Genomic DNA, 1,123,872 nt, shown 5'->3' on the forward strand with positions numbered 1-1,123,872 from the left:
GAGTTTGAACTGAAAGTGAACATGAACTGAGCGAAGACAGACAGACAGAGCTGTTGACTCTGTTGATACTCCCAACACTCAGTTCCTAAAGGAAACCACACACACAAACACACACAGGTTTGAAGTGTGCGTGTGGGTGTCTGGTCTTTTTCCACAGTTCACTGTAACTTGATATGTTTGTGTTTGGAAGTAGCTCCCTATATGACAGACACACACACATACGTACACTTATAGTGTATAGACACAGTCTCATACCTCCACTTTCTCACACAGACACACTCTCCCACAGTTACATTTCTTTATCTGTTCATCCATCTTTCTTTCCCAGCATTCCTCTCATTGGCTTGCTGTTGATGGACACTGATAATCCTCATCTCCCTCGTATCGCTTACAAAACCAACGTGCTGAAGGCCTTTTTTACCACCTTCTCTGCTTCCAAGTTACCGAAACTTAGTATTTAGTGACTATAGTGCTTGATATTAAACGCAGATTAGTCATTTTAAATCAGACTACACCAGAGTCAAAGGTATTTTAACGTTAACATGTTTTTATATCAGCTGCACAAAGATTCATATTTTTATTCTCATGATAAATAAAACCTCAGGTCCCTTTACTGTTTACGGCCTGTTATGTCCTGGGAACAAAAGAAAATGAGACTAATTCTAAGAGAAACAGAGTGAATACATGCTACATTGGAAAAACTGAAACGTTGACTTTAATTTACGTCAACAAAATTCACATAAATGTATTAAGTTAGTTGAAAGCAATTATATTAAGTATTAGAGAAATATATTAAGTTGAAACAAATCTTTTCCATATTACTTTCAGTAAACATGAAAAAAATAATATTCTTTAATTAATAATAATTAAAGAATATTTACTTTGGTCTAATTAAAGGAATACTTTAAGGGAATTATTCTGGCAATTAAGGAAAATGTATAAACTAAACTCTATACCTTCTACTCCCCCCCCTCAAATTACAGTTATTTCCTTCAGACATTGGAAACACCTGGTAGACTGTTTTCTTAATTCTTTGATGCTTTTTTTTTTTTGCTAACGGGTTTTAGAACATCGGCTAGAAACTTTCCGTAGCCTACAATATTTTTATTTTCGTAGAATTGGAAACTCCATTTCAACTTTTTTTGTGCTGTAACCAAATATGGTCAGAATCACAAATGAGAGAATTACACGGTCAGTTTGTAACCTGTTTTGCTTTGAGTAACTTTCTGTTTCTTGTACTGTTTGGACTTCATGACTTCAGTCTGTTTTTCATCCTGGAAGAAGAAACCTAGCAGGACCTGGGTGTCTCTCCACCTTCCTCCCTCTCTTTCCCATGCTCTTGTATGGAAAGAGCTCAGCAGTGTTTCCACAACAAACACAACAGCAGCTTTCTCCGCTCTGCTTTCTCAACACTTTTCATCACCTCTGTCAACATGCTCGCACCTCCAGCACCATTTGGAGAACGGACTCGACCACTTTGGTTTATACTTGAGTCAGTTGGGGATTTATGTGGGGGGGGGTTCTACATGTACATTAGGTTCAGTTAAATGAACTGAGAAAGAATAAAGGCCTCACTGTTGTCATGAGGAATTGTATCAACAGTATTGAAGTGGAAGGAGTTCATGTTTGTAGTCAACATCAAACTGATGGGGCTTAATTATCTCAAATGATATATTGTTTGTTATTCAAATGGGTGTGATCAGAAAATGTCACTTATTAAACAACAGTGAACTTTGGTTTCATTTTTGGATGAAGTTAAGATGCTTTAAAAAGGTCACATCACTGTTTTACGGACCTTGCGTGGTTTGTCCTGCTCCAGTGGTGCAGGCGTGTACTCGAGGTTGTGTCAGTACATTGTGACATCACTGGTGGGTGTGGCTTACAGTTGTGAGTGATGCTGGTTATGCGTTATAATAAGTCATGTAGTTGTTAAGTCAAGTAAAGCTGAAACACTAATACAGATACTGCTTCTTATACCAGGATGAGCTAAATGTGTACATGTTCGCCGTGTGCGTGCATGCGTGGAAATTAAAAGTTGTTACAATTGCTAAACTTTCTATTTCTAAATAAAACTCAAAATATTATTTAAAATGTATGGAAAATACATCAATCTACATCGGATCTAAATCTTGTATGCCAATATTGATTGAATAACCAATGTTTTGCTTTAAATGCGTGTTAAATTATTCATAAATATCCATTTAAAAACATTTTAATCAAGCAGAAATCAATCAAGTAAAACAAGCCAGAAATAGAAGACACTGCAGCGATGTGGTCTTAATCACAGAGCAACTTTAATAGAAATGTTGAGCGCAAAATATTGCATCATCACAACATGGCAAAGGAAAGCCCATCCTCTGTTTCCACAAATCCTAAATGTGATTTCAATCTGGCTTAAAGCTTCATCTAGCATAAGAAATAAACTCTTTATAAGTGCTCCATACAAGACAAACTAAACCATATACACAAGTTTGACTTTCATATTCTTTTTTTAAATATATCTAAATATATTACAGCTCTTACTTTTTTATGTATAAAAAAGAAATTATACAAAATAAAACAAAAAAAATTCAAATTCAATTTAGTCATTTTGCTTCATGATGGAATAATAAACGCACCCGCACACACACACGCGCATACACACATACACACATCCTCTTCAACAAAACTGGAAGACAGAAAGAAAGATTGTGATTAACATTCTTAAAAACACCTTAAAGTACATTACATTTAAATTAGTTATGTAACATTTGAGTAAAAATCTAAGTAGATTAAGTAACATAACTCGGGTAACATGAATTGGGAAGGATAATCCCATAAATGTGACTAACTATAGCTTCGATCCCAATAATAGTATTTTTATGTAGTTTATTTAGTTAAAATCTTGATCGTCCAAAATGTAAACCTCCCATCCGTCCATATTTAATATGCCATTTTGTCAGAATTTCCTGAATCTTCCTCAAAGTTTTCAGTATTTTGCTACTTCAACGCTTGCTTGAGGAGATTCCTGAGGTTAGAGAGATGTTTATTTATTAGTTTATTAAACTGATAAAAACGTCAGGGCCTCTCGGCATATTTCAGATTCTCAAAGTGCTGAAACGCAAACACTTCCCACAATCCAAGCTGCTCAAATGTGGGGCTTCACCTTGACCTACAGCCAGGAGCTAAATAAGGGAGGGGCCGGAACAAATACAGAGAGAGAGAGAGACTGGAAGGAGTAAATGTGGAGAGAAAAGGAGAAGAGAGGGAGGAGGGTGGAAAGGACAGGGGGGAAGGTATGAGATGTAAACAAAGGGGGAGAGAGGACAAGGAGAAATCTGAGAAAACTTGAGAAAAAAAGGAAATAATAATAAAAAAAAGATATGAAGAAGTTAGGAAAGAAGAGAAACAAGTGAAGAGAGAGTAACAGGGCTTACGAAATGTAAAGGGAGGCAGCACTCAGTGAAGTTGAGTGGAGAGAGAGGAGAAACATGAAGAGTGCGGTCTCTGCTGCCATCTGGTGGTGAGAGTCATACTGGCACTAAGGGCAATTCAACCTTTACGAGCTGCCATATTATAATTAAGTAAAAGTGCTTAAAAGTATCCTTCTGTAAATAATTTCATAAATATCCAAGAGTGTCTTTTAACACGACTCATTTTACTTTGCAAGGAATGTCTATAACATGCAATATATACCGTAAATAAGTGTGTAATATAAATGTATACTTCCACCGTTAATATTTCAGCTGGCCGTTTTTCGCAGAACTGTTACTGGCACTGGATGAGTATTTTGTAAATTGTGTAATTTCTATCTTTAATATTTTTTATGCATGCTTCTTAATTAATATCAGGCTATCTTTGGCTATTTTCTATTGGTATATTTCTTATTTTTATTCCTAATCTTTTGCTATGCTTCATATTCTATTGTATTTTGCTGCGGTTGCGAAAGAAATTCCCAATTTGGGATACATAAAGTATTTGTGATTCTGATTCGCTGTAACAAATGTTAATGTTCCTTCTGTGGAAGGAATAAAGGTTACCTGATTCTAAAGATCATCATTTATTAGGACTAATATTGATCATTTCTTGTAAGCAACCATTACACATTTGTTATAAAGATTTAGTTTGTTTCTTAAGTGTATTCAAAAAAGCTTTGTTGTGGGAGGAGTTGTGCATTTTTACATGTTTTTCAATGATCTAGTCAGATGTGTATTTGAGTCTATGCATTTGATTTGCTGTACCCGTTTGTTCATATTATTTTTGGTGTCCTTACCTTCCATCGGTTGCCGCAGCCGTTACACAACACAAAGGTGGTCATCGGCTCATCAGCACTGCGGATCTGCACCTGAAACACACAAAACTTCACATTATAGGGCGGCACAATTACAGACGAAATGATAATAATAATAATAATAATAATAATATTTTTAATGCACTTTCATATTTAAAAAAAGAGCACTACTTTAATTTGAATTCCTACTTAACACAAAACATATTCACAATGCACTCCTAAAAAGAAACATGGATAATAAAATTGTACCAAAACTTTTGAGTACATTTCCCCTTGTGTTCTTGTGTTGTATTACTCAGCCCCTGCATTCAGGACAGTCACAGGCCGCTGCTGCAGGTTGAGTTAAAGCTGTGTTTAAATTTGGTATGAAGTTTTCCAGGGAACGCATTTTGAACTTTAATATCCCAGTCGCTTATGATCATTTGCTATGGAAAGCCAACACTCACTGTGTCTGTAGTCATGTGTGTTCATACCTGTGTGTATGAGCAGCTCTTTCCGTGGCACTTGCTGCAGATGAACATGTCCGTCTCCGTCCCTCCGACTTTGGACAGCTGATGCTCTCTGATGGACTCCTTAGTCAGAGCCTCTCTCATCTGCTTCAGCTCTGCACTCGCCATCTCCTGCACACACATGGCAGTACTGCAGGTGTTGTAATCGACAGAGTTCTCAACGTAGAGTCTACCCTTTACCCTAAAAAACTAAATAAAACAGGCCCTTGCAGAGGTGAAGAGGAGGCAGAGTGTGTGCATGACTGACCTCAGCGGTCATGGAGGCGATGCGCTGAGCCGAGATGTTTCCACACAGCACGTTGCGCCGCAGGTCGGGGTTCTTCTGGTCCTTGAGGTTAGAGATTCTGCTTCTTAGACGAGTTTTATATTTTAAATCTGTCGCCTTAAACTCCTGGAAGATAGGTGGGCACGATGAGCAGTCAAGGATAATCCACCACACATTGAAAACAAAAGTGAAACACACTGAGAGCACACTCAAATTCATATCTTCATTCAGTCCTGAAATGACTTTTAGTTTGTTTTTGCAAAGATTAAATTCTTGATGAAACAAAAGGATATCTTCTTCGATTTGTGCTGCAAGATTCTCACAATCGGCGCCAATGTTCTTGTAGTCATCTGCAACACAAACACACAGGCATATATTTGAAATATTGAAATGTCAACCCTGAGTTTTTTTATACTCTTACATTGTAAAGGGTCTCCTCACCGTCGGTCTGCAGCGCTGCCACCAGCAGCTCTCGACACTTGTTCCTCACACTGTCTGTGGTGACGGGGGGAGGGGGGAAGGAGCTGACCTGAGCGGGGAGGACGGGGGTGATGGGGGAAGTGGGTGTAGTGGTTGGGGTGGGTGTGGTTGGGGTGGTTGGGGTGGTTGGAGAGTCCCCTGACTTCTTACTGCTGAGTCAGAGGAGGACAAATTATTAAATCAAGTTTGGAGTTAGAAAATACAATATGAACGTTCCCCTTTAAATCCTCCGATATGAAATACAAAACTGTACTTTCACTTCTGTCTTTAACAGTAACATCTACTCATTTAAGAGTAGAAAAGTGATGTCATCAGTGTGCAGGAGACCTTTTTTCAGGGCTGCCAGAGTCCTTGGAGGTGGAGGATGACCTCACAGGAGAGTCTTCATTCTTCTTCTCCTCCGACTTCCCCTCTGAACCGTCTGCAGGACAACACACAATACAAAGAGGTATAGATAGATGTCAATGACCACACACACACTCTCTCTCTCTCTCTCTCTCTCTCTCTCACCCAGCAGTTTCTTCCAGGACTTGATGAGAACTTTGGCCAGAGTCTGAACTTCTTCCTCTGAACTGTGTTTCCTCACCGCGTTCACAGACATCCCCACTCTGGTGGACTACAGAGGTTAAAATTGTGGAAATAAAAGTTGTATCAATGTTTTCCATATACACTGGCCAAAAAAAAGGTCACACTAATACTCGTTGGACTGCCTTTAGCTTTGATTATGACACACATTCGCTGTGGCATCGTTTCCACAAGCTTCTGCAACGTCACAACATTTATTTCTGTCTTGCATTCATTTTTCGCCAGGATCTTGTATTGATGACGGGAGATTCAGACCACTGTGCAAAGTCTTCTCCAGCACATCCCAAAGATTCTCAATCGGGTTCAGGTCTGGACTCTGTGGGGGCCAATCCATGTATGAAAATGATGTCTCATGCTCCCTGAACCACTCTTTCACAATCTGAGCCCGATGGATCCTGGCATTGTCCTCTTTGACCATGCCCGTGCCATCAGGGAAGAAAAGATCCATTGATGGAATAACCTGGTCCTTCAGTATATTCAGGCAGTCAGCTGACCTCTTTCTTTGGGCACATAACATTGCTGAAGCTAGACCAGACCAACTGCAGCAACCCCAGATCACTTGATGCAACTTGATGTTGATGGTGACATGGCAGAGGGGTGGAGTTATTTACCTGCAGCGTCTCCAGAGACATCTTGATGTCCTTCAGTTCCTTCAGCAGGTCGAGAGCTCCGTCCTGTAGACAAAATAAACATTCAAATCACATTATTACCCTGTATGAGGTCAACTCCACACATTTACACAGAGTGTGTCTGACAATGAATTTGTAAATATGTGTCTGTTTGACAAACAAAAAGTTTTTAAAAGTGACAGATCTGTTTCAGTGGACATCATTAATTTATCTAGGTAAGTCAAGGTGGCCTTTTCTACAGCATGAGAAGATTCATGGCTTCTTCCCAAGACTCACACCCACAGCTGTCAGCCACACGCCCTGAGACAATCGTTCAGTGCAAAATAAAGGTTACAGAAAGAATGATGGGACCAGGTCAGGAGATTTAATTTAAGGGACTTTCATTTCATGAGGACGTGTCCATACCTGACACCGGGAATTTCATATTTCGGGAAGTTAATTAAAGCGGAGGGAAAATGAAGACAGTATCTTGATTTCTTTTTTTAAATCCCTTATTATAATGCTTCACATTTTAGAGTGTCGAGGAGGAGGAATCCATAGTTGTGCTTTCTTTGCCAAATGAGAGGGTCCTGCAGGGAAAAAAGCTGGACGTGTTCCCACATTACCTCATAGGCGACACAGAAACTAAAAGACATGCACGAATAAAAGGGACCAACATAATTATTTCAGACAAAGACAGAGAGCAGAAAGCAGATCCGGCTTTAAAGAGGTCAGATTGACGAGAGGGGGGGAGAGAGAGAGAAGTGCGGAGGAAAAGACATTCAAGCAGAAGAGGCTGTTGCATTATTCATGCATCTACTTCCAAATCCCACTGTGATGTTTAAGACAAAACAACTCTGTGCAAACTGTTTCTGTGAGACTTTTTCTAGAAAAGTAAAATACATTTCCATGAAACTGCTTGACAAAAGAGTAAACAATTATTACATTAAATGTGTAATCTTTGAGAATTTTCTGTACACCCTGTTCCCACTGCTGCAGATCAAATGTAGCCTCCTAATCGCTGTTTGTACATCAACAACCTCTATAGAGCTGGTGGAAAAAAAAATGTACCTGTTGCAATGTCTCAAACAGACAAGGGGCTGAAGTACAGGGCCAAAATAAAAATGTACAGGGCCAAAATAAAAATGTTGCCAATTTGTTGTTGAACGTTTTCCAGCATGAAGGAAAACACACGCAATGGCAATGCTCCATGTATTCTCCACTACAGGGCACCCTAAAGAGCCATTTATCAGGTTTTATCTACCAGAAGGGCACGTTAGAGGCGCGTTTTAGACATTTCCTCTCCTGCCTCCCCAACACCTGTTGAAGTATTCCCAGCTCTGTGTAGCTTTAAGCCTCCTTTGCTCTGTTGTTTTAGGTTGTATGGCTGTGCGTCCACAGCTAGCTATTCAATAAGAAACATGCTCTACAAAGCTGGCAGCACCCTCCCAGTCCGGCACCAAATGGAAAGTTAGCAGCTAGCTGTGGAAGACATTGGAACATGTATCCAAACCAGAGCCAAAATAATACTGGAAGAGACAGCTAGATGTTTGGAAACATATTCTCAACCCCAACCTGTTAAATACTGACGGTTTGGTCTGTATTACTTCAGGTTTTGGACATATTGGACCGTGCACAAACAATGAAGATGTACTTTAAAGTACAGAGAGAGACATTTTGTGTCCACTGTTATAAAAAAAAGCATTTGCTCATTCATATTGTGTATGTTTTAATGAGGTAAAAGGATTAGATGTTCTTTAACAAATACATTTTAACTGTACGCAGAGGGGATCTTTTTAAATCATCAAAAAAGGCTCTATTTATTTAACTCAAATACTGCATGCTCTTTTCAAATGATGTATCACTTTATATCACTTCTCCATTATAAAATAAAACAAACTCAACAGAGCCCAAAGGCACATGTGTAGTTATCCTCTGCTCCACTGACTGGATTTTCCCAATATCAAATGTAAGAACTACATTTTTCAAGTAAAACAAAAGTTATATTATAAAGAGTTTTATTTTGTTCTTCCTTAAAAACTGGCACTGTTTTAGTTCAGCATTCTAATACTGCTACCATAAGAATTAAAGCACCTTTGGAGGTATATAGTTAATAAACTCCACCATGAGTTAATCAGATAATTGACACAACGTGTGTGGGGGGTTTAATTGGCGGCTTTTTGACCAATAGCTGCAGTGATTTACCACCAAACTTTTTGCCCAAATCACCAAAACCAGAGGCAGCAGCATTGTTATGAGTGAGATTATCGGCAATAATAAAACTCCTCCACAGGTCAATGAGCAAGGTTTAACAATGTTATTCCAGAATTTTCCCTCTCAGCAGTTAAATGTGCGGTTCATCACCTGATCGCGTGTTTTGTGCTGATGCAGCAGCTGTTTTGCACTCACCGTGTTCTTCTTGTGCACCATTTTATCCAGCTTTTTAGCGATGCGCTCAACTTCTTGGTTTTTAGCCATTTTGAGCGGATTTCTCTCCGTCAGTTCTCCTCCTCTGCTGCCGTGATAAACCCCATCGATGGACGAGAAACTCTGCCAGTTTCTCTCTCTTTGCTTCTCTTTACGCAGTCGGTCTGTCTCCTCTCCCAGCTGCTGCCTCTCTCTCGTGTGTTGTTGTGTGTCACTGTGGGACGCTGGGAGTTGTAGTTTCATGTTTCCCCCCAAATTCAGCCTGGATCAACTTAGCCAAAACTTTTAAAGGAGACTCCACAGTCATGCAGCCAGAGGGGACTTCCTGGATGGGGACTTCCTGGATGGGCATCCGATATACTCAGGTAGGCTCTTCATGTATCATTCATTATCAAAACTGATGATGGTACTCTATTAGTCTATGTTATTGTTGGACAAAATTCGGAGGGGAATGGTCCATTATGATCCCTATGGGTTAATCACAAACATGATTCCTCTTTTAAAAATGGAGATCTAACTAATTCATCATAATCCATTCTGTAATCAAATGTATATCACACTGATGGGGTTTGGCTGCTGTTCATTTAACCGATGCTTCAGCTGCTTGTTAGGATGAAAGTCAGCAGCTGCCTGTAAAACCTTGAATGGATATTCAATCATGCGAGTGCAATGCATGCACTCACAGTTTCCTTCCACTAGATGTCAGTGTTGCTACGTTATATTGTGTGTGTGTGTGTGTGTGTGTGTGTGTGTGTGTGTGTGTGTGTGTGTGTGTGTGTGTGTGTGTGTGTGTGTGTGTGTGTGTGTGTGTGTGTGTGTGTGTGTGTGTGTGTGTGTGTGTGTGTGTGTGTGTGTGTGTGTGTGTGTGTGTGTGTGTGTGTGTGTGTGTGTGTGTGTGTGTGTGTGTGTGTGTGTGTGTGTGTGTGTGTGTGTGTGTGTGTGTGTGTGTGTGTGTGTGTTCTTGTTAGAGACACTGTTTTATCTAAGGCAGGGGTGTCCAAACGTTGTTCACCGAGGGCCAAATACAGAAAAATAAATGAAGGTCTGGGCGCCTTACTACAGGAGAAGTATATTGCCTCCTAAGTTAGCAAAAACAAATGAAGGGAAGTTATGCTTGATACTTGAATATGCTTTTGGAAAAAAACCAGACTACATCACAGCTCTCCGTAGGGCTCGCTCAGAGTGCTTATAATAAGGAGGATAATTCATTATAATAATGAAGAGTATATTTCAAGCTTGTATATAAATGAGTTATTGGGCTTTTTTTCATCAACTTAGATTTGTTAGAAAATGTTTTCAACTTTAATTGGCTGAATTAATTGGAAAAATGGGCTCATTAACTCATGAAAACGGTGTTATATTTGCTTACACATAGTCTTGTGCTTGACTTGTATTTAAATATAAGACAAGCCCAAGTTTCATTTGTTGGCCATATGACATTATCCTTTTGAATTAGCTGAAGGCCAATTTAAAATAGCCCACAGGCCGCATTTGGCCCCCGGGCCATAGTTTGGACACCCCATCTTACTTTGCTCTGTTTCTTATCATAGTCTTTATCCATCCTTTACCTCATTTCATCCGATTGTCCAGTGTGTCATCTACTCCGTCTTGCTTCTTTTTTAAAACTCCTATCTTTCTACAATGTGTTTTTGTCGAGCCTAACCTTAAGAACCTCGATTTCCACTGAAGTGTATTCTGAATTTAATCATTGGAATTCCTGGGAAGGAAACTGATACATGCTGTGCGCAAAAGGAAGGGAGAAGGCAGTCCGTGAGATGATGCGTAATTTAGCGAATAAAGTAATGATGTCACTTTAAATGTGTTGAAAGATGTTTTATTCTGCAGTATTTTGTATGTTTCAAATTAACATGTTTTCAAATGTTCGACTTTTTTCAAATTTTATGATTTTTTTTTTTAAATGTCTTTGATCTAAGGGATTTTACTGCAGTTTAGTCGGTTAGTAAAAAAAATTTCCGATTTGAGAACGTTTGTAAAAATAAAGCCATCATGGGACGCAATGCAGGCCCAATGACCCAAGGTGTGAATGTATCACTGAACTTGGCTCCACGTTTTTTTTAACAATATATTTGAATACTTTTGGCCCTTTGACATCTTTAGTATTATAAAATAAATCTGATCTTATCCTAATTATTCATCAAACACGAGGAAGCAACTTAAAATAAACCAAACGTGAAATGTAATACACCTGATCAAGCGGATGAGACTTGTAATGCATATTTGTATTTAAAATAAGTAAATAATCAATTTAAGTCAAATCAAATAAACACAGCTTAGTTGTATTGTCCACATATTCTCTAACAGTGTGTGTTTTGGGAGTTTGAGTATGACATATTTTCTGATTTGATCAGGCTTATCATGTCAATATTGAAAGGTTATTAAAGGGTTGACTCGCTGTCAACGAAACCTCTTGAACAGTGGAACCTGGGGTAGGATTGGATGAGTAATAACAAATTATAAAGTATTTCTGCTATTCAAAATAACTTTTGGGTCTTGAGGCTCAAGGCTTAACAAAACACACCCAAAATCTGACTAAACTGTGGACTGGCACCATGCTTTGTGGGTAACATAGCCACCACATTTTGACAAAGAGAATGTGTGGAATATAAAAAATATTTCTATGTTTCTTTTGAGGCGGTAACCTCCGAGTTTAAAAACTGAAGCCAATGTGAAAGTGCCTTTTTTTAGACGTGTTTCCTTCTAATGGCCACTAGGGGGCGACTCCACTGATCACAAAAAGAACAATTGTATAGAAGTCTATGAGGAAAATGACCCTATGTCCTAGGTAATTTACAGCCCCAATAAACTGATTCCAAATGAGTTTATGGTCTCAATCACTAGTCTTGATTTATAATATAAAATAAAATGTCCCTTACTTGTCATATAATCTAGAACAGATCACATTCTTAAACAAACATCCCAACAGTGCCTTACAGCTGCAACTCCACAGAGCCTACTGTAGCGATCCTTCTCTAAATCTAAATCAGACTCTCCTCTCCGCATTCCAGACGAGTAAATAATTCTTGGAGAAACTTTTTTTTGTGGTCTCATGAATTCTTGCTGCTTTATGTCTGCAGCCAAGAACCTCCTCCAGCTGAGGAGCCGCAGAGCAGAGCTGGCAGCGACTTCAACAGCTGCTGGGTGAGATAGCTGCCAGTGAGTTTGTGTGTGTGTGTGTGTGTGTGTGTGTGTGTGTTTACTTCAGAGGACCTGGACAACTCTGAGGTATGCAGCAAGGCAGAGAAAGATGCAAAGAAGCAAATAAACTCATCCAAGAGCTGATTGGAACAAAAGCAGCTCCTTCTTCTTCTACCTCTTTTCTTCTTCTACCTTAATTCTTCTGCTCATCTGTTCTTCAATTATGCTTTCTCTCATCCTCTGATATTTCACCATCTATTAACCTCATTGCTGTCCTTCAACTTCTCATTCTAACACTTCTCTTTTCCTCTTTCCTTGTTCCTCTACTTTCTTGTATCCTCTCCTTTTTTCCTCCTGCCCTCCTCTTGAGTATTTCCTCTGATCTGTTCTGTTTTTTATTGTTCTGTTTCATCTTCTTCACCCTAACCCTATCCCTCTGCCTCCTTTTGCTTTGTGTCCCTTCAATGTCACCTCTTTCATTGATTTTTCTCTCCTCATATTTTCCTTTGTAGGTCCTTCCTCTTTCATCCTGTTCTCAATGTCTTGTAGTCCATCTTCCCTTTGTCTTCCTTACCCCTCAAACTCTTTTTGCCTCCCTTCTCTGTTCTTCCCTCACTAGTGCTTTTGTTGTTTTTCATCTCTCCCTTTCCTCTCATCATCTCTTATATCCCCCCTTCTTTATAATGTATGTTTCTTATCATAGTCTTTATCCATCCTTTACCTCATTTCATCCAATTGTCCAGTGTGTCATCTACTCCGTCTTGCTTCTTTTTTAAAACTCCTATCTTTCTAAAATGTGTTTTTGTCGAGCCTAACCTTAAGAGCCTCGATTTCCACTGAAGTGTATTCTGAATTGAATCATTGGAATTCCTGGGAAGGAAACTGATACATGCTGTGCGCAAAAGAAGGCAGTCAGTGAGATGATGCGTAATTTAGCGAATAAAGTAATGATTTCACTTTAAATGTGTTGAAAGATGTTTTATTCTGCAGTATTTTTTATGTTTCAAATTAACATGTTTTCAAATGTTCGACTTTTTTCAAATTTTATGATTTTTTTTTTTTAAATTCAGACTCCTTTTCCCAAATTTTGACTTTTGGGTATTTCCGACTATTTCTTCATATTTCTAACTTCTTTTTCAAAATGTTCACTTTTTAGATAAAATTAGAACTTCTTTTCAAAATTCTTTGTGGATCAGATGTTACACTTCTGTCAGCTGTTGTGTTCTGTAGGCTGATATTTTAAGTGTGAAGCTCTACGCCTTCTGCCTGAATCTGCTTTATTAGATCTTAATAGATGTTACATGTGGCTCTAATCGGCTTCTTTTAAAAATGTTAACTTTATGTCTCCTGATTTTTTTTTCAGTTTTGATTGTCTTTTCAAACTTCGGATTTATTTTCCAAATTTCGACTTTTTGGAATTTCCGACTATTTCTTAAAAAGGACCCCTTTTTTTCCCAAAAGATCTGACTTTTTCAAATTCTGGATTTTATTCTAAAGGTCTACTTTTTAAATGTTTTGGAGTGAGCATATCAAGGCTGGCAGTGGAGATACAATAGACATGGATAGCTGAACAAGGTACTTTCTGTTGCTCAAAACGTGGTTAAACGGTTGTAAATAGTCAACAATAATATTTGCACCTGGATGAGGTGTCAGTTATTTGTGTATTGGATCAATGAAACTTGCTCAGCAGCTGAAGACAGGAAGTGTCCTCTTCTAGTGAGCTATGGACTCATTCAAAGTCACCTCTGAAGCCAGGAAGTGGTTCTCCACTTTAAAATGGATCTTTAGAGTCTAAGTTATTGACCATCGGAGGCAGGAAGTGCCCACTCTCCTTCATCTGTAGCTGTATATTTTGACCCCAATGCACCAGGAAGTGTCCTTTCTTCATGCAATAGCTCTATGGAGTCATTGCTCGTAATGACCTCAGACAGGAAGTGGTCACTTGGTTGGATGGATGAAGCTATTCCTATTTCCTTCAGAAAGAAGGCCAAGTATTGTGTTGAGTTGTTACTTCTTCCTCTCTGCTGGTAAATGAGTCTGCTGAAGCTAAGTCGTAAGAGAGACATTTTTTAAATAATTTTGGATGTGAGTAATATGTCTATTTTAACTTGGTAATTTCACATACCTATGACTGAGCGGATATCCAGAGATTTGCTAATGAGTTAAATATCTTTGGTACAAAAGTACAGTTACCGTAAGAAAGTTGAATAGTTTAATCATGACGAAATGAGGACTGCATTACAGACAAGTATACATCTTCAGTAATTGCTCTAAAACTGAATTGTGTTAAAGTTGTTGACAGCTGAATAGAGTCTTCGCTGCCAGCAGGAAGTCCTGATTAAGGAAGTGAATGATGTGGATTAGTGACTCTGAAGTCAACATTTTATCGGAAATATTCATTACTTAGAAGCGCCTTTGCCAAATCAAACACATAGTCCTTATTGTTTGAAGTCTTCTATGTTGAGAAAGTTGACACTTCCAATTTTTGAGAGTGGCATATTCTATGCAATGTTAAACAGACTTTTGAGAATCATAAATGTAACTGTAAGAATTCATTTCTGTTTTTCCTTTTCCTTGCGTTCTACTATCTTTAATCAGTTGTAAAAAGTAAAAGACAACTTACCTGTGATAAAGCATTGGTCAAACACATCCTTTTATCCTTAAGTGTATCTCATCATGTCAACATTTTATTTTACAGTGTGTGTCGTATAAGTGTGTGTGCCTTTCTATGAGTTTGTTTGATTCCCAGTCGAGTGCCAGCATTCCAGTCAGGCGTCCACACCAGGAGACAGGAAGTCAGAAACAAGTTGATGAGGATGAAGTCATTATCCCCGGACAGAGTACGAGGCCGTCTGTCCTGTGTGGTACAGGTTTGGCAAACGTCCAATCATTCTCCGCCCATCAGAGACGCCGACATGTGGTGAGTCAAGAATCACAAATAAGAATCACCGGTGAGGAACTAAGAATTAATGTCAGTCCAGTCCTTAAAGAATTTATCCACCATGAAGAGTCAGTATAGTAAGTAAAACCTATGAATAATTGCTACTAGATATTATTAATTATTCTGTGTACCTTTTTTCTTATGAGAGATAAGTATATACCTGCACATGCTTAATCTGTCAAAGGGATACGATTTTACTGGAAGCGTTTCTGACTTTCTTTTGCAGTCTGACAAGTAATGACCAATCAGGTTTGAGAGGGCTTTGGTTGCATGCAGGTAACGTCCATGTGGACAGCGAAATACAGAGAATGCATTGGCTAAATTGCTATCAAACTGTAAACAAAGACCGGTGCAACGAAAAGGAAGTCTTGGCCAAGATATCCGTTAGCTACACTGCTACCAACACTATGGCTTTTTCCCCCCAAGAGGCTAAATCGTGATCGGAGTGTTAGTCATTGGGTTCCTCTATTGGTTGGAACACAGGGGCAGAGCCATGAGATAAATATGATTTGTCATGAGTGAACTCCTTTTAAAAAAACGTTTTCCTTTTAATCTTTACTATTTTGTGAGACATTTGGAAATATTTTCCCTCTTTTTGGCTTTTACGATTATTTAAACCAAACCATCTGAGAATATTTGAGGAGAAATGGCTCTTTGGTGGAACTGCACTTTAAATAACTAACTAACCAACCCGACCAGAGACTTGTTGAAGGAGGTTTCAAGCCCAAATGACGGGGGACTACTGGTTTAATCTTCAACAAACCTTTTACATTTGTAAAATCTCCAAAAACATGTCCAGAGAAATCAATGCTGCCTGTTGTCCTGCAGTCTTACAATCAGAACTCATTGATGTTTTAGTTGGCTTCCTACTTTGTGCCATTATAAACCTTCTTAATATGACACAGTCTAACTAATTTATTCATTCAAATAGACACGGCATGTTGCTTTCTGTCAAATACTCACCACCTCTTAACTTCTACATCAAATATTTCAGATATTTTTTTCCCTTTTTATTTAGTTTTTCTCTCTCCCCCTCATGCTCCCTCACTCTGCTTCCAATTTCCTTCATTGTGAAATGATTTGTCCTTATGAATAAAGACAGAGCTTTGTACAGTGTTTGCGTGAGTGTGTGATTTCCTCTTGGCCAGGTCACAGCAGGACTGAAGTCTGCTGGACTGCTGCTGGACCGTGTGTGTGTGTGTCTCGCCTAATGTATGTGCGTGTTTTGAGTGTTTTATGATGTGTGTGTGTGTGTGTGTGTGTGTGTGGGAGTAGGGCGGCCAATGCCTTCCCACACGCTTCCCTGTCGCACCCCCTACCCCTCATATACGTAGTACACACATAAGCACACACACAGTGCTCGTAATGACGCACAGCATGCAGTCTTTAGTCTTATTTCTTGCATTTATTCTTCATTTTCTGATTGTATTTTCTCCCTTTTTTATGCGTAACCTCTTTCAGCTTACTTTTCTGAGTTTTTTAATTTGAGGTAATATAAGGTCATGGGAACAAACACTTACTGTTGGTGAAAGAGGCATCCCTGTTGGTGTCATTCACCGCTCTGTATGAGCGTCACTGTACTTCCTGCTTTGGCATTGAAAATCAGCATTGGACATAAATCCAGTCCTTCAACATGGTAGTATAACAAGGTTTTTCCGAGGAGACTGAGTTAAATAAGAGCGGAAAGACTCTGTGTCATTAGTATTGTCTTTCTAAAAAGGGAAAATGATGATGTATTTAAAAATAGGCAAAGCAACAATAATGAGGACACATTTTGGAGAGAAAAATCTGAATAATGTAATATGCCAAATGTAAGAAAGTGTGTCTTATGACATGTCTTTATTTATCGACCCTATTTAGTTAAGTCGTCACTTGTTGTGCATGTCATCCTGTATTGTTTTACCGTGTGTGTGTGTTGCTGTTGCTCCTCAGGGAATAAAGACAGAAGAATAGCAGCAGCTCTTCAGTGGTGTGAAACTGAGAAAGTGTTTGCTCCCTGCGTCTTCTTCCTGTCCCTGTGTCCCCCTCATCCACCCCCCACTTCCTCTCAATAGGACTCATGGGAGTTTAAATTTCTGCCAGCCGGTCAGTCTGTCTCTTTGTTTTTTTTTTCAAAACCAAGGTATCAACATACTTGGAAGTTACTCCTGCTTGCTTTCATGCCAAGAGTCAGACTGGACTATTGATAGCGCTGACAGTGTTTGAGTCATTGTGAGGCTGCCAGGAAAATATCAGAAACTCATTGCTTATTGAGTTAAAACACAACTAGTGTTAGTGTGTGCATGTTTGATTGATACAGAGCCAAGCTAGCAGATTCAGTTCAGTTTTTATGCTAAGCTAAGTTCCTGCAGTTTCATAATCAGCAGACATAAAAGGAGGACTGATTTTTGCATTTCACTTGCAAGAAAGGAAATTGTCAAACCATTTTATTCTGGTGTTTTGAAAAGTGGTCCAAGTTTATGAATTACTATAGTTCATCTCTTCTTGGATTTTATTTTGGTGGCTGGTATCTCAACATCGTACTTACCAAAGGAAAATGCATTTTTTAAATAGATATCTTCAAAGAACAGGTGTTTGTATAAGACATAATAAACAATCCTATCTTTTCATTACATCAGGGTTATACCCCTAAACAATCTATGGTTATCAAAGTTACATAATTAGAAGGTTTTGAATATATAACAAATAACTGTATGCCTTAAATAGATGTAACTGTGATGTCTAAGTACACTGTAGTTTCATCGGAGGTGGGTCTTAACAGTCCAAGTGAGCATGTGTGCATGCACAAACTGAGGGCCTAATGCTATTACTTTAACCTTTGCTTTTTGACCAGACAAAATGTCCATATACTGTAGAGGTAAAACTGAAAGTTAGTCCACCTTAATGTCAGTAATCATGCCTAACTGCATTATCGTACAAATAGTAATATAAGATCTTAGCTCATACCTTGGTGACGGTAACTTACAGAACTGAAGATCTGAGTTCCAAAAGTACAACCTAATTTGACAAAAACGCTCTCGGCACACAGAAAGTATCCAAGAGTATTTTGTGAATTGCTGTTTCCTAGTTCAATTGTGATCTTTCGATCTCAGTGTTGGTTCTATTGAACGTATTGTTCTGTACATGCTGTTGTGTACACTTTATTGTATGGTCAAATTAAACAGACAATGCAACAGGTTGACATACAGCGGGTCAGAAGAGGTTTTTTAAGGTAAATGAGTGTCTGTCACTTTGCATCAACACAGTCATAAAGTAATCGGCTTTGTCTTTCTTTCAGCATGCCTGCCCTCATTATTCTGGGAGAGTGTGTGTCTGTGTGTGTGTCTGTGTCCGTGTTTTGCATGCAAAGTTGGATATAGGTCAGACCAGGGTGTATGCATGGCTTTGTGTCTGTGTGTGTGATTTTTGAGTGTTGAAAAGGCGCTCTAATCTTTATCCATGTAACAAGTGAAAACAATACACACACACACACACACACACACAGCATCTCCACCCTCCTGCTGCTCTCTGCATCTCCCCACTGTGGCAGCAGCACAATTCCCAGAAACTGCCCTCCATCCAGAACACACACACACACACACACACACACACACACACACACTCTATAGATTCCTATCTGTTGTGTACATAAGTGAGCACTGCACGTTTTACACGTGTGTCGACGTGTTTACATTGTGTATGAACTAAGTGCAGCAGGACAATGGTGGGACGCAGTGGATACGACATGGTTGTGTGTGTGTGTGGACATTGTTGAAGACTACACACACCAACACACAGGCACACACCGAGGGGATGTATGTTTGTTTTTTCTGTAGACCTGTGTGTCCTTTGTTTGTCTCTGTTTGTTTTTCCTGCACACAGAATGCACCATCAGCTGTTTTTTGATTGCTTGTTTGTGGAAGCTGATGAGCGCTGGACCACCTAAAATCACAAATCTCTGAATATGGACACAAAGATATTCCTGTCACCTCTAATTTCGAAAGGTGAGAAAAAAGTCTCCTGATTTTGAGGAAACGCTATTAAAAATCTGAATTTGGTTGAACTGCAGTGGCTTCTCCTGTTGCTAATAGATGGACCGAACCGAGGCTACTGGAGGTTCCTTCTGTGGCATGGCTCGATAAGCTTAAAGGCAGCATGCAATCAGAGGCTGTTCAACCATAACCAGCTTATTATTATTATTAGGAGAATATCACGATAATCTGATTGCTATCTTGCTCTAAAATGGTTGAACGTGCTCCCTGTTTAAATAAGAAATGCTGAATGTCTTCCCATCTCTTAACTCACTTCAAACTAATACAGCAGCACTGACCATGTTTTGGCTTATATGAAGTAAATGCACCTGCCTGTTTGTTGCTGATTTGAGCTTTGTATCTTCAGTGTATTGCACTTATTTTAAGTCACTTTGGATAAAAGTGTCAGCTATATGCAATGGATTGTAATAACAGTAATTATGACTTAAAATAAGAAGAAAATCAATTGTTTTTGTTTGTTTTCTTGCAGAAGAGACAGAGTACCTTTAAAGTTCTGAGTAATGCTTGAGTCCTCTTGCTCAAGCTGTATACATCCCTATAACCTCCACCAGTAAGGTAGGATAGTTTCTATTAGGGGTCCGCACAAGTTCATTTGGTTCTGAGTAACTGAGAATCAAGCCAAAATTCAGTAAAACCAGGTCCGGTTGGGTTTTACATTGCATACTATATATAAGCTGTTGACGCCAAATACATATAGCTTTTTCTCTCGCTCTCTTACACATACATGCACACACAGATTCAGTTATCCCCTCCCTCCGTCTTTAACATTTTCTGAATAGCTGCATCGACCACAGAATACTTTCCCAACTTCTGTGGCCGACTAAACTGGAGGCTCTGAGTTCGTTCACTACCACTCTGTCACTTCCACACTGTACACACATCTTCCCCTTACAGTCCTGAGTTAACTCCTCTCTTCTCAATTGTGTTCTCCTTTTTTTGCTTTAACTCATTCTCATCACCTCTTTTGAGTGTCTTTCAGGAATCGGTCTGATTGTACTTAAAACTACTGTATGTTTCCAATAAGTATGTCTCGTAGAATTTTCCTGATCTTCATCAAAGGAACAAAAGACTTTAAGGGCTGATTAATACTTTACAAGTGCTTGTTGTGGTTACTGTTTTATGTTTTGATGATAGAATGGAAAACAATATATTCCAGTAGGCTCACGTGAGTAACATTTTACATTGTGACGTCTGCTCAGGGACGGCTAGTCTCAGACCGTTCGTAGACTAAGCAGAACGCACCCCAGGCAATGCGCTGGTCAAGTTTGCTTCCAAAACGTGTTTTCATTCAGAACAGTGCAAAGGGAAAGAAAACATCAAAATACACATTTTGATGTTTATTTTACCAACTTTGTCTGGTTGTGTCTTCACATTTCCCATAAATCCACCAAAGGTTGAATGCATCATTTGGATTTTAAATAATCTTAGACAAGCCAGAAATCAGACCCCTGCTTAAATAGCACTAACACACACCAAACATTCCAGTCTGTATTTTACAGAGGGATTTAAAACGTGGCAAGATTTTGTTTAATGATTGTTGAAAGCATTTTTTGAATCATGGGAAGATATCTAGCATTTCCTCTGTAAAAAAACATTTGACTCGTATGAAAACAAAATGAAACGCAATGTTATTATCCAATCCAATATTCAGATTGCACTTTATGTAAGTAAACATAGGACAACAAGTTATTGGAATTTTGAAACATAACATGTTTTATCATGACATGCATTAATTAAATGCTGTACGCTGTGCCTCATGCATATACAGTACAGTAAGCCAGAGCAGTGGCAGGTCAAATGGGGAATCTCTCCTGCATACAAATCTGTGTTGTGGATTTGTATGCAACATTCATGCAGCACATTTCCCTTTATCCACTGCCTACACTACTGGCTTTTCAATTGATTTCGGTTTTGATTATTTTGGTGCAAATGCATCACTTAATTGAGTATACCCATGGGTTTCTACAGTCATAAAGTGTCTTACAAACTGCCACCATGAAAATGAGCATTCTTGAAACTCCAATGGAATCCTCAATCCATGAAAGCGAAATCTTTGACTATTTTCATGAAATATATATTATTATTAATATAGTTGAGACATATTGCTTTTGGAAGTTATGCAGGTGGCGCATTCATGGATTCAGGGAAACATTGCCATCAAAAGTCCAAAAGAAGCCTGTTAAATTACATTTGTATTTACGAATAACCGTGGGATGGGAGAAAAACCAACTTGTGTTACATGATGGAGCGTCCTGTTACCATCAACAGAAAGCCTGATCAGACTGTAACTGACGAAACATTGAAAGTAAAAATGCTCACTGTGATGGATTATGTGTCTGCTTGAAATTCCCAGTCCCTACAAATTGATTTTATAGAAATGAACTGAAACCACAGGCTGCCTGGAAGGGAGGAAATCAAAATAGAACCTTTCTTTAAGTTCCGGAAAATGTTAGGCAGTAATTCAAAGTACACATCATTTGTATTAAATCAGGTAAAACATGCAAAGACACCATTATTATCCTTTAAGGTCATTGAAAGCAACCTACCACACTGTGGAAACTATGAGTTACACTACATGACTGACTTAATCCACCACAAAAACCTGAAAAAGTATTTGCCAATAAAAATATGATTCGCTGCATTCTTCCTATCCCTCTGCTGTTTTCCAGCAGTGATGGGATGCTCTACTGAATTACAGAGATTTAAAACCACACTGCTGAGGACTCAGCAGCAGCTCTGCCTCTCACTCCACTTTAACATCTAAATCATATCAAAAGTGTCAACCACACTCAAAACAACTCAGTGGCAACTGAGATGAGACGAGATCCACAGGATAAATGCTCAAACTTGTTAATTAAGAAACATCAACTCACTAGACACATCTTTTTGCGCCCTCCAAGACTAATTTACTTACTAATTGTGTCCTTCTGTTACTGTTTACAATCTGTCTTAACAGTCAGACCTTGTTGAATGCTAACACGTGCTTACCGGTGCAAAAAATAGTAAAATGGTATGTTTTAAAGTTTGAAGTAGCCTACAAGAGAAAAGTTGTACTGCCCAAATAGCATTATATTCAGCATACTCCATGCTATCATGGTAACAGAAGATCAAATGCTAAAGCCAAACCTACCCTTTCCGGTATAGGAAAAGTAAGGTTTGTGTGGCGTAAAAGTTTGTCATCAGAAGGTGGTAGGTAGCAAAGCAATATACTATATGTGTGAAAGGTGTTCTCAGAGCAGACAGTTTAAACAGAACTACAACGTGTCTGTTGGGGAGTGAATAACTAAGGCTAGAAGCTAGCATGTGTAAGCTAGCACCATGTAAGCGTTAGCATTATGGCTTAGCTTAGGCTACGTGTTTAGCGATGTGTACGATTGATGTTAAAATGGTGGTGGGATCATGAAGGTATGTTCCCAATTTGTAAAGTCATATTACTAGCAATCTCACCACAACTTAAGGTATTTAAGAAAAATACTTTATTGATAGCTAGCTCAAAGAAAAAAAGAAATACATTAGATATAAACATTTTGTTTTTCATTTGAGATCTTTCAACGTTTTACTTTTCATTTAGTTATTTTTCTTTTGGTTTATATACTTTCCTTCAATCTAATTTCTTTTTTGTAGCACAGCTGTTGAGTCAACAGACTTTACATATGGTGATAGAAAGTGTATTCTAACATCAAAATTGATATGTTTTAAACCCCTGAAATATCTTTCTTCTCTCAGACTTAATGGCAGCTACTGGAAATATGTAGACAAAGACAGACAGACACCATAAAAAATGAGTAAAGACTGAAGTCCAAGTTAAAATATATTCAGTCAGATTCTTTCAGCTGACACCAGAAATCCATTTAGCAGCGCTGCCAGCAATAGCACCTATAATTATAATTGCCCTCAGCCCGTTGGTCGGCTCTGCCATATTTTAATCACAGATCGTCCGCCCTGATTTAAATAAGGATGTTTTTTTGCGTCAGAAATGACTAGAATGAACATCATCATTATCCCGTTTCACCTCTAAATCACTTTCTCTCCCCTGAACCGCACTCAAAACAGCTGCAGCCTCTGGAAAGTGGTAAAACATTACTTAGGTTTTAAATTAGTGGCTTTAGTGAGAGAATGAGTTTGTGTTGTTTTATGAAATTACTGGGCCAGCAGTTTTGGGTGGGACGAACGGATCAAGGAGCACAGAGTTAGTAAATGAAACAAATGTAGTGTCAAATGTACTTAAGTGTTTTGGATTAACAGGAAATTACACAAGACATACTGTAAGCAGGCGATCTTCATGAAGTGTGATTTGTTATAGCTACCACCAGTTTTAAATTAAGACGAAAGATGCAAAGATTTAATATTTTATTCTGTGAGATCTTTATTGTACCCCACTGTGTATCATCTGTTTAAATTTCAACCAGCTGTGAGTAGCTCTTCCATTACTGTTATACTTTGCAATGTGGGACAACAACTCAAAAATCAAACAAACTCAGACTGCATCTTAAACTGGACTCTGCAAAGCTGGTAAGAATTAGCATATATAATAAACTGGGGCATGGCTCAAGTTTTGGAGAAAAATAAATGGTGAGAAGGACTATCCTCATTATCCTACTTCTAAATCACTTTCTCTTTCAAAACAACTAAAGCCCAGAACACTGGTCTAGAAAATGGATAGTATTTAGGTTTAAATGAGTGGTTTGTGATTTCTCCTTGCATAGAAAAACAATCATGCATCCATAAAATTGTATTTGGGGGAATACAGAGACACTGTTTATGCTCACCTGTTTGGAATAATGATCATGTAAAAGCAAAAATGATAAATGCATACTAAAACTATACTGAAAATAAACTCATTATCTCACTTAAATTACAGTCTCAGACACTCATCTGAAGCAATGGCTTTTAAAACAGACAATGGTAGAAGCTGTGAATGTTGTTTAACCAGAGAAAGAAAAACATCTACGGATCTTTAGCAACTGAGAAAACTGTTGAGGACCAACTAATGCTATAACAGCTACTGAAATAGACATCTATATGTTGTATACTTAATGTGTTTGGTCACAATTGAGGAAACTGAGTCTGTTGGCACTATGTAGATTTATACGTTTACAAACCTTTTAAAACATGTGACGGTAAGATATTCACATTGTGTTGAAGTATTGTAAACTTATGCGACATAGAGTTCACTTTCACGTCCATTATTTCACAAATATGTTTTAATTTCTTCATTTGAAAGAACATTGTCAGGTTTTTGAGTTGTTATTTCTATCATTCTTATTCTGTTTGCTGGTTTTTGTTTTCTATTCCTGCTTTCTTCCAAAACTTGCCTTTCCTATTTGCCTGTCCTCCTCTGACTAGATTCCCTTCACCTGTTCATCCTCTCCACTCACCTGTTCCCCATTCCCCTCATTAGCTCCTTATTATATTAACCAGTCCACTTCCAAGCATTTGCTGCCAGATTGTCCTTGTGCCGTGTGCTTTAGCTTTCCAGCCTTCTTCAACTTATCCATACCAAGTTCTATCCCGGATTCTGGTTTAGCCTATCCTCTTAACTTAAGAGGATAGTCACCAAAGTACTTAAGAGTCTTAAGTTTGCCTGTCTGGATTTATTGTAACCTTGTCCACCTGCATCCATGCTATCGAGTTCTCTTATTTTTCAGATGTGCGACAGCTTATCCATCATTTATCATCGTTTCCCTGCCTAGTTTATTGTTCAAAGAGTAAAATGGCATGAAAAGTTATGGAATTCAGTCACAATTATCCACATTGGCTACAGGAAATGGCCCTAAACAGTGGATTGTAGGAAAAATATGCAGAAAGTACAAAAGATATTGGACAAAATGACATCATCTTACATTGTTTTAAGAGTTTTATGTGCTTAGGGTTGGGGACCGATCCTTACCGCAAATAAATTATGGTTTTGTTAAAGTTTAGTAGGTCTGTGACATCAGGCAGTCTTTGATCTCCAACATGTCAAGTGACTAATGTCAAACCTCAGTAAGCTGCATTTGAACATAAATGAAACAAATCAGAATAAAACAACAAAAACAAACCATAGGTGAGATTACAGCTTAAGTCCTTTCCTCTGTTCTTTAAAACTGCTGCAGCCGTGAGCTCCATTTAACAAAACACACAGTGGCTGAATGCACAGTGTTTAGTGAGATTTTAAATGAGTATCTATTTGGGATAGAAGTGGTGTTCTTTTAGTGCTGGGCAGACAAAAGGCGTCCCAAGGAGCAGGGTATTTCTTTTTTATCGTCATAGATACTTGGCTCGGCTTTAATTAATGATAATGGTAAACCACAAAACGACTAGAACAAACATTATAATTATGTCACTTCCCAGCTAAATCATTTTCTGTTCTCCCAGCTACACTCAAAACAACTGCAGCTCAGAGCACTGGTTTGCTAAGTGGATAGCGGTGAAGTAGATGGTACTTAAGTTTTAAATTAGTGGCTTTGCTCTAGGACTGAGGTTGTGTTTGTGTTTAGGCACTCTGCAGGACTCTAGCTTCAGATTCTATAAACCTGCTTTGAGTGCGAAGTTCTTGTGTTTTAGTGCCTTATATTAAATGTTCATAGTCCAACACTTTGCTGCAATGAAAAATCCTTTAAGAGAGTGCTAAGTATGACTGTCCCACGGTGGCATGCCTCTGCCAACCACTTAAGAAGCAGTTTATATCGATGTCTGTCCAAAATGGACTCACTGCGTCATTTTATCCTGATAGACATTTTGTGAAATGTAATTCTCCGGCCACAAACATGTAAATGAGGTCACGGCCTAGTTGACCTTTAATCACCTAAATCTGATCAGTTCACCCTTGATTTCAAGCCCATGTTTGTTCAAAAGAAATTCCCTAAAAGCATTTCTGGATATCCCGTTCATGCGTAGAGGATCTGCAAAAAACCATAATGCCTCATGTGCACGACTATCGCCAGGCAGAGAAAGATTCTACATACCTGAACATGTATTTGTTGACATATTGGATCTCAAGATATTTACCACCCCTAAATCAGAGGCCCTATGTCAGTTTTTGGATTGGACATTGGGTTGCCCCCTTTAGGTTGAGAAATAGTCCTCATTTCAGTTTCTCTGGGTGTTAAGTCCTGATCTGAACCTATATTATCTGTCTTTTTATTTCTATATATCTTGGAGATGTTCAAATGGTGCTCAGAGTATCTCCTCCCCTTCCTAACACACTATCTCACAGCCTCCTATAATAACTCAGCCTTGAACGCCATACCCACTAATCTAAATTTAAACACTGTGTTGCCCTCCACTCGACTGGCTGTGTTTTTCTCACTGCGGTTAACTGGAGGCTGATTTTGGTTTAGCAGCAGCCAACCTTTCCTCTAAGGAAACGCAGTTGGAATTCTTTATTCCAGCAGAGGACAGATGTTGGAGAAAGGGTAGCTCTACAGATTTAAGAATGTTTCAATTAAGCTTGCCAGTTATATCAAATGTAGTTTGTCGGGTTGGCACACGTAATGCATCCTTTAATTTGATATACAAAAAAGGTGCGCTCTCTTTGGAGCATCAATGTGGTCTGCTCATTTCATTGCAGTCTGCAAGTAACATATTTTGTGTGGAGCAAATGGAAATCCCAAGGTGTGTCAAAAATGTGTGTCGAATTTAATCTATAAATGTAACAGTAATCCATGATTTTGCACATTTTGATATACAGTACCTTGTCTAAAAGAACATGTTTGGCCTGGTTGCAGAGCTAGAGGAAGGACTGGGAGTTAATGGTTTTATGCTTATACAGATCATATTAAAGACTGTATTGCAAAATTAGCTTCTCCCCCCAGGGTCTTCCCCATTTTTTTTAACAATCCTTTGCACCCTTAACATTAATAACCAACACCAACTCAATCCCTTACATTATTTTGACTATCATCAGTGATCCATCTGTTACTATATCCATATTTATATCTTGTGTAAAATTAGTGCTCTTCTCAATGCATATTTTGTCTTGTATACGTTAAGAACTGATGTATTTACTACAACCAATTATTCTATTCACTTTAGTTCCTCAGTTATAACAAAATAAAGAGTCTCCTAGCTGTTTGTGCGGCTATAGATCTTCTCAAATTAACTGTTTACAGTCAGTTTACCGGTGTAAGAATTGTGTGAAAATGGAAAAGTCACAATGATATTAATCCTCTGGGGATAATGAACATTGAATTTGAAGACAATCTGCATTTGCCTTTGACATCTCATTATAGACAAGAGGAGGAACAAACAGACCGACCAGATGACAGGTCACTGTGCTGCCAATATGTGATCCTAGAAACTACACTTTTAACAACACGCTATTCTCTATTATGGGGAATTTCTGTAAAAGTTTTGTTGTCTCACAAAAACACAAACTTAATTACCATGATTCTCACCAGATCCTTTAAACATGTTGCAATAAATGATTAGTCCATGATAAATCTGTTAATGTGCTGCCAAAAAGGAGAAGAAAGAATACTGTTCTCCGGCTAATTATTTTGTCAACTAAACTTGACGTCAGAGCAGACTCTCACAAATATATTTTTTGATGACAGGAAAAAAAACACAGACGTAATTAAATGCATGTTTTCTCTGCCTTTTCGCTTTTATGCATGTGTGGGACTGACAGATTGGTTTAGTGAAAACGTATTCAACTATGAGACACTCAGTCGAGCCAAAGCTTTAAACCCGGATCAGATCTTGCTCTTATCTTTCCTAAACTCTACATGTTTTTCTCTGGTTGTGTTGCTTCTCTTGTATTGGTTTGGTTTGGTATCAAGATCAAATTCCATGCAACGCACGGGCCCCATCCCATTTCTTATCAACCGTGGGCCACCATCACCCGATCCCAATTTTTATCGACCCCCCTTCTTCCCTCTGAACCAGGGCCAGTGTTTGAGTGTGTCTAAGGCTGATAGCATTGACTTCAGGAATCACTTCCATCTCATTCAGCAGTTCCCACAGGCTCACCACAAAAGAAAAAAACACACTTTACACACACCACAAAAGAAAAAAATAGCCCTCACTTGCACACCACATAAAATTCAACTTTATCTCCCGCCCAACTCCTCTAACTGTGCCAAACAATCCAAAGTCCTACTTGTTTCCCCCCCCTCCCTCCTTTAGCTTTGTTCACATGTGCATTGTAGTCTTGTTCAGCCTCTTCTTGTTCAGAAATACTTGTTTGATCGGCATAAGATATTCGTTTGCTGCCGGAAATGAACACGAGTCAGAAAAATGTGGGGAGTTTTGTTCGCATGGTTTAAAAAATAATGAAAATGGGAGAAATAAGATAAGTGGAAAAGTACAGTCTAAACACACAAAGGGTCTGTTTGTCAGATAAAGGGTGAATATGTGAAATACTGCACGGACTCATTGCTTGTTTTTCCTTTCACACGTAAAAACAGTGTGTAAGCAATGCTGGAATGAGGGGTTAAAAGGGTAAAATTAAATGATGTTTCAGATCTTTAAAGAGTTTTTAACATTTTACTGCTGAATTATTTTAATGTTTATTCGACGCAGATGACTAAGCTTGAGTAATTCCAAAACTATTATGACGAAGAGGCAAGATTAAATAAGTAACAAAAGTTTGACAGTTTGAGTCAACATAACAGTATTATGCTTTTTAAAAATGATAACAATTTTTCTTTTTTGAAAGATGCTCACGAATGATGTCTGATAATGAGGACTTAAGATGTAAGGAAATTAATTACATTTTCCCACTGGCTTAACAACACGTCTCAGGACTTACTAATGATTTAAGATTACTCTTGAAGCCTTTAATGAGAACCATTAACTTTATATCATTATTCTTCATCAAGCTCAGATTTTACAAAGTGCTAAAGTGCTTTGCTCAAATTCAAAGCAGCAGTTAATGAAGTAACAACTCCCACACTGCTCAACCAAACGACTGAGATTCAAACTGGCAGCCTTTCTGTTGTCTACATATGCTTTAAAGCTGCAGCTGTTGTAAGAACAACACAACAATCTACACAACACAAAACTCAGAACTGATGTGGTAAATAGAAAATAGTGTAGAGTTATGAATAAACAACTAACATGCCAAGACATGCAGTGATCAGAGAAACTCATTCTGTGGCATGATGTTGCCAGTTTTAATCCTAGTGAGCAAAGAAATATGGAAATCATAATCAGTAAATGTTGTAACTAGAACAGGCAACACATAAACAAAATGTAGAGGGAGAAAAAGTATGTGTTTTCCTTCTGAGAAACACTGACTTGATCTTGGGCATGGGTTCATCTAGACATATGTCTTCAGGAAGCTTTACCTGTTGCTGATCTAGGAAAACAGACGTGCACTGTCGCTTCCATTCATTGTAATCCATTTTGAATGTATAGAGAATGCGTGTGTTTGTTGAAAGTTGAGTGGTTATAGTTTGAAAAAGGGACTCTGCTGGGTCATACCAGTCTGAAGGAATGCGAGTGAGGGAAGCCAAAAACATGTGGCTCACAACAATGCAGCGTGGGGTTTCAAGTCTGTGTGAAAATAGTTTAGAAAGGTTGAGTTTGCATACTGAGCTGTCTGTGAGACTAAAAGCATCTTATTGAGATTTATTTTCTCTTGGATTCATTTGCATTTGATAATGACGTAATGGAAAGTTATCAGATTACTTTTTAACAGGTAACTCATTATAAGGGATTACAATTTCAACCCTGCCTGTAATGCAAATTAAATGTGGTTATCATAGAGTCTTCATACAGCAGCAGCAAGTCTTTCACACTTTGAATTAAAACACTTGGAATGTTTCTGCTCACTGCTCCTTTCCATCATGGTTTAAACTGCTATGTACAGGTGTTGTATGAATTGTGTGCCATGAGTGGACCAGATTAATGAATATGTTATTCCTTTTTAAAGTCATGCTTGATATTTGAGTGGTTCGTTTCACGTGAATTAGGTCTAATTAGCTCAATCAATTAAATGTTTGGAGATTTCAAAAGAAGAAACCAGCGCTGGTGATCCAGTTCTTTCATTATATTTTCTTTTTAAACACTTTTGTAATTATTTTCTCCCAATGAGACATATTTAAGCTGTCAAAAATATAATATCTCTGACTAAAAATATAACCAGGAGGCTAACAAGACCTATTTCTCTTTCTGGTTTGATATTTTATGAATGGGTAATATCAAGTATTTTAAGATATGTATATTAGAGATGGCTCAGTTTCTTCTGGAGTAGGTTCTCTTTCTCCATGAACTGCAATCATAACTGACTTACAGACACATATTTTGTCTCTGGTTAAAATTAAAATATTGGTTAAAATACTTTGAACCAAATGTGGTGATGTGCGGTTGCAATACTTGTCAGCACCGTTAAGCCGGGGTGTGACGAGATGATTTGAAAGAAAAACACAAATCCCAGAGGAGCCCCCAATTTACAACAAACCAGGAGACATGAAAAAGACCACATGTCGTTTATAATTTAAACTTTCGCTTTGATTCAGAAAGAGACTACTGTAATTTGTGAATATTTGGTGTTCAATCATTTTTACGTTCTGCATAAAAATGATTGAACAGTGTCTGCCCTCGTCTCATCTTTCTGACATTGGACTGGCGGATGCTGCCGATGCCAAGTTTTGTCATTTTATTTCATGCAAATCTGGAATCCTCTATAATGGAAGGCTTTAAAGTCGCCTTACCATGTCACCACGAGGAAAAGGTGCAAACCTTTTAGCATGTCATTGGCAAACAACACTGCGCTTGCACTAGTTATTTTGAGCCATAAGTGATCAAAGCACACTAAATCCACCGGCCACCTCCAGCCTCTCTCTATCCTTGGATGTCCCTAAGTTAAGATAAATTCTACCAAGAGTCAAAATTGACATTTTAATATTTCTCCTAAGAAAATACATATTTTTATACAATAGGAATATCTGTTTTTGCGGGTTAGGACATGCGCCCTAACTGGCAAAACTTGCACATCCCGCTTTGGGATGACTTTTGAGCTCTTTGTCGGATGCCCTGTGTGTTCCAGTCTGTCACCTTGAAATGCATTGCTCGACATACAGCTAAGAGGTTGATATGAGAAATAATAAACAGTACGATCCCTGCTCACTTCTGTACAAAAACATTAAGGATGGCATACTGGAGGTCAAAAGATTACTGAAAGGTTACGACTTGATGTTCTGTCAGGGTTTGGGGAAATAGGACCCAAGTGCAGCAACAAGGGAGGCAGGTATGGGTACAAACAAAAGGCGAGCTTTATTCCAAAGCTGTTTTACAAAAATCCAAAGTTAGGTAAAGTCCAGGGCATGAAAAACACTTGACTTGAACACATGAAGACGATAATCCAGGACATGAAAAACACTTGACTTGAACACATGAAGACGATAGGGAAATCCAAGACATGAAAAACGCTTGACTTGATACATGAAAGACGACAACGAACTGACAGAGAACACAAGGGAAAGCAGGACTAAATACAAAGACACTAATCACGACAAAAGCCACAGCTGGGGAGGGGAGGCAGAAACATGAGGGCAACAGGTGACAACAATCAGGGGCGGGGCAGACGCTGACAATGGCGGGAAAACACACAAAGACAGAAAGTAACAGGGCCTGCAATGAGAAACAAGGTAAGTACAAAATAAAACAGGAAATGGAAAACGAGACACAACATGAAACACAGGGGCTTGACTAGACATGACATGACGTGAATACATGAACACCTCACTTGGTATGACATAAATAGTAGATTAAACATGAAATGACAGACATAATAAATAAACATAACTAACAGATTTGACGAGACATAACATGTTGGTTCTACTGTATGACATTTAAGAGAATAACCCAATATTTACATTTTATTTTTTGTTCTTTGGACTCGAGTTGATAGGTTGGTTGGTCACAAAATAAATGTATAGCTAAAGTTTGCTTGCTGTTAGGACATGCAACACTTTTACACTACATTTAATTTTCAACAAATGAAGACGTCCATCAATCAGAACCTGTAGTTAAGACAGATTTTTTTAAAGTATAGATTTAAAAATCCTTGACAGCACTGTTGTGTAAATGTGTGTTTCTATGCGTTAGTCAGTATATACATAACATATGGATGATAAAAACTGTCATATCTGCTTCCACATATTCTTAGAAAGGATTGCCCGTCCAACCACAAACATTTTTTCACACAGTAAGATTTTCCTTGACAGTATAGTGACCTTAATCTTCAACCTGTACTGTATCTGTCGTTGGGCAGAGTTCGACTAAACTGGCGCTCATGGTAGATGCGGTTTTAAAGATTTTGTGAGCTAACATTTCCTGTCTCCAAACTCTAAATCACATGTACTTAAATGCATCATGGTGCACCAGTAGGCACTAAATGACTGACACAGAAGTATGTGAGTCCATAATATGTATTCAATAACCATTCACTTTAGTATCTGTTGAAAGTGTAAGCTCTGTTTACTATATATAACCCCATGATGTAACCCTATAATTTTGCCACTTTTATATTTTCCTGTTGCCACCACATTTTTTGGCACCACATACACTTGTAATCAGGAGGAATGGTATGCTGTGATTGTTGGCAGTAAGATGTGCAAACACGCTTAACGAATCTTTTCCCACAGAGAGAAATGGGAGAAGAAGCTATACAATACATGAGCTGGAAACTTGAATCAAACGTGCAACAGCTCCCCTACTGCATAGCTTTATTGGTTGGATCTTTTGGTTGGATTTCTTGTTTTGCAATATAAATGTATAAGAAGCAACATTTTAAAACTGCTATTTAAAAAAAGGAGTAAATGTAATGTAAAATGGTTTGGATGTTTCATGGAAGTGAGAAAAAATGTGATTTCAAAAAGTAACAGAGAGAGTCTTTATGCTTTCTTAAGACTTTAGAGAGTGATTTTATGAAGCATGGGAGAGCAAATTTCAGATAAACCATTTTCACTCTCAATACACTTCAACACTCACCATTTAAACCCAGGACTTAGTATCTATAAGGCCACAACCCTTACCACTGAGTCACTGATGTACCTGTTATTAAAGACAACTGATACAATCCTGATCATGACATCACATGGCCTTCAGGTCACTTTCCCACAATGCATCTCTGCTTTATCTCTCGACCCTTGATGCTACCTTCCTGAAATGTCTGCGTGAGCACTTCTTTTTCTGAGAAATGGTGTGGGGGGTTTCCTGGTTTTCCTGGGACTTTATGATGAACCAAAAGCAAATGAAGAAGAAGAAGGAGAAGAAGAAGAAGAAGAAAAATACGTCCTTCAAGGAGACAGTGTTGGGAGAATACTAGCGTGAGAGTCAATAAAAGAAAGGCGGAAAATGACAGGGACGAGCAGGAGAAGAGAACACAACAGAACATCAGGGATGAGAGACAAAAACAAGTGTTTGACTAGAGAACAGAGGCGTTGTGTTCAGTGGGAAAGGTCGTATATTGTGCTGTGGTGCTGCAGTGCATTAATTACAGGATAAGAAATGATAAGCTCCGCAGCGGGGCTACGAATAGACAGACAGAGAGACAGACAGAAGGCTGACAGTGCAACCGGATGCTGAGTGTCTCTGCGCTGCTTACAGTTTGCAGGAAATCAGATGCGTTGACTATTTCTCCTCTTCTTACACCTTCGACCAAATCGGTTAAAGTAAGGAGGGGGAAAACCAACTGCACTGCCCCTTTCTCTGACCATGGGTTCTCTAATATATATTAAAATACGTCAGACATTGTTTCAAAAGTTTCCTCTGGTTAGGATCTTGCGACCGTAAAGTGCCATCTCAAAATTGATGTAAGTGAATAGACGATTGTGTTATTTAATGCAGTCCTGTAGTAGCATCGAACACTCAATCATCAGCTGACTAGCAACGTCCAATTACACTGCCCGTCCCAAAAAGGTCACAAGCCTGTGGGGGGCAGTGCTATGATCTGGGGTTGCTGCAGTTAGTCTGGTTTAGGTTCAGCAACGTTATGTGCCCAAAGAATGAGGTCAGCTGACTACCTGAATATACTGAAGGACCAGGTTATTCCATCAATGGATTCTTTCTTCCCTGATGGCACGGGCATGTACCAAGAGGACAATGCCAGGATCCATCGGGCTCAAATTGTGAAAGAGTGGTTCAGGGAGCATGAGACATCATTTTCACACATGGATTGGCCCCCACAGAGTCCAGACCTGAACCCGATTGAGAATCTTTGGGATGTGCTGGAGAAGACTTTGCGCAGTGGTCCGAATCTCCCGTCATCAATACAAGATCTTGGCGAAAAATGAATGCAAGACAGAAATAAATGTTGTGACGTTGCAGAAGCTTGTGGAAACGATGCCACTGCGAATGTGTGCCGTAATCAAAGCTAAAGGCGGTCCAACGAGTATTAGAATGTGTGACCTTTTTTTTGGCCAGGCAGGGTATAATCAGGCAGGTGTACAGCTGGTCACATGACACTTCTCCCACTCATTCTGCAAATACATTCATGCATGAGATTTTTGCTGCACAGCTTCTTCCACCACCTAGAGTTCCTCTTTATATTTGTGGCATTGTAGAAATAATTGATGAAAAAAAGAATAAATGTAATTGGTATACCTAATCTTATCGTACTATTCTTTCTGGTGTGCCTCGTCAAGACACCAACATCCATCATCTTGTCATAAACAAATATGTGTCTTTATTCTCAATCAGTGACCTCTAATGCTCTGACTACTATCCACACTGTATGTCACTGGTAGTGTTTAAAACTACGCAACAGCTGGAATGCCAAGTCGAAATTTAACATTGCATAAATAACCCCAATAACCAAGAGAGTGAAATCTGTTCACAATCTAAATAGTTTTTGTTTGGCCTTGGAAAGTTTGACACTTAAACCAGCTTTGAAGTTGTCATAATGTCGCTGTGTCTCCAGGAGGGGAAACAATAATAAGCTTGTTTATCAGCATTTACAGCAATTTGGAAAAACAGTCTCATTTTCACAGTTTGGCTCATATTTATGAAATTATCCAATCACAAAACCCTGAAACTGATTCAGCATGTAAGGTCTGTTTTAACGTCTGGTTGAAGGGGAATTCAGGAGGGAAAATGATTCTTCTCAATCACGCCCATGTATTTTTGGATCATAAAACATCACACATAAATGACCATGCAGACATCTAACACACGCAAAACTGAGGAAAACAGACTCATTTTCTCATTCAATAGCAACTTTTGAATTGTACAGTGGCTTTTCAATGACTTTCATGGGATCGTGAAACTCCGCTTGGAGCCCGCTCAGCATGCCAAAGACTGGAGCAGAAAAAAAACACAATTAGCAAAAATTATATAAGGCAGATTCAGCAGGGTGTACCAGTGGAAATAAAATAACCAAAGCTCTGATTTCTTTTTAAAGTAGTTCAAAGAAGCTTTGTGCAAGTTGTAGGTTGTCCTCTGTCTTCAACAAAGCCCCCAAAAAACTATTTTTAGGAGGTTGTATTTGACATTTGCATATTATTTCTTCAGGTCATAAGTAATACAGATAATGTGCCTTTACTTTTATGTGTTTGCATGTGTCCGTTGTGTAATGTGTGTACTTTGTGCATTATGCAAGTGTGTGTGTGTGTGTGTGTGTGTGTGTGTGTGTGTGTGTGTGTGTGTGTGTGTGTGTGTGTGTGTGTGTGTGTGTGTGTGTGTGTGTGTGTGTGTGTGTGTGTGTGTGTGTCAGTTGGTGATAGAGGTGGGGGATTCCCGTAGCGACCTGTTAGCAGTGTGTATGTGTATGTGTGTGTCTCTAATCCATCATCACACACACTTCCCTCCTTCAGCGCGTTCCAAAATAGAACGGTGTGTGAACATGACCTCTCCCACACATAAACACACACACGCGCACACACACACACACACACACACACGCACACACACACACACACACACACACACACACACACACACACACACAGGCACAGCCACACACAAACACAAACAAAACACGCACCCGCATTCTGCACAAGAAGCCAAGACACAATGGCATCGTAATAGGCGTGTTAACTAGTGTGTGTGTGTGTGTGTGTGTGTGTGTGTGTGTGTATTATCAGAAGTTGCAAGGAAAAATGTCCCTCGCACTATACTCTCCCGGCTTCTTTCTCTCTCTGTCTCTCTTTTCTTTTCTCGCCACAAAGTCTGGAGTCGCTGCCAAATTTCCTTTGTGGCAAAGGTGTGGTGCCACGACACTGTCTTTCTCTCTGTCTCTCACACGCACACTCTTACGAACACACACTCTTATGAACACACACACACACACACACACACACACACACACACACACACACACACACACACACACACACACACACACACACACACACACACACACACACACACACACACACACACGTACAGAAGCCTCCTTGTTTTGTTATCGAAACATCTATGCTGTGAACAGGACATTAAGGGAAAGTATACATTGTTTCTTAGAATGCATTATATTATTTTGTATAAAAGCAAAAGTTCATAAACTGATTTAAAAAATAAATGTTGCTGTTTGAGGGATGGCAATGTTGGCAAAATATCTCTGTAATTATTGGATTGATTGCATTTTATACAGAGATTCATGGTCCCCAGAGGATGACAGCTGCTGGTCTGACTTTTCATGAAGCAGAGGTCTAAACTTTTTATGATTTTGGATGTTGTTAGCATGCTTTATGTGAACAGCTGTTGAAGGACTATTTTAGGAAACATGCTTATTTTTTTTTCTGTTCATTATGGAGCCTGAGCTGGAAGTTGATAGCTAGCTTAGCATAAAGACTGAACAAAACTGGGCCAGCTGTTTTGCACTGGTTCCAAAGCTCAGCAATGCACAAACCTGGAAGATGCATCTCTTCTTTTTCAAACCAAAAAACTGATATTATAAATATAACACAGGTGCTGTTAGTTCAGTTGTTTAGCACAGGGTTTTTTTCTTTTGTAGTATCTGGAAAAGCACAATTCTACAATTGAATTTGTTGTCAAGAAACACAGTCGCTCTAATATGCAAGTCCCTCTGAACACACAAATGAAAGTCAGGTTTCTCATGTCACTGAAGGAAAGGAACAAATATGCATTTACAAAGAAGTTGAACTTTTCCTTTAAATGTGCACAATTATTTGACCTACAATGATCAGATCTGTGTGACTGTGTTTCTAAGAGGTTAACTAATATTTGACGCCAAATTGTTGTACTTAATGTCTTTATTTGCTGCTTTGATGCCCTATTTGATCCAATTTTAAAACACATTATAAGATTGAATTGCAATTCTGTTGATCAGGACCCATGCAGAATAAAGCACGATCTGTGAACTGCATGCACCCATCTACACACATTTCAAAGTTGTTTTTATGATTCATACTAAAATTCTATAATACATGCTAACAGATAGATTGACACACAGACAGACTGACACACACACACACACACACACACAACACACACACACACACACACACACACACACACACACACACACTTAGAGAGTCTGGGACAGCAGTGGTAAGTGGGAGTAGTTCCTGGTTGGTGGAGCAGGAGGCTCTGAGACGCCGCAGCCGTCTCCCCTGGAGCTGGGCGTGGGGAGGAAAGTGTGTGTGTGTGTGTGTGTGTGTGTGTGTGTGTGTGTGTGTGTGTGTGTGTGTGTGTGTGTGTGTGTGTGTGTGTGTGTGTGTGTGTGTGTGTGTGTGTGTGTGTGTGGATGCAGGGGGTCATTATATTGTGGTACAGGGAGGGGGTAGGGGGCCTTGTTCTTGGCAGACGGACAGACGCTTCTCATAAAGTATTCATCTTAAGAGGCTGTTCAGTTGAGGACTGAGTTTCAAAATAATATCTGACTTCAAACCAAAGTTTTTTCCTTCAATTTCACTGAGCAGACAGAAGCTGCATCAGTGCACTGATTGCTACACCACGATATAAAACAAACATGAATAAAGTGTTGCAAGAACACAGTATATTTAATTCAATCAGCTGAAAAACGTTGCATCATGCTGGTATCTGTTTTGTCAACTACTGGGATTAATTTCACCCTGATTCCTGAGGCTGTCTACTCTGATTCTCTCTACTACTCTACTCAGATTCTCTAAATCAATACATGAATGCAAATCAATGTTTTGTCTCTTTTCCCCCTCTGTACCATAACAAGTTAACTTTGAAAGGTTACTTCCCTGTGATGGTTTTTTCTCAAGATAAAACAACGGAGGAAGTGACTATTTTTTTTCCAAAAATGTGACTGATAATGTTAATACATGTCTTCCTAAAGACTCTGATTGTAATGGCACACAATTTTACGCAGAACAAAAGTACACAGGTTAGATTAACTATCTGATAAATCCAAAATATTCAGAATGACCTTTTTCATGCTTTTTTTTATTCCAACCAAGAATCCAAAAGGCATTTTGTTCAAAGCTCATAAATCAAAGCAATCAAACCAATGACAGTTTGGTTTAAATTAATAAAATGTGTCCGTTTCTGGTCTGGTCTTTGTCTCTGTAGGAAAAAGCACACCATGTGACGCAGAATAGAAGTAGAGTAAATAATCGGATAAATAAAAAAATAGCACTTTTTGCTCGTTTTGTTCCAACAAAGAATCCAAAATTCAAAAGCATTCAGTCCGCACAAATGAGAGCAATAACTTAAAGTAGGAAAACTTGGTTTACATTTTCAAAATACACATTCGAATAGTTGTTTACGGTATTTTAATAGTTGATTAATAAATACAAGTTTACTTAAAACATGCAAGTACATGCCTATATTTCATGCTTTAAGTCACAGTGAAGTTCAGAGAATTCAAACCTTTACTCATGGAGTAAAAGATGCCCGCCCCCCATCAGCACCATCACCCACTCCCATCCAGCCTCTCTCTCTCCCTCTCTCTTGAGTTGTTGTTAAGCTCAGCCACTAATCGCTCTGGTTGGGACTGTGGTCGACTGTGTTACCGCTGCCCTGCCCGCAAATATACTGTATATATACACACACACACACACACACACACACACACACACACACACACACACACACACACACACACACACACACACACACACACACACACACACACACACTCAGAACGTAAAACATATATAGAATATGTGGGTGTGTATTCATGTTTTGTCACTCACTTGGGTGCAAACTCAATTACCGATGTGTTCATTTGATGTGTGCAATTGTTTCATGTTTGTGGGTTGAATGCATATATGTATGCATATGTGTGTGAATGTGTGTGTGCTAAAGTTTACATGCGTGTGTGTCCTCAATGTGTGTATTCGTGTGTGTATGAGAAGCTCCAGTCTTAGTTGGGCAGAAACAATGGAACCTCTCTGATTACATCTCCCTGTAAAGGCGGACAGGGTTTGTGTGTGTGTTAGTGTGTGTGTGTGTGTGTGTGTGTGTGTGTGTGTGTGTGTGTGTGTGTGAGTGTGAAGCTTCAGGGGGGAGGAAAGGGTGGCGGTCACATAGGAGGAAAGAGGGGGAGGCATGGCTTGGACCTGCCCCCCTTCCTCCTTTGCTCTGTCTCCCGCACACACTCATCCCTTCCTCTCCGCCCGGCATCTCATTGGTTAAATCCCCGGCTATATATTTATGTGATTGGTCAGGGCGGGGTATATATACTCAGCATGGGTCGGTTAAATCTGGCCACAAGTTTCAAAACTTTCAAACAGGGCAGACAGTCAGAGACAGTGAGTGGGACGGCCCATGTGACCGAGGGGAATCAGGCTTTGGACAAACCGCTGAATCCACACACTCCAAACAAGAGCTGTTGTCTTCTGAGAAAAAAAGAGTGAAGAGAAGAAAGAGGCAGAGTCATTGTGGACCTTTTCTCGGGGAATATCCTGCACCACAACTTTGTTTGTTTTCTCTTTCTTCCTCGTCCTCTCCCTCCTCTCAGATCTCGATGCTTTGCTTTGGGATTTGTGCTCCAAATCCATCAAATTCCTCTCTTGATCTTTCTCTTTGTCATCTGAAACATTTTAAGCTGCATTTTTTCTCCAGAACTTTGCAACCAAACAAACTGAGACAGACGTTTGCAGAATCTCACAGGGACTAAAAGTTGAATCCAAGCCCGGTTCTGGAATGAATTTAACCGAGACCAGCTTGTCCAGAGAGACTCTTCTGCATGCCAGCCGGATGACTCTCGGAGGCCCCTGGGCGTCCGGGACCCCGAGCCCTGCTTCTGATTCTGAGATGGGTTTTGAGCAGAGCCTCTCCGGGGACTGCAGTTCTCCCGATGGCCTTGGATCCGGGACCCTGAGGAGAACAGAGCCGAGGATTTCTCTGACACCCAGCTCAGGGGCACAGAGTCCGGACCTGAACCCAGCAGGTGTGTCGGCGGGGCTGGCCGATGGGAAGGCTGCTGGGGGAGAGCAGAGGATCCGCAGGCCCATGAACGCCTTCATGGTCTGGGCCAAAGATGAGAGGAAGCGACTGGCCGTGCAGAACCCTGACCTGCACAACGCCGTGCTCAGCAAGATGCTCGGTAAGACAGAAAACAAAAACCCTCACACTCTGTTTGTAGATCATCTAAACTCTCCAGTGTAAACCTGCAAGTGAAATCCAGACTGGGTTAGCATCTTAGAGATAAGATAACCTTGAACCAAACTAATGACTGCACTATTTGAGCAGTGCTTTCACCTGTATGTACAGCTCTGTGGGACAGACCTCACCTATCTGAGTCAAAATAAAGCCTGTAATTCCAATAATACAAAAATAAAGAGCATAATGTCAGAACTACTTTTTAAATCAATTGTACACACACATATTTCTAATATAATAATTATGAGTTTAGTTGATGTTCTTATTCAAAATAACTTGTTATATTTCATTTCTTAATCTCTACATCTGTTCTCTGCTGTCCAGGAAAAATATTCTCCTCTACTGAGAAAAGCGATTTATTATTTAGTAATAGTTTGTTATTGTTTTACTTTTGCCTGATCTGTAGGGTTTGAGAATGTGATAGTGGAATATGTATTCATCTTTATTTTATTTCTACTAAACAGCTAGTATCATTTCAAATGAATATAAGAGGAGGCAATTGTAGGCCGTGGTGAGGGAATACAGTCCATCACCGTGTATGTGTTAGACTTAAGAAGGTGTACTCATTTTAAATGCTTTATTGTTTTCATGCTTTGTTGTTTGATTAAGAATTGAGAGACATGGACTGGATAAGGTTAAATGTCTATCTAAATCGGTGTTATTCCATTGAATTTGCGCCATAATCTTATGTTATTCAGAAAAGCAGATCAAAGTAAGACGATAATAGAGAGCAACATGTTTTTAATAACCTTGCCTCAAATTCACTTGACTTCTCTCTGCAAACAAAGTCTTTTTATGAATGTATAAATGCATTAGATAAATGGCTATGAGTCAGAGCAATTCATGTGTCTGTGCATCTTTTAGATCAGACCTAAATGTGTGTGAAACCTCTTTAAGGCTGTAAGGCTGCAAAGGCTGCTGTCACTGTGAGTGATCGTTGTGCGATTGAATCAGCACATGCTTCAGGAAACCCAAATGTGTACACTGCAGTTCTTATACTGCCAGTGTTAAATTTAGCACATAATATAAATGAGGATGCAAACAACACCAACCATGTTTTACTGGTTTTGTAAATCATTTCCTCCTTTCAACACAAACATATTGGCACTTTAATGCTTCCAGCTCCACAAAATATGAATATTTGCTGGGGTTTTGACTTCTTCTTCTTCTTCTTTTGGACAGTCCTTTGGACATATCAAACCATTTGAATATGTCAGAAAGTGTTGTAGAACATAGTTGTGGCTATTTCATGATAGTGTGTTGGCCAAAAATGTTGGATTTAAGATAAATATAATATTAACTTGCAGCAAGCGATCTACTGTCTTGTGTTGATGGTGACTTTGATTCACATATTGAATGTTAGTGAGATAAAGAGCTTTCTTTTTCTTGAGTTACTTCCTTCTTTGCTCAAGGCAATGTTTTTCTTACTCTTCAGGTCAGTCCTGGAAGGCCCTGAGTGCTACAGACAAGCGGCCATTTGTGGAGGAAGCAGAACGTCTCCGTGTCCAGCACCTCCAGGACCATCCGAACTACAAGTACAGGCCTCGCCGCAAAAAGACCACCAAGAAACTGAAGCGTGTTGAGCCGGGCCTTCTGCTTCACAGTTTAGCCCAGGGCGGGGCGACAGGCCTCGGATTGGGACATTTGGGTGATGACTCTGGAGGTTCTCCTTATGGACATCTAGGCGCCCACCCTGCCCATCACCATCACTCCCACCACCTCCTGCACTCTCTTGGGCACTTCAGGGACCTCCAGGCCCCAGGACATCTAGAGCTGGAGACCTACGGCCTGCCCACCCCAGAGATGTCCCCTCTGGATGTTCTGGAAGATGGGGCTGGGGAATCTGTGTTTTTCCCCCAACATATGCAGGAGGAGGCCGGGATGGTAGGTTGGAGTGGCTACCACCACCACCTTAACCCTCATAACCAGCACTACAGCCATAATTACAACAACCACAGTCACCACAACTCCATAAATGCAGCGACACACAGTCAGAGTTCAGGAATGAGTGTTGGTGCCAGCACATGTTTGAACTCCAGTTTGAGTCCAGGTAGAAACTCCAGGGTTGATTCTCGAATGAGTTCTGTTGAGTCAAATTTGACCTCAAGCATGAGCTCTAGGTTGAATCACATCGCCTTGAGGAGTCCAGTGAAATGCCCCCCGGCTCTATCCGACTCCTCCTCCCCTGTTTCTTACCCCCAGCCCTCCATCAGCCTCCCTGAGCCGATAAAATCCCACCAAACACAACATCAACCCACTGCTTCTGTCAGCTACTACAGCCAGGTGTATGGGAACAGCGCTCCAAATGCTGCCTATTACATGCCCTCTCACCTGGGGCAGCTTTCACCTCCTCCTGAAACCCCTCCTTCTTCTTGCTCGTCCTCTTCCTTGCAAACATCCACCTTTCCTCCCCCTTTGCACTTAGACCCTTCAAATCCTGATTCCTCCTGCCATTTGGGGTCTTCTTCTGCTGAGTTTTGGTCCGAGGTGGACAGGCATGAGTTTGACCAGTATGTAAATGTAGGAAGGAACCGAGAGGATGCCTACGGGTGTAGTGGGGGCTCTGGTAGTGGGTCAAAAGTCCTGAGTGGACGCAGTAGCAGTAGTGTAGCGAGTAGCATGAATAGCAGCAGGGATGTCAGTAGCATTTTGAGTGGTGCTGGTGTCTGTGATGACGGGAGCAGCCCTCTTATATCTGCTCTCTCTGATGCCAGTAGTGCTGTGTATTACAGTGCCTGTATCACTGGATAAATACATCATGAGCCAGTTTTCATAGTACCTCCTTTCAACCAGCATAGTTGGGTTTGGTTTATTCTAACCATTGTAACAGGAAGTAAGCTATGTTGGGATTAGTTTTGGCTCATATTCGTAGTCATTGTCATGCCTTGCTTTTTATAAAAAGAAAAATCAGTGTCTTTATCATTCCATCTCTTACAGCATCAGCCAAAAAACACAGTTTTAAAAAAACTGGAAAAGCAAATAACTGGAAGAGAGAAGCACTTTTGTGAAATTAAATAAGTTTAGTTTAAGATTCATTTACACTTTCCTAACATGATGTTGCACAGTTGGCAGGCTAGCTAACCAGCTGTCATTGATAACTACAGGCTTGTGCGACTAGTTAACACCGGGGAAGTTTAGTATTGTAACTAAGTACAGGCTGATAAACAGAAGGCAGCTGAAGAGCACCTTAAATAGCATTGTGTTTTCACTTACTCATCAGAAGTTCCAGGTCTGTGTTAGCATGCATAATGCTAAAAAACTGGAGCTTTTATCCAAAGCTGATTACATTTAAAACAAGTCTGAAGGATTCAGGGCTTTGTATCAACAAGTGCTTGTCTTAGTCGAAGTGCCTACTTTCTACTTCCTGTTTCATGGCTTTTGTTTCTCTTAACCCTTTCTGGTGACACACTACATACTATATGAAGATTATGCAAGCAAAGTGATTTATTTAATTGCACTGTGAGAACTCTAGTCATCAGAAAAATCTGAATTTCAAGATCATCTCATATCATTTATATTTCATCTCAGGACCAGACAGATATTCATCTCCACTGAACTTTATAAAGTTCAGGTTGATCAACCCGATTTTTAAATAGGAACATGACAGTTAAGAAACAATTTGGGAGATGGACAGAGAGAAAAAGACTGGAAAAAGACTTGGTCCAGCCTCCACATATCTCCCAGCGTTTTCGGGAAAGCCTTGGCCACAGACCCAGAGCAGACCACTGATGTCTCCCACAAACTTTCAGTGTGTTTTACAAGCCAGGTCGGGTATTTTCTGACCGTGATATATGCCATTCCCTCTCTGTCTCCTTCCATGACAGGGCCTCATGTTAAACTCCATGCCAAAATCTCCAAGTCTTAAATTGCTTTGCTCCATGGCAAGCACAAATACGTTGATGATTCAAAGATTATGGTTTTTAACCAGTTAGCCTCTCTGGTATAACATGCATATCAACTGTTTGGATAAAATGCCTTTTGTTAAATGTTAAAGAGTGTAATTTAATCTATAAATACTAAGATTGTGTTTTACAAATGAAGTGCCATTGGAACAAATCTGGTGAGATTGAAAGCAGCTTTACTCTATAACTCATCAGGTCTAAAGTCTTAATATTCTTAAATCAATGCATCTTCATTTCTTTTAACATGTAAGGTCTTTTGATTTATTGGTAACGTTGTTTATATGTAGCCTTTTTACTGTATATAGATGCTGTGCCTTTTGGCAGCATGTGAAGGAGAAATTGAGACTATGAAATGTTCTCTTTGCACTGGGTTTAATGTCTTAGCTGTATAGAAGGAACACTACTTATTAAAGCTCAAAATGTCCATAATTTTAAATGTTGTACAGAAAGGACTGTGTTTGTTTTGTTGTATTACACTAGATTATGTTTTATTATTTAGTTTTTAAGTAATATGTTTTATTGATGCCACTCCTGTGGGTGTCACATACGGAGCTAGCGCCAGGAGGTGATTAGCCTAGCTTAGCCTAAAGACAGTAATCAGGTTTAAACAGCTAGCTAATTTTCTTTCAAATGAAAAGGTCTGCCAACTTTAGCTTCTTTATTATAAACTAACTAACATAACTCTCCGCTGAACGAACAAAAAATGTCAATTGTACCTTCCTGTTTGTGCTTTAATTACATTGTGTTAATTCGAAATGTGCACTTATCCAGGCTAACAGCTTTTCCCTGCTTGCTGTCTTGGATGTGTCGTATACTTACTTTCAAAGAAAATATTTTATTGTGAAGATCTTTATTGATCTTTAATTGGTTTCATGTTTCACTTTGCTCTACCAGTGACTTTAGCAAGCCCTCTCAGACCAATGTTGAACGGCTGGATATTAACATGAAGTTTTGGTTTGGTTTTGTGCTGAAACTCAAAAAAATAAAAGTTGTAGCCACTGTAGAGGTCTCTCTGTATGTGTTTATGTAGCATCCATCTTTTAATATTTGTGTGTACAGTGGGAGTTAAAAACAGAAGGCTCTCTTCAAGGATTTACCCCTGCATCTGTTCCGCATTAGTCCTACAGACAATTCTCTTTTTTTTTTTTACACATGAAACAGTAGAACAAAATCATCTATCTTGAAGAGTCAAACCAGTTAGAGTTACCACACTGTTCCTTGTGGCCACCATTGGTTGAAAACAGAGAATAAGTAGATTTTACTGAAATTTCCTCTCCAGGACGGAGCCACAGAGAGGCAGCAGTTCAAACTGAGTATTAAAAAAATACTTCTACATCTGCATTAGACATTCTTCTCTGTTGACACCAAACAGAGTCTTGTTTCCATTTTAATTTACTGTGACACACAAAGAACATCAGAGAGACAGGCGTTTTTTGAGTCGTGCAATAACTCTGGGGCTTTTGGTAATAATTATCTGGAGAAAAAAAAAAAAAACACCCAAGATGTTGTGATTAAAACAAAGAACGACAAATTAAAACCAGGATTTTCCCAGAAGTGTCACTGTGATGCTTCTAAATCTGTCTGACAGGGATCATTTTTATATTTTTTTAGTAGAAAATGGTTTTGTTTGTGTTTGTGTTTGAGAAATGTGGGTTTGTTGGAAATGGATCTCTTCTGTTTTATAAAAATAATGTTGCAAAATAAACACTTTAAAGGTTTTCCCTTTGGGTGCAATTCTCTCGAGCAACGAGTTTGGCGGAATGGAAGCCAAACTTTGTTATAACTTTTAACCAAAGAGTTTAGTCTGGCACATTCACAACGGAAAGCTTGACAACACAACAGAATATATACAATTTTGTCTGGTGAAACACAAATAAATGTAGTTTAATAAGTTTGAGTAGTAGTTTGGATTTGGATATTGTGCCTTCATTATGAAAGGCATTTTTTTATTTAAAGGTTTTCTTAAGATTGGAAAAATAGGTGATGAAAAGGTGATAATATTGTTCCCAGTTTAATTAATTAAATAACTTGGGTAGTAATGACTAATGACGAATACTTTGAAGACGCTCTTTACAGGAAGGCTCCTTCCTGCTAGTTTTCTAAAAGTGGTCCGCCTTTTAAATCTTGTTTTAGGGCAGCTGATCAAACCCACAGATCTTACTATTGCAACTTTAGAGAAGATCCCAGTTCTTAGAAACACCTCATCAGACTGACCTTTGGGGATATGTGTGTAATGAGGTAGACCAGGCCTCCAGAATATTTCCATTCAATGTGGTTTACATATCGATAAAGCACAGTAAACTCATACCATGTACACTGGCATAATTCTGGGCTGAAGTTGGTCCGCGAGACATGTAGACAATAATGAGCCCAGGTCCGCAACCCCAAAAACGTACGAGTATGCAAACTAGAAGGCGTTTACAGGACAGTTCTGGCTCATATTTTGTCATTTGGTGCCAACAATGCCCTAATAATAGTGCCCTAATAATCCAGCAAAATGCCATCTTGTTTCACATCATTCATTCACTGATATTGGGCAATATCGGATAGCTTTGGGTGGTTAAAATCTTGTACTTGTAAAGGTTTGTTCTTTTCATTTTATAGCTGTTCGATTATTGATGCCAAGAAACTAAGTACTGTTTGTTTATGACCTCCATATTCGTAATCATACCTACAATCGAGGAGCATCTTCCAGAACAAACGCAGTATTTGATCTGTACACAGATGTGGAGCTGTGAAAGCTTTACATTTGCTCTTCATGTCTTCTGCCCTTTGGAGGAAAATGAAAAAGATGAGACAACGTAGGGGTGGGAAAAGGAGGAGAAGATGAAAAAACTTGGGTCTGACAGAAAGACAATCACCTCAGTGTTTGTGTGGTGCTGTAGTCCTCTGTGATCTGCTCTGATTCTGTCCTCTCCGGGTTCAGATCCGACGCTAAACGAGTTTGGCTCGATGGGACAGTCCCCACCCCCCATAACAAACCGCTGACGGACTGAAAAGAAAACATTTGGAACAAGGAAAAACTGTTCCCTTATTCTCTCTTCTCTGACAGGCTGATTCCTTTTTTTTTTGTGTCAGTTGGCCTTTTTTTATTCTCAGCCCCCAAGCCACTGTAATTTTCTCTTTTTCTGCTTCTTCTCTTCTCTTTCCCACGAGTTTGATTCCTGACTCCCGACTGTCTAATCCTCTGAACCTCTCCATCTCTTTCTGCCACCGTTATATTTGTTATTCTGTTTTCCTTTGATGGTCGTTTCATCTCACCTTTCCCTTTTCTTCCCATTCTTCCTCCTCTTCCTCTCTCTGAGTTTGAATCCTCTTTGTTTGATTTTTCTTTTCGTTTTCTGGATTATAATCTTTGACTCCTTCTTCTCCTTTTTCAATCTTTTTTGTAAACTTCCTCACACTTTAAAATACACATTTCACTTCATATCCTTCCCCTTTCAAAGCCTTTTTCTCTAGCCAATTTAAATCATACATAATTCTGTCATCAAATGTTATTTTTTTACACCTTTTGTATCCTTCTTTTATTTCCCTTCCCTTATTTCCCATTCTATTATAAGTTTCTGATCATATCTTTCTCATCTGTTTACCCTTTTTCCTTCCTGGCTGTTCATCCCTCTTTTTACTCAACTTTTCTCTTGTTTTCCACAACCTAAATGTGCACCTTTCGAATTGTCTTATTTTTTCCATAAGATTCAATTATCTTTTTGTCATAGAAAATATTATTGTAGGTGCCTTAACTGGGCTGTAAAATACAAACTGGGGATAGCGTGTGTTGTGTAGAATGTGTGTGTTTTCCTACACCGGGTCATTCACTGTACTCGGGGTGTGTGTTAGTGTGAGGGTCTTTAACAGTGTGTGTGTGTTGCTGAGGTAACTGACAGGAATTTGAGCAACGAGGAGGAAACTCCTGTGGAAGTTTGGGATGTTCGGAAAGGGTGTGTGGGCCTCCGTGTGTGTGTGTGTGCGTGTCTGCGTGCGTGTGTGTGTGTGTGTGTGTGTGTGTGTGTGTGTGTGTGTGTGTGTGTGTGTGTGTGTGTGTTGTGTGTGTGTGTGTGTGTGTGGGTAGGAGAGAGAGAGAGAGAGAGAGAGAGAGGAGGAAGAAGTGTATATTTTTGTGGGAACACCTCACCCCGCTGCTTGTTACTCTGACTGGAAAAGATAACAGAGGACTGGATTCCCCTTTTCCCTGCTGGAAATGAACACACGTGAGCTTCCAGGGTGTGTACATGATGTGTGTGTGTGTGTGTGTGTTTAAAACTTTAAATAATAAGTTGTATTTATTTGCAAACTGACAATACATTTTCACATCACATCAAGCGTTATATTTGACGCTGTTTGGTTGCCTTTGTTGCCTCTACTGGGACATGTCTCCATGCTTTAATGTTCAAAAAGCTCTTTATTCTTCTCATACTGCCTGTGCTGCAGCAACCTCTTTTCACCCTCTGTCTGAAACCAGAGCCCAGTCAGCTCTGATTGGTTAGCTGGTCAGCTCTGTTGTGATTTGCCAACAACTTATTTTGCCCTCAGTGTAAGTTCATTGAAGGACCAGGAGATGGACATTAAAGATGCATATGGAGATAGACACTGATGGAACAAACCCTCCAGAGAGAAATACGTGAAGAGGCTGAGAGAAAGGAATTTGAAAATCCATGTGTTTGAAAGAAAGAAAGAGAGAGAGAGTGATTACGAGAGAGAGACTACGGGAGAGAGTCCGAATAGAGAGGGAGGGATTTTCCCGACTCTTTCTGTCTCTGCGGTGCTTTATTTGCCACATGTGGTTAGGATGTCAGATCAGTCACCACAACTACACACTGTCTTACTGACTCGTGTGTGTGTGTGTGTGTGTGTGTGTGTGTGTGTGTGTGTGTGTGTGTGTGTGTGTGTGTGTGTGTGTGTGTGTGTGTGTGTGTGTGTGTGTGTGTGTGTGTGTGTGTGTGTGTGTTTGTGTGTGTGTCTGCGGTTTTCCATGTGTGTGTGATCTTTACAGACTCTGATGTTGGATGACAGCTGGTTGGTTCACGCTGTAAATGTGTTTGTGAGTTTGTGCAACTTCCAACCTCTTTGTGTGGGAGTTTGTGCATCTGATTTTTGTGTGTGTGCGAGTGTGTTTTTTGTGTATGTAAGCTCTCCTGTGTGCGTCTGTGCATGCTGATGTGTGGGTGTGTGAGTGTGTGTGTGTGCGTGTGTGTGTGTGTCCAACACTTTCATTTATTACACATATGCATTTGAATTTCCACTTTGACGTTGACCGCTGTGCAGTACAGTATATAAAATAATGACCTGTGTGTGTGTGTGTGTGTGTGTGTGTGTGTGTGTGTGTGTGTGTGTGTGTGTGTGTGTGTGTGTGTGTGTGTGTGTGTGTGTGTGTGTGTGTGTATATGTGTGTGTGTGTGTGTGTCTGCCGCATAATAAATAGGAATTGATGACAGATACAGTCGAGGCTCTCGGTCTTGCCTCAGTGTTTTTAGGCAGTTGTTCGACTTTTGTCTGTAAATGACTTTTTAAATTTTCTTCTCTGTCTCTTAAAATCTATTTACATAAAAACACGTCTGTTTTTCATTTAGCTTTGACAGAATGATTAAAGTATTTTAATTAAGGTTCTTGTATGATGATTATACTTTGGCCAGATGAATCATATGGTAATCTTTATATTAATATAAAACAGGAGATCATTTGATTGCGGGAACATGAGTCTTCCAGGCACATTTTCATACACATGTTGTTCACATCTGGGTCACTTTTCACTAACGTAATCAAACACAGGAAAGTAGACTTTTTAACTAGTTGTATTGTTATATATTACAAGGGACCAGATACCACGCTGGGTAAAATACCAGTAGTTCTGCGTCAGAAACATGAAGGAAATATCAAACTACTGCAGAACAGATGCTTAACTAAAATGCAGGGAAGGTGTTTAACCTTTTTTTTCACATCAGTGCACATCACTGAGTTTGCATGATATTGTGTATCTTCCTATCAATTCCTAAGCGTCTTTGCAGATGTATTTTCTGAATGAGAGTCAGCAGGAAACGTTACAGAGTCATTCAGGTATAGTTTAAGACAGTTTTGCTACCGACAGTTTGTTACAAACAACAACGGTTGTTTTGTCAAACTCAGAATTAATCAAATTTAACTGGAAAGCTGCATTTAGGTACTTTTGTAAGCAGCCACCCCAGAGCGCACTCTGGCACAAACTCAACCGGAGAGTTTCGGAATGTACGGTTCGTATATTCAGAGCAGCTCACTTTCAGAGCGGACGTGTCACGTGGGCGGGACGTTGCCAGGAGTTCAATGTAAAGCCAGCCCACATTTCCGATATGATGTCATATCGGCTGCAAATCTGGATCCGCTCGTTTGTACCCCCGTTTTGAGAGATGCGGGTAAGGAGGAAAAGAGATCGGGTTGTATTTTCTGACACTTTGTGAGTCTCCTTACACACCGGGGACACATATTTATGCATAAAAGACATCAGAAAGTGCATTTTGCATAATAGGGGACCTTTAAAGGCCATTTGGTTACAGACTATCCTGTCTCATCATAATCTTGTCTTGCTTCATTTGTTAATCTTGTAGAAATAGACAGCTCTGTCTATTGGAACAACAACGCTCTCAGTTAAGTGTATGATTTGAGATACGAAGGCAAACTTTGCCTGCTTGTTTGTGAAATCAATGACCCATTGTTGCAGAAATGTGTGTGATTTTTGTTTAATTTGTACGTTAGCAATAGCATAAGTAACTAAGGTGAGGTATGGCTTAGCAAATGGTCAGCTAATCCAACCTCAACCTCTTGGTAACCAGCCCTAGTGACTCTGGTTTTGTACATACCTGTCGATGCATGCTTCATTGTCTGCACTCTGAGTTCTGTACGACTCTGTGTGGACTACATGATGTCATGGGGGGGGGTCTCTTCCCCTCCCTACCGCAGGATGCCAGGCTCTCCTCCATACTCCCACTGCTTCCTGTTTCCTGACTCTGTAGGAAGTAGCTCTGCGTTCACTTCCTGTCAGAGGGGCTGTTGGGGACAAGAATGGAGAGGAGGTTGAACAGCTTGTAATAATGTTGGCAACACTGTATGAGGTCAGGGAGAAACTCTTTGACCTTATACAAACTATATAAGGCACTAAGGTTTGGCAAAAAACACTTGTGTAATACTTGTACTTCAGAACATGATGGTAAATCATCCAGAGTCCGGTCAAGGACAATAACTCAAATATCATCCCAGCCTCGGTGGATTCAACTTTCCGATCCGGGAGGAAAATTGATTGTGTTTTTGTCGACTGTAACCTGGTGACAGTTAGTCTATTTGAACAAATCAAAGGAAAGACAGAATGACCCTGACTTTACTTTTAATAGACACGAAAGGCAACTCCCCATATCTCCTCTTCTTCTTTTATTGGCTTTTCTTTTCTCTCTGTGAGTTTCCTGTCTCTCCTTGTCCTCTTCCTCTTGTCTCTTCCTCTAAAGCTACTGTATGTGGAAAAAGTTTGATGGATGAAAAGCTTAATTCAACATTGAGATTTGATGAATAACAGAAAAGGTAATGCAGTCGTGTCTTCCATACAAGTCTGCGTATCATTTGCTAAACTCCTGGTGTGTGTAGAAATGATGACAGAAACAAAAGAAGGACTGAGATGTGTCGCCTTATGTCCCCTGACCTGAGGCCCCCAAAAATCTAAAGGAAGAAGTTAAGGTTGATAGGTCCACAAAACGTCGAAATTTAAACTCATTTCCAGTATTTCCGGTATACAGACATGTTTGTTTAAGCATGGGATTATTCATGATTACACAGGTCCCATAACTTTTGATAAGTTTCTCATCAAGGACAGTTTTTTTGGGTTGCATTGGGATGTTAATGTGAAAAATGACACAGTGTGTGAGGATGAAGAAAAAAACGCTCTACTTTCACACCTGACCAATCACTGTGTGAAGTGTGTGATCATTAGATTGACAGATTTAAATACTTGTCAGATGAAGTTCCTCATTCATTTATTTGTCTTTTTTTTCCTCACTTTCTTCACTCATTGTTTCTCTGTTCTCCAGCCTTACTCTACTCTTCTTCCTCCCCCCCCATCTCCCTCCCCTCCCCCCACAGTGGGAGCCAAGGTGTGGGTGTTAAACCTCTGCGGTCTGCTGGTTTTGTGGCCTTGGCTTTGATGGGCTTGTGGGTTGCGGGTTCGGATCCCAGGCAGGACTGACCACTAACCTTCACTGCTGGAACCCAGTTATCACCGTGGAAACAGTCAAAGCAGCCAATCAGAGGATCAGAATCTGAGTCAGCAGAGAGACAGAAAAAAAGTTTTTATATTCCTGTAGTAAGTCATTTGTCTAAAAATGTGTCAGTGTTCACTTTTGTTGTGTTTTGCTCTTTGTTTTGCAATTTTCAAGACAGAATGAATGTTAAAAAAAACAAACAAACATTTAAAGAGGAGAAAATGCATGCAACAGTTTATCTGACATGAAAACATAATATCAAAAGTCAGGAAAGATAAAAAGAGCAGAGGGATTTTTAATATTGGAATGAAACAAATAATTGATATTTAAGTCAATTATTTTTCTTATTCCCAAACTAGTGTTTTCTGTCTTGCCTGTTTCAGATTGTATCTTTCCCTGTGTTCCTCTCTCGCTCTCAGTTGTCCCGTTGCTGCCTATCAAAACATCTCACAACATTTAAAATGAGAAACAGTTCTGTTCAAAAAAATACATGGGAAAAGTGGCGCAAACAAGAGAAAAATGAAACCCAAATGAGAGACAACAGTCTGTGTGAGTAAAGTTGAGGACATTTTTAGGGACATCAGGCTCTTTGTGGTCTCAAACATCTATTTTTAAACCCATTACAAAAGTACCCATGCTATTTGGGGAAGAGTGGCTCCAAAACTTTCTGTTATAATTCTGTCTATTTATCTTTCTGGCAACCCTGGTTTCCCTAAACCTACATGCATGTCTAAACACTGGGTTTATGAGAGCAGCGCTGATGTGGAAATCTCCTAAAATTAAACGGAATTTCAGCCCACTTTTATATATTTGTCTGTTGTTGGTTTTGTCCGCGGCGTTGTCACTATAACAGGCACTGACGCCGCGTGGGAGTGTGTGTGTGTGTGTGTGTGTGTGTGTGTGTGTGTGTGTGTGTGTGTGTGTGTGTGTGTGTGTGTGTGTGTAGCGTGGTGACCCAGCATGACGCCGTAGTAAGCATTAGCAGCAGACAGAGAGAAAAGCAGTGTGGGAAAAATAAAGTTATGGAGATTATATTCTTGAGAATGGAAATTGTTCATGACAGAACAACTTAAAAAGGGCAACAAGGGAGAGCAAACTAAGAACAAGACAAAGGAGAGAAAAAGTGAGGGTAAAAAAAGAAAATACACGCAAAAGGATTAAAACAAGAACTGTTCTGATTGCAGTTTGTGTTTCAAGGTACTTTTTCTAACACCGGAGTCTCGTTAAGCCAATCGGCTTTGAGAAGGCATCTGAGAAGTCATTTTGTATTGAATCAGTTTGGTGCGTTCAATAGGTTTACAAACACAGTATAGGTATGTAAAATAGTGTGTCGTGAGTCCCAACCATTTCTAAATATATATATATTTTTAAAAGGAGTAACTCATCTGAATTCCCTTATTATTTCATCATATACTCCATATCATAATTTTAAATGTTCTACATTTTGTCTGTCTGTCTATTCATTGCACCTATTGTAATCATAATATATGCATACATGTCACTCATGATGTGAAGATGCTTTGGTTAAGTTTACACTTAGAAAGTTTGGAAACAGAAAGAAAGTATTTGTTGAATTTAGAAAAGACACACCTCTGTCAATCCAAGGTGAAGAAAGTGAGGAAGATGAGGTCGTGCTCGTCGAACAAATACCCGACTGGTGATAAAAAACTGTTGTATTTTTAAGAAAACTTAAAAAGGGTCAACTCTTACTTTAACAGAGAGAAGCATTAACTGAAAATATCACAAATTGTGCGACGCCTTATCCTTCACACTCATTTTTCTTCCTATGCAGCATGGAGAGGATTATTTCTACATTTGATTGTGCAACCCTGTGTCGTACAATGAAAATAAATAACCCTAATTACAGTATTTACTGTAATAGAGACAGTGTGGCAGAGTAACACAGAGACGAGGCAAAAGAAAAAACAGTGACACAGAGACAAGGCGTCCATCTTTTTTGGTCTTTCTTGTTATTGTTTTTCTTTTTCGGTCATTTTTCCCCTTCTCAGGTTTCCCCCTCACTACGTTTCCCAACATATCATTGGCCTCAGTGTGTGTGTGTGTGTGTCTGGAGCCATGGGATGAAGTGTGTGGTTACCCACTGGTGACAGGGGCACCTCGCTCGCTCTCTCTCTGTCTGTCCATGGCTCTCTCTCTCTCTCTCTGTCTTTTTCTGCTGCATAATCCTTTCTCTCTGTGTGATCTGTAATATTTAAATATAATCTGTGATCTGAATCCTGCAAAAAATGCTGTGTCCAGAGTATAGAGTGGGAAATATTCCACTGAACATGACCTTGCTGACCTTTTGTGTACTATTTTACTTTTTTTGATCATCTATCCATCCCTCAATCTTCTCCCGCTTTTCCGTCAGGGTCGCGGAGGTAACAGCTCCAGCAGAGAGCCCCAAACCTCTCTTTCCCTGGCCACATCAACCATCTCTGACTGGGGGATTCCAAGGCGCTCCCAGGCCAGCGAAGAGATATAATCCCTCCACCTGGTCCTAGGTCTACCCCTCGGTCTTTTCCCAGCTGGACGTGCCTGGAACACCTCTCTAGGGAGGCGTCCAGGTGGCATCCTCACTAGGTGCTCGGACCACCTCAACTGGCTCCTTTCAACGCGAAGGAGCAGCGGTTCTACTCCGAGTCCCTCCCGGATGACTGAACTTCTCACCTTATCCCCAAGGGAGATGCCAGCCACCCTGTGGAGAAATCCCATTTCGGCCGCTTGTATCCGCAATCTCGTTCTTTCGGTCATGACCCATCCTTCATGACCATAGGTGAGAGTAGGAACGAAGATGGCCCGGTAGACAGAGAGCTTTGCCTTCTGGCTCAGCTCTCTTTTCGTCACAACGGTGCGGCAAAGCGACTGCAGTACCGCTCCCGCTGCTCCGATTCTCTGGCCCATCTCACGCTCCATTGTTCCCTCACTCGAGAACAAGACCCCGAGATAATTGAACTCCTTCACTTGGGGTAAGGCTTCATTCCCTACCTGGAGTGGACAGTCCATCGGTTTCCTGCTGAGAACCATGGCCTCAGATTTGGAGGTGCTGATCCTCATCCCAGCCGCTTCACACTCGGCCGCGAACCGATCCAGTGAGTGCTGCAGGTCACAGACCGATGAAGCCATTAGGACCACGTCATATGAAAAAAGCAGTGGTGCAATCCTTAGCCCACCGAACTGCAGACCCCCTCCCCCACGACTAAGCCTCGAAATCCTGTCCATGAATATCACAAACAGGATTGGTGACAAAGTGCAGCCCTGGCGGAGGCCAACCCTCACTGGAAATCGGTCCGACGTGCTACCGAGGACCCAGACACAGCTCTCACTTTGGGAGTACAGAGATTGGATGGCCCTGAGTAGAGACCCCCTAACCCCATACTCCCGCAGCACCTCCCACAGTATCTCCCTGGGAACCCGGTCATACGCCTTCTCCAAATCCACAAAGCACATGTAGACCGGATGAGCGTACTCCCAGGCCCCCTCCAGGATCCTTGGGAGAGTGAAAAGCTGGTCCGTCGTTCCACGACCAGGACGAAAACCGCATTGTTCCTCTTCAATCTGAGGTTCGACAATCGGCCGGACCCTCCTTTCCAGCACCTTAGAGTAAACTTTCCCGGGGAGGCTAAGTCTGTAATTGGCACACACCCTATGATCCCCCTTTTTAAAAAGGGAACTACCACCCCGGTCTGCCATCCTTCGGTTTTTGATCATATTATTTTAATACCTCCTCTGTCCTCAACATAATTGAGGGGAAAATGAGGCCAATATTCTAATTTTAGGAGCATTTTATTATATTTGAATTGTCAAACCAACAATCAAAACTCCAGCATTAAAACAATAACCAACTATAAATATAATGTCTACTTTCAAAATAAGTTTAACAAGAGTTCATTAAAGAGTACTTGTCCTTTAAATAGCTCTCAGTGCCCTTTAATATAGACAGTCTTTATAATGAATCAGAGAAAAATTTAATTATTTTTAAAAATAGTTTATTTTTTCTTCTGTCTTTTTTTACTCTCTATCCCAAAACTCATATTTCTTTCTTTTTTTTGACAGGAGATTATACAATTCCTTTTTTCCCCTGGGCTCCATGAGGTTACACACTTCCCCAGGTTTCCCCAGCTGTTGCAGGGATTCAAACCAGCAACCCTCCAAGTACAAGCCTCCCTTCCTGACCGTCCAAACCCTCAAACCCCGTCTGAACCTCCTAACTGTCATGTCTGAGGCCACAAGAACCGCAAGTCCGAACTGCTGGAACCTAGTCGACTCCCAGGAGACCTCGAATGCTCAGCGGCTGCGAGCAGCTTCCAGGTTTCTGGACAGAGAACATTTCTTCACAGGTTTGATTTCTGCTGCAGCAGCAAAAAGCCATACAGTAAGGATCAGATCTGCAGGACGAGTACAAGACAGAAAATAGCACCAAGGAGATTTTGTAGATACTACAAGTTTTGCATATTCTTTATGTGTTTGCAAACTATTACAATGTCAACAATCTGTTCCCCTATTGCTCTCTAATCCGTACACATGACATATCTTTAATGTTTTGTGGAGGATAAGGTTTGATAGAAAAGACTAAATCTTAATTCAATAAATCAATCTCTGTTATGTAGTTTACGTGGTACAGTTTCATTATCAGTTGACAAATGAAACGATGGAAAATAGGCCAAATATTTTAATTCTAAACCCTAAAGTTTAGGAAGTTTCTAATGGAACAATAATACTCTAATTATTTTTCTTTTCTACGTTGAAAATGCTCTTAATGACTCACAAGTACTTAAAATATTCCTTTAAAAACAACAGTTGAAGTATTAAAATGCTCTTCCTGTCAAAAACACATATTTCATCTTTATGTACAGTCTGAACAGATGATGTCATTTCCTGTTATCCTCTGAATTCACACATCCCAATAACGGTACAAACACACACACACACACACACACACACACACACACACACACACACACACACACACATACACACACACAAAGTAACAGGAAGAAGTAGTAAGCAGCAGCAGTAAAATCAGATGTGGGATCAACAGCCGGATGAGAAGACGAGTCATGGATAAGGTCAAGGTGTCCCTCATACACACACACTCACATGCACACACACACACAAACACACACACACACACACACACACACACACACACACACACACACACACACACACACACACACACACACACACACACACACACACACACACACACACACACACACACACACACTTAGAGAAGGAAGGAAGGAGGAAGGACATGGATGAGAAAGGAATATAGGCCAAAATGATGAATGCTTTTTTTTATAACCTATTTATAACCTTGTTGTCTTGCTGTTTACAAAAGAGTGCTGACTCAGATGGTAGCACAGTTCAAGCTATATATAATATAGCCTTCTATTTAAAATGTAAATAAGATAACTTGTTTCCATCTGTTTTTATGATACTTGTCAGTTGTACATTTTATCCTCATTGTGATATATTTTGTTCCCTTTGTTTTCTTTGCATTTATTCTGAATTTCTGAATTGTGTTTTGTATAAATGGTGGTAAAGTCCAGTGTACAAGTCAATGTTTTTGTACTTGTGTTATAGACATTTACACCATTGTATTGGCTAAACTAAAAACAAATGCAGTACATCACAGTAAACCATGGCGAAAGCGAATGAGAGAGGTAGTTTGGGGTGTGACTTGAGCTGTATGAAAAAATGGTTCTTGGTTCAGCAAACCTGAAACCCAGAAACCTGGAAGCCTGTTGTTGGAGCTCTGATGTTGTGTTTACTGGGATGAGCCGTGGTTCTGAATGTGTGCTGGCTGCTTCTTTTGGCTTCGGACGAGCACCAATAAAAACTTGGATCTTTCATGAAGCTGTTATGTCTAACGCAGCAATTCAGCGGAGAACAAACAGCAGCTGCACACAAATATTCATCAAGTGTTTAATAGAAGACTCACTCGGGCAGTTATATAATAAAAACGTGGCAATTGTCTTGAAACCGATAATATTTTTGCAGTAATTGTTGTCAGCATAATTGCCGCGTGTTTAACCCAGCAGGGACTCAACACTGTCTGTTGGCCAGCACTGTTTTGGGCAATAAATCAGAAGTACTTTATTTATCCCAAACTGGGAAATGTTTGTAGGCTGGCTGACTATCGTAATGCTGGATTGATTAAAAACAATACTTTTTTTAGAGAAAAAAGGGTGGATCAACCCGGATTTAATGTTTCTTTCTTTATTTTGAAAAGTATAATACATTTTTATAGTCATGAAGTCATGACGCATTGGTGGGGATGTCAAATCTTTATGGGTACATTTTTTAAAATAATGTCTTAACTCAGATGTATGATTTGAGTCTGAATCAAGACAAAGTCAAGTGACTCTAGTCCACACTTCACTATTACATTTAACACACATCTTGTTGCAGACCTCATTTGCTGGGCGCACAGTCTATAAAGAAGAAGGAAGGTTTAAGTAATTATTGATCAAATACAGTAAACCTTAATTCCTGAGACTCAAGTCATAAGTCAAGATATCATAAATCATCAACTATGGTTTTCAACATGTGCATTTGTGTCTGACTATAATCCAGGGTACTGTATGTGGCTTGAGACCACAGCTCAGTGATTAAAACATCCAGCAGCTGTTTGTTTCATGTATTATACAAAATAAAATAAGAATAAGTCATCCTAATCTATACATTTTAATCAGCTACACAGGATCAGTCAACAGTGGCAGTGTGAAGTTGCTTGGTACTTTCTTTAGTTATAAGATGAATTTTATTGCTCAGATATTTAACTTTAGCACATTTCACTCTTCCAGACCAGATGACTTAAACACTGTTTGGTTTGGGAGTGTTTAAAGTTATTTTAAGAAGTAGTTTGCTCAGGTTTGGTCCCATCTGAAACCCTGGGTTAGAAGCCATGAGAGCTTCAAGAAAGATCCAGGTTCTTATTGCTACTTTGCGAAAGCCAAGAGATCCACCAGACCACAGAGCGAACCTGGAGTCTTCATTATGAAGCTGTACCATATGTGAGACTATGGATAGACTCATATAGATATACAGCTATACAACACAGCATATCAGACTTTCTCAGAGATTTTATTTTATCTGTTGTCCATGTTTTTTTCACAGTTAACCAACATCTACTAATGTAAAGACAGTATTTAACTAATAGACCACTTAAACTGCTGTAGTCAATACTGGAAAATACCTAAATATATTGTCGAATACTGCAGATGAGATCATTCCCCGTCCATCCACCAGATGGCCTCACACTCTCCCTCCTGTCACAGTCACCTGCTCACCTGTTTCCACTTTCCCTCATCAGCTATCCAGTGTATAACTAGCCCATTTACACTTATTCACTGTTTGGGTTTTTAACCTGATCTCTTCAGTCTTGATCTACCTTTACGGTCTACCTGACATTCTGCCTGATCTTAGGACTGGCTTCGGGGGTAAGTTTGATGTTTTGCAGCTCTGCTTTCGACCTATATCTGTCCTTCTGATCGACAAGCTTTTATCTTGATCAGTCGGTCTGTGAGTCTTGCTTTTGGTTCAAGCCTGCTCTTTTTCTGAAAGGCTTACAAAGAGTCCTCAGACTTCATGAATCTTCTAGCAATGTAAAGAGGAATCAGGTGCTTTCAAAACAAAGGAAAGCAGACTTTAGAGAGAGAAAAGGACTATCACACTGTTTGATATACAGCATCTAAAGAAAGCAAGCAGAACAAGGTTATACTGTCTTCATCATGGTCAAAAATGTCTTTGGTTAATCTGAAATGGTCCTTAAACAATGAATGCATTTCAAAATGTCTTCAAGAATTTTGTAAACTCTCCCTCTCACACACACACACACACACACACACACACACACACACACACACACACACACACACACACACACACACACACATAAGCTCATACAGGCATTATCTTCCAGTGTGACAACCCAATAATGACAGTCAGCAGTTTTTGAAGTCTCATCCAAACCAAACAGAGCATGATGACTGTGTTTGAGTCGTCTGCAGCTGGATGGATAGAGTGAACGCTGACAACATTGAGGCTGGAGTGGGTTTATAAATCACACCTCAAGTGACCGTTTCAAAAACAGAAGGTTTGAAGAAAACCAACAAAAAAAACCAAGGGAAAATAGTGAAGTTAAGGTGGAAACACTCTAACTTTCTGCCTGTCTAAACTGAACTGTGAACACAATGCTGGGATTGTTCTGTCAAAATGTCAGAGGTCAGATATTGTTGACATGGTGGATGGGACGGGGGTGTAAGAGGGTGAGCACAATAGAGAGAAGAGAAGGAAATGGAGAAAATGGTGGAGAAACATTTCGGACCTCCTGTTCTCAGCTCCAAACATCCTGTTAGAGAGGGAAACCCCCAGTGCTTTGTAACAGGTGTTTCACTTCGCTTCACACACAAAGAGAAATAATGTTACTAACTGAACAGATGTTAATTTAAAGCACTCCTTTTTTTCGAAAACTAGGTAAGAAGGTCAAGGGACAATGCTTCAAGGCAATGTATTGGCAGCTTATGCAGCAGAGGCCCCCCATTGTTTTTACAAACACCAACACCAGCTGATTAATGCCCCAGAAAAGCAGCAATGTCGACAAGTGATCACTTTTCTTTATTTTGACTTTTATCGGCAGCGGTGGATGAAATACTGAAGTAAAGTAAATGTCCTGCATTCGGAATCTTACAAAAAAAGTACAAGCATTGGCATTCAAATATATTTGAAGTAAATGACTTGTAAAGCTTAGTGATGAATTTCAGAATCATTTTAATATATAATTATTGTTAAATGATTGTCTCTTAATGCATTTGATTATTAATGCATTAAGAGGTTATCACAGCTGGTAAAGTTGGAGCCAATTTTAAATTTAGAATTAGCTTTTAATCTGCATCTGTAAAGTAACTACTGTAGTAACTGTAACGAGTGGAGTAAAAAGTAGCATAAAATGAAAGTACCTCAAAATTGTACTGAAGAAATGAAGGTATGATGCATCTTGTGTGCTACAGCCTTGGGTAATGGATGCCACTTCAGACTGTGTCACAGTGTAAACAAAGTTGTGTTGGCAGTGGTGTTGAAGAATACGCACTGCGCCTCTCCGTACCATCCAACAGATGTTGACTTGCAGGGACAGTGTGTTTTGAAGCTGTTCAATATGCAAGAGCCTGCAATCCAATTAGCCACCCCACCTTGATCTGCTATATGCACATTTGCTAACTTCCAGCTGCCTTTATCTTTCAACCTTACTCGCAAGAGACGGTACAGATGGTATGCTAACTATGAGCATGCACAAAGGCACTTATGCTTTGTTTGTTGATCCAAAACACTGAGGTTCATACTTAGAAAACAACCAATGAAGCAAGAAGTCAGTAAGTTAATTGGAGATCATTTTCTAAATCCTGAAATGAAAACTAATTACTAATGTGTCTCCCTAATTCAAGTTGCCTGCTTTTAGTCAGGTATGTGTCGAGTTATTACTAGTGTAAAGAGTGCTTGACCAAAGTGCACGACAATTTAGCGAGGCCATCTGCTTTACGCCCAGTATGTGATGACAGCGAGTTTGCCTCGCAGCCTTGCCCCAGGAAAACTACAGTGAGTATAAATAACCACCAGATTGACCTTGAAGAAAAGTATTTTCAATGGGTAGCTTCAAACCATCTTAAAAGCGATAGAAATCAAACTGTGTACACAAAGTTAGTTGTAAATAGGATTGGAGCATACGGTTCCAGTATACATTTTCATTTTGGCAGATAAAATGTTTTACAGAGATGCTGCACTCTCCCTCTGAGCGGAAAATCTCATAACCTAAAACACTCCCTGAAATGTATTGATCAAAAAAGCAGGAAACACAAACACATCTTTTTTGTTTCATATAATATATAACATACTTTGTACAAGGCTATGGGCATCCATTACTCAAATCAAAGACAGCTGCAGTCTCTAAACAAACAAAACAAATGGTTGGACCGAACCCAGGCAACTGCAGTGAATACTGGACTTGATATTTGTGTAATTATTCACAGTGGCAAGAGTCAGCACCATCATACGTCTCCTAAACTGAGGTTAATCTTGTGCAATAGCTCAGCATGCATGTCAACTAGGGACAGTGAACACACCACGACTGTCACAAACAATAATAAGGATGAATCCAGAGGGTGTATCTGTGCCTGTGAACATAAAAATGATTAGTTATTTAGATTTTTGTCAGCAGGATCTCATCTTTGGTTGAATGTAATGACAGGCTATAAGCAGCAGGTGGCAGCAGAAGAGCATCTGTAAGAGAGAGAGCCACTGACACAGAAGTAAAAAAGATAGACAAGACACATGTTATACTCTCTCCAAACATAAGTCTTCTTTTACCCATTTTTTTTTTTCATTGTTTATTTCTTGATGTTCTTGTGACAAGGCCCACCATTATCCTGTCAGAGGACTGAGACTCAGTTGTGTTGGTGTCATCTGAGTTCAAATGACATCCATGTACCTCAGATAGGTTTGCAGATAGCCTCGTGTGACTGAGTGTCACAGCTGTTTAAGAGACTCTTAAACCTTGACAATGGTTTGGTAGTGTGTGCTTTTCCTTATAAAGACAAAAAAGGACATTTGCAAGTGTCAAAAATAGTGTACACTTCATGAGGCCAACGATAGGGCAGAGAGGTATTCCACAAAGCAAAATCTGGCAGTGAGGTAACATTGTTTGTTTATATTTATGTCTAGCGAGGCTGGATGACTGCCAGTTAGGTAATAACCTCTGCTGCCTGCCAGATGTGTTCACTATTTTGAAAGACATTCAAAATAGTGAACACACTTTTTTGACATAGAAATCAACTAACCAGCAACAGAGGACTTACATGGCAATGACCTTGTAAAACAGACATGTGCTTATAGTTTGCATTTATATATATATATGAAATTTTTCAGTTTGAGATGTTTTGAATAGAAGTATGATTGTATTTGAAGTGGCTCTGATCGATCTGAAACGTGGCTTGCTGCTCTACCTGTTCAGCTTCTGTGTCAGACATTACCTCACCCATCTACTGTGATGTCACCTCTCTCTTTCTCTCTACCTTCCTGGCGCCTTGCTCGACCTGAAATCTTCCTCCTTCTGTTTCCCTGCTTCTCTGTCCTTCGTCTTCCCCTCTTTATGTCTGTCTCTCGTCCCCTGATGGTTACAGTGCAGCAGCAGAAACAGCACACGTTTTAAAATGTGCGCTAGAAAGCCTGCATTCAGAATAATCACCAGTGTATAGTATGCTTGTGTAATATTTCACATTAAATACACATGCATACAGGGTATAAATATGCACATGTACTCACAGAAAGTCATTCGACAAGCAGTTTCATTCAGAATGAATGTGACGCAAACAGCAAGGGCATCACTTTCTTTGATCTTTGGGAAAGAAATCCAGAACAGTATTTCCAAATACTGTGACGTGTTAGTGGGATACCATTCCAGTGTGAGGAACCCTGCATCATGCTAAATTTGAACTCTTTAGCCCTCAATATGCTGCACTGGAGAGTGTGGTTAACGGAAACAGCCTGATACAGTAGCTATGATTCTGATTAGCAAGTGTTGGTCCTCTTTAAACATAGTATGCCTAATAAGGGATTCGTTCATTTTAAAGAAACTCCCTCTGTGTGAACTTAGAGATTTTAGCCTTTGCAGACCATTTACAAGCACAAGAAACTATATAACACACTACAGGGAAGGGAAGACCACGAAAATGAGGGCCGCTCTAAGTCATGTTAGGTAGTGTAGCTGTGAAAACCAACTTGAAATGACTCAAAAGCTGCATCAACAGAGAGAGATGAGTATCTAAAGGGAGTTCAGTGTAGTAACAGCAATGACCCTCATTGCAACAAGAATAAAACATCAATTGACACAAGTACCTCACATTACTACTGTAAATGCAAAGAAAAGAAGGCACACTCTTTGCCAATTGTTTTCACCAGGTCAAGCTCCTCCAAAGTTCAAATTCTTCGGTATTTAAGACTCTCGTCCTTTATTGATTGCGTTCTCAGTGGTATGCTCTCCCTGAATTGCCCATTTCATTTTACTTTCCTCCAGGTTTATTGGTTTTAAAGCATGAGGCTCCAAGGGGGGACATGTTTAGCTTATTGCTTTGGCAGATGAAGCAGCGCTGGCTTATTGTTGGGAGTCTGGGGGTACGAGCTGTTTCATCAGCAGAGGAACACAGACATCTGTATTGTTGTATAAACACCAGTAATACCAGTATGAGCTACAGCAGGCGGCACTGGCCGGAGGGGAAACTCAAACATTCCCCGTCTATGAAAACTAAACTGACTCCCTTAGGATTAGAGATGACAATCAAAAAGAACTTCCTGTCCAGGCAAGTGAGTGCAGAATGTGCATCGCAGTTTCCAAAAAGCTGAAGGTGACACTTTGAAATGTTTTGTTTTGTGGGACTCAGAATCCAATCTAATTGTTTTACTTGTACAGCACATTTACTGCATGCTTCACTCATTAACCTGGTTTCAAGCAGCAGCTGTTTTACACAGAAAACAAAATAAACAACGAAAATTGTATTTTTCGGCAAAAGACCACAACGGCAAACAAACGGGGAGCACCTAATTTGTGAAGAAAGAGAAACATCTATTTCTCTCAGGAGTTGCAACACATTTTATTGCACCTTTTCAAATTAAATGATATTGTTAGCATACCATCGACTGTGAGATGTTATTGAGGTGATAACAGTTTGTATAAGGACACTTTTTACGGAGTTAGATGTGGTTACATTGGTACTGTGTTCAGTCAGTACAGAGGGCGCTAAAGGGGGTCATCTTACCCCCTTTAACATTGCTTAACAAAAAGCCCTTTTTCACTAAGGCTTGACAAAGAGGGAATTACAAGAAATGCAGAAAGCTGCTGTTCTGGTTTCACGTCTCTCTGCATTGACGCGCTCCTGGTGTGGAGAGAGAAGGATTGCTACGTCACGTCGGTGTGTGTTGGTAGTTAGTGTGCTACAACTTGTCTTGGCATCAAAACACATGACAAACATGAATGGATCTCCTCCAAAACTTCGACAATACCTTTCAAAAAGAGGTGGCAATTGAGTTTCAAGGATAAATAAAACAAGCCATGACTCTTAAATCACATGGATGACACATTTTGTGATTCAACCCTGCACATACACAGATATAACTAGGTCCCGGGGATCTACAGTATCTTTTTGCATGAATGGTGTAAAGTCAGCATTAGTGGAAAAGCTGCAGACAACCCATACAGTTCCAATGGGAGATTTGAGCCATCATTTTAACTGTTGTGTTTCACGATGAATCATTACACAGAAATAGCTAGGCCATCTGAAAGGGATAAACATTTGGGACAGTATAATTATCAAACAAAACATAGTCACACATGAAGAAATGATGCCTAATTTAATATCATATCATTCCACCAGCTGTAGTGTCTCAAACCCAACAGTAGTTTTGAGTTGATTATGATTCTGTGATTATAATGATCATCCACTCACCGTGTGATTACACTACACTTTAATGCCTCATAACACCTTCTCATTTTCCTCTTTTTCTTTTTGGAGTCAAAATCGAATTGTTTTTTCCCCTCCGTGTCCCCTATTCGTCTCGTTTCCTTCCCACTGGGCCCTGATTTTACCTCCCTCACAATTTTTTTCTCACCTTCATTTTCTCTCACTGCATCTCTCTCCTGTCTCCAGCCTCTCCATCAGTGATTACACTTAACCCCAAAGTAATTAAGCTAAGAACACAGACGGGCATTCAGGTCATAAATAAACAACTGTAAGTGATATTAAAGTATCGGGGAGAGCGTTGGCAGGGGGAAACACATCGTCAGGAGTTTTTTAAATGAACTCCGGCTGAGCAGCACTTCTGACTTCCCACAAATTGTCTCTGTGGCACATACCAACGTTAGGAAGCCTTCTTCATATTTTGTTTTGGATTATCAAGCCTTAGAAGATATAAAGTCATTTGCATGGTAATACCTACTGGTTTTATGCTTAATACCTTCACAATGACTTACAGATGTCAACTTCCAGAAGGGAATCTTTCAAAATTACCGTTTGTTGGATCAACAGCAGTATTATTCACTTTTCTTACAGACACTTAAAGGGGCCATATAATGCTCATTTTCAGGTTCATATTTGTCTATCGTGTCTCTACTTTGACTTCTCTCCATGCTTTATTGTTCAAATAGCTCTTTATTTTTCTCATACTGCCTGTGCTGCAGCACCTCTGTTCATCCACTGTCTGAAACCAGAGCCCAGTCTGCTCTGATTGGTTAGCTGGCAGGCTCTGTTGTGATTGGCGAACCGCTTAGAGATGTCCTACCTCTGAGCCTATCATGTACAATGTGCTGGAGCGCTCGCCGATAGAATCCTAAGTGTTACAGAGTGATGTCACTATGTTACAGAAGTAAACAAAGGACTCGTGAGGCGTTTTAGGGAGGAGAGAAACTCCCTCTGGAGGAAACTCTTGTAAGACTCTTACTGTAACCTTACCTTCATAAGCCTGACATCGAGCGATCACCTGCGGTATAATGGAAGTTGTCACAGACGCCTCTAAAGACTGGAGTTACTAAACTTAAAACAAGTGCTAAGGACATGGTTCATAATATGCTGATGAGAAATTCTCCAAAATTGAAGAAATATCCAGCACCAAAAATAGTAAAATGTATGTGACATTAAAAATGTACTTCCACACATCCAGCTCTCCATCATCTCCCTCTTCCCTCTCATCCTTCTTGTAGCGGGTTCATTTAAACCATAATGAGACTGTTGCCATTTTTGGAGACCGAGATTGGGAAAGTCATTCATCCTCGTTGCAGAAGCTGAATAATTGAAAGGATCAAGGATTTATTTTTTGGAGGAGGTTTCAGTACAGCTAATCAGGTTTAGAGAGGAATATTTTAGCCATTTAAAACTGACACATCTTTTCCAAGTCACGTCCTGTTGTTAGCTCAAGTTTTTGGGGAGAATTGTGCAAACACCGTCTCAGTTTTTGACAATTTGCAATGTTTTACCAACTGCGAACCAGTTTGCTCTTCCACTGAACAGAGCCCCTGTAGGAGCCGTGTATTGACATTATTAACATATATCAACAACAGCAATGGCGAATAGCGTCAATGCTGTGCTCATGTTTTTGTTATTGTTAGCCAGATTGGTTCCAGCCCAAGAGTTTGTTGGTTCCAAATGTGAATCAGTTTTCGGGGGCCAAACACTAGCGACGCTGAAGTGGAAAAATGCAATACTGGTTTGCAATTGTGCACCGACTCCGAACCGGCTCTGAAACCAATCAAATAAAACAAGGAGAAACTGATAGTTCAAGAGAAGTAACTCTAGCAGAAAGGATTTCAGGTCTATTGTCTGTGTGCCTGTCAATTATTGGTAACAAGTTCATCTCTAACACATTCGGGTGTTGAGTTAGGTTTCTTGATATGAGTCGCTCAAATTCCCCCCAAAAATCCTTACAGTGGGATTCATCAGAGGCAGGTTTTCTGCAGACTGACTGATGTTGAATGATGTAGAACGTCATCACCTTTCAGACTGTAGCTTCAATAGCAGCATCCATGCTAAACAAAGGCTCAATCAGCCTGCGAAACAAGCAGCCCCAAGCAACAGAAAATAATAAAGTGTTATAGACTAGAAGAAGGTAGATCAATCTGAAACCAAGCAGCTTCTCCTTCTCAACGGTGAGCAGTTCATCATCCTGTCTCAGTATTCAGACATTAATCAGGCCCAGCAGCTCCAGACGCTCTCACACTCCCCTGCTTCTTTTTCCTTCTCAAACCAAGCAGGCATTAATATATATACCTGGCTAAGAACGCTTAGAAGGATATTAAAGCATATTGAACAACTTGTTTAATGATCATTTCCTGAGACGAAGCAAAAGGGGAAACTTAAATAAAATCATCGACATTTAGGTCCAATTTTCCAAATGTGCGAAAAATGAGTCTCAGTTAAAATGAGATGGTTTTAGTTTTTGTCCTTACTTCACCTTTCAGACACATTAGGGTCTATGTACATCTATGCATGTGTGTAAATGTATAGGTATTGATTATCAGTTGTTCAAAAGGGAACAAATGAATCAAAATCATTTTAAACTAAAAAAAACTATTTAAACAAAAAACATGCTTGACAAAATTGTGATTGCAAAATGTTATCAGTCAGTATTAGATTAATGCTAAGTTAGCCCATTTGCTATTTAGCCAACAGGCAATGTTTTGGAGTAAAGAACAAGACCTCCATGGCGTCCCCGTTCCTGCCCTTCATTGTGTTTCCATCTGACAGTGCCTCAATTAATCAATCCGGCTCTTTTCTTACATCTCATATCATCTTAAGGAGTACATGATGTGCTGTTGATAAAGCAGCATGACTTAAATTATTTATAGTGCAGCACAACAAGGCAACAGAGTTTAATATGGGATCAGTGTTGTGAGTCAGCGGTGGCTCTCAATCACAGAGTCCCCCGGTGGAAACATCAATCAGCCCGCAAACAGTGAGCGGTGGTTTTACTCAGAGTTTAGACTTTTTAGACAGACAGACAGACAGTCGGGATTTCTCGAGCCCTGTGACAAAAGTTGCAGAAAATAAATATACTAGAAATTGAGATGCCCCTTCATAGATATAAAAAAGCTTAACAGGTCTTAAAAAAAAAAACTATGATTTTCCTGCTAAATAGGTTTTTAGTTTTTCCTATATGATTCTCCAAAGGGGGCCGTGTCTGAGTTATCACATGCATGTATCATCATGTATGTTTAATTTCCCATTAAAATATTTCCTTACAACCATCCATTTTAAGAAGTACATGATACGAGTGTTAAACAATTATTAGCATATGCTCATTTCTACCTCATGTTGGGGTATCTCCATAGTGTGTCAAGAAGTAAAAAGGGTGCAATTCATAAACTTAACATGTGTATGTGTGTGTGCACTGTAAATGTATAGTTAGACATTATCAGTTGTTGTAATGGTAAGGAAAAATCCAAATGATTGGAAACTAATACAAACGCAAACAACACAACATACCTACAAGATCCATACCTAATTTAATTTCATGCTTATGCTCTGTTCTAACTCATGTTGGGGGATTTGTTACAAAGCTAAAACTATTTGTAACAAACTATGTGATCTCTCATTTCCATCTCTTACAAATAACACAAATAACCAGGTATTTCTGTGAAATGTGTTCAATAGCAGAGTGGTGTTCAATGGCAATATAGTTGAGTACAGAGTTTTCTACAGGAGATTATTTGTCTCTATAAATATATATCTTTTTGTGCAACAAAACTTAATTTCCCTCCAGCATATTTTTATTCTGATTCAAGGACTTCGTGTTTATAGGACCTGGATGATGTCATCAGTGATGTCATGGGTCATACCAAGTATCAGGGGTGGAGCTGTTGGGGTTAAAGAGATTATGGATATGATTTGTATAACTTGTTGAGGTTATCGACTTTGCATGTGGCGAGATCCAAACTTTGAAGTATGTTCCATATACTGGTGATTTTAAATCTGCACAAATAACTCACTGTCACAGAGCATTTTTAAGAGGGAAAGCTGAACAACCCTTAGTGATTTATGGTCCTGCCTCAGCAAACTTTTCCCTAATTTAAAAATCTTTTAGCGTTTGGTGATTTACTACTTGAGTGTACCTACAGTTTAGCAGTGAAACATTATACACCAGTAGGTTTGATGAAAGTTCATATTTCTTTTACAAATATGACTCAAAAACTGGATTACCCTGGGAGAGGAGTTTGTAGCCACCTGTTCAATGTAAGTCTAATGTTTACTCCCATTTTACCTCTGTTTGGTTTCCACTGTGAAAAATAGTCTTCCAGAGGTTTCCCTTTCTCCACTAGCTTGTTGCTTACTTTAAATCAGTGTTGTTTGGTATTTGGCTGGTGGTGTAATGAAAATCAGTGTGTTTTTTAGCGCTTGTGTGCTGGAAAAATATCTGCTTACTGCTGCTGCTGTCAAAGGCTCATTTACAATGTGATTCAATGTGAGTGCTCTAATCAACCCTCAAAGCTAAACGAGAATAAAAAGCTTAGAAATGAAGGATACTGCCGAATTGGGTGATAAGTATTTGTCGTATCCATTGCTCAAGTGATTTTGAAAGATGTTTAAATCCATGAATCAAATCAGCTCCGTTGTTATTGCTTTAACCCTTAGATGCACGAGTGACTGGACCCTACACTCTTCCATAAGTGGGTCAAAAATGACCCATATTAGAATCAATGTGTTTTTATGCCATTTTTGTCAATTTGGTTAAGAATAATCACTTGTATAATATTTAGTATTATATTTAGGACCACAGAAGAATGATTTCATGATTGAAATATCTTTATTTTTCACTTTTTAACATTTTGAAAAAGAAATTTACCCAGAACAGCAATAGAAAATGTGAACATCCATTGTGTGTGTGTGTGTGTGTGTGTGTGTGTGTGTGTGTGTGTGTGTGTGTGTGTGTGTGTGTGTGTGTGTGTGTGTGTGTGTGTGTGTGTGTGTGTGTGTGTGTGTGTGTGTGTGTGTGTGTGTGTGTGTGTGTGTGTGTGTGTGTGTGTGTGTGTGTGTGTTTGTGTGTGTGTGTGTGTCTGTCTGTCTGTGCGTGTTTGTGTGTATGTATGTGTGTAACTGTCCAGTCATTGACAGTTCCTCTCTCTTTTCCCTGTTTTGCCTTCTTGTCTCATCACTGTATGCAGTTCAGACAAACTACCTGTTTCTGGCTGTGATCATTACACACAGGTACATTGCATTTCCCACACCTATTGTTGACTTTGCGATCTTTGCTACTTGGGCAGATCTGACACCTCTTTCTCTTTGGTTGGCCCTGTCTGCTTCTTTCCTGTGGCTGGGTTGTGGCTTTTGTCACCCCATACCTTTCCATTGCTTCAATAATCGGGGTTTGCAGTTGGGGACAGCCTTCCAGTCGACTCCTCATGTGTGGTGTGACAAGCTCCTTTGACAGCTCTTTGAGGAAGAGCCGTCGTGCATTGGTGAAGCCGCTCTTGAATTCTGGGTGCTGGTCCTCTTATCATCGAAGCGCAAGGTACGGCGAATGTCTTCAAATCTTCCAACAGCCATAGTGGCCTTGTACATGGAATTATGTAGAGGACTCCCAAACAGCTCACGGACTGATACATCCCAGTTTTTCTCACTTCCTGCAAGCAGGGTCAATCCAATGAAGGCCATGAATTCATCTTTGGTGACATTTTTCCATTATTTTCCTCTAGCTGTTGCTACTCTCCGTCCCTCCAAGTTTGTGCACTTCATCACCTCTTGTATTATATCATCAGTGATAAAGAGCTCCCATGCATCTTTTGGTGACACAGTGGTGCTAAGCTCTTGTGCAGGCCCTGACCGACTTCTGAGGATATTGTGGCTCTGTGTTCTGCCCTGGGTGGGAGGTAACTCGCTCCAGTAAGAGCCCTTCCGACTCATTCGGTTGGACATGATTTGGACACTTTTTTCTTCAGAAGACACAGAAGAGGAATCTTCTGAGTCAGATTGATCCTGTTCAGTTGGATTTCCAGGTGGACGACTGCCACTGCCACCTGGACAATAGTCTGGGACCTCATCATCAGAAATTTCAGACTCGGAGTCCAACCCCGTTACTGCCTCTCCATCATCCAGCATCTGTAGGACCATTTCAGCTGTGTATCTAGCAGCCATGACACCTTGGATGAGGAAACATAAGAGTAATGTTTTCAATAGATCAATATGTAGCTATATAAATGAATACACACACACACACACACACACACACACACACACACGCACACACAATACATATAGTAATGTTAGCTATCTTAGTTAGCTAGCTAGTGTTAGCTAGTTATAAAGTAGGCTAATTTGTTGATACATAATAATAACAACAGTCATGAAACACACACACACAATATTATATGAAGATAATACTTACACGTATCAGCTCTTGCTGTGTAAAATAATCTTCCTGAGGTGTGAAACTTCTGATATAGTCTGTGTGGTCCACAGTTAATGTATTCCTGACAGCCACAGTTGATGAGAATCAAAGGTTCCCATTGGATTCCATAGAAAATGCATGCGGGTCATTTTTGACCCACTTATGGAAGCTTGGGGTAGTAATACAAAAACTACAATTTCTTAAAATGTATAAAAGGTAAGTTAAAAATTTAAATGGCATTATATCAAAAACATGTTTTTTGAGGAATACCTGGAATATTAAATGATAACAATTTTTCATTACGAAGATATTTCAAGAAAACAACCTCACCGGGTCATTTTTGACCCACTTATGCATCTAAGGGTTAAGCGTTAAGAGTCACTCTCGGATTTTCCCTACTTTGTTGACACTAGATACTATTTTTACTCTATGATCCCCAGGAACCCTTTTCCCACTGCTTTTTATGAACTCAAAAATCAATGCGTTCCTGCCTCCTCTATCTCATAATGTTGTATACACCTACACACTTAAAGGCACTGAGAGATATTTGGCACGGCAGTGGTGTAATATCAAACCCTCAATGAGCGCTGTTCTGGGAGGTATGAAAGTGTTAGTGGAGGAATATAAAGCAAAGTGTTGCTGGACAAACAGAGTCTCTTAACACGTTATGAGCAGTGAGAGTAGCTCTTGTCTTTAAGAGTTAGCTCATGTTATCTTATCCCTGCTGAAAGAAACTCTTCTCATTTAACTTGAATGTTTACCCAAATAGTTGTGTGGCTTGTGCAGGATTAGGGGTTGATTAAAGCAAATCAAACTTTTGGTTGAAAAGTCGAGCAAGTACTGTTCATGATGCTTGCTTCTGTCATTGTCTGCCATGGCACAACAGAAATGAATGACCAGCGTGTGCATTTTAAGCAGCCGTCAACATATCAGGACATTATTAAGTGTTTTAAAGTATGTACTGTATATTGAACACATCTACTGGGAATGGCTGACTACAGCACCCTGACTGGTGATGCTGCATTGAAGCTGAAGTTGAGACGTTGTACTTTTGTTTTTGCCAGAGGATTCTGCATTTATTTATTGCTCTCTGCACTGTAAATGCATGCAGGCTCAACCCTTGTTGAAGAAGCGGCTTGGGCAAATCAGATACGTGCTATGTCGCATACAGTGGATTCTTTTCTAACATGAAAAGAAACTGTGTGTTTACCTGCAGATGGTCGTAATGGAGGATTAGATCATTGTCGTTGTGGTATACCTTTGTAGAGTTCATGTAGTGTTTTGGTGTCTGAAAAGCATTCAAAACGTATAGCTTTGTGTAGAGCTGGCCTCTGCATCGTATTTCATCATCTTACTTTGACCTTAAGCAACATGTGCACAGGAATAGTACCTTTGGATTTTTACATTTCTTTGATTTGACTGGCTATAATGTCCACATGTCCAAAATTGTTAAAAAGCCCTGTGTGGCAACTGTCAGCAACCATTTAGTCATGGTACCTGATTGTTTACTGTCGAGTATGTTTTTTAACAAGACATTCATGTTTTAAAATCGGTGATGACTAGCTTATCCCCCCCCCCCCCCACACACACACATATTTTTGATAGTCTCCACTTAATATTATTACTTTTCATGCACAGTCTATTTGCACTAATGACTGCACGCCTCAAAATGTGGAAAACAATGCGTAACTCCCAGAGTGTGTAAACACAGCCGCTGCTCTGTGTGTGTGGACGGCTGCAGCTCTGCTCTTTAGTCCTCTCAGCCCTGCAGCGAGTCTCAGGAAGAACAAAATCCTAATGAAGGGTTGAGTAATTACTCCTCTTAATATAAACGTTATAATGGGATTAAAAGGATCCCACATCCCCCCCTGCCCTACCACCCATCCCTCCCCCTCTGGTCTCCCCCTCTGCTCTCTCTCTCTCTCTCTCTCTCTCTCTCTCTCTCTCTCTCTCTCTCTCTCTCTCTCTCACTAACTCGCTCTCCTCTGTGTTCATTCTTTATTTCCGGCTGCCTTTGTGAATCAGTGGTGAGACAGTGAGCTCTCTAGGGCCAGTGTGTGTGTGTGTGTGTGTGTGTGTGTGTGTGTGTGTGTGTGTGTGTGTGTGTGTGTGTGTGTGTGTGTGTGTGTACCAGACAGTATGCAGAGTTTGTACAGTAGGTGATTTAACTTGAATGTCTTTCTCTCTTTTTTCTTCTCTGTGTTAACTGTGTGTGTGTGTGTGTGTGTGTGTGTGTGTGTGTGTGTGTGTGTGTGTGTGTGTGTGTGTGTGTGTGTGTGTGTGTGTGTGTGTGTGTGTGTGTGTGTGTGTGTGTGTGTGTGTGTGTGTGTGTGTGTGTGTGTGTGTGTGTGTGTGTGTGTGTGTGTGTGTACACACTGGGAGCAGCATGTGACTAAACAACATAAAGTGAACATGGCAGCTGCCATGCTGCACAAACTCTTACTCTTTAGATGAACCACACAGTTTTTCAAAGACTCTTTACACACACACACACACACACACACACACACACACACACACACACACACACACACACACACACACACACACACACACACACACACACACACACACACACACACACACACACACACACACACATTACTGGCATATTGCTTTTCATGTCAACAACCCAAAGAAGCAACATCATTAGTTAGTGTTCAGTTGTTTCTATTGCTTGATATGATGGTATGTTTTGGTTTCTTCCTGTTTGATAGACATACATTTTTTGTCTGGGATATTGTTGCATGATGCCATTTTCTTACATTTTGTTGAGGGTGTTATATGTAACTATGTCACTGTGTGTTTTTTAAGTAAAAAAAGTCAAACACATCTTTGTGTTTTGATGCTTTTCTTCATCTTATGTGACAATAAGCTGATTATTGTTGTGTTTGGGACTGTAGGACACACAGAATTACCAATTCAAAGACATTATGAATGGCTTTCATTATTCTCTGACATCCTGTAGAGCCAATAATGATTTGCTACAAAGAAAAAAATCAACTATCTGATAATATAGATAATCATAATTAGTTGCAGCTCAAATTGAACTGTAACCTTCAAATTTCCGGACCAGATAAAATGCCCTTACTTTTAAAAATTAAACACCCTTAAAGTAATAAAGAATGATGACCTGTCCTCATAAAGATAGAATCAGCACAAACACACCCCAGCATTCAGATGCGTGTGTGTAGTATGAACTTGTGAGGACATAACCCGGCATGTCTAACCCTAACATTAATACTCCGCTGCTGGCCTTTCTGCTCTCCTCTTCTCTGCGCATGAGGAGCGGTGAAACACTGCAGTTGTCACTTCACAAAAAAAAGGGAGAAACTGGAGAGCCGTCTCCTCTGCAGACATCCTTCCTGTTGTGGTGCTGAATCTCCCTTACAGCCATCGCTTTAATGAAACGTAACATTCTTGTGAAACAGCAGCGACCCAAACTCCTGCTTTCTTTCATCTCATTGGATGTGTACAAAGTAAGAAAACAGGAAATGATCATCATCTTCTAAATTCAACTCATTTTTATATTCAAAACATGTTTTTCTAGTTCTCAAACCCCAAAGTGATCCGGATTCAAACAAGTTTCGTAACGTGGCTTTAAATAAGTTGTGTTGCATTTTGGTTTTACATGGGAGTCAATCAGTGCTCACCTGCTTTGAATCCAAGGAGGTTCTACCTTAGTTTAACACATGGTCTGCAGCTAAACTGTATAATGCCATATAAAGCTTCCTAAATATGTCAGTTTGACAATGTCTGTCTTTTGGTTTATCAGGATGAAGCAAGCCAGGTTTATGTATATAGCACCTTTCAACACAAGGTAATTCAAAGTGCTTAAAATAAGAAATAAAATAATACAAGCTAATATATCAAATACATGAATCAAGGTTGCAGTGCTGTGTAAGACGATTCAATTAAAAGCAGCGGCAAAAAGAAATGTTTTCAGCCTGGATTTAAAAGTAGTAAGAGTAGCAGCTGACCTGCAGGTTTCTGGGAGTTTGTTCCAGATATTTGGAGCATAATAACTGAATGCTGCTTCTCCTTGTTTAGTTCTGACTCTGGGGACAGGAAGCAGACTCTTCCCAGAAGACCTGAGAGTTCTGGCTGGCTCATAATTAAGCAGGAGATCAGAAATGCATTTTGGCCCTTAACCATTCCATGCTTTGTAAACCAGCAGCAGTATTTTGAAATCAATACTCTGATCAAGGCTAAAAAATGGATTGAAGTGGAAGTTGCTTGTCCTTGATCCAAGAAGATGAACCATTGATATTTATAACCATAAAAATAAGGTTATTAGTATTTTGTCTATCCTGTGTAGCACTTGCGTATATTCTGATCCCTAGCAGCTGCTAGAGAGGTACTAAATAACTCTATAGTTCCTACTTAGCATTTAGTCATTTGATATGAATTTTAAGGAATAACAATCATGAAATCATAAATAAGAGCACTATCAAAATGACATTTAACGAACACTTTAAGACATCAATTACCACAGGGGAACTCATCATTAAAAGCTCCTTTTGCGTCAACATAAAGTCCTAAACAAAAGGCTTATTGAATGCTTCGATATTTTCCTAAATTAATTATTCACTGTTTGTTTATTTAACAGTGAGAGCAGGCAGTGAACATGGACTCCTGTAGAGTGAACAGATTCCTGAAATACGTCCGTGTTCCCAGGACTGTTTCTGAGAAAACAATCGCAGACTCACACACAGACAACAAGCGAGCAAATCCTGTCTGTCTGTCTGTCTTGTCCCCGGTGTATTCCCACACTGTTGTTGCTTTGTGTTGTTTCTCTCCACCTACGGCTCTCTGCTGGTAAACTCATATTTATAAGTGTGTTGAACATTAGATATTTTTGCCTCCAGGAAACTGAAGTCAAGTACAGTGTTTATTTTTTTTCAACCCCTTTCAAATGATTTGTTGTCCAGCTCAAGTCTAAGCAGTGGGAGCAGGTTAGCCCTGAGTGTGCATTTATTATTCACAGCTTTACACATATCCCTGGCTGTTATCCGAAAGGTATGAGGGCAAGAACAAGTTTTTGGTTTGCCTTATTTTTGATAGAGTAATATGTTCCATGAGTGACTTTGTAGCTACACTTGGCACGTCTTTATATCACGCAGATATAACACACTGTTTTTATTTAATTCATTAATTCTATTTCTATATTAGTTTGTATTTATTCATTTATGTTTAGTTATTTATTTTTATTTTTCCTCTTTTTTTTTTACTGTCTAGGTTTGATTTAGGGATTTGGTTGTCTCCTCACTATTATTTTGAAAACACACAAAGATTTGAAGACATCTGTTATTAAATGATCTGATGTATCACGGTCTCTCCCTGGATCAGCTGCTGTATCTTACCTTTAGTCATTTTGGTTTTATTATCTTCCAGTCAACAGTCAGGAAATGAAAGCCTCAGATGTCAGTGCTGAACATCGTTCCCAGTATGAAACAAGCCCCTCGCTGTGTACTCTTTAAGTGACCTTGTATAACTTCTCTAATGAACCAAAGTATAGTTGGCAAATTGCTGATACATTTCACTTTATTTACTTTGAGACCGATCCAAAAAAAGGAATATACATTTTTAAATTGTGTTTGGGTTTTGCAGAGGAAGCTTTCCGCCTGTGATTGTTAGACCCAGGCTAATCATTTAAAAGCTATAAGACGAGCAGACTGAGCAGCCAGAAGCCTGCAGCCTGCTCACACTGGATGTTCTCTGATGAGGAGGCAGAAAAGTCCGGCGGATGGATTTATGAGGGTGAAGGGGCAGTAATGAGCGGAGCGCGCTGATGGGGCCGAGCTAATGGACAGTTCTCCACTCAGCAGTTTATATTCTGTTCACATACGGCTGCAAAACTGGTGGCTGTTGGTAAAACAATAACTGTTCAATAAACAATTTGAGAACCCTACAGATATTGAAGGATTGTATAATGTTCTATGAGGTACAGCTTAGGTTTCACAATCTATTATTCATTTTACCTCAGAAAACAGTGAAGCAGTGCCTTCATTTTCACTGGTGTTGCCTCTTGTATTCCAGTATACCATCCATTCATTTGCTATGCTAGTTGAAACATGTGGGTCAGTGAGCTGCACCTAACTTCCAAAAAATATCATACATCACTTCATGTTTAATGTTTTTTCACATTGAATAAAACAAAAATTAACCCTGCCTATTGCAGAATAATTTGGGATGTTCAAGCCTTACGGAAAAATGATGGCTACTTCCTGTATTTAAAAACAGAAGTTAAGCTGATTGTGACCATCACTTCTCATGTTTTATTCAGTGAAACCATGGAGCCTAAATGAATAACTTTAGTGTCTAAATTAATCAGGAAAATCGCCAGAAATCTGGACATGCCCTCAGACGTATTGCTCTGCATGGAGACTGGATCTGATTTGATTTGATCGGACTGAAATGGCCATGCATCCTTCAGGCATTTACACATACTAAACTGATTATTGGATTACAAGCATTCATGGTTAGAATCTAAAAATGAAGTGATTTTGTGAGAAAGCTGACATTTAGGGATAGGGCCCTTAGATCAGTGCTCACTCAGCAGACTCCATGCAACAAATCATTTTAAAGAAGTGAGTTTTATAACCTTGCTCTCTTTTAATGACTCTGATCTTAACAAACTTAAACCATGCATGAAGTTGTTGGTTTGAATCCGACATGTCGCCTTCATTACGCCACATCGTTCCTGTCTCTCTCCAGTTAAAGTTACCAAGAAATTCAGGAAGTGAGAATCCTTACCTTAGTGACAGTGGTGTACTGGTGCAGATGTTTTGGGAGTCGCTCTGCAGCTCAGAGTCTGTGTATTCACTAAAGTGTATCACAGCAGCGGCAGCACTGATCTGAGACCTTTAATGAGCTCCCCGCGCTCTCAAACTCATAATGACCCTCATTTGTCAGGAATGTGCAGCCTGGGAGCGAAACAGAGACAGAATGTGAGCTCAGGTGAAGCTGAAGGGAGAGAACTGCAACTCCCCAGGAGGAGACGGGGGATTCACTCTCACCCGCCTGATGAGGGCGCTTTATATAAAGGCACCATCTCTTTAGTAAAAAATGATATATTGAACTCACAAAGGTCTGAATGGAGAGTGAAGAGGCATTGTGAAAATCTCTGTCTCTACATTTTCCTAATTCAAGAGTGTTTATATTTAAAATAATCACATTTGTAGAATAAATATACACATTATGTGACACCTGTTTCTGCGGCAGCATATTTACTGTACTATCGTCAATGCAAAGACCCTTTTTCAGTGATTTGTAACTAACTGGAAAGTATTTTGTTAAAGTACATTTGATATGGTTAATGCTAGCTTAGTTAACTACACTTCCATGCAGAAAAAGCTTCAAATTCAATGTGTCTTTTGCTTTTTGTTCTTTCATAAATTGTAAATCCGATAAAGAACAACTTCAGGTAGAATACCATCGAAGGATCACATTGTCGTATTAGGTCATTTATGTTGCATTGTCTTGCAAGTTTCCTATGCTCTCACAATACATAGTGAAATAGTGAATACCAAAATAACAATTGGGCCCTGATTTTCCACTGCACTGAGGTTGTAGTTCATGTACAGTAGGAGCTGTTAGATATGTCGATCCTCTTAAAGTCCAGAGATACAGATATATCTACATGTTTAAAGTGGCTTCAAGAATGTAACCCCTAACCTTGGCAGGGGTGATTGAGAACTTTCTGAAGAACTACACACGGTTATGGTTTTATTTCAGGGTTGTTTAGTGGAAAACTTTGCATAAAACTTTAAATTCTACAACTGTGGTCAGAGTGTGACAGCGTTTTGTCTTCAATGCAGAATCTATGCTCTGTTTTTCTAAAGTGCGTCAGAGCCGTGACGATCTGGGCTCTCTAATTAGCTCCCCTTAGTCTCCAACTCATAATGGGCATCGGTTATCAAAGAAAATATTCTGACAAATCTGTGTGTTTTATATTCTTGTCGTGAAACAAAAGCCAAAATATCTCCAGCTTGTAATTAAACAGCACTGAGGCATTAAGCCCCGTCATGGGGAGTACATTTAGTCTCTGTTGTTCTGACCTGTTAAATGTATGAAAAATGTAGGAGCAATGTTTAATGTCCATTTCCTCAGTTTTTTGAGGGGTGTTAGATACATATTTGAGATACATGAGTACTGTTTGGTATGATTGACAAATAGTTTGACTTAATTACCTTACAAGAAATAATGTCAAAACTGCAAAATCCAAAGATAACGTTTTATAATGCTGCAAAATATATGTGTTTGGAAAACTGTCTATCCAAAGTAAAACATTTCCACCATTCTGCTCATTTTACATATGAGTATTTAGTGCCTCTACTGTGACATGTCTCCATGCTTTAATGTTCAGAAAGCTCTTTATTTTTCTCATACTGCCTGTGTTGCAGCACCTGTTTTCCTCCTCTATCTGAAACCAGAGTCCAGTCCGCTCTGATTGGTTAGCTGGCCGGCTCTGTTGTGATTGATCAACCGCTTAAGGATGTCCCGCCCCTTAGCCTATCAAATACAATGTGTTGGAGTGCTAGCCAATAGAAGTGTAGGTGTTACATAGTGATGTCAATTATGTAACAGTCTTTCAGAAAATAATGTTTATGTATGTATGAAAACCCATTATAAATCCACTGCATTACATAACCAAATTGAAGAATTTGTACACACTTCATAAATCATATTTTTATTTTAGTCCTGATGGCCATAAATAACAACTTAACTCATAAGTTAAAACGATAGCCTATCCCAATCAAATGTGAGATGCTTTGAATTTCAAATTCAGTCCATGAAAAAAAATAAAGATCAGAAAGGATTTTAGGGGTTACAACTTCATGTGTGTACTTATGGCCTATCGGGGCTCTTCATGCAGCTTCAAACTTTTGCCAAATCGTGTTAATTGCCAAACTATAGTTCCCAAACAACACTGTGGCTGTGACTGCTGCTGAGGTGTTTTGTGAGAGCAGCGATAGCTCAGATTAACAAACTGGGCTCTATATCTTGTTCCACAGACATTTTGGATTGACCCTCCCCCCCCCAGATAAACCCTGTTTTGGCCCGTTGTGGGAACACAGCAGCTGATTGGTTCCTTGCGGGCAGTGAAGCGCAGAGCCGTAATTCACCAAAGAGTTTCATTGCCTATTCTGCTCACAGTTTATGGGATCTTTTCAATTAGTACGGTCAGTGCTGTAAACAGACCAGTTGCTCGGTGTCTTGTCAGGTTTATGCATCACTGCCTCGTTACAATCAGACAAAATGCACTTTAAAGGCCCAGACACTAAAACACAGGCAGTCTGGGAACAGCTGAGACGAGGAGAGAATACTGAGAAATAAACATCTCTCCGATAACCGTTGATAATAATGAACTCTTAAAGGATTAGTCTGATTCTCATTTTCTGACGAGCGACAACGGAGAGATCCAACTAACAGGTGTTGTGTTCTTCCTCTGTGCCATAGAGCTACATTGGGTAACATGTTGCTTCATTACCATAAACACACACTATAGTTTATTTTGACTCACTCCAACACACACTGTCCTGCTGCCACAAATATACACCAGAGCCCCTAATGTGGAGTAATTCACTGCTGATTGTTTGATTAGAAACTACAAAGACCAGCTGTTTCAGCAAATGAAAACGTCTTGCTGATTCTTTAAGAGAAACTATACATATGACTACAAACTGTAACAAAGCTCCGTATGTGACCCCTTTTCATTTATAGTTTCCCTGTTTCTGAGGGGTTGAGTCAATACAACATCCTTTGTAGGAAACATCAGCACTATCCATATTATAAAAACAAAAACCCAAATATTGCTATTATTATACAGAAGAGCCATTGAGCTCGGATAGGGAGAATAAAAAGCTGAACAAAATGTTGATTTTGGTCTCATAATGAACACATTTTATGAACGTCACATCTCTCACAAATGCATTTTGTAACTGATTTGATGGGGTGAACCAAAACACATTTCAGATACTGGAATTTAATGATTTACCTTGTCAGTTCTGTTTTCTTAGATCAATCTGTTTTTGTTCATGCCTTAAACCGAAGAAATCTGTAGAAAAATCCAGGTTTCATGTTTGTTTTCTCCTTCTTAAATGCTTAAATTGCAGGTACATATTTCAGACTTATTGACTGTGATTCATGTTCACTTTCACCTCGTCTACCGACAGCATTAATGAAATATTTACTGTAATAAATCTCTCTCTGTCTTTGTGTTCTTTTGAGCGTCAACACGAGGGTTTTTCCCCTGAAGAAATAAAATGAACCTTTTAATATAATGCACAAAGATAAGAATCCATAATGGAAACACTGTGTCGTTACCCTTTAACCTTTTGGTTCCAGGTAGAAAAGCGTATGCTAAATTGTACGACTGTCTGAATATGAGCTACTTTGATGAAACTGCAGATTGCTCGTTCATGCAATTTCTCATTTTTTAACCGTAGGGCATATTATTTTAAGTATGCGCACAGCACATTTTAACATTAATTGTCTGGAGGGAGATTCATCATTCAGGAGGAGCCCAGAAACCCGTGTACAGGATGCAAGACGTTCACAGGTTCCTACTATATTCATTGTAAAAAATGACAAGTGAAGGTGTCAAGTCAGAAACTGATATAAAACCCTCTTCAAATTAGTTTATAACAACAGTCCCGTCATGTGCTGCTGCAGAAACAATGTAACTGGCAGAGGTTTTTAATGACAGGAACAAAAACCCTGCAGGTGATCAAATGTTTGTGGGAATATATGTGTGCATGCCGCATGTCCTGCAAACATCGCGGTGGTGCCATGGTGTTAAAAGCCCTGTTAGTAATGACACCTCGCAATTAATTGGCTGATGATGAGGCTAGTTATGATGTAATCTCTCTCACTCTCTCTCCCCTGCACACAGCCAGCCCCCTCCCCTCCCTTCTCCCTCTCTCTCCCGTATCCCCACCTCTTTCTCTGTCTTTCTCTCCTATCCTAACCAACATGGCCGCTAAGTCGGATGGAGCAGCGGTGTCTGTGGAAGATGATAATACGCCCAGGAGCCTTTCCGAGCCGGGGATCCCCGCTTCCCGGCCCCGCTGCAGCGCCACGGGCGGGAAGCCGTACACGGTGCTGGACTGCTGCTGGGTGCTCTGCGCTCTGCTTGTCTTTTTCTCTGACGGCGCGACCGACCTGTGGCTGGCCGCCGACTACTACCTGAGAGGTGACTACTGGTGGTTCGGCTTGACGCTCGTCTTCGTCGTGGTGCCTTCTGCTGTGGTCCAGGTGTTGAGTTTTAGGTGGTTCGTGTATGACTACTCGGATCTGAGCTGCGGTGATGGAGCTGCGAGCGGCAGCGGGAGCGGCGCGGTGGCGGCAAGCGGCGCGGCCACGGCGAGCGACACTTTAAGCACCAAGGACAGCGAACAGCGCGGCGGGAGCGCGGCAGCGGGGAACGCGGCTAATGCTACCCCGGTTTATACAGCCTCTGCCCCGCCTGCGACGGCTGGAAGAGTCGGGGGCCCCCGGAGGTGCTGCACCGTCTGCATGTGGGTCTTTCAAACCGTGCTCCACGTCCTGCAGCTGGGGCAAGTCTGGAGGTAGGAAAACTGGGGTGCTGTGGGGAACGTACGTGTGTGTGTGTGTGTGTGTGTGTGTGTGTGTGTGTGTGTGTGTGTGTGTGTGTGTGTGTGTGTGTGTGTGTGTGTGTGTGTGTGTGTGTGTGTGTGTGTGTGTGTGTGTGTGTGTGTGTGTGTGTGTGTGTGTGTGTGTGTGTGTGTGTGTGTGTGTGTGTGTGTGTGTGTTTAATATGTGCACATGTGAGCATTGTCTTCCAAGCAGGCTAGTGTTCTGGATGTGTGTGTACGTGCTCGCTACATGTGTACTCACGTCGATGCCCTTTTATGTGCATGTGTGTGCTTATCCCCCCAAATATTACCTGTCCTTCTCATACACTGGTGACAGAAATGTGCAGTAAGCGATCAGACAAGAGTGAGAGTATTTTTGCCACAATGCTGAATTTGTTATATTCACACATCACTGATAGTAAAAATATGGATTCCTCTCCGATGAGGCGTTTTATCCATCTGCCCTTCTCATCCTGGCTGTGACAGATTCTGGTCTGAGCTCTGACACACAGTTTCTTCCCGTGGTTCCTCTGTCTCTGTCCGGACCTGCTGACAGGAATATTATCACAGCTCTGTGCTCCTCTTCTCTTCCTCTGGCTGCTTGTCATGTTCTTGAAACTGACTCTTTTCTTCCTCCACACGCAGATTGATCAAATGTAAAATGAGAGCATCCATGGGCAAAATCTTTAAAGCAGCATTCCTCCCACTACACATCCAAACTGATTTCCTATCCTGTGCTTTTGATATGTGGTTTTTATTTCATTTAAAAAGCCGTGTTACTTGATGTGAGAGAACATGTTGCTTTGAAACATTGTGAAACATGTATAATATCATGATACTTCAGGTTCCTACATTACCAGGTTGTCAGTTTAACCTGCATGTAATACACCGCAGTCTACTGTACCTTCATATTAATCCAATTAAAATAAAATGTCCCTAATAAGCATACAATGACAGAAATAGCAACTACAAGTTGTCTAAAAGTGTTCCCTACCATAATGGCCAGAATAAAGTATTATGAGCAGGGGATTGTGAGTCAAATCCACTTAAATTAAAGTCTGAGCAGTTTAGGAAATCATTCACGACTGAGACCAAATGTTCATATTCAGTTAACTGTTCGGTCCTTTGGTGTATGAAATAATGTTTGTTAGGGAAACAGAAAATACTTGATTTGCTTAGAGAAAAAAAGAAAACTCTCACAATTGTATAATAGATGTAAAGAACGTTTCATTGATTATTGTACTTCACTACATTGATTTGAGTTATAGTTACTTTTCACTTTAACAGGTACGTATGATCGGTACAGGTTATTTTATTTGTACCCATAGGTAGATTTGGTTTGCAGTTGAAAGACAAGGGATCCATTATGACGCGGGTTTTACAACGACACACATGCCCATGCGCCATCCCTTTGAAACCCCACAAATACAAACATGAAACAACCAGCAAGTTAAATAAAAAGGCGGTGCCTCCAAAGCAGCAGTGTGACACCGCTCCAACTTGCTACAACACAAGCTTCCGATGTATGACATCTTAAAGATTAAACCAGTAGCTCCAAATGATTTTGGCTATTGACACCTCACAAAAAAGCATTTTTCTGCAGTAATTTAACTTAATAAGATTGACTGAAAACAGCCATGAGACAAAGAAAAAATCTGATAAAAAAGACAGGACAGAACAGACTCGAGTATCGCTGTACGACTTTACAAGAGTCCCGAACAACACGCTCTGCAGTAAATGGAGAAAAAAAAAACACAGTAGTCACCAGCTAGTTTTAAATCAATGTACAGCATCAGTAATGATTGTTTTTTTCATTGAATATGATATTTTCCAGCAGCTTTTCAGCAGGATATTTTCTGCTTGTTTGTGTGTTATCAGTGTGGAAATCTGTTGGAGGAAGTCTACGGTTTCTTTGTTTATAAAGCGTGTAGGAAAGAAACTCCCTCTGGAGCTAATACGGTGATTTTAGCCTTTTCAGACCATTTACATGCACAAAAACCTATATAACACACTACAGGAAAATGCCAAAAAGCTGAACAAAGGCCCCTTTATTCATTTCTGTTCAATGATCCATTTATCCTGAGTTGGTGTATTTAAGGCAATCAGGTTTCTAATGATTACTGTCTTTGTTACCACACAATGACGGGACAAAAACGCTGTTTCTAAAACGTAGAACAAAAGCTGTCCTTACCTTTTGAAGTGGACTTGTTGTTTCAAGCTCCTTAAACAAAGGGGTTGAAAGTTAAACTCTTTGGAGCAAAACAAGAATAAATGCCCTGCTTAAAGACATTTGAACAACAAAGGCAGGATAAAACTCCTCTTGTTATGTTTGTAGTGATTTCAACCCCTCAGAGAATTGAAATCACTTCTCAGGCAGAGTAAATGAGCATCCTTGAGCCCTTTTGCTCAGGGCTGCAGCTGTCTCCTGACCTCTCTGTGAAGGCAGAAGTAGCCAACAAACCAAAATATTTTAACGGGATGTTACATCGACTAATTCAAAAATAGAGCATTAGGGAATTTGCACGAGTATAATTACATGCAGACTCGTTAATGATCTGCATTAATGAACAACAATAAGATGCCGAGAGCTGGAGAATGAGAATGAGTTTGTCTTAATGCTGCAGCCGGGAGACTTGGACAGAGCTCAGTGTGACTGGGATTTGAGACTGACTCTGGTTTTACATTTAATGAGCTGAGATGTATTTAGCACCTGTGGAAATGCTTTAGAGTTTCACCTGCAGCTGAACATCCCCATTGCAGATTATTGTGCCCTCCTATGTGATTCAAGTCCTTTTTTATAAACGATTGAAACACCGCATACAAAGCATAAGTTCCAAATTCACTTCTGAACCCAACGATTTCTTCAACAATTCAAATCCCACAGTTTGAATCATATAGGTAAAATGCATTTGAATATTTATACTGTAGCTATATGTTAGCACTTGTCACTCACCTGTAAGAAAACACTATTATTTTACATCCTGAACGCTTAGCAAATACAGAAAAAGGACACACACTTACAAATAGTTGCATTGGATTAGAGTGTATTTGTTTATTTAAAACACACAAGAGATCTAAGTATTTTTGATATCCTGTTTAGATTTTCTGCTTTTAAAACCCTTTCTTTGATTCTGCATGGCACAGTCTGCACACAATCCCATCATGTTTTCCAGAGACTTTTCTCTCTGCAATAGTAAATGTGTATTCCCCGACAAACTACCTTTCAGCAATGTCAATAACAATTCCTCTTTTTCAGCATCTAATATGTTTGCATTGTTAAACTGTTGTAGTTGCACAAATAGTCTTGGGAGAGGACTGGGACGGATGCTTGGTTGTGCAAAGTGTCCGACTACAATCGTCACCAAGCAAGTGTTGAAGTCTAAACCTAAAAGGACATTAGAAAATCTGAAAATACTCACATGAATAGAAGGCACTCACAAAAGTCCCATTTTGTCAAACGTATGTGGACCCCTGAAGATTACACCCTTTTTTATTTTCGGCTTTCCACATGATTTAGTAAACTGACTGCAAGGATTTGCTGCTATTCAGCCACAAGAGCAATAGTGAGGTTCAGTGCTGATGTTCTGAGATAAGGTCGGCTCTCCGTCAGACTTCCAGTTCATCCCAAAGGTGTACGGTGGAGTGTCTGTGATCTCTGCCAGCATGGGCTCTGTAGTGCACAGCGGCTTAGTAACGCTGAAACACGAGACTACCCAAAACTGTTGTCCTGAAGTTGAAAGCACACTGTTGACTGTAATGTCATTGGATGCTGCACATTTCACTAAATTGGAATTAAGGGGCATAGTTCAAACCATTGAAAGCAGCTGCAGACAAAAAGTGACACGTCTTCCAGCTTTTCCAATATTGTTTCCTCAAATTTGTGATAATTAGAAAAAAATAACACTTTGGGCTTTGGGAAACTTTAATGGGCATTTTTTAATTGTACTATTAAAAAGATCAAACTATTCATTTTGATTTCATTTGAATATTAAAAGTACATTTTAGTGCATCTCCTGCTGGATAAGCATGTTTTCAATGTTGTGTGTTAATAGTGAACACTGACCTTGTGGACTTTAAATTCTTGGCGAAACATTTCTAGGATGTTGGCACATCTTCGGATTAAGATTGTAATTGAAAAGCTAAAACACAGAAAATGAAAATAGTTTCTATTAGAGGTATCAGCAAATACACTAAGCCCTTGTTTGTATAGTATTTAAATCAGTGGGTAAAATAATAATCCCTGTTTTTGCTGACTGTTTCCTTCTTTGTCTTGCATCTCTGTCAGTCATTAAGGGATAATCCTTATAAATACTTACAAAGAAACAGACGAGCTCGTAGGGATTACACTTTGTTTTACTTCCCCTCCCTGAATATTACAACAATTCTAGGTTTATCTCAAGGAGAAAACACAGACCAGCATTCAGAGCCACAGGACCAGGATAGATCCCACAATGCATTGCAGTGTGAAGATAGGTTAGAATCAAGGTCGACTCACCTTTCCTCAACTGGAGACTCGCTCTACGCTGTTGATATCGCTGTTCGCATCTACATTTAAAATCCACTGCTGAAAAGCAGCAAGGTCACATCTCTTTATCTGGGGGTTGTCGAAAGGCATTCTGGGAATTGTTGCAAACCTCTCATTGAAGCTGATAAAGCACTTTGTTAGAAAACGGCTTCAGACAAGGAGTGATGTTAGGCCTTTGTTGAGTTGCATACACTGTACAATTATGAACTGATGTTCTGCTTTAAACGTTTACACACGATTATGAAAAGTGCTTTCAGTCTATTTGGTTCAGATCTACAATAAATCCTGCCTTTTTCAAGGTCACAGTGTTTACTTTTTGTGGAAATGGTTTTAAAGCACAATAACGCGTGCAGAATATAACATTTCCTTCTGGTGGCAAAGAACATTTTGAATCAATCGGACTCCTTTGTTTATTTCCATACCATAGTGACATCACAACGTAACACTTGAGGTTCTATTGCCTGGCGGTCCAACATATTGTAAATAATAGGCTAAGGGGTGGGACAGCTCTAAGCGGTGGACCAATCCTAACAGAGCCGCCCAGCTAACCAATCAGAGCAGACTGGGCTCTGGTTTCAGACAGAGGGTGAAAAGAGGTGCTGCAGCACAGACAGTCTGAGACACATAAAGAACTGTATGAACATTAAAGTATGGAGACATGTCACAGAGGAGCACAAAATACAAATATGAACCTGAAAATGAACAAAATATGATCAAATGATCATTTTGAGTATGTAGTTCACATTATTTGTATCTGCTAAACCAAAATAAAGTAATTCCCTTTTAAAGGTTTTATAAGGTGTATACAGTTAGAGGAATTACATCCATCAGAAAGACAGATGCCTGGTGTAAAGACAGATGGACAGACAGGAGGACAGACTGACATTCAGCTTCATTCTCAGTGGCCTGGAGTGTAATGGTCGGCCAGCTTTGCAGTTTTTAGGACAATCGAATTGGCCCCTGCCTGTGCCAGACCAGATCAATCAATCCCAGAAGTAATTGAATCGGTTCCAAATGGTCACTCTGCTCAGGTGGTCTGACTGTTCGCCGTGTCTGTCCGGCCACGGCTAATAATTTGCGCGATTGGCTAACTGGCAGCCTCAAAGTAGCTCAATACGCTGCATCATTCAAATGTGTGTGTGTGTGTGTGTGTGTGTGTGTGTGTGTGTGTGTGGGTGTTCATTGAGGGGTTGCTTCTCTGTTCATTCACAAATGAAGTGACTCAGTGATTATTGCTCTTACTTCTCATTTTAATTTGGGGGCCTGTCACTTGGAGAACTAGCAATTGGCAGGCCTGTTGGCAGAATGACAATACAAGTACAAATCTGTAAGCAGCTCCTCCTGACAGATCTTTTACCTTTTTATAATATGTATATAATGACGTATTTATGGCCTTTTAAAAAAAAAACAACCAAAGCATTCATTCCAGGCTTACATCACATAGCAGCAGATGAAATATTGTGGTGGCCCAAATTGAGGGGAAAACCGGACAGCTCACTTATATTTAAAAAAAAAACAACAACAGTCTCTTAGGAACAAATTATGGAGTACTGACAGTTTAGAAAAACTGACAGTTTAGAAAACAGGACAATTCTTCAGTTTCTGGTCTTTTACCAGCTAATAAACTGAATATGCAATGAGAAAATATTAGCAGATATTTTGTTTCAGCTAATTTTCCTTGAAAAAATGTGACACAAATTCATTTTGTTGTTGTGTTGCGATAAGTTCCTGTATTAAAGTTACTATAGTGCAGGAAATGCTTGGTGGTTTTGCTCTTTTGAGCAAAAGTAAATCGGAGCTTGTAGTGAGCTGAGCTGACTAGGACATTTTTTTTTAATGCATATTAAATATTGTTAATAATTACAAAAACAATGGAAGGTCTTTCTTGGCTTCTGGGTGTCCTGGGTGTCCTCCCTGAATGCCGCACTGATTGAGCTCCTTTAGCCAATGATGAGTTTTTATTATGTTTCTGATGGCTTAATTCAGGCAGAAAATTAGAAATGTTTTGTGGATGTTTGAAGCAGTGGAGCTTGTTCAGAAGCAACTACAGAGTAAATGCTCTGACTCTAACGGAAAATAAGTATGTCATAAGGTATTTCTCATCAAGTTGTTTGAGGTTTGAATTGATTTCAGATGGATCACCTCAGACACTCAAGTGGATTGCTGTTATTTTGTGAAGTGCAGTTTTACCGCATCAGGCTGTTCCCACTCACTGTTTGTACCAGGGAAAAGTATTGCCGTGTATTTTGTGCGATCGTCAAAGAGAGTGACACAGTCTGTGTTTGCGGGAGGTCACACTGGATGGATGGGTCAAACACACACCGGACTTGAGACCAGTGTTAGTGCTCTGTGTGAAACCAAAAGTAAATCCTGACTTGTTGTGTCGTTCTTCTGTTACATAACTTACCTAACTATCGTATACAGTCGATTCTCTTAAGGTACATGACAGTTATTTTAACAGAAACAACAAACTATTTCTATACATAACAAATGTGTTTTGTTTGCCCGAAGAGGGTTTGTGCAACAGGAAGTACGGTGGCCGACTGGTGCCAACGCCTTACACGTTCCCAAAACATTTCCATTAGGAGAAATGCGCTGCAACTTCAAAAAGTTTGGGGATTATAAAGTTGGCAAATGTTGTTTCCTAAAATGTTGTCCCAAACGTCAACAATTTTCCGTTGTGTTTGTAGCTTCTTGCAGTATTGTTTGGTTTGCTTGCATTTAGTAAACTTTTCTTTAAGTTAGAGAATGTTTCTAAATGCTGCACGTGTTGTCAGGTTGGAGAAGATGTTTCTTCATTTGCATGTTTTTTGGTACATGTGTTTTTATATCTGCATTGTTTCTGAAGCAGCAGGGGAGCTTCCCCTGGGCGCACTTATTGGTCAAGTAGCTAGACATATTTTTGAGAAACGCAAACAAATAACTTTGCATAATACACAATATGTGCTGTTGAGGATACGTTGCCTTGACTCAAAAGCAAAGGTCTGAAAGCCATTTTTTTCTTGAAATACTCAATTAAATAAATCTTATTTATACAACTGAATTTCTGCATTCATTGTTTGCATTAAGGTGTGACTTATGTGGATTATATTAAAGATGTTTTAGAGATTTCGCCAAACTGCAACTTTCCAGCTTCTGCACCAACAAAGAAAAATGACTTGCATCTGCTTCCCAAAAAAAACGTCAAGCCATAATCACCTTTGAAAGACTGTTAATAGCTCGCAACAGCAGCACTTAAGTTATTGGCTGTGATGCGTTAAAGTACAAGCTGTTTTCTGTTGATGTCTGAGTCCTAACGGTTCTCCCTCGTGGTGGCCAGCAGCAGGTGAACGAACAGAATTTCAAAATGTGTCTCTTTAACTATTTAAAATCCTGAAAAACTGTAATTGGACATAGGTTTATGTAAAATTCAATAGAGTTATTGATTATGAATAAAAATATGCCTTGAGGGAAGTTTTGATGATGTGTCTGCCTGCCTGTGTGTCTCTCTGTGTGCCTGTCTTCCTCTCTGACGGACGCTCTGTCTCTCTGTATGCTCTCCTGTCTGTCGGTCCGTCAGACTGAGCTGAATAATTCACTGAAGCCCTTGAGGGAGCTGTCAATCACACTTCCGGAGCATGTGTGTGTGTGTGTGTGAATGGATGAGGCATTTCACCTTCTCTCTCTCTGTTTACAGTCTATGTCTTTCTGTTTTCGTTTTCAGCTGTTATCCCAAATTCCTCCCAGGTGGGGGTGGGTGGAGTCTAAAAGTTTGAAAAGTTTGACACATGCTTCTCATCTTCCCTTCAACATCATCTCAAGGTGTTTGTTTGTGTGTGTGTGTGTGTGTGTGTGTGTGTGTGTGTGTGTGTGTGTGTGTGTGTGCTGAATGAAGGACATCTTGCACATTTCTCAGTTGGCATGTGTGCTGCATTGATGCATGTTATTAGCATGTGTCCTGCAGGTGTGCGCACACACACACACACACACACACACACTTACACACACACACACCTTGAAGTATGTGACTATTTACAGACACAAAATGTGAACAACACACACTAATGGGCAATCTCTTCCAAAACTAAACCGGCAGGCATTAAATTGACAGTTCCCGCACCAGCGCTAAATTAAATATACTGTATTCCAAGCAGCAGCCTACACACTCATTAATTCATTGTGAAACTATGACTATGTTAATTCTCATTTCATAATATATCATCAGTTCTTTGTGTTGTGTTTGTGACATGCAGTCCCCTGAAACCGCACCGGTGCAAACAGCCTATTACTGAGGAAACTAAAGACAGCTGATAACTCATTAAGGCTGAGCAGAGGCAGGGTGAGTTTAAAATGAAGAATTGTTTGACAGAAAACTCATTGAGGGGGAACAATGTGTTTTTCCAAAATGCTCTAATGTTTTGGCTTAAATTATGTAAATATAGAGCTATCAAAAGCAGCATCGTGTACAAAGTTAAATAAAGAGCCCGTCTGATAGCTGATTGTGCGCTTCTGTGCTTTTAAAGAAATGAGGAAAAAGTATTTATTTATTTTAACATGGACAAAAGTGACCAGCTACTTGTCATATTGTGCCCCAGAAATTATGCTAAGGGCAACCCTTTGGGTTGAATCTTGAACCAGACAGTTTCCACTTAATCATCGTTTATAACACAGGACATCAGATTTGAGGTAAGGTTTAGACAACAGAACTACGTTATCGCATTTAGAAAAAGGTTTGGGTTAAAATTAGCTTCTAATGACGTTACATGACAACGTCAGCAAAAATAACTCAGCCTCTTGCTTCACTTGGGACACAAATGCCAGACCCACTGTGATATTCCTTTCTCTGTTGTACCCATAACCCTGCTTTGTTACTACCTTTAGAGAAATGCTTGTCTTTTAATGCTTCTTCTGTTCCATTAACAGTTTAATTTTCGTGCTTTATAGCGCTGGGTATTGATGCCGTGGCAGTAAGACAAAGATTCACAACACTCTCCAGTATATAAAGATGGATAGATACTATGACGCACATCGCATATGCATTCAACCCAAAATAGATCCCCCTAATTCTCACTGGTTTATCCACAAGTCTCAGTGTATAAACACCCTCAGCAGAGTTTCCAGCGTCCTGAACAGTGAACCCCCTCGCTGCTCGCTCCGAGCCTCAGCGCTGCAGTAATGACCCAGTTTCTCCTCAGGGAACAAGGAAGTTCATTTTTTTTTTACAGCTCTAAGCTCCAATTTAACTGCCTAGTCAGAATATCTCCATTTTACCACTCAAAGTGTATCATCATGGATTGGTGGATTGGGAAAAGGAGACTGTATTTTATCATTTTGCTGGAGATTGGAGCCAGACGGAGGGGTAGTAGCTGCTGTAGCTTGGCCCTATATCCTTGTGTTAACCAGGAAAGGGTAAATTCCTCAGTCTTTTCTGGGTTTTAGGACTTATTACTGCATTATTCTAAACCGATAAAATCACTGCATAAGGAATATCTTAGTAATCATCAAGAATCCCCCAGTCTTTCCAGCTAAATGGCACATACATGTCATCAGTGACTTACTGATGCATAAAGATCAGCCGTAGCCTCAGAAAATTTGACTTTTACTCCATGTCTGTTTTTGGTTTTGGTATTTACCCATTTTATCTTAACCTCCATATTCCCCCTGACGGTTTTAGCATATCAATCCAAATATCAACATAAAACTGGGGATAGATTAAGATGGATGGACAGATATATTAGATATGTATTAGATAGACATAGATGTATAGATAGATGGTGTAATCTAGGACAGAACATGGACTGGGGCCTGCAGAGGGTTTGTTAGTTTATCTCCGTGTGCGCTTCACTGATGTATGTTATTAGCGTGTACCCTGCAGGTGCACACACAAACACACACACTTGCAGACACACACATCTTTAGCCTTCTCTTTTGGTCTCTCTCTTGCTTTCATTCATACAAAAACATTCTGACACGTTCTCCTCGAGTGTGTGAACTTTATGTTCCAAGCCCAGAGGAACAGTTGTATCGCTGTGGATTCTAGTTTTCTCTTTCCGAGCTCTCTGAACTCTCACACTCTCTGATCTGTCTCCCTGGATCTTCTTCTGAACGTGTGTGTGTGTGCATTTGTGTGTGTGTTTCAGTGGAAAAAACTCCAAATATGAAGACATGTTTGTGTTAGGGACCCTTGTAGGCCCTTACACTTAAATACAGTGTCCCAGTCCCTTTGGATTTCAGGATTTTGTATCAATTAGATATTTTGACAGATGGCTTTTGCCAGTCTTACTTCCAAAATAGAGAGCGAAAACATCCAAAAGAAACTGCATGGGTGAAGAACCCTGCAGTTGTTGATACCTGACCTGAAACACTACATCAAACATCTTTTTGGAACAAATGAAACGGAAAGAAAAACAGTATAAATTCATATCCAATGCAAACGGTTGCATTTTACAGCTGCTACTGTAATTAATCGTCCAAATTAATGAGCTACCATCGCCACATTACAATGAGCCAAAACCAGCTTTAGGAAATGCCTAGAAAATTAGAGATTCCTACAAACTGTGGAACGCTGAACCATCTATTAGACATGTGTACACTCGTGTTCACCAAATAAAACATGAGGGATCTGATGTAACGCTAGCAGTGAGTGCTTTTGTGCAAGAAATTCTGACTCAATTGTTTGGCCCTGAGTTTTGAGGCATATTCTCAACAGTCTAGACAAACATTACACTGATTGTATGATATTTAATTTTGTATAACACTCGGACTATCTTGGACAAATATAGTCCATACATGACCATTCATATTTAGCCAATTAAGGGGTATGGCTCTGTGAATGGCAATTTTTATCAGTCAAACATCTGAGCAGCTTTCGGCTGGACTGAAATTAAATAGAGAAGTTCATGGTCCCTAGAGGATCTATATTACTGACTTTGGTGATCCCCTGAAATGTCATCTGCTGTAGCACCACCAGCGTCCCCTCTACTGTATATTAACCACAGACTGTGTATAAAAAGGGGAAATGGTCAACTATTTGTGTCTTTACTACCATTTTGAAGCTTTAAATATCCCTTTGGATCTAAACCTAGCCAACAAATGTGATCATAATTTAAGAAAAAGAACATCATGCTTTATTGAAGAAGACTTTAAACTAGCATGTGAGACCATGAGCTCATGCTTCAGTTGTTAGCTATAACTCAAATGAGAAGATGGAACCTTTTTTCATAGACTTCTATCCAATATGACCGTTTTGCAACCAGTTCGATTCCCCTTTATGCGCATGAAAACAGTGCAAGTTGAAGGCAAATACTGGATGGATGTTCAGTGGAAATGGATGCTACAGTAGCTGTTGCTCAGAGCCGTTATCTTGGTGCTTCATATGCAATCTGAATTATAATCCGATAAAAAATGTATCTAAATCGACACACAGCAAACCGTAAAACTGCCGTGATCTCTTCCACGTTTGTTGAAATGCTCCTGGAAAATGTTTTCTGTCTCTGGCACAGAAGGATTACGTCTCAATTCTTCCATCTGTATATAAAGAAAGCAGTCTGCGGCTCGGTTGTTTTTTTTTCTCACCAGGGAAACAGCTTTCAGGCAGCACAACATCAATCCTATTTCATCAGAAACAAATAAGTGTGTGCCGTATAAGAACTAAACCAGGATATTCTATTAACACGGACAGGATTTTCTTTTTTCCCCCATGAGTTATGCTGTTTTATTTCCTATGTGTATTGCTATATGTTTTATGACATTTGAACCCTATTGATTGCCTGCCGTTATAGCATACTTGTCTGCCTGATCACTGCACAAACACGTGGGTGTCTATTTAAACCTTTGACATGCTGCATATTATCATGAGCCTGATGAGGGGCTGAAACGCATTTCTCCTGTCAGTGTCAATAAAAGATAATTCATTATATGCTCATGGGTTAAGTGTGCGGTTTCACAAACACTTGATTATTTGTATCTTGTTCAGACCTGTTTATATCAATGGATAAATGAAACATAGGAAACATATTGCTGTAAATCAACGATTGAATAATAAGAAAAGCAGCACAGTGTATGTAAACTGAAGGGTTTTAAGTACAGCTATTTCAGCCTGCAGTCATTTGAACTATACTTTGTGGTGTTTGTTAGTGATTCAAACTCCAGTCTGATCAGTCCTCTCCTGTTTGTAATGAAAAATGAGGCTCTGAAAGTAAAGGCCTTATAAATCAATCATTAACCTTCCCGCAGTTCAAAGCCTTAGCTCTGTTCCCCTCCTCTCTACTCGCCAGGCCTTGTCCAGTTCTCTGTACGCCTCGAGCACAACTGTTAAGGAAAGCATATCAACATTTTCTTCAGCAGAGAAAATACTAAAACAGGGTTATAGAAGAATATGGTTTGCTTTTTACACACCATTACTTTTTTTCAAAATACTGTCTTGATTGAAACTTCCTCTCTTCCAATATTCCAGTCCAGTTAAAGGACTATTACGCTAATTTAAAGGTTTTGTATTTTGTGTTTAAGTGCTTTAATGTTCAGAAAGCTCTTTATTTTTCTCATAATGCCTGTGCTGCAGCACCTCTTTTCACCCTCTGTGTTAAACCAGAGCCCAGTCTGCTCTGATTGGTTAGCTGGCCGGCTCAGTCATGATCCTTCCTGCCCCTTAGCCTATCATGTTCAATGTGTTGGAGCGCTGGCCAATAGAAGCGGGAGTATAGAGGGATTTTAGCCTTTGCAGACCATTTACATGCATAGAAACCTATATAACACACTACAGGAAAGTCTTTAATTAGAAAGGTTATGAAAATGCCTCTGAATCTATTGAACACCTTATTCTGTTCTCCAGGAATACATTTATAAATCAGAGTCTCTGACGGGAATCTGATTCGGTGTTTAAAGTCTGTCGGCTCGGTCGAACAAGGGCAAACGTTTTCTTTTCAAGGCGCTGTCAGAGTTATTGAAGTTATTCTGGCCTATGATTTGACTTCTTAAGTCGTACAAGTTTTAGGGACATTCTAAAGATGTTTTTCTTATGGATTATAATTCAGATTTGAAATGGCTGGACCAAAATTGTATTGTATATCACTCTAGTTGACATAAGTAGCTGTACGTCTTTTATATTTTTGAATCAAATTACTTGTTTGAATATGAAGTTAGATACACTGATTTACATTTCTGTCTTTTATGTTTTATATTGTTCGGCAAGACTTGGAAATGTTGATGGTGTTGGTTAATTATTTTTAGATTTGGTGAAAAAACTTGAAAAAACCAAACAGTGGGGGTTTATCATTTTTCTATTAAATACTTGTTTAAATTGAATTGGCTAAAAGTCAGTTGACATAAGTCCGACCTAAATTATGTGTTTCTCCTCATTCACATTATGGAAGTGTTTCAGATTGACAACATGTCTCGTGTGTTGAGGATTGTGCAGCGGCGGTGTAGGTTGAGCTCTCGGCCTGCTAGTTTATTTTGTTTTGGCTCTTAAAAAAACAAGTGCCGCCTCCCTCCTCTGTCAATCAAACCCGCTGTAGATTGCAAATCCTGACATGTGGACAATAACATCAAATCTGACATTTTCATTCTGTCTTGTTCTCTCCTCTCTCTCTCTCTACATGCCCATCTGTCTCCCTCTTTCACCTCTCCTCTCCCACTCTACTTTTCTCTCTTTGTTCCCTCGTGTTTTGTGGTTTGCCGGGTGAAAGAGGGAAAGGAGACATGTCTGCGATTGACAGACAAAATACTTCTGTGGAGGCGTCCTCTTGAGGGAACGCTGGTGTTTGTGTTTGATTTCAGACGTCCTTTCAGTTAAAAGAGAAAGAATGAGTGTGTGAATGTGTCACTGATGAAGCCGCTTTGTAGATGAGGGGAAATTAAAAGAGAAATTGCTCATAATCAATAGTGGAAATGACTTGGAGCTTGGAAGAATGAAAAAGAAAGGCAGGGGGAAACAGTTTGATGTGTTTTAAATAAAATCCAACCAAAATGTTTCATTAGAGCGAGACAGAGGAGGTAAAGAGAGAAACAGAACAGGGGATTGAGGGGAAAAAGTCAAGAGTAATGAGACCGCAAGAAAAGAGGAAAATATCCTTTAACTGGGAGCTTAACCTCTTTTTGAACTGCCCGATGCATATTCATCTTTGTCTCTTTCTCTCTTTTGGATTTAAGGGATGGATATGAGGCTAAAGAGAGGAGACATGAATATCAGGTGGGGAATAATAGAGGAGAGAGGGAAACAGAGAGAGATGAGTTAATGGGGACTTCAGAGTCCATGATGAGGAGTCTTAAATATCTAGCTGTTAAATGTCAGTCTCATCCGGCCTTCCTTCTACATTAAGGTCTCAACTTTTAGTCACATGTTGTTCTCACATTTCTGTATAAAAACCTCATTCAGTGTAACATTTTCTTTCCTTATAAAGCTGGATAAGATCTTATCCTTACTGAGGAACAATAATATAGGCCCATTAAGACTCTATTACCATCTGCTCCTTGTTATCTAGAGTCATAATTTCAGATTTTTTGGCAAATAAAAGGAGCTGAGGAGTCACCATGGTCCAGTTGTTTAGGTGTCAACAATAACCCTAAATGGAACAACCAGGTAAGAAAACACCTGGATTATTTTCATAGTCAAAAGATATTATTGTGAAATAGATACTTCTGTTCACTTTTGGTTGTAAGTAGGGACAAATGAATTGTGTTTTTCATTCTATGTCTGTCTCATGCTTTAAGTTATTGCAGACACCCAGTGTTGTGGGTGATTACTGATTTCATAATAAATATTATATATATAATTATGTTCTCATTATATCATTTAAACCAGAGAAGCATTACAAATCCTGTAAACATTGTGTGTTAAACTCAACAGAAGAGGCAATTTGTAGATTACTATTCCAATTTACACACTATAATTAACACACATTTGATGCAAATATTTAATAAAATGCATGTTCTCTTCTTTTCTCGCCTCTTTTACTTTTCTGCTCGGTTGTTGTTTTCCTTTTCTTTGGTCATTCCTCTCTTCCCCCTCCCTCTCTCTTCAGGGACAAAACAATGAGAAATATGTTTGAGCTTCCTTGCTCTTCTCACCTTAACTCCCTCCTGTTACATCAATATTTCATATCTGCGCTTCCTTTTTTTGTTGGCTTGATTTGTTTTGGTCTTGTTGTTGTTGTCGTGTCTCCTCTTTTTTTTTTAACTTCTGTCTGCAGGGATGTTCGCACAGAAATAAGAAAACATGTTTGAGTAGAGGGCTTGACCTGTGTGTGTGTGTGTGTGTGTGTGTGTGTGTGTGTGTGTGTGTGTGTGTGTGTGTGTGTGTGTGTGTGTGTGTGTGTGTGTGTGTGTGTGTGTGTGTGTGTGTGTGTGTGTGTGTGTGTGTGTGTGTGTGTGTGTGTGTGTGTGTGTGTGTGTGTGTGTGTGTGTGTGTGTGTGTGTGTGTGTGTGTGTGTGTGTGTGTGTGTGTGTGTGTGTGTGTGTGTGTTTATATGTTACATGCTGTGGTCAGTTCATTATTGAAACACACACGCAGAAGAAAAGCCAATTACATTAAAACACACCTGAATGCATTCATACCTATCTGTCCATGCAGCGATAGGGATTTCAGATTCCCACACACAAATCTTTGTGACACACACTTTTCTACAAACACACATCCCAAGAGTGAAATCCTCCACACACACACACACACACACACACACACACACACACACACACACACACTCAGGGTAATGTAAACTTGCTGACCTGTAACGTAGAGTCTCATATATACCGACTACAAACACACCGTGGTAATTCCCAAATGCAATTACAACACAAACGGGGACAGGTGCTTGATGAATTAAAGGCTCACGTCTTCAATCAAACTGCAAACCAACAAACAGAACAGTTAACAAAACCTTATATAACATATCACCGTGCGACAGCTAGAAAAATAAACTAAATCCAGTGAATACACAAGAGAAAACATAAAATAAGACCAATCTAAAAGGGGAAAAACAACAGAGTAAAAAAGAAGAATGAATCAGACAAGAGGATGGAGAAAAACAGTGACAGCTAAAAACACAAAAACTGCAAACAAAAAAAGGAAGCTGGAAAACAAAAGAGCTTAAATCCCTCTATTCTGAGTTTAGAGTGAAAATGAGACACGCAAAGATCTTCTGTTAAAGGAGCCTTTTATGTGTTGGGGGGGTTTCCCTTTCCTGTAGTGTGTTACACTTAATAGGTTTCCATGCATGTAAATGGTCTGCAAAGGCTAAAATCCCAAAGTTTCTCTACCACACACTACCCCCCCCCCCCCCCCCCCCCCAATACCCTGCCTGAAATGCCTCCATTGGACTCATTTGTTTAAATTCAGCAACCCAGTGACATCACTATGTAACTGTGGCAGCCGGGTGTGGATAGAGCGCCGGCTGCTGGGGTGAGGGGAGTGGCTCGGTCGGAGACCAGACAGCTGATCAGAATCAGGTAATCAGTCATTTAAGATAAAGCATGTTGGTAACCTGGCTCTGGTCTGTTTTTGCAGTAGGCTGGGTCCTGGGAGGTTATCACAGCCGACACACACCGTCCTGGCCTTGCCCGTCCTGGAAGTGCCGGGGAGCAGTCTTTTGTGTGCAATTTTCTTATGGAATAAACGCTATTATTTTTGCCCAACCCCGAACCCTTCAGTCTCTTATGTTCAACCTGAGCGATCCTGCTCACAGTAACATTCACCCTTGTATTGGCTAGCGCTCCAACACATTGTACGTGATACGTTAAGGGGCTGGGCATCGGTAAGCAGTTGACGAAGCACAACAGAGCCGACCAGCTGACCAATCAGAGCAGAGGGTAAAATGAGGAGCTGCAGCACAGGCGGTATGAGAAAAATAAAGAGCTTTTTGAACATTAAAGCATGGAGACATGTCCCAGTAGAGGCACTAAAGTCAAATATGAACCTAAAAATTAGCATGATGTGATATGATGTGCCAATATACCTGCTGCTCTCCTGGAACGACAACATACAGTACATACAGCTAGGGAAATAGAGCATGTTTTATTCAATCAGTTTGTGATGACATGACACCAATGGTGACAAACATACATACATTATACAACAACTACATTTGTGTTTTCAAAGAAATCCCAATATCTACTGTTTAGGGCGGTGGTGGCGAAGTCCATAGGGGCTTGGCCTGGGAACTGGAAGGTCACCAGTTCAAGTCCCCGAAAGACCAAGTGCCACCGTGGTGTCCCTGAGCAAGACACTGGTTACCTACACTGCTCCCCGGGCGCCGTACATAATGGCAGCCCACTGCTCCTAACACTAGGATGGGTCAAATGCAGAGACCGCATTTCGTTGTCCTAGTACTTGTACTCTGTGCAATGACAATAAAGTTGAATCTTCTTCATCTTCTTCTTCTTCTTATGCTGCAATGTGGAAAAAAAGGATACTGATTAGTCCGCCGAATGGAGAAAAAAATGTGTATTACTTTGTTTGCAGTAAACTTTACCAACAGAGAGCAGATTTGCATTTTCTTTAAAAAACAAGTTCTGATGAAACACTTTCTGACTTCCTTTGTCATAAAACATCATTACTTGTTCTGCCTCATAATCAAAGAGGCACCAAATGTCTGCGACCGCGTACCACCTGTCGCTTTTCATGAGTTGAAAGTGTCACATTCTTTGAACGAAAGCCTCCAAATTGGGAGCATTAAGCAACGTCTCTTTTATTTTCTCGCTGCAGTAGATGTTGGTATAACTGAAGCCTGTTGGGAGGGCACGCTATAAGAGGAACAAATGTCTCTCTCTTTTCATTTTTCTCTCTGTTCTCTTTTCATATTTCACTCTTTGCAATAAAACTGGGGCTGACTATACAGCCGGCAGGGAGTCTGGCCTCCTGTGGGCTGAGCAATTAAGATAGGAAGCGAGGGATGACGGTGAGGATGAGGAGGTGATGGAGACAGATGAAGAGAAGAGGTGGGGAGACGGAGAGAAGTGTAAGTGGAGTTAATTAAAATACGGGGGAAAAAATGTAGATGAAAAACAAGAGGACAGAAGGGTGAGGAATGCAAGTCAATAAAGGAATGATTGGAGCAGAAACAATAAAATGGCCCAATTTCCCATAATCCCTTGCAGTGAGTGCCATAGGAGTGATACGAGCCAGTAAGACTTTGGTTTCTCCGCTGCGGGTCACGATGTTCTTCTTCTTCCTCTGTGCACTCAGAGCAGAGATAACAGGGCGTCCTGAGCTTGCAGCCTGGAACCGAGGGCGACAACATCCCAGAGGTCAAGGTCACAGGTTCAAATCCTCAGAGCGGAGAAGGGAGGAACAATGAGTAACACTGCGCTCAGTCACAGGAGAAAGACAATTAAAGTGATGCTGATATTTGGGTTGTACAGACTCTGTACATTAACAAGAGGAGAAAAGGTGTTGTATTACAGCAAAAACTAAACAATCAAATCTGTAATTTGTTGTTTTAAAGTTGCTAGAAATGTCTGAAAAAACAAGCGTAGAGAACTGGATTTGTTTCTTTTACAAATGACATTTTAAAAGTATGATTTAAAGACCTGTCGAGGAGGAATTACTCAAAAATAAAAGCCAGCCTGTAGGAGCTGCACTCTGCAGTTTGTCACATTGGCAGCTCAAACAGTTGATTTGTTGCTTGAATGTTTTAAATTGTTAGGGATTATATTTCTTATAAAGTGATGCCTGGGTGACCCATTAGCTAGACTGTCAATCCCGTACTCGCTTTACCCACATCTCCGTCTCCTCTGTCTTTTTCACCATCACTGTCCAATAATGGAATAAAACAGCCATAAATAAAAGCTTTAAAACTGTCAAATTAAAATGTGATGCCAACTTTATCAGAAGCTGTCCAAATTGGTATAAAGACACAACCTTACATTTCAGTTTAACAACATTTAAGTACTTAAAAGCAAGGAGGGAAAACACTAAATTACATAAATAAGAAAAGAGCATTCTCATCACAGCGTCAATTTACTAAGGAGGTTGCTCAGTTGTCATGGATGTATATGTTCAAGTCTTCAGTTTTCTTTTTAAACTGAACTTATCATCCATGTTGGCTTTAAGTTTCAAGAATTACCTTTGAAACTGCACATGTAGCGCATGTTAGCGTGATAAAGGCTAACGCAGTGGATCAAGATTTGTCTGCCAGTAGATTGTGGATTAAATGGTATAAAGCACCTCCTGGTACAATCTGTTGTGGTGTTGAGCAGCCCATTGTGTTAATGATTGTAGTTTAGCTGTTGTTTGTTCATTTTTCATCCATCCAATAATGTTATTATAGCCATATTACGTGTCATTTAGCACTTGTTCCATAGCGACCGTGGACATGCCTACGGGAGCATGTTGTTTTTCTACTGTCTAATCATCATCACAGCCTCATGGGGCGCTCGTGTGGACGTTGTCTTTTTATCTTGATTCAAACACACAGAGAGACAGCGGTGGTTGCCGTTAGCAACATCACAATATTCCCACATGAGCTCGGTCCACCGCGGGCTGTTTGCTGATTAGGCTCTTTTACATCTCTGTATATTCACAGCTTTTTCCTTCAGTTTTTTTTTTTTAACAGCGCTTACTGAAGTCTCTGCTTCCTGCATGACCTGAGGGAGTTTTATAGTCTAACTGAATTCATATCAGTTTTTGTTTGCACCTTCTGGGATATTACATATTTTACCTGATCCACTTAATATGAAGCCATTATGTGAAATGTAATTTATGTCAACTCCAAAGATCATGATTAATCAGAGTTTAAATTCAGGTCTAATAGTTTGAAACTGTCATTAATCTACACTCAAAGAGACTCAAGATTGGAAGCATGTTTGGATGTAATTCGGATTAGTTTTCAAACAGGTTCATCATTTTATCAACCATAAATATTCCATGTTTTTATTCAACCCTTATCTGTGCAGGCCACATGTTGTTGGCCAATGTGAGTCTCTAAATCACTTTTATACATTGACTTTTATGGATATGTAATCCTCTACATTCCTTGATCCAAAATTATAAACCCTATTGAAATTCATCAGTGAGACCGTGTGTCACCTAAACTCTCCAACTCAAAGTTTTGGCCCCACAAAAGCCAATTAAAAACAACATTGCACAAAACAGAATCATTATTTTTCTGATTGAAATGTTCTGAGTATTCTGAGACAATCAGCACTCAAACTCCTCTCTTAAACTGAAATGAAAGCAAAGCTCTTCAATGAAAGAACTTTCCTCACAACGCTTTACAAAAACCCTAACCCTACAAACATTTTACAACTAACCGAAAACCAATAAATACACATTCAAATCTAGAGTACAAACAATAATCTAAACTAGGCAGCATTAAATCAAAAGAATATATCCGTGTAAAACTGGAAATATCCATAGAAACCAGCAATAAACTAATGATATGACACACTGTTCAATCAGTTGTACAGTAAGACCAACACTTTAAATCTCCAGACTAAAATATTCCCAAAAAATAACTTTGTACTTTCTGCTCCAAGGTTACAGAGCTGAATCCAGTTATCCGCACCGCCACATATTTGCAGACTGGCTCACTTTATGGGTGAATAACCGTGAAGTCTGTCCAAATCCTCAAACCACATGTCTGCAAAGAGAGTCCACTCCAAATCTAAACTTTGTTCAAACAGTATATTTCAGCAATATGTAACATTCAGCAGATAAGTGAGAGTATCATAATAATTTATACTACAAAATCAACCAATCAGACACAATATAACAGAAATCCAAAAAAAAAGGGTTCCTGTTTTAGTAGTTTTCAATACTCATCCTTGGACTATTTTGTAAATACAATTTAAAGATGTCACATTCTGCTCATTTTTAGGTTCATATAAGTATTGTGTGCCTCTACTGGGACATCTCCATGCTTTAATGTTCAAAAAGCTCTTTATTTTTCTCATACTGCCTGTGCTGCAGCACCAATTTTCACCCTCTGTCTGAAACCAGAGCCCAGTCTGCTCTGATTGGTTAGCTGGCTGGCTCTGTTTGTGATTAGTCAACTGCTAAGAGATATCCCAACTCTTAGCCTATCAGGTACAATATGTTGGAGGGAACTTAGGGACTTTAGCCTTTGAAAACCATTTACATTCACCAACACCTATTTAACACACAACAGGAAATGGAAAACCCCAAAAAGCATAATATTCAATATGATGATGTGATGTATATGACTTTCCTCTTTTGGTAGAGTCCCTGAGAGGAGTGCAGGGAAACCCCTTAGATTCTGACCTAAGGCATTATTAAAGCTAGTATTGTCATGTTCGCTCTGAAGCCCGTCTTCCCCTGCAGAAACACAACCTGACATTTACATCTCCCTCATCAAAACCAAGCCGTCTGCTCTGCTGATGAGAGAGAGGACAAGATGATGAAGAGCGAAATAACAGTGAGAAAGCCAGAGAGACTGAGAAAATATAGAGAAGGAAAGACAGACGGAGGGTGGAAAAAGAGAGATTGAGTAAGAGTCACATCCAGAATACAAAGCAGGAGATCAAACAGGAAGATGAATAAAAAGACACAGAAGGAGCGAGGCGGGAAACGAGTGTACGTAATTCACAGAATGACATAAAAAGGAGGAAGTGAAGGGATAGACGAGGGAAAAATGAAGTGGGTGAAAGAAAATGGAGTAGAAAGATGGATTGTTAAAAAGACGAGGGTCTGCGGAAGAGTGTGTGTTTGAAGAGAGGAATGAAAAAAACTGGCGGAAGGTAGAATATAAAAAAGACAGAGAGGTGAATAAAAGATAAGGTCGATAGTAGAAGTGTGTGTGTGTGTGTGTGTGTGTGTGTGTGTGTGTGTGTGTGTGTGTGTGTGTGTGTGTGTGTGTGTGTGTGTGTGTGTGTGTGTGTGTGTGTGTGTGTGTGTGTGTGTGTGTGTGTGTGTGTGTGTGTGTGTGTGTGTGTGTGTGTGTGTGTGTGTTCGTGTGTGTTCGTTCACGGGTCAAACTGTGACATTTTCCAGAGGATGCGACTCCTGGCTACAGATACTCCACTGTCAGCAGTATCACACTCCGTCACACACACACAGTATGATTCTCCCTACAGAAATAACAGCGGTGGTACATCTGCTCTGCTGGATGGCAGCGCACTGTTAAGTATTTCCATTACCTTTGCCCCATTTTTGCCGAATATTTATTTACAACTACATCAAAAAAATCCTATTAAATCTCAAATCAGGGCAGCATTTTCCACCAGGAAATGAAGGTGTAAAATGTAAATGTAGCTTTGTGCATGATTGCTTACACCCTTATTCATAAGATAATATGTCAATTTTGTCTGTAGTTTAAAAACTAATTGAATGCATCTTAAAAATAATAGATTGATCCTTTTTTAGCCACAAGGGGGAAAGTGAATCACAATAAGTAGCTTGCACATAAAAACCTGAATAGTGGATATGGATCTGCCAGCATGGTCTACTAATATTCAGAATCAGAAATCCCAATAACTATCCCAGGGGGTTTTCGTGACAGCTGTTCCATTTTTGTATGAATAAAAGAAAATTGTAATTGTTATGTAGACATCCAGAAAACGTATTAGCGTCCATCCCGTTAGCATGATTGAAATTGAACCACGTAACGCCGTCATTTACTTATTCCCAACGGTATTCATTTCTGATAAGTTGCACATTTGGAGTCGTGTTTGTAAATATCCGACAAATACAAATCCAGAATTCACTCTCCTGTGGGCTCTGGTTTGTTCTCCTCCAACCCTTGAGGGAAATATCTGTCTGTTCAGCTACTAAATGCTCCACTATGTTCAGCGCTCAGGGAGCGTACAGGGGATTTATCCGAGGGTTTCATACGGAAAAACAGCTGCCTGCTGTTGGAAATGAGGTTGATGAGAGCACTGATGCTGAACCAAACTGTAAATGTGCCGTAAAGCCAAAGCACCGAGCTAAAAGAAAAAGGCAAAAAAAGCTCCGCAGAGATGGTGATGATGGGTTGTTTGCTCGAAGACACAATGACACTGATGTAGAGATTTGATCGATTGCTGAAATAAAACATATTGATTGTTGGACTCTTAAAAAAACACCAACAATACTCCTAGTTGCGACATTATAAACACATTTATGCTGATTTGAATGTAGCTTTAATGAAGAGACATAGCTACACACAAATACACACACACACACACACACACACACACACACACACACACACACACAACCCCAAATCAGCCTGTCAGTAATCACAAAGAAATGCAACCCACTTTACTGTGTCAGAAATGTCTGCAGAAAACTCTGAACAAACAAGACGCCTTGGATTTACAAATATACACACACACACACATTAGGGAGTTGAGTCATAGGAGGGGAGGAGTGACTGTCAGAAAGATGGATGGATGAAACAATGGAAAATCAATGTGTGTGTGTGTCTGTGTGTCTGTGTGTGTGTGTGTGAGTGTTACGGGAATGCAAAGGGCGTGATTCGCTCTTAACAAGTTTTTTATTTTTAATTACCTTCGCTTGACCACAGTTTGTTTGCTGGGAACGCAGCCAGAAAAACCTTCTCTCACACACACACACACACACACACACACACACACACACACACACACACACACACACACACACACACACACACACACACACACACACACACACACACACACACAAACACACACACTCATACAGGAGTTATTTTTTTATGTTTTGATGTTGTTAGAGACTGTATTTCCTCTGATTAAAGTTGATAAAAGCCATTTCCCTCTGATTTCTTACCATAAAGTACTTTCCACTTGATAAATTATCCGTGAAATTTCTGGTTTATTTATCAGCTCCGCTTCTTCTTTCTCTCTGTTTGCATCATCCTGTCCCTCGCTCCTTTTCCTCAGGCGGGTTCTGTGGGATGTTGTCAGCCAGCTGAAAGTTAAAACCTCTCAGAAACATCTGCGAGCTGGAAGCACATATCTAACTGTGTCCTAAAAAGCTAAGCAATAACTTGAAATTTGCCAGATTGATTTGATGAGGGACGCTCAGGAAAGTCATCCATATCAAAACGGTTTCGCCATCATCAACTATACGAAGCTAATGTGAGATTTTGACGCAAATTCCTCTTAGTATAGTGCCTCCAAAGTAGTATGGAGGCAATAAACCGTTAAAACAGATACGTATCTCTGCGTACACAATTGAAATTAACCTATATTTTGAGCATCAAAGATTCAAAATACTTGAGCTGTATGAACGAGTACATTTATCCTTAGACAGAAGTCGTTAAGGCCACGGATTGTTTTATTTTACAGCTTACAAGATGAAAAGATGACACTAGAAGTGAGCAATGTGGATAGATGGAAGAAGGCATTGTCATCTTCATGGCGAGTTAGAGTTTTTTGTCATATTTTGAAAAAACAATGATTGTTTAAGTCATACAGGGTTTCAATTTGATGGCTTTTAAGGACCATGTTGGATTGTAACTTCTTTAAACTGGAACATGTATTGTATTTTAGCAAGGCAGGAAAATATGTTAACTGTTTAGCTCTGTTTTCAAATATATAAGTGGGGGTTGAATACCTTACGCTTTACTTTGTACTAACACCGGACTGAATTACAAAGACAATTTGACTGTAAAGGAGTACTAAATCTTTCCTTTCCAGTTTTTCGTAAGTCAAATCTTTGAGATCAGAGGTGGAGGTGGGAGGCTGTTGATTTGGGTATTTCATTTAAATGTTCATACTGGATCTGTTACAGTGAAGTCAAGTTTGGTGAAGGATTATTCTTGATGAAATCAGACCCTGTGGTTTTCCTCATGTTAATTTGTCTTTTGTTTATTGTAAATATTTGCATTCAGATCTTTGAACTGGTCTCTTTTTTCCAAATTTGTGAAATGGCTTAAAGTAAATTCCAGCATCTCATACCTTCTCTCCCTCTTCCTTTGAGTCATCCACTCCCTCTTTCTGTGATTACTTGTTGTGTGTATTCACATGGGAACACACACACACACACACAAACACACACACATTACCAAAAACACATGATGTCACAGTGCATGCACATACAAACACATTACACCCTGGCCTATTTATTATGTGTAAGTTTTACAGTAATAGATACACACACACACACACACACACACACACACACACACACACACACACACACACACACACACACACACATACACACACAGAGTCTCATCCTAGTCTATTCATAGTGTGTATTGCTCATTAGCGTCATTCAGAGTTGGTATACAGATATGAATGGACTGGCAGCTGCTGCAGCGATAAGAGCTATTTTCTGCTCATTCACTCGTGTGTGTGTGTGTGTGTGTGTGTGTGTGTGTGTGTGTGTGTGTGTGTGTGTGTGTGTGTGCGCATTTTTTGTGCTTGTAAGCGATCAAGGGAGGCAGAATGAGTATGGGGGTATTTTTTGCACACAAGTGGGTGGATGGAGAGAAAAAGGAGATGGAAGAAGGTGAGATGAATGTGTGAAGGTGCAAAGGAAAATCTAGGGTACATTCTGGAGAACAATGCAGGGAGTGTTTATGCATATGGTTTGTTATCACATTCCTCCGCACCCCATCTGTCTTTTCTCCCATCTCTTCCTCACCTGTTTCTCCGCACAATCCCCTTCATTTCGACTCTCAAATTAGAATCCCCCCTCCTCCACGCTCTGCTCCTTCCCTCAGACATATGCCCCATTTCCTATGTCTCCTCCCTTATTCCCTCCCTCTCTTTCATCCCGCCTTCTTCCATCCTTTTATCTTTCCTTCTAAAATATTCTGATTCTGTGTTTTTTCGGGGAGGCAGTGTGTACCTCCAGCTGTGATCTGGCCAGATTTCCGCTGCAGCACAGACGCCCTCGTGGGAGTGGAGAAGTAACAGCGTGGAAACTTTAATCACAAAGTGAAAGGCTGATGTTCTTGTCTGAACTCTTCTTCTCTGTCTCTGAACCAGTGATGATCGGATGTCATGTAGTCATCACAAAGAAAATAGCTGAGTTCTGAGAACATTACATCATTTCTTGGAGATAAATAAGAAATATTGCAGTGAGAAACAAATACCTTTCAATCCACTTCAACAAGTTTTGGAGGAAGTGTTCAGAACGTTCACTAAAGAAGGTTAATGACTTAATTTGACAGTGCAGGAAATATTCATGCATTCAGTTAATAGAAGTCAAAGTAGTGGCCCATTTTATGACTATTAGCTTAGAATTATTTATGCATGAATAGTTTTACTCATTTATTTTCCAGCATTAATCAAGTCCATCTCAGTTTTAGGTTTTGTCTGCTCCGTCTCTTTGCACAATTTACAATTCATTCACTATGTCATCTACATTTTGCAGTTATTGCATTTTTACTCAAGTTCCAGCATAAATTGGCGAAACAATTGGTACAGGTTCATGTATATACATTTAGCTGTCATGTTCTGAAAATCCTGCTCTGCAGCACAGCTTGAGTCATGGCCTTTCTGTCTTTGTGTTTCCTTTCAGCATCTCTATTCAGTCTGAATATCTGTGTCTGTTGGTAGAAATAGTTGTGTGTGGGTTGCAAAACCTTTGTCCAATATCCTCAAATGTTTTCCGGACTTTAAAAAAAGCCCCAGGCACAAAGCTATAGTCTAAATCTGGAACTGAAGTTTAAATGTTCAACAATTCACTATTTTAATAAATAGGACAACTTGGCCAATCATTGATTAAATGTTAAAGCTAGATTAATGACAGTACATCTGCATGAAGCCATATTTTAACAGAAGCTGTAGTAGGTGAGAGGCAGAACAAATACCTGATAGGTTGATTGATCTGTTAAGAATATGCAGAAACACTCAGTTTGCTGAAGGAACACACAGCTGACAGATAATTTCCCGCAGCCACGCAGGCATGCACAAACATCCAGACAGAAGCAGAACAACAGAGAGGAGATGAGCAGAGATAATCAGCAGGCTGTTAATGGTTTAATGGCATCTTCTATCACTGCACTGTGTTTAGTGCTGGAGCTGACACAGCGGATTATAGTGGTGTGTGTGTGTGTGTGTGAGTGAATGTGTGGAAGATTTCACTCTTGGGATGTGTGTTTGTAGAAAAGTGTGTGTCATAAAGATTTAAAACATTTAAAGAGGAAAGGTGTTTTGCTGTTAGTGTCTCTAATGCTTGATTTTCTTTTTTAAATAATCGCTTTGCGTCTGATATCATTGCTTTCTTTGTATAACAACCGAATCACACTGAAGCCACCACAACGCCTCCACTAATCCTGGCTGAACATTTCACGCGTTTGTTTCCAAAACCAAATCGCCAGAGTTTGAAAAAAAGCAACACCTGCTGAAAAGCAAAATCTATGAAAAACAGCTATTTGTAAAACCACATTCAGTCCGTTTGTATACCTGCTTTATATATAGATCTGAATAACACACTTACACTTACTTAATGAAAACAAGCTATCACAAAGTCCCTAGATATTAAGTACAGGACATGTCATGTAGAACATTTCACCACACAATCCTGTTTAATAAACCTCCTTTATATACAAAACTGAAGAATCACTGCCACGTTGCAAATCACACACTCAGTTACAGTACTAAATCCAAGAGACTAGATGTCAAAATGAACACACTAGATGTAGTGTAACATTGCCAGATCTCACATCAATCATTTAAACTAACTGGAATTATAAGTACAAAAGTAAGCAATAAGCTACAAAAACAGCATATAAATAGAGAAGGATTAATAAGTATACTTTTCAATCTTGAACATCTTCATGACAGAGTAAAGCAATGTTAATCCGTTCAGGTTTTCTACCTTTTAAACGGCACTGCCGGTTCACCTCATGTTTGGGTGCTGAGGATTTATTAGAGGTGAATGTAAATGAGCAGCACATCTCAATGTTGGATTAAATGTGGGTCAGTATCCATGGTGACTGTTTGGGGAGGGGGGCGGGGATTCATATTTTGCGGTGCATGCTGAGCTGTGTGTTTCTGTGATTTTGCTGTGTGTGTACGAGCATCTCTGCCTCCCGGCATGTCGGTATACTGTGTGTGTGTGTGTGTGTGTGTGTGTGTGTGTGTGTGTGTGTGTGTGTGTGTGTGTGTATACATGTATTCAGTTGTGTGTGTTTCCAAGCATCTCAAAGGTTTCACCAGTGGAATTTCTCCTCTAAAGACATAATAGAGGTCTATTTGGTGAACAAAATGAAAATGTGCCACAAAGAGTGTTTGAGGCAGGAAATATGACTTCTGCTTGAGTACTACAGACTTCCTGAGTGTGTACTTAGATATTTAACACATCTGCTTTCAAGCGGCCTCCCTCCGGTGCCGCTGAGCTCTCGGCTTCAGAGATGATAAATTCCTCCTCTTCACTCTTTTATAACCTCATTCATTTAAGATAAATCTCTTTTTAATACATTCACTACATTTGAAGACTCTGCTTCAGGCTGGTTGTGTGATTGCGCCTGACACCTATAATCGTTGCTGGGGTGCATTCATGGGCTGTAGGAAAGTAGACTCTTCTTATAGGGATTTAGAAGAGGCCACCAAGTATACATTATTACTTTTAAGAAACTAACCACGGCACATGAAGGCACCTCACACATAAACCCCCCCTGGCTCCCTTTTTTTTGATATTCATCCATGTTTGGTTTTTTCAGCTCTTCGTTGTTGGTCATCGCCATGTTGGTTTTTGCAACCAAAAGTAAAAGCAAGAGGGTGGAGCTAATACAACAGGACATTAAAAAACGACATTGTTATACATCCAAAATCTACTTAATGAAGTGAAAACACACTGGAAATGTTCAAGTATGAGACAGAAAGAGGGTACCCTAACTGCACCAAAGGCATACTGACTAATGCTCTTTTTGTATATACTCTAAAGCAGTTGAGGATTGCAGAATATTTAAATTGTGTGCTCGTTATCCGAAAAGTGTGATTTCAGGTGAAATAACATTCCTCTTATTTTTGCTCATCCGTAGTATGTAAATATAAAGAGGCCTATCAAATGTGCATTAACCACACTGCTAAAAATAGTACCTGACAAATGCACTTCCTCCTGTTCAGTAGAATTTGAAATGCATCGAATTGAGCAATTTTTGGAAATGAAACTACTGTGAATATTTACAACTTTACATCTTTAGTGATGAGTGTCATCTGTAAAAGCAAATGTGATTTTCTGTGTGCTGACATCCACAGAAACAAGACTTTAAGGAATATTTAAGGATGTGTTGACAATTATTAAGCATTTTCTGTAGAATTTGAGTAGCCTTACCCTTTAAAAGATTATAATTCAAAGTAAAGAAGGCTCAAAGGTTTAGGCTAAAATCTAAGAAGCGAAACAAACTTGAGAAAAAGAAAGATGAGGCAGATTCTGAGCATCCAAGTCTCCAGACAACAAAGAAAGAAAACTGTGTTTGATTCGAATTAAGGTGATATTGTATCTGGATCAGATAGTCAATGCGCTGTTTTGAGAAAGAGGAACATTTTCAGTATGTTCCTCTCACTTTCAGGATGTTTTCGATTGATATTCTCCAGGAAATCTTCTCTTCTTTCCTTTCCAGCATTTTCAGAGTGTTGCACGAGTGGCCTGAGGGGGAGCCACAGCCGACGGTTTAATTGCCGTTATGTCGAGCCATTTATCTGAGACTTCAGAGCCTCCTAAGCCTCGTTCTGACTTCCTTCTGGCTTTCCTTAAGCTGCTCTGATTGGCCTGAGGGGGGCGCTGTGTTTGTTTACTCATTACTGATTGGCCGAGGGGGGGCCTGCATCACTGGCAGGGGGTTGAAATGTTTATTCTGACACACACACACACACACACACACACACACACACACACACACACAAAAATATGCATCGCAACCTACAACATACACAATCTGTAACACACACACACAGACGCCCTCTTTCTTCTTCTCCCTGAATCTCTACCCCTCACTCCGTCTTTCTAATGCACAACTTAAAATAACACTTTTCTCTCACTCTCTCTCTTTCTCACACACACACACACACACACACACACACACACACACACACACACACACACACACACACACACACACACACACACACACAAACTGACACACACTTCAGTTGAGTGGCTATGTGGGACAGCAGCTTGGGGATAGACAACTGATTCACTTTGAGTGGCACATGGATATTTATAGCTGCGTGTGCGTGTGTGTGTGTGTGTGTGTGTGTGTGTGTGTGTGTGTGTGTGTGTGTGAGAAAGAGAGAAACGACAGCCAGGTGATCAGCAGTGAGCGCGTTCAAACGTCTGTTTGTTTCCGTGGTGCCTCATATCCCTGCGTAACCATGGTAGCGCCGTGTTGGGAAAAGCTATATTGGAAAGCAAGTCCTAGACACCGCACACACACACACACACACTATCTCTCTTTCTCTCTCTCACACACACAAGCTCACACACTGCGAGAACAACCCACCATTTTTATATCTTCTACTGTGTGTCTGCAGAAGGTGACGCAGCAGGAGAAGCGGTTCAAACTGCCTCGACCTGCAGTCACATCATTTCAATCTGCAATTTATAAACTTAAAACGGAAACCTTCCCACTAAATGTTGCTCCAATAAAAGATGATGTGTATTAGAGTGAATTAGAAAACAGTGAATGTGATGTAGCTGATTTGGTTAATCAAGACCTATGATGGAGACGCCCTTTCACCCCTGTGGTTAATTGACAAGGCAAATGATCAGATGACGAATATTCTCTCCTAAAAGTCGTTGTTTCATTATTTCAGAGAAAGAAGTGCAACGAATTTTGGCACGTATTACATTTGTGTTGCAGCGACTTTTACTCAACTGAAATGAGGTCAACAACACAGTCACCTCATAACAGAAATCAATCCACAATCAGCCCATTGACAACATTAACAATATGTATGAGATGTTCTTAATTGATTAGTAGTTTTGACTGTTTGTTTTCTGACTGTTTTATTTTTATTTCAGAAGTACATCGCCGGAAAACAAACTGGTTAAAGTGGTGCTTGTGTGAAAGTCTTTGTGAAGAAATGGTTTTAGATATATGATGATTAAATCAACTAACTGGTTAATCAAAATACAATTATATTTCTCCAAAGAAAAAAACCCTTTTGCAATAGTCAAACAAAAAAAGAGGAAAATAAAATAATATGAAAATCTTAAATCGTCTTTAGTTCTATTGTGTTACGTTATATCATTTAATTGTTACAAACTGTACCTTGAGTTGCCCAAATCTGTGTCCCGCACACTAGGTGACAATATTATTTAACCTTTTTCCACAAAAACAAACTGTAACAGTCACCATCATGTCGTATAATTGTATTAATACAGTAAAGCCCATTGAGAGAGGCAAAGACATTCCAATAAATGTTCATTATTTATTTGAAAATAAGGGGGGAAAGGTGAGGAAGAAGGAGAAAGGGGGGGAGGAAGATGAGGTACATCGATGTAGAGAGGGAGGTAGATGGAGGTGGTGAGGTATGTCAAGGACGGTGGGGGTGGAGGGAGAGTGGACAGGTGAAAGGGGGAGGAAGAGGGAGCTACTATCAACTCAGCTTAATGGATCAGCCAGCAGCAGCCCTCTCCACATTTCTGTCGCTGTGTGTCCAGCTCAGAAACTCCTCCTTCGTCCTGTTGTTCTCAGTCCACTCCACCGTCTCCTGCCCGGTTGCGGTTTTTGGGCCGGCTGGCTCCTCTCTCACTTGCTTTTTCAGCCTCTCCTGCATTTTGTTTTTAATTTTCTGCACCGCTGCATCTCTGTCCATCTCTTTCTGTGAGACAGGAAACCTCTGTTCTTCTGCTTCATCATGAGGCAGAGATCCTCCAGTTCTTTCTTCTCACTAGTGGCTGCTTTTGTCTTTGTTTCCCACCTCTGTCGTTCATCGGCCTGGTCGTCCTCCATCTGGTTTACTCTCCTCTCGAAGCTTTGGTCTTTCTCAGTCAGCTGCTTCCTGAAGTTCATCTCAAGTTCCCTCTTTTCGTCCTCCAGCAGATGAACTTTTCCTCTGCCAACTCTCCTTTGTCCTGTCCTCCATCAGTTTGAATTGTATGTCCCAGCTTTGTTCTTGGTCAGCCAGGTCTTTTGCCAACTTCTCCTCTCGTTCCTTCTTCTTGTCCTCCAAAATGTTCACTTTTGAAGCCCAGCTATGTTGTTCCTTGGCCAGAAACTTTGCAATATTCTCCCCAAGTTCTTTCTTGTTGTGGTCAAGAAGCTTGCATTTCCTCTCCAAGCTCTGTTCTCTCATGGCCAGGTCCCTTTGGAACTCATTCCCCAGCTCTTTGTTCTTGTCCTCCACCAGTTTGAGTTTGGTTTCCCAGCTTCGTTCCCTGAATGCCAGGTCCTTCTCAAACCGTTCCGCCAGTTGCTTTATCAGCCATCAGCTTGAGTTTTGTCTTCCAGCTCTGTTCTTTCTCAGCTAGGTCAAAGTTCCTTGCAAGGTTGTTCTTCTCAGCCTCCATCAGCTTGAATTTTATCTCCCAGCTATAGTCTCTTTCAGCGATGTCCTGTGTGAACTTCTCCTCCAGAGCCATTGTTCGAGATCTCAAGGATTTCTCATTCCAGAGGAGTTCAGCATATTTGTTCACCAGCAGGTTATTGCTCTCTGTGAGCTTCTGGGAGATGTCGTCATTCCTCCCCTTGCTGAAGTGATCAAGGACTCCAGGAAGATGCCAGTTTCCTAGGTTGTTTATTCTGGAAATGGCGCTGTCTGTAGCAGCTTGTAGTTGTGGTTTGTTTGGAGTTGAATTGTTCAGTATGAGTGAAAGACTGAAGTTGTAGTGAATGAAATGACTTTAATTGTGTGAATTTATCATCTAATAATATATTGTTTACAATCCTGCAGCCCGAGCTATGGACTAAAAAATATAAATAAAACAATATTGGAAACAAACTGTGTCACATCGTAAATATGTCAACACATTTATGCAGTAATGAGTCGTAAGACATAGAAATTAGTGAGCATTTTACCATTATCTGTTTCGTATACCAAAAATACTTCATCACTGCACCATTCTTTGACAACAGACCTTTTCTAGATGTTGCATTCAGGTAAACAGAAAGAACATAGCATGTGCTTAGTGTATATTCATTTTTCCATTGGATTTTGTGGTCCAGAAATACATTTACTCTTTCTATGTTACGTTGTCACGGTTTTTCAGAATGTATAACCATTAAACTATTTAGCGTATAGTTTTGTTCAGAAAATGAACATTTTCAGAAGGAAGCAATGGACATGGAGTCTAGAGAAAATATGAAATATATTATATGTTCATTATTCGTTAAAATCAACACGTTTTATTTTATTTAAAAATGTTGAGACAAGTTTGACGTCCAATTTGGTGATGATTTGTTTAAATATAGCTTGTCTCATTTACCTTGTTTCTATTGTAGTAATCTGACTAAAAATGGAGCAATAAGCCAAAACCGTCAGTATTTATTACTTGCTGCTTAAAATTATATCCTGCGCTTTTGCAGCAAAAAATACAATCGCCAATATCTGCAGTACTGACTGACTGAGCAATTCAATTGGACAATGTATCTCTCGAACTGTAACAGAAATGTAGTACCAACAACCTGAAAAGCCTTTTAATCGTTCTATCTGCCAGAACTTTCTTCAAAATCCTGATGAGAAATCATGACCTTGGTGTTTTTTTTATGGAATAAAAAGCAGCTTTCAGTCTTTTACTTCTTAAGACTGACAAGACCAGCCTTCACTGTTCGGTAAAATTCATATCAAAGATCATTAAAACATTGTATGCCATCAGAAAAATCTCATTACCACGCATCACAGGTCGCTCAGTCTGTAAAGGAGTTTTAAGGTCAATAAAGCTCTTTATAGAAGATAAGTGATTATCAGAGTGTGTGTGTTTTTGTTTGTTTGTTTGTTTGGGGGAAGATGGCCACAGAGAAATTGGGATAAAGTCAAGAAAAATAAGGATTATATATCCATAAACAACAGTGGAAGAATGAATGCTTTTGTTGGGAGTATCATTGTTTGAATATTTTCTTAAGACTTACTTTAATATGTGAAGTCATTGTTTGTTCATGCTTTTTTTTATTCCCTACCTCTACATTTAATGTTGTATCTTCTTAATTATTTTAGGTTCTTGTGAGATTAGTGTAATTAAATTCCCTTCCTTCCTGCTCTTTTCATGTAAGACAGTTTGTACAAGCAGCTTTTAGATGAGTGTGATTAAAAAGCTAAAGGATTGTTTTTAATAAACCTCATTGAGCTGCAGAGGAACTGCTGAGGATGAGAGGAAAGGGAGCACTTATTTAATCTGCCGAAAACTGGGAATGACTGTTTAAATGTTTTGGGCTGACCCGTAACTGCAGGAGGCCAAGCAAGAACTCAAATTCTCACTGTGATGAAATGTTCTGAAGGTAAGGACCTTCAAAATATTTGGAGACGAGGCGAGGAGAGGAAAGGAAAGCAATGAAAGAGGGAAATAAAAGTCGGAAGGAGAAGAGGAAATAGAGGAGAGGAGAGAAGAATAGGATAGGAGGATAGGAAGTGAATATAGAAAAGGAAGGGAACAGGGGACAGGGAGAAAGGAAGCAAGGTAAAGATAGGAAGGAAGTACACTAAGGGTAGAAAGGATAAAGGGTTTAGAAGGAAAGGAAGGAAGGATGGAAGTGGATGAAGATAAGATAAAAAGTATAGGAAATGAAGGAATGGAAAGAATGTCGGGGGGAATGTTTGTTTCTGTTATTTTGGGTTATTTATCTGTAAGGGCGGTGGTGGCAAAGTGGTTAGGGGCTTGGCCTGCGAACTGGAAGGTCACCGGTCAAGTCCCCAAAAGACTGGTGTCCCTGAGAAAGGCACATATGGCAGCCAACTGCTCCTTACACTACGACGGGTCAAATGCAGAACACAATTTTCCCCACGGGGATTAATAAAAGTACATCTTTCTTTAACCAATCAGTGGCAAGTGTGAGCACCATGTCTATCTCAGAAATCTCAGTGTCTGCTTCATCAATTTTAACCAGTTTTTTCTTTCCTCGCTGTTGCCCCAAAGTAATGGAAGTGCCATAGTGCCCCTTTAATTCGACATTTGCTTAATTGCTTGAATGTCTTTGAATTTATAATTCTTATTGGTATGCAACATCCTGGAGAGCTGCGTTTACCTAAACCACAATGATTGCCATATTTTATATGAAAGACAACACCCCCATTTTTCATCCCTTCTACAGAGCTGTCACTGCTGTTTTCCAATTGGGGAAAACAGCCATCATTAAGCACGACAGCAGACCTATTTAAATAGCCATAGAAAACAGAGCAAGGGATATAAATGATGATGATTGAGAGGAAGATAGAGAGTGAAAGACGTTCTGACAAACAAAAATAAGCAAAGAAGGAACGACAGAAAAAATTTGAATTTGACTCGGCATCAATCTCCCTTTCTCTGTCCCATTATCGTCCATTTCTCTCTCAGAAATAAATATCCTTCCCTCTCCATCCATCCTCCTTTCTCTTCCTCTGATCGTTCCATAAACAGTGATTGATCAGTGCAGGCAGCAGCCCACCGATCACCTCCTCCTCCATTCCCCTTTTCTCTCTCCCTCCATTACCTTTTCTTCTCTCCCTTCATTACCTCAACTTCACCCAATAAATCTCCTCGCATCCCCCTCTCCCCCTTACCTCTCCTCTCCTTTCTATTCTTCTTCCCCTCTCTTTATCACCTCTTTTTTTACATGGCTCTTTGCTCCTCGCCACCTTTTCTCTCCTCTTCCGTTCCTCCACTCCTCCTAGGCCTAGGTATTTCTTCTACCTTTTGTATAATTTTCATTTATTTTTATTATGTTTCCTCCTCCTTTCTTACGTCGTTTGTCCTTTTACCTTCTACTTCCTTTTCCTTGATATTTCTACCTTTTGATCATTTTGTTATTGTCTGTGTTTACCTTTTGTTCCTTCTATTTTCCTTTCCCTTTCCCCTCGTTTTTTCTCACCTTTTAGTTTTGCATTTACTTTTTATCCTTCTTCCTTCTAATTTCCTTCATTCTTCTCCTTTACTCTTTTATTCATTTTTTCTTTATTTTCTTTGCATTTTTACTGTTTATTCCAATTCGTACAACTCTTGTCTTTCCTGTCTTTATTTTTTCTGTTTCTCCTTATCTTTTCTCTGTTATAATGTCTCGCTTTACGTCACCTTCCCTCTTCTGCTCTCCTTTTCATTTCTTCTTCTACTCCTTTCCAAACTCTTATTTCTCCCCTCGTCATAAACCTCTTTCCATTACGTTTCACTATAATATATCTATACCTCCCTCTCCTTGCTCTTTTACTGTTTCCTCCCCCTCCTCGTTTTCTCCTTGAAGTCGTCACACAGCACAACGAAAGGTGTGAATTTTGTTCATCTCCTGAATGACGTGTGAGAGAAAGAGAGGGAGGGAGAGAAAGGGAGATAAAAGATCAAACTTGAGCCCTTGAGTTAAGTGATAACATCGCCCGCTTCACACACACACAATTCCCAATTAAACACTTCAGCGCTCAACGGGATCTTATCTGATCAGCAGCTCGGCAGCTTTGGCAGCAACGATCGATGCTCATTCACCTTCGTCGTTCACACACACACACAAATGCACACACTCATCATGTCCTAGCCTCCTGTCTCTGTATCAGTCTTTCACTTTTTCACCTTCTCAGTCTCCTTGTTCATTTTTCTATCTTTTAACCCCCCTTTTTTCTGTCCATTCTGTCTTATAACCTTCTCCTCTCTCTGTTTCTTTTCCAGTTTTTCTCCCCCTCTCCTCCCCTCACACTCTCCCATAATCTCACGTCCTCTCTCTCTGTGCCGGGTTTCTCAGTGTGGCAGGCTAAGTAGGTCGGTGTTGACAGCTGAGCTCCACACAGACAGAGAGGAGACATTATTTCTGCTCTGTGTGGGCTTCCATACAAACACTCACTCACTGGCTCAACCTCACAGCGCTCAGTACAGATCTATCGGCTAAATCCCCGAAAACCAGAGGACACTATGAACTGGATATCAGGTCCTGTGTGGCTCTTTGTCAGTTTAATGTCTGCAGGTTTGTACATCCATGGAAAATGTAGCTGGGACCTAACAAGACCTGTCATGGCCTGTCAGGAGTTTAATGTGTTCTCCAATGTTGCATACAGTGTGTTATCCGCCTCTACATTTCCAAATTCAGACTTCAAACTCAAAGGGAAATCCCGTCTCCATCCACGATAACTTTTGCCTTTGTTCACCAGGATTTGTTTAATTGATTAGTAATTGATTTGTAAAAATGCTTTTTTTTTGTTGATTTACTTATTTCAACAAACAGTTTTTGGCACATTTCTGGGAAACAAGTTTTAATGTGTGCTTTTAGTACATGATCTTTTCTTAGTCTTAATGATTTCAATCAATTATTCAATAAGTCAATAACGTGGAATAAGTTTTATAGCTAATCCTGTGTCTTAATTCAGATGCTTGGTTTATATTACACTCAGAGCTGTGAGCTAGTGTGGTAGTCGTTGTGGGTTTCATTCAACATATCGATGTGTCTCCTGATGGACAGTGTGTGAATGTGTTTGCCTGTATAAAAAATGAGTTTCCTTGTAGTTGGCACCTTGCATTGCAACCCCTGCCTTTGTATGAATCGGTGAATGCTGACTTGCATATGTAAATGTGCTTTGAGGAGTCATAAAGACTGCTCATGTGCTGCATAAATACAGTCCATTACCGTTACTGCCATGTCGTTCACTGGGATTGGAAATTGGCGAGTGTCGCTATTATCTAGCTAGCTAATTTCTAATGTTATCATGTGCTGTAATCATTACAGACTGCTCAAGTACCCAATACATTTTCTTTAATGAAAAGTGAAAGAAAGCATCTAAAAGTTATTTGTGTAGTGCTGCGTTTACCCGTACACAGTTTGCAGCACCACGGCGGATCGCACCACAGCATAAAGGTGTCTTTAGTCGAAGCTAGCCCTACATAAAAGTCACAGTTGTTGCGTAGGAACATTGCAAAATGAAACATTAAGGCATTCAAATGAAGTTGTGTATGACCCCTTAAGATCCTGATCGAAAAATTATGAAGTATATATTTTTTTGTGTTAAAACCCCAAATGCACTTTGGTGGAACCAAATAGCCAATATATTATTTATTCAACTTGTTAAATATTATGACAGTGCTCCAAGTTCTGTATGCATGCGTGTGTGTGTGTTTATATTAGTAAATGCAAATGTGTGTTAATGTGCATTTAAGGGATTATAGTTGGCTGTGTGTGTCTGCCTGATTGTAAACATTGAGCTTTTTCCATGTGTGTATGTAGTGTACACAGATTTATGCTTGTGTGTGTGTGTGTGTGTGTGTGTGTGTGTGTGTGTGTGTGTGTGTGTGTGTGTGTGTGTGTGTGTGTGTGTGTGTGTGTGTGTGTGTGTGTGTGTGTGTGTGTGTGCTGCACAGTGGAGCAGAGCCCGGGGCTGTCCTGTGTGTATTCAATGTGTTTAATTTTAAGCTTTTTGACAGCTGCATTATTCACAGACTAGCAGGAGGTTGACTGTTCTAACCTCCATCCACCCACTGCAGGGGGCTTTTCATCTCCGCCGGGGGGAACCGCTCGTGCTCTGCCATGTTGCTGACACATTAACGTTTGCCTCTGTGGCTTCATTTCACCACTGCAATTTTAAAATATTTACCCACTTTAAAGCTGCTTTTTAAAAACACTTTGCAGGTAGAAACAAACCAACCATTAAGTGAGACTAAATGCACGCCCTCGGCCCACTAATTAGGACTTTGTGGATTTGCCTAATTTGTCTGAATGAAATTATTTTTGCTATACTTGATATGCTCTGTACACAGGAGACACATAGGGGAGACAGTGGAACTTAAATGAATATAAATTGTTTTTATTGCTTATGTTTGCTTTTGTTTACACGTGCAATATGTCTCTGGAGGTCATTGGCTCTGTTGATCCATGATAACATCTCAGCATATATTGCTACTACATGTATAGGGATTTTACTACAAGAATGTATAGCCACCACTTATGATGAACAGTAAAAACTGACATCACAGTGCAGGTTAGTTCACATACTGTGCAATATGTGCTGCAGCTAAGCACCTCTTTAGCGTGCAGTGCAATTGTCCCCAGTTAATGTTTGGCTGGTACGTTAACGTGACTTTAGCAGGACAGCTAATATGGGTTGCTGATCATAGTCTGTTGCTCTTTTGTTGATAGCTGTCTGTTTTGCTCTGATACAACACTGATGTTATTGCTTTATACAAAGGTCTTACTACAGATATACTGAACAATCTATGCAAAATAGGGGGCACCATCATAGCACCAAAAAGTTTCTCTAAAAGTGGTTTTGACCAAGTATAGCTCAAACGATTTTGACCAAAGCATATGCATGGAATTGTTGAATAAAATAACGATATCGGCAGTAAAGAAACTGAATTCTATAACTTCAGCTGCAGCTTTAGTGCATCAGAGTGATCGTAGCACCACACAATAAGAACCCAGAGCGAGCTGCCGGTCTGAAGGAAGGAAAGTCCACATTCAGCACTGCAGCATCTATTTATTTTTTGTTATTGCACAACATCTTCCAATGTGCCTCAGCCAATCAGGAGTAAGAGCCAACACTGTGTGTTTCATAAGAGACATTTGATGATGGTGTGTGTATGTATATGTGCACACACACACACACACATAGAGGGAAAATAAATGCCACTGATTGCCTGCGTGATAATGGGTAGGTTGAGAGTCTCTTCAGACAAGTGATGAAGGTTAAAAATCTCTCTCTCTCTCTCTCTCTCTCTCTCTCTCTCTCTCTCTCTCTCTCTCTCTCTCTCTCTCTCTCTCTCTCTCTCCCCCTTCCTTCCGTTAACTGCTAAAAGATTTGCAGGATATATAGAAATTTGCTGTGGAGTGTGTGAGTCAAGCTGATAGATCAGCGGCTCGTTAAAAGCCTGCTGCCGGTACCAATTTATCGCCATAGAGACTGACGAGGGGGCGGGTCTGTGATCAACTGCAGGCGCACGTCTCTTTCTCTCTCCTTCTATTTCCTCCCCCTGTTCTCCTTTCCCCCCCCGTCGTTGGAGGATTTACAGTAATAGTCTGACTTTCGACGGTGTCACTGATGTTAAAATGGAGAGTTATAACATCAGAAACCATACGAAGATGTCATTAGTCTGGTAAAGAGTAGATAAAAGATGAATCATTAGGAAATAATTGAGTGATTCCACATTATAACAGCCTACTGGTGTCAACTATTCACCTCCATTATCATGTTAGTTATTATAAGTCTCATTCGTTCCCCGGGGTAAGCAAATCATTCATTTCTCCTGACTCTAATATCTGTTTCCTGCCTCTCGCTGTTTCTGCTGATCAATTCCAGTCACTGAGCGGTGATGACTAAGAAAATGATGGCCTGGGAATTGAGGCTTCAGCAGTAAAATGAAGTAATATAGCCCTGATGCAATCATTAATATGCAGGTCGTAGAGAGTGTGTTAAAAGCAACAACAAATATGGTTAATACTGTAACAGTCATGTAGTAGCAACCTATGAATTTGCAAGGGAGCCACGCCTAAAGCATTCCAACCATTTCACCTACTTTGCTCTAAATTGGACCATTATTTACAAATAAAACATGATGTTGTATTTACAAAGACTTAAAGCCAACAATTGAGACCATAAACCTCTTAGGAAGATGATTACTGATGTATTAAATCAAGTAAAAGTCGAATAATTTTTCTCATAGACTTCTATACAATCTGAGTATCACTGCACTCACCCCCTGCTGGCCATTTGGAAGAATGCAAGTTGTAGGCACTTCTGCTTTGGTTTTACCTTTCAGACCTGCAGATTTGCTGCGTGGTCCATAGTTTCTACAGCAGATGTTCCCTTAATCGATTCTAATAGTGCGTACCCTAAGCCAAAGTATTTTTCTTTTGTGAACTTTGAGTAATAGCTTTGTTTAAATTTACTTTAACGTGTGAGTTTTCCTCTTTACAGTTACCTCCTTGTCATATTACAGAAAGCCACCAAAGGTCCTTACAAGGTAAAAGCTGGGTACTTTTAGACATTCGAACAAGCGCTGTAGAAAACAGTGAAGTATAACCACTGCTACAGATAAAACTTCTACTACCACTGCCACTCACAATGTTTCATTCACCAGCCTCTGCATTGTTTGCTCAAATCTTCAAACCTCCACTTCAAAAAGCCAATTGTCTTGTTTCCCCTCGTCCTTGTCTTCTCAGCAGAACTTAGATCAAAGTTTTCTATCCCTTTCGACAAGACAAACAACAATTCAAACCTCAAACTGTTTCAAACGCTCTCCATAAACTGCATCATCTCAACCATCTGATGTGTGGAGCAAAAAGACAGACTTTGCATCTTTAATTGTTACATCACGTGAAAGTACTCTGACCCTTAACTTAACAGTCAAAATATATCCCTCAAAATACTCGTCTCAAATTTTAGACAGTACACCAAATACTCAGTTCAGCACTGCTTATCTGGAATAACACTGTAAATAAGTTCATTTTTGGGCACCGTATTGCCACTGCTTTCTAATTAGCCTCTACTGATGTTAAAGCTTCTGGTGATTTCATTTAAATTACAAATCTCAGCCTCCGTCTCCTCTTAGCTGCAGATCGCTGTTTCAACTGCTGACCTGTGAAATTCACTTTAGTAGATTTAAATGAAGTGTGTATAACAGTTCAATTTCTTCTGTGTGTGAGCCGCTCTCCTTGGGTTCATTCTTGGCTCACCATCACACTTGGCAGCAGTTTTTCAAAGACTCTTTACACACACACACACACACACACACACACACACACACACACAAGCTCTTTCCTCACAGTTCAGGGTCTCTGCGGTCCGACTGTGGCCTTGTAGATAGTAGAGTTTTGGTCGAGAGCAGAGAAGAGGAAGAGCAAAAGATGAGAGGAAAGGAGAGGAGAAACAGTAGGAGGAAGGAGGATAAAGTAGGAAAACATGAGGAGGAGAAAAGAGGAGTAACAGAGGTAGGGAGAAGAATAGAAAAGAGGTATTTATATAGATTTTGTAGATTAGGAGCTGGAGGAAGAAAAACGCCTTAGGGAAGAAAAAAATAAATTGGACGAAGAGAGAGAGAGAGAGAGAGAGAGAGAGAGAGAGAGAGACAATAGCTGCATGAAATTGGATTGAGAAACAAAATGAGAAATAACAAGAAAAGGAAAGGAGGCAGAAAACGAAGAAACTAATTGAGAAAGAACATTTATAACACTGAAAGTTAAGGATGAAGAACAATCTGAGAGTCAGAAAAAGAAAAAGGAAATGTGTCAACAAATACAGATGGAAAGGCAAAGGAGCAGATTGTTTAAGAAAAAATAAAGAAGATCAATCATGCTCTTGACATTAGCAGCATCACGTTTTAAAGATGACAAAAGAGAATCAAAAAAGAGATATTTCAAAACAATGGTGACCAGATTCTGCACTAATTGTTAGCTGAAACGTCAGCAGGCTAATCACAATCAGATCACTCTCTTTTTTCCGGTGGACATTTGGTTTTGGGGACAGATGCTTCATTTTACAATAAAAGATCAATTTCAAAAATGAATAAAATTTCTATCTATAACTTAACTGTGGTAATGTCATAGTTGGTATTGTTTCTAAACCTCTTAATGGTTTTTACACCTTCATACAGTATATCACTGATTCTCTGTGGAGCCCTCAGGTCTTCTTCAGCTGGCTTATGAAAAAATCCAAAAGTCCCCCAAACTAAAATGGGTGAAGCAGCTTTTATTCACAACTTGTGTAGGAAAAGTGCTTTTCAAATAAAGACCAAAAATCAGTTTTGAATATTTCAAAGAGAACATGAGTGTCTGCACCAAACCTCATGGCGATCTATCGAAAAAGGTATTGAGCTATTTCAGTCTGGACCCACTGACCCACTAACACAGCGACACTAACTCTAACAAAACAGCAGAACATGAAAAGACAAACAGAAATAGGGGATGAATAAAGAGATCAGAGATGAAAGAGTGAAGGAAAAGAAGAGAGGCAGACAAATGGAGAGATACAAAAGTGAAGACGGAGAGACATAAGGATTGAATGGATGAAGGCCTGCAGTGCCTGGACAGCAAATAATTTGCAGAGCTACAGATTTCCAGGCTGCCTCTGTGTGTGTGTGTGTGTGTGTGTGTGTGTGTGTGTGTGTGTGTGTGTGTGTGTGTGTGTGTGTGTGTGTGTGTGTGTGTGTGTGTGTGTGTGTGTGTGTGTGTGTGTGTGTGTGTGTGTGTGTGTGTGTAGGTGTGTGTAGGTGTGTAGGTGTGCAGGAATGTTGTCTGCATACACATGTGTATCTGTTCTTGTCTGTATTTTGCAGGCTCGAACAGCATCATATATGCTGACGTGTGTGTGTGTGTGTGTGTGTGGGCAGGGGGTTATTTTTACTTCTCTATTTAAAATCTGCTTGGGGATGCAGAAGTGCAGGAAGTGAGTGCCGTCTCGGTTTTCCTCCAGTGAGCTCCATTTCTCCTCCACAACTCGTCTGCTGCACAACTACTGTCTGCCATCCTTTCTCTCCCATGATGCATCACTCCTTCCTATACATTCATCCCTTCAGCCAGCCTTTTTTGCATCTATCTTTCCCTCTAAGACATGTCCCTGTTAAATCATGCAATGTCTATGTGGGGTCTTTGGTTATAAGCAATATTTACCACCAGGTTGTTCAACTGAAATATTTCCTACCAGGAAAATAAGTTTTAATACGTTTATTTTAATTACAAAACAACAAAAACAACTTCAATTTTTTTATAAAAATATTAATTGTAAGAATAAATCAATTAGTCGTAATCATAATATAAAAAGAGGTAATTAAAAAATAGTTTTATTTAAAACTTATTCACTTACTTGCTGTGTTTTGCTGCAAAATATGTATGAATGATTTATTGCAAAATCCACAACCCACAAACTCCACAAAACAAAAAGTGTTCGCTTGTTTTTTTCACTGACCTGGCTTGTCATAACACAAACCTAAAGTCCCAAAAGTGATCTTCTGTTTTCGCTTTTCAATCCCCTCTTATTTCTGACTGACAGCAGTGTCTCCTCAATACAGACCTCATGTTGCACCAGCAGGAGGAAAATAAAAACCCCCATAAAAAAACTGTTTCATCCCAGATCTTCTTGCCCTCCTCTCCTCACATCCACACTACTCTCCAAAACATTATTCTCCAGCATGCGCCTGCTGACCCGCTGCAGACCGGCAACCAATAGCGTCACTGACACAGAGAAACAAGAAAACAAAAGCACATCAGAGCTGAACAGTGACAGGTGAGGGTAGAGGTGTCTCCCTGGAGAAACACACAACATTCAGGAGTGTTTTTTATCTCCCAGGAGAAGTGTGCTGAGGATTCACATTTCCTCCAGGAGCATGTCATTTATACTGTTTTACTGTTATACCCTTGCACCTGTTTGTGTTTAAATGAAGTTTGCTGCTCTTTATGCAACTAAAGCAGAGCATTTCTTAAAGAAAAAAGCCTTGCATTCTGTGTTATGGAAGTGCACACGTAACGTTACTGGGAAATCTGAGGAAAACGTAAATCTCCTAAATGAGAAAAAAGTTGAACTTCCAAGAAAATGATTTTGTGTTGGAAATGTTGTATTCTTTTAAAGGGTCATATCAACTAAAGTACAGTTTCAGTTTAGTTTGCCTTGCTTATCTCCGATATTTCTACCAATTCCTTTGAATATACAAAGTTATCTGGAGATTATTGGTTATATAAGGTGTTAAATAAAAGCAAAAAGATCCTCCAGCTGAGGTTCCTCATTGTGTCTTGTGGTTAGGGACCAGCTAAAAAAAAACTAAAGATAACAGAACGCTTCCAGTCAGGGCCCCGAGGCTCTGGAACAGTCTGCCTGAGGAAACAGGTTGTTGTCAGGGATCTCCGTTAAGTCCCGGCTTGAAATATACTTTTATCTGAAAGCCTTGTCTGATTTTACCTGGGTTTTAGTTCCCTTCCACTGTCCTTTTTCCTCTAAAATGGTTTAATTTCCCTATTCGCTACTTGAATACACACACTACAGTATATTGATAGCTTTATACAGTGATCGTCACACGAACACACACACATTTCTCTTTTTATTTAAACATGATTTAGGATTTTTCTGTTTTTATTTTACAGCCAAAGTCATTTTTGTTGGTGGTTTTTGTGGACGACGATGAACTGATTGGTCTAATTGATGCACAGCTCCAGGAACTTAAAATAAAAACAATGATCAATGTGTATGATCGACTTTTGCCTTGGATATAACGTTGTGGCAAAAGGACATGCTGATAAAAGCGGGGTTGCTGGAATAATCAAAGAAAGAAAGAGCAACAAGCATCATTATAAAACGTAACTTCCTCTCGCCCTCAGGTACATCCACGCCCTCTATCTGGGCGCACAGAGCCGCTGGCACAGGAACGGGCCGCTCCGCCACTTCCACTGGCGGCTGATGTTCGAGAGCGCTGACATCACCATGCTGCGTCTCCTGGAGGCCTTCCTGAAGTCGGCCCCGCAGCTCGTCCTGCAGTTGAGCATCATGATCCACGGGAACATCGTGCACCCTCTGCAAGGTGAGCGACACACACTTCCTGTGTGACACATCAGTTGCTTTTTGCACACATAAAATTATAAAATAAGATGTAAAATTATAAATAAAGGATCCAAGGTTTGTAACTAGACGGAATTATTATTCTTTACTATTTCTGAAGAGAAAATCAATGTCAAGATGTTTTTTTTAACTTGAAGGGGCCCTATTATGCTCATTTCAGGTTAATATTTGAGCCTTTAATGTTCAAAAAACTCTTTATTTTTCAAGTGTTCGAGTCAAGTGTGCTCTGATTGGTTAGCTGGCCGACTCTGTTGTGATTGGTCAACTGCTAAGAGATGTCCCGCCCCTGAGCCTACCATGTGTTGGAGCGCTAGCCAATAGAAGTGCGAGTGTGACAAAGTGATGTCACTATGTTACAGAGGCAAACAAAGGAGTCTAATAGAGGCGTGAGGGAAATACAGTTTGTCATCCCGATAACATAGTCCAGTTTTATGTTATCCGTTACTCGACCAGCCTGATGGTTTACCTACCATCTGTTAATAGACATGATGTTTCTAAATATAGGCACGTCCATAAAACATTACAGACTGCCCTACACACATTACATCTTCTCCGTACTGATTGGCTCATTGATTAATTCATCATCCAGAAATTAATAAACTATCTGTCCTGCCAATTAATCATGTGTAATCTGTTCAATACAAATCCTTAACATTCGCTGGTTCCAGTTTCTGCGAGATGTTGGGCTTTCCATGCAAAAAAAGCTTTTCTACCCATAATCCCCCTTGCTTTTTGGGTTATTCTATTCTGTAGCTGCTGTAATATGTTCACTTAAGCTGCACTACAGGAAACATGTCATGTCATTTGTCTGACTTGTACACTTAGGTTGGGTTTATCAATGTTAGAATCAGCAGGAGGGGATTATTTTTCTGTGTGCTTGCAACGTGTTCGAGAATTGTGGTTCTATGAAAGTAGAAATGGTTCCTGAAGGACGTTGGTAGAAAAATATCTTATCTAAATGTCCTGCATCATAATCCTTAAAACACAATTTAAAAAGATGTGACCAATAACACGATAATTAAGTGCAATCTACTGTTAAATGAACCCAATTTTAACCGACCACTTAACTTTGGATCAATGCCTTTTTATATACTAATATGTTTCTCAAAGAGCATAAGGTGCAGTTGAAGGTTTCTTACAACAGAAAATACACTTCATCCATTTGAAAGAACATTGAAAAAAAAAGAATTATGGAAAGAAAAAACTTTTTTATGAATAAAAGGAAAGTACATAGCTGCAGAAACACCTTTTTCCCTTGAACAGACACCATTTGGACCCAAAAACTGTAAATCTGAGTCATCTTCAGAGTTTCAACATGTGAGCGATATTCAACAGGGTCATGAAAATTACATTAAAATGAAAGTCGGTGCAGCTCTTACTCTGCTCAAATTTTAATGCCTTCTCGTGTGATTCATGGTCAATTTGAGACAAAACTGCATGATTAACGACCATGAATGTTTAATGCATTAAACTGCGCTCTGGGCGGCTCAGCAGTTACATGTGCTGATCATCGTTTGACTTCAGTAGAGACTGCTTTCGGTCATTCTGAACGAACACGTAAAGCATGTAAACTGACCATGAGTTATTTTCCTTTTTTTCCAAGGACTCACTTGCATCCTCTAAGTTAAAAATTGTAGTTGTGTACTTCTTTTTTCTTGTTACTGATTGGTCAACAAGTACAACAATATCACTGTGTTGAGTTGACAGCCCATCAATCAAGTGTTGGAGACACTCTTGCACAATTATGATATCAAGTATTTATTTTTGGTGATCCATGTCAATGGTTGAATCAAATGAATTTGATTTTGCCAATTATCCCCCTTTCTTTCTTTCATTTTCCCCCTTCATCACGCAAATGTATTTCCATTTGTGTCTCTCCCTTCCGTGCCTCATTATTGTTTTCTCTATCTCTCTCTTCTGCAGGTCTCTCAGCCTCGGCCTCCCTGGTCTCTCTGGCCTGGATGATCGCCTCCTACCAGAAGGTTCTCCGAGACTCCCGCGACGACAAGCTGCCAATGTCTTACAAGGCCGTGATCACCCAGATGCTGTGGCATTTCTTCACCATCGGGGCGAGGACTGTGGCCTTTGCCCTCTTCGCCTCCGTCTTCCAGCTCTACTTTGGCATATTCATCGTCAGCCACTGGTGCGACATAAGTGACCTCAAGCAAAGAGTCTGGTTCCACAATGACAAGTTTAGAATTTACACTCAAACATTTTTAGATTTATATTACGTTTTTTAACAGATATCAGAGTGTTCAGTATGCAGTACAAGTGTCTGATTTTCTGAATTGACATGAATATTAACAAATATCTTGTATCTTAACTGCAGGTTCCCCAGCAGAATGTATTCATTAATTATTCAAGCAGTCGGTTTCTAAATTAGAGGCCTTTAGAGCAATGTATTAATAAAATGCTGAAATAAATACAGTATGGAGGAAAACAGCTTCTTAAGCCAATAGTAAACAGTGTTAATATTCTGATTTTAACTGAAGCTCATTATTGCTTATTATCTCTATAAAATCACAACAGTAGCTTAACTCTATCTTATTCTACCCTTTGCCGGTTTCCTCCAAAGAGAAACACTTAGTTATTTAAATTTAAATGTCATCCCCATTCTGTGTGTTTATTTATAGATGTTTTAAAAATGGGAAGAAAATATTTATGCTTCACATTGAAAAACAATTTTATATTTGGTTTACTTTGTTTATTTTATGTAAAAAACATAGCAATAACACAAAGAAATGCCCAAATAATATTGTTTGGATGAAGAATTTTCTCTATTTCTGACACAGAGATGAGGAATGGCGTGGCTTTGTGAAACTAATGTACCCACAAAGTTATTAGCTGAATACAGTTTTTGTCTTTCAGGTGTGTCATGACCTTCTGGATCATCCAAGGTGAGACCGACTTTTGCATGTCCAAGTGGGAGGAGATCATCTACAACATGGTGGTGGGCATCATCTACATCTTCTGCTGGTTTAATGTCAAAGAGGGCCCGAGCCGTTTCCGTATGACCGTCTACTATACGGTGACGCTGGCAGAAAATGTGGCACTGACCGCTGCCTGGTACACCTACCGCGGCCAGCACACCTCTGACTCCTACGCCCTGGTGGTGGTGTGCCTGGTGGCCTGCAGCTTCGCCCTAGGAACCTTCTTCATGTTGGTGTACTACTGCTGGCTGCACCCTGATGGGCCAGTTCTGGGATCACAGTGGGGAGGGTGTGTGGACGAGGGTGTGGTGGGTGCTGGAAGTGTAGCGGGAGTGATTGATTCTTGCATCACCCCATCCCAAGGATCACAAACCGACATGGTTATTACCAGCCCTCCGAGGACCCTCCCCAGGACTAAAGACACGGGGGAGCCAGTTCCAGGGGAGCGAGACAAGGACCGAGACAGGGACAGTTGCCTTCCTGTCTTCCAGGTACGTCCCTCCCCTTCATCCTCTCCTGCACTCCTTCACAGGACCTCCTCATCATCCCGCGCACAGGAAGGCCCTGTGATCCGGATTGACCTACCGAGGAAGCGATACCCAGCCTGGGATGCACACTTTATTGATCGACGCCTCCGCAAGACCATTCTGATTCTGGAGACCACGTCAGCCGTCAGCCCCAGGATACAGTACAGGTGTAGCATGATGGGCAGCAAAGAGGTGTTAGAATATGAGACAACTGTCTAAGCCAACAGGGGCTTTAAACTTAGAAGTGAAGTCTGGGACCAAGGCTCAGCCGAGAGATCAGTTCTCATCCCAGGACAACCTATGCCAGGAGCAGCATGTTAAAGAAGACACACAGTGTCAGGCAACTCTTCTTTAAAAAAAGAGGTTGTCAAAACTTGATTGTAAAATGTGAGGCGCAATCTGGGACCAAAGCTCTCCCCTTTAGGGCGCAGTCCAGGAGTACGTAGCATGAATGAGTCTTGGGAAGTAAATGGAGTAACACTGAACTGGGATAATCTTTGGTGAGAAATGTAATCTCTCATCCTGGGACCAAGGAGTGTTAGATTTAGTTTCATCCTGCATGGTCAAAACAAGGAGTGAAAGGACTTGAGAGCAAGGAAGTTGTGGAGTTTGATATATCTGAGAAACAGTTTGCTGCATGAACATGAGCCTTGGGCCACAGACACTCTACAGAGACTTACCAGGGAACTTTGGAGGGTTTGCACGGGACATGCAATCATTTGGTTCGATGCCAACTCAGACAATGACCTAAATTTGGGGGCTAACTACCCAATACATATTGCTTTTGATGTCACGTTTCAACCACGTTCAGCCCAGTTTTAGCCAAGGCGTCTAGATTTATTTGTACCTCCAAATCACTAATTCAATATCACTTCAGTCTATTGAGTTTGTATTGATTATTGTTTTGTATTTAGCAAGGAGAGAGGGATAACATTTTACATTTTTGTACCATCCTGTTTAAAACGATTGCATGTCTCTCGCAAACTTTGGTAACGGACCTTCAAGCATTCTGTCGGTGGTGTCTAAAGAGAAATGTACTCTCATACATGTACCTTCAGTCTCATGACACAAAGCGAACCTGTTAAATATTGGCTCACAAGTCCAGATGGTTTCTAAAAAAGCCTGAAATTCAAATGACAATGGTCACCCATCCATATGTGAAAAAACAGCCATTGCAAAAGTCCTACTGGTTACATCCCAGCTGCTCTGTCCCCACAACCTGAGACGGGACTTGTTTGGGAAACAAAATCTGGACTGGATGTAAAGTGGATGGCTTCTGCAATGGCTCCCATCATATGGCATGCTGTAACTCACCACAAACAGGCCTGTGATGTATAGTAGAATAAATACAGATGTCAGATATAAGCTATTATAATAAGCTGTAGTTAGGTGATGAATGACTTTTGGATGAAGAAGCTTCATTTACTCGTAAGAGTCTAAATGTCGTCCATTTTTCTTGGAACATATTCAATGTAGAGGTATGAAGGGTACCATGAACAACCTCATTGTGCTATGAAAATATTTTCCAGTGTTATGTTTTTGGACAGAGCAAAAGCTGATGAAATAAGCTTCATCATGTCAACAAACCTTGAGGACTCAAAACGGTTTGTTAAAATGTGGATGCATCCTAAAAACTGTAGGATTCATTTAGTAAGCCGTTAACACAGGTAACAAAATATGTGCAAAGAAAATTGGTAACAACAGCTCAAAGATGCAAAGAACCAGGATTGCTTTTATGATGAGCAACTTAGCTAAAGCTGCTGTATCTTGTTACAGATAGAAAGTTCACAATGGTTTGCACTTTTTGAGTGGTGGCATTGTTTACAAAATGAAACCATGTACAGGCCTTTGACTCAAAGTCGATATTGGCAGGTTTGGAGTGAGTGACATTATCTGTCAACCGACTGAAAAATGAAATGAGAAACCGTCTTTGCTCCTTTTAAACTGTGATTGAAATGGTTAGGGTTAGGGGGTTGTGATTCCCTGAAGAGAGGAGCCACAACTTGAACAAATTCAGTGGAGCTTTTCGGCAACTATCTTCAGAGGTTGAAGATTAAAAGCAGAGGCTCCCAGCGTGAATGTTTTACTAATTTGAAGCTGCTACATAGAGGTGCTGAGAAAGTCAAGCATGGTCAGCACCAGTACTAAAGGAAAACACAAAACACTAGCATCAATGCTAACGTGTGTCCTCTCTCATATTACACATCAGATTTCTCTTCTAAAATACATTATTTTCTTTAAAAGCCTTTAGCGTTAGTCTGTGCATTTAAGGTGACTTGTGATTTGTTATGGTGTGGGAGTTCTTTAAGTCCATCCCAGAAACATTTAAACCAATGTTGTGATTGTTTTAGATAAAGGCAGCAGAAGGTGTTAGCAATTTTTAGCAATGCACTCAAAAGCATTTCTCCCAAGAACATTACATTCCCCATGTGATCCTGGTTTTATCTCAAAGAAGCATGTTCATCGAAACACGTGTGAAGATGCATTGGACGGTGTAGAATTTCAGTTCATGAAATTGTTTGTTTGTTAAAATTTAAGTAGCTGAATTACCAAGATGTTTACATCTCATCCCATCAAGCATTTAGAAGATGCCAATGTTCAGGGGGTCACCAATTCAGGGTTGACTGACACGAGCACAAATCCCAAAATATTATGGCACAGTAAAACGTCATAACAAGCTGCTACAGTATGAACATGTTTTACATATTTTTAGATTGTTGTTTTTACAAAGTACAATGACTAAAAATGGCATTACAACTTTCATTTTGGAACTTTTACCCTTTGAAAACTTGGTGCAGGCTTATCATCAACATTTTAAGTGTAAAAATTGAGAAAATCTACTCAACTACACAAAGAGAAAACTCTTCAGCGCTTATAAATCTTCAACCTAATGGTTAATAACAAGAACACACCAACTGTTGATTTGGGGCGAAGTAGTTTACTTTATTGGGGTCATAAAGTCTTCAAAACTCAAACAGTTCAGTATCCAGTGCGGGTGGATTATCCCTTTTATGCTGACGATGCATATGTATATTTTGATGTGTCAAAGACTCCCAAGCAAAGCATTTTCAAACTTGTGTACTTTAGGTCAATGAGAAGAGCAAATCACTAAGCGGCGTTTCCAGTACATGGTATGACTCTACTTGTATCCACTCACTTATTTTTGGTTCACCATTTTGTATTAACTACGGTAATACTAAAAGTTGACGTAACATCATTAAAGACCACTGATTGGTCTGAAAGGAACATCACTAGTGTGTTACGTCATAGCAATCCTCCTTCTTTTCACTCAATCTAAATTCAACGAGTTTCCTGTTTGAACTGCAGTGTTAAGCGGTGTCACTACGGACAACAGATGATCCAGCAAACAAAACGCCTGGTTCCAAAAGTGAGTCAAGTTGAGTCAAATGAAGCCATACCATGCTTTGGAAACAGGGTTTAAGAGCAGTTTATATACTTGCTTTTTATCAAGCAGCTGTGATGCAAGCAGGATTGTGGTCAGACATGATAATTGTTCCTATACTTATCTACCTAGGGAATTAAAATGTGAATCTTCTAGGGGTGACTTATCCCCGGCTGACAGAATATCTTCCTTTTTTTAAATTATTCAACATCATTACGCTAAAAGATAAATGAAGCTATTCATCAGTTTTCTTTTAGATTGTCTTCAAAACCTGCTGCCCTGCCTGCAATGTTCATGTTTCCAATTGCAGATAGCTTTTGTGGAAGTGTGAACAACTGATGCTTTAAATAATCACTGGGTATACAGTGTGGCCATCATGCACACATATGCAGTGTTAAAAGCAAGTGTATAAGCGCTCTGTCCCTCAACACGTTTGTGGATGTTATTCCCGATAAAGGCAAGGACGAAAAAGGTCTATCTAAGCTCTCCTCACACAGATGTGGGTCTCCTTTTGCAGGGAAACTGTTGTCTCATTTTGACTCTGCTTTGTGGTAACGGGAATATCAGAAATAAGGATTACAATTTAAAAATGAATATTGGTAATAACTTGGTAATTATAGTTGTATTATCCTGGCAGTGTTGTGTCCTACCTGAACTTGTGGATGTTGGTAAAGTGGTGACAGTCACTGCAATGTAAATGGTGCTGAAAACAACGCCTCTATGTCAACACTGATTATATCATGTCAAACATGATAATGTACAGATAATGCATATGTGAACTACCCAGTCTTGGGCCAAGGGCGAAGCTTCTCTTTCTCTGATTGGGTAATAAATCAGTCCTTTGTCGTTGAGGTAAAATAAAAGTTAAAAGTGGTGCACTGGTTATACTGTATATCAACTTGAACAAAAACATGTTAAAAAGTAAGTGAGTTCAAAACTCAAATCATCTTTTATTAAATGATGCAAGTATTTATGTTTATTTATTTTTGTATTTGTTTTATATATATTTATCTATTGTTTACTCACTCGGTGGCCATGTCTTTGGTATGACTCTTATATTAAGATGTAAAAACTGAAAATAGATTTTTTTTTTAACTCATTCTATATACCTGTATATACCAGAGTGGCGCTATACTAGGATGTGTGTGTATGAGTACGTGTGCTTTGGTTTGTATGTATGTATTGTAAGTACAGTATGTATGTAAGGATGTGCTCTAAGTTCTTTTGATAATGCCGCTTAAACATCCTCTGAGTGAACGAGCAGAAAAATAAACCAGTGGTGAAAATATCTATGACGCTGTTATAAAAAAAAAGTTTAAAAAATCAGCAAGCTGTGCTGATAACTGTAGATGGGAACAATACTGTAGTAAACATGGCTGAACAGCCGTCGAAAAACACCGCTGTGTTTGCGTTTTTTGTCACGGCCGGAGACACTCACAAATGTCTCATGAATTGTACGTTTAAGTTTTCTACATTTACCGGTTCTGCTTTTAATAATGTACCATTTGAATTCAATGAAAAGAGTATTTTGTGAGGTAGGGTTGTACAAAAGACAACCTTAACCAATTCATGACCAAGACCAGAGTGTACCAAGACACAGTCAAGACCAAGACCCAGGCAGGGCGACAGACCAGTCCCATGTCCAGCAGTCTGTAGTACTACAACGTGAGGGTTTGCAACATCTACTTACAAACCAAGTACATACTTTTTCCCCCTGATCCTAACTAGTGCTAGGAATAAGACAAAGAAGAACATCATTTCTGGCCCAGCATGGTTTCTCTGTATGTTTAGACTGTACCGAGGAGTTTCAGGTGTGAAACCGGAGTGAGACGGAGCTGAAACTGAAGCTGGAGCTCCACCAACCTCCTCCTCTGAATGTCCCGCCCCCTTTCTCTTGTTTCTTCTCAGCACTCCTCTGTCTTTCCTCATGAGACGACAACACAAGATCTCTCCCTCAAACCAAAATCCTTTGATCTCTCTCTTGCATCAGCATTCCTCCATCCTGAGGGTTTGTTGTTTATTTGGTCGGCGTCTCTGGAGATCCAGCGACCGAACAACAATCCATCCTTCTCCTCTGTTTCTTCTTCTCTACGTTGTTTTTCTTGCCGTTTTCTGTCATTTCACTTTTTTCAGTCTGTTTGTTCTTCACTTTTTTTCATTGACTTCACGGCTGACAGAAAGGGATCAGAGCTGAGTGTTCCTCACATTTCCTCACACTTCTTTTCCTCCCACGACTTCCTTAAACTATTCTGCCATCAGCCCTTTATTTCTTTGCTCCTCCTTACTTCTTGTATCGCATCTTTCTATTTCTCTATGTCTCCATCCACAACCATTACTTCATGGTATTCCTGTCCTTCTCTTGATATTTGATTCATGTCATTGTTATCCTTATTGATTTATTTTTCTCATCCCTGATTCCTTTTTCAGTCATTTCTTGATGCCTTTTTATAATTTCCATAAATGTTTAATTTTTGGGGGGTTTTATTGCATTCCTCTAGTTCTTCTGCTATTGCTGTTGCATCCCACCTTACCTATTTTCTCCCTTGCTCCTTTTTTTTTCCATCTTTCACTTTTTTCGAGTCTGCATCTCTTTTCTACCGGACCTCCTCTTCTTCCTTTCCTTCCTTCCTCACCTGTGTTCTTCTTCCTCCCCCTTATTTGATCTTTATCTTCCCTTCCAGACCCTTTTACTTCCAACTTTTCTTTCTCTTTTTCTTTTACTTCTCCATCTTTCCATCACTTTCTCTTCCACTGCTTCCACCTGCCTTCTCATCCATGTTTATTTTTTTCTCTGGTGTTACACCTCATGTGTGCGTTTCAAACTGATAATGCTGATGTACCACACACACACACACACACACACACACACACACACATACACACACACACACACACACGGATGTACATGCATAAATTCCCTCATATTCCAATCCACAAACTTGCAAAGACACACACACACACACACACACACACACACACACACACACACACACACACACACACACACACACACACACACAGATATAGAGTTCACACAGCACCAATACATTTCAAGGTTTGATCTACTTTGAAGTTCACCCAAGCCTGATGTGTGTTTGCAAAGGTGTGTGTGTGTGTGTCAGAGAGCGAGAACATCAAGAGCAGGTGAGTTCTGTACATGTATACTGATGCATATGTGCATTTATTTGGTATTGGTGTGGCATGTTTGTGTAGCCAAACCAATATACTCCTATAGAAATGTACTTCCTGGTTTATTTGACTAACAATAGATGCTAACAATGGCGAGCTAAATGTTAAAACGCTACACAGCTGAGACATGCAAGAAATAGGACCCGATCACGCTGAGATGTGTTACTAGAATCACTTCAAGACATTCATGAAAGTGAAAACATTCTCAAGTTTTCAATGCATAGTTGCACAGCTTATCAATGTCACACTTGTTCTAGGCAGTCAATCAAATCAAGCAAGAGGCGGGCTCAACTCAAATAGTTTAAAGAGTTTGACATTAGTGGAATTTAACAACGATAAACTTTATATTTCAAGGTCACACCATACCATGTCTGATTGAATCCCTTTCTTTCGTGGAAATCACGTTAGATTACCCGGTTGGGACTGAGCCCAGGAGTTCAAAAGCTTGTTAGCTTATTTGCTAATGGAACAATAATTTTACGATACCTTCCTTTATCATAACCGTCTGTTTTGGAAGAAAATTACTATCATAGAGGAGGTCAAGTAAAGGTTGCCAATACAACGCTGCTAATAACTGATATTTCTCCAGTTTGTGCTCTCCAGCTCGCTGTTCCAAAGGTCACTAAAGCCAGTGAATCCGCTGAAAGCATTTCTTGCATTGCAGACCATTTAAATGAATTGTTGCATGACACGCCCTTAACACTAGCTAGACCTCCTACTTTCTATAATCCAGGAGTGACTGATAACACAGCAGGTGTTGAAATAAAGTGCTTACATTAGCAAGTAAGGCTAACTATGATCCTCTCTGTACCAGCTTGACTTGAAGGAGAAAAGGAAACAGTCTTAGGGCATAACTTGGGATAAACTCCAGTGAGCAGTTTGCCCCAGACTTTGACAGTTTGTTTCCGAGCAACACTGGCTCTTAGATGTCAGTTAACTGAATGACTTCTAAAGCTCTATAGTCTTTGACAGCATTTCCACAAATATACAAAAAGATATTGGAATTATTATCAATATGCACAATACCAAAAAGTATAACTCTCTGAAAGTGTAGCTTAAATGGTGAGATTGTTTTTAACGATTTATATTTTTTTATGTCTTAAAAAACATGTTTTAATGTAGTTTTATCTGTTACTTTAGAGTTGGTGAAGATCCAAGAGAAGCGCAGAACTTTCTTGATAGAGAGAGGGAAGAGAGAAAAAAAAAAGTGGATAAAAATGCCCCATCTTTGTCTCCCGTTGCCTAGGTAACTGGACGATCGTTAAGCCGTTAAGTCCTCCAACCGCGGTTACCCTGACAATAGATGTGTGTGTGTGTGTGTGTGTGTGTGTGTGTGTGTGTGTGTGTGTGTGTGTGTGTGTGTGTGTGTGTGTGTGTGTGTGTGTGAAAGGTCACATGTTTGATGTCTATATCTCGTCTGCCTCCATCAGTGTCCCGCTGCGAAGTAATATGTCTTTCCCCCTTCCTCCTCCTCCTCCTCCTCCTCCTCCTCCTCTTCTTCCTCCAATCAGTTTTTTGACACAGTGCTGCCTTCCTGTGGCGAGACCTGCCGACTGCAACTGAAGAGAAATTCTAAAAATGACTCTTACTTCCAAAGAGTAAATCCTCCTAAATGACAACATCACTGATTGTGTTATGACTAAAATTGAAACGTTTCTACTGACGCACGACATTTTTTGCTCAGAGAGCTGTAGATCAAATATTTGTTTGCCAACTATTCAAGTATTGCTCGCTTTACACATATACCAAATATGTTGTGTAGCTTCTGGGTTTACTTTTTGTGGCCCTTTGTGTTTCTTCTTATTGACATACACTGATTATTGACAAGCTCCACAACCTCTCTTTTAGTCCACCAGAAAATTAAAGTTGTTTGTATTTTTAAACTAAATTTTTTCCAGGATTGTGGGTGAACACATTTTTAAAAATGATGAACACATTAAGGGTAAATCACCTGATTAATGTAGCGAACATGAGTGAAATGCGGAGAGAGAATGGGCCTTATCAGTCGCTGGTGGAGTTTCCTCTCGGACAGGAAATGCGCTTCCTCTGTTTCCTGTTCTCTTCTCTTTTGTGTGTGTGTGTGTGTGTGTGTGTGTGTGTGTGTGTGTGTGTGTGTGTGTGTGTGTGTGTGTGTGTGTGTGTGTGTGTGTGTGTGTGTGTGTGTGTGTGTGTGTGTGTGTGTGTGTGTGTGTGTGTGTGTTGCCCCAGGAGAGGTCTCAAAAGAACAATCAGTGTAGAAACAGAAAGAACAAGAATGAAGCAGACGAGACAGAGGCTTAAATAACATGAACGGAGAGAGACGGAGACACAGAAGAAACAATGGAAAAACCAACTGAGAGACAGACCCAAAGACATCAAAAGCTCAATTGAAACAAAAGAAATACATTCAGGAAGAGAGTGACCAGTTACAGGACTCATCTTACCCAGAGGGAGACCAAACCGTGATGGACTATGAACCCAAGAAATCCAAGAAGGTAAAGTTTCTTCTTTTCTGTCTCCACATTTTCCACTTTTCAGTCGTTTGGAAGTGGGTGACTTGTCCATTAACCTTCTCCCGAAAAAGTCCTATTTCATCATCTAACTGCATATTGGGACTGTAGTATTTTGAAGCAGTAGATGTTTAGATGGTGTCTCTTTAACTGAGGATAAACCAATCAAGCTACAGTGAATGCACACAGTGGATTCTTTAAGAGTGTCTCTGTAAATGTCCTTATCCTTCCAGAAATCCTTATTAAGAAAGATCAAATGAAATGGGCTTAAGGTATTTTAACAGCAGCAGCTTCTAACACAACAATAATTGCGTAGCCAAATCTATTCATTTCAATGCATCCTGTTCTGAGTTGTTGATTTAAATCTATGTGTATCTTCTGCGCTGCGTTTGGTAAACTATGGGAATCAAATGAGTAGTGTTGACCAATAGCAAACTCTTCTTGGCTGTGGTAACTTTTGAAGGAACTAGAGCTAATGCAAACATAAGTATTTGTTAGTGTTTTAGCCTCAAAATGATTTCCAAACCCATGTTTTCTTTCCTGACCGGACGTTCTGCATGATGACGTACACATACATGTTGTTGTACAGTATTACGATGATAAACATAAATGCGGGCAGCTTGCTTCAAGTTTTGAGAAGCAGACATATAACATCTAAAAGAGAAACCTTTATGAAATAGGGAGAACAATTTCAAGTTCTAAAAAGAAGAAGAGAAAGAAAACACCGCAGCATTACCTAGCTCCACAGCAACCTCTTTGACCTGGGCAGGCTGTTACAATAATTCATCACAGAATCCAATTAAATACCTCTTTCTATCTCAAAAAACTAACAGGAACAAGAGGAAGAACAAAACTAATTAAAATCATTCTTTGTCCTACAATTAATTTCAGCTGAGTCCAGAGATTTTCATCAGGAAGCGGCCTCGTTTTTATACGTAGCAATCTGCCCTTGTTCTTCAAAAAGAAAGACATGCCACGTTTTAAATTCTAAAACAAGCACATCTCCTCTCTCTATTCAGTGTGTGTGTGTGTGTGTGTGTGTGTGTGTGTGTGTGTGTGTGTGTGTGTGTGTGTGTGTGTGTGTGTGTGTGTGTGTGTGTGTGTGTGTGTGTGTGTGTGTGTGTGTGTGTGTGTGTGTGTGTGTGTGTGTGTGTGTGTGTGTAATGATGTCCGTTCGTCTCATTCCTTCCAGCCACAGATAATTAATGTGTGATTGCGTGTGTCAGTCAGCGGGTGTCTAACAGTGTGAGCTGTGTTGACAGTGCGTCTCAGCAGGGAGCTGTCAGAGATCACTTCTAACCTGTCAATCACTCTACAAACAGCCGAGGGGACGTGCTACATTAACATCACACACAAACACACAAACACTGAGTCATGTGTGCCATCCAAATCCAACATCTTGAATGATGTTCTAGTTTAAATTCAAACCCACATCACCATATCTGTGACTAGACAGTAAAAGCCAGAATACTGTGCAAACAGCATACTAAATAATTTAGTACTTTTTGGAGACTTACAATTAGTGAAGCTTAACATTTAAAGGCTCAATTTCAGTTACATATTTTCATTTTGGGTTTCTGGTAGAACACACACTACACCGACAATTCTAAGGACATTTTGAAAGGAGTTGTTGTACCTTTCCACACACGCATTTTACCTCTTCATTGATTTTGGTTTCTGTCTCAAGGATCTGTCGCCAGACGATTTACATGTCTTAAGTAAGGGCCTTGTTACTGAAATGTCACTTCAATTAACTTCTTTCTTCGATATTGAATCTCTTGGGTGATTGATTCCTTGCACCACAAAGGACACAAAGCAAGTGTGAGTGGTTTCCTTCTACTTACCTTGAAATATCTTACCCAGAGAATCTAACTTTAGGGGAATCTTTAAAAAATGTCTTCTTATCCTGTCTTCTTTTCCGTCCCCATGTCTTTCTCTTCTTCTCTCCCTCCTCAGAGTTTTGTCTCGCCTATTAAGCGGCTGGTCTGGTCAAAATCTGGTCGCAGACAGGCGGACCGAGGCAGCACATACCGGCGCCCGCTGCACACCGTCCCTCTTTACCCCCCCGACTACCTCATCCACCCTGAGAGGCTGATCTTTGACTATGTAGAGAAGGAGGTCAAGGTAGAACCTGAGACACGCAACAATAAATCAGAAGATACTTAAGTCAACATTGACCTTGTGATAAGTGCTTCACCTTTGTCCTCTCTCTTCAGCTCCTCGGTCACCTGACCTGGGTGTCAGTTTCACTGAACCCCTCAAGCCGAGACGAGCTGCTGCAACTCCTGGACACAGCTAGGGTCAGTCAATCAATGACTTCATCTGTAAATAATCCCTGCTGTGGATGAGGGATCAATAATTAAACACTTCTGAGTGATGGAAAGCATCTATAGCTTAAAACAGCCAGGGTTAGTACTGAATCAATTATCAATAACCAACCACTGATCTATAACTTAAATCAATGGTTATTAACAAGTATGAATCAATATGCTCTTACTTATCCCTTTTATTTAACCTTAATCAGTGAGGTTGATCATGACAAGCCAATATAACATCACTGTTCAATCACTGTTTTACTGTTGCACCTATTTATACTGTAGACCTTCCTTATTAACTTTTGATGTAATTCATCAATAATCTATGGCCTATGTACCATCTGACATTAATCATTAACCAATGTATATAGTCACTGGTGCAGCCGGTGATAAATACACAATCTATTCCAGAATTAATAAGAAATCATTTAACAGATAGCAGCTAAAGTAAGGAATGAGTCATTTGTTATAAGCTTGACTCTCCAGGTTTAATGATCAATAAGCAGTGATTGACAACAGCCAAGGTTATATTTTAGCACTCATCAATACTCAAGTGAGACCATGTCAAAGAATGAAGTCTGACACGCTTTTTTGTAATTTAGGTTTTTATCAAAGTCTGACTCTTTAATCAACAACCTAAGATCATGTGCCTCTGTGTGTTGGTCAGTAGCAGTTGAAGGTGCTGCCGTTGAAGACCAGCGTGGATCAGGACTGTATTCTGAGTCTGTCGGCGCGCTGTCTGCTGCTGACATGGAGAGACAACGAGAAGCTGCTGGTGAGGATTCCCACACACGAGATCGCTGCTGCCTCCTACCTGAGGGACGACGCGCTGCACCTGGTGGTCCTCAAGACAGGTGGGGACACACCTGAGGATCAAACACTATCACTTACTACAGTATTTAACCAATGGGTACTCAGGATGTTCTAAACAATGCTTCTACTTCTGAACTGACGTAAGAGAATAGCCAACATTTAAATCTTGTAACAGTTTGACACAAAAGATTGGTGTTTAACTTTGATTACAGACAGAGGTTTATTCTTGCTTGATTACAACATGCAACATGAAGGTAATTTGGCCAACCGAAAGGCATTGCCTTTAATTAACTGTCCCACTGAGTTTCCAAAATACAACACTTGAATTGCCTCCCTCCAAATGCTGAAAAGAACAGGACAGATCTGTCATCATTACTCTAAACTCTGATTTGACTAAGTAGCATCTTGGCTAGCTAGTAGTGCCCCTTGCCTCTTGTAGAGTAAGTGAGTTTTCTGTAAATAGTAAGCTAGTCAACTCCTGCTCACTTTTGCTAACACACAAAGTTCAATCCATTCCTTAATCTTTGCTCTTTGTCTTTTCGATTTTAAAGGATAAAGAAAAATAAGACACATATTGCTTTTGAGATGCTGGTAAACGGTTGATAAATGGATTTTGCCAGGTTTTTGTAGTTTTTTTTCACTGGCAAAGTTTGGTAGGATGGAATAGCTTTTCTATGACACAGATACTGTTGACATTTTGAACCCTCGTCCCACAGGTCTGAACGTAGACACAGTGGTTGCAGGGGACGACAGTCTGGACAGGAAAAAGCCAACAGGCGTAGATAGCCGACGTCAAACCATGAGCTGCAATGCCGAACCTCGACCTGCAGGGGGCACAATGGAGCGACGGCACACAATCTGTGGAGTCGACTGGAGGCCTTCTTTATCCAGGAGTAACCACGACAAAAATCAAAATGTGGACAGGGGGGGAGGAGGAGGGGGAGGGGGAGGAGGAGGTGGAGGAAGTGGAGGAGGAGAAAGAGGAGGAGGAGGCAGTTTAGAGAGGAAGAGAGTTGGAGGTAGCTGGGAGAGGAGGCAGCAGACACGTAAAACAGGAGGGAGTTTAGAGAACCGCAGAGCAAGACCCATGAGCGGGAGCTGGGGTGTGGGAGTAGGAGGTGGAGGTAGCTGGGAGAAAAGGCATGGGGGAGGAGGTGGTGGAGGAGGTGGGAGCTGGGAGAGGAGGGGAGGTGGTGGCGGGGGGAGCTGGGAGCGACGGCAGGCCTGCACAGGAAGTTGGGAAAGAGGGAAGAGCTATGGCAGTTGGGAGAGGAGGAACCATAACCCTCTGGAGCCGACTCCCTGCCCAGACGCCTACTGCAACCTGGTCATCCTGGCTGTGGAGAACAGGGTGGGGCCCTGCTTCTGAAAGTTTATAACACACTAACTCCATAATTTACTTTATTACAACCTTTTATTCAAGTTCCTGCAAAAAACTGTGTTCCATGATCCTTAATTTACCTATCAAACGATGTTGGCACTGCATATTACTTTTCATTTTCAGGACGATAGGAGAGGCTGATTAAACCTTATTTTTTGTACAAAGGCATTTCAGTACCTTAGGAAAAGTACATTTTGGGAAGCCTAGCTTAGCATAAAAACTGAAAACAAAGGAAAGAAAGACCACTGGACTTTATCTTTTGACTTTAAGTAAAGATTATATGAATATTGCTATTGGTTTTAGTTTTTTAAAAGCAGAAGTGTTGACCTGTTCGTTGGTGGTGCTATGCATAGTAAGGGATTACCTCTTTGCAACTGATTCTAACTGAACAATAATCCATCCAATAGGAGTAAAATGTTGTACCAAGCAAAAACCACCCTTTTTAGAACTGCTGAGTTGATAACTTGTTAATATCACTGTGGACATATGCTAGACAACAATAACAACAGTGACAAATCAAACACACCAGTGCAACGTGTTGTTTCACTGGGTTCACTAATCACTTGGCTCCTTGAAAAGTAGGGCAAGACTTTTAGACACACAAACACACTTGTACTAAGACATGTGTGTTGTTGCATAACCTGTTGGCTTTGTCATTGTGTAAAATGTCATTACTTATGTGCCCTTGAACAAATGACCAATGCATGCAGGATCTGCAGTGAAGCTCCTCACACAGTAACAAATGTGTAGTTAACTCAGCAGACAAAAGGCAAGGGGAAAATCAGGGTTTAGAGAATGAACCTTTTCAGAAGACTTTATTGTGGTTACTATTGCAGTGCAATGACAAGTCTCTGTGTGTGTTTGTGCAGGAAGCTGCAGAGGAGTACTGTTCTCTGATCTGTCAGATGTTCCAGATCATTTACGGTCATCAGACCATCGAGTGTGTTGACAGAGCCGGCTTTCATCACACAGTGCCAGACCGTTACTGGCTACAGAGGAGTGAGTGACAAGTACAACAAAGAAAGAAATTTCAATTTAGGGGATTTTTAGCTCCTATCTTTTAGGAGTTATTTACATTTTATGCAAAGTCTTTGCTAGACATTTCCTTTTTTTGTTCAAATAATCTTATTCTTTAGGTCCAATTGCTTTTGGTCATGTTAGCTTAAAGACTAAGATGTATAGATTCAAGAAGATTCAAGATTCAAGAAGCTTTATTTATCCCGAGGGAAATTGAGGAACGTCAATGTCCCAAAAAGGAAACAATAACTTCACATGATCTGAAAGGGTTGTATTTGTAACTCTACTACTGGTTGCTGCTTGGTTAGCTTAAGAAGCTACCTTGATCAGATGGTGTAAAGTTTAAACATAATGCTTTGTCTGTCTTTCTCTCTGTGCAGGTGACAGCTGTCTGACTGACGTGTCCTACAGTTATGATCCAGAGTTTAGCTGCTGCAGCTCATAGTGAGTAACATTCGTCTGAAGATGAAATTGTGTAATAGTGTGTTATCAATTCATGAAATGTCCTAAATATTTGGAAATTTCCGTCTGAAAATACAGTCTTAAAAACTTTAACTAGATTTGATAATCTTTTCGGTAGCTGTTCCAGTCATTAGTTTGGTAATAATGCCTGAACAGAGACTGCATTTTAATTACAGCACTTCATTGGGAATAAGGATGAATGTGACTTCACAAAAAAAAAGCCCAGTGGACTGTTTGATGACTGTATGAATAATCCAATTGAAATCCTTTATTCATGGTGCAGGTTTGTTCAGAGACAATGAATATTCAAAATCAAATATGGTAGAAAGATTAATTGACACAATACAGATAATGTCGACTCATTAAGTGACTGACATTTGATCACCATCAATCCATTACTGTGTGAATGTTAGGTGATACTGGTGGTTCTTTCATGATGTTATGTTTAATACCACCTCCCTTCTGTCTCTCTCTCTCTCAGTGATGGTTCCCAGGAAGCCTTTGAGCTGTACTACAGCGAGACATACAGTGAGAGCTCGTCTCTCTCTCTGCAGGACTCCCATCGCAGTCTCGCTTCAGCCAGTGACGGAGGAGACACTAACCCCGCCCTGCTGCTGATGCAGGAGTACATGATCACTGTGAGTGTGTGTGTGTGTGTGTCTGAGTATGTGTGTGCATAGCTTCAGTGGCCAATGTTCCCTTTTGTCTCTCCCAACAAAGGAAAAAAAGCTTACACAAGGCAAGGTAGATTTCACTCCAAGGATTAATTAATGATGAAAAAAAATATATATTTTAAGGTTAAACAGTATTGCTTCAAATGCAGCTTGCAGCTTTGTTATACTTGTCAATTTTAATAATTGATTTTTTAGCCTTTTAGCTAAACTTCAGTTTAATTAATAGGCCATTTCCTGTAGCTAAAGTAGGCAGGGACAGATGGTAGGCTACATTTTGTTTATTGACTGTTTGCACAAAAACCAAATCGAAAAGATATTGACTTTATTTGTGTGTGTGTGTGTGTGTGCGTGCGTGTGCGTGTGTGTGTGTGTGTGTGTGTGTGTGTGTGTGTGTGTGTGTGTGTGTGTGTGTGTGTGTGTGTGTGTGTGTGTGTGTGTGTGTGTGTGTGTGTGTGTGTGTGTGTGTGTGTGTGTGCGTGTATGTGTGTGTTAGCTACGTAATAAGCTGAGTCCTGTGGAGTTGCAGCAATTTGCGGTATTGCTGAGAGAATACAGGCTGGGATCAAACATCGACCACTTCTGCTCCGAGCTGCTGCAGCTTTATGGAGACAACCGCAAATTTTTGCTGATGGGTGAGACACACACACACACACACACACACACACACACACACACACACACACACACACACACACATAGAGCTCATCAAATCACTGCAACTCAGCAGCAAACCACAACCTGCTTATTAGACTGTTTCTGTGGTTGAATTACAGAGATAAGAATGTAGGTGAACTATATATATTATTGACATCTGTATGTGAGTTTAAGTGTGGATGAGATTACTGTATGTGTGTTTCACCACAACAAATTCAGCTCTGACCCACTTCCTCTGAGAAAACCACAACTTCCTGTTTGTGAATGAGCGAGAGAGAGCGGTTGATGTGTGGTGTTCATCCCCACACCCTGTCAATGCTCAGTGTGCTGCTGTGTAATTATGATTTTAAACGGTTAGGATGAAAAAAACAAACAGCCGAGTCTTTTAGCAGGGTTTGAAGCACACAGACTTCATTTTATACTAATTTCATAAGTTAATGTGTCAAAAACTATGACTCATTAGGCTTTTTGGGGGGTTTTGTGCATGTAAATGGTCTGCAAAAGCTAAAATCCCAAAGTTCCCTCCAGAGGGAGTTTCCCTGTACAATGAAAATAATTCTCTAATTCTTAATCCCTGTTTTTCCAGGCATGCGTCCATTCATCCCAGACAAGGATGTTGGGGTGTTTGAGAGTTTCCTGGAGAGCATCGGGATCAGGGAGGGAGGCATTTTAACCGACAGCTTCGGACGCATCAAGCGAAGCATGAGCAACACGTCGGCTACGGCCATGAGAGGGTATGTAGGTCGGGACTGGTTGTGATTTGCGATTGAATGATTTGAATCCCAGTCATGTTGGGTCTGTGAGGATGTTTCCACATACAAACTGCTGTCTCACATTCCATCATGACTTATCTACATGTTGCACTTTGTTGATTTCTGATCAAAAGATAGCACCGACCTAAGGTTTGAGGACAGTACAGTGCGTTTGTATTTGAAAACCAAAAGAACCCTCTCACACCTGGACATTTCATTAGGTAGTAGTTAGAGATGTGAGATACAATTGAGATCATTGTTTTTTTTGTTCCCTCAGCAGGTATGATAATGGCTCTCTGGCTTCAGGATCTCACGAATTCAATCGACGCATTACAGACATCACACACGACATCCAGGCGCTCGGCTTCCAGGACACACATGGAGACATCGAGGAGGAAGATTACTACCTCTGATGGAGGGAGACTTTGATACTTTGTTGAATTCAGACAGTTTTCAAACTCTCTGCAAGATCAGGGCAGCTCATTTTCTCTATTGGTAGACAATAAACTTTAAATATAAATTGTGTGACAGTTGCACACATCTTAATGTTGATATTTTAAATGCAATTCCTGCTCAATGCACAGAAAATACAGTACAACAAAGAAAACCAAGCTGTATTTATTCAATTAAACTCAATTAATATAAAAACGGTTCCTTTTCAATGTATCATACAGTAGGGCAAGATATATGATTAAACACATCAGCCATGATTTAATTACATTTTTACAAATCTGCCTCAACACCTTACTTTCTGTAGGGGTTGTAATACCTAAAACTGTCCACATGGAGGCAATTAAAGACAAAATATCTATTATCCTCTTTGCTACTGAGTAAAAAGTCTCATTATGAGGCAGACATTGGAGTTTAAAAAGGATTTAAATAAATATTTGGATCCAGATAGATGGATAGTACATAGATAACTAGATGAAAGTGATAGAAATGATGTGAAAAATCTAAAATCTCTCCCTCCCTCTATTGTGTCCCCCGTTTTCTCTCTCCCAATGCTGCATTGACCCATTATCGTGGCATCACCACTTCCCATGGTGCACTGCTTCTGTGTTGCCCCCCGGTCCTCTCCTCTGCCAGCTTAACTGAACATCACAGAGGGGGAGTCAGTTAACCCGTGGGCTTCACCCGAGTCATCTTAGTCAGCTCGCCCTCATTATGTAACAGACTAGACGCTGTGTGCATTTGTTTTTAAATGGACTTATCATGAACAGAGTACAATTCACCAGCAGCTGACGAATCACTATAAACATGCCAGAGGTTTTCCAAAGATGGTTTTAACCTTGTGACCAGGCATATGAATCGCAGGCATAGCAAATAAAAAGCATTTTTAAAAACAGTTATGTACATGGAGAGTCCTGGTTGAGACAAGAGGCTGTAAGATAAAGAGAGAAATCCCAGACATTCAAAATAGTAAATTGATAGTTTTTGACAATTATTTTTGTCAGACTGTAGCTATTTCTTGTTCTGATTCAAGGTCAAAGGTTGTGTGTGTGCGGGGGGGGTTGAGTTATTCTTAGTTGTTGAAATATAATATGAATGTTTTACATGAAATGCTTTATAGTTTGTAATTGAAATGTTTGTGTTTATGTTTAAAATGAATTAAGATTTTTGAATTAGATCAACTTTATTGTGGAGGTTTTTATATGAACATAGCGAGGGTGAGGTTTCTGGTCTGGTTAATTGGTGACTATAAATTGCTCGTAGATGTAAAGTAAGTGTGAATTGTTATGTGTCATTCCTTTTGTTGCCTGGCGACCTGTTCAATTCTGAGTTTGGGGAAGTGGAAATAAAGTACAATTCCTCTTAACTGAGCTATCTCCTTAACTAAACTATCCACATTTAGGCTATTCTAAGACATTTTCTTTTGATTAGTAATGCAATTTTGCCATTAGCCAAGCCTCCCCTGAAATAATTTGGAGCTCGAAAACAAAGCCTCTCTTGCTCTTTGAAAACCTATGTTCTACATGATAGGCTGCAGATAATGGATGGATGCATGGTTCCAACATAACATCATGCACATTCAAAACGATTTGAAGTGGATGATGTCACTTTGGGATTTCCTGTTATGGTTAAATGTGTGGGTGTGCAGGTGAAAGGGTTCAGGAGGTGAGGGTAAAGTAACATAACTCAGTTTACTGAGATTACAGTGATGTGTGTACCGGGTATATTTAGCAGGCTAACAGTCAGACTTCACAGTGTGGTCGTCTTGCTGAGCTGGCCAGGTGCCACTCAGCCCAGTGCTGGTGTCACTGTGGGATCAGTGCAGAGAAAATCCACTGAGGTTTCAACAAAGCTGCTGTCAGTTAGAGCTGCAGTGATGGCTCAGTTAATGCATCAGCAGCCCTGATACTGCAGGACTTAAAGAGGCACTGCGGAAAACAGTCAAATAATATTAACACTACTTCAAAGAATAAAAACATAATTTTTAAGCCTCATATCCAGTACTTAGTTAGTTATCTTATTGTTCATCTAACAGTGATAAGAGACAAAATACTAATTAACAGATATGATTAATAACCAGGTTAATTTCTCCAGCAGTTTGTATTTACACAGTTGTAGTTCAAACAATAACGGGCAGTTGTAGTAAATTAAGATACCACACTTAAATACTAACACAATTAGACAACAAAAAAGATTTTAAAAAACAGACATTAGTCCTCAACCAAACACCATAGCAGGCTACCAAACAAGTGTAGTCGCAGTTTGTCCAATTAAAAATGTTACTTCAAGTAGAAAATGTGTTTGTATTACTTATTAGCAAAGAACATTTAGATTGACAGTTCCTTCAAATAAATTTAAATTAATGTTTTATTAAATCAAATGAAAAGTTTTCTGTGATTTTACGTTTTACTGATCAGTGTGTTTACATTTTTGTACATTTTTTGTTACAGCGTGTCAAGTCTATAGCTTCATACGTCATCACGTTTCCCTCCTTGACCAATGAGATCCAAGGAGGGCGTTACGCGGTCTCGCCGGGTAAAAGAGATTTGACAGTTGCAGGTCTGAAGCTCAGCCTCCACTTGACTCTTCTTCAGTGGGACGGAGACCATGGCGGCGGCTGCTGCCTGTCCCCAGCACAGTGCTATGATAACGGGCAAAAAGACGCACGGTAACAGGGAAAACAGTCGGAGGAACCGGGAGAACTCTCGTCGGAGACAAGCAGCTCTTTTATTTCTTAGTAACATCTCCCTGGACGGACGGCCAGTGCATAGTAATTCAGTCGAGCATGGAGGAAGCCACAAAGAGACCGACTTTGAGGGAGCGGACTCTGCGGCCGGGTTGTGCCCGGAGCTGGGTGGTCGTTATGGTACATTCTCCGGGTTGGCAACGGCGGTGAGCTGCGGGAACGTCAATCCCTCCATGGCACCAAGGACAGGACTCCTGAACATACCGCCTATCCTCGTCCTGCCGTCGGACACGGGGTTCAACGATGTGGGGAGCGCGGAGGTGCTGCTGCAGTGCCGCAGAGGCTCGTTCCCTTCGCCGGGGAACCTGCTCTCCGCGTCCCCGTCCAACGTCAGCCTCCTACCGTCGCCTCTGGGACCTCGGAAGTCTTCCACACTTCTGTCGGTACAAAGCTGTAACTCTGTGTCCTCAGAGCCGCGACAGAGGTGAGTGACACACGGCTTTGTTTGATCTGGTGGGCTGGAGTGCCTTGTCAGACTGATCGTTCAACTTACTTTGTTTACTAACAGCAGCTTGAATGTATGTCACTCAGCCGAATGAGTACTTTTGACTTTTGATACTTGAAGTATATGTTGATGCTATTTATGCTTTGTACTGTTACTTGAGTACAATTTGGGACTTTTACTTGAACAGAGTATGCATTCACTTTTACTTAAGTTCAAGATCTGAGTACTTTTTCCACCTCTGGTTTACATCTTGAAACAGCAGTATGATGAGCTTGAGTTACCTAATAGTTTGTGGTAGTAGATTGTTTTCATCTGTTCACACATCAGCTGTGACTTAGCAGTGGTGTGAGAAGTACTCAGATTCTTTACTTTAGTAAATGTGGAAACACTCCTGAAAAGTCCTGAATTGAAAATGGTACTTGAATTGAAGTACAGGCACATGCAGCATATAAGGGAAATATGCTAGTAAAGTATAATAATGTCAAAATAGTACTCAAGTACAAAACTTCTGTTAGAATACCTCGTTACATTCCTCCCCTGTCTAAAGTTAGACTGTGTCTGGGAGGTAAGGTCTAATTTAAGTTTGGTCCAGAGAATATAACACTTTTATTCACATGCTGAGGGACGCTTTGACTTTGGATTTAATGCTTTAAATCAAGGTGCTATTGAAGTAAGGCTCATTATTAGACCAAGGTCAGATTTAAGCGGCGTTAAATAGTATCCGTATAGTCGTGATGCAACATTTCTACAAAATAAAGGACATCTTATCTTTTCTTATCCTCTACATCCGCTCTTACTGTTGCACGTCTGCCTGGAGCTAAAAGTGAACATCTACTGCAGGCATGCCTTACAGCCCACACAAGCTCAGATTTTGATGGGCTAAGGGCAAGACCGTAGGAATTACATGACTAATGCCATTTGAATTTTGGAGGTAGGTGGAGTGGATTATTCAAGGGTCAGGTTCACCTTTATAGCTACAAGAAAATATTCATGGCAGCTTTTGTAAAGGGGCATATTGTTGCCATGTGCTCATTTCCCTTGATGCTGTCCTTGCAGAATGAATCAGTAATTATGTGGATAGACACACAGAACGGTTAAACCACTGGGTATAGCCTCGAGAAATAAAGACTTAATTGTGTTTTTAAGCCTTGAATGTAAAACACAGTTATTACCGAGTGCTGTTTCATATTCCTATGGTCGTGTTTACTTCTTCGGATCAGACGTCTGTTTTATAATCATATGTTTGGTATTTGATTGTGTATTTAGTTTAGAAGAAGTCAACCAACAATTATTCGATTTCTTATAGAACATATTGTTCTTTATGAATCTTTTAGTCTTTAAGATGTCTGATTATATCACACTGAGAAAAAGTCATCACATTTAAAGAACTAATGGAGATGGCAGAATGATCAAATGTGTCAGATTGTGTTTAGTGTTTGTTGTTGTTGTTGTTGTTGTTGTTTTTATCAACAACTTTGCAAATGCGAAGAGTATGTATGCATTCATAACTTAGGTCTATTGTGTCAATATAAACCTAGAATAAGAATCTTATAATCTGTGTAATGTTCTGAAAAGGTGTTATTTCTTATACTGATCCAGAGAATATGCATTTTGGCTTTTTGTTTTGTTCATTTTAAACAATCCCTATATTATGATCTCCCTATATCTGACATCCCTCCACTTCCCCTTTTTGAAACCACAGCCAGTTTGTGTTTATTCACAAACAGTTCAAATATAATATAGACATATCAGAGATGTGTGGAATTGGACAACCTGATCAAGGGGTGCTAAACAAAGCAGATATTTAACATGTCTTAACTTGGTCTAGATTTGTATAGATGTATTATTTGGAACATTACAACATAGACTAAAAAAAAGACGATCAAAACTTACTACCAAATCTACCAAATGGTCCAAAAACGTGTATTTCATCAGACTCAACATCGCTTGAATATGCAAGAGAAGTAGTTGCCTGTTCTGATCTCTTAAAAATGTATCATCTTTATGAAACCAGTTGTATTTTCAGTGTTCACTTTGAGCCTGGTTGTATATGCTTTCTAAAAGGAAATGTCATTTTTAAAGTGGTAGCCTGCCAGAGTAGCTGGTGACTTGTAGAGGGGAAGTGAACCTGGAGACGGTTAAAAACCACTAACAGACTAAATGATGTCAAGCTGTTTTTTCTGTGCCTCAGTAACCCAGAATGATCTTTTTCTTTGGGTGTTTACTACAAGTTACTTTGAATTGTATCTGACATCCACACAGAGATAACTGGCTCAGAACAGAAAGAAGCAACAGAAAAACACACTAATTAATTTCATAATTAGTATGTGTGTTGTAATGTGGTTTCATAAGAATGTGATTAACAGAGCGTGTGTGTATCCAGCGTACCCATCTGGCAGCGGTTCAGACTTGCAGTGGTGGTTTGAATGCTGATGGATGGATAAGCCTCGTCACCATGTTGGCAGCGTATCAAACCCACAGAATGTCAGACCCGCTGAGATAAACACTGCTTAACCTATTTACACCTAACAACAGGCCGGGTAATTACCAGCAGATAAAAGCTCAGCAGTCAGACGGCGGCACCTGTCCTCTGCAGCTCCTGCTGGGAGACTTCATTTTGTCTGGTTAATGTGATGCTGCAGGATTTCATGCCAAGACGGTTATTGTCAGTGTTGCTGATGAGTGTAGTTTGCACACTAAGTATACCATATATACGGCGCCCGGGGAGCAGTGTAGGGAACGGTGGCTTGCTCAGGGACACCACGGTTCAGGGACTTGAACTGGTGACCTTCCAGTTCCCAGGCCAAGTCCCTATGGACCACCGCAAAGTCCATAGAGGAATATTTGTTCAGTGCATAACATGTCAGAACATGCTAAAAAGAAAAAAGACCATCATTGTTTCAGTTTTAAAATTACTCCAAAATCCTAAAGATTTTCAATTTATTCAAGATATTCAATATACACTGATTTAAATTAAGAGCAGGATATTCATTTTAGAAACAAGAACCAGAGAATGATCAGCATATTGACTGAAAAAAAACAATATTAGTCAAAAACTATTCAAATCTAGTTGCCCTAATTTACCAATATGAAATTAAACTCAGAGAAGCTCAAATTGTTATATTAAGGACCCTTTTGTTGTAACAGGAGTGAATTTAATAATTGATTATCAGTTGCCGATTAACTTTTCTGCGACTTATCACTTAATTATCTGAATATTTAAACTCTAAAACATGTAATATATCAGCAGATGATAATTATATATGTCATTTTTTTACAAAACATCTACGGCATCTTTGCATGCTGGTATTATTTCCATATCTCTAAACTGCAATTTCTTGTCTCCAATCGACTGTACACCAGTGTAACTTTGGTGAGCTAATAGAGGCCGATAGCAGTAGGCAGTACTTATTTGTTAATGTTGAAATTCTTTTTTCCAATCTGCTTTTGTTCTTTATGAAAGTCATTACACTATGACCTTTAACCTAAATATCTATAGCCAGCTGCCTTGAAATGTGAAAGGGATTTAATTTGAGCTAAAGGTCCTTCTGTGGCTGTTTCCTGTGGTTACTGCTGGCTGTGACAGCAGCGTCTGCATTTAACAGCAGCCTTCTCCTCACCTACTCACTTCCTGGTGTGATGAGTTTGGCCGTCGACAGATACCATCATCAGTCACGCTCTGTTTAGCCTCTCTGTCTGAATCAAGGCTCAGTGTCTGAAGTCCTGCCAACCAGCTAATCAGCCAGCCAACTGCTTCATTAGCCTACGAATAAACACACACACACACACACACACACACACACACACACACACACACAGTTGAGCTGTTTAACTGATGCTCTTGTGAGTGAGAACACTTGGCTGGTAAAGTACTCACTTTGGTTGCTGAAGGCATTCAACTTCGAGCCTCTTTTGCCTCGAGTAAACCTACATATTTTTGTTTTGTGCACTTGAGGTCAACAATAACAAATTAGCATCAGTTCCAAGGCTGTTTAGTTTACAAGAAGCCTGGAGATGTTTTGTAATGGTTTCATGTGTGAGAGAAGTGCTAGAAAGAGACAGAGAGGATAATTCACAGTTCAGGAGACATGCAGGATGTTCTTATTCGCTGTTGCACTCGGTCTGTTTTTAGATGTTAGGGACAATGTGACGTTTCAACTAAACTGAACAGAGAACATCCAGGAGTTTCATGAAAATGACAAGAGCCACAAACACTTTAAAGGACACACACACACACACACACACACACACACACACACACACACACACACACACACACACACACACACACACACACACACACACACACACACACTTTTTTAATGCATGTTGGGTCAGGAGAGAATATCTCACTGTCAACACAAGACAATGACATACACGATTGACTTTCTTCATCTAAAAAACCCTGCATTGGTCACTTTTCATGTTTGAAAAATCGAATTTTGAAACCGTAATTATGGTACTTTCATGAACTCTACCACCTTGTCTTGCGCAGAATAAATTGTAAACGTCATAAAAAGTAATACACTTTATTAAATTGAAAAGAGAAGTACCACAAGCTAACTTAAACTGATTATGAGACGAGCTGTGCCAAAGTCTGTGGGTTTTCTTTTACCACATTGGCTAGCTTGTCTGTCAAATTAAATGTGCAAAAGTGTGCAGCTTTAAAATGAGCTGTATGGAAACATGATGTTAATATTGAAAGGGCACTGGGGAAGCGCAGACATAGAATCGGACACAGTGAAATTAGTCCTCTGCATTTAACCCATCCTAGTACTAGGAGCAGTGGGCAGCTATTGTATAGCGCCCGGGGAGCAATGGGGAGGGGGGATTGGAGGTGTCCGGTGCAAGCAGGGCCTAGGAGGTGAACTGGGACCTCTCCAAGTAGCAGTCCACTTTCCATATTTCAAGTCTGTTCGGGGACTTGAAGCGGCGACCCTACGATTCCCAGTCCAAGCCCCTACTGACTGAGCCACTGCTGGACAAATCCACCGAGGCTGTTTGAATAAGTAAAACAGTTTCATAAAAACAAGGCATCAGTTTTTTTTTCATAATCCTGCTGACAAACCAACAAACTCAACCAAAAACAGAACCCCCGTAACGATGAGCTACTGACTGAAGGGACAGACGGCTGTTTAAGGTTAATCTGTGACCATGCACTGTGTAGTCTGAGAGTGACGCAGCAGCTCTGTTTCTGTGCCAGGGGAAAACACACCTGTCTGCCAAGTGAGGACACTCGGTCACGTACTCTGGCTGGCCCTTCCTCTGCCACGTCCATGTGTTCCTCATGGACTCAGTGACGTAGACTGTGGAGGACTCAGCTGATGTCATGAGGGGTTGTTCCCTGTTTAAATTAGGATTTAGCATTTCCCCTGATGACATCAGTGCCCAGAAGACTTGTTCAGTGGATTAGTTTCAGCTTCTCTGTCTGCGTCAAGCTTTCTTTCAGCCTCTCAAAGGGTTCCTTTATTGCCAACGGAAAAACGTAAGAGCAGTTAATGTCCGAGAAAACTAAAAGGGAAGACGAAGAAGCTCAGCATGACTAAGCTTCTCAGTAAATAAGGACCTCATGAGAATCTGAATCTCACAGTTTTACTGAGGCTGAGATGATGTTATAATAAGCAGAACTTCTCCAGGATGTTAACCTCTTTAGTCACATCATTAATATCTTTTATTGACACCCAGCTCCTACACACTCCACCGTCTTACTTGCAGTTAAATGGCCAATAAAGACCACGCTTCAATTGTTGCTGAGCTGCATTAACTCAACTAATACCCCCAAACATAAAAAGTGTATCTAATGCTCTCTCACCTGAAGGGAGACTTGCACATCTGCGATAAAGCAATTAATGAATAAATAATAGGTACATTTAAATGTTAGAATGACAAGCAGTGTAGGGTTAGTTCTACTAATCCATAAACAACCCCTTTAAAACGAAGACAGTCTGTGTAGGATATCATCACAAGCTTCACAAAAGCAGGACAAACTGCAGGAAAGTTGAATTTGAGAAAATATTCATCACATTGTATTACATTTTTGCACATTTACAGTCACATACATGCCAGGTCAGTAGGTATTTTTTTAAAAGGGATGCATTAAAATATCAATATCACCGATTATTACTCTATTGCTGCAGGCACTAAATGATCAACACTGGAAAGCTTTAAGTATGTCTGTTCACACTTGGCATTAAGATATGTCAGAGTGCCCACTTCTAATCTTATCTTACTTCCCTTTTTTCAGTTTTCATAAAACAAAACAACACTGGTGTGTGAACTGTGGGCAATGTTTATTTTTATTCCCCTTATCTTTAGCTCTTTCTTTATCTCTCCACCTCACACATGGGCTCAACTGTTATGACACAATGAAGGTTGATGCTGATAATCTAGGTCACTTAATATGCTGAAGTTTTCTCTAAATATCTATCATCATAATTGAACAATTACCTTGACACGGATTCCACAGATTCTCTTTTCCATTACCACATTCAGGCTAAATCAACCTTGAAATGTCCAGCATCAAGTGCTGTGACTACACAACTGCTACAGTATTTGTGTAGCAGTGTTTTGTCTACTAAAGAAGCTATAGTAGCGCAGTTGTGCAGATACATTTTGTCCTGCTTTTTTTCGCCAAACTCCTTCCCCTGTTTCACACTCACTCACTGTCAAGATTGACTTCATGTGAGTTGGAAACATTGCACTGAAGTCGTTGCCTGAAGCGGAACCCTTATCAGACTCAACATGAAACACAGATTAGACACACCCTGGACTAACACACACACACACACACACACACACACACACACACGTAAACACACACACGTAAACACATGCACAAACCCAAAGAAGTCAAATCTGACAGACTCCATCTGTATAGCTTGGTGTGTATGTGTGTATTCTAGTGTGTCTGCATTCATATGCATGCCTTTCCAATGACAACAGAGCTGAACCCCACTCCCCTCCACACCCTAAACACACACATGATCCATCCCTTTCTTTTGTTCTCTTCAAACAACTTCACAAATGTGGATGAATCATGAAGAGGCATTTCAAGCTCATCTCTCTATTTCCTTAAACAGACACACACTGGACAAATCATTTAGTGAAGTGTTTGGAAAGTTGTGTTATTTCTTGGTATATTACAGGCAGTCACACAAGGAAGGTGTAAAGCATGACTTTATGATTCTGTTGTCAAACTCTATTTGCATAAATAATCATGTGATGTCACTGAGGCTCATAAAGGCTTCCAGCTAACCGAGGCCAACCGTATTAATCCACTGAGACCGTGCCTCTCTATGTTACAAAACAGACCATGTGATTATGATTATCAACCCCAAAACCATGAGCATGTTTATCACAGTTTGTCCCCTTCAGAGAAAGTCTCAAAGTGTGAAAACATGTCCTCACAAAAACATTATTAGAGTTCATTGTGGATTACTGTAGCAAACAGTCTCAAAATTCAAATTGTGTGGAAGCGTTACCCGGTGAATGTATTTAGAATGTGTCAAAATCAGTGTGAACGGGCAGCAGTCTTCCTGTCGCTGTGTTAATGTGCATGCCTGATCTAGTTGGACAACACACACACACACACGGTCTGTGCAGTTCACATCCAGTGTGCAGAGTTGTCTTCTCTGTGGATGTTTTACTGTTCCCAACAGGCTGATAAAAGGACACTTCTGCTCTACTCACATCACTTTAACGAGGCTATTTCAAATAAATAAAGTCATCTGAACAAGCGTGCCCCGCCTCACATTGAGACAGCGTGTGTACTGTACATACACTGATAATACCATTAACCAGGTTGATCTGGTCCGTCACATAAACACCTTACTCAAGTTCTATCACATTAGGATTATGATAGCTGTGTGATCAGAGCTGGATTATACATGTTAATCCATCAAAGATAAACTCTGCAGTTGCAGTTTAGTGTGTTATACACAGGCCAGAGATACAGCCAATCAATAGAAAATGAATCACCAAAATTCTGATGGAGAAATTAAGTCATTATCAATAAAAATGCCTCTCAAATGTGGCAATTCTCTGGAAACAACTGCTTCTGACTGTCTAATCCATCATGGAAAATCCCTACATTCACATGCGTGTTGCTTCAATAGATAAACTCTGTTATGCAGATGGTGTACAAAGATTGATTCTTGAACTGATCCCAGGCAGCAGATGGATTTATAAGTAGTTTTTGAAAAGGGCTTTAAATCACATGCTATACAATATATACCATCTGTTTGTTTTCACACCACTAAAAAAAACACACACAAGGAAGAACCATGACATCTTTAAATCACCACCAAAAGAAACCTTCCAAGCAACTTGTGAATTTAAACTGAACCAAACATTCTAGGTGTGAAAGCAACCAATGACAAATGACTCGTAGGAAAGGAAGGAGGGTTTTTTTGTTGTGCTAAACCATGCAGAAGAAGGAGCAGAAGAGTCTGTTAATCTGATGATTTAAGGTATAAAACTGTGTGCATGTCTCAGTGTGAAGTCCATGTAATCTATGGAGTGGACAGACTGTTCTTACCCACTGCTGTGCGTGTGTGTGTGTGTTTGTGCAAATGTGCGTATGTGTGTGTTGGATGGAGACTTAGACAGAGCATGTAATCTATGGTCAGTGGTTGGTTAATGACAAAGTGTGTGCATGTGTGCGTGGTAAGGATTTAGTATTGGAGGTATTTAAGCTAAGCTGTGTGTGCGTGTGTGCGTGTGTGTGTGTGTGTGTAAGCCTCTGGGATATCTCACAGACAGTGAAAAGACTCCCTGGATTTTCGTCCTTTTTTTTCAGTTATCTTTCTAATATGGTGAATCTGCCAAACTGAATCCCACTCCACCTGCCAGCTAAGGGGCGGAGACTATAAATAGCCTGCTCACCCTTTAGTTCATCCTTTTGCACTCCCTGCCAGCACACCAATTTAACCCTGTGTCCTGAGTTTCCTCCACATATCCTGAAGTGGGCGTCTTCAAGTTAACCACACAAAATAATCAAGACCAAAAGGGAAAATAAATACTGGTTCTTGCATTAAACCCTGCCTTCTCCTTGCCTCATTGCATCCTTGCCCTTTGGGTCTTCTGACCGAGACCCTGTCTGCTCGCCACACTCACTCTCCCCGAACCAAATCACCCCTACAGTTCCTTCAATGGTCCTTCGAGCCGGATACTGAGTGAGTGATACCATGGCAGGCAACGGTAAGGAGTCAAGAGAGTTGACGTTGCCAGAGAAGGCCCCCCAAGCTGGAACCAGAAGTGAGGGGACGGTATCCAGACCTACACGAGAGAGACGTCCACCTGACCGCTATGGCTTCCTGGATCCTGATGGGAAACTCTCCAGCCAGCCCAAAAGCCTCCCTCGTCACAGCCAAGCAGCCGTACTGCCGCCTCCACCCCCAGGTGCTGTTGATGTCCAGGCGGATGACCATGAAAACCCTGATCAGACGCTGAGAGAGAACACAGCCGCTGAGGAACGAGGAGTGGAGGAGGAAGAGACGACAGTCGAGGAGGAAGAAGAAGAGGACTATGAAGTTACCCACGACTATGTCCAGCTTGAATCAGCAGCTCTTCAGCCCGCTCCACTGCCCGCTCCCCTGCCCGCTCCACTGCCCGCTCCACAGCCAGCTACACAGCCAGCATCTGCTCCGATCCACCTGAGAGATGTGAGACCTGGCAGATCCAGGGGCAAGAGCGACAAGCGTGAGCCACCACCAAGGTCGAAGACGGCCTTCTCTTCTAGCTCCACTTATGCTAGTGGAAGCTCCCGAAGCTCACGCAGGAGCCAACAGGTGGAGCTCACCCCACAACAGGCGGCCATGGTCGATGAGAGGAGGAAACTTGGAGAACTGCAGGAGATACAGCGTCAGATTGAGGAGGAACAAGCTATAGATGAACGGGCACAAGAACTGGATAGGCGAGCACAAGAAGCTTTGAAGGAGAGAGAGAGGATGACCCGGTCTCTTACTCTACAGCGACGACTACGGAAAGTCCGAAGAGAACTGGAAGAGGCTCGATTAATCACATCCTTCACTGGGGATGTAGGAATGACCACAGAACATCCACCCGCTCCGCCAGCTATGTCCAGTGTGAATGACCCACCTCAAGTGCTTGCTCCTTTTTCCCTGAGCTCCAGAGTCCTGGATTCAGCTGAACCTGTTGATCTGTTCTCCGAGCAGCAGGCTCCCCCTGAGGTTCCTCAGACATCGGTCTCCTATCAAGTTCCAGTGAGTGAACAATCTCTTTCGTACCACCACTTACCTCCAGCTGTGAGTCTACCTGTAGATGCTGTGAGTCAAGCAGCAACTTCTGATCCTACTGCTGAGAGTCACACATTACTTCAGACTTCCAGTCCCGAGCATGCGGCTCCATCACCTCCTTTGTTTCACCACATAGCGCTGACCGCACCTCGTCCGGCCAGGGTCAGAGGCCTTCAGATCCGGTTCGTGAGAAACCTGCACCTCTTTCCTTGCCTAACCCCATTGAGAGGGTATCAGAGGGCGCTAGTATAATGGAGCTTTTAGTAGCGACTGCCTTTGGCATCCCGAAGCCAAGATTGCCTTATTTTGAGAGCGGAAAGGAAAGTGACTTTGTTCTGCTTACCATGGCGTTGGAGAATCTCTTAGATATCCACGCTCACCTTTCTGAACAGTACAAGTTTCAGGTCCTTATGGATCACTTGAGGCTGCCAAGTGCATACAAACGGGCAAAGTCCTATATGCACGCCTCAACTCCCTACACTTCCGCTCTTGCTGCCCTTAAGGCAAAGTATGGCCAGCCACGGCAGTTGGTCCAAAGTGAAATAGCTAGCATCCTCAATTCACCACCTGTCAGACTTGGTGACAGCAACGCTTTCCAGGACTTCGCTCTTTCTGTACATTCATTGATTGGCATGCTGAGGTCAGTGGAAGGTGCAGACGGAAGGGAGTTACGGTGTGGCTCTCACGTAGACAGGCTTCTTGCCAAGCTCCCCATTCAAAACCGAGACAGTTTCATTGAGCACTGTTTGCTTCGTGGCATCTTGAAAGAGGGTTCAGAACAATCATACACCTTGGAAGATTTTTCAGCATGGCTCAAGGTTAAAGCCCGGGCCAAGAGTATTGCCCAACAAGTCTCGGGACCTGCGTCAGTGGAGAGACGAGAGCCAGTCCAGAAGAACCTGGGGAGAAGGGCGACGCCGACCACGATGTACCTGAGCAACACCGCCACTGTGGAGAGCCAGCCTGATGTTCAACCAAGCCATGGAAGGGGGATGACAATCCATGGGAAACCCAAGTTCCAACCTTTTTGTCCATACTGTAACAACAAGGAACACTTCCTGGGAACTTGCCCGAAAGTTAAAGAATTTAGCCCGTCACAACTGAGAACCTGGATAGAGAGGAATGATCGTTGCTACAGATGTGCCCGCTGTCATAAGCCAGATAATTGCACCCTCAAAAAGCCTTGCAATGTCTGCAAAGAGTTGCATCTCACCATCCTGCATAACATCATACCTCAACCGTCAACATCTAAAGGCCCCCATGGCTCAGAGAAATCAGCAACGGGAAACACCCTCAATCTGCTCGTCCGTGCACCTTGTTCTGCAGACACTCTGTACATGGATCAGCCAAACAGATCTCCCCGTGTGATGTTGAAGGTAGTCCCAATTTTCTTGATCAATGGCCGGCAGAGGCTGAAGACATATGCCATACTTGACGATGGTTCAGAAAGAACGATCATCCTAACCTCTGCAGTGTCCCAGCTGCAACTAAAAGGACCAGAAGAGGTCCTGAATCTCAGAACTGTGCGTCATGAGGTGATTCCCATAAGTGGTGAGACAATCTCCTGTTCAATCTCCCCAGTGAGCCAGAAGAAAATCAAATTCCTTATAGCCAATGCCTTTACTGCTCCTGTCCTCAACTTGGCTGAGCATTCCTGCCCCGCCTCTGACCTGCAGAGGGAGTATTCCCACTTACGAGGCCTACCCTTACCGGACTTTGTCCAAGCCCGGCCGCTGATCCTGATAGGCTCAGATCATTCCCACTTGTTGGTGCCCAAAGAGCCTGTCCACATGGGACCTTATGGGGGACCCATCGCCGTCCATACTGCCTTGGGTTGGGCTGTTCAGGGCCCAGCCAATGCCTTACCTCGACTTCAGACTTCAGATGTACAAGCCTTGTTCACACTCTGCAACACTGTATCCTGCCCAGCTACTGCTGAGGTGATGGAGAATGTGGAGAGACTGTGGAGACTCGATTCCTTTCCACACCGTAAGGAGAAGGAAGTAACCCGCTCTAAGCAGGATCATTATTGCCTGGAGCTGCTCGAGACGAAAACTGCAGTGAAAGAAGCAGGTGGAGTGTCTCGATATGCTACCCCATTGCTCAGAGCACCGAACAGTCCACGGCTAACCTCTTCAACCCATAACTTGTTGCCATGGCTGCGAGGAACTGAACGCAGGTTGAAGAAGGACCCTGAGCTCATTGAGATCTGCAACCAGGAGATCCTGAAACTGGTCGAGATGGAGTATGTGAAGGAGGTGGATCCCAAAGATGATCAGCCAGGTTCAGAATCTTGGTATGTTCCACATCACATCATCAGACAAGCGAGTGGAAAACACCGGCTGGTGTTCAACTGCTCTTTCCAGCTTCATGGCCTGAATCTGAATCGCAGCCTTCTTCCTGGTCCAACTCTGGGTCCCTCTCTTCTTGGCGTGCTCCTCCGTTTCCGTGAGCACAGCGTGGCCATCAGTGGTGACATAAAATCTATGTTCCACCAAGTTCATCTACTCCCTGCTGACAGGCCACTGCTAAGATTCCTCTGGCGAGCTATGGCTCAAGATACCTACCCAAAGACCTATGAGTGGCAGGTGTTACCTTTCGGTACAACTTGTAGTCCTTGTTGCGCCATTTATGCCCTGCAGCGTCAAGCCAAAGAGCACCCAGAGAGTGATGAGGGAGTGATGAACTCAGTGTTGAGGGCATTCTATGTCGACAACTGCCTGCAAAGCTTCCCTTCTTCGGCCACAGCCAAAGCACTTCTGGACAAACTTCGCTCCACACTGTCTCGCGGGGGATTCGAAATTCGCCAATGGGCGAGTAATGACTCCCGCGTTGTCGAACATCTCCCTCCAGAGGCAAGATCTGCTAGCACGGACTTGTGGCTCTCTCAAGCTGGCATTGACCCCCAGGAATCCACCTTAGGTTTGCGCTGGAGCTGCCTTCCTGATAGCCTGGGATACAAACACCGTGTGACACCCATCAAGATTCCCACACTCCGCCTAATCTATCGCACTCTGGCCAGTCAATACGACCCCTTAGGGTATATCTTACCTTATACCACCAGGGCCAAAGTGCTGGTTCAGGACTTGTGGAAGACCAAACGAGGCTGGGATGACCCCATCATTCCATCTGAACTGGTTGACCGATGGCTGAAGTGGGAACAGGAACTGGCTGACCTCTCAAGCATCAGACTGCCTCGCTGCTATGTGCCCTCTTGTGCTGACCAGTCAGGTGTACACAGAGAGCTGCATGTTTTCTGTGATGCCTCAGAAAGGGCCTATGGCACTGTGGTCTACTTACGTGTCCATGACAGCCAAGATCATGTTCATGTGGCATTCGTCATGGCCCGCTCCAGGGTGTCACCAAAGAGACAGTTGTCAATGCCTCGACTTGAACTGAGCGCGGCCTTGGTAGGGGCGCAGTTGGCCACTACCTTGAAGTCTGAACTTACCTTGTCATTGGCCCGAACCATCCTTTGGAGTGACTCCACCACAGTGCCGACCTGGTTGAAGTCAGAGTCGTGCCACTACAAGGTCTTTGTTGGCACTCGAATCGCAGAGATCCAAGAACTCACAGACTCAGATGACTGGAGGTATGTGGACAGTCCAAACAACCCAGCTGATGACCTGACCCGAGGCAAGACACTGCGTGACCTGGCGCAACCTAGCTGCTGGACGGACGGACCTGCCTTCCTTCAGCACCCTGAGACTTGCTGGCCTGTTGCTCCAGGTGTTTCCCACACCTCATCCCTCACAGACAGCACAGAACTGAGGAAGGCTGCTACGTGCCTGAATGTTTCTGCTGCCCCCAGTGTATTGCCGAATGCCTCTAAGCATCAAAGCTGGAGTGACCTCATCACCGCTACTGACCAAACATTGACTCAATCCGACAAAGTGACCGAAGGTGCAGCAGCGGAAACCTTCATTCTACAACAAGCCCAGGAGTCATGCTTCCCTGAAGAACTCAGCGCTCTCCGTAAAGGAAAGCCTCTCTCTAGGCAAAGTAGTCTACTTCAACTCTCTCCTGAGCTTGATCCAGATGTTGGGCTGATGCGGGTAGGAGGAAGACTACGCAGGTCCCAGGACCTAGACCCAGACATCATCCACCCAATCATTCTGGACCCAAAGCATCCCACTACGCAGCTCATCATTAAGCACTATGACGAGTCCCTGCTGCATCCGGGGCCAGAGAGGGTCTTTGGAGAGTTGAGACGCAAGTATTGGATCCTGGGAGGAAGACCAGCCATCCGTAAACATCAGCACAGTTGCAGAGAGTGTCAGAGGTGGAAATCCTCTCCTGAAGTGCCCAAGATGGCTGATCTGCCCCCGGCAAGGCTGCGTCTCTTCAAACCACCATTCTGGTCCACTGGTGTAGACTGTTTTGGACCCTTTATCATTCACCATGGCCGTAGAACAGAGAAGCGATGGGGAATTATCTTTAAATGCTTAACCACTCGTTGCTTACATCTGGATTTGCTTGGAAGCATGGATGTCGATGCCTTTCTCCTAGCACTCCGTCGTTTCATCTCCCGTCGTGGCAAGCCCTTTGAGATCTGGGCGGACAGGGGAACAAACTTCCGTGCTGGGGACAGGGAGGTGAATCAATGTTTCCAGGCCATGGAACCCAAGCTTCAGGAACACTTGGCCAATCAGCAGATTTCCTTCAACTTCAATCCGCCATGTTCTCCACACTTTGGAGGAGTCTGGGAGCGCGAAATCAGATCAGTCAAGAACGCCCTACGAGTGATCCTCGGGAATCAGACCACTTCTGAAGCTGTCCTTCACACTGTCCTGGTTGAGGTAGAAGGCATTATGAATTCAAAGCCTTTAGGCTATCTTTCATCTTCTGCCAGTGATCCTGATCCGGTCACTCCCAACTTGCTGCTGATGGGGCGGCGGGACGCCTCCCTGCCACAAGCCATCTTTGCCAACAGCAAGCTCCTTGGGCGAAGGAAGTGGCGTCATAGCCAGATGTTGGCGGACCATTTCTGGACACGGTTCATTCGTGACTACTTGCCTAACCTACAACCCAGAGGAAAGTGGCTGAGGGAAGTCCAGAATCTGGAAGTAGGGAAGACTGTTCTGATCCTTGACCCCAACTGCCGCGGGCCTCTTGGCCAACAGGTCGAGTAACAGCTGTCATGGCCGGTAGAGACGGACGTGTTCGGTCCGTTGACGTCCAGGTCGGCCGTCAAACCTACACCAGACCAGTGTGTCGTCTGATGGTGCTTCCAGAGTTGGAAGAAGAGTGAGTCTTTCTTTCAGGAGGAATTGATCCCAATTCCGGGGCGGCTATGAAAAGACTCCCTGGATTTTCGTCCTTTTTTTTCAGTTATCTTTCTAATATGGTGAATCTGCCAAACTGAATCCCACTCCACCTGCCAGCTAAGGGGCGGAGACTATAAATAGCCTGCTCACCCTTTAGTTCATCCTTTTGCACTCCCTGCCAGCACACCAATTTAACCCTGTGTCCTGAGTTTCCTCCACATATCCTGAAGTGGGCGTCTTCAAGTTAACCACACAAAATAATCAAGACCAAAAGGGAAAATAAATACTGGTTCTTGCATTAAACCCTGCCTTCTCCTTGCCTCATTGCATCCTTGCCCTTTGGGTCTTCTGACCGAGACCCTGTCTGCTCGCCACACTCACTCTCCCCGAACCAAATCACCCCTACAGTTCCTTCAGACAGAAAGAGAGGTAAAGAGACAGTGACAGAGCACTATTTGTACAGATTAGGAGTCACTACTCCCTAAAACTCTCTCTGTGCGAATCTGTATAAAGCTGAGCAGACACTTCAAGTTTTAATCAATCTGGTATGTTAATTAACACGCTGTACATATTGTAATCCATCTCTCTGTATAGCTAGAGCACGGGAAGTTCATGCTCACAAGGTGCAGATCAGTTGACCGGGCATCAAGTGTTGACAATAAGAGAGAAAGGCTGCTTTGTGCAATTCTTCTATCATCTGAATGTAACCTATTCTGACAGCTGCAGCTGAATAAAAGCGTTTGGGACATCACAAAAATCCATGTGATTGTCCAAGAGACTGATGGTTGATCGTAAAAGCGGTCGATCTGGAAGAATCTTGGCCTAAAATAAGTTGAGGATCACCAATTCAAGGCGAAATCAGGTCCCAATCCCGTCTGCCCGCAGCAGCATGTCAGAATCAGAATCCCTTTATTACAGAGGGAATATTTATGGCGTCACAACAGCAAAGGTGGTGCAGATAGAGGGCCAAAAGGGGTAGGAATATATAGTTTAAAACGTAAGGAAATGTCAAAGGAGCCGGTTACATTAAGAGATTATAGATACAGTTTAAAGTAATAAAGCTTTATGTGTATGTTGTATAATGTGTATAGTGAGATTGTAAATATGCAATCATTCTTAACTGTTTTTTATAAACCAGTACACATTTTAATAAAGCTACATTTTCACTATAGCAAAAAGATTCTCCAAATTTAGGAAGTTAAAGTAGATTGTTCACTTCTGGTCGTTATGTCATCATCCTAATGAGGTCTGTATTACCAGCACTAATCCAACAAATTAGATCGGTCACCTCCAGATTAATATAAGGCTCTTAATTTGTGCTATGCATGTGTGCAGAAGCAGCTGTAGAAATCAGTAAACCTAGATGAATAAATGGATTAAAAACTCTTGTAGTCAGATCCTGGTTTCAGCTGAAGGGATGAGCTGGTCTGAATAAGGGTCAAACCAACTATAGTTACACTTAAAAAAATGGGGTATAACTTAAACACAGTGGACAGAATCAATATTTTTAGTTTGGCTTATAAGGGGTTTAAATTGTTCAGTGGGGGAAACAACGCCTAAAGTGTGCAACTGTCAAAACCTATTTCATGATGCAGTGTGTCTAAAGCAAACACGGTAGAGGAGCCTCATTAATATTCATTTCTACAGACAAGAAGCTGTGTGTGTGTGTGTGTGTGTGTGTGTGTGTGTGTGTGTGTGTGTGTGTGTGTGTGTGTGTGTGTGTGTGTGTGTGTGTGTGTGTGTGTGTGTGTGTGTGTGTGTGTGTGTGTGTGTGTGTGTGTGTGTGTGTGTGTGTGTGTGTGTGTGTGTGTGTGTGTGTGTGTGTGTGTGTACACGCACACGCACACGCACACGCACACGCACGCGCGCGTGTTCTGAGCTCTGCCTCTGATCAGTGGAGGCTCTGTGTGAGGAGGAAGCAGCTGTCAGTGTGCTCTTCAATACATAACAGGAACAAGTATCACTGATCCTCCAGGACACAGAAGGACAAAGACGTTAGGAAGTTATTCAGTACAGCATTAGGTATGACATCACGCTGCTGGCTCTGGAGATCCTTAACACAGTATCACTCTTTATTTAGATCTTGTTTTAAAACGATTGTGCCATTTCCTGGTTCCTGTCTATAGTCACGTTAGGGGTCAGTTACTGTAAGATAATCAGTTTCCTACTTGAACAATATTCCAGTTGAATTACGCCAGCGGTTGGTTCAAGTTTTGGAGACGTATTAAGTAGGCCTTCATAAAAATGGTGAAGCTGCCTGTCGCAACTTTTGTGATATTGGAATACAATTAGATAAACAATTAAGGAAAGGAGTAATGAAGACTTGGAAAGTGCTAAGAGCTAAAAGTGGCACTGTGTCAGGGTTGTAGTAAAGGACCCAAATGCAGCGAAACAGGGGGAATCAGGTATGGGGGTTTAACAAAAGGCAAGCTTTATCTCACACAAGCTGTAACAACAAAACTCAAAAAACGGTGCGAGCAGGCACGATCATCAAAAGTAAAAGTAGCAAACAAAAACTCAATCAAACCAGAAAGACAGGAGGGCAGCCGAGAGGAATCCAGACAGGCACACAGGACTGGGAAACAAACACAACTGGACCACGAGACCCAGGGACAAACATGGGAATGATGACGACCGAACAAGACTCAAAAGGGGAACCAAGACTAAATACACAAGGCTAATCAGAAAACAACACACAGCTGGAGAGGGGAGGAGAAACACAGGGGCAACAGGTGAACACAATGACACAATCAGGGGAAGGAGGGAAACTCAGACAGGAAGTTAAACTTAACATGACACAAGAGGGGAAAACATTTCAAAATAAAACAGGAAACAGAAACAAAACACGGATCATGACACACTGAGAACCATAACCGTCGTTCAGACTTCCAGGATAATCTGACATTTTCTTTGTAGTGATGTGACAGACTGTGGTTTACTCCGGGCTGAAGCTCACAGCAGAGAGAAAGGGAAATACATAATATAGTTAGATGATAGGTGATAGATGCTCTCACATCATTCATTTATATTTAAATCTGCATTTTAGTCTTCTTTAATTGTCCAAGAATGAAAACCAGATAGATTTTTTGGTTTGATTTGTTAGTAGGACTAATGAAATACATACAATCGACAGCTCAAATCAAGAAGTAGATGATTTGTGTTTTTATAAATACTTGTCATAGCAACTTGTTAACACCCACATTGCACATTAAAAATAGAGAAACCTGAAGTGAAAGTAGCAAAAATAAGCGTTTTATCAAAGACACTTTTTTTATGTATAGATATTTGTCTGTATGAATAGTTTGTGTGCGTTCAGTGTGGTTATTTTTCATCTGTGCAACCAACAGAGTTACAGATTCACAGAGACAGACTAGAAAAAGAGGGCGGGAGAAATGATGTGATTTATGTGACAGAATAAAATATAGCCAGAGACAGAAAATGCAGCATGAGAAGAGAAAAGGGGAACAGGACAGATCAGGCCACAAAAGTACAGAATAAAGACATCCAGCAAATGTGTTTCTATGTCAAACTATTTTAATCGTACAGTTTTCTGTCAGACTGATTTATTTTGAGATTAAACAACACCAGATATTATTAGTCGTTGCTCATGACTCAAACGGAATAAAATGACTCTGCGTCCCAAAAAAATCCATCACAACAGTCCCCAGAAAACCAGGCCTGCAGCTGGTTCTTGGTGCTGGTTTTCTGTGCAATAGCTGTTGAAGTTAAAGAGTCATAGCAGTCTGAATTACAAATCATACTGTCATCATGAAACATACTGTAGTACGTTGGTCTTTAAAGGTCACCTTTTCTGCAAAAATCCTCTTTTATACATAAATATGTGTCCCCTCTGTATTCGGAAAGTTTCAGGAAAAAAGATTCCCTCTCTTTCTGTCCTGATCCATTTATATAAAAAGCCTGTCTGAAATGAGCTGATCACATGTTGGCTACTTTGTGATGTCACAACGTTTTTTTTGGGGTTGTGTAACCATTAGCCAATAACCAATCAAGGTAAGTCCTGCCCACCTCATCACCCGAATCTCCTCCCTAGAGCACCATTGTGTCTTTTAAACCAATCATCTCACAAAGGGGCGTGGCCAGCAGCAGCTCATTAGCCTTTAAAGCTACAGTCACAGAATCAGCACTTTTGAAACAGGGCTGGAACAGAGGAGTTTATGGCACGCTACAATGATCTGAAAACTAAAGGACCTTTACTAATTAAATAAAGAACTAGTAGTCAGTGGTGCAGTAAGTATTCAGATCTATGAATTAAGTCAAAAAAAGTAATTGCCATCAAAACGTACCATGTGCTCATTCTGCAAGACAGCCCATTTCTGACTATTGCATTATGGATGCATTTATGCTTGATGCTGATAAATAAAGTCTAAATATAACAACTGTATATAGTTCCAGCAAGCTTAATATTTAATAATACATTGTGATCATTTCTGATTATATTTTAACCTAGACTGCCAAATGAATTGTACTGCAATTTAACTCTGTGAGTATTTTTGTTTTTTTTGTTGGAAAGCAACCTCAATATATACAGGAAGCCAGAGCTCTTACCTGCTCAAGCCTTGTGTGTCCTTTGTTGTAATTTCATGGAAAGGGTCCTCAGCCCTAATGCAGTGTGGAAAGCTTTGCTATTTTTGTTCGGGCTCGTTGTATTTAAGTCTAATGGCACAGGTAGAAAAATGTTTACAGAATGATATATTCACTAAATCTTCCCCAAGTCCCCAAGTAGGGTATCTGTACACCCATCATCATCATCATCATCATCCTACTCGAGAGGGAGAGAGCAGACTGGATTTTTCCGTTCCCACAGAATGGAAACTTTCCACAACATCCCAGAGAGATGTAGCAGGCTGGTTCTCATGGAAAAGGGTCAGATAATGAGGCTGCAGATCCACAGCTCAGATACTGGGACAAATTCAAGGAAGACTGGGAAAACACTGACGTCAAGTCTGGCACTCTTATCTAGAATTTGCTGATGTTTATGATTACAGCGTTTTACTAACAGAAACCTACAACCTAAGAAAAGTCGAAGATAACAGGCAGTGTAGCATTTGCTGTAATAAACCTAATCGCATAAATGCAAGCCACTGCTGAAGAACGTCATGATCCTGAGTGGGTGTGGGGGTTGGTTTTTGGTTGTTAAGTCCTAATTGTGATTTGTTGTTGACATGAGATGAGTTGGAAAATGTCATTAGTGCAGCACTGAAGGACACTGCTCATTATTCAGTCCTGTCGCCTTTTGAGTGGGGCTGTGTTCGGTACAAGCCAGGGATCAACCTGTAGGTCTGAAAAGTAAAGCTGAAGCACAAGTGCCTCAAACTTGCATTCACAACAGGGGGTGACTTACAGGTTTGGAAAATTAGGTATCATTTTTTAGAAGTCTATGAGAAAAATGACCAGACTATGAGTATTACCATACTCTTAATATGTTCTGAATTGTAAATGTAAAGTCTAATTCAATTAACCATGCTGTTCAATTGGTAAATGATGGCTCCATTCAGAGTAAAATAGCCCTAAAGCAGCGTATGTTTTTGGTGCGGCTACCTTTTGATTGACAGGATGGTCTGCTTGGTTGCATCTTAAATCTTTTTTACAGTATGTTTGCCTTTGTGTGCAATTACAACATTTGAGTCGCCTTAAAAGGTTCAGCTTTGGTTGAAAAAAAAAAGAGGGCAAAGGCCAAAACGATGATGGCCGAGATGACAAACTCAAGGCTTCAAAGCCGTAGTCCACCCACTAACAGTCGTCATGTTGACTACCTATTTACAATCTGTGGTACAAGCACTTCGAGTCAGCTTTGAATGTCTCGTCTGATTGTCTGTTTACTCAAAGCAAGTCCAATAGGTCCTGATTCATGTAATAAATGATTCCAATGTGTGGCTGTTTCATTCGGCAGAGGTTTTGTGTGGCTGCTTGTGTTCAAACAAAATTCAACGTTTGCAAAAGTTGACCTCATTTGATAATCAATAACAGATGTTTGGTTTAGAAATATGCTGATACATCTCAAAGCACAAAATACTAAACCAAGTTCCAAACAACAACAGGTTCTGTTTACTGCCTGCTTATGTCGGGGTAGTTGCACGAAATGAGAGGAAATGCATTATGGATGTCAAATAAAGGGTCAGGGTGTCGCAACATTAAGCTCAAAGGCACTCCAACTTCAGAGTCAGCGCGATGGCCGTAACGAGCAACACGTGACCCCCCCACACACACACACACACACACTCTGTCAGCCTCTGCTTCCATATGTGTCTTCACCACCTACTGTCATCATCATGATCACCTTCATCCGCTCGGGGTATTTTGGGCTAATGAGCTCTTTCCATTCCCACACAATAGAAACATTCCACGACATTCGGGAATGACGGTTTCTGTGGAAATGGAACGCTGAGAAGATTCCATTAAGCGACCATGGTTTCAGTCACTTCAAAAGATAAAATCTTACGGCTATAAATATATTTATTTTGTCTACTTTATTTGTTTTGAGTGTCTAATAATAAGTGAGACTGTTATGGGTACTTTTCATGTGTATTTTTATCCAGAGTAAGATGACTCATCCAGCATCGTTAATGGAACAGTGATGCTGTGGACATCATTTCTGTGGTGCTTGTAGTGTTCATTTCCAGATCTGAAGGATGTATGGCTTAATTTCACGCTGTGCGCAGTTTCCATCAGCACATTTCCTTCTAATTTAATCTTACATATTTCCCATAGTGCTGACAGGGACCCACAGAGGATGAGGATTGTTGTTACTCTGTGTGTTTAGGAAACAACAGCATGATGGTTTGCTAAGGGCTCTTCCGAATGTCTTTTTTTCCCACATTAGTTTATAATAAAGGTTATGAATTACGATTTGAAGACTTATTACCCTTAAATAAAAGGAATTAGATGTTTTTGTTACTTTGATTATATGTCATTTATTGTTGTTGCTGTTATATTGTTCCTAGACAGCCCTGAAGGCGTTCCCTGGTGGGTGCTGCAAGTAGCAGAGAAAACTACTTTGGACTTTTTGCAATTCTTAATGCCAACAAATATGCATTGAAGTTTAATTCAATCTATTTTTGATGGAATTTAATTCCACAAAGGTATTATATGGGCCCCGGCCGTGGCGCAACTGGCTGGTGCACCTGCACCGTATGCCGGCGACCCGGGTTCGATTCCCGACCCGTGTTCCTTTCCGGATCCCACCCCGACTCTCCCTCCCACTTTCCTGTCACTCTCCACTGTCCTATCCGATTAAAGGCAAAAAAAAAAAACCCAAAAATATATATTTTTAAAAGTATTATATGAGTATTAGTGTGATTGAGCCTGACTTTAAGCTGCACAAATAATAAGGTACAGTAGGTAAAATATACTGTGTATGTGACTTGCCACATTGTTAAAATGGTAATAAAACCTTAATTTTACATGATAGCAATGCCAGAGCAAAATGGTGAAGCGTTCAGTGTACTGACGACTGACTGACAGACAAAAGTGTGTATGGATTTAAAGTCCATGTGGTTTTGGAATCGCCAGGTCAGCCATAAAAACAAAAGCAGAAACAGATGCTGTGTCTGTCTCCGTCTGTATGCATGTGGGAGAGCTCACGTGTGTGTGTGTGTGTGCGTGTGTGTGTGTGTGTGTGTGTGTGTGTGTGTGTGTGTGTGTGTGTGTGTGTGTGTTCACAGTACAGTTGTATAACAGTCCTGTTTCTTAGCAGAAGGTCCTCGGGTTCTGGTTCCCTCTGGGGTTTGGGTTCCAATTAACTTTTGGTGTGTGTGTGTGTGTTCTGGTTAAAACTTAGTGTTGTGTTATTGTTTATCACACATGCCTCAGTAATGTATTATTTATAGTATGAATATAGTTATGTGACACTGTTTAGTATGTTATAATGAATCAACTTCATATTCTATGCCCTGTGATTAATTCTACATTATTTATGTTTTTTGATTCTCAAATGAAAAATGAATATTATGACCTCATTTGCAAAATAGCTCCATGTTTTGGATTAAGGTTGTTTGTCTTTATCTGACTTTAGCACTACAGGCTTCTGATATTGAGGGTACAGAAAGAAAACACAAACAATATAAGATACAAATACATTTGGTTTGCAGCAAAACTATTTACTTGGTCACAGAAATGGTTTCCTGAATGCCTTTACAGAATATGAGGAGAGTCTTTCTGTGTGTGGTGTATACATGTGTGCAAAATGACCGTGTGTGTGGAGAATGTGCTTTGGGATTATGCATATGTGCTATTAGTAAAGAAATGGGAGCATGTCTAATGCACGAAGAACATAACCTGACGTGTGTGTGTGTGTGTGTGTGTGTGTGTGTGTGTGTGTGTGTGTGTGTGTGTGTGTGTGTGTGTGTGTGTGTGTGTGTGTGTGTGTGTGTGTGTGTGTGTGTGTGTGTGTGTCTATGCAGATGTGGTAATGTTATGTAACTATCTGCTGTGATGTCAGTGAGTTTAGCTCCTTGGCCTGCTTTCACGTCACGGTCAGTTTTAATCCACAAGGTCGACAGGGTGTCACAACCTGATTTCAGCAGACAATTGCAGGGAAATACACACACACACACACACACACACACACACACACACACACACACACACACTGATTGAGGAGTCGATTGAGTCGTTGTAGGCTGTTTTCCTGGTTTAGAGACCATGTTTCATGTGATTTCAGGCTTAAATTTGGGTGTGTGCGCTTAACGAATCGAATGTCTTCTCTAGCATCCTTATTGATGAGTGACTGAACTGAGAGTGATACACGTCATTAACCTCTGTGTGTCTGTCTCTCTGCAGGACTCGTAACCACTCTGGTGGCTCTCCCAGACCTCGACACACCAAGAAGATCCACTTCATCAAAAACATGAAACAGTACGACACGAGAGGCAGCAGGTGGGACACACACTTCCTTCTGAAAACACTGTCTCTAACATTACAGGTTTACACACAAGCAAAATCAGTTTAATATTTAAGATTAAAACCAGTTATTTGAACGTTATCGAAAGTCTTATCCTCTGATACATCTGGTAATGAAGTGGTGGGTTTAATCACTGATTTATATAAGTGTTATGTATAAATGAAGTTATCGTAAAAGTAGCACACTTGACATTTGAGCAGCGTGTTGATTCGTGCTGTTTGCAGCATGTAGAGTTACACCAACACACATCAAGGTCAGGCCAGTGGGCTTAGGATTTTATACACTGCCTATTAAGTAAAATAAATAAACAAAAGCAGCCATTCTAATTGCAATGAACTTGATCAATTATGAGATATACATTGTTTTTTTATCGTATTTCTTTACTTTGATCACTGCCTTGTCAGGTTGCAATATCTCATCACCACTTCTTGGGTGATAGTGTGGGAATTCTGGTTCCTGTTATCATTTCTAATCATTTTAAATTATCTGAATTTAGAGCTACATGTTCGCTGTTGTGTTGAGATAAATCAAATCAAAAGAATCACCCAAAAATGTATGAATGAATCACTTACCTGAAGTATTACATTTCCTATTTGTAGTTATTTAAGGTAATTGTTTGTTGGATTTATTTTAAGGTAAAGGTGTTCATAAATCCTGTTTTTCCACTGCACCTCAGTGTCTTTAACCATGAACCTTTACATACTCTGCTGACAGGCAGTGTGCGGCCTTTACTCCACAGGTGGACAGGAAGGCTGTGGGTTTCTCTTTGGAGAGTGTCAACGTCTAATCCTTCCTCTATTGTTCTCTATATTTGTCCTTCCTCGAAGGGTGTGTAAATCAGACCTCTGGGTCAAAGGAACGTCATGCATACTCATCAGATAATTATAGACTGAGGGCGGATTGTTTTAGAATAGATGCAGCTGAAAGCGAAAGAGCTGGTGTTTGTCACCGTGTCATCAGGGAGAAGAGACGGCAGCATTCAGAGGAAATTAAATGTTAGAGCTCTGCTGCCTCTCACCCCGGTCTGAGTGCTATTTTGGGTCGCGGGGGATATTCAATGGAAGTGTGACAGTTGCAGGTTTTCAGCTTCATAGTCAACTTAGGAAAATTGGTAGCATTCATTGTAAAGTACGTACGTACAGCCAACATGGGAAAGTTTTAGTACTGCAGACAGACAGCGCTTGAATTTCTATATATAAATCTACATGCCTTGATGATGTAATTCGTTATAAGGACCTTCTTTATCAACTGTTTTCAAACTCACTAGTAAGCACAGCCACTGATTAGCTGGAATTTCCCCATTTGTCTGGCTAATTGAGATCTTACGGGTCACGTTTACCAGACAAAAATGCTAACTGAAAACGATCATTTCAAATGTTGTGACTGGGACGAGGCAACAAGCCTGTTAATAAGGGGAAAGAACTGAACAAAAACAGCCTACGGTTTTAAAAAAAACACTGCTCTACTATACATCCTGTGTGCTGAACCTTCCCTATATAGAACTAAGTTAATAACAGAAAGTCGCTGTTGGTTATTGCTGAATGTTGAGCTGATTTAGAAAAGACGTTGTCCCTTAATGTCTCAGGATGTTTGACCCTACTTTTGTTGGTTCGGTTGCAACCCTTGGGCTGTGTTCCCAGTGGGATGTGACTGGTGTTTTTCCTTAAGGTGCCCCCGCTGTTATGAAATGCGTGGTGATAAATGGCTGTGAGCAGCGGACAGAATCCCATGCAGAGTCACGCCTCCAGCAGGCCTGTTATGATGATTTCCAATGACCTCCCTGGCGACTTCCTGCCCTTCACTTTCCCATGCATCATAGGGAAAATGGTGTGTGTGTGTGTGTGTGTGTGTGTGTGTGTGTGTGTGTGTGTGTGTGTGTGTGTGTGTGTGTGTGTGTGTGTGTGTGTGTGTGTGTGTGTGTGTGTGTGTGTGTGTGTGTGTGTGTGTGTGTGTGTGTGTGTGTGTGTGAATCCAAACTCATTATCTGTCTCATGGGATGGGTAGAGGAGGAGGAGCAGGGACAAAAGAGGACAATCTGTTTTTCACAAATATGTGTTCACATGTAGAAATATCTCATATTGATGTCCACATTTCCAGCAGACAACCTTATATTCAGCTCTGGTGAGACAAAACTTTGAACCACAGCACTTCATTTAGTTTCTTCATTTACTTTTGAATGATATATCAGTTTATCAAACTCTTCTTCCCCCTGGGATGATGAATAACAGCCATCAGATCTTTATGTTGAGATGAAAGCACGTTGAATCCTCCACTCAGTTTGATCCTTATTAAAAATGTATGGTGAGCAGAATCACATAAGGCCTGTAACGGTGCTTGAAAGAACTTGTATCTAGTGTATTTTATTATTTATAACTCTATAATAGTGGGACTTTGTTGTGACCGACTAAATGCAAAAGAAATATGGGAAAGGAATGATTCCCTCGAACACCTTCCCTCTCAAATGTTGTTGAATTATATCCCCGAGCCTTAAAACCCCGAAAAGACTGAGCATTTTACCCCTTCCTGTTCCCTCGTGTCGAAGTCGATGGTCTTCTGAATGTGTTTGTGGTTGGAAGCTGGAAATAAGGTCAGTGGTTAACAGAAGCTTTCCATTTTGTTGTACACAACAATAAATACCCCACTTGTGAATGTCCATAACTGCGATGTGTCATAGAAACAGCGGTTTTAAACAAGTGTCAAAACAACACCACTAAACGTCTTAACGCCGACACATATCCGCCTTTCGCTAAGCGGTGGTGACGCACAGCGACCACAGTATATTTTGTTTATAGCATTACAGTAGCTTTATTTTTTCCAATTGCATTTACCCTTAACACGTTTAGCTCAGCAGGTAATTTTTTAAGTATAAATGTATGTTGGACACACAGCTTATTTTCTGCCTTTTTACGAAAGCCACCGGGGAAATCCCATTGGCTTTTGTCGAGGGACCTTTACAGTTGAGTTGCTGCTCTCTCTGCCAGTCTTCTGATTGACTTGAGTCTGATTTGGCTGCTTTTTCTTCTGTTGCCGTTCACTCTGACAGTCTCCAGATTGACTTGATGTCATATCTTTGGTTAACCTCAGGTCTCTCGCAGTGTGTGGCCTGTTTGTAATGTTTAATGCCGCCAGGGTAACCCAAGGTCAACAGTGAGGTCTGATAGTGGCTCCGTATACTGTATATATATATAGGGAAGACAAGTGTGTATAAATGATTCATCATCACAAACATGATACACTCAAGGGTAAGTGTGTTTATGTTTTCACACACTGCGTATCATCTCCCGTCTCTTTGGTGCCGGAGCCAACGATAATGACTGTAAACATTTTCCTCTGAGACACAAAGCAGGCGGGCAATGTGCAGTCTCTGCTTGACAGGGGTTTATGCTCCAGAGGATATACAGTACACACACACACACACACACACACACACACACACACACACACACACACACACACACACACACACACACACACACACACACACACAGTCCCATTGAAACCCCATTAAACCATGTTGTTCTTAAGCAGTGCCTGGATAAAGGTGCAGATGGAACACTTGGGTCAATTAGGAACGTGTCAAGTGTGTGTTTTGACATTTGCTATTGAAAGTTCTGTGTTGTCGGAGCTCAGTACTTCCACTCTTTTTTTCCCACTTTGTGAATAACACTCACATTATTACCCTGTGAAGTACCGCCAGATGTCTCGCATGTTTCCAGAACACTTTTATTGAGTGTGAACCTGGGAAAAAACAAATTAATTCACATTTCACAATTAAAATCTGGTCAGTGGATTAAAAACAGCAGTAGAGATTGAGATTAAAATAAAACGTAAAAGAAAAAATATTAGCAATATATATATATATAGTTTTTAAATATATTGATTGCACTTATTTAAGGTTATATTGCTTCATATATATATGACCTTAAATAAGTGTCAAAATTAGTATTCCCATTAAAATGTAAACAACACTTTTTTTTAAAGATAATTATTCATCCTTTTTTTAATTAAAATTGGAAAATGATACTAAAATGTGCTCTTTGATGTAATGCTAAACATTTGATATTGTAAATAGGTTTCAAGGTTTCAAGGTTTTATTTGTCATATGCACAGCAGATACAGCGTATATGTTGGCAATGAAAATCTTATGTCGCGTGCTCCTCCAACAACTCAACATACATGGTGCAAAAGATAAATAAAATAGTGAAAAAGAGAGAAGAATATTTACAATATTAACAATACAGATTTGAGGATGTGAAATATATACATATGTGGAATACATTGAAAGTATTTAAATACTTTACACTGTTGAATGAGGAGGTATGGACAGATGCATATATTATGTATAACAGATGTGTATGGCAGATATGTATAATATATAGATATGTGTACTATAAACAGATATGTATGGCAGATGTGTATAATATATATGTATGTGTGTACTATAAACAGATGTGAGTAGACATTCACACAGCTCAGGAGTTCAGTAGTCTTATAGCCTGTGGTATAAAACTGTCTCTGAGTCTGGTGGTCTTGGTCCGGATGCTGCGGTACCGTCTGCCAGACGGCAGCAGACAGAACAGATTGTTGCTGGGGTGATGGGGGTCCTTTAATATCCTACCGGCCTTCTTCCTACACCGCTGGGTGTAGAGGTCCTCCATGGATGGCAGCTCCGTCCTGGTGATGTGCTGAGCAGTTTTCACCACCCTCTGTAGAGTCTTACGGTTGAGGGCGGTGCAACTGCCATACCAGGCGGTGATGCAGCCAGTCAGGATACTCTCGATGGTGCACCTGTAGAAGTTGCAGAGTATCCTGGAGTCCATGTTGAACTTCCGCAGCCTGCGGAGGAAGAAGAGCCGCTGTCGAGCCGTCTTGGATATGACCCTGGTGTGATGTGTCCATGTCAGGTCCTCACTGATGTTAACCCCGAGGAACCTGAAGCTGCTGACTCTCTCCACAGGAGTCCCGTCGATGGTGATGGGTGTGTGTGCTTCTCTCTGCCTCTTCCTGTAGTCCACAATCAGCTCCTTTGTTTTGCTGACGTTGAGATGGAGGTTGTTGTCCTGGCACCAAGATGTCAGGGCTCTGACCTCCTCTCTGTACGCCGTCTCGTCGCCGTCTGTGATCAGGCCGATGACGGTCGTGTCGTCAGCAAACTTGATGATGGTGTTGGAGCTGTGTGTGGCCACGCAGTCGTGCGTGAACAGGGAGTAGAGGAGAGGGCTGAGCACACAACCCTGAGGGGCTCCGGTGTTGAGGGTCAAGGTGGAGGATGTGATGTTCCCCATCCGCACTGCCTGGGATCTGCCCGTCAGGAAGCTCATGATCCAGTCACAGAGGGCGCTGTTGAGCCCAAGGTCCCTGAGCTTAATGATGAGCTTGGAGGGCACAATGGTGTTGAATGCTGAACTGTAGTCAATGAACAGCATTCTGACATAAGTGTTCCTCTGGTCCAGGTGGGAGAGGGCAGTGTGGAGGGTGAGGGAGATGGCATCATCCGTGGACCTGTTTGCTCTGTAGGCAAACTGCAGGGGGTCCAGTGAGTCAGGGAGGGAGGAGGTGATAAAAGTTTTGACTAACCGCTCAAAGCACTTCATGATGATGGAGGTGAGTGCAACTGGGCGGTAGTCATTGAGGCAGATGGGTTTTGTCTTTTTGGGGACAGGGACAATGATGGACTCTTTAAAGCATGTGGGGACTACAGACTGGAGCAGTGACCTATTGAAAATGTCTGTGAACACATCTGCCAGCTGAACTGCACACACCTTGAGAGCACGGCCAGGGATGCCATCAGGTCCTGGAGCCCTGTGTGCGTTGATCCTTTTCAGAGATCTACACACATCTGCACTGGTTAAAACCAGTGAGCAGGGATCCTGGGCCTTCTGTGCCTCCACAGCCGGGGGCTTCTCAAAGCGTGCATAAAATGTGTTCAGTTCATCTGGGAGAGATGCAGACACTTCCTCAGCACCACTCGTTGTCCTTTTGTAGTCTGTTATTGTATTGATCCTTTTATGTCACTATTCCATCAATGGGATGTGTGAAGGAATACATTGATGTTGGTTGGTGAGTCGTAATGTTGCTCAGCCCTACTTTGGTGTTTGCTTTCTCTGTGTTTAATTGGCTAAACAAGTGTGATAAAAAAAAAAGTGTTACTGCTCAGTTTGACTATGATCCCTTTTTTCTTTCTCAGCAAACAACCGGACAGATGTTAGAACAACACAACCACTAATGTTTGCTCGTCTTTCAGGATCGTGCTTATCTGTGCGAAGAGATCTCTGTGTGCTGCCTTCTCTGTTCTGCCCTACGGAGAGAGCTTCTACCTCAGGTAATACACACACACACACACACACACACACACACACACACACACACACACACACACACACACACACACACTTTTAGATCGGTGATAGGGGAGTGAAAGATGTGATTTCTTCACAGGCGGACGAAGGAAAGGGAGAGAGAACAGAGTTGCTTTTTGAGAGGGCAATAAGATTTCCCCATATGCGTTAGAGCCTCCTCACTTGTCCTGAGGGCTTTCAAGCTGTTGAGACACACACACACACACACACACACACACACACACACACACACACACTGATATAATCACACATAAACTTCCCCATAGATTAGCACTTAAGTCTCCATGGAATCATTCCTAGATAAATATGGAGCAGATCTTACACTAATCATGTTTTCCTATTCTCTCTGACTCACACACATACTCAGATACTGTATGAACACACAGCTGAAGATACAGATGTTACTCGAGTTATGTTCACTTCTGCTTATCTATTTCTCTTTCATGCAAACACACACAGTTTCAGATGTTATCCACAGCAACCCTTATGCATGCTTGTATCACGTCACACCACACATGCACGTCATAGTAAGTATCGACTCACAGGAACAAACATTATGAAACAGATAATTATGAACACACGTCAACTTCCCCCTTTATATCTTTTGTATGCACACACGCACACACACACACACACACACACACACACACACACACACACACACACACACACACACACTATCTAGTTATTGAGCCAGTGTGAGAAACACTGGTCTTTTAGGAAGAGGAAGTGACCTCAGGCATCTGTATATCCACTGTTATCTTGTGTCTGATACTGTGGTTTGAAACTGTGAGAGATCTGCTGTACATGTGGCTGTGGGTGGAAGTGACCTTTGACCTTTCCCTCACAGGACACCACATTTCCCACTCCAAAAACCATACCATCATTTTTGTGTGTAACTATCTCAGATGCATGTGGGCTGCTAGTGTTTTTTCTAAATAAATACCAGACAGTAAGACATATTATATACTGTACTATATCAGAAATGTTAATTCCTGCTCAATAACTTGCTTCCAGGAATGACTGCAGTCGCTGTACCTGTGGTGTTATTGTACTCTTATGTGTGTTACTATTAGATAACTAATATTTTATAGACTAGCAAAAGATCTGTGTGGAAGTGTTAAGCCGAATAAAGATCCACATACAACACACAGTTGAACTCAGGCATGTGAAACAGAATTACAGTAACCACTGTCTCTCTCCCTGCAGTGACCCGACATTAAACCACCCCAGGAGGAGACACTCCTCCGGGAACATCTCCACCACTCTGGAGATGCTGCCGGGGCTGGAGGGCTTCCAGCTGGACACCTACGGCAGGGTAGATCACCACACACATGTAGATGTTGTAATGATCAAGGAGAGTTTCACGTGTTTTACATGTCTTCTCTTTCTCCATCCTTCTGTCTCAGTCGGTGTCCTACGCCCAGTTCCTGTACCCCACCAACGCCCTGGTGAGGCAGAAGCCGGCGTCCTCCTGCGACCTGATGCTGCAGATCCCCGTCTCCAGGAGCACCCACAGCATGCCGGGCAGGAGCTGCCCCCCCAGCCGGCTGAACAGCACCGTGGGACTGGACTTAGGTAACAACCAAACTGACAATAACACACACACACACACACACACACACACACACACACACACACACTCTAGCACTGGATTTATATCATTCAAATGTAGGCGTTGAAAGGGTCCCTGCATTGAGACTAAGAGCACATTGATGCTAGGGCTGCACAATATATTTTTTGGGGGGTGGGGTTATTTTAAAGAGAGTATAAGAACAAAAACATATCTTTTTTTATCCATGCCTTTTGTGTTTTCTGCCATTTCCCCTTTTGTTTGTAATTCAACATGCAGTTTTTCATGCAGCAGAAAGCAAGAACTGAGCAGACTTTAATATCTGTTGTAATATCATTTTGGCGATGTTTGACATTGTTCTGGCATAAGGTATTCATCGTGCAGCCCTTATTGATTCAGGAATTGGAGGCAGAAGGGCGTGTTTGTTACTGCTTTGAGAAAGAATGAAAATACAGATGAAGAGGAAGGATGTGAAGAGAGGAAGAGAAAACAAACACAGGTTGAAGTGATGGGATCAGAGAGCGATGGGATGAAGAAAGAGTATTTACAGCTGTGCTGGAATGTCTATTTCTTTATATTTTAAACAAGTGTGTGTGTACATGCTGCGTCTCATGCTTGTGCTATCTATAAACACACTCACACACACATGCAGTGTGTGCACACAGCCTTTTATTAGCCTCCAAACCTCTCAGACGGCACAACCGTTCATTAACACAACACAGCTGTGTGTGGCTTTCTGAATGACATAGTGTGTGTGTGTGTGTGTGTGTGTGTGTGTGTGTGTGTGTGTGTGTGTGTGTGTGTGTGTGTGTGTGTGTGTGTGTGTGTGTGTGTGTGTGTGTGTGTGTGTGTGTGTGTGTGTGTGTGTGTGTGTGTGTTGATAGCGGTTTTATATTTTTAGTCTTGTGACGTTTCTTCGGTCGCTCAGCTCTCGAAGCAGCACGTTCTGTTTTGTTCACACATGGTTTTGAGTTATGAAACTGTTACATTTTCATTTGCACCACAAGGTCAGGACTAACAGGTGTGTGATCACAAACAACAATGTGTAGTTTAATTGTATTTCCTATATGAATTAAATGCCATATCGTAATTCAACATTTGATTAAAAGGTATATATAGATGGAGCCAGGCTAGCATTTCCCCCTGCTGTCAGTCGTTATGCTAAGCTTATCAGATAAATGAGATAAATGCACCATCCTCCCGAAATTGCTCCCTGGCGCCAGCTATCTGGCAGCCTCTGTGCTCTGCCACCTCTCCTATCTGCATCTGGTTGTGTGTGTGCATGTATATCCTGCCTCTGTGTGTGTAATGTGTGTAACTCAACAGAGTCGACAGAGACATTTCCCTGTGAGGGATTAATAACGTTTCTTCTTCTTCTTCTTCTTCTTCTTCTTCTTCTTCTTCTTCTTCTTCTTCTTCTTCTTCTTCTTCTTCTTCTTCTTCTTCTTCTTCTTCTTCTTCTTCTTCTTCTTCTTCTTCTTCTTCTTCTTCTTCTTCTTCTTCTTCTTCTTCTTCTTCTTCTTCTTCTTCTTCTTCTTTGTGTATTGTGTATTATGATAGTTTGAGAAAAATAAGCAGGCCAGCAGATCTTTTCTTATTTCACACTTATTTCTTCTTCTTTGTCAAACCTGGTGCCTACATCACTCCTCTCCCACTCACAAATGGTGTGATTTCAGATTTTTATGTTTTAATTCCACTGCCTTCATCTGTGTGTGTGTCCAGGTCTGGAAGATATAACAGACTATGACCCAAACCTCCTCAGTGACCCCCAGTGGCCGTGTGGGAAACACAAGCGCGTGCTGATCTTCGCCTCCTACATGGTAAGAAGACACTGACGGATCTTTCATACGCTTCAACTAAATGCTACTGTCGTGTCCAACAAATGATAATGTAGATTCAGAGCAAAATTACACTGTCATTCAAGGGTTCAATGAGCAAACTGAGGAAGTGGAGGAGAGGACAGACAGACAGACGAGAGAAAGCAGGATGGGGGATTATAGACCTCTGAGGACAGAATAATCCAGCTGAGAAAAGACACACACTTACACACTCGTGCACACACACAGCTTTTTACATCAGCGTAATTATGCTATAGGCAGGAGCTTAGTTTTATCCCTCCAGTGGGATGAATTATAAACCGACACACACACACACACACACACACACAGGCCATATCGTAAACTGTTAAATCCATCACTGAAGATTATGGCTGAGGTGGGCTGCCATTGATCTTGGTGTGTGTGTGTGTGTGTGTGTGTGTGTGTGTGTGTGTGTGTGTGTGTGTGTGTGTGTGTGTGTGTCATCTTTTGCTTTCCAGACGACGGTAATAGAGTACGTCAAGCCGTCTGATCTGAAGAAAGACATGAACGAGACATTTAAGGAGAAGTATCCTCACATTAAGCTCACCCTCAGCAAGATACGCAGGTAAAGCATCTGAAATGAACCGACCTAATACCTTTTAAAGGACTCGAGAGTTTTAGTACTAACAATAGATATTGTACGCATTCTGAGGCCGTCTGACCTTTTGCTAATAGTCCTAGAATTGTATTATATTAACATTTCTGTTTGTCCCTCAGTCTGAAGAGAGAGATGAGAGTGGTCGGGGAGGACTGTGGCTTGCAGCCCGTCACCATCGCCATGTCGTTCGTCTACTTTGAGAAGCTGGTGCTGCAGGGTCGACTCAACAAACAGAACAGGTAGCTCAACATCTGATCCTCGCACACAAGAACCACGTGTAGTAATGCAGCTGCTTCATAAATTTTACTTTCAGAATCTAAATCTTTGTACAGACATGATGGATCAGGAAAAGCTCACACTCATGTGTCCTATCACTGTTGTTGTTTCACAGGAAGTTGGTGTCAGCTGCCTGCATCCTACTGGCTGCTAAGATCAGCAGTGACCTCAAGAAACAGGAGGTCAAACACCTCATTGATGTGAGTGACACTCACACACACACACACACACTCAGCGTAGGATCATGTGGGTTACCTCTATGAGTCAGCTCATGTTGCTCTTGCTCAGGTAAAGCTGATTCACCTCTCACCTTATGACTCACTCCACACACGAGCAGATGATTATGTAAACAGTTGTTTTATGTATTTATTAGTCATGCAAATTACCATTCAATTGACATTTGTATATGTATGACACCATGCATTAAAATTACTTTTCTAATTTGTGCAAAAATATGTTTAGCTACTGTGCAGCCAAATTAAAATACACTTATATTCGGTATAGTTCTTTATAATATCACTTACTGTAGTTTAAACTATACAAAAGCTTAAACAGTTCTCTGCTGCTTTTAAAAGCACAGTTAAATGAGCTACACAGCCACTTTTTATTCATCGGCTTATTTCATCAAACGGATCATCTTTGTTCGGAATATAAGCTCATTTTTGTGCATATAGCACAGGTAAATAACAACTAAGATAACGTGAAGAAAAACCCTTAATTTTAAAGGTAAATTCAAAAGAAAAGAGGAAATTAAAACAGAAAATATTAATTGCCAAAGTCACATAAAAAAAAAGGCCTTAATTTCATATGTTTACTTATGTATTGTGTAGTGTTACTCGTTAGGTTTCTATCTTTGTAACCTTTCTTATGGATTTTCTCCTCTAATTTTGCAGTTTTGCTAACTTTGCACATTTTAATCAAGTTACACTGTCCCTACCAACGAATAAATGTGTGTGTGTGTGTGTGTGTGTCTCCTGCTCCGGTGTGTGTGTGTGTCCCTGTAGAAGCTGGAGGAGCGTTTCAGGATCAGCAGGCGGGAGCTCATATCGTTCGAGTTCACCATCCTGGTCGCCCTGGAGATGGCGCTCTACCTCCCCGAGAGCAAAGTCATGCCGCATTACAGGAAGCTGGTGCAGCAGGCGTAGCACAGACACACTGACTGTGGTGGACGGGTCTTCATCAGGCCTGGCTCAGAGGAACTAAGACAATTGGGTTCAACCCCGCCCCCCTGCTCACAATGCCGACACCAAAGCTCCTCTACACTGTAATGGGAGGACGACAGCACGGTAACACAGAGAGTAACGACGCTTTCTCTCCTCCCTAAAAGACTAGAGTGACGACACTTTGTGCTCCACGGTTCAGAAGACGGGGTCATTGAAGGTCAAATTCATCACAAATTCACGGCTCCGTTATGATTTTTATTTGATTTGTTTTACCTAAGGTTTGTCCTTCTAGCTTCAGAGTTTTAGTAATGGAGACGTTGCTCTCTAAGGGTTGCTGGTTCAAACTTGTCTGACACATTTAGTTAGTTTTAGTTAAATCTGATTTATTGTACAGCATTTGCAAAGCTGTGTTTGGCAGCTTTGAGTCATCCTTTGTTAAATCTCTGAAGTTATATGCAGCTTTTAAATGATTCAGAATTTTTAGTCAGTGAGGAAATTTGCTCTAAGACTTAAGACTTAAGGACATTTTCAACCTCACACCCGATCAATTTGCTGCCAAAGATTTTCCAGAATTAAATATCTCAAATGTTTCGTAACACAATTTCCTCAAAACTTCTTGCATTTTGCCCTCTAATTTAGATGTGTGAAGTTTGGATTTGACTTCCTCTGAAGCGCTGTGGCCCGAAGCTAGTGAGACTGTGTTAATGAAGAATGTCTTGATATGATTTCCTTTTTCCAGTTAAATGTGCTGTCAGTCATTTAACACACATGATTAAGCACTTGACAATCGTTTCACTGCATAAGAAAATATATATATATATATACTGCTGAGTTATTTCAGCAACGGTAGCGAAAATATTGCCGACATCCTCGTATTTTTTACAATCGGTAAAAGCAGATCAATTCAGGCCAGGTGACACCAGTTTCCGATCCTTCCTTTCATATCTCGTCTTCTTGCTGGAGTAGGATGTCGTGTGGACTGTCATCAATGACTCTCTCTCTGAACATGCTCCTGATTTAGCACCATGACTCTACCCTCTCTATCGGTCCCTCATTCACTGCCCTGATCATACTACAGAGGAAATTAAATCATCAATCAAGTCACAATAATCCTGAGCAAACACGTCGATATTGATATTACGACAGTATGGTAGGTGCTTCAAAAACCTGTTACATAAGGAACATCTTGATAAATAATCATCACTGTTGTGAAAACAATGACTAAATGGGTAAAATAAGTAGCTAGAACAGTCTAGAGGAAGACATCACTATACTGTAATGCAGCCTTTAAAATCAGGAACACACACTCAGAAATTAAAGATGATTTTTAGTCTCTGATCAGTATAATATTGATATGTTGCCGAGCTCTTATACTTTATTTTAGGAAAGATTCACGTCAACCGCTTTACTTTAAGACACATTGAGAAGTGCCTTGCCTCAGGGCACCGGTCTGTATGAGGCATCCTGGAAAACAGTAAATCTGTTCTTGTTTTCTACTTTGAGATCGCATAAACACTGTGTCCTATTGCAAGAGTGCATGTTAATGATGGTATGCATTTCAAGTCTGTGCTAAAGTCTTCTTCAGATGCAACCTCACGTCCTAAATAGGTGGAAATATTATCACTTATGTATTGTCTATTTTCTTGAACGCATCTCGGCTGATGTCACGCAGCAGCAGATCTAATACATGATATTAGCCTTAATTGACTGATTGACACTGAAACAGAAACTGCTTCTTCAGGTGGACGGAGAGGGAATACTCTGGTTCATCAGAGGGAACTCACTATAGACTGTCTGCACTGTGAAGCAACACCAACCAAAAAGACCATTCTTTACATAAAAATACTTTTCACTCGAACATTATTCAATCTTTTTTTTACTGTATCATAAAGGGACACACATTCAACCTAACAGAGACCTCTAACAGGATGAGTGTGCCTGTGATTTCTCCGTATTGCAGAGATAAAGATCCACAGAGTGTATATTTTCTTCTAAAACAATTTTTGAGGAGAGGCGACAGTACAAACACTCTGTAGGGCTTCTGTTGTTTTTGCACTTTGCCTCGTTGCTTCACAATCCTGAGTCTTTATTTTATGACTTATAAGTAACTGGCTAATAATAATATTTTTCTACAATAAATGTGTGAAGTATGTTGTTTATTTAAAGACTGACCGAGTCACTGAAGCTAAGATGAATTAAAAATATCCTTCTCTCACATCTTCCACTCGTGTGTTAAAGCGTGTGTTGTGTTTTGGAGTCTGGGTTCATCTGCACAGCAGTGTTGGAGCAGGAGAGCTTAATGGGGTTAAGTATAAAATGCACAAGTTTTGTAGCGTATTTGCTAAATCAATTTTAAAGACAGGTTTTACTTTCAGTTTTCTCTCCTGCTTTGAAGTGAAGAAGAACCCATGCTTTCCGATTTAAATTGAGAGCAGAGTCGCAGATATAAACTGTTTTGTCTTTGAAAGGAAAAGCACATTTTGGCAATAAGCACAGAGCTTCCTTTTAATAAATGTGATGCAATACGAAAGGCATTTTAAAAGAAGCACTATGGATAAATATAAAGCTCTGCTTGAGAGTAGAATTGGCACAGAATCTCCCAGAGTCGTCTTCTCTACATTAGAGATTTGTAATTTTGAGTCTATGCAGCTTTTGTACTGTCAGCTGACCTTCATCCTCCTCCTCATCCTCCTTTGTGTTTACCTGTAACGTGCCACGTCAATCATTCAAGCTCTTTATTTAAACCTCACATGTTGTGTTTGTTATCGAGTCATTGTTTTTATCTTTTACTTTGAGCACTGTGAGTTTGTAAAAGGGAGATATTAATGTTTGTCTTCCATTTCTAATTATTGGTTGTTCGTTTTTTTTACATTTTTTTATTGTTTTTTTAACGGACAATAAAAGGGAATATTATTTATGCTGTTTTGGGTTTAGCTGTTGATGTCTTGTGTTGTGAAATAAATGAAAACAACAAAGATTACAGAAGACGATAGTTAATATATTTGTGTTTGCTGTGTCTTGTACCGGCTATATTGTCCCAGCTGTTTATAGTGTTACACAACATGACAACACTGACCTGGAGGAGACGAGTGGAGGAAAATATTTATTCTAACATTTTGTAAAAGATGAAGACCATATACTGTTTAAACTGCCAATTCATGTCCAGTTTATTTTCAATAAATATGTAAAGAACTGCGTCTGTTCTAATTCATTCTTTTACCCCAGTCCTTTTCCCTCACTTGTGTGTCTGCGTCTTTATAGACACACACAGCGTCCCCACACACATGTAGGCCTTTAAAACTAGGGAACAAATCACACATTTCCTTATGTTTAATACAGTTTCCCAAACCACATGAAATGACATCTTTACAACATACTAAACTCTTTTTAAATGAACATTTTTGTGGCATAAAATCAGAATCCTACAGTATCAAATATGAACGCCTATGCTCAACAATCGTATTTTTTTCATGAAATACTATATGATGCAATGTTTTGACAATTTTTATGACAAAACCAGGATGTGGCAGTACTATTGAACATTTAAGGACTTTTGTGGAGGATTTTGTTGCCAAAGGAAAAGCCAAATAATATAAAAGAGAAATATTGACAAAAGAAAATCTGAATAAAAAACTGAAATCCGTAATATAATATATATATTTTACATATTATACTCTGACACCTTGTAATGGTATTCTATACTATCACATTTTACACACAACCCATAACATTAATACACTGCCTGGCAAAAAAAAAGGTCACACACTCTAATATTCGTTGGACCGCCTTTAGCTTTGATTACGGCACACAGTCGCTGTGGCATCGTTTCCACGAGCTTCTGCAACGTCACAACATTTACTTATGTCTTGCATACATTTTACGCCAAGATCTTGTATTGATGACGGGAGATTCGGACCACTGTGCAAAGTCTTCTCCAGCACATCCCAAAGATTCTCCATCAGGTTCAGGTCTGGACTCTGTGGGGGCCGATCAATGTGTGAAAATGAGGTCTCATGCTCCCTGAACCACTCTTTCACAATCTGAGCCCGATGGATCCTGGCATTGTCATCTTGGAACATGCCCGTGCCATCAGGGAAGAAAGAATCCATTGATGGAATAACCTGGTCCTTCAGTATATTCAGGTAGTCAGCTGACTTCATTCTTTGGGCACACTGCTGAAACTAGAGCAGACCAACTGCAGCAACCCCAGATCATAGCACTGCCCCCACAGGCTTGTGACTTTTTTTTGGGTCGGGCAGTGTATAATGTTGCGACAGACTAGCTTCTAATTTATTTTTTCTCTCTAGATAAAAGCTCGATAAAATATGTATTGAAAGAAGTTTACATTTGAATTCATATCAGGTTCAACTTCACTGAAATATGTACATATCTGTGTTGGTTTTAATTCATTCAGCTTTTTGTTGTGAGCTGATTTATGGTTTACTTCTTCGAGCGACTGTAAAAGTGTTTGATCAATAAAATGTATTATTATAATTTAGACTATGTGACTTGCAAATTAAAAACCAAATAGCTTTTGTTTACTAATACAAACCCTACAAATGAACTGAGTTGAAGCTTAAACGTATGTATAGCAACAGTGGAGTTCAGAGGAAAAGACGTCCAAACGCGCTTCTACCCAAAGGACGAAGTAGAGGACCTTATCTGTGGAGCGACGGCCGCTGCACTGATGGAAAAATCCTCCTCAAAGTAGGTGAGTTTGCCTTCAGTCTGCAAGATAACAAAGAAAAGTTTAGACCTTTGTGAGTTTACTCTTATATTTTTTCACATGAGAATTATTTCAGCACGGAAATCGCTTCTTTTGAAATATTTGTCTCTTTTTTTTAAATATGGAAGTTCTTTCTCTCTGTTCATACATCTGAACTTCCTTCTTAATAATCTCACAATGCAGTGGTTCCTGTTTCTTAAGAAGGCATCAGGTTATACTGACAAACAATCACTGATGTAAAATTAAGTTTGACTACTCTAGGTATTTTAGAATTTAAAGATACTGTTTGCTGAACTCACAGCTTCAGTCATATCTCAGTGTTTGCTTACTGTCTTCTGTGAACTGGCTGCTGTGGGAAGGGGAGAGAACAGACATTTCTGCAGGAGGAGATCTGCTCCCTCTGACCTCCTCTCTGACCTCCTCACACACTCTGTTAGCCTGCAGGAGGTGACAACAGGTTTCTATTAATACCAGACATACAAAACAAATGCTGAGATGTCCCAGATGTACTCAAACTCACCTCTGTGACATTAACATACTCAGCTTCCTCAGCAGTTTCTAAAAGACATCACTTCAGAAGATTAGGTCCAAATGATTCTCTTTGTTATGTGTGTGTTTACTGTAGACTCACCTCTGGGTTTCCTGGCCCTCCTCTTGCAGAATATCAGCACAGACGCTGATATTACGATGATCACGACGACCAGAAACAGACGCACAAACAGAACCACACCTGAGAGCAGAAGAACAAGTTTGTGTTTGATACTTCCTGGTCCAAAGATACAAACATAAACTAGAAGTACCTGGACCATCTGAAGCTGTCGGTACTGTTTGAGGCTGCATGGTGCGTTCAGGGGAGGCTGATGAAGGTACGGAGCTCAGACTCTGAGTTGAGGTCAGGGAGGAGGCTGATCGGACTGATGTTGGAAAAGGTCGGAGAGTCACTTCTGGTTTTGAAGATGTTGGAGCTGTGAACAAAAAGAAACACAGTGAAACAGAAATCAGATACTGATTGGACAAAGAGCTGTATTAACATGTCATTAAAAATAAAAGGTATCTGCAAATACATCAGAGCATTTCTACTCATACAGCTAAATGCAGAATCTAATTTATGTGTTTAGTACAGCAATATTTAAATGAGCTGTACAGTTTGTAATGGTTATCAGATATATAGCAGATTAACTATTGTTCATTTTAAATGAGCAATTTAAAATGTGAAGCTCTTAATATAACTGCAAAACATATTGGGTTTGAAACAGCAGCAGCTGTGACTGAACAGTTCACTTAAAACGCCCAGAAGAAACTCACCTTCTTTAACTGTGATCCTAAAGTCCTTGTATGTGTTGGAGGTATGTAGAGATCTGTCCAGACCACATTGGTACCATCCAGCATCAGACTTAGTCAGCTTTGTGATGCTCACATACAGAATTGTAGAATATGCTGGATAAAATCCTTCCTCATATCTGATGCTGTATCTGCCTCTCTGAGCTGTGTCATCGGTCGTTTCAACCAGAATGTTTCCTTCTTCACATCTTCCCTTACAGAAGAGCCTCCTATATCCAGAGAAAGAAAAGGAGCATCTGACTGTGATGTCTCCTCCTTCAGTTCCTGTACGGTCGAGGTTTTCTGCGTTGATGAGACCACCGTTTCCATCCTGCAGCGCTGTTGGGATGATGAGCGATCAATAGTTAATATCTTTTGCATTTTGAATATTTTTGATTTAATGTTTTATATATATAATATTTACATAGTTTTGTAAAATCCCGGCATAATAGCAAATAAGATACTGATAATGAAATATTATATTCAGGTTAAAAGATAATTATATTTAACATTTGATTTATATATTTTATCTATATTTTTATATCATGATACTTTGCTGTTGTTAGAAATGCATTTCTAAATATCAACAGCTCTCAGTTGGTGAACGAAGCAGCTAACAGAAGTTTACTGCTGCAGGTTTTCCTCTGAAGCTGCTTTTAATCGAATAATCTAAGTGTGTTAGCAAAGTGCAAGTTACTGAAAGGAAGCTAATGAGGAACATAAATTGCAAGTTATATGTTTGTAAAAACTTGTAGATTCAACTCAATTAAAGTTAGGCTGAAGCAACGGAAAGAATGCTGTACTGTTTAACAGAACAAACTAAATAAAAGCAACGATATAACCGCAGAACCAGTGAAGAATAAGAATAGTTGATACTTGATAATACTTGTGATTAACTACATTTTAAAGGAGACTCATACCAACATGAAAAACCACAGAAACCATCAACATGTTGGACTGATATGAGGTGATGCAAACAACAACACAATCTTTATATGACTGACTGTAAAGAAACAAGACAATAAAAAACAATCGAGAGACTGATAGAAATACTCACTGAGGAAGAGGAAGCAGATCAAAGTGTGGCAGGCGTTCATGTTTGAGGATGTGATGGTTTAACGCTGCCTCTCTTCTGTCTACACAAACCAGGAAGAGCTTTACTTCTTCACTGATGAGGGAGTCCCCTCCTCCAAACACATCCCACACACTGAACTCTACTTTTCATGTCATTACTTTCAAGCTTATGTATGATTTTACATTAAAACTACTCTTTGTTGTAAACTCATGTAAACCTCACTTTAAAGTAGTTTACCAGCTTCAAATATTTCTGGTTTGAAATAAAAACATATGACACTTGCTTTCAAAAGCATCTTTGAACACTTCCCAATTCTTCTGAATTTGTTTATTTTGTATTTTTTTATACGTCATTCCTGTAACATAAACAGTTTCAAAGTTATGCATCTTTTTCTCTACATAAGTCATGCTAGAGATAAGGTAAAGTATGAACAATGAATAAATGTCTGCTGCATGTCATCCCCTCTCTCAATATATCTGTCCTGTACATGTTACAAAGCCACACTCTTAAAAAAATAACGTTTAAATATAAACACATTTGTGTGTGAATCACTACAGACCAGTTTTTTTTATTTATCAGGCCATCGTGTTTATCATGGTTAGAGCTATCACCTGAACACATCAGATATAGTTTTGAAACACACACCACAGAGGGCCCTGTGGGGCGAGGAAGCTGTAATGTTGGAAAACTCCTCCTCAGAGCAGGTGAGATTACTTGAGTCTTGTTCAGTCTGCAAGAGAGGAAAAAAACTGTCTTTATCACTGTTTTAGTTTACGCTCCGTTGGTGGAAGGTGCGTCATGTGAACTGGCACTTGTGGCTTTAGAAATAATCCAACACTGGCCTGTTCCTGTTTCTCAAGGCAGCAGTTCACTTAGAAACATACACTGAAAATATGTCTCACAAAAAAAGAAGACGCTTTTAATCTATTCTGCAAGGAAATGTCCGTACTGTACATTAAAGATGTCACCAGTTATTTTAGCATTTGAAGTCTAAAGATACTGTTTGCTGAACTCACAGCTTCAGTCATATCTCAGTGTTTGCTTACTTTCTTCTGTGAACTGGCTGCTGTGGGAAGGGGAGAGAACAGACATTTCTACAGGAGAAGATCCGCTCCCTCTGTCCTCCTCTCTGACCTCCTCACACACTCTGTTAGCCTGCAGGAGGTGACAACAGGTTTCTATTAATACCAGACATACAAAACAAATGCTGAGATGTCCCAGATGTACTCAAACTCACCTCTGTGACATTAACATACTCAGCTTCCTCAGCAGTTTCTAAAAGACATCACATTCAGAAGATTAGGTCCAAATGATTCTCTTTGTTATGTGTGTGTTTACTGTAGACTCACCTCTGGGTTTCCTGGCCCTCCTCTTGCAGAATATCAGCACAGACGCTGATATTACGATGATCACGACGACCAGAAACAGACGCACAAACAGAACCACACCTGAGAGCAGAAGAACAAGTTTGTGTTTGATACTTCCTGGTCCATAAACACAAACAACAAACTGAAAGTACCGTGACCAGCAGCTGGAGCTGTCGTTCCCTGGTGAGGCGGCGTGGTGCGTTCAGGGGAGGCTGATGAAGGTGTGGAGCTCAGACTCTGAGTCGTGGTCAGGGTGGAAGTTGATGGTGCTGATGTTGAAAACGGTCGGGGAGTCACTTCTGGTTTTGAAGAGGTTGGAGCTTTAGAAAGGAAACACAAAATATACATTGAAAAAAGAGCTGAGATGGTGCAACAGTATTTAAATCAGATTGAATGTTTTCAAAGGTTATTGGATATTTAGCAGATTAAATATTGTTTTTGTAAAATGATTTTTTTTTTTTTAAATGTGCAGCTCTAAATACTCACCTTCTTTAACTGTGATCCTAAAGTCCTTGTGTGAGTCGGAGGCAGGTAGAGATCTGTCCAGACCACATCGGTACCCTCCTTCATCAGACTTGGTCAGCTTTGTGATGCTCACATACAGAATTGTAGAATATGCTGGATAAAATCCTTCCTCATATCTGATGCTGTATCTGCCTCTCTGAACTGTGTCATCGGTCGTTTCAACCAGAATGTTTCCTTCTTCACATTTTCCCTTACAGAAGAGCCTCCTATATCCAGAGAAAGAAAGGAGCATCCAACTGTGAGGTCTCCTCCTTCAGTTCCTGTACGGTCGAGGTTTTCTGCGTTGATGAGACCACTGTTTCCATCCCGCAGCGCTGTTGGGATGATGAGCGATCAATAGTTAATATCTTTTGCATTTTGAATATTTTTGATATAATGTTTTATATATATAATATTTACATAGTTTTGTAAAATCCCGGCATAATAGCAAATAAGATACTGATAATGAAATATTATATTCAGGTTAAAAGATAATTATATTTAACATTTGATTTATATATTTTATCTATATTTTTACATCATGATACTTTGCTGTTGTTAGAAATGCATTTCTAAATATCAACAGCTCTCAGTTGGTGAACGAAGCAGCTAACAGAAGTTTACTGCTGCAGGTTTTCCTCTGAAGCTGCTTTTAATCGAATAATCTAAGTGTGTTAGCAAAGTGCAAGTTACTGAAAGGAAGCTAATGAGGAACATAAACTGCAAGTTATATGTTTGTAAAAACTTGTAGATTTAACTCAATTAAAGTTAGGCTGAAGCAACGGAAAGAATGCTGTACTGTTTAACAGAACAAACTAAATAAAAGCAACGATATAACCGCAGAACCAGTGAAGAATAAGAATAGTTGATACTTGATAATACTTGTGATTAACTACATTTTAAAGGAGACTCATACCAACATGAAAAACCACAGAAACCATCAACATGTTGGACTGATATGAGGTGATGCAAACAACAACACAATCTTTACATGACTGACTGTAAAGAAACAAGACAATAAAAAACAATCGAGAGACTGATAGAAATACTCACTGAGGAAGAGGAAGCAGATCAAAGTGTGGCAGGCGTTCATGTTTGAGGATGTGATGGTTTAACGCTGCCTCTCTTCTGTCTACACAAACCAGGAAGAGCTTTACTTCTTCACTGATGAGGGAGTCCCCTCCTCCAAACACATCCCACACACTGAACTCTATACTTTTCCTGTCATCACTTTCAAGCTTATGTATGATTTTACATTAAAACTACTCTTTGTTGTAAACTCATGTAAACCTCACTTTAAAGTAGTTTACCAGCTTCAAATATTTCTGGTTTGAAATAAAAACATATGACACTTGCTTTCAAAAGCATCTTTGAACACTTCCCAATTCTTCTGAATTTGTTTATTTTGCTGCATGTCATCCCCTCTCTCAATATATCTATCCTGTACATGTTACAAAGCCACACTCGTAACGGTCAAAGGCAGGTAGAGATCTGTCCAGACCACATTGGTACCATCCAGCATCAGACTTAGTCATTTGTGATGCTCACATACAGAATTGTATTAGATGCTGGATAAAATCCTTCCTCATATCTGATGCTGTATCTGCCTCTCTGAGCTGTGTCATTGGTCGTTTCAACCAGAATGTTTCCTTCTTCACATTTTCCCTTACAGAAGAGCCTCGTTCTTCCAGAGAAAGAAAAGGAGCATCTTACTGTGATGTCTCCTCCTTCAGTTCCTGTACGGTCGAGTGGTTCTGCGTTGATGAGACCACTGTTTCCATCACCAATCACCAATTAGCAACTAGCGCCAGCTATCAATGAAATAGTTTACAGTTCATTTCAACAAAATAAATAAACACAACAGTTGTGAAATTAACTTTGATTATCTGAATTGATGAGAACATGATTGAGTTACATCTGATGTGAGGTGACAGGTGAAGCGTGGCTAACGTCGGAGCTCGCTTCCACCCCGAGGAATCGAGTAGAGGACGTTATCCGCGTCACCACAGGGGAGCGCTGTGGAGCGAGGCAGCGGCACTGTTGGAAAAATCCACCTCAGAGAAGTTGAGATTACTCAAGTCATCTTTAGTCTGCAAGAAAACCAAGAAAAACTTTATCACTTGAGCTTGTTTTAGAGTTCACCCACATGTTTAGTGAGCATCTTTCAGGATGTGTAATGATTCATAGAGTCAGTTCTTTCCTACAAATCTATTTTGTTTCATGAAACTGAATATCTTTATTCCTTTACATCCCCTCACACCTACACGTGCAGTCCGAGGACTTCCTGTTCGAATCAACGGAAGCTCGTGGCTCGATCACAAACCGGCCTGGTTCCTGTTTCTGTTTCATGTTACTCTTCTGTCTTGATGAAAAAAGCAGACATACATCTTTCCATGTTTGTTTTGTGTTTTTGTAAAACCTGCTTTTCCTTTTAAATATGAAGCATTAACTGGGGTAAAGATTGTTTAAAAACACATCTTTAAGCAAATGTCCCCAATCTTCTCTTTCTTTCCAGTGCAAAAGTACTTCCTCTTTAAACAATGACCATTTGTCTAAGGCCATGTCACAAAGCTTGAATACAAACAAAATGTCAATCCACTTTTTTCATCTGCTGTATTTGTGTGTGAGGTACAGAAATCTAAACCATCACCTATCAATTATAACCTCTAAAATGTGTTTGTGTGTGTAGCATAAAACCTAAAACCCTCCCACACTGTTTACTTACTTTTTTCTGAGGAGTGACTGCAGTGACTAAGCTGTAGCTACTGCTCTGTGGTTTCGACTCGGTTTGGTTTGATATATTTGGCATATGAGTAGATGGTAGATATTTCTACAGGCGGAGATTTGCTCCCTCTGTCCTCCTCTCTGACATCCTCAAAAATGTGGTTAGCCTGCAGGAAGTGAGAACAGATTGGTTTTATAATGAGCTGGTTTCACAAAAATGTAATATAGCTGAATCGTCCCAGGTGAATTCCATCTTACCTCTGGTTCAATACCATACTCAGGTTCCACAGCTGGTTCTGTAGACAATGCAGGTAAGGGAATTAAGTCAGCTGAACTTTTTTTTACTTCTCAGACATGTGAATACAACCCCTATTGTCAACTGGTAACATGACTCATGATGTGTTCAGGAGCAACAAAGACAGATAGATGTAACTATTTAAAAAAGAAAGACTGTGGAGCTGAAGTGCCATGAATAGAGAGGTAAACATCGACACAGTCTGGGGATAAACTCGGTCTAATAAACACAACAGTTTGAGAAAAATGAAGTTAAAGAGCCAAGGGGGCCAAATGCGGCCCGCGGGGCATTTTATATCGGCCCTCAGCAAATTCCAAAGTGTAATGGAATATGGCCCCAACCTGAAACTTGTGTTTTCTTATATTGTTCTTCTTAAATATATATGTCAAAACACATTTCACAGTAGTATTGTGTGTGTTAATAAGCCCATATTTCAAATGAATTATGCAAAAGTTGAAAACATTTTTTCGAACAAATCTAAGTAGCTCGTAACAAGCCTAAAAAATACCCTTCCTAGTTCCTCTTATTATAACCAATCTGAAGATTCTGTTTTAGGGGTTAAGCTGCTCACAAAATAAATGAAACTCTATGGACAGCTATGTTGTAGGCCATTGGTTTTCTTAAAGGATTTTCAAGTATCAAGAATAATTTACCTACATTTGATTGATTTAGCTCACTTATGAAGCAATATACCTCACCTCTAGTAAGTCGCCAGCCCTTCGTACGTTTTTTCTGATTGTGGCCCTCTGTGAAAAAAGTATGGACACCCCTGATTTAGAGCAACAGAAATAAACTACGAGACATTTTCGGAACAAACAGCAGGAGCAGTGATCAGTATGCGGTCTATTTAACATTCTTTGCTCATTTTCTAAAGTTATATTTAGATGCAAATTGAGGAAATGAAACAAATATGAGACAATGCAGTGCAAACTTTACCGACTGTAAAGAAAGAAAGAAAATAAAGGAGAATAACAGTAAAACAAAAGAAAGACTGATAGAAATACTCACTGAGGAGGAGGAAGCAGCTCAAAGTGTGACGGCGTTCATGTTTGAGGCTGTGATGGATGCCTCTCTTCTGTCTTCAGGAACTGCTTTACTTCTCTAAATGATGCGAGTCCTCCTCCAAACTCTCTGAACTCTACTTTTCATGCCATTATGTTCAAGTTTATGTATGGTTTCACATTAAAACTGGACAGGGTTGTAACTTAATGCAGTAACATTTTCATATTTCTCTACAATTATTTGTAGGACTGTCGGAATAAAAAATGTCCGCCATTACTGAGTCCAACGTTTCTATTTCATTTGATTTAAACTACAGGTTTTCTAAGCTTCAACAAAATATACATTTATACATTTATTTGTAAATACTATTTCAAAATCAGAATCAGAGATACTTTATTCATCCCAAACTGGAACATGTTTTCCGTTACAGCAGCAAAATATAATATGAAGCATACCAAATGATTAGAAATACAAATTTACCAGGAATTTGAAATCTGACAGCTCTCCAAATGTTCGGAGCTATCAACTAAACACATTAAATATAGTTAAAAAAAACACAGAATAAATACAACATTTAACTGCAGTAACAAAAATATACACATTTCTTCAGATGCAGGAAAACCCATAAAAATATCTGATACTTTTAACATTTTTAATAATAAATAGATTCACTTTGTTCACCGCAGGTTGGCAGTATATTTTCAAACATAATCTAAAAACTAAACTCTAAAAAACGTTGGTTCTTTTTAAGGTGCCATAGAATGGAAAACTGTGTTTACCTTGGCATAGTTGAATAAGGAGAGTTCGGTACATTGAACTGAAATACCGTGAACCTCAAACACCATTGTTTCCTCCTTCACGTGCAAATCATGAATTTGCAAATCACAGCGGTAAAACGGGCGAACTACAACAATCCATGTGTGTTACGTCACACACGGTAGTCCAGCCCCAACATTTGCATACACCAGCTGCTGGAAACACTAATGCTAACACTTACCACTCCGTACCGTTGCTCTCCAATCTCCGACCAACTGGCTGTTCTTCAAATCCTCGGTTTCCTCCTCCGATAAAGGCTCAAACATGTAAGGTTGGATGCCAATAGCCTCGATGGTTCATCTCTCACAGTTTTGCGAACTTCATTTACTTCTGTGTGCTCTGAGGCAGCCATGGACTGCTCCTTGTAAACCAGCCAATCAGAGCAGAGCTCGTCATCATTATTTAAATGAGCCCCCAAATAAGGCCATTCAGCTTGTTTCATTCTAGGACCAAATCATAGGGCTGTAAATGAGCCTGTAAAACCACATCTGGACATTTTTTGGATCAACCAAATGTATATACCTTCTTTGTAGACATCAGAGAACCATTTAAAATACCTGATAGATGCTTTCTATGGCACCTTTAAATTATTAAACCAGATTACATTTTAAATTAATAATTTAAATGATTTGTTTTCATCTGTCCGTCATCCCCAAAATTCACATGAACGGGTTTGAAGCTACATAGAAACAGTGGAGTACAGCGGGGGTGAAGCGTCTGCTGCCCGATGAACAGCGTAGAGGACGTTATCTGTGTGACCACTGAGGGCGCTGTGGAGCGAGGCGGCATTGTTGGAAAAATCCACCTCCGAGTACTCGAGATTACCCTCGTCATCTTCAGTCTGCAAGAACACAGAGAAAAATGTATTCGCCACATGAGCATCATTTCAGGATGTGTACTGCTTCATGTATTTGGGTTTATCTCCACATGTATTTTTGCTTTATCGAACTGTATTTTTGTACCGCACTTTGTCCTCCCCCCTCACTCCTTCACATTCAGTCCGAAGACTTCCTGTTATGATCAACAGAAGATTGTGTCTTGAGATAAGACCACAAATTGGCCCAGTTGCTCTTTCTGTTTTTGGTTTACTGTTTATCTCTTGATGAATATAATATCCACAGATGTCAGTAGATTAAGTTTAAAACCAAAAGCGTCTCCTTTTAAATTTGTCCTCTGCTGTACAATAAAATACATTGTGTGTGTGTGTGTGTGTGTGTGTGTGTGTGTGTGTGTGTGTGTGTGTGTGTGTGTGTGTGTGTGTGTGTGTGTGTGTGTGTGTGTGTGTGTGTGTGTGTGTAGCTTCAAACCTCAAACCCTCTCACACTTTTGACTTACTTTGGCTGCAGTGACTAAGCTGTACTCGTCTGTGGATTCCTCTCCATTTGGTTTGTAATTGGCGTAGGAGTAAACGGTTGACAGTTCTACAGGAGGAGATCTGCTCCTTCGACCCTCCTCTCTGATCTCCTCATACTGTTGATTGGCCTGCAGGAAGTGAGAACATGTTTGCATTAATATTAGCTGGTTTCAAAAACGTGAATGCATCTGAAAGGTTCCAGATGTACTCAAACTCACCTCTGTATCAGTCCCATTATCAATTCCCAAGGGGGGTTCTGAAAAAATGCAGTTTATGAGCTTAAAACACAACTTTATAAGAAAAAATGTAAGATTTTGGGCAGACCTGAACTCCTTTTGGGGTTAAAAAGCAACCAGACGCAAAACATGTGAGCTGTGAATCTACCTCTGTGTGTGTTTATCACCCACTCACTGATCACCATAGCTTTTGCAGAAGACTCTTCTTTGGATTTGTTCTAAATTATTCAAATTGACTGTTTATGTTTTTCCCAAAATGTAGGGTTAACCAAAGTTTCTGAATTCCCTTTTTTTCCCATCATGTCACTTCAATTCCACAGTCTAATATCTGTTCTGTAAACACCCAATGGCCCCTGGTTACATGACTGGTGATGTGTTCAGGAGCATCAAAGACATGTCTTTTGTATAAAAAAAGTGAATGTGGAACTGAAGTGCCGTGAATAGAGAGGATCCAGACACAGGGATAAACTCAGCCTGGTAAAAAAGACACATTTTGAGAAAACAGTAAAGTATTTATTTAAGTAAACAGTCAAGTGGAAACATTTAGAATAAATAAAGAAAACTAAAAAGCTTTACGGACAAACAATCGGAATCAGTGAGAGGTTTTAAGTAAACAGTTTGTCAAAAAAGGCTTCTTAAATTAGGATTTAAATACATACTGATCACAGAAGCGAAGTGCTAGAATGTTTATTAAAGTTTGACTTGAAATAAACTATGACCTTTTCTAATCTAAATGTTAACAGTGAGTTAAGTTACGAGGGAAATAATCGAACACCATTAGTGACTTTTAGAGCAGTGTTTTCAAATTGAGTTGCAAAAGGTCAATTTGTTACATCCAGTTGCCGTTTCCTGCAGCCTCACCTTTCCTGGCCCTCTTCCTGCAGAATATCAGCAACGTAACCGATAGTATGATGAACATGACGAGCAGAATCCCACCGACGTACAGCACCACACCTGAGAGCAGAAGGACATCTTTGTTTTACTCTGATACTTCCTGGTCCATAAACACAAACAACAAACTGAAAGTACCGTGACCAGCAGCTGGAGCTGTCGTTCCCTGGTGAGGCGGCGTGGTGCGTTCAGGGGAGGCTGATGAAGGTGTGGAGCTCAGACTCTGAGTCGTGGTCAGGGTGGAAGTTGATGGTGCTGATGTTGAAAACGGTCGGGGAGTCACTTCTGGTTTTGAAGAGGTTGGAGCTTTAGAAAGGAAACACAAAATATACATTGAAAAAAGAGCTGAGATGGTGCAACAGTATTTAAATCAGATTGAATGTTTTCAAAGGTTATTGGATATTTAGCAGATTAAATATTGTTTTTGTAAAATGATTTTTTTTTTTAAATGTGCAGCTCTAAATACTCACCTTCTTTAACTGTGATCCTAAAGTCCTTGTGTGAGTCAGAGGCAGGTAGAGATCTGTCCAGACCACATCGGTACCCTCCTTCATCAGACTTGGTCAGCTTTGTGATGCTCACATACAGAATTGTAGAATATGCTGGATAAAATCCTTCCTCATATCTGATGCTGTATCTGCCTCTCTGAGCTGTGTCATCGGTCGTTTCAACCAGAATGTTTCCTTCTTCACATCTTCCCTTACAGAAGAGCCTCCTATATCCAGAGAAAGAAAAGGAGCATCCAACTGTGATGTCTCCTCCTTCAGTTCCTGTACGGTTGAGGTTTTCTGCGTTGATGAGACCACTGTTTCCATCCCGCAGCGCTGTTGGGATGATGAGCGATCAATAGTTTCTGTATTCCTGAACAGTCTCTATATTTTTGTACAAACTGTAAAGTCCCCTGAGAGAGATCTAAAATGTGTGACATTGAGCTATTAAACATAAACTTTGATTGACTGACTGACTGACTGACTGACTGACTGACTGACTGACTGACTGACTGACTGACTGATTGATTGTTTGTTTGATTGATTGATTGATTGATTGACTGACTGATTCCTGTAATACACTGATTCGACAGTTACATAAATCAGTCATAGAGCCACAGAGTCACACTGGGAGCCGCCCAGCTCAACCAGTCTAACATTAACAGAAATATGAATATATAAGATAAACTTCATTATCCTGAGGGAAAAAGCTTTGATCGATAGTGTAAAGAGTGCAAATAGAAAGAGATATAGAAGATAGAAAATCTGACAGGTCATTATTAATAAACCACAACAGAGTAAACTGGACTTGGTGCTTGAATCAATGGGTTAATTTATCTGTAACCAATAAAATAAAAATAAAAACTGCTAATATTTATGGGAAGAAAATAAATGAAACAGAAAGAATTGTTACTGTCAGATATAGTGTCATTTATAGAGAGCTGATTCCAGCGGTGGAAAGCTACTAAAAAACTCAAGTTGCGTTCCTAAGTGCAATATTAAGGTACCGGTAAATGATTTTAATTTTCTTAACTTTTTACTCTATTTGATCATTTAAGTTACTTTTCAGACTCAAATTACAAATACAAATACTTGATTACTATTTTAAATAAATTAGGATAAAGCTTAATCAATCCCTTGGTGACATTTTTTAATGAGCTCCACTTTATCAGCATAACAAGAAGACAACTTTAAAAATAAAAAGGTACATTTTGACGATAATGCTTTTGTGCTTTGTGAAGATCTGAATAGGGTTCTAAAGTATGTACTGTATGTTACCAAGTATTTCCTTTTTTCAATCTCTAGTACAAGCACTTGTTTCTCCACTGAGTGACTCGAGCTCCTTTCATCATGTTGTTTTACCACAGAAACCAATGACATGTTCAACTGATACCAGATGTGAGGAAGCAGAGGAGCTGTAAAGTTTAACTGACTGACTGTTAATTAAAATAGGTAAGAAAGGAAGGTTAAGACAAGAGAGAGAAATAACTTGGTAACAAGAGACACAATAACAGAAGCAGTAATTGATCATACTCACTGAGGAAGAAGAAGCAGATCAAAGAACGGCGGACGTCCATGTATGAGGCTCTGATGATTTAAAGCTGCTGTCTTCCGTATTCACTGACAAAGCAGGAACTGTTCACTTCTCTAAATGATGAAGTCCGTCCTCCCAAAACACAACCCACCCTGAACTCTCCTCCCTTCTTCTTTAAGTTTCCTTTACTCGCATGTTCATCGAAGATTTAGATTAGAACTGTGTTTTTTTGTAACATCAAGTGGCATACATTTCTTTACAGTGCAATCAAACCTCTAAAGTAATTGTTGTTGTTTTTTCACAAAACAAGGGAAAGTGAGTCAGCTTAAATATTTTCCCTCAATATAAACAGATAATAATGTAACATTAAGCATCACAGCATAGAATAGCTCAAATGTATTTCAGTCTAGAGAAGATATTCAGTGAGAAATGGTACAGAATAATCTCTGAAGCAACATTCTTTCATTTCTGTCTTTTGAAGTAAATTTACTTTCCATCTCATCACTGGTTTCAGTTCAGTAAAAAGTCAATGAAGATATCATGCAGAAATATGATCGACAGACATGCTTTTGTGTGCATTCACTGGAAACCTCAAACTGATTGTAGACATAATAATATTTGGTTTTATCTGAGTGAGGGTAAAGTAGATTTGGTCCTTATTACTCGAGGCTTGGACATGTAGAAAATGTAAGACATACCAGAAACACAGTAATGGCCTTCTTTAAAATGTAAGTGCAGGATGTGAAAGCAGAAGCTGTCAACATGTCAAATGCTAATACTGTACATAAGAGGAAGCTATGTTATTACGTTATGGTTAACATCTGACAGTACAAACAGAGAAGTGGAGTGTGCTGGTGTGGTTCGAGAGGTTTCTGTAGACACTATTTTCTCTGTGAAAATGACCACTACTTCTGACCAAAGCTGCTGTTTTAGTGAAGGTACTCTGAAGATTCTGAGCAGGAAATTATACATTTAGTTTGTGAAAATCTAAAGTATTATCAGTTTCTTAGTCTATAAATATCTACACTCCAGCAGACAGAGCGCTATGATAGCATCCATTAGCACAGGGCCGGTTCTAGCCCATTGGCTGCCCTAGGCGATATTGAGATTTTGCGCCCCCCCCCCCCCCCCCCCCCCCACATGCACGTATATTTTATATAATATAATATTACATTTTCATTCGAAATATGGGTTGGAGCATGTTCATTTAATTCAATGAGGGTTTTATATCCCATGCTTTAAAAAAAAAAAAAAATCGTTAATCAATGTTGTTAGAACAAAGATGTGTGCTTAAGGGCGCCACTAGGGGGCGTTCCCCCACCAATTTGGCGCCCTAGGCGGTCGCCTTGATGGCCTGTAGGAAGAACCAGCCCTGCATTAGCACACACCTGATAAGTGTCTGATAATGAATGTCCTTTAAGCTCCTTTTTGATCTCAAACAACCCAGACAAAAATGATTATTTATTTGCGGCGAATGCTCCACTTTGTCCACCAGTTAGGTTGTAACTGTGAACCAGAACAGTACAGTTGCAGCAAAAAAAAAGAGCTGAAATGATAGTGTGATAGTGAGTGATAGTTTTGGCTTTACAGGGAGCAAATGAGTAGGAATAAGGATTTGTGCAGCTTTTATTCTACAGTAAATATGTGCTATAATCCACACATGTTTTAATAAACATGTCAAAAACACTGTGTAATTGTGAAAGGGGTTTCTGGTAATGATTAATCTGAAGTGAGTTAACAGGATTTTGCAGTCGCACTTTGACTGTTTTTTGCTTCCTTTATTTTTCACAGTTCAAAAGCAGCAAGCAAACAGTGAGAGCAAACAGAGAAGAAGAGAAAATAGAAATCCCCTCAGTCTTGGTGCTCTCAGTGTTAAGCCTCAAGCATTTCTCTCTGTCTTGAATGGGTTATTATTCAAAAACTGTTACTCACCATCAAACTGAATGTCCTCCCAAAACCATCACAGGTACACATACAACCAAAACCCAGAGGAGACCTAGAGGAGAGAGAGACAGAAAAGAGACTGGATAAAAATCTAAATAATGGAATCTTTTCATTCTACAGCTTGCATTCTTTATTAACTGTACTTGATGGCACATTGTTTGTTTCCAGCAGAGTGTTCGGAGATGGGAACAACAACACATGCAACATCCGTCCAAAAAAAAGGTCACAAGCCTGTGGGGGCAGTGCTATGATCTGGGGGTGCTGCAGTTGGTCTGGTCTAGGTTCAGCAGTGTGCCCAAAGAATGAGGTCAGCTGACTACCTGAATATACTGAAGGACCAGGTTATTCCATCCATGGATTCTTTCTTCCCTGATGGCACGGGCATGTTCCAAGATGACGATGCCAGGATCCATCGGGCTCAGATTGTGAAAGAGTGGTTCAGGGAGCGTGAGACATCATTTTCACACATGGATTGGCCCCCACAGAGTCCAGACCTGAACCCGATGGAGAATCTTTGGGATGTGCTGGAGAAGACTTTGCACAGTGGTCCGAATCTCCCGTCATCAAGACAAGATCTTAAAAAAATGAATGCAAGACAGAAATAAATGTTGTGACGTTGCAGAAGCTTGTGGAAACGATGCCACAGCGACTGCGTGCCGTAATCAAAGCTAAAGGCGGCCCAACGAATATTAGAAAGTGTGACCTTTTTTTTTGCCAGGCAGTGTATGATGCTACAGTGTAAAAACACGATTTCTATGGCAAAAACTCCACTTAAACGTGCATAACTTATTTTGGCCGCTTGATGCAGCAGAAACAGGCTGTAAACAACACTGACAGTGTCATCACCCTGAAGGAGAAGTTGTTAGCAAACTGTTGGTATAATACACACCAAGCCCTGACAGAGAAAGAAACAGTAACATTTATCTGGAGTCTTGTCCAGTCCAACTTTAACAGTTTTGCACAAACGATATTGTTGTATAATATACAAACAATAAAGCTATAATGTCTTTGTAAAAACAAGTAGAAGAAAGTGAACCTTTGCATGCACAAAAACCTAAATACAGTGTTACAAAAGTGAAAGGTTTCGTAACGCAGTGATGTAATGCATTACTAATTACATTTGGGTCATATTATACCCGTTATAATTCTCAGTATCGCAGTTACAACACATTTCAACTGGAAATTAAGTGATGTTTCGTTTTTTAACATTGAGAGACATTCAGACACCAGAAAAAAAAACGATTGTGCGGGTAGATTAGAAACTCACCCAGTACGCCTATTTACGATTGGTTAAGATGGTTGCAGAAACAGAGTCCACTTTTGTGAGATCGAGAGCTGCAGACTCCGAGAAAAGAAGAAATACAGAAGACAGGAGCGCAGTCAAGCCAAAAGAACACTGCAACACTGCTTAAATAACACACTACAGGAAAGGGAAATCCCACACAACACAATAGGGCCCCTTGAATGAAAAGTACTTTCCAAAAGGAAGCGAATGTGTTCATATTTAGTGTATAGTCAACATCATGCAACGTTAACCCTAACCCTTCCCTATACATTCATCCCTATATTAACTTTATCAATATTTGGATTTGTTTTACGTAACATTTTGTGTGTCTCTGTTAAGCTAAACATTTCCCATTAAACATCAGTTTTTTCCACTTTTGCTTTCTGATACAGGAGGAGATCATTTACTCTTTTTATTATAGGCAAAAACTAAATACAAGAAGGTCAATTGGGCTATATTCCTAAAGATAAACCCTACATTACGTTTTCAGGAGTCATATAATCACTGTTTGATTTCTGTTTTTATTTACTTATCTTTTTCAATATATCTGATATCTGTGCTTAGGATAGTGGAGTAATTATGACCCCACCCTCTAAATTTCCTTTCACTTTCATTTTGAGGTCTTTATAAAGACATTGGTTGCATTATTTCAGTTCACTTCTTGCTCTCTCATTTACACAGAGCTCCTTCACATCAAGCAGACTCCTCCAGGTAAGTCATCTACTGTGTAAAGTGTATTATGCTAACTAAATGTATCCATGTTTGTGGTAGGATTTGTTTCCCACAATTTAAACCAATTTGTGATTTATATTTTTGCTGTTTGCGTTTAATTCAGAACTGAATAATACATTGTTTCCCCTAATCTAATATCTAATATATTTGTATTTCCATTTTTACCTCTAATCTGCTGCCAACATTTCCTCTTTCCTTTTCAGAGAGAAACATTTACCGTCAGGATGCCAGGTAGGCAAACATCGTCTTTAAGTGCATTCTTCCATCGAAGAAATATAATATATTTAGGATTAACAGTTTGTTGATGTCTAACTTTGGTCAAACAAAGAACTTTGCATCTCATTGTAGACGTGACATTAATTCAGTCTATTAATCTGGAGATTTAGAAATGAAAGCACTTATTTTCATGTGACTGCAGAGTTCAGAAGATTAACTTGTTAATTACAATGAAATTCAGGATTTACAAGTTAATGTTTTATTACAAATGTTGTAACACTAAGAGCATAAAGAGCATCTGAACTTATATTTGAATATGAGTTTCGTCTATAGAAAATAAAGATGTAATGCATGTCTCTTTGCTCTTGCAGTGGTGAAAGGTGGTGCCGAAATCACTTCTGGTGCATCTGGAATATTGAAGATGATAGACACCTTTGACCGGCCTGGCGAGGCTTTTGCTAAAGGTGCCTATGCAGGTACAGACGTATATGCAGTTGGACTTGAGGATAAACCTGGTAAACGTATCCCCAAGGCCGGAGTTTCCGTATCTGCAGGAGTGGGTCATGCACGAGCTGAGTGGAGCGTTTTTGAGGCTGAGGCCAAAGGGCCCAATGCCAGTGCTGGAGCGGGAGCATCTGCAGGTAATCTCAGTGCCAAAGCCTTCGCCAGAGCAGAAGTGGCCAGTGCTACAGCCTTCGCTGGTCCGGTGAAAGCTACAGTCGGTCTGTCAGCAGACACTGGTGTGAGTGTTGGTGCTAATGGTGTAGAGGCAAAGATTCTGGGAACAGGCTTTTCCTTTGGCAGTAAAATGGGCTTTTCTTTGTTCGGCAGTGGGTTTGAGATTGAATTATGGTAGACCGTAATGACGATGATCGACTCTCTTATCCAATTATTTGACGTGTTCATAATTAAGACTTGTTTGTGGAAATGTATGTTTTCACTTCAGATTTAAGATATTTGAATAAAAGATGTGTACTGTTTAAGTCCAACAAAGAGTGATACAGTGAGAGAAAATGTACTGAAATACAGTGCAAAATGATTGCTCCTTTTCCTGCCAACAACATCATGTTATGTCACTGCCTTCCAATCAACTTCATCAGTTTGTTGACAATAAACTCCTCTGACACTCAAGCAATGTTTCTTTACTTCTTTTTTTCGGTTGCGTTACTAAACACAAAGAAAGTTAATGAAACGGATGCAGTTTTGCACAATAAATACTATATTTTATATATAAAGTTATAATATTTTTGTTAAACATATTTGCAAAACATTGAGTCAAATGATAAATGTCGTATGTAATCATGTTCAATTAGTATGGATAATTAGCAGGATATCTGTTCATTATCAGATGCAGACTTTGTTTCAATTGATTCACAGCCTGTTATGCTAGCTGTTAAAAAATAATTCATGCACAGCTTTGTGTTAATGTAAGCATTTATTTTAGTATAGTTTTTTTACTTATCATATAGTAGTCATACTATAGTAATTGCCAGTTTAAGAACCTGAATAGTTTTAAATGTGTTATGATCAGATAATTAACCTGAAATCCAGACATACCAACTACACGTTATGCAGTCATCGCTTTTGTCTGAAGATGTAAGAACCACTATTTACTGGTTGAAAAGGCACATGGGCGACGATAGGCGTCAGAAAGGGTCTTCACGGTATCTGCACTATTGAAGAAGAAATTGAATGACTTTTATAAACCTCTTAAAAGGAAGAAACATTAACTGTAACCGTGTCAAATCCAAATCAATCAATTAGACTGCAGAGAACAACATTACTGAGATTCCCTGAATTTTGATAACTGAAATATTTGGGTTTCTCTTCCCCAAAGAAATAGGTTCAAATCAAATAAGTATTAGATGTTTTGGAAATTGCATAATCGAATAAATTAAATGCTACTACAATTTCAGACTTTGTTATACTTGAATATGAAACTAATTATTGTATTATTAGTTTCATATTCTACCTATGACTTAATTTTTTAAAAGTCATAATTAAATATGTGTTTGATCAGTATGATTTAAGAAGACGTGGTAGGTGAATACAACATGTACCGGTAATGTTTGAGGAATTATGGACAGAAGCTTTGCATTAGATTAAACCCATCTGAGGTTTTTTATTATCTGGATTAGTTTACAAAATAACCAAAGTAAGTTCATACAGTACTGCATTGAGCTGAATGATGTACAGACATTTATTACACAAAGAAATGATAAAAGTTTGTTTTTCATTCAGTTTATATTTCCTATAGAAAGCTTTCTACAACAGAATTGCACGAGGCAGAAACACACAGGGACACTCGGACGTAAAAATGTTCTCCTGATCTCAGGGCTGCATGCGAATGGCTCCGTCCAATCGGATCACCTCCCCGTTGATCATCGGGTTCTCCGCCAGGGACGTCACCAGGTGGGCGAATTCAGCGGGGTCTCCCAGGCGGGAGGGGAAGGGCACTTGGCGTGCAAGGAAGGAGCGCACCTTTTCTGGAAGACCGGCCAGGAGGGGCGTGGAAAACAGGCCTGGAAGAAGATAAAAAAAAAGAGAGAAAAGTTTTTATACTCAAAGAAAATATCAGCTTAAAAATCTGTGATCTTTGTCTATTTTCCACTCTAACAGATTGTACATGATAGGCTAAGGGGAGGGACATCTCTAAGCAGTTGACCAATCCCAACAGAGCATTTTTCCTGACATTTTAGGAAATATCCAAATTTAATTCACTAAATAAAGTTACCAGCACTCTAGCTGCGAGGCTACGGGTAGCTTAGTTTAGCATAAAGATTACAAACAGGGGAAGCAGCAAGCCTGGCTCCATTTAGAAGGTATAACACATTGCATAGCAGCTTCTCTAAAAGGCAAGAATCAACACTTTGTGTCTAGTCTGTTAAATCCGTCCAGAAATTTAGGTATACAATGGAAGAAAAAATACTAAATGTGGAGGGACCATCTTTGGACTTTGTAATCTATATAACTGAATCGGCACCAATACATGACTTCTAACCAACCCTTGATTGTTCACTAACCGGGTGCTATGGTGATGACTCTGATGCCCATGGGTGCCAGATCTCGTGCGATGGGGAGGGTCATTCCAACGATGCCGCCTTTAGAAGCTGAGTATGCTGCTTGGCCGACCTGGAGAGAAGATGGAGAGGAAAATAAAGTTGAGAATCGGAGCGAGCACTTTGTCATTTCGGTATGTATGTATGTGTGTGTGTGTGTGTGTGTGTCATAGTACCTGTCCGTCAAAGGCTGCCACGCTGGCTGTGTTGATGATGCAGCCCCGGTGTCCATCGGCATCCGGCTCGTTCTTCCCCATCTCCCCCACCGCCAGACGGATCACATTAAAGGTTCCTGCAATGTTCACCTGCAAGCAACACAAACAAAAGTCCAGTGAAGGAGGAAGAAGTGACAGTCACACTTTGAGATGCCCCACTACCAGTAGAAGTCCTGCATTCAAAACCACAAGACCACCACACGCAACACAGACTATAATAAATATCAGGTGTTATACCACTGCAATATACACTTCATTTCTTGAAATATATTTACAATTTGCCAATGTTTCCAGCTCCTTTAATATTTGATTAGGTTTAATGTCTATGTTGTATTTAATTCTGTAAATGTTTAAGGTTGTGCCAATTTTAAGTTCTTTATATACACTGTTGGGCAGTTTGATCAACCTTATTATCGTTAAGGTGCAGTCATGCAACTCTTGAAATGTTTCTCAGAAAAACAGCGCTGTTTTCAGCTTTGCGATTAAGTTCCAGGTTTGAATGCATTTTCTTAATTTATATACCCAAATAATAATTAGGAGATTTCACTCAACCGACAAAGAAACATCTCTCCTTCAATTTAGCAACACTTTTCAAATGACCAAATCTGTGAAATACAGGTTTCTCACTGGAGAGGAAGGGTAGAGTAGAGTATTATTTACAATATTTCTCCACTAAATGTATGTAGTAGAGGTATGAGGTTACATAAACCTTGAATGTCCTTGAGTAAATTAATTACTTAATTACATTCCACAACTGAAAAAATCATTGAAATAGAACTTTTTGTTTCCACTAATGTTGAATGCATCCCTTCCTTGCGTACTTCTTACATTGATCACGCGCTGGAAGTCTGTCAGGCTGTGTGCGAGCTTCTTGTTGAAGTTGTACGTTTTCACGGCGACAGCGATGCCGGCACAGTTAACCGCCAGGTCCAGCTTCCCGAACTTCTCTGTGGCCAGAGACACCGCCGACTGAACCTCTTCCTCCGACGTCACCTGAGAAATAAATAAAGCTTGAAATAAATATGAACGAGGATATATATATATATATATATATACAGTCCAATGTCTTAATACAGCAAATGGAGAAACATATTTGTAGGTTTAATTTTTATGCAAGCCACTGTGAACTTAAGAAAGGTCTGGCCTTAATATTTGGGAGCTTGAATCTTGTAGATTCAACACACTACTGACCGTGTTGATGATGTGTGAGCGCCATCTGCTGAGCATACATATTTTTACAAATGTCAGTAACGATGCAACGTCTTTTAAACTGCAAAGCCCTTCCACCTTTTAATTCTGATATATTGCAGATTTATATTAATTAAGATTACTTTCTCAAACTGTTTTTGAATATATTTATATTTATTTAAAACAGTTATTCCTATTTTTGTTATAATAGTTCTATATTTGCTCCTTTTTTTACAACTTAATTCCTCTGCTTTACATGCATGCACCATTAGACACCAAAGCAAACTTGTTGTATGTGTGAACCTACTTGGCAATAAACCTAATTATGCGAGGAAATTAAAACGCATTTTATAATAAAACATAAAACTAATGAAATCCAACTCTGTTTTAAAATATCCATTCATACTGTTCATACAAACATACCAGAGGAAGAATCTACCATTTGAAGCCTCCAGACAGGTTTCAAAGTGTGTAAAAATTACTCAGACTTGTTATTATTAATGCATTTTAACTTTGTTTGAATGATTGGTCCTGGTAGGTTTTGGACTCACATCAGCAGGAGCGAAGGCACAGCGGGGCCCCAGACTGGCTGCCAGGGCCGGTCCGTCAGAGGAGGGCAGGTCCAGGATCACAGCTGACGCTCCATTCTGGATCAGACGCTCCACGGTGGCCCGTCCCAAACCAGACGCACCGCCCGTCACCAGACCCACCATACCCTACACAACATGAATGTGGCGGGACCAGAGGGAGGAGGAAGGTTCAAGATATAGAAAAAAAATACAAGGAATAAAAAAAATTAAATTAGGAAAAAAAGCCAGGAAGAAATATGGGTCACTGAGGAAGACGGGTGAAGGAATGCAATCATTAAATTCACACAGTTGTAAGCAAATAATATATTAAGTATATTAAAGGAAATGCCACATTTATTGTAAATTGTTCCAAAGTATTTAAATCTAATACAGAATTGTTAGTACGATTCAGTTTTTAAATCATATGCAAAAAAAAGCACTGACTAGTCACAGTCAGGATTTATTCATATTTTGGAGAAAATGCAATGGATTTGAGTTATTTAAACATTTCTAAAACATTGTTAGAATTCCCCTTTATGCATATCTCGGATGATTATCAAATATTTTTAGACCTCACCTGTGTACATGTATTTGATATTCAGTTTAAAGAAATGAGGAAAAACTCCAACATTGTATTCATTTAATCCCTTTTTATTCATAATTCATATTATTCATTCATTTTAAAGCTTGACAATGTACTCAATATTTTAAGTAAGTCACCAAAGAAATAATCATAAAAAATAGAGATGAATAGAAGTTCCTTTCAGATCTCGAAAGGGTTGCTTATTTTTTAAGTCATCAATGTGTTTTAATTCATGTAATGTAATAGGTATTTCATACATTTTAAACCACAACAAAACACTTAATTAAAGTACAAATACCTCGTTGTTTTTACCTTTGTAAAGTACTTAAAATACCTGAATTTATTTGATGGATGATGTGGAAACAGTGATGTGAAAGAATTAAAGAAGAAGCTGCTCATTGATTCCAAACGTGTTAGCTTCACAATTAAACTTCTGAACTACGACAAAAACAAACTAAGGAATACAAATACTCACATCATGTACAACTCAAGAGCAATAACAGTTTTAAAAATCATATTCTGACAGAATAAACAATGTCAGTGCTGCAGGGTGAAGATGTATGTTTTTATTTCTCACCTTGACACATCGAATGTTCGCCATGTTGGTTTGTGATTCTTCTTCTTCTTCGTCTTTTTCTGCTGCTTCTTCTTCGTGAGTTGTTTTGGCAGTTGGCCCACAACGCCCCCAACTGGTTACTTAGATGAGTTCGGCTCAGAACTGAATTAATAATAATAATAATAATAATAATAATAATAATAATAATAATAATAAATGAACTAAAATAATAAAATCCAACTAAATATGAAGACAAAAATATAACTAAAAATGAACAAAATAGGTTAAATTAAATATATGTGTTTATGTCAATTCAACGGAAATGTTTAAGTAAAAGTTCAATAGAAACTAAATTGAAAACATGAAACAACGTTAAATAGAATAAGGATTCAATTAAAATAACCATACAAATATAATATTGAATAAATTAAAGTATAACAATGTTAATTAAATAAAATTCAAATTGACTAAAATGGCAAACATGTAATAAATAAAATACATATAAAAGTATGAAAGAAATATGATAGAAGTAATTGAATAAAATTAAAGAAATTCAAAATAACTGACAAATAAATAAATAGCAAAAAACATTGTATAATGAAATAACACTAACCATATCCAAGAACACAAAATAGATATTCTACAATTAATCATTAAACATGGTAAGCCTTCCTGTATCGTCTGTTCCTATTGCAAATGATGTGCTGCACTTTAATCCTGTACAACCTTCATAGTATTTGGAATTAGAGTTTCATATGCAAAGCATTTTGTCAAATAAAAAAGAGAAACGCTAACAAAAAAGAAAAATATGTTGTTGGTTGAATTTTAGAGCTGAGATTGTTTTAAAGGGGTGTGACCAACTTGGACCTTATTTAACCAATCAGTGAGTCTTTGAGGGAACAACCCACAGGTGATATCCAATCACAGCAGCTCTACTACAGGAGGTTATATGCCCGGTGTTTAAACATTAGACAAAGTAATAGTCATGCATTAAAAACAGCGTACTTGGTTTAAAGTACACATGCATTAAAATGTCCTAAAAATAAAACAGCTCATTGAGAATGGAAACTTATTTCATTATACATTTTACAGAATTACAATCCTTGATGCATTAATCCCTCCTTATATCTATACACTGTTGGATAGCTTGTGATTTGCCCCCAAATGATTAATAGTCTTAACTGAAATATTTAGTATTAAATCATCTTGTAGGTGTTGATTATAATTCATAGTATTCATCTGAAATAGCAAGGCAACTATTAAAACAGTTCAAATTGAAGGGGTTATGTAAAGTAGTAGAACATGTCAACACTTCCTTGCAGAAATGAATCCTTTTGACTCGCTCAGGATAAAAACTCCCCCAAAAATAAACCCAAAAGGACAAAACACACAAAAACATTCATTTATCTCGTTTATTTCAAAATGGATGCAAAAATACAACATTTAACATAAATAAATATTGGATATTTTAGCCTTAAAGGTTAATCCTGATTTCAGGGACCAATTCATCTACTTCCAAACTGAATCAAAGAGCGAATGAAATTTAGCATTGGGCAGCTTTGATTCATTCGTTGACAGAAATGTGCCTTTCTTATATAAATTAATGCTTTCAGTCATTTTAAAACAAAAAGTATAATTCTCTGATTGCAGCTTTACCAATATCAGGCTCTGCCCCTTCTTATATAATATTTGGGGGTTTAAGATTGATTACAAACACCAACCTAATCCATGTAATAATCTGCAGAATAATCTGGAATGTCGCAGCTCTAATACAGTTTAATATCACAGAGGAGAGTTTTGAGAAGCTGAAACAATTGTTGCTTAAACAAAATGATTCCTGTTATTTAGATATCACAATAACTGCAGAAGAATTTGTCAAGTAAATTAGAAAAAATGACAAAAAACTAATCCTGCAAAACACATTTTTTCTCAGAATCTATCCATCTATTAGCTTAGCTAACAAATGCAAAAAGGGAAAGGACGTAAAGGTCTTCACGCACTGCAGGAGCGGGTTATTCTGCCGCGTTGTGGAAGGCAGTAAGTTGTACAGTTGTATCTCCGAAATAGGGGTTGAAATATCCCACACCCCACAACAACACAACGTACTACCTCAGCACAGCGCAGCTACAGACACACACCAGCCGAATGAAACCAGCAGAATTAAATCAACGTAATCTTGGAGCGGCGCTCGTCAACCGATGGCAACAGAGGCTTCAGTCACCGTGGCAACTGAATGCAAGATTCTGATAGGCTGACGGCGGCCCCCATCATGGAGATGATGGTTTAGGTTGCCGTGAGAAAGACAGTAGGCTGTATAGTTATCTCCCAGATCTGGTGTGATCCTAAAACTATACAAACTACTACCTCATCCCACAGCTCCCCCTTCTTCTCTGGAGACAAAAATCATTTAAATACATTTACATTTACTCCTTTTATTTACAATAGCAAATAAATATGTCCCCCATTTAAAGTAGTCATTGATTCCGATGGTTATTTTCCAAAATTAACATAGAAATTAATTTAAAAAGCATTAAAAAAGGGTAGCAGTGGATGGTGGAAGCAGCAAAACATATTTTGGAGTGGTTAAAAAAAATCTGTATTCATTTTAATCTAAATTTCATTCGATTATTTTCACTGATATACCTTGTAACTTCCGACATGGAATTATATCCTATATATATGCTATTGTTAAAAGCCACCAGACACCATTGACAAAAATAGACACCCCTTTGAACACCAAAGTCACACAACACAAGCAAACTCACTGATGAACACAATGACTGATTAGCAAATCCTGTGTTTCAAAAGGGTACAAATGACTTGTATTGTTAGTGTTCGAGTCTGGAGAGTCTGGAGGCTCCAAGAAAGAAATAATGGCTTTAATTGCCTGTGAGAAAGGGCAGTCTGAAACAAAGTAAAGCAGTACAAATATTCTAAATATAGTATACACTTTCAAAAGGGAGTCTGTTTTTTCTAATGCCTCCACAGCAGTACATAGATCTGCTTTTACTGTGGTCTGCTTCTCCAAAGTGGGGGCGTGCGGACCACCATCTACTGTAGGTAACACATCAACTATGGATTAGTAATCTTAAAACCTCACTTATGAATTTAAAAATCTGAACCACTTATAATACGTTTTCAATATAACATATTTATACATTGTATTGAAATATGGATTTAAACTATACATTATTCGTTAACCTCTTTTACAGATTAAAAGCTTTTGATATTAATCCCTTTCATTCATTTATTCAAACATTCCTATTCATCTAAATTTAAACTGGCTCTCTATTATTCCAAATGCTTTTTACATGATCTGTGTAGTTTCTGTTAAAACATATCTGACAAGGAGGACAGTAGTGATAGAATAAATATGTCAGAGAACAGAAAAGGTGACCAATCCTGCAGAGAAATATTCAGCCTACTTATCAAGATGCTTCCTCTCCTTGAGGGGGGTCTTCAGGGGCAGACCTGGGGGACAAAAACAACATAAAACATGCTATAAAAAGGTGCAGGACATGACGAGCTGGCCTCACCACCAACGCACATCCAGCAGCAATCAATGAGCCACCGCTAACACGGTCTGCTGGTAGCTAGTACCCTCAATCAGGTGAGGCTAACAGGCTAACCTGGACACCTTCACAGCCTTACAAGCTCTTTAGCTGCTAAGCAAATAAACATGTATTAACATTAACAATACATCCATTAAATGAGTAAGAATAAAAAACCTGTTCGAGGGTGGTTAATTTAGCTTTTAAATGCAGCAGCAGCCTTGGAAGTCAGCTAGCCAGCTAAGCTAGCCCAACAGTGTTAACTAGCTGACAGCTAGCAGGAATTGGCGGTTCTCGACCTCCCGGTCCTCCCGCCCCGCTGTCACATCCTCCGGCCCCGCTTCCTCCTTCTTCTTCTTCTGCTGCTGCTGCTGCTGCCGGGGTTCCTGTGGCTGGTTCGTCTGGATCAGAACCGTTTAGCGATGTGAGGCTCGCAGCTGACGTTACCCGTACAAGGTACCGACATTTCTGAGCAGAGTATCGCAGCGAAATGTTTCGATGCCTCGCTACACCACGCCAAAAAGCACGTGACCAACCCCTGAAAACGAGGCCTAGTGACGTCCACGCTTAGTGTCAGAGAGGATTTTTGTTTTATTCAATTTAAGAATATAATAATAAATAACCATTTAAAATTGATGGATTTGATACATCTTGATATAGAACTGGATTGGGTTGGAATTATTATCATCATATAGTGTTATACTTATATATCGAAGAACTACACAAAATACAGCCAATTTTAATATCATACTGTTGTAAATCTCTAGGCCCTAGATAAAGGAAGTACAAGACCTAAAGACTTTAAAAAATTAAGTGTGTTGGAAATGAAATACTGTTGTAATGTACAAGTACCTCAAAATTGTACTTAAGTACTTGAGTAGGTGTAACTTTCCACCATTGATATTTTATATTATTGGATAAGATGAAGATGATGAAGATTCAACTTATTGTCATTGCACAGAGTACAAGTACTAGACAACGAAATGCGGTCTCTGCATTTGACCCATCCTAGTGTTAGGAGCAGTGGGCTGCCATTATGTACGGCGCCCGGGAGCAGTGTAGGTAACCAGTGTATTTTACTTGCTTACTATTTCTACTGAATTATTGTGTTTTTGATACTTTTCGTTGTTCATGCAATTCAAGTTATTGTTGCATTTCTTTTATAACCATTGCAGTCATACTGATGTCCAATATGTTTTCAAAAACAAAGCTGAAAGTACATTTAAACATATTTCATTAAAAAAACCACAGAACACAAGATATACTTTTTTTACTAAAAGAATAAATTTTATTTCAGCACTGTAAGTCATTTCCCAACCAGTACAAACATGACTGCCATCTTTGTCTCTTTCTGAACCTTTCCTCCCCTCCCTCTGTGAGATCAGACCACCAACAGCCAGACAAAAAAAAAAAAAAAAAAGCTTTCTTTTTTCTCGTCTTTCCACAAACAGTCCGGTGCTTCCATAATGCTAACAATGATGACAAATTATACCGACCATAATTATAACAGCAATAATGATGATAATATTTCTATAACAATAATATTATGGATAAATTTAACCCTTTTCGTTGCACAAGTAGTTTTTGGTGGATACTGTAGCACATGCATTGGTACATTTGCGGCTAAGGGCCCAATTGTGACAAAAACAAAGAAAAAAGAGCCAATAATGGTCAACGTTGACCTCTTTTTGGGACTCCATTGGAGGAGAGGGATTATACTGGAGCTTGGGGGGCTGTTGAGGGAGGGTGTGGCAGTGTAGAGAGAGACAGACATATTAGGGACCTTTATTCAAACTGGACAAAATGCTGTGAGAATCCTGCAAATAGATCAGAACAGGTACAACACAGCCGATGACCCCTTTCCACATTCTGTATGACAGACAATAACACTGTTTGACTTCTACAATACAACATAGCACACTTATATTCTTCTGGGACTTTTGGTTCTCTTTAACATTGTCGAGCTCCTCAGAGGCGCTCCCATTTGTGTCGGCTGTGAGGCAAGATGCCTTTATTATCCGCTGGACAACTCTTATCATTTCAGTGAGAAAGAAGGTGAATTTTCCTCATGACACTTCGACTGAGAACAAGAAGATCGGGGAATTTTTTTTTTTATAGGGAAGCTTTGGCAATTGATAGCAATTTGATCTAATTTCCTCAAAAAAACAAAAAATCATAGTTGAATAAATAAAATGTTTAATAATAGTCACAATTTCCATAAACCGAGTCATGCAAAAAGTCACAAACAAAACAACTTTAGAAGGACTTTCAAATTATACGCCTTTCTTGGAATTTTTGGTTTAGAAATGTTGCTCCATTTATGTAAATTATCAAAATGGAAGTATAATGTCACAGATTTAGATTTCAGATTTGTTCATAGATTAACCTCTAATCTATTAATTACCTCCATCAAGAAGGAAATGTTTTCAGATTGGTTTCTTTGTCCGCAGGTTAACAAAAAGGAATAATGATCTGAATCTTGGTGTAAGGTGTAGTATGTCTAAGAATACGTTTATAAATGCCATGTATTTAGAGGCTAACTAATCTCAGATTTGTGTTTTGAGGAAAATCCAGCCACATTCAGCATATCCATGCCCACGTGTGAAGAGACTCAGTACAGCAAAAAGTTGCCCTTTCAATCCGAGTCTGGGCAGTTAAAGGCAAGTTTGAGAGAGCACTACAATTACATGTGAGAAAAATGCAAAAGAGGGCGCCAAAACCCCAGCGTGACTGAAAGCATATCTGCCAGATGTCGTTCCTTCCCGTGTATTAGTGTTGATCTGAGCGTGTGCAAACAGCCTGAATTCAGTCAATGAAGAAGTTACAAAAAGGCACGAGTGAGGAACAGGAGGGGTGATTTTACCCACAATGCCTAAAACCTGCCCACTCTCTCACTCACTGTCGAACAAACACTTCCTTCCTTTCCCTGTCTGTCTGCGTCTCCACGAAAACCCAGTGTTTTAGAAACACCGTTGCCTCACAGACTTGTCAGATAAATCACACGTGCTGTAATGTCATTTTATATATAATCATACTCATCGGAAAACGTGTTACTCGGGGGCAAACCGTCGATGTCGGGGAGGGGGGGCTATGGGGTAGAGGGGATGCTAGGTGTACTTTGGTTCTCAGGTGTTTACAAGAGATGTTTCGCTGCTTTGTGCAAGTTCAGCTTAGATTGATAATGAGTCGACCACGAAATTGTTATCAGGGATATTATGAGAATCATAACATAGTGCAGACGACAATTTTCATTTTGAAAACGGGCAATATTTACTTACGTACATAATAAACGGTGGTCTAAAGATGCCATATAAAATACAGGTAAGGAAAATCGCAATCATTACAGTTCAAATCTCTAGGTTGGCTAAGCGTATTTCAGTACTAACTGAAGCAATGGTAGAAGGATTAGATTAGAAGATGTAATAACATTAAAAATAGTAAGAAAAAACACATTTGCACAATTGAATAAAACCGTTTTGATTTTTTTTTTCAGATTTTTTTTTCCAGACTCTGGCTAGATACATACAGAAACTGATTATCAACGTTAATATAACCTTTACTGTTAGTTGGGTTGATTAAGGGGCGGGGCAGCCCAAAGAGAAAAAAAACAGCCAATAGAAACGGTCCTAAAGGGGCTAAAAGGAGAGGCAGAGAGGGAGGCGATAAGAGTGAAAGAGAGAACTTAAATTGGACTGGAGGGGTAACCTGTGTAAAGTGTGTGTGTGTGTCACTGCAGATTTAAATCAGTGGCCATGTTGGGTGGGTGGGTGTGTGTGTGTATGCATGTAGACTATGAGGAAGATAAGGGGGCATTAAAGAGAAGAAGTGAATGAACTTTTAAGGGAGAGTAGGAGGGGGGGGCGAGAAAAAGTGTAATAGCAGGGGGGGGGCGGGGTTAGGATAACAAGCATAAAAATCACTGATCAAATATCTATCGAACTAAAACAGACAAGGACGAGAGAGGGACACTACATCATGTATTGTGTTGACTTTTTTTAAAAATCTGTACTAGCTACTGTGTAACTCAGGGTTTAACATCTATGTATGTGTGTGGTCATGTGTGTGCAAGTGTGTATATATGGTTGTGTTTTTCATGGCATTTGTTTTTAAATCCGTCCATGCAAACTTGAAAATGTGGCATTTCTTTTTTAAAGACTCAGTAGAATGTGTTACCAAAAAATGACCTCTGATGAACTGACGAGCACTCCACTGGGAACTGAAACTGCACAAAATCACTTCAGCACAAAAGCAGAGAGAATGCAGCTGGTAACAAATGCAACTGAATACCTGTATGTGTGTGTTTTGTTTGAATGTGTGTGTGTGTGTGTGTGTGTGTGTGTGTGTGTGGTGTTTCTGGTATCTGGCGAGCGAATCGAGAGAGGGCATCGTATACCAGATCACGCTCTGGTTCGCCGCAGAAAAGCCATCTCCTAACAATGTACTGTTGCGATACACATATTTGTACTAATGTCAAAAGTTGAAAAGCAGTTAAGTATATGACTCCTAGTTATTCTAGACTTAGTATTTTTCGGCCAGTGGAGCTATATTCTCTAGCCTAGTCGTGGTGTCTGTGTTATTATAGTCCTGTGTTCAGCCCGACGCTGTTACCTACTCTTAACCTATGAACACCTACAGCACTCAAACACTTAATCCCTACCATTAAACGGCTAACAGGTCCGAAACCTCTGATTTCATTTGGTGTTGGTGTAAGAGACGGCGGCGCGGCCCAGCCTTTTGATAGCGAGCGTAGGCCTACGACTCGCGGCTGGGTCAAGTCATGGTTGAGTTCATAAACTGAGGGGATGTCTGACGCGACTACATTAACACTTACAGATATAGTCAGGGTTTGTTCCTTCAAAGCGGCGTTTCGTAAGAGCTTCTTTTCCATGTCAAATTTTGTGGCACACAATAGAGCACAAGTCATCAACATAGTAAGAAAATAAGGTGCTTCTTTGTTGACTTGCCTTTTCTTTTTAACATAGTGAGCTCATTTCAACCTCTCTCAGTAAGTTTATAGAGATTCACAATGTTCATGGCCAGCATCTCTCAGGCAGTATCTGTCGGTGTACTGCTTTTTACATTTTGCAGTTGTGCTACCGGCTATTGGTAAATTGTATTTCTGTAGTCAGATGAAACCTACTATGGGGGACACATCTCATTCTCTACAAACATAAGTGCTCTAATAAAACAATTCATTATCTTAGAAGTCTCAGATTGTTGAGCGGCACTCTGGGATCCGCCACGAGGCCTCCCTCTCTCCCGTCATGTGATCCGACCCATGAAGCCTCGCTGTGTTTTCAGGCCGAGGAGCTTCAGGGCAGGGACGTGCTTCCTGCTGGTCTAAAGTGACACACCTGAGCGCTGCGGCTCATGGTGTTGGGCTATCGTAAAGACAACCGTAACTCAATCACCACCAGAGTGGGTGGGGGGGGGGGCTCTTTGAGGCTTTGTCACTCACCACACCCCTTTTATATCACTGGCTGCCTCAGTAGGCTGGCCTTTCTTATAATACACTTTGGAAATAACTTTTTTTAGAAATCTGAAAAGATTCCTAGGGACCCTAGACGTGGAACATCAGGAGTCCTTTTTCAGCTTAATTGCAAAGTTTTATGTCTGAACGCGCGAGGCCAGTCTGAGGGGAACTCTGCCTGGCAGGAGTTACCCGAACCCTCGTCGTTCATATCCATCTTTTGTCTGGCAGCATTACTCTTTTCTTTTTTGGCCTTGAACTCCAGAAGGTGCCTCAGAGTTTCATCATTTCTTTATCACCTGGTAGAAGACTGTCCAGTGTGGTTTCACTTTTTTTTTTAAACAAAGTGCTTCTTTGTCTAAAACCACTCTTTTCACATTCTGACGTCTCTCAAATAGATCTCTACCTTTAAATGTAGTTCTACAAGTCATAATGATTTACTTGGGGGCGCGGGACACCCCTCTCAGACGATCGATTCACCGGTATAGGGGCTTGTTCAAATTCATCATTTAAATACAACATTAAGTGCTTCTGTTGGGGTAATACAATCAAAGCTTTGGGAGAAAGGGACAAGGGGGATGGGAGGATAATATTATAATGCACTTCTCTTTTTTTTTGGAGGAGCGGGGTTATATCTTGCATACTTTAGGGCTTAAGGTGCATAAATGCGGGGGGGTCTCAAAGCACAGCTAAGCACTGGGCTATGCTACATTGGTCGAAGTAAGATAGCACGCTAATACCATGGTGTTGCAGAAGTGCTCCTGTGATAGATAACCAATCAATCAATAAAAGGGCTTCTTTGCTAGTAAGTATACCAACGTTGTAAGTACGGGGGGGGGGGCGCTGCACAGAAGAATGGTACTATCACTTTGTTATAATCTTACTCGCATACCTAGAATTCATGTAAGACAAATCTCACACGACACGGCTATGGCAACAAACCGACCATCAAACACGCTAACACCGACCATGGTGCCCAGGCATAGACGCTGTAACCATGGAAACCACATTCAATCTGTCACCGTAAACCGCATGCTTAACATCTGTGTGCAGAGAACAGTGGGACCATTAAAAACACAAAAAGAGACATTTTAACTGTACAGATACCCATACTTTAAGGGAGGGGGGGGCTTTTTTTTAAGTGCTGGGTTGTAATGGGGGTTGGGGGGGGGCTTAAGCTTATTTTACTCTCGAGTGCAGGAGGGAGGCATTTAGGATTTTTGAGGGGCGGGGCGCTTACAGACTCATGGAGAAACCTCTCTTTGTAAAACAATGTAAAACCACATGAGAAAACTCAACAGGAAGTAACAGCTAACTGCTGCTGCGCCTCACATGGGGCAGGGGGGGAGGAGGCGCCTCGCTGCACCTCCTGCTCCATGTGACGCTGCACAGCTAGCAGGGCGGGGCTACAAAAACAGGGGAAGGCAGTCAAACACAGAACTCTCTCAGAGCAGTGCATCCTGGGAGAGGACGCCGTCACTCCTCCTTCTGTAGCGCTCCGTCTGACGGGCAGTCGTCAAGGCAACAGGGGGCCTCCACTTCCACCCCATCTGATTGGTTGTCTCTGGCTAAGGCACACGGGATTGGCTGGGCCGGGGGGGCCAGCTCCAGGGTCGGGCCGATGGCGGAAGCTGCAGCGCTGCCGTTCAGCTGCTGATTCGCAACCTCTGGCGAGCCGGCCGCCTCCTCTGAGGGCTTTGGGGGACTGCTGGATGGGGGGGGTGGCGACGTCTGCAGGAGGACAGAATGTTGAGAGGAGCAGGAGGACAGACGAGGAGGGAAATTATAGTTGAGATTGATCTTCATGTGGGGAAATATTCATGAGATTAAAAGGGATGGATTATAGTGTTTGAAGTGGGGTTGTACGAGGTCAAGAAATAAATGGTCAATCAATAAATACAGTAGCTCTGCTGTTTGAGAAACTAACAGCAGAGTGAAGATGCTAAGCATTCATTTAGACTGGGGCAGCAGCAAAACATATTTGAGCCACCTTAAAAACAAACCTATATTTTCACCACTTTACCTTGTTGTTTCAAAGCCACCAGACTCCTAAACTAAATCATACTATAGCTTGGTCGGTTTCTCCAAATTGGAGACAAGCCTACCATCCTCTACTGTAGCTAACACACTGACAGTGAATACTTTACTCATACAACAGCACACCAAAAAATGTCCCCTTTCAGTTGAAAGAGCTTTGGGTAAAAGTTTACTCGTTCTTACCTGTGATCTGTTGGTAGGCGGCTTTTTCACCCCTCTTAGCTTAGCTGGAATCTCTTTACCCCTCCTGTCACATAGAAACAGAATGAGGAGTATAAGTCCTAATATCACCAGCGTTTCAGAAAGAAATGGCAGCAAAGTAAAATACATTTCAAGTAAATCCACGAGGTCAGTTCACTTTCATTTCAACTCCGATGAACATTGATAGGCAATTTCAGTTCGAGTCATTTTTTAAAAATCCTTTAACTCTGTAGCTCTGATGGTCTGACAGAAAATTGAGTAATTTACAGCCCATATTAATGTAATCACTAACTCAACAGTGTTTTATGTATAACATTTGAATCCAGAGTCATAATGATGGCCTTCAATGTTCAAAAGTATTAGCCGGGGTTTTCCAGAGGTATTGCTCTACTGAGATTCAGAACTCAGTAAATCCAGCTCTACAATAACTTCTCAGTTAGCTGTATCTTTCAAAGGATCCTCAAGTTACTCACCCTCTCCCTGCTCCCACTGACACCACCTGCATGTTGAAGCCCCCTCTCCCACGGACCGGTTTGTTCCCGGCCCACTGGCCGACGACCATGCCAGCGATCTCCAGTTTCCCTCCCTGGGGGGGGATGGACTGAAGGCCTGAAGAAAAAAGAAAAGTGACTACTGATACTTTTCTTATTGTAGGGTCTCAAATAAGAAAGAATAGCGATGTTTCACGTGTATACATCACCTTCTATCGTAAACTCTGTAGTAGTATACAAGAAATCAGGAAAGTATTTAAGGTTTTATATTACCACGTCGTTTTATAATATGTGCAGCAGCTTTCATTTTTATTTGTGACCATCTGAACTAAATGTTACTTAAAGCTTCATCACACCAAAAAATTAAACGCCCTCTATTCCAACAGTAGGCTTTTTCCCAACTGGCGATGTCTACATTAATCCACACAGCCGTATAAGATGGGTGATAACATCGATATTTGGGGTGGGGGGAATATTCAATACAGCATAGTATCGTGATACGTTGCGTGGCGATATTGTATCGATACACCGACGCCAAGTATCGATATTTTATTATAGAAACTATTCATATTCTTTTTTCAGAAATTCTTATTCTTTTTTACAGAGACACAGTTGAACACAGAAGACACGTTCAGAAATGATTTACATTAAATCTGGATATACTAAAAACCTACATACAGTATCTGCTACAGAGTAAGTTAAAGTGGATAAGAGGCAGCTTTGTGTACAGATGCTGGGACTACTGATACTGAGCTGACATAAATAACAACAACATGTTATTTATTCTGTTTTACTGCTGGTTTCTTTATGTTACTGGTTATTAGGGGTGGGGGAAATCATCGATACAGAAATTCGCCATATCGCAATATATCGTATCGCAATACTTGGCAAATTGTAGGACCCCATACTATCGTATCGTGGCAGTATCGTGGGGACCCTGGTGATTCCCACCCCTAATCGATATAAATAAACCTGATTTGCTTCCTGTGTAAATGCATCAAAGTTGTGACTCAACCTTGACTTCATCTCCATCCGCAAATGGTTTGAAGTGTTTCCAGCGGTCATCAGCTCCTCCTCTTCCTTTGCTCATTGCATTGACGTAGAGTCTACCTCAACAGCACGCTTTTTTATTTTCTTACTTTCCCCTACTTCAAAGCTGCTAACAACGTTCAAAACGAAGATAATAAAACTATCAAGAGGTCAAAGTATGTTTATAAAGGAGGTATCCAGTTACCTGGGAAGGCTCTTGGTCTGTGCTGGGCAGGGTGGTGTGGATGGTGTGGGTGATGATGATGAGGCATGCCCATGGGGCGAGGTGGGTAGAGGGGAGGCATGGGGTAGAAAGGGGGCACCATGGCAGCGGGGAGGAAGGGAGGAGGTGGAAGAGGAGGGGGAGGAGGAGGAGGGCGGGACAGGTTGATGCCTTCGAGGATTGCCTGACGCATCTTCTCCACCTTGGACACCAGCTCCTCCTGCAGAGACAAACGTGAGTGAACCTTACAGTGATGAAGATAGTGCTGTTAATGCATCAAAGCTGAAGTGGAAATGTCTCTCTAGACTTTAGAGTTTCCCAAGCAGCCGCTAGCAGAGTGTCATTTCATTCTGCATATTAACATGTTCGCTGTGAGGAACATTTAGCAAGTGAAGGACGTTCACAGTGACCGACAGCGCTGAGCGCTTCAGCAGTCACATTATTCCAGTTAAACAGTCATCAAGTGCTTCAATACTTTAGGATTATTCACTTTTTAGATTTGAATCAGTACATTCAGTGTTTGGACTGAGTTACTCCTGAAAAATAAGGTTGCCTGATGTTACAATATGTAAGATATTCATGTTGTGGCATTCAAATGCTTTATGAACTCAATTTCATCCATTTAATGTTCTTAATGTATACAGCTCTGGAAGAAATGAAGGGACCACATCAGCGTTATGAGTTTCTCCGGTTTGACTATTCATAGGTTTGAGTTAAATTATTTATTTATTGTATTCTATAAACTAATGACAACATGTCTGTGTTGGAATTCAACAGACCCCGGAATGGCTGCCGTACATGTAGAGATTGAGATTTAAGAATGGTCTCTGAAATGTTAATTCATACTGCACTTCATCAGTTTATCCTCATAACCCTTGTGTGAACACTTAAATGTCCTAGGGGTTTCCTTCTCATTATTCCTTCGACGACTTCATTTCCCAACAGTGATTAATAAAGACTTATCTTCTCTGTTTTCATTTGTATTTTAATTAAACAGAAACGCATCCATCATGTCCTCTGTTTATTGCCACCACAACATTACATAAATCTGTACCTGTCCCTCGCACATGTCCAGCAGGGCGGCCCGGTCCCGAGCAGCTCGGGCCAGTTTGCTCTGAAACAGTTTGCCGTCAAAGAAGCCCCACGGGCAGCAGTGTTCCCATGGCAACGGCTGGCCACACACATCGTTGATGAACAGCGCCGTGTCGACGCCGGCCATGAAGAGGGAAGCCAGCTGCACGCCGCGAGAATCCACCTTCTCCACCTAAAGGCAAACACAGACATTTAAAATGAGAATATTCTGTAACTGCAGACGAGCGGCAGGAGATTTCAACAGTGATACAGTGTGAAAGTTCTGAGACTCATGAGGTCCGGCCTTCATGGGATGTTGTATGAAGCCTGTATATTTAAAATCCCTTAAGCAAAGAGGACTCAAAAAGGAAGTTTAAGGATGAATTCACCTCTTGCAACTATGATTTTATCAACAAAAGATCAAATACATAGCTCTCCTTTTTTCTAAATTCTTGACATTTCACCACTAGCAGATGGATTTATCAGTAGTTTGTAATGAAAAATTATAAAATATATGAATTCCAAACAGGAACCCTTATCAATGATTTTGAGGAGTGGGGTCTCACCTTGAGCTCCTGTAGCTGGTCTGGTTCGTAGAGCTGGCTGGAAACAGCCTGAGCCAGAAAGGCATCTAGCTCATGTCTCTGGAGGATCCTTCCACCAGGCCACTGCATCATATACCTGAGAGAGAAGCAAGATGAGGCCCTCTTTAGAGCGGGAGCAGAGATACAGTGTACAGATGTCTACAGTTCATGCAAAGCTTTCCTCTATAACAATAAAAATGGTGTCCCATGACGTTTCAATATCACAGTCAACAATGAGACCAGATAATCCTTACATTTCAGGAGATTGTACAAGCTAAACATTGGAATCGTTGCTTAAAAAGTGACTGAAGCTAGTGGTTGATTATCAAAACAGCGTCATACCTGAGCACGCAGCACATGAGCAGCAGATGCTGTGGGACCTGTGCTGGGTTGAGGAGGGCTGGGCAGTCGGAGCGTAGGCAGGCCAGGAAGGCCCTGGTTCTCCTGGAGCGGTCCTCACTGGCTCGACCCAACCACAGCCTCCGCAGGTTGGGGCAGGTCCATTCCCGGAAACACAGGGCGGGGACCAGCTCCGGAGTCAGGGCCGACTTGGCTTTACCGCTGCTCCACTCTTTGACAATCACTGGAGGAACTGTCACGCAGAGGGGAGAGAAGCGTGTCAAAGTGTACCGCGTTTGGATTAAAAGAGACAAGGAGCAGGACACATAAGCTTGTCTGCTGGCTCTGGCGCAGGATAGGCTTTTAAGAGCACAACAAATAGGGTTTGTGGCTTTTTGTAAAACAAGATCCAAAGTTGGCATTATCTCCCCCCCCTGAGGGAGGGCTAGGGTTACGAGCAGGAGAAAGCAAACACCAGAAAACATGTTTGTCTCATGACTTTGTGTCGATGTGATAATTTTCAAATGCTACTTGTGATTAAACTTATGCATTTGAGTTTTTCATCTATGTGATCTCTTACAAAAATAACTCTCTCTGTATCTCAGCTCATAAAAAAACACTTATTTGAATTTGATCTTTCTGGCAGTACCTGCATGGCCCACTAGACGGTGCTCTTAGGCCCACTGATCGAGAATGCAATTTGTCAAATATTGTAAAGTTACTGGCCCTGCAAGGATTTTAGTTTGCATGCTACAAGTAAAGCCAATAACAAGCTGTATTTAACATGATTAAAACAATATGTTTCTCATTACGTGATGATTACAGCACAAGACTTGACGGTTATTACATTTTAGACGTCAATGCTTTCTTGATCTGTATTTTATAAAATCAATGGATGAGATTAATCATTTCCATGTCAGGAGGGCAAGTGGGATGATGTAATGGTTAGAGGAAAGAACAAGCTATATAGTAACAGTTAGATGTAATTTGGCGCGATTCCCAGAATAAAAGTGAGTATACAACAAGTACAGACCACATTCTCCACTCAGTCTGGCGGCCTACCTTCCAGGGGGGCCCTCTTGCGGATGGCGAGCCTCTCCAGGCGGCGGTGTGTTTCAGCCAGACTGAAAAGCACACCGTAGGCATACTGTCTGGCAGCGCGGAACAGCAGAGAGGCAGGAGGTAGCTCAGAGTTACACTCATCCTCTATACACACTGGCATCTTCATCTCTCCCTGAAGGGGGTGGGGGGGGTGGGGGTAAAGAGAAGTGAAGACGGCGAGATTATGTGCATGATCATTTATATTGCGTCTGGTGACACCGAGAAGCTGTTTGACATCCTCACTGATCCATTTCTCAATTGGATTCTCTAAGTTGTCCTTTTTATAATGTTGACTTTTTTTCTTGACCCCCCCCCCCCCCTTAACTGGGTTTTTAGGAGTTTTTCTTAAGATACTGCCAGGGTCTGAGGCCAGAGTGTAAGCCCCCCCATGAGGTAAATTAGAAATGTGTAGAATGGGGCAATAGAAAATACATGTTATTTAATGAAGTTGATACCCCCAACAACCCTCCTTTTTGTGTGAGGTAAACTGTTTACCTTGGTCAATATGTGGTAAATCTGGGGGTACATCAGTCCTCTTCTGTGCCTGTGCTCGGCTACACGAAGAACCTCAGCACTGACCTGAAAAAAAACCAGGAAACATCACAAATGTTTTCCACACAACCTACAAACTGTTTCATCGAGTCGTTTTTTGATTTCCCTAATTGACACAAACCTGAGGCAGAGGGGGTGTGGTGATGTCCATGTGACTGCGCGTCGCCATAGACAACAGTGACGGAATGTGTGACCCGCTCCCGTTGCCTTGGGAACCTTCTCCAGGGGCCGAGCCCCCCCTTCCAGTGGGATCCTCCCAGCGAGAGGACTTGTCCGTCAAATGGCTGAGGGAAAGGGTTCATGGGAGTGTTCAGTAATACTTGTCTGGCATTCAGCGTGTGTGTTTATACAATATCACTGTTTCTGCAGAGTAAGCGTTTCTTCAAACACATGTTGAGGCGAACAAAGTTTTAGCTTTGTTTATATTGCTAATATTGCATCAGATGGATATTAGCAGCAGCCTATCCGAAACTTTAGTATAGTCTCGGTAAAACAAAAGCACTTCTCAAGTCACCAAAAAACAAAATATTCCAAATAATCAAAGCCTTTATCACCACATTAACGTTGTTTGTCTCAATTCAAATGTAAAACATAAACAGATATTAATGTATGTTGTCAATGTATTGTTTTCTAAACCCACATTTCAAATGAACCTATTTTTTTCTTGTCATTTCTAAATGCTAAGCTAGCTCGTCATCTGCTGTGGGACAGCAGGAGACAACACATTTGACAGAAGGATTTTTCATTTCAAATAATAAAAACGATTGTTTGGTTTAAAAGAGAAACTGGAGATAGAACAGCTGTTTATGTTAAAAAGGAGTCCATTCAAATCAAGCATTTTCCAAAATGTCAAGACCAGGTGTCCTAATTCTGACTTTTAAACCATATTAAGATTATTTAAAGTGGCAATCACATGTGTATTCCTCCTCCTCCTCCTCCTCCTCCTCCTCCTCCTCCGTATCTGTAATCCCTCGATCTCTAATCTGTACCTGGGCTTCTTTACAACGTAAGCTTGTTTACAAAACATCAGACAGTCAACAAGTGAGTGTATTATTGAGCTGTAATGGATGCACTGCATTCTGGGAAGGGCTCATTCCTCTTTTAACTTATAGTGTAAACCAACTTCCCCGTGTTGTGTCTTACTTTGCGTTGCTGTCGTTGGGTTCGTCTCCGTCTGATGACGATGAAGGAGACGGAGAGGGACCAGACTGAGGGGCAGTGTGATGATTGGGTAGTCGATTTCCCCCCTGAGTGGAATCATATGGAGCCGACCAATCAGTGAAGCCCATCTTGCCCGTCAATGAATCATTGAGGTCTTGGGACGGTGGCGGCGCGTTCTGGAACAGAGGGTTGGAGCCCGGTCCATATGGAGTATTTTGATAGGGCGGCTTCAACCCTGGAACCTGGGGAGGAGGAAACTAGGAGCAGAAGGAAGGGAAGCGGATTAAAAAATAAGTAAAGCAAGGGGGGGGGGGGAAGAGAAAGGGAGGCGAGGGGGAGATGTCCTTAAGGAGATGTGAACTAATACAGGGGCCGGACTGAATATTGTTTTTATTTGATAGATTTTCATATAAAGCCGTCAGTCGTCATATTTTATGGCTTAATCCAAAGGAAGGTTTTTATAAATCCTCTAAAAGAATCCTCAACTGGAATAAAGTAATACCCTTTATTGCAGTTTTGGCACGGCACGGCCCGCCCCTTTATGAGACCAGCAGCAGGTCTGAGTTTATTAACTCTCATGAACGCAGACTGAATGACGGATCTTTCACCCAATGTTCCAAAGAGAAATGAAACTCTTTCTTCACAGGCCACATGTCTCCTGACATTCGGAGACTCAAATAGCACTTTTTAGCAAAACCAGTTAGGAAAAATGTGGTTTGTGCGAGACAACTTTGATTTGTCCGAGACAACTTTGATTTGTCCATCTCAAAAGGATCTGGAAACAAAATGTGGTAACGGTGTTCAAAATGTTTTTCTAAATTGTTCAATTTTAAGCAAACAACAATTAATGTTTGTGATCACCCTAGCAAACTCCTTTTAGTACAGCTGTGTTAATATTGAATTTACCGTGTTGTATATAAATACATCAGACCACTTAGAGACAGGAAGTGTATACCATTTCAAATCGTTGGAGCCGTTTGTAATCTCCTGCCTTACCCCGATATACATTGTTATATTACTAATTATATTACTGTAGCCTAATCTTTATCTGTAATGTGCAGAAATACTGGGACTAAACAGAATAAAAAGAAATGCAAAATATGGGAAAAGAGCCAAATGGAAGCGTGGAAACTTAAAACTAAATCAAACCCTACTGTCCCATTTATTCCTGATCAACCGTAAGCATCTAATCAGAGCTGGTTTGAGGAATTTTGGAGGGGTAGGACTGCACCCTCCTCCACCCTCAGCCAGTGTTTCTGACCTTGATGAGCACATGCCACAATGGGATTTCAAAGAGCAAAAAACGTAATTCACTCTGCTACACCTAGATTAATGTAGGTGGCAGAGATCAAATTACACCCAACAGGGAGGAAGCAAGACTTCCTGAGCTAAGGAATCTACCTGATTCTTTCCAGGCTGCATCGGTCCCATGTGGCCAGGTGGTCCCCCAAATCCAAACCCAGGTACTGAGCAGAAAAAAAAGGATGTAGATGAATATCTTCTCCTCTTAAATACATATTTAATATACCAAAAATGATGATGCAATAGTGTGGACGATTGCTGTTGTCTAAACTTGTACTACTCACAGATGAAAGCCGAGGGCCCCATGTTGGGCGAGCGAGGTTTGGAGGCAGCTGAGAAATAATCCACAGCTTTCTTGAATCGCTCTACCTTGTCCTCCATGCGAGACTGGAAACAAAAGGAACACAGCGTTATTTTGACTGCATAACATGGTGAGAAGAAGATGATAAAATGCGAAGGCCAGATGGATGCACACATCTGTGGCTGATTTACTTCCTATTAGACGCTAGCAAAGAACTGAAAAGAGCTGGGAATGTTGCTCAATGGTGTTCATTTGACAACATGTGTTTTCCTAACTGACCGACAAAGGTCTGAAGTTACTCAGCTTTGAAAAAAAAGGGAGGCACAGGTGTCTTTAATAACTTAGGGTTGTCTTTTAAAAACATACTTGAGCAGTAATCGTACGTAAACAATATCCCTAAATGAACAGTGTTTTAATCTGTCTCAGCTCAAACCTATTGATTTGACTATTGACAGCTTATTTTATACGAGTCTTATGTATACTTTTTTAAAAGCCAAATGATCTCACCGTAGTTTTTAATAAACATGCCTTAAATAGGAGTAAATTATGTACAAGCTGGGGACTTTTTTCAGAGGAGGAATAATCCACATTTGGTGCTCGAGTGAGTATTTGGGGCAGCAGGACCAAGTGGGAGTGACTCAAAATATCATAATGAAGGAACATGTCACCCAGCGCAACAGTGGAGCTTATTGATTTGTTTCTATTAGTCTTTGAACAGCTATGGAGTGCGACGGCACAGAAGAAGAAGATAAAGAAGAGTTTGGATACACAGATAATAATTGGTACCTTTAGAGTATCACCAGACTTTTCCGTAAGGCTAAGATATTTCTCTACAACAGTTTTCTGCAACAAATAATAGAATGAAAGGATGTACTGCTCTGACTGAGAGAATCAGTTGTTTACTGGACTGGAGTAAACGTCGCACAGCGCCGCGAATACTTTTGAGTGCAAGCGTAATTCACTTAACAAAAACTAAAAAAGGGAACATTCTCAAGGGGAGCTTCAAGTCTTTTGCTTCTCAAACAGTTATCCACATCAGTCAAAACTGTCTTCTGGAAGACAGGAGATTGATTTAGTTTATCTTGGCTGAAGCACAAAAATGCTTGTTTGATCAAACCAACGATCCAAAAACCCTACTACATATTCAGCTTAATCTCATCTGACCAAAAAAAACGAAATAAAGTCAATACCAAAATGTAAAATACTGGGCCGACATTTTTTGAAAAGATTATATTAAGATTCAGTCTTATATTTCCTGTTGATCGAGCAATACATGAATCAAGGTAAACTTGAACCAGTACAACATTATTAGCTTAGCCAACTCTGATAGAAAAAAAGGGGTCAACCACAAGGGGTCCTTAAGAAATGAAATGTAAATATAAACTTCCATTTAGATAATCGTGTTAAACATTTATATAAAGAGTGGTGGAAATGTATGGTTTAACACTGATGTGTGAGGAAGTGCAGACGCTGACTCAGGCTCTTGTGTCCACAGTCGTGACCTATTTCACCACTTGCTACAGTCTGGGATGTCAATCAGAGATGGAATACATAGATCTATTTCAATCAATCCAAATGGAAGTCAAAAAGGTTTAACAGAAACACATCCATGTCAGAGGGGGAGGGGACCCACCTGTGACTGTTTGAAGACATCTCTGGCGATGGCGTCGAGGTTTCCCAGGTCTTTGATGGAGGAGACGTACTCGGAGACGGCCTTGATCACCACCTCACAGGGCGGCAGCACCAACTGGTGGGCTCGCACCTGAGAGAGCAACAGAACAGAGGTGTTAAAACACATTCATGATATAAAAAAATATACTATTATTACAATATGGAGATTTGAAATAAGAGCTCTGGTGCTTGTGTTTATATCTGAAAGGTAAATCGGGGCTCAGTTCGCTATTTGACCAATTAGATGATTACGTGATTATTAGAGATCATTTATTTTTTAATGAGGCTGTGGTTTGCAGAGGACTTAATGTGGTACCTTGAGAGAAGCGAGAGGGTGTTCTGGTCCCAGCAGACTCCAGTGGAAGGCAGCCAGGTCCTCATCAGGCAGAATATGATTTCCTGCGAGACAGAAATTCATAAATGTTTGCTGCTTCAATGGAAAAGTGAAACAGACATACAGGTGTGCCAAAGACACAAAGTGTGTACACTGAGGTATGTGGCAGCGTGGCCATACTTACCCAGCAGAGCAGCGAAGCAGGGCAGGTGCTGTGTCTTGAGCCCGAGCTGCCTGGCGGCCTCAGACAGCAGGTACTGGTGTGTGGTCAGGTTCTTGCCGTTCCAGCTCAGTTTGAGCCCGTGCGACGAGAAGTAGGCGGGTACGTTGCAGAGCGCAAACTCAGAATCCTGAGCGATCAGGCCGGCAAATCCAAAGTCTCTGTAAAGAGACAGCACTTCCTGGTGGTGGTCCTCCAAGGTCTGTACAACCTGTGGACGGACGAAACACAAAACTCTGAATTTCAAATCTTTTTTCATTTTCATTGTTTATAATTTATGGGGTTTTTAGTGTTCTAGGTTTTTGTCTAGTTTCAGCTCTTCAGATGATTCTCTTTTTTATATATTTTATTTGGGTTTAAAGTTTTTATTTTATTATAGTATAATGTGTGTGGATGTTGCTAAAGATATAATCAAAACGCAGTGGAGATCTGCATAGTTATGTAATGTTTAAATATGAGAATAAACTTGAGCCCTATTTCACTAACAGATCCAGATGTTAACAGTTGGTTTACATTAGACTCGGGCTGGATAGCTTGGTAAATAGCATTTGAGATTCAGAAAGTACCATATGTATATCATGTTTTGTTTTTTTATTCTACTAGACTGCACGTGAAAAACATTGGGATTAATCGTAGGCAATTGCAGCATAGTGCCATCTCTGGAAAATTGTGGTGGCCATTTTTATTAACGAAAAATATCCATTAATCTATAAAATAATTAAAAGATTTAATGTAAATTATCATAATGTGCAGCCCTACACAATATATCAGTTTTTAAGAGAATGAAAGGCAGAACATTATGCTTATCTCATTAGTTGAATTCAACAAAGTTTGCATATTTTTTTACCTTCTGTATTTGTTTCTGTAAAATGATGGATCTGTGAAACTGATCAGCAACCAAAGTCGTCACTGCACATACTGAAGTTACTATGATAGTGGTCTGTGCTGCCACTTCGTATACTCTAAAAATACTAAAGCTTCAGAGCATTTGCAGAAAAACGTCTATGGAAAATCTGTGCTGCACCAATCGGTTCTAAATCCCTGGTAGTGATTCAGACATTTGAACCTAGGGCAACGTAATTGTTCAGAGCACACTCGTGCACAGCCTTTTGGTGGGTGAGCTGCACGATTACGCCAGAGAGCGAGCAGGAGAGCTTCAGACTTGTAATGTTAATCTTGTTTAACTATGTCAGCGTTAATCAGAATGAAAACCAAATAATTATACTGCGTTATATTAAAAATCGGTTTGATGAGCTGGTAATCAAATCTGTCTTCAAATGAATGCAAAATGTGGCAGTGATGGCTAAATATGATGAACTGTTTGACAAATATTTCAAATTGCTTAATATTTCTTATGTCACTCATTAATAATCACACTGAAATTAAATACCAAAGTTAACAACCAGAATAAAATACCACAATAATTACAAAATGACAGACCAGAAGTGCATGCAGCACAAGTAAAGCTGAGACAGTGACAGAGGAACAGTAATGACTTTAGTAAAAGGTGCCATTCAAGCAGAGAAAATGTATTTTAAGCTGCAGAAATAGGACTGTATCTCAGAATACAGGTCGGAAAAACAGAAAGTACACATGGGAACAGTGAGTAATGATGTTACACACACAAAGCAGCAGAATGTGTTGTACTGTAATGTGGGTGGGATCTGTTCTCTACCATGTCACTATGACTATTTTATAAATACTATCATGCAAGCAGATAGGAAAGTATATCAAATGATAAAATAGTAATGCTGACACGAGGGATCCATGAGCATTAATCAGTGGTTTTGATGCATTCAGGGCAGGCCTTGAACATAACCATACGAGTCTTTTAAAAAAAAAAGATGAATACAGTTAACCCAGCTACTATAGCTTTAACAATAGCCAATATTCTTGAAAATAGGTCAAACTCTCAAAACCTTTTTTAAGTAATTATTCTCAATCATCCATTAACTGAAATGTAAAAAATAAATCATTTTAATTGAGCCACTGTCAGACAACAGGGGCCTATTAATAGTCTATCCACTCAGCAGTTGTTCAACAATGTATAAAGGGTTCAATGAGTTCATGTTATGTAATATATAGGCTGGTCTAGGTCATGTTGCACAATACATGTTGCTCTGATGCACAGACTGGTTTTGACTGTAGATGCTGCTCCACATTAGCACCGGAAACATTTCTCCTCCCAGTAGAGCAACACCAATAAAGGAGAGCAGATAAAGGAATGCATCACTGATATAGATATATACTCTCTGCTGGTCTAAAACTGCCAATGCAAAACAGCCCGTTTGACAAGATTGTGTTTGTTGTGCTTCAGTTGTCAGGGCTGGTAGTTGCACTTGCTCCCTAACTAGAAGGCGTTAACACCGGTGCTGGATGATGTAAACTGCTAAATGGGCGTGCAGCGAGAAAGGGCAAGTGTTAAATTAACAGCGTAGCACATGACCACAATAAAACAATTCAACACAGCTTTGATCACACATGGCTCACCCGCACTCGGAAGCGGAACATGGCGAGGCGGACGCAGTGGCTGAGGCAGGCCGGGGGCAGGAACCATGCTCGGGGAGGCGGGGTGGCCTTGCTGCCGACGTGGTTGACTATCAGCTGCGCGGTCTGTCGCTGGCCCTGAGCTCGCCGCGCCCACTCGGGCCAGCGCTCCTTCCCCAGTGTGCCGTTGAAAACCACGACCAGCTCCAGGCCCCCCTGGTACAGGCAGGCCTGTGACAGGGCGGCCAGGTAGCCCAGCATGGCGTTCCATTCGCCCCCGCACACCCAGTCCGTCTGGTAGCCGCCGTAGAGGCGCTGCAGGCCGGAGTCAGCGTCGATTAGGATCCTGGCAGGCGGGGGCGGGGGAGGCATGGGCCCGGGGTGATGTGGGTGGTGGTGTGGGTGATGGTGGTGAGGGGGCTGGCGGGCCGCGGTACGGGCAAGCTTCAGGAGGTCCACCGGGACTGCGGCCCCGGGACACCGCTTCTCTAAATACTCTTGAAAACCCTGCACTCCCATGACGGTGTTGTTCAGCCTATGTGTCTGGCCGGGAGCGGGCTCTGAATACGTTCTGTACGCCGTGTTTGTAATGTGATGTGGGGCGAGACCGGAGCTAGCTGTGCACTTTAGGCAAGCTAACTGGTCTCCGATTCAGTGAAAAACTGTAGTTTAGTTAACCCTGCAAAACAACTTATCAGTCACCCAGACTAGTGAAATGAGTCACCATGCACTGATGTACACGTGTGTCCTCTGTAGTTACTGATTCCGAGATATCGAACTGCGAATTTATCAGTTTTGGTCGAGGGTGCTCAGTTTAGTGTCCATCCCTGTGGATTTTTGGTGAGATGCCAGCAAGGCCAGTGTAGCTACCTACCACCAGAAAAAGTTCAACACATTTCCTGCTCCCATAATTTGGCTTTAACATAACCAGCTTCAAACATGTAGTTGGCAGCAAGTAACGGAAATGCAGCAAGGTGGTTGATGGTGTTGAAAAATTGCAAATAAAACAATTACCCTGCTAGTTTGTGCACATAAAATAGATGCAATACTGCGCATTAGTTAGCAACCCACAGGCTGGATGGCCAGTTCGCGGACATGATGTTAAACCGAGCAGCTTGCTAAATCGTTTTTTTTTTTCACCTGACAGCTGAAATATTTGACATTTAATCTGCGCAACCTCAGGCAAATATCACCGCGCCTGTATCGGTAGCTTGTTGGTTTGCAGGTGTCAGAATATGAATTAAAACAAACTAACAAGCGGTGTGCCTGGCTAGCTGCACTAACAGTTGCTAAGTGATCGTTAGCCGTTAGCTGCTGGCAGGGTCCCCGGCGTGATTTGACGCGTCAACTCCCGAAGACAAGTCCGGGGCCGACACGACGCGGAATGAGATGGATGTTTAACGAAATAAAAGAAAAGTAACTAAAATAAAATAAAAATAAAAGCCCGATGGTGCCTCCCTCGCTGTCTTCCACACTCACGGCTTCATGTTGCAGAGGGGAACATTACTTCCAAGCGACATCAGCCATCTTGCGACTTCCTCGCGGCCCAGTGGAGTGGGAGGGAAGGCGGAGGGAAGTGGAGGAAGGAGGCGCGGCCGGTGGTGGGGTGCTGGGAAATGTAGTCTTATCAGTGTATCACGTCCTACTGGGATAGATTTGGTGGGAAACAGATTAAAACTACAACTACCAGGATGAGCATACCGACAGTTTGGACGAGGATAAAAAAGCTGGAGAGGAGAATTTCTCCAAGTGGCCCACAAGTGATTCAACTACAGACGCCGTTATTTGTATTTTAACCACCAGTCCCTGATAATATCAACTCTTTCATGTCAAAACGTAGATATTTACAATACCAGTAATGCTAGCTAACGTCTGCCACTGGAGACCAACGTTGATGCAAATTAAGTATTTAACAGATGCTTCAGTACTGAAAATAGAAGCAGTAAAAACTGGTGAATTAAAAAAGTAAACACGGATCAGCCGACAGTGAACGTTAGTATTTTCGAAACGAGTGAGCCGTGTAACAGGTAGAATGGCGCTGTCGGGTTCATGGTGGATGTAGTGTGTGTATGTCGCCCCCTTGTGGTTAATATTGATAGTGTTGGAGGATTTTTAAAAAACGTTTTACTTAATTTAACAGGACATTTACAAAACACGACAGGGAATACAAAGGAAAAGGATAGTAATCAATCGACAATTGTGGAAAGTATGCAACAACACAGTCTATCATAAACAATAGTGGTACCTTTTATTCTGAAAATGAATAGAGAAAATTATACAGGTCTACGTTAAAAAAATAAACAATAAGAAATAGAAACAAAGAATTTATATTTAACATTCTGATCAATAAGGAGAATTCTGAAAATATATTGGGACACATATACATAAATAGAAACAACCAGATAATTAAATGTTTTGATCGTTTATTGTTATAAAGTATTTCAGCGACTTAAAATGCCTGGTTGGCAAAATGATATTTACTTCAAACAATCACAAAATAAACAGTATCAGAAATGTTTGCCTCCAAGCTATTCATGAAATAAAAACATGATATATTTCAAAGTAAATTACGGAATAATTACACAACTATATGGAAAACCCATTGTGAAACTGAACAAAACATATGTTTAGGATTTTGAATATGAATGAGTTTATTTTAATCCAAACAGCATGTATGTTATTAGTGTTTACATCGTACATTCTAAACTGCAGTGCACTGTAAATTAAAATCCAGCTGGAAGAATATTTAAACCCAGGAGAAAAAAACTACTTAGATCCCACTAAGAAAACTGATATTGAATTAACCTTTCTTTTAAGGGTCAAATGATTCAGCTTCTGAGTAAGAACATATGCAAAGATCCACCCTCAAATGTATATTTTGTGTAGAAAATTCTTGGAGGAAATATGCCATGGGGAACAAGCTATCTATCTAGGCCACCATTGAGGCTAGATTTTAAAGTTACCATGGTAACACGAAGCTTGCTTGAAGGACTCCACTGTGCTCAGATCTTTGTCTCGGCATCCTCTGGTTAAGAAAATGAATAAGAGTCTCTTTCTTCGTGGATTAGTGAAATTGGGTAGACCAAGATAGGAAAGTGGTTTACACACTGCCACCAGGATATTGGATGTCTTCTCCTGCCACTATCTGAGGAAATATAAGTAGAAAAAGACATAATGTATAATCTCATGGTATAGATTTTGAGAGATATGAGAAGTATGTTTATCCTGCTATGGCAACCTAAATATGCAAAACAAAGCCTGTGTAGCATTGTTAGATCATCCTCCGTCAGAGGGGAACGATACATTAGATTTGAACATCCATTGTTTCCTATGCTTTGAATGCAAAATTCCAAAAAAGGTAAATGTTAACTTGCACCTATGCAACAAATTGCACCTTTCTGCTCACACTTAGGACAGTAGCACACTACCTTATTCATTACTGCAAAAATGCATGTTTTTAAAGATTGCTCCTTTATTTTTGCACTGTTCTGTGGTTCCAGTTGTTGTTTATTTGTGCTCTGCTATCTTTTTTTTACAATAAAAAAAGGACTGAACCGAGAACTGATACAGAAATGATTCTATATTAACGTTCACCAATATCACATTACCATAACATGAAATGAAACACGGTAATAAACAGTTTTTAATTTCATTTTACTGTACAATATTTAATTTTACATTATGTTCTTGTATATATCATGTTCCATTTACTTGTATATAGACTTCTTCTTGCTCTATTTTTATTTAATGTGTATTCACTTGCACATCTTGCGGCATTCTCTTGCACTTTTATATTTATATTCTGTTATTTATTTCACTATTTCTATTGGTTTTATTTGTTTTATGTTCTATATATATTAATGTTGCATTGTTGTAGGAGCCTCGGACTTGAGTTTTTCATTGTCATTTCTACTCTGTAGCTACTCTGCATATGACAATAAAGTCTTTGAATCAAAGTCATGCTTATATTACATTATTACCACCTGATTTGGCACAACAGTTGTTTTGGTTCACGATGCCAAGAAAGCAAATTGCAATTGAAACAGAGAGAGAGAGAGAGAGAGAGAGAGAGAGAGAGAGAGAGAGAGAGAGAGAGAGACCCACACACACAAACACACACACACACACACACACACACACACACACACACACACACACACACGTTGGCAACATTGTTTCTTTTAACTTTCATGCCAATAAAGCCCCTTTGTATTGAATTGAGAGAAAGAGAGAGAGAGAGAGAGAGAGAGAGAGAGAGAGAGAGAGAGAGAGAGAGAGGGATTACCGGGGAGCGCGCAGCACGCCCCCGCTGCCCCAGTCTAGTCCATCCATCCCCGTGGAGAGAGAACCATGACAGCCCGGTCAGTGCAGTCCCTCTCCGGAGCCCTGAAGCTCGTATTCAGCCACCGGTTAACCAGGGTAGGACCAGTCTCTAACAAAAGAATCAACTGTTGAAGTGCAATGTTTTTCACACATTTGAATTGGTTTAATACTAGTTGTTTTGGTACAGCAGCTATGAGTGAAGCTAAGCTGATTAACAGTTGGTTAGCCCAGTTAGCTAACGAGGCTAACCAACTGTTAATGTCGCTGTCCTTCAGCACCACTCTGGTGATCCCTTCAGAGAAAATGTACTTCAATTTATGTAACATTCCTCCTTTTCTCCAAAGCGAGATAAGGCTGTAAAGGCATACTCTATCTGCTCTTTGCAGTCATAAATTATTCAGGCAGTAATACAACAGGTAGCTGACTGTGTGTGGAGCAATGGGGGAGACAGTAATCAGAGCTTTTAGTTAATTAAAAGTAGCCAAAGCACAGTGTAGAAATACTCTGCTACACATAAAAGTCATGCATTCAAAAGCTTAAAGTACACAAGTGTGATCATCAAAGTACCAAAAGTAAAAGTACTCATTATGCAATATAATGTACGCTATATCACTGGACTATAATTTATTAATGTGTTCATTTCTAATGCTGGAGGCCTAGCTGTTAAAGGTTATTTTAACCACTGCAGGCTAACTCGAGTCATTATAATAATGATCAGATCTTTGGTTTATTTTCTATTTTGTATTAGTATTCTGTATGTGCGACGCAACCAAATGTAGTGGAGAAGAATTACAAAGTAGCATAAAATAACACTCAAAAATACAACAGCTAAAACGGTCCTCAGTACAGTGTTATAGGTTAGACTTGTTTTTTATCACGTGGTTTAAAATAATAAATATTTTCTGCATAAAGCTATATTTGTTCTGTGTTCACAGGTTAATGGAGCAGCAACATGCACTCAGAGACACAAGTCCTTTTACGCTGTGAGTTGTTCAGGATATAAGAAAACATTTAAAAGAAAGAGGTCTGTCACGCACACCTTGTGTACCTCACGACCTTCCTCACTGGATACCCCACTGTTGTTGAGCCCAAAAACAAAATACATTTCCCTCTTAACTGTGATGCTATTTAATCTAGATTGTTTCATGTGAATTGCCGAGCACACCTGGCTACTCATGGACCAGATGTGTACTTGATGGGGGTAGTTTAGTAGAAAGAAAATAGACCCTTTATGAAACTCCTCACAACTATTCCATATTATTTACTTCTGTTAAGTTAGTACATCTAGTTCCATTATATTTTAAAGAGAGCAGCCAATTCTATTTCCAATATCTCCAACACTCGACAACTCACTCCCAAACAATCTAAATTGATAAAAGCACTGCGTGTCAGAGGAAAAATGCATGTGCACAGGAGTACCAACACTGTTTTGTCTCCTCAATGTGCTTGTGATGTCACCAGGAAGCTGCTGATCAGCGTGCTTCAACCCCTCCCCTCCTCTTTGTCCTACTAACCTCCCTGTTTTCTCTGCTCCGTTCTCCATCCACCCACACCAGGCCATAGTGAGTATGGCGGCTTACTTCACCCAGACACGCGTGTTGTGTTATTAGAACTTTTTAGTATAGCAAAAAGGTTTCAAGTTGGAACCAATGTCTTTTTAAAGTAGCTTACTGCATTTTTGTAGGGGATGTATCTACTGGGTTGTATTGGGGGGAGTTTGACTTCCTGTTTGTGTGTAACAGCCTCCACCAGCACGGTATGGAGGCCGGCACACCGTGACTCTGATTCCCGGAGATGGTATCGGACCAGAGCTCAGCAAACACGTGTGTGAACTGTTCCGGTGAGAGGGATCTCTTTTTCAGGGAAGACTTGACGCAGATGGTGGCGATGTCCGTAGTGACTTAACGAGAGGAATTGAAAAGTCATGGAGATCTTAAGAAATCTGCTGGTTATTCTTTACTTTTGGATTCTATATGATATTTATTTCTACTCTACCAATTCAGGTTCTGCTGTGTGCCGGTGGACTTTGAGGTTGTCAATGTGGACTCAACGAAGGACTCAGAAGATGACATCAATAATGCCATCATGGCTATCAGACGCAACGGAGTGGCACTGAAAGGTACCTATTTTGAATGTGCATGTTCATGAAACATGTTGATACAAAAAAATCAACGAGTGTAACTCCAAACACAATTCTAGACATTCTGCTGTATCAAGTGGTGTTATGTCTCTTTTTTTAGTTGTCATAATTCAGGTGTAACTTTGTTTGTTCATTCAGGAAACATTGAGACCAACCACAACCTGCCACCATCCTACAAGTCCAGAAACAACCTGCTGCGGTAAGTTCTCAATATTTCCCAGCTTTTCATCAGATTTGCAGCTGCAAACTCATCTCTCTCCGTCAATATAGCATGTATTGCTTCATTAACTACATCATCAACACCCTCATAAAATGTGGCAAATTCCAATTTAAAAGGACCAGTGTTAAATCTTTGGCTCTTAGTGTTTGTTCTCATATTCCTTCTATCTGCCTCTTCATTCATTATCCACCTTCCTGTCTCTGCAGCACCACTCTGGATCTGTATGCCAATGTGATGCACTGCCAGTCTCTACCAGGAGTGAGGACGCGCCACACCAACATCGACATCATGATCATCAGGGAGAACACAGAGGGAGAGTACAGCAGCCTGGAGCACGAGGTGTGTGTGTTCATAATCGCTCTGCTGCTGCAAAACACAACATCCTAACTAAATCGGTTCTACTCGTTCTCTCTGTGCCTTTGCAGAATGTACCGGGGGTTGTTGAGTGTCTGAAGATCATCACCAGGACCAAATCTCTACGCATCGCTGACTACGCCTTTCAAACTGCTCGCGCTAGTGGCCGCAGACGAGTCACTGCTGTGCACAAAGCTAACATCATGTCAGTTGAGTCTCAAATACATGTTTTCATTCACCTTTTTCTATAAAAATGTGTTAATGTGTGTGTGTGTGTGTGTGTGTGTGTGTGTGTGTGTGTGTGTGTGTGTGTGTGTGTGTGTGTGTGTGTGTGTGTGTGTGTGCGTGTGGAGCAGGAAGTTGGCTGACGGCCTCTTTCTGGAGTGCTGCAAGGAGGTCGCCAGTGGTTACCCCGAAATCACCTTCGACAGCATGATTGTGGACAACACCACCATGCAGGTAGTTACGCCGTGTCTGCACACTGCCACTCAAATACGCGGAGTCTCCTCTGGTATTTATGACTGGTTGGTGAATGACCCGCTTCAGAGAAAATTTCCTGACGTTATGTTTTATATGTGTGTGTGTCAGCTGGTCTCCAGACCTCAGCAGTTCGATGTGATGGTGATGCCCAACCTGTACGGGAACGTCGTGAGCAACGTGTGCGCCGGGCTGGTCGGGGGACCGGGCCTGGTGCCAGGAGCAAACTATGGGACGGACTACGCCGTGTTCGAGACGGTGAGGGGATTCACATCCTAGTTTTTCACGAGATTCAAGAGCAATCGTTGACACTGCAATTAGAAACTCCTCAGCTCTGATTGGTTGGATATGCACTAAAATGCATTGTTGGCCATGCCATCAGGAGCAATACAAGGTTCAGTATGTTGCCCAAGGACACAGCTACATGTTGACTGCAGGGACTGGGGATCGAACCATGACCTCTCTACTGCCTTGAGCTTAGCGTTGGTGACGTGGAGCCATGCGACTGAGGTGTAGTTAACTCATACGTCACCACTGCCCCTCTCTATTCAACATGCTCCTCTCTGTGCAGGGCACCAGGAACACGGGGAAGAGCATTGCTAACAGCAACACGGCGAACCCCACGGCCATGCTGCTGGCCTCCTGCCTGCTGCTGGACCACCTGAAGCTGCACGCCTATGCCAGCATGCTGCGCAGGGCCATCCTCTCCACCGTCAGCGAGACCCGGGTACGATCTCAGCACACGCTCCATCATCTCACTGATGACAGGTTAGCAAAGAACACTGACTGACTGCTCACGTTTTTTTTTTTCCTGCAGCTGCACACGGCTGACCTGGGGGGCCACGGCTCCACCTCTGAGGTGGTGCGCTCCGTCATGAACGCTGTTCAGAGCACCGGGCCCCTGACGCTCAGCATCTAGAACAAACACGCAGTGAAAGTAAGCCTCTCCTCAGAAGGTCCTCTATGCAATTTCATAATATTATAGTTATTTATATTATTTATTTAGTTATACTGAAATGAAACTGTAACAAGAATCTATGCAATAGTTTTATGTAGAATGGTTCCTGATCTGCACTTCGTTTGCATTGATACTTTACCTGAAAATACCGTAATGCTGTATGAAACACAACACAACTCCTTTTACAATCTTTTCCATATCTATTAGTTTTTATTTATTATGAAACACAGCTGTCTACTGAAACTCAGCTGTCCTACTACTGAATGTGCTGGGCTGCACTAAATGCAAAATAAATATGAAGCGTGTTCGTCTGTTGTTCATTATTTTGTTTTTAGAATGATCTGTGCTGGATCCATCATGGATGCAGCAGTGCTGGTGTAGACCACAGGGAGGCCTCCTGGTCTCCGGTTACCTCCACCTTCAGTTTGTTATGACTGAGATTCAGGAGTAGTACTATTTGTGTTTATTAGCAGCTATAATAATAACTTCACATGTGTTGTACATTCCACATAAAGTTGCCGCCCAAAGAGCTTTAGGGTTGAGAAACAAAATATCTAAATTATACTGAACTTATTTTGATGTATTTTTCTTGGGTATTTCTGTGTTGTGCTGCTTAACACACTACATTATCCACATACTTTTTTACATTAATAAAAAAGTATAATAATTTAAGAGCTGAGGAAGTAAGATTACACTTCCTTTTCAAGCCAGATATAAAAAAGATAAATCCCACATAAATAAAAAATGCTCTACGGCAGTGGTGTCCACACACAGGGGGGTATATCGCCTCATAAGTTGAGTTATAAGTTATCAAAATCAATCAAATGTAAGTCAATCATGCTTGATATTTGAATGCTTTAAGAAAAGAAACAGAACATCACAGCTCTCCACAGGGTTTGATTTATTTTGTTTCAAGAACTGTAAAACAGAAGCCTCAGATTGCTTTTAATAAAGGGAAATATGAAGGGTATATTTCAGGCTCCTAATGCAAATAAGTTATTGGACTTTTTCTCATTAACTAACATTATTAGAATTTTATCAACTTTAATTGACTTAATTTATTTAAGAAGTGGGCTTCCTAACACATGAATAATGATGTGTAGTATAATTGTACATATATATATATATTTAAGAAGTACAATATAAGAAAAGCAGAAGTTTCAGGTGGGGGCCAGTTTAGCATTTATATGTTTAGCATTTGCTGAGAGCCAATTCAAATTGACAACGGGCCACAGTTAGCCGTAGTTTGGACACCCCTGCTCTAAGGGAAGGCATGCCCAAGTTTTTTGTAGTAAGCACTTTATATTTATGTTCCTTATTTAACAAAAAGGTAAAAGTAAGACGACTTTTGAATCCTTGTCATTATACTTTTACTGCCATCTCACAGAAAATATATCTGTGCTGGAGTTTGTATCGCCTTCAACTGATTCATCTGTTGGGACATGTCCTCCACTTAGATGTCTCTTGCAATAATATGGATCAAAAGATGAAAATATATCAACTGGTGTCCGTCAACGTCCAGTCCATATATTTAATCCCAAACGGTGAACAGATCTCGAATGTTATGACTTTGTTGTCATTATATTACAATTATATTCTCATATGTTTTGAACATGAGCAGAAATCTTGTCAAAAACAGTTAGCTATTTGAGTCAAAGCATAATTACATTTAAAGAAAGACTCTAGGGGGAGGCATGTTTAATTTCATGTTGTAAACAGATGTATTTGATTTCATTTTTAATTCATTTAATTCCTGTCCCTCAAAGGAGTCTTCATTTGTCCTCACTCCAAATGTTGAACCCAATAGGAAATCGGTTTCATAATAGTGTCAAAACATGACCAGCTTGTGTGTGAGTGTGTGTGAGTGTGTGTGTGTGTGTGTGTTTAGTGTCGTACAACGGGCCCCTCGATAATTAGAGGCTTCTCCCGAAGAGGGAGCAACAGAGGGGAGGCTAACAGACTCCAGCAGAAAGAGGGGAGGAATGCAAGAGACAGTGAGAGAGAGAGACGGAGGAGGAGGAGGCGTAGGAGGAGGAGGAGGAAAAGAAACGGGTGGGAAAGAAACTCTCCTCTCGCTTCTGGCCTCTCATTTCTCTCCACAAACACCCCATCTGTCACAACATCCCTCTCCTCCCTCTGTGGCAGTATCACACGTACCCATATCAGTTTAATGTGTGTGTGTGTGTGTGTGTGTGTGTGTGTGTGTGTGTGTGTGTGTGTGTGTGTGTGTGTGTGTGTGTGTGTGTGTGTGTGTGTGTGTGTGTGTGTGTGTGTGTGTGTGTGTGTGTGTGTGTGTGTGTGTGTGTGTGTTTGTGTGTGTGAGAGAGCTCTTTGATCAGACAACATGAAATCTGATTTGATCTGCTGTCCTGCTCTGAACGTGGATCAAAGTAGGGCTAATGTGGTTAGTATGTCAAATAAATAAAAAAAATCTGAATTGCATTAATCCACCGCTGCAGCCGGGGCATCACATCCTTTGATCAACACACCCTCCCTTCACACACTCTGAAACAAAGACCCAAAGAGAGGGAGGGTGGGTTGAAAAAAGAGGAGGGGGGAGATGGGGAGACAGGAGTCAGCAGCGTGAGTTGGCAGAGGTCACCTCAGAGTAAAAAGCAGGAGGGAGACGCAGCATGGACGCGGGTTGTGTGTGCAACGGCAGATCAGGTTGTCCTGGATCCTGCAGATGCTTCGTGGGACGTTGAGGACGAGAGAGGTGAGCTGCGTTTCTACTTCCTCCTCTCTCTGCGGAAACTAAATGTGTACTTTTAACGAGGTGTCCTGGATCTGATGGAGATTATATAGTTGTACAACAGCGTAAGAGACGCCTGTGTCTGAAGACTGAGAGAATATTACAGCTTTTATGATCTCGGTTTCCAAAAGTTCATATTTATTTGTCGCATCTGATGTTTGAACTTTCAATGCTTGCTACCTTGGTGCATGTACTTCCTCCTCTCTCTGCATTCACTTTGAATGAGGTGCGGTGGATCCATTACCTCAATACTCAACACTTGGAATAGAATGAAAGAGGCACAAATTAGATTATATTTTTATATTCAATCTTAGACACAAATCAAACATTTATTTTACAACGTAGCTTTGGACAAACTACAATCTGTACAAGTTACTGTTGATGCGGGGTCGTGGATCTGTTGACTCCGGACATTAAAATAGAAAAACACAAACATTAAATTCTTGTACAATATAAGAAACTTATGTCAAGAGAGGATCTTACAGCTTATAGCAAAAGTGAATACTTATTTGACACTGTTTGCTTTACTTCCTGGTCTCTTCTGATATTAAATGTGTACGTTACTTTTAAAAAGGTGTCGTATTTGTTATTTAAACACTGAGGACATCAGAATAGAAATACCGGTTATTAAAATGAAAGATTATTATGGTGTACGACTTACATCATGCCAGCCAACAATATGTAACTGATGTGCGTATGGCTTTTATACTCTTTTTCACCGATAGTAAACATTCATTTGACCATGTTGCATTGGATATTTGGACCATCACTGCATACCGTCTTCTCTCTCTGAAGAAATAAAAACCTGTTACTTTTTATGAGGTGTCGTGGATGTGTTGAACACTCAGCACAATAAATAGAAACACAATAGAAAACACAGACACACTAGTGAGTCCCAAACAACTTTAACATATATTGTAGTGCAGAATAAGAGCCAGACATATTTATTGTATTCTTCTCTCTTCTTTCTGTGTCTCTGTGTGCATCACTTACACCAAAACAAATTCCTCGTATGTGTAAAACCGATTCTGATTCTGATCATTAGCAAAGAGCATGTGTCTCAGAAAATCTTACAGCTTTTGTACTCTCTTTAAAAAGCCTTATTCTGCTCTCTTTCAGGTTCATATGTGTATGTTGTGTCTTAGTGGGACATGTCTCCATGCTTTAATGTTCACAAAGCTCTTTATTTTTCTCAGACTGCCTGTGCTGCAGCACCTCTTCTCACCCTCTGTCTGAAACCAGAGCCCAGTCTGCTCTGATTGCTTAGCTGGCTGGCTCTGTTGGGATCTTAGAGATGTCCCAACACTTAGCCTATCACTACAATGTATTGGAGTGATAGCCAATAGATGCACAAGGGTTACATAGTGATGTCATTGTGTTATTTTAGTAAACAAAGGAAGCCAATGGAGGCATTTCAGGCATTGGACATTTGGACCATCAATGCTTTAACTATCGTAAAACAGAAACAAAGGTCATCTTGTATAAACTAATGATTATACAAACAGTAAACCTCGAGGATCTAGAGATTATATCCTCATTAAAGATTTCCTCTACAGAGGTCGAGGAAGTTACAGGAGGGTGTTCATCATTTCTGACAGGAACGATGAAAGAAAGAAAACGAAATCCACTGAGAGGAATGAGAAGGATTAATTTGAGGTTTTTGTTTTGTGAAAAGAAAATACGTATTGCCCAGCACGGGGTCCGCTCCTGTAATTGGATTAAAATCTGAAAAAGATGTCAACAAAGTTAGACCCAGGTGAAGTGAGGCCATCAGAAGTAGTATTTAACACCAGCAAAACGATTTCTACGCTAAATGTAGAGCCCTAAAATAACATGTATCTTACAGACTAATGTAACTGTGCTCAAAGGAAATGCAAAGAAGGAAAGACAGATGATTTCATTGTGCCGTGATTCGTCAAATGTTGGTTTGTAATTTTTTACTGCAGCGACTTCATTTAATTTCCTGCATTGTGTTTCCAGCAGCAGAATGACCGTTAAAGGCTATTTTTCTAGATAAGACTGATGCATCAAAGGACGGCAGAGTGCACTGGGAGGCTGTTTTGAGATAATACAGATGGATGATTCTGTCAGCGGCGTGCTTTTGTTCCTGCAGTAATGGAAGAACAACTCAGATCGGAAAAAGTCCTGCATCCGAAGAGTGTTATCAGCAAAAAAAAAGTGCCTAAAGTTTAAAAAGTTGTAGTTCTGCTGTGAAATGTCCCTGATATTCATCAATGTGGAAGCATTTTATTGCAGTAGCTTGACATCTTTATGTTATTTTAACAAGATAAATGAGAGAAGGAAAAACCATTTGTGTCACAGATTCGTATTATTATTTTGGGGCTCTTCAATCTTTGCTTTTGTTTACAAAAATATGAGTTATATGACATCTTAGCAAATAACAACAAGGTGTTTTTGGAGGGGATTTATGAATGAAAACAACTTCCATTTTTGGAACTGCAAAGTAACTAAATAATACAATAAAAATATGCTTCTTTATGCAGTAAATGGATATAATGCACTAAGTATACTGACAAATAAATAATAATAATAAATAAATAATACAAAATAAATAATAATAATAATACAAAATAAATAATAATAAATAAATAAATAATAATACAAAATAAATAATAATACAAAATAAATAATACAAAATAAATAATAATAATAATAAATAAATAAATAATAAATAAAGAAATAATAATAATAATAAATAAATAAATAATAATAAATAAAGAAATAATAATAATAATAAATAAATAATAATACAAAATAAATAATAATAACCATTTGTATGGCACTTTAAAAAAAAGATCATATATGAGGTAATATATGAATAAAAGAGGTCAAGTTTATAATAATTTACACTAAAATAACAACTAAACAGAAATACAATTAAGGACATATATTTCTGTAGAGATTCTTTTCTAATTGTTTTATATTAGAAATCCTTTATTTGTCACTTTACACTAATAGCAGATAGAAAGATGACTTAGTATGCACACGTTATTAATAACACAATAAGTAAAAAACAGAAAAGTACACCGTGGTAATAAATAGCAGGAGGTTAAATCGTACTTTCATGTATATTGCACAAAGTTTAGTATGTTCAGTCTTAATGCACATCAGAATATCATTTGGAGGGAATTTATGAATGAAAATGTGTTTGTATGAAAACATATTAAATGGAAAAGTCAAATGTTGAAAGGTAAAGCCGTGTTCTTCTTGTTTTGTATCAATGATAGCTTCTTATTTTGGAACTGCCACTTAGTGTGTAATGGTGATTGCTTCAGATTGGTGAATCTACTGTGACTCTATTAGAGCGTGCTCATTCCCCTCAGTCCCACATGAGGGGCCCTCTCTGCATGCCTCTGTATTTGTGTGTGTTGAAGTGTAAAAGTGTGTGAAAGCGCTGCTGTAAACACGCTCAAACATCTCGTTGTTTTGCAATTAACGTAAAGGTTGACCCCGCGCACACACTCCGGATAACTGCAGCTGTGTGTGTTTGTTTACGATAGCAGAGGTCAGATTCAATACACATTGCAAGAACTCTGCCCCCAAACAAGCAGACTAATAATACACAGACCCCCGACGGTCATTAGACATAAACCGTGAACAGAATAACGGTCATGTTTCATAACAAGGGAAGTCACAATATGTCCTGTGAGGGTTTCTGGCAATATGCTCGAGGACTACAGAGAAAACATGGGAACTGTTAATTGGAATTCACTAATTGGGAAAACTATCACGCTATAAATTCACAGGCTATGGTCAAAGGACCTCTACTCAAGTAGTGTACTTAGCTGCCATTTTCAAACAGTATTTCAATGTAATGCCACTTAACACTTCTACTCCACTACAATTCAGAAGAACAAATAGTACTTTTTATTCAAGTACATGTATCTGATAGCTATAGTTAGTTATTGAAGATAAAGAATTTACATTTAAACAACATATACGCTTGAACTATTCAATATAAAGAGCCCATATTGTGCTTTTTGGAGTTTTCCCTTTCCTGTAGTGGGTTATATAGGTTTCTGTGCATGTCAACGGGTTGCAAAGGCTAAAATCCCAAAGACACTCTGTCCCCCCTGTCTGAAACACCTCCATTGGACAACTTCGTTTACCTCTGGATCAAAGTGACATCACTATGTAACACTCGCACTTCAATTGGCTAGCAATCCAACACATTGCACGATATAGGATAAGGGGCGGGACATCTTTAAGCTGCTGACCAATCCCTACAGGGCCAGCCAGCTAACCAATCAGAGCAGACTGGGCTCTGGTTTCAGACAGAGGGTGAAAAGAGGTGCTGCAGCACAGGCAGGATGAGAAAAATAAAGAGCTTTTTGAACATTAAAGCACGGAGACAGATATGAACCTGGAAATGAGCATAAAAGGGCCCCTTTAAAGAGAGTATTCTGTCTCATACTGTTTTACAATAAAGGATTTAAAATTTGTTCTTCAATTTGTTTTATATATGATTTTCTTCACAGACAGATTTGACTAATGTCCTTTCTTCTCTTCTTCCTCCTCTCTTCCTTTCCTATTTCTACCTCACCTCCTCCCCTCTTCCTCGCTTCCTTTTTTCCTCACTTCCTCTGCTCTTCTTCCTTTTCCTTTCCTTTCCTCTTCCTTTCATCTTCTTCCTCTCGCCTCTTCCTCTGTTTCCTCTCCTCCCAGCCATCATGTCAGTCTCCCCGGTAACAGACCCGTCCCCCAGCTGGTCGGTGGTCTCCATGACTCCTGTGTACAGTAACGTCACCGAGGTGCAGCGTGACGCTCTGCTGGCGGTTGCTGAGGTTGTGGTGCTGGCGTTGATCCTGGTGATGGCTTTGCTCGGTAACGGGCTCGTGTTGCTGGTGTTGCTTAGGCGACGACGCCAGAAGAACCCGCTGCACCGCTTCATGATCAACCTCTGTTTAGCCGACCTGGTGGTGGCGCTGTTCCAGGTACACAATCACACTTTAGTGAAGTTTCTTTGTCTATTTGTGATCATTTTGAGCTTTTGTGTCTCACGTGGTCCTATTTTTTTGGTCTTTTTACTTCCCTTCCTGGTCTTTTTAAGTCTCTTCTTGGTTGCTTTGAGTCTTTTACTGGCCATTTGAGGCTCTACGTAGTGTCTCTTTGTGGCCAATTTTAATCTTGCTCATCATCATTTTGTCATCGTGAGGGTCTTTGTGGTAGTCCCCTGTCACTTTGATCCCATTGGCCTAAGTCCATGTACAGTAATCCATCCATGGTGCACACACACAAATACACACAAATACTAGCAGCATCTCACCCTGCCTCCCCCTGCTCTCCCCCTATGAGGTGTTGCCCCAGCTGGTGTGGGATGCAAAAGGCCGTTTCCCCGGGCCGGACTTCCTGTGCCGGCTGGTGAAGTACCTGCAGGTCCTCGGGATGTTCGCCTCCTCCTACATGATCGTGGCCATGACGGTGGACCGGCACTACGCCATCTGCTGCCCCCTGCTGGCGCACCGCAGCGGGGCCACGCAGCGCTGGAACAGCTGCATCCTGATGGCCTGGGGGCTTTCACTGGTGCTCAGCCTGCCACAGGTAGGGAGGAGGGGGGAGGGAGGGAGACACATGTAGAATTCATAGTAGAGAGAAAGAGAAACTCCCTCTGGAGGGAACACAGGGATTTCAGCCTTTGCAGACCATTTACATGCACAGAAACCGACATGACACCCTACAGGAAAGGGAAACCTTTTTAAAAGCAGAATAGGTAAGATGTCCCCACCTCTCTGCTCCTCCAGGTTTTCATCTTCTCCCGCTTTGAAGTGGCTCCAGGAGTCTACGACTGCTGGGGGACCTTTGCTGAGTCGTGGGGCCTCAAAACCTACGTCACCTGGATGACTCTGGCGGTCTTCATCCTCCCCGTCCTCGTCATCACCATCTGCCAGGTAAAGAGGGACGGATCAGAGTTTGATTTACAGGGAGACACAAAACACGAGGGACCATCTTTTGTGAACTGTGTAATATTTCACAACATCTCCCTTCAGGTACGAATCTTCAAGGAGATCCACAACAACCTGTACCTGAAGTCAGACCGCCGCCTCTCTCCCGCCTCCCTCTCCCCCTCCAGACGGGACAGCCAGAGAGGAGAAGCAGGGGGAGGCAGAAGGAGGTCAGATATCCCCCTGTATGTTTCCCCCCTCATGTTCAAAAACCCCGGGAGTGACAGCAGCTTTCCCCCGGCCCCCGTATACCAGCCGCATAACGCTGCCCTGAGGTCCGACAGCATCCCCTCACACAGTGATACCAACACCTACACTGCTGACTACACCCGTGAGTTACTCGGAACACAAAATGTTTTTTTATTTATTTCTGTTTATCCTAATTCTGAAGGGTTATCATTATTATTAATATCATTATTATTATTATTATTATTATTATTATTATTATTATTATTATTATTATTATTATCATTATTATTATCATTATTATTATTATTATTGTTGTTGTTATTATTATTATATTTGAATAAGGTTATAAATCACCATCAGACACTAAAAATATTAAAATAATAAATAAAAAAATAAAATAAAAATGTGACTTTTAAATATCACTTTGATTTAGCTTTATTTATCTTATTTTATGAACCAGTTTTACAGTTTAGCTGTGACAGTTTTTTTATGTCAATATTTTTGACTGCCTGTTTTTGTTTCAGTGGCTGCTAATAGCCCTGGCTTCCTGTCGGTGGAGCTGCAGCCTGATGTGCTGCCGGGCCATGTAGCGCCCCCTACTGACTGTGGCCCCAAAGCCCCCCCGCCTAAAGCAACCCAACTCAAAGCACCCCCTCCCAAGCCCCCCCTGGCCCGCGGTGGGGAGGTATCAGCGGCCATGTCAAAGACCGTCAGGATGACGCTGGTCATCGTGCTCGTCTACTCGCTCTGCTGGGCCCCCTTCTTCAGCGTCCAGCTGTGGGCCGCCTGGGATCCCAACCCTCCTAAGAATGGTACACACACACACACACGCAGGAGTATTCTTTACTACGCTACATTTATATTAACCGTGTGTGTGTGTGTGTGTGTGTGTGTGTGTGTGTGTGTGTGTGTGTGTGTGTGTGTGTGTGTGTGTGTGTGTGTGTGTGTCTCTGTAGATGCAGTGTTCACCCTGCTGATGCTGCTGGCCAGTCTGAACTCGTGCACAAACCCCTGGATCTACTCCGCCTTCTCCAGCAGCGTCTCTCCGAGCTCCGCCTGCTGCTGCTCTGTCGCTCCGCCTCGCAGCGTCGCGGCTCCTTACCCAACGACTCCACCACCACCACACACAACTCCAACTATTGAACACACACACTCACACAACACACACAGCAGGGTAAAGTGCGAAACCTGCAGCGTCTTTATCTTGGCATCTCTGCAGTATGCTACAAAAACTAGAGCTTCCATTTTCTGTTTAAAGAATAATTAGTGAAACGCATTTTGTTTCTTTTACAGATTAATATCAAGTCATTTGTACATTATAACTTCTTAATAAATGAAGTTTAGAGGTTCTGACAAGCAAATCGTGTTTGATAAGTTGCATGAAATTAACAAGGAAAGATGAACTCACTGCTGCTGCCTCAGTCCCGCACAAACCCACATATAAAACCACACATTGTCTCATTAAAACTTTGGGAAAGATCATTTACCTAAACATGATGTGTGAAAAAGTTTGCTTTAAACTGTGTAAAGTTAGCCATTTACAGAACTCCTTGATCTTTGATATGCATAGCAAATAAGGCTAGTAATATATTTCCCATTAAAACCATCCCTGTAAGCAACAGAGAGTTTAGATACAAACAGTAATACATTTCTATAAAGTGTAATTCTAGTAAACGCTCCTGTTTTGGTGATTTAACATTCACTGATTTGATTAAAAACAACATTTCCCTCTCAGAATAAAACCACTTCCACGAGATTTGTTTTAAAAACTGTTTATTCGTCCCTTCAAAAGTCCTAAAAACATTTCATACATACACAGAAAAACATCTGCCACAAACAAAACATTTCCTCCAAACTTATCAACGAGTTGTTCTTCTATTTATTTATTTGTAAAGACGAAAATGTGCTTTTGCAGTACCGTTAAAAAAAAACTTGCACTGGAAAAAACTAACATTCACATGTTTCAATAAAATGTTTTAGTTGTTTTAAGTGTCCCCGTTTCTTTCTAATACTCGTAAAAAACGCTAGATAACTGAAGGTTTTAGTCAATTCATTTTAAAGGGAATATAACTTGCATAATGAATAACAATCTCTCGAGGGTCGATCCTCTCTAGCTGAAGGACATCGGTTCAGAGGTCTGCAGAAAACTTAGAAAACACATTTGCTTCAATTTCCCATCTGTAGACATCTGGATACTTGGTGTAGAGTGAGAGGAAACTCCCATTGGTACCGACAGACATTTATTAAAGTAAAAAAATATTTACTTTCAACATACTTCACTTGTTAAGTAAGCACAGTGCTTGAGTAAATGCAATGAGTTACGTTGCACCTCTGATAATAAGAGTAAACCTTTTTCATCACATTTATTAACAATCCTACTGAAGTGTAAAATAAAGTAGCGCTCTGTTACAGAAACATTCAAAAATATAAGGTTTGGATTATAAAAGATGAAATGGATAATATGTTGTTCAACAAATGTGATTAAAATGACAAATTAACAACAGCGGGGTTTCCTTCAAAACACATCACATTTTAACCCAATTTTAGCAAAAGACAAGATAACCGTAGTAGCAGTTTATTCAAACCAACAGTAGGTGGCGTTAATTCCGAATCGGGAAAAATGCAATACGTTTAGAAAACTTGATGTTAAAACAATATATTTATAAATCTCTTCAACTTGATTTCATCGCACTTTTAGGCATTTTGCTTTTTTCTCTGTACACTTTTATCATCAAGCGTAATTTTAAAAAAATATATTTCAGGACTTTTTCAGAATTTTCCACGTTTATAAAACGTGCGTCTGGCTCTCAATACTTTCTGGTTTCCCTAATTTGAATTAAAGTGTCATGCCCTATAGACGGCTCACACATTCATTTACCTACATTAGTTTTTAGACTCTCTCGTAACAGCTGAACAGAGAGGTTCATAGCAGATGTTACTCAAACTGGAGTAAAATAGCACGTTTGTTAGGATCTATTTTCTGCTGTGGATGAATACATTGGGGAGTAATGCGTATGTGGAGTAAACATTATAGGATATACAATGTAACAGGTTTTAGGATTACAGGCAAAAAGTGTTGGATGGTCTATTGTGCCATTAGTTGACTAATTAAAATATCACCTTTATAGATAATTAAATACAGGTTAAACACTACTTCAAGAAGTGATCAGTCTTCAGAAAAAGGTTAAAAGTTTCCCTTAAATGTATTTATTTTGTTCATCGTGTAACATGAATCATTTATATCTATGATTGAATTGTTTAAAACCTCCATTTATTTTCCAATTACAGAAAATAAGGAACGTTTGTTCAGGCTGAAGAGGTCCCACGTCTTCTGTTGTCCTTCATCCCGACACAAAACTAAGATTAATGCATAATTCATTCTGACGTTTCTGTGATCGACTTCAGACAGAAACACCAAAAACAGATATGACGCGTTCAGCTCGGAGACAAACTGAAACAAGTTTGATACTGCAGCAGCTCGATGAAAAACAAAGTGAAATTATGAAACCTGGTTACAGATTCAACTGGCTGTTGACACACACACACACATCTCTCTCACACACACACTAACACAGGCACACAAACACACATCCTTTCATCAAAATCCATCAAAAAGTCTACTTGTCAGATTGTCATTAGACTACGTTGTATTGAACAGAAAGCTAAAAGGTATTATTTTGAAAATCACAAAGGTTTGATGATACATCTACAAAGTGTTGTTCACAATTTAAAAACAACCCTATCCGGTACTGCAACTTCTATATTTCACAAAGATAAAAAAATAGGATTGTGTGTATTGTCCATCATTTTCTTTTCCTATTTTGGCACTACAACCGGGCAGGTACACACCCCCAGTAAACCAGTAGATCTGGTACACACACAACCCATTACCCCCCCCCCCCCCACACACACACAAAAAACAAAACCCAATGTGAGGTGTCATGTAATACTGCGAGTGCCGGTCACTCAGCAGGAGAATCTGCGGGGAGCGACTGTGAGAGCGCTTTCGTTCGAGTGTGTGTTCATCACCATGACAATGCATGATGAGCTGCTCCGGTTGCAGGGTGTGTGACACAAAACTACACGCACACACAAAGTGCACACACTTATGTACAAGCACACGGCTATCAGTGTGACCCTTCAGACCGGTAGAAATGTAATTACATGTAACCTCCTTACTTTCCTATTTCTCTGTTGTTTAAACACTTTTTGTGCATCCTAAAAGTTAAATATGTCCCTGTGGCGGTGATTTCCGGATCTATTTCATAAATCTCCACTAAAAACCCTGGAGATGTCACGCTGAACTTGTGAACAGCTCTATAGTAGTATGAATGTGTCCTTTAATGGATGCCCAGCCCTTCAGGAGTGAAGCATGTCGTGGTGTGTGAGGCTCTAAACCGTTATGGCACCCTGAGATTAGTATCCTAAAATGTTACCTTACAGTCTGTTGTGCGTCTATCGGGTGTCGGTGTAACGCTTACAGTAGCTGGTGTGTGTGAGTGTGTGTGCTCCTGGAGGACTTGAGGTCACCAAAGGCACCAAAAACCAGAAGGCTCGACGCGGGGACAGCTCCTTGGCGAGCGGCACAGCGGCAGCCTCTGTTTGTAAAGGTAAACGGAGGTGTCTATGGCTTCAGGGGTTGACCTCTCTATAAAGACGGCGTGGGTTTGGGTTTCTGTGAAGTGTGTGCTTCCTTCTTGAGTCTGTTTAAAAAATTCAAACACAAATCTACACCGTGTCCTCGTCCATCCTGGACACGTTTTCCAGCGCGACGGCCTCCGGTGTTTTTTTCTCCGCCTCCTCGTCTGATTTTGACGGAGAAGGAGGCGCCAACATGGCGGTGAGCTCCTCCTTAGGCTCCTCCCTCTCTCTCCTCTCCTCCTCTTTCTTCTCTCGTGCCAGCATGCGGTAGTTGATGGTCATTCCTACGAAGAGCATCACACTGGCGACGATGAGGATGATGCCGGAGGAGATGTAGGTGTAGTCGTAGTGGTTGTAGTAGTTATAGAAACTTCCTGAAGGTGGACGACAGAGAAAAATGACTCAGATTTAATATTCATCTTCTACTGTTTTCACCATCAATAACAACCAAGCTGACACACAGATTAAAGTAGGAATCCATCTGTGTGACTTTTTTTAATCGAGGAGTCTTTACTCTAAATTTGAAACCTGTTCGTTTCACTCTTGGCGCCGTGCTAGGTGGCAGCCTGTTGCAGCAGCTCGCTGTGCTCTATTGAATATTTGTCTTTCTTTAACTTCCTTTATTCTCTTATTTAGCTTTTATTTATTGAAGTATTTATTTATGCTTGACGATGAACAAATATAGTTATATTTTTAGAATTATTTGTTATCTATTTTTTATTTCGTTTTGTTTTATGCTGCTGCAATGCAAAAATGTCCCTCTTATTTTAACTCTTCCTCGCTTTACAGGATAGTTAAACACAAACTGCAGCTAACACCTCAAATAACTTACAGATTCTTTTTCCCAATGAAATGTCAAAAACAAAACAACTTTTCCCTCAACATTAAAAATAAAACCAAAATAAATTCAGCTCATCATAAATCATGAAAAACTGAAAAGGTCTAATTTGAAAAGTCAAAAACACAGACTGTTTGGCTTTTTTTTGCTATAAATCAATTATAAAAATAGTTATAATTACATTTTATTTTGCCTGATGGGTAAATCATTTAGTTGTCAGCTCTTATTGCTAATCTTCAACAGGTCTTTAGTATGGGCGTTGAAGTGAAAGAGGTATATCTTGAAGTGAAAGATACATATATATATATATATATATATATGTATGCAACAAAGCAACATGTTACCATTGTGACTTTATCTTTTTGAGTTTATACATCTTATCAAGAGTCTGAATAAAGTACTGTACTGAAGTTCCTCCCTTCTCCCATGGTGCATTCTGGGTGTTTTACCTGTGAGCGGCGGTCCGAGCAGCACCGGCCCACACTCCACGATGGTGACCAGCCCAACGGCGGAGGAGAACCTCTGCGCTCCCACCAGATCCATCAGTGTCTCGAACAGCACGGAGCTCAGCCAGCCGAAAGCGAACCCGAAGAAGATGGCGTACACCACGAAGCCGGTGTAGTCCACGGACAGCGGCGCCAGCACGTGGCACACGCCGTTGTAGAGCACGGCGGCGGCGAAGAAGTACTGAATCCTGGGCCGGACCCACTTGGTGTTGGCCAGCATGCCCATGGAGGGCCGGGCGAACATGTCCACGAAGGCCAGCACGGACAGCAGGAAGGCCGCCTTCTCCTTGCTGATGTCCTTACTCTTGGCGTAGTTAGAGAGGAAGACGAGCGGCGCGAAGAGGCCGAAGAACATCACCACGTTTCCCATGAGGTAGAGCAGGAAGCCGCGGTGCTTGAACAGCGTCAGGTCGATGAAGGAGTTGATGGTCTGCAGGACGCTCTTCTTCTGCAGCGGCGCCACTGGTTCCACCGCTTTGACCTCGCTGGCCTCCGCGTCGGCCATCGCTTTTTGGGGCGAGGGAGCGAGGGGCCGCATGAGGGAGCCGGCCACGCAGCAGTTGAGCAGCAGTCCTCCGAGGATGAGGAAGCTGCCTCTCCAGCCGAACTGGTCGTACAGCCAGGAGTTGAGCGGGGCGAGCGTGGAGAGGAACACCGGGCTGCCCGCCATGGCGATGCCGTTGGCGATGGGACGGCGCTTGTAGAAGTATTTACCGATCATAGTGAGGGCCGGGTTCAAGTTAAAAGCTAAACCCAGACCTGGAGGGAGAGAGAGGGATGGGGGGGGACAAGAAGGAGTGTTACATGAGAGAATGATGAACAAATTGTGATTTTTTTACAACAAAGAGTATATTTTCTGAGCTAAGCCAATCACAATGATAAGAACTATCCATGATCTGAACTTCACAGCCAGTGAAACAGTGATTTTATTCCGTCTCTGACCTCCTATGACTCCTATGCAGAAGTACAGCTGCTCCACGGTGTTGCAGAATGAGGCGGCAATGAGGCCGCTGCTGGCCAGACAGCCTCCCACTAAGATGATTGGTCGGCTGCCAAATTTGTTCACCAGGATGCTGCTGATTGGACCTGGAGGAACAGAAGAGAGAAGTGATGTCATATAAAGAAAAGAAACATTACAGTGAATGAGACAAAAGCAGTGCTGTGGTGTTGCATCTCAAGTATGTAGTAAAATGCTGCAATTTTTGTCTATCTTTTAGATTTGAGGTCATATGATGTGGAGATGTAGGGAGTGACAAAGAAATATAAATGCAAGTTGAATTCTTCTACACTACAGTTCAGCTTCTCACCACCAGGCGGGGCTATGGTGGCAAACATTGGAGAAGATAGACAATAGCTGATTGTGTAACAGCACCCGGTGCATGGATGTTACATGAAGGAGGAAGGGAGGGAGAGGGGAGGAAAGGGAAAAGAGTGAGTGAGGGAGGAAGGGAGTCATGCCGTGCAAGGTATGGTATGGTACACGTCAGTGAGAGTTTATGAAGGAGATAAAATGCAAAGAGGGCAGGGGGGGAAGAGGAGAAAAGAAGACGGTGATTTTTAACTTCTTTATTTTAGTACGATTTCCAGAACACACTGGAGAAAAGGATGGACCGTCTTTACTGGCAGTTCTTCCACCAAAAACCAGTTTTGATAATGAAAATGTGATGATGGTTTATTGTGGAACTGTTAAAGGGTCCATCAGTCCTGCACCGTTTGGCCTTGAGAGCCCTGCACACAGCTTAGCCATCGGGCCAGAATAACCCCCGGGGCCCCTCAGAAGACTCCCATCTTCCCACAGATAGCAGAGAGTGACGTTTACACAAAGATATTAAACACATTATGGAGAGACTCACATTCACAACAGATCCCTCCCACGCATGGGGAGCCTCTTTAGCCAGAAACTCGTCTGAATCGCCCCCGATTTCATAGAAAGACGGACGTTTGTGTAGTACTTCATGCTCCCTGTCCTCCATACATCCTATTTTCACTGAAATGAGTTTCTGTTCATTGCTGGGTCCAGTTGGTTCACCTTATGAGATCCACATTGCTGTTCCACAACCAAGTCAACAGAAGCCCCATCATAAAGTCACTGTTTACACCAAATGGGGACTAAAACTGTGCTCATGTTGTTCTTTTATTTACAAAGCCATAATAAAATACTAGCAGGACTTGATCATTTCTCCAAATCCCACCCTAGTGTCTGAAATAAGAACCCCGACTTATGCGGCTCTCGGCTCTTGGTGGCAGCCAGGAAGAATATTGGTGCTTATTTGAACCAAGCTGTCGTCGGTACAGTCCAAACACTTAGAAGTGTTTCGCAGTTGGGCTTCAGCTTTAAACCGACCCTGGAGCTGCCTTGGTGGAAAAAGGCTAGCAGTGCTGTGGAGTTGTTAGCTTCCACTAGCGCTGCATATGAGACCCTCCCTGTAACACCCTAAAGAATCCTCAGACTCGGAAAGGAAGAGGACAGCAGAGAACTGAAGAGAACAGCAAGGGAAGAAGAGGAGAAAAAAAGAGAAAGGGTGAAGGCGGTCCACGTGCCTCTGCCTGCGTGCCAGCCTCTCTATGAATGGGCCTCACATGGATTCAGACGGGCTCTCTGGATGTGAATACAAAGCGCAGACTGCTGAATCCAGACAGTGTGTGTGACTGTACGACAGGACAGTCAGGGACGGAGGCGTTCATTCCTCAAGCCAAAGAATATTTGGAAAAGGGCCACAACTTTACAAATGTCTCAAAACATTGGACAAGAGCAAGCTAGCACACGGCTAATAAGAATCAAAAAGACCACAAAGCAACAGGAGCAATCCCTCTGCACTCTGAGATGTATGATGTGGCCTGCATCGCTATCATCCAGGCAGAGCTCCTCTCTGACCCCGTACAGAGTCCTCTCTGACCCCTGTACAGAGTAGCAAAGCTGTGGACAGCTTCTCAAAATGAGAGCTAGCAACAAACACAGGACACAAAATCTTCTCCTGATGACCTGGAAAATGTCTGACTTTCACACAGACGGGTAAGAAGTGAAAGTGTCTCAGGAAGTCAAAGTCAGCAGGGAAACGGCTGGGCCTGCGTATCTGTAAAAACCATGTGCAGTAAAAACACAGCCAAATGTTCTGTTTTCCCAAGGATATGGTCTCTGACCTAGCAGAAATGATTCTGCATATCTGGGCTGCACACCAAGCTGTAGAATAAACATTATGCTGTACTTTGGGTCAAATGGAGAAGTTTGGAAATGCTGGAATGAGACTTTATTGATCTGTTGAACACCGTCTCTGAGTTTGGCCTTCCTAGGGCAGATGGACTTTGTCTCAGAAATATTGTATTCATATAACCTACAATACTTCCTGTGTCACCCCCCTGCCAAGGACACCCGTCATGAGGAATCAAATTAGTAATAAAACATTAAAACAATTGCGGCAAAAACCTTGGAGAGTAACTACTACAGCTCCCACCTGATACAAGGTTTAAATCATGGGAGACTAGAGTTATAGGAGGTGATTCCACCCACCTTGACCCCTTCTATCAATACCATTGAGGATCCTTCCCCCCCAAAAGCCCAACCAGCTCTCTGTTCTCTAATCCACCCTCTTGGGGTTCACTGACACGATAAAAAGGAGCCTTCTCCGTCTCCCCAGTCGGATAAGGATGTGTGTGTACGAAAGTCTTTCCAGGAAAATCCAGGGCCCAGTGTGCTGATAGCTTCCCTTATTTCCGTCTTGATAAGAACTAGAATCTAGAAAATAGTGTTGGTGCATCTTTAGGGGCAGGAATCACTCAACTGAAATATAGCATACGTTTCTCGCCACCAAACTCTGGTCAGATCACGCTTTTAGTAAACCAAAAATAGCTGGATTATACGTGTACAGGTTTTTGTATGAACAACCTTTTTTTCAAATGATTTTAAAAAGCCAAACCTTGATTGTATGTGCTTTTCTAAAACCTGGTCAGTGCAGCTGTTCTTTTGAAGTGAGGTTTTCTTTGAAGCTAAAGAGCAGCTGGAAGTGGAATTGCCACTGTGTTAAATAATTCCCTTCAATGCTAACGATATGTTATCAAAACTTAAGCTCACTGACTCATGTTACTGTCCTTTCCAACAAGCTTTAGATCTGACGCCGCTTTCTTCCTCTCCTGTTTCTTTCCCGACGTTTTCTGTGTCTTCAAATAAACAAATCCAAAAGTTGTGTTAAATATGAATGAAGTTACATTCTTACATCACTTCCGTGTTCCTCTGAGCTGAGCGCTGTTCTCTCATGCACAGAGGGCCCTTCACTCAGGCCATGGTGAATTCGCCCTTGAATCTTGGCAGCTGACCAAGCCGGGCACACTCACGCACTAAATACCTCTCCGGTTTCTGTGTTGTGTCTGTCTTGTCACTGCGGGTCTGGCACGAGGCCCGTCTCGGTGGGTCGCCGTGTTCCAGGGCTGGTGGGTTTCCATGATGCGGTCTGGGATGAAAGAGGCGGGCACAGAGGCTCCACCAGAACACACCGGACTGTGATTGTGTGTGGAGCTTCGCCGTGAACAAAAGCGAACCTCTACAAGGACAGGAATGAATCTGCATCCCATCGACACTCACACACACAGATCAGTAGTGACAGTCTTTGTTGCTTACTGGCAAAACACAAAGAGGGCAGTGAGTGGAGTTCTCAGGAACATTATATAAACGACTCCCCCCTCCCTCCATCATTTGCGCTCTCTGTGGACGAAAAGAACACGTAGAGGAGGAAGGAGAGGAGTTGCCCTCAGCTTAACTCTGACACAGCATCCACAAATTTAAAATAAAAGGACGTCGGGCGTGAAACCAGCCGTGACGAGCTCTACCGCGGTCTAAATTTAGGCTCTGCATCCTGCCGTGCTTCACTAATGACAATCTACACAACAATACACTTGTCTTTGTTTGATTCAGCCATTCATTAGAGAGCAACTGCACAGATTTAGGAGGGACACAGAGCATCAGCTGGTGATGAGTCAGTGCGATCCAAAACAGAAGACAGAAAGGAGAAACAACTGATTGGATTTGCCGTGAAATATAAATGCATACAGCATTATTACACCACTTCAGCATTATCATTTCCTCCGGTTTTATTATTCATAGACATGTCTTTGAGTTAAACCATTTTATTTTATTGTATTCTATAAACTACTGACTTTGTCTCTGTGTTGGAATTCAACAGACACTGGATTGGCTGCCATACATGCAGAGATTTAAGAAACATTTGGAGTCCGGAGCTGTAGCTGACTGAACCTTTAGAAATAAAAGCTTTACAGTTCGGGAATAATGATTCATCACTTTCTTGCAGCGTTGGATAGAAGATCGACACCACTAGGGGATCTGTAAACCGTCCGTAAATTAGATTTTAACAGTCATATTTTGAAATAGCCCAATATTTCTGAGCAAATACCCTGATATGGATATTGCAACGATATTGTAAGGTTGACGTTTGGTTAATAAAAATATAGAAATGAATTATAATTAGTAATGTAAACACTATGAAGGGGATAGGGCAAATAGTAGAACGAAAAAAAAAAGGTCTATATGTTCAGAAAATGATATTAAAACCAGGAAAAGACGACACTTATACCATATAACAATATTCTATCATCTTGTTTTACATTTTTAGATTTAGATGTTTCCCCTCTTTTATTCAGTACAGCTAAAGATCAAGAAAGGAGAAAGGAATAATAAATCCTAAACTCAAATCCAATAAAAACAGCCCTGACATAAATCATTACTTTACAGTTAGGTTTAAAATGTGTCCATCTAAATATATGTTTATTATTTAGGTCATAGATTGTGGTTGTGTTGTACAAGACTGCTTTGTATTGAGACATGTTGCTAATGTGCTGTCCTCCCTATTTGCATACATCAGGGGCAGAATATTAATGCAGTCCAACACTTATAAACACCTCTCTGACGGTGCCTCAAACATTAAGGCTTTACGGTAGCATGTTGCTTTAGATCTTATTATGTCCCTGATAAAATGGAGACTTGTGGATGTGTCTTTTGGACTCAGGGAAGCAGACTTTGACAATAATGATTTCATGCCTTTATTCTTTCCTTCGCTCAATCAGATTAAATCTAAGCTCTGCTTCTTCAATCATATCAATATCCTGTAAGCCCTGAAGACTTATTGCATTAAAACAAGCTCCCACACACACACACACACACACACACACACACACACACACACACACACACACACACACACACACACACACACACACACACACACACACACACACACACACACACACACACACACACACACACACACACACACACACACACACACACACACACACACACACACACACACACACACACACACACACACACACACACACACACACACACACACACACACACACACACTTTCCTCCCACACATGAACAGAGAAATCCCTCAGATCAGGAGGTAATCTGATTACAGCACTCCGGCTCAATGAGGCGGGGACCACAGCAACATCAAGTGACTAGAGTCCCTCTTTTCCAACACCAACTCCAGAAATTAAAGGAATTTAAAAAGGAACACGTTAATTCAGCCTTACCACCTAAAGCCATGAGGTTTAGGAATGGATACGGGCCAGTTGGTGAGTGTTTCTAAACTGCTTAACTGAGTGACGTTTATATTCCCACTGCTGCTGGATTTAATGTTTTAGATACACTTCCTCATTCCAGGCTCAGAGCAGTTCAATGAGAGACAGAGGACAGACAATAGGTCCATTTTTGTGGTTTCTGTCACTTCTTTTTTTTTTTTTTAGCACTGTCACAGTCACAAGGAATTGACACGGGTCCAAAATCTGAACCAGGTTCCTCATGGAAAAGATGAGAGAAAGTTCAGTGAATTTATAAAGAGTGTAACTTTATTACTAATCGAGATTAACTGTATCACCTTTTCATTATTTTGTAAAGTTAGTTTGATGCATTTATATTTGTTACTGCTTCTTTGAATTGTGTTTTATTCCTTGTCTCTTTGAAAAAAAAGATGTGAACTCTGTAGAGATGAAGTTTACTGACAAAACTTCCAAACGAATCCTCATTCCTATGCAGCTACATTCAGTGTTATTTCCTTTCAAATTAAATGAATGATTTACCACAAATGGTAATTATAGAAGTGCTGACTCAAATTACAGTATTGCGTAATGATGACATTTTACCTTCGAAAAACACTCCAGTTGAAGCGGCGTTAGAGCCATTATGATACTAAATAACAATACAAATAGTAGAAAGTGATTGGTACTGACAGTAGGGTTAGGCAGTTTGTTCATCAGATGTAAAAAAAAAAGGTCTTTCAGAAAGAGTAGCACTCATGTGGACTGAGCTCAGTTTGTGCTGGATCATCTTATTCTCTTCAGCCAGACAAAATATTGATTTCATTTGGTTCAGTATTTGAGTAAATGCACTTTGTTACGTACCACCACTGAAACAAAACAAAACACCAGCAGCACTGACTCATTATTTATCCTGTCGCTGAAAATGATGCAACTCCTTTGCTTTGTTTCATGCCTTTGGGCTAATAGCCCAGATGCTCTAAATATCTTCCTCTTCCTTGTTGCACTGAATCTGCTTCGCACTGTTGGTCAGCAGTCACTGACGTCCTGCAGCACAGTGACGACATGTGTGTGTGTGTGTGTGTGTGTGTTTTTCTGTGGAAGAAGGTGTGAGGACGTGCGCTGCCTCATGTATGCAAGCAGTGAGTCATGTGGTGATGCTAATTTCTGTCCTACATCTTAGCGTTGTGACTTTTTTAACTGTTGAGCCGGCTGAGTTTTGAACCAGGGGGAAGGAGAAAAAATAAAAGGTTGTGAAAAAAGAATTCAACACCTGGCTCCTGTTATGTAATTCTGTCCTCCTCCGTTTCCCCCTCAGCAGTTTCCTCTCATAAATGCGTGAATCGAACGCAGAGCGGCACGCAGATGAAGTGGAAGGAGCCGATACCATTTTTAGATGTGGATAAACAGAGGGAGAAAGGGAGAGGATGGTGTCTCATAGTAGGGTGCGCTGGTTATTAAATACACTGGTGGAGGAGGAGAGAGAGAGTGTGTTTGCATAGGAAGGAATTTGCTTTGTGTCTTGCGCCAGAAAGAGAGAAGCCTGACCTGAACCTGGGAGTATTCAGTCTTTCTCCATCCTAAATCCTGAATTAACATCTAAATAAAAGCCTGTTGAAGCAGGGCACAGAAAGAGGCATAAAGTGTATGAAAAAATGACTGTTTTCAAAATATTTTAAAGAACCAAAACAGGTACGAAGGTGCTCAGCTCGCAGGGACAACACTTTGATCCTGAAGAAAATATCTCAACAAACATCAGATGAATAAACGGGACATTTTGTGCAGAAATTCCTAATTTAAGGGGCATTAATATGCTCATTTTCAGCCTCTACTGTAACATGTTTACATGCTTTAATGTTCAAAAAGTGCTCAGTCATACTGCCTGTGCTGCACATACGTGGCGACTGCACTAAACTAAGAAGGTTATCTGTGATTTGTTTGTATGCATTCTGCTTAAGCATTCATTTAAACAGGTAATATAAATACATAGTTCATTAAACCGCCATCTTGTTTGTATTCAGCAGCTTTAGTCCGACAAATGTGTAGTTGGTTTGAAATCACTCCAAAGTATCCATTTGTAACGTGGTGTTTGACTCTCCCTTCAGCGTAAGGTACCCACTCCGAGGCTGATTGAGAGGATGATAGAGAGGGTGATGGAAAGAGGTGTGTGTTTGATTTGCTTCAGTGAAGGGGTGAACGATAAGAAGGAAGAGCCTGGTTGCGGCCATAAATTCTGATGAAACAAATACAACCGTAAATATTTACACACAAACACATTCTCACCAAAGTGCCATGTGACTGTACGGCTATTTCCTTGTTGATCTTCAGAGCTTTTGTTAAGCGTTTCTACTAATGTCAGTTATTTTGAGAGACACTGCTGGTTATTTTGAATTGGTAATTTCAAGGTCAAGCGAGAAAAACAAACCAACAAGCCTCACGTGGAGAGATGGTGCTTCAGTGTGTGGGCTGTTTTATATTTCCCACATTGAAATGTAGAGGGGAAGAGCAGACTCTGTGCCAGTCAGGGCTTTCAACACATCCAATGGGCGCGATAACAGACCGATATGAATCACTGAGCAGCTCAGAGATCGTGGCTGCTGATATTAAGAGTAGAGGAGTCTTTCCAGGGAGGGAGAACGCTTCTGACATGGATGCTCATGTTGGGAGTGAAAGGAAAACTCAGTGTGTGCGGACTGTCCCAAGTTCATATGAGAAAACTGTTCATATCCGTGTTTTTCACTCGTTATGGCAATAAATACACACAGACACACAGACACACACGCCACTCACCTCCAGCGTACATGACAGCCAGCATGATGGAGGAGATCCATGACACCTGGCTGGGCGTGGCGTCGAAGATGACCTCGATCTCTTTGAAGAACACCGTGATGGATTTGGGGAAGGCGTAGGAGAAGCCGATGGAGATGAAGGCGCCCGCCACCACCGCCCAGCCCCAGCCGCCTTCAGGAGGGTCGTAGCCCACGGGCCCACCCGTCGCTGGAGGCATGTCTGCTGCCGAGGAAGAAGAGCGGAGGACAGGAGAGGAGGCAAACTGAGGTCAGGACTCAAAACCTGTGGGAACCGAGGAGAGAGCTGTGTAAGGACAGATATAAATCACGTATTTCATTCTGATCTTTAGTTTACATTCTTATCTAAGAGAGGGAGGAGAAAATGAGGAGGAACGAAACAAAATATTTATGTTTTGTAATCATTTCTCAACTAGCATCGCCAAGTGCTGTCATGGTGAGAAAGAGCATCTGTGCCGGACCGCATTCCAACACACAAGCATCAGAGAAAGAGTTGGTATCTAGACTATTTTTGGTGTTAAATGTTCCATTTCCCCTGTTGTAGCTTGGAGCAGCGTAACACCAAACATCTTGTGAACATTTCCAAATGAACCGGTTCATGCACATGCCTTTGTCATCACACCAAACTGCTGCCTATTCTCTTTAGTCGCTGCAGGAATGTTTCTTACAAAGCGGCTTAGCAACTGCTTGGGAAGTCCCAGAGTCAAGAGTTTGTGTAGACAGAGGTTGAATTGGGAAAGGAAATAAGACACTGAGCAGTTAGTAAGCTAATTATTTCAAAGGTCAGCACACAAACATGGTGTTTTATACTTAAAGTATCTCTGGTAGAGAACGATTCCTTCACTTTTAACAAACAAGAGGGTGTGGTTGTAGATTAGTGAGGAGCTTGGTCGTTTATACATGCAGCCATACTCCCGATAATGTTAAATCAACGCCGCATCACTTAGTCTAGCTTTGAGGTCGTGTCTGATGTTATGAGGGCGGTAGCTGCTGTGCGTAAAAGCTGTGAGCGTAGATCATGGATGCATAATAAGAACTGGATACAGCGTTGGAGGCGGGACCCCTTTCATTCCTATGAGAGCTGCTCGAAGACGAAATGGCCTGAGATTCTCGAGAGCAAAACGTCACAAATTACCCATCATGCCTAGCTGTCAAGAGCATAAAGCATGCGCAGTTGGGTTTCCCCTTAAGCCCCGCCGCCGATCTCCCGCTTTGGCTCAGTAAAATGAACGGAGAGAGAAAATAAATCTGGATTCAGCTTTTAACGCAACTTTAAGGACCTAATGTTTTTAATGAGGGCTATAAAAGGGTTCATGCTGGCTGGTTTATTTGGTTTTTAAAAAATGATCCACCAATTTACAGCCGTCTCTTTCCCAATGTAAGTCAATGGGCAAAGGTCTTTCTGTGCCGGGTGACGTCACGGACCGATATGGAAGCTGCAGTACCTGCGGTTTGGCCTCTACGATATTTTCTCAAAGTCCAGAGCACTCTGGGGCTTGGCGTAGATATGCAGTGTGTATATAGTTTATTTGAAGGTGAGTAAATGCCAAACGTCTCAAAACCCAGGCCCAGTCTCCGGGTCTGACTTACCGCCCGATGATTTAAGGTGATTAAGCTGATTTACTCGCGAGCCAAAATAAGCCACTGGTAATCCACTGAGTGTCTTGTAGAATGTGGACATTCACTAACCGGTCAACAACACATAATTTACTTCGCAGATCAGGGGAGAGGCTGGTCAGCTGATGGCTTTAATGTTTAGTGGGTTTGTTTTACTTTTGTGGTTTGATGGGTCGGATCAGATTCACCAAAATCAATAACGTTTTGCTGCTGCTGCCCCCTCCCCCACAGCAGTGCAGTACTTGGCCGAACTCCATACTGGGAGCATGCCAATCGCCAACGACTTTATACACAAAAATCCAAACTGTCCCTCCCATCGTAGCTCTAGATCCCTTCTGAAGATAAAAAAGGTGCCAGCAACCGGTTCAGGTAACAGAACACCTGGTAGGCTAGAGTTGACCAACATTTAAGTGGAAAGACAAACCAGTTCTTTCATTGTAATCATGGGAGCATCTGAATGACGATGGCACCAAACGGTTGGTTTGTCCGATGCTGACTTTGATTATGAGTTTTAGCGACATGAAACTAAATGAAAATCCCCGGGTAGTAGAGTAAGAATGTACAAGGATATTTATTGTAAAGAGTTTTTCCTCCTCCATTCTCAAATGTTTGTTTCTTTTATCCAGTAGTGACAACACACACACAGGCAAACATTCTGTTTATAACTCAGTGACCTGATGTTTTCGAGAAATGTTTCCTGGCTGGAGTTCTACAACAGCTGTTTTTTCTATGACCTGAAACAACACTTATGATGTGGCCAAAAAAACAGAAACAGAAAGAAGCAACTAAGTTTACAAAATTCCCTTGTAAGTGTTGACTGAGCCTCAATGTCCTCTTTTCCCATTTAGTCCGCACAGAGCCAAGCTATTTATGGCCGACTCTTCACATCCACTCTGCTAACGTTTGGGCCATTTACCTTAAATGAACACTGGGATGCAAGCTATGAACCAAACTGGGACTGATGATGGGATTGGAAGTGGAAAAAAATGTTAGATACTACCATTGATGAAACCCTAAGGGAATGCCCTAAAACATTAAGAAAGGAGGAACTAACCTCACGTAACGCCTGTCCTAATGAACAGCCAGACGTCTTGCTCTGGAGTCAAGTTGTAAGCGACCATGCTCAGCCAATCATTACACTGTCAGCACGTTACAGGGCGTGGTTCACTCAGATCTGTGCCTGCAAACAGCTGATGCTCATCACATGAGCTTAAAATGAGTTTCCTTTTATCCTTTTTTCCGTTTAGTATCATACATCGCATCTCCTCACCACAAACCGCAAAGATTGCAAACGGTTATAAGTGCAAAGACTTTACACGAATGCATGAAGAGACATCCCTTTTGACTTGTAAGAAATGTTCGTTTATTCGAAGCCCAGGAGTCGGTTTAAAAGAAAGAAAGCAAACCTCCCTTAAAAGTTATAAAAGGAGTGTTTAATAATGGATGCAGTGATAGGTTTTACAAAGGTTCCACAGCTGTGGCCCTGTAGCTCAATACACACTTGAACTTGAACAGGCCCAAAACATGAATAGAATTCACGAGGTGTTCACTGTCCGAGGGTCCGAGCGAAAAGAGATCGATTCCTTTGCTGCATTGCTCTTTGTCCAGTGGTCGCCTCTTCCTATTGGTCGCTTCAAGTCGTATCAGTACTTCCGGTCAGTTCGGTGTATACGTGGCATAGGGTCATCTCCCTCCTTTTGGTATTACAGCGTCAATAAGGAGAATTAATCATTGTGTGTTTTATGTATAACACCACAAGTGATTCCCCTATTCACTCTTTATTTACATTCTGCTCGCTTAGGAAAACAACGCTCAAACCCGCAGCTTTCTTCCGTCCGGCCTCAAGCGTCATCAATGTTGTATACATCCGGTTGCGAATTGACCATTTCAAAATAAGATTGCATTTCAAAATAAGTCAGTGTTGTGGTTACTCGGAATATTGATTATTATTTCCTACAGACTCCTCTGGTTCTCCTCCTCTGATATTAAGAGTATTTGTCTACAGTAAGAGAAACCGGCCCCTCAGTGGGACCAACGTGTGTTTCTGTTAATGCAGAGCTCTCAGTTATTTCCTTCCTCCACGATAGTTAGAGGTCATGCCAGCACACCATTTTAGACCACCAGAATCCCACTGAGAACGATGACCCACCTCACGGCCTTTGGGCAGCTTCAGTTTTGTTTTGTTTGAGTTCCATGACTCCGGCAGCTTCTATGACCGTAGGCAACAGGATCTCACTGAATGCCCGTTAACCTCTCCTAGATCCATCTTCTACAAATAATCTAAAGTTATCCTACGAGATGGATCCCTTCTCAGTTGCTGTACTTGAGGTTTCTTCCTTTTCTCTCCGTTAATTGTTGGGATTTCTTTAGGCGGGAGAGTTTACAATCTCCAAAATTATAATAAATTGTGCTTTCTGGGGATGTCCCTTTCCTGTCTTGAGTTATAAAGGTTTTTGTGGCTGTAAATGGTGGCCGACAGTGGACTAATTTGTTTACTTCCATAACATATTGACATCACTATGTAACACTACTAGCGCTACATCACATTGAGCTTGATAGGCTAAGGGGCGGGACATCACTAAGCGGTTGAACAACAGAGCCGGCCAGTTAACCAATCAGAGCAGACTGGGCTCTGGTTTCAGAGAGGGTGAAAAGAGGTGCTGCAGCACAGGCAGTATGAGAAAAATAAAGAACTTTTTGAACATTAAAGCATGGAGACATGTCCCAGTAGAGGCACTAAATACTCCAATGAACCTGAAAAGGAACATAGTCTGGCCCCTAAACAGGGAAGTTAGGTTATCTTAAGTCAGCTTCAGGATTTTCTGCACATCTCATCTCAATTAAGTCACTAGAGGCAAGTCTAAACCACACTTATGAAATATCAGGTTTTTGTGGTTGCCTTAAGGTTTATGTAACATTTCCCAAGAGTGTACTTTTAAGTAAAGAAAGTAAATTTACAAACTTAACAAAATGAAAAACATGACTGCCTTTTTATATATTAAAATCCCCTTAAACATTCTTTAAAAGAAATGTGAAGATTTGTGATATGAACCAAAGAGCAAGCATCGTACACTGCTACACAGAGCATGCCCAATTTAAGTCTTAAAGTGATTTTCAAGTGTACTACTGCCATTGGCTGGGGCAGAGTGTATTTAAGGCGAAGCACACACCCATTACAAAAGCTGTTTGTTAGCCTGTAAATATTTTCTCAGGAGTCGGTTGATGAACCCAGCCTTAAAAAAAGGAGAGGGACTTGCTGAAAACGTATCAGGTGTTTCCATAGGATGTAAAGATAGGGTGTCGTATTCTGACACATTAGCCGTACATGAGCTAATGGATCAGGACTGTGTAGCTGCCCCATAATGGTCATTGAATGCAGCCAGAAGTGTGCTTGAGCAGAGTGAACCAGCACACACACAAACATATAAATCAATTCAAATCCTGGGCGGTGTCTCTTTAGAGTTGCCACACACTGTTAATGTTTGAATGCCACTTTAAGACTGCTGAGCTCAGGAGGAAGACTATAAGATAGACGTACAGCGCTGTTGATCTGATATCTGCACGCTTCATTGCTGCACACTTTAAAAACAGTTTAGATTGTCCTGATAACCATTTTCAAATAAGTCTTCCTTCTTTGCATGAATTATTAGCTCTAAACATTGCACAACATTTATATTTAAAAGAAGCTGATGTATTGTACCAGCCATGACAGGGTGTGCCCAGTATTTCAGGTTAAAAGACTTCTAACTTTAGTCTTCAAATGACAGACGTGCGGACCAACCAACAAACACATGATGACAGAAACCAAAGTCAGCGCATCCGGTTATGCAGATCATTTTAGGCAGTTTCGTTTCCTCTATACTTGTCACACTCTGCTGGTTACATTCAACACACATTTGCATCAACCACCCAACAGCTGTTTTAGTAAATATTTCTGTCCATAGTTTGTAAGCTGTCACTCAACTCTGACCCAGTGAACAAGACAAGATATTTACCACCATTCAAATGTTGGAGTGGTATTCAAACCCAACTTATCGGCATACCGCTCAGTCCCTGAGTTATTAGCCATTAATTTACAGCAACCTTAGAAGAGATTTCATTCTGTGTAGTGACAGGTCATCCCGGTAAGTACTACTGGCAGAGACTGGCTGCCCTATCATGTTGCTCACAGAGCGGTCCTTCCTCCAATTCCTTCAGTGACACAGAGCCATGCATACCGTCCCATGGGTGTGATAATATTTATCATTCATCTCTCCGACAGCCACTGGAGCTCTCCAAGGATTCTCAAAGGGGGGTCCGGCATTCGTCTAGCTAGAGTAGCATTTTATTAGCACTGTATTTGCCCCGTCTTTGGTACCTGTTTGCTATGATTTGATAGAGGTTACAGTCAAGAAACGTCCCAAACACAGCGACATAAGAACATAAAGGAACACCATTATTAACTTAGAAGAGAGTATTAAAGAAAAGAGAGTCCAGCGCCAGGACAACACTACAGACTATACATTGTTTTTCAGCGAAATCCAACTTATTCTGCATCTACAGACTGAAACACATCCCAAAGGTTTACTGACGCACACATCAGTGCTGACGGAACCAGGAGTAAGCTTAGCATGGGGTCCTGACCCGTGCTGCAGCACAGCCTTCCTGCGCTGAGGAGGAATGTGATGACGGCAGGAGTATCGGTGCCGTCAGACCTCCTTTAGTTCTCACGTGAAACCCTTAGGACTGCATTGACTTCAAAAGAAAACACACCTTTTGAAGTGGTACCGTATGGCTGGCTGAGTCCATCAACAGAAAACTAATAAACTGATATTTTGAAATGTTAATGAATCAGTCATTTTTTAAAGCACAAACATCGGGCTTTCCCAGGCGACAGCTTCTAAATTGTGAGTATGTGCTGTAGATTTTAAATAAAATATCTGTAGAAAATAAGATGCAGATAGATCACTCATACAACACAACTCGATCCAGAGAAATGGGAAATGTGACGATGGAAGAACTTCAAAAGATATTTCCAGCATGCAAATAATACTGTTTAAATAACTTGAAATATTGCACGGTCTCTCTCTCTCTCTGCATCGCCCCCTGAGCCTAAAGAAGCAACGTCATCGCTACTCTCAGTCCTCTGATCACGCACATTCATGCAACCTCTTTTTAGGTCACAAAGAAATAGGGCATACACACAAACGGGTTTATTTACCGTCCTTGTTACATATGTTGCATGCGTTGGTGAACAAGAAAATGAGTGGCGAGAGATCAAGAACAGTCACTCTCTCTTGACTCTTGTCAATCAAAAACAAAACAATCAATCAGTCAATCAAAACGATATGACCATTTTCCCCGTCTACACTTCAAAGCAGTCAAATGGTCCTTATATTATTAGGATCATTCCGCATTAAATCCCACTTATGAGATCAACTTAATACCCATAATACCATGACGATTGGCACCCTCACAGCTCCAGTCTCCCTCTATATTCCCCCCCTGGCTCTCTTCTCGTGTTTAGGTTGTGTTAAAGCCTAGACGCATTCCAGATATCTAGCAGGCTATATATCTGGGGACTGTCAGGGAGCTACAGGGTGGAGGGGAACCTTGGGGCGGAGTGGTTTGTGTGTGCCATGTGTTGCACAACACAGACTGAAGTTGCTGTTGCATCTGGAGGATAATGGACAAATAGCAGTACATTTCACTACTTTACTAGTTTTAGGACATGCTCACTGTAGTGTTTGAACCCCTGGTAATGTGGTGTGAAAACCAGCCATCAGGTTGTGTGAACAGTACAGAGACCTGATCACTCAGAAAGTCAAGTAGTGTTAACTTAGCTTCGGCAAAAGCAAGAAACTTTCTTGAAGTTTGTCTTACGTCGCAACCAGCACCCACATCAAATGTTCAAATGGGAAAAAAAGCGGAGGAGGAATATAATAGAACCTGTTTTAAGCCTGGATTTAAAAGGAAGAAGGCATCTGGGATTCATGGATTTATGTTTCTCTCTCTCTTGAGATCCTAGTGCTGGAGTTACTTAGGTGTGTGTGAGTGTGTGTGTGTGTGTGTGTTTGTGTGGGCGTGCACCAGAAAAGCAGGACAACTCCTCAAGGAGTTATAAATGGGGCCATTCATTCTGCAGTTACACATTCTCCCTGTACTGGAGTGTGTTGAGGGGCTGAAGTTACTCTAAGATCACTTAAACAACAAATAGCGGTTTCAGCAGACGCTAAGTTAGAAATAATATAAAATGTGCTAACGCCTGTTTTTCGGATAAGTGACTGACCCAAACATTACAGGGTTCAACTTCAGCACAAATCACAATGATGAGTGGGTTTCCCAAATGTTCTACGTAGAGCACAAAAGACAGGATAGCAAGGGTACTTTTCAATCTTTTCCTGTATGAGTAAAGGAAATGTAAAGGAGTCATCGTGACTGTGCAGAATATTTCTACACACTACACACACACACACTCATGAATAAATAAATAAAAGACACAAGGCTCACTCGTGACATAAAGCCTGTTTTGCACACTGAGCCTCAGACAAGACAACTGATACACATCCTGAGCCTTTCCCAAGCATCTGTTCTGTGGCACTAATGACCACTGTAATATCAAAGGCTTTAAACCCAGTGGCGTCTCATAAATCTCTCGAAACACCTCTGTAATCCTGAGTGCTCTCCAAATAAATCATACATCCTCCCTCAGCGTGCTCTAACATGTGTGCATGGTACACACACACACACACACACACACACACACACAGGTTTGATGTTTCCATGCGTGTGTTTCCATGTGACGATGTGGACAACAGGTGCATCCAAAAGTCTGAGCATGCATAAAGGCATAAGGGTTCAATTTGTGAGTGCAAACATCTACAATGGAGATGCGTCGGTGCAGAAAAGTTAGTTCGGTTCAGGTACTTCCAAAACAATATCACAATTATTATATCTAGATCATTTAAACTGGCCTCTGCCTTAACAGACAGCCGGGGTTTTAACTGTTTTATCATCCAGTCTCTTAGTCAACGCTTTAGTTTGAAGGCTCTTTCCTGTTCCCCATACGCAATTCAAAAATGCAATTCAGCAATGATTAGTCCATTTCATCGTTTAATAGTCACAGACTTTTTTGACAATCCAATAATCATTAGTTATTTTTCATGTTTCAACAACTTTGAATATGAATGTGTTCTTGCTGTTCTCTATTTTATATAACATGAAACTGAATATTTCTTTGTGTTTTGGACTGACAATACAATTACCGACATATGGATAGTGAAAGTATTCGTTGTTTGAAGCCCATTAAACGTGGGAATGTTCAACGGCTACAACTGAATAATGCGGTACTTAACTTTAGGCATAAGCTTGATCCACATCTGGTTCTAATTGTGGCTTTCCCTCCTGACCAACCGCATGGTCTTACTCTTTCTCACACATTTGGTCAGAAAGAACAGCAACCAGAACTGACATGTCTGGAGTCTCGACTCATTGAGCCTCAGGATGAAACAACATTCCTCATTCATTAGCCTGATAACAAAATAAATGTGAGCATTTATTTAAATCATCTACAAACCACGTCTCTTTCATTCACTAAGGTTCCTCTGATGTTGAAATACTGCCAATGTGATTTACCCTTCTATGGATACCTGCCAAAAATCACCCATATCAGAAGGAAGCTAGCAAAGCAACAAGTCAGAATTAGTGAATAAGCATTTCAGATTTGTCCTGGCAGGAAATAGCAATAATGATAACGCATAGCCATAAAGATTGCACAATGAACGCACATGTCCTGTCTACTGTCAACCTTGGGTTCCAGAAAAAGTCCTTCGTAGGAGAGAGCAAGGAATACAAACACAACTGGATAGGTCTGTTTTGGAACCACAGATTTCTGGGAACAGAAACATTAAAACACACTATAATATAATTCACTTAGATCTGACGAAAGGTCTAAAAGATGACTCAATGCAAGAGGGAAATGTTAAACTGCAAGTCTTCCAGAGAACTCAAAGTTCAGCATAACCACCCATAGAGCTGGAACATGCACAGAAAAGCAGAGCATGAATCCAGCTCAAATGGAAAATGATACAGCAATCACTCAGGTTTCTGGGAATATCCCCTGCTTTCACAGTTAAACAAGCAAGGAAGCAAGCAGTGGAGGAGGAGAAGTGCTAAAAGTAAAGGTTCTTACAATGCAAATCTCAGAATGATTGATAAAATAGGATTGGATGATAAATATTGTTGTAGTAATGAGTGTGTCACCTCAGCAGTGCTGCAGGTAAAAGGTGGAGCCTACTCAAACTACTTCATATGACGCAGAGTATCTAATAATATCTATAATGATACATCAGTGCGCCAAGTGAAGAACCAGCTTTTTAATTTGGATATCATTCTATTTAGTCCTATTGTATTAAGTGCGGTGTGATCTACAGAATTGGAGTTTCTTTTTGAGAAGCACTTAATGTAACTTGAGTATTAACGTGCTCTGCATTACGTATTTGTTATCATATTTCATTTCAAAATACAAAGATTTAAGCACTTGACATACAAGTGAAATGTGTACTCAAAACTACTTGAGTTAATGCTTCTTAGATTGCATTTAGTTTTAATAAGAGTCTGAACCATAGCTGAACAAGCTTTAAAACAACTGTAATGCAGTGAAAAGTACAATACCTGCCTCTAAATTGAGTATAAAAAACATAAAATACTCAAGTGCTGTACCAATACCACAATATTGCACTTGAATGCAGTACAGTATTTTCCTCTACAGTAACAGACAGTAGAGACAATGGGGGTGCATGGTAGGCATGTGACCTCGACATTGAGCTGCCCTCCTCGAAAGAGCCAGCATGTGAAGCTCATTCAGCTCAGAGCAGAATACAGATAACACATTATATGGCAGCGGTAAAATGGGCTGCAAGTGGAAATTAAAGCTCAGGCGCACCCCTTCTCTTGTGTGTGTGTGTGTGTGTGTGTGTGTGTGTGTGTGTGTGTGTGTGTGTGTGTGTGTGTGTGTGTGTGTGTGTGTGTGTGTGTGTGTGTGTGTGTGTGTGTGTGTGTGTGTGTGTGTGTGTGTGTGTGTGTGTGTGTGTGTGTGTGTCAATAGGCTGTCGGTTCTGGCACTGAGCCGACTCCGCTGAGTTACCCGCAGCTCCGGGCTGTCAAACAGCACACGGCCAGCCTCCCTGACTTCAATGAACGTAAAAGAAACCACGGCACGCATGGATGAAACTACGTCGGTTAAAACAACTTCCCTGTGAAGCACGTTCTTTAAAGCATGTGTCGTAATGAGGAAACAGGAACGAAAAGCAGAAGGATGAACTGTTGAAGCTAATGGAGAAGCGGAGCTAGCTAATTTACAACTAGTCGTTCCGCACAAGTTCAACAGAACCCCCACCCCCCAAAAAAGAGCCGTTTTATTCAGCGGCTGGCTCTTTGTCTCGACGGTTGGTCCGTTTACTTACCGGGGCTGTGTTCGGGGGTTCGGACGGGTCCGGTGGTGCTCAGTTCGCTGTGAGTGAGTAAGTGAGTCCCGGGATGTCCTTGGTCTTAACAACGGCTTCACGTTGGTCCTCCAGCAGCAGCAGCAGCGGCTCGGGGTATCACCACAGACTGGACAACTTCTGGGATGGTGATGATGACACTGTAGGCAGCGCGCATGCGTACGAGCGTGAGTGGCATTGGAGGCATCTGAAAAAAGTCAGCACGTGCGTATATATGAGGGAGAGGCGGTCAAACTGCTAGTGGAAGTACTCAGATATTTGAGATAAAGCAGAGGCTTCTGATACTACAGTAGTGCAGAACTGGTTCAATAAGATAAGATAAGGTGTAGTTTTTGTCACAGCAGCATGTTAATAGACATAACACATGGGTTCAAAGTATAATAAAATAAAAATAAAATAGGATAAAATATGCAGAGAAAATACACACACACACACACACAGTAGAAAGTTATACATCTTTAAAGTAAGGAATTCACAATATGACAATTAGAGAACAAATTACAAATAGCAGCATGTTTACAGGCATTACATATGAGTTAACTCAAATTAAAATATATTACAAAATACATTTCAAAATATATTTAAATGAACATACAACAGATGTTTCAGAGTACTAGAGAAAATGGAAAATACTTGAGTAAAAAACACATGCATCAATTGTACTTGAACTGAAAGTGCAGTACTTGAGTAAATGCAATGCAACAAAGGTCCCTAAGCTGGAATCAAACCTGTGACATTGTGATCATAAACTACTAACCCTAACCACTCATCTACCAATGTAGTACTTTATATGTGGAAGCACAGTCAAAGAGTGCTTCCCAAAAATTTGACCCAGATTTGTTGTTTATTCTTGTTAACATAGCTTCCTCATCACCCTTCTTTGATTTTTGTTCTAAGTTACTAATTAAACCCTGCATTAAATACCATTGTTGTTAAATCAATAAAGAAAGACAGACAGACACAATGCATGCTGCCCTGATATCAAATCATTCCAAAGTCTATTACTCCCTAAGACCATTTTATTTAAAATCTAACTGGATCAATAAGGAGAGTAATTGAAGGGTCTCAGAAAGTGATGCACACATGACAAGTAGCTGTCTTTAAATAAAATGCAGTTTACTTAAATGATTGATGCATCTCTCTTGCATAGACATTTTGTTTGGGAAACCTTTTAAGCTTCAGAAGGGAGTATGGGTGTCTGTGCAGCGCTATTTGATTTAATCGCATTCCACACGTGCATGCAAGTTCAACATATTTTCAGAAATATTTGTTGAAATCCTCCCTCTTTATCTGTACACAAATTAAGAAGATGGCTTATGACTGAGGATGTTGCAGGACAAGAACGATTTGAAAGCATTACTTCAGTCCAGCTGTAGGACGATAAGTAAGCGGCTTATCATCAGGAGCACTAAAGATAGGTGAAGTGTATAAACTGTGCAGGTATATTTCACAACGTAAAGCCCAAGTAGTGTATGTATAAGCAGTTTCTGAATAAATATGAATAGTTGTTCTAATGTCGTTGCCCTTGCTGTTCACTCCCACTGCACATATCAACAAAACCTCTGTCAAGCAAAAGCACAGTTCATCAAATTAACATTCCTCATCCATAGAAATCACATGCTCTTAACCTCGTCACAGTAAATGCAATTGGTCACCCGATACTGTCAGGAAAAAAAACATGAACTCTTTGCTCCAAGCTTGAAGTCCCCACCTCTTGGACGAGCTTTCGTTTGATTAATGCAACCATCACCAATCTACTGTCGAATGTTTCCAGCTGACAGCATGTGAAGATGCTTTTGGCACAGCAATGGGACAGTGCCTAATTGGAATATTTATACTGTTTCTGCTAATGAGGAGGAGGAATGAAAAAAGAAAGAGGACAGTGTGAGAGGTTGGATGAAGGAAATTAGAGAGAGAGAGTGAGAAGTTCAAACTCTCCTTAATTGCAATATTATCTCTAAATATGGCAGCGGGATATGAGGAAAATATGCGATGATATACTAAATCAATAGCTCTGAAATTGTTCTCAGTTCAGTTTATTTTGCTGTGTTCAGTAGGCCTGAAATCGAACAAATTGCTCTTTGAATTAAAAAACAGTCAATTGTTGGAGCTATTTTATTGGAAATAAATGAGCATATTCGACATGAAGTTTCTTTTTGATGTGTCTTGAATCCAAACAGCCTTTTTAGGAGAGAGCCATCTCTACCCTTACGTACAGTACTGATCAAAACAATGGTGCAAAAAAAAACTCACTGAACAAACATCTCTGCAATATTGAAGTCTTTTGAAGCCTGAAATCATTTTCATTAACTGATTTATTACATTGATTACATCTGTACTGTATTTACTGTGAAACGGTTGAATTGACACCAAAGCTTCATATTTTCTGTGCAATTTTCTTTTAGGGCAAAAATCATGTGAAGAAATGTAGTGGAGCAAAAGTAGAATTGTTCCCTCTGAATTGCAGTGGAGACACAAAAAGAATCAAGTCAGGTCAGATACAGGACACCACATGTGTAAATGTACTTTGAGGGGCTCCTGTTGGACTCTCTCCCACCAGGCGCTCGGTTTCTCCCCAATATTTGTCTGGCCTCGTATCCTGCAACAAGCAGGACATCCAGCCCTGTCTGCCTGATGGGTGCCTCTCTCTGTTCATAGGGCTCACTAAAACAACAAACAGTTCAAGGGAGCTGCAGACACACACTCCGGTTCTGTTGCTCCATCCCAGAGGGGGGAGAGAAAAACAAAAGACATGAGGGGGAGGGTTTAGGGGGAAAAACAGTAAGAGTGAGGGGGATGGGAGCAGCTAAAACTGAGAATGAGAAACAGATTTCTGGGAGGGTTCAGCAGGAGATTTTGGGGGTGTAATGTATGCATGCTGTGAGCGATAACAGTGCTTGGGTGTGCGTTCCTGCTCCAGTCCTATAGGCACCCTGAGAACAACACCCGCATTGTTAGTGTTTTAATCACAGCCAGAAAAACTTTGACCATAAAACCTGCTGATATGCAGAGTCCATTGTGTAAGAAACATACAGATAAGATCCCCCTCTCACTGCTCATGCATGTCTTTTCTGACTTTTGCCTTTTGCTGATGTTTGTGTTTTCAGTTCTTTTGCATTATCCCAGTGCATATGTAGTCCACACCCTTTACAGGTGCACATACATCTTGAATATAAGACTTTTAAAATGCTATATTGCAGATATTTTAATATAAAGGCACTTTTTCCATAACTGTATGAAGTTAAAGCTTTACACAGTATGCATTTCCTTAAAAGTATACATGCAGGGGGCATACTATTCCTTTAAAATTGGACAAAGCGCAGTCATTTGGGGGTTTTTCACCTGAAAACGAATTGTAACGTTTGTTTTGGTGAGTACAATTTGGATCCAAAAAGTTGTGTCGTCCACAGTGACAAAGATCAGGGAGGTCTTAGAGATGAAAACTGGTTAAACTCCCATTTTCGATCTGTGTGTTTCTGCTGAACCCTTTGACTCCCCTAACCTTTGCGCTGCAGATAGTCTCTGTCCTCTTACCTTTGTCCTCTGTTCCCCTCGTACCATCTGTATGAAAACAACTCCATTTAAACGGATAGACCAGAGTACTTGAATTGGGGTGCATTAGTATTTTAGTGATAGTCAATGTTTTACCTACAGTAGATTGGAATCGGCACTCCCTGAGTTTGTAGACGCAGCCAGAAGTACCAGCGCGCTATATTTAGAAATGTTCACCGCTTTATCTCACTGTCAGACAGCCCTTTCCAATGGGGAACTGAAGCTATTATATAGGCTCACACACACACACACACACACACACACACACACACACACACACACACACACACACACACACACACACACACACACACACACACACACACACACACACACACACACACACACACACACACACACACACACACACACACACACACACACACGATTTCACAGCATCACCTTGCAGAACATTGGAGTTGCTGGTATTTTGCTGCCTCAAGCACATTTGTGTTATTGTGTGGCTTTAGTGAATCTGAACTCTAAAATAAGTGAGTTTATACACTCAAGTCACACAATTAAACAAACAAACCGATCGAGGCAGCGGTAGGCCACCAACTCCTGTGATCTGCAAGATACATTTTATCAATGGAGTCTTTTGCTTGAAGAGAGGACAGCTAGCAGATCAATCCACTGCTTCAGGGCTGTCTTGTCCGGAAAGGTAAAGTGGCTGATATTTATATATTTTGTGGCCAATATCCATTTTGCTGCAGCCACCTTCCAGAGCAGTACTTTACTTTATCTTGTGCCCATTCACCTGTCTGTCTTTTTCCACAAACTAAGGGCCATGCCTACCACTATACACTTACAAAAGGTACCTCATACACCCCACTTCAAATCAGTATTCTCCGTCTTGAAGGGCTTTCCTTTTTACTTGATAGTAACTGGAATAGCAATGTTAAAACAGTGTTAATTGAATGAGGAACTACCGGCTCACCGACCCTGAGTATATAGTTTGAATGGTGGTTAAAGTTTAACAACAAATCATATAATTGCAATGTTTCATGTTCAACCATTTGTGTAATTATTCCCTTCCTAAAAGAGTTTGGATTTTGTTGTCTTGCACCTAATGAGTAATGTATTCTGCTCACAGACATGGAAGAGGACATGTTGTATGACATCTTAAAAAAGTAACAAATTAGGAAATGTGTCTCTTTTTTATGGACTAAAATCAGTGGAAGATCTCACATGAGGTAAAGTATCAATAGCACACTGAACATTTTCCACTACCAGTCAAAGTTTGTTAGATTTAAAGCACCCATTGTGAAGTAAAATGTGAACTCTGAAAGGTTCACTATTCATGAGCCATGAAAAACAACCTTACTTATTTTTGAGGGATTTGAGACAATGTCTTTTCCATCCAAGAGGGATTCTAAATAGTTGATTTAGCTTAAGTGGTAGGAGTGTTTTTCCCAGCTCATAAACAAACACTTCATCCTTCAGTTTATAATAAACAGTTCATAGGAAAGACATTTTTTTAAAGAACACCAGAGCTTGCCAAGCCCAAAAAGTGGAAATGACCTTCAGCAGAACAACATGTGTTCACTCAGGATCAATTAGCCATTTAATAATTGAGCTCCTCATCCAAATCTATCTAATCATGTGCAACCAACACACACATAAAAGCCATGTGTCAAACAGTGGACATCAGAGACTCTCTATCTCCACTTTCTTAACAGTCAGCATTTTTTCCCCACTCTTCCTTTTTCCTGTACCTCTCTTTCAAATTTTACAACAAGTTGTGGCAAGTCTGGTTGAATAAACGTCTGATTCCTAATGAAATTAATTCAAATAAATCAATATATTGACAGACGTATTAAAAGGCGATGAACTGTCAAACTTTCAGTGTGGGTATTTTGAGGGAAAGTGTGAAAAGCAGCAGGCTGCACTTTTTTTTTTTTTACTCTTTTCATGAGTGGGCGGATACAAAAAGGCAGAGAAGAAAACAGGAATGCAGTGTAAGTGTGTTGTTTTGTTTAGTTCACTGCTTTGTTTGTTACAGTGATGACAGTGTGGTTTCATGCCTGAATGTACAGAGTCCAGAAAGAGCTCAGGGAGTTTTTAAACCCAATCTCTTTGACCGATACGTTCTCTTTTCCCTTTCTCTATGTCAAACATGTTTATTTTAGGTGTGGTGAAATTTAAGTCAGTACATTTAGTCAAGTTCTGTATTTAACTACAAATAAAGGCTAATTGCACTTGAGTATTACGTTAATGCAACTTAATACTTCATACTCCACTACAATGCAGACGTAAATATTTACACTTTCACTCCCACTGTACATACCTGCTTTACTGTCCAGAAAAAAAAACATATCTCCAGATATGTTCACTTTGAATATTTATGATAATATAAAAGGGTGAAATGGTACTTTATGCGATACAAAATGTCTCCTTCATCTTAACCTGAATACAGTATTTGAAATCCCTCTTGGATCAGCTGTCTATCTTATTTACACTGTGTATGTTGAGCTGTTGGAGGAGCCTGGGATATAAGATTTTCATTGCCAACATATACGCTGTATCTGCTGTGCATGTGACAAATAAAACCTTTGAACCTTGAGTAAAGCCTCGTCAAAAAGTTGTATATAGTGCTGTTTTTCCTGAGAAACTCGTGAAAAAAGGCAAGACGTTTTAGAGGTACACGTTTCTCAAAGGAAAGCATGCACAGCTTCAAAAATGTGGCTCTAGATTGAATTTCCTTAACCATCTACAGCACTGAAATGCAACATACCCAATAAAGCAGGAGTAATATTATCCCAAACACAGCATAGTGACGGTAAACATTGTACAGCACAATAAACACTTTTATAGCACCTTGATTTGTAAAATATATTTTGCTGATTATACTTACAGACTAGCTTAAGTATGGTTTTGAATGCAGGAGCTTTTCATGTTGAGGAGGATTTTCACATCAGTCCTTTAAACTCATGACTTTTTTCTGATAATGAAGATAAGTAGCAGAAATTGTGTCAGCTGTGTATAGGATAGAAAAAGGCGGGTGAACATAAAAAAACTTAACCAACAACAGATGAGAACATGGTTTGCTGAGGACATGTTGTACACAAATTGATAACAAAGTACATGTAATGAGCTCCGACTGCTGTGAATTAACACAGGGTACCAACCATCTTTCTATTTCATTTAACCCTCAATTTCACTAAGCGTGTGTCCTGCACCCTAAAAAAAGAGAGAGCCCCAAACTCCACATTAAAGCCATGTGCAAATTCCTTAAATCACAAGAGAGGTGGAGCTGTAATGCCCCCCCCCACTTCCTAACTAGGTCGTCAGTGTGAAAAACGACTGCACCGTGTGGGAACATGTGTGTGCGTGTGAGTCTGTCGCAAGTCTTTCCTGTCTATATCCGGATACAACAAGATTGCTCTTTAATGTCAAGGTCACCTGTACATGCACGTTCAAATGTACGCTCTGCACGTACACATACCAGCACACACATGAATTTCCATATTTGAACACAGATGTGCTAATGTTATCTCAGGCAGGCGTATTCAGACTGCACCATGTAACAGTGCCCTTTAAAGCTTCTGTTCTCATATACAAGTACTTGACCTAATGAATAAAAACACAAATAGAAAAATGGGAAATCTGTCAAATAAATGTATTTAATGTATTTCTTTTTTTATGTCCCTGTATTAGAGCTTTTCATTTTTACTATTTTATTTATTTATTTAAAGAGTGATTTGTTTATTTGTTATAACATATAAATTAAAAAAATGATGACTTAACTTATTATAAAATATGTCATTTGTGAAATAAATAGATGTTGTTGTTCTAAAATTCTGCATTTTCGTTTATTTCCATGTTTCCATAAAATCAGGGCTTCTATTATTATTCCATTTATTTATTTTCCCAAACTATTTTCGTTTTTTATTTATTCATCTTATTTTTGAGAGTGGCAGCTGTAGTCTTCCATAGAGTACAGAGAAGGGTCAGTTAAGTAAAGACAGTGTTTTACTTCAAACCACAATTACTTTTACATAATGCATTTGTTTTGTTAGGCAACAATAATAATGGATAATCCTTTTAAAATAGTGCAATCAATTAAAGATAATTGAGGCTGGTCATTATTTGGCAGTTAAAGAAATGTGATTAAATGTGTGCTGATAAAAATCCTTTTTGATAAGTATCCTTTGAGATTGGTTATTTCAGAATGTGACATATTTGGGAGGGACATTTTGTAGCAGTGCTCTCTGGTGGACAAACTAAAGAATAATATGGTCTAAATTGCTGCAGTTACATAGTTGTATCTTAACTGCAAAAAGTCTTACTGTTCCTTTCAGATTCACCTCTGTGGAGTTTAGTCTATTGTAAGGACTGCTGTGCATTCCCCTACACATACATGTGTGAAATTCCTTCTGCGAGAAAACATCTGAGACTTGTTAACCACTCGTCCCACAAATACGTCTGACCTTCTTTATGGTGTTTCTATCTCCTGCAGCCCTGCAACACTTGTTTACCCTCTGCTTATGAATGTCCTGCAGTGAAAGAAAAACAACATGAAAAAACAGTTACATGAAAGGCAACCTAAAGTATATATGCACATACCCAAACACAACTTCACTACTGTCTAATCTGATGTATGCATACATGTACAACATACTTCCTCTAGTGCAACTGATGAACATGTTCCTACTGTTACAAGAGCTTCAAGTAATGATTCATTTAATTGTTGATTAATCTGCCAATGTTAAATAAAAAGAGGGTATTTTTCTCGTTTCTAAACGTCCTAAGAAAAGACTTTCAATGTTTTGTTTTGAAAGATATAACAACATCAGACCAAGTTTAATTGAATAAATCTAATCTGATGCAGAGTTGATTCCGGACACAGCTATTGACTGAGCAAGCATGCACAATATCCTAGACAACAAACTGAAAGGGATTTATTTTTAGACAGAGGCATCTCTCTTTCATTGTCTCTCTGAAATGTTGTTATATGCTCGCTGCTTGTGTAAACATTGCCTGCAGTGTTTCATGATAGTGGTAATAAAGTAATAGTAGTAAAAAGTGCAGCTGCAGGACACACATCCGTATAGGTATGTAGGTTACCAGGTGTGTGGAGTAAAAGCCATTCATAGTGTAATCTGAAAATACATTGTGCAATGGGAAGCTGTATATTTGTAGGTGTAGCAAACATAGATAGATGGACAGACAGACAGACAGACAGACAGACAGACAGACAGACAGACAGACAGACAGACAGACAGACAGACAGACAGACAGACAGACAGACAGACAGACAGACAGACAGACAGACAGACAGACAGACAGATGCACACAAAATATAAATTAGCTTACGTCTGCCATCTAGTGGCATAATGGTAGCATTACATCATCAGCGTCATATAACTTTATCTTGTTGCCACAGCGCCTCCTGCTGGAGTGACATGAATATGCAAATTCAGCTCAGATCAGAAATCCTTTATTTGTACTACTTATTGTTAAAATGTACATTATTACAACAGTGGTTAGTGCAGGTTATGTGAGGAAAAATAAACAATGGTTAAGTATGCACACGAAATAGCAGATAAGATAGTAAAACGTATATTGTTAATAAGAAAGTGACCATATTGCATTAAGAGCAAGCTGCTACTGTATGAATATTGTAAATTAAGGTGTGTCTTTTGCTGTTATACTAAATTATGACCATTTAATATAAACGAAGTGAAGTGTTTGAATATATTTCAAATAATTAATGCAAATGTGCAGAATTATATTTTATGAATGTTACATTTGTCTAGAAAATATGAACAAATGTCAGGTACAGGTGCTCTAACGTGCACCCACCTGCAGTCCAATTATATATTCACTGCTATTAATCACAGCTCCTCCTGTCAGCTGGATACTAACTGTCTGAGGTGCGTGAGTTCTGATAAATTACCTGTCGCAGTCCAGGTGAGTATTAACAATGATGTCAATAAATTGTGCAAAAATGAAGTAATTGTGTGAAGAGGAAACATGTGTTAACAAGAGCGGTCATAATTCAGCTCTTTCCTGTCGAGACAAGATGGTGAGTCAGAGTTCACCTGTACCTGTCTCACAGTCTGGAAAACAACCTGTCTTCGTGTTCATGCAATGATCCGCCTGTAAAGGAAACTAGAAAGGAAATTAAAGACAGTTATTCTTACACTCTCTCTGGTCTAGTTAATACATATTTTGAACCTCAGCTTGAACAGTTTGGTTCTCTTGGTGATAAGCTGGAGTTGGATATATTTGCAATAGAGGCAGAGACATATTGACTCCTTGTCAATATTTGTTAAAAAACAACAACCAATATCTTCTTGTGAGACCCTGACGTCAATGCCGGGATAACCCAGATGAACTCACTGAGACCTTCATCAGAAACATCTTAAAGTCAGTTTTTGTTCAACAGTTTATTTCTACTTCCTGTACAGGATAATCTGATATGGACGTGTAAAATCTGGATTCCCCTTTTCGACATACCTCAACTTTAGATTTAGCAACATGGACAGGGTATTGCAATAGTCATTGATTGTGTTTCGTTTTTCTTTTCGTTGAATTTTAACCAAGATTGCTCCATATTGAATAATTGGGGACGGCTGTCATCACAACAAACACAAGCACATTTGGAAAGATTTGAAACTTTAAAAAATGATCTGCAAAGGAAGATATCAGTCTGAATCTTTATGTTCTGTTTTACTCTATCAGCAGATTATCTGAGCATTGCAACAGGTGTCTGCTTGAACAGATGACTGTGAACATGACAGAGGGCTCATCCTTTCTCCTTCCTACAGACGCACTGAGTCACGACGCAGCGAGGGATCTGTGCTGATGATTTCATACCTGTGAGCGTGTCCCTGCATGCACTGGTATTTGTGTAGCTCATTGTCTCACATGTAACTGGGTCATATTATGGGATAATTGAGGTCATGGGCTTGATGTATTGTGTGTAATTGTGTACACTGTAATCTTTGGTGGGAAGATTATTTACTCTAATACTGTAGGGTACAATTGTTTAGGTAGGCGTACTTGCCATTTATGTTATTTTATACTTCTACTCCACACTTTGGAAGGAAATGCTGTACTTTTAATTCACTACATTTAATTTGACAGTCAGTAAGAAACATTTTTGACCAAATGAGCTCCACTTCTACCAGATGCAACTTTAAAGTGATGTAAACATTATTGCATTTAGAATTCCTATCCAATATGAATAAACAAATAAATAAATAAAATATTCTGTAAATCATTCTAAATATGCTTTAGGACGGAGTACTATTATTTTGCCAAAGGGAAGTTAAGCATGGGAATTTTTGAATCTCTATTCCAATATGATTTAAAGAGACATTTTTCCAGGTCTTACACCGTGTGATGGTGAAAATATGCCATTTTAATTGTAACCATGTCCAGCACATTCTTCTATAACATCTACGGATCATTTTAATTCAATTAAATAGGAATTCAGGAGGATGACAATCCTCTGCATGCACAGTGCATGCTCTGATCATATGTGCAGCCCACACTGCTGCCAACACTCCTGCCCTGTCTGAGGCACGGGACTGCGTGCTTTCCATGTAAGTTACTATTGTAGAACTGCAGTGAATATATTCTGTTTATTTTAAGGACATTTCAGGATTTTCATAAAGCAAAAGATATGTAATAATGTGTTGACACTTTCTGCTAGTTTTTGCTAGCTAACATTAGCTGTAACCATGTGGGGTGTAGCTGGATGTAGCCTGCTAACAAAGGTTTTACTGAATGTATTCCCAAGTTGTTTGGATCTTAAAGCCTTTCTTTCATGAATTCCCTCACAACTTTAAGTTTGCACATAGGATCACAGTTTAGCCATCAGACCACATGGCGAGTTGCTATTTGACAAATGAATGTGTTGTATTGGCAAATGAATGCATTATGTCTGAAGCCTGTCCAGATAATCGCTATATTTCCAATTTATTCAGGTCCTTTCCCATTCATTTGCATAAGTGATCAATAATGCACTGTAGAAAGTTTTCTACATAAATGTTTTTCTGCATTTTGCAATCCTGTAAAAGACTATTTAAAAACTCTTAATATCTGAGTACTTCTTCTACCATTGTCTGTAAAAATAGAATGGATGCAACAGATGATTACTTTTATTATTGATTAATCAGGAGCATTTTTTTTGTGAGAAAATTGTGAAATTGTCAGCCACATTTTCCCAAAGCCAAAGATAAGACCTTCACATTTCTTATTCTGTCATACCAGCCTTCCAACATTTCCCAGTTTTGAGTTTACTCTCTATTAGAGAGAGAGAGAGAGAGAGAGAGAGAGAGAGAGAGAGAGAGAGAGAGAGAGAGAGAGAGAGAGAGAGAGAGAGAGAGAGAGAAGCATCAATAGGCCTATTTCTTAGCATACCATAGTAATTGGCTGTAAACTCTGTGGTGTGTTCAATTTGCAAAACTTTTGGTCAAGACTGAGGAAACATGAGGCAACATTGGTGTCCTTCGCTGCTAGTTCTTTGATGTTGCTTGGTGCATCGAGCCTCCATGATATTAACCTTCAGGTCGCCTTGTTTTGTTCTCACCTCCTCCCTATTACCATCTCTAATAGCGCTCTTGTTTGCATTCACGGTGGCCTTGATGTCTTTGGTCACCCATGGTTTGTTATTTGAATGTCAATGCAGGGACAGTGCAGTCTACACAAACTGTATGTAGTCGGTGGTGAACTCGATAATCCACTTCATTTCCGTTTCACGGGCCTCTCTCAGAGTGCGTGCCGGTCTGTCGCGCCACAACTTATTTGGAAGTGACCGACGGGACAATTGTTGTTCTGATCACTATGTAAGACGTCCAGCTGGTCTCTGGAGTAGCCTAAACAAAGTAGTCATGGATGCCACAAAATCACAGTTTCATTAATACAAAGGCTTCTCTAAAAGTTATATAAAGTACCTCACACAATTAAAGGATCATCACAACAGTTGCTGAGTAATGGACTACTGTTTCAAATGTATAGATCTCTAAACTATACATTTTCATCCCCCTGTTACAGTCCTAATGTATGAGAAAGAAAACTGACCTATTTACACCTCCCAGTTATAAATTGCCATAGGTTAAATTACAGAATAAAAGGCGTTATTGTCAAATGCACAATAGCTACAACATACTGTAATTTTGGGAATGAAAAGGATCTTTCCAAGATCCTCAAACAACGCAACATACAAGATACTAATCATACAAAGAAAGAGGACCTGAAACAGTTGCAAGAATAAGAAATACTGCTGCTGTCGTTCTGACACCTGAATTTCCCTTTAATAAAGCTTATCTTAAGTAACAAAAGGTTTGACGCTTTTACACTTATCAACTCAAAGTAACCGATACTCTTGGGGCTGTAGAGAAACCAGGTGAGGAGGATAAGTAGCAAGGGTTAAGAACAAGGGAGGATGTGACGTGTGACAGGAGAGGTAATGATAAGGCAAAGCCAGATGCAAACAAACTCAGAGTGTGTGGAATTTATGACCCTGACTTTTACTTTTACCTTGAAAGTCTCAGGAATCCTGAGTTCTGTTGTTAGGAATCTCTCAGGTGAGATGGAGCGAGCCCTTCTCCACAGCCGTCATGTGTTTGGGATTAGACCGACCCACTGTTAACGTGACGCTGATGGAGCAGGAAGTCTCACGGCCGAACAGAGCTGAAGAGTCCGTGTAAGCGCCTGAAACACAAATGGAAAAGAAGGGGATTTGTTTAAAGGTATGAAAGGCAACTGTGTACAGAACTATTAGCTTAAAGCAAATAACCTGCACATATTTGATAATTGATTTGTTAGTTTCAGGCAAAAATGTCTCTCTTTGATCATTTATGGCTTCCCATATGTGCGACTTTGCTGAATCTGTTTTATTAAATTACATAACATTCATTATTTGGGTTTTTTCGACTGTTAGGTTAATGAAGACGTCACTTTGCGGGTTGTAGTTTGGCTTTTTTCAATGTTTTACAGACCAAAATCAATTATTTTAATCGATTAATCAAAATATAAAATAATGTTTGTTGCTGTTTTGTTCCTCTTATGCTGTGTTTGACTATAACTGCATTTTGGTGCACAAACCTGGGTTGTACAATAACCACAAATTACTCTCATATAGGCCTAGCTGTATTTCATTTTGATTTAAGTTTTGACGCTGGTTTGATGGTATGTTTTTTACCAAACTTGTATATATTAAACAACCACCAGGTGTAATTGTCTGCCTGTCAGTGTGTCAACAATAAAAAAGCTTCTCTTAGGGTTCCTCCAATGTTCACAATTCAGCTTTTTAACTGGAGCCAAATTATCCAATGAGGTCTCTTCTCTTCCAAAACATATGGACATAATATTGAAAACTAGTTCAAACCCTTAATTATGCAATTTCCCTGTAAACATCTGTGTTTCTCAAAAGATAAATGACTGCAGTGACGTCTGCTCAGCTTGTTTTTCTGACAACCTAGGACCCACATGTCATATGACCTAAATCCTCCACCCTGAAAGTAAAAGAAAAACCAAAATCTAAAAGGTGTATTGTAAAGATATGGCTTTAAACTGCATGAAGCCTCCGACAGACGATCACAATACAAACAAATGTGCTCCGTGAGTTAACACCTAGTTAAAAGGACAAATTGGTTTGTAAATGTATGAAAATATTTGGGATGATGAACACAACTCAACAAAATATCCAGCATAAGTAGTTGTTTTTAGACATGTAAATGCAGACATATTGTACACTCAAGAAGCATCTGATTTTCTTTCTCTACCCCCCCTTCCTTCCTTTCTTTTATTGCAGTCATCCACCATTGTGCATGAGTCACATCCTCTGAAGTCCTGACCTTGTGAGAAAGTAGGCAGTCAGTCTGTAGTTTACTCAACTTCCAGGAATCAAGAGTGGGATCCCCCTCCCCCTCTTTGTACTCCCCTCCTCCTCCTCCTCCTCTCTGCTGCCTGTCTGCCATGTTGGCTGCTCTGTTCACATGCCTCCAGCTGCTCTGAGCTCACGCTGCTGATTGGACGAGCTCCTACCTGCCAGGTGGAGGTGAAAGCTGCTCCTGTCATTGGCCAGCAGGACTTAAATGGGAGCGGTGGGAACTCCTCCTATTTCCCTGTCTACTCAAAAGAAAAGGTGGCAGCTGCTGCGGAGGGAAAAAGAGAAGGAAATGCACAAGTAGCGGATGTCTGCAACACACTTCAGGGAGGAGAAACAGCTGAGAGAGTCACAGGTAGGCATTATTCAATTTATACATCGTCCTTTTTTTAACGTGGATACATTTCATGTCTCTTGTTTTGTCTTACCATGTGTTTCTTTGAAGTTTGAGATTATACATCTATGATATCAACTCATTGTGTTCTTTTAACCTCAGGGCTTATTTTTTGTGGCACTGTGGTCCTTTTGTTGCCTTTGACACATGACTTTTAAAACTTTGCATGATCACTTTTACATGCTGCTTTGTTTGTAATCTCAACCTTGTGACAGAGGAGACCTAACCCGCTCTCTGGACAGAGTCACTATCATCCTTCATTTGTTATCTCGGAGACAATTTGTGATGCGACTGTGACCGTGTGGAAGAGAGATGACGGAAGTGCATAGGCATTTAGTTAGAGCTCAAGTGATTTGAGAAAGTAGTTAGTCGACAGAATATCAATAAATACAAACTGTATTAGTAACGGTTTTAATGTTTTAGGGCTTTTATCAAACTAAACTCTCAAACAATTGCTGTTGCCATGCTTTCAAATATGTTTCCTCCTTTTCTGTCATTCCCCTTTTAAAATATTTAGTTTTTTTCCTCTTATTTTTCAAATTGGAATCAGGGCATTTACATTTGATGTCTTTTAATTAAAGAAGTGATTAACATAAAACATATTTAGACTTTTAGAGGCAAAGATTGGGAGTAAAAGGGGCCAAATTCTTGTGCCAGCAGACCCTAATTGGGGAAATCCCACAGTGTGTCATAATTTAACTAATCACATATGACACGCTGTGGGAGTGGCCCACATTTCCAACAGAAGTGAAAAACATTTAATGGGTTTGGCTTCTTGCACAATCTGCTGATCTGTAGTCTCTTTTAAATTGTAGAACATGTTGGTCATACTGAAAGCTACTCAGCAGATTAATTGATGCTGAAAATTATCTTTAATCAATTTATACGCAAAGCTCCTTCCCTACAGGTGAGTGACAGGCCCGAAATGGGACAGTATAAGAGACCAATACATTAAAGAAAATTAGTGTATTAAATGACTTTAAAAGTAAATAAAATATGAATACTGAGTTAAAGAAGTGACATTTATGCTGATGATTAAAATCACAAAAAAAAGAATAGCATTTTTCTAATTGGATGATATTACAAAATAAAACAATCCTGCCTGAATATCTAGGTTTCATGTTTAAAAGCAGTTATTTCATGCAGAAATGTCACATTCTCCATCATAAATGTTTCTTGTGCAGTTATTTTAACAACCCCGGTCATGGAGGAGTACTCCAACACAAAGGAAACAGTGTTGTAGAAACTAACGAGCCAGGAAAACGCACAATAGTCCACCTGCTGGGTGACATGGAGACCCGGAGGCTGTGCCGTCACCGAGCCGCTCATCGGCCTCATTGTTTAATTCATCCGGAGCGTGTATAACTCACAGATGACAGTTATTTATTACAAGCTGAATGGGCCGCCGCGTGTGTCTGCATGCCCTCGGCCTCGAGCCGCTGAAGTTGTAGAAGCAGGTAGGGAGGGGGGGGGGGTGTGTGTGTGTGTGTGTGTGTACAGGAGGGTACATTTTGTGTACTGCAGGGAAGGTGTCAGTTGTCTTGCTGGTAGTCGCCCTGCAGGCTCAGTTAGAGCACAGGGAACAGATGGTCGATGTCTGCGTGACGCGCTCTATTGACTTTCTGACTCAGACACTGGGTGCAGGCTGGAGCAACAGTCATATGTGGCAAAAAATATTGATTTCTGAGGATTTGTGCTGAGTTAGCGGCCTAACTAGCACATCTGATCTAAAGCATGTTTAACTACAGACAAGAGTGAAGAAAAAAAGTGGTAAGGCTCTTTTCTTGTTTGTTTTTATCTGTGTAAGAACTTCTATAATGCATTGTTCGGTGTCCTGAAAGCAGCCTCCAATTAAACTGTATTATTTATTTGTATGATCAAGCTTTAAATGTACAGGAAAGGTGTTTCTTTCAGCTTAAACTGAGTCTCCACTCTTAACTCTGCAGGGGAGGAAGTGAAATCATCTAGTTCATGTGTTTTATCACTTGTTTTTTCGTGTCCTCTCAGAATTACGACGCGTGTTCCTGGCAAACTGCAGAGACAGATTGATCGCTCCGACCAGACGTACAACAAAGATGGCCTCCGCCGCTCAGTTCAGCCGCAGACAGTGGGCGTCCCAGTCACTGAGGGTCACCGCCAAGGAGCTGTCCATCATCTCCGCCCGGGGGAAAAAGAACGCCATCGCAGAACGCTTCTCAAAGTAAGTCTAACTTTAGCTCTCTCCGGCTTTGACCATGAGGGTCATTAATAATTCACCAGCAGCCACTTTGGAAATGAGGTCACAGAGTTTCCTCACATCACTTTATCCCCAATCAGCTGTTTTTAGTTTCCTCTGTTCTGTTAGAAAGAAACACAATCAGCTCTGCCAAATCTGGTTCACAGACTTGCTGTTAAACAGATGATTGTATAAGAGCACCATCATCCAAGGCTTTTCCTCCTTTAATGGCATATCAAGTAAATTATTTGTGAACTGAAAAGGTTAGGAAGAGGTTTCCTCTCTACACTTTCTCCCTCTGACCACCAGGAGTTAGTACTGCTCTGTTTTTAGGGCTTTTAACCTACATTTTACAGCAGGGGGTCTTGACTGTATTCAGGCAGGGGTAAAACATTTAGCTGAAAGGCAGAGCAGTGACCCTCTATGATGCACTCGTACAATTTGAGTTGCATGTTAAACTGGCACTACAATAACAAAGGGCAGCCTTAGTGTCATGTGTAAACACACGTGTTTATAGTACATGCTAAACTAAGCTATAAAATGAAAATGGGCAGCGTTGGATTACGAGTTGGCTGTTTTTGTATAAGTGCTGCTCAGTGATTAAGCATGGTTGCACAAAGATTTTATCTAGAATAAGAACACTTTTTTTATTCTGTGTGGAAATTAGGTTTTTTAACTGTTGCACCATTTGAGAATAAAATGTCTATAAAACCACAAGATGTTGAAGTAAGACTGCAATAAAAGCGCTTGTAGCCACTGGGCCGCGGCATCATAGGAACAGGAAGTTATTAACAGACTGTCATCGAAGTGTTGTAACTTTCAAAACTTTTTTTGTCCAATGATTTCACTTTTCCTGATTTGTCTTTTGTTACTGTAAAGGGTATTTTTAGACACATTTGAACGAGAAATAAGTTTCCAAATCTTATCAAAGAACTATATGGTGGCCCACATCCAAAACCTATAAGGACAACTTGTTAAAGACTGATGGATACAGTATTTTCTCAATGTGTGTAAAGAAATGGTCCAGTTGTTTACATGTGGAATACCATTTAGAAACGGCAAGAAATCGGGACATTTGTCACTGATCCACATCTGTAAAATGCCTAATTTTGTACGGTACTCCCAAAAGATACTGTTATATTGAACATGTTTTGTAGTCCCAGCTCATCCAATGCAATGCAGATGGAGTCACCCAATAAATAACTCGATCAGGAAGAGAAATGAACCTTTTTTAGACGTTTTGTCCGTCTAATATTTGTAACGTTTTTCACTTCAGGTCTCACTTTTCAAATGAAACAATTACAGATAAAATATGATTATGACTACGATAGTTTTGAAGCAGAAGTGAAACCTTCATATTGAATCCGCTTGTCACTTCCTTTTCCTGCTCTGTGTCACTCAAAGGGGGTCAAATATTTTCCGTTTGTAATGCAGGATATGCTGTAATGTTTGCGGAGCGATGATACTTCATGTTAGTTTTCTGGGTGTGTTGGTTCAGCAGATGGTGGTGATGATTCGACAATAAATGTTCTCTACATCTACCTCTTCCGCTTCCTGTTTCTCAGGTACCAGATGGCAGCAGAGGAGGGGAATGCAGAGAAGAAGAAAGCGGTATGAAACGGTTTTATTTAATATGAAGTATTTCTGAATTCACATGAAAGTATTCAATTGATTTACTCTTGTAAAATGATCAATATTACAATAATCTGATACCTAAAAGTCCTTCGTTCAATAGAGTACAGCATCAGCAAAATGTACTCAGGGTATAAAGTAAATGCAGTGTATATAAAGACTCACTATACAGAAAGGATACAACGTAACAAAATATATGATGTGTGAGGATATATGAAAGTTTCCAGAATTTTAAGACAAAAATGCAAGAAGTTTTTAAACGGTTTGAGGTCCTTCTCCTGAAGTCATGCAGGTTTGTAGGGGAAATGAGGCTTATTGACAACAAAGGGAAAATGATCTCATAGAAAATGTGCTTGGACATTGTCTAAAAAGCCTCTGTAATTTCATTTTGAAAAGTGTGTTCAGGATAAAATTGACCTTTTTTTTTATTAATCCCTGTGGGGGAAATTCATAGATGATCTGTTAGTGTAAAGGAATACCTGCATACATTTGACCTAAAAGCATATTCATTATCTTAACAAAACACTTCAATATGTCACTTTTGGAAAGGTAAATTGTACACTAATGATTGAAGCAACGTGTCTGGTATATGTGGATATAATTTCAGCTGCTTTATCAACAGTTGTGTCGTTCTCTTCACACCCAACATCTGTATTCACACTGGTATCTTTTTTACCTGGTGTGAAGTTTTCCTCATGATTGTAGGGGTGTGCACATTCAGGGCTCGGACACACTCCTCGCACGCTCTCCTGTTGCTGTTTTAGAAACGGAAATCACAACTTTTATTATTATTATTATGGCATGTTTTTGCAATTGCATCACATTCCAACCTCAGAACGTCAATCGGCTGCAAAACACTTGTATGAACAGGCTTTAGTTTAATAGCAAAGCGCCATACTTTACAAGCTCATGTTCTTTTTGTTAACTTGAAGCAATTGGTTACTTTCAGGCAGTTGTAGCGGCGTTAAAAGTACAACATTCTCAATCTAATGGAGTATAAACGGTAAATGATTAAGTACAGTACCTCAAAATTGTACTTGAGTAAATGTACTTGGTGTCTTTTCACCACTGGTCCTTCAGACGGTTTGATCTTTGCCTTATAAGGCTGTGCTCTGGGCTCAGGTCAGCTGCAGGTAAACGCGATGACGACAGTGTGTGTAATTTTACCTACCGTCAGAGGGGGGAGACAAAACGTCTTTTCTGCAGGGTTGATGCCTCTCATCATGCAGAAATGTTACCTTTTTGTTAAAATGGGTTTTTGGTTTGTTGCTCCTGTAAACAATTGCTTTTCCTGGCGTTCAGAAAATAAGGAAAATTATAATCAGCAGTAAAATATGAGAGGAAAATAAGCCAGGAAAGGTGTTGCTATCAAATCCATTTCTATAACAGACACCGGAGTCTTATCAGGAGATTAGTATTTATCCAGGTTTGACTTTTTATCAGTGTTTTTTGTTCCGGCGGACACGCCCCATTTTTACCCTTTCTCTCATTTCCTGAACTTATTTTCCCTCCTTCCCTCACCCACTGTCTCTGGTTCTGATTTTCTCTCCTCCCTCCTGCCCGCCCCTCGTCCCCTTCACTCCCTCTCTGTTTCCTTCCCCCCTGTTGCAGGAGGGGGTGGGGGGGGGGCCGGTTACTTCTTGCTGCTATGATCACTTCTCAAGGCGCTCACATCTGGGACAGCTTGTAGCTGGGCAGCCCACACACACACACACCTACCTACACACACACACTGATTTTAAACAGACAACCCCAACCGGACAGCCGTGTCTTCAGCGTCTCGCTCAGGTTTTTACTTCCTTTGTTTTTTCCTGAAGTTTTCCAGCTTTTTGTTCCAGCAGCTTCAGGTTTATAGACTCGCATGCTGAGCAGCTCTTTGTCTTTTGTTCCTTTCTTTGAAAAGGTGAAAGTGTTTGCCTGCATGATTTGCTGACAAAGTTTTACGTGTGTGTCTTAAGCTTCATTTAGAAGTGGGAGGATCAGGTTGCATCAGTTCGACTCTGATAGAATCCATTGAACAAACTTAAACTACTTTTTGAGGGCAGCTTGCATCCCTCAGTGTGTTTTTCCTCTCTGACAAAGCTTTCACAGAAATAGTGAGTCATCCAATTTAACATGTTGGTATGTGACTGTTTGTGTTGCTGGAAGTTTATCTTTCCACTGCTCTGTTGAAATCATTTATCCAAACTTCTTGCATGCTCATGTACTGCACATCTGCAATAGACTACTGCTGTTAAGCAATCGTAACTATTTTAATAAACCACATAAAAGTTAATTGAACATATCTGTGGTTTAGGATTGTGGGTCGGACAAAGTGATCATTTGAAGACCTCGCCCTGAGGGTCAGGGATATTGTGATCAACATTGTTCATCTTTGTTTGATCTTTTCATTGACTCGCACAATAAAACGCGACATGTTTGCCTTTTTTTTGTGTCGCTGCCCATTTTCAATTGACAGAAACTAATTTGCAACTATTTTGAAAGTCAATTGTGTCATTTCTCCTAAACCTTTTTATGCTTCTAGCTAATTAAATGTGAATTTATGTTTCATAGAGCTATTGGCTAGTAAGCAAGTACATTGAGACTTTTCCTAGTATATTGGAATGTTTTTTGACAAATGATCCTTTGAACTTTTTCCTGTATATCTAAAGCCTGATTTTAGAAGGATTCCTCTGTTTGTCTCTTATCAGGAACCCACACACACTGTTTATTTTAATTACCACATGCCTCGAACATCTGCCCCAAATGTTCATTAAAGCACCAAACGAAGATTAATCCGCCGCTGAAAATAGTCCTGAACTAATGCACTATTTCCTCCTGTTTGAGTAGTTTGTTTTTACTCAAAAGATGTATGTCTTTAGTAGTGCTCAGTGGGACTGGAGCAGAGAGCCACAGACTCGAGACAGAAATGATAAACTAATACCATGTTGTTTTTCTCTTTTCTTGAGATTTGGGGACAATGCCACCTTTCATCTTTGGAGCCAGGGTTAAAAGGCATTTAGGGTAATGGATTGAATTGTCTGAGTGTAAATAACAGCTGAGTGTTTCTTTCATCTGCAGGTCACAGAACCTCTTCCCTCCACACTGCGCAGCGGGAATCTGAGTCTTTTAAAGAAACGCTGGGAATCACAACAGCAGTCATCCAGCCTAAGAGCCCAACCTCAGGCCTGCAACCCTCAGACCCCCAAACCTGCACCCACAACGCACACCTGGAACCACGCCGACACCCTGAGCACCGCCGCACCCTCACAGGACCAGAACAGCGACCAGGAGACGCAGCTTCACTGTGAGTCCAGCTCCAACCAGCTGCAGTCGGCTCTTCCCGGGGATCTGATCATGGAGGAGAAGCCCAGCAGAGAGTCTGAGGAGCAGGAGGGAGTGGCGGCAGCTGAGGTACCCGAATGTGAGAAGCCCAGCGTCCCCCTCAACAGCCTCAAGATGATGTTTGAGAAGGGAGAGCACCTGAGCGACAAGGTGAGGATTCAGATTTAATTGTCACACAGTGAATTTAAGGAATAAATACTTCACCCATCCTAGTATTGGGGATAGTGGGCATCTATACAGCGCCTAGGGAGTATTGTGGTTGGGGTTTGGACTTGAAATTTCAAAACAAAAGTAAAAAATACGTAACTGAAGAGCGTGAAACTTTTATTAGTTTCATCTCGAATCATAATGGTGTATAAAAGAGTCTGGCGGTCTTGGCACAAAGGGATCAGACCCCTCCAGTGCTATCATGCTGATAGTCACATGGTGCAGCCTCACAACACTATCATCTACACACACACACACACACATTCAGCTGACTTTTTACGTCTTCTCAGCAAGCATCAGTGGCCGGCGCTTCATGCACCGCGAGGCAGCTAATTGCTATTTCTGGAGCATAGAAGTCGTGGTATTTAACGTCCAGTCATGCATTGGCCTGAGGCGTGTAAAAATGTGAAGTGCTGGAGGTGTGACGCGCTAACAACGGCCACGCTGTGTTTCCGCAACACAGAGCATCCATTTACAACAGGAAGAGAACATTACAGGCCCTTATGAGGCGTTAAGAGGCATACTGCTCAGTGTGTTTAACTGAGGACCTTATGTTATGTCCTCTGAACTCTACTGTACATCAGTGAACAGAAAATATGACGACACGGTTAAATAAGGCTGCTATGGTCAAGCTTTCATGTAAAGTGGGTCACGTGATCGCTAGTGAAGAAGCCACACAAAATGATCACTCAACTTTGCGGTTCCTCGTAGCTCTTGACTGTTTTTGAAACAATCGGTTCATTTATTTGGTTTTTACAAACAGCTTAAAACTGATATCCTTCAAGGGTTTTTCTCCACTGAAGGGGTGAGGACAAAAGAGACAGGAGAACCACACTCTTTCTCTCTTTCACTTTACTTTCCCGCCGGATGCTTTTTTGATACAAGCAGCAGAGCAGACATCTCCTCCTGTAACTCGGAGCCAACTTCCCGGGCTAACAAACACTCCTAAAGAATTTCTGCTCGTCCATTCCTCCAAAATATTTAGTTTTATTTTCCAGTATTATCTGTCAGGCAAACAAACCCGAACCTCACCCATCAGCAATCATAAACATTATTAAGGATGTTTCTTTGCAAAAAGACCAAGACCTGCAATGTTATGGTTCATTGCTCTGAGCCCCAAAATAAATACACCTCATGTACAGCAAAGCTACAGCCACACCCGGTTAGCTTAGCTTAGTTTAGCTTAGCACAAAGGCTGTAAAAGTCTTTACCTAGAAGGGTCCGATACGCTTTCAGGCAAAACTAACATAGGCTAATCTACATGAAACTCGTTAACATATAGCCTAGCATTAAGTTTGTTTACCCTGTACTAAAGCCCAAGTGTAAAAATGATAAGTCATAGTTTTACTGGGAGCTAGGCTAGCTGTTTCCTCTGTTTACAAGACAGAGCGTGGTGTTTACTGTACAGCCATAAGAGAGATGTCTTGTCAATCATCACATCTAAAAATGGTTCTCAAACTTAAGTACATTTTGAATTTGTCACTATTTTCAGCTATGAAATCAATACATATTTTGGATGTTCAATTGATTACTTCAGCAATAACACATCAACTCACCAGACCATAAAGTTAAGATAACTTTTAAAGGTTTCCAGGGACCCAGTACCAACAAAGGAGTGGCTATTGATGAAAAACAGTGTGGTCAGAATTTGAAAAAAGGGGGAAAAAGTCTTTGTTTTTTCACTTCTTTCACTACAACACTGACCTTCTTCAGTATGTTAGAATTTTAAAAAGTGAGATCAAGGGGCGCTCTGGGGAGCTGGAGAGTCTTTAAATGCATATTTGCCTTTCCAAAGGAGGGATTGTTTTAGGGGAATCCTCAAACCGTAATACTAGATCTTCAGTTCCTTCACAATAGCGTCCACTGTATGGCTGGGGCTCGGCCTTCTTCCTCTCTTTGTTGAACTCTTATTCTCGGGGCAGATGATGTAATGTAGCGGCTCATGACTGCAGACAGCTGATCTTCAGACCGTCTCCCCCTCAGGCCATCAAAGCTCTCCTCCCCCAACGTCCCACCTCATTAATCATTAATAGTGTCCACTTTTCCGCTCTTTTTGGTCCTACTTCCATTCCCCCTTTTTTTTTTCATCCCTCCGTCCTACACCGTGATTATTTTTTTGGGGGGGCTGCTTATTGTCTGCACAAATCTCTATTTGTGGAAAATTTCATCCAACATTCATGTTCCCCGGAGGATGAATCCTATTTATTTTTGGTGACTTTCTCGGTAGTGCCACCATTTGGTCCACATCTGTTCTGAGTAAAATGTCTCAACGACCGGCTTACAATACCCTGAGGATTAATTGTAATAACTGATCCATCATAGGAACAACATTTTTAGAAATGTTTCCAATACATTGGCTTATGAGGGATGTTTTTATGACTAATTTCCCTGATGTCCGTCCGAAGTTTAAACTTAGGCTAGTAAAAACTCTCAGAATTAGCAATAGGACAAAACTGTCTGGTATGTTTTTACCCAATCAGGATCCTGAAGTGGATTTTACAAATTGTATATGGCTTTGGCAGCTTGCTTTTCTTGAAGGTTAACATCTACATGCCTTCACTGACTGTAGTTTCACATTGCTCTTGTTGTGTGGTTGATTTAGTCTAACCTACAACCTTTTTTTTCACCATTTTCTAGCAAATCAAAAATACTGCCCAAACGTGCGGGTTAAACAAGATTTTTATGTTGAGGTCTTAATTCCCATCAGCTTTACTTTGAGTTCAATGCTAATTAGCAAATGCTAACAAGTTAAATTATAAGGATGAACAGGGAACACAAAGCCTTCAAAACCTTTGTATGTTAGCATGGTGTTTACCATTTGATGCTGGAAAGGGACACACAGAGGGGGCCGTATTGTGTAAAGCCCCTCCGTGAAGATCATTTGTGATATTGGGATACAGAAACAAACTCTATTTCTAAGGCTAGCATTTAGCTGCAGCCTCAGAGAGCTGCTAGCATGGCTGTACACTCTTTTCATTATCTCCCCCCAACCAGTATCTTCATAGACCCCCCCTCCCCTCTAACTCCCCTCCTCGGGGCGAGCAAAGCATGAAGTCATGAGGCGCTCTGAAATTAATTGACCCCTCAGCCTGCTTTCCTAGTATACCCACCCCTTCCTCCTACACGCGGCCTCCCAAATTCCCCTCCCTCTTTCCTCCCACTGTCACCCCTCCTGCACCAGCTGCTCCTCCAAAAATGACTCCACCCAGACCCCCCGTCGCTTTATTGTGAAGCTGGGGGCCGTGACACCGTTAAAAAAACAAGTGCACGCGCACCCACCCTCTATGGCACACTTTGCCTCCCCTCCTGTCACTGTCCCCACCTTTTTTTAATTTATCCGGACACACCCCTCTCCCAGCCCCCCCCCCCCCCGGAACACCTGCTCCCTGTCGCCTCTCCTGGTCCCACCCAGTCTCTGTCCCCTCCTCCCCTAAAACCATCTCAGTCTCCCCCGCTGTAAGCCTTTCTGTGCCTCCTCTCTGCTGCCGGCTCCAGTCATACGATCCGTCCAAACCGGCCTCGCCTCCCGCCTCTCTGCCGACTCTTTCATCCCCCTTTTCTCTCCGGTCTCCTTCACCAGAGGTAGCTATGGTGTTTCCATTCACTTTAAATACCAGGTTTATTTTTTTCTTTGTTTAGCTTCTGCACAGGCGCCTGGCTTCATTACAGACACACTGTGTACTTTGAGTTTTCCCCTCTGTTTTTGTTGACTTGGATTAGTATGTTAGTATGTTTTCTCTGCAGCTGAAAGAGGCCTTTTAGCGGCGCGGCTGCTGGAGTGCCTGCACTGAGAGCAGCCTTTAAAAGCCTCTTTATGAGCTAACTTAATCAATGGCTGCTTTGGAACTGTGTCTGCTAACTTTAATCAATACTATTATTGTTTTAAAGGGTTTAATTTGTTATTTTGGTACTTCTGTCTTTGTTTTGCTTATTGTAAGAACATCCTATTGTCTTTGAATTTTGTGTGGTGGGTTCAGGAACCGGGTGGGGTTATTACTGCAAGTCAGTCTGTAAGGGAGCTTTAATGGTATCAGGATTAGCAGGAGATTCTTTGTCTAGCCCGCTGATCCAGCCTCCTGGGACTCGCATGGTCCGGCTGCTTGTTTACATCCCCCTCCCCTCGCACATATGTTTACACCCCCTCCTCAAGTACACACACATGCATGCAAACCAGCACCCCTAATCTTAAAAACTGCACCTCCGGTCCGAGCAAGATAATCCCCCCTCGGGGAATGATCCAGTCCTATGATGACGATGTTTCTTTTGTCAGGATGTGACTCTGTTCTCTGGAGCCAGGAACTCTGAGTGTGTTCATACTTATATTTATTATTAATGATTGCGTGCTTGTATGTCTCTCATCCCTCAGTCTCAGATTACTTCATTTGTTATAGTCTGGTTTATTATATTATCCTGATAAAGTTAAGTTCCGGGGTTAAAGCTGTGCTAATCGATGTATTCATATTATAGGGCTCTTTTGCAATGGTCTGCAAAGCCTTTGGTTATTTCAGTAACAGTGACCTCACTATGTAACACTCATGCTTCTATTGGTTAGCGCCTCAACACAGTGTATGTGATGGGTCATGTCACAATAGAGGCACAAAATACAAATAGGAACCTAAGAATAAAAGGGCCCCTTCATTAGTGGATGAATTGACTACATGTTTGTGGTCAATTCATCAACTCTAACTTTTTTTCTGCAAGTTTAGTTCCCTCTGGTCTCAAAACCTTGTTTTTGGCTTCAGCTGGCTGTTGTTTCTCACTAGAGGTGTTTTTCATATTTGTCATTCATGGGGCAACTTTTTTTTTTCCATGGTTCTTTTTTCCATTACATAACTGATGCGCATTAACTTGTCTGAACCTTACGTGCTGTTTCCAGTATTCACTTCTACATTTGCTTTCTCTTCTCTGGTGAAAGATTTCACAACTCTGACCTGCTGCAGCCTGCAGACTCTGAGCCTGTCAGGACGCAGAGGGAAGCGCGGGTGTGTAGACAAAACATAAAATAACAGAGCACTAAACAGTGTGGAAAATAAAGTTATGCACTTAAACTTACCAGATCAACTACACAAAAAATATGTGCATTAATTACTTCAAGTTAACATTTCATTGATATTGTTAGTGTTATTTGGAGACTGTTAACACTTGTGGTCTTCCTTTTTAATTACTATAATACGCAGTAACAATTAGGAAAACTCTAAGTTAATGCAGTTGTAAAATATGTACATTTAAGTGCTTTAAAATGACTCTAAGAGCTCTCTATGCTACTAGTCTATAGCTAATGTATACCCTTCTAAGTATTAGTGTGTGAGTTTGCAGAATAGAACTATTGATATATTTAGCACACCTTAATTATAACAGTTTTATTAAAGTACGATTTTAAAAGTATACCGTTTACTCCTGAACGAGTACATTGTGTCTTCTGGCACCGAGTCTGGTGTAATCACAACAGGGTTAAAACTGTTCACCTTTTGTACATTTTGGTGGTGACTCTATTGAGCAGGTGTTGTTGCTCACAGCCTGAAGGCTAAATGAGTAGAAGCGTCATTTGACTTATTGTGTAATCTCTACTGTACGATGTGCGCCCTCATGTTGGCTCGGCTGTCGGAGGAGGAGTTACACGTCTAAGATGTTGAGACTTGAATTTAACGTCAACAAAATGCATTCCTTTTTTTGTAATAGAATACAGCTCCTATTGTTTTTGGAAGGGATCTCACAAGCTTGCAGCCTTTATTTTAATCCAGCATCTTGTAGAGATTTCAGGTGTATGTAGGGTCTGAACAACGACAGATAAATGATCAGTTTGTTTCTTGCTGTTGTTGACAGACGGCGTCTGTCTGAGGCTCCGTCTCTTTGAGCTCATAAGGGGATTAAAGTGGTTTGATCGTGTGTGTACACACACACACACACACACACACTTCTCTCTTCCTCTTTGATCTTCTTGATGAGCAGGGTTTCTTTCAGCTGGTCTGCACTACCGGCAGAGACATGTGAGCTGGCACTTTGTGTGTGTGTGTGTGTATCTGTGTGTGTGTGAAGGTCATGCAGGATGCATTGGAGCTGTTTTTTTGTCCCATTGACTTATTTTTACATATTTTTTGTCTGACTCTGTTTGTATGTTTGCTTCTCGTTTGTTTCGTTCTGCAGGGGTCCAGAGACCAACCGAGAAGAGGAAGCCTCGGTAACACTGCCAACATGGACCAGCTACTAGGAGGTACGCATTCTGACCAAATAATTTTGGGAAACATGCAAAAAATATCCCTTTCCAGCTTCAAACCGGAAACATGCTGCAACAATCAAATCAACCTGAGGATCAATAAAGGACTCTTTATAAGGCCGCTTTTGCGCCCGTTATTTCAATAACTTTTACATTAGGCCTGTTTAATTAAATATAATTAATTTGGAGCTGTTGGTGTCCATCCGACGAATGTAAGTTTAATATGTTTTTGGGTCTCTGCTTTCTCCTTCAATGATGTGTATCTCTTTAGCTGCCAAATGCCCCATTATGTTCACCAGGTCAGTTTGCTGCTGAGCAGGTTGTGCACAGTGAGTTTTAGAGCATTTTCACTGAAAATGGCGTCCTGGTTTGCCCAAAAACAACGCATTGAGTCATGAGGGAATTATAGCTGTAAAACCAAATGTAATGAGCTGAAACATGCTAAAACAACTAATGGAGTTCAAAATGGCTACCTATAAACAAGATGAAACCGGAACAGTGAGATTGTGGGCCAGAAAATCAAAAAGAGAAATTGAAAGGAAATTCTCTTTAGAACAGCAGTACTGTGGTAATGCTCTAATTATCTTCTGTTAACATAAATATTTAGCTTTTAGCTGCTTATGGATGTAGTTTCCGTCAAAGTCATAAACATCCCTGATTGGTCTCACATTCTCGAGCCTTCATCTGCACATCCAGCATTGTTCGGCCTCTCAGTCACTTCACAAAAACACGCTGTCGTCCCGCCTTCCTCGGGATGGATTACATCCTTCCCAGAAGTGAGCGCTGCAGAAACTCCGCTCAGCTCCAGAGAGCACAGGAAGTCAGGCAGACCCCCCCCCCTCCCCCTGTTCCCCTGCACACCACTCCTGACCTCATGTTCCTGTGCACAGCCTGCATGACTAACCATCTGAGCCGGGATGGGTGGAAATATAGATCCTGAACAGGAACGTATTGTCTTCAGTAAGAGAATACTTTAGTTTCGGATCAAGCCTGACATTTTTACAGCCTCATGCTAGCTCCATTTTCAACATGAATGTGTGTAATACACGTTTAAGACAAGGAAACAAGCATTTAATGTAGCATCACAATCAATGAAGACCCTTTAACTCGCATTTGATCTGGGATTTAACGCTCTATTTAATTTTAGTTTTGCCTAGTGCACAAAGAGGGCTTTAGTCTTAGCATATAAAAACGTGGGACCCTGTATCTCCTGACTGTGCCTCAGAATCCATCAAGTGTTTCTAACCAGTTTTAGAAGATCCGCTTCAAACGAGGTAAAATGTGATTATATAACACATCAGATTTAGTTTTGCTCTGTGATTGTTTGTTGATGAAGTTTGAATCATCGGCATTAGTTTTACCTTGTCAGTATTGTGTTCTTTCTATCAGATGGAAGTCTTGCAGAGTCCACTCCTCTCCGAGACCGGATGGCTCTTTATCAAGCGGCCATCTCCAAACAGGAAGTCACGCCCACCTCAGTCAGTGTGAGTACTGATGTCAATCAAAACCAAAACAAAATGCATTTAGTTATCTTTCCTGGAGAAATGTTTCATATTAATACTCTGTTCTCCCAGTTAGGTAAAAGGATCAGCATATAATACTTAAAGTACAAAAATAAAAGTTTACATTCCGCCAAAAAAAATAGCGATAAAGATGTTTACTGTTTAAATGCTTACTGATTTGTTAAAGGGACAGTCCACTGATTTTTATAGCCTTATTTTGATATAATTGCCTTTTTTAAATGTATTTATTAACTATTATATTAAAAAAAGTTTATATTAATTCGGAGCTTTGTTCAGTTTTATATTTTAATTAATGTATTATTCATTTTCCCTCAGGGTGATCAGCTGGACAGTTTCTGTGGAAAGCAGAAGGAGAACGTTCCTCCGTGCTCTCTGGACATGGTGAGGAGACTTACTTAATAATATGATTATAAATCATTTGTATTGATGTTTCAATGCACGGTTTATCTGTACTTCCTGTCACATTGAAACATGTGTTTGCTCTCTTTAAATGAATTTCTCTTTCTTGTTGCAGAGTTTTGAGGGTGACGCAAACGGCAGGAAAGGTTTTACCTCCGAGGGCAACGGTAATTCACTTTCCTTTCCTAATGTCTTCATATGACCTCAGATCATAGGAATTTTCTCCTAATGAGAACTTGGCAATCTGTCCGTCATTAGAGCAGATGTTTCTGCGGGTTATTGGATTTCAAGCGTCTGAAGTAGATTAATACAAAGAATCCAGTTTTTAAAAGTTTTTCAGAAATCTGAGTTATTTATAATTCATTTAACAACTATAGTGTTTTTCAAATGAGGTCATGAGTACTTTGGAGTCCTGCAGGGGGTATGAGACACAAAAACAAGTATTATTTAAAATATAATGGTCAGGCACAATTGCAGAAATTATTCTACTATATTAAGTTTAATTAAAAAATGTAAGTTGGATAAAGCTCATTCAGTATAACTTTTCACAGAGGAAAACTATCCACTGCCAGGGAAGCAGTTTCAATATTATGACGAAAATGTTGTTCAAGTGTAGCTGAACAAAAACAAAGGAGGAAATGATAAAGAAAGCAAAAACAAGTCCAATGTAGGGTCTTTTTCAATAGGATTTCCTCAAAAGCTGCAATCCTCCCAATAAATTGATGTTTTTAGCAGAGAAATTAGCAAAAATCTGCATAAAGCCAAAACCTCAGTCATGTGTTTAAAAAAAAAAGTTAGCTGTTCATTTATTAGAAATGTAGCATCACATGTTTGCAGCACTGCATCATACCTCTTTAATATAGGATTTTCTTTCCAATGGCCTAAAAACAGTCAAAGGTGGCGCTGCATATCTAATTATAAGTGTACTACGCATGTAATTGTGTGTGTAATCTATACTTGTATGAAACATGAAATCAGCTCCATCTAGTGGTTACAAGACGTCATTTACTTCCCAACAGGCTCCACCAACGGCACTCCTGTATCCAGTCAGAAAGACTCCTCTCAGCCCAAGACCCCCAAAGTGAGTCCTCCCAGGAAACCACCTTTTGTGACAGAAAAAATACTATCACTGTTAAATGGTTTCAATTCTTTAAAGCTAATAATGTACCTGCAGGATTTCTACTGTTCTGAATGTGCATCCTCATGATTGAGAAGACTTTTTGTAAGTCAGATAAATGTGATGTAACGTTATGAATGAATGAACTTACTGTTTGTGTGTGTGTAGAACTTCCGGCTGCCTGTGAGGGAGACGTGTGTGACGTGCCTGAAGACGGTGTATCCTCTGGAGAGACTCGTGGCCAATCAGCACGTTTACCACAGCTCCTGCTTCCGCTGCTCACACTGCAGCACCAAACTCAGGTTAGGACCACACACACGGTGACTGTTTCTGAAAGAGACGGAGCTAGTATTATTCAACTGATGGACAGTACAGACCCTTTTTAAATGACTTTGGCTTATTTGTAAGTAAAATGAATTTGCTGTCCTCAAAGCAATACAAAAAATACACAAACGAATCTATTGCTTGATGATGGTCATAGCAGCTTTTTGTATCTTATCGTGTCTCCTTTTCAATCTTCCCCCTCCTGGTTAGTTTGTTGAACTACGCCTCGCTGCACAACAACGTCTACTGCAAGCCGCACTTCTCCCAGCTCTTCAAGGCCAAAGGCAACTACGACGAGGGCTTCGGCCACCGCCCCCACAAGGAGCTGTGGGAGAGCAAAGTGGACAGTGCGGAGACCTCGCCTCAGCCCAAACCCAAGACCCCAAGCCCGGTGTCGGACGAGGAGCACCCCAGCGTGGAGGACTCCCCGTTGGCTAAAGTCAACGTGCTGACCGCCACTATGGAGGCTCTCGGGCAGGGAGCGGCAGAGAAGTCCGACAGACCCACCGAAACCCGTCGGCTGAAGATCTCCTGGCCTCCTCGTACGGAGCAGGAGGAGTCGAGCGGCCGCAGTGGAGCCGCCACAGAGGAGGGCTCCCCAGGGAAGTCCGTCAAAGCAAAGTGGCCCCCAGAGGAGGATTCCCTTCCTGAGCAGCCTAAAGAGGCCCCTTGTCTGCGCCGCACCTCCTCTCTGAAGGAGCGCAGCATGCCCTTCACTCTGGCAGGACAAACTCCAGAGGTGAGGGAGCAGAGTCCTCCTCCTGCAGACAACGGAGATCGGAGTCCTGAACCTGCAAGCATGGAGCTGCATTCCCCAACTGAGGAGGCGCTCACCAGCTCAGGGGAAGAAGAGGAGGAGCAGGAGGCTGAACAAATGCAAGAGCAGAATTTCACCAGAGAAGAGGAAGACACCCCGGAAGAAGAACCTGAGGAAGAGGAGAAGATGGAGGAGGAGGATGTGATGGGGGAGGAGATGCCGCCTCAGAAACAGGAGGAGATGATCTCGTCTCCTGAAGGCGAGGTGGAGGCCAGTCGCTCCTCTCAGGATGTCGGGTTCTGGGACAGCGAGGAGGTGGAGGATAAGGAGGAGGTCCAGCAACAGCGGCAGGAGGAGGAAGAGGAGGGGCTGACGGTGGAGGATATGATCAAAAGAAACCGATACTACGAGGAGGAAGAGGAGGCGGAGGATGTATAAAATGATCAGGATGACAACAGTTGACACTCTGAGGACTTTCCTGCTTCTTCTTTTTTAGACGTTTTCTTCTCTTCCTAAAAGAGCGTCGCTGTGTGAACTCTACTGAACTTTGTGCCTCTTTTTGAAACCTTTAAAGCCATTCCTACCATAACTTTTTTACAAGACCATGTCGCTCTGACATCATTTGCTTTTTAATGTAAAATATTTCAACTCAAGCCCCATGTAATGAATGTTTTTATGTCCAAAGGTTATGTGTAATCTTCTGTTTTCATTAAGTACCTCTGGACTGAAACTGCTGTTTCATGAAACAATGGTATTATCCCGTTATACTATGATGTAGGATTGTTACAGCTAATGTAGCTTCTTAACGGACTCACTTTTAATAATAAATCCAAAAGATGCCACTGTGTGTTTTAGAAAAGCCCAGCACTTTGATCTGTTACCATTTTTCCAAAACAAGTCGTTTGGTTTGGCAATTCCTGTGAAGAAAACATCTTTGCCACTTTCTTTTCTATTCTTTATGTACATGTTAAATTCAAAAAACACCTTGTTACTTTTTTGTTTTACAATTCAAGAGTTATAACTGGATCTGAATAATGTTCTGTTTTTTTGTTTTGTTTTTTAAACCAGGGGACCAAATAACCTAGATTACTACTGTTTAAATAAATTGTTATATACAAAATGTTTCGTCTTGAGTTGTTGTTCCTGTTTTAACTGGGGGGGGGGGAAGGGAGGACTTTCAAATACAATGTAAAAGCTGATTTGACATTTAGAAGTTTGAAACTAATAATGCCCACTTGACCTGAACACAGCGTTAGATGTTAAAGGGGCTCTTCATTATGTAACACTTGTGCTTCTATTGGCTAGTGCTCCAACACATTGTGCTGGCGGGACGTCTGTAAGCGGTTGACCAATCACGACTGAGCCGGCCAGCTAAACCAATCAGAGGAATGGTTGTAAAAGGTGTTGCATAAACCAAAAAGTTGACCTGCTGTTGGAGCTGGAGTATGTCAGAGGATCCAATCCTTAAGATTAATCATCTGAGGACTGAGTGTACCTCATTTCCACTGGCGTAAAGTATACCCCCGCAGCCCCCGCGAGGCGGGGGGGCCCCGGCCCCCCTCATATGAGAACGGGCCCCCTACCTCTATACCCCAAAGCGGCCGCCGACAGCATGTTAGATTTCTACTAGAGCGGCCGCGGCCGGCCGCAATTTTGAAAGACACTACAATGTAGTGTCTTTTTACTGGGGCCCCCCACTTGGCGGTGGGGGGCCCCAGTCTAAGTACCTGCAGGGGGGCCCCAAGTGCTTGTGTTACGCCAGTGCTCATTTCTTAAATCATTCTGACTTTTAACTCAATGAAGTAGGAACACACTGAACTTACCACGTATTTCTTGCAGGACATCTTGATCCCACTTGGATGACTTGAATAAATTCAATGTTATAATTGGCTGAACTGAAGACTCAATCAGTGCTGAGGCGTTCAATCACAGATGTAGTGAAGTGCCTATCTTGAGACAGTGAAGAAATTAACTGAACTTGACACATTGCCATGTTTAACAGATACTTGATTTAAAAAAAAGTAGATAAAACTCATTGCATTACGTAAACCTTTATTGATGATCAAACATGAAAAGGAACAAGGTCTGTATAGTGCAAGTCAACGAGGCGAGACATGATCACACAAGTAAAGAGACGCTACAACCAGATTTAAAGAATTTGGTTGAACCGTGAAACTTTGTAAACTGAGTAAACAATAAGTGACTTTAATACCCTGAAGTGTCTCATTAATGTCTTTGCACTGTCTAGCATAATTAGCATTTAAGTCTCTATTCAACCTTGCAGAAGGAGAACAACGTTTTTCTTCACATCATCGATGGCTCCAAAACAAGATACATGACAACATCTGAACATAAAACAGTCTCCAGCAGTTATGTGATTTAATAGTTAACCCTGTTTAGTGATTTTACATCGTTTTTTCCTAGCATCACTGGCTGCAGAAAGCTGAAACAAGACAGAAACCTGCCGTTTGCATCTTTACAGGAATGTAGTTTAGGGCTGCTGATGTTATGATGGACAAACACAGATGTGGGAAAGGTTTTATAGATTAGGATTATACAATATAATGTTTATAATTCTGGTAATGTGTGTGGAAACCAGCTCACTGACATAATACAACATACTACAGTATTTCTCATTCACGTGCACAGATTGCTGAGGTCTGTATCACAAATCCAGTTCAACCCAGTCTAGCAGAATAGCCGTTTTTTGCTTATCTATTTATGAGTGAATTATTCAACAAGATTGAGTCTGTTTTCAGGTATTTGAGAGGACTAACGTGTTAAATACAAGGTTGAAATGTACCCCTTTTGCTAGTAGTTGGTTGGTTTGGGGCTAGCTTTACGTTTGAAATCAAAATAAATCTGTGGCTGTGACAAAAACTGCAATTCATTTATTAAACCGAGTGTGGCGTCAAAGTAAGAACTGTTTTATTTGTCTAGTACGTGGATTATGTGTACATGAGATAGTCCTGGGTGTAGACTAGGTTAGAAAACTTTTCTGAGTTTAAAATGCAAGTTTACTGGACATAACCGACCGTAAACACACCCCGAACACGGGAGCTCACATATAGGCCATGGTGTGGTAAACCGATTTAATTTAAGTATTTAATCATTTAAAATAAAACCTGAAAGTAACTCATTCACAGTTAATGTTTGTTTACATCTGCAATGACGAATTGTCGCTAAACTGTAGGTTGAACGAAGCCGATAGGAGTCGTGTGACGCAGAAAAAAGTATTGCTCGAGGCTTTGGTGTTGGTCGAGTTGCATTCTGGGAAATGTAGTCTGAAGGTTTTACGGGGAGAAGAGTGCTATAATAACATTTAAATTAAGTATCTCCAGGTAAACTGCACACATTTTAATCATGTAATCTGTGAATATGCACCAAAGTGAGTTGAAATATTTAAGTTGTGTTTCAACAAAAGTGCAAAACCCAAAGATTTTTACATTTATTTTTGTCAAAATACTTATTGATTCATTTCTCAGATCTATAATTATGAGTAAGGCCTTTCTAAATAGGGTCGGTATTTTCCACATGACATTTTATAGACTAAACAATCAAGAAAATGTTTAAACTGAACATTAAATAATGAAAATGATTGTGGCAGCCCTATGCTTGAGCATGGGTTACCATAGTGATCTAACACAGCTTAAAGTGATTCAGCATAAAAACAGAGTCTCTGATGTGATCTGTCTTTGTGTTTACAAACCTCTGGTGCTGTTGATGATGTGCAGACACACAAACACAAACATGCAGTAACCACAAATCATCTTCATCCACAACAAGAAAATCATCCAGCCGTTAATTCTTCATCATATAATGTCATTACACACGGGAAATCATCTTCTGACTACTAAAGCAAGAAATTCATTTGGGAGGATCTTTTCTTGTAAACTTAACAGTAATATATTAGTATAACTTTATGGTTAGAAAAAGGGAAGAGGAAAAGTGAGACAGGAAATAATCCTTTGCATGCACTGAGGACAAATGTTAAAATACAAAATATCACATTACAGTATGATGCAATCCGACAGCCAGAGCTGATTATATTTAATGATTCTAAAGCTAAATTAACCGTAGGGATATATTTTATGGCTGATGATTGCAGGGTTGCATCAGACTGCAATGTATGTAAGAGTTGTTCCAGTTTTGTCTACTCACTGTGTGACTTAAACGTGTCCTCAGCCTCCCCGAAGTGCAAAAACAAAACACATTCCCTGAACTTTTTTGCGTAAAAGATTTAAATGTGTATTCTGCAGATGCCCTTGAGGAAAACATACCTGACATGTTGTTTTTTTTTAAATGTAGTCCTTGTTCAATTAGAAACCGGTAACAGCATCTTAATGTGAAACCTGCAATGATCCTCCTACAGTCAGCTCATATAAAATGTGCGTTGATGCATTTGTGAAATATTGCAACAGATCCTAGGTTTCACTTCCAGCAAAGCATCGGGAGGCAGCAGGTCCCTGAACGCTCACAGGAGGGCAGCCTCACCCAGAGAGAGAGAGGTGGAGAAAGAGAAAGAGAAAGGGGGAGAGAGGGGATAGTCTATTCCCTGAAACTGAGCTCTGACTCGGCACAACTGTTGGCCTGGCTCTGCTTTGCTTTGGGTCGTGACAAAGGAAATAAACAGAGCTCATGAGAGGGATTTAACAGCTCAGTGTTCGGACACACTGCATGCAGAGGGAGGTTAGACGTGAGGGAGATAGCAGTACAGATTGCATAGAATAAATCGTTAAATATATATATTTTCTTTCAGGTGCAGCATGCTGTAACCTACACAGCTTATGTTTGAGTTCTCTGCTACTGTACAACCAGGTGTATGGTCCGGCTGTGTTTCTTTGATGAGGCAATGAACAGGTGTTATAAATAAAAGCAGAGACAGTGCCGGTGTGTTTTCAGTGTTCGCAGCATGCTAAGCTACCGTGTGTGAGCTCTGCAGTGCAGCCAGCTGTTTGCAAAGCATCACAGCGTCCAGTGTGGCTCAGCTCATCCGCTGAGGGGGTGCAGGTCCACCTTGACCTTCTCCCCGCTGCTCAGCATCCCCACGGTGGGGAACAAACCCCCGGGAGGAACCCTCATCTCCCTGCGGCCCATCAGCTTCCCGTTCCTGGTGAAGAACACCTGCAGCACCACAGGGGGGCGACAGCGAGTTAAAAACACACTGATCCAAAAACACATACATCTATTATTTTTTTGTTTAAAATGATTTTGAATGCTCTGTTATTCATTTATTATTATTATTATTATTATTATTATTATTATTATTATTATTATTATTATTATTATTATTATTATGAGTAGATGTACTTTATTGATCCCAAATAGTTTATTTTTGTTACAGTAGCATGTAAAAACAACAGTAAATGTACACGTATATCAATAGAAAGATAGAAAGACATATATCCACAGAGCACACAATATAAAAATATACAGAATAAGTTAGAACATGTTTAAGCAGTCTAACCTACTACTACCTATTATTTAGATCATTGTTTTAAAATACATTTCTTATGATTTGTAATGTGATAATTCTACTCTCTATTTGACTTTTTTAAAATTTCATTAAAACTAATATGTTTGTTTTGTTTTGTACATTTTAGATTTCTTTTTGTGGGTGGGTTATAAACAAATACACGCTCAACTCTCTATTTTTGTACTCTGCTTCGAAACGGCTTGAAAATCTGCTATTTGTTGAAGAAAAAGGAAAATAAAATAATAAAAGTCGAAAATATGTTTATATATAGTTTATTCTTATTGGTGAATCATGTAATCATTATTTTATCTGTACTGACTTATCTATATTATGATTATGATTATTATTATTAATGTTTTGGATGTGATTTACTTTATTAGTACTGTGAGTGTTTTTTGTACAATATGTTTTTATTGTTCTGTATTTTGCATTTTTCTAATAAACGAAATGCAAAGCTGCTATATTGTTAATGAAAAATAAAATGTAATCCAATAATCCGCTGATGGAGCTCTGGAATAATTACTCATTAAATGCCTTTTGATGATGACTGATGATAGACTTCCCTTGAGAGCACCAATGTGCCGGTGTAAGCGGAATTATGTGCAATGAGGAAATATTGTGAAACAAATAAGTGGCAGTGTAATGTCTGTATTCTTTAGGAGGAAGAAAGTCAATGTTTACAGAACATGTCTCTACTAAAAGAGAGTGATCAAACATTATCCAGCTGTTCAAAAGAACATCAACAAGCTTTTCAGCGCGCGGAGCGCTGTGGAGTCACTTATCAAACATTTACTGTACCACCCACTCGCGAAAGAGAAAAGGCTTAACTGCTATTGACTCACAGATGAAGGGTGAACTGCAACATGCTTCATTAGTTTGATCACCCCCCCCCCCCCCCCCACCGTGCAGCAATGCATTGAGAGTAATCTGTCACACTGAATAAGTATGGACGAAGCCTGTTTTATTTCATTCTCACCCTGTTATAGTTTTATTACAGCATGCACTCACTCACCCGCTCCCCTCTGGCTTTGACTTGCACAACTGTGTGGGTGAGTCGAGACAAAGTGGAAACCGCAGAATTTAAAACAATAACAAACAAACAACAGCTGGAGCGTGAAGCAGTCAGCGATTAGAGAGTAGAGAGGTTTCCTGGAAGGTTGTAACAGCTAGGGGTAGATTGGAATATTAACAAACAGCGAACAGGAGTGTTGCTCCAGAAATTAAAAGTTATCTCTGTGATGCAAAAACACTGAGCTTGTGTTGTGAAAAACACTTTAAACATCAACAATAATATACAATATGTTGAATAGAGTCTTGATCTATTTAGACCGTAGACTATTTATATGAGGGATATGACTCTGTTGCAAACTGAGGACACCATGTTCCAGTTAACAAGCAAAACATTAATGACATTAAAACACTTTAATGAATAACATTAAGTGTTGGTTAGCGATGACTTAGAGAAATGCAGATTTTGTTGTATTCAAAGAGTCTATGCATTGTTTGGTGGGAAAATAATGGTGTATTTTAAGAGTTTGAGCAGAAATGATATGACAGTAAAAAAGCCTAATGTGGTTTTCATATTTAACGATTGGTTTTCTTTGTGGGAATTTTATTGATGGACAAAATGTCATATTTTTGAGGTATCTTTAGTCTTGATTAAGAGAGACTCTTTCACAGCTAAAGGTGTGAATACTGAACTTTTCAAGACAACAAAACAAAAATGTAAAGTTAGTGTTATCAATTTAAAGCTCTTCAATTTAAATTTAATGAATATGTTACATATTTATATTTTATTTCAACTAGCAGGTATATAGTACATTATTTTGTAGTATTTTTCCAATTTTTATTCTACTTTTTTGCTATTATTTTTTATTTCATTTTGCATGGTTGTGTTATGCACCCCACACAGAAATCCTTGTACGAGAAAACCTGCTCGGCAATAAACAGCTTCCTGTTTTAGATTTACAGCTTGTTATGCTGCCCCCTAGTGGCCACATGAACCTACGTGACTGCGGGTTTATACTACTTCCTGTTTGAAATCATAAAACGCTGAGGAATCTATAACATTCAAAGTTTATGTATGTTCAACAATGGTTAGCACAGCTGTGTGGTGTTTTTTTTCCCTCACCGTGACCTTCCTGCCCTCCTGTCCCTGCTCTACCTCTTCCCCGTCTTCCTCTTCCTCCTCTTCGTCATCGAGGTACAGAACGTTCTGGACTCCTGCCCGAGCCGGACGGACCTCCAGCCGATCCCAGTCGTCCACGTCACCTGAGGACAGCACAGAGCTCAGTGGGGAAAATGGCTACAGATCACAGCAGAGTTTAGAATAAAAAAAAAAAATAGGAAAGGAAACTTCAAAAAGAAAAGTAAGACAGCTAAATAATAACAAAACGACATTCTGTTAGGGCTGCACAACTGGGAAAAAGACCCAATGGTGATTATTCAAAGTGATAACGCAATTGGGATATGCTTGGCGTTGTTGAGGGAATTATCTTTTTGAAACATTTTTAAGCATTAGCATTAGAAAACATATTCAAATGTGATTTAAAAAAAAAAAGGATCTGTCCCAAACTAGGGTTTTTATTAAGGCCCTAAAATACCATTTGCAGGCCGGGACTTCTCTCTGGCTTGTTATTACTTAATTTACATGGTTTTGTCTTACCAAATATTGGAGCTACTGCGATTTCTTGCACTAGTCCATATTGGGATTTTGATCCAATTTCAATTAATTGTGCAGTCATTAAGTCTGCATGTGTCCCATAGCAGACTGTACCTGTTTAACTGCACCTTAACCGTCAAAATGTATTATAATCAAACTCTGTAGACTCATCGACGTTAAAAAGTTTGACTTATTTGAAGCTAATGTACTTACAGGATTCTTGCTGTTCTATTTTTGCATCATCGTGGTTGATTTTAAAAGTCGCTTTGAATAAAAAGCATCAGCTAAATGAGATGTTTTGTCTTCATAAAGTAAGATGACATTAGTTGCTCTCTGAATTGTTATTACCGGACTGGTGGTTCGAGCAGGAAAGCCTAGATGAGCCTTACATGGAAAGCGGTGGGTGGATGAATATTTCCCGGTTAAGTGCTTGTTCTGTTTTCTGTGCGGGGGATCTTGGTTTGCATCCAGTTTCTTTCCCTAATGCAATACCATTAAGACTCCTTTAAGACCGAATGTTGTCTTACTCGAAACCACAGTAAGCAATTTAAAGAGCGAAACCTCCCACGGCCGATTGTAATGAGTGACAGTTTAATCGCAGCACCTAAACCCTCTGCCCTCACCTTCTCCGTCCAGGATGTAGTCTCGTGGGAACATGATGCCACAGCCCATAATGTCACCTTTAAAGCAGCGAGGACCGAAAGCGTCTCCGACCCCGCTGCCGTGGAAGATCTTGCCGTCATCTGTCAGGGGAGAAAGAAACGTTACATTTTAGTGACAGTCCACAGCTGTTTCATTTTATATTGAGCATTCTTGTGGTTCATGTCCTTAATACTGTAGATAAGTACAAAGACTTGCCTTTTATTGTTACTTTAGTTAACTTTCTTCCACCTTTAACGTTTTTAAGATTTGAATGCCTGTTCATTTTGCTGCTGCAACAAAATAATTACCCAAGGAAGTACCTATCCATCTTTTTAGTAATCCCTTGCAAAGATTCAAAGGCTTTGTTGTCGGGCATTACAGTGTCGATGTTGGCAATGAAAATCCTACTTTTTGTCCCAGTTATTGCAGGAACAAGTAACATTATATACAATGCAATGAATTGTTATTTGACTACACTACTTTACCACATCTGTAGTTTTATTAAATCAAGATGTCTAAGAATTTAAAAGAACTGCAGAACAAAATAGTCAATTTCAAGAAAATAATCAAGAAACTCTTTTGAAAATCATTTGCAATTTCTCAAGTTACAACATTTCCCGGTTCAAGCCTCACAGAGCATTTGCTGCCTTGTTGACAAATTAGTTAATCTGTTATAATGTTGCACAACAAACATTTGATAAAATACAACAATAGTGACCAGTAACCAAATCATATTAAGACTACTATTAGGAAGTAAAATGGAAAAACGAAATATATGATTATTTATTGGATAAAATGAATGCAGCCTGAGCATCTAACTGATAGAAAATGGATGAAAGGATGATGTATTTGCATCTTGTCTTAAATATTTCAGACTCAATCCGACAGTTTTATTGAATCATATTATTATAAAATGTATGTTTTTTGCTGAATTCCTCACCTGCCTAGCTGCTGCTGTAGTATTGATGCTACAGGTCTGATGGAGCTGTTTGAAAGATAAACCCCCCCACTGAACTTTAGTTTGCAGGCGTTTGAAATAACAAATATCTCCTGACAAACTCTAATTAGACCGCTGACATTTGAAAACCAACATTACCGCCTACTGCTGACAACAAAATGTATTTAAGTCTTTTGGAAATAAAATGTAAGACTTATCTTTTAAGGCCTTCTTATTGGGAAACGGCAGAAGTCTTGAAAACTCTGAAAAAGCCTTGAAATCAGACGCCCTGTGTAAGGTCATCTCTGTCCATGTGTCCCGATGCTGAACCTAACTTTACGTGGGCTTTGCTGCGTCTTGTAATGCGTTTACCACAGCGTGCGAGATGTGTACATACAGTGCTAACATACAGGACATCCTGATATTCCTGTCGGATCATAATGTGCAAAGAAGGTGAAAGCAGCGGTCGTAAAAACAAAAAGAAACTTAAAAACAACCAAAGGAAATCATCAAATCAACACATATTACAGTTGCGACAGACAACAATGGAAAAAAACGGGCAAAAGAAAAACATTGTGGAGGTAGCCTGCAGACGAGCTCTCCCCAAGCGAAGCGCCGCGGCTGCTGCTGGTAAATATTTATGGAGTTGTCATGGGACCCGTCCCCGGCTCAGGATACTGTTTAAACAATCTCTATCTGAGCACCGGCAGGGAGACGGAGACACTGTATCATTACGGCTCCCATGCGGGCCCTTGTCACAACACCACACTCTAGGCAAACCGTGGAGCCACGCCGGCACAGGCGCAGCGCTGCTAAAAATAGCCGGACAGGGCGTCTTTGGAGAGTGACAAGGGGCCGGAGCTGGACCTGAGTCGGGGGGTAGGAGTCCAGGTTTGGGCCTAAGGATGGACTTGGTTCACTGGGACAGGAAAGGAAGGAGAAGCCTGGCGGAGCGTCAAGTAGTTCAAAGGGATGTTCGCTGGAGGTTTAAAAATCTGACGCACTTTTATATTCCAGGATTCAACTCAACTACCTGAACAATTATAGGATTGTTGTAACTATCATAGTTTCTTTTTTGTGTGCGTCTTTCATTACTTGGGAATTATGAAGGCTGAAACAAATAGGAGCTGGATTGATTTGTTGGTCCAAAGTTGACAAACAATATAAAAGTGAAATTTGGTTTTCTGCATTTACAAATAACCCTTCTTTTTGGGGTTTACCCTTTCCTGTAGTGTGTTGTATAGGTCTATGTGCATGTAAATGGTCTACAAAGGATAAAACTCCCTTCAGACAGAGTTTCTCCTCCACACACCCATTATCAGTGCCCAGGAATTGAACTGCCAACTTGTAGTGCCAGTCAACACTCTTACATGGTCCAATTCTTAAAACAGCGACCATATGTTTCCCAAAATAAATCTTAAGAATTTGGCTACTGCCGCTGTCTTCATCTTCAAGCAGAAAATAACATGATCTGTTGCTTTTCTCCAGTTTGCTTTGGTTCTTGTTAGTGGTTGGAAATTGAATTACAGGAAGCCAGGTCAAATAAGCGCTTGGCTGTGTTCAAACTTTGTGTTGGAAACCTGAGTGTTTAAAATTAGCGCAGAGGTGTTGACCAAGGTTTGGCTCAGAGGCTGTTGATGGAGCAGAACACCTGTGATGGTGTTAATGCGAAAGTCAGGCTCATAAGCTGAGGAAGTTGTTGGTAAAGCTAACACTGTAAGCTAGTCCGGCCGCCAACAGGTGCTGGATGTGAGACTGATCCCAGCAGCAACCAGGAGGTGAAAACTGGAGCCGAGTTCAGAGTCTGGAGAGGGCCGAGACCAGCTGAGAAAAGTAAAACCAGACTTCTTCTTGTGAGTCTGGAAAAGACCGATCTTTCTTGCCATGGGACAACAATGACAAATTAAAAACAAATTCTTTCATGATTTCACCCACATGTTCCTAAGAATTTAATATAAATTCCCTTTGCAGCTGCCACTGGAGTTTATCAAAAAGCGTTGAGCTGTTGATAGATTTTGTACAATTTACGTCCGATTATTGGACCAGCATGTCCTAAGCGTGTATATACATTATTAAAGGTTGAAAAAACTCTGGTTAGACCTTCATCGCTGGGAAAAGAGTGCAGTGTTAGGAGGCAGTACAAGCTATGGTAAAGTTTCAGTCTTTTGTTTTAGATCCAGGCTTTATGGTGGTTTTACGATAGCTGACCATGTTTCCTGCTGCTTTTCATCGTCTTTTGGTAACAATCTGAAATCTGTTTCCTGGATTCTGTTGACATTTAAAGAAAAGTAAATTGATCATCAATAAAAAAAATGTTTTAGTTTTAGCTCCCAGTTGGTCTGTAAAAACGGCGGTTGACCACGAAACTGATTGTATAGAGACGACGTACACATGTTCAGTGAGGGATATATTTCTCCCACGAAACGTAATCAGAAAAGAATTAGCAAGACTTTAATTTCCCAATCCGTGGAGCAACATGTGCTTCTTCTGCAGTAGTGGTGCTGCTGCTCCTGGAGGCGAGGCGAAACGGTCCAAGGTCTCCAGTTCCTAGTTCTTTAACGTGCTGCAAATTACTTAGAGTTATCGTACATAGGTCTCAAGTGTAATCCATCGCCTATAGATTTTTCCTTCATTGTAAAAAACCCAAAAACTCAGTCAACAACAGAAATACTTCGTAAATGGGGCCTATGGCAGGAATAACCTAATACGTTCTGGAGTGGATCCAATTCAGTGGGCGCCGACACACATATTTCTTTCCACTTTCGTTAACTGTGCAAGACAATGGGACGTGGCCATGATATACTGTAGTTACCTTAGATGTGCGGTGACCCCCGCAGTATGGGCATATGATCTGGGTACATTTCAGATTTTCATGCCTAATGTACCTTGTCTTTTTGTATCTTAATGTTAAAAGAGACTTTATCATCCAAATCCATTTCTATCCCATTGGGTAAGAAGGTAATATAACCCCCCCAACAAAACATGTTGGTGTTGAATAATTGTTTTTGCAGAACCTGAGCTGGAATCAGATTAGACCCGTCACAGAAGTTAGACTGAGCCCCTTTATGTGAGGCTGGCCTGCTCCTGAGTGATGGAGGGTTGTTGTGGTGGTGGTGGAGCACAGCCTTTAACTGCGGGTGTTGAGTCCAAGCACGTGTAACTCACTGATGCAGGGTTTGGAGGGGGTGACAGGGTTAATGAGGCTTGCTGAGGAGCACTCACTGGTTGGATGGCTGGTTGCTCCTGATAGGGTCCACAGGGGCCCGCAGAGCCCCATGCCCCATTAACTTGCGGAGACAAGCGGAGCCAACGCACAGGATGAAGGTCCACGCCGGGCCGGAGCCCAACAAAAACACACGCGGTAACACCAGCTCAGGCCAAAGAACTCTCAAACTATACAAAGGAGCAGCGATATGGTTGGCAGGCTTTTGTGTATATAACTGGAATATATCTGGAGCAAAATCACAACCTTTAAAGTCAATAACACACATCACATGTGATCCAGGTCAACACTGGTCGCGTGCCCATTACAACGCACCATAAATCAGGAGCGACAGAAATAGAGCTAAGTAGCCATACTGTACATGCAGAGTATAATAAGAAAAGAAGGAATGTTACATTGAATCATTATAAAATGTGTATTCGCCTCCAGGCTGCATAATATAGCTTACATACATCTTTCTACAGCCACTGTTTTTCTTTAAAGCTGGTGGTAAAAACATTACAAACACACACGGAGCCCTAAGGACCAGCGTGTGGTTTGATAAAAATAAAACAATGAGTTCAAACTAAGTCCAGCACAGAATATCCTGGCATGTTCCCCACTAGGTACTGAGGTGAAATGCAAAACCCGCTGATAATAGTTAATAAACACAGGTGACCGTGTCTCAGAAACACCTCTTCACTGCATTCTTGGCTCGCAAAGAGCATGACAACCAGGGCAAGAAAGTAATTCCCTCTTTAAGCAATTTCTGCTGCGGTTATATGACCCAGTGCATACAATTCTGTGTATACATTAAGTTTTTGTCAATGTGCCAAAGAGCGTCTGCGTGCAATTCTTGAGGTCCCTGAGCTGCTCGGTGAAAATCAGCACGGAGGAGCGAGGGGAGACGTGAAGAAGAGGCCCTGGCTGTTGACTTTAAGTAGCTGGATCACGGCCTGCACCTTAACCCAAGCATGGGAAGGCAAACCTCATACGCACTGCGCGGGAAGCCACATACATCATTTAAGTCTCTAACAAATAAGATTAATGGGAGCTGTGCTGGGGCGTGCAGATTACTGCGGCCTCCGACGCACAGCAGCCAAACCAGGCTGACCGCAGCGCTGGACCTCTGGGACCGAGCGGCCCCGTCAGTCACTCAGCGATGAGATATCGTCCGCAGACCACGGTACGACGCGCAGCATCAACTGTTATTATTATTAATACACCCTAAGTATAAATGGAATCTGCAAAGGGATACGGGGATTTCATCTTGTGACTTCTTTGAGCCATTCCTCAAACTGTAAACCTCGCACATTCCTGAGAGCAGTTTACACATTACTGTATAATGCTACCTCTTTAAAAGTGCTCAGCTCAACCACTGCTAATGTTGATGTACTGCACATATTAAGTCACTTGTCAGATTCTTCAACTCATTAGTCCTGTAGTAATTTGGGGGATTTGTCTTTCTTGGAAAACTTTATTTACTTGTGTTAAAGTATTCAAACTGCACTACTCTTCCACTTCTAAATTCTGATGTACTACTGACTGTCGTGTTCTTATTGTACTTACTTCATTATATATAAATATCTTAAGCACCTTTCTTTTTTAAAAACTGTGTAGCCCTTCCACTTTAAAATTCTGATAATGCACATATTTAAGTAATTTCTGCATAGCTTATCCTCTTTTAAATCTGATATACTGTACCTATTTTCCTTTATTCTTCTCCTATTCTTATTCCAGGATCTCTCAGATTATTTAGATTTCTTGTAAACTTTTTTTTAAGGTTTTGAATTATTATTTTTTTTGCAAAAAGTTTGATATTTGCTCATTTTTTTTACAACTTAATTCCACTTACTGAGTTTACGTACGCATAATTAAACAGTAAAGCAAATTCCTTGTACGTATGAACCTACTTGATTCCGATTGTGATTTAGGACTTTTAAATAAATACATTTAAGTATAATTGGAATTTGCAAAAAAAATGTGCTTTGGAAGCTGATTTGAAAGTATGGGGAAATGTTTAAACCTTTCTCTAAAAATAAGAATCGTAAATAATAATTTCCTGCTGGAAAACCGTAAAACAGAAAGTGACATAATTGGCGTGTGAATCGCCTGGAATCCCCTGTGTGAGAGAACAACAATGGGATGCTTCAGACCAAAACAATGCTGATAAAACCAGCTCTGGTCTCACAAGGAATAAGAAGATCGTGAATGTGACAGTGGATAGGAGATAAAAAGCCGGTTACCTACTGTAGCTTGTACGATGTAATAACAAACACCTACCTGGTTGCTGCTAATCTCATATCACGGCAGCAGCATGATGGCTAATCTCTCAGCGGTGATAGTGGGGGGTGCTGAGGACAGAAATGGGATCTGTGGGGGTCTTATGCAGATGCCTGTACAGATAACGTCCGCAGGCCTGTCGTCAAAAACAACCAGGACTGAACATGGAAGCACAGGAAGATACGCTTTTCTGTCTTGTTTGTTTTTGGTTCATTGCTACTGATATTTACATGACTAAACTTCCACAGAGAGAGATGGAGATAAGATCCTTCTGGTCTTTCTGATGCTGTCACCGTGTGTTTTATCAGCTTGCTGTGCTTTTAAATCTGCCTGCCTTGATCTCTGTTTTTGCTCGGCACCTTTAACATCCAGCGGAGACGGTGCCCTGTGATGTTTGCATCTAAAAAGCAGCAGATGGATGCTTTTCAGAGGAATCCGATTTATTTATTTCATCCGAACAACACTACAGGGGGAATTCCACACAACTTTCTTTCTTAGAAAAAGAAGAAAGACAGGGAAAGGGTTTGATATCTCACCAGCATGATACGCCACCGACCCTCGGCTCCATCCCGGGTGTCTGTTCCTGGGATAGTCCTGCACAGAAAGACACACAGGTCACAAACACACACTTCCACAGTCACAGTTACACATTTTTCTCCTAATGTGCCATGAGAATGAACAGATTTTATTCAAATCAAAATTACAACCAGAGAGGAAAAACTAATCAAACCCAACCACATAATAGGGCTGCTGGGTTATGGCAAATATCATAATCGCTATTATTTTTGGTCCGATTTGAGCACCCAATTATTTGACGTAACTACTTGTTCGCTTTGGAAACATCGTGCATTTGAAAGAACATTTTGTACAAGTAAAATGCATCAATATGCTGCACTTTGAGAGCAAAAGGCTTGATCTATAAAGAACATCTTGTGTAAGATTAGTCATAAACACATTGGTTGTATTGGTGAGGTTGTGGAAAAAAACATTCAATGTTAAAGTTACGGCATTTATAAATCACTTTTTTCAAAGCAGTCAACATCAGAGCTGTATTACGACGGGTTAGCAGGGTACGTCCAGTTTATTACAGTATGTTACGATGGGTGGCTCTCTTCTAACGGGATGCAGACCTTACAGAACCTGGGGTAGTTCATATTCGGAGCTTCAGATTCAAATTGGCAAACAAAAAAGCCTTAAACTCACTACACCCATTTAGTGGTTGATGGTTTTTCTAAATGATTTCTTTGTTTCCTATGCGATTATGTTGTTTTTGTTCCCTGAGGGACGGAGGGGGGTGATGATTTTTGAAGTTGTGTCATTTGTTTTCGAAACGAGAAGAAGTGTAATGCGCTGTGATCGCCCATCTTCACCTTGTCTGTGGTGCTTCATTGCTTCAACACATGTTGATAGCCTGTCGATAACTTCCTTACATAAACATTACTTTCTGTTCTGGTGATGTCAGGACACTGTCAATCAACTCTAGATTACAGAGTAGGTAGCCGCTGCTTCTAAAGAAACCCTATTGTGCTTCATGTAGGTTTTTGTGCATGTAAAGGGTCTGCAAAGGCTACAATTCCAAAGATTCTCTGCCACATACTCCCCCTGCTCATACGGACTCCTTTGTTTACTTCCTGAACATAGTGACATCACCATGTAACACTGGCGCTTCTATTAGCTAGCGCTCCAACACATTGCACGTGATAGGCTAATTGGCAGGACATCTCGAAGCGGTTGACCAATCACAACAGAGCCGGCCAGCTAACCAATCAGAGCAGACTGGGATCTGGTTTCACACAGAGGGTGAAAAGAGGAGCTGCAGCACAGGCAGGATGAGAAAAATAAAGAGCTGTTTGAACATTAAAGCAAGGAGACATGTAGAGACACACAATACAAATATCATGTTCAATGTGTTAATACCAGTGCGGTTTTAAATCATGTAACTAGTGCTCACATGCCGACAGGTGTGAGGATTCCTATGCCGCTCTGTTTTGGATACCGGTCAGTGTCTTAGGATGTGTTGTCTCTCTCTCCATCTGTCTGCATGTACAGTACGTATGCCTTCCTCCAGGTTTCACCATGCCAACAGAAATAACTACTGGGCAAACTTTTGGATAACATCAGAGCATGACTCAAGGGGTAATTACCAGAGATTTGTATCTGTCTTCTTGGCTGCACCTACATTACTTTAGAAACACATTACTGAACAAGAGAGGAAGGAGGAGGAGGAGGAGGAGGAGGAGGAGGAGGAGGAGGAGGAGGAGGAGGAGGGCAATGACATTACACTCTTTCATCTCTAAGTGGGCCTCTTCTTATAAATCCTTTTCTTGTTTGCTTTTTTTCCATGAATTCTCCAGGCTGCTTTTCTTTTAACACACAAAAAAAGGCCACCATTCATTTTTATGTCGGAAGAATCCAAAGTATGACCAGGATGACGTCCAAAAGACACATAAGTCAGCCTGGGAATTGAGCTTTTATCCAAATAAAAGAGCATCCACTGATGACTGATGCAGTCTACATTTCTCATAAAATAAAAAGGGCCGATGAAATTATTACGCTTTGCACCTGTGTGCAGAAATGAGTAATCAGGGCCGTGCAGACAGACAGCGTGGTCAGGCCAGGCAGACATGAGTACAGCATTTGAGGACAGGACATCAGGAAAACATCAGCGATCCTGTCTGACAACCCCATTGGGGCTGGAGGAACAGGAAATGGAGATGGATGGAGGGAAAAGAAAGAGAGAGGGACAGAGTGAGACATCAGCATAGGAAGACAGAGAGACATGAAGGAATGCTGCGACTCCTCCAAGCCTGAAACCCTCTTGATCCGCCAAGTCTGCTCCTCTTCCCCCTCGTCTAAACCACAAGCCTGAGGATTCCTCCGGCTGACTGGCATGTGGGCTGAATCTCCACGAGGAGCGCAGGAACGTCTGGCTGTTTTCGCTCCCTGATTGATGATCCACAGACTCTGATCTGATCAGCGATTTGGAGGAACGCTCTGAAATACAACAACATTGGGAACGGCTAAACAAATAAGGGCTGGATTTATAGTGCTTTTATGTAAACCGCAGACTTGTGTCTGATGAATGGATCAACTGTTAAATGTGTGTGTTCATAGCAGCTTTCTTGGGTAATTGTTCATCATCTTTAAATTTAAAACCTACACTCGGTTGCGCTCCATACATCAAATAAATACAGCGTCTTGGGGGGGGGGGGGGTGACTCAAGAAGAACTCCCTTGTCTATACACTTAAAAAGAAGCCTTATAATTTTAAAGCAAAATAGTTTCACTTAGTTATGTCACTGTCAGCAACTTTGGTCCTGAAATATCTTGACAACTGTATTGAAATAATACACCTTACTGACATTCATGGTCCCCAGGAGATGAAGCCGACTGCCTTTTGTTGATCCCACAACTTTAAGTCTGGCGTATTTGTGTTTCAGAGTAAAATGTCTAGACAACTGTTGAAAAGATTGTCATATAGAGTCATTATCATGTCAAAACAGTCCAATACTTTTGGTTTATGAGCTTAAACTTGGGGGAACTTTATACCAAAGCAACCCCCAATGGTACCAGAGAACACTTTTTGTTTCACATCAAAGAAATCCTCCTGATGGAATATCAAATGGGAAAACATATTCTTTGAGGTTATGCAGTGAAAAATAAAGAAATAGAAAGATAAAGAAATACATTTGATCCTATCTTTGAAATCCACTGCTTGAAAAATAGCTTAATGGTTTGAGTTATAAAACCAGGGCTGCAACTAACGATTATTTTTGATAATCGATTAATCTGTCGATTATTTCTACGATTAATCTGACAAAAAACTCGCCCAAAAAATGTTTTCCATTATTTTATTCTGAAAACTGTATTTCTGTATTGACAAAATCAACACACAAAACAACCCAAAGGTAGGCGACGTTCAGATTTGCTAAAAACTATTATGTGTCCTAGTTCACTCCTTAAATACAGCACACAGTGTCTCAACCCAACCTACTTTCTGCAAATTTGCAAACACTTTGAAATAGCTGAGTCAATAAATGGGCATGGTTTAAATAAGTTAAAATAAGCCAAGTTAGTCGTAGTTTGTTTAGTATCTGGCCGTGTAATAAGCCGCAAAACAATGACCGGCTCGCTGCACATTTTCCCTTACTTGTCATGCAATATTGAGCAAACAACCAGTGAAGTGCTCCCACGCTGCTGATGATTTTAGTCGGACCCAGAGCCGTAGATAGATAGGCTCTGGTCGGACCGTGCTTTTCCCCGCCTCCGCCATTTTTCGAATGTTTTCTTTTTTCGAGTGTCGTAGCCGGCTCCGCAAACAGAGTGTAACAACATAGACCCAACGAATCGATAACTGAATTTGTTGCCAATTATTTTAGTAATCAATTTTGATCGTTTTTATCGATTCGTTGTTGCAGCCCTAATTTCAACGTCAATATTGCGTGTGCAATGCAGGGCAACAGGTGAAGCAGCAGTAACTACAGGGCTTCCTTAACTGTCAATAAACAACACATTTTTGAACGGACACACCATCAAAAATATTCCCACATCTTCTCTCATCTAAAACCAATTTATGTGCAATCTTTTTCCTTTTTTTAAACAAAGAAGTAAGCATTCATTGTGGTTCATTGGGTCAAAATGAATTCATAGCGGATGACTTTATACCCGAGAAACAATTTGACTTATCTAGGACTATTCTCAAAGACAATATATCTTTTATCAGCCATAAACTCTGTGAAGCACAGAGCTTATTGTTTTGCTGATAAAAGAAACATTCCAACATATTGTGGTGTGGATATTACAACAGTTAATACTGCGATTTTTGTTTTTCAATCAATGGTGGCGCCACTAAATTACACCTACACTCCTCCTCAATCAACATCTGATGGAATGCCTTCTAGAGACGAAGCACCATGTCAACCAGCTGCTGCTATAAACTTTCCAAACATGTTCACTACCCCCCGTTGGCCTGCAGAAGCCAACATTGAAATGCAAGCTGCTTCTAAGAACAACAAACGCCGGCGTTGTGTCCACAGCTTGTGGGAGAAAAGCCCTGCAGTATCAGATCCACAGCTGCTACACCGGTGTCATCAGAGCAGCCTGCATTTCCACACGGTGGCAGAGTAAACAAGTCTGAATGAGCGGAAAGGTGCGGGCCGAGCGGGGCAGCGTGTGGAAGCAGATACCCATCATCCACAGCAGCTATCACTCTGGCATATCACAGAACCGTCTAAAAATATGTATTTCCGCAGAATGAGTGTGTGTGTGTGAGTGTGTTTCTGGTACTGTTTTCGAGGCATGGAAAGTGGTGTGTTTGTGTTTGTACGTGCCAACACAACCTCACCTATAGGGGTTGGGTAGAGAGTGTGTAAGGAGCTAATGCAGGTCTGTTTGTATAACCTCGTGTCATCATGCTGAAACCTCCAGCTCCTCACACGATGACAGCAGGCGTCTGACATTAGTGAACAACAGCCTGGGCATGTGTTTGGGCAAGTTGATCACTTTATATGGATTCTAGTGCATATTTGAATGTTTTTATGATATAAATTCACAAAAAAAACATATGAAGAGTTTCCAGAGGATGTACTACAGACTACTTGAGTTATTATTTTTCTTTAAATAGATTACTGTTTGATTGTTTGTTGGAGTTGAAGTGTCCGGTGATTTATATCCAATTTGTTATTCATCTCTAAATTCATAGTCGTTGAAATGTTCTGCGTGTGGCCAGTTAAGATATTCCATAACCCACTGATCTGATTTTGAGGCAGTCACTTGAATTTTAATTCAGTAGCACACAGTGTAATGGACATCATGTGCAGAAGATAATTGAAAATTCATAACCTACGTTTTTATTTTTGAAGGAATAATCATCCTTTTTGGCCAAATACAGCCCTATTGTAAATAAAGGTACTGATTATTTTTATGATTAACCTGATTGAATGTTTGGTATAAAATGTCAGAAAGTAATGAAAAGCTAATGTAATAATTTATTTTTATATGGAACATTTTTTTCCCCACCTTTCAAAATTATCACTTTTTCCTAAAAATTCTGCATTTTTTTCAAATTTCTGACTTTTTTTTTACTTTTAAAAATGTCCCACTTTTTTCTCACTATTCCAACTCCTAATTCATGTGGCCCTACTCATCTTCTTTTAAAACAATCACACTTTTTCTCATTGGCAGTATCTGATCCTTTGAATTATCCTAAACTGACCCTGTTACAATGAACAGGTTCACAGGAGCAGCTCTGGATAAAGGTCAGTTTGACTGCTGCATCACAGGAGGAGGAAGATAGCCATTTCCAGGACCGGATCCAGAGGCACACCAGGACAGAGGAACGCTGCCATTACAGTCTGCTGAGCAGCTTTACATCTTGTTTGTGTGTTAAGGTGTGTGTCGCTTTTTTATGTACCAGCACAGAGAGTAAATCAGTACAGTCATCACCCAGGGTCAGGGGTGATCTGAGAAAATCATCAGTTTGATTCAGACGCTGATGGCTATTCATTGCTCATGACTTTAGGACCTCTCCATGAGTAATCCCATGTTCAACTTTTCCCCTACCTGCCTCTTCACTTCCCTCTCATCCCTCAGGGCTGTGATCTTTTTCCTTTTTTTTTGTAGGATTGTGTTTGTTTTTCAGGACATGAGGGTTTTCCTGCTTTTTTTCCTGTGTTTTTCATTTTCGGAATAGTTTCCTTGATGTTTACACCCCCAGACTTTCTACCTTCAACCCCGCACACTCCGATCTACTCTCTGCCTTCCTTTAACCCCATAACTAAGCCTATACCTGTATTTGTCCTGCAGCCTGGCAACAGCTTTGTGGACCGGATGAAAAATAAAACGTGCTTCAAAGCATATGCATGCTTTACGCTTAGTGAGACCCTTATCTTCAAAGTAATGGGGGAGAAGCCAGAGGGTTTGCATTTTTACACTTTTTGGGTGATTTCTCTTTCCTGTAGTGTGTTATATAGGTTTGTGTGCATGTAAATGGTCTGCAAAGGCTAAAATCCCAAAGTTCCCTGCATGAAACGCCTCCATTGGACACCTTTGTTTACTTCTATAAGATAGTCTAATCACTATGTAACTCTCATGCTTCTATTGGCTAGCGAACCAACACATTGTACGTGATAGGCTAAGGGATGGGACATCTCTAAGTATTGACCAATCACAACAGAGGCTAACCAATGGTTTCACACAGAGGGTGAAAAGAGGTGCTGGAGCACAGGCAGCATGAGAAAAATAAAGAGCTTTTTGAACATTAAAGCATGGAGACATGTCCCAGTAGAGACACAGAATACAAATATAAACCTGAACATGAGCAGAATAAGGCCCCTTTAAAGGCCACAAAAGACCACCAAAACAATGAACACTTACACAACTATGAAACGGCTTTAATTTGTTTCATCCCAGTACTAAAATCATGGCAGGACAAGCTCACTTCTCTCACTGAACAAGAGAGCAGTTAAGAAAGAAAACAAGATTATTTATTATACATTTTGAGACTAGAGCTGAAAAATGGAGGAAATGTCTATTGTGATTATATTATTTGAAGTTGCAATTGTATTATCATTCGCCAAAACTTAATTCATTATTCACATTATTGAAACATATGATAAAATGATGGTCTGATGATTTGTTAGAGGACCTGCACCAAGCAAGGATTCAGATATTTCCACATATCTTGCCTGAACCAATCACTGCAATTTTTGATATTGCATTAGTCCATGTTCGGATTAGGATTAAATCAATTGAGCAGCCCAAGTTGAGGCCTTTTAAATGTTCAATGAAGGTAACAATAGAAAAAGAAAACTCAAGCTAAACCTTGTTTAATTTTTTGCAAATCAAGCACTGTATTTATTGGTTTTGGTGGCAATCCATTTAGTGAAAGTTGAGATATTTTAGTCGATAATTCAAATCTTTTACTGCTGTTGGTTCTAATCTGTGCATTACCAAAGAAATCATCTCATCTGGGAACAATGAATTCACCTAAGTTCATGTCAATCTATTCATTAATTGTTGTGATAATCTATTGGTGGAACAACACTGTCATCACAGGAGCAGCGCAGCAAATTAAAACCTGTTACTTTTATTGGAAAACGCCGATTGTAGCAAGTTGGCAAAGGGTGACATTAGGATTTATCAAGTGAAGGTAAGTGAGTTACAAGGTTGAGTCAGCGGCCACAACAAACAGAACGAGAGAGACACACAGGCAGAAACTGGCAGTCTGCGGGGCATTAATGACAGGATTTAATGTTTATATTCAGGTTTATCGGCTTACCACTTGAAAAAGACAAGCATGCAAACCTGCATCTGCTGTTGCGTAAACAGTCATTACACAAGCCCTTCAATTTGCTGCTTTATCACCTCTCCTGGACTCAAGCATAATGTCTTAATAATGAAACACAGATGCAGAGGGAAAAGAAATTGAGTAAACAGTCAAGTAAAGATCTCTTTTTGAGGAAAGTAATTCAGTCATTTTGGAGGAAATGTGATAAAAATGCCTTAAATTTGAAAAAAATCACTTTCTGAAGCAAGAATTCTAACAGAAATCAACGTGTTGTTTTAAAGCTTAAGCAATACTATAAAACACATCTTTGTAGCATCCATGTTTATTCCACATTAAGCCCATTAAAAACACAGATGTCGAGGAATGACTGTCCAAATGGGGCCATGTAAGAGGCAAGTGAACGCACCATTAGCCCTGGCGGATGTCTGCGCGCTCTCTCAGTGCCATTCTAGTATTATCTGGGATTTGTGCATTGGCTTTGTGACTCAGCACATGAGTGACTCTGTTCATTGCTCTGAATCCAAAGCATGACACAGAGCGCGGAGAGTTCCTGCGAATTTCAATAATAAACTTACTGTCAAAGCAACTGGACCCATGAACAGATGACAAACAGATGGATAGCTAGACCCCCCCTCTTCTCTTCAATGCAGGACAAACACTGAGTGTGTTGAAATCACATGAAGAAGAACTTAACTCCAAAGGGGATCAGGGCTTATCTTGGAAAGCAAGGTTGACTAGCATTTACTACTGTTGTAATTTCAGTTAGTCAGCTTTTGTTTTCGTCGCCTCGTGTTCCTTTGATTCTTATATTGTGTGTTTATGCTGCATGTGTGCAAAACGGCTTTAATGTTTGACCTGAATTTAATTTATTTTCCTCTGTGTTAATTTGTGATGCACTTTGAGCTGCACCTGGTGTGTGAAACGTGCTGTACAAATACATTTTATTACAACGGTTCTCCCATATGTTTAATGTTGTAATAACTAATCGGTGTTGTGCGGGTTTAATGAAAAGCATTTTATGTTAACATTATAGTAAAATACACTCTCGTCTTCAAGCAACTCCAGCTCTGAATTGTCATTCCTCCGCTGACTAGGGAAATGCCCACCCAGAAGTTTCCACAAATATGTTCAGAAACAGTTTTATCCTCATTTTGAAACAGGAAAAAATACAAATCATTAAGATGCACACCATAAATGTGGCTTTTAATGTAAAGTATGGGTTACGCACCCTTCTCCAGCTGGTTTGGTAAACAACATATCTATAAAGAGGGTTATACTAGCAGCATTTCTGATATAGTTGTGCTTTATGTCCGGCACACTCGCTTAACCCTAGTGAGATTGTCCACAAAAAGTATGTTCAGATTTAGATTTTGACCGAAAATTAAAAATGGCATGGCTTGGTTGGAAACCTGTAAGTACAGCGGGTAAGTAAGTCTCTCCAGCTGAGCCTTCTTTCTCTGCAACTATAGCTTCCTTTATATCTTAATGTCATCCAGCGCCCTGTGCATCCCTCTGTTCCTGCTTTATATAAATTGCCTCTGAGGCCTCGAGAGATGTTGAACAAGTTTTATCTTTTATTTTTGTTATTAAAAAGGAACAGAGCTTTGACCCTGGGAGAGACAGTGCTGGCAGCTCTCCACAGGCCTTGGCTTCGGCAGTCTCTAATATTTCACATTCATAACACTTACGAGGGGAAGCAGGGGAGTAAAAAACTCACAAATCATGAACCCATACTGTCGAGGAAATAGTTCCTGAGTCAGTAGAATAATATTAGGTAAAAAGTGTAAGGCCAAAAAGGCTTCGAGGGAACCTTTCCACCAGAGAGACATTAAGTACAAGTTTAATGCTGCCCTTTATAAGCTTAGTAAGGGGGATTCAAAACAGCCTTGCACAATCCTCAACAATTACTGCTAATACTTAACACCCTAGAAGCATGGTATGGAAATATATTGAGATATTGACTCTTCTTTTATTCAGGTTCCTCTTAATATGAATCACTCGGTTCCCAAGCCCAGTTCTTCAGGTTTGTCTGTTAAATTCTTCAAAGCCGCTGATAATAGTCACTTGCAGAGCAGCAGAGCTGATGTTCAAATGGGAACCTCATGTGCATTCTTTGGAAAAAGAAATAAGGGCACAAATGAGAGGTGGTAAAATTTCTGTAATTGTATTTTCCTCTAAGAGGTGTTTCATCTACTTGAGAGCGAGCCATAATATCCAAAGAGAATGGCTGGGCTGCTGGACTATGGGAAAGAAAATAAAGCTGTCGACAGAACCGCTATGTTTACTTATTCACCTTGTGCTTGTACGGCGCTTCCTTATTGCCATATTATGTGTAGGTACTTCCGGTTAAGGCGTAATTGCTATCACTTTGCATAGCCAGCTTTATCAACCTTTAGTAACTGTTAGTAAGCTTTTGAATGAACTTATTAAGTTAAAACAGTTTCTCAGGCAAGAAACTCACTATTTCAATTACTAATATGTGATTATTCTATCCCAAAAACTGTATATCTGAGAATTTACAGTGATGTTTGGAGCTGTGAGGAGCTGCTGGCTCTATGATAGATAACTTCTGCTAGCCAGCTTGTGAGATAGATAGCTAGCTAAAAAGCTAACGTTCGCTAGCTGAATAGCACACTGACTAGTTAGCTGGAAATGAATTTGAATAAAATTAATTGTGTACAATGATGCTCGTGCTAAAGCGGAATAACTAACAACTATGGGTTTGACCCAGAAGTGGGGCCCTTTTCCCTGTATATACAGTGTCTGTGTCAGAGCCATAATTCAGACCGAAAAAATAAGCCAGAGCCCGAACCATGGCAGCAGTCTTAGGCCTGACTCAAAATCCAAATAGACTTTTGTGATACTATCTCCAATATGCACCTTCTTTTATCAACACACAGCCCATAAACTTTGACATAACACAGACATTTACTTTGAAAAACGACGAGACACTGGAGAATTGCTGCAAACACGACTGTAGTGCTGCTTCTCATCCATGAGGACAAGCTTATAGCTTTCCCAAGATAGGGCTTGATGGGAAATTTTGCAAAAGCTAGTGGTCCTCCTTATCCCATTTGGGTTTATGTCAACGTTTTTTTCCATATGCATGTTGTTAGCTCAATGACTTATTGAACTATGGAGACCAAAGGAGGGGGAAACGAGGAGTCAGTGAATGTGCTGCTTATCCCTGCAGTCCACATCCCTTGAGTTCTTTTTCCCAGACTCTCTCATGTATTATGTGGAAGAATGGAAGAAGAGGCCAGAGGTTTGAGAAAAACATTCTTCTTTGTTGAGTGTGTGCGTGTGTGTGTGTGTATGTGTGTGTGTGTGTGTGTGTGTGTGTGTGTGTGTGCGTGTGTGTGTGTGTGTGTGTGTGTGTGTGTGTGTGTGTGTGTGTGTGTGTGTGTGTGTGTGTGTGTGTGTGTGTGTGTGTGTGTGTGTGTGTGTGTGTGTGTGTGTGACAAAAAGTTGTTATTTTCTTAGAAAGCTCACCTTTCTCGCCAGGCCCAGGGCAATGTAACACTTCTCTCCAGCATCAACAATCTCCACTTCGTAGTAGTGGCAGCGGGTGGTGAGTGGCTGGCGGGCCTGAGCCAAGCCCACGTCCATGATGCTCTTTCCCTTGCCAACGTACTCCAAGAGCTGGGGGGAATAAACAAAGAAAAATGGGGGTTAATATCTCAGGAAATAAACTGAATAGAAAATAAGACTCATTTAACACCAACGTGTTAAGATGTTTCCAAATGTAAGGTGCTCTTAACCTTAGACATGCTGTTGTGCCTGTTGGATGAAACCTTGCCAAGTTGAAAATACTGCTTCTGACTAATATTAAACCAACAGGCATCCACTTCTGGTAGACCTCCCACTTCACACATCTATTGACCAGATGTTTAGGAGGTGAGTATATTGGCAGGATTAGAACTGCTCTTTCAAGCGAGCCTTGGTCCACCACTGTGGTCCAGACTGAATATCTCAAGAACTATGGTATGCATTGCTATTAAAGTTTGTAAAAATATTCATGGTACGATTATGATGAATCCCACTGACATTGGTGATCCCCACTTTTAAATCGAGCACCAAAACAAAGTCGTCATTGGATAGACTACCATGCAATTTGGGACCGATTTCCATGGTGCCAAGAGGATGCACCCTACTGACAGAATGGATCCTCTGAGAATTAAAGTTGCCATGGTGTCAGTAAACATTCTGACCAATAATATTTGTGAACATCTTGGCTAAGTAGCGCAATTAAAAGTATGCTAAATTAGCCATTAGCTATTCCTGTTTGCCGTGTACCTGTGGAGGTACACTCACCTATCGCTGGAGTTGTTTGATACTGAAAGAAAGTTTAAACAAACCTTAATATTATTAAGCATGTTCTGGAGTTTAAGGACTATGTTTTTGCATAATTGATGGACAGTTTTTACCGTATCTATGAGAGGCCAATCAAAACAGTTTGTCACAGTTCTTGCCCTCAGTGAACCCAGTTACCTTTGTTATTTAATTTGCTTTGTTTACTTTATTTGATTAGTCAGGCAACCAGGCCCAAAGTGCCGCCAGTGATGTAAGTCTCTGGAAGTGGGAAAGTTGAGATGCAGACAACAGATTGAAGACACAGCAGATCAAGCTTGGGCAGGATCCCCGGCCCACTGTTGTTCCAGTGACGAGGGACTTAACCACGCAACCAGCTTTTGCAACTGGGTCCTAAGTGAGTGGGCACCATGACAGATTGACACTTCAAAACCCAGTCAAACCCCAACTGAACCACCCACGTTACTCTCCTGCAAGTATCAACAGCCACTAGAGATTGCATGTACAGAACCTGATGATAATGCAATTACTTTCAGGTCTATTTTGGTGTTTAGCATCTAAACAGGTGAAGCTGGGTGGGTACAGGTGAGTAGGTGGGCAGCTAAGCAACCACAAAGCCTTTAGGCTGAGCCGTGTTTCCATGCCATGTGAATGCATGTGTTTCATTGTGTGTGCAATGCAGGATACTCCCCCCAATATAAAAGGCTAGCATGGCAGACATGGTGGGGGTGGACGACATTACTCCTGTATTAAGCGTTTAAGTGTGTGTAGAGAGAATGTTTTTCACCAGAAAGCCACTTGAAGGACACACCTGGCATTCAACATCAATGTTATACAAGTCAAGTGTCTCAATTAAGTTATTAACATTTCTCTTTTAGGTTATTCTCCCTGTTGCTTAGTGATGAATCAAAGTGAAAATAACTTGGAAATGAAGCCAAGGCCGCTCTGAAGCTTCATATCATATGAGCTTTTATATGAGTTAATCTAGTTGAGAAAAGTAATGTTTAGTTCAAGAGTAGCTGTAGGATAACTGCCAACACCAATGCACTGTTAAGTAACACTGTGTTCATAAGGAACTATCCAGAAGAGTATTTATTTTTGATATGTAATGAACATTTTTTAACTCAAAACCATGCAAAGAATCCACAGCCTATTTTTCACCTAAGCTTAGTTCCAGGTTTTGAATAAATATTGATAATATAAGAAGTATTTTAAGAATTCCTCAAAATAACTTAAGTGTCCAGCCAGTGATTTTCGTACCTCTTTTCTTGTAAAAACAAGGTGAGGACTAAGTTAAAAAAACACTCCTGGTCGTAAAAAACTCCCTTTGAGAGAAGTACATCAAACAGCCGCTAAACTGAAGCTTTTATTGGGAGAACTCATGCCAAATTCCTCGAAAATAATGTGTTCAGACAATAACGTGATTGCACAAGGACCAGTTAGCCAGAGTCATTCAGGATGATTAAACTAAAGCCTGTGTCTACAGTTACATAATTCCATCAGCTATAGGTGTCAGTCTGGTTGCTGCAGAAATACTGCTGTTGGAATTGTCACAAATGGACCATGACAACAGAAATGAAAGACGTATTGGTGGTAGACATCTGAGTCTGCCTCCGTAGTTTAATCTTGATGTATAAAGAAAGTTAGTTCTACCTTCCCCCTAGAGTCCTATTGCGAAGTAAAAAAAAACTTCACACTTCTGGAAACAAAAGCGTGTTTCTTTATAGTGTCTTTATGGTACTCGGCTGATTAATTGTTCACATGGGTGACAGTCACATTGCCTCCAGCTTTTGTATTACAAATTCCCCTTTTATGTGTACTTTGGGGTCTCCTTAACCTGCTGTACTTTAATGCCTGGACAACAACATTTATTTTGGGAGCTGAGGGAAAGAGTTTGGCAATAAGCATTCAATCACACCTCTTTTTTTGCCTCTTGCTGCTGAGTAATGGAAGCACGAGGGGGAGGGCAGGGGAAGAAAAGAGACGTCGTAGCCTTGAGCAAAGCATGCCTCACTGAGATAACTGACAATCTCCCCTTTTCTCTTTCACTCCTATAATTCAATAAGAGTGTTGAGAATGGTTATGGTGGTGTGCAAGGCCGTGTTTTGTTGAGCTGCTGCCTGGGAAACAGATGCAACGCCCAGAGAGTGGTCCTGCCAATTACCTGTCACAACTAATGGGGAGACTTAAAGAAGGGTGAAACTGAAATTAGCAGACCTCTTCTGTATTATGTGGTTTACACTTGTCAACCCAACTGTGATATGATTGTACATCACGCAACAGCTGATGAGTTAATATTACTCAGCCACTTAATCTTGTCTTCATTGGATTTATATTTGAACGGTTTCGTTACATCTATGTTTTCCCTTGGATTTTATTCTTTTTCACTAATTGTTTTCTCGTGTCTTCTCCTCTGTACTGTCTTTTTCTTCTTAAATACTTCAAATATATGTTTTTAAAAAAATCTAATCTGAGATGCTTTTCTCACTCCCCTGTGATGAAAGGAATGATCTGGTATATTTACAATCAAATCCAAACCCTATCTTCAACCTCTCGAAACTCAGTGAAAGCTCTTTGGGAGGAGGATTTGGGGCAGGAGATCTCAAGCGGATCTTTGGGGCAATATTCTTAAGTGTGTGCACACTTCAACCGTCTGCGCAAGACATGGTTTTATTCAGCGTGAAGTTGTTCATTTGGACTAAAGTCAGGCTGTTCAAAGTGTTTGACAATATAGATCCTTCTTGTGAAAAGTGTCATCAAACACCTGCAAACCATTTGCATATGTATTGGTCATGTACGTCCCTGCACAACTACTGGACTTCAATTTTCAGTACTTTGTGAGGTAACTGGGATGCTTATAGAGCCAAACGCCATTACCGCAGTATCTGGCATCCCCAAGCTGCCTTTGCCTAGGCTCAAAGCAGACCTTATAGCCTTTGCAGAATTATGAAACCCAGAATGAAGCCCTCTTTATTAGTCACATACATGCACACAGCAGAGCACACACAGTGAAATTAGTCCTCTGCATTTAACCCATCCTAGTACTAGGAGCAGTTGCAGCTATTGTGCAGCGCCCGGGGAGCAATGGGGAGAGGGGATTGGAGGTGTCCGGTGCCTTGCTCAAGGGAACCACAGCAGGGCCTAGGAGGTGAACTGGGACCACTCCAAGTAGCAGTCCACTTTCCATATTTCAAGTCTGATAGGGGACTTGAACCGGCGACCCTACGATTCCCAGTCTAAGCCACTGCTGGACAAAAATGACTAGCAAGACGTCTTATTCTAATAAAATGGAAATCACCAACACCACCTTCCCACACTATGTGGATAAGAGACATTTTTAATAATTTACAGCTTGAAAAAATCTGTTACATATTGAGAGGCTCCTCCGGGAAGTTCCAAAATGTCTGGGGGCCTTTCTTTCCCTATGCAAAGAGGATGAGCTTCCCAGATATTCCGGAATAAGACCCAAATATATATTTATAGATATATATTTCTGATTATATATACTTTTTGAACATTTTTATGAATTTGTATTCTTACCTGAAGAGAATGAGTGTTTGTGTTTGTTGGTCTTGTTGTTGTAGTGTATCATGTATGATCTGCACAACCGCTCTGTCATCCCTGTTTACTTTGTGTGCGAAAATCAATAAACAAAGTTTATACAAAAAAAAACCGTAATCTGATTATATGACATTACGTATCTGGGTCAAATGTGCCACTTTAATATGGAAAATATATCAAAGGGCCTTGTACTTGTTCAGAGGCTCTAAATCATTTCTGGATGTCCTCCAGTAGCTAAATCTGACTTGTCCATCAATCACTTTTCTGTGCATAAGGTGACAGAGATGAATATCCTGATGGATTTAAAAACACGCCATAATGCCACAGCTGGGTACAACCACTCTGTCAGTGCGGTTTCTTTTTCTTGGCTAGCAGTAAACAGGTTATGCTTGTAATGAACGCATCAAATAGTGCGTAACGGTGTCAAAATACCCAAACCATGCCGTGACACTGTTTACATTACTGTTTAAAGAACATTAACTTGTTCTTATGAGTGTTGTATTAACACAGCTAGAATAAATAGACAGGTTCTTAGCTATCGCCTTAAAACCATTTCATTTTTTAAATGTACATTCAAAACTAATCACTCACCATTTACCCAGTTTTAACATCTTCGTTGTTCAAGTGTGTGATGTGTGGTATCAGAATTACTTCTGCTGTGGGAATGACTGTGTTTAACTTGGGTAGGAAGCTCAATGACTCACTTAGCAGCAAAAGAATACGCTAAAATCAAAGCAAAACCTGTAATTACCACGAGGATTTACTGTAAGAAGACCAGATGGAATTCACCTGAATGCATACAACATGCCTTACGGCCGCATAGCTACCTTCAGCAACATCAGTGTGTGCATGACAGCAAGTGACTACCTTATGTCCTGACTGTTGTGTGGTATGACACCCGGGTAATAACATTTTGAAAACCATGCAACCGCGACAAGTTATTTCACGAAAAAACGGGCTAAAACAATAGACATGCGTAGTCACTAGGCAGGTTCAATCAATCAATCAATCGTCCCCTCTGAGAATTCCAAAAGCTGTGAGAACCAAGGAGCCACGTTGTTGACCTTCACTGACACCTCATCACTCACTGGCCGTGTGGAGCTTTTCATCACCTTTTAATACACTCCATTTATTATCCCCATTACCACCGCTGGGAAGATGTTGCCCAAATTAACTTGCGGCTCCAATGCCAGCATGGATTGCCTCTTGCGCAAAGTCGTAAAAAGTTTGTTTGACAAGAAGTTTGCAGCCTTCGGAAAACATTTTTACTCTTATGGGTTAAAGCTCCCCGAGATGAGATGGCATGAAAAAATTGACAGATATATAACATTTCCCAGGTATTATACTTTATACTGTGTGTGCACTGTTCAAGGCTATGAGGAAAGTGTTTCATTTTAAACTTCTAGGACTAAAGTCAATGCTATTATACTAGAAACGTTCACTTCAGCCAAAGTTACAATCCATCAACAACATGAAGGCACAGGTCAGATCTGCACTTACAATCTGTGATTATTTACAACCGGGTTTACTAATCAGCTTACAGTGTGTGTCAGTATGTTACTGCCATCTAGGAACAAGTGAAGTGCACAAATTAAGATGAGGTCAGTATGGATCAGTTGTGGGATTCACCAAGTTCAAAAAAGTAAGTTAAGTTTTGCTAAAATAGAAGGAAAAAGTGTTTTCTTTTACAAAAACAAGGGTTATAATTGCATTCAATGTAACCTGCCAAAGCACATTTTGAATCCCTGAGTTCTAACTAACATGTTGAATGCGTTCCCTTTATTTTGCCTGTGTTTTTTTAAATCAGCATTGTTTACATTCAGGTTAACTTGCTAGCACCCTCTCTTTATTGGTTGCATTGAAAAGCATCTTGTGTTGTCACAGTGCGACACCTTTGGTAGGACTGAGTATACACCCTGATTGTGTACAAAACATCTGTCTAGCGCTACAGGGTGTTGAAGTAGTAGTAGTAGTAGTAGGGTGGACCAGAAATCTGGCTCGACTCCAGTCAACTTGTGTGCGTCATGTCCAATCTACTCCAACCAGCCAGCAAGACTCCACTCGGTCACTCCATGGACTGTCCTTGGATTAAGTTATTCATAGTTTCCTCTTTTCTCACGCTGCTCACTTCAAGAAACAAAGTCAACTACCGGTGCCAGGCTAGGCCTGGGAGGTAGAAACCATAACAACTTGATGGGAATGTGGTGAACTTTTATCCCGGAGCAGTGTCATGGTGTCATGTTAGGATTCTTGACTATTGTTTCCAGAGTAAGGAAGGAAGGAATGAAGTAAGGAAGGAAGCAGGCAACCTAAGAGGGGTGTTGGTACAACAGTTTTCTCTGCAAATTGGAAAAGGTAACACAAGGAACGGAGGGGTGCTGATTATCTGACAATGACTGGCGCAGTTCAAAGTCATGTAAAGAAATTGCTCTGCAGAGGAAACTGCAATGTGGAGGCAAGTTTAAAAGAATGTTGTGCACCTGTACAGCATGAGAAACGTGGCAGAGGGGAGAGTGAACGTGAGATATGGGCCGTGCGAGAGCGCTTGTGAAAACTGATAACCACAGTTTCGGGTGCTGTCCACTTACGGCCCGCTCATCCGCAGCTGAGGGGATTAAGGTGGTGGGCACAGCGACTGCCGTGACAACAGGAGGCAGAGGATTGGACGCACCAAGCCGCACGTACGCAGTGGAAAGCCGGCCAAATGTCTCCTCTCAAGAAAAAAGCAGAGCGGGACCATGGTGGCATGTGGATTTTTATCAAACATGTTGTGTTTGCCTAAGACACCTCCAGCTGACAGTCATGACAAAGGTATAGAAAGTATTAAATCCCTTAATGTATGTGCAGTGAGGTAATCTCATACAAATCAAGAAGTAGGATCACTTTTCACAAGGAACATTTAATTTATCAACGTTACACAATAGCCTTGAAAACTAAAGCCAACAGATTAATCAAATCTCAGTGTTTGTGGTTCGAGTTGTCAGAGGAGCTCAGGATCCAAACTGCCGTTTAAAGTATGTTAAAGTCATGTGATCACATTTTTTATAAAGATGTGACAGGTCATCACTCATTCCAACCCTTAAACACACCCGTTGCATAAACCTTGTAATGTTAAAAGTCTATTAAATCACACCTTATTTCATTAGAACTGCACGCCCCATTACGAAAATACAGACAGTATGCTGTCACATCAGCGTCACTGAAACGGAGAGAGAGACCTCTATCCTAGCAACTGTTTCACATCTCCAGGTGTAATAATATTAGTTATTATAAAAGCCATGACTTTCACTTTCATTTTGTCATTGTGAAGGGCGATTAAGGAAAAACTATTGTTGTTAGGAAAAGGTAAAGTTTATATGCATGAAACCATTAAGAAGCTGGAGAATTATATTTCCCTTCAGATTAATCTAAAATGTCCCCTATGATGCAAAATGCACTTTTTGATGTCTTTTATACATAAATATGTGTCCCCAGTGTGTAAGGGGACTCACAAAGTGTCAGAAAATACAACCCTCTCTCTTCTCCTCCTTACCCACATCTCTAAAAACGTGGGTACATACGAGCTGATCCAGATTTGCTGCCGATACGACGTCATACCGGAAATGTGGGCTTGCTTTACATTGAACTCCTGGCAACGTCCCGCCCACGTGAAACGTCCCAACCTATCATCTGCAATATACAGTCGCGAGCTGAATCCCCTCTGCAGCACCTCTGTGTATTCAGCAGGATGTCTGCAGGAGGGACTTAGAGTTGTTGTATATATAATACATATAATGTCACTGTTCTAGTGGCAAACACTTAGAAGCGTTTCAGAAATAATGCTTGGAACATAATGGGGTCTAATCATGGCAGCACGTAGTTGAGTTTCTCCGTTAGAACCTTTTCATGCATGACGCTCTAAAGGGGCGTGGCCAGCTTCAAGTCAGCTCCAATTTGAAGCGACAGTCACAGAATCAGCACTTCAGGAACAGGGCTGAAATAGAGGGGGATGAGGCATGCTACAGTGGGTCATCTGTTTGCTATTTTGAGCAAAACACTTCACATATGTATGCATTGTATAGATATTGCCCTACAATAAATTGTTCAAATAAAGCATAATAGGAGACCTTAAAAAAAAAGTAGAAATTTCATGTATAATATAGCTAAAACCAGTGGTTCTCCTGTATTGTAAAGCACCTGTACACACTTGATGAATGTACCCACAGGGTTGTAGATTGAAGTTTCATTAATAATTTTGACAGGAAAATTCTACAAACATTCCAATGCTGTGTAGCTCATTTTTGCACGTCTTTTCATTGGGTTTAAACCAGTTATTACAGAATTATGCTACACCAATACTGTCAGTAATATACCATAAATTAGATTCCAGTTGTGGATGTGTGAATGGTTAACCCTAAGAATTCCAAAAACCCAACCGTGTTAAATTTGTTTTTAAAAATGACACATTTCACAACATGTTTTGATTAAACTTTAAATATTTGTCCACCAATTCACTGCCTGCCGTTTTGAAGGTATTAGAAAAATCATGACAAACATTGAGAGCCTTTTCGAAAACAAAGGGAAGTTTTAAATGTAAAAAAAGACATTCAATAGAGCCCTAGGCACGCTGAATGTCATCATTGCAGAGATAAACCTCCAGTCGGTGGTTTTCCTATTTAGTAGAGTAAATCAATTGAGGCTATTATTTTTTACATTTTGCTTAATGACAAACCTGCTTTTATCACAAATCAAGTAGCCAGTAAAACGCTTTTATGGGCAAAACAGAGCCAACAATGGCACAGTCATCAAATAAAAATTCACTCCATTTACTTCAGTTTTCCACCCAAGTTTTACCATGAGGGAGGAGTATTCATCAGCCTGAACAAATGGCCTTCAGACGAGTGATTAAAATGTTGAAAAGGAACAGAGTATAACATAATAAGGGACGATCAAAATAAAATGATGAAGGAGGCCACAGTGATAACAGTTACCTCCCTGACAAATGTTTCCTTTAATACCAACTTTATCAGAGTGTTTTCAAGGTAAACCGAGATAACTGAAACAAATGCAGCAAAAAATACAAAGAGGGTGTTATAAAACAGATAAATACTTGAGTATAATAGAGGCAAAAGAATGGAATATTTGGCGAAGTAGGTGTGATGATAGAGGGCAGAAATGTAGGATCAGATATCCACCTATCTAAACAGGAGAGCCTACCCCCCCAACGCCCAACCAGCTGTAATGTAAGCAGTTCACAAATTCAAAGGCTGCAGACAAGTCGCTACCTTTGCTATTGTGCACTGTGCATTCTGCGGCTTTGCACTTCTGAGAACGGCCTCTTCAAAAGCATACCAGTCAGGAAAGTCATTTATCTGGCAGCCATCTTTTCTGCCCCTCCCCTTTAACAATCGGTGAGGACAGCTATCAAGCGGAACAGTCGTTATCCGGCATACATAGAAACGTGTGTAAACGACTGCCCTGTTTTGACCAAATGTTAGCGAGGTGATGTTAGGTGAACGAACCGCGAGCAGCCAGAGCGAGGTGGAATTTATCCATGGCAACCGGACGATAGATCCGTAAATCGTCGGAAACCACCAAGACTGGAAATATCTGTTACATACCCGCACATGAGGAAGGAGGGAAAATATTTCCATGCCCCGCCAAATATTATAGCTCTCAGTTATGGGCTTGAAGGGTAACATTTTTACTGAAATCCATAGGAGCTCTGTTTGGATCAGGAGAGGAGAAGAGAGGTGAGGCAAGGACAGAGAAGAGGTGAGACAAGGAGAGCAGGAGAGGAATAGAGGATAGTGGTGAGGAGAGAGATGATAAGAGGAATTAAGGTGATAGGAGATGCGTGAAGTTGATAGGAGAGGAAAGAAGGAGTGAAGTAAGAGTCAAGGAGAGATGAGAGGAGTCCAAGAAAGTGGAGATAAGTCAAGAAAAAGAGGAATCAAGGTCATAGAAGATATGTCAAGGTGATATGAGAGGAAAGGAGTGGAGTTGAGGATAGAAGTCAGGGATGTAGGAGAGTAATCAAGGTATGAGGAAAGGATTCGTGAAGAGAGAAGACAAGGAGAGGAGGGGAGTCCAAAAAAAGTGGAGATGAGTCAAGGAGAGAGGAGAGGAGTTAAGGATAGTGTTGAGGAGAGGAATCAAGGACATAGCAGAGGAATTAAGGCAAGAAGAGTCCAAGAGAGTGGAGATTAGTCTAGGAGAAAAGGAAATAAGTCATGGAGAGCAGGAGAGGAATCAAGGAAACACGTGAGGAGAAGAATGATCGTAAATAAGTCAAGGTGATAGGAGAGGTAAGGAGGAGAGTAGGTAAGGAGATGAGTCAGGGATGTAGGAGAGTTGTCCAGGTAAGAGGAGATAAGTCAAAAAAAGAGTAGTAGTCAAGGAGAGCGGGAGGAGTGAAGGTAAGAAGAGAGGAGTCAAGGAGAGAGGAGATGAGTCAATGAGAGGAGTCAAGAAAGAAGTAATTGAGTCAATTGAGGAGAAGACAAAGAAAAGATGAGAGTAATCAAAGTTAGGGGAGAGGAGTCAAGGTGAGAGGAGGGGATAAAAAAAAGGTAATGGAGAGGAGTTGAGGATACAGGTAGAAGACACAGGGTAGAGTAGAACAGAAAAGGGAACAAGAACAGAGCAGAGGGGAAACAAGGAGAAGAGAGGTTCAAAGATCCAAAGTGGCTGTTGGAAAAGTCTGGTTGAAACCGCACATTGAGATGAATTAAGAGTCAAAACCAACAAAGATTAAGTGAGACCACCTTGTATCTGACATAATGTTCTCCCCATAATCTTACCTCATAATAATCCTCCTACTCAAATGTTTCTAGCCTTCAAAACAAACCTCTTCTTTCCCCTGCTGCTCTAGTTTCATTTTCCTCTGCCACACTTTCCTTTTCTTTCTCTTGTTGCTCTCTAAAGTAGACTCTCTCTGTCATTGCAGGAAGCAGCTACTGTTGCTGCTGTCTCACACCCTTCCTCAGTGCACTTAATACTTGTCAAACCTTGACAGCATTATTAGTTTCAGTATTATCCCTTACTTCAATGTCATTTTCTTCCACTAGGGATCTTTGACACAAAACAATGCCAAAAGATGGAGTCAGACAGGATTCCATCATGTTCAGGGTTCAGGATTTTCTTTCCTGGGAATAAAATGACCCACCTAGTTCCTCTTCAAAACAACCATAAAAACTGGTCAAACCACTGACACAGGTCCACAAAGAAGTCATGTTTTCTCCGACACTTTTCACAAACAAACCAACATTTGCTCAGATTGTTTTCTCTGATAACCCAATCATCCAATGACTGGTTTAAACAACACATTTATAGAAAGAAAAAGTGTCTTAAAACTGGAGACAAATGTCATTATATGACAACCACTGGCAGAAAAGCACAAAAACGGAACATCCCAAGACCCCAAGAAGAGTCAAACGCTTTGAAGTTAGTTCAAAAGTTAAATAGCTCTTATTTAAAATCATAGATCCTAAATATACAACTTTTTTGTATCCGTGGAAAACGGGATTGAAGGAAAAAGCTGGTGCGCTAGCTGTATGGAACTAATGAAAGCGGAAGTTTGCCGTAATTCTATACTCGGACGCCATACTGGCTTTATGTTCCACTGAGAAACTTTCATAGGAATAAACTGGGCCATACTTACAACACTTTATCCATCACATGCCATTACCATTCCAGCCAAATGAAACAGACTGCTAGCATGAATAAAATGACACATTTCTCTAGGTTTGAAAGTCATTGGAAACATTTGGGATGTTAAGTACACAACTAATATGTAATAGACCTAGTGTTTCAAGACATGTTGTGCCTTAAAAAGGTTGAATTTTGTACTTTAACACACGTACAATGATGAGAACATCAAGGTCCTAAAAGGCTCATGGTAGATTAAGAGTAACCTAAAAAAGAAAGGAGGGGAAGAATAGATGAAAGAAATCACTGCTGGACGGCTGAGCGGACCATGCAGCCGACACCCCAGCTGTGAAAACCTCCAACCACATGAGTAAAAGATTCCTAAGAGTCCCGTTACTCCACTTATTGAATTTTTACAACCTGGTGGGCTGCCAGGCACTTGGCTGCACCGACACGTTTCGTGCCATTGCCACTCCTCGGTCCAGAGAAACACAAGAGACAGACAGAAAGACAAGAGAGCGAGACAGCTGGCTGAATCATCCCCGTCACACACAGCACTCTGCTTTATGACCTCCATCTGCCTTTAGAAAAGATAATGGCCATGTGCACATGTTGCTGTGTGGCAGATGATTGTGTACCGGCGTGGAGAGACATGTTTATCACTGAAACCCACACACAGGACCCACACACAGCCTGGCCTTCATCGCTGCTCTGTCAATGAGAAACCTGCCTCTAGTCTTGTGGTTTTGAAGTCAGAAGAGTTGGGGGGGTGGGGGGGGGTGATGAGAGCTCACACCTTCACACAGAACAAAGGTTCTACAGTTTCACTACCGTTAAGTGGTGGGAAAACAGCATTTGTGATATCACTGATGACACGGTTGTTGCCAACAATGAATTCCATTGGAAGCACTCCCGCCGGCGACTTGAATCATAGTTTAGTCTGAGAACACAGCCCTGAACCGGGACTACAACACTCTAGCCCCACCAACAAGGCCAGATATCGGTCAACTACGGATAATGAATTTTAAAAAAAACCTTTTGGAAGATAAAATGTGGGGCCCACAGCAAAGACAAACATCCTTAAGAAATATTGTATTACAACCTCTGTCATCTTACGGAACAAAGGCCTGTAGTACATACGCGCCTCGTGGTTGGTGGCGTGGCCCATTGTCTTTGTGCTTCCTTTTGTTTTTTATGAGTTTTGTTCTGTATAAATTCATATTTTCCTCCGTTTTTAAGGTTAAATAAGTAACAAACCTTTGTCTATCCAATGCATTTTTATTGTTTCTTGGCGTATAGAAACACAAACAAACTAGTGAACATAAATCATTGTTCCGTCACTTAGTTGTCCCGGGCTAAATATTGCCTGGATGAATTCCAATGTAAGGAATCTGATCAACATAGGCAGGTTGAGGACTATAGTTTTAACACAGTGGTAAAACGGTTTGCTCTTCAACATATATTATATACGGCTTTAAGATAGTTCAATTATTTAAAGAAATATATATATTTTACCGTCAACTGTCTCTAAAAAAACACCTGCTTCTGTTTCGGGTGTTGTAAGTGTATTTGTTGTCCAAAAAAGCTGCAGTATATAGTATAGTTCAATGTCCCATTTATTCCGAGATGTATCAAGCATGTGTACAGCCGTTTTAGACTCCCCAAAACTCACTATGTATCGAACAACATCAGTCAGTCAGTACTAATCGCTGTGTAGCCTTCATGTTGCCTTTGTAAAAAGCTATTACCTAATGATGCATGACTTTCAATAATCCACAGTTTCTTTTTTTTTTAGACCTTCCTTATATAAAATATAAACACTGGCACTGTTGGCATTTCTGAACAATACCTGATTCAGAGTTTGCCTAGGGCAATAAAAACCCTCCAGGACTGAATGCCTCCGGTGTAGGAATCATACAGATTTATAGTTCAGTGTTTAGCTCAGTCAGTGGCGTGCATCACTTTAATTATATACGCTAAAGTCTTTACATTCTTTTATCCACCTTGTGAGAGGCAACGACAGCAAACAGATAGTTTGGAAACGGCTTTGATAGATCACAAGACGTGTCCACGGTTACTGAAAATAAGATCACTGAGCCTTTTTGTTGCTTAAGCATTAAGTACAGTTGTCAACAAAGAGGGATTTGCTGAAGAGCAGGCAGTTGAAGGATCTTGTAAAAGGCACAAAACAAACACGGTGAACTGGCAACAACCACGCAGAAGTACAAGAGAAGGAAAAGCCACACGTTGGTCCCATTCAAAAGACATATGTTAGAAAGACATGGTTCACATATGCAATGTGCTTTTTCACGTACATTATGTGCCGTGTTCAGGAACACAAATTACCAGTTACCAGCTACAAGCTAACTAGCATGAACTGCTACATCATTTTGTTTAACACTTCTTAAAATAATGTTTAAATAATAGAACTTTTGATGAACTGAGAAAATTATAAAGATTATATACACTGCCCAGCCAAAAAAAAGGTCACCACCTAGATTTAACTAAGCAAATAGAGCCTCCCATTGGATAATTACTGCATGTTTCAGCTGGCAACAAGTTATTTAACCCTACCTGATGCAGTGAGTAGCTTCTTATTTGTTAAACAGTCATGTCGAAAGACATATCCTGTGGTCGTGGGAATGATGTAAATCTGTTTCAGAAGGGTCAAATTATTGGCATGCATCAAGCAGAGAAAACATCTAAGGAGATTGCTGACTAACTAACTAACTACTCAAATAGGGTTAAGAACTGTCCAACGCATGATTAAAAACTGGAAGGACAGGGGGGAACATCATCTTCCAGGAAGGAATGTGGTCGGAAAAAAATCTTGAATGATCGTGATCGGCGATCACTTAAAGGTTTGGTGAAATCAAATCGTAGAAAAACTACAGTAGAAGTCACGGCTATGTTTAATAGTGAAAGTAAGAGCACTTCCACTCGCACAATGTGAAGGGAACTCAAGGGAGTGGGGCTAAGGAAGGCTAATCGAAAAAAAAACAGCGTCAATTTGCTAGGGAGCATAAAGATTGGACTCTGGAGCAATAGAAGAAGGTCATGTGGTCTGATGATTCCAGATTCACTCTGTTCCAGAGTGATGGGCGCATCAAGGTAAGAATAGAGGCGGCTGAAGTGATGCACCCATCATGCCTAGTGCCTACTGCAAGCCTGTGGGGGGCAGTGCTATGATCTGGGGTTGCTGCAGTTGGTCCGGTCTAGGTTCAGCAACGTTATGTGCCCAAAGAATGAGGTCAGCTGACTACCTGAATATACTGAAGGACCAGGTTATTCCATCAATGGATTTTTCTTCCCTGATGGCACGGGCAAGTTCCAAGAGGACAGTGCCAGGATCCATTGGGCTCAAATTCTGAAAGAGTGGTTCAGGGAGCATGAGACATCATTTCACACATGGATTGGCCCCCACAGATTCCAGACCTGAACCCGATTGAGAATCTTTGGGATGTGCTGGAGAAGACTTAGCGCAGTGGTCCGAATCTCCCGTCATCAAGACAAGATTAAAAAAATAATAATGCAAGACAGAAATAAATGTTGTGACGTTGCAGAAGCTTGTGGAAACGATGCCACAGCGAATGTGTGCCGTAATCAAAGCTAAAGCCGGTCCAACGAATATTAGAGTGTGTGACCTTTTTTTTGTGTATGTTGTGTTGGTTTAACGTGGTAAAGTCCCAACAGTGAGTAAGATCCGTCTGTTTCTCTGTTTTGTATAATAAATGGTTTTGAAATCTTTTGGCAAATGGTAGAGACACACAGAGACACACAGTCCCACAATGAAGAAATTGTCTTCAGTGAATTTGCGATTTCACGTTTAATATTGTTAAAGTTTGATAAACAGATTCAATAAGGATAATATTAATATTTAACTGCAGTCCTACTTGGAAATGTATCTAGCCTTTGGCCAGTTCACATTAGGAATTAAAATACATGGCATTGTGTCATACTCTGAATACTTTGTTATACTTGCAACCTCTGAGCTAAGCTGGACGACAGGTAGCAGACAACATGTATCGCTCCAACAGGGACAAAAAGTAACCTTTTCTACTTCTTACCGTGCCGCTAACCCTGACATCGAAAAGCCGCCCCCAGTCATCTTCATGGCTGTCCACCATCATCATACTATCGTCTACCTCCAAGAACCACTCCGCCTGCAGGTCAACCTTCACCTCCTCCCCCATGGAGTGCATCCCTACGGCGGGGAACAACCCCTCTGCAGACACGGGAACCTCCACTGAACCCACCTGCAGAGGGGAGGGATGCATGGTGACAATGGGTGAAGAAAAAGAAAGACACGACACTAACACAAACAGACAGTTCCTGTTTGAAACGGAACATCACAGAATGTCCTTGTGTTTTAAAACACCTACCTCTTTGCCGTTTTTGGTGAAAAAGACTGTTGTAAAACCTGCGTCAATGTTTTCTGAGTGAATTCCACAGCCGATGCGGTCACCACGAGCACACTTTGGCCCAAACTGCTGACCGACGGGGTTTCCATTGTATAACCTAGGAAGAATAAAAAGATATGAATCTTCACAATATGAAAAAGCTAGCTAGCTACTGCAAATAAATAACCAATCAATCATTATAAATAGACAGCAATAGCTCTCAGTGATGAGCTTTCTGATTGTGTTATCTCCTGCAAGTTTATGATAGTAATGTTTCATTTATCAAGCAACAATGGAAAAACTCACTGGTTCCAGCTCCTCAATTATGAGGATTTGCTGCTTTCTTTGTCTTTGAACTATTGGTCAGACAAAGCAAAACATTTGAAAAGGTCACCTTGAGCTCTAAATCTACAGACAAAGTAAGTCTTTTATGAGAGTAGTTGTTAGTTGAAGCCCCATGAACAATAATTAGGTGTGCAAGGTTAAGAGCCGGACAAAATTAGATATGTGACCAACAAACTAAATGCCAGTTTCTTTATAATGCAAAGAAAAAGTAAGAGCTATGGAGAATCATATAGGGGATGAATGCTGGAGTTATGTGTGGATGAAGAACCATCAAAAGCCACAATCCTTTTTCTCCAACCATGAGAAAACCGAAGCTGAACTGTAGTTAATAGACGGCTGTGGGCTGATGGTTCAACTTACTTGCCGTTGTCAGCGTGGTACGCTACAGAGTATGGCAGCCAGCCAGGCTGGTGGTCCAGTCTATAGAATTTAGGCACCAGGCCCACAGCAATGGTGCCCCTCACCCCTGTGTCCACTATTGTCACCTAAACACACAAACAAACACACACACACCACTGTCACTCCAATACTTTTCGTGTGATACGCTTTTACTGTCGATTCCTTCATTAAATCCTGAATAAAAACTACAACTCTGCTTTTTGTCTTCATTCAGCACTTCTATTCATTATTTAAACTCTATATGCACCATTGTAGATACACAATTAGTATTATTATTTGTTTCATAACATTTTTAGTGTTAGATTTAATTGGTTTTACGTGAAATTGTTTTCTGACTTCAGTGATCCAAACAATTCAAATGAGTGTTGTTAAATTCAAAAGTAAGATTGAAAAGTTGACGACTAAAGTCTTAACAGTGCTCTTCAATATATATTCGATATATGGCTTTAAAAGGATTAAATTATTTTTTAAATGTGTGTATTTTACCGTCAACTGTCTTTAAAAAAACATCCTGCTTCCGTTACTGGTGCTGTGTCCAAAATATCTGCAGTATATAGTTCAATGTTCCTTTTGTAACGTTTTATTTATTCCAAGACAATCATGGTGTGTTTACTGTGATGTTTCTGGTCACAATAATGGTAGCATGAACATTTTATGCCGGCACATCGTTAGTCCGATTTCAGAACCGCCTCCCCCCCTCAGCTAGTTAAACCCAATCAGAACTAAATGACACACAATACCAAAGCAGAATTAGGTGAAAGGTAATGCCGACGAATACAGGAGAATGGCCCCATGGGAAGAGGCCTGCACTTCCTTCCTTTTTTCCCGCTGACCTCTCCAAGTCATTTCTCCCCCCTCTGAATGTTCTGCCGCTGTATCATTCCTTGCATGTTTTACTCCCCTTCCCCACATATCTGCCTCTCTCATTCTCTACCTCCCTCTTCAGCTCAGACCCCCAAATCGCTTCTCCTGCATGACGGCACATGTGAAACCAAACGTCTTGGGTTTCTCTGGCTACAAATTCCAGGGCCAATTCTTTTTCAGTCTGGCACTTTTTAAAGACAATACTAATACTAAATTCTTGGCCATGGCAGGTCATTACTTCCACACGTAAACTGTTAAAATACCATTTGTGTCTGTAAAGGCCATGAGTAAAAGTTACAGGGCAGGAGTTTGCTCGCTGATGAGCCGTTATGTCGAAATACATTTTCCAATAAATCTATTGAAACAAGTGGAATGCTTCAGATGTTCGGCTCAACTTGGAGAAAACAGCGTATGATAACTGGAGAAAGTGCAGCAGAACTGACAGAGGTAAGATGGATTCCTTGTGAAAGCACAACGAGGTGAAACACGAGGATTGCAGTGACGCATACCTCCACATAGGCCTGCCCTTTATCAGAATAAACGCTCCCAAATCTTCGAGATATCTGGGAAGCTGACAGCGTGTGCGTCACTCGCTGGAGTCGAATGTAGCATCAGGGTAATGACCACGCTTAGATCCACTTGTATAAATGTCAGAGAGATCTATCAGGTTGCAAATGGGATTCTCGTTTTGAAATATTCTTGTCAGATATGAGACTCTCGGGTCAGAGTGATTGACATTGCATTTAATAGAAATGTCACGTCTGGCACAAAGCTGGGAAACATCAAGGCCACGAGATAAATAATGTCAAAGCACATTGTTAGCCTGCCTGACTCGAGAAGATCTGAACGGTTTCAACCAATGCCAGAAGTGGTGCTTCTTGTCTCAAAAAGTAAAAAATCTACAAAAAGAAGAGTGGAAAAAGTAAAGAATCTCTGCTGATGCTGCAGGCTGCTGTCGGCTCTATTTACAGCTCAGCAAAATGACGTACGTTCGCAGGATAATGTATAGCCCTAAAGTTTTTCCTGAAGCCTCAAAACCCAGACGAGGAATTGCGTCCGCCTCACCTGCCGCCTCACAACAACACGTCACAAGGCCTGCGATGACGTGCATCGTCAACGAACTTGCTCTGCTCGTAAATAACTCACTGCAGCCCTTCAGCAGGTTATTTATGACCAAACTTTTGCAACTTTCTTGTGCTAAATCACCCAAAGAACTTTACATATTCTCCTGTAGGGCTGCACAATGTATGAAAAGTTAATCGAGATCCTAATAAGGGTTGGTGCAATATTCAAATCACAGAAGGTGCTATTTTTCTCTAGTAAAAATACCTGTTAATATTAATCTGAATGGAGTATTTTGATGCTGCAGAGAAGACAAGTCTTACTCCTCTTTATTTTAAACCGTGCTTTAATCGTTTTCTTATTGAACTTGAACAACATGGCACCTTATTGGACAACATGAGAAACAAAACAGCTGCAAAGACATTCAAACATTTAAAAGAAAGACATTGAATTTGATTTCTGAAAAGGACATTAATGAATTGTGTTCTCCCTGGTGTGAACAACGTCTATGTCATTGTTTCGTAGGGCAATTGTTGTTAAACCTCTTAATCCTGTTGTGAATAAAGAAGAAAAAAAATCATTGTTTGGTTCAGATACTCTTAAAAAAACCTAAAATAATAAATACATCTTTCAGTGTTAATTAACAAATTACTTAACTCCTTTAATATTCATATTGTAGTTGCAGTATCAATCAAACTAATTGCATTTGATGCTTTTTCCAAATTCTACAACCATACTCCCCTGTATGAAAGAGAACTATTAGAACAGCCTGATTGGCTTTATACATGTCCGATAGTTTCCCCTGCTGCCAGTCTGCCTGTGTGTCTGCTGGAAAACACTGTGTTAGAATAATCTCTCTCAAAGATTACCTAACCCACACCCTATCCCTCATTCCCATGCAGCTCGGACATTCTTGAGGTAGCGGTTTTGCACTGGTGAACTTGGACTGTAGGGGGGCACTCAGAATTTAATATGAAGTTGAGAAAATTGTCAGCGATGGGATTCCAGGGGATAAAATTGCTGGCTTGATGGTAAAGCAATCTTGAGCACACACAGGGACGATGGTATGTGGTAATGATATCATATCATATATCAAATCCCCCCACCCAAACATCTCAAAATGAACGATTGTGCAAAGGACAAACATTCAACTTATGTTCTAATGTTTACCATAAAGCTAGAAAAAAAGCAGATACATCATTAAAGACAGCAGTTGGTCTAATGATGCCCAAATGAATCTTGGGAGAGGTCTAGCAACTCGATCAGAACTCAGTTTCAATAACAATGCCAGATATTGACTCACAGCACCACTATAAATGAGCCTTACCTCAAAGTAGCAATTTCCCTTTGATAAAGGATGGCCAGCCACATAGCAACCCACCTCCTCAGAGTTCCCTTGGTAACTAAAGAGAAGAAATTACAGGTTAACAATAGGTGACTTCTCATAGTTCCAACTGCAGGGTGCATATCAGAAACACATCTCTGAGTACAACCTCGTCTTTTCATTGAAATACAGTCGAAACATCATCGGAGTAATCAGATGACGTGCACCAGATATCAGACGACAAAATGAACCCATAACTTTTTACAGGACAATTAAATGAATTAGAGCTGCTCCTCAGCCAGATGATTAAAGGAAACCAGATCAAATGACATGCGCATGATTTTTATTTGCTGTTCCCGTTTTATTAGTCTCACAAAGCCAGACCTATCTCATGCTCTTCCTTAGTATTATGAAAGTAAGTCTGCTTCATCAGAGGAGACAGACTACTGTTTAATAAGATATGATGTCCTCCGCTATTAAATAATAACTGAAGGGATGTTTTGTTAAGAAAGGGAAAACTGAGATGTGCAAGGACAATTCATTGTTAAGCAGCTAAATTAAATGCTTACAGGAATCGCTTTTATAACCACAGAACTATATGGTAGCTTTGGACAAACTTGATTCAAACTGAATGTAGGAGCCAAAGATGGTAATAAGCCTGTGGTGCTTATTATGGGTTTGTTTGGATCACATAATATGTGCTATACCTAACTCTTGTGTGACGGAATTTAGATATAGAGCAGATATCAATTTTTCTGTATACAGTTTTACTTTAATTTAGCAGCAATGAATTGTTAGTTTTTGATTTTAAAAACAGTATAACAGGAAACAGGACATCAGACTTGATTTGAATCAAATTTGCTTCAAATTGAGCAGCCTACTTTTTCGGACTATTTATGGATGGTATTTGCTACAATAAAAAAACAAACATTATCAGCAGGGATAGCATAAATGTTTGAGAAAATATTGTGTCTTGTTTGTTATGCTGACCTAGAGACAGGCCACCATTTGAAGTGGTTCTGCGGTTACCAGTAGACCTGTTTGGGTTTATTAGTGCAAAATTGCAAAACAAATGCTAACATATTCCCTGTTTTCTCTATTCAACTAGTCTTGATTCAGTGAAATAAACCATACTGATTTCTTAAATACAAACATTTGAGATGGGTACAAATCTAATGTGTAGGTTAGTTTATTCAAAGGCTAAATAGCTCTTGATGTAAGGTCTGATCCATCCTAGCAGCACAAATACTGCCCTTTTTTTATTAGGAAAAAAAGGAAATCTGTTCATCTTGGCATCCCTACAGACAGTTAAAGGTTAGAAACATGCTGAACATTCAGGATTATCTTTACAGCACTAGCTTCTGAGTCCTTTTTATTCTTAAATGAATAAAAAAAACATGAACTACAAGTACAAATCTACAAACAGATTAAACAAAGCCTCATTATCACTTTAGTTTGAGAACAGGCTGACCTGAGGGTGTCTCCATCCTTCTGTATCCTCATGTAGCGTTCCTGTGCAGGGCGCCCATCCCCGATACCTCTGATTCGACGCCTCAGATTCAAGAGGCATCTGTGGTGGAGTACGTTGATGTCATCCATCTGAATCACGAAAAAAATAGTGGGTCAAATAATGCAAATTAACACATTCAGCAGGGTGTGTAGTCGCAGTCCCAATATAATACTATTTAAGAAATGTCCTTTACGCATGTGCTCCTTGTATCAAGATGTGGTGAGAAAGAAGGCAAAGGGACTTAATATCAACAGTTGGAATTGTACTAATTTTTAATTGATACAAATCTCTGGAAATTGGGGTATTGATCTTGTGCTTTTTGTCAGTAGGTAAGAATGCAGATGAGTTTATAAAGGACAGTTTGACACTGATGTTTTTTGTAGTAAAGACTCCATGTCACTTTGTGGTTTAAGGGTGTTCAGCAATACTGTAGTATTACACAGCAAACCCTGAAAGTGATTTCATAAGACACCACTCATACTGTAGGTACTAGAGTCAACTCCAAATACGGTGGGTCTGAAACAATACAGCTTGAGATTTGGATTCACAGACTAAAATACTGCAGAAACTGCAAAAGCTGTTAAAATGAATTTAATCCGTTTTTTTGTTATTAAACTCTTGCAGTTGGAAAGGTTGTAAGTGCCATTATGTAAACAAAACGTTAAACAGTAACTACAAAATTAGAACAGGTGTTTTAAGTTTCTAATCATGTGCCAATGAAAACATAATCTAGCACGAAAAAATAGGTGAGCACAGACAAAACTGCCATAATCAATACGTCTCTTATTATGAAACTATCGCTTTTTTTGCAACTTTGAGTCGAAATAACTACTAAACATACAACAACATCTTAGTTTTCGTTTGGGATGCATTGAGGGCAAAGCAAAACACGTCAAAAACGTCCACACCATTACTCATTTTCTCTTAAAACATCATTCGGATATGTTGCAACATTAAAACACAAGACGTTAAACTGACAGCAGCGAGATGAAGGTGGGCGTGCCAATGTTTACATCTAAGCTGCCAAGCTAGAAACCTTGCTAACGATAAAGCTAGCTTAGCATACATCGTTAGGCATGCATTTACAAGGACAACTTTGTATAGCCTTGTGTTTACTATATCGTTTTTAAAAAGATAAAGATCCTTTCCTCAGTTGGTTGTAAGGGCTCAAGTTACTCGTAAAGCTAAATAAGCGTTAGCAACATTAGCAGCTAATGTTATGTAGCTTCCTAACTCTGAATCTTAGGGTGGTTGCTTAGCAAAGAGAACGACTGTTCCTAAAAGTGTAGCGCAGATGATAATTTATTATAGGTATCATAATCGTTTAGTCACTCAGTTACCTGTTAACTTGGCGACAAATCCGACAGAAACTCACTTTTCTGTCCATCAGCTATAGCTCCTCATAAAAACTTTGGAAACTGGAGTTCGGCGCTTGCCTGTGACGTCACGATGGTTAATGGAACAGCCAATCACAGTGAGGATTGAGAAATGGTGACAAGCTTTCAGCCAGTCCTGTCACTCTATTTCTCTGCGTTCATGTGTGTCCTGTTTTGACTTTAAGGTCCTATTTGACAAACTTTGCTACCTTAAAAGATGTGAAAATAATAGGTAGTCGCAACATGCCAATTTAAAAAAACAAAGAGTTTCCCCGCGTTCTGTTCACAGTGTGTTTCATGCAGTGGTGGTCAAAAGCAATACTGCAGTGTAAAAATACTCTTCTACAGGTAGGAATCCTTAAAGTTCAAGGTAAAAGTACAAAAGTGTTTGTTTCAAAATATCAAGATTAGATCTGTGGTGAAAGCTTTAATCTTTTATATCTGTTTTCCTTTTCCATATTGTGTTTTATGGTATCAGATGAAAGTCTTGCAGAGTTTGCTCAGGGACAAAACGGCCCTTTACCAAGCTGCCATTTCCAAACAAGAAATCACAAGGGGTGAGATTTATTGTCAAAATCTTATATCATGATATATTTAACTTTATATCATGTGCTTTGGAGGGATTGCACCCTTACCTTCTGTCTAATGGGAGAAAACTAATTTACACTCTATGGGATTTCATACCTCTAAACCATTGCCTGCCCTTTTCTCACAAAACGGACTCACAGGTTTGCCATCCCATTTACTCACTAGTTTCATAATCCTATTAAACTGAACTGAACTGAACTGGAATATTACCAGAAAGTCAGGGAGATACAACGCTTCAGGGCAGGGCAGCGTCTTGCCAGAGAGTTTTGAGTAGATACTTGTAGTCTGATTGAAGTGGGTGCAGACATACTTTCAGGCAGCTGGCTGGGAAAGAACTGAGCGAGCCTTGGAGGCAGAGAGGAGGACAGAACTGTGTGGCTGAAGGAGCGAAAATGAATACACCCAAGGGCAGAGTGGAAAAGAGAGCCCCCGTTGGTCTGGCGTGTGTCTTGGAACATTCTCCGGATATGTGGAAATGGGCTAGCTTGCACGCTGATGGCAACACAAGACGGCAGGTGATTTCTGCCCTCCTTGCCAAGATTAATCAGAACAACAGGCTGCTGATGGCACAGCAGATGATTGGCCTCATGTAGCCCTGCATTCCAGTGGGAAGTACAGACCAGTGGTTATGTCTGCTTGTGCCCTGCCATGTCTGTACTGTACTACTGCAAATCACAAGGTGCCAGGCAAACTGCTCACAGCACATTGTGTAATATTTTAAAGGCAAAAACAAGTCACCTATTTTAGACTTTAGACCCAAATTCTGCTCATGTTTGAAGTTAATGACTCATTTGGTGTCGTGTTCATGATGTTCATCTCTCTACTGGCGCCTTTCGCAGCAATGCAGTTCTCAGATAACATAAGAGACAATGAGACTAGATAAGAGAGTAATCCTCAACACGCCCAATGATGTTCATGTCAGATCCTTGAACTGCTTTAATATTTTCCTATTACTACCAAGGCTACACTCATTCTTGCAGTGCCATAATGTGCTGTGTCATTAGTAGAGTGTCAGTACTCAAGTGCAAATGTAGAACAACTACTAAAATGCATTGCTTAGATAGAGTTTCTTATTTTATAGAGGTTATATAGAGGACTGTCAAACCAAACCACTTAAAATATTGCATATATAATAACTGCAAAGTAGCTTTTGGTTAAATAATAGTTAATAGTAGTTAGCGAATCCTAACTGAGTGGAGGAATGGAGGTATTTTTAGCAGTTTTACTCCGGTTGGTCAATGTGCATTCCTGCAAAAGTGAGCCCTCCTCCTCCTCTTCCTCCGTCTCCTAATCATCCAGATGATTTCTCTTCCAATTCAAACAATTGCTGCGAAACATATTTCGCTGTTCTCAAACTTGAATATGTAATAGCATCCATGAAGTCAGTTAATATTTGATAGTAGAATTTTATTTTAAACTGTCTAAGCGCTGTAGAGGCAATGCTTTACATACCTGACTCAGCAGGGATTTGATAATGCTGAGGCACAGTTTTGGTTAGTGTATGAAACATAAAGTCTTATCTTTCACTTCAGTTTTGGAATATTCTAACATTTCGAAGCACGTTTAGGAGATCAGACTGTGGTGGCATTTGTATTCATCACATTTTGGACAAAGAATCAAACCATTCAGCTGTAGTATTTTATGTCTTGCAAAAAAGTTCATTCAGTCATACAGAGAGCATACTGTCTGCAGAGTGAAAGACGAGTAACAGAGTTTACGTTGCATATTTAAACACTGAGAAAAAAAAGGGGGTCAAGCTTGGCGATACTGAAAGAGCATTCTGGAAGTTATGGAGGCATTATCAGGATGTTCTCAGTTCAACAGAAGTTAAAGGTCATACTGTTGGTGCGAGTAGATTGTGACCAACAACAACCCAACCTATCTTTTTAAAAAGGACTTTTCCCAAGCTTAGCAAAGACATGAAAGCCAGAAATAAACATTAGCAGAATCACACAACGATATTATTAAAGTAAGTTTTCTGTCACAAGGCTTTATTTCTTTACAGATTTATTGTGCATATGGCTTGTTAGTTCAACAGTCTCTGAACTTTGATATGTGTTTCTGTGATTTGAGTTTCTCAGGTGGAGCAATTCATGTTCATCTAGGAAATATCCCCCACATAATGACATCAGGAGAAACCACGCAGCTGTGCATGTAGCAAATGGCATTGCAGTGGCGAGGCTGATGGAGGCACGTGTACATTTGTATTTGTTACCATGGCAAATATGATTCCAGAAAGGTCTCTGACACTGGGAAGAAAGTGCAAAAAGCTGAACATGACTACTACTGATTCATCATCTGTAACGTTCAGCATGAGTGGAAGAAGACGGGCTGGATGTATGTGTTAGTATATAACAGAAAGGGTGGAGAGATTTTGATAATTTCTGAAAGGAACATAATCCACCCCCCACTTGCTCTCTCTCTCTCCTTTCCTGCCACCTCCCTCTCTCTGTCTCTCCCCTTTTCTCTCTCTCTCTCTCTCTCTCTCTCTCTCTGAGTCCCAGCCCCTGAAGGTGTCATAACTGTGCTCTCTCTCTCTCTCTCTCTCTCTCTCTCTCTCTTTCTCTCTCTCTCCCTCTCTTTCTCTCTCACTCACTCTCTATCACCGCCTTTCAGATCTTTAAAAGCTGGTGCTTTGCTGTGTCTCTCTCGATCTCCATTTGTCTCCTCTGGCACTGCAGGGGACTCAACCGGCAAAGCACCAAGGAGAGCTACTGTATAGAAACGGGGAGGAAGACTAAGGAAAGGGGAGAGAAAAGGGAGAGAGAGTAAGGGAGAAATATACATCCAGAAATAGCATCAGCCACATTTAACTGACAGAGAGTGACAGAGTGGAGAACCTGAGACCTGGACACAAAATGCCTATCCTTTCTTACTTAACAACCGTTGTTTTGTTGCTGATTGCTCACTGCGGATCATGGACCGGGGCAAACCGCTTGGGCCCCTTCAAGGTCTGTCCCTCCTGCAGGGATCCACTGGGGGCAGTTCGGCCCCCCAGAGACCATAATGTTGCCGGCAGCACGTCAGTGTTGGCCCAGGGAGAGCCCTGTGGTGTGTACACCCTGAGCTGTGCCAAGGGGCTCCGCTGTGTTCCCCCACCAAGGGAGCACAGCCCCCTCCAGGCTCTGTTGCAGGGAAGGGGCATTTGCGCCAAGCACAGCAGGACTAGTCCCACTGAGAGGCCCCACCCCACAGGTAAGATACTGTATACACACGTGCATGAAATCACGTATGCAAACATACATGCATGCACCTACAGATGCACTCAGACATGCATGGACACTGCAGGCGGGCTCGACAAGTGCACATCCACCACAGAATAATGTTTTTACAGTGTGTCTCCTGTATTGCTGTGAATTGCATGTGATGCTGTGTCACTTACCAACAAAAAGAAAGGCCAATTAGTGTCTGACATTTAAGCCTGGATGCATTTTGTGCACCACAGATGTATTTGCAGACCTCAAGTATCTAATACTGCTCAGCAGTGCCTCTGGAGCCACAGTGAAAAAAAATGTTGTTTGTCATTCCTATTGTAGAAGATCAGAAATGTTGGCAAATCACATAAAACAAGGATCTCAAATGTAGTCTTAGATTTCTGCAACAGTGTATAAGTGAAGATTAATATCCCTGCATTGATACAATTTGTTAAACATTTAATCAAATTGAATGAGAGGGTGCATGACAATGATCTGCCCTACAAGTCAGCCTCTCTGTCGAGAATTAAGAACAAATGTGAAACTGTCAGTGTCACCTACATCCTAATCAAGCTGCTTTTTATTGCAGTGATCTCCATCTACTGTTCAAACTGAGAAACTGCGATGAACTATCTGAAAAGGCAGCATACTGGTGGAAATTAGGTCTCTCATTGAATAGCCACACTAGATAGATCCTTCTGAGTGACTGCTCAGTGGTGCAAAAAGATACAAAGATATAAACCAATAAAGGCAGCTTATATTGTAAAATTTGACATCGGATGTGGTTTAATGTTTTCGGCTACGTTGGTGTAATGTCACATTCTCATGCCGGTGTGTCGTTTCCTCTCAGGTCCCCATCCCTCACACAGTGGTGACATTGAAAAAGTAAGTTCCTGCTTTGATTTACAGTCTTTCACAAGTGAAGCTCATGGAGCCTCACCTAATGGTCAAAAATCTGAGATGTGAAAAACATTTTTACAAACCATTATTGTGTTAAACACTTCAAATGTGATTGAGGGGGTTTTGTATTGAGCTGCATTGTGTTATAAATAGTTATTACCATGGATTCTCTGCTGTTTAGGGTGTTGCAGTGGCATGTACACACACTGCCCTGAAGCCATGCATTATGGTGCATGATGTGTGTGCTGCTATGCGGCAGAACTAATTGAGCATGATGTGAATCAGGAAAGTTTCAAGTCGGCCGCTGCCGCCTCAGATTTTACACTTTGCAAGTCGGTTGATCTCCAGCATTTTAACTAATGTACAGTATGTATAATATGAATGAAAATAATCACATAATTGATAAAGATGACACAGATTAATTTCCGAAAGTGACAGTAAGACGCACTTCAAACCATCCGTTGACCTGAAAACCCAAAGCATTGTGTAACAATATGGTTATATAATGTTACACAATATGTGACATCTCATATACATATTGTATGCTTCTGGCTGTAATGCTGCATCACTGTGGCAAATCCTTTGTGATTCACATCGACATGTGTTACAATGTGTGATCAAAGAGGATTTCTGACAACACAATCAGCTGAGGGGAGACAGCAGCTTGCCACTGCCACTCTTGAGATAAGCATGTCTTTCTTCTGGTTACGTTTGAATCACACTCTGCGTTGCTGTTTTCAGGCACCCTGCCGCAAGCTGCTGAATCTTGTCCTGAGGGGTCTGGAGCTGACAATCTTCCAGTCTGACCGTGACATCTATATACCCAACTGTGACACCCGTGGCTTCTACAGGAAAAAGCAGGTAGAGTGTCACACTCACCTGTAACTTTCCTGGCTCTTATGTGATGTGAAAATGTGCATTTGATGCTGTGTAACTGGTGTATTTCTGAGAGCTGCACCCCACTGCAGCTTTCTTTTCGGTGCATCCAGAGATTTGTCTGTGACCACAGGAGCTGAGAATATGTGACACTTCATCCTCTGAGCCTCTCAGTACTGCGCTATGATGACATATCATTTTCTCTCTCTTCTCTCTCACCACCTTTTCTCCCACTCCCCTCCTTCCCTTTTCAAAATCTCCCTCTGTCTTTTAACCCCACACAGTGCCGCTCCTCCAAGGGCATGCAGCGTGGCCACTGCTGGTGCGTGGATGAACTCGGCACGCCTGTGCCCTCACGTGCCAGCGAAGATGGCACTTTACCATGCGATGGGGAGTGAGGCATGAGTCTGTCCAATTGCTCTGAGCCTGGAGGAAGAGGAGAAGGTGGAGGAGGAGGAGGAGGTGGTGGAGGAGCAGGAGCACAGGGAGAGGGGGTGGCTTTAGCTTGTGCTAGACACTGCCTGGACAGGAGGTAGCAGGGATAAACCACTTCCTATGGAAAATACATACCAGTTAACGTTCATGTCCTCTCTAAAGTAAGACACACACACTCACAGTCCAGCAGCAGCAACAATAACATCTGCCTGAATGTTCAACAGTTGCAGCAGCGTCCTCTGCGTCGTCTGGTGACATGCTGCATGCTCACATTAATGCTCTGTGAACTGCCTCAGTGATCCAAGCGGTATTACTCCGAATGATCTCTATATTCCCTGGCTCTTGTCCTGGCTTTCTGGTAGATTTTTATTTTACTTTTTACTTTAGGATAGCTGACACTGCCTGTGTTTGTTCTGATCTCAGTGGGCTGAAATACTGTTACGCAGGTGATGTGACACAAATGTTTGAAAAATGTGTCTCCCTCACCGTCCTCTCTCCCTCTCTCCAAAGATACACTGATATCAACATACCTAATTGACAGAATATTTCTTTTCTATTAATTTATTTTTGAGTATGTGTTTCCATCAAGTACTGCTTGAATCTTACAGTATATATATGTCAAGTCAGAAAAAATAGTCTTACAAATATGATCCTGGATGCTTTTGTTCATTTTATTTGTCAAAATGGTGTTCTGACTGCTTATTAGTTGATTGTTTGTACATATGTTGGATTTTTGTGGTTGACTGTGTGTTCTGAAGTGGCATACAAAAAGCTTACGGCTGTTACCCTTTTCAAAAAGTTGTAAGGCATATTTTTATACACGTCAATATAATATTTTATATATGAATTGTTGGTTTATTTAATGAACTACAGTACAATGCCATGTATTTTTATATTGTCAGCAGTTTCTTATTTAAAGACAGAGATTATTTTATTTCATGTTAGGGGAAGTGTTGTGCTTGAAAGGCACCTTTACGGCAAAACTCATCATATTCATCAGAGCTCTATTCAACTGCTGCACATCTTATGGTTATATCTCATGTTTTTAATTTCCTTTTATTTATGCTTTGTTTATTTCAGAGTTGAGAATATCCACGTTACTATTATGTTTTATTTCTGGCACATCATACCACCAATTTTGAGTTCAGTAGAGGAAAAAAAAGATCAAATTTGTTATTGTTATGTCTCTCCCAAGTCCTTGCAAAAGTCATGAAATTGTGTGCTATTAAAGTGTGATTAGAATTTATCTATTTCTGAACAATCTTGTTGTGCCAATGTGTGTGCCGTGATGAAAGGTCCATGCACAAAGGACCTGTAAGATTTGCAAATATGAAAATAAAACATAATGATAATAAAAATGGAGAAGAATTAAACATATATTAATATAACAATGGTTGTCGACTCTGTTCTTTTTATTGGATAAAGGTATTTTTGATTAATTTGAGCAAGTCTGCTGTTTATAATGATGATAAGTTAAAGAAAATGATAACTATTACATGCAATTGTTGGTTTTAAGTTACACATAAACAAAAACCTCAATATCCCAAATATGCCACTAAAGAAACAGAAAGTACAATTATGTCAGGTTCTTTTACTTAAACCTTAGGCTACAATGCATCTACAAGCACTCCATTACAGTTTACAGTTAACAATGACTATTAACTCTAGAAATTAACTTTTTGCATGCAAAACAAGATGATTTTTTAAAACAAGATCAGCAAACTGAGAAGTTTCTTAAGTCTCTGAAATGTAGCCTAACTTTTAAGAATAAAAATCGATAGGGTATTTTAAACTGTAAAAGCAGTCCCCCTTTTTATGAGTACTTCAGAATCAGAATCAGAATACCTTTAATAGTCCCACAGGGGACATTTGCATTGTTACAGCAGAAAGGGCCAACCACAGCTTAATGTTACACCCAAGATACTAAAAATATATATACAAAAATCACACAATTGCAAAATACATAAAAATACACAAAAATAAAAGTATAGCAAGTATGTACTTCTACTTTTGATACATTTAGAAAACAATACCTTAGTATTTCACACTGTTGTAGTTACTTTTATACAAGGATTGAAATACTTCCACCAATGCAGAAATAAGATATTTAACCCAATAAATAACTATTCTAAATATAATCTTACAAAAGATGTTATCCTAAAAAGCACTCATAAAAATGAGATGATCTGAGCTCTGTGTACAACAATGTGTTGAGGTAGAAGATGCTAACGCTAGCAACATGCTAACAATGACGGTGCAGCCTGGCTCATGTTAAGCAGGTGTAGAGCAAGCATGTTTACCTCCTTATTCCATTTTGTTAACATGCTTATATTTGCTAGTTTGCGATTAACAAAAAGCTCATGGGAGGCTGATGGGAATCTAAGTCGTTTTGTAGTTTTAAAAAAAAGGTTTTTTACACTTCACTTGATCCCCGGCTAACCGCTCTATGGTTTACGCTGCATGATATTTCCCTGAGTAAATGTCATTTGTCACATTTGACTGCTAGAATTATACTCAGTCCACTGTTTAACCCTGGCAACTTTAAGCCACGGTTTTAGCAGATCTTTAAATAGCTAACCCCGCAAACTTGATGCCAACCTTGCACCAGAGCAGGGCTAGCATGCCCAGCGCTAGTTCGAGTTAGCCCAACCACAGCTTAATGTTACACCCAAGATACAAAAAATATATATACAAAAATCACACAATTGCAAAATACATAAAAATACACAAAAATAAAAGTATAGCAAGTATGTACTTCTACTTTTGATACATTTAGAAAATAATACCTTAGTATTTCACACTGTTGTAGTTACTTTTATACAAGGATTGAAATACTTCCACCAATGCAGAAATAAGATATTTAACCCAATAAATAACTATTCTAAATATAATCTTACAAAAGATGTTATCCTAAAAAGCACTCATAAAAATGAGATGATCTGAGCTCTGTGTACAACAATGTGTTGAGGTAGAAGATGCTAACGCTAGCAACATGCTAACAATGACGGTGCAGCCTGGCTCATGTTAAGCAGGTGTAGAGCAAACATGTTTACCTCCTTATTCCATTTTGTTAACATGCTTATGTTTGCTAGTTTGCGATTAACAAAAAGCTCATGGGAGGCTGATGGGAATCTCAGTCGTTTTGTAGTTTTTAAAAAAAAGGTTTTTTACACTTCACTTGATCCCCGGCTAACCGCTCTATGGTTTACGCTGCATGATATTTCCCTGAGTAAATGTCATTTGTCACATTTGACTGCTAGAATTATACTCAGTCCACTGTTTAACCCTGGCAACTTTAAGCCACGGTTTTAGCAGATCTTTAAATAGCTAACCCCGCAAACTTGATGCCAACCTTGCACCAGAGCAGGGCTAGCATACCCAGCGCTAGTTCGAGTTAGCCCACTTTGGAATGTGCCAGAATTGTGTCAGAGTGACATTTTTAGGATTGGACAAATCAACATCTTGACCCATTGATTTGTCATCAAATGTAGTACAATTCATCCTGAGGGGGATAACAAAGTCACCAAATTGCAATCAAAGAGTTATCCAGATATTTCAATCAAAACCACACATTTAGTCTAATGATATAGCACTATGGAGGAAAAGTATTGTGATCACTGTTGAATTTGTAGAAATGTATCCCACAGTTTCTGAAAATTGTTCAGTTTTCACAGAATTTGTGGGCCGACTGGCTGTCATTGCCATCCATAGAGCCATAGAGCACTATTGCTAATTAAGACAAACACCAAATAAATAATCTTGATGAAACTAACACAACAAAAGAGTAATGAACTGTCCAGGCCTAGGAGAAGCAGACCTTGTTTGGAATACCAGTAACCCAAATACTTCCTTTCCATTATTCCAAGCGGGTAAATACAGAGCAGAATCTAGAACGAATTGTAAATATTTATAAGCAATAGCACAATCAAATGTTTTGTCAGTATGGCGACAATAGTGATAAATATGATGAAGGCAGACAACACTAAATCAGTTGTCTTAACAAATAGGAAGACTTTGTCACCTGAAGCCCTTGGAAAGCTTACTGTGTATTTCAGTTTGAGGGTTTATGCTCGCATCCCCTATGCAGTGAAACTGAAATTACACATTAGAGCACATTAGAGTCATGCTGGTTTTCTGCCATTACTACGCACATAAATGATGATTTTCTCTTGCTCTGCATCACAGGGACCAGATACATGCCTGTTTCCAAGGTAACAGCATAGAATATCCCATTTGTCCATGCGTGATATGAAATGAAGGCCTTGCAGAAAATGAAAGAGGAAGCATGATCCTTTGTAGAATCACACCACCACACGTCCTACTTCTCTATGTAGGGTGCTCTGCTATTCTTGGAGATTCTTTTCTGTGTATTGAGCATGATATGCAAGCACAATACATCCACCATTCTGTATATCTTCCTTAAAAATGACAAGTACGATGTGAGTAAAGCCACAGGAAAATGTCTAATCTAAAAGTAAACATTGGGAAAAGGTGTTTGCAAGCAGATAGATTGGAGTGCTTTCATTCTTTAGGTCTAAGATTAAAAATGATGTCTAGAAGGTAAAGCCGATAAAAAGAAAAACTGATAATCAATCCAAAAATATTTCTATAACACACTTATTTGTTCTCAAGAACCGAATAAATTGCTTGTCGACATGAAATACATTTTGGGTTGTTCCCTATATTTTACTTTACTATTATTTTTTTCATGTATTGGAGACAGCACCCTTGAAGAGCATCATTAAGATGTAAATGTGTCAGATTTAGCCAAAGGGAAAAATAGAGCTCTTGTATGAAGATGTATGTTGGAAACCGTGCTGCGTTCAAAGCATATTGGAAAGATGAACCTTCTACTCCCAATGAACGCTGACCGGCCTTACATTTGGAAAACAAGATAACTTAGTACTGCCATACTGTACATTCAAATAGAAAACTAGATTATAGAAAAAGAAAAACAGTAAGTTACCATTCCCTGGAAACTATCGCCTCCAGTGGTTTTACTCTTCACCTTGCTGCAGTGATGTTAGAGTGCAATCTGCAGAATTGTGACATAACTGTTGCATGAGGTTACAGGTGCAACAAAGCACACTTCTGACCACACCCGACTATGACACAGACATGAAACACTGCTTTACCTGTGGTTGAATTAACCTCTTAGTTGCTCATTACAAAACCAGCCTATTGTGAAATGTAAAGTCAAAGAAAATAAGTTGAGAAAATTGCAAATCATAAGCTAACCGGTATACAAGTGTATGGTGACTTGTATTAACCAGTTTTGGACAGTCACTAAAGTAAGTTCATTTGCTATATTCTTATAGGACGGAACAATTGTAATTATCTGAGAATTTGGACCACCTAAAAATGTCAAATGATCATTTGTATTTCCTTTTTCTCCCATTATTTTTCATTTTATTACTGATTGTTTGTACTTTTACTATACTGTATGCATTGCACTTGTGGTTTAAACAAATATTTTATAATGTATATATTGTGTCCCATTGTCAATTTATCATCAATGTTTAACTTAATAACATTTAACAACAACAACACCGACAACAACAACAACAACAACAATAATAATAATAATAATAATAATAATAATAATAATAATAATAATAATAATAATAATAATAATAATAATAATAATAATAATGATGATGATATCGGTCTCTCATGGCTTTATGGAAGTGGAATACCACATTGCAAGAATTCAATTCCCCATTCAAAACAAAACAGCTTCATATTAAACTGTGTGCAGCTCTGTTCTGGTTCTGTCATATCTACAGGTACCTCAAATCATGATGTTATCCTTCGTTTTTAGGATCTTACTGCCCTCTAGAGGTTAAAATATATATTTTGGGCATCAATGATGAAAGTTGAATCATGATGCATCTGCTTACATGTTAGCAGTAAGTTAGTAGGATACTGAACACACATAACACTCATGTAGGGTTCAACCAACAAAGCAGTGTGTCTTTATCTATCACTATCCTTTTTTATTGAAAACCCTGAATTGTCCTGGGCAGGTGGAAGACATACAGTGGGGCAAAAAAGTATTTAGTCAGCCACCAATTGTGCAAGTTCTCCCATTTAAAAAGATGAGAGAGGCCTGTAATTTTTATCATAGGTATACCTCAACTATGAGAGACAGAATGAGAAAAACAATCCAGAAAATCACATTGTAGGATTTTTAATGAATGAATTGTAAATTCCTCGGTAAAATAAGTATTTGGTCACCTACAAACAAGCAAGATTTCTGGCTCTCACAGACCTGTAACTTCTTCTTTAAGAGGCTCCTCTGTCCTCCACTCGTTACCTGTATTAATGGCACCTTTTTGAACCCGTTATCAGTATAAAAGACACCTGTCCACAACCTCAAACAGTCATACTCCAAACTCCACTATGGCCAAGACCAAAGAGCTGTCAAAGGAGACCAGAGACAAAATTGTAGACCTGCACCAGGCTGGGAAAACTGAATCTGCAATAGGTAAGCAGCTTGGTGTGAAGAAATCAACTGTGGGAGCAATTATTAGAAAATGGAAGACATACAAGACCACTGCTAATCTCCCTCGATCTGGGGCTCCACGCAAGATCTCACCTCGTGGGGTCAAAATGATCACAAGAACGGTGAGCAAAAATCCCAGAACCACACGGGGGGACCTAGTGAATGACCTGCAGAGAGCTGGGACCAAAGTAACAGAGGCTACCATCAGTAACACACTATGCCGCCAGGGACTTAAATCCTGCAGTTCCAGACGTGTCCCCCTGCTTAAGCCAGTACATGTCCAGGCCCATCTGAAGTTTGCTAGAGGGCATTTGGATGATCCAGAAGAGGATTGGGAGATGTCATATGGTCAGATGAAACCAAAATAGAACTTTTCGGTAAAAACTCAACTCGTCGTGTTTGGAGGAGAAAGAATGCAGAGTTGCATCCAAAGAACACCATACCTACTGTGAAGCATGGGGGTGGAAACATCATTCTTTGGGGCTGTGTTTCTGCAAAGGGACCAGGACGACTGATCCGTGTAAAGGAAAGAATGAATGGGGCCATGTATCGTGAGATTTTGAGTGAAAACCTCCTTCCATCAGCAAGGGCACTGAAGATGAAGCGCGGCTGGGTCTTTCAGCATGACAATGATCCCAAACACACCACCAGGGCAACGAAGGAGTGGCTTCGTAAGAAGCATTTCAAGGTCCTGGAGTGGCCTAGCCAGTCTCCAGATCTCAACCCCATAGGAAATCTTTGGAGGGAGTTGAAAGTCCGTGTTGCCCAGCGACAGCCCCAAAACATCACTGCTTTAGAGGAGATCTGCATGGAGGAATGGGCCAAAATACCAGCAACAGTGTGTGAAAACCTTGTGAAGACTTACAGAAAACGTTTGACCTCTGTCATTGCCAACAAAGGGTATATAACAAAGTATTGAGATGAACTTTTGTTATTGACCAAATACTTATTTTCCACAATAATTTGAAAATAAATTCTTTAAAAATCAGACAATGTGATTTTCTGGATTTTCTTTTCTTATTTTGTCTCTCATAGTTGAGGTATACCTATGATGAAAATCACAGGCCTCTCTCATCTTTTTAAATGGGAGAACTTGCACAATTGGTGGCTGACTAAATACTTTTTTGCCCCACTGTATGAATGAAGCATCTGAAGAAAAAACTTACTGTTTAATAATACTTGAATAACATATAATATATGTGACCTTTATTTATCTATTAATACTTTATTAATACAAACTATAAATCAATCAACACATTATGGTGTATTACTAATACACTATCCTGCAGTATATGAAGTAGCTATATTAACAAGCTGGAGTGTACAATGTACTGCAAGTGTACAAATCACTCCAAAACTAGTCTAATTGTAATCAAATGATATAGGCTGATTTACTGAATCTAAAATTAGCCACTCTGGATAATGAACTACAGTTTTCCAATATTACATATGTAGCCTACTTCGACTTGTAATGGAGTATGTTTTTTGTAGTTTCACTCATTTTATTTGATTAAAGCTCAGACAGAATTTAGGTGCGAAGTACTGAGGGCACAGAATTAGAGAAGTGATAAATCTGACTGACCTCTCTTACTTGAAAGCACCACGCAACTTCGCCAGACCCGCCCTACTTCGGGTCACATGACCCACTTATATTGATTCTAGTGGTCGTTGCCACCTGTCAATCACAAACTCACCACGTGGTTGATAATAACATGGGTGGGCTCGAGAGGGCGGTGGTGGACTGTCAGCAGCAGCAATGATTTGGGAAATAATATAGTCAAGCATTAATGAAGTTAAGTAATGATTCATCACGCCAGGTTTTGAAAAATAGGGTCAGTGTAAAAGAACCGGAGCTTGACAAGTGACCTTTGGTTGTTTTTTGGCCGGGGACGAGTGACAGAGAGCCGGAGAGGAGACGTTTGCTAGAGCTGTTAGCTCTTTTAGCTTCCAGGAAGACGGACGACGAGAGCCAGTCTGCGGTCATGGCTGCCCTCGGTAACTCCGGAGCTATTTCCAGTCCCATGGTGGTCTTGGCTCCGAAGACTAAAACGAAAAAGAAACATTTCGTTCAGCAGAAGGTGAAGGTGTTTCGAGCCAGCGACCCCGTCCTGAGCGTCTTCATGTGGGGCGTCAATCACTCGGTGAGTCGGTGGAAGCTAATGCTAACCTATCTCTGCCATGTAAACGTAGCTTAGCTTAGTTAGCTAACTTAACCAACATCTGTCAGATTTCTTAGACCCTAGAGGATAATCTGTGGTAAAAATACTGATGCTTTGACTAATTATTGACAGGTGGTTCATTAAGATCTAGTGACCGACCTATAAACAGCTTACCAGAGGTGGGAAAAGTACTCAGATCTTGTACTTAAGTAAAAGTTGAAGTAACATACTGTGTGGAATTCTAAGTACTCACTATGCAAATCTTTCAGAATAATGTATTTAATGTTTTAATTCTAATTGTTGACGCAGTGGAGTGTTTATAAAAGCTGGTAAAGGAGCAGTTTACTCCAGGTCTGGTTTTAAAAAGTCTGATTTAAGTGTCGATTATATTTCACATTATCAATCCAAATCTGCAAAGTAACTAAAATTATAAAATAAATCTAGGGGATTAAAAGGGCACGTTTTACCTCTGAATTGTTGTTGAGTATAAGTACAAAGAAGCCATGCTGAAAGATTTGGATCTGTTATTGAATTGGAGAAGGAAAAAGAATGTAGTATAACAAGTCAGCGCAGTAATGGATATCCAGGTACTACAACAAGTGTAACGTTACCCTCTCAGGTATGTGAATGCTGATGGGTTTTGTAGCCTAACATTTAGTGTCATGAAGCCCAGTCAATGCAGCATTATAAATCAAGTGCAAAAATAAACAATTGCTAATATTGTTGTTACCTTCTTTTTTTTCAGATCAATGATCTCAACCAGGTGCCTATTCCTGTTATGTTGTTGCCCGATGACTTTAAAGCAAACACTAAGATCAAAGTCAACAACCACCTCTTTAACAAGTAAGAAATGAGCAACTAATGAGGTAGAATTGGTTTAAATGTGAAGACTTACCCCGGAAATAAAATGTACCTTACAATGTCTATACCTGCAGAAGATCCTGATCTCTGTGCTGTTGACTTTAACGTATATTTTTGTTGATGTTTGTTCCGCCAGCTCCTTCTCACTTTCTTACGTCTTCTCCTTTTGCAGAGAAAATCTTCCAGGACATTTCAAATTCAAGGAATACTGTCCTCAGGTCTTCCGAAATCTAAGGGAGCGGTTTGGTATCGAGGATCTGGATTATCAGGTATGTGAAGCATTTTTCGGCATGCATCTGATTTCACTTGTTTGTCCTACAGTTGTAAATTCAAAAGGGATGTATCTAGCAACTGTTCTTTATTTAATATCCTTTATTATGTTTCTACCACCTTGTCTCAATGTTTTAGGTTTTATTTAAAGTGCTTTGTTTGTCAAAAATGTTCTACAGTATACAAACAAAACTTAAAGGCTGATTTCTGTGTGCTTGTGTAGGTTTCGTTGACCCGCAGCCCCCCGATGAGGAGTGTAGACGATCAGGGAGAGGGTCTGCTCCTCAATTCCTACGACCGGACGCTGGTCATCAAGCAGATCTCCAGCGAGGATGTCGCAGACATGCACAACATCCTGTCTGAGTACCACCAGGTAAGGTCTTGTTCGTTAAAAGCAAACTTGTCTCTGAGTTCTACGTTTTTCTTCTTTTAAACTAATCTGATTGAAAGACCAAAACCCAACATTGTGCTAAAGCGCCTCTCAATACTTCCTGACTGGTGGGGTCTTTGTTATTGGACGAGGACAGCAGGGAATACTTCTGAAGCACAGAGAGATTGAATTTGGAGATAAAGTCAATGCTGAAGATGTAATCCGAGATGCCAGAAGAATAGCACAATAACTTGTGCCTTTTAGAGAGCAAATAAGCTCTGTATTACCAATGCAGGATAAGAACCAAATATATAAGTTTAAAACTAAAATAACTCCAAGCTATAATAATAAAAATGTGAATCCTGAATTCTGTGTGGAAAAGAGATAATGTCACGGTGACTTACTGAGAACTTACTGTAAAACATGTAAGTGTGACAAATTCATAATTTAATGTAAGTCCACAGCAATGTTTAACATTCATTTGATTATCCAAACAATCTGGTTTTGGTACAACACGCAAAAGGTGGTAAAGATCACGTAATAACAGCGTTACGGTGAACTGTACACCGGATTCTGCAAGAAGCAACTGTCAGCTACTCACTTCTTTAAATGCCCGTCAATATCTGAGACAAGTCCCTCTACAGCTTCAGGCTTTTACAGGAAACCCTCAAATAGCACTCTGCTAGCTTTTTCGAGTCGGGCGGAGTAATGTCTCCAAATGCTGAATAGTCTCTTAAATTGTTTATGTTTATGTACTGGAGATTGTGTTGTTATTGATAATTGAAAAGAAACGTCTGTCAAAGAGCTGGGTGATTTCAGTTGCTTCTGTATCTTGAATCTGAATCCTTTCTTTGCTCTGCCCCTCACTCATTCATTAAAGGTTATTCCTGTCAGTTTCCAGACTTGATAACATCACCCGCAGATCGAGATCACTTACATCATGTCTGCTTTACTGAACTGTGTGCTAGGCTTCACACACTGTGTCCTACTTACAGAATATTCTCTTTAACCTTTGTTTGGACCTTTTTTGAGGCACGAAAAAAGAGCTCCTAAAATTAGCGCTTCCTGGGGGAATTTTTTATTTTTCTGCCTCATGGTGAGAGACGTCGACCCAAATGTGCTGCAGTGAGTAGGCAGACTGCTACACATTCAAACTGAGAAGGGAAAACATCTGTCCTGCTGAATTATCCTTGATCAAGACCCTAAATTTAAACCTCCCTTAGGGGAAACTGAATGACTACGCAGGCAAAACAAAACCCTCCTCATGAAGGTTAGAGCGCAGCACAGGGAACAGTTATATGGTTGTTGATTTACCAAAGATATGCAAATGTTCATATCAACACATCTTTGTTCATGTAAATAGTAGAGTACATTTGTAGCAGAGATACGAGGAAGGTGACACACTTTCACCTCTATTTTGTTTGTTTCTGTAAGCTCTGGTATCAGGGCCGAGTCGTGAGGGGACTTCAGAACTCGGTCTCGGAGTAAACTTTTCGCTGCTTTGAGTTTTATAGGAATGCGAGGCCTGTGGTTACGCAGCCTACATAGAACTGGGAGGAAGATGAGGAAAAATGGCAGCTCTGTTTCCAGAGTGTTTTTTTTTTATGCACTTCAATGAACTCATTGTTATCAGAGGCGTTTCCCTCTTTCATCATGACAGTTTGTTTATTGTGTCAGTTTTCCAGCCAACATTTAGTTTTTAGGGAACTTGTTTTGCATGCTAAATAAGTGTACATTAAAATGATGAATTATTTGTTTGTGATAGTTCAAATACAGATCGATAAGTTGATCGAATGAGAAGTTACCTGGCAGATAAATGGATATACTCCATCACTGCAGCCCTGTTGCTGGCTGTCGCATGTGAGATTGTAGACTGCCATGTGGCTCCTGATTTATGTAGTCTGAAACGGCTTCCTCCATCAGCTGAATTTCACTACCAAGCATATTCAGCTATCCCTCAACAAGTAGGAGTTGCTGGTTTCAAAAACACGATACCTGATCCCATCCTGAGTTACTGTATCTGGGGGTTGAACCCGGTCCCTGAGGTGCTGGGTGATTTAAAGCAAACACTAAGGGGTTAGAAATTAAAAGAAAATATCAATGACCAAAACAAACCAGTGTTTATTCTTTAACGTGTGTTTCATGAGACACTTAATGGGGTCAGTCTGAAGAAAGTCTATTTTAACTGACTGAGCGCGGCTCAAAGTCTAACCTGGATACACTCAGTAATTGCTTTGCTTTTAAAGTGACCTTTTAAATATGGAAAAATGTTACACCATTTGCACTTTTTTTTTAAAGACTCTTGTTGCAGCTGCAAATCTGGCATGTTTTTTTTTTACAATATTTGTATTTCAATTTATAATTAAACCACATTAATGCAGTCTTGTACATTCATGTTACACTAAACAACACAGGTAAAGGAAATCATAAAAAGGCTAAATGTTTAAATACAATTACACTTCATCTGTACAACAAATGGTAATGTAGTACAAAGTGAAGTATCTTAACTGTTAAAGAGTGAAAATATAACACGTTTATAAAAAATATAAAGTCTACACGCTCTGAAACGGCAGCGGTACCGCAGACAGTTGTCTAATTGATGGCCAGTTATATCAAAATGTTTAACCTGATCAATAAATAATTTACATAGCCTTTAATACTGGATGTGAATCTCTCTTCTACTATTCTTGTGTTTTTAAATTTGAGGCATGTTCCACTTTCTGCACCAGCCCTGCTAATCCCCATTGTTTCCTCTCTGCAGCACATAGTGAAGTGCCACGGCAGCACGCTGCTGCCTCAGTTCCTCGGGATGTACCGGGTGAGCGTGGACAGCGAGGAGACGTACCTGATCGTCATGCGGAACATGTTCAGCCACAGACTGCTGGTGCACAGGAAGTACGACCTGAAGGTGAGCAGGAACTACTCATCACTACTCAAAGAAATGAGGAAGTTACACATGACAGTGAATAAATACATTATTCTCTAAAAGGCTCTGAGATTCACAGGTAGTTAGCAGGGTTTCCGTTAGAAAAAAAATCTGCCGGTCAAAGTGACCGGCCGAGGTTTCACCTTCCGGACATTTTGATAACACCACGGTCAAATATTCCATCGTTCCTAATTAGGCTAGTGTAGAAACATTTGAAGTAGACTAGTAGCTTACAAAATGACAATTTGACACACAAAAATAATTTAACACATTTATTGGCCTTACTTTCAAATAATTACGTGAACACTTATTGCGCAAACGACCCCGTGCGTTATTTGCACGAGGTGCGCGAGTTAATTTTAAGAGACGTATCTGATGAACCAATCATCCTTCCATATATATCAAACAAATAAAAAATAAATACAAATATTTCTATTTAGTTTAATAAACTAATCCCCCTTACCCACATACAATTAAGACTTTTAACAGCCCAACAATAGGCTACACGTAAGTTATATCAACGGTCTTGACGTGCACCTGATATGGTGCGGTTTAAGTAACATTTTAAATTAATAGGCATGAGGCCATCAAATTATTCATAGGCCTACACTGCCTCGTAGCCTATAATTACACTACTTTTTACGGTTTTTGGCAGTGTTGAGATTGGCAGCTGCCGACATGAAATCGAAAGTTTGTAATGTCTCTCCACAACTTGCGATGCGCATAAGGCTACTGTGTTACTACATTAGACTTAGCCTAAATGGTAGTATTATTCTGAAAATCAAATTGAGTTAGATAGAGGGATTATTAGTCAATTTCAAACGGACACTTTGACCGGTGAGATTTCATTTTCTCGGACATTTATTTTTTTTCCCGGCCAATGTCCGGTAATTACCGGACAACGGAATGTCTGGTAGTTAGTCAACTCAGGCCTTTTGCCTTCAGCACAGAAGTGGCTTCATACTACTCCTTGTTTTTTCAGGGCTCTCTGGTGGCTCGTGAAGCAAGTGACAAAGAAAGGGTAAAAGAGAAATCTGGCTTATTCTCCATTTTTATGTCCTAATGTGGCCAGCTGTCTCCTCCTTACGTCCCTTTATGTCCGGCTAAAGGTGTGTTTTAATCCTAAAGGGAAAAGAGCTTCCCACCTTCAAGGACATGGACTTCAGGAACAACATGCAGAAGGTGTATGTGACCGACGAGCAGAAGGAGAAGTTCATGGAGAAACTCAATAGAGATGTGGAGGTGGGTGATTAATCTCTGCTGTTGCACGGCTCAACCACACAGAGGCACCCTCAGCACAGCAGGGACACACCGCTGCTGGGATGCCATTTTAGCAGCAAGAGGCCAGCACATGGAATTAATTTACTACTGGAAGAGCTTCTTTAAGAACACACAACAGAAACGTAGATGACTCAATCAATAAAAGATTGTTGCGCATGTCGCTTTTGAAGCAAAATGAATCAGTTTCAGCTTCTCCAATGTTTATATTTCAGGATAAGAACAAGAAATCTAAAGTGTCAGTCGCAGGGCAATGGGAACTTGTCTTTGCATGTCTGGATTGGCTTTAGTAGCAGAGAAGGGCCATTCCTTGTAGACTGGACAAAATTGCATCATTAGAGACCGTTGGTCTCGCAAAAAGAGCCTTTGAAGGCATCCCCCTGGACTCAGGAAGCTTGTTGGGGCCTTTGTACCGATATAATCACTAACTGAGTGTTCTCTGTTCTTAACAAACCCCCCTTTTCCAGTTCCTGGTGCGGCTGAAGATCATGGACTACAGCCTGCTGCTTGGGATCCACGATGTGGGTCGAGCTGAGCGTGATGAAGAGGAGGGCGAGGAGGTTTCCAACGAGGAAGAACCAGACGCAGAGAACGGCCTGGCTGCGGGGGCCCCGGTGGGGTCCTATGGCACCTCTCCAGAGGGAATCGCTGGGTACATGTCCTGCTGCAAACCTCTGGGGCCCGGGGAGTTCGACCCCTACGTGGACGTGTATGCCATCGGGAACTGCCCAGGTGAGCACTCGGCTCAGGCCCCAGAATGAGATTGTAATGTTTGGGAATATTTACTTTTTCTCTGCTGGGATGCACTGACCAGACTTTTCCTCTTTCCTAAATCAATATTTGTGTTCTTCTCAGAGTATCTTCTGAGTACCAAGTGCTTTATTTTTCCCATATTTTAAATCCGTACAGCACATCCTAGCTTCATTTTCATTCTGATGAGGGTGACATGCTCTAGGGTTAAACATACGAGTCACAGAATGTGTTTGAAACTATTTGATAATCATTGTTTGGAGAACTTTCTGTGTCTAGCTCCTTAATTGTGATAATTTGCTGCTTTTCTCTGTTTGTATGTCTCTTTAAATGGAAAATGTTGGATGTTTCGGCCCGTTAACAGCAGTAGATGTCACAGTCAGCTCTGGAAAACTAGATTGTTCTCCAAAACATTCAAATACTGTAGGGACATGAAGTTTAAATGATGGATGAAGAAAACACTCAGCAAATAAATCCAGTCCAAACACAGAATCTGTTCTTCTGAGGTTCTCTGTACATCTCCATGTTGTCATTTTAGCTCCACTTTCATCATCCTGATCATCTGGAAAATACTAACGATATAGCTTTATAGGCTTTGATATTCATCTCTTAGCAGGGAGCTTTAATCTGGATGAGTGTTTTATGCCACAGTCGATACAGCCTTGATATAAAAACCCTGATTGTTCTCTGCCTTTTATCCCAGGAGCCCCTCAGAGGGAGGTGTACTTCATGGGCCTGATCGACGTCCTCACTCAGTACGACACCAAGAAGAAAGCCGCTCATGCAGCAAAAACTGTCAAGCACGGGGTGAGTGGCACGGGGGGAGTAGGAAGAGAGGTTCAAGGTTCAAAGGTTTAACAGTCAAATGCACAGTAGCTACAGCATAGTTATGTTAAGAAGAAACGGAGTATGAATAAAATAAAAGTGATTCAGGGGAAGTGAAATGTATATGACACATAAAATACAATATTAAATGTTGTAGGGAAAGTTGGAAGTGTCGTGGTAGATGTAGGAGTCTATATACATGTTGAAATGTAGAATTAAATACTGCAGCGTGGAATAAATACACTCTGGAGGAGGAAGAGAGCTGCTGTCGGGTTATTCACAGATGATGTTGACGACTTTTCTCTTTCTCTCTCTGTCTCCGTCCTCCCTCTCTTTGCTGCAGGCCGGTGCTGAAATCTCCACAGTCCACCCCGAGCAGTACGCCAAAAGATTTCGCGACTTCATCTCCAACATCTTTGCGTAACACTCGGCTCCGACTGGCTGCCATTCTATTTTACCCTCTGACAAAAAGAAATAGTATGCACACACGGATCGTTGCTTAAAGGATCCGAGGCGGGGACTACTTCCGTTTGTAGCAACATAATGTACTACTTCTGACGCATATATTTATTTTTAAGATTTAAGATGCAGTTCTTATAGATATTAAGCACTCTTCAACGGATAGGTCTGGAGCATTAGGGTACACGGAAAGAAACTGCTGTTGATCAGTGTTAGACCACGTCAGTGCGAGATCAAATATTTAGTTTTCTTTTTTGTCACTTTGCTCTTGGAACCCAGGCATCTCGTAAACTTAAAGGACGGGTTTGACATGTTAAGATCATAGCCTATTTACTAATTTTGCCAAAAGTTGGATGAACAGATTGAAATCACTCTCATGATTAAGGTTCCTTGTGGAGTTGTTCACCTCTAATAGCAGTCAAAGAGTCATTTCTGTAAGATTTGGTCACAATTTTGACAAATCTGCACCCAGTACACAGTGCCAATGCTAACCCACTACTCTACTTAAAAAGACTGCTAGAAAGGGAAAATGGATTTTAACAATACTGGATTTAATATACATAAAAAACTTGGCAAATATTTAGTGATGAGAAAAACTCCACAAGGGACCTTTTTTAATGTGAAGCTGTTCAAGGACAAGGAGATACTTAGCTTAGCTTAGCATAAAGACTGGAAAAGGAGGGAAAGGCTAGCCTGGCTCTGTAGAAAGGTAACAAAGTCCTCCTGCCAGTGCGTGAAGAAGACAATTTATGTGCACACTGTCATTTTGTTCAAACAAATGAGAGAGAACGCATTTATAAGTGACGTTTTCCAGGAGCTGTTAGTCAGGTTTTGTTTTCTTAAAACCGAGCCAAGCTAGCTGTTTCCTGTCTTTATGCTAAGCTAAGCGAACCTGCTGTTTGCTTTAGCCTTTTATTGGTTTTTGTATCCTCATAACCAACTCTCGGTTAAAAAAAAGAAAAGCAAACAGTTCATTATAAGTGAAACTGTTCCTTTGGTCCTAGAATAATAATTTAATGGAGATCGGTGTTAAAACAATAATGGTAGTCTATATTCTACAGGTTGAAGCGTAATATTATTTATCTATTGATGCGGGCCATTTGAATGTTTAGAGTGCCAAATGTGTGGGATCAAAGCTTTGTCCTAATAGGATGTGCACCTTGCATACAATGAAATTAACTCTGTGGTGACAGAGCGGAAACTCAATTAAAATGGATCATGTATGATTGTCCTCAAGATACTACATTTAAAAGAAAAAATGTACAGAACAGCATTGTAATGGAAATGTGTGGTATTTATCAGAGAGCACATTAATGAATTTGACTTGTAAACATGTTGGACAGCAGCTCTTAGCTACAGGAGCCTGTGGGGGGGAGGGGACTGGATTTTAGGATCAGCCTTTTTTAATAAAATACTTTCATGTGTCGACATCAAAACACTTCCTGTAAATGAGCCCCTTATTCTGTACGGACTCCTTTTTGAACGTGGTGTTATGGCGAATGTGAATCTTTGTGATGGATTTAGACGGACATAGCAATAGGAACTACTGTCTGTAACATGTAGAGATAACTAGAGTACTGTGTAAACACTGATGACCCTAACACTACATTTCAGTAGCTTCTGCAGTTAGCCTGAGCATGGTGGTATGATGGATTATTTCTGAATCACTGGCCAGGCCGTGCAGCAGCTCTCTCGTCGGACGCCTCATCTCCTCGATGATTGCACATGTTGTATTTTTGAAAATTCAGCTTTTTGGACCAAAATATATTTTACAAGGAATTTCTGAAATGTTTTGACTCATTTCCTCTCATTTCTCACTCTTCCCCTTTAAGCCCAGATGGCAAATGTTTGAGGTTTTATCTGAAATTTCTCTACAACAAGAGGTTGTGCTTAGAATGAGTGAACCGCAGTGTTGGGAAAGAGCTCGTTTAAAGTCGTATCACTGAATTTTATTATTATCAGTTAAAGCTATTGTAATGAAATAAGTCACTAATCAAAACGTTCATTACCAACCTAGCTCCGATCCTTTTTCAGCTTCTATTGAAAAGTGAAGTGTGACAGTAGTGAGTGTTGAGTGCACTGTCTGCTTTAATTGTCTGTATTTGATGTGATTGATTATGTATCAGGATTTTTCAGCTTTAAATCTTCAGTCTAAAACGTTTTTCTGAAAAAAAGAAAGGTAACCAAATTAAAATAATGATTATTACATTTTTAACAATCTAACTATAATATGTTTCCTATTGAGTTTTTAAAAAGTCCCTTCCCAACACTGTTGAATTACAATCACTACTTCTTATCGCATCAACAGGTCAAACATTTTCATTTGTCAAATATTAAATACATTTTTACTGCTAAATACCTGCACAACTAATAACAGACGATGTAATACATATATAGATCTGGTTCTCAAGCAAATGTAGCATAAATACATAGTAAAAATACAAGTCCTGCATTCAAAATCTAACTTTACTAAAAGTAGAAACACTGGCATCAAAATATACTTCCATTATGTAAGTGTGTGTATTATGCTAACTTTAATAACTTAGCACACTGCAACTAGATACATTCATTTGTAATGTATGCAGTATATATGAAAGTTAGCTCTAAGTTCATTTGAGTTTGATATTAGCAAATCATCTTAATCTGTACCGAAACCAAAGCTGTCTGATATAAGATGTGTATATAAAAAAGTACATTATTGTTTTTTCCAAATGTAAAAGCATAAAGAAGCGTAAAGAGGAAATTACTCAGGTAAAGTACAAGTCACTTTAAATGTACCACCACAGCTGAACGTTCCTGTTAGCCTGTGTTAATACTTTGAGTTTTAGTGCTAATGGGTAAGTGGTATGCTATCATGCTGAACTAAGAGCTGTTAGGGAATATTTTGTGTAAGCTTGTAACCTTTCGCTCAGGCCTGTGACCTCTTCACACACGTGACCATTGGTCTCCTCACAGCTGCTTGTGTACTGCTTGTTTTCAAGTTAGCCAGTTGTGTCCCTCCGGCCGTAACTTTCGAATAAATCCAACAGTGTTTTGCCATCAAGTTCCTGCTCTCTCTGTTTCGTCTCCATTGCTTCAGAAGTTTCCACCACAAGAGCAACATCTGGGGTCAGAGGCCAGCAGGCTCTCCGCTGCATGCATTACTGTACATGTTGTCCCTGCAGGCTAAGGTATGATCTATGTAGTTTACCAAGTGGTGTTTTGCAGGTCAGAATATCATGGTAACTATACACATGTTTAATTCAAGTTGGTTTAATGGAGTCTTGGCTTACATGCTGGGGGTCAAGGACTTCCTTTACTCTTACTCTTCCCAGAAAATGGGGTTTTGCTGACCGGTTCCTTCCTGTTTCATCAGAAGGGAGCGAAAGAACGCATTTAGACAATAGGATCCAGGCAGGATGAGCAGCGAGACAGAAGGAGGTCAGCGAGCTGCAAACTGCTGACGGTCCGGAGCAGGCAGCAGATCATGCTTTCGCTCCGTACTGCTGATCTCTGTCGTGACCTTGGCGAGGACACATCGGGGCTCCCTCCTGACAGCTGCTGCTCTTTGCTTTATGCAACATTTCATCAGAGGAAATTGGATTTATTGTTAATTGTGGAAAAACTATCTCTATTGAACAAATCTTCTACGTATTCACTGGGAAAGCACAAACTGCAGCTCACTTTTATAGTGTTGAAAAAGTGTGTGTGTGTGTGTGTGTGTGTGTGTGTGTGTGGGGGTTAAAGAGCCCCTTCCTTAGAGATGTGCCCGAGGACTACAACCTCCATACTCTGCCCGTCACTCACCATGTCCACAGCTCAAGAGGGGGCTTCCTGGCATTGTTCTCTGCTCAGTGGTGACTGTTTTTACCATTGCCGCACCATTCCTACCGGCCATATACACAAACAGGATCAAGCAAGGTAGTGCACTGAGAAACATCTGCATAAGGTTAATGCAAACGAAAACCTGTTGATAAAAATAATGAAGATCTATTGGAACCAACTTCTAAAAAGCAAGATAGGCAGGTTAGCCTTACCTATATGTGTAGTTATGTAAGTAAATAAGCTGTTTCCTTCTTAGTTCTCTTTTGGAACCAATTTACTGAGAATAGATCATAGGGTGTGAGTTTGCATCATAGTAAAAACCCTTCTGTGACTCACCAATGTGCCTTTCGAAATACACTGCTGAATGAACTTGTTCAACACATTTAAAGAGGCCCTTTTATACTAATGTTCAGGTTCATATTTGTATTTTCTGTCTCTACTGGGACATGTCTCCATGCTTTAATGTTCAAAAAGCTCTTTATTTTTCTCATACTGCCTGTGTTGCAGCACCTCTTTTCACCCTCTGTCTGAAACCAGAGCCCAGTCTGCTCTGATTGGTTAGCTGGCCGGCTCTGTTGTGATTGATCAACCGCTTAGAGATGTCCCGACCCTTAGCCTATCACGTACAATGTGTTGGAGCGCTAGCCAGTAGAAGGGCAAGTGTGTCACTATGTCGCGGAAGTAAACAAAGGAGTCCAATCGAGGCGTTTCAGGCACGTGGGTGGGGGGGAGTGTGTGGGAGAGTGAACACAGGGATTTAAGACTTTGCACACCATTTACATGCATAAAAACCTATATAACACTGCAGGAAAGGGAGCATAATAGGGCCTCTTGAAAAAAACGGGATGTATGACAGCCTAATTACTGAGAGCAACAAATTTAGAGCGTAGCTGCATCAAATCTTTGAGGAATGCCAGGAGGAACAACAGGTGTTTAACATGTGCATATGTTTATTCATAATTATTTTCCTTCTACTTCTGCTCAACTCCGCAGGTCTGAAGACTACATGAAGAAATAGATCCACTGTAGGAACACCAAGGGACTTATAGAAGCAGACCTGAGTTATGGGTACATGTGGATAACCACCAGCCTAACGTTCCTCAGTCTTCTTCACAGTAGTAAGATGCTGTATTTGTCCATGAATCCAAGGATGGCAGTGTCATTTGATACCAATTTGATCTTGTGGGATTCAAACTGTCATTTACATCAAAGTATGTGAACAGTTTATTATCCTGAAGCTGTGAAATGAATGGAAGGAAGTAAAAGGTTTAATATTTCTTACACCCTGACAGGATTGCTTTTTAACTTTGCTGTACCTGTACAAAGACAATAGAGGAATTCAATCCAGTAGTGACGAGAAGCAGCAGGAGATGGGAACAGCTATACTTGAGTGTCGAACAAACATGTTGATATTACATAAAACCTGTGTGGTTTTATATAATCCGTTCCTGGATTTTTACACCACTCCCCTCTACTGACTGAGGATGTCCTGTCAAGTGTGTGTGTGTGTGTGTGTGTGTGTGTGTGTGTGTGTGTGTGTGTGTGTGTGTGTGAGAATGAGAAATGGGAGGGTAGAAGCTCCTGGCTGCTTGATTGCTCAGATAGCCATCAACATCGGAGCTGGAAGGAGTCAACTGTCAGGCTTCAATCAGAAACACAGTGAGGCCTCAGGAGAGACCCCCACCCTAACCCTCTTCATCTCCACACGCTCCTCATCACAATAAGGTACAGTAGAGTCCAGCTGTTTTTTTTTCTAGATTTAACAACTTGTTTTCGCGTTACATTTCTCTTAAAAAGGTTAGATCCTACCCGTTTGTGTATAAAGTCTAACTTTATACAAGGTTAATACTCTATCCATATTGAGTTTGGAAAATCGAGGGTTACCATCTCAACTGTTTGTTGCATTATGGGTAATGTAGGAAGAAGAGTGGCATGTACAATAATTAAAAATGTCTTGAGTCCAGCAGAATTGCTTTATCTGTGCAGTAGGCTACTCTTTAAAGGGCCAGTGTGCAGTATTTCGGGGATCGATTGGCAGAAATGGAATAAAATATACAGAAATATATTTCTGTGTTTTCATATCTACATTCGGGAAGTGTCCTCGTCATGGAGTCCATGTTGCACCACTGAGGTTCTACAGTGGTTTAGAAAGGACAAATCAAACGCTCTTTGGGCGCTGTATTCACCCTTTAATACTACTTGAATTTGTTCTCCGACAGGCTTGTAAACAGCAGCCGCCTCCTGAAATATGTTGCTTTTGAAATATGGCTGTTGGAGATGGCCTCTAAACTAGGTAAAGTTGGTGAAAGACACAAGTTTTTTTCCCTCTGCAGTGTCTCAAAGGGACGGGTTAGCGTTTATTCAGTTTGGCTGCAATCTGCAACCACACCACCAGGGGTCGCCAAACTCTACACACTGCTCCTTTAAATTATGAAAGATACAATAAGTCAGCAGGTATAACTTTACTTATAAACTAAACCAAATACTCACAGCGCCTCAAAGTGAGACATTTATAACTTAAATTTCGTGTTTGCGTATTCTTGTATGTTAAGGCTTTAATCTCCAACTCTCCAACTTCTTTTGGTAATATTTCAACACAGCACGTCGCCAGCCCTCCCTCTGAGCTTCTGTTGTGTAACATAATCAGATTAACCTCAGAGTAAACCTGAACTATTTCCAGATATGAAACAGTTTTTCTTCTGCTTTTCACTCCAGACCATGAGCGCTCACGAGCACAACGACACGCTGATGGACAATAATTACACGTTATGGTTCATCCACTGCACCATCGACCTGGATGCTGCAGGAGACTACCGGCGCATCGCCCTCTTCCTCCTCTACCTTTTCATCTTCATGGTGGGCCTTCTGGAGAATGGGCTGGTCATCTGGGTCAACTGGCGCCGACGCCACTCGGCCAACGGGGTCCTGTTCTGTATAATCAATGTGAGCCTGTCAGACCTCATGGTGATCATGATCCTGCCGTTCTTGATGATGGAGGTGACCATGGACCAGGTCTGGCTGTGGGGGCGCTTCCTCTGCAAGGTCACCAACCTCGTGTACACGGTCAACTTCTACAGCAGCTCCTTCTTCCTGGCCTTCATGACCGCGGAGCGCTACCTGTCCTTGACCAGACCCTCGTTTCCCGCCTTCTTCCCCGTGGTGGGCCGCCGCCGCTGGGTGCTCTGCGGAGGCCTGTGGGTGCTCTCCTTGTTACTGGCACTGTTGGAGAACATCCACATGGATCTTCTGGAGTGGGACGAGCCAGGATGCTACATGATGCCCGAGCAAAACTTTATTGAGTGGTTTGCCGCCGTGAGTTTCCTCTCCCTGATCTTCCAGTTCCTGGGCCCCGCCGCCGTCATCATCACCTGCAACGTGCTGATCGCTCGTGCGGTTCGGACAGCGCCGGATGTTCAGGGCAGGCGGGACGTGTGGCTGGTGCACGTTTACTCCCTGGTGTTTGTCATGTGCTGGCTGCCCTACCACCTTGTCTCATTCCTGACGATCATAGACGAAATCGGCCCCTTCGTCTTCAACTGCAACACGATGGAGGTGCTGTTCTTCTCGTACAGCGTGACGAAGAGCCTGTCTCTTTTTCACTGCGTGGCAAACCCCATCCTCTACAACTTTCTCAGCAAGAGCTTCCGAGACAACCTGATCAACACTGTGGTGAACCACTTACCACGAGAGGGAACCGGGAACCAGCTGGGAGCCGGGACCAACGCTCCCAACGGGGGCGGCGGGGGTGACCCGGGGAAGCAACGTAAGTTAAGTAACGCCAGCACCAGCCAGTCCGATGTTGGATCGTAAAAAAAAAAAGATGAGATGAGAAAACTTCACGAGATGTTTTCTGGGAAAGATTTGAACTGAATGGAGATTGTGCAGATCATCTCACTCTGGTCAGAGACTCACTCTCATAATCCATTTCCTCTTTACCATGTATCTGATCAAAGAGAGAGGCAGGAAATGTTGGACGTGTTTGTTTTTTAAAGTTGTTTAAAGCTGCTCAGCTCCAGCAGGAACTCATGGCGGTCTCTAAGGTCTCCTGGCACAGAATAACCATGCCACAGCAGGAATGTGTGTAAACAAAGCTGATCATGCCAGATAATCCTCATAAAAATCTGTTTAACTGTTTCATTTCATTATACCTCTAACAGATAAATCATTACTTCATTCTTATTTATCTGTTCCAGGATGCAGCTGTAGTCTAAATTTGCTGTTACATATAATAAAACTTCATAAAACACTGTTTGTATGCATTTCAGCTGCAAAACCTGAGCTTGCACTTTATCATTAAGAGCAAAAAGACCAAGCGTTCGGGACATGAATGTTTGGAAGCTTGTGTTTATTTTGCTGAGACATTTTGCTGTTCTTGCACTCAGTTATCTCCCTTCTCACAGTCGTTATTACATTTACTTCCATTGCTGTCCATCTGGAATGTGTCACTTTCAACAGCTTAAATGATAAGAAGGCAGAAAAAGGAAAAGGGGGTGTCTGTCCACACATGGCACAATAGCAGGAAGAGACCGCGGCTTTTAAAAAAGGGCAAAGGTCACGTGCCCCTGGAAGCGGGAGGTTCGCAAAACTGCGTACATTTGTGCAAGTTCATCACTGGAATTCTGATGACGGATGTTTTTTTGTGGTCAGGACACTTTAAAAGGTCGGTAAAAATCAGGGGGTGATAACAGTCTTCCAAAAGGCATTTATTTAACTCTTTTTAGAAACAATATTTTCAAAAAAAGGCCAACATTCAAACATAGCTTTAAAAACAGATATGTAGAAAAGGCAAATAACAGTTACACTGCCGTCATAAATATGAGGTAAGACACATTATCACACAGAAATGTGATGGGCATTTAAATATCTCTACGACACACTCACACGCTCTAAACAAGTGAACACAGCTTGAACTAGAAGCATTCGTAAAGAAACATTCAACATAAAAACAACAGCTTTTAAGGATTCCATGACGAATACAAAACACTCTTATGTGGAGGGTCATGCCGTACCTGTGAAGTGAAAAATGTAACTTGGAAAAAGTGAGAAAATAGTGACTGCAACTCTAGGAAAATAATTTATATGCTACAATGAGGTGCTACTTTAATAACAGTGTAATTATCAACCACTGACATAAAAACCTATAAAGTTACAGACTCAATCGGAGTAGATAAATATGATACACTGCCACCAAGTGGTTGCTTCTTATCTTAGTTCATCGAGAAACCTCAGACTCAATGAACAGCATCTGACAGGTTATATAGGTTCACTACGCTCTAAAAGTATAAACATGTTAAAGAGGTGACATTATCGGTGGATAAACAGAAAATAAATCTGTCTTTTAAGTGATTAAAGCAATCAAAAATGTCAATATTCTCCTGCAGCTTCTGAATCGTGAGGATCTGCTGCTTTGATAAGTAAGGGAAATAAAACTGTTTCAGGATGTCACCTCAGAATCAAATTGTACTTTAAAATAAATGTTTTGGCATTTTACAGATTGTTCATCGATAAAAAAAGATAAATTAATTCAATAGTTTGAGCCCTATTCTATTAAAAGCAGTTTGTGGTCCACGACAACCAGACACACAGGAAGTGTCAGCGGCAGGAAGAGGAGCTCCTCAGGCGTCCACCGTGGGCAGCGGCTCTTTAGAGTGATCGTTGTACATGAAGGTCTGCTCGATGTTGAAGTCCAGCGGCAGGTGGTCCTTGTGCAGCTCCATGTGCGACGACACCATCTTCAGCGTGGAGAAGAAGAGGCCGCAGACGGTGCAGCGGTACATGAGGGCGCCGGCGTGCGTCTTCAGGTGGCAGATCATGGTGGAGCGGCCTCTGAAGAAGCGCAGGCACACTTTGCACTGGTAGGGTTTCTCCCCCGTGTGGATGCGGAGATGGTAGGTGAATTCCCCCGAGTGGGCGAAGCGTTTGCCACAGTAGCGACACCGGTACCATTTCCCACGGACGACCGCTGCCCCGACCCCCATGTCCTGCCCCGTGCTCCCGTTGGTCAAGACCCCTGAGGGCAGGCTGTGCAAAAACTTATCTGGCAAGCTGAAGCTCATCCCCAAACCCAGGTTGCTCATTTTCAGAACCTCGCGTTGAGTGGAGGAAGAGGGAAGGCACTCCAGAGACTGGTCAGCTTTACGTTTCCCAAACCAGCCCGGGCCCCCCACTCCTCCACCTCCACCTCCACCAGGGGACTCGGTGCCGTGCAGGCTGAGGTGGTACTGAAAGGCCGAGGTGGAGCGGAAAGTCTGTGGGCACAGGAAGCAGTGCAGCTCCTCCACTCCCGCCGTACCTCCATCCCCGACCCCATCCGTCATGACTCTGAACGCCCTAAGCGCCGAACGCTCCCGCTCCTTCGCCGCCGCCTCCTCTGCGTGCGCCGCCATGTGTCGGTCCAGCATGCAGCGCTCCACGAAGCAGCGGGCGCAGTGCGGGCAGGTGAAGACGGGCAGCGAGAGGTGGGTGAGGCCGTGCCACAGCAGGGAGCACAGGGAGAGCTGCGGGAGGCGACACACGCCACAGCTCAGGCTCTGCGGACACACGTGGCTCAGCAGGTGATCTCTGACCGTCTGTGGAGGAGGCCAGACACACGGAATAATAAATATGAGATCTCATGTGGCTGCAGGTAAGAAAATAATGCAAGATTCTTTCTTTTTCACCATGTCACTGTCAGATGTCTCTTTGGGAAATCAGTTTTCTGGTATTAATTCATTTCCATGTAGATTTTCTACTTTATTTTTCTTTATTGATTTCGAATTGGTGAGTTTTTTTAATTAGTCTATTGTATATGTGGCATATGTTGGATGCAGGTATTTATTAGTTCATTTTCTGTCCATCAAATAAAGGAATCATCATCTCACATTGAAACCTTTTCTGTAAACTGGCCTACAGTGTACACCAACAAACACAGGTTCATGGTCCTCCCACCTGGAAGTCCTTGCTGAGGGTTTTCTTGCACACAGCACACTGCAACTCGGAGCCCGGCCCGTCCCCTCCGTTGGTCAACGCCCCCTGGGGGATGGTGTAGCTGGAGGCCGTCTGCCGGTGGTGACGCAGCAGTTTGCTCTGGCTGCAGAACTGCAGGTGACACATTTCACAGGTGAAGAGCTGCACCCCCACGTGGGAGAGGGAGTGAGAGAACCCGGCCTCGCGGTCCGGGAACGAGGCCCCGCAGACCCTGCAGAGCCCCAGCTCCGTCAGGTGGGTCTCTGCGTGTCTCCTGATGACCGCCGGGTCCACTGGGAGCGCCGCCGCGCAGGCTTTACAAGAGAACACGTTCACCTGAGGAGCGAAGAGAAACACCTCTGTTGTGTTGTACGCAATACAATACTGTACAATGTTCACCTTTATGTGTCAGAAATGTCTCAACACTTAATCTGTCACCTAGTTCCTTAAATTGATGTTCCTTTTTTTTATACCATGGATGTGTACTTGTAAGTCTTTATTTGTATTCTATTATTACAGCTTTTCTTCTTTATTGAATAAGTTAGTTCAATATTTTAATTTAATTTAATTAATAACGTGTGCCTACTTTTTTTATATAATATGTAAGGCTACTCTTTTTAAATAATCTGCATTTCCCCGTTGCGGGACAGATAAAGAAATTCTGATTCTGTTCTCACATTCGCATGATATATTTAAGTGTTTTGTTACCTGGCTGCTTGAGTTCCCTTCTTCTCCGTTCTCCACATACACCAGGTCGTCTTCATCCTCCTCCTCCTCTTCCTCACCCTCCTCCAGGAAGTTCTCGTCGTCGCTCAGCTCGATGATCTCCCCCGCCAGCTGTCTCCACTGCTCCTCCTCTGTCCCCTCCATATTCCCCTTTAGAGCCTCCCTCTGCTCTCCCTCCTCCACCTCCCCAAACAACATCAACCTGCCGTCCCTCTGCAGCTCCACCCCGCTGCCCTCCCCCGGCCCAACCTGCAGGCTGCTCAGAGGGTCTCCTGAGGACGACGACGGGGCCTCCACTCCGAGCTGAGCCGAGGAGTCTGGGAAGGAGCAGGAATCAGACGATGCAGTGTGGTTTCTCTGAGGCAGAGAGCGTCCTGCGCTCTCAGAAACCCTTCGTCCATCTATGTCCTCACAGCTGACTTCTGCCTCCTCTTCCTCCCCCTGCTCCACCTTCAGCTGGAGCACCTGAGGTAGCATGACTTCACTGGACTGGCTGCTGGTTAAAATAATGTGTCCTCCAGGTTGATCCGCTGCCATCTGCCCATAGCCGATATGAGACTCCATGTCTTCTGCCTTCAGGTGCAGAGACGCAGTCCCAGTGTGAGCTTCACGGCTGGCCCTGGCTTGGAAAAGCGGCGAGGGAGCAGCAGCGGGGGTCGGGGCTGCAGATGGACCTGCTGATGAAGACAGAGAGGAGCAGGAGGCGGCGGAGGAGCAGACAGAGGATGCAGAGACACCTGTGGACGCAGTAGCGCAGCAGCAGCAGCAGCAGCAGCAGCAGCAGCAGAAGCCATGCCTGAGTCCAGCTCTCCGGGACTCCCTGCTTTTACAGACACAGAAGCCTGCAGGTCCGGGAAGGTGGCGTGACAGGCCCTCATCAGTTCTTTAACACCCAGCCTCTCGGCCAGCTCATAGAGCACCCCGACATCGATGAGGTCGGTTAGGATCTCCCCAGTGTAGACGAATGTCAGCACTCTCTCAAAGTTAGCAGGGGAGATAAACTCCAGGGAGAAGGCAGCAGTGGACGAGGCTGGAGCCCGGGTGAAGAGGTTACGGAAGTACGTCCCGGCGCAAGCCAGCACGGCACGGTGCGCTGCGAATGTGCGGTTGCCAACTTGCAGGAACACATCGCAGTACTGGCGGGAATGGCGGCAGCGGTTGAGCTCGGCGAGGAGGCCTGCAGCGTGGCCTGGACCCTGCAGCCGGATCCTCATCCCTGCTGCTGCACCTGGAGCGCTACAGACCAACTGCATGAGCAGAGGAGAACCAAACAGAAACATGTTTATTACTGCAACAGTAAGGTGAACTTTTCATTTCTAACTTTTCCCTTCATAATTTTATCATTTTAAGCTGCATATTACGGAATATCTTTCATACTAATGATTTTATGAGTTCATAAACACCAAATACTTAATCAAGCTCCTTAAAGTTTCTTATCATACTATGTTTAGTCTTTGGGCACATTCAGTTGTTTCCTCTAAAATAGAAATAAATATAAAGAAAAAGGGTTTCCCCTGTAAAACTGAATATACACTGATATGAAAAACCTACTTTTTAGCAAAACAGTTTGAACAATTGAAAAAAGGCAAAGAAAATGTATATCTAAATTACACTCAGTAGTATCAATGATAACAGAATGAATGTAATTACTATTATACAGTCAATAGTGACTAGACACGAATGGATATGTTTCACTTTGGTTGCTGTCTTCAATTATAAATCATCTTGAAATAAAACAAAAAAGGTAATTCGAATTTCTCCCTTAAAATATTTAATAAGTAATAGAAGAACAGTAGGTCTCATGTGTCCAACGACCTTGTATAGAAGAATAATAAAGGGTCCAACAGTTTGCAACGCGTCCATGGTAACGTCCCACCACTGGCTATTTGTAACTTTGGCTCCTGTCTTGATTTAATCATCGACTAAATGCTCAAATTGATTATGTTGATAAATGCTGATTAATTTACAGTTAAATAATGAGAAAAATACAGACCTTAAAAAGACAAAGAGCTGGGACTTTTGCGACGCATTCGCATGAATTAAGGACCTTTTTAAAAAAAAACCTTATTAAATAGTTAACAAATAATAACTATCAAGACAGACAGGGATGGTGACAGTGATTAAGAAATACATTCAGCTGTGGATAATCGTTTCTCCGTCTCCGATAACCGAAAAAAAACCCGCATGTTATGCAGAGGAACCATGGAGGTATTAGTTTATTTTTACATGTTTTATACTCAAAATGTCATATTATCAGCCGTTAATTCCAACAAGAAGCTAACGCAGCTTAGCCATGTTTTTATTGACTGTTCACTAAACCAGACAGATTTTACACACTTATTCGAAACGAAAATCTACCTCTTTTTTAATGAAGTAACCTCGTTAGTATTGTTGTTATGACTTACCCATTTAAAATATGTTTGTAGGCGAAGAATACTCTTCTCCTTTTATTATGTTTTACAGTCTGGAGCTCATTAAGTCCCTTCTGGTCGACCGTCGCATTTTGGTGACGTATGTCAACAAAAGGGAACTGCAGGCGCCCCCTTCAGCCTGAATGAGGAACTGCACCAAGTACATTTTACTCACTGTGATGGGGGACACTTTACATAAACGTGTACTTTACTTAGGAATTTCCATTTATGATATCTTGAAATGATCCGACATTTAAAAGCACATACAGTGCAAAAAAAAAGAGGAAATTATTGCTCACAGTGGCCCATTTAAAAATAACGTATATTTATTATTTTATGGAATTATAATTATGCGTTATTGCGTACTGTATATCCCCTATTGTTGCTGTATTTTCCTGCATATACTGCAGGTAACTGAGTTCAACCAAGGGCTCAACACAAATTATTTATGTTCTATAATAATGCATATATTTTTATTCACTAAAAGCTGATTATATTTTGTATTGTGAGTCTCAAACTCAATATTCAAAATAATGACAATTATCAAATAAATATAATTAAGTTAAACTTACAGCTTATACCTCTAAGTGTTAGTGGAGCAGAACCATAAAATAGTAGAACATGGAAATACTAAAGTAAAGCAGAAGTAACTCAAAGATTTATTTAGTATAGCACTTGAGTAAATCCATTGTTATTGTCTTCCGATTTCAAAAATCATGCCGTACTGTGTTTCTAATCCAACCAGTGGATTACCAACATTTTTTAAACTACAGAAGAAAACTTAAGAGAATGTAAATTATGATTCTGATTATCAAAAACCAACAAAATCACTATTTTCTTCACAATACTGTATTAGGGTATAAGTTTGTCAATACTAGATACTGATCATTAAAACTGTCATAGTTCATCAAAGGAAGAGGTTGTTTTATTTTCTTTATATACAGTTTGGTTTGTTTAGTCCTCTGGTTCCCAATTAAAGGTTCAGGCCCCTAAAAATGGTCACAAAATGTGAGATCATTAATGGGGAAAGGGAAGAAAGTAGTTATACATTCAACCACTGCTAGGAAGGCTACAAACACACTATAATGATGAGTGTGTTGTTATGCAGCAGAGGGGCACACAAAGACAAAATAATACACCAAAACTATCCTGATAATGCTAATTAAAAAAAGTTTATTTTATCCCAGTAACCATTTCTCTAGCTCATGAGAGACTCACACGACCCTCAGGAAGTGATGACACCTGCAACTCTTCATACTTCACTGTAAACTCATGGTATCGACCTATACAACAGTACCATGAACGAGAACAATGTCTCTATGTCGCTTGGCCATCCCAAAGGAAATACCCACATGTTCACATTATGAAAAAGCATTTTGTTTACTGGATTATGCTTTTATGACGCGTAGGATAGTAAGAAATCATAACATAGACAATGATAAAACAAACTTGACATATTTTCAAAACTACCAGTAGAAATCATTTACAAAATTGAGTCTTTGATTTTTCAGTTGTGTCTTGGTTACAGAGAGAACATTAAGTATGTAGTATAGATACATTTACAGTATAATAAAACGCCATATCTTTGACCTGTGAGAGTAACACTGACATATTTCTTATTCCAAACCATTCATTTTTCTAGTCTAAGCAGAAGTATTTCAGCTGATTCGTCACTGAAAAACTGTTTATATTGGCCAAACCGGCTTTTAAACTGCTGCAACAGGCACACATATCTAACAACATGACAAACTGTATTTGTAAAGCCAAAGAAAATAAGAGCTGTTTTGGTCCACTCACAACTAATTGGGATAAAAGCAGCACCCTCGACGCATTGACCGCACAGTCATCCGACACTTCTCAAACTTGTTGCTTTTCATCGTTGGATTATTGCACTTCTTCTGGAGGAAGTGAAACAAGCAGTTCTCCTGCTCTACAGTTACAGCTACAAAGTTTCTACTTGAGTCATTGTGAAATGAGGTCAACGACAACACAGTATCTCAGCAACATATGTCATCAACAAATTGAATGAATATTGCTTTTAAAGTTGTTTGATATGTTGTTCAGTCTTCAAAAACTACTTTTTGAATGCTTAGTACTACGGTGAAGTCCTGTCAAGTATCCATGTTTTTTTTTTCGAAAGGTTTTCTAAAACATTGAGCGTCCTGCAGTCGTGTCCAGCTCCTCCTCCGCGCTACGACACCCGTTTCCTGGAGCTGGTCCGGCCCAGGCTGGCGGTGCTGGAGCGGCGGGAGAGGACGGGTGTGGCAGTGGTGGGCGACGTATCGCTGGGGCAGCCGTGCTGGAGCAAAATATCGATGCAACCTTTGCTCCCGTTCTTATTGGCCATCTTCATCGCCGTCTGGCCCTGGTTATCTTTTGCCTTGACATCTATTCCGTACTGTGGGGAGCAAGAGATAATATTAACTCATTTACAAGTTCATTTATAGTTGAGATAAGATAAGATGGACCTTTATTGATCCCCGTATGGAAATGTTTCCCTTTAACATAATTTGTGTATCCACTCTAGATTAGTTAAGGTTAGTCCTTGTCCTTTCATGAATGTCATCCCATTAGTGTTTCTGTTATTCTTCTGACAGACAAACAAACCGATAAGATAGGCTCTTTACGGTAACACAAAGCAGGACGAAGATCACATTGAGATGTCCTGATGAACTGGTTTGAGGGGAGAAACCTCCTTTAGGCACAATCCGCCTTCTGTGCTGTGTGAACTTGCCTTTCTAACTTCAAGTAACGAGAACATTTGAGGAACTCGTGAATTTGTTTCGATTGGGTGATACCACAGGGTTAATTTACTGTGAACATCATGGGAGACAGACGTGCACAGAAGAACAGAACCTCTGTGTTGTTCCTTTTTTGTTTCCGTCATCGGTCTAAGGCTTATCTACACATCTGAGTTTAGTCCCTGCGGTTTCAAATGTGTATTTAGTGTCTCTACAGTGACATGTCTCCATGCTTTAATGTTCAAAAAGCTCTTAACTGTTCTCATCCTGCCTGTGCTGCAGCACCTCTTTCCACCCTCTGTCTGAAACCAGAGCCCAGTCTGCTCTGATTGGTTAGCTGGCCGGCTCTGTTGTGATTTGTCAATCACTTAGAGATGTCCCGCCCCTTAGTTTATCACAGACAATGTGTTGGAGAGCTAGCCAATAGAAGCACTAGTGTTACATAGTGATGTCACTATGTAACAGAAGTAAACAAAGGAGTCCAACCGAGGCGTTTCAGACGGGGGAGGGGGATTTTAGCCTTTGCAGACCCTTTACATGCACAAAAACCTATATTACACACTACAGGAAAGGGAAAACCCCCAAAAAGCACAATAGGGCCTCTTTAATTCTTGCTCGAGCGGCTCACAGTCATTCCCTGTATTTCCCCCTTTCTTACTCTTAAACTTCACTATCCTTCAAGGCAAAAATCCCAGAAAATATTTTTTTAAATGTGAACAGGAAGTTGGAACCCACCCAGATGAGCAGCTGGGTCATGACCACGTCTCCCAGCTGGCAGGCAGCGTGCAGGGCGGAGTGAGGTGCTGAGTCGGTCAGCTGAGCGTTGATCTGTTCCTTGGTGCTATGGGCGAGGAGAATCAGCAGCCGGGGCAGATCTCTCTCTGTCACCGCAGAGAGGAGCCACATCGGCATGCCGTCGCCAGGATGCTGGGGCCCCAGAGCCGGCTGCAGAGGAGGTACAAACAACCGTTGTTCGTACTTTGCACGAATCCACGACTCTCTTTCCTCCCTGGGAAAACAGACACACACAGGAGATCCAGTCAGGAGTGAATAACCACAGTGAACATGGTTCAGCACAGAGCTGTCTCACAAAGCAAAATACAGATTCACATGTCATTTGGATTAAAAGCGACGTATCTTAAGTAGATAATTGAAAAGATCACCAGATCAGCTACTATAGATAATAACGAAATGGCTTGTAAGCAAATAACATTCTATTAAGCATTGAAAAAGGGCAAAAAACTAAATGTGAATAAGTGCTGATATAAAACTAAATATCTATATAAATCATTTATGTTATTTTTAAATCATGAATTTAAATATTTATTTTTGTAATGAATACTCTTCACTTCTGAGCACACTAATTCCATTGATGTAGGCCAAGAAATGCATCTATATTCCAATAATATAATATAAATACATCTGAAAAAGGAGGCAATTTGGCAAATTGAGTACTTCTGGTACTTTAAGTATATATATTGTTTTGATTTGAAGCCTGCTGCTGTCTGAAAAAGCATTAATTCATCTAAAATTCTGTGTTTGTTTTTAAAATAAGCCTTGGTGTTTCTCACCGTGTTGCAGTGGGCGTGGGTTTGATCCGGCCCTGGGTGCAGCTCTCCCAGATGTGGTTGGCCATGTGGTTCCCGATGGCAGCCAGGACCTGCGTGAGCTCTCCGGGCCAGTCGTCCAGGTCCAGGGAGCGGACGCGGGACAGGTGAGTGCCGAGGTTACGATGGATCCCTGAGCACTCGATGCAGATCAGAGCGCCCAGGTTCAGACTGGCCCAGGTGGGATCTGCAGGACGGAAGAATAATAAGATAATGATCATTCACTGACACAGATGATTGACTTGCAGTGGTGGGCAGGACTTAAAATTGCAAGCTACAGCTACTTATTAGATCTGTGTTTCTATTCTACTTTTCTTTCATCTATTTCCAGCTACTTTATTCATCTACTGCACCACAAATCAGAAGCAAACAGTATAGTTTTTACTGCAATACCTTTAAATGTAAAGCTTTTTAGTTACTATTTATAATATGTACTTTCCAAATTAAGATGAATAATTCAAAAACAACAAACAAATAATATAAATGACACTTTATTGATCCTCAGGGGAAATAACCGGGAGAATATAAAATAATTACATCTATAAAATATGAATAAATGAATTTAAATAGGCTCCACTTTTGCCAACTGTAACATTAAAGGGATGAATACATTAATAATTATAACCGTGTTATAAAATATATATTATTCTGAAATGGGCCAGTCTGCATAATGAGTTCTTTTTGGTACATTTAGTATATTTTCTCTGTCTGTTGCAATTGTACTTTTGCTCTGACTCATCACAGTTTCTCTGCATACACTACTACTTTCACAAAGTGCTTCTGCCACCACAATGGAGTAAATGTAAACATGGTTAAATCACAACTGCGGGCTCTGGATGGGGAATACAAAAGCACATTTATCCTTCAGAGTAAATCTACAGCTGTAAATAAAACATTGACGTTTAAAACTCACTCGGTGATTCGCAGTCGACACACAGACCGTTTCCCTTGGCGTTGCGGATGGCCTGCAGCGCTACAGCTTCACTCTGGCTGCTCCTCCGAGCCTGCACAAACACAAACAAACAGATATTTAAATAATGTATTTCTTCACACAATCACTTCGATTACCAAAACAAAGTGTTTAAATCTATCTTGAGCTCTAATAGGGCTGTGTAATCAGAATCAATATCAGGTTAATGCCAAGAACTTGTACGCATATAAGGAATTCTTTTTGGCCTATAAGGTGCTTACAATAGACAATGAGAGGAGTTAAGTCAGAAGAAAAGGAGCAAAAATATATCTATTATAAAATGCAAACAAAAACAGAGAAATATTTCCACAATATATAAATATACAAACAACTACAGTACAGTAAAACATTTAACAAAGTACTTTCAAAATGACTTTGAATCCTGCAATCTGGGATCTGCAATTATCACAGTCCTTCATGGGCTTAGTTTTTCTGAAATCCTAAAATTGTCCCCCCAAGTAATTTGATACTAATTGGAGGTGCGTTTGGATATAAAATGATTCCCATCAGCTCTACAAAGCGAGCCACAGAACCTAGAACAGGCAGGAAGAAAGAAAGGAGCATGTAAATTGTGTAGACTGGCAGGAAATGCAATAGAAGATGCCGTTCTCCCTCCATCCACTAGATGCCTTCAGATTTACCTATTAGTCCAAGTCACCTGACTCACAAATACTCACCTGCTCCTCATTCTCTAATTATCCTGCAGTTGGACTCAACAGGGGAAAAGTTAAGATGTACTTAATCTGCTAATCACAGCCATTTCATTTGAGTCCATTTATTTTGCTTCAAATGGCAAAGGATTTAAATGCTATAATCTCCAAAAATGATCTTATCTGGGGCATCACTGTGTACGTTTTTATTAGATATCATTAACAGCGCTGGCAGAAACCAAACAGCTGTCATCTCACATTTCTCTAAGTTTCATTTGGTGTTAAAAACAAAACCAAATGCATGCTCATGTAGGAGCCCGTCACTCATTGAAGAAATTCTTCTTGGCGCTTAACGTGTACCTTGTTTCTGCCGCTCTCACAGGACTGCAGGCTGGCCAGGATCTGGCTCTCGATCGCAGACACCCACGAGTCTCGGTCCTCCAGACTCTGAGCCTCGAAGTGCCACGTCTGCCCCGTGAACGACACGATGATAAAGTCTGCGTTCTCTTCATCTGCGAGTTAATGGGAGGCAGAACACACATAAGTAAGATTTGCATGCGTGAAAGGATGAGTAATTTACAATGAATCCACAGTCAGCGAAGGGAGAACTTAAAATGCAAAACAAAAGCAGTTTGATGGAAGGTGAGAAAAGATAAACGTTGGGGTTATTACGAAGTCAAATGAACAAGCTGGGGATGTCAGACACACTGAAAGGGAAATGTTATTAATGTAAATCACAACACAAGCTCCGTCACGTGTTACCTGTCTTATTAATGTTTCTCAAGCTACCAAAGCTCTTTAATTTCCACATTTTGCGCTTGGCTGCAGAGCGAGAGATAAGCACAGGGAAAGGAAAAGAAGAAGAAGAGCAGAGAAAAGCAAGTACAAGTGTTAAGAAAATCAGAGAAAGACAAACACTAATCTGCTGTAAACCTTCACAACAGAGAAGGAGGACAGAGGCTTTAGAGAAAGGAAAACACTTTAGAATTATGTATATTCTGAATAAACCAACATGTTTTTCACTGGGCTTGTGATAAAAAGCCTTAAAACATACTTTAATGCTTCATTGATGCATTAATTTGTAAAACAAACCTCCCAAATCACTATAGATTGTGCACATTTGTATATTTATACATGAAAAAGACTAAAAGCAGGCACATCTTAAGCAGAAGCAGCTGTGTTATGGTTAAAGAACAGTTCCTTCTGTGTGGATTTACCTTCCGCCTGCCCGACGGCTGCGTCTCCTTTCTGATTCATGCTCTTCTTCCTCCGGTTCTTCTTCCTGTCGCTCATGGGCGATGACTGTCCCGGGTTATTACCAGCGAAAGGACCGGCTGCTCCTTCAAGGGCGTCTGACATTTCGTGCAAAATGAATTCATCATATATGTGTAACAGCATTAAATGCAGACATAGTAGAGCCAAAGTATTTATTGACATGAGTGATATTGTTATCTGTGAAACGTACCAACACTTTGTGCTTTGGTGGATAGAGAGGAGGGGCAGCGCTGAAGCCCTCGGTCTCCGCTTTGAGACGACAGACCCCCAGAGCGATCCTCCACCACAGACAGAGTGGACGGACACAGCTGAGGAACTGAGGGACAGAGACAAAGGGAATCATGCAGGAACAAACACTCATATGATTTACTTTGTTGTATATAGAAATACTTTACAAGAAATTGGTGCATTAACATTTTCACTTGAATACAATGAATATTTATGAAACAGTCTGAATTTAATGCTTCTGGTGCCTATATATGACCTATGTAAGCAAGGTTGGTCAGTGAGTTGTACATAAACCAGGTTAAGGGAAATAATAGATTTTTATATCAATGAATAACATTTTTATTGTATATTTTCTGTACTCAAAAATTAAAAATAGTGCTTAACAAAAGTTTAGTCTTTCTTAAACTCTATTAAATACTAATCTTTGTGCTAGCCAGATCAAAATCGTTACGACTGTCTATCATAATCTTATTCTGAAAAGTAAATAGTAGTAAAAGATGTTAAATAAATGTAGTAGGATAAAAGAATAGTGCTACACACATATTTTTCAATGAAGGCCTTTTTGGTTTTGGTTCATTCATCAGGGGACTTCTTTAATAAAAAAACTGCCAGAATTATCTTGAAAATGAAAACCCCAGACCCTCAGCTCTCAGTGACAAAGCTCTGTATACGCAGGTCCACAAACTAAATACCTGTACTGGTGGTATCGGCCTGCTGTCGGCTCCTTGCTCAGCCCGTTGACTCCTGGTGCAGAGGCGGGCGGGACTGGGGACGGCCCCGCAGGAGCCACGGCTCTCGGAGGACGTTTCCCGGGAACTTTAACCGTCACCCGCAGGAGGTCGATTTCCTTTCCGTGGACGTTCTGCGTGTAGTCCTGAAAAAGAAGAATATATATAACAAATATGAGACACTCCAGAAATAGCAATGAATGAGAATGCATTTTAAAAGAAGAAGTACGTCTTTCTCTTATCAATTACAAGTTTAATTCAGAAGTGAGGAGCCTGAGGAAGCAGAACTATGCTGTTACAAAAAACCCTGCATTGTTACTGAAAAAACTAAATGGACTCGAGAAATGCACGTTGAGGTAGTTTTTTTTTAATGCATTACTTCTAGTTTTGCAGCTGGTGAGGTGGAGCTCATTTTAATTAATTAATTGTGTATTGCCTTTTTCTGAATCTGCAAAATAACTTAGGTGGAGTGAAAGTGCGTGCCTTAATTGTAGCGGGGTAGAAATATAAAGTAGAATAAATAATAAAATGGAAATATTCAAGTGAAGCACAAGTACCTCAATATTAATGGGCATACAGAAAAAGAAATCAATAGTAAGTAAAAGTTTCAAAGCAGTTCCAGCAGTCTCTTTGAAGTAGAAACTGCAGTTGAATCTAAAAAGCTGCAGATTTAATCCCCCCCTCAGAGAAAATCCTTCACAGTGCATTTCACTGCGGCATCGATCCGCCTCTTACACTGGAGTTGGAGTGGTAGGACAGCGTGCCATTGTTGGACAGCGTGACGTATTTCTTCTTCCACTCCTTATTCAGAGAGCTGCCGCTTCTCTTCCACAGGATGCTCTGTCGAAAACAACAAGCGAGGTCACACTCCACACCGACAACAAACCAGATCTGGATCTGCCTATATTTAGAGTCGACATGAAAGGGACAATCTCCTCAAAGAGTAAATCTGTTCGACAACAATAGCTGACAGCACTTGCACGGTATAAATAGTACACCCTTGAGAAAGGTTGTTTGGATGCTTGTAGAAGATGTACAGAGCGCTTTCTTCTCCATGCAAAATAACCAAAAACATGCACCATTTTTAGTTAAATGTATGATTTTTGTCTCTGCGTAACCACTCCTGGTGTTTAGACGTATACAGAGAGCAGGTTACAGTCCAGCCTTTCTCTCCTAATGATGACATGCAGATATGGTCGATGATTTATCCACAAGCTGTCAATATCCTCATCAGTTGCCATTAGTAACAATAATAGCTTGCAATGCAGTGCTGTAAAAACAGTCTCGTTATTTATACAACCAAGGACAAAAGCCTGAGGAGGCTGCAGGAATAAACGACTTTGGTTTGTGCTCTGCGAAAATCATTTGAATATTTATTTTGGGCCCTCAAATAAAAAAAAAGGGAACACTTTTAATTTATTGAGGCCCTAGATTATACATAAATCCTCGGCACAAATTAGTATCCTGTGTGCACAAAAGCATCAACACATTTGGGTTTTTTCCCATTGTTTTCCCATGGATGTGTCCTTCTTTTAGTGTGCTTACCTCTATATTTAATATGCGAGTCTACTCCTCTTCTCTTCTTTTTTTTTTGGCCTATTATCTGAGTGGTAACCTTTGCTCTTCTAATATAAATTTCCCCGATGTGGGACTTATAAAGTATGTCTGATTCTGATCTTAAATTATTAAATTAAACTGAGGAAAATAATAACAGTATATATTTGCGCAGACATAAGGCCTGGATAGATATTTTTGTTGCATCGCTCCATAAAAAAGATAAAATAAATAGCTATAACCCACTTTTTAACTTTTTACTTATGTATATATTTTTATTTATTAACAGTTGGTTTTTTGTACCTGTTTGATGGGGACGCCTCTCGTGCTGCTCTGATCTCCTTTACCATCACCGGACTTCTTATCTGAGTCCCGGTTCTGGAATAAAAATGTAAAGAAAAGGCAGGGAGGAGTTTAAAAACAGCAGAATATTACAGCAGAGAGGGTGAGATGGAATGAGATGAGATGATGGTGAGCGACGACGGGGGAATAAGAGGTGTGAGACACTCTGCATTTGGGCGACAACTGACCTTGAAGAGGGAGGGCCGGCGGGGGATGCTCTTCAGTGAGCGTGAGTTGACACTTCCTCCTCCCCCCTCTCCCTGAACCACCCGCAGATCTCTGTGACCGATCACGGGGGTGGAGGGGAGGGAGTGGGTGTAGCCACTACTTGAGCCATTACTGGCCTGAGAGGAGGAGCAGGGGTGTGGAGGACGGCGGAGGTCAGGAGGTCATGAGGCGAGATGGAGGGAGTGAGAATGGGATGAAAGATGAAACACAGGTGAAGTAAATGTACAAAAAAAAAATGGGAGCTGAACCACAGTATGATTTATGTTTTCAGCTGCAGATCAATGAGAGCGAGGTGAGTGTGATATCGATGCAGCTGAGATGGATGTACAGGAAGTGATGGACGGTCTTTGAGATCTCGGAGAAAATTAGATCACAGTGTGAGTGATGGTTTTCACTTTTAGATTTAATGCTTACACTGGTCAGAGAGAGAGCCACACATTATCACTTTGAGTCTGGACATCAAACCTCAGTCATGATTCTAAAAAGAATACACATCTTCCTACGTAACACCCTTATTGAAGAGGTGATTTGTCTAAAATTAGCAGAAAGATATGACTCTTTGGCAGTGTTGTAAAGTCCAAAGTAGTTTACTTAAGTGCATTTTAGAGGTGCATGTACTTTACTTACGTATTTCCACGTTATGCCACTTTATACTTCTGCTCCACAACAAATAGTGTACTTTTTACTCGCTACATTTATCAGGAAATAGCTACTTTTGTAGGTGCATATTAATAATACAAAAAGGAAATCATCTAATACTTTATAACGTACTTCTTATGGATGGAAATACCTGGCAGTTTAAAAAGTGATAAACTGTATGATGTGATCTCTTCCTTTACCAGCTGCAAAATTCAAATGATAGACACATGAACACATCACTGATTATAGACCAGTGATATAAATGATACTGTTCAGAGAACGGCCACTTTGGAGACTGAGTACTTTCAGATTTAAGTATATTTTGATGTAAATACTTTTGCACTTAACTTAAGTAACATTCTGAATGCAGGACGTTTATTTCATCACTGCGGTATTAGAGCAGAGTACTTCTTCCACAACTGCTCTTTTGGCATCGGGACAATATTAAAATTGCTCCTGAAGATTTACTTCAAAGGTGCTCAGCCAAAAGAAGAAAGCACTTTAACTTTGTAAGAAAACACCAGCATGGCAACAGCAGATCATTTTCATCTGTGTCCTATTTATATCAGGTATTATGTAATATCTGTCTAGACCGCAAAAAAACCACAGTGTTTACCCAAACAAAAGAGCACCAGCGAGTGTCACACCTGGATGTGTTGGTATTCAGCACTTTTATATCAATGCATTTTATTAAATATTTATTCTGTACTTCTGTCTGGGGATTAGAAATATTTCCGATCTGTGCAAAACAACGCTCATACATATTGATGATGAGCTTCATAGTTGAGTAAAAAAACCTATAAGGATATTTTAGATCACTTCCTTTATTTCCTCATTTTTTTGGTAAACATCTTGAACTTATTACAGTTCATATCGAGAAGTATTCTGATGTTTACTTGAGAAAAAAGCAATAGAACTATGTGCAAAAACAAGTGAATGTCCTGCATTCAAAGTAAAAGTATAAATATATCAACACCAAGATAATTGAAAGTGTTTTTAGCGGATAAATTACAATTATCGATGCATTTAAGTGTTCAACACTCCAATGTTGACGCTGGTAAAGGTGGAACTAATTAGAACTTCCTTATATAATTATGATCAAATGTGATTGCTAATTAATTCATATATATTTTGTATAAACAATCTGAATGTGGAACGTAAGCAGAGCTTTAAGAAATATGTCGGGGATAAAAAAACAATAATTGCCTCCAAAATATCATTGATAGAAGTAAATAAAGTGAATACTCAAATAAAGTATTAGCACCTTTTAAAATGAAGTATGGTACACTATATGTACATCTGTTAGCATTTAATACTAATTAGCGTTGGTATAACTTTAATTAGTTTTGTGTTTGTGTTGGCTTATTATGTTTTGTATTTTTTTATATCCAGCAGTGTCTTAAAATCCCACATGTGAAAGGATCCAAATGTTTGTCATGATGATAAATAAATGACGCACAACCTGCAGCTGTTAGGACGAATGCATGAATGTACCTGGCTGGGGAACGACGCAGACCCCGGTGTGGATCCTCCAGAGTGGCTGGGAGAGTTGGGCAGAGACTTGCAGGCCTGCAGCGCCGCCTGCTTCTTCTGAGCTACTATCTTCTGTGCAGCTGGAAGACAAACAGCAGACGTTAACACAGTGTGTCATTAACTGTTTTTTCCTCGTGCTGAATCCCACCCTCTGACTCTGCGTTTTGCATGAGAGATTTCAGCCAGCTCACCCTCGGAAAACACTCGATCAACGTTGAACCCGTAGGTGGCGCAGGTCTCGTAAAACAGCGAGTGACGCACATCGATACAGAGCTGTCTGGCTCTCTGGTTCTCAATCACACGGGGGTTGGTGCTACTGATTTTATCTGGAGGAAAACAAGATCCAAGAACGTAAAAGTGTTAATCACTATAAATAATGATGACATAATTAGGGTGCAAGCTCCCATCACAGACAGCCCACACTACTGCCGACTGTACAATTTGACAACTGGAGTATATATATATATATATATAGAAAGTAAGTATTCTGTAGTAAGTAACATTTAGCGATACTTAGTCATAGTTTTGGGAAACCAACTAATTGTTTTGTCCTTTTTTTCACCAAGTTTCTGCTGATTCTTTATGTTGCTGACCTTGTGTGCCGACCACTATCACAGGGACGTCTGTGCGGTGAGTGCTCAGCTGGCTGTACAGCTGGTAGAGCTCCTGGAAGCTGCTCTCATTCTCCAGACTGAAGACCAGGATCACTGCGTCCACCCAGCTGCTGAACTGAGGGAGGAAGAACAGGGGGAAGAGGATGATAAAGCCTGCAGGTATCACACTGAATCTATTTATATCTGCCTCTGTCACACACCTGTGCATCAGGAGGTCCAGCTTCTTCTCGGATCAGCAATAAATGACTCTGTCCGTCCACCAGTACTTCCTTCTTGTACCTGCCACCTGACAAGAGCATGACGGACATGTTATTCAGCAGTGTGACAAACAGAGGATGACAGGGACATGCAAACCTATCATTAAATATGACCTCATTTATGACTAGTACTGAGCTCTATTGAAAACTATTTAAAGGACCAGTAGATGAAGAAGTGCTCAGGTGCTTTACATTAGTTAGTAAAATAAATGGTGTCATAATTAATAAGAGACAAATGTTCTAATAGCATATCCACTGGTAAATGAACTAGTCTGTTTAGCTGTAGCCTACTTGTATATTTTCATATGTCTTGTGTGTAAAAAAGCCTCCTACAACTTCATTGGTAAGTTAATTGGATAGGAGGACAAATGTATTTCCCCCATCATTCAATGTTTTGAAGTATAAAGTACCATGAGGAAAAGTAACTCAAATTTCCACTACAATTCTTAACTTCCAAATGAATGAGTCACTTGCCACCACTGTGAAGGACACACATCATAGAAGACGTGTATAATATTTCTTACCCTCAGTCTTCTCCAGGGCAACATAACTGCCTGTGATGTATTTGTTCACCAGCGCTGACTTGCCGCTTTTCAGACTTCCCAGAATGCCCTGAGAGAAGAGGAGAGGAAATACAACACCATGAAGTTCATTCACGGTCAGCGTGCCGCTCGATCACAGTGTGCTGCGTATAATATTACAGCCAGACCTCCAACCAATACGTTTCAGGTTAGGACCGGCAGAAGATCTATATGTTTAGCTTTACATTGCTTTAATGCTTTATTTATCCTTATGTGGACATGTAGTCGGTGGGGGAGGAAGTATTAAATGAGCAATATCACTTTATAGTTATACTTTTTAACAAGTAAATAGACTACATTTAAAATATAGTGAAATAAAATCTAATGTCACTGTGCACTCATTGCAACATTTGTGTATAAAGTATGTACAATTGTCTTTAAATTGACACAATTAAACTCATTTGATGTGTCTGCAGAAGTGATTTACTTTATGTTAAATAATCATAAATATTATCAAAGTATAGTCCGTCTAAATGTACAATTTGAGCATCAAGGACCGAGTACAACTGATAGTCACATAGCATTTGAGAACTCCTTCATATCTCAGTGTGTACTTGTCTGATAACATGGCACAACTCTTAATACATGTAATAATTGATTCTGTTTTGATGCAGATACAGTAAATATTTTCCTCACCAGTCTGAGCTCGGGGATGGATCTGCTCAGGCTCCACTCCTGGCTGTTGGCAATATTTACTACAGAGAGAGAGAGACGCAGAGACACAGATTCATCATTTTGATCATGTATAGTAAAAATGGGCCGCCATCATAACGGCCTGTAGGAGCGCGATAAATCACACAGCTGCTGCGTGACCGGTCGCCATAAACACACGTGCAGCCTCACAGGTCGCCTTAATGAATTTAACCTTTCAGTCGTGACGGGGATCCTACCAGTTGCAGCCACTTGTCGTTATCCACTTTGCTCCCTGTGTGCTTAATGCATGGAGATTAATCCTGTACTGGATATTCAGCTGCCATTCAAAGAGCTTGTGTGTGGATTTGTAAAGCATCTCCCCTCTCAACTAAAATGACTCAGAGGTGAAACTAATGATTACTTCATCCATTGATTAACCTTTGACTTAAAATGTCATAAATGCCCATCACCAATTCCTCCAGCGATCAAGGTGACGTCCACAAATGTATGACGGATAGATTCAATTGACAATTATATAATACAAACATCTCATATTAGATAAGCTGGAACAACAGGATGTTTGCCAATGTTGAGAGAAAAAAATTGACTAAAATATTTGCATATTGGCATTTCAAATAGTTTCAAAAATAGGGTAGGCAGTTTTATGGCAAAGGAAAAAAAAACAAACACCAGAAATTGAAAATAAACACTTTGCACCAAACTCTTAGCAACATGTTTTACCTTTTTATGCTTTTTATGCAGGAATGTGTTGCCAATGCTGGAATAATGGATTTTGTGTGAGGTGGATGTAGTCAGAGGCTGCAGCTAAGAAATATAACGGATGAAGACATATTTAGGCAACCAAAATGCCACCTTTCATCAACTGAAAACATCTTGGAAAGTGTTACATTTGTAAGATGAAAACATGGAAAGCAGACTGAAAAAACTGAAACGCTGACTTTAATTAAATGTCAAAAGAATTCATTACAACTGCATTAGGTTAGTTGGAAGCAATACTATTTAAGTAACCTATTTAAACTTAATATTATTGCTTTCAATTGACCTCATACATTTATGTGTAATTTGTTGAAATAAAACACTCGATTAAAGTCAACGTTTCATCTTTTTCAGTGCACACAGACCGGACAACACAAAGGTAGCGAGCTGTCAATCACAACAATAGCCCAGCTGAGAGCATGACCTTAGAAAGCCCCCTAATGTCCCTCAAAGCAACCATGCCCAGAATCATATGTAACTTGAAACTGTTCTATAATTTAGACGAGTGAGTAATATCCACCCCCATATATTTGTCAAGAAGCTATACAGACAAAAACGCTGTAGGGTTTAACATGTTTTTTTTCTGCTGTGAAAATGGGTACTTAAACATGGGGGTTTTATGGCTTCTTTTGGAGCTAAGTGATCACTCCATGAACTGCAGCTTTTGGCACATGCATACGTACTGCTGGACCCTGCAGGTTGCAGCTTAGCACTCACACATGCACATCCTATAGTTCAGTAGTCCAAGGGGTTTGGGTTGCACACAGCTGTGCCAACGCGCCCTTTGGTCAAAGAGAGGTGGCATGCCCCCAATGTGATGTGACGCTCACACCCTGACACCCAGATGCAGCGCGAGGGGGACGAGATTAAATGGAGACAGCCTGAGGAGGCACTAAAACTGATTCATAGACAGAAAAAAACATACACTCTGCTGCCGGTTTATACGGTAGATTTAGTTTAATTGAAATAGTCTGATACCATACAGTTAATCCCCCTTTCAAGGTTAAAATATTCAGTTTCTGTTGAATCTATTTTAGAGATGTCGACTCAACTGTGTGATCAATTAGGAGGACGTAGGTTGTGTCGTGTTTAGCAGCATTGAATTGTACATGCTATATGTAGCATTCTCATATTGATATAAATAAGGTAGAAGAACCTATGAAAATAACACCATTAGACAGCAACACAACCTAGGAAGAGTTTCAACACTAACTGAACACACTGAGGGCAATTCTTAAAGAGTCTACAGCCACGCTAGAAAGTTTTTGATTGTGCTTTGAGCTAAATGCTTAAATCAGCAGGCCAACGTGCTCCAAAAAGACAAACCTAACACAACAAATAAAATAAAATATGGGGCACCATCTGAGAACCATGAATGCCTGTACAAAATACAATAACAACCCGCCAATTACATATTGAAAAGTTTCACTGGATACAAAAAATAATGTGGACCTGCTGATGGTGCTAGAGAAAATAGGGCATGGGTAGGTAGTAGTATTCATCCTCTGAGGATCATGTTAACATAAAAAAGAAAAGAAGACAAAAGTATAAAACAGAGAAAGACAACAGAGGACACCAGAAGGTTCTGGCAGACTGTACTGCGTTCCATGCTGGGTGTGACTGTGTGAAATGTCCTTCAAAGACAGATGATGATTAAACTCGAGCCTGCCTCTAAATCTACGAAGCGTCCAGGCCATCACCGCACAGATGCAGCCGGTGATGATGTGCTTCAGATGACGACTAAAAGGGGTTTACAGACAAGCCACGACTGCAGGCATCTCACTGGGAGAAAAGGGCAAGCCCTACAACACACACACACACACACACACACACACACACACACACACACACACACACACACACACACACACACACACACACACACACACACACACACACACACACACACACACACAGAGGTTGACTATCTTTCTCTGAGTCAAAGCTCTCTTTATGGCCTGCTGTTGTAACTCAGAGTGGTGGACAGCGTTATCCCCCTCCTGCTTCGACACACAGATTTATATGGAAAGCTAATTATCCACACTCGCTGCTGCAAACCAATCGTGTGTGATGCACTCTGCAACCCCTCCCATGATACATGTCGTCCGTAGCCTTGATCCAAAACCAGACTCATTTTCTAATTTACATTTTTTCGGGGGTAAATTGTTTTACAATCATCTCAGTGTGTGTCAAAGCACGGCCACACACACTTAAACGTCTCCTCCTCCACCCTTCTGTTTTATCAGCCTCTGTAGCAGCAGTAGAGGCAGCAGTCCTGCCGGTTGCCATGGCAACACTTCCTCCTGCCTTCAGTGAGTGTGTATGTATGTGTGTGAATGTGAATTTGTATGTGAGTGTGTGTGTGTGTCTGTGTGTGTGTGTGTGTGTGTGTGTGTATGTGTCTGAATGTGAATATGTATGTGTGTGTGTGTGTGTGTGTGTGTGTGTGTGTGTGTGTGTGTGTGTGTGTGTGTGTGTGTGTGTGTGTGTGTGTGTGTGTGTATATGTGTCTGTGTCTGTGTCTGTGTCTGTGTGTGTGTGTGTGTGTGTGTGTGTGTGTGTGTGTGTGTGTGTGTGTGTGTGTGTGTGTGTGTGTGTGTGTGTGTGTGTGTGTGTGTGTGTGTGTGTGCAGGCGGCAGGGCTAGTCTCACTACTTGCATGTGTAACAGTGTGAATGCACAATGAGTGAATGAATACATGAAACACACACACACACACACACACACACACACACACACACACACACACACACACACACACACACACACACACACACACACACACACACACACAGTGGCTGACACTTGGTCTTTCTCTGAGCAAACGTGTTTGTGAAAGGGATGCGTTGTTGTACGCTGCAGGGTAAAAAAAAAAAAGATGGCAACTAAACGATCCTGATCCTTCATATGCATGCATTTGACATGATGGTGGAATATAAATGTGATACCAGACAAAGACATGACTGAGAGGACGGGAGAGCATGTGGTGGGTGGAATATCAAAAACAGGATGAGAAATGTTCAGGCTGTGGATGAACACTTCCCCTTTTGACGTGGGCGAACAAATATGTCTTTCCCTCTCTACGAAAATAAAGCCGGGGCTAAAAATCAACTGGAGCGTTGCAATATATCCCTGATTACGCCACCAGCTCCTCTCCCCTTTGGCTTCATTATGAGATTTAAACCCATGCTGGGAACGCTGCTTAAGTGTGTGTGTGTGTGTGTGTGTGTGTGTGTGTGTGTGTGTGTGTGTGTGTGTGTGTGTGTGTGTGTGTGTGTGTGTGTGTGTGTGTGTGTGTGTGTGTGTGTGTGTGTGTGTGTGCAGAGATTACCCCTCTAGCGGTGTGAAATCTGCCCGCGCTCTGAGGGGAATTAGATTAAAACTGTCCAAGATGTATCTATTGTCAGTCCCTCACATCAAACAACGTCATCTGTCGTGTTTTGGCTTCGTGATAATGTTTCTCTTAAGCCTGTAAATGTATTCTGTGTGGGGGTTCTTTATCCGAACATTAACACCCCACCCCGACTCATTTTGAATGGATGCCTGTGCACAGATGAAGAGGCTACATGTTTGATGATTGTTTGGCAAAGAAACCGAAGACATGTCTGATAAAGATTTGTTGTGGATGAAGTCAATGTGAAGATCTAGAGGTGGAGAGATGGTGTTGTGTTTGCGACCGCCTACCTTCCTCCTCACTGGAGTCTCTCTGTATGTAGACAGGCGGCGCTGTGGAGGATGACCCCACCGCCCCCGAGCTGCTCTTTGTGAAAATCCCGCTGATGAACTTGAGCATCTTTCTGTCTTTAGCCGAGCCTCGCTGACCCTGCTGGGCCTGCTGGTTCTCCCTGGCTAACCCCAGATCTTCTGACAGGCTGTTCAGGTCGCTGTTGTCCAGTGTACGGCTTTTACCTTTGCGTCCTGGCTTGGTAGTCTGGTTCGGGGGCCCGGGTAAGGATGCAGATCCCGTCTTTAGCCTGTCCTTTCTGGGGATGTCTCTCATCACCGCAACCATGTTACCTCCGATCTCCAGAGGCATTCCCGCTTGAGCTTCGTCCATCCTCCATGCGTCTGGCCTGCTCGCCTCGGCCCACGAGGCCCTGCAAGGGCCCGGAGAGCGCGTGGGCATTCGGCAGTCCTTTCGGTCCAGGCTCTGCGCCGAGGTAGGGCTTCGCTCTCTTCCGTCCTTGGTGTCGCGACCCCGGGTGGCGACGCTGCTGTGGGACTTCAGCAGACTCACAGGACGCTGCCCCACCGGGCGGATGGGGAGGCTGGTCCTGGTCGGGGTGCGAGTCGGCTCCACCATCTCTGTAGGAGGCGTTGGGGTCAGTGAAGGTGACCTGCATTGCTTTGCCTCAGGGGTGGAAGGCGTCTTCTGGACTCGTGTTAGGTCAGTCTCGGCAGACTTTGTCTTCTGAAGCGTCGCTCTCTCCGCAGGTAAGGGGATGGAGAGGTTGCACGGGGGCTTTTCACTCCCTTTGCTCGGGACGTCCAGAGTTGGGGGAGGTTTATCCTTCAGGGGGCTGAGGGGCTTCCTATCTGCATCTTTCAGTTCATCCAATAACTTTCCATCTTTCACATCATCGACAGCTTTTTGTGGTTGTCCAGCTCCATTTTCAGCCTGTACTTCACCTTTAGCCTCCCCTCTGGCCCCGGCCTCTTCCCCTGCCCTTCCTCCAGGCCCGGCCTCCACCACCTCCTTCCCCTGGGTGCTGTTTTTGGCCTCCCCTCCATTCTCCTCAACAGCCTCTACCTTGACCAGGGTGAGGGAGATGAGGTAGGTGGTGCGTTGCTGCAGGGCGCCGCCTCCGCTCATGTGTTCAGGCTTCAGTGGACACACAGTAAATGAATGAAACCAGACAGAGCGACATGAACGACTGACAGTTTGCCAGCGTGTTGGGATGTGAGAGAATCTGACTGCAAGACAAAAAACTTACATGGAGGGAGATTAAGTTTCTCCTTTGAAGATACGACAGCAGAGCAGCTTTTGGTTTCATCCATCCCCCAAGTCCCAAAATTCTTTGTTTCGGATTTGAATTTCAGTCACGGATTTCTTCTCTGACTTTAAATTTCATTTCAGGAAAATCCACCATTCCTGACAACCTTCAGCACACTGTCAAGCTGCTCTATTGTTCCTAGAAAACACCCAATTAAAATCTATCCACTGCATATGTATGCAGCTACTCAAGCAAATGAATCTTCATTATGGTGACTCATTCCCTATTATAATAATTTTCATGACCTTATTTTCATGTGCAGAACCCCCCATCTTGTATGTTGCTCAGGCAATCCTCTTCTGGATTCAGTTCAGAATAACAACTTCCCCGCATCATACGCCACCAAAAAATATGATCAACAGCAGCTGCAAAAAAGGTAAAGTCTTTAAAAATGAATCAGTGTCACCCTAAAGCAGCATGGTACTCCAGAGCAATCCAGTCCAGATCTCTCACTGCGAGCCACACATGTGTGATGACAGCAGCATCCATTCAGCGGCAGGGAAGGACATTGACGAGGGCTGAAGGGGATCAGGAGGAGAAGCCAGCAGAAGCCCGGGTGGATATCTGGAGATGCAGGACCGAGTCAGGGCGCGTCCGGCCATCACCGGGCGCGTACCGGGGAGCCTGTGTCCTGTGCGCGGCATCAGGCGTGGAGCATGACAACACGGAGGAGCGGATAGAGACACCGACGCACAGGTTCAGCGAGTCAAATCACACACACCCGCACACATGCACAGCTCACACTCTGCGTTTCTCTCCCCTGATCTCAGATGTCCCTCCCTCTATATGCCCCTCCTTGTTCCAATAAGCAATCCATACAATGCAGAAGGACCCTGCTTCTCCCTCATTTATTTTCTCTCTGCTGCTTCTCTGAGAGTGTGCAGGCTCTTTATTGCTCATCCCTCCCATCCCCATGCCCACACCCATCATCCCCTCCCCTCCATCTTTCTCCCTGCCTGCGTGCCGGAGAGGAGGGGGAAGGCAGCGGGTGACGGCTGGTGGTAAAGCGGCAGTGCACAGACCTGCTAAATGAGGGGGGACCGCAGGAGGAAATATGGAGAGAAAAGCAGGCAGGGTTGGTCAGGAAGGACAAAAAAAGAAAGAAAGATGGATGAATGGTTTTGGAGGGAAAAAGACACAACAGGGTGTGTTTGCAAAGTGTCTGCTCCCTCTCTCATTTATACAGCTGCCAGAACAGTTTCATCAGGATTATCCATCTGTCTTCAGCTGTCTGCTTTTGTGTGTGTGTGTGTGTGTGTGTGTGTGTGTGTGTGTGTGTGTGTGTGTGTGTGTGTGTGTGTGTGTGTGTGTGTGTGTGTGTGTGTGTGTGTGTGTGTGTGTGTGTGTGTGTGTGTGTGTGTGTGTGGCTCTGTATGGCTCCTCCTCAGTAGGAGGCTTGGCTTGTTTGTTGCTAAGGTGTTACAATCTTCCTGGCTCTGGTGGCACAATCATCATCTCCTCCATGTACTTCCTCCTCCTCCTCCTCCTCCTCCTCTTCCTCCTCCTCTTCCTTTCTGTAACGCAATCGCTCCCAGCATCTCTGTATCAAAATGGTGTTTCTCTATGTGAGTGTTTCATTGAGTGTGTGTGTGTGTGTGTGTGTGTGTGTGTGTGTGTGTGTGTGTGTGTGTGTGTGTGTGTGTGTGTGTGTGTGTGTGTGTGTGTGTGTGTGTGTGTGTGTGTGTGTGTGTGTGTGGTACATGTGAGTGAAAGAGATTTCCTGTGAGTGTATTGATCTGTAGTCTATTGCCTACTACGGCATGTGTTCATTAGCAGAAGTGGGTAAGCTCTGGGCTCGCAGCATGAAGCAGAGCATATTGGACATCAATACTTGGACCACAGAATGCAAAACAATATTAAACACATATATTACCATTTCTGTGTGATTAAAAGATATCCATTTAATCCTAGGATATTTGTTGTTATGAAGTAGGAACAAATCTGTGTGTCCTTTTGATTTAGATGCAGTGACTCATTTACAAACTCTTTGTGCCTAGCTAGGATTGTTCATAATACAGTATATAACAAAAAATATAAAGCAAGTAGTGATTATTTTTCCATCAACCAATAATCTTCCAATATTATTTTCTCAATTCATAATTTTGTCGATTTCATATCAGAAAATATTCAGAAAAACTATTTACAAGAGACCAAGTTGATGTCATTAAATGTCACATTTTGTCTGACCATCATGAAAAACCCAAATATATTAAGTTTCTCTAAAACAAAACAAGAAAAAACAACAAACGCTCTCATTTTTAGAAGCTGGAACCATAAAACACAAGAGCTTTTCTCTCAAAAATGTACTTAAACAATGAACATTTTTTCAAAATGTTTCAAATAAATACATTCATATTCAATTCATTCTCAAGAAAGAGTTCAGAATTTATGAAGTAGGAAACACTGTTGCAATTATACTGCGTGCAACAACAGAAACACTGCAGCAAACATGATTACACTCATCCATCACTCATCACTGCCGGGTGTAATTTCATGTTAATCACAATCTGATTATAAAAAAAAATCCTTGATGTGAAAATCAGAGGATGCATTTCCCCACAGTGCGCCAGCCTCAGCCTCCCACCATCATCCCATAATACACGATCTGACTGTCCACCTGCTTGGCCCGCCCCCCCCCCCCTCCCCTCACAGTCAGTGAGAGGGCAATAACTACTCCCTCTGAATACAAAAGACCCCTGATAACACACTGCCTTTGGATCAAGGGGAAAACACACGACCTGAGAGAGGACCGCACCCTCCGCCACAGAAAAAGAGTCACGATTTACCACCTCATAAAGGTATAAATCCTAACAGGGGGGGGCATGACGTAATACATGTTTAAAAATCCAATTTAAACAGAAGCGTGAGGACTGGGTGAGTTAAAGTGCACGTCGGGCTGCTGCAGCTTGCAGTGCTGCACAGTGAATCTAATTATTGTGAAATAGACACCCACATATGTAACGCAGAAAATCAGGTTGTCTTCAGGCAGACACTTTTTAGAAACCCTCTCTCTGAATAGACTCACATGCATGCATATAGACAAAGCACACACACACACACACACACACACACACACACACACACACACACACACACACACACACACACACACACACACACACACACACACACACACACACACACACACACACACACACAGACAGACACCTATGAGCGTGTGCTGTCAGATGGACACTGGCCAAGGGCAGTGGTCATGCTGGGTGGTTTTTCATTTCTCCTTTACTGGGAGCTGTCCTTTCTATCTTTCCCCCCTCGCTCTGCTGCCATGCTGCAGTGAACACCACCAGTCAGATTCACATTTAAATGTCTTCATTTAACTCCATCTCAACCCTTTTCTCCCTCTCCATCTCCATCCCCTTCCTTCACTTTGGCACACAGTCAGTCGACCACATCCCCCACGCTTATTAAGTCCAAAAAACAGAAAAAGAGAGGTGGATCTCTTCTTAGCCCCAGTGAACCCTACATCTACAGATCCAGGTCCCCGTGGAGGATACTCTGACTTTGATCCCCTCTCCAGCAGCCTAATTATACAAAAAAATATTCAGCTGAATGTTTTAACACAGAGAGGATGTGCTTTCAGGGCGTGTAAAGGTCTGCCATATACTGAAAAGACCTCAAAGCTATACCAAAATCCACCCGGGGGTTGATTGACCCTCATTTCACACACAAACAGATAATGAATGGACGGATTAAATCAAAACGTAAGCTGGATATTATATTCCACCCCATCTGATCACAGTGTAAAGGGCTTTTAGTCAGTTACAATTCCAAGGCATGTGTGCTTTCCTTTATTTTACAATGTAGACATCTTTAAACTTCAACTCTTCTACCAAACCTCTTTACTTTTTCCTCCACATGTATCCTGTATCCTGTGCAGACAATCATGGGTTGGTGAATATGTGTTGCAATATACAATATAGTTATTGACGATAATTGGGATACAATTATGTTACTATGATAATGCTATGGTAATTATACATTACATAATGAAAGCTATTGCTATGGACTCTCTCCAAGATCATATTTTGAATGTTATTCATTTGCCAAAAAAGATTTAAAAGGCATACTGTATTAATCATTTTAAATGTTCATTAGACATCGCTATAATGACTTTATAATGAATGTGACAATCTGATACTGACAGCACTATTGATGCATTATGATAGATTAAAGGGCCCACAAAACTGCACTGCTGTTTCCAGTTGTGTGTATGGTTTGTTATGCTGTGATTCATCAGGTGGATGAAGTACGAGAACTTGAGTAAAGGAAGTTTCAGTATTCAAAATATTCCACCACAAGTGAAACATATTACATTTATAATTCTGCTTAAGTAATAGGAAAACCGTATCAACAGTATCTTTAAACACAACAACGATTACTATTTGAAGTAAGTAAGTAAAAGTGAAACAGAAATGGAAATACCCAAGTTAAGTACAAGTACATCAACACTGTTCAGTACTTGAGTAAAGAAGCATAGTTTAAAACAATCTGTAATGGTCCATTTTGCATATTAAGTACTTTTCTGTTTATATCTTAAGTACATTTTGCTGGAATAACTTTTGTCATTGTAGAATTGGAAATTCAGGACTTTTTTATTTTTACCAACATACTCTTACATTGTGGTGTGGTTGCAGCTTTCTCTTATTCAAGGGATCCTACTGTGCGTCATTTACAGCAGAAATGTTGCATGTGAGCAGAGAATACTCGGCAGTGACACGCTGTGTCACTTTAACAAGAAAAGGTGGGAAGTAGAGATATTGAGGAAATGATGTCAAACTGATCAGCTTCTCGTGTAAAAGCTTCTCTGTTTGTCTGAAAGGAAGTGGCTTTGAGGGCAGTTGCAGAATGGCAGACAGGAAGTAGGCCGCACAGCAGGTTTCATCCTGCTGCCATGGCGATGGCTGCTGAGGAACATTGCCATTGGTCGCCCCGTGTCCAGAGGCTGACAGATAATAAATAAACGGCCGGAAGACAGGAGGTGAATTTTTGTCCCCAGAGTGAAATGAGAATGAAAATGAGCGTCAACTACCCGGAATGAGACCCACCGAGTGACACAGGAAGCAGAGAGGAGATATCTATCACCTATCATGTTACCCAACCTCCCAATACTAATGTGGATGATGAGAGAAACTAACTGTGAATGAAAAGATCTTTCCTTCTTTATGAAAACAAGAAATGAATTAAAGTGAACACCCTGAGACTTAGATCATGCACCTGTCGATACGAACTTCAGCATACAGGTAATGTGTTGCTTTCTACACCAAAAACAATAAAGAGGAGCTTACCTTGAATGCTGTGGAGGAAAACTTTAAGTCCTGAGCGCAGCTGTGGATTTTCCACTCTTTCAAACTGCTTAGAGAGTCTGTTGATTGCACTCTGGAGAGACTCATGCCTCTTGATCTCTGCTCTTATTGCAGTGGAGTTGACTGACTTGCTGCTGTTCATCCTGACACATCAATCTCTTCTTTAAACTGAAGCTTAAAGAGCCTCGCTTCAGCCCATTTGAAATCCCGGCTGCTCTTGTTCTCACAAGATGAACGCAAACTTTTAAGGAAGCAGAAAAAGAAGCTCCTGCGCCTCAGGGTGTCTCTCTCTTTCTCACTCTGCAGACCACAAAGTCAGAGCACGACAAAGTGTTTCTCAGTTTCCTCTGCAGGTTCAAACTGAACTGAATTCACTTCCTTATTTCAAACCATATTTTCACTATACACGGCAGCTCTGAATGCTGTCGCCACACAAGTTAAAAGGTGCCGGTGGCTTCCGTTTCTCTCACACAACACCCTCCACTGGCATTAATAAAGAAACAATAATGTAAAAACACTTTGATAATGACTCTGTGATTACAGTTAATGTTTTTGAATCTTGGTTAGATGACACATTTAGCTGTGAAATATCCACAGCTGTCAGAGGTTGTATACTCACTTGATTTAAGTGTGTGCTTGCCTCTTTTTTTATTGTCTTTATCTACTTATGTTTGCCTTTCAGTACTCTCTCTCCCCACTGTATGAAATATAAAGGATTTCTGATTCTGATTCTGATCATATGTGTACAGTTATCAGAATAGTGAGCATTTCTATGGAAGCCCATGTTAAAGGATGTTTTGGCCTAACGTTACACCACACATTGGGAATCAGGATGTGCTGTCACACTTCTGCAGAACCTTTTGATTATGTGACACAAGATGATTAAGCTGGTGAGAATATTTGAAAGACATGATACGTTTGCCTTTTCAAAACCACAAAGAAATCATTCATGTGAAACAATCTGAGGTGAAACTGTGTCTTGATTTTCCCACCCTGAAGAGGATGAAACCACCGCTCTAAACTATGATACTGTATATCACAACCGTTTTTTGTGTGATAGACTAGAGACACTAACATACAGACACAACATAAATCAAATAAGGATAGGGAGTCCAACATAACAAATGTATACATGTTGCTTGTTTGCAATCATTTAATCTATTCATAGACATTTAAGCAAGTGTATTCATAATCGACAATGTATTTGACAAAAACTGAGTTGGCAATGAGTCGGATGCAAATGTTTATGTTCTGGTTTGTAATTTAATATGAGCAGCTTGATACTGCACATCAACAGGATATTAGAGATTAACTTTCTGAACTCTGCCATTTGTGGAATTGGTTGGAAATCAAATTTATGAGGGAATAAATGACTTTTAATATAAAACAGAGCTCAACATTTCCCTGTTTTTTTTTTTGGTCATGCTGTAGCACAGATGTCTCCCTGATGTGTTGCCAGGCCTCATTGTGTAATCATTGTGTAACAAGTGGCCTGTCGTCGCCTTCTAATACTCACCGTGGTCACACACCCTCTTCAGTCCAGTTAAAACACACTGATTCTAAACACAGTATGGTGATATGTAGGCTGATGGAAAAACCGAAAATAAATATTCAATCTATTTAAATTATAGACAATTTAGACTATAGCCTAGTTTTCACAGCTTTGGAGTTCGCAAATGCACTTGTTTTTTGTACTTTGTTTTGTTTGTGGTTGCTTGTTTATGACTGTAGTCTGTATATGAGGTATATCTTGTAGTGATGTTTGGGAAGATGATGAAGAAGTCTCCGGAGACACCAGCTTGTATATAATAAGGTTTATTACAACAGCATAGTATCATACACCAACACGGGCGATGCAGGGTTCCCAGAGCCAATTGTGGAAGTCCCCCGAACAGTCTTTGTGCATACACTTTATAGGAGAAGTGTGTGTGTGTGTGTGTGTGTGTGTGTGTGTGTGTGTGTGTGTGTGTGTGTGTGTGTGTGTGTGTGTGTGTGTGTGTGTGTGTGTGTGTGTGTGTGTGTGTGTGTGTGTGTGTGTGTGTGTGTGTGTGTGTGTGTGTGTGTGTGTCGAATGCGATGTTCTATGAAGATGTGGACCCAAATAAGGTGATCTATACATTAGTCTTTGTTTTACTCATCCCTGGAGGTCTTCTGACGTAGTCCAGAGGTTTGTTCTACAACCTCCTGTCGTACCACATCACTCTCTTCACTCTCTATGACCTCAGGGAGTAAACAACTGTATATGAACTGATTTACTATACCACCTCGGCCATGACTTTGTATGCCCCACTCGGTGACCTAGGGCATTTTTAACGTATTTCAGATGTTGTTTTTCACTCTTCTTCCACCCAACCTTCCTCTGACCTCAGGGAGTATCTGCCCTGATATATCTCCAGATTTAACAACACCACATATTTCTAACATATTAACGTCCTATCCACTTTTCCTGACTCCCTAAATGTTTTAGATATACATTTAACAGAAAGAACCCTTTAAAATAAGCTGGAACATTAATTAACAGGTTTGTGGAATTGCAATCCAAAGTGCTTCAGAACAAGCTGAACATATTTGATGGATAGAATATATCTTTTATATACAAATGATGTTCCTTTTTATTACAGAATTTTCCAGAATTGTTGTTTTACCCTAAAACGATTACGTATGGTTTTAACCCCCTACGTCAGATGCGGTGTTTACGTCATCAGCGACGCCCTCTCCGCTGACCAAAAACATTTGAGTCCAGACGTTAAGCGCTCCGGAGAGACCTTTTCTTTTATTATATTCATCTTTATTTATTAATTAACCCATAGAGGTTTTTCGAATATGGTCTGTGGCGGCTTCACCTGTTCCAAAAATGCGCTTTGTTCCCTGAATGTGGTGTACATGGTGAGTGTACAAAATGGATCATCATGCTAACTTTTAGCCAGCTACCGTTAGCTGAGCCTCACTAGCTTATGCATAAACGATAACTAGCTAGCGTTAGCTACGACACAGAAATATGACTGATTTTGCTCTTTGTTTCATATTTTATGCTTTTATTTTGCAGCCGATTAAAGGTGGGAACTATTTTCTGTTCGGCCTATATTTTAAGAAGTGAGTAATTATTAGTGTATGGTAGCTTTCTAGATAGAGAAGTAGTCATTTTAGCTAACCATAGCTAGCCTGTTAGCTATCGCCATTATATGTCTACGAAGCTACCGTTAGCTGGGAGGCCGGCTGACCCCCCAATGTGAAATTGATGTTCTTGAATGGTTTATCTCCCACATCCCCTCTTTTCCTTGGCCTCCCTAGCCTGTCCCAGCTCGATTTTATCAGTTCAGTGTTTGTTTGTGTGTCAGTCATGTGAGTTGTGATAGTCAACATGTTGACTTCATCACAGCTAACATGAACTCACCCTGAACTGATGGCTAAACTGAGAGACTGTACTTAATAGCAATAGATATAGAGGCTGTGGTTAACGGTGTTGATTTTGTATTATGTTATCTTGTAACTTTGGTCGTCCATATATTTAAATAAGGTAGAATTGGACGTATAGCCTTAAACATACCAAAGTCAACTTAAAAATAAGTTGACTTCTCATAGACATTTCATGGCCAAAAAGATACCAAGATAATCATCACAACAGGTCATTATAACATTCTAGAACTACTTAGCCTTAATATTTTTTTAAGAAACAAGTATTTTTTGATCACAAATGGAACCCACATCTATTCGTACACATAATTTGTATGAAAAACCAAAACATCTTCAGCAGGTCATTATAAATCACAAGGGCCTCTGTACATAATGGATACAGATCATGGCATTATTGTGCCAACATTTTCTTTATTCACCTTTTAATTCCTATAGTTGTATCAGTCTCAATCAAAGTCTATGTTTTTCACCTCTCTACCATGACAGCGGGCTAGACAGTTTTTCAAGGCGCTGATGTGAGGATATAGAAATGATTTCCATAACCAAAACTATGTTGTTTTACAGGGCTGTTGCATTGCGGCTTATTGACAGCTGTTCACATTGTTTTATTAGCTCACTCTTTCTGTCACTGTTGCTTTGAATTACTGAATTGTTCACACTCTTGTTGATAACTACTTTTATTAGCACTTTATCTGCCATTTGTAAGTATTGTTGGTCAATGTGTGTCAGTGGGCAACACAGCATTAATGTTTAACAGACCCATCTTGTCTTTTTTATCTGTTGTGCCTATTTATGTGAATAGATTAGCCCATAAAGATAAGAAGCTACATTTTCAGAGGGACATTTTTTTGCTAGAGGGTGCCAATGAAACAAACATATAGACAATTTGATTTGACAATAAAAGGGGTTTAAATCCTATTTCCTGACTAAATACAATATAATTAATAGATCCAACTTCTTAAATGTGAGGGTTTTCATCAGAATAGTTATACATTAATAAGCCCTAATTGTGTTGTATTAGTTAAAGGTATCTTTATCATCATAAGTTGCATTTCTAATAATTTTAGAGATCATAAAACCACTTGCTTTCAAGTTGAATCAAAAAATTCTTGATAGTGTTAAAACGTCTTAATTGTGTCTCACGTTTCCCTGCTGTCTTAATCGTTCTTAAGTCAGGTATGCACCTTGGGGGTAAAGGTAGCATTGCATTGTTTGCTTTCTGTTGTGACACAGTGTCAGCCTCACTGCTGAAGGAATCTCTACAGATACCACCCACCCTGTCACAAAACTTTGGAGCATGTGCACATGCCCGAAATCATGTTGGCAGATGAGTCACTCCCTGTCACGAGTGTGATGCTGTAGCTGCGGTGTAGAATCAGAGCAGTGAGGGAAAATAAAGGCAACAAGGGCAAACATCCCCTTAAAGAGAAAGTTGAACATTATGCGGTTAGACATACCAAACAATCAAAATACAAAAATCAAAAATGAATCGTAAAGTTTTATTTTTTTGTATTTTACAGAATATAAGCAAACAAATCATTTTTTATAGTCATCAAGAAATAAATACAAATATAACAATGATTTCATTGTTTGTACATCATTGAGAAATCCCCAGATGCCAGCAGTCTCATGAGCCTGAGAATTATTAGCATTTAAACTTCAGTCAGCTTTTTTCCTTTTTCTGTTTCTGTGCTTCACCTGAATTATTAAGCACTATTTACACATTTTTCACACTTGTATTTGAATCCTCGTACAGCTCTTAAAGACCTAAAAACAGAAGTGACTTGTATTTGAAAGGTTACTGGTGTTTGTGGTAATCTTAACGTGAGCTACATGAGGAGCTCAGTCTCATCACATCCCGCTGCCTCAGCTGACACTGGTTAACTTCCTTCCCTTTGCTCCTTTGCTCCAGCTGGTGGGGCTGCTGCTGATCGGGGTAGCAGCATGGGGGAAGGGGTTCGGCTTGGTGTCGAGCATCCACATCATAGGAGGGGTCATCGCAGTGGGCGTGTTCCTGCTGCTCATCGCTATTGTTGGACTCATCGGAGCGATACACCACCACCAAGTCCTGCTTTTCTTTGTATCCTTTCTGGAGTCAGATTCAGTTAAATGTCACTGATTTGGAAATGTGTTTGCACAGTTGTTTCCTTAACTTTGCTCCCCAGTACATGGTGATTCTTTTCATCGTTTTCCTGTTCCAATTTGGAGTTTCCTGTTCCTGCTTGGCGATGAACCGTGGGCAGCAGGTGAGATTAACTCTTTAAGTCTTAAATAAATTGTTTTGAGACTTTTTATACAACGAAGTGGATTCAATTGTTTCCATCTTATTTGCAGGAGGCCCTTCTGAGCTCCACCTGGGGACTGTTGGAAAACAAGACTAAGACGGACCTGGAGAGCCAGCTGAACTGCTGCGGTCTGCTCAACCACACCTCCACTCGCACTCAGTTTGATCTGGAATGGCAGAGCTGCCCCGCTGTGAGTCTTACATATCAACACTTTCACTTTATATAAGGGGTTCTATTTTACTGCATCATAGATAACTTCTGCAGTCTCACTGTATGAATCCTGTTACACAATATACCCCCAGGGGAAGTTAAAAGTAGTCAACTTTCTGAAGTTCTCAGAATAGATTTTGGAGAATACTGCCTCGGCTGAAAAAACTAGCGGAGGACTAAAGGCCTCATTTATTTTTCTGTGTCGTTGCCTCCAGTTATGCAGAAACACTCGCTGTTTCACCTGCGGGGATAAAATGCTGAATCATGCAACCGAGGTTCTGAAGATCCTCGGGGGTGTCGGGCTCTTCTTCAGCTTCACAGAGGTGAGTGTCCGTGTTACAAAGCTACACCTGCTAATATAATAAGGATTATCCATCGGGCTCAGAGTAGTGTTTTTCCCAGAGAGCAAATCATCAAGGGATCTCAAGGTTGGCCTCACTGAACTCAATTGTTCCATCGTCTCAATCAGGGGACATTTGCTTCCCAGGGTAAAATAAATCTAACTTTGACACCTGCATTTTGAACTGTAACCCATGCTGTATTACTGCTGCTGCTGCTGCTGCTGCAGCACTGTACATACAGGGTTGTGCAGCAGGCAGGAGAGCACAGTCTGAACATCTTGACTTTGACTTAACAGCTTCATCTGCAGCTGTGAAGAAAACGAGTTTCAAACTGAATAAAAAGCCACGCAGCTTTCAAATGATGATTTGGCATTTGAATGTCAGCGTTATGAATGAAGCTTCAAAGATTCACTACAGCCCTGGTAGCTTATCAGCCACTTGTACTCCCTCTGAATGGATGTTATATCCTCTATTCAGAGGGAACATAAACTGTTTGCATACAGTTGTGAGTCAGTGAAGTAAACTGTGTGAATGATTGGCCCTTTTATTGAAAAAGAGTGAAGCGACTGAATTAAGTCACCTACAATGCTGAGAGCAAATGCCAGAGGGATTCTAATCATAATAACACCCTTATAGCCTTTTTAAAACCTGCCCTTAAAAAGTATATATGATTAAATATACACAAACGAATACAAGCGCCCATAACTACCTACATATATCATAATGCAAATACGTAAACATGGTGTGCTGACTTAAATGAACAGAAGCAACAGCACTTACTCCTTTCATTTAAAGAGTTTAAATGCAAATATTTCAGAATAAAAGCCTCTGCACAAAAACACTTATTTTAAATCTGAAACGGGAAGTTTGTTTTTAAAATAAATGTTTACTTCCTATTATGTATGTGACCTTTTCTATAGAAATAAACATTGAGATGGTGGTTTACCACAGATCATTTTTGCCATCCTCTGCACACGGCACATAACTGCAAAAAGAACCTCTAGATGTTCTAGATTGCGCTTCTCACACGGGCTGCACGGCTGCTATAACCTGTTCACATTGGAGCCGATTTTATTTGACGCTCCTCAAGTGGGCTGTGAGGCCCCGGCGTAAGAGAGAGATCGAGGTATGCACCATGAGCTTGCTGTTTTTCACTGAAATTGTAGATTTTAATATTGCTATATTTCGTTAACGGAAATGAGCAACACTGCACTTGATTTTTATATATGTTTGCACTATCATTTGTGTCATTCTCTTTGTTATAATTTTATACACACAACATCTACTGCACATCTTGTGAGAGGAATCTATCCTCGGCTGCTGTCCTCTGGGTGGAATATTGTGATTTACATTTCATATCAGAAAGGATAAGTTCGTAGAGTATTGATGCGTTGGCTGTTTTACAGCTACAGTAGTTTCAACAACTAGCTCTACATCACCAACCTTATTTTGAGATGACGTGCTTTTTGTTCTCCTTTTGCTACGTGACCGTGCGTTAATTTATTTCCCCTTTCTGTCTTGAACAGATCCTGGGAGTGTGGCTCGCCGTGCGCTACAGGAACCAGAAGGATCCACGAGCAAACCCAAGTGCTTTCCTATAGTCTGTCCCCCTCTACACAGCGCTGCAGATGCGTTTTCATACACACTGGTACACATAGAATCATGCACATCTAGAGGCAGAATCGCCGGCTTACAAAATGCAAAACCACCACAACACAGAACGGACAAGCGCACGCAGCACCTGACGTACACTGACAAACAAAAACACGCACACACACCTCCACCTGAGACTGAGAAACTTCAACGACGAGCTAGAACACCTGGATACTTCTGTATGAAAGGATAACTTGTTATGCCATGAAGTGTGACTTGTTGGCATCATGACCCAGCCTTGATTTGAGTACCAGATTTCCAACTATGTAACAAGGGAATAGACATCTCTGCATGTTTCCTACGCCTGCACAGACAAACAGCCTCTGGGTTGATTTTTAACCCCACCCACACCAACTTAATGACAAACAAAATAACCTGTATGCACCTTGAATTCGTCCCTCTTGTCTCTGGTGTAGTGCCACCACATAGATATCTTCCTCTAGTCGGTGCTGTGGGTGATGTGTAGAGCTGTAAACATGTCCAGTGTGTGTTCTCAAACAGGGAAAAGAAGGAAAATACTGGACATGTGATGTAAAGTAGATTTTGAATTGTATGTAAATGTTCTTTTTTGCCACATAATGCCAGGATTTAACAGGATTAGGAAGACTAGATGTTAGGTAATGTAGTTGCTAGTCCTTCGGCTTCAAAGAATATTTATGAACTGTATCTGAGCCAACAAACTGTCACGAGTCGGAGATGTTGAGATGCCAACGGACTGCAGCTTCGATGTTGTACATAAACTTTTAGAAATCATTCTCGATGGATTTGACATGTAGATGCCTCTATAGTTGGGAGGCTTGCCTGCATAGTTGAGGTCTTAAAAAAACACCATAATCCACCTTTCCTGTATTTACGATGTTCCTTTGTGTCACTCCGTGATGTTGCTTAGCATAGATTCAGGTACGTACCTTTACCTCCTGTGTAACTGGAAGAAAACATAACCAATGTAAAAAAAACAAACAAAAAAAAATCGTTGCTTTGAAAAACTGGGTTAATTCGGACAAACCTGCTCATCGTGAACCCAGGCTTCTCTTTAATAGTGTTGATTGTGGACGTGTGCTATTATGGTTGCAATTATTTTCCTTTTTTTATATATATATGAATATTTAGAATGATTCTGTAATGGAATGGTTCCGTTTTCAGCTCTTTTTCGTTCATCAGTGTTAAATGCTTTGTAAAAAAATACAAACGTGTTAAATATTTTCAGGATGTAATTTAAGTTTAAGGATGCACATTAGGCTGAAGTTATATTGTAGGTTTGATGATATAATTTCAATGCCTTGCTCGATGTTTTAACATTTGCTGTTGATAAATCACTGCTTATTAATTCTCTCTTTTAAGGCGTGTTTTCTCTTTTTGAATTTTAATGTAAGGACTAACACAAACTGTATTTACTTGTCTTACTTGAACCTGTCATTTTATCTATGGATTTCCTGCTGCTGATTTGGAGTCGCATCGCTGGTGTGTGCAAACACTTTGATGGATCTTAAGCATTAATATGCCATATATTCAACCTCACTTTGAATTTGTGTGCCCTTGTTATTCAATTGTATCTTGACTTTTTGAGACTTAATTTTCCAAATAATAAAACCTCAAATTGGAAAGTGTTTCACCGAGTTGTTGTTTGAGATGATATCTTTGTGTCTTTTTAGAAATGCAGTGACATAGTCATGTTGTTTAGCATCTATTCAAAGCTTTACTGTTTTATACTCCTCCTCCGATGTATTTGAGAGGGAAACGGTGTAATATTTTACTCCAATTCATTATTTGACAGCTTTAATTACTCAAGAGTCCGATAAGTAGTATGTATCGGTAAGATTTAAAAACATGTTAAAGACATCACTAACAGAACAGCATCTGTACGGTCTTTTAACATGTTTTGAATAACTTATTGTTCATCATGTTTTCTTGATGTTCTTCGTGTCTTTGTTGTGTTCTTTAATAATTATATATTTCATAAAACAAAATATATTTTTTTAATGAATGTTTTACTTTTCTAGACATGCTGAAAATACGTATGAATTTATGTACATAACATGTATGTAAATGTATGTATGTAAGCATCTTTAAGCCCTTGTAAACGTGCATACACATATATACATGTCTGTGTGTGTACAGTATGTATATAAAGCTGACAATGGCCTCCAAATAAAAATACACTTAATTTATTGTAATTTATTTGAATAGAAAAATAATTAGGGTTTGAAACTTAGTCATTATCCTGAAAAAAAGTCTATGAAACCCAAATAATCCTAATGGAATAAACAAATATATCCAGGAAGAAAAGAGGAAACCTGAGCCTCAGGTCTCGGCACTTCTTCTGAGAGGTTATTTTGTGGAGTTTCGTTGTGTTGATGCGTGTGTTGACCACATGATGGCAGCACAGGGTCTCTGCAGCTGCCTCCTCTTCCTGTGAGGTGTTCCTGCTCTGACATGGTAAATAACTCCAGACAAGCAGAGAATCCAAACACAGTGGGGTCTTTCTCTGGTGATTATTACTGCACCGCTCAGATTGATCGCACCCGAGCTGAAGGTGGATAGCATCAGCATGGCAGCTGTAAAATGTCTTTACTCAAGCTGTAGTTTTTTGAGTGCCTGTTTTATTCCTTCAGAAGGCCAATAATCCCTTCAGTTGGGATGAGTCCAGAAATGTGGGGGTGGGTTGAGGGGGGGGGGAGGCAGAGCAGAAGGAGAGCTCAAGTGCGCTCTGATAGTGGAAAAGAGACAAAACACAAAGAGATATCCAGGTACCTTTCAACCAAGGTTGCCCTAAATGAGGATAAACTGCCTCTCTGCCCTCGTCTTAATGGCCCATGGCAGACTGTCGCCATCCCGCGGCCCTCCTTTTATGAAAAGGCATGACCTGATCTCTGCCGTTGGTAGCACCCTGCCAAGAAGCACCTGCAGATTCACTCTCCTGAGACGAAGGAACATTTATGTAAGGGAAATGTGACTCCACAAAAGAAATGCGACACCTTTGGGCAATAAAACGTACGTGCAATCGGCACCTAGATAAGATTATTAATATTACTGGCTTCCATCTCAGTTTGACAATTGTAATACTCTAACAAGGCTCTGTAAGTAGCTCAGTGTAAAATATAATAGTAGCGTGTACCATAAACTTTATTCTACATGTTACTCTCAATTTATCCCATAAATAATGCCGCTGCTGCCACGTTTCGACCTGAAAGTGTACATTTTCAATATATTTTTAAATCTTATGTGCTAACTTGATCTAATAGTGCTTTGTATTGTTTGTCTCTATCTTTACTTTTTCTGTAACAATTGAAATTTCCCCTCTGATTCTGATTCTGATAAGGGCGTTGGGTTTTGAGTTTTGCTCGGTGGCTTTGGACCAGCATTTGTTTAGGAAATCTGCACCACACATCGTATCCCCGTATCCTGTCAGCGTGCCGTCCTGAGGGCCCGGTGCCAGTCCCCACCCTGTGATGCATGTCCATATGCCGGGTGTATTAGCTCGGAGAAGCTGTGGAGAATTGCACCAACAGGGACGGCCATCTGTCCTCCTACAGATATAGCATGGACTCTGCAGTCGCATGATACGAAGGCAGGATCTGAAAACATTTGGTGCACTATACCACAGCGACATGGTGAATGGGTTTTATAAGGGCCTTATTCTATAGGCAGAACTAATTGTGTATAGCTGTTCAGCAAGGGGCATGATAAGGCCACCTTCAGAACAGTAGGAGCCAATTTATTGTTTCTTATTATAGTCTTGTTCACTGTCGGGGGGTCGGGGGGTGGGGATAACAGGAAATACTGTGAAAGTACTTAATACCACACTTGAAATGGAAGCTGTTGCTTAGGACGTAGTTAAATTACAAGCCATTCATTGACTGAGCTGAAAATATACTGAGTAATGGGAAGCTTTGTAGATATAAGTGATGGATGGATGGATGGATGGATGGATGGGTGGGTGGGTGGGAGGATGGATGGATGGATGGATGGATGGATGGATGGATGGATGGATGGATGGATGGATGGATGGATGGTGGATGGATGGATGGATGGATGGATAGATAGATGGATGGATGGATGGATGGCAACACCAGAAAGGTATAAAGTATCAATATAATACAGAATATAAACAAATATATATATTTAAACATAGGATATTATAGGCCTACTACATATGTGTCATACTTAAGTACAAATACCAGAAGATGTTATCCCAAATTGGGAAATTCTCAAGGCTATCAGGTATGTGTCAAACACTAGAAAAGTATATATCAATACCTACTATTCATTAGCCTATCATTAGAATACAGAGTATAAAGAAACTAGTTAGAATACTCTGCTCATTTTCAGGTTATTTGTATTTAGTGCCTCTACTGTGACTTTAATGTTCAAACAGCTCTTTATTTTTCTCAGACTGCCTGTGCTGCAGCTCCTCTTTTCACCCTCTGTCTGAAACCAGAGTCCTAGTCTGCTCTGATTGGTTAGCTGGCCGGCTCTGTTGTGATTGATCAATCGCTTAGAGATGTCCCACCCCTTAGCCTATCACGTACAATGTGTTTGAAAGCTAGCAAATGTAAGCGCTAGTGTGAGATTATGTTACAGACTAAACAAAGGAGTCCAATCAAGACGTTGCAGTTTGGGGAAAAGCATGATAGATACAACTGTAACACACATAGGCGTATTATATATATTAGACATCCTTTTTGTCATTTAAATTGGCCATTAATTGGAAGATTGGCTATGATAAAATGTCCTTATGCCAGATACTAAATCCTCAATTGCGTGAGTGTGTTTGTGAATGAGCATTAGATTAGAGGATGAGCAGTTTGGCACCTGATGAATGTGTGCAAATGTTGGCATGTAGTCTAAAAGTGCTTTGAGTGGTCGTAGGAATACAAAGTGCTTTATAAATCCATGTTCAGTTTTACAATTTACCTGAAGCTGCTTGTGTGATGTACATTATTTATACTGATGCATCTGTGCATTAATAGAGATGAACTTAAGAGCTTGATTTATGTTCAGTATTGGTCCAGTCTTCTCATAGTTCAAACCCCTTAAAAGGGTCACAAGATACATCTGAGACGATTGATGGGACGAGGGAAAATAACTGAATCTGGTGTCAAATCATACCTTATTTCTCGCCTTACATTTTAATGAAATAGATTATACTTTGACCTCTTCGAGCCTCACTTACGTGGTTTTCCTGATCTAGATTCTTCCCACAGCTCGGCGAGGACAAACAGGAAGGCAAATCATTATCATCAGTGAGAGGAGACAAACAGGTCAATAAGGTCTATCAATAATGAAACACAGCATGTTGTTAGTCATCAGATGGAAAGTGGTGCAGGTGATGTAGAGGGGTTAATCAGAGCGTGCATGTCTTAAAGTGTCATTAAAAGGATGAAATAACATTCAGTATTAAAATTGCAGTTCAACTGATCAACACCGTCGCAAATAACAAGGTATTACCGTTTGTTTTTTAGACGTGACGGTCTTTGTTAATTATTTACAGAGGTTAAAGAAGTACTTAGATTGTGTACTTAAGTTAAGATTTAAGTACCAGAGTGTAGGAATACTCTGGTACAAGTAAAAGTGGAAAAGTAATAGCATCAAAAGATACTTGAAGGACCAAAAGTAAAAGTACTCATTCTGCAGATTGGTCCATTTTGGAATAATATCTCTGATATGTTTTATAATTGTTGATCATTAGCTGGTAAAGGTGCAGCTAGTTTTAATGCCTTTGCATACGGCAGGGTAGCTTGTAGATTTACTCCAGGTGTAACTAAAGTCTGATTTAAGGGTTCATTATATTTCCCATCATTAATCCAAATCTGTAAAGTAACAATAGGTATTAAATAAATGGAGTGGAGTAAAAGTACTTTTGGTTTAGAATATACATCGTAGCATAAAATTGAAATATTCAAGTAAAGTAGAAGTCCCTAAAGTCCCTAGTACTTGAGCAAATGTACTTAGTTACTCCCACTTCTGCTTATTTAATGTCCCTTTGCCTGGGTTGCCAGGGCACATCACACAAACAGTCAACCAGAAATACATTTATAACACGTTAGTAGAAATGACGGAAGAGAGAAACAGATGAGGTGACACATTCAGGTTCACAGTACAGTAAACACAAGTGTGACTACCTGTTGTGCAGACAGGAAATATTCATCTTATAAATCCAGGATAAAGCTGCATGTTTAGTGCTTTGGATACAGACTCCATTGCATACAGACCTTAAAATTAACACATCATTACCATGCTGCCCCCCACACAGAACCATCATAAAATAACCCTCCCACACCATGAACCATGATGCATTACAAACACATAGCAGAACAGTTTGCTCCAATGTGGACCAATGCTTACGTAGGTCAGGAATGTTATCGAAGAAAGATACACAAGTGTGGTTGCAAATGTAGTGTTTTTTTAAAATGTGATTTGGCACCATTTGATAGAAAGAGCGTGAACTCAAGGTGAAATACTTTCTCAGTTTAAATCTTGAGGAAATTCAAACTGCACCAAGGCCTTAGAAAAAGAATAGAGTAGAAAAAGTACTGAAAAGAGTAAAAGAGAAAGCTGCTCGATTATTATTGTTATTATTACTATTATTATTATTATTATTATTATTATTATTATTATTATTATTATTATTATTACTATTACTATTATTATTACTATTATTATTATTGTTATTATTATTATTATTATTATTATTACTATTACTATTATTATTACTATTATTATTATTATTGTTATTATTACTATTATTATTATTATTATTATTATTATTACTATTATTATTATTATTATTATTATTATTATTATTATTACTATTACTATTATTATTACTATTATTATTATTATTGTTATTATTACTATTATTATTATTATTATTATTATTATTATTATTATTATTATTATTATTACTATTACTATTATTATTACTATTATTATTATTATTATTATTATTATTATTATTACTATTATTATTATTACTATTATTATTACTATTATTATTATTACTATTATTATTACTATTATTATTACTATTATTATTATTAGTATTATTATTATTACTATTATTATTATTATTACTATTATTACCATTATTATTATTACTATTATTATTATTATTATTACTATTATTACTATTATTATTATTATTACTATTATTATTATTATTATTATTATTACTATTTTTTATTACTATTGTTATTTTTTAAAATTATTATTACTATTATTTTTTTTTTATTATTATTATTACTATTATTATTATTACTATTATTTTTTTTTTAAATTACTATTATTACTATTATTATTATTACTATTATTATTATTACTATTACTATTATTACTATTATTATTATTACTATTATTATTACTATTATTATTATTACTATTATTATTATTATTATTACTATTATTATTATTACTATTATTATTATTATTATTACTATTATTATTATTACTATTATTATTATTACTATTATTATTACTATTATTATTATTATTATTATTACTACTATTATTGTTATTATTGTTATTATTTACATGTATCATACTACTACTTTGTTTGTTTTGTTGTTTGTCCTTACATCTTGTAAAGCGGCCGTGGGTCACATTAAAGGCGCTTTACAAATTAAATCTATCATTTTTATTAGTATCTCATAAATAAAACCTCATCAATTTTACCTTAATGGAAATTATTTTGTGTTACATAAATGATATAAAAAGTCCTATCGGGTAAACTTCATTATCTGTTGCCGTCATGTGAAAACCACATTTCGACAGAAAATCAACTCGTCACGATCTCAGAAAAACAGCTCTGTTTTCATCTTTGTGACAATGCATTTTTCATCTGATCCAAGAGGGTTTCTAAATAGTTCATGAAGCTTAAGATGAAGTAGCAGAATTTTAAATGATTGCAATCTGATAAAAGGGACTAAAATTGTCAGTCAAATGTAGTGGAGTAAACATTTACAATCATTACCCCTGAGGTGCAGTGGAGCAGAAGTATAAAGCAGCATGAAATGGAAATTCCTCTGAGTATATGGTACAGTGTTTATAAGCAAAAGGCGTGATGGCCGAGGTACAGCGCTGCATCTCCAATTAAGTGTGATGCTGAAAATAAATCTATATCTGTAACAGGCAGTGTGTGAAAAATCAATCAAGATCAATGTGACGGGGTGGGGGGGGGGGAGTGTTGCTATGGAGGAGAATACAGATTGTGTGTGTGTGTGTGTGTGTTGTGTGTGTGTGTGTGTTTGTGTGTGTGAGTGAGAGGGAGAAAGAGAGAGAGGCTTCTTCCTCTCTTCTGCAGATTAAAGTGTTTCTGGACTTGTGCCTCTGATGTTTCCATAATTACGTTGTCTCGCCGTCCTGATAAACTGCTCGGAGACTGGTTTGCCGCTCGGCTGTGTGCAGCTTCAAAAACCTGACACAGTGACATGCACATGCTGAACCCTCAGTACGAGTATTGTGTATGGTGTGTATAGATTTTGGTTGTACTGCTGTCGGTATTACTGGAACTGTATCAGCTTAGTGGCCTGAGTGATGTTAGACACCTCTGCAGTGCTGGTGCTGACAGAGACAGAAGAATGTTCAATTGTTTTAAGTAGTAATGCCACAGAGTAAAGGTAAAGATATACTGACATCTGATGTACTTATACTACGACAAGTAAAAGGACTCATATTGTATTCATCACTTTAATATTACAGCTGGTAAAGTTGGAGCTCATTTAATATTGTTGGGTAGTCTAATCTATAATAACAAATACCAAAGTGATTCGTAGATTTAAATAGTGCAGTAGCAATCTGAATATACAAAAAAAAACTACTTAAGAAAGCTGTCATTTTTATAATGTTAACATTTCTCTTTCTCTGAAATGTATGAAGTGGTTTGAAGTTGCAGAAAAAGGGAATAATCAAGCAAAGCACAAGTGCCAAATTGATACGTAGCGTGTTTTGTGTGACTTGTGGCACAAAAAAAAAGCACATTTCTGTCAAACACAAGATTTAAAAGGGCCCTATTATGCTCATTTCTAGGTTCATATTAGTATTGTGTGTCTCCACTGTGACCTGTCTCCATGCTTTAATTGTCTCATTCTGCCTGTTCTGCATCAACTCTTTTCACCCTCTGTCTGAAACCTGAGTCCAGTCTGCTCTGATTGACAGCTCTGTTGTGATATCTCAACCGCCTAGAGATGTCCCCGCCGCTTAACCTATCAAGTGCAATGTGTCTATAAGCGAGAGTGTTATGTAGTGATGTCACTATGTTACTGAAGTAAATAAAGGAGTCCAATGGAGGCATTTCAGGCAGAGGGGTGGAGTGTTTGGGAGAGAAACTACCCTGGAGGGAACTTTGGGATTTTAGCTTTTGCAGACCATTTACATGCACTAACACCCATACAACGCTCTACAGGAAAGGGGAACCCCCAAAAAGCATAATAGGGCCTCTTTAAAGTGTGGCGTTTGCACATAAAGTCAACAACACACACACACACAGCTGAAGAGTTAAGCTTTATACTGATCAGATATTCTCGGTTTCTAGGACACACACACACACACACACACACACACACACACACACACACACACACACACACACACACACACACACACACACACACACACACACACACACACTCAGTTCGTACTTCGCGGGCTCGGGTGCATGTGGCTGCAGCGTGCACGTCACAGTGGGGATCAGCACCTCGGACAGCGGCTGGTCAACAATAAAGCAGCCGGAGCTCCTGCACCGGGAGCAGAGGCACACATCACCTACCGGGGGTGGATGGATGAGCAGTTATAAAAAAATACCGCCTTGTTTACAGGATGACAGGTTTTTTCTTCTTCTTCTTGTTCTCCCTATTCCGGAAGTAGCTGCTGCGTTGGTTCAATCTCCAAGCCGACCATTTCGAGGAGGAAAATCAGCGCCAGCAGTATCATCACCTCCATCTATGTGATCCAATAATCAATGCCATTACTGCTGTGTAATTGCTCTCGGATGCAAAGACGTCTCCAGTCTTTTTCTAATTAGAAAAATCGCAGGGTGCCTTTTTTTTAATTCATTCTGCCTATCTCTTTTTCTTTGGCCGTATTTTTTTTTTTCTGGGGCTCGCAATGAAATGCTGATGGACATCGAGGAAGCGAGGATGGGAAACATGGGGCATTTTTTTGGTACTACCGTTTTTCCAGCGAGGCTCCTTCTGAAAAAATGACAAGGATTGTGTTTTTATTATCGACGAGGATTGTCGGGGTGAATGGCTCCGTGGATCAACCAGAGGCTTTACAAAAAGGAGATGATTTAGAGAGAAAGAAAGGGGGGGGGTTGAAAAAAATGGACCATGATCTGACGCTTGGGATGCTACAGTGAGGGGACAATAAAAGAAAAATATCTAGTCATCATCTACTTCCATTTCATCTTCAATTTCCTTTGTTTTTTGGATTATGATTCTTGACGGGAGTCCCAGATGTGACTGTGTGGATGGCAGGTCGTTGTATTTTACATCCCATCTTCTATTTCCTGCCTCTGTGTTGCTCTCTCTTCCTCTCGTCCACCCTCTCGCAGTCTTCTGCTTTGGGTAGCAAAACATGTAGGCTATTTTCTGCTGCAAGAAAAAGAGGTGTCTCTGAAGAGAAAGCACCGTGGAAACCAGAACCTGTACAAGTTGTAGTGTTTTTGTTTTTTTGTATCATTGTCCTGGGGTGCGGAGGAAGATGCACATATAGACAGCTGAGTTGTTTGAGTAATGAATATTGAAAGAGTGTGTCGGCCAACTGAAAGGGAAAATCTTTCATCCGCATTGGCTTAGACACACATGCCATCAGTGGGGCGAGAGCCTTTTTTATTTCTCTGGATTCCCAATTAAATGTGGTATAAACAACAAATACAAGAACAATGAACATATTGGGTGTATGAAAAATAATCACAATAACAATAGAGGCAGAGGAAGACCTTTTTATTCCAGTCTGGCTGTTTCTTTATGTAGCCAAACATGTTCAAGTATCGGATCCGCATGTTTTTTAATGAACTGAAAGTCCTGGTGTTTATGCGATCCGATTCGAGACCGTCCGGCTCAGACACAGAGAGACGGCCCGCCTCCACCATGCGAGGTCTGGGGATGGGCGGCTGCGGTTGGCCGCCTTTCGACTGCCATTCCCGGGATGATGAGGAGGAGTACTACGGCAGCGACCCGCGGCCCCGGAGCCTGGCGTTTGAGGACAAGGAGCCCAAGCTGCAAGTGGGCCTGGACACCGTGTCTCTGACCAGCACCAGCAGCAGCATGCGGAGCCCCCAGTGCCGGATCTGCTTCCAGGGCCTAGAGCAGGTACTTTATATTGATATATATACTGTCTATGGTGGAGACATGCAGTTGCAGCCTCCTGGTGTTTGTTTTAAATGTGCTTTTGTAAGGGGGGTGTTTCACCTTACGCTGATTTTTCTTTTTAAGAAGTTGTTTTTTTAAGCAGAAATTCAGTGTAAGCTTCCATTTTGATTTTCTTTTTAATCACAAAGGGTCTACTACAACAATCCTGTCCTACATCTCTCTCTCTCTCTCTCTCTCTCTCTCTCTCTCTCTCTCTCTCTCTCTCTCTCTCTCTCTCTCTACCTCTACCCCCCCCCCCCCCCCCAATCAGTTTAGTTTGATTTATTGGCATGAATGTAGTAAGGGCACTATTGCCAAAGCGTCAAGTAATAATGAGATATAAGGATTATAAAGTACAATAAATGCACAAAATCAAGAATATATCAGAAAAACAAATCCTAGTTCTCCTTTCAATCAATGCAATTTGCTTTATTGTCATGTGCCAGCATTGCCAAAGTGTCAAATAATAATGAGATTACAAAAGAAAAGTACATTGCACAGTGCGTAAAATCAAGAAAATAGCAGAAAAACAATCATGTATTTCTTGCTCAATCAATTCAATTTGCTTTATTGGCATCAATGTAACATGCCAGTATTATTATAGGATATTGCAAATGAAAATAACATGGTACAATGCATAAAATCAAGAAAATATCAGAAGAACAATCATCTCGTTCTCGCTCAATCAATGCAATTTGCTTTATTGGCATCAATGTAACATGCCAGTATTGCCAAAGTGTCATATTGAGATTACGAATAAAAATAACATGGTACGTTGCACAAAATCAAGAAAATAGCAGAACACAAGCTTGTTCTCTTTCTCACCCACCCGCATTAACTTCAAACACCTCATTTGAACAGAACAAAAACAATCTAGGATGAGGCCAAGATTGTATTCATGGAAAACAGTCCAATCAGTTTCATTTGAAAGGCCCAAAATCACGACGTTGGATTGTGCACAGCCTCAGACACGCTCTGTCTGTAGACTAAACCCTGGATTTAGAGGCAAATGTTGCTCTCTTTTCTCCGATGATTGCTCAGTGATGTGGTTATCTAAATAACAATGTTTTCATTGCTAATCAGCGGTGGAGTAGAGAGGCAGCAGTTTCCCACACATCTGAAATCCGGCCAGCATAGCAACAAAGAAAGTTAGCCAATTATGTCTGCAGAATGACAAACAGAGTGAGAGGGACTGAATATGCATGAGTCACAATCATTTTGTAAATGTAAATCAACTGTCCCCCATCTGCATGTGTCACAGAACAGGATGATCAACTATTGATCCTGTGACGATGGCTGTTCCCGGCCAGACAATGGTGTTGACTGTGACGACGAATGACACGTCTGTCATCCCTTTTTTTGTTGTTATTTTTGGGTGGTATTTTATCCATTGTTTCTCTCAGTCCTGTCTCTCCAGAGCATGATTTTTTGTCCCCCCACCGGAGCTCAAAACAAAACAATAAGTAGTGCATCTCTTTGGTCCGTGGCCAAATGTGGATCTCACCAGATGTGCAGAAACCTGTGCAGCCTGGATCAGCAGGCACTCCTGAAGCCTGAGATAATTAGAAACACTGTAAATCCTGTAGGAGCACAGATGGATATTACCATTTAGTCACTTCTGGAAGATAGGCGTAGGGTATACTTGTTATTACAGCCCATGTGCTAAATTATGACATCTGCCTTATAGTTTCTTATTGTAGTAAACTGGAGAGCCACAGGACAGAGGATAAATCAGCTTTGTCTAGGAAGCCTTTCAGATGTTAACATAAGATATACTTTATGTTTCCCAATTTGGGATTATTTTCGTCACAGCAGCATGTAGATAAGACACTGCACATGAATTAAAAGCAAATAAAATAAAAATAATGATGTTTTAAAAAACAATAAAGGTATACATATCAGCAACAGAACATAAACAATGAATGCATACATCAATAATGAAGGATATGTATCTATACAGTACAGTATATATATTGAATCAATATTCAAATGTACAGAATTGAAGGCAGTGATCATTATGCTTTTCCAGCCTATCAAACTCACAACATATAAACATTGAACACAATATACCATTTGAGTTGGCAGAATAATTACAGTTTTAAATCAAATTCAAATCCTCAAAGGATCACCTGAAAACAATAAGTACAAACGAGTGATTTGAGAAGGAAGAAACAGAGTGGGATCCAAACAAAGAGCAGCTCAGGAACACCATGTTGCAGACATGGGATCATCCCCAGGTTACTGTCTTTCCTGTAGATCCTGCTTTAATACGAGGTGTATGTTTGGGCTCTCCAGCAAGGTGACTCATCGAGCAACATGGCTCTGAGCTGCCTCTGTTAGCTACAGACAAAGAGCAGGCAAACAAAGCACAGAGGGAAAACCCTGAGACTACACTACTCTCATATAGGTGTGTTGTTTCTTTTTCGCCTGCACAGCACTCAGAGTGCCTAATACCTCTCAGGGTGCAGTGTGGGGGGAGCTCACTTTTGCCATTTTATTGTTATTTCATTATTCAGGCAGGTCACAACAGGGGCCGGGATCATGTCGCTGTCAGCGGGCCAATTATCCGCAGACATAATCACCTTGCTCTGTGTGCTGCATCGAGTATGAGTCCTTATTAACTGTCTGTCAGAGGCGTCAGAGTGTGTTGTTGTACTGTGGGGTCGGGATTCTCAGAAGCAGAGAGCGAGAGGACATTTTTTTTTATTGTCTAAAGGTTACAGCTGAGGAGAAAGAGTATTCTGTTAGTCATAGAAGTGACACACCAAATTAACACCTTCATGGTCTGTGAGGTGGCCTTGAGGGACAAACCCACGTCAAATCACCCGAGCAGGAAGGGTGTGTGTGTGTGTGTGTGTGTGTGTGTGGTAAGCATTTTTTATGTTAGTTGGAACAGTGCCTACTTTTCGTAAAACCTGTAATTATGGTTTTCTCATTGTCTGAATCTAAATCTGTAAAGTGTTCATTCCAAAGTGTAGAAATATGTGCATTCATAATGTAACTTAAGTAGTGCATTTTAATTACCAAAAGTATTCATAGTAACTACATAAAGTGGACCATTATAGAGTAATGCTTTATATATAGGTGGGTAGTTTGATCTATAATCATATTTCATCATTCATTAGTTGATTTGTGTTTTGTAGAAATTACCAGAATATAATAAATATGATTTTTTCCAATGAAGTGTGGTGGATAAAAAATGTGAAACTGCATTAATTAGATGTTCTGAAGTGCAATTGCAAACTGTAAAATGGTACTTAGGTACAATAGTTGTGCAAATGTTCCTCCTATACTTCTACATTTCAACTATGCAATCAACAGGACGACAACAAATCAGAGCAGAATGTCTTCCAGTTTTTCCTGAAATGACCTTTATTAACATCACTACTACTGTGGAGAAATCATAAAGGATAGTCTCTATGTTTTCTGAGGCCCAAATGTCAGAATCACTCCTCTCTCTGACTCGTGTTACCCTGACATCTGTCCCTAACAAATGCCCACACTGTTTGGTGTTCTCATAGGGTTTGTAGGACAATGGCACAATATAGAAAATATCCTGACCTATCAATAAAAGTATAGCTAAACATAGAGGGTCATGATTCTTTACAGTCAATTTCACTGTTTGTTCAAACACATTATAACTCAACGTGTTTATTTGAGCATCGTTAAATCCAGCCAGTCCAGATGTGACCTTTAGTGTCTCATTCTGTTTCCTGTTTACGGTTTACTGCCCTTTAGGTATAGAGATTGACTCTCAAATCGAAAAACATGCAAAAAGAAAAGTACCGTGACATAAAAATGATGTATACTTCTGTCTGTTTGTTTTAGTTTTTTAGTTTAGTTCATTGCTGTGGGGTTTGATCAATTTCATTTCATTTAGTTGGTAAATTACATAGCTTTTTCATTTGCCCTGCTAAGTCTAAGTTGTTGTTTCTTTGGAAATAATATTAATAATTTCATTCCTTATCAGAGTTTCTGTCTGTGATAAACATGAAACTGTTATTCTGGCAAAATTTCTACTTTAACTTTTTCGTTTTCTTTGCATTGAACTCATTTTTGGCACATTTCTTCCTGCATGAAGCTCTAAACAAGGTCTGATTCCCTGCGGGTTGTTGTGAAGTCAAATCGATTATATGTTGAATCATTATGAGACTCTAAAACTTCAAAAACACCGTTCACACCCCCAGTTTGGTTTCCCGAATCTAAATGTCGATCTGCGAGAAGGGAAGATCGATATTTGTGAACATCAAACAGAAATCGCTCAGAGTTTCTGTCCTGATTTTGTGCGGAGAAATCCCTTCAAAATATGGTGTCTTTTATTCATCATTTATGGAGCAGCTCCAGAACATTAGACATAAATTTAGACTAAATTATCAAAGTTTCTGTTGAAGCAGCTTCTCTTTTGGAGGAGATGGTTTTAAAATCACTGCTTTTAAAGGTTTTTAGTTTTTATTTTGTTCTAATTGATGGCGACATTAACATCCTGGTAAAATGTTTACTCACAACACACACACACACACACACACACACACACACACACACACACACACACACACACACACACACACACACACACACACACACACACACACACACACACACACACACACACACACACAGACTCACTTTCCAAACACATTTTGACATTTAAGAAATGTTTGCTTTCATATGGTTTTTATTTAGTTTCTCATATACTTCTGACCTTCTCTGTGTTATCTTTATAATGTCAGCAGGCAAGTTATTTTAAAGTTTATGAGTGGCATGTGGCTCATCTGCCAAACCCAATCTTTTTTTACGCGGTGGGAAACTCAAAGTCTTTTATTATAAGTCGGAAGGTCAAACGCGCCAGATGGGGGACTGACGGAGTGCAGACAACCAGAAAAAAATATTGAAAGTGTTATTATTTGTGCCAGCGCAGTCCTCTGGTGCATACAGTCTGTATTCATTAAACTGCTAATACTCTGAAAAGTAAGTCAGCGTTTATAAATGGAAGATTTGATTAAGCACTGACTAATGAGCAAATAGACATCTGATTTTATTCTGCTTTTCAATTTCATTTGAACTATTTTGTGCTTACTAAAAACAAAGGGAAACCTAATTATAAATCAGCTAAATTAAGTTGGGAGACACTTTTAACTAACATTTGAGTTATAAACATCTCACTCTGTTTATAATTATTTAAGAATTATATTTTCTATTTTCAAGACAAAAAATAAACAGACATTCAGGTTCATATGTGCCTCTACTGTGAAATATCGACAGGTTTCAATTCTCTGTCTTGATTGTCAAGCGCTCACAGATGTCCCGCCCCTTAGCCTATGACCTACAATGTGTTGGAGTGCTAGTCAGTAGAAGTGCGAGTGTTACGTGGTGATGTCACAATGTTACGCAAACAAAGGAGTCCGATAGAGGCGTTACAGGCAGGGCGGGGGAGTGTGAGCGAGAGAAACCCCCTCCGGAGGAAACTTGGTGATTTTAGACTTTGCAGACCATTTACATTCACTAAAACCTATGCAACACACGACAGGAAAGGGAAAACCCCCCAAAAAGCATAATAGGGCCTCTTTGAGAAGAAGGTAAAGTTACACTTAGAGTTTATTTGGTATAATTACAAGAAGTTGTCCGTTGCATTTTGTAAACCAGAAATGTATATTTGTCTAATTTCCTCCAAGGGTGATATTGTTATCATGCCATACATTGTTCATGTACTCAAAGTGCCTATAAGAGCGGCATTAACTCTGAGCATACGAGCGTATAAGCAAATGCATTTTCACAGATATTTGGTCCACGTTGTTTACTTTAGCCTACTTTGCAAACAGTTACCAGAGCTTCAGATTTTACTGGAGTGAACTCTTCCACCTTCCCGACATCGGATACGTGTTTGATGTCTGAGAGATGTACGTTTTTTTCTGGGAGTTCACTCAGAGTTTGTGTGTAACGTCATCAGCAGCCTTTCTCTCCTCCACCTGTCTGCCTTTAATGCAGATTTACCAGCGATACACACTCTCAATAGTCTTCCCCAATACTGGTGTTTCAAAAGCTTTCATTCAGTTATTGTGGCGTTTCTTTTGCTTGTTGGGTCGGGGGGGAGGAGGTTTCTGGAGTGAAATGAGGACTTTGCTGACGTCTGAGGCTGTCAAATTTAAATTCTTCTGACAAAATGGATGTTTGACGCTGAGTGGGGGTGACAGACTGAACGTGGTCATCCTTAATGTGGCGAAGGTGCCAACAGGCCTCACATGCTGCTGCGGTGCTGAAGAGACACTCGCCTGTTTCATAGAGACTGAACCATCATTAGCAGAGAGGGAAGGGGTGGTCAGAAGAGTAGGAGGGTGTCGTTATTTTTTATTTTGCAGAAAGGAATGTAGTATGACTGTTTTGGGTCTCAGTTTTATTTTTGCCTTACCTGGTAGAACCATTTCGTGTAAGGTTTATTCCGTTAAAAGAGATCTAAATGGTGTTTTGATGTGTGCCACTGGTCATAAAACTCATGTGGATCTTTTTTTGTAAATATTCAAAGAAAGATCCAGAAATGCATGTACATACATAAAAGAATCACACATTGCCAATTGTGCTAACTAGTGGAGACAGCTGAAGCTTGGGACTGTCTGCTCATAGTTTGCATGATTATTTCTGTCGTTCTTTTATGTTAAAAGGATGATTTAAACACACAAACTCATCAGTTCTTCCAGTCAACATGAAGATACTCCCCCATGTTTGCCAGCTCTCTATGAAGCCATTTAGCTTATTCTAGCATGGGGACTAGTTTGTTTAATCTGTTCAGAAAGTGGGAAAACAACATATTGCTGTTCTAGGGGAGGTTGTGTTTCTTTGCTGGATAGAAAGTGTTATTTAATGAGCGTTAAAGTTGCTGGTAGGCACATTTTGTAACTGTTCAACACAGCATGGCTAGCTGTTTCCAGCCTTTCTGCTAAGATAAGCTAAAAGGCTTCTGGACATGGAGACATGGAGACATACAGTACTATCCTTCTCTTTCTGACTCACTGGCAGAAAGCCCATTTTTAAAAAGCCCACTATTAAGCCTGTATAGTTTTTCATGTATACCACCCTCGTTTGACTGAGAACAATTGGGTTCAAATTAAAGTCTATATCCAATTTCAAGTGTCAATCATTCTCTATTCAAGGGCAGAGTCCAGAGGATATATTTATCATTAATGGTGATTTTAAAAAGCACGGGTCAGGCCTCCTCTCAAGAAAAATAATTTGTATTCATCCCCTTTAGTCAAACTGAATTTCTTGAAAGCAGCATTTCTGTTTGTATTCCAACTGCAGGTCCTGGTGTAATTTAAGGTCCATATATTATTAGCCTTAAATAACATCAGAATACATCTTGTGAAATAAAGATAATTGATGGTGTGTTTCTGGTGTGTCCGCAGGGGGAGCTGCTGAGCCCCTGCCGCTGTGACGGCTCGGTGCGCTGCACCCATCAGCCCTGCCTCATCCGCTGGATCAGCGAGCGCGGGTCCTGGAGCTGCGAGCTGTGCTACTTCAAGTACCAGGTCCTCGCCATCAGCACCAAGAACCCTCTGCAGGTAACAGGAAGCACATCTGCAGCTACAACACACACAAAACCAATCAGTGGAGATACTGCTTTTAACCCAAATAAGCTAGAATTTCAGGGGAAAAGAGGCTTCATACTTCCCTAATTAATTACTAAAGAAAAGCAGTGTTTAAAAAAGTACATTATTAAGATTTTTACTGTCTGAGTTTTGTATTGAATTGATTTATTAAAAGTGTTTCTAACATAAGATTTTAAACTAAAATATGAATTCATTTTTATTCATTATTTTCTTTATATTTTTTTTAATTATTATTTTTTGTTTTTATTTCCAATTGTATTTATTGTTTTACTTTTCAGTGATTCAGAGGAAAATATTGCACTTTTAATTCCATTACATTCATCTGACAACTTTGAAGATCCAGATTAATAATATAAAACATAATGAAATATTAAATTAGGATGTTTTATTATGGATAAGATCAAACTTAATTGATCCTCTGGGGAACATTCCCAATCCACCCAGCAGTGTATAAAGCAATTAAAATGAGCTCCGCTCTTACCAGCTGCAACAATAAAGAGATGAACACATTAGTGCAAATGCAATTGTAATCCAATTATATTTTATATATATATATACAGTATATATATATATATATTATTCTGAAATAGATTGTGCTGCATAATGAGTACTTTTTGCTACTTGAAGTGTATTTTGATATAAGCATAATACTACTTTTAGTAACATTTTACTCATATATCAAAATATCTGGGCTGAGAAGTAACTAAGGCGCTAATAGTGAGCTCGTTCAGGTGATTCTGACTCATGCTGCACATTGGATTTAACTCACTAACAGTCACAATAACCTGTCTGAGGAAAAGGTTTCCTCATCAGTTTTCTTTACAAAACACAACTCTCTTTAAAAGCCATGATTCAGCTGATTGGATAACAAGACAGAGACAGTACGTGAATATGTACAGCTATTTGGGAAATGAACACAAATTGTCATTCTGTGAGAGGTGTTATTTTAAATTCATTTATTCATGACTCATTCGGGGAGATCTTTATCGTATGGGATTTAAAGCAGAGACCACGTTTCCTTACAACACATACAACATACCAACGCTGCGGCATCAGACCCAACACTCTGTGCTAGAACAAATCTCGGGCCGGCGCTGCGGTGTGAGGACGGTTTGCCATATTGTGCTGACACATTTTCCCTCTGCGTCACCGGCCTTCTGCACTCCTTTTCAGAGGCAGCCAATGCTCTGAAACTTATTGAGAAGATGCCATGTGTGTGTGTGTGTGTGTGTGTGTGTGTGTGTGTGTGTGTGTGTGTGTGTGTGTGTGTGTGTGTGTGTGTGTGTGTGTGTGTGTGTGTGTGTGTGTGTGTGTTTGTGTTTGTGTAGAGGATAAGAACTACTTCAATCTTCCTCAATCTGCAGGTATTATATAAACTCAGAGACATTTTATTAAAATAAGAGAACATCTGATTCACATGTGTGAAAAAGCTTTATTTATATCTAATCGACATATAGCTTCACTCTTCACCTGTGTGTGTGTGTGTGTGTGTGTGTGTGTGTGTGTGTGTGTGTGTGTGTGTGTGTGTGTGTGTGTGTGTGTTTGACTCATCTGTGATACAGCTATTAATTATGTGGGAGCAATTTAAATCACAGCAACATTTACTATGTGGTGCTAAAAACTAAATATGAAAACAAATCAAACAATCTACAGTAGCTGAACTTCTCTTCCACGATTTCGAGACAAACAATTAACAACTTTTCAACCTTTGCTCATCGGAGCAGCAGAGTAATGCAGGGTTTAGTCGAGCCATTTAATAGAGAAATAACTCTCTTAAGTTGCACAGCGTGACATAAATAATCATTCAAATAATTGCCTAATGATTTAACAATTAAAACTATTGGATAAAAGTATCAATGTTTGAAATAATTGGTAGAAATGAATAGAGGAAAGTAAGAAAATATATGACCCGGTAAAATCCACTTAAAATCACAACATTTGGAACTAGTGAAGTTGACTCATCTGACTTACGTACAGAGGAAGTTATATAAGAGACTAAATGGTGTGAATGAGCAGAATTATGAGGTTTTTAGTTGAGAGCTTGTTAAGTTTTGGACTTTTCCCACTTCAACCTCTCTCATGTTTTTAAGTGTAAAAATGAGAGATGGAGAAATAGCTCTCTGATTGAGTTATTGATATTATCACTTTCAGAAAAACCACCAATACCTTATAGACTGCCTTTATTTCTTACATTGATCTGCTCTATTTTGTTGTACAAACAGTCAAATTAAGGCTGTCACAATATCAGATATTCACCACACGATCATCCTGGTGAAAGGAATTTAAGATGAAGACGATTTTGTAATATCTAAAAATGTCTAGATAATCTTTAACTTTGTTTTTCGTGCTTTTTGTCTCTTTTGGGGAAAATAAAATACACTCAAAATACTAGTGTAGGGAGACAAAGCAAGAACAGAGAGAAATGGAAAATATTTCTTCATCAATTTCCTATATTTGAAATATCACAATGAATCGCAACACCCCCCTAAATTAAACAAAATCTATATATTATATAAATTATATTTCGAGGGATTAGCATTTCTACAGGCATGTATGCAATCTTGCATTTGGGGTTCCCGAAAGCCTCATACTTTGTTAAATCGATATGAATTATACATCAGATGTATGGCTAAGTTTGAAGAGAAAAAGGAGATCATGCCTGAGGGGTTAGAACAATTAAAAAGATGCAAAAAAAAAACCTGCAATGAATGCATGGAAACCAAAAACAAACCTTGATTTCCACTTGTACGGTTACAGTGTTGTATCGATACTTTAGTAAAGAATCTGAACACCTTTTTCCAAATATATTAACAAAGTTTTTCTCCTCTTCCAGTGGCAGGCCATCTCCCTGACAGTGATAGAGAAGGTGCAGATAGCGGCCATTATCCTGGGCTCCCTGTTCCTCATCGCCAGCATCTCCTGGCTCATCTGGTCCTCCCTCAGCCCCTCGGCCAAGTGGCAACGTCAGGACCTGCTCTTCCAAATCTGCTACGGCATGTACGGCTTCATGGATATCGTCTGCATAGGTAAAAGGAAATGAAAAAAAATAAATAAAACAATGCACTTTTATAAATAGCAGCAGTGTTTATTGAGAAATTGTATAAGAAAAACACATTTGAAAATAAAAGGGCGTAGTAGAAGGTTACAGAGTACGACGTGATGCATTATGCAACGAGGAACTCTGCAACAACACAAAAATATATTAATAAACATAGGTTGAATTATGCAAGGACAAACTAAAAAACATGTATTCAGTTCACATTCTGTTAGCTGTTAAGGTCATACTAAATAACACACAGAGGCAAAACTAAGAGGAGCAGATGGTGCAAAGGTAGGAGGATGACAACTACACGAACAAAGCACATTTTGAAGATGTCGCAGAGAGAAAGAGACTTATTGCAGCAACCTGGTCGACTGTTTTTGTGTGATTTGGAGCAGAACAGATGGCATCAGATATCTGTGATCAGTGCCAGTTCTCATCACACAGGCAAAATGGAAAGTTCCCACCTATGATACTGAGCTTTTTTAAGGCTGATGTATGAGACAAGGATAACCTGATATTATTTTCCTAAAAGAAGTAGATTTGGATTTATTAAAGAGGTCATATTCTGGTCATTTCAAGGTTCATATTTGTATTCTCTACCTCTAATGTGACATGTCTCCATACTTTAATGTTCAGAAAGCTCTTTATTTTTCTCATACTGCCTGTGCTGCAGCACCTCTTTTCACCCTCTGTCTGAAACCAGAGCCCAGTCTGCTCTGATTGGTTAGCTGGGCGGCTCGGTTGTGATCAGTCAACCACTTAGAGATGTCCTGCCCTTTAGCCTTTCATGTACAATGTGTTGGAGGGCCAGCTAATAGAAGCACGAGTGTTACAAAGTGATGTCACTATGTTGCGGAAGTAAACAAACAGTCCAATTGAGGCATTTCAGGCAGGGGGGAAGTGTGTAAGGGGGAACACAGGGATTTTAGCCTTTGCATACACCAATACGGTGTTGTGTCCAGTCAGTTTTGAGTCTTATCACATCCAGCATCAGAAATCCCTTTAGATATACCTGGAAAAAGGATTTTATAAAACTACATTGGATAGACACACGCAGTCCATGACAAAAAACATTCCTGCAGTTACAGCTGATAGTTGATGTTAAGCTGTGGGGATTCATTGATGCACTCTCCTTCACCCTTCTCCTTCTTCTCCTTGCCCAGGCCTCATTATCCACGAGGGATCGTCAGTGTATCGAATCTTCAAACGATGGCAGGCTGTCAATCAGCAGTGGAAAGTACTGAACTATGAGAAATCAAAGGACCTGGGCGACCCGCTGAGCTCGAGCAGCAAGACGGGGGCTCGTGGATCTCGCGGTAACCCTCACGGTCTGGCCAGCAGCAGCGCGGGGCGACAGAGCAGGAGGTTAAGAACTATTCTGAACCACCACTGTGGATACACCATCTTGCACATCCTCAGCCAACTGCGGCCAAACGACCCGCGGATCAGCGCCGCCGCCAACAGGGAGGTGGTGATGAGGGTCACCACCGTATGAGAAGAACCGGGGCATGCGTGATGGGATAAACCTGATGTAAATGAGACTCGTGGACCTATTATTAAAGAACTACAGACTCATGTGAGTGACGCCTCATCGACAGACACTTGAGGATGTCTCCTGGTGTTTTGTAGGAGGCCAGATTCTCCTTTTCAATAATTAAAGGACTGATGGATGCATTAAAAAGACATGGAAATGAAATGTGTGCAGGAAAAAAAAGTGTAACAGGCTTTATAACCTAATCCAATATGACGAGACGTTTTTTCCAGTTCAATATCAGGATGCACAAAGACATGTTTCTTTGATTTTAACCTCTTGGTTTGATTTGTATCTTCTCTTTTTCTGTTTGTTTTTTACTCACTTTGATTTTGTACGGATGTATGATTTGAGAGGAAATCATGTAACTCCATACATGCCAAGCATTTTCAGACGACTATGTGTAATGATCTTTAAATTTATACAAGATAACCGATGCTGGTAAAAAAAAAAAAAAGACCGAAAACTGAAACAAACAACACGAGGGAGAAACACAGAGGAGACAACAGAACAATAAGTCATAACAAGTAAAAAAAAGAAAAAGATAAAAAAGAAGTAAAAAAAGAAATCAGTAAGATTTCACTGACACTTAACCTTTCTGCAATAAAGATACGTATGTACATTTCACAGGGGATTTTGCATGGGTATATAATTTTATTCTTCATCACATTACATAAGCACATGACAAAATTGCTCTATTTCGAATGGTGCTTGCCAAAAATAAACACTTTAGAAACATCTGATTTCATTGCACCAACTTTTTGTCAACATGACAAATGGCAGTGTGTTACAGCTATTTCAGCTAACATACAGATTGTTGCTGCTGTGTGCTGATTCAGATTTGATAATAAGTAAACTATTGGATTAAAAATGGGGATCAGGCGATCTCTTACTACTCATTCTCACTCTGTCTCTTCTTTTCCTGAAGCCTAGAGCATGCATGGCCGCCAGGGTGTCGTTGTGTTGTGTAAAGTGATGTGATGTTGTTTCAGGGTCATCCTGAAAAGGACTTGTTTAAAGGCAACCTCTCATGCTGATTTTCAGGTTTCGTAATCTTATTTTGTGCGCCTAGTGGGACATGTTTACATTTTCTCATACATCCTGTGCTGCAGCACCTCTTTTCACCCTCTGTCTGAAACCAGAGCCCAGTCTGCTGTGATTGGTGACCTGGCCAGCTCTGTTGTGATTGGTCAACAACATAGAGAAGTCCCGTCCATTAGCCTATCACGTACAATGTGTTGGAGTGCTAGTCAATAGAAGACAGAGTGATACATGTTGGTGTCACTATGTCAGAGAAGTAAGAACAGGAGTCCAATGGGGGTGTTTCAGGCAAGGAGGCGGGATCTGGGAGAGAAACTCTCTCTGGAGTGAACTTACATTTACCTTGCACAAAAACCTATATAACACACTACTAGAAAGTGAAATCGCCCAAAAAGCACAATAGGGCCTCTTTAATCTGACTTAAATCACTGGCAAGCAGATCCCAATAGATTCAATTTAATCAGAGTAAAGTTGCACCAAGTAGGCAATTAATTGAGTCCACTTGAGTCATTTTTATGCAGAAAAATCTAATTATTCTCTGGGTGTAGCTTCTCTCATATCTATTGTTTGTTTTATTGAATAGTAAAAAGACTATTGGGGGGTGTTAAATAGCACAAGATAGTTATTTGGGGAAACTAGTGGGTATTTTCACCTATTTGTTTTACATCTATAGATAAAATGATACTCTAGTTATTTGGGAAAGTAGTTTGCGTTTTAATCAGAATTGAAAATCATTATTTGTTGCAGCCCCAAGTACAAAATGTATGTTGTTTTAAGGGTCAAATATATAAACAAAACTGTATTCAAGATGCTCAGATTCAATTGGTCTGAATCTGGTTTAATCTAAAATGTAAGGTGAAACATTGCTTATGAACGTCTAAGCTCCCAAAGATAATCAATGAAGCCTGAACAAACAAATGTAAACTAATATGTTCAGCCTCTATTGTTAATATTACATTACTTTAATAACATAAGCGGAAGTGTTAAATATATCACAAAGTAAAACCTCTGATAAAAAGATATACATCCACTGAATAACCTGTAGAAAAACACCCAATGTTTCATCCAGTGTCCTGCACCATAAATCAAACGTTGTGTGTAGATGAAATGTGTCGTGAAAAACAAATTGGTTCAGTCGGTATTTGTCTCCACCCAGTGGCTGTGTGCAGTGGCTCCTTCACAATACATTTCCCTTTCCTGTAGGATATTTTCCTTTCTGCTGCTAGAGGGCGTTATAAATACTGCAGCACGAGAGGGCCGGACCTCACAACGTGTCATCTTTCTTTGTATATTTTGTGCAGGAATTTCTTCTGAAAATGACTCCTCTATTACACACACTGTACCTGTACTATGGAAGGGAAGGTTTGTGTTATTGTGCAACTACGGTGATCTAGAGGGGAATTTAAATTATAGAAAAGACTCCCGTTTTTTCAATGAACACAATATATGAATTCATTATGACAGTATCTTAAGTCTCGGTCATTTACAGTTTGAGGAATCTTAGGCCAACAAATAAAATAGATGAATAAGAAAATATAAACAATTAAATGGTTTAATAATAATTGAATAAAAAGGCCAAGGTTTTATTCCTTGCAGAGTGGAGAAGGGTTTTAAGCAGAATTAGAACTACGATCGATCCATGTTTCTGCGAAAACACAGACATCAGTAGTGAAGACTTTAAAAATAAAAACCAAAGCATTTCAACTTTTTGGGGGATTTTTTAAATATATTTTTTATATGATTGTTCATCTTTCAAAAATATAGAAACATATATTATACACCATATATTTAGTATATAAATACAAACTTGCCGCAAAACAAATGATATTGAATGTAGAGTTAATTCTAAATGTGTGTTTTATTTTGAAATCTGCACCTCCTCAGTGAACCTCGTTTCCGGCTGATCCAGGACCAGCGTAGCCTGTGAAATCGGGGTCATGTCACTTCAAGACAACTTGTGAAACGTGCAGGTGTGTGTGTGTTCTCAGGTGTGTGTTTGCGTGTTTTCAGGTAGTTTCCTCCCCCGCCTCCCTCCTTCCTTACCTGTACGGTGAGTCTGCTCCTCACACGGGACGGACGATGTCTAACCTACCGGTCTGCTCCACATGAACACCTGGAAACCACCGAGGGGAACAGCATGAATCACATTACACCGGAGAGTAGTTTCGTCTGAAGTTCTAGAAGATTTTTACAGATTAAAAGCACGGAAATGACTCAAAGGAGGAAGGTGTTTTCCTCTCTGCGGTCAGGTAAGTCAGTTTGATAAAATGTGGCGGTACTACTTTTTTCCTGAAGCAAACTAAAGTGGAGTTAAAAGTTCAAAGTAATGTACTAAGCCTCTTGTTCCTCGCCATATTAAAAATAAAAGTTGCTCTGAATTCCTTAAAGGAAGAAAATACTTGTAGTGAGTTTAATACTTCAGTCCTGGATCTTTTCATAACTCCTACGTATACATTAAAGCCACACAAAATCACTTTTACACTCAATGCTAGGGGGTTTCAATGTAATGGTGTCAATGATAAGCGAACCACATTGTTTGTAATGCATTTATTGCATCCTACACTTCATACAGCAGAAATGACCCATTGGGAACCAGGGAAATAGCATATATCTGCCCCATAGGACAAACCTAACAAAATAGCTAAATCATAATTAAAATAACAGTAAAAACTGCAATTAGGAAGTCTGGATTCTGCTATAATATGATACATGGTTTCATGCTGTTATGGTGTACACGTTGTGGTTTAAATGACTTCAATCGGGACATTTTATACTTAAGTCTGTGTTTTAGTGCTTGCTTATTATAGACTAATAGGAGTTGAGGTTTAGCTTCCAGGATTGAAAAAATACACCCTTGCTTGAGTTATGCTATATCAATTAACACATCCAAAATATGAATACAAAGTTAACAAGCAAACGGTAAAGGTCAAGTACACATTTAAGGGACTTGTTATTCATTTGTAATGTTACTTTCTACTACTCCGCTAGTTTTCCGAACAAAGTTGTACTTTTTGCTCTTAAATGATACATCCACTTTTTATTTTACCTTTAAAAAAGGTCTGATAAATTTTGTTTGAATCATTGTTTTCAGTCTAAAGGGGTCACCTTTTCCGATGTAAACTTTTACCATGTCCTCTGATATATTTATGACGGTTTCATAGGGTGACAAAGTTCATATTGAGCTCATCTTGCTTAACAGGATCCATCATTTCCTGAGGTGTAATCTAACGTCCCTATAAAAATCTCACAGGAGTCACTTTTCTGCTGAGACTAGATTACACTCGGATGGCAGAGAAAGAAGTACTCAGAATATGACTTGATTAAAAGTGGACTTACTTTGTACAGGTTCTGCATTTTGTAAAAGTTTTATCATCAAAATATAAAGTAAAGTAAAAGTACTCATTAGGCAGGATTAGCTCATTTGAAAAAATGTATGTACTGGTACTGTAATTCTTAAAAATACATCGTATTTTATTAGTTATTCAAACTTATATTAGGCTGTTCAATAATAATATAAACATTGCACATCCTTTTTCTGTAAATTGTTGTATAAAATAAAATACTTAAGTAAAGAAAAAGTACCTCAATTTGTATTTATGTGCAGTATGTGAGTATACAGTCATGCTCATACAAGTTATCTCTCACACAACACCAAAGATTAGCTGTTGCAGAGGGGAAATACTTTCTGACAACGACCGACATTAAAACTTAACTTTGCAAAGAGCTGAAAGCGACCACAACAATAATGAGTTGGTTTTGTGTGCTCTGTGCTCATTATAATCTCAGTTTAATAACCTGTTTGCCTGCAGGGAGAGACCGTCCTCCGGAGGATATCCACATCTTCTGTCTTCCTCCCATTGTTCCCACAGACCAGGAGCCAGCTCAGAACGGAGGACAAGGTGAGGATGTTTTGTTTGTCCACACTGTCTTTGTTTTTGTTGTGTGCCTGGACACTAAAGCATCATGCTCTTTATTTTTCAGTTAAGGAGGAAATATTCTGCCCATTTCAGGTTCATATTTGTATTTTTTTCCTCTACTGGGACATGTTTACATGTTTACAGCACCTCTTTTCACCCTCTGTCTGAAACCAGAGCCCAGTGTGCTCTGATTGGTTAGCTGGTCGGCTCTGTTGTGATTGGTCAACCGTTTAAAGATGTCTCGCCACTAGCCTATAACGTGTTGTGTTGGAGAGCTGGCCAATAGAAGCGCAAGTGTTACATGGTGATGTCACTATATTTTGGAAGTTAACAAATTAGTCCAATGGAGATATTTCAGGCGGGGTGGGGGGGGGGGGGGGGGGAGTGAGATACTCCCTTTGGATGGACGTTGGGATTTTAGCCTTTGCAGACGATTCACATGCAGATAAACCTATACAACACACTACAGGGAAGGGAACACCCCAAAAAGCAAAATAGGGCCTCTTTCAGGCGACACGTCCCACTTTTGTCCGGACTGAAATCTCAGATCTATCTTTAACTCTCTGATGTTTTGCCATGACATTATGTACAGATAGTCCCAAGAACCAGAGGTTGAATCCTGGTGACCTTAAAGCTGTTGAAAGTTTTACCTTGACATCCTCTTGGCAATTAAGTTTTATTTACAGGAAGCCTGTATAACGCGCATTTACAACTCAGAGGCAATTTGGAGTGTTTTACACAGGAAAATAAAGGCATCAGAAGGACGTTTAAAATGCTGGGATCAGCAAACATTAAGGAGACCTCGAGGGGCAAACGAGTGTTTTGTGTTAGCTCAGCTTTCAATACAATGCAACCATACTTGTTTGTCCAGAAGTTAAATTACAGGTAATTCAATCCCTATAGTATTTGATTGTTCTTTTCATTCAACAAAGAACAAAATGCATAGATGATTAACGTGTTAAACTTCAGCATGTTTAAATGCATGGACTTTTTGCCAAAGCTGACAGCCTCGCATGTCATTTTAGTTAAGTTACTTACTGGAACATTTGAGTTATTTATGCTTACTGCTTATTCTGTATGTTACTCTGTACATAACTTTGCATTTCACTGGTATTTGCACCTTTGGTTACATGCTAAACTGCATTTTGTGCAATGACAACAAAGTTTAATGTTATCTTATTTCTAATGAATGACATATACTAATAAGTACATTAACTCTAGAACTGTTGAAACAACATTCAAAGCTTCACATATACGTAAATTGTATTTCAAGAAGGCTTTATCTATGTTTTGATTACCTCATTTTTCTCTGTCATCATCATCTAACCTGAGCTTTACAGGATCATTTTTTGCTTGAAAAAAATATTCAGCCTCCTCAGACCGGAGGTGTTCTTGCCCCCCCGACACCTTTCAGCGTTAAAAAGTGTTTACAAGAATACATTTTCTGCTGATTGACAGAAGCTGCCTCTTTAGGATGCAGGGGCCGTCATCAACTGCGTCCCTGTGTTGGAGTCATTTACTGTGGATATGTGTGTGTAACCTGCAGTGTATGATTTGTGATGTGCAGTTTTTGTTTTCTGTCTTATTTCAGCCGGGGATATGGAGGGAGAGAAATCAGTGATCCAGACGACGCACACACACAGAGGGTCCACCCCCTCGGTCTTCCCCCAGAAACCGAATAGTGAACCGGTTTCTAGTACCTACTTTGAACAAAAGGTCCCTGTTCCCGAGGAGGACAGCGAGGTAAATCCATGAGACGTAGCAAATGAAAAAACACGGAAAGAAAGAAAAATACTTTGAGGGATTTAAAGAATGTTTTCACTACATTTATAAGCCTAACACATGCAAGCAAGTATGTACTGTTTGATGTTGTCAGGGTAAAAAAGTACTCAATTCATTACAATTTGGGGTACTTGTACTTCTGCTCCAACACATTTCATGGGCTCATATTATACTGCATTACTTTTATTCAAGCTTCAGTTACTACTACTGTTACAGATGTATAATATGAGTTGTATCCATTACATGTTATCATACATGTAATATACATTTAGCTGCAGTGGGCCCAGAATCAATACTTCTTGTTTTATTGCAGGTCTTTTACTTTTAACATACAATGAAAACACTGCTCTATAGCTACTTTCCTTGAGTTAAGATTTGATTGCTTCCTCTTTTTTTCTGTGGCCTGCAGAAGTGTTTCAGTTTCAGGAAGCTCTGGGCCTTCACGGGGCCGGGTTTCCTGATGAGTATCGCGTACCTGGACCCCGGGAACATCGAGTCTGACCTGCAGTCTGGAGCTAAAGCTGGCTTTAAGGTACCTATCATCATGTTTAGACCACAACAACACTGTCTGCGTCTTTTGAGAGAAACGCTTTTTTTGAATAGATTTGAAAGTATGAATCAAGTAGGAATTTTAGGAAGATACAAATTTTGATTCTTACATTAATCAATTATTCCCTCACCACTAACTTTTGTTGTCCTACACCCAGTCACATACTGTTATTACAGTCATCAAATTTAGACCAGAAGTGATTGAGAAGTGAAAATCATCTTTAATGTTGTTAGCTTTTTATTACACACGAAGAAAATAGGAAGAATAAAGAGGGAAAATATATTATAAGCTGCTTAAAGTAAGGCAAGGCAGGTTTATTTATGTAGCACCTTTCAACACAAAGTGCTTTACGAAAATTAAAAACATTAAGGACGTTCAGAAATATTGCAGCGGAAACACTTAATATTATAGCATTTAGAAATAGTCATTAAAAAGCACAGAGAAACAAAAAACAAGCCAATTTATAAAATACGTGAATAAAAATGACAGTGTGTGTATCCAAACTTGTCAGATAACAATAGGAGTCATCAAGGTAAAAAAAGGAACACCTTTTATAACAGTTCGTCGTCATTGCCAAACAGGCAGCTTCCCTCTCACTCTTTTGTCTTCAGTCATTTAAAAACTGATACCATTCACACTGATTCATTGCCGGGTCACTTCCATTCCCTATCAGGTTTGCTCGACATTCAAAGTCTCTCACTACTGCAGGTCAAAGTTTACCACAGGTGAACTTTGTCCTCTTGAGCTGGGAACACATTCCTGAATAAAATTACAGCTTTAAATAAAGTGATTGAGAGGCGGAGTGAGTATTCACAGAGAGTGACCGAGCCCTCAGCCTGACCCAAGATCCAATTCTTATCAAGTTTCGGTACACTTAAAGCGGAATGTATTGATCAAAAACTCACTTAAATACTTAATGTCCCAACATTATTCGGACAAAATTCAGACATTTATATTAGAAACTATTTTGGAGGATTTTATTCACCCATAGTGGTCAGACAAAACAAAACAAGTTAACAAGGAAACTTAATCAGATAATACCTGGTGTTTAAGTCGGTATTAAAGTGTTATATTGCAGTTTTATCAAGATGATGCAAGAATAAAACATCACTTCCTTTACAGTGTTTCGACTTTAGGAGCGTGTTGCAGAAGGGGAAGTGGATGCAGATGGTACGGCATCAACACCGAGCTTAAATGGTTCAGTGTTTTTTTGAGAAAAAGAAAATCAAATTGTAAAAAAAACAATATGGAAAGATATTTTTCAACATGTCGAGAATATTTGAGAACGTGTTAACAAATTATTATACAAATTATAAGACATTGAGGTTTAACAGATACTCTTAAAGTGTGGTTTCGGTGTTTACACATTGTAGCAACACCTCCAGAACAGGACATGAACACGTCTTTCTTCACATGTCTCTTTTTCGCCCTATTTTCAGCTGGCAATCAGCTAAACAGCAATGACCATGCTGTATCAAACATTAACTATATCGTTTAAAACGACAAAATAGCAGGTGGGGAATGGCACATATCTGAAATGACAGGAGAAGTTAATGACTGGAAAACAATTCTTGAATAAATGTTAAATCAAATTTGCTAAATAAATGCGCAAACCAGATTTCCCCCCCCAGGTTTACAAGGAAGGTTTTAAATCCACAAACTTGTGAATTATTTCTAACCTCATTTCACAGATTAACAGCTGTCTGTTCCCTCCTGTCAGCTCCTCTGGGTGCTGCTGGCGGCCACCATCATCGGCCTGCTGCTGCAGCGGCTTGGCGCTCGACTCGGCGTCGTCACCGGGATGCACCTGGCCGAAGTCTGCAACCAGCAGTACCGCACGGTGAGAGATCAGCGGTTTGCATCATATCTACAGTGCCTTGCATTCTCCAAAACTTGATGTGATGCACAGAAATGATCAGGCTCTTAGCAGAAGTGATCTTGGTTTAATGAAAAGGCCTGAACGTGTGACCAGCTTAAGCTCTATTCATCTTTTTTAATGTAGACACACAACACTTATTGCACGTATGTCCTCCCTGGGAGAGTTATCCTCCTGAGTGCTCTCCCCGAGGTTTCTCGGGGTGTTGGGACAGCGGGTGTGCTATGCACACTGTAACAAATGGGACAATTACAGCTATAAAAAGTAAATGCAGTATAAAGTAAAAACTAAGTAAATAGTATCTAAATATAAACATAATAACAAAGTCTGAAAACATAAAGCTGTGCAATACCTGCACTATTCAGACCTTTATGGCTTTTGACTGCTTCCGTTTTGCCTTTCCTTCTTTGACAGTAATGTATATTTGAATTTCCAGCTATTCCTTCTGAAACAAAATTAAATGCCTTCTCACTCTGTAGTAATCTCCTGTTAGCTTGAATACTGAATAATATCTCATGTTGCTCTCCTGTGTCAGGTCCCTCGTATCATCCTGTGGTTGATGGTGGAGATCGCCATCATCGGCTCCGACATGCAGGAGGTGATCGGCTGCGCCATCGCCTTCAATCTCCTCTCCTCCGGCAGGTGACCAGAACACACACTTCGTTATATTCATCACTGGGATGGCGCTGGAGAAGTATAGAGATCCTTCAGTCCAAAAGACGTTGTAAAAAAACTCTCTGGTGCAAGTACAAATTCTGCGTTTAAAATGTTAAAGCTTGATAAGGTGGGCAGTAGGATGCTCAAATGGCGTTTCTAACTCTTAAAAACAGCCTTAAAAAATAACTAAGGGTCGCACTTCGACAGAATACTGATTTGCAAGCAATGCTGTGAACCTTTGAATAATCTGTGTACCACTGTTTTTATTTACTTACACATATAACTGTATATACTGAGCTGTGGTTGTGTATGTTTGAACTACATTTCTACATGATTTTGTCATTTGTGATTTAAATATTTGCAAATGTCCTTTAAACCATAGCTGACTTCTTATTTATAAAAGTGAAAATTGTAAAGTTACCAATCAAGCCAACGAACTGATAAATGAACTACTCGTTTCAGCTGCTTAAACTTTGGGACGTTTTTTATTTATTTATAAAGTAACTAAAGTTAAGGTAAATCTTGAGAAGTCAAAAGTAAAATATTTCCCTCTGAGATCGAGAGAAATGTCAGGAAAGACTCATTACAACTAAAAGCTTTACAATGCTTACTAAATGTACTTAGTTACAGTGGGGCAAAAAAGTATGTAGTCAGCCACCAATTGTGCAAGTTCTCCCATTTAAAAAGATGAGAGAGGCCTGTAATTTTTATCATAGGTATACCTCAACTATGAGAGACAGAATGAGAAAAGAAAATCCAGGAAATCACATTGTAGGATTTTTAATGAATTAATTGGTAAATTCCTCGGTAAAATAAGTATTTGGTCACCTACAAACAAGCAAGATTTCTGGCTCTCACAGACCTGTAACTTCTTCTTTAAGAGGCTCCTCTGTCCTCCACTCGTTACCTGTATTAATGGCACCTTTTTGAACTCGTTATCAGTATAAAAGACACCTGTCCACAACCTCAAACAGTCATACTCCAAACTCCACTATGGCCAAGACCAAAGAGCTGTCAAAGGAGACCAGAGACAACATTGTAGACCTGCACCAGGCTGGGAAAACTGAATCTGCAATAGGTAAGCAGCTTGGTGTGAAGAAATCAACTGTGGGAGCAATTATTAGAAAATGGAACACATACAAGACCACTGCTAATCTCCCTCGATCTGGGGCTCCACGCAAGATCTCACCCCGTGGGGTCAAAATGATCACAAGAACGGTGAGCAAAAATCCCAGAACCACACGGGGGGACCTAGTGAATGACCTGCAGAGAGCTGGGACCAAAGTAACAGAGGCTACCATCAGTAACACACTACGCCGCCAGGGACTTAAATCCTGCAGTTCCAGACGTGTCCCCCTGCTTAAGCCAGTACATGTCCAGGCCCGTCTGAAGTTTGCTAGAGGGCATTTGGATGATCCAGAAGAGGATTGGGAGAATGTCATATGGTCAGATGAAACCAAAATAGAACATTTTGGTAAAAACTCAACTCGTCGTGTTTGGAGGAGAAAGAATGCAGAGTTGCATCCAAAGAACACCATACCTACTGTGAAGCATGGGGGTGGAAACATCATGCTTTGGGGCTGTTTTTCTGCAAAGGGACCAGGAAGACTGATCCGTGTAAAGGAAAGAATGAATGGGGCCATGTATCGTGAGATTTTGAGTGAAAACCTCCTTCCATCAGCAAGGGCACTGAAGATGAAGCGTGGCTGGGTCTTTCAGCATGACAATGATCCCAAACACACCGCCAGGGCAACGAAGGAGTGGCTTCGTAAGAAGCATTTCAAGGTCCTGGAGTGGCCTAGCCAGTCTCCAGATCTCAACCCCATAGAAAATCTTTGGAGGGAGTTGAAAGTCCGTGTTGCCCAGCGACAGCCCCAAAACCTCACTGCTTTAGAGGAGATCTGCATGGAGGAATGGGCCAAAATACCAGCAACAGTGTGTGAAAACCTTGTGAAGACTTACAGAAAACGTTTGACCTCTGTCATTGCCAACAAAGGGTATATAACAAAGTATTGAGATGAACTTTTGTTATTGACCAAATACTTATTTTCCACAATCATTGGAAAATAAATTCTTTAAAAATCCTACAATGTGATTTCCTGGATTTATTTTTCTCATTCTGTCTCTCATAGTTGAGGTATACCTATGATAAAAATTACAGGCCTCTCTCATCTTTTTAAATGGGAGAACTTGCACAATTGGTGGCTGACTAAATACTTTTTTGCCCCACTGTACATACCTTCACTGTTTAGTGCTTTAAAATGGCTTTATAACACTTTAATGCTGCTTATTTCCAATGTGTGTGTGTTTGTCCACCGTTAGGATCCCGTTGTGGGGAGGCGTTCTCATCACCATTACCGACACGTTCGTCTTCCTCTTCTTGGACAAATACGGTTTGTTGTGGTCGTGCTCTCACGGTAAAATATGTTGCTAAAACAAGAATAAATTAAACCTCCTCATTTCTGTTTCTGCAGGCCTCAGGAAGTTGGAGGCCTTCTTCGGTTTGCTCATCACCGTCATGGCCATCACCTTCGGATATGAGGTAAAACATTTGCATATCTGCAGACAGTTTGTTTTACGACATCTGAATTAGTTTCTTCATGGTTGATTTGTAATTTGCATCTCAGAAACATCTGCCCACTGCTCTCTCTCTCTGCCAGTATGTGATGGTGAGTCCGGATCAAGGCCAGCTGCTGAAGGGGATGTTCGTGCCGTCCTGCAAGGGCTGCGGCCCGGTTCAGATGACTCAGGCCGTCGGCATCGTGGGAGCCGTCATCATGCCTCACAACATCTACCTCCACTCTGCTCTGGTCAAGGTGAGATCAAGGGCTTGATACGTCAGGGGCAGCTATCGGAAGGTCGGTGGTTTAATCCCCAGCTCCTGCAGTCAAAATGCAAACTTGTCAAAGTGTCCTAGCTCAGAAAACTCGAGGGTGTGTGTGGATGTATGAATATTGAAATGTGTCATTGACAAGCTCCTCGATCTGTGACAAAGAAAAGTGGTTTTTAAATTCTCTTAAAATGTTGTTCTTTTATTCTCCTGTGTGTAACTTGCGTCCAAATGTCCTCTCAGTCTCGAGAAGTGGATCGGTCGAACAAGAAAGAACTAAAGGAGGCCAACAAATACTTCTTCATTGAGTCGACCGTCGCGCTCTTCATCTCCTTCCTCATCAACGTGTTTGTGGTGGCCGTGTTCGCCGAGGCCTTCTATGAGCGCACAAACGAGGAGGTGGTGAGTATCTCTGCAGCTGCTCTTAAAATGTATAAAGAAGGACACTTTAAATTCACGTGTAATCTTTGCGTATTTATTTATTCCAGTACAACATCTGCAATCACACAGGAAGTCCTCCCTCGCATGTCTTCCCTCTGAACAATGAGACTCTGCAGGTGAACCTCTATAAAGGGGTAAGTTAAAGTTTGGTTGATTGATTGGTTATCAATTTAATGAATTTAAATTCCAGGTATTAAGAGTTTCTCATGCATGATACATCTTTGAATGTACAAAGTAAGCAGCAGATAATGTATATAAAACAAGAAGATCTCCACCTTCACCAGCTGCATCATTAAAGTCATGCACATATAAATTCACCAATATTTCAAATACTATAAAGTCATATATTTTTCTAAGTAGAGTACCTGCCTAAACAATGAGCCAAAAGGTGACCTAATGCTGCGTATGACATTATACAAAAATGATGTCCTCCCCCTCTGCTGTTTATCGAAGCGCTCTGAGACTTTGCTTGTTTTCAGCTCTCTGTTTTTGTGTTTTTTCAGGGAGTGTTGCTCGGCTGTTTCTTTGGCCCGGCAGCGCTCTACATCTGGGCCGTGGGGATCCTTGCAGCTGGTCAGAGCTCCACCATGACGGGAACGTACTCCGGCCAGTTTGTCATGGAGGTCTGTGAAGGAGGGAGGAATCAGGCGTGCTCAAACACACACACACGTAGCACAACATGTCCGCCCTGTCTTATAGCTCATAGTTTTTATGATTCCTGCTCTAGTTGAGGCTTAGGTTTTGAAGCTTTACATAAAAAACAGGTTTTATTAGTTTAAAGGGGCCCTATTGTGCTAATTTTCAGTTTCATATTAGTATTTTGTGTCTCTTCTCTTTTCACCCTCCGTCTGAAACCAGAGCCCAGTCTGCTCTGATTGGTCAGCTGGTCCTCTCTGCTGTGATATGTCAACAGCTTAGATAGACGTCCCACCCCTTAGCCGTAAAATGTGTTGGAGCGCTAGCCAATAGAAGTGCAAGTGTTAGATAGTGATGTCACGATGTTAGAGAGGTAAACAAAGAAATCCAATCGAGGTGTTTCAGGCAGGAGGTAACATTTGGATTTTAGCCTTTGCAGACCATTTACATGCACACAATCCTATAGAACACACCACAGGAAAGGGAGAAGCTCAAAAATCATAATAGGGCCTCATCACAGGATAGTGTCTTGGTGTAAATGTCGCTGACGGATGTGTTTTTCTGCCTTCAGGGTTTCTTGAACCTGCGCTGGTCGCGTTTCGCACGGGTGTTTTTGACCCGGTCCATCGCCATCACCCCCACCCTGCTGGTGGCCATCTTCCAGGACGTGCAGGACCTGACGGGCATGAACGACTTCCTGAACGTGCTGCAGAGCATGCAGGTAAGAGCGGAGTGGAAACTGATTCAATGGCACCGTCTTCAACATCTCTCCAGCATCGCCTGCTGCATGTTCAAGTATCTTTCCTTTTTAAATCATCTTCTTATCTCATAGCACTTTATCTGTGAAGTGTTTTTCAATTATGCTGATAACCGGAAGAACACCAAAGGAGGACATTAGTGTGATTCAAATGTAAAGGCATTAGAGTTTCATTTGTTATTGAATTCAAACCATTCAAGAACCTGCATTAAAGGAAAGCAATGAATTAAATAATAAATTGTCATACACTTCAGTTTGACAAAGCAGAAAATATTTGGTGACCTAAGTTTTCATTCTTCTCTCACAGCTGCCATTCGCCCTCATCCCCATCCTCACCTTCACCAGTCTGCCATCTCTCATGAATGAGTTTGCCAATGGATTGTGAGTTCATCTGCATCTTAAACACTGACAATAAAATGATAATCGTTCCTGATTTAAACTCACTCGTTCTCTCTTTCCTGCAGAGTGTATAAGATCGGAGGAGGCCTGGTGATCTTGGTGGTGTGTGCCATCAACATGTACTTCGTGGTGGTCTACGTGACGGAGCTGAACAGTGTGTGGCTGTATGTGCTGGCTGCCTTCCTCTCCATAGCATACCTGACATTTGTGGGATATTTGGTAGGTAACACAAGAGCAGCGGATCTAAGCTGAGCCTTTGAGAAACCTGAAACTGCTTCAGTAGCCAAATATTCAACAGGAAGTAATGTCCGGAAGGGTCTAAAAACACTGTTTTACATCTTATTTATTCATGGTAACTAGGTTAGAAAATTGACGTTGAGCTAAAAAAAAGTGTCAGTAAGTTTAGAGTTATTTATCCATAACATTTTGATCATCGATTAATACTTTTCAAATCATTTAAAAGCAACACTACCGAATCATATCCTGCTTTCAGTCCCTCAAAGGTCATCATTTGTTGTCTCCTAAAATGAATACAATTGGTTTTCAGACATTATTGATGGTCAAAAACCGCTTTGGAGAAACAAAACTTTAGACCATGTTCTGACATTTTATGGAGCAAACAATTCATTGAAAAACAAAAAGCTTCTATGATGTGTAGAGTCATTGTGACTTATAGCACCCCTAATATGCACATATATAACATCTTATGAATGAGGTGTATAAACATATCATTATTATAATATATTCCCTGATCTTTGTCCGATTGATGGACTGATATTATGATAACGTGTGTGTTTGGGTGTGTGCTGCAGGTGTGGCTGTGTTTGATCGCTCTCGGAGTCTCCTGGCTGGATCCGAGCACCAGAACAGGGACTGACACGAGGATCCTGATGGAGCAGCAGCCAGAGTTTGACTCCTGAATCACATGAGGATGTTTATATAAAAGGTGCAGCTGTGAGCAACCAGACTGATATGTCACTGTTTTGTCTTACAAAACATTTAGTCTTCTTAAATGCCTGTTTATTTATAATTGAACTAGAAAGGTATTTTTAATTGGAATAGATATTTCAATTTAGTATTCGTAAATGTTTAGTCAAACTCCAATTAGTTTTGCAAAATCGACAGCTTTAAATGTGTTAAAGCAGAGTTATTGTTACGGCGGTTAAGAGCACAGATAGTTAAAACTACGTATGGCCCGGGGTAAAGCAAGTACCTCCATACCTCACTTTCTCATATTATATCACCTCACCACTCTGCAGGTTTAGTGGCGTCATTTTGTCGTTCTCTAAACATCGAAATGAAAGAACCAAATGAAGATGCAATAAATAAATGTATGTAAATGATCCAAATTGAAAAAAAGAGAAAGCATAAAGTAATGCATGAAATAAATCTTGACACTTTTTTAAACAATATGTCTCCTTAAACAAAACATAGCAAATACAAACAGCATCAGACATTAATTTACTGGTTTATTTGATAAGGACCAAGCACATTATTAGAAAAGTGTAAAAACTTAAAGATGAAAACATGCTAAAGTCAGCAGAAATGCTTGTTCACATCTACAGTCCTTAGGTACGTAACAAAAACAGAAGCATATGAAGTGAAAATATACATAAACACATACACAACACATGAGTAGAAAATACAGCATGCATTGTGTAAGATGTCAGGTTAAAAGGAATCACAGTTGTGGTTTTCCTTAAGCTATTGTTTAGGCATCTCATTTTACAATATTTAAAAACGACATTTGAGAGTTTGTGCAAGTTAAATTAAGGATGTTTTAAGTCCTTTCGAAAACCACATCAGCGGCCAGCTTTTTCTTTAGTACTTCCCAGCATTATATACATTAAATTCCTAATGATGTAATTCATTCAACTAATCTGAACTGGACCCAGAAAACCAACCTACTGTTATAAAACTCCAATTTTTGTTTATTTTTAAGTTTAGCAGGCACATACTAAGAGGCCCTAATAAAATTGAAAGTGAAATGCCCTCTGAGGCCTTTCTAGAGGAAGCAGAAACCCATGTTGTTTAAAGTGTAATTTCTCTTTTGGCCACCGGGCGGCAGTGCAGACCCTCCTCAGTTCCTTTACATGCCTCCCCACCAGAGCTGAACAACATAACACATTTAATGACACGGTGTGTTACATCACACACTATGTTGTTATGGCTGCACAGAAACAGCGTGATTCTTTCAAAAGAAAATCAGAGAAATGGAATCAAATGAGTGTCAGTGAGTTGCCTGTTACACTGCTGTGCATTCAGATGAGTGTGACATGCCTGTGGTGGGGATGGTATGTCTGAAGAGTTGCAACTATTGTGTAACTGCAAGCAAACACGGCTGGTTTCAGTGTTGCTTGAATTCCTTTCCTAAAGTGCTTCGGCATTTTGCAAGCAGAGGACAGGCGGATGGACAGGTTTTTCTTTGCATTGTGGCGGGGAACTTTTTTTTTTCCTGTCATGGAGGCAGAGTTATGTAAGAGAGTCTTCCCACCGCCCCTCTGTGTTTTTGTTTTTCTCAATGAGCCAAATGTCTCCCTGCCTAGGCCTCACAGCCTGTCCAGTAGGCCCCTTTCCTGGAAACATAGCCTAGCAGAGGCCACTCAGGGGCAGGCCCGCGAGGTGGGAGTGTGGGGGAGGAGGGGAGGGAGGCCTCTTCCAGCAAATCACATGGTTTTAGCCCCTACAGTCCCAGCCCTACATGAGGCTCAGATGCTGCAAGCACATTTCAACAGCTAGTTTGTCATCAACGTGATTGGATGTAGCTAATGCATGGCAGAGTGCATGAGGCTGTAAGTAGACCCCGTGGATTCCCAGGTGTGAAATGTAGAAATAGAACCACAACTTGTGTGTGTGTGTGTGTGTGTGTGTGTGTGTGTGTGTGTGTGTGTGTGTGTGTGTGTGTGTGTGTGTGTGTGTGTGTGTGTGTGTGTGTGTGTGTGTGTGTGTGTGTGTGTGTGTGTGTGTGTGTGTGTGTGTGTGTGTGTGTGTGTGTGTGTGAAAGGTTAATGTTAGTTTTTTTTTCCTGTTTCCATACATCACAGATTTGATCGCTGCTGTATGAATTAAACGGTTTGTACAGAATATTTTGTCCTTAAGATTGAAAGATGAAAAGAGTTATTTTATCAGTGTTTTTTTTGTATGTTTGCTTATGTTGACGTGTTTACTCGCTGATTTATCTTGCAAAAACGTCATCCTTGCTGCATGTGTTTTAGCAGAAAGCCCCATGTTGTTTTATTGCTGCGGCTTGCAGTACGGACTGATTTAATGGGTTGCAATTATAAAAAATCATTAAATGCGCTATTGAATTGTAAACAAGCAGGTCCCACTGAACAAACACAATAAACCACAACATGGAAATACAGGACCTGTATATCAGGGTTATTAACAAATAGGTGCATTTCATATCTTTTGCTTCCACTGCAATCGTGATGAATATCAGGTTTGAAATGTGCCACACTCGTGATTCATTTCTAATTCCACCTTTGTTTTGACCTGCTTCGACTTCAGTTCTCTTAACTGATGAGAGATGGATGTTGCTCTAACTTGTACCTGATGTTTGAAGACACATGCTTTTATGTGGTTTTCTCCTTTAACACTCAGCTCAGGGTGTGAAAAACACCAGCTGACCGCCTTTTTCTTTTCTTCTCCTCAGAGGTATGCAACGTTTCAAGAAGTAGAGGGCACCAGAAGTCAGGCACAGATAATGCATTTGAAATTGATTCAGTAAAAAGTGGCATCAGCTGAAGACCGCATGACATTTTCCAGCTGTGGGGGCCATACTTTATTTTGTATATATTTTTATATAGATCTGTCAGTGCTGCCTTAAAATGTCCGACACCAGGAATGCAAACAGCGGGGCCATTCCTGTTTATGTCTTGCACTGTGGCCACTGTGGCCACTGGCAGAGCTTAATGGGCCCACATGTGTTTGGAAAGGGTACACTGACTATTTCAACTCTACTTATTCCTTTATTTACAACTTTATTTAAGTGTTTCTTTGTGTTTTCATCACTAAAGGTCTTATTGATGGATGTTTTACGATCTGCTGTTGCTAAACTCCTCATCAGTTGCTCAGGTGGAGGAAGTACTTAAATCCTTTACTTAAGTAAAAGTAGAAAATGGGCTCAACATATTCCAAGTAAAAGTCCAGAATCCAAGATGTTAAGTGGAGGAAAGAAGTATGATCAGCTAAATGAACGTATCAAAAGAGCATTCATATATTATGTCATGTTTTTTATCACTGACACATACATGTAAACACATTTTAATATTGTAGTTTATTACTGTAATGTGGAGCTGATTTTCGATGATCATAATTGTATTACAGGATTGCATACTATAATATCAGCTCTGCTCCTATTATAAAATGCAGTGCAATTCAACAAATACATTTTATGTGCAAAGGGTAACTCTATGTACAAATGTAACTACTATTTTGAATTCAATACATCAAGTGTAGTAAAAAGAACAATATTTACCTCTGAAATGTAGTGCAAGAGTAAAGTAGCATAAATGGACAAATAAAGTACAATAATGTCAAAATAATTCTAAAGTATAGCGCTTGGGTAAATGTGCTTGGTTACATTCCACCGCTGCTCACAATGCATCAGATTTAATCTGAGGTTTTAAAGGATAAGGAGGCAATGTGTGCTGTAAATAAAAATATCTGGGGACCAACTGGTCGACCACATTGCCAACCATGATGTCAAACCCCCTTCCATTTATTTTAACACGGTAAAACAAATGGGTTTTAGTTCCCACTGTTCAGGGAATCACTACAAAAACATAGTGAAAAGCGATTGCAGCTGATTACAACTTATTTTCATAAAAACAACAGTAAACTGCAATAAAGTATAGTTTTTTTAATGAGTAACAGAGTTGTGTGATACTTGTCTGTATTTTAACATGATGCAACTATTGTGTAATGCGTATGTTACTTAAATCGGCTGTTGCACAAATGAGAGTGATTGACACGACACAGTGGATCCCAGAGAAAAACTCGTTCAGCAGTTTCCAGACAAAAACAGTTCAATTTTTGTGTTGTGTTAATACTTGCAAATAGGCTCTGCATACTATCTAAAAATATTTGTCAGCGACGTTTCAGTGGTAGATCTTAATCAGGCGAAATGTGTGCCAGTAAAAGAAAGTTAAATGAAAGAGAAAATGAAAGGAGTCTGGGTCATTGGTTTCGCTCTGCCCTCTGTTACCCCAGTACAGAGACACATTACAGAGTTAGCATGTACTGTGGTTCTGCAGGGAGTTACAACCACCAACTCAACTCCTGATGAGGAGATGCTTTTCACTGCAGACTGAGGAGGTCCTTCGGATTCATCTAAACTGGAAACATCTGCTAGGCATGCATCAAGTTCTTCATGAACAACAGAAGCAAGCTCCCTGAACCATGCTAATTAAATATCTATGAAAAAGAAGATCACGTAAGTATACAACTAAATCCTGCCTGGCACATATTTGGTGTTTTTGAATGAGGATAAACTACCCTCTAATACGCCTGTGTATTAATAAGCATGCACCCTGTTTTTGGCTGCCCTGCTAACCAGATGTTGTTTTGCTTATAAGGTAACCCCACTGTAGTTTAATAACCATAATTAGCAACATCTGGACAATAATTGAAGTATTAAACATAACAGGTCAAGATAATGCATTTTTTAGGGAGATAATTGCATTATTTTGGTTCATAAGTTATGTTATCTCCAATAACATACTTTTCTTTAAGTTGAATAACAAATTTGCAGACTACAAACAATGATTACATGTATTAGTAGATAATACAATGCAAACAAAAAAAACAACTGCGGACACATTGAATAGGGTACCATTCAAGTAGTATATCGTGTTGAAAGTTTAATCCGTAATAAAAACCATTACTTTTTGTTTATTTGCCTAAAAGTTTTCTGAAATGCTATGTTTAAATATGCAAAGGAGGCACCATCTAATAATAACTTTAGGTGACTTGAGGAGAAATCTTCGGAAGCAAAAAGACAAAGTGTAGAAAAAGAAACACCTGAATCTTTTTGCCGGATGTTTTCCTTTGACTGCTATAAAAGTAGGACATGTTATTGAAGCAAAATTAGCCTAAAAATCCCAAAATTAACAATGCAAAATACGACGATGTTTTTGCGTGTAGTGTCTCACCTCATGAGAAAGAAGTGTCTTCATTTCTATGTAAACAAGTATTTGCAGAAATTATTATTTATTTTTCGAATAATTTACAAACAATGTGATCTCGAGCAGAGCTGGAATGTGTTCGGTGCGGCGCGTGCAGGACGGGGAGGAATGCTTTAGCCACGCCCCCATTCACCGGAGCGTCCAATCAGAGAGCGGGGACGGTTTCAAGGCGCCCTCGGAGTCCCAACCGTAGAAAAACAAAGCCCCGGATAATAACAAAACTCATATTTTGCATCTAACTGCACACTGAAATCCGTATAAATGCATCGAAATCGAGCGTAGAGATCGATTCTCGGTGTTTTTCGTCGCTCTTTAAGGCCTTTCGGGCGATGTTGTTTATCTGTAGTAAAGGGGGGCTTGAAACCGCCCCACCTTGCCCCATTTCCTCGGTTGTTTTCCTCCTCTCGCCTGGATTCTCCATGTTGTTGCTGCAAGAGTACGGACTTCGCAGCGTCGGGTTAGAGTGAGCTGCTCGGTCATTATTACCCGTAATAGTAATGGTAAACCCGAGACGACGGAGCTGACAGAGTCTCAAATAGCCTCCCAAAGAAAAAACATATCCAAGTGCCTTTGCCCCCCTTTTCCCCGGGCGGCGAACCTCGGAGAGACGAAGAAGAAGAAGGAGAAGAAGCCGCGGCGGTGGGAATAAAGAAACCCACGAACAAGGCAAATCCCGAGGCGGAGGACACGTTACCTCGGTGAATAATTGAGTCTACTTGTCAATAAAACCCAATGAGGGATGCCCATCAGTGCTCGGGGACAGGATTTGAGGATTTTGAGGGCTCTGTGATTGTCAGATGGAAAGTTCTGTTATCACCCAAGTGCAGAAAGAAGACGTGCAAGTGTCACCGAAAACAGGTGAGATGGGCCTGTGTTTTCATTTGCTTTGGAAGTGTTATTATATCGGCTTGATTTGGTGCTGTATTGAATATGAATCGGTGTGTATGGAAAGCCTGTAGTGCGCCCATTTGACAGTTGAGATCTGCGGAGCGCGGTCAAAGAGGCGCATTGCCCCCCCTTTTTTTTTTTACATTTGCCAAACACATCTGTCATTTTTAAATCCAATCTCTAAAAAATCCACATTCACTCAATCTAAAATAATCCAACTGTTCTTATTCACTAATACGATTTTTCCCTGAAGATGTTTTTCTTCACCTGCACATAAACAAGTGCTATTTGAATAAAAAATAACATTTCCCCTTTTTAAAAATATATATTTGACAAGCACGTGTCATATTTAAATCTAATCGCTATAAAAAGCTACATCCACTGCATCTGAAATAATAAAATGTGGTTATTTACTTATACTATTTAATCCAGAAGCTGTTTTTCGTCACCTGCACATCATAAAGTGGTGTTAAAATACAAAAAAACATCTATACATGGGATTATTGTTTAGCTTTACCACAGTTTAGTTCTCTTTTCTTATAGAGGATAGGTTCATAGTCTCCATTTGACACTGGGTTTGCCATTCAGATCATTTTAAAATGTATTTTCTTGTGTAAATCTTCTTAACATGTGGTGTTATGATCATGGCTGAATTCTTCCTGGTGTTTTTGCTGCTTGTGATCATGGCCAGCTCTCCAAAGCTGCCGTGTATTTATTACGATCAGGTTCCAGCTTGTTTGGCACCATCCCACATCCTACTACTATACCAGGTATACAGCATGAAGGAGCTCGTCTGTCACCACAGGCATCACTACAGACCAGGGAAAACAAGGCAATTGGGTTCATTCCTGGGGTTTTTGTTCATATTTTATAGGGGGCGGGGGTCACAGATGAGTGCAGTAGCATTAAAGACTGCTGCACTGGTCCCACGTCTGCCTGTATTTCACTAAGTTTCTGTATTAAACGATAAAGCATTTAAAAGGCTGAATTTAGCTGTTGATTATAAACAGGGGGACTGTATAGAAATACCAGGTGCCGCGGTGTTGACAGGGGAATGCACAAACACACCCCTCTGCACACGCCCATCGTAGCACCATTTCATAGATTTCGTTGTTTGCACGCTCTCCTCAGGATTGAAACGAGCTTTGCTTATTGATTCTGGCTCACCACTTGGTTCTTGTTATTGTGCATAATGCATGATTGCAGGTACTGTTTTAGAAAAGTATTCACAGTGCCCTATTTTGCATTGCTTGGCATGTTTGGTTATATCACACATTTCTGTAGGACTAATCTGCTGTTATGTGTCCATGCTCTCACATGCAGCAGAGATATAATGCATGTGTTATGTCATACATGGCCAATGCTGCCTTCCTGTGGGAAATCAATAGGCTGGTTTACACAGATTGGCTGTCACGATTTATATTAATCATGTGGATTATATTGGTTAAATTTGATTGGTCATATTATAAGGGATATATTGTTATTAACTAAAAGTGTGCAGGACTGATGAAGGACATCTGAGGAATTACCAGATCTGGCTCCTTTGTCTCTTGGTGTTGTTTAACATAGCCACTGGTGTGTGTCTGCATTATGTCTTCAGAGCATGGAATCTGTAGATTATTAGAAAAAAATCTTTCAGTTTTTACTATTCACGGTTTATCAGCAGTTCTTCATTCTAGTAAACGCTGAGCATGTTTGCGACGAGTCTGTTTTGATGGATATGTTTGCAGGTCCTCATATGAAACACACTAGAGGGGGACTTGCAAGAATGTTTTTTTCCCTGTCTTTCACTACAAGTCTTGTGTTGGGCTGGACTTTCGTAGTTAAGGGTGGCTGATCAAAGAATTGCACAGAGCGCTGAGGTGTGACTGCTTGTCCGGATCACTGACTGTCTGTCTGTCTGTTCTGGAAAGCTTCAGGCCGCCCCGAAAGGTCTTGGAGTTTAAAATGGTTGGAATGTGTTCTGTCTGTGTTTTCTGTTGAAGGTAGTGCTGAAAAGTGTGGGTTTTCCCGCCCTCTGTGATTATATAACATGTACCAGCCATTTGCAGCAGCAGCAACAGCAGCAGAGGCAGGCGCATTAAAAACAGATTTCATGTGAAGGCTGTACCATCCCCGTAGACAGATGGATGGTGCCTTTAGGAAAGGAGGAAGCTCCTACTACATGTATCAAGTAGCTCACAACTGACTGTACTCAATTTAAGTGATTGATTTTAATGTTTTTCATCTGTTTTCATTCGTTTGGAAGAAATCAGACTACATTACGTATATCTGACGTGTTATTCAAGCTCTACTTTAAATTTCCATGTTGCTCCATCATGCAGTTCCCTCATGAATGTCTTTTTTTTTTTTTTCGCAAAACAGGCCAGGTGAGCCGGTCTGCCTTGAAACAGCCTCGAAGTTGTAACATCTTCAAGGCGCTCTTCTGCTGCCTTAAAGCTCAGGATGACCCCAAACCACCAACACCACCGCCTTCCCATCAGGCCCTGCTGGAGTCACAGGAAAATGGGATGGTTGTCAAGGTAACACTATTCTTATTCTGGCAATGTTTCACACTGCTGAAAAACAATGTGAGGAGTTAATTCCTGGCTTTATTTTTGTTTATTTAAGATTTCACTTCCTTGTCACAGCCACACACACACATAGCTTGAAAAGGGGTTGTTTGAATAGTTTTGCCATCTGTGGGAATAAACATGCTGTAAAAATGTTGTCAAGCAACGTTGTTTTTTACAACTGCGCACTAAAACCACTACTGCACCTGCTCCTAACATCTTAAAAGCTAACCGCAACTGTCTGCGGATATGGAATCACTTTGATGTTCACACTTGATCCCCCCCAAGGAAGATAAGAGCGTCAGAGTGACTATCAATCCTTTAGGCTGACGGGGAGCAGAGAATGGTGTATTGTGTGCCTCGTAATTGCTGAGGTGGAGAAAAAATAAAGCCTTGAGCGCCTGCTGCACACGGCCGGCCACGCTGGTGAACGCTGTCAGCCTGATTAGAGCTTCAGTAGCATGGAAGAGGCCTTTTAATGAGATGCCAAGTTTGCTCATATTGAGGATCGTCCTCGAGCATCAGGAGCAAACAGGAAGCAGCGTCTGTAGCGCCGGGTTATTGTGAAATAAACCAAATTAAAAGAATAAGCGCCAATGGGGTTATGATATATTGCGTTTGTTTATCTGGCGAAATAAGATTGTTGTTGCTCTTGTGTAGTATTTGATCTCAATCTCAATTTCCCTGTCTTAATGTTTTGTAATAATTAAATAATTAATTTCACATTGACACTGCTCATAAAGACACAATTATTATCTAGGGGACACTGGATGTTTAAAAAAAAGGAGATTATATCAAGCTAATGTGTTCTCCCTGCAGATGAAGGCCAGTTGTAGAGAGGCTTTTGGGAAGTGTAAAAAACACATAGATATGCTAATCCTAAAATAATGCAACGTAAAAGTAGTTACAGTAAATATAATGCTTCTTCCACACATTCATGCAGCCCTAAAACTGAATCCAATCTAATTTCCCGGAGGTAAAATTCATGGACCAAGGTCTGATTTTCGTATGAAAGCACTATTAGGACTAATCATGCTTCTTCTGTATAAACACAACAAAAGATGTATTACATATATGTGTGTGTGGGACGGTACAATTAAAATAAAGTATTTTTGTGTCTTCCTAGCAATCAGAGTTTAGCCTCCTGCCTGAGATAGAGGCCCAGGACCAAGGGAAGTTATGTGTGGTCATAGATCTGGATGAGACCCTGGTGCACAGCTCATTCAAGGTATGAAAGCAGGAAAAAACACACATTTTTCTAAATAACTATTCCTAAATCGTATTCATATTTACTGATAGTTAAGCATCAAGTACCTCATTATTAATGTTTTTAGTATATTTCATAGTACGTTGTAGCGTCCCTGCTAGTTCTCCTTTGATACTTCTTCTATTAAATACATCACATGTCCTCGAAGAACATCAAGTCATGATATTCTGTGTGTGTAGGCTCTTGCTGTGATTTGTAGCAGCAGTGCGGACTCTGTTTCTGAGTGTTCAGGTGTTATGTAATGCCATGTGAATGTACACAGCGCTGAGCAGGCCAACCATCTCCCTCTGTGTTTTCCCCCTTCCAGCCTATTAGTAATGCAGACTTCATCGTTCCTGTGGAGATAGAGGGGACCACACACCAGGTAAACTACTGTGTGTGTGAGAGTGTTTGCCGTGGAGGGGAGGGGGTTGTGTATGTGTGTGTGTGAGTGTTTGCAGAGGTTGCTGAGCTGAAAAGGGATGGGTCTTGTAACTGATCAGCCAGGTTTCACTCTGACGGCACCACGGAGCCCTCTACTGGCCAGATGTTGAAAAAAGGAAATCGTGAGAGAAGTGGATGCATCAGCAGGAAAAGTAGTCATTACAGCCCAGTTCATCTAAAATATCATTAATAAGTGATGTATGAAGAAAAAATGCTCAACTAGCACTCTGTGTCGGACCATTTCCTTCATCTTTTGCGGCGAGCTTCCCAATTTGGACATATGGAAATGTAATTAACTCAGAAATGTGATTCCTGGGACCCCGGGTGCTGGGGCACAATCCTCTCCGGGCCTCTGCCTGGTTCAAGTAATCCAGGATAGGCTGGTTAACACTGGCACGGCCTATTCTTGATTACTTGTTTCAGGAACTGGCCGTTAGCAGCCGACGGATGGAAACCTTTATCTAAATCTCGAGGAAACATTGGGAACATGCCCTTATTTCTAATAATGCGGACTGATTGTTTTAAAGAAAACAACCAGACAATAAGTTAAACTAGTTACATTAAAGAGTTGTGTGTTTGTAGCCACATTTTTATATTGACCTATAAGTGCAGTTGTGTTTTGTTGTGTGCAGCAAAAATACTGAAAGCGTTTACACCAATGTGTTTTGACTTTAGTCTTAATAAAAACAATAACTTGATGGTACAATTGTGACAAAAGGAATGTAAATTACATTCACATAGTCCTGTTTGCTGATGGTGTGTTTGTGCTGCAGGTGTATGTGATGAAGAGGCCGTATGTGGACGAGTTCCTGCAGAGGATGGGAGAGCTGTTTGAATGTGTGCTGTTTACAGCCAGTCTCGCAAAGGTACTTTACAGCAGATACTTAAAATAGATATCGTATCCAGCTCTCAGATGTCTGATGTCTGATCTATCAGAGCTTGTTCTGTTTTTTCTCGCCCTCTAGTTCTCCTTTCACTGGGACAGCAGCTGCTTAACATGCTGTTAGGCACCTCAGTGTTCACCTTGCTCACATTTAAAGCTGTAGTTTGTTACTGTGCTCATCTGGAGACGGTTGCATCAACACGCATGTAATTCTAACTTAGCTTAGTTATTGGGTAGATGGAGATATATGCATAAATACTTTAAAGGTTGAGATTAAAGATGAAGAGGAAATAACACATGATGTTTTGAATCATAATGTAAACTGGGGCCATTTTTTATTGACTTGCAAATTTTGTAACAATAGTGCAATTCATTTCTGATAACCAGACGTTATCCAAAAATGCAAAATACTTCTCCCAAAGTTAGCATAATCATATATTAACCCCTCCCTATACAATGCAAAAGTACTATGAAAGACATACATGTATTTATCCTGCTACTTTAAAGCTGGTAATATTACTTAAGATGTATTGGTACAACCCAGTTTAGTAAACCCAAAGTAAAGAAGTTCACAGTTACTAAGAACGTAAAGATGACTTAACAACCCTATGTATCTATCTGTTGGTGCAACCTAATTCCAGATGAGTACATGTTTGACGTGTGATGCTATTTCTTGTGATGCTGTTTTAGCTAATATCCTCCACTGGTAGAAAGTGCTTCATTAGTCCAACCTGCCTCTCCCTCACCTGCAACCCCCCCCCTCCTCTCACCTCCATCAGTATGCGGACCCAGTGACGGACCTGCTGGATCAGTGTGGTGTGTTCAGGACCCGGTTATTCCGGGAGTCTTGTGTATTCCACCAGGGCTGCTATGTCAAAGATTTGAGCCGCCTGGGCAGAGACCTCAACAAAACCCTCATCCTGGATAACTCCCCCGCCTCCTACATCTTCCACCCTAATAATGCTGTGAGTTTCCATCAATACTGTCAGTAATCAGATCTCTCTGTGTTCAAAATCGCTGCTAAAAACAAGATGAATATTATTAATATTTGCCAATAAATGTGACACCTGATCTAAGATCGCTGTTTCATCATCTCACAGAGGCCTTCACGCACAAGTTGTTTTGAGAAATGGTCATAATGGGACCAAAAGAATATGAAAAAGATACCTTGTTTGTACTCAAGCCTGGATCTTAATTTCCCAAATGGTTTGAAAGATTACCAATAGACCTCAAGTTTGATGAGACAAGTTTTGGCAATGTGAGATTAGCTTCTTTCTGCAATGTTTAAGAAAAATAGCCTTGGTGAAGTGTATTACCAATGCTGTCCTGATCAGGGCTGCAACGCATCATTCGTAATAATCATTAAATCGACAGATTACTTACTAACAGTTACATTTTATTTATTGCACTATGGTGCAAAATAGTGTACAATACCCATTATGATGCAAACATCAGAGACTGAACAGATTGTATGGCTTGAAAAAGTACTAAAACAGTTCATCATTTACCAATAAAGTCTCTTATTGTTCTAGTCCTAAATGTAGAGAAATGTACACTCCAGATGAAAAGGTACATTGAAGATTGATCAAAATGGTACACCTCATGTAAAATGGCTATTCATTTTCATCAGAACCGAACTGACAACACTCAGGGCATGTTTTTATGTGATTATTCTGTTTGGAGCCAACAGTCTGTGAGTGACTCTTTGTTTTGTTCAGGTTCCTGTGGTGTCATGGTTTGATGACATGGACGACGCTGAGCTGCTCAACCTTCTGCCTGTGTTTGAGGAACTCAGTCAGGCTGAGGATGTTTACACGCAGCTGGACCTGCTCCGTGGACATTAAGCTCTCCGAGGACCTCTCCTGCTAAGACCTCCAGCCTGAAGCTCCTTCAACTACAATAAAACCGTGTTTTGACAATAGATAGTTTTCAGACATTGTTCTCCTTGCCTCTGCACAAAATATTCTGCTTATAAAATGTGTGTTAGCCAGGGGGTTAAGGAAATACCAAGCTTGTAAAACACAATGTGTTTGGCGCAGCTGAAACTAAAGATAGCATTCTGAGGCCTTTCCTCCGAACCTCAGTGCTGACATTATTGACAACCACTATTTGAAAGCGGGAAACAACAACCAAAGCAATCCCATCACAATCTCTCCAGTTAGAATATCAAAGTGGTTATTTTGCCAAAGCAGAAGCCTGCCTGCTCTGACTTGACTTTTGGACATTGTTTTGTTTTAAGTCTTGTGCCTTTTTAAGGAAGAAAAAAAACATCAGCTCTTTTTTGAAATTTACACCAGATTTTATACATTTATGGATTTCTTTTAATAGGTTGTTTTATAAGGAAATCTATTTTTAAACATGGTTCCTCTATGCAACCCACTTTTGTGATTACATGGACAGTACCTCGTAAGTAGCCAGTCAATAATTGCATTAAGCAGATGTAAACATTACTGTAGCCTTATTTACCTGTAAATGAGCAGCGAAACAAAAGTGTATTTTACCTATTTGTACTATAAAACCATGCAAATATACATCATGTGTGAATTATATCTGACATAAGTTAAGTAAACAGGGTGAACTCTTGTCTTTGATGGCAGACACACTGGAATATGTTGGCACATAGGACGACAACAAATGCCACAAGTTTTCATTAAGATTCATTTGTTACTATGTTTTTCATTTATTATTATATGACAAACAACTTGCACTTGTTTATATTGACAGTGCTGAAAGTAAAAACTGTGCCTTTTCAAAAAACAATCGGACAGAGAATTGTGTTCTGCCTGAAAAGAGATTTGTGGGCCTACACACTCTGATGTGTCATGCTGAGCGTGAGAAAACACTGTCGAGAGCAAGTGTAATGCCATGGGGGCTGTGGTACTTGCAGTGCAACACTTGAAAATATCAAATTTGATTTTTTTAGCATGTGTGAGTGTTTTTTCTATATTTATTGGCCAAAAATCTGTATTGTCCAGTATAATGCTTCACATTTTATATTGAAATCTGTTTGCCTACTTTGAGGCTGACCTTGTGTTTTTATCCGTGCCTAAATAACACACTTTTTGCTGTCAAAATTCATAGATAATACAAATACTCAAACAGTTAAATCAAACAAACCAATACATATAAATGCAAGTTTCAATCATGCCTGAAAATGTTTTTTTTTTTTTCATTTTTAGTTCAGTACAACATATTTTGTGGGGTTACGTTTCCTGGGTAATGTGGTTTTTCTATGATGTTTATTGTCTGATGCAATTATTGCCTGCATGTTAGAAACTAAAAGATGATAATGAATTTGTACCAGTTGTGATGACCAAAAGTATTTGTTTTAGAAAGTCACAATTTGTCTTTGTGTATCAGAAAAAAATCCAACTCTCATTTTGTCTACCTGATCTGACCAAAACTCTAACAGATAAGGTGCTACCAGTTTTTATATTTAAATAAAAATTGGTTATATTATTCTGTCTGTGTGTGTTTTCTTACATCTGACACAAAAGGACACATCTCTTTGTTAATTATCTTTTTAGATCACTTAATATTCAATCCATTCAAAGAAATGCTGTTCTCAGTACTTCTAAAACTGTCAAGTTATGTTGACAATCATTATTTAATATGATAAAACAGTTAAGAATGTAGATTTATTGAATTATATATATATAATTTCAATTTGGCATAATAACTTACTTTTTTGAGGCCAATGAACCTCTGAACTCTGAACCCTAGCTCAAAAATTATTTTCTCTTTACCTTTAAACCAACACTTTACCCATCAACTTTTGTGTAAAATAATACAACATTCCTTCCTTCTGTCTTCGATCTAGTTGTGGATTTAATTGGCTGAATATTTTAAATTATAAATGATTCTTTTCTGAATAGTAAGCATTTCTGGAGGGTGCCTGAGGCCTTTTATTGCCAATGACTCCTCTGCATGGCGCACATGATTAGGATAAAGTGAATAAATGAGCAAACAGCCCACTAACTTAAAATACATGTATTTTTCACAACAACAAATATACATCACAAATCCAAACACAGTGTTTCATTTAAGTTAAATGTATTATTTCAATGGGAAATAATCAACATCTTGCACGCAGTTGAAACATGTTTACTGATTGACATCTTCACACTCAATTACACTCTTACGTTTCAAGTTGCATCAGCCCTCCTCTTATTTTACACGTTATAGTAAAGGTAGCTCCTTCTTTCATAACAATTAATAAATAGTATGTTGGAGCCACACTTCGTACGTAAACGATATAAAAAACATTACAAAATCTCGTTTTTCTCCAAACTGTTTGGAATGGAGAGGTTGCATTTACGAGTCGGCCATTTTAGGTGTACCGGGGACATTTCTCAGTGACACACCAGGAAGTACCTTTTAATATAAATGTTTATTTTCTCTGAAACGAGTAACAACACATGTGTTTAAACCCTCAGTAAATACAAAAATAACCATCTTGTTTAGTACGTCCATTAGCTAAGTTGTTACAACGTCGTATTTTACCTACGGGACGAAAGGACTACAGATTTCGGGGCGTTTCCGTGGTGACATCACGCAAGGCAACTGACACATAACGGCTAATGTTTTGTTGGGAGAAAAAAATAAAAGTGAACAGGGAGAAGAAAGACTGCCAAACAGTTGTTATCTTGTAGCAGAGCGAAGGTAAGCGGTATCTTTCTGGTGGCTTTATGTTCATAGCGTCTCGGTTTATAGTATTAACATAAGCTGTAACATTACTGTCCTTATGTGCTGAGGAATTAGAACACGTCGAGTTGTGTTAGCCACCTAAGCTAGCTCGGTATTTAACGGAACGCTTAGCTCGCCAGAAACATTAGCCGTTAATATGATAGTCTCCTGCGTCAAACACATATTTCAGCTGTTGGTGGATAACTCATCCCTGCTCCACACAACGTATTTATTTATTGACAGCACGAGTTGCTTTTGATTGTTTTGCCAGTTAACGTCTGAATCGTTAAACTCGAATTGATAGCATTGAAAGCTACTTAGCCTGATAAGCAGTCAGCGCTAGCATTTTAACCTGTTGTGCAATTTATAGTTGCAATCGCTGCTCTAACTTTTAACTAACGCACTTTGATCTGCGACATGCGTGTGTACCATGCGTGATGTAAGCAGTATAGACTAACGTTTGATGGTTTGAAAGTAGATTTACTCAAGTAATGTCATTTTGTACAATGTTGAGGTACTTGTACTTTACCATTGAGTATTTCAATGTTTTGCTACACTTTTACCCCACTAAAATTCATTGTATTGTACTTTTACTCCACTTCATTTGTTTCCTACCTTTAGTTACTTTGCATAATTGCACACAACTATCTGCTCCTTCACCAGCCTTGACAAACACTTCATTGCATCAATAACTATGATCAAAACACCTCATATATAATATTCTGAAAAGGGCCAATTTATACTTTCACTTTTGTTACTTTAAGTATATTTTGATGCTAATACTTGTGTACTTTTACTTGAGTAACCTTCTGAATGCAGGACTTTAACTTGTAACAGAGTATTCCTACACTTTGGTACCTTTACTTTTACTAAAGTACCCGATCGGAGTACTTCTTCCACCTCTGAAAATATGCCACAACAATAGTTACGATTGATCTAAAATGTCTTCAAAGTGAATATTCTTTGGTTAAGTTTTTACCTATACAACAATTATGGCATCCACGCATAAATATACATTTGGAATGTACCGTTATGTCTGTAATCTTAAAAAAACAAGGAAAACAATATTCCTTTTGAACATGAACAAGAAAAGGTGTGATTGTGCTCCTTTGATGGTTACTGATATACAGCCGTGATGGTGATACATGTCTGTAACTTTGCTTTATTCGAGTGCTTCAGTGTTTGTAAAATAGTTTAGATTCTTACCATGAAAGAGGAGAGAACGTCTAATCATCACCATTTCTTTTCATAGGAGACTTTATCCATTCAAGAATCACTTCGGATCTCGATCACCATCATGAACGTGTTTGACCGCAACATCAACTTTGACTCCATCTTCAAGTTATCCCAAATGTGCGTAGGCATGCAGCAGATCGCTATCTCAGTGTTGTTTTTATTTCAACTATGACTCAAGTGTCCGCTGCCCATCATTGGTGACTGTTATCTTTTTTTCCCGTTGCAGATCTCATTCCACCCAGGTGCACTTGAAGAATGTGTACTCCAGCCTGGCCGTTTGTATGTTTGTGGCTGCGGCTGGCTCCTACCTTCATGTCGTCACACGGCTCTTTCAGGTGATACTCACAAGATACAAGAGAGTCTACACGGTCCAGGTCCTTCCTGTATATCACTGCACACAGAGCCATTAAGCAAAGCAAACACAATGACTCCTATACTACCTAACCCAATGTGTGCACATGTACAGTTACCCAGGGGGTTGAAACAGCCAGTTTTCTAATTAGCAAATTATAGGAACTTTGTAAATGATTCAATTTTGTAATCCAGCTTAATCCGGTTTTGGTTTATTGAAGGTGACCCAGACTGCTAAACCGACTGCATTTGTTTTTGCTAACAGCATTTCCCTCAAGTTACCAAACAGTTTTACAAGATACTTATAATAATGGTTTCAACAGGGAAGCATAAAGCAAAAAGGATCCTCATATTTGAACATTTTTTTAAATATAAAAGGTATATGAAAAACTAATAATCATCCAACCCATTCCTTCATTTCCACTTGAAACAACCAAAATCATTAGGTCCTAAGTCTGTTACACCAGTGTTGGTACAAATGACATGTCTAGATCGTTCTCATAATCAACATAAGATATTAAGACAAGGTAGAAAAGTCCTTTAGGATGAATACATTTTAGTTTCAACATGTTATGGTGAAGGAACAGAACAGCTAAAGTTCCAGTGCTTTAGGGCACCCTTTAGTGTGCCAATCACACTGGACGTCAAAAGTTGAATTCCACAGAACAAAAGGATTAAACACGTTTTTTTCTTGGGTTTATTACAAAAGATTAGATCTCATGCCATGAGATGTTGGAAAAGACAGAACTTTATTATTCTGAAAGGCCTTTTAAAACTTTTCTTCATCAGATGGATATTCTGATGCTTCAGTCATAAGGAATTTGACTTCAGAGAATAAAAAGCTGGATGGTTCAGTGTCATTGTCACTTATTCCCTGCCACATCTCAACATCTTGCTCTTGTTCTCAGGGAGGCTTGCTGTCCGTGCTCGGCTCCCTGGGCATGATGTTCTGGCTCGCCATGACGCCACACAACTCTGAGACGGAGAAGAAGAGATTGGCTATCCTCGCCGGATTTGCCTTCCTCACAGGTAAAGAACCGGTTTTACGTTTTAAGGTCAAATTGTCACTTGGCGTATGAACACAGCTGTCTTTGTGAATTCTCTGTCCTGCAAGAGTCTAAAAGCAGTGTTTTCCTTCCTCCCCCTCTCCCTCTCCAGGTGTTGGTCTTGGCCCCACCCTGGACTTTGTCATTGCTGTCAATCCCAGGTTTGTTTGGAGTTGCTCAATGCTTAATACCTGCACAGAAGCAGCCGACAGCTAGCTGGCTTAAAGTTAAACATTATAAAAACTAAACACAACGAAGTCTAGTATTGTGTGATGATTGATAGCCATCTTTTCTGTGAGTCCGTTTTTAGTAAGGTATTTGTTGTGGTTTCTGTCTCCTCAGCATCATCGTGACGGCGTTCATGGGAACCTCCATTATTTTCCTCTGCTTCACTCTCAGCGCTCTCTATGCCAAACGCAGGACCTACCTGTTCCTGGGAGGTAAAGGCTTTAATTTACAACATGACTTTAAATGACCCCAATTTTCTTGCTTAATGCAGAATTCCACTCTGCCTATTAAACCCATTCTCCCGTATCTTATTCTCCTCCTTAAGGAGCTCTGATGTCTGGCCTCTCCCTGCTGTTCCTGATGTCTATGATGAACTTGTTCTTTGGATCTGTGATGCTCTTTAAGGTAGATAACCGAGCGAAATTATCCTCACACAGTGCTTATTCAGACGTCTTCCATTTGTAAATCTAATTTGAGTCTTGCGTCTCTCCCGACAGGCACACATGTACCTCGGGCTGCTCATCATGTGCGGCTTCGTCCTGTTCGACACTCAGCTCATCATCGAGAAAGCAGAGAACGGAGACAAGGACTACATCTGGTGAGTCTTGTTTGTGTGCATTCCTTGTCATAACCAAATACCATGCAAATGCATCCTCCCATGGTGAGGTGCTCCACTTTCAGAGCTTTGAAAAAGTCTTTCCTTTTCAGAGTTGCTGCATAATGAGTTCATACAGATGATTGCTTTGTGTTATCCCCATTAGCTTCTATCGATTCTAAAACTAACTTTACTTACTTAGGCACTGTGTGGACCTGTTCCTGGATTTCATCACCATCTTCAGGAAACTGATGGTCATCCTCGCCATGAACGACAAGGTACACAGCGCTCTGCTGAGGTCACGGATCAGTCTGCTCATGCTCTGAGTGTCAACAAATCCAATGAAAAGACCCAAAGCTTTAATGAAGTGATCGTACTTATAACCACTCTCTGTGTATTTTAACCCGGGTATCTCTTATTCCTTTTAGCCTTAGAGCGCTGCTGTTTATTATTATAATCATGAACAATGAGAACGCATTAACAAGCCTTAGTGACGGCTGGTAACACAGTGATAACGTGCATGGCAATAAATATTGCGTTACCATTTGAAAAAGACAGTATTCAAATGTGATGCTGGTCATCTGAACGGCATTTTCTGTTAGGATATTCCCGGTTAGGCCTTCTTCTGAACGTGGCATTGCGTCTTGGTATTTTTCCCCAGTTTGTTGCACACACCCTCTTGCCTCTTGACTGCCTGCTCTGTTATGGTGCATCATACAAAACCATAGTCAAGTATGTCATGAAAGAATTCTTTGGAGAGTATGTCATAAAATATCATAGCAGTGTGTCATAAAATTGTGACTAAAAATCTAATTAAGTATGCCTTCAAAATATATTGAAATCATTGTAAAGAACGCTATAAAAAGGTAATATTGTACGCCATTATAAAACACTTGTAGATACTTTTAAAAAACCCCAGGATATTATAGTTTACCTTAAATATGTTGCAGAGCGCACACTACTCAGAACAGGAAAGGATATTTAGCCACGTACACAGATTGGTAGTATTTTGACCGGCTGCTGGAGATGATCATTGATAAAACAAATCCATGGCTGAGAATATTTCCCCACACATGAGCACTTTACTCCTTGAGTAAAGTATTGAGAGAAGGTTTAAACTGTGTTGTGGATTTGCAAAAAATATCAAAATATAGGACATCTCCAATGCAGGGTTTTCAACACAGTGCAGCAGAGAAACTGCTGAAAAGGTCAGCTCGCCCAAAGCAAAAACAGCATATGTCGCATGTAGTAGAATCTCGCCATGCAGATACTTTGGGTCTCATTTGCTTCTTCCTTTTAGATATCTGATCCTGCCATCGCTGCAGCACAATGACTGGTGTTTAGTTTGTCGTGCAAACATTTAAAACGTTTTATGAGGAAGTAAAAGAGATTAAAATAACTCCACAGCAACATCTTTCTCAGAAACGCTTTTTAATCGACAAACATCTGTCAACAATTGTTAAAACTACTTAAACCTTGCTTCCTCATACAACTTATTTAACCACATCTATCAGTACAGCTTTATATAACCAGAGTTAAATACGAAATGTGTTTTTGTTCTGTTTTCATAGAGTGATGTGGTCTTGTCGGATAACTCTTGATTATTTGTCTTTCTGCAGGAGAAGAAGAAGGAGAAGAAGTAAAGAACACTTGGAAACATCTGTCAGAAAAGGCACAACTTGCAGCGCACTTGGTGCTTTTCACTCTCTGTCTTCATTTATTAAATTAACTCCTCTGTGGTCTTATATTATTGAAATTTCTTTGATTTATCTTTCAAACTTACAACAAGGATTGAATGTAGGTTTATGGTAAACTAACGCTTGTCCCCACTATGGCTGTGAATGGAGAATTAGACTAATACTGCGGTGACCCTGCTTGGCCTGTAGAGGGGAGCGTTGCCCTATGAAGGCTCCCAGACTGCCAGCATTAAATGGAGAAATGTGTTTAGTGCCATAAATTAAAGACATGATAGGCTCCTTTTTAGTGGGTCATGTGAGCTTCTGAGGCTGATCGTTGTTTTATTTGAAGTTCTGTGATTTCCATCGTTGATTTGCTTATTTATAGTTTTCCCCTGTTCTCTTCGTGGAGTGTCACAGCAAGATATGGTGTCCCATGATTTTGACAACAGATTCCCCCTTTGAGAAATTTCCCCTGTGATGGTTTTTGTTTCCACAAATGTTTTGTGACGACCATTCGAGTGGGAATGGTGAAGCCTGGTAACACTGACACAACCCCTGAAAGCCTGTCGCAGTCTTAAGTGAGCTACACCGGCTCAGTCAGACAGACTTTTATGGATTGTGGAAGTTGTCAGGCGGAGGAGGAAGACTTTGGTGCCATCTGTCCATATTTCCATCTTGGATAGAGGGCGAGTTATTCAAAACCTCTCTGTAAATTCTCTGTTGTCTAGAAATTAGTTTGCCAAACAATGTGATGTGAACCTTAAAGATTTTTTGAAAGTGTATACTGTGAAGAATTTATTTTATGGATGTAAAATTGAAACTAATAATTTGATACATTTGCTCAAATAAATGTGTTGAACGTATTGAAACAAAGTGCCTGTTTTCACTCTGGGTTAACTCCAATCATCTCTGCATAATGCAACAGTTCGGGGTGGGGGAATATCAAGACAGTTAAGCCTCAGTCTTTTAGACACAGTACTCCGTCATGGATGAAGCTGAATGACACTCATTTTTGGCAAGGGAAAAGCAAAATGTACATGGATCCCAATAACCTCTCGCCATATATCCGATATACCAAAAAAACTTCAAAGTATAGCGTGTTTAAAATTCCAGAAAAAAGATCGACGTACTATACTATGAAGTTTTCTTATACTTTTGACTATACTATGAATATTCATTAATAAAAAGATCTTGAGAGGTCAAGGGGATCCCTGCACATTTTTCCATAGTATAGTTTTTCAAAAATGTAAGAAAAAACATCTTGTAAAGTCAAAAGTCAAATTCAAGTCAAATTGGTGGTTGGGAAGTTGGCTTGGGAACCGGAAGGTCACCGGTTCAAGTCCCAAAAAAAACAAGTGCTACTGAGGTGTCCCTGAGCAAGGCACTGCCCCCCGAGCGTCGTACATATACCCACCGCTCCTCACACTAGGATGGGTCAAATGCAGTATGTAAATCTCTGAGGGACGATTAGGGGTTCTTTCTTTCTGGAATAGCTTCTGATAATATCAGATATAACGTCATAGTATAATATGCCCAAAATATCTGAAAAAAAACATATACCGGTAGTATGTCAAAAAATATTAGAAGAAATCTGTCATACTATGTTAAAAATATTGGATTAAAGTAAAGTCTAAAGTTACTTATCTAGAGTTAGTATCATACTATACTATGCTGCTGTTTTTTACTGTGAGTTCTACCTACCATGTGTGGTAGTATTTGATGCGAAATAACGACTTCACACTGAAATAAATCAACATTTTAATTAGAAAGTTGAAAAACGGCAGTAGGTACATAGGACCTCTATTGGCTAGGGAACGAACAGCAACAGAGAGGTTGAAATACAAGATATGAACATAATCTACTAAGCGAGGAGACTGCAATTTTCACAGAAAGATTACAAAATGAAAAAAAGAGATGAATGCAAACGATGCACATTTAAAATAAATAAATAATAGAAATACATATTCATTGAATAGTGTAGCCATTTCTCTTATCTATGTTATTATTGCTGGTATATATTACCTTTAAATGTATTATGATTTAAAAACAGACGTATTCTGACAACCTTCGTGGGTCGCAAACCAATATCAACATGATCAATAAAATCGTTTTTACATTTAAAATCGTGATGCATGAATTCAGCAATAAAGAATCACAGACATGAACATTCATTTTTTTAAGGAGCTCCATGTTTAGTTTTTTTCTTCAATACATTATGATGTCCAGAGCAGAAGAGTCCGCTGTTTTTCTTGGATCACAAAGATCCGTCTACCAGGATGATTCAAAACAAAAGACACGTTGCTGAAACAACTACCAGGAGTGATCACTTTTGTGCTAATTGTTAGCTTAGCCATGCGTTTTGTAGTCCTGTATACATCAAGTGTCCACAGTCGAGTCTGTGGGGAAAAAAGTGAACAACCTATTTTATTTGGGGGTGGCTTTTGGCTTTGTGTTTGAAATCCTGAGGAGAATCCATCGAGCGTCTTTCCAGTTGCTTAATGAGAAAGCATCACCACAATGTTCCTGCAGGCATCAACAGGAAATCCTCAAAGATGTGGCGTTGGGCGAGCAGCATCACAGTTAAGTTCAGAGCGGTGCTGTTTTTGTCTTTTTTGTGTCTGTCCTCTTTATCCCTGGCTGCCGCAGGACGACAGGCTGTCGTACAGGGAGTCGCTGAGGGACTCGGGGGTCTCCAGGACCTGAGGGCGACTCGGGGACAACGCCTCCTCCGGACGCTCCCTGAGAAGCTCCAGCCCGGCCTCCCCCCGGCTCACCTCGGGGACGCTGGGAGCCCGAGTCTTCCCCCTGCGGCTCACTCCAGACTGGGCCGGGACGGGCAGGCTGCCTGGGTCCACCGTCCGGCTGGAGGAGGGCCCGACGGCCTTCGTGCTCTAAAAAGGATGCAGAAACAATCCTTTTTAATTTCACTGTACAGCAAACCGTTTTTAATTTATATTTGACTTGTATTTATATTTTCATTGCCATATCTCCAGTGTAGCTGCTGTGCATGTGACAAGAAAGCCTTTGAATCTTTACGAACCTTTCAGGTCATGTGTTTCATCTTATGTAACGCCTTCAAGGTGCAAAAAAAAATAAAACAAAAGCGGGTTACATAAATCATCCAATGGTGAATCTTTAATATTCAGCTGATTAATAATTTGTGGCTCTGGGTTTTTTACATTATGTAAGATGTGAGTGCAGATTTAAAAATGTATTTCGACTCGACTGCAAAGTATTTTCAGTCTGCCTGACCCAGATAGTCCTGCGCCGCCAATTTCAATAAGAATAGACCAAATACAACAGTATAAAGTCCCTAACTTTATGACTGTAACATACTGTTTGTATTTTCCATTACGTTGCTTTCTTACTTTCCAGGAAATACAGACTATTCCCTGCATGTCTGTTCACCCTGGGGGACAGATCCCTCCTCTGTTGCTCCCCCTTTCTTTCATTTTCTTCTTGGTTAAAGTTTTATTTCTAAAGTTTTTCCTTCTCTAAGCTCGAGGGACATTTGAACATTTAGTTTCTCACTACGTCTTGAGAGTGAAAGAGAGACAGATGTAAAAGAGTGAGGTAGAGAAGGAGGGAGAGAGGTAGAGGTGATAAGATAGACGGGGATGGAGAGGTGGGGAGGGTGAGTTAAGTAGAGAAGAGAGAGAAAATCTTATAAAAGGGAGGAGAAAGGAAGATAGGGATGGGGAGGGATTGACAGGGGAGGTAGGGAGTAAGAGATGGGGGAGATGAGAAAGGGGACGAGACAGAAGATAGGAAGAAGTGGAAGGTCAGGGAGGAGGGAGGGAGGGAGAGAGAGGTGATCTTCAGTCGTACCGGTCTGAAGGGAGACCCGAAGCTCTCCTCCTCCTCCTCCTCCTCCACAGCGAGGTAAACCTCTGCAGGGCCGGCGGCTGTCTTCAGGTTGGGAAGGTCCAGGTCTTTGAGCGGGGGGAGAACATGTTCGCTGCGTGGGACTCTCTGTCTGCGCAGAGTGAGGACACTTTTTACAATCAGAATCAGAATCATTGATAAGCAGGTTTTAGCCAAAGCTACAGCTCCGGAAAAAATGAAGAGACCACTCCAAATGTTTCTTAAAGCCTTTTTCTCTACATGAATGGCAGCCATTCCAGTGTCTGTTGGATTCCAACACAGAGAATTGTTGTCTATAGATTATAGAATACAATAAATAAAAAACGTTTAACTCAAAGACAAACCTATGAATAATAAAACAAAGGAAAATGAGACCGCTGAAGTGGTCTCTTGTTGTTTTCCGCGGCTGTATATCACACTCTACGTTTAAAGGCTACAGAGTGACCTCTAACTCTGTTCTGAGTGTTCTGTAATGATGCGTCAGAGGGAGAGTTTTAGGGCACCTTCACGGACGACGCCAGCGGAGCCTCTCCCCTCGAGCCCGGAGCCGTACTGGATGGTGGGAATCAGCTGCTTGTGAGCAGCGTAGCTCTCCTCCTGCGTCATGGGCTCTCTGTCCAGCGTTCGGGCCCGTCGCCCGGCCCTCCCCGGGGAGCCCGAGGAGTGCCGCTCAGCCCCGGTCCTCGCCTTGGACAGACCCCGCCCTGCGGCACCGCTGCTGCAGTCGGGCAGCGGGAACGTACCGATGCCACTGTCCAGCGTGTAAGTGGAAGCACCAGAACCTACAGAGGGAGGAGAGTCCGGGAATAACTGAACAAAAGGGACAACTAAGAGATGTTGAATAACACATTACTTATTCGTCTTTGCCTGAGGATTGATTTTCCTCGGGGGCGTGGCCTCCTTTATTTACCTTTGATATGCTAATCAGAATCTGAGACAATTAATTATTCCCTCAATATGCAAATTAGGTTTCAGTCAAAGCCTTCATGTGTTGATGCAGATTTAATGTGCTGGAAGAATCCAATCCCACTGAGGTAAACAACATAACTTGACAGTGAGATATTTACATTTATGTTATGTATATTACATTATATGTAAAACAAGGGATTCAACTATTTTTTAAAGATTTGAATTAATTTATTATTTGAAAACATTGGTTACATATTGGATAGCTGGCTGGCTCTGTTGTGATTGGTCAACCGCTTAGAGTTGTCCCGCCCCTTAGCCTTATCACAGATAATGTGTTGGAGCGCCAGCCAATGGAAGCGCGAGTATTACATAGTGATGCCACTATGTTCAGGAAGTAAACAAAGGAGTCCAATGGAAACGTGTCAGGGGAGTGTGTGGGAGAGAAAACTCCCTCTGGAGGGAACTTGGGCATTTAAGCCTTTGCTGACCATTTACATGCACAGAAACCTATGTAAACACACTACATGGAAGGGAAAACTCAAAAAGTATAATAGGGCCCCTTTGAAGGAAGTTGAGTACAATTATAAAGCAGCCTGATTCGGGAATACTCAAAGTAAGAGGCCCTTAAAATGTAACTGAAGTTTATCCCCCTCTCTGTGATGTGTTCCATGTGTTTCTGTGACAGTGCTTTTAAAAAATGTCTCACCCTGTGAATTTCTCTACACTTCCATTCATCTATTTCCAGACTGGTTCCACCCAGGTCTGGTTTGATCTTCCACAAGGTCCTAACACTCGTAAACTCCAAAGAATGTGTGATATTTCTTTGCTCTGATTGAGTCCTGGCACACACGCTTTCTTACCTGCGAAGTGTTGGGAGTGAACTGAGTCTGCGAGGTTTTCATCTGATGTGATCTTGCCGATTCTGTCTGATCCCTGCATGAAAGAACAACAAACCAGCAGATGGAGGAGTGAGTGTGCCGAACGGCGGCGCTTCACATCAGCGTGCGGGAGGATAATCCAACAGAGGAGAAGCCAAGTTCAGGCGTGAGATTTGATTCGATGTAGAACGAATTTCACATGTGGGGAAGAAGTATTCAGATCTTTCACTCCATCGAAAGTATTCATAACACACTTTGAACGTTCTCCACTTTAAGTAAAAGTTCTCCATTCAAAACCTCCCTTAAGTAAAGGCATACAAGTATAATAAGCGCAATATATTTTAAGTATGAAGAGTGAAAGAGTATTAAATATGCAGTAAAATGCTCCCTGTCTGTCTACATATCTGCTGCACGATGCATTTTGAGGCTTTAGATGTTTAATGATGTGCAAATTGTAACCCCTTTTCATACTTTTGGGTAATTTAACCTACAATAATGTACTATATTCAATCAGATCATCATATGTTTACAGCTTATTGTCTTAAATAAGAGTCATGCTTCACTAAAAAGGTCATTTTCTCAGAAAAAAGGCCCTGTTTTCAGCGTAGAGAAGATGCATTTTCCATTCAATCGAAGAGAGTTTTTTAAAAGTTTGTTCAGCCTCTCAACAAATTGAGAAACATTTCATCCTTCACTTTATCACAAACAATTAAAATCGCACACATTTGGAGATACGTGGTTTTCACTGGACAGGAAGAGGCTGAATTATTGTATTCTGCTGACTAACTGTCAGACTAATGCAGAGAGTAAAAGCAAAGGTCTCTGAGGGGAAGTGGAAAAGAAGAAAAAGTTGCATACAATGAAAAAAAATCCAAGACCTTGACACGACTGAAACCTAAAAGCTCGATGTGTTAAATGAAAGTGCGTCACTATAGTAAAACCTCGTCTTTTGAGTCAGAGGAGAAATGAATAGCGTTAGCCATGATGTACCTTCTCCATATCGTCTCGACTCGTGGTGTGACTGATGACGTCGCCCTGCTGACAAAACATCGGCTTCGAGGTCTTACAGTCGAAGGAGAGCCGGCGCTGCGGCACGGTGATCATCTCATTCCCGTCCACTCTGCATCAAGCACAAGGAACAGTTCAGTCAAGATGTACAAACGCTATGTTTTGACCCCTTGAAAACTGCGTGGTTCATCTCGAGGGGTTTATCATTAATAACTAAATTAACATATTGTATCGTAAATATGCTTATTTTCTTTCAGCCAAACTAGATGACAAGATAAAAAAAAGCATATTTTAGAAGCTGAAAACATTACTACTCCTTCAAAGCTTCAGTTTGTCCCCCTCACCTGTTGAGCAGCTGCTGCATGAAGTTGTCGGAGCGCCCCCCCCTGTACATGACGGCCAGCTGTCCCTGAGATTGGTCCATCACCACCTCGCAGGAGTGGCCTCTGCCCGACCTCTCCACGTACGCCCTCTCCTCCTCCAGCGCCCTCCGCAGCCCCTCTGCCTTCTCCATCAGCGTGGAGATGTTCAGCCCCTCCACCCCCTCTTTACACCTGCTGGCCACCTTCACAGGGTCCCGGCCCACCGAGGGGATGTTGATCTTCCACTCCCGCTTCTCGTCCTTGGCTTTGGTCGTGTCTGTTTTGCGCAGCGCCGGCAGTTTGCTCTTCTTCAGGCCGAACCAGCTGGCGATGCCGTTGGAGGCTTTCTGCTTCACCTCGGTGGGCTGCGCTCCCCGGTCCTGCTCCATGTGCTTCAGCATGTTCTCCTCGATGCCCTTCATCACTTTCTGCTCGATGGCGGACGTCGGGCTGGTGGCCGGCGGTGGAGGCTTCTCCACCTCCGTTGGCGGTCTGGGAGGAGGAGGCGGCAGGCTGTCTCCGTACATCGGATTCTTCTTTCCCTTCCCGCTGATCTTGGTCCTCTCCTCTGATTTAGACGAGTAGCGAGGCGCCTCCGCCGGTTTCCCTGCTTTGTGGACGGATGGGCCCTGGCATGGTTTGGACGGCGACTTTGGGGGGATTTTATTGGGGCTACTGTGAGGCCCTGGTTTAAGGTTATAGGCCAGATTCAGGGAGCCAGGACATTTGATGTTGTTGCGTAGCACCTGCGGAGCGTCAGCATTAGGGGACGGCAGACCAATTTTACTCTTGGGGCCTTCAGCTTTGGTCACGCACAGCTCTTGTTTCACCGCTATAGATTTCACAGCGTGTTCGTACAGCTGAGACGAGCCCGGGTATTTCAGACCACCACTACTAACTTTGCTTTTACTATCCAAAGAGTCGGTGTATTTCGAGTGCCTCTGCTCTTCCTTCTGGAGCTCCATCGGCCTCTCCGCTGTTTTACACCTTTCCTCTGCGTAGGCGCCCTCGTCCACCGGCCTCAGACCCACCTGCAAATCCTCAGAGCTCCTCAGCTTCCCCAGCGCGGCCAGCCTGTCTTTGAAAGCGTGGTGACTAGAGTCAGGCGGGGGTCTCACTGCCACAGCTGCAGGCCTCTTAGGGATGGAGGACGAGTCGGTCCTCCGGGCTGGAGGAGGAGGCGGCTGCTGGGGGACATCGGACCTCTGCATCTCCCTCACATCCACCTCTGGTTTCTCTCTAGGTTGTGAGTAGGTAACTCTGCCCGGCAAGGCCTTACCTGGAGCGGACACACCGGGCAGGTTGTGCTGGTTCACCCACACAGGGCTGTCCGAATCCTCCTCATCGTCTGAAGAGGACTCTGATGAAGAAGTGGTGGACTCCTTTCGCTGCGGGAGAGGGTTCAAGACGCTTTCTGGTAGAGACTTGACGAGCTTCCTCTCACCGCCGTTCCCCTTTGCTTGGGATGGAAGTGTGGTTCTTTTCTGGCCTTGTGTTGGCTCCTCTTCTCTGGACAAGACACAGACGTTTTCATAATGAGGGACCCTCTGTGTGATTTTAGGTGAGGAGGAGGACGTGGAGGAAGGAGCGGCCATCTTTGGAGCAGCTTTAGGCGCCGAGAGGCTGCTGTAGTTTATTTCCTTAGCGGGCGGGGAGCAGACGTCTTCAGACTGAGGAGGGGACGTCGGGGCGGAGTGTGTTGCCGGGTAGGACTCGGACCTGGCAGGGGGTGGAGGGGGCTGCCTGCACCTCTCTGTGGTGGTGGCTCTGCGGGTGGGAACAGGAGAGTGGTACACCTCATAGTTGTTGGTACGGCAGGGGATCCTGGAGCTGCGGGTGAGCTGCGGGCTCAGCTTCACGCGGACGTCGAGGGTTGAGACTTCTCTCCTATCGTGGGAATCTTCAGGAACTTGAGCATTTTGGACGGAGAGTTGATGGCGGCGGTTTTGATCTCGGTGAGGCAGGACGGGCTGGGGCTGACGGAGGCGTTGGCTCTAGAAGCAGCCTGCTGATCTGGGACGTCTTTCTCCGGGACGGCTGAAAGTTCGCTCGACAGGGAGGTGCTGACGCCGTTGGGAACGCCATCGCTTGTGTCCATGTCACGGTGGGGGATTTGTGCGCTTTCCTTAACAGAACTGGTCAGATGTGATGTGGGACAGAAACCTGTGAGTTCCTCAGAGACATTTAGACTCTCAGAGCTCTCCTGCTCCACATCCATGACCTCCAGGCTCTGATCTGTCTCTGGGACTGATACCCGTGCTGCGGCGCCCGCCGGTTGCTGGTGGGCTTCATTCTTGGTGCATTGTTTGGACGGGGGCTCTGCTGTCCTGCTCTTACCGTGACAGTCGCTAATAGCAGCTGCAGGAACTACATGGCTCTGGGCGGCTTTGGAAGGACTACAGACGTGGTTGCACGGTTTGGGAGGACCGTCAGGGCTCCTCTTGCAGTGTAAACAGCAGGTGTTCCCCGCCTCACACTTCACCGCCCCGTCACCGTTGACATGTTGGTGTGAGTCGGCGTCGGAGCGGGAGCAATGGCAGTGTGTGTGGTGGGGTTTGCAGGGGAGTGGGAGGGGGTCTGCCGCTGTAGCCAAAACAGCCTCTGTGGACATGAGCACCTGGCTGTAGTCGCAGAAAGACAAGCTGGTGGTGGAGGGGTGGAACTTCAGAGGATCCGTCTCCTCCATCTTGCGGAGGACCTCCAGGATGTGTGCTTTCTTCTTGAAGAAGGGAGAGAGGGCCTCCATGGAGGTGGCGGGGCCACGAGGGCCTGGGGAGGCATGTTGTGTGCGGTAGCCATTTCCCTTTGGACAGAAACAGATTTCAGTCAGAATTCATTCATTGCTGCAGCTTCAGTGAATGTTAAGGAGCAAATATTTTGCAAATGTGTTCAAAAAGGCCTTTATTTTTTCCTGTTTTTGGTTTAAGGACTTAAAGCCGCTACATCAAATGTGGACCTGACATACCATAAATAGTTACACATATTGTATGTTTCATTCAATTCAAGCTTTTAAAAGGGGCCCTTTTTTGCTCATTTTTGTATTTTGTGTCTCTACTGTTCACCCTCTGTCTAAAACCAGAGCCCAGTCTTCTCAGTAGTTAGCTGGCCAGCTCTGTTGTGATTGGTCAACTGCTTACAGATGTCCCGCCCCCTTAGCCTATCACATACAATGTGTCGGAGCGCTAGCCAATAGAAGCGCTAAATTTACATGGTGATATCATTATGTTACAGAAGTAAACAAAGGAGTCTAATGGAGGCGCGTCAGGCAGGGGGGGGGGGAGTATAATGGGGCCTCTTTAAACAATTAAGTCCACTAAGACCTTTAGAGTATGTGCGTGCAGGAAGTGAGCGCCGGGCAGATTAGCTTTTTAAAGCACAATGGCGGAAAACAGAGCAAATGTCAGAGCGTGTCATGACGTCACACACAGGCCCCACACAGAGGGTTTAATGTAATCCCACTGTTTCACTCCTAAAGTTTGGTAACAGCTTTGCAATAATCACCTTGGCCTGTGCTTCAGTCTGTGCAGGCTCCACCTGTTTTGCAGAGTCATTGTGCAGCTGTGCATTGTAGTCTGGGAGCGGTCCCGCCTGGACCTGTAACGGGAGAATCATGAGGCAATTATGATGACAACGTATACACTGCGGGGTATTGTATACACAGACAACTAGGAGCTGCATTGTCCCGGCATCCGTTGGAACAATATAGAGCAGAAGGGAAAAGCCCAGATCATATACATGACTGGCTCTGCACAGAACGAAGCTGAGGTGAAGAGAAAAGCAAATTAAGACTCAGAGCCGTTCACTTTGCATTGTTAGTCAAGGGCAGTACTTAAGTAAAAATAGCTCAGCTCATGTTTTATGACACACTTAACTATGACTTTGTTTCTATGACACTATACTTTTATGACAGTGATTCCTTGATTTATATTTGGCTTATAAATGTAACTACCTGGTAGTTAAAGTAGTTAAAATGACCTTCATGTATGACGTATCACTTAAAAATATATTATTATTATTATTATTATAGAATATAACAGACTGTTTTTTGTCTTTAGTTGCACGCCAACAAAAAAAATGAACATCTATGACGCAGGACCAGAGATATACTGTAGTCTTTTTTATTCCAGAGAAAGATCATTTTTCCTTGTCAAAAACTGGTGCCTACATTACCCAGAATGCAACGTGAACACTAACACTTTGTCTAAAGATTCAGGTGCCTCATACAAGTGTTGGCTAATGTATAGAAGCAGGCTTTTACAAACTTGTAGACCCAACTGATGCTCAAGTAACATTTCAATGCAGGACTTTTTCTTGTAATGGAGTTTTTTTTTTTACAGTATCTGAGTACAGCAGTGGAAGGAGTTGATTTTGTCTGTGAATCACAGTCACTGATGAATCATGAATAGTGGATTTACCTGGTAGTGAGCGGTGGGGTGGTTGGGCAGTTTCTGCTGAAAGAGCTCACAAAGTGCTCGGTTCTGTCGCTCCAGGTCAAACACCAACATCTTCAGCTTGATGCACTCCTCCCTCAGATCCTGATCACAGACACACAGCACTGTCAGACAACAGCTGATGGTGCAGGTAATTAAAATACAGACGCAGAAACAAAATGTGGTACCTTTTGATTCAGCAGAGCTTGGACCACGTGGTTGGCCACCTGAGAGGAAAATCAATAAATTAAGAATGATTCATTTTATATTTGTATTTTAAAGATGAACATGAACTCACCTCATCCAAACATCTCTCATACGCCTCTCTCTGACTCTCATTGGCTAACATCAGAGCTGAGTTTTCGGCCTGGGAGGAAAATATAAATAATACCTTTTATTTATCACATGTAATCATAGGATACAAATTCCGTGTAAAATAATAAAAATACAAATAATAATATTTATAAAAAATGAAATGAAATGTAATTCAATGCTTCCTCACCTCCAGCTCCCTCAGTCGGTCCACCAGCTCGCTGCTGTTGTCCTCCATGAGCGACTCCACGTCTCCCTCCTCGCCTTCCTCGTCCGACCCGAAGTCTTCGTCACACATTCTCTGTTCTGTCTCATCAGACATCGTTCTCATCTGGAACACAGAGAGTATCATAACTATCACAGTCAAAGTGTGTTGTTCCTGGAAGCAACAAACAGCACTCCCGCTCTGGAGGGAGATCGACATCACGAGACTGTCCTCAGTTTCTTCACAGCATATATGTTTAACTTTTACTGCCCTGCACTGAAGCTATCATTTATGTTGTCCTCTACATGACACACCTGATTATTCTTTATTAAAATCCCATATCAGATCTGGGTCAAACTGTAATTGGGGATAGTTTAACGCTGGTGGAATTCCTCACAGGTGAGCGGTCACAAGCTGTTCTTTCTACTATGCAGCAATCTGTTATGCAGCAAATTAAATAACCCTTTCTTTGCCAAATGATAGAAGAAATCCATTGCTGAAATCTGTCCAAATGAAGGATAAATTCTCCTAAATCCCCACTTTGTACAGACAGCTGAAATGTCAAAATCACCATCATGGAGTCAAAGTTTTGGATCAGTGTATCCGTACCTGCTCAACCTGGGTTAGGCTGGTGGAGGACAATAAAATCAGGGGTGTTCCCTCACAAACACCCTTTACTTTATATCAATATAAACCAAAACCTATTATCATGAATGTAGAAACGCTCTTTTCTGGTTTTCACAATAACACGACTGACTTAAAATAAAATCAGCGTAAAGGAAAACAATCGATATCAAAAGTGTACTTTAAATAAATCCAATGTCCCCGGTTAAAAAGATCCATCCAGTCTCACTTTAAACACATGAATTGCTCAAAAATTGCAACTAAATAATTCTAACAATAGGTTATAATTAGGCTAACATTAAAGGTTAAGGACTAATATGAAAAAAACTGGCATGCAACAACCGTTAAAATAAATACTACATTTTTCACATATTCATATTTTCTTACAGTATAGAATTTAAAACATGTTATGGTATAAACTACATAACAATTAATATCTTCATATTCTTATCATAAATGACATAATGGTAATCCAATAACAAACAAATTAGAAATGACAAAGAATATTAAGAAGCTCTGAAACAGCCTCCACCAATAACCAGGTGCAGCCTGTCAGGTGAAACTCAGGGCAGTAGAAACACACTTCGCCCTCCCTGCTGCTATGAGGCTGCTCTCTCTGCGAGCGGCTCGGTAATAATAACTGTATCAACATTTTGATCTCAGGGCTTCTCTCATCTAGACGTTGGCGGCTGCACTGTAAGACGACGCTGTTCAGAGAGATTAAATAAACAAATCAATAAAACTGACAGGGTTTTGAGAAGCAAACTGAGGGATATCTCCATCTGAAGCTGCGGTGCCAAGAGAGTGACAAGCATTTAAAGTTCTGCTGGACTTTACTTAGCTGATTAATTACTTAGACAAAATGTTCCCAAAGATCAAGGTGACATCTTTAATGTCCTATTTTGTCTGACAGTCCAATACACAAAGATATATAGCGACCTCTGCCAAGGACTTCATGTTTTTGGCTCCATTTGTCTGTCTGTCAGCAGGATAACAGAACAACTCCTGGGCTTACTTTTATGAAACTTTATGCAAGGGTGTATTAAGGGCTAAGGAACATTGCATTGCATTTTTGGATTGAATCGGAACCTCGGGCAGGTACATGTATAAGGTTTTACTTAACATCCTCACATTTCAGAAGCAAAGGCAAACGTTTGCATCATAAATTATTTCAACGATTAATCAAAATTGATGATTTATCTTCAGTGTCCGCCCTACACGACTATCTGTATGTGATTCCTCCTGCTGCAGTAAACCCCACCCGTCTGCTTCATTCAAGCAAAACAAATCAAACAGCATTTAACTGAGCGGAGGTCTGCTTCACATCACTGCCTCACACTAACATCCTTATCACACACTTTCCGTTCCGTCTGACGGCCGCAGAGTTCCTCTTCAACACGTCTGCAGGGCAGAGGCCTCTCCACTGCAGCGTGTTGTTTACTCGCAGTGTTTATTGAGGATTACAGAGCAAACCTGCTAATCCTGCATTGTAGAGCTGCAACCAAAGATTTTGTTCCCCATCGATTAATCCGCAGCTTTTTATTTTATTTCTTAGGTTAGGTCCATTAAGGACAGAAAACAGTGAGGAATGCTTAGTTTATAAACTTTAGGGGGATGTCTTTAAATGACTATTGTGTATGTCCAAAACTCAAATCAGCCTAATATGAGATAAAGCAGGACACTTATATACAAGAGGCTGACAACTACTTTATCTATTAATCAACCTTTCAAATAGTTGGTGATTATTTTACTCATAGTTCATGAACTGTTGCAGCTCTACTCTGGATGAAGATAAGTGTCCCCACTTTGAAAAGTGTGTTTGATCCTGGACTGAAATCCAGATCTGTTTGAGGGGCTCTTTGGATAAATATGAACAGAACTCAAGGGCACTCTCTCTTTTAAATCTCCTCAGCTGAACCTGCAGGAACCACGCTGAGCTGCAGCCTGTGAGCGTGTCACTCTGCAGGACATATGGCGGAGGACCTGTCTGCTAGGCATGGCTCCAGGTGTGTGTATGGTTGTGTGTGTGTGTGGACCCAGATCCACCTTCAAATCTTAAGGACACATTAAAGCCGGTGAGACGAGACTGATTCTGTGGATGGAGGCCAATCAGGAACAGACACAGGTTTCAGGTGACACACAGACAACTAACAGTGTACATGTGTCTACACGTAACAAACAATGTAATTAACCGGTCAGAAAAACAAGGAAATAACTACATTCTTTGTTAAATTATTACACTTTGTTTTACTATTTCTTTGATGGGACATTTCCGTTCTATTATAACATTTGTTAAAAAGACAAGTCGCGCCCAAACTAACAAGACGTCTCTGTATCCAAAGCCTGATTTATCTTCCTTCTAACCAAAAGCTCCATTGTTGTGAAAACACATATATCAGTCACACTGCTGCACTGGGTGACATGCTCCTTTTTTACCATGAACACACACACACACACACACACACACACACAGCACCAAATGTAGATGTAGATTAATCCACCGCAGAAAATAGTCCCTAACAAATCAACTTTTCCTCCTCTTAGGGCTACGTTAGATAATGACCAGCTGTTTTAGGGTGTTTAAAACATAGAAGTATATTTTTATTCCACTAATCACACTTATCATGTATTAAGAGCTTTGTTTGTCCCCTTGATAAATGTAAGTCCAATATTCACTCTGTTTTAGCTCCGTTTCCACCTACTCCTGAGGGAAATATCCGCCTATTAAGCTGCTAAATGCACCACTATGATCCCCAGCTGCTCTCTCACTGTGTCTGTCTGCTGTTTGCTGCTGAGGGAAGACACAAAACATAACATTGTGGTCCATAAAAGACAAAAAGCAATGAGATGGAAGATGCTGAAAGCTCAGTATCACTTAAGGGAACTGCTGTGCGTTGAGTCTCTCTGGGTTTGCAACTACAAATGAGTCATTTCACATTGAAATACAAATATTGTCTGTAAAAATATTGATTATAGCAGCTAAAAAGATGTACGTCTTCAGCAGGAATGAATGGTCTTGGAGCTACAGACAGAAAAGTACTGAAAGACGGACAAAGGCTGAGTTGTTCTTGGTAATTTCACAATATTTGTTGATGTTAATAATAGAGATTTAAAGCAGCCTTGTCATTTAAGTGGGAAATAAAAGTGCTTCCTAGAAAATTAGTTTTCAATGTGATGTGCGGTTGCAACGATCTACAGAAATTGGCCAATGAGGCTACAGGAAAACCAATATTAACTGGGAAAGCAATGTCTTTTTCATTAAGCAGAAAACACGACCTGTGAGTTCATTTAGTTTTGTTTTCAGTCTTCATTTAATTTTCTTTCTTTGTTTATATATTTTATAGTTTGTTGTTTTGGACTATCAACTGAGCAAAATCAATATGAATAGTATGTGACGACAATTAATGAATAAAAAGAAAAGAAATTGGCATTTATTATGTAATCTGTTAATAATGTAAGGGTTTTTTTAAAGCAGAGAAAAATCACAGTATTGCAGTACACTGAATATATATTATACATATGAATTGAAGATTTTTGGTTTGATAAACAAAAGACATAAGACTGTTTAAAGACAAGATTATACACCCTTAAATGAAGAGAACAGTCAGCAGAGGAAAAGTTGCAGTCCTGATGCATCCTGGTTCCCAGTACTTGTGTAATCCATTAATCATTTAAGTGATTTTTCAAGCAAAAGAGCCAAAACTACCACTTCCTCATTCCCAAAAATATATATGTTTGGGGATGTTTAAAGACCATTAGATAAATCTGTTAATAGTGAAGATAATCAGCAGATAAATGCATCATTTTGAATAACCATTAGCTGTGGATGTGATGCATCCTGTGAGCGAACTCAGGTTAACGTATTGGCCCTGGTATCAAACGGAGAGTGTAAAACTCACTAATGGGAAATGTTCAATAGTTTCATAAGAGATCACAGGGGTCTGCCGCGCCTCGTGTAACCGGAGCTGTTTGCAAAGCGTTTACAGGAAGATTATTGAGCGTCACTGGCCTGCGGGTTGTGAACGCAGCCCGCCAAACCTGAGCAGCAGCATCTAAAGTGCAGCGCGTTTATTTATTGAGCTGCGATTGACTGAACGCAGTCAAATCCAGACGTATAATGGAGGGCTGATCAATGCAGCCCATCTAAGAACGGATGGAGGTATTAGCGTCCGTTTGACCTTGGATGGGGAGCAGGTTTATAAATACCAGCTGTTTTCTCTCCTCACTAATGCACATTACAGCTCGGGGCAGCAGTGTCGAGGTGCACGCACAGATCCCTCGGTGGGAACGCTCGCATGGAAATTACAGCGTGGAGCAAAAGACAAACAAAAGTGCAGCTAAATATAAACATGAGATGTGGTTCTGCTGCTGCTGCTGCTGCTGCTGTGGTTTCCTTTGATGTGCAGAGCTAACGTCACAAGACCTCAGTGAAAATGCCACCAGAGAGAAGCGTCTCTTAAAACGACTCCCATTTATCCAGAATCCGACAGCACTGCTGAAGTCTGACTGATGTACGATCATAGAGAAGATGAACTGATGAATGTTTTTCAGTCATTATTCATCACACCATCACTCCAGCGATCAGATCTCTGCACCGGCTTCCTGTGGATTGATTTGCAACTGCTGTCAATCTGACAATAGTTTTACTCAATTTATCCTTGTTAAGTCTCTAAAACGCCAGAAAAGAGTGAAAAATATCCACTTAAATTTTACTTGGTAGGTAGTTTAGTCCAAGATGATCACATGACATGCCTTTTTCTGTCTGTAAACCCCAAAAAATATAAAGCAAACCATGATATAAACAGGGAAAAAAAGGTCAATTCTCACATAAGAGAAGCCGCAACTAGAGCATGATTTAAATCCTATCATCAAAATTAATTAAGCGATTTAAAAAGTGGATCCAAATTAATTTCCTGGTTTATACTCAACTCAGTTTAACCCTTTTTTTTTACCTCTCACTCCACTGTTGCTTTTATTTTCTGGTCTGATTAGCTTTATAAATTCAGCTTGTTCTTTTTACAAGATTCTTTTTTTAAAACCTTTTTAATATATTATCTTATTTCTACGCATTTGTATCTCCTACTGTCTGTAACGCACTTCAAATTCCCTTTATGTGGTTTCAATAACATTACAAGCTATGTGTCGGACACTTTAGAATAAAATACATATTATTTTTGTGTTAAACACTCAAAAGCTCATCCTCGTCTTAAGGACTGTGTTTGTTCAGGGCTGCAACTGCTCAATTAATCATGCTGTCAATAAAATGTCAAAACATTGTGAAAAATGCAGGTTGTAATTTCCCAGAGTGCCCATCAGCCCAAAGTCCTGCTGCATTCACTTTACGCTGACACAAAAGCATCACGTTTGAGAACCTGGAATATGTTTGGACATCCAATCTACAGCTCGTTTCTCTTTTATATCTCGCCTCAATGCCAGCTCTTTTTAATCTGACATACAGCACTAAGCTGCTCAATGAATAAACGTGTCTTAATGTCTGAATTTAAATCCCCTGTAAAGGCAGAGAGACAGAGAGAGCTGCCAGCTGCTTTGTAAACTGCTGTATTGTCATGATGGTGGTGGTGGGGGGTGGCGGGGGTGACGGTGCACACAGAGGCTCATTGAGGGGCGGAGGGGCGGTCAATGCGTCCCGGTGGAGCTGCAGTGCCAGGAGCTCCTGCCGCTGTCACAGAGACGCCACGAGGGGAATGCAAAGAGAGCTAATGCTGCTGCTCTGCCACTGCACCGCTGCAGCAATAATTAGAGCCTTTACCCGAGTAAAAATAGCAGTTCGACCAAATAAATAAATAAAACGACTTCAAATTCTGCAGGATTCTTGCTGTCCTGAATTTGTATCCTTCAGGTTGATTGCACTAAATGCCAGCTAAATGAAATATAATGGAAAAGTACTTGCTCCTTTGACAGAGATACTACATATACAAAGTACTATATATTATATAAATGTAATATATCACTCAAGCATTAAAGATATAATGCTAACCCAAAGTTTTGTGTAAGAAATGTAAAGTACGCGTCTCCAGTACATAGAAATTGCCGTATGCTAACTGCAATTTGCACAATTAGCATAAATGGTGTTAATTATTTAGCATGAATTCCCACTATAGCCTATGGGGACAATAATAAAACAAGTGGATTGGCTAATGTGGACACATTTGGACTGTTTTGGAAGCTATTGAGGATGCTGAGGAGTCCATTCATGACAATTTTCAGGGTCATCAATGGCCGTTTTAACCTGAAAAGGTCCACATTTGTTCTCCCAGAGGACTGATTTTGATTTATTTAGCAGTTTCAATGGTGCTGGGGACCCGTACTATACATTTCTAAACATAACACTTTGGTGTTCTCCATTTCCAGGCTCACTATGCTGGCATTACATAGGTTGTTGTGCATTTAAATCCAGGCTATTCCATTAGTTTGAAATGGGGGCCGGTTGATGAAAATGATCCAAAATAAGGGCCAGGAAAAATATGTCTAGGAATATGAGCGATCATGTTAATAGCTACAGATACAGTAAAGTACTACAACAACATAGGAGTGCATATATTGCATTTAGTAAAAGCAGTGGAACTATTACTGATCATCTGCTGATTGTTTTCCACATGAATTGTTTGGTTTTTTAAAGTTCAGTTAATGGTGATAAATGCTGTCACAATATCCCAGAATCAAAATAACCCGCTTTAATTTTATTAAAGTAACTGCAGCAAATCCTCAGTTTGTGAAACTGACACCATTATATATAAGGCACTTGGAAAAGGGGATGGAAAAAGGACTTATTATTAAGCTAAACACATTTTCCATGCCCTTAAGGTTAGAGCTTTAATGATTAGTTGATTAAAGGATTAGTGAATAGCTGAAAAAAATGTATCACACCATTTCCAGGTTTCCGAAAGTGAAAATGCAATGTTTTTTCTTGTGATATATCCTAAAAAATTCAATGAGTTTGAGTTTTTGACTGCTGGAGATGTCCCATTGTGTATTGAGGGAATATGTTCTGATGTTTTATGGACCAAGGATTACTAGAGGAAAAAAACAATGAGTAAATAATGAAAATATGCAATCATCGAGCCATAACCAGATTTAGTTTATCTCTTTAACAAATGTTATATAAGAGAACATACAAAGGACACTGAAGAAGATAAAAAGAAGACAAACAGAAGTAAACAGATAACAGTAAAAGGTCAAAGTCAAAGCTTTTTGTTTTGGTGTTGGAAATCCAGCCGTCTCAAAAACACGATGTCACATTGCCAAGAGTAAACAAAGAGCAGCGAGGCTCAGCGCTCGCAGCTTAAAGGTCCGAACAGCCAACAACAGCGAGGGATCATGTGTTCGCCCCGGAGCACAGAGAGCATGTGCTGCTTTTGTTCTGCGATGGATACCTGTACATGAAGAATGTGAGCTGTGGGGACAGCGGCGAGCATTCATCAGCACACAAATAAAGTGCAACGCGACACCAGAGGAAACTAAACGTGTTTGGATAAATAGACACCGTGTCCTTTATACAAATTACCCAGCAGCGACTTACGCAGGGGTCGCTTTAACTTTTTACTTTACGGGTGTTTCATCACTTATTATTTTCAGGGAAGAAAAGTTTGTGCTTACCGAGCCGAATGAAAAATGAGCAGAGAAACGAGTCGGTGATCAATTCTTCTTTAGGTTTAGAAAGCACGTTTTTTTAATAGAACTTAAGGATTGGTTGATTTCTCATATTCGATCTTCAGAGATTCACCTACACGGTTAATTGATTATTCATTAACGGTTTTATCAAGAGCAGCTTCTCTTTTGTTACAATTTGAAACTTTCCAAGCTCTGTACAGCAGAAACAGTTTGCCATTTAATCGATAAGGTGAATGACAGACAATAATCCCAACAACTTTTGTAATAAATGAAACATTTAACGCATTTTTTAAACAGAAATTAGCACAACATTTTGTTTTGACTTTTGAAATATTAGCATTTACTGGTGTTCTTTGTTTATGTATAATTTAAATAGAATAGCTTTGGTTTTGCCATGTTTCTTGCTTATCATTTCAGTGATTTGTTGTACTAAGAGTGTGCAGATTTAGGGAGAGCAAGCTAATTAGAGCTGAAGTTATAAGGCTCCTTTTGATCTACAGACATTTTTCTAATAAACAATAGTTAAAATGTTCTGTGGCTCCAGCTTCGAGTGCAGATTGGCTTAATTTCTCTGTTTTATATCATTGCAAATTGAATATCTTTTGTCTGGTTTGGGACAAAACAAGTCAAAGAAACCTTGTATTCTCGGAAATGTCGAGGGCTTATTTTCCCTTATCGACCACATTTCTATTTCAGATTTATGCAAACAATTGGTAGTTGCAGCCCTAAAATCCAGACCCAACAGATATCAGGGTGAGTAATCTAATTAACACACAATCGTTAGGGGCAGCCCCGCATAATGAAGACACTCACCGGTGGTTTCAGCTCTCGTTATGATCCTGGAAGAGGAGTCAGTCTCCTGTCAGGCGCCTCTGTCTCCCAACAACAAAACCAAGGAGCTGAGGAAGAGAAAACCACACAAGGACACATTTTTAATCTCAATATAAAACCTCTCAGCCTCTCCAGCTGGTAAAACCCTCCTGACATCTCTTTGCGTGCTATTTGTGTCTTGAAATCACAAGACAGAAACCACAAGATTTGTCCGTGTATAATAAGATCTTTAAAAAAGTTTGATGGCGGGAGATCCGAGGTCCTGAGGTTAAGATAGACCGATGTCATATCTTTTATGTGGCGGGCAAAGGCTGCAGCTTTCCTCCGATCTGCGAACAGGAAACTGGGAGGAGAGGAAGACGCTGCATTGCCCTCAGGGAGATACCAGCGCTCTGCAGACGCCAGCCATGCCAAGACCACAAGCCCCCACTGCTCGATCTCGTCTTCCCTTTCATCTCTGAGTCATTGTAAAGTGTAATGAAAGAAAGATTGGATGAATAATTCAACAGTCACAGCGTTTAAGAAACTCCCATCTTACTAATCAGCTCACACATTGAGTGTTTTTTCTCCCCATTAACAGAGTCGGCTAATTATGTTCACTTTCTATAAAGGTTTTTATTTAAAGCCTTAATGGGACTTTCCGTCTGTTCTTTGGACGGGGAGAATTAACTCTTCATTTCCAAGGGTAACACGGCCTGATCCCTTTAGGTCTTGTCCGACTGAAATGGGATTAGGAGCGAGCATCTGCCCTCTCAATCTGGGTTTTTCACAGTCTGACCTCCTCAGTACACCTGGCTCTGGGAAAAAAAAGGATCTGTGATCCGTGTCAACTTCACAAACTCGACAAATCATAAAAAAGCACTTGAGATTTTTTGCAATTTCCCATCACTGGTGTTTTATTCACCGAGGACAGACTTTGATTTCAGATGGCTGGACGCTGAGAAAAGGATGAAATATTGAGTGAGGTTTTGGCGAGATGCTGCAGAAGGAGAAGATGAGATTCATGGAATGAGGGCAGAAAAAAAAAAAATCTAAAAAGCGTCTCTGCCGAAGTAGAGAGAAGAAAATGCACAAAAGCTTCTTAAATCATGTCAGTCTCACTCTTGGGGATTTGGCAGAAGCAGGGCCGTCTCAGGATATGTCAAACACCACCCTTTCCATCTGCCAATCCGGGAATAGGCGCAGATTGAAGCTCTTGCTGTGTAGGCAAAGTGTGTAGGCGGGGAGATGTAAACAATGTGACAAAAACCTAAATCCTCACATGGTGGAATTAAAGATCGGGGAAGATTTGGGAAATGTAGGCCAAAGTCTAGTTTTTTTTTTCCTTCCAGACAAACCATTACCACGCGATATTCTGCTTCGTTAATACAGATGCAGATAAATATCAAAGACTGGGAGGAGGGAGGGTGAGACAGAATCAGGCTGCGGGAGCTCCCTCGATGGTGCTTCCTGTCTGATGTTTGGCTGCGAGAACCGAGGCGAATCGTACACAAGCAATATTTGGGATGAGGAGGCGGTGGAGATGAGGGGGTGGGGGATGGGGGGGCGATTGGAGGAGGGGAAGGGAGCTCTCTCTTCCCAAAAGGCCCTAAAAAAAGGTTGGATGAACGCCATGTATGTCTGAGAGCAAATCAAACTGATCGCCTCTTAAAAATCTGTGCCAGGCGACCTCCACACCCAGGCTCCTCCATCTCTGACACAACACACACTGTTTGTTTCATTAAACACACAAACAACATTCAGGCTGTGCTTCCCCCCCCCCCCCCCCAACGGCAACACATTTGGCAGATTTATGACACATTGTTAGCTGCGACCAAAACAATCCAGACATTATACTGTGTTGGTTTCGACTAGAATAAAAACGACACTGTGTGGAAACAGAGAGATGTAAGCTAGCCCATGGATATAAATGCTAACACACACACACACACACACACACACACACACACACACACACACACACACACACACACACACACACACACACACACACACACACACACACACACACACACACACACACACACACACACACACACACACACACACACACACAGGGTAAATCCGACCTGCCTTAAGAGCCATCAAGTCCATTCACGTCAACACCATAAACCTCACTAAACACTCGCTCTCTCTGTGTCAGCTCACTTGAAGCTCATCCAAGTAAAAATCTGCTTCATTTGGTCCCACAGAAACGCTGTCAGAACAGGAACACACAGCGAGAAGTATGTCAGCCGTAAACACTAAATCAATATTCACGTTTGTACAAAATCCCTCGGCAACAAGAACACGTTCTAGGTGAGCTCACCTTCCTCCCGCTGCCTTCACAGTCATCCAGTCAGCGCATCCAGAGGTCTCCTCTCAGCAGAATGAATGTAAGGCACCAGAAGAAGAAGAAAGAGAGCGACAGAGAGGCCACAACCTCACATTTCTGTTGTCCGGCTGCACAGGAGATTATCTCCCTCCCTGGTAGAAGTGCCGTCACCCTGCGAGTGAGGCGAGGAAGCCAGTTTCCTCTCCACTTTAGCTGGAAAAAGGCCTGTCCTTGGGCATGTGCATTGTGTGTGCGTCTGCAGAGGCTTCCATGTCTCCCATTGTTCCAGGGCGAATGAGGCAGGCTTCCTACCCCAATAGACCCTGCCTACTACAACAGCTGTGGACCAGCCCCCACCTCTCTGCTGCTTCCTCCTCCTCCTCCTCCTGCTACAACTCCTGCCTCTCTGCTGCTGCTGCTGCTGCTGCTGCTGCTGCTGCTGCTGCTGCTAAACATTAACCCTGCAGCTGCCGGCTCAAGCCCATAAAGAGGTGGGAGAGGGGGGTTGTGTTTCAAAAAGAGACCCTAGCATGTAACGGACAAAGGAACTTAACAGAGAGAGGATATCCGACAGCCAGGCTCAACTGACAGGACTTTCTGCAGAGAGCCGTTCAGTGGCCTAGAAAGAAAACAAGCTCTGTGCTAAGAGGATTGTCTTTCTCAATCACAGCGGCGATAAGTGTGGGACTGAGGTTGAGGAAAGTGACAGGAGATAAAGGGCTGCAACTAACAACTCTATATATATAAAATGTTGGAAAGTGGTGGAAACATATTCGTCCATTTCTTAAAACCCAAGATATTGACTATTACATGAGACAGGTAACACTAAACCAATGAATAATGATTTAAGATACATCTATATCAGTTTCTACTGGCTGGTTTGTACAAACACAGTGACACCAACACATGTTTAGTCCACTAGAGAGCGCTGACAATGGAAAATGTCCCTCCATAAAAATAAGTTAAAATATAAGCATGACGATCACGACTCAATCACATATCCAGATTTAATTTGTTTCAATAAAAAAAATGATATCCGCAGATAGAGCTCTGAACCTCCAGGATAAGTCAGGTTATGGTGATATAAATGAAAAGCATAAATAAAATATTCATATTTACAAAGTAGGCTAGCTGCTAATAGCGCTAATGGTGCTAACAACCAAAGCCTTTAGTCATCTATATTTTTTAAGATATTAAAACTGATATCCAAATAAAAAGCCTCACATTTGAGAAGCTGAAAGTGATTATTGACGATCGAATCATCAATTGATCAGCTAAGCCTTTAATCTACAGAAATTGTAATTATAGTTCCAAAACCTAAAGGATATTCTATGTGAGATACTTTATAAAATGGAAAAGTTATTTGTTGTTTTTGCCCAAAAATCTACTACAATAATTAGTTTATTACCAGAAATAGTTGAATATTAAGGACTAAACAATTGCATTTTATGAAAATGGTCAGAGACTTGTTCAGAATGCTTATTTGGCCCAATTCACAATCAAATAAAACAATGAAAACATCAACTCACAACATCTGAGACGCTGGAACAAGACAAATTTAACAGGTTTGCTTAAAAAAACGACTAAAACAATGAATTATTCAGCAATCGCCCCAAATTCGTCTTGTCAATCAACCAAATGATTGACCAATAGTTTGTCTCAGTACAATAACTCTTTCATATTAAGAGTGGATCTTTGTGAATGAGATAACCGGTGTCGTGTCTAACCTGGTGCGCAGACTAAAGGGATTTTTTGTCTCGCTGTGGTTTATCTCTGCAGGTTTTCCCCGCGTGACTCATCTGATCTCGTTGTTAATGAAGCTGCATCATCCTCAGACATCCCAGACACACTAGACTGAGTCTGATGACAGAGCGACTCTGCGCCCTCAGCAACAACAACAACAACACGACTCCAATGAGGGAGGAAAATACGATAAAGTGGCAAAACATGCCGAAGTCTGCCTCTGCAAACAATTACTCTAAAACAGCAGATCAATACGTACTCATTTCAAAGGTTGAGCTTTTTTCAATTTGTCCCTTATTGAGTTGACAAGAGGCCTGACCTGAATCGACTTTGCCCCCTCGACAGACTTCCTATAAATCCAGCGCCTCGGGGTGCTCACATGAATGTCAGTTGTTTTGAGGTTTTGTCATTCAGATCGGACCAAAACAGTCTAGCCAGTTTCAACTTGTCCCAGATTCACAGCAGAATAAAAAGTACCATTTCATTTATTTACTGCCTTATACTTCAAAACATGTGAGAGGGAAAGGGAAATATACTCTACTGGATAAGTTGAAGAGTTTTAGTTTTCTAGAAAATAGTTTTTTATCCCCTTACTTCCCAGGGAAAACGATGTCCTTCCAGATGTGTTTGTTTTTAATGTTTATGATAAACTGAAGGATGAAGTGTTTCCTTGTGTGTTGAGAAATCTCATCCTTCTTAAGCTCCATAAACCATTTCAAATTCCTCTTGGATCAGCAGGGTAATGCATTGTCTGCACTGTTTTTGCGAAGAAACTGAGGAAAATGAACATATTTTAGATAAAATAATACGATAAAGCTACAAAACACGTGATGATCTTACAGAAAGGGATGCATTACTCTAGATAAAGTTTTACACGAATACATAAAAGAAGAACAACCATAGTCTGCAGCAGTAAAATACAACATGCCAACCTAAAAACTAAATAGATATATAATAATAAAGCACTGAGAGTTAACACTGGGCTGCACAATGACTACTTTGAGTACATTTGACTGATACTACTCACATGAAAAGGCTTGTAAATGCAGCACTGTTACTTGTAGTGGAGTGTTTTCACAGTGTGGTACTTTTTCTTTAGTAAATTAGAAAAATTGTTCCACCGTGAGCCATGCTTAAAAACAAATGAAGATGCACAGATGAATAATCAGGGGGAAATCCCCCAAAACAAAGTGCACAGGTCATCAAGATTGAACCACATCAAAGTAACAAGAAAAAGAGAGACAGACGGCGAGCTTCAAAGCATCAAAAGTCACCGGGATCAAACGAGCTGGTGTCCGGTGAGGATTTATCCTCTTATTACTGAACACATATGGTCCACCCGGACCTGCCTCATCACAGAGACTCTGATCTGAGTCCACCTAGTGGCTGAAAACACACACAACCTGCATGAGAACGTCACTGCTTCAAATAAAACCTGTTCCTTAAGATGTGATAACAGTCCAAATGGAGCAGTTTTCCTTTGCCGTCCATCATGTTTTCTGCTTTAGTTTTTGTTCATTTAACCTTCCTGATGTCCTCCGGTGCCATTAACATGTCAGAATAACATGTTTATGAATCAAATTGCCAGGAATAATAACATTGTGCGTTCTTGGTGAGAAAAAAGAATGATCAATGAATTAAATAATGTGTTTTTTATTGAAGTACAGCATCTGGTGTCATGATGTGCTTCTAGTAAAACATTTGAAATGGTTTCAAAACAGAATCCTGTGATAAACCCAGTTCCCTCCAGAGGTAGTTTCTCTCCCACACACACTCCCACATACTGTAGGCCCCTCTAAGGTTTACCGGTGGTCTTTTGAATTCTTCTACAAAACTGCACCTAACTAGAGAGATAGCTTTACCAAGTATTTATCTCAATTATAAAACTTCTAGAAGAGGAAGAACAACATTTTCTTCCGACTCCGGCCTTCACTCTCCGACTCTGTGGCAGAAACGCTCATACACGCCTTCATCACGTCCTGATTAGACTACTGTAATGGGGTCCTCTCCGGGGTTCCCAGCAAAACCCTGGAGAGGCTCCAGTATGTCCAGAACTCTGCCGCCAGAGTTCTCACCCGCACCAAGCCATGGCAGCACATCACCCCCACCCACATCCACCTTCACTGGCTCCCGATCAAGTCCCGGATCACTTTCAAAACCCTCCTCATCACCTACAAGTCTCTCCATGGCCTCGCTCCACCGTACCTATCAGACGTCCTCCATCCCTACACCCCTACACAGAGTCTGCGGTCCTCGGAAACGGGCCTTCTCTGTATTCCCCGCACTCGCCTCTGAACCGTTGGTGACAGGGCGTTCGGTGTTGCTGCCCCCACCCTCTGGAACGCTCTTCCTGCAGAGATCCGCAATGCTGCCTCCCTGGACATCTTCAAATCCTCATTAAAAACTCACCTCTTCACCAGAGCCTCTGACCACTAACTCATCTCAGTCCCCCGTTCTTCGACCAGAGCTGCCATTTCTGTTTCTACTTTATTTTTCTATTCTTTTATTTGCCCTAGTTTTTTGTTATTGTTTTCTGTCTGTCCTCACAAAATGGAAAGCGGCCTGGGGTACCTAGAAAGGCGCTATAGAAATTACTATTAATATTATCCATTAGCTATGTTCCCATGCAATTTAAGTAACAACTTTAACAGTTTGTGCGTATAAATACATTATATATTATTGAAATTATGTCATCCACTGTTTTTAAATGAGGTGTTTAGCTCAGTAAAACATTTAGGTCTTCAGTCAGGTGATGAAAGACCTTTGCAGAAGAGGACTCAACAAGATCACGTAATAAAAGAGCGTCAAGTCAAAACCACAGGCAGTGAAAACCCTGATTCAATCTTGGTTTTATTGTTAGTTTTGTGTAATTATTCAACTTTACAGTCTTCTGAAATCTGTAAACATGTCCTATGTTTCTTTATATATTCAGGTATTCAAAACTATCAGCCGTATAGACAGAATTCCCACAAAGTTTTCTGGCCAGAATACAAACAATTTTGCAGGCTTACCCTTCACATCACCATTTAAATGAAACCCCAAACAAACTCCATGTTTACTTCTGTAAGACCGCATGCCATATCAAATATATAAGGCTTAATAGTATGGAGAAAATCAAGTATCACATTATCTTTGACAAAATAATAATAATAGAATTGTCTTGTTGACGATTGGTGCTTTAAAATAATGTCAACAATGAGAAAAGATAATCATCAGTAATGTGGATATGCTGAATAAGGGGGTATAAACACGTAATAAAAACAGCCAAAAAAAAGAATTACTGAAAATTACACCACCTGTAACGCATCCTGTAATTTACACCAGGAAAAAACCCTGGAAATATCCCAAAATTCAAAAGATATCTCATCTAACAACAAAATATTGAAAAAAATACAGATATATTTCCCAGCCCTAAAGCAGATGAGGTCATTACAGCGACCACAAACAATCTTCCTTTATGTATCTCAGTATTGTTTCAAAAAAAGAAAACAAACTTGCCCTTTTATCACCTAACGGAGGGATCTGTCTTGTGCACACGTCACTTCCCAGCACAGAAACAGTGATCCGCTCCCTTCCCTTAAATGAAGGGCTGTCGGGGGGTCATCATACCTCCGCAGTGTCAGACGTTAACACACAGGGACATCTGCAGGCCATGAATGGGACATTGAGGGACCGGCTTCCCTTCTAAGAGGGTCAAAGGCTGAGCATGCCGACATGACCTGAATGAGAGCTGGTCACATGGTCCCCTGGAGCTAACACAAGGCAGTGAGGATAACTCTCAACATAAAAGCACTATTGTCACCACCCTCCAACGTCCACTTTCCCCTCAAGTGAGGATCCTCAGCCAAAAAAACTCTGATGTGAAGAGGCAATAAAAAGGTCTTAATGGAGAGAGAAACCTGTGAGAGAGCGGGAAGAACTTCTCCTACAGGCAGGATAACACTCGATGCAAACAACATGTAAAGCAGGACGTCGCGCACGTTTTTCAAACACATGCAAATCCTCCTGTCCTCAACGCAGAGGAGTAGTACAGGAAATCCTCCAAACATAGAACAAATCATCCCGACAGAAACAAAGTCCAAGCTGGAAAACTAGGCAGCCATTCTCTGTTTCGAGCTTCTCCATTTGTAAGGATGTAATGCTTTTCCCTTTTATAAAATGATCGTTAACTAAATATATATATTGGTTTTGGACTGACAATCGAGGGGGATTCAATTTATATGAGTCAGATTGAGCTCTGTGAAATTTAAAATGGCCTTTCTAAAGACTGAGTGTTGAGATGATAAGTTAGATAAACAGCAGAAATAAAGAAATATTGAGCTTAAAGTTCTCAATTAAAGTCTTTCTATTTTTAAAAATGGTATTTGTGACGGGACATTTTTCGCATGATTTATAGCCTACGATAATCATAGAATAATAAATACTGAGGATTAGTACAATAAAATAAGAGGAACATTTAGATTTACTGCTCTAAACTCATGTTTGACACACATAATTAGTGTAATATTTTACGGATTGACTGTCAGATGGACAAAATAAGCAATTTGATGGACTTTATTCACTATTTTCTGATATTTTATAGACGGTAATGGGGAAAACATTTGGTGAATTAGTCGCTAATGGTAATAATGGTTAGTCGATAATGATTATAATTGCAGTCATAGTAAAAGGTTTAGAAACCACCGATCAGTTAGCAGATGGTGCACCGTTAGATGTTTAATGGCGGTTAAAGCGAGGGAACTGTCAGGGAACTTCTGAACGAGAGTTGTAAATCAGACCGGAGGGAACAAACCTCCATTGAGGGTCGGACAGTTTAACGGGCAGTGATGGCCGCGGCTCCATGTGAGGACGGAGAGCTAATCCACAAACAACAAAATGTGACTCTCAGGCCTGGACGAGGAGATGTGTGGGGTTTAAAGACGGGGCTATAAACCCCCGGTGTTGTCGGTGGAGGGCTCTTGAGTTAATTTGCATGAAGCCTGGCTTAGTCGGGCTTCATTAGGGAGTCAGGAGTTGAAGCCAAGGAGCCATTAGCAGGGCCTTCGTGAGGGAGGTAGACATGTGTGTAAAGCAAGGAGACCTTTGAATATCAAGCTGACTGAAATCATCAAACATGAGAAAATGAGTTGGCAGGAAATTTTGATAATCATGAGGTGATTTTTAAGTCAAAACGCCCCAAAAACGATCCACGGTTTCACCAGGGATGAACTTATAGTATGTTTATCTAATCAATGCCGGCCATGAGAAGCAGATCCTTGGTACAATAAAAGCAACATCCATCTCATGCATCCTTAATATTTTCCAGGCATATTTGTCTCTTCTTGTCATACTGGATATAGCTTTGGGATGGACTATTTGTTAGTCAAAACAACAATTTAAATATAGGATAAGTTAAAACATTAAATGCGAGGGGGGAATTGTTGCAGAGACAAAGCAGCCTTATACAAACTATAAAGTAAAAGGGTGCAAATCCAAAATACATTCTATGTCCAAAAATATACAGGTTAGAAGGAATTGGCACATCATAGTCAGCTTTCATTTTGACTCCGGTAAATTCTACAATATTAAAGGAGCCCTACTCTGCTCATTTTCAGGTTCTGTCTCTACTGGGACATGTCTCCATGCTTTAATGTTCATAAAGTTCTTTATTTTTCTCACACTGCCTCTGATGCCGCACCTCTTTTCACCCTCTGTCTGAAACCAGAGCCCAGTCTGCTCTGATTGGTTAGCTGGCCGGCTCTGATGTAATTGGTCAACAGTTGTCCCGATGTCCCGCCCCTTATCCTATCACGTGTTGGAGCCAATAGATATAACAGTACCAATAACACACTACAGGAGAGGGGAAACCCCAAAAAGCATAAAAAGGACCCCTTTAATTATGAAGTATGAATAAGTGTATAAGATTAAAATATAAAAACAATTGTGAGAACATTCTAATTCATTTTAGACAAATTAATCACTGATAAGTTAAGATAATAAAATCAATGATTAGTTTGAGCTCTTTTCACAACTTCATTGGTCACTTTTCTTTATGAGTGTCTCACTTGTGACCTTCATCAATCCCTCACATGTGAAAGATTCAAAGTTTGCTCTCCAGTTCATTTCTGCAAACGTAAAAAGCGCAGTAATGAAAACCATTCGTCATGGCCTCTATAGGCAGGTTTCATACCACCGTAAATACTCCGGAGAGAGGTGGCGTTCCCCGCCAACCAGACTACGAACTGACTGTTTAACCAGACTGACATTTTGTCCAGCTGCACACTACATTTCCATGCATGTCAGCAAACAGCTTGACATTTAAATAAATTCCTGATTTCTCCGTGAGTCACACTCACACCAAACTACTGAACCCTTACATGCCTGGAAAATATGTGGAGGTTGAACAAGACACAATGGGGAGGAGGCCAGACGAGTTAATCCAGGTCATGTCCAGTCTTAGAGCTGCTAGATGTTAATAAAAAGGGTACTAAATTGACAGATTAGTCCGTATTTCTTTGGGCTTAAGTCAGGTTTACTTGTATTACTGCAATGGCTCACTTTCATCCCAAAAGCAACCCGACCTGTGCAGATCGAAAAGTATACAAACAATGATCACTGGGATGACGCGTTTGGGGAAAACCGGAAAGTTAGCATCCAATGGGTTCCTCAACAAAAAGCCAATGGGGGTTTTCCATTGGATTTTGAATGCAGTATTGCAGACAATAAATATAATGAACACTACTATTATAGTTGTTGAAGCGTAAATACAATCCCTAGAAGTAAATAGCAAACGTAAGGCTATAAAGGGAACTACAGCACCAGCACGTCACCACCGCTAAGCCACTTTTCTGATTTAAGACACATAAAAGCTTCCAACATTTGCCAGTGGGGTATTTAATGACACATTTTATGTTGTAGAACAAAAGTTGAAAATCTCCTAAGCTTCTGTTAACCACAGACCTCATGTCAGGTATCTAACTGAAGCTAAAGAGAAGCGCTAAAATGCTCACTCGTTTCCGGTTTTAAGCACTCATTACTGAACTACTCTCTCCAGATATGAAGCTCAAAGTTATAAAGAACAGCAAATAGAAAAAGATACCCACAGATATTTGAATATATGCACTTTCGTGATAGGGCGAGTTTAGCTACGAGTGTCCCTCTTGTGTCTCTCCTCGAAGCTCGAGTGTCCTTTAGCTCAAAAGCTCCATGTATGTCATGATTTATTCACTTCATTTCTTTGCTATAATGGATAAAGCCACTTTTCCACATCCAGCACATAAGAGTTCAAATCTCGCTGGCATTTTGAGTTACAATGGTATATTTTGTGTTTTCTATTCAGGGTATTTTATAGATCCAGCAGTGGCTCAGTCAGTAGGGGCTTGGACTGGGAATCGTAGGGTCGCCGGTTCAAGTCCCAGAACAGACTTGAAATATGGAAAGTGGACTGCTACTTGGAGAGGTCCCAGTTCACCTCCTAGGCCCTGCTGTGGTACCCTTGAGCAAGGCATCGGACACCTCCAATCCCCCCTCCCCATTGCTCCCCAGGCGCTGTACAATAGCTGCCCACTGCTCCTAGTACTAGGATGGGTTAAATGCAGAGGACCAATTTCACTGTGCATGTATGTGACTAATAAAGAGGGCTTCATCCTCCGATTCTATCTAGATCAACAATGGCTTGTAATGTATTTTGTTGATTAAAATGTTTTGTTTTTTAAATCTGACCCTGCAAAGTAACTTAAAGCTGCTAGATTAATGTAGTCGAGTTGAAGAAAGAGACTTTTCCTCTGAATGTCGTTAAGTGGGGGTACTACTTTAAAGTACTTTAATGTTACTCTCACTGTATCACCCATCATTAGCAAGATTAGAAGGAATTCATAACCAGATTTTGACGCTAGAAACACAAACAAATGAAGCCAGGTGAGCCAAAGAGAGCTGGACTAAATTTAACTTTATGGTGCAGTGAACCTTGAGAGCAGATAAAAGGAGATATAAGAGGATCGTGTATGTTCGTCTCTCCACATCTGGCCACCAGCCGCAGAGGCTCAAATTCAACCATGAGTCGGCCATACTCATCATCCACATCCTTTTCCCAAGGTCTGGCCAAGAGGAAGCCCTATTTATGGTGCAGAATCAAAGATAATATGGAGGGTTATATATGGAGATCCTTTTTTAAGCGTCCAAACAATCTGCTCTCCATCATATCGACAAACACCAACTCCCTGGGAAGAAAGTTTTCGAGGTATATAGGTTTGAAACAGGAAACTCAGGAGAAACACTGAAAGCACCTTGTGGGAGAGGGTTGAGGGATTGAAGGGGGGGGGTTCGTAAAGCTCCTCAATAACAACCTTATTTTAACACAAATGAAAATAAGCTGGTGCACAAAGGAACACTGTCAGGATACAAGACAGCGTGAATTTAGAGAAAAACTTCCCACTGTCGCTGTTATTCTTCTGCTTCTACACATCTTAATCCAAGTTAACACAGGTCATCAATCTGAGGAATCCAATAGATTGTGTCTGCATTAAAAGGGAATGAAATGATGGCCGGTTAATCCTCCTTTGGCCAAACAGGACGTGGAGGGGACCCAGTTTGCTTGAATTGATTAAAAACTACATTCCTAGCCATATTTTCTTTGGCCAGTCGATGAATTGAGTGTTTGTTGCAGCTGCAGCAGCTAAAGCAGTGTTTTGCCAACTTCAATGTTTGTATGACCACAGATTCCTCTGTAGGGTGGATTTTAAAAGAGGGGGAGCTCTCCCTCTCGCCTAGGATTCCTCGAGCAATATTTCATGAGTAGGCAGAATGCACGGGAGGACAAGATCAAGATCCCGATTATCCTGGGAAAAATAACTCTGATTCACAGTATAATCCCAATATTCCTCCAAATATGCTTAACATTTTTTATTGCTTCACAGCTAGGACAAATGTATTTGAAATTAAAAAACGGATTGACTATTTAGCTCAATGGATGCACAGAAAATAACTGCAACGTCCACGTTTAAGGTATAAAATGGCACAAAAAAGGAAGTAAATATTAACGTATACATCAACAGGTTTTTTTTTAGAAAAATATAACATGAAGGCGCTGATCTTTATAAGATATATGAATTCCTGTGAGAACATGACGCCCGTAAACTCATTGTCCAAGCTCCGTGAAAACAAAGCTGTCTCTGACGTCTGATGCTCTATTTGACACTATTTTCATATTTTTGGAGAAATTCTACAGTTTTTTTACACACAAAAATGTTGTTTTCTGGCATCACTTTAACATTTCACGGGGAAAATCTGCATCTTGTTATGAAGACGCATGCCGAAAGTGCCCGTTACTCAGTTTAGACAAAACCCTGATCAATCAATCAATCAATAGGTCCCCCTGCATAGATTATAGATAAAGACACAAGTTTTAAAAAAGCAGCGGGTTCTTTCTTACATGTTCATTTAAAGAAATGGACTCTATGGTTGCGTTACAAATGGCATACGTTTTATTTTTACTTTTATGTTATACTGTGGCTGCCTGACAGAGTGTGTACTGTCGCATACATTTGGCCCTTTGTCCTGACATGGCGTCTTGAACATTGACCCTCTTCATAAACTGCTGCGCAAAGGATTGTGGGGGAGAATAGCCAGAAGAGCATGCTGGCTTTCATACTTCAAAATTTGGCGGGATTCAGGAGGACATCCTGGTATTTCTGGGATAACATGCATTGGGACATAATGGATATTTTCCTGGCACACTAACTAGTGTGGTATGGTGAGTAAAGACATACTACTCAAGCCGCTGGTTTGAGAACATCCATGATTACCCTGATAATGGGAATTCAGAATCTACAAAATGTGAGTGTTTTTTAAAGCCAATACCGTTAATGTGCAGGTGGAGAAAACAAGGCCAGTGCTTTGGGCTTGTTCTGACTTCTAATGCTGATGTTTACATGTAAATAATCACTTTCAGGCTGGATGTGCGGGGGCAGGGAGACGATGCAGGAGCAGATAATATTCCTTTGATCTGAATATCTGTGTAAACAGCCAGGATGAGGATGATGTTGCAGGGCTCTGTGTCAGTCTCTCTCCCGCTGAGAGCTCTGTTGTATCGTGCCGGCTCTACGGGGTACTTAATGAATATTTTGCAATGCTAATGCAGGCTGCAGAAGTGCCTTTGGAGTATAACCATGGTAACTACAGTAACTGCATGCACGCATCAGACAGTGGGTGATAAACCTCATTGCTGATAAAGAACACCCGGGCTAGGCTATCTTCAAAGCCCGGTCGTTTGTGTAGAAGGTGGGGGGCGATAATGGAGAGATAGGCGACTGCAGGAGGCTCTGACCTGTCTGCGCTCCCCTACAGGACTTCAAACCGACTACATTACTGTCCCGTTGCTCTTCCCTCCCCTGTAAAACTGCTGAGCTACGACCCAATAAAGTGATGTTCCTCAGACGGACTGACCTTGAAATTCTTTAAGGTCTTTTACTCCATGAAACCCACATCTTTAGCCTCAAGATGTTTTAACAGATACTTTCACCTTAAGATTAAAGTAGTAGTTGAATGAGAAATCAACAGAGAAATATTTGATAATCGATTCATAGTTTGAGGACGTTTTAAAGAAATAACTTTTCAGGATGTCCAATGGGGAATTTTCTGCTTTTCTCCATTTTATATCATTGTTATTGGAATCATTTTCAGTCGGACTAAACAAAACATTTAAAGACATCACATTGGACTCTGGGAACTTGTGAAGGGTATTTTTGGGGCCTTTAAAAGACTAAATCATTCATTGGTTATATAATGAATCACTCGTTGCAGCCCTTATGCTATATGCTGCTACGTTTTTTAAGATTCATTACATTCATTTATTCATCTATGGATCAAGAATAGGTAAAACGGGTCAAATTGGACGTATTCATACATCTTTATTTGTAGAAACCCAAAGATTTGTATATATTTTTGGGTGAAATGAAATAGAAAACAGCAAAAACTCTTATAAGAGAAGCTCGGACCAGAGAATATTTGGCTTTAGAAATGCATTTAAACTATTTGTATTATTATAATCACTTTTATTCTGCTCTGAAAAGCTTAAAACACAGCAAACACAGAAGAGAATACCTTATTTAGATGCGTTAAAGGATTGAAAGTGTCAAAGTAGTTGCCTGATTATTATCTGACAATAAACTGAGATTAATTGGCTAACCGTCGCTGCATTTGATTTGTTTGTTGTAGAAATCTGCTTCCTGAATTAAAAAAAGGTCATTATTCATTGGCATGCGTTGGCGCTTCCTCGTTCTACCCACTTCCTCTGTCACTTTGTGTGTTGGTAGATACTCGCTTAGATCAACTGTCAAACTATAATCAAGTATTCCACTTATCGCTCAACTCCACCATGTTTCTTGGTGCAACGCCTTGTAAATAATTTAATAACCAAAACCAGTTAACAGAACCAGCCGCCAAATTAAACACTTACTCCATGCCACGTTTCCCTCGCTGTAATAAAGTCTGAACGCCGTCTGTGGCTGCAACAAGACGCGGGACACAAAGGCGTTCAGAACATCTGCGAACAATTAGAGGCGAACAGAGCAAGCGGCACTTATACTGCCCATTACACTCGGATAAGTCACTGGCTCGGCTCTTCGTGATGTAATGCGGCGCAGCTTGGATATGCAATCTCAAAGTTGCACTGGGACAGAGACGCTCACAAAAACTTCAAACATGGAGCACAGGGGCCGTAAATGTGATCCAGAAGGGAACCACATTTATCTGCAGCCCTGAGCTCATTCCTCTGGATGAAATGTTCCTCATGTTCTCCCCCAAATATTGTTCCAAATGTGACACGTTTATTCTTAAATCCTCCCCAGCCTGCGAGCTCATGTTTAAATTACTTCTGTTACATGCATCAAGTCCACTAGGGCAGATCAAACTGCCATATTTGTGCCAGATTTATCGATAACTCGTCTATCACCTGTCAGATTATAGTGAAAAATGTTCCTCCCAGGATCTCAAAGTCCAATGAATTCTTTCATCTGTCCAAAACCTAGAGATATTAGGTTTAATGTGATATAAAACAGAGAAAGCTCCATATCTGACAGGCTTTGAACAGCATTTTCTGGATGAAAAATGACTTGAATGATCGATCTCTTATCAAAAATAGTTGGCGATTATCTTTCAAAAGGCAAATCCACTCGTCAACGATCATTGCAGCTCTTAAATTGTACCAAACTTTACATTTCGGTCCTCGTGGTTGTTTATTAAACTCCCCATTAACTCAAAAGATGTGTTTTGCTTATTGTTCCTTCACTTTGATGTTTGAACGTCTCTGTGCAGAATAATGATGGACACTTTTAGACTGTTTCCACATTCAGCTGCTGATGGAGAAGAGTTTAACACATGTACGTATAAGCTGATTTTATGATGTGAATTTGTACAAATATGATGTGGAAACACTGTGCATGGACTCCTCAAGTATGTAGGAGACATCTTGTGTCCATTAGAAATATCACTTTGAATAGTTCAAAGAGAGGAAACACAAAAAAAGTAGATGTAAGTTTAAGGATTTGTAACTCAACTCTTATGTTGTGGATAATCAGACATCAATTATTCGTATAGGTAGGGGGAACTATTTACACATCACAGTCCGGTTACAGGTTTTAAACAGTCCAACAATGTTAGAGGAGTACAAAGAGTCTTCTTTAGAAACACGATTGGAAATGACCATTTGTAAGATCAAACATTGATCTGAAAGACCTCTAAAATGCTAAAGGACAGTCCAATCCCCTTGTCTCAACTCACACTGTTTCATTTTGCTTTGTTAGGAAACAAGTCCGTCATTGTGATCCAATCATCACTGTTATGAAGGCTCTTTGTGACACAAAGTCTACGAGGATTTCTAACATGATATATTTATCTGCAAAAGCCAAAAACAACAAACTGCAACATTACATCAAAAGACAATTTGGAAAAGGAAAGAGGGGTACGTCATTCCGTCAAACACTAAAAGACTCATCGAGCAATTCATGGGAGTGTCAGTAAAACTTAAATATTTTACAGCCTGAACGCAGGCCATCTCTGTGACAATCCAAAAAACGGCTCCAACAATCCTTACATCCTCATTTCTACTGCGCTGAAGTTTGGTCTTTGTTCAGAAAACGACGAGATAATGAAAACAGCATGAGCGCAAAGCTGGCCCTAAACCAACAGACACAGATCATTAAGCGTGGATGTTTTCCCTTTCAAAAGGACTCCGTAATAGCAACGCAGCGTTGCCTGACAGGTGTTAAATCTGGTTGGCCTCACAACTTATTAAGATTACGGGCATTACACGTTTTATGGCCAATAAAAACCCTCCACAAACAAGAAACAATTCGCTCCCCGTGACTAGGATACCATTCAGAAAATGTGCAGGATTTCACATTTACTGAAAAGCAGCATTGTTAAGAGTTTGATCCAATAACACGTTATTCACCGCCAATACCGCTCCAAAATGTTTCTGCACTGGCCAGCATGGGCACCAGTCCAGTGCGTTACTTTGGAGGAGTAACCCTCTTATAAAACCAAGATAATTAGTCAATTATTTTTCAAACTAAAATGCCAAACATTCTTTGTTTTGAGGATTGGCTGCGTCTCTGTGTTTTTACATGATCGTTACATTTTTCAGACAAAACAAGCAACTTAGAGAAACTGTGATGACCCTTTTACACCGCTTTCTAAGATTTCATCGTTCAAGTGATTCACTGTACTGATCAATAATGAGAATAGTGATTACTCTGTATTTGTTTCAAACTACTAACAATAAACTCCACCAGTTTTAAAGCGCATGTTTCGTTTGTGCGTGAATAAACAGGACGAACTTAAAGCAAGTGACTTAAACTTCCTTAAAATTGCTAAACACCAGATCTGTGTCAACCAATGAGCCGTCTGTAATGTTTCCTTCAAATGAATACATGAAACAACCGCAAATATCAAACTTTTATATTATCTTTTATCACTTGCAACGTGACCGGTCGCCACTGTTGGAATTATGTTATTTAACAGAACAAAGGTGAGTGGAAACATGCATTTATTAACCTTTTCTTTTGCCTTATTTGATGGAAATTTGGTTAAAACTCTACCCTACACTTTGAGGGGTTATCAGTCTTGTTGCTCCCCTTACTTTTCCCCCTCTCACTTTGTAGTGTTGGTTTGCTCCTGGATAAACTAACAGGTACTGATCACTGGATTCTTGAGGCTGTTGTTGGTCCAAAGTTATTTTAAGGTCACTTTACCAGCAACATTTGGAACCAATCCCACACATCTTTATTTGTTTTGTTGAAATTGTGACTTACATAGTGAAGTATTTTACTGTGAAAAATAATGGCTGACAATATACGCTGCTATTTAAGAACACAAATGTATCATGCAGATAACCTTCAGACATGTTTTATGATAAGAATACTCTGCTGTTATGTTTAAAAAGTTGAGTTTCATACAATATCTTTCTGGCCACGTTGCAAAGAACATCATTTGAACATATGTAAATAACTTTCCTTTCACAAAAAACTTAAACTTATCAGCTGTATTTTCAGTTTATGTTTTAGGAAAGTAAATTATAAGATCAACTTTGAAACTAGATAACATGCCATTAAATCAAACTCACACAAACACACATCTTAAACTTTCCCCCTTTAGAAACATCCTGCTCTATCAAACTCTGCACAGACATAGTGCTGCACAGTAATGCATTTATAAGCACATTTATAAGTGGAAATCAGGTAGTAGAAATACACTGACATCCCTGAAGACTATCGAGTAGGTAAACTATGATAAATGTGCTTTATCTTCTTTAAAAATCAACTTCCTTTAGTATGAACCAGCGGTTCCTCCTCCTCGACACCCTGCTGCAGACACATCCACACCTTAATTCATTCATTCTTTGGGCTGTTCTATGCCTGCATCACTGTCTCCAGTCACACAGCCGGGATGATTGACACAGGCTTTTTATTTCCATCATAAAATGCTTTTGCATCCTTGTGAGAAAAAAAATGTACCGTTAGGAGTCAGATGTCAGTCGCGTTTTCCATGTTCCCCTTTCTGGTTTCAACCCCAAAAACGAGGCGAAAACTGCGACATGGATTTATTTAAGCTAGCCTGTTCATGCAGTTAAACAAAAACGCAGAAATATGTCATTTGTGTTGATTGGGACAGGCCCGTCCATAAAAAAAACCCTGCACCGAAATTCGTCCCCTCCGACACGGGTAAAGCTGTTACGCCCTTGCGTCTCTCCCAAAAACGCTGTGAAACACCGGGGCGTTTCACGGTTCCACGTTAAAGATAAAACAAACCCACACATTTAGCTTCATTTCCGTTAAGCCCTACACTTCATCAGTGGTGTTAAATCAATGAAAAGCCAAAAGCCTCTGTCGGTATTCCAGCAAACCTCTGAAACCAGGCGAACATGAAACGACATTTTTCTTGTTTTAAAAACTCACCTCATTTGGATGGAAACTGCCGAAGACGACGCTGTCCCTCCATGGTTGACTAAACACTGAAATACACTAGTTTTTTTCTTTAAAATATATCTATCTTGTGCTCATTTTTGCAGCCTCCTCCCCCCTGCAGCCGCTTTCTTCTCCCTGCCTCGGCTTCACTGTTTTGGGTTGAGGAAAAGTGATGTCATTGCATGAAATTGCATTACCCGCCCCATTTTTTTTCGGAGGCTGTCCCCATGCTGCCAAACATAACTTTAACATATACTTTAAAAAAGCTGCATGAATATGTGTGTTTTTAGTGCCTTAAAATATTCTGTGCATGCTTTAAATAGTATCTGGAGATCATAAGGTTCAACAAATGCAACATAAACGTGTTGTTAAAAGAAAGGCCTTTTATTTAAATAGAGAAAGTGATGCGTACAATTTTAAGGCAATTTAAAATGACTTCTATTTGCTCTGCTTTAGTTTTTTAGACACATATTTAACAGTTTTAGATGGTTAAATTATGCACTCTAGTTGTTTTTTAACCATATTTTGTTGTCTATGTATTATTTCCTTTGTTGTGGTTATTATAACTTCACTAATTATGTTATTTAAAGATGTAGGAAATTCATTTTTTTGAACAAACTGATTTGGTGCAATTTTATTACTTTCTAACACAGAACAATCTCACAAAATGCACCCAAACAGAAAAACAATCAAAGAATTTATAACAGTAATCTGTTGAAAATGGGCTGTGCATTAAATCCTAACCTCATCACCAGTCTCTGTGGAAGTGAAAGTGTTCATTATAGAGACTGCATGGAGCCTCAGCTGCACTGGAGTTGATGTCTGGTAGTGAATAATCTGCTCTGACTTCCTCTTCTTCTTCTCCTCCAACCTCTGACACCACCTAGGTGGAAGAACAGGAAGTTAGGACTGTGGTTTTGACTGTAATTTTCCACCAAAGAATGCTTTGATTATTTGTGTTCATGTCATAGCTTAGAATCCTACATATTTGTGTCAGCATAAAGTGCAAAACTGTGGAGACATAAAAAATAATTACGGCTTTCTTCACTGCTGAGCATCTCTGGCTTGTTTTGCAAAGCATTGTTTGTTCACGCTGTGATATTTAGGCAGAGGATGGTTGAGAGAAACAGGGAAACCGTTTGTAAAATGATTTAAAGTACTAAGAGTTCATTCCAGTAGTCGCCAATATGAAATTATTTAAGACTCCAGGTGCATTTCCATCCTCGTTCCCATTAGCATTTTTAGATAGCACATGCAAACACCTGGAAAATGTGCACTGTAAACAGTAGATTAAAAGCCTTAGACGTTTAAAATTGGGGAACATTTGCTAATATACAGTAGGCTGTGCTAAGAAAATACAACCATTTTAACCTAATTGAAAAAAGGAGTTGTATTGTAGTGTGTGCCGCTTTCATATGATTTAGAGCTCCCTTTATACATTTACAATTTGTCACAACCACGTTTTTGTACAAGTATTTGGAAATCAAATGAAACAAAAGGGTGATTTCAACAGCAGCTGCCTTAAAACCTCTAAGCTAACAGGACACTTTTTCAGCAGGTAATGAACAGAAGATAATAAAGAATATGTTCCAAAACAAAAGTCAGGAGTGATATTATCATTAACAGAGCTTTTACAGTCAGTCATTCCTCATCTTCATACTGGCTGATGAAAAATCCCTTCCATGTTCCCAATGCAAGCTATGGAGACAAATGTCACAGTACTGAGTGTGTGCCAAACTATACTCCAACTCATTTGATCATGTACAGGTTTGTGTATCTTTAAAGTTAATCTTCTCCTGTTTCCTTGATGGGCTCTATTGGAGAGATGGGTTTTTGGTTCATAAGTTTCAAGATAGAAGAAAGCCTTGTTGACTCAGATAGAACAAAGATCCTGCTGCCACCATTTACAATAGAAGCAGTTAGGAAAAGGTCTCTTAACAGCAGTATGAACAGGAGGAATTATAGTAATACATAAAAAGTTTGAATGCAAATCCAAAGATGCAAATGTTTAGGACACAAAAATGTATGTCTCTCTTACATGGCTTCAAACCCCCCCCCCTTTAATTATATTGTGGCACCATGATTCACAAACTGACACACCTTAAAATTGATTTGGTATTGACACAGATTGTGACCAAGATTTTATTAGACCTGAACATCGCATACAGATTGGTATCTCAGTGTATGGGTGCCATCTCTCCAAAGAAAGTTTGTGATATTCAAGATGCCCCTGATTGAGAGTTAACCTGCTCATGCATGATGGCAGCCACATCTCTCTCTGAGAGCTCGTGTCCCGAGGCGTCCAGGTCCGGGTCTCCTCCCGTCAGGATGTCCATGGGGGCCTCAGCGATGGCTCTGATGGTCTGGTCCTCCAGGGCCAGGGCAGTGTCAAACTGTAGGGGGGAGGGCGGACCCTGCATACCGTCCCCTTCCACATCCAGGTCCTGTGTAACAGGAGGAAATCTAAATCTCAACGCAAAACTTGTGGGGGCCATTTTAAAACGGTACGTGTATTCTTTTGTATTCTCCCGTTTACACCTCCACCAGGCAGAGCTTCATTTTGTAACTGTAGTTTTGGTAAAGAAAACAGCATCAGATGCAACTGCTGTCAGGAAGCCAGATTTTAGACTTGATGCTTTACATAGAACATTGCACAATAGTAAAACAGCTGATTTTGAGCTCTGCAGTAAAGCTTTTGATCATCTAGAGCTTGGTCTTTTTGGATTGATAAGATCACATCTGAATCTCATAGCAGTCCCTCACGGGGCTGTTTGAGTTGAAAATAGTCACTAGACTTAAAATAAACTCTGCTTCTTCCAAAGACGGCGTCATAATATCATATGGGTGCTTTCACATCTGTAGTTTGGTGCATTTTCCTGATGAAGCAAAAACATTTAAAATAAGTGATAGATTTTTGCCTGTTCTGGTACACACACACTCTTTGGAGAGATCCAATGATATTAATCCCATTTTAAAGTCAACATTATATATCGACTGTCACAAAGCAATCTGAGATCCTCAACAATTGGATTGTATCTGCTTTTTCTTCCAAATGCAAAAGATGGAACAAAATTTGAAACCATTTTTTTAAATATCAGCTTTACACGCACGATAACGGGATAAACTAATCCTGGAATTAATCTTACTGCTTCAAAAGTAATGTTATGGGGACATGGTTCATTTTGAACCACACCTAAAAAGCCACAGTGGTTGTGAAAGCACCCCAAACTTCAAGGAATCATTTCCATCGATAAGTGTGGAACATGATATTTTTAATAAAATGAATATGAGCTATAGAACAGTGATAAGGGTTCATCACTTCTACGTACATCACTGAACTCTAGGGGCAGGCTCTCTGTGGGCTGAAGCTCTGCTGCACTCAGATACATGTCTCTGCTTGCAGTGATGATCGGCTCCTGTGGGGGGGGCTCCTGTTCAGGCTGGAACATGGGGGGAGGCAGGGTGAGGTGAAGCGGGCAACGTGGGTCGTCAGACTGTCCCATGTGCACTGTGCGTTCACACGGGACATCTTTCAGACCCGGACACATTTGGAAAAGCACCTGGTTGCTGTCCTGGAAGATGTCTGAGTGGGTGGGAGTTAAGGACAAATCATTTCCAAACAAACAGAAGATAGTAACCACATGAATCAAACCAAAAAACTTAAGTATGAGTTTTACTTGCTAGTTATGGTGAAATTACAAAAAAAAGGTGCACTGTATTAACGATATGCCCGGGTGGTTTTGCACCACGACTTAGTGACTTTGTCTGGGCTTCAGTACTCTGCAGGCTGGTGTCAGCAGACAGTTTAATCACTTTAAAACGGCAGCTAAAATGACACGGTAACTACTTGCACTAATATGTTTTCTTGTCGTTAGCCGATACAGAAAAGTATAAGATTCAGTCCTGTCAAATTGAAAATATAAAAGGCATTAAACTACCCTCAATGATTCGGGGATAAGATGGTGTTCCTTCCAACTGAAATGATTAGCCCCGTTGTTACTCTGGGAAAAATCAACAGACCACAGGAAGGAGTTCATGTTGGCTCCCTTTGAAACCAGCAGCTACTGCAAACTACAGGTCTTGATCGGGGCCGAGGTGAAGAACACTCAGTTCGATATCTGAGGATACGTGAGACACAGTGCCGGGTCATGGGCAGGCAGGGGTTGGTACATCGGGATCCCTCCACAAAGGAGATGCACTTCTCATGCACAGTCCTCGAATGAGTCTACAACAGAGGAAAGGCGCGTTAGAGAACATCCAAACAGAACCAGACTAGCATTTCCTTTATAATTATACATTTTAAAATCATCATTCCTGGATACCACAGAATTGAGAAATTCCATTCTGCTGCACACAGGTTGAGCAAAATCTCAAACCGAAGAGCATGCATCCTCCAATGGCAGCGGTTAGCATAATGAGCGCACTACATTTAAAGCTTCAAAGCCCAGATTGACATTATAAAAAGTGAGGGATATTCTTTTAGGAACAAACAAGTTCACACCAAGTCAAACGTAACATTAGAGACACCCTCTTATGCTTAATATCCTGCATGTTTTGGCTCTATACTGCAACGCACTGGACTTTAGGAAATGAAACAGGAACCAGGTAACCAAGTTACCCCAAAACAAGCCTTTGTGTGGTATCCAGCTATGCAGATTTTTTTAGATCTCAGTACTTTGCAGGGTTTTTACAGCTCTGCTCTACAGCAGCTCTGATGTGAGCAGACCGTTTAATAACTTTAAAATTACACAGCAAGTACTTGCAATAATATTTGTTCTTGACGTAAGCCGAAACAGAAAAGTATAAGACCCAAATAAAATATAAAGGGCATTTAACTACCCTCGATGATTTGGGGTTAAGATGGTGTTCCTTCCAACTGAACTGATTAGCCCCGTTGTTACTCTGGGAAAAATCAACAGACCACAGGAAGGAGTTCATGTTGGCTCCCTTTGAAACCAGCAGCTACTGCAAACTACAAGTCTTGATCGGGGCCGAGGTGAAGAACACTCAGTTCGAAGAGATGTTTAAATGTAAAGACATCATTTAATAACACAGGAATCACACAGAGTGGTACTTCAACATAAAGTGCAACACAATGCCGGTCATCAGGACCTCTCCACAAAGGAGATGCACTGCTCATGCACCGTTAAAAAAGGAATGCATTTTGTGTGTCATTCACTGGACTCCTTCCCCATGGCGTGCGATGTTTAAAAAAATTAATTAGTGTTTTTACAACTGAATCAGATAAGATTACAGTTATTTTGAAGGCACTGGCAATGTAGAAGGCTTTTGCAGTAACACTGGCTTTGGATCCCCCAGAGTAACTGGAAAACTGTTTCTGGAAAGACAAACTGCTCTGGAGTTCACTTCAAACACATTTCCCTTCAACATGCACATGGGAATAGCCACAGTTGTTGCAGACATGGGAATCTTAGAACAAGTTTCATGGATGGATATCACCAAGAGTAAGGGAGCTATTTTTTGTAGTTTGAGTCTTAAACACACCTGAAGCGCTCCTTCTGTCACAGCCTGCCTCCTCTCCCTGAGGCGCCGGTGCAGCAGAGCTTCCACACCGTACCGACGACGGTATCGGCGCAGAGCTTTGAGCTTCTTCAGGTTCTCCCTCTCCTTCATGGACAGACCTTCAGGCCCCGTCAGTAGACTGCTCCCTGAGAGAAAAACAAACAAACACAGATGACGCTTAGACTTAAAAAAAACAACATTGAAAGGTGTGGGAGAATTTCTTACAAGAACTGGTAGGTAATCAACATGTGCAAGATAGCAGTTGTGCTTTTACCTAGAGTTTCATGCTCCACCTTGCGGTTGTGCAGGTACCGGCGCTTTTTCTCCTTGAGCAGGTGCTGCAGACGTTTGAACTGGTCAATGTAGAGGGACTGGAGCCTGATGAGCTTTTCTCGAGTAATAAGTGCCACTTCCTCTGCCGTGTACACCCCTGCATGTCTGTGATTTACAAATGAACAATTAAAATCCAACGACATTTAAAAAGGGAGTTTAAAAAACTTGATGGTAAGATAATTTAGCTTACTTCAGAGGATCCTCGTGATCACTGTCAACACTGTCTGCTTCACTGTCAGGGTCTCCTCTCCATGTTTGGTCTAGCACCAAAGGACCCTGCTCCTCCTCACTCAGACTGTCCTCATCTGTGCAGAGAGAGGTTAAAATCGAAGTCAAATATCTTGTCATGCCAGAGAAATGAGCACATCATAATACATGAGATGCACTGATTGCAATTTTTCGATAACAGTTTCGTAATTTCTTTCAAAGACACGGAATGTTTAAAGAGAATAAAGCTCTGTCCAGGTCATTTACCTAGAATCCGGCTAGCTTCAGAGCGGCCTCCATCAGCGCTGTGAGTCTCTGTTCGGTTGTAACCACTAAGCTGAGACAACAGTGACTCTGGGGACGGACCGGAAGACGCCTTTCTCATCTGAGCTCGAAGAGCCATGGCATTCCTGCGAGCATGTTCCGCGCAGAACGTCACTCTAAAGAACAGTCAATGGAGAAGACACTTTAGAGAGCTGCTTGAAGTTGTTAATGTACATTCTGTGTTGTGCATACAAAGAGCTTTGGTTGATAATGAAGCTGAGGTTATAGTTTTCTAACTTGTTAAAAGTGTTTAAATATTTCATTTTCCAAACACACCCGTCTTTCCTCTCGACTTTTGGTGCAGCGTTGGGGCAACGCTTGCCATTCTTGGCAGAGACATAGCTGCACTGCTTGTACGGAGAGTTCTTATCTTCCAGGATGTGTTTGATACAGAAGTCCAGGCCCTCCAGGCGTGGCTGAGAGCATGGTCGCTGCGTGAAGGAGCAGGCCTGGGGCTCCTGAGGACGAGGAGTCTGGGTCACCCGGTTCCGACTCGAAGGCAAAACGTGGATACGTATCCTGTTCATTGCAAGTCTGCAAAATAAAAAAGGTTAAAAATAATGATGTAGGCCCCGGCCGTGGCGCAACTGGCTGGGGCACCTGCACCGTACGCCGGCGACCCGGGTTCGATTACAGACCCGTGTTCCTTTCCGGATCCCACCCTGACTATCTCTCCCACTTTCCTGTCACTCTCCTATCCGATTAAAGGCAAAAAGCCCCGAAAAAGTGTATTTAAAAAATAATAATAATGTATTTTCATAGTGGGTAGTTCAAGTCTCAAACTATTGAAATGTGAAGATTTGCTGTTATCTTCTAAGAGTTGAAATATCAGAGACAAAACAATACTTTATAATAATATTTGTTGACAGTTAAAACACAAATATTGATTTAGAGATGGAAAATAGAGGCCAAGGCTGCACAACTGAAGATCAAATGGAAAGATGGTTCATTGAACTTCAGTTAGTATTTATTAAATCAATTGTGTCACAGCTGCTGGAATTCTCACAATGGGGAATGCCAGCAGAATGCCCAATAACTGAAATTAGGGAATTTCTCTTATTGTTGATTTGTTGGCTTGATAGAGAGAGAGATATATATATATATATATATATATATATATATATATATATATATATATATATAAAAAGGGGATACAATTATTTGGGTTGGGCTGACAAAACATTACATTTTGTGTTACTTTCTGGTATTTTAAAAGACAAAAGGGACTATAATATGGAGGTTATAAGAGGGTTCCCTATGGTCACTAATTGCCAATAGAACCAACTGGAATAATTGTGTCTAAAAAAAATTACGTCTTTCATGCCCACATTTAGGAGCCCTTAAGTCAGAAATTGGGGCCAGAGGTAACAGATGTTAAAGTAAAAAAAATCAGAAACGCAGATGGCTAACAGACCTACATAACACAATATGAAACGCAGTCTAAACAAAACATGGATGGATTATAATTATTTTATTGCTAATATTAACCAACGTTAGTGAAGGCGTTGGCAGGTCAGGTGGCTTGTCAGATACGACTAAGATTAACATGTGTTAAACTTGCTACAGCTTAATATTGATTATTTACATAGAATACTTTCATAAATTGCAACAAAAAAAATAAGGGGGGAAAATTACAAAAAATGTTTTAATTAATATTAGAAACGTAGCTTAAGTACATTTCTCTGTCTTGAAAAAGTCTAAGCAGGCGCCACAGCAGCGTTCAGCCCGCCTCTCTACTGCGTCACACTGCACTCCTTCAGTTATGGCGTCGCCATCTTTGTTAGCAGTTGCTAACAGTAGCCAACCGCCAATTCTCACAATTTGTGGCCAAGAAGTGAGTTTCACTGACTGATAGTAACACACAATCGTTCTCTTCATATCGTACACAAGGCTTTGTGCAACAAGATGCACATATCTGGATTTGTTTATCAGAATTGCTTACCTTTTTCACAACGATCCAACAAGCTCTTGCTTCCGTGCCACACTACGTCGGTTTCTCAACTGCCACAACAGCCACTGCAGCAGCTCTTCACTGATCCCGCCCCCCGAGAGCTCTGATTTGTAGAAGCTCAAGGCATTTCATTGGTCAATCAATCTGCCAATACAAGTGGCAGCGGCTGCGATCATTTTCCACCCACAATACTGCAGAAGTGAAGTTTTATAAAACACGTTAGGAAGCGAGAGGTTTCTTAAAATATTTATTGTCTTTTTATTTGAGAATAAAGCAACCACATTATATCAAAAAGAACAGGGTTCACATATAACGTTTTAACAGAAAACAAAAATTCCAAAACGTTTCATTTCCAGACCTGAGTGTCACTAAAAACACCAAGACATGAAAAAACAAAACATTGAACTTATTGGAGCTATGTGACTTTGCATTGTTAGGTTGCATGAGTGTCTTTCATTTTCACATACAGGTTTTATTGAAATGTGTGTATGCTGACTTTCCTAAAAGCATAACATTGATTTTTTGAAAAAATTTGAAGATGTGTCGGAGATCAAATAAAAAGACTATCAGAGAAGGTAATATATTTGTCTTCTTTTCTAATAGTCTAACCGTTATACATGTAATACTTTCTCATTTGCATTGTAGGCAAACCTACTGATAAATATTCAGTGCATTTACTGTTTCCCTTTCACAAGAGTTGAAAACCCAATAAAACCTCTGCTGCCTGAGCAAAGATCAGTACCTTTTTAAACTTAGATTTCATACAATAAAGGGCACAAAAATATTTTACAATTGTATGGCTGATGATTTGTTGTACTGCATTACTGTAAACTGCCTAAAACACATGAATGTTGGATTACAAACTGTCAAAAAAAAAAAAAGCAGGTAAAGAGCAGTAATACTATACAAGCAAAACCACAGAAAGATAATATGAATTAAATGTACAGATGATACCCGATGCTCTTGCCAACAAGTGGCCCCTCCTCCACTATTCTTTTCACAAATTCATTAATTATTTGACTTCATGCTCATGACCCTGTAGTGGAGGGATGTTGATAATTAGTTTGACATGTTTGATTTACAAAACTAAAGAACACATGCAAACTTTTGTTTAATCATGGCTTACAAACGGATTATAAACAACAATCTGAAGCTTAATATCCACTTTTTTTGTTTCAAAGTATGCAATTAAAGACAGCTTCAACATGATTAAACCAGACGAGCATGAATTGACAAGCATACACTGGAGTTTAGACATTTTCAAAAGGAAACTGCATAAATGAAAGACAAAAAAACAAAACAGACAAATGGCTTTTGATCACTTTTTGATATAGTGTATTGTGAATACTTTTATTTGAGATTGTGCTCGATATGGTCACTACAAAGTGAGCACCAGCAGAAAAACGTTTCATCTTAAATCTGACAGTTTCAGGGCTCCGCAGAGTACACAACTTAAAATGTTGTACTAAATCTGCCTATTAGTTGCTCTGCATTAAGCCGCGATCACCACAAAAAGACTCGCCCTCCAGAGGAAACAGTGACAAATGACATGACAGGATTTAAAAACTCACATTTCTTCTCTAGAGGGATTTCTTTGTTGCAATTCCTTCATTGTGACCATACCATACCATACATGTTTGAACTCTTTTGATAAAACCATAGATGTACATCCTTGGTTAGAAGTTTGTCCATTAGTGTAATTATTAGACAACTGAATATATGAAGATTTTACAACCATTTAAAACAATGACTGCAACACTCAAATAAATCTAAAAGACAAAAAAAAGTAGCTTCAGTAATTTACATGTTTTTTTGCATTTTCTCTTAACAAAATATAAAACAGTAGTTCATGTTGTTTTAAACATTTTACAGTTTTTGTACAGGTTTTGCCAAATAATGAAGGAAATCAAACACATAAAACACCAGGGGTGGGCAGTCACCTTTTTTTGGGGTTATGGCTGTTTTAAAAAAAAGAGACAAAAATATTGAAAAGATGGCTTTGGAGACATGCACTGTCCAACTAGCCTGTACAGTCTTGATGAGGAAACATCACTCTGCCCCCAAAAAAAAAGAACAAAGGGAGGGAAACCTTAAAAAAAAAAAGGTAGAAAAGGGGACAGTTTTTTTATTTTTCTTAAAAAAGCATTCAATTAATAAATAACATACTATAAATTCATTATAAAAAGACAATCCGTAATGAGACCTAACATGTATGTGATGGAAATCTTTTAGTTTCCTCGTGATTTCAAGACCATGACAGTGTTGCTAAAAAATACCAGGTCCCCTCATCACAATTCGGTTGAGTTAAACAGAAAGCAAAACATTTTATCTACACCTTCCTGTATTTTTTTTCTCACATTTTGCAAGCTTTAAAAGCCTGTTATTATTGCCCCACGTGTGAAGTGTAAAAACCAAAAATAGTTATGCATCACGCACGCCAGTACATTTTACTGCTGTCACACTGAAACTATTAAAAATGCTGGGCGACTTCGAAAAAAAAAAAAAATACAATACCATATGTAACAAGATGCCAAGTACAATGTACATAATACGTCTCCTGATCAGGAAATTATTTGGGCAGCGGAGGCAGTGGGGGAGGAGGTTCTGAAGGGAGGGGTGGTGGCTTGCCGTTCCCTCGGGAGCCCCCGCTGAACCGGTACTCCCCATACTGGGATCTGTAGTCAAACATGGACGGCTGGGCAGGCTGGACCCCCTGCGCGCTCAGAAGAGAGTTTAGCATTTCAAAAGTGTCTTGGTACTCGTTCGACTGGGGTCCGCCCACCGCACCGTGCCCGTTCGTGTCCGTTTTGTCGCCTTTCGAGTGCGGGAAGCTCCCTTGGTGGTGGGGGAGGCCCAGGGCGGGGAGAATGTCAGGGTTGTGCCCCAGAATTTGCCCGGAGGAGGAAGACAGGGCGGGTATCTGGTAGGCATTCCTGGAGGACTTGCTGACTTTAGAAGCAGCGAGAGGTCCTGCTGTGGGCTCCTGGGAGTGTGTCCTCTTACGAGACGCCGAAGAAGAAGAAGAGGAGCTCGTTCTAGAGGAGTCACTGGCGACCTTTTTGCTGCCCCCGACAGCCCCGCTAGAGTTAGAGTGTTTGTGTGAGGAGGCGAGAGAGGCACTGGTGGAGGAGGAATGGTGGTGGTGGTGGTGATGGTGGTGGTTTGAGCGGTCCCTGTGTTTGTCTCTGCTCTTGCCCTCCTCTCCTGAACTCCCCCTCTGCTTCTCAGGCACTCGTATTCTGACTTTGATGTCCTGTTCCTGACCCTTGGCGCTGCTTCCTCCTCCCCCGGCTAAGGGGAATCGGATTTTCAGAGACGTCCTCTCGTGCCTCTCCTTCTCCAGGGGGATCTTCAGGATAATGGGCGAAGGGTTGTCAGAGGAAGAGGAGCTGGACTGCTGGTGATGATGCTGGTGCTTATCCTTCCTCTGCTGCTGTCCGATGAGGGCCTGAGCAGCGTTGGCATAGTCCCTCTTCACACTGGCCTCCATGTTTTCCAGCTTCCTCTTTTGGGCGGCCAGGACGTCTGCGTTCTTGGCTCGGTATTCACTTAGTGACACTTTAGCTGGAACATGCACATCGTTGTTGAGCTCAGGTACAGGCTGACCTTTTCCACTCCAAGTCGCAGCGCTGCCGGCTTCCCCCCTGTCCTTGTCACCGGCAGATGAGGAAGAGGAGGCAGAAGGGGGAGCAGAGAGGCTCATCAAGCCAGCCACGGTGCTCTCTGATGAGGCCATGGAGATCATGCTCATCATGGTATCCCTCTGGTCACCGTCCTCCTGGACTTTGGGCTTGGCTTTCGGTGTCTGACCTCCAGCCTGGGAGCCAAGAAATCAGACAATTACAGAGAAGTCAGTCAACAATAAATGTCTGTACAATGCCAGATGACTTGGCTTTATTCCTTTGGTCACAAAAGAGAAATAAATCTCTACCTTCCAGTTGCGAATCCTTTTCAACCGGCTGGGGGTTTTCTCAAGAATCTGCAGGAACTCATGTGTGAGCTCTGAAAAAAGATATAAAGACAAGATCAGCTGGAGAAAGTTAAAAGTTCAGAGTGACATGCAACTGCTTTCCAGGCACAATTTCCTTGTACTCAAAATAAACTGAATTTCGAGGTCATTTAACACTACATACCATCCAACAGCTCAAGGGTAACTGTGGGATCGACATACTCCCACCAGTGTTTGCCGTCTGTAGACACAGGGATCTCCCAGTTGGACCATTTGCAGGCGAGATGGATGCACACGCAGGCCACGACCGGCGGACTGTACTGCAGGCAGAACGTGGTCAAGTGGAGACTACGTGGCAGGATACATCCCAGAAGGCAATAAAGAAACAGAAACAGGAGAAGAGAGAGAGCAGACATGGCGAGTTAGAGGATTATACACAATGCGGCGGTATAAATGATGATAAAAGATGTAAGCAGTGAACTGTGAATATACCTGTTTGTGGCCATAAAGTAGGATGTTTGAGCCAGATCCTTACTTGCTGGAACAACAATAGAACAAAAAAACACACTTAAAACCTGCGATAGTGGCAATTTAGCGTGCAAACACACAACAATAATCAAATATACAAATCAAATTGGCAAAATTGAAGAGTTAATGCTCACCTCTAACAAGCTGAGTGCACTTGACAACATGAGTATGTGGATGATCAATGGTGATTTCAAAAGCTGTAATAAAAAAAAAGGACAAAAAGAGACTCGATAAATGAAATGCAAAAGTCAAACTAACATTTGCACCACACAGATTTCTCCCTGAAAACCAGAAAATGAATACTGTTATACAAAACTATGTGTTGCAGGGAATAATATCACTTTGCATGGGCTCTTCCAATAACATCCTGGACGATGTGAAAACAACAGATGAATGTGGAAAACATTAAAGGCATGCCGGTACAATTATTAAAACTCTTGCTTTGTCTGATGACACGGATTCTTGTTTAAAAACACAATTTGGTGTTTTATTAAAACCACTGTTCTCTTCTTCAACTGCCTACAAAAATGAAAAAAATGTGCCAGGATTAATTCTAAAAGCCATTGTTCATGATGCATCAACATAGCCCTTAAAGAAACGGTTTAAAAATACGTAGAAAAGAAAAAAGGGGAGGGTGGAAATGTTAAAAGTTAAGGTCATATTAGAAACAAAAGCGTTGTCACTGTAAAGCAACAGTGAGAAAGTGCTGCTAATATGAAGCGGGAATGTCTCTTCCTGTGCTGCTAACCGTATATGGGCTTTCTGGGGACAAAAGTAAAACAGGTTAGCAGTATTTTTTTAAATCACATGTTTCTGGAGGGAAATCAAAAGGACCCAGTTTCTTCCATCCCAACTTACCCAAGGTCTGGAGTATTATGCTCTCAAGAATGACCAGGTCTTGGGCTTGTTGCAGGTAGGCCTGAAGTTGAGAGGACAGGCACGTTACTCACTGGGAGGCCTCCATCCGTTTTCAAACACATTTAACCCATCTTTCATTTAGAGCTGAAGAAGCCTCACAGATAAGTGGTGAGACAATTAGAAGCTACACACTGAGCAATACAGAGTCTTTAGTTTTACAACCCTTACCAGACATTACCAGTTTGACAACAACAAAAAACTCTGCCCTCTTGACCCATGTTTCAAGAAGGAAACAACACATGAGGAAGCTTAAACCAAAACCCTTCACACAAAGTACTTGTACACAGATTTAATTCAACATTTTTTTTTAAGGAAAAGGGGCTCAACTTCAGTTAAGTAATTGCTGAAATACATTCCACAAAAAAAGCACCTGCATCAAAGCTGCTATTAAAACAACAACATTTTGTTAAATTAGCTGCAAAGACGATTCTCTCTTGGATTAAACTCAAAGTGGTACCACAAGGAAGCTTTACAGCCAAATAATTGCTTGCGAACCAAAACGAAAAATCTGTAAAAACAGAATTCTACTGATAAAAAAACAATACATTTCCCCATAAAACGCAGTACTGTGGAGATGAAAGCTCTACCACATCAGGTAAGCTCAGAAGGAGACAGAGCACATGTGCAGGCGATTTTGACCATAGCCCAATACTTACATCACTGCGTACATCTGGTGAAGGATCCTGAGGATTGAGGCATGCATGGGCAACCTTGATAACATGTTCCAACTTTCTGGGCTGCTCCTCGACCTTTGCAGCGAGGAAGAGTGCGGCCGGAGAAATAACCTGGTGAGGAGAAAACAAAAATAAGCCGTTGAGTTGATTCAGCACAGGTACTAAGAGACCCCTGTGTCTGACCTTAAAGAGATAAAACACACTTACATTTCTGTGAAATCTGGTGAAAGACTGGACCATGTAGAATCGATGCATGTACACAATGGCTGTATTAATAGTAAGTTGGGACCTGATAAATAAAAGTTAAGGAAAAGGTAGCAAGTAGATCACAACAACAGCATTAGGTATAGTTTAACATTTGTTCTTAAGGGGTTATCAACAACCACATACATTACACATTAAGAGAACGCATGCATTATACCAAATTTAGGTACTAGCCTATTTACATGTTTAGTTCCTCGGTAGGTCAAAACAAACACTAGTTCAACTAATGCAGTTAAACAATTCTATGCAATACAGTAAACCCACAAAACTATGCAGAATTTCTTCATATTTTTTATTCACTGATTTATTAAATGTAAAGGGGAAAAAGGACCTGGGTCATTTTGCCTAAATATAAACTATCACAAGTGGATGAGCATTTATAATGCTGGTGACTTTTAAAACTCAATAACACACCAGTGGCAGAGCAACAGCTAGCTTCACATGTTAGCCGGAAGCCGTTGTTATTGCTAAGTAAATGGTCAGATCTAAAGTAAACAAATTAACACACTAAAACATAAGTTTTGTTAACCTTGTTTTCCCACTTTAGCAACACAAGTTCTTCACCAACATTCACAGTCAGAGGTAAAGCTAATGCTAACGTCCTGAAGGCCCGCCGACCACACAGGCCTTCGTGGTTTAGCCAACTACGCCGCTCTTAGATAACACTTGTAAGCTAACGTTAATGTTATAAAACCACAAACCACCGTTTGAAACTGATGTAAAACCTACAAACAAACAAAAAAACCTTCGAACCAGACACAACAACAAATAGCAGCCATGCTCTCCGCCGAACCGGCTTCACGGGAAGCTAAAGTTCGCTAGCCAAGAAGCTAATGTTGCTAACCAACAAGCTAATGTGAACGCAAGTCGTCCCTCCGACAAAAGATACACATTGAGCCGCTGTCCCATGTCCTGCAGCAGGTTGGCCGCCTGTTGTCTGTAGGACAGCTCCTTGTCGGGATCAAGTCCAGCTCGCCGAGACGGGTTGTTGTCGATCTGTTCCCTTGTGTAATACCATTTGTTGTTACAGCTTGCAGGGAGAGAACCAAACGAAGCCGCCATCACTGAGAAGGACGATAGTTTAAAATTTCTGCGCGTCACAGGAACATACGTCACACCCAGTGTAGTAAAGTTGGTGCGGTTCTGTCAATGACCAGCAGGGGGCGTTAAAACACCACATTGAAACACGTATGAGAACCTGTGCATGGAAAAGCTTTGTATTAAAGTGAAGTATGTGAACATTTTTTACTTTTATTTGGAAACAACATATGTTTAAAAGTCAGGTCTTCTGCACATGCAACCAACACAAGTTTCTCCCTTTTGGATGGAACAAATAGTCGCCCTGAATGTTAACAAGAATTTAGTTAATGTCGATGTGCAAGATCCTAGATTTGTTTCATTAGGGCTGAATGTGGAAATTAGTATGGATCACACAAAATATTCTATACTATGGAATTATGTTTCAAACTATCACATTCAATTTCGAAATATTCTATTCAGATTAATATCTAGTGACATTAATCTGTCCGGTGAAAAAAGTGTCGTATGTGAATTGCGATAGGTTGAGAATGAAACACATTTTCTTCGGTTTTATCCTTAACAGTTAATAAATCTATATTATTAGAAAGAAAGGTAGTTAGCTACATCTAAAGCTTGGTTAAAAATAAATCTGGATCTATTTTTGTAATTTATGTTGCTACTAGCTTTCAACCTGTTTGGGTGGGCATATTATCTATACCTGTATAATAAGATACTTATATTCAGCCCAAAGCAATTACGTTTCCAAATACAGAACTCCAAGTAATTGTTTATTTGAAAAACACTATAGAATAAAGTTTAACTTGCCAAAGGTTGACTAAATGACTATAAATTAGTTAAACTGTTACTTAAGTATTTCATTATTTGTATCTTCTGTCATTTCTCAAGTCCAGTCAGTGCCTCTCTATGAGAAGCTGTGGATTCAATAAAAGATTCACATAGATAAAAACTAATATTTGTAACAAAACAACCAAGAGTCAAAAGAAGCAGATATCCAAAAGTTGAAAACAATTTATTTTAAATCACAAAATGTTATAAAATGGACAGATAACTGAAGCAGTGTACCAATGGAATCCCAAAGATAAAACACAGAAAAAACAATAGGCTGTCTGATAAATCAAAAGTACAATTAAATACAAATGACTGAGTTAAATCACTTAAAACAGACAAAAGAAAAATGTTAGTTCTGTGTTTTCTTCTGGTATGTATAAGTGTTTTAAGATACTGCGTTGCTTAATCCAGGAGTTGATACAGGTTGAGTTTAGTTTCTATTTTAATATCTATCAAGTAAGTAAGAGCCTCACTGGTGTTTGTCTTTATGATGCTTTTTCAAGAGTCAGTTTGAAGTAATTCACAAAAAATGATCCAAAAGTCCTTTTGACTCATCACACTTCCTGTAGATTCTCAAAGTAAATGCATTTCTTTTGTTACTCCAACCTTCTGGTGGATTAATGCATCACTATGATTTAAAGATTGAACGGCACATATTTCCTGAGACTTAGAGATCAAATGATTTCCTCTAAACAGCTGGAAGGATTTTACTGTGAAGATACTGCAGGAGCTGTTTCTGGTTAAAGAACAGCTGCAGCGGAAAAAACGAGTGAACAAGAACATTGATGTTAATAGAAGAAAACGATGTTACACAGGAGCCTATGACGCCCTTGCCGTTTATAAACACATCTCAAATGATATAGAAAAAGTCAACTAAGTAGATTAAAGGAGATCCAGGACTGATAAATGTTGCTCCAGTTGGTTTGAATCTAATTTTTTGTTTTATAGGATCCAACTCGTCCATGTATCTTTGCATTTAATTATACTTTTGATTTACAGGAATCCTATCAGAGACATTTGTCGTCTTTTGGGATCTCGGTTGTGCAGTAATGAAAATGCTTTACAAAAACACACAGGCTCTAAAACTTTGTTCACACAATCCCAAATCTTTCAGCACGCTTCATTTTCTTTGCCTGTAGGAAAAGAGAAAGAACGTAGAGATTAATACACAATCTCCATTTCTTGTTCCACTCACTGCATTGTAAGGATACAGTGGTATGCAAAAGTTTGGGCACCCCTTAGGAAAACCACTGCATCAGTTTGTCACTTGCTGAGCTTTTGAAGCAGCAACTTCATTTTAACATATGTTATACCTTATGGTAACAGAAACATCTCAGTAGTGAAATAACTTTTATTGGTCAAACAGAAACATGTTTATGTGCATTCAAACAAAAATAGGCATGTGCATAAATTTGGGCACCCCCAAGAAATAATTCCATTAATATTTAGTATTGCCTCCTTTTGCTGCAATAACGGCCTGTAGACGCCTCCTGTAGCCACAGACAAGTCCCTTAAGCCTGGCAGGTGGTATTTTGGCCCATTCTTCCACACAAAACGTCTCCAGTTCAGTCAGGTTTCTTGGCCTCCGTGCATGGACAGCCTTCTTCAAATAAATCCATACATTTTCAATGATGTTAAGGTCTGGGGACTGGGATGGCCATTCCAGAACATTGTACCTGTGCTTCTGCATGAATTCCTTGGTGGATTTTGATCGGTGCTTAGGATCATTGTCCTGCTGAAAAATCCAACCCCGGCGTAGCTTCAACTTTGTGACTGACTCTAGAACATTCTTGTCAAGAATCTCCTGGTACTGTAAGGAATTCATGTGGCCCTCAACTTTAACAAGTTTTCCAGTACCTGTGCTAGCCACACAGCCCCATAACATGATAGATCCTCCACCAAATTTTACAGTGGGCAACAAGTTCTTTTCATTGAATGCAGTGTGTTTTTTTCGCCATGCATACCTGTTCATGTTATGACCAAATAACTCAATCTTGGTCTCATCTGACCACAGTATTTTGTTCCAAAATGCTTCTGGCTTGTCCAGATGTGCTTTTGCATACCTCATGCGACTCTTCTTGTGATTAACACTCAGGAAAGGCTTTTTGCACATCACCCTTCCAATGAGCTCTTCCTGGTGCAAAGTACGCTGGATTGTGGAACGGTGAACAACTACACCATCAGCAGCCAGATGTTGTTGTAGTTCTCTGGAGGTGGTCTGTGGCTTCTCTGTGACCATTTTCACCATCCTTCGCCTGTGCCTTTCCCCTATTTTTGTCGGCCTACCACATCTTTCCTTCACACGGACTGTTCCTGTGGCCTTCCATTTCACAACTACGTTTCTGACTGTGGAGACAGACAGTTTAAACCTGTCAGATAATTTTTTGTACCCTTCTCCTAATTTATAATGTTGGATTATCTTAGCTTTCAGGTCAGTGGAGAGTTGTTTTGAGGTCCCCATCTTGCCACTCCCTAAGAAAGAACCTAGGCCAGGCACAGCCAGCTATTACCTATGTTAAATAGCCTTTTTCATGATTGGTTCCACCTGTCTTTGTAATTGAAGGTCTAATGAGCTAATCAAAGCAATTTTGTGCAGCAACCTGTCAGCTATAAATCCGTACAGGTGTTGAAATGAATGCTATTTATAAGGGTGCCCAAACTTTTGCACATCCCATTTTTTGCATTTTATTTTATTATAATAAAACTATGTAATGCTACCCTAAGAATTTTGGTCTGGAAAACACTAAAACGTCTACATCTTTGTAGGAAAACAAATGTTGTTGCTGTGATCTTCTATTATAAAGGAAAAGCAAATTGTCATGAAATCTCAGAGGGGTGCCCAAACTTTTGCATACCACTGTATATATTTCTCGGCGGCAGTCTTACAGGTGAAAAAAGAAAGAAACTAAAATGCAAATAAAACCTACCTCTACTTCAGGTGACGTGGCGACTGTAGCAACTGCACCTGTTGAAGTTGCTGTGACCCCGAACCTCTCCTTCCTCTTTTTCAGCTTCTCATCCTCTTCAATCTTAAAAAGACCAAACATATTTAGTATCACTTTTAATGCCAAATGTTTGAGTTGAAAGGGCAGAAACATCATCATGTTGAACCTCGTCTTCACCTTTTGTGAAACGGAGGAAACGTTCATGCCAAAGCGTTCTGCTCTCTTCTTCAGCTGATCCACGTTCACCTTCATGACACATCAGAAATGTTTGAATTAACATCTTGTCATTTAGCAGAGGAATTAAAGAAATGTGTCAGATCAAATATGCAACACTTACAGGAGCTTTAGGGGCCACAACACCACCTGCTTGAAAGACAAGACAAGTACAAGTGTGGCGTTAGAAACGGCATAAGAAAATACCAGCTTCAATGTTCCTTGAGAAGATAGAAATTCAGTATAGGAAACGGGAGGAAACACTGACCTGGAGTGGCAGCTGGAGTGGACTTCTCAGTGGTTTCACCAAACCTAAACAAAAAGCATAATTACTTTAAAATGGCTAAATACACTTCCTAGTATAAATGCAGTGGACTAATAACCCTTGCGGTTTTGAAGCGTACAGGATCCCATTTTTAGTATTAGGACTTTCTTCTTCTTTACCTCCCGGAGTGATATTAAATGACTTTAAAGTGTTTTCTTTTACCGACTAAACTTGCGTCTTACTTTCTGTGTGTGTGCTCTACCTATGAAGGTATTTAAAAACAAATAGAGTGCAGGTGGCACTTACTGAGTGTATGCAAGATAGACCCTATGAAGGCTTTGATTCTGTTTTTTGGGTTAGGGTTAGAGACAAGAGAAAAAGTATACCGTAACTGCTCTTATGCATTTTAAAGCAGGTTTTTTTTAACCTGGATGTTTGTAAAAAAAACATGTTTGATGACCAGTTTGACTTGTTTTTAGTAACTGCTTCATCCCCTCTAATCTCAAGAAGGACCAATGTGGGAACATTGTTATTATTACCTGTAATAATTATGGCCTGATTAAATAAATGTAAATAGTAAAAGCCGGAAGTATCCTAGAGAAGCCCTACCTTGCTGCACGGATGGCCTTTTTGCTTTCAGCTGTTGCCGGCATGTTGAAGCGTTCAGCTCTCTTCTGTAGTCTCTGCTCAACAAAAGGGAAAAGTCTGAATCAGAACAGAAGCTGCAGGTGGTTCTGCTGATCAATATTTACGTTTTTCTCTCACACATAAGAGTGCGGATATCATTTCAACATGATGCAATAATCTCTGTATTAAAATATGCAGATTAAAGGCCTGTCATACGTACTTCACCAGTAGATGGCGGAGGAGCGATTTTCACCACCTTCTTATCTTCAGCTCTGAAAGAAGTAACACAAAGAAGTTAGATGACCAAAAATGGACAAGTCGTGATAACTAAAGACTCGTAATTAATCTTTGTTTATGAATTTGGGGCTAACAATGTCGGACATTTAGTCGTTTAGAAGCAGAGTGAGGGTTTCTGGTTGTTTAAGGGTTTTGAAGCTTCAGAATAATAATTCAAAGTCAAAACTCCAGAAACACACAACTTTGTGATTTGCACATCAAATCTTGCTGGAGTTGGATGCCTGTCGTCACACAAAAATGTGGGAAAATAGGGGTGGGGTAGATAAGAAATGCATACGTTAAGCTTGAAATAATTGTTATAAATGTTTATTTCTTCTATTTGATCTAACTAAATAAAAGAATAACTTACGTCTCATCCTCAGTAGACTCCTTCTCACTTTTTAAGTCGTTGGCACTATCAACCTTAATGAATTCCTAAAAATATCAAATGGAGACATTTATAACGACTTTACAATATATATAGATCAGATGTTAGAGGGTGAGTGAAAACATCAACGATCACATTACCTCTGTATCCTCGGCCAGCACATCATCTACATCCACATCGTCCTCTGCTGGGATTAAGGGAAAGACATTTAGAACCATCAGAGAGCAGGAACAAAAATCAGTAAGAGATATCCACGATATTGATCACAATAAAATAGACATACCCCCATCAAAACGGTTGGTAGGGAAATTTAAATCTAATAATCAAGTCCATGCGATTCAGATTTCACTCCACCCAACCGGTTGTATAAATACCATGTCTACGTGTGAAGTCTGCCGTCTCACCGTGCTCCTCCAGATATGCCTGCAGTCTGGCAATGAGCTCTCCTTTGTTTCCCTTGGTGTCCAGACCTCGGGCCTCGCACTCCTGCCTCAGTTCAGCAAGCTGAAACAACAAGAGAACCATAACTTTAATTTGATTGTGTGCCGATAAGGATGTGTAGTCCCCTGCATGAGACTGCCCATCTCCTCCTTTTCTGATCAAAGAGATTCCTAGCCAGACTCATTTGGGGACTTATGCAATGGCTAATATCGAAAACTGTGATGTTGCCATCGATAGATTGAAAGCCTGTTTACTTTCATTCCAAAAATATCCACATCGAGATACCACTAAATGAGGAAAAAACTCACAACAAATCCATTCAGTAGCTATACTGGAAATTCAGTAGACAAATTCCATGAATGCTATTTGGAAATTAATTCCTTTGGTCAAGGACAGCACAGTAAATATTTTTCCTTATAAATTAATGTACCTACAATTTCCATTATTAATCATGTGTCCTATTTTTACTAAGTGTGACATTTTCAGGTTGTTGACGAACAAACAGTCAAAAACACAAAGGCAAAAACCACATTACACAAAGGAGAACTGAAAATACTCACATTTGGGAAGCTGATAAATCAGTCATTTTTGGCAATTAAGCTTTAAATAATTATATATATATATATATATATATATATATATATATATATATATATATATATATATATATATATATATATTATATATATATATATATATTATATATAATTATTTTTTGTCTGATCATTTAATGGACTTAGTTTTGCAGTAGATCGGTTATCAGAGAGCTTTTCAAATGGAATACCTGGGCAATAGTCATTGTATTTTCCGGCTAATGTTTGGCTAACATGAATTATGACCGTCGGAGGTCAAACACGATGTCGCTCATTTAATTGGACAGAGATGGCGGGACTCTTTACATTCAACAGCAGGAGCTACATTTCAATTTATAAATAAATACCACACTTCTTTATGGTAATATAAAGTAGTTCCCAACAGCTTATTGTTGTTAACGGTTTGTTTGTTATGTATCTCGGAGCGGTTTGCTCGGCTAGCTCCGCAGCTGAATGAACAACACGCCGGTTGTTAGCCGGGAACATTTTATACTTCAAAAACCCTATTTATCCGTATCCTTCTTCTCTGGGATTACAAATAAAGAATGTTAAAACATATTACTGACTAATAAAAGCACCCAATGTTTGTAATAATAACATATTTATTTGCATTACCCACCTTTAGTTTTTGGAGCTCTATCACTTCAGCCATCTTCCTTTGTTGATGTATCACTTCCTGGTCACTTCCTCCAATCAGAGTGCAGCTTCTCTCCTTCTGAACGCCCGCGCGCTGACTCACTTTATTTGACAGCGCCGCCAGATGGACTGACGGAGGAACTGCAGGTAGTTTTTAATATGGAATTCCGTTTAAACCAAAATTAAATAATTAAATAAATATGCCTATGAAATAAATAAATATGGTTATGAAAAGAGTTCTGAATTAAATAAATGAGGCAATTCATTTTTTAAATGTACATTTAAATACATATTTATTTATTTCATGGGACTTTTGTTACATAATGCCACATTTATTCATTTCAAGGGACTTTTATTTCATAACCGTATTTATTTATTTCCTAGGCATATTTATTCATGTACTTATTTACCTAATTATTTATTTAATTTTGACTTAAACGGCATTCCATAGTTTAAACAGGTTGCCACAAACAAAATGAAAGCTATTTGTTAGAGCCAGTCTTTTGTTTAATAAAAAGGGCCTCCTTATTGTGATCTGTAGTCAAGACGGTGTAAACTACAATTCCCACGGCCCCAGACTCCAAAGGGACAGAGATGGGTAATGACTCCAATCATTATGACTTTTTTACCAACTGGAGGCCATGCAAGTCATCCCAAATGTGAGTAAAACCAATAACAAGAAGGATAACGCAATATAACTGTCTGTTTAAGGCGTCTAAGTGGCTTGATACAAAACTATTAATAAAACAATTAGCACAAACTAAAATGTAGTAGTTGTAGTAATGACTGAATTTTAAAAAAGGCCTTTATTGGCATGTCTAAACTTAGTATTTACCTATATGCGTATGTATGTGGTTGTTCAACTGATTTGACCTTGTTATATCCAATAATAATAATAATAATACAAGCTTTTTTCCCATACCATTGTTGGTTATTTATTCCATTTCGTTTTTTTAATTAATTGTCTGATTATGTTTGCCTCATTGGTGTTTTTGTTTTGTGCTGTATCATGCTCTATACATTAATATTTATTATTGTTATTTAACTTGTATATTATTACCCTCCCTTTTTAGTTAGTGAAGGTAAAAAAAAAAAAAAATCTGTTCAAAAAACAACTTTTCAAGCTTCTTATCAACACATTTATTTCTGTTTTTGTTTTCTAAGCTCTGTTTGTTTTATAAATCTGATCAAACCAAGACTTTTTTGCAACATATTAATCGCATTATTGAGCCGTCGTGTTTTACAGTATGTTTCATTCATATTATGGGGTTTTTACATACATGTGGAGGCCTGAAAGGAGTTAAAGGGTTTGTGATGAAACAGGATTTGTGAGTGAATGCTGACATTGTTTTTTTAAAAAAAGAGGTTTAAACACTTGTCAGAGTTTGGCACATATGATATGGAGACAAAAAATCTTGCAACAAAGTCACTGAACAGTTCTTGGGGGCTATAAGGACAAATCCGGATGAATTTAGGGAGTCACAAGTGCTTCAGTAATCCTCATTACTGCTGCATTCCTCCTCTCTTTTTTTCCTCAATGCACAGCCTCTCTTACAAACTGAGTGACCTATTGTTCGATTGACACAGAAATGATTACCTCCCCTCTTTATTTTTTTATCACATCGTCTCCTTTTATATCAGTCAATAAAACTTCTAAGGGTGTAAAGTCCTTTCAGAGTTAATGGCTTTATCCTCACCCGTAGCTTTGTGATTTTCAGAAAAAATCTGCACATAATAAGGAATAATTGGACGTGCAGCCCAAATTAGGTCAGCTGATTTTTAGCACAGATTTGTATGACTATCCATATTGTATTTGAAAACACGTGTTTAGTCCCCTAAGACCCAAATATTCACAAAACGGTTACCCTCATGATTTAAATAAGATCCTTTTGTGTTGTTCTGAGCTTCAAACAGGCATATTTATATTTTATTCGCCATTTTAATTGGTGTTTATTATTCTTAAAGAGGTTACGAAACATTAAGAAGGTGTGATAAAACAACATTATTTATCCTGAAGGAAGCAGATGCACTAGAACGTAGGAAAGAGAAAATACAAAAGGTAAATTAACCTATCAATAAGGTGAAATTCAAAATATAACAGTAAAAAAGTAAATGTATGGTAGGTACTATGACAGATATAACTGTACTTCAGTATAGGAAGAAAATAAAAACCAAAAGGGGAATAGAGAATTTAAAATGAATCATATATTTAAAATCCTTTTCTTTTAAATACTTAAAAGTAATAGTAAAGAAACAGGAAAATTAACTTAATTGTGCAGAATGTAATTTCTATTGATGAATAAGCTGCATTTAAATATTGTAACTGTTATTAGTGACTTCATTTTAATTATATAAATAAAGTAGATTGAATTTACACGTCTGGGTAATTCAATTAATTAAAAGGGCTCATATGTTATGTTTTATTCTGTGGTTATTTCTACAACTTACAATAATAATAGTAATGTAAACAGCAGATTATTTCTAGGTATAAACAGCAGGTAGACCTCTTAGCTTATAGTCACATTTCAGTAATAATAAAGCTCATGTTCGCAGATTATTTATTCGAAAGTTATTTCTTTGTGTTGTTTATGCACACTTGAGCAGGTCTTGTGATCCAACCTATTTCCATGCAAAAATTACCTGAGGAATTTCCTACGTGATTATGCGGTTCTTACTTTACTGTATGAAGGGCTGTAATCCTGAGGGTCGTTTTACTGTAATGAGTCCAGGAGCCCCTAAATTCTGATTGGAGCAGTTCTGCAGGAGGAAGGAGGCGTTTCTTCTTCTAATATTTCTGCTGCGGTTTAAAAAGGCTGATTTTCCGTTAGAAGGTCCTCACAAAAGGGATATTTCTTCCAGAGGCTCCAACAATGCGGGCGTCTGTGGTGCTGTTGGTGTTTCTGGCTGTTGCTTCACACACTGTGGCAAGTAAGTACAGGAAATACATCCACTACCTTTAATATCAATACTTCAGAGTGAGTGTGTTTCACTCATGGGAGACCCCAGAGCAGTTGTTGATCATTAACAGTATTTAAATGTCAATAATATCTAATATTAGTCCTAGTATTTACATCTTTAGTAAAGAAAGAAGAACCAGTACTGCCTTTAACATGGTATTAGGATATTAGGAAGGTGCAAATATTAATTAACGTGTCGATAAGGTGAAAATATAGTTTTTTTCAAAGTCAAAATGCATTATTAAAGAAATTAAATATCAAAGGTAAAATTGCTTATAATTTGGGAAACTTGCCCCTGTGTGTCGTGATACTTTATGATGCTACATTATCAGTGCGGATGCATTAATGTGCAAGAAGGATTTAGCTGTTTATTTCGATCTCATTTGACTTCTGTTTGCATACTTGTGGTCATTTATCGGATGATCAAATATTTTCAATGTCAAAGCTGCCAGATAAATGTGGTAAATTAAAAAGTACAATATTTACTTCAGATTTAAAGCAATTTTAAGCAATATGTAAAGCAGTATAAATAAAAAAACTTTAAAAATTGCATGAAATCAAAATAAGTGAAGAAATAAACTAAAAAGTGCAGTTTTAAGGCAAAAAAGGAGCACTTTATATGATATAATATAACAGTTATAATCATAAGTATGCTGTTAAAATACAGTATAAGTGTTCTTCAGACTGGAATTAAGGAGTTTATTAAACTTTCATTACATTGGCCCTCTGTTAGCTCTGTCAGTCGGCGTTTTAGTTCTACCTTCACACTTTAGATAAAGTTGTCTTTCCTTACATTGAGGTTCAGGACAGTTTTTTGCTGCCTGGTGTTTGATCTATAAGAGCCGAGGTTGTTTCCCATGACCTCTTGAATGCAACCATGCATGAGTCTGCACAGAATGTGACCTTCGTTATCAGAGCTGCCTCAAAGCATTACGTTTAGTGTGCATTAAAGGAGTTGTTAATGGTGTTTAATTCCTCCTGTCAATACTCCTCCTGAAGAGGTCGATCTGGGGAATATGATCAGATAAAATCAAGACATGCATATGGATAATATTTGTGAGAACTTTAAGAGGTATTTGTCCTTTCCTTCAGCTGCTCGTGCAAAATCTTACACTGAAATAATAACTATTTTTAATTTTAATAATCCCGAATTAACAGTACAGTCATGACAGAAAACTAATTGAATCTCAAAAGAAAAGAAGAAAATAAATGTTGTTTTAATAATAATACAGCCATTTGATTCATCTGATAAATGTTTCTGTTCTTTGTTATTTTACATTGTGTTTGATCCATTTTCAGCCGTGTTAATCTGTGAAAAGAAAAAGAAAAGGCATGCACACTCTCAGCTGAGCGTCACATGAGAGGGATTGGAGGAACAAGAGAATTAAATTATTGCATAATAAATCTCATTTTGGCTTCATTCACAATCACCTTTTGTCAAATATTACACAATATAAATTAATTCCAACAAGTGACTGAAAGGCTTTGCAGAACGCATTATAATAAATCTCTGCTATAGAACATTGAGGAACATGGAAGACTATCCTCTATTTTCCCTATAATTAGCACCAAGTACAGAGTTATACCAAATAAAAGTTGTTAGTTAAGATAAAACACATTACTGGTCAATGAATTGAACAGAGACGTGTGCAAATTATGTTTTCAATGTTTGTATTTTTGATATTTCAGAGCCTAGAAATCGCTTCACTCGTTATCCATCATGGAACAATAAGATGTACCCAGTCTGGAAGGACGGAGACCCCCGATACAAAGACTCCTGGAAAGGTACATCAGATGTTGGCATAATGTCTTTTTCTTTTCTTTATACATCTTATTGAAGAATACATGAAGAGGCTTTTTGTAAGATAGTGACATGAGTTAGAAGTTAGACAGTGACAGTTGTTTGAACTTCGCCCTTGGGAGTTTTCCCCCTCGGAAAACAAACAAAAATGTAAACATATCTGGCGACACAGACTATGATATGTAGTTTTCATTGCTCAGTGTTTCCTGTGCTCTTCTTCAGGTGGAAGAGTGACTTTTAATGTTGGGAACGATTCACCGACACTGACTGCAGCTAAAGTCACTTTCACAATCGACCTGGAGTTCCCACACAACCAGAAGGTGCAGCCTGATGGAGACGTCGTCTGGGCCGAAGACTGCATAATCAACGGTACACACACACACACACACACACACACACACACACACACACACACACACACACACACACACACACACACACACACACACACACACACACACACACACACACACACACACACACACACACACACACACACACACACTATGGTGAATGCAAATACCCAGCACAATACAAACATCACTAGGTTTTAAGCTATGAAAGCAGCATGGTTGTCCTCACCCAGATATCTCAACAACAAGTGGATGTATTGCCTTGAAATTTGGTGGATGTATTCATGACCCCCATAGGATGCAACCTGAAGATTTCAGTGATCCTCTGTCTTTTCTTGTAGCGCCACCATGAGCTAGACGTTTTGTGTTTTTGGTTTAGACTTGTGCTTTACAAATCGAATGACCTTGCCTTCTTCTGCAGGAACAAAGTACCGTGAGTCTGAGCCGGTGTACCCGGGTCAGAGCTCAGACTGGGAGGCTGTGTTTCCTGACGGGACTGCCTTTAAGAAGGACAAGAAGCCGGCCTATGTGTTCGTCTGGAAGACCTGGGGTGAGTGGCGTCATCACAAACACAACGTCTATGAGGGTCAACGAGTGTGTCGGACCACATACCGTGACCTGGAGTATGAGCCAGGCTGGATTAGGCTTAAGTCTTTTCATATGATCAGATTATGTCACTTCATTTACCCAACAGAAAGAAATGTTTGAAGAAAACAATCCCTTATTTTCAGTTCTGGGATTTAGGCATCAAAGATATTATACAAGGAAGAGAGAGATTTGAGAGAGGCTTTGACATAAGGCGTAAAGAACCAGTTATATAAAAAAGGTTCAAAACAATCATTCAGAAACATTATGGTGCAACAATAAAGGGTTAATAAAAACTGAAAGTTATCGTAATACAACAAACAAGCAAAGCAGCTCTATGTTCACTGAGGATAATTATTGGGTAAAGTCAAAAAGGAAAATGTTAAATTATAAATATTTATGAAGAAATGTAAAGTGTAATTATTTAAGAAGTAAAAGAAACGATATTTTTATGGTTTAAAGTACATTTTAAATATGTATGCAGTAATATAAAGTATACATATTTAACGAGTAGAGAAGGGTACGATTAGTTATGCAGTAAAGTTAATTCATCTTTATATTTATGTAGTACAGTATAAATATCCACGTTGCCCGGTTAAGTATGATTATGTTTGTCATCATGCCATTATTTTTGTACTATCAGATGAATGAAATAAAAACAATGAGATAGATATGAGTAGTGAAGAGCCTCTCCCCTCTGGATGTGCAGGTCAGTACTGGCAGGTGGCGGACGGCGCCTCTTCCTCCCTCACCATCGACACAGACGGCATCCCGCTGGGCTCCTACACCATGGACATCGTGATCTACCACTACCGCAGCAAGGAGAAGTTCATCCCTCTGGGGTACGCCTCCACCCAGTTCTCCATCACCGGTGAGTCAGGGACCGCATCAGAAACACAAGACACTCCACATCAGTGTTAATATCTGTATATCCTCTGGACCTTTTCCATGACACAGAGAAAAACTCCAACACCTTGCCTTATCGTATGCCTTGACTTAAAAGACTTTATGTTAATGAATAAAATCATAAAGTCTTACCTTTTCTACCTAAAAGCCAGCAGATTACCTATTTAAAACAAAGGACATTATATCTTCAGGTGTTGGTTAAAATGTGCATAATCAAACCTGCAATGCATTGAAATCTGGATGTGTAAAATGCAGATTACACAACCTGCACTTAGTCTTGTATCATTTCCTATAATTGGCTCATTTTTCTGTGTTTTGTTTATCAGATCAAATCCCCTTCGCCGTCTCCCTGGACCAAGTGAACGACATCGTGGCCGGAGACTTGCGCTTCATCCAGAACCGAGCGATCGCCTTCACCATCGCCCTGCACGACCCCAGCCAGTACCTGGGCACCGCCGACATCACCTTCAACTGGGACTTCGGGGACGAGAGCGGAGCCCTGATCTCCAGAGAGCTCACCGTCACTCACACCTACATCAGCTCCGGATCCTTCAAACCTCAGGTGGTCATCCAGGCCGTCATCCCGGACAAGGCCTGCGACCCACCAGCAGATCCAACCAAGGCCCCTGTTCCCCCCACCCACCTGGGCACCACAGGTAACAGAAACAAAACAACAAGGTGTCAACAAACCAGTAAATCATGGTTAAAATTCCAGGGTTGGAAAGTCCTTGGTGGGTTGTGTGTTCATGTTGTATTTCATCACAATTTTGATTAGTATTTAAATTTCCTGCTTAATTTATCTTAATTTCCCAGGTTTTCTATCATCAAACAATCAAAGATCAATGGTTTCACGTGAGCTCTTTGCCTGAGAAAAAACATATGCCTCTCTGATACCCAATCACTTTTCCATCTGTCTCCAAATCACCTTGCCTGATTCTGCCTTCAAAATAAAAGCACAGACCTAACTCATCAATCCTCCCTGTGTGCAGTGAAAGCTCCTGCGCTGGTGTCTGCTGTCCCCATACTGATTTCCACTAAGGCTACCGGTCTGGCTCTGAACCTGGTTCCTTCAGACACAGAGGAGGACAACACTGAGGACGAGGCCTCCAGCACCTCCAACACTCAGGACGCACCATCGGTGGCAAAGACTTCCTCCTCTTCCTCCAACCGTGACGCTCCGGCTGAAACAGGTAGGATTTTACATTTATTTGATCAGATGATCACTTGTTTATTCTCCACTGGAGCCAGTACGTCCAACAAAAGAGTGCAGACTAACGAGTTGATACCAGCTGACCGATGACCCAGATAAAAGCGTAACCCGATTTCCTTAAAATGTAAATGTGATGCAAATCTTTGAAGAAGCACTACCATTGTTTGAAGCATGCAGAGCAACTCAGAATGAAATCCTCTATTGTGCTTTATCCACATTTGCATGCTGACTGAGAGTTTCCGGCTCTATTTTTCTTATTTAATTTGATTTATTTAACAGTCTACATAACCCAATCTACATAACCCAATAATCCTGGTTGTAGCATGTAAGAGAAAAACCCAATTTGGTATCTGCTGTTTTACTGTACCCTACAGGGTTCAAAAAGAGCCTCTGTGTGCATAGTTCACAGGATGCATTATACATGATTGCACATCGACCGTGATGTAACCATGTTCAGAATAGACCATTATCATGCAAACAGGCCCATTGATGGCGTGGAGAATAGGATCTGAGCTGGACATGCAGCGGTCTTTGTCACTCAGAGAAAAAGTCATAATACCACAGAGTAGAAAAGAAGCAGGGAGTTCTGCACTCAAATCTTTACTTGAGTTAAAGGTGCAAAGTACTGATCATGCAGAATGGCAGAATACTATATATAATATTATTGGATTATAACTATTGATGCGTTAATATATTTATTACTTTAAAGATGCAGCTGGTCATATAGAGGCCATCTTTTACTTGTTTTCTCCAGGGTAGCTTGCATAATTAACATGAATATGTCAACCAACTGAATTGTAGTAGGGTTGTGGTATAAAGTAGCAGTAGCATTGCAATACTCAAGTTAAAGTGACTCAGAAAAATACGTAGGTACAGTTTTTGAGTAAATCTACTTGGTTACTTTCTACAAAAGGAGATGCATTCAGTAGACACAAAACAATTACATTTTGCACGGGTTAAATGTTGCTATGAAAACAATTTACCAAGGCATAGTCAAGAAAACATCTGTTATTATGACTGAATCTCCTGCTGCTGTTTGTCTCAGCAGGTGCAAAGCGACCAGTGACCCTGACAGGCAAAGCTACCGTGGTGGTTGTTGCTAAGAGAGAAGCTGATGATAAACCCGACGATGACTGTGTAATTTATCGCTATGGTTCCTTTTGCACAGGCATCGAAGTGTTTGGTGAGTTATCTTTCATTTGTGATTTATAGAGGCAAACAACACTATAAGCGCACTTGGAGAACTCTGCACTCCGCCAAGGTCTTATTCCCTACCTCGCATTTTATACTAAGATAAATATAACTTGTGTATCCACTCTACAATTGCAAGGCTATGCTAGACATTTTCACCAAGTTTAATACAAATCAGGGCATTAGTTTTTCTGAAACACCAACCTACACAGAACCTAGTTGGCAAAGGTATCAATGAAACCTTTGAGATGATTTTCAGACACTTCTTGTCAAGGCTTGGTGATTGCTTAGGAGGACGAGTGGTCATCAAGCAATCGTAGTATTAGTGGTTAGATTCCCAGCCCAATGCAGTCAACATAACATACAAGTGTACCAGGTAAAGACACTGAACCTTGAAATACTGTGAAGATTAGTCTCCCCTGTATTGCACCTTGTATGGCAGCTTCTGTCTTTATGTGAATGACGGGATGCTCTATAAACGCAGTCCCTTGTTTTTTTCAGAGGCCATTGAAAAAGTAGAAATTGTACAAATGGACAACTCTGTGATGGCAACACCTAACTCGAAGAGAAATGTATTGGACATCACTGTTACCTGCCAGGGAAGGTAAATGCATAATCAAATTCTAGTTTACAAAGCATTGCATTGTTTCTTCTCACTCTGACTGGAGCCTCTTTTTCCTCCAGCCTTCCAAAAGAGGTGTGCAGCGTGATTCTGGACGCAGATTGCTTGAAGCCGATTCACACGGAGTGCAACCTGGTGGAGCCCTCTAAAGAGTGCCAGCTGGTGTTGCGCCACTTCTTCAATGACTCTGGTGTCTACTGCATCAACGTGTCCATGGCCAATGACGTCAGTCTAGCTGTCACCAGTGCTAAAGTCAATGTAGACATAGGTATGCAAAACAACCAACATATTACAGTCCAATCAATAAACAAGTTGCTATGTTAGTGCTTTATGATGCTTACTAATCATGTGATTCTTGTTTCAGCTTCAGGGCTGTCGTCTCCTGGCACCATCACCATGGTGTTGGGTTTCCTGGTACTCGTTGTAGCGCTAGGAATAGTGGCATACTCCTACAAGTAAGGACTGATTTCACAACAACACTCTTTACTTTAAAGTTCCATTGTGTAGGATTTATTGGCATATTGTGGAGAGGTTGCAGATTAATCTGAAAATCCCTCAAATCACCGTCTCCCTTTCTAAGCCTAAAGAAGAAGTACAGTGTAGAAGTAGAAAACATGAAAGGCCCTCTTTAGGGACAGGGTTTGGTGTTTCTATTCTCTGATATTAAACTAGATACTGTAGGATACTGTAGAAACAACCTGGTGGAACCAAACTCCAAATAACTACATCCTTTCAAATGGCCAGCAGGGGGCAACCCCATTGGTTGCAAACAAAGTCAGATTGTATAGAAGTCTAGGAGGAAATTAAATTGATTTGTTACCCCAGTTAAGGTTTTCCAAATAAGTTTATGGTCTCGATTAGTTTCTAGAATACTGCAAGAATAAAGCATGATGTCATTTGGTAATAGCAAATAAAGCAGCATATGATTAAGGCCTTGGTCGACCAAGATGTTATCTGGTATCTGTGTATTAGAATTGATATCTTTCACACTGTGTTTTGAGTTAATAAAACATGGTAACATGTCGGTCTCCTAAGAAGCCTTTGGTTGTACTTAGATCTGCCTTCTTGTGTCATTTAGGGATCCAAAAAACCTAGATAATAACAGTTAATCAATTACTATGTGTGATTTAACAGGGGTCACTCACATTAGTGGAAAACATTATCAACAAACTCTGCAGTTGTTCTCAGCTTGAGCATTGATCAGTTTTTGAGCATCTTTCAGCTTATTGTCTCGGTTTAACTGCAGCTTTAGGGAATTTGTTCTCTCTTGTGGCTCTAATATCACAGTTTTTGGCCACACCCATGACAAATAAGTCCTTTAGCTGAACTGATTTAGGATTTATCATCAATTTTAAGAATAAATGGGCTTGAAAAGAGATGGCATTACCATTCAATCTTTTTAAGGGATGTTATAAAGGATAATACAAATATAGAATACTACCAGCTTAACCATAAAGCATGTGCAACTAAATGAACTTGTCTGGATTTTGTGTTTCATTCACCAGGCGCTTTAAGTCCTACCGCCCTCTGAAGGAGGACCTGATTGTGTCTTCAGGACCGCAGGTCTGCCGGGCTCACGGCGGCTCTGGATCCTCTATGTTTTCGAAGCTTCTGAATAGACGGGGAGCCGCTGACGACTGCCCTCTGCTGCAGGACCGGCCCGTGTGAACCAGCCTCACATCCCCAAATACTGAGAAACTTGTGAACCGCAAGTTTTCTGACCTGAGATGTCTTTTTATACTTTTTTTTTTTTTACATGTTTTCTAAATAAACATTACAACAAAGTGTGTAATATTTAGGAGTTTCGATCAACACTTTCTTGTTATTTACTACTAGACATGCTCTGATCTTTTGTACGTACAAGTTTACAAGTACAAATTGTATACTTTCATTCGGACAAAAAACTAAATTTGAATGTTTAAATAAACTTTGCCAAACACAATCTTACATTGGAGTCATGGTGTATTATTGAAATAAAACATAGTAATGTACAAATTATACTCAGCTTCTGGATTTTATTTATATTTTATGAAGTGCTTGATTTACTACAGCTTGTAGTACCCATTACTATAAATGTTTAAAGGTATATATTTTATATATTTGTCTGCATAAATGTTTTATAACTAAAAAGGTAAATATTTTAATGATTGGTGTTCTGAGTGTAACACTTTATTGTGTGGGTAAGCAACATTTTGTATGACACTCTATATATCTATATATCTATATACACAGTATATATAGATTGTAATTCATAAACGACAAACCCATTCATGTCAAAGGAATTTTATTGAGAAGAGAGAAAAATGTTAATTGACAAAGCATTTGTTTTGAATGCTAATGCAATCCAATGTTTTACTGATTAACTACTTTGTCCCTTTTTTAATATTCCTCTCCCTCTTCCTCTCCCTCACCCTCAATGGAGTCAACTCCAACCTCCTCGTAATCTTTCTCCAGAGCGGCCATGTCTTCTCTGGCCTCAGAGAACTCTCCCTCCTCCATACCCTCCCCCACATACCAGTGCACAAAGGCACGCTTAGCGTACATCAGATCAAACTTGTGGTCAAGCCGAGCCCAGGCCTCTGCAATAGCAGTGGTGTTGCTCAGCATGCACACAGCCCTCTGGACCTTGGCCAGGTCTCCACCAGGAACTACAGTGGGTGGCTGGTAGTTGATGCCCACCTTGAAACCAGTGGGGCACCAGTCCACAAACTGGATGGAGCGCTTGGTTTTGATGGTGGCAATGGCAGCGTTCACATCTTTGGGCACCACATCACCACGATACAAAAGGCAGCAGGCCATGTATTTACCGTGGCGTGGGTCGCATTTCACCAGCTGATTGGCTGGCTCAAAGCAGGAATTGGTGATTTCTGAGACTGAGAGCTGCTCATGGTAAGCTTTCTCAGCAGAGATGACAGGGGCATAGGTTGCCAGAGGGAAGTGGATACGGGGATAGGGCACCAAGTTGGTCTGGAACTCTGTCAGATCAACATTGAGGGCACCATCAAAGCGAAGGGAGGCAGTGATGGAGGACACAATCTGACTGATCAACCTGTTCAGGTTGGTGTAAGAGGGGCGCTCAATATCGAGGTTTCTACGGCAGATATCGTAAATGGCCTCGTTATCAACCATGAAGGCGCAGTCAGAGTGCTCCAGGGTGGTGTGGGTGGTGAGGATGGCGTTGTAGGGCTCCACCACAGCGGTGGACACCTGGGGAGCTGGATAGATGGAGAACTCCAGCTTGGACTTCTTGCCGTAGTCGACGGACAGACGCTCCATCAGCAGGGAGGTGAAACCAGAGCCGGTGCCACCACCGAAGCTGTGGAAAACCAGGAAACCCTGGAGACCGGTGCACTGGTCAGCCTGGAGACAGTGAGGGAGAAACCAATTTATTTAAAAAATTGAATTTATTTTGATGTTTCGATACTAAAAAACCCAAAGTTACCCACCAGTTTGCGGATCCGGTCCAGCACCAGGTCAATGATCTCCTTGCCGATGGTGTAGTGTCCACGGGCGTAGTTGTTGGCAGCATCCTCCTTGCCAGTGATCAGCTGCTCAGGGTGGAACAGCTGGCGGTAGGTCCCAGTGCGCACCTCATCTGAAGAGACAAAAACAGACATTGAATCATTTGTGGCTTACAATTCACACTTTTAACTTGCCTAAATCAAATTTCCAGCCAAGGTGATGACACTTACCAATAACAGTGGGCTCCAGGTCCACAAACACTGCCCTGGGGACGTGCTTTCCAGCTCCTGTCTCACTGAAGAAGGTGTTGAAGGAGTCGTCTCCTCCTCCGAGGGTTTTGTCACTGGGCATCTGTCCGTCTGGCTGGATCCCATGTTCCAGGCAGTAGAGCTCCCAGCAGGCATTGCCAATCTGGACTCCAGCCTGACCAACGTGGATAGAGATGCACTCACGCTGTGGAAACAAACAAAAAAACAGAGATTATTCATATGAAATCATTTACTTTTAATTTCACGTTCATTTATACATCAATGAAATCTACCACAGCTAATGTTGCATTAATGCATCTAAATATTGGGAACATTGAACTGCTCCCCCTGTCTGAGAAGAACAGGCGGTGCAGCAGGAGGCACCTCCCTGCACCACAATCTGCAGGAGACAGAAAAGCCTGACAGGCCCCCACTGAGGTAGGACGCCGCTCTCCTCTTTCCTCTAATCCTTTTTGTCCTCTTGGCTTTATTATCCAACACTCTCCCTCTTTTGCAAGCATAAGCACAAATGTAAATACCCTTGTCAGTGCACATAATCAATCTGGAATATTCCACTTGCCCTTATGCCTAGAGGGGGCACAATCACAGGATGGAGAAAATCCAAGCAAAAGCTCCACTGTGTCATTATATATTATGATTGCTAATAATCTAATAGAATCAGCAGTTTGGATTAAATAGCAAGTGCATTTTGTTGCATGTAAACATTTCCCTAATTGGGATCAATAAAGTAATTATATTCTATTTAAATGAACCCTTTAATGTCATGTTATCCTTAAAACAGAAGCTTTGTGTTGCATCAATTTTGTTTTTTGATACATTTTAGGTAAGATTAAAACTACTTCTAGACATGTCAAACAAACCTGCACTATTTTACTCTAATGTAAACTACTCTGTTTCATTTTGAACTATTTTTTTTAGGTTTATTTTATTATTGTTTTATGTCCTTTTATAATATGCTGCATTGTTGGAGGAGCTCGGGACCTAAGATTTTCAATGCCATAACTACACTGTAGCTGCTGTGCATCTGACAATAAAAACCCTTGCACCTTGAAATATAAAGAAATATTTCCTTTTGTATATTATGAATTAAAAAGGCATATTTGCAATCTTTTTCGTCTATAATCTCCACCTAATCTGCCTCTCCCTGTATTCAAACACGCTAAGGCATTTGCAAGGTGTCAGATTTTCGCCAATGCACACGTTAAATTGGACCAAAATCAAAATATATAGCCGAAATATGACGCATCCAGACAGACTTATCCACCCGATTGCCTGTAATGAAGCTTGAACGGAGACAGTCGGTCCATTGTTCACCTCTATACACAATCACACCGTGTCACTGCTGCAAAGCCGATCACAGGCCACTCGATACTGCTCTTTTTAAATCCCTAAATACATAATTGGCCAAAGCTGTTACTGAAGCCAAAACCTTGTGTGGTTATTCAATTGGAGACGTTCCTCAAGAGATGGAAACACCTTAACGACGTCGTGTTAACACTCTCTGGGTGTTGCTCAAACCATCATTTCTACCTCTCAAACTGCTTTAAAAAGACAGATGAGGAAAAATAGACTTACCATTGTTTCGTTGGAGGTTCAAACAGAGGGAGAACAGAAGGAAGAAATGTGAAGAAAATGCGTTTTTAAACACGGTGTGGTTTGCGTCGCGAGATGTACCCGGCGGGGTCGATGCAACAACTGCTGAATGGGAGGGAGGTGCTTCCGCATTTATACCCGCAGCAGGCAGGGTAGTTGCTTCTGTGCACCGTGGACAGAAAAAGATTGCACTGCCGCCCTTTAGAGATGTTCAAACAGAGCATGTCTATATTTTGCGTAAAGATTTAAACAGATTTGTATTGTCCTAAAGGGAACTGCAATAACTATATTGTTGGAAGGGCATTATTGTTGTAATCAAGAACAAAATTAATTAGGGTCACTTTTTCATTTTAGTTTGCCCAAGGTCTTGTTGCAGTGTAATTGTTTGTTGTTTTGTGTGCATATATGTTATCGTATCAATGTATAATAGTCCCATTTAATTATATATATATGTCATTGTAAGTTTCTTCTACAGTTAGACTTTCCCACCGTTTCAATCAACATCTCACTAATGAAAATCAAACTGCTAAAATATCAATCCTGAGAAAGAGAAATGGCTGTCTCTCTTTATCCTCTGTTACCTTTGACGTTTAGCTTGTAATTACCATGTTTGCCTCCCTGGCAAACATTTACACCACCGTAGAGTAAATGACTTTGTTGAATACAGTCTGTCTCTCTGTCCTTTGATTTAGCTCCCTTTTTTTTAGTATCCTGTATTGCAGAAATTGATTGGCTGATCCCCTTCTTCTTTCCCTTTAAGAATCTGGTTTAATGTTCGATCAGTGTCAGATCCTTGTACGACATAGGTTGTGCAGGTTATCTGGCCTCCAGCTGGAATCGATTCTGTTAAATGCTATGCTCTTTATTAATAACACGACTTTGATTCAAAGCTTGTAGATTTGTTCTTTTCTTACCAGAAGGTGATTAAGTGTGACATTTCCACAACATATGTAAGTGTATTTGCCTCTGTGCACTGTGGACAAAAAGAAAAGGGTTTCACTGCCATCCTTTAGTGACGTTTAAACAGATCAGTCTGCATTTTGCATAACGATCTGATCTGATTTGCATTGTTATATCTACTGCAAAAGGGCACTGCTATAGATATATTGTTGGCAGGGTATGCATTGTATTTTGTATGCAATTAAGAACATAAATGATCCTATTAGGCTTTAAAGTGACCATTACAATCTCTGTGAAGTGTGTTCATAACTTACAAGAGGCGACCTTTGGTAGAGGGTAAGGGAACCAACTCCCAAAAGTGTAATTTGAGGAAGAAATAAAAGGGACATGAAGAGTAAAGGCACAGTATCTCTAACTAATACTGTATTCTTATAACTTATGTATGCAAATAGAATCAACATATCTGAAGAAATATCAGGCAAGTGTTAAATAATGGTACCAGGGAGCATTCCTGTTGTAATGTATTGTTATTTTGTGTACATTAATTAAAGCTCAATCTCATCCAATAAGGGGTCACTTCAAACAAAGCTCGTATATTACACATGCAGGGGAATCAGCAAGGACTGCATACTTGCATTATGCAGGGGTGGCACACTGTAAATCAATACAAAGCTAATCATGTCCTGGTGTACATTCTGTATGAAATATATTGTATTTTTATTATTTTTGATGAACGGGATGAACTGTTCCCGATGCAACATGGCTGAATGCTTCTGCCGCACAAGATGCTCCCATCACACTGGAGCTGGTATCAGCCGGCGTCCATGTTGATACTGAGGCCTGTTATTGGATCCACCCGGCATGCCAGCTCTCCTCTCCTCCCTCTTTGTCCCAGATTCTCTGCAATGATGTCATTCAGTGGGCCGATCACGTGGCTGCATGTCAGCCTCTGTGTGCTGTTCCGACGTTTGGGAGTGACACTGCTTCTGTCCTGTTTGAGGAACTGAAACTGCCTTAATTGCAGTTTAAGTGACATAATGGTCGCACTGAAGCACTTCACATATGGTGCTATGGCTCCTGCAGTAACAACATTAACCCTTTGCCCTTTCAGCTGCCTTAAATCCAGGGAATGTAAAGAAGCTTTACATTATACAATCAACACCTTCCTGGTTCTTAATGCTGTATGAGCTCAACTCCCTGTGTTTTTCCGATCTGCGACCCGAATGTCTGAGTACCAATTCATAATTTATTCAGCAGGGAAGTCAGGATGAATAATTTACAACCAGCTTTTTGTGGCTGCTGTACTCCATATGAACGGCAGAGGATGAAAGAAAAGGACAGGATGCAGCCTTGGATCTCAGCCAGTGCTTCGAGAATATTCGCCTCCTCCGAGCAGCTGTGGGACTGGGAGGGGCTGAGCAGCTGCACAAGAGGAGAGAGGGAATCTGATGGGAATGCTGGAGAGATGGGAGTGGTCGGTCCTTCATGGCAGGAAACTAACCGCACTGTTTCCTGCAGAAAGAGAACATGATACCCGACAAAGTGACAAAGCATATTTTTCACCCGTCAAAGCGGAATCTGAGTTTCATGCAGGGGCTCTTGCATAAAGAGGCGTGTCAAATAAAGGAGGAAGGTTATTGTTTTGAGGTGTAATGAGCAAATATGTTTATATATAGCTTTTGTGGGTGTCAGGTTGCAAGGCTGGGGAACTACCTGAGAAGAAAAACTGTTCTAGTGGTCTATTTTGTCTTTGGCCTTATATACTGTACATGTTTTGGTTCTGCAAATAAAACAGAATCACTACTAATCATAAGCGGTTGAAAATCAGCACTGATTGTCATTCAAAAGCCTTCTAGAGACAGACTATGAGACATATTTATAAGAATACCAATATGTATTTATAGACTACTCATCAAAACAAAGAGCTTCAGAGAAATAAAATGAAACATTATACCAAAATAGATGTTGAAAAACATGAAGGCAACATTTAAATGACCACGAAAGGACCCAGAACATGATGACTTACTTTCACATAACACAATAAATTGGTATTAAGGTGACAAATAATATATTGAAACAACATGAATATTTAAAGTATCTCAGTTAAATAAAGAATTTAAGTTTGACAGGCAATAATTAATTGGGAAAAACAGGTGAAATATGCCCACATTTAAGTCACATCGGACACAATATCACACTCAAAATCAGGTGAATTCAAAGGACCTTTTCTGTGTCATATGCTTGGGCCCAAAAACAAGCATTTCTGTTTAATGTAAGCTGGAGACATACAAAGAAGACAACATAGCGATGTGAAAAGAGACACAAAACTTTCCATTTGACTAATGTGATGAGAACCACTCTAATGCAGTACCAGAAATGCCCACCCTGTGCCTCAGTTGACCAGGAAAATACCAGGATCCATTGTATCCTAAATCCAGACTTTGGTACAGCAGCACAAGAATTGAACACATGCATGCCTCACAATCAAACACATTAAGGTCATTAGTATCTGCAACAAGTCTCAGTGCTATGATATTGTCTGTGTACAAAACAATAAGGAAGAAGTCAAAAAATGCAATATTAGTTGCTGTAATTACTCCAATTAAAAAAAAGACATATCGCTGGATTGTTAATTATTTCATAATGTATAAATCTCATCAGCTGACTCAATGACTGAAAAATCTCAGAAGTTACATCAACCGAGGGGCTCAAAAATACTCAAAAATGCAATGATTTAAAAAATATCTTATGTGTTTGACTATCTGATTATTATTCTATATGCAGGTACAGCAGTCTCTATAAACCAAAATCAGCTTCTTTTAACTTTGCATCTCAAATGTATTTTAGGCTGCCTCACATTAAAGAGGTATCATGTCTGGGTCTGGGACAACTGTTGTCATAGAGCTTCTTTTGTTGTTGGCAACCAAGCAGCTTTACTGTCTGGTAGTTCTCTTTTCTTCAGGTCTTTTTATGGTCGTTCTTATCGAAAGTTGAATGTTTAACACAAACAAAGCCGCTACGCACATCCTGTTACCTTTCCTGAAGAATGGGTTTTCATATGAACAGCCTTGACGTGTGGGAACAAAAGAGCTCATCCACATTGATGTTATGCCGGCCACACCCTATCCTCCTCAACACCATTTTATTTATATTTCTGCCATGAGTTTTTGAAAAAAAAGAGTGCAATTCACTGACAGACTAGAGGACATTTGTTTCATTACATAGGCCTATACAGGACATCAGGGTGGAAGATATTTTGGAAAAGAGGTGGCTGAGGCACCTCACATCCCCCACAGTGGCAGCTGCAGTGCAGCCTGTTAATGTTGCCACTTAAGCTGGGTCACGTGACTGCCGGATAAAGGCGGTCTATGGGGATATTCTGCTGTATCCAGGCAACCCCGTTATTCATTTCCCTAGCAACGGTTAAATCTTGGGAGGAGAGTTGGGGGATGGGCGTCTGTGGATCTCTGTGGCCTACATGACAGGACAATATGACCTCTTTTGTGAACGATGGACGGAAAACAAAAGTACTCTTTGAAATAAAAAAATAACAGCTTGTGTTGTTCAGTGAAACCCACAGCTATCATGTTTTTTTATTTGTGGAAATATTGACTGCATGATGACTAATGGGTGACTAATGAGAAAAGGAGGTAACGGAGGACACTGGTGCACATGAAACAAACATATCTCTTGTGTATGGCTTTTTTTGAAGGCCTTCTTGGATATTTAGGGTTCAAACTCATGATAGTGAGTTTTCTTTGCATACAAATTAGGCACTAAAGGGTTAATAATAGAACATTACACCAGCATCCTAATCCGTATCTTACATTTGTATAACTTTGCAGTGTGGAAAGCAATAATGGGCAGATGGTGATAGGCATCATTCAAGGGTCAGATGAGCTGATTGACTAATGTACTGGGCCTGGCAGGTGTTCGGACATCAGTTGTTTGTATTATGCATGAGGCACAAGAGGGAAGAACAAATCAATGTGATTTTAGTAAAAAGTGTGATGTATTCTCAAAATACAGACTCCATTGGATTCTATTTTACTACAGTATGAAGTGTGCTATTGTACATAAATAAATGAAACCGTTTTATTGTATTTCTAAAGTATCTAACCTTGTATATTCCTGTACAAGTTGTTTTGTATGTGATTGTGCATGGATTCACTTTTTTGGAAGTGCACGTTAACACTGAGCTAAATGTCAGACTGGTTATTTGTGGTACTCTCTAGCTGAAAGTGAAGCAGCATTTTCCTCCTCACAATAACCGGCGCCATGCTTGCCGGGTGTGGTCTGGGAGGCGGGCTTTGTGGCGAGACAGCCGTTTGTCCAATAGAAAACCGCGTATGGAATCCAGCGTCTGACTGACAGGTTGTTGACCAATAGCAGCACACAGGTCACCAGCGCAGGCTTTGCACTTGTATTTAACCGCTGTCCATCTCATGTACGCCATTATCTCTTACAACGACCCCCTAACTGTCGTATTGTAAGATTTCTGTGCAGGAACTTCAGTCCTCCACCGCGACAACAGAACAAAATGGTAAGAACTTTTCAAAAATAAATGCCAGGCTTTTTAAGGGATGCCGGTAGGAAGTTATGGCAGTTTTCGTCAGTTTGATATTTAATTATCCCTACAAACGGCCGATATCAAACCAACGAAACGTACAAGTCTATCATAGAAAGTGGGAAAAGGCTCGACGTGGAAAAAAGGAATTTCTTTATTAAAAAGATCAAATATAACGTATTATTTAATATGAGCTTTAGTAAAGGGATGTGCTCTGGATGGGTGAACAGCCAGCTAACGTTACGTGACGGGCAGACTGAACAAAAGAGGTTTTCATCTGACTGCTATGTGGACAGAATGAATAATGAAGGCTGCTGGGCTGGGTTCAATTCAAGCCCCTGTCAGCACTAGGCTACTCGTTACAGGGTCATTTATTGTAATCGATCTGCAGGCTTGTCTTCAGATGCTCCACACCCAGAGCCTGTCGGTATAGCGAAAATGGATTACGTTGCTTTCACCTCCATTATGTGGTTGTTGCTAAATGTCTCCTTTTCCATAACCCAGAATAATTTGCTTACTTAGTTCTAATGTATATTTAATCAAATGCCCTTTTGTGTCTGTAGTATATTTCTGTAGCCTAGTGAGACTGTATGTTGTACTCAATGTATTTCATATTTCGTGTATTATTGAGATACTCTAGGGATATATGTGTTTTCTATTGTGAATGTGTGTATATACTTGCAGCTAATGTACATTGGATTATATTTCCATGTTATGTTTCTTTTAAACATTGATTTTCTTGCGTAAGGCTTGACACTGCTGCTGGAAAAAAGGATGTTTCCCAATTTTTTATCGCTCTAAAAACAATGCCTCTAAAAATCTATCGATTTAAAACAAAGCATACACATAACCCCTTTTACTCTGAAAGAAGTTGTGAACCTTTCTTCTTAAAAAAGTGTTCAAATTGCAAGGTTTGAGATTAAATAAATTCTGTAATCCAAATCTTCTTTCTCTGTCCTACAGCGTGAGTGCATCTCTATCCACGTCGGTCAGGCTGGAGTCCAGATTGGCAATGCCTGCTGGGAGCTTTACTGCCTGGAGCATGGGATCCAGCCGGACGGACAGATGCCCAGTGACAAGACAATTGGAGGAGGAGACGACTCCTTTAACACCTTCTTCAGTGAGACTGGAGCTGGAAAGCACGTCCCCAGAGCAGTGTTTGTGGACCTGGAGCCCACTGTCATCGGTAATTTATAATAAATATTTGTGCCACAGTTAGCCCTCATTTTTTAAAAGTCTAACACTTTCTATCCATTTCTAAACAAATTGTTTTCTTCAGATGAGGTGCGCACAGGTACCTACCGCCAGCTGTTCCACCCTGAGCAGCTGATCACTGGCAAGGAGGATGCTGCCAACAACTACGCCCGTGGACACTACACCATCGGCAAGGAGATCATTGACCTGGTGCTGGACCGGATCCGCAAACTGGTGGGTAACTTTACAACGGGACGGATCTATTCCAAATATTGATGACAAAATAATACATTAAGGGATAATGTGTTTTATCTTATATATTTTTCTCTCTCTCTCTCTCACTCCAGGCTGACCAGTGCACCGGTCTCCAGGGTTTCCTGGTTTTCCACAGCTTCGGTGGTGGCACCGGCTCTGGTTTCACCTCCCTGCTGATGGAGCGTCTGTCCGTCGACTACGGCAAGAAGTCCAAGCTGGAGTTCTCCATCTACCCAGCTCCCCAGGTGTCCACCGCTGTGGTGGAGCCCTACAACTCCATCCTGACCACCCACACCACCCTGGAGCACTCCGACTGTGCCTTCATGGTTGATAACGAGGCCATTTACGATATCTGCCGTAGAAACCTTGATATCGAGCGCCCCTCTTACACCAACCTGAACAGGTTGATCAGTCAGATTGTGTCCTCCATCACTGCCTCCCTTCGTTTTGATGGTGCTCTCAATGTTGATCTGACAGAGTTCCAGACCAACTTGGTGCCCTATCCCCGTATCCACTTCCCTCTGGCCACCTATGCCCCTGTCATCTCTGCTGAGAAAGCTTACCATGAGCAGCTCTCAGTCTCAGAAATCACCAATTCCTGCTTTGAGCCAGCCAATCAGCTGGTGAAGTGTGACCCACGCCACGGTAAATACATGGCCTGCTGCCTTTTGTATCGTGGTGATGTGGTGCCCAAAGATGTGAACGCTGCCATTGCCACCATCAAAACAAAGCGCACCATCCAGTTTGTGGACTGGTGCCCCACTGGTTTCAAGGTGGGCATCAACTACCAGCCACCCACTGTCGTTCCTGGTGGAGACCTGGCCAAGGTCCAGAGGGCTGTGTGCATGCTGAGCAACACCACTGCTATTGCAGAGGCCTGGGCTCGGCTTGACCACAAGTTTGATCTGATGTACGCTAAGCGTGCCTTTGTGCACTGGTATGTGGGGGAGGGTATGGAGGAGGGAGAGTTCTCTGAGGCCAGAGAGGACATGGCTGCTCTGGAGAAAGATTACGAGGAGGTTGGAGTCGACTCCATTGAGGGTGATGGAGAGGATGAGGGAGAGGAATATTAAAGAATGAAAAATAACTAGTTAAATATCATGAAGTTGGTTCGTCCTTAAATACATTCCAAAAAGAAAGGTGGATGTCAATTTGATGTGATAGGAAAGGCCAGGGGGGACAAAATCATGTTGTTAAGTTGGTGTTTAAGTGTTCAAGGGTGAGGAAGATAAGTATTAAAAAGGGACGTTATGCACTAGTTAGTCAGGAAACAATTGCTTATAATTGAAGGCAACTCAAAAAGAAATGTTTTTTTTACAAATCAGAGTTTGGCTGTTAGTGATGCAAAAAGTGTCTGTTCTGCTCTCTAATAAATTTCCTGAAATATATGAAGTTGTCTGTGTCCCTTTTTTTGTTTAATATAAACACATCTTTAATAAGTGTTGTAGTTAAATCTACAATCAGTTTGAATTATGGCTGTTATTCTTGTTATTCAAATGTTTATTAGGAATACAGGTCATAGACAGCATACAGCAGAACCTGCTTTCAACTCTCCATATGCAAAAGGTGAAATTAATATTAAAATAATAATAATCAGTTGTTGTAAATTTGTTGAGACTATGGATTTTCCTGCATCAAAAAACCACTTAAACACCTCACAGGTAATTTTAAGGTGCCATAGAATGGAAAACCTTGGCATAGTTGAATAAGGAGAGTTCGTTACATTGAACTGACGTACCGTGAACCTCAAATACCATTGTTTCCTCCTTCATGTGCAAATCATGAATATGCATATCACAGCGGTAAAACGACAATTACAACAACCCCTGTGTGTGAGGTAACACACAGTAGTCCAGCCCCAACATTTGCATACACCAGCTGCTGGAAACACTAACGCTAACACTTACCACTCCGTAACGTCTCTCTCCAATCTCCGACCAACTGGCTGTTCTTCAAATTCCTCGGTTTCCTCCTCCGATAAAGGCTCAAACATGTAAGGTTGGATGCCAATAGCCTCGATGGTTCATCTCTCACAGTTTCAAGAACTTCACTTACTTCTGTGGGCTCTGAGGCAGCCATGGATTGCTCCTTGTAAACCAGCCAATCAGAGCAGAGCTCGTCATCATTATTTAAATGAGCTCCCAAATAAGGCCATTCAGCTTGTTTCATTCTAGAACCAAATCATAGGGCTGTAAATGGGCCTTTAAAACCGCATCTGGACATTTTTTGGATCAACCAAAGTTATATACCTTTGTAGACATCAGAGAACAATTAAATTACCAGATAGATGCTTTCTATGGCACCTTTAAGTTGGCGGGGGCCAGCACAAACACTGCTAGCCTTTTGTTGATGCGAACACATTTGATTTGTAATAAGCATTAGTGACAGATTCATCAGCCAATCAGATTTTGATGTTCAATGACAGCACGCCCCCTGTGCCTAACAGTGTCCTGAGCTACCCTAAACTTCTGACCTGAACTTCCTTCATAGATAGAGCGAGACAAATATGGCTGCTGCTGCCAGTGCCGAAGCAAATCTTATTGCCAGTCTACTCAGACTGGAGAAAAAAGCGAAATAATTAAAAAAGGAAGATCAATAGTATAGGTGATCTCCTGACTTTTTTGTGGAGGACAGGCCTTGCAGACAGTATGGCAGAACTGTATGCACTCACATGCCTGATCCTAACTATCCCAGTGTCTACAGCCTCTGTGGAGTGCTTGTTTTCGGCTTTAAAGCTATGGAAGTAAAACAACTGGACAAGTAAGACTGTCTTCTTTGGCATCTCTCTCCATTGAGAAAGGGCTGCTCAATCAACTGGAGCAAAAAGGTCATCTACAGTGGGGCAAAAAGTATTTAGTCAGCCACCAATTGTGCCAGTTCTCCCATTTAAAAAGATGAGAGATGCCTGTAATTTTCATCATAGATACACCTCAACTATGAGAGACAGAATGAGAAAAAAAAATCCAGGAAATCACATTGTAGGATTTTTAATGAATTAATTGGTAAATTCCTCGGTAAAATAAGTATTTGGTCACCTACAAACAAGCAAGATTTCTGGCTCTCACAGACCTGTAACTTCTTCTTTAAGAGGCTCTTCTGTCCTCCACTCGTTACCTGTATTAATGGCACCTTTTTGAACTCGTTATCAGTATAAAAGACACCTGTCCACAACCTCAAACAGTCATACTCCAAACTCCACTATGGCCAAGACCAAAGAGCTGTCAAAGGAGACCAGAGACAACATTGTAGACCTGCACCAGGCTGGGAAAACTGAATCTGCAATAGGTAAGCAGCTTGGTGTGAAGAAATCAACTGTGGGAGCAATTATTAGAAAATGGAAGACATACAAGACCACTGCTAATCTCCCTCGATCTGGGGCTCCACGCAAGATCTCACCCCGTGGGGTCAAAATGATCACAAGAACGGTGAGCAAAAATGCCAGAACCACACGGGGGGACCTAGGGACTTAAATCCTGCAGTTCCAGACGTGTCCCCCTGCTTAAGCCAGTACATGTCCAGGCCCGTCTGAAGTTTGCTAGAGGGCATTTGGATGATCCAGAAGAGGATTGGGAGAATGTCATATGGTCAGATGAAACCAAAATAGAACTTTTTGGTAAAAACTCAACTCGTCGTGTTTGGAGGAGAAAGAATGCAGAGTTGCATCCAAAGAACACCATACCTACTGTGAAGCATGGGGGTGGAAACATCATGCTGTTTTTCTGCAAAGGGACCAGGACGACTGATCCGTGTAAAGGAAAGAATGAATGGGGCCATGTATCGTGAGATTTTGAGTGAAAACCTCCTTCCATCAGCAAGGGCACTGAAGATGAAGCGTGGCTGGGTCTTTCAGCATGACAATGATCCCAAACACACCGCCAGGGCAACGAAGGAGTGGCTTCGTAAGAAGCATTTCAAGGTCCTGGAGTGGCCTAGCCAGTCTCCAGATCTCAACCCCATAGAAAATCTTTGGAGGGAGTCCGTGTTGCCCAGCGACAGCCCCAAAACATCACTGCTTTAGAGGAGATCTGCATGGAGGAATGGGCCAAAATACCAGCAACAGTGTGTGAAAACCTTGTGAAGACTTACAGAAAACGTTTGACCTCTGTCATTGCCAACAAAGGGTATATAACAAAGTATTGAGATGAACTTTTGTTATTGACCAAATACTTATTTTCCACAATCATTTGAAAATAAATTCTTTAAAAATCCTACAATGTGATTTCCTGGATTTTCTTTTCTCATTTTGTCTCTCATAGTTGAGGTATACCTATGATAGAAATTACAGGCCTCTCTCATCTTTTTAAATGGGAGAACTTGCACAATTGGTGGCTGACTAAATACTTTTTTGCCCCACTGTACATGATGTGGTGATTGAGCGCTTTCTCAAAAAAGACAGACGCATGGACTTTGTTTATAAGTGACGGGTCAGTATGTTACTATTCTCGTCATTTTAGAGTGACCTGCACACTGCACAATGACACAAGTGTAATAGCAGAGGACTTTCTTGCTTTGGCCGGAACAAAGACATTCAATATGTATGTATGTGCTTTTCAATTCTTTACTGAAGGCCCTATCTAAACCCCCACGGTAAGCCACTGATATTGAACCTATATTTGCTTTATATCCCTTGGCGGTGTCTGGTCTCAAGCCCAGGTATAGCATATCAAAGTTAAATGGGATCATGACCCCAGGTATCTTTTCCATAAAGGACTTGATTTGTTTCCAGAAGTTCAGCAGCACAGGACACTGCCAGAACACCTGATAATGATTCGCCTTTTTCTGACCACATGACCTCTGGCTGGAGGGTCTTGAACCTAATCCGAGGATTTTTTCCCAGCCAGATAAGTCTAAAAATTGCCCTGTCCAGATTTAGAAAATGTCCGTTCGGCAGTTCAGCCGGGATGGATTGATAAAAATAAAAGAGTCTTGGGAGAACGTTCATCTTTATAGCTTCCACCCTCTGTGCTAAACTGAGGAAACATCCATCAGGACAGATCAGACCTAATTTTGGTAATTAGGGGGTCATAATTCAGCGATATTATTTTGTCAATATGTTTGGGGATATTCACTTATACCTCATGGTTTCAGCATCCCATTCAACTGTAAACAAATCTCTGATGGGTTAACTAGGGGGTGTGATTTCTGGGTATTTAGTCGATACCTAGATAAACATCCACATCCTGTTAAGGTTGCTAATAAACATGGGAGGGAAGAGCCAGGGCACCCAAGGTATATTAAAATATCATCCGCGAACAAGGCTATTGTTATTGTAATTCCCTGTATTTCCTCACTCTGTTTTGGCCACTGGCTTAACGGCTCTATAAAAATGGCGAAGAGAAGTGGGGACATGGGACATCCCTGCCTACAACCCTGTTCTAATTCAAAGGAGTTAGTTTATGAGCCATTAATCCTAATCTTTGCCGTTTGTCTTTTGCATGGTGTTTCTATTGTCTTAACGGGGTAGTTCAGAATTTTGGACATAGGACCTCATTTCCAGTTTAGCCAGTGTGCTATTTATCAGTGGAGACCGTTTTCAACACCTTTCATCCAGTCCTTCTAGTTGCAGAGTTCGCTGGTGTTAGTCTAGCGCAAGTCAACGGTTTCTGCTAGCCTGCCAATAAAAACAGTCTTACCCACTCCTTATCACGGGTTTGCCTCTGTCTAATAAGACCTGTCTAGATTTATAATATCTGGGAGAAAAGTCTCCAACCTCCTAGCTAATGTGGAGGCAAACAGCTTGTAATCCTGGTTTATTAGGCTGATTGGCCTGTAATTGGAGCAGTTCAATCTGTCCTTCCCTCCCTTGGGTAAAACTGAAACAACTGCTTCCCGCCACGATGGTGGAATTCCCCAATTTAGCAGTACCCAGTTAAATGCATTTAGTAAGGGCGGTGACAACAAGTCCTTAAAGGTTTTCTACCATTCAGCGGTAAACCCGTCTGGGGATTTATTTGTTTTGAGTCTTATTGCGGCCTCTATTTCATCCGCTGTTATATTAGCTTTCAGAGTTGAATTCAGTTCTGTTGTAATTTTAGGAAGCTTGAGTGAGTTAAGTAGAGCGTCCGTCACTATGTCTCCTGCTTTTTGGAGTAGAGGTTTTTATAGTCTTTAATTAGGCCCAAATTGAAAAAGAATAAGAGAAGAATATTTCTCTAATTTGGTCTCAAAATATGTCACCAGCATGTTTTCAGTATCATGCTTTGTATGGCATCGTATAACAAGGCAGGTGGGTATAGAGGCAGGCAGGCTTGCAGATAATGCATACAAAACATAGGAATAGGAATCAATCTTACAATTGGTAATCAGGCAAGAAAATAGACATATACAGTTGAAAGGACTCTCATGAACAAGGGAGGTGTTTGCATACTGAAGCAAGGTTGATGACCACGAGCAAATGGACCCACAAGCTCCACAAACGTCGTCGACTCCACTTTTATTGACAGGTTTATGGAGGAAAGCAGGCCCTCTGACCCGGGGCGTGGTGAAGCAAAGGGCTTCGACACCAATTAGCGCCTCTAAATGTCGTGTCGTATTCATCCCAGCATGGTTGTTTGGACCAGAATAAAGGGTTGCAGAATGAGAGGCTATGCAGGGCCATCTTTATTTTTTGATTCTTCCTCTTGATTTTGCTCTTGTTCTGTGGGTGGAAGTAGGATGAAAATCTAACAGAAACAACACTGCAATATTCCAAGAGGTTAAGTGGGGGATTAGGGTTCAAACACAAAGTCTCAGGGGAGGCCTGGTAATGAAAGGAATTAAGCAGCTTTGTGGAAAATCCCCAACTGAGGGAGGAAGTCTGGTGACAAACTGTAGTAGGTAAGAAGTTAAGGTACTAGTCAGTGACTTTGGCTTTAGGAGTGGACAGAATACCTGTGAAGCCCCTGTGGGTTCATCTGGAGAGGGTGTGGCTGTGCTGTGTCCAGCCTTGATTGCAGTAACTCAGGGCACCTGGGTCCGGTGCCCTGCAGTAACTTAAAGCCTCTCCGCTCCTCTCTGTCTCTCTCTGCTCTTTCCTAAAGGCACCCGGTTTGGTTGAGTATGCTGTTTTACTTTAGTTGCTTTATTTTGTGCACCTCAGCACCCTCACACATACACGTCCACACAACCCTCACCCTGCATTTACACTACTGATTCCACTGACGTCCACACCTCATGCTTTGTTCATTTTGCACTTCTTTAATTTGAATGAAATAAACATCTTTTATTAACCATTGACATGGTGTGTCTTTCCTTTGTTGTGGCCTTTTGAGCCAGGTCATAACAATACCAAAAATAACAGGAATGCCGGGTGCAATGCTTCAATAAAATGTGAGAATCTGATGGTTGTCTTACATGCCAAGGTGAGTAAGGACTGTTGGCGTTAACTGGAGTGGGCACATGCTACTGAAAATATTACATTTAATAAAAATACACCTTTTAGTTTAGTTATAAAGGATTAGGGGGGAATAGTTTTAGTAGATTACATTGTATAAACTGCTGAAACTAAGAATTGTTGGGTTTAGCTTAAAATGAGCCTTTTATTTATAGATAGGTTGTGGCATACACTAATTATTATATGGCCCTGTTGTAACAAAAACAGACCATTCAGCACAAATTGAATGACCATAGATTTACCTAAAACTCTAACCGATTTCAAAGTACAATTTAACCAAAGTGAGGTGTGCATTCCGTAAATCTAATTCCCTTATCTGATCATATAAAATTGAAAAAACTCCAATGTAAACGTTTTTTAATTCTAAACACCAAAAGAAAACAAAGAAACAACACAAACAACTTCATATGTTGTAGGAAATTTATTAAGAACAGAGTCAACAGATTTTTCAGGATCGCTAACTCTGAACAGCCAAACTTGTAATTGATAGTTAAACATTTATTTTTAGAATCAATTGAATCATGTTAACTAATGCCTTTTTGTCCCTCAATATTCCTCTCCCTCTTCCTCTCCCTCACCCTCAATGGAGTCAACTCCAACTTCCTCGTAATCTTTCTCCAGAGCAGCCATGTCCTCTCTGGCCTCAGAGAACTCTCCCTCCTCCATACCCTCCCCCACATACCAGTGCACAAAGGCACGCTTAGCGTACATCAGATCAAACTTGTGGTCAAGCCGAGCCCAGGCCTCTGCAATAGCAGTGGTGTTGCTCAGCATGCACACAGCCCTCTGGACCTTGGCCAGGTCTCCACCAGGAACTACAGTGGGTGGCTGGTAGTTGATGCCCACCTTGAAACCAGTGGGGCACCAGTCCACGAACTGGATGGAGCGCTTGGTTTTGATGGTGGCAATGGCAGCGTTCACATCTTTGGGAACGACATCACCACGATACAAAAGGCAGCAGGCCATGTATTTACCGTGGCGTGGGTCACACTTCACCATCTGATTGGCTGGCTCAAAGCAAGCATTTGTGATTTCTGACACGGTTAACTGCTCATGGTAAGCTTTCTCAGCAGAGATGACAGGGGCATAGGTGGCCAGAGGGAAGTGGATACGGGGATAGGGCACCAAGTTGGTCTGGAACTCTGTCAGATCAACATTGAGGGCGCCATCAAAGCGAAGGGAGGCAGTGATGGAGGACACAATCTGACTGATCAACCTGTTCAGGTTGGTGTAAGAGGGGCGCTCGATATCGAGGTTTCTACGGCAGATATCGTAAATGGCCTCGTTATCAACCATGAAGGCACAGTCAGAGTGCTCCAGGGTGGTGTGGGTGGTCAGGATGGAGTTGTAGGGCTCCACCACAGCGGTGGACACCTGGGGAGCTGGGTAGATGGAGAACTCCAGCTTGGACTTCTTGCCGTAGTCGACGGACAGACGCTCCATCAGCAGGGAGGTGAAACCAGAGCCGGTGCCACCACCAAAGCTGTGGAAAACCAGGAAACCCTGGAGACCGGTGCACTGGTCAGCCTGGAGATAGGGAGAAACAAATAAGAGATAAAAATTCAACAATTCAATTTGATATTTTGAATTTGTTTCGAAATGTTTCTCTCTAATTGTAAAGTTACCCACCAGTTTGCGGATCCGGTCCAGCACGATGTCAATGATCTCCTTGCCGATGGTGTAGTGTCCACGGGCGTAGTTGTTGGCAGCATCCTCCTTGCCAGTGATCAGCTGCTCAGGGTGGAACAGCTGGCGGTAGGTCCCAGTGCGCACCTCATCTATGGGGAATAAGGAGAGTTTAACTGACTGATTAAAAACCCCACACACAAGCAGCAACTATGATGTTTTTGTAATTTATATTTATTATAAATTACCGATGACTGTGGGCTCCAGGTCCACAAACACTGCCCTGGGGACGTGCTTTCCAGCTCCAGTCTCACTGAAGAAGGTGTTGAACGAGTCGTCTCCTCCTCCCAGAGTCTTGTCACTGGGCATCTGTCCGTCAGGCTGGATCCCATGTTCCAGGCAGTAAAGCTCCCAGCAGGCATTGCCAATCTGGACTCCAGCCTGACCGACGTGGATAGAGATGCACTCACGCTGTAGGGCGGAGAGGGAAGATTTGGATTACATAATTTATTCAATTTGAAAAACTGTATATCTTTTAAAAAAATGAAATTGTGCAACTGATTTCATTTTTGGAAAACTGTAACTTGCCTAATACATATATTTCATTGTGATTGCCTTAAAAAGATTAACTGCAAAATGGCAGTGCATCGGAGACCGGTTTCAATTAATTATCCACACCATGCATGAAAACGCCTGTACAATTTTTAATAATATAAAATCTGTTGTCTATAATTCATTTTACAGTAACACATTGCAATTTTTGACACTTGCTGATCCCTTGTGGTTCCCAACCGCTTTGTCTTGTTTACACCTTGAGCTGGTCGTCATTCTATATATCCCCATTGCATACATTTGTTCTTGTGTTAAACCCTTTGTAATCGTTTTCAACCCAACTGCTCCTTAAATAAAAATCACTTGTATAACTCACCCACAATACAAATGCATTTAAACTTGACATTTACACTTATTGTCAGTGATAAATGAATAATATTGAGACTCACTTCGAGCAATTTAAACATCTTTTGTTAAGACTACAGCTTTTATTGAGACACTGGGGCTTGCTTGTCTTTCATAAGCTTAGGGGCAGGACATCAGGCTTATGAAAAATATTTATTTAAAAATGTTTCTTGGTGTGAAAATACAGTATATTGCAATCCTTAATCTTTCTACCTACCCCCTGCAATACCCTGAAGTAACCCTAGGGGTTCCCGTACCCCGCCCCGTTTGGGAAACACCTACAGGACCTTGTATATTAGGTGCAGATTTACCGCGAGAGAAAGAATGAGAAAGAGACGCGATGATTTAAGTCAGACGTGTTGCAGTGTGTTCATTTATTTTACTTTAAATGCGACTGTGTTTAAATCATCCACTGGGAATAGCAGCCTCCCTTTAATTTACAGTTGTTTTACAGACAAAAAATAATTATTTTAGAGCTGTTTTTATTTCTACAGGAGGGATGTATAATTGAACAAAAACGCTTCATGAAAATTAAAGCAAAAACAGGTTTTATAAGAACAAGCAGGTAGGATTGCACTGCAGGAATGAAGAATTTCTATTATGCATGCATCTTTTTTGTTGTCTCGAAGCAGCCATATTAACAATGCACAACCCTAATTAACTACAGTAGAGTGCAGAGGATGGCGACAGAGAACTATATCCTTTACTCCTCTTCTATTCACAGACAATAAATAAATAATAAATATACACTTACCATGATTGCTTGTCAATATTATGCAATGTAATGAGACAAGCCGGAGCAGTGTGTGCGTCTGAGGGGTGCAGTGTCTGAGGCAGATCTGGTGATGCACCAAACTAAATACTCTGCCTCTGCAGGAGAACAGGTGAATTGCGCCAACAAATGAAAACCCCTCCTTTTTCTGCCGCAGTAACTGTTTCACATCCAGACAGCGAACTAAAATGCTGTAACTGGCACATGATGCTGTGACATTTGAAAATGTATTGATTATTTGTGTCCGAGGTTTATTTTCCATTAAAGGAATTCACGTCATCTTATTTGCTTTGGATGTGAAATGGTTACTGCGGCAGGAGGAGGAGGAGTTTTCATTTTTTGGCGCACTTCACCTGCTCTCCTATAGAGGCAGAGTGCGAGTGGTCCAGCAGCAGATCCTTTTCAGACACAGACACAGAGACCACACTCCTCAGGCTTGTCTCATTACATTGCATAATAAAGACGAGCAATCATGGTGAGTATCCTTTTAGGTATTTTATTTTCATTGGTAATGGTTGAGAGTGCACGTTTATCAGAGAAAAGGATGTAAATCGTAAAATATGTATATGACGTCACCCTTTCTTCCCCTTTGCTGTAGTGGGTGATGGCTGTATATTGTGCGATAGTCAATATGGCTCCTGCTATGCAAATGAAGCTGTAGCTATCTTTCAAATGCTTGATGAAAATGTAGCCTCATGCATTTTTGCAGTGCAAGCCAATATCTAATCCTCAGCTTCACTAGTTTTGCAAATATACTTTTAGTAGTTTGTAATTTAGATTTTAAGACCTTTTTTCCTTTTTATAAAAAATACAATTGGATGCACCTTGCTCTAAAGATGATTGTATTTTCTTTGTTAAATTATACATCCCAGTGAAAATATCATGTAGATCAAATAAAAAGCATCTCTTGTTTCATATTTTCTGTAAAAAAATATCTGAAAATGTGTGGGAGACTTCCATTTCCAGTGGATGAGTACGCCGTTTTAATTTTGTTTAAAGGGACAGCACTCTGCAACATGCCTGACCTACATAATCCTCTCTCTTTCAGTCATTCTGCATGCAATGCACCTGTTCTGTGTGGGAGCAGTGAAACATTGAAAATGCTTGTTATCCTGTAAAATTAATTGTAGACTGAACCTCAAAACAGACATGCTGTCACAGGGACAGTAAATGCTTGTCATGCAGGATGGGGAGAATGGATTGAAACAGCCTCTCGTGCGCTGCCATTTTGCAGTTTGCTGTCTGACCAAAAAAACGTTCTGTTGTTGAATAACTTGGCTGCCTGGTTTGAATGGCTCACTGGTAGGAAGTCTAGCTACATCACTTATGTGTGCCTGGCTCTTTTAATTAAAAATTAAAGCAGTTTGTGAAAATGTATTCTTAAAAAATGCTCTTTTTAAGTGCAAGATTTAAGATGAAATAAATTCTGTAATCCAAATCTTCTTTCTCTGTCCTACAGCGTGAGTGCATCTCTATCCACGTCGGTCAGGCTGGAGTCCAGATTGGCAATGCCTGCTGGGAGCTTTACTGCCTGGAGCATGGGATCCAGCCGGACGGACAGATGCCCAGTGACAAGACTCTGGGAGGAGGAGACGACTCCTTCAACACCTTCTTCAGTGAGACTGGAGCTGGAAAGCACGTCCCCAGGGCAGTGTTTGTGGACCTGGAGCCCACTGTTATTGGTAAGTGTGTCATCACTGGGGCTGAAATTGATTTAGGCAAGTTAAAAGCGTAAATTGTTAGCCAAAATGACTCAATGTCTGTTTTGATCTTTTTAGATGAGGTACGCACTGGGATCTACCGCCAGCTGTTCCACCCTGAGCAGCTGATCACTGGCAAGGAGGATGCTGCCAACAACTACGCACGTGGACACTACACCATCGGCAAGGAGATCATTGACCTGGTGCTGGACCGGATCCGCAAACTGGTGGGTATATAAATAAGCAAAGGGTTTTATTCTTAATATTGATTACAAACTAAATTGCATAACTGTATCTCTAATGTGATCATTGTCTCACCCTCTGTTTTCAGTCTGACCAGTGCACCGGTCTCCAGGGTTTCCTGGTTTTCCACAGCTTCGGAGGTGGCACCGGCTCTGGTTTCACCTCCCTGCTGATGGAGCGTCTGTCCGTCGACTACGGCAAGAAGTCCAAGCTGGAGTTCTCCATCTATCCAGCTCCCCAGGTGTCCACCGCTGTGGTGGAGCCCTACAACTCCATCCTGACCACCCACACCACCCTGGAGCACTCTGACTGCGCCTTCATGGTTGATAACGAGGCCATTTATGATATCTGCCGTAGAAACCTCGATATCGAGCGCCCCTCTTACACCAACCTGAACAGGTTGATCAGTCAGATTGTGTCCTCCATCACTGCCTCCCTTCGCTTTGATGGTGCCCTCAATGTTGATCTGACAGAGTTCCAGACCAACTTGGTGCCCTATCCCCGTATCCACTTCCCTCTGGCCACCTATGCCCCTGTCATCTCTGCTGAGAAAGCTTACCATGAGCAGTTAACCGTGTCAGAAATCACCAATGCCTGCTTTGAGCCAGCCAATCAGCTGGTGAAGTGTGACCCACGCCACGGTAAATACATGGCCTGCTGCCTTTTGTATCGTGGTGATGTCGTTCCCAAAGATGTGAACGCTGCCATTGCCACCATCAAAACCAAGCGCTCCATCCAGTTTGTGGACTGGTGCCCCACTGGTTTCAAGTGGGCATCAACTACCAGCCACCCACTGTAGTTCCTGGTGGAGACCTGGCCAAGGTCCAGAGGGCTGTGTGCATGCTGAGCAACACCACTGCTATTGCAGAGGCCTGGGCTCGGCTTGACCACAAGTTTGATCTGATGTACGCTAAGCGTGCCTTTGTGCACTGGTATGTGGGTGAGGGTATGGAGGAGGGAGAGTTCTCTGAGGCCAGAGAGGACATGGCCGCTCTGGAGAAAGATTACGAGGAGGTTGGAGTTGACTCCATTGAGGGTGAGGGAGAGGAAGAGGGAGAAGAATAGGCCTAAAAATTAAACCCCCTTGAAAGTTTCATTCCTTACCAACATACAGAAGCCCAAAATCTTGCCTTTGTACTAGAAATGTATCGTGTTTCTATTCCAAATGTGTCACTGTAGTTGCAAAAATAGTCATAGGATGGTTTATGGAGTGTAAATAAACTTGGGAAAAGTACATGTGTCTTTGTATTGTTTTTCATATTTCACTTATCTCTTTCAGGATGTTTCTTACAAAACAAGTTACCATGGTGTAACATTAGAAGTGTTGTCCACTGGCTTGTGAACATTTACATTTCACCATTATTGCCATTATTTTTGGGCTGGTAAATTCTGCTGATTTATTTTTATATTTATTGCTATACATTTTACTTCATGATTACGTAGCTTTGTGCAATTATTTGTATCTATCAAACTTAGAATAAAGCATTCGTGGTCACCAACAAGCTACTGCAAGATTTGCAATACTTTCAAGATTCCCCTAAATGAATGCACACTACCACTGATCCCAGCTTAATTTAGATAAACATAATGGTGAGGTTTGTGTTCAAAGACTTATTTCAGAGTTAATTAATGGTTTGCAATTTAAGAGGACAGTGTGGAAGTGAAAGGCTCTTCAGAACTCATGTTTCCAGTTATCTGGAGACCCCTAGTGGCAGAGTTATGTGAAAATCTAGGTCAAAAGTAGGTGTGGTAACTGGGTCTGTAAGAAAATATTGAACAATTCCAGCCTGCAGCCTAATTCATTTATGCTACGCAGGACAAAGGGAAAAAACAAACAGTAGTTTGACATTTGAGCTCCAAGCATCATTGACATTAAATGTTTTTCTAAAATGCTCTTTTATCTATAGTTAATATACACACACCAGTTTACTTGTTTTATTTGATAAGCTCAACAGCTTTAATGAAATAGATTAACTGGTAAAATTGTATAACATTCAAAAAAGATATATAAGCACTATGATATATTGCAGTCCCAGTTGAGTTCTCCACAAAACAAAACATACTAGGTTAATAAAAAAAAAGAGGCTTGAATACATTTTAATTTATTAACGTGACATTATATTACCAGAGATTACAGAATGCTTTAAACACAAGTGAAAAAAAAACCAATCGTAATTGCTCGATGTGCCCTGTGGAGTTTTGTAAATAAGAGAGCAAACAATAGTACTGTCAATTAACAATCTTTATTTTTAGGGTCAATTAAAGTATAGATTATTTAATACTCCTCTCCTTCCTCATCCTCCTCCTCATCTCCCAGACTATCAGCTCCAACCTCTTCGTAATCTTTCTCCAGAGCGGCCATGTTCTCTCTGGCCTCAGAGAACTCTCCCTCCTCCATACCCTCCCCCACATACCAGTGCACAAAGGCACGCTTAGCGTACATCAGATCAAACTTGTGGTCAAGCCGAGCCCAGGCCTCTGCAATAGCAGTGGTGTTGCTCAGCATGCACACAGCCCTCTGGACCTTGGCCAGGTCTCCACCAGGAACTACAGTGGGTGGCTGGTAGTTGATGCCCACCTTGAAACCAGTGGGGCACCAGTCTACGAACTGGATGGAGCGCTTGGTTTTGATGGTGGCAATGGCAGCGTTCACATCTTTGGGAACGACATCACCACGATACAAAAGGCAGCAGGCCATGTATTTACCGTGGCGTGGGTCACACTTCACCAGCTGATTGGCTGGCTCAAAGCAGGCGTTAGTGATCTCTGACACGGTTAACTGCTCATGGTAAGCTTTCTCAGCAGAGATGACAGGGGCATAGGTTGCCAGAGGGAAGTGGATTCGGGGATAGGGCACCAAGTTGGTCTGGAACTCTGTCAGATCAACATTGAGGGCACCATCAAAGCGAAGGGAGGCAGTGATGGAGGACACAATCTGACTGATCAACCTGTTCAGGTTGCTGTAAGAGGGGCGCTCGATATCAAGGTTTCTACGGCAGATATCGTAAATGGCCTCGTTATCAACCATGAAGGCACAGTCAGAGTGCTCCAGGGTGGTGTGGGTGGTGAGGATGGCGTTGTAGGGCTCCACCACAGCGGTGGACACCTGGGGAGCTGGGTAGATGGAGAACTCCAGCTTGGACTTCTTGCCGTAGTCGAGGGACAGACGTTCCATCAGCAGGGAGGTGAAACCAGAGCCGGTGCCACCTCCGAAGCTGTGGAAAACCAGGAAACCCTGGAGACCAGTGCACTGGTCAGACTGAAAACAGAGGGAGAGACAATCACCACAACAGGTTGAGCATATAAAAGAAAAGTATACAATTCTACGAACTAATCTGACAGTGAAATATAAAAGCTAGGTGGTCTCCTGTGACAAAAGTGGTTCCCAATCTCAAAATTCTGACTATTTTTTTAACAAATTCTGACTCTTTTCTGCCAATCGACCTTTGTCTCCCTCCTTGCAGTGAGAGTTATTATGAACTGTTCACATGAGCTCAAGTCTGCAGTCAGACCAGCTCATATGTTCTGGTTCTTCTCGTAGCTCCTCATAGCAGAGCATCTACGCCACAAGACTCTACAGAGTTATTAAAAAATGTCCTGTCATCCTGCAGTCACTAATAGAGGATGCTGTAAAACTCAGTGTAGCTGAGAATGGTCTCTGATAAAACTCAGTGTTTACAATGCTGCTTTTTCTCAGATTTCTGAAAATCTCAAAGTCTGGATTTTTTTTCTCAAAATCTGGACTGAAATTCTGACTTATAAACTAAATCTCAAAATATTAATGTTTTCCTCAAAACTCTGAGTTTTTCTGAAACTGTGGAACTTTGCTCAAAATCTTTAGAACGTTACCTTTTTCCTGTTAATTCTGACTTTATGACAATCTACAAAATCAGGTTCATATTTTTGTTCCTTGAAATGGTAAATGTAACCAATGTCCTAGGCTTCCAGTATTATTAGGAAGGAAACTACCCTGCTCTAAATGTACCCACCAGTTTGCGGATCCTGTCCATCACCGTTTCAATTAGTTCTTTGCCGATGGTGTAGTGTCCACGGGCGTAGTTGTTGGCAGCATCCTCCTTGCCAGTGATCAGCTGCTCAGGGTGGAACAGCTGGCGGTACGTCCCAGTGCGCACCTCATCTAAAAAAAAAAGGGATTGAAAATCAGAAATTCCTTCAAGGTTTGACTTTCTGAAACAAAAAGAGTAAACTATGACATTCTAATTAACTGAGATTACCGATGACAGTGGGCTCCAGGTCCAAAAAAACTGCCCTGGGGACGTGCTTTCCAGCTCCAGTCTCACTGAAGAAGGTGTTGAAGGAGTCGTCTCCTCCTCCAATTGTCTTGTCTGTGGGCATCTGTCCGTCCGGCTGGATCCCATGCTCCAGGCAGTAAAGCTCCCAGCAGGAATTGCCCATCTGGACTCCAGCCTGACCGACGTGGATAGAGATGCACTCCCTCTGGAGGAACACAGCAACGTGTAAAATGTTATAGTCAATATCACACACCTATAAGTGTTCCCATGTACTAGAAGATGCTTGAGATCACCACATTTTAAAGACAGCACAATGTCCAAAGGCATGGGGGGGTTAAAATGAAAGGATCCTTTGTGAAGGACAGATACAACATCATGACCAAGTCAGTTGACACATGTTGCACATTTATTTACACCCATGAAAGGAATCAGTTTATCAAGACAAACACATAACCGATTGTCTGTGCATAAAATAGGATTAAGGCAGAACAGGATCCAAAGGCTTTATTGTCATGTGCACAACAGCGTACTTGTTGGCAATGAAAATCCTAAATCCCACACTCCTTTAACAATGTACTTCACGCAAAGTATACTTAAGATATGAGAAATTAAATAGTACAAGTGAAATATTGATGCAAGTATCCATGAAATAAAGCATACACCCAACAATATTTTCATGTGGAGATTCTATTACATTCAATATGTTGACAGGGACCTCATTTTAGTTTACCTACAAGACAGAGCTGTGGTCATATTGTTCACACACATGCAGCTTTTAAACCCAGTAGAATAATATGTATAAAAACAACATAAAGTACGAGATCTTTCATTTCTTTGGGAGACCCAGGGGTGGCACTGTGGCAGCCAGGCCCGCTTAAATACGCAGTAAAGCTGGAGTGTGACCAGAATACCCAATACTCAAACTGGGTCATTGTGCACACTGCAAAGTCAGCAAAGGATTAAAAAAAACGCAAGTTAAAAAGCTCCTCTTGATTAAACAAACACACAGATAACCTTGACTAAAGTCACATTTAAAACGTTGGTACACCTTTGTGAGTAGACCTTTCATAGGAGGCAATGTAAGCTGATGTTAAAACTTCTACACTTAGCTTGTGCCATCAATATCAATTGATTGCAAATATAATTAATGACACATGCTCTATGTGGCAGATTTAATTTCACATACAACTTTTTTGATGTTCCACACTCACCATGTTTCCTGTTGCTATGTGTAGAGGGCTGGAAATCAGGATAGAGAGACTGGTTTAACTCTCACAGCTGAGCTTCAAGGAGTGCTGTGTAAGATGCTAGCAGTAGTTTGGCTATGAGAGGCATGTTCTACAAAAGCAACAAGGAGGGGAGAGCAGATGGATCTGATTGGTCAAAAGTCACAAGAGCTTCTTTCTTATTGGTTAAAGGAAAACCTTGATTTTTCTTGCAGGTGTTACAGATAACATTAACGATGAAGCTCGACGATAATGTAGACACGAGTTCTGTCGTGCTTTGGAGCAATGGAAAATAATACTCAGGAACAAGACCATTCATCTTAAAGTTGTTGTCCAGACTTTATTGAACCTTCGAGATATGACATTTGATCAATTCTGTCTTAACCTTTAATATTGTTGCTTAAAAATGTTTTTTTTTTTTATTTTATTTTTTTTAAAAGGTGCTCATGGTGCAGAATAGTCCATTTTATAACACTGAATGATAAAGACACATGCAATCATTTGCTTGTTATTAAAGTTTAAATGACACCATGTGAATTAATCTACAACACATCATATATTTTACATTGTGTTAATCATTTCAATCTGTCGAGTAACTAAAAAATTGCAATACTTTACTCTAAATAGAAGTATGAATATATATAATAAAGGACTAATTGTTCAAGTATGTACACTTCTTTTTTGAATTCTGATTTTAAACGCTTCTTAGGTAAATTTAGGGAAGGGCAGATGGACATTAAAAGCTGAAAAGGATATATTGAAATAATGTTATGCTGTAAAAGTAATTTAGATTAGTTTGCCAGTGCTAGTTCTGTTGAAAAACGTCTGTCGAACACTTGCCTAAACCCCACACTCCCAAGTAACTAAAATAAGCAAGATCTTCATTATGAAAACTATTTAGAATGACGTGACCATTACATATATTGTATTCAGTATTTTAGGCAGATCATTAGTTTAGGAGTACAGTGAGTAAAATAACAAGAGAGCAAACATCAAGTTCAGTTAAACAGATTTTATTTTCTCAACATTGATATAAAGGCACAGAGATCAATAAAGGGGAATGTTTGACTGTCTAATATTCCTCTCCTTCCCCATCATCTTCCCCCAGACTATCAGCTCCAACCTCCTCGTAATCTTTCTCCAGAGCGGCCATGTCCTCTCTGGCCTCAGAGAACTCTCCCTCCTCCATACCCTCACCCACATACCAGTGCACAAAGGCACGTTTAGCGTACATCAGATCAAACTTGTGGTCAAGCCGAGCCCAGGCCTCTGCAATAGCAGTGGTGTTGCTCAGCATGCACACAGCCCTCTGGACCTTGGCCAGGTCTCCACCAGGAACTACAGTGGGTGGCTGGTAGTTGATGCCCACCTTGAAACCAGTGGGGCACCAGTCTACGAACTGGATGGAGCGCTTGGTTTTGATAGTGGCAATGGCAGCGTTCACATCTTTGGGAACGACATCACCACGATACAAAAGGCAGCAGGCCATGTATTTACCGTGGCGAGGGTCACACTTCACCAGCTGATTGGCTGGCTCAAAGCAGGCATTGGTAATTTCTGAGACTGAGAGCTGCTCATGGTAAGCTTTCTCAGCAGAGATGACAGGGGCATAGGTGGCCAGAGGGAAGTGGATACGGGGATAGGGCACCAAGTTGGTCTGGAACTCTGTCAGATCAACATTGAGGGCACCATCAAAGCGAAGGGAGGCAGTGATGGAGGACACAATCTGACTGATCAACCTGTTCAGGTTGGTGTAAGAGGGGCGCTCGATATCAAGGTTTCTACGGCAAATATCGTAGATGGCCTCGTTATCAACCATGAAGGCGCAGTCAGAGTGCTCCAGGGTGGTGTGGGTGGTGAGGATGGAGTTGTAGGGCTCCACCACAGCGGTGGACACCTGGGGAGCTGGGTATACGGAGAACTCCAGCTTGGACTTCTTGCCGTAGTCGACGGACAGACGCTCCATCAGCAGGGAGGTGAAACCAGAGCCGGTGCCACCACCGAAGCTGTGGAAAACCAGGAAACCCTGGAGACCAGGTGCACTGGTCAGACTGAAAACAGAGGGAGAGACAATGATCTCATTAGAGATACAGTTACACATTACACATCTTTTTGATTAACTCTGAAACAAAGAGAATGAAAAGTGCTAAAGTTTAGAGTATAAAGAACATCTGGAAACACAGTTCAACTTCTTCCCAGTTGTGTCAGAGACAATGGTAATGTTTGAAGCTTGTGAGGCATTGTTCATCATCCTGGCAAAGCTTTCTCGTGGCCCTCAAGGAAAATGTGCCTGAGGGCCATGTATTAAGAGTGCAACATACCCCGGAAGCTCTACAACAGTGGTTATTAACTTAGGTAATCAAGCCAGGGTCCCTCTCTTGCGTTGAAAGCAGTCACATGAAAAAGCTATTGCATTTGCTGCACATGACTAATCAAAATGGTTCCAGATGTGTAGTATAGGTTCAAATGAAGGCAGAGTTTGAAGATGGGTGTAGTCAGAACAAGGGTGCAGGAGTTGGAGTATACGTTTAAATTCCTTTTATGTGACAACCATCTTGGCAATAAAACTGATTTATATAATTTAATATACCCACCAGTTTGCGGATCCTGTCCATCACCAGGTCAATGATCTCCTTGCCGATGGTGTAGTGTCCACGGGCGTAGTTGTTGGCAGCATCCTCCTTGCCAGTGATCAGCTGCTCAGGGTGGAACAGCTGGCGGTAGGTCCCAGTGCGCACCTCATCTGAAAAAGGGGAAGAATCATAAATGTATGGGTTTGACTAAGAGGTGGAAAAATCTAAACAGACTCAACATCTTTGCTTGCTTGTAGTGAGAGTTTACCGATGACAGTGGGCTCCAGGTCCACAAACACTGCTCTCGGGACGTGCTTTCCAGCTCCAGTCTCACTGAAGAAGGTGTTGAACGAGTCGTCTCCTCCTCCAACTGTCTTGTCTGTGGGCATCTGTCCGTCCGGCTGGATCCCATGCTCCAGGCAGTAAAGCTCCCAGCAGGAATTGCCCATCTGGACTCCAGCCTGACCGACGTGGATAGAGATGCACTCCCTCTGGAGGAACACAGCAACGTGTAAAATGTTATAGTAAATATCACACACCTTTAAGTGTTCCCATGTCCTATAAGATGCTTGAGATCACCACAAAGACAGCACAATGACCAAAGGCATGGGGGGACACACACATTATTTACACCCATAAAGGAATCAGTTTATCAAGACAAACACATAACCAATTGTCTGTGCATAAAATATGATTAAGGCAGAACAGGATCCAAAGGCTTTATTGTCATGTGCACAACAGCGTACTTGTTGGCAATGAAAATCCTAAATCCCACACTCCTTTAACAATGTACTTCACGCAAAGTATACTTAAGATATGAGAAATTAAATAGTGCATGTGAGATATTGATGCAAGTATACAAGAAATAAAACATACACCCAACAATATTTTCATGTGGAGATTCTATTACATTCAATATCTTGACAGGGACATCATTTTAGTTCACCTACAAGACAGAGCTGTGGTCATATTGTTCACACACATGCAGCTTTTAAACCCAGTAGAATAATATGTTTAAAAACAACATATTAAAGTGTGAGATCTTTCATTTCTTTGGGAGACCCAGGGGTGGCACTGTAGCAGCCAGGCCTGCTTAAATACGCAGTAAAGCTGGAGTGTGACCAGAATACCCAATACACAAACTGGGTCATTGGGCACACTGCAAAGTCAGCAAAGGATTAAAAAAAAAAGCCTGAAAAAAAGGGTCATTCCAGAGTTGGAGGACAATTTGACATGAATCCTTTATTTTCTATTATGTATTTTATAAAAACAGGTAGTAAAGCGTCACAAAAAGTGATTTGGCCAGCTCAGGCCTCAATGGTACAGTTTCTGTTAGATATTTTATTTGTGGCGTCTCAACAGCGCTCAATGGGGGCTAGAACTTTGAAATCAATAGCAATCAACTTTAAACAGAAAAGGGAATTCACAATCTGGGGAAATCTTAACACATGTAGATTATGCTAAATTAATATATTGTACTACTATTGCGCAACACTGTTTGTCATTTCCGATTGGTTGATTGAATTACAGTAACAGGGTTGCAAATCAATGCTTATTTTAGCTTTATCATTTAGGAATTCATGCTAGCTGCAGAATGTAATGCTACTTTCAAGGCAAGGACACACTTAGTTATGAACCTAAAGAAAGCTAACTTGGAATGTAATTGGTCCTATTGTGATGATATGAGTAACAGGGTTGAGCGGGTGAGAGTGCCACACTTGTTCTAGACTGAAAGAATACGATAAATAGGAAAAATAAAAGAGAGGACTGAGCTTTGGTCTACCCATGGCAGTAGCACGTGGCTTGATAATGTTATTTCTGTGTTTCATTTGACTTACAGTTTTTTCACTTCCTCTGCCAAGTGTTAATTGGTTTGGGTAACAGGGTTTGGGTAACAGGGTTTGCGCCCATGTTGAGGGACATACCTTCAGTGCAAAAATACTGATATTTAAAATAGGTTGATTTAACAAATACAATAGAGATCTATCAACAGATGAATAATTTTAGAAAGATAAAAATAGCCTATTTTAAATGTTATATTTGGCATGCAAATCCATTACCAAGAAGTTGGGACATACTTAGGGGGGTGTTTCTGACCTATTTTAGATAATATTTTGGAATCACTTTTTCTACAACTTTATGTCCATCTTGTCTCAGGACCAGTATATTTTACACAACAAGTGCATGTTTTAGTATTTTGGGCATGGATTATTTGAATTTCAACATGAGGGGGGGGACCTAAAATGTCCTCCAATTCTGGAATGACCCAAAACGCAAGTTAAAAAGCTCCTCTTGATTTACAAACACACAGATACCCTTAACTAAAGTCACATTTAAAACTTTGGTACACACCTTTGTGAGTAGACCTTTCATAGGAGGCAATGTAAGCTGATGTTAAAACTTCTACACTTAGCTTGTGCCATCAATATCAATTGATTGCAATTATAATGAATGACACATGCTCTATGTGGCAGATTTAATTTCACATACAACTTTTTTTATGTTCCACACTCACCATGTTTCCTGTTGCTATGTGTAGAGGGCTGGAAATCAGGATAGAGAGACTGGTTTAACTCTCACAGCTGAGCTTCAAGGAGTGCTGTGTAAGATGCTAGCAGTAGTTTGGCTATGAGAGGCATGTTCTACAAAAGTAACAAGGAGGGGAGAGCAGATGGATCTGATTGGTCAAAAGTCACAAGAGCTTCTTTCTATTGGTTAAAGGAAAACCTTGATTTTTCTCGCAGGTGTTACAGATAACATTAACGATGAAGCTCGACGATAATGTAGACACGAGTTCTGTCGTGCTTTGGAGCAATGGAAAATAATACTCAGGAGAAACACCATTCATCTTAATGTAATGGCCAAGTTCCATATCCTACACACCTGAGCGTTACATTTTAACTTAGCATTAACATTTTGATTTCCTTTTTCCTTCGTATTCTGGTGTAGCAGTGGGTTTTCAGAGTACCTCAGAGGTAAACACACATTTAAATGTAAAATGTTGCTTGTATTAGAAGTACAAAAAAAAGAGCTGTCCAGACTTTATTGAACCTTCGTGATAATATTACATGTTATCAATTCTGTCGAAAGCCATAATAATATGGTAAGCAAGAGGTAAATAGAAATAGCCAACACAAACTTAAACAAATAAATTATGAAGCAGCATATTTAGCTCCAACTTTAAGTAAAAAGGTCCTCATGATGCAGAATCACCCATTTTATAATACTGAATTATAAAGACATATGCAATCATTTGTGTGTTATTAAAGTTTAAATGACACCATGTGAATTAAACACATCTTTTGTCTATTTTACATTGTTTTAATAATTTCAATCTGTAGAGTAACAAAAAAATTGCAATATTTTATCAATAATAAATAGAAGTATGAATATATATAATAAAGGACTAATTGTTCAAGTATGTCCACTTCAGTTAAATACTTATCATGGTTGAACTCTGATTTTAAACTCTTAGGTAAATGAGCAACTAAAATAAGCAAGATCTTCATTATGAAAACTATTTAGAATGACGTGACCATTAAATATATTGTATTCAGTATTTTAGGCAGATCATTAGTTTATGAGTACAGTGAGTGTATAAAACAACAAGAGAGCAAACATCAAGTTCAGTTACACAGATTTTATTTTCTCAACATTGATATAAAGGCACAGAGATCAATAAAGGGGAATGTTTGACTGTCTAATACTCCTCTCCTTCCTCATCATCGTCACCCAGACTATCAGCTCCAACCTCCTCGTAATCTTTCTCCAGAGCGGCCATGTCCTCTCTGGCCTCAGAGAACTCTCCCTCCTCCATACCCTCACCCACATACCAGTGCACAAAGGCACGCTTAGCGTACATCAGATCAAACTTGTGGTCAAGCCGAGCCCAGGCCTCTGCAATAGCAGTGGTGTTGCTCAGCATGCACACAGCCCTCTGGACCTTGGCCAGGTCGCCACCAGGAACTACAGTGGGTGGCTGGTAGTTGATGCCCACCTTGAAACCAGTGGGGCACCAGTCTACGAACTGGATGGAGCGCTTGGTTTTGATGGTGGCAATGGCAGCGTTCACATCTTTGGGAACGACATCACCACGATACAAAAGGCAGCAGGCCATGTATTTACCGTGGCGAGGGTCACACTTCACCAGCTGATTGGCTGGCTCAAAGCAGGCATTAGTGATTTCTGACACGGTTAACTGCTCATGGTAAGCTTTCTCAGCAGAGATGACAGGGGCATAGGTGGCCAGAGGGAAGTGGATACGGGGATAGGGCACCAAGTTGGTCTGGAACTCTGTCAGATCAACATTGAGGGCACCATCAAAGCGAAGGGAGGCAGTGATGGAGGACACAATCTGACTGATCAACCTGTTCAGGTTGGTGTAAGAGGGGCGCTCGATATCGAGGTTTCTACGGCAGATATCGTAAATGGCCTCGTTATCAACCATGAAGGCACAGTCAGAGTGCTCCAGGGTGGTGTGGGTGGTCAGGATGGCGTTGTAGGGCTCCACCACAGCGGTGGACACCTGGGGAGCTGGGTAGATGGAGAACTCCAGCTTGGACTTCTTGCCGTAGTCGACGGACAGACGCTCCATCAGCAGGGAGGTGAAACCAGAGCCGGTGCCACCACCGAAGCTGTGGAAAACCAGGAAACCCTGGAGACCGGTGCACTGGTCAGACTGAAAACAGAGGGAGAGACAATGATCTCATTAGAGATACAGTTACACGTTACACATCTTTTTGATTAACTCTGAAACAAAGAGAATGAAAAGTGCTAAAGTTTAGAGTATAAAGAACATCTGGAAACACAGTTCAACTTCTTCCCAGTTGTGTCAGAGACAATGGTAATGTTTGAAGCTTGCGAGGCATTGTTCATCATCCTGGCAAAGCTTTCTCGTGGCCTCAGGGAAAATGTGCCTGAGGGCCATGTACTAAGAGTGCAACACACTCAGGAAGCTCTACAACAGTGGTTATTAACTTAGTAAATCAAGTCATGGTCCCTCTCTTTGCGTTGAAAGCAGTCACATGAAAAAGCTATTGCATTTGCTGCACATGACTAATCAAAATGGTTCCAGATGTGTAGTATAGGTTCAAATGAAGGCAGAGTTTGAAGATGGGTGTAGTCAGAACAAGGGTGCAGGAGTTGGAGTATACGTTTAATTCCTTTTATGTGACAACCATCTTGGCAATAAAACTGATTTATATACCCACCAGTTTGCGGATCCTGTCCATCACCAGGTCAATGATCTCCTTGCCGATGGTGTAGTGTCCACGGGCGTAGTTGTTGGCAGCATCCTCCTTGCCAGTGATCAGCTGCTCAGGGTGGAACAGCTGGCGGTAGGTCCCAGAGCGCACCTCATCTAAAAAGGGGAAGAATCATAAATGTATGGGTTTGACTAAGAGGTGGAAAAATCTAAACAGACTCAACATCTTTGCTTGCATGTAGTGAGAGTTTACCGATGACAGTGGGCTCCAGGTCCACAAACACTGCTCTCGGGACGTGCTTTCCAGCTCCAGTCTCACTGAAGAAGGTGTTAAAGGAGTCGTCTCCTCCTCCAATTGTCTTGTCACTGGGCATCTGTCCGTCCGGCTGGATCCCATGCTCCAGGCAGTAAAGCTCCCAGCAGGCATTGCCAATCTGTACACCAGCCTGACCGACGTGGATGGAAATACACTCACGCTGTTGAAAAAAGGAAGTTGTTATGGCACTATAACTTAAGAAAAAAAAATATATATAAAAAGGCGTGGTTGGCGCATACTTGTGCCAAGTTTCACAAAGGAGACTCAACTCATCACATGTAGAGGGCTTCTCTAAAGATATTTCAATATTTAAATGAGGAAAAAAGCATCCTTTGTTAAGAACCAGAACATCATGACAGAAGTCAGCTGATTGAAGTACACATTGAGCCTAAGAACAAACAACCCCTTCAGAAAAGGCTATTTATATCAGAGGCAAATTATTCACAAATAACATGAAAGAAAGCAGTGTATTGATAATACTTTCCCTAAAACGAAACCAAATACAGATCCTTATTTAACATATATTAACTACCTCAAAGGTTAAATATAAAAGGGCCCATTATGCTTTTAGTGAACAGGGTCTGAAAAGCCAGTGTTTGCAATTTCATAAAGGCCAGTCTCTTCAAACAGTGGGTAAAAGAGGAATGGGACAGGCTGAAAGCACACCGACCTCTGTCAACAACTGGGGCAATGTACAGACATGAAAACCACAAACTGACTTCAATGTGGAATGTGCTCTGTCAAATTGCACATATTTTACCAAAATTACAGTTAAAACGAACTATTGAAGAGCACGTTAACGTCCAACCCGTTACAAGATGTTTGAAATTAAATAAATAAAAACGCAGACAGCTTATGCCACTCCTTTACAGAAGAAAGTTAGTTAAACTACTTTGGTCGCTGCGTTCATGTACACAGTATAAGTTGAGAAAACGTATATTTTTACACTCACCATTTTTAAAAAAAGTTAGGAAGTTCTGATTTGGGATTAAAAAGAGTAAAGAGGCAAAAGTCAGCTCTCGCAGCAGGGCCTTTATGAGTCCAGTGTGAGAAGCAACTGATGCTATTTTTCTAGGCGGGGTCATTTATACTTTCTCATCTGGTGTTTAAGAGTCGCGGGATGTGATTGGCCGACAGTCACGTGAGCTTCATTCCTATTGGTTTAAGAGTGCTGCAGGAATGGGAGAAAGGATCCCAAAACCAGGAAATGAGTTAGCATTTAAGCACGTTTCTGATCTGCATAGCCAATGAGGTGTCCGGTCAGGCTGTATATGGTCTGCATGAGTGGCAGGCAGCAGGTTTACACTCAAACTGTCATTTCTGAGTTAGATTATTTATTTTAATAATACATAAGATTTATATATCTTTTCCTAATGCTCAACGACGCTTATTTTACTGTCCATTTTTCCGACAGAAAGTACAGCAAATCCTTATCCTGGATCTTTTGTTTTGTTAAACAGCTTTTAGACATGATGAAACGATGCTTTGTTTTCACATTCAAGTGGGAGGGGTCGTAATTTGGGTAGGAAGTGACGTAATGCTGCTTGCACTGAAGATGCTCTAAAACTACTTTTAGCTCAAATAAAACAGGAACATTTATGTGATGTGTGAAAACAGATGAAACAGAAGCACGGATTGCCCATGTGTATCCTAAACACATGGGCAATCAGAAAAGCAGAAAGCAATAATCCATAAGATTAGTTTTTTCTTTTGGATTCAAAATGTTGCTGGTCACTTAAATTAAGTAATAGGTCATTGCCAGGGGTTACCACTACACAGCAAGTCCATGGATGGAGTTAGCATATTTAAATATCTTGGTTTGTTTATTGATGAAAATGCACATGAGAAAACCTATTATATAAATACATATACTATTGACACTGAATGTGGTTTATTTTGTAAGGTGTTTCTTTGGTTTTGAGTGCCAAGCTTGAAAAAACACAACATTACACATATACAGGGCTTCGATGAGAGACATTTCTGGATTATGATTACATGGCTTTATTAATAAGCAGTTAAAAGAAAAGAAAATAAACTGGACAGAATACAAAGCAGCACAATGAGATTACTGTGGGTTCCATTACCCATACAACTGTAATAATTGGCATGCCAGAAACAGATTAAGTATGTCAAAGTCATTAAGCATAAACACAATTATGTCCTACTGCATATTGCAGTATGGAAACCAGCATATTGTATGGCTAATCTGACCCACAATACTTTATGGAGCAACAGGGCGAAGGTAAAGATGCAATGTTGTGATGAAGGAGTGCAGTGGCGCCCTATGGACCTAGTAGTCCACTAAAATAAATTGCATAATGCATAATACCGATTAAGATTTATTTAAAAATCATACATAGAAATACATAATTAAGTTCTTTATAACAAAGCATAAACAGAAAATAGAGGAGGTAAACAATGGCATGATTTAAAACAATAGTAGACATGCTATTGTCACACAATTCTTTCTTTCTTTTTGTAGATGTTTTTTAAGTGATTAGAAAAAATAATTAGGAGTCAGTTGTAAACAATATAGAAGGAGGGCTTACCATTTGTGCACATGATACAATGAATGATATTTACCAATAAGAATGACCATATTAATCAGGTAGGAGAAAGATATGTTTGAAAAATGACGACTTACAAAAATATATATATGTATACATATATATTTATTTATTATAATTAAAAATGAACGTCAAAAGTTGGTTTATGTCTGTATTTTTTGTCTTATTATCTTTTTGCTAAACGTTCTTCTGTAGTATTTTTTGTAATGTGTTGTATTATTATACGTTTATTTATTCATGCTTAACAATAACCACGTTTTGCTAGTACCGACGTTCTTAGGTGGGGTGATTCCGCTTAGAACAGGATTTTTTGTTCGCCACTGTTCTTGTTTTCCATGTGCTCAATAAAGTTGCTTAAAAAAATTCCAAATGAATTCAACCAATCAGAAGCGGGCCACGTGTCTTGTAGGCCAATCATATTCCGCAGCAATTTCGCCGCGTAAGAGTGTATAAATAGCCCCGCCTAGGAGAAGCTCATCAGTTACTTCTTACACTGGACTCATAAAGGCCCTGCTGTGAGAGATAACTTTGCCTTTACCTCTTCTAAATCAAAACCCTCTGACTTCACATCTTCATAAAAATGGTGAGTACAATATTACAGCTTTTTACCCATACAGGATGTCTATTTAACCGAATTAATCTCTCTGAACGTGTCTCATCATGCGAAAACGTAACCAGCTTACCGTTCACTAACCGTTTACTTTTTATAGAAGACGCATCAGATGTTTATATTTAAACAAAAACGTTGGTGGTAAGATGATAAACCTAACTTCGTTATTATTAAGGCATTTTGACTGTAATGTTGGTAAATTAAGTGTAACTCGACGGCACATTCAAGCTGTTGTAATGACGCATTTGCACTCGGCGCCAATTGATCGAAATACATATACTTCCTGTGTCCTTACTGGGCGGGTTTAATGTTTTTATATTTTATATTTAATACATGAAATATTTATACAGATAAAAAAGATTGTTCTCGAATTTCAGTTTACCAGGGCGTTTTCGAACTTACGTTTGAAAGGTTGACCGTTGTCGATATTTAAATAAAATTAACGCTCCCTCTCGCGAGAGTTCTGTCTTGCTGCGACGGATCTGTGTCGAACTCGGTCTGCGTTAGTGTCATCGTGTTAGAGAGATGGGAGAAATGTTTCCAATGTTTACTATGTAGGGCAAATGAGTCAATTATTATTATACGTGTTTATGTTCTAACCTGTCACGCCACTAGTCCCCTAAAGGGGTGTGGCAGTGGCGCAATCCGTGTGACACAGTTGCAGAAATTGGAAGTGCGTAGTCTCGTCTCTTAACACTCTGGCCCACATTCAAGTCCAATCGTGCCCCTGCCAACAACTGCGTCATTGTGCTGTCGGTATGAGACACAATATAAACAATATTTAGCTCATAGTTTTTGTTTTTATTTATAAAGGGCTTTCTGTTCAGACGACAAATGTGTGCGTCAGGTGACTTAAAACATATGTTATTTGGTTCTTATTGAAATAAGCTTTATCTCTAGAGCAGTCCTCCACATGTGATGATATGACACTATCATATATATTTTTGGGTTTTCCACATGAATCAGCCAACTATGCTTGCTTTTTAATGATGCTTTCTTAACAACCTCTTTTTCCTTTTACAGCGTGAGTGTCTCTCAATCCACGTCGGTCAGGCTGGTGTCCAGATTGGCAATGCCTGCTGGGAGCTTTACTGCCTGGAACATGGGATCCAGCCGGACGGCAGGAAGCCCGGTGACCAGAACATCTCAGGAGGAGGAGGAGATGATTCCTTCAACACCTTCTTTATGGAGACTGGAGCTGGAAAGCATGTCCCCAGAGCTGTTTTTGTGGACCTGGAGCCCACTGTCATCGGTAAATTCTCATGAATTATAAATGATAAAAGTGTCATAAATGCCTTTTCCCCCCCCGTCATTCAAAACCTCCAATAATTTAATGCTTATTCCCCATTTTTAGATGAGGTGCGCTCTGGGACCTACCGCCAGCTGTTCCACCCTGAGCAGCTGATCACTGGCAAGGAGGATGCTGCCAACAACTACGCCCGTGGACACTACACCATCGGCAAGGAGGTTATCGATCTAGTGATGGACAGGATCAGAAAACTGGTCGGTACATTTAGAACAAATCTATTTCAAGTTTTGCTGAAGAGTATTAAATGGAAATGAATCAGTTTATTGCCAAGTAGGTTTTCACATACAAGCAGTATGCAACAATATTTTGGTGATAAACAAACAAAGAGCAAAAATAAATATTGCAAAAGACAAGTATCATAATATGTGAAGTATATGTTTTAAAGTAAAGAGCTGTACAGTAACTCAACACATAACGATCTCGTATCACTCTTTCAAAGTGAGCATATTTCCCTGATTCTGGCCCACTTGCATCGGCTTCCTCCACCCTGCAGAATTCAGTTTAAGATCCTCCTGATCGCATTCAGAGTCCTCCATGGTATGGCACCCACTTATCTCTGATCTGTTTTCATTTAATCTATTGTATATGTTTACATGCTGTGCACTAATAAGCTTTTATCATTAGCTGTGAACCCCTTGGAACTGCTGTTTTTGTGCTATATCAATAAAGTTATTATTATTTGATGATTTTTCTCTTCCTTTGTTTCAGTCCGACCAGTGTACAGGTCTCCAGGGTTTCCTGGTTTTCCACAGCTTCGGTGGTGGCACAGGGTCTGGTTTCACCTCCCTGCTGATGGAGCGTCTGTCTGTCGACTACGGCAAGAAGTCAAAGCTGGAGTTCTCCGTATACCCAGCTCCCCAGGTGTCCACCGCTGTGGTGGAGCCCTACAACGCCATCCTCACCACCCACACCACCCTGGAGCACTCTGACTGCGCCTTCATGGTTGATAACGAGGCCATTTACGATATCTGCCGTAGAAACCTCGATATCGAGCGCCCCTCTTACACCAACCTGAACAGGTTAATGAGTCAGATTGTGTCCTCCATCACTGCCTCCCTTCGCTTTGATGGTGCCCTCAATGTTGATCTGACAGAGTTCCAGACCAACTTGGTGCCCTATCCCCGTATCCACTTCCCTCTGGCCACCTATGCCCCTGTCATCTCCACAGAGAAAGCTTACCATGAACAGCTCTCAGTGGCAGAAATTACCAATTCCTGCTTTGAGCCAGCCAATCAGCTGGTGAAGTGCGACCCACGCCACGGTAAATACATGGCCTGCTGCCTTTTGTATCGTGGTGATGTGGTGCCCAAAGATGTGAACGCTGCCATTGCAACCATCAAAACAAAGCGCTCTATCCAATTTGTAGACTGGTGCCCCACTGGTTTCAAGGTGGGCATCAACTACCAGCCACCCACTGTAGTTCCTGGTGGAGACCTGGCCAAGGTCCAGAGGGCTGTGTGCATGCTGAGCAACACCACTGCTATTGCAGAGGCCTGGGCTCGGCTTGACCACAAGTTTGATCTGATGTACGCTAAGCGTGCCTTTGTGCACTGGTATGTGGGGGAGGGTATGGAGGAGGGAGAGTTCTCTGAAGCCAGAGAGGACATGGCCGCTCTGGAGAAGGATTACGAGGAAGTTGGAGCTGATAGTCTGGGAGATGAGGAGGATGAGGAAGGAGAAGAGTATTAGAAAGGCAAACATTCCACTTAATTGATCTCTGATCCATGCTGTTTTATTAATGTCAAGAAAATAAAGTTTGTTCATTGACTGAACCTGAACCTATGGTTTTCTCTCTTCAATAAACTCACTGTTCTGTTAAACATGACCTATCTGCCTACATGGGTTGTATGCATTTGTTTGCTCAGTTTAATCAAATGTTTTCACTACAGAGATGCTATTGTCAATTTAGTCACTTGGGGGCAGTGGTGTTTACCATTTTATATATATTTGTTCTCAACAGACCAGGCATTGGCAATCTTAACTGCTAAATTAATCACAAAATTATGTCCCAACATCAGATGATTAAAGAATACCATTTGCACATCCTACACTTATTGATTTAAGATGGGATTTGTGCTTTAGTGACAAGATCCGAGTCCAACCCCGGTCTGGTCTAAAATAGGGTGTGGTATTCACTCTGGCCCAAGGGAGGGATAGTGAGGGGGTTGGGGGCTCTCATGCTGGCAGACAGGTGGTGTTTAAAAATATTTAGTTCTGCTGTTCCCAGACTGGACAATGAATGAAAGGAGTACATGAAACGTGTAAAGCCAACATTGACGGAGGCTACATGGTGTTAAAAAAGATGTGTGTTTTCACAGGTGTTGTAAAAGTATTCTTTATTCTCAGTTCTGTAATTTTTCACCATGTTCGGTTACAAATAAATGGTCTTCTTGATTTTGAGCAGGGTTATTTGATTTCATTAAATGAATTAAAACCAGAAAACAAAATGGATTCTACATTACACTGACCTAAATGATTACAGTCCTATTGCGCTTACTATTGCCTCTTTGGTAACTAATGGATTTTTAAAAATGTATGATCAGTTATTGGGCAGAAATTCATGCCAAATAAGAGATTTATTTAAGCTAACTTAATGTAGAATTTCACTGTAGGCATCAAAACAATGCACAGCCAGTGGTTTGTTCATTTGCAAATGAAATTCACCGTAAAACCTTTTCAAAAGCAATGTGTAAAATGGCTGAAAGAACAATGGGAGAAATATTTCAACAGCACATCTAGAGAGTGCTCTTCTCACTGTAAGACATGGAGTTAAGAACCATTCAATATGTTTTTCTCCATCTCACAATCATGAGGTAATCGGACTCTGTTGGGGGATATAAATAAATGTAGCTTTGCATAATTGCCTCTGACAAAAAAAAACATCCTACAACAGAATAGTTTGAATGCTGAAAAGATGTGCACTTCAAAATGATACAAAAATACAGACACATACACACAGTGCCCTCGTGCGTACAAAAGTTGAAGTTGTATTCGGCTCGACTAAAACAGGCCCTGAAAATATTGCAATGTGAATCAGAATGGACGGTTTTCTACACTAAAACATACATGAAATCGGCCAAAACATCAGCTTTTGTTGTGTATCGATACACAGTGATTGTTCTTTAATGAACATAAATCCTTTTCTTGCTTTGCTCATTCTATTGCGAAACATACACAGCTCTCATCTAACATACAGTACAGTGACACTCATAAGCTTCCGATATTTCCTCCTTTTCTACGGCTCCCAAATCAAAGCAGCAAATTGACAATAATGCATATAAATCCCAGTGAAAAGAGAAAGTTTCACAGTGTAGTACACCACAGTCTCAAATGCATTCAGCTGAAATGTAACTCTACATGCTTTGGAGTCTTAAGAGACAGAGCAGCAGCAAGATGAAAACAAAAACACCGGCTTAACGTTAGCGTTGGATTTCAGCATTCGGCCTTTTTCTGTTGACGTCGCAGACGGTTATAACAATGATAGTACCAGTAACTTCAATCTTCACACGTCTGCTGCAGTGTCTCAATCAAGTTTAAGGCAAAGTGAAGAGAATATTCAGTTTGTATGTTATTAACATTCTTCATAATACAAACACATCTTGTGACAAAGTGTAATTATCTTTCAGGTCTAATCAGCCAGTGTGTGCCAATCAAGGATTGGGTTAAAAATCCTTGTTTTTCGCAAAAATGTGACACACTGTGACGTCTTTAGTGCTGCTTCTCCAGTGTAAGCACTGAGGACATACTCTACAATCCAGCCCCGACTCTAACATGCAAACATCATCATATTCAGACGTTCTGAATCAGGTTCATGTCCTTCAGTTTGTCAATCCTCTGGAAAGAGAGGAGCTTCACATAGCCTCACACAGTCACACCAGAAAAAACCTTTAGAAAAGCGGCGGCGATCTGCATGAGGCTTCTTCTTCTTCTCCTTCTTCTTCTTCTTCTTCTTTCTTCTCTCTGGTCCTAACTGAGGAGGAGGCAGGCTGTCTCTCCAACACCTCTGCAGAGTGGTGACCTGCAGGTAAAAAACATCAATTTGTATTTTAATAAACTCCTTTCCCTCAGCTTTGTTTTTTTCATCTTTCAGATATTCGACGTTGTGTTTATTAATTACCTGAGGTCGACGATGTCTCATGACAAAATGTGTACGAAGAGAATGGCCAGGCCAATGTTGAGAAGGATGACCATGCATATCATTATGGTGTTTGGGCCCTTAAAGAGAAGTAAACATGAGATACTGTATGAGGGAAATGAAGTCAGTCAACCATCCTGTGAATGTGTAGATAATGTATCACTCAAGAAATAGATTGGGGTTTTGTTGGTAGTAAACATTTGTATAATTATGGGAAACGAGCAGACAGGTTCAGTGTTCAAATGTATTTAACTTGTACGTAACTTGTCTATTTTTAAAACATCTACTGCTGTAATTATACTAATGAATCACTGTTAATTAAACACACTTTAATGTACATTTAAAGATAAGTAAAGAGATAGATATAATGAGTAGAACATCTGGATTTATTTTTGAATAGTTTCACATCTTGTGATCAAGCAGAGGCAACTTATAATTGAATAGTTCTACATTTTAGGAGATGCACTTTTTTCACTCAGCAGGTATAATGTGGCATCTCTCTGTCGTTTTTTAGCATGTGCTTATCAGCACTACGTACTGAACAGTTGTGTGTGTGCAGGCATTTAATTCGTTTTGCAGGACAATGATGTGTTAGGGAAAAGTTAAGGGAAGACCAAAAGGATTTGAATTCATCTTGAATTCTCCAATCATGAAACCACATAATTTACTTACTTTTGACAGTTTTGGATTGACTACAACAGCTGACTCTGTAATCGGTGCTAAAATAATCAAATGTGAGTTACTGTGTTTAATAACTGTCTTACCTCCAGCTCCAAAGACTCTGCAGGCACCTCAGGACTTGTGCTCAACACCATGGCCCTCAGTCTGGCTTCTGCTTTGGGCTCCACCTTCACGGCGGTTTTGGCAACAATGGCTTTGGCCTCCACTGGCTTTGGTGCAGGTTTGGGTTCAGGAGTTGGTGTAGGTCTTGGGGATGGAGCTGGGCTCGGTTGTCGTTTCGGTAACGGCTTTGTTTCTGCTTTGCTGGCCGGCCTGCTCGCCTCCCGCGACTCCACTTTGTTCTCAGAGACGGACGGGGCTCGTTCTTGGACTGATGGAGCTCTCTCAGGTTTGACCTCGATGGTTTTAGGCTCGGGGGTCGCGGCTTTTGATGACACTTTGGACGTGGGGCGCGGCGCTTCTTCTTCGTCTTGAGAGATGAGGCCATTCCTCATAGAGGCAACAGGAGCAGGAGTAACATCTGGAGCTGGCACCTCTGAATCAAACTTCTGCAGGGGCTTTATCTCCAGGTCAGATCCCTGCTCGTTCTTGCTGCTCTGACGGCTGGGGGTGCGAGAGGGGCCACGACTACCGGGGGCCCCTGTGCTCTCAGGTGCAGCCGGGGCGGGAGCAGAAACAGAGGTTGCTGGGGTAGTGGGCCGACTGTTGGGTCTGCTGTTGGACTTACTGCTGCCCTTACTGCCTCCACTTTTAATGGATTTGTCTTCGTTCCAGCTTCCTGGACTGAGGAGCTTGGGGTCTTCCTTGCTGATGATGCCAGGGCTGGGGGAGGGGGTGCGGGCTGGGGACGAGCCAGGCATGAGGTTATCCAGTTCATTCATGAGGGGGCTCTCTGGTGGCGTGGGCAGGGGCTCCTCCTCGGCCAGGAGAGGCTCATGCATGATGGTCTCTGTGGTCTCACTTCCCTCTATGCCCTCAAGTATCACTCTCTTCTTTAGATACTCAGGACCTGTGGGAGACCAGTTCCACCAGGATATTAGTCATTCACAGTCTTAATGTGTTAGAGGGACATTTATAATACACACTCTACCTTTTAATTGTATTGCTTTTACATTTTTAAATATATCCTTTCTGTCCTTTGAGGCTATTATTTTTACCAGATCCCTTGAAAAGACTTAAACCAACATTGTATTAAAGTCCGCCTCTCATAGTTGTTTTGAATTCATGTTCACTTCTGCAGCTGGTCTCTAGCTGTATAATTCCCAATACAATTTTTCCCTTTTAGACACACAATTCTTTAAAAGCTGGACTTAATTAATCCCAAAGATTGCTAGGGGACGTATTGTTAGTGAATGCCACTCAATCAGGAGTATTTGTTGCTCTATAGGGATATTTTGGGACTCCAGGACGGTGCATGTGTGATTGAATGAAAGTAAACTACACTGTCTGGGTTCATGGTTATCAAGGTAACGCATCAGTCTGTCTCGTTTATTTTATTTGAATAGCTATTAGTTTTCTTTCTTTAACAGCCATTGAGGTCTATGGAACAGAGAAAGGCGTTAGATGAGGGTTTGGACACACAGATAATACTTGTTAGAGGTTCAATTCATAGCAGGACTCGTCCATTTTGTAGTATTACTCTGACACAATATATTACGCCTCTCAGAAACATGGATTACTGTCAGATTTTGCTCTCTGCTGAGGAAAAAAGCAGGAGAAAATAGCAAGAGGCTCCAAAATGGCTGTGGCGCTTTTGTGTGAACGTGTAAGTGTGAGTGTCGCCAGACTCGCAATGAAACTGATATGATCCCTTCGACCCAATAAGATGTTCCTTTTTTAGACATTCAGATGCGACTACCCTTGTGGAGAGCCTCAGCCGAAGATGTGCCAGCTCAAACTGGAGACAGGGACACTTCATAAACTAATGCGTGGTTAGTGGTGGAAGAAGTACTCAGATCTATTACTCTAGTAAAAGAAGCAATACCAAAGTGTAAAAATAATCTGTTACAAGTTAAAGTTATCCATTTCAAACTTCACTTCTGCGATAATTAGCATCGAAATGTATTTTAAGTATAATGCAGCATGGCCTATTTCACAATGGTTAGTGACGATGAGTGATGCATTCATCTGTCATTGCTTTAACGTTGCAGGCAGGTAGAAATGTAGCTTTTTATTTTTCCTTTATACTGCAGTAGCTTGAGAATTTCGCAATTAGATCAATAAAGTTAGCATTATCCAAACAATTTCATCATAAATGTATCTTTTGATTGTTTTTTTTAGTTTGAATCTGTAAAGTAAGTTAAGGTATTAGATAAATATAATAATTCCCACTAACACAGAAGGCAGGAAAGGAAAATACTAATGTTTTTCTGCTGTAACTGTTTGAGTTTACTGTGTTATTAGCCAATGATTAACCATTGTTCCAGTATTCCCCTCAGAGCAGGCCACTGACCTGGCTGATAGAAGGACGGGGAGAGCTCTTTGGCCACCAGTCGGGCGATGCTGGACTCACTGTTGGAGGCCAGAGCTGCCTGCTCCGCTCCGTCTGCCTTCCCCTTCGAGTGGGTCGTCCTGCAGAGGGAACAATGCCACACAGATCATCCATCACTGGTACAACAACAATCAAACAGATGTTATATCTGCAGGTTGCTGTTATGACAGAACCTGAAGATATGCATCTGAAAGGTTATTTTCATACGTTGGCACCACACATTGAAAATATCTTGTATCAACACTGTAAGTGTGCTCCGGAGAATGATGATGACACTATCACGCTTTGTTAGATTACAACACTCTAAAGACAGTTTAATGAGAAAATTCTGAGGGACATTATCAAACCAACAAGAAATCAGATCAACAAAACAATAATGAACAAAGCACACCCTCATCGACGAGAGGGGAATGGCATCAAGCTGCTCTCCATCTTTAATTAGCAGCCAGTCCCCTTACTCTCTGAATGACACTCTATTCACTGTAGTTGTGACTTTTAGATTAAATGAATTGACAACGGGTAGGCTACCAAAGAATAAGATACTGCAAATCTATTTTGGTGAGCAAAGATATGAGTATTTGTTGTGTTTCTTCATATATGCGGGATTAGAAAATGAATATCCTGGGTTTTTAAATTTTGAAGGCGTTTCTTTTACTTTTTTTGACCAAACCTTTATGAGATTATCATGAAAATAGTGAGCATACTTTCTTTGTAGCTTAAATATCACAACCTGTGTTCTCTAAACCATGTTAAATTCTACACAGAAAGGTTGATAATGCAGTTTTAAAATGCAATGTAAATGTTTTAAAATGAATGCACGTTATCTTGACTTTTCTAATCAAATACATGATGGACCTTGAATGTGAGACCTTTAGCGAAGATGGTTTAAGACGGTTGAACCCAAAATACTGCAGTACAGGGGATTGTTTATAGTGTTCAATCAGGGCTGGGGGGGGCTACAAGTCATATGGCTCATTTAACCCCCTGTCCCGTAGCTAATAATACATTAGCTACCGAGAGAGGAGGTGTCCTTCCTGCCGTTGGACTGGAACAGAAATAAATTATACTTTCATCGCCCCCCAGCAGGACAATGAGTTATGGCTGTAAGACACTAAAAAATCCATCAACACACATCATTCATGTTTTTATGTGACAGAGAGACAGAGAGGTCAGGGGTGATTCATAAAGCTACAGAAAAGTTAGGACCGACAATTGAAATGGGCCCTACTTTGTTCATTTTCAGGTTCATTTTTGTATTTTGTGCTTCTGCTGTGACATGTTTCCATGCTTTACTGTTCAAAAAGGGAGTGTGTGGGAGAGCAACTCTGGATTTTGTTTGGGATTTTTGCCTTTGCAGACCATTTACATGCACAAAAACCTGTTTAACACACTAGAGGTGAAGGTAAACCTCCAAAAAGCACAATGGGGCCCCATTACGGTTATTGGGCTTCATCCATAATGCAACATCTATGTAGCACCGATAAACTAAAAATAAATAAATAAGCACACACTAAATACTATGTTCATACAGCCAAAATGGGGGAGCAACATTTCCCCAATACAACAGTAGCAATATTTCATACTGTTTCTATCTTATCATGAATGAACAACACTAAGAGGCTGTTGTTGTTTAACTGATGCATTGGAGCTAAATGCTAAAATCATTCCCATAATTTCTTAACATGTTCACCCAGTACAACCGTGTTAAAGTAATGCTAATAGTTGTGCTAATTGTTAGCACTTAACACGCTGTCTAACTTTCAATTACCGTACAAATTAGATTTCTGACGAGAGGGTAGCTCTAGTTAAAAGTAAAGGGATCGCAGTTCATTCTTTGGGGAACATGTGTACCATTATTCATGCCAATCCTTACAATAACTTGTGCCAATGCATCTTATGTAAGCAGACATATTCATCCCAAAACTGAACGGTTTAACCTGCTGGTGGATAAAACGTCAGGAGTTCTTCAAAGCTAGTAGGCTTCATCCCGAGGGGGACTTGAATATCTGTACCAAATTTGAAGGCTGCAAATTCAATCATTTTTTCTGGTATTTCAATCTGTACCAAAGTGGGCAACACACTAAAGAGATATATCATTTGCATGCAGAGAGTTCAGGGCTGCTGCTGCTGCACATTAACGGGGAGAATTACTGATTGTGATTACTCTGTGGATACTTGACATACTGTAACTTTACACTGAGCTGAATATAGCTCCCGGGTCCACTTGAAGACTCAGAGGGGAAGATGCTTCCCACTGGAACAATTAGAGACTCCTGAGGCTCCCTGTTTGAGATGGATGAGCTCCACCTGTCCACACACACACCGTCAGCACCTCTTCCAGGAACAAACGCACCCTCACATGTTTATATTCACAATGAAATCTTTCAATAAAGCACGGCTACGAATAACAGCAGCTTCTTTCTAGCAACAAGCTTTTAGGAACAACTCCCAAAGGCAACAAAAGCATACTCAACACACCAAAGAAACACTCTTCTGTTTGACAGCAGTGTATAAAGTGAGTACCATGTGCAGTTCTGAATATATCAACCTAAATCAGAATCAGAATCAGAAATACTTTATTTATCCCAAACTGGGAAAGCGAAATACAAAAAGAAGAAGCACAACAAATGATTAGAACTAAAAATAAATAAAATGAGTAAAAATGAGAAATATACAAATGTCAAGGTGTGCATGTTATGTCAGTTCACAAGAGAGGCTATGGAGTATGTGTGAGTATGAATAAATGTATGTGTATTTGACATATATCACACTACTGAGACACAGCTTTTAATGTGTAAGGTTGCAGGCTTTTCTCATTCATTTTTTGTACTCACAATAAAAAGGAATGCACTGTAATCCTTAAATAACCAACGTTATTGTGACAGGACGTGCAGGGCTGCTGCAAATCAAGGGACAGTATAAAGAGCCTGAAATGATGCTTGGGTGTCACTTGACAGTATATTACTTTCATGTGATACTCAGAGGTAATATAATACTTGTTTACCATAATAAATGTGTTTGATGGTTACCAGTAACATAGAATGCATTGCCTTTGAATGAACAACCTATTGGTTTAAAAGATTATATAATATGCGCCCTACTTGTTATCAACTATGACATACTGTAAGTGTGTTGCAAGCATTGCATTGCATACAAATAATCCAATAATATGTTTCTAAGGAGCAATTCTGCACGGTGTTGTTGTATACCTCATGTCATCCATCTTTATGATATCAAGCTTTCCCCTCATCAATCCCGTATGATGACGAGGCCAAAGATTTTATGCAAATTCTCCTAAATGAGAACAAAAATGTCACAGTGACATAAACACTCAGTCTCAGTATTCTAACTCAGGTGCATCCCGTTTAACTTAATCAGCATTGAGAATTTTCTATGCCTTGATTAAAGTCATCAGTGGTGCTTGCAGAGCTCAGAGACGAGCTGCGAAGGCTTCTAAAAACATTTCTGCGCATCGAAGGTCTTCAAGTGCACAGTGGCCTCCATCACTCTTAAGTGAAAGCTGCAACCTCTCATAACCCAGTGTGTGTGTGTGTGTGTGTGTGTGTGTGTGTGTGTGTGTGTGTGTGTGTGTGTGTGTGTGTGTGTGTGTGTGTGTGTGTGTGTGTGTCTGTGTGTGTCTGTGTGCGTGTGTGTGTGTCACCAGGATAACTTTCAGCACCACAGATGTGCAGAAACCTGCAGACTTGAATTGTGCGAACCCTCATCCCATGTCCTTGAGAGTACAGTAACAGCTCAAACCTGCTTATCAGTGCGAAGGAATGACAGATTTAACTTTGAAAATATAACCAAAACGTTTCATCATTCAGAGAAAAGAACCAAAGCCTCCAGGAATTGAGGAGCAGCTGAATACTGAGCTGTGTTTTCTTATATTTGTATCGGGCCACTGTGGTGATGGTTGCTCAAATCTGCAAGCTACTAAAAGCATGGGAGGTGGCCAAGCTAATATGGAGCTTGTTATGTCTGGGATCAACTGTAAGCCTTAAAAAATACATATTATAGAAAACAGAAGCTTAAACAGGTATCTTTTAATTATAAGTTCAGTTAGTGACAATACAAATGAGAAAATGGCAGATAAAATCCAATAAGTAGGTATTTATTTGGAGTAAATTTGTCGATATTTTTGTGCTTTAATCCAAAAATGAGGGAATGGGTGTTATTTTTGTCAGTTGAGGTTAAGGAAACACAATCCTGCCAAAAATGAGGAAATGGTTGCTGTATATAGATCTTTTTTAGTGAATACTATTAATAGGGAGCAGACAAAGGAAGTAGCGGTGCTCTCAAATTAAACTCTGGATTTTTGCAGCCCTCCCTCTAACAACAGAACGAAAATGATGAAAATGAGCCATCATGGCCTCTTGAAGTTGTATAACTGCTGCAGTGTGGGTCGGTCCTGCAGTGCTTCTCTGCAACCGAACATGACATTTGACACTGTGACCTAAATACCCTTTGTGCCTTTAGGGCTGCCTTAAGGATTCTTGTTGTTCTCTGAGGAGGAATGAGACGTCAGCAGCCTTCAAAATGTAAAGCCATGAACAATTGTACACATTTAAATCCTATTTTAGCCGACGCACAATGGAGAAGCCTTTTCTTCGAAAGGGTCCTGCTGTTCGACTGTTTTGTGACCACTTGTCACGCTGCAGTTGTCTCGAAGGCTGCTGAGGGCAAGAGAAATTCTGGCATTCTGGCATGTGCCACTTTATCTTTGTGGAGGGGCCTATTCAACTGTTTGTGTGTGTGTGTGTGTGTGTGTGTGTGTGTGTGTGTGTGTGTGTGTGTGTGTGTGTGTGTGTGTGTGTGTGTGTGTGTGTGTGTGTGTGTGTTTGTGTGTGTGTTTGCGTGCAAGAGAAAGAGAGTGTGTGAATTTGGTGTCTATAAAAAGACGACTAAATGCTTCAGACTATAATCAAATCACTTTGTCAAAATAGGCGAACATTAGGAGATAATTGCAACCTCATTATTGCAGCATTGCTAGAAGGTCACATCATAAATACACCCAGAGTTCTCAGATCAGAATATAATAAGAAAAACTACCCATTCCACAGTGTAGAAATACTAGTAAAGGTCACACCCTCAAAATGTAGAGAAGTATCTATGCCATAAGTAAAGGAGCTTATGAACCATTTCAGAACGACACATGTTATATAATCGGATGGAAATGAATGTGTTTGTGGGGGCTTGTTTTTTCACTTTTTAGCTTTTTATATCCTCCATGCATAAAACTATTTAATAAATAGATGTAGCAGGAATAAAAGTACAATATAAAGTAGTCTAAAAAATGTGTGTATTAACTTGAGTGCATGTATTTAGTTACTTTCCTTTACTAGAGCAGCTACAGAGATCTCATGAATAGTCCTGAGCTGTGGTGGGAATTGAACTCTATTTACAAATGCTACACACAAACTGCTCGTATCAGCAGTACAGTATGTAATCCAAGCCGCAGAACTAAAGCTAGGTGTGGTACATATATACGCCAACATTTTATACCCAAGTACTTGCTTATGAGCTGTGTCATATTTATACCCGTGGAACCATTTGACACCGCTGCTGACGCAAGATGGACCGAGGTCTTCAACTGCTGCTGCCGGCGAGCAGTGGGTGATAGAAACTAAATCAGCGACCAGACGGCTGTTCTAAAGCAGAGGTGTGCACCATTTTGTATTTGATTTGCTAAAACAGGACACAAGAGGGTTAATTTATAGGTATTAGCCGAGCTGTAGGGTGTAATGGACTACATGTAGTGGGATTAGGATACTAAAAGATGTAGCTGTAATCCCTCACAATAAGAAAACGTAATACGATTACTGGTACAAATGTAAACAAAATTGAAACACAGTTGAAAGTTTTTCATATTTAAAAAAGCTCATTGTGCTTTTTGGGGGTTTTCCCTTCCCTTTAGTGTGTTATATAGGTTTTTGTGCATGTAAATGGTCTGCAAAGGCTAAAATCCCTGTGTTCCCTCCAGAGGGACTTTCTCTCCCCCACCCCCCGGCCTGAAACGCCTCCATTGGGCTCCTTTGTTTTCATCCGTAACATAGTGATATCACTATGTAACACTCACGCTTCAATTGGCTTACGCTCCAACACACTGAACGTGATAGGGGGCGGGACATCTCTAATCAGTTGACCAATCACAACAGCTAACCAAAATGAAGATAATAGGGTCCTATTAACAACATGTCTTGAACCTGATTCCTTTTTTTACTTAGTTCTAGTAATGGAATATATTTTTAACCCTCCCATCCCTCGTAATAGGTATGCAGACAAACACTGGGTTTCAGCTTATAAACAGTCTGCGTGTGTCTGTGACTAGGCAGGAAAAATGGGGTTTGCAGGCCGGGGGAGGGGGAGGGGGGATAATCAGCTGTTGCATTCCCCTGTGATTGTGATACAGCAAGAGTGAGCCTGCCCATATTTAGTCAGGGCTCCTCTGTGTTTGTGTGTGTGTGTGTGTGTGTGTGTGTGTGTGTGTGTGTGTGTGTGTGTGTGTGTGTGTGTGTGTGTGTGTGTGTGTGTGTGTGTGTGTCTGTGTGCGTGTGTGTGTGTGTGTGTGTGTGTGTGTGTGTGTGTCATTTACACCCTTCCCTGACACACAGGTCCTCCCACAGCCGGCCCACGCAACAGAACAATGTCCACAGAGTGTCTGAGTGCCAGTCAGCTAACGGACCTGAAGAGGACCGGTCTGGCATCTCATTCAGCGCACACGTGTATTTTTAACCTTCGACTTCATCGCCAAAGGATCATGAAGTGATGAAACCACTGCCAGGAACAGATGTGTCATGTCTCCACTGCTTGTATAATAAACAGATTTAAATTCAACGTGAAAAACAGCCAATGTTTAGTTTGTGTGGTGACTCAACTATTTAGATCCTCTACTGAAACAGAATATAAAACTATGTATATTTTGCAGGGGTTGCTCCTTCACTTATTTATTTGTGTTTGTAAGAAGCCTATTTTGCTAAGTACTTTTCATTTGTTAGCAATTTTGGCTAACACATTTACAATATATGAGTATAGACCACTGGTGTTCCAGTAGTTTGGTATACTTCCTATGAGGTGTTGTTTGGTTAGTTAAGGCCACCGAGGTGCTCCTGGAAGCTTTCCTGCATAAACACTCTGAGCTCTGCAGGCGCCTGTCGATGTGCTGTAGGTGAGCTGGAAGCACTGGCGCAACGAACAGCAGCCCATAACTCTCATATACTGCTTATCCTCTGGAGTACAATATTTGGATTTCGATCTGCAGGGACAGGGCTCTGCAGTCCATCAGCGCTGTAAACACTGAGCTTAGTTCAGGTGCTGAAGACGATGGTGGAGAAAAACAACACCGCCTTGTACGGGCACAGCTTACTGAAGGTGGATGTGTGCACACATGAGACATAAAGCACATGAATGATTGATTTCTTATGAATTGATTTCAGAATACACTGATTATAATTCATTTGAGATATTCTCATTTTCACTTTTCATTACGATCGCAACCCGCCACACTGATTTATGCTCATGGATCTGGTCTGTCAGTAGGCCTACGTTAAAGAAGTAGTTAGTCAAGAAGATCAGTCTTCCACCATTTCTAGAATTCACAAACTACACACAACATAAAAAAAGTTCTGAAAGGCATGTATTATTACCTCTGGAGAAGCAGGCTAGCAGTTTGCCCCTGTTTCAGTTCTGTGATGCTAAGCTAAGCTAAGCTAAGCTAACTGTCTACTCACAAGTAGGAAGTAGGAAGTACTTTGTTCTTCCAAAAATTATGGACCTGTTGACCCTGTGTGATCCTATATTTGACTTGGGCCAATAATTATTGGACAGATATGATTTTGGTTTTACCATAAAACTCTTGGCGAGACAAGTATTAACTTATTTTGTCAAAGTGAAATGAGTTTAACAGGCTTAAAAAGAGCTGGTTGAATTCTCCAGATAACAGGAAAGGTGCTTCAATGCTTCCTTTCTTATATCCTTTAGCATAGGATACACTGGACCATCCTTTCCAAAGGCAAGGAGATAATGTCGTCCCACAATTCGTCACAATTTTAAACCAATGCACGTTAGCATCCCTGTTTAATTGTACACAGTGGATACAAATGTTCTACTTTTCTATTCTTAAACAATGTTAAATGTCTGTTTCCGTGCACCTTGTCTAAAATAATGATCCTTGTTGATGTTGCAAGTGTAGCTGCTGTGATGCAAGAAAAGTTTCAGACTTGATCTGACAATAGAGTATTGTGTGTTTGTAACATTCTGCCTCTCTGTCTCTATTTCCTCTTGCTCTCCTCTGCATTTGGTAACACCCCTCCCACCTGCTCACCTGTTTCCCGTTTCCCTCATTAGTCTGCAGTATATAACCGGTCTTTTTTCCACTCATTCCTTGCCAGTTTGTTTGTTCCCATACTGTTTTGGGCCTGAACCTTCCCCCCACTGACGTACTAGTGTCTGCCTGTCTGTAAGCCTGCATCTTTCCTTTACATTACTAAATCACTTTGCCTTTCTCAGTGAAATAACCATTGCTCACACTGTATTACTTATAGGTGCAGTTGTTTTACTGGTCGCAATGTCATTGGGCCAATTAGAAAGTGATAGGGGCCAATTGTAGAAGTGAAATGCAAGGGAACCAAGAGAACATGTTAATCCTCTGGAAGATCCAATAGAGCCTGATTTCGTTGAACAGTTTATTTATTATGGACATTGGCTCTTTCAAATCTCTGATGTCATGGAGAAATAATAATGTTTATTTTAATTTAAATAAAGAAAGACAGTGAAAAATCATTTTATTATTTGTACCTTTTCGGTTTATTGGCTGTTATTATTATTTCTTGTGTTGCATTAAGGTCTGAATGTCTTAAAAAGGTTGTATTGCAGGTGAATCCTGTGTAAGCTGAGCTCACAAAATATGAGTATTACTTTTAACACCACAATTTCTACACCCATAGAGAAGACATGAAATAAACGTCACAGCTGTAACATGGGACGCTGCTCTAAACGTTAGTCCAGTCCTGGTTGTTAAGATGCCACGCAGTATAGTCTGCCAGTTCAGACAGATTTAATAACAGAAACGGAGTCAGATAGGGAGAAATGTGTGATCAAATGGTGCAAATATTGCAGAAAAAAACTGTCTGAGTCAAAGGTTTATCTAGCTTTTATCTAAATCATGGTGTGCTTAAACACTTGTTTATTCAGAATGTGATATGAAATCATGTGGGGGAAAACCACTGTGACTGTAAGAGAGCCACTGTAGCCACCGCTCATTATTTCGTATCTGTAATGCGGTGTAAATTACACATAATGGTGGTGATTTCCGCTATGGGACTTGTTGCGAATAGCATCCACAGTCAGCGAAGTGTCTTTTTTTTATTGCCTCTTGTCTCTGTGGGATCTCTTTACCCTCATTTACCTTCAGTGTCATTTCAGTGAAGCTATGTCCAGTGTGTGCTTTTCAGCATTAAGCACCAGTGTCTATAAAGTTTCCAACATAACTACTGGTGTTTTGAAGATGTTTCTAATCTTTAAAGACCATTGAAATGATTTGAATAGAGGAAATATTCCATCTGTTACATGAATTGTGAGATGTATCCTGGCAGACGTATAATGTGTTTTTTTAATGAATGAAAACAAATAGGTTTTGCATGAAAATACAAATACTTTTTACAACAATTTAATTATATTTTTCAGCAGAAAGAATATGTTTTCCAGATTGGGAGGAGAGTGTTTAATTATTCAGGAAAGACCTTCAGAACGGCTATATGTTTTGTTGAATGACCTTTAAGGTTTCTGAAATATCACAAAACTGAAGGTTAGATCCTCGAAGGTCCAAAAAGTTTTTTCTGAGATACCTTTGGATAGCATTTTGAGTTGCACATTGCATTTAGAGTTTCTCTGAACCTGAGCTGCATTATGATATCCATATGAGGTTGATTTAGACAGACTGTAGCTGTGATACCTTTAGCTTGAGTACAATGCAGTGATTCAGCGGTAGTCTAAGTAATAACCACAGCCACATCCTTCACCCTGCACAGTCGGACAGAGCAGCTGCAGCTGTGCTCACAGCAAGTGGCACTTTCAAAGTAGTAATGCGCAATAAATGCCTCGTATAAAACATCACATTGTCTGTCCTTTCTGCAGTATCTCATGAGCTGTCCCCTAAACTAGCAGTGTATTGTAACTGGACTGAACCAACACAGTAGCTGTTTCTGTGAATCAGGGTGGATGCAAACTATAAAAGTTCAGGAAAATATTTCGACCATGAGCCATCAGGGGCTCAGTAGCATTGTGACTAATGCATGAGTGGTGCAAACTAGGGCTTAGGTTGAATAGAAGTTATTTTTCTTGCCCTTGTTGGAAGAGTTGTGATGTCAAGAAAAGCTGTGAAGGAGAATTCAGGAGGACTTAGGGAGAGACTAAGAACATCTTATTGAACTTGTGCTAGGCTATGTAATTAAAGGTCCCCTATAATACTTACTTTCAACAATGTATTATAGGTCTCAGATATATACAAAACATGTCTCTGAAGTGTTTGGCTCGAAATACCAAACAGATCATGCGTTGTAGCGTGACATAAACCCCTCTGTTTCAGCCCTGTTCCAAAAGTGCTGATTCTGTGTCTGTAGCTTTAAATACAAATGAACTGCCACACCCCTCTGCAAGATTTTTGGTTTACAAAAACACAATGGTGCTCTAGGAGGAGATTCAGGTGATGAGGTGAGCGGGTGTTACCTTGGTTGGTTATTGGCTAATGGTTGCACAATGCAAAAAACATTGTGACATCACAAAGTGACCAGATCTGATCAGCACATTTTCAGACAGGTTTATATATAAATGGATCAGGACAAAAAACACTTTGTGAATCTCTTGAAGCACATAGCGGGGACACATAGTTATGTATAAATGACATAAAAACTTGGATCTTGCATAATAGGTGACCTTTAAGTGATATTATTGACTCGGGTCTTTTAAATGTTGTTGCTGCAAGGAGCTTTTTGGATAGCATCATCTTCCATGCAATGGTAATTCATGCTCCAATGTTTGCAAAAGATACTATCAAAAAGGAAGCTTTAAAGCGCCTTTCATTAGCATAAGGATAATTTGTCAAACTCTTCATCACAGCTGCACTAAATGCTTCTGGGTCATTTGACAAAAGGCAATTCGACCAAAATCTGGAACTACAGAAAACCCCAGAAGATACTTTTTATCTTAATCGGGGAATCATCTCTTATCTATTCTATTTTACATGTAGAGTTTACTTCTGACACATTCACTTGCACATTGGTTTCTTTTTGCACAATTGTTATTGTTTGTCTTTTATGTATTTATGTTGCATTGTTGAAGAAGCCTGGGACTCAAGTCTTTCATTGCCAGAACTACACTGAAGCTATATGACAATAAAACCTTGGACTCTTTGATTCTGTTCTTACCTGGAAGCAGCAATTTCTGCCTTCTGCTTGCCGATGGCCGCGGCCCTCTGCGCGCCCTCCACCGCCCGCTCCACCTTCTGCTTGATCTTGGTTCCCTTCAGCTGGATCACCCTCTTCTTAACGGCCTTCACCAGCAGGTTGTTCATGTACTTGCCTTCCTCCTTCCCTCCCTCGGCGAAGGTGGTGCAGCCGTAACCGTGTCTCTGGTTGTTCAGCCACTCGCCCTCGAACTTCAGCCCGCTGGACCTTTCGCTTATTCCATATCCCGAGCGCTTGTCGTTCTTCCACTCGCCCATGTACACCTCTGTGGTGGTGGCGTCGATGTCGGCCTCCACTGGGGGGAAATCCTCCGCCCCGGCTAGGCTGTCGTCCCCGATGCTGATGGTGGAGTGGGTGTCGCTGGCGTTGGAGCTCAGAGCAGATTCGGTCCTCAGGAAGCTGATCTTGCTCTTCTGGCTGGACAGCGAGGTACTTGAATCGGACTTCTTCAGCTTACCCAGTAGCGAGCCTCTTCGAAACAGGCCCTTCTTCTTGGGTTTCACCGCCTCCGGGTCCACCTGGAGAGTGAGGGCGAAGCCTCCGCGGGACGGTCCCAGCTGGGTGGGGGTTGAGACGGGTGTCTCCTCTCCTGAGGCGTTGGTGGTGGTGATGACAGGGGATGTCTTGCTGTAGGACGGTGCCGTTGCTGTGTTCGCTGCGAAGGGAGGTCAGGGAGGTACGAAGAGGGGAGCGGACAACTGCTGCCATGCCATAAGGGACACTCTGCCGGACGCCATAGCCATGCCGCATCCCGCCTGTGAACTGACCCTGGAAAGTACCTGGAAACATCACAAAACAGGAAGTTATACTTTTCTATCTGCAGTTATTCTTCAGAGCAGAGTTGCAGTTGTTTTACTGGTCGCAAAGTTGGTTTTCGCACCTCTTTGGTCCGTGCTGAAATATCTCAACAACTATGAGATGAATTGCCATGACATTTGGTAGAAACATTCACTAAACCCAGTGAATGAATAGTGATGACTTTGGCGATCCTCTGACTTTTTCTTTTAGAGCCACAAGAAGTTCAAAGTTTTCACTTATCTTGTGATATATCTCAAAATCTGCTAGACGGATTGGTGTAAACAAACAGTTCAATTTTGTACGGACATCTTTGGTTTCTAGATAGTCAAAAATGCTGTGCCTTTTCATCTATCATTAGGTTAACATTTCTGTTTGTTAGTTCAGGTCATTTCCATTAGCTTCAACTGTACTTTGTTGGGTGCTAATTAGCAAATGCTAAACTAAGATGGGTACCAGGGTAACTATTATGCCTGTTAGCAATACCATTGTTGTTATGAGCATGTTAGCATTGTAATTGTGAGCATGTTAGCATGCTAATGTTAACATTACGCCGACAGCCTCGCAAAGCTGCTAGCTTGGCTGTAGACTTTTAAACATGGCTTGGAGCTAAAATAGTTCACTCCATATTAAACCGCCCTTCTTTTAGTTCTGCCCGCATGTCATGGATATCTCTAGTGTGAAAAGTTCATTAATGCTCTTACTGACAAGTCATCTTCAGGTCTGGTCTCATGCTATAATTGACACAAGTGTGGATTATAGTGACAGCTAGGCCTCAGCTGAGGCCAGGAGGGGCTATTATTACATCCTGACATGTGGCGCTATCACATCCCCCACAGCAGCTTCCACCAGACTTCAAAGCTGATGAGTCAGCTGGCAAAGAGGGGAACCGCTGATACGTTACAAGCAGAGTCCACCACGATCAATTTTATATTCTCACCTTTTTAGTTTCCTCTACATGTTGAATGAGTTTGCTGTGCAGTCATTGCAGCAGAAGCTTCCAGAGAATATCTAAGGATTCAAAACTCAAGGCGACTTTCAGGTAGGTTGTTTGTAACTAAACTTAAAGTTATCTATGATTTGATTTGATCTGGTTATGCTGCTTTATATTCCTGCTTCCCTATATTTTATAGGAAATGATTGCATGTTTAAATTCACTACATTCATCTTGTAGTATATTTAAAAGCCATTTTCCAGATTCTGTTGTAATATACGCAACAATAACTGATTTAAAGCTTAAAATATTATATTATTTTATTCTGGACTTGACCATGCAACACATACTTGATGTACTTAGTCAATAGTATCTTAAGCAACATGAAAGTGCTGCTAATCAGTTGTCTAATTGTTAGTTATACTATCGATTATAAGATGCAAATGACTCCTAAAAAGGGGCCATGTTTCTGCATAATCAGTGCTTTCACATCATTAAGATAAAGATAGTTCCAGTAGAGTTTTGAACGTAGATCTTATTTATTGTGACGGATTGTTTTCACGTGTCACAATTCCTACTTTTACTTTAGTAAATGTTTTCCACCACTGTTGTTGACGGTGTTGTTTGACAAAATGGAAAGAATCCTGTGGGGTTTGATTTCCTGCGAGCTCTTCTTGACTGACAGCAGCAGGAAGATATTTTCTTCTGGTTACGCACAGACATCACAAACGAACATGAGGATCACAGCCTGTACTGTTTGTAATATGTCTGCACATCGCCTGCAATGAACTTGGTGCATTTTACCATTTGGACACACTTGGCTTGAGGGGTTTTTGTCTTCATGTTGCATGACTTTGTTATCATGATTTAGTTACAGCACTTTTATAGTACCCCATAATGAGTTCAGTAGTGGATAGTATATTTTCACTTGAGCACTGTACCTTTGTTACTTCTGTATTTCTACGCTGCTACTCATTTGACTTCACTTCATTTATCTGACAGGTTTATCTTTTAGATACACAACTTCTGATCAACAAGGAAATATATTATGCCATACTATACTGGTTCAGTTATAGTAATTGGGAGTATTTAGGTGTCAGTGATACCAAATTAAATGATCTCAATGCTTCCTACCATTGCACAGGTCTGCAGCTGCAATTGTATACGTCTATATTCGTAGTGGAGAGTAACTAAATACATTTACTCTTGTATAAAATATTAAGTTCTTTTAAAGGGTTTTATAAAACTATTTTGGAATTTCTATTTGCCTCTACTACTTTATACTTCTACTCAACGTTTCAGAGGCAGATTTTGTGCTTTTCGCTCCTCTACATTTATGTTTAACACACATTTAAGTGTAATATTACAAAAGTATCACCTATAAAAAGAAGGCTGTAACAAGCTACCAACCAGCAGGCTATATAAATGACTAATTAGAGGAATAATGATAATAAAATTCATAAACTTCCATAAGCTACTTCAAATGTGTTCCACCTTAATTTAATGCCAATAATGACTTAGTTTCTTTGTAAAATTGCCTTTTGCACGCAGGACTTTTACTTTTAACAAAGTATTTTTACATTTTAGAAGCCCTGTCATTACTTTTAAGCATGTTCTTTCACCCCCAATGGTGTAATCCACTCCTCTACATTTCAGAGGGAGTAACGACTTTTGCTTTTAGTGTTTGCCAGTAAAACCTCTTCTTCACCAGAGTGTTTTGTTGCACTATAACAAACTTTTAAATCTGGATCTCACCTCCATCAGCGTATGTCTCTGTTCCATATCCATCCTGAAGCCCATTATTCCAAGTCCCTTCATACTTTGCTCCACTGCCCACACTGATCCGGATGCCATATCTCCCTTTGAAGCCATGAGTCCATTCCCCTTTGTAAATCCAGTGTCCTTTGGTTTCTACTCCCAGGCCGTGGCGCTTCCCCTGCGACCAGTACCCCTCATAGGTGTTTCCACTGGGCCAGGTGTAGACCCCCACCACCTCGAAACCGTAGTTCCAGGATCCGGAGAACTCGCCCTGGCCTTTGGGTCCGGTGCAGATGCCATGGCCGTGGGCTTTCCCCCCCTCCCAGCCTCCACAATAAGCCCCACCGTCGTCAAACTCAAAGCGACCTCCACTCATGCCTCACTCCAAGTGCGCAGCGATCAGAAAGTAAAGTTTGTAGTCTGTTTCCTGGCTAAAGATACCGTCAGTCTGACTTCACCTTCACCTGACATCAAAACCGACTGCAGATATCCTTGGTGCTGAACTTGAGGGGGTTTCTTCTCTTGGAGTTAGTTTGGGTGTTTTTACGCGTGTCCATGAAGCTCCGGGACGCACTTCTTCATACAAACTTTAATGCGTCCTCTTTTACTCCAGTGTGTTCTTTGGTAAATCTTCTGTGTTGCAAATTTGGATGATAAATCGAATTATTTTTCTTCTGTCTTGACAAGCCACTGATCTTACATGGCTGTTTCCAGGTGGCTACAGAGAAAAGCCCCTTTCCCCCTGTCCCTGCCACCCAGCTATCTCCTGACAGTCGCTGCTGTTGGGAAATATTTTAGCAGACCTAACAAGGCGACCAATCCACACTCACACACCCATCCAAAAATACAACCCAATCCTTACTCTGCTGCATGCAAGGAGCCATGCCAGAGTCTTGCCACCTCGGGGCTGAAGTATACATGACAATCAGGACTCTGCTCTCTTTACGTTCCCCTCTGCAGTTAATGCAGTAATTATTCTCTAATAGACTATTAAGCTTGACGAAAGGGCATAGTGAAAGTATAGGTCTCTGTAATCTCACAGTGATTTCCCTGCATGGTCTCATAGATCTTAAAATAATATTTCTACATTAGGAAATTACAGCCTATGTGTCTCTTATTAACACATTATTTTCACACTGTCCTATATCATGGTTCAGTCGTATGTCATTAGTGAACTACAGGGTGATTTATACATTGTTTTAATATAAAATCTGAATAAATAAATATATTTTCATAATCAGTCTGATTTATAGGCTATTTTTCTGGGTAATTGCATGAGCCTATTGCTCGCAAAATATATAAGTTATTGCCAATATGTCAACTCATAATGATTTATTTAAATGTTCCATTGCAACCTTATTAAATGTACACACAGTATGAGTTAATGTTTTAATTATGGGATGTATCAAAATATGTTTTAGGCTATTTCAATCTTTTTACTCCCCCTGCTGGTGAGTATCTGTAACTGCATCACATCTATTTTAATTTCGTTAGGAATACATAAATAAAAAAGGCCTAAAAAAATATACAAGCTAATAAAAACGTGGGAAAATAGAAAAAAGTATATTATGGAATAAATAAATGCAGATATAAAAAAATCCAATTACTATTACTATTTAAAAATAAATGCATCTATTTTTTTTACTTCTATTCATTCCTTTATTTATAAATATAAGTATTTTACAGATTTCTTTTGGTTCTCCTAAGAACCCCTTATACTGTAAAAAGCCTAAACATGTTTTATCAGATATTATTAAACATACTTAAATATTAGAAAATGATGTATGATACTTTTAATGGTCTGCCTTAGTGATAACGATAACTTTTTAGTATTTTTTTTCTGACTGGTTTAGATGGAGCTATTCTTCCTGCTTTATATATTAATCCAGAAGAAGAAGCAGCAAAAAGTGCCATTTATTCATAAAAGCAGGTTACAATATTAGTGTATGATTAAAAGTACCTTCCCCCACACAATGATGGACCTTTATGTTCCAAATTGACAATCTGTAGGTATTTTCTTTTGCTTTTTGGTTATTTCTGTGCAGTTACAGTGTAACTGATTTAACAATGTAACCCTTCTGCTAGCCTGCATGTCCTTACAGAGGGCTGCTTGACCTTCCACTGAAGCCTCCGCGAGATCCACCGCGCATGTTTGTGCATCATGTGACATCACACGGTTACACATTGATTTAATGTAGGTGCAGCAGCATGCTCGAGTAAGAAGCTATTTGCATATGGATTTTTTTTATGATTTGGGTCTGTTTTCATTTCGAAGTGCAGGCTATTCAGCACCGGAGCTGTCCGAAACTGACGGTGCTGCTGCTGCGTGAACAGATGATGCTGAGCTGCTGAAATCCTCTCTCTCTCTCTCTCTCTCTCTCTCTCTCTCTCTCTCTCTCTCTCTCTCTCTCTCCTCTTAACTCCCTCCTCCTCCTCGCTCCTCTCCTCTCTCCACACGCACAAAACGCTCTGTCATGGCGTCTTCCAACCATGTTACCCCCACCAACTGTAGCTGGTGGCCCATCTCAGCCATGGACGAAGACGGCAAAATCACAGACGGGGAGGAGAGCGAGGAACCGACGGCAGAGCCCAAACCCTTCAACAAAGACAGGCTCGTTTTGTACCACTGGACGCAGTCTTTCACCTCCCAAAAGGTAAGGGAAAAAGAGGGAGAGCTGTGCATGAAAATGGAGGTGGATCTACGTCCCTTTGCATGATGCTTCGGAGTGCAGCTCAGTGTGTGTGTGTGTTTGTTGTGATCCAAACATGTTTTCCTGTGCATGTGTGTTCCTGCACACCCCTCCGGAATATGAACGTGATCATGCAGCTGGGCAGATCTCCCGTTTGGGAAAACCGCTGCAGCTTGGGGGCTCATGTCCTCGGCATATCCGAATAAGTGATCGATATTATGTTTATTTACCCCTGCATGAACCACCCCTCATAGATCTCATCAGCTCCACAGACACGTTGAATATGTAGTCTCCTCCGAGCTGGTGAATGTGGCTACTACCAATAGGTGCTCTGACATATGACATCCTAAATAATTGATTCAAATGTTGTGCAAAACAAATTAAAGGCCATCTCCCGCCCTTCTGCAGCTGAACCACAGTATGTGTTATATGTGTTATTATTTTAAGGGCTTATCTTTGGTTACAGTTTAACAGACTTTCATGTTACAGTGTGTGATCTATTCAAAACAATGAAAGCAGACACGATTCATAACCAGTATGAAGCTGCAAGGATGCTTTGTATGTCTGATCCACAGGGCTTTAATTCACAAGCATCATAGGCTATATTTTAAAGAGGCTTTCTCCCAATTTTTCATATACAATTCAGCGATGTAAAGTACCTGTAAAATATATCGTGGATAGTATTTAGGACACTACTTCATCCAAACATGGCGTCTTGAACTTTGACCTATTGTTCATAAAACTGCTGGCCAAAGGATTGTGTTTGGGGAAAGCATGCACGCTTCCATACTGTGAAATGTGACCGGATGCACTAGGATGTCCAGGTATTTTTGACATACCGCAGTTGACATACCTAATATTTTTCCTGCACATTAAATATGATGATAGTATGACTGGAATGCAATGCATGTTTCTGATTGGGGGTGTTGAGTTTGAAAGACATGATATTAACTGGAGAGAAACGGTCTAATAAAGAGCCAAAGTACTGATGGTAAACCCAAAGTATTCTAACTCATACTAAAAGATGCTCCTATTTCTGGTGTGTTCTCCTACAAAATGTCTAGCCACACCTGTCAAATTACACGAGTTGCATGCATACAGTGTTTCCAAAATATTCTTCAGTCCAGCAAAAGAAATTGGTGAGGTTTAGGAAGTTTAAAAAACGACAGAAGTGACGTTACTCAGTCATCTTCTGGTTTCACACAGGACACAGGTAGTGGTGTTTTTGGATCCGTCCATCAACCCAATCGTCCACCCTGATCTCCTCCAACGTTAGACTTTGTTGCTCTTTACACCTGGTACAGTCACCAGAATACATATGTATTGATTTTGTTGGATGTACACAAATTACAGCTCAGTGGTATAGCTTCAGCGTATGAGAACAGCCTGAACAGAGAACAGACTGTGAATGTTATGGAAACTCTATTTCAAATTGGGGTTCAGGGATTTAAAGATGTCATATTTACACAACATTGAGGGGTTAAGTCCTGTGTAGTGTCTCTAGCTTCAAACACTCAGTGTTTTTATCATTCAGCATATTATTTAGTTATCATGGTCATTGCTAATACAAACTGGCACTACTCCACTACAGCAGTTGCTAATAGAAACTGAAAACCTTTGTAATTTCAATTTGGGGCTGCAGAAAAACTAGAGCAACTAGTACTGGTATACGTCATCCTAGCTTTGTACTGTAAACCATCAAATGAATTATCGCAATAATTGACAAGCAACAAAACAGAATATATGCAGGTTTCAATCTCTTGCAAATGAGGATTTCTTGCTTGTCTTTTGTGGTATAATCTAATAGAAATAGGCTATGTTTCCATTTTGGAATTTGGAGTTATGAAACAAGCAGTTTAAAAAGGTCACTTTGTGCTCGGGGAAGTTGTAATTGCTGACACACTTCCTAGACTAAACTATAAATAGAAAACATAATGACCAGACTAATCAATAATGAAAATAGCAAACTAGTCCTGGTGATCAGACACATGTCAGCTGGCCTCTCTTATAGGATATAGTTTGATAAAGGTTCCTTAATTACATTCTGTTAAATCTGTGTTTTGTAAGGGCCCTGAATGTATGCTAGCGCAGTACTAAATATCTGCAGTCCTCCTTTAAAAGAAAGTGCACATTCACTGATGACAGTTGGTGCTGCATCTTTTGTTCGTTGACCTCCATCTGTGCCTTACGTTTACACATGGATTAATCTCTTATGATTTATACATGAGTGTTAGAGCTGGAACGATTAGTGGGTACTGAGTGGTTTGTTAATTTGCTATTTTTTGTAAATGATAAGTTGTTTGAGTCATTTTCGAAGGCGAAAATAAGAAACATTTTACAGCTTTGTCTTCTGGATTTGGACCAATCAGACAAAACGAGCGCTTTGATGACAGTCCTTAGCTTTTAGAAAACTTTAAATAGCAACCACTTTCTACATTTTATTGACCAAACAATGCCTTCATTCAATTCAGATCATAAAAATGACAAAGTGATCATCAGCTCTGGAATTGGTTCAATAATCATGTCATGATAAATGGCTGACTTCATGCACCATCACTACATATTGCTTCAAGAACAGCTTTAGCTCAGACTCGTTGAACTCAAGGACCGCATATCTCTCTTCACAACCTTGAGTTTATGTTCAGTCTCATGTCAGTACGTCACTTAAAGTCTCCTTTGTTGGCTTACAGCCACTGAAGACTGGGTTGCTGTTGGTTGAAGGTTGTCACACAGCAGAGGAAAACACCAGGCTCAATGTCCTGATTATCACCTCAGTGACTTCACCATCATGTATGACTGTGCTGTCTTTTCTTTAGAGCTAAACCTATAGCTTTCAGTAAAACTGTGGCGATGTTTTGCTGATTCTCTGTTTTAAAACAACGGTGTATGACATTTGTTGTTATGCAGGCTGATGCGTGCTTCAAAGGACTTTTTCAGGATGGCTTTTATGAGATTAAGAGGCCAAGGTGGTCCACTCAACCGGAGTAAAACTGAATATTTTGGGCCTTAAAGTAACACTCATACTGGCAACGTTAATGATTTAACTGTGCAGCACATTGAAAGATTTTTAAAATATATATAATGTAAATCTTGTGACCTGAGAACACTTCTTCTCTTCTACTAAGATAGTTTTGAGAGGATATATTCTGCTCATTTTCATATTAGTATTCTCTGCCTCTACTGGGACATGTCTCCATGCTTTAATGTTCAAAAAGCTCTTTATTTTTCTCATACTGCCTGTGCTGCAGCAGCTCGTTTCACCCTCTGTCTGAAACCAGAGCCCAGTCTGCTTTGATTGGTTAACTGTTTGGAAAAGCCCCGCCCCTTGGCCTATATCATGTAAGGGTTGGAGCACAATAGATGAGTGAGTGTTACATAGAGAACTTGGGAATTTTAGCCTTTGCAGACTATTAACATGCAGAAAACCCTACATGAAACACTACAGGAAAGGGAACCCCCCCCCCATTAAAGAAAATGAGACTGACTGCATGATTTCTAACAGATAAACAACTCGGTAAAGATAAGATCATCACACAGGGATTACTTTCACGTCTGTGTTTGCCTCAGCAAGTTGCGGAGGGAAGATGAGCCGTTGAATTTCTCCTGCACGACACTTTCTTCCTCCTCCTCTGTGTTTCTAATGCTTCACAACAAACTGCCACTGTCACTGTGCTCCTGAAGTGCGCCATGCAGTATTTTAATCCACCTCACATGAGTTATGTATCGTGATCACACCACATAAAGAGAGAGACAGATGCAGCTTTATGCCCCGGAGAAGCAGCACATTTAGAGGCCAGCTTCACAGATCAATAGAGGAATAGAGACACCTCAAAGCCTGCAGGTTAGAGACCTTTAACACACCTTCTGTGAGACTGAAACACACTTTTGAACAGTTTTATGTTTGTGTAAAGGGGCAGTTTGTCATGACGTAAGCAATTATCTGGTCAGCCATTTAAAAAATACTCTAACCAGTGATTAAAGATGTACTGTAGTAAAAGTAGAAACACTACAGTGCAGAAAAACAAGTACAAGTTCTGCATTCAAATGCTTCTTAAGCAAAGTACAAATGCATCAGAAACTAAATATACTATAATATCCTTTTTACTGTACTTATTGAATTTATGTGTTCATTATTTTTAATTGATATACTGATTGTGTAATTTCTCCCATTTTTATATACAAATATATCTTCTTTTGTCTAACATCAATGTTTATTTTTGAGTATATTTGTTATCGTTATTGATATACGAAAGTATGCAAAGTAACTGAAGTTATCATGTAGATGCAGTGGAGTAAAACAAATACAAATAATAATAATAATACTTTCATTTCATCGTGCTTTACAGGTGCTGAAAGACACTTAAAAATAAATAACAACAATTAAAATCAGTCAAAAAATGTAAATTATTATTATTCTCTGGATTAAACTCCCGAAATGTAGTAGTGGAGACCAATGGAAATACTCAAGTATTTCACAAACTGCATTTCAGTACAGTACCACTACTTTCCACCACTGTGAGACGTAGTATTAGGCAGATGCTGCTTGAGTTACTGTATACTGTTCAGTGAGAGGAGTTTCTTTTTGCCCCCGGGCAGCTGAACTACTTGGCATCATTACTAAGGCCTGACTAATAATATTCTATTATATAACAAATCAACAGTGGCTGTGTGACTGTGGGAAACCTCAGCAGCGTTGGTCTGGGACCTGAAACACCATGTTTTTAATAGAAATCCTTGATAAAGTGTCCCGCTGCTGGAAGTTATTTCCTTGTGCTCCTGTATTTTGTTTCCTGCTGTAATTACTGTGCTTGTGTTGCTAAATCATTCAGTCTTATTTCATTACACCGTGTGTGGTCATGTTCTGCAAAAACTCCCATTTGGTTTTCCTCCTAAGTGGTCGAACGTATCGCTTTACAGCTCGGCTGTCATCTCCTTTCATTAATCTTATTCCCACTGATAGCTTTCCGTAGACCTTGACTTACCCTTCATCCCACCGGGGAACGCATCCTGGATATTTTTGCTCAAAACGTTTGCACTCTGTAATGCTTCTCACTATTTCCCCAGACCACACAAAGAGATGAGCCTGACATTTATTCTGTACAATTCCAACATGACAACTTCTTTATGTAGCGCTCTAACAGCTTGCTATCAATCGCCCTGCTTTGTTATTGCTGCAGTAACTCTTCTTCAACAACAGAAACAATATATTTGTTGTGCAGTGTTTTGGATTTACTTCAGATGAAATGGATCATCAGGCTTTTTGTTTTTGTGTTTCACCATCTGGATTGTGTTTTCAAAGTGTAAATATGTCAGCCTGTAGTTGTATGTAAAAAGATGTGGTGTGTTTAGAGCACAAGGAGTTGACATCCTGAAAGAAAGACACACTACAAACCTTTGAAAGAGGCCCTATTTTACTTTTTTGGTTTCCCCTTTTCTTGTTATTTGTTTTCCTGGTTTTTGTGCATGTAAATGTTCTGCAAAGGGTAAAATCCTGCCTGAAACGCTCCATTAGACTCCTTTGTTTACATAGTGGCATCACTCTGTAACAACAAAGAGCTTTTTGAACATTAAAGAATGAAAACATGTCACGATAGTGGAACTCAATACGATATCAACCAGATAATGACCATAATGTGGCCCCTTTAATGCCTCCTGCTCATCATGTGTGTTTGTGTGATTGCAGGTACGTCTTGTGATCAATGAGAAGGGTCTGGTCTGCGAGGAGAGGGATGTGAGCTTGCCGCTGCAGGAGCACAAGGAGCCATGGTTCATGCGGCTGAACCTGGGAGAGGAGGTGCCCGTCTTCCTCCACGGCGAAACCATCATCAGTGACTACAACCAGATTATAGACTATCTGGAGAAAAACTTTGTGGGAGGTACGGTGCAGCAACTTTGTGATTATCCACCTAGGGATGCTGTTTCCCTTTCGGCTGTTGCCTTCAAGCTTTGATTTTAAATGAATGACTTAACGTTTAGACAGATGCTATGGGGCAACAAGTAATGGCAGGTCTGACAAACCTTTGATTTCTGTACATGCTGAAGTAGTGTACCTTGTCAAAGCAATACTCGGTTCGGAAAGAGAAGAAGGCTAATGTCAGATTATTATGTCTGAAAATGTACTTTCTATCTGCAATAGAAACTGAGTGTTCTTCCATGGCCAATTAGCATATCATTAGTCAACTATATTACAGCTAATAAGACACTTAAGGCATCAACAAAAACTAAAATGATCTCTTAGGAACTGTACAGCTAAACAGGGTAATATAAGAAGGAAACATATGGCCTGAGATTTGTCTTCTACTGCACATAGCTCACCAACTAGCTGCAGCTTTACCTGAACTCTTTTAGCATTGTGTGTGAACCTATGAAGTGCATTTTTAGGATCTCTTTTACTAAATTCTAGATTAAATGAGTCAGCTTCAAAGATGAAAAGTAATTTAGAGACTTTTTCAGCTCATGATCAGACCCAGAAATGAAATTCCTGCTTTATCTGCTTCTGTTGGACCCACTGTATAAATGACCAGGAACATAGAGGCATCGAGCAGGAAATTGTTCCCTCACCTCCCTCTAACAAGCCATGGTTTTAGTGGTGCATTTGTAAAATTAACATACCAGGAGTTCATTGACTACACACCAATTGACACAAATTTGATCTGGTGTTATCGGGGGCAGTTGTCTGGTTTGCTCTGTTGCATACAGAGAAAATTAGGCGATATTGAGCCAGATTGTGAAGCCTGAGTAACAAAGACAATTGGAAGCCATTAATGCGAGGCCATCTGTCCTCTTTGTGCAGTGTGAGTCAGTGTGTACTATGGCGTGAAACTCTGTGTGTCGTGAAACAGTGTCTTTTCAGCAATGTCAGCGAGATGAAAGCCTCTGATTTGATGAAATTGTAGAGACGGATATGAACAGGAGGAACCATTTCATAATCAGCAATTAATACAAAAACCCTGAGAACAATAAACACATAAAGAGGTGTCAGTATGTGAGCATTGTAAGGCGGGTCTTGAATGTCTTGCATTACCAAGAGCAAGGATGCATACACTGAATCTCTGTGGGTTCGTCAGTGGAGACATTATGTAACTGTCCTCGCGGCCTCAAACCAGTAAAGGCCTGAGGGATGCTGGATAACTGGAGGTCTCCCTTGTCTTAGTTAGTGGTCACTCGCTCGTTCGGAGCAGCGATGCTTGAAGGCTCGGCAGAAGATCTGGTTCACTGCCCTGTCTGTAATGAAAGGCTCCGAGGCAGTAGCTGACCCCAGTGTTTGATGTCTCATTCAGACAAATTCATTGTAGCTCTTTGATACTGGGCTGCATGCAGGTAATTGCATTCATTTCTTTTGGGTTGTTTGAAGTCGTGCTCCAACTGCACCAATACAGTGTTTTTTTAATCTGTTGAATCGACCAAATGTTTCAAAACCAGACCTCAAGCCAGAAGTGGACCTGCTTGATAAGTCCTGTTATTTCTCTGCGTGTATACCCCTAATGAAAGCTGACACCATGGCCTGCAGCTTGCCTCGAAAGTGCAGATTTCTCAGAAAACAGACTCTTTTATCGGCACAGAGCAGCTCACTGCCAACTGAAACTACTTTACAGCGCTGTTAAGAAGCAACAGAGGGCTCTCACTGTGTGAAAGTATCTCTTGATTTCTGTAATGTGCCGACAGTTTGAACTCTAAGTTGCTCTCCACATGGCTCTTAGTTGCTGATGTGATATTTCCACCTCCTTGCTGCAGCAGAGACCACCCCAGAGGGCGAGGAACGCTGCATGGCATGCCCAGGTCAGCATGCAGGTCCTGAGGATGATTACTCAGCTTTCTGGAGCCCCGCCAGGTGCAGCTCCACCCCTCTGAGCTTGTCCATCGACAGGAGAATGCTCAAGCAGCCAGCGGACTATCTGTGTTGTGTCCGTGATGCCGCACCTGAGATACGCTGGCTGTGACCCTGCACAGAGATAGAAAACTCACTCTGCTCTGCTAACCTGATTCATCCTGAAAACTGTGTTGCTGCGCATTAAGTTGAACAGCAGGGATAACATGAGCGCTAACAAAAGAATTAGGACAGGGAAACACAAGGAGTAGTGTTTACTTTTTTTGGCCTGAGGCATAAAGTCTTCATCTTCTTACCCCCCTAATTCACGCACCCTTCTTTAGATTGCGCCTTCATTTTGCTTGTCAAGACATGCATGTTAAGTTAAATGACTCCAAATCAGACAAGGGGTAAAATATGTTGGGGCTAACTACACACCTCTAAAGTTCCTAGGGCTTTATTGTTTTATGAACAAGATCCACAGCCTGGTTGTCGGCAATGAAAATCTAACTTTATATTTAAGAAACAAAAAGAAAAATACTTAAAGGTCCCCTATTATACTCTCTCAACAATATATTATAGGTCTCAAATATATACAAAACATGTCTCTGAAGTGTTTATACCAAACAGATCACTGTAGCGTGCCTTAATACCCCTCTGTTTCAGCTCTGTTCCAAAGGTGCTGATTCTGTGTCTGTAGCTTTAAAGGCTAATGAGCTGCAGCTGGCCACGCCCCTCTGTGAGAAAACACATTGGTGCACTAGGAGGATAATCAGGTGATGAGGTGGGCTGGTGTTACCTTGGTTGGTTATTGGCTAAGGGTTGCACAACCCAAAAAAACATTGTGACATCACAAAGTTTCTTGGAGCTTTCCGAATCTCTTATCACAGAGGAGAGGGGACCCATATTTATGCAATAATGTGGATTTTGCATGATAGATGCAACTCAAAATGCATGTTAATGTTAAGTGAATCTTCCAGGAAAATCAGAACAGCTTACAATAAGGGCAGTCAGGGGGTTCCTGCTACATTAGGTGTCTACTCATTCAGACCTATAAGGTTAAAACAACACCGTCACAGCAGCCCTATAACAGACAGATACTGAGAGTGGTAAATAAGTGGTACATTTCCAACTGGTCTTTGAGAGGAACAGGTCAGCGGGGGATCAGTGCAGCCGGTGAACCTGCTGCCTCATGCCGTCGAACGTAATGTGTTTTTGCTTGAATTTCATCAGTGGTTTTGGTTTAAATCCGTTTTACTTTTCTCTTAAAATACGTCCTCAGAAGGTTGTCATTCTCTGGGTGAAGTTTCTCCACACTTCTTTAGTTTGTTTAAATGTCAAGCTTTGTGAAAAGGGAAATCTGTTACCAGGTTACCGTGCTGTGATGTTAGAGCGAGCCTCAAACAGTTGCTTGGAAACCTCAGGTGTTCGGAGAACTTTATGAAATCTGAAACAAGACATTTTATGGTTTTGTCTTTACACCGTAATCATGATTTTCTGTGCCTGTGTTTGTCTTAAAAGAGCCATGATAAGGTTGTGAATATGTAATCTGAATGTGTTCCTCTGTTTTCACGCCGGTGTCTCGCTGCAGAGACGGTGGCTCAGCTAGTTCCTGACGCAGACTCGCCTCTCCACGAGCGAGTGCAGCACTACCGTCAGCTGCTGGACGAACTGCCCATGGACGCTTACACACACGGCTGCATACTCCATCCAGAACTCACCACCGACTCTATGATCCCAAAGTACGCCACCGCAGAAATACGTAGTAAGTGAAGCCAGCGCACCGTAATGTGGAGGAAGGATAGTTTACACTTCTGTGTTATTTACACCACACGAATACAAATCCACATAAAAACAGAGAAATCAAGTTTAAATCCAATCTAATGGAGCAGATGTAGTAATGAAATGGATAAAACCAATTCTAGTGATGTAAGAAAAAGGTAAATAATGAGACAATCCAAGTAAAAGGGTCAGCTTGCCAAAAACAGCCTTCATAATACATTACATTTATTTCAGTGGACACTTTCAGAACACTAAGTACCCTGTGAGTTTATGAGCTCAAAAAGTTCTTATGCCCTTGCTTTAATTGAGACAAAGTTTTTCAAGTGCTGTATTTAGTTTTCACTTCTTTGGACTTCTGGACAAACTCTGATTCGCTTTCTTGTCTCAAACCCTTGAATTTTAAAAAGATTAGACATGTTTAATTACTCTTTTCTGAGCTACAGAGGAGCAAGAAGATGGTTCGATGGCCTTTGGACGGAGCCATGCTAACCAACTATTTGCTTATCAGAACAAATACTTTAATCTACAAGTACAAGATAACTCACAAACATTAGCTATAATATCTGTGGATGAGCTTCTTGCCCTTACTTCTTTTCCTGTATTGACGTTTAACATCATTTGTATCTTTGTCATTTTGAAGATGGCTTGAAAAATGTGTAAAAACTTGGTCACATAAAATGCTAGATAACTCAGGAGGTTTTATTTCAGATTTGGGACCGCAACAGTTTAAAGACCTTTCCCTGATCACCAAAGCTTCTCAACCTCAAAGCTTTGTCAGCTTTTAATAAAAAACAAACCCAAAACTAACAGCCTAACGGGGGCTGGACCCATCAGTCAGGAACTCTTCGACCGCTTTACTTTACTCGTGAGGGCTCCTCCATCCAAAAACCCTTATTCTTCAAAAGATCCACAACATAAAACTAGTGACTTTCAGAGTGGAAAACAGACTGTAGAGAACTGAATCCCTTCAGGTGTATCGGCCTGTAACGGCTCACAGCGTTCACAGACTCACGTCGCGCTGCAGTGATGCAGAGGGATCTGTTGTGACAGTTTTTTTCTGCTGTATGTTCACACATCTTTAGTATTCGGAGCACATGCATGTGTTTCTAGAGGAGTGTGTTGTGTCTGAGGATTTGTATGTTATATTTATCGCTTGAAGTAACTGTTACTAAGTTAATTTACTCAAGTACAATACAGTAGCATAGTTACATGTTAAGCTGCTTTATACTTGTATGAATTATATTAGCTATAATATCCAGGGTTTTATACGTTAAATTGAAATGAATGTATTATAGGTGCCACATGAACATTTAAAGGTACTTTTTGAATGAGAAGGGCTAAAATAACATCTGAAGAAGTTGATCAATAGGAGTAGTTATGTGTAAACAAGGAAAAACGCTTTCTTTAATTTTGAATTTTCATCTGCCACCACAATTGTTTGTTTTCCTGTACAAGTAGAACACATTTCCACCATAGATTGCTGCATAAAAGTCCCCTAGAAAGCAGGAAATGCCAGAAAACACTGTGGTTGGAAAATATCTCCTCATATACATAATATCCAAAATATAAGAGAACCCTTCAGGATGAACACATGCACAAATAGTGAGGATGATCTCTACGTATTCTGAAAGTCTGTGTAGATTTGTGTGTGTATGTAATTGTGTGTGTGTGTGTGTGTGTGTGTGTGTGTGTGTGTGTGTGTGTGTGTGTGTGTGTGTGTGTGTGTGTGTGTGTGTGTGTGTGTGTGTGTGTGTGTGTGTGTGTGTGTGTGTGTGTGTGTGTGTGTGTGTGTGTGTGTGTTCAGGACACTTGGCTAACGCTGCGACGGAGCTGATGAAGTTGGACCATGAGGAGCCACAGCTGACAGAACCGTACCTCTCCAAGCAGAAGAAGCTAATGGTGAGTTTCATGTGCCATTTATTAACATTTAAAAAAAGCCTTTTCCTCATTATTGACACAATACCAACAAAACTGAATTCCATAACCTTTTAAAGGTGTTTGCACTTCAGCTTGGAATGAAATTCTTACAATTTGAGGGAAGTTAGTTTTTAATCCATCCATTAGTCCATTCATTTATCCGTCATAAGTCACATATCTGGGACGATGAACCCCTGAAAAAAATCTTAATTGGAAAAGATATTTCTTCTTAGCTTAAAAAAATCAACACTACATTTATTATTATTAAAATAAATGCAAAAAAATGTAATATTTAATCCACTAATTTAGTCCATACCAAGGCTTGAACAATATAGTAAAACAGAAATGAAGGAGTTGTTACCTTTGGCTTACTCCCTGACTGTAATGCTTTGTGATTAACTAACTCAACACATGTAGCACTTACGTTTATTAGGCTGCTTAACACTGACAGATAATCACATTTCAAAATCTGTAGCAGCCATCCGCCTTTCCTTTCATTACACAACAGAAGAGCTGGAAATGGAAAACTCTGTAATGCTGCACCTTTGACCTAAATACAGCTCATATTCCCTGGAGAAAATATCCAGGCGTGCTGAAGTTCTTTGCGTCTGAAACAGCTGTTTTCCCCCGTGTTACATAAATGTGAGGGTTTGAATCGATGAAGCAGAGATCAGTGTTTCATAACATGTTTTTTTTTAGCCACACAAGAGATGCAGCTCCAGGAACGGCAGTATGTTTTCAGGTTCATATTTGTATTGTGTGTCTCTACTGTGACATGTTTCCATCCATGTTCTAAAAAGCTCTTTATTTTTCTCATACTGTCTGACCTGCAGCACCTCTTTTCACCCTCTGTCTCAAACCAAACTCTGATTGGTCAACCGCTTAGAGATGTCCCGCCCCTTAGCCTTTCACGTACATTGTGTTGGAGTGCTAGCCAATAGAAGTGCAATTGTTACATAGTGATGTCACACTTAAGGAAAGGGGAAACTTCCCAAAGCATAATAGGACCACTCAAACAAATACAGACGCCATTTTTCTGATATTAAGAATAAACTAAATCATTTGTTTTTCAGTTGTTGTTGTTGTTGTTGTTTTGCAGAGTTGTTTATTCCTCCTTGTTTTCCCGGTGTCATTGTTGCTTTACCGTTTAAGTAAGGAAAGATATTTGTACTTTATTTTATTTCAGTATATTTGATTATTTTTTTAATGATTGTCAGGCAAAAATCTTGGACCACGATAATGTGAATTCCCTGAAGAAAATTCTGGGGGAGTTAGCCATGGTTCTAGATCAAGTGGAGGCTGAGCTGGAGAAAAGAAAACTAGAGTATCAAGGTATGTCCGCATTATCGTCTCAATGTCACCGAACATGTTCCAGATATATTTCCAACATGGTTTCTGTAATGAGTCTCTCGTTCTCTTGCAGGTCAAAAGTGTGAGTTGTGGCTATGTGGACCTGAATTTACACTAGCTGACGTCTGGCTCGGAGCCTTGTTGCACAGGCTCAAGTTCTTGGGACTTTCTAAGAAATACTGGGAGGACGGCAGCCGACCCAACCTGCAGTCCTTTTTTGTGCGTGTGCAAAAACGCTACGCTTTCCGCAAGGTCTTGGGCGACATCCACACGACCCTGCTGTCTGCGGTCCTACCCAACGCCTTCCGGATGGTAAAAAAGAAGCCGCCGTCCTTCTTCGGCGCCTCTTTTCTCATGGGCTCACTGGGGGGCATGGGCTACTTTGCCTACTGGTATTTAAAAAAGAAATACATGTAGTGAATGCCCTCTTGTTGTGTTAAATGTCTGTGTATTTGTGTGATGTTTCAACTTTTCTGTAATGTTTTATGACTGCAGGAAAACATAATGAATCTATATAGAGAACACTATTACTTACCTGGGTGAACAAAGAATATTAAAACATTCCATGATAAGAAATTCTTGACAGCACATTTTCTGGTAATCAAGGCCTTCATCGAGTTTGATTTCTAGGCAACTTGCGGCCGGCGAGTCCTTGTTTGACTTTTGTTGAAGGCATGCATTGGGTCTTCTCATACTTTAAAACGTTCAGAAGAAACCCAGACAAAATGTTAAACACAGAAACACCAACAGGGTTAACTGACCTTCGCATGCCACTATTATAGTCATTACTCATACCTGCTCTTCACTTCTCCATCAGCCTGAGATTTAGTCAGGAAAGCCGCAGGAAAATGTCTCATGACAAACCTTTCAGAAAAGTGCTGTGCTGCCAGAAACTGCCAGAGGAAAGATGGAGGCAAACTGTTAGGGAGTAGTTTGACATTTTTTGGTATTTACTTTCTTCTCGAGGCGTTGATGTTTAGACCGACAACACTCATGTCTGTTTGTTAAATATGAAGTAAAAGCTAATTTAGCTTGGCTTAGCATAAAGACTGGAAGGACAGGTCACCAGTTTGCCCCAAATATGTCAATGATGCTCAAAGCTTGTTAGCAAAGTCTGATTAGCTTAGCATAGCATAAACACTGGAATGAGACCTAACAGCCAGCTTCAGTTCCCACCAAATAGTTCAGTGTTGCTAAAAGCTAGTTAGCAAAGCCAGTTTAGCTTAGCTTAGCATAAACACTGGAATAGAAGCTAACAGCCACCCCAGTTCATTACAGGCACATACCCTGTTTTCAGTCTTCATGCAAAGCTAGCACGCTTCTGCTGTATCATCTTTAACTCAGACATAAGAATCTTCTCATCCAACTCTTGACAAGAATGTCTTTTAAGTGCATTTCCCTAAAAGTCAAACTATTCTTTAAACTAACTGTTCACACTACACACAATAAAACACAGACACACACTCGCAGTCAGTTTATTTAGCGCACCACAGATCACACACACACACTGGCTCACTGTCACACTGGAGTTCAGATGTAACAAAAACGCTGGGTGTTTGAAAAGTTACACTTTGGCTGAACTGGTAGTACAATTGTAAATTCTGCGTCTCTGGCACAATGGTGTTGAATTAGGTTTAGGATGTGTATTAAATTGCATGGGTTACTTTCTTATTGTGTAAGCGTTCCGTGATGGGTGGACACTACCTGGAGGCAGAATTTACGATCACTACCGAACATCTAAACCACAGATTACTAAATGTTCTCTTGCTATTTGTAACCTTTGAACCACCTGCACTGTACGATATGTTGGAGACGGTCCCTCAGCAATACTGAGCAAAGAGAGGAAAATCACTGGATTAAACTGCTGTTTGTTGCTGACTCCTCCTGACAGATGCAAGATTGTTTTTACAGATAGATATTTTTAATTAAACATTGTCTTGTTTATTTTACGGCACTGAATTTTTAAAGAGCTCAAAGGTTAAATAAGGGGAACAGGGGTGGAAAAGCTGACTCATCTGAGTATGACAAGGAAGAAGAAAAAGCCTTGCCAGCTGTCTTGTTGTTTGTTGATGCAGTTTAATTTTCTCACTCTGTTCACCCTTAATGGGAGCCTTTCTGCTTTCCTCATAGTCAGACCTCCAGGTTTTAACGTGTCATAATTCTGCTCCTGAACCCAGCTCTCTTTAGGTTTAACTCATTATGTGAGTTGTAAGCTGCTTTTGGTTTGGTGGCTGGTTTATACAGGCATTTCTTTTGCAGTTATGACACACAGTGAATAGTTTATTTCTGTACATACAAAGACTTGGATAATGAAGGGTCATTTATTTTTCAGTTAGGATGCTCCCTGTTTTCTCCTGCTACGGACACTCGTCTCTGCAGGAGGTGATTAGCAGCAGAAAACAAACCAAAGAAGATCAATGCTCCTTTAATAGCGGCACCTCGTACGTTAAATTATATAGAGGAAATAAGAGGTGGGGGAAGCTGTAGTTCGTTGTGTTCAGTCTCATGTTTGGAAGGTGCAGTATAGCCATATAGAATTAACTGTTCGGAAAGAAGATGTGCATTGAAGGAAACAGGGAGGTTGTTTGGTTTGTGAACTGTTCTTGCATGAGCAGCAGTGATGTAAATGGAATAAAAGAGGAGATTTACAAATATATATATCAGAACTATTCAAATTGTGACATAAGCAAGTGGAAACAAACTTGTAGAGTTCCATTTCCTGTTGCGACTCAATCAAAAAGCTTAATTGTTATTTATGTTGATGCTTCACTCATTTTGTTGATGAACACGCAGCAGATGACGTCAAAAAACCAGCCAATCATTGAACGCTTTTGAAATCCTGCGAACACCTTTTTTGACTTCACTGCTTCTCCGACATCGTGCTACCTGAGGGGCGGGATCTTCTTTGAACGACACACAAAGAGTTCAAGTGGAGAAATCCTAGTTGTGATTTGTGGCCATTATATTTCACTATAGTATTTTTTTATTTCTTACTTTTTATTTTTTATATTTCTATATATGCATTTATTTATGGTGCTTTTTATGATGTTTGTTCATAAGCCTTAATTTATTCAGTTGCCATCAATGACAAATAAATAATGAAAATGGAATACACACAAATCATGGTTTTTATTTCATCAAAAAACACACCGTGTTCCCGGCGCTGCAGAGCTCGTTACTGTGTGTTCAACACGTTACGAATACACACACATCGATGCAAAAACAGTTACTTGCTTTTGACCGTGGTCTTTGACAATCTAGAAAATACTGCAACGGTTTACATCTGCCTAAGAGTCCCTAATTCATCCTAACAGGAAAAGGCTGGAGTACTTTTGTCAACAAATCACATGAAAAGACCAAAACCAGACTCCAATATTTGAAAACTTTATATTTCTTTTGCACTCAGATTTGTTTTTCTTATCTGTACATAAACCTTTAAAAACATATTGGTAATTTCCTGGCAGCTTGATACTGCAGAGAGTTAGTAATGCATGTGATGGGGACTACTTTCAGACCTAGAAAAACAGACATTTGGTAATCAAGTGAGTATTTATGGCAACAGGACAATGAATGTGGCACAAAAAAAGCATTACCCATTTTCAATGGTGTATTAATGGACAACCATGAAGCTAAATGGCACAAAGAAGTAAGTATATCATACTTTTGCAATACTTGTTAGTCAGTATTTTGGTCTTTTCATGCTGTTGTTAACAATAGATAGGATTACAACTGCAAAAATAGTAAGTCCGTCAACAGAAAATGAATCTGCAACTGTTTTGATGATTATTTTTCAAGCTGAAAAGCCAAAAACTCTCTGGTTCCAGGTTTAAAATGTGAGGATTTCATTTGTCTTTTGTGATTGAATGTCTTTGTCTATTGGACACAGATTTGAAGATGTGAACTTGGACATGAACGAAATGCATTGGACGTTTTTGTAAGAAATGAAAATGAAACATAATCTAGATATTTCCAGCCTTAACCTTCAAAGCATACTAGTAATCATTTTCCTACAACTGTAGTCTATGTATGACACATCTCTATATATTCTATTCAAGCTTTACATTCTCTGAGCATCTCTGCAAATATTGTTGACACACACCGATGTCGACTCCAAACAAAACAGTAGTAAGCAGCTTGTTTAAGTCGGTAAATAATTTAGGCACACTGCAGTTACAGTTTCTGATTTGAATTTGTTCTGAAGGTAGCTTCCAGTCACAACAATGTATATGTTCTTTACATAAAATACATTTGCTATACAATTGGAGATGTAAACATTCTCAAGTGTTCCCACATCAAACTGCAAATACTCATCCACGAGTAAAACATTATTAAGGCAACAAACTGGGGGACAAGCGCTGGTGAAGCAGCAGAGCAGCTTCTCGCTCTTATCTCAAATTACCAAGAGTCATTTTGGGAACAGCAGCTGCCAAACTCCATCCTGTACGAAACGACCTTTCTGTGCGAGGAGGGAATAACTTAAAAATAGCTTAAAATGGAATGGCCGGATTGGACCTGGAGACAGATAACATCAACTGTAGTGTGTTGTTTGGAGGATGGCTGCAATATTAGTTTAGATGTTGCACAGGAAAATCAGCAGCAGCTTAGGCGTGCTGTTTCCGTTCTTTTCGTTGGCGGTGAGGGGGGAGGCCTGGGGACAAAGGCTTCAGATACCAAACACGATATGTCAGATACCATCCTATCAGGCCACATATGGTGCCTAGCAACTTGTGGGACGGGTCATGGAAGTAAACAGACGTGCAGGCGAACATCCACACCCAGACGATCACTATCAGATTCAAGGCCACGTACAGCAGGTTGAGGACCATCCTGTTAAGTGCGGAGAGCTTGGCTGTCCTCAGGGAGGCCATCGGCGCCGTTTCCTCCACGATGAAGAGAGCAGAGTAGGCGAGGATGAAGGAGTGTCCCGATATGTCGTAGCCGTCCCAGCGGAAGCCGGCCCGTCTGCAGCTGGCTTTGGACATGAACTCTTTATTGACGAAATCCACGGTGTCGGTTTCATAACAGGAGCCGGTGGCGTCTTCGATGTAGAAGAAGGTCTCGGTGAAGATGTACCAGACAGCTGTTGCCACGGCTAGAGACAGCAGCCGACGGCATTGGGAAGGAACGGTCAGGTTGAAGGAAGAGTTGGAGAGGAGGAGGAAAGGAGTCAGCAGCAGCAGCGTCCATCCCCAAGAGACTTTGACAAAATACCTGCAAGAGGCAAAGGGCATTCACGTTAGCACATTAAAAAAAATAATATCTCCATTTGAACCCCAAGAGTATTAAGGGACTGAAACTCATATTTATTTCCCAATCTCCACATTATAAAGGAACACCAACGCCCTGATATTTCTTGACTTGTCTAAACTTAACTCTTGCCTTCTTCTTATTAATCTTTGGACCTGTTCAACTACAACTGTGCACAATAAAGGGAGCCATTCATCAGCACAGTATTAGTCACTGATCCACAGCTTACCCTTTGACCCACATCACTGCAGCATTGCTTAATTTGTAAGAGCACAGCCCGGAAAAACTAGACCTCTGTGCTTTCTCCACCTCTCTGTCTGCCACAGGTTAATCTCAGGAGCATAAAAACACAAAGAGATGGGCCGACTCCAAACCAGATTTTGAACTATTTTACCAAGAATTAAAACAATAAAGTAGCACTATAAATAACGGTATGAATAAAGAGCCAATCAAAACGAATTGTGCATTTAATTAAACTGTATTGTTCTGTGACCCGTACTTTTATTATTTTTAATTGTCTACCCCTGATGTGAACTGCTTTTCATACAAAATATATGATGTTCATATCTGTTCTTGAATAAATAAAGCATAAAAACGCATTTCTGCTAGCATAACAATAGCTCTACTCACACATTCAGGGCGTTTCTGGTGCTGCTGAAATACGTCTGCGGGACGAGCTCCAGCTCTTTCAGAATCGATCCCACGACCGAGATGAGTAAAAAGATCCAGTGGAAGTTCTGTCTGATGGACGGGATCCTCCAGAGAGTCACCAAATTGTCCACAATGACATCCACCGCCGCCATGTTGACTCCACTGACAAGACGAGACACTCTAACGTCACTGCGGCTCAACCAATCAGGTGTTTCGGTCGGGCATTCTTCTTCTGTCAGTTGTTTTTTATGGCGCAGCTGGATTCAAGTGCACAGCGCCACCTGGTGGTCAGAAAAAGTGTATCACATGATACCCATTTTATTTAGATTTTGGATGAAAATATAAACAGGGAAGGAAGAAAAGTAGCAGTATCTTGGTGTAAAATCATGGTAAAAATCCACTCTTTTATGTGTATTTAAATTACAATAAGACTTTCATTTCTGTTTATATTTATTTATAGTAGTTTGGTATATTAATGCATAACACTATATTCATTGACTGTTATATTATGGCTGAAATGACTTACACTAGAAGATTAGACAACAAAAAAGAGGACCATCAAAATAACATACAGCATGTTCTAGGATCATTGTTTGAAATATTTTTAAAGTACGAGAGACTACAGTAACAGACAGACAGACAGACAGACAGACAGACAGACAGACAGACAGACAGACAGACAGACAGACAGACAGACAGACAGACAGACAGACAGACAGACAGACAGACAGACAGACAGACAGACAGACAGACAGACACTCCTCTCTTGCCAAGGATCATGTTTGCTCAGACGTGGTCTTGCAGTGTGGCATGTGGATGTCAGGAGGTCAAGGAGTCAGGTTTTATGGCACAAGTTGACCTCAATACAAGTGGCCACCACAATGCAGAGCAGCCACAGTCACAGACTCAATGTAAACAAACATAAATGTTTTAATGTTTTAAATATTTGGGAATCTGGCTGGGTAAAAGACTTTTTTTTTAAAGAGCTTTAGAAAAGCCAAAAGGCCCTACCTTTCCTACATATGAGCAAGAGACACATTTGCCTCCTTCATGGTTGTTTAACCTCTTTTGTAGTTATTTTGGGTGGTTGTTATGCATCATTTTCTAGTTGTTTCTGTTTGTGGTCATTTTATGTCTCATTTTCGTCATAGTTTGTCACTTTGTGTTCATTTTGAGTGCCTTGCTATTTAGTATGTTTCTCATTGAGTGACATTTTGAAGGTGACAGCCAGAGGGGCCCCTGGGTCTGAGCCTGGTAGTCCAGTTCAGTAATGAAGCCATGATCGTGCTTTATCACTGGGGATACGTTCTAGATTCTTCTTTGGTATCATACTTAAAAAGTTGAGATCCTCCTACAAAAGAGTGCGGATGCACAGCACATTATTTGTCTATGAAGCTCTACTGGAACAACTTCCTAAGTACCTCTGTTCTCTTATCACATCTAAATATAGTCATTATAATGCCAGGTCACATGAAATACACAGCCCGGCCAAAAAAAAGGTCACAAGCCTGTGGGGGCAGTGCTATGAACTGGGGGTGCTGCAGTTGGTCTGGTCTAGGTTCAGCAACGTGCCCAAAGAATGAGGTCAGCTGACTACCTGAATATACTGAAGGACCAGGTTATTCCATCAATGGATTCTTTCTTCCCTGATGGCACGGGCATGTTCCAAGATGACAGTGCCAGGATCCATCAGGCTCAAATTGTGAAAGAGTGGTTCAGGGAGCATGAGACATAATTTTCACACATGGATTGGCCCCCACAGAGTCCAGACCTGAACCTGATTGAGAACTGTTGGGATGTGCTGTAAGACTTTGCGCAGTGGTCGAATCTCCCGTCATCAATACAAGATCTTGGCAAAAAATGAATGCAAGACAGAAATAAATGTTGTGACATTGCAGAAGCTCGTGGAAACGATGCCACAGCGAATGAGTGCCATAATCAAAGGTAAAGGCGGTCCAACGAATTACAGAGTGACCTTTTTTTTGGCAAGGCAGTGTATTACTGTAACCCTTGTAATTCTTCAATGTGGAATTCCTGTCTGTTGTGTAAGGTACTGATGGGTTATTGTACATTTTCATGGCCGTGTTTATGATCTTGTGCACATGTCCCTCTTAAAACAATATGTTGACCTTTACTGTTTGAATAAATGACTAAATTAAGCAGAAAAAGAAGGATAATGTGTTTAACTGGCATTGGGTTAACATCTAATTCTTTGACTGCTTTGCTGATGTTGGTGATGGCAAACCTCCTGAGTCATGAAGGAAGGTTCACTATTTTCCGTAAAAGCATCTGCATGCAGGACAAAGTGTGTCCTTGATGCTACAGGCTTGACCAGGCAAACAAGCTTCTCCTATAAACAACTATTTTCTGGCACGTTTAGTCTTGGCTGATATTCTTTGAGCATAATGCCAGACTACAAACTCTGGCTGGAGGTGAAATGTACTTTAAATTAATGTTTGTATATCACAGTTTAGACATCTCACTCTAGAAATTGATTTCAAAGGAGTTGTCAAACATTCAATGCATACTAAAATATGGAATATTCACAATTTGCCTCTACTGCTGCCTGACCGCAGAAGTCCCCAAAGTGAACATGCTAAAAGCAAACACAGAAGGGAAGCTGTTTGAGAATGAAAATCTCAAGTAAATACAAGAAAGGGGTCAAAAAACATCTTAGCTGGTTGATCAAAAGACTGAGGTTTCACTGTGCAGCGTGTAAAATGTTGCCGTGAATTATTTTTAAAAAACTGCTCTGAGATCTGCGGTTATTCCACCACTGAGAATGAGGAGCTGCTGTTTGAAGGTCCGCCTGCCTGCTGCAGAGAAGAGGGATTTTTAGTTTTTATTTCATACCTTTTGTTCAATAATTAAATTAACTTGAAAGATAATTACTTCAGTGGACGTATTGAGAAAAAACAATTAACTAAGACATGAATCCTCATTTCAAACTGGCATTAATTATGCATTTTTCTCTATTTTGGCAGAGCAACAACCTTAATATTGACACTTTATACAAAATATTTGGAAGAGAGCATTCATTTAAAGTCATGTTTTTGGCCACCAGATGAATATTCACTCTGCTTGTAGCTCTGTTTTGGTCTCCACCACATCCTGAAGAAAATATCAGATTTTTTTTCGTACAGCCGGTTTATACTTTTTTGTTGTTGTTGCTGAATACATGTCCCTGTTGCAGCTAGGAAGCACTGACATCAGCGGTGAGAGTGAATCAAAACAATAAAAGTGCCTAAAAAAGCCAAAACAATGAGCTAAAAGACGCTAAAACACTGCTAGTTATCTGTGAGTGTATCATCAATTAAAGCCTGATTATTCTTTATACCTTCAAGCTTTTAGTTTCTCCCTCAGATGACACAGTTTTTAAAGAGTTACCACAAAGCACTTTCAGGGACCCTGGCTTCTAATTCAAAGGGCTGTAATTCAGGAGCTGCTGTGAAGTGGAGTTTACTCTGTGAGAGGCACCAGTGCTGTTACTTAGACGGCTGAAAGGCCCCGCTGACACCTCAAATACAGTCGGTGCGAGTTTGTTTTATGTTCTCTCTCGGGTAAATACAGGAGGCCACTGGGTTCTCCTCTTCACCTTTCAGACACGACAAGGTCACAGCGAGCTTTTGTACACGAGCGCCCTGCAGCGCCTCCACCAGACGATGATGTCATGCTGCAGGGGCTGAGGGGGGGATCTCTGGAACAACTGTCTGGTCTGCCGAGGAATCATATTCTCCAGGATCCGACCCATTTCAGATTGGCCTGCAGAAGTTTCTCTGCTCAGATTTCCTGACTCATTCCTGCAGAAATAACAATTGTTCCCACCTGGAAATGCTTTGGTTTTTTTTAAGTAATGTCAGTGCAGAAGAATAGGACATTCATTGTTTGCAATTATCATAACTGTGTTTAAGACATATAAACTATAAGCTGTGAATTATATCTTCTGCACTAAAGCCTTAACAAAGATAGGTCTTAAAGGCATGTGCATATTGTGTTGTCCTACAGGGGCATTTACAGGAAACATGACATGGATTATATAAAAAAAAGAGGGTTGAGGCAATCAGTAAATAATTGGCTAAAATTCATTTAAAAAGTGCTGTACCCTTTAAGAGCATATCTACAGATTTCAGCACTCACTGAAAGTATAAACTTCCTACTGGTAAGTTTAAGTGTCTTTATTTATTTGGACCAAATGCCAGTGTTGCTCCTGTTAATTGTAAAGAACAATTACCTTAGTAAAAGTATAAATGTCAAGTTGTGTTCAAAGGCAGTTTGAAGAAAAGGTCCCTCGTTACAAAACTTAGAAGGTATTAACATGATTCAAATTGGAATGTGTTTCTCTTTATTACTGTAAAACACATCTGATGTTTGAGTTAAACTTTTTAGAGTTCAATCAGTGCATAAAAAGTACAAATTATAGTTAGCACATTTGACGTTGTAAGTCGTGCCTAGACCCCAACAAGTTTGATACGGCTTTGCTCTATAGGGATGGAACAAGTTGCCATAAAATTTGCGTGAGATGTGCAAGCTGTAAAGAGGTTGAATCCCATTAAAGGGTTTTCTGTAGCACCACCAGCAGGTCTTATCAGGTGAAACATCTCATCATCCATGAATTTAATTTGTACAACCTATCAAAAGCGACCCTGGTAACTTGTGGGGATCTCTTGGCCTTTCCTCTGGCACCATCGTGGGGTCCACATCCTGAATTTAAATGAAGTTATTTTGGAAGGATTGCCTTGAGATATGTGCAAAACTACAGGCTTTTATACGTTTCACTAGAGTCACATTTTCTAGCCTTTTTTAAAAACATTTCCACTCATGTCAGAGAGAAGCAGCTATCCCGGTGAGTAAATGTACTTTCTGGCGGAACCCCTTGACCTTTTCTTTCCTCCATATTTTCATATCGTCCTGCAGGAATTTTCCAAAATGTTTTAATCCCCAGGGCAGAAACTCCTCCGTCAAACATACTGCGCCCTCTCAAACATCTCTCATCATGTTTGCACAGTTCCACCGGTGTGATGGATGTATTTTATATTGCTTTTTAACATTTCACTCTACTTTGATGTGCGCTGATAGAAATATACTAACTATGTGATAGAAATGACATGCATGTGGCCACTTCTATATATACATTTCTGATCCTACAAGTACAAGGCCTCACTTGTGATTCAAAAACTAAAACAAGCAGGTGAAACTTGAAAAATGCACGCTCTTAATTCTCATCATATTAAAAGTGATACAGCAATGTGAACAGATATGGAGTAAAGGAGCACTTTATGTTAACGGACATTGGTATTTCTTCAGGCGAGTTAAAAAGCAAAGCGCTCAAACTCAAAGACAGAGAACAAGATGTGACCTGGAGTTTTTAAGTGAATCTGATTTGTTGTTGACCTTCTGTATGTCAAAGGCCCTCACCGCCTCTTTGATGGAGCCCTCTGTGCATTTTAGACCCAAAGTCTGACAGCCCTCTGCTGAGCCTGCATGTGTGGACCTGTAGTGAAATCCTTTGAAGAGTGGATTTCAGAGAGCAATCACGTGACACACACAACACTCACAGCCCGGATCTCATGGAGAGATATCCTTTCTTCTTGCAGCGGACAGACTAACACAACCACCACAGACCCTGCACCAGATACTTCACAGACCATCATGCAATAACCCTGCAATGTGCAATTTACACTTTTCTATGTGTGCTTGCCTCTTTTGTTTTTTTATAAATGAATATGCCGTCTTTATTTTGGCCTTTGTATCTGTTGTGTCCAATGGGTGTAACAACATTTCTTTGCTGTGGGATTAATAAAGGATTCCAATTCTGATGTTCTTTTTGTCCAAAATATATATTAGTATAGGTTTAATTTCTTCATCAATTTAAGCTAAGTTAAATTAGCTGAGATATGCATACTTTTAGTTAGGAAATGAAATGCTTTAACTCTACATCCTAAAAGAAGAACCAGACTTTTGCACATTTCTGCCAGATTTCCATTTTCATAGGTTTAGTCATTATGAAAAAGAACCTAGTCCAGTTCGTACGGTTAACTTAATACAGGCTTTGTACTCTAAGAGACCCCTCTAGGAAACACTCGAGTCCTGTGAGGGTTGAGAAGGAATATGGTCTCAGTGGGATTTTAACCCACAACCATGAATCTTGAAATATATTTCTCTACCAGCTGAGCTAGACGTCTAAAGAGGTAAAACTACAGCAAAACTTGTAGATTTATTTTTGCTGCTTCACAAACACAAACATGGAACATGCCTTTAGCTTCATTTTCATTTTCTTTGTCTCTCTGGTTCCCTGAATAATCTGGAATTATACAGTGGAGAAAATGGGATAATGTAATGCAGCATCATGTTTTACCTCACTTTCATGGTCCCCAGAGGATGAATAACTTCCCCGCCTCTCTGCATATCATTGCTATTCTCAATCCATCCACCAGAGGCCCTCTCACTCTCCCTCCTGCCCCACCCACCCGCCCACCTGCTCACCTGGTTCCACTCCCCCGTCATTAGCCCTGCAGGATATCAACAGGCCAGTTCCTCTCAATTCCTGATTGACAATGTGCTTACCAGCCACCCTTACCCTGACATCTCGAACCTGTAGCTGCCATTAGATGACATCCACATCGGCCTCAGCTAGCTAATGAACCCAAACTACGTTAGCAAACATGCTAAATGTACTGCTACACATCAGGATGTTAGCTATGTTAGCATGCTACTGTTTTGCAGAAGCATCGAGCTCAAGGCACTGCTGAAACATGGATTTTGTTTCTCCACTGAGTGAAATAACATTTGTAACTGAAAACAATTACAATTTAATCAAACTTTTTTAAGAGTCAAGGTATTTTGTTATAAATACTCTACATGTCCAATTTCTCCCAGTATAAATGATCTTTTCTTGCTTAATCAACTTTAAGACCTGACAAGATGACAGCGAACAATGTGAGTAAACATCTTTATTAACCTCGAGATATGTTCATGACTGTGTATAAATCATACTGTCATATTCCTAATGCAAAAACGGTTGTATATGTTTGTTATTTTGGGTAAAAATGCATCTTTGGTTAGTGACATTTCAATCCTAACCAACATGGATCAAGTTCCTTGTCTACAAACTAACTAACTAAACTAAAGTCAGAGATGATATTAGTCTTTGCTTTTCATAAATTGAGATATTTCAAGTCATTTTAAACTCTTATAGTGAACGGACTGTATTTATATAGAGCTTCAACCAGTCTTTACGACCAATCAAAGCACTTTTACAAGTCAGCATTCACCTGTTCACACTCCATTCTCACAGGCAATGGCTGCTGTGCAAGATGCTACACATTCACACACACATTCACACACTGTTAATGTGGGGTTAAGTATCTTACTCAAGGATACATCCACAGGTTTATTACCAGGGCTGGGATCTCAGATTGGATGAGCATTATTTGTTAAGGAAGACTAAATGTAGGGGCTGTGGCAAGACTTAATGATGCAGGTGGTTTCCAAAAGGTGCCAGTTATACATGGTAGTCATTTTATAAATGCATCAGACTTTATTTGATCTTTCGTCTTCTAGTTTGCATCTCATGTCTCGGTTCTCTGTGTGTCTGAGCGCTCAGTAATCCCTCTGACCTCAGCTTCAGAGCCAGGTGGTGCAGTGTACCTTGGCAGTGTCCTCGGTCTCTTGTTGGAGTACATTACTCATGGCGGAGGATCTGTGAGTCTTCCTGGAAGCAGCTGGAGGTGAGCGCTGACTCTGCAGCCACTCTTCTTCTCCTGCTCTTTGTTTCCCATTCCTTCTGATCAGTCCTTCCCCAAAGTGTGCTTATTTAAACTTTTTTTTAATGTGTTTTATTGAAACTACACCGCGGAGGTTAGGGGGGAAACCAAAACATGTGCTCTCAGTCTCTCAGTTTAAATATTAGACTGTCCTAACTTTAATTTAAAATAAACAAACTGGGTAAGACTTTGCATAACCTATATGTACTATATTGCACGTATACTGATTTACTGACAGTTGTGATGTGAACGTCTGAAGACTAAGCAGTAGGCTAACATGTATTTGGAATCTGCTCTGAAAGGTAATTTCCTGTGGTTGTGAATTTGTCTCCACTAGGGAAAAAGAAAGAGACAGTGTGTACGTTTGGGAAAGAAGAAGAAGAAGAGCCAGGCGTTTTTTTAGCGCTGAGTTAAAACTCTCTGCCACACAAGACAAACGGGGCTTGTTTGCAAAGACTCGTTGAAGAGAGGATCTCTCCGCTCTGTGAAAAGAGCCACAGATGAAGGTAAGAGACCCAGATTTCTCCTATTTCGGTGGGACACTTTTGCACAGTGATGACAGAATATAATTTGTTGTGTATTTTTTACAGACAAATGTTTGAGGTTGTGACTGCGTGTGATACTTGTCGTTTTTTTAAGTAATATTTCTGTTTCCTAAACCATGCTTGTGTATACAGTCCTGGGAATCACAATCAAACTGGTGTTGGTGGACTCAATTACCTGTGTTTGCAAAGTTACTATTCAGCAGAGTTTTGCAGCCATACTAAATGAATATAGATGAATATGGAAATGAAGATTCTCTTCTAATATACTAAGCAAGCCCTCCATTTTTTCTGAACTGGACTAAAGTTCTGCTTCATAGATAAATAGAAGGGTAAATGTATTAATCCAAGTAGAATGAAAACTGCATACCCCTGATACTCATTCACACTTTGTCTCCCAATTTTATTTTTCCTTTCTACATTCTTTTCAAACTTACGATTTTTTTTCCAAATTTAGAGTTTTTGGAATTTCAAATTATTCCTTCAAAATTATCACTTTTTTCCTAAAAGATCTAACTTTTCAAATTTCAGATTTTTTTCCAGATGTCGACTCTAAAAATGTCTGCTTTAAATTTTTCAAAATTATCATTTTTTCCTAAAAAATCGGATTCGGATCGACCTTAAAAATGTCCCACTATTTTCTCATTATTCTAACTCCTTCATGTGGCCCTAATCATCTCTTTTAAAAATTCACACTTTTGGTCTCCCAATTTTTTTACCTTTTTGATTTTCTTTTCAGTTTCTAATTTTTTCCTTCAAATCTCGACTTTTTAGAATTTCGACTGTTTTTTCAAAATTATCCCCTTTTTTCAAGAAGATCTGACTTTTCCTCAAAGGGTCGGTTGCTCATATATGAGATTTTAAAGGTGTTTTATTTTGAAAATCATATATCAGAATGTCATGTTATTTTTGGAGTGACATTCTGGGATGGCCTTTTAGCAACACCAATTGAAATGAGTCACCCAGTGGAAATGGAAAGTTACATTTTATGATCAGATAGGTCTTCACAAATGTATCCTTAAGTTTTAAATAAAGAAAGTATTCTCTCAGTTATGATGTGGTAGTAAGTTATTATTGATTTCATTATTTAGTACACATCTCTTAATTTGAGCTCCAGTATATATGAATATTTTAGGTATGTTTAAGGTATATTTGTAATTGACTAGTAAGAGTAAGCGCTATTATTTTGAAGGCAGTTTTTACAGGCCTCTACCGTAATGCATAGGATAGACGCGCACTGCAGCACAACGTGGGGCTGGCTTGACCGCAGTCACCTAAACACTGTACAACCGAAAATTGAGAGATGATGAAGGCCTCTAGACTCCCCACTCATTTGAAATATGTTAATGATCTGATAATTATATAAATGTGTCTTCTCAGAGTCGTGCAGAGAGGAGGTGCAGCTTCAACCTCCCCCTCTTCCTCCCCCGCAGGCCTGAGATGGCTGCAGCTTGTGTTCAGCTGCTCTTGGCTGCCTCCCTGTGGAGGACGCCTCACACGGATGCTGCTGCTGCTGCGGCTGCTGCTCCTCTCAATTTGAGCAGAGCTGCAGCTGAGACCCAGTCTGACTTCAGGATGCTCGGTGTAGCTGTGAGCAGACGCAAAAGAGACATTTCCTCCAGAGAGATCAACGCGCTGCTGGATTACCACAACCGAGTCCGCTCACAGGTCTTCCCCCCGGCAGCTAACATGGAGTTCATGGTGAGGAAACACTGTGAAGATTGACCAGTGCTGCAATGCAACTCAGAACTTTTACTCAAGTAATAAAAGTACAGTTTGGAGGCACTTGAGTATTTCCAGGACATGCAACTTCATACTTCTACTCCCCTAAAATGTGGAACCAAGTTTAGGCCAAACTCGCCTTGGGATACCACATCAATGTTCTGTCCCTTAGATAGCAAAGAAAATTGCTTAAGATTGTTGATCGGGAAATCAAAGATTAAAGCTTGATTTCAAAGCTCTGTATCCGGACTACTGTTAGCCCAAATAAGTCCATTTGGATTTATGATATTGGAGTTTTCAAACATCTTTGGGTTAATTTATTCTAAACATTAATGATACACCATAGGTCACACAACATACAATATTCTATACCTTTATTTGGTAACCTTCAAATGTGAAAACCTGGTTTGTGAAGATGGAAAGGGACTTAATAATGTTTTACAAATTGGGTTTTAATGAATGAAATACAGATCAAGTGAAAAAATGACACCACACCTGAGCCCACAAATCTTAATGATATTCTGCATGTTAACAAACTCACCCACAGTTTGTACTAACATGTTACACAAAACTATCCTTTTTTGCTTATTTTATGGTGCAGAACACTTGAAATACAACAGTTCCTGATGTATGTTTTACTCATATTAAAACTCTGCAGAACAGAGTTGATTCTGTTGTTGTTTTCTTACAGTAGAGAGTGAAATCAATGACCCTCATTATCCTTCATTTCCTCTCTGTTCATGGCTCTGCAGCTCTGGGATGAGGAGCTCGCTAAGTCCGCAGACTCCTGGGCCTCAAGATGCGTTTGGGATCACGGTCCGTCACAAGCCATAAGATACATGGGCCAAAACCTGTCCATCACCTCAGGAAGGTATGAAGAATCAGCTCTTGATTTCATGAATACAGGTTCAAAGGAACCAGAAATGCATGGAGCACTTTGATATGTGAATGACTGTATGTGTGTTGGTTTTAGGTACCAGTCCATCACTGATCTGGTACGGTCCTGGTACGAGGAGAGGCATCACTTCTCCTACCCGAACAGATGCAGTGGAGCAGTTTGCTCTCACTACACCCAGGTAGATTTCTCTTTTGCCCTGATGAAAGGTTGCAAATTATGCATTCAAAGAGAACTCCATGTTCCCATACAAACATGTCTGAAGTCATGGTTTTGCTTCTGTTGGAGGCTGTAACTATAGCCATGTATATTAATTATATAAACTTTCTTTTCCTACATGCATATTACTATTACTATATTATCTACAATAAGCACCTCAGCAGTTCATCATCCAAATATTATAATTTTGGACATACAGCCCCGGCATGTTCTCTAGTTTTATTATTTATAGATATGTCTTTAAGTTAAATGATTTATTGTATTCTCTAAACTACTGACACTTCTCTGTGTTGGAATTCAACAGACACTGGAATGGCTGCCATATACAGTGTGTAGAGATAAAGATTTAAGAAATATTTGGTGTGGTCTCTTAATTTTTTCAACAGCTGTATGCTGGACAGGGAGGTTAAAGTAAAAATAGTTATTATGCTGAGAAGGGCCATGCTTTTCATAGTTGATATTTCAGATTCAGCCCCCTAAACCCCATCCTAATCATTAAAAAGCCCTTACAAAAGATGATATGAAATACATGACACATTGTTTGTGCAGATATGTGCATAGTTTCCTTTTATGGATAAACCATAAGCCTCAAAGTGTGTTTTTGTTTTCTCTCAGATGGTTTGGGCGAGCACCAACAAAGTGGGATGCGCCGTCAGGAAGTGCTCCAACGTGAACGTGTATGGAAACACGTGGAAGGAGACGACGCTGCTGGTCTGCAACTACTCTGTAAAGTAAGTCAAGTTTAATGAATACACTTTTTAACAGCAAAAAACGGTCTACACATTCCTTTTTTTACTTATCACTTGCTTTTTGAGGGCAGGAAAACAACTCATTGAACACTGTTGCGCTGTTTGAGGACAAAACTAGAGTACTTAAAGTAAAGTATGCAATAGTGACTCACAGTAGACACATTTAGGTTTAATGGGTTTTATTGACAACACAAATATACACACTAATTACAATCTCATCCTTTAGTATTTGTACCAAACCAACATGTTTAAGGGAAATCCATACATAAGAAATGTGTTGTAGCTAATATTATGTTCATTTGTTTTCTCAGGGGAAACTGGGTGGGGGAAGCTCCCTATAAGAGCGGGAAGCCTTGTTCTGTCTGTCCGTCCAGCTATGGCGGCTCCTGCTGGAGAAACCAGTGCTCCCCAAAAACAAAACCCAGAAGGCTTACAAGACTTTAACACAACACACTGTTCTTAATGTGTTTAAATGAAGAAAAAAAAGAGTGATAATCCAAGAGAAGTGAAGTTTGAACCAATATGAAGTGTGCATAAAATGATGCAGCTCTGTAGTTACCACTATGTTCAAAGTGAATCTTTATTACTGATGTTTTTAAATCAATAAGAATGTTTCCAGTGCTGTTGCTCACTAACTAAAGGGCCTTTTATTGGGAGATAAAGTTGCCCTTATATTTTTTATAGACACCCTTAGGGATTGTTTGCACTGTTCTTGATAAATGTGGGTGACTTTTTACATGCATTAACCCCTCGCCCGAAAAAAGCACTTTTGTTGTACATATTATATTAACCATGACCTTCTGACCTGTATATTTTTCTGTATTCAGTGTGAAAATCTGTCCAGTCATTGCTGCAGTGAATGTGTTTAATTAACGGTTTTCTGTTTGCCTGGCTGAAAAGTAATTAAGTTATAAATAAATGAAGGTCTTGTTTTGTATATGCCTATAAATAATCCGTAGTTCACTGCTTTGTGTGTAATTATTGCTCCTGCAGGACATTTTCTGTCCTGCATTTAACCTCATTACATCTCTTCATTCACCCCTCAGAGACTTCCTGAGCCATAAAAGAGACTAATGTAGTTTTTATGGTCTAAAATATGAGGGAATCAGCTCCCAACCAACACACACACACACACACACACACACACACACACACACACACACACACACACACACACACGACCACTAGCAACCAACGTATAAATTGGATATGGGAACAATTTTCGCCAAGCAAACAAAGTTCCTCACAAACAAAAGTGTAATGAGCTACAGAGCTCAGCACTTTGAGGATTTAATGACCATTTATCTGGCAGGTGTTTGTTCTAAAATGGAGAGTGGCTGCTGACTCTTCATTCTTTTTGTGATGTTCTAGTTGTTAAACATTACTGCAGCTTTTTTATAACTGTAAATAATGAATGTCAATCTTCAGGATGTCCTCACCAGTACAAAAGATAACTCCACAGACAGTAAAATAAATCGTTTTTGAAATAGTTAAAAGCAATTATTAAAATATGATGATGCAACAGGAGAAAGTTAGCTTAGTTAGCTTAGCATAGCATGAAGACTGGAAACCCAGGGAAACGGATGGCATGTCTCTGTCTTGAGCAGTGGTAACCAACCTTTTCAAGCCCAAGATCACTTTTTATTCCAAATTGTAAACTGAGACCTACCAATCCGATATCTTCCAAAAAACCCACTTAGGAGTAAGACTGTTCATCTCATATTTATTTTTGCAATCAATTTCTGTTACAACAGGCTGAATGTACATGCATACATACACACAAAGAAAAACACAGTTATGCACAGTTATCTGCTCAATGCACAATATTCATATAGAAGGCATATCTGTTCAATACAAACTATCCATATTTACAGTATCTGTTCAATGCACAATATTTAGTTTCTCGTTCAATTAATAATATTCACATTTACAGATACTAGCCTACAGTTCAATGAACACAATCCATATTAAGTTTCTCTGTTCAATGCACAATATCTGTCAATGCTCAAGTTGCTCTATCAGCCTGACTGCTGTGACTGCACATTATCTGCAAGTCTTTTGAAATCTGGTTGATAGTGATTGCCAGTCTGAGGCAGTCAGTCATACGAGTTCTATTTTATTATTTTCATTTGTAAAAAAGGCCATTTCACATAAGTATGTGGAGCCAAAGTAGGCCTTCAGTTTAAGCGCGCATGACACAATCAGTGGATACCGCTCTCTACTCACGAGAGACCAAAAGTCCTGGTCTCTTGCTCTGGCCTTCAATTCAATGTGGCTTTGCATTTCAATAATCTCCATTTTAACGTCCATAGGTAATGTAAACACCTCCTGCATTTTAACGGACAGCTGTTCAATGTCAATGCTGAGGAAAGGGTTTGATACAAAACCAACTGCTTGCCCCATGTCTTGTACCTCCACAAATCGAGCGCCATATTCTGATGTCAGTTTGTTCAAATGGGCGCAGAATTGTTCAGGATGAAAAGCGGTTTTGTCTGTGAGGTTTTGTGACACCTTTTCAAGATTTGGGAAGTGTGTCAGCCTCGCATGTCTTAACTGAGTGGTCCACAAACTGTGCTTCACTTTGAATGCCTCCACTGCGCTAATCCTGTGACCAAGCTCTCGGTCTTTCCCTTGCAGTTCTCGGTTAAGGTCATTGAGTTTTGCGGTCAGATCGGTAAGGAACCCCAAGTCCAATAACCAAGTATCGTCGGACAGCTGCTCATACTCCTGTTCCTCGACTTCAGAAAACTGATGATCTCTGGCAGCAAATCCAGAAAACGCTAGAGCACCTTGCCCCGACTGAGCCACCTTACATCTGCGTGAAGGATCAAATCTCTATATTCAGAGTCGAATTCGTCCAATAAAGACTTAAATAGTCGGTGCTGAAACGCTTTTGCGCGAATTGAATTGACTATTTTACATTCATTACATGTGACATGTCAATTGCTTTAGCTGCCAATGCCTGTTGATGTATCACAGTGATAGTTTACAAATGGTGGAAGGTCTGGGTCTTTTCTGCACAACGCGACGAATCCTCAACGAACACGAATCGCCGGTGCCCCATCGGTTGTGAAGCACACTATTTTATGAATGGGGATCTTGTACTCACACACAAAGTCCTTGAATGCCTTGTACACGTCCTCACCCCTGGTTCTTTCTTTCAATTGGATAAGGGCCAGAAAGTCCTCCTTGACAGTAAAGTCCGTGAAAACCATTCGGACAAACACACTTAGCTGGGCTGTGTCTGTGGCGTCGGTAGACTCGTCAAATTGAATTGAAAAGTATCCCGAGAAAGACAAGTCTTTTAATACTTGCTGGGATACATATTCGGACAAAGACTCGACTCGTCTGGCTACAGCTGGTGCACCAAGTGGCACACTTATTATCCTTGCTTTTATGTCTTCTTTGTTTTTAAAATCAGCAAACAAGACGTCAGTAACGCTCATTGCTTCTTTGATCAACTCACCATCCGTAAATGGTTTTTTGTGCTTAGGCCAAATATGGCTAACTCGGAAGGACGTTTCTGTAGCTGCTTGGCTCTTTGCTGTAGGCGCGATGAAAAGCGACTGCTGTGCTTTTAGTCCTCTTTTCAGTTCATCAATTCTTTTTGATCTTAATGCGCTGTTGAGTGGATATGAGTCTTTGAATTTAGCATGGGTGCTAGCATGATGGCGCTCCAGGTTGCCACGTTTTGGCAAGGCTACCGCCTGTTGGCATATGAGGCACATAGTCTTCTCTTTTGCTGATGTGAAAAGAAATTCATGCTCCCATTCCGGGTGGAAATAATACGTTTTTGATTTCTTTTTTGCCGGACCCTCAGCCCTATCGATATTAGCTGTTAGTTAAGGTTGGCAGAACTTGGCCCAGTTTAAAGTTACTACTTTTTCAAGATGTCCGTTAGGATATGATTTTTATTGGAGTTTGTAAAATGATATGCGTGATTCAAATCAACAAGCCAGAGCTAGGTCTAAAAAGCTTGTTAAAACAACCAACCAACCAGAGCATGAACATTTTTTTTTTTTTGAAAATGTGAAAAGGCTAGGGATCGACAGTGAAGGCTCTGAAGATCGACCTGTTGGTTACCCCTGGTCTAGAGCTTTGTGTACATTGGATTCTCTTGTCTGTCATCACCAGTTAATGACCCCACAGACACTTAAAGAAATAGTATAATTTGTTTATGGTTTAATAGAATCATTTACATTTGTGTCTAAAAGAAGATGATGCTACCTGAGACGGTTAGCTTAGCTTAGCAAGAAGACTGGAAAGAGAGGGAAACTACTAGCCTGGTTGTCTGAAGCTAACAACTATTAAGCATACTTTGTTCAAAAACAACAAATTGTCTTGTTTATTTCCTGAATCAAGCTAAGAGGTAGTCCAGCGTAGAGATGACATGTTTATAAGTTCATTTCAGAGGTTTTTATTTGAACAGAGCTAGACTAGCTGCTTTTCAAGGTAGCCTAAAGTCTTTACCATAAGCTAAGCTAAGCTAACTGGCTACAGGCTGTAGTGATATTGAGCCTCTTATTTAACTACAGTAACCTGCTAGAAAGAGAACAAAAAGTGCAGAATTTCACAAAAGGTGCTTAAGCAACTATAAATCACTTAAAGCCCATAAAAACACTAGTGTTAGAAAGTAAGTGATAAATCCTGAATCCGACATCGATGGGATTGTAAATCTTTATTTATGAAAACATCCAAAGAAAATGTGTCAATCTTCCTGTGAAATTGGTAAACTATATATCAGATGGATATTTTATGCAGTGAAGCAGGTGTGACATTTCCATTTCAGACAGGAAACGGTGTAAATACAATTTTTGAATTAGATTTCAGTGGGTGTCATGCCATCCACAAGGGATTCACGCCCAATTTTATATCCATCATTGACTTTTTTCCTTAAGTAAAAACAAAATTGGTGAGGTCACTCATCACAGTTTGCTCGCTGCCACCCTCAGTACATGCTCCACTCCTCTCTGTCTTTTATTTCACTCTCCACCCTCCAGCTTTCCCTCTTCTTTTTGTATAAACTCAGTTTCTTATTCAGCGTTCTTAGTCACTTCTAATCTGTATGTGGAGAAACTGCTATTTGGTGATGAGAAAGAGGGAAAAGTGCATAATTAATGTCTATTTGAGTTTCTATCATCATGTTGCCTTAGTTACAGCTGCTATATAGATTGGTGTCCATACGAGCCTAGTTACTGTTTAACCTCCCCACCCACATTTGCCCAGATTAGGAAAATCAATAAGATAACAGCGGCAACACCGGCCTTACCTTGCACCAACACAACCCTTGTCACACTACAGCAACCTGTGCCAAACTTCCACATTTTACACCTTATGGTGACGGAGGGAAAAGTGGATTTAAAACACATGTTTGAGAGAAAGCAGAGGACGACATGGTCAATGTAAAAGCACAAGTCACTTCGATTATGGAACCTCCATTTGGTGAGTACACACTTTCTTGTTTTTGTCAACTCGGTCGGAGAGAAAAGCTGTAGTGTGTGACAGCTGTTTGCCTTTTCTTTCTTTTTCGTTGGCTTGTGCAGTGGCTGTTGGGCTCCAGAGCTCTGCTGGATCACAACAGATTCAGGAGAGGGTAAATAATTATCATCGCCATTTGTGTCTGCCTTTTTCACACGGCTGTAATCCAGGAGGTGTGTCAGAGATATGGAGGTTGTTAAAAAAAAGGCCATGGGAGCCCAGCCTGACGGTGATGATGGTGCAGAGTGTTTGAGATGTCGGAGCAGTGGGAGAGGATTTTAGCTTGACGTAGTTGTTGATACAAGAGGAAGTTTACAGGATCATTTGAAAGGTTTTTAGGTTGATGATGTTGGTGCTGGAAGTTTTGAGAAGCTGCAGTATTGGATGAAGGCTGATGTATTTTTCTCCTAGCGGAAAATATTCTCTTTGTAACTGAAAATACTTTGAAAAAGCTAGCTTGGTTGGTCTCCAGGATACAATGCAGTACAGACAAAGCAATCCCCATCCCTTACATCTCTCTTCACACATCACTGCTACAGGCAGTGCATCTCCCTCCTGTGTAATGCCTGTTTTGAATCTCAATGAAAGTGAAGGCCACTGTACACAGTACTGCCTCTCTCATATCAGCTTTCTAATACAGCAGTTAATGGAGGTGTTGTTTTTACTCCTGTGATCATTCGTTGAATGATTTGCATGTCACAGTGGGACCAGAAGATGCAAATATCACAAAGCTTGGGCAAAATGAGAAGTAATACAAGAAAGTCATACAAGAAATGGCTTGTTCACATTCAACATAATAATGCATGGGTGAAATGGGTTTCATTCATCATGACAATATCTTTAGCAACACACGACCCACCACACTGAGATCTGATGATTTAGGAAAGGGCCCGTTATATTCTATAGTAAGGGGCAAGCAGATTATTATATGTAATGTTTAGAGGATATCAGAAATACTTTAATAATCTCAGGGTCAAATTGGTTTTCTGGATAGTTGTTCCATTCTGAAATTAATCAAATAAAAGATAAAAAATGTTAAGATCTTTAAACAGAAAAAAATAAAGAAATATGTCCAATAAATATCTAAAGAATAAAATATATAGAGAATTAAAAATGATTATGCTAATGTTCTGGTTAACATTTGTATGTAGTGCCTCTACTGGGACATGTCTCCATGCTTTAATGTTCAAACAGCTCTTTATTTTCCTCATACTGCCTGTGCTGCAGCTCCTCTTTTCACCCTCTGTCTGAAACCAGAGCCCTGTTGTGATTGGTCAACCACTTGGAGATGTCCCGCCCCTTAGCCAATCATGTACAATGTGTTGGAGCGCTAGCCAATAGAAGCATGAGTGTTACATAGTGATGTCACTCTGTTTCGGAAGTAAACAAAGTCAAATGGAGGCGTTTTAGGCAGGGGGGGAATGTGTGTGAGGTAAACTCCATCTGGAGGGAACACAGGGATTTTAGCCTTTTGAAGACCATTTACACGTACTGAAATATAAACGCACTACAGGACAGGCGAAACCCCAAAAAAGTATAATAGGCTCTCTTTAAGGATGTATGTCTTCAGTAGAAATGAAAAGAATAGGATGCCGGACAGTATTGATAAATACTAACATTGATATGTTCTGTCTTAATGAGCTTTATCCTTTAGATTGAATGCTACAGTCACACGTGAGAAGTGATTGTAGTGTATATTTTTATCAAACTGTGGGCCCGATTTAAAAAAAATAATGACTATAACGTCGGTCACTGCTTTGCCTTCTTCATCCCTGACCACAACTTTGTCTCACCTGCTTTGCATTGTTTTCGAGTATAGTAGCAACGTTGTTTTTTATCCATATTCTCAACAAATCTTCCAAAACCAGGACGTTTATGTTACGTGTCTGGCAGCTGCCTACACTAAGCCTCTTTTTGGCCTGGATTGGGTTATAAAGTGCTTCTTTGTCCAAACAAACTGTAAGTCACTGTTCAGTTTGCTTCAAAACTCTGATGACATTAAGACTCTAGCAGGCAATACATATTCAGCACTTTCTTCAGATTATAGGAGCCACTTTAAATATGATAACTAAAGCCTAATTTCTACAAAGCCAGAGTTATTTCCTGTACCAAAACAGTATTTTGTATTAATCATGTGCAGAGGAAAGCTCTTAAAATGTCCTATTAGCAATGTAACTGCCGTCCTGCAACGCACAGAACTCGTGTCCAACATATGGGATTAATTGCCCAACGGTCACAACCTGGACAAACTCCCGAGCTCCGCTGTTGGCTGAATCACTTGCTGAATGTAAACATGACAGCAGCCGTTCAACAGATCCTCAGCAGAAATCTGTTTGCCTTCAGAGCTGAATGACCTGACAGAGGGGCACTGAGGCCCCTGATACACACCGTCTGATTTAACAGGTCTAATAAAAACCTCTGTGTTTTTTCTGCAACGTTTTTCACGCTGTTATTTTAAACACATTTGTCACAAATGATGCATGTTGCTGTCTGGGACCTGATGGAGATTTGGAAGGAAGAAACGAATTTAGAGCAGCTAAAATGTGCTAAATATTGCAACGTTTTTATTCAATGTTTTGAACTGAGAGTAGTGGAAGAGATGTATGAAGATCTTTCACAGCATTCTCATTTTACTCTAGAAGCAGATCTATCAGCTAAAAGTATGGGCGTTAAAATGCCAGTCAGTGTTATACAGTATATCCTGATGCATTCATATGTAAGCAAATTCTTTACATTTTAGATTGAAACGTTGAACCAAGTAGTTTATAAACTGGATGATGTTGCCCAGTCGTGAAAATTACAGATTTCTTTTGTTGCTGTACACTTAATTAGTAGTATTATTAGTAAAAGCACTTGTTATGCGTATGGCCCATTTCAAATATCTTAAATGCTGTTGTAAGATAAATGCATAAAGGGGTCTATCAGCTGGTAAAGGTGGAGCTCATTTGAAGTACTTTATATATATAACTGCAATTTGTCTTGCTAGTCAATCGCAGCCACCTGGACTTTTTTGGGAAGTATAGGCTAAAAGACACATGCGCTAAAACAAAGCGTTTCAGATGGAGGGTGCATGCTGTTAAATTCAGGCAGACAGTATGAGGAAAATAATATACATTTGAGCTGCATGTTCCGGTAGTAATCCAAAGTACTGTTTGTAAACCTAAAATGAGCATGATGCGTGCCCTTTAAGGACTATTCATTTGGAGGTATTGTTTGGTCATCATATTTTCAAGTTTGGATATATTACTATTTTTAAAATTGCTTTTATGGAGGTATTAATGTTTCCATCTATATTTTTTTATTTTGCTTTGTTCCAATTTTCTGCTGTGAAGTGACATTAAATAGTATAGAAAGTAGAAAGTATTACGTTTCATTGAATTACAACAAAATGCAACAAAAACCATAAAGCAATAAAACTGAGCAACAACAAAATATGATCTAGATGTACAGTAGGCAGAAAGCGCCAGTATTACACACTGATAATCCGGGTGTTCAAGTCTCCAATCAAATCTCATTGTGACAGGCATTAGGGGGATTATCCCCGGCCGCTGTGGGCCCTTACAGCCGGCCCAGTGGCCCCGGCAAAACAGCAGCACTATCCGGTAACAGCGGCCCTGCTTCTCCTCCAAGCCGGCCTCAGCCTGGCCGGGCCCCAGAGAGCCGCCGAGGCTCATGGGCCTCCTCTCCGCTGGCCGGCTCACTGTCAGGCCTTCAGAGGGATGTACGGCCAGGATGGCACGCTGCACTTCACTGACCCAGGTAAAAGGGACGGAAACGGAGAGAGAAGGCTTGGAAATTCAGGATCCGGTGTGTAGATTATTCCAGAAGCGAGGGTGTTAAAGCCGTTAGAAGTAAAGCTGCTGCAAGCTCAAGTACAATGGTGGTGTGTGTTTCCTTGTTCCAAATACTGCTTTGCATCAAGCGTGTTGCAGGAGTGGAAAGCTTTACATATTGATTGTTATAGTCATCTTTTAGTGTACACTTTCTTTAATTATTGGATTCTATGCATGGAGTATTTTTGGATGCAGGATAATTCAGTTTGTGGATAAAATATATGAGCCTGGTTTACTGCTGTGAGTTGGGTGTGTTGTGCTATTTGTCCACATGATGGCAGTAGTGATTTCATTTTGACTGGCAGTGTTAGAAGGTAACCCAGTACACTGCAGTTTAATTTAAGCCACTTTACTTAGTGGAAAAAGGAACAAATTACACTAACATTGCACATAATTATAATTTGAACCAGGTTCCAGTAATCACAGTATTTCCATTTCTTGCTACCTCGTACTTGTACTGCTCTACTTTACACATCAGGTGGAAACATTGTACTTTTACTCCAGCTACAAAATGCTCTTTTACTCTTAATTAAACTTAACAATAATCCAAAGTAAAATATAGAATATCATAATCCTGCACAATGTCTACCTTTATTTGGTGTATTTTTGTATAATTTTTGGGAGGGATTTAGTGTTTCTTATATTTTATATTAATGTATTTATTGCTTTTATTGTATTGCTAAACTTGTTGAATTAAATTGAGTTTTTTCTACTTTTACTAAAGAAAAACACACAGCAGAGGCCTGTTGCACGATTTGAATGCTAATCCACTTTTTGCTGACATTTTGTGCTTTTGTTTAAGATTTATTGACCACTTTAACGTGTATGGAGTATTTCTTTTTATGCTGTGGTGTTGCTTGTTTCTCCCATAAAATAAAGAAAGATTTGAATACTCTTTTTATCTCAAAATCAGGCCTATGTTTAAACCGTCCAACCAAAAATCTGGGTTACTGAAGCCAGATAAACAATGATTATGTGCCTTCTTGAATTGATTTGAAGTAGAATTAAATGTCATTTTGTGAAAGAAAACGATGCAATTTAACACAACTTCCACAGAGAGTTTAAAGCTACTGCTAGTGTTCACCTCTTGTCCTTAGTGTGGCTTCTACATGTGTAGTGTTGTCACAATTAATCAGATCTCAATTTCAGACCTAGCTCTCTTTGATTAAGGTCATGCTCTGACTTCTCATATTTAGTGCCTTGTTATTGAAGCTGTGGAGGTTAAACGCATATCGATCGGCTGCAGGCTGAAGGACCTCAGGGAGAATCAGAGAGATAAGAGCAGAGCTGCTGACGGAGGGGATCGGGCCTGCAGTCAAAATGAATTCTCAGCAAAACACAGTTAATGATTACAGAGCCTTATCACACGCTGTGATTGATTTACATCTTGCATGAGTTTTTGTGTTTATTGATGCAATTGTTTACTTATTTGGTGGCACGGAGGCTACTTGAGTTTGTCAGTCGGACTGGATGTGAAACAACATGAAACATGTTTTTGTAGATTATAGATTTGTATTCCTCTGCTAAATATTTGAGGATGTTTCTTCAGCTTAAAACACTACATAGCTGTGTGGAAATAGTTAAACTGTTTGTGCATGAGGACGTCAACGCTGTGGTTCGTTTCCAATAAAAATAAAAAAAAGATTACCTTAATTCCATCAGTGTTTTTTAGAATCAAAGACACAATCTCTAAAATAATTTGGAAAAAACGATCAAATCATCGTAAAATCTCCTTAATTTATCTACATTATTCTATTACCCCGTAATATTATAAGGTACCAAGGAACTATATAGAAAATAGCATTTGCAAGAAAATATCCATTTTAAATTGATTGAAATCAACATCATGCAACACGGTTACCCCCCCCCCCCCCCCTCCCTTAAAGAGGTCAGGTTAAATGGATGAAGACTGACAAAAAATAAAACATTTTAAAGTTGATCGTTTCATTAACATTGAAAGGCCTCTGACGGGCAATCTGATTAAATCTGTGATAACATTTGCCATTTCTATAAAAAAAAACTACACCTTTCGCTTCTACAGGGGGTGAAGTGGATATGGTTCACAGGGTTTGTAGGCCTCTGGGAACAGCTTAACTTCTCCGGAGTTATAAAGAGGTATTATTTGACAGGAAAAATAGAAACAAGTTATTTATCTGACGTGTACAGAAGTAGATTCCACTATAATGCAGGAGAAAGACATACAGGAACACAAATGATCAGATTAAACACACCAAAGCACATTATCTTTACTTTAAATGGTAAATGAATCCTCACAAACAACCAATCTGTGTCATTAGAGTTAAAGAAAGCATTGACGATATTTCAGTGGCGTTGAAAACATGATATCCCCGCGGTCAGCCACAGAGGCTTGCATAAGTCGTGTTATTTGCAGATAGTTATCTGTTGACAAGGTCTTTGCCATGACACTCCACTCACCTATCTGCTCCATCTCCTGCAGGACAGCGAGCAGAGCCTCAAATCTGCTGCAGCCAGCACATTGTCTCCTTCTGTTTCCCTCTTATCAACATCAACACACTCCTGGATGCTGCTTCACAAACGCTCACATTTTCCCCCATGTGGTGCAGCTCTCTTTTAGAAAGAAACAAAAATAAAAGTCCCCGTCAGTGAATATTCCACATGTTTTTAACTCCTCCTGGCCACAGGGATCGTCTCTTTATCCCAGATGTTAGTTCCTGTATTTTCATTTATTTGACTGTGCCGCTTTCCAGGCCGCCTGCCTTTCAGATCGGGCTTAGGGGAAATGAAATGTAGTCATTGAGGAGAAGGTACAAATAGGCAGCGGTTGCAAATGGAGTTTGGTCAGTGGTCGGAGATTCCTATTCAAAAGATAGACAGGACTTTGTTCACAGTTTGAAGTTTCAAAGGGGAGAATCACAAAAGTGTTACATCAGGTCTCAGCGATCCTTTGACTTTTAGCCCCGGGGCAGGAGTTTGGGTGACTGATTATAAGACAGCTCTCTCTGGTCCATCACATTTCAACATGGCAGCCGCCCACTGCAGATATTAAACAGCTAAACATCAGGCGCTTAATGTCAGCGGCGGCCATTATCAAAGTACTGTGTTAAAATGCAGTTTCAGCTTGGACACCTGCTTATCACATATTTGTTTTGTGCTTAAAAACATTACAATAGGTTGAGAGTATGGAAAATGTGATCTGGTTTTATTGGGCCATAAACTAATTACACATGACACACTCATTCAAATAAAAAACAGACAAAGAAAGGAATTAAAAAAAAGAAAAGATACACATTGAATCCAATAGGGAATTTGTAAATATATGTGTAATAAGATAGAATCAGAAGAAACCCTCTTTATTAGTCACATACATGCACACAGCAGAGCACACACAGTGAAATTGGTCCTCTGCATTTAACCCATCCTAGTTCTAGGAGCAGTGGGCAGCTATTGTGCAGCGCCCGAGGAGCAATGGGGAGGGGGGGATTGGAGGTGTCCGGTGCCTTGCTCAAGGGCACCACAGCAGGGCCTAGGAGGTGAACTGGGACCTCTCCAAGTAGCAGTCCACTTTCCATATTTCATGTCTGTTCGGGGACTTGAACCGGCGACCCTACGATTCCCAGTCCAAGCCCCTACTGACTGAGCCACTGCTGGACTAAAATATATATATATAATAAAATATAAATAAATGTATGCTTCATGCCGAATCACGACACAGGGTACAACGTAATACAACACAGATCAACAGACTCCCACCTCTACAGCCTTGCATGACATGCTTTGAACATTGTCTGTATTAAATATTATCAAAAAGTACATTTATGATAAGAAATCGTCGTATATTCACACATCTTTCCTATTCCCTTTTCCTTTGACTCTTTTTATATTGATTCCTTTGTCATATTGTAAGCTGTTTGGCCTCCATTGAGTTCAGTTTTTTAATCCAGAAACCCCAAAACTGTTGCTAAATACATAACCACAGCATGGACTCAGTTTAGATTTTAATTGTCCTTTCTTTATTGTGGTAGATATTTTGTAAGAGAGCCTCATCACGCTTAGGCAGAGCTAACGTTAGCATTCCGTGCTAATGTGAATAATTACAATGTTCACCGTGTTAGTTTAGCTTTGTATGCTAACAAATGCTAGCTAGTATTAAAGACATTACAGCTGAGGCTAATGGGAATATCATTATCAGCCTCAGTGTGTGTGTGTGTGTGTGTGTGTGTGTGTGTGTGTGTGTGTGTGTGTGTGTGTGTGTGTGTGTTGTGTCACGAAAATAACTGTTCTAGGAGATACCTACTATAGCGTGAAATAAGAATTATCATGTCAAAGTGGAGCCACAAAATACAAATATGAACGTGAAAATTAGCATGATGGGGCCTCTTTAATATCTAAACATGCATTAGGTCAGGGTGCCCAAACTATGGCCCATGGCCACCTGCAGCCCGCTGTCCATTTTTAATTGGCCCTCAGCAAATTCAAGAATCAGAAACAGAATCCCTTTATTCGTCCCTCAGAGGGGAATTTTAAAAGTATAACGGCCCTCAGATGAAACTTGTGCTTCTCTTATATTGTACTTCTTAGTATGTAAAAGTAAATTACACAGCATTATTCATGTGTTATTAAGCCCACTTTAGCCCACATATTCAGTCGATTAAAGATGAAAAACAGAGTTGATATAAAAAGCCCAATAATTTGCTTAACAAGCTTTAAATATACCCTTCATATTTCCCCTTATTATGATTTTCTGAAGCTTCTGGTTCAAGGAAGGAGCTAAACGAAACCCTGTGGAAGCTTTTTCAATTATCAAGCAACACGTACCTTCATTTGATTGATTTTGCTAACTTATACCTTAAATTATGAGGCAATACACTTCACCTCGAGTGAGTTGCCCTACCCTTTGTATATTGTTCTGTATGTGGCCCTGCAGTGAAACATAATTTGGATACCCCTGCATCAGACATATGAACCATTTTTCCCCACATGAAGCAGGACCTGTTGTGTCTCTATAGAACAGCCCAGTCTGTGGCTCCGTAGTATAAATATTGCAACTCCATTAGAAATGATCCCCAGAATACAACTTTATTCTGGTCGTAGCTCTTTGAGTTACAAAGCCTCGTGCAATCCATCTTATGTGCTCTACAGTAAGTCAAGACACCACCACCACCACCACCTCAAAACACAGATAAGTTGACGGAGATCTCTTGGCTAACCTGTCCTCTATCTCACACATTGGAACCGTTTGTCAGGTTGTGATTAAGAAAGTTGTAACTGAGCAGATTATGCTTTATAGTCGTGTATATATGACTGTTCCTTGAGGAGTTCACAGAAATGTTAAGATGGGAGCAGAGATAAAAGCACTTTAATGACGGGGGGAGATAAGATTTGCTCTGAGTGACTCATTCATAGCTCCACACTGATTCTTCCATCCACCCCCCCCCCCCCCCTTGTGCTTAGTGCTTTGAAATAATCAGCACACTTCTTGAGCAAATATGGGCATTGCAGAAGAGCAGCACGGATCGAACGTGAAGAAATGTTGTAATGGACGACCTCTGTACACACGTGTGCAACGACTCGCTGCTCGGTTTGACGCAGGATAATCATGGAGAAGACACTAATCATTTTCTGATCATGAGTCATTGAGCCTGGTTGAGTTAATCAGGTTGTTAGAGATCAATTAATGTTAATCTATGTGGAAAAGAATAGTGGTTTAATCACAGCTTGATCACTTCCATTTTCACTTCTGATTGGATTACTCTGAGGGGGTTTTTCTGTCAATTTGTAATCATTGAACAGATCATCACGCACAGGAGCCTCGTTTCTCTGCTGCAAGAAAAATCATTTTATGAGCCCTCAGTATAATTTGAGTGTGTGGTTAACAAGTTCACGTACACAAGGTTTACTGCTACTGATGTTTCGGCCTGAACTCGGGATTGTTGACCTCCCGCTATGTACTGGCACTTTCTCTTCAAATACATGACTACTGTTTGCTGTGTGACATGCGTGGGGGTGGACACTGTGTGCAAGCAGACCATCTATTTTTTTAGAAGATTCAGAGACAGAAAACCACCCAAAAAACTGAACAATTTCAACTTTTTTATATGCAAGAAATTATTTTAGCGTTGCATTCTCAAATCAAATGTGACAAGTGTTACTCAAGATAATAAAAAGTGATACAGTTAATAAAAAATGAACACATAGCTTTGACTTGCCCCTACTGAGCATAGTAGTCGTTATGTTAAATACAGTTTATAGCCAATTAAATAACATTTCTAAGTGTTTATTCATGTATTCTTCTTGTAAAACATGTATTTAAAGATATCATGTGATCAGTTTTAGTAGTTTTAAAATAAACCTTCTGGATTTAGTCCACAGATTTTCTCTCTGCCTTTATTAGCGGATACATTATAATAAATACCTAATGTTTTAACTGTCCTATAAAATGTTTTGAAGCAGATATCATTTTAGCATACCTATATGAAATACTAGTGAAATAACTGATTATAAATGATGTTACCAATCATTCATTTACTGTTTCCACCCCAAATAGTTGACAAATACATAATTTCCCCTTCTTCTTAAGTATATTTTTACCATAAACACACACAGGCTGTTCATTCTACCATTACATGTATTTAAATAGCTGAGCAATACTTCCAATAATGACCACTGAAGAAGTTCCTCAAGTTGTACAAGTACTCCTAATCACTGTAATACATCATTGAGTTTTTCAAACCCAAGTGACGCCGTAGGTCTACAGTAGAAAAGCTTATTCGAAACCTGCTGCCGTTCCAACAACAAGTGTTGAGCTTTTCAGCGTTGCATTTTCACAAACAACTAAGTCTTTTACATAAAGGCATCACTTTGCTTAAGCAGGAGTTATTTCCTCTGTTAATTATGCAGGAATGAACTCAGTTTACCAGCGATGTGTTACACACTGATGTCGGTCTGAATATGACTTATATGATCTGACTCGCAGGTTTCGTTAAGTAGAAATACGACATTTTGTAGCAATTAAAAGTCCTGCTATCAAACCCATAAGTACAAAATAATTGACAATATTAGTTGCTTTAAGTATAAGGTACTTAGAAAGGACCCTTTTTAAGATTACCATAGATTACACATCATTATTACTGATTCATTGACATATAAAAAGCATTTAATCTAAAAGAGAACTGCTGATATTGTGTGTCATGGGGTATTCATTGATCCCAGTGTATTTGTTTGTTTGTTTGTTTGTTTGTGTTGAATGTTTGTCACTGAGCTGGGATCTGTTGTGTTTTTTGCTGCTGGTAAAGGTTTTGATGTATTGTCTGCACCAAATGTAGTTCATGACGTTGTTGTTTTTTTTATTTAAGGCTAGAGTAACATTTAATTAAAGTACAAAACAACTGGTTAAGAAACTTATATCAGTTTTATACCGGAAATGCAATCTCTAGCTTTCTATGTATTTCCTGTTATAATGGCCTAGTGCTTCTGTAATATCGGAGGGTCAGTGTGTCAGGAAGCTTCTTAAGAGTCTTAATCTGCAGTGTGAATTAAATGGTGGAAGTACAGGTCTTGTTCCTAGCTAAAAGGAACTGGGTCATAGTGTCTTTTTATCACCAATGGCTGTCACATGAATGTAGGAGTACTGTCTCTCTGTGAACTATAGTTGAGTGGAAATAGAAAGTAGCATACGATAGAAATTATCAAGTAACTACGTTAAAAACTGCCCTAATCTATCTTGAAAACGTCTCTAAACTAACAAGAAAACTGCTCTAAATTCTCTTAAAAACTGCTCTAAATTCTCTTAAAAACTGCTCTAAGCTACCTTAAAAACTGACAGCTCTAAACTACCTTAAAAACTGCTCTAAACTACCTTAGAAACGGCTCTAAATTCCCTTAAAAACTGCTCTAAACTACCTTAAAAACTGACAGCTCTAAACTACCTTAAAATGGCCCTAAATTCCCTTAAAAACGGCTCTACTAACCAAAAAACTGCTCTATATGACTTTGGGCTTCCCTGCAGACACTTAAGCTGCGCCTTCATTTTGTCTTATAGCTTTATAGCATAAAGCAGCCGCTCTAAATCTGTGTGCATGTGATAACAGCATGCACCAGAAAGTGCTGGCTGTAAAACAAGAGCCGGTTTAAGGTGGTGAAGGAGTGATTTGGCAAAGGAGTGGGAGGAATTGTTTATCCATTACTGATGAGAGGACCCAGGAGATATGTCAGATATCAAACTACGACTATCTCTAGTCAAAAAAACTAAAGACAACCCTGTGAATCACCATTGAAGGGTTAGCTAGTTAACCATCAACCACAGAGGCACTCCACCTCTCAGCACGAGGGAGAGAGGAGGCGCTGTCAGTCACTGGTCTCCTCTCTGACACCAGTGGATCCCCATCAGCCTCCACTGGGACAGGTAACCTTGTCACTGGGCGGAGCTATAGGCCTGGGGGGGGGGGGGGGGGGTTAGTGGAGGTGTGAGAAGTGAAGAGGAGGAGGAGGAGGGGGGGACATTAGCTTCTTGGACAAGTCTTTCTGCCCCTCTGTCAGGTAGTTGAGAATTTGTTTGTCCAAAGCACTAGCAGACATGGACATGGCAGACTACAGCGAGGCTCTGGACCCAGCCTACACCACGCTGGAGTTCGAAAACATGCAAGTGCTCCCCTTGGGCGCAGGTGAGTCACATATATGCAACCCTGGCGTTGAACTTTGAAACTTTTACTGATTTAAAACTTTGGTCAGGAGAGGACTGGCGTGAAGTGATAAAAAGGGGTCATCCGTTCATCGGCTCTCAGAGGGACGGACCCGAGCAGTGGTCTTCTTTTTATTTGTTTTATCACCCTGATTGTAAAACATTAGGGGACTTTGATTCACGAGAACCTGCTTTATTCTCAACACACTCTGTCCATTTGGTTTGAAGCATGTTTGAGCTTGTGGAGACCTCACTGGATTTGATATTCATCCTCTTATGAAGCAGAGTCTCATGGTCTCTGGTTACAAACAGTCTGTTCCCACAGAGGTGAAAGTGCAGGAAAGGGGTTCACAGTGACACCATCATATTTTTATATGCAGTCTCCCATGAAGTCTGGCTGTGATCCTGACTTAAATTCCCACAAAAAGGACTTGCCTCTCCACTTTCTCCTCTCCTCTTACATGTTTCTATATACCGTGATCCATCCTGACAACTTTAATCTATACCCTGACAGACGCTATGGCTGATTGATTGTCTGGTGACTGGGAGAAAAATAGAAAACTGTCTCCGGTGATTGTCTTTTTTTTTTAAAGAGGCAATCAAGCAGACATCAATTACGCTCTGTTGACTCTGTGTGAGCCACTCAAGCAGGTAACAGATCCTCATGAAGGCTGGGTTTTGATCAGGCTGATCAATGTATATTAACTATGAGTCATTCACACCTTCTCAAATCAAACCATCTGTCAAGTTAGAAACATGTCCCATCCAAATAAGCTGTTTGAAACACACTCTTCCTCCTGGTTTTGGTGTTAAAACTGACCTTTTGAGACACTTATTCTCCCTCTCTTAGACTCCTCTCCAGCTGAAAGTGCCACCATGAACGCCAGCGGCCACCTGGGGGCGGGAAGCCTGTGTGCCATATGTGGAGACCGAGCCACGGGCAAACACTACGGGGCCTCCAGCTGCGACGGCTGCAAGGGCTTCTTCAGACGCAGCGTTCGCAAAAACCACATGTACTCCTGCAGGTGAGGACAGATCCGAGTTTATTTCACTGTGAAGCAAAGCATTGCACATGAAGCCCTGCCAACTGATGTTTGTGTGAGGGAAAGGGGAACAAAAAAATGGACTGGATGTGTCAGTAAATTAGCTTCTTCTTGGGCTGCAGCTTATCTAGAGGTGATTATCTAGATTATTAAATCCATCTTTTTACGTTATAATGGCAGAAAATAGTTAGAAATGCCTGTGGTAATTCTACAAGTAGTCTTGAATCCAAAGAATATGAAGAACATCATGAAATCCTTACATTCAAGAGCTGGAAACAGACAATTTGTAAAGCATTTTTTGAATACTAAAATGACTTTCATCATCAAAATTGTCCCCAATTAATTTCCTGTCCAGCATTTTATTGACTTATTGTTGCAGCTGAGATTGCTTCACTCCTCCATGTTTCTTTTTTAATTCTTTGACAGCCCAAACAAACCTATTCCACTTATTTTCCAGGTTCAACAGACAATGCATTGTGGACAAAGACAAGCGAAATCAATGCAGATACTGCAGACTGAAGAAATGCTTCAGAGCCGGCATGAAGAAAGAAGGTAGGAGCCTCTTTTCATGCTTTCAGAGCAGGCTGACTGAATCTGTAAAACTCTATCAATGTGTTTTGGTGAGAAACACAGAAAAGGAGAATTTCCCATTAAATCAGCAAATCACTGCTGAGTGTGTGTGAGCTGTCCCCGCTGAATTGACGTGACTCGTCTGGGTGTGTTGCAATCGAGTAGTACTTTGTTAATGTTCACTGGATGGAGCGCCGGTGTCTCTAACCAGCTTATGCTGAGCAAACATTTCCGGGCAATAATAGCCATATACTGATAAACATGACAACCTTCGAAGACCTACTTTTCTTCTAAATGACTCTGCGTTCCTGCACAGAAAATGGAGATATCATTGTATTTTTTAAGGCTTAAGCTGCATGAAAGTGGAATATTTTTTCTCAGGATGGCAGAGATGATGCTATAGATCTGTGTGTGTTTTCAGCTGTGCAGAATGAAAGAGACAGAATCAGCACCAGGAGATCCAGCTATGAAGACAGCAGTTTACCATCCATCAATGCACTCATCCAGGCAGACGTACTTTCAAGACAGGTAAGACTAAATCATCACCAGGAATCACATCTAACTGTGATTTATCACCTGCAACAAGACATCCAATGACTCCACATCTGTGTATCTAGATCACCTCCCCTGCTCCTATACTGAACGGCGACATAAGGACCAAAAAGATCGCCGCCATCACAGACGTATCTGAGTCCATGAAGCAGCAGCTGCTGGTGTTGGTGGAGTGGGCCAAGTACATCCCAGCCTTCTGTGACCTACCTCTGGATGACCAGGTAAGACACACACACACACACACACACACACACACACACACACACACACACACACACACACACACACACACACACACACACACACACACACACACACACACACACACACACACACACACACACACACACACACACACACACACACACAGTGTACATAGTTGTTTAGACACCCTGGTCACTCATCAACCAGTCTGCCCAAAACCAAAGTGTGGGCTTCAGGAGCACATGGGTGTAGACTGAGAGGAAATGCACTTCCCAAATAAATAAAATGGACTCAAAACAAAGCAAATGCATTTAAAAACAAGTCTCTTAAAGCTTAAAATCTCACTCTACAAACAGTTAGTGTATTTAATGCTGGGTTAGAATATGATGAGCTGGTTTTAAATATATATCCCTATTCGGAAAATGAAGTGCTGAATCATTAACAGTGTGATCACCAGGCCTTGGTAACTGATTTGCTGATGTTGTATCAGTGAAGGAGCCGGTGTCTTCTGCCAGGTTTGAAATGTCTTGTTTTGTCAGTATGAAACTCTGCATTTTCTGTCATCATGGCATGCAAATTACATTTACATTTAATCGATTAGTCAACTATTGGTTGCAGTTTTAATACAATACATACACTACTAAACCATTTAAAACATGTAGAGAATCGCAGAGTTATAATCACTCTAATGAGTCAATGAATGAACTGTGTTTCAGGTGGCGTTGCTGCGAGCTCATGCTGGAGAACACCTCTTGCTCGGCGTTGCAAAGAGGTCGATGCTTTACAAAGACATCCTCCTATTAGGTAAAACTGACACATCAAGGAGTACTTTTTCCACACTTGTATGATTCTGTTTCAAAAAGGATGCTCTCATGATGGACTAAACTGAAAATGTGATGCTCCTGCAGGAAATGACCACATAATTCCCAGAAACTGCCCGGAGCTGGAGGTGGGACGGGTAGCAGTGAGGATCCTGGACGAGCTGGTGCTTCCCTTCCAGGAGCTTCAGATAGACGACAATGAATATGCCTGCCTTAAAGCCATAGTTTTCTTCGACCCAGGTACTGCTGCTGACTTTTCTTTGGATTCTGTTAGCCGCTTTTCAATATCCAACATGTTCCCACTCATTAACACGCTTCCCTTTGTAAACACCCCTGCTGTTTATTTGCCCACAGACGCTAAAGGTCTGAGTGACCCTGGAAAGATCAAGCGGATGCGATACCAAGTGCAGGTCAGCCTGGAAGACTACATCAACGACCGGCAGTACGACTCCCGGGGACGCTTCGGAGAGCTGCTCCTGCTGCTGCCAACGCTACAGAGCATCACCTGGCAGATGATCGAACAGATCCAGTTTGTCAAACTCTTCGGCATGGCCAAGATTGACAACCTGCTGCAGGAAATGCTTCTTGGAGGTGAGCTCTTTTAGATCATTTGTACCAAACCATGACCAGAGAGGACTGTGGCTTTCTTTTTGCAGTCACATATGCTGCAGTAAATTAACACTGACTGTATTTTTTGTCACCTAGGTTCTGCAAACGAGACTCCCCACGCACCTCACTCTCTGCACCCTCACCTGGTTCAGGAGCATCTCAGCAGCAATGTTATAGTGACCAGCAACATCCCAACAGCGATCCATAACGGTCAAATCTGTAAGCAGAAATGTGAAGTTAATTGTTGTGGCCTTTAAAATTCATTCTTCAGCTGCTTCCAATGCTATATACTGTTGGGAAACAAACTTTTCTGTGAGCTTGATCAGTTAATCAGGAGGATTAATCTAAGTGAACTCAAATCAATCGTATCTGAATGAACACAGACGGTTGAATCTCCCTCTCTCAGCTACATGTGCAGCCTGGTCAGGTAGCTGGAAGGACAAACAGGCTTGGCAGAGTAATCCTCTAAATTCTTCATGGAAACTAATCTGGCTTATTTTGTCAAAGGGAACTTCTGTTATTCTTTCTAAACATGTATAATGCTCTGAGAAATTTCACAAAAGTGCTTACTCCTTTATCTGTGTTGCACCCAAATCATGTTCTCCTAATGGTAAATATACACCTGGTTATGTGGCAGTTTTCTCCCTCTAAGTCACTACTGTTTCTTTCTGTGTTCCACTTTTTCAGCCACTCCTGAAACCCCAATACCGTCTCCACCTACTGCCTCCAGCTCTGAACATTATAAACTGCCTCAGGGGGTCATAGCCACCGTCCCCAAGCAGCCGACCTCCATCCCTCTACCTACTATTACAAAGCAGGAGGCCATCTAACAGTCCTCTGAACCCTTATTCCTTCAGTTTTTTTATTGTCTTAAACCAGGGTCTTTATATGTAACTTTATACATACTCAGCATTGAAGCTGTTAACCTGTCTGAAACAATAAAGTTGCTTTATATGTAGAATATAATAACAAATATGTCCCTTGCAGGTTGTTTTTTGTCTTCAGGGATGTATTTGTTCACACATGCAGCTGCAGTTAAACTCAGCGGAAGCCAAACAAAACTAAAGGCATCAAAAGTATCCTGTTCTGTAAGGTCGATAGATAAAAAGACGTCCATCGTTGTATATATGTAGTTTATTATTGGGTAACATCACTTCCTTCAGCATGGCCTCAGTGTGTGCAGTAAGGCTCATGTTAGACGTGATGTCAGTATTTTATGAATGTTACAACAGGCCTTATATTGTTGTGTATGTAGTGTTGCACAGTATTTTATTTTATGCTCATTAGTGATAAAAGTGTGTCAACTCTCAGTCAGGAACATAGCAATTCTTAATTTCATCAAAGCTTTAGGAAATCACTTGAACGACCTCATCTTTTATGTATCAGGATTAAAATCCATTTGTTAAAAATACATATTTACACAAGTAAAATTGAACCTACACTATGGAGCCACTCTATGTTCGGTCATCCACACTAAAGAAGTTTCCCAATAATATGTTGTAATGGTTTTTAAAAAGATATATTTTTTGTTTAGAACTTTGTCATGGTTTAACTGATGGAATAAACTGTGCCTCGTAACCTGTACTGCCTTACACACACACACAGGCATTGTTTCGCCTTACAATGTGAAGATGAATTAATAAATCTCAAGGTCTATTTTTACATTGCATTTTGTGCATTTCTTTATATCATCCTTGATTCTCTGAGGAATTATTGGGGAAAACAACTTCATAAAGAAAATATGACACAATGGAACAAGAATAGTCCAACGTGGCAGTGGTGGTGGTTCACTGATAGCGTCATGTTGCTTCAGACTGATAAAGTGCCATAAAGTCATTAAAGATATCAGTGATTCAAACAGAGGGAGAGGGTGGGGGTACTTAGGAAATATCTATACACCAGTTGAATAAGTGGAATATATTATCCTGTATATTATTAATCCGTAGTTATTATCAACGTTTTGCATTTAGCATAACTCAGATTGACACAACAAGCTTTAGAAATCAAAGTCACCGTTAAAAGATAGTATTTCTGACCAAAGCATATTTGAATACAGTAGTTAGATGTGTTATTGTTAAGATTGCATTTTATAATTTTAAGTAGAAAGCATACCTGGCAGATCTTGAGACGTGACTGGGATATATGCTATGCAATATGAAGGCAAACGCTGCCATCTAGCGTGATAGAGTGTAAGTGAAAACATGAAAAAAGGCTCCTACCACGGGCCACATCAACAGAATGTTTTCATGTAAAAATACACTTACTAGAAGAAATTGTTAAAACGAATATGACAATCTGCATGAAATACACCTCAACGCAGTATGCATGGATTAAACTGCACCCTACAAAAAATACAGCATCTATTTTTCTTTAAATGCCATCGTGCAATGTGCTTAATATAATACTTAGGTTTTAAACAAGTATCAGTACTAAATAATGTGTGAAAAGAAGACTGAGTTTAATTGATGTTAGTGACCATGTGATGTTCAAAGGCACTGAAGCCAAACAACAGTCGTGAGAAAGTGAAATCTTCCCACGTCAGTTTCATTTGTTGAATTACCAAACTGAGAGGCTCATAAAACACCCACTTGGAGAACAATAAAATGTGTATTCCAAGGTACTTTTCCCCAAGTTTTTTAGTGGCTAGTTTCCAATGGGCACTTGAATGCAGCATTGTCATCAAAACAACAGACGCAAAACCATGCGTACATCTGGAACGCCCTGCGTCATCAGCCAATCACGTGGTTGATTGTGGACCAATGAGAGAGCGCCATCCCTCTACCCGGAAAAAGGATTTTCCTGACAGGTTGGTTGTGATTTTTGTTTTTTTTCTGGTCGCCGCGTCTCTGTGATGCAGTTTCTATCTCTTGCCAATGGATGCTCATAAAAGCCCCCTATGTGTGTGCTAGTCGGTTAATGTTTAACGCAACTCCGGTTAGTATTCAGCCATTATTCTGACTTTAGTTGTGTCGCATCGGTTCTGCTTCAGGATGCGGTTGTTTTAGCTAGTCCGTGTCAATGCTGTACAAAAACATGTATAGATGCATGCTTCCCCTACCTTGCTGAGGTACCAAGAGAGGTATTGTTTCTAATATATGTTCTCCAGGTCAGGGAAAGTTATATCAAATGACGTAAACAGTGTGTGTACAGTATGTGTGTGTGTGTGTGCATCTGTGGAGGATTCTTTACTGAAGTACTTCTAAAACTTCACTGGGAAAATACTCCAATACAATTAAAAGTCATGCATTAAAAACCATACCCATTACTTTATTAAATATGATATGACAAGAAATCCACAGCAGTTGTTGTGATTGGTCTAAGGAAAGTTATCTTTTGGGCAGGTAACAGGAAATCTAATGTTTTAGTTACAGGGACAAACGTCCTGGTTGTTCAGTAAAATGGTCCCTGTCAGTGTTTTTCTGTCATATATTATGTTTTTGGATTAATCTTAGTGCTTTATTAATATGTATTTTGTATTTTTACTGCTGTCGGTGTTGAAGAATGTGCTTATTTTAACTTTTGAGATCATATTTGGTAGTTTTATCTACACCAATGCATCATATCCTCATCATGCTAACTTTTTCCTTAAAACTCAACCTTTCATTCTTCTAATCTGTGTTTCTTTAACTGTTTTCATAGCCTCTGTGTTCCTCTCTTATATACAGTATGTCTCTGTCCAATTAGCTTCACCCAGTCAGTCCATGGCCGATCAGCATGAGTCCATCGATCTCACGTCTCCTCCAGTGGACTCGTCAGCAGCTCCAGGATTCAGCTGGTTCCCTGCACCCCCTCCGCCCATGTACTCCTGCACCCTGACCCCCGAGCTGGTGCACAAAGCACGGGAGGAGCTCCAGGAGAAGCCAGAGTGGCGTCTGCGGGATGTCCAAGCACTGAGGGACATGATTCTGAAGGTACTCGTATAAATATAATGCAATATCATTCCTTTTTGATTTGCAAGTAACAGGACAATAATGTCAATCATATTCAATAAATTGTGGGTATCCTAAATTGTAAAAGGGATTATTATTTAATAGTACTTTGCAGCATTGCAGCCAATTTGTTTTCCAATTACGACATAACGTTTACGAACAAATCTGAATTCGGAGGAGCATGTGAATGCGGCATTGGTATTGCTGATGGTCTGAACTCATATTTCTTTACCTCACTCTGCAGGAACAGCCCAATCTCAGGACCCGGCTGGATGACGCCTTCCTCCTGCGCTTCCTGCGGGCCAGGAAGTTTGACTACGACCGTGCCATGCAGCTGCTGCTCAACTACCACGCCGGTCGGAAGGCTTGGCCTGAAGTGTTCCAGGACCTGAAGCCGTCCACAGTGAAGCACGTCCTGGACCTGGGCTTCCTCACAGTGCTGCCACAGCCCGACCCCAACGGGAGATACATCCTCTGTCTACGCCCAGGTGCTCCATCTTTATTGCCGTTTTAAAATGATCTTGTTATTATCATTTAGCTGTGACTTCTCTTAAACAACCTCTGATCACATGGGGTACATTCTGTCTAAATGCATCACCTTCTAAACATGCACATGATGTCCCTTTGGTTTATTTGAGATGTTTTCTTGTGATAATGTAATGAGTTATGGATGGTTTTTGATATACTTTATTGTTTTAAGTGCAAAGCAAACTCTCTTACGGACAATAAAGGTTCATTTATTCTTTGATATCCAGTAGAACTTAAACTCAGTGTATTTTTATAATCTTTCAGTACTTACTCCATTACTAATTATTTCCTGATTTGCTAAACTCCACTCACATCTTCTGTAACAGGGAAATGGAAACCAAATGATTATCCGTTTGTTGACAATGTGCGGGCCCTGTATCTGACTCTGGAGAAGCTGATCCAGCCGGAGGAGACGCAGGTGAACGGTATTGTCATTTTGGCCGACTACACCGGAGTGGGCATGTCACAAGCGTCTAATCCTGGCCCATTCCTCGCCAAAAAAGTTGTGAGCATCCTCCAGGTGAGAAATCTGATAGAAATCTAACGCTAATGATCTGTTGACACTTTTAAGCTGTTTGTATTGAAGGGGCACTATTGTGCTTTTAGATTCTCCCTCTCCTGTAGTGTGTTATATAGGTTTTTGTGCATGTAAATGTTCTCCAGATGGAGTTTCTCTCCCACACATTCCTCCCCCCGGCCTGAAACCCCTCCATTGGATCCTATTCACATCAGTAACACAATGACATCACTATGTTAGGTAGTGCTCCAACACGATAGACTTAGGGGGCGGGACATCTCTAAGCAGCTGACAAATCACAACCCAGCCGGCCAGCTAACCAATCAGAGCAGACTGGGCTCTGGTTTCAGACAGAGGGTGAAAAGAGGTGCTGCAGCACAGGCAGTATGAGAAACATAAGAGCTTTTTGAACATTAAAGCATGGAGACATGTCCCAGTAGGATCATAAAATACAAATATGACCCTGAAAATGAGCCGAATATAAATGTGTTGTAAAATGAATGTAATCAAATACCTATTTTTGATGGATTTGATGCATGTAGGATGAATTTGCTCAAAATGTCCCTCTATTTTGTAATGACTCAGCAGTAAACATCAGTGATTGTGACACACGTGGACAAAAACCTTGTCATTTACAATAGTGGCTCTTAAGCACTGGCTGTTGAGTTTCATCGTGACTGCAGAGTGTGTAATATTTACATAAGCACTCAAATCACATCTGAAATGTTTGACAAGCACCAGCTGTGAATGTTCTGAACTCGGTTTCTCTTTTCATTCACAGGACGGGTTCCCAATCAGAATCAAGGCTGTTAACATAATAAACGAGCCCAGGATTTTCAAAGGCATCTTTGCTATAATTAAGCCCTTCCTGAAGGAGAAGATGGCAGAGAGGGTAACTATAGTCCTTTCATTGTTCCTGTCTCTTTTGTTTCACACAAAGGACTATTTTGCAGTGTGTGCCTCCTTTTTATCAGCAGCCTGTGCTCCAAAATACCAACCTATTTCCATCTGGGAAAATTGGTGGTCTAGCGTTTGCTTTTCAGGGGAATAAACTCAAAATACCCGTTACACAAGCCTATGAAAAACGTTGCTCTGGGAAGGTTATTTGAGTTCATTCAAACCTACAGTGATTGGTTATTATTCATTTTGGCAGCAGTGGAAGCAATAGCAAATATTTGCACATCACTTACATGTTTTCCCCTTTTAAGGTATTTTGGCAAACCTTTCAGCACACTGTTGGTTATTCACATAATCAGCAGATAAACAGCAACATGGACAAGCTGGCGTCTCTGAGATGGACAACAAATAGAAAAAGAAAGCCTAACTAGAGTAAGAATATTGCAGGAGTATGGAAAGCACAAACACATAGTTTGAAAATAAATATTTACTCACTAACTGTGGGTGGGTTTACTATGTCCCAAAAAGGTTATCTTCTCCTTTTCTCCAATCCCCATCAACTCAGTCAATGTCGTGTGTTCAACAAACGATTTCACTTATAAGAGTTGAATGGGTTTCTTCAAATTTACTGAGAAAAAGGGGAGTTACGAACCTTCTAGCAATGCTTAAGTAGCTAAGGCCACAGACTTCAAGGTCAGATATTGTTTTTAATGAACATTCTTACGGGCATTTTATCTTAATCTAATACTTAGATAAATGGACTGTACTTAAATAGCGCTTTATCAGGTCATTTCGACCCCTCAAAGCGCTTTTACATACCACATGTCATGTACCCATTCACACACATTCATAAATCGGGAGCAACTCAGGGTTAAGTATCTTGCCCAAGGATACATCCACATGTTGACTGCTCAGGCTGGGATCGAACCCACGACCTTCTGGTTGAAAGACAACCGCACTCCCTCGCAACCACAGTCACCCATATACAAATGATAAAGGGTTCTAATGGGGTTTATGCAACCTGGTTGTTAAGCCTCTAAAAGCTTCACTATCACCAGGTAGCTGCTAACTGTGTCTGGCTGCTGTTGGTTTGGATCAGGTAGTGAATTCAAAGAGTTTTCTATAAGAGTGAACCAAAATAAGGCGCTGAAAGAAGCTATAAACCCCTTATAGAGTATTAGGGGAACTGCTAGGAGATAATTGTTTGTCTGTTCTGACATATTGATCATAGCCATTTCAAATGATGAAGCAGATGACGTCACTGACATGCTCTCTGTGCTCATCCTCAGTACGTCCTCCACGGCTCGGACCTGCGCTCCCTGCACAGAAACATCCCCCGCTCGGTGCTGCCGGAGGAGTACGGCGGCTCGGCGGGACAACTGGACTTGTGCTCGTGGTCGAGGGTGCTGCTGGACTGTGAGGAGGAGTTCATAGTGGAGTTCTGCCAGCCGGACCCACTAGAGGGCGTGGTGCTCCCAGACTCCATGCTGTTTGAAGGGGAGGCCGGTGGGCAGGACGACGACACCTTCAGGGGGCTGCGCTCTCAACTCTACTACTGTTACTGACACACTCACTGAGAGGACTCTTTCTGTTTCAACTGGAACGTGGGTAGACTTTTAAAAGGCAAGTTGCCAATCTTATACATGATTTATTTTACTAACTAACTAACTTAGCAGCACTATAGGTTGAAAGTCTATTGTAGTTCACACGTAGCCCAGTATTTAGTCGTGGACCTAAGGCAGCTGCAGGCTCAGGCAGAGAGGCTTTTGACACAAAGCATGTTTGGCCATTATTAGTGGCCCCTCTGAGGAGTTATATCTGGCCCTCTAAGGAAAGGTTCACATTTATCCATATTCAGTAACACATCTGTACATTGCAGCAGGTTTTTCCTGATTTCTTTGTTCTAACTAGACATTAAAGGATCCCTTCCTAATGTGCGTACAATATAAGGAATAGGCAAACTCTTGAAAAGCAGCTGATTTTCGAGGAGACCAAACTAAAAACCATTTTGTCAGGCTTTAAGAAATGCTTTTGAGTCCAAACCTAAGTGGATTAATCTGTGTCCTCAATGAGGGGCTCCTGGCAGCTGCATATTGCTTTCATGTGATGGGCCTCATGATGAATTACCTACAGTAGTACCTTGAGTTTAAAAAAAATCATAGAGAACTCATTGCCATCCTCAGTTCAGTTTGGATAAAGATATGACCGTGGTTTCTGTGTGTGGGACGACAAAGAGGGGCGACTGCTTGTTCAAAATAACAATGGAGGATACTTAATAGGTTAGCGGAGAGGCTGCAGAAGCATGCGTTATATCAGAGTTGGAGAGTCTTTCTTAATTAAAGCAAAACAGAAAAGGCCTTTCGAAATGTAATAGATGTTTTCTGTTTTTCCTCCCAACTGATGGTTTATCCAATCATGAGAATTCAGCAGTACCAGCTAAGCAAATCATTCGGGTGTTTAAAACAATGTCCAGGGACTTTCATACTGAAACACTAAAATGTAGACACTATTTTGATTTGGCTAACAGGCTGCTTTTGGTTCTAGCTAAACATTGAAAATACAAGACTGTGGATCTCTTTAACAGCCAGTACATGTCCGTCTTGTTTAAAAGAAAGCGTGGAAAAGTGTGAACCTCTCCTTTAATTGAATCAAACTGACTCAAGTCATTTACTGGCCATCAGTGCTCTGTCTGTATCGTAGCATCACTCCACAACCCAACATGTTTTTGTGTAAACAGTCTAATATTTTGCCTTAAACTGTTGATTTCCCATGTGGTATAAATCATGTTGGATTTGTTTGAACCAAAGTGATATTCATGTGTTTTCTCCACCGGGCTTTGAGTGGATTTACTACAAATTGATGTCTGCTGTAACTGAGAGAATAGAACAGTAACTAATGTCTAACACAGTATTCGAAGGCCTTTGTTTTGATGATGCTTCGGTTTTCTTTAGCTTTGCCTTATGCTTTTTAAACTTTTGTATTTCAACTGTTCTCATCACTCAGTCTTAACACGGGGGCCATCACTGATGGTATAAAACATTTAGACTTTATAGACATCCCGTTTGCCAAATTTCCCACCAGGCCATGTACAGAAGTGTGCAATGCTGTTGGATCTGTTTCCTCGCGGTAGAAAACTTGTATAGTTGATTGTCTTTTATATTTTTATTTCAAGCATGTCTGTGAATACAAACTATATTGTGTTTCAGGATAATGGTGGTAGTAAAGACCATAAACTGAAACGGATAAAGTGTTATTTGTGTCATTTGTGCTGCAAAATGTGTTGCTGCTTATTTTGGGGTATTTTTTCAAAATGGTAAATGGACTGCACTTATATAGAGCGTTTTATCGGGTCTTTTTTCAATTCCTCAAAGCACTTTATATTTATTCACACTTCATTCATGAAGAGCAGTACCGCTTGCTCTAGGGACGCTCACATTCACACACATTCACACACACCGTTGGCCATCTCGACATGTTGACTGCACGGGCTGGGATCGAACCCACAGCCTTCTGGTTGAAGACGACCGCACTCCCTCGCAACCACAGTCACCCAAAACATAATTGAAGAAACATTGCAACAGACTTGAGCAGCGTCACTGGTTTCAGAGGTCCCCAAAGAGATCAGAAATGCAATACTGTTATATACATTTAGTACTTGTGTAGAAGTAGTTACACCACAGTTTGAACATCGTACATTACAAATAAAGCCCTGCATGCAAAATGTTTTAATGAAGTGCTCATTGTGCAGAATTGGCCTTTTCACATTGCATTGCATTATATGATTACGCCTAGGTAAAACTAAAAAGCAGTCCTGCAATAAACCTACCTTCACAAAAGCAGACATCATTCATAAAGGGTATATTTACTTTGACGTTTGATCTAGACTGCATTGCTGTATGTTACACTGTAATATTTGAACACATGTATCAACATTTAATCAGCAGTCTAAGTTTACCCTGGTCAAGTGAAGCAAAGTGTATTTATTATGAGTAAACAGTTAATTCTGCATACATGTATCATGTTTTATAAAAAGATTGTATGATTTGTGTGTAAAATCCTCTAATTTTAAGCAACTATAGCCTTCAGAAGAATGTCTGGACAGCAATATATTTGATTTGTGTAACTATGAACGCTCCTGTGGATCTATTTTTGGGCAAACATGCATGTGCAGCATACAGGTTTTATTTTAGCTCCACACAGCCTACACGGTTGGATACTGTTAGTCTGCTGTTTCCATGACACTGATTTATTGAGCGGTTCTGTACACTCATCATGCACTAATATTAGTTCATGACAACACAAAAAGAGACAAGGCAGGTCAATTAAAGGAGCTCTCTCAACTCAACCCAATTTACTGGAATAATGTTAAACTTCTGGAAACAGCTGTAATGTTTTTTTGAATGTCCAGAAAGATAACAATGATGTCACAGTGATTCGATCAGGGTTATGTCGGCCTGGGCTCAAGCTTTTCAGATGTTTAACAGAAACACGGGCAGGGACAGTCTCACCCTTGTGCCTCTCATATATATCTGATATAGATATTCTGAACTTTCACAAACCAAACAATCAATCAGCAGATTAATCCAAAATCAAAATTGTTACTTTAAAAATGTATTCTGATAAAATAACTGATTACCTGTAAATACAAGCAAGTATCACATCTTCAAAGTCATTTAATCCGAGAAAGAGAAATTCATTTCAATCTGATTTATTTTACTTAAAGGGTTTTCTGTGAGGCAACAGAACAAACTGTCCTGTCCTGCAGTGGCTCAGTCAGTAGGGGCTTGGACTGGGTCGCCGGTTCAAGTCCCCGAACAGACTTGAAATATGGAAAGTGGACTGCTACTTGGAGAGGTCCCAGTTCACCTCCTAGGCCCTGCTGTGGTGCCCTTGAGCAAGGCCACCTCCAATCCCCCCTCCCCATTGCTCCCCGGGCGATAGCTGCCCACTGCTCCTAGCACTAGGATGGGTTAAATGCAGAGGACCCATTTCACTGTGTGTGCTCTGCTGTGTGCATGTATGTGACTAATAAAGAGGGTTTATGTGACTAATAAATCATCCTCCGATTCTGTCTTCTATCTATTCTAACTAACCTCGGAAAATAGGGATTCAAGATGGTTTGTATGAAAAATGTATCCTCTGCACACTATTCATGCAGTATAGTATATATATATTAGGATCACCCACACTAGTTTTGTATTGTGTGTATTTTAACATTGCAACCCTTGTAATAACCCCCCTTTTTAAGTACTGTAAGGAATACAGTTACCTTTTTTTTGTATCCTGATAACCTGGTACACTGAAAAAACTAAAACTGCAATCATACAAAATTTTAATACAACTTATTAGGTTCAACTTAATATTAATGCTTTCAACGAACCTAATACAGTTATGTGACATTTGTTGACATAGTATTTAATTAAAGTCAACGGTTCAGTTTTTTTCAGTATACATGTAATCTGTTACTCCCGAAACCAGATGAAAGTCATCATCATGCAGTCCTACACAAACAGCATGCATACAACATGAGTACAGTACATGAAAGCATGATAATATTCTAGCCATGTAATATTTATTAGTCACAGGGGACATGTTGTCAACATTGAGTTCTATTATGTACATTTCCCTGATAATACTGACACACTTTTAGCTAATGCAGCAAATTATGTAACAGTATGCTATTTGTGCTTTAAGGCTATGCTGAAGTTAAGATCTGAATCCTGCCTTTTATAAAAACAAACATGAGGGAGATCTGGGAATTTCCAGCATGGACAATCTCCTCAGTATGGGTGTCTGGTGTTTTGATGTGCGTCTGAATAAAGCTGCCTTGACATGAAAGCGACAATGATTCATCCTTTTAAAAAACAACCCCACAGATGCATAATGTGTATAAAGTGTCTGATCTTCAGAGTGCAGTGTGCTGTTGGCTCCAACCCACAGAGGAGAGGAAGCCTCTGATTGGCTGCTCACGGATAACTCCATTTTGGAAAACAGCTGTTTGAAGACACAACCTTTTCTCGTTGTTTGCAGACGGTACCCTGAGAAAAACACCCAGGCTCTTATCACTCTCACACACACACACACACACACACACACACATACACACACACACACACATACACACACACACTCACACACACACACACACAGCACTTGTCATCACAGGACTTTTGGTATCCACACCATTGAAGCTTCAGTCTCGGCCCGGTTTTGCCTCGTTTTTGTCCCACTGCCAGGAAACTTAACAGGAGGATCCATGGTGTTAAATTTCCTTTGTAACAAGTGGATAACAGGAGGCGACCCGACCAAGGTTAGTGGCGATTTTACTCATATTTCCTCGGGTTTAAATGTCGATTTATGTGCACAAAAAATAGTAATGTTGTAAGACACCATCCGCATGGAGCTGCAGAGTCACGAAGCGAGAGATTTTTTTTTTCCTCATGATTTTAAGAAGGCATTTTCCCAGGCAGCACCACGGCAGACAATGCATCTCCTTTTGCACAGACACGCGTTGAATGTGTCAAAAACGAATCCCCCTTGGTGAATTACATTATGTTAATCACGTTTTTTCCCTCGAAAATGTATGATGCATTCAAGTGCATCTATTACGCCTGTGTGTATTGTGTGTGTACAGTAAAGGACTGGCATGCCCGTCCTTCCCACACATTAGCTGCTGCATTCAGGGGAGCTAATGACAGCGTGGAGAGCTTTTGAAATCTCTCATCTCCTCTCCTCTCTCATCATCTCCTCTTTTCTTCTCTGTCAATACACCCCCTCCTCCGCCTTTAAAAACAAATCAACTTGTATTTCCTAACTCCATTAGGGAATAAGGCAGTGATGACAGCATGAAATATCCTGGCTGCTGGGAGAACAAGGAAGGTGTCTGTCTTGTTTTTCTGTCTGGAGGTGATTCTTGTGTAATGACAGGGCTGCATGGAGATGGTGCTTGGAGATTCAGCAGCAGCAGGAGGGTTGGATGGGGTTGGGGGGGGGGGGGGGGGAGCAGCCTGGGACCCCCCACTCTGCATGAGTGTTGCTGGGCAAGTGCCAGTGTTACTGGGCATGAGCACTGGTGGAGATAAACACTGGCTGCTCGCCTGCCTGTGGTGGTTTGCTTCACTGTCGCCTGGCAGGCTGTGTGTAACCAAAACAGATCTCAGGCAGTGCGGTGAACATGTAATCTATGCACCAACAATCCTGATTAAAATAAAGCACTAGTGTTGCAATAGAGCAGATGGTTAGTCTTGACAGGCACAAGCTAAACAAATAAGGGTGGAACTGTGGTTTGTTCTGATTTTGCATTTTATGGCTGAAGGAAGCTGTTGCACATCACAAAAAATACCGCATTTTGAAAAGAAAAGCAAGCAAGCATGTGATTTTACATCCATAGTAAACGTATAACCTCAAGGAAGAAATCTAGGGTAATGTGTGGGCCTGAAAATGTTGAATATTTAGATTGTTTTCTTTTTACAATCGACAATCTTGATTTTAAAATGCCCATTAAAATGGCTGATGATGATTATATGAAATTGCTTCTTTTGTCTCACCAAACCTCTAGATATTTTACCATTATATGAGGAAGGAAGGAAAACTAGTCTTAATCATAGTAATGAAACAAAAGCACCTCAAATGTTTGTATATTGGTTGGAAAATAAAATGTGGGAATTAAGCCACTTGATGAATTAAAGATAACATTCTCTCCAGTCTGATGTCAGATATATCTTCTTCTTTTTTCTGCCTCATCTCCTCTCTTTGCACCAGCTAACCAAACATGGTCTGTTATCATTCAAAATGGCCAAAGGGGGGGTGGAGAGCAGCCAGAACAGAGAGCGCAGCGATGCAAGAAAAACCTCTGCTACTAGAGACACACGTGCCCTGCTGACCTTGGACAGATCCCTGCAGAAGCTTTTTAATCATAGTTACCAAATCAAAGCATGAAAGAACAGACAGACCCCTTACTGTTAACATTTGATGTGCTAATTTTTAAGCTAATACGGAGGCTAGTCCCTCTGAGACCTTTGCATCTTCTAATCCGTGACGCCGGTGGCTCAGAAAGAAATCATGAGTAATTAGATCATACTTGTACCGTTATCTGCAGTGCTGCATGACCAACTCTCACCAACTCTCTTCCTGCTGTCAGTAAATGGAAGTTAAATCTGCTCCCGCTGAAGGCTGCCAACAATAACATGATTACCCTGAGAACATTCGGACCCCTGTACCCCTGGTGCCTGTACTAAGTATACACAGCAGGGAAGGGACGGTTACTGGGTGGTTGTTTTTCCACAAGTGGTCTTCAGATTTTCCTCTTCTTGCCAGACGTCTCTCCCTGCACTTAAAGAAGACCTTCCTTAACATGCTGTGTTCTGCTAGTTTCAGATTTATGTCCTTTAATTTGAATCTGAGGCAGCTGGATGTAAAGCTTCTCTTAAGTAACGATAATAGACGGTAGATCAAAATAGCCTAATCTCAAACTGTGTTGAATCGACTTCCAGATTTCTTTGAGATTATATCCCATACCCATAGCCCTACCAATGTTTAAAGGGGCACTAAAATGCAGATTTTCCAGTTCATATTTGTATTTTGTGTCTCTACAGGGACATGTCTCCATGCTTTAATGTTCAAAAAGCTCTTTATCTTTCTCATACTGCCTGTGCTGCAGCTGCCTCTTTTCACCCTCTGTCTGAAACCAGAGCCCAGTCTGCTCTGATTGGTTAGCTGGCCGGCTCTGTTGTGATTTGTCAACCGCTTAGAGATGTCCCGCCCCCTTAGTCTATCAAGAACAATGTGCTGGAGAGTTAGCAAATAGAGTCGCGAGTGTTACGTAGTGATGTCACTATGTTACAGAAGTAAACAAAGGATTCCAATGGATTCGTTTCAAGCATGGGGTGAAGAGGGGGAAACTTTTTGGGATTTTAGACTTTGTAACCAATATAACACATAACAGCAAAGAGGAATATCCTTAAAAGGAGAATAGGGCGTCTTTTAAGATGACATAGTATGAAAAACAACCCTCTTTTAGACTGTTTTTTAAAACCGAGGAAATGTTTTGGTACCATCTGAACTCCTTTTCTCAAGCTCTATTTTTGTACGCCTCCCTCTATAATCACCGGTTTAATGTGTACATATTATGTGGACGGGGATTTGTTGGTTCAACTCCTTTGACCTCCAACCACATTCTTTGCAGTGTGTGCAGACCAGGAGTTAAGCTCCTCTGTTTTTAGCTCCCTGAATTCCCCAAGAGGAGAAAACGAGTGCCATCACCCCGGCCTTCAGTGGGTTGATATCAGACAGAAAGAGCTTTCTGATTCACAGAGAGACTTCTTACACTGCGAGAGACTCAGGTTATGAACATGAAGTGATTGTTTCCATTTCCCACTTACACACTTGTTCGATGTTTGGGAGAAGTCGATGAAATATAAGACAACAACAGACACGTTTAACTCGTTCTCTGGTGCAGTCTGAAGTCACAGTTATAGTGTTGTAAAATATCAATGAAGGTTAAAACAGAATTGAATCTTGTTTGCGAGCCATTTTATCAATCTTTCATTGGAGGCTTTCTTTCATTTTTATTGGGAAGCATGCCTTGCAAAGTCTGTGTTGAAAACGGGGCTATAAAGTCAACTGAAATATAAATCTCTCTGACGTTCAGCAGTGATGATCGAGACTTCACAGCCTATTATGTTTCATTTAATGAAATAATGATACTGTAGCTATTAATAGCCACACTGGTTATTCGTGTGTAATGGTAGCTGACAGGTCTAATGGAGTCGTGGACCTGGAGGAAGTATTGATATGAAAATGGGTGGTTAAGGTCTCCACCTGTTCGAGTTGTGCCTCTCTACCTGTTTTACTTTTTTCTCAAAGTCAACGTTTTTCAAACGGATGGATGCCTGAAATAAGTTCTGTGGTTAAAACAATCTGAAGGGATGTTCCCATTTTATTGTACAACATAAAATACATCAGTAAATACTCCACTTGTGAATGCTTGAGGTTTCTATGTGTCTTATAAAATAGCGGTTACTTACAAGGGACGTCATCCCGCCCAACATTAGCCGCCTTTAGCTTAGCGGTGTTTACGTGAAGTTCATTAATAGCCTATCGTTAGCTTTTACTACGCTGATTGCCTTAATGCTTCAAAATCATAAAGTGGTGGTTAAAGACGGAGATTATCTTTTAATAAGTATCATTAGTGTGTTTGCAACAGAGCTTATTTTCTGCAATATACCAAAATCCCATCGCTTTTTGTTGGGGATATCCTTAAGATGCTAACTTGCACATCGGCCTACAAACATGTCTCATCACCACAACGCTCTTTGGTAACAACAGCTTCTGTTTAGGTGAGTACTGTGTGTGTTCAGAAGGCACAGTGAACTCAGCACAGCGTCCTTCCTTAATTAGCAGTTTTATTTTTATAAGCCTCCTGGGTGCAACTTTCTAGCTGAGGCAAAGCAGCGACTGCACAGCAACAAACAAGACTGTTTATCTGCATATACTGTAGCTCTGTGGCCATGACTTATTATGCTAACATTAGCTTGCAGACATAAGGCTGGTTTATTGGTGTTAGTTCAGGCAAGCGAGACGGCAATCATGTTATGAAAGAGCTGCAGGAAATGGTCTCAAAACCGAGACATAAGTTAGCATTTTCTGCACTTTCACTTCCCTTGTCAATGTTTCTCTTTGAATAATGGTTTGGTTATATGCAATAAGGCTTATGGTTACATGTCTAAAATAAGGACTGTAGTTAACATAAGCTTAGAATGTGTTAGTTCGGGGCGGCAGTAGCTCAGGGCTGCAAGTTCATGCCTCTGAACATACTAAGTGGAGTGAAGTGTGGGCTGGTAGCTCCAGATGTTAGTTTATATTCAGGGCGCTGCAGATGTGCCCTCAGGCGAAGTACTCGACTCCCTGTTTCCCGGTGGCAGTGTGAATATATATATATATATATATATATATATATGGTGCCAAATGCTCCTAATTCTATGATGGGTTAAATGTACAGTTGTCCATTATGCAAGAGAGAAGGTCTTCTGTCGTGCAGGAAATAGTCCCAACACTCGGAAATGAGTTAGCACTTTCAGTTCTCTTGTCTTCAAGTAAATGTTTTTTTTTTTACTAATCTTTTGGTTGTATGTCTAGTAAAAATGGATAGAGATTAAAAAAGGTTAATGTTTTTTTATGGGGGTTTTCTTCACTTTATGTCCAACAACATGGTTTTTAGTCATGAATCTACACAGCATTTTAAGGGTTGTATGAATATCTTAGTTTTGTAATGTCTTCAAATGTTTTTCTGACCAGAATTCCAGAAAGCAAGAGGACTCGTCTTCTTTACATTTCCATGACATTTAATTCAGCCAACGCTTTTTATCCCATGCAAATTACAATGCATCTCATGCCTACAGGAGCTTCTCCCCCTGAGTCAGAGTCTTCCTTTTGAAAAATGAGACGAGTCAAATTGTAAAACCTCACATTTGAGAAGCTGGAACTTTTTAGATATCGGAGTTCCCAAATCCCAAACAATGAATTGCTTCTAAAAAATAGTTGATCATTTTTGAGTTGACTGTTCATTGATTGTATGAAACACTCAAAATGTTATTGTAGAATATTTTGTACATGTTGCCTTTGCCTTGCTTGCATACTTTAAGATGGAAACTCTCTAGGACAGAGTTTGGGATATACTGTACTTACCATACTGACAGGAGACAGTTTTCTCTCTGAATTTGTATAACTTTTTTTACCCCTATGAAACTGGGTCAGCATATATACTGTACTATGAATTCAAGTCACAGCGTCTGCAATGGATCAAACTACTAACTCATTATGCCCGCAGGGAACGAGCGTGATAGATTTTGGGTGGAGTAGCACTTAAATGCTTTTGGTTGATTTGATTCCAGCTGAAAATTGGCTCAGGATATATTTTATTCTGTCTGAGCCAATTTAAATAACCTGTCACTGCAGCTCGGCACACATCGAGTGGCTACAGAAAATACTTATTTGTTATTGTTTCGTAGGAGACTCATCTATTCCCTCGTGTTTTATCGATTTCCTGAGAAGTGAGTGTGTTGGGAGAGGATGTCGTTCAAACACACATCTGTTTCTCATCATTAGGTCGTTGTATTTAATGTAGCACAACTCTTAATTCAGCTGCATTGGCTCCCAGTCCGCACACTTGGAGGGTCGAGGTGTTGAATAAACACTGCTCTTGAATCTATTTGGCGTGATCATTTTTAATCAAGCCTCATTATGTAAATGCTTTCTCTTCCGCGTGAATTGGTGTGGAAGTAAAACACACTCAGACGTGTCCGGTTTTCGCCTGGCGAGCGAGCAAAAAGATGATTTACTGTAATGAGAATCTCCCCTCATGAAAATATATGAGCGTTGATTATTTTAGGTGGAGTGGCCTTGTTTTTAATTCCCTGTGAAGTGATGAGACTGAAAAATGCTGCAGGGTATGGAAAGGAGCTGCGTGACCTTCACTGTTTGATGGCGAATCGTAAGCTTGTGATCTGCTTTTCGCTTTGATTTGATCCACTGTGGGAATTCTCATGCTCCGTTTGTGATAGAATATTTGAAGCATTTCATGAGGATCCCAGAGGAGCAATAACATTTACTGATGTTGACAGAAGGATGCTCCGCGACAGTTAAACGGAAAATTAAATATCTCGTTACTGTCATTAAAATAACTTTACGGCGTTATTGCCCGTTGAGAACATTTCCTTTTCTTTCCCTCACTGGAAATCCCAATTCATTAAAGGTGATTTGTTTTACATAACATGAGTTAATAGGTCCTGTCATGCTTTTCGGGGGGTTTTCCCTTTCCTGTAATTTGTTATACAAGTTTTAGTGCACTTAAATGGTCTACAGAGGCTAAAATCCCAAAGTTCCCTTCAGTTGTGACGTCAGTATGTAACACTCTTGGCTAGCACTTCAATACGTTGTATGTAAGGGGCGGGACATTTCCCAGTCACAACAGAGCCGGCCAGCTCACCAATCAGAGCAGACTGGACTCTGATTTCAGACAGAGGGTGAAAAGAGGAGCTGCAGCACAGGCAGTATGAGAAAAATAAAGAGCTTTCTGAACATTAAAGCATGGAGACATGTCCCAGTAGAGGCACAAAATATAAAATATGAACCTGAAAATGAGCGTAATAGCATCTTTATGGTATATTTTCAGTTTCACTATTTCTATACAGAATTATTTATTAAGTTTAATCGATAATTATAACCATTGTTTGTTGGAGCCCTAATGTAGATAGAGAGAATCGGAGGATGAAACCCTCTTTCTTAGTCGCATACATGCACACAGCAGAGCACACAAGTGAAATTGGTCCTCTGCATTTAACCCATCCCAGTGCTAGGAGCTATTGTGCAGCGCCCGGGGAGCAATGGGGAGGGGGGGGATTGGAGGTGTCCGGTGCCTTGCTCAAGGGCACCACAGCAGGGCCTAGGAGGTGAACTGGGACCTCTCCAAGTAGCAGTCCACTTTCCATATTTTTCAAGTCTGTTCGGGGACTTGAACCGGCACCCTACGATTCCCAGTCCAAGCCCCTACTGACTGAGCCACTGCATGTAATGAAGTAACTAGAGGAACCAGCTTACCCTGTAAAATGCTGCCTATATTGGTGCGTGTTCATGGGCTTTCAATGTAAATAGTAACAAATGACAGGCGTTCTTTTTTTTGGCTGATGATACTGGACTACGGGCCAGGCTAATTCTTGTAGTTTTATTGCAGGACAGCCATCATAGTATTTCTACTTTATTGTATTCCTACTCTCACTTGAGTAAAGGATCTGAATACTGCTCTTGTATCATTAGGTTTCTTCTACATATAAAAGTGAGGGTGTTTGTGCTCTATTCCTACCTGAATGATGGCCTCCTTATCTCGGCCTGGGGGAGAGTGCAACGGTTGCCTCTGTCCCTTTTTTTTTTTTTATGTGTTTGCTCACGGAGAGGGTTACGCATGTGCCTCTTTATCCGCGTCAACTCAGCAAATCGAATCACATGACGCCCACATCCTCCGAGACCTGTGGGAGAAAAGTGTGATGATGCAGCTGAGTGGTATTATCGGCAAACATCACCCACATCTCGACCGTCGGTACAGGTGAGAGGAGCGGGTTATTCCAGATTCAGCAGATAGAGCGCTTGTGGTTAGAGAAATTAAATGCTGCTTTGTAAGTGAGCAGCGTTCGGCTGAAAGCAGATTCTGTAGTGAGTTATTTTATTAGAGAGGAACGGACGACAGGGAGAGCCTCCTGCACCTTCAGTTCTTCTTGTAGCTTTGCTTTGTTTTTTGTTCTATTTAAGTTGACTGGATTCATGTTGATGCAATTAATGTGACGTTGAAATATGCAGCGTACAATGTGTACATTTCAATTTGAGCTTCTCAATGATTTTCAAAGTGTTCTTTACATTATATTTAAAAATGGAGACACCGTTATACAAATCCAATTCCCCTTCCCTCGGATAAATAATATTACAAAAACTTTGACAATATTATAATTAAAATACATAATATTTCTGTTGCTGATTATTTGGTGTTTGTGAAGTTAAAACAGAGCAACTGTTATAAAATCCAATTTACCCCCGGGATAAATAATATTTTCTAACAGTATAAATATAATATATTCTGATGCTTTGGTGTAGTTATACATCATGCAAACACGCCTTCTGTATTAGACGGGGGAGTTATGGGTGAAATACCTCTAACAGTATGACGTTTTTTGAATTGGTTGCAGTTTAGCTGACCAGTTTCTTATGTTTGTCCGATCTTTTTTTTTGTAGTTGTTTTCCTTTTCTCTATTTAGTTGTGTCAACACTAGAGCCAGTGAGGCACATTTCCTTCTTTAGAAAGCACAATAAACACTCATGCATTCTTTCTCTGTCCCCCTCTGCTTTCCATCACATCATCATCTCTCTTCCTCACCGTCTTTCCTCCTCCTCGTCGTTGTCTCCTAAAGGGTCTTTATAAGGGTGTGTGTGTGTGTCGAGAGCCTGGGAAAAGACAGGGCATAAACAACATAGGCAAACAAACCACCTGCTTCCTGCTGGAGTCTCACGTTGTTAAATGTGTGCACAGAAATAGAACCTGGCAACCTCGCTATAGAATCAGAATAAATAGAATAGACAGTGGGAGGAAAATGACAGACCTGCGCAGCTGTGAAGCTCAACATCTGCTCGATGGGGAGACAAAGGGACACCTGAGGACTGATTGGGAATTGGAAGATGTAATTGTAATTGATGCTAATACAATCAATTGATTCATGTCAGGTTGAATTAAAGAACCTGAAATGAACTATTCTGACATTGATTCAGAGGCAGTTATTTTAGCAAAAAAGCCCAAAATGTGCTTTTGGTCAGGTAACACGTTACCATGGGGTTTAGGAAATTGGGCATTTTTAACAATTTACTGACAATTACAGACAAATAACGACAACGATCTTACGTTACATCCAATAAAGTAATATTATGCCTATCAACATAGGAGATTTGACTTTAATACAGTATTCATGCTTACAGATTAAAACAGTATTCCCAATTTCTTCGATTACTAATAAATCTGTCAATTATCTTTGGACCAAAGACTTTAAATCATATAAAACAAAAAAAACAAGCAGAAAATCTTCACGTTTTAAGAGGTAGAACCCGAGAATATAAAACATAAATCTTGATAACTTTAATAATTGATTTCTATCCATAAAAAAAAGTATGTTTCCAATTAATTTTGTGTTGATTCACTCAGTAAATAATGTAGTAGTTTTGGCTAAATTACTTTATCAGTAGCTGTTTGATTTACGATTTGTTGATCAGTTTTATAAGCGCAAATGCCTCAAATATTTACTGGTTTTCTTTAACTTGTATTATTGTAATTCAAAGCGACATTGATTTCATACAAACAGCTGCAACTCACAGTTATTTTTATTATTAATTAATCTACAGATTATTTTTTAGAAAGACATACCCATCATAACTTCCTAGAGCATAAAATAATATCCTTGAGTTACATTTTTGTCTCCCTCACAGTCCAAAGCCCCAAAAACATTCATCAGACTAAGAAAAGTTATCAAAATGATCCGCTCATTAAAATGATGAATGCACCGTATCAAACTAGGGACATTTTAAAGTAAACTAAATGGGATAACAACAACAGACTCCAACTTTCAGAGCATAATGTGTGAAAACTGATCTATTTCTTTCAGCTCTCGGAACTTTTCCAGACACTCAGCAGAGCACCCACATCTAAATATTTTCCACTTGGACGCAGCACCTTTTTCATGTCCACATCTGCACTCAACTTACAGTGTCCCCTAGAGCCTGGAGCTTACACAGACATAAATTAATGTGGTCTGAAAAGTAAACAAGATAATAACTTTTCAGGGATGTTTTTCCTCAACGAGCATGAATCACTTTTACTGGTTTCTATCATGAGAAGTGGGGGAGGTTACTGAGCAGTGGTGGAAGAAGTAGTCAGACCGTCTACTTAGTTAAAAGCAGAAAAACTGAAGTGTAGAAATATTCTGTTACAACTAAAATCATTCAAATCGACTACAAGCATCCAAGTAAACCGTACAAAAAGTATTCCTTATGTAAATGACCCCATTTCAGAATTATAAATTATTCCATTTTCATGCATTAATGTGCAAACCACTTTAGGTACAAAGTTCATCTTAATTACTTTCTATACAACTATCTTAAAGACTCCCCATTCTGCTCATTTTCAGGTTCAAATTTGTATTTTGTGTCTCTACTCTGTCTCCATCCTTTAATGTTCAAAAGGTTATTTATTGTTCTCATACTGCCTGTGCTGCAGCCCAGTCTGCTCTGATTGGTTAGCTGGCTGGCTTTGTTGTGATTGGTCAACCGCTTAAAGATGTCCCGCCCCTTATCACGTATAATGTGTTGGAGCAGTAACATGCACAAAAACCTATATAACACACTACAGGAAAGGGAAACCCCCCAAAAGCATAATAGGGCTCCTTTAAATACCGTCCTTTGATATGTATAAATAATGATATTCTGCAAGCTTTCAGATAAAGTGGACTAAAACATAATAAATATCCCAAATAATGTTACTAAACACTTATCTTTATCCACAATAAGTCAACCCAACTAATTTCTTGATTATCTTTTGTATTTTAATATAAATATGCAAGTCAATTCAGTTATCAAGTAATATAAGTATTAAAAAATAAGTAAAAGTTTTTTAAAAAATGGATTAATTAAAGGTCTTTTTTTACAGAACTCCAGAGTATTTTCCAAAATTGCATACCAAGTGCTTCCTATAGTTTTAATGATCAGTCATCAAATCTGTTTTCCCAGTGAAGAGTCTCGAGGAGGACGAGTCTAAATGAACGGCAACATTTGGAGATGTAGATGTGAGATTATTTTCAAGGTGTGGTTGGAGGGTGTTATCACGTTTCTATTTCAGTGGCCAGTCGCGGCACCTGCTCCTGACTCAGCTGTGAATCATAGCTGGTTGATGAGACTCAGTCACACCCGTCCTACACACACCAACAACAGCCTGGGATTCCCTCTCTCCTCATGTTTCTACAGTCCTTTCGCAGTCTTGTGTGTCCGTCCTCTCGCCAGTCGAAGCCTTCATCGATCACGGTTTATTCGCAGTTTTCGGGGGCCTCAGGGGACACAGTGTTGGTAATGTAACCGTCACTTTACTCCAAACATGGATATGGGATCCTCGTATGTGGGACCTTGTTACTCTCGCTGTAGTGTGTGAAGCCATATTATGATGCTTAAGAACGGATATTGATTGACACAGCTGTTGCCAAGTGAGCTGTGCTAACAAAAGGGAACATATACTCTGCCTCTTTAGGGCTTTTTATACGCTCTCCTGCCATCTGTTTAAAAAGACCACATGACATTTTGTTGTACTAGTTTGTGCTCAGTCAGAGAAGGAAGAGTCTGCTTTAATGAAAGCACATTTAGAAAAGGAAAACATGTTATATAAGTGTTTGTTTGTGAGATTTGCTTTTCTGGTTCAGTGATGAGTGTGATTTGAGTTAACTGAAAGTCATGAACGACTTCCTGTGCAGAGACGGGTCATAAATGTGAGCGTGGTCAGCTGGGTGGAAACACTTAGTCATTTGAAATTTTCTCAGAGCTATAGTTGGAAATAAGTTAATTTGTTTCGCCTGTTTTTGTGGTTATTTTGCATCTCTCTGAGGCCTTATGTGTCTATTTGTATCCTGCGTCCCTGGATGCGTGTGGTTTTGTGTACAATTCGCGCATTCTTGTCTGTTGTTGTTGTTTTTCTGCTCATTTTGTGTCACTTTGGAATGTTTTGTGGTCGTTTTGCATCACTTTGTGGTCATTTCATCGACTATCCAGCAACAAATGGGTACAGCTGCTTCATACAAAAGGCTCCTTTTACCTGGAGGGCTTGTTCAGTGATCTTGCTCCTCTGCTAAGTGCTTCACATTATAGGACTAATTTAACGCATGACATCCACACATGGGCCTTCTTAGTGCACGTTCGTATGGAGAACATATTTACAAATGCATGTATCATTCTTGAGTGCTGAGCTAAACAAACTTCCTCCGCCATATCAGCCTAATTTCACAGCAGCATATATCCACCGACCTACACAGAATTTAAAATCTGAAAAAAAGCTGAACTGTAACATGTTTATTTTACCCAAATGATGTTTGTTTACATGCTATAAAAGCTACAGCATGTTTAATTAACTACTAAATAAAAAGCTTTTACATCTTCTATGATGAATACTGTAGGGGCTCCTGTCTGTTCCTGTTACTCACAAACATCCACTTATGTCAGATTTTTACGACATATTATCAATCATTCTTTTTGAAGAGGCGAAGGAGTGACAGCTCGATGCAGAGGAGCTGCAGAGAAACGCCCAAAACACCCCGAACACAGCGAAATAAAAAGAATAGAGAAACTCCTGGCAGAGGGCTGCAGGATCTCTGCAGACAGACACCATCAATTGTAGTGTGTCATAATTGATGATTCAGAGGGAGTTTATTTGTGAGATTATACATTGGTTTTTAAAGGGAAACTATTATTTGTGGCTTTTTTTTAAACAATGCTATTTTCTCCAACTTTTAAAGGCATAAACATAAGGCAATCCAATCTCTCAATATCTGCAGTAAGTGCAAAATGAAGAGAACAGCTTCTATTGGCTAGCACTTCAACACATTGTACGTGATTGGCTATGGTGTGGGACATCTCTAAGTGTTTGACCAATCACAACAGAGCCGGCCAGCTAACCAATCAGAGCAGACTGGGCTCTGGTTTCAGACGGAGGGTGAAAAAAGATGCTGCAGCACAGGCAGGATGAGAAACATAAAGAGCTTTTTGAACATTAAAGCATGGAGACATGTCAGAGTAGAGACACTAAATACAAATATGAACCTGAACATTTGCATAGTAGTGCCCCTGTAGTCAAGGCTGTTAGCATGTTAGCATTGTTTAGCTTTATTTTATAAAGGGTTTCTAACAATATTGAATCAGCCCATTGATGAGTTAGTGTTTATAAGCACAGCGGCCCACCTGCCACATTGAGCCCTCGAACCTGGAGAACAAAGTCATCAGACCCTTTGTACCCGCACACTTAACCACACAGGTTGCCTGCACAGCTTCTAATAGATTGTTCTGACCCTGAGGCTCGTGTTGCTTTAGTACCTCGTTGCATCTCTGACCTTCTAATCCACCGTGAGCAAATATTAGCCTGGCAGGCAGGGAGCAGAGAGTCGATCCATACTCATAGTGAAAGCATGAACCAAGCGGATTTCTAAAACCATTAGCACTGGGTTCATCCGTTTCATAAAACTGCTTTGTACTGGATTGATTTCCATCTTCATGCTGCACATTATAGCAACAATTAGTAGTTGATTGAGAGAAAATAATAGGACCATTTCAGGAGTAATTGTTTGAACAATCCTTACAGAAAAATCACTGGTTCCTGCTTCTCTTGTGACACTATGTTCTAATTAAATGTCTTCTGTGACAGTGAGCTGAATATCTGAGGGGCTGTGAATCGTTTGGCGTAAAAGAATAACAAGACATTCAAGATGTCACGCTTTTTTGTAGATAATCTGTGGATAAATCAACTAATTGAGAAAATAATTTGAAGACAATTGGTAGTTGCATCCGTTATGTACAAGATCAATTGTTCTTATTTAATATTTCTGCCTTCATAATGCTTTTGTAATTGTAGTAGTAGACATTATTCATTTAAATGAGCAAAAAAAGGACTTTGAAGTTACATTCTTTAATATATTTCATTTCTGTCTTCATAAAGTACTATTTCTTACCAATTTTATAACTTCATACAACCATTTTTCAACCATTTTTCATGCAAAAACTCTGTGGTTTGATATATTGTTAATTGAATTTGACTCCACCGCAGGCTTAGGGAAAATCACTCTCCTCTGACATTTTACAAAGTAAAAAACAAATTGAATAACAGAGAATAAACAAGTTAATCTATAATTAACATCAGACAGTGAGTTGTTTATTAAATGGTGGAAGGTCTTCTTTTTTTTTTTGGAGCAAAGCCATCCATATGCATTTGTTTCTATCTCCCAAGCAATGCTGGGAATTGATCTCTGACGTGTGAAGAAGAGGGGAACACAACTCCTCCGTACGCCTGCACAGATCATCGGTCCCGGATAGATTGATTTTTGATTTGTCTGTAGCTTTTTTCTGAAGAAGCAGCCTTCACCCAGGCCCTTTTTGTTTTATTCATTAGTTCACTAAAGACTTTTCCACGCAGCGGCTGATGCTAATAGCCTCGGTCAGGCTTCTTATCTCCTGTTCGTTGACTGATTCATAATGCCTTCAGGCGCAGGAGCTCAGTGCACTCATTTAGGTTGCCAATTATGTGAGAGTGGCAGCGATCACTCTCCGTATGTCTGCTCAGGGAGGTGATAGAAAATTGCATTGAGCATCCAGCATTATCCGTGGTAATTCAGCATGTCTGCCTGAGGAGATGGAGACCTCTGCTGCACCCTAAGGAAAGGGCTGGCTTGCTGAAAAGCTGCAATATTCACTTCTGCAGGGGAAGTAGAGCACACACCCGCGCTTCCCATAAGAAGAGGAAGGATATAAGGTAGATGTATACACTAGAGTTGAATGGACTGGGCTTTTTTATTTATTTATGAGAGGTCGGACTGGAGAGAGGAACAACAATGCTTACCCCCGCTGAGGAAATACAGCTCCCTTGTGTTTTTGAAGTGGGCATGTTGTCAACCGAGCAGCTGCTGACATCATGTGAATAGACAGAGCCCACACTACATTTGTCAGGGCCGAGAGGCAGCGAGCAGGAGGGCAAGAGATCCAGCATTATGGTGCTCCACGCTGAGTAACTTAGCACTGGAGGGTGGATGGATTCGGATGATTTGTCTGAAGCAGTTAGGGTCTGCATGTAGGGACTCAACAGCTTTGGTAAGATGAGACCGTTTGTTGGGATTTTGATGCGTTGCTGGACCACAAGTGTATTGGTTTCTCACTGCAGATGAAGACTTCTTTCATTCAGTAGAAGGAGTGTTTTGGGATTTTATTAGAACCTAAATTGAGTTTCAGAAACTGAATCAGCAACTATTTCCACAGTCAGTTCATCACTTTTAGGTCATGTTCTTCTTCTACACCATCTCAGATGTGTTGATTTGATGCTTCTCTCTGTGTTTTACCATTTTAAACTAAAAATATTTGCATTTTTGACAAAACAAGACATTTGAAGGCCTCACCATGGGCCTTTGGAAATATGTTATAGACATTGTTTTACAGCTTATAAAGGGCGATGGCTATCCTGAATACTTTCCTGATTTATGTATAAAATGGATGTTCAAAGTTTCTGAACCCTTAATATATTCGCATTTTGGTCAAAAAAATATCTTTGAAGACATCACTATGATCTCTGGTAAAGTGTTATATAATCATAAAGCTGTAAATAAGAGATTCATCTGCAAATATATTTTTCGATTTTTGATGTAATGTAAATGTATGTTCGAAGTTTAAAGTGACATCTTGTTTTGTTCAGAGAAACAGTCCAAAACCCCAAGAAATTAAGTAGATAATCATGTATGACAAACAATACCATTAACTCCTCTCATTTTCAATATAATTAAAGGTATTCTTGCTTCAAAATAACTCTAATTATTACTTATCATTTGGACACACTTTGAAGACCAAATGATAAATCAAGAGAAAGATACAGATTCATCAAAACTGAGTTTACTTTATTATTTTTGTTTACTTATGTATATGTAGGGGTTAACTAAGGCCACTTCGAACTGTTCAGATGCTTCAAAAACCATAGAAGCTTTTTCCTTTTTACTAAATGCTTTAGTTAGTTGATGCTTGTGTGTAGAAGCCTCTAATGGACGTTGAATCAGCAGAGAAGCTGTGTGGGTTATGGCAGATAATGTGAGTTTATTACACACATATCGGGCTGTAAAGGCTCCGCTGGGATGGCAGTGATCCGGCCTCTCTAATGGGCCCAGTGTAAGTGTCTGTGCTGACTCATATTCCCCCAGTGAGCTCAAAGGCCTTTGTTCCCAATATCCACATGCGGAAACCTCTCCTGTTACATGTCACCTCGCCCGGTGTGACATCGTTCATGTTTAAACCCGTCATGAAGGGAATCTCAGTGTGCAGATGAGGTTGTAGTGCTTCATGCCTCAATAATGCAGCTCCTTTCTATTAGAATAGAGATTTTTTTTAATCAGTTCCTGAATTAACCTTTGTATAGATGATATTCCTACCTTGGAAATGATCCACACTTTCAAAGAGGCCATATTTAATAATTTTCCGGTTAATATTTGTGTTTTGTTTCTCTATCGTGACATGTCTCCATGCTGTAGTGTTCAAAAAGCTCTTTATTTTTCTCATACTGCCTCTGTCTGAAACCAGAGCCCAGTCTGCTCTGATTGGTTAGCTGGCCGGCTAGCGATGTCCCGCCCCTTATCCTTTCACGTACAATGTGTTTGAGCGTTAGCCAATAGAAGCGCAAGTGTTACATAGTGATGTCACTATGTTCTGGAAGTAAATAAAGGAGTCCAACAGAGGGAACTTTGGGATTGTGGCCTTTGCAGACCATATACATGCACAAGAACCTATAACACACTGCAGGAAAGGGATACCACCCCTCCATTAAAAGGGCCTCATCAAGAGGAGGAAGGGGAAGGGAGGGGAAAGAGAGCAAAGCGAGTTCAACTCATGACCTAAGCTGCACAGATAGCCCTTTGAGGATTGAGTTGTTATTGTCTTGGCTGAAAATTCACACCTGTGACATTTGTCTCGTGGTTGGGTTACGAGCTGCAGCTGTGTTGAGTTTACTTCTGTACACACACCCTGGCCTTTTCCACATAAAGGCACCCTTTTATTTAACTGGGACACGCATGCAGAGAGCGTTGTAAGTCATTATATCTGGGATGTGTTGTGAATGATGCAAGGCTTGAATCATAGGTCAATTATATTACACGACTAAAGAAGACATACAGTATGCAGTATGTCCTCCACAAAGAAACACGCCTACACATCTTGTTCCTCGTTTGAGACATTTGTCAAGCCTGCAAATGTTGAGCCCAACATTTGCTGAGCCCAACATTTGCTGAGCCCAACATTTGCAGGCTTCAGCTTCTAAAATGTGACCTTCTTATTGCCATTCTCTGTGTAATGCATTATAGTTTTTGGTCGACACAAGACGATCAAAAACGTTCCCATTGGGCTGTGGAACATTTCTAGACTTTTTTTCCACTGTTTCCTGACATTTACTGTAAAGACAAAGCACTTTAATGTAATAGTTTGTAGAAATAATAGTGCTTTGGCCTGTTGCAAACCTAGATGAAGCGCTTGTGTTTTCTTTTATTTGCATCACTGAACAAGAGATGCGATTAGTTCAGTCACACAGAAGGTCATCAGTGTGTTTTACAGATCGTCTCCCTCCCAGTCACTTTACATGTTCATCTGCATAATACAAATCACAGCAGGTGAACATCAACAACAGAAACCTGCTTCAGTCAGTGAGTCGGCGCTACAAAAGTCGCTGTGTAGATAAAGTGATTTTAAAACGCCATAAAAACTGCTTCCACCACAGCGAAAACACGTGATGATGATCTCATGGTAGGATTTCATCCTCGTGTGCAGGCAAGCTAAGTAATTGAACAAAGAAATGGCAATTAGAGGGAGCTCCCATAAGCCACATAACAACTGGGCTAATGGGAGTAGAAGGAGGCAAACACAGATGCGTTTCTGCACATGATAAACGGAGTCAGAGCTGTTGAATACTGTCTCAGTTTATTTAGAATATGCATATTTTGGTAATAGTCCTGGTTTTTATATCAAAGCTGTGATTTGAAAATCATTTAAAGTGATGTAGTTTCTGGAAACAGGAGAAGCTGTGTTTATTCGGCTGACAAATTCAAAGGCAGTCACCATATTCATAATTCAAGACTACAAACATTTAGTTTAAGACAACTTGTTCAGCACAGGCTTTCATCCCAAAACTATGGTTACATTTTTAAGTTGTATGCCTGCTATTAGATGGAAACAACATATTACTCAAAGAAATGCAGAGTTAAATGAGGGGATAGTTGCTAGCAGGCTGACTTAGATTAGCGCTAACACTGGAAACAGCTAGGCTAGCTCTGTCAAAAGGTAACAACATCTGCCTACACTTCTAAAGCTCCCTTATTAACACGTTACAGGTGGTTTGTTTTATCTGTACAAACACTGAAGTGTAAAAAGGACACATTGTGCGCTATAGTATTCCTTGGCTTTCACCATTTAGCTACTTTTGGACCGAGCTAGGCTAGCTGTTTCCCCTTTCCTTTTAGGTACTTATGCTACGCTAAGTTAGCCAGCTGTTAGCGATATCTCCCATAGACTGTATATATAGACAGTCTATGATATCTCCATACTCAAAGCACAGACACGAGTGATGTCATCATGCCCGTCTTGTCATCTAGCTCTGCAAGAAAGTGAATAAGCACATTTAAAATGAGAAAGTCTTCCTTGATAACCAGTCTGTTACGTTTTGGTTCACTTTGACATCTGCTTGTCAAAACTGCAGATGGATGTAGCACGTTGCTCAGACTGCGTCATCAGCTTCATCTAAACAGTGTGTGTGTGTGTGTGTGTGTGTGTGTGTGTGTGTGTGTGTGTGTGTGTGTGTGTGTGTGTGTGTGTGTGTGTGTGTGTGTGTGTGTGTGTGTGTGTCATTAATACAACAATTTAACCGGTCTACTATGCAGCTGTTATTAATTAACAGAATGGCATTGATCACAATGGGGATATTGCTCAGAAAAATCCCAATTAGTTATTTTTGACTGTGTCCCGCACTAATTGGTTACTTAGTGAAAACCACAGGTGTCTGAACTAAAGGTTGAGGGAAACGTAGTCCTGCAGTCGTAATTATAAGACGCTGGCCTCCCGCGGTGATCCGGCCCGCTAATGAATGTGCAGCAAGGCTATCTCGAAGACAGTGTATGAGAGGATCTCACCACCGTGTGCAGCCTTGAACACAGAGTGCCTTTTTGTGGTAAGTAGACGCTCTCGGGGAAATGCCAGAACACAGTGACATTTCCTGAGGGGCCACTCTCACCTACAGGGGCTTGAAGTTTACCCTTCTGTGCAAAACTCACAAGCAGCATCTCCTTTCTTCCCTGAGTGGCTCGTGACCTCTCAGGGACCAACCCTGGGTTGCTTCCTGTTTGGCATGGCACTCGCATACTGTACATAGGAGACGGAAAACAATTGTGGGAGCTTTTTAAATGGTAGAAAGTGAGTCAATGCTTCTGGGAACAAACTGCCCCCAGGGTCAGCGTGTTGCCTCCAGTGTCTGCCAGCTCGTTTTTATTCCTCCCTCACTCTTTCTCTTGTTTCCCTTCGAGACTCCATCCCCCCCCTAGTGTTTCTGAGGGATTCGTAGCTCAGCCGCTCAGCTGTCGTGTTACATGCTTTATTACAGGCTCACTGTAATGTAGTCAGTTATGCTGCCCATGCAGAGCCGTGGGATCTCTACAATGTGTGCTGGCCTGTGGGGGATGTTCAGGGATTAAAGCTGCAGGAGAAGAACAGCTGTGACAACTTCTTCTTACTTTTCTAGTAGAGGACAACTTCATCAAACTTCTCCTTTTCTTTTCTTTTCCTTTCTGGGGCAGTGTTATTTTTTGTCCTCTTCTCTCTGAGGATTTTCCAGCTGTATAGTGTTGTAGTGGTTGGCAGGATCCATGACCCAGTTAAATATGGACTGCACAGGAAACGAAGAGGAATGAATGGCTGATTCGGAGCTCTACTTACTTTTTAGCCGGTGCACCTTCTGGCCACACCTCTGCTGGTCCTTTTAATGGTTTCAAGCTCTTTCTCTCCATATTGATCAATTCTCTCAGTTCTCTCTCTTTTTTCTATACTGTCGCTGTGTAAGTACCTTTTAGAGAGAGAAATGGACTCTGCTAGAGAGGTATGACTAGGCTGAGGCTGAGTTAGAGATTTGATGCAGCTTTTTTGTTTTTCCTGATGTAATTAGGACATCCTATTAGCGGAGTGCTATTAATCTGTACAGAAATAGGAGTTGTTTAACACCGTTTTTTTTATTCCCCCTGCTGCTCAAGTGCTCCTTTTCTGCCTTTTTTCTCACTCTGCACCAGTCAACCTTTTTAAAAAGCACTCTGTGATTGATTCTGCTGAAGTAGAAATTCACCAGACACAGTGATACGTCCTCCCACGGGCCCTGCAGACTATTGAAGGAAGACAGCGAGGTGATTTATGTGCTACACCTCCGCAGCCACTTGACATGCCCCCTCCCCCCTCTTGGCAGGTGTAATGAGAGCGCTGGTCATGGACAGATGATGGACGTGGAGACGTCGTACTCAGACTTTATCAACTGTGATCGCACAGGCCGCAGGAACGCAGTGCCCGACATCGAAGGGAAGGGAGAAGGAGCGGCCAGCACTAGTGAACTCACCAAAGACCTGGCAGGGATGGACCTGAAGGCTGCAGGTCAGTAATCACACACCAAAAAACACAGTGTGAAAGCAGAGGAAATGTGTGTATTTGTGCATACCTAGGACCTGGTGCTGGTTCCACAAAACTGTCTTTGACTTATATGTAGTGCTTATGTCTTAATTTAGCTTTTAGATTTAGTATATAGTCATTTAAAAAGGTACTACGTTGTGTAAAAGTCATTTAAGACCAGTCAGGAAGAGTTGATGATTAATTAGGTGTAAAGATAAACTGATAATTTTATTACATTTCAATTTAAATATTTGAATATCTGTTTCTGTGTGTTTAGAGCCGAGAAGCTTAAAACAGCATTCCCTCGTGTCATCTTGTATGATGTTGTGACAAATAGCTGAACTTTGAACCTTTAATAAAGAAAAATATAAGAAATGTAATTAAAAAATGACTAAAGTTCCTATTCAAGGTCTAACAACTACTGACCAGTTTCACCAAATGACGAAAAGAAGACTGAAACTTAGCTGATTATTTGCTACCAATGTATTGGAAATGTTATGAGGAAAGGAAAGGGCATGTAGCGGCCACCACAGCTCGTTGGAAAACATTCATACTGTATGAATAAATATAAAGAAGGACTTTGTCAGTTGTCCTTTGCCTGAAGTCTGCACTGTGTTACTGGTTTCATTTCATCGCTGAATAGTCCAATAAAACGTCCTTGCAAATGTTAAATTCTTCCAGGAAACATCTGGAGCAAATTAAGCTGAGTTGTTTGCCATGTTTTGAAGTTTGTCAAAAAAGTTACCCAGAGTTCAAGTCAAACGTGTCATTGGACAGAAACTACACGGCTTTGTCTGTGTTTCAAAGCTCCAAAACATCCAAACAGTTGGGGCTGCTCAGCCGGTGGCCTCTGAGAGAGCTGGCTGTTGTTGCCTGAGAGGTAAATGAGTCGTAGCTGCAGCACAATGACAGATTCTTCCTCTGATCTCAGCAGAGTGTCAAGCTGTTCGGAGGGACATGTTTGAACGTGACGCAGATGTGGCCTCTCTGACCATTGTGTGTGTTACCTCCTTGTTCTTGCCTACTTCCGTTTTCAGTCAGAGACATGTTTCCTGTGACATGTTGCCCAATCTTACGCCACTCTTATGGGAAACCTACAATTTGGAAATATCATGCATGCATTTATTTGTTCACCGTTCTCTGCAACATTTAGTTTATTGTAGTTTATTTCTTTGACTAGCATTGTTTTTCTAAATGTGTTCTATATCTTATATATATTTATGTTGCATTGTTGGAGGAGCCTGGGACTTTTCAATGCCATATCTGCACTGTAGCTGCTGTGCATATGACAATAAAGCTTTTGAATGTTGAATCGTGACACTTTGCCACAGGAAGTTGTAGTTCCTTCCTCAGGATTCTCATTATTCTTTCCTTTTTGAGAGAGCCAAACCACTCTTGAGCTCGATATTATCTGCAATATTTGACAGATTTTTTTGTTGCATATTGTTTTTTCCAGAAGGAGACCCGGGGGCCTCCCCAGCCCCTGAGGCCGAGGGCTCCACCAGCCAAGAAGCCCAGGGAGGTGGAGGCCCGTCCTAAACTCAGCCAGAGACTGAAGGGCGGCAGAGCCAAGGAATTGAAGAGTAAAGAAGGAAGCGAGTGAAAGTGGGGAGGGAAAGGAAAAAGAAAGAGTGTATATTGGTTGTCCTACGTGGACACGAGGACACCTTCGCTCACTGCCAGCCTGTTTGGAGCTCCAGCGGCCCCAAATGTTCGCCTTTCATTGGATCCGATTGTAACGCGCGGAGCAGAAAAAGAGCTGACAATTGAGATTGCTTCATTCTCTGCTGGTCATTTATATTCCCGGGGGAGGAGACGAGAAAGCACAGAAACTTTGGATTTATCTCTGTGGAGTTGCTGAACAGAATCCATTTATAAAAAAATATAAAAGAAAACGTTGTTCCAGCCCCGTATGGAACTGAGTCATGGATAATCATAATCATCTGTTTGTCATTTTCTTTCTATATATGCGTGTGTTTGTGACCCTCTTGTTCAATTACATCGCAAGTCCCTTTCTTTTTTTCCTGAGTAACGAAACATAGTCGCCATTATACTGTCATGTACAGACTTCATATTTATTGCTTAATGTTCAGTGATAACTTTGTGATAGCAATTTTCTTTGTGTAATAAAATACTTATGAATTACTGTAACATTTTGTCTTCTATGCTTTCAAGAGGAGGAGCTTTCCACTCGGAGCAGTGTGGGACGCTGCAGGTCTGAGAGCTGCAGAGGCGCATGCCAACGGGATTAACGAGTCCAGTTTGCTGAGTCGTTCCAGAGCCATAAATATTATTGAAAGCAGCTTTTGTGTACATTAGCATGGCCGCAGGAAGGCAGTGTTTACATTTCCAACTAGCATGGTCCCAGTGTTCCCATTTATCTCCATCTATACGTAAAGAAACAATGGTTTCAAGAGCTGTAAAGATAAAGCTTTGGGTTTTTATTAGCAATATCTCATAGCATAAGGCTTTATTAGCAATATCTGGCTCGAGCTAGTTCTCTCTTGAGTAACTATTGAAAATCACTGCAGCAAAGGGATTCATGTTATAGTGAAGAAACCAATATAGGCCCAATTTAAAGGTATTTTAAATTACTGTAGGTTATCAGCATGAAAAAGACCGACCTGCAGGAACATCTTACAGCCTTATTATTATTCTCAAAGATGCTTTCAGCCATAAATATGATTGAATGCAGTTTTTGTGTACATTAGCATGGCCGCAGACAGGAAGTGTTTACGTCTCCAACTAGCATGGTCCCAGTGTTCCCATTAATAATGTTTTATAGAAGGAAACGGAGGATTAAGGTTCTGTATTTTTTTAGCAACATCTCATAGCATAAGGCTTCAGCTTATTCCCTTTTTAGTATGAGTAACTCTAAAATCTCTTGCTAAAGGGCTTTTATTTCATAGTGAAGAAACATACAGGACCAAATTAAAGGTTAGTGTTTATCAGAATAAAAAAGGCCGACCTGCCGGAACATCTTAAAGCCTTATTATTATATTCAAAGCTGCTTTTCTATACGTGTCATGAATGTGTGTTTATAAATAAAAGAGCGTTTTGTATTTAATTAAATGAAAAATAGATATTTTTAAACAAATATATACATTAAAATAACTGAGTTATTATGATATGGTAAACCACATTTGACCAAACTGCGCCCCCTAGTGTTCAAACGAGTCGTCCCAGAGCCATAAATATTACAGTGTATGTGAATATTAGCATGGCTGCAGACAGGAAGCGTTTATATTGCCACCTAGCATGGTCCCAGTGTTCCAATTAATCTCCTTTTATACGTAAAGAAACAGAGGATCAAGAGCTTTAAAGATTTTAGCAATATCTCCTAGGTTCAGCCTTGAGCTAATTCTCCTTTTTAGTATGACTTACTGTAAGACCTCTGTGCTAAAGGGCCTTTATTTCATAGTGAAGAGAGCTTAGAGAAAGATGATTAGACATGCAGGAACACCTTAACACCTTTTTATTATATTCAAAGATGCTTTCCATGTGTCATACATGTGTGTTTATAAAAGGAAGTTCTTGAAATGAAAAGGAGATGTTTTAAATAAATATATACATTAAAATACTGAGTTATTACAATATGCTAAACCACATTTAGACACTGTGATTTGTCCAGCTCCAGAGCCATAAATATTATTGAATGCAGCTTCTGTGGCATTGCCACAGGAAGGCATTGTTTACATTTCCAACCAGCATGGTCCCAGTGTTCCCATTCATCTCCTTTGTATACAAAACTGGAGCTGTAAAGATAAAGATCTGGTTTTTGTTTTTTTAGCAATGTCTCTTCATATCAGGCTTAAACTAATTCCCCTTTTAGTAGTTACTCCTGCTAAATATTTGTACAAAGTGACTTCATGTCATAATTAAGAAACATATATTAGATTCACTTCAAATAGTTTGACCACCTTATATTATCAGCATAAGAAGAGACAGACATGCAGGAACTTCTTAAAACCTTTTTTATTATATTCCATAAGTGTCATAAATGTGTTAGAAATGGAAGTGCTTTTTTTTATTAAGTGAAAGGAAAAAGAGATCTAAAAAATCGAGTTATTATGAAACCTAAACCACATTAAGACACTGTGGTTTGTCCAGCTGGGCGACCATAGTGCGCCCCCTTGTGTTCAAATGTAAGACTTCCCTTTTTGGTATTGACCTGTTTTAGGGGTGAGGGGCAAAAATGACATTTTTCTGACACTGGATTTCCTTACTTCTCCCTTTTAACCAAACAATAGATATTCACAGTATTACATTCCTCCGTTAGCCTCCTTCAACGTCAATTTCAGACCCTTATCCGTCTCTTATGTGCTGACAAAGTGTTAAAAACGGAGTAGTTGTGCATTGAAAAGCTTCCCTGATTCTCTCAATAACAACAGGGTGTAAACACAAGATGAAAAATGTTTTCATATAAATAAAATTGGCTTTATGAACACATAACACCCGTATTATTGTTAGCACCATGACATCCTCTGGAAAGTGTCATGTAAACTAAAGTATAAAAAGTTATATATAAGTACTTAGATGGTAGAATACTGACAAAACACAAGCTGATGATGTACGAATATGAGAGGTGAAGGCAGCCATTAAATGATGTACAGCATGTTTGATATATTAGGTAGGTTATAAATGAGGACATCCCATGGAGTCACGACAGGAGATAATGGGTTCAGAGTGATTTGTCCCTGGGTTAGGTCACGTTTCCTCCTTCCTTCCTTCCTTCCTTCCTTCTTCTTCAGATTTTTTAAAAGGCGGTCGACGTTATCATCCCGTAGGCTTTGTACAGTCTGTGGACGAGATCCTTCTTCTCCTCCTCAGGCAGGAAGGACGACTCTGCAGAACTGATGTTCTACAACACACAAGGAGTCGAAAAGGTTAGTGTTTTGTGTGCTTGAGAAGGATATCCCAGCGATTTGGGAGAAGTGATGCTATGATTTGATATCCCTCTCATGTCTGTGCATGCCTGTAGCCATTAGCCTAGCCAGACAAATCTTTACCTGTACAATGATAACTAAATCTGCCAATTCAGCACATGCAACACGGCAAATACGAATCTGCTTTGACTTGAAGTGTGTTCTAAAATTCACAGAAACAACCATGATGTAATAGCTGTCACTAAAAATAGCTTTAAACCTTATAAACTAAGCTTGTACAGGCTTATTTTGTACTGAACCAAGCCATATATGAAAATGCAGGACTTCAAGACGTACTACAGTGCCTTTTTAAGTAAGATGCAAGGGATTAAAATTCAACACACTCTCTCCCAGCTCTAAGCATATGAGCACTTTGTCAGGACCCCCTGCTGTGTCTTTTGAATGTGCAGGGTAGTCTGATGACTGACTGTGAATTTATGCAGCACTTCTTGGCAAGAGTTAGCAAAAGGAACATTTAGGTTTGAGTTGAAATAAGTATGTTCGTTAGAGTACTAAACTAAAGTGACATATGTAAGTTACTTGATGTAAATTAAATTGGTTTCTTAAGGGGAAATTGGTTTAGTTCTGTACACAAACAAGGGCCTTGTGGTTTAAAGTTGTGCCATTTTTTTCACCAGACTTCCTCTTTAATTCCTGTCCTCATTACAATGGCTTCAAGTTGCCCTACATGTGCAAAACCAGAACTAGAGGGGTACTTGGAGCATCATAGTTTGACATGTAGGATCGCTAATCCACATACTACCCACCCATATACCAGATTTTTACAGTTTCTACACATTAAACCAGATTATAATGTTATAGTAATGGATCTATAGTTGGGTTGCTAGGCAGATCTCACTACATTTCGAGAGAGATGGGCTAGCTGCTTCCTCCTCGGTTCACTAATCCTCCTTGTGTAGTGGTATCAAACTGTTCTGTAGTTCTCGGCAGGAATATAAATTGGAGTGTTTTTTTAAATGTGATTTCAGCATCAATCCATATGCAAACCTAAGGGAGTCTGAATGTGAAGCCCAATTCTTCCAAATTCATTGATATTGAATTATTAATCTGAGGTTTTGGAACACTTCATTCGTTCCTGTGTTCATCCGCAACGGAGAAAGGCATTAGCATGCAGAGGGCTCTACCCCCCATGCTATCATTTCATACCATATTCAAATGCCTTCATCTGGCTGTAATTATTCATGCGTTTGATCTCACCAGTCGTTTGAATTCCTCCTCGGTGAATCCCATGTATTTGTGCGCGGTGCTGTAGTCGAGGTGCAGGGTTGAGTTAAAGATCAGAGGGTCATCCGTGTTCAGGGAGTAATTCGCTTTGTCCTTCCTGAACCTGCACAAAGGAAACCATAGCATCCAATTAAAACACAGTAAAGCTTGAATGCAGGTTAAATAATGGTAAATAATGACCAGCCTGCACTATCAAATAAAGACAGCTCACGTGATGGCAGGATGCTTGGTGAAGTCCGGGTCGCAGGCACCTGTTAGCTTACTGGAAATAGGACACACCTGCAATCGGAAAAGCACAGGAAGCACTGAGTAACATAACGGGGCTCAGTCTGTAGGGACTTGGTTTGGAAAGCAGAGGGTTGCTGGATCAAATCCCGTAATGGACCAAGAAGGCAGGTACTTTGAGCTAATCAGTTCACCTCCTGGGCCTCACCAGCAAGGCAGCAAACCCCCTTCACCACCCCCCAGTTGTTGTGTTTATAATAGCTGCCACTTAATACTAACTGGGATTAAAGTAGAACCTCATTTCGCTGTGTCTGCCCTGGTGTGTGCATGCTTGTAAATATTGGAAGTCCATATAAATCGAATAGTAATTTGCATTCCCATTAATTTACTGCTGTTCTTCCATCAGCTATGATAGTGGAGGCTCCACTAGAGGTCAGTATATCACTGTTTTTCATCCAAGTACATGATAAAAAAAACTAATTGCTATATAATGATCAAAATTATCCACGGTTAACGATAGACAGGGCAATAACCGGCACATTTTTGCAGAAACTAAAAACCTTGTCGGTGTTGCAGCTCTGATGAAAATGGTATTTATTCTGGACATTTCCTCACCTCGAAGTGCATGTTCTGAGCCAGCAGACTCTTGTACAAAACTTGGTCTTCCAGGGTTCTGTAACCGTGTCCAACGCGTTCAGCTTTCAGCACTTCTACAGCCTAGAAATGTCAGGACATGGGTTAGGAGGCAAAAGGTCATGAACCACAAAGAAAGAAACCCCACCATGCTGGTAATGTCAGCAGAATCTGCAGGCTATTTCTAGAAGCAACTGCTGTGGCACATCTGAGCTGTCACTATGAGGAATGGCTTTCTTAGAAAGTGGCCACTTATTATGGGAGTGAGAAATACTATAGTTTTACACTAAGGGGGTTGAGACACAGCAGCTTACAATATCATGCATCCACATGTGTTTTAAACGTGTGTTTAATATGTGTCCCTTTGCTGACCAGTGCAATGCATTTTCCATCATACATACTAAGTCTTCAACTGACCAGCTTCTTGTTTCTTTTGGATCTCTGCCACCAATAGCCGCTTAAGTAATTTCCATTGTGTTTGCACGACTTCATTGTTCTGCTTCGTGGCCGAGACTCTTAAGTTCTCGTTTGTCATGGAGTTCAGTAACGTCTTGCGTAATTATCGCTTACCTCCTTCACCACAGACGGCGGACCCACCTCTCCTGCGTGGACCGTTCTGTGGATCCCACAGCGCACTGCTTCCTGTCAACAAAATCAATCGTGAGATACGTCAGCAACCAAACATCTGGCTTTCACATCTGCAGTACTCCAGCATCATATTACATTTTTTGTGCTAACTTGATTTGTTTCACTGGAAGAAGATGTTGCACAGTGTGCAGCCCTCTGGTTTGTGCATGAAGATGTTTCCATCGTTGCATTCTTAACCTTTGACACACTGTGAGTTGGGAGCCTAATCTGCAGATATCTTGAGGTCATGCAGTTATGAAGATAACCTTCAATATTCGTGTGTGGACTCTGCTCTGTGAGTTCTGCTTCTTGTTAATTATTGATTAATCAATGCTACTTGAAAGGATTTCAAAACCCCGCTAAACTACACATAGTGAACACCCATGTCTGGAGAATTGCACAATATGCATACAATTCCTGGGAAGGAAACACATTATGTAATAATAACGACTCACTGGTCAACACCAGATGCAAGACAGTTCTTAACAAGACACATACAAAACCACATGATGCATTCATTAAACATAATAGAGTAAATGATGTAATAAATCAAAAACACTTCATACACACATATTCCAGTCAGCATACATTCATAAATACACACAGGCGGACAAAGTAACCAGAATTAAATAATGTTTTAAAAGTATTTCAATGAAAACAGTCAGAAACTATTTAAAACAATACAGGTTTTGCTTTTTAATAGAGTGTGTAAATGGTTGTATGGCATTATCGCTGTTTGATTGCTCTTAATTGATAAAGAGCAAATCAACAGAATATCAGCAACATCTACAAACACTATATCTCAACTCGATTCATTTGATTTTACTGTCATTTTATGAATATTTGACCAATTAGTTGCCAAGAAATTACGTTTGACAGGTTGCGAAGAGTATAAGTGCTCAACATCATACCTACACAATATATTAAAAGACACTCATACATTGTTGCAGGTGTGTTTTCTTTCTCAAGTATGAGAAGCATAAGTCCGTTTTTACTACCCACCTTTGCCCCTCTACGATATTACATCAACGCACTACACATAACGAAAGTTGTAACAGCAGAATACCAAAGCCAATCACCAGTACCGTCGAGATGTCTATAGGACACTTCCTCAAATGTATAATGGCTGACATACAGCAGACTGTCTCTGTGTTAACATCACCTATCCTTCTTCCATGCATTCCTTTTCAAGTCAGACTTGTTCCACGTCCAGCGCTGCAGCGTATTAAGTGATTAATCTACCGTATTCATTATAGTCTGACAGGCCAAATTGATTTCCTACTGAGGTACTCTCTGAATTAATCAATAAATGCTAGCTGAAAACTAAATTGGATTATTCTTGAGAGCCGTCAGGAAATTGTTTTTAAGAGTATTAGCGTTTACTAAAGATCTGTGTTGGTTACAGATGAAGACTGTTAAAGCCTCATTGGTTTGAGACAGTGAAGTAAAACTGTATCAGCTTTATTTAGTTTCACAAAACCGGTTTGTAAGCAGACCGTGGCATAAACCTTGATCTCGGTGTTATGACAATATGCACTCTATGGTGACAGAAAAAGGTGCACATCATGCTGGTATCAAGTCTGATAAATGGTATCATCAGATTAATAGCTGATAGTAGATGGATTCTACAGCCAGGGTAAAGTGGCGACTCAATGAGGATAACATTTGAGCTGACATGCTAACCTACACTAGCCCAAAATGAAGGGCAATCCATCCAAAAGTGGTCATAATTTTCAGTATTGACTTATTGAGAGCCAAATGCGTCCTCTCTGTAGCCACAAAATACATCTTCACATTCTTTCTTAGGATTCCTGGAAGTTGTAGAGCAATACAACTCAATCATATTTGCATTAGCATGCAGGCTGTGGGTACACAAATTGGACTCTCTGACCTTGAAATGTTTTAAAACCTCATAATAGTGCAATATATCAGTAGAAAGGATGCCCACGGGTTTGAATGCCAAGATAAGCAGCCTGATTATGTAACTGTGTGCAATTTCATTCCAGCGATCACACTCTTTTTAAGAAATCACAGACATTTTCAAAAACACATAGGCCTACAAGGCACAAAACCCTCTCTTGTTGATGCAGCAGGTTATGATGCTACGACTTCATTAAACTAGCCACGCCAAAGCCTGAAACAAATACCCTTTGAATCTTCTTCATGCTTAAGACTGTCTGTTGGTAATATGTTGATGTTTTCCCACGCTCACCTCATAGGCCTTCTTGTGACCTGGATTGGCTACACAGTTTAGGGACTCGTCACCTGCCAGGTCGATGGCAACCACTCCTTCGTGCTGGTATTTCTTACACAGCTCCACAACGTCCATGGACCAGCCTGGAGAATGTAAAACACACATGTATTATTGAACAGTAATGTCCTGCCAACTCAAAAACATGCAAATGATGAGGTTTGATGATAGTGAAAACATCATGCTTCATACAATTGCATCAATCTACATCTATGACGAGCACAAGACATGCCACAGTAACGTTGTTTGTCTAAAAGGAATAGAAGAGAATGAGGGAACTGTGCTTTTCAGTTTTGTTTCCAAGAGTTAGAAGATAAATTTGACAGCACTCTCATAGAAGCTACCGCCAGCTAGCTTAGCTTAGCTTAATTTAGGCTGACTTTGTAATTTCTAACAGAGCCAAGCTAGCTACTTCCCACACTTTCTAGTCGTTCATGCTAAACTAACTGTTTCCTTACAGACATGAGCTTTGTATCAGTGTTCTCATTTAACTCTTGGCAGAAAAATGATTTAGCATGAATATTCCTTTCATTGGCTCGTCTCACTCTTGGCTTTGATTACTGTATGAAACATAACCAAAAAGTTTCATACATATGATTGCATTACCAAGATAACCATATTTACTTTATCTAGATTAGTTTGCAGTAAATATAAGATATCCTACTGTTTAAGCACATATTTGGCTCCATACGTTAATGCTATAGCTTAAACAATCATCCTAAAATAGCACTTCTCCTCAACAGTATAATAGCACCATCAGATATCCTCAATAAGTTCAGGAAGTCTGTTACATACGAGATGCAATCACTGTGGGATAATATTTCAACATGTTTTTGCAAGAGATTTAATGTGAAAAACAGAACGGCAGATATGAATTGAACTTGGCTGCTGAACTACACAGGAAACAGCTGCATAAATGGAGCAGAGCAGAGCAGATTTATTTATACATATTTGTAATATTTGTAATGTAAGTTTCCAAGTTACTCCATTTCTTTAAAACTTGCTTTCATTATTTAGTTTCCTTTTTTTTTCTTATTAGGTTTATGCTATCAACCAATACCATTAAACCTTTTCCTTTGTTGTATGTGAAAACATATTTGGCAATCAACCAGATTCTGATTTGCAGCAGACTTACTGTCCCTGTTTGTTTTCCAATGCTTACTTTAACTTGTGCAGCTAAAAGACAGCAGAAAGAGATTTGGCACTGCTGTTGTCATTTTGGATTAACTCTATTAGCTACCACTTAAAGCACTTATACTGTATATAGGCAGTGTCCTAAGTATTCTCCAGAACATCGACTTTTCATCAGCTAGGGTTGGCAATTTCAGTCTTTTGTTCTCTGGTTTAAAACTCTGGTCCAGATTTAAACAACTATTCGTTGGTTCAACATTACATATCCCCAGACATCTTACTTTGACACCCTGATTTATTCTCTAATGCCACCAACCACTTAATATGTTTTTCTTTAAAATAAATATCTGAAGAACTTTTGAATGGACTGCAATAAAACATAGTAGAGGCATTCATATTCCCCAGAGGATATATCCTAAAAACTTAGTGATTGCCTGACATTTCACCTAGTGCCACCACCCAGGCAAAGTTATAAATTGTCCTTTTTTCTTACATTTTTAAACAAATACCTGCAAAAGTAATGAAATTACCATCTGTATTTTTTGTTTAGTGCCAACTAGCAAGTGCTAGCATGCTAACACGCTAAACTAAAGTAGTGAACATGTGAATTAACCCAACTTAAAGTCAACATGTAAGCACTCTCAGTTTGAGCTTATTGTTTTTTTCTGTCTCTCTGTGTTCCTCATTATCTAATAACCACAGCTCAGAGACAGCACAGAAGACAGTAGCCTTATGTCACAAGGTTGTATGGGCAGACAGGCAACAGTTCATTACTTGGCATGTGGCGCATGCAGCATAGAATGGACCTGGCTTTGATATTGAAGGCCACCTCCCCCTCCTTGAGGCCCTCGTTGACCAGGTGCACCACCTCGTCCGGGCTCAGGTCGCCTCTGAGTGATGGAAACAGTGACAGTGACTTATGTGCAATATACAAATAACATACCGCTTTGTAATTTATCTTTTCAGGCGGCTATCTCTTCGTTAGACTATTCAGCTACTGTAACACAATCGGTCTTAACTGTGCAGTATATCATTTTAATTTTACTACTGCTATCTGGCAGCTGCTATCACACTACTTCTACATGCTACACTGTAGAAGTGATGCTGTTACTGTTCTTATAGTTGTCCACCTGGATGTTTTCTTTTGTACATTTCTGTAATGTTTAGCTTTAATGTTTCGTTCATGCCTCTTAATTTGCTGTAACAATTTGCATTACCCTCTGTGGGAATAATACAGGTTCTGAGTCTAATTCTGATTCTGAAAACATGCAGCTAAACGTAATATGCTGTATCCCCGCCTTAAACAATTAAAAGCTTCAGAAAACACTTACTCTATCTGGTTCCACGGTAGGGGATCCACTTTTGTGTTAGCCAGAAAATGTGGGCTGTATCTGACCTCCACATAGATCACGCCCTCATTGGCTTTGTCTTCAACAAACTCATAGGCTATCCTCTTTATGGCCTCTCTGTCTCCCCTGGAAAAAACAACAACAAAGAAAAACTCATTATTAATGATATTGACCTTTTGGCTCAGATTAACTGTTAACTCAGGTGTACAAATAAAAGCTTTAACCACAAATACTCCATCAACGCAATAGCTTTTAAATGTAGAAGTACTAACAGTGTCACTGATATGATATCATTCATTTAATTTAAATACCTCCTACAGATAATGTGCACCGTCTTTTGATAGTTATGGCTCACTAATGTTTCATGGGACCAATTTAAAACTATTTTCCACATACAAGGGTTTAGAGGAGTAGTGGAGAAAATGGAAATACTTAATGATTGGAGAATTGTTTTTGCTAAATGGAAGTGAATGTGACTTTTTCTGGAGTAGGAAAGATTCTTACTTTGGATTAATATTTAATCTTATTTATTCCAAACTTCCTTTTTGACAAATACAGCAAATTGCATGAGTGTGTTTCCACAGGTCACAAAGGATTGGTATGAAATGTGTCATATACTTAGCCTTGCTAACCGTTTATAATAATGGATTTGCGAGAACGTTTGTCAGAGCTGCAACGATTGGTTCGTTTTTGCTCGATCAGGAAATTCACTTTCAAAATCAGAATCAGAATTGAAATTGGATTTAACGGAAAGTAGGTTTATATGAGGAACGTGCTTTAGTGGGAATGTCGCATAAATAGACCCAGAAAGAGGAAATAGGAGCAAAAAAAAGAACAATTATAATAACTATTTTGAAGACTATTATATCGAATAAAAAATAAAGAGAATTTTAACACAAAACATAAATACACAAAGAACTTATTGCTGTACAAATATGACAAATACTATCATTTAAAGTGGAGAGCTCTCTTCCTCACCACAACCATTTTCATTAAATCCATAACCTTGTGATTATCACACATTACACCTGAAATATTTGTGTTTGTCTTGCCTGCATGATAGTTAGATGACAATACACTTTAGTGTTGTGACAATATTAGAAGGAACACAACTTCCTTTCCCACATCACATGACGTTCAACACAGCTTCCAGCATGTACACAGGTCTGAATGCATGTTGTTCTCCAGCATCCTCTCATCAACCCCCTGCGCACACACACACACACACACACACACACACACACACACACACACACACACACACACACACACACACACACACACACACACACACACACACACACACACACACACACACACACACACACACACACACACACACACACACCTCAGCTCATACAACAATCCTGCATGATCTAAACTCAGCTAGCATGTTCCCCATGTTGTTGGAGCTGCGCTGCACACAGAGCCCCGATACAAGAGGGTCCACTCAGCAGAACTGCGCGCTGCAGCCCGGCCTCTACAGACCGTCATTGTGGGTCGCTTTCACGGCTGTTGAGTTTCTTTATTTGGTCTTTTCTGAACAGTTCAGCAGCCCTGTCACTGGAGGACTAAATATAAGACTCCGGGGCCGAAACAACTCTACACTCCGCTTAATTTGGTTGCCAGGGTGTCATTTGATCTTGATAATGATGTGTTCCTGTTCTGCATGTCTGGCATTTAGATCCACTCCCCCATCATCAATCATGAACTATACACTCCGCTTTTAACCCTTCAAATGCATCATTACTTGGATAATATAACTGCTCATGTGTGTTACTAGCTGCCCGGACTTTCACCCTCATACAGGTGGTGGAGACACATCCCAGCAACAACAAAAAGGTGAGGCATGACTCTTAATCACTTGAAATCTGGCTCTTTGCCCTCCCTGTCACCGATTCAGCAAGAAAACACCTTTGCCAATAATTAAACTGCCCATTAAACTGAGTCATTGAAGGGAATGTCAGAACTTACGCAACCACGTGCATGTACTCTGCGAACTTCCCCAGGAACTTTGTGAGGGTGGCCGGCTGTTCAACGATAATAATCTTCGTCATCTCCTCCTTGGTATTTGCTGGCAGAGGGATGCCGCGTCTCCTGGAAAGAAGTGAAGTAAGTGGGAAAAAGAAACAGTTCAGGGACAGTTTTGACTTTTGAAGGTGTACCTAGTTCATCTGCTCTCTCAAACTGGCCCTATTTTTCTCCTTTTCAAGGTTCATATTTGTATTTTCTGCCTTTACTGGGACATGTCTCCATGCTTTAATGTTCATAAAGCTCTTATGTTCTCATACTGCCTGTGCTGCAGCACCTCTTTTCACCCTCTGTCTGAAACCAGAGCCCAGTCTGCTCTGATTGGTTAGCTGGCTGCCTCTGTTGTGATTGCTCAACCGCTTATAGATGTCCCGCCCTTTAGCTTATCCCGTACAATGTGTCAAAGCGCTAGCCAGTAGGCGCGCAAGGGTTACGTAGTGATGTCATTATGTTCTGGAAGTAAACAAACGAGTCCAATGGAGGCGTTTACATTCACAAAAACCTATATACCACGCTACAGGAAAGGGACAACCCATAAAGAGCATGAAAGGGCCCCTTTGAAGTAAACAGTGTGTTGTTGCTGTGTGATGTTTTGAAGCTTTTGTAGTTAAAGCTGCTCTAACAAATATTTTTAACACACAGCTAATTATCACCGGGCTTATCCTGTATTATCTATCGTATTTTAGCTTCTCTTAGCTCATCGTTTTGGCTTTTATTGGCAGCAATTTCTGGTGCACTTCCAGTTTCAAATTCATATTGCTTATTGACTCAACCAATATATCTGTAAAGTCCATACGTTGGTGCTCTATACTTACTTAATCGATTATATATATTCAGAAATACTGTAGTCAACCAATCTGGTGAAGAAGTGTTTCAAACGTCATAAAGGACCAAACTCACTTGGCAACATCGAGAATGGTCTGCACCCTGATGGCTCCATCGAGGTGCACATGCAGCTCAACCTTTCGAGGAGGAAGATAAACACGTTAAAATCAAACTGTAAATCAAAAGTAGTTCAACAGATTAGAAGAGCGCCTTGATGGTGGGGTTGCAATTCAATGTTTAAGGAGACGCCCATTGTGAATACAGTGGACATGACAGCGAGTGGTTAGAGGCCAGAGAAGGGTTGAACTAGATTGAATGTGCCAGCTCTCCTTCATGAGAGGTTGGATTTATTCTGGCAGATGACAGATATATTTACGCTCCTCCTCTGAACTCTTATCTTTGCTCATCAGTCAGGGTGTGGTTGAACTAAAAAAAAATCTGACAGCAGATATTGAATTCACATTTTGTGGTTGGGAGAGAAGGCAATACAAATTAGGGTGGTTGTGTATCATCAAGCATTCAAAAGAAGCACCTTGTAATGTTATCATTCAGCAAGGCTTTGTTTACTATAATGAGGTAGTGTTTACTTCAATGAGCCCACTGAGTCATGGGATCCAACATGGACAAAAGAAAAGCAATCATTAGTTAAAATGTCATAAAAAATGCTGGATCCATAGAGATATAATATTTCTGGTGCGTGTGAATAAAACCATGGATAATTATTCGTCAATTGAAAAGGAATTATTCAGCTGAGCTTCCACATATGTTAACATTTGCAGTTTTTTCAGCTTGTTCTGATCATAAATTGAGTATCATTCTATTTTTGTTGAACACAAAACATTTAAAGACACTACCTTGGATATGAGGAGATCAGTTGAAAAAATAGAGGGTAATTCCCCCTCTATATTCCTACAATGTGAGTCACAAATGATTAATTGATTGATCAAGACAATATGCTGAAATAAAAACATCCTAAGGTCAAATGTTTGCACTAAGAAGAAATATGTAACTGAAACAGCTTGAGCCTCTTTGTTGTTTACATCAGTTTTCTACCCTTAAAAGCCTGATGTGAAAAAGACAGTTTGCAGCTGTAACCCATAAACAACTCCAGGATACTCTTCCAGTACACACTGTACTTCCTGCAGCACAATGTGGTAACTTATATAAGTCTTTGTTTAATAATTACATTGTTCATGTATAGCTAATGAGAAGCACAGCACTGAATGACAACTCAACCAATGCAACCTTTTAGCTTCTACCAGAATATACTTATTTAAGTTTGGTACCTGTGAATAATTATAAGAACAGAAGCTTATTGCTTAATCTTACAAAAAATAGTGGCAAAACATTTATAGTTTAGGTTTCTCAATTTTCCTGATGTTTACTGTTTTATATCACTGTCGACTGAATATTGTGCTTTTGAAACTTTTTTGTTTTCTTTTTGTGATCCAGTTGTGTATCACTCTAAACATAAACCACAACAGATTTCCCGAAAGCAAACAGCTCATGGATCCATTGAAAGAAAATATATTAGACACTATTTTCATTATTGATTTATCTCCTAGGTCATTTTTTCTAAATAAAAAATGTAAATATGCACAAATTCCTTTTCCAGATTTTGTTTTTTTCTGTTCACTGATATGTATTAGGACTGTCGGTTTCCCACATCTAGACATCAGAAGAGGCCAGATGTTCAATGTTGACTGACAGTTATTGAGCCGATAATCAGAAGGTAAGAACATTATTATTGGTTGTTGTTTCTTATCAATTCCATTTCTAACATGAGCAAACACTGTAATGACTGTGTAGCCTGTGTATTGATACATTAGTCAGTGTATGAAATATGGATGGGGGTGTAATTTGCACAAAGCAAATTAATATTTAATGAGATTATCTCTGCAAGCAGTCTCCACTCCCCTTCAGCCTCTCCTTTAAAAATGCATGATCTCTCTCACATTCAAACACACACACACACACACACACACACACACACACACACACACACACACACACACACACACACACACACACACACACACACACACACACACACACAGCAAACCCACAATGTGGCATTGTGGACGGTTCTCTGTTTTTACTGAATGTGTCATTTCCTGTCTTCTTATCAGCTGTCAGCTCCCGGTGTACCAGGTGCACGCTCAGTCAGCACAGACACTCCAAAGGTTACAGTGAGTTTACATTTCACACGAGTGCTTCATGTGCATATGTAACTAGCTGTTTCTATGCCAGCCAATAAAATAAATACTATGGAGAAATCAGGCCAAGATAATGCAATTATAATGGTCTTGTTGTTGAGTATGTGTTTGTATTGCTGTGTGAAGAAGCTCACACGAATTAAAGGTGAATCCCACAAGTATTCATTAAGCTAATGCAGAAGACAAGAAGCAGGATCCAAATTCAGAAACTCAGCCTTGTTTATTTGCTCCATGGCAAATATTGTACACATTTAAAACAAAAGGATTAAAAGGTATGTAGATTTTCACATTGAAAAGAAGAAAAAAAACCCTATAAAACGCGTTTTTCATTCATCACGGTGTCTGCTTGTTGCGTTTAAAGCCGGGTATTCACATGTCAAACTGCAAGCTTCCGTGTATTACAAAGAAGTATGAACACAATCACAAACCAACAGCTGTATATGGCCAAGTGTATTAATTTTTTAATCTCAAATGAGTCCTATTTTAAACCATTTTGTTGTTCTTCTTTTGTTCATGAGCACTCAAACAGCGATTACGGGAGTCAAAACGTGCGTAAAAACAGGTTAAAGTAAGCCCTTAAATAAGAAATGCCTTTACATTTGAACCAATAAGGCTCTTACCAATGTTCCACCGGTTGATAACGTACCTTTGGCTTGTTGAATACCACTTCTTCAGATTCGGCCATCGTACAGAGCCTGCTGCGGGTGACTCTGATGGTGCACAGAGAGCTGAAGCCTGCAGCAGCTCGTCTGGTTATTATATGCATGACTCCTGGACACGCCTTCGTTTATCAGACAGCAAAAAAAAAGAAAAAAAGAAGCGGAGGTATTTGCACAGGAAGCTGCAAGTTCTCGGTGCTTTGATTAACACATGTTTGTAGTCTGCAACAGGTGGAGGGATTAACGGCCCTGTATGGCAGCAGCTTTGCAACCATGTGATGAGAGCTTTACCGCCGAGCTAATTAATTCTGTCAACAAGAAACAAACGTAAAGTAGTCATTAGATTAGATTTGATTCAGTTTCATGATCCAAAAAATGAGAAATGGTTTTGTTACAGCAGCAAAACGAGGCATTGTGCAATAGTTTATAATATTAAAAACATCAAATCATATACATAAAAACAGAAAGATATACATCTATAGAAAACACATTCAGTACAACCAAGTAACTTAGAGTAAACTGTAGACCAACAAACTACTAAAACATAGGATATAATATTGCATAATGTTATCATGTTACATATAATGATTATGGGGTAGAACTGGATGCCATCCAAATGCTTTATCTTACTTAATTATACTTCTAAGGTACTTTATTTCTAAAGCAGTATTTCCATGTTTCGTTACACACATGTATACAGGATACAATTAAAAGTTTGACCATCAAAATGTCATAATGCACTCTCATTGTCAATTATAATCATGTATGATGTAGGCTAAACTTGATGTGCAGTATGTGCATTTATAGATGTCGTTATATATATACATGTAACCACATCTATAAATGCACATACTGTACATCAAGTTTTCTTGACTGAGTTTTCACAAGACTAGGCCCGTTGAAAAAGTACAATATTCTTCCACTCCATTTTAATGCATGCGAGTATTTCTTTCTTTGCACTACTTGTACGGCGTTTATCTTATACATGTCTGTTATTTTGTTCACCTAATTTGTTTTCGCTGTATGTCCATTTATGGTCTAAGTACTTTGGAAACAATAATAAAGTCAAATTCCTTGTAAATGTACACAAACTTGGCCAAGTAAGATTAGAATCGGACAATTCTTTGTGTACTTTGATGCTAATACGCTTGTAATTGTAACAACCTAAGTACCACTTTGGCTATGCGGAAATGGATGTTATAACAATGTTTAAAGCTGATTAGAATCTATACTCAACACATTCAAATCTGAAAGCCCAGTTTGTGTCGAAAGGGAGGATTTACTCAATACTTTTTTACAGTTTTGGTTTCAATAAACTATTATTCATCTTTCAATTTACTGATGCATTGCATGTGTTGGATGATAGAACAATAAGGGATATAAAGCCAATATGTACAACCACAATATTTAACATCCAAACTCCACTAAATCTAACAGCTGATGTCTATTTTTCAAATGTCTAGCTGCGTTGGCTGCGGATTTAAATGTTTTAACCAGCAGTTTCCTCTTCTGAAACTAATACCATCAGCTTTTTGTTGAGTGGTTGTTTGTGTGTTTGCTACTTCCCTTTCCTAAAGTCTGCGGCTGACAGAAAAAACACTCATGCATATTGTTTTCATGCTTTGAAACATGATGAAACTGTTGCACGGGTGTCTTTATGTAAAGGTCCCTTAGTTAGTTCTCTAGTAGATCTTGTATTCATACGAGCTAACTAGTCATATCAGCAAAGATACATTCACAGTTATGTCATTCAGTAATTGTTGTTAATTCAACAGTTAGCACCACCTTGTGGTTGTAGCTCACAGGAAGCATGCAGTGTTGTATCAAGGAATGTGTGTACTTGATTCTGATAAAACTACACTGTGGTATTGGAAATAAGATATGAATTACATGTTTTATCAGATGCTTATGCATTTGGTACACCAACAAGCGTCAATAACCTGCACATGTTGTTAAACGTTTGAGCTAATCTCTTTTTAACATTATCCTGATAAGAAAGATCTTCTTATCTAGGAGCCTTGGCTTCACTTGTGCTTGCAGTTTAATAGAGGGATAAAACTCAGACTTTGACACTATATTTGAAAAATTGCATAACAATTTGTGAAACTAGTGTGTGTAGTAATATTATTAGGCTAGTCCCATTCAGAAATATATGGTATCTTTCTAGAGTTTGTGACACAAGCTATTGAGTTAATAACAAACAGGTAAGGGACAATTATACACAAATAACTGAAAGAAATGTTGCCAGAAAAAGAAAACATTGCATATGTCTCAAGTAGCGTTATACAAAGCACCATTTAGTGGAAGCAGAAACTGTTTTTGTTTTCGCTAGAAGTGCCTTACAAATGAGCTTAATACTGGATTGATGTATGACATAAAAATCGATTGTGATTTGACATTATTTCACAATGTAAGGTTAGTGGTTAAATAGATTTAATATGTTCCTTTCACGGCCACTTTTTGCAGATTGCGCATGGTCACATCAAGTGTTCCAAATGTGTGGGAAAACAGCAGTACGCATGCGCATAGCTGACTGAGTGTCGCCCAGCTGCAGAACGTAACCGTGACAACAAAAACGATGGTGATTATTGACAGCGCATATTAATAAGTCTGCCTTTTGACGAATCACTTAATATCAACATGTTTGTTGTCACCAGCCGCGGGATTTTGTTACAAACAAAATTGCTAACAGCTAGCTTGTCAGGGATCAGCTTGTTATTTGGACTTCCGGTATCTCCCTTTACTGGGAGGTAAATGCTACCTGTGGAAAAAAGAATGGCCTTCAGGATATCAAACCTGAGAGGATTACCAAACATGGAAGCAGCAGGACAACGCGGTACCATTTCAAAAACAAAGCTAAAGTTACCCAAACTGACAGCACAAACAGGAAATGGAGCACACGGCAAGTCCAGGTGAACAGGTATGGACTCAATTATCACCTGTGTTTAACTGTGTGGACAGTGTTGGGCAAGTTACTTCCAAAATGTAATACAGTACATATTACTTATTACTGTCTTTTTAAAATAATAAGTTACATTACATCATTAAAAATGAAATGTACTGCGTTACTCTACTTTTGCGTTACTTTGAGTTACTTTCACCAAAATCACCGCAAAAGTAGGGCTTTAAATGCTAAAATGTAGTTTATTTGAGCTCAATAATTAAAGCTATCTATCTATCTGGCAGTACATGCTGAAAATAGAGCTAGAAATTCATGCTCCGTTTAAGTGGGCTGAATAATATGTGATACCGGTAACATGACGTCTCTGTGTGTTATTAGTAACATGTTAGTGGAGCCTCTGCACGGCCCTGTGACCTGCTGTATATGAACGAGTCTATCAGCGTTAGCTCACCTTGTCATTGGTGTGTTAACGGGGATTTGGCTGACAAGCTTTCTAAAAGCCTGCGATTCCACAGAGGACAGAGGCTGCATATCTTCAGCACTCAGCCACGAGTCTCTTAACTTCTCGGGGTTCAAGCAGCAGACCGAGAGAAAGTGACCTTCTGTTGCTTTGGCCTGCACGCGCTCCCGTCTTTTTCTGTTCTGCAACCTGCAGCTCTGCATTGTGAGCCTGCAGATCTGCATTGTGAGCCTGCAGCTCTGCATTGTGAGCCTGCAGCTCTGCATTGTGAGCCTGCAGATCTGCATTGTGAGCCTGCATATCTGCATTGTGAGCCTGCAGCTCTGCATTGTGAGCCTGCAGATCTGCATCAGAGCCCATGACACCAGCAAGACTTAAAAACCTCATTAAGAAAGCTGGTTCTGTCATCGGCATCAAACTTGACAACTTTGAGGCTGTGGTGGAGAGGAGGACTCTGAACAAACTGTTGTCCATCATGGAATAACCCCACCCACCCTCTCCACCTGCAGCTGGAAGGACAGCGGAGCTCTTTCTCCAACAGACTGCTCGCTTTCACAAGGACAGATACAGGAGAACATTCCTGCCCACTGCAATAACACCCTACAATAATTCCCCTCTGGCTGGCAGACAACTCACTGCTCCATAGCCTCTCTTGTGGACTGGACATAACATGCACAGCTTGATACTTCACATTGCACATTTACATTATATTAACTTAATATTCCATCTCACTGCATTATCTGTACATTTGTATATTTCTCATTTATTTTTAGTCCTAATTATTTGTCATTTGTTATGCTTCTTCTTTTTGTATTTCGCTGCTGCAATCGAAACATTTCCCAGTTTCGGATAAATAAAGTATTTCTGATTCTGATTCTGATATGTGGTTAACATTGTGCAGTTCAAATATGTCAAAGACCTTATGGTCAGGACCAAAGGTGGAAGAAGTAAGATTGTTTACTTAAGTAACAATACTTCAGTGTAGAAATACAAAGTCCTGTCTTTACTTGAGTAAAAGTACAAACGTTTTGGCATCAAAATACATTTTAATTACCGAAATTAAAAGTACTCATTATGCAGAATGGCCCATTTAAGCACCATATATGTTTTTAAATATTGTATTATAATTATTGAGGCATTATTCATGTGTTCATACTGTGGTAAAGGGGAGTTTATTCACTACTGTAGCTTAACCTAAAAAAAGATATGGTATCGTACTAGTTTATTTATATTGTGTAATAATAATCTAAATGTGCAAAGTCAAAAGTGCAATGCTTGCCTACAAATTGTAGTGCAGTAGAATTAAAACATAGCATAAAGTGAAAATACTCAAATAGTACAAGTAGTTCAATTTTTTCTAAAGTACAACTGGAGGACATTTACTTATTTCCTTCAGAATCAGATAACTTTTATTAGTCCCACAGCGGGGAAATTTACATCTGTTACAGCAAAAGTGGCATAGCAGGTTAAAAAGAGGCATGCAATATCCAATAAGACTCTTCTACTTTCGATTTGGTTGCAACCAGTAAGTGGTTTCTTATTGTCTTCTACTTTTTTGTCTTACAAGGCCAAACAAATGGGAAGTGGGGTGACAATTAGTTGCTAGTGTGCTTTTTGTTTTTGACTTTCTTCCTCTTTCTGATCTCGATGCTGAACTAAACAAACGTCTGCATAATTTAATCTCATCTGTACAACACGAGGTTGTGATCCCACATCCCCTTTAGCCTTCGATGATATAATGCGTGAATAAAAAGTAGATATATTCCTGTGAGACTGTACAGCAGTGTTGCCTGCAATAACTACATTTGCAACACATCGTGAGCATAAACTATTTCACCAAAGTGTCACTGACACTGACTTGTGATTTGCCTGGGAGGACTTTCCCACACAAATGTTCGGCAATAACGCTTGGCTCTCAGTCTGTTTCACTTTATTGCAAAGGTGCTGAGTGGGATTAAGTTGTGTTCCTTTGCAGGACATTTTCATGTTCAAACAGCAAAGAACATTCCATTAAATATCGCCAGAAAGTTGGAGTTATATGATGAAATATACAAGGAATAGTTTGAAGTTCTGGGAACTTTTCCTGTTGCCAAACATAGTCTACACACCCTTTTATTTCAGTGTCGGTGATGTTTCAGTGCTCCCTGCTGGACATTTTTATAGAAGGGGTCTATAACACACCGGCCTTCTAAAAAGCTTACGATAAAGTGTAAGCTAATTTTGTTACTGTGAACTTGGGCCATACCACATTTTGTCCTCTTTTTTTCAGCCTTAATGCTAAACTACATAAACATGTTATTAAAAAAGCTGGCTTATCCTGAGTGAAAGGCACTGAGAATAGAGTTGTAGTATCACAGTCAGATCCAGATAGCAGTACGGGACGGGCTTTACTTAAAATGACCTACCTTGCCTCCAGACTTGTGTCAAAAAAAATCCAAAAGGCTTTACCGTTGGGTCAGTCAGTGGATCATCAGTCTCTGATTTGTTGGATCTGTCAGAGCTGCGATGCTTGCACATGGTGGCAGCAGATAGAAAGACAAAACTTGCCCCAGGTCTTCAGCTCACCTCATACTACAACTACCTGCTCAGCTTTTTAGACGGCCGGTGATGGTTGTTTTGTATTATAGTCCCCTTCTATAAAAATGTCCAGCAGGGCGCACTGAAACATCACCGAAACTGAAATAGTTTCCTGTTCTGTTTTGTCAATTGAATCTAAATAGGGTCAAGCCAAAACCATGAAAACAACCTCAAACCAGAAGTAGGCCCACACAAGAAGACATACTTTCCACCGTATAGGGTTAGATACTAAGTATTCCACTTCAGACACACTTTGCCTTTTGGAAGTTATTATTTTTATTGTGTTTTTATCGTCTTCAATTTAATTATAAGCCACGACTTCATGATTTGATATTGTGTATTAAATCTAAACACAGCGAAAAACATATCTGTGTGATGGAGGAGTGTCTCTTGCTTTATCATTTATTGCGATGCATTTTCACAAGTACCAATTTAATCTGCATCTAAAATGTCCTTTTCATTTTGTCTTCATATTCTCTCCAGTACAACAGACCTATTCTCACTGAAGGGTATCATCAACCATCCTCACCTGGCCACTAGAGGTCTCAATAACCTTTTATAAAAAAAGCCTTTGTTCAGCATCTGATTGAAGAGAGAGTGCGTAGTGTTCCTGGATTGAAATCCTTTGACATAAAAACATTATGTCTAGCAAAAACAAATGGAAACAAGGGCAAAAGGTTAATCAAAATGCAGCACAGAATTGTTTCCTTCAACAGCATATTTAACTGGACTTTATCCCCCCCCCCCCCCCCACACACACACACACACACACACACACACACACACACACACACACACAGACACAAATATCCAGCACCAGTCCCTCTCCACTGCTATTTTGCACTACCATTTGCACTATGTACATTTTTCATATAATGGCTATTTGTGTTTTTTTGTATATATTGTGTGTGTGTGTGTGTGTGTGTGTGTGTGTGTGTGTGTGTGTGTGTGTGTGTGTGTGTGTGTGTGTGTGTGTGTGTGTGTGTGTGTGTGTATTGTATTTTTTTTTATTGAATACCTCAGGACTGTGAGAAACAGCATTTCGATCTTTCTGTCCGTACACACAAATTGAAAGATTGACAATAAAGTTGACTTTGAGTTTAGCTTGACTTTGAGCACGTCCTCTAAAGAGTAAATCCACGGGTTAGTAAGCAATTTAGAGACCCGAAATGGCACTCCGGGTTACAAATCATGACACATTAACTTTATTAAAGCATGGAAGGTGAAATGGGACAGTTGTGTCACAGTGTTAGTGTGAGTAAGCCCTGGCAGTGTGACAATGAGGCAGCACGCACAATAACAGAAGAACCCTGGTAGCCAAGCAGCTAACTCAAGTTCAGAAATGCTCCTTTTTATTTTTAACAACTGTATTTTCCTCCTGTGTTATCATGTACTTTTACTATTAATATTTCCAGTATCTACTTTTAAGATTTTGAGTTTATGACTTTTTTTTAGTTGTAATGGAGTACTTTTACATTTTCCCTTGAATAGAAAATATGATTACAGGATTTCTTTCCCTACTCACCGCCATATCATTTAGACTAGGGGACGGCAGAAGAAGCGTCACACTGATAAAGAGTGCATCTGCATTTTGGATAATAGCATTGATGGCAGTTACCCACACCTTTAAGAAAGGGGCCTTAGCCTCATATTTAGAGACCCTATTACAGCTTCACACAAAAATCTGTACCAAACTAATTAAAATAATTCAGAAACATCTATGAACATGGTGAAGGTGACTATGCTTCCACTGAGAAAGCAACATTCTACTCTGTTGTTGTGTTTCGTGCCAACACTGAACCAATTCCCCCATAATCCAGTTATAGAGCGCCGTGTCGTGCGGTCACTGTTTTATCTCAGCACCGTCATCAACCTTTTATACTCATGGATTCTGAGCTGCACTCAAAACCTTATTGGTGTTAAAGCTGGACAACTCAATTGACCAAGTTATGAACAATAACATTTAGTGGCGCTCCACCCTGTTCCTGAAAACAAATCATGCCAATTAAAGCTGGATTGTTTACAAACTATGTTATCTCTAACAATGTCTCGGTATCTCTTACTCTCTTAAATGTTCCCTCTCATGTGTCCGCTGCTTACAATAATAGTTTCCAGGACGGTGATTAAGAAACTCCTGAGTGAGCGCCCTGTGTTTCAGCTGTCTGCAGAATATATCTTCCCTCTACCTCGCACAATCTCAGCTAAAAATACGGACGTTGTGTACCATGCTAGGAAGTGGTCGCCTTCATGAATTGACTCTGTGTTCCTTATTTATTTGTTCACATTTATTTTTAGCAACTGATGCTCGAAATGGATGTGTTGGTTCTGGTGTGTCAGTGAATGCTATTTCCAAGCCGTGTTGCTGCAATTATCTCTCCACAAACACATCCTGAACCCAGGCATGGGCAGGAAAAAGTTTTGCATAATAGAGAGGGTGGTGAGCCAGCAATATGCAAATGGTGTTTCTGGCATCACCCTATATTACAACCGTTGTGTCAGGGGGTTTAGAGCAACATAATTGTAGCACAAGACTAAGAATCTGCATGCTAGCGTCTCTGTGAGGCTGTATAAAATCAGCATGGTAAAAGTAAGAATGCTAATCCGATGATACACTTGTATTATGTTCACAATTATCCCCATCTTACTGTAGTTTATAGTATAATATAGTGTTGTAGGCTGAGTATTGCAACTGATTTCCTGGATAGATTAGATTTGAACTTGATTTGATTCCTTATCCATTTGATCAGGGATATTTACTGTATATTTTAATTACAAAATGACCTGGATATGAAAGAGATTTGAATGGAATGAATGCTCTAAGTGACCTGGTGCATTAATAAACATATTGATGAAAACTGTTCTAAACTTTGTGCCAATCCATGTAGATGTGGATAAGCAGTATCAGTCTGCACCATATGTAAAGCTGGGGGCTCACATAAGTCAGTAAGAATTCAGCTCAATCTCTGTACAAAAAGTCCTGACAATCCATCAAATAGTTGTTGAACAAATTCAGTCTTTCAGAACAAATTGCTATACAGGTTGCCTGACCCATACTGAAATTGCCGTCCCTATAGAAGGCAGACTAGGAAATGATTGAAAGCTACATGAGTATTGCACATAATGTTCTGCGCAGGTGAGGACGTCATCTCCTTAGAGCATCATTTATTGGGTTTGAATACGACATGTGATGTTGTACAGACAGTCGTTTCCACATTTTCTAATACATCTGTCAGTTCAGCTGTCTCGATGAGTAGGTGTGAACGAGTGTCTGGATGGTCTTTGCTTTTCTTTTGTCGCTGTATACACGGCAGTGACCTCTACTCCGTGTACGTCAGGAGGAGACCTTAGGTCAAGGCGATGTCCTTATCGTCAGCTCTGGGAGTTCCTGTGGCAACATTGTGGGATTTTCACACATCAAACTGGAATGTCTGGAATTCTAGGTGTCACTTTAGGAAAAATATTTGGACTGCCGCTGAGTTCTCCATGTTAGGAAAGCCCTGGCTGTGTGTGTCTACTACAGTAGCTGTTTACAGTTACATCTAGATACACACATTACTTGTATATATGGCAGTAATGTGCCGTTCACAAAGCACTTGCACTTCTTGAGAAAAGAACTCTCTTTCTCTGCTAAGTTTACATAGTGTGGTTTTTGATTCTATTCTTGGACATTTTCAGACTTTCGGTATGTGGAATTTGAAGTAATTACCCTATTTATTCTCTGGCCCACTGGCTAACCTGAATTAAATCATGTCTCAGTTTGTCCTTTTGGATAAATTAAGATCGCTTTGGACCATTTAAGTTGTATATTACATCACATAACAGCCATGCACCTGTAGCATTTCATCTGTAATTTCATGGGAAATGGCCATGTTAGTGGTGAAAGTGCTTTTTCTTGTTGTTTTCCTACGATTAAAAGGTGGCTGTTTTAAATCGGCACTTTGATCCATACCAGATGATTAGCTAGGGGTCATTTAACAAAGAAGTAATTTATCTCCGCCATCTGATTTCCAGACAGTGTTAATACAGACGTCATTTTCTACAGTCCCTTGTAAGAAGAATGCTATTCGAGCTGCGGTTTTTGAAGGAGGACTTTAAAGGAGGATGTAAAAGAAACAGACGGACAGACACAGTGCAGTTTGGGCGTTCATTGTTTCTAAAAGGGATGAGGAGAGCTCTGTCTGTGACCTCTGTCGGGAGTGGTGGTGATCTAATGATGCCCGTCATCACAATCCCTTTCCAAAGTCCTTACAGGAATAATGACTCAGCATCATAGCTATAGTACAACTCCCACGTGCTTTTCCGATTTGAGGCTGAACCACTTGCACATTGTTTGCTATGTCTGACTCTTCACAGCAAGTCTGCCCTCTATACCTGCAGACCTGGCACCGCCAACCTGTCATTGACTGGAACCGTTCAGCGTCACCTGGAGCCAAAACCTCAGACACCAATTCCCGAGTGGTCTGTTTGTTATGCATGTGTGAAATATTGTCCTGGGAATAAGATTTGGGTATTATTTGTGGCTGTCAAAGACCACAACCTGTTTATTCTGAGTCACACTGAAATCAGACTTGGCACCGCCCTAACCCACTTACTGGCACTCTTGAATATTGTCTGGGTTTGCTGAGGTCGCAAATGTTGGGGGTACGAAAATGAAAACAATAAAGCATAAGCCTAAAAATGTGTTGTGTTTCCTTTTTGTTCTATAACATCAGAAATAGGATCAAATTGGAAATGTACCTTGATTTCTTTTTATGTTGTGTCAATACCAGGGTTAGGGTTGATTTTAGTTGCTCTGTCATTTTGTCTGTCATCTACAAGACTTGATATGCAAATTTCCTCTACAGCTATACAGTAACTGTAGGCTAGCTAGCAAGCAAATGTGTGTTTGTGTTCTTATCGGCCTCTGACTAATCTTACTCTTAATTTACATCCACTTTACCTTTTGCTTTGCAAACCGTGCCACCTCTAAAATGTTCTTTGTGTTGTTTCAGAATCAAATGACAAATTAGAAGCCCAAAGACATGCTACCAGGCTGTGCTTTAAGCTAAATGCTAACACTAGCGTTAACAACTCTAACACGCTAGCATATATGTTTAACCATGTTTGCCATCCACACCTGCTGATGTTTGCTTGCTTAGAACTTAACACAAAGTACAGTTAAAGCTGATGGAAATGTCATTATTATTATTATATTATATACGTCAAAGTTATTAAGGGTATTCCTGAGGAAGTGAGTCATGATTGTACCGCATTTTATGACAATCCAACCAATAGTTATTAAAGTATTTCTGTATTGACCAAAATAGTGGAAAGACAGACACGGCACTTGTTCCTGTCTGATTCCACTATGAAATCAGTCCCTACAAGTTGTAAGGAAATACTGACAAAACTGAACCCTCACATCTGTAAATGTGATTTCTGCGCTGCATGCCTGTAGCACAGTGTCACCTCTTAGTCTCATTACAACAGTCTGAGTCTACGCTCCATTTTCTGCTTCTTCCACTCTGAGGTATTCTTTGGTTGTTGGACAACTTTTCTGAACATGTGTTAGACATTTCTGCTCCGCGGTGAGAGATTTGGTAAAGTGATTTTCCTTTCAGATCAGTGCATTCTTTTCTAACATTTACAGGACGGATAATATTTTCATTACCTCGGCCCTGCAGGTTTTGCATTTGCGAATCAACAAGGAATCCAATGGGCTTTTCCTACATACCATCACATACCAAAACAATATTCGCCCAAAACTGAATGAGGGTCATTGTACAGGATTTTTGGGGTTTCTTCCAAAGTGTCCACTGTCAGTGAGAGCAATACTTTACTGTCTGGAAGCTCTCCAACATCTGTGTGCTCTGGAAAATGTGTTAAGCCTTTTTTCTGACTCTCGGTTTGAATTGGCCGATACTGTAAGATTTCACTATGACTGGTCGTTGCTGCAGTTGTTGATGTTATGACTTAGCTCAATCTTTTTTACACAGTTGAAGTCTAATGATGCTGAACTAACAGTCTATTTTACAATGAGTGTACAAGGATACTTAAAAAGGCCTTAAGACGTGTTTTGGGGAATAGGTTTTTGTGCAATGCCAATGGTCTGCAAAGGCTTAAATCCCTGTGTTCTCTCCGGAGGGAGTATCTCTCCCACACACTCAAGTCTTTGGTACTGAATTTCCCTGACCCCATTATATATATATCCGGTAGAAGATCTCAGCATCTACTTGATGGATTGGAGCAAAAGTTGGAGAAGAGATTCATGGTTTCGCAAACGATTGCATCTCGATGACTCTGTTGATCCTCTGACATTTCCGAGGGCCATCTTGAAGCTGACATTTGTGGTTTTGAGTAAAATTTCTCCACAACATCTTCGCTTTTAGCACCATCATCAGGTAATTATTGTTCCACAACTTCTTGGTAGAACAAGGCATTGCATATGTCTGAAACGTCTCCATTGGACTCCATTGTTTACTTCTTGAACATAGTGACATCACTATATTATACTCGTGCCTTTTATTGGCTAGCGCTCAAACACATTGTACGTGATAGGATAAGGGGCATGACATCTCTAAGTGGATGATCAATCACAACAAAGCCAGCCAGCAAACCAATTAGAGCAGACTGCGCTCTGGTTTCAGACAAATGGTGAAAAGAGGAGCTGCAGCACAGGCAGTATGAGAAAAATAAAGAGCTGTTTGAGCATTAAAGCATGGAGACATGTCACAAAATACAAATATGAACCTGAAAATGAGCAGAATGGGACCCCTTTAAGATCATTCAGGAACTTCAAACCCTGAGAAAGGCATTTTCATTCTAAATAATAGTCAGTGAGCTGTAGTTGTTACACAATAGTGTGTGATTTTGTTACAGACTTGTGTATGTTCTAGTAGAGCCATTACAATGCAATCCTTCCAGACTCTGTCATTCTTGTAGAGCATGGAAAACACATGGAGCGGTGGCCAAGACAGCATAGTTTTTAGGGAAGGCTGAGAGGCCTCGCAGTGGATCTACGCTGTTAGCCACCTGGAGCCCACCTGCCCGGACACGCATACTTTCCTCTCCTCTTTCTTTCTGTCTGTCTGCTTCTATTTATAACTCATCACTGGATGTCTTCACTGCCCACCCAGCTCTGTGAGAAGTGGCTGATGTATAAACTCAGGAATCCAGTGTTACTTCTGACTGAATCTCTCAAACATGAATTGCTTACTTTCTGTTTCAGGGACTTTTGCCATAGTGTTTATAGTCAGGGATATTTGGGCTATGACGGCATCTTTGTAACATGATGTAATTGTGCTGTAAAATAAATCTCAATCTGTCCGTCGCTCCATCAATTTGGATTAGACTGACATACATTAACAACTATTGGATGGATTGCAGTGAAGTTTGGTACAGACTTTCACTGAACCCTTTCCATATATCCGGTGCAACATCTCAACATCTACTTGATGGATTGGAGCAAAAGTTGGACAAGAGATTCATGGTTCGTAAACAATGCATCTCGATGACTTTGTTGATCCTCTGACATTTCCAAGGACCACCTTGAGGTTGTCATTTGTGGTTATGACTGTAATATCTCAACAACATTTCGATGAATTGTCAGGAAACCTGGTGCTCACATATGTTTGCCCTTTAGATAAAATGAACCACTGACTTTGCTTTCAGTGCGATCATCAGGTCATGATAGTATGATGCGTTGAATCTCCCTTGACTGCGCAACAGCAACTGTACAGTGGAAAGAGTCAAAAAAGCTGCTTAAATATGATAATTAATAATTGAGATTTTTCTTAAAATAATACTGAAAAATATTCAATTCAATTTATTAAGCAATGTTGATTTTACTTTGTGATAATCAATTCAAAATAATGTTAGCTTGGACCGGTCATGTCCATAATGATATAGTCATGATGCAGAGAAAATGCTGGAGTATTATATGTAATAAAGGCTAGTGCCAAACATAACCCTCATAATAAAATATGTCTGTTTAACTTTTTACTAATAAAGCAGCTCAGATGCATTTTGTCTGATCCAGGTCTTTATTGACAATGAGACCATTTTCCCCCAAAAAAGTGGATGTGCCCTTTTGGCCTCAGAGGAGTCATGTTTACTTTCAGTTCTTATTTGAATTTCTCTCTCAGAGGAGTCGTGTTTACTTCAGCTCTTATTTGAATTCTCTCTCAGAGGAGTCATGTTTACTTCCAGCTCTTATTTGAATTCTCTCTTCAGAGGAGTCATGTTTACTTCCAGTTCTTATTTGAATTCTCTCTTCAGAGGAGTCATGTTTACTTCCAGTTCTTATTTGAATTCTCTCTTCAGAGGAGTCATGTTTACTTCCAGTTCTTATTTGAATTCTCTCTTCAGAGGAAGGCTTTTCTCCCAGTGAAAGATCATGCTGATCCAAGTTCATGCCAGCCTCAGACATGCTGCCCTGACACCATGGAAACCAGAGGGAAACGAAGCATGACATCTCTTTTGAGTCTGGCTGAAATTACACATTATGGTTTCAGAAGTATTTTAGTGGCAATATCTACTCTATATTCATCTCTTCAAAAGACCGTCCACTATATCCGACTGACCATACATTGAAGCAGCAGTCTGGGACAACATCAGCAAGATAAAACATCTTAACTCGGAATCGTCCCCACAAAAGCCCCGGAGGTTGTTTGACTTTTAGACAACTGGGCTAATGTATTTTTCACTCAGCTCGTGTTAAGCTGTGTAAACTTAGAACGCCACAAGACTGGAAAGAGAGGGAGGAGAGGAAAAAGAGGGGGAAGACTTGTGTGTGTGTGTCTGGAAGTGGAAATCGGCAGCAGGGAGGAGGAATGTGAAACATTTCTGATGCTAATCCAGTGGCTGTTTACACCGTAGTCAGCCTGTGACATCAGAGTCCAGACTTTATAAATGTCAGCAGGCAGGAGAATGAGCAGAGAGCAAACACTATCACAGCTTAGTGAGACACACTGAGCCCCCATGGACCGACGGCTGTGTGACTGTGTGATCGCTCTGGCTGCTCTGCTGTGTGTGGCTACACAGGTGAGGCCCGCTCCTGATACTTACTGTAGTCTGATCTGAATGAGATTATTATGGGCTGTGAGTGAGGAAGGGCGCTGTGTGAGTATCTTGACTGACTTTAGAGTTGTAAGATTTATGAGTTTTGTTGAAGATTGAAATGAGTCTTAGTTTGATGGTATCAGTTATTTTTGTGTTTTTATGAATGAAATGATTTGATGTTAAAAAGAAAACTGTGATTGTAGCCATGCTGTCTTGGCAAAAGGGTATGCAATTACAAATATTTGAAGACAAGTAGGACTTTAGCTTTAGCATTTTTATATCTGTTGATTATTTTCCTGAATAATTTCTTAGTTGTTTGGCCCATCAAATAAAAACAAATACTCAAAAATGGACATCACAACTGACTACATCTCAGGATTATATCATCACAGGATGACTTTATAAAGGAAAACTTGCTCCTTTTATAAAATGTACTCTCTTTACTTAATCTATAATGTATTGCTTCTAGATGTCCATTTGAACTGTTGCATATATTTATATCTTTAATGGTGTTTTGTATTATGTGTATTGTGAGTACCTTTGTTGGACCTGGGCAATAAATGAAATCTAATCGAAGAAAATTGCTTCATGATAAAAGGGGATAAAAGGCTTGAAACACTCAAAATGTATGGTATTTTAGCTTGAAAAATGAATCAAAAGAGTCAGTATCAGTGTCCTAAAATGCTTGTGACAATAGATACTGCATATTAAATGACACATGTTTTGCATTATCATCTTCCTTTTTGAACTGTAAGGGTATTAACGTTACAGAAGTATGCTTTATGTTGCTGAGCAGTGAGTAAGAAAACAAGCAGCGGTCTGTATTTTATTCAAGGGATTATGTGGCTCTGTTTAATTGAAACTGGGCTCGTCCGCATCCTGCCAGTGTTTAGGCTCCATCACTAACATGTAATTTGAAACAGTGGTTTGGTCGGGCTGTTTTGGAGATTTTCTGAGAAAACCGCTTACCCCTCATGTGGAACTGTAGTGATGAGGATCCTCTAACACACCTGTTCCCATCTGTGTTGTCTCTGCAGGTGCTCTGCCAGCTGTGTGACCGGCCCTGCCTCTGCCCGACAGAAGTCCCTCAGTGCCCAGCAGGAGTCCCTCTGGTGCTGGATGGCTGCCGGTGCTGCCAGATGTGTGCAAGGCAGCGAGGCGAACCATGCACTGAGAAGTCTCCCTGCGACAGTCAGAGAGGTCTGCAGTGCGACTTCAGCGCCAGCTTCCCCGGAGAACCAGGGGAGTGTGTCGGTGAGTTCCTCCTCTAACGATCAAAATACCAGCAGGTAGTTTGTCTTTTTGTCAGCTCACAGATTCCTATAGAAATGTATATTAGGGGTCCCCAGAACATAGAAACTGTCTGATGCTACCTTGCGTATGTTGGGCAATTTGCACTAATTTGCATAAATTGCATTAATTAGTAGACAATAGCTAGAAAATGTCTTGGCCGATTTTGAACAATTTGGAGTCGTTTTGGAGGTTTTTGAGGATGCTGAATCCATTTCTGACATTTCCAGGATCAAAATGGCAGTTTTAACCAGAGAGTGACCATATTTTGTAGTCCTGGTGAGCTGATTTTATGAGTTTTGGGTCGATTTTAGGGGACTCGACCCTACCCTAAAAACATCCGAAATGGACTCAACATCCTATGCTAAATAAAGGCTGATAAATCAGAGGCAGATGTACTGAATGAATTTTCTTTATGGTTTAATTTAAGGCTCCTTTAATTCTTCTTTGTTTTGAATACATTTATTTTGGTGAACCTGATTTATGAAACAGGAATACAGTGTATTCTAAGGTTACATTGGTACATACACTTCAGTAAAGAAACATCTTATTGTTATTTATTTTCTCTTTTTTGAATTTGCATCACATTTCATATTTTGGTAATCCAAAATTCAGGGAAAGTAGGGTTAGGGTCTGGTTACATTACTTTTATATTTTGATACTCAGATAAGGAAAGTGATTACATTTTTTGACATTTAGTGGTTGATGTAACCGATCACATTTTAAGGGTAACCCTCCCAGCCCTGACTACTATAGGCTCATGTCTGTTTGTGTAGGAGGGGATAAAGCCTCAGTCAGTGTGCACGACAAACACACAGACAGTTAATGTTTAAAGTCTGCCCGTCAGAAACTCCAAAACGTTTCAACTTCTATTTCCAGGACTGCTGTTGACACATTTCCTCTAATGACTGGCCTTTGAGCAGCTTGATAGATTGCAGAGACAACACTCACAGATTGAAAAACAGACTCCTCAGTTTCTCAGTAGAGACGCCTGGCTTCCCATAAAACTACATAACCATTGGCAGAGACAGCCGCCCCTGTGTCCTCACCCCTCTCTCTCATTTTCCTCAGCTGTGTCCGCCTGCATTCACACCCCCCCCCCCCCTTTCTCTCTTTACCTAATCTAATCCTTTCACTTCCTGATTAAGTTTCCCACTTTAAGGGCTCTGTGCTGTGTGTTCCCTGCAGGACAGGAGGATCTGGGCTGTGAAGTAAACGGCGTCTCTTACCAGGACGGCCAGTCGTTTCAGCCCTCCTGTGACTCTTCCTGCCGCTGCAGCGGTGGGGGGGTCAGTTGCGTGCCAACTTGTCCGCTGAATTTCCGTCTCCCCACTGCGGACTGTCCCAACCCACAGCATATCCGGCTACCAGGCAAATGCTGCAAGGAATGGGTGTGTGAGAACCTGGAGAACACAGTCATACAGGACGCCATCACAGGTAAACCATACAGATAGATGGATGAGTTATGAGCAGGGTCTGAAATGATGTTGTATTAGCAACCCCAGCTGTTTCCTTCAATTTTTTGCAGTCTTAATAAATAACTATCTTCTCGTTGTAGCTTCACATTTAAAGAGCAGACATAAAACGTGTCAATATTATCAATATTTCCATTGAATTCCCTGTAAGAAACAAAGCAGTGAATTTCTCAAAATGTTGGACTGTTCCTTTAAACTAGATCCTGACATCAGAGCTAACACATTTCCAGTGTCTGATGTATTTCCACACATACTGTATACAATCACTGGCTTTTAAGCGACAAACGTTGCTCATAAATGATCAGTCCATATGGCAACATAATCCTTCCTTCAGTTATATGAAGCATGTCACTGGTGGTCATGTCTGGAAGTTTTTACTGGAGCATTTTTGAATTAAACTGGGGTGTGTCTGGCCAAATGAAAACCTCCCAAAGTCCAAATATAACCCACATTTCTTTTTGGAACAGTCAAAACATTTTTTTTCTTCGTCACCAAGTCTCCTAGTTTCATAACAAGAACTGTTGCTGTCTAACGATAAACAACTGAAGCCAAATAGAGACTATTACTGCATTAAAAGTGGACTGTGTTCGTGAGAAGGGGTGTTAGGGAAGTTTCGCCACTCTAAAAACATCTAGTATGCCAAACACTTTTAAACAATGTTATGAGAGCAGCAAAAGAACATTTTGTTCTTGGATACAAAACCTGCAATGTCATCCCCGAAGATCAGCTGATTATTATGACTATGCTTTTTAGTTTTGGGAGGAATAAAAACGCTTTGGTTTTTAAAATCACCAAAAGATTTGATTTGATTTGGACTTTTATTTGACTAAAAAACAATAAAATGGGACTTAAAAGTTACTGGAAGTGAATCCTTGAGGTGAATGAGTTCAATCAGCATCTAGTTTACTGCAGAGTTCTCAAACTTGGATGGGTTCTGAATTTGTACTCGTTGTTTCATTTGGTTTCTTTTAGCCATGAGACCTGGCAGGTTGTGGCCGTCTCTCCCGATGAATCACCCTCTAAACAGACTAGTCTCGCCTGCCTCTACCTGTACTGAGCAGAGCACCCAGTGGAGCGCATGTTCCCAGAGCTGTGGAGCCGGGGTCTCCACACGAGTCTCCAACCAGAACACGGCCTGCAAGCTGCAAATGGAAACTCGACTCTGTAAAGTGCGGCCTTGCGAGGCAGTTCGGCCTCGCTCAAGGACACCCATGGTGAGCATTTGTCTTTATAAATCCCATCGTGGTGCATTGATGGTCTTTTCACACAAACTTTAAAAAACATGGTTTGGTTTAACATGCTGAGTATGGAGATCATTTTCTCTGAACCTTTATGGTCAATACTTGATATAAAAGAAAGGATCAAAGGTAGCACCTGCATGTATCTTCAGCACAAAGTTGACTCATCTTAATTCCACCAATTTATTCTCAAACATGTAAAACGGAAGTCATGAAACAACGTCAGCGTGTTCGTTTGACACTAAGCAATGGATGCTATTACAGAACAAGGGATAGTGAAAATATATGCTTTTTGTAAGTCAAGTGAACAAAGATTTCTCTAATACAGAGCTTCAAGGCACAACCAAATGGGAACCTATTCTTTTGTAAGTGTTGTAATCTTGTGTATGCACGCTGTTTATTTTCCCAGCGGGGACAGCAGGGACAGTGCAAGGCCAGCTACACGTCACCAGGCCCCACCCGGCTCGTTCACCAGGGCTGCTACAGCACTCAGGCCTACCAGCTCCGGTACTGCGGACAGTGCACAGGCTCCCGCTGCTGCACGCCGTATCACACCACCACGGCTGAGGTCACCTTCCGCTGTCCCACCGGCAGACTGCTTCAGCGACCTGTGATGATGATCCACTCGTGTGTTTGTCATAACAACTGCCCCTACGCCCCCTACACTAACCCAGCTCTGTGGGGATACCGGCCCTGAGCGGTCTGTGTGAGCGCCGGGTCACTCAGAACAGTAAGACTTCATTGAAGCGGATCCGCATCCTCTCCAAAACGGACCTTAAGGGAGAAAAGGATCATTTTAAATATAAACTGTGATTGAGGTTGTGAATGCTGATCTTCACACATGTACAATCTCAAACTGCACTTATTCACAACTGCTTCTAATTCCCACTCAAATATGTGTCAAATCAAGAAGAAACAAACACACTGTTATTTACAACTGTGCTCTTAACGCAGAGGTAACAAAAGTGCTTCACATGAATAGGATAAGGACAGAGAACAGACAGAGAAGGCAATCAATAAAACAAGTAGAAATACGTGTATAACCCACAAAGTAAAAGTTATGAAACAATAGTTGGTTTTATTAAATGTGCACTGATTCAGCTTCTCTGAGACCTATCCTCTTTGATGTCTGTCGGCCACAGACTGAATACCTTTTATTTCAAAAGTGCCATTTTAAAATCAATCCTCAAAAGTGACAGGGAGCCTAAATAGGAGCTAAAACTGGTGGCATATGTGATTTATCTAAAGTCTTGATACACTTTAAAAGCTTTTAGACCGAAGCAATGAAATGAATAATTCTGCCTTCCATATTGAGGCCAACAAAACACATGTTTTCTAATTGAGATGAATGTTCCTATTTAAACATGCAGTGAGGACAGTTGGCCTTAGTGTTGGTATGGTCATAAAGAAAGTTTTAAAGACATGTTTACATTGATTACCGGCAATTTACTGTATGTCTTCAAGGGCATAGTTTGTTAGATAGAAAGTGATCCCAAAGAAGGACCCCAGCCTTTGCGTTGACAGACATTGAGCAGTTCAACTTTTAACCTGTACAGTTTTTGTAGTAATGTGACATTGCACTTATTTTTTGATATGATTTGTTTGTTGTAAATATATTATAGACCGATGTCAGTTGAAGATATCTCAATGTTTTACTTATGTCCTGCATTTTAAAAAGATGTGTGTGTTTTTGATTTCAAAGCAGAGTGTTCAAAGATTCATATTTTCCTAATGTATATTTTGTAGCCTTTTTCTTTAAATCCTTTTGCAGTACACTTCTTCTCTCTGATGATGAGCTGTTACAAACATGTTTGAAGCACACAGAAATACACAGCATTTTTGATATTTTATATAAATAATGAAGCCAAATTGATTGACTTTCAAGGTTCATATCTGTATTTTGTTCCTCTACTGGGACATGTCTCCATGCTTTAATGTTCAAAAAGCTCTTTATTTTCCTCATACTGCCTGTGCTGCAGCACCTCTTTCAGTCTGAAACCAGAGCCCAGTCTGCTCTGATTGGTTAACTGGCCGGCTTTGTTGATATTGGTCAACCGTTTACAGATGTCCCGCCCCTTATCCTATCACATACAATGTGCTGGAGCGCTATCCAAAAGAAGCCATTGGAGGCGTTTCAGGCAGGGAGGGGGGATGTAGGAGAGAAACTCCCTCTAACTTTGTGATTTTAGCCTTTGCAGACCATTTACATGTACAAAAACCTGTATAACACACTACAGCGGAGGGAACTCCCCAAAAGAGCATAATAGAGCCTCTTTCATTTATTTTCTGTAGTGATGTATCCTTAACATTCTCCTGACATCTTGACTAGAATCTACTGCTGAGGTTGATGTCACCTCATGAACTCTACATGCAGATACCATCTGCTCTCAGTTAAGCAGAAGTACCAGAAAGTACAATATGACAGGATGTGGTAAACCCATAGACTGTATATATAGATGGACAGAGTGGCTCCATTCAGCTGTGTTCTATAGAATTGAAGCAACCGAGGCGACGCCATCTGAAAATTTGGAGCCAGTTCGAAGTACGCTTGCGCAGTAGAATCTGAAGCATGCGCAGTGAAGAGGAGGTCGCGATCAGACCCGCCCACTCATCGAGTGAAACACGCCCCTTATCGAGTGAAACACGCCCCCTTCTCCGTCCGTTCCCCACCACACAGCAAGGTTGCTAGTTTATCCGTTCACATTCGTTCAGTCAGTCATTGTACGACATTCATTTGACTAGGCTATGCCTTTAATAAACTAGCAGAATGCCGAGGTACTCGGTAGCATAACGTTAGCGAAGTTAAACCGCCTTCATAGCGAAAACAGCTGTCATAACGTTAACATTAAATCTCATTAAATCTTACCAAGAACTGTTAATGTTAAAGTTTGAAATCCTTCACGTACACGGCTTCGTCTAAGAACTATCACACCATCGTTACATAAAATAAACTGACAATATACTGACAATGATTAGACTAGTTCTATCTTTAAATTAATAATGCATAGTACCGCTGAATGCTGAGGTAAATTAACCTGGTAACGTAACGTAACAGATTGCCAACTAGATCGCTATTCCTGGCACAATGTCAAATAAGATACATAAATAATAACAATAATAACCATCCTTCTACCTAATGTCACTAAGAATAATGTTATTTGTTAATTTCACCTCATGTATTTCACAGAGCACGTCAAACACCCTCATCGCAAAGCCAGCTGTGACAGCTGTCATTAAATATTCAGCCTAGAATATTTAAACGTTAACGTTAACTTTTTTCTCATTAGAAATCTCGATGTTTCGAGCGTCTTCAACATACAAATCTATCTGTTTTTCGTTGGTATATGACTATAATCCTTTCAAGGATGTCCGAAAATCTATAGATTACTGTCAAATTAAGTTAACTTTCTAACGTTAGCGGCTAAGCTATCGCTACCGTCATTTTAATGAGTTCGCTAGCTAATATTAAGTTAATATTCACTTACCGAAAAAACTGCACAGAGCTCCCCTGAGATGGCCTGTTAGTACAATCAACAGCACAACACGACATGACTGTCAATATATAAATGTAAAGTAATAACAGCAAATAAAACAAATATGAGTTGCCTGACAAAAGAACACCACTACAGCCGAGCCTACAGCTACTCTGAATGAAATGAAATGTTGAAGGAGGTTGCAAGCGGCTGCACTGTCAATCAAAGTGTAACCACGCCCCTTTTATATTTATTAAAATAACATTAAAGAAAATAATTTCTCGGGAAAAAGAAAAATGGTGTGATGTGAAGCACCTTGAAAGCTATTTTTTCGAATAAAAAGTTGTGGATGCAAAATTTGTTTTAGGTGAGAAAAGTGACATAGAAAGTTGGTTACTTGCCCATTGAAAATACATGGGAATGGGCGGAGCTACGCATTGTACTGCAGCCAGCCACCAGGGGGCTCTGGACTAGCGCTTGCTTCACTTTTAACGGACGAACCTCTGTCCATCAATATATATACAGTCTATGGGTAAACCTTATAGTTTTTACACCCACCAGACAATAACTCTAATAGGTCATTAACCAACAGAATGCAATACAACTATTCAAACCGTAAACTATAAAGTTCATCCCTGAAAACATTTAAATGTATTTCTGTAAAAACCAGTTCTTTAATTTGAAATGTTTTAATTGTGTGCCTATTTTGGCTCTATTTTAGGCATAGCATTAATGTTTAAAACTTTTCACATTCAGTTTCCATTTCTCATAAGGTCGTCAGAGGCGTCTTAGAAGATGTACATGTGGACTAGGATCTCATTAAGATAACTTTAATTTGTATCATTGACTAACCAGCCAAGCATCGGCATTTCCAGTGTAGAGTGCAGATCCAGGAAGTTACATTCAGAGGCTGTGGCTTTAAACAGAAACCGTTCTCTGAAACTTAAACCTTGTGATTTATATATCACACTCACAGAGAGCAGCAACTGCCATCCTGACGACAATGAATAACACATTTTGTACTCATGTCAGCTTTGACTTCTCAAGCAGATTTCTGCCCCCTGTTTACATCTTAGTCTTCATCGTTGGTCTGCTAGCTAATGGATGGGGATTGAAGTCTTTGCTGCACAACTGGAAGAAACTGGGAAACATCAATGTTTTTGTTCTGAACCTCGGACTTACAGATGTTTTGTACCTGCTCACAGTGCCATTTCTGATGGTGTACCACTTTATGGGCAGTAAGTGGATCTTTGGAGATGTGTTCTGCAAGGTAACGAGATTCTGCTTCAACCTGAATTTGTATGGCAGCATTGGGTTCCTCACTTGTATAAGTGTGTACAGGTACCTGGCTATTGTCCATCCGATGAGAGTAATGGGAAGAATAACTGTCCTCCACTCTGTGGTGATCTCAGTCTTTGTTTGGCTGATGGTGAGCATCCAAATTCTTCCAGACATGTTCTTCAGCAAAACATTTGGAAACAAAACTGTCAAATGTTTTGAAACCACCAGTAAGATCTACGTGGAGGATTACCTGAAGTACAGCCTTGGATGGACTCTCACTGGGTTTTTTATCCCATTCCTGATCACTCTGGGCTGCTATGGACATGTGATTGTTGTGCTCTGTCGCACAAACACCACTGACAAGGTACTGAAACAGAGATGCTTGAAGTTGTTGTTCACCTTGATTCTGCTTTATTCTGTTTGTTACATCCCCTTTCATGTATTGAAAAACCTTAACCTCTGGTCTAGACTTTTGTTAAATCAAAATCTGTGCCGTGAGTGGTCCGATGGAGTCTATATTGCTCATCAGATTAGTCGTGGCTTTGTGTGTCTGAACAGTGCTCTCAACCCTCTGGTTTACCTCCATGGAGATGAAAGTATTTGGGGTCAGCTCAGACCACTGCTACAGCGAGCTCGCCAAGCTGTGTTGAGACTTTACAGCACTCTTAGTCAAGTTCTCTTGAAGTAAAACATGAATTGAACCATGGTCATGGTCTCTGTGGTGGTCATCTTGCTGTTCAAATGCTTAAAAAGGCTCAGAAAGTTCATGTTAATCTAAAAATGATGCCAGAGAGAACAGGACTACACATTGTGGTTTTATGGGGATGTTAATGTAGATGCATGCTCTCTGAATTTAAAACAGAAGTGTGAATGTGTAAAAATAAACAGGATGCAAATTGTAAAGCTTCACGTGTTGGAACACGCCTGCAGAAAGTGGTTCACTGGAAAACTGTATAAAGTACAATGGCAGATTCAAATGTCAATATTGGTACTGTATGTATAACTGATGTAAGCACAATGTGACCTTAACATTATATATTTGAACAACTATGTCTGACTACTTGTGCAAAGAAATCCCCCAACTTTAGAGTCATACTGTGTGTAATAGTAATCACGTTGATTAGTGGGTTGAGGCAAACCAGAATTTGACAACTAATTCAATGATCGGGATAACAAACAGGAAGAAAAAAAGAGCCAGACCAATTGGATCTCTGTAGGCTGTACTCTACACCCTTTACAGTAACCCAGCTCTGTGGGGGTACCGGCCCTGAGCGGTCTGTGTGAGCGCCGGGTCACTCAGAACAGTAAGACTTCATTGAGGCGGATCCGCATCCTCTCCAAAACGGACCTTAAGGGAGAAAAGGATCATTTTAAATAAACTGATGATTGAGGTTGTGAATGCTGATCTTCACACATGTACAATCTCAAACTGCACTTATTCACTATTAATGGTATGGTCATAAAGAAAGTTTTAAAGACATGTTTACATTGATTACCGGCAATTTACTGTATGTCTTCAAGGGCATAGTTTGTTAGATAGAAAGTGATCCCAAAGAAGGACCCCAGCCTTTGTGTTGACAGACATTGAGCAGTTCAACTTTTAACCTGTACAGTTTTTGTAGTAATGTGACATTGCACTTATTTTTTGATATGATTTGTTTGTTGTAAATATATTATAGACCGATGTCAGTTGAAGATATCTCAATGTTTTACTTATGTCCTGCATTTTAAAAAGATGTGTGTGTTTTTGATTTCAAAGCAGAGTGTTCAAAGATTCATATTTTCCTAATGTATATTTTGTAGCCTTTTTCTTTAAATCCTTTTGCAGTACACTTCTTCTCTCTGATGATGAGCTGTTACAAACATGTTTGAAGCACACAGAAATACACAGCAGTTTTTATATTTTATATAAATAATGAAGCCAAATTGATTGACTTTCAAGGTTCATATCTGTATTTTGTTCCTCTACTGGGACATGTCTCCATGCTTTAATGTTCAAAAAGCTCTTTATTTTCCTCATACTGCCTGTGCTTTATTAAAATGTTTCAAACAGAAACATTTTAATGCACTGCCATCTCTTTCACCTTTGTGCTCCTCATGTGTTAAACCTTTTATTATAGATCAGCTAAAACCTTGACATCTACCCCACCTTGTGGCCAATCGTTGACATTAAGAGACCTGGGCCCTCATTTATAAAGCACTGCCTAGGATTCACGTGGGAAGGTGGCATACGTAGGACAAAGCAAGTAAATATGCACAAAAATATTCCGGTTTATAAAACACTGCGCACGCACGTTAGCCTACACCTGTGCGTCTGGCACTCAGTAACGTAATGTTCTTCCCTTTTAGGAAATGATATTAAACCAAGTGCAATAGCAGGGTTTGCACATATACAAACAGTTGGGACTTTGTTTACAAAAGAGATATCTGTTTATTTGGTGGTTTGTGTTCCGGCTGTGCACAGCGTCTCCACTGCACCCTGTGCGTCTCACCCACCCCCAGCAGCAACTCTATCAACCAGTTAAAGGAAATACAACCAGTATGTTGTGTGATGTCAGGGCTACAATTGACCAAATATATGGTGTTATTAGTTTTCATATATTTTGTGTTTTACGAGCGACCCATCACGTTCCGGCGAACGGCATAATAATGAACTTTATTTGTAAAGGACCGTTCAAAAACAAAGTTCTAAAATGCTCAACAATTTAAACACATTTTCAGACAACCTCAACGGCGTCAGTTAACATGTCTTTCTGTTTACCACATCATGTATGAGAACACATTTCGTAACATGTTGAGAATATATTTGAGGGGTGGGTTTCAATAACATATCTTATCTTATCTTATTTATTTCTCAAAGTTATGGTTTTGTGTGCACTCAGAAGTCTCAAACAGGCGTTTGTTTAATCATTTTAAGATCGGCTTTTATCCTTCTGCAAATGAATTCTTCTTATATGATATATGAGGTAATGTTTCGATTGGTGGTTTTATTTCCACATGGTTCTCTCCGTTCTTCCTTCTGCCAACGGTGTCGCAGTTTCTCATCTCTCCCGTGTTTGTGCGTAAGCATGGGTCAGAGTGTGCTTGGAGGACCGCACATTTCCCGTCAGGTTTGTTTTTTATAAATCGAAAAGATTGCTTAGAAACTGGCGTACGCCATTTTTTGGGCGTATGCCACGTTTATAAACGAGGCCCCTGGACGTTTAGCTATCTTTTTATGTAAAGGAACCCAAACAATATGGTTCATGTATTTGTTAAATTGCTTTTATTTTGTTATCTTTCATGAACAAGGATGTGCTTTTATTTTGAAGAGATAAGGAACGGAAGTTGAGCAGAAAGACGTTAACGAAAAGTACGGTAACACGGAGAAACGGTGCAGTAACACGACATAACGGGAGAGTATAACGGAGTTTAGCTCCAGTCGAGAGGGAAACAAGGTAACTGCATCTGTGTGTCTAATTGTCAAATAATTTGGAGTTTATTTGTGTATTTGTTAACTTTTCAGTGCTAACAGAGTTTAGCTTAATGTGTCTAATGTGTATCATTTTGTCTCCTGTTTAATTTCTACCTAGCTCTTACGTTGGTCAATGCAGTAATATTGGAAACGGAATAAAGTACATGAAACCATCAGTCCAGGCTTGTATTAATTCCATTGGGATGCTACATTTTATGTGTGGCATAGTGTGCCTGTGGACTCCTGTCTTTGCAGTTTGCTTATCTAAACCTGAGATTTGAATTAGACTTGCCCTCAACAACATAGAAAAATTCTCCTCTATATTTCATAAAAGTCAGATCTTCTCAACTCATTTTGCATGTGTCAAAAAGCATTTGTGGATTCTTTTCACAGTTACAGGTACTGGCGTTAAGCAATGGTATTAGTGATACTATTGTGAATAAATGAAAGATAAAAGACCATTAACCACATTTAAAGTTAAACTTTCCCATTCATTATAATTTGGCTTTGAGTACATTAACCAACGTAAACAACAACATTTAGATCAACTCAACTTTATTTCACTGAATCTGCAAGTGTTTAAGAAGGCTTCATCAATTGTTGTTTATAGTAGGAACTCTACCATTAGAGGGAGACCTTTTCCTGTATTTCCATCTGTGTAAATGATAAAGCCAACCTGCGTCACCCAAACTGCTTCTACATGTATATGTCTTAAATAAAAGTATGCACTTGTAGTGTTATCTAAAACTGTTAAGGAGCTCAATAAGGGGATATTTATTTGTACACTTTGGGCACGTGTCCTGTACACTCTGCTTAATGAAATGCCCCAACCCTCAAAACCACATCCTCCCACAACATCATATAGTCAAAGCCCGTCTACGGAAAGCCCCTTCACTCTCTATTCACCCCCATTGTACCGAATTTGGCTGCAGTTCACCTAGGGGGCGATCGCGGGCGAGTGCAGAATACATGGACCCCTATGGAGCTAGGCGGCTAGCTACATCATTCTCCTAGCATATCGTCTACAAAATCCAAAATACTACTGTGGTTTCCGAGAGGTCGACAGGGATTTTTCGTCAAAAGTGGAATAATCTGGGGGTCATAGCCTTTTGTTTTCTTACAGGTTGGGCAGTTGCGACCCAGGTTCTGCTAGCATCTGGCTAATGAAAGCCGATTGGTCAATGAAGAACTCACGACTGGTTACGACCGAAGAATACGCTTTGTGGTACCTGTCCACAGAACATCAACAACGCTCTTAAGGTGCCAACCGCCGTTAAAAGAGAAGAAGAAGAAAGCTCTTAAGGAGGACTCTGAAAGGACATTACAATCGAACTTTTTTATTTGATTATGGTCAACTTTGGATGTACTGATCCTACCACACACATACATTGTATTGTAAAAATAAATTTGAAAGTTAACTGATTACGAGCATGTGTTTGTTTTCTTACCTTGAGCGTATGTTCGATATTGCTATATTGCTACCTTAAGGATAAATCCCGCTTTCTAGAACATTAAACATTCCGTAAAAAAAAGTTGATTAAGATAAAGATGCCGCGTCAGTGTGCTGCAATTAATTGCAAAAATTCTCAAAAAGGACTGTCCTATTTCAGCTTCCCCAAGGATGATGAAAGGTAACATGTTTTCCTTCTATATTCAGTTATATCTGTACTATATGCAGCCTATCTGCGCTCGGCTTCGCAAGAAAGCCGGTATTTAAAAAATTTGGAGGGAAAATCTGCGCAATTGTCAATGCCTGAAGGAAGTTGACAAATGTGACTAGAGACATCACTGATTGTACTTTGCTCAATTACTTCATAAACACAGGTCTGCGAATAATTTGTCAAATGCTAAAGGAGGTGAGTTCAAATCAGTCCCACGGAGCCAAATCAGCTGCGATCGTATGCAGCTGTTGCTGCGAGGGAAAGGAAAGGGAAGGAGAGACACAAGGTGCCGTAAAGCAATTTATCACGCATGACGTCATCTGATTTACAAAAACCTAATTTTAGTCAAAATCAAGCGAATATAAAATACTAGCTATGTGTCGTTTGTGAGGATTATCCATTCCATGTTTAAAAAACTATAGCAGTGATTTAAAAAAAAATTATATCCAAAGAAATGTAGGAATCTATGGGTGGGGCTCCATAGGACCACATTCATTCTGCACTGGCCCACCAGCGCCCCCCAGGTGCAGTACCATACCGGAACGGTTTTGAGAGTGAACGTTCTCGTCAATATTAAAAGTTCTCTGGTATAGTGGAAAAAATACCAGACTTTAATGGTGCGTATGCAAACGAAGAAAGCACACGTGATGCTGACATATCCTCACTCTGATCTCACTTTGATATCAAGGACAGCAGAGCATCAAAAGGAGGTCTTCTCGGAACAGATAGTATGTCACGTTTCCTTACACTGTCTGATCGCCGACAGAGACAAAGATCTGTTGTAATATTCTCTTCCGAATACAGAATGAATGGGTCTGTTTGTCCTCGTGTTAGCTTTGACTTCTCTGGAAGATTTCTGCCTCCTGTTTACATCTTAGTCTTCATCGTTGGTCTGCTAGCTAATGGATGGGGATTGAAATCTTTGCCACAGAAATGGAAGAAACTGGGAAACATCAATGTTTTTGTTCTGAACCTCGGACTTGCTGATGTTTTGTACCTGCTCACAGTGCCATTTCTGATGGTGTACCACTTTATGGGCAGTAAGTGGATCTTTGGACATGTGTTCTGCAAGATAACGAGATTCTGCTTCAACCTGAATTTGTATAGCAGCATTGGGTTCCTCACTTGTATAAGTGTGTACAGGTACCTGGCTATTGTCCATCCGATGAGAGTAATGGGAAGAATAACTGTCCTCCACTCTGTGGGGATCTCAGTCTTGGTTTGGCTGATGGTGAGCATTCAAATTCTTCCAGACATGTTCTTCAGCAAAACATTTGGAAACAAAACTGTCAAATGTTATGAAACCACCAGTAAGATCTACGTGGAGGATTACCTGAAGTACAGCCTTGGATGGACTCTCACTGGGTTTTGTATCCCATTGCTGATCACTCTGGGCTGCTATGGACATGTGATTGTTGTGCTCTGTCGCACAAACACCACTGACAAGGTACTGAAACAGAGAAGTTTAAAGCTGTTGTTAATCTTGATTCTTCTTTTCTCCGTTTGTTACATCCCCTATCATGTTTTGAAGAACCTCAACCTCTGGTCTAGAGTTTTGTTAAAACAGAGAAATTGCCGTAACTGGTTTGATGGAGTCTATATTGCTCATCAGATAAGTCGTGGCCTTGTGTGTCTGAACAGTGCTCTCAACCCCCTGGTTTACCTCCATGGAGATGAGAATATTCCTGCTCAACTCAGACGGCTGCTCATGTGCGCTCGTGAGACGTTCAGTCGTTTGAGTCTCTCAAACTTCTGCTCTGTGCCTGTAGCTCAAACTGCAGATGAGGTTGAACAGGGATCAGTATCTTTACATTGACAAATTGCATAATAAACAATAAATAAACAATCTAATAAAATAAGTTGTAAGTAGGTCAAAAATTAAGGTAATAAAAGTATTTTAATGAAACTATTTAGCGTCAAAAAAGAAAATGCTATAGACAATTATTAACACCAAATTTAAATCAATTTCCCTCGGGATAAATAAAGCTTCTTGAATCTGAATCTAAATGTAAAACAATGAAAAATATATGGCTAACTTTAGTGAATAGTATTTTAAAGTGGAGGGCCGTGCAGACTGTGAATGATGTTGCCTGCTAAATTCTCTGACATTTGTTTTGTTTTTGTAAAATATGATGCCGTTTCAACAAAAGACAAACGTGCTGAACAAACAGGAACTGAATTTTAACCACAACCTCTTGTGTATCACTGAATTCTTTAGAAGGAGGTTGTGAAGCCCAGTACCGTTTGTTGTGTGTGCATATGTGTGTGTAGTGGCTTAAACAGGAACATGTTAGAGGAATAAAACATGCTGCAAAAAATGTCTGTCCAGATATACCTATTTCTTTTGGTCTATAAATGAAGCGCTTGCATTACATTAGTGCAACTGATGGAGTTATTTGTGTGGTTCCTGTGGTTGGGCTCACATGGTCGAATGCAAAAAAGGATCAGCTATATAAATGTTATGTAGTGTAAACACCCAGCTAGTTCTTTGAAGCAGGAGTGACACTAACTAGAGTCGGGACTAATCCTATTAAACATTGATATAGGTTTCAGATAATACACTGGTCTGTTATCCAACTGATGTTAATGATCTATGTACTGCAGTTCTAAAGAAGATAATGGGTTTAATTAGTGCTGGTTTACAGCAGTTAATAGGTTAGTGTTTGTTCATCAGCTACGCCGTGTAACAGAGCTACAGTCTTACTCAAACACCCAGCTCAACTTTTATTTAGGGTCAGAAATATCAGTTAAATGGTTTGATTCTGGATGCAATAGGCTAATGCTTGTTAACCTATGAAACTGACAACATGTTTGGTTATTTAATAAATCCAACATGTAGTATATCCCGCTACAAACTGCTGCACCCCCGTCACTTGTTTCTATAAAGTGTTTTACCACTCAACATGTCCAAATTCAACTTGCTTTAAAGTTCCAATTAGATTTTTGTTTTGAAAAAATGAAACTGTTGTCAATCATTTATTATTTTTAACATTTCACAAGCATTGCAACATACAAACTGATGATGATTCATAATCAGAAGGAGGGGAAAGCAACACTTCATTGTAAAACTCATTAATGAATCACTTTACAGAATTATGCAAAGATCCCACTTGTATCTTCTTTTGCAAACATTTCAGTAGATTGAATAGTGCTAATGATTCGAACAGTTTAAAGTTGTTATTAATCAGCCTTAACAGCACTTTCCCACTAAGACATTCATGTGATATGTATTGCTTCCTGTTGTTGTTTGATAGTTTCTGGTCCACTGTAAATGACGGATGTTTTATCTCACTCTCATCAACAGTCTCCAGTTGACATCCTCATGCAGTTATCTATTAATTCTTTGACTTTGATGTGGACTTCTTGGTCTTTATCAAACATCCGATGAGCCATCTACAAGAAACCCAAACTAAAGCAATGATCAGAAAACCAAATGCTACAAAGACTGCTATCACATCTAGACAGTGATAGGCATACCATGGCAGCTTGTAGGACTCTGTACGCAGATGGGCTGCCCCCTTGTGCCTCATGACGAACTCCATCCAGAAAATGGCACTGTCTATGGGTTTCATTGGTTTGTCACGGTGAAGCTGTGACAGTTTAACCATGTTCTGTTTGTATGGCTTCTTTGGGTCTAGAATATTCTTCAGAGCGCTAGTGAAGGATTCAACATCCAAGGTTGTCACTTCAACAATCTCGGCCACTTCCCGGGACTTCAGACGCACCATGTTGTCATACTGGTCAAAGATGAGAGGGATGCCTAGAACTGGTACACCGTGGTAGATGGCCTCGTAAATTCCATTAGTCCCCCCGTGCGTGACAAAAACCTTGGTTTTAGGGTGACCTAGAATATCGTTTTGAGGCAGCCATTCAACCAGCATCGTGTTGTTTCCCAGGGTTTTGGGTCTTTTCCCCATGTGTCTCCACACAACCTTTTGGGGGAGATTTGCAAATGCAGCCGCAATAATCTCCGAGATATCAGGGCCCAGGTCGCTTAGCAGGGTCCCCAGAGTCATTACAATCACCCCATGTTCACCAGAACCCTGCACAAATGCCTCTAACTCTGATGACAGAGGCTTGGAGGGCTTTCCCTGGAAGCCTCCGATGTAGACAACGTTGGGCATGGTGGGACGAGGAAACTCGAATGTAAAGTCGACCCGCATTAGCCAGAGATCAGCTCCCTGGATGAGAGACATGGCGCTGACATCAGGTCCAAAATAATGATCACACACAGCCTGGTAAGGTGGATTGGAGACATAGTGGTACATGTAAATCATTACACTTTGCCGGAATATGTTGTAGATTCTCTGGAAAAAGTCCATTTTGTCTGAGTGGTCGGAGAACAATGCAGGGATGTAGGAAAGAGGTGAAGGAGCGATGGCAAAGTGGCCCTCGCCACTGAAAAGCCAACGCACGTTGAAAACCAAGGGAAGCTTGAGATAGTGTGCCAACAGCACTCCGCCTGGAAATGCAGGGTCCGTCAGAAAAAGATCATATCCAGTTTCCTGCAGCTCCTTAATTAGTGTCTTATTCTCGAAGATGCTGACAACCAGCTGTGCTACAACTTTCTGGTTCTCCCCCATCATGTCGAAAATATTCCTATAAAACTCAAGGAGGGCCCAGAGTGAGCCTTTATTCCGACGGATCTCTATTGACCTCTTCAGAAAAGAGGTCATGAAGTCCTGGCTTTCTAAGTTTTGGGATTGTTCCTGGGGGACAGTGATGGAGGTGTAATGTTGTGAGAACTCTGAAACGTACCAGCTGGTGGAGGAACGAATAACCGTGATTTGATGGCCCTTCGAATGAAGCACTTCCAACAGGATTTTCATGTTTAGCCAGTGGCTCCCATCGACTGGGTAAACCAGCACTTTTCCACCGTCACAACTGGAAAGCAGGGTAGCTGAAAACAGCAGGGTGAACGCCAGGGCTGGATATGACCTCATCACTGTGGAGGAGACACAGAAACTTTACTGAATAGATTTACAGTTCATGCTGTGCTCAAGCTGCCAAATAGCTACCTTACAAATGTTAGTTTAATACACTTGGTTAAAAAGCCAGATTCATTTAAGGTGTGCTCTTACATCATTCATTTCTCATAAATCTCAAAAAGGGAAGTTGACTGTAGCATACTTCTGAACCCAGATTCTCCTTATTTTCAGGCTGGTTTTGTGGATTTCATGGCAGGTTTGGTGTCATTTGTAAAGCTATAACGCTTTTATTATGAACATCATTTACATAAATACATACATCAATATACATTCAGTGTCCCAGACAAATAGGACATGATCTTCTCATATGTTGTCTGTCTTCTTTGAGCCTACAAAAATGAATACCAAACCATGGTACACCCCCTTGACATCAGCATCCGGACCAATACAATTTTATTTGGCACTGTCAGAACAGCTTTCTTCATTCTTCATTTGTCATAACGCTAAATGCCGGTTTGCGTGAAATCAGATTTTGAAATGAATGTCTTAAAACGTCCTCCTCTATTACGACATACTTCAATATCTATGCTCTTTGCCTCAAAATAAACATGAACTCTGTAAATCTCTTTTGAACCTGACTGGGTGTGGATAAGGCCCTTCTTTTTAAACTCTACATCTACAAACATGTTTTAAAGTTTATCTATGTTTATGATCAGTCTTTCGCCACACAGTATGTCTTTTCTTAACCTGTCTATGTGCCACATGTTGGTCATTGTCCTTCTCTGAGTTTTCTCCTGGAGCTGTTATGTACACTAGAGCACCAGTTAACCAAGTCAAAGTCCTTGTGGCCCTTAACCATTAAAGTAAAGTCTTGGTGTAAAGCATTAACAGTGAGCACAGCAGGAAATGTAGTGCAGAAGTTATTATTCTAAAATTAAAGCCACCGTAGCAAACATTGTGGTGTGTACAAAAACGACTTTTCATTTCAAACTGCAGCACACAGGACACGATAAACCACAACCTAGATGCACTGCCAGACTCAGCTGTATGGCAGACTCACTTTGATATCAAATGCGAAGGGAAATGGAGCATGATAGCTTCAAAAAGAAATTCATATTTGTGTTGACCTCTTTACACAAGGGGGGGTTTTCTAAGAAGCAGAAGCACGTTACAGCAAAGATGAAAAGCAGGCCTGTTAATGTAAAGAGCTTAACTGTGAAGAAATACCTCTGCACAACCTTTTGAAAAAGTAATTACACGTGCAGAAACACACAATTTCTTATCAAAATAGCTGCTCACCTCAGACTTCTCCCTCAGACCCGGTCCGAGTTGATCAATGAGCGGTCCTGCTGAGCTGCCGGTAGAAATGCAGGTAAATGTATAACTCTGCATGGCCCTGACTTATCCTTTCTGCTGCCTGTTTATCCAAACAAATGCAACCATGCGTAGGTCCCCCTGTAAAACCCTCCGCCCATTTCTCCCCCTGTTCTGACTGTTATGCTCTCCCGAAGCAAACACCATCTGGATATGATTTTACAAACTTCTGGAATGTTTTAAAGGTCTGATGCATTCAAACCCAACATCAGATTAGCATCTGCTCTCTGCAAGCGCACACCAATAGTTCATGAACTGTGTTGTGTGTCTTTAGATAGATAGATAAATACTTCCATTTTTTATGAAGAAAAGGCGATTCATTTCATCTTCTATATAGTTTTTCAGAGTACACTTGGTCTGGTCGTTTTTCTAAGTAATCAATGTCTTGTTATATCTATGTATGACCTTTGAATTCTCAGAAATTAGTACATTATCTTGCATAGGCAGGTATTTTCACTTTCACCAATGGTTAACTTTCTGTCTTTTTCCTCATATTGGTGGTAATGTATTAAAACCTTAAAGCTTTGCAATTCTTTGCTTTAAAACACTAAAGTTGTGTTGTTGAGGCGTCAAGGTGGTGCAATGGGTCACAAATACAATTATATTCATAAAGTGACTTCCTAAAACAGCTCGGCACTGCATTTGTTTTTAAACGGTGCAACTCTTTCTACAGGCAGTCAAAGTGTTTGGAGGTTATGACTGGCCACAGAGTTTGAATTTAAGAGCAGGAAATTATTTAAAACTTGCGGTTGTTGTTCATCTTGTTACTTTAGTACCCTATTGTCAAATTGGTCAAAGCCATTCCCCCCATGGGTGATGAAAACCATGGTTTATGGTGACCTATATAAACTATGTGGTTTTGAGGCAACCATGGTGTTGTTTATCAGAGCAAGTGGTTTACTTCCTTTTTGATTCCACCAGTTATCATTACAATGTGGTATGTTTCAGCTGTCCATATTTATGACGAACGCTCGTCCTATTCTTTCAAACGCGATATCTCAAGAATAATTTGAGGAATTTTGGCACGTCCACATGGACCCCAGGTCATTGCAACGTCACAAAACATTGGTCACGATCAGAGAATGCTTAAGCTAATTATGACAATTTAAAACAAAAGTCTGAAAGGAGGGAAAAAGGGATGACATTTACAAAATACATGAAATAGACTACAAAAGCATGATAGTGTCCCTGACCAACATGGTAATCTCAAGTTTACTTTATTCGTCGTCATAATGTCATCCCCTGTGCAACAACAATCACCTTTCCAGTGACCTTTGCACATGTTACGACACGCCCTCTCAGTGCAGCTTCTCCTGCATGTGTGTATGTTGTGAACTCTGGCCCTGGCAAACATTAAAGGACAAGACCATCGTGCTGCTATCATATGTCACATGTGGCGTGAAAAGAGAGGGCTCGAAGGGGTGGGGGGTTGCTTTGGCAGTGGGGGTTTAGTTTCTTTAAAAAGAGCATCTATCCCATTGCCACCAGTGCGTGGATTGTGTCGGGCGGTCTTTATCCGCTCTGCTGGCTGCTTCCTTGGAGAGCAGAATGGAGCCTCCCCAGCTGGAACACTTGAGGCGGCGCAGGTGTGACAGTGCAGGTGAGCCTCTGCACAGAGCATGCCGAAGTAATGCGTAGAAGACTCCTTTTAGCAAGTTTATAGTAAAGTGTGACATATGCAGGCCATGTGTTCATACGTTGTGCAACACAGGTCACAATATGAAAGTAAAAATAGAACTGTGTCATATAACGCCAGCCTTTAAGCAGCAAGGAAGGGACTTCCTTGTTGAGTGAAGCAACTGCTCAAGTAGCGGTGACATATCAACAGTAAGAAATAGACAGCAGGTTTAGAGAGTTGCCTGTTATCTAATGGACTCCATTGTCGCTTTTTGTTTATATAACTCTCTTATACTTGTGTGAGTTATTTAATGAGACAGTCGATGAGACAAAGAACTAACCCGCTCAAAACTACAACAACAACAACAACAACAACAACAACACATTAATAGGTGATTCTGCAAGAAAGATATCATCTCTGAGGAGGCTTTGACATATTAACTGGAATTTGCTCATGTTTTGTTTAGATTTCCTAGAAAGAGTTGTAACTTCTAATGTCTGTGAGTGTGGAGGCTGTCTGTAAAAGAGAAGAGAACTGGAGAAAGTATTTGGAGGAAATGCCCAAACTCCAATCCCCTGTGGCTGTTGATTGGGACACGCTGAACTCCTGTCAGGTCAAACGCCCAATAGAATAACATGGACCTTCTCTTAATGGTCCAACTGGGCTCCAAACAGGAAATGGTGGTCATTAGTGCACATCGCTGTCTTTCTGCCCAAGAGAAACAGAAGCAGCCAAAACCGGGTACAGGACGTTGCCTGTTTGACGTTAATGGATTGAGTTACATTAAGGTTTGTCCTCTTTTTGGATCAGGCAGGCTATGTTTCACATGTCATACACATACATATCTGCTGACTTTCAGAGAACACAGAAGCTTTCGAGTGCTAGTATTGCAGGATATTATTGATATGACCCTGAACAATAACCCTGTCACATCACAGTGAGGTAAACAAACAGCGTGTGTGGTACCATCTGTGCTCATTTGAATTCATGAGAGGATCCTCTCTTCGTAATACTCGCCTCACAGGACGGTTTGAAGCTGCGTCGCCACAACAGGACGCTGGATATGAATGGTTCCCTGCTCTCTGACATCACTACAGAGAGTTTATCCGCTCACTTAAGGCCTTAGGGAATAATAAAACAGACGGAGAGACAGACAAGCAGCATGGCCTCAGGTCCCCCCCCACCCCCCACCCCTTTTCCACCAAGTGCTTCTCCTTAGCAACAGTCAGCTGACCTGCAGTAGGTAGAGTTCAGTGAAGCACACACATATCACAGAGCCGCTCAGTCATGGCTCTCACCGTGAACACAGAGCAGAGGAAACTCACCCAGACTCCTCTGCTCAAGATCTGGGTGCCATGGGTGGGCTGCAACTTGAACCGCAGGAGAGGATGTAAGTGCAGCTTGAGGAGAAGTAGTGTGTGTTGCTGTTTGTTCTACTCTTTCTCATTCATTTTAGATCAATGTTTTGAAACCGCCAGCAGGCATTGGTGTGTTTCGTACTGCTTCATACTGACTAAGCTCCTGTCGGGGGCTGCAGACAGACACACAGAGGAGTCAGTCATGGGATGACAGCCAGGCCTCCCTCTCTGTTCAGTGTCTGACGTGGGCCTTTTGAGCATTTTGCTGACGCAGCATACTCCATTCATAATCGAACAGCCTGGAGGCTCTCCCTGTCCTGTATAGTCACACACTGGACCGTCCGGCTCCTTTGTGCGACCCTGCAGTCTGTCTTTATAAATTACATTGCATTTTTTGAGACAGACATGCAACCACTGCGTAATGACCGGGTAAGAAACATGCAAACGGTTGGAAATGAAGTTGAGTTTGTGTGGAAAATATATAAGAAGAAAAGGCTGATTAATATCCGAGGTCAATATACTATGAGGCATGTATTTTCTTTACTGTAGTTGTATTAAATCCAGGGTTTCTGCAGATAATCCAAATGTCCGAAAAGGCAGGGAGTTTATTATAAAAAAAGGCAGATATTTGTATTAAATTAAATGTCTTTCAACAGTTAGAAAAAGAGCATGAAGAGTACATTTTAATAACCTTTTTTTCTCTAACGCTGCAAATAATGAGTCATTTTGTATTCCTTATCTAATGTGTCTTGCACTAAAGTCCCACGATCCAGATAGCTGAAAAAACGTGCACACATTTAGTCAAAAATGTGATTCTGAATGGCATTTAAAAAAGTCTTCAATGCATTTTCCCTTAAGCTGCTGCTGACATCACTGGGTGTAGTGCCACAGTCTGGACCAAAGCATCATTGTGAAGATTATTGGTGTTTTATTGGGAACATTGAGTGAATCTGAGCTGATAACCTCCGGCAGGGGAGAGACTGACATTCAAACACGCTCGGATATTAGGAGTGTTTGTTCCTGTGATCGTGGGCCATATGGTGAAGCTGACTGTGCTTCCTGAGGAGGAGGAGATGGAAAGCACCTCGTTAGAAAACGTTATTTAAATATTGTTTGCATTGCCTTGTTTTGGTGTCTGTTTATCTGATTTTGTTGCTGGCTGCTTCTCCCTAAGATGTGCAGATAAGCCAAGTGACTCACTACGCTCGTTTGCAGACATTTGAGCTGCACCCTGCCGCTCTTACTCTCTCTCCTAGTGATAATTATCCAGGCAGTGACACAGTGAACACAGGACCTGCAGCACAGAGCCTCACACTCTCTCATTCAACCATTTGAACAGTCACATTTGCACCAATAACACTAACATTTCAGCAGCATTCGGTGACTGCAGCTTTATGTTAAATGCATTTGTCTCCCATCAGCCTCGGTGCCTCAGTTCTGTAACTCTCCCACGATGATTGTGATGGTGGGGCTGCCAGCCAGAGGGAAGACGTACATCTCCAAGAAGCTCACCCGCTACCTGAACTGGATCGGAGTGCCCACAAAATGTCAGTGAAAAAGCATCCGAGACGAGAAGTGTTTCATGTTTAAAGAGTTTTAGATCATCTCTTCGAACAACATTAGGTTTTCTTTCCTAAAAAGGAAGATCTCTGTTTCCCTGATTTTAACAGCATTTAACGTGGGCCAGTACCGGAGGGAGGCGGTCAAGATCTACAAGGACTTTGAGTTCTTTAATCCCGAAAATGAGGAGGCCATGAAGATACGAAAGTAAGAAGGATGTCAAAACAGACGGATGTTTATATTTAAGTTTTATCTGGTCTGATTATTCTTGCCACTTTGATTGTTCTATCATCATTTGGCAGTTGTGGTTGCTTTGGCTTTAAGAGTTTCTCCTCTCTTTTAGGGCCTGTGCCTCAGCCGCTCTCAAAGATGTGGCTGCATACTTCTCAAAGGAGCAGGGACAAGCTGCCGTGAGTAAGAGGACAACACAAACTGTCCCTCTTATCACGATAAAACAATGAATAAACACCTTGATGTTTATCTCCAGGTATTTGATGCCACAAACACCACCAGGGAGCGGAGGGCAGTCATCCTGAGTTATGCAAAGGAGAGGGGTTACAAAGTAAGTACGGATGTTTGAAATTTTGAGAAATGTGCTTATTCTGTTTCTTGCAGAGATACCTGAAATGATTGAGCACTCTCATATCTGCCTGTTCAGTATGAATCTAGAGCTTGCATGTTGTAAGCTTATTTTAGTGTAAAGAGGCAGGGGGAATAGCTATGGGCTATTAAAATCGCAGACTCATGTTCTGAAGGGGAACATAAAGTATACATTTCATTTTATAAATTAAATGACTTCCTGTACGCAGGTGTTCTTTGTGGAATCAATCTGTGACAACCCGGAAATCATTGCAGAGAATATTAAGGTGAGTCGATGATATTGTTCTTTATTTTTAAATGTTTGCCGACACTGTACGGATATAGTTTTCAATATAAAATATTTTCTTTCCAGCAAGTGAAACTGGGGAGTCCAGATTACGTTGATCGTGACGAAGACGAGGCGATGAAAGACTTCAGCCGGCGCATCGACTGCTACAAGTCCAGCTACATGCCCATCGACGATGAGAAGGACAGGTACTTACCCATGATGCATTTCTTCCTGTGAGATTAAAACCATTCTCACAAAACAGTTGTTTTTTTTCTTTAGTTGCGGACAAATCGATTTAATATTCGGTTTTCCCCAATGCTGATTTCAAACAGGAAGCTGTCCTACATCAAGATCTTCAACGTGGGCAGCCGGTACCTGGTGAACCAGATCCAGGATCACATCCAGAGCCGGATCGTGTATTACCTCATGAACATCCACGTCACCCCGAGGTCCATCTACCTGTCCCGCCACGGAGAGAGTGAGCTCAACCTGTCAGGACGCATCGGAGGAGACTCAGGACTCTCCCCTAGAGGACACAAGGTGAGGAGACCACACCACACCTGGGGAAGAAGTATTCATATCCTTTAAGCAGTAACGCCTCACTGCACAAATACTCTGTTATAAATCCTGCTTTTCAAATGTTACCTAAGTGAAAGTATGGGGAGTATAATCTGAAAGTATTAAAGGTAAAAGAGCTCAATGCAGAAAAATGTCCCCTTGGACTGTTATGCTATTAAAAATGATATCATTGGATTAGTAATGCATTAATACAAAAACAAGGTTTGACAGTTGTATTTGTTTCATCCTACAATCAACATATTTGAAATCCCTAAAAGACAAATGAAGATGTTTATATTACACTTGTTGTTTCCAGTATGCGAAGGGTCTGGCGACCTTCATCAGAGGTCAGAACATCAAAGAGCTGAAGGTGTGGACGAGCCACATGAAGAGGACCATCCAGACCGCCGAGGCTCTGGGGGTCCAGTACGAGCAGTGGAAGGCCCTCAATGAGATAGACGCTGTGAGTTCATTAATACATCTCTGGATCGGAAATGATTAGTCTTATCATTACACAACAAACCCAAATCAAAAAAGGCTTCTTTTATTTTTCTAGAGGATGTTTTCAGATGTGCAGTCATAGTTGAATTTATTAGCTGTGTGTTTGGTACAAGAATCTCCGAAACGTTGACCTATGAGCTGTAAAGCAAGCCTTTTGTTTTACTGCTTCTGTTCATGTTTTTGTTTTATCTCAAAGGGTGTGTGTGAGGAGTTAACCTACGAAGAGATTCAGGAGAATTTACCGGAAGAGTTTGCACTGAGAGACCAGGACAAGTATCGGTATCGTTACCCAAAGGGGGAGGTGAGTGCTCCGATGAATATTCTAGAGACTTGTTTTATTAAATCGTTATAGTATCTGAACACTCAACCACAGTCTGATGTATTGTTTTGCGAGCGGCTCTACTGATGCACCTTGCCACATTCGTAGAAATCTTGCGTAGAAATGTGGCCGAAATCAAACCCGGAACTTTGATTATAATAAAAAGTACTATATTTGTAGTGCAGTATGAAGCAGCATAACATGTAACTCCTCTAGAAGAGAAAGAATACTTTACATTGCTCTTTTAAAACATGCTCGTTGGAGGGATTTAGAAGTGCTTGCAGCTTCATATTAAACAGAGAAGCTTGTCTTGCTGAATCCAGACACGGTCCTCATGAGAGAGTCAGGTCGGGTCAGTTCATAGCGTTCCCATACCGAGGGGCCTGAGAAGCTATGATAGATTGAGCCTGTTTTGAATTATTAATCATTTTCTCTCTCTTTTCCAGTCCTACGAGGACCTCGTCCATCGTCTGGAGCCGGTCATCATGGAGCTGGAAAGGCAGGAAAACGTTCTGGTGATCTGCCACCAAGCTGTGTTCCGCTGCCTGCTGGCCTACTTTATGAACAAACCTGCAGGTAAAGAAATCCAGGCCTCGAAAAATATCCTGACACCGAAGAATGTCACATTGTTCGCAATGACACAAACGATTACTACCTATTTAAATACCGCACAGCTCTTGCACTTTAGATTCTGATGAACTGTACATTTTTTACTGAGTCATTTGTCACTTCCTTATTGTATATTTATATTTTACTGGAAACTTTTGTGTGTTTCCTTTTATTTTGTATTAATAGTTTTCAAATTAGTTTCTGCTTTTTTGCAACTTAATTCCTTTGACTGTGTTTTTTTTTTTGGGGGGGGGGGGGGGGGGGGGGGGGGGGGCAAGCAGTGCCTTTAATATAGTACAGATGAGAAGTAGGGAGACAGAGGGGAAAACGTGCGGCAAAGGGACTCAGGCCGGATTCGAACCTGGGTCCACCGCATGAGGACCAAACCCCATTATATGGCCGCTATATCTACCCACTGAGCTATAGGACGGCCATTTCAACTTAATTCTGATTGTATTAATAATTATTTCTTCTCTGAAGAGGAGCTGCCTTATCTAAGATGCCCCCTTCACACAGTGCTCAAGCTCACACCGATAGCCTACGGTAGGTGGTAAACCCTCGAGTGTGTGACACTTCCATATCTCAGTAAATCTCTCTCCCTAGCACTCTCTCTTTCTCTCTTAATTTCAGGCTGTAAAGTCGAGTCATTCTTCCTCAACATCGAAGCAGTCAACACTCACAGAGAGAGGCCAGGGGTAAGTTTCCACAAGCACACAGATTCAAGATTCAAGAAGCTTTATTTATCCCCAGCGAAATTGCTGTGCAACAGTTGCAGGACAAAGTGGGAAAGTAATACAAAGTGAGAGGTAAAATCAAACCAACTGGCAAGAGATCTGCCATAATAGATACTTAGCTGTGCCAGCTATCGGTCTGCGGTACATTACATACGTCTGGTGGCTGACGCTGTAGATGAAATATATATGTTCAAGGGAAAAAGTTTGATTCTTAAGCATTAAGTTTCACTGATTTCCACACACTTCATTGTTTTGCTGCTGCCTCACTTGGTCTTCACAAGCCTCCTACAGTGGCTAGTTTGAGCTAATGTAAGCATACTTTAAGTATGCTGTGTTACTGACACCAGTAACGTTTTACACCTCTTTTATTTGTGCTAATGTTACTTTACATTTGACCATGTTACAGATCACCATGTAGATCTGTTTAAACCATATGAAGGGAAACTAGGCGTCATATTATCCTGTAATTACCACTGCTATACAGAATCTATACAGAGTAAACAGATAGAGGCAGGATATTAATATACAATAAATCATTTATGCTGTATAAAAAAAGTTACGCATTCACAAATACTGCAAGTCAAAATTGAAAGGAAACATAAATGTATTTTTTAAAGATGTATTATTGAGTATTTCCCCTGATCTGTTTATTAATTGGTTTCTTTGACAGAGACAATGTATGTGGGCGTTGTAACATTTAAATAAAGCGCCCCGATGCATTGGTCTTCTATCCTGAGCTACAGACCTTTCTCAGACCTTTTTTTGCAATTTTATTGTCTAAAGCCTAGACAAATACAGCTGTACAAACTAAAAATAAAATGGTGACTGGTTCCAGTGCACACTACATAATCAAACCCACTCTGAATTATTGAAAGTAGGAGTTTGGGTTTTCAATTTCTGTTCCTTCTGCAGAACGTGGACATCAACAGGAACCCGGGGGAGGCTCTGCAGACCGTCCCTGACCACATATAAATGCTGTTTTGTGAGGAAGGGACTTCAGACACATACAACTGGACGTGTTGCTACATATTAGCTCCACTAAATATAAGAGATGCACTCCAGGGTAATGGTAGGCTTTAAAGCAGAGGAAGCCTTTATGGTAGAAATGGGACTAAACGTTCACTACAGGAAAACATCAGAGGCACACACCGCTGCTGCACTGACTGAGCAGGATATTCTGTTTCAAGCGACTGGGAAACCTTTATGTGTCTTATCTGACTAGAGTTTGCTCCTTTTATTAAAAGTGTCACATTGTTTACAAGATAAGATTTAAAAGCAATACTAATGCACTATGTTTTAACACTGAGAGAAAAACCCTTAAAAAGATGTGTAAAGGTCGTAACTGTAACACGTCTAACTGTTGCACGGATAATGTGTTGTTGATAATCTAATTATAAAGGTGGGTCAGCACCGTGGACAGCACCCAAACAAACAAAACATGTTGTTGTTGATTCTGGCTCCTGGATTTAAAGTGAGGAAAGGAGATAAGACGCCAAGATTCAAAGGCTTTATTCATAGCTTCAGTTTTTGGCTATGAAAGTAGTTCAAGGCTCCTTCAAAAAGATTACATAGTACAGTAAGGCATGTTTACTTAGGACGGCACCATATTACGCTTTTTGGGGTTTTCACTTGGGTTTTCTTTACACTGTAGTGTGTTAGGTTTTTGTGCATGTCAATGGTCTGCAAAGGCTAAAATCCCAGTTCCCTCGAGAAGGAGTTTCTCTCCCACACACTCCCCCCCTGCCAGAAACGCCTCCATTTACTTCCGTATCACAATGATATCACTATGTAACACTCGTGCTTCTATTGGCTAGCGCTCGGACACATTGTACGTGATAGACTAAGGGGTAGGACATCTCTGAGCAGTTGACCAATCACAACAGAGCCCGCCAGCTAACCAGTCAGAGCAGACTGGGCTGTGGTTTCAGACAGAGGGTGAAAAGTGGTGCTGCAGCACAGGCAGTATGAGAAAAATGAAGAGCTTTTTGAACATTAAAGTCACAGTAGAGACACTAAATACCTAAATATGACCCTAAAAATGAGCAGAATAGGGCCCCTTTAAGACTTTAAAATACCATGTGTGGGCCAGCTCTTCTCTGACCCTCCGCAACACTATAATCAGATATTTTCACATATTTCTCCTTTACCAAACGTTGCACCTCCTGCGATTTGGATAGCGCATTTGTCCATATTGCGATTACGATAACATTGTGCAACCCTAGTTGGATGAAATAATTTCCTTAAATAAACTAAGACTTGTTTTAAATCGTTTCTCAGAAACTAAATCCACTTTAGGAGTCCTGTTGGTGTTGGTTTGGCAGCTCTCTTATGTTTTTATTCCTCCCACAGAGAAGCCACAGTTAAATTTAACAAACTGATTTCACAACACACCAATGGACTGTTCCACTCGTCAAATAATGGGTCTCTGTGAAAGAGCTCTGGGGGAATAGGAAACTCACATTTGGGAGTAATTTAAGGAATAAAACTGCGACCCGGAGCATTTTTATTCAGAGAGGAGGGGGAGATGTTTTGGTAGCGGGGTATTTTACCCAAATAGTAGAGCAGGGGTTAATAATCCCTCATTTCTCGTGGACCTCAGTGGCAGCAGGACGTGAAATTTCCAGTATGCACACACACAAACTGGGAGCTGCTCTCCACACACACAGCGGGACAACTTTCTGACTGAACTTCACACCTTTTTTTTTGAGACTTTCTTTTCCTTTTTTCACCACACGTGTGACGGATGTTTATCAGAACACATTTCATCTATTGCTGCAGAGGAGCTGTTTAAAATAAGGAGTGAGGGAGGGGAGAGAGACTGCCCCTTGCAGAAAAATAACCTGTGTAAAATGTGAGGTATGTGCACAGCGTCCGGCTGCACACGCTGCCTCGGTCACACCGTGAGACCACTTCATCTCGGAGAACTGGAACCTGAATTATTCTGGACATGATGAACTCAAGGATTCACTGCATGCTGGTGTTCTTCACTCTGTACCTGCAAGAGGGATTATCAAGGGAATATGAAGCTAAACCTGGAGCAGATGTTCTTTTACAGGTATATTTATACTTTATTTACCTTCTTTTCTTTCAGTTTTGTGTCAAAAGTAGTTTATGGCTTCTTTCTGAAACACACTCTTCTGTTTAACCAGCTTGAGTAAAGACAGGAGGATGTGTTACAATAATATATAACTTTATTTTGTATGTAAAAAAATTGCTGACTGCCAGGATTTTATTGAAACTATTGGTTCAAAGCTTGTTTTAAGCAACTATATCTTGAATTTAAAAGTCAATTTGTCCTAAAGTGAGCATTTCCAGCTCTAATACAACCTAAACAGTAGCTCAATGACTCAAAATAGACAATATAGTCCTATTTTTCATACATATACTATATGATTTTTGTGTTTCCCCATAAAGGGTTTCCACTCTTTACCTTACTTGTTTATGTTAAAGTCCCAGCAATGTCCAGGCTATGTGGTAATGTATTGACACAGCAATGACTTGTGTGCAGAATTAACATTTGAGAGCGGAGCGTGCAGCCCTCGCTGGCCCTGTGTACAGTGAACGCATTTATTTCCAGTTCCACTTCCCCTCCATTCATGAATGGCTTTGATTCAGACTATTTTGACACATAACCTTGACCCAACCCTCACAGAGGCAGAGTGTGGAGATTACTTCAAAAAGAGTTCCTCCTTTTCTGGAGCCAATGATGTTGTGTTAAGCATCATATCCTAATTGGGCTTTATCTTAAAAAACAGTTTTACAAATGACCCATGCACACGATTGATTGATTTGCTGCCTTGTGTGTATTTCAGAGAATAAGACGTCAAAGCAAACCAACAAAATCAGTGGTAAGTTTTTGCAGATACTGTCATAAGATGCGAAAATACCAAAAATGTATCCAATTATTTTGTTTATTGCACATTTATTTAAAGAGACTCCATATATGGTGGCAGCGAGATTTACAGGACATATTTGCATCGTGGTATTGTAGTGATTGATGTGATTGATGTGATTTTGGAGCTCCAAAAATGTTTTCTGTCCTCTCAAACGTTCCGTCAATATGAAGTATGATGGGTGCAAAAAAAGGAACATCAAAACTCAAGTTCTGCTTGAAAGATTTCTATTTCATGTTTGAAAATATTACGTCATTTTATCTTTGTGATTTTAAAAGTTATTGAAGTTCAAGTTCAAGTTACTTTATTTATACCCAGAGGTAGATTTTGTTTGCAGTAGTAGAGTCCTCATACACACATATGGGAAAGGGATAAAAGAGGCACATATCACACATCATTCAAGAGGCACATATCACACATCATTCAACATCATGAAATCTTACTCTTTAACAGTTACTCATCTGTACCTCTTAGTTATTCATCTAAAAATGGATGAGAGGAAGAAGTCACAGAAATCTTTAACATTTTGTATTTTATAAACTGCTTTTAAACGCTGTAATGAAAAACCCTTATTTGTGAATGAACTCTACAGCTATCAAATGAATACAGTGGAGTAGAATATTGTGTTTTCCTTTGAAAGGTATTAGAGTAAGAGTATAAAGTAGCATGCTGTAAAGGGGTCCTCACAAAGTGCAGTCCTTGAGTATTAGTACCTGTTTACTCTCCGCCCAGGTACAAAGTGACAAGCTTCACAGACAGAATCAACCCTCAGCATCAGGAGCTCCTCTGAGGTCTCCCTCTTCAGTGTTAGCTGTGACGCAATCCCTCGAACACATACAGTAATTCAGTTCAGCTCAAACCGCCGCCCTGCTGAACCCCGCTGCGCTGCAGGCTCTGCCGCCTCGGCCTGCAGTCATGTGGCTGCTGACCAGACTCCGTTCAGTTTGGGCTCAGCAGGCGCCGGCGTTACCCGAGTAAACAGGAGCAGGACAGAGACACAAGTTGGGTAGGATGATGGGTTTAAAAAAGCCTCCATCATTGTCTGTTATAGTCACACCTGATTGGTTGTGGGTAAATGTGGCATGAAGCCTAGTAATGATTTACTCACTTCAAGTTGTGCTACTTTATATTTTACTCCACTGACACAAATACAGCTTTCTGACTTCACTACACTGTTCTGACAGCTGTTACTTTTCAGAGACAGTTTTATCATATGTTTCCCTGAAGTGAAAACCACACATCTTCAAAAGCAGGGATGTTTTTCTGATAGTCTCATGAAAACTTACTTGAGTCCAACGAAAAAACCGGTGCTACAATATAATATAATCTTATAGGATATGATGCATTGCTGTAGTTTAAACTAATCAAAACTACATAAAATAGTTACAATTAAGCAAAACCTTAAACATATACAGCAGTAAAATGCAACAAAGCCATTATTTGAGGATTAATATTATCCAAAAACATCATAACTAGTAGTAAAACCCTGACGGGGACCATTTCACTTCAAAATGACCACTTAAACTTTTGGTATTTTAACTATAAGTGTTTGACTTCAGTATTTTTAAGTGTACTGAAGTATTTTCCCAGTATGGTACTAGCACTTTTAGCCCACCAAGGCCATGCACCATGCTTATGTTCAGTGCATCTTTGAGAAGCGTCCAAGAGGAATATGAAAAGCTGATGTTATATGTGTTTAAGATCAATGCATTCACTGAGAAACGTAACTTTATTGAGTAAAACAAAGATATGGACATAGTTTTGAAACCCAGAGGAGCTCTCACGTAGGCTATCTGCGACGTTGCCACCTCAGAGTCTGTGTTGAGTTTATTATCAGGCTTATATAATGTGGATACAAGCAGATAATATGCACCTATTTCCTATGGTTGACCAGCTGATTTGCCTCACTATGTACGCTTCACAACACCTGTGCATTGTACCTCAGATTTGAATTACTCCTGAACTCCAGTGCTTTCTCCTCTGACCCCTTAAATGCTTTATACCTGTGTCTGTGATGCTACTAGCTGAAGGTGACAGACTACCATGTGAGGTGTACAGTGGTGTCCCGGTACGCTGTCACCACAGTGCAGAGCTCCGTGTGGAACCAGCTGCCCGTCACCAAGGAGGCTGCCTTCGAGGTGGACCTGCCCTCCTCGGCGTTCATCTCCAACTTCACCATGTGAGTCATTGTTTCTCAGTTCTATGGCATACAGAGTTTCTATCCCTGCTTCCTGTGTTTGTTTATGTATTTGACTGTTTCTCTTTTCATTTCCTTTACTTCTTATCTCTAACATCTCTATGAAAGTCAGGAAACGCTTCCAGTCACATTTACTGTGTTTTTGAGGATAATGCTTCTGGGGATTTTACTTTTCCTATAGTGTGTTTTTGTGCATGTAAATGGTCTGCAAAGGCTGAAATCCCAAAGTTCCCTCCAGAACTCTCCCACACACTCCTCTCCTGCCTGAAACGCATCCATTGGACTCCTTTGTTTACTTCCCAGACAAAGTGACATCCTTATGTAACGGTTGCGCTTCTATTGGCCGATAAGCTAACGGGCGGGAAATCTCTTAAGTAGTTGACTAATCACAGAGCTGGACAGCTAACCAATCAGAGCAGACTGGGCTCTGGTTTCAGACAGAGGGTGGAAAGAGGTGCTGCAGCACAGGCAGTACGAGAAAAATAAGTAGCTTTTGAACGTTAAAGCATGGAGACATGTCCCAGCAGAGACAATAAATACTAATATGAACCTGAAAATGTGTTTAATATGGTCCCTTTAAGTATTGAAGTTGGCAGGGAGATTATAATTACAACATTTACCTGCCATATGTTGAAAAAGTAGTAATAAATCAAAGTAATGTTCTGATAAATGGGCTGAATCAGACTTCAGAGGAATTATGTAAGAAACTTGAATTCCGGTCCGGACGAGAGATGCATAATTGGATTACGAAGAGGGTTTTGCCAGCCGCTCTCCTTCAAAAATGGCTAAATATAAACAAAACAAATAAGTCAACATCGCAGGCCAAACACCAAACCTGGAGCGGGATTTGGGAGCGGAAGCAGGTCAGGAGGAGGGGGAACCTGAGGGCAGATGAATACAGGGCTTTGTGAACGAAAAGTCAGAAAGTTAATAGAGAAAATGACAGGAGTTTACCCAGTCCCTACTTTTCTCCCCTGCACAGTTTACCGAGGCACACTGCCAGTTTACACACACACACACACACACACACACACACACACACACACACACACACACACACACACACACACACACACACACACACACACACACACACACACACACACACACACACACACACACACACAGGTTTTTTAAGTATGTGTGATTCTTGAACTTGTACAGGTTTTTTAACACCATAATCCTTCACTTCTGTCACATTTTTACACTCTGCACATCACCTAATACCCCAAAAGGGAAGAGAAATAAAAGCTGTGGCATATGTTTTGTACTTATTCACATTTTATAAAACTTTATTCATCTACTACATCTTATAGACAAATACTGCATTGTGTTTTGACTCGACTACTTTGGTCTGAAAGCTTGTTTTAACCTTACTTATTAGTTCCTCTGAAGTGAAACCATCTATCGTGATGCACCTTGTGATAATCTAAAAGAATGAAGTGTCCTTTATGCGTTGAGAAATGTCTCCTACATCTTAGGCTCATCACCAAATACCTGTGGCAAATGTTGCGTTAGTTTTTGGGCATTTCTGTGTGTGAAACTGAGACCTGTGTGAAACTGAGACCTCTGTGTTCGGTGTGTCGGTCTCTGATGTGCAGCCGCTCCTCTAACCAGCCACACGTATAAATACAAGCGCCTCCATTTTCCACACTGCTCTGTTTCTCAAACAGGACTTGCTTCAAGCCAGAGGGTTTATTTTAGTTTGCCCTTGATGTTTTTTCTCTTTGGATATATTTGTTCAAAGGACGTGACCTTAATTTAGCACCTCGTCACGTGACATCAGCGGTCACTGAAAGTCTAGGAAGTGCTCTGTGCGAGTTGGATCCCTTTTGTGAGCGGAGGTTTTGGTTGGGAGTTTGCCGGGTGTTGCACACGGCGGCGCTCCCTCAGCCGTGTCACCGGCCTGCAAGATCCCTCTTCATTAATGCTGTTTTTAGAGGGAAATTACTATTTTCTCACTCGCCCTGTTTACGACCCACACCTCCCATTCAGATGCTATGAATTCCATTTATAAACACAAGCATGATGCGTGTTTGTGAAGCAGCTTTGTGAAATACAAGGAGGAAAATAAGGTAAATCACGCTGAGCAGCTCAATGCAGGCCAGGCGTGTTTCTGACTGAAATATAATCCGGCCACTGTGAGTCACACAGAGAGCTGTTTCTCCTTCCTCCTCTTTCCCATCAGCACCTCCAATGGCAAGGTGTACGTGGCCCAGGTGAAGGAGAGAGCCGCCGCCAGGAAGATTTACGATGCTGCTAAGAAGCAAGGGAAAACAGCCGGGCTCGTTGCTACCAAGTCAGTACCAGAATGTGTTCTTTAACTTCCTCACACTCTGATCTGTTGAGAAATGCATCATCTTCTTCATTAACTTTGGGTTATTTAAGTGAAATGTACTGATCATACTTTCAGTTATGTGAGTGTTTGAATTTTTATGGTATGGTATTATTAGTTTAACTTAATTAAAGGATATGGACACTTGTATAAGCCCACCAAGACCACCCTAAAATGAAAGATTGAACTTGTACACTATTTTTAAATTGGAGAATGACATCCTGCTGTGTTTCAGAGAGCGGGAGATTGAAAAGTTCCGTGTGGCGGTGAGCGTGCCGCCAGGAGCCGGGGTTTCCTTCTCCCTGACCTACGAGGAGCTGCTGCCTCGACGCCTCGGCCGCTATGAGCTCAGTCTGGGTCTGAGGCCCGGTCAGCCCGTGCAGAACCTCACCTTAGACGTCAGTATAACGGAGAGGACGGGTATCAGCTTCCTCAAGGCCTTTCCTCTCAGGACGAGCCGGCTGCTCTCCAACACCGCTCAAGGTGAAATATGAGGAGTTATTACCTGGTATGATGTATTTGAGATGGTTAATAAGGATGAGCAGCTTTCAGAGAAGAGCCTTTCAATGCTCTTAGATGTAAGTACACACCACCTGGTACCAGCCATCACTTGCTTAAAGCAGGAAGTGCTCTCAAAAGACTTCCTGGTTGACTCAAAGATATAATGAATAACATTTGTCAATCAAAATCTGAATTTCAAAGAGTAGATACTAGTTAGTCATTATGCTAAGCAGCTGGTAAGCTTAGCTTAGCATAATGACAGTGAGCACATGGAAACAGCTAGCCTGGCTCCAAGGAAACAATGTCTTGTACTGTGAGGTAGCCAGGAAACTCCAGGATGTTTTTGCTCCCCTATAACCCTCAATAAAACCACTGCTAGTTATTTTTCATGCTTTTAATTTTGGTACAACCAAAACATAAAGTGCCTTACCGGTTCTGATATGCAGTTACCTTTATTCAGACATATCTGTTTCCAGTCTAGACTAAGGTAACTTTCTTCTGGCTGTAGTTTCATATTGATCCTACAGACTTGGTGTCTGTGTTCTCAATTTACTCTGAAGAAAGCAAATAATCCGATTTCCCCAAATGTCAATCTATATCTTGGGGGAAAGTTTACTTAAAGAGAATTAAAGACTCCCACACGCTGTATTCTTCCCTCAGTCAGACATGGATATTTAATATGAAGGTTTCGGTACACAGACCATCATCAAGTTTTTGCACATATAATATATAATCAATTTAAAATAACCAGAGAAAGGTCTGTGTACTGAAACATTATTAGATATCTCTTTGCTCTCAATGCTTGACCTTTGCACATACAGGTGTGCATCTCCTCTTTGATGCAGATCATTGCATAAACATTAAACCCTGCACTCCTTCCCACCAGGTGATGCAGACGCCCCGGCCTCCACTCATGTTGAGCAGAACACCAACTGTGCTCGGGTCCGCTACAGCCCCACGATACAGCAGCAGAACAGCATCTCCTCCAATGGTCTCAACGCAGACTTCATCGTCCAGTACGACGTGGAGCTCAGAGACCTCATGGGAGAAGTCCAGGTTAGGAGCATCTGTGTGTGTTGTCTAATATACATGCTTTTCAAAATATGTGTTTAGTGTCAGTTAAGGTGATTTTTCTCCCCTATTCATGGTGTGTTTGCATCCTCCCTCAGGTGTATGATGGCTATTTTGTGCATTACTTTGCACCCAGAGGACTTCCTGTGGTTCCTAAGGATGTTATATTTGTCATTGATGTCAGTGGCTCAATGATAGGCACTAAAATAAAACAGGTAAAGTTGAAAATCTTCATGCTTTACCTCACTTTTTACAACCAACAAAACGTGTTGATATAGCCACACTGCTGCCCTGTAATTATTGCCACATTATATTGTCTGCGATTGCTATCTTTTACTCAAGAGAAATAAGTCTATGTGCTTAATTGTGTTTTAATCCTGTGATTCTTAACATATGTAATGACTGCAGTGTAGTGTTTTTTAATCATTCAGGCAATCAATCAAGAGCTGTCAATCAATGCAGTTCTAAGATGATTAAAGTTGCTTGAATCAAAAAAAAGTTCTGCTAAAATGTTGCAGAATTTCTGTCCATAATTCAGATTATTTCTGTCAGTAGACGAAGCAGGCCATGAACACGATTCTCGGGGACCTGAGGGAGGGAGACCACTTCAACATCATCACCTTCTCAGATAAAGTTCACACCTGGAAGAAAGGACGGACAGTTCGGGCGACTCGGCAGAATGTACGAGACGCCAAAGACTTTGTGAAGAGGATTATTGCAGAAGGATGTGAGTGGGAAGTGTTAAGTGATAATTGTACTCAACTTTTCTTATGTTTTCTCTTCCTTTAACACTGATCCTTCCACTTTTCCCCATCAGGGACGAACATCAACGCAGCTCTGCTCTCCGCTGCCCAGCTCGTCAACCCTTCTTCCTCCTCTGGCCACTCTTCCCGTCGTGTCCCTCTGGTCATCTTCCTGACGACGGAGAGGCAACCATCGGCGTAACGACCGGCGACACCATCCTCAGCAACGCTAAAAAAGCTCTGGGCTCCTCTTCTCTGTTCGGCCTCGCCTTTGGAGACGACGCAGACTTCCTCCTCCTGAAACGCCTTGCTCTGGATAACCGCGGCGTGGCGAGGATGGTGTACGAGGATGCCGACGCCGCCCTGCAGCTGAAGGGTTTCTACGATGAAGTGGCCAGTCCTCTGCTATCAGACATCCAGCTGTCGTACCTGGACGACCAGGCGTTTGACATCACCCGCTCCATGTTCCCAAACTACTTCCAGGGCTCAGAGCTGGTGGTGGCCGGGAGGGTCAAACCAGGGCTGACGGATTTTAAGGTGTCGATGTCCGCCACTGACTCAAAACAACGTGTCAAGATGGAAAACGAGGTGTTGATTTCACATGCGAAAGGCAACGGGAGTGCAGATTCAGTCGAGTGCTCTGCAGGCTTGGAAGGCATCTCCACCTTCGTGCACCGCCTCTGGGCGTATTTCACCATCAAAGAGCTGCTGCTGGCAAAACTGAACGCTACTGACCCTGCAACTCAGAGGATACTGGCAGACAAGGCCACAAACCTCTCCCTTAAATATAACTTTGTAACACCGGTCACTTCTTTAGTCGTGGTGAAGCCCGATGCAGATGAAGTTACTCCGACCACTGTAAAACCCACGACCGGAGCCACTACAACCACGACAGCAACAACTACTGCCACCATCAAAATATTAGCTGCAAAGAAGCTCAGCTCTAGCCCAAAGTCTAAAACGAAACCGGACTCTCCTCAGCCACCTCAAAAGCAAACTAAAAAAGTTTCAATATCAACTACTACAGCAAAAGTAGCTAGTACACCATCCAAGAAAACTACAACCACATCAAGTCCCACCTCTGTGAAAACTGCCCCAGCTCCGTTCTCCGGGAAAAAGCCAACCCCTTCCCAAAATGAATCCAAAACTGCCTCTCCACTTCCTGCGGGTAAGATACACACCTCCCTGCTGAATGCTCTAAAAACAGCGGCACCCCCTGCACCCGGAAAGTCTCCACCCCACATCCACATATTGTGAAAACAACCCCCACAGCCACCACAGTGTCGACATTCACCACCAGCACCACGCCTCCACCCAGCTCAGTCCACACCGACCCTGCACCGCTGCCCGGGAGACCCCTCACCACCCAGCCCAGTACAGTGAGGACAACCCTGCCTCCTGTCAGAGTGACTGTTCCCTCCACAGAGGCAGAGAACAGCTCCACCTCTGCTCCTCATGTGCCTGACCTCAGCACCGCCCCACCCAACGCATCGTCTCTCCTCACCTCTCCCACCCCGGTGCCAGCTCCGAGCGTGGACCACAACGACACAGAGCTACGCATCGCCACCTTCGTGTCAGCCACCTTCGCTCCCATGCCTGGTGTGACAGATGGGCCACGTCTGTGGGAAGCAGCCGGGCTTCTGGGTAACCTACACTAGAGTCTGATGTGAAGTCAGAGATCAAGTTACAAGCTGAATATTAAAGGGGACTTATTATGCTATTTGGGCTTTTCCCTGTACTGTGTTATTATTTAGTGCATGTAAATGGTCTGCTGAAATCCCCTAAGGCTAAGTTCTCTCCAGAGGGATTTTCTCTCCCACACACTCCCCCCATGCCTGAAACGCCTCCATTGGACTCCTTTGTTTATTCGCTAACATAGTGACATCAATATCTAACACTTGCGTGTCTATTGGCTAGCGCTCCAATGCATTGTAAGAGAAAGGCTAAGGGGCGGGACATCTCTAAGCGTTGAGCAATCACAACAGATCCCTGCCGTTTAACCAATCAGAGCAGCCTGGGCTCTGGTTTCAGACAGAGAGAGGAGCTGCAGCACAGGCAGTGTGACAAAAAATATAGAGCTTTTTGGACATTAAATCATGGAGACATGTCACAGTAGAGACACAAAATACAAATATGAACCTGAAAACGAGCAGAATATGGCCCCTTTAAGTGTGCAGACTTTTTCATATTTATTCCTAATTTATTGTTCTTCTTTCCTCCACTAGATGTCTCTACTTTCATTCAGAGAAAAGGTAAAACTGATAATCAAACTTAATCTCTGACAGCTGTTTGATTATGATATACCATAATAATCAACAGTGGAAGTAAAACAGACATCTTCTGTTCTATCTCCTGTAGATATTGACCTTGTGAAAGGTGAGTATCACATTTGATTCTTAATAAATATTATACAGTCAAAATCTGAAATGAGCATCACAGCGTGTCCTAAACGCAGGCTCTCCATTCCTCAGACTTCGATGCGACCTACGACCTGGACTACGATCTCAATTATGATGCATGTGAGTTTATAATTGTCATAAGAGTGGATTTAATTCTGTAGTTGCTTTTATTTTAAGTCTTATAAATAACATGTCTGACTTATTTCCAGGGGACGATACCGCAGACACAGAATCATTTGGTAAGTGTTGCTGCACGTCTTAGATAATGTGATATTTATTGTGGAGACACTGCTTGCATTGCGGAGGACTGTCAGTGAGTTTAATGTCTTGTGCTTCTAGATAGTTCTCCATCCACCATCCGGGTCTTCTCCTCATCAGGTCAAGATTTGTATTTGTTTTTCATAACGTTACGCCGTCAAATTGAATATCTTCAGTACTCATGTTGTATTAATGTTGAATGTGTGTTATAGTTGATGGAGATCCTCATTTTGTGGTCCAGCTGCCGAAGCTGCGTCAGAACTTGTGTTTCACTGTCGACGGCCGAGCCAATGATGTTCTCCGACTGTTAGAGGACCCAGAGAGAGGTACGCTTAGAAATAAAATCCCTCATTTAAGTAAAGATGTACATGCTTTATAGGAATTGTTCCCCAACAAAATGAACTCCTCCCTATGTTACTTTGATTCTGAATGAAATGTTGGTTTTATTGCTTGAAAAGTCTTGATGAATTAAAATAAATTAGGGATGTATTTCACAACCAAATAAAAATCACACATGAAATACAGCGTAGTCATAGTCCCAGGTATCCTATTATGAACTCACTACTTCCCAAACACTTTAACTGGTCTCACTGAGGCATCTATAGTGCAAATCCGAGGTGTATGCATGTGTGAGGGAAGTAGTGAGCATAAGATTGGATAAATAAGACATGAACTAAACTCCATAAGTAATTTGAGAACTTGTGAAAGGATGTTTTACTATAGTCTCTCTGTTTGTCAAATGGGGCACCCTTTTACTTTTTTTCATTAGGACTTTCCTCCATTTTTAGATGTTTGTTTTTTAAGAGTTCAAGGTAGAATGAGGTAAATACTTTACATAGAAAGGGCCATTTTGCATGTGAAGTTCTCCTTTAACATCCGCCTCTTTTACTGCACAGTTTGCATTGACTTTGTAGTGCATTTATGCTAAATGTATGTCACCTTTCCCCTCAAGGGATCATTGTCGACGGCCACCTAATGGGAGCTCCCTCTAAGCATGGTGTGGAAGATCGGACCCGGACCTACTTCGACCGGATCACCATTTCCTCCGCCACCGGGCTCTCCGGGGACATCATGATCACCCTCTCGTTGGACGCTGTAGTGGTGGAAGGCGAAGGGCGGGACGATCTCCCCATCAATCAGCAGGGCTCTGTGACGCGGCAGGGGGTTACGGTCATCGTGGACGACCACAGGAGCTGCTGGATCGAGTTGGACCGGGACGTCCGCTTCCTGGTTCTGTTCCACCAGTACAAACACCCCAGCTACCTGCAGATGGCCCACCTGGGTTTCTACATCAGGGACGGACGAGGGCTGTCTGCTTCAACCCAAGGCCTTCTGGGTACGTAGGCAAGCTCACTGACACTCTGTATCGCACAGGGTTGGAGGAAGTCCTTACAAACTGTTAGGGGTGGGGGAAATAATCAATACAGCATAGTAGTGGATGGATAGATAGATAGATAGAATCGGATTGAAATTTCCTCTTAATGTATGGTACGAACTGCACGATCGGTAAGAACAATGTGAATTGGACTTACTACATTTAGGACGGGATGATCTTTGCTCATTATTCATTGACTTAAAAGCATATGTAATGATCTGGGAGAATTCTGGGAGGATCTGTACCAAAATTGGTAGTGTAGTCATATGTCCTTGTACACCCGCTCACAATAACTATGAGTGTATTTTCCACATGTATCACTAGTCCTTTATTTTTAATTGTGTTCGGGTAATAAGCATTAATCCAAGTGTCAACTATAACTGAGTACTGTGCATAATGCGATACAAGGTGTGATTTATATTGTTTACAGCTGAATAATGCACAGAACTTCCACCTTCGTTTATTATTAGCCATATTGCAATGAAACGAAATTCTCAGAATGTTCAGTTTTTCAGAATTCTCTGAATTTTGGCTTTTTTAGTAAGTTGTTCTCAAAGGAGCCCAAAACAATCGGAGGGGACATGACAAGATTTATTTTTAACAATTTCCATTATGCTATAAATGTTAAAATTGCTATATTTTCCTCTTAAATGTAGTGGGTACGGCTGTACGATCTGGTAAAATGAACAAATTGTGACTATTTTCACTTTTTTACTACAATATAGGAGGGATTGATCAATTTTGCATCATTATTTTCATTGACCTTTAAAAACATATGAATGATCATGGTGAGAATTTCTGAGGAGGATCTGTACCAAACAAATATGTTTTGTTTAGTCTGTAGAATACCATATGTCTTGTATCTCTGCCGCTCCACAATAACTTCATTCAGAGTAGTATTTTTCCACATGTATACACAGCCTTTGATTTTTATTGTGCTTCATGCGATGTAAATATTGCATTAATCCATATTGTGATCACTATAAATGTAGGTTTATTGTGCCCTATTAATGCAGTACAAGGTCTGTTTTATACTTGATTACAGTTCTTGAATAAATGCATTCAGTAACTTTCCACCTCTGTCGTTATCTACCTTCAGGCCAATTCCAGCACGTTGATATGAGAGTCACAGCGCTGCAGGATCACCAGGAGGAAGCAGTTCACAACGAGGCGGTTTCAGCGCGGGGGATCCTGAGGTGGGGATCGGAGCACATGCCGGTCACCTTGCAGGACAAGACGCTGAAGGACACGGTGCGGAAACGCCACACGGGCAAGTGTTGGGTGGTGCCCAAAGCCGAGGTAGAGAGACTCCTGGGTCATCCATACGAGAGCTACGTGGTGGATTGTCTGTAATCCGAGCCGAGTCTTCTCCGCCTTCTCTGCTGCTCGGCTCGGGTCACAGTGAATATAATAGCAGGGCTTTCGGATGAGCAAGAAAACGGTGACTCCGTGAGGCTGAAATGTTTCCACGCTATTCTGTCAGGAGCGGTGGGACACAGGTGTGGTTACACAAAGAGGAAATGAAGGAGTAATGAGGACGTACGGTTCGATAGATGTGTAAGGACTGAAGCGTGCTGTTCTCCATCAGGGAGTTTGGATTCATGACTATGACAGAGACTCCTGTTCGCATGGCAACCACAAAATGTCCTTTAGCTCAGCAGCTCACACCCGTCTCACACACCAACTCACTTCAGATATTTATCAGATTATATTTTATCGAGGATTCATTATAAGGCAAAGCCAGATTCTTGTAATTATTAAAGCTGTGGGTTGTATTTTGTAGAGTGTATATAAAATATGATTATATGTAGATAACTTTATAACAAGAAGAAACACACCACAGTTTCAGGGTCTTTCCAGGTTTGCCATGTGCTTTTTATTTTTCTATCATTTCATTCATAGTTTAATTCGTTTTTTATTTGTTACACAAGACATTAGGCATTGCTCACATACTAGTGATCGAACAAGGACAGTAAGTGTTTCTACTACTCAGCCTTAACTGTTTGTATCTTTTGTAAATTTTCAAGGGATATTGTCAATAGTGGTTTCCAAAACAGGCCAAACTGGATGGGAAATTAAAACAGTACGACCACAAATGAGGCTTTTGTTTTCAATACATAAAAATGAGAAGACTATCTGATGCTGAGGAAGGGGAAAGGGAGGGAGGGCTTTGGATATATCGAAGAGTAAACATTATTACAGTTTTTAATCCAATGACACGTTTCCAGGATGAAGACCACACACAATGTTGAAACACACCGCTGTATAGGTTTTAATTTCTAAATAACTGATGGCTGCTGCTGATATCCTCCCATCGAAACCTGTTTCTTATTATATTAAATCATGATGCAGCACTGGAATGATCACTGAATAAGGTAAACATAACACAGCAAATAACAAACAAACAAAAAACAAGGGATTTTCTGTGTGCATCACTTTTCCGTTTTTATCATCAGAACAAAATCTAATAGCATAGCATATTCGGCGTAAACCTTTTCCACAATACGTCAGTGAAATTGAAATAAATAGAGCATAACAATAAGACACGTCAACACCCCAAACAGCGAGACTACTATGTTTAGAGTTGCTAAGTGTTGGATCTAGTGAGATGGAACTGCTTCAGTGTTTCAAATAAAAACAATCGGGGCGTCTCGTCTGTCTGTTAGTTGTGTAACAAGCTGCAGATCAATCCAACTGCAAGTGAGATTTAAGGAACTGCCTCCTCTCAACAACAGCTGATAGAAAACAAGATCCCTTCTATAGTATTCAGTCAGATCTGCAGAGCAACACGCACCAACAAACTGCACTTTGTCAGCCACTTTTGCCAATAACAGCCACACCATTTTTGGCACTAGAGTGACCTGCCACTAACGGTTAGTTAAAAAACAAAGCAGTCATTTTTTAACCGGGTCTAAATATTCTATTAAGACCCCAAAAATTAAGGCTACAACCAAATAAAAGCATCTTGGTTTCGTTCTCGTGGGGCAGCACCTGAACTGTGGCTTCTCACCTTTGCTACAAAGTCTTTTAAAGTTACGGGAGTCTCCAGCTTTTCCCTCTATTTAACAACTACAATTTTTCATAGGATTTTTAGTCCCTAGAGGAGTGACTTACCTAAAGGACACACACAAGGGTTGAAACAACCAAGACACACTCTGGTGCTTTCACTATGAGCCGAAATTTCAGTCTTCACCCTCTTCACTTTAAAAGCGAAACCTTCCAAAATCCAAAACATTCCCTGCAAACATTCTTGTCCCTCACACTTCCTCACATCATTTTCCCTAATATGTTTTCCTCACTCATTCCAGATCTCCCAGAATACTTCAGAGAAAGCCTCTTCCTGTCTCTTTTGCTCCTGACATTCCCTTTTTTTATTTTACTTTAAGACCACAGTTTCAACCTCAGATCTGTAAACTTCATAACTTCAGCCAGTGAAATGTGCACCAAATATATAGAGAAATAAAAGCTCTTCAATAATTTAAAAATTGTTAGAAAGTAAACTATTCAAATTGACATTACACAACAGAGATAAACAAAGGTTGGGTTTTTTTTTTCGGGGTGAACGGTTAATAGCCACTGGTTAGCTTGCCTGCTAGCACAGGGAACACAACAGCATTGCAAAGTGAGCACTATCAGCTGACAGACAGCCCATGTATATGTCATTTTTCATCACATTTTTTTGTCTGACCAACAGATTTTTTTGCCAAAAGGAGTCTTTTGACGAAAAACACAGGTAAAAGACCAGGTAAGAGAAAAGTGAAAGCAGGGTTGACAGGAGCGATGCGTGGAATGGTCCAGCCTTCATACCGCAGTGTCGTCTATGTACAATACTACTGTGTGTAAAAGATGCATGCATCTTAACTGGTTTCTACACTATAAGCCATTACAGGTGTCCCATGTCAGACTTCTCAATGCCGCCAATCCTCCATCCAACCACCCGACGACCTCTGACACGAGGAGAAACCCGTTACAGAAAGAATGAAAATGCTCTGAAAATCGCCGACAACAATTAATAAGTTCACCTCTAATGATAATATTTAAGACGTGGTTATACTGTAAATTCTACAATGGAATGAAAGACCATATCAACCCTGCTTTACAGTGACAGAGATAAGGAGTGTGAGTATTTGAACAGCGTGTGTGCGTGTGTGTGTGGTGTGTGTGTGTGTGTGTGTGTGTGTGTGTGTGTGTGTGTGTGTGTGTGTGTGTGTGTGTGTGTGTGTTTGTGAGCGTGTCAAGAGAGAGGGACGTAAGGGAAAGTGAGGCCAGAAACAGAAACACACCCTCTCCCCCCACTAAAGGCCTTCTAACGTACCCGCTGCCTCTTTTTAAGCCCCGCCTCCTCTCCCAGGCCCCGCCCTCTCTCTGGAGCGCCTCTACCGCTCACTGCTCATCCTCCCCAAACACGTCGTTCTGTTTGCGCTTCATGTTCTCAAAGTCAAAGTCGCTGCCGGTCATGCGTTTGTAGATGTCCTTGATGTCGTTGCAGGTGGTCTCGAAGTGAGTGGTGGCATCGTAGGAGCTTGAGGCGAAGACCTGGGGGAGATAGAACCACAGCAGTGAGAATCAGCAGCTAAACCAGCGTTATGATAAAATATCTGTCACAATATACCCTGGTATCCCTGTATAAAACCATTATTATTATTATTATTATAATCATTATTGTGGAGGGTCTCTATGTCACATCAGTGCTCTTAAATAGCTTAGAAATGCTAGCGACAGTGCTAACCTCCTTCACATGTTCAGCCAATTCATTTAGCCTGTTAGCATGCTAGCTTCACAAACTATTACTGAGCACAAAGCTGAGGCAGGTGAGAAGGAAAACCATCACCAGCAATCCATTTAATAGGAACACATATTTCCCTAAAAACTAAAAATGTCTACCTTGTGACAGTGATAGATTTATCATCTGGGAAACAGATTTGACCTGCCGATGGCACTAGATAAAAAGTCTGTGAACATCAAAGTCAGTAGGGTTCCTCCTCATGGGACCATGATTGTCTGTATAAAATACCATGGTAATCCATCCAAAAGTTGTTGAGTTATGCCCCCATATCAGCTATGAGCATACAGTTTCCATTTACTCAGCAAAAGCTTTTTATAGTTTTATGGAAGAGAAGTCTTACCTGGCTCTCAGTACCATCATCTGTGGGCTCATACAGGTCACTAATAGCCACAAACCTGTTAAAAGAAGCCAAAAAAACCAAACATTAACGAGTATGATCACAAGCATTGTTATGTATTTGTAAAAACATGTTCAGTTTTAAGGCAGGAACTGGTAAAATGCTGACTTTTGGTCGATGGGCTCCAGCAGCTCCAGAGCAGGCTCGATCTCCGCCTCGGGCTCGCCGGTCTCCACCGTGGTGCTGATGATGGCGATGTACTTCCCCTGGGCTGCCACGTTGTGAGCATAGGAGATCATGCACACGTAGATGTCTGATCAAGAAAAGGGTTAAGAGGAAGCGAAAGTCGAGTCAGAAATAAAGCTGCTTTCACTGATTTTTGGCCACTTTTGGTGCCGTGTCATTTCTTTACTTTTTAGGATATTTTCAATGCCAATCCTTTTGTGATTTTACTTCTTGAATGCACAACTTGTACTTCTAACAGAGTGTTTTAATTGAGCACCTCTTCCACCACTGTTTTTTGCCCACCTGATGATATTTCTAACATTTATCCTCTCCTTTTAGCTGCGTCTGGCTCTTTAGCCGCTAAATTAACAGCTATACTAACTTATCTGTCTTTTAGTGCCGGTTAGAAAGTTTGAAAGGAGATTTGAAGAGCTTTTTTTCCTGAAAAGGGCCAGCTGCATCATGCCCCTCGCAAAAAAACCAGGAAAAATTGTGGGTTAGAAAGTCAAACAGTGATCTTTCAGATAAAATAAATCTCCGTAGAGCTGAGAGGAACTGCACAGTCGGGTGGGTTTGACCCATTTCCCAAGTAGTCAAGCGATCCATTGTTGATACCAGAACATTGATTACATGTGCTTTTAAAAAGGAAATAAAAAAAGTACTATGTGCATATCATACGCTGTTGGGTGAGTCACTTACAGGGTAACATTTAGAGACATGCATTGCTTCATTTCTCCTCATAAGAGCGCTGCTTGATATCTCTAGGATCAGCCATCTTTGTTATTGAACGTACTGCTCTAATTTCCACACGATGATCCTTACCTGAGTTGCGGTTAACCTGATTCTGAGGAATGATGATCTGGCAGGAGTTGGCGTCGTTGGTGTTTTTGATCGGGTGGCTGAGGACGCAGATCACACGGATCACCTGACCCGCCTTGCGGACGCGGTCTGGGATGTAGCTGGGATCGCAGATGAGCTGCTTACAACGAGCCACCTGCAGCAGGAATAATGAGATGAGAAATCATTTATAATAACATAAGAAAACATGGAAGAAGTACTCAGATATTTTACTAAAAGAGGCCCTATTTTGATAGTTTTCTGTTTAACGTTTGTATTTTTTTGCCTCTGCTGAGACATGTTTTCATGCTTTTATGTCAATAAGTGTGGGACAGAAACTCTGGAGGGAGCTTTTGGATTTTAGCCTTTGCAGACCACTCACATGCACAAAATAGAGGAAAAAGGAAAACTCCAAAAACCTAAATAGGGCCCCTTTAAGTTGAAGTAGAAATACTGAATTGTTAAAACACTCTGTTCAATGTTGAGTCTTATTTTGAATTTGGATGAGTTAAATATCTGAAGCTGTTCAGTAACTAAAGCTGTTAGATAAATATAAAACAGTACAATATTGGCTCCAAAATGTAGTGGAGTAAAAGTATAAAATGGAGTAAATACACACATTTTTCGTGTCAGAATGAGAGAACATGCATCATTTTATAGGCCTTACTTTTCTTATCCCTCTGTATAGATAAACATATTGACATTGTTAAATTGCGTAATAATAAATCAGCATACCTCTCCTTCAGACTTCACTCCAACAACATGGCCGTCTTCCATCACTATCTCCTCCACTGGTTTGTTCAGCATGTAGGTGCCTCCGTAGATTGCGCTCAATCTAAAAAATGATAAGTGATTAGAAACGGTTAAACTGCGGATAATGGGATTGTACTTCTGTATTCATCATTAAAGCTGTAATGACAAAGAACTACAGATGTAAAGTATATTATAAAAATAACCTGGCAAATCCCTGCGGCAGCTCTCCAAGACCGTACAGCGGGTAGAGGTAGGGGCTCTTCCCATATCGTGCCAGCGATTCACTGTACAGCTTGATGCGATTGATCGTCTCCAAACAGGGAACATCAAGATAGCTGGAGGAGGATACAGCAAAGGGAGATGATGAATAGGATTTCACAACAATAATGTGAAGTATGTGATTGTGTTAATGTAATATTCACAGCCAAACAAACTCATCTTAGTCTAAATACAGTTTTGTTTTTGTGTAGTGTTGATTGAAGGTTTCATGGTATTATCATATGTTTGTATTATATATTACTTTTATTTGCATTATAATTCGTATTAAAGGTACCAGTAGCAATATTCTAATTATTATGTATTATTATGTATTATTATTATTATTATTATTATTATTATTATTATTATTATTATTATTATTATTATTATTATTATTATTATTATTATATTAAAACATATTTATACATTTTATTATTTTTATAAATTATTTTATTTTTTCTATTACAGTTATTACTATTAGATTTAATCTTATATTAAGAAACAGAACTTGATAAAGGAATTGTTTAAACAGTTGTCTATGCAGATTAAGGTTCACTTAATGCGGTAAAAGTGAGCTTGATTTGTTTTTGTAATTGTTTTTTCCAAGTTAAATTGAAATATTCTACATATTTGAAATCAGGCAGTCATTTACTACATTAAAGTTTAAATGAACCCTCATTGTAGCATATTTTCTCTTAGTTATTTCATGATTACATTATAAATATCGCTGTGAAATGAAGCAGCTGTTCTGAAATAAACCTCCAAAATATCTACCTTTACAATTTAATAATGGTCATACTAGCTGCTGGTTCACAACTTCTTGTATGATAACGAACTAATAATGCTCCAACTTATTTAAGCTATATTGTATACGTTGGTTTCTTATTAGAGATGTTAATCTGCCCCTTTTATTTGCCTTTCTTCTGCGTTATCCCCTGTGCTGTGGCGAGGTAAATGTTCCTGCAGTGGTAGCATTAAAGGATTTCTGATGAGATGAGAGAATGACAAAATGCTTTTGTTCTCACTCGTCCGTCCTGTAGAGGGCCAGGGCGTGGCCGGTGAAGTCGATGACATCCTGGCCGAGGTCGAACTTCTTGTACACGTCCCTCATCGTGGTGGTCTTGGGGTCCACGCCCTCAAAGGTCTTGGGGTCGTTCTCATCAAAGTTGGCCACAAAGACTAAGAACTTCCTGAACCTCCGCTTCTCAAACATTCCCATCAGATCTGGAAGTTCAAACGGAGGCTTTTATTTTGTAGCACATGATTTAAATATCACACTCCTGATATTTTGGACAGGAGTGGCTTACTTGAAGCTAGTGCCTCGGTCTCGGTCGACGGCACCTTGTAGATCTTTCCTCCCTTGTACACAAAGCTGCCCTCCACCACCTTGAAGTCCAGGTACCGTGTCACTTCTGTGTAAAGCAGCATCTTCACCAGCTGACCTGCATCACACACCAACACATCTTATTACTCATCATTAATCCTGCCTTAATAGCATCAAGACAGGGACTGACACTTTGATTGGTTTCTTTAAATTGATATTTGATAGGTATAATTAGTTCAGTTTTGGTTTATTTGCACAACTTAAGAAATACAGAAGAAAGGATAAACAGTGCAGAGGGCAGAAAACCCACTGACCCTATATGAAGCATCGACCTAAATAATGTTAAATTTCCCACAATATACAGAAAATAATAGGACCTTTTAATAGTGAGGACTCAATGTTGAGTCTTATTTTGAATTTGGATGAGTTAAATATCTGAAGCTGTTCAGTAACTAAAGCTGTTAGATAAATATAAAACAGTACAATATTAGCTTCCAAAATGTAGTGGAGTAAAAGTATAAATGGAGTAAATACACATATTTTTCGTGTCAGAATGAGAGAACATGCATCCTTTTATAGGCCTTACTTTTCTTATCCCCTCTGTATAGATAAACATAGTGACATTGTTAAATTGCGTAATAATAAATCAGCATACCTCTCCTTCAGACTTCACTCCAACAACATGGCCGTATACAGAAAATAATAGGACCTTTAAATAGTGAGGACATTATTACGATTGGATAAAGAAATTATATAATGCTCAGACTTTTTTAAGAGCCAACTTAATCTCACCTTTGTAATTTAGCTTTTTATTAAATTCTATTTATTCTTACTTTACTGTTTTCTTCTTGTTTTCTTCAGTCTTGTGTTTATCGAGTGTTCTCATAATGAAGCTATGTGTTACTCTGTGTATTACCTCAGGGGAGGTGTGGGTTAGTATTTGTTTTTGTTGTTATAAGTTTTGTTTTGGGGTTAGTGAAGCACTTTGTGTTACCTTTTATGAATGAAAAGTGAATAAAGTTTGATTTGATTATTATATTTAATAAATAATAGATGTAACAACTCACAGGAAATGTGGTCGTGTGATGGATAGGATGATTTTAGTTTATACACCTGCATTAACTCCTGTAATATTATACCAACTGTCCCTCTGTCAGTCCAGTTTATGATGAGTGAGTTTTATGGTGATATATTCATTCTGTTGTGTGTAAAACCAGTGATGCGGGACTGACCGTTGGCCATGAGGAATTTGGGGATAAGGTCGACGTTCCAGTCCCTTCCTCGGCCCATGGACTCAGGCGGGCTGTCTGGAAGACTGAAGCGCTTGTACAGCTGTTGAGGATCGACAGTAAAGAAATACATGAAGTCGCAGAATGAGCCTTACAAGAGGATTAGACGGTGAGCAGATGAAGACAATAAAAACAGCAGCTGATGCACAATGTCACGGGTAGTAAACTGAGATGTACTGAGGGATATAAAATATATTGATTTGCTTTTATAGATCCCAGGAGGTCTTTTTTTTTTTACCTCCTCCAGGGGGGTGATGGAGGAGCTCTCGCCTCCATAGTAGGGGTTCCTGTCCATGTGCAGGACCTTTTTCCCGTTCACAGACATGATCCCGGACAGAATGCATTCCTGTAAGGACCAAACATTACAATTAAATACATTGAATTCAAAATGAAAACAAAGATTCAAAAGCTTTATTGTCATATGCACAGTAGCTAGAGTGTAGTAATGGCAATGGGAATCTTAAATCCCAGGCTACTCCAGCAATGCAACATAAAGGTATATAAGACATATAACAAAAAAAACAATAAGGCTGGGGTTTTCTGTAAAGGAAATAGATTTATAGAAGAGGTTATGACAGAAGGCTGCAGGGAGGACCGAATGACGGACTGCGCATGCGCGGTTTTATAGTTTCACCCACGTATATACTGTCATCATAATAATTATTATCATTTGATTTGTAATAATAACCTGTATTCTAAATAGCGAGCGCAGCTTCATATTACCATATCATAAAATATAAAAGACAAGGCATCAATAGGATATTTGATACCTGTTATACAACTAGGAAAATGTCGACTTTAATGCAACCCGGATTCATATTACTTTATAATGTATCTGTCGCATTGGGAGTGATGAGTAAATGAAATTGAGGCGTGGGTATGCTCTGTCATTTATTCAACCCGTGCTCAGGCCTGCGTCAGGATGGAGGCCTGTCTATGCAAAGAGGACCATGACACTGTGGGGTTACGCCTAAAAGATGCTACTGGGTGTAACACTACACTGATCCTGCTGCGAGAACAATAAAACAACCCCTGGAGGCAGTGTTTCATCTTATCCTGCACATGCATGTCAAAGAACATTAAATTACATTTCTCTTATTGTAATTTTCTAATGTCATTAAGCAGGGGGTGCAGGAGACTTTCACTCCTGCGCTCGGATAGACAAGAGGATGAAACGTCTAAAAGCAAGTTGGCACGATTTCGCGTAAAAGAAAATTATGTTTGACTACTTACTGTGAGTCCGGTGCCCAAAACGATCACATCATATTCCTCATCCATGTTGTATCACCGCCTCTCCCGTCTCGCCCTCTTTTTGCTTTGAGAAATGAAGGGTATTGAAGGAAAGAATGAACAGTCCACAAAAACCGGGGATCTGGCTCCCTTTTCTCTGCAAGAGTGCGTCAAACGGCTTGTTTAAAGTTGAATATTATGTATTTATCATTAGGCATTGATGACCAATGGAATAAACTGTCCACACTGTCACCGGCGAGGACGACCAAAGATGGCCCTGATCGTGGAGCACTCTAGAACAATGTGATTGCGCGACGGAAAGTAGTGCGTATCCTCCTGTCTTCCCATCCTGCCACACAATGGACTCAAACTGAAAAGCTGGGTGTAATACGAAACCCTCCGCTGTGAGCTGGCTTTATCCAGCGATTTTACACGTGTTTAGTTTCATTCCATACTTTGGCTCGGAGTTTAACATGTTTTGCCATTTAAATACATCTTGTACAAGTCTGTGTTATCTATATTTTCTTTTTCTATCATTCCTTTCCAGTTGTAGGCGCAGCGTTACGCGGATGCAGGCAGCTGGTATCCCTCCGCCATCACAGCTGTGTGGATGGGAGTTGCTTTCACTGACCTCACTCAGGCCCTTTTTAATAGAGAAAAATAGTAGTTAAAACTTACAGTTTGTGCTTGTTTGTTTTTGTTTCACAGTGTTTGTAAGTTAATCTTATGTGTATGATGGGACATGACGATACCAAGAGGGAAATGTCAAAATGTAAGTGTGTCAGCACCATGGACAGTTGCCAGGTGTAGCTACCTGCCATTCATTGATAGCGCTGTTCAGCTGCATTTCAGGCCTCCACTTTATCTATGAATGTCTGTTTATGGCAACCGTAAAAATATTATTATTTTCGTAAACAATGCAATGAAATATCCACAAAAAAACAATAGCCAGCAGTGGAAGAAGTATTCAGATCTTTAAATGTGTTGTATTTAAATTATCAATATCACAATGTGAAAAATATTCAACCTTACTTAAATACAAATAAACAAGTACACACAAATAATACAATTAAATTAACTTCAATTAAACATTATCGGCAAAATATACTTAGGTTTCATATTGTGGATTAAAGTGTTGCAAGTTATTGTTCATTATTATTTAATTACATTTTATTTATGAACTCATGAAGGAACACTGCATCCTTCAGTTTATCATAAGAAAAATCTAATTCTGAACTCGTACATTTTGAGAATTTGTAATCTGCAATGTGAAACTAAAGTATAAATAGCTTAACATGAAAATACTAAACCTAAAAAATGATATTTAAGTAAATGTAGTTAAGTTGCTATCCACAATGGGAGGTTTAACACATGGTTGCAACATAGATGCCTTTTAATGCTGCAGTTATTAAGAAATTAGAAACGATTATGATATATTCAAAAAGGCAAAGACAAACTAATCAACCAGTCAACTCATCACATGCACTATTCTCTTGTAGTGTTTTATTTATCTTCATTTCACTTTTTCCATTGTTTTATGTCTTAAGTGTCTTTACGTTGCATTGGTGGAATGGAAGTTTTTCATTGCACTCTACAATAAAGCCTTTGAATGTAATGGATTCATCTCTTTCCACTGGCTAACAATCCTTAACGTTAGCATTACAGCAGCAGCACAGACCGGAAGTCCCTGACAGACAGTAAATTATATATTCCTGTGTCCTGGCTGAGAGAAATTAAACTATTCCTAAATTGTAATGTGACAACGTGGACAGAGCTGCAGAAAGACAGCTGCTACATTTGCACTTGTGGGCAGAGCAGAAGGACAGAAAGAAACCGGAAGTCAGTTTCTTTCAACACATGACTGTCAGCTGGTTTGCGTCACGTGAGCAGAACTTTGCGGAAAACGGAAAAATGACAGGCTCGAAGAGCTCGAGTAAAGTGCGAATTATGGCGATTTTTGTGCTTTTATTCGCCCTGTTTTCATCACAGAGCTCCGCTGCTCAAGTGCCACTTCTGATGTGGTCCAGTGAAGGGTAATTTTTCATTTCTGTTGTTATTTTGTATTACTTTTGACAGTATAACCGGCCAGCTGTGTGTCATGCTAATGCTAACACTTGTCGCTAACTGTATTTCTACTTCCACATACGACTAGCTAACTCAACCTCAACTAGCTAACTGTACGGGTTGAAGTGTATAAACAATATATACACCGTTTGGTTTTATGCATTATTTTCATTTGATATGGTACAAAACCTCGAAAATGAAACCCGAGTCTCAAACATTGGTAAATATCTCAACCTATGGCTGGTCTCAATGCAATGAATAATCGTTGCCTGTATACAACATATAAGTGATGCCGTGAGTTAGCCTCTATAATCTGAATGATATTGTCTTTCTAATGATCTGTACCACACTGTCTGTTAACAGCTCGTGTTATTTGTCATATGTACTTGCACTGTTCACATTTGTTGATACCCTTAATGTCTGACTGTTTTGCTTAAAATGAAATGTAATTTTGGTGGTTGTGCTGCCATGTTCAATGACTTTATTTAGTTTTGTGTGCCAAGTGACTGATGGCCCTGTTTAAAATATATATATATTTCCCACATGTTCAGCTTACCACCCCTGGCCTCACCTGCAGCTGGTCACATCACATCCAATGACCAGCTGACTGCCTACCTCACCTCTGCCTTTGGCTCCGGCCCCAACACTGTGCTGTTATTCCTGCAGGACAAGGTCAGTCCCTGATCCGATAAAACTATACTCATTCTTTCCCACAAACATAATAGCATGGCACTAGACATATTGGGCTAAGATTTTCATAGATTTTCCAATTCATTCATAACAAAGCTAGTTCTTGGAAATGTAAATGTGTAGAACGGGGTAAAAATGAGTCAATGTGTAGTTGCACTGCAGTCCCATGTGACTCTGTGTAACTGTCTTCTCACTCTGGTGTGACAATGAGCCTCTGGATTACTTCCCCATTCACAGTTCCTCTCTAACACATTGTCCGGGTCTATTCTCTGTAGTGGACAGCTTATTGGGACTTTATAAAGTTTTGGTTGTATTGAAGGTAGAGTCAACGATTATGAAGAAAGATTGTTTATATTTGAACTCCTCAGACAAATACAAACAGATTCACTATTCCTCTTGCTACTTTTTTTCTATATATACATATACGGCATTCCTTCTATCCTCTGCACAAGCACAAAAGCCCTGTTGCTGATTGGCTCCCATTTACAGAACCAGGGCTATGTATGAACACCAGATTCTTTTTCAGAGCATAAACATAACAAATAGCTAGTAGACATATATGAAATACTTAAAAAGTGTACTGCATTAGAATTGTTGAACACACTTTAAAATCTAAATAGTGATCCACTTATCTGCTTATATAGTTGTGATATTTCATTGTCCTTATTTGTGTTCAGTTAAGCAAAGAAGACTTCACACTCTTTGGTGGAGTGTTTGGAAACAAGCAGGACAGTGCCTTCCAAAACCTTGAGGTAGGTTTTTAAAACTTCATACATGACTACTAAATTAAGAGGATTTTTATCAGACTAGTAATTCTTCCCCCTCTCACTCCCTTCAGGCCGCACTGCAGTCTTCCCCCTCGTCAGTATCACTCCCTGCTCTAGAGTGGTCAGACTCCTCAGTCATCCTGGCTCTGCTGCAAGAGAAGCTCAATGTCTCGCCTGTGCTCGTGGACGCAGACACTCTGTCCCATCTCAGCATAAACACATCCGCCAGCAACCTGCTGCTCATCAATCTTCCCTACTGCACCGGGTGAGACTTGTGCAGCATCCCAATCAATGTGAGATAAATGGTCTTTATTGGCTTGGTGAAAATTAACACACACTGTTTTTATAGATTGGAAAAGTCGTGCAAGGAAGTCCTGCATGAAAATGGTAAGAATTTCATAGTGTAAAATAATCCGTATTTTGGTTATTGTGGAGTATATTTCGGATGTGTAACTCAATAGTATTTTGCTTTCAACAGATGGAATTATTGGGGAGGTTTTGAGTATCATGAAAGGTAAAGATGTCCAATACACTGCGATGTACACGGGACTCCAGCCGTCACGAGTAAGATATTCCGACTATCAACAGAATTATAGCAATCAGATATTATTCCCAAATACTTTTGAATTTACTTTGCACAATCCAACTTTACCTTTTTGTGTTCATATCAATATTTGTGTTGTATTATTTAATAATCCTTTATTCAGCCCAATCTAAAGTAGAGCTGCTGCCACAAAACCTTATTTCACCCAGGTTAAATAAAGGCTTTTGATTCTGATTGTTCCTGCAGGTGATTTCGGAGATGTCCATGTCTAACCAGCATGCGGGACGGTCCCTGCTCCAGTCGGTTGAAGCCACAGTCAAAGAGCCCATCATGTTTAATGTATCCGGTAACACCTGCATCATGCTCTGGGCCCAGAATCTCAACATCAGCCTCACAGGAGACAACTGGATCGACCTTGCTACACAAACGCCATCGTTGGATGGATCCATTTGCAACAGCAGCTACTCACTGTGAGATGGCCGGCATGCTGCCAAGTTTTGGTGCTAAGTCCAAAGAACAGCTTAGTTTTATTTTAATGAAATATGTCGTTATAAATGTATTCCTCTTTTCTCACTCTAGGCTTGTCCTGGCCTATCCATCAGGCCACATACTACGGTAAGACAATATCATTTAAAGAAATGCTCAAATGCTTTGGGAACTCTTTCTTATCAATACTCTGATGATGATGAAGCTAGTTATCTTAGCTTAGCACAACAACTGGAAACTTTCGTGACACAATCCTCCATCTCCTCAGAAGCTCACTAGTTATTGTGTTTGTTTAGTCAGTACTGTAACAGATGGGGGAAACCAAGATGTTAAAATGTGAGTTTTAGAGCTAAAGGCAAAACAATGTTGTTATTTTTGGACAGAGCCAAGGCTAGCTATTTCCCCTCGTTTCCATTCTTTATGCCAAACTAAGATAACAAGCTGCTGGTTGTACCCTCATATTTCAGGGACAGATTTGAGAGTGAAATCGATATTCTCACCTAATACTAAGAAAGAGAGCAGATAAGCGTAGTTAAGCCACTGGGAAATGCTGTCAAGTCTTTACATATTTCTCCTTTATGGTAACCCTTTGTGACTTACAGAGTTTAGCACTCAGGTTTGAATCACAGGTGCAACCTCTGAAAACATATTATCTGGCATGATTGACCTTAAGACTACTAATTTCCTCCTTAAATATTAAATTAATTCTCTTTAATGGAGCCAGAGTTAGTACTATGTATTGCTGTCTGTTGCATTGTCTGTCTTTTATTTGATAGTACCACTTTCGAGGGGTGACGTTTATTGAACAATAAGGCAAATATTAATAAAAAACAATAGTCTTACATCTTTTTCAGATTATCACCAGACTTTTACACATTTGCTGTCATTAAAATACTCTTCTATTTATATCCAGTTTTTCCATGAGTCAGCGGTTTTACTCGGTGTCTGCCCGAAACTGGTTCACGTTGGACTCGGTGCAGCTGCAGTTAAACGATCTCTCTGCATCTTTCATCGGGAGACGCGCCATCTACGCGCCTGCAGAGTACTCCTTCCACTGCCAGTCCGTCACCAGCTTCAGAGACACTCTGCTAGTGCCAAACAACACCAACCAGAACACCACGCAGTGGAGGCTCAACTTTATCGACTTCCAGGTAGGAATATAGTACGGTTTACAACCTGATGCCTAATATTTCTGCTGCAGTGCATCAAATACTTTTCTAACTAGTGTGTTTGATAATCAGGGGTCTCTTTGGGTCTTGTTCATTGATTTTTTTTTTGCTTTTTCTGATACAGATTCAGGGTTTCGGTTTGGCAAACGGGACAAACTTCTCCTACGCCAGTGACTGTGCAGGCTTCTTCACTGCGGGGATTTGGATGGGGCTGATCACCTCACTGCTCATGCTGTGGATTTTTGTGTACGGTCTGCACATGATCATGCAGCTAAACACTATGGATCGGTTCGACGACCCCAAAGGTCCTTCGATTTCAGTGCCTCAGAAAGAGTGAATCATTCCCAAAACACACACACTCCTCTGTCCTTCAGTGCCTCCTAGGAGAGTCCCTCCTTGTCATGTTGCTGTGTTTTTCTTTGAAGATATTTGTTCAAGTCTTCCCTCTGACATTCTCTTCTGTAGTTGTCTATCCTGAATCCTTCCACAGCTGTCTTTGGATACGGTTATCTTGCAAAGCACATTTAATTTCCCCTTTACCAGTGCCAAAGAGGATGCACCTTTTTTATTAGTCAACTCGAAGTGCGTGTGCTAAAAGATGTTTGTGTGCCACTATTGGCCTGACACTGTGGCTATTTTCCTTAAAGTAACTAGCAATAATATCTTGAACCAGAGAATGTATTCTGTGCCAACACGAATGTGATTGCTTGATGCTGTAGGACCGTTTCAGACCTCTTACTTCTTGTTTTTCCAACTTATCTGTAATTTAAAGACTACTGGTTATGAAAAAGTGCCTGTATATAAAGAGTACATTTGTGTTTGTGGCTTCTGGAATTGCCTTAGAAAGGTATGTTAATAATTAACCTTGGATGTAGTTCTGTTCTTGCTGCTTGCAGACAAATCCAACTCAAGTGCCACCACGAAATTCAAATATTTTCTTCATGAGTAATTTATTTATGTAAAAAACGCTCTTACTGCTTATCTTTCAAGTTTACTCCATTGCTTCAGGTTCATCAAAAATAATAGTGCCTCGTTCTGCTTGTGTCAGACTTATGAATGTGCCGTTGCCTTGACTTGTACATCGTCCCTAAATACAAATAAAGATGTAAATCTTGGTGTTAATCGGTTGTTTTAATGCAGATATCCGAATATAATGTGTCATTTTTCATTAATAGGAAACGTCATGAATTTGCGTCAATTTACGTAACACTTCGGTTGCCATAGTAGCAATGTCAAAACACAACGACGTCATGGCTGGTGGAGACGGTGCTAACAGCCTGGGAGCGTGACTCTTATTTCTCTTGCAGTTTTTCGTTTCTTTCTGGCCCATAAGTTGTTTCTAAAATGTCAGAAGCTCCTGTTCAGGGAATATGGTTCGGCACCTCCCAGGAGAGGAGACTTTTCCCCAGTTATTTTGCACCAGACCGGCTGGGAAACCACATGAGACGACCGGATATGCCGCACCTCGGCCCCGCCTGCTATGACAACCACGAGGTTCGTTTCATCTTTGTTTTAAATATATTTTAATGCATAATAAATTGTCACATTTTATTATAGAAAACTCAAAATGTTTTAAACCCTTATATGCTGGTTTGCTGTATTATGTTAAATGGTAATACACATTAATTATATTGCTCCTTTCGTTCATTTTTATGCAGTACGGCACCATACTGTATGATATACAGAAGAAACCGGGCAGTAAGAAAGGATATAGTCTGTCTGCGAGGACTGCAGCTCGCTTTCCACCCTGTAGCAAGGTAAATATTAACCTCCATGGAGGGGGGTTACCTTGAAGGGGCTCTCCACCACTTTTTCATAGACTTTGTGTCAAATTTGATAAGCTCTTTATATGTGTTATATGCAAATATCTTTATTTGTAAAGTATATAGCAGAGCCTGAGTAAAAGAACATCCCTAGAATTCTCTTTATATATATTTTAATTGAATACCATTTTAGTCTTTTCTTCATTAGTTTTTCTTCCATGTCATGTGACCCAGGGTCTCCAAATCTATATCAGATTGTATTGCTACACGGACAAATAAGACACACCTGAAGTGCTTTTTCAATCAAATATTTGTAATTAAACATTTCGGAAGTGTCTGTGCAACTCAAACTTTAACAAACAACAATAAGACATATCAAACACAACTACTGCAGTGTAGTGCTACATGCCTCTTATACCCGTCCAACACGTTTATTTGATTTCTTACCATTTCTACCCCCAGACAGCGACCCCTTCCCCACAGCAGTACCAGCAGGATCAGAGCTTCTGCAGAGTCCCCCCTCCTGGCAAAACACCTTTCGCCTCCACCACACAGAGGTTCAAAACCTTGTTGTGTACAGCCGAGGAAAGCCCAGGGTAACACACATAGACACACACACATTTTCCAATGATGAACTGAGCTGACGGATATTTGTGACACAGGCCTGGGACCTACGCTCATGATGCAGCGACTGCGAGGAAAGTGAGCTGGCCGATGTGCTTCGGGACCCCAGACTGGTCCAGACTGCCTCAGATAGAGAAGAAGTCCCTCAGAGTGAAGGTAAAGTATTGACTCCAAAATGTAAAAATATACTAACGCATTTTGATCTTGATTTAGCATATCCATATTCAAACTCAATCCAGCGATACAGGATGATGTTTTACAAATGTTTCGACATGTTTTTTGACAGTCATATCTTTCCACATACTATACCATGAATACAGCAACCTTTGATTTTCTTTTGTTTCAGCTTAACAATGAAAAGGAGTTCATGAAGCACAGACGGAGAGTGGCCTACCTGAGTCTGTACTATTAAAGTTAACTGACAAATGCCCCTATGACATAGACTCAAGAAGGTCCCTTTGTCCAATGTTTCAAACTAAATATTCACCAACAATGTAATGGTTGTAAAATGATGGATATATAAAGAGGAAAACCTAAAGAAGCTTCTTTTTTCTTTATTCACAAAAGGACTATCGTTTGTATTTTACACCATGATGTTACTTACATTTTTTTACAAAGTGAGTGCTTGCTGAGAAATGGAAACAAAAAGACCTCTTCAATAGAAATCGGTCGCTATACAAAAGTCCAACAGCAGCGCTGGTCCCAACATCATTCACTGGACTGCTGTGGAAACTGAGAGTCTGTTTGTTCTTAAAGCGTTCATTTCTTCCTCCTCACTTTGGGTTTCTTGACCGGCCGGAGGTAGGGGTTGTCGATCACGTTGTCCTCGCTGGCCTTTGTGGAGGGAACAACGCTGCTGGGAGGAAGCATGGAGTTCTCTTTGTCAGCTCCCGGATCATCCTGAGAGGGAAACGGAAATGATAAGAGCACTCGTTGCTGAACACTACCATTCTCGCAATTCACATTTACAGCATTTGTTTTGCTTTATGGCTGGGAGTTATCAGGGCCTCCATCAGAAAGCTCTTCATTACATCGAACAGATTCAATTAGGAAGTGTGTTTTTTCTGTCCGCACTCATCAGACATTCATAGAGCCTGTATCTAGACTTCCAAGTAGGGAGAGAAAAGGTGAGTCAGGAGAGAGGGGAAGACTAAAATTCAGATTTATGATCTTGAATAAAATCCCCATTTTTTTTTACCTCTAAAATATGACTTCTTTTTAAAGTGACTTACATTGTTGATGTGTAATGCTGTGTTCTCGCTGTCTGTCTGGTCGTCCTGCTCGGAGGAGTCCGTCTCCTCCAGAGTCTGCAGCTCCAGCTCCGAGGGCAGGAGCGCGCTGAGATATGGGATGGAGCTGGGTTGTGCTGCGATCACTGAACACACGATCACAGAGATAAGAACTGATGTAAATACAAACACAACTTTCAGTGGCAGATCAGACATGAAGCCGCAAACCATGGTTGGATTATTGAAGTGCCTTAACAGACACAGGGTCACTGGAATATACAGAAAAGAACCAGGAAGAAACCCTTCTTTAAAAAATAGCAAAATGACCAGAGAGAAATATACAAGACTGCAGAAAGATGCAAAACAGCAGCCATGACACTTATGACGAGTATGAAAATGAGCAAAACCAACAGAGAGAGAAATAGTCACTTCAAAGAGACACAAGACAACTGTGTCTGTGTCCCGCTCTTATTAAGAAATGGCTGTGCCTTTTGCAGGACAGTGCCCAGGGGTCCAAGGTTTCATAATCTCTCCACCGTGTAAAAAAACACATTTCAACAGAGTTTGGAAAGACAGGCTCGCTTGGCGTAATCTCTCACATGGGAAGGCAGTGATGTCGTCTTTGAAGAGGCTCTGGGTTTCTCCAGTTTTGGCCATGAAGCGAGTGAGCGCTCGCTCCACGTCTCTCCTCTGACTCGCTGCCTTCTCTCGCACCACTTGGTAGTCCGATACAGGCTCTCTGAATGTCTGAGTGGAGATAAAAAAATGAATTAAAAATACTTTCTGAATTTAATCCTTTACACATAATTAAGATTTGGCTGATTAATGCCCTGATGAGTGGAGTAAGTGAAGGTCAACATAGTATAGCATACATTTAATGGCATTAGTTCAGGGTTTGTTTGAGGATCTATAGGAGACAAGGTTTTTACTCACGGGTGTTTTGATGTAGGTGTGAGGGTCAGGGAATTCTGGGAAGTGGCCGGGGATGTAAGCAGGATGGGTGCGTTTCTGTCCCGCTGACAGAGCTCTGGGAGCCACAGGTTGGTTGGTCACTGGAGCTGAAAACGACAGAAAAAAACCACTTCAAATCTTCAATATAGAAATTGAGACTACCATTACTCATCAATTTCCTAATCAATACTAAGAGTGTAAAAGCAGACTGTACTTACGGGCAGTTATGACCATCCTCTGTGATCTCTTGGCATACACAGGCAGGGTGTCGGCATTGAATCCTGTAGTGACACTAACATTAAATCCAGTCCTCGCTGTTCAAAATTGATATGTCGGCGCCACTGTTACTCACCCATTTCAATGAGTGTGACCACAGCATCTGACAGGGTGGGGACGCTTCTGGCTGTGTGTTCACAGTAAGCTTTGGCACACCGACCTATCTCAGTTATATCTGGAAAAGGGTAAATAAACAACAACACTGGGATTTAGAAAAGCTTTCATCCAGGGAGACTTTCAATAAGTGCAATCAACCAACAGGATACACATCCAAGCTCTGCTCATGAAGGCTGATCCTTTGGCATAAAGAATAAATGCATGAGTCAGAGATGATATTTAATTTGTGTGTGCAGGAATCACTTTTGGTGGAATATGTGGAGGCACACAGTGTTGGTACACATGAATAAAGGCTTTTCATTGCTAATTGTTTTTCACTGTCAATAGGTTGGCTGTGGTGGGTTTCCATGATAAGGTAAATCCTGTAATAAGTCATGCACATGCAAGAAGCTGCAGCATAACAAGTTAAAGTTTTGCTTATAGTAGCAAATAAATGATGTATTGAATTTGGAGCAGTCACTTTTTGGACTATGCCCAAAACACATAATAAGATCGGTACCATGTTCCATTCTGATCAAACTAATCCAACGCAATATCCTCCACAATAATGACCAATGATCGCCACTAGATCAATCACTAGCTACACAAAAAAGGGGCCTGCACAAATGATTTCATGCACGTTTTCTAAGAAGTTCAACAGAGAATCGTCTCCCTTTTCTCCAAAATCTTTCTGAAAGTTTGGAACACAGGAGATATGTTCTAAAGTTGTGATCTTGTACACAGAACGATAGACATGAGTGAGCTTTAATGCAAGTGAATCGAAATAAAAACATGTCACATAACACCCTCCATATTTTCTTATATTACACAAACACTCTCTGGAAATCGACTGTAGTATTCATACATACAGCTCTGCATCATCTCAGGTGAGAGTCTCTACGGCCGCCTTCTCCGCGCTCTCGAAGCCGCACTCTGTCAGGAGGGCGCTGACTACAACCTGCAGGGTGCGACGGCGGGCCAGGTGGTAGTTCTCTGCAGGGCTGGTGGCTGCTTTACCGCCACTCCCCCGCTGAAAACATACAAGAAATAACGCATAAAGTAGGTGAGAAAAAACATCCCCATGAGGATAAATGTTCACCACAGTATGAAAGAAGAAAAACCTAACACTGAGACATAAAACAATCCAAAAACATGAGAATATATAAAAAATACAAGGGTTTTAACTATCCAAGCCAATTTAGCTTAAGAAGTAGGATACTTTTATTTACCCATCTTTAGTTTATTTTTATCTGAGATGTTTTGAAGAATAAGTATAAAGAAATACTTTAAGTTAAGAAACGACACATCAACGACATCACGTAAAAACACTTTGTAGGTTTAGGTTATTAAAGAGAAGAAGATTATAGATATTTTGCTAACTATTGAGTAAATAAGTAGAATGGTACTGTACTCAAGTAAAATGCGTGAGTGTTAATTGTTTGGAACTACAACACTTTAGTTTATGTACTTGTTATTTGGTATTTTCCACCACTGCTTGTTGACAGGCTTGTGGCTTACTGTTACAGCTACACATTAGCAGGTGTCACGTTTAGGACAACACATACAGATAATTGTACCTACACTAACAACCGTACTGTACACAGCATATTAGTCACACTGTTAGCTTGTTAATATGGTTATAAAGAGTCTGCAGTGTTACTAACATGTCCACGTGCTTGGTAAATGTAACACAGCACCATACTACGATTCATCGCGACGGGGAAATGACCAATCATTAGCTTTTACATGCACATTAGCATTAGTACGGTGATGTAGCTAACCTGCTCGTCTGTGAGGAGGTACAGCAGGCTCATTGTGTATTAAGGAGAAGTTATGATAAGTTATTGAGACACATTCAGCACAGATGAGTGTCTTCCGTCTTACAGCTAACAGTTAGCTAAACACCTACAGCTCAGTTAGCTTCATAATGCTAATGACGGTGAGTAGAAAAGCCGTCTCTTACCCCTCCTGCACTCAGTGAACCCGCCGATGCCACTGCAGGGTCCGCCATGTGTTAGTTTGTGTACTGTTTCTCGTTGGAGTCAAGTTATTTAATTTTACGGTTACAGAAACTTGATTTGTTCAACGGCCGTTTTAGCCGCCGTTAGTAAACAAGCATTGATGTCGTCGTTTCCGGTTTGTGTCACATGGGCGGAAGTTGAAATGGACCCAATATGTATTTACTTCCGCCATCTAGTGTCTGTTTGTAGAATTGCACATGCTGTTCGGTCATTCTGTAGATTGTAGTGTAGACTTCAGGTAATGTATTGGTTTTTACTCTACTATTTGACTAATTGCTTGAGTCACACATTCATTTTTGTATCGCATTTGTGTTGCTTAAGATCAAACAGCCAAATATAAAGATGAGGTTGTGTCCTTGAGCAAGACACTGCACCCCAGGTTGCTCCTTTGGGGATTGTCCACACTATTGAGTGTATATAAGTCGCTTTGGATCAAATTAACATGAAATAAAGTAGAAACAAATTAAATTAGAGCTAATTCAGCCTTAAACATAGCAGTAAAATATTCTTAACGTAACAAAAGTAAAGTAAACGTTCTCATTATGCAGAATGGCCCAGTTCAGAATTACATAACACATCTGGATTATAATTATCGAACATCCATACACATCATCCTCTATTATTTGATTTATATTTAGGCTGACAGGGATCCATTTTCTGCAGAATGGATACTTTTACTTTTGATACTTCAAAAAGGCCTACATTTTATATTTTTATGTACAATCTATTTTTTATGATACATCTATTGGATCTTCATGCAACAAGTATAAAGTGCTACTCTCACACCAGACCTGGTGCAGTTGCTAGCTGAAAAATAGCTTTATTCGAGTGCAAAATTAAATGTTTTCCCAACACATTCATCAACTCACATCCACAAGTACCTGCTGCCCAGCAGCCAGACATTACTGTAGCTTGCAGTGTATTTCATTGCTTTCATGTTTAACCAAATCTAAAATAAAAGAACGAGTACAAATGGACAAGTTCAACGTGGTGATTTAATTTAGCACCATTTACATTTACATTTCTTTAAGAGCCAAGTAAGCGGATGGAGCTTCTCCTCCTGGCCGTCACCAGATGTTTGGCTTTGGCCTCCATCAGCTCCGTCTCGTACACGTCATCCTCTTCTTCAGGGCTGACCTGGGTTGTTTCTGACTTCTTCTCCTTCTGGTTCTTCTCCATGATGAGCTCTCCTGGAGCATCCTCAACAGTATCCTGCTCCACAAACGGCAGAACAGTTTCCACCAGTCCCCCCACGACTCCCAGCATCAACAGAGTAGAGCCCAGCATGTAGATCTTCAGCATACTGCGGGTGGGCCTCTGGTTCAGCATCTCCTTAGCGAACGGGATGATCTCTGAGATGGTTTCCATAATGTACTGTTATGTAAGAGAAGGAAAAAGAAAGAGAAATAAAAAACATATATTTTGTTAGAGAAATCTGTCAGAGAATTATTGGTACTGAAGTTGTTGGGATACTTGATATGCAGATACTCACTTTGTAGCACACTCCGGTCTCTGACTTCTTGTTATTCTTATAGGCCCAGTGAGACATTCACAGGCAGAGAAATGAAGGCAGATCTTGCAATTTAAACCCAAGTGGAGCCAGGTCAACTCCCACAGTGGTGACGGCATGCAAATTCATTAGGCTTACTGAAAATGCTTTTTGCAGATCAGGGATTTGTTTGGGTAATAGGGCATGGATTTCTAGGGTAAGAAGTAAAACAAATCTTCCCTGTAGGTGAAACTGTCCATGTGTCATCACGGGAGCTGCTGCTCTGGCTCATGTTCGCTGTCTGACCATGGAGCTGACCATGGAGCTGAGCATGGTGCTGACCATGGAGCTGACCATGGAGCTTAGCATGGTGCTGACCATGGAGCTGACCATGGAGCTGAGCATGGTGCTGACCATGGAGCTGACCATGAGGTCACGTGATTGCATGGGGGATAACATAAGATAAGTGTGTGTGTGTGTGTGTGTGTGTGTGTGTGTGTGTGTGTGTGTGTGTGTGTGTGTGTGTGTGTGTGTGTGTGTGTGTGTGTATGTATGTGTTTCCCTGTCTGAATCTCCCTGCCCTTTGACCTCATCCCCTCACTGCAGTAAAGGAGGGAGGGAAGCAGACGAGTAAGTTGTGAAATGTGTCTGATCTTTGTCACAAACACATATATTATCAGTTCTCAGAGAAAATGACAACCGAGACGAGACGTCTGCACACCATGGTAGAGACACTTTGCACCATGACGTTTAATCCAGTATGATTTATAGCATTGGTAATGCTGCGGCTTTACAAAGGGTTCCTACTTTGGACAATACTGGAACATTGAAAAAACAACTGGATGGATTGCTAAACAAGTTTGCAGAGACATTTATTGTTCACCCTGACTTCCCCCTGCAGCACCACTAGAACGTTTTATTTTTCCATCACTTTTGAACATTAAAGCATGTGAACATATCACAGTATAGCAAACAGTAGAAAAATGAAACAGAAATTAGCACAGTAGCAACCCTTTAACACCCAGGTTTGGAGAATACCTTGTTTTTTGACCAAGCCAAATAATAATCTCCAAAACAGCCGGTGCATTTTTTTTGGGTGGTTTATTGATCAACATTTCAACTTTTGTTCAGCTCTGATGAAATGGGACCAAATCAAAGAACAACCTTTCCCCCGTTAGGAAGTTTTGTAGTGCAGACTTTGCACAAACGCTGCTGGTGATATCTCTCCATAAATACACTGTCAATAGTTCTCCTCTTTGAGCAGCCTGGGTTCTGGGCATGTCTGTTCGCCAATTCTGGGAAAAGGTTGAGATTGTTTGGAGACCTTTGCCCTATATTTCTGTCTCCTCCGGCTTGAATGAACAGTCTGTCTCTGGTCTTCAGCAAGTCAACAATGTTGTACTGTGTGTGTGTGTGTGTGTGTGTGTGTGTGTGTGTGTGTGTGTGTGTGTGTGTGTGTGTGTGTGTGTGTGTGTGTGTGTGTGTGTGTGTGTGTGTGTGTGTAGGAGTATATGGCCTATATATTTGAAAAGGGAAAGTAAACAGTGGGTTTGTGTGTGTTGCATAAAGTCAAAGTTTGTTTTGTTTTATGTTCCTTGACTTTTAGAATTTGTAATTTTGTAATATATTGTTTAAAATGTGTCTCTCTCTTTAGTTTTCCAATTTATTTTATTTTAATTTGCATTAAATAGGCACAAAAACATTAATACAGGTAATGACAAAAATAAATATAGCAAAACGAAGGAGATTAGATAACACTGAGTAAACGGATTCAAAGCTTAACTGCATTATGATTTAACACTAACATTTCAGTTTCACTTTGTTTTACAGATTTCTTATTTTTATTTCTAATTATTTGTGGTGCTTCATTTTGTATTTCGCTGCTGCAACGAAAACATTTCCCAGATTGGGATGAATAAAGTATTTCTGATTCTGCCTTAAATTAAAGTTGTTTAATATACTTCTATTATAGCGCTACAGTGGCAATTAAATTCAATTAATTGACCTATTTTCATGTTTTTTTGTTGCTGTTGAGTCTTTTTCCACATGGAGTAGAGCAAATTGAGACAAATAAAACAGCAGAAAAACTTCAGATTCTGAACAAGCTTTATTTATGAGCATACAGGGATCCCATCCTAATACATGGACTAGATCAACAACTGTTTTTGCATCAACACAAAGCAGAGGAACAAATAACTGTGCAAAATGAAGAGCTTACAGCAACACCTATTACAGCGAATATAAACACACTTTATATTCTAGCAGGTTGAATGCATGTGACAGCTATGAGTTGGCAATATATACTTGATATACTTGTGGCATTTACGCTGAAAATATAGGTTTTTTTGTCAATATATATTTGTTTATGTTTGGTTTTTTTAAAAAGGAAGAAAATACATGAGAAATAAAAAAATAAAATAGACAAGCAATCAACACAAACAAAAAAAATGAGCTTATCCAGATACGTTTATATCATTATGGCGTATTTAAAGCAGCACACATGCAGTTTCATATATCCTCCAGCGCTAAGAAATGTAGTTTTGCATGAAGAAGGAAAAATATTTAACACATGATGTACAATAATTCATATTATTGCGTTGTGTGTATTTTCTTAAACATGTTACCACAAGCTTAATAATCCTGGACATTTAATGAACACAGATGAATTAAACTCCCTGATAAAAACAAACAGGAACTGTGATTAAAGCCTTCATGGGGCGTTCAGAGCTCAGAGACTCCTTCACCATGAATGAGCTGCACATTAAACAGAAGGAGCTTTAATCTCTTCAACACTGTCTGAACGGTCCTGTTTACTGAAGCCTACCCTGTGCATCTGAGTTAAAGTGAGTCATGTGCATCTCAAAGCGTGTGTGTGTGTGTGTGTGTGTGTGTGTGTGTGTGTGTGTGTGTGTGTGTGTGTGTAGCTTCTTAGGCACTCTTTCCAAGAAAAATAAAAACGTCCCACTGACTGTGAGGACCTCGCAGACCGTTAGAGTCCGTCGGAGGTTCATCCACTTCTCAACACCGTGCCGGGACCTGCTGACACAAAACAGCTGCATGCTGAGTCAGCACTGCAACACTGACCTGCAGAGGGCACAAACACACACTGGGTTAGACACACACACACACACACACACACACAAACACACCTGCAATGAGCTGACAATTTACACAAAACATTGAAAAGCACATTCACAGTCAGCTATGTGTTGACACTCAGTTTATTGTCAGAGGGCCGTGCACACTCATGACTGATTTGATCTATTGTGACTGAAGTTGGGAATTATGTGACATATTCAAACTCCATTTACTGAATAAAGGGACTTTTTCAGTCTCAATATTTAATAATAATATTTAAGAATAGGCTTGATTCTTCTATAACATGAATCTCATAGTTTTATTAAATTTGATTAGTATTTATTTATTTAATCTAACTTTATTTTAATTCATTTATTTTATCTAATTTTATTTTATTTCACTTCATTTTATTTCATTTCTGATTAAATTATCTTATTTTTTACTTTTTTCTTATTTTATTTTATTTGTTTTACTCTAATTAGTTTTTATTTTATTGTCTTTCATGTTTTTTGATCGATGAAAAGTGTTACGCTCCTTGAGAAAATGTGTTTTGTGATATTGGGCTATAAAAATTAATTGGATTTCATTTAATTTCATTGACATATTTGACCGGTCCCATTAGGAAAATCTCAAGCGTAAATATTACAGTGAATGACGTCTGAATGACATTAAGGTGCTTCAGAACACGGTCCATGCTGTGTCAGTGTCACACTGCCCTGGCAATCTGGTTGCTGTTATTAGTGACACCAAACCGCCATGTTTTCTTTTTGGATCCCGCACCACATCAAAGATCTCATTTATAAATTCAAATATAGCTTCAATGCATTTGATGTCATGAAAATGTATTACTTGAACCTACCAGGTAAAATGTTTCCAGGTAAACCTCATGCAGCCTTCACATGACGGAGCAAACTCCAGTCTGCACCGTCTTACCTGTACGGTTTTTAATGTACCTGAAATTAGAAGAGAGAAGTTTAATCACGCATCTATCCCGCTGTAATGCAAAACATTAAAATTCACAACATCAGATGAAACTGTTTCGTACCCGTTGAGGTTGGCCGGCTCTGAGTGGTACACGTTCTTGCCCTGCTCGGCGATGGAGGGCGCGTGGTGGGGGCAGGCCTGGCTCTGAGTGGCCTTCAGGGCGTGGACGTGGCTCTTCAGCTCGATGGGGCTGGTGGGCAGGGACATGTGGGTCGTCCCGTTCACCTTCCCGTTGATCGCCGTTGGCTTGGGGTCTGGTTTGTCTCGATCCAGGCGTTTGTGGTTCTTGGGAGGGGAGGAGGCCTCGGTCACGTTGATCTCGGGGATGCTGGGCTTGCTCAACACCTGCTCTGAGTGCGCCAGCTGCAGCTTCTTCATGTGGTTGATGGCCACGGCTGCGTTGTAGGCTTGCTGAGGGAGGAAGAATGAGGAGAGGTTCAACAGAGATCCTACTGGGTATCAACCTGTAAGGGAGACTTTAACTTCATTTAATTCAAAGTTAAACTACATTCAAAATTTGTGATTCAAGTAGTTCAATTACAACCAAGTAAACTATAAAGACTACAAACTATTTTCGGGCTAGAAGAACAAAGACATTTGCTTTATGTATTTAATTGCATTGTTGCTTCACTACAGTTATTGATCCCTCTTTTAATTTAAGTATAAATGAAATATTTTATTGTTGCTTTACTATTCTAATTTTTAATATAAGTTAAATATTTTTGGTGCTTTTTCTGGGGATTATGTTTCAACTCTTTTTGTAATAAAATTCAATCCATTTGAAACTCAATTTGGTGGGACTTGATCTAGCATTTGACATTTTCTTTTAGATATTGTTAGAAACTTGTATCATGTACATTGATGCGTTTTTCTGTGTGTTTTAGTTGGATAGTTTTGCTGTAGCTCAACTTTTTCAACTCCAACTAACTGCATATATAGTTTACATATTTTTTTCTTCACGGTGAACTTTTATATTTTCACTCTTTTAGTTCTGTTTTATTCTATTTTGAGATGTTTATATTGTATAATTGTTTATTTTCTACTCTTATATTATTTCTAATTATGTGCATACTTAGGTTTACGCACTGCTGCAATGAAACATTTCCCAATTTGGGATTAATAAAGTATAAATGATCTTATCTCCAAACTGCTTTCGTAACACTTACATCTACTGAAGCTTTTCAAATGTTCCTGCTACACTCCAGACATTAGGTTCACTTATTAGTCATTTTTCACTTAGTCATTAGTGCACTTTGGTTTCCCTGACAGTGAGAGCCCTACATCAGTGGCCTTGATTACAAAACAGCTTCTTATCAAAGTCTTTAATCAGGAAGGATTTCGGTAAGCAGCCGATTAATCGTCTATAAACTGCTTAATCTCATTTTATCAGGGACTAACCTTCCACTTGGACTTGGCAAAGTTCTTCTGGATCTGAACGCTGACAGAGTAGTAGATGTCCTGGCTCCGGGCCGTCTTTCCGATAATCCTGGAAAACAGATGACGGAGCGGAACGGTTAAATATATTTCCAGGTAGCCGTTAATCCGCTGTGACCTGACACTGTGAGGACACACTCCTGTAGTACCTGTTTATTTTGTTTGTATTTCACGGTTACTGTCATAAACACATTTCATTCTGTCCTGTGTCGGAGAGAAAAAGCTGCTATTTGGGATTACGTTGAGATTTGACTAACTTAAAAAAAGTCAAAGATTTGAGTAATCTTACCCATGATTCAGAAGCTTAAAGACATTTTATAGTGAAAAGCCTAAATCTGCTCAGAAATGTTAATATATCGCAGGAAATTATTTACTCCTATTATAAAATTAGTTAAAGGGTAAAAAGATGAGCTGCAAATTTCCAAATCTGTAATAAATTCTATGTTTTAATTAATTGCAAACTAAAAAATGCTATTGTCTTACTCCAGATCTGTGGACGATGATGATAGCTGTATCGTTAGGATGCTGTATTAGATTGGGGATATATACTGTATATACATTATTTTTCAGAATAGAAAGGCATCTATTGTCATTATACTCATGTACGATGAGATGTTGCAGGCTTCTCTCCATGCAGTTTAAAATAAAAACACATCAATAAAAAGCAGTGATGAAAACAGCAGTGCAAACAGTTACAGCAACAAGAGAATACAAAGTTACAACTACTTTTCCTGACAAATATCAGTGTCTGCAAGCAATGCTAATAAATATAAAACTGTTGCGTATACAACCCCTAGGTTCTTAACCTGCTGGCATAGTTTTAGATTAATTTTGTGGCAAATATTTGTAGAAATTTGAATCAAAACCCTCTTTGTCTGATACTCACCAGGGATGTCTGAGGGCCATTTCAGTGGAGAAGCGCATGCTGGGAGATTTCTGCATCATGTTACGGATGAAGTCTTTAGCTGCGGATCAAAATGTGACACGTGAGTTAGGGCTGGAGCTGTATGGAGGAATAAAGCAGCTGCAGCAGGATATACATTACATATGTGTTGATGCTCAGTGTCATTACCAGATTCAGAAATATCATCCCAGAAGGGCGAGTCAAACTCATACTGCGCCTTAATGATCTTGGAGAACAGTCTTGTCTCACTTTCTTCGTAAAAAGGGGGATATCCACAGAGCCTGAAACACAAGCATTCATTAAAGTTGAAGTGTTTATGTACTTGTGTGTGTGTGTGTGTGTGTGTGTGTGGGAAAACAGTGTGTGTGTGTAGCATATGCTCTCTAGGTGGTGCTATGTCTTAACCCGGGCCCTAACTGTGTCATGCATGACTGGCAGAGGCTTTTAATCTGAAAATCCACTTAAGAAAGAAAAACCCGGAGCTGATTTACAATCTTAAACGTCTATTTGCATTCATCTCTCTATCTGTGTCCAGCTATATGTGACACATTTACAATGGCTTTATTCTTACAAGATGTAGGTGATAACTCCAATGGACCAGCAGTCCACGGCCTTGCTGTACGGCTTCTGTGCCAAAACTTCAGGAGCTGAAAAAAACAACAACAACACAAGTCAAGTTTTTGATTTGATTGAGCCAGTATGCAGAGAAAAAGAGATGTCAATACAACACATTGTCCGCTTTGTCTTAATGTTTACACTCCTATGTGTGTCCTATATTACCTCAGAGCTATTTAAGCCCTAAATAAATAAAATAAGGAATAATAATAATAATAGAATTCAAGGAATAAGAAAGGTTTGAGTGACATGATAATTAAATGAAACTCCTCATGTCTCCTTACCTACGTATCCCGGGGTGCCGCAGGCTGTGGACATGATGTCGCTGTCGACCATCTTGGAGAGGCCGAAGTCGCTGATCATGATCTTGGAGTCTTCCTCCTGACTGTAGTACAGGATGTTCTCCGGCTGCACAGGGATAAATACACACAGGAGCTCTTCACACACTCACGTCCACAATGCAGTGTCACTTCTCCTGTGGTACAACAAAGCCTTCAGATTTTCACTTCCTGATAAAAAGGTGACACCGCTGTAAATGGATTTGTACCACGGATTTCGGGAAATACACTTATTTGCTTTCTTGAGTTGAGAACAATTTGCTCTCCTATGTTTTGGTTTTACATGTTCAAAGTGACATTGATGAACCTCTGTGTTGGGGTTCTTTCAGGCACTTACACAGTTGTATTTATGAACTATTTTTGAGCCTTTATTCTATTTTACTTTTCTATTTTTGATAACTTTTATATGTTTTTGTCAAGGGGCTTATCCTAACTAAATACACATGCGTTGCAATTTAAATATCGACAAATATGGCTTCATCCCAAAGATGCTGTTGTGAAACATATTTTAACTTGGCCGAGTGAAAGCGCTTCAGTGGAAGTAAATGTACCCCTTATATTATCTGATCCTTACCTTCAGGTCACGATGCACAATGTCGTTTTTGTGCAGGTAGTGCACGGCATGCAGAACCTGCCGGATCACCCTGCTGGCATCTTTCTCCGAGTAAACCCCCCGGTCCAGAATACGGTCAAAGAGCTCACCGCCTGCAACGCTGAGAAGAAAAAACACCACCGCCGTTAAAATGTGATCTAATATCCCTGTGCTTTTGTTTAGAACTCATCTGCTCTTTTACATAATAATTAAAGGACACTCACAGCTCCATGACGAGATAGTAGTGGGTCCGACTTTCATAGAAATCCTCCATCCCCACCACATTGTCGTGTTTGATTCTGAAAAGGGAAACAAAAAGGAGCCACCATTAGATTAGATAAAATAAAGCAGCATTCTCAGCAACATCTCAGCTGCATGTAAAAAAGGGCATTGCACATGGAAATACACGAAAATAAACATCAACAGAACATTTCATTAGATAAGACAAGTTCTCATCAATTAATGAGGTGAGATATACTTGATTATTAGATAAGACTATTTTAGATATGTTCTATTGATCCAACATTGTGAAATTGTGTTGTCAAGGCAGCATGTAAACAAGCCTTTGCACATGAATCCAAATAAACAAACAAAAACAGTACACTTCCTTAGACGAGACTATTAGATTAGAAAGATTTAGATTAGATATACTTTATTTATCCAAGACTGTGAAACTGTGAAACGCATTATGTCAAAAAGGCCAATGAATTTCCCCCCAAAAGCTATAATGCACCATGAAAGACTAACTACAGACATTAGGACTGTAAACCCCCAACTTAATTCCCATATTTGCCACATAAACAACAGAGATGGATCAACGTGACTCCGCCGCACACTGACTACTGAGGGAATATGAGATGTTTTGACGCTCATTAAAGCCTCAGACGTTAATTACCTCCTCAGCACGGCGATCTCGTTCTCCAGATTGAGGTCTCGCTTCTGTTTCTTCTTCACACACTTCATGGCGAACAGCTTCCCCGTCTTCTTCTCCTTCACCATGAACACCTCAGAGAACGCCCCGCTGTTCATCGACACAGAAACACAAGGAAAGTGAGTTAGCGATGATGCATTCACTGACTGATTTGAAACGTCAGAGAAAGAAAGAGACAACAGCAGGAGAAATGAAGCTTCACTGCAATTAGAATTAGGCAGCCTCTTAATGGGCCTACTTTCCATTTTTCTCAGCCAATCAGGATTTTTCCATGCTTTTGTTTCTGGATTGTGTTCATACGTCCAATGCGAGTGATTTTTAGTATTTTTAATCCATTTGCAAGCTATAAAATTCATGAAACTCTTTTTGATTTAGAGTAAGGTTAGTCCCATTTGTCTCTATAGGTAAATGTTAAACCAATTAACAGACTCAGGCAGATAATTGGAGGAAAATATGGATACGACTCACGTTTATCCATTCAATATAGTGCAGATGCAATTAGCAATTTAGCTTAGCATAAGGTCTGGGAACAGGGGGGAACAGCTCTTCTCTATTCATAAAAAAACAAATGTTAAACTAGCACAGTGCTTGCCTTTTTGCCCTGTAAAAAAACATGAATTATGAGCTTAAAAGGAGCTGGTTTACAGGTGTGTGTTATAAAATAGTGTATACAACATATTTCCTGTTTTATTTCTACACATTTTTTCAGTTTCATCATGTTATTTCTCCGCCTCCTTGCGTTGGAAACGTCCTTCGAGCAAATTAAAATAAACACATGGCACAAATAGCAATATCAAGGGATTCAATTAAGCTGCACTGAAGATCTCTGTGGCTTAACCGTTCACATGTCAGAGGCGTATTATGCTGCTCTGTGTCCCATGCTATCTTCAGAGTTGACCGGGAATAGTTGTTCTACCTGCGGGATTAGGGGCTTTATCCCTTACGTAATGGAAAAACAGAGAGTTGGGGGCACAGGGGTCAGGGACTGAGCCCCTTCAGCAGCACAGAACAACAAGCTCCTGTAGGACGGAGAGGTCGGGTCACGGACAGATGTCAAGGGCTGGGAGAGGACAGGTGTCCCTCTGCCTTCTGAGTGGTGATGACCCTGACCCTGAAGCATGATGGGATGTTCTCTAATGAGGAGAGACAATCCCCCCGCTGGATTAACCCTAAAAACTGGATTTCCCCTGATGGGATTAATAATGTCTTCTTCTTCTTCTTCTTTAAAAACAGTTTTGTTCTTTTTTTAAAACATAGATAGTGCTTCTATTGCACATCGCTGCCTTCAGTTAAATCAAATGATTATACATATCTTGATTTCTATTGAAGCTTGTTTTGATTTCACTAATTCTGTTGATTTTTAATTGCTGTCTTTTATTTTATAGTGGGTTTCTGTGGCAATATATCTGAATGTTTTACTAAAGGACAGTAGTCCCACACACCCAGTCAAAGCTTTGTCAAGCATCCGTGTTCGATTTGTTGAAAATTCACACAAAATACTGGTTTTAAAGTGTCATTATAAGCACACAGGCAGACTTATGTTGTATAACTTGAGCTTATCATCCCTTAAGTCACATAACTCAGTTGATTAAATTAAGTTGAGCATGCATCTTCTAACCTGTGTGTTTACATCATCGAAATCAACGTATATAATATAATATATAACTAGCCACACCTTCAGTTGGTACCTGAGAGATAATAAACACGCAGTCAGAAATGTGTGTTTTCAATTGAGAGCTGATTTTAAATTGAGTTGTAACCCCTATTAAAAACAGCCTAATTGCTCTCAGGGAGGCGGACAGGAGCGAGCGGTCCCCTCAGCGCCATCACTGCTCTTCACATCCCGTTGCGCAACTGATTTCTCCTCGGTTACAACGTCTCATTTTCTTCCGCGGATCTCCTCGAAGCTTATTGTGTCCTCTCAAGAGAAATCATCAATCAAGCTAAGACAGAATTTATATATAAATATATATTCAACAAAAAGACAAAGGTTAATAACACTGCTGCAGTAACTGTGTGTGTGTAAATTGGGATGCTTAAAATCCACAGATGTTAACGAGAGTAAAATTGCTCTGTGCTTTTTGAGAGTTGCATTCACCCCTGAAGAGATTATCCTGATTGCCAGGAAACAATTAGGATGTTGTTTACACTGTGTGTGTGTGTGATGAGGCCCGATGGGACCGGCTGTGTTTGGTATCCTACGCAATCTCCTGTCCTTTTTGAATTATCTTCCTTTTTTTATGATGATGGATGACAGAAAGGCAGAGATCAGCAGGAGAACACACTCTGCTGACACCTTTAAAACCTTTGTGCTTTGTGAGGGGTTCCCTTTCCTGTAGTGTGTTATATAGGTTTGTGTGCATGTAAATGGTCTGCAAAGGCTAAAATAGCAAAGTGCACAATGCCCCCCTGCCTGGAACGCCTCCATTGGACTCCTTTGTTTACTTCAGTAACTAAGTGACATCACTACGTAACACTTTTGTTTTTGGTGACCGCTCCAACACATTGTCCGAGATAGGCTAAGGGGCGGGACATCTCTAAGTCGTTGAACAATCACAACAGAGCCAATCAGAGCAGACTGGCCCCTGGTTTCAGACAGAGGGTGAAAAGAGGTGCTGCAACACAGGCAGTATGAGAAGAATAAAGAGCTTTCTGAACATTAAAGCGTGCATGTCTGAAGATTAGCATAATCATCATTTAAAGGGCCCATTTAAATCAAATCGTTTTCATGTCTTACACTGCACGGCAATTGTCTTATTCTTTTTAAGCTTTTTAATTCCCTGCTTGTTTATGACTGTATTTAAATGTATGATGTGTTTTTAGTTGCACTGCTACTTGGAGAGGTCCCAGTTCACCTCCTAGGCCCTGCTGTGGTGCCCTTGAGCAAGGCACCGGACACCTCCAATCCCCCCCCCCCCCCATTGCTCCCCGGGTGCTGCACGATAGCTGCCCACTGCTCCTAGTACTAGGATGGGTTAAATGCAGAGGACCAATTTCCCTGTGTGTGCTCTGCTGTGTGCATGTACGTGACTAATAAAGAGGGTTTCATTCTCCGATTCTTCTTCTTATTCTAATCATTTGTGAGATGAGGTGAAATAAAGTGATCATAAGTGTGGTCATATATCTTGGCCTAGTTTTCCATTAAGCTCCAGAGTTGTTACGCAGTGTTTGGGGAAATAAGCGTTATTGCTGCAAACTAATTGAAACACATATTATATCATGCCCTGCGCCGGGGAGGGGCCTCACCCCTCACTCTGCAATCACCGCTGCTCTGGGAACATCCTCGGCCCTCGGCACAGATCCGCTCTGTTTTCACACAACATGCTGACGTCAGCAGCAATCACTCGATCGCTCCTTTATGTCCTGTCGGCCTCTGAGCAGCTTGTACCCCAACACTTGAGAAATACTCCATAAGACCTGCTGAGTTCACTTCACTGAAATTAGGTCAGCACTGGAGATGGTTAGCTAAGACTGTGCACAGTTTACAGCAGTGGTTTGAAGTAGATTTACTCAAGTACTGTTACATCTTGTACTTTGCATGAGTATCTCCATTTTATGCCGCTTTGTACTTCTACCCAACAACAATTGAGAGGTAAATCATTTACTTTTACTGCATTACATGTGTGTTTGATCATTTGCATACATGGATTAATGACATAACCTATAATCAACACTTAAATAAGACACCTAAATACATCCATAATTATAATCAATAAATATAACAGTTATTCTGAAATGGGTCAATCTGCATAATAAGTACTTTTACTTTTGGTACTTTAAACACATTTTGATGCAAATACTTTTTTAGTTTGACTTATTTGAACACTGTCTTGCTACTTCTACAGAAGATAAATATGTAAGTACTTCTTCCATTACTGCTGTTTTGTCTATAAAATGTCAGAAACTAGATTTTTTGGGGGTATTTTGGCTTACAATGTGCCTAAATAATGAGTAATGTTATCAAAATATAGTATTGAATATTTCAACTTCAATCCACATATAAATTATTCCACTAAATGCTGCAGTCCAACTTATTTTGCCACTAGATTTTTACACTTTTATTTACAATTCTACAATTTGGAAAACACAGATTGAATTATTTCATATTTATTGACCTGCTTATGTGACTCTGAGAACAAGGCACCATGAGGAGAGCCAGACTGACTAACACTCTAACAGCCAAAGTGTCTTGTTGACTAAGTCCTCTGTAAAGTACGCCTCAGTATGTCAATCCAATCATCTGTCCTCAGACTCAAACAGCATGTGGAGGGTTTATGATCACCACACGTGCAAGACGACACACATGGGACACTTTGATTGACCTCTATATCACTCACATCCAGCAATGCTAAATATTCCCACAGGTACTACGGAAGAATCTCTGTCGTGTTTACAAAACTAAACAGGATATTAAAACTGGCCCGCTCAATAAATATTACTTTTATTTGAATGAGTTAAAAGGCAAATAAATGTACTCACGATCCCAGCTCCTCCATGAAGATGAACACATCCTCGATGTTCTCGGTGTACTTCATCCACTCGGTCTCCTGACGACCCATCTCTTTGCAGCCTTCAACAGGGACGTCTTTCAGCAAAGGAGGAGAAAGAAAATAACACATGAGGTCCGTGTCATAATCGGAGAAGAGATTATTAAAGAGTCTTTAAATAATTAATGCAGGTGTGAAGGTCGGTGCGGCAGGGGACGAGCTGACGGACACGTGTCTTTGTCTGGATGACAAAAGGTTAGGGTTTATAATCCTACAGGAATCTATAAAGCTGTGCAAAGCCAAGCCTACACTGTACCAGGGCTAAATGACACTGCAGTGTATGCATTGATACTATTCAGAGATGTCAAACAAGGTGAAAAGTAAGAAGAACCTGTTGCATTCATTGTTTTCTGTTGCATCGTCAAAAACGCATTGAGAATAAAATCCTAGTCTTAATTATGTTGTAAAAGAAAAAGCTACCTGCACAATCAGGATCATCATACATTGTTGTGCAAGACACAATACATTTGCTTCGATAAGAAACATTGTTTAGGATTAGCAAGAAGGATTTATCCAATAAACCGTATGTCCTGAGGAGGATTAGGAGCACTTTAAATGAGCAGGTTACCCAGTTTAGTTTCCTGGCCTCTTTTCTCTTATATAAGGGATTAACTCTTGATATAGAGACCTGACCTCGTTACAGGTGTATATAAATACCAAAGTAAAGCCTCAAACAACTTAAATGCAGAATACATGTCTTAATAACTGGAAACAATATACCTGTATACAGTAAAAGCCCAAAATAAATGAATATATGAGCAACAAATTAACATTTCTGTTGGTTTTTTAATCCCACTTTCTTTTCCCTTCATGTCAATGCATGTATACAGAAACTCAGATGATGCAGCAAAACATAATCAAGCCATTTACATTGTGTTTAATCTAGATTAGTATCCCCATATTCAAACAATGACTGCACACACACAATGATTACCAGGGCCGGTTCTGGAGGGGTAGCAACGGGAGCGATGTTGCTCCTGGAGCCAGAATAGCGCAGGACGGGCCCTGATGATTACCCCCGAGGGTCTGCTGTTTCCGCACACAACACACAGGTCTTGCAACTCTGACTCTCCCGCAGTAATTATTTTCCTCACAGCAGCAGCAGTGTGTTGTTATTCAGCACAGCAGCTCACGACACACTCACACAGCCATGCAGAGAAATGTTCAACGGCACAAGTAGCGATGCAAAGCTCATTTGCAGTCAAACCATGCAGCAGGGATGCGCATCTCAATGCGGTGTTGATGTTTTGAAATTGCGCAAAAAAATCCTTCACGTTTCCCCCCCCAGTCCGTTTCTCTTACGTGCACGCTTTACAGTCCAGTCGTGTTTGCTCTGCACCCTGACGCAAAAACACCAGTCAATGCAAGGAAATGCTGCTGTTACAGTAACTGACAGTGGATTGCAGCATCTCTTCTCCACTCTAACGCTAACAAATTGGCTGCAGGATCTGCGGAAAGATCACTCTGCGGCAAAACCGATCAGAAATTCAGATCAAGCTCTCACGCCTGAGTGAACACACTGTAAAACACAAGTTTGGACTCATGCATGATGAATGTTTTATGTGAGAAAAAACATGACACAGAATTCAAAAAAGGAAACACTGGCGCACTACTTTATTCCGAGCTGCTGTTAAAATCAAACAACACTACTTTGAATTATCCAGATCCACTTTTTAAAAAAGGAACAGGTTTATTTGTCAGATTTAAGACTTACCTAGAGACTCTGTGCTGGAGGAGCTCAGCTCTGACTCTCCTGCCAAATGCTCTGCGAAGTCTGGACGGATTACTCTGTCTGGGACATCACAAGAGCTACCTGTTGTGGAGTCAGAGATTACATCCATGGAGAGGCGAGGGGAGGGGCGGACTAAACTCTGCTGCAGAGATCTGTGAAGCAGCCACAGGTTTACACAGAAATGTTGCGCAGAAATGAGCAATATTTTTTTGTCAAAACTGCAAGATTCATTCATAACGGCAACATGTGCACGCGCATGCGCAGCTACACACGCTTGAGTTTTGCAGGTTTCAGCAATGCATAGTCAACCAGTGGTGGAAGAAGAACTCAGATGTATTACATAAGTAAAAGAAGCAATACTGATTTGCAAAAAAATATAGTTACAAATTAAACATTCAAACTCTTACTTAAGACAATTTAAGGTATTGGCATCTCAGTATACTTGAGTAGGCCTACCAAACTGGATGATGATCATTGATGCAATAATGTGTTCATCAGGAGCTAATTGTAATTACCAAGTTGCTTCTGGATAGTTGTGGTAGTTTTTAGTTTAAAAGTAAAATATTGGCTTCCAAAATGTAGTGGAGGAGAAGTCTGAAGTATATTTTGGTATAGAGGCAATAATTATCACCTGAAAACCACAAAAAGATAATATTAATCTCCTATTTATGAACTTTAAAGCTTTACATGTTTAATTATATTTAACTCAAATGTTTTTGTAAAGTTGTTTTCACCTGTCAGTAGTACCTACATTTCACAACGGGGCCACAGACTGGGATGAGTGCAGCATTAGGCATTAAGCATTGCAGTACAAGTGGTTCAGAGGCAACTTTTAACAGGATTATTTATTAATCTGCATACGGAGCTCATCTCACCTGCCTCTCATGGAGGAACAGGGTCAGGATAACATTTGGCCCTCTGCGCCCCTTTGTTTACTGCATACAAAGGACATGGACACAGACAGAGACTGTTTGTGCCGTGCAGAATAATTACCCTCACATATTTCGTATCAAAAGCAACAGCTACAGAGATGTCCTTTAGACAAACAACACATTCCTACATGGTGTGATCTGCCATCAAAGGCAGCAGTGTTGATGAAATGCAGAATACCTGAGGTTCAGGCACGTGCCGTTCATAGAGGCGGAATGATAATATCTCGACCTGCTCATCATGTCGTCATGGATACTGGGCGAAGAGGTTGTCATGGTCATTTATCAGAACGAGGTGAAGTGTTTTCCCTGAGTAGAGCCAGCCAATGAGAGCGTCAGGAATGATGATGAATGTTGCTCTGTCACAGTTATTACAGAAAAGCAATTAGAGAAACATTTGCACTAAAGGAACATTACAAACATCAAATCTATTCCAATATCTTCAAACCTTAATTGTTAGTTGTGGAGGAAGTATTCAGATTTTAATTTAGTAACATTATTAATATCAAACTGTTGCCACAAGCACAGACTGGTTACAAGTGAAGTCCTGCATGACACTGCAATTTAAAGGGGATTTATTACGCTTTAGGGGGTTTTCCCTTTCCTGTATACGTTTTTGTGCATGTAAATGGTCTGCAAAGGCTAAAATCCCTGTGTTCCCCCCAGAGGAAGTTTCTCTCCCCCCTCCCTGCCTGAAACGCTTCCATTGGACTCCTGTGTACTTCCGTAACATAATGACATCACTATGTAGCACTCACACTTCTATTCGCTAGTGCTCCAACACATTGTACGTGATAGGCAAAGGGGCGGAACATGTCTAAGCGCTTGACCAATCAGCCGGCCAGCTAACCAATCAGAGCAGACTGGGCTCTGGTTTCAGACAGAGGGTGAAAAGAGGTGCAGCAGAATGAGAAACATAAAGAGCTTTTGGACATTAAAGCATGGAGACATGTCCCAGTAGAGTTAAAAATAGAAGAATAACATAATACCTCTATGAGTAACATTCCTCTATAAGTCACATTCTACTTAATTTAGAAAATCAGGAGTTGTACTTGTAATGGAATATTTGCAGAACATCCCCTTTTCTTAAGTAAAGGATCCAAGTGCTCCTTACTGCCCTCTCCCAGGGATTAACACATTTCTTCTTCTTCATTTATGTTGCATAAGAGATGTAAAACAAAGCTGCCCATTGTTCTCAGAGGAGAAACAGGACAAACACAGCGCCTCAGGCTCGTAGGATCCATTGCGACTAAATAGAGTCAATGAGATTACACTAACAGGATCAGGAAATTGTTCAATACCTTGTATAACGTGATGATTCACGGAACAAGCGCTCTCACATGAAGAGTCAAAGCACACATTTAACTCATCATATTTCACGGTGTCAAAAAATCCTTCAATGAAGTGAACCAGGATTTAAAACCACTAGACAAAAGACGTTATTTCGAGGTGTTTAAAGCGTGTTACACAAGTTAATTGATCTGGTTCTGAAGCGGTTCACTACTCACATAACCTGAGATTAAAGTGAAGTTAATGCTAGCATGAAACTAGTGACCCGTGTGTGATAACTGCACACAGTGAAGGTTATATAAAGCAATCCATCACTGATCCGCTGTGGAAACTGTGTTGCAGGATAAACATCATTTATAATTATGTGTGCACTCCTGTTCTCCCTCCTGTAATTATTCACCTTCAGGCCTCATTTTATAAACACACCAAACTAGAACTGATCCTCCACACAGGATTCCTTCCTAAGTCCATAATGTCTTCTAAATATTAACAGTAGAGATAAATATAATAACAATCAGGGTCCCACAGAGATTAAGATGTGCTCAGTTGAAGCTGCAGCGGAGGAATTTGACTAACTGCATTTGCTTATCTCAATTTAAATATAATATGAGGAACTTTCATCAAATTAGTTTTCTTTTATGCTATTTTATACTATAATTTAGAGGAAAACATCACACCTTCTACTTCTCTACTCCTACGATGAGATATGAGAGATTAAGCAACTAAAACAGGGTTGCTGTGGTCGATGAGCACTTCATCTTTTGACATTTAAATTACATTTTGATAACAAAACTCGTGTAGTTTCAATTGAATACCACTTTTAAAGCTGGACTTTTAGTTGTGATTCTGTATTGTAACATTCTACTGTTGCTAGTGTTAGACTTAAAAAAGGATGTGAACACTATTGATATCTATAATTATAATAAGAGTTTCTGTCTAATGTGTTTCTGTCTCTGGAATTCATGTATTTCTATGAAGGAAACTCAATTGAAAAGTCGTTTTAACCCCAATTTAAGACATTTATGTCTTGTTTTCTCATCTTCACAGAGCCTCGTCCTGCTTTAGAAAAGTATGCAGTTGAAACATCCAAAGAGCTAAAAAGAACAAAGGCTTAGTGTCAAAGAAAGGGACTACAGTTGCCCAAAAATAAACCTATTAAATATGTATGATGTTAAAATAAAACATAATACAGACTGAAAATTGTATTAAGAGTTTCTGAAATAACATAAAACGTAATCTCAAGAAGAATTCATCTGCTAAGAATTGATCCAAATTGCTCCTTTTACAAATCTTTAGCAGTTATTGAGTTAGATGTGCAGTTTCTAAGTTTGCTGTTATGCATAAAATGTAATCTGACATGTGTCACTTTGTCAGACGTCAGTTTCCTCAGTGATAGAAAAGGCGTCCAGTCGGGAAGAAGGTTGGACTCTACTGATGGAGAGGGACAAGTGTGCACCCTGGAGGTTAGCAGGTAGCATAGCACGAGCAGTGACACCGTTTATATAACCACAGTACTCTGCTGTAGTTATATAAAAAGAGCAAGCTAATGGCAATTGGTCCAGTAACAAACAAACACCTCAAGAGGACGACAATCATGATCGAAAACATGAAACCCAAAACATCAAAGTGCATGATCTTTATTTGATATAATGTGAAGGGCCGTCAGGTGGCGGCAGAACAATGAACGTATAAGGCTCCTCTTCACTAACAACAAAACAGTCTTTGTCTGGATTGCAGTTATTCTGCCAGCACATGAATAGAAACACCTGCAAAATGATAAACGATAGCGTTTATAAATAGATGAAGCAGCTGTTCAGTGTGTTTTTCACTCTCCTTAAAATCCCCCCATGTTTGTATAATAAACCACCGGTTTGAGAGCAGGTGAAAGCCCAACTCTGACACAGGAAGACTGAACCGTCGACCCCTGAGATTAATACCGAACGTGCAACCGGGAAAAGGACATGGTGAACAGTAGGAAGAGCCAAAAATCTCTGGATGATGAAATGAATTCATGAATTTATTACTTCTAATATTTTAAACTAGCTCTTTGTTTTTTTTGTCTCCATCGTCATATAGTATCTAGAATGTATTCAGTATACAAACAGTTATATGTAGATTATGTGAACAGTAGCACTTCTTCATCAAAGTACTTTTAAAAACGCCATCCTGTGCTTTCATTACAGATCTATATCTAAGGCTCAATAGTCAGGTTCCCCACCACTGTTATTGTATGCCGCTTAGCCTTGGCTTTGCACATGTTTCTGACACCAAAACCAAACAGATTTCCAGGCTTTGTATGGATTACTTTCCATGTGATGGATGCAGCAGACATTAGCGGTCCATTTTCATTTGTTTTTTCTGCTGCTGAGACCCCACTAACACATCAGGTAGGGCTTAACCAGAGAGGTATCAATGCGTCATCATAAAGCCTCAGACCCCCAGGCGTGTGTCTCCCTCTAGGGGCCGCACTGCACCACATATTCACTTCTTTGGCCCATAAGCCTCAACTTTTTTCATCCTAGTCGTATAAAGAGGCGCCACTTGCCTCTGCAAAAAACATCTTTGGCTTTGAAGAGTCAGGAAGCAGCAAACACAGCAGATGTGAGGGCATCCGCTGCGCAGTACAAAGAGGTTCATGCCGTGAAAAGCCTTACGCCCAGTGGACCTGAGCTCCGCCCTTCGAGTGCCGTTTGGCCTCCTTGATGGAGAAGGCCTCCTGCTCCTCGCCGATCTCCGTCAGCCTCTTCTCCTCCAGGAACGACACCAGCGAGTCCCTCATGTCCACCACCTCCAGCATCTGTTGAAGGACCCGCTCCTCCTCGGTGTGCTGCTCAGGCGTCTTATCTGCAAATTAAATAATGTATCAATGGTTTATTGTGATGAAGCTACAGAGATTTACCACATGACTGTGAGTTTCAGCTACTTGTTTAGCTCTCCGGATACAACTAGAACTATTTGATCTAGCTCTCACTGCTCTCATAGCGTCGTTTGATGCCGCAGAAGATAGCACATGAAGAAGCTTTAAGATGTCACACTGTACCCACGGAAACAGACATATATAGAAACTATCTGCTTATCACTGAGCTGCATTTAGCAGCTTTAGAGACAGGTACTTAAAACAGAACTACGAATATTTGACGTACATTACATACATAGGTGGACACAAACTCGACTCCAAATGAATGACATCTACTAGATGCAGACGTTTGCTAACATGTTAGCCATATCAACTCAAATGATGACCTCTCAGTGTTGTGTTCAAAACTTGTTTCTGCTGCCTGACTGCATGTGGCTGAAAAACCCCAGAAAATAACGATCAGAATAATACTGATGAACATCAAACACAAAAAGCACCTGAAGTCTAAATTTCATCCCGTTAGTCGACTCTGAGATCTAATTTGGAGAGGAGTGTTTTTCTTTTACAAAAAGTCCTTGTTTTTTGCTCACAAAAAGGTAATAAAACCCAGAAACTTTGGCTAACACACCCTTGGTCACTCACTAAGACCGCTGATCCTCGTATTAGCTTTAGTTGAACTTGTATTTTTGCAAAGGACAAGGACAGTGGATATCTTTACGTCCAGTTGAGTCAGAAAAATGAAATCCAATGACAAACAATGCTTTCAATGTAGTAATGGTTACCTCTGTATTATTCTAAAGACAGTGTTGATGAAAGACACCCTATAAACTCACTTGTGGAAACTCGCTAGCCAAGCAACCCCTAGCCCTCTCTGCTTTCAGAAGGAATATTAGATGTTAGGAATACATTAACTACATCCAGTCCTCCAATATAAACAAACCCTATGTTTTCTAATATCATTTCCATACACAAATATCTTCCCATATTCGGGCCGACACACTCTTGTTCAGAAAGCCCTGATTGTTCATAGGACTGGGCTAACAGAGACCCTTTGCCAAAGCACTGATGTTCTCATTAGAGGAGAAACATGCAATGATTATCAGCCTTGGCTAAAGAACACAACTGCTGCTTGTTTCCAAGTTGGCCTTCTCCTTTCTCTTCAAAAATCAATAGGCCTTTTCAAGAAGCTTCTAGCAACAAACGTGCTTATGTTTGCAACCCCAAAATACCCACCATTCATCTCCATGTATTTCCTGAGCTCCAGCTCCAACATGCTCTGCTTGTCCTCCAGCTCCAGCTGCCGGGACCTGAGAGAAAAACAAACAGCGGCGAAGTGATGTCGGCGTCATGAGGCTGTTTTACAAATAGAGACTGGGGGTAAAGAAGATCGCTACAGAAGTGAGAACGAACAGTCACCATTAGATTTGAGTTTTTTATTTTGAATAAATCCATAATGTTCTCATGTGGCTGCTGTGTTTAGCATAAAGCCACGATGTAACTTTTATTAAAATCACCCTCATTGTTATTATTTATGTTCAACTTAATAGCTTAATAATCATTTGGGCTTTTTATTATTATTAATTGATGTAGGCTATATGTTTGTCTTTTCATTTTAATGTCTTTTTTATATACTTTTTTAGAAAGGTACATAATAAGGCATGTTTCTTTGTTTTGTTTTACTAAAACTGCCTGTAAATACATATTTTTTGTATTTCTAGCAAAGCACAGTATGTTTTTTTTAATTTAATTTCAATGTATTAGTTTTTAATAATTATTTGGGATTATTATATATTTATTATGTTTTATTTTTATATTTTCTTATATTTTTGTCCGGGTTTAAGGCAAACGATTAGGCATAGTTCTTGTTTTTATGTACTTGTGCTACATGTAAACAAATACGTTTTTTATTTTGAGAAAACTACATGTATGGACAAACCTACTAAATAACTGAAGAGTAAAAAGAAAAGTCCTGATGTATTCCCAGCACGACTACACAGGCTTTTACTGTGCATCACTTATATAAAAACAGCCGATGTACTCATCACTGTTTTTAATTAACGAGCTGTCCACTCACGCCACCATGAGGTCAGACTCCTCCGTCACCAACGAGTTCTTCTCGTGGACGAGCTGGATCCAATGCTCGATCATGTCAGGAGAGCCGTTGCTGCCTGGAGGTGGAAAAACACAGCTTTTAGTATCTGTGTATTATTGGAAATAAAGAGGCAGGTTTTTATGGATTCTAGGTATAGAGTTGTACTGCACGAGACACGACTTGGCATGTCAGAGTCTAAAGAGGCTCTGAGAGTCCTGAGGCTAAAATGAATGCCTCTTGTTTCCATGTGAAATCAGCTGACTTACATTTAAACTGCATTATATACACATCTGTTCAGTGCTCTATATATTCAGCTGTTAACGGAAGTGACTGGTGCTTTTTTCATGCAGACTCCAGTTTAATGATATTCTTTAGTTCCACAGCAGCTCCTCTGTGTATACTTTCTATTACACATGTCACTGCAAACTACAAAAACTCAGAATCTTCTTCCAGCATTAAACAATACTTTCAGTTGCATGGAAACATAAAACTGTTCTGCCTGTCTTAAAGAAATAAGTGTATTCTTAATTAAAAATCACAAAACAAGGGGCCTGCTGTTTGGGTCTTACCAGCCTCGTCTCGCAGAGTTCGCTCCAGAACGACGCCTTTGTCCTCCAACTCCTTGAAGGTCACCTCGATCTCCTCCAGCCTCCTCTGGATGGACTGGAAAACCACAGAAACATCAAACACTAAGACCGGTGCATGCATGGGCAAATGTTTTGACAAATACAATTAAATCATTACAAAATCAACCTCTATTTATGATGCTAAGTATGGTAGTCTAACCCTTTTCTGCAAAATAATTTAAATATATTTACATAACATAATCAATTATCAATGATAGCTTTTTAAAATTATTAGTATGAAGGAATTAATGGAAATAATGCATGTATTTAATCTGGCATTATCGACTTATTATCCTTATCTTAAGTGTTTAATATTATAATAGCTGTATCAGAGCTATATTTAGTTATTTCCAATGCTAACCACAATGCCGTTGCCTCACGTTAAAAGCAATGAAATAGTAAAAATGGGAAACTATTATTGATAAGAATCCACACAACATATATTCATCACGCTGCAGCAACAATTTCTTAGACTGTGCCCCGCTGTGAGACAGTTTGCAGCATGATATAACACCATGGTTTCTTATGACATAAAGGAAAAAGAGTTACTTTATTAAATGAACACAGTGCCCTTCTGTTGCATTTCTCACAAAGTAGCTGCTCAAGAAGTGTTAAAAGCCCACAGCACGCCGAGGCCTTTAGTATTAAAAGTAACCATGTAAGTCCCCTAGTCAGACAGGAATTAAATGGACTTTAACATAAAACAAATATTCTGAAAACAGGAGCTTTAAAATAGTCCATTCATTTCCTTTGACCATAAATACTATGATTACTGCTTCATTGAGTAAAGATGGAGAAGCCATTGACCAATAAAACATTGATTAGCCATGAGGGTTGTCACGCTTTGAGAGCCACTGACCTGAGCTTTGCGCAATCGCTGTAATTCACTCGTCTTTGCTCTGCGCTCAAGTGTCCTCATCTTCTTCAGCTCCATCTTCTCGGCTGGCAGCGTCTGGAACTAGAGGCGGTATTGTTAGTGCTGATTAAACTAATAATAATGCAAACATCAGGTCCATTCCTCTCCTCACTTTCTCTTCAAATAAGTCGGCATCGTCTCTCTCCAACATCTCATATTCATCATCATCGTCTTCATCGTCATCGTATCCCTCGTTGGCGCCGTCTCTGAACGTCATTTCTGTGGTTAAAAAAAAAGCAAGATGTAACAATTGCAAACGTCTTTTCCCCTGAAACAGTTTTTTCTCCACTCAGAGTCAACTCACCGACATGCCCCGGATGATTAACGAGGACGCTGAGCCGGCTGTCTCTGTTGATCCTCGGGGACGACAGGTTCCACGGGGAGAACTTGGATCGGACCCTCGCCTGTCCGCCCGGCATCTCTTTCCTCCTGAAGCAGCGCCGGTGCCTCTTCTCTCGCATGTGACTCGCGGTGCTCCCGCTCCAGTAGCCCTCCTCTTCCTGCCCGTCCTCTGGTTTAGGAGGACTGGTACCTCCAGCGGTAGCCGAAGAAGAGGAGCAGGATGACGATCCACCGGGGGTCTCCGAGTCCGAGTCCACGCTGAGGCTCTGAAGATTCACCAGCTGGCTTTTCTCCTCAGCGCTCAGCTTCAGCTTTCGTAGCGACTGCTTAGGGCGAGAGTCTGGGGCTGCTTTGGAGATCTCTTCTGTCGGAGTCGGAGATGGTTGTCTTTCTGGAGTCGAGGGTTTGAAGATGGTGACGGTGCGAGGTTTCGCTACGGGAGCAGAGGTCTGAGGGCTGGGGGGGAGCTGTGATTTGCGAGGCTTAGGGACGGGATGTGGCACGGTCTCCTCCTCAGTGGCTGCTGCTGCTGGAGCCGCAGCTATAGATGGAGGATCAGTGGGAGTTGATAAGTGAATAGAAGGACCAGAGTCCAGAGTGTGCTCGTACTCCTCATCGGATGGAGAGGGTGTATAATCCTCACTGGAGAGCCTGTTGTCTTCATTGGTTGTTTTGTGATTCCCTTCGCTATCCTGAATACAGAAATGGAAAAAAATAAACAAAAAAAAGGAAAAAAGAGAGAGCACACATTCCTGCTTTTTGAGACAAACTATGCTTCGACACAGTCACTGCACCGGGAACATGATTAGTTCTGCACATGTGAGCAAATGCAGCTTCCTGACACCATTGTTTCACTGCATTGTTGAAAACATTAAAAAAAGGCTTATCCCATCTGTAATGTATCTACTAGAAACAGATGCATAATAAAAGCAGGAATTAGTTTATCAAAACTTGAAAGATATATAAAATAAATAACATATTGATCAAATATGTTTAAAGAAAATTTTACAACACTATCAAAATCTAGCGGTCCAATTAAATTTGATTTTAAAAAGTATCTCAGGTTCAAAAGTATCTCCAGTATACATTCATATATTTTTCCTTATATGACCTTAACAATTACTCTATTCAAGCAATGCACTTTACTAGCTGTTCTTTGTGAGTGAAGGACAGAATGACCTCCATATTTTCTTCACAAACATCAGAAAGAAAGTTTTTGTTTATTAAGGAATAAAATGTTAATCTTTTATTCACAACTAGTCAACTATTTAAGTTGTTGAAGTGATTTAAATCCCAGAAAACTGACGTAAATCGCTTCGGCAAAAATCAGTCAAGCTGCCTTTCCACATATGCGCAAAACAAATTGCGTCTCCAGTACGAATCGCGTAGTGACAGAAACAACATTCGCATTATTTGTGTGCGACTGCTGCGAGCGATCGAGCCCTGCAGGCTGACGCCACCGGACCGGAAACCAGGCAGATGATTTATCATGCAAAAGGAAATTGTGTAGCATGAGCAACAGAACATTTTACATCTGCTCTGCTCAGTGACCCACCTTACGAGACGTCTCTGCTCCGTTTTGCAGCTCCAGCTCTTCAGAGTGCAGCTCGCAGTAAAACCTCCCTGAGGGGACATCACAGACAGGAAGAATAAGAGGAGTTGAAAATTCAGACACAACTGAATGTTGACGTGCCAAAGAAGGAAAAAAAAAAAGACGCCTGCTGTTTTGATAAATGATTAATGTCCTTTTAGTCGAAATGGAGCCGGTTTAAAAGGGGTCTTGGTGCAAATTATTAATCACGATAATAAATTAATAAAAAGGCAGTGCTTTACTTATTGTTGCAAAATCCTGGCTATGAGAAAAAACACATGATACAAGTGGAGCAATATCTGTTGAAACCATCACATTACATTTAGCTGACGCATTTATCCAATGGGACCAGCACTCAACCATGAGGAAACAATTCAAAAAATGTGTGAAGGTTCACTGAAACCACAAATACAAAAGCCTGATACTCAAGAATTAGCAAACAGTAAATGTTCTAAAAAGTGAATAAGAAAGGTCTAAATATTGCACCACCAACAATAGTTTGAATAGTTGTTGGTGTCGCATTATTACTGTAAACATACGACTTATGACTTTATTCTTCTGATAAAAAGAGAACATTAAAGGGGCCCTATTATGCTGTCTGGGGTGTTCTCTTTCCTGTATTGTGTTTTATAGGTTCTTGTGCATGTGCAAATTGTCTGGCTAAAGGCTAAAGGCTAAAATCCCCCCCACCCTCTGCCTGTAACGCCTCCATTGGACTCCTGTGTTTACTTCTATCACATGACTATGTAACACTCAAGGTCTATTGACTAGGGCTCCAACACATTGAAAAAGATAGGCTAAGGGGCGGGAAATCTCTAGGCAATAAGAGCAGACAATTCTCCCAAATTGGGATCAATAAAGTATCTATCTATCTGAGCTATGGTTTCAGACAGAGGGTAAAAAGAGATGCTGCAGCACAGGCAGAATGAGAAAAATAAAGAGCTTTCTAAACATTAAAGCACGGAGACATGTCCCAGTAGCGGAACAAAATACAAATATGAACCTGAAAATGAGCACAACATGTCCCCTTAAAGTGCTCACCTGTATTCTGGTCAAAGGTGTATCCTCCCAGTCTGAGTGTGATGCTGCAGCGATGGCAGGTGAAGCAGCTGCGATGGAAGAACTTGCCCTCAGCACTGACTCTCTCCAGCACGTAGACCCTATGTCCACAGAAGTAACACTCGTCACTGTTGGTCAACGACACACAAGCTTCAGGTTCAGGCTCAGGCTCAGGCTCAGGCTCGGGAGCAAGAGCAAGAGCAGGAGCAGGTGAAGGACTGTGCTCAGGGGACACCGGCAGCACCACCGTCTGGGGGGGGAAAAGGCAGATAAACTCAGTCAATTTGCAACAAAAAAAAAAGAGAGAAGAATAAGTACGAAAGCTTCAAACACAACTCACACTGTCCTCATCTTCCATTGTCGTATCTCTCTCCTTTTTCAAAGATGCCAGCTTTTCCTGCAGAGAAATTGACCCGATTATGTGGAGAACATTCACACAAACATTCACACCATTTTAATGATTAAAAAAGGAACCCACGTCTCTTGGAGAACATCTAATAATTTGCCCCCGAAATAACAGATGTGAGTCACAGACAGTGCAGGCAGGAGGCCCAGACGTGAACTCCAGCCAAGCGAGCAGCCCAGTGTGTTTGAAAAATATCTTTATCAAACATTTTCTCGGTGCTGTGTAAACAGTGACAGTCACAGTGGGCGTACCTTGCGTCTTTGCAGGGAGTTGTGCTTCAGCTTGTTCAGGAAGAAGACAGCGGACTGTGTCGTGGAGAGAGTCAGAGGCTTGGCCGGCGACAGGGAGGCTGCAGGGTCTGTAGCACAACACAGGATGAAAAGAGGGAAACATGTTATTGAGAAATGCAGGTTGTCACACATGGTTGAAGACACCTGATTTGGACTGCTTGCACAGCTTAAAATATCCTAATTCTACCTTTTTGTGAATCTACAAGGCACGTCCTTTTACCTTTAACACTGTGTGTAATATCCTCTCACAGCAGATGAATTTAACTTGTCAATCCGCATATTAAAAAAAACTCTTCAGCTCCTGCTCTCACTACTACCACTCCCATGCTTTCATCATTCAGCTGAGGTTACCGGAGACTGACAGCTCCCTCCTGACTGCACATCAGTCGGTGGATCCCGTGCAGCGCAGCAGAGCATCACACACACACGGCGAGCATCTATCACACCCACTTCGGAGCCTACAACCGCTGGGCTCTCACATTCACTGCTGCACAAACTCCTCATGCACTGTGAAAATACCTCTGCTACAAATATCCGGAAGAAAACCCTCCTTGGGCGCAGGAAGAGTAGAGCCCCTTCAGGAGATTCTCGTCCCATAAGCCACACGGTGACTGTTTGCTCGTTCTGCTGCTGCTGCTGCTGCTCGGCTGGTTTATGCAGGAGAGCAGCACAACCAGTAGAGGCTGGCTCTGCTCTGAGCTCCGCACTAGCCACTTAAGCCAAATGAATTCTGGGTAACAGGCTCTTAAAGACACAGAAGCCATTTAATCACTTCTCAACACCAAACGTGTTTCAGTGGGAAGGCACATAACCCTTTCAGGGTGATGCTAATGCAGTGTCTAAGCAACAGAGTTACGTAAGAGGAAGCTGCTGTCGTCAATCACTGTCTTCAGATTGTAAACAGCATTAAAAATTACATAAATAATGAACATTTTAACTGTGTTAAATTGTAACGTGGTTTTTTTAATAGGTTTTAAATCATGCTTCAACAGTCTTTACCCTTGCAAATGATAAATAGTCAGATGTTTACCTTTTGCAGGCACGGTGAAGGCCTTCTGGACCTGGGTGAGATAGAGGACCATGGACAACTTGTCTATCTGACCGTTGTTGGCTAAGTCACTGACAGCCATGACAGGCGGGATGCCCAGCTCCTTCTCCAAAATGCTGAAGGCCAGTTGGTTGTTGTGAACAGCGCTGGACTCATCCAGGGCGGACATGTCACTGTGGAGGAATAAGAAAAAGCTGCGATTACTCAAATGTTGAAGCTGAAGAGGAAATGACGAACATGCATCAAAGACCATATGTCTGGAAATAGGCATATCTGGTTAAATAACAATCATCCGACATATTGAGGTCAGTGAAGTAAGCTGCATGTGAGTATTGCTTTATTTTAAGGGTTTAATTTGCACATAATTGCACGGCAGAAGGATAGACAGTAAGGGTATGTAAATTGTACGATAACATATATTTACTTTTCTTTTTTATTGGTAAATGTGTGTTGTATTCAGGCCTTCACTAAATGCTTTTAATCGCTAATGAACATTTCAAGTAGATTTTTGCTGATTTTTTGCACCTATTTGTTTGTGAAAAGGCTGTACGGGACATGCAACAACATTAACAATATCAATATAAGTTCGCTTTATATTCCATTAATAAAAGCATTTGAAATAAAGGATACGTCTGCCCGTTAATGTGACTCTCACAGTATGTCCCAGTGCAGCCCAATTGATTGTGATTTCTCTCAAAGAACTGGGTCATTTTTACACAATTAAACAAATACACTAATATACAGAACCCAACAATCACAGGAGAAGAGTCAACGCTCACATGAGCCTAGGTCCGAAGTGGTGGATGAGAGCGCACAGAGCCAGCCCGGACCTCCAGGATTGTGTGAAATCTTTCACATCCACACTCTTATAACCCGCTGTGTTCTTCTGGCACCATTTCAACAACTCCTCAAAACCGTTGACAGAATCTGTGGGATAAACAAAGGCAATTCATCAGACGCTGCTCTACAACCACAGTGGGGAGGCTTTTTACTGCCATAAAAACGTCCCTCAGAGATGTGTAAATATGTTTTATTTTTATGAGGTTGACCACAATGTGATTCCACCGTCGATCAACACATCTTGAAATAAGCGAGGCCTTGAGAGGCTGCACAGCAAAGAGGAGCTGACCTTGAGGCAGGTAAGAGAACCTGTTCTGTTTCTTGCTCGCTGGAATGGATTTATCAACGAGATACAGGTGCTGCACCTGAAGAGAGAGAGACAGGTAGATTAATAATAATAATAATAAAGTACTTATTTTTCTACTTTACATTAAGAATTTCAATCTTACAAAAATGAATTTATTCCAAAATAAATAATACAAAGAAAAAACATACAAAAAGTGTATGCACCTACCCCTATACACACACACACGCACACGCACACACACACACACACTTTCCTAAGAATGCTAGGAGATTTGATTTTGTAGCTCCGCTCCGTCTACAGAGGTTATTAAATTTTTTCCTTATTATATCGGTCAATTCACTAAAATATCCCATATTAAAGTACATTTTCTCTGGGTTACACAGCCGGATGTGTAAAGCAAACGAAGATATTCAAAATGCAATAGATAGATTTATTTTAAGCCATTCAAGACGTTGTAGTGAATATATTTTGTATGCAAAACTGTTTTATAAGCCCCGCAAATGATTAATATACACACATAATGTCTGGTGTTATATCAGAGTGTAAAGTATAGTTTACTTTTAGGATATTGTGTGGTTTAGACTCTAACCTGCATCCTTGACCTCCCTAAGCTCCATGACGATTTAACTGATTCAGATCCGTGTTGAGTAAATAAAGGAGGACAGTGCTGACCTGGTGGGGCTGGATGGAGGACAGATTGACTCTCTTGTACCGCGTTTTGGGGTCGATGCTGTAACTGACGTAGTTTTTCATGGTGTTTTCTGGTGTGGTCTGGGACAGGACCTGGTAGATACTTTCTCTGTGCGTTTGAAAGGAAGAAAACTGAGTCATTTAGGGCCAAGGAAACGCAGAGATGTTTTGATATGTAACAGGAATATAAAAACTAACAATCAAGAAAGGAAGGTAAGATGATGTAACTAGAGGTCACTCGACTAGAAATAAGAAATAACGTTACATTTCAGGCTAAATGAACAGAGACAAAAGTATTCAAAATAACTTTAACATATAAGAAATATTAGGAATGATCTGTCTAACATGCACTTGCTTTTATTTCTAGTGAAATTCTTTTTATATAAACTGAAATATTCTCTATACCCTTTGCAATTAATGCAACAACCCTTCCCACCAATTATCTCAAGATGGGACTCGTGCTGATGATGGGATCCACATGAATACCAATTAACGTGGGATCTAGATTTTTATACTTTATATTCCCAAACTTCCAAGGCCACCTATTCCCTTTCTTTAAAACCTTATGTTAGTTTAGCTTGAATCAAACTATCCTACTCATAGTAGACCCTATAATTTATGGTTTTCAAAGTGCTCCATTTCAGTGAATAAGGGAATAGAGAAAAGAGTCAGTAAGCGAAGAAACAGGAAGTAAACCCTGGGTTTTGCATTACATTACTCATGATCTATACTTGACTACTGCTACAGTATGAAATGCAAGTCTCTGTAGTGTTTGCTTCTGAGTAGATGTGTGACGCAGACTCACCGCTCAGCCAGGACTTTGAGATGTGGGGTCCCCAGGCCCCAGCTCCTCACCATCCACGCCGTGTCAAAAGAGGCGAGAAACCCCCGAGCGATGCCGGTGCCCAGAGGCCAGAAAGGCTGCAGAGAACAGAGATTATGAACTCATTGTAGAACATTCAGATAATCGTACAATTGACAGCATTTTACTTCACATCAAAACCTCATGTACAGAAAAAGAAACAGCTGCTCAAACAGTCATCATCTTTAAATAAAAAATACTGTGAGATCACAGCTTAGCAAGCAGCTTTGTGAGACTAAAGTGGGGATTTAAGCTAAAAGCTAGCATCAGAATGAATCACGTTTAGCATATTAGCATTTATACAAACAGTCAATCATTAGCATGCTAACAGGAGTTCCTGAATGTCTTAATTTCATGGAAATATATTCAAATGTGATAGTTGTGATGGAAACTTTTGGAGCAATGGAGACGAAACTCAGAGAGACACGGGGAGAGCTGGAACTTTGATGGGAAACACTGAAGGTTTATTATGAAGTTAACGGCCGGAGAATTAACAAGACATTTGCTGCAGCCACGAGTTGACACAGCGGTTGCCCGACCAATTCTGAAGATCTCTAGAGGTTTTAACCAGTTCAGAGTGTATAATCAACATTGTACATTAGTGAGACTAAACAAATATGGATCCTGAATCTAACTAAAAATGTTGTCCATGACAAAAGAACCCACATAAGGGAACCTACGTTACATATAAGAAGGGCTTCTAGACATCCCTAAACAATAAACTGTCTCGTGTTTGCTTGTGCTCGGTCAGAAACTGGCATCAACAAAGCGCCCAAGCTGCCACTCTTTAAAGGAGATTACAACAACCTGAAGGCCAAAGAACTATGCCATGGGAATAGAGACAGAGGAAGGAGAACATTTTTTTGCAAGTTCCTCTGTAGTCTAGAATCGGTTGACTTATTAACCACTATTTATAGGGCGATGTCGCAAGTGTGGCTGAAAGAGTGAACAAGGGGAAGTTGGCAACACATCATTTACCTCCACCAGGCAATCTCCAACCAGAGCCATCAGCAGCTTCTTGCCCCTCTTCTCCCGGACCAGAGAGGCATTCTCTGCACGGTGCATGCAGGTGAAGTCGAACATGGCCACATCTGGCTTACCCGCATGGTTGGGAGCAAATTGGAGGTCAGGCAGTTTACCCCCTGTGGAGAAGGAGGCGGCATCATATGCATAGCAACGCAAAGCCTCTTCATCCACGTTTGCAGGAGCCAGCAGCTGCTCGGCCTCGCTGAAGTCCTGCAGAGACAGGGGTATAATCTGATGAGCCATGGAGACCTTTTTCTGCTCCTGACTGACAGGTATTATGTTGGGTTTACTGCTGCAGCTAATGGGCCCGGCTGCAGAGAAAGAGGAGATGATTGACAGTCTCTCTCTTGATAGACCTTAGGGCCGCCTTCATCCATCTGGCTTTTTTCTCTTTTTCTTTTTACTGTCCAGAGATGCAATAAGAATCACACTTTCTCCTGGTAATGGATGTGTTGTTCTCACCTGTTTAATGACCCCCTTCTTCAGCAGGCTCTGCTTCTTGGCAGTCATGACAAAGTAGTGGGTGTCATCCTTGTAGTAGACAATATTCTCCAGATCAATACCTGGAGTGTGAAATGGAGAGAAAGCATGGTGGGCTTAGAGACAGACAATGTGGGAGAATCAGGAAAGAGGACATTAAGAGCATTTGATATTAGAGAGTGATCATTTTCTGAATCATTAGCTGGCTTAACTTTGATTTACTGGAGCGGGCAGAGATACAGGGAGGTCATAGTGAATCAAAAAGCCATTTGAATAATGCTACAGGGTGATAAAGGTGACAGAATTCCTGTGCACGGAAAAAAGGTACTGAGAGAGTTAGGGAGGAAGAATGTCTTTGATAAGGGTTAATGCTGCATGTCACAAGAAATTAACTGAAGAATGCAAACCAGATTAACGGCCTCTCTACCCTTTTCACACTTCACTCTGAACCCACCCTGACAAGTGTGAACATTCATTTCATGCCTTGAGGCTTCGAGCCACAACAGGAGAACAATAAAATGAAAGTAGCAGCTCTGGTGTTCCTACGGTTAGGCAACTCTACTTCATTGTTCATGTTCTTTCTAATCTGTGGCATAAAATGTGTTGGTTTGAGGCCTCGAGTTTCTTCCCTTTTCACTGCATATCGAGATGTCCTCTTCTAACCTGCTGACACTGCTGTTTGGATCCCTACCCATCTCAGTGTGCAGCTCCTGGAAGAACTTCTGGTTGTAGATGCGAGCCACGCCGCTGATCTCTGCTACCTGCGCTTCTTCAGCCGTGTGTCTGTTGATGAAGTTGGTTGTGATGCCGATCGCCAGCTTGCCTCTCAGCTCTTTGTGCCTGAAACCTGATGGATTAGGAAAGAGGACAAAATGAGCTGATACATCTTGCTATCTGTATATCGCTACTTGAGGAAGTGTGCAGGGCCGTAGCCAGCATTTTGAAATAAGTGAGGTCCATGATGCGCGCGCAAAGCGCGCGCGGCGATTTAAAAAAAAATATGTATACATATTTTAAATTATATTGTTTTTTAGATATACATTTATGTATATGTATAATATATATATATATTTTATGTATTTATTAAATTACAAGTCACACAAGAGTTTTGTTTAAATGTCTTTTAATTGTATAAACCAGCATTTTCCCCCCAAAAAATGTACTGTACTATATTTAAAAAAATGTATATAGCAATAGTACACCACCATGTTTTTAAAGAATATAGGGGGTAACTTTGAACTTGATGAACTGAATGATGAATGATTCCAAAATAAAAATAATATTCAAGTAGAAATAAATCATTGCAAATTACAGCCCTCCAAATTTAACCCATAGCCTAACCCAATAAAGTCAATAAGACTAGATGCTTATTAATCCACCTGAAAAGGAAGCTTTGGCTGATCCTACAGTATGGGTCTAATGCCAAAGTAGCCAACAAATGAGCTAAAATATCCGTTGAAGTCGTGGACAGTCCCAAAACGGATATTTAAAACGGATATTTTGCTCATTTGGACACTATTTTAACGGTACAGGGTAAAATAGTAGCCTACTTTCACTTACCAAATGGTTTCTTGACGTTGACACAGGCTAGAAGTTACTGTCGTTACTGCTATCATTCACACACTGACTTCATGTCGGCTGAACATTCTTATCCTCGCGTCGCACGCGCGCTTTGTGTTGTTTTTTTTCTTAGTTCTGCACACGTAAACGCAAAAAGCCGAAAGTGCACACAGGAAACCGAAAACAAAGCCCATGGATGTTAACCACAATCTGCAAAGCACGTTTCACAGAGGTTTAATGAGAGGTTTTTAATATTTGATTCAGTTGGGCATTTTTGACGTTCAAAAAAAAAAAAAAAAAAAAAAAAAACCTCGGATGAAATAAGCGAGGTCCGGACCTCCCTTACCTCTAATGTGGCTACGGCCATGGAAGTGTGTGACTGTGTGTAATGGCCAGGCATTGCACAATATCTCAGTGCAGATCTTTGTGTCTTTGTGTGCAGCGGTATGAACAGAAGTATTTGTTTCTCACCATCAGGGACAAACCGGCCTCCTCCGGCGGAGATAAAGACGTCAAACTCGAAAGTTGAAGCAGGGTGAGAACCAGGCTGCAGCTTGGCCATCCAACCTGCAGAAACACATGAGACTTTAGTAACTCTACTGCTTTACATCCTGCTGGTTCATAATATAGCAACTGATGAAAGAGAGTGAAAGGAGAGCGATTGCTGGCTGTAAGTACCATTTTCTCCTGAGGGCTCAATCAAGCCCTGAAACTCCACTCCTGTGTGCACCTCCACCCCGAAGAGAAGGGACACCTTCAACAGGATCAACTGTAGCTGACGGATGCCTGAAAACACACAACTATATTTACTGTGTGTGTGTTTGTGTGTGTGTGTGAGGTATTCAGAGCCAAATACACAGTCAGTGATGCAAACAGGAAGTTAATGGAAGCCAGAGGCCAATGTAATGTTTACCGATCTCAAGCTCCTCTCCGACTCGTTTTATTTTGGAATTTGTTTGTTTTTCCTCTAAAACTGTTTCTTATAGCTCTATTATTTATCGTTTAGGTCTTTTATATGTCTATCTATGTTGTATTGTAGGAGGAGCCTTGACTTAGGATATTCATTTTGCCCAAACTGCACTGTAGCTATTGTACATTGGGAAAAAAAGCCCTGTAAACTTTGAATGTTAAATCAATATCGCTTGTTTTATCTGGAAGCCATTTTGATTAAATATTGATCGATTATAAAAGTAATGTTGATTCACGTAAATAATGTTTCTACAAATCCAAAAAAAGTCCTTTTAAGGATCTCTAAACAGACTTTGATGTGTAAAATTGGTGAAGTTCCACTTTATGTTTATCACATTTTAGGAAACCTATTCCAAAATGTTTTAAGGCACAGGAGTAAAGTAAAGCCTTAATGATGCAATAAAGGTTATTCAGTCCATTTCAAACTATTTACAAGCCATACATTATCTCATACTATGACAGTTTTCCTGGTGATCACTTGAACCAAATGAATGATTACACCTGGTTCCCACTACAGGTCAGTCCTTAGTCACTCACAGATGTGATCCAGGGAGCCCGTGCAGAATTTGCCGTAGAACTTCTTGGCTCCGAGACTGCGGAGGTCGTAGATGGTGTAGGGCCACAGGTGGAGGACATTGTTCCTGGAGAAAGACTCTCTCTTCTCCAGCACCACCACCTGAGCCCCCAGCAGTGCCAGCTCGATGGCCGTTCTCAGCCCACATGGCCCCGCACCCAACACCAGGCACTGAGACAGAGAAGACCAAGCGGACCAGACGATAAGATGGCAATGAGAACATGAGGAAACCTTTTTGGTTTTTGTTGGTGTCACGACAGCATGCATTTCCCTCAATTAGCCAATCAGTACAACCTTGAAATTGCTGGAAATGATGGTATGAATATAGTGTTTGTATCTTATTAAAAGGTTTGAGATGAAGGTTTGAAGGCTTGCACTTTTTGAATAGGCTATATCTATTTTATTTTCTATTCAACTTTTCATTTTTCACAATTGAAACCTTTTTTTTTTTCAATGTTTCTTACAAGTGTTTAAATATGACATTATATGAATCCAACAAGAAAGGACAAGGTTGGTGTTAATCCAATCAACAGTAAGAAGCTTAGCATGATAAGAGGATGAATGGACAGTGAGTGATACATGATCCCATCCCAATCAAATATATCAATGTTATGGTAAAAAGGAGGTTTTCAGTTTTATATTTTTGTATTATTTTATTGTTCCTTTTTCTCCACCACCCCAGAATCAGCATGTATATCATGGGAGGACAAAAGCTCCCCACTGTATATGTGTAGTGGTGGGTCAAATGATGTAGTACATTTTCATGATGAAGAAATTAAACAATAACTTCCAAAACTGAACGAAAAAAACCAAAGATTTATTTTTTATTATCATGAAAAGAAAAGAGAATATTTTTATTAATTTGCCAAAAAAGGTCAACCGAATTCACACTCCTTTTAAAATAAAGAGAAAGATAAGTCACTGGTTTCCCCTACCTTGTTCTTGGTGCAGACTTTTCCTTGCTGGTAATCCACGTGAGCAGCTCTCTGGTCCAGCCTCTTCCACAGGGCTTTGGCCTTCCAGTAGTTTAGCTTTTCTTTTAACTTGATGTAGAAACTCCCGAACTCCTTAGGATTGATGCTCAGCTGCTTGCAGAGCACGGAGAAGTGATGCTTCACATCCTTACAAGTCTGGGCTTGGACGAAGTTCTCAAAGGTGGCGTGTGAAGGGTTGTCGGGGTCCTGGTTCGCCATCGTGGAGGATGTTCAGTCCTTTGCGACGTCTGATGGTTAACTGTGAAAGAGGAGAGGTTATATCATGTTGTTAAGAACTTCATACTTGGAAATAATTGTGACCTGGGGATGAGATTAGTGATAATGATCAAAGGGTTATAAAGTCCTTGTTTTATAGGTGCTTCAGTCTTCTACCTTCTTTGGTAAAGCTCCCTTCTCTCTAATTATAGTCCAGATGTGTTGGACTTGTTTGCCACATGGACAGCTGAGTCATTAGTAACTTCCCCAGTTTGTTTTCTGTGGTGTCTTTTCTTTTTTTACAGCTCTTTACTGAGCAGCCCGCCCACAGCTGGTGTGTCATCCTGAAGGGGTGCCTGTCATTCGTTAGTTAGTCAGTCAGCCAGTACCCAAAAACACACCGTTCAATGGAAACATACGGCTAAAAACAAAATGAGGATGTAACTATTCAACCAAACAAGAAAAATTACATGTGATACTATTTAAATTAATATTTATGGGAATGTCTTACCAGTCTGAGCATTAACACACAGCTTTTTAATTAAACCGTATTTATTCTTATTGTACTTCTGTCTGTTTGTATTAAGTTCGGTGGTTATGAAGAAGATGAAGATTCAACTTTATTGTCATTGCACAGAGTACAAGTACTAGGACAACGAAATGCGGTCTCTGCATTTGACCCATCCTAGTGTTAGTAGCAGTGGGCTGCCATTATGTACGGCGCCCGGGGAGCAGTGTAGGTAACCAGTGTCTTGCTCAGAGACACCACGGTGGCACTTGGTCTTTCGGGGACTTGAACTGGTGACCTTCCAGTTCCCAGGCCAAGCCCCTATGGACTTCGCCACCACCGCCCTAAGTTTACAATCTATTGATTAACTGATGTGGCTCTAAACTGAAATATAGAAATAATATACTTTATTATTATGCTGGAACAACACAATTCAGAAAGTACAGTAGCTTTAAAGACTATGTCTACACAATTTAAAATACAAAACAAATACAGCGTGATTGTTCCCCAGTAATCACCTTTGTATTAAAAGGAAACCTTTGAGCTCGCAACCCACAATCTGTGTTAACATTTACTTAAGGTGGGCTATTTTCAGAAACTAGTGGATTCTCAAGGTAATCTGTTATGTAAATATCACCCTGAAATAACAAAAGCGCTTTTTGCAAGCAGCATTTTAACAAACATTACATTACGTCTGAAGTTGTGGGTGACATTTCCGGAAACCAACTGTCATGCATCATTTCCTGATGATAACGTTTCTCTCACCCCCCTCTGCTGCTGAATCTGCAGCCTCTGGCCTCCATCTGAGACACACACTCTATAATTACGGCTACTGCGACGTGTGTGTGCACGACTGTGCTTGCCGACCTGAAGAAGAATTAATTCGAGCTGCTACTAAGAACAACATCCTCCTTTAACTATTGTTTTTTTGTAGACATTCACTGAGAAAGAGCATCGTGATGACACTTATGCAAACAAAGATTACTAAAGCTAGCTAAAGCTCCTTTCTGTCCCAACATGTATTGCATTACTGCCTATATTGCACATGGTTCCAATTACTCCAATTACCAATTACTCTAACACAAGTTACAACCTGTAATAAACCCAGAGACAAACAATGCTGGAGTGTCCTTAAGGGCACAAATTATAGCGTCATAACACAGAGGCTGGAACATGAAAGTACAGCTCGGGTGAACATCATTAGAATAGTTCATGAGCATCCAGAGGCGTTTAAAATGTTAGACTTTTGAAGGATATTTATATTGAAATCAATAAAAAAGGGGACATTTTCTGTTCTTATACCCATGAATAGTAACGTGGAGACTCAAAGAGAAAGCAAAAAAGCTTCCTGACATCTACAGAATACAGCTACCTTTGGTCAGCAATGGTTAATCCAGATTGTATCAAGGTGTAATAAGTTAACACGCTGTAAATGGAGCCAGTGTTCTGACTATAAAACAACACTTTGCAAGAATGAAAGGGCCTGTGAAGACGTGACAAACTGTCAAACCTAAAAATAACCTGGAAGAACGTCTTTTATCTAATTCTCGAGGAGGCTGCTGTATTTTTACTCTGCTCTGATGCCGCAGTCCAGGTTATAACAGAACATATAGCACACACATAAAAACGTAAACTAGTCCTTTGTGGTTATAAATCATCATTTTGAGAAACTGCAAGAGTTTGTGGAAGTTCCTGCCTAGTAATCTGTGGCAAAGGTACACACACACACACACACACACACACACACACACACACACACACACACACACACACACACACACACACACACACACACTTCATCGTATGAGGAATGCTCTGTGGACAAGATGAGACAGACACATGGATGGAAGCAAACCAGGATTTAAAGGGTGAATTGACCTAATTTCCCCCAGTGCCAGGATTGGATCGGATTGGATTGACCCACCTTATCTCATGTGTAAAGTCTGCGCGGTGTGTCTGGTTACGATGGGTCACACGCCGATCTCCAGTCTGGCATGTTTTGGAGACGGACATAGAAAGAGAGAGAACACACAGATATAAAAGAGCAGCAAAACTAAATAAAATTATGATATCCTGCTTTTATCTGGCCCTGACAGACATCCACAGGTTGTAGTGAGACATGAAAGCATACCCTTTGCAATAATATAAGACCTCACAATGAAAGGAAGCTGGCAAATGAATAGGAAGGTGCGGTGCTGAGAAGCAGGTTGCAGTCACAACATGTTACCCAGAGCTGGCAGCCAGATAAAGCCAACAGAGCTGACATATGTGGACAGAAAATATGGCTTACATAGAGCTGTAAAGCCAACACATTAATTCATACATGAAGACATATTTGACAGTGGGAGTTAATACTTGGTTTAACTATATGTAATGAAAACTGTGCTGCCCTAAATTGGGATAATAAAATGATTGAAGTTAAAGACGACGTGAAAAATGGCAATAGCAATAATCAAAGAGAACGCCCGAGCCTTTTGTCATGGTACAAAACCCACAGGCAAACTTTTAAGACAACTTAAGAACAGAAACAGCCTCCCTGACAATGGAAAAGCAAGCAACACAACACGTTTCCTTTTAAGTTAAATATGGACCGTTTCGAGGTGTTAAATTGCGTTATTTACCTGCTTTGGAGTCGTGTTTGGTCCGGGTATCCGTGAAACTGTATCCTGGCTGTTGTTTGCACATTTTCTCTCTTTGTTTACAGGTACATAGTGCGCTAGAGCTCACCTGCACCTCGCTCAATTCTGCACGAGGAGTCTCTTCCGGGAGTTTCTGGTAATTCTACATACAGAGCGCGAGCACCGCGGCACGTCACCACCGGGTGGGGTTTGATGATGTGATTGCCCTGAGGACATGAATCACTGATATGCATGAGTTGCTATGATATCTTCAAATCTAAAACGTTTAATGTGATGGATTTTATAGAAATATATATATATGTATTTTATACAACTCATTTTATTTTGGGAAAATGTCACATTCACGAGAATAAATGGACTGGCTCTGAACCACATTTTAAACATTCTAATTAGAATTACAATAATATGGCACCACTATTACAACTATAACAAATCAAAATGCATATTTGTTAAATATTTGACTTATTACTTTCTCTATATCCCTTCCTTTATTCCTTCTAGTTGTTATTTATTTTATTTGTTTTACTCTGTAGGCTACGTTTACCTGTGTACCCGAAGTCAATATGCTGTGTGTATACAAAGTTCTTTTTTTTAATAAAGGAAGAAAACAAATCTTCAAATCTAAAATGACAACATCAACAATAATAATAATTTTCCTTTTTATTTATTTTTTGTGCAATGTATTTTAGTACGCTACAATTCGTTCTGTTTTGTGAGAAAATAGAGATGAACAAATCTTATCTTACACTACACGACAAGACAAGTGTGTGCCGTTTATTTAAACAACAACAACAACAACAACAACAACAACAACAACCTCAAAACCGTTGGAAATGTTACTCTCAACATTCTAGGCTACCACGGTTACACACTCCAGTAAGGGTCTAATAATGCCTCCTCAAGGTATCATATTATTATGGATTCAGTTTACATGATGCATTATTCTGCAGCTGTATCATCCGACTCATTTATCTCAGCAATATCTTCCTGATTATTATAGACATCTCATTCATTCAGCGTGTAAACAGAAAAGGATGCAGTGGGCAATATACAAATTTTATTCAAATGTAGATTCAAATTTGAACAATATTCAGTAGGATTTAACAAAGAGCTATTTATCTGAATATTCCATTTAGATACAATAGAAAAGAGTAAATGTAGGAATATCAGAGATTTAAAAAAAATATCTGCATAGCCAGAAAGAAGACCCACAGTATACCCAACAGGAAATGCCTTTAGCGTGAAGCAAGGCTGCAACATACATACAATATGATCTTTTTTACTCTGTGCACTTTTGCTCATTCAGTGAGAGAGACAGGTGAGGAAAAGAAGTGCAGGATGCCAGACAACCTGACTACACCCATGCAGGTCAATGCATTCATTGTGGCTTAATCCCCATGTCCACAGGACACAGTAGACGCAGATATCAAACTCCCTCCATCCGTGGCAGTCACATCATCTTCCGTATGGAGTCATTAGTCATGGTGTGTAGTGCTTTATGAAGATTTAAATGTCCATTAAAACAATTGTGGAAGTGCAGAAAATGGCAACACAAACACATACTGTTCATCAGATGTACCCAGAAAAACAGAATATTTTTAACCATAATGAAACCTGCTCGTTGACCAGCCTCTGAATGACTAGCAGATTATCGAGATGTAAACGTTTGTGGTTGTGATTGTTTTAATGGGAATCATGCTGGTGGATGATCGGTATATCTGGCAAGTAATAAACACTGCGAGTCAGGGAATACAGATAGTCCTCCTCACCAATTCAAGTCATATTGAAAATGTACAACCAAGATAAGTTTCACAGAAATACGTGCACAGAAAGTGTGTGTATAATATATATTTATATTGTTATTGTCAGGTGTTATTTAACCCATAAAAGTACCATAAACATTACAGTTTCTAAGAATGATGCCAAAAGCCAATGGGTTATTTTATAAGGAATAAATTATAAAGATGATATATATGTACAAAAATAGTAGCATTGAGGATATTTACAATTTAGTTTCAAGATGCCAATTTATTTGCTATACATGCTAGGGCTTTCTGGTGCGCCCCCTACAGGCTGGAAGAAGGCATAACCAGAGTAAAATCACTGTTTCTCATTTATTAAAGAAAACAAATAAAATCTCCAGTGTAGATCGTGCACAAAGATGCACTAAGTAGGGAAATACTGAGGCTGATTGAAAATAGAAATCTTCATATAAATGAAGGTCAGACCTGAAAGGAGACAGTAGGATTCACCTGATTTTTAATTTGAATGCTTGAAAACAAATCAGCACCTTGAAACCGTGCTGGTGAGCCGGTCGGTACTGTACACAGGTGCAGAATCTCAAAACAGTGGATTATCCTTTAAGAAATGCTTACAACAACTCAAACTTCATTGTAAGAAAAGTAGAGTAGTAAAATACACTTTTACACAGTATAAGAGAGTACAAAAGAGATTTTCATTGGCACAAAAATCCTTGCAGCAGAATTGTAGTCTTCTCCATCCTGAGACGACCAATAGTGATCAGTAGCCATTTGTTTGTAAGAAAAGTCACAATTAGAAAATAGAGAGACAGACTCCTGCCTCGTGTCTTCTTTGAGTTGAGCTGTATATTGGTCACAGCGACAAACCAATTCGTCCAATTGGCGAGTGAGACTACACACTCTTATGAGAATCAAGGGTGTTAGTCTCTTATTTAATCCCACAGCAGTTTGGAAACCAGCCGAAATGAAGCACAGGGGAAGCATGATTAAAAAATAACATTGTTCACCTGAATATATTCCAGTTGATCCAGGTCTAATAAGGAAATAAAACCCACAATATCCTGGGAAATTATTGTACGTAACAAAATAGTTGCTTCTCAAGTGGCAAAATGGAAGACAGACTGACCGTACACATTTTTAATAGTGTCCCAAGGAAAATGGGGTAAAAATAGACATCCTGAAGTGGTGCTTTTAGCAGAGCAACACTTGTATCCAACATTCATTCTCTGGACCCCCCCCCCCCCCCCATGTTCAACCCCTATGCAGTCTTTAATGTCATTGTCTGTTGCCACCTGCAGTGTTGAAATTGACAAACGACATGATTAGTCAGGTGTTTAAACACAGGAGGAGCGCATAGGGAATGCATATTACCATGGCTCCTTACAAACACAAGGAAGGTAGAAGAACCTGCTTGGCGTGTATAGTATGTTGTGGATTTGACTGACAGACAGAATTACACAGTACTGCATGATAAATGCAAAAAATAATACCACAGGTGAGTCTTTTGACAGCTAGCATGTTGGAGCTGACTTTGGAAAAGAGGCAGGAACTAAATGCTGCTGATGAGTTTGTTGCCCCACCGTCGGCTTTCTGCCCCGTTATTCTGTACATACATCCCCTCACACATACTTGTCCATGCACTCCGAAGTAGATAGATGCACATGCTCAGTTTGAACATGCATGACACATGCACATTGCCACGTTCAGCCCAGTTACAGGTTCTCTCCTGGCTGGTACTGAGGCTCTGTGGAGGTGAAGTAATCCTCCAGGAAGCCCTGCAGGTACTCAAAGGTGGGCCTCTCCTCTGGCTCTTTTCTCCAGCAGGTCAGCATCAGATCATGCATGGATTCAGGGCACTCTGCTGGGCACGGCATCCTGTATCCACGCTCCACCTGGTCCAACACCTCCCGGTTCACCATACCTGGCAGAGCAACGGCATGATAAGAGCAATTTATATCATATGATGCCTTATGACTCACAGACTGCCAGTCATTAATCATTTGGCTGTTGGATTAGTGGAGCATGACGTCAGTAGCTGATTCGGGTTGGAGTCTCAGGGCCAGTTGCATAAAAATAGACCTGGTATTCGTCTAAATTATAGCCTGCTTGACACACGTTTACCTGTTGCATAAGGCTTCATTATAAGCGACTAAAGTACTTCTGACTCAGATAGCCTGTGGTGAACACACTTTACACCTTCTAGAGACTTGTGTCTTGTGGATGATTACAATTTAGAAAAAACATGTGTGTTTTAAAGGGTCCATCGACTTAACAATAACCTTAATTTATGTCAAGTGTGGCTTAAAACAAGAGAAAAGGCAAACAGCTTAAATCCAACAATTCCTAAACCATTGAAGATCTTCAGAAAGGATTCAAATAATGTATACATGAATAAGAAGAAATGTTGGATAGTTAGCTAAAAGTAATGGATAAACAGTTTAAATAGTCAGGTCAAATTGAGCTAAAAGTACTTGATATAATACAATGATTCTTGCCTGGATAGGGCACTCGGCCTTTGGTGGCCAGCTCCGTCAGCAGGACCCCGAAGGACCAGACGTCAGATTTAATGGTGAAGCGGCCGTACAGGGCAGCTTCAGGAGCCGTCCACTTGATGGGAAACTTGGCTCCTGCAGGACGACAGGTTTAAAATTGAGTTAAAAGTAGATCATTGGAGCACAGACCGAAACAAAAGCACATCACACATGCTGAATAAATCAAAAGAAGTTTCCTGGAATGTAACAGCTTATAACCAAAGGTGTTACATCAGCAGTTCCAAACCCCAGACAATCAGGAGAGGTCATAAAATGATTTAAAAAGGATTAGAAAACCTGAAATTCCTGTCTTTAAATGGATACTTTTACCTCTTCACATCTATAAAAACACGTACAGAGGAAAAAGAAAATCGCTTTTTGGTTGAACTGCTTATAACTCCATACACACCACCATAACTCATGGGGTTACAAATACATACTACTTCACTTTAAGAGGTAAGAAGCTGTAAAAAGGTTGGAAACCAGTGCGCTAAGATAAGAAACAGAGCACAAAAAACAAGTGATTAAAGCTTACACCACTCTGCTTTGGTCTTACCTTGTCTGGCAGTATATTCATTATCCTCAATGAGGCGAGCCAGACCAAAATCAGCCACTTTGCAAACCAGGTTATCTCCCACCAGGATGTTAGCAGCTCTCAGGTCTCTGTGCACATAGTTCATCCTCTCCACATACGCCATCCCCGAGGCAATCTGAGAAACAGACAAAGCTTTGTGATTGTCTAAACTGAAGGAAAACACTTCATATATTAATTTAAGTAACGCTGCAGAACTTCATTGTGCTGACCTGTGAGGCCATGTCCACCAGCTGAGGGAGGCGGAGCATTTTACCCATGTCGCCTTTCAGGAAATCCAGTAAGCTACCTGTTAGCAGGGACACACACTGCAGGTTAGCATAACACTGCTGGAGCTGTTGTGGGTTAGCCTTGCATTAAATACCCCATTCCTTATTGTTGCACATATGTAATGAAGATTTAAAGAAATACAGTTTTTTAAATACAATGCATTTGTTTTTGCTCCATAATTTGACAGGATTTTTATCAGATCCACATGTTAACAAACCCTTACAGCACTGCAGGTTTTGTGAAGACATTTACTTGTATAGTTTATAAACTAGGCTTAAACTATTTGTATACTATTATAATAATCACGTCTGTTTTATTCCACATAACTTATATAGTACAACAGTTTTTACAGGATTTATTCTTCTACTTTTCTTTTTTTTCTACTTAATCTTACATTCTGATTATCTTGTTCTATTTGACATGTTTAGCCTGCATCTTATTTGCACAATAAAGCCTCTTGCACTATTTTATTGCACGTTTGAAATGTATTTTTATGCCTTAATTATGTTATGTTGCATTGTCAGTGCCGGCGATAAGGGGGGGCATTCGAGGGCCGTGCCCCCCCTAGCGGTCATTGATGCCCCTCCTACCAGCTGTGAAGCATATTCTCGATCTGTCACAATCGACTATAATTGACGCTGAGTTCGAAGTTGCTAAAGAGTTTTTAATGTCACAAAAGCAAGCAAGCAAGCCCCCCCGCCAATGACCCAATGCCCCTCCAGTAGATCTGCTCTGGCGCCGACTCTGTGCATTGTTGGAGGAGCCTGGGACTTTTCCCAAAAAAACTACACTGTAAATATTGTGCATTTGACAATAAAGCCTTCGAATGAATCCTTTAATCTTTACTTGTTTCCTGAGTTCTTCTGTATCGTGAGTTATAAATGTATATATTATCTGTGAAAGTCCATGCTGACCTTGTCCCATGTACTCTGTGACGATGTAGATGGGCTCCTCGGACACCACGGCGTAGAGCTGGACCAGCTTTTCGTGTCTCAGTTTCTTCATGACCTGAGCCTCCTGCAGGAAGGCCTCCGGGGACATGGTGCCGGGCTTCAGGGTCTTTATTGCCACCCGTGTTGTACCATTCCACGTTCCTGATGAAAAATATTAAAAAGGGTGATGAGAGTCATATAAATATTGATGAAATGGTATCAACTTCACGCATAGGCTCACGGAAAACCAAAAGAAAAACACTATTTCTAACAGAGAAATTCCTATACTGGTGATTTTTACACCAGTTGTGCCTGAAATTCTCTAGTTAGCCCGGAGAAAAGGAGAACGAATTGTCAGTATCTGAACATCTGAATACCACATCAAGTAAGAGTATATGACAACTATAAAGTAGCTAGCAGAGAAGTTATAAATGTGATTGCAATTTGTTGAAATAGCTGTAAGTAATGGGTTAAATAACACAAATAAATCAATAAATGGTCAAAGCATCAAAGTAATAGATGCAAGGCCAGTGAATTGGCAAGAAACTGGCAAAAGGGTCATATGATAATAGTGTACAATATTTGGACTATATTGAGGATCACAAAATAAAGCAATTGTTCATTTTAATTTTAGGACAAATAGTATCTATAGACCTACTGATGTACTTTTCATTACTGCTTATTGACATCATTTGTCTTACTGACCAGGACAATGAAATAAGAAATAGTTAGGAGCTGCAGTAACAACAAATGCATTTAAGAGAAAAGAAAGAAATCCAAAGCACTTTTTTGGGGGGGAAAAACTGAAGAATGCATCTTCTAAATGCACTTTTCTCTTCACACAGTTTGTCAATGTTTAACTGGAAGTGTGCATTCAGACATCACTGTAAGTCCTCAACAGAAAGACAGAAAACAAGCAGAATATTTTGGAGGTTTGGTTTTCCTTTTGAAGACAGATCAAAGCACGGCTTACCCATCCAGACCTCTCCAAAGCAGCCCTGTCCGAGCTTCAGATCCAGGCGGAGGGACTCTCTGGGGATCTCCCAGGCGTCCTTAGATAAGCCCTGAGTCTGAGGCTTCAGAACTGGACAAATGTCTGATAGACTGTGACACAGACCATCAGCATGCTCTGAGGGAACATAATATGAGAAATGTTGTATAAAGGCAATTCCTGCTTCTTTATAAATTAGAGAATGACCTTGTTACGGTACAAGGAACCGAGGGAGGGTTGTAAATAAACAAATATGACGAAAGGAGAAAGAAAGGCTCTCCTTAAATCAAATATAGGCAATGCATTTGTAGTAAACTTACGACGATAGTGGTTGACAAGCTTCTGCAGATTGCTGAATTGTGTGCGTGATGTGATGTAGAAACCCCCGCTGTCAAGCTTCCTGATCTTGTAGTGCTTCACATTCAGCCCTTTGGTGTTGTCATAGTCCAATACAGACAGACAGTAGGCACCTGGAAAAAAGAAAATCAATAACTAAAACAAATTCTAATGATATGGGATGATAAAGGGATGTAAAAAATGAGAAATAAGGAGAAATTAAGCATTAAAGTATGGTGACAATGTGGTCATCGAACCACCAGAGGGCAGCATCAGTCAGGTTAAATAAACAGAGTTAAATGTTAGTACTGTATGATGTGGCCTGCTGGTTGTACAGTCCTCAGCTCCACACTGACCTAATTCTGTCGGGCTAACACCCCCAAAACCCCACCCCCAACTCACTCCCCTCCATCCAAACCATGTCCATTTTCTCATTCAACGCCGAGCTTACATAGAAATCCCATAATAGGAAACTACGGGAGCCCTGTAATTGACATGTGTACACAAATCACACGCTGCATATCAGAACCTTCTCCAGTTCACATCTAAACTTTTCCCATCTGCCCGAGTCGTCTCTCTTCTGCACCGCCACGACACAGCGGGGCACAAAGGGAACAGCAGGGCGTCACGTCTTAATGCTAGACAGAATTCCCTTTCTTCTTCTTAGTAATACTTGTCATGGAGCCTGATGTTTGAGACCTGAAGGTTTGAAAAGTTCAGTTGCAAGAGATCACGAAGTAGCCTAGAAAAACCCTTTGACAAAAAGTTGCATTAAGTCTATTTTTTTTCTCCAAATGTACTTGGGTAGGATTGTATACGTCTGCCATAGATTGAATAATAAGTGATGTTCTCTTCCCCAGGTCCTGAGACTTTCAATCTTTACAAACTGACTCTCCAATAGTCTATGTTAAACCCCTGGTCTGTTAGAGAAAGCCAAAAGCCAAAACCTTCCATGAGCCCCGTTGCTACGGTTTTGATTAATAGGGCTGTGTATTTTATGACACTTTTTGTTGCTTCAGGTGCAAAAACGGTATGCAAGTTTCAGTAATGAATCAAAAATAATAATGGGAAAATCAGAATAGGTATAAAAACAACACATTGCTCATCCCTCATGTCTGAATATTTTGCACATTTCTGCTCAACACTACGTCTTTTAATCTACATAGCTCTCCACTTTCTACACAGTATTTGACATATTTTATTTCATTGATCTTTTTCTGAACTTTGCACATTTATATTTAGTGTAAATGTTGTTTATTCTACATTTTTTACAATGGAATTTAAAATATTTGTAATCATAGTACTACTTTTGTCTCCTTTTCCTTAAACTTATTTGTCTTTCAATTTGTGTGTATGCATTATTTACACCAAAGGAAACTCCTCATATATGTGTAAACATGGTGGGAATAACCCTGAGCATTTGGATTAAACTTCCTACACTCCACACTTTTTGTAACCCGATGCAAAGAACACATTTGGCTCACGACTTGAGGTTTCAGACACCAACATCTGGTCTACAGAGGCACAATAATGATGAGTTTGCTTCTGTGGCTCTGAACGCTTACCTTTGGTGGTCTCACTCTCTCGCACCAGGAAAGTCCCTCTCCTGTTCTCCAAACTTAGCAGCAGCCTCTCAGAGTCGCGGCGAGTGATTTTGCCAAAGTACCACCTGGTGAGGTTGAGATTTAAAAAAACATGGGACACACAGGGAGCAAGTTGGTGAGGGGGCGATGATGAATGTGTGGGATAAGAAGGAATGACGAAGCGAGGGTCAGTCGTTGCTCATGTTTTCAGAAAGTGCAGTGAATCTCTGTCTCTGCATATCAGATGCAATGCATACTAAAGCCTACTGTGCAACAGCTGCTTACCTGGACTCTAGAGTCAGTCTGAGATGACTGGAGAGGCAGGAGGAAAAGTGAAAAATTGAGTTGTTAGAAAAGTATAAAGTAGTTTGATTGTTCAAGCAAGCAGGTTAGCAAGTAAAGATCAGCCTGGCACGTCCCCAAGGAGAAGAAAAACAGTTAACATACTAGAGAAATTAATAAATACTTTCAGATTTTGGAAAAACACTTGTTAACTATCTTGTCTAGACTTAAAGGCAATGATTGATACCACTCTCATGTTTGTATGGTCAATACAAATCTAGAACCAGTTAGCATAGCATTAGCCTCGACACAGAGGGAAACAGCTAGCCAACAAATCCCCCTAAATCAATATTTTTGCACTAGGTTTTGTACAGATGAAGCATTCACTCAAAACATAGAGTGTTAATAAGTGAACTTTAAGGGTTTACATAGGTGGAATTAGTTATTTATGGACAGAGGCCAGGGTAGCAGTTTTCCCCTTGTCTCTATTTTAAGCTAAGCGAACCGTATAGCTGTAGATTCATATTTAACAGACAGACATGAGTGTCTTAATTGTCTCATCTTACGCTCCAAAAATAAGCAAACAATCATCAAACTATTCTTCTGAGTGCTCATTTTGTAATCACATTTGAATAAAAATCAAACATTCGAGTGTTATAGCTTTCACATGCTTGATGAAACACAGATTGAAAAGGAAGAGTAAGAAGGAAAAAGGAGGTTTTACTCTTCTGCCTGGATGGAGTCAGATGGAGCCACATAATTACTGGGGATGTAACCGCTCTCTCCAGTGGTCAGGGAGCGAGCCAGCCACCAGTCGCCTTCTCTGCACAGATGAAACGAAAACACACAGCTTCACGGAGGCTCATCACACATCCACAACACACACACAAAAACAGTCTTTCTGACTTTAAGGGCTAGTGTTTATCAAGTGTCTCGGAGTATGAATACTTTAACGCTGAGGATTTTGCTTTTTGGTGTTTCCACTCAAAACATGATTTTTTAGTTGCTTCAGTTATTGACCTCATGGAGAAGCTTGATAAATAAAAAGCCCAGACATTTTTTACTGTTAAAACATATATTTGAACGTTATGCATCTATACACAAACATGCATCCATGTGGAAATGACAACCGTGAGGGATGGAGCTTGTGTGCTAAACTTAATCAGGAAGTGAGTAGCTTTGCAGCACTGTATTCATTTAGAGAATCCTAAGTTAAATGACAGTTTAATTACAATAATTTCTTCCTCCAGTTGAGATTAATTGATTATAGTGCTGCAAGGCTTTACACCACCTCCCCCTGACTACTGAAGGGTTTATGAGGCAAGGGCAGAGTTATGTGGTTTGTGCCTTTCTAGGGAAGTGGTTTTACTGTGCAAAAGTAGAGCATGTGCTTCAGGTGATACAAACACACAGGCAGACAAACAGCACATTCAAATACAATGCTAGAGGAGCTTCACAAACCTGCAGTTCACCTTCCTCCTGTAAAAAAAAGGGGTTTGTGATGGAGAAATGGAAAGCAGAGATGAAAGGGAAATAATGGAAAAGAGATTAAAGAAATACAGAGAGCACGTTATGAGCAGTGGAAGAACAGCAGAGTACACAGAACCACACTCATAATACGACCAATATGCATAAAGCTATAAATGTACAAATATTTAAACCATTACATAACTTGCTGTCAAAGGATTAGGCTGACTACTTGCAGGGTCGCAATAATATCATAGAAAAAGCCTATCAGGTCACTATACATGGCTTAAAAAAGTATAAATGTTATAAGCCAAGACGAGTGTATATGACTGTGATAGCCCATTAACTAATCTTGGAGATTTTTAATGGATTCTGGGTGTACTTGACCCAGTAATGACCCAGGTCTTTGGCTTAAGGGGCCAGATGCAGCGATAATCCACTATTGTCCTCGGCTCCTGCCTTCTAGGTCAGTAGTTTGTGAGTGGGGGTGATTCATTACAATGTATGGGTCACTGCACCCATATTGATTCATAAAGCAAGCCTTCATTTGAAAAAACAAACAAGCATGACTCCCCATAATCTAAGGTTGGATTTATGTTGTAACTGGGTCTTGCACGGCGTCTAATTCCCAGGATAAAGCAATAAAAATATCCATGTCCGTACTGAAGTGGGCTGAGCAGTCTTTTTTTTTTTTTGAATGAAGCAAAATTAGTCAGTGACACAAAAAGCAAGCTCCACTGAGGGAAGCCCGTTTCTATGGTTACAGTGGCTTTCAGAGAGACGACAAGTGACATGCAGCCAGTCAGACCACACTGAGCACAGACTCAGACAGACAGTCTGTGGACTTGTTTACGTGCAGAAATTGTCAACAAACACACAGCAAACGTGTAGAAAAAAGTGTCCTTGGATCAATCTTTAGTTAACTTGTTTGTGAAAATGGAAAAAGAAAAAACAGCATGTGGTATTTTTGTGTTTTTCCTTACGTGTTGTTCACTATCTGGAGGCGTTCGCCCTTCCTGAAGGAGAGGTCTGAGGCCGTCCTCGACTCGTAGTCATACAAAGCCACGAAGGTCGTCACGCCTCCTATCAGGAGATAAAGTTTGTAGATTATTAAAGACATAATGTACATACAGGAAATAAAACAAGCGACAAGCTGATGTCCTCACCTGCTAGTGTGATTCTGTTGGGAGAGGTGACAGTGTTATTGTCCACACCTCCAAACAGGGTCAGCTCTGGGGTTTTAGTCATGGACGGATTGCCACCCAGACCATCCATAGTAGGGCTACGGTTGGGAGTTAGGGACTGTTGGTTGGAGCTGAGGTGGTGTCCGCCGGCCCCCCCTCCGGAGCTGAGGTTGCCCTCGAGGCTGCGGGTTCGATGGCCGACATCCTTGGGCTTACTCTTGGATCCCCCCATGGCCCAGGACTGCAGAGCATTCAAGGACAGAGATTCAAAGTCAAATGAAATGTAATTGAGAGAGGAATACCATAATACATGTACATTGCTTTTGTTATGTCATTTTCTCAGAATACATGCTCTGGAAAAAAATCCTGTTACAGCAACAAGGCCAGATGCAGAAACCAGAGACGTGGCTCTAAGCCCACTGAGACTCAGTGTCATGTAGACCACATGAACCACAACTTCCCAACGGACAGTGGAGCAGCTGCCACTCCTTGTTTCAGCGCAGACATAACACACACTGCCACCAGCTGAGCACACACACTCACACAGCGGACATGTCAGACATACCTGCATGCACATGTGTCAGACACAGATGCACACACAGAGACATTCATCAACACTGATCATTTAAAGATGAGTCAGATATGGTTAGTAAAGCTACCACCCACCACACCCTTTTTACATCACTGCCACAACACTCGTTGAGGGGTAAGTAATATTTGCTTTGCATCTTTGATTTAGAGCAACATTTGAGCTGATTAACAGGAGATTAATCACAGATCATTTAATTAATTTGCAATGCTATGCTCAGGCAAAGAGTTGCTAACACCAGCAAGCTAACACCTCACATGATAATGTTAAAGGGGCTCTATTATGGTTTTGTATGGTGTGTTATAAAGGTTTGTGTGCATGTAAATGGTCTGCAAAGGCTACAATCCCTTTGTTCCCTCTAGAGATTCTCTCCCACATACTCCCCCACCCCCTGCCTGAAAAGCCTCCATTGGACTCCTTTGTTTACTTCCGGGACATCACTATGTAACACTTGCACTTCTATTGGCTAGCGCTCCAACACATTGTATGAGATAGGTTAAGGGGCGGGACATCTCTTAGCAGTTGACCAATCACAACAGAGTCGGCCAGCTAACCAATCAGAGCAGACTGGACTCTGGTTTCAGACAGAGGGTGAAAAGAGGAGCTGCAGCACAGGCAGTATGAGAAACATAAAGAGCTTTTTGAACATTAAAGCATGGAGACATGTCATAGAAGAGGAACAAAATACAGATATGAAACCTGAACAGGGCCTCCTTTAATGAATCACTATGTCCCCCTGTTAGTTGATCGAAACTTTAGCCTTTTGTTCTCGGGAAGGGAAAATTGCCAAAATAAACTCAAATGCCCTGTTACTTGTGTGAACTGTGAGGTAATAATTCTCTGTTGTTACATAACTTCAAGTGCATGACCCTGTCTGCTTTACTCTTAGCTCAAGTGATCCATTGTTAATTTAAAACAATTGATCAGTGCAGCTTTAATGGCAACAAAAAAAAGTAATCAACACATGAAATGGTAATGAGTCCTTAGTTGCAACTCTGCAGTGCAGACACAGATCAATGTATGTTCTCTGGATAGTTTCCCCTTATGTAACAGCACTTGAACAAAGCTTTTCTTTTTTTATAAGTTGCAGACTGTTAAACGGAACCAGTAAATTAGTTTCAAATACATGTAATCAGTGAAAGCATCAGGGAGTTCTGAGTAAAGGACAACATTTCAGACGATCAACCAAGACCTATTAAAACAGACCAAAAGGTCAAGAGGGCAGTTTTGGATTGGATTTTGTTCCTCCTCATCACTGAAGCTTCACCCTCCCACTCAGGCTGATGAAGTGGCTCTAATAACAGCTTAGTGTCGGGAAATCATTACACTAAGCCAAGGATAATTTAGAGACTCAAGCCTGTGCTATCATGGTTGGATATAGCCACAGGGGTCAACTAGCAAATGCTAATTTACAAAAAAACACTTAGGTGGGGTGGCTTTAGAGTCCACTCTGATAAGCAGAGTGTGTATGGGGAGTGTCAAGCTGCTCCGCCTTCTGCTCACATCCTCTGCATGACTGTTGCTATTTAGGAGGACATGCATCTGTTGGATCTGACATTGGAGTCAGCGTGTCCTCACTCTCATTCACAGGCTAATCCTAAACGAGAGACGAGCTACTACGCCACCCTGGCTAGCAGGCACGCTCGCAGTCACAGCGATGCGGGGACATATGGTAGGAAAATGTGTGGCACAGAGAGGAGCACAGTTATCTAACCACGCCAGAGATATTACTGAAGCTGTCACTGGTTTCTGTCATTTTGGAAGCTTCCTTATTGCCCTCCGTTTTTTTCTCAGACAATCTGCTAGGAGATAAGAAGCAGAGACAATGTAGGAGACGAAGTGCTTTCAGTCAGTTTTAGGAGATTCATGGACGTAGAGTATGTGCACATTGGAGCGCATCCAGCTGTTTAAATAGATATTAAAACAGACAGAACGACGAGTAGAGGAACGAAAGGACAAGAGGAGCGAAAAATGGGAGGGGAATAAGGCTGAACAATTGAATATTCTCATTATCATTAAAACAAATATTGAAATGATCATGGTATGGATTGGTACCAGACAAATATGTCTTAAAAACACTATTTGTAGGCTAGAATATCTCTAAAAATCCACAATATGAATAAAAAAAGGGGTATTTTGACCCCGATTGAGCCTTTAACAAATATTTCCATCCTGCAATTTGAATTTAACAACAGTCCATGTTGTTATTTCCATAACATTTTGATTAATCGTGCAGCCCTAGAGGAGCACAGCGGTTCATTTTGGGTTGGCATCACAAATGGGCAAGATGGGGGAGGAGAGGAAGTAAGGGAAGAGGGGGTCAATGAGGGCCGGACAGTCGATATCTTCCCCTGAGGGCATGTTTGCACAAAAGGGGGTGGCATCCCAGTTAGTGTAACATAGCGTGCAGGGTGACACACACAAAGCGCAGACACAAAGATGACGGGTGTCTCAGGGAGCAGCTCTTTGTGTGATTTGTGCTCAGACTGGTTGCATAGTTAATAAGCCATCCGAGGCATGAGGGAGAGGCTTTCTCTCTCATCTCGGCTGCTTAAAAAGCTCTGACACAGATGAAGCTTTCACTTAGGGGTTTGTCGCCCTAATGAGATAACTCAGACAGTGGTTAAGTAACACATTTTGTGGACAGACCATGACTAAATAATGGTGACTGACTTGTGCAGGCATATGCTGGTTGGGAGGCAGCCGTACATGTAGTATTTGATGTGGTGAGAATGAAAAGAGACCCATTTTGACACAGGATTTTGGTTCCTTTAGCCAAAACCGTCTCAATACTCCAACTCAGACTGCGTTCCCAGACTGAAACACTGCAAAGCGAAGACCAAAAACTAAGGAAACACCAAACTGAGCTTTAAGAGAGTCTCGGGCTTTTTCTTCACACTCAGTTTGCAACAAAGCCCTCTTTTGTCAGATCCCAGCAGGCGGCATAAACAAGACACAGAAGTGGCCTGTGGCTTGCGGCCTGCCATATTTGAGCGCGTTTTAGCTCCAACAGCCGGCAGGAAATATGGAAACACAGGAAGTCATGAAGCCAGACAACGCCATGTTTTGCAGGAATCATGTTTGCGGGTGTCTCATCAGTCGCTAATGCAACGAGAACTTGACGATGGCCCTAATATGGTTGAGGTACTGTAACAAGCACCCATTGTCTATGGGGGGAGGCAGGGCTGCATGTAAAATCCCTCTGGCAAGGCAGGGAGTGGGGGTGTGTGTGGCTGGCTGGGTGGGGGATTTACTTAATTATGCATAAGATCTGACAATGAATTCCAAATCCTTCAAGTCTCCTGGGCTTTTGGTAAAAGGGAATAGTCTTTCATATTGCTTCCGGGGTTGTTCCCCCCCCCCCCCACACATTCCTGTTTTGCTTGCTTTTTTCATTCGGTATGAAAAGAAAAACAATTACAACCCGTGAACGGTAGCCTCTCATTGAAATAAATGAAAAGAGGTGTTGCCATTCATCTAAGAAGAGGTTGATGGGAGTCTTTGCCAAGGCAGGATCATGACACTGGTCCATTTCTCACCAACAACACCGGCTTTGTAGAGGTACTGTGCACTGACTGGTTTAAAAACAAATCCTCTCATGGTTCAGGAAGGAGGAAATGGGCATCACATTTGAACAATCTCGCTTCAGATGTTTTTTTAAAACATAGGTGGAGATGCTCACATAACTTCACCTGTTGTACATCAGATATAACCCTTCCTGTCCTCACGAACACCAAAAGGACACACAACTTCCCTGATGCTATCAATCTTTGTATTGTTCCAACATGAACAACACAGATAATGTCCTTCCCCTGACGTCAACAAAATGACCCTACGATACCTGTACTGTTATGTTAGTAATGTAATTAAATTCCAGATGAAACAAGAACAAGAGCAGTAAATTAAAGTAAATAATGCCTGTTTTAATGGCGACCATCTTTCATTAAACCAGGGTGTCCAAACTACGGCACGGGGGGCCAAATGCGACCCGCAGGCCATTTTGAATCTGCCCTCCGCAAATTCTGAAAGTATAATGGAATACGGCCCACAAATTAAACGTTTGCTTGTCTTATATTGTACTTCTCAAATATATATGTTAAAATATATTAATGAGCCCAATTTTCAAATAATTTCAGTCATTTAGAATTTAAAACATTTTCTAAAAAATCTTAGTTGATAAAAAACAAAACAATAACTTATTTCTATAACGAGCTTAAAATTGAACCTTTATATTTACTCTTATTATCAACAATCTGAGGGTTCTGTTTTAAGGAAGGAGCTGCCAACAAAATAAACGGAACCCTAAAGACAGACGGGATGTAGGCTGTTTTTTTTCTGAAAGCGTTTCCAAGTATCGCGCATTACTCACCTACATTTGATTTGTTTTGCTCACTTATAACTTAACTTATGAGGCAATATTCACCTCTATAAGTGGCCCAGCTCTCCGTATATTTTTCTGTATGTGGCCTTCGGTGAAAAAAGTTTGGACATCCCTGCATTACACGTATCTGTTTTCAGCTGTAAACTTGCTGTGATTTTCCACAGAGTAAACACTTTTGACCCTCTTTGTCCAAAGTAGGGGTGTGTCGCTTCAGCCAAGAAACTCTTTATGATTTCTTTTGCAATTCAAAGTAGAATTCTTAGCAAGAAACCCACATTTCTGTCTGTCATATCATTGGGCGGAAGCAAAAGCAAAACCAAACTGAGGGAGGGACGGTAAACTCAGGTATGTGAAGTGGCATGTCAGGACTTGAATGCTGCGATGACAGCTACAGTAGACCCTTCACTCTGATATAACACATGGAGAGGGCATGTTCTGACGGTCTACCTTCACTTGAAGACCCAGCACTTGAGGCCTCGGGCATTTAGGCTTATTCTGCAGCACTGCAATTACAACACGAGACAGTTGTCCTAACACTAAGAATGACAAAGACGGGACTTTCATTTGTCCCAGTTCACAATAAATGATGGATCACTGAAGCAACATGAGATGAGTCAAATATCCAAGAAAGAGAAATGCAGATAAAAAAAACATGACATCACATTTTGTGTAGGTGTACTTTTTCATTTGAACAAAAGGAGGAATTTCAAAGGTGAGTTGTACGTTACTATGACTAGTTTTAAAACAATCAGCAGATTAGGTTGTCAGAAAGACACAGATGTTTTTCAGCATGAGGCTTTCCTCATTTGTGGGTGTGACCCCTCTTGAAGAGCAGCCAGGAACCTGCTGTGCGTCATCACAAGTGTTTCCTCTTAATTTCGAAATGCTGATGACTTCATTTGCTAGCTGTGCAAATTCTGTCATTTTTTGCCTTTTTACTAGAAGAAGATATCGCCAGTTTTTATATCTGACGTGTTATAAAGGTCCCCTATGATGCAAAATGCACTTTTTGCTGTCTTTTATACATAAATATGTGTGCCCCGGTGTGTAAGGAGACTCACAAAGTGTCAGAAAATACAACCCTCTCTCTTTTCCTCCTTATCCACATGTCTAAAAATGGGGGTACAAACGAGCTGATCCAGATTTGCTTCGGTTATGACGTCATACAGTGATACAGTGGGGCAGCGTTTATCTGAGTTTCTCCGTTAGAAACTTCTCTCCTCAGACAGAGAGATCATGACGCTCCAAAGGGGCGTGGTCAGCTTCAGCTCAGCTCACATTTAAAGCGACAGTCACAGAATCAGCACTTCAGCAACAGGGCTGAAATAGAGGGGTATGAGGCATGCTACAGTGGGTGATCTGTTTGGTATTTTGAGCAAAACACTTCACAGACATGTTTTGTATAGATATGGCCCTACAATATATTGTTGAAATATAGTATTATAGGAGACCTTTAAGATGACAGCAATGAAGACGTTGTGTTTTATTGTTTTGCACAATTTAAAATCACACAAACATAACAAATAACACATAATAAACCAGACCAAAAAAACACATTGGGCTTAAACGGAGCTTCCAGATAAATGATGTTAAAATTGTATAAAACAAAAACAATTCAAACGAAAAGAAAGGAAAATGTGAACGTTAAAAAGGTGGTCAAATTATTTATCAGTCATTTTTTTCAAACATACTTATGGTACAGTATTATGTTATGTATTAAAAAAAAACGATCCAGATTTTTGTTCTCCAAAACTATTGGAAAATGTAGCTCTAGTTCCATTTTAATACACACGATTAAATAAACTCTAATACAACGATTTTAGAGTTTCTAGCTGGCTCCTTGCTGATTCATCTAGGAATCTGAAGCTCACTCTAACATGGTTTCTGTCTTTTTATAACTCTGTTACTTCAGCAGAAAGCGATGATGGTGAGATCATTCCAGGCTTGACCACTTATTAAGCAGAAATACATTTTACCTCAGAAAAGAGAAATGAGATCATCCTGAATGAGGCCATTGTGCGTTCTTCCTTAACAGTCTACACACAAGTACCCACAGATGATACAGGATTTTTTCAGGAGTTGCAAACAACTCGTTCCTCATGTTGTCTGTTTCCGTTTTATTTACTGCTTTATAAAGTTCCTATGCATTTGAGTCATAATGGTGCTGGTTACCCTGCCTGTGCAGTCCTAAAATATCAAATAAAATACAGATGAAATGTTTGCCATTTGTCCTAATTCAAAGTATCACACACTTTTAGGGTCAGAGACATCTGGAAGTTATTTTGAAGCACACAATCACAGATTTCCTCAAGTCTTCTGTTTGTTTTCCTTTTACATAATATGCAAATGTACTTAAACGTCCCTAAAATAACACTAATAACAATCTCTGTTTATCTTGAGATTACATTAATTAGATAACTAATAACATTTTGAGTAGAAATAAGTTCAAATTTGTCATGTTTTTTTTTCTTGGGTTATTCTTGCGGGGAGTTGAGCGAGCTGAGTTTACAAAGGCAGAATGTCATCCTGTTTTAAATGAATTTGCATAAGCAGGCCTCAACATTAAAAAGTGTGTGTGTGTGTGTTTGCCCAGTTCACATTTGCTTGAGAGTATGAGCTTGGATTGTCTTTACATAAACCAAAATCACACACAAAGAACCAACCCCAACCAAATTTTTTTTTGAAAAGTAAAAAAAATAATAATTTCAGTCTTCTTGTTTTTGTTTTACAATGTTCAAAATGCATTTATGGGCTTCTACTTTGTGTTTTGCACTACTTAATGTTGTTAAGCAGGGTTGTAAAAAACACATTTAATAGTTTACCAATTACTTCTGTCTGGCTGCTAAAGTTAATTGTTAAAAAAAGGACAGATACAGGAAAACATTAGTGCAATAATTCTGTCAAACAAATCACAGCTTTACAGTCTTTCTTACTGGACTATAACTCCACACTACATTCTCCACTTATATTTCGTTTATATGCCATTCTTTGCACAGTTAATGTAAATAATATCCAACTTGTATGTTGTGTTAGCAGTAAATTGGCCCTTCAATAGTGTTTTATTGGTCAAAAGGTTTACAGATTTGTATCTTCAAGGTCAACTTGTAATATTTCTGGATATATTATTTTCTATTTTGAGATATTTAAATTATGTTATTATTTATTTTTCACTATTTTCAATTTCTAATTCTGTGCAATGCCTTCCTTTTTTAGGCTAAATTTAATTTAATTTTACCACTTAATTTGTATAATACTACACTTATTTTTTCTACCTTCAATGTGTACTTATTTGATGCACATGCGCTTGCCTCTTTATTTAATGCAGTTCGCTGAAACATAGTCCCTCTGCGGGAGGAATAAAGCATTTCTGATTTCTCGATGGAGTGAAGAAAAAGAACAGCAGATGAAGCTCAGCGTACAGGACGTGCACGCTGGTCTGTAGGGACGGTACACATGTGCACGACTGATCCCGATGTCGTCCTGGTAGATGTTTTCCTTCATCTCAAGGCTCTCTATGTAATTACAACAGTGAGGGGAGGGGGGAAAGTGGGGAGGCTTTGGCTTCCTGCGTCACCAGCCACCAATCGAAGCATAATCCAGCGCTGCTTGTTCTGCCCAGATTATCAACATCTATGCCCTAATCGTGCTCGCCAAACACTCTGATGACACTCCATCTGGGCGCTGAACACAACGCTGTAGCGGTGCGATGACAAGGCGGGAGAAACCGGACAAACAAGTGCTTTCCGTTAGGCCTCAAAGCAAGTACTCCCCTCTGAGCCTGTCTCAACAAATCCTGCTGCTCTGGGAACATTTCCACCCACAACAGTTTACGAGACAGTTAGATAAAGTAACCATAACAGACGGTCTGGTTTCTGATCCCGGTTGCGCACAAACATTGGTTTTAGTGGCATGTCATCGTGTTTCTGTTCTGCTTCAACAAACACCAATAGAGGAAATGGCTGCTTGGTTGTGTTTGCTGACTTTCTCTCTCTACCCCCGCACAGGTTTCAGCAAATAACTAGTGTCCAGCCACACTTTCCATTAACTACCAGACCCCCCCCCCCCCAATTAGGTTGATCATCACAAAGTAAGAGAGCTGGGAGAATGTCATAAACCTGGATTTGGCTTTAAGTGAAGCTAATGCAGGAGCACCTTGAGCTTATGGATAAGAAATACCTGCAGGATTCTTGCTTTTGAGTTTGTTTCCTCATGGTTGAATGTACTTTGGACAAAAGTGTCAGCTAAATGAAATGTAAAGTCATAAATCTCCTGGCATTGAAGCTTCTTTTCTATAGCGAGTACACACTGGATCAAACAGTGAACCTCTCGGAGAAGCTCCTACGTGTTTGGAGGTCCGAAGGTAAACACACGCCCCCGATAGCAGGACTTTGCTGAGTCCTAGATAGAGTGTGTGTGTGTGTGTGTGTGTGTGTGTACCGATCCCCCTCATGCTCCTGTCACGGGCAGACACAGGGATGGGGAGATGGTGAAGTCAATATTTACTGCTCAACACACACACACACACACACACACACGGCCTGTTGCCATGGAGGCGATTCCAAGCATTCCACAAAGCAACAAACTGCACAGATGTAGGATAGCCACACACACACACACACACACACACACACACACACACACACACACACACACACACACACACACACACACACACACACACACACACACACACACACACACACACACACACACACACACACACACACACACACACACACACACACACACACACACACACACACACACACTTACTTTCTGGGCCAAAACGCTGCATGCCTTTCTGATGAAGAGAACGGCGAGATTAGCGGCGGCTTTCTGAATTATGAGGAATGTCTGTCACTTCCTGAAAGCATTTGGGGAAAGTCACAGCTTTGCAAGAGAGAAGGTGAGACAGCCTGAAGGAATTCTTTCCATTGTGATAATTCCGGGGTATACTGCAGGAAGATTCCCACAGAAACATCTTGTTTACCCATTTTCTACAGCCTCTCTGCAGTGCATCGGCTTCTATAATAGGATCAGAGGCTGGGAGCCCTTATCCCTTTCACTGTGAGCCTGTGCATTTCACACCAATGATATTTCTGCCAAAAAAGCGGCCTACAGTTTGTTCAGTCCACCTTCTGTTTGCACAGCTAACCCGACCTTCGAAATCATATGACATCTCTCTGGGCCGGTGGGGCTGAGCAGCTGGCCGCTCTATCTTAAACCCTGTGCTTACAGAGGAATTTTTTTGTACACTTCCAAACAACAAACACCGCTGGCACCAACGGTAGGTTCATGGATTTACTGTTATCCTCTGCTCCTAATCTGAGTATGACATACACCAAATTATTTTGGGATTGAGGCTCAGTAAGAAAATATCTGGGCCATTTTACATCAGGTGGTGTCTTTGCTTGAAGGGAGAGACCTACTGAAACGTTGAAAGAATATTTCAAGCATTTTGGGTATTATGGACATTTGTTTGATTCAGTGTTTTTGTCTTTATGCTAAATGCTAGCTGCTAGCTTAGCTTTGCATAAAGACTGGAAACGGTGGGAAACAGCTAGCCTGCCTCTGTTTGAAAGCAAACTAAATATGTCTTCAGTATCTATAAAACATTTTAAATCCTGTTTCTTTGGTGTAAAAACAACAATGTGGGGTTATGTGCTGGACCATTGAGTTTCAGGATGCAGTGACTTTAATCAAATACCAGTTTTTGTATGAATTAAACAAATAGCAATCATAAAATAGGGAATTTAAATGACCAACATTAAGTGCTAGTAGGTGGATTTTGTCAATTTTAAATAGAGCCAGGCTAGCTGTTTCCCTCTGTTTCCAGTATTTATGCTAAGCTAAGCTAACAAGCTGTAGCATGAATGAATGAATGGACATATATAAGTGCATTGATGTTCCCATTGAACTCCAAATAGTAGAGAATTAGCATTTCTCTAAAGGCTTCTTCATCAGAACAGGAAGAGAATCTACTAAGACCTTTTCACCCTGATTATGATTAATCTCTTCCTTCTTCTCCTTCCGCTCATCTGGAAGCAACCCCACCTACTCCATCCCTAACATTATGTCAAATCCCACACAGCATCACTTGAGCCCAACACATCCTGGTTTCACTAGGATTAAATGTGTTGAAGCCACGTCACAGTTTGACAAATCTAGACATGTCTGGAACATTTCCACGCCTTAGTGATGGAAAAAGAGACGGTCTAGAGCTCAGACACCTATGGGGACATAAAGATCAGAGGAAGAGTCTGGTTTTACTTGGGAGTGTGTGAGTTTACACACTGTCCTCACCCCACTATCATCTGTGATGCAACAACACAATGAAAGTGAATTTTCCTCCTACGTTAAAACCTCACATCTGAGATTCTTGAAATTCCTGTCTCTGGTGTTATCTGTGAATGTTGCCTTCCTGGCTCAAACCTAGGAACTACTTTGCTAGCACAAAAAGTAGTCCCCTGATTTAACTAAGACCTTCCTAGACTGGGTGTGACAGGGCAAGGCTTATACGAGACAGACGGAGAACATTACTGTAATTTCCTCCGCTTAGCTCAACAGGTTTGTTGCTAAACAGCGAACACATTGTGGCACATAAACCAACAGTTACCGTTGCACAATAGAAGAGTTTATTATTATAAGGAGGAGAAAAAGCAAATACATCATAAACTAATCTCACGTTAAACACAATCAACCTGTTTTTTTACTGCCCAAGGTCTCTCAGCTGTTCCCTTATCGTTGGATACAGAGACGCATACAGCAGCAGCTATAATCACTACTCGTGGAAAAACTACGAGATGTGATATGCAGTACCGTGACTGCCGTGCAGCGACCCGCGGGGTTCACTGTATTGTGATTCTAGAGTCAGAACATGTGTATTGTTCCTCTGTGGCGCATTAAATACCCAGAATACTTTACTACTGTATTGACGAAATGGGCCTTATTGAGGATGTGTTGCTTTGAGTTACAACTGTAATTTATATACTATCATTTATATGTTTCTGCTACTGTATATATAGTTATGTTGCTGTAGTAAATTGGTCTTTTATAGAGCATTTTAACTTATCCAGACCATGTTTTATTGTGAATTCTTTGTGCTACATATCTTATCTACTGTAGATATCTATATATATTGTCTTTAAATACTTTTTGTCAGACTTTTAAATACTTTGACGCCTGAAAACAGCTGCTGTTACAAAAAAATTGACCAATTAAGGATGATTAAAGTATCTATCTATAATCTAAAAATGGTGTTTAAGTGAACTGCTGCAGTCATGTGTTCAAACAAGAAGCGCGGAAGAGGAAGAGGGATTGAGATGGAGGGGAAGAAAAAGCTAATCCTCAAGAGCTTTGGTTACCCCCCTTCTCCCCAAGACTTTCTCCCTCCCTTACACTCCCTCACCCCGCCTCAGATGCACTATTTCCCCATAATTTCTCCAATCCTTTCAGGAGATTTCCATAAAGCAAAACAGGTAAAGGGATTTCAATTCCTCTGATGTGTCATCCATGTGTCACAGAGGAGTTTTTCGCTTCCCAAATATGAGTGAACTCCTTAAGAGACATTCAGAAACAAGGGAAAGTCTTAAGCCGGGAGTATCACATGACAAAATATTAAAGATGCAGCCTCAGATGTTCTGCGGTATCGCATGGGCTTATATTTTGTTAAGCTTTGGATGTGTCGCCCACTGTGAAGTCAAGCTCTGCGATAGAAAACCCTCAAATTCACCCCATCTCATCACATTTCAAAGAGGCAGCATTTGATCTGCTCGAGTCCACAGAGACTCCCATGAGCCTCATGCTTCAGTAACCTGGGGGCTTTCACCGTTTAACGTCTCATCGGCACAGCTTGTGAGAGAAACCCCTGCAGTAGGAATCTAAGGCCCAACTCAAGAGGAATATTCACCGTAGGTTTAATACATAGAAGAGCTGTCGTGCTGATCGAATGTATATAATGCGGCTGGATGTCGTAACCAATGATTATATGTATTATTGTATTGTAAGTAATTAAAGCTTTCAGATATATTTAGTGAAGTATTGGCTTCTAAACTGTAGTGGAGTACAAGGATAACATATCTTAAAATGGAAAATACAAGTAGCTAAAGATAGAAGTACTTGAGAAAATGCACTTGGATAAGTGTATGGCTACAGCTTGAAGTCTGTTACCTTATATTACATTAAATGAGTCTTTGTTTTGGATTGTTGCAAAATTATAAACATGCATTTTGTACAAAAGAATCGTATTTTTCCACTGAAATGTTGATGAAAGTATTACAAACTTAACAATAATGCCTTTTTCGGGGGGTTTTCCCCTTCCTGTAGTGTGTTAGGTTTTCATGCATGTGAATGGTCTGTAAAGGCTAACATCCCAAAGTACTTCAGTAACATAGTGACATCACCATGTAACAACCGCGTAGCTGTTGGCTAGCCCTCCAACACATTGCATGTGAGAGGCTAAGGGGTGGTACATCTCTAAGCGGTTGACCGATCACAAGAGAGCTAACCAGTCAGAGCAGACTGGGCTCTGGTTTCAGACAGAGGGTGAAAAGAGGTGCTGCAGCACAGGCAGTCTGAGAAAAATAAAGAGCTTTTTGAGCATTAAAGCATGCAGACATGTCCCAGGAGAGGAACAAAATACAAATGAACCTGAAAATTAGCATATCAGGGCTCCTTTAAGTTATATTTACAACAGATAATAGAAAGTTGTTATTTTTAAAATCATGCAATTGATCGCATTTAAATATTTGAATTGATTCACATCCCTAAATAAAGCAGAAACAGTTGGAGCGACATAGCCATGAAAACATGTTCAAATAGCCGAAAGTTAGCCAGGTGTGCGTTGTGACATTCCCCAGTTTGTTGCACCAGTTAAGGTTGAGGAATGCAGAGTTGAGGGAAAAAAAGGCGAGTCGCAACTCCTCTCCGGCTCTCACAGCCCTGAGCAGGAATGTACGGGGAGCAGGTAGAAACACCGTCAGATGCCCGGGCTGCCCCCAAGCCACACATGCCGCCACCACCCACCAGACACATTCCCCTAACCGTGTGTCAGGGAGAGCAGCCACGTTGTAAGAAAAGGAATGTGAGTCAAGGTTGCTGTGGTTGTTCCTTTCGACCAGATTGTGCTTATTGTCAACACATAACCGAACCCATGCTGAGGGTGTCACACTGATCATCAGCTGAGTCTGGCGTTTCTGTCTCTAAGAGCATCTGTGTTATTATTATTAAAAAGAAAGCGTTCCTAAACAACGACAGGATTCACTGAAAAACACAATATTCAAGTGTGGCAGAAATAAAAGGGAGTCCAAATCACACAATGAGCCGGGGGAACAGCTCTATCTCTGTGCTTATGTGCAGATGCAGAATTATAAACAAAGCGTGCTGTATCAACATCTCTATAGCTGCTTTGGTTGAATTCAAACTGAACACAAGACACAAAGGATCGCTGCTTCCTTTGCTGATAGACAAATAAGAGCAGCAGAAAGAGAATCTGACACCAGGGTTCGGCATTAAAATGTTAAAATGTGCCCATATCACGCTTCATCATCAAAACACAACTGCTCCCAGTGATGACATTTCCATAACAGATTGGAAGGGGACACTCCCCCCCCCCCCCTAAAAATGAAGTGATTTCCTCCATCTCTTTGAAACCAGCTCTTTGTTCAGAAGGCACTGATTTCAATATTCAAATGTAACGCAGAGGGGCGGCCGGCGAGGCAATCAGAGGAGAGTTGGTGGAGCTTTTATAAAAACACACAGAAGAGAGGGTTTGATGAACTCCTGCTAAGAAAGAGGAAGAGGAACCTGAAGTGCATCTGACCCAGACTCACATTATAGGTCAAACGGATCCTGTACCTGACCTGGGGTTTTTCTAGACAAATATAGTATGAGGGTGCTTTCCGGGGGAAATCCTGCATTAGAGCGAAGCAGAAAATAATAGTTTCTTCAGGTCTTAAAGCTGCTGAGTCATATATTGCACCTCAATCAACAAAAACATCTTCTTCTTTACTTCCTCTACAGAGAAAAGGAGAGTAAAAGAAAGGATGTAATTCAGAAATCTCAGGTCCACTGTAAGCCTGCTGCCTGCCACTCGTCCACCGGCAGACCCACCGGACATCCATCCCCTCTCTTTAAAAACAAAGCTGTTTCTGCCCTCTGATGCTCGACTTGACAGGATTTTCATATTTTTGGACTCATTATACAGTTTTTGACCAACAAAAATACGGTTTTCTTGCATCACTTTTACATTTTAAAGGGAAAATCTGCATTTTTGTACGAGGGCGCACGCTTGAAAGTAAGAGGGCACAGCGCCTCTGTTACCCAGTTTAGACAAAACCCTGCTGTCACATGAAATAGAGATGAATACATTTATAAAAGAAGGGACAACAAAGAGATCATGGTGCAAAATACTGATATCATTTTACAGTTTTCTTTGATTTTACGTGTCCAGAACAAAAATGTTGGTGGCTGCCAGTCGTCTCTTGAATAAAAGCTAAACATTAAAGTGGGTGGAGAGTTAAAAATATTCTGGAACGTCTATGACTTTGCCCAAAAACCAGTTAGGCGCTGCAGGGCTATTTTTGAAAGTGAGAAATGACAGCACTTGGCAAAGTAATAACCGAGTCTAGCTATACCTCCCACTGATACATGTGTGATACGTGAGAGAGTGAAACGTTCCTTAATAATGATGCGGGACGATGAATCTCAGTGAGTTACAATGTTTGTTTTTATTAAAGAGGATTCTACAAGGATCATTTTTCAGACTCACATGAGAGGTGAGAGCGGAGGTCAAAAAGAAAGGAAACCAGATCCTTTACCAGTCCCAAAAAAAACAACTTCCTTTGACTTTGAAGAAATGAGTTTCTGTTCGTCTGTTATCCGTTGAATAAAATCAATAAAATAAAGTGGCTGGAGAGTAAATTATTCTGAAACACCAATGACTTTGCACAAAATCAGGCTATGAGTTGAGAGAAAGTAATCACCAAGTCATTGGTATTGTTTAGCTACCTCCCACAGACACATTTGAGTCATGTTTTGATTCGTGAGAGAGTAAAACAATCCTTTATGGACATTTAATAATGAAGCAGAACCATGAATCTCAATTACTTACTCAAACAAAGCTTTTTATCCAACCAATTACTTATTTTTTAAATCCTAAAATAGTGAATAATTGTTCTCAAACCCACATTTTAAACGCTCAGACATTTAGTTTATTATCACATGAAGACAATCACTGGGTGTAATTTTGCATTACTGCATGAAAAAGAAACCGATGTTGTAAAACGTTTGATCTATTCCAGTTATTTGTGTAGCAATACAGGCTCTGATTCTGCTTTACAATGCATCATGGGACTCTGGGAGGATCTGAAATCATATTGTGTAGCTGCATCCCTTCATGTATGTTTTGAAAAGGAAATTCCACACAAATACGTTCCTGTTTTCAGCTTTCAGTCAGATTATATAAGACCGGGGCAGGGGTTGGGATGGACAGGGCGGATCATCTCTGCGTACAGGCTCTGAATACAAAAATGTGCATGTTAACATATACCGCAGTGATTCTCAGAGAGTTTTTAGACTGGGTGGGGGGGGGGGGGGGGAGCTGCATGTGCTCTTCCCAGCATCTCATCATCCTGACCAGGCCCGCACAGCTGCGCCTACACAAAGCCACACATAGAGGCATCTTTTCTAAATGCCAAAGACGCTTTTCCTGTCACCAGAAATGTGCACGGAGCGACGGGGAATGAGGGTGTGAGAGTGATGGCCTTTCCACAGAGGCAACAGTGGGTGGATTGAGTGGAGATGCGTGGCCTGTGTCACCCTGGACCGTTCCCAGAGCGGAGGGGCAGGAAGTGGCGAGGGATCCTTGGGAGGATACAAGCCCTGCTCTGTTTGTCTGTATCAAACTACTATCAGATACTTCATTCAAATGGCCAGCGAGCACAGATCCCCTCGGAGCGATGATTCAGAGCGCTTCAGTCCTAATCATTCAACCGCTTTTACTGCCTGCAACGGACCAGCTATGGGGCTTTAAAGGGGGGCCCTATTATGTATTTTGGGGGGGTTTCCCGTCCTATTATGTGTTATAAACATTTTTTTGCATGTAAACGGTCTGCAGAGGTCAACATAAAAGTTCCCACTAACTCCGCCCCGCCTGAAACGCCTCCAGTGGACTCCTTGTTTACTTCTGTAACTTACTGACATCACTATGCAACACTAGCGCTTCTATTGGCTAGCGCTCCAACACATTGTACGAGATAGGCTAAGGGGCGGGACATCTCTAAGCGGTTGACCAATCACAACAGAGTTAACCCATCAGAGCAAACTGGGCTCTGGTTTCAGACAGAGGGTGAAAAGAGGCGCTGCAGCACAGGCAGTATGAGAAACATAAAGAGCTGTTTGAACATTAAAGCATGGAGACATGTCCCAGGAGAGGCAACAACATCTACTTCTCTGCTTCGGTCACTCATTCAGGAAGCTATACAATACTGAAAGTAGAATAAGCGTGGAAGTTAAACCTTGAGGTTAATGGCTGACAAAGTGTACAATGTAAAGAACTCAATGACTGAAAGGAAAGTAGGCCACAGGATGCGAGAGATGTGTGACAACAGGCGGAAGAGTGAGAGAACAGGTGGCACTATCATTCCCATACCCCACTGCACGCCCTTGAAAGTGGCTGGGCACTAATTAGCACCAAATCTGGGCCAGAGCAACAGAAGTTTAGTATCTGCCACATGAAAAATTCAAAAGATTTTGTCAGCAGGAAGCCATGACAAATATCGTGCCCCCCTTTCGTTCGTACAATTCCCCCCCCCCCCCCTCTCTCTCTCTCTATCTCCCCTCAGAGTTGATCACACATCTCGTTGGCAAACCGAAGAGGGGTTGATGCTGGCATTGGTGTGTTTTGTTTGTTAAGTACTCCAAAGCCAAAGGGGAATAATGTGTTGATTCAACAAAGAAGAGGCAAACTGCTACTACTAGAGCCCTGACTTGTTCATTCTCTGTTCTGCAGTTTTTTTTATATTCCTCTGGCTAAAATACAATATGTCGTCATTGCCAATTAATCCTCATCCGACTTAAAGGAAAGTGGGCCACTCACTAGATCAAATGATGAACTCAGCAAACTGCCAGCTACAGCAGAGTCTGTTAATGCAGCTGCTCAGTTCACTTCAGTGCAGAGGCAAACACACACATCACTTTTAAAACACTTTGGCTGGGATGCTTGGAATACTCTCCATAGACCGAACTTAAACGTTCGTTTCCATCTTTCTGAATAGGTGCACAAAGGCAATTTTTCCAAGTGGAAGCGACTTGTCTTGAGGCCGCCGATCCTCCAGGGCCGGATAGCTAAGGAAACAAGAAGTTCATTGATGCCAGGCCCAGTGTATCACCCTGACTGACAGACCACTCCAGTATAAGGGGGAACAAAGAAAGCCAGTCCACAGACGCGTTGCCAATTAGCAGGAATTTCGGCCTCAAGAGCCACTTTCGACCAATCGCATTGGAGCTGACATAAACATCTACGGCTTTCACTGGAGAGCATTCATGGGATTCCAAGGAGCATTAGGTCCCCTCTGCAGGGCCTGAAAGCTGGCCGATCGAAAGCACAATGCACCGTCTCGTACCACTTTGTGAAACACATCTCACTCACAGGTTGCACTGGTGCAGAATGCATGCTAAAACATTTTCCTCTTGGCTTGTTAGTAGAACCCATCACGACCCGTGTGGCCCTTAGTGACCATGTTAGGGTTGTGAATTTAGCAGGAACAGTGCAAAAAAAACAAACACAAAGCAAAAGCCAAGTGCAGCCTTGACCGATTTTATGCAACAGTGCTTTATCCCCGGCATCAGTTTGCATGTCATTGGCCCGATACACATTTTAAGGATATTGAATCCATCTGGGGATATAATATGTTTTCGCCTGCAGGCTGCCAGACATCCTAATTCCTCCAGAAAAATACAAAGAGAATACAAACACGGCAAATCTGTGGAGGATTTATTCTATGGCATTACTGCTAATAAATGTAATACCAATTTTATTTTCATTAACTTATGTATATTGGTGCTGGCTCACAGAAAAGGATTACAGAGAGCACAAACAAGCTGGAGTCCTGAGCAGGTTTACACACAATATTATAAAGCCGTGACGACACATGGCACTAGTGGCACAGCAGGTTCAAGTGTGAGCCAAGAGGACAAAAGCTGTGTTACGTCCACTGCTGCAGTGTCGGAGTAAGTAATCAGGTCCTCGGGTTTAGGGTTAGGGTGTAATTAGATATTGCAAAATGTACTAAATCTGTTCTTATTAAATGAATAAAAACCTAAATGTGAACAAATGGAAATCCTTTTGCTTTCAATCTGTAATTGATTAATCGACGTATCGTCCATCTGTTCTTGGAGAAAGAGCTGGCTCATTTCATCCATAATGAAACATCATATTTTTTGAACTCTCAATTAAAAATGTAATTATAATGTACCAAAGATTTAAAGGGGTCTTATTATGCTTTTGGTGGGTTTTCCCCTTTCCTGTAGTGAGGTAAACAGCCTGTAAAGGTTAAATCCCAAAGTTCCCCCCTGCCTGACACACCTCTTATGGACTCCTTTGTTTAATCCGTAACATAGTGACATCACTGTGTAACACGTGAGCTTCTGTTGGCTGGCGCTCCAACACATTGTACATGATAGGCTAAGGGGCGGGACATCTCTAAGCGGTGGATCAATCACAACAGAGCTGACCAGCTAACCAATCAGAGCAGACTGGGGTCTGGTTTCAGACAGAGGGTGAAAAGAGGTGCTGCAGCACAGGCAGTATGAGAAAGAGCTTTATGAACATTAAAGCCAGAAAACATGTCCCAGTAGAGACACTAAATACAAATATGAACCTGAACATTCGCAAAACAGGGTCCTGCTTCAGTTAAATGTAGTGGAATAAAAGGTTCCCCTTTGAATTGTAGTTCGGTAAAAGTAAAGAGTGGCAAACAAAAGTACCTCAAATACTCGAGTAAATGTACTCAGTTTCATTTCACCACTGCACTGTTGTAATAGCCAGTGGCTCATACAGCGAAGCCTCGCACAAACGTCGGACAGTAAATGTAGTTGAGGCGCTATACCAGGGTCAATTTTCTAGATAAGTTATCCGATGAGCGGGACTGATGTGTACAGTATGCACAGGGTCATATCACAGATACAAACCATTTGGAAAGACTTTATCTATGTGCATGTTCAAGGACATACATTACAGACTATGTGAGGTCAATGCAAACCTTCTATTATTAGTCTCCACCACATTAGAGTCAATATTTGGGCCTTTGCGTCATGTTGAGTGGGAGAGACTAATCCCAAGCATATGACAGCCATTTCTTAAGTGTGTGGGATCCTGAGGAACGAAAATATGTGGCATTTCTGAGTGACCTAGCCGGTAGCAAATCATTCAAGGCAAGTCTGGTACAAAAAGATACACAATGTCTTATTCATACGCTGTGATCTTCTCACTCACACGTAAAACAGCAGGTAGCCCGTAAAACTCTGCAGCTGCCAGCCTTCAGATTGTCTCGTGAAGGCTTTCACACAGGGGAGCATATTCTCTTTAAAAAATGAGGATTATGAAAGTGGAAAAGAGTGCTGTGTGATTAAGCTCTTAATGTTCCCAAAAGTGCTGCAGAACAGAGGCTGTAGTACACTATGTGGCCTAAATCAAAGGATGCAGCTTGTGTTTAAAAAAAACACACACAAAAAAAATCTCTGATGAGTCACTCTTACTCTCAGACACTATAGTTGCTGGTTTAGGTGTTTTTTGATGAATCACAAAATGGGATAATGACAGTGTGTGATCATTGCTAGCAAAACAACATATTGAAATACCACAGGGCAAGATTTAGGTCACAGATAAGACATTTTAGTCTTAAAAAGGAGTGCAAAGTGATGTCTATCTCCAAACAACATCTGCAGTCCTGTTGAGATCAAACCCTTCATTCATTTTTAATGAGACCCTGTCTGTCCTGCCTGTCATTACTGAAGTCACCCGCACTAAAATAACAAGTTTACAGCTACTCACCCTGAACCGCAGTATACTGGAGATCTGGCGTCGTAGGTCTTCTCCCCGATCACACTGGCAGATTTCGCATCAAACCATTAATGATCTGATAAGAGAAACCCTAAAATCTCACAGATCCCCCCCCCCAAAAAAATCGGAGGTCTTGGATCTGAAGCAGCAGCAGCAGAGACAGTCGGTGCCAAAAACGAGAGACAGGAATCCCATTCAAGTGGAGGGGCGGCCCGGGGAGGTCATGACGGGGAAAGGCTCCTATGCTGGGTAAACATCTTCCATTGACATATAGATTTTAAAAAAAGACGAGTGCATGTGTAAAGCTCGCTTGTTATCCCGACTGTCGGCTTCTGTGCAGGAAGTAACGCCAAATCAGGACCAAAATACTGGGAGGTGATTTTAGAGGCAGAAGGGGGCGGGGCTTCTGCGGATTGTCAGGCTCTGATTGGTCGGGTGGCTGTACGCACTGTAGAGTACAAGATTTGGGTGAATGGTGGCACATGGAAGTACCCGATCACCTGAGGCTGGAGGTTCAAACCTGGATCAGTTTGGTGGTGGTGGTTTTACTACAGGCTGTGATAGATGCATAAAGTCTAAGTCAGCTTTACGTTGTATATAATGTCTTGAGCTATAAGGCGAAGATTATTCTTGCATCAGTGCTGAATATAAATGTGAGACAGCCATAATGAAGGATATTTAGGACAGGTTGGAATTAGGCACGAATATAACACGTTTTCCTTCATTGTGTGGTTAAAAAAAAACATGTAGATCTCCTTGTATGTTTGTGACACAATGCTGCCACCCTATGTTCAAATGAGGAAACACGACTACAGCTGCAGGATCAAAAGGTCAAAACACAGTTGCCAACTCATGTTTTTACATAAGACACTATTAGAGCACTACAGGGCTGCAAAAGGTCGTGTGAGGCCTCGTGTTTGTGCAGTATTTACTTTTTGTACATCTGAAAACATCTATTTCTTAACTGGGATTATTTTTCTGCATAAGCACGACAGGTTGGTGCTCACTGCTCATTGCTTCTCAGGAGTTGCAGAATGCTTTTAACTCGCTTTTCAAAATACTGAAGTATACATTTTTGGGGGGATTCAAAAAAGAAATAGTCATAAATCAGAATAAAGGTATTTTCCAGAGTTTATTTATTTATTTAATTCATTTATTTTAGATCTAAATGTAAGGAATTATTGATTACTACATATATTTGAGGAACGTTTTGTGTAAGGCAAAGGTCTTCACCAAAGGACAAGTAAGTTATGAAAATGTGACATTCATTTATGCATTTTACTGTATGGTTATTATGTGTGTCTTACATGCAGTGTTCGGCACAGGATACTCAAGTAAACAAAGCCATTGGTTACCTCTCTCATATAGATTGGAGTGGTTTAATCCTCAATGTGTGTAACAATTACATGTTTAAAAGTAACTGAATAAAAAGTGCAAGAAGTAAAAAGTATAAAGCATTGAAATAAATAAGTCCTTTAAAATTGTAATTCGTTTTTCCTACTGTTTGATTACCATTTGGATTTTCTGAGTGTCTTCCAAATGTTTTTTTTCATTATGCTGAATTTCATCCTCTCCCTGAAAGCCATTTCCCCCTGTAGGACAAATATATAAATAAAAAAGTGACAATGACAGACAGATTTCCATTTAAATCCACTTTAAGGAGTCAAGTCATTATTATAAACAGCTATGGACAGCAACTGCAGTAATTACAAGCACAACAATGCTATCTTCAATGTCCAAACCTTTTTTAAGAATTGCATATTGAACTTCAGGGAGCCGAAAAACATCATAATTAATATGTGGATGCCGGCAGTGCCAGACGGGGGGAATATATAGAACAAAATGTAATATAAATCTCAGAGTTCGCACAGTCAGTCAGAAAATAATCAGTGGATTAAGGGGCCACATTTTAGTATTTAACCTTTGGGACTTAACAGAAGCAGAGAGCATCTTCCTTTGCGTGACACTGGTGAACTCCCAGGAGCAAATGACATCAACAAATCCATTGAATCCACTTAAACGTCTGGAGACATCAGAGATTAAAACATCACTAGGTTGTTGGATCATACGTGAGCCAAATCTTATCTTTTATATCTCAAATACATATTTCACATGTCCGATTTACAGTGCATCTCAAAAAGGACTGTTGTGACACTATAAGTAGATGTTATTCTTAAAAGCTGTATGGATTATAATGTTATCTATAGGCTGTGGGTGTCATGAAAGTGCCCTCCAATCAAATGTATTATCATTATTCTGTAAATTTGACTTTTATTTGATATTATGTGACTTTTACTTAATACTCCAATCCTCTCCGTTTTTCATGTCTATCCAAAAGTACACTGCTACACAGCATGTCTGCATTTCTGGGAAGAAAAATAACACTTTCCCGTTATGGATCTTGTTTTTAAAGACTTCTCCTTCTATATTCGTTCCTCCTCACTTCTGTCTTCTCTTTCTCAGACTTTGTCATTCTGTTTTGTAGCAATCCCATTTTCAATGTCCTTCCCTGTCCATCCACACAGAAACATTATCTTTAATTACATTTAATTTGTCAACAGATTACACATTATAGTATTAGGTTAGTTGAACCTATTTTTTATTTATTTAAACTTAATATTATAGCTTTCAACTAACCAAACATATTATATGTAACCTGTTGACATATGACATGTAGTTAAAGTCAACGTTTGAATTATTTGAGTGCATCAGTTGTGCCTGTCAGACGACCCTATAGGAAAAAGCATGTCACTCTCTAAGGAGAGGTTGCTGCCGAGGCCGGCCATGCGACCCCTCAGCAGGAAGTGAGTCCTCCTCTGCAGCACCCTCTGCTGCTCCTGCTTCAGCTCCACGTAGGACCTCGAGAAGGTGTGGAAGATGGAGGTGACGGGGAACGCCATGAGGAGGATCCCGCTCAGGATGCTGCTCAGAGCCACCACCTGTCCCGGGATGCTCCGTGGCACCATGTCCCCGTATCCCACTGTGGTCATGGTGATGACGGCCCACCAGTATGTCGCAGGGATGCTGGTGAACTCCTGCGTTGTCGTCATCTCATTCTCAATCAAGTACAGTAAGGGGGAGTACAGTGCGATGGCCACACACAGGAAGAGCAGGAGCAGTCCAAACTCTCGTGTGCAGCGACGGGCCGTCAGCCCCAGAGTCTGCAGGCCCAGCGAGTGGCGAGCCAGCCGCATCACGTACAGGATGCGCAGCGCTCTCAGGACGCGCAGCACCAAGCCCACTTTGTCCAGGTAGCTGTTTCCCGAGCCCAGCCGCTTCTCCCCTTTGGAGGTGCTGTCCACCACCAGGGTGATGTAGTAGGGCAGGATGGCCACCACGTCGATCAGGTTCAGGGGATGCCTGAGGAACGCCAGCTTACTGCGGTCCTGGATGAAGCGCAGGGTGAACTCCAGCGAGAACCAGGCCACGCACACCGTCTCCACGATGAAGATGTTGTAGCACATCTGGGAACATTTACCCTGGTGGAGAGAGACAGAGGAGTGAGCATGATGATGATCAGGAGGTGTGAGTGGAGGCTGCAGTCACTAGAGGGAACCACTGCTCTGTGAAATACAAGAGCTATGAGCTGCAGCTACAACCAGCAATTTCTGAATACTGATTATTTATACAGTGGGGCAAAAAAGTATTTAGTCAGCCACCAATTGTGCAAGTTCTCCCATTTAAAAAGATGAGAGAGGCCTGTAATTTCTATCATAGGTATACCTCAACTATGAGAGACAGAATGAGAAAAAAAATCCAGAAAATCACATTGTCTGATTTTTAAAGAATTTATTTTCAAATTATTGTGGAAAATAAGTATTTGGTCAATAACAAAAGTTCATCTCAATACTTTGTTGTATACCCTTTGTTGGCAATGACAGAGGTCAAACGTTTTCTGTCTTCACAAGGTTTTCACACACTGTTGCTGGTATTTTGGCCCATTCCTCCATGCAGATCTCCTCTAAAGCAGTGATGTTTTGGGGCTGTCGCTGGGCAACACGGACTTCATCTCCTCCAAAGATTTTCTATGGGGTTGAGATCTGGAGACTGGCTAGGCCACTCCAGGACCTTGAAATGCTTCTTACGAAGCCACTCCTTCGTTGCCCTGGCGGTGTGTTTGGGATCATTGTCATGCTGAAAGACCCAGCCACGCTTCATCTTCATCTTCCCTTGCTGATGGAAGGAGGTTTTCACTCAAAATCTCACGATACATGGCCCCATTCATTCTTTCCTTTACACGGATCAGTCGTCCTGGTCCCTTTGCAGAAAAACAGCCCCAAAGCATGATGTTTCCACCCCCATGCTTCACAGTAGGTATGGTGTTCTTTGGATGCAACTCTGCATTCTTTCTCCTCCAAACACGACGAGTTGAGTTTTTACCAAAAAGTTCTATTTTGGTTTCATCTGACCATATCTCCCAATCCTCTTCTGGATCATCCAAATGCCCTCTAGCAAACTTCAGAAGGGCCTGGACATGTACTGGCTTAAGCAGGGGGACACGTCTGGAACTGCAGGATTTAAGTCCCTGGCGGCGTAGTGTGTTACTGATGGTAGCCTCTGTTACTTTGGTCCCAGCTCTCTGCAGGTCATTCACTAGGTCCCCCCGTGTGGTTCTGGGATTTTTGCTCACCGTTCTTGTGATCATTTTGACCCCACGGGGTGAGATCTTGCGTGGAGCCCCAGATCGAGGGAGATTAGCAGTGGTCTTGTATGTCTTCCATTTTCTAATAATTGCTCCCACACTTGATTTCTTCACACCAAGCTGCTAACCTATTGCAGATTCAGTTTTCCCAGCCTGGTGCAGGTCTACAATTTAGTCTCTGGTCTCCTTTGACAGCTCTTTGGTCTTGGCCATAGTGGAGTTTGGAGTATGACTGTTTGAGGTTGTGGACAGGTGTCTTTTATACTGATAACGAGTTCAAAAAGGTGCCATTAATACAGGTAACGAGTGGAGGACAGAGGAGCCTCTTAAAGAAGAAGTTACAGGTCTGTGAGAGCCAGAAATCTTGCTTGTTTGTAGGTGACCAAATACTTATTTTACCGAGGAATTTACCAATGAATTCATTAAAAATCCTACAATGTGATTTCCTGGATTGTTTCCCCCATTCTGTCTCTCATAGTTGAAGTGTACCTATGATGAAAATTACAGGCCTCTCTCATCTTTTTAAATGGGAGAACTTGCACAATTGGTGGCTGACTAAATACTTTTTTGCCCCACTGTATGTGTTTTATGGCATGTCCTCGTAGTGGATAAAGGGCAAATATTTTCCACAAACACAGTTTAGTAAAAATAAAGAATACATATCTTTTTAAATTCCTTAATTAATATTGTAAGCAAATATAAACCTGAGTTAAAAACCTGCTTTACTGCCCGGCTCTCTTTTTCATTATGTCTTCCCTCAATAATTTTTCACAAAACAAATGTCATTCATCACACAATGATCAGTTTCCTGAAGTAAGGAAAGGGTTGTAAAATGAGCTCATACTGTCATACTGTCCCCCCGCCAAGGATATGGGTTCAAATGTGTTTTTTGAAAGGCTTAAAATCAAACTAAACTTCCAACATTTTCATTCAAGTAAATCCTCTCATAAATAAAATTGAAGAACAGAATCAATATATTATTTATTTATTTGAAACAGCTCTCTCTGCCTAGGAAAACATATTCAGTAGGTGAATTTGATTAAATATTGTTTACCATAAAAACATTCTTCCTTCTAAACAGTTGATTTATGTTTTAAGACTATTTTAAAGTTTTCCGTTTCCTCCGACTAAAGATGCTTATTCAATTTGTGGAAGAAAAGGTTCCAAGCATCTCAAAGCACGTAGAGTATGGCACTGAGATGTTAGTGCAGTGCATATCAAGGTAAAATATAATTATGGAACTCCCACAGAGGAGGACATGGTTTGAGTGGATCTGTACAAGCACCTGAAAACTGCAGGGAACCGGTTCTCACTCAGAGAGAGGAACACCGAGACACTTCTAATGCAACACTTTGCTGTCTGGCTGCAAAAGCAGGAGCTGTTAGAACGTGATGACTGGCACTATTCATTAAAAAGGTTCATTTAAACATATTGATGATACTGAAATTAAAGAGGCCCTATTGTCCATTTTTGAGTTTTCCCTTTCCTGAACTGTGTTAAAGGTTTTAGTGCATGTAAATGGTCTGCAAAGGCTAAAATCCCACATTTTCCCCCACACACCCCCCCCCTGCCTGAAACGCCCTTTGACTCCTTTATTTACTTCAGTAACATAATGACATCACTATGTAACACACGTGCTTCTATTCGCTAGCGCTCCAACACATTGTACAAGACAGGATAAAGGGCGAGCCATCTCCAGTGGTTGACCTATCACAACAGAGCCGGCCAGCTAACCAATCAGAGGCTCTGGTTTCAGACAGAGGCCTTTTTGAACATTAAAGCATGGAAATATGTCACAGTAGAGGCACAAAACACAAATATGAACCTGAAAATGAACCTCACAGGGCCCTTTAAGTGCAGTCATTGCATTTCTTTAATGTTTTAATATTTTCCAGGACACCCATCCCGGATTGGTTTAAATTAGTGACTTTCTGAGTGTACAGGAGATAATGTTTTACTCATCTCACATTTTATTGCTTAATGCACTGCAGCCGAAGAAGCCCTATGTCCAAATGAAACACAGTCCCAGTACGGTGCAACATATAAAACAAGCCTACTGGATCTGAAAGTTGAGTCAGTATCAGGAACTGTGGCTAGGAGTAGCTCTGGAATGAAACCCGTTGAGATTTTGGTGTTGCCCTTCGCCCACTGACACTACCACACATGCAGTACCTGCACTTGATTTCCTGACAAGGAGTGAAAGTGGAACATTTGAAAACCACTAAAACATGTTTTTGAAATAGAAAGTAAAGTGGTGGCAGCTACTCTCCACTTCCATCCAGAGGAGCTTTTTCTACCAAATTCATCCAAAGTGTGTGGCGCTAATATTCCATTTTCCTTTGATTGTGCTAATTATGGTTGGGATTCAAACAAAATAATAAAAGCAGACTCTTCAAATATTCTTTCTCTAATCTGGCAACACAACCTGCTCTCTCAGCAGTCGCTCTTTTTCTCGCTGTGAGGGTTTTTTAAACGACATGACAGCTGGGACATGCCATCAGTAGGATTCTGTAATGACTGCTTTTCAAAATTACACATCAATTAACCTCAGTTAAGCCTCTGAACACAGCTCAGACAAAGCCAATCCCAACACAGCGTGGGGTTCAAATATTCATTTTCACGCTGGTATGACAAATCCTCAACAGACAATGGAGTTGTGTTGGCTCATGCCTCCAGTTTTAGTTTTCCAAACTCAAGTGAAAACACTTTTTGTCATATGTTAAATGAAGGGGTTTTAACGGTGAGTTGTTAACCTGTAACGCTCATAAAAATGTTACGCAGATTAATCATATAAAAAAGTTTGACCCCAACTTCCTCCTGTAATTCCAGTGCAGATTTTTACCATAAGTGGCATGGCAGTGGAAAGGCAACAAAACAAGCATGTATTGCACTGACTGGAGAACAGTGGTGGAAGAAGTACTGAGATTATTTATAGTTTGCTCTGATTGGTTAGCTGGCCGGCTGTGTAGTGATTGGACCGCTTACAGATGTCTTGATTACAACACCACATTTGTTTCATCTGCCCCGAAATATAATGAGACCACTATGTAAATGTGATTATTTCACTCACCGCCTCCTCCTCTTCCCTCATGGCGGGCATAGTGCTGATGGACAGGTTGACAGCAGTGATGGTGACAAACAGAACGGACAAACAGGCGAAGATCTTCCCCGGTAGGCCCGAGTGAGGCCTCTCCACCATGTCTCTGAGTTTGCCCATGCACCTGTTGAGTCTGGACTCTGCTGCATGCTCCCTGTGTCCACTGCCTGTCTCCATCATGTCCTCCAGGAGTTCCTCCTCCTCCTCCGCCCTCTCCATGGCCTCAAACTCCTCCACTCGTTGCAGCAGACGCCTCCTGCAGCACCACTCCATGCTCTCCTCGGGAACCCCCCAGTAGAGCAGCTCCTCTCTGAAAGAAAGGGCGCACATCTCCCTGAGGGATCGCAGCTTCCCGGCCCGCAGGAAGGTCAGGATGGTCCTGAAGGCACAGGGGCTGCGGTCGAAGAAGAATTCGTTGTGCGTGACATCGTAGTCGTCACAGATGCACATGATCTCGTCGAAGCTGCTGCAGAGGTGAAGCTGGCCCAGGCGGGACAGAGGGAAGTCCTCCAACGTGGTCCAGGGCAGCCGGTAACGCAGGCCTCCCACATTGATGATGGCGTAGATCTTTCGGGCGCTGGCCAGGAGCGTGTCCTCGTGGATGGAGCCGATATCAGGGGCTCGCTGCGCCCTCTTGTAAAAAGCTCCCTTTATGGCCTCCTCCTCGTGCAGGGGAGGGCGGTTGAAGGAGGAATCAGAGGCGCAGCTCAGGGCACTGTAGTCATAGTCAGAGCCATCGCCTGCCAACAGGGTCATGTTTACTGGTCCATTCACATCCCGGGGATCAATCTGACACCATCACACCAACACCTTCACTAGGGAAGCAGAGAAGGAACCGATTACACATAAAGTGACATAAAAACAGTCGAGCAAATTTGATGTTGGTCTACCTACACTCATATGGACAGTGGGAGTTAAATGGAAACCATAAGTTGACTCTCTTCCTATTGACTGTTTTCTGTTCTTGTTTTTGCTCTTATTATTAGATGGTACCAGCATTTCATCAACACTGTCCTTGTTTGTGTCTGTTGTCTGTACTAAATACATGATCTTCCTATTGTCTAAAACAGTCTCAAACCCCAAGTTCCCATGAACATATCTCTCCCAAAACTAAAACCTAGAAGACCATAACTCAAAAATGTTTGATATAATGAAGTATTAGTGCTCAAACAGCTCCTTATATAATCCAAATCATTTAAAAAAACATGTTATAGATGAATTTGAGAACATCAGGGGAATGTTATGAGTGAAACGGTTATTTTTTTGTGTGTGAAAAGAAAACCAACTCTGTGTTTTCCCGTTCATTTTCCAGGCAAACAGCTCCAGACTTCCTACTTTTTGACATTCCATGTTTGAGACTGTTCTGGCATTGATAGAGAGTACTTCATGTTCACAAATATTGATTGAACTTTGCTCGGAGCTGGAAATAACATATTGGAAATCTAAATATAGATGGTGTTCCCCTTTTATGTGGGAGCCATACCGACACTGTCTTCTTCAGTATCACACCATTAAAAACACCTACAGTGGTTACCCTTTAACCAGAGACTGAGTAATACTACAATGCCGCATTATTGCAGCACGAGGCACTTAGATTGTTGTCGTTTTTATTCTAATAGCCACTTGTCATTTTTATGAAGAAATGTGTATGCAATTTCTGCCTGCAGAACAACCCACACACTGGAGGAATGAAATGCAAACACGAAACCTGCTTGAAATATTATACCACAAAGAACATGTCCAATATTGTTATGGGGAGCAATATTATCATAGCATATTATAAAAGTAATTCATTGTAAAGCTTTTTCGGTAGTAAATATGACTTTAGGTCATTTGCAGTAAGTCGCTGCATGCGGTTTGTGATGGCGGTACTTTTTTGTTTATTATGAACAAAGGTTTTTCGGTACCACTTCATAATCAGACTGCCCTTATAAAGGATTCATAAAGGGTTTATAATTAGGTTATTCATTAGGTTGTAAACACTTTATTAATAATTAAGAACCATTTATAAACCAGCTCTAACATAGTTTTCATACATCAACACAGGCTCACTATTTGGCAAGATGACTAAGCCTTATTGGCTACCTAGATCCCTTTGTCTTCTTCATCAGCCAGCATCCTCGGTATCTGTTGTTCACTGAGTTGGGGAGAATCAACTCAGTGAACAACAGATACCGGATGTTGGCTGATGAAGAAGAGAAAGTGATCTAGGTAGCCAACATAAGGCTTAGCTGTACGGATAAATGTGGGCTCACTATTTGGCAAGCAACCAGTCACAGTTGTCCTGTTCATCTCTTGTCTTATAAAAGCTTATTAATGATTTATAAAGTGTTCACAACCTAATGAATGAATGAATTACAAACTATTCGTAAACCCTTTATAAGGGTAGTCTTATTGTAAAGTGATACCGGGTTTCTAAGGCTAGACAACACATATCAATCTACAGTTAATGTACAATTATACAATAATGAGAATGAATGCACTCATACCACAAACATTATAGACCTGGAAATTCAGTGCTTTTGGTTAAAAAAAAAGTGTGGTTTTTAAGGGCTTTTTTATGCACATCTTTTCATATATTTTGTTCAGGATCCTCTGGAGGGAACTTGGGGATTTTCGCCTTTGCAGACGCTTTACATGCACACAAACCTATATAAACACACTACAGGGAAGCGAAAACCCCCAAAACATTTAAATCTCAATTCACTGTTTTTTTATAGACAAAAAGTGAAGGGAAAAGTTTGACACATTCAAATATGCAAATAGTTTGACGAGAGGCGTGGGCCCATTTCACTGCTCACATCACTCTTGGCAGGAAATAGCTATCAAGCATATTTCCCAAAATGTCCAAAAGATTACATCGCTAAGTGTCAACAAGAGAGTTGTAAATAGTTGAATCAAAACAAGGCTGTTGTGCTCCAAACAAAATAAAGACATATCACTCCCCAGGGTGCACGGACTGAAAATTAAGTTAAGCTTCGATACATACACCCCGAATCTTATTACAAAAACAAACATGCCATGCGCCATTATCTAAGCAGTATGAAAATGTCAGTTATGCGCAATTACACATGATCACTGAGCTAAATACATCAGGCAACCAGGGAAAACAATTCCATTCCCCACAGTCTGCACGAACAGCTGTTACCCACTGCAGCCTGGAGGTGATAAACAATGTGCCTGATGTTCTGCTGTTAGGTAATTCACTGATGTAACGGCTTTGTGCAGGCAGAGGAAGCTATAATTAAACACTAAAATGTCTGGTTAGGCACTATAGTTCTGTTGCATTGGGCGGCTTTCAAAAACACTAAAAAGGTGTTGGTTTAGGTGTGTTCTGACTCATGTAGATATAACCACAGTATGTGCAGCGTTAAAGAGGCCCTATTGTGCTTTTTGGAGCATTTCCTTTCCTGCAGTGTGTTAGAAATGCATGTTAATGGTCTTCAAAGGCTAACATTTCAAATGGATTTCTCTCCCCATCTACCTGAAACGCTTCCATTATTTACTTCTGTAACATAATGAAATCACTATGGAGTACTCGTGCTTCTAGTGGCTATAGGTCCAACACATTGTACGTGATAGGTTAAGGGGCGGGACATCTGTAAGTGGTTGACTTATCACAACAGAGCCGGCCAGCTAACCAATCAGAGCAGGCTCACGGTTTCAGACAGAGGGTGAAAAGAGTATGATTACTTTGTCACTTATATTTATTACTTTGTCACTTGTATTTACCAAATGTTATTGTATTGTATATTTGTTTTAATTGAAAAATCTCAATAAACAGATTGTTAAAAAAAAAAAAAAAGAGTATGAGAAAAATAAAGAGCTTTTTGAACATTAAAGCATGGAAACTTGTCACGGAAAATACAAAAATGAACCTGAAAAATTAGTATAACAGGGCTCCTTTATCTGTTCATCTTAATCTGTTGTATTGTGTGGCTTTTAAATACATAATAAGGTGTTGGTTTAGGTTTGTTCTGACCACTATTTTCACAATTTGCTTTGAAAAACAAATGAGATCAAAAATAAAAACCTTGAAAAATAGGAGAGAAGGAAGGAGAACATGTTTACTGTGGGGGTTTGCCACCAGTGGAAGTGATGACCTTGTGGCCTGTGTCCAAACTAATTGAATCAATTACAGTAATTTAGGGGGAGGCCGGTTAGCCAGTCAGGAATTAAAATGTCACTGCCTTGATTTGCAGCACCACCAATCGTAGGTCAGGAAGGAGGCCTCGCTTTCTAAAACGGGAACGCGGATGTGTCACTGAATGCTTATTAGGCACCTGCACTGTCAGCCACTGTGAGCGTTGATTACAGCCAGCACCGCTCTCCACCCGTGAAATTAAAGCAAACTACCTCGATCTTCTCTCCAACACTCATTCATTTTGTGCATGATTAGATAGGAATATGTCTCTATTGGATCCTAACCTCCTTCTCCATATTTTGTTTACCAAATCAACACCAGTCCCGTCTACCAAAACCAAAACACAAGCATGAAAATCATTTATCAAAACAGTGTAAAATCCCTCCTTCTTGCTGCTGATTCTCACATTCTTCCTGCATGTGGCGGAGGTTATCGATACGCCTACAATGCATCGCCAGTGTGCACAGGCCTCCCCTGCTCTCCCTCTAGATTAAATCACGCTTAACCCCTTGAGGCTGTTTGATTTCTCACTTTGCCTTTAAGCAGACTGTGCTTTTGCCTCGCTGTACGGTCGCAGGAGCATGTTTTTTTTTTCTTTCTCTGCTCTGTTGTGCCTCAGATGTCTCCTCTGGGGGATGCAGTCTATCTGGGAAGGAGAGATGAAGCAGTGCAAAGAAAGCGAGGGCTGTTCTCCCCCTCCAGATCGGCTAAGGTCTGGCCTCTCTCTGTGCCAGCGTTATCACAGCTAAGCCACAGGGCATGTTCTCCAGATTGCCTGGTGACTCACAGGGTTGCGAGTCTCTGTTGCCTCACTGCATTGAGTATGCGTTGCACTCCTCAAGAGTCTTTGGAGAGCTTCACTATCGCCAATATTCATCGAAATTAATTGAATCATCCACATCATGATAACGATCAGCGAGAGGTCGATGCTTTAATTATTTCCGAAGCTTTTAGAAGCTGTTGGTCTGCAGAGTAATTTGCAAAACATTCCTGTCCTGTTAAGATTCAAGGTGGATGTTAGAGTCAGGTTGCAGAGGAAGCAGCTCCAGCAGCTCCAGCATCTCCAGCAGAAACATATGGATATTAGCTTTAGGTTACAATCTGGCATGTAGCATCTTTTCTCTCTTTGACGAACATGTGCATATGCAACGTGAATAATTCATTTATTTATAATGATTGCTATTTATGGCTGCTTGTCTGCTCATGGGATGCGTAATTTGCAAAGAGTCAGAATTGGGCAGATTTTTCCAATCTGTCTCTGAACGGAGGATTTGCAATTCAACTCGACTCAGTCTGTGAAACACAAACACATGGTAATTAAACGGCTGATCAGTGTTTCAGAGGAAAAAATCTGAACCTCAGAGACTTACAATTACAGTGAAGCATATTTACCAGCTGTTAGCCTTCCGATGACAGCTTGTTACAGCGGCGTCTTAATTTTCTTTTACACAACCTAAGAACCATATTCAGTGAACATAGCAATAACGCATGATTGTAGGAGAACGCTCTTTATAGAAACGCTTCAGTACTCTCTCTCAGGCTAAATGACCATTCAGATCACACAATGTCCCTTTATCCTCAACAAAATGTCTCCTCCTATTCACTTAACAACTCGCTGTTCTCTAATGGACCATTAGAGGATGTTTTTTGCAGAAATGGACTTGAAACCACAGAGACTTTGCCCTCTCTCTCTTTCTCTCTCTCTCCCTCAGGAATATAGTTAAACGCATAAAAAGTCCGGCATGCCCGGAGCTGTTCTATCGCAGAAGCCATTTTCTTACAGTAATTCCAGCAAGAATTGTTGTAAACATAAATGTAGTTTTTTTTATTGTTGTTGTAAGTGGGCGGCATTAATGCATACTGAAAACCCTGGACGAAGAAACAGCTCCAGGGCAGTAAATGTCTCCCTAGCCTACTCTGGATGTGGTCCTCCACATTGCACTGCTCTCCGTTTCTGAGGGGCAGAGAAGTACGCAGTGGAAATCAAACAAAATGTAAATAATGAGCGATGTTAGCATGAGCATTGTTCATTCTGTGTTCTGTTAACCACTTCAACCCACACACGTGTTTAAAACATCTATCCTTCTTCTCCTGAAATATCTGCATGATTTTATTGATCTCAGAGCTTATTTTCAGATTCATATTTGTTTTTGTGCCTCGACTGTAACATGTTTAATACACTTTAAAAGCTCTTTATCTTTCTCATACTGCCTCAGCTGCAGCACCTCTTTTCACCCTCTGTCTGAAACCGGAGTCCAGTCTGCTCTGATTGGTTAGTTGGCCAGCTCTGTTGTGATCGGTCAACCACTTAGAGATGTCCCGCCCCTTAGCCTATCACGTACAATGTGTTGGAGCGCTAGCCAATAGAAGTGCAATGTTACATAGTGATGTCACCATGTTCAGGAAGTAAACAAAGGAGTCCAATGGGGGCTTTCCATGCAGGGGGGGGGGGAGTGTGTGGGAGAGAAACTCCCTGTGGAGGAAAATCTGGGATTTTGGCCTTAGCAGACCATTTACATGCACTAATCAACCGCTTAGAGAAGTCCCGGCCCTTAGCCTATCACGTACAATGAATTGGAGCGCTAGCAAATAGCAGCACAAGTGTTACAAAGTGATGTCACTATGTCACATAGGTTAAAAAAAAGGAGTCCAATGGAGCCGTTTCAGGCAGGTGGGGGGAGTGTGTGGGAGAGAAACTTTGGGATTTTAGCCTTTGCAACCATTAACATGCACTAAAACCTATATAAAACACGGTAGGAAAGGGAAAACCCAACAAAGCATAATAGGGACTATTAATGCAAAAAAAAGAGACAAACTTTTGAAATAAATGTCTCCGTAACAAAGATCAAATGAGAGCCTCACACCTCTGTCATTTCCTGTCGACAGTTTAATTCCCATCCCAACAATCCCTCCTAAAGCGCTCCATCCCCGAGACAGTCTGAGCAAACCCGGGCAAATCCCAACATATCTGCATCACTGCTCCACATTATGCCTCAGCGTTTAACCCGAGTAAACTGTGACGTGCAATTGTAGTTATTTGTTTGACTATATGCAATTAGCCCACAAAACATCTCACCCGTCCCTTTCCACCTTTACTGAACACGCCCTGTTTATTTTAAATGTTTCCTGCCTGAGTGGATGATTGTACACTCACCATATGTGCTTGATTATATAAAGATTGCATAACATTGAGTTGTCTGCATTATCTGTGCGCATTCTCACTTTCGATCCTTTTTTCTGCAGAGCTGCAAACATGTATAGAATTAATTTTTCACAGGCTGAGGCCGGGACGAGTGATGGCAGGCACGACCTTCATAACGACGAAGGGTCCGACTGTCTGTCACTTTGAATCGAGTGTTTCAAAGGATGTCCGCAGCGGTACTCAGTGCACATCTCTGCGGGATGAGGTGACAGAGACATACGGGCACTGACCGATCAGAGGCAGGTGATGGAAAACTCTTCACACCGTTACACTGACAGTGAAGAAGTGCTATAGTTGATGAGATGGAATAAATGAAACAGATAAATAACCACACAGGGATTACAGGCTTTGCTTGTTGGCAGCAGCAGCAGCCCTTAAAGTGTTGAAAATTATAGACTTCTAGACACAGAAAATGACAGTTCATGCCATATGAAAAAAGCTGCAAGTGACGGTTGTAATTTGGTGTGGATTGGTAAGAAATCTCATCAAAAATATGCATCAAATATGCAGACTCGATGTCTTTGCAGAACGCTGTGATCCGGACAGAAATCAGGATGTTTGATTATAAGGATGAAGGGATGTCTCAGAGCTAATGCTGCCTTTGTGTGTTGTCTTCTGCTTCCGATTTTTTGCTCTTTAAATGATATGGCAGATGAAAGTGCTTAAAATCAGAATACAAAGGTAAGTAATTAGTCATTTGGTGTGGATTGGTGACCCTTGAGAGAGGACATTTTTTTCAAAACATGCACCAAATACGCAGCCTCCCATGCCTTTGTAGACCGCTGTGAATGCAGACAGAAAGAAAAGAACTTGATCCTACTTACACTTTCAAAGCACAGCCATCACTCGGTTGGTATTGACTCTGAGCCTTGAGCAAAGGTGTCTTTGTGTAGCTTCACACGCCGGGTCCTCCTGGGAAATACAGGTAGCTGGTGACAGTGAGTCTTCGATCCGCTTTAATGACACTTCATTATATGTATCTCAGTTTCCTCGAGACACCTGGGAATAGTAGATTATAATTAGTTTGCCGTCCTTTTTTTTTTTTTGTGGGGGAGTTTCAGACCAGTCGCTGATAGAACGGGGAAAAGTCATTAGTTCATCTCATTATGGTCACAATTACCTGGAGGACGGAGAGAGCATGATGTATCACGTATCATATATCACTGATCCAAAGTGAAAGAGCCATTTGCGTTGTGGAACTATAATCATATTATGGGGTATAATCTTCAAAGAGAGACCATGTGCTGTACTGCAAGTGACCTCTTACGGAAACACACCATCAGAATGATTCACTGTTGGAGGACTTAAAGTGGCTCTCGGATTGAAAAGTTATTAAGCATTTCACATGTTTGTTTTAAGTTGGAGGAAGTTTAAACTCCTCTGCATGGTAGAGAACATGTGTCTCTGCAGCAGTGGAGCTTTCCTCCGCTGAAATATCGGTAAATGATGACAGATCATAACATGCTGTAATGAAGCTGCAGCCTTGTTACCATGGTGTAGAGTGAGGGTATCCCATCCAAAAATAACTGTCGTATGTTAGACATGTGGAAGATAGGTTTAAAAATGAATAACAACAAAATAGAATAATCCAAAGTGGTCACTCCTTGCTGTCAGAATATTAAATGACTGGTTTAAAAAAAAGTGCCCTGCATGCTTGCATAGGTCAGATTTGTTTTGTAAAGTGGAATCAGAACCATAGACATGCAGGCGGTTGTCTACTATAACACGCACTAAGTAAAGACTTGACATGCAAACTATTTTTCCTAATCAACCCCAGAAAAATGTCAGTGAACCATATCATTTCCAACTTCTACCTGTGAAAACAAACGCTGCGCAGCATGTGACAAACTCTCAAAGTGTGACTTGGAGAGTGAGTCTTAATGTATTGTAAAATAGAAGTACAAATACTCACTGTGCTGCAGATTCAGCTCCGGGGCAGCTGTTAGTTTGCTGAAGGCACAGAGCAGAAACATGAAATGTCTTTTCTGCGCCTGCTCCATCCAAACACAGGCACTATGCTTGTGGAGTACGAGGAGGTTATTTGATGCTCATGAGCAACAGGCTGCCTTCCCTCACTCCCTCCCTCCCTCCCTCCTTCCTCTCCTCCCTTTGCCCTCGCCCCTCTCTCTCTCTCTCTCTCTTTCTCTAAACTCCATCCTCCTCTAACAATGACATCAGAAGTGGGTGTGCCATTATACAAAAAAGCTTTTGAGAGAAATCCATGGCAACCGACATCTAGAGAGCCGTGCTTCCCCTAAATGAGAATAATCCCCATCTTCTGATTATTGATTCACACACAGGTTTATATTTGTCCGGTGGGTTACCCTGCTGAAGGGAGAGGGAGGGAGAAGAGGGGGAGGAAAGGGCTGCAGTAGGCACACTCACCAGGGTGTCCAATTTTAGACAAGTGGTGGGAAATCATGAGGTATGATGATAAGGATGAAGGGATGGCTCATACAGAGAATCTTTATCACCGCCTGAGCAAACGCTGCCTTTATGTTCCTTATGTTTTCCCAAAGCACATTGAAGTCATATCTTGTCTTTAGATGATAGAGGAGAGGACAGTGGTTACATCCAGAGAATGAAATGGTCACTTCGTATCCAATGAAGAAATTCAATTTTATAGAGTACCATAAAATAAATGTGACATGTGGTGCACGCCTGCTGGTTGTCCGCTGAGCATGACTTCGTGTTTGGGTCCATTATCTCTTTATTGATCTTCCTGTCTTGAACTGGAGTGAAACTGCACAAGTAAACACACATGACAAGTCAATCTCAGTGTATTAAATTCACTCCAGTGCTGTCATGACCCATTATGGCACAGTGAAAACACCTAAATGTGTCATTTGTTGGTGCAGTGGCAATTTTCTTCCCCATGTCTGCTGTGCATGACTAGAGTGTTAAAATAAAATGTGATTATTATTTCATCGCTGTGGACCGAGCAGGAAGTATGTGTTTTCAGAGATGTATTGTAAAGCCAAGGAAGCATGTAATTCCTGTAAGCCAGGTATGTCTCTGGAGGACAGGGTTTTTCTAGCTGGAAGACCGACTGGAAATAATGATACAGACCAAGAATGAGCAAACCACAACAATCCCAACATCCTATAGGCAGAGAGAGAGAGAGAGAGAGAACGAGAGAGAGAGAGAGAGAGAGAGAGAGAGAGAGAGAGAGAAATCTGTGCGATGCCGCATAGAACTTTGAATTCTTAAATGTTGATTTTATATATTGAGCGATATGAGAGATGCAATCTTGGTCAAAACAAACAAAGTTAAATAATTATCTTTTACATGCACGGCTGCATCTGCCAGGCTGCATATTGATTCTGTCTGACTGATGTTACACAGCGCACTGCCAGGCCACACTGGCAAACAAGAGTCCTGTATGATATACGATCACGTCCCATCATATCAAGACGAGCAAGCCAAACATCCTTCAGCAAAGTGCCGAAAGGATTTGATCAAATCAAATCAAACAAGACCAAGCCATGATTGATTAACATCAGGCCTATTGGACAACAAATAAATACAAATAACAAACTAAATATTGAAGTTGTACAGTTCATCTGGTTGGTGATATGAATGGAATAATGACAATCCACCTAATAGTTGTTAATGAATGTTAACGAATAAATGACTGACCCTTTGCCAGGTGGTGTTTATGGAGTTGGGCATGACTTACTGTACATGGATCAGCTAAAAACAACCTCCACTGTTTTTTATTTAGCAAAGATTCAAAATACATAATACACACATCTGTCCCGACATTTCCCAAAGTCCTTATTGGACATACATTAGTCAGGGAATCACCAAAGACAATAGTCCTACAACATTTAATGCAAACTCTTCTATAGGTTGTTGAGATTCGTCAGTAGGGTCGATTAAAATCCAAAGCGGTGAACCAACCAGAGCCACATTGATAGAACCGTGCTGCTCACTTTCATGTTGAGGCTTTTGGAGCCAAGATTGTGCATTTTTAATTATGGATTAAAGATGACTTGTTCATGACTAAATCTTAATGTTTGGTAATTGTGTCTTGACACTTGAGTGGGCCAGTTTATGGGTGTTAACTGAGCTTCAGCTAGAATCATGGCAGAGAGAGAAGGGGTCTAAATATGTTCAGAAATCACATCAGTAATCCACCTTTTTGCTGTATTTGCTATGCAAAAAAAGTAATCACATCAGAATTCAGGTACGCTGTGTTTCCTACCAATCAGGTATAAGTAGGCTTTCTGGAATAGAAAATCATCCAAAAATGATTAATAGACTTTTAAGAAACAGCAGTGATTGCAAAGATACATGTTCACCTGCTGATATTGATAATAATTCATCATAATAACTACACTTTTTTAAACAATTTTGTTCTGAGGTCTGAGACCAAATCTCCACTCCGTATTTTTCTCAGTTGTGAATTGCTGCCTTTCCACTGCTTCAAAGGAGGCCAAATGTTCAGCCTTACCCTTTGATCCTCCTTCTTCAGAAGAGTTTTATTGGCTTCATAATAAAAAGCTCTTTTCAAAAAGCGACGGTCATCTAACATATTGAAAAACTAAATTGAGAAGTCATTCATGTGTCGTTCGGACACTTTTGAAACTTCTCAAGGTTACGAATAAAGAGCAGATGTAGTTGAATTTGTTGGAAAATTATTGATGGTTTTCCTACTCGACAAAAGGTCAAACTGCACTCTTTCCCATAAATATTTCAAGCATGAACTGAAACATAACACATGCCTGTTTTAAATCAATGTGGATTTAATTTGTGTATATGGTGTTCCACAGGGCTCAATATGTGGGTGCCTGTTGTTTTCATTGTGCAGGACACTCTGAGCCAGATAGTGCTCGTAGTTCTGCTGCTCTAACTCAACGTGTATTGTAATAATACAATTACGTAACAAAACACATCCCAACAACATTTGAAATAACAAGATCTACTTCCTGAAGCATCCAAGATCCATAATCACATGTCATCTTTCTCTACAGTCCCACTCTTCGTTAGACCGAATTTGGTCCGAATTTGCTCCACCTTGTAGAGGTCCAATCACTATTTCCAAAATAAATTGGCTTTGCAATACATGTTTTAGAAACCTTAACTTGAGATAACTCCTTAACTGACTTTTTAGAATAAGCTATTACCCAACAGATTAATTGTATATATTCTGTGGACAGTTTGTATCCAGAACAAACAACATTTTGAAAGGCTTACATTTAAATGAATATTGAGTGGCTTTAGCTGATTTTGGATATTGTTCACAAGCTTAGAGCATGTGGACAATAGAAAAACAAACGCTACTGGTCCTTACGTTCTTCTGCCTTGCCAAAAAAAAAGCTCACACACTCTAATATTCGTTGGACCGCCTTTAGCTTTGATTACGGCACGCATTCGCTGTGGTATCGTTTCCACGAGCTTCTGCAACGTCACAACATTTATTTCTGTCTTGCATTCATTTTTCGCCAACATCTTGTATTGATGACGGGAGATTCAGACCACTGCGCAAAGTCTTCTCCAGCACATCCCAAAGATTCTCCATCGGGTTCAGGTCTGGACTCTGTGGGGGCCGATCCATGTGTGAAAATGGTGTCTCATGCTCCCTGAACCACTCTTTCACAATTTGAGCCCAATGGATCCTGGCATTGTCCTCTTGGAACATGCCCGTGCCATCAGGGAAGAAGAATCCATTGATGGAATAACCTGGTCCTTCAGTATATTCAGGGAGTCAGCTGACCTCTTTCTTTGGGCACACTGCTGAACCTAGACCAGACCAACTGCAGCACCCCCAGATCATAGCACTGCCCCCCACAGGGTTGTGACCTTTTTTTTGGCCGGGCAGTGTATAATCTATACATCTTATTTCATCTTGATAGTAGAATGATATTTAGACTGTTTGCAAGAAAGTGAAAACGTTTATTTAAAAAAACAAAAAACGTGGAGCTCGTCTTTGAACTCTACATAGATATTTGACGGCCCGTTTTGCTCATTTACGTCGTGTTCACCATCTGCATTTCAACTTTGTTCCCTCACACACCTCCTGGCATCGGTGCATTAACATCGCTGGACATGAATCATTCATTCAGAGACATCTTTACTCTCCATTTGCTTCCCACAGACATCTTATCAGCATCCGACATCCAATGAGTCTCGGGCTGACACTTGTGGTCAGTTTAAAAAGCAGTCATGTTAACCCTTTCTCTTTTGGTTGATAAGCATTTGCACTACTCACTAAGAACTCAGTGATTTATTTTTGACAGAAGAAGCTCAGAGGGTGATTGCTTGGGTCTTCCCAGTGAATTGACATTTCCACTGAAGTGTTCAGGGGCAGGATAAAGCTGTAGCACCAGAGTCACTACTTCAAGCAGCGCTTTGAGGGATGGTATGCTTTATTGATCTGGATGACTCACATCTTTCTGTGTGAGGGAATAGACTTGGAATCCATACAAAAAACCAGATACATCTCATAAAATGACTCCTTTGATTAAAAAAAGGGTGCTTCTCATTAACAAACATGCCAATACTTATTTAATTGTGTCCTAATGTCTCTCTATTAACCAACGAACGTATTAACAGTTAAATGAATAGGTAGAAATCTAATCAAGACATCCAAGAGGAGTAAGATTGATCCATGTTTGCCTTTATTTTTCTACTCATGAAAACAGATTGAGGTGAAAACTTTGTGGGAGGCATTCATTGAATAGAAACTGTCTTTATTTCCATGCAAACAGACACACAAGCTCTGTAACTCCCATAATTGCATGGGTTCAACAGCTGGTCCCTATCATTGTTCTCAGAGTAGCTGGAATGGCTTTCTTTGTTATTAGCAACGCTTGCTCACTGCATATAAAGCAGGTCATGCAGCAGTCTTTATCACAGTAACACAACAAGAATCTAGTGTTAGACAAAGACCTTGCAGCTAACGACAATCACTCTCATTATCAGTCATTTTCTGATCAGCAAATGGAAACATTCAGCATGCCCTATCCTGGCTCTGATGAATTCAGAAACGTAATGAGTGTAGGAGGGAAGAAATACATTGATCATCTAATTTTCTCATTAGCTGACCTGCTGGAAAAGTATGTTGCTCTGTCAGGAGCGGCACGAAGGTCGATACAACAGCAGCAACGTGATGTGCAACCTGCAGAAACCCTACATATATGAGCAGGAGCACAGCAGCTTTTCTCATGTGGTGAAAGAAAGGTTCAGATGTAATTGGTTCGGAAATATACTTCCACAAAAAACAACAACAATATTTAAACATACTCCTTTAAAAGTAAAGGAATTGCTTTCAATATCACAAGCAAAGTAAAGGTAGTCATGCTGCAAAAAATGTGCTCCTATGATACAAACTGTGTATTAAAACATATACATTATAACATCAACCTCATACAGAGCTATTTGAAGTTGTAAGTTGTTTTTAGGGAAGAACATTTTAGTTTACTTTCTTTGAAATCTGAACGCAGTTGGCCTTAACTTGATACTGCTTTACAAGCCAACACGGGTGGAAACCACTGTGAAAATGTTTAAAGTGCATTTTTTTTTCCAAATCGATTCCTTGCATCTTAACGTTAATGGAGTGGTAAATGGACTGTACTTCTATAGGGCTTTATCCGGTCTTTATGACACCACAAAGCGCTTTACACACTGCAAGCTTTTCACCCAGAGCACTGCAACTTGCTCTAGGAACTAACATTCATGCATATTCATCCATCTTGTCCAAGGATACATCGACACGTCGACTGCATGGGCTGGGATCGAACCCACATCCTGAAAACTAAAGCAACCTAAAAGTATTTCAGATGTGGAAAATAGATGAAAAACAGATACAGGATTTGCACCATCTGTAGAAAAAAACCCCAAACTGAAATAAGGTTTAAGTCAGGAAGAAGCTCATCTGTGATCTGTAATCTGAAGTTTATTTTGCAAACACAATTCAGTCGATGTGGAAATGCACGTGTCAATATTGCAATGTATTCGCGATCGACTGGATGATAAAGATAACCTCAGTGTGTGCGGGAATCGAACAAGAGCAGAATGAGTATACAGTACAGAGAGACCTGCTACCACGGAGCGAGAGTCAGAACGTATAAAGTATGACAGTGAGGAAGCGTGTGGGAGGTGTGTGTGACCTCAGCCTATTTCTGACAGCTGTCAGGCCACAGTGTCGGTTGAAACAATGCACTCTTCATGCTACTAACATGGGAACATCTTCAAAGATGGGCGACCATCCAGGGCTGTACATTGAAACAAAAGCGTGTGCAAAAATCTGCACAAAAACTTTAATTATGTTCAATGTCTAAGTTAAACCTTCCTGCTATTGAATATTTAGGAATAATACTTTAAAAATCTTTACTTTATGATTATTTTTATGTGATGACGCATTTTTACCCTTTGCTTTTTTAATGAAATGTTAAACCGTCCACCTGGATGCTCTAAAAAAATCCATCTTCCAGAAGTAGCTGACGGATCTATTTTAAACCCTTTTTTCTGGCAGGTAAAGTGGTCCATCTGTTGGGTGAACCACTTTTGATAGTTCCTAAAATATAAGCTAACTTTGAACATTTTGCTCTTGAAGTAATGGCTTATTGAGCAGCTTCATAAAGACTCAGAGAACATGGTGCTCTCAAGAGGCTTAGAAACGCAGCCGGATCAGACTGGCAAAAAGAGATTGATGGTTGAAAAATATGAACAGTTTTAATTGGCTTGATCAGGAGGAAAGCTGTGCGTCATACCATCAGGCAAAAAGGTTCCTTTAAGACTGAAGCCCTTATTAACACACGAGTTAAAATCCATCTGCTTAAATCCCAGTAATCAGAAGTGAAAATACACTCTACAGTTTGTAGCGTCCAGTGATTTCACAGTCTATATATTACACTTATGAACAGTGTGACGGACCAACTGATGCCTCCAAGGTTATTATTTTTAATAGAAAGGTGTGAGTGGACACTGGGGAGCCAGAAACATGTCCAGCTAATGGGAAAGTGAGATTAATCACATTGCAGGGGGGAAGGCACGAGTCCCCATGTCTAAAATCCCTACAATCATACAGTCTCATTGAGTCATTCAAATCTTATTTATAGACAATGTAAAGGATCTCATTTAATAAACTAGTGTCGTCTACTCTGCTTGTCAAGATGCCTTCTCTTCCATTGCGTCAAAACTATCTATATCATTTCGGAGCACTAGCCACTTTCCATTGCCTTAAAGTGCAGAAACAAGCTGTGAACACAACATAAACAACTCTCTTTAGGTCATATACTTTACCAAACATGCTAGGTATGTCTGCCTACAGCACACATCCAGACACAGAGCAACATAAGCACTCATTTGGAGTTGCGTTCTTGGCCTCCTGGAGAATGCAAGTCCAATGTTTACTACTTTTGGTGTCCAAACTTAGAGACGTATCTGGTTCTACAATTTAAGTGCTGTTAGGTGCTGAGCAGGTTGTTTACAAGAGAAAATTGTAGCTATTTATTCAAAGGCTGCTGCTTCTGAAAACAGTGCTATGGGAAGGTAGAGAGTAAACAAAAGCAGCGGCGGAAAAAAAAAAAGCAATGAGCTACAGAACGCTGGGAGAAGGAAACAGCAGTCGGGTGATACATCAGTACCGCTCATGACACGTCTATTAGATCGTGGTTGAAAGTCACAAATTCAAGTTCGTCTGAGTGTTATTTCATACATAAAATAACATGTTTCCGTTACCTGCCACCTTCCGTGTCATAAATACCTATATGTAAGACTATTTGAACCCACAGTAAGTGCAGTCTACTCTGGTTGCCTCTGTGAGGAGAGGAAATTACAGGTTGTGAAAGGGAGAGACTGAGTGCTTGTGAAGAGAGGAAGTTGTCAAAAATAGTGTGATGAAAATGTTCCTTCCCTAACAGCACTTCATTTTAATCCAGGCAGGCATCTTAAATTAAGTACATTGATTTTCATGTTTTTCTCCATTGATTTACTTTGAATATTTAGGTTCAATTTAGGCTTTTTCCTATTTGCAAAATGTTCTTTTAATGGGAGAGGAGAGGGTATGATTCGATGTTTGAGAACATACATTGGAAAAGTGTTTTCTTTCATTTGTAATGGGGTTTTTCTTTTTTAGGGCACGGATATCCTGCTGAACGTATTATATTGGAAAATGTAAAACCATTTGACATTCTGAAAGGCTTGTCGACTTGTTCCCTTGTTGTACAAGCTGAGCAAATACTTCAGATCAGTACTTCGGAACATATCAGCCTTGGATCCAGTCCAAAAATGGGGAAATATCTCTTCCATGATTGTACAAGTGATTCAATTAACACAAATACTAATGTTAATTTGCTCACCACCAGGGATGAACGTTTCTCCTTGTCTCCATGATAAGTATATTCAGTGTGCAGAACAAGGTTTTTCATACATCATCTGCAGGAAAGCCTATTAAAGAGGGGCCCTATTATGTTTTGGGTTTTTTTTCTTACAGGATTTTGTGCATGTAAATGGTTTGCAAAGGCTCAAATCCCAAACACCCCCCCCCCCCCCCGTGCCTGAAACACCTCCATTGGACTCTTGTTTATTCCCTATCATAGTGACATCAATATTTAACACGCACTCTTCTATTGGCTAGCGCTCCAACATCATTTTACGTCATAAGCTTAGGGGCGGGACATCCCTATCACAACAGAGCCGGCCAGCTAACCAATCGGAGCAGCCTGGGCTCTGGTTTCAGACAGAGGGTGGAAAGAGGTGCTGCAGCACAGGCAGTATGAGAAACATAAAGAGCTTTTTGAACATTAAAGCATGGAGACATGTCCCAGGAGAGGCAGACAATACTAATATGAACCTGAAAAGGAGTTTAATAGGCCCCTTTAATATACAGTATATAACTGCAGAAAGCTGCAAGATGCCATGAACTTCTGCTGAAACGACTGAGGAAGGAACCTAACATTCAGCCAGAACAAAGCATGAGTTAGGAAGCAATTAGTGAGTTTAATGAACGGAGAGTGTAATTGCACTATAATCCTTCTCCGCGTGTTCTATACTCTTCTCTAGCAGAAGCATATCAAACTATTTAGAGTCATTGTCTTCTACTTGTTAAGCCCTTTGGCTGACACGAGAATATGTGTAAATGCAGCATCTTGGAGCGCTACAGCTGTTGATGACAGAATACTTAATGACTGCCTCACATTAAAAAAAGTAGGAAACACAGTTGGCATGGTGATATCAGATCCACCGCTTCATTCACACGTTCATTTGTCAAGAGTTCACATGGCTCGATACCAAAGATGGCACAAGCTCTTAGCCTCGCATGAGATTTTGTCAAGATGCTGCTGCAGAATAATGATTTCTGATTTATTAGTTGTGTTGTTGCCATGGACAAAATGTTTCCTTTCCTCCCCGCTTTCCCTCCAGGGACTGTATATTCAGCCTGACCTGCATGACTTCCCTCTTAATTCCCTTAGCAGGCTAATCTTAGCTCCTGGATTTCTGTTAAAGCACACAATACCATTAAGAGGCTGGAAGATTTCAGAGCTGCACACTGTTTATGTCAATATTGTTTCCTGAGTAAATGATTTGAAATACAGAGCTGATAACGACGAGAATACGTGAAGAAAACTATACATTTTGCATGCTGGCCAACCTGCTACGTACTTAAAACCTTATTTCAAATCCCTCAGCTTGGACCACTTTAAATGCTAAGCATCACAACCTTTCTATAATCTTCCATCATGACAGGAAAAAGCACAGGTGGAAAAAATGTAATTAACGATGGCTGTTTTCCATTAAGTGTCCCTGGAAGCTTCAACGCTGAGTCACCATTGGAAATACCAAACCCTGGAAAGGGCTCAGCTAAATAAAATACATCCAGCTTCGATGTTATTGATTTCAGCTGCATTGACATTTCTACCATGAACAAAGCTCTGTTATACATGTCATTGCATTAGCTTTTTAAAGTTGTATTTAAATATCTGCCATGTGCTTGCTTCAGAAAAATCGGAGTGCAGATCAGATTATCTGGGTCAGTTTTAGCATAACACAGTTCCTTTGCAGTCGGAAAGCTTCCTTTTGGTTAATGGCACTTAATTGTACTCTGTGTGAAACATTTGCTCGGATTGATTTTGTCTCCTACTGCGCCGAACCCATTGGAAATTAATTGTCTTTTCCACAAAACATAATTGCATCATATTTCAGATGCTATTAGTAAAAACTACATCCACTGTTTTTTCCTGTTTGATTTTATCTTTTAGGTTTCAATCAAACATAATTGTACTTGGAAATGGAAAAATAAAAGCAAAGTGTGAAGAGGAATTCATTGTTTCTAGACACCGTTACTATCAGCGTGTGTGACTGCTCCGCAGAGATGGGAAGTAATAATACTAGTACTGTACTTACAATGTTTAGATAGTTGCACATTATATGCTACTGTGTACTTCTACTCCACTACATTCCATTAATACCTTTAGTTGCTAGGCAGATTTGGATTAATGATGGTAAATATAATCAGCCCTTAAATCAGACTGTAGTTCACCTGGAGTAAATCCAGCAGCTACCCTGCAGTATACAAAGCCCTTCAAACCAGCTGCACCTTTACCAGCTCTGAGAACACTTTAATGATCAATCATTATAAAACATATCAGAGATATTATTCTGAAATGGACCAATCAAACAATGACTACTTTTACTTTTAGCTCTTTTTGAATGCTTTTACTTGTAACCGAGTATTCCTACACTTGGGTACTTGTACTTTTACTCAAGATCTGAGTACTTCTTCCACCTCTGCTGCTACGCACATACCAGTGTCTGGTAGTCTCTGGTTCTAGGGACTCATTCAATCATTTTTAGCCGAAGTTGCGAATTAGAAACTACTTTTGCTCATTTTCCCACTAGCTGCAAGCCTTTTCCTCGCAATGACTTCTAATTAGTTTCCCCTCCCCGTTCCCACTCAGTCTGAATGTGCAATTAATCTGTATAACTGGATTACAGTTATGTGAGGTTTTCAAGAAGTTCAGTGCATGCATTTTGACAACCCAGGTTAAGTGCAAATGCAATCAGGTTTATCGAAAGTAAAATGCAAATCAGCTTGGCTAGAAAATGAAAGTCTGCAAAACCTTATTTATGCTTCAGAATACTTTTTCAACAACTAAAGAAAATGTTGAAGGTTAATTCATCTGTCAAATGCTGCCAGAGCTGCCTTTGGCCTCATTTTTTATTCACTGAATTCCTCCTGCTTTCTTCAGAAGAAACTCTTACGAAAGAAAGTGAGGTTTCCAACTGTGCAGCTCTTATTGTTCTCATCCTGCTGACGGTGAGCAGCTGATGACCTTTGGTTTCGCAGGGAGCAGCAGGATGCATCCCTGTAGAAACCGCATCATCTGATCACTGGGGGAGTTGTGAGAATGAGTAACATGGACTCTAAATCAGCTTGAAAATGGCATGATAGGTCACTCAGGTGTGGAGGTCAGTGACCAGAATGGCAGAAGGAGTGCATTGGTAAAAATAGCTGGTTCCTTTGAAGATCCGAAATGAAGCACAAAGTGCACTTGACATTCTCTCTGTCAGCCGTGAGCAGCATTCATAGCTCTGTAGCGACGGAGAGGTGTTTTTAAAATGCCACGGACTGATATTGAATTATTTAGACTTTACTTTGATGTAATTATGCAAATACATACTCTTGATTTGCATCATACATAGAGGGCTATCCCAATTTGTGACTGCGTTAGAGCCAAGAGCCCCGCTGACCTTCATCCGAGCCATCTAATCACGGAGCGTTTACACCTGGGATGCAAGGTATGGAGAAGGATAGAAAACAGCTTTATGCTGAATCCCTGGGATTACAGTTGAAGACTACAGGATTAAATTAATCTAATGTAATGTGTAATCTGTCAATTTACTTAATTATTGTTTTTAAAAAAATGTAGAGAATTAACTTTAAATTCCAAAAGCCTAAAAGAACACAGGCCCTAGAAATTAAAGTACCACATTATTTTTCCAGTTACCTAGTTAAATGTTAATCAATCTTGGAACAGCTGGGTATTGGTCTGATGACAATAAGGTCTGATGACAATAAGCCTTTGGGAGAAAAACCTTTTAATATGACGGACAAATTAATATGACGGACAAATTCTGCTCATTTCAGGTTTATATTTGTATTTAGTGCCTCTACTGTGTCATGTCTCCTTGCTTTAATGTACAGAAAACTCTTTATCTTTCTCATTCTGCCTGTGCTGCAGCTCCTCTTTTCACACTCTGTCTGAAACTACAGTCCAGTCTACTCTGATTGGTTAGCTGGCCGGCTCTGTTAGATAGATAGTTATATAGATAGATATATAGATGGATAGAATCGGAGGATGAAACCCTCTTTATTAGTCACATACTGTACATGCACACAGCAGAGCACACACAGTGAAATTGGTCCTCTGCATTTAACCCATCCTAGTACTAGGAGCAGTGGGCAGCTATTGTGCAGCGCCCGGGGAGCAATGGGGAGGGGGGGGATTGGAGGTGTCCGGTGCCTTGCTCAAGGGCAGCACAGCAGGGCATAGGAGGTGAACTGGGACCTCTCCAAGTAGCAGTCCACTTTCCTTATTTGAAGTCTGTTTGGGGACTTGAACCGGCAACCCTACGATTCCCAGTCCAAGCCCCTACTGACTGAGCCACTGCTGGACACTGCTGTTGTGACTGGTCAACCGCTTAGAGATGTCCCGCCCCTGAGCACATCACCTACAATGTGTTGGAGCGCTAGCCAATAGAAGCGCAACTGTTACATAGTGATGTCCAATGGTTTCAGGCAGCGGGGGAGTGTGTGGGAGAGGGGAGAGAAACTTCTTCTAGAGGGGATTTTAGCATTTGCAGACCATTTACATGCACACAAACTTATATAACACAAAAGCACACCCTTTAAAAACAGATCATCACAAGGGAGTAAAGAGCATTGGATTAGCAGGATTATCCGTCCACACCGACAGTTATTTGTACCGAAGCTGTGGTATAAATATCCCTTGTTTAAGTTGAATTCTGTTTCTATGGATACGGCTTTGTTGCTATGTAACGGAGTTGACAGTTGGGGTGTATGTAGCATGTGTGTGTATGATGAATGTAAAGGAAATTATAATTTAAATGGAAGAAAAAGAGTTTTCCTATGCATTTGACAGTAAGGATATCATTGAATCCATGTTTTTTTATAATGAGGGTATTGCTTTTTGTAGAATAAGCGTTACGTATGAGTATTCATGGTTGAAATTCAGTCGTAGAGTGTGTGCTTTTTTTCTGTAAACATTCCCCTCAAATCAGATTTCTAATTACCCTGAAGTCGAAGGCGAGGATTAACACGGACTATGGCTTGTTTGTCAAAGGGTTTAGATTTACCAAAAACCCAATTAGTCCCCGTTCATTAAGTCAGTGGAACTGCTTTCCTCTTGTTTTCCAGCATTACTTGGAGCCTCTTTGTTTTTGTGTTTAATCTCCACAGAAACCCAGAGTAACTAAAAGAGAGAGCATAAATATGCCCGAAATAATATTATTGTCCTGGCTCTTTCCTTCTGTTCTGCCTCTCGTTGGTCTGTAATTTATGTGTTCACGTCTGCTGTCAGTGTCGAGGAGATGTCAGGTTTGTTGATCACTATGTCTTTGATTACAGCTTTAGAAATAACAGCTTCCCTTTCAATCTGTGCAAGGTGCAGGACTTCCCGTCTGCTCCGCTGTGGGCCATTTAATGAGCTGCTCTGTTTCTTTGATGCCTTCCTGTGATGATAGTTATCACCAGCCAAGTATTACTGGTATTACAAAGCTTTGTTCACCTTGAATGGTTGGTAATGAAACCATTTAATAATTTGAATGCATGCTTTGTCCATCCTTTGGTTATCCTTGCAAAAGCTGTATCACCCATTTCAATGTGGGACTATGGGAGCTACAGCCTGGTGATAGATATTAATATATTAGATGATGGCATAACCTTTTAGAAATAATTCTGCGTAATAATTAACCCTTGAAATCCATTGTTCTCTAGTTAAAAACAACTCAAAGAGTGTCTATTATGCTTTGGGGGGTTTTCCCTTGTGTGTTATACAAGTTTGTGTGCATGTAAATGGTATAAAATCCCAAAGTTTCCACCAGATGGAGTTGCTATCCCACTTATTCCATTATTTATTAATTAAATTATGTTTCATTTGAAGTAAACTACATGTTGTTGTGATTGAGTTTTGCTTTTGTTATCCCAACAACTGCGGTGTCTTATGGGATGTAGGCTCAAGCTCTTTGATTCCTTCCCAAACTCAGAACTTGAACAAAAATGTGCTTTTTCTTCTTGTAGACGACAAGGTTACTCGCAGCATTTGGATTCAGATTCATGGCATCAGAAGCGGACTCTGCTGGATGTAAATGAGGTCTTGGAGTCACTCTTATGTGAGATGAAGGAACAGGAGGCCTTTGGTGTCTGTTCTCGGCTCGGCAGATGGACGACCCCCCACAAGCCTTCGCTCAAAGACAATATGGACTTTTAGAAAACAGCTAACATGGGAAGTCGGGTTCATTATAAGAAAAAGGTCAAAATATAACTGATGGAAGGTTCTTATGATGTGTAAATACTCAAAATGTACGTATTTGAGTGTACTTTCTTATAGATATTTACAGGCTATGTGTACTCAGCTTAATTCTACTTATAGAAGGGGGTGGAAGAAGGACTCTTTAATTAGTACTTAAGAAAAAGAACAAAAAGTATTGGCATTAAATGAGACCTAAATTCCAAAAGTAAGAGGAGTAATTATGCATAATAATATACATTAAATGATTGATTTATGATTGGGGCATTGATGTGTTTATTAAAGCTGCAGGTGGAGCTAATTCTAATTACTGTATATACTGCTGCTGTACATCGGAATTTATAATTATATGTCAATATTTGTATTTATCAGGAGATTTATATAAGAAGAGTCAGTTGTCTTCTGAACTGTAGTGGAGTAGAAGCACACATTTAGAGTTCAAATAACTCAAAATTGTACAGTACTTCATTATATTCCACCACTGCTTACAGAGCATCTTTGATTTAGCCATTTTAGCTTCCTAATTAACAAAAACGAACCAAAAACCTTTATTTGGTTTGACCAAGTGACTCATTTTTCACATTTAATATGGATTTTTCTTCCAATATGCCTACATACGTGTGGGGATGTGTTTGTGTGTGTGAGTGAGTGTGAGGAAGAGACATTTATGGACCATTGTTGGTCTACAGAAAGAAAGCAAGTCAAATGGTTTCTGAGCTGAAACCACTGAAGATACTCTAGTCCCCTCTGAGACAACACCATAGCTGAGTGCTTGTGAAATGTGAGAGGAAAGGAAATCAGATTGGATTTGGTTTGACTTACAGGCAGCACTTCATGCCAGACAACCAATAAAAGCCTGAACGCTAAACATGATACTGCTTTTACTGATTCGTAATCAAAGAGTACACATTAATAATGCAGTGTCCAACCACATAACACATAGGATTAAAGAATAGCGAACGATCGCAAGGCCGGTGTTTTGAATCCAAATTGAAAACGCTTCTTATGTGTCTTGAATATACTGTATGTACACAAACCACAGCAGGAATCAATATGCCGATTTAGATTTCCTGATACGATGTGAGGCTAATGACAATACTTTCTAAATGTTTTCAGTAAACAACAACAACAACATGTTGGTTGGAATAACAAAAAGTATTATGTAATGCATGTAGATTTTATTGGTAGGTCTGAATTTTAACATACAGTCTGTGCTTGTGCGCAAAATAACTTTCAAAAATACCAACAACTATGGCTTCAGGAATTACCATAGAACCCAATCCTGACCAGTAACTCTGACAGACAAGTCATTTTACCAATTCTTCTCCTGAGAGCAGCCAGTAGGTAACAAGATGCGACTGAGTCTGTTCCTAAGTCATGACTTTCAGGAGCCATTCATTTAAAAACATGCAAATGTAGTTCCACCCTAAAAACTTCAACCAGCATTCCACAACATCTTTTTAACCTGAAATCAATTCCACTTACCGTGACTGAATCAGTCGCTGCCAGCCGTCGCAAAAAAAGCTCAAACTGTAATGGTAACATGACTCCTGAAAAAACAGAGAGTTTCTGTTCAAAAGAAAGAAAGATTTTAAAAGGTTTTCTGAGTAATGATATATATATATGTGTGCTAGTTTTGCAGCTAGCTTAACAGATCTTTGACGTGTCCTATCTTTCAGTGCGAGAACAGGCAAAAGTCAAAACCTTGCAAACTTATCCAAAAAGGAGTCAAACCGAGGGACAGATGTCTGATGGTCAGCTGGGCAGAAAGCTATATCAGATACAACATGGCCGAGTGAAAGCTGGTATGTGTGTGACAGGCCTAACGAGGTAAGTGGAAACAGGTGAGCAGGTGAGTGAGAGAGAGAGGTGGGGAACGTCCGAGGGCATCTAGTGGATCGATCGGTAATGGCAAGTCTAAAGAGTTTTTAACATTGGCCTGAAAGAGAGGAGTGACTCCAAACAGGGGCCGAGAAGCCGGCTGAGAAATATGTTTTAGACATACAGTATAACCACAAAGAGAGAAAGAAAAACATACTTTTTATTCAACCCGAGGGGAAGCTCAGTCCTTCACTCTTCACGTTAGTATTTGCTTTACACACATAGGTCGATACTCACATGAACACACGCACACACATGACCTATTGGCACTTGAACTGGTGACCCTTCAGTTACCAAGCCAAGACGCTACAGACTACCACAAAAAAGTCAAATTCACGGAGGTAATGGAAAAGTCACGTGACCACCAAAGTCATTCAGATACATCCTGTGATCATATTGTATTTGTGAGCCAATCAGAAAGGCACAATACAATATACTTTACAGTTATAGGGACATATGTTAATGCAGTATGTGTCTCGATATTTTACTGGATGAAGACAAACTGTAACCTGCCAGCTGGGCTAAATGTCAGAGGTTTTCCAAAGTGTGCAGCCTTCATCTTACCTCATGAATGTAGAAATGTCAACATCTGTAGAAGGGGAAATGTCCTTTATATCCATCAAAGCTTTTTATTGTCAACTGTTGGACACCATATCAGCTAGTTTTGTGAAAGAAACTCAAGATATTTGATAAGATTCACTCTTTTCACTCTACTAAACAATCAAACTGGGAAATCCATCAAAGAACGAGCAGAACATTTCTCCACCAACAGTCCATTGTATGTAGTGCATTATGATGCCGTGTAAGGAACGAGGGGGGGGGTCACCATGAGGGCAGGATGTTCACTAATTAGCCCGCTATACGTTTGCCTGCACCCACACACACACACACACACACACACACACACACCTACCTTTGATTAGAGCTCACACCCCCTCGCTGCAGATAGTCATTCTGGGAAACACAGGAAATTACAGTAGGTACAAAGTGAAGTATAGCAACATGTGTAGGGGAGCTCTGTGGCTGTGCAGCAAAACAGAGACTCTTATAGAAGAGAGAAGATACCTGAGTGTGTTACTATCACCACAATAAAACACCTCACTGCAGCGCTTTATATATTAAAGCATCTGACAACAGCTTTACCGAGTCTAATATTCACCTTTATAAGCAAAATGATGCTTTTATATAACTCCAGACATTTTCTATAAATATTCTGACAATTATTCCCGTCAGCCGTGGATGGAAACATTATGTAAACGCAGGAACTCTGACACCGGAGAGGGAACTGAACTAATGATCTATGGAGCAGCTTGTGTTGTGTTATTGTGTTGTTGTGTTGTTGTGTTGGTGTGTTGTTGTGTTGGTGGTGGGCGGCAGCTGTATTTACCGCTGGAGCCGCTTGTTTCCTCTCACTTAATGAGCAGTGGGGCCACTTCAGAGCCGAGGTCAACGCTCACCTCTGCAGAGCAAGAGAGGGCATTCACCAGCTATTTAAATGGAGAATAAAAAAGGCAATAAAATAATAAAATGATTAATAATAATAAATAAATAAAATAACTAAATAGCAAAAAAACAACTACTATAAATAACAATAATAAATAAATAACAAAAATAATAATTATAAAGATTCTCTGCGTGAGTGAATTCCATCATTTCACATCTGAATGCAAATAAAACTGAATTTAAATCACATCATTATCACCACTGTATTTGCAGTTATTATTATCATCATTACTTCTTTATGTCCTGATTTGACATTCATCCTACAGACATTGACTCACAGTGTAACAAATAACTCAGAGCTTAAGCCCTGGTTTAATGTTAATTAGATGAATTCATTTACATTTAATTTGAAAATGAAATGTAATATCTTTACTTCTTTTCTGTCCGTCAGTGTTCAAGCCTGTAGCTAATTTTCAGTCTGAGGCGAGTGCTACATTACTTTGATTTTCTGGCTGTCAAACTGAAGTGGTTTGTCTCTTTGACATTGAAATAAAGGTAAACAAAACTCTTTTCACTGACTTTCCTTGTGCATGACTAACTTTCTCCCAAAGATACACATTTGGTCCAAAGAAATGGCTTTCAAATCCTCCAAACGACTGTGCACCGGCAGCTGAAGATAAAGAGGCTCTACAATGTTTGTCAAATCTGTGTTTGCGTCTTTGTCTGCTCCTTTATATAACTCCCATGCTGCTTCCTGATCCAAAAGAAACACACAGTCATTCTACGGAGGAAGTACAATTCAGACTTTTCTGTATTGTATTTAATGTATTCACACTGGCTCTGATTACAACAGACTGACTATGTGTTGAAAATCTGCAACTCTAAATAGGATATAGTACATCCTAAAAAAGCTATTTAAAAAAGCATGCAGCTGTTTAGTCAAAGACCCGTTTGTAATACTCACTACATAACATTCAATTTGCAATTCTAAAGGGACTGATTTTTCCAGTTCAGTGTTAAAAATACTCAGTGCTGATGTGTTCCCATTCCTCCGCTGACAGAGGACGCCCTTCTGTTTTGTGATGCACCTCACTTATGTCTCTTGATTCTGTGAGAGCTGTTGAACAGCTTCTAGTGATTCTCATTCACATTTAAAGGCCTTGTCTCCCCCTGCAGGGCGTCAGCAGAGCGCATGTCTGAGTTTTACTTTCCTCTTGCTACACTAGCTGTCACTGTAGCACAGGGTATGAGCTGTGGTGGAACATAAATGAGAAATGTATTCAAGTATCATTTTGTGACACTTGTACTTCACTGAAGTATTTCCATTTCTGCCACCCTTTCCACTCAACTACATTTATTTGACACTTGCAATTACATTAACATAATAATGTTGTGTTTTTATGATATATGTTAACTACAGATAGACTTTTTAGAAAAAATGCTCCATAATGATGTAAAAAACTGTATTTTCTAATGATAAAAACGGACTGAAGGTGTGTGTATGTAACAACATAGGCTGTAAATGAATTATATTCTAACTTTTAGACAGTTAACCCGGGTGCAAATAGCATCTGCCATAATATAGTCCAATATAGCCGTAGTAATACACTTTTAGAAAAGCCATTTTGCACAATGAGTACTTTTACTTTGAGCACAACTTCTGTTCATTTTAACTTAACAAACATTTTGATATTAGGACTCATACTTGTAATGGAGTGCATTTAGACTTTGGTATTAGTACTTAAACTTAAGTAGAGGATCTGAGTATTGGTTCCACTACAGGCTGAGTGTAGGGTCATATTTGTACATACAGTGTTTCCTACATGTCTGGATTTTCATCATTTAGGTCGCATGGAAAAATCATCAAACTGCATCCTGTGTTTCTCATGGGTCAAATAACGTTAAAAATGTAACCACTAAATAATTAAGAAGCTCGTGCGCCAAATGAACACATCAGATTAACAGCAACATCATTCATGCTGTCATTTTTTTTATCGTTGCCTTTACTTGGATAATGTTTGGATGCAAATTCCTTCCACCCTACTAAACTTAATAAAACTTCTTACTTTAGCATCCAGAGGGGAATTTACTCACCTGAAGCTCAGGAAACTGACTCACGTCTCTGAGAAAAAATGATGTGGAAGTGTCTGCACACGAACAATGTCATCTTTATTCCTCACAAACAGCCCGTTATGCTGCCACTCTGAAGCTTACCCTGACATTTCAAAATATATACTTCATTCCTTTTTTAACATCCCATCAAGTCACCTGGATTTTGAAATGAGGTTGGTTAAATCAGAAGGGGAAGAGTAACTTTACTAATTACTTAAGTAAAAAGTCGCACAACTACCGTGTTAGAATAGTTAGAAATGAAAGTCATGCATTCAAAATTGTACTTATAGGTAAGTATTGGGGTTATATTACACTTAAAGTACCAACACTTACTCATTATGAAGTTTGCCCTATTTCAGAATCATATTGTACATTTTTGTGTTAACATTATTGATGCATTATTGTGTTTCTTACTTCAAAAGGTATTTGAGTTACTATAAAGTGACGCAAGCTATAATAATACATATTACATGAATTACTTGATTTCTATTTTTGGATTAATCATCTAAATTTGCAACGTAGCTATTGGTGTTAAAAAATATGAATAAAAAAATGAATTATTGAGTCAAAATAACTGCAATTTCCTAAAGAATGTAGTGGGGGGGTTAAAATAAAGCGTGTGTGTGTGGGTGGGGGGGGGGGGGTGGGGTTCGTGGTATTTGCTTCATTTTTAAAGTAAAATAAAATAATAAATTTGAAAAATATTTTATATAATAACAATAAAAAGTTAAAATGTGCCAAAAAGATTCAAAATATAACAAAAATATAAATATAAAAAGTCTAAATTAAATACAAATATTTTAAGAATTAAAGTAAAAGTGTGCACATTGTACAATGAGTAAAAACAACAAGTATGTAGATGTAGAAATGTGTACACAACAATAAATGAAAGGGGGTATGAGCATTAAAGAATATGGTTACTAGGTATTACAACCAATGTTACCCATTCAAGTCTTCATTCACATTCATGATGTAATCCTCAGTTGATAATGATGTTGGGGGCTGTTTTGCTTCATGCCCTTCGTGTCACGATGAGCTCAGACTCCCCGTTTTTTTTTTTTAAACAACACAAAAGCGAGCTGAATGAAATGCCAAGCTCATCATGTATTTCATTCTTGTTTGACTTCACTCAGTAAATCAGAAAGCGCTCTGATCTCATTACAGCATCGCGAGCTAAAGGGCGCGTGAGTCACCGCTGCAGATCTGTGGGTGGGGGGGGGGAATTTAAAACGACCCTGCACAGAAGCCCACGTGCTGCTTTTGAACCCGTGGTGATGTCATAACCAGAGACTTCCTGAACACAGGGTTCATTCACAGAAGAGACCTCATCCCAAACAAGCCGTGTCCATAGCAACTGCAGCCTCCGGGGATGTGAGCCCCCTTTTAGTTGTTGTTTGTTATTAAAGGGAAGGAATGGGGAGTTTGAAACTGTGTGCCTACTGTACACAGATATGTGTGTTTATGTAAATGGCAAATCATGTTAGCAATTTAAACTTTTAAGTTCAGGCTATTTTGTTTTATGTCAAATTATAGAAAATATGAAGAAACATGTTGATTTTTCCATCAGTCTGTCTGCTCAGGAGCTGGTGATGAGTCAGTGTCTACTGTGGGTCTGCTACTTTTCAATTTTCCTCTCATAATAGAGCATAGAGAGGGAAGAGACACCTCTGAGCTGCACACACACCCTCAGTATTATCTGAAAACGCCAAATGTTCTGGGCTCAGGAAATAAATGCATGTTTGACTTCCATGCATTCATGACAGAAAATGCAAAGGACACATAAATAAAAGGGGCCCATGTATGCTTTTTGGGGTTTTCCCTTTCCTGTAGTGTGTTATATAAGTTTGTTGTGCTTGTAAATGGTCTACAAAGGCTATAATCCCAAAGTTTCTCTCCCACACACTCCCCCCTCCTGCCTGAAACGCCTCCCTTGGACTCCTTTGTTTACTCCTTTGTTTACTCCTGTAAGTGACATCACTGTGTATCAATCTTGCTCCTATTGGCTTAAGCTCATTCTACATGATAGGCTAAGTGGCGGGACATCTCTAAGAGGTTGACCAATCACATCAGAGCCGGCCAGCTAACCAATCAGAGCAGACTGGGCTCTGGTTTCAGACAGAGGGTGAAAAGAGGTGCTGCAGCACAGGCAGGATGAGAAAAATAAAGAGCTTTTTGAACATTAAAGCATGGAGACATGTCCCAGTGGAGACACAACATACAAATATGAACCTGAAAATGAGCAGAATAGGGGTTCCATTAAAACAAAGACAATCGTGATGTATACGGTTGTTATTTATTGCTACTTTTTACGGGTACAAAAATAGCAAAAAACAGATTTTTTAAGAAGGCACGAAGTCCAGTACAGACTCAAAATGAAACCAATACATGATAACTATGAACACACAAAATAAAACAGTATTAAAAAAAAAGGATTTCATTAACAATGATTTCTCTAAAGACTATAAAATTATAACAAATGACTAAACAAAAATAAAAACTATGAAAGTTTTAGGTTTTGCATCGTGATAAAACAAATAAAAAAGAATGATGATAACTATAACATTGTGTTTATTATTAACACAACAACATGTAAAATACTTGACAGACAACAGTTTATTTCTATTTACTCAATTTGTAATATTTACAGAAAAGGGGAAAAATTATTTGATAAAGATTACATTCAAGAAATGTCAAATGCACTGGCTCAATAAGAAATATCATTTATAAATCAATATTAGCTTTAATAATATTACAAAATCAATTCTTGTTTAATTTTTCTTTCCAATAGTTCCATTAAAAAAAAATAGATTCAGTCTTACAATTTATTCTCTTCTTTAAGATTACATTTCCATATGTTTTCATTCATTTTCAACATTTTTTTACAATAGAAAATAGCACTTGGCAATTTCAATGTACTCCAATTCACTCAGTGAAATGTTAGAAAAATAATCTATTAAAATACACTCTTTTTTTAACAAACCGAGCTGTATCAGCACGTGATTTATACACACCGTCTCCCTACTGTGCTGACAGTGTGTATAAAGTATAATGACCATTACAGAAAATACGAATGCTCTTTACATTGGCAAGTTTCTGCATAAGCAGGCACGTAGCTTTAGATGTTAAGGATACTCAAAATGTCAACTATACAGAAAACAATACACTCAGCATAAGCTTTGGGATATTTTGATTTCAACTGATGATCCATAAAAACAATATAGACAAAAATAAAGTTTCTCACTTTAGCTTGCATTAGTCAGATTTAAAAATCGTTGTCTACGCAAGACTGAAAAATAATGAACGTAAGCAAACAAACCATTTAAAAAAAGTTAAGCTACATGCTATTGCTGTAGCATGGCAGGCCCCTGTGAAGCCACTTTGGCATTATAACCTGAATATAATGCAATATATATTTTACGCATATAAACTGGCACATTATTCACAAATATTATATAAAAAAGTTATAACATTGACCCCCTGTTTTTAAAAAACAGTGCATACTAGGAGGTGTCACAATATTTCATTTGTTTATGGTTAAGGCAGTGTGCGCTTCACTTCCATTAGAAAACTGCACTTAAAATGAGATGATCAGCATGTAAGCTTTGGACAAGGTTTTCATGTAAAACTGCATATGGAGTTACACACAGACGGAACACACACTCTGTGCAAGAAGAATGAAAAGGATTTTTAGCAAAAGTCATATTTGATATATCGTTTTTGGTATGGATTAAAGCCGTTTACCAACTTGTTCACTACAAATGTAAACCAGCTGCTACATAAGAGTCATTCACTAGTATTAGGCAAACATGTAGGAGGCAATCAGGTGTTTATTGCCCGGACAGAATGGCTAAGGCATTCTGGGGAGACATTTAATTCCCCTCATTTTATCTCTTTATTCCCCGTAAAATAAAATAAAATATGAGGCAAATTCGCCCGTTGTTGTTCATCCGTTTTTTGGAAACCTGCTGGGTGGCAGACGTTGTGAGTCCAAATAAATTCTTGCCAAATTAAACTGTTTATTGCAGGAAAATAAAAAAATCCAAAGCAAACACAGCTGCCGGGAGCTGATATTTGTATCTCTATGGGTACAGAAAACGAGGAAGAGAAGGTCTGATTGTTTGTGGATGTGCGTCACCTCACTGGAAGGTTGAAGAACGTGTGTGTGCATCTGTCTGTGTGTGTCGAGGAGGAGGGGGGTGTTGTCATTTCCTGCTTCTATGTCTGCCCTCTGGCCTGAACGCCCGTCAGATCCTTTCTTATGATCTCATTCACTGTAAAGCAAACAAAAACAGGGGTGTTAGACAATGACAGGATCAATACAATTCATTCACAATAACATCTCAAATTATGTAAAAATGTAAAGGTTAAGTTCATCCTGAATTTCGGTGGACAGAGAGGCATTGTTGTCTCCCTAACATCTTTGGGAGTTGTTGCAGAACAATGCTGCAATACTGTTGAGTAACCACTAGAGCTATGTGAGGGCCTATACTGTATGAGATTACTGCCTGTTGCTGGGATGATTAAAGTGTGTGTATACACACACCAACAGAAGTGGAAGGAGGTTGAAATGGAAACTTTCGCTGTCATGGTTCTAAAAATAGATCCACTATGTGCAAAGGGGGGCGTGAAGCCTGGGTGATGCAATTCAGTAAAAGATAAAACATTACATTTCAGTATTGGCATTCTCAATTACTGCTACCATGTCACTATTTAAAGCGTTGCTGTGTATGTGTGGAAGTGACCACTAATATCTAAGCGGTAACAGGAAGAGGAAGTGTTACTATCAGTGTCTGCTCACCTCTGTTTGAACAATGTCAGAAAGTCACGCTTTCAACAGCTAGTTCTGCTTTATTCAAACAGGTATTGGCAGGTATGTGTGACATGTCACCTCTGCAGATATTCAGAGTGTGTGGAGCTGCTGTGTTCATCTGGGGAAGTACAAGCCTGGAAGTCTACTGTGTGTACGCTCGCGTTCTCAGACATTATAGGCCGGTGCCTCTGTGTCCACTGTGCCTCGGGGAAGTCATTAGGGTCGATGAGTAATATAGGTATTTCAAAGTGGGCCAAAAGAGCTTTTTGACTGTTTCTAAGAGATTACAGAGCATTTTTTGTCTGTGATATTATAACCATGGTTTCAACAAGCTACAAACAACTTTGGTTGAATAGGGTTATTCAACATAAAAACATGGTAATACATGAATATCAGCATTTGTCATTCAGCTAGTTCTTGAGCTATTTGTAAAGAAGTTATTAGTCTACACATTTTGCCACGATTTTGTTGTGTAATTCTTTTTATAATCACATTGTCCCTGTTATACTTGTTTGCTTTCTTGCCAGGAGTATAATGAGAAAACTACAACTCTGAGAAAGCTAAATATGAAACTAAAGCCAAGAGCCAGTTAGCTTAGCGTAGCATTAAGACTTGAAACTAGGGCTAACATTTGGACGGTCAACCAGGCAGTTTTACAAGTTTCGAATCTTGCTAAACTTAGCTAAGCCAATTAACTGCTGCTGGCTGTAGCCTCATATTCTCATCTGTTAGTCGGTGGGTTAATAAGTCAAACCATTCCCCACAACTCAACAGGATGAATAATAGATGATAAAATACTTAAGACAATAAGATGATTAATAGCGAGTGAATTGAACCACAGTAGTAGGGCCTACAGAACACCGAATGTTGCTAAATGCTAACCTGGAACATTGTATTGTACAGCTAGCATAACTTTAGACATGTGGAAGTTCTATTAAAAGCCCTGATTTACATAGCAGCTAAGGCAAAGGGTGCAAGTATTAAAACACATGTAAAACGATATAGGAAACAAGCTCACCCACACAACACCATCTCTCTGAGCAGACGATAGGTTGGTGGAACAAATAACCGCAGAAATATTTAGAGACTAGAAGCTCGGAGCTGTAAATGAAAGATATCAACGAATAGAACACATTATTTATAACTGAAGAGGTGAAGTAGCAGCCGCAACTGCAGCGAAGTGTTGTGAAATCAGTCGAAGCGATGAAACAGATATCCTTTTCGAGCCAACAAACCAATCTTTGTCCGTCTTTTTTCTCCATCTGATTATTTACAGATGTGAAAGAGAAACAACCCGTTACAGCAGCTCAACACACTGGGCAGTTTATAGCCGGAGCAGCATCTGAGGGTTTTGTAAAACTGCAGGAGCAGCCAAACTGGGTGCTATGCTGTCGTCACAACATCAGTGTCCGTGTTTATTTTAGTCTGTAGTGGAATTCCCTCTGACACCTAATGCCTTAAAGAAACGTTCATATCCCCAAAGGTGCCACAGAATTTTTCCTGAGCATAAAACAAGCTTAGAGAAGCAGCAGGAGCGCCGCACTGGGGCAACATACACTGGGGCTTTACTGAATCTAATGAAGGGTTGGCACGGAGCGGCTATTTGAGGCTGGCCCGGGGAACACTCGGACTAGTCTGTTCAATAGGTGAGTGTCTGGCTCCTGAGTTCTGCACCAATGAGCTGCACTGTTTACCGACCGACTGTGAGAGGAGAGAGAGGAGAGACACCCTGTACAGTAGCTGACTCAGTCCCTGCACACTGCCTGCTGCAACCTTCAATGTGTGTGTGTGTGTGTGTGTGTGTGTGTGTGTGTGTGTGTGTGTGTGTGTGTGTGTGTGTGTGTGTGTGTGTGTGTGTGTGTGTGTGTGTGTGTCTGCAAGTATTTGCATGTTAATACAGGATACAAACAGCATTTGTGTGAAGAACGGAGTAAAGTACATTCATGTCTGCTGAGGGATCGTACTGCAGCGCGAATATGAAAACCATAGAGAGGAAAGCGAGAGTAGAGTGAGTGGACTGACAGCTAACCAACCATTTAACCACAAACCCGGTGTGTCAGTGCTCACCTTTTTCATTGTCTGTCTTCGAACAATGCTTTCACACACTCACTTGTACAGTGAGACAGTTATTGGTTGCCATTGTTCCTATTTTTCGCATGAACATTTCAGCCTCTATGTGCATACACACATTCTCAATTTCAAAATAATCTAGTCTCAGTCAACTAGTCATTGCCAAGTCGTGATTAGCAACATCGACTATGGAAACACTAAGAGATCATTTGTCACAGAGAAAACCAGCATACAAGATTTGATTTACCCAGACTGCTTCAAATTAGTTTTTGGATACCTACACATGCTAGTATCATGAATTTGATGGAAGGCAATGTCTTGGTATGTTGGTTGGTTAGCAGGTTCACCACATAACATACTGAAACAATTACAAAGATAAATGCCATGACCTTTTGTACCGGTTTTCATAGTCCACATCAATACATTTGAATGACTTAAATTAGACTCTGACCTTTATTGATCTAACCATGACGTTGACATTTTAGTTTTGTTATTACTGAAGTCTTGGAAGACAGGGATGTTTTCTCAGGATGAATCATCATCTTTTTTTTTTAGGTAACTGACTATTTAATTTAGTGCCAACATTCAAAGGGTCAGCATCTCCATGTATCTCATACTTTGATATGCTTCTAATACTTACTCTTCTGTGCTAGCTTACATGCTAAACAGAGATGGTGAACAAGGTATGGGGGAACATTATCAGCATGCACTACAGAGCTTGTAGTGTGGCTGCAGACTCTCTGTTTAGTTGTATCCAAAGACTGTGGACTCGGACCTCCTTTTCCTACAGTGTAATTGCGTTTTAACGAAGATCGCTTCCCAGTACGGAGTGTGGGAGCAATCACAGACACTGATGAATCCTACACTTAACTAATGGACAGGCATAAAATGCTTTACAATATTTTTGAGAGGCTTACTTGAAAACTTGAATAACTCGCACTCTGTAAAGGAAAAAACAACAACAAAGCAGTCGTCATGCGCTCATCACTTCGGTTGAAGCACCGTCTGGATACGGCTGAGTTGGGTATTTGATCAAGCCTTTCAAATGGGTTGTAAGTGAGCTGAGACTAATGAGTGGCCGCCAGGCTGTTGCTGTGTGCTTTATCTCTCCTGCACTGATCTCTACCTGCTGGAACAATTTCACCTGCTCCACTGCCTCTGGGCTTTATTCCACACCTACTAAATCTGTCACTCTCTGCCTTTGTAGACCAGTCCAGTGGCTCTTTAACAAACTGTGTGACATGCAGTGAAATCTGTGAGACATTCTTGACCTTTGTAGTCTACCGGTAAGGCAAGTTCATACAGGCATTGTTCTTAGTTTCAACAGATAGTTGAATTTAGTTATCCACCAACCGATTTCTGCTTGTTTGAGCACCAACATGAGGCATGGGAATTTGTGTGAGGCAGGATGACAGACTGTGTGGGAGTCAAGCTTTGGCACAAAATGAAAATACCTGACTATCATTTAACACTTTTCCCTCAAGTTGACACACTTTAGGCATGTTCAGATGTGACAGTTATCGACCACAACACTGTGACGATACCAGGATGTGGCATCACCCCTGTTTCTAAAATGACTACAAACTGAAACACATGTCTCGATGAGTAATGTTGACATCTCACTTTGGTGAAACGTCTGATGGTCCACACTTGAATGATTGTTTTGTGGTGAAGATCATATTTCGACACCATGCAAGCAAATACAGAGGGGATTTTTACACACCACTTATCTTCACACCATTTGTTTTAAAAAAATAGTTTTGAATATCGGGAAGTCCCCCCTCTTTTTCCTCCTTAAAATGAAACGCTACCATGAGGTGGGTGGGTGGATTATCACCTTTACGAGAATAAACAGGGGCAAAAATAAATAGTAATTGATTGGCTAAGGGGTGGGACATCTGTAAGCGGTTGACCAATCAAAACAGAGCCCTCCAGCTAACCAATCAGAGCAGACTGAAAAGAGGTGCTGCAGCACAGGCAGTGTGAGAAAAATAAAGACCTTTTGAACATTAAAGCATGGAGACATGTCAAAGAGGGCCCTATTATAAACAATGTGTATAATAAGGCCCATTTCATGCATCATAAATTACATATCTGGTATTATAGATGTGGCAATCATCCTATTGTAGCTTAGGATAATAAAATTGCAGTTCTGGGATAAAATAGGGCAATTAAAATGAAGTTACTGCTAATTCTGCAATATGATTTTTATGAGATTTCCAGAGAGAGGGTAATGTGGTATTTAAAATAAAATCTGAAATTGAAGAAAGATGCAGAGGCACTCTGGGAAGCAGACTGGCCTTCATCAACTTTTGATGGTGGGAGGATCAAACAGGAGGCCGGGTTTGACTGTTCCTCGGACTCCGTGTTAATTCACGAACCCACAGCCCTGTTGCTGTTTACTGCGGAGGGAAACCCTGCAAGTTCTATCCAAAAAACACAAATTCCATTGCTGCCTCTTTTTCTTCGTTTCAGTTTTTCCATTGAAAAACACACGCACACGCACACACACACACACACACACACACACACACACACACACACACACACACACACACACACACACACACACACACACACACACACACACACACACACACACACACACACACACACACACACACACACACACACACACACACACACACACACACACACACACACACACACACACACACACACACACACTTCCCTTTTCCTGCGAACTGCCCTCCACCCTCCCGCTATCTTACAGGGATCAGGCTGGATTTCTGAAGGGGAGCAGCTGCAAATAGGAATTTCTTGTGCCAGATTGGCAGAATCCTGCAGTCGGAAAAAAAGCTAATCCTCTGGTGGGTTCCCCTCACTGAATCGAGGGGCGTAAGGCCAAGGAGAAGCCCCGGCCAACTATAACAAACAAAGAGGCTTTCCCCAGCTCTCCCAGGCAGCCCGTTCCACTGTTTGACAATGGTTGCCATGGAGGTTGTTTTTCACTTCATAACAGTGTCAACATGTCCAGGCGGTCAGGAGAGTGACATTTTTCTTCTCCCCCTGCTCTCTGTCTTTAATGCGAGAGAGAGAAAAAAGCCAATTTCCTGATGTGTGGCGCTGCCAGACAAACCCCTGCGACCGACAGAGCGAACGCTGCCGAGCGGAGCAATGTGGTGACAACCTCAATCTGCATTTAAACCTTACCTGACCGACCACACACACACACACACACACACACACACACACACACACACACACACACACACACACACACACACACACACACACACACACACACACACACACACACACACACACACACACACACACACACACACACACACACACACACACACACACACACACACACACACACACACACACACACACACACACACACACACACACACACACACACACACACACACACACACACACAGAGAGTGATTATTACTGTAAAACAATACAGTTTGAAGCACCTTTAACTCCAAAGTGAGGAAGACGTCCAACCTCCTGCCTGCTGCTGGATGTGGCCTGACATTAATTCTGTCAGAGGGTAATGGGGTTGACAAGAGTAAGTATAAACACATGACTCATAATCCCTGTTATTTCCACCTTGAGTGGAACATAATTACACCTCCTAGGGAGGATTGTTTTAACAGTACGAGGCCTTTTTCTGTTTGCTTTGTTCAGAGGGATACTATAGCACGCAGATCTTATTGTAAATATCCTTGAATTGTTCTTAGGAATCGTCAAATCTCTGATGGCGGGTCAAAAAAGGGAACTGCACCGATCCATCACTTGTCTGCCTTGGCTGATAACGACCAGGGATGTAAAGTAACCAAGTGGATTTACCAAAGTATACTTCTTAAGTTTTGAGGTAATTTACTTGAGTATTTATATTTGTTGCTACTTTATACTTCTACCCCAAAGTAATTTAGAGGTAAATTGTTTACATTTACTCCATTAATTGTATTTAATACCTTTAGTTGCTTTGCAGATTTAGTTTAATGATTTGTACAAAGTCATTCAAACTAGCTGCACCTTTCCCAGCTTTGATGCATGAATAATTATAATCTAAACATATCATATATTATTCTGAAATGGAGCATGATAAGTACTTTTACTTTTGGTACTTTAAGTGTATGTTGTTGCTAATACTTTTATACTTTCACTCAGTAACATTTTGATTGCAGGACTTTTACTTGTAACAGAGTATTCCTACTTCTACTTTTACTCGAGTACAAGACCCAAGTACCTCTTCCAACTCTAAGACACACACAACGCACCACTCGCACAGAGTATGAAAGCATTAACTTACACTCACCATCATCTAGGTAGGCCTGGTCCAGGTTCTCCTCTTTGACCGTCACCCTCCGCTGCCCGTCCCCTGGAGCCTCTATCTGCCCCGTGCCGGGCGGATCGCGGCCCTTCTGCTGCCCTTTCTGCACCAAGGGCTGCTGCTGGATCACGGTGGAGTAATGCTGAGGTTGGGTCACCTGGGGGGGAGTGGGTGACTGTGCGGCTGCTGCTTGTGGAGAGTAGCCGTCGCAGTAGATGATCTCCTGGGGTTCGGGGTCTCCTCCCCGAAGCACTTGGTGGTTGGTGGGGGAGAACTGGATGATGGAGGGCTGGCCGACACTGATGGGACCCACAGGGGAGCCCGTGTGGACCAGCACCGAGCGGTGGGGGTCAGGCATCATCCCTCCCGTCTGCTGGTAGAGGCCGGGACTGCCGCTCAGACTCTTCCCCCCGCGGGAAAACACGATGGCCGGGCTCTGCTGCTGGAAACGAGCGTCCTGGTTGGGGAGGCTGGAGCTGAGGCGCTGGCAGGAGGCCATGCTGGAGACCAGGCCGTTGTCCGGATGGAGCGCGTTGCGTGGGTTGTGGTAGTAGGAATGCGGGGATAAACCCAGGATCTGAGGCATGGCAAAACCCATGTGGTCTGCTTCATACTCATCGAGGGGCTCTGTCTTGATGGATGGAGCTGAGAGGAAGAAGAAAGAGATCAAACAGATGCCTGGAAGTCAGTATACTGTGGAGGACTACAAGTAGGTAATCAGAATACAAAACTGTATGCCTTTACAGTTACATAAAAGGATATGTAATCAGATTACTGTAACAAAAATGTGGATTTCTAGCAGGATTACCATACACTTTAAAATAAAGAATGACATATTATTCTAAAAAACTAAAATGCTTTCACTTGTTGCTTCATTTGGAAAAGGAAGTGCTGCCTGAATTAGTTTTTATGCTTAGACAACTATCCTCCTTTTTATAGTTTAAATCTATACACCTGCTGCCTGAATCTGCTTTATGGTTCTTGGTCTCTTTGGTTCATTTGTTCTTATCTTAATTCAGTAGGTGAACATTTAATTTAATTACAATTAATTATTTATTTTCTCTTGTATTTATTTGATATTAAATCGGAACGAAAAGTAATCAGGTTACTTTTATACGGTGATACTTAGATTAGGTTTGAGTAACCCTCCCAACCCTGGTATTCCCCGCTTCGATTTTCCATTTACTCAAAGCAATAATTAATAATACCTTTACACTTTACATTAACGTTCCCACAGTGTAATATAAGCACGCCACAAAGAGGCTGAGCAATATTCTTACATGCCAGTGGTGTGTAAGCGAAGTGCTGAGGCTGGCTGCGCTTCCTTTTGCCGTTGATGACGTAGAAGTTGACTTTCACAGGATGGCAGACAGACGAGTCCTGATAGGATGGCACCTCCACGAACAGCATACTCTGCCAGACAAGACAATGCTCTGTTATAGTTCAAACTGACCTTTTAGATAGAATCAAGCGTGTCAACTGACACGCTCTGTGTGTTTTACAGGTATTGTGCAATATTCAACATCACACTTGTTTACTACATACAGGTTGGCTCTTGTCTTTGTCCACCGTTGCTTCCATTTCCCAGATTTGCTGTCCGTCTAGAAATAAGAGAAGAGAGAAAAGAGTCTTAAATAATGTGGTTTTAAAATCTGCAGCTAAGTAAGGAAGGTTGAATGAAATATGTGTCACTTAGGCATGTCCCCAGCAGTTTTTAAAAAGGTTTCATTTGTTAAAAGTGTTCTAAAAAATAGCATGTAACATGTTTATTCACCTCTGGCTGACAGATAACTCTCACTGTGATAACTGCACTTACACCATACTGGACATTCTACATTTATTCTATTCAATATTCCACACTTATTTGCCTTGTTTTTATGCTGCTGTAATGAAGAAATGTCCCCCATCCATCCATCCATCCATCCATCCATCCATCCATCCATCCATCTATCCATCCATCCATCCATCCATCCATCCATCCATCCATCCATCCATCCATCGAACAGTTTGTCCGTTCAAAGCGATAAGGTGTAAAATGTTATTCACCACCTACGGTAGGCGCCTATAGATATGAAAGTATACGTCGATATGATGTAATATATTGTTTGGCAGGCGGCAGGTTTATGTAATTCCTTGTCACCCAGTGGTTGTTTTTTCTGCAAACATTGAGCCATTGTATCATGGAGCCTCCGTGCCGGGATGTGTGATATGGTGGAAGTTGATATGCTACTATTTGATATAGGTCTACATGCAGAGTGAATTGATTAGAGTGTGTGTGTGTGTGTGTGTGTGTGTGTGTGTGTGTGTGTGTGTGTGTGTGTGTGTGTGTGTGTGTGTGTGTGTGTGTGTGTGTGTGTGTGTTTGACGGGAAAATCTCAATCAGAGAACTATCGGTGGATGTGGGACAGTGTGTTAGACGGGGTATAAATCCTGTATGATACTAGATCGAGGTGTGCATTGAAGTTGTCATAAACGTTATATTATTTGTCCTTTCAGAAAAAAGTGACACCCATGCAGACGGTGGTGTTCTTTTGCAAGTCTGTAGCCTGGAAATTTAGAAAATGCTTATCTCAAACAATCTAGAAACCACCTTATTCTAGATTAAGGCGTTTGGGGGGGGTTTCCCTTCCCTGTAGTGTGTTTTATAGGCGTCTGGGCATGATAATGGTCTGCAAAGGGTTTGGACGTGATAGGCTAAGGGGTGGGACATCTCTAAGCAGTTGACCAATCACAACAGAGCCAACCAATCAGAGCAGACTGGGCTCTGGTTTCTGACAGAGGGTGAAAAGAGGTGCTGCAGCACAGGCAGTATGAGAACAATAAAGAGCTTTTTGAACATTAAAGCATGTGAATGTCACAGTAGAGACACAGAATACGAATGTGATCCTGAAAGTGAGCATCATACAGCCAAAACACACCTTCAGTCATACATTTTTGGGAAATTCCCACCCGTGTGCTCTCCACTGCAGCGCAGACAGAAACCTAACACTAGCTGGGACGTGATGGGAAGTGCAGGATTTGCTCTGCTTCTGCTCTTTAACGATCATAGTTAATGTATTGTTACATTAAACCTCTTCAGATGACACTAGAGCTGCCATTTAAGGTAGAAAAGTAGAAAGCTAAATGTGCTGCTTAATATAAACTCCATATGCCCTGACACATGACACGACATGTGCTGCTGGGAGCTGAATGTGAGCGTAGGTGGGAAACCCTGTGTCGAATTAAAAACACATGGCATATATGAGTCAGCAGGAGAAATGGGGGATTCCACACATCTTGCCAATGTTTTTTCCTAAACTTTATTTTTTCTGATCAACTCTCTCCACGTCTTGATGACTCCTGCTTTCTTGGCGTTTGTGTTTGTTTGCGTTTTGTTGCAAGTCTACTCTCAGGGATACCCCGACTCCGGTTTTCTCTGGAGGTGGAAAGGAGAGAAAGCCGCCCGAAGCCGACTCGATTTGGCGGAGGAAGCTTTTCCTTCTCTCCGTATAAACCCTCCCTGTCCGAGCAACGCAGCCAAAGGAGCTCCGGCCAGAGGAGCTCCGGCCAGAGGCAGCTGTCTCTCATTCAGAGGGATTTCACAGCTGCACTGCTCCAGAGCTTTGTGTCATAGAGAAACCCTCCAAAACAATGGCAATCCCTGCTCGTAAGATTAATTTTTCCATCTCTGTCGTACTATCCATTACTTTGGAGTGCCGTAACGCTGGGGCAGGGAACCCCGGAGAAAAGAGGCTGGGGTAGCCTGTGGAGCACCTGCTTTTAACCCTTGTGTTGTCTTCCTATCAACTTCTGTCCACCTGGTTTTACTTTTTACAAAGCATAAAGTATAAATAATCATCCAATTCTATAAAGACAACTTTATTCCTACTTATTACCACTTATAAGTTTTACTCAATAGACCTCATTTATGCAAAATAAAACCTAATTTCTGAGTAAAAAACTGAGAAAATGTTGAATGATTTTACAAAACTGACAACAGATGCCCTTATACTGATATAAAACCCTTTGGGAAAGTGTCAAATTTCCCCCAAGGACAACAGGAAGGTAAAAAACACTAAGCTCTCAGACAGCTGTGGAGTCAGTGAGTCACACACACAAGTATTTTAACACAACTTCCACAGAACCAAATATTACATAATATTTCAAAAGGAAATGGATTTCACTGCCATTTATAAAAATAAATCCTTTCAGTGTCAACCAGGGCTGTCATACGATACGTCATGTGACACATAACTATTAATCATACGACAAAAGGCCCCATCTGCACAGAGATGAGACATCGCGGCGCTCGGGGAGGAAGAAAAATTGCAAAAGGAAGCGAGCAGCGTTATCATTTCAATCATGCAAAGAGCTCATGTGTCTCCATCCTATACAATGATACTGGTTAAATGTGAATGTGTTACACAGACACGATGAGTCATTGTTATCACTTACTGTTGTGGTGTTACTGTGACAATGCGTTGTGTAATAGCAGAACTAACAGATGCAAGGACCGTAAAGGTTTTATAGATTCAGTCACAGATTTCCCGGCAATGTACAGTATGTCTTTATTGTCACCAAAAGAAACTATTAAAAACAGTTATTTGAGAATGGGAAATCCCTGGGAAAATGTGATGATGGGATTGGATGCCACTCACCCTGGGTTTTTTCCAAAAAGATGACCTTGGAATCGGAGCTGAAGTTCTGCCCGGTCAGGATCATCTGCTGGCCTCCGAGCACGGAGCAGCTGTCCAGGTCCTGCTTCTCAACCATGGGAAGCTCATGAGCCGAGCGCTGGGCTGCAGGGACACAGAGGGGCGGGTGTTACATTTACCGTCTATCTGCTGTCATGCACATTAAGAGACCATTAAGCTTTAACTAGCTTCAAACGGCATACAGAAACTAACTTGACAATTGGCAGAAGATAATTGGCAACTATTTGACTTCATTTATTGTTTTAGACTTTTGTTTAAAGCAAAAATAGTGAAAATGGGCAGAAAATCTTCTTTTCAATTTATCCAAAGTGAGTATTTTCGGATTTTCTCTACTTAACAAGAGTAAAGTCGTTAATTGACATAAGAACAATTGCCAACTACTTGATTTCATTCATTTTGAGCAATTTCTTAAAGCATTAATAGTAAAAAACCAACCCAACGAGAGTATTTCCTGTACTGATCTTTGGTTTACATACAGTAAAGTGCTGCACAGTTTCATAAGAGGAACAACTAACAGTCTGATGCAATCTGATAAGCTAATCCGGCAATAAATACTTCCTACTGTAGTGATGATTCAAATTGTGTAAGATATTAAGTCAATTAATGCTATGCAATCACATTTTGTACATTCTCAAAAGATGCAAAGTGTCCAAAGATGCCAAATATGTCTGAATTATTGTGAAATGTGAATAAAAAGATGCATCCAATACTGTATTTCTATTTCATGGTGCAGGTATATTAAGGGGTTAATGTCAGTGCTGCTCTCTCATGTTATCATCACCCATTAGTTCAGCTGAAACTCCACACTCACTGAGGCGAGCTGTGCTGTCGAAAAACCACCCCGTGAACTTTGAGCGTGACTTTTTGAGCCTTACTGCATCACAAGTGGACAAAACACAGACAACATCAACAGGCCTGACAGACGTGCGTCTGCAAGCTACGCGTGACGGCCATTGTTTTGAACTTCATACTGAGACAGACGGGTAATAACTATCGCTCTGTCCTTTTCTGTGATCGGGAAACACTGATGACAAAATGATATCATATAGCATCATGGTTTTTAACAATGACAGGAGCATATTGCACCCAGCCCCATATAATGAATGCTTGACCAGGGTGTTAATCAAGGCGAGATAAAAAGGCCCTTCTTGTTTGAGATTTGATTACACCAGGTGCTTTAATAACACTGTGTACACATGCACTGATGTACCCAAACACACATTTTACTACTGCGCACATACAGACACTGAAACACGCAGCGCCCACCTCCTGGATAGGAGCCATGATTTTCATAAAGACATCTTTGTGTGCAGGACTCTGGACTCATTTAAATTCAGGCTCCTTTTTTATGATGTTTATAAAGTTTTGTTAACTGATAAAAACATCAGCATGAAGCATATGTTGGGAATCCATAAAGCCTTCACTGTATTCAACTATTTTTGAGGTTAAAAGAAGCATGTATTTAAAGTGTTTAATGTGACGCTGCTTACAGCACTCGATGGGATGCGAGGCCACTTGGAGAGAGACGTGCTGTCCTCCGGGTTGAGGTATGTGCACGCGAAACACAAGACGAACACGGGTATTTTTCCGACCGACGTCCGTCTCGCCCTTCCTCAGCTCGATGTCGGCATTCCTGAGCTTCAGGATCCCTGCACAGTCGATTCTGCGAGAAAGGGATGGATTTGTAAGCAAAACAGAGAAACGAAAAGGTATTCTTAAAAAGGAGTTTGAATGGAAGGACGTGAAGACATTCTGAAATGATTGTATTCTCACATTGCTTTCATGTTGTTTTTTGGCTCCAGTGGGATCTCAAGGACTTTGGTGCCGTGGATAACTTTCTCATAGCTGGTGGTGGTGACCGTCTTCCCAGTGATGCGGTGCACTTGGTAAAAGGCGTGTGGCTTGAGGATGCGCTCATCTGCTGTTCCAATGAAGATCTGCAGGCCAAGTGGCTCCTTGCCTCTGTAGCCATGTAACTGCAGGCATTAAAAACAATTATAAATCACTAAAAGCGTCCGCTACGAGGGGATGACACAGAGATACAGTGCGGAGGTAATCTTTGAGTTGCTTTCAACTGGCTGTGTTCCAACTCTGGCTTTCCAGATGTTGATTTCCCCCAGAGGTGGCTAATCAGTGTCAGACCCACGTGGAAAAGCACGAGTCTGCAGCCTTGAACGGGAACCAGCAGAGAGTCACTTCCTACAGCCTTGTGTTCTAGTGCTTTCTCACCTGGAGAAAGGATTTAGCACTGACTGACACTGTCATGAACAATCAGCCTAAAAGACACATTAATTATAAAGTAATCAGATAGGTGAAGCTGTGAGATGGGGATAGTTAGCGAGCCAGACAGGAGGCGATAGAGACGTCACTTTTAACTTGAAAGTGCCTCCTGAGGAAACCTGCAAAAACCACAAAGCATCAACATGCATCTAAATGCTGTTTTTGTGCAAACAGTGTAGCGCATAACCTTTATCACTGAATATATACATCAAGTGGTTGCAGAAGTGCGGAACAAACACAAAAGGGGAAAAAGAAATTAGCCGGTGTATTCTAAAAATAGAAAAGGTTGCTGCAGTAAGCACAGTGTATTTAAAATCCAAGTTTAAGTCTACATCATTTCCCATTTCATTCTATTAATCTTATTGGCTGTTTGTTTTAAAGCAGCACTATTTTACCTTAAATAACAGATTATGTGCTATGTAACTTTGGTGAGCAGTTCGTACAATCTTCCAGGAAAATGACATAAAGCTTTGGGGTACTTCATAGAAAAACTGATTCTGATCTTCTTTCTGACGTCGTCCAGCTGCTCTACCTCAACTTTCTTATTCACAGAGTGTCCTGATGGACAGAAAGCTCTTGTTGCTAAAGTAACGGTCACCGAGAACTGCCGCTTACAGTAGCCGCTATCAGCTAGTTAGCTGTGTGCTCAGTTAGCCGTTATGCTAACACTGGAAGTATTGGTATTCTTTACATCGCTAGCACAGTGGCAATAAGTTGTGGGGGTTGGAGGGATTTCAGGCCTGTCCAAACCAGAGCCAGGTGGGCAAGCTGCTGAATCAGGTTAGCAATTTGAGCTAACTTGCAATGTCTCGTCTGGTTGCACTTTATCAAAGTTGTTACGGTTTTTGAAAAATAAGGAATTTAATCTTAACAAATGCTTCCATATTTATGACAGAGGTGTATGAGTGATTTGCAATCTATATCTATGGGGGCATTGATCTACCTTATGTTGCTTTAATGTAGTTCAAAAACTACAAACGGTGCGCACATCAACCACATTTCAGAGATGATTCTCTGAGTGGATGTAGCTGACAGGCTCACAGCAGCTGCTGGATGTGAGCAGGAGCTATGGCAACATGAATGAGCATGTGGCTCTATGTCAAGGGAGCTCACACACACACACACACACACACACACACACACACACACACACACACACACACACACACACACACACACACACACACACACACACACACACACACACACACACACACACACACACACACACACACACACACACACACACACACACACACACACACACACACACACACACACACACACACAGTAAAACAGAGGAAGCTGCCTGCAAACACTCAACAGGCCATGTGAGCAGTCGGCCTGTTGTCATGGCAGTACAGGAGCAGTGAGTCATGACAGAAAGCAGCGTAGGAAAAGTAAAGTGGAGGGTACGGGGCTCAGAGCGAGAAGGAGGGATAAAGAAGGAAAAACACGAGGAGTGAAGGAGGAGAGGAGGAGAGGAGGAAGGGAAAGACGAAGTGAAGGAGGGCGGCCGTGGCTACTCAGGCCTGACCATCTGATTGGCCGGGCAAACCAGGCAGAACTGACCTCAGGGTGAGGCTGTTGGGATGGACAGAAAATGGAAAAGATGCAGGAGAAGCTTTTATTCCACCATGTCTTAACTATAACCAACAAAAGAGCCTGGACATATTGCCACAGTAACACAGGGAACCTATTCTTGGACCATGCAGCATATAACATGCTGGGTTTGGTTTTAAATGTTGTGACTGGGAGAGTAATATTACCACATTTCCTGATCTACAATTATCCTAACCACAGGCACTATTCATTTGCTTTTACACGCGTCCAGAGAGTGTTACAACGCTTTGAGTCCGCTTCCTAATACGAGACCCACACAGTCAACAAACCAGTGTGTAAGAGGAAGTCAGGGACAACATGAACACAGACCTGTTTGTGTTCATGGGGGCGGGGGTGCACAACAGAAAACTATTTTAAGCTGCAAAGCAGGATAAAAAAAGCGTGTGTTGCTCACTGACCTGACTTCAATTGTGAGGGTTTTCATGAAACTGCTGGGTGGTTACATTGTGTCACATGTTTGTGGTTAACTGTAAGATTGTTTTTTAGAAAGTTTGAAAAAGTTAAGGCGTTATGAGAGTAACTCACATAAAGTCATTTTCATACAGCTGGCCCTGGGCAATAGCGCCACCACCGCTGAGTGCATAATGAGTAGGAAATACCATTACACACAGCGCTGCCTGAGGCTCACACACTGGAAGGCTACTGTAATTTAATGAACCAGCCTGACAGCATGCTTTCATATGGCCATTCAACACTTCAAACTGCAGTTTAAAATGCATATTTGGCTCTGATATAAAGAATATCAAGTACTTTGTTCATTGAACCCAGTTTTTGGTCATACCTGCACAACAGGGTGTCCTCCTGTGGGGGCTTTGACTGCACCCCTGCTTCCCTCCGTCTCATAGTGAGCTCTGTGGTGGGGTTTGGGCTGCACCTCGATGTGGAGTTCATACTGGTCTGTGCGTCTGGGCATCGGCCATTCCAGCGGCGGGAGGGAAGCAGCAGGGATGCTACAGAATAAGGATAGAAAAACAATATCAATAAAGTTATGCAGCTTAGAAGATGGGAACGTATCTTTTGTCCCGGCCTTCATCCTGATTTACCTGCAGATGCTGGGAACCAGCGGCTTGGACCAGATTGGGGGGATAACAAAGAAAGGCTCTGTAGCAGGTTTGTTTTTTAGGTCCTGGTCACATGAGACCAGGTAGTTCCCTTCTGCGTGGTTCTCTGGGTATAGAGTGTAAACCTGGTTGGATGTCTTGACTATTTTAGTGGGCATGAGGCCTGGCTGGCCGGTGCCAAAACCATTCATGGCCTCGGCCAGGCTGCTGTGTGTATAGTGGGCGCCTATATTGTGATCTTCATGGACGCTGTGGGGGGAGGGACTGCGGGAGCGGTGCCCGAGGACCAGGCCCGGGTTCCTGTACATGTCGTAGGTGCGTTTGCCCTGCGGGGAGGTGGAGCGGGAGCCGGGTCTGGAGGAGGGCGAGCGGGTTCCCAGGCAGCCGTCCTCGGCTAGGCTGGTGCGGGGTGAGGTTCCCGGGGAGGTGCGGGGGGAGCCAGTGTGGATGTTCCGTAATATGGGGCACAGGTCTGCGGGGTTCTGGCCACTGCTGGGGGAGACACAGGGGGATGCCCAGGGGGAATAACTCTCAGAGTGCCAGCTGGTGGAGGAGTTGCTGCTGGCTGGACTCAGGCACTGAGGCTCACGGTAGGCAAGGCTGTCATGGCCAGGCACGGTGAGGGTGGGTCTGGGGCTGATGTTCAGGTTCTGGTTCTGCAGGGAGTCCAGGACATAGTTGTAGTGCTCGCGGGATGGGGTGATCTCGATGCGCGGGCTCAGTGCCAGGCCTGCAGGCCGGGTACCGTCCAGGTAGTGTCTGGCCTCCTGGTTCTCATATCCCGAGAGAACCTCTGTGTTGTTGTGGTTGCTGTAGGAGGGGCTGCAGGACTTGATGCCGTAAGGCGAGGTGTCCTGCAGAGGGAAGGCCTGCTCAGACTCTGGGCTGAAGATTTTGTGAGATGTGAGGTTGGGGTCATCTGCAAGGGAGGGAAGATGGAAAATCATTACAAACCACACGTTTGAAAATCATCAGATATATTTCCCTTTTTCCAATACAGAAATGCTTCTCGATCATTGAACCTTTGTGAATGATACAGATAACTTCACCTGTTGACAGAGATCTTGTTATTTTAAAAAGCAAAACACACACATTGTTCTGCTGAAACAAACTCTTCATGTTGACATTTTCTCCGAACCATCACCCAGTAGCAAGTCAAATTTACTTCCTGTTTTTATTTTTAGCCACATGAATAAGCCTCACATGCCAGACATAATTATGAGCAAACAAATAACCAACACAGATTAAGGAGTGGTTGCCAAATAAAGCCCCGGACAAACCTTGATCTCCCGCAGCAAAGCCGCTGCAAGGTGGTTCATATTCAAACAAGTACTCAAACTCCAAATCCTCATCAGGACAGTTAACTCCACTGAGATCTTCCGCCAAGTCTTTGTCGTCGTAAAAAGAGGTCATCTGTCTCAGTGTTTTCCTCACGAATCCTCAGAGTTCAGGCGAAGCGACAGACTTTGAGTTGTTGCGGCGCTGAGGTGGATTTGGGGAACCTGTTCAAGTGTCAAATGATGCATCGGTGAGCCTGCAGGAGATGATGCGTTCAGGTTTCCTGTTTCTGCCACGTTATTTTCAGCCAAGGCGGGTCTGTTTTCACACTCAGTGCAGAATGGTCGAGTTCATCTGTCGGTGTGTGTCTGATCACGCCTCTGCTTTGATGCGTCGAGAAGGAAGAAAACAAACACACAGCTTCGCAGAGATGAATGGCCTGCCCCAGTCAAAGTGATCCCTGTGAGGTTTGACAGACTGTGCTGCCCCCGGGTGTCTGACACGTGACAGTGACACAGCAGGGAGCACCTGACGTTCAACCGTCCACTCTAACTGGGTTGTCATTCAGGTGTGTGTACATATGGCATTAACCAGGTTCCCTCACTGGATTGGATTTCATTAATTTAATTAACATCTGGATCCTTTTTTTTTTTAGACTTCATAAAAAATGCACGAATCCCGTTTTTATGCACGACTCAGCAGTAGGGCGTTTCTTCCTCTTAGAATAGCATATATGCACAGTCAGCAAAAGAAACAGAAGTACATATTAAACCTCATTGATCACTTTTAACGTGTTGGATTTAATGGTGAAGTCAGCTCAGGACATGTAAATAAACCGGAACACGTGGCAAAACTGTACAATATCGGACAGGATACACAACTCGTAACATTACCGAAGAACTGTTATTCAACCAGAAACTTGTATTTTGCACCGTTTTTGAATCTTTAAATATTGTTATTATATATTTTAAAACCTGGGTCAATACCTTATTGTGGGTCTCGGTGGATAAAATCATTAGCGATATTTAAATGTAATGTTAAATATACTCACACAAGGGGATTTGAAAATGTAAAATGTGACTTTTTGTTGTCATATTACAAACTCATGTCATTTTGTACTCTAAATGTTGACATTATGTCTACATTAAAAGTCTCTATTCATCTATATCCAACGTGCTTTTCTCTTTTGCTCTGAAAAAATAAGTCATTTCCTTATTAATAACTACCATTATGAGCTGCTGCTGGTTTTAAATTGCTCCATCTCCCCCCTCCAGCGTCTTGGTGTTTCCCGATGATGCCCAGGCACGCACCAACTAAAGCGCAGAAGCGTCTCTCTCCAAACATCAACATCCCATCTCTCTCTGAACAGTTACACAGATCCCTCAAACGAGACATTACAGCTAACATTACGACAGATAAAACACTCCAGGGACAGTCTAACAATTAAAAATCAAATGGTTTGATTACCAGATAATCACAACACTTCAGCAGTACCTTGATCCATCGACCTCATGGTGTGGTACTGTGCCAGCCTCCAAGTCTCTCTAAACATCTGGGAGAAAAAGTGCAAAAATAAATAAAAAGAAAAAATACTTTCCGCTAAAAGTCACAGTAGAAGTGGCTCTCTTCAGTTTGAAGAAAGAAGTTGAAAGAAGTTGGATAAAAAACCTTTGAAAAGTTCAAGCTGCGACACAGCAGCGGCGCGCAAAAGTCCTTTTCTCTTGGAGAAACACGCAGCCCCACCAGCCACAGCAGCGCGTCTGGTATGAAGTCCCCCTTCCTAGAGCTCTATAAGGATTACTTGTGTATCAAGAGCGGCTTCCTTCCCCGCTCTGGGTGTTTATAATGCTTCAATGCTGTAAAATAACGGGATTCCCTCAGTGTTTCCTCCTGTTTGTGCGCCTTTGCCATGGAAACCTGGAGCCGGTCCATGTCGAGACTCAGGGCTTTCCTGCAAAGCCACACACTCAGGAATCCATGACGTCTCCGGCTCCTGCGCCAAAGCATTTCTGCGGCTTCTCTCAGACAGTAGCACACAAGAACTTCATTGTGGGGATGAAGAAATTACTGTAGGACACTGTAGGAGAGAGGGAGAAAAAAAAGGAATAGTTTAATGTTTGAGTACAGGATACATGAAATGTACTTAACACGGTTTATAAGACCTTTCTGTCTATTCTGAAGTCTATAGAGCAGACAGCTTTTACATGTTTCTGTGTTTATAGTAATTTAAGACGTTGTGGTTAATGTTGAACATTGAATATAGAGAATTCCATTGTTCCCATTGAGGGGAAGAAGCTGCTCTCCATTTCCATTTCCTAATGGAAATTTGCAGCATCTTCTGAATGGAAAAAAAGACCCAACAAGACATAGACTGACCCCAGCAGGCATCAGAAATACACTCTGCATTGCAATAAAAGTTGCATAAAGTAGCCTCAGAGGAAAACTGGATTTGGATATTTGTTAAACCTTTTAATGAAGTTAAAAAGTATTGACTCACTTTTTCATTTCCACACAAAACTTCAGTAGGTGCTGGGGCTGTGGAGGGTGTGTCACTCATACATTCTTCACTTCTTTAATCAAGCACATCTTTTACAAAGCAGTGAGAGGGATATGTATAGTCCAACATGTCACGGTGAACTGTCTAGAGCCACTTTTAATCCAACAATGACCTTACTTCAGTGTTGCCAAACAATATGCGAGTAAATCCAATTTATATGTCTGACTCATTTCTCAGTTTATTTCCCGTCAAGTGTATTAATAGCCGTGTAACTTCATCAAAGGTTTGCTATTTAAAAAAAAGGCCAGCCATGTCTGTGACGTTTTCACATCATTTCCAAACCAATAATGACCTCTTGTGTCACTTTTAATAATCCACACTAATAAAAGAAATGCTCGACTAGCAGCCACTGATCTTGTGCTTCATAAAGAAAGCAAACGTTAGATCAATGCTTTTTGGGAAATCTAATAAATGATTGTGTAGTCAGGGAGTCAATAAAGCACACATCTATGCTGAATACATTGGTTTGTGTCAGGTAATAGGTGGTACTGTAGCGGCTGGAGTTGTTTTAACATTAGCAACCTCACAGATTGCCCAGGAGAGGAAGCTGTAGAATAAATCCGTCAGAGGAGCCAAGTCAAACTATACATTTCTGTTTCTGTGCCAGGATTTCATGCCTGCTCTGTGCTTTTAGGGCAGAGCTGGGCTTAAAGTACAGCTTCCAAAATGTTAAAAGAAAATGAATGTGATTGGATTCATCAAAACGGTTTCCCCTTTTTAAGACCCAAGATCAACTTTTGGAATTACCGCTTAGCTTTTAAAGATTTCCCCTTACTCAGCATGGACGAGGCTTTCTAAAAACCATTGAAAAGGTTTGAAGAGTTTTTATTTGTTTACTGGGATATAGAGGATATATGCGGTGCATGTGACTAGTGAAGGCGCAGGTTAGACAGTTATTTTATCTCCAACACATCGGGGTGTTTAAAAGTCAATTCCCAAGGGTCACACAAACTCCTGAGTAGAGATTGCCCAGTCAGCTTTAGCTAAAGGTACATAATGTAACTGGTACTTTATTAATCCCAAACTGGGAAAGGTTTGCGTTGCAGCAGCATAAAACAAAAGTAAGGCATTGCACATATTTAGAAATTAAAAATCGAAACAACAGCTCTTGATCAGAAAGTAGATCTTCTACGGTAAAATCAAAAGTCACTTTATAAAGCTCTTTTCCATTCTTTGAGACCCCTCAAATCCCTTTACATATACAAGTCAGCATTCACCCATTCACACACATTCATACGCAGGCAGAGGCTGCCATACAAGGTGGGGAAACTAACATTCACACACACTCACACACACCTTTGGCCATAGGGAGCACCTTGGGGTTAAGTATTTTGCCCAAAAACACATCTACATGTTGACTGCAGGGATTGGTGGAGGACATTTACCTCCTGAACCACAGCCGCCCCACAGGTGTTCATTTTATTTGATGATATTTAAACATGGCGTTGTTGTTGATGTAGCTGCAGTGGATGACATACATATCATAATATGGTGATGAAATGTGTAAAGTAGTCCAAAAAAGGGTTGGTTAGTGCTATTAATAATCCTTCTGGGCATGAAAACAAATACAAATGGTTTTAATCCGGACCAGCATTTCGTCTGACGTCAATGAAACAGACTTTTTGTATCCCTGACTGACGTATGGCAGATCACATCATCTAGCTTCTTTTTCACAAACCCACTGAACATCAGGACAAACATCTTTATCGCACGTGATGTGCCCAACGTTCGGCACAGCCTCAGTGAGTGATCCCATGCTTACATCAGTCATGTCAGACTGAAGGCCATTCATAGGAAAATCTGTGTACTACATAAAGGAGGAGTGGGGGGCGTAATCAGAGGGTCTGGTTTGGATTGAGACATGGATTAGGTGACTGCAATGAGTCTTTAAAACCTGTGTTGGTCATAGCCTTCGCTTTTTTTGTGGGGGGGATACTATCCGGCAGCCTTGTGTACCAGATGTAAATTCCTCCCCTGTTACAGAGTTCTTATGCAACCCAAATTATGAATGAGTAAATGAACACGGCACATGCTCCAGAAGGGAAAACCGCCCAGTGTCCAGACGGCCGAGTTTGCACTTCCGTCTTCTTTTTTTTCTTCTCTCAGAGAGCACAGTTTTTCCGAGTTCATGCAGTATTTTCCATCACTGTTAAACAGCTCATTAAGGTAGGGTTGTCTGGGTTAGAGCACTGCCCGGCTTCACTTTTCCAAGAGTAACGGGTGCGACTGAGCTTTTAAATCCGAGCAGTGGAACTTTGATATGGAAAGGGTTCATTGTATCGTGTCTCATGGCAACCTCATGGACATTTTTCCAAGGACTTTCAGGGGGCAAAGGGAAGCGTGGACTTTTGCCTCCATATGGGTCTTTGATCTGCTCTCCTACAGTCCAGCAACAGTACACTTTTCTCCTCTGAATCAACTCTGATTAACCTTCTTTTGTGGCAACATTTGGAGTAAAGCATCCATACATTTTCTATTACTTTGGCACTATTTTATTTATCTTATTTGCACCATGTATGTTGAGTTGTTGGAGGAGCATGGGACATAACATTTTCATTGCCAACATATACGTTGTATATGCTGTGCATATGACCAATAAAACCTTGAAACCTTGAAACCTATTACGCTTATCCAATTCAGAGTCTTGTCTTGGGGGGCTGGATGCTATCCCAGCATAGAATCGGAGGATGAAACCCTCTTTATTAGTCACATGCATGCACACAGCAGAGCACACACAGTGAAATTGGTCCTCTGCATTTAACCCATCCTAGTACTAGGAGCAGTGGGCAGCTATTGTGCAGCGCCCGGGGAGCAATGAGGAGGGGGGATTGGAGGTGTCCGGTGCCTTGCTCAAGGACACCACAGCAGGGCCTAGGAGGTGAACTGGGACCTCTCCAAGTAGCAGTCCACTTTCCATATTTCAAGTCTGTTTGGGGACTTGAACCGGCGACCCTACGATTCCCAGTCCAAGCCCCTACCGAGCTCTGGGTGAACAGCACAGCAATCCTGGACAGATTTTCACTCTGTCAAAACCCATTTTTACTTTAAAAGGGTAAAAGAGTCTTCATAGTTTCACTGCATTCAATGGTTTTTGAAGCGGCCACATTATGCTTTTAGGGTTTTCCCTTTCCTGTAGTGTGTCATATAGGGTTTTGGTGCATGTAAATGGTCTTCAAAGGCTAACATCACTGTGTTTCTCTCCCAAACACTTCCGGACATGCTTCGATTAGACTCGTTTGACTTCCTGAACATAGTGACATCCCGATGTAACACTCTTGCTTCTGTTGGCTAGCACTCTGACACATTGTACGTGATAAGCTAAGGGGCGGGACATCTCTAAGCGGTTGACCAATCACAATCGTGCCGGCCAGCTAACCAATCAGAGCAGACTGGGCTCTGGTTTCAGACAGAGGGTGAAAAGAGGTGCTGCAGCACAGGCAGTATGAGAAAAATAAAGAGCTTTTTGAACATTAAAGCATGCAGACATTAGAGAGTAGAGGAACAAAATACAAATATGAAGCTGATAATGAGCAGAATATGTCCTCCAAATGTAAAAACTACCAAAGACTGGATATGATTACTGAAGTATGGGTTCATCTCAGCTGGTTAATATGGAGCTTTTCTGAATGACTTCATGTATTGCTGGATATCGTAACCATTAGTGTGATCTGTTTGGCTAGAATCTGATTCTGTAAAAGATCTAAAGCAGTCACATAAGTGTACAATAGTGGCTCCTAAAATGAAGTTTAGTGGGAGTTTAAGGGAGCATTGAGATGAAAACCTCGCAATTGTAGTCAATTGAGTGAAAGTACTTTATTACTTTCCACCACTGCTTAATAGAAATGATATCCATGTGGAATAGACATCCAACCTTCATCACGAGGTCACACATGTAGAGGCCACATGAAGGAACTCCAAATAACTCTAATATTAAAAAGGCTCCTCCTAGGATTACACGCCACATTAAGCCTGTCTGCTTGGACACTAACACAACAGAAACCCATGATGGATAGCATCGAATAATGAAGCTAGTTCAGATGAATTGTTTACTACACCCTGTTATGGCTCTGGGTAAACATTGGATTCGGCCGCACACAGAAACATCTCAAAGCATGAACGCACACACCCTCCTCCGGCACTATTTATAGCTCTGCAGGCCGGGAATGCTTTGATTTGTCTTAGCACCCATGACTGTTAAAGAAGAGCTGCAGATGTGTTTCCCTCCGCCTCTCCCAATGATCTCTGCTGACACCGCCTAATGCTCCCGAAACCAACCAGATCGCTTCAAGAAGGACTGGATTAAAGACGTTATTTATAACTGCTGCAGCAAAATGATTAATTGTGATCGTTGAGGCTGAGATGCATTCACTTGTTGCAATGGGAAGAGTGAGTTTCTCTTTGTTTTGACGACCAAATGTTGACTTCTGTGCATCCATTTGCTGCCGATAAAAGGTACAGAGAGACGTTGAAGTTATGATATATTGTAGGAAAGCTGGACAAGACATAAAAAAAGTGTCGACAACTGGGGGGGTTATTTTGTTTCATGGGATTTTGAACGGCTCAAAAGGAAAAATCCATGAGGTAGTCCACCACTTTTCCACTGGATTCAGTAACTTGAAGTCTTTCTAAACACTCATTAGAGTATCGATCAGGATCCGGTTACATAATGAGGCGTTTCCACCCAGCGAGGATGTATGCAGTTTCCATGTTGATGGAACATATTAGTTCATTCATACAAATCGGAAAAAGAAGGAAAATGTTTTCCAGGGATCTCAAGTTAGGGCAGGAAGGAAATACGATTCCTTATTGCACAACGGCATGCCAGCTCTGCTCCGACTGAAGAATCCTCTCAGCAGCAGAGAGCAGCAGCAGCACTGAGAGGCTAACATTTATTAAACATGATGAAACAAAAGCACATTTTATTATAATGCGTTAATATTAAAACAAACACATTCTTGAATGAAGGCCTAAACATTCTTTAAAACAGACGTTTCTTTCCATCTTTCCACTTCACTGCTCATTTTAGACAGGCCCCATTAGGCTTTTTGTGCTCTTCCCTTTGCTGTAGTGTGTTATATACGTTTTGGTGCATGTAAATGGTCTACAGAGGCTAAAATCCCTGTGGTTCCTCCAAAGGGAGTTTCTCTCCCTGCCTGGAATGCCTCCATTGGACTCCTTTATTTACTTCCTTAACATAGTGACATCACTATGTAACACTTCTATTGGCTAGCGCTCCAACACATTGAACGTGATAGGCTAAGAGGCGGGACATCTCCAAGCGAATCACAACAGAGCCGGCCAGCTAACCAATCAGAGCAGACTGGGCTCTGGTTTCAGACAGAGGGTGAAAAGAGGTGCTGCAGCCCAGGCAGGATGAGAAAAATAAAGAGCTTTTTGAACATTAAAGGATGGAGACATGTCCAGGAGAGGAGCAGAACACAAATATGAACCTGAAAAGGAGCATCATAGGTCCTCTTTAAGTTAACTTCTTCCACCATTTATGTGAAGTTCTCCAGCCTGGCCCCTGTGACAGTTTGTGGTTTACTCTGTGGCACGTTCATGGACGTCTCTCTCTTTTTCTGTTCCACTGGGAGCAGCGTGTAAGATGTTTCCAGGCTGGAAACTAATCCCTGTCTTGAAGTGCCAAATATAAAATGCACCGACCTTGTGATAATTAGGTTTTGTTACATAACAGCTGTTTTTTAAAAAAAAAAGGGGCTGAAAATTCAAACCTTGTAAAACGCAAAGTAAATTTCAAAACTGTCTCTGATTGGATTGTGGATTTGGCATCGAGCGGAAGGCAGAGCGCGGATGTTAAGGTTAGCAGGCAGCTTTGTTGACTCTGGAGTGGAATTTCACTTTTCATGGGACTGATTAAGTTAAATGGTTTCTTTTAATGGTATAACTTACGCATGTGGGCAGTGGAACAAGAAAAAAAAATACTTGGACTTACGCTGGAGATTTCAGTTGAACACGCAGTACTGAGGGGCTCGGCTGCCTGTTGAAAAAAAGGGGAAATGTTTTACGACTGAGAATTTAGTCCAACTAAAACCAACTCTGAGCTCAAATGCTGAGTAAACTTTAGCATTTTTATAACGTGCGAGGATAATTAATATAGCTCCTTAAGAAAACACAGACTTAAGGTAAATAAAAATTGTATTTGGTTAGAACTTTTATTAACACATATTGAAGTCACTTACCTCTTTGCTTTTTGATTAACTATTATGTTTAATGTTAGTAATGTTACATTCAAACCGTTTTATTCTTTACTTCCTTTTCTTTATAGCAACAATCTTTCAAAAAAGCACAATTTGAAATTTGGCATGGACATTGGTACGGTGACCAATAGGTGCAAACGTGCTCCAATGGCCAAACGTGACACAATGTAAATGAAGGAACATCTGGAACTTGACAAACCATGATAGGTTTCAGGTTATTTAAACTTGTAAGTTCATATACTACTGACAAAAAACGTATAATTAAGAAACAGACTTACACTGCCAACCCCAGCAGATGTCTAACTTTATCCCCGAGCGTCAACAACGTCCCCAGCTGTGCGCGTCACTTTTTAGTGTCCCCGTTTCCGTTTGTGTTTAAAACTTCTTGCAGAGTTTTGTATCGCATCACTTTTTGTGAACACTGTGAATTTTTGTCAAGTTGGAGAAGCTGTGTCTTCATTCGCGTGTGTTTTGGCACATCTGTGTTTTTATATTTGCGGCGTTTTTGAAACTGCGACGCGTTTCTCCGGCCACCGTAGCATGACATCAAATATTTTGGGGGCAAAATGGTTTTCTGTGGAGTTTGAGAGATTGTTAATTTGTAATGAAGTCACATATGTTTTGGTTAATTCGCTTTTTTAAATCATTTTTGTGTTAACATTTGGGAACAGGAGAGTATTACACTTGAACTGTTTTATTGTTTTACTTCAAACTAGACATGGAAATGATATTCAAATGGAAAATAAAGGAATGTTTTCTGTCGAGTGATTTTTTCATGAAGCCACATACTTTGTGTGACTTCGCTTTTTGATTTATAATAATATTTTAAGATAAAGGTCGAGTCTGTGGATGAGCTGAGACATTATGATGTGAGAGGAAGGGAGTGGAAACACATCTCCGGCCTCAGGGACTCCCTCCTCTGGTGGGAAGGGGCCACACACCCTGACATACTCCGTGTGTTCTGTGCAAGTCACACCTCATCAGGAGCTGGGCTGGAGCTCGGCCACAACAACTGTGATTGTTTTTGCACACAAACTGCGGATAATACTCTCAGTCCAAATGCAGTATGTGGAATGCCATGGGAAAAAAGGCAAGGAGTGCATTTAAACTGTTTCATTTTAGCAGCATTTTTAAAGCCACAGTTCTCCCTCACTTTTATATTTAATTTGACCTTAGTCTGAGGCCACAAAACCATTTTAGGTAATATTAACTCAACTTTTAAAATTCACTTAGCCAGTCACTTAGGTCATTTAGCCACATTATTACATTTTGTGGCTTTGTGTTTCACCAAATGACGTTTAAGACAAATCCCATAAAAAACATGTGATCATGCTCGGAAGTATTGCACCTGAGTCCAAATCTGCATATTTCTACACAACCAAAAGAGACACAGTGTTGATCGGAGTGCCCCGTTCTTTCTTTAGCATGAACACACACATACTGCAATAATGCTGTGAGTCAATCCTTCATACGTGTCCTATATATCCACTAGAGCACCTTTTGGATTAATCCACCCCCTCAGACACATGCATTCTCCAGCATTTGGACTACCTTTGTCGTAAATGCATTATCTCTTGAATTTACTCACCACGTCTATCGCACGTCTGTCCGTCCTGGGAGTGGGATCCATCCTCTGTCGCTCTCCCCAATGATTCTTCGAACGGGGTTTCTTTGGAAGTTTTTCTGTCTGATGTGAAGGTCCAAGGACAGAGGGTCTCCTATGAGTCCACTGTGATTGATTGAACCGATGCCATGTATTCTCCTGGTTCTGTAAAAACCACATTACCCAGCTATTCAGATCTACTAATCCTTTAAAGGGGGTTTAGTAGCTCTTAAATGCACCAGTCAGTCAGCTCCAGTCTTCTTTAGTGAATAGGCATGGGACTGAGAGCTACAGTCGAGGAAGGAACATCTGAAAATTCCAGATTTTTTTTCACACCATCAAAAAATCTAAACTCAAACCATCTTCAAGTTTTTTGGACAAGAATCTGTTTTAAATTGACACAAAAGAAGACAAAAGAATGTCAGGAGTAAAGAAAACATGAGATTTATTAATCATCATCACCACATTGACATCGACACAGCTCTCCCTTTTTGTTCTGCTCATTTTAGTGCCATCAACACCATTCAATTAAAATAAAACATGTTAATAAATTAAAAAAAACAGGTTATTTACAAGCCACCAAATCCTTTTAGCTCCATTTTTGTTTTGCCAACATAAAAATATAATACATCCGTCGTACAGAAGAAAAGTCTCGCAGAAATCACAGAGAAAGTAAAACGTTTGTTGAACGAATGACAGACGGGATTATTTATGGCACCCTGGACGCTCGGTTTGACACTTTCAAATTCATTCAATTTTAAATCATTTTATAAGTCATTTTAAATAAAAAGTGACATCGTACTCATGGTTTCTGTTAGTGGCTGATTATTTACAGTTTCTCTACAATCAATCCAGTGTGTTTCTGTTTTCTGTCCCGCTGTGCAGCAGTAATACTGATCAACACTCACACTGTTTTAACGGAGGAGAGGTGGTCTGATCCCTTTATTCTTGCACAGCCGAACTGTGGAGGTTAGTAGCAGTGAGGAGTGAGGGGGCCCCGGATCAGACGAGGTGAGGTGGTGGGAGGGGGGCCCGCTGGACGCCGGTCACTGGGGAGTTTTCAGTTATGGCTTCAGGAGGTCACCGTTACCGTGAGTCATCATGCAAAGTTAAAGCTTGGCCCACCACATCAGAGGACACACACACACACACACACACACACACACACACACACACACACACACACACACACACACACACACACACACACACACACACACACACACACACACACACACACACACACACACACACACACACACACACACACACACACACACACACGAGCTGCAAATAACCCCCTCTCCTCTGTGGTTTGCTCTCACCGCGCTCCACAAACACCAACAGCTCGGGGTCCGTACACACACACACACACACACTAATTTAACATCACGGGTCATGCTAAAATAAACGACCACACTGCCTCCGGCTGCGTCGCGCTGACGCACAAACAAACAAACACAAACTTGCAGGCCTGTGTTTTATGCAAAGTCTAGTCACTTTTTTTTGTATCATATAATGAGAAATCAGTGTTTGGGAGAGTGTGAATCAGGTCCTGAGTGAGAGTGCTACGTCACATTCGGCGTCCAACAATAAATGCGGTTTGACTATTTAGGATGGAAATGGAAAAGAGTTGCTTTCCAGCCTTAATGACACATCAACAGAGAGGAGTCAGACATCCAAGTTTCCAGTTAGTTCCCTTTGAGATGATTTCTGATTTTCTTAAATAAACAGGATGTGCAGAATTTACTGAACCAATTCTGTGCCTTCGTTTTTTAAAATTACATATTTACATTTCTGTTCAGGACACGTTTTAAGCTCGTAATTCTAGGACGAATAAATAAAGTCGGTCACTCTAACTCGACCTACAGTTCACTGCAAGTCTTCTCCACAGAGGAATCGTTAGTCTTTGCATCAAACACGTGCAGCAAGAAGCATCTTAGCCCAAAAACTCCCCCCCCCCCCCTCAGTAACACCCCTGACAAAAGTGTCCCCGTCTTTCACGTTTCCAGGAAGGAATTTCGGGACAAATGAAAGGGGATGAATCCGTGCTTGATTCCCGGGTCGAAGCGCAGGCCCCTCGGTGCTCCCGCAGTGAGTGAGGCTCCTCTCGGTCTCTAGGTGGTTAGCTTGGAGTAGTTTGGCGGGGAGAAGCGTCTGCGCAGGTACTTGAGGATGTAGAGAGGCAGACAGCTCACCAGCGTGATGACCGTCACCTTCCACAGGAACGACACTGTGGTGATGAAGTAAATGTCTGGAGGCAGACATCAGACAGAGGGTTGTTATGATTTTGTTTTGGAAGTCTACGGTTTAATCGATTCTGTGGCTGAGCTCGACTCACTCCTTTTAAACTCATTTTCCTTTTTCTTAAACAACAAATACAGTGTCAGTCAGAGTAACAGGTGTGCAGGATGTCAATTCTTTTTAAAACTGTATTCTTATTCAGAATTATTCAGACTAAAAAATGATGAATCAGTTAGGGAAGAGTACGACTCAATCCTTCTTAAATGATCCCTTTGGGTGAAACACTTTGGGTCACACCTTAAAAAAGATCGACACATCTTCCCATCTTTAAGATTTTTGGATAATCATGCTTTGGGTGAATTTTGGACTTGACTATGGTAGATGAACATGTAATAATTCTCATCAGGAAGCTAATTTTTCTTGGATTTATAGCAGATATATAGATGTTCATTTAAGCACAATAAAGGTCATAATGTATGTTTGTCTTTTTGTTTGGATTTGACGGAGCAAGAGAAGGAGTACAAACATTGGCATTTAATCTACAATAACTCATTTCCTGACATCAACAACAGCATTTCGCCTCACCGATATCTGAGCCTCATATCTTTCCCTCCATGCCTTCCTTTCAACTCTCACTCACCCCCCTTTGGGAGGCACGTCACACAGCTTCAAAAACCCTGGTATACACGGTACTTTCCTATAAAAGAGAGTAAACACTCCTTGACTAAATCTGACGTTGAAACCATATCGATTCTTGAAGAGACAGAAACTCAACCTGAACAGTTTAAACTTTTGTTTGCAAAAAGTGCAATTAGTGTGTAAACACCACACACACACACACACACACACACACACACACACCAGGAAAATAACCTTTAAAATCTAAATTTGTCTGACTTCAAGAGGGAGGAGAAGTGTCCAGAAAGGGTTCGCTTGACCACATGCCGGTCATGATGCTCAGCGGTGGAGATTGAAGGCTGAGAATAAAACTCCACGCCTCACATAAAGCTGTGTATGTCATAAAGGCTCCTGGTCAGGGGACTGTGTATGTCACGGGTCTCATAATGGCACAACTAAAACGGGCTCTTGTTTGTCGGACGGGCCGGCCGCTACACAGAAATGCAAACCCCAACAATCTGCTAAAGGTTGTATATGTGTCAGTCCTCTAATGGATGTTAAAATGTTTCTAGGGTCTTATTTGTGTAGTTGTGTTTCCTAGGTAAAGAGATAAACACGTTTCGTAGGAAACCGACAGCCCTGGTGGCACTTCCTGTTTGATGCGACGGCTTGCCTGAGCTCCGGCCACACTAACACACTCACCTTCAACCTTCCTCACATCCAGCATGCCACCACTAACTGCACACCAGAGGCTCGATGTGAATAAGCACGTCCACCTTACTGCTGACGCACGCTTCCAAGGTCGGCAACAGCACAACAACACGAGCGCTATTTATTTCTCCTCTCAATAAAACACCGCTGCAGAGTCAGGCACCCTGAGGGAGGTTAATGTGCGAGGTGCTCCCTCACCTATGAGGCTGGGCAGGAAGACGAGCGAGGCGATGTAGCAGGACAAGCTGAGGAGCTCCCCAACGATCATGAGCCAGTGCCACGTCTGGATGGTGAGCGCCACCATCAGCAGCTCCGTCAGGATCAGGGAGGTGAAGGAGATGGAGACGATGTGAAGGAACTCCGAGTCGAATAGCAGCAGCGCTCCGTACATGATGATGCTCCCTGTGGAGGGAAAACAAGGAACATGAGACCAAAACTACACAGGAATAAAAGCAGAGATGTGCTGCGTGAACAATGTTTAGAGGGAAGTGTGACTAAAATACTATACTGCAAAACAAAACTATGAAAGCCTGAGCAACGAAACACCAAAAACAGTTATCAGAAGAGTCAAAAATACTAAGAATATCAAGTTTTATGTTTCCTATACCTCCAATCAGTTAATGAATTCAATTCAAATATCCTATTTCTCTTTACAATAGGACTACCGTTATAAGGATTCATAAAGGCTTTATAATTCGGTTGTAAACACTTTATTAATAATTAAGAGCCATTTATAAACCAGTTCTAACATAGTTTTCATACATCTACACTGGCTCACTATTTGGCAAGATGACTTAGCCTTATATTGGCTACCTAGCTTACTTCCTCTTCTTCGTCAGCCAGCATCCTCTGTATCTGTAGTTCACTGAGTTGATTCCCCCCCACCCCCCCCCCCCATCTTCATGTGTCTTGGAATCTCTTAAGCTAGCCAAAGCAGTACAGATAAATGTGGGCTCACTATTTGGCAAGCAATCTTATCTCTTGTCTTTTAAGACCTTATTAATGATTCCACCATTCTGTCCACCTACCCTCCCCCGCTGTCCACTGACCCCGTTGACCTCGTTAACTACTACAACAAATCTCTCTCCTCCTGTCTTGATCAACTGGCTCCCATCAAATCCAAATCTGTCACATTCACACACTCTGCCCCCTGGTACAGCCCTGATCTCCGCCACATGAAAACCCGCAAGCGCCAACTCGAACGTCTCCATAAAAAAACCGGTTTAACAGTCCATCTCCAAGCCTACACAGATCACCTTCTACAGTACAAAGCCGCCCTCAACACTGCCCGCTCCGCATACTACTCAAACCTCATTCACACCGGCTCAAACAACCACAAGGCTCTCTTTTCCACTGTTAACAAACTTCTAAACCCCATCGACAACATCTCGAACTCCTTTACCGTAGATAAATGCAATTCTTTCCTCTCATTCTTCCAAACCAAAATTGATACGATCTACAGTTCACTAACCGCCTCCCCCACCCCTCTACCCTCCGCACTCCCATCCACCCCTCTTACCTCCATACCCCTTTCCAAATTCACACTTACCTCCCCGGCCGACCTATCCAGAATCATCTCAACCATGAAAACTTCTACCTGCACATTAGATCCCATCCCATCCTCTCTTGTTAAGTACTGTTTCCCCACCATCGCCCCACTTATTTGCAAAATCATCAACTCCTCCCTCAGCTTTCCCTCTGTTCCCCCTTCACTCAAACTAGCTGCTGTCACCCCCATCATCAAAAAACCCGGTCTAAACCCTGACATCATGAACAATTTCCGGCCCATTTCCAACCTCCCATTTCTGTCAAAAATACTGGAACGCGTCGTTGCCTCTCAAATCAAATCCCACCTCAACAATAATGACCTCTTTGAACAATTTCAATCTGGATTCCGCACCCAACACAGCACCGAAACCGCCCTCCTCAAAATCACAAATGACCTCCTTCTCTCCTCCGACTCCGGCCTACTCTCCATTCTCATCCTCCTTGATCTCTCCGCCGCCTTCGACACCATCAACCATTCTATCCTACTCTCCCGCCTGAAATCCCTTCTCAACATCACCGACACTGCCCTCACCTGGTTACACTCCTACCTCACTGACAGAAAACAGTTCATCTATGTCAACAACTGCTCCTCCACAACTGCTCCCCTGTCCCAAGGCGTCCCCCAGGGTTCTGTGCTTGGTCCTCTCCTCTTCATCGTCTACCTCCTTCCCCTTGGCCAAATCATCCGTCGCCCTGGTATCCATTTCCACTGCTACGCTGACGACATCCAACTATACATTTCAACAAAATCCATCACCCCTGTAACCCACTCCATCCTGTCAAACTGCCTTTCGGAAATTAAAACCTGGATGCAAGAAAACTTTTTACAACTAAACTACGACAAATCTGATATGATCCTCATTGGTCCAAATTCCCTCACCCAAACAGCTCAAGATTTCCACCTCACTGTCAACAACTCCACACTGTCCCCCTCCCCCCTCTGCCGCAACCTTGGTATCATCTTCGACAATAACCTCAGCTTCAACCATCACATCAAACAAGTCACCAAAACAGCCTTCTTTCACCTCAAAAACATCTCCCGCCTCCGCCCGTCACTATCTTTCACTGCCGCCGAAACCCTGATCCACGCCTTCATTACATCCCGCCTCGACTACTGCAACAGCATTTTCTATGGTACAACCTCCAAACTCCTCCATAAACTCCAATACATTCAAAACTCCGCCGCCCGTCTTCTCACCCACACCCGTTCACGCGATCATATCACCCCTGTCCTCCAGAACCTCCACTGGCTCCCCGTCCCTCAGCGTATTCAATTCAAACTCCTCCTTCTCACCCACAAAGCCCTCCACAACCAGGCCCCCTCCTACCTCACTGACCTGCTCCACCACTACACCCCTCCCCGTCACCTCCGCTCCTCTGATGCCAACCTCCTCACTGTCCCTAAAACCAAGCACAGAACCTGGGGAGACAGAGCCTTCTCCGTTGCTGCCCCTACCCTCTGGAATTCCCTCCCCAACCACATCCGTGACTGCAATGACCTCACACTTTTCAAATCACTACTCAAAACACACCTGTTCCACTCTGCCTATAATTCTTAACCACCACTTTTCCTAATTCTGTTTTTGTTCTGTCTGACTGTTGTATTGTGCTGTTCTATTTACAATGTATCTACTTCTCTGCGTTTTCTTGTGTTTCTGTGTTTTTAAATGTATTTTAATTACTTATTTTTCATCTGTAAAGTGTCTTTGAGTGATTGAAAAGCGCTTACAAATAAAATGTATTATTATTATTATTATATCACAACTTAATTAATAAATGAATTACAAACTAATGTATAATAGGGTAGACTTATTGTAAAGTGGTACCCTATGTTCTTTTTGTCCTCATGTGGGGCAGGGCGATATGAAAACCATCAGATATTGCAACGGCTTTCCCCAAATAAGAGCTGTTAATGACTGTGATTATCAGAGAGTTGTACAAAATCTTCCTTACCTTGATAGATACTTATTAGAACCCATGTGAGAAATGTCTTGAAGGATAGTGGTCGGCCCTGTGGGAGGAAAACAAACATTATATTTTGTGTTTCTGAATATTATATCTGGCTGAACTGTGGCAGAGAGTCTGTTATCATGAACAGAATACCTTCAGGAGATCTTTGTATAACTCAGGGTACAACATGGCCACCTCGGACTTGACATCCTTGTCCAGCACCAGGGAGAAGACGGGGAACATGGTGTAGATGGTGGAGTAGCTGCAAGAGATGAATTAATGCGTAATCATTTTCCTACTTCTCACATTTCATCAGAGCTTTATCACGGAGGAAATTCCAGGGAGACTCAGCAGCCAAATGTTTTAAAGATAAGTCACTGCCTTACAGAGTGTGTTTCTCACCCGATAATCAGGAATCCTTGATAGAGAGGGACGGAAGCAAAGTAGAAAACAGAGGAGAAGACCGCCTAGAGAGAAGAAAGGTGAAAGAGAGTCGGTCTAAATGATATAGCAACACTCAAATGGCATAACTGAACAAATTGGGGTCATTTATGTTAGAGATTTAGGAGGAAGTGAAAAGGCAGAATGAACTGGCTACAATGGAATGACACTTTGACTAATCGATGAGCCAAACCCCCCCCACATGAGAGGAAACACCTTCCATAACTCTACTGCAGGAGAGAGTCCAGCGTCACGGACTGACTCTAACGTGTGTCTCGAACCGACGGGGGTTAGCATCACTGTGCGGCTCACGGGTCACAGCTGTGGTCGGTGTTAATGTGAGACATGCGGGGGAGGGCCTCCCTGAAACCCTGAGTCCACGGCGCAGTGAGTCATGGGGGCTGAGGTTGGCCTGGGACATGGGAACCGGACTGGGTATGGTGCCTGGTGTGTGTGTGTATGTTGGAGGCGGGGGGCTCAGAAGGGCACTGCGGGCTCAACCGAGTCATCACGCAGCTCCACCCTACCATGACCACCCATGAAACGTCTCCCTGCCTCACCCCGACGTCTCCCTCCCTCCCTCCCTGCTCACATTTGATTTTAAAGTACTGTAAATAAACACAAGATAAACTCCCTGCCCAAATGTCGACATAACTAACATTCTTTTTCAGACATTTGACTGTGATTTATGATCGCTCCGGCTCCAGGAACCTTAGAGGGAAATTAGATAAAAGCAAAAGGCATCGATGATCTGTTTTTGAGATTATACTTTTTAAATTTGTAATAATAATGAATGCACATCTTGTGACATCTTTGTGTCCTTCCTTATACTCTGTTCTGTGAATAATAAGATAAGATAAGATAAGATTCAACTTTATTGTCATTGCACAGAGTACAAGTACTAGGACAACGAAATGCGGTCTCTGCATTTGACCCATCCTAGTGTTAGGAGCAGTGGGCTGCCATTATGTACGGCGCCCGGGGAGCAGTGTAGGTAACCAGTGTCTTGCTCAGGGACACCACGGTGGCACTTGGTCTTTCGGGGACTTGAACTGGTGACCTTCCAGTTCCCAGGCCAAGCCCCTATGGACTTTGCCACCACCGCCATAATACAACGTTCCTGATAATATTTTGCACATTTCTGCACAATATGATCACTTTTTACTGCTTACCCCATAGTTTTTCCATTTTGAAATTGAGATAAAATTCACTTTATTTCAAATTGTTATTGTGTTTCCTTTTTCATACTTATTTTAAATATTTTATTTAATTCTTTTACAAGAGTTTCTTACAATAGTTTTTATAAAAATCATTGCTATTTGTATAATTTTGTCGAAACCATTGTAGACTTTGATGAGGATTATTGAGTTTGACAGGAATATTTGATTTATTTATTATTAATTGAAATTGAAACATGGATAATACAACTGATAGGGAAATGCTAAAGGTATTGAGTTTGGGATTTAATATCTAATAAGTGCAGATGTTTTCAGTGCTTTGTAAACTTTAGAGGGAGTATTTTGTGGTTTTGCAAACTGAAATGATTGAGCCAAATATTTGACGCTTGAATCCAAAAGCACATTACCACATGCCTGATCTTCACATCTAATGTGCTTTATCTTTACTCTACCTGCATGGCGCTGATGCACAGACTCCTGTGGATGACGAACTGGCTGAGGGCCGCAGATCTCTTGTAGCTGTTGCGCCCGTGCACCATGAGGAGACGGCCCAAATGTTTGAACTGAGTCACGGAGAAGTCTGCGGCCAGCGAGGCCTGCTTTCCTTCCTGTCGGACACACAGAGGGCAGTGAGGGCGAGCTGCAAGAAGTCTGAGCTGACCTGTAGAGCACGCCTCAGGGGTTTTTTATTATTGCACAATGACAGATATACAGACGCATGGTGGACAAATAATCCCTGCAGGCGTGACCAACATCCAAAGACAAACACTTTGGAGATCCCGATTGAAAACGAGATTTAGTATATTCTTTGATTACTTTGTCAATAACTTGATATTATAAATGCCAGGGAAATATTACATGTCCCAAAGAGGTTGATATATTAAAATTGCATGTTTTTCCAACCAAATGTCACAAAACAAACCCTAAAAAATGCAATTTTCTGTCATAAAAGACAAATAGATGCACAGAACGTTAAATAGTTGTGCTTGATCTTCAGGTAATTGAACGGATTTCACATTTTAAACATATGAAGTGTTATTCTTTGAGTTAAAGCTCGGCAGATTAAGTGTTTCTAACTGTTTCTACTAAGCTAAACGTTTTTCAGTTTCCAGCCTTTATGCTAAGCTAAGCTAACTGGTCTATCTTTAATGGATAGATGTAAGAGTGGGATCAACAATTGCTTCTCAACTAACTCTCAGCAAGAAAGGAAAAGAGTACATCTACTAGTCAAAACATTTCTCTAAGTAGTACCAATGCATGAGGTCTAAACTATCCATCTTCAGTGGGAATGCACAGAGACCACCATGAGCAGAAGGCTGATAACAGTCTCTTACTTTTACTCTAGCTCAACAGCATCCTGTCATTTTAGTTTCCTCTGCTCGGACAATGGATCCTCATAGAGAGGAATCATCTGTGCGCTCGTCTCTCTACATGTCTGTGAACGTGAGAGAGATCTTGACAGGAAGCACCAAGTAAAAAATCTGTGAGAGCGGCACATCAATGTGAAGCGATGAGATGGACAGAGTCTTACTTTCCCCTCCACTCCCACGCCACAGTCCGCTTCCTGGATCATGCTGACATCGTTTCCTCCGTCCCCTGAGAGATTACAAAAGCCATGGAGGTGTCAGGATTCACATCGGTGACTCACAGATACAAACCGTTAGTGAGAGTATGAAACACTCCCTTAATTTGGACAGATTAGCGGATAATAACTAAGCCACAGACGGGGAACTACAATGTGGGGAAGTTGGGTGTTTTTACAGCGAATGGGCAATTGATAAGGCTAAAAAAGACAATATTAGCTTTCCGATTAAACAATAAATCCTGTAGAAAATGATTGATTCAGTGCGCTGTGTTCCACTGTTATGCATCACTGTTCATGAGAAGCAGCGAAATGGAAGGGATAATTCATTTAGAATAATAGTTTCTAGGAATCGATTACATCACTTTTAGATTATTTTTTTACTCTGCGGTCCATAATGTTTTAGTACAATTACAATAAAATAACATATAAAATATACCCCCAAGCATCACATTAGATAGAAGAAGATAGAATCGGAGGATGAAACCCTCTTTATTAGTCACATACATGCACACAGCAGAGCACACACAGTGAAATTAGTCCTCTGCATTTAACCCATCCTAGTACTAGGAGCAGTGGGCAGCTATTGTGCAGCGCCCGGGGAGCAATGGGGAGGGGGGATTGGAGGTGTCCGGTGCCTTGCTCAAGGGCACCACAGCAGGGCCTAGGAGGTGAACTGGGACCTCTCCAAGTAGCAGTCCACTTTCCAAGTCTGTTCGGGGACTTGAACCGGCGACCCTACGATTCCCAGTCCAAGCCCCTACTGACTGAGCCACTGCTGGACTGAATGCACACGATGTTAACAATATGTTGTTTATACCTATTTCTCAACCAGATTTGATGTAAATAGTGCGATATCTTTTTTTATAGTTGTCTTAAAATAGTTTTTTTTAATCAGTGTTTTCAGTTTTGTTTTATTTTTATGTCTGCACCAAAAAAAACTATGAGAAATTCCTCATATGTGGTAACCTACTTGGCAATAGACCTGTTTCTGATATAACTGTTAATCTATTCAAAGCATTAAAGCTCAAAGGTGTCATAAATTTATTCAATCTTTATATCTATGCACATTTAAATCAATGTTGTTTAATGATGACGTCTTATCACAGCTCGTACTGGGAGGAATGGTTTGTGGATGCAACAGATTAATGTAGAGAAGGGTTGTAAATGTAAACACACTAAAATAAAATAACTGAAGACTGTGTCCCCTGCTGAAAAGCTGTTGGGACAGTTCCTTTTTTCGACTCACCTACAGCGCAGGTGAGTTTGCCTGTGCGCTCCTGCAGCAGTCGCACTATCTGAGCCTTCTGGGTGGGGGTGCATCGGCAGCAAACCACAGCGGGACACTGACACGCAAGCTCCATGAACTCATACTCGTAGTATTTCAGACAAACCTGCAAAAGAACGGACGGGTTAGGCCAACGCATATAACCGATCTGAGCTGTGGTTGTCCTCTTCACTTACAGTTGCACTCCTACTGCCTCGTAAAGAGCAACTCTCACCACAAACCCCACTTCCAGAGGTGCTTTGGTGGCTGCGATGTTATCAGGCGTCACACAGAAAACATGTCAGAGTTTCATAAAGAGAGATAAGTCAGTGCGAGGAGCGTTTTACCTCAAGCGAGTCCCCCGATATCACCAGAGCGCAGTCGTGTTTTCTCCTGAAGGCGTTGAGCTCCAGGTGGGCTTCCCCTCGGGTTGTCACCTAAGGCAATGATAACCACATTGAATACACACACACACACCACACACACACTCGCAGTGAAGAGTTATCAAGCATGACAATCTGTCAGTGTCAGCATCCTGATTGGGATCACACCGGTAGCTTTTTAAAGAGTGTTTTTATTCAGCTGCAATGATGGCAGGCGTTATACGTCAGAATATAAACGGAATATTTTTATTGCGTTTAGCATTTCTGATCCATCAAACATTTACATTTTATTCTGTTCCTCTACTGGGACATGTCTCCATGCTTTAATGTTCAAAAAGCTCTTTATTGTTCTCATACTGCCTGTGCTGCATCGCCTCTTTTCACCCTCTGTCTGAAACCAGAGCCCAGTCTGCTCTGATTGGTTAGCTGGCCTGCTCTGTTGTGATTGGTCAACCATTCAGAGATGTCCCGCCCCTTAGCCTTTCAGTTCAATGTGAATCATTGTTTTGCAGACATGGTTGTTATTTATTGTTTTTAATTCTGCATTTTATTGTCTTAATTGCTGTTGTTGTTTTGTATCCTTCCTTCTTGGCAGCCCGTACGAATCTGAATTCAAGGTGTTGCTGTGAAAGAGCTTAATGCTCAGTCAGTTTTTCCCAGAGTAAACAATGGTTGATGATGATGATGTTTTAACGATATAGATCTAGCCTTGTTTTAAAGCATCAACCTCACTCTAACGTTGGGCTCATCACAGCAGAAAGAAAGGAGTAATAACTGCAGATAATGAGTCCTTATTGTTGGTAAATGCTTAATAGAGAGGGCATGAAATAATGACATTAAATTGGAACAGCAAACTGGGAAAATACACGGTAACATAAAACAAACACAGGTTCAAATATAGCCCTGAAAAACCTCCAGAAATGCAGCTCTGACAAGGCCCGGCGTTAATCTGTCAGCAGGAGTCATGCTCTGGTATGGATATCCTTCAGCCGCTGACTATTCATACGTCAATCCAGATCAGGCCATTGGTGGCCACCAGGAAGCTAATCCAGATGTATGTGTAGCCGTCAGCACCCCCACCCCCCCACCCCTCCACTGGGACAGAGGTTTTCAAGCCGTGCCAACCATTGTTATTCTCTTCCAGTAACCGCAGTTGTGCGCAAGTTGTAACCTTCCTACATGGCAGGCTCTCCTTTCTACTCTGGCTCACTGCCTGAGGGGAAAGGCAGAACGGGGGGGGGGGGGGGGGGACCGCAAAAAAGAGACCGCAACCTGCAAAACAAATTAGGAAGTGAGCCCTCAGCGTGTTCCCTGTGGGAGTGGTTCAGCTGGTTTCTCCTCTCTGTTTGTTCTCTCTGACAGCGGCGCGGATGCTTTCTCTGGTGGGAGGTGATTTATTCGGCTGTGGATGCTGGCCCGGGCGGTATGTTTAGTTATGTGAGGTTGAATGACCACCAGCTGATGGGTCCGGCCTCACAAAAGGACGGTTGCCCGTGGGTCGAGGGACTCAGGAAACTGGTCTGCATTCAACTGGGATGAACCCTGTGGTGCTGATATCAAGTTTTACCCACTCTAGCAGCTGTAGTGGGTCCATCAATCCATGGGGGCTAACTTTTCACTCCTTGTGTGTTTTACAAAAATATAATTAGTACCAGTCAACTAACAACCTCTGTTTGAGTGAGAGCAGTCGGGACAATGTGAACAGGTGAAGCATTCAGGGATAAACACTACCATCCCAAGCTTTAGTGAGCAAACATATACTGGACATGTGGCTCCTCCCACTTTATATTTATAGAAGAGAGAGGGAGGGGCGTTCCTGGTCCTGCACTTACGCATCTGAAGATGTGGATGTCCTGGTTGCGGGTGATCAGATGTGCGTTCTTCGCCGTGCATGTGGCCGTTTCCAGCTTGTCTCCCGTCAGCATCCACACCTACAAAGAATCCAGAGGAACAGGATTGACTGTTTGAAGAGCAATTCCACCCAACATGTGAAACTACAATCTGTCTGTGGATCACTTTAGAAAAGCTAAGGGATCAAAGAGAGTCTAATCGCTGACCTGAAACTGCTCTCTGAGGATCAAACACACTTACTTTATTGTCGTGCTTCAAACAGAGGAGCAACAGCAGATTGAGATCAGTATCCTAATTCATTCTCAGACGAATTCTCAATGGTGCCAATTTTGATGTGGCTTATTTAAGGTTAGAGCAGGGTTTAAATGGTTAATCAACCCATAAAAAATGTCTTCCTTCAGAGTTAATTTTTCTCAGATCTTGAGATTTGCATAGACAGAATTACACTAAAACAAATTCAGCATTAACATGTCTTACCCAATCAATGTTCCCTATTTAGAAAATCTGGAACTACTTTCTACAGAACAAGTAGTCCCTGTAGTCCTTTCTGTAATTGATACGTTATTCTGTTATGTTTTCATAGCTGTGAGCATCAGGCTCTAATAGCTGTCCATGGCTACTAATACTGGTATGGGATACATTTCACTGTGTGTGTGATGCCATTTACATGTGTCATGATTGACCAAAGATTCGCTATCTGTTCCTTCATTTCCTATTCTCTATCCGAAGCTAAATGCCATTAACCTCCACTGATTTGAAGGCAATAATCACTTATCTTTAAACCTGAACAAAAACCAAACATATCTGCTGTGCTACGACTGGAGTTAAGTGAGAACACGTGTTTTACGTATTCTGGCTGAATATGAAAACACACGAGCCTAAGAATTGCATTGTTGTGCAATATTTAAAACAGGTTCAGTTTGTTGATACTGGTTGCTACGTATCAATTGAATAATGGCTGCTGGCTCACCAGTTATATGTGTTCATTGAGTCTCATACCTTGGATGAACTTAATTGATCTTTATGCGTTTCTTGGTATTGTGTATTGTGTACGTGTGTATTGGCACTGCTTCCATGTTCCCGCTGTTGGACAAATAAAGGATTTCTGATTCTGAGTTGACCGTTTAAATTAAAAGCAGCACCACTGACTATCAGCTCCACGTTTATCACAGTGACTCGTCAGATTTCTAGCTCCCTTGCACCAAAACCAAAAGCTTTTTTCCATTAAAACGTGGGTTGAAAAGCTTCCCGTCAACCATGTGTCGCGTGCCAACCCAAAACCACCGACAAATGTCTCTATAATTCCTCCAAGTTCACTGTAATCTGGGATGTGAAACATCAAGGAGGCGCTTGGATGTGGCTTGTTCCTGGAGGTAGACGAGGAAAACACATGTTCCTGTCTTGTCTGTGTTTTGTTTTCTTAGTTTGTTGCTACTGTGACCTATGAGACCTCCAGACCTTGATTCCTGCGTTGCGGAGGATCTCCAGGGTGGGCCTCACATCCGTCTGGAGCTGGTCCTCCACTCCGGTCAGACACAGCAGCTCCATCTCCATCTCCAGACTCTCGATCACCGTGGCCACCTTCAGAGAGCGGTCATGGACGCTGAGCTTGGCCTGGACGTAACGAGCCTGGGGAGGGATTAGATGAGTGGGAGGAGAGGAAATTACTACAAATTAGAAAGACTCACTGCAATAATAATACACTTTATTTATACAGGACCTTTTCAAACACACATAATGAAATGAACTAAAAACCAGCCGCTAAAAACATCAATAAAACACACAGAGTAAAACAAACAGAATACATAAAATCACATGAATAAGGTTTAAAAAAGTGATTTAAAGCAGCAGATTGAACAAGAATAAGCAGGAAAACAGCCAAAGATTGAGACAAAAAATACAAACTGCGATAGAAATGCATCACACACACATTTGTTACAGATATTATAATGTGTGCAGCATAAATATGCAATAAAAACATCAACATTCCCCTTAACATATGCAGTGTTTGCATGCATGAAGCTTGAAATTCCACTGTGATTTAGGAATCTGGACAATATCAATCGGTTAACGCCCATCTCCAGCGGTTAAGGGCAAAATGTGAGTAAGATAAAGCAAAAACAATCTGAGAGTGACTCATACAGGAACCCAAACTGTGTGTGTGACTCAGTGTGTGTGACTCACTGCTGCCCACCAGCTCTGCTCACACAATTACACTCTTCAGAAACAGGGCCTGGGGGCTGAAGACTGCAGGGGAGACGGCCCTGCCCTGCTCAAACAATGAGAGGGTGTGTGTGTTTGTGTGTGTGTGTGTGTGTGTGTGTGAGTGCAGGGTGTGTGGACTGAAGGGGCCGGGGGTCAGAGGTGAGTCTAATTACTCAGCAAAACACTCTGACATTTAAACGTGCTGAACATGTCTGCATAAAACATCATTAGATATTTGTGGGGGGCAATTTGAGTTTAACGAGTATCTCAGAATCCTTTGATATTCCTGCTATTTATTCTACAACTATGACAGCTTTATTTTACATTATTCAGACCAACTATAGATGTGTAAGTAGTGTCAAAGGTCCTCAGTTTACCCCCAGGCCACTGTGTGCAAAGAAGGCACAGGTCATAAAGGCATACATCTTTATAAAACTCTCTGAAATCAGTGTCATCTTTTGCTTTGCAGACTCAGTTCAAGGATATCTCAATTTAGCCTGAACCTAACGGCAAGATGCTTCTGTTTGTGGTTCATACTTACCTTTTCAAGGTTTGTTTCCTGGTTTCCTTTCCTTCCTTATCGACTATTTGTCCTTGCTCGTGTGTTTTATGCATAGAGATGTTGTTTTTGATAGGTACTAATGCCATTTCTGTATTGGTTTCAATGACAGGACTGTAAATTACCCTTTCAGGCTTCCTTTCGCTCTCCTTTATTTTCTCCTATAGTAATTTACATCTTCATTATGTGCAAATAAAATGCACTCACCTCAAAGTCTTGATACTGCTCCTCTGTCAGGGACTTCTTTGACACCACAAGGACCCTGAGGCCCTCCCTCGCCATGTTCCCGCACTGAAAACAAAGTCAGCAACATCTGGATTAGCATAGAATCAAATCTGTACATTAATATATAACAGTGATACCATCACTATTGTTCATCATGTCTTGTGGAAAAAGCTAGAAATGTACCTCCTCTTCCAGCCAGTCGTTATACTGGACGATGCCCGCCATCACCACGTCTGCCCCCTTCATGTAGAACGTGATTTCTCCAGTAGATTCATCCTGGGAAACACACAGAAACATACAAGGAATATAAAAATCTGATACACCTTCAACAAAAACAACAAACAGTTTATGCACTATTCAAGGATTTTGTGTTGCCTAGAAACTATTTTGGCATACAAGAGGGGTTTCACAAAGCATTCAAAAATATTATCCTAAGGAAGTTTTAACATCATGGCTTCCTGAGGTAAATCCCAGCCAACAAAAGTAGTTAGTCATCAGACTTAGTCAGAGGTGAGGAGGTGAGGTTTCTCACAGATACTGAGGGTTAATATCAATCTGTTTTTGATTTGTTTGTCTTATTGAGTCCAAATCGCCCACGTAGCAACAACCACCGACAATCTTGAAGTAAGAAGTTCATTCAATGTATTTTAAGCACATATAAAGCAACATAAACCACCTGCAATAAACTGACAGACAAACCCAATGAACTCGTCACTCACTCGCACGATGATGCCCATCCTCTTGCTCTCGTAGGTGAAGGGGAATATCTGCAGGATGGTGAAGTTCAGGATTTGTCCAGTAGGGGTCCGCAGCTGCATGGAGGATTGGTCTCTTCCCACCAGAGTGAGGCCCACGCTCTCAGTCCACTGCACCAGCGACACCTACCACCACCACAGGGAAAGGGCTTTAGAGGCTGCTCATTTAAAACAGATGGACAGGCTGCAATATTCCTCTGATGGATCTCATTTCAGGTTTTTAATCAAATAATAAATAATTTCACACAGCAAGATAGAAAAGTGACCACTGCTTTGGGTTTTAATGTTCTCATTGGGGGATAAACAAATAATCAAAACTGCATATAAATTGCAATGTTGATTATCCAAATCCAAACGCAATATTTGGCAAATGTGTGAAAATATCTGCATGAAGTATCATCGTAATGCTCATAAAACCTGGCATAATATCTGCATTTTCTCTAAAGTTTTGCCCTAGTTCTCATGGTAAAGCCTTTCAATCGATATGTTCCATTACTTAAAATACAAAACAAACTATTAAAAGGCACTTTAAGGACTGAGCAGAGAGCATTTAGTCTTAATCAATAGCGCAAACATTTTCAGCACTCAGCACTATTGATTGATAAGCTCCGTAATTGTCCGTTTCTGAAGTGAAAATATAGTTTTTTGTCTCCTTTCTGAAAGACGGCTTCCAGTAAATCAATGTTACGTGAGTGAGGGAGAAGAAGAGGGCTGATGACGATTACTCAATAACTTCCAGACCTGAAGTCACTTCACATTTCCAATCCATCATTCATCTTCTGACAGGACTAATAGCCCAGAGGCCAAATGGACACAGATGAGAGAGAACAACAAAGTGTCCATGTTGACCTTAAACCACACAGTCTTTATTGTTGCGAAATTACTTGAAAATACATGACCATGTAGTCTGACAATGCCAGACCAGGAGCACGTTCCCGTCAGAAAAGCTCTCCCTACCGTAATGTTTGCTCATGTATTTTGGGAAATAAGACTTAGTCACAGTCTAGAAATATTCAATTACGTGGAATTGTTGGATCTGGTTTATACCACCACAGCATCTGAATCTAATTCAGCTGCAGATTTCAACGGAATAATACTGCATCTATTTGGCTTGACTGAGAACAATCACACAACTGACATTGCAGAGGAGAGTGACGCAGAACTATCTCGGATGGATAACGCGTCATTTTTATTCATCGGTTTGATTACTATACGCAGAGCAAAGAACTTTCATCATCATTGGCATGCAGACATCTTAGAAGAAGCAGTGGAAATGTATCAGTTTGTGTCCATAATGCTCGTAACCAAAACCAGATCTATTTAAAAGACTTCCTGTAAGCTGCTGGAAAGCAAACTGAATCTTACTGGTTTCAAAATGATGCAGCTTTCAGGTCAAATAAACGGTTTCTATCCATGCTGACCTCAAACAATGAAGCAGCTCCATTTCCTTCCCCCAACATAAACCACAGTGTTTTAATCGCAGCAGACGTACCGGCTCTATTAAAATGGTGCTATCAAAGGGGAAATTCTACAGGGTGTAAGTGCGAGGGGCTGGGGAGCCCATTAAGGAAATCCGTATTTACATCGCAGGAAATGGATACAAGTCGGATTCCTGCAGCCCTCTTCCTGAAGTTCAAACAATTCATACAGATCAAGGACATAAATATGGGAGGTTATTATGGCTTATGAAATCAGGGAAGACGCTGGCGATAATGGCCCTTACTGAGAGAGAGACACCGTCTTGAGATCGGAAGTCTGTTCAATGGTTGTCCTTGAGAAAATGATGTTCAAGCAGATTAGACGTACATTTCCATTCATGCCGAGATGACGTGTGTGAACATATATGTCCTGTGTGGTGTCTGTGTATTCAAGTATATAATTAGATGGATATACTGCAGCTGATAGGAACATGATTGTCTACATGTATGCTTGTAAGCAGGACAAAAGGAGAGAGTTCTAGTTGGTTTAGGATATAAGGTTCTGTGTCGGACCCTCGTACCTCATCAGGGCTGGAGGCCTGGTACACCCTGCACGTGTCTTCGTAGTGCTGCTCCGCCTCGGCCTGGTCCGTCACGCCGTTGGCCTCGTACACGGGCGTCACGTTGTGCACCAGCGCGATGGCCTTCACCGCCTCGTGGACTCTGCTGCTGATCGTCTTGCGCACCTTAGTGGCTGCTGGAGCTCTGGAGGCTGGAAGGTCATGGGTGGGCTGCACAGAAATGACAGTAGGAATTGTGAAACGAGGTATTCCATTTTCTAATGGGACTCTTTCAAAGTGGTTTCAAGGTTTATCTTTCAAGTGAGGGCAGCTATTGTAACCAGCACAGCTAATAATCTGTACTGACAATACAAGCTGTATGAACACACTTTATGGGTCATTGGGACATTTTCTGTCCCACATACTTTATGAAATGTCAAATAATCCAAAGCCCAAAATGCTTCAACATGCACTTGATGTGTTATATATACTTTTCCTAAAACAAAATAAAATGCAGTTGTAGAAAAAGGGGTTTGAAATTACTATTTTAAATATCAAAAAGCTCTCAAACTGCCCCTAAATTGGGCATTTTGAGAGCTTTTTTTTGTCAGATAAAACATTTTTATTTACTTTTCTTTTGCTATTATTGTTCCTTGCAACCCCTTTTCTATAATTAGAGTTCAAGAGTTGCATTTTCTGCAGAAATATTCATTATCTTTAGTCAAATTAAATGTTTATGCATCGTTTAGAACGATCTACTGTATTTTCCCCGGAATATAAATTGCCTTTTATGTATTGCCAGCATGTAGCCTAAGCATGTTGCAAAAACAAACTATATTTCTAAACAATTACCTCAAAAATATGTTTAAATTATAGTTAGATCAAGAGGTTGATAGACATTTCAAAGCATATCGTTCTAGTTCACCATTAAGCTGATAAGAAACAAACAAACCATACAATAAAAAGTGTAGCGTTGATGCTTGAGCTGGACAACTCCATTTTTTTAATGGTATATTACCTGTTGCTTCTCAAATACATAACAGGAAATTAGAAAACCAATTGTGGATCAAATGTTTGGATGTCTAAATTTTGACCCTCATTTTAAAATAGAGATTAGTAACTGGAGTCTGAGAAACGAGCCGCTTTGCTCTCGGCAGTTCCCATGATGCTGAGATAGCGGCCTGTAAACACAACCAGATGTGAGAAGTACATTTGAACAATTTGCTTCTGCATTGTGCCCGTGCTATTTTTAGCCGCCTGTGCGTGCCAGGGGTTAATGGCGGCGTCATTTAAGGAGTCCGGTCAGTGCTTTGCTTGTGGGCTAATCCTGTTTCCTGCTTCGCTAACCTCTGGTGTCAAGGGGGACAAAGAGTGTCATCTGAGGTCAGGAAGCATTCAACCAAACAATAATCACAAACCGATACGCTTCCTAAAACAATGCTCGTGGCTGTTTGTCCAAGCCTTTCCCAAGATTTTGGAATTTCAATCTTTTCTTCTCTGTTTGTTTTCTCTAACTGTTGTGAGTGATACTCAGTCGTCTCTTCTCGCTGCGCAGACGTGTTTTTCTTACCTGTGTGTAGGCGCTGAACACATGGCTCTGCACTTCATCCATCGAGTCCATCCCGTACGCCACGGTGCCAAGGTGGAGGCGCCTGAACACCATTTCATTCAGAGTGAGAGTTCCTGGTACAGATTGGATTAAAAAGCTGTTAAAAAATGGTGAATCCCTAAAATAACAGATTGATTTAAGCATCCTGTGCTACATGTGATACCTTTGTACAATGATTGAAAGAAGGGCTGCACAATTAATTGAGATTTGATCAAAATCATGGACTAGTGTAATATTCTAACCGTGAAAGGGTAAATAAAGTACTATTTATGGGCGTGTGTCCTCACCTCTGTCTCCCCCTTTCAACGTTATCAGTTCAATAAAGACACTGGATGCCCGAAAATCCTTTTTTGTATTATTAATATATTTTGAATTAAGTATAGTGGAGCTGTAGAGATATCCCACCAACAACAGTACCAAACAAATAAGTTTGGCAAATATCCTCCAAAAATAATCGCCCAAAGATAATTTATGTATATATTTAATGATAATGAGAATTATGATGCAAAAAATGATCAATTTGTGAAAGTTAATTGAAAAATAAGTCAAAAATAATCCCAATTAGTACTTTTTTTATTATTATGCAGCTTTAATTGATAGACAAAAATATGAAATGGTGTTTTACATTTTGGTTTCTAAATGATTGTGCTTTTAAAACATCTGAAATGTCATTAAATGTGTGGATTAAATGAATAAGATTGCACCAAATTAGACCTAACATGTTTGTGGTACAGCAGGAGGAGGGGGTGACTCCTTGCCCTTCTTCTCTTTTCCTGTAGTGGCATATTTATGTTTATGTCATCTTGTGAAAAAGACTGCAAAACGTAAATAAAAGTTGGTCACAAAGATGTATGAAAGAATGTCTACAGTGTTTGGATTTAGAAGCAGTCACTAAACCAGAGTGAGCCTGTCACTTATGGTGATTCGAAAAATCTGGTGAGGAAGCCAGAAGCCTCCCCTCCGTATCCTCACACTCACTTTAAAAGCATTTTCCGCCAGTATATCAAAAAGACCTCAGGGGCTTCGCGCGTACATTAGCCTGACCCGCGGACCCCGCCGGCCTTATCACGCTCTGGATCGGGGGGGCTGATCACTTTATTGGGCATGAGGGCTGTAAATCTGACGTGTAACACCTCGCGCCTGAGGAAGTGCACTGGTGGAGGTGTTGTGCTCTGAAGGTGTGTATGGAGGAGAGGCTTCTTTTATGATTTAAGGGTCCAATAAGTAGCAGAGAGCAGAAACCCCACCGCAGAGCCAAACCCCCCAGGGAAGGAAACGACTTAACTCTGTCCTACTGGATACTTCCTTGGCAAATCCTCTGCACTATAACTCCTCTCTTTACTGCTCCACACGCTGGCTCCTGTGCTTCCATAAGCCCAAGAGTAATGCTTTTTAATATAAAGTGCGCTGCTTTTAACCAGAGTTGGATACATTGACTCTGAGTACTGTACTCAGGTACACATTTTAGGTACCTGTACTTTATTTTCTCTACTCCACTACACTTCAAACTGTAATATTTTCCTTTTTACTCCAAAACATTTATATATTTTGCAGATTTACTTCCTGATTTTTAGACAAACCCTCAGGAGGAAATTGTCATATGTAATGCTTTGATTATGATTTAACTACCTAACATAATATTTAACTACCTTAAACAAAGAGGAGGTTGACAACATATAGATTTTGCAACATTTTAGCACATTTGTGAGAACATTTTACACTTCCAGATTCTAAAATGTGAAGATTACTGCTTTCCCCTTTAAATCTGTTATTATATTACATCACTTTGTCCTGCAACAAGTACTTTTCCTCCTTACACTTTAAGTACCCTTCTTTATGAGGTACTTGCACTTGGTATGGAATGTTTTTACAGTGTAGTATGAGTACTTTTACTTAAGTAAAGGTTCTGAAAACTACTTCCACCCCATGCTCTTTACTGTCTAACCTGTTTTGTCGGTCAGCAGGTAGGAGATGCGTCCGAGCTGCTCCGGTATGGTGCTCGCTCTCACCACCGTCCCGGGGATCTTGGAGTCTTTCTTAATCATCCAACTGAAAACCATTTTTCCCATATCCAGGTTCACACGCAAACTGCATCAAATAAAAACAGAAAATGAGTGTTTTATTCGCCTCTCACATGTACCAAGAAAGCAAGAATGCATGTGTCTTTAACATCCAGGATAGGGAGTCGTACCTGATGGGCACGATGTTGGAGAAGAGCAGCAGGAAGCGGACGATCTGGAGATACCACCGGCCGGCAAAGTGCTGCAGGGCCACCATGACCAGCGACACCACCACCAGGGCCCCGAAGAGGATCTTAGTCAAACAGTTCACCTCCAAGTCAAACAGACCCACCTACAGTGAGCAACAGAAGAAGAATTTAGGAGTCAAATAATGTAAAACCAATCTGTGTACGTACAATATACAGGTCTAAGAAAACTGTAAATGTAAAGAGATGACACAATTATTTTATTATTCTACGGATGAATCCCTTCAAAACCTTTGTATAAACTAGATTACATTAGATAAACTTTATTAATCCAAAGTGTGGATATTTTTTGGGGGTCAAAGCAGCTTTTTAGGCCTTACACATCGATTTAAAATATCAACAATACAATAAATATTGAAAAAGTAAACAAACAAACAGGAACTTAATTCATATCAACATAAATGCACAATATAAAATATACAGAATAAGTTACAATACCATACGACAGACTAACCTTCTACCAAAACAAACATTTATAAGGGAAGGACAGTATATACATTATAAACAAGCAGACCAAAAATATGCCTTTATGAATAAATCTGGCATGTTTGCAAGATGAACTCAAGGGCTCATGTTGATTAATCTGCATTGTTCCTTTTCAAACAAACAAAAGCAATAAGTGTCAGAGTGATTTAGTTTAAAATATAAATGTGAAAGCAGTGAGGTAGGGCGAGCAGTGCAAATTGTAATGTGTAAACTAAGTGATCTGGTGTTGGGGTTCAGGCTCTGCTTCACACTACTGTACCTTGTGCCGAGGGTTGGAGGTGTTCATGACACTGCGCAGCTCCCTGCCGGTGTAGATCACCACCCCCACCACCGTGCCTGCAGAGAGGGAGAGGAAAAAGACTGAGAAACTGCCTCAGGTCAATTTATAATTAAGGTACAACATAAACCAAAAAGAAGTTTCCCAGACTTCAAATCTAAATGATGTGGACAGGAAGCAGATTTACAATTGTTCAATGGATAACATTTAATAGTCTATAGTGACAATAGATAGGTTTGCAACTTCATGTTTCCTACTAAAGAAGCACACTTTCTTTACCATTAGGGGAAGCAGGGCTGCACCATTAATGAAGAGGTTAGCTCAGGCTGGTAACTGATTCAGCAGCACCAGAAGTGAATATATCTGCACTTTCCTTGTTGTTCGGAGTTTGAATCTCTATAGTTTTTGCACTAAATGTAAGTTGCTTTGGGAAAAAGTGTCACGCCATGATCATCTTAAATATATCTTTCAATGACTATGAGAGTAATGTTGAATCTCTCCAATGTTGGGAATCATAAACCAATTGCAATATCAGTAGAGAAATAATCACAATCACAGATCTGTTTTTTAAGTGAGCAAAATGTCTAACTTCTTCTGTTTTTGGTTAGACCAGTCCTAGCTTCAGTCCGCCTATATGCCCTGAAGTCAAGAGCTGGTCCAGGTTACTTCCTGGGTTTGAGCCCCCCCCTAACAGCGGCGCCCCAGGTCAGTTATTTACCCGAGGCAACAACAGTGCTGGCCCACAGCGTGTTTTCAATGCTCAGACTCTCGTTGACCGGTGGGTCTCCATCTTCCTGTAAATGACAGATTGTTTTGTTTGTTAAAGAAGATCTGCAAACATCGCTGCCCTCATATATCCGTCATCTGACAAATATTAGGATAAGGAAGAAGAAGGCCATCTTTGTTCTTCCAAAAGGTTGCATGAATTATGGATCTTATTGGCCTAAACTGATGACTCATCAGCAGTTTTAAATAGTGAATTCAATCATTTTAAATCAATGTAATACTAAACATCAGAGAGAATTCTGCAGGCTATAGTACAGTTTAGGACTCTTTTGGATTACCTGCTGTATGTGAAGCATTCTGCTAGATGTACTCATTCATAGAGTTGAGATCAAATGGAATTAAAAAGGAAAAAGAATTGATAAACAGACGTTGAACAGAGTGTTAGCGGTAGCACTCACCCTGGTGAAAGTTCCAATAAAGTTATGGATATCAATGTTTGGTTCTTCTGCGTACACGTACGATCTGATTAGTAGAAGGTCCTGCAAACAATCGAAAACATATTGAATCACTGCTAGGAAAAAATGATTGAAGTAAGACCAATAGTTGAGAACAAGACAAGAACAAACAGGGTGTTTTCTTAGATGCTCATCAAACATCCTGTATCCTTCTCCTAGGATCAATCATTTACACGGAAAACAAATGCTGTTATTATTATGTAGTTTGTCAAAACTACAGCTAAATGTCACAATCCTGCTGATTTGATTTATTAGTTCATTGGATAGCAATGCAAACAAAGTCCCACACTGCTTAACCACCCAGACACCAATTCTAGACTAATGAAAATAAATCAGTTAATAAACTCATTAAAACTATGATATTGAATTTGACTGTGTCACACCATGTATACCAGTGTGTGTTACAATAAGGCACTCGTCTTACAAGTGTTGCCTCACTCTTACATGTGTAATACTTTTTTTATTTTATGAATATTTGCCTTTAAAACCCCAAACTGGTCAAAGACTGATGATCATGGAGGGCGTAAAGAGCGGGCCTGAGGTTAACCTTTGACCTTCCAGTCACTCTGTGATGAGCGGCCCACCCTGCACTCAGTTAAATCACTCCTCTGTCCTAATGACGTGCTTCTCCCCGACCGCAGTGCAATTACATGTCTTCATCAGCACTTATCTCGCTGAACATAAAGCACAGCAGTGGCACAAACACAGCATGTAATCTGCTCCTGAACCTCTCCTCTACTTTGTGACTCACGGCAGCAGTTGGCAGCCTCTGAGTGCAGGCCACTGGGAGGCGTAGTTTCCAGTCCGTCTCTCCATCCAGCTGGTCAGTGCGCAGGAAGCAGGAGCCTGGGGAGGAGAGACAAGCCACTGAAGCCTCATGGAGGAAAAACATTCACCTCTAGGGGGCAACAATAGATAAGCTTTTATCCATCTGAATTTCAGCAGATACAATAAGACTATTTCACAGTCAGACTACTGTGCCCATAACAATACATTATGGATTCAAAGACTTACGTTTCAGCAGGGTTTGGGAAAACTTGTCTATTAACTAATCTTTATAAGACTGAACTACTGTAATGGCGTCTTAGCAGGTTGAGTCAGACAGCTGCATGTTGAGTTCTGAATAAAATCAACCAGGGAGATTTGAGGTCTTTACACTGGTTCCCTGTATGTCAAAGAAATGACTCCAAAATATAATTATTGGTTTATAAAGCACAGGATGTTTAAGGGTCAAAATACATTTCTTATCTTCTGCTGCTTTATCAAACATCTAGATCGTCTGGTAAGGGTCTGCATTCTGTCTGCAGAGTCAAAACTAAACATGGAAAAGCAGCATTTACTTATTTAACTCCATATATCTGGAACAACATTCTCAGGAAACTGCAACTCACATAACTATTCAGATCTTATACTGCACTGGGACTTTTATGATTGTATTTTATACCTGCCTTGTTCTATTTTAGCGTGTTCTGATTGCTACTCTCTTGGCTTTTTAATGAGTTAAATCTCTATTTGTAATTTATATTTTGCACTAAATCCAAATGTATCTAGTAAAGCACTTCGGATTGCCTTGTGTTGCAATGCGCTATATAAATAAACATGGCATTCCTGAAGAGACGACATCCCACTCTATTCTAGGAGGCATTGATTGTGCAAGTCACTGCTTTTATATGCCAACAGATACTGAAGGCTACTGCCAACTGTTGCTGATTTTTTTCTGACGTCGCAAGTTTACAACCAAATGACAATAAAATAATTTAGCACAAATGAACCTCAGCAACTCCTGTGAATGGGACACAGCTGCATTTCACTGCTGGGATATACAAGTGGAGGCATCCACCGAACCCATCCCCCCACACCGGCTTACATGCGTCATCCTGCCCAAAACCTCCCAATCCTGGCCTAGGCTCTTCATAATTGACCTAATGGCCTCCACATGGAAGAGAGATAACCGAGCAGCACTATTTCCAGTAAAACAAAGCTGCTGTTTTCCTTCCTCCAACAGGAAGAGGCAACAACAACAACAACAACAACCTGCATCTAGCTTTACCTCCCTTATAGCATGCCCCTGTGATGTGATCTTTGATGTGCTGTTCCTTGGAGGCACTTTGAATTCACGTGTGTGTGTATTTTGTATATGTGCAAATAAAAAAGTGCAATGCAATTCCCCATCTTCGTGTTATCACACATTTTATCCTAATCCTTATTTGATTATTCCGATGAAGCCTCCTGTATTCTTTTTGCATTTGATATGTGTGTGTCCTTCCATCTTCCTTTTCATGATCTTCTCATTTGAAAGACAAAACGGGTTCCCGCAAGATGAGGAGGGAACTGTGTTTTGTCTACATTGCCCACTCTGCACTCCGCCGCACATTGAGTGATGGTTTAGTACTGGACTCAATTAAAATTAAGACATTGTAGGACTTCCTGTCCTGGCTCAGGGCTAATCCCTGCACCTCAGCGCCTTTTTTAAACAAGTCATTTCCCCGGCCAGCCAGCCAGCCTGTTGTGGAGATCTGGATGAATGACCAGCAGATGTTTACCATTTCTTTCCGAGGTCCTTAAAAAGATCATGTCAGCAGGAACGCGCTGGTTCTACAAAAAGAAAAGCAGAAAGAAAAACATCACTTCCTGATCCTGCACTTCTCTGTAGAGACTCTTAGCTTTTCATGTGCCACATTACCGGCAGTCAGTCAGTCAGAAGAATAAGCCCTGCAGCAAATCATCCTGTCGTGGCCTGAGCGGGACCCAGGTTTTACACTCTGCCTGACCCGCTCCCTCCACGACCAAAAACACATTCTGCATCCACTCATCTGGACAGCTTCCCACAAACTGAGCCGTGTATGGATTATTGGTGAATAAAGTCCAAAACATGACAGGTTTTTTTTTTTTTCTGCTACTGGTTTAGCCACTGCTGATTCTGAGTCGTAACACACATAACTCTGAATCACTCACTCATATTAGAGAAACGAGTGGGACAGCATGTGTGACCTTTCTTTCAGCTGCTATGAGAAGAGTGATTCAGAGAGAAGCCGGCAGTTTGGAAACTGAAGACAGGTCTCACTTCTCGTGTTTCATGTACAAAGATCTCAGAGAATTTACTCACAACGGATTCCCCCAGAGGACACACACTAAATTAAGTATCTTAAAAAACTACAATATCAGATTTCAGGATACATATCAATAAAAAGTACTTAATCAAGTTTGTTTGGGATCTAATTAAATGTATTTTGGGTTCAGTTTGACAGGCGGAGGCTGAGCATTGATCATGAGATTACAAAATCTTTACTAACTCCTTTCACCTCGCTCACCAGCGGAGCACGGAAGATTAACAGCCCCCTCGCTATTCGCTGTCATATAAATGCTAACGTGACAGTTCGGAAAAGCAGAACCGTTCACAGATGTGGACGAAAGGATTTTCAACAAACCTTTTCCACGATGATAAGATCTCCAACCTGGATGCCGCTGCTTTTAACCTTCACTGTGCCTGAAAAGCAGAAAAATGTTAGTTAATGAAGAGTGTATATCACACGTTGGGTTGCATTGAAATTCTCCTAAAATGAATCCTTCATTATGGATAATGTTGAAGTTATTTAGCATAGATTTTAGAGCATTTATAGGATTGCTCCCTCAAAGATCATATGTAAAACCACACAAACTTCTCCTGTGTTTCTTGGTTAATGAAAGGTGATTTAAGAACATGAGGTGAACTGTTGTCCTGCATGCCTCGGCAGGAACCCCTGTGAATTCGGGAAATTCATTTTGTGTGCACATTTGAAAGAATGCAGGGGGAGTGGAGCCTTTTCTCTCATTCCATTTGGAAGGAGCAGGCAAAATTGTTTGGAAGAGATCACTGACCCCTGACCTGTGTCGTGACCTCAGGGCTTTGCATATGTAAGACATTAAAGCACATTAATATTGCTCTGCGTCCGGGCTTCACGGGACTTCAATCAATGCTGTGCTCAACTATTGCAAAAAAAAACACATTTCACACATTTTCCCAGCAGCCTTACCGTTCAGGGACTAAATGTGGCCAAATATAATCTAAAATCAGAGATGATGCTTTGATGTATACATTTATCTCGTACACAGTTTTTGCTCAACACGTGATCAGAGCTGCCATTTATTTAACTGATTAGTTGATTAACAGAACACTAGCCTGCAACAATGTCCATTATTGAATTATTTATTGTAATTTTTCATTCAGTTTTTAAATATTCACAAGATCCAGCTACATAAATGTGATTTTCTTTCCCTCAGAAAATGTAATATCTTTGCCAACTTTGACTGTTTCTTCAATAAATATATAATAAATCTCAATAAATTTCATTTTCTATATATATATTTAAAAAAACTATTCCTATTTCTATTTTGAGATGTTTATATATTTTAGAATTGTTTATTTCTACTCTTTTATTTTCTAATGATGTGCAATGCTTTGTTTTGTTTTATGCTGCTCCAACGCAATGTCCCAGTTTGGAATTAATAAAGTACCTCATTTTTCCAAGCACATTCTTCCTCCAACAACACACCAAATCCTGACACCATAAACTTTGTATAAACCGCGACATATTCTCGGGGGGCGCTATCATGGAGGCAAGCAGTCGTTGTGTTTATGGGTAAAACAAGCTGCCACATCAAAAGGACAAAGTGATGGAAACCACAAGAGGTCCCCTGCTTTTTATTGCTGGTAGCACTTTATACCGAGGCCTCTTATGTACACTTTTACATCTCTGCTTTGAATTACCCCGCCATTTCCCCTAGCCCCAATAAGTTTTAACAGGACCAACCTCCTACAGTTAATAGACGCTGATGTTGAGGGATAAACAACATGGTTCGGATATCAACACACGACCAAAACATACTCAATGTTTTCCTTTGAGTTTCTAATCCGTACCTCTTGTTGAAAGCTTGCTGTAAATCTGGGAGTTCACTTCTTTGTCTCGAAGGTAGCATCTTATTTCTTCGACTGCCTCTCTCATGATGGTGATAGCCAAAACCAGACCCTGGAGAGTGAAAAATGGCTAAATTAAATAGTTACTTCTCCTAAATATAGAACAACAAATCAACTTCATACATGCTAGTCCTGTAGCTACTGTTTCTGCTACATTATTTCCATCAAAACAAAAACAGAACACAGATAGAGTAAAATAAGGAGTATTAAGAGTTATAATCATCAGTTAGTGAAATGTCACAAACCAGTGGGACCCAGTAGGTGTACAGCGCTCCTAGTCGTAGCTCGTTGATAAACTGAGAGCAGGCCAACAGCAGAAAGTACAAGTTGAAGAAGTACTTGAACTGATTGAACAGCACCTGTGAACATGGAACAAAGAAGCAGAGTTAAATATTTGCAGTGTGGTAAGTTATTGTGTATATGACAGTGTCTTCACATTTGCTGCTCAGCCATGACTGATTAGGTGTGGATATTTGCTTTTATTTCAGTCGCACAAAACAAGCATTTTGAAGACCTTAGCCTTTGGGAAATTCCGCTTCAAGCATACATTTGCTGGAAAAACAGGGTACCTACAACCGGAATATAGATTTACAGTTATTAATGCAGGATTAAATTCAAGACCAGTTCAACCCATCATTTTTTCTGCTATCTGTAACTGCCAGGCGTTGATGGGAGAGGCATTGGATTTTTTTGTATTTTTTTTTAAGATGCTGATGTTATTTTAGATACTTTATGATGACATTTCAGAACAAAGCAGTTAATAATATCTTTCTCTCATGGAGTTTTTTTCTGTTTTTGAAAGATGGAATTTAGACATTTCAATACCATTTAAGGCGTAGTTTTTAGATCAGTGAATCTATTACTTTTTGAGAATACCCTGAGAAAATTCATCAAGAAACATTTTTGGGAAAATAAATTAAGTTAAATAATACAATTTAAGCAAAAATATGAAAAAAAAAGAATCCAAAATTGTTTACAGTGTCGTCATCCTATTTGTCCTTATCAACAATCCATGTGATGTGAAACAGCATGCAGACACACTTTCATTAGTGCCCTTCTGAAAATGAACACTCATGCTTTAACTTTGCCTAATATAATTACCACCTGTGTGCAGGATTACTACCGAAGGAAACTGTATCACATTACTTCTGTACGTCATTTCCAAAAGCAGTGGAGAGCAGAAACAATGAAACCACAAACATGAAGACTTCGTTATGTCCCGGGGAGAAGAGGTTCTTGGCATGACCAAAGAAAATAAAGCATCCCAATTTGCAATGCAAAAAAAGCCTTTGCTTTTGTCTTTGGCTTTCCAAACAAATGTGAGCTACTTTCAATGTCCGACTTCATATACACGAAAAAAAGGGGGTCATAAGATCTTAAGACAACCGAATGTCTGAAAAACAAATTCATATGCAAATCCAGCTGGGGAAATGCGATGGTCAAAACCACAAAGCTTAGACAGAAAAACCTCCAACCAAATAACATATGCATCTTCCATATTATTTTAAGGATGTGATCTGGTGCTGTGGGAAAATGTTTTTCTTTGTCCAAACGGGACTCAAATGATCCACCATAGATCTACATCTGAACCCAAGACATACCACCATGTTTAGTGTTTGTACCTTTTGCTGTTGTTGTGTTTATATTGTTGATCTCAATGAGACGGTCTGATCAAATGACGGTATAACATGAAAGCAAATTAAAGAATTGCACTATTTCCTAACATTCTGCACATTCATACATACATACTTAAGGGAGTGCATCTGTCACGAACTGCCCTCTCGCATGAGTCACATAGTTACGAGTTATTAACACACAAGTTAATGAAAATGTGTGCTAGCATAAGGAGGAATGCTAATAGTATGTTGGCATTTTTGGGTTAGACAATCAATAAGCAAACAAGACAAGATAACTAAAGTAGGAATAAATATATAGGTTAATAAATGAACGTTTGAGGTAAGTTGTTAGGGTAAGACCCTTATTCAATTCATTATCTAGTCAATTAAAGTAAGTTAATTGACCTTTTTTGCTGGTTACAGCCTCTTTAATGTGAGCTTTTTTTGCTTTTTCCTGTTTTATATTATTGTAACCTGAATGTATTTTGGTTTTGATCTGATGGGTGGAATCAATAAGGGATATCTAAACACAGCCTTGGGTTATAATGGACATCTTTCATTCTTTTCTGACAAGTTATGGACTAAATTATGAATATATATATGTGTAAAATAACTATTAGATCAGCCTCTGATGCTCATTTAAAATAGGACATGAATACGATGTCCACTATTTGTTTCTATTTCATTTTGGTATAACATGACAGCCAAGATGATGGTTCCGCAGATAGTGTGTGATTTGACGATGAGTAAGAGCCATGATGGAGAGGTGGGTGGTGGTTTTGGGGGGTTAACAGAAAGGAGGGTGGAGGGGTGACCTTTGACTGACACTAACCGCAGGCAGGAAGGTGAAGAAGTTGTACTTCTGGTTGTTAATGACATTCCTCGGGTACCTCTGCTCCCTCTTTTCTGGGTGGCCGAGCCACACGGTGCGGGGACGGAAGTCGCCCATGCCACAGCATCGCGACCACGGGCAGCACCTGAGAGCAACAGAGGGAGAAACAATAAGGAATATCTCCTGATAAACTGCAACAAGATCATCTTGAGTGTGACTCATTACCCTGTGTTGGTTGTGTGTGAAGCTGTCATGTAATGGATCCTTTTTTAATAAATTGCCAGTCACATCTCTTAGTTAATGTGTTGCTTATTGCAGCTTCAAACTAAAGGTCCATGATCAGGAAATCTGAAGAGATTATTCTTTACAAGATAAATATTAACTTCATCAGGAAAAGGGTGGCCACTCCCACCGCTCTACACAAACAAAGCACTCCATATCAATGAACCAAGAGTCCAGTGACCTCGGGAGTCGGGAATAAGGATAACACACTACCTATAAACACAACATAGACGTTCTTTCAAGAAAGTGCATTGAGCATAAATAGGTTAATGACAGATGTCGTAGCTTTAAAACAAATATATAACAAAGGTTCACTGTCCAAAAGCTGTCTGTCCGGACAGACAGCTTTTGCTACTTTTGCAGATATTCTTTTAGAGATTGTTGTGATAACCTTGCAGTGGACACAAAACAGGTTCCTCTGTAACTTAATACACTATTGCTGGATCTCTGGTAAAACGTGTACCCAGGGAGAAACCAAATGTATCAGGCCCACATATGAAGAATTATTTCAGTTGTATGATAGATACTGTATTTAAAGATGCATATATGCACACAGCATGTACGTTTGTAGTATAGGATCAAATACAATAAGGATTAGGAGATTATTTACATTGTGTTCCTCTGTTTTGTTATTGTGCACAATTAGCCAAGATTTGGCTTTATCATTGATTAAAAAATCGAGCTGTTGCTGTTTTTAGACCACGCACTTCCTTACAGATAGATTGAGGTAGTGACTATTGACAGGCCTTTTACACAGAAGACACATTGACAGGTCACTGTAGGCATGGGCACAGGTGTAAGCAATACAATTAATGATGGCTGAGTTGACAAAAATGCCATCCTTAATTATATTAGCAACACCTGTGCTGTTCCCACCATGACAAGTCAAAATTCCTGTTCAAAAGGCACTTTGGTTATGGATTATACTGCCAAATAGTTTCTCGACTAATTGTTTACATGGTATAAAACAAATCCTAGCATGGAGATGGAGCAAAGTGCTACACCTGATTCTGCTTCTATGAAAATAAATAAATGTAAACATTGAAAAAAGCTGAACAAAAATTTCCAGAACCCATATTCTAACATCTTTTTTTGGTCAACTAAGCAGTTTAATATTTGCGATACACCGCAGATCTTATCTTATCTTATCTTATCTTATCTTAACCGAGAAATCAACTGCCCATCTTTGATGAAACATGATGGAAGGGTGTATCAAGGGCCAAGAAGTTCTTCATTACATATCCGAATCACAATGCGGATAAACTCATTATTTTTCACTTTCATTAACATTGGTAGGTCATTTGGCATGAGCTGAGGTCTGCATTCTCAAGAGCGCCCTTCTAGTTGACATATAGGACTTCGGCTTTTTTGGTACATCTAGCTTCAACAAATGTAGTCTAATACAACTGTCCTGAAATAAATCCTCCCTTGGAGGCTATAATGCTCAGCCTTTGTTAAAACTGGTTTTGATTCCCCTTTGCGATGATTTGAGGGTGTAGTTTGTGGAGCATTACAAAGAGGCATGTTTCAATAGTTTAGCATACCCTCATTGATATGAAATATAACTGAAAACCACACATTACAACCTTTGTGATGGTGGGATCCGTTGCACTTTCGTCTATAAACTAGTGACTGAGTGTATAACCACCATGTCAGGTTGGCCAGGTGAATTGGACACAATGATAGACATCATGCTTGACCAATTTTACTGTACACAAAGCATCTAGCTACAGGCCAGTATATCTGCATTATAAACAGCTTATTTTCAGACATTTTGTCTTTGTATTATGTGATTATTAGAGGAGGTGACATCAGCATGACAGCCTGGTCAGATTATTGGCTGCATTTCAGCACTGTGTCTGCCCTGTGCGTGTTTTCTTCATCATCAAGAGGCCTGCACCTTTATGTGCAAATCACAAATAACCATACAAAAGGCATCATTGAGCCAGCATGTTAATTCAAAACATGGTATCGTTTTAAATCCGGGCCTGCATTTCAGCGTAGTATCTGCTCCTGGACAGTTTCAATGTACCGAGCAAATATTGACATGGGCGTCAAATGCACTTGCTACCCCGGAACAAGGATGTCTCCTGATGCTAAAGCTAGCCGATTTAAAGCTGCATTAAACGGTCATAACGTGTTCAAAAATGTGTATTTCAATATTAGCCGTTGGTTTTCCTCTAACTGATATTTCAAATGCCTCCACTGCTAAGCTAGTTTTAGACAATGTCTCGCGCTCCCGTAAACAATTTAACGTTAGCCGACCAGCGAAATACGTCAACAAACGGCTCCATATTAATATTCTTATGCCGGATAACGCCCTTACCCATTTCTGTTTTTACTGTCGTGTCTTTTCGGCCGCCTCACGGGTTGTAGGGGGATATTGTCGGTCATTCCTGCAGCTCCCGGTTAGCGGGTGGAGGCTGTTGTCAGTCCGCCTGGCAGGAGCGGTTTCTGGGCGGAGGCTCCCCGGCTGTCACTTAGACGGGACGGGGGGGACAGTGAGCAGGTTAGCAGTGATGCTGGATCAGTTAGCTTACGATACACCAAGCACACTTTATCTCATCATGATTCACTGATACTCGTTTTTGATTTTAAATATTGTAGACTTTCATTACGAATATGTTTACAGGGCTGAATACTTATTTATTTACTCTGATGAAGGGATCATTTTTTATTAGGGAGCTTCATTTGAGTCACATAAGCATCAATTTAAAAAAGTTTAGCTGTTGATTATTTCAATTTAAAGGCACCATCAGAAGCAACAGGGGATACTGTGTTAATACATATACCTGTCATCATACTTCCCTAGATTTCTTTTTAGGAAATAACTAAGCAGTGGTGGATATCAGGTTTAGCCCCAGTGCACCTAATGATAGTTTTGAGGTTCCATTGTTGGCTAGTATGTTTATGGTTCACTACATGTGTATTTATTTGTTGTCCAGCACCCTTATTTCAGCAGCTGTTGTTACTTGTACCTTTGATTTTACTAGCCTAGCTTCTACCAGTAGCCTAGTAGAAGTAGCCAAAACTCAAGTAGCAAGAAGCCTAAAAGTCCTGCGTTTAAAATGTTATTTAAGTATGAGCACCAGTATTAGCATGAACATATTTTAAAGTACCTGAAGTAGTAGTTGCATGCTAGTTATGTACGCAGAATGCCCCTTCAAAGAATATATATTATTATATCACTGGATTAAAGTGAGCAATGCCCAAATGAACAGCATATACTACAGTGTGCTTTTAAAAATGGGTGTAAGAATATTAAAAAGAGAAGAAATGGGTAAGTATGCTAATATAGTGATACAGCTTTGAATTCAGATTCAGCTCATTTAGAGGAACAGCAGTCTTGTGTTTTTAACAGTGCTATGTTTTAGTGTTTCTATCCCTCGCCATGCATCAACTTCATGCTTACAACTTTTATTGTATGCTCTTACTTTGAATGTTTGTCTTAGAGCAGAATGAAACCAAATGGTGTGATACACAACACAAACACTGAACATTATGATTATTATTATAGAGCTGTCATTTATAATACAGGCAATGATGCTTACTCAGTATATTTGTTTAAATACACTACAAATGACATTTAAGATTTGTTTCATGTCCAATAAGCCACTCTATAGTTGACCTTAAATGAATTGTGGACAGGATTAGCAAGCATGCTTCAGTTGTAGATGCAAATAGTTGTTCGTTGAGAATGCAAAATGAGAAGGGATTAATGGCTACCGGTGGGTCATGAGCATAGTAAGAAATACCGAGTCATCTGAAGGTGAATTGATGTAAATAAGGCATTTTATGTGCACCTAAACTGCCTGCAACTCAGTTTGCAAAGGCAGAGATAATACAAAATTACACTATCAAATTAGCTTCCAGACAGCTGTCATTCAGTGACAAATTTTGACCTTCAATAAGTTTGGCAACAGATTCAGTAATGAAGTGAAGACAGCATGAATATTGAAAAAGCCACCCTGATTTTATTTTTCAAAATCAGAAAATATTTAGGTGTAGGAAACATTTGAAAAACAAAAAAAAATTTACATTGTAAACAGGCCAAATTGGCTCAACATCACTTTAACCCTCTATGGGACTAATTAAGGAAATTAACTAAAAAAATTTAATGACCTTTGATTTTAAGTGTATTAAGGCCTAAAATAAATTTCCTATGCTCACTTTCCCAAATTGACCTTTGACCTTTATTTTGGGGTATCGTCATTTATAAATGACTTTGTCCCATTCGGGTATATATTTTTCCATGATTTCTTAATGTAAAAAACAATTGATTAAATAACAATGGCTTCATTATCCATGAACACATTTTATTGATAAAACACTTAAAAAATTTCATTTCAGAATGATTCTTGAACCATAATAATTAAAAAGATATATGCAAATTTGTCCCATTAGTTATGAAACTGAACCAGGCAGTTCTTTTTTGGTGTGAAGCACAGGTGAACGTCACATTTGCTGCACTTCACTCTTGTTTGCCCTGAGCAGTTGCCGTACTTGCACCTGCCTTGTTTTTCCGTATAGTATGGCCAGTGGGCAAGGCCATCTTTCCTGACCTCCTCTTGAGGGCATGATTCCCTCCTCTTAGCCATCTTTCGGGGAGTCTCCACTTGACTTGGCCGCCCCCGTTTGGCCCTTTCTGTGCCCTCTGAGCAGAGAACATCAGCAACGATTGACTTGAACTCCCTTAGACTGAGTTCCCCTCTTTGTGGCTGACCACTTGTCTCACGGTCTCGACGGTAGAGTAGCCATGAATTGACACAAATCATGTCCATGACATGAAAAAAGATTCGAAGGTACCACTTGCGTGACCTGATCTTCGTTCGATACAGTGCTATCAGCGAATCCATCAAATCAACGCCTCCCATATGTTTGTTGTAGAATGCAACAGAAGTGGGGCATGTCACGTTGATTGTTTCTTTATTCTTTTTGTCCCATCTTTCGACCTGAGAAACTGGGTGTGCACCTGTGAAAGTGCTGAGTAGAGTAACACTGCGGTTGTCCTGCCACCTGTTAGCAATTACCTGCACCCCTTCACACATAGCAACCTTCTCCTCAAAATAGCCCCTTCCCATTTTTTTCATTTCCTTGTCTGTTTTCAAGGGACATCCTTTCAACCAGTTTGTTCTGACTGTGCCAAGGCAGTGTATACCTCTCTTTGCCATTTCTACTTCAAGACCTATGCTAGTAAACCAGTTGTCGTGGTATAGCTTGAAGTTCTGGTATGGAGGTACTATGGATGCTACCCGCAGGACTATGTTGCTGCTTGCACCCAGGTCAGGCATTCCACTGACTGGTTGAATTTTTCCAACATGGAATTCAAAGTTGTATGCCATACCCTTGGAGTCACAAAGCACATACACCTTGTAACCCCATTTGTGGGGCTTTTTGGGGTTATAGTTTTTCAAATAACTCTTCCCTTTGAATGGGATTATTTGCTCATCAACACAGAGATGCTCTGTCAAAGGGATGCTTTTCATAGTCTCAACTGTAAAGTCAAGAAATGGTCTGACCTTGAAGAGCCGATCTTGGCCTAGATTATGAGGGCCCTCCATAGTGTTGTCATTGAAATGGAGGTTGGCTTTGATCTGTTCCCATCTTCTCATTGGCATCACCTCAGCAATTTTGTCAATGCGAGTGTGTGTCTGCCAGCACATGCGTTGTGCAGGTACACCATAAATGCCCATATGAAAGGCACAGCCAATGAACTGCTCCATCTCTTTCTCTGAACAATTCAGGGGTGCGTTCACATTGCTCTGTACAGAGTAGAGATTGGTCTGCTCTACAATGTGTTTGAAACACTCAGGGGAGAACATCTGCCTAAAATAATAGGTTGGGGAATGCACCCTTTCTGCTGTGGCCAGACGTATCTTCCAGGCAGGGACTGGGTAATGGGCACGGATCGCTGACTTCCACAACAACCTACGGCCTATCCCTGGTTGAAGATCCTCCTCACTGCCTGGCTCCTCATTCTCATCCTGTCCTTCATCACTACCATCTCTCTCATTGTCGCTGTCTTCCTGTTGCTCATTTCTGGGCTCCACTCTCACAACTACCTCGTCCTCATCACTGCTGGCACTGTCCTCACTGCCCTCAGGAATAGGCATAGCTGTCCCTCTCACTTTACCATAAAACTTGGAAACGTCCTAAGAAAGACGTATGAATAAATAGTTTGACCCTGCATCACAACAGTCGAATCTCCATCACAACAATAGAAACCATTAGGAACATTTCTTTCCCTTAATGGGACTTTGTCATTTATACATGACATGCACTTTTTTAACTGTTTTGAAGAAGGATTTGTAGATTTCCTTACATGAAATGACTAAAATAGTAAAACAACTGTTAGGCTATTTAGTAATATTTTTTTATTGGTGATTTATGTGTGTTTTATAGCTTAAAAATGGACTTACCATGATGCTACTTGTGCATGTGACCTAACATGTGCTCTTGTCTCCTGTACTTCCTTGTAACTTCCTTGTTGTCATGACATTATATAATCTTTGATTTTATTGGTTAGAAGGGATGTTAGGTGACACATTAAAGGTGCAATATGATTGGTTAGAGGCTTGTGTTATTTTTTAAAGCTGTTTTTTGAAGCGTCATTTATAAATGACGAAGTCCCATAGAGGGTTAATTGTAGAGACCAACCTGAAAGCAGTTTTGACATGGTTTGCTAAAGAAAGGCACAACTTGGCAAATGCATATCGATAAGGAATGTACAGCAGGGGCCTACAAAGTACTCTGACCATTCTGAGTTGTGTAAAGTGTCCAGTGATACATTCATGAATGTTCAACTCAGCAGGTTGAGAATGAAAATCTCATCATGTACTCGAGAATGTATCGGAAAACATACAGCGCATTGCGTTGAGAGAAGGGGGCACGGAGGACAACTAAAATCTAAACGAGGTAGAACTTACCCCCTAACCTCAAGCATTTTGTGAATTATTAAATAAATTAATGATGCTACAAGTTGATAAGGAAAAAAAACGAGTCTGACAATTACTGGTTGTAACACACACACATACACACAATTGACAGGAAGGAAAAGTTAACAAAATTGTAGATTTGCCCTTTCCACTCTTAGCCATTACAATAAAAGCAGTGAAATGTAACTATAACAATGTAAATGTAACTAAAACCAGATATAAAGTGCAGGCATAACAACATTGAGCATTTAGAAACCTTCAGAACTCAATTTGAATCTCCAGATTTTACAAGTGGAATATGTTACCTTTGTTGATGAAAATATGAAATACAATGCTATATTATTAAACGGTGCAACACAGAAATGTGTCAGTATGACAGAGCTTTCATTACAACCTTATTTTTCAGTCTAAGGCAGCAACATTGTACAAGTCTAATTAGGCACTTGGCAAAAGTTTTAAATCACCTATCTTAGCTCTGACGCAACAATAATGAAAGCCTATTTTGTATAGTTGAGTGAACTGTTGCACCTTGATTTCATGGACAAGACACTGTCTGATCAAAAGCCCCTTCAAAATGAGACAAGCTAATGACATTTACCACTACAGAAATGAACAATGTCATAAAACCTATGACAGACAATGAGTTAAAGTAGTCATTCTAGGTCCATATGGTCAACTACACCAATATTTTCTGAACACAGACACCTTGTCCTTTAAAAATGCATGCCCTGAAACTTCCTATTAAAGTCAAAATCCTTCAAAAAGTATCAAAGAGACAGTCTGAATTAAAGCAGTTTCAAGTAAGTTGTACATTCAGACTTCTGGATAGACAGCAAAACAAAAGTCACAGGAAAAAAATACCCGCATATATATTTATATAAAAAAAAATACAACTACAGTAGTTATATCAAGTTCAACAAAAAGAAAAATAACACTTGAGAATCGTTCAGATGAGGAGGGAGACAGCTGCAATGAAGTTACTTGAAATTCAACAAATCTAGCAGATTCTCAAAGGTTCTCGCTGAATATTGATTGTACCTCATTCGGAAAAAGGGAGACATTCAAAAACTGAGTTCATTTGGTAACTAAAGGCTAAAAAAAGCCTAATTAACTGCAATTTTACCCTCCTCCATGAAATGTGGGAACTGCAATTTTGGCACGCTGCTGGAGCCGTTCTTCTCCATTTCGGCCATTGAGCCAGGCAAGCCAGGGTGGGATCCATCCATCTTCATGAGGCCCCCGGTGGAGCCAATCAGAGGCCCACCGGCGGGGCTCCCAGGAAGGGGGATGCCACCCCCTTGGATGACTGAGATCTCATTGGTCTTCATGGTCAGGCCTCCACTGAAGGCAGCAGCATACTGGTTCCACAGAGACTGCTCAAAGTTCATTGCTGGAGCACCCAGGTCTTTGGGGGATTGCATCATTTCTGGCATCATCTTTGCCTCGGAGCTCATAGCCATCAGCGCCATGGGATTATCCAGAGACAGACGCTGGCCACGCCGCGACGTGTTGTTCCACATGTGAGTGCCGATGTGTACCTAAAAGACAAGACATAGTTAATATCAATCCCATCACAATGCTCCATATTCAAGAACTTCCAAATATTCTGCCCTTTGTTAGACCATTATGACTTACCTTTAGATTTCCCTTGGTGGTGAAAGCCCTGCCACAGATATTGCAGGCAAATGGCTTCTCCCCTGTATGAGTGCGCTCGTGGATCTGCAAGGCGCTGGCAGATGAGAAGTTCTTGCAGCAAACATGACAAACGTGTTGTTTGGATGATCGTCTAGGCGCGCTGGACATGGACGAGGGCATGGTGGTTCCCTGAGGCATATGGGAGCTGAACAAACCGTGAGGGCCCAGCGGATTCTCTGAAGGAATCTTCATCTCCAGACTTGATGGCATCTTCATGAACATGTTGCCAGATACTTTAAAAGATTTTTAAAAAAGAGGGTGAATATTAGATCTAAGTGTCCAACATGACGACCTTTAAAATACTTTTCTGGTTAAATTGTTTTCTAATAAACTCACCATATTCTCCATTTGTGTATGGTATGCCAGGTTCTTCTTTGATTGCTTTGGGGGTGAAGCTGCTGGAAGATGTGAGATCAAGCGCACCACTGGACTCAGTACCACCTTGAGCACCGCCATCACAATCTGGTCTAGAGAAACTGCGGGCAAATTCATTGCTAGGGGCCTCAGGAGATTTGCTGCCATTTGTGTTGTTATTTAGTGGGGAAGATGAGTGATAAGACATGGCAGAATGGTCAGAAATGGCAGGACTGCGGCTGTTTTGATACTCCAGCTCTCTGGGAGGAGGTAGGGATGGTCCCTCACTCTCCGAAGCGGTGCTGCTCTGTCGTTTTAATTCAAGAGCTGAGGTGAGACTCTTCAAAACTTCGAGGCTGGAAAACAAGGTGGGGGAGTCTGATTCTGTGGTGGTTCTTCAGTGGCGGGTGGGAGGGAATCTGAGGTGTCAATTGGCTTCTGGGAGTTCAGCTCTGGCTCATGATCCTCCAAGCTCGCTTCAAAACCATTGATATCTGTAGAGTTCTCCTCCGAAAGAGATGACTCCATGGCTTCTGCTGCTTCATACTGGGTTTCTGGCATTGGGGTGTTGGGGATCTGCCCACCCATGTGCATGCGGATGTGCTGCTGCAGAACCACAGCATTGGTGAACTTCTTCTGGCAGATGGGACACGAGTGTTGCATTTTAAGAGGAGAGTTAGCCCTGTGCACTCCATAATGGGCTTTGAGGTTACCCTTGGTGGAGAATGCGCGGCCACAGATTTTGCACTTGTAGGGCCTCTCGCCAGTGTGTGTGCGGTAGTGCATTTTGAGCGAGCTCTGGCAACTGAGGACTCTATGGCAGATGACACACTCGTTGGGGTCGTTGGTCCTCTTCTCCAGGCCATCCACCATCTGCTGAAGTTTTGCAGTTCCAGAGTTTTGTTCACCTACAAGGGAATTACTGTTCATATGATGCAGGGCGCCTAGCAGATCCTCTGTATCTTTCGGAAGGAGATCCACTCCAGTTTCTTGCCCAAACATACTACAGGAAATGGTTGGGGAGATGTCGCTTGTTGATGGGGAAGGTCTCTGGGAAAATGGGTCCCCTGCGTCAAATGTCTTCAATGATGGTACAGGTGACTGTTGGAAGCCAGCAGAAGGATGAGGCAACATTGGCTTAACGTCGGTCATATTTGACTCGTCCATGGGCACAGACATGCCAAAGGGAATACCACTGCTGGTGGGGATGTTGTCAAGGTGCTCGGGTACAGGATGTGGGTTCATGCCGATGTGAGGATACTTGTCTCTATGCCTCGAGAAATGCACTTTGAGATTTCCTTTGGTTGTGAAGCGGTTGCCGCAAATGTTACACTTGAAAGGCCTCTCGCCGGTGTGAGAACGCAGGTGAATCTGGAGAGCACTGTCATTGCCAAAGGACTTTCCACAGTACTTACACTTGTGCCTGTATACAGAGTCGCCATTCTTTGATTCTGGAGGGGCGATTGGCATCTTCGGCTTCATTTTCTTAGCGGGCTCAATGCCTGCCTGGATACTGTTGAAGGCGCTTGTTAAACCCATGACACCCGGTGACTTTGGAAGTTGTCCTGGTAAACGGCTAGCCATGTCTGGGAGGGCCTTCAAAAGGTCATTTTTAGAAGTCAAAGATTCCAGTCTTTCAGGCAGAGAGGGATGGATGCCAACCGGCAGAGTTAGTTTACCTTGCTTTATTGCCTCCATAGAAAGGCTTTGACTGCCGGTCCTTTTTCCTATCAGAGCGGCTGCAGGCCGACAACTGTTGAGAGAGATGCGCGCCAAGGGCTTTCAGAGGGTCCATTGCTGCCCCTACTGATGACTGGAGACAATTTTGAGTCATCATGGATACTTGGATTCGAATCTGTTCTGTGAGCTGGATTTGCTGTAGCTGCTGTTGCTGAAGGCAAACTAACTGTTCCAAGATCATCGGGATGACCTGTATGGCTTCCTGTGACGTGATCAGGGCTGTATTATTGGAGTAATGTTGGGAGACAGCCACTTTGGTGTCCGCCATGGTTTCAAGAGTGACATTTGTATCTTGCATTTTGAGCGAGTGGTGATAATTCATCTCAGGGCTAGGAGGCATGCCCTTCTGATCATGCGGTCCCGAGTCCTCTTCGTTCATGTTGGACTCGTCCTCTGTTCTTTCCAGCTGGTCTGTATTGGCGTTTAAGGGGGATAGGCTGCTAGATTGGCTGTCGTCCTGGTCACTCATTAGGCCGTTTGGGGACCCTTGTGAATATTCCTCAGGCACTCCATTGCCATCTCCGTTTTTCACGATGAGCACTTTCGGACTTTTTGTGCATTTTTTTTCATGCTCAAGATATTCGTTTTCATCAAAGAATTCGGCACAACACTTGGTGCAGACACTGATGTCGTCCATTCTGCACCTTTTCCCTTCATTTCCAATCTCCTCAGTTTGATCGTCTCGAGGAATTCCTAAAATAAAAAAGGCAAAGAAAAGAGGGTACAGGATTTAAACATATGCTTTGAATACAGTAATGACAATATCTGATCAATACAATTAGTATAACAAGTCTAATTATGGTAAGAACAACAAATTCTCTAAAGCATTTATAAAGCTCTTAAGCTATGTTAACTTCTTGTTGCCATTGTAAACTTTCAATTTTTAATGAATTGGATTCATTTGTATTGTATGATGTTCCTTTTTTTTGGTCCACTCCTTGCAGGTCACTGCATTGGGTTGTAAAGGACTTTGAATTTGCCTACAGGGCCAGCAGAGGGCAACCCTCTACCTTTGACATATACCCTAAACAATGTCCAGGAGGACAAAGAGCCAAAGTCATTACATTACTGTGTTTTCTGAAATACTCCACTAAGCTCTTTGCTCAAAATCAGATTATTTGCCGGTGTGGGGCAAATTGTGTTACTACTGTAACAATTAGAGAAAGGTAAATAGTTTCTGCAATAATTCATGAATATCTATAAACTGCATTTTAAGTTATTGTTTGTAACAAAGAGTAGAAAGTAACAAACAAGTTTAGTATGCAAACATGGGTTTAAAAAAAATGGTAATCTTCTGTTGATTAGCATGAAGCAGTTTCACAGCCTGTGAAAGCCTGATGAGTGCTCCAAGTGGGCATTTTAATTTGTCTACTAACCAAGAGGCCATTTCACAACTGGGTGTATTGTTAAATGCTAATGCCTCAAAGAAAGGGGGTAGACCACCTGTTTGCATTTGCCCAAGGAAACTGTTGGACTTGATAATTGCTCACCAGGAGGCATTGAAGCAGAGTAACACAAAAATTTGCAAACTGCATTACTGAGCTTTGAGGAAACAGTACCAGGGACTAAGGCACACATTTGTGCACTAATACAGTCACTCATCTCATAATGCAATTAACTTCCAGTGGAGAATCACACACAATGTGCAACTTGATATATTTGACTGGTATTAAGAATAAAAATCAGACGTCGAGTATGAGGTAAAAATGAAGAGGCAACGCTCTAGCTTACCACTTGACGGCGCATGACCTGTTTCTGATCACCTATGGTGGGGTACATGACACGAGGTCAGACTAACCATTCAATGCATGGAGTGGTTCACTAGATATGAAATATTTACTCAAAAAACGCGTTTTTCGTAAATGTAGGTACATATCAAAGAGCTCAGTATCTGTCCTCCATCGTGTTAACAAACGTTCCTAATTATAAGGTGAGTTCTTACTTGTGACCACAGCTACGGGAACTTGCATATGGCAACACCAAAACGCACCCCCACCTAGTCTCCACAAAAAGGCCACTGCTCCATCCCCCACCTCTCCACATATGTACGAAAGGAAACAGTCATGCATTAAACTGGGGGATTTATTGCCTTTAGGTCAGCTTACTCCAGAGTCACATTTCATACAGTGTTTTAGGCAGCTTTGTTTAAAACCTCAATATCGACACACGCTTGCAAACAAATCCGACCAAATTCTGATTATCCAAATATCAATGTAGTTACATTACATTCAGCGACGTACTCAGTAAAGATGAAATATAAGTTACAGCACAAACCATTTTAACAATGCCACCTTAAATTCAGTCAAAGAGCGTTCAATGCATACGCACTAATGTTTACCACCCGCTAAAAGCGAAGTTTCATGACAAATGAGGCCAAATGTAGAATATCAGAATTATATGAAAGGAACATGATAGGCCTACACAAACACATCGTAAGCATTCATTCTTTGCCACTCTACTAACGTCAATGTTCAATATATCAATAAATCAACAGTACGCAATACACGTTTCTATGAAGCCAAACAAAGTTCAAAACCATCTAAACTACAACTCGAAAGTTTCGGTTTAGGAATAAATTGGAAAGTAGTTTAACATTCAAACATTTTTTTACTTTTTTTAAAGCTCAATATATCGTCTTTCTGTGAACAAAGTGAACCGAATTTCAATATAGTCGCTAACCCTCCTCGCGGGACACCTGTATTGTGTTAAAAAAATCATTTCTGAATTTGGTCAAGTGACCGAGGCTCAGTTTTTTTACTTCTGGTCAATTCAAACAGACAGCAACAGGTCAAAGTGCGAGGAGAACGATGTGAAATGCAGCCCCAAACTTTTGAGATAAAATGTCGATAGTTTTGCAACATGGCATGGCGGAGCTGTATGTTAAGTTTTCGGGAAACAAACTCCCTCATATGTTGTGCGCAAACTTACCATTCTCTAACGCACCCGGCTCGTCGGAGTTGATGTGCTGCGGTTTGGCTTGCTTGCGCCTCGACATGATGCAACCATCAGGAGTAAAGAGTTGGCAACAATATTTCCTCTCCTTCTACAAATTTCTTCTGCTTGGCAAATTAGTCCCCCTCAAGTAGAAATGCGCATGTCACCGTAATTATTATTATCAATAATGCATTGCGATTCATCACGGTCCTCTGACAGCTGATTGGCTCCAGTCCAAGTGCTCACACATTATTCAAATGTGCTCCCTATTGATGAGCGGAGCGCAGAGCCTGGAGGGGGCGGGTGGAGCTCTGCGAGTGGACGGGCTGCGGGATGGAGGCAGGGTTAATAACACCCAACTCATCGCTCTCTCCCTTGTTCCTGAAAAAAATATATATTGTCACCAACACACTCAAGCGACAGTACAACATGATCTGTGGCACATTTAAACCAAAACACTGACATTATGAAAGTACACAGTAAATGTAAACTTACGTGGGTATTTTTACCAGTTATTTTTAATGTATTTCCCAAATTCATACATGATTTCGTCTTGAATGGGTGTTGTGTTTCTCTTTTCATGCCCACAATTTACTTTAATACCCCTACAGCTTCAGAGGGTTTGTTTGCCATGTAGGTTTGCACATACAAGGATTGTCTTGGTGATAGGTCAACAGTCAAACAGTAAAACAGCACAATGTAAAAAATACAACAAAATATGAAACAAGACTGCCATCTGTTTTATGAAAACATAGAAAAATATGTTCAAATATATAATTTAGTGAAAGGAAACTGTATGACCTGCAAATGTGTTGCATTTTTGGTACAGAAAAATCACATTATATTCATCTTATCATCCTTCTGAATATGGCATCACCTTATGCTCTTATAATATTCCTTGGATCATTTACAGATTTCCAAATAAAGTCAAAGAGTTCGAGCAAAGTTAGAGGAATGTGAAGCAAAGGAGGTTAAATACACATCAGCTCTGTTTGCATAACTTCTTTTAGATTGATATAAGTATTTATGATGTACGTTTATAGAAAATGTCACATAAAGTAGCCAACTATGATAAAAATATGACATAAGGTGTGTTATTGGTTCATGGAGGTTGTTTATGTGAAAGAACGTTGTAATTTACAACTATGCAAAGTAACTTGTGCCGCAGCCACGAAATGTATCCTTTGGCTGTTATTCAGGTTAATGCAAATGATTATAAGCCATATCTCTGGTGGTTTAGTGCATTTTTTACATTTAAATCATAAATGTTCCTTTTCATGAAGCTGTTTGTCACACACCTTGTCAATGTGCTGAGTGAACTGCTCTAAATCATACGTCTATGTCAGAAAAAATGACAAACAACCGCAATTTTCAAATGTTTTGTGGCTGCTGTAGGTCAAAAATGTAAAACAGTTGTGTAATGAAGTAAGGAATATGCTGTTTTACCATTCAAACATTCAACTAAGTTCACCACACGTCATTAAAGATCATTTGTGGGGAACACTTTAATCATAATAACAGAAGGGGTTTAGGTATAATGGAACAAATGAATACATCATCAGCTAATCAACTAATCAGCATAACATGTTCTGATAACACTAAAATCTCATGACGATTTCTCTTCAAATCTGAGAGGGTAAAGATCCCGACATGTGTGGTGATAACACCGGTTGATTTGGCTTTACTAAACAATCCCAGACCCCTACTTTAATTGTATGGATGTTCAGAGCATGAGGATGTGAAGTCTGCCGGTACAGGACATACAACCTTCCACACTCTTACTACAATCTCAGATTACCGTATGCAGGCAGTCATTTATTTTTAGAATGTTACAGAGACGACATGCCAGGCTGTGTGGAAACGCTGCTGTACGCTCACCGAGGGGTCATCTGAGATCATCGCAGGGTGGGAAAATGTATTTTGGATTCAAATTTAGTATTCATGAGGAGTAGCCGTAAAAGAAAGGGCAGAGACATAAACAAGAAGGATATCAGAAACACCTCCTGGCTTTCAGAGAGGAAACAATGCAAAGGAAACTTCGCACATTAGCGCAGAAAAAAGAGCGTAAAGGGAAACAAACATTGTGGACGAATAGAAAGATTTAGCTCAGCAAAAATGCTAAAAGAAGTATTAAGCCATGCATGCATGCACAGCACAATTCAAGTGCTTTTCTGAAGTGTAACCTTTAAAGTTTTTGGAAATAAAATGTAGAAAAAATAAAAAGGGAAAATACTTACGATATATGAATTATGTGAAATGTGGTTTGTTGCTGAGTTTTCCCATACACACAGCTAGCTTACAGTGGTGTACATATTAAAACATAAACACAAGTAGGATGTAACATTAGAGCAAACAAAATAAATGAAAGCATTGAACACAACACTAAAAAAAGGGTGAATAATAAAGGCATCAGTTTTCACTTAATTTTTGTACTTAATACATTCTGTTAAAGGCAACACATTGATCAAATACAAGAAAGGACACATAAAGTAACCAAGAATGAGAATTTTAAGCAGTCAAAAAGGTTATTTTTACTCCTATGGTTTAAGAGACCTTAGACAAGTGCGTGATTTAAAAGAAGAGTCATATTTAACTCTTCATCATACATGATATTGACCTTTTATCAAATCATTGCAGTGTTAAACTACATCTGTTACATAATGCCACAGCTGATAAGTGTGAGACAAAGACAAGCCAATATATTCAGATAAACAAATGCCCTCTAAGAGAGTGGGCTGAAGGTGAAAAAGAGAGGGAGTGCTGTCTAGACGCTTTATTGCCCCAATAAGAAGCAACGCTTGAATACGCTGCGTTCAATCTAAACAACCCAAACTGTGTGCAGCTGTAAAACCGCAGTTGTGGGAAGCGGAGTACTATATCATCCACATGGCATAAACGTTTTTTGAAAAATACACCTATATCGTTGTGCATCTTTAAAAATAGAGAGTGATGTGTAAGAAACATTCATTGAAAATCCCAAAAGCTGTTCATCTTGGCACCCACAGCAAACACGGACATAAAATCCATCTTGATGCTTTGTAGCTTTTCTGTAAGAAAAAGAAAAGGCAATAACACATGAAGACGGATAAGCCTTTCAGAGTTTCCTCTCTCTCCTGTTAAAGTGATAACTGTTGTGAGCTGCTGAGGTCAATTGTGGGGATTTTGTACTGGTCAATGCCAACAATAACTGCTGTATGTTGCAGTGAGCACAGAATTCATTACATACATCCCATCCTTGACCTATTTTCTATATCCTTACTGGAGTTTACAACGGAGAACGCCGCGAGATGGAGGGATGTCAAGTTTTCTCACGTGTGTCATTTGCAGAGCTTTACGATGACCTTGCAGTGAGCAAACAATAACAGCCTCAACACTTGCTGAGGCACTGTGAATTGAACATGTGTTTTTTAGGACTCAGTAAAACATGAAAGGCACAGGCCAAACTTGAGCTGTTTCACATCAGTGTGAAAATTAGTACTACGGTCCAAACTAGCCACATTTTTAATGAAAAGAGCCTGCTTTACTTCTCAGTGCATCTGTTTGAGAAGGCAGTCAACTAACTAGATTTTGTCTGGAATTTGCTTAATCTTAAGATACAATAAAATAACTTAAAGCCGCCCTTCACTTGTTTTCTTTGCTTATTTTTGGATGAGAGACCCTCATTGTGCACAACTCTGCGTTTCAGTTCTAGTTTTCTAGATACTGTAAAGCTGTTTTCACAATATCTGTGCGGGGACTATAAATAACGCTTCCCTCAAAGGGGCCCTACTCTGCTCATTTTCAGGTTTCATATTTGCATTTTGTTCCTCTCCTGTGACATGTCTCCATGCTTTAATGTTCAGAAAGCTCTTTATGTTTCTCATACTGCCTGTGCTGCAGCACCTCTTTTCACCCTCTGTCTGAAACCAGAGCCCAGTCTGCTCTGATTGGTTAACTGGCCAGCTCTGTTGTGTGGTCAACCGCTTTGAGATGTCCCGCCCCCTTAGCCTATCACGTACAATGTACATGTAAAGCGCTCTCCAATAGAAGCGCAAGTGTAACATAATGATGTCACTATGGAACCAGAAGTAAACAAAGGAGTCCGACAGCGGGGACTATTGTAAGTGACGTAACAAAGTTGCCTCATTTAACGTATAGTTCATTTCATAATTAAGTCTAATAAATAAATCCTTTATTTCATGCTACATCAAAGTAGTTGAAGTGTAGCATGGTTTAGAAGGCAGTTTGTGTTCTGTTTGCCAGTGCGTCGTTTCTGAGTTTCTGTGGTTTGGTGTCTGATGTTTGCTCTTTGTGTGTTGGTACTGCCTTTTACGTGACGTACTGCGAAGCATAACGTGGGCAGACGCCGTTATCAAAGCTGCTGCAGTATCGTTGTAAGGTATCAGCAGAAGAAGACATTTTAGGAATCTCCTTTCATGACAAGCGGCCTACAAGGTATCGTTTATGTGTGCGCCATGTCTTATTTTCTTGTTTATATTATATATATATATATGTATGTATGTATTTTGTTTGTAACTATAGTTCTCACGGCGTAACGGAGGAGGGAGGCTGAAGTATTAAGGCCAAGAATAAACACCCAGTTTCAAAGAACCGACCTGTGTCTGCGTGGTGAAAGGAGAGAAACTTCCTATGGAGGGAACATAGGGATGTTAGCCTTTGCAGACCATTGACATGCACAAAACCTATAGGAAAGGAACGTAATAGGGCCCCTTTAAATCTGACAGCCATGTAAATGCATATTTTTGGGGATTTCATAACGATCTCGAGAGCCAATCATGGTCCAATATCCAACAAAGTGGTAAATGGAAACGTTAAACACACACATCTTATGTCCAGCGTATGAATATAACTGATTTGCATTCTTGTGCCTCAATGAAAGGAATAGATGTTTCTACGTAGACTTTCTCTCTGGTGAAGTAACCAAAGCAGACATTAAACCGTCTTAAAATCTAAGTTCCTTTATTGTCTTCAAGCATTGGAGGAAACACAAATACTATGACTCTAATAGTTAACAACCATTGGTCCAAAGTGTACTGGGAAACACTCCTTTTAATAGCATTTCATTGTAAAACTCCTCTCCTTGCATTGAATCACACACATTTGACAAATGATTACAGATAATGAAGTGCCTTTTGGAGAAACACAATGAAAGAGGGCATTTTCCCCTGAAAGGACCTGAAAACACAGCCCGGCGGTTCAGATGTGTGCTCTCTAACAAATAGTCTTTTAATGGTTGACCGGTTTCTTGCTCACTGACACCAGGATTTCTTCAGGAGTGTATTTCCTATATCCTGTTTTATTATTTTATCCTCTGTTGGTTTTTCTTCAGGTGCCCCTTAAAACATTTCCTCCCTTGTAGTCATAAATAACGTCATTAAACTCACACAAAGGACAAAGGGAAAAGTTAGTTTTTTCATGCAAGACTTGATTCCCATGGAAAGGGTAAGTAATGCTGAGAATGGACGAGCACAAATGAGAACAGTCCCGGTGACCTTTTGTTGTCTCTTACACTACCTAAGGTCCTGTGTGGGGTCTTTTTTCCACTCACATTAATCATATCATGACTTACACTTTGCTACACGATCCATTAACCTTTTTCTACGAGAGCACTTTTAAGAGTATGCAGTTATTTTTCCTGCTGCTCTTTGTTCTCATCCCCCCAACATGGCATAATCCAGCAAAACCAAGTCTCACAGCAATCACTACAGCGTCAGACTGTTTTCATTATCGATCAGTAAACACCCTTTCAAATGTCCTCCTTTTCATGAACACATGTATTTAGTTCTTTTGTTGGGTAACATCAGCCTAGAAAAGAACCTGAGGGCATTGGGGTTAAAGGTATTGCATGTTTGTCTGCTGTACCAATATTGTTTTTTTCCCTCACTGAATGGAGCTGTTTTGAAAAGCATCACCCATATGAGTCATACAGCAGGCCACATATATACTGGTCAACTGACCATGTGTTGATATGTCAACATACTGTGGCATTTATATATATATTTTAATGTATAGCTTTACGGCAGAACACTCTGAGTTTAAAGAGGCGCCATTATGTTTTTTCCTGTAGTGTCTTTTATACGTTTTTGTGCATGTAAATGGTCTGCAAAGGCTAAAATCACACAGCTAATACAGAGGTAGTTCCTCTCGCACACACCCCCCCCCCCACCCCCACCATGCCTGAAATGCCTCGATTGGACTCCTCTGTTTACTTCAGTAACATAGTGACATCACTACGTTACACAAATTCTATTGACTACGTTACATGTTACTTGCTAGACTAGCGCTCCAACAGATTGTACACGATAGGCTAAGGGGCGGGACATCTCTAAGCGGTTGACCAATCACAACAGAGCCAGCCAGCTAGCCAATCAGAGCAGACTGGGCTCTGGTTTTGGACACAGAGGGTGAAAAGAGGTGCTGCAACACAGGCAGTATGAGAAAAATAAAGAGCTTTCTGTACATTAAAGTATATAAACATGTCAGTAGAGCCAGAAAATACAAATATGACCCTTAAACTTTTCACTTAAATAAAAATTTAAAAAATAAGAAAATCTTTTTTTTTGCAGAAAAATCCGATCCAAGACATTTGATTATTCAAAGAGTTTTTATGTCTTCAAAATTGTCTTGAGAGGATGTTTGCATATAAATGTGACTGCAACAGCATATCACTAAACACAAAGTCAACTTCAACCGGTCCATTTGCACGTGAATGCGAGAGTTCACCCAGAGATGGTTGTAACACCTGGGTGATACAGGAAGTATAAATGGCTCTGTCCTTAAACCAGATCTGTGTCCTCAAAGATAACAAGATGACTGCTTATTTGTCTCCCACTGTTGACCGGGAGGGTGGGGCTGGAGGAAATTATGTGTCACAGCATTCCACAAACAACTTGCTCATGAATCCTAAAAATGCTTTAGGATTATTGCTCTTCCCACCTTTTCCTAGCATTTCCTCGTAACCGGTGACAGGATAAAAGAGAGCCAATGTGTTCTTTTTAAGGTCCTCGTTTATAGGGATGTTAACGGTCTAATATCCTGAGTGTGTATGTATGTGTGTGTGTGTGTGTGTGTGTGTGTGTGTGTGTGTGTGTGTGTGTATGTGTGGTGCAAGGGAGGGCGGGTGAGGGGAGAGAGCGGTGGCCCACACATGGCTGTAATTTAATGGAGAATTGCCCAGTGGTTCCTGTGCAGAGGTAAACACAGCAATAGTCAGGCTTTTGTTATTGCATGACTATGACAAGCACCTCCATCAATAAACAATAGAGTGTTAGGGGGCAACAAGGACTCACTGTATGAAGAGAACCCCGCTGTGTCCACTTCTCCCTTTCTCCTCAGCGAAGGAGCGTACGATGAATCAGTTAAATAACGAGCCTGGAGAGAGGAACAGAGGGAAAGTGAAGCAGTACAGTGGTGGTTCAAGTATTCATATCTTTTACTTAAGTAAAATGCTAATACAACCTTGTGAAAAAATACTGCATTGCAAATAAAAGTCCAGCATTAAGAATGGTCCTTAATTAAAGGAGTAGAAGGAATCATTGCAGAACCCTAAAATGTATTTGAATTAAAAAAGGAAAACCAGCAACTCTTCACATTTGAGAAGCTGGAACTTCAAAATATTTCCCCTTAACAAAAACGTAAAAACGGAAACAACTCGCTCAATAAATGTTCTGTCAACCCGGTCATTGTTAAAGAAAGTTAAATATAATGCTGGACAGTTTAAGCTACAAAAAACCTCATATTTTTACAAGTTGTTTCCATGTGTTGTGTCTAAAAATCTGGATTCTGAAGTCAATCTGTAATATAAATATAGTGAGGTAAGAATCACAATATGTTCCTTTAATTAAAAGTTAAAGTATGAAGTGGCAAAGAAAGTAAAACACAAGTACCTGAAATGTGCACTTAAGTAGAAGTTGGAGAAACCCAGCAGCTTCGCCATTAATTCACACATTTCCATATTTGCTTTCAAGATGAATTGTGGTTTTGGGCATGGGGAGGTCAAACTTGAAGAATTTGAGACACAATAAACAAAGAGATAGGGAGAACTGGGCAGTCACCTTCAAGCTGTGAGTCAACAGGGGGCCAATCCCTCAAATCTCACATGCAATCTGGGCCGGGGTCATAAACATTTACAGGGTGGGAAGCGCTGAGCAGAGGGCTGCAGGATATCAGTCCTTTCTCATTTTTAATTAGCTTATGAGAAAGTACCGATTATACAATGGAACACTGCCAACTCCTATTTTTGGGGGGGGATTTACAAGTGTCAATTTCACTTAAATGCTTCTTAAATGGCCTTTTATTTCCGCACAACTTGAGTAGCGTCTGAAAAGTCATCCTGTTATTGTTCGGTTTGTTTTTACATCAAATGTAACTGAGTTCTTTAATGCTGCAGGAGACCACATGTTATGCTCCTTCATGTTGATGGATTAAGGTTTTTTTTTGGAAAGTGCAGCCAGATGGCAGAGTGACCAGGGTAAATATGGCGCTGGTGAAACATTGATGATTATAACACACCCCTGTTAACATGATGTCACGCTGGCACACCCTTCATATATGACACATTCACACACAGCTTACGTACTGACACTGACTAGTGAAAAAATAAAAGTGTAAAAATGAAGAATATTAATTCGCTTTAAAATGTGCTTTATTTTAATCCAAAATAGGTTAAATATTTTAGTGTGATTTAAAAACCAACCAAACAATAATAATAAAACATGTATTTGTTCAAAAAGTGTACTTTTAAGATGTTACTGAAGCTGTGTAGAAACAAAAGTGCTTCAATTTTTGCTTTAAGGTTTCATTATAGATGCATTTAACTGAAATTTACACGCTTTAAATGTACAAAAAGTCTAATAATGCACACCGAAAAAAAGTATCTTTGCATTAGAAATGTATTTTGATGATCCAATATGAAGAATTAATACATATTAATATTAGAAAAAGACATATAGAGTTTATATGGAATATGATTTGGGATTAAACTTGTATGTCTTGTCACTAGCAGACATTATAATATACATCACAGACATGCTACACATTTAATTAAATGAATGCAAATGTTATAGGTCTAATTTAGCTTGAGCCAAAAGCCTTCCAAGGTGCCCTTGGGTGTTATAGGGTAGAAACTTCCTCGGAAACAAAAGAAAGTCACAGCATAAAGCACTTGACAGTGAATGTGGCCGTTCCTCTGCGGCTCAGGCTATAAGACACCTGGTGGGTTTTCAGGCTCTTCAATGTAGTTTTACAGCGGCCATTGACAAAAACAGCTGCGGACCTCAGAGGTAATGACTGCCTTCTGTGACCGATGAAAAGAAAACCTCCTAATCCGGACCGCCTCGGCCTGTACTGTAGGCAACAATATCCACTCCCTGTTTCCGAAATCTGCTCACATTTCTTATTAGATGATTAAACTATTGGGCTGTCCTCGACGTGGTTGTATCTGCTTCTTGGTCATTAAGTCACTTGTGAAGTATATTGTCTCTCTATGTGTAATTCACAAACCAAAATGTTACTTTTTCCTTTAATGTGTAATTTATGTTGTCTTTTGTGTAATTTAAGTGCTTTTTAAAAAATGTCTTATGAATTTTACCCTCTATAGGTAGTGTCTTTGACTACCTAAAAACACTGGATAAATAAGTTGTATTATTTATTATTATTAATTATCAGTAATAATAGTAGGTGTGTTAAGTTTTTCATTAACCTATTTTTTTATTATTAGCATTTTATTTATCAATTTTTAGTTTTATTTTGTTATACTTCATTTAATTTAATTTAGTATTATTTATTTATTTATGTGGCATTGGTGGAGTCTGGGACATTTTGACTTGTATATGACAATAAAGCTTTCAAATTTGAATTGAATAATGTCTAAAATAAGCATTCAAAGAAACGTATGAAGAAAATGTTTTAAAAAGCCAGGTTTGTTTTGGCTATTTCCTCCCAATAAACTTTACAAACTAGGCCTCACACTACCATGAGCAGAGGGACATTATGGTTGTTATAGAAACCACAGAAATGTCTTCTTTGCTGAACAATAGTCAGATGGGCCTTGAAGAGGGGGGTGGGGGGTGGGGATGGGGTGGGGGTGGCAACCCCCTCCACACCCACATCTGCTGGCCCCACATTCAGACTTATGGGATGTTCTGCCGATTATTTTCTGTCCTGCTTGCCTCCTTTCAGCGCTGACAGGCTGAGAGAATGAGAGTGAAATTAGGAATTCTGCCAACATCTGTGCAGGAACTGTGATGCCGTTTAAGCTCCTGTAGCAGGCGAGTTGATAGGAAGTGAGGAAAACGGAAAAGATGCATGATAAGTTATTCAGCTAAACGGGGTTAAAGAGTGTGTGACAAAAGTTGTTATGTGGCCGGCACGAGTTTATAATGGCAAACAATCCCAGAGGAAGAGCCAGAAACCCCCAGCTGCATGGGCTGTAAATAATAACAGAGCATAGCAACCAGAGAGGTATGCAGAGGTAGAATATGTAAGCTTCCAGAACGTTCTTTCCTTCTTTTCTTTAGGCTTCACATAACGGGACATAAACACAACAGGTCAGTCAAGAGAGGCAGATGCATCAGAACAAACAAACAAACAAACATCAAGACAGTTAAGAGGGAACAACAAAGAGTAAAGAGAGTGTGTGTGTGTGTGTGTGTGTGTGTGTGTGTGTGTGTGTGGGTGTGTGTGTGTGTGTGTGTGTGTGTGTGTGTGTGTGTGTGTGTGAGCTATGATCATTAATGTGTTGCTGGGGAGTGAGAGCAGTTTTGAAAGAAGTACTCAGAACCTTATCTTGAAGTAAAAGTACAAATACCAAGGTCACAAAATACAGGTAAAAGTCCTCATTTTTAAAGTGTTAAGTCAGTAAAAGTAAAAAACTATTGGCATCAAAACATACTTTAAGTACAATGAGTAAAACTATACTCATCCTGTACCATGGCCACTTTAAAAAAGTCTGCTAAATGTACTTTAAGTATCAAAAGTAAAAGTACTCGTTATGCAGGATGGATTCCTTCACAGTAATATCATTATCTATATACTCAAGTACTAATAGGTCTAACAAATATTTAAGTAAATATACTTAAATGTTATAGATACTGTAATTTCCACGACTGTGTGAGAGTTGATGTTAGTTTTAATGGATGAGACCACAGCAGCCCCACTTTCCACTCTGAGGAGGGAGCAGAAGCTGAGAGAGGGTGGTTTACTTTAGGGGAGGCACAACTGTAAATCACAAGCTGGACCAAAAAAAAGGAGGAAAAAACCCCACAGCGCCTTTTGTCCTGTGATTCCTCATGGACAGCAGCCACGGTAGAATTGGATTGAAGCCACCTGCCTCCCTGCAAAGCCACCGTGCACGCTGAATAAAAGAAAGACCAGTGTGGCTTCCCTAAACGATGGAGGTGGGATTTAGGCTTTAGGTAGAAAAACGACGAAGGATCCACACCACAATGTGTGAGTTTAAGAGATATTTCCACACACCTTCACATCACAAACACTGTCAAAGGAAATCTCAGAACTGTTCTAAAATCAATACTGGCTCTTGGTATTAAACATTTTGTTTTCACTGAGAAATATGTCATCTTTTAGCTAGATTTGATATCATATGCGTGGCCCATAAACTCAAAAAAACTGTCCAAAAAAACTTTTAATGGGTTAAAGAAGATTTAAAAAAAGAGCAAAATAGTAGGGGGTCCTTCTTCCATGTCAGACAAAGACACAACATGTGTGTAAGGAAGATCAAACTTGTATGTATTATATATTGTTGACTACTGTTAATTATCACTAATGGATCCACCGTCCTGAAAAAAGCTTCCAAAATGTAAAAACTCGCCCAAAAAATCTCAAAATGTATAAAGTTTTAAAAAGAATAAACTATAAGGGGGGGGGGGTCCTTCTTTACTGAAGCACAAAGTCGCAATACATGATGTAAAGAACTCCAAACGTGTGTTACGTGTTTGACTTTATATTGTTTCACCACTAACTAACTGATCAACAATCTCCAAAAAAACCTCTCAGCTTTACAAACCAAAAACCTGCCAAACATAAAAGGAGAAATAACTGGGAAAAAAGTGCAAAAGAGGAGGGGGGGTCTTCTTCCATGACACACATGAGAAGTCCAAACTTGTATTACTTGTTTGAATATATACTGTTGACTCCTCTCACAATCACTTTTATCTCAGGTATGCATCCCTTCCTCTCACAGATAGACACAGAAGTTAATCCCAACACATGGGGACCACTGATGCGTTTAGAGGCAAGAAAGAGAAGAAGGGGGAAAGAAAGACTTGTGTCTGAGGAGGGTATCTAAACCCCCACATCCATATTGATTAAACAAATTTGCCACAAATCATATTACAAATGCCCAGCGGGGGGCTATAGAGGTTGGTGGAAATAGCCCATTCATGCTCTGTCCTCCCCCGCAGGGCTGAAGCCTCGACTCTTGGCTCGTTTAAGCGTGCTGACAGCCTCTGATCCTCCGGCCATCTGCATAGTGGGCTGGCCCGCGCTCAGGGGTCTTTGTGTTTTAAACTTCAGGAGATTTTAAACAGTGGAGGAGCGAAATCTGAAGGTGGAGGACCTCCCCCCCACCCCCCGTCCTCCTCAAAATTCTGGTTCTAGCTCATTTGCAAGACACACAGGTCAAACTGTGAAGTCAAAATGGCATAGAGCAAAGTACTCATAAATGCACGGATAAGAGTCTTTATTCAAGGCTTTAGGGTCAAGAAAGAGGTGGAAATCTGAAGTCACCGGCTCCTCTAACAGTGCAGCATACAATAGAGTTATAAATAGATATAAAATAGTGCAGGAAAAAAGTGCAAATTGCATAAAAATGCAAGTTCATGCCAAGGAAAGTCAACTTTGTCCATGTGAAATAGAACAAAACAAAACCGAATATACAATTAAATACTGTAAACTTGACTAAAATATGTCTTATTGTAAAGATATCTGAATATGTGGATTGTAAACAGATGTTAAAACAAATGAATGCTAAGACACTTTCAGGAATCTTAGGAATTTAACTATCTATTAACATTGTGTTTAGAGATTATTGGATATTTTCAAAATAAAAGCCTCCTTTAATCTCTCTCTCTCTCTCTCTCTCTCTCTCTCGCTCGCTCTCTCTCTCTCTCTCTCTCTCTCTCAGTGACTCACACACATTTTGGGAAAGAGTTTGAGACCCCGCCCTCCCCTCCACCACGCTTCTCTTTGTGAATGAAAATGGGTGGAGACAGCTATGTGGAGTGTGTGTGTGTGTGAGTGAGTATTTTGGAAAGCAGTAGAGTGTGTTCATGTGTGTGTACATGTGCTCAGCCGTTGCCCTGCAGGGGAAAGTAAACAGGCAGTGTGTACAGACTTTAGAAACACTACATCTACTTTTATTGATGATTTGCACTCTGTCTATGATTGTTTGTACTTTAGTTAAGACCTATTTTGTGTCTCTTTTCCTTTGATATATCTTATTTAGCTCCGGTATTACGCAATAATCCTTTAAAATATTGTACCAGAATGTACATTTGATCAACATTATCTAATATTTCTCTTCAAAACTGAAGTTTATACGTTTTTTATAAAGTAAATTACTTATTATATTGTATAGATACAATAAAAAAATCACTAAATCAGTCAATCATCCCCCAGCTTTGATATCTGATAACTGATGTTTAATCATCATATTTTTCTCTGGTTCCTGTCTTGTTTAAGTGAACTGCATGTGGCTGTTTTGGCTCTGCAAAGAGGGCAGTCCTTCCCCTCCTCATAACCTCAAACACATGGTCAGCTCTTATTATTTTAACTGCTTCCAGTGACTTCAGATCTCGCCCGACCTCTGAGTGCAATCAGGAGAAGGAGTGGCCACATTAAAAGGAACCGGCCGGCGACAGCTTGGGTTACTGCAGTTATGAAGGGGTGGATGCTGCTTCAAAAGCTGCTTATTCCCATAAATGATATCAGTGTCTTTGGGAGTAAACTGCAACGCTATCCCACTTCTTAAAATACTTTGTTTTTCAGAGTTATTTGTGATATATTGTGTTTTTTGTTTGGTTTCTTGTTAACATTTGTTTTTATTATTTTCTAATCTAAGTATTCTTGATTAATAGTAACTTAATTCCTCTTTTTGTCTAAGCAAATTCATTGTATGTGTAAATCTTCTGGGTAATACATTTGATTTTGATTACTTTGAAATGCTCTAATTAACAAAAAATCATATATTATACATTTTATAAGTTTAGTTTTAAAAAAAATATTATTATTAATTTCATATTTAACTCTAAATATAAAACAGTTTATAATTTTGTATTTCTTTTATTTGTATTTATTTATTGATTTGTTTTCTCTTCTTTTATTTAAATAAAAAAACATGAGTTTATATTCTAAGTGCATCTGTTAATGAAATAAAGAAAACGTTTTAAACCAATAATAATAATAATTATATAATCATGTTTAACATTATACAATATATAATATATAAAGTCTAACTATCTAAATAAATTATTCGTCTTGTATCTGTAAACCTACTTATAAATAAGTTGAATTTAGATAAGTAAAGGGTCCTTTTGATTCTTTTAAGACGCTGGTTTTAAAACTGCTGTGCATCCCATTTCCACTCATGTGGAGTAGATGTCTGGAAATTATCTTGCTCCTGTTCATACAGAGGTCAGCGGGCGTATGATGAGTAGGCTCAGAGGGAGCAGCTGATTTGGTGTCTGCAGAGAACAACAAACAGGTAATGCTTACAACAGCTGTGTGACTATTCATGTGTGGATAGGAAGGCACCACTTCCCGCTGAGTGGGGTTTCCACCGCTACGCAAATATTGTTGCTTTTGTATCAATCCCAAAGTCAAATTCACACAAACATGTGCACTGGATTATATGCATATCAAACGTCATGTCAAACATATACAAGGATTCTGAATCCGCTCCTGTATTGCCCTGCGAGGAGTCCGACCCTAAATGCTTCCCCAGAAACCTAATCCAACAAAACAGCCCATCGCTCATAAAGACGCCACATGAGTGATGTGAGCAGAGCGAGTTATAGTGACCCTGGGACACACAACTCTTCCCTTTTCTCAAAAACACAAATTCCTCTGATTTGCGCTCATCTGTGATCTCAGGTAACTGTCACATCGGTTTCAGGGTCGCATTTATAAAAGCCCTGGTTTTACATTTCCTGTCCGGGGTTTAGTTTGAAAATAGGAAAAGCAGCATTCGACAAACAGGCAGCACAGATAATTGTACCGTCTGATTGCTTCTATCGACAAGCAGCTGCCTTTTCAGAAGCGGAAATCAATGTTTTGTACCTTTACTGCTGCTGTTAGGGTGGGCAGAAGAGCGTGGACTAAGCCATACAGAAACTGCAAAAAATGGAGACAGAAAGAAAATTTGCCAATCCAAAATACTGTGCAAAACCCCTTTTTTAAAAAAATATCATATCGTCAAAAAACAAATCTTTGTTGTGAGCGTTAAATGGTTGTGTTTGAAACTGAAAAATCCAAAAGTGTGGGAGTAAAGAGGCCAATAGGTTGAACATAAAATGCTCCCCGGCTTGTAAATTTACGACATACATGATGTTATTTATGAATAAAAGTCCAACTGACAACTCCTCAGATGTTTGGAAGTAGTAAGTGGGCTGGCACACACACACACACACACACCCACCCCTCTGTGTCTCCAACTCCAACTTTTCCTCGACGTACCTATCGGAAGTTACAGAGGCTTCGTCCTCCACACAATGAGATAAATATACCACTGCGCTCTTGCCTGCAGATTTTTCTCATAAAAAAACCCTTTGATAGTTTAGCCATCTGGCCGGAGCCAAAAAAGTCCTCATAAAAGAGGCCCAAATAAGGTCAGGGGTCACTCCCTCCCTAGGTCAGGGGCCCTGGAAGGTTGTTATAGTGGACTTTACTAAAGTTGTCAGCTCAGATCCCCTTGACAAATTAAAGCACATTCTTCTGTTTATAACAAGTATTCCATTACAGTCGGACTGATCTGAAGGAAACGTTGTTCATACTTAGTTTCTGTGTAGCGAGAGGGGAGGAAAGTGACCTAAAATATGGGAAATGAACTCCCCTTTTTGGCATTATGACGAGACACGTCCATATAAATCATAGGAGAATGACACATTTATCGTACCAGTGAGAATTCAACTGCAGTTTGCTGTATTTTTACCGATGTTTAATCATCAAAATCCTTTTATGTTAAGGGTTTTTTCCATTTCAATCCAAACCCATTATCCATAAATGCCCTTTACTCAACACGTAGTACATTAAAGGTGCATTGACAGGCCGCCATTAACCCTGACCTGTCTGTGTCTCTGTCCGAACGTCCAGAGGATGAAAGGCTTTGGGCTGGACTTATCACACAGACACATTAAGCTGGCTGCTGTCTGAGAGTCAGAGACAGAGTCGGCCTGCTAACATGACACAGGCTATCTGAAGTTAGGCACGAGATATGGATTTCTAACTAATGTTTCTTTCTCTAAAGTTTAAAACGTGGAATTAGCCACTTTTGGGTGTTGATTCTGACATTTGAGTGACTAAACTTATTCAAAAATGCTTATGTTAGATGGGAAAAGTGTATCACTCTTAAGTCTGTATTGATTACATTCACATACAAGTAAACTGCCTTTCTCAATTACATTTGGAGGAAAACCTATTTTCTCACACATTACGGATTGGACTTTAAATTAGAACAACCAAAATCAAAAACTGAATTTGTTTAATTTAATGACTGCATAGTTTACCTTAGAATAAGAACGCTAGTCACATTATTTAAGTAAAGGTGTAAAATGAAATTAAACGAAACTTTTGGCTCCACCTGGGCCCTGAACATCTGCATTATGGGTAAAAAGTCCTGTTTGTTTGAACCCTGATACATTCATACATCCTGATTTCATGTATTTCCGCAGACATTTCCAAACGTAGCAAAATGTTCAGTCATTTTTATTTCTGTCCATCCTTAGGTATCACAAGAAGCGTACATATTTAAAGCTAACAGAGGTATTTCACTAAACCTAACCAAGTATTTTTGTCACTGAGTTTTTGTTTGTCCTGATTTACAATGTTAAAACTGTAAGAAACAAGAATTCCTTGAAACATGATAGAAAATGCAGATTCTTTGTATAGTTTTAGGAGAGCAGGTTGCTAGATTTGATGAACCGATTCGCACAAAAACTGGAAGCAGAAGCCTGACAATGCTTAAAAACCTATGTTGATTGAAAAACATTGAATTAATTAGCTTTAGGGGTAATTGCAGGTTGATTAATGGGAAGGGTATTTCCCAAAAGATCAAATGACTGCTTTATCAACATAAATATTGTTATTGGTTAAAATACAGCCGAGAAACAAATCCAAAAGATGATTTAAAACACATCCCCGCCCCAGCTGATTCCCTCAGGACACACTAACTATCACAGAGGAGGTGGGGGAACAGGAGTTGGGCAAAACTACATCTGTCTTTATACCCTGTGACTTACACAGACATAAGAATGTGTTTGGTTCCACCCCACATGCATTCAAAAACCCATCCGAAACAGTCAAACAAATGCTCGGCATATGACAGCCCCTATGTGAATGTGGGAAGGATCGCACAAAGGCAAGTGTTTTGCACCACACAGCTGCTCAGTTGGAAATGTGTCTTGCGCTCATTGTCTTTTTAAAAAGAAGTGTTAAAGCTCTCACTCCATGCTCCAGTCGCTTCCTAAGAAAGGTGCTGCTGGATGAAACATGGGCAGGAGTGTCCAGTTTCAGAGGAAATGGTGAGAGGATTGGTAGGAGACGATGAGCTCCATTAAACACCACAGAAGAAGTGGACCTCGCAGAAGCAATCAATACTTCACAAGCTACAGGTGGGGAGTGGGGAGGGAGGCCGAGTGGGTAGTGTTTCCTTTGAAAGGCACTCATGTAGCGCAAGTGGGGATTTGTTCATTTCAGTGAGGTAAAGATCAGCATAATTATAAGTGGTAAAAAGTACAATACATGAATTTAACATTTAAAAATAGGTGCAGTGATGACATATTTTTGTAGCATGACACAGAAGTTAGCTTCGGAAGTTTTTTTTTGACATAAACAAATGGATTTTTGAATATTGCAGAATATAAAATCATATGCAAACACAGGTTTATGATGGTTACGGTCCAAGAAGTAAAAAGCTATAAACGAACCACATCACTGTCACATTACTTCATGTCACCACCGCTAAGCTAATGGTGGCTAATGTTTGGTGTGGTGATGTTTAGTAGTCTCATTTAGCCACTATTTTTATTAACCAAAGAAGCTTCAGACATTCACCAGTAGGACATTCAGGTCTTGCATATCATAGAACAAAACCTAAGATAACCAGAGATCTTATTTCAGGCCTCTAACCAACATCACGATTAAAAAACAGTTCACTTCACAGCTACTGGAACAGAAATGCTAATTAATATGCTAACTAATTTCTGGTTACTAGAAATCTTCCGTCTTTAAAAACCCCATTTCTATAAACAGAATTTCATGTGACTCCCTACCTTTTACACATCTCTAATTGTTATTTCTGCCTGGGTTTTATGGTATGCAAACATTATGATTATGATACTAAGAACCAAAAAGCTCTCTTTTGTTCAGTTTCCAATGAACTGATGATGAAAGGTGACAGGGGGGAAAAACACTTCAAATTCCACGCAGACAAGAATGCAACGTCTCCAGTTTCTTATAATCAGTGTGACTATGAAGGCTGAAAAAAACAAACACTTTTTTTGCCTGGGGGACTGAGAGTGAGGAGGGGCTTCATCTCGGGCACCGTTATTAATCTTTGTTAATTGTAGGCTTCTCCATTCAAACGTCACACAGCTGTATTCCTCTCCATAAAGCCTCTCTTTATAGCGGCAGCACACTGACCTCCAACAGAAGCAGGACATAATCAAATCAGAAGGATACTAGTTTGTTCAGCTTTGGTGAAATAGTAAAAAGGGTCGCAAATAACTTGTTTTAATCTTGTATTTTTTATCCACAGAAATGCAAATCTGAATCTATATGAGTCCATGAATTCATTTGTGAATGCTTTTAGTGAGAAGGAGTTAAAAGGGCCAAATATGAGCTTGGCGATGATTTTCGGCGTTTAAATGAGCTGTTTATGACATATCCTTCAGATAATATTACATACATTTAATTGATTACCAAATTGAGAAATTATTCAGTCACAGAAGCATGTAAAAAAAGAGGCATCAAACGTGAACAAAAACATGTAAATCAAGTTAAAAAAAACAAAGCTTATGAATAAAAATATAATTAAAGATATTAATATGAACAATAAAAAGACTCACAATTAGAAAAATACACAATTAAATTACAAATAATAGGTAGAAATACACTATAGTTCTCTAACATGTATACAGTAGTTACAGTTTTAAATAAAATATATAAAAATAAGAAATAAAATGTTTAATAGAGTGAGTTTTTGACTTTGAAATAATTCCGTCACACTTCACTTGGCTGTTTGATAAACGAGCCTTGTGTGACCACAGAGTAAATAACCACACTAAGCATATTGTAAAAGCATTTACAGGTAAGCCGTTTCCCCCCTCACATATTTTGTTTCCCGCTGTGCACGCTGCACTTTATGGTCTTTGTGAGCACCGGTTTTGCTGTTTTTGATGCACTGCTTCTTTTTTTTCAGGAGGATGTGACATGCCTTCAGTGCCCATAACACAGCTTGCATTCCATGTGTTGAACAGTGATGGTATCCTCTTTTGAACAGGAATGCATCATGGTGGAATAATTACCCTTACTCCTCTCTGGGCACTTAGTTAAAAGAGATTCAGATGGTTTGGGATCTCTCTCTCTCTCTCTGCAACACCCCTCCTCCCATGGGTCAGGGAGAGGAGGAGAACTCGGGGGTGGAGGGGGGGTCGGGGGGGTGGGGGGGGATGGGTGTGTTTGCATTGGGAGAATTTGGATGGGGGGTATTAGCATTTACATAAAAGGCCAAACTAAAGTTTTTTTGCCTCCATGTTTCACCCATAGAGAGATACTGTTTTGTTGTTTGACGACTTTCAATTACAGCTGTCCCTCCCCCGAATCGAGAGCCGGTGCTAATGCTACAGCTGGCATTCCTCACAAGATTCCTCAAATTAACTTTTCAAAAGAAGGTGACCTGCACCACAGACATGGATTTTGGATTATAGTGGCATTTTAAAGGTCACATGATCCTCTTGGATCAGGTGAAGGCTTCTTGTCACCTCTTGTTGGCTTTCTGGCTGCTGGGAGGTCCACGCTGCGAGTGTGGGGTGGTGGTGGGACAAGCAAACGCATGTGGCTGTGGCTTATCGGACCCTACATGTGTGTGGACTCACACACACACAGCATGGTCTCACACACAAATGCATGCCAACACACACACATTGCATTTGTTTAGTGGTCCATGGGCAAGCAAGCACAACAGGTTTTAGAGTTTTGCAACAAGTGGCGTTTGAGGAAAGTTAGTCTCCTGTTTGTTTTTAAGCAGGTTTTTCCACCAAACAAATATCCATAACTGGCAACGTAAAGGGAAACACCACCTAATTTAGGATTTACAATATGTTTATGCCATGGCCTTGGAAAGTTAAATCAATAATTGGAAAAATAAGGTACAGATCGGATAAGTCTCAAACTTGTGACGCAATTAAGTATAAAACATGAAGCTTCTCCATAGACAATGAATAAGAGACGTTACTTTATTCTGTTGTAGTTTCTTCAGTTAGGATATTTCCCTGGCTGCGCTCATTATCTTCTATAATGCCTTTCCCAATTCATCTTCTTTGTAGAAAGCTAATACTTTACACACGATTCAATCCAAAATAAGCAATTTATTTTTTGGAAAAGATTTGGTCATTTTTAGTATTTTTGGACTTTGTTAGGCTCTCACTGAATGAGACTTGGATATAGACGTAGTTCCCCTTTGGATTCTTTGTGTAAGTGTAATTATAAATCATTCACATCCTTTATTAAAGTCACCACTTAATTTTAGTGCAGGATAATTAAATACACTCATTGTTATTCATCTAAATTTAGTTATTTCCAAACTGCTTCACATTCTTTTTAATAGCCTAATGTCGATTAATTCCAGATTTGTCACTTTGCTATCCATTTTATTACATACGGCATGTTCCACACACGTGTCTGTCATCTCTGAGTCTGTAGTATCATGCTCCCGTGATTTTGTCAATCCCATTGAGTCAGTCTTATGTTTGCAGCCCCAACCCCCGCCGTGGGGCTAATTAAAACAATTTCAAGGACAAAGGAGGGGAGTCTATTGTATCACACAACCAGCAGTGCAACGGATATGGTGCCAGAGGGGCACAGTTGTCAAGGATTAGCGGCCTTTCGCAGGCGCAGATGGATATATCAGCCTCCCACCGTCAGTGATGAGAGTCTGAGTGGGACAACTGCCTCAAATGAGCCTTAACAGGAATGCAGATGTACGGAAAAGACTGGAAAATATATAATGAGGCCGTTTGAGTTTCTGATTAACCTGTTGCTCAACCAAATCTGTTCAAGACAAACTGAATGCAGTATATTTAGGTCTCTTCTACAGACTTATTCAAGGTTTTTGATGGATTTCACTCAATTTCGATGATGACATATATAAAAGGAAATAAATATCAGAGTATCCAAAGTCATATTTGAGCATTTCAGGGTGCATTTTCAAACTTTTCTAGCACATACAGCACAGGATACTGAATATTATACTTATTTTATGGGCTATAAACAACCTAAAAAAGTGTTAAATCAGGTGAAAAATTCAAGAAAAACTACAAGTTTCATGTTTATGAGTGACCTATTCATAAGTAATCTTATCATCCTATAATGATGTCACTTTTCCAACATCTAAGCACTATTAAAACCCTCAAAACATACATTTCAAGTGTATTCAAGGATTTTCCAGTACAAATCACATGAATATGAAATGTCCAAGCTTTTCCAGCACCATACAACTATACCTACAGTAAAGAGTACTGAATATTATACTTCTTCACATTAAATCATATGAGTTAATGCCATAAATCACCAAAACTCGATTTCAAATTATGTGAAAATGAAAGGAAAACAAGGTTGTTCCAAGATTTCTTGTGTGTGAACTCCAGTGTTAGCAGAGCAGGTTGCTATAGATTAAACCAACATATTAACACAAAGACTGGAAACAGCTAGCCTGACATTGCTTTAAAACACATTGAGTTACATCTTTATTGTTAATTAGTTTTAGGGGTGATGGTGGGTGGGCTTTTTAAAATCTTTTGAAAGAGCAATGCCAGCTGTTTCCTACTACCTCAACTCTTTAAGCTAAGCTAAGCTAAGCTAAGCTAAGCTAACAAGCTGCTAGCTGTAGTTTGATATTTATTAGTAGACTAAGTAGACTTTAAATCCTTATAAACTCCTGTCCCTTCTTCAACATCTAAGCACCATTAAAACCTTCAAAACAACATACAGTTCAAGTGTTCTCAAAGAGTTTCGAGTACAGGTCACATAAATATGAAAATAATATTTCATAAGTTTATATTTACTTTGAAATAAAACCCATAGAGAGAATGTGGTTATTCTTACATATGAAACCTCCCATCACCCAATTTTTTTATTTTTTTTTTAACATTCCTGAGCCGTGCAGAGCCCACCCCCTTCCTAAAACACAGAGAGATCTGCTAGTGACAAATCTTCAAACCAACTTCCTCTCCTTCCTTTCAACTCCAATAATGGCCCAACGAGCTAAATTCTCTCAGTCCTGACTCACATCCTCCGTGCCATAATATTTATGCAGCCTATTCAAACGCCGCCCTCATCTAACTGCTCTGTGAATCACACCACAGACGACCCTTACATCCTGAATACTAGTCTGAATATTAGTGAGAGATAAAGTGACGCTAACAATGGCTTCCTACAGAGTTTTAATACAACTTTCCATACATTTGAATAATTTTCTTCCACTATTTATCTGCGCAGGAGTCTACAACTGAGGTGTTGACGGTGAACGTCTCATCCGTGCTTTTAAAGGCATTGTTGTTATCTCGGGGGCCGGGCTACTTATCTCACAGAGGGAACTGTATGTGAGCAGAAACAATAGGCTTGATTGAGTGCATTCCCTTCAAGGTGTTGGGTTACACAGGCCTGCTCTCTTTAATAGATGATATCTGTGTGGGGAGACTTTGCCGTGTGATCCTTATCACCGGGGCTTTTATTTTGGAGAAATGGGGCATCTTTCATAAACTAATTAATTATTCTGAAGGAAGTTGTGGCAGGGTTTAACCCTGAGGCTGCTTTGGGGGTCAGCCCTTTAATATTAGGGAAGAATTAGGGAGGATTTGTTTAATAATTGTTAATAAAAAGTACTTTTTGCAGCAAATATTGCATTAATTTAAGCAGGAATTGTTCGATTTTCACCAAATGTCTTTATTGCCCGCAGCATAAACTATTAATTCCACTTGAGGAGAATGAATCTCATGATAGTTGGTTGTATATTAATGCACACATCCTGAAATATTTGATTAAATATGTTATCATACTTCATTTTACATGTATAAAGTTAACTTATTTCTGCATTTTCTTGCACCATTGCATTCCTTACACCAGTAACCACTTACTTGTATTTCTCTTGCACTATTTTTATCATTTTCTATTCAAATATTGTATAAACTATCTGATCTTACATGTATGAAGTAAGCTTATTTCTGCACCCTTGTGATTCTTTCCTTCCTTCTTCTTTTTCAGCTTCTTTTAAGTTCTTAAGTATATTGTGTTGCACTACAGGAGGACATTTATTGCCAAAACCATACTCAGCTTTTGTGCACATGACAATAAATCCTTTATCTTGAATTAATTCTAAGCAGAACCCCCCCAAAAGCACCTTAATTCTCCACGGTAAATACCATTTCATTTCCATTTGAAGAAGACAAATCTCATTCATATGTGATTGTACATTCATTCATACCCCCACATGCCCCCTACTTTATGTTTTTTTTCCAAAAGCCCACAATAAGGAAATTAGCCTAACAAAGGCGATGGTAATCCACGAGCCAGTCAGAGTGCATGGGTGGGATGCATCCGTAATGACCTGAGAATGACTCTGAGGAATTTTCACACCAATAAGCTGCAGGAGAGCCAGACTCAAACTTCATATAGTGCTAATCGCTCTGTGGTAAAATTGAAAATGTAAACCAAACTAAACAAAGCCTCTGTCTCAGTCATATGTTAAATGTTTACACTATGACCCATTCATTAAACGGTGTCAATCATTCACACCGTCTTTACTTACAGCTATCAGCAGAGGTGGAGGAGGTTAAAGACAGGTATGGAATTCAAAATGCTACTCAAGAAAAAGTACACATATTGGCATCGAAATGTACGAAAAGTAAGATTTTGTGAGTTTTTTTTTGCCATAAAATGAAATAAAGGAACATGTGGCCTTATGTAAATGTCCACAATATAGAGGATTTATGTATCTATATTTTTTATATCAGTTATCATAGCACAAATAAACATCTGGCATTCAAAATCTTACTTAAGTTAACGTAGAAAAGCATCAACATATACTTAAACTATAAAGTATATTCAATCCAAAGCCATGATGTCACTGTAGTATATATCTATATATTCCTGTAGCCTAGTGAGACTGTACATTGAACTCAATTTATTCAATACTTCCTTATATTTTGTATTTTTTAGATATGTCTTTTTATTGTGAACGTACTTGCCAGTAATGTACATCTTTTATTATATTTGTATGTATGGTATCTTTTTTAAACATGTTTACCTCGTTTAATGCTAATGGAACACAATCATTTCCCACTTTTCAGATGAATAAAGTATCTATTATGAATCTAAAGTAACACAACTAAAAGTACTCAATATGCCATTTTTTTTAGATTACAATATACAGTGTTATTTCACTGATTTCTGATAAGTGATGCATTAATATGTATATTATATTCATTTTGCGGCAGGCAAAGGCAACTTCAGGACTTTTATTCTGCCATTATTATTTTGAGTCAGAATATGTGTGACTTTATAAAGGTGTTTTCTTGCAAGTAAATACCCAAAATCAGAAGCGCTTTGCTCCAGTACTTTTCTTGAGACATTCAGAAATTATACATCAATTAGCTTTATGGGACACAACAATATCTTAATCCACTGTTATTTTTATTCATTTGAACTAACTATCTTGTCAAATAACTGAAGATGAGTATAATATTTGGCATCAATTCTATTGGAATAGAAAATCCTCAAGTAAAGCACCTGGAATAGGAACTCAGGTACAGTATGTGAGTGAGAGAGATGTACTTTTCACCCCTGGATATCAGTAACAGTATGACACATTATCAGACCACCAGCAGATCCATAGCTGGGGGTGGGATTCACATATGCTAATAAAGCAGATGTCCGCAGTCCTCGACACATTCCAGGCAGCCTATAAAAACAAAGCGTCTTTCTTCCCCAAGGAGCAGAGCCCCATCTCTGAGCGCCACAAAGCTTCATATAAACATTTAGTGTTATAACCTGATGATCCCGCCCCATGCCCGGCCCCTCCCCGCCACTGTCTCTAAAAACAACGTGCGCAATTTGATCCCTTCAAGACCACGGCTTCCCCTCATTAAGGGAGCACTCTGTGTGTTTGTGTTGTTTGGCCAAGGTGTGGATCTAAAAAAAAAAAAAACTTTCCATGACACTGGAAGTTTCGGGCCACGTCTCTGGCGTCCACTGTGCCCGACTCCCGCTGAATTCATCAGCCATTGTTTTCTCTGCGCAGGCATTTATGATGTCACAGCAAACATAAGCTTTGTCCTCAGATGAAGGATCAGCCAGGGTTCGTGCCCTTATGGGGTCAAACAAACAGCAAATATGGACAGGCTGGATCACGGGGTTGGGTGGACATTATGGTGGCAGTAACCTTATTTCAGGACAGCGAAGAGAGAACAGGGTGGAGGTTTATTTTCTGGTAAAGAAACCCCCCCAAAAATGGAAGTGAGTCACGTTGCAACCACATCAATTAGGCTTACGGTAATACTTAAAAAAGCTCAGCCTTAATCTTATCTTGTCGCCCGGCCCCCATCACCATCACCATCCCCTCTCTCCACCTCTTCATTCCTGAGAACCATATCAAAATGAAAACAAGAACACTTCCTGGGTCGCTCTGAGAAGTGAAAAGAGATGCAAGATACAAACCACTGCAGCCAGGGGAATTCAGTACATCTGAGGCATTTGTGAATATGTGTTTGTTTGATAAAAGGCTTCCTGTGGAGAAACATGTCAGCGTTAATCTGAGTATTAACAATAATCCATATCACTCACTCTGTCCCTAATCGATCCATACACACCCTCATGTTTTCAGATGCATAAGGACAAATTTGGCAGCAGTAGTATCAGTTTGCATTAAGTGCTTTGAAAGCAGGAAAGGTAAACATGGAGTTAAGCGTGTGCACACACACACACACACACACACACACACACACACACACACACACACACACACACACACACACACACACACACACACACACACACACACACACACACACACACACACACACACACACACACACACACACACACACACACACACACACACACACACACAGATACAAACAATGGCTTGTATCTGTGAAGATCAGATTTCCATCATGTTTGTTTTCTTAGGATAAGGCATGTGTGAACAAAGAAAATATTTTGCTTGCTCATGACCATCTGTTGAAACCAGAGGATTTTCTCAAATTGTAAATAGGTTTGTTTAATTGGGACTATTCTGACACTGACGAATGACTGAGGTAACATGTTAAATGCCGCTATCGTTGATATAACTTCCTTTTTTTTGCCTAAAAATGAAAGTATGGCCTTATTCTAAATGTCCACACAATAAGGAACCCATGTCTCTATGTTGTTCTACTCCAATTCTTCACTAGAGTACTTTAAATGATTACATTTTAAAGAACAATCCCATCACTTTATAAGAACAAACTTGCAATGAAAGCACCCCCGTACAATGTGACTGTCCTGCGCACTATGAGAACATGGATTGAGAAAACACAAAGCAACATGCTGACCAGTGAAAACGATCACCGGCTGTAGCAAAACTGAGCATAAAAAAACAAATCCTGTATCTGTGCACAGCTAAACCTGATGGCACACCAGCGACCCACAAAAAAAATATGGCAAACAATTGAGCAATTGTTCCGGCTTCAATACACGGTGAAAACCATGCAAACATTCATTTGTGTAGGGTTAGTGGCACAGAAACAGGAGCAGGGAAACAATGGCTATATGTCTTTGTTGCCCGACCACAAAAGCTGATAGCTGCTTATTTGCATTCACGAGATCACACTCAGCGCTCATTGCTGGTGAAACCCACATCGTTATAAAGGACATTGTTATAAAAAGCAGTGGCTCCGTGCTGGAGATACTGTAGGTTGTCTTTGTCCAGGAAAGGACTTTTTACAGGCGCTCTCACTGCAGCCTATTGGCTCAGAGTTATGCTTATTTTTCTGCCCCCTGAGGACGGGCGTTAGACTGCTGCTTTCAATCTTAAAGAAACAACAAAAGAGCCTGTCAGGGGTAATGCTTCCTGACAAGCAAAGATAGACAAAAACAACACCCTAAACACTCAGATGCAAAATGAACACCAGTTGAAAAGGTGAAAAAGCTTTTAGAAAATGTAAAACAAATCAAATGTGACGATTTGACCAGAAACTTCACTTTATGTTGAGGATGATTTGAATAAAAAAGAGAGGAAAGACTAGAAATGAGAAATACGACCAACTACAAAGGCCCTCACACCAAGAGTTTGTCCAGTTGTTCTATTGTTTCCAAAAAAAGTCAAAAACAACATCCTGAACAATAAAATGCCAAATGAATATCCCTGAAAAAGGTTTTTGTTTTTGGGAAATGTGAGAAAGATCCTGATTGTGTCTAATGTCAAGATTTGATCAGAAACACCACCTTAGGTACTGCATGTTTCGTATAAAAAAAAAAGAGGAAAGACTAGAAAATAAAAGATATGACCACCTATGAAAGGTCCTTACAGAAAGGGGGTTTCCCAAAGTTATACTGTAAAAAAAGTAAAAAAATGAGACCCTCAAACGCTTAAAAAAGACCCAAAAAATCGTGACAAAGATTTTGGAAAATGTGAAAGAAATCCTTAGTGTGACTGAGAAGGATTACTTAACGTTGTGCATGCATTGTTAAAAATACAACAGAAAAAAATGACCAACCATAAAGACACGTACAACCAGAATGTGCCCAAAAGTTATTCTATTGATTCCAAAAAAATGGATACAAAACAACAACCTAAACCCCAGAACTGCCAAATAAAATCGAATGTGAAGATTTCTGTTTTTATCAAATTGATTTAAAAACAATTAAACAAAAACAATACTCTAAACGTTTTAATGCCAAATGAATAATAATAAAAAGGGGACAAAGACCACCCAGAAAGCTCCTTACAAAAGCAGCGTTTTCCAAAGTTATGCTTTTTATTCCAAAAGAATAACGTAAAGAATACCACAAGAGAGGTGACAACGATTTTTGGAAAATGTGAAAGGAATCCTAAGTGATGTGAAGATTTGAGTAGAAAATCACTTCATTTTGTGCTGGATTTCTTAAAAATTTGAAATTGAAACATACAGCAAAACACAAAGGCCAATACAACCAGATTTTCCCCCAAAGTGAAGCTATTGATTCCAAAATAAAGACAAAAACAACCCCCTAAAGACTCAAAGATTTGAGTAGGAACATCAGTCCGTGCTGTGCAGCATTCAAACATTTTAAAATGGAATAAATTAGAAAATGAAAGATACGACGACCCCGTAGAGGCAGATTTTAGGTAATTTTCCTAGTTATTCTATTGAGTCCAAAGAAAGATAACAGTCCAAACACTCTAATGCCAAATAAACAGCACCAAATAAAGTGACAAAGCATTCAGAGAAAGTAAAAAAAGGTCCTAATTGTGTTTAATACAATTATACTGAGCATGATTTGTTACAAAAAAATACCCTTAACAACTCGAAGGTGCCCCGATTTATTCTGTTGAGTCAAAAGAAAAGACAAAAGCAAAACCGTAAACACTGAAATTCTAAATAATACCACTAAAAAAAGTGCCAAAGCTTCCATAAAATGTGTCTAATGAGATATTTTAAGCAAACACATCCATTTATAGTGCATGATTTACTCATCAAAGGAGGAATAATACAAGATTAATCAGCTCACAAAGACCCTCACAATAAGATTTGTTATTCTATTGATTCCACTCTTAGACAAACAATAGCCCAATAATGTCGTAGCAAATAATCACATTGCATTCAGAAAGGCAAATTAAAGTGTGTTTTTGTTGTGGCATGTGTGTGTGCAAAGATCAATGGGCTCTATCGTGTTGTATTTCTATCACACAGGGAGAAAGAATTGAACAGCGACAAGATAAAAGCCTCCAGTGCACCGAGAAATCAAAACTCACTTAAGATGTCAATAGTGTCACAGTGAAGAGACGCCTGCATCGGGAAACAAATCCATATCCATACTTTACCAATCAGTTAATTTCATTAGGCCATTCAATGCCTCTTACTGATGGGAGAGCAAATTGTGTGCAAACAAAGCAAAGGTCACAAATGTGATGTTGATGTGACAGACTGAACCGCAGTGTGAAAAACTGTCTGTTGTGTGGCTCTCTGAACCATTTATAGCCCCCTGGATACCAGAACGTATACTCAAGTAGTGTACTTTTTTATATATTTGTACTCAGGGCTGGTAGGGTTACTCTGAAAATGTAAGCTGTTACAATCCCTAGCTATCCGGTAAAAAAAAAAAGGGAATCAGTAAGCTAAAGGGAAAAGGGACTCGTACTTTACCTGAGTATTTCCATTTTATGCTACTGTGTACTTCTACTCCACTACATTTATGTAATACCTTTAGTTGCTAGGTAGATTTGGATTATTGATGTGAAATATAATCTCCCTTAAATCAGACTTTAGTTCACCTGCAGTAAATCCAGCAGCTACCCTGCAGTATACAAAGTCCTTCAAACCAGCTGCACCTTTACCAGCTCTGAGAACACTTTAATGATCAATCATTATAAAACACATCAGAGATATTATTCTGACCAATCTGCAGAATCAGAACTTTTACTTTTGGCACTTTAAGTAGATTTGGATGCTGATACGTCTGTACTTTTACATTTGAATGCAGGACTTTTACTGCAACAGAGTATTTCTACACTCTGGTACTTCTACTTCTACTCAAGTACAACATCTGAGTACTTCTGCCACCTCTGGTAACCTAGTTTAAGCATCACAACGCAAAAGTGGACGGATTACTTTACGTTACTTTTGGAAAGAATACAAGAGAAGAGAAATATCAACACTTATTTGATACTTGTATCGTAATATAGTGCATTATTAGGGCGGTGGTGGCAAAGTCCATAGGGGCTTGGCCTGGGAACTGGAAGGTCACCAGTTCAAGTCCCCGAAAGACCAAGTGCCACCGTGGTGTCCCTGAGCAAGACACTGGTTACCTACACTGCTCCCCGGGCGCCGTACATAATGGCAGCCCACTGCTCCTAACACTAGGATGGGTCAAATGCAGAGACCGCATTTCGTTGTCCTAGTACTTGTACTCTGGCAATGACAATAAAGTTGAATCTTATTATCTTATCTTATTATGTAAGACATCAGAAGAAAAGAAGAAGCCAAGATATTTAGGATCATAAATGTGTCCTCTAATTTGGTGTAGAGTTGTAGTTTAAAAATCCTGTTTACTTTAACACATGAATTTAAATCGAACACAGTATTTGTGTTTATTAAATCAAGTTCCTACCTACTCAAATATAAATGAAAAGGTATTTAAACTAAAGAACAGGGAAAGTAGACTAAACGGAAACCAGAAAGAAGATTGAGGCAGTACCTCTACTTACATAATATTGCCCTTTATTATAAGATGTATTGTATTCCTGTTAGTAATCCCCATTATTAAAAAATGCAAACAGTAATCTGATTACATCTTCTTTTAGAATAATAATGGAATAAAGTTACACATTTTTTCTATCCTGATTATGTAATCCTGTTACATGTAATACTAATCATCTACACAGTACTTAAAGTGTCTAAATTAAGTCAACATCGACCAAATGCAATAACAAAATGCTTTCACATGGACAAAATACGGCTTATATAAGAACCATAATGATATCATACTGACTTCTGCAGAATGAGTACTTCAATATGTTGTTATAAAAGTACATTTTGATGCCAATACTTTCTTATTAATGCATTGTTACTTAAGTTACATTTTGAAATCATGACCTATAAGTGTAATGGAGTATTTTAAGACCGAAGGATTGGAGTGCTTCTTGCAAAAACGCTTCATACTAAATTCATTAACGTTTATTTTACGGCTCACATGTCCACACTGTTTTTAAGTACCTTTCAGGCTCTCGTGTTGATTTGGTTTCTTCTGCTGCTCTCTGGATCGGTTCATGTCCAGAAGGAATGCATCACAACTTACGATTTCTTTAAGCAGCTGTGAGTGGAAATTGCTTTTTGGGGAGACATTTATGACCCCATTCAAAGGCGGACATCTGAAACACAGGAAGGAAGGAGCTGAGAAGAAGTATGAAGAGGTCCATTTAAAACACCTTTTGTGTAAATGTGTTTTTATGGTAGATTTAATGTTTTTTCTAATTTATGTTTTTTAATTAAAGCTATATGGAAGAGGATTGGGACCAAATGTTAAATATTCTTTTGATTTCTGAGAAAAACATCTAAAATTCTAACTTTTTCTCAGAATTCTAAGAAGTAATTTTTTTTTACTGAGAAGTCTGACTTTAATCTCAGAAACTTGACTTTAATCTCAGATACTTGACTTTAATCTCAGAAATTTGACTTTAATCTCAGAAACTTGACTTTAATCTCAGAAACTTGACTTTAATCTCAGAAACTTGACTTTAATCTCAGAAATTTGACTTTAATCTCAGAAACTTGACTTTAATCTCAGAAATTTGACTTTAATCTCAGAAACTTGACTTTAATCTCAGAAATTTGACTTTAATCTCAGAAACTTGACTTTAATCTCAGAAATTTGACTTTAATCTCAGAAACTTGACTTTAATCTCAGAAATTTGACTTTAATCTCAGAAACTTGACTTTAATCTCAGAAATTTGACTTTAATCTCAGAAACTTGACTTTAATCTCAGAAATTTGACTTAAACCTCAGAAACTTGACTTTAATCTCAGAAATTTGACTTAAATCTCAGAAACTTGACTTTAATCTCAGAAACTTGACTTTAATCTCAAAATCCTTAGAAAAAAAATTATGATTCACTTTTTGCATAATTACGATTCTCAGAATTGTTCAAACTTTTTTTTTTTCGCCCAGAATTTATATTTTAATCTCGAAACTCAGACTTTAACCTCAAGATTTAAAGAAAAAATGATTCACTTTTGGTCAACATCTATCACATGGGTCCATAATCTTCATCTGGAAATCTTGAAATAAGGGGAATCATTCAATATTCCATCAAAATATACATTAAACACATCAGAAATTGCACGGTTTCTCAAACTCTAAATATGCTGTAGAAAAAGCATTCAACTCACTCATGTCGTCACATGTAGACCGGGAGAGAGGGGGGAGGGGAGGAAATGGGCTCTCCTCCTCAAGGGTGCTCAGGATTAGGGCCTGGAAGTCTGTTAGATAATAGATCAAAGAGATACACCAGAGAGCACTTCTTGCTTTTTCCCACATACATCTCATCCTCGTACATAATAGAATCTCAGCTTTTTTTTTTTAGGAATTCCACCTGAAGATCAGACGACGACACTTTGGTCCTGGAATCACACAGCGTTGAAAAGGGTCAGCAGTGACACCGAGGATCCTTCGAATATAAAGTGACAATGCAAGGGCATAATTTATCCCGGTTCACATGAGGAGAAGGACAAGGGGCTCTTTATGAACGGGTTACATTTTCCACTATCCACTTGTTTCACGTCCCTGAAAAAGTGAAGGAATTTTTGGTTTCATCAATTGGGAGTATTTTCTGTTACTGGAAGGAGTAATTCAAAAGTTAAAACTCCAATTGCTCTCTTATAAATTCAGAAATATGGTCATTTATCCTACAAGTGGGATTTAAATAGTTATAGCAGTCATTGATCATTCAGTTTCCATGGTGGAAGACGTTTTTGGATGGTACTTCAGTAAAGTACAATAGACAAATACTGACTGTAAAAGTCCTGCATTGAAAACATCACTGAACAGTATGACAGTATTATCAGGAAACTAAACTTAAAAGAAAAGTACATTGTTGTATCAGAACGGAAATTAATGCTGCCTTTTCATGCAAGCTGGATTTTGATGTTGAGCAAAAGGTAGATAGATATATACTTTATTTATCCCAATTTGGGAAATGATTTACTGGGAGCTCCTGCAACAGGCTGCCACCTAGCATGGCGCCAACAGGAGCTAATATGCTATATTATAGGTACGTTCATCTGCAACAGCGTATCGTTTTGTATAAACGGATGATCTAAATTGTATGTTAAATATTAAGAGTGAAACATTAATGTAAATATGCCTCTAATCTTCCAGAGTTAAAGGAGAATATTCATACCCCTCTTGGCCTCAAATTTGAAAAGCTACAACCAGCAGCAGGATAGCTTAGCGACAGCTGGCATGCTACGTCCTAAGTGAATTAAACTGCCTACTAGCACATCTAAAGCTTAGAAGTGAACACAAAATGAACATGTTTGTAAGTTTAACTCTTCTCTACATGCCTCAGCTTTAGATTTATTAAAGAATATATATGAGTCTTGCCCATTCTCTCATCTAGCCTTGACAGGTATTTCTGAAAATGACTATTCCTTTAATCTGTAACTAGTAGCAGCTAGTGGCCATATCTGTCAGTAGCGTTTAAGAAAAATATCAAATATGCACACCTGAATGTAGTGAAATGTAAGTGTAAGTAGCATTGAAAAAGGTAGAAATATCATCTCCAATAGCTAAAAAAAAAAGCCTTAACAAGTAAAATATATACATTTTAACAGGGTAATACACCACAACATCATCAGGTCATGCCATGAAAAAAGGGCAGGGCTTTTATACTATGTTCTGGTATACCATTTCCGGCACAAGTCAGTTTCACTTATGCAACACAAAGCAACTGTGCGGTGAGACTTCCATCAAATAACTTCATCTGAGTATGTGGCCACGCTGAGTCTGCATCAGCCGAGCCATTAGTGCCGAGGGACGAGAAACAAATCAATGTCATCTGTCCAGAGAGAGACTCTTATTCAGGTGCAGCCTTCAATCTCTGCTCATACTAAGTGCTGAAGTCTGAATGCAAAAAAATGGCCACAATTATAAAAAGCCACGAGCCAAAAAGGCACTTTATTGAAAAATCTATCAGGAGAGCAACTTGACTTTTTAAAAGTAAGACCTTGATTTGCAATATTTTATACAAATGTACTTTATAGATTCAGATTGAAAGAGAGAAAAGGCTACACATACAGAATAGGTAGAGTCAATACAACACCGCAATATTCCACCAGTATCAGAGTGAACTTCACCTGTGGCACTCTGCTGCCACCTAGTGGACACACGAGAGAACTCCATGAAAGACATTCATTCAATTTCAAGTTGTGTCCATTTGATTCAGGCTTTATTCTTTTCTTTAGATTGCCTAACATGTAACCTTGTTTTAATAACATTTGAAATAAGGTATTATTTTGATGCCTCCAATGATTACACATCAACAGAAATATGTGAAAGTTGGTCCAAATGATTAACAGGGTTCCCACGAAAAAGCTCCTCTGTTGAAACGTGATTAAAAGACCCGAGTATTCGGCTTTAAACATTGCTATATATCCTTGCTTTCATGCTGAAAATAAATAGCCAGAAAACCAACTACTTCTCTATATGTACAAAAACAAGCTAGATAGCATGTCAATTTTAGCCACTTGCTAACCATTTTAACATGATTCAATTGTTTAAAACCACTCATCCAACTTTCTAACATGTGACATGACTGAGAACATTTCAACACCATAACCAAGAGCAGTCTACTCCTACTGACCTTCTCTATTTATCCCATTAATTATGAGCATAACCACAACTTTCTGAAGGCAACGTCATTTTATATGAGGAGCTATGATGGCGTTTAATCCATTCTCAGGTAAAAAGAAAATAGGATAACGTTTAAAAATAATTCCAGGACATTATTTTCCATTTTTTCCATGTGTTTCGGATCGTTTTTTCAAGGTCTTTTCACGACGTGTGAGAACCCTGATCAACGTTTTCGTCCTCAGAAGTGATTCAGTGTTAAACATGATGACATATTGTAGTGAACTACTGCGCTACGACAATTAAGACATCTAAAACCTGAAAATAATGAAGTCAGCATTATTGTTACTTAGTGATTGATGATAAAATAGTTGGAAACAAAAGCTGTTACTGTCCTGTAGATACGTGACCTAAAGAGTTCTTACTGGCAAAGAAATAGCTTATAAGCAGTTATAGTCTTCATGGTCTTATAAAAAACCCTCCGTTCATTGTGGGAGGCCTTCCAGAGTGTGTGTGTCTGAGTAGAGTGTGTGAGGAGAGAGCTGCTCTATAGTGCTCTGCTGCGACTGAGTGGACACTATCATTGGGACGCCGTGGATCACCACGTTCTGTCCGCCCAGGCTGAGGTTCGGCACCAGCAACGCACCATCCTCACAGTGTAAGGCACTCTCCTCCACCTTAGCTGCTGGATCACACACTAAGGTGGGTGGAGCTGCTGTGGTCACCATGGCGGGAATCCCCTCTGTCACCACTGTGACTTCAGTGCCGCCCTCCTGGATCAGAGCGTTCAGGCCCTCCAGTTCGGAGCAGGTCGTGATGAAAGTCTGCGAGGTGCTGCCGGAGTCCTGAGCGCTGATGGCGTTGTGCAGCAGCGCCTGGTGGAGCGGGTTGTTGGCATCGTCGGGGCCGAGCTGCGTCAACAACACCGTCTGGGGGTGGAGGGTGGCCTCTGCAGTCCCCCTGAGAGGTTGCATAGGTGCCAGCAGGTTGACCTGATGGATCATGGAGTTCACCACCATGTCCTGGTTCTCCGAGCTGAGCAGCACCATTTTATGCTGACTCTCCACAGCAGCTGGGATTAAGGAGTTCTCTTGGCTCATAGGGTGGGGTACGATGATTTTGAGCTGTGCACTGCGGTAAGGAGCCATAGAGTCAGACTGGGAGATGCTCTGGGACATTGTTTCAGTTTGGGTGGGGAGCTGCAGCTGCAACACACCTTGAGTGTCTCTGTGCTGCTTCTTGTGGCTCCGCAGGGAGTCTTCCCTCACAAAGGACGCGTCGCACGAGTCACAGCAGAAAGCCCGAGCCGCTTCCAGTTTGGCTCGGTACCTGGAGCCCACAGGATTTGGAGAATCAGCTCCACTTTTCCCTCCTCCTCCTCTAACACCTTTCCCACTGCTCCCTTTCTCAGGTTTATCTGAATGGCACTTCTTCTTGTGGATGACCAGGTTGCTGCGCTGCTTGGTGGCAAAGCTGCAGAAGTCACATTTAAAGGGCCGCTCCTCTGAGTGGATCCTCTCGTGGACTTTGAGCGCCCCCTTGCTGGTGCAGGAGTAAGAGCACTCGGCACACCGGATTGGCTGGATGGGCTGGTGCTCTCGTGAGTGTTGCCGCAGAGCGTTCTTGCTGGCACACTGGAAATCACAGTAACCGCAGCGGAAGGAGTTCTCGGTGCCGTGTTTGATCTGAATGTGAGATTTCAGGTTGCCTTTCATGGCGCAGCGGTACTCACAGAAGTCACATTTGTAAGGTTTCTCGCCCGAGTGAATCCGGATGTGCCTCTTCAGGTCGGAGTTGATTTTGAACTTAGCATCGCACTGCTGGCACTGGAAAGGTGCATCCCCTTGGAACGAAATAACACAAAAGATTCACAATGCGGTTCACTTAACAATATCATCCCACAGTTTCTGTCTTCCTACCTGTGTGTGAGCGGAGGTGTACGGTGAGCTGGCTGGAGTTGCGGCTGGCGTACGGACAGATCTGGCATTTGAAAGGCCGCTCGTCGTAGTGGATCCGCAGGTGCTTCTTCAGACTGCTGCTGTCTGCTGCTGCGTAGGGACAGTGTTTACACTTGTGCGGCTTCTCGCCTGTGTGTGAGCGGCTGTGCATGTTGAGCTTGTCCCGACGACTGAAGCGCTTGTGGCACAGCTCACATTCAAAGGGCTTCTCACCTGGATGGAGGACGGAAAAATAAAATGTGTCAATACCAGATTTAAGTTAAAATTGGAGAACCACAAGGCAGTTACATACCGGTGTGGGTTTTGAGGTGCCGCTCCATGTCTTTTTGGCCATACTGCGTCTTAAAAGTGCAACCTGTAAATCAACAGTAAAAGTGTTTTTTTTACAAGGTGTGTGTAGCCTGAGCGCAAGTGGAAAGTTAATCTAAAAGTGTCATAAATAAATAACAGCTAATGACGTGGAAGGAAGTACTGGTTCCCCTGCTTGGCAGTCGAAAAAGGAATGTGTTACAGTCGTAAAGGGCAAGAGGCACCGACCTGAGAAACAGCAGCTGTGTCTCTTTGAAGTCAGGGAAGGTTTTAATTTTTTGGAAGGTGTTTTCTGTGCTTTGGTCAGGATCTTTTTGACACCTCTCATAACACAGGTCTGGTAGGTCTCCTCGAAAACAAACTCAGCACTGGAATCTGTGCAGGAAATGAATATGAGAGCAGACTGTAAAGCAAGTCTGGAAGGACATTATTGACAAAACCAGATCAATATTATTTATTATACCTGTGAGAGGGGCTGCTGTAGTGGTGGCAGTTGTGTCAGAGGTTGGTAAGGAGCATCCATTTCGTTTATGGGCAAGAAAAACATCGAAATTATTATACTGCTGCTTGCAGAAGCCACAGATATGGATGTCTGGGCTCACCTCCATCACAACTGAATGTCCTGCAACGAAAACACAGATGCATGATATTTGAACCCTGCAACAAGATGACTGCAATATAATGACGCAAAAGCATGAATGGTGTAGTCAACTTGGTTCGAGGTCTTCTTAACAGCCGCTTTTATTTACCTTCGGTGTTGTATGTTGCCATTTTTTCGAGCTTGTTTTGCTGGAGATCAACTCATCTTCAATGCATTCACGACGTCCATCATTGTGTTAAAGTGTACCGGCTCGAGTGGAGAAGCGAACAGCTGCTATTTCACCTTTCGTCATACTTCAAAATGAATAAAATGCAGCGGTGTGGGAAATCAATGGGAAAAATAGTTTACTTCTCTTCTAACAACAAAATAGGTTTTACGACATGCTACGTGTGGTTTACGGCAGCGGGATAAGCATGTGTTCTGTCCGGGCTACGTCACATGATGCCTTTGTAACTATAGGAAAATCCTAATTTCCACCATGAGCAGGGAAAATAACATGATGAAAGTGGTGTTTAATATTGTTACACGACTAATTTTTTGACATAAACTAGAGTTTACAGAATATATAGTTTTGTATCTAAGTATAAACTATTTATATTTTCATTTTTTAAGTTAACTAATCAAATAGCCGAATGTTTTCCGCTCTGTATTATTCCTGTGCAAAATAAGCTGGCTTCTGGTTGTCTTAATCATGACAAAAAGCACACAACACGTAACCAATTCTTAGTTAAATTACAATAAAATCATAGACGTTGGATATGTAAAATTGTATTTACGAGTACCTGAACGCAGCATTGCCATTGTTGTGATAATTTGAGTTTAGCCAAAGTGCCACTTTAGTCCTGGAAATATTATTTAATTATTCCAAAACAGTAAAGGAGACTTACTTATATATAACTTTAACATGTAAACAACATTGTTCTGGTTTATTCTGGCCATTGCAGTGTGTCTTCGTTTCTAAAAAGCCTTTAAATTACCGTTGCTGCCACCTGTCGTATTGAAAAAGGCCCACAATGGCCTAGCTATCATGCAAACACAATTTGTTTGTTGGGCAAATATCTGATAGTTAATACTTACCGACGGTGTCATGAAAGTCCACTGTTTGCCTGTTAAATTGTTTACAGAGTAACTGCAACGTTTGCACCTTTCAGTAAATAGCCCTATCCCTTGCCGTGGCACCTGCAACCGAGTTACACTCGTATTTGTCGTCTGAGAAGGTAAGCTTTCAATTGCTGTTAAATATACACACACACACACGCTACCATTTTTCAAGTAAGGGCAATTTACTAGGTTGTTGGTGTGAGTGAATGAGAAAGCCTCTTTTTTTTTTAATGCCAGAGCAGTGTTGCTAGTGTGAATAAGCCATGAAAGTGAGTGACACACAGCTCCATTTTCAGTGGCAGGTCCTTAACTGCCTGATTGCCACTGTGAAGCTCAGGAATTTCCTTACGCTGACTTTCCTGCATGGCAAAGGCACAGGACTGATTCCTTCCATGCTGAAACAGCAAATCCTTGAGACACACACACACACACACACACACACACACACACACACACACACACACACACACACACACACACACACACACACACACACACTAGTGTCTTTCAAGCCCTGCCCAAACGCATCTGACTAGTTGATTACTGCTGTCTCTGAACTTGATTCTGTCAGGATTGTCCCTGCAGATTTATATAAAAGGTAGGGTAACAGTTGATGTCATATTAGTAGGAAAGTTCTGTTTTCTTAGGGCATTTTCAAAATTGATGACGGCAGTCCCAAAAAATAAATAAAAGAGACATGAAGAGGAGATAATTAAATAAATCTGACTGAGAAGTGTGCAAACCTTATGCACATAAATCCCCCCACAGCAGTCAGTACAGTTACATGTGCATCAAAGACCGCATTCACATGTGACAACCAAATGACTTAGAGATGTGTTAATTAAAGAAAGACTTATGTCATGCTCCCAGTAGTGCAGCATGCTCCCTGCTTTGATGTAGACTTCATGGACTACAATCAAAGGACTTGTAAATCTGGGTTTTTACTTTTCACTCTGGCAGTTTATGAGTCTTAAGATTGAGGAGTTTAGCATGTCATCATTAGGTCTTATTTATGAGCAAACACACAGTAATGTCATTATAAATATTCTCAGTAGGCCTGCAACTAGCTATCTCTTAATGGCAGGGGAGTAGTATTTATTTATATTTACTATAATGCACTGTTACTATTTATTTCCAATACTTTTGAATACTTTATTTTATTTATTTGTATTTTTTAAAATCATTTTTTACTCTCTTCTTTTCCTATGAGGGGGGCTGGTTCTGAAGTTAAAAAAAAACAATAAAATGAAGAATAAACATTATTTAAATAGCAAATGTATTTGTGTATTTGTCCTTTAATCAATAAATAACAAACATTATTAAAAAATGGGGGAAAAAGAAAGAAATCTTCACATTTGAACATCCAGAATGACAGAATTGATGCAATGTTTGCCTAAAATATCACTTAAATCATAAAGAAATATCAGAATGGCTGACAATTAATTTCCTGTTGATTGACTTATTATTCAAACTCTTATTTAGAGCAACTCAAACCCCAGTTAGTCACTTACATTTCCTACTGCTGACTGTATTCTCTCTACACTTGAAGTGAACTCTGTCCTTTTGCCAGAACAATAAGCTCTTTTTCATTTGTTGTACTCGGAAACAAAGTATCATTTTGACATCCTGCTGTGCCACGTCTAATTTGTAGCCTTGCTCATTTCCCCCATTCATCGAGACGCCCAAGAATCCAGTGAGTGATGTAATGTCCCTCTTTTCCCCAATGAGACAAGGGCAACAATAGGGAGGGGTGGTGGGGGGAGCGCCTCTGTCACATTATTTTCCCCCACAGAGGCACGCCAGCTGCTTACAGTTGCTTAATGGCTACGAGCTGTCACAAGGCATCACAGCCCGCTGCCACACAGGAGCGGCAGATGCTTTAATTGCACAATGACTTGTAGGTTGTCAACAGCAATTATACCAGGCTTCCACCTGAGGGCACCCAAAGAACACCGTCTACTCACTTCACTGGCAAAACACAGGCCTCAGAAGCCTGAAAACCTGATCTGAGTGTCCAGACAAGAGGCGCAGACACATTCCCAGTCTCCTTTTTAGCTTAATGGTTTCTCCATGTGCCGCAATAACCTGGGCAGGATTGTCAGACAGCAGGCTCAGGACCCCAAAATCATATTTAGACATAAAATATTTATCTAGCTTTGTCACCTTAGGGCCCGCTGCTCGCCGTGTGCTGCGGCAGGTCATGGTGTGCAGAGTTTGAGTAATTTTGCTCATTATTAATTCATGTCATCTTTCTCTCCTTTTGCGATTCAGGGGAGGCTCGTTCGCCACCGCCAGCCCCGAGATTATTATCATTAAGAGGAGGCAAATAAAATGGTGAGTTGAAAGCTATGCTGCAACATGCGTCAGCTCACAGTTGCTCAAATAAGTTCTGATTGATATGTTCTGAGAAAATGTGCTTCGATATCCTGTTTATTCTATTAATAGACGGGATGGAAATTATAATCAACAACTGAGGAACCCTCGTAGTGACCTTCTGTTTATGTCATGTCAAATCGAATGGGTAAAAGATGTCTCGTGTTTGTTTCGAGCCATAAGACAAATTATACACACATGTATGAATTCCTTTGGTCAACAGCTGCCATCCCAGCGTCAGATAAAACAGAGCCAAAGTCTGGGAAGCATCACATGCCTCCCAACACTTCATCATATAAAAAGACACACAAAAGGCGCACAAGCTCACACGCAAAAACAGCGCTGTGTTCTTTGTATCTGCTAACTGATGCAGATGATAGGGCTGCAGATGAGTGCAAGCTAACCACAGACTACAGGGGACATGTGGCTTCAGAGACAATAGCAGGCCAAAGAGGAGAACATACCATCCTCAGGAACAAGCGTGGATATAAATGAAGGCACAATTGCAACCGATTTCTTTGAAATAGTTCTTTATTTGTCCTTTTTTTCCTGTTATTGTGTTCATGTACGCACCATATGTACCAAAGCAACATCTTTAAATGTGTGAAGCGACTTGGCAATAAACCAGATTCAGATTCTGATCAATTTTGCAGACACAGAAGCTTGCACAAATGGTGATGTGTCTAAATCATGTGGTTGTTAGAGGAAGAGAAATGTGCGTTCCTACCTACCCAGAAGAGCCATACCTATCCAGAGAGACAATAGCAGGCCAAAGCCTTAGGAGAATATTCAGTTCCAAGGAACATACTTCGAAATAAATGACAACAAGATTGCAACCATTTTATGTAATGATGTGTAAGATTTTTAGTTTTATACATGTCCTTTTTTTTTTACTATTATTGTGTACACACCATATGCACCAAAGCAACATCCTTGAATGTGTAAACCCACTTGGTAATAAACCAGATTCTGATTCTGATAAAGTTTTGCAGACACAGAATCTTGCACAAACAGTGATTTGTCTAAATCATGTGGTTTCTGTAGCTTTCTTAACCACTAAAAACAGCACATTTCTATAAAAACTGAGACAATAGCAAGCCAAAGCCTCAGGAGGAGAATACACCATCCTAAGGAACATATGTGGAAATAAATGACAACATGATTGGAACCATTTTTGTCCTTTTTTCCTCTTGTTGGGTTCATGTACGCACCATATACACCAAAGCAAAATCCTTGAATGCGTGAACCGACTTGGCAATAAACCAGATTCAGATAAAGGTTCCACTCATGTTAATACGGCCAAAGTTACAGGCATTTAAAATGTGATTGTCAGAGGAGAACAAAAAGTGCTTTCTTGACTTTACTTGCACTTTCTTTTTCTATCTATTTGTCATTTGTCAGATAAGTAATCAAAAAGCCAATTGTATTTCTAATGTTTTCCGCTCTGTACGAGGCATGTGCAACATAGGCTGCCTTGTGGCTGTCTTAATTATAGAAACAAGCGTACAACATGTACAAGACGGATAGATATTAGACATTGACAATGTTATTTACGAGTACCTGAACCTTCTTAAAAAAAAACGAGGTGTTTTTAAGTCAAGTCTGCAATGGAAAGAAGCTGCTGTCAGTGTGTGTGTGTGTATTATGCTGGAGTGTCAGCAGGGGGTGTCCAAAATCAGGCTAGAGAAAGAGACTCTGTGCTGGTTTGAAACGAGGCACTGCTCCAGTTTGTAGGAGCTGACATTTTGGAACCAGTGGGTCAGCAAAATGGAGAAGACACAGAGATGTATCAAACTCAGCGAGGCATTTGAATACAGGATGTGGAATGTATTTCCTCTGGCAAAAGAGGTTGTGTTTTTTCGGTCTGCAGGGTTAACGGTAAACTAGAGGCCCGATGTTTATGAAACTTGGTGGAAAGGTGTGTCATGGGCCAAGGAAGAACACATGCCATTTAAGAGCAGATCAACCTTGGTTGGTCCATGCTTGTTCTTGTTTTCTTAGTCAGCCCTAATTATGGTTGCTGGGATCAAGAGGCAGGACTATGAAGGATAAAAAATCCTCACAATAAGTTGATCCTGATGAATTTACATTGCCCAGATAATCATTAGTATGTTAACATGATGAACTGAAAAGCGATGTAGTAGAAGATTCAAAAATGAACAAACTCCCACAAGGTTTCTATTTTACTAAATTGTATTTCTTCTTCATGTATGCAGGGGGACCTTAAGATTATTACCAGCCTTATTTATGTTTGATTCATTGTTTTTTTCACTTTACATGATTTTAACTTATATAATCTGTGATTCATTATAACTAATTGTTAAGATAAGTGATTTAAATTTGTTTTTATTGCCATTTTTAAAAGTTTCAAGCATATTTTTATCAAGAAAATGTCGTGAAATGTCAAGAAAAATCCAGCCAGGAAAATCCCTGCCCATACTGTGAAGTGAGAATTAACCTTATTGCACGAGCAGGTTCAATGTGTCCTCTCCGCTCTCACGTTGTGCAGAATCCACGGACAGAATATTTCTGGTTAAGACGGATCGACGGAGCTAAATCTAAACAAAAGATGTGTGCATGTGTGCGAGCGTGATGTCAATGATGTCCTGATGGAGGAGGGAATCTTGATAGTTAGACAGATAACAACGAGGCTGGCTTATTCATGCCCTGCACACACACACACACACACCTGCAGACACACACTGGTGGATACACACAGGGCATCATCATCGTCACAGAGGGAGAAAGGCTCATAATTGGACAGAGGTGTCTGTAGATAATGAAGCCAGACCTCACACCTGCCAAACCTTGGGGATTTCACTTGACTGGCCACTTAAATCTTCCTCACTCTGCGGGTCTGGAGGGCAAGAGAGTGAGTAAGGAACTAATGGAAAAAAAGCATGCGCTACAGGGAGGATCCCTGTCAGCATGAGTGTAGTGTCCCCCCCCCCCCCCCCCCCCATACAGTCACACACACACACACACACACACACACACACACACACACACACCACCCACCCACCCCAGCTCGTTCCATACAGCACCCACCTCACTTCACTTCACTGTAAATCCTCTGGTGTCAAGGATTTCAGACGGAAATGGGGAAATGCTGCACCAGCTATTTTGTTTCAAACTCTCAAAACACTCGCTTCTCCCGAGTTGTCTTTGGTGACAGCGTTGTGTGCGGGAAGCGTATTGTGCCAGCTTTTAGTGGGTTGTCATTCCAAGGGGCTGAAAGGGAAATCAGATAGACGCTTCAGCGGAGAAACACTTCTATATGGAAAGTTTACCTGACAGTCATCAGTGAAGGCGTGACACTGTATCAGTGCTAGCAAAAAGCTACACCAATTAGGGATTTGAGTTTACCCAGACACAATCTTAACAATTCATGAGAAACAAAATGGAATTTGAATACGTCTTTCTTCGTGACTTGATCCATAAATGTGTCTCGGAAGTGATTGTCAAAGGTATAGATAGAGCACAGGAAGCGATTTTATTCTATAAATACACAGCGGTGAAATGCAGCAGGGGGGCTATCACTTTTTGTTAGCTTGTCATGAAGTCAGCCATGTCAGCTTTTACATACACTGTTGTGTCTGCTGTCAAAAGGTTGTAGCGGTAAATGGTAGGAATCAATACGTTTGTAGTGCTAACGGACAAACATGGACACTGGTAGCTTTCCTTGTGGGTTAGCTGTATCCAGATAGCCGTCATATTGTACTCTTTATTCTTCATATATTGGGTAAAAAAGATAAACACTCGCTTGTCAAACTCTGCTGCCTTGGAGTGTTTGTGCCTCTACTGCTACCTGAAGTCTATCCAGAGATTTGACTTTTGGGCAAACCTCAATCATATTTCTCACCTTTTTAGAAATACTGATGCAGAGACAATAGTTCCTCCTGATGGAGATCCTTACGCACATCTGTATATGCTGCAGCAGCACACAGTCACTCAGAGACGTTGTTAGGTGTCAGAGAAAGTGCATGCAATGCTTTTCAAGTCAGCGGGATAATGACAGAACTGCACAGTGTTCCACAGAGTGGTGCGGGAATGAGTCCGAAAACATGGAAATGAGTTAGCACTTTACAACTTCAGGTTTCTTTGTCTCAAAGTCAGCTGTTTTTGGTTGGATGCCTTGAACGGCGGCGGCTAACAAGGGACTAAATGAGCCTATTAAACGCCATCAGGCCGAAACGTTAGCCGCCGTTAGCTCAGTGCTGGTGATGTGAAGTCATGCCACAGTGAAGTAGTTTGACTATAGCCTTACGTTAGCTTTTTGCTTCTGCTGATTGCGTTCAAAACTTTAAATGTGGTGTTGATTTGTGTAGATTATCATGCTCAACAAAATGTGAAAGTATCACAGATCTTAATTTCTGCAGTATTTCAAAATCCACATTGCTTGTTGATGCTAACTCGAGGGTCTGCCTACAGAAAGACGTCCTCACCGTACAACTCGATTGGGTGCAAAATCGGAATTGATTCAGAAATCGTTCTTATTCAGCATGAAAGGAGCGAGAAAACCCTGCCCACTGTAATAATCCTGGATACTTTCAGTTTAATTTCCCAATGTCCAGGCCAGGTGGGAAGGTAAATGAGCCCAGGTGGCTAACCGGGCCTGTTATACCCCGGAGGGAGACCTTGCAATCAACAGCAACACAAACTCCATGGTGATGGATAGTGTCACATGTCCACCTCAGTGTCTCTGCTCTAAGTGCTGTGGCTCACATCATGCTCTACTGTCTGTGATAGATTATAGATAGACAGAAAACTGTGTGAGCACCGCCAGATTTGGGAAACGTGGTGTAACCGTAGACCGCGGATCATCATCGGCTCATCTTTTCCCAGCTTGAACTGCCACAGGAAGACACTTTTAGTAGGTGGGCAACGTTCGCTAATGTGGATCTTCTTTCCAAATTTGCGATGATAAGCAACGCTGAAATGCGCCCTGAAATGAAATCACATGGAAACCGAGAGCTTATCAAGATGAAACTGTGCAATAATACAAGAATTATCCATCACCATCCATCATGTATTTGTTTGCAGGAAACAGATTACATGGATCTTAATTGAAATATTATTTTACCTTCATTTGAATTATTTATGGGGTTGTTGACTAGATTCATACCTCAGAGATAGAACACATTATGTGATGCAAGAGTGTGTGTGTGTGTGTGTGTGTGTGTGTGTGTGAGCTTTTCTCATATATTATTCAAAAAGTAGAGTCTGAAAATGGTCTAACGTAGCCATACGAAGCATATCAAAGGGCCTGTCTTTGATACAATTTATTTGAGATCCACTGGCCAGAGCCGAGCTGTCCATTGGCCGACCATTGCTAATGAGATCGGGGGGTAAAATTGAGAGTGGTGGGCTGGCTGTCATCTGCTAGGTGATGGTTTTAAGACTAAGCAGTGATACTTCATTAATTAACCTTCACATTCTATGTAGATCTGCTCATCAAGATGCAGTTAATTAAAGAAAGGTCATTCCAAGGGCTGCTGGGAAGCGGCATTATTACAATGGAGGGATGGCACTGCTTTGAGCGAGATAACACAGGGGAGGGTGGGGAGGGTGGGGAGGGGGGGGGGGGGGTGAGAGAAGGCGATCACCCGAACGCTAATAAAATGGCAGACCACTTGCCAAAGCCAGTTTCTGAACTGCAGAACACCTTGAAAAAAAAAGGATATATTTGAGTTGTTGTTGTTTTTATTTCTGACATCCTCTCTTCTTTTTTTTATTTTTACAGAAAGACACATTTGAAAAAGCTTTAATGGAGAATGACTCGGTAAAATATTCATTACTCTCAATCGACAGCATCTATCTTTCAGCATCTCGGTATAGTTTTCCTACTCTCGCTTCTGCAGCTTCCTGCCAATTTCTTGGGTGAATTCTACTTTGCCTGACCTTGCTCCGTGTAGAGAAAAAAAAAAAGCCATCTTGAGTAAATAAAAGGCCTGCCGGGTATGAAATAGTTATGCGTCATCCGTAAGTGAAATCCACTTCTAGGTGGTGACTTATTCATTTTGATTTCTGCCTATCTGTCTATAAATCTATCTTTGTCCCTGCGTGGTGAAGCACAGCTCGAAATATGTGATTTGGAGAGTGAATCAAATCTGTTTTGTCATAAGACTGTATAAAAATGTGTCCCCATTAGACTCGTATCAATCAGTGAGAGGTTGTCTTGCAGCCCTGCGTACTGACACAAGGACAGGGACAGTTAGTGTGAAATAATGTCTGTTCGGTTGCCTCCTAGCCAATCCCATAAGTGAGATCAGACTTAGTGTTACAAATGGCTTTCTATAATGTTTTTGCCAAGTCTTATTATTTGATAATGTCCACCCCCTCCTCTCAGCACTGTCTCGTTTGGATCCTTGGAACATGGATGTATGAGGACAAATGGATACATCATTGAAGGCGGGGCCCCTTTCAATCGTAGAAGATCTTCCCCGGATCTTTAGGCGATCTTCCCTGGATCTTCCCTGAATGCTTCCTCAATCCTACCATGATTTTATTTGGATCTTTCCTAGATCTTCCCATTATGTTTCCTGGATCTTCTCTAGATCTTCCCTGGATCTTTCCTGGTTCCTACCTGGATGTTTCCTCAACCCTACCTTGATCTTACTTTGATCTTCCCTAGATCTTCCCATTACGTTTCCTGCTGCTTCTCTTGCTCATCTCTAGAACTTCCCCAGATCTTACCTAGATCTTCCCTGGATGTTCCCTGGATGTTTCCTGGATCTGTTGGCAATCTCCCACATCAATCTTGTCTCATGTAAATGAATGAAGAAGGGAAATATTTGACTTTTAGCGCATATAACAATTTTTAGGACTTAGGAGAATGATTTAAATAATGGAAGTGTTCATTCTGGCTACTTGGTTTACACAAAAAAAGATTTACAATCTTCTCTTTACCAATGCAAGTAAATGAGGAAATAGTATTTTTGGGCCTTAAACATCGCCACGGATTGTAACTGAAGTGAGTACCACCGTTTGACCACTATTAGATTTTGCTTTGACGCCAGGCTCACTTTCTTGATGCTTTCCTTGGCGTCCGTTTTTCCAAATGTTGCTGTACTGCAAAATTGTAGCGGTTCCATCAGTGCCTCCCCTGTGTCCACTCAGTCCTCCTGCAGTCATCCCTGAGTGTCTTTTGGCATTGCTTCCAATGGCAGGTGTAGAGACAAACGAGAGCCGGTGTGCATGCATCCAGGCGTGTGCATGTGTGTGTGTGTGTGTGTATGTGTGTGTACACATCCCTCCCACCCTGCTACGATACAGTAACTGCTGACCCCGGACACAGTGCCATTATGGCAGACGAGGCAGGGCTCCCCTGGCAGCGGCTGGGGCGGCTGGTTGCTAGGTGGAGAGACATTACCGCGGGCCTCTGCAATAATTTATCCTAAGAGCGCGGCGAGCCGTCATGTAGCCCCTGACAGAGAGCTGCAGTACTTTATCAGCCTGCCTGTAAATCAGCCATGTGTGGGTGCAGACGGCAACATTGTTTGATCTCTTTCAGACACTCTAATAATCTGCTCCCCTCTGATTGATACCTTCACACAACAAAGCACATTACACCAGCAAACCACAGTGCGTGAGTGTGAGTGCATGTGCTAGTGTGTTTGTGTGTGTGTGTGTGTGTGTGTGTGTGTGTGTGTGTGTGTGTGTCTTTCTTGTGGTCATCAGTATTGCCAGTGGCCTGGGGAAGAAGAGGGAGGGGATGAATGAGTCTTCCGCAGAAACACAGGGTCATTTGGAGTCTCTAAACCAATGACAGGCTAACGGGTTCACAAAACGATCACTGGATGAAGGGAGGGGCGGTAGGGGGGAGGAAAAAAGAGGGTGTGGGGAGGCAGTGCCACCAACCTCAACACAAGAAATACAGCAAAGGGATAAAGAGCTACCCAAGCAGTTATTCTTCTCTTAAATGGTGGCTTTTTTTTGCATAACTGTAAAAATATGATTGCGAATCTGCAGGAATACAGTTTCACTTTTGATTGAGATGCATATAAATATGATCATTTATATGCAGAGTAAACATCACCTTTCTTATTTTTCAAACCTACAGATTGCATAAAGAAAACAGCCTTGCTTTCTCCGGTACAGAGGGAAGAATTGAGCGCTGTTTTCCATTTCGGTATGGCAAATATTTTGGAATGTAATATGAGGCTTTGACAAATGCAGCAAATGTAGCTACACAGCTCAATGTCTTTTCTTTAAAACGCTGATATTTCTTTTTTTTTATTCCATTCATGGCCTTCTATCAAATCAAAGTGTATTGCATCCTTTTCCAAATTGCCTTCCAACTCTTTTTTTCCGCTGGATATGGCTCATATACAAAGGAGAGCAATGTCCCGTCCAACAATACCCATACCATTTGTGCCGCTCAGCTTCAGAATGTCATTGGTTTGAGTGTGACAGTAAAACATAACTCTACCTTTTTTCTGCGGGTTGAATTGGAACATGGCTTCCAATTATTCAGCTCCAAATTCAATAGCAATTTTCTGCTCAATGAAATAGTGGTTTCAATCTCTAGAGTAATGTCACTTTAGAGAGATTTTCAAAATGGCATGTCTGTGAGTGAATAGATGGACGCGGAAGGATTCATTTTGCTCGAGGAAATGATACTTGTCTGCTGAAGCTTGTCATTTATTGATGAAGAGAGAACCTCTTCAGACACTATAGAATCCACAGTATGTGTATAGATGTTTTTGTCGAGGAATCCATTTTTAATACGTCTAATTTCTGTTTTAGGATAAAAGATGCCAAACAGATGCATAACCTTACGATTGTGTTCGGTCAGATGGAGCCCATTTTGCTTCAATGCAGCATTAAAAGTAGCACTGAACAATAAAAAAAAATGCAATTATAAGTGTGTTTGTGTGTAATGTATCAGTAGCCCATCCAGGGCCCCATAATGAATGCAATGCAACGTGCGATCACTGAGCCGTGCGTATGCCCCGCTCAATGCATCTCTGAAAATAAACAGAGCAATGGAAATGGTTCTCATTAGTGTTGTTTTCATATTAAGTCCCTCAGACAAGGTTGACAAACCCAGCTCCCTGTGCCGGGCTCCTCGGGGACCATCGCTTCAATACAGCTAGGGCAAACAACACCAGCCGATACCAACACCATTACCACCTCCTATAGTTACTTATCCTCCCCTCCCTCCCTGTGGAGTGCTCTGTCTACACAGACCAGAGGAAAAACGCATTAAGATCTTCCAGCAGCATAGAGAAAGAGTCCTGCTTTCATCTATCACCATTGCTATTGGCCCTAAAAGGGACAAATGTCTGTTCTCCATCTCCGTGCTATTAGATTTGGAGAAGTGTGTGCTGTGTGTGTGTGTGTGGAAGTTATTTCGTGCTCCAGAGACGATCCACAGCGAGGCTGTTTAGCAGGACGGGGAACAGGTGTGCTGAGCTTCTGGCTGCCACCATGTGTTCCAGTTGTTTCATCTGCACCTGTTTCCCCGAGTCCTGTATGTGATGATCAAAACACTTTATTAACCATAAAGTGCTCTCGTTCGTATGCCGCGCTGTCTGTGCCTCTAAATGTTTCACGGTCACATATTACCATGAAGTAATTAATTCATGTAACAGAGGTTAACGCGTCAGGAGTCATGTATGTAACCAGGAAAATAAGCCCGACTAAAAAGATAAACTTTCCTTTTGCAAATCGATTTACATTACAGTGAAACCAGCTCATGAAAGCTTTGATGATTTTTTTTTAATGAGCAAGCTGTCTTAAATGTAAAGTAGGTGCTTCCTGCATGAAATCAGAGAAGTACATTTCTCCACGTGAAGCAATTTTTGATTAGGACAAAAATCCACCTCAAATTTAACCCTAAACCAAATTTGCTGCACTACAGACCCTCAAACATCTGGTGTAAAGCTGCATCTTCACATTATTTCATTACTTCTTAATCAGCATGGTATGATTTTCATTAATGGATTTAATATACGGTCGACAGCATGTCATAAAAAGGGAAAAATGGGAACAAGAATTTCCTTTAGTCTAAAAAGTCGTCTTCAAAGTGCTTTTTTTCTCAAAACACATTAAAATAACTATTTTGTTTACAATCGTAAAACTTAAATAAAAGCAGAAACAACATGTAGTTAAAGATCTATAAAGAAAAGGGATTTGCTTCTCCTTGTTATAGAAAGAAGAAGAAGACATACTTTTATTAATCCCTTACAGGGAAATTGCTTTTCTCTACTCTGTTGTGTTGACACACATAAAACACACAGAGGATATACATGCACAAACACAGAGGTAATACACAACCACATGCAGAGGAGAGGTAGCCAGGTACCCGGTGCCAAGGACGCAGAGGAGAGGTAGCCAGGTACCTGGCGCCAAGGGAGCAGATAGAGGTTAGGTGCCTTGCTCAAGGGCTACCAGCTCACTCCATATTTTTTTGATCCGATCGGGACGTGAACCGGCGACCCTTCGGTCCCAAGACCAAGTCCCTACTGACTGAGCCACTGTCGCCCCCAAACACTTAGTCTAATAACAAAATTGCCTCAAAATGTGACCTTTTTCTAAAGTAAAAAAAGTTCCGATTGTTTTCACATAACCTCTTTATTATGGGTAAATATATTCTTAACATTATTTGCATTCACAGGACCTTATCTGCATTTCTGTTTGTGACAGTATCCCTTAAAAATATGCTGCATTTGCTGTTTCAGCAAGAGTCAGTCCTGGGAAAAGTAACCTCTCCACAGTGGTTTGACTGAAAGAATTAAAAGAATAAAGCAGGGTTTGTCACCATGAATACAAGTCTTTACAAAAATGTGGAAACAAGGGCGGGGAAATAATGGTCCAGGCCACACTGATCTCACTAAAGGGCGCTTACACCCCTACTAGGGTTAGGGTTCTTCCCCAGGCATCTGTGAGAAAGTCTCGTCCTTTTCCCAACACGGAGGCGCTCCTAAGCACACCTGAGCTGTGATTTGGCAGGACACCTCTCACTGCTACAGGCTACTGTAAATATCACCTTTCTTGTTATCTCCAAGACCTGCTTTTCCAGTAACTAGAGGGGGGGACGGGGACGTGTAATTCAATACACTGTGTCTGGCCATTTACTTTCAGAGGACATCTAGGTGACATGTCTTAGTGGCCCCGGAATGAACATAAGGATTAATAAGTAATGGCCTGTATAAAGATGATATTTGCACTCAGATATCCCTCTTTTTTTAGATGAATGCTTTTGATCACAGGGAAAGTGGTAATACAAAACGAGGTACGACATCTCAACACAATCTGGCACATTACGAGCGCCTTACATTGTTAAGTCGGACTTGGGAGAGAGAGATTTTTCATCCCTTTTATTGTAATCAGTATGTTTCTAGTGTTGCAAGATGTTTCTGACATGGCCCAATCGTTGACATACCTCATGATTTAATATATAACACTGGCAGTGATGACTCCAACTAGCTTGGATGCTACAATTTGTTGACAATAACGATAGTACATGTCCCACACTGGAAAATGAAATGGTATTTGGTCGTCCTCTGTAATACCGTTGTTGGTCCCCCTGGCATTTTGTAATTTGTTGCAGTGTTTGTGTTCACTTTAATATCACGGTATTGCTTCAATTTGAGCTGAAAGATAAAGTTCCATTTCATTTTGTCGGATTAACTTACAGGGTAGCACGCGTCTCAAGGTATTTGTTGTGTTTTGTTTTATCTATGAATTATTTAGAGGCCTCAAAAACGAGCTGTCTCTCTCAGCAATCTCAGTCAGATGTTTAATTTGGTCCGCTAGCGTGGAATAGCACTCACCCCGACTGGGATTAGGTGGATGGCTGTGTAATTTCCCTGAAGGAGGGGCATGTTGAATTGGAGAATAATGATAAAGGAGGAACTGAACATTTTGAAACGGGGGGAAAAAAATGAACTCATTATTGCTACGTGTGCTTGAAGTTGTCATGGATTTTAGCTCCAGTGTGAAACTAGAGGCAACGCTGTAAAATAAAACCACACAATTCAACGTGTTAGTCAGGAGATGTTGCTTAAAGAGACCCTGTTATGCTTTTTGCCATCTTTCCTGTAGTGTGTTATAGGTTTGTGTGCATGTAAATGGTCTGTAAAGGCTAAAATGCCTCCATTGGAATCCTTTGTTTACTTCTGGAACATAGTGACATCACTATGCAATACTCACGCTTCTATTGGCTAGCGCTCCAACTCATTGTACGTGATAAGGCTAAGCGGCGGGACATCTCTAAGGGGTTGTCATATCACAACAGAGCTAACCAATCAGAGCATTGGGCTCTGGTTTCAGACAGAGGGTGAAAGAGAGGCGGTATGAGGAATAATAAAGAGCTTTTTGAACATCAAAGCAGTTAAAGGTGTAGCAGTAGAGGCACAAAGTACAAAAATGAAACTAAAAATAAGCATATATGTCCTCTCTAAAGAAAGTCTGCTGCAATGCTATAATCATCCTTTACCAGGCCATTCTTCATAATTGTAATACAATATGCTAAAGTTCACTTGGTCTATTAATGAAAGATTCCCTGTTTTTCTTTACACTCCATCGCACTTTTAAAAAATGCTAATGGACTCCAAAAAGCACCTGAGCAAGGATGAAAGTGCCCTAATTCCTGCTCAAAAGGTCACAGAGATGAGTTATAGCGGAATAAGCACCTGAAAGCTATTCCCTTGTTAGATTTGACAAGAGAGGCTGCCATTTTCCCCCTTAAAAATAGTGTTGGGTAATAAATGATCATTTGTGGAATGTGACTTGCTACCGGCAGTGACTTTTCCCACTGACATAACTTTACTGCTGGCTGATTTACATCCGGATACTTGTCCCCAAAAATATTTTAAATGAGCGTTTTATTCATAAAGCGCAGCAGACGGCAGTGACACACGCAAGAGCTCTTATTGTGCTTCTTAGGGGAAATGGCTAATTAGTTGGCCATGAAAAATGCAGCCGCGCCTGTTTTACTATCATCCTCCGTTTGACTCGACAATACTTTTTTTGGTAACAGTTAAACACTCGGAATCAGCACAATAGGAAATATGTGCATGCCCACACTTAACTGAGTTACTGACACATGCATGCTACTATCCACTGTGAACCACATTGGTCCCGGGGATAAGCGTGGCTTCTGTACAGGAGGTGCTGTGCGTACCTCAGCATATGTGAAAGTCCTTCTCGGGTCCCTGAAAGGTGCTCCTGGTGTGGATGTGGGGCTGTAGAGCAGGGATCACAGTGACAGTTTCAGGTGGAGAAGTCTATTAATAGTTTACCTCTCAGCCAAAGCATTTCATCATTTTCAGTGTCTGAGGGCTTCCTGCTTCAAAAAACAGGGGGTGAAGTTATGCATCTCAATCTACCCCTTCATATTTCATGCTGTTGAGGATTATAAATAAAAGGACAGATTTTGACCTGGGCTATTAGTTACCCGGGATCCTGTGGGTGGATGGTGCTTTGTCTCCTGTCAGCTTCTGGTGTTTTTCCTTCAGAAAGCAACAGGATTACAATCAAAGTCGTCGGGATACAATGTGAGATATGATCCCCGCTGCCTAGAAGTGAAAAAGGAGAAGTACAACGAGGGGCCGCAGAACAACAAAAGCAAAACAAAACCAAACCAATCAGTCAAAATCAGCCAAAAGGGAGCGTCGGGAAGGAACAAGGTAGGGAATTTGACAGCAGGTCAAGCTACGGGTCAGTCTGAAGTACCACTCTGGTGATTGCTGTTTCCCTCCTTGTGTGACTCTGTTGTTTTGACCACACAAACTGGCCCAAAGTCTCCTGAGAGGAGCCTCTCTGACAGAGTGATGTGAAAAACAGTACGCTGGAAAGCTCTCCCTCTCTCACCTTCCCCATGGCCCGATAGATGGGCCCAACATATGCCAAAGCAGCCTGTCAGGGCGTCTTGTTGTTGGACAGACCTTTGATCTTGAACAAATAGAGAGAAGAGGAGTCTCACAGCGGCTGCCTCGGGGCGCAAGGAAATATCGGCATCACAAAGGGTCAGATTCTGAGAGAAGGCAGTAAAATTAGAAACTTTATTGCCATCTTTATGGCTTCATTCCCTATGGCAATTACATTATCTCTGGGAAATGACAGAGCTTTGTTCCCATTATCAGGGAAATCTCTAGCAAGGAGTGTCTTATGTGCTGGAAGGAAATGTATGTACGTCAATCTGAATACATCACAGTGGATTTTCGTGTCAAAGCTGCAACAATCAGCAATTGAAAAAAGCTGTGTTTGATAACTTTTTGCAAATAAACACAAGTGCTTGGATATAAAACTAATCAAGGAATAATGGGAAAAACTTTTTGCAGCTCAGAGTGTTTCTATCAAATCTAGATTGACAACCCTCACTTGAAATTAATGATTTTTTTTTTCTGCGACCACTCAGCCGCTAACCACCCCGAAACCTCACACATTGACTTTTCTCCACAGATTGCAACTCATCCATTTTTTAATTGTGTTCATTTTTACCTGGGTCCCACCGGACCTGCAGCAGTGGTGGTCGTTGTCATCCGTCTGCTCTGACAGGAAAAGAGAGCGGGAGAGTGGAGCCTCCACCCCGAGCTGATGTGTCAGGCTTATCACACAGCCGAGTGATCCTGAGGTGACATCCTCCACTGAATCAGTGACATTTCACGGACGGTGCAAATCTATCCATCTTTGTCAAACATCCGCCTCGATTTTAGCATTCCCCGAGTTAGCATATTGATCACTAAGAAACGCTCGAGTGAGGACTTCTTGTTTTCTGCTCCTTTTAAAATGGGCATTGTGAGTCCACTGGACTCTTCAGTCAAAGTCTGCTGCTCCGGGCCTTAATCTGCCCTCCTCAAAGGTGCATAAAATATGGAGGGCTTTTGTCATTCAGGACCAAGAGGCTCGCCAAAGACTTTGCTTTGTCTCTTTAATTTGTCTCCTAAAAACTTTACTGGAGTAGAGTTTCAACAAAGTTTACAACATTTTTCAACATTTTCATTAAATTCAACACTACGTATACAAAGATGATTTGCTTTCTATTGTTCTTTAACAGATTTATTATGGAGGAAGCCGTTTATCAACGACCACGTCAAAGGATGGTGTGCTAAATAATATGGTATTAATTGAAAGTGGCCCCACTATGCTAATTTTCAGGTTTCATATCTGTATTTTATGCCACTAGTTGGACATGTCTTCATGTTTAAATGTTCAGAAAGCTCTTTATGTTTCTCATACTGCCTGTGCTGCAGCACCTTTTTTCTCCCTCTGTCTGAAACCAGAGCCCAGTCTGCTCTGATTGGTTAGCTCGCCGACTCTGTTGCGAATGGTCAACCGATTAGAGATGTCCCGCCCCTTAGCCTATCACGTACAATGTGTTTGAACTCTAGCCAATAGAAGCGTGAGGGTTCTGTAGTAGTGTCACTATGTTGTGGATGTAAACAAAGGAGTCAAATGGAGGTTTTTCAGGCAGTGTGTGAGAGAGAACTTTCGGATTTTAGCCTTTGCAGACCATTTACGTGCACTAAAGTATATGCAAAACACTACAGGAAATGGAAAACCCTTAAAAAGCATAAAAGGGCCTCTTTAAGCTAACATGTTCAATTAAACAAGAAGCTGTGCGTCCTCAAGCCGCTTTGCTTAACAGACATGGAGTTTTGTTTCCATCAGTGAAACTGCTGCGATGCATTCCGTAAAACAACACGAGGATGAACCCCGCTGATGACGGAGAATGTCCTAACCACCTGGTTCCAGCCGTGTGTAAACCGTAGCAGCTTCTGTTATTTGTGTCGGGGCGTGCAATGTAATAATTGATTAATAATGCAAAGCTTTAGGGGAAACTATAACCCCTAAAATGAGGGCGATGATTGCGCCTGCTCCGAAGCAAATCAACAGCGACAGAATCGCACCAGGGATTACAACATCTGCAGTGTGTGGTGTCGAGGTTAACTTGTCCTGTGATTACAAAACGCATTTCCCGGGAGCAGGTGTTACAATGACACCGTTGCGATCATGTATGTGCAAATGCCGGTGCAAACTGGAGCATGCGCGCGCACACACACACACACACACACACACACACACACACACACACACACACACACACACAAACTGAATCACCCAATCACACAAAGAGGGTGAGGGAGCAGGGAGAGAGAAGAATAGCTGCCTCCCCAACCATATGCTTTTGGCCTTGATGCCTGTGAGACCCGTGTGAAAACATGAATGAGAAGCCTTCAAATCGATAGGGACAAGAGATCTAGTGTCTAGCAAATCCAGTGCAGACTGACATGTTCTCCATGTAATCTCCCGCATTGTGCTGCGAGGGGAAAGATTATCCTTCTCCGACTGGCTGGTAAAAGGTTGCTTTGCTGTAGTTCATGTCTGTGTGAAGGGAGGGAGCATATGCCTCTCTGTAAACGATGCTGGCTCCCCCTCCTCCTCTGTCAGAGGCTGGATTATTTCCAACATTATCCCCCCCCCCAGCCCTTACACACCCGACTCACCAATAAAGGGCTTTCCCTCTCTCTCCCCTTCCCCTTTTCAAAAATCATCGGATTTATGACTGGATTTCGGAAAAAGTTCTGCACCAATTTTGATGCCTGCTAAGTACCCCGGCAGGATTAGAAGAGGCCTCTTGATTTGTGCACTCCAGTGTGTTGAGCAGTGCATTGTGGTCAGGGTTATCAACTGTGGGAGAAAAAAGGCAGTAGTGCATAATGATAAGGCTTGTTATGCGCATCAAGTGCCGAAAGCAGAGAGTGAGAAAGAGCATGTGTTTGTTTGGAATCAATAGAGAACACTATCAGGTTTAATTTGCCTCGTGCTGCCTTTTCCACCCCTTTACATTCATAAACTGCAGATTGGAGGAAATGGCTAGCTCCACTGTAGCAGCAACATTAGGGCGGATGCACGGCCTGCATGAATGAAATGGCGGCTTACATTGACTGTAAATTGGAATTTAACACTGCGGCACAATTTACAGAGGCATAATAAAAAGGCAGCGACTAGCTCACGATTGACTTGTAAAAAAAAAAAAAGCCTGTTGTAAATTGTAATGAAATGCAGCGATGACTTTGCCAATGATCTAGAAATAAACAGGAAAAAAAATCTTGATCTGTGATTTATTGTGCCCCCGCTTGTGTTACCTGTTAAGTCTAGACACAGGAGGCAGACAGTCACCTTCACCGGGAAAAAGTGGCCAGCATTTCTCTCTATTATGATGCCGGGTGGTCTGCACGTGACGCGACGTAAATCCAGAATCGCTGAAGCGGTTTTGACTGGCCTCCTCGTGCAGCAGTCTGACTGTCTGACAGCAGGTCTGGCTTTGGGCAGGTGTGAGACGAGGAAGAGCCAGGTTAGTCTCAGTTAATAAAGCCTCAACCAGTTCCTCCAGTCTGCCCTTGGAGATCACTTACATCAAAGCACCAATCAAAAACTGGTGCAGATATAATTTGTCATCAGGGATTTCCTGCTGGAGAATTATAGAGAAGATACAGGCCGATCGATACTATGGATTTTCACTGCAGTGGCTGATTGTCCAATTGCCGTGAAACATGTACCGAGATAAAAGGGCACGCCTGCCATTTTGTAACAGACTGCCGAGTCAGCATAGGGCTTGTCAGATACTTATAGGCTGCTGTGATAGAAAATTATCATGCTGCAGTGTCCAAGTACTATTTAACACATTTTCCCTCCATGGGACGTGATTCATCACAGATCCCGTCTCGCTCTCTCTCTTCTTTTTTGAGCGGGCATCACTCTGCGTCATTGTCAAGTGAGTCTCCGGCCACACATGGGTGGTGTTTAAGAGGAGCAGACACACACAGATGCCAGAGCAATGCGAGTCCTCCGCTAGTAGATGTCAACCAGAGTTAGGAAAGACGCTGGAGGAATATGTTAAATCCCCCCTTAAAAGTCTAACTTATGTCAAAACATTCCTAATCATTCTAGATTAACTTCTCCAAAACATGTGTTATTAGAGTAAATGTTGTTGAGAATCTGGAGCTTTTCAGGACCTGTTGCTTCCACATGATATACAGGTATTGAACGACAGTGAAAACAGGGAAAACAAATCCTTAAGGCTTTCCAATGCAGTTGATAGAATTGTATAAATGCACCTTGTTACCGATCATCTATCTCCTTTTTCTTCTTATTCCTGCTCTGGTCTGACACTGATCATAAAAACGGATGAAGCAGAACTCAATTACAGCCTTGTGGACAGCATGGTGGCATAGTGAGTAGCAACACTCCAGGTTCACGGCCCCGCCATCGACCAGTTCATGGTGGAGCAGCGAGACCAGAGAAAAGTCACGTCTCTCTTTCAGGGATGAGAAGCAGGCACATAAAGGCTTGCTTTGTTGGGTAATATCAACTTGGTGCTTTTTGTGGTGGTCTGTTGGTCGATACGGTACTTGGGGCTATACTGAAATATTTGTCAATAGTATGAATAGAAGCCATAATAGGGTCAAGACGTGTCCAACACTTTGCTGATATAATCCAATTTCTCAGCTTATCTTTCTAGTTTAGTACTAATTTGACATTGTTGACTGGTTGGGACTTTTTGCAATAGTTGTAAATTGATTTGAATCCTGTCGGTTTCCTCCTCCGATAAAGGCTCAAACATGTAAGGTTGGATGCCAATAGCCTCCATGGTTCATCTCTCACAGTTTCGAGAACTTCACTTACTTCTGTGGGCTCTGAGGCAGCCATGGATTGCTCCTTGTAAACCAGCCAATCAGAGCAGAGCTTGGCATAATTATGTAAATGAGCCCCAAATAAGGCCATTCAGCTTGTTTCATTCTATAACCAAATCATAGGGCTGTAAATGAGTCTGTGAAACCGCATCTGGACATTTTGGATCAACCAAAGTTATATACCTTCTTTGTAGACATCAGAGAACAATTTAAAATACCAGATAGATGCTTTCTATGGCACCTTTAAAGGACAGGAAAAACCCTTTTTCTATAGGAAGCTAAGTCTATAGAGTTGACAAATATGAGATGTGGGGTTCCTCAAGGCTCTATCTTGGGGCCTCTTCTCTTTAACATCTACATACTGGCTCAGATAGTGAAAAACAACAAAATAAGTTACCATTGCTATGCAGATGACACACACATTTACAGAACCATTTCACCAGGACACTATGCTCCAATTCAAACACTGAGTATGTGTCAGAACTTTCTCCAATCAAACAAAGACAAACCAGCATTCAAACACCACAACATGCGGCACCAATCTAAGATATTGAACATGATAGCGTAGCGTAGCTATACTATAGTTATTTTTAAAAGTCTAAAATGTAGAGACTTCAAGACTCTGTTGGTATCGAGTCAATCTTGGCATACTTTAATGGATATTTCAGGACAAAAATAAGCCGATCACATTCTTTCATATACCTGAGACTGCCAGTGTTGCATCACTGCTTTCATGCATGATAAATCACAGTGCAATGTTTCTTCTGTACAAAAAGGGAAATTAAGGTGCGTGAATTAGAGAAATCATTTGGATGCTCTTGAGATTGACTTCCGATATCCTGGATGGCGAAATACAATTTACAAGGACACTGTACTCCACAACATTTTTGATAAGGGTGAACCCTGACTATGTAACTCCACTACACATCAGCTGTTATGTTTCTAAAGTATGTTTCCAGCTAATAGCGTCACACCAATTCCTGGAGTCACAGTTTATTTTTCAAATGTGATTGAACTTTTTTTGGGTCAAGTAGCTTGTTTAAAATCAGTGTCAGATTAAGGCTGCAGTCATTAATTAGTTGCCTCTGATACATATCTATATTAACATTAAGATAAATGAATCTAGCAGATATAGAATTAAACGACTTTGATCGGAATCAGGCCAAGTTTTCATGAAGTGGAGGGTTTTCGAAGTACAGATGGAAAGTATACAAACTTGATGATCAGGTTCATTCATTCCTGTCAGATTGAAAATACCCCTCGCTCAAGTCCTGGTAAACAAGCATTTCAGAGTGGGTGGCCCTCGTAGCAAGGAGCAGTCGGACCTGTCTGTCTTTGTTGTACACGCCAAGCCAGTCTCCGGACGGAGGGCAGCGACGTACAGGGCGCGATGCCAGGCAGCAAAATGAGAGGCTGCAGCTCAGTGACAGAAGCAATGACCCTCAACTCAACCATCTTTTACTGTGTACTGAAGTGCTGCTGCTATAATGACCCCCCCCCCCCCACCCTTTTTAAAGCTGCTCAGCTAGTTTGGAACATTATATTTTCATGTAGGAAGATTTGGCAGCTGTCTTAAAGAGATGTCCAATAGCTTGAGGTCGCAGGAGCCCATATAGCTAGAAGGAACTTTTTATTGTAAAGGCCCTGATTGAAACTAGAGTCACAGTTTAGGACAAAATCAAATGTGACAAAACAAAACTGAGGTTGCCTGACAGTGGAAAAACGGAACTGTACTAAAACACCTGTTACAGCATATTATCTATAAATCCTTGCACGTATTTGTCTATATTAGTGGACTTAATATACTGCAGGACTACATCCATTCATCACCACCTGTTAGAATGCAATTTGCACGTCAAACTAGGACTCTTACTAATGAATATCTTCATTATTATTATATTATTTTCTCGTTACATCGGTTCCACCTCCGTAAAATGTTTGAAAATTGTGAAAATTATCCACGTTCCTCAAAGTCCAAGGTGAGGTCTCTAACTTACATTTTTATTCAGTCCAAAAGACTAAGATGTGTCACAGCAAGAGCCAGGAGTGAATCTTCATTTTTAATGTTAAAAATATCCTTTCTTCCATTAGAGCAAGAAAAATGATTGTGTAAGTCCATTTTCAAGAGGCTGAACATGTTGTTACTCACCAGGCTTTCGGTCTGCTTAGTTAAGTTAGTGAAGTTAAGATTGTCTCCTCTAGCTGGAGAATCTGTGTCCTTGAACAAGTGGACTTTTCTTAATCTTTAATGGCAAACAAAACAGCCTCTAAGAGTTTGATGAGAGACCTTGTAAATCCAGAACAATTTCACGAGAAGCCAGAGCAAAAAAAGTGGCGGATCTGGCTGGAATGAGTCTTCTCAAGGTCAAAGATCAACCGAAACAAAGTTTTCCACTCTCTGTCGTCCCGGCAGCTGCCTGTCTGAGATGACGGGCGTGCAGATGAGTGTTTTGGGAAATGTGCGGAGCAAAATGAATTCATACTGTAAGGTAATGAGGACTTGCATGAGCTGTAATTGTTATTATTGCAAGACACAAATTGAAAAGCATAACCTGCCTGACACCAGCTATCAGTTGTCATTATGTGGGAAAACATGCCCTCATTGCAGATAGCTGTCTGTTGACACCCAAAGTAATTGAGGAGGTAGTCGAGCTGTTGAAGGCTCTCAAAGGGGAGGACGAACACTTGATCAGAGCATTTTTATGTCTTCTGAGATGATTTGATTTCACATAATGTCTATTTTACAGCCAGATATGCCATTAATTTGCATGATAGCGAGCCAAAATGTGACATTTTTATTTAGACGTCCCCACAATGTTTGGAGAACAATTGGGTGCGTTTTTTCTTCTGTCAGTCTTTCAGAGCGCTGGCGTCTCATTATATCATATCTAACAGAGCAGTGAATAGCTGCCTCTCTCCTCACATTGCTGTGTCAGGTCAATGTGCCATTTTTTAAGTGGTGACGGGAGGGGAGGAGGCGGGGGGTTTAATGTTGACAGCGAGAGGATGATTACACGTTTAACTCTTTGTTGTTGTTTACCAACAGCCGGAAACTTATGGAAGAAACAAAGGAATTGATTTAGTCTTCTCGTATCCTACATCACATATCGTCCAGCCCAAATATTCTCATATTTTTACTGTAGTTTCGCTTTAGACATCTTGCCAGGAAGTACTTGAATGGGACCACATTTGAATATCTATCTGCAGATGCAACAGGAAGTATGGAAGTAAGCATTGTAAACGGTCCCTTGACAAAAGCATTTGGATTTTTCCATTGGATTTCAGAAAATGGCAGAAAATTAGATCTTGGGCAAAACATGTTATGATATTTGCACGTTTTCTTACTCCATAATCTCTACATATTAACACCACTTTAATGATTCTGAAGCCTACATGTTCATGGACATCAATGCTAAGCTAATGGCGGCTAATCCTCAACGTGATGACTCATTTACCCAGTAGGGTATTTACTGACACATTTTATGTCGTAGAACAAAATATGTATAGGATTTGTAAACCTTATTTTAGGCATTTAACCAAAAACAAGTTCACAAAAACATTGATTTCAATATGAAGGGCACCAAAAGTAGTAAGATGCTAACTCATTTCCAGGTTTTAAGACCCTTTCTTGCGCCACTCTAGTTAAAGGCGTCTTTTAGCCCTATATCTGAAGCACAGGCCGATGTTTTATCCTGTAAGCTCGGGCTGGCAAACCGGGCAAGTCTGTGCTTGGTGCCTGAAGCGCTGAAGCGAGAACAAGGGGGCTTCTTTCCCATGAACTGGAGCCAAGTGCCAGCACTTAAGGTGAAGGGCCGAGGCGCTGGAGAAGTAATTTAATCTGAGGCTCTGCCCAATTCCCTGGGCGGCCGAGTTTAAGAAAGGTCACACAGAGAAACAGGCACTGGTGACCCCTTCCCAATTACGGACGCTACAGCAGAACATATCACAGCACCGTCCAAAGTGACAGTCATTTAGCAGCAACTCATCTGAGGGGAGGAAGTGGGAGATGGATGATAAGGAAATAAAAAATGATTTGCCAGGACCTGTTAGCCACTTCTCTACACAGGCCCACTGCTCCCTCAGCTCCTCCCCGTCTTATTCACACACTCATACACTCTCTCTCTCTCTCTCGATCTCCCCCCCCCTCACTCTCTGTCTCTTCCCACCCCCTGCCACCCCTGCTGCCCATCTCCCTCCTGCTCCACAGACACGTGACGACTCCGCATGATTATTGGCGCAATCACTCATGTAACAGCCTGCCCAGCTTTCCGTGGGGGCTCCAGTATTTGTCACTGTCACTTCCCCAAGTGCTCCGCCATTGTCTTGGAAATTGTATGTGTAAGGCAAGAGATGCCTGTGACCCACTTCGACAAGGGAGCCAGCGATGTGAGGGCGCTCATCACACAAAAAAACAGCAGTTTGATGTGTCCTATTATGTGTCCCAGCAAGAGCCATAAATAATTGTGACAAGTTTTTTGTTGCGCGTGAAAGTCCTTGACTCTGCCTCCTGTTCCAGCACCTCCTCTCTCGTATGGAGACGCTGCCAAGCACCCCCGATGATAGATGGCACGGTGCAGCAAATGACAACGGGATAGATTTTTAGTTTGTGCTTTGGAAGGGATCAGTAATGGTGCTTTGCTGTACAAAGCAATAAAAGAGAAGGACAAGAGACAGAGGGGGGAGAATGAGAGGAACACAAAAAAAAAAGGATCCATCGATGCCGGAGAGGGAAGAATGATAGTCGGTGACGCATGATTTTTGGGGCGTTTGAGCACTTAGATATATGAAATCAGGGTTTGTCAAAGTGGAATAGTGTTGTTGCATTTGGCCACTCACCGCAAAGACGTACATAAAAGATGCATGAAGTACACTTTGTGGTATTATATTGTCCACTACAACGGAGGAAGAATAGTCTTTTCTTCGAACAATAAAAGAGCAAATTGATATACCCCGGAACAACTGCATTGTTTTTGTTGTTTCTCTTCTCCTCGGACATACTGTTGTTCAGCTATTCATTTAAAGCACATTGTTTCTTCTCTTTGTTTCGTGCCAGGCAGTGATTTCCGACTGCTTAGCAGAGGAAATATTTCCGTGAGAAATTGACACGGACGCTAGATAAAGTACCACCTGCAGGTCCTGGGTGCCAGGCGGCCAGGATACTGGGAGACAGTATGATCAGTCATGGTAATGAGCACAAGGCTGACATACATGCTTTGAATTATATGACTTTGAGGCACCAGGCCCCCTCAAACCAGGCCTCAGCCATTAGTTCATCCCCTCTCTTCTTATCTCAGAGTCAAGCTGTGAAGTTTCAACAGCGCCATCACTTCCTCTCTAAATTGTTCCACCTCCTCAGCAGTGCATACAGAGGTAAATTAAGATTGTTTGACATAGTGTTTGGTTGAATAAATAAGGGGTGGCCTGAAGTTTACTCTTTTAAATCGCACGTATGTCAGCAGTTAAAATGAAACAACGGCGTGTTTCACGTTTGTCGTCTTCCTGTGACCGCAGACGCATTTGCTAATTGTATTCCGCTTCCTCCATCACAATTATTAATTTATCTCTTAAGACCACTGCGGCACGGATAATCACTCATGTCGCCGCATCCGATAGTTAAGAAGTGGGCTTCCGTAAAAATCCATCATGTACATCAATGCACATTACTGAGGTAATTAAACAGGAGGTAATACCGCCAGATATCGTAAAATATCACAGGGTGATCAAACGCCCCTTAACAACGTACAGCCTCAGCACATGGAGATGATGCAGGAGATGGGGGCTCAGCTGCACAAAAAAACATCCAACACACAAATGTAATTTATCTGTTTTGGAGTATCTGTACCTTAGCCTATGAGAAAATACTAATTATTTGAAATATACTGATTACAGCTAGCCGAGAAAGTGGCATTAAAATAATTACTAGTGAGCCCTCTCAGAGTTTGTACATTTAGCACTGTACCGCCATTAGGAATAATCTGTCCAATTAAAGGTTGTGTAATTAATTAAGTGCACATTCTGTGAAGAGGAGAGGGGAGAGGATTTATCAACCTGCTGAAATATGACCTATCTTGTCCAAAAGACTAATATGTTTAAACAAAAGATGAAAATTGATGACAACATTATTTGTAACAAAATGCTCACTGTGCAACTATGATGCATCTGTACTTGGATTCGGCTTCGTAGCATTGTCCTCACAAAAAGCGGTGATGTATTACCCCCGGCTGCCTGGCAATAACTTTCAATGAAGGGCGCTTTGCCTATCTAGTGAAACAGTCTGTTTATTTACACCACTTCACAACTCAGGCCTTAACTGCACGCATCATGGGGAAGATTAAGACGTGTTTTCATATGTGGAATTAAACAGGTTGCGGCCTGGATATAGACAGACAGATAGGTAGGTAGATAGATAGATAGATAGATAGATAGATAGATAGATAGATAGATAGATAGATAGATAGATATGGAGGTGGCATATGATGTTGTGAGAAATTCAAGCAATGTTGGCACTGAGCGGACATCCTGATCAAACCCCCCAAAAGTGTAGCAGAGCAGAAAAAATCTTGCTGCGCGAAACCTGTCGGGTCATTTCTGTAAAATCAAGAAAATCGAGCCAATGTCCTGTGTGTGTGTGTGTGTGTGTGTGTGTGTGTGTGTGTGTGTGTGGGCATTTCAGAGAGTAAAGAAGATGCCAAGTGCAGATTCTTTCACCTGCCATTGCAGTTTGTTGCCAGCTCTACATATGGCTTGGATCAACACTTCAGGGAACAGGCGTCATAGACTAACATTCAGTAAAGTACGTACACACACACACACACACACACACACACACACACACACACACACACACACACACACACACACACACACACACACACACACACACACACACACACCACACACACACACATACACACATCTAATGCTACCATGACCAGGACATGTATACACTGAGGGAGTACAATAGTAACATCATAATGGGAACAACACTGATTTAAACCCTAGATTCTGTCTAGTGTAGAGCTCTGGCACTCGAAAAGTTGGCCAGGGTGACTTCTAGAGCACCTTGGATGCTGTTCTGCAATGATGCTGTCTGATATTGTCCTGTTTTTAGAACTGCAGCAGCACCTGCGCCACCTACAGGCATGGGAGGCGTCTCCTGCAGGCATGGAGGACTGATGGTGATGCTATTTCTCCTTTTATACCTCCAATCTGTGCAGAATTTTCTTTAGATTTAACTTTGTTTGGATGTCCGAACGTCCTCTCAAACCGTGTTTATACAAGTGGGAGCTACGAGTAGGCACATCGCCTGTTATGCTTAACGTTGAACATCCTGCTAAGAATAAAGATGTTAACGAGTATTACCGGCAAAACCCCTTAGACCTTACACGCGATTAAGAGTGGAAATCACCTTTTTACTACCCCTGTAAAGTAAGGAGTCAAGTATTCGAAACAACACATGTATTACAATGAAGTTAAGTTTAAAAAAAGGGGGAAAATCCTGCAAAAAGGAGATCAGAATCCCTTTATTGGTCCCACAGAGGGGGACTCTGCATTTGACCCATCCTAGTGTTAGGAGCAGTGGGCTGCCATTATGCCCGGGGAGCAGTGTAGGGAACGGTGCCTTGCTCAGGGACACCACGGTAGCACTTGGTCTTTCAGGGACTTGAACTGGTGACTTTCCAGTTCCCAGGCCAAGTCACTATGGACTTTGCCACCACCTGCCCTATGTTCACGATAAAAAAAAAAGGTCATTTCCCATATTCATTAATTTACCGATTGTTAGAGCTTACATTTACCTGCTTTAAACCTTAATTGTATTTCTATAAACTACATACAAGGTTGTTAAATGTATTTTATTTTCTATACCTATAAAATGAACGGTCTAAGCGAACATCAGCTTAAAAGAAATGTTGCTATAAAGCACTTTTCCTTCAGGTGGTGGACGAGTGATAAAATACCAGCAGCTCCAACTTCTGTCGCAGACTGGAAACCCACCTGCACCTTGGCCGTTAAAGAGTTGCAGTAATTAAAAGGTTTATGCTCATTTGAAAGTAATGCAACAGCACTTAAAGTGGTTTGGCTCAAGTGAATGTACCTGCATGTTCGTGCTGTTCTTAGTTTGTATCTTCATGGTTTTTGCATTTATTGTAACTTTGGATAAAAGCTGGGATATCTTTTCAATCTGGAGTGTCTTTTTTCCAGCATTGAGAGATTTTAATTTCCAAATATACACAAAAAATCTATAAATCTTGAGCAAAGTTTGTAACAAAACTGATAAACCCTAATGTCCAATGCTGAAACACCAGCTGACACTTTTTTTCCGCGCAGAGAGAGAAGAATAGGGCCACATTATGGGCACATTTTCTGTCGTGTAAGTGATTTCACAAAGGCAGCTTACAGTTTGAGCTCTGTGAGCCCCGTGCCCCCGTGTGCTGCTGGGGGGAGGGGCGAGGGGCGGGGGGGGGGGGGGGAGCGGAGTGGGAGTGCAGTGCACCACCACACCTTCCCAAACTGCCATCCGGCTGACAGCTCCCCGCCAAGGGAGGAGAGGGAGACATAAATCCTCCGTCCTATATAAAAAGAAATACTATCCGTGTCAAGGAAAGGTGGGATGCCCTAAAATGAATGATAACAGACTCATTAAAAATAACGGCCGCCTAAATGATAAATAGCCGGGCTGCTGGAAAGAGCTCAGGACAATGGCTCGTACAAATTAAGACTGCAGTGCTCTGCCTAAAGGTGCCATTGCCCCTCTTCTTTTTACCTAAAATTAAGTAATAACACTGTATCTGCAGTAGTTCCTCATTATTAACAATTAACTTTAGCATCAATTAACTTTAGCATCAATTAACTTTAGCATCAATTAACATCGCAATATGGTCTTCAGGGAAGCCTACTATTTGTTTGAAAAGGACTTTATGGTCATTATAATGATCATTCTGAGGGTCATATTTGTATTTTCTGCCTCTACTGTCTCCATGCTTTAATGTTCAAAAAGCTCTTTATGTTTCTCATACTGCCTGTGCTGCAGCACCTCTTTTCACCCTCTGTCTGAAACCAGAGCCCAGTCTTAGCTGGCCGGCTCTGTTGTGATTGCTCAACTGCTCAGCGATGTCCCGCCCCTTAGCCTATCACGTACAATCTGTTGGAGTGCCAGCCAATACAAGTGTGTGTTACATAGTGATGTTACAGAAGTAAACAAAGGAGTCCAATGGAGGCGTTTCAGGCAGTGGGAGAGAGTGTGTGGGAGAGAAATTCCCTCTGGAGGAAACTTTAGGGATTTTATCCTTTGCAGACCATTTACATGCACAAAAACCTATATAACACACCAGGAAAAAAAACGTGGTGCATAATGATCAATCCTTCCTTTACTGTGAATCACATTGCAATCAGTTAGAAGTATCTCAATTAGTTATTTTTTAACTTGCTTTTTCTTTCCATTTTATGTTGTTGTACTTGAAAAAACTGAAACATCTGCTTGCAATTAAATCAGTTTTTAAGAAAGTTATTCACGTGTTTAATAAAAACAACTACACACAGTTTGTTTTCCACATCAGCTGGCATTTGCAAACGAGAGCCTAACAAGGATGCTGCCGGGGCTTGGCACCACAAACAGACCACCATTAAGCATGTAAACCTGGCACCGGGCTTTGAAAACCAATAGCCAGTGTCTGAGACGGATCTCACATTCCTAATGATGACAGTAAATAAGCGAAACTATCTCCGCACATTTCAAAAACGTACACATCTCTTTCGGACTGTAAAAACTCAGGCCCAGCGTTCATCAAGTATAAACATTTACATCTATGTGACATAAACAGATTCCTCCGCTGTAAATACTGCAGAGAAGACACAGAGCCCGGGCCTGTCAGAGGGAATGAAAATGAGGAATGGATGACTGTAGTTGCTGTCTTCTGAACTGATAGACGTCCACTCCGGAGCAGGCGTGATGGGGGCTGACGTGTCCGTGAGTGCACCCTCTCCCTTGCTCTTCTGTAAACACACACATTCCACACGCATGAGAACATTATTAAGCAAAAGAAGGATTCAAAAGACCTGCAATGACAAGAGTTATCTGGCTGGTGTGTTTTATGCTGGTCTATAAATCACGACAGCTCTTATGTTGGGAGAAGATAGTCAGATTTTGGGGAGGATGGCCGAATGGACAGATGTTTATTTTGCCCTGAGCTCATGTTGGGCTACAGTACAGTTGCAGGGAAGGTGGTAGTGACAACTTTCAAGTTCAGAAGGTGCTTTCGGCAAGCATCCAAATACATGGCATGACCGCCTCGATACATTACATTTCATTTAGCTTACACTATTATCCAAAGCAAATAACAACAAGTTCATCATCAAGCATATAGAAACACACTAATAAAAAGGAAGGTACATTAGTTATCCGTGAGAAAAAGTGCTTCAAATAAGCCAAACCTCTCGAAGTGCTGCGTAAAGAAGTGGGATTGGCCAAGGTTTGGTTGAATCAGTTGGGTTTTTCAGTCTGGGTTGGAAGCGGTGTAGACTTTCTGTTGGGTTGTTATCAATGGGGAGCTCCTTCCACCATTTTTGGGACAGGAAAGCAAAAGCAAATGTTGAGCGGTATCTGGGTCCGACTCATAGCGAGCTGATTGGATGAAGCAGAGCAGAGTTCACTTGCTGGAGTGAATGGTTTCACCGGTACAGTAATTTCATTTCATGCAACTTTATACTTCTACTACACTGCATTTTGGGATCCAATATTGGACTTTTACTCCGCTACATTTATCAGACAGATTAAGACACTTAACAGATTCAGAATGACTAGCAAATATAAATCTACTATAAATGAAATATGGACGGAATATATTGTACCTATATTCATCGTTCAGGTTAGCTCCACCTTTACCAGCACATCGATGTATTAATAGCCGTAATAAAGTTATACCAACATGTATTTACTTCATCTGCACCAAGTACCTGCACTATTCTACTCTGATTTAAAGTATATATATTTTGTTGATCCAAAAAATGTCCAGATGTGGTTTTACAGACTCATTTACAGCCCTATGATTTGGTCCTAGAATGAAACGAGCTGAATGGCCTTATTTTGGGGCTCATTTAAATAATTATGACGAGCTCTGCTCTGATTGGCTGGTTTACAAGGAGCAATCCATGGCTGCCTCAGAGCCCACAGAAGTAAGTGAAGTTCGCAAAACTGTGAGAGATGAACCATGGAGGCTATTGGCATCCAACCTTACATGTTTGAGCCTTTATCGGAGGAGGAAACCGATGGATTTGAAGAACAGCCAGTTGGTCGGAGATTGAAGAGCGACGTTACGGAGTGGTAAGTGTTAGCGTTAGTGTTTCCAGCAGCTGGTGTATGCAACTGTTGGTGCCTGGACAACCGTGTGTTACGTAACACACAGGGATTGTTGTAGTTCTCCCGTTTTACCGCTGTGATATGCATATTCATGATTTGCACGCGAAGGAGGAAACAATGGTGTTTGAGGTTCACGGTATGTCAGTTCAATGTACCGAACTCTCCTTATTCAACTATGCCAAGGTAAACACAGTTTTCCATTCTATGGCACCTTTAAGATTTGCATTGCCATAACTACACTGGAGCTACTGTGCACATGATAATAAAAAACCCTTGAACCTTGAACCCTTGATTTAATATGATTCTGAATTGTGCCGTTACGTATGAGAAGTGCTTTTTGCTACATAAGTAAATCTTGATGCCACGGTGACATAAGTAAGAATGCAGGATTTTCTAAAGAATCTCTCTCCAACACTGGGTTCAACCATGTCATAGGAAGAGCCTGATCCATTCTCAGCACGGTAGACCAGTACTAGTGTCTTACAGCGGATTCAGGCAGCCACTGGTAGCCATTAAGGTGATGTGATTGGAAGAGAGATGTACAATGGGAGAACTTTAGGTAGGTTAAAGATGAGCCTGGAGAATCATATTGTGGATAAGCTGCTGAGTGTTTGGATGACACTTGCAGGTAGACCAGTCCTGAGGGAGTTGAGGTAGTTAAGACATGAAGGATCAGAACCGAGCTCCTGGCATTTTAATTCCAGTCTCAGTTCCAGCAGTGCCCAGTACAGCCAGTAGCTCTGTCTGTAAGCTTCTCTAAGATCCATGAAACAAGGCTTTGATCCGGCTGACAGCCTCGTCCTGATTCAATACCCGGATAATCAAACCACACGTGTATCCGTGTTAACTCGCACAGAACTTCACGTTGTTGTTTTTGTGGCAAAGGCGGTTTGTTATCGTCGCGGTGCTTTCATTCTGAACTTAACATTTTGTATCTTGACACCCAAAACAAATCTGAGCCGTCCTTCAGGGATTCACTCAGACTGTGTTCAGACTGGACTGGGGGACTGTTCACTAAAGCAAACAACAAAGACAATCCAGCTGAAGTAGGTCATCGCCTGTGAGCTCTGAACAATTGTAAGGTGTGCAGGAAACATGCATGTATTTGAGGTTGTAGTATGTGTAGTACTTCCTGAATGCTGCACATCTTTGCTTCTACTTCCTAATTGCTTCGTGGTGCGTGAAATACACCAAATTGCTTTCAAGTGTGGCTCCCGTCATCTACTTCTGTAAATTACTGCAGGATTTCATTTAGTGTGGTCATCCAAATCAGGAAATGTCTCCTCTAAATCGACATTTTCTGACAGCTAAATTACATATATACTGTACTGTTTGCATTTAAATGTGCTTGTTCTGCTAACAAACTCTGTAATCTGCGTAATGATTCCAAACAAAAGTCATTTAAAGAAAATAGTAGTTCAAGTGCGGTTGCGGACATGAGTTGCAGAGGAGGATGTTTTTTTTTTTCTTCCCGAAGCACTTGTACTGCTTGATTATACATAGCAAGGCTGTGATAAGGCTTCATTGAAATTTACTACAAGCAATCTCTACCATATGGACGCACCAAATGGAGATCACAGACTGGCAAACGCAATCAGCTTTTTAATTAACGGAATTAACAGTGCGATGTTAAACCATAATGACAGCAATAAAAACAGTTGATGTGACAATCAAAGTGCACCAAAAACATTCATAACCATTATTTTCATTAGTCTGAGGGAAAGAATAGCAGTGAGTGGGGTTATATTAGAGAGGGCCCCCCCCCCCCCCCCGGTAATCACACTTGAATTAGCTGCAGAGACTGCGAGCACTTCAATACGCTATAAAACACAGGGTCACCGAGAACTCTCATTTGGGTTTATCTTGGACACTTCATTTGATGTTGGCCCATTCTCTGAAGGACTGAGTGTTGTCAGAAGCAATAAACATCCTGCATTTTGAAACAGTTCTGGATGTGAGGTCCAGAAAACTACAAAGTTGGCTGCAGATCCATCTTCCAAAGTGCCGTTGCAGCATTACAAACAGAGATCTGATCAGCAGCTAAAAGACTCTGGCAGAAAATAGCTGTTTATTGACCATAAAACATGTGCGTGTACACATAAAAGCACACGCCCACACGCCCACACAAACACCTACACACACAGAGATAAACCACAGCGAGGGTTATACCCCCGGCAGCAGCACACAAAAGAAAGTCAAATTATTAGAAATAATGAAAAGCCATCAATAAGAATTCTGCAGAGACTCATTTCATTCTGTTTTCAGCAGCGCCTTTCAGCCCATTATTTTCTGTAAATGTTAACATCGCCAAGCCTGCCTATTGATTCTATTATTTTTGACCTTGCATTAGTGTCGGCTAATCTCGCATGCTATAAAATTTCATTTCATAGTGAAAAATACTCGGAGGCCCTAAGGGTGAGTTATACACAGGTTGCGGCACCCCTGGGATTCATAAGTGCACACGCGGGTAAACAAACCGTACATTTAATGTTTCTTAGATGAGTGAGCAGCGCTGGGGGTTTCATTTCTTCCTAAACCTCAGGATTCTTTTTTCTCCTTTCCCTTTTTTTTTTTTTTGTGAGGTGGCACAAAGTGAGGGATAGGTAGAGAGGCTCATTCAAAGATGAATGCGAGCATCTTCCAAAACGATATTGTATTTTCACTCCCCGCACACAGGCCTGGGAGGAATGCTGATGCAGTGAAGCCAAATCTATTATTTCTTTTCTTATTTTTTCCCATGTATGATTCATCACTGGAGATTGTTTCATTTTTCAGATCACAATCAGGATTGACCGTTGCTTGACCTGGACAGAAGAACAATGAAGCAGCAGAAAGTATTACTATTCTGTTCAATATTCTGTGGAAATTACACATCATAATACTCAGTAGTGGACCCGATGTTTGAGAGGGATCCCAGAAAGATATCTGCTTCCTTTTATTGATAAGATAAGAGAACAATCTGGCGTTATATTGAAGATATACACATACCCACTGTAGTCATCTGAAGGCCAGGTCAGTAATATTATTTAATCAGCATTTTGCTTTGGTTGATTGGTTGATTGATTACAGTAAAGAACAGACAGTATAAGAGTGCTTTTTTATTCTATCCACAGCCTTTTGGAAACCACTTTTTTAGTCAAAGTCAACTTGATTGTCAACCTTTTAGTTTGTGTGTACTGACAGAGAGGTCAAAATACTGTTTCCCACAATCCTGAGGATAAAAGAAATACAAATATATATAATGAACAGTCAATATGTGCCAAATAACGTTCAATTCAAACGGATGTGGATGAATAGATTACAGTAAAAAATGTACATTAGTGTAAAGATATCAATAGCTGTGTGTGTGTGTGTGTGTGTGTGTGTGTGTGTGTGTGTGTGTGTGTGTGTGTGTGTGTGTGTGTGTGTGTGTGTGTGTGTGTGTGTGTGTGTGTGTGTGTGTGTGTGTGTGTGTGTGTGTGTGTGTGTGTGTGTGTGTGTGTGTGTGTGTGTGTGTGTGTGTGTGTGTGTGTGTGTGTGTGTGTGTGTGTGTGTGTTGTTAAGTCAAGGGTCCAATGGGGGCGGCAGGGGGGGAGAGGTGGAAGATAATTCAGCCTCCTGACTTCTTTTACAATCTGCCAGCTAATTCTGAACAATATGTTAAATCACAGAGTTGTTTAACCAGCTGATCCTAAAAGTCTTGATATGTGTAATAAGATAAGATAAGATGTACCTTTAATAATCCCCGTGGGGAAATTCAGGAGTTTAAGCAGCAGCAGAGTGAGAATGAAAAACAGGACAGTGCGGTTTCACACGGGATAATAGAGTACAATTAAAATAGAAATGATGACAGCTAAGTAACTGTTGAAACAAAAAAGGAATTGAATGAACATGTATACATCTCTGTCCGGATTGTTACGTATATTTAGATGTATGTATACAGATACTGATGCAGGTAGAAGTCCAGTGCTCAGTAGAGGGGCTTGGACTGGGAATCGTAGGGTCGCTGGTTCAAGTCCCCGAACAGACTTGAAATATGGAAAGTGGACTGCTACTTGGAGAGGTCCCAGTTCACCTCCTAGGCCCTGCTGTGGTGCCCTTGAGCAAGGCACCGGACACCTCCAATCCCCCCTCCCCATTGCTCCCCGGGCACTGCACGATAGCTGCCCACTGCTCCTAGTACTCGGATGCTCTGCTGTGTGCATGTATGTGACAAATAAAGAGTGTTTCATCCTCCGATTCTATCTATCTGTGTGCAAACAGTGCAGGTTGTATGTGCAGTAATGGTGCAACATGAAGCTGTAAGTGCAAAAACTGCACTACATTGTAGAAATTGTTCATACATAAGTACTATCAATGAGCTTTTTCTGGGAGTAATCAAAACTGGAATAACCCCTCGCCTTTGCAGATCATTCACATTCACTAATACCTTTTATAACACACAACAGGAAAGCATAAAAAGCCCCTTAAAGAAACAATAAGAAGTCAAATACTGCATAAATGTAGTGTAAGAGGCATTCAAGTGCAGTAAGATGCAGGAATCAAGTCAAATATATTCATTTATTGTAGAAAAAAGTTTTGGAGGAAGTGCTTCTGCTTTCCTTAACTAACAGATCCCTTTCTGTATGTAGCACCCTCCTTTGGGCGGAAGAAACACATGTTTTCGTGTAACGCCTCCGCTGAACACTCCTTTATTTTATTCTCAAAATAGACTTAAATATATTCTGGATCAGCTGGTTTTAGTGGTTTCTCTTACTACTAACTCTTTTTAGATGATTGGTTTGGGATAGGTTGAAGCCTCTACTGCAAACATATAAATACATGATCAGTTTGTTTTAATTACCAATATCAAAATCAATCTTACATGGTTATACAAGTGGATCATTTTCTGCTGGTTAACCTGATGCACAGCTCTGTCCTTTACTGGAAACTAAAGCTGGTTTGGGTTTATGTTTCTGAATGATTGAGAAATGTCCTGTCACTGTTTCGCGACTCTCTGACCCAAAACATATCTGTCTTTTTTTAAATTCTGGCATCCTCTGATAAGCAGGGCTGTGATTATCCTCCCTTCATTGTTGTTTCTTTTCTAGTCCACAGATGTGTGTTTATCTATTTTTAATGTTCCTCCTACCTTATCACACTTTTCAATTTGGAACTTTTGACACAAACATGCAGGAGCACTTTGCCGCGGCTCCAAAATTAGAGAGCGGGAAAGAGAGCGGAAAGAGAGAGAGAAGGAGAGGGAGAGAAGGAGAGAGAACCTGTGATTTTCCAACTGTGGATGCCTGTGTTCTGCGTGTCACTTTGGTTAATAATCTCCTACCAATCCTTCAACTTGGGTGCACGTTCAGGACGCTTCAAACCATGAAAACAGCTGGCTTTGTGCAGCCCAACTGTCAGAGTCTCCTTTGCTGTCGATGATGGAAACATCAAACCATTGAGCCGTGAGTGGACGTCTCAATCTGAGTCTCTGCAGCTCAGCTACTCCACCGCCGTCCTCCCACTGATAATTCATGCAACATACACCCACATTAGGAGCACACTGAAGCGTCCCCGTACACCCCGCGCCTTCGTGTAGCAACACGCACTCGACATCATGCTCGGTAATTCTGTTAAAGTTGAAATGAAATGGATTTTTGTCATTAGACTTGGCTTTCACTTTGATATACAATTGTCCAATAAGCATCAATTCAGTCCCATTCAGGGCCCAGCGCTGGCTCCTTTCAAATATTGAACAAAATGGTGAGTTTAATGAAAAGGCCTGAGTATACACGAGAGAAAAAAGCGTTCGAGAAATGATCTCCATTCAGGGAATGAGCACAACATCAGTCCTCTTCAGCTGTTTCTATTATCATGCAGCTCTCTGTTGCTCTGCCAGCATGCTCTCAACCTCCCCATTTATTTTAATCATGGCGGCAAACTGAAAAACAAAGGAGTAATAGGTCAATCAACGCACATAATCAACGTATGTCTAAACATTTCCTGGTTATTCTTCAAGTAAGAACAAAGACGGCCTCATTTTCAGGATCTTAGACTCATTAATAACTGTAATTATTGACATTTTAACTAGTTTGGGGAATTTAATGCTGCAGAATTCTTCAAATCTCCCTATAGAATTGAATATATATGACTAAAAAGACATAAATTATGGTATGTCTCTTTGTTATCAGACATTTCAGTCTCCATTTTCTTTTAACCATGCCAGAAAACGAGAAAAAAAACAAAGGAGTAAAAGGTCAATCAACGCACATAATCAACGTATGTCTAAACATTTCCCAGTTATTCTTCAAGTAAGAACAAAGACTGCCTTAGGTTGAGGATCTCAGATTCATTAATAACTATATTGTTGGAATTTCCTACACATTTTTGGAATTGAATGCCCTTTAAAACCTCAGTTCTTCCTATAGAATTGAATACTCCTGGATAAAAAGGCGTTTAATAAAGTATATCTCCTTGTTATCGGACATGTTAGCCTCCAATCATGCCAGCAAACTAAAAAGCAAAGGAGTTATAGATCTCTCAACTTAATTAATAACTGTAATGTTTGAAATGTTAATTAGTTTAGGGAATTCAATGCCCCTGAATTCTTAAAATATCGCTGTCAAATTGATTATTTAGCTTTATAAGCATCAAATAAAGTATATGGCTTTGTTTTTGGACATTAAAGCTTCCATTATTCCATTTATTTTACTCATGCTGCTCATTTTAGTCATATTTTTGTAGTCGGAAGGAATGCTTCATGTTTGTTTTTCCTCTCCAGACCACCGTTATATGTTTTCAATATCATTTCAGTTGCAGATTAAATTAAAAAAGTCCCTCGGGCTCATCCAAGTTTAACAAAGCACCGAGGACGGACGACCTTAAAGCCCACACAGCGTCTACAGTGTTCCTCTCATGGAGAATGTAATAAATAAATGAGCAGATGAGTTTGGTTCTGACAAGTGAGGGACATGGCGCTCCCTGTGCATTTTTGATAGTGATCTAATTCATCTGGCAGGCGTGGATGTTGATTAAATCAGAATGTCAGCCACTTGACAAGACAAGACGCAGGCCGGGCGCGGAACCTGTTTGAACAGCGTGAGCCGTGCAAAAGATGGCCGGGGAGATTTGCAATGCTGCGTGTCCGCCGAACTCCACGCCCCGTTATCGTCGCTTCACTACAACACGTCCGGAGAGACAGGCAGACGGCGGAGGGAAATCCACCCGAGACCCACCTCTTCTGTTCCCGGTGACATCAGCCCTTCTGACACTCTGGGTAAACAGAAGGGAGTGATGGCACGTCCATGTTCCCCTTCACTCACATGTGCCTGATGCCTCCATCAAATCTGCTTGACAATCACAGAGCTGGAGGCAAGACATACTGTACGGGCGAAATCACAGGCCCTGTAATTACCGCGAACAAAGCCTGTGTGAGCAGACTCGCTGTACCAAAAAAGCCCTTCAATGGGGGAAATCAGAGCAACGAACACTAAGGGTTGGATCGACGGTGGAGCCGCACAATGGGAGAATGATAAAAGGGGAGTTGTGGAAAACGGAGGTCTTTGAGGCAGGTTGCTATTTAACTGATGAGTGCCTCTCCAGAATCACTGCATCTGAGCGATACCCCGACCATCTGCCAAAGTGCGACAACAGACTGATGTAAACACACTCTGCGAGATGATACACATCGTTTGAGATTCCTGGCAGACGCACGAGCGACGTCACGCAAGTTCTCTGACATCAATCAATCTTTTTGCGATACCATTTTTACTTTTCCTCCTTTTCTTTCCACAGTTCTTCACTCTTGAAGAACAAAGACGGCCTCAGTTTCAGGATCTTACATTCATTAATAACATTTTAACTAGTTTAGGGAATTTAATGCTACAGAGTTCTTCAAATCTCTCTATCAAATTGAATATTCATGACTAAAAAAGACATTTTAGTCTCCATGTATTTGAATCGGGCCTGAAAACTAAAAAGAAAACAGAGTAGTAATAGGTCAATCAACGCACATAATCAACGTATGTCTAAACATTTCCCAGTTATTCGTCAAGTAAGAACAAAGACTGCTTTAGTTTCAGGATCTCAAGACTCATTAATGACTGTAATGTTGGAATTTCCTACACATTTTCGGAATTTAATGCCCCTTAAAACCTCAGTTATTCCTATAGAATTGAATACTCCTGGATAAAAAGGCGTTAAATAAAGAATATATCTTTGTTATCGGGGATTTTAGCCTCCATTTACTTCATTTAATTGAGCTATAAGACTCTCGACTTAATTAATAAATGTAATGTTTGACATTTTATCTAGTTTGGGGGATTTAGTGCCCCTGAATTCTTCAAATTTCCCGATTATTTATAGCTTTATAAGCAAATAAAGTCTTTATCTTTGTTTTTGGACATTCAAGCTTCTATTAGTCCATTTATTTTACTCACAAGCGACATTATGCAAGTTTCTCTGATCTTTTTGCGATACCTTTTTCAGCCATTTTTACTTTTCTTCCTGTTCTTTCCACAGTTCTTCACCGTTAGTTGTTGAACTTTAATCTTAAAACACCCAGAATGGCGTCCTTGGGCGTTTCCCCATTCCCGTTTACCTTCCCGCATGCTCAGCTCCAAGGAGGTCAAAGTTGCATGTACAAAGTCACTCTACTAATCTCCTTTGTCACTCATAAAATTTACACAACATCTCCCTCATGGAGGCCTGTCAGTTTGCTGCTGCCTGTGGCTGTCAGAGAACACAGATAATTACTCGGAGGGATCGGAGAAGGCCTTGATTATTTATAGGGCTGGATGTCTGAACAGGAAAAAAAAAGACACTATATGTGACTTTGAATGAATTATTGTTAAAGCAATATTGTTTTAAGAGGAAATACTTTCACTTATCTGTAAAATACAAAGCCAAAACGTATCTAAAATCTCCGAATGAGTACACAAATTGACAAACATATTTCATCGTCTCTCTAGGTGAGAGTTCCTGCATGTGCATGACAAGCTGCTTTTCATAATCCTAGATGTGCATCAGAACCAGACTGATCCATGGTCAGATTAATGACGTGTTATTGTTCACCTTGTTGTTGTGACCTCACCTGCTGTTTCCGTGTGTTCTCTCCCATGATGACAGCATGAGAAGCCCATGAATTAAACTAAGCCTTGTGTGACAGTAAGAGAAAAACAAGCAGGAGGAAGTGATGATGTTGTTACAGTGATGAGTGCTCACCTTTCAGATCATGAAATCTTCCTACCACAAAAGATTTCTGCTGTTATGTACTGTAATGTTTGAATATGCCAATACTTTTTTTTTTTTTAGGACTTAATGCCCCAGAAAACTTCAAATCTCTCCATAAAATTGAATATTCATGACTAAATAAGCATCAGTTAAAGTAGAAAAACAACAACTTAAGGTCAGGTAATTTTGTCGACAACATATCTCTTTGTTTTCCAACAGTTTAGTTTCTCCTCTTTAGATATAAACTGAGATAGAGAGCAGTATTGTAAATCCATCTTCTGAATTGATTCTCTACAACACTGAAGTGGATGAGCACAGGATGCTAATGCTAATGCTAGCAGAATAAACCGACATAATTCAAACAGCCATAGTTTGGAAAAGATAGATGGACGATCCGTGGACAAGTAAACTGCATTTTCCATTATCTTAGAAGAGAACAACGCACAAAACTATGCTAACAAAGATGGCGCAAGTGTAGCATAACATTCTCAGAACGCTAAAAAGTGTGAGACAAAAACGTATCATAAGCATCAATTAAAGTAAAAATACAACAACTTAAAGGTTCGGTGATTTTGTCGACAACATATCTCTTTGTTTTCAACATTTTAGTTCCTCCACTTTAGATAAACTAAGACAGAGAGCTGTAGGTGTGTGAGTAAATCCATCTTCTGAAATGATTCTGTACAACGCTGAAGTGGATGAGCACAGGATGCTAATGCTAATGCTAGCAGACAGAATGGCTTCATTCAAACAGCCATAGTTCGGAAAAAGATAGATGGACATGGACACTGTGTGTGGAGAAGTAAACTGTGCATTTTCAATTATCTTAGAAGAGAACAACGCACAAAACTAACTCGACACAACGAAGATGGTGCAACTGTAGCATAAAATTCTCAGAACGCTAAATAGTGTGAGACAAAACGTCACTGAAAAAACTAGAAAAACTACCAAAAATTGTCCAAAGATTCACTATAAATCAGTTGCCAAATTGTATACAGTTTGAAGTCCTTTAAGTTCCTATTTAATCATATTTATAAAGACATAAGCCTATCCTCAGTTGATGCTAAATCGGAGTAGAATAGAGAATAGAATATATCTTTCATTGTCAACTCTCACTGCAGTAAAACATAGACACAAATACATAAATAGATAAATAAATATATGAAAATGGTTGAAGCAGAGGTAGTAGCAAGACATTTCAATGTCAATGTGCATATTTACACGTACAGTCTTAAGCAAAATAGCCATAAATATCTTTAAATATTAGTGGATGCAGTCTATACATCACTATCTTCCTTCTAATCCAATGAGAAAAGCACAAAGACAACACTCGGATTACAGGAATGTGAGTGTGAAATAACCAAAACTGTTCCAACATTGGCAGGAAAGGGTTTGTGTATGTAGGATCCCCCCAGAGTAAGCACCTGATTAAGAGAAAAAAACATTTAGCCCAGTTAAATAAACCTCTAAGGAAGTAGAGCGAGTGACCAGCATCCAAACCTTCTCAATTCTAGTCATACCTCCAAATCCATGTGCATATTTAACTCTAATGCACCACTTAAATGCCAGCTTAAGAACAGATGACAAACTCAGGCAGATATCAAATCAATTCGATATCTGCAGGGAGGGAAATCACACATTACGAGCCAGGATCAAGCTGGGGGCAGGTGCCTCTCTTCTCAGAATTACAAGGAGAGCTCGCAGACAGATATGAATTTACAATTAGTCTCATCCTGGTCACTTCTTAAGGTTTGTGACAGTGTCTGGGGTTCCTCTAAAGGCCATGTGTGTGGAACCATGCATTTCTTGCGACAGGCTATGATACCAGAGAGGCTATATTTAGGGAGGATAACTAGTACTGCACGGTATAATCTGACATTTGTACCACAAGGGAGTTATACTGCATTGCTCACAAATGACAGTGTCACTGTTAGTTTGTGTCCCCGGCGGAATAGGTTAAAGAGAACAAAACATGTTTTTGCAGTGGAGCGCTGCTCGGCAAGACAGATCTAATAAAACCGTATTTGATTGTGGGGATATGATCTGACTGCGGCTGTCACTGGTGAGTGAGCCCCCTGAGCGCCGAGACAGCAGCAGTCTGGTTGAAAAGGAACAAAGAGTCCCTGGGAGCGGTCTCAGTAGACTCTGAAACAGGAGTCTGCATGACTGGTCTGCTTTTGATGGCTGACTTTAACTTCCCCTCTCATTCTCCGGCCCTCTAACCAGGGACAAAGAGAACAAGCCGAGGCCACCATTGTTCTTGTTTTCCTAGCTGTCGATCCTGTTGAAGTATATCATGAATAAACACCCTGCTTATCCCTGGGCAACATTTTATTTTAGTTTTTTTTACCAATCCACCGTTACATTTCCTATCTGTTCCTTCGTTCTGCGTCCTAGTTTAAATTAGAACGTCAACCAGCATATTTGAGTACCTGTCAAATCCGCTTAAAGAAAACAAGCATGATGTAATTCTGTTCAACCAGGCAATTCATTAGCCCGAGTCAAACGCTCGTCCTTTTGCAGTTGGCTGCTGTTGTCCTCCCCGCGGACGCCCGAGAAGCCACTTAGGTCCACATTCACCAAGGTGATCAAACCTGCGTCAGCCTACACCTGCCTCCCCTCTCAGGAGGAACCGGGACAAGCTACACAACAAAAGCTCCGCCGGGGGGTTCGGCTAACTGCGCCTTCAATTACCACCTCTCCGCTACCCGAGGTTAACAGGCGTTTAGGAAAATAAGCACATGGAGGAGTTTTAGGATGCCAGAGGTGTAAAGTTCCTTCATTGTACTTCAGTAACATTTTGTGAGACTTGTACTTTACATTTTTTGCTACTTCGTACTTCTACTCCACTACAAATCAGAGGTAAATGGTGTACTTTGAATCCAACCCCTGGAATTTAATAGCATTTAAATAGTATTTAAAAATATCCCAAATTGGTATCAATAAAGTACTTATCCATCTATCTTTCTATCTATCTATCTATCTATCCATCCATCCTTCCGTCCATCCACCTATCTATCCAGTTGCTAGGCAGATTTGGATTAATGATGGTAAATACAGTGGGGCAAAAAAGTATTTAGTCAGCCACCAATTGTGCAAGTTCTCCCATTTAAAAAGATGAGAGAGGCCTGTAATTTTTATCATAGGTATACCTCAACTATGAGAGACAGAATGGGGAAAAAAAATCCAGGAAATCACATTGTAGGATTTTTAAAGAATTTATTTCAAATGATTGTGGAAAATAAGTATTTGGTCAATAACAAAAGTTCATCTCAATACTTTGTTATATACCCTTTGTTGGCAATGACAGAGGTCAAACGTTTTCTGTAAGTCTTCACAAGGTTTTCACACACTGTTGCTGGTATTTTGGCCCATTCCTCCATGCAGATCTCCTCTAAAGCAGTGATGTTTTGGGGCTGTCGCTGGGCAACACGGACTTTCAACTCCCTCCAAAGATTTTCTATGGGGTTGAGATCTGGAGACTGGCTAGGCCACTCCAGGACCTTGAAATGCTTCTTACGAAGCCACTCCTTCGTTGCCCTGGCGGTGTGTTTGGGATCATTGTCATGCTGAAAGACCCAGCCACGCTTCATCTTCAGTGCCCTTGCTGATGGAAGGAGGTTTTCACTCAAAATCTCACGATACATGGCCCCATTCATTCTTTCCTTTACACGGCTCAGTCGTCCTGGTCCCTTTGCAGAAAAACAGCCCCAAAGCATGATGTTTCCACCCCCATGCTTCACAGTAGGTATGGTGTTCTTTGGATGCAACTCTGCATTCTTTCTCCTCCAAACACGACGAGTTGAGTTTTTACCAAAAAGTTCTATTTTGGTTTCATCTGGCCATATGACATTCTCCCAATCCTCTTCTGGATCATCCAAATGCCCTCTAGCAAACTTCAGACGGGCCTGGACATGTACTGGCTTAAGCAGGGGGACACGTCTGGAAGTGCAGGATTTAAGTCCCTGGCGGCGTAATGTGTTACTGATGGTAGCCTCTGTTACTTTGGTCCCAGCTCTCTGCAGGTCATTCACTAGGTCCCCCCGTGTGGTTCTGGGATTTTTGCTCACCGTTCTTGTGATCATTTTGACCCCACGGGGTGAGATCTTGCGTGGAGTCCCAGATCGAGGATGATTAGCAGTGGTCTTGTATGTCTTCCATTTTCTAATAATTGCTCCCACAGTTGATTTCTTCACACCAAGCTGCTTACCTATTGCAGATTCAGTTTTCCCAGCCTGGTGCAGGTCTACAATTTTGTCTCTGGTCTCCTTTGACAGCTCTTTGGTCTTGGCCATAGTGGAGTTTGGAGTATGACTGTTTGAGGTTGTGGACAGGTGTCTTTTGTACTGATAACGAGTTCAAAAAGGTGCCATTAATACAGGTAACGAGTGGAGGACAGAGGAGCCTCTTAAAGAGGAAGTTACAGGTCTGTGAGAGCCAGAAATCTTGCTTGTTTGTAGGTGACCAAATACTTATTTTACCGAGGAATTTACCAATTAATTCATTAAAAATCCTACAATGTGATTTCCTGGATTTTTTTTCTCATTCTGTCTCTCATAGTTGAAGTGTACCTATGATAAAAATTACAGGCCTCTCTCATCTTTTTAAATGGGAGAACTTGCACAATTGGTGGCTGACTAAATACTTTTTTGCCCCACTGTATAATCAGCCCTTAAATCAGACTTTAGTTCACCTGCAGTAAATCCAGCAGCTACCCTGCAGTATACAAAGCCATTCAAACTAGCTGCACCTTTACCAGCTCTGAGAACACTTTAATGATCAATCATTATAAAACATATCAGAGATATTATTCTGAAATGGACCAATCAAACAATGACTACTTTTATTGTCGCTACTTTAAGTAGATTTTAATGCTGATACTCTTGTGCTTTTACTTGAGCAACATTTTGATTCCAGGACTTTTACTGTAACAGAGTATTCCTACACTCTGGTACTTCTACTTTTACTCAGGTTCAAGATCTGAGTACCAGTATTACTAGTATTCCAGCCTCTACTCTATGACACCTTGCATTTCCTCCTGCAGCCTTTGCACACTCTGCCCTGCAGAAGAAACAGTATTGCCGATAAATAGACATATGGAACATGAGTGTTCGAGACATCTTTACTATGAGACATTAAAGACATGTTAGCAGAATATTACATCAGCTACATGCTCAGAGGAGATTTGGGGATCAGCAATGTGCAGGCTGTTTTTTTTCAATGATATGTTTGAATTATTTCTTATGGGTGTGCATAATGGCAATATAAATCTTTCTGGGTGTGCAATTACAAAGACTGGCATGGTCTATTCCCCGCTGGGTGATCGGCTGCGAACAATGACATATTACCGGCTGGCCGGCAGTGGTCATTAAGAACTGATATGGGATTTATGGCCAGTCTTTAAACATGAGATGGCATTAGAAAGATTTGAATACAGTCAAAATGGCACGAAGAATCCTGCCTGAGCAAGACGGAGCTAATGAACTGTGGTTGGAAAGCAGGGGGATATAAAGTTATTTTGGGTAAAGCGATTTCTCATCAACCAAAATGAGTCTGATTTTAATCACCGGTTGTCAGAGTGCATAACAAGCTCGCTGTGTTATTACAGTATTGTATGGCTGAGGTTTTATAGGATTGTAATGAGCAAAGTCGAACAATTAATATATTAACATGCGGCTCGAGTCGTAATAATGCATGTTGAAAAGCATGTGACAAAACATTACAATATGAAGTAGCACAGTTTCTATTACAAGGAGTAATACAGAGCCCAAGAGGCATGCAGTATCTCAGTCAGTGTTTCCGCATGGCGACAAAAACTCCCTCTATAACCATCTACTAATTTCCAGTGGCAATTAAGCAGTCTTACATTGCTCACGATACCTACTGAGAGAGTATAGGGAGCTTAAACATCAGATGTGTTCATTGGAAAGTGAGAAATAAAGACTTTGCCTCATCATATTAGTGCCAGCCCTTAAAGTGACTGTTTATCATGAGGTAGTGCTCAAGGTTTTAATGAGCTCCCTGCCTGTTCTAGTATAATTCCAATTAGTCCCTCCGTCTCATATAATGGCATGATTACCTCGTGAAGCCTCCATTGTTTTCTGTACAAGCCTTGAAAAGGAACCCTGACTATTTTAATCTGTTTCTCAGTGGCAGCACACCTGCCAAGCCAGTTACACCTCCTGCAGAATGATCACAGGTATTGGTTCATTAATACAGAGAATGGCAGTGTCTGAAACCCCCCACCCCCCGATCACACTTAGTGAAGAGATGAGAAAATAAATGTTGAAATAAGATTTAACTTGCATTTCTCTTTCAATATTATATTCAAACTGTTCAAAATTGCACTGGATAAGGAATATGAGGAGTATCACTAAACAGAAAGCATATTTATGCACATTTCTGTTTCAAAATACTTGTGTAAAATGAGTGATAACAAATCCCTTCTGCCTAAAGTAAGGTCCTTTTACCTCAGTTTTGGTCACCAACTTTTCAGAAAAAGAAACAAAACAGGACATTTTATCAAAACTGGACAGCCTGTAGGTCCTACTTGATTTAAAGAGGAAATATTTTGCTCATTTTCAGGTTCATATTTGTATTTTGTTCCTCTACTGTCTCCATGCTTTAATGTTCAAACAGCTCTTTATGTTTCTCATACTGTCTGTGCTGCAGCTCCTCTTTTCACCCTCTGTCTGAAACCAGAGCCCAGTCTTCTCTGATTGGTTAGCTGGTCGGCTCTGTTTTGATTGGTCATCCGCTTAGAGATGTCCCGCCCCTTAGCTTATCACGTACAATGTGTTGTAATGTAATGTGTGTCAACACTAGCCAATAGAAGCGCAGGCGCAACATTGTGATGTCACTATGTCAGGAAGTAAACAAACTTTGGGATTTTAGCCCTTGCAGACCATTTACATGCACACAAACCTATAGAACACACTACAGGAAAGGGAAAACCCCAAAAAGGGCCTCTTTAATAGGCTCGTAACATGGGAATTCCAGTCCATTGACTACAAAGGTCGCCACTAGGTGACAATGTTATTTGACCTTTTCACAAAACTAAAACAAACTGCCTCTAACAACATTAATATTGAATCAAAGTCTTGTTTTTCTTTCCAGACAAACATTCCTTACTTATGGTTGGTGTTCTGGTTCGGAAGGAAATGCACCCGCCTCGTTCCTCTCAGCCTCTCCACATTTACCAAGACATGTTCAATAGTAATGATGTATTACGCGGTAACATTTGGCATGTGGGCTTCCTGGGAAAACACATAGCAAGAAATAAAACGTTCAGTAACTTCATGCAAACAAATAATTGATGTTGCTTCAGTAAGTTTGGAGTGGGCAGCGCGCTCCAACCACACCGTACCGTTCCCGGCTCCTAGGTAATTGATTCAGAGCTCTGAGGAAAAAGGACCCTGTCTTGCACAAGAAATGTTTCATTCAAATCCTAATTTAACAGGGTATCAGCAACAACGGGCACAATAGGAGAGGATGGTAATAGCCAGAACCTAAAACTGAATTTAGATTTTCTCTCAGATTTGACACTCATGCAGAATAAGAGACAGGAGGGAAGAAATGGTAATCTGCAAGAAAACCCTTAAAAGAATCAATTTGGCAAGGTGTCTGAGAATGTGACTTTATCCGGCACTGTGATTCCGACTGTCTCCTGTTAGAGTGGGATGACTGTCTTTCTTCCCCACTGACAGGCAGACCCAGGCCAAATTGACAGTTCTTTAAAGCGCCTGACAGAAAGGCGCATTAATTAAGTCATTGCTGGACTTTAATTGTGTTAAGAAGTTGAAAAAAAAAATCTAATACGAGAAAAGGTTACCAAGTCCTCCGTGGTGTCAGATTTTCTACTTTCTATGAATATTAATGTGCCTAATGAAGACAATCTTCGCTTCATCTCCCCATTGTTCTGTATTCAGGTGCCAAGCTTTCACAGCCATTGATTTGTTGTTAAAGAACAAATATGTCACGGGAGAAAATGACTGCCATGTCTTTTATCTTAAATTTATCAAGAAAAACGCCTCTCTTTTCAGATGAAGTGTGGATCTTTTTTTTTTTTGTTATTCTAAAAAGATTTTAGCTGAGTGAGTGTCATGGAGAACTTGTCAAGGTGTGTTTGGGTGTTAATTAGATGAGGTAAGCCAATGTTGGCTGTTCTGCAGTGAACGAGGAACAAAGGCAGTATCAGACTTCCTGAGGTGCTGTGGACAACAAACAAACACACAGCCAGAAAAGCAAACCAAATCTTTGTCTTTAGCCAGAGGCGTAACATTATTTACCTTTAAGCATTTCAGTATTCAAGCATAAACATAAGTGTTAATTTGTAAAGTCAAACCAGGATGAATGGTATCAGGGCTTCCTCTTGGTGGGGAGCTGCTGAGGTGCGACTGTCTGCCATCAGTGGCAGATAGAGTCATGTGATAAGATATTTGATGGCAACTTACAAGTTCTTTGTGCCTGCCACACAGCCTGCGGGGAGAGCAACACCAAGCGTTCCCTGAACTTCAATATTAACCGGGCATCACGATGGCCAGGCATATTGAAGAGACAGAAATTCAAATGAACCTCTCTCCCCGTGATAAGACGACCTGAGTCCTTGTGAAAGATGAGCTATGGCTATTTCTGGAGAACGAAGTGCTCGGTCTCGCCACAGGGCAAACCCTGAATAGCCACGGTTGGAATTACTTGAAAAGGAGGACTGGCTGATGCACTTGGCACTTGTCATTGAAGGAGTGTCTTTTGTTCACATCTCCATAGATCTCCATCTGAGGGAAGCTGTACAAAAGGACTCATGTTTTTCTGAATCCTTTTGTGAAAAATTAACAAACGCATGTGACAGAGGGGAGTCGGAAAATTAATTTTGCAATATCACATCTGAGTTTACTGTTTTAAATTAGCCAAATAAACCCCGGTGCATCTTCTCCTCTCCTTTTGAATAGACGGTCACCATAGCTAATTCATGTTGTGGTGTTGAGTGTACTCAAAGTGTGAAGGATGGGGGACTGTGCACATGTGGACGTTTCTTTATTGCATCTGACGGAGATGACTTCTTTCTGATTTCATCCCTCATGTGCATCGGGGAGTCAATGGAGTTCACATTGTTCCCCACCAGAAGACACACACACACACACACACACACACACACACACACACACACACACACACACACACACACACACACACACACACACACACACACACACACACACACACACAGTCAAAGCTGTACAGAGATCAAGACTCAGACTTCATCAATTTAATGCTTCCCTCAAGAGGAACTCTGGTTTTATATCTTAAAAGAGTGTATGGTAACTCAGGCCATGATAATCTTATTCATTGAGTGTGATAAATTTGTTTGTACTCGCAAAACTTTTTGAGTCAGGAATGCAAATACAAAGTTGTACTGTAAGTCATAATTTATGTCTTGAAGAGGCCCTATTATGCTGATTTTGGTTTTCCCTTTCCATTCCATTAGACTCCTTTTTTCTGTCTCCGGAACATAATGACATCACTATGGAACACGTCTATTGGCTAGTGCTCAAACACATGATAGGCTAAGGGGCGGGACATCTCTAAGCGGTCGACAAATCACAACAGAGCCGGCCAGCTAACCAATCAGAGCAGACTGGGCTCTGGTTTCAGACAGAGGGTGAAAAGAGGTGTGCAGCACAGACAGTATGAGAAAAATAAAGAGCTTTCTGAACATTAAAGCATGCAAAAAGTCACACTTAACAAATAGGAACCTGAAAATTTGCATAATAGGACCCCTTTAATGTTTTTTACATTCGTACTTTTGGTCCAAACAGTATTTTTTTTAAGTTATGATGGGCTGATTGTTAATCTATAAGTCATTTTCCTAATTTCTTTCTACTTAACATTTACTTACACAAAAACAAGTTATAGATTGTGGCTTTAACGTCTCTCCCTTTTACAATTTATGATACATAAAGCATATTTTTCAAAGGCTACTCCGCATGGGAAAGTTGAGATTTACTTCAGTTCCCCTGTGCCGTGAACCAGACGTGCTTTTATTTATGGGCAAAGTTTAACTTCTGGCTTTTTGCTGCAATAATTATAATTTTGACACTTATCCAGTTTGGAAATAAATCAAATGTAATGGCTGTGTAGCATTAATCTTAAATCAATTATTTTCATTTTCCCATCCATACATACATCCCTCCTTATTATTATTGGTGTTATTAGGTTTTTACTGCTTTTTTATCACCCATAATTGTGCCTAGACTGACCTAAAAAAGACACAGAAGAACAAATGAGGAGCAGGATTGGAGGGAAAGTAATGAAACGTCTCTCAACAACACTTTGTCTCTGTTCCTTTGGCCAAGTCTGGGATACCTATTAACATTCCCTTTAAATTATTCATTCTGATGGATAAAACACCTCCACAATTAATTGCATGTGAGCCGCCCATCCCCCTTAAATCTAGTGAAGAGGCTGCAAATTCACCAGCGTGCGCTCGTTAAATGTATAATTTCCTTACACTGGACTTTTAAATACAGAGCTGGATGTAAAGATAATAACTTGGAGGTAAATACAGTAAATTAGATGGCTGCTGATTGATGTGCATGGCATGAAATATTCTCTGAAATAATGCACCTTGAGGAGAAAGAAAGACAGACACCCTTCTGATATGAAACTTTCCCATCGTTTGTGAATTCTGTTTCATGGACATCACTTCAGAGCAAATGAGCACCACGCGTCTCACTCGCTCATGTAAATTACATCAGATTCCCAACCTTGCACCATCCACTGTGAAAGTGACATTCAATGTTATGTATTAATCATAGAAATCATCAATATATGCACTATTAATTGTCACACTTCTTTATAAAGAAAAGAAGCTCCACTGTGGGGAGGTCTTCTCGGTCTGGGACGTTAATTTGTAGATAATGTGATTTACTAACTCCTCTTTCGTATTTGATTTTATATAAAGTCCTCCTTTACCCTGTAGTGTTGTTTCCATTGGAGACGAATACATTTGTGCCGCACATTCAAGGATTAAGTGGGCAGAAACTGAAGTATCGATGCAGGAAATAAACATAAACGCAGACAGATGGCTGCTTCTAATGTTAGTGTCGGTATTGATTGTTCTTGGGACATTTTAAAAATGCTAACGCGAAAGAGAGTTGTATAAAAAGCCATGCTGTAAGCAGAGAGAGGAAACAAGCGTTGTGATTTTGTAAAAGTCTTGTGTGCAGAGGCTCATCCTGTAAGAAGAGGAGTGTGCCGCCCAGCTATTTATTGCTACACTGCCGAATGCAACGCCAGCTCAAAAGGCTTCAAATCATTGGGGAGATTGTTAGGCTTCTGCGAAAATTACGGAAATGCAGGGGAAATGGATGAGCAACACTTCATAACAATTAATCAGGGGCGGCTGATTAATAAAGTTCATTTTTTATTCTCGATGATTCAGGGGATTATCAAAAGGACACTGTCCTTGTCATTTTGATTAACAAACCCATCCTCGCTCTGGAAGAGGACGCGCTGAAGGAAGACGCTTTCTTTCGCCCATAAAATAAATATTGAATGAGAATATTAACTCGTTAACCTTGACAAGTATTTGTAATTTTCATAAGGGGGTAAACCAGCAGATTCAGCACAAAAACTGCTGTGGGGGTTTGAGAAAAGGCACGGGAAGAGGGGTGGGGGGGACAACACACAACAAATTAGAGAGAATGAAGAATGCTACTGCATGAATCCTGTCATTTTTATGGGCTGCAATGATTAATTTGTTTGTTCAAATTCTCAATTAAGCCAGGAGGAACTGGCAGAATTAGAAAAGGAGAGCAGTGCGGCGTTGTCTTGGCTCTGCACGTGCCCGGGGGAGATATAGCCCTACCTGATCTCAGGTCAGCAGGCTGCTCTGTAGACAGCTCCCCGCCTGCAGCACGGGCGTGGTGAGATTCATTTCAAACGGTACGGGAAAAATGTAAATCAAAATATTTCCCCCTGCTGATAAATCATTCTGGCTTTTCCTTTCATTTGTCCAGGTCGTCTTGTCAAGGGTAATGCCCTTAAAATGTCAATTGTCACAGAGAGCATGCATCGCATTAGACATAAAGTACAGTTCACCACACACAAAAACAGCAGTCAGTCGCACTGTTGTACAGAAAGAAATAAAATATGGAGCTTGCACTTCCCTTTTCCCTGGAGGCCCTGTGCACTTATTATTTGTCAGAGTGACAGATGTTTTTCAAATGATGGCGTCTCATGTGTGCTGAACTTCTACCAAAGCCCTACCGTGAGAGACCGCAGGATTTTATACACCATCTGATGGTGGAAACCTCCACGGACTCAATCCCTGTGCTGTAAGCTTCGTAAAGCAGCAGAGGGGGTGGGGGGGATGGGAGGGTTATTACCAGGGTGGTCCTTTGAGGTGATCGCAACACTTCGGCCACGGACCTGATTTTATAGCAGCAGCATTAAACTCCACATCCAGAGTTACATTGGCTCATCAGAATTGGATTTGCAGAGTGCTGTGAGTTTGTTTTGGTGGCTGCAACAGATTTTATTTACCGCGCGCAGATATAAATATTAATATAGTCGATAAACAAATTTGCAAGTTACTCTGCAGTTCCACAAACTGAGCAGAAAGAAAGAGGTCATTTTTTGCAATATGCATTTTTAACTGTGTGGGAGGAAAACACTTAGGTAGCATCACAGACCTAGAATAGTTTAAGTGGATGGTTGTTGGAAAAGATCTACCAGTGAAGAAGGTCAATGGGGTGTTGCTCGACTTTTTTGCATACCATAAAGTGTCAACAAGAAGGAAAATGCACATTGAGAGAGAGTTTTGTTTTCTGATTAGCCACATGCACACTTCACGTTATTGCTCTGCTGGGCCGAAACCGGGTCAACATATCAGCAATGCTTCGAAAAACTGCATTTTTTATTTCTTAAATGCGAATATATGTCTTTAACCATGTTGTTTTCAGGTCAATGAAAGCCAAAATGCCCATATGTAACGTATAGACATATTAATAAACTGATGTATCCGTGCATCTTTTATTTTGTACCTTTGGCCCGCCCTTGCAAATCAAATGCCCACCCATGGATTAAGGTCAGCCGCCGGGTCTGTCTTAACATACAGTAGAAGTGTTCAAATGCATTGAGAATGACATGGTTGCTTAAACTCAGAAATGAGAACAACTCGTGTTTTAAAATACATGCACTTTACTTGAGGATATCCCAGAACAAAGTACACTATTTTTATTCCCCTTGCATTTATGTAACATCTGCAGAACATTGCAAAGCTACACTCTTAAACAGCCCACGTAAAGAGAGAGGAATCGCAGTGAGTATAGCTGGATCGCTGCCTTTATGCTGACCCACTGATGTGCGGATGCGCTTTTCTCTCTGACACATTTAAAAATCCAGTACTACACCGTGTTTATTTAACATCTTTATTAAACCGCTTCCAGTGTTTACCTCTATAACAGTTTTGCGATATTGAAATCAAACAAAAGAATACATCTTGTGCGTTCAAGTGTATCTTGTCAGAGGTAAAATAATCGTTAGAGAATGCGTTGTTTTATTCCACATACGCTGCAAATTCTCTGAGCAAAAGTGCAACTTTGTTATTGTGTTTACGACCATTATATGATTTTTGTAATGAAATCACAGTGTGTTTTCCGCACCAGTGGCTGCTTTTAATAGTGTTGGCCACCTTTTCTTTTTTCCAATTCAAGGTGTCCTCTATACAGTATGTATATCCAGAGCAGCAGCATTGACTGGAGCCAGCACTTGTGAAGCGAAAATGCTTATTAGTCAAACAGTCCCCATCGGAATAATGCCACGGTCAGCCAGTGGTGAGGGATAACTCTGTGGATGACACTCTGGAGCCTATTCTGTAGGGGATCTGCTTTAGTACAGCACGCACAAACATGATGTATGGACACACAAGCAGAAAGGCATCATGGGACCACACAATGGAAGAGCTGCGGATGAGTTACTGTAGTGAGAGCGGGGCTTGCATTGAACATGCTCTTCAAAACAACGACAGCATGTTCCAGTTTCTGCTTAACGATCCATTTGCCTCTTCAACCTTGATCAAAAACTTTCAGCTAAAGTAAAACATTCAAAGATTAATATGGAATAATTGTAGTTAAGGCTCTCCGTGGAATCCCTAGAATCCTTGTGGTGGGAAAAATATAAAACAGGTTTTATGGCTTCATCTTTTATGGGCCTGGTTAGGCCACGAAAAAGTTGACAGAATTAGTATCAGGAAATATGTTGTGCTAGAAACCTGGTTACGTCGGGAGTATCTGCACTGGCAGGTTTTGTTGTGAATGGCTAACACCAGATGGCTAGTAATCTCTAAACTGGACTTTATTTACACACACCTAGCATTTTTGTTTGAGTTTACTTCTTTATTTGCACACAAGGAATAAAACCAGAAGATGAAAAAGAAACAGAAAACATGAGAGTCAAGAAGCTATTGGCTAATACAGGGGGCCGCATAAACATAAACATGATAATGCTTTGTTTGTTACCAAATAACAAAGTAACTAAATGACAATTAGAAACACAAAAGGAAAAGAAAAATCACAGTATTTTGTGTACAGATGTAAAGGAAACACTGGCCATGATGAAAATGCTTAACCAGTCTGGAAATATCATTCAGTTAAAGAGGAAAAATGCTATGAAGCCACCTAGCATGCCTAAAGCTAACTTAGCTAATCTTACTCTGTCAGTTAGCAAGCTTGTTAGATTGGGTGCTAACCGGGGAAACCATTTTACACCGTTTATTCAAGAGTTATAGTAATACCATCACCTGCTGTCTCATTGTTTTCTGTAATTCAAGATTATTTTTGAAAATAACTATTAAATTGAAAGACGGAGCAACACTGCTAACTGCTAACACTGCTAAGCTAAGCTAATTTTCTGCATTAAGTTGAAGTGGAAAATGCTACGAAGCCACGTAGCATGCTTAAAGCTAACGTCAGTAAGCAAGCCTGCTAGCTTGGTTGCTAAAGGGTGCAACACTTCCAACCTAAAAAGCTAAATTAATAACATCAACTCCTGTCTCGTGATTTTCTATAATTCATGATTATTTTTTTCAAGAACTTTAAATAAAAAGACAGAGCAACACTGCTGACTGCTAACACTGAGCTAAGCTAATTTCTGCACTTTAGACTATCTGTGAACACTTTCAGGACAGTTTGTTGTTCGTTTGTCAAATGTATAAATTGAGCTCATTTTATTTAATTTTGCGACTGAATCCACATATTTGGTGATTCGTTGGATTTAAGGTGATTTGGCCGCAAAATATTCTGTTGTTTTTGAATGTCGTTGTGTGACTTTGCCTTGACAGAGTTATATTTAGTATGACTTTCATTGCCAGGGCCCTTCAAGTTTAATACAAAGAGGTTTGTCAAAGCATCATATATTTATGTGGAACATTTGCTGCGTATGGGGAAGGAGAAAATCAATTTCCCGCCCCCTCTTGATAATTGATCGTTTTTTCCGAGTGTACTACAACGATGACATGCCAAGTCTATCACATTTTGAATGGTAGTAAAGCAGCCAACTCTGTCTATCTAATATATCTATTTCTATCATATATTCACTCATCAATCTTTAAATAAATTAATGTGCTTTGATGTACCCTAACAATGACACTTAAAACAATAGAAGCCGCTAAGCAGGGACAGGGTTGTACACTTTGCTGATTTAATTCCTCATCTCCACTTAACAGTCTCTCAGACACCCCGTCATTAGGCCAGTAAACCTTCTCAAAATAAATCCAATCCCATAAATCTACCTCTGAAGGAATCTGATACTTTTAAAAAGTGACAGTGACTGACCTTGAGTTTTATTTTTGTCACACCAGAAACTGTCTCCCTCAGCAACGAGAGACGTGCCTGTCCAGATGGTTTTGTGTGGCATCGTCTTGCTAATTGTCAGTGATGCCATCAAAGGGATGTAGCAGACCTGACAACTTAGCTGATGAGCAATAAGATGAGTATGAGGGGGGAAATTAGAGCCACAAACATGTGACAGTTATTTTGTGCTGCCTACCTATGCTTTTTAACTCATTTGGCTTCCTTTGTTTCCTGCACACTTGAATAGAGTAGAAAGGAAAGCTATTATTGTTATTAAAACGGGGTTCAAAATAGTAATTTCTGTGTTTATTACTGTGTCTAATTGCATTACGCAAGCTTTAAATATCTCTGAAAATATCAGAATGCAGAATTTATTCCTCCATACTGCATTGTATAGGCCTGAATGTCAATGGTCGTAATAATTCACATGTATTTTGAAGCTAGCACCTGTCTAAGTCCACTTTAAAGTTGAATGGGCTGCGGCACAGTAGCGCGGCAGTCCGTCCCCTGTGACTGTAAAACATGCAAGACAAAACATATGACACAGGGGATGATCCTGACCTGAGAATGACATGTGCTAAAGTACATTATAGTCATTGCCAGGATAAAGGTCACATTGACTCCTGTTATAAATTGGACAGGACAGCTCCAGCATACATGGAGTGTCAAGTGTGAGGAGGTCTGAAAGAAAATCCCTCGGATGTTTCGACACACACACACACACACACACACACACACACACACACACACAGGGCCGGATAAAAGTGTCTACGTCTCGCTCTCACTTGTGATTAGCACACTTAATCGTCACATTAAAGGAGAAGTCTGCGCTTAAGTTCATGATATAATGGCTGCTGCGGCGTTGTGTTTTTCTGCCAGCGGTCATCCATACTGCAGAAAAGGGTAGGATGCAAGTTCAGGGTTTATTATTGCTCCTGTTTATACCATTAATGAGTCAAATTCAGTCTCAACTCTTCTGTTGCTGGAACAAATATATATTTACATTTTCATCTGAGGCATCATAGTGCTTTCACTAAGAATACCTCGCCTGGAACGGCGGTAAAGCACAAGAGCAGACTTTTGCTCTGAGATACAAAGAGAAACGACTTGAAAGGAAATAAGCAAATGAATGCAATGCCTCATTAGGCGGGCTTTATTTGACCGTAGCCAATTAGAGAGCATCTGTAATTTAAAACAGTCAACCTAAAAAAAGACTCAACGAAGAACATATTCCTCTCATGGGAATCCTTTGCCTTGTTTTCATTCAAATTACTTTTTTTACCAGTGACATTTTTTATCTGAACGAGTATGAATAGTACACAGAAGACAGAAGAGATATGCAGATAGTCAGACTACAGTAAGAGTTTGTAAGTTGAGATGAAGAGACGGGTCTCGTGGAGGTCAAGGTTGATGCGTTCGGCCTCGCTCTCGCCTCGCTTTGCTGACTTGTTTTGCCGTTAGTTTGTGATCAATACCCCTCCCTCTGTCTTAATCAACAAACTGCTGAAGGATTTGCAGGCTGTTGCCTTAATGACACAAAGGTGCACTCTGAAAAACAAAGCTGCAGTCACGGCAAGACTGACAGATGTTTACCCAGGAATCACACCTGGGTGAAGATTAACATGGCACTCCTCACAGCACTGAAATATTGATAAGGAGATTCAGAGGCCTTTGTGAGTGATCCGCATCAAAAGATATGCCCGAAAAACAAGATTGCGGCTGCACGCTTTGCAGGGGGAGCCTCGTGAAAAATAGTAACACCTGTATTGCTTATACTGGTTGTTAAGCATCCGAATAAAATTTTGTGCAATATGCATAACCAAATGCTGGAATAATGAGCCATCTGTATGTGTGGTCCCTTCCTTGGAGATGCCAAGAACGGCACCATCTGTGATGCAGCTACCAGCTGTTTTCCTTCTTATTACATGTTTATTAAAAGCTGAAGTTGTCCTCTTCAAGAAGAGTAAAAGAGAGCATGGGTGGCAATGTTGGTTATCTGATTGCCTCCATCTCCATTAGAAACAGACTTGAGCTCTGCTCTTGGTCCTATAAAAACACGCTAACTGTTTCAACAGAACAGAGGGAGTGCTAATTAAATACTCCCTCTTTTTCAGCAGCGACTCGCAGGAAATTAAGAGAACAAACAGAAGATTGACTGGCAGCAAAGCAACAAACATGAAAGAGGATGAATGAATGAAATCCACCAGGACTGGAAATAAATAAATAAACGTGTCACTTTCCCCACCTTCACTTAGCCCTTTGGGTTTGTATTTCAAAAATCCCTCAGCAGGGTTTACGCATCTTTTCTATTGCATTGTTTTCAATTTTCAAAACCTATTAGCAAGATATCGATCGACCACAATTGAGCATTTATGCACAGCAGGCAACCTACATCCCTCAAGTCAGAATCAGATCACATCTCCCGTAATTGAGGGTGGCAGAACTGCAGACCACCCTCTGCAACTGTCAACAAATTTCAGGAGCTCAAACTAAGATGCGTCAGGGATGCATCCTGCACCGAGTGATGGACACTGAGAAGGAGAACTGGAAATGTCCATCAGCATTCTCTGCCATGTACTGAACGAGACAGGTCAGGTCTGAATAGACACTGACAAACCCAGGGTGGACACACTGTCGACGCAGACTAAAGCAATAGCAAGGGACAAGTGACAGGCTGCTTTGATGCCTTACTTAACTACAGCACACGCATGCGGGGAAGGCAAAAATAGTGCGTGGCGGGTCGGACACCCACGTGCACGCTCGTCCATATGGAAAGACGGGCCTCGAACCCTAAAAAGAAGGTTAAAGAAACTCCGGTGCGAATTTCTCAATGTGAGAAATACAGTCTAAGAAGTGCAGAATGTAGTCTAAAACTGCAGATTGATATTTCTGACAGAGCTTGCATTCCTGAGGTAGTGTGTTCACCCTACTCAATGCTCAATAAAACAAACAAAATGCCATCTATTTCTGTATAAACAATTACCTGCCATAGATTGTAACCTTATTGGATCGAGTGAAATGTTTGAAATAAATCATTAAAGGCGCTGACAGGGCATTTATCTTCACTCTTGCTTTAATGCTCTCTGCACAACACAGTGGATGAAGTCAGTCAAGGGTGTGTGTGTGTTTTGTGTTTTCTTTTTTTGCTAAGCCGGGCCCCAGTGTGACTCAGTATGTGTGCTTGTAAGAGCACCGTTGCGTGTGTCAATCCTCCTGTGGAGCCATGTTCTCAAAGCTCTTCATTTTGAAATCAAGCATGAATAATTAAACCATTTCACAAGGCTGCTTTAACGATATATTACATGAGAGGAAATAGGTCAAGCAGCAATGTTGGAAAGATTGTTTGCATGGGTGTTATTGGGTTAAAAAAGACGAGGAACAATACCCCCTTCACTTCATGGCCCATATACGGTACTTATTGTGCAGAGTGACAGACAGCTGCGACTCATTTTCTTTCAGATATGAGTTAATGTAACATCTGGGTCATTGGGTCATCCTTCCCCCCCCCTCGAGATAATACTTCAACTTTAACCACTGGAGGTGATGTTCACCAGCTCGCAAAAGGCTTGACAAGCAAAACGATGTTTAAATATTCATAAATGAGAAATGTTTTTCTACTTAAATGCTTCACTTTTGACAAAAAAATAAATAAAATAAGAAAAATAAAAATATTTGAAATTATTTTGCCCAACCACAAAATTGCAGCCAATAATTGCAACACAATAGTTGGAAAGAACTCTCAACTGGAGTCCTAAAATACTAAATAAAATGTGCTTCTGATATCGAACATCACAATCGTATAAATTGAAAGTTATATTTGTTCTTTTAATATAATTTTTCAGTCAAGCTTTTATAAATATATAGTTAAGACCTCCAGTTCCCCTCTAGGCTAACCCTGTTAGCTCTGTCTTCACTTCACTGTTCCTGCTGTTAGCACTGTTAGCTGCTAGCTCCCAGCTCAGCCACTGCCATGGTGAGAGCCATGTGGAGGCAATCCCTCTGTTCTGACTTTTGTATTAAACCCCTTTTAAAGGAACTATGTCAACAAATATATTCTTGCTTTTGAAGCATTTTGTCAGCATGAGAGGAAGTTAAACCCTCCAGTACCTCCCGGGCTAACACTGTTAGCTTGTCATGACTTTTGCCTTTGTTTGCACTGTTCTTGCTGTTAGCACAGTTAGCTGCTAGATGTTAGCGCCCAGCTCAGCCAACGCCATGGTGAGGCAATCCCTGTGCTCTGAATTCCTCATTTGGACATTTTGTTTTTCTTTCTGAATAGACTTTTCACCTTCACGAATCCACGGGAATAGCTTCACAAAATGGTATAGGACAGGTACATATTCAAACATTTACTGTAACCATGCATATTTTTGGCTTTGTTGGACATACGTTTGAAATCGTGACAGAAAAGTGGTAAAGTCTTTTGTTGTAAATTTAAATTGAGAGATATTTACAGTTAGCCAACAAAGAAAGAAGGGCATACTTCTCCTTTGTCTGTTCTTTTTACTCCTTTCTAGGAAATCATCATACAATTCGGACCCAGATTGTGACCTTGATTAAAGAACGAATTGCACAATCATCCTGCCAGGGTATAAAAGCCTAAAGACATACTGTACATACCAACAGTAGAGTTGAATTGACACCTATCACAAACAGAGTTACCTGCTTGTCAACTCCTAGTGTTAGGTACAAATGTTACATCAATATTACAATAGTGTCTGTGTCTCTATAGTACACTATAACGTTGTGAAAAAGGAGTAAGTTCTGCCTGATGTGGAGAAAAAAGCGCCAATGATCTCTGTCATCTGTTACATTCAGCCCTGAGGACAAACACGCTGAGTCCCGCAAAGCTCCTTTTACTTTGCTTTCAACAACAACAACAACAACACACACACTTCAGCGTGTTCAACCGTGACTACTTTCAACTAAACTGGAATTCTTACACAGGACAGGACCACAGTGCTGTTGTGTGAGTAACCCCGAAAACCTTTGTAGCGTCTTAGTTGTTGAATGAGTTGTAATAACTTATTCAAATAGGCCCTATTATGGTTTTTTCTTTGGGGGGGGGGGGGTTTCCTGGTCCTATGTTCTGTTATATTGATTTGTGTGCATGTAAATGGTCTGCAGACGCTAAAATCCCAAAGTACTGACATCAATATTTAACACTTGCTTCTATTGGATAGCGCTCCAACACATTGTAGGTGATAGGCTAAAGGGCGGGACATCTCTAAGCGGTTGACCAATCACAAAAGAGCCGGCCAGCTAACCAATCAGGGCTCTGGTTTCAGACAGAGGGTGAAAAGAGCTGCTGCAGCACAGGCAGTATGAGAAAAATACGAGTAGAGGCACAAATATAATCTAAATGTACAAATATAAACCTGAAAATGAGCATAATATGTCTCCTTTTAACGTCTGTTTCTGGAAACATCTTAATGCTGTCATTAAAACAACAACTAAGGCATAATTTGTGTTAAATGATGTTTACATCTGTTTACGTGATCACAGATTACTAACATCCTGTAATTTGTTATTCCCCATCCTTGAAACAAGATCATATTAGGCTTGCATCATTATACCGCTGCACTACAGTCCTGCTCTGTGAAATTTTATTTTTAGTCGCTTGTCAATCAAACTTTTTTTAGACATCCTCTGAATAAGTAATAGCTCTGGTTTAAAAAAAAAAAAAAAAGCTTTTGTAAGTTTTCACAAGCATTACATAAATTACAGCTTAAAATCAAGCAGCTGCTTTTGACTGTATGCATATGCTGTTGTTCCGCTTTGAAAATTATGAAACCAGACTTCAATCACTGGCTGTACATGAAATATCATCTTTGGATTAAAGACAGGTTTATATTTCCTAAACCGTCCTCCTTTTATCGTGAGAATTATAATAGCCTCCCTATTGTTAAAAGGCTGTGTAACTAAATAGTTCAGCCGTATAATATGAGGCCAGTGTTACAATATTACAAACGGTCTCCGGTTGAGTCCAGATTTCGCTCAAATGGATAATTGACCAGTGTGGATCAAAAAGCTTTTGTGTTTTTGAATGTTATAGATACACAAAGGGCTTTTTAACCCACATGATGTGACTCAGTCTGAAAAAATGTGCTCATTTGTGTTCAGTTTGATCTCACTCTGCTCCTGCACATTGCTGTTTGTCTGATGTTGATGGGGACTATTGCTTTGTCAGAAAGTGTCCAAATGCTTTAGAAAGTTTCACCATTTTCACTCTTTTTAATGTTTGTGGTTTATGGAATCATTATTTGGTTACAGTTTCTAGGATTAAAGCTCTGAACTGGGGAAAAGTGCAAAAAAATCGTATTCAAGAGTTAATGTTTATCAGACTAGAACCCATATTACACATCCAGACAAAGGAGTTGTTTCAAAAAAGACATTTCCCTGTGTGAGCTTGGAGCCCAGCAATTAGATGCTTGTTAGAAAATGTTAGAAAGAGAGAGTAGACGGACACAAATGTCAGAGATGGAGGAAAAGAAATAAAACAGCCTAATTGCATTATCGTCCCCATCTGAAATATCTTATGCAAGACCATTCGTTCTATCAGCAAACACATCTGTAATACAGACATCTGAAGTAGTGCCGTCTGTTTCTGAACATCCATTTTGTCATAAAATAACATGACAAATAACAAACTGACTTTAGATCCAATTTAAATACAATATTCACTCCCCTTTTCAGCTCTGTTTTGTTCTTCAACATCTCCTGAGAGACATATCTGCCTCTTTAGCCGCTACACGCCCCTCGACGTCCTCCAATTTAACTTGTATTTTGATTAAGTTCTACATTTTTGGTGTTGTGACATCCCTAGTTGTTTATAATGATAATGTTTTATATGATTTGCCTTAAGCCTTTGGCATTTTTATTGAATTTACAAGACAAAAATACGATAACTAATTTTGAAATGTAATTAAGCCTGTAGGCCTATATCAGCAGCCATTACCCTCCCGACAACTGCCTGTTGTGTCTGTCCTGTAGCGTCTCACCGTCCTGTACGATGCCACATTCAAGGTTAACCTGAGTTTCCACTCCACTCAGAGCATTTCTCCACCTATCAAGAATACACCGTGAAGATGAATAGAAGCCAATCAAAGGGGAAATGACGAGAGGTAAAAACTCTGGCAGCCGTCAAAAGAGACGTTCTGAAAGCTGCTTTGTTGATAATAAATTAAAGGCTGATTTTTTTGTCCACATTCCAGAAGTACCGTGGGTGACTTGCAAAGAATGTGGGTACATTTTGTGTTTCTGAGTGGCATGGAAATCAAGTCTACATGGGTGTAAATGCTCAAACAAACATTTAAAGAATGTACAAACTATGCTTCCTGTTATTTGTCGGAGAAGCGGCTCAAGTTCTTAATCAGATCTGAGATAACAGATTTATCTGAGTTCAGGTTTTAGAAAACAACTGCGTGTTTGAGGGAAGATTTTCCAATCGTGTTTACATTTTATGTTCAGTTAATACATTTCTGTCATCAAACACAGGTCAAAGTTCACAGATATTAAGTTTTTGTTCTCTGCGTGTGAGCTGCATATTTGCTTCATCTCTGCAAAGATAGCTACAGGTGTCTCTCTGAAAAAAACACCACTAACTAGACATATGTTTGTCACATTTTGTTACAGTGGAGGATCACACTTAAATGAAATCTGTTGAAGTTGTATCCTGGAAAATCCTCAAGCAGCCAGGTATGAGAGTTGCAACCATGTGAGGGAGGGAAAAAGCTCATCAAGACGTAAGGGATGACAAATTCCACCATCTGCACGTGGATCCGCCGCTGACACAGGAATGGTAAGTTAAAAAGTTGGACATTCAGGTGCTGATCAGAAAGTTTTTTCCGAAGCAGCCTGGTGAAAAAAAGGAGTGGGCGATGCAAATGACGCAAGGACACAGAGCGAGGCCATTCAGGGGGAGATAAGGAAAGGTGGTGGTGGTGGTGGCGGTGTAACGTCTGTCACCACACACACATGCTTTGTGTACACACAGGGTGTTAAGAGCTGTCAGACAGGTATGGCTCAAGCTTGATCCGCGCCATGATTGATCGCGCAGGTTCAGGTGAAGTTCACGGGAGGTCTCTGGTATCATTGGCAAAATGAGTGACAGACACAAAACAGGGTGATGGAATATTATCAGGAAGCCATTTGTAATGCGGAGCGAGCCTGGATCTCTGAGGGGTGTTGTCTCTCTGAAATGAAGTCATCCATCACCTCAACTTCATATTTGATTAGGTCATCATGAGCAGGTTTTAAAGAAAGAGAGGCTTGATTGGGGCCTGCATGTCAAAGTGAGAAGGTGTTGTCATTTGAAAGTAAAAAGATTGAAAAATATACTTAAGGAATGAATGTTACAGAATTGTTGTAGTCATTTAATTTATCTACAAAATACGTACAAATGTACCTACTTGCTTACTTTTAGTGAATATAATTTAGCAGAAAAGCCAAATATTCCCTGGTCTAGTGGTCAAAATGTTAAGGTTTCCCAGCCTTTGTTTGTTTTGTTCGATATGTAAGTGAATATTTTTAGGTTTTCGGAGTGTTGGACATGGAAAATATGCAATTTCATGGCATCCTGTTGTGGCAAAGATCTGTTTATATACTCTAATTACCAACATTTTACAGTTAATTATTTAAAAATAAAATAGAAACATTACTTTCATAGATATTCAATGGTAAATAATGATTTTAGGTGGATTGATGCCTTTTGTAAGTGAAAAATAATCAGATCAGAGGCTAGAAAGGGGAAAGAACGAGTTAGATGTATGGCATGACAAATATTAGTTTACTTATATATGATTTTCTGAAATGCCAGATGATCGTATTGCATGCATTATAAGATCACGTTCAGATCTCACTGTTTATTGGATGTTTAATAGCATGTTTAGGATAAAAGATAACGTAAAAGTTCCATAAATGTAATCAGATTACACAACAAAAACTATGTTTCCGGTCAGTTTTCACTAAAATGTGATAAATTGCATCTTCAACATAGATTAATCAGACATGATGCATTCTCCCAAGTGGCATTCCGTGTTAGAAATGATCGCTGTAGCTGCTTTTGTGTACCTTGTGATAAGCTACTCCGGGAACAGCTAAACAGCATACTGTTAAAATAATATTCATACAGCAGGTTTTACCTTCCAATAACCACGCTACTGCTGCTCGTGACTGCATCAGATCGGATTGTGTTGGAAATCTTACAAACTTTATGCTTTTCATTCAGCGAGCACGCAAAGCGGAAGCTGCAGAAAAGGATCTAAAAGCAGAAAAAAGGGCTGCATGAAAAGGCACCGAGTGATAGGAAGCAGCAGCAGCAGCAGCACAGCCTCTTTTCCCTGGCCTCTGTTCCTTTAATAAACTCATGGTTATCTAGTGTAACAAATGTCTCGCTGCCATCATCAAGTCCAGGCGAGGAGGGAGGAGTTTTTAATGTTCAGTTTGTTCTATGGATCGATGTCTGCTGGCATCGCCTCTCCCCTTTGCCTGCACCGTGCGTAATACACCGTACCATTACCAAACGCTTTTTACGCGCATTCCCTGCACATATTATCCAGCGAAACTGCCCGCGGGACAGACTGACACGCGCCGATCAACGTATGTGGCACTGATGGACGAAAACGGATGGTGAAAGGAGACGATTCGCCCCCCGTAGGAGGAGGAAGAAGAAGAAGGTGAAAGAAGCCCGGCTTTGAACATCTGTTTCCCCCTTCAAGACGATTCCCGAGCTGGATTTCTGTTCATAGTGAGAGAGACTGAACTACTCCGAGAGCCAAAATAAAGACTCAC

At 40.6% G+C, this 1,123,872-nt stretch overlaps 64 protein-coding genes, 4 long non-coding RNA genes, 2 other non-coding genes and 2 pseudogenes across 122 annotated transcripts in view; 35 read left to right on the plus strand and 37 right to left on the minus strand.

The window, feature by feature from the left end:
* Positions 1-2,272: 2,272 nt before the first annotated feature.
* On the minus strand, positions 2,273-9,534 carry tcea2 (transcription elongation factor A (SII), 2). 2 transcript variants are annotated; one of them, XM_063882895.1, is made up of 10 exons: positions 9,127-9,534; positions 6,721-6,783; positions 6,035-6,140; positions 5,852-5,945; positions 5,486-5,676; positions 5,338-5,394; positions 5,027-5,181; positions 4,744-4,890; positions 4,253-4,324; positions 2,273-2,668 (listed from the first exon to the last, which is right to left on the minus strand). In XM_063882895.1, exons 1-10 carry the CDS (start codon positions 9,385-9,387, stop codon positions 2,660-2,662), a joined length of 1,155 nt encoding a protein of 384 aa, XP_063738965.1. In that variant the 5' UTR covers positions 9,388-9,534; the 3' UTR covers positions 2,273-2,659. The 2 variants fall into 2 exon arrangements, with proteins under 2 accessions (XP_063738965.1, XP_063739043.1); XM_063882973.1 differs by having other exon boundaries at positions 5,486-5,673; positions 9,127-9,524.
* Positions 9,535-39,865: 30,331 nt separating this feature from the next.
* Positions 39,866-45,645, plus strand: sox18 (SRY-box transcription factor 18). The gene is made up of 2 exons (XM_063893417.1): positions 39,866-40,684; positions 42,176-45,645. Exons 1-2 carry the CDS (start codon positions 40,282-40,284, stop codon positions 43,489-43,491), a joined length of 1,719 nt encoding a protein of 572 aa, XP_063749487.1. The 5' UTR covers positions 39,866-40,281; the 3' UTR covers positions 43,492-45,645.
* A 14,591-nt stretch (positions 45,646-60,236) lies between these two features.
* xkr7b (XK, Kell blood group complex subunit-related family, member 7b) lies at positions 60,237-138,617 on the plus strand. The gene is made up of 5 exons (XM_063902613.1): positions 60,237-60,303; positions 83,679-84,354; positions 130,123-130,322; positions 132,284-132,503; positions 133,229-138,617. Exons 2-5 carry the CDS (start codon positions 83,759-83,761, stop codon positions 134,034-134,036), a joined length of 1,824 nt encoding a protein of 607 aa, XP_063758683.1. The 5' UTR covers positions 60,237-60,303; positions 83,679-83,758; the 3' UTR covers positions 134,037-138,617.
* Positions 138,618-142,614: 3,997 nt separating this feature from the next.
* On the plus strand, positions 142,615-152,782 carry ccm2l (CCM2 like scaffold protein). Of its 2 annotated transcripts, none has more exons than XM_063884335.1 (11): positions 142,615-142,883; positions 144,855-145,022; positions 145,115-145,198; positions 145,884-146,067; positions 146,743-147,377; positions 148,277-148,406; positions 148,805-148,868; positions 149,368-149,524; positions 150,054-150,192; positions 150,801-150,948; positions 151,244-152,782. In XM_063884335.1, the coding sequence occupies exons 1-11, from the start codon at positions 142,854-142,856 to the stop codon at positions 151,377-151,379; spliced, it is 1,875 nt and encodes a 624-aa protein (XP_063740405.1). In that variant the 5' UTR covers positions 142,615-142,853; the 3' UTR covers positions 151,380-152,782. The 2 variants fall into 2 exon arrangements, with proteins under 2 accessions (XP_063740405.1, XP_063740411.1); XM_063884341.1 differs by having other exon boundaries at positions 142,618-142,883; positions 151,247-152,782.
* A 129-nt stretch (positions 152,783-152,911) lies between these two features.
* cables2b (Cdk5 and Abl enzyme substrate 2b) lies at positions 152,912-194,073 on the plus strand. Its single transcript, XM_063884355.1, has 10 exons — positions 152,912-154,586; positions 178,930-179,025; positions 185,295-185,372; positions 186,619-186,727; positions 186,819-186,987; positions 188,705-188,802; positions 189,300-189,406; positions 189,559-189,678; positions 189,831-189,915; positions 190,720-194,073. The coding sequence occupies exons 1-10, from the start codon at positions 154,024-154,026 to the stop codon at positions 190,858-190,860; spliced, it is 1,566 nt and encodes a 521-aa protein (XP_063740425.1). The 5' UTR covers positions 152,912-154,023; the 3' UTR covers positions 190,861-194,073.
* Positions 194,028-198,688, minus strand: LOC134864994 (CMRF35-like molecule 8). Of its 3 annotated transcripts, none has more exons than XM_063884373.1 (8): positions 198,645-198,688; positions 197,982-198,060; positions 196,910-197,263; positions 196,405-196,569; positions 196,236-196,334; positions 196,125-196,162; positions 195,904-196,042; positions 194,028-195,606 (listed from the first exon to the last, which is right to left on the minus strand). In XM_063884373.1, exons 2-7 carry the CDS (start codon positions 198,019-198,021, stop codon positions 195,908-195,910), a joined length of 831 nt encoding a protein of 276 aa, XP_063740443.1. In that variant the 5' UTR covers positions 198,022-198,060; positions 198,645-198,688; the 3' UTR covers positions 194,028-195,606; positions 195,904-195,907. The 3 variants fall into 3 exon arrangements, with proteins under 3 accessions (XP_063740443.1, XP_063740450.1, XP_063740458.1); XM_063884380.1 differs by having other exon boundaries at positions 195,934-196,042; positions 198,645-198,662; XM_063884388.1 differs by lacking the exons at positions 194,028-195,606; positions 196,125-196,162 and having other exon boundaries at positions 195,934-196,042; positions 198,645-198,683.
* Positions 198,491-204,136, minus strand: LOC134865013 (uncharacterized). Its single transcript, XM_063884399.1, has 11 exons — positions 203,898-204,136; positions 203,588-203,635; positions 202,853-202,890; positions 202,596-202,761; positions 200,924-201,960; positions 199,853-200,205; positions 199,519-199,686; positions 199,349-199,447; positions 199,237-199,274; positions 199,046-199,154; positions 198,491-198,729 (listed from the first exon to the last, which is right to left on the minus strand). The coding sequence occupies exons 6-11, from the start codon at positions 200,121-200,123 to the stop codon at positions 198,725-198,727; spliced, it is 690 nt and encodes a 229-aa protein (XP_063740469.1). The 5' UTR covers positions 200,124-200,205; positions 200,924-201,960; positions 202,596-202,761; positions 202,853-202,890; positions 203,588-203,635; positions 203,898-204,136; the 3' UTR covers positions 198,491-198,724.
* A 131-nt stretch (positions 204,137-204,267) lies between these two features.
* On the minus strand, positions 204,268-212,550 carry LOC134864987 (uncharacterized). Its single transcript, XM_063884366.1, has 10 exons — positions 212,422-212,550; positions 211,475-211,729; positions 211,143-211,206; positions 209,214-209,393; positions 207,659-208,012; positions 207,327-207,494; positions 207,159-207,251; positions 206,280-206,317; positions 206,043-206,189; positions 204,268-205,548 (listed from the first exon to the last, which is right to left on the minus strand). The coding sequence occupies exons 4-10, from the start codon at positions 209,251-209,253 to the stop codon at positions 205,387-205,389; spliced, it is 1,002 nt and encodes a 333-aa protein (XP_063740436.1). The 5' UTR covers positions 209,254-209,393; positions 211,143-211,206; positions 211,475-211,729; positions 212,422-212,550; the 3' UTR covers positions 204,268-205,386.
* A 2,934-nt stretch (positions 212,551-215,484) lies between these two features.
* hsd17b10 (hydroxysteroid (17-beta) dehydrogenase 10) lies at positions 215,485-219,680 on the minus strand. Its single transcript, XM_063894210.1, has 6 exons — positions 219,579-219,680; positions 218,401-218,565; positions 217,490-217,654; positions 216,623-216,751; positions 216,411-216,519; positions 215,485-215,909 (listed from the first exon to the last, which is right to left on the minus strand). Exons 1-6 carry the CDS (start codon positions 219,600-219,602, stop codon positions 215,719-215,721), a joined length of 783 nt encoding a protein of 260 aa, XP_063750280.1. The 5' UTR covers positions 219,603-219,680; the 3' UTR covers positions 215,485-215,718.
* Positions 219,681-224,370: 4,690 nt separating this feature from the next.
* fam120c (family with sequence similarity 120 member C) lies at positions 224,371-245,218 on the minus strand. The gene is made up of 17 exons (XM_063880808.1): positions 243,686-245,218; positions 241,160-241,406; positions 240,958-241,040; positions 240,604-240,732; positions 238,954-239,056; positions 238,769-238,833; positions 237,350-237,624; positions 236,328-236,490; positions 236,150-236,233; positions 235,616-235,787; positions 234,557-234,806; positions 234,197-234,311; positions 233,614-233,823; positions 232,542-232,779; positions 231,290-231,425; positions 230,799-230,862; positions 224,371-230,309 (listed from the first exon to the last, which is right to left on the minus strand). The coding sequence occupies exons 1-17, from the start codon at positions 244,199-244,201 to the stop codon at positions 230,055-230,057; spliced, it is 3,105 nt and encodes a 1,034-aa protein (XP_063736878.1). The 5' UTR covers positions 244,202-245,218; the 3' UTR covers positions 224,371-230,054.
* Positions 245,219-248,005: 2,787 nt separating this feature from the next.
* LOC134862746 (isocitrate dehydrogenase [NAD] subunit gamma, mitochondrial-like) lies at positions 248,006-252,449 on the plus strand. Its single transcript, XM_063880820.1, has 11 exons — positions 248,006-248,101; positions 248,941-248,988; positions 249,748-249,845; positions 250,009-250,124; positions 250,284-250,344; positions 250,572-250,704; positions 250,791-250,924; positions 251,076-251,178; positions 251,308-251,454; positions 251,768-251,923; positions 252,014-252,449. Exons 1-11 carry the CDS (start codon positions 248,033-248,035, stop codon positions 252,113-252,115), a joined length of 1,167 nt encoding a protein of 388 aa, XP_063736890.1. The 5' UTR covers positions 248,006-248,032; the 3' UTR covers positions 252,116-252,449.
* Positions 252,450-254,742: 2,293 nt separating this feature from the next.
* On the plus strand, positions 254,743-262,995 carry LOC134863564 (vasopressin V2 receptor-like). Its single transcript, XM_063882139.1, is given in 8 exon segments — positions 254,743-254,870; positions 259,593-259,861; positions 260,223-260,468; positions 260,669-260,815; positions 260,915-261,200; positions 261,583-261,870; positions 262,015-262,104; positions 262,107-262,995. Coding segments are annotated over 7 exon segments (1,416 nt in total). The 5' UTR covers positions 254,743-254,870; positions 259,593-259,597; the 3' UTR covers positions 262,202-262,995.
* Positions 262,815-287,643, minus strand: LOC134863560 (monocarboxylate transporter 1-like). The gene is made up of 5 exons (XM_063882128.1): positions 287,462-287,643; positions 276,385-276,666; positions 267,986-268,129; positions 266,987-267,802; positions 262,815-266,073 (listed from the first exon to the last, which is right to left on the minus strand). The coding sequence occupies exons 2-5, from the start codon at positions 276,599-276,601 to the stop codon at positions 265,787-265,789; spliced, it is 1,464 nt and encodes a 487-aa protein (XP_063738198.1). The 5' UTR covers positions 276,602-276,666; positions 287,462-287,643; the 3' UTR covers positions 262,815-265,786.
* Positions 287,644-299,193: 11,550 nt separating this feature from the next.
* On the minus strand, positions 299,194-301,914 carry LOC134871971 (uncharacterized). Its single transcript, XR_010166764.1, has 3 exons — positions 301,864-301,914; positions 300,545-300,718; positions 299,194-299,870 (listed from the first exon to the last, which is right to left on the minus strand). It is a non-coding gene; the product is annotated as an uncharacterized LOC134871971 (long non-coding RNA).
* A 79-nt stretch (positions 301,915-301,993) lies between these two features.
* On the plus strand, positions 301,994-321,123 carry lima1a (LIM domain and actin binding 1a). Of its 2 annotated transcripts, none has more exons than XM_063895001.1 (11): positions 301,994-302,250; positions 304,297-304,489; positions 306,070-306,115; positions 309,197-309,610; positions 315,812-315,878; positions 317,271-317,365; positions 317,720-317,785; positions 317,919-317,970; positions 318,823-318,884; positions 319,089-319,222; positions 319,455-321,123. In XM_063895001.1, the coding sequence occupies exons 2-11, from the start codon at positions 304,365-304,367 to the stop codon at positions 320,437-320,439; spliced, it is 2,046 nt and encodes a 681-aa protein (XP_063751071.1). In that variant the 5' UTR covers positions 301,994-302,250; positions 304,297-304,364; the 3' UTR covers positions 320,440-321,123. The 2 variants fall into 2 exon arrangements, with proteins under 2 accessions (XP_063751071.1, XP_063751079.1); XM_063895009.1 differs by lacking the exon at positions 301,994-302,250 and adding an exon at positions 303,916-304,059.
* A 913-nt stretch (positions 321,124-322,036) lies between these two features.
* spryd3 (SPRY domain containing 3) lies at positions 322,037-370,349 on the minus strand. Its single transcript, XM_063895027.1, has 11 exons — positions 370,235-370,349; positions 368,856-368,983; positions 367,388-367,463; positions 364,096-364,220; positions 363,373-363,508; positions 363,058-363,246; positions 346,982-347,131; positions 335,740-335,797; positions 328,763-328,882; positions 327,609-327,748; positions 322,037-325,125 (listed from the first exon to the last, which is right to left on the minus strand). Exons 2-11 carry the CDS (start codon positions 368,981-368,983, stop codon positions 324,991-324,993), a joined length of 1,257 nt encoding a protein of 418 aa, XP_063751097.1. The 5' UTR covers positions 370,235-370,349; the 3' UTR covers positions 322,037-324,990.
* Positions 370,350-373,479: 3,130 nt separating this feature from the next.
* On the plus strand, positions 373,480-377,648 carry igfbp6b (insulin-like growth factor binding protein 6b). Its single transcript, XM_063894445.1, has 4 exons — positions 373,480-374,053; positions 374,903-374,937; positions 375,694-375,813; positions 376,113-377,648. The coding sequence occupies exons 1-4, from the start codon at positions 373,717-373,719 to the stop codon at positions 376,224-376,226; spliced, it is 606 nt and encodes a 201-aa protein (XP_063750515.1). The 5' UTR covers positions 373,480-373,716; the 3' UTR covers positions 376,227-377,648.
* Positions 377,649-384,465: 6,817 nt separating this feature from the next.
* Positions 384,466-394,445, plus strand: pip4k2ca (phosphatidylinositol-5-phosphate 4-kinase, type II, gamma a). Its single transcript, XM_063884984.1, has 10 exons — positions 384,466-384,909; positions 385,673-385,770; positions 385,961-386,057; positions 386,282-386,431; positions 389,190-389,336; positions 390,337-390,375; positions 390,483-390,596; positions 391,100-391,364; positions 392,086-392,189; positions 392,551-394,445. Exons 1-10 carry the CDS (start codon positions 384,751-384,753, stop codon positions 392,629-392,631), a joined length of 1,254 nt encoding a protein of 417 aa, XP_063741054.1. The 5' UTR covers positions 384,466-384,750; the 3' UTR covers positions 392,632-394,445.
* Positions 394,446-398,003: 3,558 nt separating this feature from the next.
* On the plus strand, positions 398,004-400,716 carry gpr182 (G protein-coupled receptor 182). The gene is made up of 2 exons (XM_063894957.1): positions 398,004-398,195; positions 399,186-400,716. Exon 2 carries the CDS (start codon positions 399,189-399,191, stop codon positions 400,278-400,280), a length of 1,092 nt encoding a protein of 363 aa, XP_063751027.1. The 5' UTR covers positions 398,004-398,195; positions 399,186-399,188; the 3' UTR covers positions 400,281-400,716.
* A 93-nt stretch (positions 400,717-400,809) lies between these two features.
* On the minus strand, positions 400,810-406,630 carry LOC134858586 (zinc finger and BTB domain-containing protein 39). Its single transcript, XM_063874594.1, is given in 5 exon segments — positions 400,810-403,039; positions 403,398-403,751; positions 404,124-404,879; positions 404,882-405,388; positions 406,547-406,630. Coding segments are annotated over 4 exon segments (2,538 nt in total). The 5' UTR covers positions 405,356-405,388; positions 406,547-406,630; the 3' UTR covers positions 400,810-402,085.
* Positions 406,631-407,705: 1,075 nt separating this feature from the next.
* agap2 (ArfGAP with GTPase domain, ankyrin repeat and PH domain 2) lies at positions 407,706-427,730 on the minus strand. Its single transcript, XM_063874483.1, is given in 21 exon segments — positions 407,706-408,950; positions 410,029-410,302; positions 410,865-411,087; positions 411,814-411,904; positions 412,881-413,032; positions 413,283-413,342; positions 413,738-413,872; positions 413,986-414,111; positions 414,716-414,734; positions 414,736-414,897; positions 415,487-415,591; positions 416,609-416,683; positions 416,836-416,991; positions 419,009-419,127; positions 419,239-419,373; positions 419,641-419,776; positions 419,862-419,947; positions 420,443-420,530; positions 421,136-421,194; positions 425,593-426,730; positions 426,843-427,730. Coding segments are annotated over 21 exon segments (3,606 nt in total). The 5' UTR covers positions 426,903-427,730; the 3' UTR covers positions 407,706-408,743.
* Positions 410,868-414,323, plus strand: LOC134858672 (uncharacterized). Its single transcript, XR_010164992.1, has 3 exons — positions 410,868-412,718; positions 412,903-413,064; positions 414,011-414,323. It is a non-coding gene; the product is annotated as an uncharacterized LOC134858672 (long non-coding RNA).
* Positions 427,731-434,928: 7,198 nt separating the features above from the next.
* Positions 434,929-441,733, plus strand: tspan31 (tetraspanin 31). Its single transcript, XM_063884254.1, has 6 exons — positions 434,929-435,112; positions 437,553-437,720; positions 437,806-437,886; positions 437,975-438,115; positions 438,351-438,458; positions 440,003-441,733. Exons 1-6 carry the CDS (start codon positions 435,050-435,052, stop codon positions 440,075-440,077), a joined length of 636 nt encoding a protein of 211 aa, XP_063740324.1. The 5' UTR covers positions 434,929-435,049; the 3' UTR covers positions 440,078-441,733.
* An 8,047-nt stretch (positions 441,734-449,780) lies between these two features.
* On the plus strand, positions 449,781-464,277 carry marchf9 (membrane-associated ring finger (C3HC4) 9). The gene is made up of 4 exons (XM_063881444.1): positions 449,781-451,438; positions 458,875-459,030; positions 461,912-462,104; positions 463,285-464,277. Exons 1-4 carry the CDS (start codon positions 451,106-451,108, stop codon positions 463,614-463,616), a joined length of 1,014 nt encoding a protein of 337 aa, XP_063737514.1. The 5' UTR covers positions 449,781-451,105; the 3' UTR covers positions 463,617-464,277.
* Positions 464,278-466,623: 2,346 nt separating this feature from the next.
* Positions 466,624-483,413, plus strand: LOC134863114 (natural resistance-associated macrophage protein 2-like). 8 transcript variants are annotated; one of them, XR_010165618.1, is made up of 18 exons: positions 466,624-466,942; positions 468,503-468,592; positions 470,202-470,353; positions 470,802-470,924; positions 472,663-472,782; positions 473,354-473,460; positions 475,798-475,868; positions 475,950-476,017; positions 476,136-476,291; positions 476,549-476,707; positions 476,794-476,880; positions 477,250-477,369; positions 477,954-478,103; positions 478,447-478,520; positions 478,604-478,757; positions 479,351-481,330; positions 481,554-481,610; positions 482,194-483,413. XR_010165618.1 is itself a non-coding variant. In XM_063881428.1 (17 exons), exons 1-16 carry the CDS (start codon positions 466,903-466,905, stop codon positions 479,456-479,458), a joined length of 1,779 nt encoding a protein of 592 aa, XP_063737498.1. In that variant the 5' UTR covers positions 466,624-466,902; the 3' UTR covers positions 479,459-479,484; positions 482,194-483,413. The 8 variants fall into 8 exon arrangements, 2 of the variants coding, with proteins under 2 accessions (XP_063737498.1, XP_063737488.1); XR_010165619.1 differs by having other exon boundaries at positions 481,583-481,610; XR_010165621.1 differs by having other exon boundaries at positions 479,351-479,484; positions 481,583-481,610.
* Positions 483,414-484,916: 1,503 nt separating this feature from the next.
* Positions 484,917-494,198, plus strand: ctdsp2 (CTD (carboxy-terminal domain, RNA polymerase II, polypeptide A) small phosphatase 2). Its single transcript, XM_063881458.1, has 7 exons — positions 484,917-485,584; positions 487,979-488,136; positions 489,293-489,394; positions 489,741-489,797; positions 490,630-490,722; positions 491,519-491,704; positions 492,458-494,198. The coding sequence occupies exons 1-7, from the start codon at positions 485,524-485,526 to the stop codon at positions 492,581-492,583; spliced, it is 783 nt and encodes a 260-aa protein (XP_063737528.1). The 5' UTR covers positions 484,917-485,523; the 3' UTR covers positions 492,584-494,198.
* A 974-nt stretch (positions 494,199-495,172) lies between these two features.
* tegt (testis enhanced gene transcript (BAX inhibitor 1)) lies at positions 495,173-501,423 on the plus strand. The gene is made up of 10 exons (XM_063881472.1): positions 495,173-495,401; positions 496,678-496,778; positions 496,888-496,996; positions 497,921-498,041; positions 498,171-498,219; positions 498,401-498,498; positions 498,612-498,691; positions 498,784-498,884; positions 499,084-499,159; positions 500,501-501,423. Exons 2-10 carry the CDS (start codon positions 496,723-496,725, stop codon positions 500,522-500,524), a joined length of 714 nt encoding a protein of 237 aa, XP_063737542.1. The 5' UTR covers positions 495,173-495,401; positions 496,678-496,722; the 3' UTR covers positions 500,525-501,423.
* An 882-nt stretch (positions 501,424-502,305) lies between these two features.
* On the minus strand, positions 502,306-541,250 carry LOC134870761 (nck-associated protein 5-like). Its single transcript, XM_063893153.1, is given in 15 exon segments — positions 502,306-503,451; positions 504,389-504,477; positions 504,480-504,536; positions 504,928-505,206; positions 506,194-506,266; positions 507,202-507,331; positions 507,564-509,455; positions 509,458-510,384; positions 511,083-511,175; positions 511,997-512,116; positions 512,200-512,238; positions 512,310-512,378; positions 512,514-512,654; positions 521,598-521,683; positions 541,104-541,250. Coding segments are annotated over 13 exon segments (4,173 nt in total). The 5' UTR covers positions 521,598-521,683; positions 541,104-541,250; the 3' UTR covers positions 502,306-503,187.
* A 280-nt stretch (positions 541,251-541,530) lies between these two features.
* kansl2 (KAT8 regulatory NSL complex subunit 2) lies at positions 541,531-549,539 on the minus strand. The gene is made up of 10 exons (XM_063889514.1): positions 549,442-549,539; positions 547,776-548,033; positions 547,443-547,615; positions 547,159-547,273; positions 546,910-547,073; positions 546,618-546,781; positions 545,241-545,337; positions 544,442-544,695; positions 543,359-543,556; positions 541,531-541,995 (listed from the first exon to the last, which is right to left on the minus strand). Exons 2-10 carry the CDS (start codon positions 548,024-548,026, stop codon positions 541,861-541,863), a joined length of 1,551 nt encoding a protein of 516 aa, XP_063745584.1. The 5' UTR covers positions 548,027-548,033; positions 549,442-549,539; the 3' UTR covers positions 541,531-541,860.
* On the minus strand, positions 545,073-545,206 carry LOC134872645 (small nucleolar RNA SNORA2/SNORA34 family). The gene has a single exon (XR_010166839.1). It is a non-coding gene; the product is annotated as a small nucleolar RNA SNORA2/SNORA34 family (small nucleolar RNA).
* On the minus strand, positions 545,974-546,107 carry LOC134872651 (small nucleolar RNA SNORA2/SNORA34 family). The gene has a single exon (XR_010166840.1). It is a non-coding gene; the product is annotated as a small nucleolar RNA SNORA2/SNORA34 family (small nucleolar RNA).
* A 144-nt stretch (positions 549,540-549,683) lies between the features above and the next one.
* ccnt1 (cyclin T1) lies at positions 549,684-556,863 on the minus strand. 3 transcript variants are annotated; one of them, XM_063883712.1, is made up of 9 exons: positions 556,673-556,863; positions 555,727-555,808; positions 555,502-555,630; positions 554,786-554,846; positions 554,062-554,124; positions 553,892-553,937; positions 553,584-553,747; positions 553,382-553,452; positions 549,684-553,267 (listed from the first exon to the last, which is right to left on the minus strand). In XM_063883712.1, the coding sequence occupies exons 1-9, from the start codon at positions 556,843-556,845 to the stop codon at positions 552,020-552,022; spliced, it is 2,037 nt and encodes a 678-aa protein (XP_063739782.1). In that variant the 5' UTR covers positions 556,846-556,863; the 3' UTR covers positions 549,684-552,019. The 3 variants fall into 3 exon arrangements, with proteins under 3 accessions (XP_063739782.1, XP_063739774.1, XP_063739764.1); XM_063883704.1 differs by having other exon boundaries at positions 553,892-553,943; XM_063883694.1 differs by having other exon boundaries at positions 553,892-553,946.
* A 951-nt stretch (positions 556,864-557,814) lies between these two features.
* Positions 557,815-564,149, minus strand: sarnp (SAP domain containing ribonucleoprotein). Of its 6 annotated transcripts, none has more exons than XM_063887038.1 (11): positions 564,020-564,149; positions 562,771-562,870; positions 562,507-562,550; positions 562,349-562,413; positions 561,923-561,974; positions 561,685-561,758; positions 561,079-561,122; positions 560,935-560,963; positions 560,775-560,843; positions 560,580-560,681; positions 557,815-558,785 (listed from the first exon to the last, which is right to left on the minus strand). In XM_063887038.1, the coding sequence occupies exons 1-11, from the start codon at positions 564,050-564,052 to the stop codon at positions 558,744-558,746; spliced, it is 654 nt and encodes a 217-aa protein (XP_063743108.1). In that variant the 5' UTR covers positions 564,053-564,149; the 3' UTR covers positions 557,815-558,743. The 6 variants fall into 6 exon arrangements, with proteins under 6 accessions (XP_063743108.1, XP_063743100.1, XP_063743091.1 ...); XM_063887030.1 differs by having other exon boundaries at positions 562,507-562,553; XM_063887021.1 differs by having other exon boundaries at positions 560,935-560,960; positions 562,741-562,870.
* A 2,724-nt stretch (positions 564,150-566,873) lies between these two features.
* pmelb (premelanosome protein b) lies at positions 566,874-575,593 on the plus strand. Of its 2 annotated transcripts, none has more exons than XM_063889341.1 (12): positions 566,874-566,964; positions 568,683-568,778; positions 569,017-569,163; positions 569,569-569,697; positions 570,442-570,603; positions 570,965-571,294; positions 571,628-571,828; positions 572,894-573,031; positions 573,541-573,643; positions 573,724-573,929; positions 574,026-574,116; positions 575,167-575,593. In XM_063889341.1, the coding sequence occupies exons 1-12, from the start codon at positions 566,907-566,909 to the stop codon at positions 575,327-575,329; spliced, it is 1,824 nt and encodes a 607-aa protein (XP_063745411.1). In that variant the 5' UTR covers positions 566,874-566,906; the 3' UTR covers positions 575,330-575,593. The 2 variants fall into 2 exon arrangements, with proteins under 2 accessions (XP_063745411.1, XP_063745419.1); XM_063889349.1 differs by having other exon boundaries at positions 572,897-573,031.
* Positions 575,594-575,928: 335 nt separating this feature from the next.
* On the minus strand, positions 575,929-579,155 carry LOC134863022 (tubulin alpha chain-like). Its single transcript, XM_063881246.1, has 4 exons — positions 578,968-579,155; positions 577,354-577,576; positions 577,108-577,256; positions 575,929-577,021 (listed from the first exon to the last, which is right to left on the minus strand). The coding sequence occupies exons 1-4, from the start codon at positions 578,968-578,970 to the stop codon at positions 576,041-576,043; spliced, it is 1,356 nt and encodes a 451-aa protein (XP_063737316.1). The 5' UTR covers positions 578,971-579,155; the 3' UTR covers positions 575,929-576,040.
* Positions 579,156-584,410: 5,255 nt separating this feature from the next.
* Positions 584,411-587,289, plus strand: LOC134861948 (tubulin alpha chain-like). Its single transcript, XM_063879569.1, has 4 exons — positions 584,411-584,428; positions 585,416-585,638; positions 585,732-585,880; positions 585,994-587,289. The coding sequence occupies exons 1-4, from the start codon at positions 584,426-584,428 to the stop codon at positions 586,972-586,974; spliced, it is 1,356 nt and encodes a 451-aa protein (XP_063735639.1). The 5' UTR covers positions 584,411-584,425; the 3' UTR covers positions 586,975-587,289.
* Positions 587,290-593,679: 6,390 nt separating this feature from the next.
* On the minus strand, positions 593,680-596,867 carry LOC134871859 (tubulin alpha chain). 2 transcript variants are annotated; one of them, XM_063894823.1, is made up of 4 exons: positions 596,611-596,867; positions 595,148-595,370; positions 594,903-595,051; positions 593,680-594,800 (listed from the first exon to the last, which is right to left on the minus strand). In XM_063894823.1, exons 1-4 carry the CDS (start codon positions 596,611-596,613, stop codon positions 593,820-593,822), a joined length of 1,356 nt encoding a protein of 451 aa, XP_063750893.1. In that variant the 5' UTR covers positions 596,614-596,867; the 3' UTR covers positions 593,680-593,819. The 2 variants fall into 2 exon arrangements, with proteins under 2 accessions (XP_063750893.1, XP_063750883.1); XM_063894813.1 differs by having other exon boundaries at positions 593,680-595,051.
* LOC134871866 (tubulin alpha chain-like) lies at positions 596,846-599,805 on the plus strand (annotated as a pseudogene).
* An 852-nt stretch (positions 599,806-600,657) lies between these two features.
* On the minus strand, positions 600,658-604,190 carry LOC134871861 (tubulin alpha-1C chain-like). Its single transcript, XM_063894838.1, has 4 exons — positions 604,036-604,190; positions 602,807-603,029; positions 602,561-602,709; positions 600,658-601,830 (listed from the first exon to the last, which is right to left on the minus strand). The coding sequence occupies exons 1-4, from the start codon at positions 604,036-604,038 to the stop codon at positions 600,847-600,849; spliced, it is 1,359 nt and encodes a 452-aa protein (XP_063750908.1). The 5' UTR covers positions 604,039-604,190; the 3' UTR covers positions 600,658-600,846.
* An 857-nt stretch (positions 604,191-605,047) lies between these two features.
* On the minus strand, positions 605,048-609,295 carry LOC134871871 (tubulin alpha chain-like; annotated as a pseudogene).
* Positions 609,296-610,248: 953 nt separating this feature from the next.
* LOC134858169 (tubulin alpha chain-like) lies at positions 610,249-612,336 on the minus strand. Its single transcript, XM_063874108.1, has 3 exons — positions 612,080-612,336; positions 611,834-611,982; positions 610,249-611,301 (listed from the first exon to the last, which is right to left on the minus strand). Exons 1-3 carry the CDS (start codon positions 612,198-612,200, stop codon positions 610,324-610,326), a joined length of 1,248 nt encoding a protein of 415 aa, XP_063730178.1. The 5' UTR covers positions 612,201-612,336; the 3' UTR covers positions 610,249-610,323.
* Positions 612,337-615,136: 2,800 nt separating this feature from the next.
* LOC134858087 (tubulin alpha-1B chain-like) lies at positions 615,137-619,028 on the plus strand. Its single transcript, XM_063873999.1, has 4 exons — positions 615,137-615,292; positions 616,343-616,571; positions 616,674-616,822; positions 617,337-619,028. Exons 1-4 carry the CDS (start codon positions 615,290-615,292, stop codon positions 618,315-618,317), a joined length of 1,362 nt encoding a protein of 453 aa, XP_063730069.1. The 5' UTR covers positions 615,137-615,289; the 3' UTR covers positions 618,318-619,028.
* jph2 (junctophilin 2) lies at positions 618,948-639,640 on the minus strand. The gene is given in 7 exon segments (XM_063873880.1): positions 618,948-620,646; positions 620,746-620,843; positions 621,528-622,453; positions 623,897-624,015; positions 635,359-636,014; positions 636,016-636,176; positions 638,882-639,640. Coding segments are annotated over 6 exon segments (2,322 nt in total). The 5' UTR covers positions 639,261-639,640; the 3' UTR covers positions 618,948-620,646; positions 620,746-620,762.
* A 1,692-nt stretch (positions 639,641-641,332) lies between these two features.
* Positions 641,333-657,505, plus strand: gdap1l1 (ganglioside induced differentiation associated protein 1-like 1). Its single transcript, XM_063887270.1, has 6 exons — positions 641,333-641,538; positions 647,258-647,450; positions 650,973-651,146; positions 652,968-653,062; positions 654,298-654,412; positions 654,504-657,505. The coding sequence occupies exons 1-6, from the start codon at positions 641,359-641,361 to the stop codon at positions 654,845-654,847; spliced, it is 1,101 nt and encodes a 366-aa protein (XP_063743340.1). The 5' UTR covers positions 641,333-641,358; the 3' UTR covers positions 654,848-657,505.
* Positions 657,506-657,540: 35 nt separating this feature from the next.
* fitm2 (fat storage inducing transmembrane protein 2) lies at positions 657,541-660,526 on the minus strand. Its single transcript, XM_063887393.1, has 2 exons — positions 660,308-660,526; positions 657,541-659,641 (listed from the first exon to the last, which is right to left on the minus strand). Exons 1-2 carry the CDS (start codon positions 660,478-660,480, stop codon positions 659,032-659,034), a joined length of 783 nt encoding a protein of 260 aa, XP_063743463.1. The 5' UTR covers positions 660,481-660,526; the 3' UTR covers positions 657,541-659,031.
* A 6,364-nt stretch (positions 660,527-666,890) lies between these two features.
* On the plus strand, positions 666,891-673,182 carry r3hdml (R3H domain containing-like). Of its 6 annotated transcripts, none has more exons than XM_063887363.1 (9): positions 666,910-666,999; positions 667,240-667,264; positions 667,932-668,055; positions 668,437-668,597; positions 670,014-670,334; positions 671,108-671,226; positions 671,329-671,431; positions 672,085-672,200; positions 672,530-673,182. In XM_063887363.1, exons 4-9 carry the CDS (start codon positions 668,592-668,594, stop codon positions 672,660-672,662), a joined length of 798 nt encoding a protein of 265 aa, XP_063743433.1. In that variant the 5' UTR covers positions 666,910-666,999; positions 667,240-667,264; positions 667,932-668,055; positions 668,437-668,591; the 3' UTR covers positions 672,663-673,182. The 6 variants fall into 6 exon arrangements, with proteins under 6 accessions (XP_063743424.1, XP_063743416.1, XP_063743408.1 ...); XM_063887372.1 differs by having other exon boundaries at positions 666,922-666,999; positions 667,950-668,055; XM_063887354.1 differs by having other exon boundaries at positions 666,891-667,264; positions 667,889-668,055.
* Positions 673,183-677,480: 4,298 nt separating this feature from the next.
* Positions 677,481-695,649, plus strand: hnf4a (hepatocyte nuclear factor 4, alpha). 2 transcript variants are annotated; one of them, XM_063887188.1, is made up of 10 exons: positions 677,481-677,660; positions 691,039-691,213; positions 691,689-691,783; positions 692,223-692,329; positions 692,419-692,574; positions 693,274-693,361; positions 693,466-693,618; positions 693,733-693,969; positions 694,084-694,206; positions 694,675-695,649. In XM_063887188.1, the coding sequence occupies exons 1-10, from the start codon at positions 677,612-677,614 to the stop codon at positions 694,815-694,817; spliced, it is 1,326 nt and encodes a 441-aa protein (XP_063743258.1). In that variant the 5' UTR covers positions 677,481-677,611; the 3' UTR covers positions 694,818-695,649. The 2 variants fall into 2 exon arrangements, with proteins under 2 accessions (XP_063743258.1, XP_063743249.1); XM_063887179.1 differs by lacking the exon at positions 677,481-677,660 and adding an exon at positions 689,960-690,171.
* A 1,057-nt stretch (positions 695,650-696,706) lies between these two features.
* ttpal (tocopherol (alpha) transfer protein-like) lies at positions 696,707-703,120 on the plus strand. 4 transcript variants are annotated; one of them, XM_063887249.1, is made up of 6 exons: positions 696,707-696,793; positions 697,672-697,898; positions 698,161-698,404; positions 698,771-698,964; positions 699,743-699,853; positions 701,148-703,120. In XM_063887249.1, the coding sequence occupies exons 2-6, from the start codon at positions 697,689-697,691 to the stop codon at positions 701,421-701,423; spliced, it is 1,035 nt and encodes a 344-aa protein (XP_063743319.1). In that variant the 5' UTR covers positions 696,707-696,793; positions 697,672-697,688; the 3' UTR covers positions 701,424-703,120. The 4 variants fall into 4 exon arrangements, with proteins under 4 accessions (XP_063743319.1, XP_063743327.1, XP_063743310.1 ...); XM_063887257.1 differs by having other exon boundaries at positions 696,769-696,793; positions 697,653-697,898; XM_063887240.1 differs by lacking the exon at positions 696,707-696,793 and adding an exon at positions 696,807-696,921 and having other exon boundaries at positions 697,671-697,898.
* A 2,709-nt stretch (positions 703,121-705,829) lies between these two features.
* On the plus strand, positions 705,830-728,997 carry pkig (protein kinase (cAMP-dependent, catalytic) inhibitor gamma). 6 transcript variants are annotated; one of them, XM_063887435.1, is made up of 3 exons: positions 705,830-706,168; positions 726,650-726,831; positions 728,303-728,997. In XM_063887435.1, exons 2-3 carry the CDS (start codon positions 726,678-726,680, stop codon positions 728,383-728,385), a joined length of 237 nt encoding a protein of 78 aa, XP_063743505.1. In that variant the 5' UTR covers positions 705,830-706,168; positions 726,650-726,677; the 3' UTR covers positions 728,386-728,997. The 6 variants fall into 6 exon arrangements, with proteins under 6 accessions (XP_063743505.1, XP_063743496.1, XP_063743489.1 ...); XM_063887426.1 differs by lacking the exon at positions 705,830-706,168 and adding an exon at positions 713,749-713,956; XM_063887419.1 differs by lacking the exon at positions 705,830-706,168 and adding an exon at positions 717,306-717,504.
* Positions 728,998-730,806: 1,809 nt separating this feature from the next.
* On the minus strand, positions 730,807-745,181 carry ada (adenosine deaminase). Of its 2 annotated transcripts, none has more exons than XM_063887212.1 (11): positions 744,951-745,181; positions 742,164-742,225; positions 741,207-741,329; positions 739,215-739,358; positions 738,658-738,773; positions 736,714-736,838; positions 734,445-734,516; positions 733,857-733,958; positions 733,228-733,295; positions 732,990-733,119; positions 730,807-731,707 (listed from the first exon to the last, which is right to left on the minus strand). In XM_063887212.1, exons 1-11 carry the CDS (start codon positions 745,068-745,070, stop codon positions 731,603-731,605), a joined length of 1,167 nt encoding a protein of 388 aa, XP_063743282.1. In that variant the 5' UTR covers positions 745,071-745,181; the 3' UTR covers positions 730,807-731,602. The 2 variants fall into 2 exon arrangements, with proteins under 2 accessions (XP_063743282.1, XP_063743289.1); XM_063887219.1 differs by having other exon boundaries at positions 742,079-742,225; positions 744,951-745,024.
* A 2,393-nt stretch (positions 745,182-747,574) lies between these two features.
* ccn5 (cellular communication network factor 5) lies at positions 747,575-765,817 on the plus strand. 2 transcript variants are annotated; one of them, XM_063887300.1, is made up of 5 exons: positions 747,575-747,883; positions 760,979-761,195; positions 762,420-762,668; positions 763,679-763,920; positions 764,354-765,817. In XM_063887300.1, exons 1-5 carry the CDS (start codon positions 747,854-747,856, stop codon positions 764,639-764,641), a joined length of 1,026 nt encoding a protein of 341 aa, XP_063743370.1. In that variant the 5' UTR covers positions 747,575-747,853; the 3' UTR covers positions 764,642-765,817. The 2 variants fall into 2 exon arrangements, with proteins under 2 accessions (XP_063743370.1, XP_063743362.1); XM_063887292.1 differs by lacking the exon at positions 747,575-747,883 and adding an exon at positions 759,745-759,923.
* Positions 765,818-765,939: 122 nt separating this feature from the next.
* Positions 765,940-770,491, plus strand: LOC134867036 (P2Y purinoceptor 1-like). The gene has a single exon (XM_063887313.1). The coding sequence runs from the start codon at positions 768,421-768,423 to the stop codon at positions 769,384-769,386; it is 966 nt and encodes a 321-aa protein (XP_063743383.1). The 5' UTR covers positions 765,940-768,420; the 3' UTR covers positions 769,387-770,491.
* A 345-nt stretch (positions 770,492-770,836) lies between these two features.
* Positions 770,837-773,575, plus strand: LOC134867136 (uncharacterized). Its single transcript, XR_010166123.1, has 2 exons — positions 770,837-772,135; positions 773,276-773,575. It is a non-coding gene; the product is annotated as an uncharacterized LOC134867136 (long non-coding RNA).
* Positions 773,576-774,501: 926 nt separating this feature from the next.
* On the plus strand, positions 774,502-775,978 carry LOC134867012 (P2Y purinoceptor 1-like). Its single transcript, XM_063887280.1, has one exon. It carries the CDS (start codon positions 774,544-774,546, stop codon positions 775,627-775,629), a length of 1,086 nt encoding a protein of 361 aa, XP_063743350.1. The 5' UTR covers positions 774,502-774,543; the 3' UTR covers positions 775,630-775,978.
* A 798-nt stretch (positions 775,979-776,776) lies between these two features.
* On the minus strand, positions 776,777-783,228 carry LOC134866893 (UDP-glucuronosyltransferase 2A2-like). Its single transcript, XM_063887095.1, has 3 exons — positions 783,059-783,228; positions 780,041-780,095; positions 776,777-778,758 (listed from the first exon to the last, which is right to left on the minus strand). Exon 3 carries the CDS (start codon positions 778,754-778,756, stop codon positions 777,149-777,151), a length of 1,608 nt encoding a protein of 535 aa, XP_063743165.1. The 5' UTR covers positions 778,757-778,758; positions 780,041-780,095; positions 783,059-783,228; the 3' UTR covers positions 776,777-777,148.
* pfkfb1 (6-phosphofructo-2-kinase/fructose-2,6-biphosphatase 1) lies at positions 781,523-789,677 on the plus strand. 4 transcript variants are annotated; one of them, XM_063887159.1, is made up of 15 exons: positions 783,428-783,520; positions 783,950-784,178; positions 784,513-784,638; positions 784,762-784,858; positions 784,995-785,061; positions 785,139-785,213; positions 785,461-785,517; positions 785,604-785,725; positions 785,852-786,059; positions 786,394-786,540; positions 786,775-786,879; positions 787,344-787,473; positions 787,987-788,049; positions 788,137-788,201; positions 789,153-789,677. In XM_063887159.1, exons 3-15 carry the CDS (start codon positions 784,545-784,547, stop codon positions 789,210-789,212), a joined length of 1,290 nt encoding a protein of 429 aa, XP_063743229.1. In that variant the 5' UTR covers positions 783,428-783,520; positions 783,950-784,178; positions 784,513-784,544; the 3' UTR covers positions 789,213-789,677. The 4 variants fall into 4 exon arrangements, with proteins under 4 accessions (XP_063743214.1, XP_063743204.1, XP_063743224.1 ...); XM_063887144.1 differs by lacking the exons at positions 783,428-783,520; positions 783,950-784,178 and adding an exon at positions 781,523-781,715; XM_063887134.1 differs by lacking the exons at positions 783,428-783,520; positions 783,950-784,178 and adding an exon at positions 782,982-783,123.
* A 145-nt stretch (positions 789,678-789,822) lies between these two features.
* On the plus strand, positions 789,823-805,108 carry itih6 (inter-alpha-trypsin inhibitor heavy chain family member 6). Its single transcript, XM_063887082.1, is given in 19 exon segments — positions 789,823-791,295; positions 792,053-792,088; positions 794,158-794,312; positions 796,519-796,629; positions 796,901-797,148; positions 798,053-798,222; positions 798,336-798,452; positions 798,793-798,964; positions 799,055-799,153; positions 799,156-800,228; positions 800,231-800,624; positions 801,206-801,232; positions 801,339-801,356; positions 801,452-801,499; positions 801,589-801,618; positions 801,719-801,757; positions 801,850-801,963; positions 802,590-802,973; positions 804,112-805,108. Coding segments are annotated over 19 exon segments (3,597 nt in total). The 5' UTR covers positions 789,823-791,187; the 3' UTR covers positions 804,366-805,108.
* Positions 804,856-814,336, minus strand: gdi1 (GDP dissociation inhibitor 1). Its single transcript, XM_063887201.1, has 11 exons — positions 814,055-814,336; positions 813,060-813,167; positions 812,765-812,864; positions 811,516-811,650; positions 811,234-811,432; positions 810,154-810,285; positions 809,933-810,032; positions 809,183-809,354; positions 808,304-808,448; positions 808,139-808,193; positions 804,856-807,548 (listed from the first exon to the last, which is right to left on the minus strand). Exons 1-11 carry the CDS (start codon positions 814,097-814,099, stop codon positions 807,396-807,398), a joined length of 1,344 nt encoding a protein of 447 aa, XP_063743271.1. The 5' UTR covers positions 814,100-814,336; the 3' UTR covers positions 804,856-807,395.
* A 1,555-nt stretch (positions 814,337-815,891) lies between these two features.
* On the plus strand, positions 815,892-820,893 carry atp6ap1b (ATPase H+ transporting accessory protein 1b). Its single transcript, XM_063887170.1, has 10 exons — positions 815,892-816,084; positions 816,667-816,787; positions 817,483-817,557; positions 817,644-817,837; positions 817,922-817,959; positions 818,051-818,136; positions 818,363-818,586; positions 818,696-818,731; positions 819,516-819,753; positions 819,896-820,893. The coding sequence occupies exons 1-10, from the start codon at positions 815,909-815,911 to the stop codon at positions 820,106-820,108; spliced, it is 1,401 nt and encodes a 466-aa protein (XP_063743240.1). The 5' UTR covers positions 815,892-815,908; the 3' UTR covers positions 820,109-820,893.
* Positions 820,894-821,023: 130 nt separating this feature from the next.
* Positions 821,024-822,695, plus strand: LOC134867084 (ciliary microtubule-associated protein 3-like). The gene is made up of 5 exons (XM_063887405.1): positions 821,024-821,265; positions 821,430-821,528; positions 821,997-822,130; positions 822,197-822,314; positions 822,505-822,695. The coding sequence occupies exons 1-5, from the start codon at positions 821,116-821,118 to the stop codon at positions 822,568-822,570; spliced, it is 567 nt and encodes a 188-aa protein (XP_063743475.1). The 5' UTR covers positions 821,024-821,115; the 3' UTR covers positions 822,571-822,695.
* Position 822,696: 1 nt separating this feature from the next.
* LOC134867041 (transcription initiation factor TFIID subunit 8-like) lies at positions 822,697-826,846 on the minus strand. The gene is given in 9 exon segments (XM_063887326.1): positions 822,697-823,058; positions 823,391-823,533; positions 823,987-824,134; positions 824,321-824,445; positions 824,557-824,619; positions 824,691-824,789; positions 825,580-825,595; positions 825,597-825,740; positions 826,674-826,846. Coding segments are annotated over 9 exon segments (927 nt in total). The 5' UTR covers positions 826,722-826,846; the 3' UTR covers positions 822,697-822,917.
* Positions 826,847-827,708: 862 nt separating this feature from the next.
* Positions 827,709-828,433, minus strand: g0s2 (G0/G1 switch 2). Its single transcript, XM_063887471.1, has 2 exons — positions 828,224-828,433; positions 827,709-828,105 (listed from the first exon to the last, which is right to left on the minus strand). Exons 1-2 carry the CDS (start codon positions 828,278-828,280, stop codon positions 827,758-827,760), a joined length of 405 nt encoding a protein of 134 aa, XP_063743541.1. The 5' UTR covers positions 828,281-828,433; the 3' UTR covers positions 827,709-827,757.
* Positions 828,434-830,308: 1,875 nt separating this feature from the next.
* Positions 830,309-844,729, minus strand: camk1gb (calcium/calmodulin-dependent protein kinase IGb). 3 transcript variants are annotated; one of them, XM_063887108.1, is made up of 14 exons: positions 844,486-844,729; positions 843,358-843,527; positions 841,576-841,681; positions 837,061-837,186; positions 836,390-836,464; positions 836,148-836,286; positions 835,520-835,643; positions 835,192-835,267; positions 834,789-834,901; positions 834,603-834,681; positions 833,681-833,768; positions 832,344-832,693; positions 832,158-832,251; positions 830,309-831,304 (listed from the first exon to the last, which is right to left on the minus strand). In XM_063887108.1, exons 1-13 carry the CDS (start codon positions 844,584-844,586, stop codon positions 832,194-832,196), a joined length of 1,605 nt encoding a protein of 534 aa, XP_063743178.1. In that variant the 5' UTR covers positions 844,587-844,729; the 3' UTR covers positions 830,309-831,304; positions 832,158-832,193. The 3 variants fall into 3 exon arrangements, with proteins under 3 accessions (XP_063743178.1, XP_063743193.1, XP_063743187.1); XM_063887123.1 differs by lacking the exons at positions 843,358-843,527; positions 844,486-844,729 and adding an exon at positions 842,946-843,318; XM_063887117.1 differs by lacking the exons at positions 843,358-843,527; positions 844,486-844,729 and adding an exon at positions 842,578-842,908.
* A 2,486-nt stretch (positions 844,730-847,215) lies between these two features.
* Positions 847,216-868,638, minus strand: mical1 (microtubule associated monooxygenase, calponin and LIM domain containing 1). The gene is made up of 25 exons (XM_063887070.1): positions 868,449-868,638; positions 867,752-867,816; positions 865,065-865,362; positions 864,093-864,300; positions 863,265-863,372; positions 863,058-863,153; positions 861,718-861,873; positions 861,009-861,109; positions 860,499-860,756; positions 859,464-859,579; positions 858,641-858,767; positions 857,951-858,026; positions 857,601-857,748; positions 856,804-856,994; positions 855,735-855,841; positions 855,418-855,474; positions 855,060-855,327; positions 853,983-854,050; positions 852,390-853,119; positions 852,198-852,304; positions 852,029-852,127; positions 851,113-851,206; positions 850,526-850,619; positions 849,685-849,758; positions 847,216-848,438 (listed from the first exon to the last, which is right to left on the minus strand). The coding sequence occupies exons 3-25, from the start codon at positions 865,320-865,322 to the stop codon at positions 848,245-848,247; spliced, it is 3,735 nt and encodes a 1,244-aa protein (XP_063743140.1). The 5' UTR covers positions 865,323-865,362; positions 867,752-867,816; positions 868,449-868,638; the 3' UTR covers positions 847,216-848,244.
* A 476-nt stretch (positions 868,639-869,114) lies between these two features.
* src (v-src avian sarcoma (Schmidt-Ruppin A-2) viral oncogene homolog) lies at positions 869,115-901,766 on the minus strand. Of its 2 annotated transcripts, XM_063882018.1 has the most exons (13): positions 901,416-901,766; positions 880,377-880,635; positions 880,194-880,293; positions 878,468-878,566; positions 877,747-877,773; positions 877,444-877,547; positions 875,863-876,012; positions 875,525-875,680; positions 874,534-874,713; positions 873,562-873,638; positions 873,314-873,467; positions 872,722-872,853; positions 869,115-872,147 (listed from the first exon to the last, which is right to left on the minus strand). In XM_063882018.1, the coding sequence occupies exons 2-13, from the start codon at positions 880,624-880,626 to the stop codon at positions 871,939-871,941; spliced, it is 1,638 nt and encodes a 545-aa protein (XP_063738088.1). In that variant the 5' UTR covers positions 880,627-880,635; positions 901,416-901,766; the 3' UTR covers positions 869,115-871,938. The 2 variants fall into 2 exon arrangements, with proteins under 2 accessions (XP_063738088.1, XP_063738096.1); XM_063882026.1 differs by lacking the exon at positions 877,747-877,773.
* A 1,083-nt stretch (positions 901,767-902,849) lies between these two features.
* Positions 902,850-934,746, minus strand: kcng1 (potassium voltage-gated channel, subfamily G, member 1). Of its 3 annotated transcripts, none has more exons than XM_063888832.1 (4): positions 934,491-934,746; positions 917,334-917,438; positions 909,137-909,978; positions 902,850-904,903 (listed from the first exon to the last, which is right to left on the minus strand). In XM_063888832.1, exons 3-4 carry the CDS (start codon positions 909,917-909,919, stop codon positions 904,133-904,135), a joined length of 1,554 nt encoding a protein of 517 aa, XP_063744902.1. In that variant the 5' UTR covers positions 909,920-909,978; positions 917,334-917,438; positions 934,491-934,746; the 3' UTR covers positions 902,850-904,132. The 3 variants fall into 3 exon arrangements, with proteins under 3 accessions (XP_063744902.1, XP_063744911.1, XP_063744893.1); XM_063888841.1 differs by lacking the exon at positions 934,491-934,746 and adding an exon at positions 918,422-918,550 and having other exon boundaries at positions 917,334-917,421; XM_063888823.1 differs by lacking the exon at positions 934,491-934,746 and adding an exon at positions 918,422-918,505 and having other exon boundaries at positions 917,334-917,508.
* A 5,966-nt stretch (positions 934,747-940,712) lies between these two features.
* On the minus strand, positions 940,713-962,634 carry nfatc2a (nuclear factor of activated T cells 2a). Of its 4 annotated transcripts, XM_063889777.1 has the most exons (12): positions 962,238-962,634; positions 962,064-962,121; positions 959,274-960,210; positions 959,012-959,180; positions 956,101-956,303; positions 955,818-955,990; positions 954,271-954,411; positions 951,179-951,234; positions 950,914-951,046; positions 949,619-950,278; positions 948,771-948,837; positions 940,713-942,712 (listed from the first exon to the last, which is right to left on the minus strand). In XM_063889777.1, the coding sequence occupies exons 2-11, from the start codon at positions 962,119-962,121 to the stop codon at positions 948,773-948,775; spliced, it is 2,595 nt and encodes an 864-aa protein (XP_063745847.1). In that variant the 5' UTR covers positions 962,238-962,634; the 3' UTR covers positions 940,713-942,712; positions 948,771-948,772. The 4 variants fall into 4 exon arrangements, with proteins under 4 accessions (XP_063745847.1, XP_063745821.1, XP_063745831.1 ...); XM_063889751.1 differs by lacking the exons at positions 962,064-962,121; positions 962,238-962,634 and adding an exon at positions 960,572-961,062; XM_063889761.1 differs by lacking the exons at positions 948,771-948,837; positions 962,064-962,121; positions 962,238-962,634 and adding an exon at positions 960,572-961,062 and having other exon boundaries at positions 949,613-950,278.
* An 8,741-nt stretch (positions 962,635-971,375) lies between these two features.
* LOC134868315 (probable phospholipid-transporting ATPase IIA) lies at positions 971,376-1,006,527 on the minus strand. Its single transcript, XM_063889360.1, has 28 exons — positions 1,006,332-1,006,527; positions 1,003,724-1,003,868; positions 1,001,521-1,001,634; positions 1,001,219-1,001,327; positions 999,750-999,808; positions 998,865-998,916; positions 997,073-997,167; positions 996,265-996,345; positions 995,799-995,874; positions 995,063-995,139; positions 994,243-994,403; positions 993,997-994,139; positions 992,013-992,125; positions 990,464-990,673; positions 988,429-988,590; positions 987,893-987,985; positions 987,692-987,775; positions 986,179-986,349; positions 984,702-984,800; positions 982,834-982,923; positions 982,469-982,613; positions 981,169-981,233; positions 980,090-980,245; positions 978,421-978,485; positions 978,172-978,280; positions 978,022-978,079; positions 974,719-974,922; positions 971,376-973,201 (listed from the first exon to the last, which is right to left on the minus strand). Exons 1-28 carry the CDS (start codon positions 1,006,397-1,006,399, stop codon positions 973,065-973,067), a joined length of 3,141 nt encoding a protein of 1,046 aa, XP_063745430.1. The 5' UTR covers positions 1,006,400-1,006,527; the 3' UTR covers positions 971,376-973,064.
* Positions 1,006,528-1,012,036: 5,509 nt separating this feature from the next.
* sall4 (spalt-like transcription factor 4) lies at positions 1,012,037-1,017,896 on the minus strand. Its single transcript, XM_063894277.1, is given in 6 exon segments — positions 1,012,037-1,012,478; positions 1,012,576-1,012,868; positions 1,012,972-1,013,382; positions 1,013,385-1,014,732; positions 1,014,734-1,015,422; positions 1,017,658-1,017,896. Coding segments are annotated over 6 exon segments (3,243 nt in total). The 5' UTR covers positions 1,017,725-1,017,896; the 3' UTR covers positions 1,012,037-1,012,043.
* A 34,097-nt stretch (positions 1,017,897-1,051,993) lies between these two features.
* On the minus strand, positions 1,051,994-1,057,013 carry zfp64 (zinc finger protein 64 homolog (mouse)). Its single transcript, XM_063887822.1, has 7 exons — positions 1,056,641-1,057,013; positions 1,055,712-1,055,856; positions 1,055,426-1,055,584; positions 1,055,191-1,055,337; positions 1,054,946-1,055,008; positions 1,054,615-1,054,866; positions 1,051,994-1,054,538 (listed from the first exon to the last, which is right to left on the minus strand). Exons 2-7 carry the CDS (start codon positions 1,055,731-1,055,733, stop codon positions 1,053,181-1,053,183), a joined length of 2,001 nt encoding a protein of 666 aa, XP_063743892.1. The 5' UTR covers positions 1,055,734-1,055,856; positions 1,056,641-1,057,013; the 3' UTR covers positions 1,051,994-1,053,180.
* Positions 1,056,394-1,084,868, plus strand: LOC134867372 (uncharacterized). Of its 2 annotated transcripts, XR_010166143.1 has the most exons (4): positions 1,056,394-1,056,780; positions 1,058,936-1,058,998; positions 1,084,358-1,084,477; positions 1,084,796-1,084,868. It is a non-coding gene; the product is annotated as an uncharacterized LOC134867372 (long non-coding RNA). The 2 variants fall into 2 exon arrangements; XR_010166142.1 differs by lacking the exons at positions 1,084,358-1,084,477; positions 1,084,796-1,084,868 and adding an exon at positions 1,059,261-1,060,135.
* A 33,996-nt stretch (positions 1,084,869-1,118,864) lies between these two features.
* LOC134870546 (teashirt homolog 2) overlaps positions 1,118,865-1,123,872 on the plus strand; it is a 46,090-nt gene continuing 41,082 nt past the window's right edge. Inside the window, exon 1 of one of the 4 annotated variants that reach the window (XM_063892783.1) lies at positions 1,118,865-1,119,049. The gene's annotated coding sequence lies outside the window, so the exon portion shown is untranslated. Of the gene's footprint in view, positions 1,119,050-1,121,644; positions 1,121,882-1,123,336 lie in introns of those variants that run through there. The other 3 variants (XM_063892773.1, XM_063892763.1, XM_063892753.1) reach the window with 3 other exon arrangements.

Source organism: Eleginops maclovinus, chromosome 1, assembly GCF_036324505.1.
Source record: "Eleginops maclovinus isolate JMC-PN-2008 ecotype Puerto Natales chromosome 1, JC_Emac_rtc_rv5, whole genome shotgun sequence".
NCBI lineage: Eukaryota > Metazoa > Chordata > Actinopteri > Perciformes > Eleginopidae > Eleginops > Eleginops maclovinus.

What these genes read in the sequence shown, in the direction of transcription:
- tcea2 (XM_063882895.1), bottom strand. Translation starts at nt 9,387, where the DNA reads ATGAAACTACAACTCCCAGCGTCCCACAGTGACACACAACAACACACG. An exon ending in TCTGGCAGCCCTGAAAAAAG is followed by an intron (nt 5,677 to 5,851) that starts GTCTCCTGCACA and finishes CCTCTGACTCAG; the next exon opens with CAGTAAGAAGTCAGGGGACT. An exon ending in TGCAGCACAAATCGAAGAAG is followed by an intron (nt 5,182 to 5,337) that starts ATATCCTTTTGT and finishes CATCGTGCCCAC; the next exon opens with CTATCTTCCAGGAGTTTAAG.
- sox18 (XM_063893417.1), top strand. Translation starts at nt 40,282, where the DNA reads ATGAATTTAACCGAGACCAGCTTGTCCAGAGAGACTCTTCTGCATGCC. An exon ending in CGTGCTCAGCAAGATGCTCG is followed by an intron (nt 40,685 to 42,175) that starts GTAAGACAGAAA and finishes CTTACTCTTCAG; the next exon opens with GTCAGTCCTGGAAGGCCCTG.
- xkr7b (XM_063902613.1), top strand. Translation starts at nt 83,759, where the DNA reads ATGGCCGCTAAGTCGGATGGAGCAGCGGTGTCTGTGGAAGATGATAAT. An exon ending in CATCGTGCACCCTCTGCAAG is followed by an intron (nt 130,323 to 132,283) that starts GTGAGCGACACA and finishes TCTCTTCTGCAG; the next exon opens with GTCTCTCAGCCTCGGCCTCC. An exon ending in ATATTCATCGTCAGCCACTG is followed by an intron (nt 132,504 to 133,228) that starts GTGCGACATAAG and finishes TTTGTCTTTCAG; the next exon opens with GTGTGTCATGACCTTCTGGA.
- ccm2l (XM_063884335.1), top strand. Translation starts at nt 142,854, where the DNA reads ATGGACTATGAACCCAAGAAATCCAAGAAG. An exon ending in AACTCCTGGACACAGCTAGG is followed by an intron (nt 145,199 to 145,883) that starts GTCAGTCAATCA and finishes GTTGGTCAGTAG; the next exon opens with CAGTTGAAGGTGCTGCCGTT. An exon ending in CCGCAAATTTTTGCTGATGG is followed by an intron (nt 150,193 to 150,800) that starts GTGAGACACACA and finishes CTGTTTTTCCAG; the next exon opens with GCATGCGTCCATTCATCCCA.
- cables2b (XM_063884355.1), top strand. Translation starts at nt 154,024, where the DNA reads ATGGCGGCGGCTGCTGCCTGTCCCCAGCACAGTGCTATGATAACGGGC. An exon ending in TCCTCAGAGCCGCGACAGAG is followed by an intron (nt 154,587 to 178,929) that starts GTGAGTGACACA and finishes GTCTCTCTGCAG; the next exon opens with GACTCGTAACCACTCTGGTG. An exon ending in ACCCTCAGCAAGATACGCAG is followed by an intron (nt 189,407 to 189,558) that starts GTAAAGCATCTG and finishes TTTGTCCCTCAG; the next exon opens with TCTGAAGAGAGAGATGAGAG.
- LOC134864994 (XM_063884373.1), bottom strand. Translation starts at nt 198,021, where the DNA reads ATGAACGCCTGCCACACTTTGATCTGCTTCCTCTTCCTCA. An exon ending in TAGGATCACAGTTAAAGAAG is followed by an intron (nt 196,570 to 196,909) that starts GTGAGTTTCTTC and finishes TTTTGTTCACAG; the next exon opens with CTCCAACATCTTCAAAACCA. An exon ending in GACAGCTTCAGATGGTCCAG is followed by an intron (nt 196,335 to 196,404) that starts GTACTTCTAGTT and finishes TTCTGCTCTCAG; the next exon opens with GTGTGGTTCTGTTTGTGCGT.
- LOC134865013 (XM_063884399.1), bottom strand. Translation starts at nt 200,123, where the DNA reads ATGCTCCTTTCTTTCTCTGGATATAGGAGGCTCTTCTGTAAGGGAAAA. An exon ending in TAGGATCACAGTTAAAGAAG is followed by an intron (nt 199,687 to 199,852) that starts GTGAGTATTTAG and finishes TCCTTTCTAAAG; the next exon opens with CTCCAACCTCTTCAAAACCA. An exon ending in AGTATGTTAATGTCACAGAG is followed by an intron (nt 199,155 to 199,236) that starts GTGAGTTTGAGT and finishes CACCTCCTGCAG; the next exon opens with GCTAACAGAGTGTGTGAGGA.
- LOC134864987 (XM_063884366.1), bottom strand. Translation starts at nt 209,253, where the DNA reads ATGGACGTCCGCCGTTCTTTGATCTGCTTCTTCTTCCTCA. An exon ending in GATCTGCTTCTTCTTCCTCA is followed by an intron (nt 208,013 to 209,213) that starts GTGAGTATGATC and finishes TCATCCCAACAG; the next exon opens with CGCTGCGGGATGGAAACAGT. An exon ending in ATAATGGGACTGATACAGAG is followed by an intron (nt 206,190 to 206,279) that starts GTGAGTTTGAGT and finishes CACTTCCTGCAG; the next exon opens with GCCAATCAACAGTATGAGGA.
- hsd17b10 (XM_063894210.1), bottom strand. Translation starts at nt 219,602, where the DNA reads ATGGCGAACATTCGATGTGTCAAG. An exon ending in GTGCCTTCGCTCCTGCTGAT is followed by an intron (nt 217,655 to 218,400) that starts GTGAGTCCAAAA and finishes TTTATTTCTCAG; the next exon opens with GTGACGTCGGAGGAAGAGGT. An exon ending in AGTCATCACCATAGCACCCG is followed by an intron (nt 215,910 to 216,410) that starts GTTAGTGAACAA and finishes ATCTTCTTCCAG; the next exon opens with GCCTGTTTTCCACGCCCCTC.
- fam120c (XM_063880808.1), bottom strand. Translation starts at nt 244,201, where the DNA reads ATGGGAGTGCAGGGTTTTCAAGAGTATTTAGAGAAGCGGTGTCCCGGG. An exon ending in ACCCTCTCGCTTCTCTCAAG is followed by an intron (nt 240,733 to 240,957) that starts GTACCACATTAA and finishes TTGCTCTCTCAG; the next exon opens with GTGCGAGCCCACCAGTTGGT. An exon ending in ACCAGCTACAGGAGCTCAAG is followed by an intron (nt 233,824 to 234,196) that starts GTGAGACCCCAC and finishes GTTTGCCTTTAG; the next exon opens with GTGGAGAAGGTGGATTCTCG.
- LOC134862746 (XM_063880820.1), top strand. Translation starts at nt 248,033, where the DNA reads ATGACAGCCCGGTCAGTGCAGTCCCTCTCCGGAGCCCTGAAGCTCGTA. An exon ending in TGGACAACACCACCATGCAG is followed by an intron (nt 251,179 to 251,307) that starts GTAGTTACGCCG and finishes TGTGTGTGTCAG; the next exon opens with CTGGTCTCCAGACCTCAGCA. An exon ending in ACTACGCCGTGTTCGAGACG is followed by an intron (nt 251,455 to 251,767) that starts GTGAGGGGATTC and finishes CTCTCTGTGCAG; the next exon opens with GGCACCAGGAACACGGGGAA.
- LOC134863560 (XM_063882128.1), bottom strand. Translation starts at nt 276,601, where the DNA reads ATGCCTCCAGCGACGGGTGGGCCCGTGGGCTACGACCCTCCTGAAGGC. An exon ending in GGCTGTCATGTACGCTGGAG is followed by an intron (nt 268,130 to 276,384) that starts GTGAGTGGCGTG and finishes CTGTTCCTCCAG; the next exon opens with GTCCAATCAGCAGCATCCTG. An exon ending in CTGCATAGGAGTCATAGGAG is followed by an intron (nt 267,803 to 267,985) that starts GTCAGAGACGGA and finishes CTCTCCCTCCAG; the next exon opens with GTCTGGGTTTAGCTTTTAAC.
- lima1a (XM_063895001.1), top strand. Translation starts at nt 304,365, where the DNA reads ATGGCCTCCGCCGCTCAGTTCAGCCGCAGACAGTGGGCGTCCCAGTCA. An exon ending in TCACGCCCACCTCAGTCAGT is followed by an intron (nt 317,366 to 317,719) that starts GTGAGTACTGAT and finishes ATTTTCCCTCAG; the next exon opens with GGTGATCAGCTGGACAGTTT. An exon ending in TTTTACCTCCGAGGGCAACG is followed by an intron (nt 317,971 to 318,822) that starts GTAATTCACTTT and finishes ACTTCCCAACAG; the next exon opens with GCTCCACCAACGGCACTCCT.
- spryd3 (XM_063895027.1), bottom strand. Translation starts at nt 368,983, where the DNA reads ATGGATGACATCAACGTACTCCACCACAGATGCCTCTTGAATCTGAGG. An exon ending in AAGGATGGAGACACCCTCAG is followed by an intron (nt 367,464 to 368,855) that starts GTCAGCCTGTTC and finishes TCTTCTCTTTAG; the next exon opens with TTACCAAGGGAACTCTGAGG. An exon ending in ATGTCAGGGTTAGCGGCACG is followed by an intron (nt 347,132 to 363,057) that starts GTAAGAAGTAGA and finishes TATTCCCCCCAG; the next exon opens with CTCTTGGAGTACGTTGGCAA.
- igfbp6b (XM_063894445.1), top strand. Translation starts at nt 373,717, where the DNA reads ATGCCTATCCTTTCTTACTTAACAACCGTTGTTTTGTTGCTGATTGCT. An exon ending in TGAGAGGCCCCACCCCACAG is followed by an intron (nt 374,054 to 374,902) that starts GTAAGATACTGT and finishes GTTTCCTCTCAG; the next exon opens with GTCCCCATCCCTCACACAGT. An exon ending in ACAGTGGTGACATTGAAAAA is followed by an intron (nt 374,938 to 375,693) that starts GTAAGTTCCTGC and finishes TGCTGTTTTCAG; the next exon opens with GCACCCTGCCGCAAGCTGCT.
- pip4k2ca (XM_063884984.1), top strand. Translation starts at nt 384,751, where the DNA reads ATGGCTGCCCTCGGTAACTCCGGAGCTATTTCCAGTCCCATGGTGGTC. An exon ending in AACAACCACCTCTTTAACAA is followed by an intron (nt 385,771 to 385,960) that starts GTAAGAAATGAG and finishes CTCCTTTTGCAG; the next exon opens with AGAAAATCTTCCAGGACATT. An exon ending in TCCTGTCTGAGTACCACCAG is followed by an intron (nt 386,432 to 389,189) that starts GTAAGGTCTTGT and finishes TCCTCTCTGCAG; the next exon opens with CACATAGTGAAGTGCCACGG.
- gpr182 (XM_063894957.1), top strand. Translation starts at nt 399,189, where the DNA reads ATGAGCGCTCACGAGCACAACGACACGCTGATGGACAATAATTACACG.
- tspan31 (XM_063884254.1), top strand. Translation starts at nt 435,050, where the DNA reads ATGGTCTGTGGCGGCTTCACCTGTTCCAAAAATGCGCTTTGTTCCCTG. An exon ending in CCCTGAATGTGGTGTACATG is followed by an intron (nt 435,113 to 437,552) that starts GTGAGTGTACAA and finishes CCTTTGCTCCAG; the next exon opens with CTGGTGGGGCTGCTGCTGAT. An exon ending in CGATGAACCGTGGGCAGCAG is followed by an intron (nt 437,887 to 437,974) that starts GTGAGATTAACT and finishes TCTTATTTGCAG; the next exon opens with GAGGCCCTTCTGAGCTCCAC.
- marchf9 (XM_063881444.1), top strand. Translation starts at nt 451,106, where the DNA reads ATGTTCAAGTATCGGATCCGCATGTTTTTTAATGAACTGAAAGTCCTG. An exon ending in GCTTCCAGGGCCTAGAGCAG is followed by an intron (nt 451,439 to 458,874) that starts GTACTTTATATT and finishes GTGTGTCCGCAG; the next exon opens with GGGGAGCTGCTGAGCCCCTG. An exon ending in GCACCAAGAACCCTCTGCAG is followed by an intron (nt 459,031 to 461,911) that starts GTAACAGGAAGC and finishes CTCCTCTTCCAG; the next exon opens with TGGCAGGCCATCTCCCTGAC.
- LOC134863114 (XM_063881428.1), top strand. Translation starts at nt 466,903, where the DNA reads ATGACTCAAAGGAGGAAGGTGTTTTCCTCTCTGCGGTCAG. An exon ending in TTCCCGAGGAGGACAGCGAG is followed by an intron (nt 470,354 to 470,801) that starts GTAAATCCATGA and finishes TGTGGCCTGCAG; the next exon opens with AAGTGTTTCAGTTTCAGGAA. An exon ending in GCAACCAGCAGTACCGCACG is followed by an intron (nt 472,783 to 473,353) that starts GTGAGAGATCAG and finishes CTCCTGTGTCAG; the next exon opens with GTCCCTCGTATCATCCTGTG.
- ctdsp2 (XM_063881458.1), top strand. Translation starts at nt 485,524, where the DNA reads ATGGAAAGTTCTGTTATCACCCAAGTGCAGAAAGAAGACGTGCAAGTG. An exon ending in GCAAGTGTCACCGAAAACAG is followed by an intron (nt 485,585 to 487,978) that starts GTGAGATGGGCC and finishes TTCGCAAAACAG; the next exon opens with GCCAGGTGAGCCGGTCTGCC. An exon ending in TTACAGCCAGTCTCGCAAAG is followed by an intron (nt 490,723 to 491,518) that starts GTACTTTACAGC and finishes CACCTCCATCAG; the next exon opens with TATGCGGACCCAGTGACGGA.
- tegt (XM_063881472.1), top strand. Translation starts at nt 496,723, where the DNA reads ATGAACGTGTTTGACCGCAACATCAACTTTGACTCCATCTTCAAGTTA. An exon ending in GTCATTGCTGTCAATCCCAG is followed by an intron (nt 498,220 to 498,400) that starts GTTTGTTTGGAG and finishes CTGTCTCCTCAG; the next exon opens with CATCATCGTGACGGCGTTCA. An exon ending in GATCTGTGATGCTCTTTAAG is followed by an intron (nt 498,692 to 498,783) that starts GTAGATAACCGA and finishes CTCTCCCGACAG; the next exon opens with GCACACATGTACCTCGGGCT.
- kansl2 (XM_063889514.1), bottom strand. Translation starts at nt 548,026, where the DNA reads ATGAACAGGATACGTATCCACGTTTTGCCTTCGAGTCGGAACCGGGTG. An exon ending in AAAGTCGAGAGGAAAGACGG is followed by an intron (nt 547,616 to 547,775) that starts GTGTGTTTGGAA and finishes ACTGTTCTTTAG; the next exon opens with AGTGACGTTCTGCGCGGAAC. An exon ending in GGTGGAGCATGAAACTCTAG is followed by an intron (nt 546,782 to 546,909) that starts GTAAAAGCACAA and finishes TTTTTCTCTCAG; the next exon opens with GGAGCAGTCTACTGACGGGG.
- ccnt1 (XM_063883694.1), bottom strand. Translation starts at nt 556,845, where the DNA reads ATGGCGGCTTCGTTTGGTTCTCTCCCTGCAAGCTGTAACAACAAATGG. An exon ending in TCACCAGATTTCACAGAAAT is followed by an intron (nt 555,631 to 555,726) that starts GTAAGTGTGTTT and finishes TCTCCTCACCAG; the next exon opens with GTTATTTCTCCGGCCGCACT. An exon ending in GTGCACTCAGCTTGTTAGAG is followed by an intron (nt 553,947 to 554,061) that starts GTGAGCATTAAC and finishes TTTGTTCTATTG; the next exon opens with TTGTTCCAGCAAGTAAGGAT.
- sarnp (XM_063887045.1), bottom strand. Translation starts at nt 564,052, where the DNA reads ATGGCTGAAGTGATAGAGCTCCAAAAACTAAAG. An exon ending in AGACTTCACACGTAGACATG is followed by an intron (nt 562,554 to 562,740) that starts GTATTTATACAA and finishes CCTTAATCCCAG; the next exon opens with CAGAGGACGATGTGGATGTA. An exon ending in TTTCCTCCGTTTCACAAAAG is followed by an intron (nt 560,682 to 560,774) that starts GTGAAGACGAGG and finishes GGTCTTTTTAAG; the next exon opens with ATTGAAGAGGATGAGAAGCT.
- pmelb (XM_063889341.1), top strand. Translation starts at nt 566,907, where the DNA reads ATGCGGGCGTCTGTGGTGCTGTTGGTGTTTCTGGCTGTTGCTTCACAC. An exon ending in TGACGCTCCGGCTGAAACAG is followed by an intron (nt 571,829 to 572,893) that starts GTAGGATTTTAC and finishes TGTTTGTCTCAG; the next exon opens with CAGGTGCAAAGCGACCAGTG. An exon ending in TAAAGTCAATGTAGACATAG is followed by an intron (nt 573,930 to 574,025) that starts GTATGCAAAACA and finishes TTCTTGTTTCAG; the next exon opens with CTTCAGGGCTGTCGTCTCCT.
- LOC134863022 (XM_063881246.1), bottom strand. An exon ending in CCTGGAGCCCACTGTTATTG is followed by an intron (nt 577,257 to 577,353) that starts GTAAGTGTCATC and finishes TTGTCTCTTCAG; the next exon opens with ATGAGGTGCGCACTGGGACC. An exon ending in TGGACCGGATCCGCAAACTG is followed by an intron (nt 577,022 to 577,107) that starts GTGGGTAACTTT and finishes CACTGTCTCCAG; the next exon opens with GCTGACCAGTGCACCGGTCT.
- LOC134861948 (XM_063879569.1), top strand. An exon ending in CCTGGAGCCCACTGTCATCG is followed by an intron (nt 585,639 to 585,731) that starts GTAATTTATAAT and finishes TGTTTTCTTCAG; the next exon opens with ATGAGGTGCGCACAGGTACC. An exon ending in TGGACCGGATCCGCAAACTG is followed by an intron (nt 585,881 to 585,993) that starts GTGGGTAACTTT and finishes CTCTCACTCCAG; the next exon opens with GCTGACCAGTGCACCGGTCT.
- LOC134871859 (XM_063894813.1), bottom strand. An exon ending in CCTGGAGCCCACAGTCATCG is followed by an intron (nt 595,052 to 595,147) that starts GTAATTTATAAT and finishes TATTCCCCATAG; the next exon opens with ATGAGGTGCGCACTGGGACC.
- LOC134871861 (XM_063894838.1), bottom strand. An exon ending in CCTGGAGCCCACTGTCATCG is followed by an intron (nt 602,710 to 602,806) that starts GTAATCTCAGTT and finishes TTTTTTTTTTAG; the next exon opens with ATGAGGTGCGCACTGGGACG. An exon ending in TGGACAGGATCCGCAAACTG is followed by an intron (nt 601,831 to 602,560) that starts GTGGGTACATTT and finishes CTCTGTTTTCAG; the next exon opens with TCTGACCAGTGCACTGGTCT.
- LOC134858169 (XM_063874108.1), bottom strand. Translation starts at nt 612,200, where the DNA reads ATGCCCAGTGACAAGACAATTGGAGGAGGAGACGACTCCTTTAACACC. An exon ending in CCTGGAGCCCACTGTCATCG is followed by an intron (nt 611,983 to 612,079) that starts GTAAACTCTCAC and finishes TCCCCTTTTTAG; the next exon opens with ATGAGGTGCGCTCTGGGACC. An exon ending in TGGACAGGATCCGCAAACTG is followed by an intron (nt 611,302 to 611,833) that starts GTGGGTATATAA and finishes CTCTGTTTTCAG; the next exon opens with TCTGACCAGTGCACCGGTCT.
- LOC134858087 (XM_063873999.1), top strand. An exon ending in CCTGGAGCCCACTGTCATCG is followed by an intron (nt 616,572 to 616,673) that starts GTAAATTCTCAT and finishes CCCCATTTTTAG; the next exon opens with ATGAGGTGCGCTCTGGGACC. An exon ending in TGGACAGGATCAGAAAACTG is followed by an intron (nt 616,823 to 617,336) that starts GTCGGTACATTT and finishes CCTTTGTTTCAG; the next exon opens with TCCGACCAGTGTACAGGTCT.
- gdap1l1 (XM_063887270.1), top strand. Translation starts at nt 641,359, where the DNA reads ATGGCGTCTTCCAACCATGTTACCCCCACCAACTGTAGCTGGTGGCCC. An exon ending in GGAGAAAAACTTTGTGGGAG is followed by an intron (nt 647,451 to 650,972) that starts GTACGGTGCAGC and finishes GTCTCGCTGCAG; the next exon opens with AGACGGTGGCTCAGCTAGTT. An exon ending in CGCCACCGCAGAAATACGTA is followed by an intron (nt 651,147 to 652,967) that starts GTAAGTGAAGCC and finishes GTGTGTGTTCAG; the next exon opens with GACACTTGGCTAACGCTGCG.
- fitm2 (XM_063887393.1), bottom strand. Translation starts at nt 660,480, where the DNA reads ATGGCGGCGGTGGATGTCATTGTGGACAATTTGGTGACTCTCTGGAGG. An exon ending in ACCAGAAACGCCCTGAATGT is followed by an intron (nt 659,642 to 660,307) that starts GTGAGTAGAGCT and finishes TGCCTCTTGCAG; the next exon opens with GTATTTTGTCAAAGTCTCTT.
- r3hdml (XM_063887354.1), top strand. An exon ending in CAGCTAACATGGAGTTCATG is followed by an intron (nt 670,335 to 671,107) that starts GTGAGGAAACAC and finishes ATGGCTCTGCAG; the next exon opens with CTCTGGGATGAGGAGCTCGC. An exon ending in GTCTGCAACTACTCTGTAAA is followed by an intron (nt 672,201 to 672,529) that starts GTAAGTCAAGTT and finishes TTGTTTTCTCAG; the next exon opens with GGGAAACTGGGTGGGGGAAG.
- hnf4a (XM_063887179.1), top strand. Translation starts at nt 690,084, where the DNA reads ATGGACATGGCAGACTACAGCGAGGCTCTGGACCCAGCCTACACCACG. An exon ending in ACCTACCTCTGGATGACCAG is followed by an intron (nt 692,575 to 693,273) that starts GTAAGACACACA and finishes ACTGTGTTTCAG; the next exon opens with GTGGCGTTGCTGCGAGCTCA. An exon ending in GCAGGAAATGCTTCTTGGAG is followed by an intron (nt 693,970 to 694,083) that starts GTGAGCTCTTTT and finishes TTTGTCACCTAG; the next exon opens with GTTCTGCAAACGAGACTCCC.
- ttpal (XM_063887230.1), top strand. Translation starts at nt 696,865, where the DNA reads ATGCTCATAAAAGCCCCCTATGTGTGTGCTAGTCGGTTAATGTTTAAC. An exon ending in TGAGGGACATGATTCTGAAG is followed by an intron (nt 697,899 to 698,160) that starts GTACTCGTATAA and finishes CTCACTCTGCAG; the next exon opens with GAACAGCCCAATCTCAGGAC. An exon ending in AGGAGAAGATGGCAGAGAGG is followed by an intron (nt 699,854 to 701,147) that starts GTAACTATAGTC and finishes GCTCATCCTCAG; the next exon opens with TACGTCCTCCACGGCTCGGA.
- pkig (XM_063887419.1), top strand. Translation starts at nt 717,332, where the DNA reads ATGAGACTCAGTCACACCCGTCCTACACACACCAACAACAGCCTGGGA. An exon ending in CCTCAGGGGACACAGTGTTG is followed by an intron (nt 717,505 to 726,649) that starts GTAATGTAACCG and finishes CCCTCTTGGCAG; the next exon opens with GTGTAATGAGAGCGCTGGTC. An exon ending in GATGGACCTGAAGGCTGCAG is followed by an intron (nt 726,832 to 728,302) that starts GTCAGTAATCAC and finishes TGTTTTTTCCAG; the next exon opens with AAGGAGACCCGGGGGCCTCC.
- ada (XM_063887212.1), bottom strand. Translation starts at nt 745,070, where the DNA reads ATGCATATAATAACCAGACGAGCTGCTGCAGGCTTCAGCTCTCTGTGC. An exon ending in GAGTACATGCACGTGGTTGC is followed by an intron (nt 739,359 to 741,206) that starts GTAAGTTCTGAC and finishes TGTTTTTTCCAG; the next exon opens with GGGAGACAGAGAGGCCATAA. An exon ending in GTCACAAGAAGGCCTATGAG is followed by an intron (nt 734,517 to 736,713) that starts GTGAGCGTGGGA and finishes TTTTGTTGACAG; the next exon opens with GAAGCAGTGCGCTGTGGGAT.
- ccn5 (XM_063887292.1), top strand. Translation starts at nt 759,861, where the DNA reads ATGGACCGACGGCTGTGTGACTGTGTGATCGCTCTGGCTGCTCTGCTG. An exon ending in CATACAGGACGCCATCACAG is followed by an intron (nt 762,669 to 763,678) that starts GTAAACCATACA and finishes GGTTTCTTTTAG; the next exon opens with CCATGAGACCTGGCAGGTTG. An exon ending in CTCGCTCAAGGACACCCATG is followed by an intron (nt 763,921 to 764,353) that starts GTGAGCATTTGT and finishes TTATTTTCCCAG; the next exon opens with CGGGGACAGCAGGGACAGTG.
- LOC134867036 (XM_063887313.1), top strand. Translation starts at nt 768,421, where the DNA reads ATGAATAACACATTTTGTACTCATGTCAGCTTTGACTTCTCAAGCAGA.
- LOC134867012 (XM_063887280.1), top strand. Translation starts at nt 774,544, where the DNA reads ATGTCACGTTTCCTTACACTGTCTGATCGCCGACAGAGACAAAGATCT.
- LOC134866893 (XM_063887095.1), bottom strand. Translation starts at nt 778,756, where the DNA reads ATGAGGTCATATCCAGCCCTGGCGTTCACCCTGCTGTTTTCAGCTACC.
- pfkfb1 (XM_063887134.1), top strand. Translation starts at nt 783,021, where the DNA reads ATGGCTCTCACCGTGAACACAGAGCAGAGGAAACTCACCCAGACTCCT. An exon ending in ATCGTTACCCAAAGGGGGAG is followed by an intron (nt 786,880 to 787,343) that starts GTGAGTGCTCCG and finishes TCTCTTTTCCAG; the next exon opens with TCCTACGAGGACCTCGTCCA. An exon ending in CTCACAGAGAGAGGCCAGGG is followed by an intron (nt 788,202 to 789,152) that starts GTAAGTTTCCAC and finishes TTCCTTCTGCAG; the next exon opens with AACGTGGACATCAACAGGAA.
- gdi1 (XM_063887201.1), bottom strand. Translation starts at nt 814,099, where the DNA reads ATGGATGAGGAATATGATGTGATCGTTTTGGGCACCGGACTCACA. An exon ending in TCAGGTTAACCGCAACTCAG is followed by an intron (nt 808,449 to 809,182) that starts GTAAGGATCATC and finishes TTTCTTGATCAG; the next exon opens with ACATCTACGTGTGCATGATC. An exon ending in ATGATGGTACTGAGAGCCAG is followed by an intron (nt 807,549 to 808,138) that starts GTAAGACTTCTC and finishes TATCTCCCCCAG; the next exon opens with GTCTTCGCCTCAAGCTCCTA.
- atp6ap1b (XM_063887170.1), top strand. Translation starts at nt 815,909, where the DNA reads ATGACTGTCAGCTGGTTTGCGTCACGTGAGCAGAACTTTGCGGAAAAC. An exon ending in CTGATGTGGTCCAGTGAAGG is followed by an intron (nt 816,085 to 816,666) that starts GTAATTTTTCAT and finishes CCACATGTTCAG; the next exon opens with CTTACCACCCCTGGCCTCAC. An exon ending in TCAACTTTATCGACTTCCAG is followed by an intron (nt 819,754 to 819,895) that starts GTAGGAATATAG and finishes TTTCTGATACAG; the next exon opens with ATTCAGGGTTTCGGTTTGGC.
- LOC134867084 (XM_063887405.1), top strand. Translation starts at nt 821,116, where the DNA reads ATGTCAGAAGCTCCTGTTCAGGGAATATGGTTCGGCACCTCCCAGGAG. An exon ending in CCTGCTATGACAACCACGAG is followed by an intron (nt 821,266 to 821,429) that starts GTTCGTTTCATC and finishes ATTTTTATGCAG; the next exon opens with TACGGCACCATACTGTATGA. An exon ending in AGAAGTCCCTCAGAGTGAAG is followed by an intron (nt 822,315 to 822,504) that starts GTAAAGTATTGA and finishes CTTTTGTTTCAG; the next exon opens with CTTAACAATGAAAAGGAGTT.
- g0s2 (XM_063887471.1), bottom strand. Translation starts at nt 828,280, where the DNA reads ATGTCTCACTGGGCCTATAAGAATAACAAGAAGTCAGAGACCGGAGTG. An exon ending in AGACCGGAGTGTGCTACAAA is followed by an intron (nt 828,106 to 828,223) that starts GTGAGTATCTGC and finishes CTTACATAACAG; the next exon opens with TACATTATGGAAACCATCTC.
- camk1gb (XM_063887108.1), bottom strand. Translation starts at nt 844,586, where the DNA reads ATGACCATGACAACCTCTTCGCCCAGTATCCATGACGACATGATGAGC. An exon ending in GAGATCGCCGTGCTGAGGAG is followed by an intron (nt 836,465 to 837,060) that starts GTAATTAACGTC and finishes TTCCCTTTTCAG; the next exon opens with AATCAAACACGACAATGTGG. An exon ending in GAGCCGGCCAACCTCAACGG is followed by an intron (nt 832,252 to 832,343) that starts GTACGAAACAGT and finishes TTCTAATTTCAG; the next exon opens with GTACATTAAAAACCGTACAG.
- mical1 (XM_063887070.1), bottom strand. Translation starts at nt 865,322, where the DNA reads ATGGCGAACCAGGACCCCGACAACCCTTCACACGCCACCTTTGAGAAC. An exon ending in GAGTCTGACCTCATGGTGGC is followed by an intron (nt 849,759 to 850,525) that starts GTGAGTGGACAG and finishes TTTTTCTCTCAG; the next exon opens with GTCCCGGCAGCTGGAGCTGG. An exon ending in GAAATACATGGAGATGAATG is followed by an intron (nt 848,439 to 849,684) that starts GTGGGTATTTTG and finishes TTTAATTTGCAG; the next exon opens with ATAAGACGCCTGAGCAGCAC.
- src (XM_063882018.1), bottom strand. Translation starts at nt 880,626, where the DNA reads ATGGGGGGATCCAAGAGTAAGCCCAAGGATGTCGGCCATCGAACCCGC. An exon ending in GACTCCATCCAGGCAGAAGA is followed by an intron (nt 877,774 to 878,467) that starts GTAAAACCTCCT and finishes CTGCCTCTCCAG; the next exon opens with TCATCTCAGACTGACTCTAG. An exon ending in TGAATATACTGCCAGACAAG is followed by an intron (nt 872,854 to 873,313) that starts GTAAGACCAAAG and finishes GTCGTCCTGCAG; the next exon opens with GAGCCAAGTTTCCCATCAAG.
- kcng1 (XM_063888832.1), bottom strand. Translation starts at nt 909,919, where the DNA reads ATGACCCTGTTGGCAGGCGATGGCTCTGACTATGACTACAGTGCCCTG. An exon ending in TGAGGGAAGAGGAGGAGGCG is followed by an intron (nt 904,904 to 909,136) that starts GTGAGTGAAATA and finishes TCTCTCCACCAG; the next exon opens with GGTAAATGTTCCCAGATGTG.
- nfatc2a (XM_063889751.1), bottom strand. Translation starts at nt 960,704, where the DNA reads ATGACCTCTTTTTACGACGACAAAGACTTGGCGGAAGATCTCAGTGGA. An exon ending in AAAAACAACATGAAAGCAAT is followed by an intron (nt 955,991 to 956,100) that starts GTGAGAATACAA and finishes CCTTTCTCGCAG; the next exon opens with AATCGACTGTGCAGGGATCC. An exon ending in ACAAAGACAAGAGCCAACCT is followed by an intron (nt 951,047 to 951,178) that starts GTATGTAGTAAA and finishes CTTGTCTGGCAG; the next exon opens with AGTATGCTGTTCGTGGAGGT.
- LOC134868315 (XM_063889360.1), bottom strand. Translation starts at nt 1,006,399, where the DNA reads ATGACCGACAATATCCCCCTACAACCCGTGAGGCGGCCGAAAAGACAC. An exon ending in GACAGTAAAAACAGAAATGG is followed by an intron (nt 1,003,869 to 1,006,331) that starts GTAAGGGCGTTA and finishes TGTTGCTCTCAG; the next exon opens with GTGCTGCCCGTGGTCGCGAT. An exon ending in TATCGGGGGACTCGCTTGAG is followed by an intron (nt 982,614 to 982,833) that starts GTAAAACGCTCC and finishes GTTCTTTTGCAG; the next exon opens with GTTTGTCTGAAATACTACGA.
- zfp64 (XM_063887822.1), bottom strand. Translation starts at nt 1,055,733, where the DNA reads ATGGCAACATACAACACCGAAG. An exon ending in GCACCTCAAAACCCACACCG is followed by an intron (nt 1,054,867 to 1,054,945) that starts GTATGTAACTGC and finishes TCCTCCATCCAG; the next exon opens with GTGAGAAGCCCTTTGAATGT. An exon ending in ACACCTCCGCTCACACACAG is followed by an intron (nt 1,054,539 to 1,054,614) that starts GTAGGAAGACAG and finishes TTTCGTTCCAAG; the next exon opens with GGGATGCACCTTTCCAGTGC.